Source organism: Colius striatus, chromosome 3, assembly GCF_028858725.1.
Source record: "Colius striatus isolate bColStr4 chromosome 3, bColStr4.1.hap1, whole genome shotgun sequence".
Lineage (NCBI taxonomy): Eukaryota > Metazoa > Chordata > Aves > Coliiformes > Coliidae > Colius > Colius striatus.
In genome coordinates, this window is record NC_084761.1 from 48,513,668 (window position 1) to 49,633,239 (window position 1,119,572).

General features: G+C 38.0%; 4 protein-coding genes and 1 non-coding gene across 6 annotated transcripts; 1 reads left to right on the forward strand and 4 right to left on the reverse strand.

Annotated features, from left to right (window-relative positions):
- Nucleotides 1–23,274: 23,274 nt before the first annotated feature.
- Nucleotides 23,275–52,853, forward strand: HPGDS (hematopoietic prostaglandin D synthase). The gene is made up of 6 exons (XM_061993323.1): nucleotides 23,275–23,313; nucleotides 36,658–36,799; nucleotides 45,620–45,712; nucleotides 48,204–48,313; nucleotides 51,665–51,763; nucleotides 52,450–52,853. The coding sequence occupies exons 2-6, from the start codon at nucleotides 36,667–36,669 to the stop codon at nucleotides 52,612–52,614; spliced, it is 600 nt and encodes a 199-aa protein (XP_061849307.1). The 5' UTR covers nucleotides 23,275–23,313; nucleotides 36,658–36,666; the 3' UTR covers nucleotides 52,615–52,853.
- A 3,827-nt stretch (nucleotides 52,854–56,680) lies between these two features.
- Nucleotides 56,681–103,931, reverse strand: SMARCAD1 (SWI/SNF-related, matrix-associated actin-dependent regulator of chromatin, subfamily a, containing DEAD/H box 1). The gene is made up of 24 exons (XM_061993550.1): nucleotides 103,728–103,931; nucleotides 103,198–103,450; nucleotides 94,692–94,863; nucleotides 89,992–90,169; nucleotides 87,940–88,003; nucleotides 82,130–82,218; nucleotides 80,056–80,145; nucleotides 79,357–79,441; nucleotides 77,506–77,897; nucleotides 69,713–69,915; nucleotides 68,461–68,551; nucleotides 67,139–67,238; nucleotides 65,548–65,607; nucleotides 65,272–65,347; nucleotides 64,647–64,782; nucleotides 63,489–63,626; nucleotides 63,111–63,206; nucleotides 62,132–62,249; nucleotides 61,740–61,861; nucleotides 60,427–60,615; nucleotides 59,459–59,577; nucleotides 58,356–58,538; nucleotides 57,534–57,643; nucleotides 56,681–57,232 (listed from the first exon to the last, which is right to left on the reverse strand). Exons 2-24 carry the CDS (start codon nucleotides 103,391–103,393, stop codon nucleotides 57,171–57,173), a joined length of 3,069 nt encoding a protein of 1,022 aa, XP_061849534.1. The 5' UTR covers nucleotides 103,394–103,450; nucleotides 103,728–103,931; the 3' UTR covers nucleotides 56,681–57,170.
- A 67,590-nt stretch (nucleotides 103,932–171,521) lies between these two features.
- Nucleotides 171,522–171,628, reverse strand: LOC133625247 (U6 spliceosomal RNA). The gene has a single exon (XR_009818561.1). It is a non-coding gene; the product is annotated as a U6 spliceosomal RNA (small nuclear RNA).
- Nucleotides 171,629–199,251: 27,623 nt separating this feature from the next.
- Nucleotides 199,252–200,133, reverse strand: ATOH1 (atonal bHLH transcription factor 1). The gene has a single exon (XM_061994123.1). It carries the CDS (start codon nucleotides 200,131–200,133, stop codon nucleotides 199,252–199,254), a length of 882 nt encoding a protein of 293 aa, XP_061850107.1.
- A 15,929-nt stretch (nucleotides 200,134–216,062) lies between these two features.
- On the reverse strand, nucleotides 216,063–953,139 carry GRID2 (glutamate ionotropic receptor delta type subunit 2). 2 transcript variants are annotated; one of them, XM_061992860.1, is made up of 16 exons: nucleotides 953,052–953,139; nucleotides 811,217–811,372; nucleotides 544,274–544,558; nucleotides 526,094–526,299; nucleotides 463,033–463,086; nucleotides 455,017–455,190; nucleotides 447,612–447,773; nucleotides 438,444–438,563; nucleotides 378,292–378,393; nucleotides 360,265–360,462; nucleotides 353,105–353,417; nucleotides 328,202–328,340; nucleotides 318,136–318,331; nucleotides 291,769–291,935; nucleotides 220,771–221,011; nucleotides 216,063–216,641 (listed from the first exon to the last, which is right to left on the reverse strand). In XM_061992860.1, exons 1-16 carry the CDS (start codon nucleotides 953,137–953,139, stop codon nucleotides 216,219–216,221), a joined length of 3,024 nt encoding a protein of 1,007 aa, XP_061848844.1. In that variant the 3' UTR covers nucleotides 216,063–216,218. The 2 variants fall into 2 exon arrangements, with proteins under 2 accessions (XP_061848844.1, XP_061848845.1); XM_061992861.1 differs by lacking the exon at nucleotides 544,274–544,558.
- Between the last annotated feature and the right edge of the window lie 166,433 nt (nucleotides 953,140–1,119,572).

The window sequence follows — 1,119,572 nt, forward strand, 5'->3', positions numbered from 1 at the left end:
ACTTTCAGATTTGAGTGGATGTTTATGGAAAACAGGATTGTTCACTCAAGCATGAGCTCCCAAATTAAGTTTATTTTTAAGGCAGTTATTTATAGTTTATAGTATCCAGTTTTACATTTACATCTATATTCAGTACAGCACTTAGACATGGCGCATTTGAGTTCCAGATGCACTTCCATGAATATATAACTAGAAACACTCATTTTGGGGAAACAAGATTCTAACATTAGCAAGAAGAGAAAGAATTTGTTAAATTTCAATTCTGTAAATAAAAAAAAAGAAGCAAATCTCTTTTCTACTGCAGATAGTTATTGCAATGGATATGGGCTGGAATATCATATTTCTGGTTTTATATTTTGTCAGCCTTTATCCCAGTTGTCATGCACATATTCCAAGGAGCATTTTGCCTTAGATTTCCTGAATACGCACTCCTATAAATAAAGAGTTTATTTTTTAACTTTGATTTAAACAATACAGTGTAGTTTTATCCACTCTTCCTTATTCATTGACAATCCACTGTGTTCTCTTCTTCTATGATTTACAAACCTTTGGAAGTGGCACAATGACATTACTTTAACCCTGCCCTACTTTTGAGGTATCACAAAGTTGATTTGTATTGCAGCTCTTCTGAAATGATTCCTTAATCACATTGAAGCTGTACAAGTCACAGTTAAAGGTGAGTTTCACTCAGCACAGGTTGCTGGACATTTCAAAGGACATGCACCAGGACTTACAGAAAACAGATATGGAATAACTTGCTGCCTATAGAACAATTTTTTGCCCTATTAATTATAATAGGGAAAGGCTGCAGGAACTGGGGCTGTTTAGTCTAGAGAAGATGAGGCTGAGGGGTGATCTTATTAACATTTATAAACATCTAAAGGGTGGGTGTCAGGAGGTTGACACATCTGTCTTTTCTATAGTAGCTAGTAACAGGACAAGGGGTAATGGGATGAAGCTGGAACACAAAAAGTTCCACTTAAACATAAGAAAAAACTGTTTCACTGTGAGGGTGAGGGAGCAGTGGCACAGGCTGCCCAGAGGGGTTGTGGAGTCTCCTTCCTTGGAGGTCTTCAAGACCCGCCTGGACATGTTCCTATGCGACCTGATCTAGGTGAACCTTCTTCTGCAGGGGATTTGGACTAGATGATCTCTAAAGGTCCCTTCCAGTCCCTACCATTCTATGATTCTATGATTCTATAAACTGATTTAGGTCTCCTAAAGCTAAGAAATACTCACTCAGACCAGAAGTATTCAAGGGAGGAAACATTACTCTCAAACCAGCTTAAAGCATCTTGATTGTCTGCAGTACTCATAAGCTGAGAATTACATTTCCTCATGTATGCTATTCATAAGAATGTGAAACTGCTTCCAGGTTTTGTCTTCACTATTTCAGAATCAGAGAGTGATTCAAGACTTATTTAATAAGCCTCCCAGCCTGTGACTAGGAAGATAGTCACTAATTTAAAATTTAGAGAAAAGACCATTTTCAGAACTGTGCCCCAATAGAGAAGAGAAGAAAAAAAGCTATAGATCATAATGTCAGTGGTTTTGACATCCATGATCTGTCTTCTCAGTTTATTAAAATTAACATCACCATCCAGACCCTACTTAGGAATAAGTGGATTTAAATCTAACTTAACCATAAACAGGCTAGGTTATTTCACATTTCGGTTGTGTATGATGCAATAATCTTTTACTTAGTGCCAATAGCTCACAGCAAGTGCTATGGGAATTGAGAGTGTGTAACAGCTTCCTGGAATAAGTTCTACATTTGCATAATTTTATTTGGTAGCAAAACTTTTCCCAGAAGATAGCTCAAGTCCACAAACAGTGTTAGATTCTCTCTGGTCCTTCACCAGCTTCAGTCACAGTTCTGGGTGTCTCAATAAAATCAAAATATGAGTTTACTTGAATGAGGACAGCCTAGGGCCATAAAGAAGACTAAGAGACTAGAAAATCTTTGATACATGAGGAAGCTGTGAGAGCTGGGGTTCAGCCTGGTGAAGAGAAGGCTCAGGAATCTTATCAATGTTTATACCCAAGGGGAGGTGAATGAAGATAAGGGAATTAAACTCTGCTTAGTAGTAGTGCCCATGGACAATCGATATAGTGTCCAAGGACTAAATCACATGAAATTCCATCTGAACACAAGAATGCATTTTTTTACAGTAAAGGTGGTCAATCACAGGAACAGTATGCCTGAGAGAGGCTGTGGATATATTAAAAACCCAACTGTACACGGACCTGAGCAACAGGCTGTAACTGGGCCTACTTGAGCAGATGGGGCTGGACTAGAAAATCTCAAGAGGTTGTTTCCAAACTAAACAACTCTTAACATTAACACCATGGTCTGGAGCAGCAACATTAGATAATTATTCTATTACTACTATGCTTTTGACCACATATCATCGATCTTTAGTTTACATTAGGCTACAAGTAACTGCAAATAGTTCCTATTGATCAGCCTCTAGTTGGCAGATAGGGTGAGGAAATGAGGTCAAAGATGGCTTCAGCAATGGAACAAACATGTCATCTGCAGCATAAATTTTTGGCTAAAATGTTAGCAGTCAAAGTCATACAAAGGGCAAATCCTCTTTCCAGCAATCCATTGTGTTAGAAGAGATAACCTGTGCATTGCCTGTGATTGCTTTTGGTTCAGTTCTCTGCTTAGGATTAGAAGCACCTATGTAAAATAAACCTTGCGAGAAAGTGGAAATTATGCTAAACTTAGAGGATCAGTGTCAATAATATTTATCCTTTTCTTGTTCCCCTGAAGAGAGTAAATACATATCTGAGTCACTGAGTAACTAAATCAACAAATGTACTTCTACAGTTGAGAAAACCCTCCCTTATTTTCAAATACTAACATGTACAAAGGGCTATTCCCAAGATAAACTCTTGCTGTACTTTCATTCCAGAGCACTGTACTGTGTCTCATATAATATCCTTGAAGCCCTTACCCCTTTTGATTTCTATCAGAAGGTAACTGATCCATTTCAGATTGGAAAGAGAAATATCACTCATCAGCTTCTACAAAGGACAGAAATGTCCACAGACAACTCCAAAAAAAGGCATCCTTACCTTGCTAGCTGGATTTTATCACCTGCAGACTCTTCTCATTTCCTTTCTGGCCTGAATTATTCCCATTCATGTAAAGGATCAACAGTACAAGGTATAGACAGATAATACTTTTCCTCTTTCTTTTATACTGACTTCCTTAAACGAATGTACAACTTCAATTTCAGTTACTTTAACTCAACAGCTTTCAAAAGTCTGCAAAATAATCAATTAACTATTGTGAACAAAAAGCCACTTTCATCTCTTCAAAACTGTCAAAAAAGCCAGAACTCTCCAAAGATTTTGCTGTTTCTTTAGAGGAAAAATAGAAGGCCTCTATAATAGCAGAGTTTGGCTAAAGAAGAATTAAAAGGAACTTAGCAAGTTTACTGACATCTTGACAAAAGAAGAAATTTCAAAGCAGAAAATACACAGTAGGGAGCATTTTAGCATGGAAGAAGAGGTATATGCATGTGGTGAGCATATTCGGCAATGATTTTCTTTTGCCTGATTATGTATTCTGCAGTGAGAAGCAGATTATGTAACCACTTAAAGACACTACGTTTTTCACACAGCACAGAAGGAAATGGTACAGGATCATCTCCTCTTGGGGAATGCAGCAATTTGGAAAAAAGAATAAATTGAAAATCACATCTGAAAGGAGACAGAGGCACTCGAGTAAGTTCTCTCTTGGGCACAGCAAGACTGCAAACCTGCTTGCACACAGACGAGGACTTGTGCAGGACACAGCACTTGGAGCTGAGACATTTGAGAAATCACAAGCTCATTTAGCCTTGATGCATTGCTCCAGGTCTGATTGCCATCCTTCGAGGAGGGATCTCATGATATCTCTGAGCTATTTTGCTGTGTGATGGGAAAGAAGCTATATGTAGGTCAGCAGGGAGGTCAAGGTGGAAATGAGACAAATATGGCTTGGGCAGCTTCTAAGAAACTCAGGAGATGACCTGGATAAAGCAAAAACTCCCTCTTCACTCATTCAGACAAATCAGGAGATTGGTAAAGTGAGAAGACTGCTTGCAGGCAAGCTGTCTGTCTGACAGCGTAACATCTAGGGTTGGACCTCTGCTTTATCTTTAGGCATGCAACCAGCCTGGTGCAACCCTAAGCCTGATATTTCACCACACTCTAACAACACAGTCAGTTTCTCCAGACCTGGTGTTGCAACCTGCTTTCCCCTCCACTCTCTGAATCAGTGGAAACAAAAGGACGCATTGTCTGAAAAGATGAGTGGTTTCATCATGACTTCCAGAAAAACTGAGCACCAAAAAAGAAAACAGACAGATTTGTTATCTTGTCTCAGTTTCAGTCCCCTGGGGAAGTGCAGTGATTATTTAACATACAGAGGGCTGGAAGGGGGATGCCTCTGTCACTTGTGGGCTGCTGTATATTCACAATTTCAATGCTTAACGTAAAATAGCCTTGTATGTTAAACCATGTGCCATTTGATAAGACACTGCTAAGTAGGTCAAAACTCCACAAGAAATTGTGGGTAAGAAATTATCTTATTTATCAAAACAGTAAAAAAACCCATCCCCATGGAGACAAGAACAACTTACACAGGTATTTAAGGCTCTTGGAAAAATCTGTTTTCGCTAAAACATACTTGCAGATAAAGATGATGTTGCGAAAGCCTTAAGATTACAGCAAAATATTTAGGATAAGACATCAAAATAGTTGTAAGTTTAAGAAATTTATGTTTTCCTATAATTTTAGGATGGTAGAGGGCATGGTCTAAAATATGTACAAGTAAATCTAACATTTTACATCAACGTCCACACCTTTTTCGTCCTGGCAGTGTACAATTACAAAAGTATCAGTGTCTACAAGACTATGGAACTCAGTCTTTTCACATTGTACTTTTAACTTTTGGTGGTGGTGTTGTTCCTTTCTGTTAACAAAGGACTTTTAGCCACCAGTTGCAATCAAACCCAATATCTTTTCTGGTGAAGTGACAATTGTGCTTGTCTAACTACTCTAAGCAGTGCAATAGTAACATCCCCAGCATATGCAGCAAACATGGAGAGGGAGCTGCTGTACGTATACCAGTGGAGGTTGCCACTGAGGCTGCATTACAAAACCAACAATAACAAAAAAATACTATGAATTTAACAGCAAAAGATATGTAGCCCCTTTACAGTCTTCATAGTATTTTCTAGATGCTTGAAGTCAGCTATATGGCAGAATGTGTCAAAAGCGGGAGGGTTCTTATGATTTTGATTCCTTAAAAGTCTGCAGTTTATTCAAGAAAGGAGAGGAACAAATAACTGAAGGATGATGTCTCTGTGCTGAACTGTATCCTCTGAATAGATGGATCCTCTCTGGCTACTCATCAAGAATTTGAGCTTAAATGTCGTGTATGCATATAACACCTAATGAGCTGGGAAGAGCATCATTGCTCCTCTGAGACAGAGAAGGTATTAGGATAAGTGTGTTCTGTAGGGTAACTGGATTTTCATTACACTTGGCCTTACAACAAAACACGGGCAAAAGCAGGAGATACAGTGTCTTGCTTCAAATCTTAACTATTAACGCTATGTAAGGTGAAGCAGTAGCTGGGAAAGAAGAGTTGGGAAGGGCTGTTTGTAAGACAATAGCCAGATCGATCCCACAATGCCTAGGGAATCACAGGGCAGGAGAACTGCCTCATAGCACACTGATCCCCTAATAGCCTGTGAATGCTCTGAAAGGGACATCTGCCAAACTAAATCTTGGATTTCATTTTAATCCATATGACTTCCTCTGCATTTATCTAGGGCTTTCAAATTGAGAGAAGAGCATCTGAGATGGTCAAGAAAGAGAACATGTAATTTAGGTAATGGCTTCCCGTCCCTGTGTAAAACGCACAGAAAACATCTTTTTGCTGGCTTGGGATGACTCAACAAAATTGTCAGACACGTGCCTGCAAAGCTGTCCACGGGGCTCAGCCCACTGCAACGAAACTGGGTGTTGCTCCGTGGCCAAAGGCCAAACTGACAAAGCACAAAGTGCTGTGTCACAGGGCATTTCACCACAGATGGACACATGAAGAGACCACAGTCTGAAGAGAAGGTGTCTGACCTGAAAGGATGTTCTCCATGCAGGTTTTATACATACTTTGTGTAACTCATCATGATCTTGACCGGTTTGTGGTCAGAAAGCTTCCAGAACTTGGGTAGAAGCAAAAGACTCTTCAGGTGAAGAGCCTCATGCGACAAACTGACACACAGTTCCACCTTGACTGCATACTGACAGTGCAGCAAATTTTTCATGTCACAAGCAACTGTTGCAGGCAGAATGGGTAACAGAAATGGAGAGTTTAATCTGTAAGAAGTAATCAGAGGGAGCTAAGGTTAAATCAGTTCAGTGCATTATTAACTTCATTACTTTAAACTTACAGGCACAAATCACTTGCCATTTCAGGAGGTGCGGGAGATAGTTACTCATATATGCATTGAGCAGAATCTGACAGAAGGGAAGAATTCTTTCTTCGAGAGAAGAAACCTATGTTGTGATCTTGCAAAGAGCTGTACTCACCAAAGTAATAGGTACTCCCGAGCAGCAGTCTCTGGAAATACCACTGTTTGTATAACTACCCTCTCTGCGGGACCCTAAGGTGCTCAAGAGCCCTTAGAGGGCAGGGAATAATCACTGACCACAGTGCATGCCCTGAGCATTGATTCCACTGGAAAAGGACTGAGTTAACCATTCAAAATAGGAAGTTTGGTCTCACTGCAGTTCTGCCACAGGTTGGAAAGCTTTTCTCTCTGATCCACATGAAAGATTTCCTACAGGCAAAGGGAAAATGAACTTTTTGCTACTTTATCAGTCATTTGAGGTATAATTGTAGTGCAAAGAAATGCTTTGCACTTCATACCAACCGAAAGGGAATTCTTGAAGTGAGAGTATGGTTTTAACTCATTAACCACCTCACATTGGAAGTAAAAGCTAGATTACCAGTGTTCTGACTAAGGCTTCATAATATATTATTATGGCTGGCAACCTTGTCGAGATTGGAGTAAATGGCTGTCTGTTGAAAAGTTTCTGGAAAATAATTTCTGCTTCTCTTTGAAAAGGCTGATGGCTAGATTCCACAACATACTGCTGCGTTCCATGCTCTGCTTCAACTCAAAATGAATTAAACTTCCTTATGGCTTGTTTCATATTCCATTTACTTGTCTCCAAGAGAAAAGTTTTTGAGAACCACAAACATCACTTCAGTTTTCTGCTAACAAAACGAGGAAAAACATCTCGGAAGCTTCTCTGCAACTCAAGGAACACCACAGAGGCTGCTTTATGTACAATCAGCAATCAAAAAACTACTAAAATACGGGTTCAGTTAAATCACTTTAAACTTCCCTTCTGAGCATGTGCTCAAAAATACCCCCCCGCCCCCAACACATTGAAATACTGGTGAGAGGGAATGTTTAAACATAAACCTGCAGCCAAGGCAAGTCGAAAAGCAAGGAAAGTGCTTTAGTTAGTAACAGTTTCTGTAGCTGCAAAGAACATCCACAATCATTTATCTATACAAAGGGAACAAGGCCTTAAAGCTGATTTGTGTGGTACACATCAGACCTACCTCTCTAGCACCAGAAATCTTTGCTCCAATATTACTGTGTAATGCTCATTCACAAAGCAAACAAATTACAGCACCATTGTGTGGACTTTGTTACAGTCAAAGTACAATTGAAACGGAAAAAGAAAAAATAATCAAAAGCATACAACAAGAGTAGAAAAAATAATATCAGATAGCTCTAACTACTAATGTGCATTACTCATGGACAGTGTTTGCTCAAATCTCCTTTTCTCACTGATAACAGCAAAAAACCTGCAAACTTAACTTCTTTCTTTCTGACATGGTCTCATAAGTTATATTTTCTTTTTGTTGGTTGTTTTTATTTCTAATTTCTCTATTTTAATGAGATTGCAACTATTTAAGGCATTGATCTACAATTAGATCAGATACTGTAGATCAGCATTCAGAACTGGAAACTATTAGGAATAATTCGCCAAACCAGAATCTTAATCACTTCAGACTTCTGCAAGGGAAGCAGGTGGAAAGTAGAACATATTCTGACTTTGGGGAGACAATAAAAGTTGATAGTGACCTTAAAAGACTTATCTCTGGAAATTTTGAGGAATTTCATGTTATTTTCTGTTACACTGAGGAGAAAAGCACACAAATCCAGAAATTCTAAGAGAGCAAGCTCTGGTCTTCACATGAATTAAAGCTCAAACTTCTGAAGTGGATGAATAATTATGCAGTGACAGAAAACTGTAATTGAATTTGTTTTATATAAGATCATTTTACCGAAAAGTTACTTCCTTCAGCTACTCACTTGTTCAGTGCCATCTCTATCCCTTTGAAAACTGCACTGTTATGAGCAAATATCTCTGTCTGATTGCTAAGGATGTACACATCTTTTCACCCAAATATATTTGAGGCACTTAACAGTACCTCCAAATACCATCCCAAAGCTAAAATGCACATGTTACCAGAAAATATAATTCTTCCATTTTACCTCTACAGAAGCAGCTTAAAGAGACAGTGTTGGCAGCTTTGCTCTGCACTTTCAAAATAATCACGATGTCTGGTTATCAGAGTGGGAACATAGAGTACAATTTCTGTTGAAAAGTGCGTTTTGACCTGGATCATGCTTCCATGTGCAATGCTGGCAGGGCTACTTTTCCCTCTTTGATATGTGAGAAAAAAAGAAAAGAGCAGACATCCCCTTGTTCTCTGAGCTGTGAGAGGAGAATCTGAAGACAAAGGCACTCCTTGTTGCTTTCCTTACAGAGCTTCTTCCAATTGATTCTCACGTGAATCATTTCACTTATTGATTTTTTAATTAGCTCTGCAGTTTATACCTGTGTAAGATCAAACAAATACTAACTCCATCTTCTACTGCCCTTTAAGCCACTAAACAAAAGACACTGTATAATAAATTTAACCTCTGGCCTTAACATCTGCAGACCAGGACAAGAAATAAAGCAGTAAAATATCTATGGCTAGATTTAGAAATCGCTTCCAGATCCACACACCTAGCTGTAGGCTTCTTTTCTTTCTTTGGGAAAATCAGGAACAGAGCTGCCCACTGCACACGGTTGCCTGTGGTTTTTGCAAGTACCCTTAAAGAGACGCTCACAGGTCTGAACACAAAACCAACCTAAAAAGATGATGGGAAGGAAAGGTTGGGAGGACAAGTGATTGTACTGTGGGGCAAGGCAGCAAATGTCTGCTCAAGTTCCCCCTCACCCTCAGTCAGACAGAAGCACCACTACATGCTGCGTGTGGCCTGTGCACATCTCATCCACCGCATCTGGGAACACATGTTATCTGATCAAGCTGTGCTCCAGAAACCATCAGATAAATGAATGGGGCAAAGAATAAAGGAGGCTAACCTCCTTTTACCTATATTGCATTTTCTGTATCCAGTATAAATTCAGACAAGGAACATCTGAGTAGCTTCTGTTTAAGCACTTCAGACTATTGTTTGATTCATGGAGGAGGGAGAACAGCTAGCAATCCAAAAGTCAGATTGTTTTTGTTTTGACATGTTCTTTGAGAAAGAGAATACACAGAGTCCCTTCTCCTTAAGCACAAAAAAATAAACGATTTCCTTGCTTATAAATCCAAGACAACTTTCTATTCATTTCTGTGAATTTTCTAGTGACTTTCATGCTCAAAGCTTTTCTGGCTTTTGAACTCAATATTTTTTCTAGAGCACAGAGATCCACCATCTCATCTTTCTGTCTCTACAATCAGTTCCAAGAACTGCCTTAGTCCCTTGGCGTTAGTTCTTGCTCAAGATCAACAATTGAACAAAAATATCCAATGTTTCAGATAAACAAGTAAATTCGTTACCTAGTATTTTCAATAGGGATTTTTTATGTGTATTATACATATACTTCGTCCGACCTCCTTCAGCACACCAATACTTTGGGGATACAGTGAGCTTTCAACACAGGCTTGCTACAGAACTAGGTAATGTCTGTTATCTGCAAACAAATGCAAGCACTCCTGTAGTGCATTTATGTTGAATATATCAGCACTGATTTCTATTGTGATTAGAGCAGCTGCTGCTGGAAAGCAGGACAAAATACTTATGTGCTTCTCCAGGCACCTTTGGCACCTTAGCAAAACTAAGGCTTAGACATCAATCCTTTTGTGTCATTCCCTTTGCCAGATCACTCCCCACATCCTTTCAGGAACAGAAAACTCCTCCTATAGCAATAATCTGAAAAAGAAAAAAAACCTGCTAACCAATAACAACAAAAAAATCCAAAAGGCAAAAGCCACAAAGTTTAAAATCCTGTTCCTCTTAATCCACTTTAATTTCCCTGAAAGAGAATGTCATATTGAATGATTCATTTTGTGGAATCACAAAGGATGTCATTGGAGAAATTATTTTTGGGGAACTCTAACATTTTAAAAGGTTGAAGTAAAGGATTTATTCTCCTTCAGCCTTTCAGTTTATGTGTGCACTGCAGCAAGTGTGCCCTCTTTGTCCATGTCCTGTACTGGCTCAGGGCTCCCCAGGGGCTTCCTAGCGAGACCATTTAGTACTTGTTCACAAGATGAATCAGCTTAATGTTTTTTAAGCAGGCTTCTCTTCCAAAGCTTTTGATATTTGCGTGTTAAGCAATACCTTTGTGTAATGTTATCCCTGCTGAAACTGATGTGGATAGAATAGGGCAGACAGCACGTTACATTACGTTACAAGGCTTAACATTTCACTAATTGCATTGGCCTAGTTCTGTGAATCACAGATTATTCTCCTACTCATAAAGCACATCTGATTCCTTTATGTGGGTATTCATGCAGTGCAATAAAATTGCAAGGCTCTACAAGGGGACAAAACCTCGTGATTTATCTATCCAAACATGAACAAACAGCATCTCCAGTTTTCATCGATACTCTGACGACACACATGAAATGAGGAACAAAGCTCTCCTATCTTCTGCAACTTGTACACAGATACTTATTTCTTAACACTTACTTCCCTTTTACAGGAAGATAACAAAACATCAATTGAAATAAGAAAAGCAGCTGACTGGCCCTGACTTGGTTATGTGTTTCTTTCAGTTCAATGAGAGAGTTTTGCAGGATGTAAGGGGAAACAAAGCATCAGGACAGAGACCACAAATGAGTTTGCATCAGCCATCAGCTGACATACCAAGGGCCTCCACTCTATGTCTCTGTGCTGAACTGTATCCTCTGAATAGATGGATCCTCTCTGGCTACTCATCAAGAATTTGAGCTTAAATGTCATGTATGCATATAACTCCTTATGAGCTGGGAAGAGCATCATTGCTCCTCTGAGCCAGAGAAGCTATTAGAATAAGTATGTTCTGTAGGGTAAGTGGGTTTTCATTACCTTGGCCACTGTCTCATAAATAGGAGTGTTAAGATTGAGAAAGTTGGTAGCCTGGTAGCTGACTCAGGACTGAACGTTACTTAACTGAAACACTCAAGCAAACACATTAGAAAGAGTAATTCTAAACACTTCAACTAAGTGAGCCATCGTCATCCTGCCCAAACTTTCAAATGCAAAACCAGCATCTGAGACCAGGGCTTCTGAAGTTAACACAGACCCTTAAGCCAGCTTCACTGGGCTTTGGATCGGGGTCTTTCACTTTTATGCACCCATGAAGTTTCCTACTTTTTATGACTATAGCCAAGAGACCACTTCTGAACATGAAGAACTCTGTCTAATGATCTGCTTTTTATTGCTTTTGCTCTCCATGTAGCAATATGAAGATGAGTCTTTCAGTTGATGCTTTCATTCTATGCACAATAGCTCCTGGCTGCCAGGAGCAGAAGAAAAAAAATGATTAGCTAAACAAACCTCAAAATTCCAGGCTTCTCTGTAGTCCATTACATATCTAAGCTGCTCTGCTTCAAAGGCAAATCTCATTATTGCTCATTTAATGATCTCATTGATCATTAAACACTACCTTTTACTAGAGCTACAATAACACTAGAAGTACATTTCATTAAGAATTAGTAGTTTCTTTCAAATGCATTTGTAACTTCTGAATACTTTTCACAAAATATAATTCACAAAGCAATACAATGTACAGGAGCAAATCAAGCTGCAATGTTAGAATGAGCTTATGTTCAGACAGATGGTGGTTTTAAATCACAATCAATTTTTTTATTATTATATTTCAAATTTTAAAAAGCAATAAGAATATTAATTCACAATAAAACATTTAAACATGTCAACTTTTTAAAAAATAAGTGCCTTGTATTTTCAATCCTCCCACAGCACTTCTTTGAGCAAAACTGTTCTTAAATTTGTGTTTGCCAAACGGTAGGTCTGTCTGAAGCTGTATTTCTCTAGCTGAATTTACTGATTACTAAAAGAGAAGACAAATTGTATTGTATTACATACAAACATAAAAAGTCCAGAACCTTTGCTGCATTTACAGGTTTCTAAATACAGGCCTAATATCTTCCATTAAGGGACTTAAAAATTGTCACTTCCTGGAACACACTCCATGTTCATTTGCTGAAGTATGTAACAACAGCCTAACACTCTAATTTAAATAACTTTTTTTTTTTCTTTTAAAGCAATGATGGGGTGAGGAAGTTGCTAAGGAAGAAGATACTATGGCTGTATTTAAATTTAGAGTGAAATTTCTGTCATGAGTGGATTTATTCTCCCAGACACACAAGTAGATTTACTAACTACAAGTTAGCAGCCTCGATAATGGTGGTCATATCTTGTGCAGTGTAAAAGTTCACTTGCCATAAAAGCCTGATTGGGATTTCCCTTCCAGCAGGTAGAAATCTGCAGCACGGTCATTTTTTTTACTCTGATTTCAGCTCAGGGAGAGCTGGACCCTTATTTTTCTCAAAGCAAGCTGGCTGTGGATGTTTCTACAGACACACAGAGTAAGCAAGCTATCTCATTGTACAGCCTTACAACAAAAATGGGCAAAAGCAGGAGATACAGTGTCTTGCTTCAAATCTTAACTATTAACGCTATGTAAGGTGAAGTAGTAGCTGGGAAAGAAGAGTTGGGAAGGGCTGTTTGTAAGACAATAGCCAGATCGATCCCACAATGCCTAGGGAATCACAGGGCAGGAGAACTGCCTCATAGCACACTGATCCCCTAATAGCCTGTGAATGCTCTGAAAGGGACATCTGCCAAACTAAATCTTGGATTTCATTTTAATCCATATGACTTCCTCTGCATTTATCTAGGGCTTTCAAATTGAGAGAAGAGCATCTGAGATGGTCAAGAAAGAGAACATGTAATTTAGGTAATGGCTTCCCGTCCCTGTGTAAAACGCACAGAAAACATCTTTTTGCTGGCTTGGGATGACTCAACAAAATTGTCAGACACGTGCCTGCAAAGCTGTCCACGGGGCTCAGCCCACTGCAACGAAACTGGGTGTTGCTCCGTGGCCAAAGGCCAAACTGACAAAGCACAAAGTGCTGTGTCACAGGGCATTTCACCACAGATGGACACATGAAGAGACCACAGTCTGAAGAGAAGGTGTCTGACCTGAAAGGATGTTCTCCATGCAGGTTTTATACATACTTTGTGTAACTCATCATGATCTTGACCGGTTTGTGGTCAGAAAGCTTCCAGAACTTGGGTAGAAGCAAAAGACTCTTCAGGTGAAGAGCCTCATGCGACAAACTGACACACAGTTCCACCTTGACTGCATACTGACAGTGCAGCAAATTTTTCATGTCACAAGCAACTGTTGCAGGCAGAATGGGTAACAGAAATGGAGAGTTTAATCTGTAAGAAGTAATCAGAGGGAGCTAAGGTTAAATCAGTTCAGTGCATTATTAACTTCATTACTTTAAACTTACAGGCACAAATCACTTGCCATTTCAGGAGGTGCGGGAGATAGTTACTCATATATGCATTGAGCAGAATCTGACAGAAGGGAAGAATTCTTTCTTCGAGAGAAGAAACCTATGTTGTGATCTTGCAAAGAGCTGTACTCACCAAAGTAATAGGTACTCCCGAGCAGCAGTCTCTGGAAATACCACTGTTTGTATAACTACCCTCTCTGCGGGACCCTAAGGTGCTCAAGAGCCCTTAGAGGGCAGGGAATAATCACTGACCACAGTGCATGCCCTGAGCATTGATTCCACTGGAAAAGGACTGAGTTAACCATTCAAAATAGGAAGTTTGGTCTCACTGCAGTTCTGCCACAGGTTGGAAAGCTTTTCTCTCTGATCCACATGAAAGATTTCCTACAGGCAAAGGGAAAATGAACTTTTTGCTACTTTATCAGTCATTTGAGGTATAATTGTAGTGCAAAGAAATGCTTTGCACTTCATACCAACCGAAAGGGAATTCTTGAAGTGAGAGTATGGTTTTAACTCATTAACCACCTCACATTGGAAGTAAAAGCTAGATTACCAGTGTTCTGACTAAGGCTTCATAATATATTATTATGGCTGGCAACCTTGTCGAGATTGGAGTAAATGGCTGTCTGTTGAAAAGTTTCTGGAAAATAATTTCTGCTTCTCTTTGAAAAGGCTGATGGCTAGATTCCACAACATACTGCTGCGTTCCATGCTCTGCTTCAACTCAAAATGAATTAAACTTCCTTATGGCTTGTTTCATATTCCATTTACTTGTCTCCAAGAGAAAAGTTTTTGAGAACCACAAACATCACTTCAGTTTTCTGCTAACAAAACGAGGAAAAACATCTCGGAAGCTTCTCTGCAACTCAAGGAACACCACAGAGGCTGCTTTATGTACAATCAGCAATCAAAAAACTACTAAAATACGGGTTCAGTTAAATCACTTTAAACTTCCCTTCTGAGCATGTGCTCAAAAATACCCCCCCGCCCCCAACACATTGAAATACTGGTGAGAGGGAATGTTTAAACATAAACCTGCAGCCAAGGCAAGTCGAAAAGCAAGGAAAGTGCTTTAGTTAGTAACAGTTTCTGTAGCTGCAAAGAACATCCACAATCATTTATCTATACAAAGGGAACAAGGCCTTAAAGCTGATTTGTGTGGTACACATCAGACCTACCTCTCTAGCACCAGAAATCTTTGCTCCAATATTACTGTGTAATGCTCATTCACAAAGCAAACAAATTACAGCACCATTGTGTGGACTTTGTTACAGTCAAAGTACAATTGAAACGGAAAAAGAAAAAATAATCAAAAGCATACAACAAGAGTAGAAAAAATAATATCAGATAGCTCTAACTACTAATGTGCATTACTCATGGACAGTGTTTGCTCAAATCTCCTTTTCTCACTGATAACAGCAAAAAACCTGCAAACTTAACTTCTTTCTTTCTGACATGGTCTCATAAGTTATATTTTCTTTTTGTTGGTTGTTTTTATTTCTAATTTCTCTATTTTAATGAGATTGCAACTATTTAAGGCATTGATCTACAATTAGATCAGATACTGTAGATCAGCATTCAGAACTGGAAACTATTAGGAATAATTCGCCAAACCAGAATCTTAATCACTTCAGACTTCTGCAAGGGAAGCAGGTGGAAAGTAGAACATATTCTGACTTTGGGGAGACAATAAAAGTTGATAGTGACCTTAAAAGACTTATCTCTGGAAATTTTGAGGAATTTCATGTTATTTTCTGTTACACTGAGGAGAAAAGCACACAAATCCAGAAATTCTAAGAGAGCAAGCTCTGGTCTTCACATGAATTAAAGCTCAAACTTCTGAAGTGGATGAATAATTATGCAGTGACAGAAAACTGTAATTGAATTTGTTTTATATAAGATCATTTTACCGAAAAGTTACTTCCTTCAGCTACTCACTTGTTCAGTGCCATCTCTATCCCTTTGAAAACTGCACTGTTATGAGCAAATATCTCTGTCTGATTGCTAAGGATGTACACATCTTTTCACCCAAATATATTTGAGGCACTTAACAGTACCTCCAAATACCATCCCAAAGCTAAAATGCACATGTTACCAGAAAATATAATTCTTCCATTTTACCTCTACAGAAGCAGCTTAAAGAGACAGTGTTGGCAGCTTTGCTCTGCACTTTCAAAATAATCACGATGTCTGGTTATCAGAGTGGGAACATAGAGTACAATTTCTGTTGAAAAGTGCGTTTTGACCTGGATCATGCTTCCATGTGCAATGCTGGCAGGGCTACTTTTCCCTCTTTGATATGTGAGAAAAAAAGAAAAGAGCAGACATCCCCTTGTTCTCTGAGCTGTGAGAGGAGAATCTGAAGACAAAGGCACTCCTTGTTGCTTTCCTTACAGAGCTTCTTCCAATTGATTCTCACGTGAATCATTTCACTTATTGATTTTTTAATTAGCTCTGCAGTTTATACCTGTGTAAGATCAAACAAATACTAACTCCATCTTCTACTGCCCTTTAAGCCACTAAACAAAAGACACTGTATAATAAATTTAACCTCTGGCCTTAACATCTGCAGACCAGGACAAGAAATAAAGCAGTAAAATATCTATGGCTAGATTTAGAAATCGCTTCCAGATCCACACACCTAGCTGTAGGCTTCTTTTCTTTCTTTGGGAAAATCAGGAACAGAGCTGCCCACTGCACACGGTTGCCTGTGGTTTTTGCAAGTACCCTTAAAGAGACGCTCACAGGTCTGAACACAAAACCAACCTAAAAAGATGATGGGAAGGAAAGGTTGGGAGGACAAGTGATTGTACTGTGGGGCAAGGCAGCAAATGTCTGCTCAAGTTCCCCCTCACCCTCAGTCAGACAGAAGCACCACTACATGCTGCGTGTGGCCTGTGCACATCTCATCCACCGCATCTGGGAACACATGTTATCTGATCAAGCTGTGCTCCAGAAACCATCAGATAAATGAATGGGGCAAAGAATAAAGGAGGCTAACCTCCTTTTACCTATATTGCATTTTCTGTATCCAGTATAAATTCAGACAAGGAACATCTGAGTAGCTTCTGTTTAAGCACTTCAGACTATTGTTTGATTCATGGAGGAGGGAGAACAGCTAGCAATCCAAAAGTCAGATTGTTTTTGTTTTGACATGTTCTTTGAGAAAGAGAATACACAGAGTCCCTTCTCCTTAAGCACAAAAAAATAAACGATTTCCTTGCTTATAAATCCAAGACAACTTTCTATTCATTTCTGTGAATTTTCTAGTGACTTTCATGCTCAAAGCTTTTCTGGCTTTTGAACTCAATATTTTTTCTAGAGCACAGAGATCCACCATCTCATCTTTCTGTCTCTACAATCAGTTCCAAGAACTGCCTTAGTCCCTTGGCGTTAGTTCTTGCTCAAGATCAACAATTGAACAAAAATATCCAATGTTTCAGATAAACAAGTAAATTCGTTACCTAGTATTTTCAATAGGGATTTTTTATGTGTATTATACATATACTTCGTCCGACCTCCTTCAGCACACCAATACTTTGGGGATACAGTGAGCTTTCAACACAGGCTTGCTACAGAACTAGGTAATGTCTGTTATCTGCAAACAAATGCAAGCACTCCTGTAGTGCATTTATGTTGAATATATCAGCACTGATTTCTATTGTGATTAGAGCAGCTGCTGCTGGAAAGCAGGACAAAATACTTATGTGCTTCTCCAGGCACCTTTGGCACCTTAGCAAAACTAAGGCTTAGACATCAATCCTTTTGTGTCATTCCCTTTGCCAGATCACTCCCCACATCCTTTCAGGAACAGAAAACTCCTCCTATAGCAATAATCTGAAAAAGAAAAAAAACCTGCTAACCAATAACAACAAAAAAATCCAAAAGGCAAAAGCCACAAAGTTTAAAATCCTGTTCCTCTTAATCCACTTTAATTTCCCTGAAAGAGAATGTCATATTGAATGATTCATTTTGTGGAATCACAAAGGATGTCATTGGAGAAATTATTTTTGGGGAACTCTAACATTTTAAAAGGTTGAAGTAAAGGATTTATTCTCCTTCAGCCTTTCAGTTTATGTGTGCACTGCAGCAAGTGTGCCCTCTTTGTCCATGTCCTGTACTGGCTCAGGGCTCCCCAGGGGCTTCCTAGCGAGACCATTTAGTACTTGTTCACAAGATGAATCAGCTTAATGTTTTTTAAGCAGGCTTCTCTTCCAAAGCTTTTGATATTTGCGTGTTAAGCAATACCTTTGTGTAATGTTATCCCTGCTGAAACTGATGTGGATAGAATAGGGCAGACAGCACGTTACATTACGTTACAAGGCTTAACATTTCACTAATTGCATTGGCCTAGTTCTGTGAATCACAGATTATTCTCCTACTCATAAAGCACATCTGATTCCTTTATGTGGGTATTCATGCAGTGCAATAAAATTGCAAGGCTCTACAAGGGGACAAAACCTCGTGATTTATCTATCCAAACATGAACAAACAGCATCTCCAGTTTTCATCGATACTCTGACGACACACATGAAATGAGGAACAAAGCTCTCCTATCTTCTGCAACTTGTACACAGATACTTATTTCTTAACACTTACTTCCCTTTTACAGGAAGATAACAAAACATCAATTGAAATAAGAAAAGCAGCTGACTGGCCCTGACTTGGTTATGTGTTTCTTTCAGTTCAATGAGAGAGTTTTGCAGGATGTAAGGGGAAACAAAGCATCAGGACAGAGACCACAAATGAGTTTGCATCAGCCATCAGCTGACATACCAAGGGCCTCCACTCTATGTCTCTGTGCTGAACTGTATCCTCTGAATAGATGGATCCTCTCTGGCTACTCATCAAGAATTTGAGCTTAAATGTCATGTATGCATATAACTCCTTATGAGCTGGGAAGAGCATCATTGCTCCTCTGAGCCAGAGAAGCTATTAGAATAAGTATGTTCTGTAGGGTAAGTGGGTTTTCATTACCTTGGCCACTGTCTCATAAATAGGAGTGTTAAGATTGAGAAAGTTGGTAGCCTGGTAGCTGACTCAGGACTGAACGTTACTTAACTGAAACACTCAAGCAAACACATTAGAAAGAGTAATTCTAAACACTTCAACTAAGTGAGCCATCGTCATCCTGCCCAAACTTTCAAATGCAAAACCAGCATCTGAGACCAGGGCTTCTGAAGTTAACACAGACCCTTAAGCCAGCTTCACTGGGCTTTGGATCGGGGTCTTTCACTTTTATGCACCCATGAAGTTTCCTACTTTTTATGACTATAGCCAAGAGACCACTTCTGAACGTGAAGAACTCTGTCTAATGATCTGCTTTTTATTGCTTTTGCTCTCCATGTAGCAATATGAAGATGAGTCTTTCAGTTGATGCTTTCATTCTATGCACAATAGCTCCTGGCTGCCAGGAGCAGAAGAAAAAAAATGATTAGCTAAACAAACCTCAAAATTCCAGGCTTCTCTGTAGTCCATTACATATCTAAGCTGCTCTGCTTCAAAGGCAAATCTCATTATTGCTCATTTAATGATCTCATTGATCATTAAACACTACCTTTTACTAGAGCTACAATAACACTAGAAGTACATTTCATTAAGAATTAGTAGTTTCTTTCAAATGCATTTGTAACTTCTGAATACTTTTCACAAAATATAATTCACAAAGCAATACAATGTACAGGAGCAAATCAAGCTGCAATGTTAGAATGAGCTTATGTTCAGACAGATGGTGGTTTTAAATCACAATCAATTTTTTTATTATTATATTTCAAATTTTAAAAAGCAATAAGAATATTAATTCACAATAAAACATTTAAACATGTCAACTTTTTAAAAAATAAGTGCCTTGTATTTTCAATCCTCCCACAGCACTTCTTTGAGCAAAACTGTTCTTAAATTTGTGTTTGCCAAACGGTAGGTCTGTCTGAAGCTGTATTTCTCTAGCTGAATTTACTGATTACTAAAAGAGAAGACAAATTGTATTGTATTACATACAAACATAAAAAGTCCAGAACCTTTGCTGCATTTACAGGTTTCTAAATACAGGCCTAATATCTTCCATTAAGGGACTTAAAAATTGTCACTTCCTGGAACACACTCCATGTTCATTTGCTGAAGTATGTAACAACAGCCTAACACTCTAATTTAAATAACTTTTTTTTTTTCTTTTAAAGCAATGATGGGGTGAGGAAGTTGCTAAGGAAGAAGATACTATGGCTGTATTTAAATTTAGAGTGAAATTTCTGTCATGAGTGGATTTATTCTCCCAGACACACAAGTAGATTTACTAACTACAAGTTAGCAGCCTCGATAATGGTGGTCATATCTTGTGCAGTGTAAAAGTTCACTTGCCATAAAAGCCTGATTGGGATTTCCCTTCCAGCAGGTAGAAATCTGCAGCACGGTCATTTTTTTTACTCTGATTTCAGCTCAGGGAGAGCTGGACCCTTATTTTTCTCAAAGCAAGCTGGCTGTGGATGTTTCTACAGACACACAGAGTAAGCAAGCTATCTCATTGTACAGCCTTACAACAAAAATGGGCAAAAGCAGGAGATACAGTGTCTTGCTTCAAATCTTAACTATTAACGCTATGTAAGGTGAAGCAGTAGCTGGGAAAGAAGAGTTGGGAAGGGCTGTTTGTAAGACAATAGCCAGATAAATCCCACAATGCCTAGGGAATCACAGGGCAGGAGAACTGCCTCATAGCACACTGATCCCCTAATAGCCTGTGAATGCTCTGAAAGGGACATCTGCCAAACTAAATCTTGGATTTCATTTTAATCCATATGACTTCCTCTGCATTTATCTAGGGCTTTCAAATTGAGAGAAGAGCATCTGAGATGGTCAAGAAAGAGAACATGTAATTTAGGTAATGGCTTCCCGTCCCTGTGTAAAACGCACAGAAAACATCTTTTTGCTGGCTTGGGATGACTCAACAAAATTGTCAGACACGTGCCTGCAAAGCTGTCCACGGGGCTCAGCCCACTGCAACGAAACTGGGTGTTGCTCCGTGGCCAAAGGCCAAACTGACAAAGCACAAAGTGCTGTGTCACAGGGCATTTCACCACAGATGGACACATGAAGAGACCACAGTCTGAAGAGAAGGTGTCTGACCTGAAAGGATGTTCTCCATGCAGGTTTTATACATACTTTGTGTAACTCATCATGATCTTGACCGGTTTGTGGTCAGAAAGCTTCCAGAACTTGGGTAGAAGCAAAAGACTCTTCAGGTGAAGAGCCTCATGCGACAAACTGACACACAGTTCCACCTTGACTGCATACTGACAGTGCAGCAAATTTTTCATGTCACAAGCAACTGTTGCAGGCAGAATGGGTAACAGAAATGGAGAGTTTAATCTGTAAGAAGTAATCAGAGGGAGCTAAGGTTAAATCAGTTCAGTGCATTATTAACTTCATTACTTTAAACTTACAGGCACAAATCACTTGCCATTTCAGGAGGTGCGGGAGATAGTTACTCATATATGCATTGAGCAGAATCTGACAGAAGGGAAGAATTCTTTCTTCGAGAGAAGAAACCTATGTTGTGATCTTGCAAAGAGCTGTACTCACCAAAGTAATAGGTACTCCCGAGCAGCAGTCTCTGGAAATACCACTGTTTGTATAACTACCCTCTCTGCGGGACCCTAAGGTGCTCAAGAGCCCTTAGAGGGCAGGGAATAATCACTGACCACAGTGCATGCCCTGAGCATTGATTCCACTGGAAAAGGACTGAGTTAACCATTCAAAATAGGAAGTTTGGTCTCACTGCAGTTCTGCCACAGGTTGGAAAGCTTTTCTCTCTGATCCACATGAAAGATTTCCTACAGGCAAAGGGAAAATGAACTTTTTGCTACTTTATCAGTCATTTGAGGTATAATTGTAGTGCAAAGAAATGCTTTGCACTTCATACCAACCGAAAGGGAATTCTTGAAGTGAGAGTATGGTTTTAACTCATTAACCACCTCACATTGGAAGTAAAAGCTAGATTACCAGTGTTCTGACTAAGGCTTCATAATATATTATTATGGCTGGCAACCTTGTCGAGATTGGAGTAAATGGCTGTCTGTTGAAAAGTTTCTGGAAAATAATTTCTGCTTCTCTTTGAAAAGGCTGATGGCTAGATTCCACAACATACTGCTGCGTTCCATGCTCTGCTTCAACTCAAAATGAATTAAACTTCCTTATGGCTTGTTTCATATTCCATTTACTTGTCTCCAAGAGAAAAGTTTTTGAGAACCACAAACATCACTTCAGTTTTCTGCTAACAAAACGAGGAAAAACATCTCGGAAGCTTCTCTGCAACTCAAGGAACACCACAGAGGCTGCTTTATGTACAATCAGCAATCAAAAAACTACTAAAATACGGGTTCAGTTAAATCACTTTAAACTTCCCTTCTGAGCATGTGCTCAAAAATACCCCCCCGCCCCCAACACATTGAAATACTGGTGAGAGGGAATGTTTAAACATAAACCTGCAGCCAAGGCAAGTCGAAAAGCAAGGAAAGTGCTTTAGTTAGTAACAGTTTCTGTAGCTGCAAAGAACATCCACAATCATTTATCTATACAAAGGGAACAAGGCCTTAAAGCTGATTTGTGTGGTACACATCAGACCTACCTCTCTAGCACCAGAAATCTTTGCTCCAATATTACTGTGTAATGCTCATTCACAAAGCAAACAAATTACAGCACCATTGTGTGGACTTTGTTACAGTCAAAGTACAATTGAAACGGAAAAAGAAAAAATAATCAAAAGCATACAACAAGAGTAGAAAAAATAATATCAGATAGCTCTAACTACTAATGTGCATTACTCATGGACAGTGTTTGCTCAAATCTCCTTTTCTCACTGATAACAGCAAAAAACCTGCAAACTTAACTTCTTTCTTTCTGACATGGTCTCATAAGTTATATTTTCTTTTTGTTGGTTGTTTTTATTTCTAATTTCTCTATTTTAATGAGATTGCAACTATTTAAGGCATTGATCTACAATTAGATCAGATACTGTAGAGCTTCACGTTAGTTAGAAATAAGGTGACAGACATTTCTCAGCTTACTCCACACTTTTTACATTTAAAAAAAAATGCATCATCTGACTCATCTCCCTAGTGTCTTTTTAAAATTGGCTTTTTCTAAATGACACTTTAAAGTATTTCTTGCCCTTGAACACAAGCAGGACTCAATTTGCTGTAGTAATCGAAAAAACTCATAAAACTTGTTATCTCAGGGGATGATGCATTCGCCTTGTGTGTGTATGTCTGTGTGTGTGAGAGGGGTGAGAGAGTCATGACGGCATACTTGTCATGGGGAGTGGTTTGCATATTAATAAACAGTATAAATGAGCCTTTCCCACTGAAGCCGGCACTTGGAGGGACTCCTGTGCACTGAGGAAGCATCCACATATCACTGCCAGAGTGAGTTCTACTTCAGCTTTGCTTACTGCTACAGCCTGGCTCCTCTCTTTCCCTTTTCTTCTTATAATCCTATTCTGCCCTCTTTAGGGCTATTGTCATGCCAGCTGTGCGGGGGTTAATCTCATTAAGTTACGCTACATCTAGAGCAAGTACTGAGAGTATTTAATTTCCAGAGTTTTGTTAGGTTTATTTGACATGATTCTCTGACTAGTGCTACTGGCATAGCGAGGGATAAACATGAGCACTACGCAGCGGCTGCAAGTGTAACTCAAGTACCGCATCTATGTATCTTCTTTGCTACTTGCAGGCAACTTTAAACTGCCAGCTGTACTTAAGACATCTGTACAGTCACATGCACTACTATAATCAGGCCAAAGAAGTTCTGAACTGCTTTCCTCGAGGGAAAAAGGCAGATTACTAGCCCTCCTTTCTCACCAGTGCCTGATGCTATCAGCACTGAGCTATTTTGATAATCAGCAGTATGTGTCAGAGAGACACTTTGCAAAGAACAAAAGCCTCATCAGCACAGCAGCAAAAAGCTGGTGTGGAGAAGCTCCTGACAGTCGGCAGGGAGTTTTCAGTAAGTGAAAAACCATTTCAAAGCAATATTCTATTAGATGCAAAGGCTGACTTATATGGATTCACTTATGTAACCTAGCCAAATCTAGGCTGTCAAAGGAATTAGATGAATATTAAGCAGCAACAACCAATTCCTCTGGGTCATTTTTGTGTATTGTTCCATTCATTTTCCAAATTCCCGTCTTCTGGTTCACCAGTGGATTAATGTGCTCTCATATTAATTCCCACCATTATTCTATATAGGAAAATCTCCTGCATCTGCTTCCACTCTCTCAGTTTTTCTCGTTATCAAAATTCACTAGGTTTGGGTTTTTTTTGGTTTTTTTTTTTTTTTGCTGTTGAGTTTTGGGGTTTGTTTTTTTAATTTACTTCAAAATGTTACTCTGAATAGCTGTTCAGGTTTTTTTTCCCTCTTTAAATTCTAGCTGTTGTCATTCGCCTGTGTGCATAATCCTCCTGCACACATTTCCTATCAAAAGCAATACTTTATTCAGTGTTCATTTCATACTATCCAGGCAAACAAACTGTAGCTATAAAGTAATTTTCCTGGACTTCTATGTTCCTTAGAACAGTTTATAAACACTGGTACTTCCATATTCCAAAGTTGCAACTTTTGCAAAGAAAAAGAAATTAGATACGGAGGTATTTTGTAAGTTTACTTTTGTTTATTCTTCTGTTTTCTTTAATCAAAACCAGAATCTATCTTTCCCAAAGACTGTATACATAGTGTGAATTACTCCTTCCCACAGACACACGCACATTCAGACACACAATCAGTTCTATTCAGACAGAAGTAAGACTGTGAGTCTCCAAGTTTTAAATAGAAAATATATACAAAGTAATACTTAGAGTTCTGGGTTTGCACACATACAAGCACGTTAGCCAGTTGTCCTCAGTGCAGCACACTTCTGTGCCACTGACAAACGTATTCTCCTGTTCTTAAGATTTCTGGTTGCTGTCTGCCATACACAATCTTCTAAGCAACTGAAGGCAACTCTCACTTTCAAAATACCTTTGATCAAAGTCTGACAGGCAAATAATTATGCTGCCTGGGAGGTACTAACATGTTGCTGGTGTTGGATTAGCAAGTGGCATGCAATGCCACTAGAAGCTGTACCTCTTTGTATCAGGCGAAGAGTTATCATATATATTACAAATCACAAACAGGTGAATTCTTTACCCTTTTGCCCGTTAGTCACTGTTAAAACTCCCAGAAAAAAAGCTACATCAATGAACTGGAAAAAACGAAATGCTTAATTTTGCATCTCTTTAGAAGTAACTAAAAACATTGCAGGAATGACTCTGTAAAGTGTGAACAAGAAGTGAGATAGGAGAGAAGGCAAGGACATTCAGCAATACCAGACAGACACATCTCTGATTTGGGTGGCAGATGACAAAGTGAGAACAAAGGCAGGCATACAGAAAGGATTGTTTGAACTGTCTCACAATCTTTCTTTAGTTGATGTTTGTTAAAAGGAAATAACAAATGTGGGACACCAGTCTCTAACTGTTTGCCTCAGGTAAAGGTGCATGTTTTGGGTAGCAGGGTACTCTGGGGCAGAGCCAAGAGCCTGCAGCAACAGGCACTGCACCAGAGCCAGGCTCTGCCTGGTGATTCTATGAACAAAGGTGAAAGCAGCTACAAACTGCTACTCAGAAAGTACTTTCTTTCTAAGAATATGGACAAATAGGTCAGGGTTTTACATACCAAGCAGTTTGTGACAATAATTCATGCGTTTTGGACATATACCGCTGGTGGACAAATCTAGGCGGCTCCCAGCCTTCTGCCTAGGTGTTGCTCAGGGCTGTAGGTCCACAATCATCAGTTCTGGTCCTCTCAAGAAGACTGACAATGTAGTAAAGTTCTGGGTCTTCTCAGGCTCACTCTGACTGCAAACCAGTTTCAAATTATCTGAAGATAGATGATATCTGTGCCTCAGCCCACTATGCTGGTGCCAGGCAGCCCAGAGCAGAGCGGGAGGACACCAGAGATTTGTGACCAAGAAGACCTGAAGCGTGGTGCTGGAGAACTCAGCAAAGTGAATTAAACCTTGCCAAGTCTCACCTGGGATGTGTACAGCGCAGGCTACTGTGCTACTCTTTCCTGCCTGTGATGTGAATTTTTGGTAAATTGTGCAGAAGATTCACAACATGTGACAGTTCAAGAGCAAACTAGGTTAGAATAGCGAGGGAAGGAGCTGGTGTTTGTACTCCCCATTGTACATTCACACACATACACATGTCTGCGATAGGAAAAAAAGCTTTTTTTTTTTTTCCCCATATCCAAGAAAAGATGCTAGGTGGCCTACACAGTTGTTATACAAATTACTGTTCTGGACAAACTTGAGAGTTCAGGAAATGTATATGAAGTCATCCTGGCAAAACCAGCAGCTGGCTTTGGAGAGCTGGTTAAACTATTTAACACACAGCAACACGACTTGCGACTGAGCTCTGCTTTGCAGGGATATTGTGAGGACATGCTGATTTATCTGAAGACTACAGAGACAGATGCAAGTCATGAATTTTACAGGAATGACTGTTGCTGGCAAGAATTAAGACCATTTAGGCTGTTTTTCTACCACAGAACCCTTAAGGGAATTCTTAAAAACATCTGATGAGGAAATAAAGGCTTAAATAAACTCTCCTGAGAAATTATCTAAACCACTCCTCAGTCTGCATCCTTCCTGAGATCTCTCCACTTGCAATTTTATTAACCAGTATTTCACAGTCAATTATTCATTTGAAGTTCATTACAGCTTGGGAAGCTGCACCAAGCAATTTGAAAAGTTATTTCTATAAAACCGGAGCCAAGTAGCTGCAATTCAAAAGACTGAGGATCAGATAGAAAGCTGAGTACAGATGCTCAGGCCCTAAACAGAAGAGGCACATGAGGCAGAAGGAGTAGCCTGCTGACTATGCAGAACAACAAAGCGCTGTCTATCACCAGATCGCTGCCTCCTTTTACCTGTTTGTTGACTTGCAAGTGCTCCCTTATTCACTTCAGCTAAACTGAATGAGGTGACCTTCAAATATTTGAATTTTTATCATTTTGACTGTAGTTGCCTGAGGGGCAGTCACATGAAGAGCAGCAGCTACAAAATCATCTCAGAAAAAACCCAGAGCGTTCTCCTTCAACAACAGTTTTGTCTGTGACCACTCATTCACCGTCCAGTCACATTGGACTCTCATCTTCAAAAAAATTTCTTTGAATAAGTATTCTTCTAATACTCCCTTTTCACCAAAATGTTTTTTTTTTTTCCTTTTTTCCCCTGTGCTCTTGAAGGATATTTCTAGAGCTTGATTTCTCACATCAGCAAACCAAGCCTGGAGCTTTGTTGGTCCGGTAATTTCTTTAAGGTCTCCTGTAGCCTCTTTTTTAAACCCACGCTTTGACAGATCAAACTTTAAAACCCTCACTCACACAGCAGAGCTTCGCTCATCAGGTGACTTATAACATTAGTGCTCCTCAGTAATCCCACAGCAACACCTTAAAAACTCTTCTCATGTTAGGAGGCTGATTTCTATCATAAGTTGCAAGTAACCAGCACACTGGCTAACGACATGCAAAATCCAACAACAGAAATGTTCTTTAAACAGTGCATATGTCTAACCTTAAAAATCATGCTAAGGAGTATCAGGCCAAAACCGTTATATTTGGAATTCATTATTTCAAAACTGGAACCTGCATCAAAGAGCATACACAAATAATCTGAAGTAAATGTTTATTAAACATGATGATTTGTGTATTCAACAAAAATTGTGCAGATTTTTTTCTTCTCTTTTCTCTCCAAAGTCCAGATTTTTATCTGTCATTGAAAAAAAGGGATCAAATTTAAATGTTTTTTTTTCTGTAACCAGTGTGGAGCAGGAAAAGAGATCATGGCTTTTCAGAAAGAGAGTTTATGTCAGACTGAGAGCTGATAGGATTTAGATAAAATTTGTTAAAGCTTTTAATTTTATTCTCCATGAAAACAAAAGACTGCTATGGAAGTATTCCATTGAAAGATTTGCAGTCTTCTACTGGCCTACCGATATTCTCCAATTCTTCTCCCACAAAAAGTGGGCAGAAATTTTCTTATTTTTGTTGCTAAAAAGGAATTGAAAACAGCATCTTTTTGAAGAAAAAAAAAACAACCCACCCCAAAACCAAACAAATCAATACTATCTTTAGTTTTCAAAAGCTGAAAATATCTCTTAAAGCTCTAATATTTTTTACTCAGTGTTAGAAACAGAAGTTTATGTTTGAGAAAAGGAGCATTTTTCCTTTTCACTGAACAACAACAAAGGACCATCCTGATACATATTGTATCCCTCTTTTTTTTTTCCAGGGAAAGGTAAAAGTTATCTTAGATTAGATCTTGATAAACAACTTGGATTAAACCAGTGACTTCTCTAGACAGAGTTGTCAACCTTCCTCACAAGCAAAGATTCAGAAGGGGACCAAAAGCCAGCCTGTGACTGGTTCTTGCAGTCATGGATGGATTTCTAACCTTCAAACTCTTTTCTTTCCAAAATGGTCAATACATCACTATTGGTGTTTATAACTTTAGCTCTGAATTTGGACGCAAAAGATAATAACAGAGAGTCTTTAGAGACAATATATTTCATCTGAAGGAAAGAATTTGAAGCATTCCTGCAGCAACCAGTTTGATCAGCAACCAGAATAGTACATTATGCCATATAGACAGGGCAAGGCTGCTTTCCAGTTGGCTCCTACCTGTTCAGCATTGCTTAAGCAAGAGAAGGTACTTAGGCACACCTTCCATGTCTCAAACCTTCCTGATTGTTATGTTAGGTTGGTTAAATAGAAAGAGAGAATTAGACACGGACATTTTCTGTGTTTCCTACCTTGCTATAAAACTGGAAAGTGCATTTTCTAAAGCTATAGCTTTACAAACTCTTCTTTACTTGCCTTCTGCAATAACTTTTTAAGTCTTAACTCTGACTGTTTAAACGTCTTGTGTTTCTGGTCCATTCCTCTGAGAACTGAAAGTTTAAATAATGAAGCAGGAAGACTCAGTGTTTGTTTGTTTGGTTTTTATTAATTGAGGATACAGAAAGCTTCTTTAATGCTTGGCTCTCCAATTACAAGGGTAAGGAATTCACATATTTGAGAAAGTCAGTGAGCAAGATGGGTAAAACTGAACTTGATATTCCTAATGTTTCACAGGTGAAATAAGGCACAGCCTCTTTCCTGGTAAAGTAACACAACGCTCCCCAATTTGTAAGGATCAAAACCAAAAATCCATGCTTCATAGTTGGATAGGTCACTCCCGAGATAATAGCCTAAGGAAAAACTCTAATGAGTAAAGACTCTTTTGTCTGTATATACAAAGAAAAAAACCCATAGACACACTCAGCTTCTGTCTTTTCCCTTTCTAAATTGAGTTTCCTAACTGATATTAGCCCCAGTGACTAGGAGTAAGGAAGTAAAAGAATAGTTTTCCTTTTGAAATCCCAGCGTCATCATTAATAAAAAATGTTCATCTGACAGGGATTATAAGAATTTCAATCTGTATATGTGGCATGATACATCCAGGACAACATAGAAACACATGAAGTGTTTGAAACTGCAGTGTCCTCTTCCATCTCAGTAGGGTACTCAGATCAGGCTATTGAGTATGCAACTATTTCAAACCTACTCACCTAATTTCACGGACAACTTTGCAGAAACACCTTGTAAAGAAACAGCAGCTGCTTATAAAGAAATAAAAGATAAAAAAGAAATAAAAATCTAGTTTCAACTAGATTGTTGCGTAGAGAGAGCAGGAACTCTGTTTCATGCTTCATAAAGCAAGATGCTTCTTGGCCGAAAGATATCTATAGACTTACATAAGTCGAAGCTGATTTGTTGTTATTTGATCTCATAAAATAATAGAAATGGAACACATAATATCAGCTCCAGCAATCCAAACACTTTGAACTGAACATCTTAATCCTATAATAAAATAAGCAGAGGAATCCATTGACTGAACCATCACTCACTAGTCCTCAGAGGGACTTTTTCACCTTCCTCTTCAGACATGGCAGCACCTTCCCTTTTCAATGCCCTTCAGCAGGCACTGTCTTTTCTCTGGGAAATCCTGAGGTCCAGTCTGGTCTTTCAGAGGCTGATGACAGCTCATGAGTTCACAGAGGTGGCCCTAAGTTGTATTAGCATAGAGAAATGAAACAGAGCTCCTTCAGAGTCCAAGACTTAGTCTAGTTGCAGTTCAACTGGGGATGAGGACACTAGGCAGCTGAGATCTTCAGCTTCCCCTTTTTTGGAAAGCTCATGCCTGGGGTAGTATTGTGCCAGGTGCTAGCTGTGGTGCTTTCTTAAGTGACTCCTAAGTTAGTGAAGAACCCTCACACTAAATGAATATACATATAGTGCAATGTATCGTCTCTTCCAAGCAAGTAGTTCAAGTCTCAGATTTTTAGAAATACCCAGATGAACCTTAATCCAGCCCAACTAATCTTTCTTACTGGAGGGAACAGTTGGGCTTCTTAAAATCCTGTAACAATGATGAAACCGTAAGGCAAAAAAATCCTTACTTTCTTCCAGTGCAAAGTACAATTAAAGGGGACTTTGCATCACGAGGTCCTTTGTTAGACTTTGGATGGTGTGAACTAATAGCTCAACTCAGCTGCTTTTTTCCCCCCTTGCCCCCAGCTGAAGGAAGAGCTTTCTGCTGCCTCTCATCTCAAATATTAAGAATTAATTTATAATACTGATTAATACTGATAATGAATAATTAATATTAATAATAAAAAAATGAAATAAAGTGCACCTTTTGGTTTCCTTCCCTCCCCCTGCCCCCCCCCCTCCCAGTTTTATTGTCTGTTATTAGCCTGAGGAGTATTTATTTGTATTACTTTGAAGGCTGGGTTTTCTAAAACCGAGAAGAAACACTGACTGTTGCTCTACAAAGCCCAGTAGTTTTGGTGTTTACTTTTCCTGGAGCATGGCATGCAGGACAGTATGCCAACTAGCAAAGACAGACTGTTCTCCATTGCACTGGGCACACACATGAAACTTATCTTGAGGAGGCAAAATGCAAGTAGTGCACTTGTGATTCACCCTTTAAAGCAGAGCACATACACTATCATCCAGCAAAAGCAAAAGTACTGCATACCTCAGATACCAGGACTTTTTGCTATGTATCCGACCAATACGTTCACACAGTTACTAGTCTGACAGTGCTTCTCCTGTACTAGTGCTATTGGAAATTCAGCTTTTTTGTTCTCAGAGAGTGATGATTCCTTCTTTGGCTCTGATTTTTCTCTCTAATTTTATTTGATGTTTCCAAATTGATCTGAGTCCTGCTTCAACTGGAATAAAAGCATCCCAAATTCATCAAGTAACACAGTATCTCCATAAAGCCATGAACAGTCTTAAATTAAATAAGTCTTAAAAGAAATAAATCTCTGTCAGGCTTTTTACACTGTCTCCCATTATATCCTCATCAGAAAGCTCAGACACTGTGGCTTGGATGAGTGGGCAGTGAGGTGGATCGAGAGCTGGCTGAATGACAGAGCCCAGAGGGTGGTGATCAATGGCACAGAGTTGAGTTGGAGGCCTGTGGCCAGTGGAGTTCCACAGGGATGGGTTCTGGGGTCAGTCGTTCAACATCTTCATCAACAACCTGGATGAGGGGACAGAGTGTACCCTCAGCAAGTTGGCTGATGACCCCAAACTGGGAGGACTGGCTGATTCCCCAGAAGGCCGTGCTGCCATTCCGTGGGATGTCGACCGGCTTGAGAGTTGGGCAGAGAGGAACCTCATGAGGTTCAACAAGGACAACCCCCTCCATCAGTACAGGCTGGGGATTGATCTGCTGAAGAGCAGCTCTGCAGAGAGACACCTGGGAGTCCTAGCTGATAATAAACTAACCATGAGCCAGCAATGTGCCCTCATGGCCAAGAAGGCCAATGGCATCCTGGGATGCATCAAGAAGAATGTGGCCAGCAGGTCAAGGGAGGTTCTGCTCTCCTTCTATTCTGCCCTGGTGAGGCCTCACCTGGAGTGATGTATCCATTTGTGGGCTCCCCAGCTCAAGAGGGACAGAGAACCTCTGGAAACAGTCCAGTGGAGGGCCATCAAGATGATCAGGGGACTGAAGCATCTTCCTTATAAGGAAAGGCTGTGGGAACTGGGGCTGTTTAGTCTAAAGAAGAGGAGATTGAGGGGGGATCTCATTAATATTTGTAAGTATATAAATGGTGTGTGTCAGGAGGTTGGGACATCTCTTTTTTCTATTGTAGCTAGCAACAGGACAAAAGGTAATGGGATGAAGCTGGAACACAAAAAGTTCCATTTAAATATAAGAAAAAACTATTTCACTGTTCAGGATGAGGGAGTCCTGGCACAGGCTGCCCAGGAAGGGTGTGAAGTCTCCTTCCTTGGAGGTCTTCAAGACCCGCCTGGACATGTTCCTATGCGACCTTATCTAGGTGACCCTGCTTCTGCAGAGGGGTTGGACTAGATGATCTCTAAAGGTCCCTTCCAACTCTACCACTCTATGATTCTATGAAATTATCTTAAATTTGTCCTAAGATGCATATAACTTCAACTGGAATTTTGATCCATGAGTAACAGTGAGGATGCCACCTCTTACACATACATGACCTTCTCTCAGATTTTCTGTTTTGATTTTGTCACTGAGTGGCTCCAAAAGTTGAACTTAGTCACAAGATCCACTAATCTTCTGTTTAAAGGTATGTTAAAGCCAATTAAGCTGGCTTTAAGAAAGAGGAAAGTCCACAGAGGAAAGCTAAAAAATCAGCTAAGCAGATCAACAACTTTAAAGTATTAAAGCTAATTTAATAGCAAAGTTAGACTAATAGAGTTTTCTGCTTTGAAAATTGTATGGGATAAAACTGAGGGTGAGGTTTCCACAGGCTTTATGAATGTAGGACAGGGCAAGTTTACAAGTGGGTCGTGTATTCACAGCTTTAGAATTTGAAAAACCACTGCTTAGATGGCAGATTAGTGGAAGGTAAATCAGCCTCCTTCTGCATTTATACACATTTGGCTTTGCAGTGAACTCACACAAACAGATTTAATAGCACTGAGTGGCTATATATACCCAAATCTGGACATTAAGGTCCTGTCCTAAAGCTTCCAGTATATTTAAGTCATGACTAAACCTTAAAAAAAAGAAATAATTTGCAACATTTTTAAGGATGGACCTACCCATCTGCTCCAAAAACAAAAGTATAAATTGAAAAATCCAAAATAGACTTTTTTCCCATAGAAGTGTCATTTTCCAATAATTTAATAATTTTAAGTATTTCAAGGATGGTTTTAATTGGTTCTCCATGATTAATTTCTTTACAAAGTATACTGGAAAAACAAGGTAAAGGAGGATAAGGGAAAAAAATCCAACAGCTTTGTACATTTGACAAAAAGCTATTCTGAACACAACAGCTCCTTTCTTTTAGAAAGGTATGTGTAATTGTTTAGGAAGCATTACTCATGACATTTCACAATGAACACAAATAAATATAAAACCTACAAACATTTACAAAAGCATGCTTACAATAAAACTATAGAGGCCTTTAAAATGTCAAGTATTTTTGGTAAACTCCTTGTAGGGCTGGGTTTGGATTTTTGTTCACAGATGGAAAAAAAATCATAAGCTTAAATGTGCATCAGCACTGCAAATATTTGATTACTCCTTACAGTGTGTTCACTAGAAATTTGTTTAGCTTTGTTTTAGAAATTTCAAACAATAGTTTCCACCGCTTCCTTGACAGACCAAAATATTCCACAGTCTACAACAGCCAGAAAGACTTCCTGATCTTCAGCCAAAATTCCCTTTCCTTTACATCATCTCACTACTCCTGATTATACAAGTCTTTGAACATGAAGTTCTCCCTCCCACAGCAAGAATGAGACTCTTTCAAAATACTCACCACCAGAAATGTTATGCTTCATTCATCTCCTGCCCACTCTCTATATAGCTGTCTGGTGCCTTCCTCATGACTGTATCTGAAAACCTTTTATTCATGGGCTTTCAAAATGCCTTACAGTTGTCGACAGCTTTCCTCTAGCACAGGGCCCAGTGGGCCACAGGGGTTGAGATACCGGGGCCATCTATGAACTGTGCAGAAAGTCAAGGGCACTGGAACTTCCATTGTTGTTTATGACAAATCTGCAGACACTCCTAAAGCGGGAAGCAGACACTACGAGGTTTTCACATTAAAGGTTGTATCCTTTCCACATGAGATTGAATCAGTAGTATTCACTTGCCTCTCAAAAAATCAGAAAGTGAGAATCCAGTAGCTTTTTTTTTTCCCTGCCTTTTACTCCCATGTGACTAATTGTGACTAGTTTGAAACTCAGATAACACATACTCTTTTAAAAGTGTCATTGTTCATTCTCAACGACACAAAATCAGAAGCAGGGATAAACGGGATCAGAAAGCACTATGATCTCACTCCCTCTTCTTCCATTGACTTGGTAGATATATCATAGAATCATAGAATGGTAGGGCTTGGAAGGGACCTTTAGAGACCATCTAGTCCAACCCCCCTGCAGAAGCAGGGTCACCTAGATAAGGTCGCATAGGAACATGTCCAGGCAGGTCTTGAAGACCTCCAAGGAAGGAGACTCCACAACCCCTCTGGGCAGCCTGTGCCACTGCTCCATCACCCTCACAGTAAAATGGTTTTTACTTATATTTAAGTGGAACTTTTTGTGTTCCAGCTTCATCCCATCACCCTTTGTCCTGTTACTATCTACTATAGAAAAAAAGGGATGTCCCAATCTCCTGACACCCTCCCTTTAGATATTTATAAATGTTAATAAGATCACTCCTCAATCTCCTCCAGACTAAATGGCCCCAGTTCCCGCAGCCTTTCCTCAAATGAAAGATGTTCCATTCCCCTGATCATCTTGGTGGCCCTGTACTGTGTAAACAAATAATAAAGTATAATAACTGTTATTATTATATAAGCAAAATAAAGCATAATAAGTAGTAAATATGGGCACAAAATTTGAAAATAGAGAAGTAAAATTCTGATACTTACATAAAAATGCTTTGGATTTTTCAATATTTCTCTCTTTAGAGGAAGAAACAATTACACCTGTAATCAGTGAGCTGTGTTTGCCAAGCAGCAGACAAATGTATTTTCTGGTAATGAACACACCTAGAAAACTAATCACATCCTAATGTAACTCATTTTGCCTGCAGTTTCCCTCTTTAATACGGTGCAAAGGAAGACACTTAAAAAACAGCACTGTCTTTGCTTTAAAGCACGTATAGATACCTGCATTGGTAGCACTTTGTCTCTGCTCCTGCCTCTCTGTTGGTCCATCAGCTGTGAAAGACCTGCATTTACTAATAATCTGTGTGCTGTAGGGGAACAGGTAAACTTCATGGTATATTAAGTAGCTTCCAGTGTACTTATTTACTGTGATCTATTTTTTCTATTTTTGCCTGTGCTACTCTGAGGAGGGAAAGTAGATGTTTTGGCTTCTGAGGAGAAAGTGTCAAAGGCACTTTGCTCCTGTCAGCAAGAACTAAGTGCAAGCTTTCTCTGTTTCTGAACAAAGAGCCTCTTCCCCTAATGTGAAAGCTGGTGATATATCATTTTCAAAGGCAAGAGGACTAAATAGGGGGTTGTTTCTGCTGCAAGGTTCTGTTGTAGCACTCACTAAAAAAAAAAGCCTCTTTCTCTTCTAGTGCAGATAATCTGCGTTGCATGCTTTATTACTAACACTCTTGAACCTGATGGCTATAAAAGGATGATAAATAATATGCAAAGTCTATCTTAAGGCTGAAAGGAGAAAGAGTTTTTCTTGGGGTGAAGAGTTGGATGCTTCTTTTATTTTCCATTGCCTGATACATTTAAAACTCAACTGAGGTCATAGATATGTCTTATAAAGATGCTATATGCGCAAGGTTTAAAAGCTTCCTTTTGGTTCAGAGCAGCCTTATCTGTTCAGCTTTCCTGTACCACCCCTGTTGTAGAATCAAACTCAGGAGTATTTTCTTTTGTTGCCCATTAGACCAAGAAACAAGTAGAGTCTTCTTGTTACATGATTCCCAACTGGAACTGAAGGAAAAAAACCCAATCATATGAAAACTTAACAATGACATTTTAAGTTTTCTTTTAGCTTCTGCATAAGAAACTGAGAATTTTATAGCAATTTTCTCAAAACAACAGTGTAGACTGGTTTCCGGAGCAAATTTTCTGTCTGAAATAACTTGGGTCAAGTGCCTGCACAACTAGGGTAATAGTTATTGAGAAAAATCACAGTAGTTTGGCAGTTCTTATGATTTGGTCTTGGATGGAGGTCTCCATGAGCAATAGAAGCTGAGCAGGGCAATTTTGAACAAAATTGCTACTGAAGACAGCAAATAACTTCTGTTACAGTGTATGATTTTAGATTTGCACTCTGAAAAACACTTTATAAAAATGGTCTGAGTTTGAAGTCACAAGACGAGTAAACGAAAGCTGAAAGTTCTTATTGTGTCTGAAAAATCAAGCTATCTTTCCAGATATACAAAATGGGGAACTCCGGGTTTAAGGTCCAGTTTGTGGCTGACAAATGCAAGGGAAAAAAAAAAGTGACTAATGCAATGATTGTGTTGTACAACATGGCTTAATGTAATACATCCTTTGGACTGTACAAGCATGTCTTTCAACATGGCTTGATCTAATACATCCTTTCCACTGTACAAGCATGTCTTTCAAAAACAAGCATATGGGGCACTTTTGTAAGAGGAAGTTGAGTTCCTCGTACCTGAAGCAACACTGTGTCTTCCTTTTCAGGCCTCCAGCATGCCACAGTACAAGCTGACGTACTTCAATCTGCGAGGACGAGCAGAAATCAGCCGCTACTTGTTTGCCTATTCAGGCAAGAAGTATGAAGACCACAGGATAGAAGCAGCAGACTGGCCCAAAATCAAACCAAGTAAGTAGCCTGGGATCTTCTATCCAAAGCTCTGTTAGAAATGTTGTGAAAAGCATTGAGGAAATAACTATATGTTTCATGGTCAGAAACATATTTCTGATAGGCTTTTCTGAAGTTTGTGGGAATTTTAATGCCCAGACAACCAAAATGTCATTCCTGATGCTCTCCCAGAAGTTTGGATCCAAATCTTCAGACAGTTTAAAATTACTTACCTACTGTCATCCAGCTGGGCTTTTGCTCCTTATTAATTCTGGTCAGCTTCTGTCTTTCTAAAGCTGATCAGATACATGGCAATTTTCCCAGCTTCTTTGGAGAATTTGGCCTCAAGGACCACATCACAGCCTTCACCTCAGTTTTAGAAAGCTAAATTGGAAATCAACATCAAGAACATTGCTTTGCAACCAGAGAGGTCTTTGGACAGGTAAGGTGATGAGAGAAAACAAAAGAAAACAGTTGATAAAGTAAAGAGAAAACAAAAGAATCAAAAGAGGTAATAGAATATCATTGTTCCTAAGAACAGTCCATCTGAAAGTACTATGCAGGCTATAATACCCCATTTCACGCTTTTTAGTTAAAAGCAACCTCTTTACACCTATTAAAGCTATTTGTTATTTCTGTTCATTACATTAACCTTAGTTCAAACAAGACAGATCTTGAGTTTGGAGACTGGGAGTATGAAATCAGAGTTATCTGCGTCTTCATTTCACACTACACAGGTTATGACATTTTTCACATCCAGAATGAATAACAACATCTTTAATTTAGGGAAAATGCTCAGCTAACAAACAATGCAATTACCACTACTCAAGCAGTGTTTCCTGGTAGGTTTTGACACCATTGGATATGGCCAGCCAGCAGGCTACCAAATTCTTGTAGGGTGCAGTTAAATTTGATCTTTCCCATAACACTTGCAGTGACTTGAATAACAAACACTCAAGCATTGGTGTTCTCAAAGTGGCAGCTGAAGCCCATCTGTGGTGCTCAAGTCTAGAAAACACTTGCTAACAACCCACAGAGAGGAGTGCAAGTGAAGCAGTGGAAATTGGATCTTTTCATTTAGAGATTACTTTTGGAAACCTTTTCTTGTTAAGCTTAAACCCGTTGACCATGTGATATAGCTTATGTCTGCCCCACTGCAATTCTCAGGGAATCAGGGCAGAAGACAAAGGTGAGACTGAGAATTCAGAGGAATAGAGGACAGTTCTGTATAGGCCTTTTTCACACTTGACTATGCACATATTAACACGTACACACATGCACTTCTGTTCTAATAATAAAGTTAAGATAATATTAGCAAAGTATAATTCTAGGTAGAGTTTTGCATAGTGATTTTTAAGTAAGAACAATAAAAAAGACAAAGCATAAGCAGTGACTTAAAGGCTACAGAAGTATTCAAATCCTAGGACAAGATGTTCTAATAGAAGATCTATCAATCAATATTGATAGTATCCCCCAAATCCAAGCCAGCAGAAGAAATAATGCAGAAAAGTCCTTCCTATGCTTTGCTTTTCTTCAGGGCCCACATCATGAAGTTCTGAACGAAATGTAATATGTATGGTATTTGTTCACTACAGTCTATGTCTAGTTGCAACACCATCACCTCAAAAACACTGGGAAGAGAGGCATTCTAGGCATCCTAGCCATAGAGTTTGTAGCTGTACCTGCTGCATTAACAAGAGTTGGTCAATTTATTTAACCTTTGGACATCTCTGTTTCTCCTTTTCTGTGACCTGACGAGGTTGTTAGCAGGTTTATCAAGGGTTAATTAAGATTTTTCATTTTCATTTTCTCTGCATACGTGCCTTTCATAGCAGCTTCTACTAGGACTGAATCCTAGATGAGATTCCAAAGAAGATAAGAAGTTTAATAAAAAGTAAGAGCTGCTACTCTCACATATGTGAAATCATCTGTGCAAAATTTATGCTGGCCTAGGAGTGCTTTGAACTTTAGGTTTCTGTAGATGACATGCGTCCAGCAAGTCAATGTATGGGAACTGGAGCGTATTGTGCTGTTTGACCAGGAAATGGTGCACATAAGGAAATAGTTGGATGCAAGTCTGAAAATGCTATTACCAGGGTGCTAAACTTCTGCTTATGGAAGGTTCCTCCCAAGCACCAAAGTAACCATGATGTTTGTCACCGGTGGTGAGGCTCATCAACTCAAACAAGAGTAAAGGTATCCTTTTGTATATGCATAACAATGTAATGCTACTAAGGAAATTGCCTGGAGATCAACTAACTGATGACTACGTCCTCCTGCTCCTTCTTTGTGAAGCAATGGTTACTCATGGTATTTCCAGACAAAGTAGTCTCCTGTAGGCAAATCATTCAGCAAAACATTACATAAAAGGTAGCAACAGGGCTTTGCAGAAAGCAGCCTTACACTGTACTGTAAGAACAGTCACTGCCCCCATCCACCCTAAGATATCTAAATATTGACTTTGCAGGCCATGACTCAAGATATGGCTTCCTCCTAGCCAGGGACTGGGTTGGAAAGTGTTTGTATCTTAACAATACTGTGTTAACAACAATATTGTGTACAGTGGAGATGCACCAGTCACCTCAAGGAAAACAAACAATTTGCAATCTCTACTACCTTGAATTTCCAAAATGTGCCTCATCTCCTTCCATGGAGGCAAGGATTGAAGAAGAAAAAACACTAGTCCTCAGGAAAGCAGGTAACTGGATCCTTGCCAGAAAAAGTTCCATTACCCCTTTGTTCAACAGAACATATGAAATGAGGGGCTCCACCCAACTCACTGTGCATATAAAGGCATAGTTCACTCTGCTGAGAGATCTTCTACATTACTGTCATTTATAGCCTATATTCAGATCTTTCTTAAGAACCTCAGGATTTTTTTTTTTTTTGCCTGACCTGGGTCTACAAGAAAAAAAACAGAGAAAAAGAAGAAATGGAGAAAAAGACAGAGTAGCAGATTCCAGTCAGTCTCATCTTGGTGAAAACCAAAGAGTGATAAGTGTTAGCAATGATAAAAATTACAGTTGCAATTGATGTAACAGCAGCTAATGTAATTAGCAGTTTGGTACATCAGTTTGCAACCTTCAGATATCATTAAAATCGGTTCTACTAATTCACCTAATTACATCATCATATATTGAAATGAGATTAAGAAATACCACACAAATTGCTATGTACACTTGCATACAGTGTTTTGGCCTATACTCACATGCCCATGAAAGGTCTGGAACCTGCAGAGTCTGCCAGTACAGCATAATGTTTTTACCTCTTGATAAAAACTTCAAGTATGATGACGCAAGATAAGGAAAAAAATACTTGGAGGAGAAGTCTGGAGAGCACTTTATGTTTCTTGAGCTACTGAGGTAACAAGTCAAAGAATTCAAGGTTGCCCATGAGAGTCATGTCTCTGCACAGGGGATAAGATTTGCTTAATAAGTTTTCACAAAATTAAAGTTTTAGAACAAATATAAAACTCCCAGCCAAGTCATCATACCCTATAAACCAGAAGGTACTGTCATTATTCTGAAGAAAATACTCTATTTCTTAGTTTTCCTGTAAAATCTATGGAGAATTAGAAAATGTATGCATCAAGATTAATGCACAGAAAGGTCATTTAAAAAGCAGACTTCCAGCTGCTGTGGGTTGAATTTTGATCTGAACTGATGAGTGTAATGCGTTTTGTTGTTTGTGTTGACATTTTTTATGCAGCTCCTCCCAGCAAGCTGTTATTTTAACGGTACTTCAGGTAAAAAAAAAGTAACTCCTTGCTCCTAGAAAAACTGTCCTACTTTTTTATATCTAAACAATGCCTATTTTGTGTGTGAGAGGAAGCCATATTGTTACTTAAAAACCTATGTAATTTGACTTACACAAGCTGAAATTATAATTCCTGTATCTCAACATTTCTTTTTTTCCTTTCTGTCAGTAATCAGATCATCTGTGGTAAATTTTCCAGTTGCTGATTTCAGGCAAGGATCATAGTCTATAATATTTTGTAATATAAACAAGTTTAAGCACGCTGGCATGTAAGTATTAGCTTTGACTGTCTTTAGCATAGAATTTTAAGAAGCAGACAAATATCAAGTAGCAGCTTTACAAGGCCCTTCACTCTACATAATTAACTCATTTAATTATTATTAAATAAGTAAATGAACTCATATTCTACATTTCCTCTTGAACGGACTTTGACTTGACCACGCCATCATTTAAACTGCAGTAGAGATCTGTATCACATAATAGACTCACTCAAGATCTGTATTATTGTATAATAGGCTCCTCACAAAAAGCATCATTGCACTGACATATGTCATGATATAGCAGAGAATCCATTGTAGTGGTGTACAAAGTTACTATCCTCTTGAGATATCGGGCAAGCATGCGGTAACAGCTTTTGTTCTGTGTTTTGTTGTCTCTCATTCAGGGAAACTGAAGCAATGGTAATTATGTAGACCTTATAGTCATTGCAAAAGGATGCTTTCAGTACATTGATGATTGTAAATGTCCCATAAATTGTTTAGGAGTGGTGGAATGATGCTTGAAAGGTCCTCAGGAAATTTCACAGGCTATTTATTGCACTGAAAACACTATCCTGCTCATCCCAGTCTAGAACATATAGGTTATGGATGCCTCCAATTCCAGGCCAATCACTTCCAGGAGAAGAATAATGAAGATGAGTGGCAAAGGAAGAACAAGCTAAGGGAAGAAGAAAATTTAAAACAATATTTGCATAGTGGCTCCTCACTGACTGGGACAGAAGAACCATGAGAAGCATGGCACTGTCCAAATTTCAGGTTTCTCCACACCAGCAGCCAACCAGCCTAGCAGCCAGGCTTGGACAGACCTGTGTTCAGCTCCATGCTGTATTTCTCCTCCCTGCCCCTGTTAGAGAAGTATGCCCACATGAGCACCATCCATTGAGTTATGCTCAGGAGGCTGAGCAAGGAGTTGACTGTAAATTAAATGCTTGAATGCTACTGAGAACCTATAGGCATGTCAGGATGGGAATAGTTATCACAGACCTTGAGGACTTCATCGGATGGAGACAATTTATACAGATGTTCTTAATTTTTAACACACATCGGGCCTCACCTCCCCTGCTTAGTATCCAGCAGAGACTATGTAAACATCACAGTTACAGTCACAAAAGCCAACCAAAATTAAAGTATGCATAAAAAGGAATTAATCCAACTCCTAAACACTGCACAGACACTTCAGAGAGCTCTTCCAGAAATGAGAAGAGAAAATGCACATCATTCTGGTATCTTACAATATTCATGAAGAAAATCTTGACAGTGGGTGGGTGTAAAGTCTGTGCAGATTTCCTTCCATCATGCAATATTAAAAGTAATGAAAAACCAGGATAACAGGAAATGTAAGAATATTCTGATGAAAGTTCAATTTAAAGAGGTCTACAGGCATAGTTACCAAAATGGCCAGTTACTCAAAACTTTTGTCTGGTTACATTAATTTTGAATAACTGAATAATTCAAAGGCAAACAGAATTTTTTTTTCCCCCTCTAAACTTTTCCAGACTGAAAATACAACTTTATAAGCTCCTATTACCTTCTCCTCCAATACACAGGAGAGGTACTATAAATATTTTCTGCCCCTTGACTGTTCTTTGCTGATTTCTTCAACTGTAAATTAGCCTAGATATCTGTCATACTTGCTGGTGTGCAAGAATAGCATGCCCTGCACCCATGAAAAAATGACAGATTTGTGCAATGATCTGCACAAGTGTGCTTTCTTCAAACCTCTCAGAATTGCAGTCATTTATAGCTTATTAACTCAATACTCAAAAGCCACTGTATGAACAGATACTTTGATTTTATCAGCAAGGAAAAAAAATTCTACATTTATATTCAAATAACATTTTTTCACCTCATTTTTCATAAGAAAAAAAACCAAATGGCATTTTGAACACATGATAAAGGAAAGAACATCTCCCATTTACCATCTGTTATGCTTTAAATAGTTCATTGTTTAGAAATGATTGCAATAGATATGCTACCTCTTAGCAAAATAGAGCCAGCCCCAAGCCTCATTATAAGTCAAAGTACAATGTCTTTTACACACTTAAGGCATATGGTACAATGTGCAATAAAGTCTGCTCTCATTTATTAATTTTTTATGTGCATTATGGATCATGCAAGTGTATGAATATTTCTATTCCACCCAAAACAAAGCTGTATTTGGATATTTTCAGTTGTAAATGCAGTTTCTTTTCCAGGAAAGAATAACTGAATCTCAATGAAAACAGCTCAGCACTGAGGAGGAAGAACTTTGTAGTCATTACTCATGCCTTCAAAAAATGAATAGCAGTCCCCTTGAATTCTGTGGGCTGCTAGGGAAAAAAAAAAAAAAAAAGGAGTCAACCCAGAAATGGCCAGATTCCCAAGAAATAGAACATGAGAGATTACTACCATTCCACCACCCAGCTGCCTTTCGCACCTTAATCCTTGTTCCTCGACTGTCAGAAAGATGTCTCCCTCCTTATGCTGTTATCAAGGATTTGTTAAAAACATAATGTATGTATGCAAACAAACTGCCTTTCATTTGACTTGTAGTGACCAACAAAGTGAAACATTAGTCTAAGCTGTGGCTTTTAGATTTTCCCTCATTTGTAAACACAGAAGAAAGTGGTCCCTTCAGTTTCCAGATGAAGCAATTGCCATTTCCCAACCTGAGCAGTGATCAACATGTTTTGACAGTTATTGCTACAGAGGCTGGTTAGTCAAGATGACCTACCCAAAACTGCATCAGCCCAGTGGCATCCCCACTAGGGCCTCTGAAAAGGACCAGTTAACTCTGTCAGGGCTGGCTATGCCTGCTCCTGAGCTTCCTGCCCTTTTGCTGTTGCCTGTTGTCCATCCAGCAATCACACACACTCTCATCTTCTCTACTCATGCTTACTTGAAAGATGCTCTGGTATCCTGCATGAGCAAATGTTATTTCACAACTCAGTGGCTGTGGAGGCAGTGATGTGGTGCTGCACTGTTAATCCAGCACACAGAGCCAAAGCTCTTATCTTCACGAGAGAGTTTTTCAGTTTAGTATTTTGGGGATGCATCTTTTTCTCTCTGGAATTCTCAATGAAGCAACACATAGACTAACCAAAATCTTGTTGCTCTCTGGATAACCAACATATGAAGCCTTCTGTGCAACAAGTCTATTATTGTTTCAATAACAACTTGCAGTACATGCTTTCTCTCTGGAGTACAGCAGCTAATTCTCTTTGAGCTCTCTTGCTTCTGCTAGTCATAGCATCAAAATTTATACCATCTTCACAGTGTGATGAACTTAGGGGAAAAAAAGAAGAGTATCATGAGTATGGTGTTCAGATGCAGGAAAAACAAAACCCACAGAGGAGTCCTGAATGTTTTGTACAGCTGCCAAATTAATTATGCAGATATAGATTTGACACCAGAGATCTGGTTCTTGTACCTAACATAATTCACATATTGGATGCTAAAGCACAGATCCACACGACAGTGTTCATCCTTGATGAAGTTGCCTTGATAAACAAGTCACGAATGCATGAGGTTTCATTATTTTTCTTTTTGCATTAAGAACTAAAAAAAAAAAATAGCTCTTAATGAAAGTAAAAATAAAAATAGTTCTTAAGTTCACTCATGGAATAGAAGTGCCATTCCAAAAGACAAGACAGTTTTCCTGGGTTTGAGAGTACTTTGCATGTTTCTCATAGCCAATGTTCTCACTTTTCTGCTCCCATTCTTTTACATCAAAAGACAGTAATAAGATGCACACAGATTTTTGTTTACATAAAGTGTAACCCAGATGAAAACCAGGTGCAAAACATTTGGCTATGACCACCATTTGCAATCAAGTACCTGGAATTTTTGAAACAGTACCCTTGGAAATGCTGAGATTTAGAGTTCCTCAGGTGAACAGCACCGGGTCTCCACAAGCAGAGTCTCACTGCCCTAATTGTGACAGTTTTTAACAGCTTAAACTTTGCTCCTGGACTCCAGCCCTATTTGAACATGACAAAACATGGCAAAACAGAAGCCTGCATTTTCACGTAGTAATGCTACTGAATTAATAACCGAAAAAAATAACACGATTTCTCATCTCAAATTCTTTTGCAGATATTTATGATGCCTGCTTAGTCTGCCCCAATGCTTAAAGTCTGGCAGCTTCTTTGCTATGACTGACTGAACCTTTTTGTTTTTAACAGCAAGCTAAATCAAGTAAATTTGAGTATCCTCTTAGGATCTGCAGTTCATAGTGAAAGCTTTATTTGTCTCTTGGTGATGGCTGTCTATTGAAACGTCACCATAGAAGTTCCAAAATACAGATACTTCCCTGAATCATTGCTGCTGAATTTAAAACAGGTGTAAACAAAAAAGTACCTTTGTAGTCTTTATCTCTTACTTCACATCCCAGACATCCCATCCCAGATCCTGCACTACAAAATCTTCTGTAGTACTTTGCTTAACCTTGGCAGCCACTCTCCTGGGTAGGAAAAAGCAGAGAAAAGAAGAAAAAAAAGCCCAAGAATCCACTCAAAAGTTTCCCTGTATTAATAATTTAGGATATGTAGGAGCCCATTCAGCCTTTACAGCACAAGGCTAGGAAATAGGAAATGCAATATCTGGTTTCTTCACTAAAGTTGCCTGTTTGCTATGTGATCTGGTTATACCCTTAATATTTTTTTAAGTCCCTGCATTTTGCTACAGAAATTCTGTGAACTGTTAAGTGCTCTAACAATGCATACCCTCTGAGGAGCAGATGTGCACCTGTGACAGACTCCCACTGTTAAGGGCTATGATTTAACTTTGGTTGTTACTTACTTTCTTTTTTTTCCCTTTCTCCTCCAAGCTATCCCATTTGGCAAACTCCCTGTTCTGGAAGTAGATGGAGTTACCATTCACCAGAGTCTGGCAATAGCAAGATATCTTGCCAGAGAATCAGGTAACACATATTTGACTATTTTCTTGCTCTATTTTGCACTCACCTTTAATCCTCAGGAAAAATACAACCATAGCAAAGAGAGAAACAAACAGCTTGACATGCGCCAAGTCAAGCAGAGGTAAACACAGGTGTGCTAATACTGATACTAATGCTTTTTCCCCGGCATAAACTTCTAATAGTTATCAGCCTCTCCTTGCCATCTGTATCTTATCTGCCAGTGCTATGTGCTGGCCACAGAAACACAGTATAACATGTAGAGTGCTCTTAAAAGTGCCACTCAAAGAGTGATGGTTTAGAAAGTAGAGAAGCCCTGTACAGTGGCACGCCCATGTTGAGTGATCATTTTACCATAATTTGGTGCCAATTGTGCTTGCTGGGGCAATCCTGATGAGATCTCAGGCTATATCCCCCAAGGTTCCTAGATCAGAACAGAAGAAATAGAGCAAGTCACATTTGCTAGGGTGCTGTACTAGAGTCACTCAGATGTCAGGTAAAAGGAACACAAAAGATAAAACACCCAGGAAAAAAATGTTCAAAGTAACAACGTGTAGTATGAAATGCTACAATGTTCAGAGCTGAAGTCACATGTCTGAGCTCAGTATTTGCATTATGTATATTTCTAAAAGGTAGCTCAGAAATAATCCATCCTTACATCTGATTGAGTTTCCCCACTGCATACAGTACCTGCAGTTTGGGCTGGCTTCTTCAGTCAACAAACCTTTTTCACCTGTAACTGCATAACTGAAAGCGTGAGCTTCCCTGAGGCTCCCAGGACAATTTGCCCTGGAGCTAAACTTTGAGCTACCAGGCTAACTGGAGAGATGATCAGAAGGTTTTGGAAGCATTAGAGATTGGCATGGTCAGCAGGCAGAGCACTTTGAAGCAGATTTAGGCAGCAATTCTGACCTGGCCGAGATTAGATCAGATGGTGACATCACATCTTTACTTACATGCTATGGAAGTACTTAACCAGTTAGATAAAGTGGTATAAGACTTAGTAATGCAAGTAATCAAAGAGAGTAGTCAGGGCTTGCTTTAGGTCAACAAGCTGTCATTCGTCTGCAAAACTGCTCTGGTTTTGTCGTACTGAACATCAATAAATTGAAGAGGGGGATTGGGAAGCGAGCACTGTCCTACTTTTTTTTTATTATTATTATTCTGAGTAATGAGACATAACCCACCTTTCAAAATATCTCAAGTTTCCAACCGAGGAAACAAACAGAAGTGCAGAGCATTATTCCTCAAGGTGCTAGCACAATGTATTTTCAAGCATATGTGTAGTCCTTCCTGCCAATTTCCCCCATCCTCAATACAATCTACTACTTGCAAGAGTAGAGAATGACAAGTATCCACCTAGTAATGAAAAAGGATGAGAAAGCCAGCCTTCCACACATGCTGCCTCCCTTCTCATCTCCTATCAGGAGGCTGAGCTGGAGCTGCACTCCTTTTGCATCTGAAGCTCTGACTTTAGGGCATTCCCACGACACCTTTTGCACAAAGGCTACAGTTCTGGGGCACACCCAGACCATGCTGTTCTCCTTTCAGTGTCAGTCACACCATAAGCTACAGGAGGAAAAAGAGTGTGTATGGAAGGAGGGAAAAAAATATTTTCAATTTTATAGTCAAAACTTGCTAGTTCTGCCATTAAGTCTGTTTACATATCACTCAGTTCCCAAAAGGAGAGGCCTCACCTTCAAAAGCATAAAGTTTCAGTAAGGCAGACACTTGGCAGAGGAAGGACTCATGGCTTATGGGAAACACAGAGCTTCCACGTAAGGCTTAAAGAACAGAGAGGAAGAGAAGGATGACCTGAACCTGCACAGAGGTGAAAGTATGAACACAGGTCTGTGAAACAAGAGCAAGAGGAGAAAACATAGTAGGATTAAGAAGACTGCAGGCAAGCCAAAGAACAGGAGAGGAGGAAAGCAGATTTGCAAATAAAGTTTGGCTAAGATGTCAGAGTACAATGAAGTAATCAAAAGCAAGCAGGATGTCATTAGAAGGTTCTGAATGGGTCTGAATGGGCAGGAGAGGGAATTACAGCAGACTTTCACAGAAGCACTTTTAGTTATTGTGTTGACCAAAATGGAAAGACTACGAGACAGAAAAGGACATTGAAAGCTGCAACAGGGAAATATTAACAGGAAGGAAATAGTGCTGACCCTCACTGAACATGGTGGGATGGTGTAAGGCAGAGAGAAGGAAAAAGAAGCAGTAAGCAGGCTGTAGGCTCAGGTGATGGAAAGAACAACTCACAACCTCAGATGGCTGTATGAGGCTGGGGAGAGAAAAAAGCAAAGGTGCATGAGACTGCACCTGGATGCAAGGAGTCAAATTCATGTTGTTAGTACAAAAAAAAAAAAAAAAAGCAAGCCTTGGAGAGCCTGCATTTTTAGGGAAATGTTCACAAAGAACAGAGTTTACCTTCTGGGTATCAAAAATTCTTGCTGTTGCTGTCTCTAACCTCCCTTCATATGCTTGCTCCCCACAGGTCTGGCAGGTCAGACTCCTGTGGAACAGGCACTAGTTGACGCCATTGTGGACACCATAGCTGATTTCATGACGCTCTTCCCTTGGGCAGAAAAAAACCAGGATGTGAGAGTAAGACAATCACCAATTTAAACAAAGATAGCACGTTAGCCATGACTCTGTACCTGAGAATCCCCTCTAGAGAAACTGATGTGTGTCAGCCCTTTGGGTTCATCACCTAACCTCAGCAAAGCTGAGCTGGAGGGGTAATGTGTTTCTTCCTCAACATAATCCAGCCAAGACCTTCTGCTCCCTGTCACCTCTCCCTTCACCAGATTTTTTACAGCCTTGGTGGAAACAATGAGGCCATCATGAGTCCTCCCTCAGTAGTCCACCCTGAATCAAGGATGCCATACATGCACACAGCAAACAGCTCTTCAAAAGGGAAAGACAGGACACTTCCACCCCAGCCAGCACTGTGCAATACCTGTGTCTTGTCATAAACAGACTAAGCTCTGATCTTTCTCTTTCTGCAAGCTCAACAAGATTAACAGCCCCATCCCATCTTCTTTTTGTGCTTCTGCATCTTGATTTATTCCTGGTTTTCAGTAAGTATTAGTTTTCAATAACATCAACTGCCAGGGACAAATGCTTTTCAATTACCAGAGCAGTGTAAGACAGCAGGTGCTGCTAAAAAAAGGAGGCAGCACATCCGTCACTGTCATTGTGGCCATGCTCTTCAGACCCCCACAGCTCCACCTCTGTCTTAAGAGGTGCTTCTGCAAATACTGACAACGCTGCCATGGCTACTTAAACAGTCATGGGACAGTTCAACAGCTTTTGGGTTGTTTGGGGGTTTTTCTGGCATTGCTCCAGTCCCTTTCACCAGACCCCCAAATGCAAGCATATAGATCTGTTGCTGGGGCAAGAGGGTGATGGATGAGCTAATTCCAGTGTTACAAAGACTCCACACAGCTCTGACCCAAGCAGGTGACCTGACCCTTTTAGGGAAGTGGTAGTGTAACAACAGGTATCACCATTAACTATCAGTGCAGCAACCTTCCATTTCTTCAAGGGTAACATTTCAGATCAACTAGAGTATCTTAATACAGAAATGCAGAAATGATGGAGTACAGAGCCATGCTATCGGAATACAGAAGCCATGGAGTATAAAACATTGCCCCAACTCAATAATAAATAATGAAACAATGTGAAAGTGCTCTGAAATCTTGCAGGGGGAAACCTGAAAGTATGTTTGGAGATTTTAGTACTAAAAATTATTAATTACTTTATTTCCTAGTGATTTCCCAAAATTTCCTAATTTGGAGATGGGAGGTTGACTCACGATTTTAATCCTTTAGGAACAGCCACACTACTGTCAATGTGATCGTGTCGAAGCAGCACTGCTGCGCCTTTAGAGGGAAGCTCGCACAATGATGCCTGCGTGTGTCCCAGCCCGTACTCAAGCACTTCTCCAAAATAAGGACCCAGATCACGTCACCAGTGATTAATTTGAAGAGAACTTGCAGGCAACCCTTATATGGCTATATGCACGTATGTGTGAAAGAGCGTTTTTTGGGCCAAGGAAGCTCGAAAAACTCACTTTCTGGGAAGTTTCCTCACCGTTAGCTGTTCTCCTTCTCCTCTCGGGCCCAATGCCACCACCTTGTGGTGAAAGTGGCATCTCAGCCTCTCAATGCCAGATTGAAGTAATTTACACGCAGTACTCCAGGCCTGACAGATAATTAACAGGAACACGCACCCCTCAGAGAAAGATTAAAGAATGTGCTACGCTATCTAGTCGGTAGAAAAGACTAAACCAAGCACGGTAAAGGGAGCAGAGATAGAAGCTGACCATGGACGCTCCCCTCTGTGTCAGGCATAGACTCTCCCTTCACTCTACACTCCCTCCAAAAAATAGCTGGTGTTGCTACAGCTTTGTCACACATTGCTGGAGAGCTCCAGGGTTGAGATGAGAATGTACCACTCCACAGGGTGGATCCTGGTCACATGTCCACTGGCTTGAAGGGTGACTGCATAGTTCTGTAGCTGGAAGAGCTCATTACTGTTCTGATAACACAAAAGTGTGGCTTATTTTTTGCAGGGGGAAGGGGGGTGGGAAGGAAACTTACCCAAAGAAAGTATCACAGCACAAGGTACAAACATAAATGTTTGGATGTTTGGCTGTTACTTGTACTTACCACATTCAGTTGCTAAACTCTTAACAGACAGCAGAAAGTGATGTCAGATCTTCAAACTTGTCTGTAGAAACACTGATTTTTATTTTTCAGCCTGCGCTTTTTGGACCCTTTAGGCTGCTGCCTCTTCTAAATATCAGTATTTCTTTCATTAACTTGAATTTCAAAGCTGTTGAAATAATTCCATTCCTGTATAGCAGTGCTAATTTAACCAACCCTGAATAGATTCCTCCAAAATTAGGCCAAGCCACGTGGGTCAGAGCAGATGATCATAATAGTCTGCAATCTCACCTGCTTTCTTGCAGGTGAGAAGAGAAAAGTGGTTTCCTTCTCCAAAAGTAACAGCTAATTCTTTAAAAGCAGCCTTGAAACTTTCTGCTTTGGGAACAGTTAGCAGAAAACCACCACTGTGCACAGCCTCATTGTCCATCTATTAAAAAAAAAAAAAAACTAAAGCCCATACCCTTCAATGCAGATTTCAAACACCTCATATGTCACTGCTGTGGAGAAAAAAAAACAACAAAAAAACCCCAGAATAATCCACTAACAAAAAAGTTCGAAGATGAACCCAGCAAAAGCTTAAAACCTAGGTTCTACATCTCACACAAGGACTGCTAAAATCAGCATCTGACTGACTGAAAAAAGTGATCCTGAGGGATTCTGGAAGTTTTAGAGCCCATACAGTAAAAAAAAAAATCACATCCAAAAGTCTCAAAAAAATGACCATGAGACATTAGGAATATATTTCATAAATGGGCTCTTCCCAAGTCCATGGCAGGGATCCCATCTTAATGTGTCTGAGTGGCTGTAAGCACAGAAAAATGAGCAGCATTGCTCCACACGTCATGTCTCAGCATCCAGCAGCTTTCACATGCTCAAGAAGGGAGCAATTGGCTTAAGTCATGGCTCACTGAGCCACAAATGCCATGTTCTGGGCATCTAATTACGGCCCTTCGTGGATAATTACCTTAGCTTTCCTAAATTCTAGGAATTTCCTAATTTCATGCACCTTTTCATGTATCCCAATGGAAGTTATCTCTGCATTTCATTACTTATATTTAATACTTGCTGTTGTATTAACCCTGACTTGGTTGTTAACACATTCTTCTTCCAAAGAGAATTGAGAGTACTGTAAAATTTAGGTCAGACCAAATGATTTTACTGTTACCTTTTCAGGTTTCACCTGTTTCTTTTTTCATACCAAAAGTAACGCCTAAAAACTCAGTTTTCCTGACTGCTTTGCTTACACATTGGTGTGCACCTTTGTGTTTCATTCTATTTCCAGAATCGAGCATTTGATGACATCCTCACCAACAAAGCACCCGAGTTACTGAAAGACTTGAATACTTTCTTAGGGGATAAAAACTGGCTGGTAGGGAAGTCTGTAAGTATAGTTTTTGTTTCTCCCATTCCAATCAGGTTGCCAGAAAAAATAAAAATCATTGGTCATTGTTGAATTTCCGTATTTCATGCCAGCCCATGAAACAACTCTTTATTCTTACTAATACACAATTGGTCACTCTATTGAAAATGCGATGATCGTTTTTCAACACCATTAGAAATCTAAGACGAACCAGGACTAGCATATGCATTTCCTAAACCAGTTTAGGAGCACATTGTCTCGTAACACTGTAAAGCCTTTGTACAAGTCAACACAGATGGGATTTGTTTAGAACTCTGCTTATAATCATGGAACAATTTATATTGAAATTATGAAAAATGATTAAAAATTATGAAAAATTGACAATATTAAAAACCACCTTTTTACTCCAAACTGTCTAGAAACTAATTAAAACACTTATCTGCAGCACAGTTTCAGTAGGAAAGAGTAATATTGTAATGGAAGTAATATACGTAGCAAGGGCTTTATTTAATCAATTTTTTACTCCAGTCAAGCCTTGCACTTAACCTAATTATTAGCTCTGTAATTATAGGCTTTAAAAGAAGTCCCAAACTTGCACAACAGAGATGGATTCAAGTTTCATATCTGCAGTTTACTGTAAATATTAGTAGCCTGAGCTTTTGAGATGACCAACTAAAATTACCTGCTTTCTCTCCCATTTCCAACAGGTAACATGGGCTGATTTCTATTGGGATGTGTGCAGTACGACACTTCTGTCCCATAAAGCTGACCTGGTAGACAACTACCCCAGGCTTCTGGCTCTCAAAGACAGAGTGCAAGCACTTCCAGCTATTGCAGCCTGGATCCAGAAAAGACCAAAGACTGCACTATAAATCAGCTGCTCAGAGTGGAAAACACACCAATCATATTTAGTGTTTCAACATGGCAAATGTCCTAAATTACTAGGGTAATTTGATTTCAGATGGGTATGCTATGCCAAATCAAAATCTACCACTTGCACCCATTTACAAGAGAGAATCTAGAAAGTTAATTTGGTAGAGTAGAGCCTGAGGGAGAGGTGTGGTTTCAACCACATTCCCCCAACTACTAATAAAATGCTTGATCAACCCAACTACTGTTCTGTGGTCTCTCAAAGTGAGAAGAGACAAACAAACCTTCACGGAGAGATGTAATCTCAACAGCTTATTGTAGGCTTTCAGTCTGGAAAAAAGCAGGCTAACAGTGATGATAAATGCGTGGGAGGACCAAGGACAGGAAGTAAAGAAGAAAAAAGAGAAAGACCCACTTATCACAGAATGGTAGAATTGCAGGGGTTGGAAGAGACCATCCAGTCCAATCCCTCTGTTGAAGCAGTTCCACCTCTATCAGGCCACATAGGAACACATCCAGGCAGGTTTTGAAGACCTCCAGAGAAGGAAACTCCACACCCTCCCTGGGCAGCCTGTGCCACTGCTCCCTCACACTCACAGTAAAGTAGGTTTTCCTTATGTTTAAATGGAACTTTTTGTGTTCCAGCTTTATCTCATTACGTCTTGTCCTGTTGTTAGATACAAAAAAAGGGATGCTCCAACCTCCTGACACTCACTGTTTATATATTTGTAAATATTAATAACATTCCCCCTCAGTCTCCTCTAGTCTACACAGCCCCAGTTCCCGTAGCCTTTCCAAATAAGATGCTTCAGTCCCCTGATCGTCTTGGTGGCCCTGCACTGGATTCTCTCCAGTTCTCTGTCCCTCTTGAGCTGGGGAACCCAAAACTGGACACAGGACTCCAGCTGAGGCCTCACCAGGGCAGAGAGGGAGCAGAACCTCCCTTGACCTGTTGGCCACACTCTCTTGATGCATCCCAGGATGCCATTGGCCTTCTTGGCCATGAGGGCACATTGCTGGCTCATGGTTAGTTTATTATCAATCAGGACTCCCAGGTCTCTCTCTGCAGAGCTGCTCTCCAGCAATTCGACCCCCAGCCTGTACTGGTGCATGGGGTTGTTCCCTCCCAGGTGCAGGACTCTGCACTTGTCCTTGTTGAACCTCATGAGGTTCCTCTCTGCCCAACTCTCAAGCCGGTCGAGATCCCACTGAATGGCAGCACAGTCTTCTGGTGAATCAGCCAGTCCTCCCAGTTTGGTGTCATCAGCCAATCTGCTGAGGGTACACTCTGTCCCCTCATCCAGGTCGTTGATGAAGATGTTGAACAAGACTGGCCCCAGAACCCATCCCTGTGGAACTCCACTGGCCACAGGCCTCCAACTCGACTCTGTGCCATTGATCACCACCCTCTGGGCTCTGTCATTCAGCCAGCTCTCGATCCACCTCACTGTTCACTCATCCAAACCACACTGCCTGAGCTTTCTGATGAGGATGTTATGGGAGACAGTGTCAAAAGCCTTGCTGAAGTCAAGATAGATGACATCCCCGCTGCTCTCCCTTCATCTAGCCAGCTGGTTATGCACTCATAGAAGGATATCAGGTTAGTCAAACAAGATTTCCCCTTGGTGAATCCATATTGACTCACCCGATAACCACCTTTCCCTTCATATGTTTAGTGACAACATCCAGGATGAGGTGAGGCTCCAGGGATGGAGGTGAGGTTGACTGGCCTATAGTTTCCTGGGTGATCCTTCCTGCCCTTTTTGAAGCCTGGAGTGTCATTGGCCTTTCTCCAGTCCTCAGGTACCTCGCCTGTCCTCCATGATTGTTCAAGAATGATAGAGAGGCTTAGCAATCATGTCAGCCAGCTCCCTCAGCACTCTTGGACGCATCCCATCAGGATCCATTGACCTATGAGCCTTGAGCTTGGCCAACAAATCTTTAACCTCTTCCTCTTCCACCCAGGGCAAGTCCTCTGCTGTCCTGGCTTTCCTATTGTCCTTGCCGGACTGGGCTTCCCTAGGGCTGGCCTTGGCTGTAAAGACTGAAGCAAAGAAGGTATTCAGTACTTCAGCCTTCTCTGCATTCTCGGTCACCAGGGCACTCTGTGTTCAGCAGGATGCTCACATTCCCCCTCATCTTTGTTTTGCTGCTGACATACCTGAAAAATCCCTTATTTTAGAATTAAAACTAGCCAGGAAAGTAAAAGGGCTTCACAAACTTCAAGCTTGTCAAGCATATTCTTTAGCCTTGAAGCTTATGCAATGCCACTGAAAAAAAATAAAAACCAAACCCACAAAGAAAAAAAACCAAACCCTAAAACACCACCAAAAAACCCATAACAAAACAACCCCCCCCCCCCAAAAAAAAAATCGCTACCCAGTTTAGCTGGTGCCCACACCAGCATCAATCCTTCATAAGCACATCAGATGCAAAAACATTCAGCAGCTCACCATCTCCTCCAGTAAGTGACACAAGTTGGAAGGTGGTGGTGGCAGGGCTGGAAACCAGGTGCCAAGCACATGAACAAGCAAATAGTTCTTCTCCTAGCAGTGGGGAAAACAGGTGAAGGGAAATCCTGGCAATATGGATTGTTGTTGATGCAAGCAGTTTACATAAACTCAATGGGAAACAAATGCTTGCAAGAGGACTCCACTGTGTAAGCAGACAAACCACAACAAACTCTGGCAATCCTCTGGGCTGAAAACGGCAACTGCTGCAAAATAATTTCCCTTCACACTTGCTTGTCCCTCCCACCATGAGCCGTATTTCACCGAATCACCTCAGCAACACCAATCAGTCACTAACGGTTCAGAGACAAACCAGATATTGGCAGGACTGAAAAGCAAGGTCCAATCTTTCGGTCCTTCCAATATGGTACCTCCACCTGTTTTGCAATTCTTCGCATGCTTTGTTCTACCACTTCACACCTTTTTCCTCCTTCACCAAGAAATTTCAGATAGTTGGGCTTTTTTTCCATCCAGTAAATCTTTCTAAACCAGAGACAGAATCACTGTGGTTGAAGGGGCCTCTGAAGGTCATCTGGTCCAAATTACCCATTCAAGCAAAGTCACCTTAAAGACAGCTGCTCAAAACTGTGTCCAGATGGCTTTTAAGTATCTCCAAGGATGGTGACTCTGCAGCCTCTTGAGACTCTCAATTAAAGAGGGTAGAAACAATTGCAATAAACAAAAAAGGCAGAAACACATATGAATTCCATAGCACTTAAAGTCAGATATTGCCCCCAGGGCTCTGGGGATGTAACTGCTTAAGGACTACTCTATGATTCTATGACTACACATTAACTGATTAGATACACACCCCAAACCAGCACACCACACAAACCACTTGGTAGGGTAGGCTTTTTGTTTCATTTCACTGAAGCAAACAGTGAGAACATGAGCACCTTCTGATTACAATAACCACATATACACAAGTGGTAACTATATTAACCCCGTAGTCCAAAAGTAGCATGAACACTAGGACAAAATCCTCTGAGACATTTAGCCTGGTACAGATTTGCAGAGCTCTGCACAGGAGCAAGAAGGATTTCCCTCTATGCTGACTTACCCCAGCTTCTAAAAAATGCAGCAGTCTGAATCTTCAAAAGACCAAATTTGAGTCTTTTTCTCTGTCTGGGAAAATGGACATTCTTCTCCCCTATCTACTCAAATCATATCCTTGCCTGCAGAATTTCAACCTTCAGGTGGAAGCACACCTCATCACTGACACCACTAAAGGTCTTCACTGAGACTAATTCAGAGTTCACCGAAACTTCAAGAAGAGAGCAAAACAAACTTTGTGCTTAGGGCACATCATTGGTAGAGTGCAGGTCTGGCATCAAGTGCTGACCAAAAAAACCTGCAACCTGAGTGGAAAAAGTTTAATCCTAGCACAGCTACGATTAGAGTATAATGAAACATTAGTAATTAATTACTGCTGGATAAAGCCATGTCAGTTAAAACAGACCATTTAAGTTAGTTTGGAAGCTGACTACTTGATTTGAAACAGGGAAGTTACCACACACACAGAGACCACATCCCTTAGTAACCAGAAAATGAAAACATGTTGTTAATCTATGGAGTTTTATTTGAACAAGTGGATAAAAACCAGCATGGTACATCAAATGAACCAAAACAAGCAGAAACAGACTCAAGCATTGTCAAATAAGGCACATATAAAAAAAAATCTACACTTGTAATCCAGTGAAACAGACAGGCTTTTTTATATATATTTGGAGGTAGAAATAATTACAAAAATACTGACAAATCTTAAAACAGTAGCAGATTTATTTAAACAATTACTATTTAGGTCCCCGTTTTGAAAACTGATCTGCAAAATGTTTATTTAGCACCCGATGTTGGCACACTTGGGTCACTTATGTTTTTGAGCATCAAAAGAACAGTATCGGTGTTAAAAGTTTCAATACCATGAGGAATACAATAAAGAAACTACAAAAAGTTAAAAATGTTCTTAAAACTCATGGTCACCAATAACGTAAGAGTCCTTGGGGTACAACAAAACCCTTCTTCCTTGTGTTCCACAACATATTTGCTTTTTAGAGACCTAATGAAGCTTTTAATAGCGTGGCTATATCTGTTGGAATGGTTCCTTCTTCTCCTGAGGAATAAAACCAAGCATTAGTACAGCTCAAAAGACTCCACTTAAGCAGACAAAAATCCAGATCCCCAAAATTGTACAAAATCCTCCATTTGTATGAGCATGTCATTGATCTGTGGGTCAGACTGAGAGGGCACTTCCTGTCAGACTTAATGATCAGCACAAATACATCCTTCTAGTTTATTGAATGTGAAAAAAAAGGGAAAGGCTTCTTTCCACCAAGAACCTTGTTTTTTCAGTACAATATATTGCAGTAACATGAATTCATTTATGTGGATATCACTAATTGCAAGAGACCTACCTGCATCTGCTGCAGTCATATCTTGTTCTAACTTCAATTTCTGTTGGCTAATTTTGAGCATGGATTCTTCAATAGTGCCCTTACTGATTAGCTTTATGACTTTTACTTCTCTGAAAAGCACAAAATAGGATAAATCCAATTTTAGTTTCTTTGGATTAGCGCAAAAGGGAAGGATGCTGGCAATGGTTTAAAACAAGGAGGAGGAAATTAACAAAGAGCTGCCCATTTTTTCTGTCTGGTCCCACCACACTCTGTGCTGCCAGAAAGCTTGCTCTCTCCTGTGCTCCCACCCACTGCAAAGTCTCGACTGTCACAAAAATCTCTGTTAATAGAAACAGCTCAACTTCCCCCTCATCCCATACTACAGTTGAAACACTGGTGATTAAACACATCCAATTGCTCATTTTATTGAATCAGAATCATTTTATTCTGAATCATCAGAATTGCTTATTCTGATGGAGGACTCTGAAACAGTCCAGGGTTTCACTCTTTATGACAGGGAACATTTTAGAGCTTAGGAGTCTCTTGAAGAGAACAAAAGCTTTGCCAAACAGTACCAAAGACTCGAGATCTGCCCTGAAATAGTTCTTAGCATCAATAATTTGAGAATTACAGAGAACTGGAAAAAGAATAGAAACAAGGATTGTCCCAGCAGCAAGAGGTGCTAAGACAGTTACATCTACCTAGCTCCCACACAACCCAGAGGTGGTTTATGCAAGCCTCCGCTTAAATGGCATTTTAAATAATAAAATATTGTCCTTCTAGCTTCCTTTGAGAGACTGCCTCCAAGACAAGACAGGAATTATAAACACAAAGTCTTACCTTGTCTGGCCTACTCTGTGGCATCGGTCTTCCGCTTGCTTATCATTGTATGGGTTGCAATCAATGTCATGAAGAATAACAACATTTGCTGAGGTCAGATTAATTCCCAAGCCACCAGCTTTGGTTGACAGAAGGAATACAAATATATCCATATCTGTATTGAACTGATCTATTAGGTGTATCCTGCAGAACACAAGAAACCACCATCAAGCCTTGGAGAAAACTCCACATAGGCTCTAGAAGTGAATACAGAAGTTAGGATGATGATCTTTTGAACGGGAGGACAGTAGCACTTCAAAGCAGCTCAAAAGTTGAGATGTTATGAAGAAGGAAAAAGGGTACCAATAATCATCAGCAGTGATCAGAGATACACTCAAGAGTGACAGACTGACAGCAAAGAAAGAAGACAGGCTGGGAAAGAGATTTTGCATCTTCACAGAACACACAGAGCAAGTTGGAGGATGAGGAATTAACTACATTAAATAAATAGGGGGTGGAAGGTAGAATTTAGCTTCATGACTATCTTCTGTATTAATTGGACATACCAGGGAAATATCAGATTTCAGCTGTAAGTGGGAATTAATACCATAGGAAGAACAATAGGTTTTTTTGTTTTTAAATGAAGGAAAGGACATCTAAGAAGAATTTTAAAAATCATGAAATGGGAATTGGCAGAATATCAGCACAGCTCAATTAGGAAAGAAGTACTGGAACTTTTTCAGCTGTGAAAAAGTAGTTTGTTCTAGAGAAATAAAAGGGCTTATCTGTCTAGTGCAACAGAGAGATACTGTACCTTCCAAGGAATACCTACAGGTGAACTTTTGTTATGGAACTTCAACACATGAGCACATCAAACGCCGTAAACTGATGAAGACACATATTTTGCATTTCAATGGCTAAGACTGTAAACCCACCATCTAAAACTTTCAGCCTCATCCTTACCAAGCTGATCTGAAATCCAACATAAAGACCCTTCTATAGTCAATGGCCAGTGACCACAGAATTTTTCATGTTGGAAAACAAAGGTTAGGACTAAGTCACTTCCTCCCTTCCAGGGCCATTTCAACTTTCCCCTCTCATCTTCAATAGAAATGGTCTCATACCGATCAGAAATTTGTGTTTTCCCATCCAACCTAAGGTATCTATGTTGCCAGTGTTTCAGGAAAACTTCCAAGATATCCAGCATCATGGTAAACTGGCTAAACAGTACAACTCTGTCACCCTGGAAATGACAAAGCAAAACAAGAGTTAAAATGCATCAATTACAAATAACCAACTACACAAATACTTTATTGGTGCAAATACACAATTTTACACTGACTGAATCTGTTTTCCAAACTAAAAGCCTAGGCTGAAATTCATCAGTCAGGACCAACTTTCAGTGAAGACACCATATCCAGTATTTCTGCTGTATTAACACACCTTTTGTCAGTGCAGTAATTTTTTAGTTACTGTGTACTTAGTTGATTCAAGCAACCTAGAAATTACATGTCAAATGCATAAGTGACAGAGCTACTCCATCTATAAATATCAACTACAATATTTTCACTAAAAACTTAGTTTAAACTATATTCCGTATAATAAAGAGTCTGAAATAATCAGCACACACTTGTGCAAATTCAGGATACTCTCTGAAGTACCATGGTACATGCTGTATTTGTAGAATAATCCAGTTGGTAGTTGACTCAAAGCAGTGGCCTCTTCTTAACTTTACACTGGCTTAACACACACCTGATTATTCTACTATAACAAAGTCTTATTCACTTGTGAAAAGAATGCCAAAGTTCATGATCTGTGAAAATGATGCTAACCCTCCCTACACTGAGAAAGTAGTGTCAGCTCAGGATGAATATTCTGAAACTGAAAAATGGGAAAGCTGCCTCTAAAGTGACAGGTGAGGCAGAACTACATGTTAAAAGCTGTAAGTATTGCTTTACAACACATACACTAAATCCCCTCCGCAGAAAAGCAACTGGGTTGCATATACAGCTAACAGACATTAGTTTAACCAGTTACTTGGAGTTACTTCAGGTGGACGGGAAAAGATGTTTCAGCCATCTGTAGTACTGACCTTCTCTTTAAGGTCAGAGAGAATGTGTTCCAGTGCTCTAAACTTTCCAGAATCCAAGATCTGATCCATGTCTAACATGAAGTCACCAACGTGAAAATATTGCTTAGAAAGCAAATGCAGCTCAAAATCTGTCATCACTGTCATATCTTCAAAGATAAGGTCAGGGTTAGCATCACTATGTGTGGGTTCCTGTTAGCAAAAATGAAGGGAAAAAAAAATAATGCAATACACAATCTCACTAGACAGACAAGAAAAAACAAAGCAGCCACACAATAACATCCAAAATTTCTGAAAGAAAAAAGCAGCACAACTAGACATGGACAAATGCCAGAGCATGGCTCATGCAAGCAACAAAAGATGAACTCTGCAACCCCAGGATTATAGTAGAGAGTCATTACTTCACAATTCAGCTTTTACAAGAACTGTTACTAGCAAAAACTAAGACGTATATGCTCAATCTCCATAGCAATTACCTAGTTCCCATCAAGCCCTATGACCCTTTTACCCCTGTATCAGACCTCTTCCCCTGAAGACACATTCCCTAAAAGGAAGGTCCAATCCTTGGATAGATGGTAGAAGACATGGGAAGCCTAGCCCAAGATGTAGGGTGGGTAGAGGGATGTCATGCCTGGAAGAAAGAGGAAAAGAAAAGCCACATCTGGAGAGCACGATGGTATGAGCAGGAATTAAAAGGGACAAAAATCCTTCCTAAACCAATGAATGACTCCTTCCCTTCCCCCCAACCTTCACTGGCTTCAGTTTAAAACAAAGTTGAAGATACTGAAAGCCAGTTGAAACTTTTCTTAAGAGTGCCTGTTGCACATTCAGATCTTTTTTTATGTACTTTAGAAAGCAGCAAACATTTTCCCCAAACTCCACAGGCATTAACACCAGTCAAATTACAAAAGAACAACCCAAGCCCCTCAACAGTTCAATACTTACACTTTCCCTTAGTTCAGTACAGTCTACATTTCTTGCTACTGAGAAAATACTAGTAAACTCAAGAGCCTACACAAGTTTTCATAAGCATTCTGGTTTAAAATTTTGGGCTAGAGGGAAGAGGTGTTAAGGGGAAGTTCATGTAAAGGAGATGACTGCAGTCCCATAACTATTCTCTCCATGCTAACATTTGATACAACGTATAGACATGTATAGAGCTCAGACCACTGGATAGATGCAGAGAAATAAAAAGCAGCAACAACGAATAAAGTTTTGCAAAGACACACTTTTGACCAGAGAACAATTAAAAAAAATTTAAGTTACATTAAAAAATCTAAATAACTAAGGATTGCTTCTGAATCTCATCATCTCACCTTGAGCATAAGCATGGACATTGTCCTGAGCTTGTCAGTTGTGTAATATTGACGATGCAAGAGAGGGTGATTAGCCATTTTTCTAAGTTGCATCATTACATTTCCCATATCAGAGTTTTTATCTGTAAAGAAAGGAGTAAACATCTACATACTACTTCTGGACATGCCTTATCTGCCACATCTTTATCTCTCAGGAGAACTTCACTTGTAAGAACTAAATTTGACATTTCATCTATTTCCTGATCTTAGAAAAAAAACCACACAGAAGACATACAATCAGTTTCTGAGTATTAGACATTTCTACAAGACAAGGGCTTTGTAGTCACATTCAACGCGTATCTGGGAACGAAAAAGAAAGAAAACCAGCAGAAGGAAATAAGACCTTTACATACCATTAGTGTTAATACTTTTCTTAAGCTTGCTTAAGAGATCACAGTATAGTTGTTCCTGTTTCTCAGACATGGCACATAATTCAATGAAATCTTTTTTGGGAGGTAGTTGTTTAAGGACCTAACAAAATGAAAACATACCAGGTAAAAACTGTTCCGTAGCAAACAGTCAACATTTCTGTACTATCTCAAGGCTGCTTTTAAGATCCTCTATTCATTCTCTCCATCCCAACTACTTTCCTTAGCTGCAATTTTGCTGAGTCGGCAGTTTGACTTAGAAATTGATTTGGATTATACATCACCCTCCCCATCAAGTAACATAGGCTGCACACTCTGAAACTGCACAGCATAATAATACATGCAATACCTGTAATCTGCTTTCCTGTTAATCAAGTATACCTTCTTCATGTCACTGAATACTAAAGTATGCAAATACACAGAAACAGTTTGGTTTACTATTCAGTCTTCCCTTTCTTTTATATATGCAATTCCAAATAGAAGAATTTAAACAGGTTTTGGATTTTAAAATGAAAAAGAGACATTCTGATGATAGGAAAAAAATAAAATACACACTTCTAGTCATGCATGTACAAAAATATATACAAGCACATTTACCAGTTAAAATTCACCAGTTATTTCAGCTAAAATACAATGTCACTGCTATAATGTCACGAATATTTTTGTGGTTACGTGGAGGATTTCTCACGTTTCGTTGCTTAGCAGTGCATCGAATCATCTTTTGATGATCTTTCCTAACTAAAATTCCCAACCGTGGCTAGCAAATAATATGCATCAAAACCCAGAGCTGCAGCAGGTCACATTTTTACTTGCAAACTCCTGGAACATAGCTCAAGTTTCTTACTCTTTGTAGAAAAACAGCTAGAACGCTGACAAAATTTGACCTTAAATTCTACCATTAAGTCTCAAATATTACCAGGCATTTTGATAATATGAAACCACTATTTTGACAATAAAACATTACCTCATCTTTTACTCTTCTCAAGATGAACGGTTTTATTATCTGCTTCGCGTGTGCAATCCTCCCCTTTTCATATATGCTTTGCTCATCAACACTCTTCTAAAGGAAAACATTGCAAGAACTCAATTATACTGTGAAGTTTTCAGCTGTAAAAACACTACCTTAACTATTCCAGCTTGCTGAAATACCCAGCCAGAACAGACTTAACAGGATCATTGGTATTCTGAGTATTACTAGATTTACTTCATTGTTTCATTTACTAGATTTTCATAGTTGCATTGTCCATTTCTATAAGACACCAATAAAACATAAGAGAGGTAGGAACAGCAGCGCTGTAGCACAACTTAAAAAAAATTCAAGACAAGAATACATGGTACTTACTGTTTTTGAAGAGAACATCCTTCGGATTTCACTTCTGCTGCTGCTGAACATATGAGGCATGACAAAATTCAAGAGGGACATCAATTCCAATAGATTATTTTGAACTGGAGTCCCTGTTAGCAGTAAGCGATTCTTTGCCTGTTTGTCCAAAATGGGAAACATCACTTGGAAACATTAGCTGAACAGGTTAAAAACTAGTATTGGCAGAAACATCACAGCTGTGAAGAACTAAGAAAATGAATTTGGTTTAAATTATAACTATTTAAACTTCATATATATTCAGATCTGATAGCTCAGTCAACAAAATGGTTTACAGATCTGTGGGGACCTGAGCATGTATCAATTCAAGACTATTCAATAAGTCTAATCCAGATGCAAAAGAGTCTTCCTGGCTCTATTTGGGTTTTTCTTGCTCAGATTTCTCAGATTTGCTTGGTTGGTTTGTTGTTTTTTTTTTTTTTTAAATTCATGTGCCAATTGTTGTTCTCCTTTCATATCTTTTCTAACATCATACAGTCCTTATACGTCCTGAACTGCAAGTATCAGCCATAGTTTAATTTCTTAAAGATCAGCATCTTAAAGGCTTTTAATGAAAACATGATCTTGGAAAAAAAAAATCATAAAAAGTGATCCTAAGTATATTATTATTGCATGAATACTACAGTGCTAAATCACAATAATCAGAGAAAGAGCTGGACTCAAATTTTCTCTTTTTCACAATACTGCTGACTCAGGCTACAAGAAAAAAAACAAATCACTTGAAAGCTGGCTTTTCTTGCACAGTCCTATCACAGTAAGTCCTTACATACTACGACGTTTCAGCACAGGTCAGCAGAATAGCATTTTTTCAAACTTTACTACTATGGGATAAAACTGGAAAATTGCTTAACACCGAAAGTGAACTGCTACAGTCATTGCAATGATGCTATAGAAGGTCTGTCACATTTCTTCAGGAGCTTGTCTTCCTGAAAGTGTTCACAATGCATGATCCACTCCTAAGACCCCATCCAATACTTACCTACTTGCACACTATAGTTTCTGGACCAGTATGTGTGTATGAACTTGATGGTTAATAGTGCCTTTTCCCTCAGCCTGTAGCCACAAAATAGAAAACACAGGAGCTGTCTCCTTTAACCCAACAATAACTAAACCTCTTACATTAATTGTCATAAGGTGCTGGTAGCGTATAGAGCTCATGTTCTTGAGCATATGACCTTCATCAAAGATTGCATAGTTAAGCTTCAACTTGCGAAACAGCCCTCGATCATCTGAGGTGCTAATTGCACAGTTGTATCTGTCAGAGAAAGATATCACAAAAGACATGTTAAATGTAAATTTAACACAAATATGCTGTTAACACAATCAAATTAATTTCTCTCAAGTTTTTAAGAGTTATGGAGAGAATACATGAAGACTAGTAAGTAAAACTGCTTAGAAGGAACCAACCATAACACAGTTTACTATTGGTAAGTATTCATAGAGTTTACTTGACAAGCCAATGCTCCCAGTAACACTTTCAAAAAACCCCAAAAACTCCTGTGCAAATCTACGATAAAGTAATTTATCTCACTATTAGTATGTATCATGCAATTACTAGGTAATATCTAAAGCACCTATTACACAGTATCTGTTACACACTAATAAAACCCTAGTTAACCATTACCTGAAAACAAAAGAAAGTTCCCTTCCCATCTCACCAAACTCCAAACATTTGTTTGGTGGTTCCACTAGAGGTCAGCAGGAGCTAACTACATCTCAATTCTGATCTAATTACTGCACTTACGTAGTTATAATCACATGGAAATCTACAACTTTATTATTAATGTCCATCCTGAGAAGTTTCCTATCTTCTTGGGACCCTACAAAAGAACATAAAACGAGTACAATTACATATATTTATATACATATAAAAACTAAGACAGTACACACATATACGTTCGGCAATAAACGTGTATTAAAACAACAGTCTTAAAACAGTGCCTCCAAGAGCAATTAATCTCTCAGGCTGCGCATGCAAGCAACTATATTACTGGATTCCTTTCTATGTTAGGTTCCTCACCATAGTAAAAAAGGACGCTCAGTTCAGGACACCAGAGATTAACTTCTCTTATCCAGTTATCTGCAAGACATCATTAAAATAAAATCCAAGTAATTTATACTTTATTACATGCTACATAACTTCAGACATACCTCAGCATTAAACCAAATACCTGATTTTAAAGCAAATATCTTTAAATTCTGCTGAAGGTCAAGAAACTTTTTGTCTAAGTGCTGGAAAAATTATACTATTTAAGGAAATTAACCCACAAGTGGGCATTAAGTTACCACCCAGTACTTCAAACTCCTACAGAAATAAGACTCTTGATAGTCAAAAACTCCCCTTTAAAAAATACAACAATCAGCTTTTCAGCCTGGTTTCTTCTATAGACAGTTAATTCCTCAGAAAGCAATTCATTTGCTAGCACTCACGTCCAGAAGTGCTTCATCAGAAGAGATAGTGCTGCTGGGAGTAGGCAAGGAAGCCTGACAATATGACCCAGCTCCAAGTGTGTAGCCAGCAGCAGCCACCTGCAACCTCACTGTGCCCGAGAAGCAGCTACCCGACAGTCAGCACAAATGCTGATCCCAAAACACAGCAGAAAGGGGTGTTTGACAAGTGTCGCTTGATTTGAAGTAGACACAGATCAAGCTGAGGAGACTCCTCTAGGAAAGTGTCAGGAAGGCTACAGGTAGACTGCACTTTCCCAGGCATGCGCATGCTGGACAGCTTGGGCCAACCTGGCACTACAATTCATGAGCTTCTATGAGTCACTTCACAAAAGCATCTTTGCCCCTTTCTGTACACCTTGGACATTTCAACAACATGTATTTTAAAGAGCTATTTAAAAACAGTGGGTTCTACCAGATTTTAAAAGCACACTGAAAATGGCAATTCCAAATCGACACTGAAAAATCTGAAGCTTTTCTGAGGTGTTGAAAGAAATTTTTGAAGCCCACAAAGTATTTTACATTAAAAACAGCGCTTTCTTTCAAAATGAAACATGTTACTTTCTCAGCTCTCTATCATTTAACATAAACTAATTTAACTCCTCAGAGAATTAGTTTCTGCTCAAATTCATCAGCTTCGCTGACATATTTTATTCCACTGTACTCTTCCTGCTTTCAACTGAGGTCATTAAGTCGTCAAAACACATAACTAAAAGACAGCAAGCCGCATCATTTTAGGATTTTGATGTGCTTTGACAGATTCTAAGCAGCAAAGAGGAAAAAAGACACTCCATGTCTCAAATGCCATGAAACCTAATCCTAAGCACAGCCTGAAGACTAGGAATTTCAGCCAATATTCAGTAACTAAAAAAAAACTACTCTGTTAAATATGTTCAAATCTTAACAAGCAGCTTCATTTTTTGAGAAGCACACAGAGCATATTAAAAAAACAAAATTCATGTTAGGGCTAATTAATTCAGAACAAGCATGCCTTCAGTATGGTTTGCATTCCAGTTCTAATTACCTAAGGAGCTGAATATCACCATAAGGAAATGAAGTTCTTTCACAAAATTATCTTTGTTTCACAGTCTGTCCACCATTTCTTTCTCTCTCTTTTTTTTGTTTTTTTAAACAAACAAATAATTCTGAAGCTTGTAACTTACCTAATGTTGAAGCTGGCACAACTATCAAATGGGGACCCTTATTGCCCTCTTGGTAGAGATAAGCCAGAAATGCAATAGCTTGAATTGTTTTTCCTAAGCCCTAAGAGAAAAAAAAAATCCATTTAATCAAAATTTACTGTCTGCAGAACTTAAATGTTTTGCACTCATAAGACAATTACAGTGCAGTCAATGTTAACTAAGGATTTCAAATATACATTAAAAAAAAATTGTTCTATTTTAACTGCATTGCTTTACAGAATACAATTCCTTCTTATGTACAATTGCAGACAAACTAAATTATCTTTTCAGCTCAAAACTTGAACATCAGGGATTCATTTTTTCCATTTATGATGTCTTCCATTTTAGTTTAAGTTCATCCCTCAGATCTTCTTCAGGAATGTACCTTCCTGAAACAGTGCTGCAGAGAAATGATTACTTGGAAGCTAATTGTTTCTTTCCATTTGAGCCAGCTGTACAAAGGATATTCCAGCTACTTCTGAAGTGGAAATTAATATAAAATTTTTGTAACATAGGCCTGTGTTTCCACCAATGCTCACTTTCCTGTCTTACGTCATTAAAAACTTATCTACCACAAACTATGCACATAAGGTCAGTTACTAGAAATATGAATCATACGGAAGCTGACAAACACTGCATAAAATCTCAGTGAAGCAAATCCATCAATTCATTCATGGTTTTTCCTAAGATGAACAGCAGTCAGGATTGAAAACAACTGACAACTCATTCAACATTTAGCAGTTACATCGCTAAGTTTGTTCTGTTGTACAATTACTGGTGGTGTCAGCACCAAAAAAACCCCCTTCAAGTCTATAAGCTTTTCTTTCTTATTTCAAAACTTACGGTGAGCGTTAATGGCAAGAACTGGCTGAAATGCTGCAGAAGTAGAAAAGGTTTCTACCCACTTCAGTAGTTAACAACACAGAAAATATTGTTTTGAAACTGATGAAAAATTGTAGAAGACAATGGATCACTACAACTAAATGCTGGACAAGTAGAATGAATTCCATTTATGTGCAAGAAGCAATTAAAATTAATGGTTTGAGAATAACCTGTTGTGGTAGAAACTGCTTCCATTGCATCAATAGACACTATGTGACTTGTAATTATCAGTGTCCACGAATCTTAGGCTACCATGGACTTCCCCATTGAAAGTTAAGAGCTTTGCAGCTACCAAATATTTGGAGAACCATTTGCAAAGTTAAGTTAGAAAAATCTAATTACTTATCTACTTGAGGTTTCCAGGAAATAAAAGAACTAAAGTCCTCTTGGTGAAACTCTTAAATTACCCATTTCTTACTTACCATTTCATCAGCCAAGATGCCATTCAATCCATGTTTATGGAGTAGTGATAACCAGTTCAAACCAATCTTCTGATATGGCTTGAGTTCCAAACTGTTAAGAAATCAAGCTTAGCATGTTATCATTTTTCATTTGTTTCTTCATGGAACTTTACACTTATGTTAATCACAAAGTGGTAAGTTTAATACTGCCTCTATCTTAATGCACTCCAGATCTCCTCACACATTGAAAACAAGAGTCTCGTGAATACCAAAGAGCATTTCCAACAACTTGAAGTAGTTTATCTGAATTTTCATACATCTTAAATGATCAAAATTAACATTACAATACATACCTTTCTCCAAATTCAGCAATTCACAACCAGTCAAGTGCAGTTACACAACGACTAATTTTTAAAACATATACAAAAAAATTAAGTAGCATGTAACAGCTGCATCACTAAGTTTACTGTTGTACAACTACTGGTGGTGTCGGCACCAAACAAAAACTTAACCACACACAACCCACAAGACACATTCAACAGGAAGTCACCTAGTTCACCATTTTTTTTCCAAAGAAATGTTACCGATACAGCTCCTCCAAACAGTTCCCTCTTCCACAGCTGAAAATCCTTTTGCTATTTACCACTAACAGCCTCCAAGCCTAATCCAGACAGCGACTACATTCCCATTGCAGCCCTATGCTTCCTAATCCTGAAGATAATGCCCCTCACCATACCTATTTGTCCATTCCTCTCAAGCTCTTTATTCCCAATATCCAATTGGAGATCCTTCCCTACCAATTTATCTCTTTAGATACCAAATTCCAGATTATTCTGTACATCTGAACTTTCTGACCGAGGCCTTCAGTCCAGGTGGTAGACTTTACAAATTTGCTCAGATTCATTTAAATTCATCATCTTTGAAACATAAGGGTCCTCCATTACATAAGTAGTTTTGTTTGGCCTTTTGTTTGAAATAAATTGACTCCTGATCCCATCCCTCAAGGTTGGCTTCTATGTTAATCAAAACCAAGACACTGAACACTGTTGTATCTTTTTGGTTTTATGTTCTCCTCCTCATCAGTGGTCCTCATGCACTTTAAAACATTTGTTGGACTCCTTCAAGTGTCGTGCATCACTATGTATCTCACCAAGAGTTGCTATGTGTCAAACAGTTCCATGTCTATTTTCAGAGACTAGAGTTTTGAAAATGCCAGTCTCCAAGCATACTTTATCATCTGACATCCTTTTATGTATAAAAAAGGGAAAGATACCTCTGATTCAGAATGGCGGGTTGCTCTATGTTCCATCCACATCCTCCGTCTTCAGTAATCTTGGTTACTTGTTTTGTCAGTTTATTTGAAATGTCTTCACATTTATTCATGAGCTTTAGAACCACATCTCTCTCCTTCAGCAGTATCTTGCAGTTCCACACTATGTCTTCTGACAAACCAGTAGTCTTAGTCATCTTTGTAAACTGCAAAATCACACACAAAAAAACCAATACTGTGAATACTGGTAACACCAGCAAAGGTATGACAGTGAATTCCACAGCTACTACAAGCAGCAAGCAGTTCAAGTAGCAGACAGCAGCAGCATCTACAGCTCTCAAAATTTCAAATATTCCTTACACACTAGGCCCACTGCGAAACTGTGTGAATCCACAGTGAAAGTCATCATTACAGCTCCTCTCGCTGTAAAACATCTCTTAAAAAAGGAGAGATCATTCAGCTGCCATTCAGTGGGATCTCAACCAGCTTGAGAGTTGGGCAGAGAACCACCTCATGAGGTTCAACAAGGACAAATGCAGAGTCCTGCACCTGGGAGGGAACAATCCCAGGCACTAGTACAGGCTGGGGATTGACCTGGTGGAAAGCAGCTCTGCAGAGAGAGACCTGGGAGTCCAGGTTGATAACTAACTAACCATGAGCTAGCAATGTACCCTCGTGGCCAAGAAGGCCAATGGTATCCTGGGATGCATCAAGAAGAGTACGGCCAGTAGATCAAGGGAGGTTCTGCTCCTCCTCTACTCTGCCCTGGTGAGGCCTCATCTGGAGTCCTGTGTCCAGTTCTGGGTTCCCCAGCTCAAGAGGGACAGGGAACTTCTGGAGACAGACCAGCGCAGGGCCACCAAGATGATCAGGGGACTGGAACATCTTTCATACAAGGAAAAGCTGCGGGATCTGGGGCTGTTTAGTCTAGAGAAGATGAGACTGAGGGGGGATGTCATTAGTAAGTATATAAATGGTGGATGTCAGGAGGTTGGGACATCCCTTTTTTCTGTTGTAGCTGGCAACAGGACAAGGGGTAATGGGATGAAGCTGGAACACAAAAAGTTCCATTTAAATATAAGAAAAAACTATTTCACTGTGAGGGTGAGGGAGCAGTGGCACCGGCTGCCCAGAGGAGTTGTGGAGTCTCCTTCCTTGGAGGTCTTCAAGACCCGCCTGGACATGTTCCTGTGTGACCTGATCTGGATGGATCTGCTTTAGCAGGAGGGTTGGACTAGATGATCTCTAAAGGTCCCTTCCAACCTCCACCATTCTAGAATTCTATTTCTCAGAATGGTTTCTAATGTAAAATATAGGAGCTTTAAACTCTTAAATCCTCAACAGGAGACAATGTACAGCAAAAAGTAAGCTTTGAAGGCCAGGCATATGGACAAAAATAAACAAAAGAAGAAAAGAAAAAGGTACTGATTATCACTAGATCTCCTTTTAAGCAATCTCTATTAGATACTAAAGATATAAGATATGTAAGCATAACAAATGCATCAAGGCAAATCAACCTCTGAAGACAGCTATCAACATTGTGTTACAAACGTCTGGAGCTCAGCATTACTCTATCCCAGTTCTAATTGTACAGCAAATAGCACATTCAAACCAGAGTTAGGCAGGCTGGGGAAAAAAAAAAAAAAAAAAAAAAGATATTTAAGGGATAAGAAGTTTCTCAAAAATCTATCAGGCTGTTTTGCAGTCATCATGCGCTGACAGGCCCAAAAGATCAACAGGAATCAGTTCCCTTTTTTCAGTTCTTCATATTAAAGTGGCGGAGGACTTCTTCACTAAGCTAAGATTCACCAAAATTTCTTGCAATGAACCTGACCTCCTGTGAAATATATGAAGCACACTTACACACATCTACCAGGTCATCAGCACTCGTTGAAAACATTTTTATGGGCTGCACCATCACCCTGACAAGACTTCAGCACCATTCAGTTATCCTCATTTTACAGAGAGACAACCAAGGTTAAATACAAACATGTATTTTAATTGTCCAAGCAAACAAGCTGGCAGAGGACAAGTCAAGATAGCAGAATCTCAATGTAAATACAAATTAAGACAAGGCCTGTCCACTGATCTTGAGTGCACTTGATTTACAAAGACGAAGCATGCTAGTGTTTGAATTGAAAGTTTGCAGCTGAGCCATGTGCATAGCCCACATTCAGTATCCCTGTGGCTCCCCATCTCCCAATAGGGTACCCCCTCCTGTCTTGGCTGAAAAGACATACTTAAATGTTCTAACTGCTCTGCGTCCCTGTTCTGATCTCCTCTCGACATGTTCCCATCTTGACCAAGGCTAACTTGCTCACCTGCTTTGTACTTTGAGTCTACTACTAAGAGTACAGATTGCTTCACTCATGTTTGCTAGAAGATGTATCTAACCTAGCATCTTATTTTTTAAATAATGGCTCCATGACACAATCCTTCCTATATCAAACACACACCTTTTCCAAGACCTCTGGATCTCTCTGTTGTTGTGAGAATTGCTACTCATGAGTCTCAGCTCTCTCAACCTTGTACGAGCCACTGACCTGCCACATAACACCAAGTTTTTAAAAATTGTATTTTCCTTTTTAAACTATAAACCATTATTAACTTTGACACAGAAGCCTTACTTTCACCACTTGCTTCCTCAAATCCACGCTAGTTACTTTGTGGTAACCAAAATATGGATATTCTGTTTCAGAGCCAAGAAGCCTTAAGTTGTGCCAAAACAGGCCCTTCAGGCCCATCATCTTCTAATGGAGTCTATAGAGGGCCATCTGCAGAAAGTGTAAAAGCTTTAATAAATTTATTTTTGCAGTAACAGAGGTAATATTTGTAATTATAGTATTTTCACCCATATTTGTGCACTACAGTTATTTCACTGTAAAGAACAAGACATCTTCCTTCTTTTATTAACAGATTTAAAGAATCAAGGAACAGAAGATCTTTTGGATTTGCCAGTCTTTTGTTCAAACAAGTAATTTCCACAGAGATTTCTCTGAACTTTAAACCAGAGATCTGTTAAAATTTAGCAGATTTCACAGGCATATATCTTCCTAGAATTCCTTCCTTAACACAGAATAGCTAGATCATATGACCCCTTCTTTAAGTAACTGATCAATATTGCCCCACTGCAGAGCAAAAGCAAGCTTTGTTAAATGGAAGTGTACAAGTAGGATACATTTGGACTGAAAAAACCCAAAATATTTAAAAATGGAGAGTTGCCCTCTACTGACAGTTTGCTGTTACTGTTTTAGGGGTTCTTGGTTTGTGGTTTTGTTCCACTTTAAACGAAACCTAGAGAAAGTTTACCAACACTCATAGGTTAAACCAGGCTATGGCACACTTGTCAACACTTGTGAAGAAGTTTTCTAAATAGACACCTGTATTTAGAGATAAAGAGCAATGTAAAAGAACACCATTTTTAATTGGTAATTAAAAAGTTTCAACATTTGTTTTATGCCTAAAGCTTTGGTTGGCATGAATATAAATCCTCTAATCTATAAATAAAGGCATGGAGAATGAAGCCATCTGTTATTAACAGAAATCGTATTGGTTTCTGTCAGCACATTAACATTTATCTCCAAGTTACAACAAGAAAAACTTAGTCCCTGCTTTACTTGTGAAACACATAACGTTACCCTGTCATGCAGAACACAAAGCAGATCCTCAGGCAGCCTTTGGTTTACTAGGCATTCTGACATCCTCCCAGGTTTATTTCTTTCAAGGGAGGTCCAAAAACATATGAGTGTCACAGACAACTAAATCCACGAGTTTCCACAGCATGCTGGCTTTGAGGAAAAGTCCACTGGAGTCCCAGGCTACAGCAGTGCCCCCTCCCCGCACCTAACTGTCTTCCCAGCACACTCTGCTTGAGCTTACTAAACTCGCTGCTTAAGGATGAAAGTCAGCCTCAACCACGGTCAACAGACTCCAGTTCCATTTTAAGCAGCTCCTGCCTCTAACCTGATGCATTTGCTGCTTCCATCCAGTTTGCTCTGGTGCAAGGTGCTTCTGAATTTTCTGCTAGTTTGATTTTCATAGCAGTTTGTACATGTGCAGTCAAACAAAATGAGATGATGAAAAAATTGAAGCTACCCTCAAGTTTATATCTCTTAGCTCATATTGTTGCAGTCTACAGAATATGATGGACAACTCCATCTTTAACTACTTACTTAGTTCTCCCTTTCCCCTATAAGCAGTAAGCTGACTACATGATCTTTTGAGGTTCCTTCCAACTCTTAAGATTCTGTGATCAGAATGTTTTGTGTCAGTTTAACTTGGTGTGTACTCCTTAAGAATTTGCAATTTCTAAAAGTAATAGACATAGTTTGATTCACCTGAAGTCTTTAAATGCTGAAAGAGATGGCCTATTTTGTGATAGAATACCACAAATGACAGGATACAGCAAATATCATACAGATATCTATGTTTCTATGCTAAAAGGAAACTCAAGCAGTTGATTCTAAGTCTTAAAAATAAGAAACTAAATAGCATTTGACCCCCTCTAGTTCATATCCGTGCATTTACTAGAGGCAGCATGAAATTGGACTGGACATGCACAACAGGTTAAGGAACAGAACACCCCTCAGACCCCAAAAGTTCAGCTGGGCTCCTTCTGGAGTCTTGGCTCTGTCCTCTGTCACACACAGGTTGAAAGCAGGCAGGTATTGCCATTACATGACTGTGTTTACAGCTGGTCTGCTGAGGAAACAGCCCTAAGAGCTGCCGTTTTCAACACAAGTCAATTCAAAGAGTCTGGAAAAGAGTGTTGTTAAAATATAATTAATTAGGTGCTAGTGAATTTTCAGAGGGGTGAGGCTGAGGAGAAAGGGCATGGGTGCCTAGAAGCACTTCCACCAAGGAAAATAATCATGTGTCTGCCAGCTCACAACGTGCACCAGTGTGGTGTCATCCAGAACACAAAGCAAACAGGAGAGGAAGGTTGGAAGCCAGGAAAGGATCCAGCAGGAGGTGAGGTCTCTCTGAAGGCTGCTAGTTTACTAATGCCTGTCTATCACAAAGAGGTATACAACAAAGCTGGTACAGAGTAGGCCTGTACCATGAGGGGAAAACATGGCTGAACACTAGCTATTTGCACAAAAACTACCCAATGTGTGACATCTGACCAAGACACTGGAAGGTGAACTTTCCTCTCCACTCTGTAATGCAGTCTGCTCTGAACCCCTACTCTATCCTCTTCCCTTTCTCTTTGTCCTCACAGCCTTATCTACTGCTAACTGCTCTTTAGTTTGCCTGTCCCTGCATCCCCATCTGCTCCCCAAGTGTTACAATCCCCAACTCCCAGCTTAGGAGAACTGTTCCTTATGAATTTCTCCTCTGTCATCTCCCATTTGGGCTTCACGTCTCCTTCTGTCTCAGCTCCACACTTGGGATTGCTTCTACAGCACAGGCACTTGAGACCACCCTGCCAAACCTTCTGTCCTCAGAAAGTCACATGCAATTTGAAGTTTTGAATACAAGTAGTATTTGGAAATTCAAGCTCTCAGAGCACACATTCCTATCTATTGTGGTACCTACTATTCTCCCTACATACAGATCATATTCTGGAGAGAAGCCACAGGTCTTCACACATAGAAGCATCACTTGTCCAAATGAGGAGACAGACACCTAAAGCCGCAAGGACGTACCAGAGCACTCTTTATGCAAGTTAATATTTGAGAGGAGGCACTCCCAGCTAGTCATTTCCAGCACTGAAGATGGGATAAAACTACTCCCCTTGAAAATATAGTTTATCTACAGTATGGACATTACTAAACTGCTAAATGAATGCACTCTTGTGAGCAAGGATGTTTTCACCTCTCAATTTTTTTTTGAGAACCATGTTTGCTATTTTTTTCCCCCACCTCTGTATTTTAAGTGCTACTAGATAAAGTCCAATATCTTTCTTAAATATCTGCTCCAAAGAATATTTTCAGGGGCTTTTAACTTCACAAGCTTGAAATTCAGACTAAATATTTCAGATTAATTTAACCAACTTAAAAATGCTTGTCTAGAATAAAAAGGCCATTCTAGTTTTGGTTTTCCTGGAATAAGGCACTCAACTTCCAAGTAAGCAGGCTTTAGTCTTAATCTCAAGCTGAGCTTCTCAATTCTCATGACAAATAAGTGGTAACAACTGCCAGTGCTTTACACTGTGTTATAAAAGACACCATTACAATGAAAATAGACCTTTAAACTAAGCCAGTTTCTTAAATGCTGAAAATGAATCGGCTCTCTCCATTATTCTACCATTCTTATTAATCTTGCAGGAAAAATGTCGGGTCACTGAGTTACTGGATATTTATAAGGAATTAAATCCACACTGATACCAAACATCTGCTAAAACCGGCTGCAAACTACTTCTACTCTGGGCAAGTACTCACAATGCTACATAAACATGTGGCTGCTGACTGCAGCAATCTCTATGAAAGACAAATTTTTGAACGCAAACAGGCCCATGCAGCTCTTTTTCTGTTAAATGTTTTACACAGAGAAAAGGAGAACAGCCCTGTGGCAAATATTTCTGCAAAGAACTAAGCTCAGGCAAAATCCAACAAGTTTAGAAAGGAATAGCCATATAACAGATGTTCCACGAGAAGCCAAGGGCTTGGGGCAAAACGGATTTCTTTCGCAGCATACCTGTATCTCTCTTTTTTTTTCCCCCCAAGTATCCTCCTCCCCCCACCCCCCCCCCCGCCCCGCTCCCTCACAACACAACAGACAAAGATAATTTTGCTTTCCTTAAAAATCTGTTTAGTATCTCTTACTCTCTTATGGTAAAACATTTCACACACCAAATAATCGCTGTTACTGTTTTACACATACTGAAGTAGTTCTATTTTGCTCTCAAAAAATACAAGCAGATCTTGCATATATCAGTGGGAGAGGTTTCAGAACAGAAAAAAAACCACAACAATTAATCTGCAAGAAGGCCTATGCAGAGTTACTGCTTTAAAATCCGAAGCATTAATAAATTAAACCAAGAAAACCTGCCATAACACTCTTCAAATTTCTAACCACAACGCTGCTCTTACTAGGTCTAATGCCTTGCAGTTAACTGAAACTGCTTGAAATGTTAATGCAACAAAGCAACCATGGGAAAAATCTGAAAATAACATCCCTGTGACAGAAGGTAATCTACTTACCAAGATGTATCATTTTTCCTTCTGTTCTGGATTGTGGTTTTGCCCTCTGATGCTTCACCTTCTATTAATAAAAACATAGCAACTCACTCCACTAAAAAATGGCTGCAGTGCTCAGCTAGCAAAACCATGCTAGAGACTGAGCTGCAGTAGAAGAAAGAAAAAAAGACTAAAAAACCAGAAAAAGATAACAACCGTTTCTTGTGTGAAACTGAAAATATCCATGCTAGCATCTTCAATCATGGAACTACTCTGGAAGCTGCTGCTGCTGCTGTTGAAGTGCCTGCAGTAAAAGTGCTGCCACGTTCTTGCCTCCTGCTTGGGTTTTCAGCTACAAGAGCTCAGAACAGGCTTGCAAACACCTCCTTCCCAAGTGAAAGCTCTAATTTCTTCTACTGCAGTGAAATCAACCAACTTTCTATGCTACAGAGTGAGTGACAGTAATGTCAGCCAATCAGCTTGAGTTTTCCAGGAAAATCACCCCTTAATTCATTCAATATCAGGTCATATGACACTATTTGAAACGCTATTGGCTTAGGAGGAACATAGCATTTTAGCCTAATCAGGATAAGGCCACCCATTTAAGCCTCCCTAGGCTGAAGCCACCTTGGCTCTAGGCAGGCTGGGGATAGGAAAAGAAGAATGCAGACTTACCAGAGACTCCCAGCTGTTAAAGGGCCGGAGCGCGATTATCTTCTGAGTCTTTTTCTGAGAACACTGGGGAATCAAAGATAGTTCGCTTGGGGAAGCATCCTGCAGGAAACTGAGGATTTTTGCTTTGTAGACATCCTCCATCACTTCATCACCACTGCTGTAGTCCTTGTCAAGGGAGCTACCACCATCTTCTGAAGCTGACTCGTCCTCCGAGTCTTCCATTTCTCTTTTAGTACTCCAAATGCTCCTTTTGCCTTTGTCTTTTTTCTGAAAGCCGTTCTGCTGTTTCATGGAAGATTTCTGCTTTGGCTTCTCTTTACTATCCTCACCTCTGCTCTTGGAGGCAGCTTCAGTCCAGTCAGATGCTTCACTTTTGGGAGAAAATTTCGTGCCTATGTATGTAATACAGAAGGCAACAAGTTAACGCATCCTGGTTAAGGGTCAATTGAAACTCACTGCTCTTCAAAAAGTAGCCCTATATAGATACAAACCACAGGTATTTAACACACAACAACTCAACAGCAGCTGTTACCACGAAAAGAGAAGAGCAAACACCATGCAAGTCCATTTAAAACACATAAATAACACAAACTGAGTATGAAATGGGCAATGTTAATTTGTACACTTCGAGTAGCACAAGGTTTTAAGTAACTTCCTTAAAATACAGATGATCAATGCTATGTAACATGGGTGAGCTGCAGAACCTCCCAGGTAAGAGCAGATGGTTAAGAATACTGACATACCACTAGGATGAAGTACTGGTCCCACTTCATCTGAGTGCAAAGATCTTAATTTTACTGATTTCAGGAAACAAGGCTACTTTCATCACAAAAGCAATATATTTTGCCAACTTAATGCATCTCTGAACAGCATTAGAGATGGACAACAAAAAGATTTATTAAAGAAACTGGAAGAAGGAGGTGTTTTCAACCAAAACAATCCTACAGCCTTAAAGAGACTGTGAGCAAGTCCTTTTCAGAAGTGGCCTGTATGGATTTTTCACTCCCTCTTTGGAAAAATGCACCCGAACCTCTTCCTCTTCTGCCCATCCCCAGCTTGCTGCTGACTGACTCCAATCCCAATGTTCACCTTCTCACAAGTAGCAGCAGTGGTAAGGATCCAAGCTCATGCATACTGATACCTCTCTCCACTTGTAAATAATCCAATTAGGAACACTATCATATCACAAGAATATTGAAATATTGAAATAAATATCAATAGAATATTGATACAACAAAACATATATGTATGTGACAGCTGTACAACTCTGAAATATAATCAGGTCTTCAAATAGTATTTAAGTTATAACTCTCAGGTTCACCTGGAATCACAGTTCTTGCTCCCTGCCACATTTAGTGCACTGGTATTTAAAAAGTGGTTGCATAATTTAAGGCCTATTTCTAGTATTTTTCTTTCCAACAATATATTTGAAAAAGATAAAACAGCATATATCACTTGTCACCTCTGCAGTTATTTGCAATTACTGATTTACAAATTATGCCAATTAAAAAGCCAAATCTTATTTTTAAAGAAGCAGGAGGGAGAGCAGGTGTCAGCTTTGACATATTTCAAAATATATTTTATGATATACCCATAGGTAATAACAACTTCTTATGTAAATCTGTAATAGCGAGGCAAAGATGTTTATCTCTACTTACAGAGCAAAAGACACTTAAAAACACCAAAAAATTGAGTTCCCTTCTTTTATTCTCCCCATAATGCTAATTTCAAGTATTGGTACAAGTTTCTAGGCATAGACCTGTCAAGGGCTGTCACTGCTGGACATTAGAAAAGACTTGTAAGTCTGTTTGTTTTATCTTGGGAGAAAGCGGATTATAAATCTGTCTTTACCCTCATCAGCTTCTGCAAATACTCTCAGGGCCTCCAGCGCTTCATGAAACACCCAGTTATGCTCCTGAAGTACATCTCTCAGTTCCTAGTAAAAGGTAAGAAATTTTGTATTGTGGTAAGAAAAAAAAAGACATTTTTGTGCATAATAGTGTTAAGGCACCAACACTTAATTGTAACTGCACAAGGCAAAGAAAAACCTGTAAACCAGATGATTCAGAACAAAGGAAACCCAAAGGAGAAAACCTTTCAGTTCATCTGTACATCACCAGTTTAGGCAGAGCTGCACTCCACTTCTCAAAAAGGTAAGAATATACAAGCTTTGTTCTCAACAATTTAAAGCACAGTATTAAAGTGTCCTGACTAGTGGCTGCGTATTTTCAGGTACTATCTACAAAGCTCACAATATATCTAGTTGTTCAGGGGATAAGAGGGTGAAGGAGTAATTTCTCCATGCATTTTTGTAACAGGTCAGAAAATTTGACTCTGCCAAGCTTGTCACAGGATGAAAGAAGGTGAAGTTCCATATAGACCTGATTATATCCAACTGTCCTCAGTTCAGGGCAAGTTGCATTCCAAAAGTGGCAATAGTGAAGACTTTCTTCCTCCTTTTCCAAGAGTGCTGCGGTTTCATTTCAGCTACAAAAAGTATCAATTTTCTGAAGTCAAAACCTGACGTGCAATCAGAAGAACTGAGCTCACCTCCTTATCCAGTGCAGGGAACGTATTTTGCAGCTTCTTCACAAGCATCTCTTGCTGCTCCCATTGTCTTTGGGGATCTGACTCATCCAGCTACATGAAAAAAAAAAGATATCTATTAGATTTAATGTGAATTGCAACCATAGAAGCAGGGGAAAAAAAACCCCATAATTAAAACCAATCAAACTTATTCAATATTGCTTAACCTCAATGACACATGTCAAGTGACACAAAAGCACTTATGACAAAACCAAGTGGCAAAAGTGATTCCTCATACATAGCCAATGATCAAAGTAATACCAAAACTATCAAAAGCATAATGTCGTCAGTCATAAAATACTGGCATTCTATACTCGATAAGCATCCACAGTACAAAGTTACATACTAAACCAGAAATAATTTAGAACTACCTAGTTTGTATTTCTTTAAAATAAAAATTTAGTAGTGATGATCTAGGTTGACCTGCTTTTGCAGGGAGATTAGACTATATGATTTCTAAAGGTTCCTTCCAACCCCTACCATTCTATGATTCTATGATACTTAATGATATTTAAGGCAGAAGATGGTAGGGTTAAGAGCCAGTAAGTAAGGTTAGATTACCAAGCATGCAGAGTCCATAAAAATGTCAAATGGAGTGTTTATATAAAGATTTACAGGTTAAAAAAAGATCCACAAATGCTGTTGATCAATGTTTACTTTGCTAAATGATGGAATTTGCTAAAAGAGCACAAATCGAATCACACAGAAGCACTGAGTAACAAAGGACATTGTTCCTTCCCTCAGTGAGTCTACAGTATCAATTAAGGGTACAGCTATGGTATGCATGATAGTCAAAGTTTGCTGTAGTCCTTGGAATCAGCAGAAAAGCAATTCTGCTACAATTCTCTTACAAATTCTAAAAACCTGTGTTCCAGCTTTACTTTTTCCCCAGCCCTTCCTCAACTGTAATGAAACTGTTAAGCACAGAAATAAAACTGCTGCATTAAACCAGGTCCAGTGAGCATTGTTTGCTAGGTTGGCTGGGTAATAATTCTGTCAAGTCTCCCTTGTAACCTAAATGAGCAGGTTTGGCGAGGAGTAACAAACCCAAACCCCAGCAAATCTTGGCTCACAAAATCCAGAGCTCTCATCCTGGAAGGAGGGGAATGTCCGAGTAACATTATTTTCGTCTTCATAGAAGACTCTGCATTTTCCTCATCTTGTTCTGGCCAAGGACACTATTTGGTTAAATTTCAACACAAAGATAGTCAACATCCTCCATCAAAGCCTCCAGTATTTACTTTTAAATTCCCCTTCTCTGCCATAAGTGGTTTTCGAAGTGGTCTGCTGGGATGCCATTGAGCTGGTCCCATGACAGTGTAAGATCTGCCAAATACCAACCTGAACATAACATACTCATTAGTTCTTATAAATACTTCCTATTTATGAGCAGAGGTCAAAGTAATCATTATTTTAAAGGTAATCAATTCATTCTTTTTGAAGATTTGCCTAAGTCATAGTCTCAAATATACATGTAAATGACATTACTTCTGTGACACAGGAGAACAGTAGGAACACATGTATAACTTCATCTATTTGAGGAAACACAGGGAATGATTCAACAAGTTATGAAGCATTGGAACAGGCTGCCCAGGGAAGCAGTGGAGTCCTCATCCCTGAAGGTATTTAAAATATGTACAACTGTGGTGCTGAGGGCTATGGTTTAGTGGTGGGCTTGGCAGTCTTAAGTTAACAGGTGGACTCTGTAATCTTGAATGTCTTTTCAAACCTAAATGTTTCTATGAGATTTGTAGTTCATAACTCCATTGATATAACAAGTGCTACCTGACATCAACCACTTCCATGAAAGCAATAAACAGGCTATTGGGATACAAATCCACAAACACTAAAGAACAAAGCAGGTAACTCCATTCAGAATTGCCAAGGACAAGAAAGTAGGAAAAACTCATTCAGATGGCAAGACTTGGATTTGACTTGGACTTTCTAATAAAACACACACCAAGTTCATGACACCACTGTCATTGACCAAGTCAGGTCATTTCACTTATTTTACAACACAGAGAGAAAAAATACTCACAGAATTAACTTTTGGCTGCTTTGTGACTGGCTCCTTTTCACTTTCGCAACTTGTGGGAGAACCTTTTAGTTTCCTTTTACGAGAGGCAGCTTCAAAAAGATTCAAAGAAGAAAATAATTACTTTCATTACGTTCACATTAGGATCATTCAAGTCAACATTATTACAGTAGCTACTTACTAAATGCACAAAATGTTTACCAGTCTCTGTAACAGTTTCCTATTATAGTCCACACTGAAACCTCAAACAAAGCAACTGCTTGAAAGCACATGTTTATTTACCTCTCAGGTTTTTTTAGTAGCTTGGCAATTAATCAAGCAATTGCCTCTCATATGTAAAAAATTAATATTTTTTTAAAAAAATATAATTGCTAAGCATTTTACACACAAGTTGCACAAAGGTCTGTCTGTTTTTATTCAAGCTGCCTGCTTTTGGAAAGTGGGTATGTAATCAAGGCTGAACCCCAGACATGAGCTGGAATATGTACATCGCTGCCAACGTGAAAGGGCTGATGACTGGTTTCTGGCTCAGAGGCACAACAAAGAGGTTATCACCAAACAGTTTTCGACATCAAATTCAAACACCTGAAAGCAAACTATGCATATTAAGTCAGTGATAACTACATATCAGTGATAGTTATATTACTTATGAATAGTTCTTTTGAGTCAGAACTTTCTGAATATCTTTGGGCACTGGTGATTATCAAGAGATTATCACCTTAGCATTAAGGTTTGCCCAGTCAGGTGCATTTTCTGACTGCTGCTCTGAACAGCTCAAGAAGGCAAGAAATCGTTACCAGTATTTCTGCACATTACCTCTGCTTGAAGCGGAAACTGTTATGGACCAATTTTTTGTAAAAAATTCTAGTCCACAATCTAAAATAGTAGTGCAAGTTAAATCTATTTAGGAAGAATAAGTGTCTGCAGAACTTTGATTTCTGATATCAGCATCTCTGGCCAACCTCCTCTCATGGATTGCCAAGGAGACCAGTAATCAAGCACATCCACGTACAAAAAGCATGCTCACTTTCTAATCCAAGAGATTGCTTGGATGATCAAAATAGTTTCAGCCATGAAAATGAAGTAGCTGCATCTTTGTGCAAAAAGACATTTTGTGTGGAAATACTTCCAAATAAATATTCTACCAGAATTATTCACTCTCTCTAACATCAAATACAGATGTGACTTTTAATCACTAAAACATCCTAAAGGCAGAAAAGTAAAGCATCAGCAACTCTTCCTTAAACAATCTGTCAAGAGATATCAGAACACATCGGTAAGATTTTTTTCAAAGTCTTTCTATATACAGGTACAGCTCAAGGCATTCAGACAATGTGCCAATGCAGGGGAGGCGGGTCTGCTTCACCATTCAGATCTTGACAATGTTGCTGGGAAAAGACATACTACTAGCTTAAGCTTGAGAAATGTGCATGTGTCTTTATATCAAAGCTAAGGGCTGTCAGGCTGCCGGTTCAAGAAGTAGTGAACACTGGACAGGATTACATGAGGCTTCAGCTCAGAGCATCCTAATTCATTTCATCTTTTTCAAGATGTATAGAAAACAACATCAGAAACAAGACAAAGCAGCAAGTTTAACTGTAACTTCACATCTTTCATTCATACATACATTTTCAGTGTGTTACATCTAATCTCCATACCTGTATGTCATCCGCAATGCTTCTTGTTCTAGCTATATACAACTACTGAATTCAAGAAACAAAGACAAGGTTTTGTCTTTTTGAAGGACAGAAAAATTTAAAGACGAGTGGGACACTTTTTTAGCAAAGCCATGCTTCATAAAATTGTCTTGTCCCTGACCTCTCACACAGTCAATACTTCACAAGTCTCAAATTGACACAGATAAGCAGATGTTCAGTAACATCTCAATAAAAAAAAAAACATGTCCAAAATGGGGTGATTTATACCATAACTTTCAGACATGCTTAGTCCTAACAAAATATTTTATACAACAGCTGTGATTAGTGAGAACTTTGCTGCCAAGATTTTTCTGTGTGCTCGTAATGAAAGGATGTGAAACAGCACTTGTAGCTCAACACAAAAATGGCCAAAAGGCAGGGCCTACATACCAGAAATCAAAGTGCTTCAGTTCAAACACTGAACTGCAACAGAGTTTAAGGATATATATTAGCTTAAATTGATTTAATATTAATCAGAACCCTTAAAAAGTAATCACAGTCTTCCAGGAAGCAATTTTCCAGCAGCAGCAGTACTCAGAAGTAGTACGTCACTCAGAAAAATGCCAGATTTAGTTTTCTGTTGCCAGCATCCAAGGAGTCTCATCTATAGAACCTGACCATGCACACAGTGACAACCCCAAAATGTTGGTCTCATTGGGTAAAAGAAAAAAGCCACACACAACAAAAGCAAACCAAACACTTTTAATTAAAGTAACTTTTCATTAAAATTAGTTCATAGAATCATAGAATGGTAGGGGTTGAAAGGGACCTTTAGATATCATCTAGTCCAATCCCCCTGCCAAAGCAGGTTCCCCTCAGTCAGGGAGCACAGGAACATGTGGGTCTTGAAGGATCTTAAAGACCTCCCAAGAAGGAGCCTCCATACTCTCCCTGGGCAGCCTAGGCCAGGGCTCCTTCACCCTCACAGTCAAACAGTTTTTCTTATATTTAAATGGAACTTTTTGTATTCCAGCTTCACTTTCATAGTAAATCTGATCTGGGATTTTTCAGTTTTGACCAGTTTTCTAGATGGGCATCTGAGCTTCAGAGACACTGAAGAAATATGCCCAATACTAATATGCCCAGCTAAGAAAGATCTAGCATTAAAGTATTCCGACTTTTTTTTCTTAAACTCTCCCCTATTTCAGTAGGTTCAATTCATTTATGTTTTTACTGCAATAGTCTTACAGGTGAAACTGTGAACAAATGCAAAGACAACAGAAAACCTCTTTCCAGCTAGCTTCCACCAGCTCAAGGCTAAGTCCTCACTGACCTAATGACAACAGTACTTCAGAAGAGACAGGACATTTGCATTACGTCCAAATTATGTAACAAAAATGTCCAGAGTCCACATACCTTTAGGAAAAGGTTTCATATGAAGTATGTACCCACTTGTCCTGCATGTGACACAATGAAGCCACAATCTGGTGCACACTGACTCAGAGACCTTTCATGTGCAACTGATAGTCAGGGGTAAGGGGAGTTTTATGAAAGAAGATATGTAAAGAAATTCACATGAGGTTTCAGAGATTATTTTGAGCATAAGTCTAGAAAGTTTCTATGTGACAGTAATATACTCATATGCAGTTTGACAAACCTCAAGAAAGCAATAAGCTACAATTGATCTTCAGGAGCTACCTGGATCATAGTACAACCACTTTACAGAATGGTTTTGGAAAGGCATACCATGGTGCAAAGAAACAAGAGAGTGGCTAGTTGAAGCTAAAAATGTCTTGAAGTAAAGACATTGATACAGCTTAAGGCCTGTAACAAAAACCCAGAATTTAATGACTATCACGAGCTACAGCAGAATTGCAAGCCAGCAAAGACCAATGGAGAACCACTGGGTGCACAGCTGTGGCCCTGCACCTCTACAAACACTTAAGCCAGTGCAACTGACAGCAATGAAACACCTGCACCTGAGTTAGCAGCAGCCCACACTCCTGGAATAAGCAGCATAGGATGGAAAATGGCAAAGCTAGCAGGAAAAAGAATCTAATTACTAAAATAAACAAACATAAATAAAGTAAATAAAATGCAGTGACCCTCTGGAAAGGTAGATAGCTGAACCACGCAAAAAAGGACAAAGCTACCAGGAAAGAGAACTAGGAAGAGAAATACTGTTTAAAAAAACCCACCCAAAATTGTGAATTTAAATATGTTTCTATATTTAAAAAAATACTATAAACAAATACTTAAATGGACTGATAAGACATAAAACCACTTTGTTTCCTAGCATAAATCTGTCATCTCATGACATCTGGAGGCATTTATCCTGTGTAAAGATTACTAGGAATAAATAGAAAAGTTTTTCAAGTGAATTCCACCTCCAATATTTTTAACTCAATTATCATAGAGTGGTAGGGGTTGGAAGGGACCTTTAAAGATCATTTAGTCCAACCCCCCTGCAGAAGCAGGTTCACCTAGATCAGGTCACATAGGAACATGTCCAGGTAGATGACCTTCCAAGGAAGCACATCCTCCCTGGGCAGCCTGTTCCAATGCTCCATCACCCTCACAGTAAAATAGTTTTTTTTTTATATTTAAGTGGAACTTTTCGTGTTCCAGCTTCATCCCATTACCCCTTGTCCTGTTGCTATATACAATAGAAAAAAGGGATGTCCCAACCTCCTGACACCCACCATTTAGACATTTGTAAATGTTAATAAGATTTCCCTTTAGTCTCCTTTTTTCTAGACTAAACAGCCCCAGTTCCCACGGCCTTTCCTCATATGAAAGATGTTCCAGTCCCTGATCATCTTGGTGGCCCTGCACTGGACTCTCTCCTGAAGTTCTCTGTCCCTCTTGAGCCGAGGAGCCCAGAACTGGACACAGTACTCCAGATGAGGTCTCGCCAAGGCAGAGTAGAGGGGGACAAGAACCCACCTTGACCACACTCTTCTTGATGCATCCCAGGATGCCATTGGCCTTCTTGGCCACAAGGGCACATTTATGGCTCATTTAATTCAATGTTTTAAAGCTTTCTGATAATTGTTAAAAATCTTTGACGTTTTATGTAAAAATCAGAAGATAAAAAATACAGGGAGTACAACAACAGGAACCAAATTAACCAGAAATTTTCTACTCTATAATGGAAGTAAAACCATTCTCTCTAAGCACATGTGCTTCCTAGACATACTGCATTCAAATCCATTGGACACTACATGAGAAGATGCATGAACCTTTAAGAACAACTGAAATAAAAGTGATCACAAATAGCTTTTTCCATTGTATCCAAACCATGAACGTAAATCATGGACAAGTGAACTGCAAACAGATGGAGACAATTGAAACAGATCATCTTTTTTATGAAGTTAATATTCACATAAACCTTCTACTCTTCCACCATTAACTCCAGTAAATCACTCAAAAAGAATAACATTAAAGAAAAGATTTAATCCTGAACTTCAAGTTTGTTTCTCATCACCTAAGCCCAAGAATGGTGATCCTTTTACATGCTTACCCCTTTCTAATCATGCACTGGTTTTGGTTGGTTTTTTTTTTGTTTGGGGTTTGTTTCTGTTGTTTTGATAACAGTAGGAGACTACATAAATTTAGATGCTGAACAAAAAACCTAAATAAGCTTTGAGGGCTCAAAGGGCTGACACAGGGGATGTTTTGCTAAAGAAGAGTGAGGATTTGACTAATGGTCTTAATGGTTTTTATTGAAAATTACAAGTAAGTCTTGAAAGTCAACACAAAGAGAAAACTGATGAGCCTTGACACAAACATTATCTAGTTATGAGTGGCTACATATTCCAGTGTAATTTTTTACATACCCCTAGATTCTTACCTACCACACTTATAATCATTATTGCTAACTCATTGCTCTTTGCCTCAACTTCTGGGCAAAGGAGGAACTGGGAAGAACAGAAGTTACTCAAGGACTCACATATAAAGCAATCCCGAGATTCAAAGAAGCAGTTCCCCTTTTTTGTTCTATTTTTGGATTTTGGTCTGCATTCCCCTTTTGACTTTCCCTTTGCAAAGTCTGTAATTTCAGTTTTGTTGTTACAAGAAACAAACAATAGCTTATCACCTCTCAAGTTTACTTTACTCAATTAGCTATAGCTTCTTAAGTCTGGTTTGGTTTTGGTTTTTTTTTTTTGCACATACCTTTGTCATTAAGCTTCAAACCAGCAGCTATTGCTTCATCCATTGTGTGTGCTGATTCTATCAACTGAAAAAAAGGCAGTTAATTCAGTGGAACATAGGAAGACAAAGACAGATCAATGAAATCAAAATATACTTAAAATGAAAAAAAAAGTATATTAGAAAGTCAAATCCAAAATTAATAGGTATCAAATTAACTAAACTGATCACGTAAGCTATATTTGGAAACACTTCAAAATACCTACTGGAAAACATTTTTTAATATAATTTTCTTTATTATTGCGTTTTTTCCTACTTCACAAACCTACCATTCAGGTTTACTTAAAAGCTTTTTTTTCCTGCCCCAAATTATTCCACAATACTGTCACAGAACCAGATGATCCAAAAAAAATGATCTCTGAACTCATAAAATATCTATATACTGTTAGGTTACATTGGTCGATTTCCTTGCAAGTACATGCATGAAATCTATAACATTCTTCAAAGTTTACCTATACTTCCTTGCAGTCCTAGATTTTCTCCATCCATGTATAATCTCAAATAAATACATTTTACAAATTAATTGGATGTTAAGACTTTTAGAATGCTTTTTTTGCAAGTGACAACTGCAACAAAAGTGGCCTAAAGTTTGTAAATATGCAAAAAACCCACAAAATCTTAAGTTATGAGAAATCTCCATTCATAAGTATCTGTCCATGTTTGTAGATAAGCATCTCATGATTTGCTATAAACTGCCTTCTTAAAAGGCTCGTGATTTTTCCCTAGTAGCTTTCATCAGTAGTGCAGCCTTTGCCTGGGCAGATTGTTCCAGATACTTCATGAAAGAACCATAGATATGCCTAATATTCTTCTGTCTCCCTTCAAAAACATTGTGGATCAGTAACTAGGGACAAAAACTTGCATAGCCTCTATGTACTACAGAGTTGTGCTGAAGAGTTTTTTTACACTCTGAGAATAAATAGTCAGCGCTACCTATCACTCAGTAGTTAACATCACCACTGAAGTCACAAAAGAAGCAGACACACCACGTGCCATTTCTAGATAGTTTCTAAGCTATGATGAACTTTTATCACCTTGATTAAATATATTCTGTATGGCCAAAAATTGAAACTTCATACATTCTGGAAAACTATAAAGTAAGTTGTATTACAACATCCAAGAGAAAAAGTGATCAAACTGCTATATGCAACCCCTTCCTTCTTCCTAAAGTAGAAAACCTAAATATAAAGTTTGATCCACTAAGAAAAAAAAACCTCAGCAAGAACTAGTAAAATTTCTTTATTTCTCTAGTAAATTTCAACAACCAAGAAACTTATAGCTTAACTTAAAAACATTTAGCTTTGAAAACTAAAGCTAATGAAAACCTAGTTACATATCAGAACTGAAAAGTAACCTTGCTAAAATGTATTTTACTGTACTAGAGAAAGTTTACTGTAATAAGTTACCATAATGTTACTGTAGATTTGTACTATACCTTGGACAATGGCCAAGAGTATCTCAGGTTCACATGTCAGTATCATCACAATAAATTACAGTAAATTCAAACTCTCTTTTTGCCTCACTGGATGTAATAATGGTTTTGAGTGTTAAATTTCATGAACACAAGGGTGCAATGCCTCATCTACCAGAAGACATGAATGATTTAACCCATTCTGCATTTCATCTGTTATCTGTACTCCAAAAATGGCAGTTATCAGTAGCTATCAACCAAGACAGCTATAATTAAGATTAAATGTCACAAAAGAAAGAAATAATAGAAAAAAATTGTTTACACTGGGATTCACTGCAGTTGAGTTGATATAAGGGTTTTTTAAATATAGATATACATACAAATTATGTAGATGTGTGTCAATTTTTATATATATGTAAACATAAGCATCTGTATGCATATATATCTATGGAGAAGTTACATGGCTGTAGTTCCCCTAAAATACATTACTTTGATATACTCTTTTGCTAATAAGATATAAACCTGTTCACTCTAATAAAGCCAGAGGCTTAGGAATACTCCCTACAAAATAATCAAAAGAAATGAAATTAATAGAACATTATTACTTGTACTAATTCTTGGTCACTTCTTTGCGGAAAAACTTCCTTCAGCGTTTGCAGCTTGGCATCTCTGCTATCTTCCTCTGTACCCTTCTTCACAGCTGGCAGCTGATCCTCACCATTTATATATGTCAGTTGGGGTACTGCATCTTCAGGCTGATCATCATCATCAGATGGGTCAGAGCTAAAATGTATGGGAGAGGAGAAAAATAATTAAAATTTACTTTCTTGGTTTACCAGAACGTTGCTGTAAACCCAAAACAACAGGATCACAAAGTGTGTCTACATACATTCAGTAACACTGAATCGGCTTGTATCCAAAGTGATACTTCCTATTCTGGACCAAAAAAAAAATTCCCATATATGATTAAGTAAAGCCTTCTGTTTGTAGTAAACACACTTCAGCTTAGTCAAGAAAAAAGGAGGAACAGGCAAGGGAAATACCATGACTTCCCCTCATATTGTGACAAAAAAGGTTACTTGTCAGTTTAGCAACAAACACCTTAATACATTTCATCTTTTCAGCTCCATGAATTATATCAAAACATCTCAAGTTTGCCTCTGTCTTGCTAGTATTTGTTTGCCCAACAGCTAAACAGATGAGGATAATCTCTTTGTAAAAACTTTTCAGGTGCAATGTCAACTCTATGTCCTAGTTCTAAGCTGCCTGAGAAAGAGAATTCAAACATTCTCATGCAGCATCTTAAATACAACAAGAATCTTCCTGAAAAAAAAAAGAGTCCTGAATTTACTGGAAGACTTACTATAGCTAATCTGCAAGAAAACCAATCTCTATATATTTTTCACAATATTCAGTTGTGCAGATAAAACTGAACATAAGCACAGGTCTTCCATCCTACTGCCCTCCAAGACACATAAAAACTTCTTTCCTGAATGGAACTTTATTGAACTATATGGAGTATGCCATTTCACAGGAACTTCACTATCAGAAAGGCTTGCCTGCAAGTGTCTCTGCATAGGTATAGGTAAAAGACTAAGAATAAAGTTAGTTTTCCTCACGATATCTTTCTTTAGCAGATGCAACAGGCAGATTGCAATACAATTCTAAAAATAAAAAAAATAGTAACATGCCACTTCTGTAGAAAATACACACTGTTTTGAGACAACCGGTCATCAAATAATCCTTTTCTCCCTATCCTGTTCTAAAGGCACATACAGCCACTTGGACCATGGTTGTGCCTCAGAGTAAAAAAAATTCCACAAAACAAAAGTTAACCCAAATTCCTCTTCAATTCACCAAGCCATCTACTTGTAAGCTTCAGAAGATGAACCCAGCATCCATTTTAAAAACACATTAGTGAAACAGCATATTAAAGTTCTATTAGAATATTTCAGATTTTCTTGTGTTGATAAGGAAAAACGTTTCTTTATAATCTGCTTTCAGAAAAGAAAATCCATCCAAACGGAAGTGGTAACACTGCAATTACTCTGTCCTCTCCTATCGGGGATTAACACCTAGATAATTGTCACCAAATCCAGAGTTGCACACATCATAAATGTTGTCCTCTCCATACAATTACATTCTTATCAAGCATGAAGAAACATTCATTTAACCCCTCAACAAATATGACTCTGACCCATAAACCTTATGTTAGAGTTTCTACTTTTTTTTTTTCCAATAGAGTGACAGTGATGTCTGGTACTGTAGCTTGCACTTCCCTTCAGCAAAGACGTGCTTTCTGCTCTGAACTTTCTGTGTTCTAGTTTATCACTTATAAGTGAGGCTGGCATACTCTGCAAAAAGAAAGAAATTCACCTAGCATTTTGGGAGCAGGGAGGGCAGGGGGTAACATATGCACTAAAACATTCATCCTGAATGTTATCACTGAACATATGAAAGATACGGTGGTTATCAAGGGGAGTCAACACGGCTTCACCAAGGGGAAATCCTGTTTAACCAACCTGATAGCCTTCTATGAGTGCATAACTGGCTGGCTAGATGAGGGGAGAGCAGTGGATATCATCTACCTTGACTTCAGCAAGGCTTTTGACACTGTCTCCCATAACATCCTCAACAGAAAGCTCAGGCAGTGTGCCTTGGATGAGTGGACAGTGAGGTAGATCAAGAGCTGGCTAAATGACACAGCCCAGAGGGTGGTGATCAATGGCACAGAATCAAGTTGGAAGCCTGTGGCCGGTGGAGTTCCAAAGGGATTGATTCTGGGGCCGGTCTTGTTCAACATCTTCATCAACGACCTGGATGAGGGGACAGAGTGTACCCTCAGCAAGTTCACTGATGACACCAAACTGGGAGGACTGGCTGATTCCCCAGAAGGCTGTGCTGCCATTCAGCGGGATCTTGACCAGCTTGAGAGTTGGGCAGAGAGGAACCTCATGAGGTTCAACAGGGACAAGTGCAGAGTCCTGCACCTGGGAGGAACAACCCCCTGCACCAGTACAGGCTGGGGGTCGAACTGCTGAAGAGCAGCTCTGCAGAGAGAGACCTGGAAGTCCTGATTAATAATAAGCTAAATATGAGCCAGCAATGTGCCCTCATGGCCAAGAAGGCCAATGGCATCCTGGGATGCATCAAGAGTGTGGCCAGCAGGTCAAGGGAGGTTCCTGTCCCCCTCTACTCTGCCCTGGTGAGGCCTCATCTGGAGTACTGTGTCCCATTCTGGGCTCCTCAGCTCAAGAGGGACTGGGAAGTGCTGGAGAGAGTCCAGCACAGGGCCACCAAGATGATCAGGGGACTGGAACATCTTTCATATGAGGAAAGGCTGCGGGAACTGGGGCTGTTTAGTCTGGAGAAGAGAAGACCGAGGGGGGATGTCATTAATATTTACAAATATATAAATGGTGAGTGTCAGGAGGTTGGAGCGTTCCTTTTTTTGTATTGTATCTAACAACAGGACAAGGGGTAATGGGATGAAGCTGGAACACAAAAAGTTCCATTTAAACATAAGGAAAACCTACTTTACTGTGAGGGTTAGGGAGCCCTGGCACAGGCTGCCCAGAGGGGTTGTGGAGTCTCCTTCCTTGGAGGTCTTCAAGACCCGCCTGGACGTGTTCCTATGTGACCTGATTTAGGGGAACCTGCTTCTGCAGGGGGATGGACTAGATGATCTCTAAAGGTCCCTTCCAACCCCTACCATTCTAAAAAGAAGAAATTAAAAAAAAACCAAAAAACCCATAAACCCATAGAGTGCAGAGATACTCAACTGATTGATTCTGTTCAAATCCAGGCTAAATTCATCACGAGCCAGAGCTCAGACACCCAGCCAGATTCAAGTTACCTCCTGCCATCCCCTCAACTCATTTACTAATTCAACCAGAACACAACTTGTGAGACAGCTTAATGGGTTCAGTACACCTTCATTAGTACCTGAGCCAACACACTGTGCCAAAGTGTGGAGCCCTGGGCTGCCTGGTACATTAAGAGATCAGCAGCTCTGTAGGAATGATGGAGAGCAGAGCACAAGAAGATACAGCTTGCCTTCATCTGTCCTACTAGGAACCACTTTGCTGTCTGTATCTCACTCCCAGTGACAGGAATATAGTCTAGAAATAGCAAGTTGTAATTCTGCAAGTTGGATCCTGCACAGCTTATCAGTGTTGGCTCCACATGGTACAAAACTGCTTGTACTGTTTCCAGATGGGGTTGATCTCAGAAGCAGTGTAACAGCACTGCACACAAGCCAACTCAGGGCAGGCAATCAGCTTGCCATCTCTGTATCCTTACACAATCTACAACCTAAACCACTGACAAACAACTACTAAATTTTCTTTTTTTTCCCTTATGAAGTAATTGTGTAAGATGAAACTTCAGGAACAACACATTGAAAGAAAAAAATAAAGAATTTCAGATAAGAGCAGCAGGGCAAGGCATTATTTCATTTCTGCTGACAATCTCCAGCAACTCTATGCTTTGTGCAAGGACTGAAAATTTGACAAGAAACTATGCCTGTTAACATTGCTATTCCTATAAAAGTTTTCTGCAAATTAGTTAAGGCAGACTACCAAAACAAAAAAAGCACATTAAGCCATCTTGCTTTTCTTAGCACAACAACATTGAAGGAGTACAATTACCACATTTTGGTCACACAGACCTAACTAGCAAGTAATTAATGGCAGGGGTTTCTCTAAACCATTCCAAGTGGTTGAATGAGGTGTCTGTCTACATCTTATCTCTTCTGCATTCTCAATGCTGCCCTTTTAGCACCCATGCAAGTGATACTTGCAGCTTTTTCAAAAACAAACTTCCAAATCATTAAAACATTTTCACTAAGCATAGCAAACACATAATGCAACTTAACTTTAGCTCAGGAACTCCTATACTACACACTGAAGCTCTACTTGCTTCCATGTCCACCATGGTATAACAAAAAAACCCCACCCAAAGTCATAAAACAAGTTTAAATCAATCACGATATAGTTTAAAACAAACAAAGCAAGTATTTTATAGTTAAGCTTTCAGGGCCCATTAAACAGATTTCAGGGAGGCAAATGCACAATTGTATAACAAACACCACAGAACTTCTCCCCGATAAGCATCTTCTCTGAGAAAATGGCTTAAGAGCTAGATTCTTCTCCCCTGGAAATCCAATAAAGTTTCATTTGGAGCAGGTAAGTCACAAACTGTTAAACCAGAACCTAGTCTCTGATTTTCAGTTCAGTTCAGTATTTCAATTTAGAACATCACATCAGGTTGCACAAACATTACAGAAAACTGGCTTAAAACATACATTACAACCACATCTCTCCTTGGAGTCCTGTTTTCTTTCAGAGCACTGAAGTTTCCTGGTTCATCCTCACTGTCTGAAGATGCATCTAGGAACTGCACCCATCTTCGATGTTTGAAATAAGACTGTTTCCTTGCTCTCTTGGCTTCAGGAGTTTCTGGGACGGTAGAGTACTCTGCAAGTCATTTCAACAGGAGAAAAGATAGGAGACAATGACTTATAGCTTATTACTTCAAATATTTATCTGTACTTAGAGAATCAGATTTCTATTATTCCTTCCTTATACCTTTTGCATGGAAAATTCCTGTAAGTCGTATTCTTTTTTAGTGTGTAAAATGTACTACTTAAAGTGGCAACTTAGCTGGCAAAAGATCCTCATCCCTCTTCCATCAAACAAGTAATTTTTATACCACAAAGTTTAAGAGATCATGTATTTTAGGTTAATAACTACTTAAATACAGTATTGTTTTATGAAAAATTAATACTCAGCAAAATACTCTGAACTACTTCCAGGCTGATCAGGACACAGATAGAATCATGGTGGTGTACCTGATGTCTGATTAATGATCTGTTTATCTTGAAAGTTTTTCAGAAAGCAAATATCAGTGTTATACTGCAGAAAACTAGGAAGCTGCACCAAAGAACTTGACAGGTAAATTGCAACTCCAATAGAGACAGAATCTATTTAGCATAATGTGGAAAAGACTGGCTACAGTTGATTCTTAAAAAGGAAACTTAGTATATGGAAGGATGCTTTATGTTATGTATGAAGCATCAGGATACACAAAAACTATATATAATCAGAATACATCACTGTGAAGACATCTCACGAAGCATATACCACCTTCATTGACATTTGTGAAATTGACTAACTATGCACACATTAGCATGTGTTAACTTTTCAATTCTGAACATGCTTGTAAGACAACCAAAGACATAAGGAGCCAGTCTATTCATAAAAATGCTGAATTACTCATGAATAATGCATGGCCAAGTCCTTCAATGCCAGCTACACCTGAAACACTCATGCACATACCTAGATATGGGAAACAGGACCACACAGAGATATCTACACAAAATCTGACACACAAAACAGGTCCTGACCCTGAAGGGGAAAACAGATTAGAAACACTGTAAAACAAAATCAAAACGCCTACACTTTATTGGACTTTTCGCATTGGCACTCTTTCATCACAGTACCAGATACAGCTAAGAAACTCTACATGCACATATTCTGTGTTTCAGGGTGGTTCTACCTAAAACTCTGATGCTCCCATATAAGTTGGTAAATAGAGTAATTCTGTTCAAGGCAAGAGGAATTATGTCTCCAGGGGCACATGACTGAAGAGAGGAAGAATAACACATGGAACAGAGAATGTCATATCTGCAGAAAGCCTTTTCTGTATGAAAGTAATCTTGCACAAAATAAATTTGAAATAACTTGCTGTTGCAGCATTTGATGGAAACAAAGACAGATCCTAAAATTATAAGCAATTTGTTGACACAAGAAACTACCAGCTGATACTGCCTTTGAAAGGGAAAAGTTCTCAAACTAAAACAATGGTACCAAATATTGCGTAGCACACTACTGAAAAGAACTTGAAAGTGGAGCTTAACACTGGTTAAAGCCATGGGAGTGAGCATAACTCAAACTTCTTTAATATCCATGAGGACATGTAAATAAAGGTTCAATGACAGTTCATAAAAAGCAATCATTGAAGCCTTAAGCCTTCAGACAACCTTAGTTATGCATAGGAAAAAAAATCTTATGGAAACCATGAAACTCACTTCTAACCAGCCACTAGCCCCCCTCGGTTTGGAAACAAAGGAGCAAGAGAGAAAAGTCAATAATTATCATCTCAGCTTTTAAATCACAAAAGAACATCAGGCTGACAGAGAGTTAGTTACAACAAGAACTGTCTTGTTTCTGCATCCTGCTTCAGTAGAGAAACTTGCATTTTGATTTCCACCTGAAAACCTCTATAATCCGGCATTTCTGTCTTTCTCATTGACCAGGTTTAATAAGAAAGGGTTTGTCTGTCTGACATACCAAAGAAGCATCTGTTTCCCAGGTGACTGGCAAGCTTTACCTCCTATCTGCTGCTATCATCCATCCCGGGCTTACATCTCTGGTTCAGAACCAAGGACACACTAACATTGGCTACCTTCTGCTCTCCTCCTGGCTGATCAGGACAAAGGTCTGATGGCAGCACACATCCCTCCAGTCAGCAGCCCTAAGACACCCAGCCCACCCAAGATGAAGCCTCAGTCTCTTCACTTGCTGGCACCAGAGTCCAAGAGCTCCCAGGGCCCATATCCCAACTCTGGTTGTTGGCATAGTTTCCCAGACACACAAACTACAAGTCACTCCCCTCCTCTCAAGCTGCTCCATGCACAAATGAGCGACACAAACCCTCTTGTTCCTCCTTGGTTTCCCAGGCTGCTTCACCTGCTTGCTAGTTTGGCTCCTGGTACGCCTATTCCCTCCACAGAGGTGGCAGAGGAGGGTGGTCACCACCAGACACACAGACCTCTGTGCACCACATTGGCTATCACTTGATTTTCCACTCCAGATGCTGGCACCAAAACACATGGGCCCTGTGACCCCTGGTCCTCACTCCAGCTGTTGGCATTTAGACCTCCAGGTGCACAGAGCAGATTCCACTCACCCAGGAAACTAGCTAGAAGACAGCTTTAACATGAGGACAGGACTCACTACACTAACCACAAACAGAGCATGGCCAGACAAGCAGGCTGACTTATCTATGTGTAACTGATCACTGTTATCCTCTTATCCCTCTATTTTGCCCACACTTATTCCTCTTCAAACCATTCTGAAACCTTTCCTTCCCCATCTTCAGTTCCTTCCAACATCATATAGCAAGTTTTGTACAAACCTAAAAAGCTCTTCCTTGTATCTCATGAATCCCATACTCCCAAAGGTAGCAACTCTCCTCAGTCTGAACCGTGCCCTGCTGTTGGCAATGGGCATCAGCATCAACTCATGAGGCTGATGGCCCTCCTCTGACAGGCCTGGGAGAAGCCAGGGCAGGGGCCATTCCTCCCATTGGGTTATTCAGGTCACCCACTAGCCACGATACAAAGACAAACCTTTTACCCTGTGATATGACACAACAAATCACATGTCTGGCATTGAAGAAATGGGCTACCCACTGTTGACCGAATGTGATTTACATTGTAAAAAGGTGGGTGAGAACATAGAGCAAGAGAGAACAAGTAGAAGAGACCCCAACATCGGAGAAAGATTAGCTACGGTTTATTAAAAGTCTCAGTGAAGGTGAACAGATAGTAACATACTCTCTGATTCAGAGTGGTGGATGAGAGAAAAAAAAAAACAACAGAACTCCACACTCATTCCCTACAACAAAGTGTTTTCAATCCCAAATAAGAAAACAGACCAAAGCAATTACATAGAGAAGGCCCTGGAGAATCAGCTACAAAACTCACTGTCAGTGTGAGTCCTCGTATGGATTTTACATTCTCGTAACACATATACAGTATTATGGGCATTCCCCATAAAAGCACTGATCCTTTCTTAAAACTCATGTGCCTATAATCCAAACACCAATAATGCTTTCTCAGTTGCTAATTCTGGAACCGTAACTTCATCCAGAAGTAAAGGTAGTTTCTTCTGCCTCCATTCACTAATGCAGAAACTTGAGTCAAGTTGCCACAGAACCTAATGCCAGCTCTCAATGCTCGCAAAGACTACACATGGGAGAAGCTAGAATAAACTCATTTGATAATCAAATGCAGAAATGACCTATATGATGTCCAAGTCCTTCGTTCTGTGTTAAAAGGCCTCAATTTCAACTGAGTTATTGTAAAAATCTACACCTTTTCTATCACTTTTAAAGCACAATAAAGATTATGGGAATGCTTTTTAGATTTGCAAAGCCCCTTCCTACATTTACATGTTTATGGCTAAAAATTAATAATTATAAAGCAGTAACATACTGTCCTAACACAGTCCTCCCTACAATCAAGACCAACATGTTGGCAGTAGAAAGTTCCTCAGCAATATCTACTCATATCTGTCCACATTTGGTAAGAGACATATTGTCTTTGATGCAGTTGCTTTGCTTCATCTGAAAACCATGTAAGTTTTAAGATGAGTATAGAAGGAGAGCAAGAGGGACTTTTGGGAAGACTATGAAAAGATAAGTTGCCGGGACAGTGCTCAAAAAAAAGCAACATTTCCTTCTTTCCCTCTTCCACGGAACACAATCCCTTATTAATGTCTCTGAGTGTGTGCATGGGAAGAGAGTAGAAATTACATATGTAACAAGGAATTCTCATATTTAGACCAAATTATAGCCTTGTAGAATAGTTACAGAATTGGCACTGCATGAAACTATTGGAGGCAGAATTTCCTGCGTATAGGTAATCAAAAAGGACACTTAAGGAATGTCTGTAATCATAAGACCAGTGTTTAAGACCAGAAATAAGAAAACACAGAAGTATCCCTAACTGGAGATTTAAACAGCAAAACCGACAGACATCTCACAACAACTGATTTTTGCTATTCAAAGAGACTCTGCAAATAACTGGGTCAAACTGTATAGGCAGACAGTGTCAAGTTATCATAGAATGGTAGAGGTTGGAACAGACCTTTAGAGATCATCTAATCCAATCCCAATTATAGATGAAGGTACTCAAAAGCAACTGTTTTCATAACATTAAAGCAAATATTGGCTAGATCAGTCAGTAAAACACACAGCTTCAACTGATCTTTCACAAGCTTCACCTTGAAGTCTTGTTTATTTAAAAAAAAAATCCTACTACAGTCTTTCAGGAAGCATATATCTAGTGCAGAGCCATAATACATGCCCTATAATTCTAAATATAACTGCCTACACAAACCATACATCATGTTCTGAGGAAGCCAGCCTCTTCTTTCCCAAAGAAAAACAAAACTGAGGTAATACATGTAGGCTTACCACATTTACTAACGTTGTACTAGTAGTCTCCAAAGAAAAGTAATTTTTACCTAGTTTTGGACAGCAGTATCAAATGCATTCTACTTCAATCTACAAGTTAATTAATATTCCATTTTCAAAGGAAACTCTAATATCTGTTAAAATAATCCTAAATATCAGTCTTAGAGACTCTAAGGTGCTTCTCAAAGAGACTGTTTTAAAAATGATCAAGACACGACTTATCTGAACAGTACTGAGAATTTGAACAAAATCAGCCATTAATTCATAGAATGGTAGGGGTTGAAATTACTGGATTATATATAGTAGCTTAATTTCATCTACAACCTTGATTTAAATTAATTGTGGAAGCCTTGTAAGCATGCTTTCTGAATACTAATCTCAGTTTCAAATTAATGATTGTAATTATTCTAATTTGTATAGGTCTAATACAGTTCTGATCCATTTCTACAGTTGGAATAATTTCATTATCCTAGAACACCAGGCTATTTACATAATTAAAAAGATCTAATAGAAATTTAAGAAAGTAGCCTCACTCTTTTCTTAACAGACACCAAATGTGTGTATTTAGTAAACACTACTATTTCAGAAGTATTAAGTTACTCCAGCACATTTTTCAAGCTCTTTAGAGAGATGTCTTTCAGATATAATTTGATAATTGCCCTCTAACTGATTTCTACTCCTCAGTTAAGTGATGTTCAGAATCACCACCTATAGCTTCACTGCTAAGAACACAGTGTTGGGGGGGGGGGGCAGGGGGAACAACAAAAAACCCAATTTAGCTAAAAGGATATTGGTATTCATAACAATAGACATAATTTGACTGTTTTTTCCAAGATTAATGAAATTAAAACAGTCATATCTTTGTTAGATGCAGATTTCAGGATGCTTGATGAAACAGAAATCTAAAGTTTCCATTCCTTAAGGAAAACGTCTGATTTTAAAATTCTTTTTACATACACAACACGATTAGACGATTACAAATGAAATAAGAAAAAAAAAAAGCCATCAGCTATTTAAGAAGCTTTTTGTTTGCAAAAGTGACAAAAAGAACATTCTCCTCCTGTTTCCCTAGGTACCTGTGAATCCACTGTGTTTTTCTTCAGAGGAAACACAAGGGATTGTTGTCCTTACATGATTCACTGAGCATCAGGACAAGATATTTTTAGTTAACTTGGTGTAAACTGCTTCTTAAACAGAAGAAATCAATACTTTGTCTTAAGTATTTAGCAGTAGAGAGAGCACACTATGCCATAAACTGGTCATCTCTGTACCTTTTCATGACAATACAAGAAACTTAAAACAGACAGCCGTTTTGGGGTTTTTTTTGACCCAAAGCAAGAATACTTCTTTCTTCCTATTGTTAATTTGGAAACAAGGGTAGACATCTGCTAATCAAATTTAGTCTCCTCTTTTACATTTAAGTGTCTCATGTCCTATGTTAACTTTTATAGAGGTATAAAGTGTTATTTGATTTTTAAATGGTTAGTTCTTTTAACTGAGTATGCAAATAAATGGAAAAAGTCACCAAACCACTCCATCTTCTTTAAACACTCAATATCTGTGAAAGATGAAGCACCATGTAGATGCAAAGCAATAATAATTACATCTTAATTTTAAATGTTGATGAGCACCCAAGTTCTACCCCGGCATCTGTGTCAACAGACTCTTAAGTCAGCCACTTCTTGTACTTTTGTTCGCACTTTCACACTACTTTCTTTTACTAGCAGCTACCATCATCTTCTACTAGTTTTCATCCCAATTACTTAGCCTTCCACAACTGTTCCTCCTTTAGGCCGCCCTCCATTTTTCCTTCTATTACCTCATTTCTAAACTCATACCTCTAAATTGGATATTACATTCCTACTCCTCCTACTCCTTTAAAATATAAGAGAGCCCAGTTTGAAAAACAGCACACTTCGAAATTTATTGGCCTCAGTAGTTATGGACTACGCACATGCTTCCAACTGGCAAAGTCAAGTCCACCAGCAGATTAACAGAAAACATAAAATATTAAAATAAACCTCAAAGACAAATAATCCGCAAAACAAGCAGCATGATCCACTACTTCATATTTGTGTTCACAGTTCAAGAAGGGTACCTACATGCAGTAACTCCCTACACTGCACAAGACAGCGATCTATCACAAACAGGAAGATGACACCTGCACTTCCAAAGTGCACTTCCTCACTTTTCCACTTAATCCATTACAAAGTGCACACATCCAGAAGCCACGACTAACAGTTGCTTGCTTCTTATGTTAAGTTCTCCTTGCCAACAAAACACTCTCTCTGCCAGTGGACAGGCATGCTACTGAACTCCAGACTGGCAACCCACAAGCCAAGGTTTACAGTCTTAATATTTTTCTTTAAACCTAAAGCACAGATGGATATTAGTAATGCATTAGTAATAATGCAGACATGAGAGCACTCCAGTCAACTGAAAGCAAAATTCATGGAAGAGTAAATATCAATCTGCTACAATATTGATTTGGCTCACCTTTAAAAGAGGAACTCCTCCTTGCACATGAAAGGCTCTCTGTTATTGCATAGATAAGGTACTGTGATAAACTAACTGCCTTTCACCAAGGGAAAGTTGTATGCAAAACAAGTGCAAATAAACAAAACCAACTGATATTGTGGCTCCATTAATGGCTAAACACATAGTCAAAGTCTGTCTCCAATAACATTTCTATCTTGACATCCATATCGGAAGTCATATATCCGAAATGTGTAAAACCATCAGCAACAAGCTCTTCTTACATCTTTGGTAACAGAAAAGCTACTGCTGAATGTAATTATGCAGTCGATGGCCCTTACCATTGTTATTAGCATTAACTGATGAATCCAAACAGAACAGAAACATCCTGTCTAGTGTATCAGCCAAACAAGCCAATAAGTTACTTCACAAGCAACTTTTTCACATTTCTATGAAAGCCACAAGCTACTGCCAGAATAGGAGACAAATGCTGCTACAAAAACCATTAATGTAATCAGCTTGTGAGAATCACCAGCAGGTTTCTCAGCTCTTTACAGAACAAGGCCTAACTAAAAAAAGAACAACTCCTTTCTTTCCAGTGTTTTCTGTGACATTCCACACTGCACTACCCTTCCAGTCTAGTGAAAAAGTTAGTTCTATGTAGTACTGCAATTATAAGAAAACTAAGAGGTTGGTGGTTTTTTTCTTTGAAAACCCTGTTGCACTATATTTGTGTAAGAGAAATACCAATAAAGATAAACAATAAACAGAAAATGTAACAAACTTTTAAACATTTAAATTGTAGCTTGTTTATTCATTCAGGAAAATAATTTCATCTTTCATTACCAGAAGATTTACAACTTCACTGTAAATGCACAGGTCCAACTAGAGCAAACATTATTGCAAAAACAAGAATACTTTTGTGGAAATTACAGTACAACGTGTGCACAGAAAAGCACATTTGTAGAACAAGCAAAGAGAAGAAATAAAGCCACACCAAGGGATGACAGTTATTTTATTTCTGGAAGCATACTTGCACTGTTTTTACGTTACATGCAAAATACCTGACTCACCTGATATCTCTGTCGCATCCGAACCTGGAGTATCTGGCCTGCTGCCATCTGTAGCTTCATCCTCATCCCCTCCAGCAGCATCACCCACGGCAGCACAGTTAGCTGCCTGCACCTGGGCTGCCGAGGCAGACGCGGTTTCCTGCTCCGCTTTCCTCCTCCTCTCAAAGCGGAAGCGATCCAAGTTGTAGAGGCTCATGCTCCTCACCTATCGCTCCTGCCTGCAGGGGAGAAGCCGGGCTCGACCGGGCAGCTTCTGCAAGAAGAGTCAAGAAAAGACGGCACAACTCGTCAGACACAGCCCAAGGAAACATCGGCCAAGCGACCAGCAGGCTCCATCGACCGAGCGCCTGGAGCGCGCATCCTGTTCCCAGGGAAACGGGAACCCGATGATGCTGTCGGGCGGTGGTCCTGTCAGGTGGCCACTGCCCGCCCCACGCAGGCCCCGACCCGACCCGACTCGACTCTCCCCATCCCCCTACACCCTGCGGCAGCCTGCGCCCTCCGGCTCCGCCGACGCGCCCCTCACGCACCTGCCGCGCGCCGTAGCCGGCACCAGCGAGAGGCCGCGGGCAGGCAAAAGAGGGAGCGGCAGTCACAACGGGCCGGCCCCCGAGACGCCCGGCTGCGGCTGCCGCGGCACGAAGAGAGGGACTGGCAGGAGGCAGCGCGGGCGGTGGGGAGCACAACACTCCCCGATGGCGGCAGCACGGGCCCGCTCCCTTCTGACGGGATGCGCGGTGGCGGCGGCGCCTGGTTATTACGTCACCGTCTCCCCACCAATCACCTCGCTAGGCTAGAGCGCGCGGGCGCCTGCGCTTTCGCGCCTTTTCTCTGCTGAGAGGCGGGCGTCGGCCCCTTCCCTGTGCGTTGAGCTTGGCGGCGGCACCGGCCCCACCGCGAGCCCCAGCAGCGGCCGCAGCAGCTGAGGGCCGCCTCGGCCCTCGGGGTGCATGAAGGTCTCACATCCGCATGTGGGCGGTGGCGGGACCTGCGCCTCATTTCGGGGGCTGGCCTTCACTACTGCCTCACGCACGTTCTCTGCCACCGTGACAAAGTGAATTAGCCGCACTGCATTTGCGGCGGCGCGTGAATGCCATTTTGATACCAAATTATTGTGTAGTCTGCTTCTACCACCACCACACGATTTCTCCACCCCCAAGTTGTAAAGTTTAGGTCGGAGCCTGTGAAAAGTGTGCTATAAAAGCGCTGGAACCATAACCAAGGGTTTAGGGCTGTTTTCAGCCTTGGTTCGCCAGCATGCTTTTTGAGGTTGTGCCCTTCTGGCAAGATAGATGCAAAACTGCTGCCTGATGGAATTTCAGTTGGTGCCATGTGGCAGCAAGGAGTGAACAGCATTGTCTGTGGAGGCAAAGGCCTCTCAGATGAGCTTGCATTGCACTTAGAATGTTGCCAGGGCTGAAAAGTTGTCCTTAAATACTGTTAGCAGCAGAGAACTACTGAAACTGCCTTTACATATCTGTCCTTCTAGCCACCTGTGAAAGCAAGTGCTTCAGGCTTGGCAGAAATGAATAAATATTACAGTAGGGAGTCAGATGCAGCAGCTATTCAAAACACTCTGAAGAGGCTGTGCTGGCAAACAGAAAAATAGAAAAAAAAAAAATCCAAGCCACTTGCCCATCCATTGTGCCAGCTCTGTAGCACTGGGCTCACAGAGAGCTCCTTCACTACTGATGTCATTTGCCCTTGAAATTGCAGTAGCCTAAACTCCCATGTTGTGCTGTAATATCAGCATTACCTACTAACCAAGCTGCATGGAGGCAGGGCTGACTGTGTTTGACAAACTTGCTAGAGCCTGAAAATTGGAGGCGATCCAGGTATTTTCGGAAATGCCACCTACACACATATTACCTCTACCTGGAAATATGTTTTTCTCAAAATTAGTTTCTATGACCTGTAGTCAGCAAATCTAGGTTTTGGCTACCTCATATTAAATCATCATCATCATCATCGTTAAAGTTGGGTTTCTGAAGGGGTCTCTCATGGAAGTTGTTTGGTACTCCCTTTGTCACTCTGCCTTTTACAACACAACATGGTGCTTGACAGTTGCGTTCGCCAAGCACAAGCAAACAGTTGAGCTCGCTTGTGCTTTATTCCAGTTCTCCAGTTTTCCATCAGAGAAAAGGCAAAGAAAAGTGGTACGGTCTTCAAAGTGCTTTTACATCTTGCACATTTAAGAGGCAAATTCATCTGTCATCATTATCAGTAGCATCTCCTCTTACTCCAGCCTCAGAGCTGCAGCAGAAGTTTGCCATTTTGGTCTTCACTATAGCAAGCAAATAAAATTGAACAGGCAGATAAGCATTGAAGTCCAAAAGAATTTAGAGGAACCCCATTACAAATCAAGCTTCACTGAAGATTTCTTGCCCCTAAATCAATTCTTCATCTAATATTTAGATAGCAGATGAGATCAGATTGATTAGAAGCTGCATTGTGTTAATCCCAAATCCAAAAAGTAAGAAAAAGAATCCTGACAAGACTTAGAATGCTCTTTCCATGGGAAGAGGATCACAGAATTACAGAATGGTGTGGGTTGGAAGAAACCTCTAAAGATCATCTTGTCCAGCCCTCCTGCTAAAGCACGTCCAGCTAGATCAGGTCTCACAGGAACACATCCAAGCAGATTTTGAAAACCTCCAGAGAAGGAGACTCCACAACGTCCCTGGGCAGCGTATGCCAGTGTTTTGTCACTCTTACAGTAAAGAAGTTTTTCCTTAAGTTTAAGTGGAACTTTTTGTGTTCCAGCTGTTGTCGATTACTCCTAATCCTGTCAATGGACACTACAGAAAAAAATGTGTTGTGCTATCCTCTTGATATACACCTTTCAAATACTTGCAGGTATTTACGAGGTCCTCTCTCAGTCTCCTCCCAGGTCCTGCAGCCTTTCCTTATAAGAAAGATGCTCCAATCCCCTGACCATCTGGCTGGCCCTGCACTGGACTCTCTAACAAAATACATGTGTGACAGATGTTAAGCCATACTACTAGGAGGACACAGTCAAACTGTGGTGAATGTACAGAGATAGACTGTGAAGCTGATAAGCTGAAAGAGTAATAGAAGAGGTAAGAAAAATGAAACTGGAGAAAGCAAATGTAAAGGGGAGTATATACTTAGGTCAGTCTGTATTTGTGACTCAACAAGGCAATCAGGACCACCAGTCTCAGGGGAAAAAAGAAAAAAAAAAGCATGAATTCCACAACTTAGGAGAGAAAGCAAGTACAAGCCAAGAAGACAGGAAAAATGAAAGGGATTAAATTCAACACTCCAGAACATGTCAGATTTTTAAAACATTATGTTAACAGGAATTAGCATGAACCTAGAAATTGCTGCAGCAGATTATTTCAGTTCTTTACAGTGCTTTGAACTTGAAAAGACTAAGTAATTGGTAGATACTAGCATTATTAACAAGCTATCTTGAATTCCTGGCAAGCAAGGCAGGCACAAAGTCTTTTTTGACGTGCTAATGACACTGGTTAGACAGCTTGTGCTTACTGGAGAACTGACAGATTGCTGTCTACTATTGTTTTGAAGGCTGATTTGTGAGAAGTTTTTTTTTGGAGGATGATAGTAAAAATTTGAAAAGAATCTATTTATATACAGAATTGCTTTACATGCAGCATTAGAGCTGTTGAATTTGCCTTGTTTTTACTTAAGCTTCAGTTTTGTTGCTGTGCCAGTGGTAAAGAGGAGCATACCAGATGGTATGTGGGCCTTCTGAGATAATTGTTACGTTTTATAGAGCAGTGATATATCATAATGGCCCAAACACCAACAGGAGCAAAAGAAAACAAAAATATCAGATTGATTCTTTTTGAAATTGGTGCAACTTGATTTTGCATTGTCTTCAGTAGAAATAAATTCAGTTTTAAGGGCTTGATAATAGAAGTTAAAGTGTGTCGAAATAACAGAATGTTGCATTTTCTGTTACATTTTACAATTGACAAGGTATAGGAGGCCCTGCTCTGGCAGAGGGGTTGGACTAAATGATCTTTTGAGGTCCTTTACAACCCTTGAGATTCTATGATACTGTGATTAGTAAAATTGTTCATTAGTAAGCAAAAGCCAAGACAAAATGTGTCTATAGCCATTCCTAATAAGTCTCATTTGTTTCATCTTTGATTTGTGCCTTTATTGTGCACTGTCGTTTCAAGGAATATTGGTACAGGTGCTGTTTTGTATTAAAAAAAAGGTGAAGGTGGAAAGCTACATTAACTGCAGTGTGAGAATGCACCCCAATTTTATGGTGGTATAAAATCAGCAATGTCTGTGAACATAAATAGATCCTCATTGCACATCTGTTGGAGCTTGCTCTCAAATATTGTATAGGATTAGTGGGAAGAGTTTCTGCTTTGTTATAAATTGTGAGCAACAAGATGAGCTGTCATATGCAGATAGGCCTGTACTTGGTCATAAATGTGAAGAAGAAAAAAGGAAAAAATGTAATGAAATAAAATGTTAAAACTAGTTCAGCTGCAGTTGTACGTAGTACATGACGTAGCTGTAGCAACCTCACCAGATCTAAATACATGACTATCCAAACTATTTTAATGTGTGAGCTGCACAGTGGTTACAGAGTAAGGCCTCAGGTCGGAACTGTGCCAGAGCTCTCTTTTCTCTCTTACCCAAGGGGGTGTTTCTTTTTATTGTGTATTGAATAGGCAGCTTATTCTATTCAGCAGACAATAGAAAAAGAACACCCTTTGGGGAAGAGTAAGAGGGTAAGACTGTTTTTGTAATATGACTGATTTTGTATTGGTATTATTTTACATGAGTCTTGTTTTTTTTGTGTCTGAAGATACTTTAAAAGTGTCTACTGTAGTTTATGTTTACTAGGGAAATGTTATTCCAGTGTTGTTTTTTCCTTACCTGAGGTCATTTGAGATAGTTTTATTTCACAAGTAATCTTAGATAAAGTAAATATATTTTTATTTGACTTGTGAAAAAATAAATGCATTTTAGTTATGTTAGTTTCTTCCATGTCTCTGCAGTTATCAATTGCTTTTTTTGGTTCTATATGTATTTGTTGAGAAAACAAGAGACAGAAAAACTGACTGTAGAATTTAGGACATTGTGCTTATTACCCTATATATTCACTTGGGCAGATGCTACCTCAGAAATCATGCTAAACATCTTTTAAAAACTGTCTGGCTTTCAAATGACTATTTGTTGACAGAAGCTGTGCCTCTATGATACTCTCACTGATTTTTTTTTTTTTTTTTTATATTTTGAGTCTTATTGTCTTGTGTTTTCCAGCATGATGCTCTGGAAGAAATACACCCTGTGATTCAGTACTTATGGAATAAGTAGATTCTGCACCAGTAAAGATGGTAGGTGTTTTCTCTAGAGATCAAAATGCCAGCAGGCTCAAGCCTGACATGCACAACTTTCCACACTTCTGCCCTCCTCTTGCAAAGATCTATATGCATTTTAAGTAGCCCTGTTGCTTTGTGTGCCTTGTTTTACTTTGTAAAGTCTCAAAGGGAAGGTAAACAACTTTATTTGGGAACAACAGAGTTAATGAAGCTTAGTTTCCTACTTGTTTAGGTCTTTGTTCTTCAGCTCCTCCTCTCTCTATGAAGTGTTCCAGCTTCCCATTTAAATCTTGCATGATGCCCTCATCTGGCAAAGAGAGCTGCTCCACCATAGCAGGTTCTGTATATACTTAGCAGCAGACTGCCAAACAGAATTCTGCGTTGTCCTGTCTAAGTTTCACTTCCAAGGAACTTTTACTTGTCGTGAGGACTTCTGCTTCTTTTTCAAGTTTATTTGAAATTTGGATGTCCATTTCAGAAGTTTTTGTGGGGATCAGGAAGGGAGATTTTGCCCGACTGGAAGCTTATCTTCCTGAGGAAAATGGGCTAAATGCTACGGCAGCCAAACAATCCCCCACAGTAAATTTTAAGATGCCTGACCCTTGTGAAATTATTTACAATAATAATTATGGAAGGAAAATGCTGAATCTTCTCTAAACTCTTAGTAGACTTCATTTCTTAGATATTTTGATTCAAACTTTTTTTTTTTTCTTTTTTCCCTAAGTTCATTTTGTTGAGAGAGGTTTGGGTGTGTATTTAGAAACAGGAGAGCAACAGGAGTTTATTCTCAGCCACCTCAGAGAAAAGCCCGAAGGGCATTTCTGGACTGTTCTGGTGCTGAGAAGTTGCATCAGCACTTGATACCTTACAGGATCAAGTCCCATAGTTAGGAGTGCAAACTGGAGTATTTGCACTGTCAGGCTCTCTTGGGGCATCACCTCTGGCCTTTATAAGCAAGGTCTTGGAAGGGGCACAGCAAGATCATGACCTGGGGAGAACTCAGGGGAGTTTTTTGGCCAAGTATTACCTTTTAGTGCTTCTGCATGCTTAGATGGGCTTTCCTCATTATTTCTGTATCTTGCTTTTCGTATGTAATATGATTAGTATAAACTTTCCTATGCAAAAGATGAATTGCTCTTGAAGCACATTAAATGGTACTGAGCCAAAGGAGTAATGTTCAATCTATTGCTGATTGCAGAGTAGAATTCCACTTGTTATTTCCCAGAAATACTTTCTACTTATGAAATAAGATTTTGAAAACATTTATTTTCTCTAAATGTGGAGACATCTATGAAATTTGCTTATGGAAAATGTGAATGTTACTTTTAAAACATTGTATATATTCTCCAAGTCCATTCATGATCTTAGAGGAATTAAACTGTGTGCGATACCAGCACTGGGATAATTGATTAAGTAGGGGATTCAGTCCAGGGGGGAATAAATACCGAATTATGTCTTTTGCAACAGCAATTTTACGGCAGCTACAAGGATTGGTACTGCTTCTATTTTATTTATCTCTTGAAGGTGTGGGGCTTATGATATTACAGTTGACATTTCCTCTTGTTCAAATAAATGAAAATAGAGTAGTCTGAACTAGCCTTGTAGGTTGCTCAGTTTCATGAAATACATTTAAGTCTATGGTTTATACCAGATGACTTTCTTCCATCCAGATCTGTTCCTTAGAAGTACATTCTAAGTTGCAGATAAATCTGTCTGAGGCGGGAATATCGGTTTCAGTGGAACAATCAGGGAGTTAGTTTCACATTTCATTCTGCTCCTGCTGTACTTGCATTTGGGCACAGCAGATCACCCATGCAGAGTTCATCGCAGGACTGTAGACTATCTTTAGATCACCGCAGGACTGCAGGCTAGATCATTTAAAACATTCTTGATAGGGCATAGTCAAGGATGATCATCTGCTAGATGATTTGCCTTCCCTCAACACCCCTGATTTAGTGGCATCTTATGTATCCTAAGCACTTAGAATCAATATTGGGTCAGAAAATTATGCTAGAAAGGAAAGCAGTAGTTACTGTTTCTTTAATGCTTATGGAGTTCAGTACATGTGAAGAAGGTGCTGTTCCACCAAAACCAGTTTTTCCTGAACTGCTGAATATATGATTTTTGGAACAATAAGAAGGGACATACGTGTCTTACTCCTATAAACAATTTCTGGTGTTATTAACTAGTGAAATACACAGGTAAGCCATTGTAAAACAGCACTGATGAGGAAGCACACTGGATTATGTTTTGAAGATTGTCCTAAAGTTGAAAGGTTACTTTTAAAAACGGAGGCATTCATTGCATTATAGATCTTTGTATGACAAAACCTACTGTAATAACTATGAAAGTCTCTTTTGGTTCCTAAGTTGTTTGGTTGCTAGAAACATGACATATCTAAAAAACCTGGCATGTGCTTAGGGTTTGGTTCTGCCAGATAACCGCAGGATGCTATGGCAGTGAGCTTAAGCTGCTCTCTGTAAAGCTGAGAAGGGACCCAGAATGAGAAACTTAGAAAAACTTTTTGAAGATTCTTTTCTACACAGCACCTTAATTTAGTCAATTACATGGTAAAAAATGCCTGGTTTATTAATTAGATAAAGTTCTTGGTGAGATAGTTTCCATTGTTTATAAACATGTTTGATTTCTCTTTTTACCATATTCAGAGTTTGTACATTACAAGGAAAACTACTAGCTGTCAGTAAAAGCCCTAAGTCAATAGCTGGCGACTGAAGAGATAACCGTAACAAGGCTTTAGAAGCAAACAAGTCAGTATGAGAAACATGGTTATAAAGGTGGTAGCAGTCCTGTGGATGTCAGTTTGCCAGTCATCTGAACTTAGGTTCAGAAATGTGTGAACATACGTAATTCTCAAGGATCTTGGGTTCATCACCCACAGCTGAGACCTCCCATCTTATTTGCAAATCAGACTAATCACTCTTTCAAGGAACAAATGTGTGAGGACCCTAAGCTCAAAAGAGCATGCCAAAAAATGTTTCAGTCCTTGTAACTCAAGTGAAAAAAACAAGTTTCCAATGTATGCTCACATGCTTACTTTTTGGCCTACTGCTATCAGGCTACATCGCTTGTAACTCTCCTATACTGCTGCTTTTTTGATAATGTGTAGTACATAAGCTGAGAGGGTAAAAATGAACAGAAATTGAAAGCTCTTTGTCCCACTGTTCATATCACTTTCCCAATAGTTCACCAAAGCGATGTCATGGGGGCTTGCAAAAATAAGTACAAATGTACACAAACACACATAAGCAAAACCACATTTTCACAAACATACTTTTTGGGTTTTTTTTACTAATTATATTGTAAAACCTGATCCAGCTACTTTTTCCTAATTGCTTTTGAGAAGGGAAGGACTAAACTAGACTTCAGAAATAAGCTTTTAAGGCAGAATTTGACCCTAAGCAAATAAAAGTTTTTCACTAACACATTATTTATGCATAAGCAGTAACAGAGTTCTGCCATATACTGTTCCAAATCTCAAAAAAAATGGAGTGTGTCATATACAGTCTTTCATTAGGTACATTAATGTGTTATTTTGTTCCCCCTCCTTTGCCTTTAATTAATGTGTTTAAATTCTAAAACCTCACTTTCGTGCAAATGGAAGGCTAAAAGAAGCCTTGCCTGCACTGGATAAAATATATTAGCTAATTCTAAATATAGACCAGTTCTAATAAAGACCAGTTCTTTTTCCAAAAGAAAAACATAAACAGTTTTTTGCACTGTTTTTATATTGTCCTCGTGTTTCTTTATATGCTGCTATAATTTATTACTTCACTTTTTGATATTTAAAAACTTGAATAAAGGTTTGTGTAAATGCTTGAAACAGCAGCTGAAGCTTGAAACACTTTTATTGAGAGGGAATGTTTATGCCAAGAAAATCCAAGAAGTTTGAAGTGCTTACCGTATGCCCACACACACGCCTCACACACTCACACCTAAAGAGCGACAGCCAGCATGGATTTGTCAAAATGCAATGGCAAAGGAAATTAACTTATTTTGAACCAGAGCAGGAAGGCTGCTGTGTAGGGGGAAAACAGCAAAACTCTTGACTTCAGTAAAGCTTTTTTGCAGTTTGTCGTTATGACATATCCATAACTTGAGATATCTTATAGCATACACATAAGCCATAGAAACTTGATCCAGATTAAAATCCAGAATCAATTAATGGCCTGATACTCAATGATCAGCATAGAAGAATGTATAAAATGGGGTGTTTTTTCATGGCTATTCTCCAATCCTTGTATTTACAACCGAGATCAAGGGATACACACTGGACATAGCAAGTTTGAAGATGACACCAAACTGAGACAGGACTGTAAGCATTCTGGAGCTGAAGAATAAAATTCAAAGTTATCTTGCAAATTAAAGAAATTGTTTGAAAAACTTAGATGTTATGAGACAGCAGGTTCCACACAAAATGAAAAACCGCCCAATACAGTTGCGAGAAAAAAAAATCCTACATAACTGTTCTGCAGAAGCAAATATGGGAGTAAAAAAAGTCACACCACTGTGAAAAATGGAAACACCATGTTTGATTGTACAAAAATGAGCACATCCCCAAGACTCCTTGTTTCTTTGAGTAGAACTGTTATACTCAGTGCCCAGTAAGGCAAGAGCATTGTATTTAGTTTGACACATAGTTTGGGACCTTCAGCTTTTTTTCCCGTGTCTGAATTTGAGATAGTTCAGAAAAGACCTCTATTTATTCTACTTTCTCTAGATCATGGCTTTTAAGGAAAGATTAGATAAATGCAATATGCTGGATAAAAAGCAGAGAATTCCAAGCAGAACACAGAATCATAGAATGGTAAGGGTTGGAAGATGCTGAAAGAGGTAGAGAAGCATCTGACCTTATCTTTTGTTAAGGTCTTTTGGCCTTTTGCGACCTTATCTAGGTGACCCTGCTTCTGCAGGGGGGTTGGACTAGATGATCTATAAAGGTCCCTTCCAACCCCTACCATTCTATGATTCTACGATCTGACCCCCTTTTTTTATGAAAACCAGAATAAGTAGTGATTGCACTAGGCTTAAGAAATTCTTTCAAATCACAGAGATAATTAAACACTGGAGTGTAACATCTGGTGAGGTTGTGAATTCGTCATCATTGGAAACTTTTAAGAAGCAGTTAGACAAATACCTGTCAAAGCTGACATTGGTATAGTTGATCCTGCCTTCAGGCAGAGAAAGGACTGCGTAACCTCCTGCAGCCCGTTCCAGCTACATTTTGTAAATGATTCTTTTTCTATGTTCCACTCTTTCATCAGTATGCTTTTCCCAGTTTCTTAATCTGCCTTCTTGCACCTGATTTGAACAAGAACAGCACAGGACAATTCAGAAAGTCAAGTAGACCTCATGGGGGCTTTCCTTAGTTTAGCCTTTTAATGATTTTTTTGCCATGTAAGACAACAATATCACATGAACAAGCTTGTGCAGTTTGGTCCTTATATATATATATACTTCAAATGGAAAAAAAAAATCAATGTTTGAGTCTATCTGTGGTAGGGGTTTAAATTAGATTATTAAGGATGTAATAAACCCCAAACTCCTGCATTTGAGATAAGAACAAAAAGAAGGAAAAGGCAATCCTGAATAAAGACTGTAGTTCTCTAACTGTGATTAACAGCTCCTAGAGATAGATACTATTGCCTTTAGCTACTTGTCTCTTCTTCCCTCCATGGTTTCTGCTTCTCTGTAACATAAGGACGAAAGGAAAAACAGGACAGGGCATTGTGAGTACAGTTCACGACTCCTTACAGTAACTGCAGCTTTTGCTGAGGTCAGATATTCACTGGTTTGCTAAGAGCTGGAGCTGACAGGAGTTCTCTTATGTCTACTATGAACCACACTTTGTGATAAACAAAAAAAAGACAGACAGACAACCATGGCCAGCACAGAAGCAGGGCAGCTTTCCTTCTCCTGCCATCCTGGAAAAGTCAAGAGCTGAAGCACAGAGGTCATGCATCTTCAGACCCAGAGGTGAGGAAGTCAAGCTGATACATCAGTCCATAAAGCAGCTATCCAGTAGTGGGTGTGACCTCATATAAATGCAATGTTCTTCTTGGTCTATTTCTGTATCACATATTTATAAAAGGTCTCTTTTTCACCGTGAAAACCAGCACAAAAGTTGCTTGGTACCACACAGGGTTCATCTCCAAAGTTTTTTCCATTTTGGACTTTTTATGTTCACTTCTCTTTGGAGGGCAAGGCAAGGGGAATATTCAAGGTGTTTCTGAATGCACGCTTCACACTTAAGGCTTTATTGAGATTTTCAATAAAAACAGAATAAACCTCTTGGGATGAAAACAAATGTGCTTCTTAATTGGTGTTACACTTTAAACACAAACAAACACATTGTATTGCCTACAGAGCAAAAACCAAGAGGATATTGGCTAAGTATTCCCTAGCAAGTACTATTGTGGTGCCTTATTTTCTAACACTGCTTTGCTGAAAGCTCAGTATTTTCAAATACTTGCTAAGTGAAGTTATTAACATTTCTGTCACTTCTGTCTTTGCTTTATAAACAAATGATTTTCAAGTATAATTTCTCCTTTAAAAAGACTGAGAATTATAAAATGCATATTCTTAGTCCTTTATCATTTCTATGGCTATTTAGTTAAACAATATGATCATGACAGGCTCCATTATCTGCATGTCAAAAATTTCATTACTGCTCCATTAATGCTTGAGTGCCAGTCTAGAGAAATCTCTCCCCGCTGCTATGTACAGCAAAGAATGACTTCTGTGCTAAATATTGGCCCACTAGCAATTTTCAGCATGGTTAGAAATCTAGTTGTCAAGCGCCTAAGCAAGGAGAGCAGGATCAAGGATGTTGCTGATGTAGGACCTGGATCAGGGAGTGCGGGATCAGAGATGCTGCTGCTGTAGAAGCCAGAGCAAGAGGGCTCTCATAGACAGCAGGAGAGGGAACTGCCAGTGGCAGGTGTAATGCCCTTAAAATCCATTTAAAGACACACTCATTTTTTTGTTGCTAAGGCTTTTCAGAATCTTATGTCCATCAATTGTAGCAGTTTTACCGAATTAGTTGTAAGAAAAGGAAGCATTTTTTTTAAGTATTATAAAACCCCCATGTAATACAGTTTAACTTAATTAATAAATATAAAATAATTTAATTACTACATGAATCATGCCCTCTCCTCTGTTAATGTTGTGTATTACCTTATTTCAAAATGAATCCTATTATTTTTAATAGGACTAAGTGCATAGTAAGCTATAACAGCATGAATAAGTACAGGAAAATATTGCTCTAAGTGAAAAGAACAAATCTATTCAAAGCAACTATACAGCATGAAACATACTTACACCTTGGCCTCTAATAAGCTCTGGATAGGAATAGGAAAGAAAAAGAAACATAACTCATGCAGATGTTGACTTGAAACTCAAAGAGAGCAATATGCATTCACAATAAATTCAGAAAGTAAGGAAAGAAGAAATTTAGGGGGCTTGCATCTTATTGGAACAACTAACAAAATCTATTTGACATTAAATGACAATAATGTGAGTTCTTCCTGTAGTACCTTTTATGGATATTGTATCTTGCATCTCTCATTCCAGGCAGGTATTCAGAATTATTTCCTTATATGTCTTCTGACATTGTTTTTTCCACACGTTTACATTAATTTTGGGGAAATGCTACAGAAAATATGCTCTATGGCACAAAAGCAAGTTCCATTGAGGAGCTGTTTAAAATACAGCTCAACTGGTCTTTTAGAAGTGTCAAATGATTTAAGAGTTCTCATGAATTTTTAACTGCAACTGGTACTAAAGCTCGCTACAACTTGGGGTCAGGCACACGACTTTGCGGTTGGGACCACTTTTAGGGTGTTTTATGTGTAACTCTCAGCTCTACTAACCAAAAAGGTAGACATGATGCAAGAGCTAAATGTCCACTAGATGCCAGGCTTCCTTTACGGAGCAGAGCCGCCGCGACGACTCTGCACTTGCTTTACCCAGATGGCCTCTGTGTTCACGCTCTCACCCATGCAGTGGACACAAGCTTCAAATACTGACCCCATTCAGCTTTCAATAGCAAACCCTCTGGATTTATCTCTGGTATCTCCCAGAAATTTCCAAGAGGCAAAACACTTCTCAGAAGGATAGAAATAGGAGTTATCAGTGAGAAGAATTGAGGGGGTTCTGTGATCTTCTTTTCTTGTATCAGCAGAAAGCTCCCAGTGAAGAGAATGGGATGAGTTTTGGGATTGAAATAATCAGCAAACAAACCTAGTTGAACAGTGGCAAGGAAGATTACTGACTGACTCCTGTGCTCCTGATGCTGTCATCAACAGGTAGGTGACCTCCAACCCTGGCTGTCATCAAATAGGTCAGGCAGCAGCTCAAAATATTGACTTAAAACTACATTGGGGCAATATTTGCTTTCTGATTATCTTGTTTCTGTAGTTGAGAGAGGCTTCCAAAGTGCAAGAATCCCTCTGCACCCGAGGACCTAAGGATGACGTGCCAGTTGCTCTCCCACAACCAGCAGTTCCTGGGGTAGGGCATGTTCCATCTCACATGATGGACCTGCCAGAGCATCAGTATGGGGAACATCATGCTCCAAGCAGAACCACATGCCTCTCCAGGAGGTAACAGCTCTTCAAGGTGCTACCATCTCATGCTGGCACAAATTCAGGCTTTTCTGTTGGTATGAGAGTTTCTTCTAAGAAAATTATGTGGCAATCAGAAGTCACATTGGCTCCAATTTCTGAAGCAACCTCACTTGTGTGGTGCTTGTTGTCTTATTAAATAGAGACTCCGGTTCCCTCATCATTAGTTCAGCTCAGTACTTGTCTGCTGTGAGTAGACACCTTAATTTCAAAGGGCTGCTTGCAGGAGAAGAAAATACCTGATTTGAATAAAGGCATCTGGCAAATTAGAAGCTATGATATTTAAATTACCTATTGCTAGCTTAGAACATTAACAACTCACAAATGCCTACATATATTATTCAGAAACCCCTTTCTTGAATTCAAAATAGGATTAGAGATAGAAATTTTTCTGGAAGACAACCCAGACCAATTAATTTGAGAAAAATAACTACTGGAAAAAAAAAAAATGCTTGCTAGGTTAACATAATTATCTCTCTGCAATTAACACATTTTGGTTAGTTTCATTTAGAAAGAAGAAGAAAAAAGAAACTTCCTTCATTCATTCATTAAATATTAATTTTGATGAGGAGACCAATTTGCAAATATTTTGTGTTCATATCTCTATTTCTCCTCTTGGCTCTCAGATTTTGCCTCTGGCTCTGTAGGCCTTCTATAGCTTTATGGCTTGATTTGCAGAGAGCATCCTGTGCAGCTCTTACAGACTCAGTGCAGAGAGACAGGTGCTTGAGGGTTTTAAGAAACTTGCTAGGAGGAGAGTAGTTCTCTGCTCACCTACCATCTCTTCCTGGTAATCCTGCCATACACACTACATGCTGGAAACAATTAGGGGGGATAGAATAGGGCTTTCTGTCACTTTGCCTGTCATCGGCTTCCCTGTTGAGATCAAGTTGCATAAATGTTAATGGTCTGGCCCATCTAGTGTTGATCATTGTCACATCCCTAAACCCAGCAAAAGTCTGTGGTACCGAGATAGAGTAATCAACATATGTGAAAGGATTGCTGTGGTGTTAAACTTTGTCAGCACTGTGAGCTGGAAATTTATTTTAGAACTATATTTTCCTTGTGAGTAAAAAGGAGAAATGGTAAAATCAGCTAATAGTATCTCATACAGGAAAAAAAATGTAATTCTCTAAACACATTAGAAAACAGCCTTTTTTCACTGGGAAGATCCCGGTAGATAGAGACATTTCTTTATTCATGTATCTCAGTGAGTGGTAAATGAGGCATGCTCACAGAAGTTATTTGGGATGGAAATGAGTCTAATTAGTCTATGCAATTTAGAAATAGCACTGTGAGGCAAGTCTGGGGAAGACAGGAGTTAGCAACAGAAACAACAGTGGAGAAACAGAGTTATGTGCTTCTGCAGTAAAGCAGAGTATTTATTTGAGGTTTAATTTGACAGAATAAACAATAGATAAGGGGATAGTTCAAGTAGGCAAACATTTCTAAGAAACTAGCTTAAAAACATTTTAATTGCAGAATCTGTGAGTTGCCTCCTACATATTCGTACCTTAGTTTTCAGCTTCATAATTTGTTGTGCAGTAAATAGTTAAAAAGCTGCTCAGTTACTTCACAGCTTTGTGACTGGGGCAAGGGCAGATGTGCTCCAAACTTAAATTATGCTAATAAAAATTGCTGCCTTTCAAGGTTAATGAGTGTGTAGCAATGACTTAAAAATAAGAACCTAGAATATATACATGTATTTTGTATACTGACAAATCTTTTAATCTGCGAGAATCACATCTAGTAATGAATCACATTCTTTGAGTGAATAATTCAGCCCTTGACGCCAGCCTCTGAGGGAGAATATTGTGGTCATGGTGTCTGAACAGTGTGGTAGCTATGGCTACCTATATAATTCTTAGCAATGGAAAAAAAAGTGACAATGACATTAAATTTAATCAGGTTCCCCTTTTCTGTGGTTCCCACTGGGATGAGCCACTAGTGTCTTGCCTTAAATATTCAAAGCCTTCAAAGTTTTCATGTGTTCATATACTGGCACAATATCCTGCTAATACAGAACAATGGATCTGTCATGTATTTCTCCTGTGGGTAGCCGTAAGTCTGAATTTAGTTAGTATAGGGTATTATGATTGCTGCTTCTTTAGTGATTGTCTTTACATTAGTCTTCACTTAGAAGGAAAAGGAGCAGTAGTGAAATGTAGGCAAAAATACAATGAACTTGGCTATTTTGGTTTGGAAATATGGAGCAAAGGACTGTGTCTTCTTAAAAAGATCCAGCTTTATTTCCAGTCACACTTCATCTGATATGAATGAGCTGGTACTACATATCACATGGCTGAATACATTTGGGAAACACAACCTAACATATATTTAGCAAAGAGAGCTTAGAATCCAACTAAAGTAGTTAAATGCGCAAATTCTTTGAATTTTCATTTGGTAAAATTAATAAATACTTTATGTGTTTTGTTGATGAAGTTGAAAAAATATGACTTTTATTAATAGTTGCTAGGGTAGGAACTCTCATTTGGATTTCCTTAATTGCATTAAAAGTCAGTAGTGAAAAGCTCTGGACTAACTATAAGTATTTGTGAGTATTGATCTGAAGTAGATATTTTAAAACATAATCCTGAAAAAAAGTTTTTCTTGTTTAATTTTATGTGGAAAGGAAGAAAATAAGGACATTTCTTGCCATAAATTTGAGGGTAAAACTTTTACAGCAGGTAAATGTGCCACAGTGGAAAACTGGTACCCTCTTATAGTTGAGCACAATTGACAGAAAATTTGTTCCCTTAGTTTACATTTCTTTGGAAAGTACCTGTGATCTGAAAATGATCACATCTGTGATTATTTTATATTCTTTCTCTAGCTTTTTGGTAGCTTAATAGTGGTTATTTTTGTTTGTCTGACATAGCAAACCCAAGCCTGTCCCTAATACTCCTCAGAGAATCAGAGTCTCGGTGTTGAAAGAATCCCTAGCAAAGTGTATCTTCTCTCACACACATACTCACAAATGAATACTAGTAAGTCAGTGAACACATAAGCTCCTGACACTGTTTCCAGATACAAAACAAACACCTGAGAAGAGGTGACTACCTCTGCATGCCACATTCCTACAATCTGTATCTCATTAAATGATGTACAAATAGGATACCTCATGGAAATAGGATGTCCTATTGGAACTCAAACTAAAGAAAATGTCACTCTCTTCTACAGTATGGTACATTACAAATGAAACAGGATGTTATCCACCTCTATTTGTTTTTCTAGATTATTATATGGTCATATATATGCTACTTGTGATCTTGCTGCCTGAATTCTTCTCATAATATGTTCACCTGAAAAAAAAAAAAAAGTTTATTTATCTTACCCTTTCTGTTCAGAACAGATCAAGGATCTTACTTTATTCTATTTTGTTTAGGTCATTTAACATTAAAGATTTACATATGTATTGATCACATAGCAAAGAATATACACTTTTCCTTTTATTTTTATATAATAAAATCCATTCTCTAGGGAAAAAGCTTGAGATGGTGGTTTGTATCCTAGTCAGAAAGCCAAGCTTTCTAGCTATCTGATCAGCTTCAGACTCTGAAGCTGCAGCATCCTAGGTATAGTCAAATGGTAGAAGTAGACATTGGAGTTTAGTCCAAAAGAATAGCGTTGTTTTAGGCAAAATCTGTCTCCAAAGGGTCACAGAAATGCTTGCCCAAACAGTAGCAAGATTGGAACTGTCCAGATTTCCCAGATACACTTGCTGCCTCCACCTGGAGACTTTCTCCAGGTGGGATACAAAGACTTTGGCCTTATGTCTAGGTTTTTACAGCCTGCCCTACTTAGCATGATGCTCTTGTTCTGAATGCAAATTTCACACCAGTGGCTTTTACACATGCACAGACTGATGACACAGCATGTGTGCACTAGTTACAGTTCCTCAGTTTAACACACGTATGAATGTCGGATGTCTCAGGCTCCCCATGGACGTATGCTGCATAGCACATGCTTCTATCCAGGAGATGCCAGGTAAAAAAGGAAAATCTGCTCAAGATTCCTTGTTACCTTTAAGGATAAAGAGCTTGCTACTCTGTTCCTTCTTGCTCATTACTCAGATGTTCTTGATGATGACTACACCCAGCGCTGCTCCATGTAACACAGATTTCGGTTTGAGATTCATCTACATTTTAATCCTGTGTTTGGTCCTGCTACGTGAACATCAATTCAGGTTTTGAACACGATTAGATAGATTTATGGTTTTGAACATCTGTAGGACTAGTAATACAGTTTTATTTTAACACATATTTTACTTACAATTTTCCTTCAACCCCCTCCCTCATCAAAACCAACCTACTCCTCTTTGTTTTGTTGATTGTATCACTGGTATGATCATGCCAGAGAAAAAGGCTCAGGAGAGTAATCACCTCAAAGCTACTGACACCACAAAGTGATGTCTGGTCTCATTTTGAGCTATATGTTAAAATGTGGAACCATATGAAGCAAGTCAGGAAAACTGAGAGGCATTTACCTCTCACCGAGTCAGAGTTTTTAACTTGCCTGTCAAGTGCAAAAGGCAGTATTTGCTTTAATAAAACAACTTTTGCATCCCCCAGAAAGTGACACTCAAATTTAACCTACTTGAAGGCATGTCAGATCTTTCTCTTAATAGAGAAGTAGCAAATACTTGACTAGTAGTATCCATTTGAACAGATCAGAAACAAATAAAGGGCTGGACCAATTGATTAAAAATTACTGTGCCCCTAAAACTGGCCACACACTTCTTACCTTTCTGCTGGCACCAGGTTTTCCCAAGGAGCTTGAAGGTGTGAGTCAGCTCAGCTTGCTGATCCAACTGAGACCTGAAATGGATGGCAGGAGGACAGAAATTCCATTTCAGATTTAATCTTGATGCAAATAGATATGTTTTCCTTCATCTATACCTCTTATGAATACTTGAAAGTGTATCAGCTAGTCACGATGCTTTAAATAAATTAGCATTTTCCCCTGAAAGAAATAAAGAGTGAATTCAAAGTAACTGGGGCATTTCTTACTCAGCCACATAGTAAATCTATAAACTGGGACACCTAGATATGAAAATTCCTGCTAGCCAGTATATTCTTAGATGAACCCAAATGACAGAAAGATGTTACCCCACAGAAACTGTATAAACTGGCTTAGGAGCAGATATCACAGAGGTTAAGAAGAATAACAGTCTTGCAAGGAAGTGGTGACAACAATAGGGTTCACTAATAGCCAGAAAGATGTGGGCATCACATCAGAACCAGAGATGGAAATGGGAACTAGTGTAATCATAAAAAATATTACATTAGAAAAACACTATTCTCTCTCCCTTGGACAAACTACATCACATTGCTGGCAACCAAAACATCACTCCTAACCACCTGATGATCACTAACTAATGCCCAGTTGACACAACTATACATCTTCCAATGAGTTAATCTCAAAGACTTTTTAGCCGCGGGGATTTTTTTCCAACAGTGATGCACACTGATGATATAACATGTGTTGATAGTCTTGGTTTTAATTTGACATTGAAGGATACACCACTGAGACCAGGAAACAGCAAACTACAAATGTGACAAAATGTTGTGCTTGATAAAGAGGTACATGAATTAAAATTTTTGGATATGTTTGAATTTTGTCAGAGAATCCTTCAGCAATGGCTACAAGAAAGCATAAATTAGCATTACTTTTTTTTCCTAAAAACTGGTGGATCAAAAGAGAAATGTCAGTGACATTTTTCTTTCTCTTCCTCTTAAAAACTAACTCAGGATCTTAGCATTAATAAAAAATGACTTAATAATTGAACTTCTTTTGTGCATTTAGGGAAACAACAATGTTGTCATCATTTATTTTTTTTCTGGTTACATGGTCAGATCTTAGCGCAGCACTGATTAGAGAAATATATACATTTTTCCAAATAACTGCATGCTTTAAGGCATTTTAAAATGAAACTTTTGCAAGAATATAGCTTTGAAAATGTGTAAATCATCATTTTAAAAGCATGGATACTGGGATTCATTCTGCTATAGCATGATACCTAAACTTACATTTGATACCTGTTCTACTTCCAGTGACTACAAAGAATACTGGACGTGTTTCACTTATCCTCATCTGACTCTTAAAAGTTTCTTCACTGGCTGCTTCATCATTATCATCATATCCAACTTCAAAGACCTAATACGGACCCAAGACTGAAATTAACAGTGTACATATATTTACACTCTAGGGTCTGTACATATCTGTATAAGTATTCAGCCCCAGTATATCAGCTTCGGTCCTTGCATTTTCACAAGAGAGGCACTAAATGTTTTAGATAAAATATCCAAAGTGCTAAATCTGGCAAATGTGATCCTTGAAGAGGTAAAAGCAAATGAGATGTACCTACAGTGACCAGTTCCAAAGTATAGTAAGAGTCTTTAAAATAGTCATGTTGCCAACCCCTTTTAAACCAGAGGGATTTGCTAGAAGAGCTGTGCTACTAAAATAGTGTTACCAATGGATAAAACAGGAAGAGCCTTTTCAATCAAGGCAGCTAACAAGAATTAAGGGATTTCACCTTGGCTAAATGATCAGAGAAGATATAGACTGAGGCAGAAAAGAGGGGCTGGATCCTCACTGTCTCACAGTATCTGAGGCACAAGATAATCTTATGTATAATACAGGTTTCACATTATATGTTTAATGGGCCACAATTAACACTCTTGCTCCTTCAGGACTGTTGCAAAAAGCATGCATACCCCAGCTATCTTTCTGTATTTTAGATATATTCCCCTTTTCATGCAGAGACAGTCAATGACACACTCTTCTCTGAGTATGATTAAAATAATGATTGGCCAAAATAAAAAGCTCTTCCTTTGACTTTCTACATTAACCGGGGGGGAAACCACCTGACTCACTTTCTGAGGTATAAAAATACTAACAAAAAATTATACTGCTACAAACTGAGGCCATACAGGCTTAATGAGGGTGTGTTATTTTTACTGCTCAATTCCCTGGATCCTTGTAATAGCTCTTCGGGGGGCGGGGGGGGGTGGAGGGAGGTGGAGGGCAGGGGTGTGGAGCAAGGTAATAAAAAGGGTGAGCTGATATGGCCCTTTAGAACAACCATCTTCTTAATTGCTTTACGAATCTACTCTGTGGGCTCGCCTCTGTGGAGCACACCCTGTTGGCAAACAGCAGGTTCTGTAACACAGGTGATTCCAAAGTGCACCAACTTGCATGTGCCCAGTAGAGCCCCACTGGTCCTTTATTGGCTCAGCCTAGGGGTGATAAAACTGTTTGTCATCCTACTGCACAGCAAGGTTAGTTATACCTAATTCCAAAACACGTTCCAGCAAATCGGTATGAGTATTGGGACCGTGTTAAGCCTAGGGCACAAGCTACATATCTGCAGCTCTGAACATCCTTCTGAGCTGACAAAACTGACCTGGTACCAGGTGTGTCTCTGTTTTAATATCTTGAATATCAGAAAAATGTAGAATAACTTTCCTGGGATGCTGGGGACCACAGGGATACTATTGTTGTCACAAACTGAAATGTACAGCATGACATCTTTGATGCCCTCTTTTTGGGTAGGATTTGGTGACAAGCAAATATTATACCTTTGTCACTATGACAAAGACTCACTGTTCTTCCCATTGTGCTAAAATAAACCAGCTAAGTCAGCACAGTTGGGTTTCAGATTCCAGGGTACAGTGAGTCTCACTTGGGAGAAACTGGATTTTATTTCACATACTGACTATCATGAACAGTATCAGCTGAGGACACATTGGTTCTGTTTTGTTTTTCTGGTGTTTATGAGCTGGTCTGTAAACTGCTTGCTTCAGAGCTTGTGGATTGCATAGCTTCCTCAGTCTTGAAAAGTATCATAGCCCCAAGCTTGCCATTGTCATATGAGGACTTTTGTTTTGTTTTGCTGCAGTGTTTAAATTAAGAGCTTCTGTAATAAATCCAAGAACACTTGAATAGTTTGTGAACAATTAACACCGTCAGATTAATTGAAGGTCAAAGGGGACAGGTAACTACAATATATAATGATTAGGCGTGGTAGTACAGACTAAGGATAATTTCATGTAGTTGAAATGCTGGTTTATATGATTTGCACAGATACCTCAAACATAACAAATAATTTACAAAAGCCACTCTGTCAAATATAAACATCACTGTCCTTCAGGAGAGTAACCACAGCAGTAAGGACCTTTCAAAAGGGGATGCTGGCAAATTAAGACCCTGACACATACTTTTTGCCCAGCATGACTCTATACTAAAAGCCAGGAAGTAAAACTGATAACTTCTCTTCTTCACTTCACATAATAACTGACTAGGTGAATAATGGCTGGAATACATTTGCGGTACTCACTCCTCCCCATGACCCTGCAGGGCTAAGACAGCTCTGGCAGAAGGCGGGGATTCTGCACTGTGCTGGTGGGCAGCTGGCTACTAACTCCTATTTCCCCAATATTGCACTAAATGCATTTTTAAAGGATGGAGAAAAACATCTTCTCTTTTCATGGTGGGTCCTTGTGAGACTGAAGACAACATTTCTTTTGTTCACTTTGAGCTTGACAAAGTATTTCATGGGTGCTTCTCTGGCTTTAGGAGAAAATCTACTCAGAATTGTGGTTTAAGATGACCTAATCAGGATCTGTGTCTGTATGGGTGGCAGAAAAAGCTGTGGCCGCTGCTCTTAGAAGCCAGAAATAACCCGATAAACATTTTCACTTTCCAATGAAGTAACTGGGCACAGCTGCAACTGAGTAATGAAAGAACTCTTCCTTAATTTTTGCAGACAGACATTTTATGCCCCAGTATGTAAGTTGGTGGGATTCAGAAAGATTTTTTGCAGCTTTCATAATTTTGTTCATTGCACCATAGTTCAGTATCAAATGTTATGTACATGCTTTGCTCCTGAAATTATTTTCTTTTTTTTTCATATCTAATATACTTATAAGAGAAAATTCAGTTCAAGAATTATTTTAGCAAGGATAAGTAGAGAAAAAATAGGTTGCTAAGAAAGGCAGGCTGCTAAAAACTCACCAAGAGCTCACCAGACAACATAAGAACTCTTTTTTTCTTATCATGTAATAGCTTACTGGCTTGCAAGCACATTCATTTTTGTTCTTTTATGTCACTACACATTACCTAAAATATTTATGTGTGTGTGTGTGCATGCGTGTGCATGTGCGTGTGCATGTGTGTGTGCGTATGTGCATTTCCTATATTCAGAGTCAATATGAGCTAATCGAAATTTGTCCCATTAGGAATCTTTGATCTGTTCCTGCTCTGTGTTGACACTGTGATGGAGCAGACATCCACAGACAGTGTGCTATTTCTCATATTGTGCCTATCACAGCCTTTGTACCTGCAGCTTTGAAAAAGTGTCACGGATAGATGTGGGAGTACAGTGAATCTGTGTCAGTCGGGCAAAATTACGAGTCCAAGAGTTTTTGTTGTTTATCAAAATGCACCGACTCTCACCAACCCAGCTTACTGCTGTTTGCTTTTGTGCAATGTCAGGGAAAATCTTCCCAGTAAATAACACTTAGTGAGCCTGCTATAGATTAGATATGTCACCTTCTAGATGCTTGAACATTTTGGAAAGGGAATGAGAAACGAGCTCAGTTGTTCCTTTAATAAAGTTACATGTTTTATAAGACAGCCTGCATTACCAAAACTGGCAACACAGAGCCTGCAGCTTTCTTGATAATTCTTCTAGTGGCTTTCAACTTTTTCACTTCTGAAAGAGTCTCCCAAACTGTGTAGATTAATGTGAGAAATCCTGCAGCTAAGTTGCTGTGCTTGCGCGAGCCCTGGAGAAGCAGGGGCACCTGACTCCTGCCCACTGTAGACAGTGATGGATGTCCCCAGGCAGAGCTGGATTCAAGTGCTGGGATTCCTGGCGCACAGACTGTGCACCACTCTGCTCTCAGATGCCATATCAAGAGCTAATGTGGCGACAAGGCGCGCCAATCCCTAAGGTTCAGTGTCTGGTAGTTAGACTCATTACAATTAGTCAACTTGATATATTGTTTACAATTTACTCCAAACAAGCTTGGGGCTAATTATGACTTAGCTAGTTTGTCTCTTTGATGTCAAGCTCCTCTGCAGGAGGCCCAGCTAGTGAACAGCAACTATGTTTAGTCTCAAGCTCAGGTACAGAGGACCAACGTGGCCTTCAAATTCAATTGTAGCTATGCAAAGTCCTCAGACATTAAGAATTATATTAACACAGTTGATAAAGTTGCTGTGAATAGATTTATTTTTACATCCTCTTAAAACACCTGATATCCAGGAGAGTGGTGATTCAGGAAAAAACCAAAACACACAGCTGTGAATTTCAGCCAGTACTTAGTGCATTTAGACACAGCAAGACTTCATCCACACAAAATGCAATGAGAGAGTCTCAAATATTGCTTTGTTACACTGAAACTTGCAGATTACATTTTTGGTTAAAGTTGCATAATTATGAAAGCTATAAAAGATAGATAGGATTTGATCCTTTTATGTAAAAATAAGAAAGTAAAGGGTTTCCAACAGAACATAGTGGTCTTTGCCTCAATGGGAATAGTGAGTCAGAAAAATCTCCTTTGCCTTGGACACCACTGTTGGATAATTAACCTTGACTTTCACTCTCACCTTTGGCACTGCGTGCATAACTCACACTACAACAGATTATCCCATTGACATACCCACAGTGGCAGGAAATGTTGCAGTACGAAAAGTTTAGCATCATATAAGGTCTCTTAACTCTTACGTCAAATGCTTTGTATGTTTTGTAGCTACAAGGCTGGGTTTTCTACCCTTCATTTTTGCAGATCAGCAAAGGAAAAAAAGTTGCATAACTCTTTTGGCTTGATACCACTGATAAAGAACCTACAGCTAGGTTTTAGCTGACAACTGTGGTGATGAATCATGAGACAAAATAATGTTCCCTTTGTTCTTGCATACTTGGATGGAATCTGTCCTGCCTCTTGCAGAAGTCAAAATTATGTTGATCCCCACAGCAACATGCTGGAGTGAGTTTGTTCACTGATTTGTGGTTCATAGTTCGGACCACACTGTGATTATGGACAACATTTAAAAACTATAATTGGCATTTTTATTTTCACAAAATCTAACCTTACAGAATCAGCTTTGAACAAAACCAGTAAAGATCCATTTTAAACATAAGAAAAATAACCTATTTTACTGTGAGGGTGATGGCGCCCTGGCACAGGCTGCCCAGGGAGGGTGTGGAGTCTCCTTCTCTGCAGGTTTTCAAAACCCGCCTGGATGTGTTCCTGTGTGACCTGATCTAGGTGGACCTGCTTTGGCAGGGGGATTGGACTAGATGATCTATAAAGGTCCCTTCCAATCCTTACCGTTCCATGATTCTGTGATCCCAGACTTTGGCCTAAAAGATTGTCACATTTGTGTGACAACTGTCACCAGTTTGGGGGGGGAGGAGTGAAAGGTATGGAATCTGTAAAAAAAGTCTCATCTCTCTCCCTGAAAAATTAAGTAAAAACCAACAGTAACAACTTAGGATTTGCCAATAAATTCTACCTTGTTCTTGAGCAGTAATTATTCAGTTAGCACTTAAGTATTTTTAAAAATCAAAAGACAGGAAAAAAAGGGTATTAGAAACAAACTCTGAATAGTTTGAATTTTACAGTAAATTGCCAGCCACTTTGTATTCTTTTACCTCTGTATTTTTCTCTAATTATGGCAACATTTGTTTAACTACTGAGGCAAAATAAGGTTAATGGATAGGATAAAAAATTTGGTCATGAAAATATTAATTTAAGAGTGGGTAGTCAGAAAATATGATGCCTCTAAATACCACCTTCCTTGTCTGCCTCCAAAAAAAACCCCACTTGTGAGAAGCACTGATGAGGGAAAATCTGAGGTAAAATGCCTGAAAAAAATACTATGCCTAGTGAAATCAAGCCAATTTTTCAAACCTTACTTTTTTAAAGTTATTTCAGGTTCAGATGTATCTCTTCAAATGTTAAAAAAAGATATATGTCCCAAACTTGCAGCCTGAAACTGAATCCAGACTTTCCTTGCCATTTTAGGTAGCCAGTCAGCTTTTCCACAGAGATGGACATTAACCTTGACTTTCAGACCAACAGTTTGCATTAACCCATCTCTGCTACACAGAGATGCAAATTGAAACACTAATATCTGAGGAAGTCGTAACCAGCCTTCTTGTGAGCTTTAGCATAAAAAAACAAAAAAAGAAAAAAAAAAAGAAAAAAAAAGGAAAAAAATAAGGAAAAAAGAGAGCTTCCTACTGGATCCTTTTGAGAATAACATACCGGGTCAAATTCTTCACAGAGACTGAAATGAAGTCCTCCTGAAATCTCACAAGAAGATAACTGCAGTCAGAGTGGCTAATTTCAATATTGAAAGAAAAGTAGCAGACAGTTTACTAGTTACAGATGAGATTTTCTATTTCTTTTGAAGCTTGAAGGACCACTGTTTTACAACTAAGGCTGCTGTTACCTGCTAGGTTTATTACATTTGAAAATCTCTGACCTTTGCGTTCCCTGTGTCACAAAAAGAACAAAGCAGTGAAATTTGATTAATAAAAGTCTTCAACTTTACTAGCAAAGAAGCTATGAGCATTGAAAATTTGTTTGAGTTGAAGAGTATGTCCTCTGAAACTAAACAACTCTTCTTTCTAGTCTTTTGACCCACAGGAGCCTGCTCCTCTCTCACTCTGCTGAGTAAATTCACCTGGCCAGCTGGCAGCAAAATTGTATTTCCATCTCTCCTGCAACAGAAGGATAAAGTTAAGGGAGTGTTATAATGCCTTTATAAAGTGAAAACCAGTGGTGCATCTGAACCACCTGAGTTCTGTCTCTGGAGAACAATGATAAATGTCCACTTGAAGTGCAAAGATCAAGTGCTGGGAGAGCAAGGTCAGATGCCTTACATGACATCTAACGTGACTGTCATTCCTCAGGCTCAGTAGCCAATGGAAATGTGCAGACAGGATGAACCAATCACTAAGGTTCCATGTCTGGCATTTAAATACAGTGCAGTAATTCCAGCAGTGCCAAACAATTAGAGATCTAATTGCCATTACCTAATGAACTCCTTTGTGGCGTGGTGTTTATGTTCGAAAAAATGTTAAGCTGCGTCTGGCAAGGTAGTCTCACAAAAACTGCATTTTAAAAAGTTTCAGTTCTGGTTTTTACTCCTAAATAGTCTCATGAATTAATAAAAGGTTCTGTACAGGCACATCTATAAATAATGGATAACCATTTTGCTGTTTTATTGGGAATTACCTCTCTATACATTCCAATGTTTGGCTCTAGGGAAATACTGTTGTCTGTATTAAATGCTCCTCCAAGATCATGAGATTATACAATTCAATTTTTTGTTTTAAAAATCACTATCAACTTATTTTCTTTGAAGAGTATATCACCTGATGATTGTTTCAATGTACTAGGGACGTATACAAGATATAAAACATTGATTAAAGAAGTGGAAAATGTAATTTATTGGGAGTTGACCTCTGTGTATTCAGGTTAAGGGGACTTGGTCACAACCTCTGAGCACCTCTGGGGATCAGGAATTTGGTGTCAGATTGCCCTTCAGTTGATATAACACAAACCATTACAGCATACAGTGGTGTCATATAACAAGTGTATCTTGGGTAAACTCATTGAAAAAATTTGATACCTCTTTTTAAAAATGGCGGAGTAGTTAACCAGTTGCATAGTTCCCAAAGACTGACCTCTCTGCTCCTGGCAATGTCTAAATACAGAGGGATTTTAGTTTGGTGGGTTTTTTTTTTAGAAAGCTGTGATCTGTTTCAAAGAATACAGAGTCAAGGCAGTCCAATGGCCTATGTAACACCAAGGAATCCTGCAGGCTGTGACAGTATGATTCCCATCTGCCTGTGTAACCCAAACATTTCCACTTGGATTCAGATTTTGGCACTTACTCACCTGTGATATCTCCTCTTACCAAAAAGCTGTTTTTCTCTAGAATCCTGATTTTAATCTGTTTCTATTCCAAAAACCTTTAAAAAATATGCAGATAGCTAAAAGTATCATCAGCTGAACATACGCTGATGTGAATTTTTATCTGCCACCAAAGTCTGCCTTTATCATAAATGGGGAGGTCTTCTAAATGCCTCTCGTCACTTTCTGATCTCCTAAAGGTCTGATGAAAGTGAACAAATGTAGGCAGAGAAAGTTGAATGCAAAGGAGTCTGAGCTTTCTTCAGATCCTGTGATTGACAGCTAAGGCCTTGCACAGTGACAGTGTCACTTGAGAGACCCTACTCTTTTTTTCCCAGGTTTTCTGCAGTCTCTGGTGTCACAAGGGGACAGCCCCCTGTGGTAATGCCAGGCTCCTCACTGTCAGGGGGCTAAGACCTGGACTAATTCATTGCAGTGCAGTTTAATTAAACTGCACTGGAGTTGTTTCCCTGGTAAAATAAGTGTGGGAAGAGAATGTGTGTCAAAAGAGACATGCCTCTTACTGTGTGTGCTTTATTGTTACACCACAGCTAATATATTGTGGGAATTCCCATGGAGTCAATGATAAACTATATTATCAAGCTCCATAAAATAGGCATTCTACTAGTGAGGGTTACTGTAGCCCACAATTCCATTAATCCTCCTAATTTATTATATTAGAGCTGTATGTGAGGTCTCATAAATTTATTATACCCCTTTCATCTTGATAAAAATGCTTGTTTCTCCTCTCAAATAAAAACCCTTATTATTTGTTGTGTCTGTCTCTAAAAAATAAATGTATCAGCCACTTGCAAGAAAATATGATTATTGGCTCAGAAATGTAAACTGCACTTGACATGTCTTCTACCATAAAATTAAAGAATTTTATTAAACCTTGCTTTCTGAGCACAAAAAACAGTATATGAAGGCCCATTGAATTTTTATTTGCTTTTGTTTTCAAACATTGCATTCTCTTTTATTTATATATATTTCTCTACAAGGTTTTTTAATTTAAAGCCACTGAACCTGCATCTGTCAGCTTTGCCTTTTATGAAGAAAGCAATTTTTGAGAATCAACATTATACGTGTCTTGGAAATGGATGTGGATGGCAAATAAAATCATTCCCTCTTTTAGGGCATTTCACATATGTAAAATATTTGACAATAGGTTACGTTGCAGCAATTTATACTGAAACATTTGGTGTATGCTAGTATATGTTCTATGTTAGATAAGTCGATAAAATGCAAATATAGAGCTTGCTTCCCCTAGACCTTGTATCGCTGAAGTGGCTTCCAACTTTCACTGAGACTTAGTGGGTGGGATAGAAAGCTTGCTTCATTTGTGTTCTAAAGAGAGGAAGTCCTCTGTCATGGTTCAAAGCAAAATATGACTTTGATTTAGTGTAGCCTCACAACGAGCGATGTCAGATTTGGTTGAGGAACACAGGTAAGACCATGATGATTCAGCCAATGCCTCTGATGGTGTTCAGAAGCAAATGACTGACTGAGAAAAGGGCAAAGTATATGACACTTTCCCCAAGTGCTACCTCAGACTGCTTTCAGCTCAACAGTGATGTGCTTTGTCTTATTCACTAATCCTCTGTGGATCTGTTTTTTGAATATTTCTCCCATCTCCTCTCGAAACCATATCAACTTTTTAAAATCCACGACATCCTTTGGCAAGGAGTTCCATGCAGCTGCCTCATCAACATGAAGCATGGTGAGAAAGTCATCTGCTTGCATTCATTTTGACCCTCGTTCTTCATCATCTGAAAGCCCTATATTTTGTATTAAACAACCAACAACCCATCTCTGTCCATTCTCTTAATGCTCCTCCTTATTTTGTTGAGCTCTGTTATCTTCCCACTAAGTCCCCTCTGTTGCGAGCTAAAGAGTCCAAACCTGCTGAGTCATTCCTTGTGCAGAGCCACTCATTGCTCACCTACATTTTAAGAACAGGATTCCCTCATTCTCCCGTACCTTTCTTCCTTTTTGGATTTTTCTCACAAGTATCAACATATATTATAAGCTTTGTTTTGTGATGATCACCTACTAATCCAACTCCCTTTGTGAGTAGAGTGCAAAAAAAGTGCTTATCAGAGGCAGTCAAAAACTCAAGCAGGATAGTCTAAATGAAGACCAAATACAAATCTCCCCTTACAACAAACATCAAAACTAGCACATCATGTGGCTCTATAGGTTGTAGGAAGTTGCTACTGTTAAAGATTATTTTTAATCAGAAACAAAAAGGCTGAGGAAAAATTTTGACATGTTGTGTTATGATCTTAACAGAGGAATAAGGAGGAAGTGTACGAAAGTTAAGAAATGTTCTAGGTAAAAGTGAAAAAGAATTCAGTGTTATCTCAGAAAACACCCAAATTTTCTGTTTCAACACAGTTTACAGTTCTAGGCTAGAAAAAGTCACTTTTTAGAGGACTAACATTCTAAGAAAAGTGAAGATATTTGAAGTATCTGATTTATTGTAATCAACTGCAATTCAATAAATGAACATGAAGCAAATTATTTCATTGGAAACCTGAGGGGAAAAAGAATGTTGTTTTCGTAACAACCTGAAAAGTAACAACTGTCAAGCATTTTTCCTAAGTGTGCCTTTGCTGAGATCCTTGGGGAAGAAAATAATAGATCATCACAAGCCTGGGAAATTAGTGAAAACAGAAACAATGATAAGAAAACAGTAACTAGTATCCATGCTGGTGCTTACCCAGGCTGTGTGTATTGGGTATGGGAAGTGAAAAAGTTCCTATTCCCCTCCAGAACAGCTGATATGCTTTGTCACCAACTTGCTCCCTCGAGCTGTTCAGAATAATCTGACAAGAGTTGCTTACTTTAAATGCTTATGGAAATCTTCAAATGTGGAATGTGTGAGAGGACTCATTGCTGTGCTGATTTGTGCTACAGTGCTTCTTCAGACAATACTAAAACTAGCAGAATGATGGGATATTCTTGGAAGTGACGGAGATAAGAACCTGCCCTGTATCATCAAGTCTGCCTCTCTTCTCAGAAACCTCTTAACTGGACCATTAGCGGATACTGGACTCTTAGCTGCCTTCAAATAACATCATATTAGGTAGGGAATGATCTCCCACTCCTATCGCATCCTGATGTGACCACTTTGATACTGGTTTATGTCTAAGATTTTCCGATTTTGTAACGGAAGAAAGAAATCTTAGATAAACCAAGTAGGTGTTTTGAAAACCAAGATGGTGTTACTAGTTCAACACTTGAACTCTGTGGCCACATTTCTGTTACTACTTCTGAAACCACAGTGAGACACACCTTCTACAGCTGCATTAGGTGCCAACAGGATAGAGAAACAGTTGTGGAAGCCTGAAGTAAATCATAGGCTGGCTGTACCTTGAAATGTGATGCCACTTTGGCTCTCAACTCTGTTGTTAAAATTTCATCAAGAATTGTAAGGCTAAATAAGAGTGAGGTCTTAACCACAGAGCTGGTACATCCTGGGACACTGCTCTGTAGGGAAACTCACTGTTTGAATGGTGACATTTCACACACTCTTCCCTTCACCCTTGACCCTTTGTTTTCTGTCAAAAGATGGTCATCATCTTCAAATAAACACATTGCTTGTGATGATTTTATTGGGAACCACAGCCCTGTACTAGATTAAGGACATGCTCTTCCAATATTAGGTGTGGATTTACAATTGCCAACAGATTGTTTCTTGCCTAAAGATGCCTGTATTTTAAAATGCAAGTATCTATATCCTGCTTGTAGTGACAAAAAAACCTCACAAAATCACCATTACCTGCCTATGTGAAGCAGTTTCTCATTCTGGATAGCAAAAATTGCTCTTTTATCACTAAACAGTGTTCAGCAACTATTCCTCATGCTATGATCTTAAATTTGCAATCTCATTTTCAGTATTTCACTTATTCATATTTAGCAGCCAGCTGATGAAAACAACTGAGGTCTTTAAACCTCTGTACAATTGATACCTTCAAACATGGGGAAATTTGTTGCATGCTATATTACAACAATCCATTTTCACATAGGAATTTGATCCATCAGAATTACCAACATATAAAAAGTGTGCTTCAGAATCAGTTTTGTGCAATATCCATTAAATACAACCATACTATCACTGTAACAACACAGAAAGACTTTCAAGTGGTAGATATTCACCATCAAGTCGGAGGACATGTCAGAGAGCATTTTCTGCCTTTTCTTTAAGCTATGTGAAAAATCATTCCATATTTTGGCTATCCAAAATGTAATATTTGAGGCGGAAAGAAAGTGGACCTGAATATAACATTTTATCCCATTTATCCTTTTAGTGTGATGCTAATAAGATTGAGTAATGCTCTGTGGTATTGATGGAGATTGGCTGATTTGAATGGGATTTACATTGCTCACATGTTTTGGGATGCCTATATGACTACTGCCATCACTGTACAGGAGCAGAGGAAATGGTTTTCACAAACTGAGGCTTTGTATTTTTCTGCATTAGTTTGTGAAAGTGATCCTTTATGTAAAATATACCTGTTTTAAAGCCAAGCTTCACAGGTTGGAGTACAAATACGCTCACTGACTTACCTTGGCCAACATCTCCCACAGACAGATTAACACTGTTAGTCACAGATATAGGACATATGCTCAGGAGAGAATTTAATACACGTATAATCCAGTGGAAAGATACGATTCAGATTTGAAAATGTATTTTGGACCAATTGCCTTTAATTGCAATAGTCATTGAGATAGTGCATGGATGCAGGTATGAGTCCTTCTGAATTATAAGACTAATGAATATACAAAGGCAGCTGGAAAAACTGTGTGGGACATTTTTGTAGAGATTTAACTTACATGTATAGACTAGAGTGATACTGGGACCATGTGGAGATTAGAGTTTTGTTTTCTCAAGAAGAAGGAAAGAAAATGCTGTACAATTTACCATGCATAGCTACAAAAGCATAGTTAGTGGTGTTCACATGAGGAAGAGAAGGCAAACTCCACACATTATTCATCAGTGTTTAAATCGACTCACTGAAAGTTGTAAATTCTTTTGCTATTAAAATAGATCCTATTATTAGTTAGTTAACTTGGGAAAATGTATGCTTGGGGAAAAAATGCCATTTCCATTTTGTAAGTAGCCCCGACTCTGTAAGCTCATAGGACCCAAACTAAAACTGGGAAAAGATATTAATAAGATGTTCACCTCACATACAAATGTTTGGAAGAACTGATTTGAATCATGCCATGAGGGTTCATGCTGGAAGGCACTGAGAGAAAAGTGAATGCTAACAAAGAGGACACTTCAGGGAAACAAGCATGGCACGGTGTTTCTTGCTGTGGAAATCAAGAGGCTTCTGCTTTGAGTCTATAACTTGGCTGAACTCAGTTGTGACATGAAGGGATAACAAAGGGTGATCCAGGCTGATGGTACTTTTATGTTGCTTTCTATTTAGAGTCTGGAAAATTAGTTGGGAAAAAAGATCAGAGGCTTACACAACTTGGCAAGGAAATAGAGATTCAGGGCAGAGAGGTGTGTGAGCAGGGAAAAGGTCCAAATGTGAATTACTTCAAAAAAGTTGAGAAAGATTCAGTTCACACAGGGTTCTTCCATGTTTACTGGCAGCAGTCCTGAATTGACAGCATATAGTGAGGCTTGAATTTAAATAGTCTCCAATGACAGTCATTTGAAGAGGTTGTTCAATCTTAAATGAAAACAAAACTTAAGCCATTATACTCTGCCTGGGGGAAAATTCAGAGGAACAAAAAAGGGATGAGAAAGCTGTTCTGTTGGTCAAGGTTAGGAAGAAGATCTAATAAAAAGATATGACACAGTTTCCCAACCTGGGGAATTTTTTTCACTGTACTCGTGGGACTTTGGTTTTTTTTACAGTACTGCTGTAACTTGCAAGTGCTTTTGTCATTACTGACAGCTGGTGAAGTGAATAAAATGTCACCCCTGCCTTCCAAATCTGTGTGTGACTGTGGTGGGTTTACCTTGAATGACTGACAGACATCTACCCAACTGCTTCATAACTCCCCCTGCTCTAGAGGACGGGGGGGCAAAAATAAGATGGAAAAGTGTGTGGCTTGAGACAAAGAGAGGGAGGTTGCTTACCATTATGGGCAAACCAGAGTTGATATGGAGAAAATTAATTTCCTGACAAGTAAAATAAATTTGGATAGTGAAAAACAAAGATGAAATTAAAACAACACCCTCTCCATCCTCCTCATTTTCCTTGGCTCAGCTTTAGGTCTTCATTCCAGATTTCACCTCCCCAGCCCTCCTCCCTGAGCAGAACAGCAAAACGGGATGAATTTGGGTAATTATAGTCAGTTTATAACAGATCCTTCTTGCTGCTTCTTCCTCCTCATGCTTTTCCTCTGCTCCAGCCTGGGTTCTCCAGAGGCTGCAGTCCTGCAGGATAAACCTACTCTACTGAGAGACCTCCATAGGTTTCAGGGGGATCTCTGCTTCAGCATCTGGAGAACCTCCTTCCCCTCTTTCTTTCATCTTGTTACTTTTAGGGCTGTTTATCACACTGATTTTTCTCACTCCTCACTGCTGAGCAGCATTTTGCCCTTCTTTAAATGGATTTTCCCAGGAGCACAGCCATATCTTGAAGTAGGTCCATTGGAGTGGACTGGCACCGCCTGTGCCCAGCACAAGTCAACCCGGGCTTCTCCCTACAGAGGCCACCCCTGCAGCTTCCGCTGCCGACACCTAGGCACCTGCCCCCAATACCATTACTCATGACATTTTAGGGTTAAGGTTGTAATTTAGCCTTTTTAGGAAAAGCAAGCAAACAAATAAACAACACCAAAAAACAACCCACACAAACAACAAAACCAACCAGTTAAAGAGAGTGAAAGTGAGCACATGCCAAGGGACAGAAACATATGATACATGTGATCTCCCTGCAGCACCTCCTGCCTTTTGTGTGCTTGACTGCTTACACTTCAAGTTCCTCTTAATACTTTAAAAGGAATAAGTTAACATGTGTGCCATTGATGACTGACCACAGCAAAACAAGTACAAATTTTACAGTAGCTGACAATCCTGACGCTTCAAAGCTTTCCTCTCAAGGAAACTATTCCTAAAATTTTTTTAAACATCTCCCAGTGAACTGCAATATGAGGAGGAGGAAGGACCGGCTGCTAGCGGTTTCTGTGCTTGCCCTCAGGCAGGCTCATTTCACCTAACTCAGTGCAAGCACAGCCCGCCTTGCAATAACTCGAAATTCAAATGTGCCCAATGCAACTCAAGTCCCACTAGACATAAATTTTACTTTCACATCTCCAGCCTGCCGCCGGAGCTGGTAGAAGCCTTGTGTCTACACTGAAGATGTGCTTCCAGGGGGTGGTGACAGTTCTCAGAAGAAAGTAGCGAGTGAAAAGGGAACATGACAGGGGGCTCTGTCTGACATGGACCTTAGCAGCATGGGAGAGGTTGCTGGGACGGCAGAGGGAGTCAACCCAGCCTGGCAGGGGACAGGGCGGTCAGCATTAATTCTCACCCCCAGACAGAGCCTTCTACCAGCAGCTGGAATCAAAAAGAAAAGTTTGCTTTTAAATCATAAGGAAGGATTCAGGATGTTAAAAAAAAAAAAAGTAATCCACCGTAAATAATGTAAATTACAATAAAGCAAAATTTAAAATGGATTAAGAGTAATACACACTTGTGATGGAAAGACTGCAGACCTCAAACTTCTCACCCACAAACCAGTGTTTTGTTGATAACAAGATCATCTTCTGCCTTGACTGTTTATGTATTTTATTGATTTGTTTGAAATTCTTGTCGGGAACTGCTAAGAATTTGGAGTAAAACATTATGTATACTGTAGAGACCAGAAATACTCTGTGTGTGAAATACCTGAGTACACCTTTTAAAACCTCAGAAACGGTCTTAGAAATAATGTGAACATTTTAAAATATATTTTCTATTTATAGAACTAAGAAATGAAACTTAAAATCAGAGATCATAGCCAGTTGATAGTTAAAAGCTGAAGCTCAGTGTTTATGTGTGAATTCATTTCATCAGTTGTGATTGATTACCCAAGTCAGAGACTAGTTTTGCTTCCACTGTAAACTGGCTTTATCACTTACACAACTAATCTTTGCTTAAGTAAGAAAAATGCCTGTTGACATGCAACAGTTTAACCACCTGATACTTACTCTGGAAACAAAACAGGCAGTGAATGTAAAGGCAATGGCAGCTTTTGGATAGAAGGTCTTCAATTCCCAGGATTTGCTTTGCTCCGCCTGCTGTTGCAAATGCAGTGAGATGCTGGAGCAGGGGCTGCAGAAGAGATACTATCCCACATTAGTAGCACAGACACACTTGCTGACTGAAGAGCAGACAACGTTACGAATCCAGTCTTGAATTGAGATGTCTGAGTACTGTTCTTTTGTTCTTATTTTGCTCATTTGGTTTTTATTTTTTTGGGGGAAAAAAACAATGCATCTCTAGCATTCCCAGACAAAAGTTACAGTACAGACCAGTAAGTATGGGCTGGTGTATTTTCCTGCTTTAGTCTGAAAGTAAGTGGAGCTTATTATTTGAATAATAGCATGTTTCAGAGATGCACTTGAGGAGTATTGTTATGAATTAGCTTCTGAAAACCAATGAAGTATGTTAAATATAGGATTGATTCCTCTTTAAAGAGTTCTTTCCATGTAATCACACAGATTTCAGTAAGTTTTAAGGTCAAGGTAAATTAGAAATATACACCTATTCTAATGCAAAGTTCAATCCGGACAAAATAACAGTTTGTCATAGAACAATACTGCTAGCATTTTTAATACAAAATCTTGAAAAACTAATTGGAAAACAACTTCCAAAAAACATATCTCGCTTTTCTCATATATGTAAGCCACAATACATGTAACACAGTTTTCATAGGGAGATACTCTTAGCACCACTGAATAAAAAACACATTAAAAAATATTTCAGAGACATACTGGAAGCATAACCAGCAGTAGATCACATTGCCACATTCAGAAAGTCAAACTGAGCCCAAATGCTACCATAGTGGTGAGATCTGTGAACAGTACCAAGATAATGTCTTGTGTTAGCACATCACCTGTTAGCTATCATTTTTGCTAAGAATCTGAAATGAAACAAAATAGCTCTGCAAGTCTTGCTCATGCAAGACTCTTCTGCTACAACAGTATAAACAGAGGAGGAGAGGTCACAGAAGCAGTTGTGCAACAGTTTGGAAACCCATCTTGATAATAAGCAATTAAGAATATGAAGCAGCTGTCAGTCTCTGCCCATACCAAGATGGGCAAGGGACTGGAACATCACTCCTGTGAGGAAAGACTATGGGACCTGGGGCTGTTTAGTCTAGAGAAGAGAAGACTAAGTGGGGATCTCATTAATTACAAGTATTTAGAAGATGGATGTCAAGATGATGGGATGGCACTTTTTTCTGTTGTCTCCAGTGGCAGGACAAAGTGTAATGGACATAAGATGAAACACACAAAGTTCCACTTAAACATAAGGAAAAACTTCTTTCCTGTGAGAATGATGGAGCACAGGCACAGGCTGCCCAGGGAGGTTGTGGAATCTTCTTCTCTGAAGGTTTTCAAAACCCTCCTGGACACATTCCTATGCAACCTGATCTAGGTGGACCTGCTTCTGCAGGTGAGTTGGACTAGATGATCTCTTGAAGTCGCATCCAACTCCTACTATTCTATGATGCTATGATTCTATGCCATCAGGCCCTTTCTGAGCATGCCATTAGGGATGTACATGTCACACGTAGCATTCCCAAGTGTTCTGCTAGGCTAGAGTCTTCTAGGGCCAGAAATTCAAGTAGGACTCCCTGAAAAAGTTGAAGTCCATCCTGAACAAACATAAATAGAAATACTGTCTCACAATGGACATGCTTAGAGATTAAAATATGTAAATTCACATAAACGTGATGCTTCACTGGGGAGGAACTTGCTAGAACAGATTGTAGTGAGAAGGGAAGGGGTGAAAGGAAAAAGTTCTTCCAGAAGAGAGGCTTGTTCAGTAAGAAAAAAAATCAATCCAGATTCACCAACCTGGCCACTTACCAGACAGTTCCCAACACAAGCCAAAACAAAAGTGAATTTTTAAAAATGTTACCAGAAAGGGTTTCAGGAGTGATCATTCTTAGTGTTTGTTCTTCATGGACATACTCTTCTTTTAGAGCAGTAGGGAAACGGCTAATTCAGGGCTCTGGCAAAACTCAATGCAGGTAACAACATGCTGACTACGGATTTTTTTCACATACTATCAGCTGGACCCCAATAACAAGAGACCATGGTCCCTTTCACAGGGAGCTATGGGAAACATCTGTCTGAATTAGTCTTGCAGGTACAGGTTGTGAAACTGTATGAGCTCCTCCAGGCTCTCTAGCACATAAATTGCAAAGTAACTGCAGAGCAGTTGTTGTTAAAGGTCAAATAAGTATTTAGCAATGAGATGAAGACAAAAGAAAAAGTGGTTTTCTTTATAGTTTAAGTAAACTGTAACCTAGAACTTTAGGCAAAAAATATCACTCATTAATTTCTAGCTCTGTAGGTGTAAACTATTTGCAGTACAAAGTGAATATGGCCTCATACTAAAGTACAGTATTTTCTGCCATCTGTTTAAACACATCAGAGATGAAAGTGCAAAGGAGAAATGCCCCTAAGGAAGGGCAGCTAAACTCTGTTTATGGTGAAAAAACCCTAGAATATAATGTCGAGTCAGCTCTCCAAACCAATCTTGGTGTGAGGAAGTAAATGTTAAGGTTTGAAATGAGAAACTGAAAGAGGTCACTCTGCTTTTATTGAGCTTTTCCTGCTTGTCAGACCAGTGAGTTGTGTGTGTGACTCCTTATGGGTCACTGATAGCCTATCACAAAGCCCTTCTGTTTGGATACCGTCCCTGAAACCCCACCAGCCAGCAGAGCAGAAACACTAAGGTGGAGCTACCGTCCAAAAAGGTTCCCAGCACAATAGCTGCTGCTGTCATGGAAGGACAATAAAGTGGATTTTATGCTGGCATATTTTCCTCATCATATGCATGACAGAAAGTCTAATGGGCCTTGCTAGTTTCTTAGTGGCTTTTAAGGCCCTATAAAATAGCCCATTATCAGTTCAATCTGTGTTCTCAAGATGTCTGCCTGAACATCAGAGAGCTCCAGCAGGAGCTATGTTTTCATTCCCCCAACCTGCATGGAAGAGATAAGCTAATTAGCTGAGAAATTAGAGAGGGAAACTATTAGCATCACAGAAGTGAAAATGAAAGCACCATGAGAATTTATAGATGGGGAACATCTACCTACCTACAGCTCTCTAGGGCCTGGAGGGGTTTTGTTAACTTACCTCTTTTTTCCAGGGCAAGGCAGTTTCTGCCAACAGTTGCAATCAGTAGGAATTGTTACAATAGTCTACTTACAGTTGACTCTCCAATTTTGTCGAGTTTCAAAAGGAGATGACTGCTAGAGGGCAAAAAGCTTGGGCCTCAAAATTACCTATAACAGAAGCTAGAGAGATTTGGGTAAATAAGTAGAAGGGGAGATGCTTCTCTTCTGCTCAATGTCTGGCCACTGAAATTGCATCCCTCTCCCTCTTGTTAGCCTGGGGCTGTCCTATGTCAATTCACTTGATGCCAGCTCCATTTGTGGGACTTATACTTCCTCACCAGTGCCCCATATCCTCAATTCAGGATAAAATGCACATCTTTCTATTCTTTCCTTTCTCTCACTGGGATGAGCTACTGCAGCTGCGTTCAGAGAGACAGTACTCCAAGAATAAAAGACAGATGGATTACATAATGTTTTTGCAGCATAACTTACAAACTTTGTTCCTAGAAAATAAAGAGAAATTGATTCTGGTTTCAGTTTTGCACAGATCCAGATTCACTGGATTTCATATGGACTGATTGTCTGTATAGAAAGTTAGCTGCTGGGAGGTACATCCCCATGTCTCCTGAACACTGCAGAAATCAAGGTTTGTGGTAAAAAGGAACAGAGAAACAGGAACAGAACTCGTTCCCCTAAAATAATTTCTAACAAAGGTTTTATTTCTAGTCTTGACCACAGTTGTCCCCAAGTAGACTTTTCTTTCTGATAGATAAGGAGAATCCCTTTTCTTGTGACATCACTTTCCTGAATTACTTTCCAGGTGGCTCCAGACCCCTAGCAGAGGATATACTACCAAACCTGCTCCAGACTGCCCTAAGAGCACTTCTTCATGGCTATCCCCATGTTGGTTCTCTTTGTTCCACTTCCCTGTCTCATCATAAATATATTCCCATAAACAGCTGATAGGCACCAAAATCATTCTCTTAAAAGAATTTAAGGGAACTCCACTTCTGAATAGCTCCCCTTTTTTCCAATAGCTCCTTCTCAGAAAACTTCTGTACATAGTAGCAAAATGAATGCAACAATTAATGCTATATCTCTTTCCACTTAATGTTCGTTTCATATTCTTAAAATACCTTCCTTTAAACATGCTAAGCTTTCTCAGTGCCATTTCCTGGAATTCCTGATATCTTCATGTGATCTCACAAATGCAAGCAACCATCTAGAGAAAAACATGCTCCAAGAGCCAGCTCACAGAGGAGAACCCATTGCTTCATTGTAACGGCAAATTTGTGTATGGGGTACCCAGACCACTTTCTGCTTCAGAATGAACAAGTTTATGATGACACCACCTTTGTCACTGTGCACAGGGCTACTCAGCTCAGAGAGATAATTACAGGTTAAATTTGCAACAACATGCCCAGTACTTCCTATGTTATTATACACAAAAAGTCTTTGCAGTGACTACCAGGGCTCTCCCAACAGTGTCATGAAAGAGAGTGCAGGCGAAGTTTTAAGTGGAGAGGTGTCTCAGTTTTTCCAGAGTACCTAGGACAGAAGAGATGAGTATGTATCACAACCTGTTTCTGCTGGTATGCCCAGGCCATTTTCAGGACAGAAAACACTTGTTGTATTACCTAAACATATGTATTACAGCTGTACTCAGCTCTTTCACAGACGTCTGGGAACAACCTGGCTTCTTGCACTCCCCACCCCTCTTCTATGCATTACAGTGTAAAGTCACAGGATTATGTGGCCCAGCCTCCTACAATAGTGCCTTTGAAGAACATGGGAAAAAATAAGTTAATAAATCTCTCTTATTTGCCTCTTTAAAAGGAATAAAGTTTTTCATCAACTATTAAAGAAATGTTTCTTCTGTTGATTACTTGCACTAAACATATATATTTACATAAACATTTTGTATATTTACTTTTGGTTTTGAGAGACACAATCCACATGTCACTGAGGTCAATAACATTTTAATTGCTAAAGAATTTTTTTTTCTCAAAGCCACCTGGGAATGGTTAAAACAGGATACAGGGCTTTTATTCCAACTTGCCTTCACGGAACTAGCTCTATTCTCTCCTGCACACATGATAGTTGCTATGCATACAGATAGACCCTTAACAATACTATTCTGACATTTAAGTATTTCACCCTCTGTGCAGGACAGCCTGTTTGTATTTTTAAGGTTGGTTCTTGGGCCAAATGCAAAGAGACCACTGTGTGACTCCAAGCTTATCTTCTGTACTCCCATTTAAAAACTTAATGCTTGGATGTGTCAGGTATCACCTGGGGATTTAAGCAAGAGGCTTTTTGCAGTTAACCCAATCCCGTGACCTGCTCTGAATTACCTTTGATTTTAATGCAGTTTAGTTAACTACCAAACTTCCCCTTCCATTAATTGCAATCAAATTCTCTTGAAATGTGAATGCACAATAATTTCTATTTTGCCTCCTTAATGACTCTATATATACTCTGTTACACCTTAGAGTAAAGGTACTGGTGAGACGCAGGTGGGGAAGGTTGTTTTGTTGTGCTCACCTTCTTGAATCAGGTTTTCTTTGCTGAATGTTTTCAAAGTATTAGCATCTAGTTACCCTGGCAGTTGTCTATTCAGAGGTTAGTACCTCTTTGGTAAAAGTGCTTTCTTGTTTATTCGTTAATGGTTTCTGTTTTAGCTATACTACAATCGAATTCACTTTTGTTATCTCTCAACATCTGGAAAAGGAGGTAATAGGCCTAAGTTCTGTCCCATTTCTCATCATTACGGATTACACAGTTGTTAACCAACTTTTGTGCAAAGAATGCTGTTCCTGGTCACTAGACAGGCACTCCTCTTGTTTGCAGGCTAAATAAAACCTTATATATGCCCCTAGTCAAGGACTGTAATAGGATTTTGCATTGACACTATAAGGGGGCTGAGTAGGTAATAGAGGAAGACCATCTTTACAGCAAATTGTACAAAGTGGCACAGGCAGAGGCTTGAGTTATCAGCCAGATTTCAGATTCAGGGGATTTTTCTGAAATAACTATTGCTCCAGTATGACTGTGAGCCAGGCTCGTCACTTTACCCTGGGTCGCTTCACGTTGTCACTGTGCCAGTCCACAGGAAACACAGACAACTGCGGCTGCAAAGATGTGACACTGACAGCATCCATGAGATTGACTCTGCCATGACAGCCAGGGTCACCTCTTGCTCCATCGCTCTGCAGCAATGCCTCCTTAGTTTGAGCTATCAACTATTGCATTGTGCAGAATAGGCAGCAGGGGGACATTTTAAGAAGTTTCATTTCAGAAAAAAAGGATATTTAAGGAAAAACCAGTGCGGGTTACTTTCACCAGTTTGCTAAATTATAACTGTTTGATAAATCCTTACTTATGGCAAGAACAAAGAGCAACTGAAAAAGGAGCATCAAACAGAACTGGGTCTGGAGAGCTGGTACAGTGCTAGAGTCTCCATCCTTTACTATACCTGCTGGTTTTTTTCATTTCTATAATTAGACTATTAGAGACACGTGGCACATATCTCTTTCTTCTGCAGACTGACTTGACCACTTAGGGAATGGTGTATATGATGAATATTCTATGTCTTCTTTCCATGACTGTTACAAAGACAGAGGACTTATGACAGAATCACTTATGTTGGCTTAGGGAACACATGGACATGCTTGTACTCAGCAATTGTTATCACTTTGCCATCCTATTTTGCCAGTTCCTTGCAGACTGGTGCCTTTTGCTTACTACCCCATGAGAATAAGCCAGATCACTGGTTATATTTAAGATATACATTAAATATAACTTTTGGTAAATGAACAACACGTCTTGAAAATCCTTATAAGAATTTTCCCCAGGGTATTTCCTTTGGGAGAGTCTAATTCAATTTTGGTGATTTAAAGGTTCTGTCTAGTTCTTTTAAATATTCCTTTGACGTTGTATTGCTCTGCTTGTAATAGATTGTTATTGCCCTATATTGAGTTTGCAGAGTGAAAGTAAATCTTTTGTGATGTGATTGTGCTACCCCAAACTCAATATTGTTCAGAGGTCCTTTATAACTCTCTGGTTTCTCTGCAACAAGCGGGACAAATTTTCATTTTTACTCTTTTAGATTTTTACTCTGCGTTCTGAAACTCTAAGGGACTATATTTACAGGCAATGTCTAGTGCACTTTTCATGAACTAAGAACTCAATGCCATAGTGGGACCACTGTTATTTCCTTTCCCCCCACTGCTGATTTACAATATATATAGGGAGAGAGAAGGAGAGAGCGAGAGCCTGTGTGTCCTGACATCCTAAAGTAGTACTCCTAATACTGTAAAAAACAAAAAAGCATACAATTCTGATGTCAAGTATATCATGGCATTTCTTGCTTTAGAAATAGGTAATGTATACATTTGCATATGGTATCATCAGTCTAAATCTACTAATATATTACTTATATTGGTACTGTAAGCAAGTATAGTAACTGGCTACATACTGCAAGACACAGGTAATGAGCAAATAGCAATCAGTATGTTATATAATATATAGCTATGCATTTTCTATGTTGCATCTTTACAAGCAAATGCAAACATAAATGGCTATTTTTATTTCTGCCCAAATGTGGGTTTTGAGGACCCTTGCTAGATGGAGAAGTAGAATTTCACAAGGATCATGTGAGGTACAAACAATCAATACTGACATCTACAGGTCAGGAAACCTTTTCTTTTTGATGTTCTGGGCCCAAACTCTCCTGAGAACATTCACAACCTCTGAGCACAGAGGACTCTGGCACAAGTCCTGAGTTTCTTCCTACGTTACATGCACAAAGAAGCAAGAGCATCTACTTGACTCCTCAGCCTCTGTCTCAGATTGCTAAGAACCCTCCAGGGTCAGTGCAGGTAGCCTTAGGGCCATGTCTATAGTAGGCTTTGCAATAACATCTCAACAGATGTATATGGCAATTGTCACTTCAAGGGCACCATCCTTATGTTTGATCTTATTCATCACACATCTTTCATCTAAGAGGCTTGCCTGCTGCCTCCTTTTCCAGTAGAGTCTTACATTAAAACAAGCAAAACTTTGGAGGAAGATCACATTTCTTAAATGAGGCAATCCACATATTAAATTTCCTCTCCCCTCTTTTTAGAGTATTTGGTAATGACAGTGAATGTAGGATAGAGTTTGAATATTTTTTTTGAAATTACTGTATTTTTATATGAGGATATTTTCATTTTGCATTCTGCCAAGTAGCTACTAGACAGAAAAAAAAATAAGGCAACTCTCATCTTATGGAGAGATCTTTCTAAATATCAACTGTTCCCAAAGCCTGTGTGTTTCCCTAAATGCTTTGACTTCTTTTAGTATTCAGGTTTAGTCTTGAAAGCCACACAGACTGCAGAGGCAGTGTTTCTTTGGAGCAAAAAAGGAATGTTCTTTTTTTCATCATCTTTGTATTCTCAAAAAATATCTGTACTGCCTAAGGCTATTCAGGAAAGAGACTCAACATTTATGCAGGTGAATAAAGCAAAAAAAGCAAATAGTTTGTTACTATTGTGTAGCTCTTCACGTTTCATTTCAGTTTTCATTTGGAGTCTCTTTTTGTGTGCACACATACTTCTGGGGAGGTAGGATTTCATTAGAAATGCTGAAGAAAACCAACCTTAATTAGTCTGAAACACATCAGTAAACTCAAGCTTGCTGGCGCAGAGTCATGTAGTGTGAAAGGCCGATACACTGGGGTCAGTCATGGCAAGTTAGTGGTTTAGTAAGACTCCCATGAGTCTACCTCTCAAAACTATAAGTGGTCAGCAGGACAAAACAGCCTTGATCAGCATTCAAAGTCATGCCTCTCTGGACAGGATGGTTAGCTACACTTTTCTGCCTACTAATGTTGCAATTATTCGTGGTGCCCTTTGTATCCTGGGTCTCTTATTCTAAAATGTTTGGCTCAAGCCTTTTTCCCAGGTGAGTGTGCTTTGACTTTCTGTAAGTTAAAGGTCCTTTGTGAGATATGGCTTTGACTCAGAGAACATGATCTGCTAACATTTTGTAAGCCATTTTGGGCTAAAATCTGCTCTGACATTCAGGCAGACACCCCATGTGATATAGGCAGTGCTGGTTGGGCCAACAGACATATCTGCAGTGTATCAAACTCCTTGGGTTGAACTAGGCCCAGATGAAAAACAGACTTTGGACTTGTTAGCAATGCTTGTGGAGGAGTGGAGACTGACACACAACAAGCAATGAAGAAGCCAGTGTACAGGGAAGTCCTAGCTTGGATGCAATGAGGGAGATTATGTTTGGCACTGGGCTACAGACGTTACAGAAAAGGATAACGTCCTCACCCAGACCAGTAAAGCTTGGCTAGGTTCAGTTCCTTTCAAATACCAGGACTCCATTCTCATAAGAACAAGAGATTTTAAATCAAAAGTCTCTTGAGAGTCCTATTTCTTATTTGATGACTTTCTTCTGGTTAGAAAGATGAAGCTGTCTTGAGAGGGAGGACGAGCAGGTCTAGAGTAGAGATTGCTGGGTATTTGTATGAATTTTTGGAGCAGAGTCTTGGAAAACAAAAAAAATAAAAGAAAGTTTTCAATGTTACTCAAAATTCTGGATTCTGCAATAATGTGAACTGGCAGAAATTGCTGGTATCAAACAAAAAAATGTAAACATTGTGAGACACAGAGCAGTACTGCAAAGCACTGATGGCAATAACTTAGACAGTTATAACTAAGATAAGCATTCACAAAATCACAGATATGTTCCAATTGACCTGTTCATTTCCTGAATGTAAACTAACAGACTCACCACAAAACTCAAAACATCCTTGCATCCTCAAGAGCTTCCCCTAAGAGAGCAAGGAAGAAAAGGCATGTTCCAATTTTCTCACTGATATGACTGGAGAAACCACAGAAATGACCCTAGAGAGACTTCAGGGAGGCATTTATTGGATTATGAGAGGCTGCCCAGATTACTGCAGGGAACATGGTAAAAGTGCAACTGGAGACAACCCTCAGCACAGCCTAGTCGAGTCTCCCAGGGAGGCAGGGAGAAAAAGGAGCCCCAAGGCCAGTTTTGCCGATTTCATTGGATATTTTTACTTCCCATATCTATGTGGAGATCTCTCTGACTGATGTTTAGCTTTCTTTGTAACGATTTTATCACTGCTACATAACACATCCCAAGGCATTAACAAAAGAATAATGCTTCTGGACAGCCCAGCTGATCACCAGGCTCTGATACACCGAGCTGCCATCATGTGTCTTTTCACCGACTGCCTCAACTGAAAGGAAGCTGGAAATAAGAGGCGAGGAGCCAGTGCCCAGTGACCACAGGAGCAGACCACAGGAGGAAGATCACCTAACGCATTTTGCGTTCTTATTGTTAGCTTTGTCTGATCCTGAAGTACAGGTGCTGGTAGGTGAGTTTTCCTAAGGTCACTCCCCCTCTTCACGCTCTGCATTAACTCTTTCGCTGTCCCATGGTGAGAGCTGTCACACACTCAATGCATAGCATTTTGAGAAGTTATGCAGAAAATTGACAAAGAATTTACAAAAACCTTCTGATGGTGAAGGATTTGAGATGACAGAGTAGGCTGGAAACAAGAAAGATTATACATTCAGTCTTTCTGGAGCCTGTCTGCTTTGGGTCACACATACACAATAAGGCTTAGTGATTTTGCTTCTTAAGGAAAATCGTGGCTGGAATTTCTGAATTGTAAAATGTTTCTTTTGGCAATAGGTAACAAAAAAATAAAACCAAGCATCACCTTTCCCTTCTTTATAAGGCCTTTACCCCTCTTCGCCAGTCTTTGTGAGATCTGTTTTTCCAAAGAGTTAAACTGGGTGGTTCTCAGGAGTTTACAACAGACATAACTACTCCTGAAAAACAATCTGATACATTCAACTAGCAAGGCCCTGCTCTTTCTCTCTAATCTTTCAGCAGGACCCAAGGGAGGCTAAAGCTGAGATCAGTCTATTCTCTCCTCAAACTTTGATTCGCTATTAAATTCCGCCTAATGATGAGGACTTTGCCTCTCACGTTCATCAGCAGGCTATGCGCAGAACAATGTGGGCCTGGCGGCGTATAGAGGGACATTGTTCCTGCCTCCCAATTGCTCTGTTTGAGCAGCATCACGTGAAAGTCCCCATGCACAAGAGACATGTAAAACCAGCAAGCAGTATTACTCTCCAGGGTGCAACAGTAACTCAAGTCATACATGGGCATTTGTATTTACACGATCTCATGTTAAGTTTAGGAAAACAACAACAAAACCTACAAAAGAATAACATATAAGCAAATACTGAGGATCTCAGTGGAAAGTAAAGTGCAAAGCTGTGATGGAGAAGTGTCTTGCATATCCACTGCCCAAGTGACTTAATGATCTGTACTAAAATCCTGTACATCAATTTGTACATCTATGCATGTCAGAAAACAATTTTTATAGCCTTTCAAATTCACCATTTCTTACCTAATTACAAATGGCACGGATTTAGCAAGTCAGCGTGTTTTCCCTCACTAATAATAACTACAGAAAAATTCATATGCAGATTTCTATGCCATTTCACAGAAGTGCCCAAGCCAGGAACAGTACTCGTTACTCCACACAATAACTCAGTTTTCTCTGCTGTCCTGGAATTTTATTGATTTCTGTCTAAGATTTCCCAAGCAGACACATGTACATGTGTCTCATATAATGTGCACTGAGTGCTACAGCCCAAGCTGCACAGATTGTGCTGTGGGATGCTGTGTATTCAAGGTTGGCACACAGAGCAGGACTATCCCTGGGACTGCAGGATCATCAGAAGGTCAAGCAGGTGGCCAAAATCCTCTTCTCCACTAAGATTGTTCCAGCAAGTACCAGCCTTACTGTACTGTATCAAGGACCACAGTTCACAGTATTTGTTGATCTATGTTTTTAAATCCCTACTCTACAGTTCCAAAGTTACAAGTAGGCCATTATGGGTGCACATGGTAAGTAGGAGAAGCTGAATTTTGCATGTTACTTTAGCAGACACAAGCAAGGAAACAACAAGAGCCTTAACATTTTTGCTAGAATCACTTCTCTCTTCACATGCTATGTAACTCTTTCACTGTCCTGCTCCAATAACGTGCTCAGTACATAAACATTGTAAACTCTCTAGGGACAAAAAGGACTACAAATACTAGGAAACAGTAGTCCTGACATGAAGCATTTTCTATGCTAGAAATTGCTTGGAAACTACAAGGTTTCTGTCTTCCCTTCATTCTCTCAGCTTTGTCTCTTAAAAAAACATTTTGTATTTGAAATATTCTTCTAAACTACTTTTGCAACTAAACAATCTAGTTTAGTTTTCCATTCACTGCAGTGCACACAGCTGGAGCCTGAACATCTTAGGTCAATTTTTGCTAATCCAGCTCAGAGTATCTACTGCAAACAGGAAGTTCTATGTCCTTTATTTGTCTTTCTGCTTTTGTAGTGAAGACGTTTTTAAAGGTTTGATGCAAGACGATTAACCCAAAAGAGCAGTTCATTACCCAGAGGTAGCAGCAAAATGAAGTAGAAGGAAAGTAAAAGAAAAAATCTAATGCCATGAATTAAAAAATATTAGACATTTTTAGGTTGCTTTACATGCACTCACGTCAGCTTGATTCAGGAACACAATGTCTAAAATTATGCCAGCATCAACATTGCTTAAGGACAAAGAAATCCATTCCCCCAAGCACAAAGCTCAATATGATTTTTGTCACAAAGACTGTAATGAGGTTTTCATTTGAGTCACTAGAACAAACTGATGCAGACACCAAAAAAGGTACTAGACCCAAATCCACTGAAAAACAAATTTTAACAGGTTTACAGAAGGTTAATATTCAGTAATTAATATCCAGAATAATGGATCAAAAAGAACTGTCAAAATAGAATTTTACCTATGGGAATATCACCATTGCTAAAATAACTATGGTTGAAGCTACTTTTTCAATTGTGAGAGGACTTTATGTAGGCTCAGATCTAGTGAGGGCACTGAAATTTGTGCGTATTACATCACAAAATACTGTGATATAATCTCACAAGAGAAACTGAACTTCAGAAAATGGCTTTTTTGTATTATGTTTATTGGCTAAAAGGTCTTTTAACCCTTTTCTGATTATACAAACAGAAGAATAATGAAAGATCTAAGTACCTACGAAGAATGTTTTAACCCATGTTTCCATCAAAGGGAAACAAACTACTCTGCCCTTATCTCTGAAAGGAGATCTAGTCTCAGAATAACTTGGCCTCTTACGAGGATTTGCCCAGTACCAAAAAGGAGAGCTCCAGAGTGAAAAGAAAACCATTGGCTTTGTGATTATTTTTATTACCTGCTATGTCCTTTTCCGTATCAGGCAGTCACATGTTAGGATTCATTTACCCAACAATTTCTCTCTCTTTTTAAGATAGTGACAAATAAACCTCATCTCACTTGTGTCTCTTGGCCATTTTGAAAGATAAGGCAGAGCCCTCCTGTGGGATTATCCTGTGGGTGTTTACCAGGTGTATGCCAGAAAAGAGAATGCATGGGCTAGCTAGTGTAAGAAACAGTGCATCAAAACCTGCCTTTTAGGAGAAAGAGCAGAGCCCACATGAAACACCTTTGCTCCTGCAGTTGCCATTTCACTGTTTGTCTTATTTTGTGCAGTTTCTCAGTTGCTTGTTCCACAAGCCTGTTTTGTACTTCAGAAAGCGACTGCAGTATGTTGAGCAACCTACCAGACCAGACATTTTCAAATTATAGCAATTTAAGTTGGGTACCAGGCAGCTCTGTTAAAGTAATGGATCTGTAAACCTTACATAGATTAATCCTTGCTTATGATGTGGGCAGTTACTCCCCCACCTTCCCTAAGACAAGTAAGTGGTACCCTCCTTCCTGAAACACCCCAGGTTCAACCCCAAGTGTTACTCTCAATAACCTTATTTGTGCTCCATAATGTATTTCATGATGAAAATTAAATTCCTGTTTATTCCACATCAAAGCAGCACTTCTATTCTCACTTCTGCTCAGCTGAAACCATCTCGTACTGCACTAACACTTTGACTTGTCATTGCAACAGGGGCAGAAAGTGGCATTTCTTTAACTACACAGACATATATAGACAAGAGCCACTTAAAAAAATTACACAGGTGAATGATCCCTCAACACCTAAAGCCAATCTGCTCTGTCAGCTACATTCATACAATGACACTGAAGGTGGGACAGGTAACAGAAATATGAAATGTCATTGCCTACCTTCAGGAAACTAAGGAAACTACATAACATAAGTATAGGTCACTTTTTAAAATGGACTTTGAATAAAATGTGACTGCTTTGATCAAGAGTATGACAACTTTTCTTTTTCTTTTTTTCACTTTGCTTCTTTGTTTTTTTTTTTTTTTTTTACAGAAATGTTTGAAATCAATAACTATTTCATAAAGCAAATGTTATTTCAGGTAGGAGGAAAATTTCAAACCTCCATCTGGCCTATGAATCATAAAAATCTAAAAATTCTAAACTTTGGGTCAATTGTTCACAGTGCAGGAGAAGTGAAAAGATTGCAGTAATATCATGTTTTCTTCCATCTTTCACTCATCTTTCAAAACTCGGATGTGAATGGATTTTTCTCCTCTCAAAGCCTTTCCCCTTTAAATGCTTGTTGTCTCTACCACTGATCAAGTTTCTGAGAAATGACTTTATGTAAAAGATTGAGCAAGATAAAGTTGCCACATTTCGTTTTATCTTTTTGGTTGAATTATTAGGACTTAAAGTTGTGGTGACAAGACTGCTACCTTCTAATAGGCCTTGTTGCCATGGAAGTGGGCTTTTTGAAAAGAACAAGGCCCAAGGCCACCAAGACCTTTTTTTGCTATTATTTCCATCCTTGGCCAACACAGAAATCCTTAGTCACAGACAGAAAAATGTGGTGTAGTATACACAGTAACACTTGCTGACAGTGAAAAACAAAAGGAGTGGAAACTGATACTGCAGAAAGCTGAATTGCATCACAGCCTACAAGCAAAAGCATTTCTCTCCTATAAATGAAATGCTTTGTACATCCAAACAATTCCCTTGCTCTGTGTCTCTGAAAAGATAAAAAGGGAAGAGGGCTGTCATCACACAAAGTAGGCATTTTGGAACTGACAGGAATTTGTTTTCCTCTGGGAAAAGAAAACACCATGTGGTAAAAACCGGCAAGTGAGCAAAAAACATCTGCCAGCGGTCCACCAGCTCTCGTGCCCAGCCACCACCTACACCTGGAACAGGTGTCAGTCCTCTCCAGGAAAGGATTTCCCTTGATCTAGACAGGGAGACTTGCTTCTGCCATCCCATACTGAGAAATGCCTTCGGTTGAATAAAGAGCATTTAAAGCTCAGCTAAGGGACTTCATCCAGAATAACCCATGGAAATACAAAGATCAGGGGACAGGTTGAGAAAATCTAGTGCCTTTCTGTAGGTAAAATTTTCACAGGCTTAATGTCTGCATTCAGTAAAATCTTTAATTAAAGAGGTCTGTCAGGTAAAATTCTGACTGCAAACTGATTTTTGCAATTTAGCACATTCTACATGGGTGAAGGCTCTGAGATTTGTCTGTAGTTCAGTGAAACACATGGCAGATTTGTGTAAGAGAGGTGTAAATATTGTGTGGAGGCTGATGAAAACTGTAAACAGTTTACCTGTGTGACAGGTGTTTACTATTATTTTCTACTCACAGCATTTTTTCAAAAAACCTAACTTTATTAATATCTAAGTATTGTTCTTTTTGAGGTCAATATTAATTTCTCTGCAATCTAAGACTAAAAATGGTATCATGGCAAGAAAAGATTTCACTATTATTCCCCAAAATTGTAAGTTTATTGTCTGTCTGTAATTGTCTGTTTATTTCAGAATGTTTCCCAAAGAAACCATCATATTTAATGCCTCTTGCAATATTCAAATTATTTTCAGCAAACTCCCAGGATGAGTGATTGGACATTGCAGTGCATCTCCTGCAAGTAACTCAGTAACACACTTAGACCTCAGAGGGATAAAGCCTCCACAGGGTCCTAAGTCACACACCTTAGCTGAGCCTTATGGTAGAAAGGCAAGGAAACTGCTGATGATATGTAACTAGTGATTTGTCTTTGAAAAAAAAATAAGAAGAAACACTGAAACCAAAACATCAAGAATAATGTTGTATTGCATGCTGAGATGCAACAAGAACAACAACAAAAAACAACCCAAGGAACCCCATCTACGCCATGTCTTTTCCTTCTTGTGTTATCATCTAAAAAACCAGATACACAAGTAAATTTACTGGACAGAAAACACTTGTTAACTGTCATTCCTGCCTCTTTGGGAAACAATATTCAAAAGTGACTGAAATATCAGGAAAATATTTTTTCCTAAGCTCTAGTCCTTAGTCCACACCCTTAAAGAAAAAGTACCAAGAAGAAAACAAGCAAGTACCTTTACTTTTTTGTTACTCTTCAAAATGTAAAAGTTGTTTCACCTGTCTGGGCTAATCTATGTGAAATTTTAAAACATCTTAACAAATGAACTCAGTTAAAGCCTGGTTTATCAGAAAGAGAAAACTCAATATAAAAGAAACAAGATATTCAATGTATGCCACCTTTTTATTGTAATGTGGCTCCTTAATGGTGAGCTCTTCTCATTTTTGCTGGTTGGCAATGCTACTTCGTATCAACAAAACACGTCAGAAAACTTTCTACCAAGTCCTCGGAAATTAAATCATGTGCAAACGGTACTACTACAGTTTACACTAGAGGAAATTGTTTAGGATGTCGCCAATGGGCATAGTCTTGGAGAAGAGTTTAATCAGGCAAAATTATTGTTTACTAGTATATTGTTATCAGAATTGTAAGAATGTAAAAATCTGTTGGTAAATGAAGCTGCTCCCTCAATACATCTACAGAGCTATATTAGTTGAGTCCGATAAAACCGTAATACTCGAGCAGTTGACTTTGAGCAATTTTTATCTCCTATGAGAGAACAAACAGTTGCATTCAAATAAGAGATTTAATTGGAGATGTGAGCAGCAGATACTACAGGTCAAGCTGGATGGATCAAGGCATCTCAGCAGCTGTGGAGAACAGTCCAGAGCAAGTCTCCTGGACCAGACCCAGAAGGCGGATGTGGGTGCTCCAGGGGAGGGTCTCTGGGATCACAAGGTCTGTAGATAAGGCAGTTTCTTCTCCTTTCTCTCCCCATCTCCCACTACTAATCTGCACTGCTCATGCAACATCCTCCTCCTCCTCCTCTTCTGTTTGGGGCTCCCATCTTCAATCAATGCTTTTTGCTCAGAGGTGACTGCATTTGCATTTACTCCTCTACAAAATCCTCTCTTGATTCTGCCTCCAGAGCATCTCCCAGTCACTTTCAGCCATTTGCCAAGTTTGAGGAAAAGGATTATAAAAGGGATCAGACCTAAAAGGAAGGGATCAGGTATACTGTCAAGAGAAAAGTCAGGACCACTGGACTTTCTATACCTGTATGCATGGGAAAGGGCACATGACAGCTGTTGATGCTTGGGATAAAATGTTAAGTACTGGTACTACTATCAGCTATCATATACGTGATTAATTCATGCTAAGTGTAAATAGGTAGCTGATAATGAAACAAAAAGCTTCCCTTGATGCCTTGCTGGCTGTTAAATGAATGCAAAGTTTAATAAAAAAATGTGAACAGAAAGATATTACAGTGAAAATTAATTCTAGTGGCTGTCATAATCTGCTTTCAGAATATTTTTTGAACATTGAAGCAAAATAAAGTCTCTAAGTAATGACAAAGCAAATCAAATAAATTACACTTACGACACATAGAATCATAGAATTGTAAGTGTACTGAAGAAGAATGCATATTTTAAGAATTAAAAGACTAAGGTATTGAGGACTGGAAAGTACTGGCAAGATATTCACTAACTAAGGAAGATCATGATTCTCTGCTTACTTTTGTTATAACTACAAATAAAAACATCAACTAATTTCCTGGAACGTCTTTGTGTACGGTTTTATTCCTCACATACACAATGTTGTTCTTCCCACTAAAAAAAAAGTATTTTGTATTAGAAATACTTGTTAATATCAACAGAATGCCAAGTTTTCTTGAAAGGCCCTGGGAGGTGCCTTTAGTGCTCTAATCCTAAATTACATAGACATCACTTCAACTTAATTTATGTAGGAGAAATGTCAAGTGTCCATGAGAGTGGACCTCCTGGGAAGCATTCAGAAATGTAGATGTAAGGCCCAGACTTGTTCCTTTTTAATCACATACGTCCTTAGACGCAGAGACTTGAAAGTGAGTAGGGGTATTGTCTTGATCTCCACCTTTTTCCAGACGTTTATTTCAGAAATACCTTTGTTTTTAGTGCTCAAATTACACCATTGGTCTTCTAAGGCAGTTTCATAAGCACTGGACATAGCACTTCATAAAGAAAATTGTCAGGCAGACATCTTTATCAGTGTTGCTGTAATAAGTTCCATTGATATTTCCAGCTAAGCTCAGGTGGCTGAACATTTATATCAGACTCTTCCTCACAGACTTTGAGCATGTGTAGCACAAGTAAAAAGCTAAACAGATCCACTCTTACCTCCTACCTCCACACCACTACAAGCACATGTTTTTACACCGACTTTCTTCTTTCCTCTTAGGGGACAGTGTACTAGGGGGAAGCACAAATAAAAAGCCATGGTCTTTAAATTTGATTTGAAGGTGGTGGGTTTTGTGGTGGTTTTGATCTCCTCCAGGCATTCCATAATCATGGGCCAAGTTGCCTAGAGATCTTTGTCTCCCACACTTCCAAGTCTCTCTGTTGTGGCTGACAGATCCATTGTTTTGGAAGCATGTAGCTGTCATGGGAGGTCATGATCTCCCAGGCATGAGGCAGTCCCTTCCTTACTTTGGGTTGGGCTTTGAAGATAAAAATAGTAAATTTGAACTTGAGTGTAAGTCTGTTTGACAGAAAGTCTTCCCTTTTCCTCCTTGAAAGCTTGTACCAGTAGGCCGTGGGCATCACAACAAGCAAACCACAGATTAGGATAATGGTTAATAACATTGTGGTTTAACAGTCAAAGCTGGGTCAGGGCCCATAGTGCCTGTGACAGTATAAACATATAGTAAGTAACAATCACTGAGCCAAATGCCTTACATTTGGTATTTATATTCCTTATGTTGTGAACCCTAACTTGTCACCAAAAAACATCCACAACGACATCAGTGCAACAGCAAAGGGATATTGCCTTCTAAATTTAATCTGAGGATGAAAACTGGAAGTTCCTAAAAATTAAATCCATGTAAATAATTTTAAAAAATAAATGAGGCACATGCCTGCTCATATATGAGGAAATTAAAGAAACCCACAACAAACACATTTATATTACAACCTTGGTGTGCATATATCATTTCAATGTATGTTATCTTCCTCTGCAGAGAGAAAGTAACAAATATTAATATGGACAATGTTTGCTACCACTAAGCTAGCAGGCTCAGTCCCGGTAGAGTCCTTCCTTATGTTTTTCTCAGGCAGCAACCCTGCCACTTTTTGTGCAACTCCAATTATTATTTTTCTTTCTACACTGATGCTCTGTCATCTATGGGTACCAGCAGAGTGGATTAGAGCTGCCTGTCAGCTTTCTCTGCCTGTGCGAGCTCACAGAATAGCCTTAGCTCACGGCGCGCTGGCCCTGCTCCTGCTCCTCTTGGCAGAGAAATAAACTCCAGTTTCTGGCAGCACATCCCCCTGGCACACAACAGATGTGGGGCTGCCCTTGCCTTGGTGCAGCTGGGTAGCCTAACAACAATACTGGTAGGGTGCTCATCCAGCTTTTTCTGCTGTTATCCTGAAATAGAAATAAAGTGTGGTTATACTGGTCTTTCAGTGTGTATACAGAAAACTGAATGAGCACTACTACGCTGGAATATAGCAGGGTGAAAAAAATGCAAATTCTACAAGGTTTGAGAAAAATACCTTTAAAAGCATCAAAATTGTTGGCTTAAAAACTGATTAATGCTGCCTGCACCCAACATCATGTGCTCACCTGCTCCTGCTCCCCAGCCCATGCCAGAAACTTGGGCTTCACTGAGCGATGACCCTTAATTTATGTAGGAGAGGTATAACCAGAGAGCCAGGACTGGAAAAGAGCAAGCTGTAACAGGAAGCACTTGTATTCCAGCCTGCTATGAGCCACCTGAAGGAAGCTACAAGTCAGTCCCTCTGCTTACCACTGTCATACCTGAGAGCTGCTTGATCCTTGCTTGCAACACAGATTCACCCAACGTGCACCCTCTTGTTTCAAGGGCCACAGCTATATGCATTAATCAAACAAAGATGCCTGAAATCTAGGCTACTGCTGGAAAGGTAACCTGTTGCTGGCCTATTATCCTAACAGACAAACACCATCCTTTAGGGAGAGCAGGTGTGCCATGCTGAGGGACAGGCAGGGGACTGCAGCATCCTTGCACATTACATTGCTGCCCAGTACAACCATGAGCACACTGTGCATCTGTGACGGCCCTACACTGGAGAGGACTCTGGGAACGAGCCAGCCATGAAATCCCTCTGTATCCTCAACTGTACCATGAACTGCCACATATAAAGGTCAAATTCTCCCTTGGCCAGGTAGCACTGACGCATTATGAAGACAGGCAGACAAGAACATTAAGTTATAGTAGGCAAAACCCAATCATCTCAGGGGCCAGAGTAGATGAATCCGGAGGAAGGAAACTTGTTGGCACTGTTATCCCTTATTCACCCATAAAACATTTTATTTAACGAAGTTGCCAACCGCTACTTACTCATGTGGTTTACAAAATCCATAGATAAGTTGTCACATAGACTTAAAGTGTTGTTAATCATATTAAAACCAGAACAAACAAGGCACTCCATCATTCATTCTCGCCAAGAACAAATGCTTGGCAAATGCTGCAGGTAAAGGTAGTTCCAAGTACTCAGTGAAGTCTTACTGCGTCAACTACAGCCTCCCAGTAGGTACACTTGCTGAGCTTTTCAAGATGCACACTGGTTCTTAAAAAGGAGATAGGTTTTGTGATGCTTCTCTTTCCTCAAATGCATTTCTGCATAGAGAGTTGCTCTCACCAAAGTGCAGAGCAGCCTTTTGCTCTCTTGCTGGGCAGCATTTGCAAGTCAGCATGCTTAGAATGAGGCAGCTGCACCACAAATTAAATTTGAAACACGAATCCAAACTGAAATATACCCCAGTCAGTATGGTGGAGGAGAATATTTTGGCTTGGGGACAAGCATTGTGGATTTAGATTTTAATTTTCCAAAATGTAAAAAAACCCCAACGTTATAAAAAGTATTAATGAAAACATTAAACCTTTAAAAAACCCAAATCATTGGCTTTTCTTCTCAAGAATAGGGGAGCAACATAACTTCTGCTCAGCTTTGCTTGCAGCAGTACCTATCAGATATAAATAGCACAACTCAGTTTTTTTCTTCTGCCTTTTTGTGCTTATACAGAACAGTAGCCTTCGCACTTGTAAGTATAGTAAGAAATAAAGAAATATTATTAAAAAATTAATAGCTCACAAAGCTGAATCACTTGGTGCAAAAATTGGCATTCTTGCAAGTAATATTGTATTTGTTTTTGTTCAACTATGTTAGGTGATTTTTGTTTGGTTGGTTTTTTGTTTGTTTTTAAATGATTGGTACTGAGGTTTGGATTTTAAAAATTAAAATTAATCCATTATTCAAGTAATTAATTACTTTATGAGTAACACTCCTTAAAAGCTACTTCATTAAATTATCATTGTTTCTAATTTATAATCATGCCACCTTCTGCTGTTTTATGGCATGAGATCCTCTAAAAAATGGGGCGGCTTTGGGTAGTCCAGATTCCAGAGATTCCCAGATGTAGAAGACATAAGTTATCAGACAGCCTGAAAAGAGACCCTGAACACTGGGAAAACAGTCCACATATTCGTGGTTGAAGGCCATGGGGTAACTGTGTCAGAGAAGTGGGGGAAAGAAACCTGATGCAGAGGAGATGATGCCTTTTGTGATATCCTCATGTGCAAACAAAGGGACCTGGGCAGCAGGGAGAGCTCTCAGTAACCCACTTGCTCTGGCAGGCCTTGAATTTGTTGACCTTCAGCATCTAATTCAAATGTTAACTAAACACTTAAGCTGCGTGTGAGGAGGATGTTTGGAGAGTTTTGCCCTTTCAATTTTTATTTTGACAGTTTATTTGGTTCAGTCTCTTTGGGTCTGCAACAGGGATACTTGTGAAAATCCAAACTGAGAGGCTGCTAGTGCAAAAAGAGAGCACGAGAAAAATTAATTATTCAGAACAAAGACTGAGAAAAGGGAGTCTTGAGTATTATGGGACAGGAAAATGAAGGAACAGAAAGCTCAAATCTCAAGCATGATAACTTCATTACGTTATAGCAATGAATCACTCTCTTAGTCTCTGCTTTATATAATACATATTAAATGAAAAAAAAAATCAATTTCATAGGCAAAGTGAAGAAACACTGAGAAGCAGGCTGGAACAAGAGAAAATTAGTTCACCTGGCAAAGTACAGCAAAAAGGTTAAAAAATGACATTAAAGAGGGGTAAAACCCTCAGCAGAGAGGGATCGGGAGAAGTCTGCCAGAAGGACTGATATTCTGAACATCTGGCTTTTCAGTTGTTGATATCTTCTATGTACCTTCCAAGTTCTTTTAAACTAATTCTTTTATAGCCAAGAGTACTTAGGGAATTTTTAATCCCTAAAACTCAAGGCAGACAAAATGCTTTCTCCCTTCTAAATGGAGGGGAAAGCAATGCACAGGTGCAGTCATTTGTTCAAGGTCCCCCAAGGAAGTCACTGACAAAGTCAATTAACATCTTGTCCACTCAACTACAGTGCCCTGCAGAGAAGGCGCTTCTATGTGATGTGGGTCAAATTCATTGCACGTGCCATACCCACAGACATTTAAAGTCTGTTCCTCAAAAAAGGTGGATAAAGCACAGATAACTTTTTATTTCCAAGCATTCCAAAACTTCGTCCTAGCTCAGAGCTTCATCTTATACCAGTGTTTCACTATCCTATGTTGTGTTTATGTAGATGGATGCATCTCTCCATAAAATATACTGATGCAATATTTCCATTGTTAAGCTGTCAGTGAAATGCTGACCTTTGCTCCTTCTAAAACAAACTTTCCTGTCAATCAAAATCTTGTTATACATGGATATGACATTAGACCTACGAATAACAATCTTGTTGATGGACAGCTCATCTGCAATGATTCCTTTTTTTAAATTGACCAGAGTTTAAAGCCTTAACCACATTCCCCTCTAACCTAAGGACTATCCTTGAGAACATAGACCTAACAGTCAAACAGACTAATTGCCCCAAAGCAACGGGAGGGTTGTAAGCATCTGGGGCTACACCTGAAAAGTAAAGAAAACAGAAAAACTGCAAGAAAACAGCTGAAAGTTTGGTAGAGTTTTGAGGATTTTTTCCACCCTCTAAAAGGGCTGAGATTTAAACTGGGAAATTTTCAGCACATGACTTTTAACAACTACCAGTTTACAGGAAAAGAAAAAAAAAGTGAAACAAATAGTAAAATTTAGATTTTAAAAAACAGCTGATTTCTAAACCAAGAGAGTCGGTGACAAAAATTAGAGTCATCTTGGAAGTACTATAGCTTCCATCAACTTGATGGAGTCACTCTCTAGGAGACCTCACAGCCTCTTTTATCACAAAAGTAGTAGTAAGAAGCTAGCACCATTGGTTAACATGCATTTACTACTCAGCAACTAAGTGTGTGGTTACAGACAGACTTCTTGACTTCAGGTCGTGGAGTAATTCGTGTTTGAAGGAACAGCAAGATGTGTCTATTTCAGCCTCCTGCTCAGCTAGGAGACCAGACCAGGTCACTTGGGGCTTTCTCCAGTAAAGTCTTGAAACCTATTTGTTTTGGTTGACAATTATCTCATTAGTAGAGTACTTCCATGGAGAACAAGTTCCAAAGAACTCTGCCTCTCCCATCTTTTATCAAATAAGGACAATAAAAATTACTGTGATAGAAAAGGAGGGAAAAGCATTCATTCATGAAGACAAGTTAGAAAGAACACACTTGTTTGAGCTTATCATTATGGCTTTCAAATAGATATCTGACTGCATTTTGGTCTCTCTGCTGCCAAAAGGGCATAAAAAAGGCTTATCAGTTTCCTGTTATATCATTCATACACTCTTACCCTCCTTATAACTCAGAAGGTTTCAGTTAACTTGCCAGTGGTCATTCAGGCTTAGCATCTTACTTTAAAAGGTCCATCAAAGCAAAGTCACGTTAGAGTGCACAACCACAGGGGTCCATCCAGCAGAACCTGTTCACATCACAGTTCTCTAGCATCCAAAACTCACTCACCACCTGGCTACTCCCTCCCAGCAAAAAGATACTGCCCTCTCCTCTGCACCAAACTTGAAGACAGAAGAGATAGCAGAAGAGATAAGGGTATGGTTGTCCATTTAATTCACTGAAACAGTTTGGGAGAAGAGTCTTAAGTATCAGAGACGTGAGAAACACCATGCTCCTGGTGTCTATGGGAGCTTTTCAGCATTGATTTTAGTCATACTTTGGCCAATAGGACTGCACCAAAGAGAATAATTCTCAAAGACAAGACATGGAAAAAGCTCAACTCCTACACATACCAGATGCTGAATGATGCAGTAGCATCACATTTATTATTGCCCTATCAGACTGTCAGACCAATATCATTTACACGGGCCAAGACAGCTTCTGATGAAGCACTGAGAATTTCCTTAGGGTGTACCAGGATGAAGAAGTGGATTATTTCTCAAGAGTCCACAGTCCAACTTTCCCTTCTCTTTTTGCTTTGTCTTTCTCACATATACTCAGCTCTAACTGTAGCTCATGCTTCAAAACTAAGAGAAAGGAAAGCCTTAGAAAACAGAACATTGCTTGCTGATCTGTTTTTCTCTCACTTCTGACAGCTTTGAAAAGGAAAATTTTTTCTGTGCTAATAAGACTTCTCTGGGTGTAGGGGAAAGACAGCATTCCTCAGCTTTACGTGAGAGAAATAAATGTTCTTGAGCACTTCAAAGAATAAATTATTTGGATTTGGGGAAAGACTGTGAAGCTAAATCATCACCTTGCACTGCAGAACTTAGTCATCGTTGAGCACCAGGACATCAGTCTTGATCAAAATCTAAAGTGCAACAACTGGGAATTCATAGAGATTTCATAGAATCATAGAATCATAGAGTGGTAGGGGTTGGAAGGGACCTTTAGAGATTATCTAGTCCAACCCCCCAGCAGAAGCAGGGTCACCTAGATCAGGTTGCATAGGAACATGTCCAGGCAGGTCTTGAAGATCTTCAAGGAAGGAGACTCCACAACCCCTCTGGGCAGCCTGTGTCACTGCTCCCTGACCGGAACAGTGAAATAGTTTTTTCTTATGTTTAAGTGGAACTTTTTGTGTTCCAGCTTCATCCCATTACCCCTTGTCCTGTTACTATCTACTATAGAAAAAAGGGATGTCCCGACCTCCTGACACCCACCCTTTAGATATTTATAAATGTTAATAAGATCACCCCTCAATCTCCTCTTCTCCAGACTAAACAGCCCCAGTTCCCGCAGCCTTTCCTTGAATGAAAGATGTTCCATACCTCTGATCATCTTGGTGGCCCTGCGCTGGACTCCCTCCAGCACTTCCCTGTCCCTCTTGATCTGAGGAGTCCAAGACTCAACATTTAACTCAACATTCTCTTTGTGATGACTTTGTGGAACAGCTAGGAAACTGGATGTGGGGACAGACATTGTTATAATAATGGAGGTTTTCTTACATAAAAAACTAAAGTTAAAAAGTGCTCAGTGCTCCTTCTGTGTTAAGCAACACAACAACAAAAAACTCCCATGTTCTATCACCTACAACAGGAGCATACTCAGATAAAGCCAGGTGGCTTGCAGGACAGATTTCCAGAAACCTACCCCAGATGCTTAGCCACAGGGCTTCTCCATCCACACTTATTTCCTTTCTGTAAACCTCTTCTCAAAAAACCAACCCCCAAAAACTCTCAAAAAGCCCACACCCACTAAAAAATTAATGTCTCATGTCTTAGAGTCTACAGTATTCATTAGGGCCACATCACAGGTCTGTATAATTCAGAGATCCTGTAATTTAGGACAAGGCAAGAAAGAGTGGATTGAAAATGGAACCAAGAAAGAAGGAAGCATTATGTTATTATATGTTTAGTAATCATAATGCTACAGAAACACTACCATAAGCAGCAGTGTTTTGGTGTAGCATCAGAGAAGATTCACTTGTATTAAACAGAAAGTTTTGAATTAATGGGAGTTTCTGATAAGAATTAAGAACAAAGTCCACAAGGAATCCAAAACAAAAAAATTGAACTCTCAGAACATTGTACCTCAAATGTTAGAGTCAAAGTCTTGTTGTTTTTATGGGTGTCAATTTCAGATTTGGGAAATTACAGGCACTGTGATAAATATTTCAGTCAGTTGATTACAATGAAAAGTAATTAACCCAGCCTCAACAACAGGTGTTGTATGGGGAAATGCTGGCTTTTATCATGAAGTTGTGGGTGCATGTGCTAAGTGCATTCGTCATTTTCTCCTTTCTTTTATTTAGAGAATGCCCCGGGGAAAACATTCCAGTGCCAGCATTTATAGGATATAATGAAACCCCATTAAATATGTATCTGACTGCTAACAACTGTGTAGAGAATGAACAACCTAACTATGGTTATGCAAGGCTGTCCATTCAGACAGCTTGGGTGGTAGTAGTAGTCCCATCTGATCTCATTTACCCTGTGCCTAACTGCTGGTTTTAAGTTGAGGGAGAGAAGTGTTCTTTTTTTATGTCACTTTATTTCATTTTCTAAGAAATGCACACAAAGCTCTGCTTGACTTAGCAGAAATAGTCCAAAATACCCATAAGTACCAGCATGGCTGTTCATAAATAATTAGGAAAAAAATGTTAAAAGTGCAAAATACCAGTGTTCAGAGTATTAATGCATAGCATCTGTGTGGGTTTGGATGTTGTCATTCTTGTTCACTCAGAGCCCGCTCTGGACAGCCAGCCGGGCACAGACTCAAATACTTGTAAGGGGAGAATGCTAGAGACACTCAGATTCACATTTTTTATTTTCTTTTCCCACAGAAGTTGTCCTTACATAGGAAATACCAATGGACATATTGCCATCTTCCTCTTCATCCTCAAATAAAGCAAAATACACGCAGAAGCGTCTCTCCTCCTGTCTTATCTGCATTTGGAAGGATGTAGAGAAGCTGTGTGTCTGCTTTTTCTGGCTTCTTCTAACCTGATATAACCTTCCCCAGGCTCTGAGGGTCTTGGACAGAAGATGACACGTGGGTAAAAATGGGAGCAGAGAAGCCAGGTGAGCTGCTCCTACAGAATGGCAGCAGGGGAAAAACTACCCTGGTTTTACTGACCTAAGTGATCTTCTCTTCCAGACAACAAGATCCTCATCCTTCATTTTTTTTGAGAGAGAGATATCTTGGGTTGCCTCAGCCAGCACATGACTGGTGCTGAGTCAGGAGCGGCAGTTTAGCACAGGGCATTCTCTGTACGTATGAACTCCTCACAGCCCACTGGGAGAGTCAAGCTCCCAACTCTTACAGAGGGGAGAAACAAATATAGTCAGCATTGGTGACCTGCAAACCCTCTGAACTCATAAAGTCTGCATTTTCCTTTCCCCTTCACAGGTTATTTCTCATTAGGACTATGCAGCAAGTGGAAAAGAAAAATATTAGTATAGATTGCTGTGGTTTTCCTCTCCAATAATAAACTTAGCTGTATGCATTTGCTGAGGAAAAGGGCAAAGAAAATAACACTTATGACAGCATATGTTATTTTTCTCCAGTAGGAATAGATATAGGGGATATGTTTGCCAGGCATGTTTGTTTGTCTAAAGATAAACGGAGTTGTCTCTTAAGCCAGTTACGTGATTTATGAGGGAAGACTTTTCATCCTCTAAACAGCCTTAATAGCTTCCAAACATGCTCATAAAGTGTAATGTTCCTCCCGTCTGAGGTTGCATGAGTTCAAAAGTCATCTCCTGCTTGTGCAGAGATCACCGCTGCCTCATAAACTGTGAATTTACGGGGAATAGGTTACATCCACTGACCCCCAGAGACAAAAGCCGAACCTGACACAGATTATTTAATATCTTACTGACAAATGCAGCTCAGAACAAAAAAATATCTGACTCTGGGCATTTGGAAGTCTGAGCTGGACTGGACGTTAAAGTTGGAGGTTTGTTATTTGGTTTGTTTTGGTGTTTTGGGGGTTTTTTATGGTACCTGTCATTTTCCTTATCATAAATGTAAAGTGGTTCAAAAAAGCATCCAGTCAAATGAAATTACTATGACAGTTTATGGTGGCTTCAAGAGTATACTTAGGCAGATAGAAAAGAACAAGCAGACTATGTGAGGCAAGTAAAAAATATATTTGAGGGTGAAAGGCCCACTCTCACTAGCAGATTTGGGTTTCAATATTAAGAGCCTATCTTAAACCAGCTACCTAAGCACCTTCCAGTCCAAGTACAAACACCTTTATCTGTCAAAAAAGGCTTCTTGGGAAGACCATGCCTTGATATCTCAAGACTGACTGATAATTTTAATAAACTGTTATCTGGCAGGGAGTTGTTTACCCCTGACATTCAGTAACACCACATCAGTGGGTACGTGCACAGGCACACAGCATATGTGCCAAAAACAGTTGTCTTCTGGCACCAGAAGTCTTTCCCTTGCAGAAATATTGCTGTACTGACAGAGGCAGAACACAGTTGCCCTTCCCTGGCCTGTCAGCACAGGTCCCAGCAGTCCTGTTCTTCATGCATACCACTGCGTCATCATCTGTCCTTTGTGCCCAGAGCTGCCTCTGCTTGCCCAGCTGTGCAAGGCTTCCCAAAAAGGGAAGCTGCTCTCCTGCAGGGAGGAGGAGCAGAAAACCGAGCTGCAGGTAAATGGCTCTCGTTATTTAACCAAATTCAAACAGTCCCACTGGAAGGGAAGGATGGATGTTGCCTAGGAATGGCCTGGCTGCCCAAGTGTCTCCAGTGACTAAGGCTGTTTTGTTCTGTACTGAATAAGGTCTTAAGCAGATTTCTACATCACCACATAATCCAGAAAACTGGAAGAGTTAGTGAATATATTTGCTATTCCTCTCAAAACCACATACCTAGAAATTAAACCCATCATCAAGAAAACTAATTTCACTAAGAACACAAAGTAGATTCTAGTGGATTTGTGTAGTCAGATTTTGGTAGCAGGGAGCTACAGGGGTGGCTTCTTTTAACAAAGAGCTGATAGACGTTTCCCTTGTATCTGATATGGCCACTGTTAGTTGGCTCTAAAATGGACCTGCAGCTGACCAAGGTCAAGCCAATTAGTGATGGAGGTAACGCCTCTGTGTATAACATGTTAGAGAAGGGGGGAAGAAGTTTCTGCACAGATGCTAAATGGCAGCGGCAACAGGGAGTAAGAATGCGAGAACAACATCTCTGCAGACACCAAGGTCAATGGAGAAGGAGGGGGAAGAGGATGTTTAGGCATAGATTCCCCTGTGATCTGTGGTGAAGACCGTGGTGAGTCTGGTTGTCCCCCTGCAGCCCATGGAGGACCACTGGGGAGCAGAGATCAACCCACAGCACATGGAGGACTCCATGCCAGAGCAGGTGGATGCCCAAAGGAGGCTGTGATGCTGTGGGAAGCCCACACTGGAGCAAGTTCCTGGCAGGACCTGGGAGCCCATGAAGAGAGAGGATCCCACACCAGAGCAGGTTTGCTGTTATTACTTGTAACCCCATGAGGGAGCCATATTGGATCAGTCTGTTCCTGAAGTACTGTTCTCCCCATGGATGAGACCCATGCTGTGACAGCATGTGGAGAGCTGCACCTCATGGAAAGAACTGCTGGAGCAGTTCATGAAGAACCATATCCTGTGGGAAACACTCATATTGCAGAAGTTAATGGATGACTATCTTCCATGGGAGGAACTCTACACTGTAGCAGTGGGAAGTGTGAGGAGGTCTCTTCCTGGGAAGAAGCAGCGTCAAAGTCTGTGTGCAATGAACTGACCATAACCCCCATCTTCCATCCCCCTGCACTGCTGGGGAGGGAGAAGGAAAGAAGGGAGGAGTAGGGGGAGGTGTTTTAAGATTCATTTTTTATTTTGCATTTTCCCTACTCTGTTCTGATTGTTCATTAATAAATCAAACAATTTCTTCCCATGTTGAGTCTGTTTTGCCCATGACAGTAATTGCTGAGTGATCTGCCTGTCCTTATCTTGACTCATGAACCTGTCATTGTATTTATTTCTCTCCCCCTGTCCAACTGAGGAGGGGGAGTGATAGAGCTACTTAGTGGGCATCTGGCATCCAGCCAGAGCTAAACCACCACATAGATGTTACAGCAGGCAAGTTCCAGGTAGATTTTGAATAAATTCCATGGTCTGAAGCTAGTAAAATTCAAGCAGTTTAATATCTTTGGGGATATTTTTCATTGTAACTTTTTCTTTTATAAGAAAATTTCACCTAGCATCTCTTTTAGCATCATGAATTGCATAGTTTTGTTCAATTTATCTTTGGAAAAAACGCAATGACAAGTGGGATATCTGGCAACAGATTGTGAAATTGCAAGGCATCTTCAATTGTAGTATCTCTTACCATACATGGAAAAAACCCACTTAACTTGACCAAATTAAAGCCACTGAAAAACTCTGCTTGCAGGAGTTCAAATTGTTGACAGAAACACTCTCTGAGCTAGTGATAGGATGCTGCATCCTATGGCTCCAGGAACTAAATAATGATGAAGAGTTTCCCCTGCAGCTGCAGTCCTGGGCAGAGGAGCTGAGGGCTAGGAAAACACGCCTGCCCACCCTGCTACCTCTCAAAAAGCAGGAAGGATTGCAACAAAGACAGCTGGAATGGCAACAACATGAGAAAGGGGAAATGGGTCAAACACAGGAGCTGGGCTGCTGCAAGGACAAGTGGTGGGTGTATGAAGTCCTGGCAGACAGCTTTGAACCCACAAGCCTCAACACCTCCCTGGGTTCATCAATGACTTCTGAACCCTGAGAGAAGAGTGGATTTTGAATCATCAGTAACAGTTTCCTTCCATCTTAACACTGAACTACTGCTATCTGTAACCCTTTAGCTCAAGTCACAGAAGTACATATTCTCTTTGAGGACCAAGATATACATGTAGTGGTTTTACCTGGGCCAGGTTTTTGGTAGCGGGAGGGCTACAGTGGTGGCTTCTTTAAACAGAGAGCTGCCAGGGCTAGGGCCAGTCAATTCTAAGATGGACCCACAGCTGACCCAGGCCTGGCCAATTAGTGACTGAGGTAACGCCTCTGTGAATTACATATTGGAGAAGGAAAAGAAGTTGCTGTGCAGTTGCTAAATGGCAGCAGCAACAGGGAGTGAGAATGTGAAAATATCTCAGCAGACACCAAGGTCAGTGGAGAAGGACGGGGAGTGGAGTGCTTAGACCCTGTAAGAAAGACTCCCATGTGACCTGTGGTGAGGACCATGGTGAGGCAGCTATGCCCGTGCAGTCCATGGAGGCCTCCAGGGAGCAGAGATCCTCTCGCAGCCCATGGAGGACCCCACGCTGGAGCTGGTGGACGCCTGAAGGAGGCTGTGACTGCATGAGAAGCCCACACTGGAGCAAGTTCCTGGCAGGACCTAGGAGCCTGTGGAGATATGAGCCCATGCCAGAACAGGTTTGCTATCAGGACCTATGATCCTGTGAGGGACTCAGGCTGGAGCAGTTGGTACCTGAAGGACTGTTCTCCCAGTGGATGACTCATGTTGGGGCAGGGTGTGAGGAGCTGCCCTCATGGGAGGCCCCATACCAGAGCAGTTTGTGAGGAACTGTATCCCATGGTTAGGACCCACACTGGAGAAGTCAATAAAGGACTGTCTCCTGTGGTGAGGGACCCCACAGTGTAGCAGTGGGAAGTGTCAGGAGGCCTCCCTCTGAGAATAAACAGCAGCAAAGTCTATCTGTAATGAATTGACCATATCCCCATCCCCTATCCCCTGCACCACTGGAGGGGGAAGGAAGCAGAGTCCTGGAGAAGGGAGGGGTAGGGGGAGATGTTTTAAGATTGGTTTTATTTCTCAAAATATGGAACGTTTCATGAATTTGCATGTCGTTCTTGTGCAGGGGCCATGCTAATCTTCTCTATACCATTCCAATTTTAGTATATGTGCTGCCGAAGCAAGCACAGATTTTTTTCTCTCTCCTGTCCAGTTTAGGAGGGAGAGTGATATTATGACTTGATGGGCACCTGGCACCCAGCCAGGGCTAAACCACCACAGCACACAACAGAAACTCTTTAGTAGCAACTTTAAAAAGCTAAGAAACATAGAAATCACAAAAAAAGGCATTTTAGGGTGCAACATCACAGCCTAACAATTCAGGAAATACTTGAAATTGTTGTTACAAACATACTGCAATATCTCCTTTAGTTACAGTACAGAACATTTTCTTTTTTCTGTAGAATAATTGCTTCACTTATTACATTTGGAGAACAAATCAGGATTGTGCAGCAAGAAAGGTTGGCACCTGTCTCAAAGGTTGCAGACATTACAAGCGGATTAGAAAGCAGTCAAGGGGTGGCAGACAGGCCTTGCACTTAAGAGCAAGCACCAGAGAGAGCCCTTGCTAGGACTGTATACTCATCCTCTGCTACAAATGTGCTTAACACTGATGGACAAGGAATGTGGCCAGATTATTCACAGGTGGGATGGAATTTCTACTTCTCTTGGAAAGTCTAAAAGCAGAGTATCAATAGCTGTGATGTCTGCTACAGAACCATAATAATCCTGGAGTGACCATCCACCCCAAGCTGATCCAGACTTTAGGCATAGTCTCATCACTTCTCTTCTCTCTGCCCCCTGCCAAAAGCACCAAACACTCTGCCCTACTGCCTTTAACCCAGAGAGTAGTCTTGCAGCTAAACTGATCTCTGTAAAGCACTTAAGATACTGAAAAAATTCTGCGGGTAAAAATAAAAATCACAAGTAAAATAGCTGCTTTGTGTACAGAGTAGGATACAAACTGCATACAGAAAGTAAGATAAGGAGGCAGCTGAACCATATATTCATACTCTCTCAACAGCGGTTACTCAGCAAATTCACTTATTCACCACTATTGACGTCTTGTGCAGAAGAATAATATTCCATGATAGTGTAATTTTAAAAAACTCCAAAACTCATGAGCATTTAAAGACACTAAAACCAGCCTTAGGAAGTGAGTTTTCATAACAAAAATTAGTTTGGCACCATGTAACTTTTGAAACCTTTGTATTTCCAGCTTTTGCATTGTTTATAAAATACTTCATAGATAATCACATTTTGTATAGAGTCAGTGCAGAACTCAGTTTATCACCTCAGCTCCTGTACTCAGGGAGGTTATGATAGCTTCTTGGAACCAACTACCAGGAGGATTGCAGAACATACAGTTTTGTTTTCTGAGTGTTTTTACACATAATTTCTAGAGAAACTTCTTTTTGGTTACATTTAAGTACTTGAATTTTAAAAATATAAAACAAATAAAATCACTTCCTCTGGCCTAGGCTTTATTTTTTAATTATTTAGTATTTTATTTAGAAAAAACTAAAAATCAATAAACTGATAAGCCCTTCTTTTGTGATACAGACTCTAAATCTTACTTTAGCCAAGCAGCAGGCACAGAATTAGTGGTACAAGCTGTCGAGAGATGCTGAAAGTGCAGCCTTGGCAAAATAAAGGTTTGAGGGAATCTATCTGTAGTATTATTTACAGATAGCACAGCTGTGCCGGTGACTGAAGTAAAAACACCCTGACTGAATATAATCTGAAGCCAGAGATAAGTAAGTGTTTCAAAGCTACGTCCCTACAAGAGGCACATGTTTAGCTTTTCATGCATCACAATGGATGTCCCACATGAACTTTTTTCTTCTTCAGGTTTCCTTCAGCCCCCGACTGTCCCTGTCACCCTGTGCCAGATGGGAAGTGAGAGCTAAGTCGATCCACCTCTTTGTGGTGGAAACCCCACGAGCTTCGGCTACAGGTTACTGAAGCCTTCATGAAAAATTCAGAGCTGATATAACAAGCTTGCTGAAAGTAAAATGCATGTCACATTATCCACCCTCCCTTTTTGCTAGCACTGAACTAACATCGCTGAGAGGTAGAAAACTTGCCAGAAACAACCTTGTAGAGGAATAGAGATGCAAAATTAAGCATTAAACTGGTTCCCGTTTTCACCTTTTTACTTTAGCAGTAAATGTAGTGTAAAACTTAAGGAGCAATAGAAGTACACAAAAATTTTGCATAGAGATGCATAGGGGAAGTGAACAGAGAAAACTGCTAAGCTGCTAAACAGATTGACAAGTGGAAGTATTTTGTGACTTTGTTAGTAGCTAAGCCCTTGTTGTTGTCATGCATTAGACATCATTTATGTGTGGTAATATACCACTTACATTTTTGAAACTATTTCAAACGTTAAATTTAATGCCTTTCAAAGGTATTATTTGCTGTAAGAGATCATGCAAAGCAGTAGAAGGCCGAATGTCCTATGTAGAAATCAGCTTCATAATTTGGCCCCATATTCACATTTGAGCTTTGACCCTGCAAGTGTGACAGGGGACATACTCCCAGCACTTACTGCAGACAAGTATGCAAACCTGTCACTGCCATCTGATATGAAATAAGCCAGGTAGGCTGAAGAAGTAACTTAAATGCAGTACATCGCTATGTTCACTAGTGACTGTGGGCTCAAGGAGGTGAGGGGCAGCATTCCTTTTTCAGCCAACTGCATGCCATGTCTCCCACCAAGGAGTTTGCTTCTTGACTACATACGCTGTATTTGAGTATTTGTAGGGAAAATCGTAAGACTGGTGTATAAACCAGAGAGACACTGTATTGATATATCCTGGTTAGGATGAACAAAGACTGTGTAGGACATTGCTTCTTTCCTTAGCAAGCCTAGAACTTTCAAGACTTTGTCCCATATGTCACTCAAGTTAAACTGGAGTCGAGCATGTCTCTGGGTGTCCCCTCATACAGTGGGGAAGAAAGCCAAATGCAACAGGTGCCCCATGTGCCACCTCCAACTCCACTTGTCAGGAGAGCCCCATGATGAACACACATCCAGATTACCATGAAGAAAACAATGGAGTCCCAACTCTCACTTTCTGGAGAAAACACTCAGCTGGACACATTCCTATGCGACCTGATCTAGATTGACCTGCTTCAGCAGGGGGGTTGGACTAGATCATCTCTAAAGGTCCATCCCAACCCCTATGATTCTATGATTCTATGAAGGTGCAACTTGTCCTTCACATGTTAAAATCCTACGCAGAGAGATCACCATGGTCTTCTTAATATGTGACTAAAATCAGTCCTTCTTCCAGCCCTGATGCTGACATGCACAGCTCGTTCTAGGTAATACACACCTATCCATGGAGCACAGACACACTTCAGAGCCCTTGGAGTAATCACATATCCATAAAGTTGTTTAAGAAGTATTATCCAGCTACCAAGATTACAGGCAAAACAAAAAACCTTACAGAAACTACATAATTTTAAAACTGATTCTCAACAGCATTAGTAATAACTATTTAAACAGAAATTACGTTACAGTTGAGACACTAATCTCAGTGGAGCTTTAACATTAGGCAGGGCTTGACTCAAGTACAATGGAGATATAGGGAATATTTAGTGTCAACACATAAAATCTGCAACTTCCTACAGCACCAGTACTGTCTTTCCAAGTAAAGGGAAACCTGTACTGCATCTACAAACTACAGAAATCACTCTTACAAGGAGCATTGCTCCTTTTTCCTTTTGTCTTTTTAACTTACAAGTCTCCATTAAAGTGTATCAACATCTGCATGTAATTTAGAAGTGCATTTACCTCAACAGTTTCAGCTCTGAGGAGTAGTTACCTGTATCTAAAGATAAAAATTAACAATAACGTTATTTGTCTCTGCATATAAATTGCATTCTAAACATTCAAAAGTCTTGTTTATCCAGAGAAATAAATACAGGGATTCATTATAAATATTCATGAAACAACTTTAATGAACTCAGAGGGTCTATTGATGGAACCAATTGAAAAAAAATTGTCTATGCAGGCATCTTGTGATCTGACACAGAAGAGCAGCTGTCTCTGAGATGAAACAGCAATTGCCAGTGCTACCCTGCAGCAGCTTGAGTCAACTTGTGGATGTCATATTGATCTGAAATGGCATGAGTAATCAAATAGGGGTTTTAAAAACAAAAACAAAACAAAAAAAACCCAAACAAAAAAGAAACAAACAAAGAAAAAGAAAGTGAGAAAAAGAAACATGGCAAAATGGCAAGACCTTAGTATTGTTAAAAATTCAATGAGACTGTTCAACATTTGAGATAATCTGAACTCAGAGTCTAAATATCACCTTGTAATACAGCTCCTACATTAGGGTCCTCTGAGGGCTAAAGGGGCATGGTGAAGTTCAGAAGCATGCCTCAACTCTTACAGCCCTCTCTTTGTCAAAGCATCATGAAAAGAATAATTAGTTCTCACTATGTTTTATGCTTTGCTGCTCATCATGTGAAAATATTATTACCTGCAGTACTGATGCAGAATGATTTCGTGGTAATGAGTATCAGTCACCTAACGTACCTTTCATAGTACTTACATGGTAGCACACATTACCTTAAAATCTGGGCCTATTGGTAGAACCCAAAATTCCTGTTTTATTGTCATTTGGTGTTTAGAAAAGTGAAAAACTGCCAAACACTCCTGGAAGAATAAAGCTAGTCAAGACGTTTTATGTGCTGTGGTAAAGCCTCACAGCCACTGGGGGGTTACAGACGTTGAGCAGAACCTTCTCTTGGTCATGTGAAATGACAGGAGTCAAGGTGGAAGAGACTCTTCTCCCATTCCATCTGAATTAATTCGTTGCGGGGACAGCACAGCAGAGGGAAGGAACTCAGGAAGAAGCAGTTGCAGCTATGTTATATCCCCAGCCTTTGCTGCTGAGGGAATGTAGGAAGAGGGTTCAGCAGGAAGAGGCCACAGGGGCAGTTGAGTATGCAGCAGCAAGTGTATTTCAGTAGCTCCATATAAAATGTGGGAGCCAAATATGCTGAGAGCAGAATACCCTCACTTCACAGCAGGATAAGCAGTGCCTACTGTCCTCGCATTGACCCCTTTTCCCTGGCAAGAAAACATGAGTGCACAGGTCAGAAAGGTGCATGGTGCTCCCCAACCAAATAGGCAGTGAAGGCCCAGGACACGGGGTTACATCACAGAGCTCTCATGACTCCTGGGCAGGCAGTAGCACTGCCAGGCCAGGCAGCCCTTTTAGACCTGGCAGCTTGACTTGGCCAAGCCAGGACCCCATGTACAAGAGCAACTCTAACAGACACCTCAAATATAATCTCCCTAACTGTTAAATTGTGCCTGAGAAAACAGACTCTTGGAAGGCATCTCACTTCTCAAACAACTGTAACAACAACTGTCACCACGTGTAATTTATAGCACTTACTTTCTCCTGAAAAAAACAGACTTTTGCCTTTATCAAACAGCATTTAAGTTAAGGCATAATTACGTGCTTGTTCAGAGAGTTTAGATTGGAGATTTCAGGCTATAGAGTAGTCTGTGCAGATACAATGTTATTTCTACGTACATCTTCTGCTTTTCCAATTCTTATAACTTCTGCATGAATACTCAGTGATAGAATGCCACATAAGACTGATGTGTACACAAGCTACTGAGAGCATGTAAGTAGTCTCAGACACACTAGGAAAAAACAAACAAACACTAGAATCTCATGTGACTATATCCATCTTTCTACTCACTACTTCCTCCTCTTGCTAAACTCAAAAGAAGTAAATAAAATCCTAAGCAGTTTTTATCCTAACCAACTCTGAGATTTGTGACATGGTTTTACTCAAACTTGAGGTAAAAAGTGCTTGCAACTATTTCCCCAAGTTACACCTTTTCTATTGATATATTTTGACACTCTGGCTTTTGAAGTCATATCCATCATATCCATCTCTATCATAAAACACATTACCTTAATGAAAATACTTAATAATTCACTGACGTTTTCTTTTACAGTGTAGGAAGGCTTGTGACAGTTATGAATAACATTCGTGTTTGTTTGCTAAGGATTTTTTCCTTATTTTCCCTTATCTTTATTATCTTACAACCTAATCCTCTACCTACCTGCCCTGTCTGCTTTTACACTCCCTCATTGTTTACAAAATGAATAATTAATAACTGATAACCTGCAGCCAAATCCCTCCCACCTGGGATTTCTCCTGCCTGGTCTATATTATATTCTAGTTTATTCCAGCAGCTTGGTTTACATTACTTGATATCACTTACCTGTTTGAAAGAAAGAAATAGGAGCAAATAAAAGCATCAGAAGGTGAAAGCTCATGTTAGCATGGGCTATAATACTTATCTATTTGTAGGTGATTTATTTTAGCATTTATAATATAGCAAAATTAAACACATCCAGCTTTATCTTTATAAAAAGTAATACAAAAATGCACAGACCTTCTAGAACAGAAGAAATCACTGCAAATGCCTTGATCAGCTTCTGAAACACTTCTATTTTCCAGCACCAGCCTATGTCCTCCCTGTGCCTCAGGGCATCTTCCCAACATCCACAAATGCCACTTGAATTTTCCGTGGCTCATGGCTCAGTAAAACACTCACATCCACTTATCACTTGTATTATCACATTTTGTCAGTCAATACACAAACGTCAAAAAATGATCTTTTCCCCAACCAGCAAGTGACAACTTAGAAGTGTCTATGAAGCAGAGCAATCTCACACACAAGCACAGTCCTTTATGCAGGGGCGAGCTTCTACTTCCCTGCACAACAACAAAAGCTGGGTCAGGGGATAATAATTTTGACTTTCTTTGATGGTCTTGACTTCTGAAGACTCATTTTTAATTTATTTTCCAGCTCAGCACCTAAACTGAAACTGACCCCCTTCTTTCTTCCATATCTTTGCATGAGCAGCAATTTTGTTCAAGTCAGTTGTGAGCCCGGGAGACCAGGTGCTGGATCTCATCTTGCCCTAGATGTGTTCCTCAGCACCTGCACAAGGAAGCTGAAGCTGCCCAAACTACAGGTAAGCAATTAAAAAAAAATACTATATGGATCCTAATAGAAAACTGATAAGATGTGGGCTGGATGATCAGGTAGTGAGGTGGATTGTTAACTGGTTGAAGGGAAAAAGACAGAGAGTTGTGATCAATGGGGCAGGGTCTAGTTGGAGGCCTGTGTCTAGTGGAATCACTCAGGGGTCGGTACTGGGACCAGTACTGTTCAATACATTCAGTGATGTTCTTGATGAGGGAACAGAGAGCACTGTCAGCAAGTTTGCTGACAATACTAAACTTGAGGGAGTGGCTGACACACCAGAAGGCTGTGCTGCCATTCAAGGAGACCTGGACAGGCTGGAGGGCTGGGCGGGGAGAAATCTAATGAAATTCAACAGGGGCAAGTGTAGAGTCTTGCATCTGGGAAAGAATAACCCCAGTGTCAGTACAGACTGGGCAATGAACTGTTAGAGAGTAGTGCAGAGAAAAGGAACCTGGGGGTTCTGGTGGACAGCTGGATGACCATGTGCCAACCATGTGCCCTCATGGCCATGGTTGGCCAATGGCATCCTGGGGTGTATTAGAAGGGCTGTGGGCAGTAGGTCAAGAGAGGCTCTCCTCCCCCTCTACTCTGCCCTCGTGAGACTGCATTTGGAATATTGTGTCCAGTTCTGGGCCTCTCAGTTCAAGGACAAGGAGCTGCTGGAGAGAGTTCAGCACAGGGCCACAAAGATGATGAAGGGCGTGGAGCATCTCCCTTATGATAAAAGACTGAGGGAGCTGGGGCTCTTTAGCTTGGAGGAGACTGAGGGGTGACCTCATTAATGTTTACAAATATGTAAAGGGTGAGTGTCAGGAAGATGGAGCCAGGCTCTTCTCAGTGATGGCCAATGATAGGACAAGAGGGAATGGGTACAAGCTGGACCATAAGAGGTTCCAAAGAAACATAAGGAAAAGCTCCTTCACTGTGAGGGTGATGGAACACTGGAACAGGCTACCCAGATGGGTTGTTGAGTCTGCTTCTCTGGAGACTTTAAAAACCCACCTGCATGAGTTACTGTGTGACCTACTCTAGGTGGTCCTGCTCTGTCAGGTGGATTGGACTAGATGAGCTTTTGAAGTCCTTTCCAACCCTTAAGATTCTGTGATTCTATGATACTGTGATCTGGACTAAACTTGCCATAAAATTCAAATATTGGGCATTCATTGTTCTTTTTGAAGCTAAAGTTAAACACATCTATTTTAGTATCGCTGAGGCACGCAGACTTTGGCTACAGCTGTAACCAGGTGTGTTCAAATACTGCACTAGCAATGAATACACATCAGCCTAGTTTAAACCAACTGAAGTTGGCTTCTGCATGCAGACTATTGCTGATGACTTTCCTATTGTTCACACAATAACCATTTGGTTGGGATTTTATGAACCAAAACAGTTAAGTGTGTGTTCCTGGTTTTGTTGGTGGTTCAAAAAGCTAAGATGACACACTTTTACAGTTTTCTCACTGATATACATTACGTAAACAACTATAAAGCCTGTTTAAATGCTTAATCATAGAATCACATGATTCTATGGTTAAATACAGCACCTATTATGATCTTACAAAGAGAATAAGATGATAAAACAACAAGGTGAAATGCAAAAAAATATAAGAATTATTAAAATGTATGTAAATTTTTAAAAATTGGTTATTTTTAGTTCATGCTTTTTACGGGAAAGTTGGATTCATGCCCTCTGACAATAGGAAAAAAACCCCAAAGTACTCTCGCTTGCAATTCATTTGAGGCCTAATTCCCTGTAATGCCCTTAATAGAGGATAGAATCATATTTCTGGGTATTAGCAGCACTTTCACCAACACTATGTGCTAGTGGCAAATCCTCTGCCCTTCATGAGAAAAAAACTAGTCAAGTTGGATGGAAGAAAAATGTTTTAAGACTTGATTTTGTTCCAGTGGTCATTCACTGGACGTTCAGAAAGAGACATGGTTCTCAACACACCACGTCTGAGTTTCTGAAATTAAATCCATTTTGCAAGATGCCCGAGTAATAAAAGAAATTACAATTTCTGACAGTATCTGTCCCGAAGAGTCTCAGACTCTGGGCAGATGATGCAAGGCCCAGACACTGCCGTTGCTTCAAAACACTTTGCTTTCAGGATCCCTCAATATAATCCAACACCCTCAAACCATTCACTGTGGGATTTCAGGGACTTTTAATACCACAGGTTAATGATGGTCCTGACACTGGAGGTTTCATCTGAAGCTATGAATACTGGAAGGTTTGAATCTCTTTTCATCACAGTTCTGAAGGGCGGAAGACTTTCAAGCTTCAGTACTTCTGACATAGCTACAGGTACCTTAAATCTGGAAAACCTACCTACATCAAGAGGTACTGAGAGGATTTCTGCAGAACAGTTTGCAAAACACACTAAAAAACAACTTTCCCTACCACCCCCCACCCCAGTTCCCCCTCCAAGTTATTTAGTTAGAGAATCTTGACAAGTTTAATAATTTAAAGTTTTAAATTATACAGAGGGGCACTTTGAGAAGGTTACCAAGGAAAGAGGGTCAAAGAGATGAAGAGTAAGCCAGTGGTGCATGAATGCCCAGTACTGTGTTATGGATACCACTGGCCAAAATACTGTTGCTGAGTTCTCACTGGAAGATAACATCTAACTTCTGATCATTTCTGGTTTCGAAGAGTAGCATGTAGCGCTATGATGTTCAACTGCAAGTTAGGAGGTGCTGGCACATTCCTGACAATATAACAGAGCTTAGATAAGCAGCTTTGAATTGGGTCCTCCACATCTAAAATTGAGATATTAATTCCAAATAATATTCAGCAGGATACTTAGGCTTGTTTTGTCCAAGTACATAAAAGGATGTGTAGTTTTTGGATGGCAAATGTTATGGAATACAAGACACCTTTAAAGAAAATAGAGTGGACTCTGTTGAGAGAAAAATAACATAAAGAAGGCAGAACACTTCCTGAAATCACATGTGAAGAAAAAGAGTCCATAAAAGATGACATTGGTATTGTAGAATCATAGAATGGTAGGGTTGGAAGGGATCTTTAGAGATCATCTAGTTCAACCCCCCTGCAGAAGCAAGTCCACCTAGATCAGGTCACATAGAAACATGTCCAGGCAGGTCTTGAAGACCTCCAAGGAAGGAGACTCCACACCCTCCCTGGGCAGCCTGTGCCAGGGCTCCCTCACCCTCACAGTGAAATTGTTTTTGCTTATATTTAAATGGAACTTTTTGTGTTCCAGCTTCATCCCATTACCCCTTGTCCTGTTGCTAGATACAACAGAAAAAAGAGATGTCCCAGCCTCCTGGCACCCACCATTTAGATATTTTTAAATATTAATAACATCCCCCCCTCAATCTTCTCTTTTCTAGACTAAACAGCCCCAATTCCATCTGGATCAGTTTTTTAAGTAATATATCTGGAAACATAATAATTTAAGATGAGATACGAGGACATAGATAGTTGGAATGGGGTAATTAGGAAACTACTGCACAAAATGAGAAGACAAGAAGTAAACAACATTATGTCAGGTCCAAATTCCAGATGCTAAGGAAAACAAATGGAGAAGACGAAGAGACAGATATGCTAGGGAAAGAGAAAGAAGTAATGATATTGTCATGACAATGTAATAATTATAAAAGTCATATCTATCTTAACCTAGCAAACAATCCAAGCAATTTTATAGAAAAATCTTGTACTAAGAAAATGCATAGTTACTTAATTTTCAATTAAACTAAACATTTATAACTCTGAATTTGTTGCATTAAAAAAAATAAATTATGAAGAACCTTCTGAAAAAGTTTTATACTGTAGTCCTCTCAAGATCCCTTAAAAAAAAAAATGTTTAGACTCAGTAGTGAAACAATTTCCCCTAATAACACCAGAAACATAAAGACATTATGAAAAACTATATCCATCTGTTTCACATACAAAGTTTGGGGACTTTTTTTTCTTATTCATACTATTGCCAAAGTATCTGAGAAATAAAAGTAATCTATTAAGAAACTAAATATTTTTTCCTTTCTTTCTGTGGAACAAGCTTTACACAAAGCTTCAAAAGGAAATTCTTTCCTTGTGTTTTATTTCAGCCATAAAATACATATCACAGTACCACTGAAATCCTACAAGGCACATTTATGCTGTGCTCATATGCCACATGGCCCAGAGATGTTGGTAAGGCAGTCGAGCACACACCCTATCATGTGCACTCAGGTTTTATTGCCCATTCAGAAAGCATAATTTTCACCAAAACACCAACCTAGACAAAATTAGAGTAATCTAAACCAAAATGCAAAGAAATAAGAATACCAAACTCCCTGTGCTGGAAAAATATTTTGCCAATTCATTGACTCTTCCATTTTCATACTTGTTACCTCCCTGTTATGGCAACACGAAACCTTTCAGTGTTATTGATATCAAGTGAAGCTGCTCTTCAGTTATCCAATTTAGCAGCTTTTCTTAGGAGCCACTTACCATCACTTTTCAGGCTGAAAAATAGCAAGCATGTACACAGGGAGCTACGTGAATTTTCAAAACAGGCCCAGCAATTGGCTGGACTCAGTGTTGCACATCGGGCTCTGCCTATTCTTCTGAATCCCCCATCTGCTAACTGAATAGGTATTAATTTGTGTAGGAGGCTTTTGAAACACTGCTTATCACAGAATCACAGAATCTTAGGGGTTGGAAAGGACTTCAAAAGACCATCTAGTCCAACCCCCCTGACAGAGCAGGACCATCTAGAGTAGGTCACACAGGAACTCATACAGGTGGGTTTTTAATGTCTCCAGAGAAGGAGACTCCACAACGCATCTGGGCAGCCTGTTCCAGTGCTCCATTACCCTCACAGTGAAGAAATTCTTCCTTGTCTTTATTTGGAACCTCTTATGTTTCAGCTTATAGCCATTGCCCCTTGTCCTACCATTGGATATCACTGAGAACAGCCTGGCTCCATCCTCCTGATAGTCATCCTTTATGTATTTGTAAACAATAATGAGATCGCTCCCCAGTCTCACCCAAGCTAAAGAGCCTCAGCTTCCTCAGCCTTTCATCATAAGGGAAATGCTCCACTCCATCATCTTTGTGGCCCTGCACTGATCTCTCTCCAGCAGCTTCCTGTCCTTCTTGAACTGAGGAGTCCAAAACTGGACCCAATATTTCAGATGTGGTCTCACAAGAGCAGAGTAGAGGGGGAGGAGAACCTCTCTTGACCTACTGCTCACAGCCCTTCTAATACACCTCAGGATGCCATTCGCCTTCTTGGCCATGAGGGCATATTGCTAGCTCATGGTCATCCAGCTGTCCATTAGGACCCACATGTCCCTTTCCCCTACAATACTCTAACAGTTCATTGCCCAATCTGTACTGACACTGGGGTTATTCTTTTCCAGATGCAAGACTCTACACTTGTCCTTGTTGAATTTCATCAGGTTCCTCCCTGCCCAACTCTCCAGCCTGTCCAGGTCTTGTTGAATGGCAGCACAGCCTTCTGGTGTGTCAGCTACTCCTCCCAGTTTAATATTGTCAGCAAACTTGTTGACAGTGCTCTCTGTTCCCTCATCAAGATCATTACTGAATGCATTGAACAGTACTGGTCCCAACATCGACCCTTGAGGGACTCTGCTAGACACAGGCCTCCAACTAGACCCTGCCCCATTGATCACAACTCTCTGCCTTTTTCCCTTCAACCAGTTAACAATCCACCTCACTACCTGATCATCCAGCTCACACTCCACATGCCTGGAGATAGCACCCAGGATAAGTCGTTCCATCACCTTTCCAGGAGTGGAGGGGAGGCTGACCTGTCTGTAGTTACCCAGCTCCTACTTCTTACCCTTTTTGAAGACTGGAATGACATTTACTTTCCTCCAGTCCTCAGGCACCTCTCCTATTCTCCACAACCTACTGCAGATGATGGACAGTGGTTTAGCAATGACTTCTGCCAGCTCCCTCAGTACTCGCAGGTGCATCCCATCAGGGCCCATGGATTTAGGTACATTCAGATTGCTCAACTGATCCTTTACCCAATCCTAATCAAACAAATAAAAGTCATCCTTTAACCCAACTTCCTCTGGAGTCTGGGGCTCCTGAGGACAGTCTCCAGCAGTATAGACAGAGGCAAGGAAGGCATTCAGTAACTCTGCCTTCTCTGTATCCTCTGTCACCAGGGCACCCACCTCATTCAACAGTGGGTCCACATTGCCTTTAGCAGTAGTTTTATCTGCAGTGTATTTGAGGAAGCACTTCTTATTGTCCTTGACCTCCCTTGCAAAGGCAAACTCCAAGGAGGCTTTAGCTTTCCTAGTTGCCTCCCTACATCCTCTGTCAACAGCCTTATATTCATCCCAAGTGGCCAAACCTTCCTTCCATGATCTATAGACTCTTTTCTTCCACTTTACCCTCTAACACTCTGTCTCACGAGATGTTCCCTAGTAATTGCTTGAAAAGGCCAAAGTTGGCCCTGCTGAAGTCCAGGGTTATGATCCTGCTTGGTATTCTGTTCCTACTGCACAAGATCCTGAACTCCACCATCTCATGGTTGCTGCATCCAAGGCTGTCATCAACCTTCACCACTTCAACCAGACTCTGCTTGTTTGTGACTACAAGATCCAGTAGTGCTCCTCTCCTAGTTGGCACATCCACCATTTGCATCAAGAAGTTTTCATTGATGCACTGAAGAAATCTTCTGGACTGTAACTGACTAGCCGTGTAGGTCTTCCAGCAGATGTCTGGATAGTTGAAATTTCCCATGAGAACCAGGTCCTGTGATTTTGGGACTACTCTAAACTGCCTGTAGAAGGCCTCATCAACTTCCCCATCCTGATCAGATGGCCTGTAATAGACACCCACAACAGTGTCACACATGCTAGTCTGCCCCTTAATTCTTACTCACAAGCTCTCAACTTTCCTCTCATCCTCACCTGCATTTCAGTCGCTCTTTCACATAAAAAGCAACTCTACCACCTCGCCTGCCTGGCCTATCTTTCCTAAAAAGGACACAGCCATCCATGACCACATCCCAGTCATGTAAGCTGTTCCACCATGTCTCTGCAGTTGCCACCAGATCATAGCCCCTTGCCCGTACACAGATTCCCAGCTCCTCCTGTTTATTCCCCATGCTTATGGCTGCATAGCAAAGGGCAGACACCCACTATAAACACCATTGTTTTGGAGCCCTCTAGTTGAAGATTCACACAGAGTTGTAGTAGTTCAATGGGCAGTTCCCATGCCAGAAGAAATTGCTGTGCTGGCAAATTAACAGTTGTATCTGCTACAGAAATGGGAAGGAAGTAAACTTCGAAGTGAGGCAGATGAAGATCCCTATTTTGCTTTCTTCTTTTTTTTAAGCATGGATCTGTCCCACGTGACCCAAATGACAGAAATGCCCATGGTGATAAGTACTTTGTTACTTAAACATATGAATGTGGTAAGAGATCTACTTCCTTTATAAGGGGATAGATATGTTTTATGACCAAGAAGATCATTCAGCTTTCAGAAACCTAAATGGCAAAGATTAACTTTTGAGACACACCATGAGTTCGCATTTGTGCAGCATGAAAGAGACCTTCCACGCACCGATCCCCTCAGTTCACCTGTTTTAATTGCTTTCAGATACATTAAGTGTATAAACAATTATGAGCCATTCAAAGCCAGGCCTTACCACCCTTATCTGTGATCATATTAGAGTCCTAAATGAGATCTCTGTGTATGACTTCAGCTAAAACACACACACATTTGTTTGTGTGAGCTTTACAGACTCTAAAGCAGCCCACGTAAAATCTCCAAAGCTAGATGTATATAGTGAAACTTCCAGCACCAACATCAACATGAAACACGCTACCATTGTTTTAATAATGTTTTATAACATTAACAACATCATCATCAACAAAGACTTTTCCTTCATGTACAGGATCCTTGTTTTAATTACATTGGATATCTTGTTTTAGTTTGGTTTACGGGCACATCCTGTGCACTCTTGCACAGCTGAGTAATCCCATTCAATTCCAAAGACTTATTTATGAGCATAAAGATGACTTACTGTAATAAAGAGCTACACCCTTGTCGTTCCAGCCCTCACCTGCTCACCGAGAATGTTATCCTAATACAAACAATGAATTAAAAAAAAATAAATAAAAAAACCTGATTCCATTTTTGACCGTGCCTGAGCAAAGCACAACTGCACAGAGAAGGATAAACAGGGATCCTCCCACAGCCTCCAATTCCTGCACTGGTTCCTGCTTAAAGAAGGAAATTGGAACTACAGTTCTGTGAAAGATGGAAAGTTCTGATTTCACTATGAAACCAAGACACATGCTTCTGCCATTGTTCCTTTCATAGGAATGAAGTGTGTACTTTCAAACACCATAATTCTGGTTTGGGTTTTGGTTCATATCTCTTACTGTTTTTTTCACCACAGAAAAAAACCCTCTCCTATGCAGTTTTTCACCATGTTTGCTTCTTGTCCATCTCAGATGTAGGCCCTGGTGCAGCAGAGGACAGGTTAACAACCTGGGGCTAGAGCCAGCTCAAAAGGGAACAGATCTTTCCCTGCCAGCCACAAAATCTTGGGATTCTCCCTGCACAAAGGCAATTCAGATAGAAGCTCCTGCCAATATAAAACCACTTGACGTATGGAAACAGAAGGACCAAAGACTATGATCTCCAAAGAGAGATTGCTTCCTTGTGATCAATGAAATTAGTAGGTATTTAAAAGACCAACACAAATGTTGAGAGCTTCAAAGAGGGATCAGGTAATGCAAAAATTCTGCGTGATTATTTTGGGCAAAATTTTAATTTGGATCAGCCAACTGCATCCTTTATTTAGGCTTCAGAGAGTGATGAGAAGGAAACTCAGTTAAAGAAAGGAGGAAGAGAGCAATGGTCTTACCTATACCTCCAGAGCTTCCCCCTGTCGGTGCAACGTGCTACAGTGGCATGCCAGAGCCAGACGGCAAGACACTGAAAAAGTCTTGTCCCCTGATTTGTGATGGCTGCTAATGCCTCCCAAGTGATCTTAGCTTCCAGCAGAGAGCTGCTCTTTCATATCAGCTCACAGACTGAGCTGCTGAGAAGAGCAAGGAGAGATTGCCAGTGGTTCCAAACACCTGAGCTTCTTTTTTCTCTGCGGTGTGTTGAACTTTATCTTGGTGCTTTGGGTCTATTAGCACTGTACTCTGAAAACGTGATCCATACTACACACAATTGATTACTACCAGTCCTCTCCCTCTATTTCTCTCCCATATATATGTAAAAATATCACCCACCAAACAGCACAAAAGATTTACTTTGACATGGTACTTTTGGGGGGATAAACAATATTGTTAATTGAAATCACCAAACCATAAACCTCTCTATGGACTGCATTCCTGAAGATCCAACAGTCTAAGGTTTGCTAAGACTGATTCTTAGCAAACTTATTGTAAGAACTTTTTATATTTATATTTCATTCTGAATATTTATTTTTCTTCAGTGTTTTCTTTCATATTAAAACTTTCATAAATGGAAACAGAGATTGGATCAATATTGTCTGTTTTCAGTTACACCATCATGAAAATCGTCTTGTAGAGATTATGCAAAAAACAGTCCATAGATTCCAGAAGAAATCACTACTATGTTACCTGTGTAAGGAGTCCAGCTTCTACACTCCACATATTACTGAGATTTTATGGCTACAGATGCTGTCTTGACTGAAAATACATACTGCATAGCCGGGTGAAAATGTTTTTCACTATGTTGGTCAAGTTTTGGTTTGTAGAGTTGGATGTTAGCAAGAACAGACGAAACTGAGGACACTAAACAGAGGTCACTCGGGGGGGGGGGGAGGGGCGGGGAGGGTGGACAGGGAAGCAAAAAATGAAAAGACACACACACACACACAAAAAAAAAACCCCACCCCTCAGATTTTAACACGGCTGCGGCGCTGGGAGCTGCCCGGGCAGTGGCTACCATGGACAGAGCCCGGCACCCGCGCCAGGGACGCGGCGGTGGCCGACGGGGCCGGGGCTAGGGCCACCCCGCTTAGAGCAGTCCCTACGGGGGGAAACAGTTCTCCGTGCGAAAAGTTTCTGCCGATGCCATGCAGGAGAGGTGCCGGGCGGGTGATGCGGAGGCAGCTGATGCACCAGGAGCTGCTGCGGGGTTTTTATGGCGGTTTGTGACTTGGGCCAGATGTCACCCTGCCGATTCGGGGCATCCCCCGTGCCAACACCTGCCTCGGAGCAGGCAGCGCCTTCTTATTAGGTGAGCGCAAAAGCCGTGAAGTTCAGTTGCAATAAAACGTTAATTTAAAGGGGAAAAAAAAAATAAGGTTTATTGCAGGGTGTGTAAAATGTTAAAATAATCAAGAGGGCGGCTTATAGGCAACTTCAAAGGCTGTTTTGTTAAACATAAGCGTGCCCTGCTTTTACGAATTGTTTTAAAAGGAGTTGTTTAGGGCAAACTATTCTCGCAAGTTCATTCTCTGGAAGAGGAAGTCATGATCCCTCACAGATTTTCATTTTGGGTGTACAGAATACTCAGCACGGAAATTTCCTAACACTGATTTTTGTTTAGCCTATTGCTTCTGAAAGATGATTGCTGTTAACACCTATTTTTTCCTACATAATGTGGCGCTAAAGGGAAATCTGAAATGGCAGCAGAAACTCCAAAATAGATCATAATCATACTGTTTCAATATCTTTTCGAAAATCTCCAAAAGTAGATCTAACACCTTTAAACATATCGGCAGGGGCCTGAGGTTAAGATTACTACTCAAACCAGTTTAGTATTATCAAAATGTGAAACTGAACTCAGAGGCAGCAACTAAAATACATAAAAGACCTTTAAATTATCTGATGCTGTCCCTTAGTAAAACAAATTTTTTCTTGCTCCAGTTGAAGATTTTTCCGAGAGCACCAATTTAATCGCCAAAAAGATTAACATTCAAACAGCCTCATCAAGAAGCCAGATATCTTAAATCAACTGAAACGTAAAAGTGCATTGAGTTATCAGAACGAGTTTTCTTCATCATAAAAATTTGTAATATTTGCAGGAAATGGAAACTGAGAGTGATATGTCAGTGACTCACAAGTTTTGGTGGGGGAAGGTATTGCTCAGAATTACCTTGGTAATTTTTCCTTTTGGTCAAATAGACCCCTGACTTGATGTTTCTCATTTACATTTCTCAAATTTTAGTTTTGAAAAATCAAAAACATCCATTAAAATGTATGCTTTCATGGAATCATAGAATCATAGAATGGTAGGGACCTTTAAAGATCATCTGGTCCAATCCCCCTGCAGAAGCAGGTCAACCCAGATTGGGTCACATAGGAAGGTGTGGTGGTTTGTTTGGGTTTGAGGGTTTGTTGTTTGGGTTTGTTTGGGTTTTTTTAATTCAAATAAACAAATTAAAGATCTCTCAAAGAAAGACAAGAAGCTATTTATTCTCAATATTTGCTGCAGACTTTGTAGAGTCTTACTTGCCAACTGATCCTCTGCATAGACCCTTATACTCCACCACCACCTATTTGCAGAGTCTCCAGGTCAGGTTCCTATATCATCTCTACCAATGTTGTCAAAGTGTGTAAGTATAATAAATATGGCTGCAAAAAGCACTCACAGAGACATCTTCAGTATTTCAGTAAGGAAAAGGCTGAGTTTTCCTCCCCTGCTAAGTGCCCAACTGCCAGAGAAACAACAAAAAAACCCCAAAACCCTCTGAATACTCAGCAGATTTTGAAAACCAAAAGCCTTGCTTGAGATACTCATCTTACTTTTTGTTATTTCCATTTTGGGGAATAAATTTTCTTGCTCCATGTTTTAAGAACACTTGATGTTATGACTGTGGAGTCCCTATGGTAAGTTTTGACCCACCATTTTTAACCAAGACTATGTTATTTACTCTATTACTTAGAAAAACAAAAAGAAAACAAAGATAAAAGTATTCTTTCCAGATATCACTTCCCCTGGGAATAGTAGTGGAAAAACTATTAGTTACTTTTTATACTCCTTTAACTGGAGATACATAGAGGTTGTACCCCCTATACCCACTTCAAAAGTTGAATGGCCACATGCACAGCCAGGGACCCTTTAGCATTGGAGGGTATCAGAGAGCTTGCCTTCTGGGTGTGCCACCACAAGCTCTAGCTATGGAAGTGCTGCAGGTGCAGGCCTAGGGATTATCTACCATGGACGTGTCACACAAGTGTCCCAGTAGCCCCAGGCAGGTGCATGGCAGTACTAGGAACTTCCTAGCACACTCCCACTTCCTCACAGCTGCTTAAATCATGAACTGTTGAACCGTGCCCCAGCCCTTGGAATGGCTCAAACCTTCAGGCCAAGGTTGTGAAATCACCAATAAAAAACACAGCACAGAGTCTTCACACCCCTAAAGAAGCACAGCTGAGGAACTGGTTCATTACAATGATCCCTGGTAGCCTTTGTGGGATTAGTGAATGAAACCAATTAAAACTGACGTTCCTTGAAACACATATCACTCCTGCAGCCTCAGCTTTGAATGCTGCTCCCTGTGTTTCCCCAGGTGGTGAGGAGGTGTTAGCAGTCACAGGCAACAGCAACATCTAAGTGAAGTGATATCCTTATTTACTAACCCCAAAGTTACACCAAACATTGCTTCTGAGCCTTCACTGTCTTTCTCAGCGGGCAAGCTCTGGGGGGATAATGGCAATTCAGAGCCTTTCCATCCAAGTGCTATCCTCACAACACCAGACTTCACTTTTTCAAATCATTTAAGCGATGAACTTTCAGGATATTCTACAATGCAGAGAGGAAGTTATCAAACTGCAAAGTAGGGAAGAAGGTGATTTAGATGCACTGCTAGCCAAATAATAAAAACATAATCTGTTTTATTTTTATTGAGAAATCTTTCCATGACCAGAAAAGAACCACGTGAAAATTTGCTATGAGAGGGTTTTTACTCATTCTGATAAGCAGGGCAACATAATGCAAGTCTGGCTGTGTTTATCATAGTTTCACTATGAGCATTGCATCACTTGTAATTTCAGAAAAATAACACATATTCTTCCTACCTTAGAGATGACTGGGACCAGTGGATACTACATGTCCTGCAGATCAGACCATGTCTTAACCTCTCACGTGCCCTGGAATACTCCCTCAGGCCCAAACTCTATTTGCACTCAGGGAGGAAGCTCTAACAGGGGTGACTTATGCAGTCTGGTTTTGATTGCTTCACCTCCATGTACTTGACAAACTTAACAAGGGAACAACCTATGGGTCAGGAGAATGGTTTTGCTCACAGAAGCCTGCATCCAGATGCCATCCTTCCCAAGGTGCTGCTCAGTTTCATTATGTAACAGAAAACTCCACCTCTGCCTCCCTCTCAATCCACCCTAGATAACAGGGGCAAGGCATCTGCTCTGCATCCTGCTTCTCCAGATGTTGAGAAAAGATGACCCTACCAAGAGGCAGTGTGAAACATCTCTCTGCTGGTGAAAAGCCAGCCCCAAGCTAAAGATCCTTTGCTTTGAACAAAGTCTTACAACTGGAAATATTTTTGAAGTATCTGGAAGAAAACATGTGGTGCAAGAAGGCAGCATGCAGCCTGTACTGATGACCTGCCTGTGGCCCTGGACTCCTGTTGCCCACAAGTCGTATGATGTTGTGGTACCCCAGATCCTTCTCCACACAGGATAATACTTCCCCTGAACACTGAGAAGTGGCTTAGTGAGTGAGAACTCTAAAAGTAGTCCCTATATAAGTTTTAGTCAAGTTCTCATCTGTACTATGCCTGTTATTGTCTTCAACCCTGTGGACAACCTAATCCTCCACCAGTGGAAACCAGCAGCAAGCCTTCTCTGACCTTCACTGTGGACACTAACTCTCTCTGATAAAAATTGAAGTAAAAAGATTAGCCTTTCTACATTTTGGTTTAAGGGCACTCTTCCCATACTGTCCTTTTTAAAGGATGACTTTAGAGAAAAGATGTTGCAAAGAGAGCCTGGCTCTTTCAGAAGATGAACAAGTGGTATAAATAAATCAGCCTCATCTCCCTAAGCCCAGGGAGACACGGGATCTGCCTCGGCTGCACGAAGTGGGGAGAAAGGCGTTGGAGAAGGGGGAAGGCTGGTGGTGAATGCCTCCCCAGAGCCAGGAGCTAACAGGATTCCTCCTCGGGCAGGATCAAAATATTGACTGTAGATAAGAGAACAGCAGGTGGGAACTGAGGGCAGAGCAGCAGTGCTGACTCCTGATCGGCTCTCCGTGGACTGGGTTTTAGGTTTTATGGGAAGCAGGTGATGCTGCTTAAACGGTTTCAGGCTTATTTTAAAAAATGTCCCCTGAACCAGAAAAACTTTACACCTGGGGGAGTGCAACGTAGCTCAGCACTTCGTCGGTAAATCTGTTCCACTGAGCACCAGAGCTCTGAAGAAAGCAAGCAGAATTTTAGATATATATATATATATATAACGAACTTGCAGAGTCAAACGCTTTCACCTACCAGGGCCGGAGCTCCTTCGGCTCCTCTGGGTCCTTGTCGGGACGCATGCCTGGGGGTGCCCGGCAGTTGAATGCAGGCTAGGCCTTGCTCCGCATCAGCCCCGAGTGCACCGGTCCTGGCCGGGTAGAGGGACCAGATCTCTTCCCCCACTTTCCCCCGCGTGTCCCATCCGGGTACGCTGCTAGCATCTCCATCACCGGCAGCAGAGACGGGCTTCTGAGCTGCCCGCCCGCCCCTCTTGCGTACCGGCGTCCTGCCGTGCCGTTGAGCACGCCGAGGGGCAACCTGCCTCCCGCATATGCCCGGTGTGGGTTCGGTTCGCCCGCTTAATAAAAGGATTTTGAAGCGCAGAGCATCCGTGATACACTGCTTCACCCTGCGCACCGCTTTTTCCTGCTTCTGGATAAAACTGTGTTACCGACAGTTGGTTAGGAACAAACAAACCCCCAAACACTAAAACCAATCACCAAACCAAAGACATTGAAACATAAAAGTATTAACGAGTGGTTGGAGATGAAATGATATACGCTGACTCGGTGGGATCGAGGGATTTGCTTGTCCCAAACAGATCTTTTAAATACCCGTCTGACACGCGAAAGTGGGATTTATCGTGCCGGTGGGCTGAGTGTCTTATTTCAGAGAGTCACGTATCGTCAAAGAGGCACTTTTACAAGTTTGCGGCGAGGTGATGAGGCATTAAAAGCCGCTCGCGCTCTCGGGAAACCCACGGCGGCAGCTCTTGGAGAAAGGGTTAACCCGCTGCCCCTCCTGCCTACGAAATGATGGTAAATTACCCGGTGCGTTCTCCCGGGGAAGAAATTAGACTTCAAAAGGGTTGGAGCCCTCCTGAATATATATCAAGCAGATGGGCTGACGCGCTGTCTCGCTGATGTGCAGTTGATTAACTGCTCCATAAAAGTGCATCCCCGCTCGCCTGGGCACCCCGGCGGCGGCAGCACTGCTCTGTGGGCCTGCTTCCTCGGGATAGAGCGGGGAGGAGAGTGGGAAGGCGGTGTCCATCACAAGGGACTGGGAAAGGAAAAGAAGAAGGAAGCAGTGTGGAAATCACGAGAGAGGAAAGTCGGGGAAAGAAGGGAGAAAAAAACCCCAAACAAACAAAAACAGAGAATGGGCAAACAAATCGCGGTCAAATAACAAAAAGAATTTGCTCTCCCACTTCTAAATCTCTCTTTCTCTGTCAGAGCTACAGAGAGCTCGGCCCTGCCTCGGCATAAGCCCCCATCGCAAGTCCCGGCTACCCGCCACACCGAGCATCCCCCTTGAAACCGAACTGGGGTGAAAAGCTGCGAGGAGCGGCAAAGGTGCTGAGCGCTCTCCGCTCCCAACTGCGGGAAGGGGCAGAGGCGGCTGCTTCGTCACTGGCGCCCGGTGGGGGCTTGGCTGCGGCACCGAGCTGGGAGGGCTTAAGGGTGTCGCGTCCGTCCCTGTAGTAGCTCTGTAGAAACGCCTTCCCTTCCTGCCGATCCTAAGCGGGGAGGGAGAAAAGCACACACCAGAAAGCCACCCATTGTAGCGTTTAAATGCCTCGCCGCTCAAACCGCCTTTGACACGCCTTGGCTGGTCTCCCGAAGGCATCCTCAGCCACTTGATAGCACTTCAGAAGAGGCTTCTCTGCGTTCCACCCCCACCCCCCCGCTGCCGTCCCAGAGCAGCCTGAAAATGGCTAGTGCAGAAAGAGACCGGGCGCGGAACCGCGCCTCCACCTATGTCAGCGGGGGTGCAGCAGCTCTCAGAAACGGACTTCAGGGGAGTCAGCCCGAAGTTAAACTGGAGGAATATCAGTAGGGCAGCATATAGCTTTCCGGGGAAACCCCAGCTCCGGGCCGGCTGCCGACTGCGCGCCCCAGTCTCGGTCTCGGTCCCGGTCGACATTCAGCCCTGGGCAAAGCCCCATGCAGCGTGGCAAGGATTTGGCCAAGGCCGGACAACTTGCAGTCTTGTCCGCAGGGTGCGTCGGCGGCTCCTGTTTCTCTCCTCACCCACGCAGAAGCCGCCCCCTCACCCGTTTGCCCGCATTTTTCTCTCCTAGACAGGCACGTCCCGGGCCGTTGCGACGGCAGGTGACTGGACCCAAGGGTGGCTCCCGCTGGGCAAGGGGGTCGGTGCACACTGGTGGCTGTGTCGACGTGGGGCCACCTGAGCCAGGGGTGCGCAGTGGAGCCCAAGTCAGCAGATGCCCCAAGCGGGGAAGGGGCGGTGGGGCGGAGAGGGGCTGTGGCGCTAGCCCCTACTCCACCCGCACGGTGAGAAGCGATTGGGGGGGCGATGTAACCTCGTGTCTGCGTCCCCGAGCTCGGGACTCTGTAAGTGTGTGCACGTGTGGGCATGCGCCCACGCATGTGCACGCCCGTGCGTGCCGGCCTCCGCGTGGGCTCGCCCGTCTCTCTGGGCGCTTGCCCCTCCGCACTGTCGGAGCAGACACGCTGGGCCGTTCCTGTGTATCCTTTTCTCTTCCTTTGTCTCCCTTTCTTTGGCTTTGACTCTTTCAGGTGCCCCGGCGGTGCCCTCGCGTGCTGCTGGTTGCTGGGAGGTGGCGTGGCTGCCACTGCGCTGCTGTTGTGCGAGGGGAGGGAGAAAAGGGGGCTTGAATGCTGGCTGTTGTGCTCGGCTGGGGTGGGGGCCGCCGAGGAGGAGGAGGAGGCCGATGATGATGATGATGGAGAGGAGGGGGTAACGATAGAGCTCACCGCGGGCGCACAGTTCCCTGGGGAGCTGCTTGAAAGGCCGCTGCGCTCACCAGCTGACAACGCGTGCTCCACTCCAGACACGGCGCAACGCGGCCGGGAGCGGGGCCAGATCCCCCCCTCCGGCCCCCAGCCCCCCTGTCCCCCTCATTGTCCGCCCCATCGCATTGTCCGCCCTGCTCTAATTAAGAAACGCTGGCCCCACGGCCAGATCTCCCCCCCCCACTCCCCCGCCTTCGTGGTCCCTGAGCTTTTTTGGTCTCCCCTTGCTGGGTTTAACCCTTTCTTCCCTTTCCTTCCTTCCTCCCTTCGCGAGACCAGAGGTTGAGCAAACAGCAGCCCGATAACTACAAGATAGCGATGCGCTCCCACCGTCGCGCTGCAAACTTGCTCCTCCGTCTCGCTGCGTCGCGCATCGACCCCCTCCGGCCCCCAGAAACCCCTGCACTAAACCCTGCCGCCGAAACGGGCGGACAGAGCCCCGCACCAGAGCCCATACCCGAGACTTATCCAGCGACCCGGGCTCAAAAAGCAACGAAAGGAGATGCCGTGCGACCAACTCACTCCCTCTACACACACACACACCCCCCTCGGCTTTCGTTTTGCACACCCCGGAGGATATTTAGCGACCAGCCAAAATTTAAGGCTCGGATAGTGCGCTTCTGGGTCGCCTTTTTTCAAATAAAAACCCGTTTAAGATGATAAAACCCCACGGAGCAAACCGGGCGAAACTGCTTCCAGGGGCTGATGTGCGTCTCCACTGTTGTTAAAAAACTTTGCGACAGTCTATACAAAACAATCACTGTCGCAAGCTCAATAAAGCGATTTATCCATCTTCATTACTTAAAGAAATGTTGTCTCTTTGTTTGTTTGGGAGATATTAAGCATGCTTAGCTTGCAACACATAGTTGATTCCTTTGCTAGTATCTTGGATACTTGGATCTGACTTTGGAAGGTAGTAGCTAATTGCTAATAATGGAGAGAAAGGAACCAGCCAGCATAGCGGGAGTGGCCTGGCATATGGGGAATGAGCGCTCTGAAATACTCAATATTCAAGTTTCCAAAATATTAATGAGATTATAGCAACCTGCAGCTATACGTTACAGCTTGTTAACGGAGTGTAAGAGAGGGGGGCTGCCAAGCGGTTGTTATGCAAACTCTATAGCTGAACCTTAACATGGAAATGCGGCTGGCTATCTCTTTCAAAGAAATGTTAAAAAAAAAAAAAAATAAAGAAAAAAGAAAAAAACATTTAGACAGTGAGTGCTGTGCTGGAGTTCCGAGCACCAATAGTACTCATCTGCTGGGGGAAGGAACCCCGTCCTATAGAGCGGGGAGGATTTTGATCTACACTTTTCGTCCCCTCCGCGTGCTCGCAGCCGCAGAGACAGCGACCGGTGTGCCCGCACTCCGCAACCCACGGCTGCCGCAACCCCAGCCCCGGGAACCGCTCCGTGGGGTGTTGCCCCGAGTCACAGCAGCAGCCGCGCTGGTGAAAAAACAAAACAAATAAACAAAACAACATCCCCCAGCCCCCCCGCCTCAAATTAGTGATATTTTGTCCTGCCGCATCGCGCTCACGAGTGCCCCCTGAGAAGCGAGACAGACTCCCAGAGCTCAGAAATAAATTCCGTAAAACAAAGGTGACCCACCCTGAAAAAGCTGGAGTGTTTTGGGAAGGGAATTGACCCTACTGGTGAACTTTTCACCCTGCGAGACCATACCCTGTCTGGCAGGTACGGGTGGCCGCGGGTGTTGCGGCGGGAGGGTCAGGGCGGCAGCCCGGGGTTACCGGGGGGGCAGGTGCTCTGTGTCCGCACGGGAAAGCGACACTGACGGGCTCCGCTCCTGCGGGGCCTCCTGACTCCCGCCCGCGCATGGCTAACAGATCATCGCCTCTCAGAAGCCCCTCAGGTGTCACCCTCAGCGGTACCCCAGCACGGCTCCGGTTTAGCCCGGGGTCTGGTGTCGCTGGCAGGCTTAGCAAAGCATCACGTACCTCCCCCGGGGTTTAACTCGAACCCAGAGGCCACATCCTGCTTCCACGGCGACTCGCCGCACTGCTCGTGTGTCCCTCAAAACCCGCCGGCTTTTCCCTCCCGCTCCCATCCCTTTCCGCACATCTCCCCGCGAGGCAGAGAGGCTCCGTGGAGGGATCTGCTCGTGTTCCCGACCGGCGAGGAGAAGGGAACGATGTGACCAGAGTGGCGGTGCGGGGACAGGTGGCTAACGAGCAGCACGAAGACCCCCTCCCGGCTCAGCTGGGAATGGTGGGACAGAGATGTGGCCCAATCCCGGCGGTGCAGGCAGTGGGGAGAGTCCTGCTCCATAAGTGGCACAGACACCTCCCGGGACGCTCGCGGTCCCTCTGCAGGAAGCGAGAGCATCCCGTCCGTCCTGTGCGGTTTGGCGGCTTTTGGGGACATCCTAGGGATCCAGCTGTCACCTCGCTCTCCCCTGACGGGTTTTGACAGTAACGCGGCTCGGAGCACGCGAGGAGCAAAGCTAAACGCGATCGCGCTTTCAGGCTTTTTAGTTTTGGTTTGAGTTGGGTTTTTTTTATTTGATCCGTTTGTTTGGTGGGGTTTTTTTTGTTTTGTTTTTTTGGGTTTTTTTTTAATTAAAATACATAAAAGAATGGCAGTTAGCTTTGCTAAAATTAAAATAAACGATTCGCGTTGTAGAAAAGTGTTTTGTGGTTTGTTTGGGTTTTCTTTTTAAAAAAAACAAACAAAAAACAAGAGAAGCAGAAATAGTAGTAAACACTCCATAATAAATACGCTTCTTATTACCACAAAAGCAAAATAAAACGTACATAAAAGTTTGACACGACAAATTTGTTTTCGGTTTTTAAAACAGTGTTAGGATTAAGTGGCTTAATTAAATATTGGTCTCCAAACGGCAGTTAGTTAGTAGCTTTCCTCTTGACACCGCATCTCCAGCCGCTGATAAAGTGCTTGCGCCAAGTTTGTTCCCCCCAAAAGACGTCGGCGTGGTGCACTAAGGGAAATCCACCTTTCCTCCGCTTTTTACACGACAACGTGGTGGGTTCTTCAGCTTTTTTTTGGAGGGGGAGTGGGGGGGAGGAGGGTAAGGGCGGGTGTGTGTGTTTGCACAGCAATGCGACCCAAGGCAGTATCAGTGTCCTGGAAGAGGCAGGTGTCCTCCCGTGTGAGGAGGGCACCGGTACCGGCAGCGGGACCAGTTTCTCCACGTGTATCACCTGCTCGCCGGCGGCGCAAGCCAGGCTCTGCGCTGCAAGGCGGCGTGTTGGCAGGAGGGGACAGCAACGACTTTTAGGCAAAAGAAACTTTAAAAGTGGTAACTTAAAATGAAAAACAAAACAAAATCAGTAAAAACCGAACACCACACCCCAACACCCAACTCTGACAGATAGGGTGGGTCCAGTCACTCTCTATCAGCCATTTCCCTGGGCAAACTCAGGAGCTGCCGGGGCGGATTTCAAAGCGATCGAGAGGAGTCGATGCCATCCGAGACGGCACCGCGGCGGAATTCGTGCTCCCAGGGCCGGCCGCGGCAGGCGCGACGGAGTGGGACGGCAACCTCCCCCCTAGCTGGCCTCGTCCGAGTCGCTGTAGTGGGAGCGAGGCGAGAACTCCCCGTCGCTCCTGTGGGACCGGGGAGACGTTTTGCTCCTCTCTTGCGACGTCGGCCCGGGCTGCGGCATGAGGAGGGCGGGGGAAGGGGCTCGCTGTCCCATCAGGGCGCTCTCCGCAAAGGAGGGGAAGTGCAGCGGGTCGAGCTGCACCGAGTAACCCCCTGCGGGCGGCGGCGGGGGGAAGCGAGTCCTGCCGTGCCCTGAGGGCGAGGCTCTGGGCGGCCCCGTCTGCGGCGCCGGCGGCGCAGGTGGCGGCCCGGTCCCGGCGGCGCAGGGCGCCTCGAAGGGAGCGCCGCGGTGCTCGGCCTTGCCGGGGGCATCGGCGGGTGCGACGGGGCTGTGCAGCAGCTCGGCCAGGGCGCTGATGTAGATCTGCGCCATCTGCAGCGTCTCGTACTTGGATAGCTTCTTGTCGTTGTTGAAGGAGGGGATGACATTGCGCAGCTGGTCGAAGGCGTGGTTCAGCCCGTGCATCCGCCGGCGCTCCCGCGCGTTGGCCGCCAGCCGCCGCTGCTTCTGCACGCCGCTCACCTGCGCCCGCAGGCCGGGCCCGCCGCCGCCCCGCGCCCGCCCGCCGCCCGCCGCTGCCGCTCCCCGCGCCCCACCGGGGCTGCTCCCGCCGCCTCGCGCCGCGCCGCCCTCTGGCGCCGTGGCCGCGTCCTCCTCCTCGCCAGGCAGCAGGTAGCGGGGCGAGGCAGCGGGCAGGCGTGCGGCGCAGCACACGCTCAGCCAGCCCGGGGCGAACCCGCAGCCGTTCGCCTCCGGGCCTAGCGGTGGCTCCGGCTGCCCCGGCTCTCGACCGCCCTCGGCCCATGTGGCCCGCGGCAGGCTCATGGCTCTGGCGCCGCGCGCCCACGACGGGCAAGGCAAGGCAAGGCAAGGCAAGGCAAGGCAAGGCCGGCCTGGCTTGCCCGCACGCCTCGCGCGTGGCGGCCCGACGGGCGTCTCCAGTGTCGGCCGAGCGCCGCGCTCCCCTTTAAGGAGCGGCACGCGCCGGGGTCCCCCCCCGCTCCCCCCTTCCCTCTCTCGCGCCCCACCCCTCCCGCCGCCCGCCCTCCACTCGCGCCGGTCGCGTGTCGGCGCGGCCAATGGCGCGCGCGCGGGGGCCGGCGCGTGCGGAGAGCCAATGGCGCGCGGGGCGCGGCCCGCGCGGCGCGGGGGAGCGGAGGTTGCGGGGGGCGGGGGGAGGCGGGGGCGCGAGCCGGGGCCAGCGGCACGCGCGGTCCCACCCCGCCCCGCCCGGGGAGGCGCGCGCCTGGCGGCCGCTCCGCGCGCAACGGTGCCAGCGGCGGTGGGGAGGGGAGCGCCTTGGAGGCGCGGCGCGACGGGGCGCACCGCTCAGCGCCGCACCGCCCGCTCCGCCGACAGCGGGAATCGTCTCCCGCCGGCACCGGGCCGTCTTCGCCGCGGGAAACGTCCATAGCCTTCCCCGCTGGGCCCACGCCAGGCCGGCCGGACAACCCCCGCCCCGGCTCCAGTAGACGCCCGCCTCGGCGGGCACGGCGCCCGTGCTCCCCGCGCTGGGCGGGAGAGGCCATCGGCCCGTCCAGCACCGGCTTCGGGCGTAGCGGCGCAGCCCAGGGTGGCGGTGAGGAGCGCTGCCTGCCCCGGGAGGCTGCCGTGGCGTGCCCCAGCGAGCGAGAGGGAGACAACGAAGCTCTGCCAGCGTTCAGTCCTTTAGCTCAGCACGTTCGTCCCAGAGACAGGCGGGATGCCCGCGCGGGACCCAGTAGCTGAGGATCGGTGGGTTTGGCAGCCAGGACAGCACAAGTGCGTTGCACCCGGAGCCGCCACGTTTTCGGGAGGATCCTGATCCCCCGCGAGTGACATCTTTTGTTCAGCCAACAATAGCTCCCCAAAGGTGGTGGAGAGAGAGATAACTCCCTGCACGCATCTCAACTTTCCCTCGGAGCAGCCTCCTCTCCTGCCACTTGAAGGGGAGAAGTGGAGGTTTCCTCTTGTGAATAGGCGTGTTGAGAACAAAGTGATGGGCACAGTATGAGGTTGGTATGTTTTTTCAAACGTGAATAACTCGCAAGCCATGGATGGAGCGAAGGAGCACAGCAGCTCAAAGCCGTGTGGCGGTGACATAAAATGAGTGACCTTATTAGTTTATTAGGCTGGCTGAGCGTGCTGGGTGCATGGCAGGCACCGGAGGCCCACCTTTCACAAACAACTGAATGTTTTCGAGCAAACAGGACGTTGTTGGTTTGCTTTCTTTACAGAGAAATCAAGGCACACCTTTGCTGCTCTTTTCTGCTCACAATTATGGTTCAAAGGCAAAGCTGCTGGATTTCCACCCCCTCCCTCCAAGCAATTTCTTATCAAAATGAACACTTTTAGTTGGTAGGAAAGAAGAAAAGGAATAAAAGTTGATGCCTTGTTTCTGTATGTTACCCACGAAGCTGGTAGCACACCTATTGTATCCATGGGCAACTTTTCTAAGCTTTTATGTTACCGCACACATATGGACGCTTTTATAATAACCATAATAATAGCAATAATAAAAAAGTCCTCTCTGCCCCATGCTAAACGGTGCTGTTTGCCAGCACCCAACCCTCCAACTTTTCTCTCAGTCCCCAGGCACATGTTCCCTCACCCAGTTCCTGGTGGCAGCAGCTTGCCTTGCGAGGAGCCTCACTGTCCTCTCCTCCCTGGGGTTAAAGCCACATGTCCCTGTTTTGAGTGCTGGGTGCCGTGGCTCTGAGCTGCTTTATACGAGGTCTGTGGGCCAAAGCTCAGAGCTGAGAGGGAGCTTTGCCAAGCAGGAGTCACTGGCAGGCGTTTCCAGAAGCCTGGTAAGCTCGCCGGCACAGGGAGAGTGATGATGTTGTGGTATTGAAGTCTTAAGCACCCTGCTTCTGGCTGGTGAGCCACAGGGCTGTTGTACCCTGACAGCAGGCCTAATCATCCAGCCCACAGGCCATCCGTTTTCCAAGGTCGCCTGGCCAAGACCCTGGGCACAGAGGGGAGCAGTGTCCCATTAGCATCTCGTGCAGATGTGGGGTGATTGGTACTCAGGAGGGTCCCTGGCCTCTGGGTATCCCATGCTTCTCACAGGGCCAGGGGTCCTGCCATATACCAGGAGCTTTCCCTTAGCAGGACTGCAGAGATTTTATGGAGCACAGGGGAGACCAACCTGACACCCTGACACACTCCTCAGATGGTCAGCCCAGCTGAGAAACACTACCAGCTGCTTATTTTTCAAGCACATGTTTTGTGAGCATGCTCTTTGAAACTAGAGGCATTTGAGACTCACTTGATAGTTTGCTGTTGAAAAGGGACACATAAAAAGCTGGTTTTGCCACCACCACCACCACTCAGAGGGGTAAAAAAAAACCATTGAAACCCATAGCTCTGTGTATGCCCATAGCTGATGTATGCACACATGCACTCAGAGTCAAAGTCAAAGGCAAAGAGTGGTTTATGTCAGCGCTGGGTTTAGCTCTGCTCTCCCAGAATAAGATAAATGTAAGTGATGAAGAACTCCTGGGGCTGGCTGAACTCATTTTGTATTCAACACTGCCCGGCCCTTTTCTCTTCTCTTTCTCCCTCTCTTTGTATGTTCAAGCCTACTTGAGTTTCTTTTTTTCTTTTGTAGAAGTTGGTTCTTTTGAAGCGGTTCGAGGCACGCCCTGCCGCAAAGGGAACTTCACAGGAGTCGGAAACATAGGCACACCGGTCTGAAACACTTACTGTACAATAGCAGGAATGTAGGAAGCCTTGAAAATGAATCTGCTCTCTCTAAGAAAGTGTCAAAGCTTTCAGATGAAAACAAACTGAACTTTTCCCCGTATCTTTATGCAGATTTCCCCCTGCTCCTCCTCCCCCCTCCAGTCTGGTAAAGGGCTGAGGCAGCAGCTCAGGGTCAGGCACGTATTAGTGTAACAGAAAAATGGGGTACAAAATGGGGAGGAGAACAGACTTACAAAAAGCCTCCTCTGTCGTTACAGCCTGAGACATTTTCAAAGCACACGGGTCAGCCTTCAGTTTAATTGTACTTGATAGTCTAATTGCTTTTTCAGTCCCCTCTCAGGATCAGCCGGCCGTTCTGCAGGCATTGCCACTGGTTAGGAAGTGTTTTATTCCTTCTCTTCCCTTGCCCCACTTTCTCCATGCATTCTCCCGTTTCCTCCCTTTCTTTTGAAAAGCAGTGGGGAACCCTCTCCGTGCCTGCCTTGGCTTGTGATCTGGCCTTCAGGCCGTTAAACACACGAGAAGTTAGAGACAAAGTTGTGAGTGTCAGTTACCGAGGTCAGGTAATCCTCACCGAATCACGGGGCTCCAGCAAGAGGAGGGAAAGGACGTTCCTGCCCACCTGTTGACCTACCCCATCTGGAAGCTCCTACAGTAAGCTACAACAAACACATGAAGACAATGCATCAGGTAATTCACTCAAAGACAGCGTTCAGATGTACATTATTCAAAGCAAGTGATCTTAAAGCAGAGGAAGGTCCAGCAGCAAGACTTTCTTAGACTTCTGCAATCAATACTTGATGCTTTACTGTCAAATGTGTTTTACATATTGGAAGTGACGACCTAGGACATCACTGTGGACTCCGACATTTGTGAAACCTGCCCCTTTCCACTTGTGAATAATTAGGACCACATTGCTGCCAAAGCAAGACGTGCCCTCATTTCTGCAGAGCAATTCTCCTGGGCATATCGTTACACTTATCCGGTGTCATTTGCTTTGACTCCTTGAGGGTCTATAAAACTAATCCCTTTTCTTGGTGACAGTTATCCCTGAAAAGATCTAGTGCAGACCTGCACTCAAGGGCCAACCCTGCAGGCACTTTCTGTTGTGTACAGTTTATTCTAGTGCAAGTACTCCCACTGCCTTCAAGAGAAATGCAAAGCATCATGACAACAATACTTGCCTACCTCCTGCGGTCATTGTAAGGCATAATGAATTCAGCTTTGTAATATATTTCAAAATCTTATCTATGGAATTTATACCTGTATGCACTTGGCCCTTTTATTTAAATAGCTATACTGTTACTGAGAATTTAACTTATGCCCATATTTTAAAAAGAAAAAGCTTCATATTCAAGGAAGCATCACTGATAATAATGATTTTTTCTGGTCACTTTGTTTTAAAGACTGTCTCCGCAAGGAGTTTCCACTAACATTGCCAAATGCCTGCAGTCCCACCACTGTCTTGGAAAGTTGATGCACTTTCCAGCTGTGGGATACTTTCAACACAGGCCTCCAGAGAAACAAATCCAAACCATCAAGGACCACCACGCAGGGATTTGCAGTGCTGTTGCCATGGTCTGATAAGTCCTGCCATGGTCCCAGGTGGTCAGAGGACCTGGTTTGGAAAGCAGCAAGCAGATTCCTCCAGTACCAAGTCTGAAAAATCTGACTGCAGAGGTCTGCATTTGCTTGGTGACTGCTTCTGAGAGGAACTGTAGCCTCTCTCTGAGCTGGCAATAGCTCAGACAGGCAGACTTTGGATTAGGATCTGCATTACCAAATACATCCCTGAGATAAACTCTTGGAGGAAGAAGAGTTAATGACTTAAAACTAATTCTGCCCTCCACAGAACTGGAAGCTTTTCCTTGCCAGTGCAATGGAATTGACTAATTAATGCTAGCATCAGACCCAAGAGATCTGTTTGTGTTAGAGGCTTTGTACCTTCCTCATCTTTGAGTTCCGCATGTCCTTAACAGTGATGACATTCCAGATGTAGTTTGCTCACCCTTTGCAGCAGGAACAACTTAGTCACTATTGAAATGAGCAACAACAGAACACTAAACTCTCCCTGCTTAAGATATTACAGGTTAGAAAGTGCTTTAAAAAAAGTGTTTTCTAGCATGCTTCTGTTGGGCCGTTACATTATAGATTTTACTGATATAAATCACTTAACCAGTGGCATCAACACTTTTACAGCATAGGAACAACACTATATATGGTTTAAGATCAGAGAATTAACATCCATCTATCCATCCAGCCACCCACTTATCCATTCATCCATCCACAGAGACAATCTGTTCCCATCAGATCACTGGTCACCTCCACTTGCTCTCACTGTCTCTTGCACAAGAGTAAGTGTAAGGGAGGAGTGTAAGTATTCCAGATTTCTAGGCATATAGAACTGTTGGTACTAGAATGTGTTGGTTTTTGTTTGTTTGGTTTTTTTTTAACTGATCACCACAGCATTCCCTCTCTCACTGTCACTTTAGTCATTGCACAGAGTATAGCTATAAAGGTTTGCTGTGGGAAAAGTTTCTAATCACAGGCTTGGGGTCTAAACTAAAAATGTAGCTTGCAGACTCTCTGCAGCACAGCAGTAACATATTTCATTGGATAAGTGGCAAAAAAACACCAGTTGATGTGTAAGCAGGAGGGAAAAAAAGGAAAAGGAAAAAGACTGACAAATAGTCTGCGTTGCCCCTCAACAACAGTGTGACTAAAGCAGTAACCTGGGAGTGTGGTGCTTCAGTAATACCAGGCCTTCAATATGGTGTTCTCACCTCCATCACCCACAAAGCTCTTGGCAATTAGGCAGACTGAAGGAGATTTCTCAGTAGTTGAAATGCCAGCCTGCAATTTGAACGTCTGCAGGTCTTCTGAGAAGAGGTCTCTAAAATGCAGAGAGTAAATATTTACAGCCACAGAAGCCAAAATAATGCCAAGAACAGCCGTCCTTCTAAAGGAAGAAAAGCAGGTGAATGGACCTAAGCTGGTGCTGATCAACACCTCACATCAGTCCCCCAGAGCAGAGAGTATTTCCCCATGAAAGAAACACTACCTTGCCATCCATGAGAAATCCTCCTATTTAATCCCTGACAGCACAGAGCTCGGGGGCTTCTAGGAACAACCAATTTCCAACACAACACAGCATCAACATAACTTTCAGGAACTACCCCTGTAAAAGGCTGTGAAAACAAACACCTCCAGAGACATCTTCATCTAACCTTGTAAATGAGGATCTCTTAGGAATTTCTAAATACTTGTTACAAAATAGAGCCATAATAATTTTTTTCCTTTTCCTTTTCCCTTTTTTTTTCTTCTTCTTTTTTTTTTTTTTTCCTGGGGTTAAGACACACGTCAGCCCTCCAGCACAGAAAGATTTTAAAGTACTCTTACACAGATCCTGCATATAACAAAAAAGAAACATTTAAGAGGCTTAAACTTTAGCATCTGAAAATGCTGAGCTGTGCAGAAAACTTTCCAGTCTATCAGACAACAGCTTTGGTGGAGTGTTGTTTGCAGCACCTGTGACAAGTGTCCTTATCCATGGTGTTCAGAGGCAGCGATGCTCAGCTGCAGTCCTGTAGCTCTTGGGAAGCTGCTCTCTTGTGGCAGTAGCCTTGCAAAATCCTGCCCTGCAGATCTGATTGTTCTGGAGCATAAGGGAGACTTGCTATAGTTTGTAAGCCTTTCTATTTTCCAGGCAAGCAGGATGCTTTCAACTCCATAAGAAGTTTTAGGAATTTGCACAGGGTGATGCTTAATGTTCGTCTGCGGTGTGCAAGAGCTATGTTGAGGCAGAAACCGAGGCTAGACACAGCCGATGGCCTGCTGAGGCCAAGCACTCGAGGGTTTCCGTCAGGACCCCCCTGTTTTCGCTAGCCTGGATGCACAGCTCTCACAGTCCATCTGACATCCCCTATGAGGGTCACACAAGCGTTCAGTGTCAGCTTCGGAGAGAGGGATAGCAGGAGTAACCGTCATCCCACCCTGCCTCGCTTTTGAGCACAAACCTTCACGTTTTGCTTCAGCGTGGCTGCTGCATCCGTGAAAATCAAACAGAAATTATTTTTTGCTACAGGCCTGCGTGTCTCCTGTGAGCAAAGTCTTGAGGGAAGGCAACACATAAGCAACGTCCAGCATGAGCAGCTTTGGTATACAAAAGCCTGGTGCCTCCGCGGCTCCCTCTGTGCCCTGCAATATTTCTCCCCTACCTCTGCCAGGGAGACGGGTGTCCCCGGCTGGGGGCACCTGCTTTGGAGGGACAGCTGCTTGGTGGACACCATGCGCCAGTCGGTTTTGGAGGGGCCGGGACACGCATCCGAAGATGCTCCCGTGCCTCTCTCCCCTCACCCACGTGAGATGGCGGCGAAGCCCACCGACCCGCCCCCGCCCTTTCCCCCGAGCCCCTCGGGTGGGGTGTGCGCCCCGGGGCTGCCCCTCTGCCAGCAACAGGTTGAATATTGTAGGTATGGGCGATTAAAGTGTCGCCGGCACAATGGCGGTCTGTGTCCCATTCGCCACGCCCGGGCTCCTCTTTGGAAAGCGCACACAAGAGGTGACACGGCGCTGGCCCCCGCCATTATCCCGGCGGCATAGCGGCACGGCCCGCCCCGTCTCCCGGGAAATGCGGCTGCCCCGGCCGCCGCGGGACCGCCGCGGGTCCACCGAGGCCGCGCGCGCCGCAACCACTGCCCTCCGCCAGCGGCCGCCCCCCAGCGGCCGCCTCCGCCTCTCCCAGCGGCTCCCCCTGCGGGGAAGGGACACGGCGAGCGCCAGGCGGGGGGCCGCGGCGCTCCCGAAACACTTGGCGGGGACAAGGAGCGGCCCCCGCCCCCGGCCGCGTCCGCCGCCGAGGCCGCGGGAACCCGAGCGGAGCCCGAGCGCCGCCGCCGGTGCCGCAGCGCCACCATCCGGCCGGCGGCGGGCGCGGCGAGCGGGCTGACGGGCTCAGTTGCCAGGATTCCCTCGGGGCCGCTTTCCCCCGCGCCCGCCGGAGAGTGAAGCGCCTGGTCCGTAGCCGCTGTTGCTGGAGGGGCTACAGCCTCCCCAGTGAGCGAGTAACTCCAAAGGCGCGGGTTTGCTCCTGTGCAACGCCCGAGGCTCCCTAAATACAGACCGCTCACGGGCTGTCTGCATCCCCAGGGCCCGCAGCCCTCCACGGGTCTCTCCCCCGGCTGCCGCTCCGCAGGGAGCTCAGCTGCCCCGCGCAAAGCCGCAGCAGCGGCCAGGAGCCGGGTGAAGGCGGCGGCGGGTTCACGCGAGGGTTATCCGAAGCAGGAGATGCGTGCGAGATAGGGAGCTGTAAGTTCAAGCCAGGCAACGAGACAAGGACAGATTTATCCCCTTCCGTCGGTTTGTCATTAACAGAAGTGCCGAACAAAGCTATGTCACTTTTGTTTGAGAATTAACAAGATTTAAAGCCACAACTCTCCATAAGAGAAAGATCTGTCCAGGTGTTGTACCGAGGAAACAGTCTGTTGGGCTCAAAGGCTTCCAACTCCAGCAGCAGAGCAACCAGTGCTAACAGCGGAGTCATTCTCCATCTTTCCGCCTTTTTTTTGGCCATGCTTTTGCAAGTGATCTCCATTCCATCAGGAAATGAAACGTAGGACTGTGAACGGAGATATATCTGCAAAAGCACCGCTCCTGCTGGCTCCTTATGTGGCTTCAGCCTACAAAATAGAGTCATGTCTGTACTCCAGGTTAACTTCTGTTTGGAGCTCAGCAGATCACTCTATGATTTGGACAATAGCCTGCTGGCTGAAAGTTTTAGAAGGAAAGATGCTCATTTGTGTCAATATTTATGGAATAAGTGTTCAGAAATAGTTATGGAAATAAGATTTCCCTTTTTGAACAACCCATATAGCAGGCCTAATATACATATGAATGGGCCTACATCTGTCAGATGATGCAGTGAGCCTTTAAGACTTGAAGATCACAGTGATATTCTTTGAAGACAATAAATTTGTCTTTCAAAAGTCAGATTTCAAGGTGTATCAGTACTACTACTACTATCTATCTTTCATCATGATATAGGAAAAACAAAGCTTCCGGTGCCTCCTATCAGCTGTAGCTCCTGTACTGTATTGTACAGATAGTATAAAAGGATTTTGGTTTTTATTCATACAAATTGTTTTAAGGAATTCTGTTTTGTCAGTGGAGCAGAGGCGGGGAGGGGAGGGAGAAAAATTCACCCGCAGTCTCCTTCACCTGCAGAGGTGTAAAACCTATCCAAGCAAGGCCAGATATTATTCAGAAAAGGTCTGTAAAAGTTAGAGCAAGGCAAACCATTCCATTGTTGCCTGAGCACTACTTCATAAAGCAACATGCTTTTCTGTTACACTACATCAATTTCTTGCTGTGTTGGCTGTCATGCCACAGAGGCTATTCCTTAAAAACGTGTCAGATAGAAGGAGTAGCAAGTAACCACATTATTAGCTTTGTTCACAGTATTTGCTTTCTTTCCCCCGTTCCCGCGTGTGTAAGCAAAAGAATTAATTAGTAACAACATGGGTCAGCTGTGATTACTCTTACTGTGGTCCACAGTGAATATTCATACACAGGGAATATTCAAAACCAAACAAGACCTCCCCACTGTGTGTGTGAAGAAGCATGTCCCTGGCCAGTGGGGGAGAGGGGCGAGCTTACCCGCTGTGGCAGGGCTACAATGCACTCGTAGAGCTGCCCACTCTCCCTTTTTGTTTCCTGGCACTCCACAGGGACACGACCTAGCTTGGCAGAGTGAGGCAAATAGAACACAAACAACCCGTGAGAAGGGTTTTTCTTCCAACTGTGCTTTTTAACTTCTAGCAATTGTTTAAAATTTGCCACCTTCACACCAGGCTCCCAGGCAAAATGCTTGCCACAGCATCATTTGCCTGCCTCTGGCTGCACCCCATGGGAAAGGAAGGTCCCTCCCTCTGCAGCAGAGTAAGGGAAGTAAACAGGACCTCTGAGCCTTCCTTGGAGTGGCAACAAAAGTTAGCTTCAGGTGGGGCAATTTTCTGTATGGAATGATGTTTTCATTCATGAGGCTGGTTCGTGTGAATGTTTGCAGTTGGAGTGTAGTGGGTTTGTGTGGCCAGATTTTGGTAGTGGGTTACATGGGTGGCTTCTGTAAAAAACAAAGCTGCTATAAGCTTCCCTTGTAGTGGATAGGGCCAATGCCAATTCTAAGATGAATCCATCCCTGACCAAGGCCCAGACAATTAGCGATGGAGGTAACACATCAGTGATTAACATGTTTGAGAAGAGGAAGAAGCTACTGCGCAGATACTGACTTCCAGCTCAAGAAGGGAGTAAGAACGTGAGAACATCTCTGCAGACACCAAGGTCAGTGGAGTGGGAAGCATCCAGGCATCAGAGGAGAGATTCCTCTGTGACCTGTGGTGCAGCCCATAGAGGTCTGTGGGAGAGCAGAGGTACACCTGCAGCCTGTGGAAGATCCCATGCCAGAGCAGGTGGATACCTGAGGGAGGCTGTGACCCCATGGGAAGCCCACCCTGGAGTGAGTTCCTGGCAAGATCTGGGAACCTGTGGAGAGAAAAGCCTACAGAGAACCAGGTTTGCTGATGGGACTTGTGACCCCATGGGGGGGACCCATGCTGGAGCTGTCTGTTCCTGAAGGACTGTTTCCCCTGTGGGTGAGATCCACACTGGGGCAGTTTGTGAAGAACTGCAGTCTGTGGGAAGGACTCACATTGGAGAAGTTTGTGGAGGAATGTCTTTCATAGGAAAGACCTCACACTGTAGCAGTGGGAAGTGTGAGGAAGCCTCCTCCTGAGAGGAAGCAGCGACAAAGTCCATCTGCGATGAACTGACTGTGACCCCTATTCTCTCTTCCCCTATGCTGCTGGGGGAGGAGGAGGTAGAAACTTGTGAGGAAGGGAGGGGAGAGGGGAGGTGGGAGATGTTTTAAGATTCGTGTTCTCATTTCTCTGGTCTGTTCTGATTGTTCATTAATAAATCAAACCGTTTCTCCCCAAGCTGAGTCTGTTTTGCCCATGATGCTAATTGTTGTGTGATCTCCCTGTCCTTATCTCTCTATTTAGGCACTCCGCAGTAGTCTCATCCCATGTTGTGTTGAGGCATTAGCCGTGTGGAACAAGGAATGAGACACAAATATTTTTTTCTTTTCAAAGGGGGACAAAATTTTCCTGCTTGAAAGAAAGGTTGCCTTAACTAGTGCTGGCCTATGAACAGGAGTGCCATTGCCTCTTCCCACTTTCATTCCACCCCAGTGGTGCAACCCTCTCCTTGCCTCCCTGCTTGCCTCCCTCTCACCCTCAGCTAAAAGTCCTTCTCTGAGCATTCAGAAGGATTTTTTTTTTTTCCCTTACAGCAATGAACTGGTTCTGAGATGCATAATTCTTCTTCTGCCTGAAATTTCCCGTGTGACCTGGAGCATAGTACTTAATGACTTGACAGTTCAGTTTTCTGGCTGTAATATATTTTTTTTTGCGTGTACTACAAACTCTTTTTCTGTGACATTCCTCTTCTGATGAATGTTATAGAAATAGAGTTTGTAATACACGCAAAGTGTCACATCTCTCTGATGAATGGGATGGTGTGGGGGCAGATTTTGTAAGTCTTGACAGGTAGTAAAATTAATTTTTTATAACTATACCTTTCGAAAGGTAATTTTTTTTTTTTTCCACAAAATTAATGGCTCCTGTAATCTTTGGACATTGGTGCAGGTTTTTGCTTAAAAATTTTCTAGGCTGTGAATCATTTTTTCTGCACCGACCTTCCTTTGGAGGGTTCTATTTCTGACCTCAGCAATAACACCTTGGGTGAGACACGACAAGCAGACAGTTTTGTGGTGATGCATTTGCAGAGCTGCCTACTGGTCTTCATGTGATGCGTAAGTGTGTGTTTACCACAAACTTTGTGACTCATGCTTGGGAGAAGATGCTTGATTTTGGCATTTATTTCAAAACAGCACCTCAGAGTGAAGAAGAAGCATCAATATTGGGACTGAGAGAAAGACGGTTAAAGCAGGGCTGTGTTGGTGTGATGACTTTGCTGTTTTGGAGACTGTTTTCTCACTAGTTACACCCACAAGTGTGCACATGGGAAGCTGGTTTACTTTTCTTGTCATCAACTTTGTGTAGATTTGAGAAACTAAACTTCTTTGGGATATTAACCTCCAGTGCACCATATTGACCCAGCTACAGTGAGTGTTCACAGAAAGGCAGCTACATGTTCTTGTCACTTTGTAGCATCCTACATGAGTAGAAAAGAGAGAAAAAGATACTCCTAAAAAATCTGATCTATTTAGGGAAACAATATTAACACTTCGTTTTGTGAAGATGGGAGGGAAATCCAGGAGTCTTTAGCTCTGGCCATGCTGTGGCTGAGTAAGGGACAGCTATAATAATTCCCTTGATTGGTGAAGTGGGATTATTTTTTATCTCCAGGTATCTCCTGTCAGTCAATAGGAAAATGCTACTAAGTGATTCCTTGAAATCAGATAAATGCATTTTCCTCCACTGCTTACTTTTTGTTTGTAGCTGATATGTCACAATGGTTGCATGACTGTAATCACCATGCAAACAACTTGTCTTTATATACACCTGGCTTGTATTTCCAGAGGAGGTACTGCAGCACATGCACTTGACAGTCTTTAACACTGTCACAGGATTTTTTTTTTAAGAAAGGCAGAAGAGTCACATAGGGTTTGCCTTAATGTAGCCTGTTATATAGAGTACACATGTAGTATCTGTGAAACTACTTTGCTGAGGAGAGGCCTGTCTGTGAGTGTGACAAGGACAATGCTAAAAAAGTGAATGACTCATAATTCCAGCAGGACAGCACTTTCCAAAAAGGTCGTGATTACTTTACAGGTCAAGAACAGCCTAAAATTAGGATCCTGATCAGGCAAGCCTCTCTGTGGCTAAGGGAGCCCCTACTAGACAGACTGTAATGTGCATAAGGGCTTGTAGGGCCAGTGCCTGAATTTGCCACAGCTCTGCCTCAGAGAAAATAAGCAGAGATTGTCCCTTGGCTGATTTTTATGAAAAAATAAAAGTAGCCTGATAATTATGCTGGGCATTTGCTGCCCACTGATATATGAGCCTATTTGCATTAGTGCATAGGCACCTTTAAATTTTAACCTCATTTTCAAGAATCTAACCTCTGTTAGATTTTTATGTTATCTGGGTGAAGATTCCTTTTTAATGTAGCACTGAATTGAAGACACTTTCCAACTTATTTTTGAAAGTACAAAATGAAATCCCCTGAATGCCTGCTAAGTCTAATAGAAAATTGTAAGAGGTCAAAAATATTAAGAAGTGAATGAAATATACTGAATGTAAAAAGTCAGCAGACAAACTTTGGATGTGGCAAGTTAGATCACTATGGGTGACATTTTTTGCAGTACACTCTACATGACTTACTAATGTCTAGGCCATTAACATGTTAATGACATTCAAGGATTGAGAAGGCCATCATGAAATACAGGTTAAATTCTCTCACAGTAAAATTTTCATCAAATCCAAAGGCAGTGTATGTCCAGGATCAGAGTAAATTAACTTCTGCACAAATATGGAGAGAAGAATGTGATTCTATAAAAATAATGACTATGTTCCAAGAAAATTCCTAGATCAGGTTATAAAAGGATGGATTTCTACAAATCACACCCTCTACATGTCAGTGTCAATGAGCTCTAAAATCATTCTCCAAAATGCTGTCTGTATGTGGTCTCTGAAATCTAAGCCTGCCATTGATAAATATGGTAAATCTTGGTGATTTCGAGGAATGCCCTATGCTGAGCTGGCTTAAAGCAACCTGGTGAGCACATCCCATCTCTGTGGGCCAAATCCCCTTCAGTAATGGTGCGGCAAAAACATTCACAAGTGGATGCCTTGCCACAGACCAAAAATCCCACAGCACTCATCAATTAAACAGAGGAAACGCAAGTTTAGAAAACAATTTTATTAGACAAATTATTTAGACAAATTATACACAGAAAGCTTTGCCACTTGTAACTGAGGCCTCCAAAAAGTGTTTTGTGTATCTATATAATAGGCAACACATCAAAATAGGCCTATTTTAAATATCATACATGATTATCAGGTCTTTTTTAATAGCTAAAATCACTGCAACATCTGGTATGTCCCTATGTAGCTTGTTGGAAAGAAATTATCTTTTTTTTGCCTTTTTTTTTTTCTTTTTCTCAGAAGTGTGGATGAGTTCATGAATGTTACAAGGGGGAAGCAAGTTGTGCATGCTTTTAGACACTTGCTACCCTGGAAACAAAATGGCCTTTTGCACGATAAGAATTTGTTCTGCCTTACACAGTAGACAATATTTGAAGATTTAGTACAAAAAACAGTGACAGTACAAGATGCTCCCCCAGAACAGAATTAGCATCAAAATAGAATAGATTTTAAGAATATATCTTTTAATTTATCCTAAAGCAAATCACATAGGCTGATTCCTATTAATCCTAGCCAAAGAATGAGTTAGGTTAAAATAAGTGTATGGTTGCATTAAAAACCAAACCAAACCAAAAAAGTCACAGGATAAACTGCTTGCTTTCTACTTAACTGCATTTTTAGTTTTAAGGATTACAAATTGAAAGCTCTTCCTACATTTCTAACAGGTAATAGTGTTACTTTAAAAAGCTGTTGCCGAAGTGGGCACTGGTTTTGCTCTCACTGCTGTTCCTTCTCTTGTTCTATACAGTTGGCACTAATGTAAAAGATACATAGCTCCTCTAAGTCTAGCTTAACATACAAAGGGTTAAAATGAGCGCCTGTTCTTTTTTTTTTGGTTTTTTTTTTTTTGTTTTTTTTTCCTTAGAACAATATGTGATTATAATTAAGGCCACATCTGTATTTTTTGAGGGCTTTTTGTTTTTTTTTCTTCCACTAACACCTTTATTGTCATGATCAACTATATTGATTTGGAAAGCGATTTATTAACCTTTGATCTATGTTTAAACTTCTCTAGAGCTATATTAGTTGCTCATGAACATGATATACCTAAGAGAGAGTTCCAGTTGTCTAATTAATTAAAAGTAAAATTATCAAAATTAGCCTTATAGAATGCTCAATAGCCAATGCAAAACCTAACCAAAGGAGTTACATCTAGGTACAAATGTTAAATTGTCCTGGATGTTCTAATAAAAAAGTATAAAATATGCTCTGTTGGCAAACGATGCAAGTCAGAATAACATTAAAGCAACCTGTCTTTTCTAAATGAAAAGACCCCCTTCCCGTATACATCACATTTTTACTAAAGCTTTATTAAATGAATTGCAATAGCAACGGCTGCCATTTTATAGCTATATATACATGTATATATATATACATACCTGTGTGTATATATGTATATATATATATATGAGATACTAATTTATTTAACACAACAGAGGCTTCTGCCATATCATACAGTTTACTGTACATAAGAAAAACTTTTAACACTGTACAATCACATAAAGGTCATATGCACTGTTGCAGTGCAAAAGTAGATTTAACTGTAGTCTTTACTGGCATAGTAATGGCTTTTTTTGTAATCCTACAAAATTGCATTCTCGTATCATGGGGCCTGAATGTTCTTTTAACTTCATCTGTTTTGCACTTTTTTTTCCCTTTTTTTTTTCTTTTTGCCTTTTTAAAAATTTTTCCATTTTTTAAATTGCAGGGTTTGCCTTTGGTCCACAGTTAAAAGGACACACAGCAGTGGAGCGCTGACTGGAAGCAGCAGAATACATGAAAAGGACTTAAGTTATTGCAATTATAGTAAAAAAAGGCAGTGGGGGAGGAGGAGCAAATGCCCTTCTATATCGTAATCCTCAGGGTTTTCCTATGCATCAATTGCTGCAAGTTTCCTATATTTAAGGTATATGAAAAGCCTGAAGTAACCAAAACCTAGTGTGGTGATAAACCAAAGAATAAGTGATTCAAGTAGTAAAGAGAATAAGGGTAGACAGAGGAGACCAGACTGAGAAAGCAGAGAAGAGGAGGAGGAAGAGTTGTTACTAACAATCCTGATTCTTAAATAAAGTTTTTAAAAAGGAAAAAAAAACCCCTAAACCCGAGTCAAACGGAAAATAAACCCCAAACAAATATATATTAAAAAACCCAAATAAGTCAAAAACAAAAAAGAAGGAAAACAAAAAAGGTTACATCCATGTTAGTCCCACAATATTACAGCTGCTCCTTGCAAGGGAGTCCTAAAAAAAGAAACAGTGAAGAAACTTGGTCTGATGCTTAGATGGAGGTGCCTCGGTCTGGGTCACTACCGATGTTCAGCCCCAAAGTAGGAGTCGGTTGGTAAGGGATAGATGACATTGTTTTGATGGGGCTTCTGAAAAAGCCACCATTGGGTGCCCTGTGCCTGAAAGGGCCAGTTCGGTGCTCGGGCACGCTGCCAAAGGAGAAACCTGAAGCAGCTTTAGCAGACAGCGTGCGGCTCAGAGTCTGGATCTGTTCTGGTATGAAGGTGGTTGTGGTGATGTGAGTGTTTCTGAAGTCACTGATTTGCTCCAGTGCCTGACGTGTGGGTAAAGTGTCAATGTCCAGCGGGGTCAAGTCAATCGATGAGGTGGAGAACTGTTTATGGGGACTGTCATCATCTGTGCAGAGGCTGTTCACTCGCCTGTGGAGGTGCTCTAGGTCAATCTCCTTGTCATCCTGGGGAAGGAGAAAAACAAGAAGCACCGCTCACCATCAGCGTTTGTGCTGGGTTCAAGCTTCACGGTGCAATCAGGACTGCTCGGGAAGCACAATTAACTACAGCTGGCCATTGGCTGAAGGCCTCTTTGCACATCACACCAGCAAACCCTCATGGCCTGAAGCTGGGTGAGATAAGACAAATTGAACCAGACCCTTACACCACAGCTGCCTTCAAACCTGAATCCAAACAACAAAACTCCAAGAGCTACCAGCAGGTTTCCATCACGAAAAGCCAGGCCTGGAGCTAAGTGGGTTGGACTAGCAACAGCAGAATAACAGTAAGCTCTCTGCCGTGAAAGCAAAGCATAATCTCAGGTGCCTGGGATGATGCCAGTTCTTCAACTCCTCAATGAGGACTAAATTTGGTTGTTAACATGGGAGACTCTGAGGGATGGGGTTGCCATCTTTGTCATCCTCCCAGGGTTCAAGGAAGGGCTAAAAACATCTCCAATTGCTTTTTGTCTTTATAATATAAATTGTGGTGTAGAAAACTGAACTTCAGAGACAAAAAAACAAGCACTGCTGACTCATTGACATTGCACAGGAGGGAGTACACCAGTTGCTTTTAAATTACAATGCCAAGAAAGGGATTAATTCTCTCCTTACCTACAAAGAAGCAATTCCATTGATTCTGATGGAATTCCACTCTCATGGGTGAGAAGAAGAGAAGGTGGCCTGGGGTATTTAATATAATATAATATAATATATCATCCCTCCTCTTACCTCTGTCCCTTTTCCTTCTTAGATCTCTCCTCCCAGAGAACTCAATTATACGGGTTTGTTTGTTAGAATTAAATGCATGGAAGTTAAAAAAGTCCCAGGTGATGCAATAAATCACCTCTATTGTACATACATATTTCTACTGAACTGCAAAGCTTAATTCAAAGTGGCATTAAGTACACACGTACAGGGTATTCCCTCAGTCTAGGCAGCACAGCTCATTCAGAACAAAAATCGATTTCAACTAACCTGAAAATTTACCTTAATCTCTGTGAAATCTACTGGCTCTTCCAAGGCCACTAGAAATATCTCACACTCTAGGACCTCACAGGGGATAATTAGGCAGCTGATAGATGTGCACTGATGACTTCCAGCCTTGATTACTGCAATTCAATGACTGGCTTGATCCAGAGCTCCCTGAATCAATGGCAAAACTCCTAGCATACTGAATGGGCTTGAGATCCCCTTCTTTGTCTAGGAATGAAGTCAAACACTCTGAAAAAGTCCACATCTAGAACAAACTGCAGGACTTCATCTACTTAGCAAAACAGATCACCAAATATTTGCACTGGTACCATGCCAAACACAGAGTCCGACTGGAAGGAGGCTGAGAGGCCAACTCACCTCCAAGATTTTACCCTCCAAGGGCAGGGACAGTGAGACAAACCAGGGGAAAAGGAGCAGGGAATGGGGCAGCAGGGATCTCCCAGGAACTGTATGATCGCTGACCAGAGAGGCTTTGGTTTGCGCTCATCACAGGTGGGAAAAAATGCAGTGCTCATTTCTCAGACTTGGCCTTCTGTCTGTAGTTTATTCACAAGTGGACATAGACATGGATGCACATAACAACCACACAAGTGACACCAAAACCAAACGCTCTCTCTGGAAAACTTTGGAGCTGCATATGAATGCAGAACTGGGGTTGCATTGGAAGCGAGAGAAATGCACAGAGGCTCCGTTAGCATGTGCAAGTCATGACTATGTCTCTGAGGGACACTCCTAAATATTTTTCCTGGGTTATTTTTTGGTTGGCTTTTATTATTTTCTTTTTTTTTTTTTAATGAGTTTCATGTTTGCTTGTTTGTGGGTTTTTTGTTTTATTGCTTTTCACTAATTTTGAAAATTAATTTCTTTAATTAAGAAAAGCATACAAACACTTTGTAATTTAAAATGCCAATCAGGAAACAACTGGTATGTCTTCATTTCTGAGCCTCTAAAAGTTACTCAAAATATTCCTCTTCCTTCTCTTACAGAGATGCATTTGGGGCTAGGGTCAGACCAGTGAAAATATATAAGTGGTGATATACTCCCATGCTTAGCCCACAACCCAATCTCCACCCAATCGATACACCAAAATGAGACCCACTCACAGTAAGATTGTGCACATCTCCATAATATGATCTTTCCTCTTCTCTCTTGTATGATCAGTAGTGAAATATTCAGCAGTTTTCACATTTAAATTATCATCAGGCTTCAGAGTCAACATCCCATTGAGATTACTGGGGTGGTTCATACTTCTCTCAGAGCTACCGTTTAAGGCTGTCTGCAGACTCAGGCAGACATCATTGAATGGATTACTTCTGGCACGCGACTGAAATGTTATCTTCGCAATCATAAGACAATTTTTTTCAGTATAAATGCTTGCATTCTGGAGCACAAGATGGCAGCCACTAGGAAAAAGGGTTGGCTTGCTGACCACAAACTGGCCCAATCTGACCCCCGACTCTGGACTAGTGGCCTGGAAGAGCCAATGGATTTCATGGAAGCTAAAATGAATTTTAAGAAAGTTAGTTAAGATGTATTTCTTTGCTGAATGACCCACACATCCAGGATAGTGGGGACATTCAGCACATACGTCCACGTTAAACTCAGTTTTGAGCCAAGCTTTTCAATTTAGCGTTGAGATGCAATTTTAAATGCTAAGCTTACGACCATGTGACAAAGATCAAGGAGGCCAAATCATACCATTTGTGGAAAGTATACACTTGAATTTATCTGTATTTGAAAACTGAAATAGAAAATTCTATATTTATATAAAATATCCAAGTTGAGTTTCTTTCTTTTCTTTTGTTATTTATTATTATGTATCACATCAGATAAATATGAAATATGAAGTTCTGAAAGTTTGGGTAAACAACAATCTAGTAAATTTTAGGCTTCTTTTATTAATAATTTACCAGTTGAAGCTGTATGGTTTCCACTCCTGAGAAACCCAATTTAAAGACTAGAGATTTTTTTTTTTTTAATTTTATTAATGGTCTGATCCAGACCTTGAATAAAAAAAGCTTGGGAATTAAAACAGGTAAGAAAAGATTTAACGTATTCTAACACCATTGCCAATGCTGTCTAATTAGGTAGTGTAATTAATCCTGCCTGATTACACAGCATTAGATTAGCAGGAATGAACACAATGGAGAAGTTGCAGAGAAGGTGAGACCACTGTACACAAATTAACAGCAATACCTCACAAGCCACACAGATGTGTCTAAGCTACACAGATAGAAAAGCTATAATTGATAGTACCACCTTAAAGCTCGTATCTGGGTTCAGCTTTGGGCATTGCTACCAAATACACTTTAATAACTTGCTTTTTTCTCTGCTAATGCTTTTCTAGTATTTTGTAGAGCTAAAGACTTAATTGTGAAGAGAATATGACTGCATAAGGCTCAGTTGTCTGGTAAAGGCATGAGTAGATTGCCACGAGAAGGACAGCCTTAAACATGCCAGTATAGAAGCAAACTCATAGATGGTGTAAAATAACATATCTCCCTGTGGTCTCTATCCAAAATTTTCTGAAACAAGTCTGTAGTAGATTTCAGAAATAAGTCTGTCCTGAATCTGAAAAATCTAACATGCTCTTGCATCCCTGAACTTCAGATGAAATAATGAGAACTGAAGTTCACCGAAGTGTCCAGAGGCTAACATTTCTGAAAATGGAGACAAGCTTATTTAAGAAGCTAACTGCTGATTAAAGGGCTAAACTTTGCAAATCTATTTTGAAAGACTCAGCCACTGAGCTTAGGGTATATATTTTTCAAGAAGAAACCAAGAAACATTTGAAATTATAGGTGAGAATTAGCTTTACCAATGGGAATGATGAACTAAATACTGATGTATTAATAATGTACTATTCTACAACTAACAGTTGTGTTTTACTCAGGATAGTTGCATATTGACATATCATCAATATGTATTTTTTTCATTAGGAAGAATAGCAAAAGAGATTTTTGAGGAACAACATTTACCTTAAAAAATCAGGAAGCTAAGGAAATGTCTCTGACTCCCCACCCTTTCTAATGGTATAAAGTCAAGGCAGCAATCTTTAAGGTGCATGAAAATTGCCCAGGAGAAATGGAGGGTCTGATACCTCTTTTGATGGAACCCGGGAGCCTTTCCTTTTATTCCACCACGTTTCCAACATTGCAATGAAACAGGAGAGCACAATCCCAGCAGCGAGGATGCAGAAAACACCTGCAAAACTTTTTATGTCCAGGGCACCTCCTTTCTGTTTGGTATCCACAGATGAGTAAAGATCGCATTGACCGTTCTTCGGCCACCACTTATGCTTCAGTATGTCCATGTCACCATTCTGCTGCAGCTCCAAAATCCTTGAGGAAAAAGCACAGTCAAGGGTTATGGGGGGGTGGGGGGAGGCAGTGGAGCTGGAACCTGAGAATGTGAGAATGTAATCCAAGTACTTGCAGGGTTCTCATATGTCTCAGAAAGCCAAGCAGCTGATGAATCCAGATGAATTTAGCCAGAAAAGAAATCTTGAATATGGAGTTGCCTATAAGACTGCATATATGCATACCTGCACAGGAAAGCACATACTAGTCTCACTTTCCTTCATTAAGACCCTTAATGAAAATGCTTTACTTAATATACAGTATTTTTTTAACTGGCTTTCACTACAGACTATGCCAATTGACTTTTTAGTGTGTTAGGTATTTTGCATTTTAATCATTAGAGAAGAGACATTTAAACTAAAAAAAAAAAAAGAAAAAGAAAAAAGAAAAAAGGAAATTACTGTTCAGATATACCACAGGATACATGTTACCTTATTATAAACTGATCTTTATCGGGTTACCTACTTGCTGCTTTGGAGAGACAGCAGAACTGTATTAGTTGCAGTCAATGAAAACCTAAACTAATATTGCTTAATGAGAGTGTGCAACCTGCTGGTAAGTAATTTCCCAAGGAAGTTTCTTTGCTGCTGGATTCACTTGTCCTTGCACCTATATACCCAGCCCACTGCCAAAGATTTACTGGGCAGTTTGCAAGGCCAACATATTTAGTGAGACTTCCTGTGGAATGAATAGTTTGAGCAATGAAAATTGTGTTTGGAAGATGATTTTCATATTTAGTTCATTTATTCCTGAGGAGACTGTTGTTTTAAAAACATCCAGAAGTGACTAGAGTAGCAGCTGGGTGCATCTGGTTACCCAAAATAAAAAATTCAATGATTACACTTAAAATAATAAAACAGGGGGAATGTTTTTCTTCATTTAATAAATTTGGTTTTCATTTCAGTGTTGGAAGGTAAACAATTACTTGTGCAATCATTTGACACAGCATGCAAAAAATCCAAGTGCACACAAACCAGCAGAGGTCTGGGATGTTGCTACCAGAGATTGTACTGCATTGAAGAACGAAAAGCTGTCCCACTGACTCAGGGCTACCATAACAGCTCAGTACAATGGTCTACCTCAATCTCAGAAAAAGTGAGCATTCTGAAAAGAAGTTTGAATGCACATTGGAAGCACAGGTCAACTGCTCTGTATGGACATAATTGATCCTCTAATGTCACTTAAACAGGTAGGCAGGTCAATGAAGCCACTAAATTTTCTGTGGCATATCCAAATGACCATGTACTTAATGCTGTGGTCCTACCAAGAAAGGGAGACTTTATGCAGCCACCAGTGGCTTAAATCCCAGCATAGGTCTGCAGTGAGCTTCTGCTTCCTACCTAGAAGTACATCCTGCGTCTGAGATCCTGATCTGTTCAGAAGGGAACTGCTTGTCCATCTCTCTGCTGTACCAAAGGGAACAATGCCACCAAAGAACAGACTGTAGGTGATACACATGCCTTTGGAGATGCCAGAATCCCCTTCTTTGCATAGCTTTGTGTTTGTAAGAAATGGGACAAATGCTGTGGAATGCCTACTGACAGTGTATACTGAAGGTCCAACCCTGGAGAATGGTGAACAACATCAGAGTTACTCGGGCTATATTTTGAATTGTCTCAAACCCAACGACAGCTTAGGGAAGCCCTATCCTGAAGCTTCCTGAGGGGGCAGGGATAAGTCAAGGATATGAGGACTCTCCATTCTATTATAAGAGATGTAATAGCTGTTATGAGACATCCATGTTCAGAGGAGCTTTGGAGGCCTGTGGACCATATTGTGGGGTTGCTACCTACAGCTGCCTGTTGGGAGAACACAGAGAAGCTGGAGCCAGACCCAGTAACAGGAAGAGATGCAAGTGGGACATGAGCAATTCTGACTAGATAAAAGGAAAATGGTAGAGGTCAAAGACTAGAACAGAGAATTTACAGCGTCTTCATCCTTGCCGATACTCAAAGTCCCACTGGGTAACCTGACATAACTGGACCTGTTTTGAGCAGAGTGCTGGGCTACAGACCTCCAGAGGTCCTTTGCCACCACAATTACTCCTCTCCAACTGCATAGTCCACACGCTACTCTCTATCATGGCATACACTATTTACAGACATCAGTCACTGTAATTCTGGTTCTTTCTGCCCTAGCATCCTGCGTTAAGACCCAGGTGAGTATTTTGGCCTAGATATTCAGGTCTGTCAGGTTAGCAGGAGCATCAGATAACCAGCATAAACAGAACCACTTTATATAGGCAAGTTCTTGTGAGATAATAGAAGGTTAATTTTTGATGCCCAATGCAAACATTTGGCATGTCTTTTTATATTTAATAATTACTATACTATCTATACAAGGCAGTAAAAGAACAACATTGAGGGGTTTATTTCTTCCAGCAGCAGCTCTAATCTGTGAACAGGGCTATTTTCTCTCTTTTATTTAGGCAGTAATAGAATGAACCATCCAAATGATTGCTCTATTCTCATTAATTAAATGATTCTTCACTTGTCAGTGTAATTCCTGATTACACAAGACATCTTTTCAACAATAGGCATTTGCATAAAGACACTGAACTTTAGCTTGTTCCTTAACAGAGATTTATTCCTAATTGTACCCCTGCTAATTATTGGCAATTTTCTTTATGGATGTAACATATAAGTTCAATTAGTTAAAGGAAAACATAAAAAGGAAACAGAAATCAGGGACAGTAATTGTATCATTACATGGAAAAGCTTGAGAAATGGAAAGCTTACAATGAAGCCTTGGAAAACTTCAGCTGAAAACAGGTGCTGAAAGATAAAATACATACAAAGAGAAACTACAGGAGCATGAATATCTAACTATATTAACTTCATGGAGAGAAAAAGGGTGATCCTGCTTCTATTAGTAAAAACTCAGTTTCTGAAATCACCTGTTTGTGGGACCAAAATAGTCATTAACACATGAAGCAGATTTCATACTATCAACTAACTTGTTCTTAGCTATGAAACTTCCTATTTGTTACAGTACATTTTCAGAAATGAAACTGGTACTTTTATTGCAATTCCAAGGAAAAGCCCCTGGGGAAGGGAAGGGAAGGGAAGGGAAGGGAAGGGAAGGGAAGGGAAGGGAAGGGAAGGGAAGGGAAGGGAAGGGAAGGGAAGGGAAGGGAAGGGAAGGGAAGGGAAGGGAAGGGAAGGGAAGGGAAGGGAAGGGAGGTTTTGCAGCGGCGCGGCTGCGCTGGCGTGCCGCGGGCGCTTCCCACACGATGGCACTCTCTGCATAGAAATACGGCTTTTGCTGCGGCGGCTGTCTGGAGCCCTGACACTAATCAGATACCTGTTGGGTGGCAGGCACTACAATCAGTTTGATGTTTGATTTTCAAATTTAATCAATGACTAAAATAATGAGTTATTAACTAAATGCTCTGAATGACAACGATGCACTACATGCTGTAGTTCCAGTAAGTGCCTCTTCTCACAAATCCTGGATTTTTACAACTGCTTTTTTTTTCCTCTACCATCTTTGGCTCCTTTGAACCCTGTGCATTGGCATGGAGTAGCATTGCAACATGAGTCAGTGGTAAGGCTGGTGGAAAGTAATACGGACGGTGTGTGAGATCCTGCTGTTTTGAAACACCATAGTCTTAAAAAGCTTACAAGATAAGCTTGTATATTGAAATAATCTGATTTGTCTGAAAAACATGACGTTCAAAACTTGCTTATGAATAGACTGATGGTCAATATATTTTTCTGTAGCAGGTGAACTGTTACAGTAACATTTTTCAAGGCAATGACATCAAGTTATTAAGCTGCTCAAAATAAAATGTCTGTATGCACTTTAACTAATTTGGCCCTGAGTTCACAGTGCCAAGTGATGTCTAGTGGATATAAACACAGAAGACTAAACTGTCTGTGGTTTCCAAATCTGACAGTGAAACTAACAAATCCTACTGAATCAACAGGAATAGGGCTGGCTTCAACTTGGTAGGTATAGACTTTGCTGCTGGCAATAAAATGTAATTACTCCCACAAAATACAGATGAAAACCCTCAAGTTATGATAGCAAGGTGTTAGAAATGCTACAAAATGAAGAAATCTGTGACAACACTGTTTTTGGTCTTTTATTCTTTGAGTTACCAGCAGTGAGGAAGAGACATGACAGGCCATTTACAGTGAGTTCAGTAATGCCAATGCATGGTCTGAGATGTCGAAGGTTACTGGATATTCACTTCTTGCACCAGGAATGTGTTTTCCAGGGCAGGTAACTTCACCATCTGCATCGATAAGGTAGAGGAGATGAGGAGGTGCTACTCTGGCTCTAGCCTCCAGGATAAGGCTGCTGCAGACAGGAGGTACGTAGAGCTGTGCAATGAATGCCCACTGTCAGAAGGGGGAGTAAATGCAAATAAATTCAGAGACAGAAAAAAAAAAGTAAAGCTGTTTGTGTACCTCAGCGGGCTGTGCCTTGGGGGCCTGAGCCAAGTCCCAGGTCCTCGAACCAGCTCCTGTGGATGTCCAGGGCAGCATTTGAGTGTTCGGTGCCTGCAGACTGGGCCAGGTGGTTAAAAAGCTCAAGAATCTTCTTCAGTGGCTAGCCAAGAGTGAAACTCCTGGGGCAAAAGCTGCATTCTTGAGCTTTTCTAACAAAAATCTGGTGCCAAGTTCTTGTAGATTTCAGTTCCCCTCTTGTAAAACAAAATATAAAACTAAGCTGATTTGTGACCATCCTTCAGTTATCAAAGTAGACAGGCAGGAACTCACAAGGAGGATTTTTTTTTTTTTTTCAGTCAAGCAACTACCTAAATCTTTCTTATTCACAGCAATAACTGGAGTGAGACCAACTTCTATTGCGTTTCCTTAGGTGATCTTTAGGTTTGGCAATGCAGGCCTTCCTCTCTGTGGCAGAGCAGCTTTCACAATTGTCACCCATGGCCCTGGCTCAGGGATTTGGTGCTGGAGAGGGATGCCCACTGCCCATTCTGGCTCGCTGCCTTCTGCCTGGGGAAGGGACAGTCCAAACCATGGGGAGGAAAACAGGAAATAAGGATTGAGATAGGAAAATAGGAGGGTCTTGGGGATCCTTTTCACCTCTTCCCCTGCCAGCAGCATCTCATTGTCTAACCAAGTCATGATGAGTTTTCATTATTTTGACCTTCTCCTTGGGGCATTGTGAGAGATGAAAGTTGCTGCTCAAAGCCTTGACTTTCATGCTATCTCCATTGCCAACAAATATTGTCATGCTCCAGCTGCCCAACAAATCACATTTGCATCATACTACAGTCATGGACCATTCTAAAGTTGCTGTGGAGAGTGAGGATATATCTGTATTCACTTACAGGAGAGGAACATTCCTGTGCAATTTTGTCTTGCCCAAATGCCCAGGATGAAGAGATAGGGAATGGTCAGAAACAAAACTATGAAGGGTTTAGAGAGCTGGTGGGAAGGTGCTAATCCAGAAATGGCTGCTTGCCTGGTGCCAGCTACACTACCCAGTTTGCCATCCCTAGACCTAAGCCTGGAATTAAAAAGGGCACCAGACTGAAAATACAACCCAGAGGTGAAAGAGACATGGGAAGACATAAGGCAGAAGTAGCTGTCCCAAGGTGAAAGAAAGAGGAGCAGTGCCAATGACTTCTCCTGAGCAAACTGAGGTGATGCTAGGAGAGCTTGCAAGATGAGCAAAGCACCAAGAGGTAGAGAGATCATTGCTATTCCAGCCTTCCTTCAACCACAGGTCTTGGTATCTGTAAAGGAAAATACTGGTTTTGCAGAGATAGTTTTCCATTTTTTGGTGTAGTTTTTTTTTTTTTTAAGCCATCATTTTAATGAACTGCCAATCATGGGTTCCATGAGAGGAAATCTTGTACACCAGCCAAATGCAGCTTTGGCTGCCAGACTAGATGAAGCTATGATCATTCTCCACCCCTTCCCACTATTTAACCCAGCAAAAGAGTACCCTTGGGTCCAGCTGTGAAACCTGTTTTCTGGCACGGACTCCAAGCAGATTTAAACCCAACTAACTGGTGCCTGGTGAGGGTGGACAGGTGCTCGCCTTCCGATCTGACTATCAGCTGTGCTTGGCACCACGCTGCTGTCAGTGTGCAGAAACAAGGACAAGCATCTCACCTTCTAGATACGATAGATGAAGCAGTAGTAAACCAGACCTGCTGTTCAGCATTAAGGATTTGCATATCAAACAATATTAAAAGAGAGAAAGCATCTGACCTTCTGTTTTGCTCAGCAATAAAACATTAGCTTCAGAAGATGCAGTGCTCATGACTTCAATGCCATAAATTAGTACCACTTTGTTCCAATGATTGAACTTCTTTTTACTTAAAACTGTTAAACTTATGTGGATACCAGGAAGCCTAAAGCCCTTTTAGAATTAAACCTGCCCAGAAAATTAAGGAAAATAAGAAGGTTTTTTTCCTGTAGATCAGCAGCAAAGGGAAGATGAGAGGGAATGCGGGCCTGCTACTGAACACAGAGGGTACCCTGGTGTCCAAGGATACAGAGAAGGCTGAACTACAGAATGCTTTATTTGCGTCAGTCTTTACGGCCAAGGCCAGCCCTCGGGAAGCCCAGTCCAGCAAGGATAACAGGATGGCCAGGACAGCAGAGGACTTGCCCTGGGTGGATAAGGAAGAGGTTAAAGACTTTTTGGTCAAGCTTAACAACCATAAGTCAATGGGTCCTGATGGGATGCATCCTAGAGTGCTGAGGGAACTGGTTGATGTGGTTGCTAAGCCTCTCTCTATCATTTTTTAACAATCATGGAGGACAGACAAGGTGCCTGAGAACTGGAGAAAGGCCAATGTGACGCCAGTCTTCAAAAAGGGCAAGAAGGACGACCCAGGAAACTACAGGCTGGTCAGCCTCACCTCCATCCCTGGAAAGGTGATGGAACAGCTCATCCTGAATGTTATCACTGAACATATGAAGGAAAAGATGGTTATCGGGGGAAGTCAACATGGCTTCACCAAGGGGAAATCCTGTTTGACCAAGCTGAGAGCCTTCTATGAGTGTATAACCGGCTGGCTAGATGAGGGGAGAACGGTGGATATCATCTATCTCGACTTCAGCAAGGCTTTTGACACTGTCTCCCATAACATCCTCATCAGAAAGCTCAGGCAATGTGGCTTGGATGAGTGGACAGTGAGGTGGATTGAGAGCTGGCTGAATGACAGAGCCCAGAGAGTGGTGATCGAGTTGGAGGCCTGTGGCCAGTGGAGTTCCACAGGGATCGGTTCTGAGGCCAGTCTTGTTCAACACAGAATCGTAGAATGGTAAGGATTGGAAGGGACCTTTAGAGATCATCTAGTTCAACTCCCCTGCAGAAGCAGATCCACCTAGATCAGGTCGCATAGGAATGTGTCCAGAAGGGTCTTGAAGACTTACAAGGAAGGAGACTCCACAATCTCCCAACGTCTTCATCAAACCTGGATGAGGGGACAGAGTGCACCCTCAGCAAGTTCCCTGATGGCACCAAACTGGGAGGACTGGCTGATTCACCAGAAGGCTGTGCTGCCATTCAGCGAGATCTCAATCAGCTTGAGAGTTGGGCAGAGAGGAACCTCACAAGGTTCAACAAGGGCAAGTGCAGAGTTCTGCACCTGGGAAGAACAACCCCATGCACCAGTACAGGCTGGGGATTGACCTGCTGGAGAGCAGCTCTGCAGAGAGGGACCTGGGAGTGCTGGTTGACAATAAACTAACCATGAGCCAGCAATGTGCCCTTGTGGCCAAGAAGGCCAGTGGCATCCTGGGATGCATCAAGAAGAGTGTGGCCAGCAGGTCCAGGGAAGTTCTGCTTCCCCTCTACTCTGCCCTGGTGAGGCCTCATCTGGAGTCCTGTGTCCAGTTCTGGGCCCCATAGTGCAAGAGGGACAGAGAACTTCTGGAGAGAGTTCAGCACAGGGCCACCAAGATGATCAAGGTACTGGAGCATCTTCCTTATGTGGAAAGGTTGTGGAAACTGGGGCTGTCTAGTCTAGAGAAGAGGAGACTGTGGGGAGATCTCATTATTATTTACAAATATCTAAATAGTGGATGTCAGGAGGTTGGAGTATCATGTTTTTATATCCAGTGACAGTACAGGGTGTAATGTAAAGAAGCTGGAACACAAAAAGTTCTATAGTTTTTTCGAATACTAACAATTCAAAAACCTAGATAAACAAATAAATCAAGTTACTCAAGATATTTTGCTTACTTTTAATAATACAGTTGAGGTGGGCTTGACTGACCTTTCACCATGCAGATATTTCTTGTGCGCTACTTGTATTCCAGCTCTCTTTTAGAAAGTTACTTGAAAAATGACAGTTACTAAGCTTTATAAAGAATTCAGTACTTTATGGCTGCATGAACGCCCAGGGCCTAATTTTCCTCTTGCTTTCATTACTGTAAACCAAGAGCAAGTCCATGCATGTGAAGGTATGGGATAACTTGGGGAGTCTGCAGAGGAATGAAGCAGTCTTTGATGGCTTCCCCACAAGTGGGACAGCTTTGCACCTCCTCTTCTTGGTTTGCACTGGGAAAGGTTGCTTGCTAACTGCCATGCTTCCAACATTGTCTCTGAGATCCAGAGATCAGCTATGATACTGCTGTGAGATGGAGAGAGCATTCCTTCCTAAACTTACACTTTCCTCAAATTGTTCCCCAGAATAATGCTTGTGCAACACCAGAGGCAACAACAAATGATATTTTGACTATATGAGCAGACAATATGACAACCTGAGGACCTGAGTTGCGGGTCCCAAGCTGCATGAAGGCAAATCAGTAGCTCTTTTCAGATGAAACCAAGAAACCTCATTGTCCAAAGTCAGTAGGAGTTTCATCATTAACTTATAGACAGCAGAAACCAACAACAGAGCACACTTGGGAGCCCTTTCTGGTTAGGCTGTGACAAAAGTGTCATTTTTCTGCATATAGTAAAAAATGGAAAGCTTGGAAAATGCCCTTTCAGTCACCTCATACTTCTTAGACACCTTCTTCCCAAAATCTCATCCGACCAAACTTTTCCTCCAGTGTCACTTGTCAACTGCCCCCTGCCTGAGAAACTGTGGTTAACAAGCCATACAAAAGAACTACTCTCCTGCTTGGCAGGAGAAAGCAAACAACTAAAAAAAGTACTTTATTTTGATTTTGCTATTGTATTTGTTTTTTTTTTTTTTTTCTTTCCCAAGAATGAGATGCAAATGGACACTTACTTGGGACATTTATGCCATTTAACCTAGTTCATTCTCAGATTTTTTTAAACTTGAAGTGATAAGTGCCGCTTTTCATTAAAAAAAAATCAACATGAAATACTAAAATGTTTATCTTGTATGAAAAAAACCCCTTAAAAAATAGATCATAAGGAATAGCTCCAATCTGTTTCTACCATCTGATGACGTCCTATGAGAACGACAAATAAACAAAGAGTTACCTGAACCTCACCTAGCACTGACTAAATATACAAGCCTCACCTTCAGCTAAGAATCAATTATATGAGAAATAAAACTACTAACATGACTAACCTAAAGAGTTGTAGTGACTAATGAACTTTGATTGGTATGTATTGTATATGTTTATGTCATCTTTAAAAGTCAAGCAGTCATTATACCTATGACCGTATACTCTTTGCTAATATCAAAATTGAGCTCCAATGAATTGATAACAGGCAGAATGAAAGGACGAGCCAAAAGGACACAGAGAGCTGAAAAGGAAGAGACAGTAAGTCCCACAGAGACCCAGAGCATATCTGCAGTCAGAAGGGGAATACCTTAGGTGATCTTTGAAAATGTCAGCATCATCCTTAAGCACATTGTGATATTTGGGTTATTGGGTGCAGGAATAGATCTTTCATTTTAGTGTAAGAATCTAAAAGTGATTATCTGTTTGGAGTCATGCTTAAGGCAGTGCAAAGCCTTATTACACAAACTACATACAGCCACATTTTGAGAAACAGAAGACACATCAGTCACATTAAGTTCTGTTAAATGACAGTCCAGAACAGCTCATTTTAAAATAAGACATCTAGGTAGCACTTGCGTATTTGACATTTATTTGCTGTTTACACAAGTAAAGATAACAAAATACAGAGATGATGATATTCCCAGTTTTTTAAACTGTATATCTAGTGCTTTTTTTTAAGCCCATAAAAATGGAAACCAAAGCCTTCAAAGTTTTCTTTCAGATAGTATTTAAATGAACGTTTTACATAGTTTGATTTAAATACAACTCAGGTTATAAATAACCCAAATCAATAGTTTAAAGCTATCTCCAAGGTGAACAGAGTTGTCTGTAGAATAGGAGAGGCTAGACAGATAAATACAGAGTCTGCAGATCAAATCACAGTAATATGCTTTGTGTCTGAAGTCTGACATTTAAAAATATCTCAAAGGCTTTTATCTCCTAGGTACTCGGTTACCAAAGTGAAAGCTTCCCAGATCCATTCCCACCCAGGGTTTTATAAATACTGGGGTTTGAAAACAGTACTTCTGAACATGGGCACTGCACTAACCAAACTTAGAGATTAGTGTTATACTGAGGAGAACCCTCTCCAAACCATTGGACACTGCAAGTGAAAACATTTAAGGTATCTCTAATGATATATTAGTGCTTCAAAACTGAAATTATTACTTTGATTTGTTCTCCCAGGCAAAAGCATTTCATAGAATAACCTCTTTCTAGAGATTCTCCCAAAATACATTGTTTTTTTCAAGCCCTTCTCAAATTGTAGTAATGAATACTCTTCAAATACATGCAAAAGTGTAGTGGCTATTTAAGGAACCTTAAGGAATTGCCACATTTCTGCCTAGGCAATTACGAGAGTTGCTGCCAAAATTACATGAGGCACCGAAGAGAGAATTCGACCATCCTTAAAAAAATAAATTAAGATTTCTCACACTGAATACTGAACTTTGAGAAATGCTGCTCCTGCTGTTCAGGTTAAATGTGTGTCAAACCACACTTCTGACACAAGCCTGGCCCAAATTACAAACAGATCTGCCTGAGATGGGTGCGTGTGGAAATGTTGTCTACAGCACCTTGGTTGGTCTGGGCTGCCAACACTCTCTTCCAAGGTGCACCAGGAAAACCTTCCTGAAAAGCACAGGCAATCATAAATTTATCTACCTTGATGAAATTCAGAACTTTTAACCTCCCCTGGGTGTAGAAGGAAATGATAGAAGATAAGCTAATACACCTTTGCAAGCAAAGAAGCTGTCTGGCTGCTGTGCTATGCTCAATCCGCACAGCCCTAACTGATAGATTACTGACACCTTTTGTAACTGTATTGCTCTTATGTGTGGGGAGATAAGGTAGGAATTGGTCTGGTCTCTTTTCTTCACAAGGCTTAGAGATTACCTTCAATAATGCATCAGTGTGCCAGACTGCTGACCCTGTGTGTTCAGGTTTTCTGCTGACAGGAGAGAGGACAGTTTACTGACAGATTTTGAAGACAGAGCACCTTTCAGTGTCCTCACAGGACTACCAGAGATACAGAGAGATGAAGAAGCCTGGCAGGCTTCTAGGTATTGTCCCTTAAAAAAGTTAATAATTGATGGTTTATTGCCCACCTTCCACTGCAGTGTGTGCCCTGAGGAGCTTTCAGTCTACTTTGCATGATAGGAATCAGGGCTTTAAGCAGCACAGTGTTTACTGGTGGATCACACTACAGGACATTTCCATATTACAGAGAAGTGCCTTGATAAGAACTGAGTGCCATTCAATTTGGATAGCAATCTGTGGGAGGGCCAAATGTTTATTCTGTTAATAAAGGCATCTCTCTGGTAATGCTGCAGTTTTTCCCCAAGAGCTGCAGTCTGCTAGCTTGTTTTCTTGTCTCACAAACTTTGCCTAATCAGGACCTCTGGTTCCTTCTGCATTGCAAATAGTAAGAGTCGAACATGTTCATGGATGTAATGGTATTTTTTTTGGGCCTCTGAGTTTTTGTGCTTTAGAATAAAGCACAGTGCAATTCAGACCTACCATTACTTTCACTGCTGGAAGAAGCATTGCTGAGAGAATTGGCAGGAGGATCTGAAGCTTTGCATTTCACCATATACTTTTTTTCCCCCTCAAATCTAGGCCTATATTATTCACATGAACTCAAGGGATGCCTCTTCTGTGCAAAATAAGTTTGTTAGGCAAAATACACACAAAAAGCCACTGGCATACCTAAGTCTTCTGTTAGAAATTTCAGCCCAGGCAGAAGCTAGAGGAAATAACTAATTTTCTTTGCAACTCATCCATTCAGGTCAGAATGAAGACTTTTCCATAGATTAAGAAGAATAAATAAGAAACTAAGTTCTTGTCATTCATGAGACTATACCCTTTTTATGCCCTAGATTTCTAAATTTCATATTGGAGTGTCCAATGGCTACGTTCATTAGCAAATGTACATAAGCATAATTTAGAAGTAAATAAACAGGAAAAGTTTCAAGGAGTAACCTCAATCTTAATTTTTAAATTGAATGTTTAAAAAATAAAAATAAAATCAGCTTCCTGACAGAGCAATAGTACAGGAAAGGTTTTTTTTCCAACTCTCAATGATTTGAAAGCATTTTAACAGAATCAAGTGATTTTCATGAGGAATTCTACCTTTTTTCATTGTGTTTCTTGGTTATCAAAGTCTACATGGTAAAGGTAAACAATTTTCTTACATTCTGTACTTAAAAGTGAGCAACATGATTTCAATATTTAGTTCTTCAGTTTTAGAGCCTCAAATTGTTTCTCAGTGTTTGGGAGATTTCTATGGTTTTAGAGAGGTCTTTTTTCCCTAACCCTCCTATCTACTAATAACCAGCTTGAAGACTAAATTTCATTCACCTCGGGGGAATAGGAGACCACAAAACCTAAGTTTGCATAGCAATGGCAGAACACATCATTTAGATCCTAAAAGTGTTTTAAAGCTTGACCAACCAAATCTGCAATTATGAAGATGCCTCGAAGCAAAAATCTTTCACAGTCAGCCAGACCAGACAACGGGCACACTTATCCTTCCTTATCATACCTACTGTCACTTCTTTTACAAAATGATTATTCCCAGTTGCAGTTATGCAGTTTCTACCATCCAGATCTCAGAGGAGGAACCTTTGAGCATTAAGGGAACTTTTCCTTCTGTGTCCCTTTCCTCCTTCTCCCTGAGGCATAGCCCAGGGATCAGCTTCCTGCAGGGGCTGCTGAGCTGGGCTTGCTCTCAAGACACCATGCCACAGCAGTCTGGTGTGGTTCACTGCCACTGACAGAAAGCAATACCAGAGTTAGCCGTGTAACATTACAAAATGTATCCCATCATTTTCCTGTGCTTTGTGCCAGATAAACTGTGCCTGAAAGAAATAACCCCAGAAATAAAACAGAAGGCTCCCAGGTGCTATTTTATCAACTCTCCTCTGCAGAATGCCAATGGCTTTGTAGGGAATTTAACAGTTTTATAGCATAGGTCAAAACCAAGCGACTTGGCACTGAGATTCAATTTGGATAAGCTGGTGAGCCTGCTTAGAGGATCTGTGCATATCGTTTTCAAGATCAAGGGCAGGAGGTCAAATTCTGCAGTTTCTTTTTGATAGCACAGAGAAGTGAGCTCTTTTCTGCTGGCAGAGGCAGACCCTGCTGCTCCTGCTGCTGCCTCGCTGCATGTCACTCAGCTTAGAGCATGGGCAGGTTTGGTAACAACCAGATCCCATCAGAGAGTCTTCCTAGCAAGATCTACTGCAATCAAAAGTAGAGTTTGGAGAAGAAGTGTAAGAAAAAGGGAGTCATATAAAAAAAAGTAAAATGAGTAAAATGACTTCTTCCTCCTAAGTTTAGAGGAAGAATCAAGGCTATGCCAGCTTCTCTGAAAAATTGTCTGTTGGGAGAGATGGGAGGGTGAATCACGGGATATTTCCAATTCTAAGTTCCCAATTTCAGAAAGCATAAGTTTATTTGTGGGAGAGCAAAGGAGAATATTAACAGGTTCTCATTTTCACCTAGACAATTCACCTTTCTCTGCCTCTTTGTCAGATTGAAAATTAGGATTCCGCTGAATGGCCCTGTTGCCTTGCTGCAAATTCACAGCTGCAGAAGATGACACACAGTAAATCACTGTCCTCTCACTGAGAGCTGCCATACATAATACCTCAGGAGTTCCCCCCTGCAACCACCAGCTGCCTGTGACTGCTAGGAGCAGAGCTGTAACGCAGCCCCCAGGTAGGAAATGGAGAGAAAGTAAAACAGAACAGTCTGAAAAATGGGATCCTGGCATTTATCATCACATTAACTTGTAAGCCTTTCAAAATATTTGTCTCTTCACTCCCATAGGAGAATTTTTATAAGCAAGTTGTCATACCTTCAGACAAATTTCAGGAATGTGCTATGTTAATTTTCTAAGAGTACCTAATCTTAGAAGTATTTTCATTAACAGCAAGTACTATAAATCTGCATTTGCAGAAGAGAAAGCAGAGATAGAGACCACAAAGCAGGCACAGCAAGATCAAACCTGGGATGAGTGGTGGAAGCAGTGCCTGAACCCAATCTCTATTATCTTCCCTTTTGCAGTGGGTATATTTATTTGTTTTCCTAAGAAAAGGGGAAAAAAAAAAGAGATGGCAAGGAAAAAGAGCAGTTTGGCAGGCTACATGACAGGTGGAAAAGGCCAAAGATGTGAAAGTGTATTAGCCATGACTTCCTGAGCAAGTAGTTGGCTGACAAGTAGTTGGCTGACTCTATTGCTCAGCCTCTACATCAATGACAGTTTTTGAAGGCTTGTACTGCAACACAACCTCTCTCTTGCTGGCTGTAGGCATTTCCCAGGTGTGGGCAGAGCCTCACGGTTACCAGCAGGACTGAGCTCCCAGCAGACACGGCCCAAAGGGGAACCTCAGAGGCAGTGGGCTGTAGGGGAGCTGGAAGGGACAAAATCCTCATGGTGTCCAGTCAGTATCACAGCCCCTCTCCAGCTCCAGAGGGATTAGAGTGGCACTTGAGGCTGAGGACAAAACAGGATAATGGAAGATCTTTCTTGACATTCCCAGAGAAGCTTTTTTTTTTTTAACCTAATCTGGGCCAGACATTGGAAATACCTGGAGACAAGCTCCAAGGGAGGCTTCCCAGGGAGAACTAGACTGAATAGACCAAGGATATGTATTGCAGTACATAATACTGACACTGCCTGCAGCTGCAGGTAAATAGCAAAAACCCTAAGGTAACCTAAAATTAATTTCATAGAATGGAATCATAGAAGGGTAGGGATTGGAAGGGACCTTTAGAGATCATCTAGACCAATCTCGCTGCTAAAGCAGAGCAACCTAGTTCAGGTCACACAGGAATGCATCCAGTTGGGTTTTAAAAACCTCAAAAGAAAGAGACTCCACAGTCTCCCTGGGCAGCCTGTGCCAGGACTCCCTCACTCTCCCAGTAAAATAGTTTTTCCTTATGTTTAAATGGATTTTTCTGTTTCAGTTTCTTTCCGTTACCCCTTGTCCTGTCACTGGATACAATAGAAAAAAATAATGTCCCAACCTCCTGACATGCACCATTTAGATATTTGTAAATAATAAAGAGATCCTCCTGCAGTGTACTCTTTTCTGGACTACACAGCCCCAGTTCCTGCAGCTTTTCCTCATAAGAAAGATGCTCCAGTCCCCCAATCATCTTGGTGGCCCTGCGCTGGACTCTCTCCAGAAGTTCCCTGTCCCTCTTGAGCTGAGGAGCCCAGAACTAGACACAGGACTCCAGATGAGGCCTCACCAGGGCAGAGTAAAGGGTGAGAAGAATCTCTGTGACCTGCTGGCCACACTCTCTTGATGCATCCCAGGATGCCATTGGCCTTCTTGTCCATAAGGGCACATTGCTGGTTCATGTTTAGCTTATTATCAGCCAGGTCTCTCTCTACAGAATTGCTCTTCAGCAGGTCAGTCTTGAGCCTGTACTGGTGCATGGGGTTGTTCCTTCCCAGGTGCAGGACTCTGCACTTGTCCTTGTTGAACCTCATGAGGTTCCTCTCTGCCCAACTCTCAAGCTGGTTGGGATCCCGCTGCACAGCCTTCTGGGGAATCAGCCAGTCCTCCCAGTTTGGTGTCACCAGCGAACTTGCTTGAGGGTACACTCTGTACCCTCATCCAGATCATTGATGAAGATGTTGAATAAGACCGGCCTCAGAACTGATCCCTGTGGAACTCCACTGGCCACAGGCCTCCAACTCGATTCTGTGCCATTGATCTCTAGTTTAGGAAGTTACTGCAGGGTGCAGGAAAATCAGATATAGGAACCTGCCTGCTTTAAGGAGAGATGTAAGTGTCTGGAAAGAAACAGATGCTGAAGCTTAGGTTTCTTCTTATTTTTCTCCACCTCTGAAACAGAATTTTTGCTTTCCAGACAGCTCTTCCAAAAAGTAGACTGAAATACCCAGCACAGCATTTCTCTGTTGGAGAGGTTCTCCTTCAGCTGTATTACTGTTGGACCAGATCCTGCACTAGACACTCATCACTCTCTCTGGCACAGGGAGGACATAGATGCAAGAAAGCAAAACTCATGCACACTGCCTACTCAAGAAGAAGTCTTCATATTGGTTCAAAAGATTACAGTGGGCTGGCAGCAGCCCTCTTTTTTTTAGAAGTCAGAGAAAACCCTCTTTCTCTCCATACCTACAACCTCTCTTTTAGGATGAGCAGAGTGCTGCAGCCAGAGAGATCCCAGTCAGCAACACCTTGAGCACAATGCCTTGTCCACATTGTGGGAAAGAACCAACACCATTTACCCAAGGATCCTGTAATCATTGTCTGTTTATTACACAATTCCAACTACAGGTGAATGGTATCAAAGAAAATGGAACCAGCTGCAGAAGAAGGCACCCCAGACTTCCCCCTTACTAGAAAAAGAAGCAAGGACAGCAAGGCAGTAACTAACGTAACAGGACTTGGAGGCCTATTTCGTTCTAATGCCACTGCTGGCAGAGGGGAAAGATAAGCCAGGCAGTCCAGCACAGAAAGCTTTTGCAGGCAAAGGGATACTTATACTGGCTAGTTTTCCTCTTGCATCCATTTTACTTTAGAGCATTAATACCGACAAAACAGTTGGTTCTTGTTCACATCTACAAGAGTTGTGTTTTACTTCTTTCCCCAATAGATGAGCTCCTTAAGGCTGTGCTCATATTTGCAAATGGAATTAATATTTAAAATAGAATCATAGAATTGCTTAGATTGGAAAAGACTTTTAAGATCATCAAGTCCAATTGTTAACCCTTCACTGCCAAGCCCACCATTAAACCATGTCTCTAAGCACTTTATTTACCCATCTTTTAAATACGTCCAGGGATGGTGATTCAATCAATCACTTCCTTGGGCAGTCTGTTCCAATGCTTGACAATCCTTTCAATTAAGAAACTTAAACCTATCCTGATTCAACTCGAGGGCATTTCCTTTTGTCTCATCGCTTGTTACTTGGGAGAAGAGACCAACACCAACCTTGCTAACACCATCTTTCAGGTAGCTGTAGAAAATCATCATGTCTCCCCTCAGCTTCCTCTTCTCTGGACTAAATGACCCCATTTCTCTCAGCCGCTCCTCATAAAACTTGTGCTCCAGACTCTTCACCAGCTTTTTTGTACTTGGACATGTTCCAGCACCTCAATGTCCTTCTTGTAGTCAAGGGCCCAAAACTAAACACAAGATTTGAGGTATAGCCTCATTAGTGCCAAGAACAGGGCCATAATCACTTCCCTGATCTTGCTGGCCACACTACTTCTGATACAAGCCAGGATGCCATTGGCCTTTTTTGGCCACCTGGGCACACTGCTGACTCATGTTCAGCTGGCTGTCGATTAATACTCCCAGGTCCTTTTCTGCCAGACAGCTTTCCAGCCACTCTGCCCCAAGCCTGTAGCATTGCCTGGGGTTGTTGTGGCCCAAATGCAAGACTAGGCACTTGGCCTTGTTGAATCTCACACAATTGGCCCTGGCCCATTGATCCTGCCTGTCCAGGTCCCTCTGAAGAACCTTCCTGCCCAACTTGGTGTCACCTGCAGACATACTGAGGGTGCACTCAACGCTCTCATCCAGATCATTGATAAAGATGTTAAACAGAACATGCCCCAGTACAGAGCCTTGAGGAACACCACTGATAACTGTCTGCCAACTGGATTTAACTCCATTCATAGAATCATAGGACTGTTAAAACTGGAAAAGACCTTTAAGATCATCAGCCACTAACCTCACACTGCCAAGCCCATCACTAAACTACACCATATCCCTCAGTACTTCATCTATGCATCTTTTGAATATCTTCAGGGATGATGACTGTACTACTTTCCTGGGGAGCCCATTCCAATGCTTAATAACCCTCTCGGTGACAAAGTTCTTCCTAATGTCCAATCTAAATCTCACCTGGAACAACTTGAACCCATTTCCTCATGTTCTGTCATTCATTACTGGAGAGAAGAGATTGACCTCCACCTCACTACAACTCTCTTTCAGGTAGTTGTAGAGAGTGATCATATCTCCTCTCAGCCTCCTCTTCTCTAGGCTGACTCCAGCTCCCTCAGGCACTCCTCTTAAGACATGTGCACCAGCTTCACCACTGCTCTGTGAGTCCAATTTCACTGCTCTGTGAGTCCAGTTTCACTCAATGAAGAGTATTGCTGTCTGAGCCGTGAGCCATGACAGGAGATTGCATGATGCAGTATGAAACATGATACATTATGGATTTTTAAAATTTATTTTTAGTGCAAACTATGATTTTAACCAGATGTCAAGTTAAACCCTTTAGATTTAAGAATGAAGTTCAGAGTTAATTCTTGCTTTCCATTTCTTTTTCTTAAGAATAAATCAGTAGAAAAAGAAAGACTCACATTTAATTAAAAAAAAATTGGTATGCACTATATCTCCAGGTTACTCTTGTGTAATTTTTGTTCAGAATACATGAATCTGTTCTGCATTTGGCACTATTACCTGTCTTTGCAGTCCTGTGCATGGCCCCAGGGAGAGGACGACATTTCACTGGATAAGCGGCCAAATTACAGTGGCTTCTGGGATACTTCAGCCTTATTTACCTGCTTAGATATTGAAACCAGTGGAAGGAGTATTGGAAGGAGAATGCTTGCAAGGGAGAGATTTAAGATCACAGGGTTGCTTGAAGTCTTATGTCCAGAAAACACATGGAGAAAGCTCCCTGCTCCTTGGGCACACTGATCCTTTGCATTGGCAGCATTTTCAACTCTTGTAATTGAGCCTTTTCTCCAAAGTACATGCTGAGAAAAGCCAGTGAAAATTTCAGCTTTGCATTTGATTAGCTGTTCAATGCTTCGAGTCTGCCTTGCTATGGGGGAGTATCCCCTTCCCACACTGTCAAAGATGCTTGAGAAACAGGGTGCAAAATGAAAGACACATTTCCTCTTCTTCAAATGTATCTTTTTTGAAAAGCTAGTATCTCATTTTTTGGGGCTCTGATTCACAGCTTTGGAGTGTGCAGAACTTTAGACCTTCACTATTTCTTTTCAGCCTGCAAATGAGGGGATGCAATACACTCCCATTTACCTCATAATTTTACTTGATTTCTGCTTTATAGTTCATAGATTAAAAAGAAGGCAAAATAGGTCACACACAAAGAAAGACTGAAAGTTTAAAGGTTATGAGCTGAGGTTGTGACAAGCAATTGTACATTTGGGAAAGAGAGATGGAGATAGCACATGAACAGAGCCCTTAAATACCAGACAGGTAGCAGTGCAGCCAAAGGGAGGTGATTAGGCTGGTAGGGATAATTGAGTGGCTGAAGCTGAGAGAGGACATTTAAGTGAGGCCACCTACAATAGGAGAAGAAAATCCTGGTGGAGGACAGGGACATGTGGCAGTAACCCTGATAAGTCCCCCTTAATTGCAGGGAGATGTCCCCAGGTTGGGAGGGTTGGCACACTGAGGAGACACAGTGCTGGCAGAGTCAAAGGTAAGTCTCTCACCATTTAGTGCCTAATTCTCTGTCAAAAAGATTTTGACCTGTGACTTGTTGGAGCTGCTCTCTGCAACTAAAGATTTAGCAGAAGGGACAAGGTCATGAAGCTAACTGATCTCATTCGTCTGGAGAGAGACTGGTGACAACATGGGTAAGTAGCTAAGGAAAGTAAATGGGCTAATTTTATAGCCTCCCTGCCTTCTATCTCATGTATGAGAGCTTTTATGACAGTCTGATAAAAAACAAGAGTTACCTGGCAAGTGGCACTGGAGAGACAGGTGATCATGTTCTCCACAGAGACATGGAAAAATGGCACAAAGCTTGTTAGTCACGGGGACTCAAAATGTAACAATTTCTTTTCATACTTACACACAGTTTATAACATCAGTACATTATCTCCCAAGCTGAGAATTTCAGGCAATGTTTTCCAAAGCAGATAAATAATATCAGCATCTCAGGATTTTGCAAAAATAGACCATAGGTTTGGGCAATTTAACCTTTCTTACCACACTATAAACAGTGACAGTAAAGGTCCACCCAGTCCACCTCTAACCACCAGGACAAGTCCTGTCCATCACTGAATCTCTATGGAATTTTCCTTTATATGACTGCATCTTAGACAGGACTATATTAATTATATATCTGGCTATCCTGTATGTTACTGTATCACAGCAATATCCTAGTGGAGTGCCAGCAGGTTTGGGAAATGGCAGCACCTCAAAAAGGGTGCAATTAGATCACAAGAAGCACGTTTTCTCACATGTAGATGCTATTCAAAGAGAGATGAACACTCTCACACTAGTGCTTTTTGCTTTGGTACAATATGAGATCTCAATGCAGTCACTGAGACCACCAGACACAAGTACACAACTGTGATAGAGCAGGCTAGCAGGCAAATTCCATCATCTTTATGGAGCATGCAGTACCACACATGGCAGTCAAGCAGCAAACCTATTTTTCCTCATGTAATTACTTATGACAGCACTTCTCAACCTGTGCAGCAATGCCCCTCTCCCCATCCTGCCCAGATGAAACAGCAAATGAGGTGTGAAGCCCACACCTCACCTTAGGAGCCATTAAGTTTGATAAGGTACAAAGAGCTCTTAATTAGGCTACTATGGTTTCAAGGAGCAATTTATAAGGAAGCAGGCATGAAGCTTTTGAGAGGCTCTGAGAGAGGTCCCTGTCTTATAGTGCTCCTACACTATGAGCTCCAGGTCATTACTGACCTCAACTGAAAATACAAGACAACTCCCCAGCTCCCTCTTGGTTACAAGGGGCATGAAGGGAGAGCAGCCATATGAAGCTGTACTTAGTGTCAGGCTTTCCTCCAACATATAGTACCTGCTGTGCAGAGATAAAAGTGATGCAGATACAGCTATGTCGCTCAGTTCAATGCCTTTACAGTTTGCATCTGATAGGATGCTGGTTCAGAAAAGGTCTCCAGCATCACCTTTTTACTAAGAATGGAGACTATAGTCTTTAAAAACGGAAGTCTTTCTTATTCACCAAATTATTATCTGTACCCACTGGGCTAAGTTAAGCAAAAACACGGCTCAGCTGACTGATTTCAGCAGCTAGCTGTTGCTCAGTTTTTCTTATTAGGACCTTCTAAAAAAGATTTCCCAATATGTTTAATTTCAAGAACTTCATAGTTGATAAGAAAAAAAACTAGCTAGAAAAATAAGATAAAAGATAACTATAGAAAAAATCATTATCTTAATTATAGAGCAGCCTTGTCCTCTAATGGGAAGGTAATTTTTTCACAAGACAGCATTGCTCTAATGGAGGATGCACTTTAAATAGAACTGCAGTTTACATACTGCACTGAACTTCTAACCCCTTACAACTTGTATTTACTGCATTTCAGAATTTTACTAGCAAATAAAATACATTCATTTCCCCCCCAGGATTACAGATTAATTTTTGTAGAGGTTATCTGCTCTGGAACTAAATATCCCATGGTATTTAACAGAGTAAATCAATAACAATGGACATTTTGCTCAGGTTTTTTTTGTTGGTTTTGGTTTTTTTATTTATTTTTTTGTTTTGTTTTTTAAACTTTGTTTTTTCCCCCATGGCAGGCATTGATCTCTCTTCTCTGCAAATACAACAGACAAACTTGCAGAGATGGAAAACATGATCGTCTGTCTTCTGCCCCCCATGTATTGGTCAGTCTGCTAAGTGATTCTAGGAAATTGTAGCTGAGCTGAAAAGGGGTTGTTCATCCCCAAGAAAATATTACCTGCACACACTCATTCTTCTGAGATGTGATGCCTCGACTGCAAGCTGACTGAGTGCCCTGCAGCCCAAGCTCTTTCTTTGCACTCAAAAGGGCTGCTAGCACTCTGCTCTGAAGTGGTAGGCTGAGCATTACTTTTATCTCTGTTCCCATCACTTATGGGAAGTCTCCAAGGTAAACCTGAATGTGATAGAGTACTGTGGTTGCCTGCTCTGCAAAAGACTGTTCAAGTTATTGGCAAATAACCTTTTTGTTCTGATTGCTCTTCTATCTTCTTGTCTCCAGCAAAATGGAAGAAAAAGAAAAGTAAAAACCCACAACTCTCCTTGATATAGGTACAAATCCACTAATACTGGGCATTGCACCCCACTGTCCAGTTGGGAATTGATCTGAAAAACCACATCAGCTGAAATAACATAAATCAGAACAAAGTTGTTGCTTTGCATGTTTTGAAATTTATTAAGGGCATCCTAACATGCTGAATGCCTGAGTAGCTCTGGCCAAGGAGATCTGTAGCAGATTCTGAAGGTATAGCAGTATTTCACACAGAACATATCCTAACAGAAACATTATTAAAACCATCTTCTCTATTGCATTTCCCCCCTGCAATGTTGTACATTCTCGATTAAATTCTCTAATAGGGTTATCCTATTAGAGGGGAGAATAGAACCTGCCCTTTTCAGATCTTGCACAAAAGCATGCTTCTGCTGAGTGGGAGTAAGGACTCAGAGAGCTTCAGGTTAACTGAGACTTAAGGCCACATGTCACGGATGAGATCTCATTAGACTTCTAGAGAATGTAGAGGATAGTAGATTCATTAAAACCTTGAGCTGAAGTCTTTACAGGAGAAGCCCTTCTGATCAGTCTCCTGAATGTTTCAAAGGCAGTTTATAAAACTTTTATAAAGACAGAAATGCACAACCATACCTTTGAGGAGCTGTGTGGTAAGAAAACTCACGTTTGTTATTACAATGAGAAGACATTACAGTTATAGGGACTCCTGAAGAGGACTGACGTGACTCAGAAAAATAGGAAACTACCTATTTCATAGCACTTCATAGGCTGGAAAAGATGACTTGTTGCCACTAGCTCGCTCTGATAATCAACACCACCACAAAGTTGTCTGCTTCCAGCAGACTCAGATGTCCCTAGTTGACAGAAAACATATCCTGCCACTTGCTTGGACATAGGCATAACAGAAAAGGATATTGGTGCTAAAAGGCACAACTTCCTAGTTTTACCTGTAACATCTGCAACGTGCTTAATAGGAAATTGGACGTGTATGGTGTGATGCATTTCTGCAGCTAGAAAGCATTTCTTATTTGCCCCAGTAGCTCTTGAAAGCTGTCCGTCAAAATGGAGAGAGGTCTGAAGCACAGATCTGATTTTCTGGGAGTTTACCAGTGGGAGGACACTCGATGGATGGTCCCAACATTGGTGCTAGAAGTGCTCTTGATGCTTTCAAAAGTAGTAGTGTGCTACAGGAGTAACTAAAGGATGAAGGAGACCAAAAGTATATTTCTCATCAAGCTTGTAGTCAGGCTTAGTAATCCACACTACTATACCTTTCACCAGTATTCAAGGAACTAGGCTGAAGTATACCTCCTGGTTCACCACTAGAACAAGAAACAGCTACTGCATTTGGTCACGAAGGTGTGACCAAAACTGTCATCTAAAACGCTGCTCAAAGAACAGCAGCACTCATGGAAACATACTAGTGTCTTTCAGACTTGTGGAAGACCTGAAGTAGGGTTGCTTAGCTCACAAAATGTTTCCCACCTGGCACACACAAGTGGCATGGCCATGGTACTGTCACATACAGAGATCTCGTAGCAAAATCTCAAGCCACTCACCTTTGTCAGACCCTCAGAGAAATCTTATTACCACCTTCATCAAGGATAGATAGATTCAGATGTGGCACTGTGTAGAGAAAATGCACTCCCTGAACCTAACAAGAAAAGTTAGGCCCAAAAGTCTTTTTCCACTCAATTTTCATGAATTAGGTTCTTCTCTCAGTGGTCCACTTTGAGTTCACAAGACAAGCTATGATAAGGATATTTCTTTTTCTGTCAAGAATGCACCACCCACCATGGACTCATTCTTGATACAAACAAACTACAATAAGATGTACTTCTGATCCTAAGCACTGCTTGGGAAAGTAGTTGCAATTTCCTTAATTTATCTATTGAAAAAAATTATAAAATTTCCTGCTCAACCCATGTTCAAGATTATTTTTGGTAAAAATGATATCTAGTGCAACATAAATAGGAAATCTAAATATTCTGTGTAAATGTCAAGATGCATTCTAAATGTTATGATCCTACACAATGCACAGTGTCAAATGTGACAATGAAGGCAGAATTTACTGCTTTCAAATACATAAGGCACCATTAATTCAAATGCTGCCAGTAGCTGATCTACTTTGTGTAGAAGATTCACACTTAAATGTGAATCAACATTTGAACAATGCAAGCTGAGCTTTCAAAAAAATACTTGAAAATCTAATGCTGCAATGGTAAACCAAAACCCATGAATTATATTTTCAACACCCAGCTTGACATATATAGTTACTCATTTCTGAGAAGGAAATTTTGCTCAATTTTTGATAATTTTAACTCAACATTTTATTAATCGTGGTGGCTTGTGGAACATCAGTTAAAATGGGAATGCTTACACTTGCAATTCCTCTTTTTGTTCAAATAGAACTGCTCAAACTTGCAATTCCCAATTTTGTTCATGCACTTGCAGTCATAGCTTTCTCACAACAATATTTCCTAGGGATAGGTGTAATATTTCTGAATGTTACCATCCATAGGAGAAGAATTGGCTCTGTGTTAAAGATTCAGAAGCAATAGCCAAGCAATATGATCTCAGTTCTTCACCAGGTAACGGTTGTCCTCTGCTCTCATACAGGACAGTGTGCTTTGCAACTTCTTTAAAGAGGAGTAAAATAATGCAAAGTACAAACCAATCCTTTATTCTGAGCTGCCAAGGAAAGATACATTTCCTCTATGAAAATGTAGTTCCTTTCAGAGTTTCCATGTCCTTATTCAAATACAATGAATAACGAATAGGCTATATCTACTCTCTTGTCTTGATCCATAAATATCAGTAGGGAAAGTATTTCTGCAAAAGAACTATGTCTAAGGGATAATGCAGAGCTTACCTAAAAATTCTAAAAATCTGTTTTCAAATCCTGGAAATTAAACTTAGGGCTGTAGAAATGTTGACATAAATTGCTTCCTTTCTTGCTGTATTAGAATAACATAAAAATAAATGTCTCCAAAATTTAAAAGACAATCTCTTAAATTAGGAAACAAGTTCAGACATTCTTTAAGTACAAATCTGAACTTTGACAATAAGTAATGCTGACCTTAGAAAGTAAAATATCACATCAAACTTTTAGGTTATCGAGGTTAGAAAGGACTATCATCACAGCATGGTCTCCTGCAGGAGATAGAGAGGAAGAGAAAGACAATTTCTCCCATAGCTCTCACCAGAAGCCCAGCTAGGGCTTGGTGCTAGACTGAAGGTATCTCTTTCTGAAAAATAAGAATTAAAATCTCTAATAGCATTTTTTTCATGCCCTTCCCTCGTTGCCCATGGAATTACTCCAAAACTTAATTACCATTAACACAAACAAGAAAATCAACTACTTCAAGCTTTAACTCATGATTGAGTTCATCTGGCTTCAACTTCAAACCTTTAGATTTTGTTGCTTTTCTATTCTGGATTAGAGTATTCTGTTATCAACATTTTCTTCCCACATAATCACATTATAATAACACCATAAGTGATCAGCTTTTGTCTCTCTCTTTTGATAATATGAATAGGTTAAGCTTCTAATATCTTTCATGATAAATCAAGTTTCTTAGATCCCAGACAGCTTTTATAGCACTGAATTTTTATGATGTATCTACCAGAAATTAACTTAATATTAATGACCAAGAAAAATCTCACCAGTATTGCATATAGAAACAAAAACTTCTTTTTGCCTGCTCAGTAGCATCCGACTTGGTTTATTTCAGATTTAAGCATCTAAGAGCTTTAATTTATTTAAAGGGAAATGAAAGACAACTAGATATAAAATTATTTTTTAATAGAAGAACTGTTATGGACACTTTAATGTCAATATGTAACATTCATTTTTGGCCTAATGTCTGAAAGAGAAAGAAATTTATTTGACCATCCCAGTGTATTTCTTCTCCTCTTGCCTTCTTTTCCCTCCTGAAATAATCTCAACAATTCCACAATTTCTATGAGGGCTAATTAGGGTTAAGGTAAACTGCAAAATCAAGATACAATAACTACAAAGGTCTTGTTTCCATGCAATTTGTTCCACTTAAGAGTCAACCAAGTTAAGTAAGAACATGATAGTTATCTTTCTGAGAAATAATCTTGACATGCAGTTATTTAGAAGAAGGTGGATTGCAACAATCTGAACGTAGAGCCCAGTACATGCCAAAAGAGAAGAGTGCACTGAGTCAATCAGAAAGCAGTTTGGAGAAACTTTATTAACTGTAATGTTAGCACTGAGCTGGTTCTGCTAGCAACTAGAGAAGCAAAGAAATATTCCTGTTTGAAACATGAATACTGCTGATTTGAAAATTTTTGGAACTATAAACGCTGGACCCAGCAATGTCATTTTAAAGTCAATTTTCAGAGAGCTAATACAAGAACAGTCAATGCTGGAATAAACCAACACACCTCACTGAACTATTTATTGTCAGAATAGTAGCTATGATACATACTGTAACTATTCTGGAAAACAGCCTTAGCATTACTTTTTAGAAGGGAAAACAATGCAATAAAAACTTCTCAGACATTGTAAGAGCAGTAACAATATTAATGTCATTTGAAAATATGGTCAAAGCATTTTGCTAATACTTGTGAGTCATCAGATTCTTTTGAAGTGTAACTGCTTCATTTGGAAATTGCATTTCCCTACTTTTTCATATCATTCTAACCATTCTTCCAATCTGTCTAGTTTTCAGTCATCACATCTCCAAGTATCACTAAGTATCACCAATGTACGCAGCATGGAGAATAAACAGGAGGAGCTGGAAGTCTGTGTATGGGCAAGGTATGATCTGGTGGCAACTGCAGAGACATGGTGGAACAGCTCACATGACTGGAATGTTGTCATGGATGACTATGCCTTTTTTAGGAAAGACAGGACAGCCAGGCGAGGTGGTGGAGTTGCTCTTTATGTGAAAGAGTAGCTGGAATGTACTGAATTCTGTCCAGGTGAGGATGAGAGGAAAGTTGAGAGTTTGTGGGTAAGAATTAAGGGGCAGGCTAGCATGCGTGACACTGTTGTGGGAGTCTATTACAGGCCACCTGATCAGGATGGGGAAGTTGATGAGGCCTTCTACAGGCACCTGGGAGGAGCATGAAAATCACAGGCCCTGATTCGCATGGAGCATTTAACCAACCAGACATCTACTGGAACACCTACATGGCTAGTCACAGTCCAGGAGGTTCCTTCAGTGAATTAATGATAACTTCTTGATGCAAGTGGTGCATGTACCAACTAGGAGAGGAGCACTACTGGATCTTGTAGTCACAAACAAGCAGGATCTGGTTGAAGTGGTGAAGGTTGATGACAGCCTTGGATGCAGCGACCACGAGATGGTGAAGTTCAGGATCTTATGTAGTAGGAACAGAATACCAAGCAGGATCATAACCCTGGACTTCAGCAGGGCCAACTTTGGCCTTTTCAAGCAATTACTATGGAACATCTCGTGGGACAGGGTATTAGAGGATAAAGGGGCCCAAGATAGTTGGTCTATATTCAAAGATCACTTTTTTACCAGGCTCGGGATCAGAGCATCTCAGTTGGTAGGAAATCAACAGAGGGAGCCAGGAGACCCACATGGGTAAACAGGAAACTGCTGGGCAAACTGCAGTGGAAGAAGAGAGTCTATAGATCATGGAAGGAAGGGATGGCTACTTGGGATGAATATAAGGCTGTTGTCAGAGGATGTAGGGAGGCAACTAGGACAGCTAAGGCCACAATGTAGTTGCCCCTTGCAAGGGAGGTCAAGGACAAGAAGGGCTTCTTCAAATCCATTGCAGATAAAACTAACACAAGAGGCAGTCTAGGCCCACTGATGAATGAGGCGGGTGCCCTGGTGACAGAGGATACAGAGAAGGCAGAGATACTGAATGCCTTCTTTGCCTCTGTCTATACTTCTGGAGACTGTCCTCAGGAGCCCCAGACTCCAGAGAAGTCAGGTTAAAGGAAGTCAGGTTTGGCTAGTGAAGACTGGGTTAAGGATCAGCTGAGCAACCTGAATGTACATACATCCATGGGCCCTGATGGGATGCCACTGCAGATGTTGAGGGAGCTGACAGAAGTCATTGCTAGATCAGTCTCCATCATCTTCAGTAAGTCATGGAGAACAGGAGAGGTGCCTAAGTACTGGAGGGAAGCAAATGTTTCTAGTGGAGTCCCTCAGGGGTCGGTGCTGAGACCAGTACTGTTCAATATATCCATTAATGATCTTGATGAGGGAACAGAGGGCACTGTCAGCAAGTTTGCTGATGATACTAAACTGAGGGGAGTGGCTAACACATCAGAAGACTGTGCTGCCATTCAATGAGACCTGGACAGGCTGGAGAGTTGGGCAAGTGTAGAGTGCTGCATCTGGGAAAGAATAACCCCACGTACCAGTACAGGCTGGGGAATGAACTGTTAGAGAGTAGTGTAGGGGAAAGGAACCTCGGGGTCTTGGTGGACAGCAGGATGACCATGAGCCAGTAATGTGCCCTTGTGGCCAAGAAGGCCAATGGCATCCTGGGGTGTATTAGAAGGGCTGTGGGCAGCAGGTTGAGAGACGCTCTACTCCCCCTCTACTCTGCCCTTGTGAGACTGAATCTGGAATACTGTGTCCAGTTCTGGGCCCCTCAGTTCAAGAAGGACAGGGATCTCCTGGAGGCAGCTCAGTGCAGGGCCACAAAGATGATGGAGTGGAGCGTCTCCGTTATGATGAAAGGCTGAGGGAGCTGGAGCTCTTTAGCTTGGGGAAGACTGAGGGTGAACTCATTACTGTTTACAAATATGTAAAGGACGGGTGTGAGGATGATGGAGTCAGGCTCTTCTCAATGATGTTCAATGATAGGACAAGGGGCAATAGATATAAACTGGAACATAAGGGGTTCGAAAGAAATACAAGGAAGAATTTCTTCACTGTGAGAGTGACAGAGCACTGGAACAGGCTGCCCAGATAAGTTGTTGAGTCTCCTTCTGTGAGACATTCAAAACCTACCTGGATGAGTTCCTGTGTGACCTACTCTAGGTGGTCCTGCTCTGCCAGGGGGGGTGGACTAGATGATCTTTCAAGGTCCCTTCCAACCCTTAAGATTCTGTGATTCAGTGAAGTAAAATTGTGAGACTTCATAGAATCATAGAATGGTAGGAGTTGGAAGAGACCTTTAGAGATCATCTAGTCCAACCCCCCCTGCAGAAGCAGGTTCACCTAGATCAGATCACATAGGAACATGTCCAGGTGGGCCTTGAAGACCTCCAAGGAAGGAGATACTGCCTGCAGCTGCAGGTAAATAGCAATATTTAAGGTAATATAAATTAATTTCATAGAATGGAATCATAGAATGGTAGGGGTTGGAAGGGACCCTTAGAAATCATCTAGTCCAATCCTGATGTTAAACTGGGTCAACGTAGTTCGGGCCACACAGGAATGTGTCCAAGTGGGTTTTAAAAACCTCAAGAGAAGGAGACTCCACACCCTGCCTGGGCAGCCTGTGCCAGGACTCCCTCACTCTCCCATTAAAATAGTTTTTCCTTATGTTTAAATGGAACTTTTTGTGTTCTAGTTTCTTTCTGTTACCCCTTGTCCTGTCACTGGATACCATAGAAAAAAATAATGCCTTGACCTCCTGACATCCACTAGATATCCATTTGGATATTTGTAAATAATAATGAGATCCTCCTGCAGGGTCCTCTTCTCTAGACTACACAGCCCCAGTTCCTGCAGCCTTTTCTCATAAGGAAGATGCTCCAGTCCCCAGATCATCTTGGTGGCCCGGCGCTGGACTCTCTCCAGAAGTTCTCTGTCCCTTTTGAGCTGAGGAGCCCAAAACTGGACACAGGACTCCAGATGAGCCTCACCAGGACAGAGTAAAGGGGAGAAGAACTTCTCTTTACCTGCTGGCCACACTCTTCTTGATGCATCTCAGGATGCCATTGGCCTTCTTGGCCACGAGGGCACATTGCTGGCTCATATTTAGCTTATTATCAATGAGGACTCCCAGGTCTCTCTCTGCAGAGCTGCTCTTCAGCAGTTTGACCCCTGTACTGGTGCATGGTGTTGTTCCTTCCCAGGTGCAGGACTCTGCACTTGCCCTTGTTGAACCTCATGAGGTTCCTCTCTGCCCAACTCTCAAGCCAGTCGAAATCCCGCTGAATGGCAGCACAGCTTTCTGGGGAATCAGCCAGTCCTCCCAGTTTGGAGTCATCAGGGAACTTGCTGAGGGTACATTGTGTCCTCTCATCCAGGTCGTTGATCAAGATGTTGAACAAGACTGGCCCCAGAACCCATCCCTGTGGAACTCCACTGGCCTCAGGCTTCCAACTTGATTCTGTGCCATTGATCACCACCCTCTGGGCTCTGTCATTCAGCCAGGTCTTGATCCACCTCATTGACTACTCATCTGAGCCACGCTGCCTGAGCTTTCTGATGAGGATGTTATGGGAGACAGTGTCAAAAGCCTTGCTGAAGTCGAGGTAGATGACATTCACTACTCCTCCCTCATCGAGCCAGCCGGTTATGCACTCATAGAAGGCTCTCAGCTTGGTCAAACAGAATTTCCCTTTGGTGAATCCACGTTGACTTCCCCCGATAACCATCCTATCCTTCATATGTTTAGTGATAACATTTAGGATGAGTTGTTCCATCACCTTTCCAGAGATGGAGGTAAGGCTGACTGAGCTGTAATTTCCTGGGTCGTCCTTCCAGCCCTTTTTTGAAGCCTGGAGTGACATTGGCCTTTCTCCAGTCCTCAGGCACCTCACCTGTCCTCCATGATTGTTCAAAAATGATGGAGAGAGGCTTAGCAATCACATCAGCCAGCTCCCTCAGCACTCGTGGACGCATCTCATCAGGACCCATTGACTTATGGTTGTTAAGCTTGACCAAAAAGTCTTTAACCTCTTCCTTATCCACCCAGGACAAGTCCTCTGCTGTCCTGGCCATCCTGTTATCCTTGCTGGACTGGGCTTCCCGAGGGCTGGCCTTGGCCGTAAAGACTGACGCAAATAAGGCATTCTGTAGTTCAGCCTTCTCACCAGGCTGAACATTCCCTCTCATCTTCCCTTTGCTGCTGATGTACTTGAAAAATGCCTTACTACTCCCTTAACTTCTCTGGCTAAATTCTAAAAGGGATCTAGCCTGGCTAGCTGCACCCCTGCATGCCCTGGCAATGTTCCTATACTCTTCCCAAGAAGCCAGCCCCTGTTTCCATCTCTCATAAGTGGCTACTTTCTGCCTGAGTTGTCCCAGCAGTTCCTTGCTCATCCATGGAGGCCTCCTACCTCCTTTTCCTCCTTTCTTATACATTGGGACACATTGATTCCGGGCTTGGAGGAAGTGGTGCTTGAAGATTGATCAGCTCTCATGGGCACTTCTATCTTCTAGAATCATATCCCATGAGATCCGTCCAAGTAAATCTTTGAAGAGGCCAAAGTTGGCTCACCTGAAATCCAGGGTCATGGTCCTGCTTTGTGTCCTACCTCTTCCACACAGGATCTTGAACTCTACCATCTCATGGTTGCTGCAGCTGAGGTTGCCTCCAATCTTCACATCCCCAACCAGGCCCTCCTTATTTGTCAGTACCAGGTCCAGCAGCACACCCCTCCTTGTTGGTTCCTCGATCATCTGCAACAGCAAGTTGTCATCAACAACCTGTAGGAACCTCCTGGACTGCGTGTGCTTGGCTGTGTGGCTTTCCCAACAAATATCAGAGTGGTTGAAGTCCCCCATGAGGACCAGGGACTGTGATTGTGAGGCAGCTCTCAGCTGTTCATAGAAGGTCTCATCCACTTCCTCCTCCTGATCAGGTGGCCTGGGATGTGCTTTTCTTCTGCTTTCTTACAGGAAGAGAAAATACATCTGCAGGTGCTCTCTCTGAACAAGGAAAGTTGTCCTTCCACATATGTAGCTCTGCAATGTGGCTATAAGGTGATGCTTATGGAGTTGCTGTAGTTATAAAGAGGTCCTCTGTGGGAGTCATCTTCATTTGTGGTTAGGTTTTAACCTGTTTCTTCAGGTGCAGTGCACCAGGACAAATTTTGTTTCTGATATACAGGTTATTTCCATACAGGCCAGATGTGACAATCACAGACAGAAATAAAATAAGCAGGCATGGAACTGGTCTTGATCTGTGGATTTTTTCATGCAATCTTATGCAAGAGACCAGTACACTTCCCAAAGAGCAATGAGACTAGAAAAGAAGTAAGAAATGAATGATGACTTGGATGTGGCAGATTTCTCAGTGAAGTTTTGTTTCCCTGTACCAGAAGCACTAAAGGAAACTAGCATCTGGGATTTTCATCCCAGTTTATGAATTTGCTCTTGAAACCAGACCTCCTCACTAATGAAGACTGCTAATGATGGGAAAGGCAGAAAGGAGCTGGGGAAGATGGAGATGGCCTACCCCAACTAGGCAGAACTTAAAGGAATAGAATGTTGAGTATGGGATTCACCACTCAGAGTGATCAGGAGAGTGTTTAAATCACCAAACAATAAAAAAACCCCTCTTCCTTTATCTTATCTCGGCTGCTTCTCTGTCCTTTGGGATCTAGTCCCTTGCACAACAGCCTTTCCCACTTCCTCTACTTCTTTCCATCTATCCTACCAGTCTTGGTCAAGAGGGATGACCATCTTAGTCCTTGAAGGAAAGCTGCTCTCAAATTTCCATCTACTATATTAAACTATTTTTCTCAACACAGATCTTCCCTCTCCCCACATCACACTTTCAGAGTGGCCTTTTCCATGTGAGGATGAGGTGGGATAGCTATATCTGCTGTAAGATAGATCCACTCTTGTGAAAGGGGAAAATGAACTGAAATCTTTGTTTTAAAATACTGTGAGAGCTCAAATACTGACAAGCAAAAATCCTTCCAGATGAAGTTTTAGTGAAATAAAGAAGGCGGACCAGAATGTTTCATAGTGTGAAAATTGTGAATAATAAACAATATGAGTTCTGTTTTACTATCAAATCTCATCACATTAAAAAAAATGGTTTTGTGAATCATCCTTGATGCTGGCTAGCAGACTCTACATTCTGAGCACAATGTCTGCACTGTCTGTAAATATTACTATGGCCAGTAAACCTGAGACAATGACAAGGGAGCTGTAAAACTATCGAGGGTACCAAACACTGCAGCGGTTGTAAAAAATGCTGTAAAAGAAAAATGATGTTTTATTGAATCTTTTGTTTGGGAGGAACTTTGCATTTTAACACAGCATTTAGCAACCAACATAGCTTTCCAAAAGCTAGCTATCTCTGTCAGTAATCTCTCTGCCCACAGATCGGATTTGTAGCCCCATGAAGTCCTAAAATGAGTGCAGCCAAGAAATGATGGCCCATCCTCATCTGAAGAAGGAGGACATTAAGTGCTAACACCAAGATCAGCATGCCATCTCTTCCCTGGTCCTTTAGAGGTTTTACTATGCTTGATGTAAGAGGGAAGGTGAGGTGCAGCAAAGAGCCTAAAGCGGCCCTTCCTGTTACAGTTTTGCTTTCAGAAACGGGAAGTTTACAAACTTGCTCTGTACCCAGAGGGTTCCCAGAGCCAGTGTGAAGCTTCACTGCAGGTGCAGGGGCAAGAGCTGGCCCCATGGCACAGTGTACAGCCTGAAGGGCTGTCATTGTTTTTGAAAGAGCCACTCCTTCGCTGCTGCTCATTCTCAAGACACTTGACAGATCAGGGTCTGTGGATGGCTGGGAGGCCACATCTATCTGTTCACATCAATCCATCTGTAGTTAGTATGGAGAGGCAGTACATGGCTTTAAATTTCAATGCATTCAAATGAGAGTGTAGACTGACAAGCGTGCTTGTAGTTTTAGATGTTCTCAGCTGAAGCCAAACTTCCATCCTCTCGCTCAAATACTTTGAATCCAAGTATGCAGAAGTTCAGGAAAAAAAACCAACAAACCACAATGGCAAAAGTTGAGCATGGAATTGCAAAGATTGATGTCTAAGAAGATACACACATGTCATCTAGAACTAAATGCCACCCTTTTTATTTATTCCATGTAGCTAAAACAGTGGTAGTGCAAGGAAGTTGTATGGGGCCTGATGGGCCAACTATTGTGCTGTGATTTAGTATCATATCTGATAACCAGGTTTTTATTATTGTTCTTCTGCAATAGGATAGATTTGAAAACACTCTAGTGTACGTATAAAAACCTGAATGCTGGAGGTTTCTGAAGTGCATCCATGTTATGAGATGAGGTAAAAATTTGCTCTTGACCTCTAGACATTTTCCTAGTCTTAAGGCAAAAACTAAAAGACCATCAATGTCCTGGCCAGAGTGGAGACAGCTCACATGAAGACACAGATGTTATAAAACTCAATCAAACTCCCTTCAGTTCAGGTGTCAGGGATTCTGACTGGATCGAGGGAACTTTAATGTTAGAAAGCCAGATGCAGCATCCTCTCAGACTACCTAGACAGGCATGGATTATTTCAATGGAATAAAAAGAAATATATTGCATACAGAAGAAATTAATGTTTTAGAGGCTTGATAGCATTTGCCAACATGTGCAATCATAACAAAATATGATACACTCTAAAGATTAAGTACAACTCTTCTGTAATGCCAAATGAGTACTTTGGGAGTTGTTTTTACATATCAGAGGTTTAGAACTTGGCCCTAAGAATGTTAATATTTCCTTTAGGAATAACACATTAACAGCAAATACAGCAAAACTCTTCATGGTACACTATAAAACATGTCTAAAACAAACTCTACATCACCCACAGAGAGGTTCAACCTTGGATAATTTAACACTTCTCATTCCTATTTAAAAAAAATCCTTCAAATTGACTGACATAAATTCAATCTCCATCATCTTTTCTATTACAACATAGTCTCTCTATATTAGGACATGCAGAGCCTAATCAAACACAAATGTTTACTTAAACTAGTCAAGCTCTGTGTATTCTGTACTAAAGTCAGCATATCCTATCTAATTAACCCTTCTTTTCTGGCCATGTTACTTGTATTGCATTTAACTAGGTATTAAATCTGTTACAATGGAATTTAAGCAGTAAAAAGCTCAGGAAGGAAAAACTGCACTCTGTTCACTCTAGTCTTCTGTCACATCAGCTAGTAACATTTTTAACACGGTGTGTATTCGACCAAAATGCATCCCACAAATACTTCTGCAAGTGCGCTGAGCGGGGAGAAGGCAGAACTGCTTCCATCCAAACAAGATTTGCAGAATCACACTGTAGGATATAAAAGCAGCATTTGCTGCTGCGGGCGCAGTAACTGAATTTCCAGCTATAATTGGATGATGTGGTATGCACCATCTCCAGAACTCCTTCATGGAATTACATCTGCCTGATAAATTATATAGTTTTCAGAACTGCATTTTACACGTGGAAACCTGTGTCCTGAAGTCTGAGCTGCCCTTTGCTCAGACATGAAGCAGAAAGGGAATGTCCAAAAGCTAATGGGGACTTACTTCTGGCTTAAAGGACCTTTCCTTTCACAGACTGTAGTCCATTCCCCCTCCCCAGGCTAATAAGAGAGTTGAAGTGTAGAGGAAATGGGATATCTGCTGCTGTCTACAACTTCTTTTCTTCCCACAGAAAAAAAGTACAAACCCACAGAGCAGCAGCCATCAGATTCTCATATGCTCAGTAAACTGCAAGCACGACCAGCCTGTTTGGCTTGGTTTGACCCAATATGTCTTTCTTAAAGAATCTCAGTGTTCTTTTATAGCTGAAGTTTTAATATACTGAAACAAAGTGGGAATGAAGCAAGATTAAATTTTGGGATCCTGTGATATTTTTTAAGTCGAGGAATATGCAAAGGAATTGACTCTCAATCTGAGAATGTACAAGAAATTGCAAACTAACCTATATAGTAAAATCCTAATGAGTAGTCCTAAGCTCCTGAGAACTGATGAAAGAATAGATCTGCCTTCCTCTGTCTATCCCCTGACTCAAAGAGAATGTGCAATGAGGTTGGGTAGAGAATAAATGAATGAGAAACTAGTAATTTAGTATACTTACTTAATTAGTTCTCTCTGCTTCCAATGGTAATGTGGCAGAATACAAGACTGAACGGAACAAGGTAGCTGGCAATGGCATAATTAGTCCTTTTAAGGAGGAGGAGAAAGGTATCAGACTGCACAGGCTGGCAGAAAAGGGAATTTCAGCAAGCTCCCAATTTCCATAGCGGGAAATGCAGCTCCATTAACTAATATGTCTGACAAAGCATTTAGAATTGTTGGGGTTTTTTCTGTTAATTTTTTTTAATAAGACACAACTGTTATCTGTCAGTTGAAAAGTACTTATTCAGTGTTCTTTATGTTAGATGATAATGGAGTCCTCAAACAAAAAGATGCTCCCTGGCTCTGAATGTGTAAAAGATCACCTTAACACCTTTTTAAACAGGAGAGTGAGTAGAAATGGGACATGAAGAATGGAGGTTGCCAGAAGGGAGGACTGTCTTAAACCTCTTCTCTTTCTCCTGCGTTTTAGACCTAAAAATAACCACCTTGGACTTTGACTGAGTGCCTTGGAGCTGGGCACTCTCCCTTTTCTAGCACACATAGCATAGGGCATCTTAATATATGCACTTGCTCAAGTCACCAGTGGAAGCACTCGGATAATTTGATTACCATCCGCTTGTAAAACAAAAGTAGAGTAGGATAAAAAACTGACCTTTAAAAAGGGACTTGTAGATTTGCTTGGCATGTATGACACATACACTCATACATCAGGAACAAATACTCTGTCTAAAATTCTAATTAGAAGCCTTAACTAAAATTCTTTAATGAAAAATATCATTTTGGACCAAACATAAATATTTCAATTGGGCCAAAATGCGCATGCATACTTACAAATACTCACAATCCAGGTGAGGTGTAACCCTATCATCACCTTGCATCTGTAGCATGAAAATCCAGATAACTCATATAAATTGATTTTTTAGTAGATGTTTGGTATCTTCAAATAATCCCACCCAAAATCTATCTCCTTGCTGAGGCTTCTCCTAATATGTCAAGCCAAACAACATTGGTGTCAATCTGAAACATATATCACAGCTTGGCAGGACTTTCCCTTAAGCCAATCAAAGTTTTGCTGTAACATACACTCCTGTGAGACATAAAACAGGTATTATCTTAAGTCATCTCTGTTCATTTAACAGCCTTGTTTAGGGTACAATAAATACACACAAGCACAGATTGGTATTATGTCTGGTAAGAAGCTAATCTGGCTTAAGTTGATAAATACCTAGCAAGTGTTTTTAGTTAGAATTGGATTGAATCACCTGATAGGTCAGTAAAACTACTCCAAATTGTCTCACAGAAATGCATAAAAATAACATACAGGATCAAATGAGGAATTCATGCCAGGACACTGTAAACAGCCTAGAAAGTAGCACTAAAAAAGAAGTGGTCTGACATTGATGACAATACCCTCTTTATTCCTAATTCAATGACATTAATGTTTATGTCTTTCTTGGATATTACTAAACCTGCATGTTCCTGCAACACACAGAGAGACACTTTACAGATCCCTCAGTCTTATTTATCAGGTAGATAAGAATTTCATCATTTTTTTTTCTTTTTGTTTGCTTAGCTCTACTTTGCTCAACACTGCCCTTTCATCTCTTGCAACAGTCTAATTATGTAATTAGGAGTTTTTTTCCTTTTTAAAATTCATCTCAGCCTTGTATTTCAGCACGTTATCTTTATCTAGGGAGTTATGACTCAACTTTTATGGTTGAATTTTCAAAGTCTGGTGCTGTTGAGGCCATCCCTGGCAGATGTTTGGCATTTGCTTGCTCCTGTAGGGCAGGTACCTGGGGTTATTAGCCTTCAGGATTGCAGCCAGGCTTCCCAGCTGTTCATAAAGCCCTGAATCAGGTGTCTCCATGTTAATCTGTCATCATATCCCACCACCCAGGACTTGGACTTGGCATTTTCAGTCCAGGTCGCTATAGAAGTACAAACCACTGTGATCACAAGACAGGTTACTTGCACCTTTGTGCAAAGACAATAGGTAATGGTTTGACACCTGAGAGTCTGACTGTAGCCCAAAATCAGTCTCTCTGGACATCATGATGATGTCCACCATGCCTGCATAGAAGACCTTGCACTGGTGATAGTTTTCAGTTTGGAAATCAGAGCTGATAAGAGAGTAAGCCCACAGCAGGGAGCTAACAGGCATGGTAGTGCTTCTGCCAACAGACTGCTTCATTTTCAAGAAATTATCTTTGTTTTTCTCCTAAAAAAAAGAAAAAAAACCCAAGCTGATAGGTGATGGGGGACTAAGCCAATGTCTTTTAAATTCCTGGAAGGGAATAATTGACTTTTGTGTCTCCCTCATTTTGCAGGACTGTTATTTTATCTTATGTATGCATTGTTTTACATAAACTTCAGTACCACTTCTGCAAATACCCTGCTACATCTGATTTTGAAAGACCAGAGCAAAATATAATATCTTTGGAGAAAAGAGAGATCATAACAACACTACAAAACAGACAGTATATTTTGAAAAAAACATATTAGTATCCAAAATCACTGACATTCCTTTAATCAACTAGTTAAGCTGGGACAGAAATTTTGCAGTTTTCTGAGTGAGATTTTTCTCACTGTTAGGAACAACAAGTCATCACAGTTAACTTCAGGCTGGGCAATGCATCTTCTGGACCTGTTTCCAAGCATCTTACTGGAAGTAAATAGTCCAATGCTTTTAAAATTGTGCTCCTTGGACAAGGAGCAGCGCTTTTCCCTTTCTCATAGGTTTTACTTAAAAAGAATATGTATTATTACATGTAGTAAAGAGAACAAGATGGTAAGTAGGTTTTGGGGTTTATGTCATGTCCAAAGAATTGATTTTAAATAGTATCGCTTTAAAAAATGGAACAGATGAACATAGTAAAATTGTTTCTAGAACCATATGTGCTTATCTCAGAAATTGGAATATAGTTTTTTTTTTTCATAAGCTGAAGTTTAGCACTTCACTATTCTATTAAAACTGGTATTTGCCAGATGAATTAATTGATTTTTTTTAGAGTATCTATTCAGTTTACTTATTCTAAATAAATACTTAGGTCAGAAAGACACAGTATCAGCAAACTGAAGTGATAAATGTCAGTTAGTGGTCATCATGCTACTTCTTTTTTTACTATTAATCTACAAAAATTATAACATGTACTATGCAAATCATATTAACATATAATATGTACATACTTAAAACAAAATTACATAAGTATTACTAATTGCCAGTAGAAACAATTGCCTTCAGGGTTGGGTTCATGGAAGTCAGCGTAGAGCCCTGATCCAACCCGAATCAATAAGCCTGGCTAACTGACAGCAGCTTTCTGAATATGAAGCACTGATACCAACTCAGTATGATAGTAAAGGAACCCTACTCTTTGAAAGGAGTTTGGCCCACAGGTTTCACACAAAGTGTCTCCATTTCTTCCGTCCTTCCTTCCATTTCCTGCTCTTGCTGCCTGCTAGAACCTGGCAGTGCATGTGATGTGGCTGTTCAATAGACCAAAGTATGAAAAATACTTGATAATGACTTTTTCTCACCATGGTTAGCATTCATGAAATGAATGAGGCTTCCTGCACAAGGGATAAATCTATAACTAAATGTCAAAAACTATAACTCTCTCTGAAGGTAGCTTATTAAGAATTTGCTACGGTTCATTTTACAGTGACACTTCCATATTCAGAAGTGTCAGAGTACAGAGCAGCAGCTTGGGATCAATTAATTCTGACATAAAAAAAAGAGAAGATATTTAAAAAAAGGAAAGGAGGGAGAGCAGAACTGTTATCTAACAAAGCATCTGGACTCACTCAAAGATAAAGCAGATTCAAAATTCATTGTTGAGCCCCTCAGTCCCAATCAGACGGGCTCTGCAACACAGTCAGAGTGTTTATAGTTCATTGGAGGAATGCATGGTAGTTCTAAAGCCCCATTTGCTTAAACAGCTTGATATGGTTCTTCCTCTCAAATAATGTATTAAAGCTCTATAAAAAAATAATGTAAGAGTGAAATATACAGTACACATATGCCAGAAAAGAGCAAAATCAAGGCTGTTGGGTGAGAAGAAAATTAATGACTACAGTAAACTTCAGGTTTCTGATACTACTAGTTTTTAAAAGCAGTACTGGAAGCAATGCAAGGTTTTGCCCAAAGCCAATAGTAAAATGCAACTCTAATTTGACAAACTGAAAGAACGAGATCAAGAACACAGGTTTGAGGTTAACAATAATAATAATAAAAAAATAGTTCTAGTGTCTGTCTAAATGCAAGTGAAATCTTCTCTGACCTGGAAAATTACATCTTTGTAGCAGTGTGCCAGCCTCATCAGAACACTGCTGGAAAGGGAAATGTCTCTCTATGCTGCCTCCTCCAACACACAAAAGATTATTGCTTGTCATCATCTTCTGGTTGGAAAATAAGGAATGGGCATTTTCCATCTTTAAAGAAGCTTTTAGATCTCTCTAATACAGAGAAATTGCAATGGAAGTCAAGTTCAGCTCAAGAGAAGACTGCTCAGCTCGGTTTCTGCCTCCTAACTGCTGCAGAGGAAAATGGTGAAAATGGAGGGGAAGAATGAAAACCCACAGTGTGTCCCTGCTGGCCTGGCAACATATGTCAGCAAATGCATGCCCTGAAGGTATTTATTTATGAATTTACTTTCATGATAGCTGTCTGACAGCTGAGATGGGACAGGTACCAAACTACTTGGGTGGCTATTGGCTAAGTACTTAATAAAAGGGATTAAGGCATGTTTTAGCAGCTCTGTGATATGCAGTGATATTCCTGGGAACTATTGTCTCTTACTGACAAAAGTTGGATGCCACCCTTTGTGCCAAACTCCTGGAGCAAGCCTGAACTAGAGATGTTTACAGCACATCTTGGCTTTGTTCAGATCTCAAGACTTCTCTAGTTCTGGAGCAAACAGTTTCCCCACTTAATTATCTTATTTCCAAATTTTTAGACTGAGCTTTATATCCTGGTATTTGTAAATAGTAAGAAAATAGGCCATCTCTTATCCTTTGGAGTTATTTGTAATGTCAGAAATGAAACTCATCTCCTAATGAATTAAAAGCTTCAGCACTTCCAGACCTGTGCATCTTTTATGGAGGTTGGTCTGTAAGAGTCTTTTTATGAGAAAGAAAATTACTTCCTGGCCCAGAGATTGGACTTTTAGGTGCTACCTGCCTATAAACTTGCAGACTATCCACAAGAAAAAACACTCCAGCCCCACAGATAGAAAAAATAGGGATGGTCTTAAACTTTCATAAAAGCAATGGTAATTGTAAACTATCCCGCATACCTTTAATGGTCTTGGTTAGTTGATAACGGAATCAGCAAAAGTGCACAGGTATCTCTAATAAACTAGCAATTTTCCCTTGGGGCCTCACATCCCATACTGACAGGGTCTTACCTCCACAGCTCTTGCTTTGGCCATCAGTGAAGCTGGATGTGGCCTGGAAAGTAGAGATGGTGCAGGGCAAGGAGGAGACCCCAAAGAAAAGTCTGGGGAGCAAATTAACACTAAGAGTCTCTTCTTGACTCCTTTTAAAACAAATTATACAAATGTAAATGCAAGAAAAGGCCCTTGACTTTCCAGAATATAGTCTGGTCAAGGCCATGGGAAATTACCTGTGATTTCTAACAAGTGGCTTTTCATTCTATCAGAGAGTATGCCTCAAACTGATCACAGTGGCATTACCCAGCCAAGGACAGCTCAAATGCCACTTCTGCTGATTTTTCCCTCTTTATGAAAATGAGCAAAATCTGATGGTAAAGAGTCACCTGACATTGCTGAGGTACTGCTGCTGCACCCAGTGCCAGTTTCTCAGATGTTTCATACCATTCATTAGCAGATACAAAATGTTAAACAAGTTTGACTATTTAAACATTGAACAAGCCAACAACTCTCTATGACAAATAGATGCAAAGGGATCAACTGAAAACAAAAAGGTAAACAAATATGTAAAATAAATCATTATTTTAGAAAGGACGTTTAAACATGTTGCTAAGGAATCTCCTGATTGCTGGCTCGACTCTGGAGTCAAGGACATCCTCCTCTCCTGGAGGATGCTGGCAGCTTGATCACCTGAGTATCCTACCACCCAGAGATTGCCGCGATGTGGACCATACTTGATGATCCCTACGTTTATTCTAGTGTAAGTGTATTAACCCCGGCTTCCCCTTTGGCAGTATACTGTCCTGCTGATTTGTTCTGTGCTCGTCAGCAGCTGGAGCTAACTGATGGGTCATCAAAAGTGATGCAAAGAGCAGTGCTGGTTCTCGGCTTGTCTCAAGCCCTGCTCCTTCTGCAAAACTCTTCCCAAGTGCATACTGGCACGGCAGTGTCTGTCTCCATGCTGGGATCCTGTGCCTGATGTAAATTAAATGTTTGGAGATGGACCACTGTGGTTGAAACTGATGGAAGTGTGAGCACTTCTAATGCCCCAATGCAGGATAAGAGGCTTCTTTGGTAGTTCCATTGGAGTTAAAGGATGATTCACATCAACAAAGTTAATTACAGAAGCATATTTTTCAGGATAAAGCTGAAAAAGATTAGCTAAATACTTAATTTCAAAACCTTTTCCACTCATGTTTTTTAAGTTGCTATTGTCTATTATGGCAGTTTTGTGCATTTTTAATCACCAATTTTTGAGTACAGAGAAACGGGATATGTAATATGTATCACACACATACTATGTTTTATATTAAAATGATTAAAGAGACCCCTTTGATGCACATAGTGCAATAGTCGGTCTATGCTCTCTCCAAGAGTCAAAGTAGGAGATTTTTTCTAGAAACTTCTGGATGGGAGACAGACAGATTTGCAAAGGAACAAATTGTGAAGCTCTCTACTCCTCTCATCTGACATAATTTTCTGCCTGCTTCCTTCTGCCTGGTTTAGAAGAGCTACTTTCTCACTCATACAGAGAAGAGAGAATACCTCTTATCCAAAAAAACTCCCATTTTAATCACATTAGTGTTAATTAGCAGAAAAAAACGATACTCTAATGACGATACTAATTACTTGCAGAGATCTCAATACCTTCAAAGCATTGCATGAGAATGAGTAATGCGTAACTGTGCATGTCTTTTAGCAGTATCTGATGTACGTTAAATATTTTCTGGAATTAGAATGCACGGTACTTTATAAATGAAAGCCTAACTGTTTAAAAAAAAGCAGGAGCCACAGAAGCAGCTTTCTGTGTTGAAGGAAAGTTTCATTTTCTCATCAGAAGAACAAAACATGTTTAGCTTAGCACATTTACTGTCTATCTTATTCTTTGGGGAAGCACTGTACTTTGCAGTTGTGTGTCTGTTTTTCAGAGGACTGTGGATAAGTACAGTTTATTAAACCCTGCTGAGACAATCTGTTGTGTCTGTCTGTTTTAATGTTGTTGTAAGTCAGTTAAGCATGTACCATACTTGTTAGCTGCATATACACTAATTTAATGTATTGATGAGCTGTCAGCACAAATACCTAATGAATATTAAAATACAAACTCAGATACAGAAATGCAAAGCAGAGCCAGCGGGTGGTCAACATTTTGAGGGACCGGAAGAAAAAAGAAAAGACTAGAGTTCAGAGTAAATGACAGTAAACACTCATGAAACAAACCTGAAAACAAATCACTAGCAGCTTCCGGGAAAGATGGAAGAAAATAATAATTAACTGGCACAAAAACATGGGCTCTAAATATATGCTGTGAAGTTTATCTTCTGCCAGCTGATTTCAATATAAATGAAACAAACGAGTTTAGAAAACCAATGTTCCAGTAAGACAAAGAGAACTAAAAAAGAAGGGAGGGGAGAAGCAGAAATCTCCCACTGTCTCTTCCGTGATGCTAATTTTCTGTTTAACAATGGCTCTAAAAATGGATAGCAGTCAATACTTTGCATGCTCTGCATAATGTAGTCTTTCAGCAAAAGCATGTACATACAAATCTGCTTCAAGTGAACGTGGCAGGAGTCTGTTGGGCATGCTTTTTTCTGTTAGATCATACTCAGAGCTGCAGCCAGCTGCCTGTTAAGAGATTCAAAGCTTTGTGCACCTTTCAGTCTGAGCTCAGAGGCATGCTGTCTCTCCACAAAGTTTGAAGTGAAAAGCCAATTACAAATAGAAAGCCCTTGGGCCAAAGGAGAAAATATCAAACCACTGTGAGTGGGGAAGCAGTAGAGTAGAGACAGGTGAGCAGCCTTAGGGCTGATGAATCCAGGAGAACGAACCCAAGCTGTGCAGGGTCTGCCTGGAGTCTGATTGCTCCTTCCTTCTCCTTGTTCCACACTTCCAAAATCACAAAAGCATCTTGAGGGTGACAGGTGGCAGTGTACATCTACCAGCTGCAGAAAACCAAAGAAGGTAACAGCAGTCAAATAGCAAGAGAGCAGAGGGGAACTCATGGTAGGCTCCCACCTGGGAATATCCTGCCATTGCAGAAGGGACACTGAAAAGGGCTCAGCCCAAAAAGCTACCCCTGGAGCTGGTGGCTCCTTCACAGGTGGAAAGCCTGTATAGACCTGCTGCTCTGGCCTTGAAGCATGGTGACCCACAGCTGCCTAGCCAGCAGGGACTGCAGGCATCTGCAGTGTCTTGGGGATGAAGGGACTGCAATGCAGATGCTGTGTGCTCATCAGCGTGTATGGACACGTGGAGGCGTCAGGAAATCTCTGCCTCTGCAGGCAACAAGAGAGATGCAAAGCCAAAGAAGTGGGTTCCATCCGTGGTCATTAGGGAGAGTGGTCAGTTTTGATTTAGAGGTGAGTGACACTGGAGACCTTCATGTAGGAGACAATAGAGGGAAATCCTGCAGATTTATCTATGGCAGAGCCTTCAGCTTGCAGCCAACAGCTGTGTTTGTGATCTTCATGGATCAAATGTACAAGGGCTTGTCAAAATTTCAAGCACTACATAAACACCCAGTGGAAAGACAGACAAGAAGACTTCAAAATGAAAGGGAGGATCAGTGAAATTGTAAAATTATGTTAAAACTCAGAATCCCACATTACATTGAATACGCACTTCCCTGGTGGCATCAGTCACAAAAAGACTGAAAGATTTAACAACAACCTTTGATTTAAATATAACCTAATATGATCAAATACCTCACCATTATTGTTTGAACTATAAGGGAAGGGTAAACCTACAGGTTTCTTTAACATCTCCCTGCCTCCCTCACTGCTTCCCTTCTCTGGTTCCTTTTCAAATGACTTTAAATGTCCACCTATAGAGCTAGGAAGTGTGAAAAGCACTCTATTTCTCTGATCATTTGGGCTACAGCTGCTCCTTCTCCAACCCAGGAGAGTAGTGGCCATCAGAAATCTGCTTGGGGAACTGTAGTTGGGTGGTAGGATGGGATAGTAAAGAAGAGGAGCAAAGACCAATCATAGCTGGCAAGAGGTACTTTATCACATTGACTTTACAGGTAAGCAATCTCCCTGGATGAAGTGGTACAGATAGGGACATTTTCGATAGAAGAGAAGAAAAACCTGCTGAGAAACTTTAGGAAGAAATTATTTTTTGGTCCCTTGGCAGACGTTGGGTAAATGATGAAAAACCCAGCTACAGAGACCAGATGAGCAGAAAGAGCACGTGTTTTGAATCCAAGGAGGCCTGCAGTTTTGTGATGGTGAAGAGCTGGAGTCTGTACTCGTCAGAGCTTTTTTTACTCAACCCAAAATGTGTATTGTGGAGAGGTCAGTGCAAAGCCACCACCAGACTTTCAGGAAAGAAAAGCGGGATCTGGACAAACACCACTGCTTAGGTCCAACCAATTTGTAAGTGACTGTTCCCCTAATTTCCATGTTTTTTTGATTTGCTTTCTGCCATCAGAATAAGGCCTGGTACACAAAGGTAGATGTCAAGCAAACATTCAATTCAGTTTATGATGATGGAGTGTAAATAACATAGACTCTACATTCGACACTCACTAAATAAGACTGCATTATTCCTCTCTCTTGTGGGTGTTTTCATTGTTTCTGGCAGGAAAACATAAAGGCAGGAAATCACATACTCTGAGGTGGAGGCTTTGATTCTGTAATAACTTACTAAAGACCTAATCCTGCTGGGTTTGAAAGGCTTTAGTGGGACAAAGGATGTTTCATTTAATCAGGTGTTAAGGTTACACACAACACAAAAAAATAAGGAAAATAAAGACAAAACAGAATGGAACCCTTCCATCAAGAGGCTCAATACAAGAAAAAGAAGTAACCGTCTAACTCATGGCTTCATGGATGAATGGCTTGAAATAACTGAAAATCTCAAATCACCCTTTAAAACAGAAAGCAGCTCCTATTCCTGAGGATGGACAAGCCCATAATATGCTTCACTGTGCAGCAGTCCAGAACTGCGCAGTGACAGCTGTGAAAACAAGGCTGCATGTACTAATTTCCCCAAAACTAGAGAGAAGGAATGCAGGCTCAGCCCCACATGCCTCCACCTAGGGAGGCATGGTGTCTGAATCAGCTGGTGTGGCTCCTGGAGAGCAGGGCTAGAGGGACACAGGACTGGGGCACCATGGGAACGTGCTGAATGAGGCAGAATAAATCACCACTTAGTCGAAGCTGGCATGGGGAAGTGTAAGTGTGCTCACTGGGATGAAACATTTCCGAATTCAAGCAGCCATCCATGCATCCATCATCCAGACACCTGGGCAAGGAAGGGGTAACATTGTAGTGTCTCACCCACTTCCCTTCCTCAGTCATCTTAATAACAACAACAGAAAAAAGCACCTTGAAAGCTTGACTTAGTTAATATATGCAACCTCAGGTTCCCAACAGTGTCACTGCCTATTGTGTTCTTCAGTCCTACCATGTGCCAGGCCCACTTGTCTTGCCTTGCTATTACCTGTATGCTAGGCACCTGGCTTGTTTGCTGTACCATCCTGCTACTTCAGCTGCAGACTCAAGTATCACATACTGAGAGTTTTTGAAATAGTTCTTTTTGCATTGCTCTGATCTTGTAATTTCCATGTTGTTAAAGGTCCAGAAAATAAACTAGTCTCTGTCACTGTCTTTGAAGGAATTAGGAAAATGAAAATGCATCACAACTAGATTTCACATTTGAAGCTATGTAAACTTAGTTCCAATCAAGACATCACTGTCGAAAATTAAAAGAAGGCCATCATTATGCCTCATTTCAGCTGTTTCAAAATCAGTAATTAACTTCTCTCAGAAGACAGATATTTTGCAGGGAATCAGAGATGACATTTTTATGTGCAACATACTTTTGGAGCAAAAGGAGGCTGTGCATTGGTGGTAAACATTATGCCAACAAACCTCAGTAGGTTGCAAAAATCTTCTTCAGCCCTAATTGGGGATGGTTTTCAACAGTGAGGAGATTAAAGCCGAAATAAAGCAACACATTAAAACTGCAGTAAGCACAGCATTAACAATGCAAGGTGTTCCTATTAACCACTAGCAGAAACAGCATAGGAATAAATGCAGCAATGATCAGCTCTTCCCTGCTCTGCTGCCAGCAGAAGAGCCTTCATCTGGGAAGAAGAAAGGAGGGAAGGAGGCAAAGCGATGTTAGCTCACCACAAACTCTAAATTATGGGGCCTTCAGGGTAGGAGCACTCTGGCTCACTGATGCTTTGGGTTCTCACATGGACCAGCATGAAGAGCAGTTCCAGGCAGCAGAATTGCTGACAGACCTTGCTGGGTGAGTTGCACCACTCACAGACGTGGAAAGGCTGGGTTTGCCTGGAACCACAGCACCCATTCACTTCTGTATCGGTTAGTTGTTCCTCTTTTGCTTTTTTAAAAAAAGCTAGGAGTTTGGGAAATAATAGAAAGGCTGCCTTGTCTCACACTGGAAAAAGCTGATACAGGGCAAAATAAGCAAGCTCTGTAAAATGCTGTAACTCATTTACACAAATATGTCCACACACACAAGTATTAAGAATACAGCTGACAATCATAAATCATGCCAAGCCACTGTGCATACAGGAAGGGAAAAGAAAGCTGTCACTTTGCTGCTCATACACCACAATGATGGGCACCATACAAACGGGTAGTATTCATCTAATATAAATCAGATAGTGGTTGCCTAAAAGGCTGCCATTGCAGAGTACAAAGTGCTGAAACCTGGGCAAACCAAGAATATAATATTTCCTGTAGCAAGAAAGACAGGAGTGCCACAGGAGAGTGAGGTTTTTTTCTTATTAATGACTAGATAAAATACTTGATTAATTCCACTTTGAAAAAAAAAGACAGCAGAAGCACTGGGAAAGGCGGAGGACAGGTCTGCTTTGTCAGAGAAATGAACTGAGGGATCTGACAAGCCTTTTCCATCTCTCAACTCCTATTCCTGTATTAAGGCCAGGGTTTTCTTGAGTTTGCAGAGAGGCCTCTGCCCCAGTCAGGGCAGGGTCGGGGAAAGCATGGAAAGAGAAATCTCCTGGCCTCTTTCCTACAGGGGTAAAGGCACGCAAACTTGCTAACCTACACCCTTGCCTAGTCTTGGAGGGTCTCAGATGCCTCAGCTCTACACAAACACCAGTACAGCCTTTGCCATGACAGCTAAGAATCAAGCCAGTAGCTTTTATGTTGTAAAATAAATTTAATACAACTGGGAACATCAATTTTATTTTGTTTTCTTCTAAACTGGTATTGGTGATATGGATCATTAAGTGGAACGAAAAGGACTGAGAATGAATGAAAACCTATTTAACAGAGCAGCAGCACTACCTGTAAGGAATAACAACGAGAAGGCAATGCAGCGTATTTAAGGTGGTGGATGACATTTCATGTTCCTCTCATCATGCCAGTGTAGCCCAGTCACTCTGAAATATGTTTAAGTAAATCAAAAAGACAGACACAACATACTGTGGTAATATGCAATTTGATGAGAGAAAATAAATCCTGTGCAATAGCGACACCCAGCACTGTTACAGATGTAGAACCTTGGAATATTTTTTATTATAATATCTGTTAGACGCGCTTTGAAATGTGGCCATAAAAAATTGCTTCGTAATAGGACTTGGCACACAGCACAAGAAGATCTCAGCCCAGGAAAGAGTTGTTGATTTCCTTTCTTCTCCCTGCACATAGCAAGTCCTAAATTCACTTACGAAATGAAAACAAATAAATCTGTTTTCATTAAAGACGAATTAAGCATGACAGTTTGGCCGTCTTAAAAGTAAAAGAGAGAAAAGAAGGTTGTGCTTCATTTAGAAATATACTACCTTCATGGGCCACAATGGCAGCTGGGACATAAGCAATGAAATGTGACAATACTGCGTCGTGATTTAATTTCTTAGGGTATTTTAACAAGTTACACAGCATACAGGATAGCTATTGTTTAAAATAATTTGCTTTCTTAAAGCTCTCCATTATGCTTTCTCTAAATATGTCATCAGAACTGGCTTAAAGCCATCGAAGCCTGTAAAGCTATGAATTTTATATTTTCACTGGGTCTGGTGGGTAATTCAGCCCAAGCAGACCTTGCAAAACTGGGGTGAGAGAAGGAATCTCCAAGATGTTGCTGAGACAGAAGAGCTCCACAGATTCCTGATGGTAGTACAGACCTCTTCTGATCTACTTTCCCAACAGGAATGTGCGGAATCTGGCCCTCCCCACAGAAAAGGACATTTAAACAGATCTATGCCAAAAAATCTTGATGGAATAAACAAACAAAAAACAATGTGTTTTACAAACATCCTTTGTGCAGTTCTAGTTTTAAGATGACCAGAGCCTGCACAACATTAAGTAAAAATGAAATTTGAACATGTTTAAGATCGCTAAAGAAATGGCTGTCAAAGACAAGTATCAACTTCAGCAAATAATTAGTTGCTTCAGTAACAAATTGCACAACAGAAACCACCAAAGTTCACTGCAAGTAGCCTCCGGGCAAGTAGTCAATGATTGAGGATATGTAAGAAAAGATTTGCAAAATTCTTAATTAACTCTTTTATCCAGTCAGTCTGGAAGGTGATTCTTTAACCCCCCCCCCTTCTTAAAATGAGTTAGAAATTAAAGCAGATTTTGCAGGACATATGAAAAATTGAATTCTGAAAAATTAAAATACAAGTTTTCTTTTTACAAATGTGACATGAAGGGCATGAAGTTAAATGCTTTCTATAGTTACTCACACATGATTACAAAAGATTTAAATAGCAGCTTTATGAGTTTTAATGAGTTTTAACGAAGGCAGAAGGTGCCCAACCTGTGAGACTACTGTGGTACCAGTATTGGCAGGCAGTGTACAAAAGCAAACATTTTCTAGTAGGACTGGGTTGCTCAGTATACATAACTCAGACTTTTGAAAAATGAAACAAAATCCCCTCTCCATTTGGTGAATTTGATTCCTGGCTATTGTCTCCTAACTTTGCCAATGGCTATTATATACAGGTATCCTTTATGTAATAGATACCTCTATTACATTTTATTTCCTTGGCTCCCACCAACAGTTTCCAGACAGAATGTGCTGTTACTCACTTAAATTGGACAATTCAACAATAGTGGAGGGAATAATGGAGAGGAACCACAATCCCTCAAAGTGATAATAACCTGCAGAGATATTTCACCGCTCATTTTTTAACCAAAATCTGACATTTCTCATTATTTCAGAGTGCAGAGTGCCTAATCCAGAAGTATATCTATCACAAGTAATTCAGGTAAAGAACTGACATTGCAATTATTTTTACTAGTACTAGCCAAAAATGAACTATGTTTCAATGACCACAGATCAAATCTCTCCTACAGGTTTAGCAGTATACCTGCATTGAAAACTTCCAATTATTGGAATGACAACATGCAGTTTTCAACCTAAAGAAAGTGTTTAGGGAAGAAAGTGTCTCTGTTTAATTCCATTTATTACTTTCCAATATTCCATCCCTGTCAAATAATCACAGTATTTTATATGTTATTTAACATGCAAAAATCCCATCAGAAAGTGTAATGAATGTATCTCTCAAGCAAAGATAACAGTAGAACTATTGCAAATGCTCACAATAAAATTTGAATCCATGGGAAGAACATTGTATTCTGGGTTTTTGCTGGACACTCAAAGCAAGACTGGTTTTGCTAAAAGGTTCAGGACTCAGGTGAAGTGCACTGAGGCAATTTACATTTTTCATCTCACAGCTCTTACATGAAATCAGGCTCTTGGTGGCAATCACAAATACTACCTTTGACTTAGAAAAAGAGAAAAATAGACTTTGTCCTACTTCTAACACGGCTGTTCTGCACCTTTTTGCAATGAAATGTAGTAAATCTCAATGGCATCATAGAAAAATTCAAGATTCCTGTAATTGTCCTACTACAGTGAATAATCAGAGACTAAATGTTATGCTATTATCATCAGGTACATCTCTGATGCAATCTGCATTTATTATTCTCCAGGTTTGCAAAGATTAGAGACTTGCTTGGAAGAACTGTAAGCTTTAGTTTACAACAATGGTGTGTTCTGTGCTATCACACTCCCTTTATGCGGTAGGAGTTTCAGTGTGAGAAAAGTGAACAGAATTGAGCTCATTTTTAAAAAAAGAATAACCAAATAAAGTTGTGTTTTTTTTTTTTTCCCCTCCAGAACTATAATAATACTCGGACATGAATGAGGAAAAAGGTTGGATTGCAATAGTGGCTAACAACCACCATCACAATGAGGCTGCAAAATGAGCAAATGCTGTGCCAGAACAAGCTGAGCAAGATATTTCTGATTCAAATTGTGGAAGACACAGGTGATATCTCATCCAACAACTCATCCTGTTCAACTGCTCTGACCTGGCTTCAAGAAACCAGAACTGGTCCAGATAAGAGAAACAGGGATGAAAAGGAGAAAACAGACCTTACCTCAAGAGAAAAAAAACTTTCTGATGTGCATGAAAAAGAGAAGGACTCATAGAATCATGAGTGAGTGAAGCAGAAACAGTGGCAAAGAAAAGTTAATGTTAGAGAAAGCGAACAGTTACACATTGGCTATGAAGAGATCTGGACTATAAAAAATGCTCTGGGAATAACATAGAGAAGGAAAAGCTTCCCAGTATAAACAGCACCAGGAAGAAACAGACTTACCAGGTAAAAACACTCAAGTTAAGTGAACAAAAATCCCCCAGATTAGTATTGAGATGACACATGATCAACTTATGGAAGGGCTCTCATGGCGTGTTTGCCTATCATTGCAGGATAACAAACTCAATGACCCAGCAGATCCCTTTGACTCTTATGGTAGTGTAACAGCAATAAAGCAAAATGCCTGTAGCTTTTATCACTTGGATCTTCTATCAGACAAATGAAGATCTTGGACCGCAGATCTCAAACAAACACCCCAGCACAACAGTAGTGGGTTTTAGCATGTCCCATTGGTGCTCTTCCAATGACAGGGAAGACACGTGGTGAATGAAGGACAAAAGGCCTAATGTCTCACCCCTACTCACCTACTTCACTCTGCCCTCCTCTTGCCAGTGACACTTGCTGCTCCCCCTCCACAGGCCTGCCTAGGAGCACCTGGCTTGCCCAGCTGCAAACCCCAAACCTAGCTCCCTGTATAGCCAAAATGTAAGAGGCATCCCTGTTGAAAGACTACATCAGAGGCAATTCAGGGCACTTAAGGGAAAGCAACTTCTTGAGACCCTTGTGCAGTGCATAGCTGGAAAGCTTTTGAAAAAAGTTTAGCTTTCAATGGCCTAGAGTAAGTGGTCTTTCTAAACAGAAATGTCTGTATAATAGTAATGAACCACTAACTTTATTAATGACAACCAAGATTACCTAAAATATTATTATAGGTGAGCATATAAATAGCTTAATAAATGTAAAGCTATTTCAGAGCTCCGCAAGGGATATTAATAAAGATAACTTTATTCCTTATTTTTATTGATTTTAGTTTAATTTTAAATATTTTATCTTTATTTTATTATTATTTTATTTATTCTTTATTTTTTAAAAATCTCACTGCAATGAGACCCTTGAAGACTCCACACAAATTTAAGGTTTCCTTATTAAAAATACAGTGAAGGCTTCCTGGTCCAGTACAGATTTATTTACAGCAACCCACTTTTTGTACTGAGGGCTTATAAAACTACTACTCTGGCTTTATTATTAGTGGGTAAAACACATATACTAGTGAGCTGAAGGTTCACAGACGGATTGTTCAGGGATCACTCCTTTCTGTAGACCTCTACTCTGTGCTAACGTGATAATGGGAAGCATTTTCTCTCCTCTCCCTCATTATGCCTCCACAAAGGAATATAAGATTAACTCTCACTTCACCAGTCCTCTGAATAACTGTACTCTCAAACCACTATCTCTGGTGTCTTTTGCTGGTAATAATCCTCGGTATACAATGTCAGCACAGCTGTGAAATTAAAGCATGTTACAGAAAAATGCCTTCCAACACTGTTCAAAGTTTTGTCCTCCCACATGAAATGAATCATTACAGTATTAGTTTCCTTTTGACTTTGCTGTTAAGTTCTCTGTAGCAAAAAACTGCCAAGGGTTTTGTAATGGCTCCCGTCACCTTGTGTCTCACTGCCTCAGAAACACGTACAGTTGACTTCAGCTATCGCTTTATCCATAATTTCATCCTAGACGACCCCAAGCCCATAAAAGCCACAGAAGAAAAATTCCCACTTTACTATCATATCGAACATGTCATGTTCTTGAAATAAACCAGCATCCTGAAGCTTTAATCCTCTTTCAACTTCCCTTAAATGCCATCAATCAGAAAACTGTCAGCTCAAGTGTGACAAGAAACCTGCTTCCATTCCCCCGAGACCCTGGTGAAATGGGTATTATTAGCCCATTTTTTGCTTTACAGGGGTTCATTACAAAAGAGCAAAGCATCAAGAAATGCAATCTCCAGCACAGTATTGATACATCCCCTGCTGAGAGGTTTTAAAACGCTACTGAACATGCAGCAAAAATCTTTGTTGTTTTCCAAGGTGTATGGTTAAGAAAGGTGCTGGAAAGCTGTCTGTGTGACTTCAGCAGATATGTGATAGAACCTCCCTGCAGCAAAACTGAAACACACATGTGGTAACCTGTAAACAAAGACTCCTCTGCTATGAAGCCAGATTCTCCACAGAGACGCAGATAATGCTTGCCCAGTTTTTGTTAACCATGAAGCTCAAGATCCTCCTTTGTCTAAATATAAACTGACCATCAAGCAGCCTGGGATATTTCAAAATATCTCTGTGTCACGTTGCTCAGCAAAACAACAAATTCATATCCAAATGTGACAGAGACATAATTTTGTCCTCCTAGGTGTACTTGACTTCAAGGGTTGTGAAGCATTTTCTCCAAATTTTGACAGAAATCAGTTTGATTCTGTCTAGGAAGCTATGGACTAAACAAATTTAATACACACTTCTCCTTTCCAGACTTGTTCTGCATGGAGTTGTTTCAATTTAAGAAAATAAGATCCTGGAACAGCACATTGAATAGGTGTATATGTTGTAATACTGCTTCAAGGCCTTACTCTACTTATTTTCTCTCTCATTTACTAAGAAGAGCATTGATAGATTACTCTTATGAACACCCGGTGTGTTTACATAATTTTCTTTATCTCGCATTTTGTCTATCAATTTATGTCTACAAGGATTTTAAATTCCTCAGTTGATACAGACAGAATTCCTGTGGGGGAAATTTAGTGGGTGGAGAGGTTTTAGTAGTTGAGGGTATGAAGCCTTCTACTTTGTATTTAGCATTTGCCAAAATAATCATAATTCAGTTAGAAGTAATGGCACGCTGTTATGCATGAATCTTCTTTAAAATTCTGCAAAGAAGCTTCCAGACTTAGTTCTGTGTCTGCATCATAAAAAAACCCATAATCAAACCAATTCACACATTAGAAGTGTTAATAGGCAGAATCAATGTCTAGAAGCAGAGACAGAAATAACAGCCTGTGGGCCCCATTCTAAACATTACATGGTCAGATAATGAGATGTGCGATCAGTCACCACTGCTGTAGTCTCTTTTCTCTAGAGCATCAGAGAAGCTGAGGCTATGGGGATAAACATTGTGGAGAGGCTAAAGGGCATTAATGAGAATCCATGCTTTTTCAAACACGCCCTGGAGCTCCTTTGTAAATTATTTCCTAGTAGGAAATGGACAAATTGCATGCAGGATGGGTAGATGTATGACAACTATAGCAACTTGAAGAATTACTTCCTAAAGAATGGCCTGTTTCTTTTATCAATTGTTTCAAATGTCATCTGGTTATTGAAAATCAAGGATCTTCATCTAGGTCACTTGAAAGATAGACAGGGTATTGATTCAAGTCAAACATTCTACCAACTGCTACAGTCTCAAACATTTTGGGTACTAGGCTGTATCAGTAACCGTTATTTTATGCTTCTTTGAATTGCTACTTATCTTTATGGCAAACAGTTTTCCTACCCTTCTCTAAGCATATAAGTTGAAACCATCTGACAGTAATTACTATGACAATTGATGCTGGTCTCAAGACTATGAAAGACAATACCGCCAGCAAAATTCAATAAGCAGTGTAATGAAGTAGAACAGATCACGGGAAGTTAGTTGTGGGCTCATGGTATGGACAGTGAGCAATCTAGAGGATTTCTTGTGTGTCCTGGAGCTATCCATGTTGCAGGATGGAGCACTCACAGATGCTGCTGTGGGTGACTCAAGTGCCTCAAATAGTACGGAGAAATGCTGCAAAGGAGCAAACTGTAATCTTGGAGGAGAAAGGTAGCAGGCTGGGGGCAGGGCAAGAGCAGTTTAAAATTAACAGAGTTACAGACAGAGGGCTAGAAAGGCAATTACAACAACTAGTCCAGCATCCCAGTCCACAAAGGATCTCACATTGATGTGAGAAAAGCTGGAGGAATAATTTCAGAGCACAAATTAGGATTAGGCACTCTCCTTCCACGCATTTTCAACTTTTTAAGCTTTTAGCTTACTGGTCTTCCCATCCCTGCCACAAAATAATCCTCTGAAGACAAAAATCTAAGAAGTTCTTACAAAACTGAAATGAAATAAACACATTTGGTTTTCATCTACCTAAGTTCTAAAAACTAAGGAAAAACCTTAATTGTAACCATAGGTTAACTGCACGGCATCATTATAGGGCTGATTTGGAGTTGGCTGAGTGAATTAATTGCATCCCTTACCTTCAGGTTTCTTTGATGTGGAACCTTAATTCAAGACTTTCCTCATTTTATAACAACTGATTCTGGAATTATTATAAGCATTCTTTTATATTTCTTTCTATCAAATAATGGGTTTCTACTTTCAACTTTAACAAAGATTTCAGTTCAAGAGTTTCTAATGACATTTAAGTATCTAGCTAATACTAGCTAATTTAGCTAACTACAGTGTTACCAAGGAGCAGGCAGAGTAAGGCAGGAGAAATGACGTGCTAAGAGCAGCAGCTCTGATTGACAAGGCCTTCAGCAATCACCTCATAATCTTGCAATTTCTTCCCTATTTTGGGTCAAAAAATAATTGCTGAATATCATACTATTTCCTCCTTCAACCACAAATCACTTCATTCAAACCAAGCCCAAAAACTTTGCTGAAATGTCTTTGAAAGAAAGTCTTTCAGTGGTTCAAATTCAGATAGCTAATAGACCTCTAGCCAGGAAATTCTCTAGAAAAGTAAATGTTGCCAAGAAAGCTTCCTACAACACTGTTGTCATAGCACTATGACTCAAAGCAAGCCCCAAATGAAAGTGATGCAGACTGCTGAAAAGAGGAGCAGATGGATATAAGGAACTTTCTCACTCACACGCAATGTTTACATTAGTGCTGGCAGTACAGCAAGAGGCTCATGAAGTCCAAAACTAGGCCTACAGAGAAAACATCCTGTGGTTTGTTGGCAGCACACCACACATATTATCTTATCTACAAGGAGTAAATCATCAGTTTTACCTGCAAGCATCACAAGATGAACTTTAAGAAGGCACCTGCAGATAGGAATAAATGATCCTGTTTATCCAGATCAATATATTAGTCGAGACCTGCAGCATTTATCCTGCTGAATAAAGATATTGCATTATTTACACAGAGATAACCTGCACCATTATGATTAAGATTAAGTCCTGTGATAATTCTGGTTGTAAAATATCGTGTAGGTGTATATTAGTGATCTAAAGGTCTGTAACATTTAAAAATCTTAGCAGGGAGCTTATCGTTGCCTAGCCAAGATGAAGGGCTGGCACCTCTACCTGTTTCCTCTATTTGGAAAAAGATACTAGTGTACACTGAAGTGGCTATGGGGGATGAGAAAGCTTCTCTGTGAGCAAACAAATCTTCAGAATTGAACCTGAAATGCAGCACCGTGTAAATCATCTTGAATTGTAATACGCTGAAAGGGACACAGTGGTTTGCTCCTAGTACTGCCAGCCTGGGACAGAAGTCTAGTGGTGAGAGTTGCTTACTTAGGTTTTATTTCTAGCACAAGCAAAAAGATGATGACAGTTCAGCCCAATGAACAGACAAACCGTCCACACTTCCTCCTAGAAACTGGGTAAAAAAAGAAATAAAAAGTCCCCTCTCCTTCACAATGAACAACAGTACTCATCCCAAACACCAGTTTTATTTTTCAGGTGGTTTTGAGGCCACCACCACAAAGGGGCAAGCACGTACAGCCCCTCTGCACCCCTGGATCCAAACCTCTCCCATAGGGCCCTGCTCCAGACCACTAACCTATTTGGCAGCTCAAGAGACAACAGGTTTCTGCAGACACTAGGCAGCTAAAAGGATCTGTGTTAACAGAAACAGCAGTAGGAAAGCACTTTGGGCAGAAAAAAAGAAACAGTCAGTAGTGGCAAGCTACCAGGTAATTTGAAATAAAGTTGGCAGGAGGGAGAGGAAGTATGCTGTGCCCATGCATAGCCTATGGCCATGCTGGCTTTGCAGCCTGCAGCCGCCCTTAAGCTCAGCTACTGAAGCTCAGTGGAAGCAGAGAGATTCTTCTAATTTCAGTCCTTAAAAAAAACCCAATGCCAAAACAATCCCAGATTTCTCCTACAAAAAAAGGCCTCAGAGCAAGTAGACATTTAAGCCATGTGGCCTGCACTGGGAATAAGGGCGAATAAGAAAGAAAAAGCCCAGATAAGAGACAGAAAAGGAGTGATGTGACAAGCCATGGCTTTGCTAGCTGGCTGAGTGATTTGCAGAGTTACCTTGGGTGTGTCATTTCTCTTTCCGAGCTTAGTTTCCCACTGCAAGTAGGAGTGACAGCCTGGTTTCTTGTAAAGTGAAAGTAAAGGCTACTGTTGTGTGTTATTCCTTTGCTCTCTGCTGCCAGCCCAGCTATGCACACAAACATTTCATTTTGGGAGTGAGAACAAAACATAACACAGTAACTTACGTATACAACTATGGACATATTTGTTCTCGGGTTAAACAGCTGTCAGTGATTCTTTCTAAAACCCCTTATATTCAAGACGCCTTATATATTTAACTGAGAGTACAATTGCTACTCTTACAAAAATTAAAAATTACTATTGTGTTTCTAACGTAAGAGGGACAGGAAGAAGCTCAACACACCTTCACTTCCTCTAGGTTTTAACTATGCTTCAGCTGCTTTTTTTCTATGAACTTTACATTTTTCTCCACATTTATATAAAATGGTTGAAAAACACAGGGGAATTTCATGCTGCAGGTGAGCCCTGATAGTTTTTTTGAAAGCCTTGATTGCTTTTGTGACTGTCAGAGCTGACAATTTCTGTAGCTTTGCATAGCACTTCACAGGCGAAAAGAGAAATGAACATAAATTCCCTCTTTCATGGCGATGTTAATCTTGAGCCTTACATCTAAATTATGCCAAAGACATATTTATAGGATTAAATCCTCCTGTCAGCTAAACCAGGAAAAATCTGGCATAATTCCATGATCTGAAGATCCATTGCTAATTAACTAAAGTCCTCCAAACCCAAGCAAATTAATACAACCAAATATTATTAAAAATAGAGTACATACTTCTCAGCTAACTCGAGGCTCAGCTCTGCATGTTTCCTCTGATGCTTTGGTCTAGGAATACCATAGCAAATAGCAAAGCCAAAAAAATCAGTCCTGGGCCAGGAACTTCCTTTATCTGAAGACTGCAAATCCATGCCTGCTACTCTGCTATTTTTCTCTACAAATATTACTGTAAGGGAGTTTGGCTTTTTAATTTTTTTAAAAAAGATTAATTTTTAATTAAAAAAACAACCCCAAAACAACAGCTTATGTGTCTTATGGTCTTTCTGTAGAAATCTGATCTCTTTGGAGATACTAATGATCTCTTTGGTTTTATGTAGGCATCCCACCTATGAAACTTCAGCCAGTAAAATTATTTTGCCCTTTCATGCTTGTTACTAGTTGAAACTTTTCTGCTTTGGCAGGAGCAGCTGTAGTATGCAGGTATCTGCAAAGTCAGGTAATAAAGTAGTAGCTTTTCTTCACTGCTTCCGAAATGTGCCTATAGTTACACTATTCTTTCAACTGAAAACAGCAGGAGCCAATAATAAGGAAAAAAAAATTACAATAAGCATAAAAGGATTATTACCTTTCCAAACAAGTGTGCTTTCCCTCTGGGTTCAGTCCAAAACTGTAAGGGCTCTTAGAGTGATCTAGCAAAGCCCTTGCATGCTATTAAGCACATGAGAGAGAGATGTACTCATGTGTCATGATAAATTACTGCCACTAGGACTTAATCAGGAGTGTAAGGATCCTCTCGGGCTAGACCAAAACCCCTCATTATATTGTGTTGTGACTGTAATGGAATGATTACTAAAATCCTTCTATTGAGAGTGATCATTAGAGAAGTATGATAAAGTATTTCACTAAGAGAAAGTTCAAGTATGACAAACTTTAATGACTCACTACTAGGCAGCAGCAAAGAGCTATTTTCAATACCTTGCATATGAAGTTAAAAACATAAGATTTTTTCCTGATTAATTCTCTTGTATGGGATTATAAATCCTGCTTTGCTCTCTTCTCCTTTTTTCATGTTGGCTTGTTTCAATTTTTTTTTTTGGTCTGGGCATTTAGAGCTTCTATTTCTGTTGATCTGCTCTCATTATATTCTAGTTTATCTATTATTTTATTGAGCAATTTCAATATTCTGGTTCTATATAAGACTTTTCCCTTAGTCAGGAGCAGCAGTCTGTAATAACAGCAATCAAGGCATTTCATTCTGAAAAATGTATGTCAGAAAAAGTCTGCAGTGACTTTGGAATATTGAAAGTGACTGATAACATAATGTGTGAAGCAGAATAAATGCATATAAATGGAAGTTTTCAGTCAAAGTATGAACTAAATACAGTGTCAGAGCTCAGCACTGGATGCTCTACATGCAAGTGGTTACAATGGCAAATTACTAAATGTACTTTGCCAAAGTATTTTATGAATAAAGTGGCAAACATAGTTTTTTCTTGGCCATATAATCTTTTTTTTTTTTCTGATTGTATTTAGTCATAAAGCAGAACGAAGTAATCTTTAAGTACAAAACGTGGGTCTGGAAAGGCACTTGGTTTTTAGAAAAGTCATCAAAGCCATGATGGCTGGGATCAGGGCTTTGCTTTCTCTTGGACTAACCCAATCTGATTGACACTAAAGCAGCGCAGAAAAGACATTGTGTAAACAAGTCCCCCACATATCCAATGTGTTAGCAAATGCTTCTATCTGTTTTGAGCCCACAAAAAAAACTAGGGAGCCAAGGTGTGCTTGTTTGGGAGACTGTTCTGAACCAGGCCAATGCTAGGGCCTAAGTCTATGAAAAAGGAGATTTAGATCAGACTGGCATAGCCTGTTTGAGCATGCGTGCTGCCTGTGCCAGTGTTTTGACATGCTGCAACTTTATGCTTCTTATCCTGCTGGTGCCAGGACAGGCTGCAGCACTGCTATTGCTCTTCTGGGGCTGGGCACAGGTTTTGTAATGCCTGTAGCAGCAGCAGCAGCAGTAGGACAGCTAGATGTGTTCTCAAGCTGTTGATGTGCCCACTTCACACCACTCAGACCTTTGATGGCTGTGGCATGCAGTGCAGCCCAGGCAGGCTACACAGTAAGTGATGCACACAGCACAGAAGTTTCCAAAGCTACTTACTGTTTACACCATACCAGATAAAAATCTTGGTGTAAGCGTCTCTGCATCTTACTGCCTTCATTTCCTTGCCATCAAGTCTTCTCTGGGATTTGGACAGAAGTCCTTAAGACCTTGTGATGCCTCATTCCCAGAACATTTTTTCCTCAACACAACTAAGGTCTGATACATTCAGAGAGTAAAAGCTTCCTCACCCCATCTTTACCTTCCCACTAATACAATTGTCTCTACTGGGCTCAGACATACTGGTGATCCTACTCAGGACACTATCTCTTGCTCTTTCCTGTTTCCACTTGATTACTCTGGGAAGCATCCTACTCCACAGGCTTGCTCTGAGACAAAGTAGAATGCCTCTCTGGGTAGTTTACTACTCACTTGATTAATCTCTCCCCTGCATGGAGCTGAGCAATAAGGAAGGCTCTATTTATTCACCTCCCACAATCATTCACAAGCACCCAGTGCCTCTTTAGTGCCTCTCCTCTCACTTTCTTTGTTCCTGCAATTAGCTTTCTTTTTCCTGGTACCCTGTTTCCTCAAAGGAAGACATCTCTGCCACAAACCCTGCTACAACTCTTCCTTGGCTCTATGTTCTGGAGACTTCCCACACACTTTTCCCCCCTTTTCCTACCTCTGAACTGGACTGAAGTCTTCAAGTAAGGCTGGCTCCTTCTTTCACCTACTGACAACTCAAGGATGGGTGACAAATGGCAGATAGGTGTTTTATGGCAGGGGAAATCTCTGCAGGCTGAGGTAGCCCCCTGTTGCAGCAATTCAAGACAGAAGTCAAATTCTTAGCTCAGGTATGGATAAGTCCCTCTAGTTGTCATACCATGTAGTTCACTATTTACCAGAGCATATCTCAGCTTTCAAAACAAGCTTTATTTTCAAGCAACACCCTTTCATTTTTATCTGGAAAACGGGATCAGCTGAAGAACAGCTTTATGGTCCAGCTAAAGGTTAATTACCTTTTAAGCCAACAAAATGGGTTAGGAAAGATCTATTATCCTGTTTTGCTACTCTTGCTCATTTTAACTGAAATAGGTTGACTAGTGCTTTGAGCAACTTAGGTCAAGAGTCAAGAACATTTGGCAGGTAGTGTTGGTATGGGGTAGGCCAATTAAACCCTTATTTGTGATTATTATGGTTCTCTTATCAAGATAGCTGCATGACTGGACCCTTCCTATTTCCAGGTAAACCATTGCACTTGTTTTACACGCAGCAGCTGCCCAACTGAGTTGGAATGAGTAGTTAAACCTGTTCCTCTCATGACTGACGCACACAAACATAAGAGAAGGTAGAAAACAAAACATATACTACAGGAAAATGTGCATTAACTGTAAACCTAATATCTTCAGAAATTCATAAAAAGGCAAGTTCTTGGACAGAAGCCACTCAGTGAGACTTCTTTTAGGCTTTCTTGTCATCAAATTTATAACCAAGCAGCTTCAAATTCTGCAGCCATGCAGTTACTGAGTCTGTAAAACTTTAAAACACATGAACAATTCAGCTTACAATAAATGTTGCTTCCATATAGCTGGGTGAGCAACACTACTTCCACTGACTGAATTGCACATGTCATCAGGAAATATCTGGCCATTTTTAACCAAGTCTGAGGTGCCTAAGGCTATAGCAGTGGATTAAATGTAGTAAGAAATAGCCTGAAAGATTTCTACTGACTGTAGTCTACACATTACTATTAGACTGTTTTCTTTGAGGTAGTTCATGGGTGGTAATGGGGAATTAATATGCATAAACAGCTTATTTGGCTTGCCTTTCAGAAACTTTGAATGTAGTATCCTTTCTGAAATTGAGCATTGATTAGGAAAAAAAGAAGGCATTAAGCTGGATTTTTTTTTTTTTTCAGAGCACCTCTTTTCTAACATGCAGTTACTCCTTCACCACAACATCATTTGGATGCAGAGTTGCCTTCTCATGATGAAGCTGGCAGGCAGCTCCCTAACTCTCATAGATTTATAGTGTATGAATGCAAGAAAAACTTAAGCTTTTCCCTTACAATTTTCTTTCTTATGCTTCATCTCAGTGCTGCTACTTCAGGATACTTTAACTTTACCTGATCAAATGATACTATGGTATATTTAAAAAGTCCACTAATCTGCTCACTGCCTTTATATGTTTTCATTAATTAATTTTCCATTATATCCATGCTATAAACTTCAGACCTGCTGCAGAATCTTTTAACTCACCTCATCAGTTAATATAACGGCAGATTAAAAAGTTGATAAAGTCTGTGTTTCTGTAGGCATCTTCATCTCTTTCAACTTCTAATCGCGAATTTACTGTGAGACCTACAAGCACCAGATGCACACCATGAGGAATCAATAAAACCATTTTTTTCCTGCTCCCACAACGTGATGTGTAGGAGCTACAGCTTCTCTGTGGTCCTGCAGCCAGCAGCCCAGCTAGCAAGTGAGATGCAAACAGATAATAAAGTCAGGAATCACTTCTGATGACAGTGCAGGAATCTTTAAAACCTGCAGCTCTGCATTAGACAGTTAGTGGAGTAGGATGCAAAAGGATGTCAGATCATCTAATGCTTGGGGAAAGCTATTAACAATGTGCTCATAAAGGATTACTGTAAGCTTGGATCAGATGGTCGTGGGCTTTGTAGGAAAATGAAGAGAGAATAGTGGTAGGGCAAAAACTTTCTGTTAGGGCTGTATATGAAGTAATGGATGACATTTAAAAAAATCAGAACGAAGGTATGTGTTTTCTTGTCATCCATTTGAGGTTACAGGTCTTGAGCCTGGATTTGGTGGCCCGAATGAGTGAGCTGTGCAGAATAAGATGACCCTGCAGCTCTGTTGAGGCAGGCAGCTGGCTGTCTGATCAGCATTTCCACACGGTGAGTTTCCTGGCACAAAGGCCAATTGCAGTTTATGTTAGAGGACTTGGGTCAGGAAAAAGGAAAGTGAATATCTTTTGAGACCTAGGGCCTGATGCAATTCACAGTTTCATCCATACAAGTCTAACAGGGGCAGCAAAAAGTAAGGATAGACTGTTAATTTTGATGGTCAAGAAATATTACATTGCTGTGTTACTCAGGGTTTTTTATTTAGTATCCTGGTTACCTGAGAAACTATCTTGCTATTATGTGCTACTCTGAAGTTAAGGCTTTTATTAACAGTGATTGTATCCAAATCAATTAAGATTGAATTATCATGTTAGATTGCTCAGAAGTCTGGAGTTAATTTTGATATTTTTTTCTTTGCATAATGTGATTTCAGTTATATGAACTTGGGACGTGATCTAAGGGCAGACTGTAAGAATTAAAGTTTTTTATTTAAAGTCAGGAGTTTGCTTCAAGTCCCACAATTCCCACAACTCTGCACAATTTGCAGAGTTTATGAATTTTTTGGAATTAAAAGAAAAAAGTTCCTTGGGCAAAGACTTTAGTAGTTTTTCTGCTATATCCTTCAGAATGTTATAGATATAGCTCAGAATAATATCTCAATTCTACACAAAGAACCAAGGGAAAGCAAAACTGAACTCTTATTAAGGCATCCACTGTTCTGCAGTTGATCACTATATTTAACTATGAAAAATCCAACTAGATCAATATTGTCAGTCCTCTGCAGGCTTAGGATGTATTAAAAAACTCTTATTTTCCTCATAGATGGTAAAAGATAAATCAGAGAGTAATTTTAATTTTCATTAAAAAAAAAAAAAGAGAAAGGGAAGATCTGCTCAATGAAAGGGGTACATGGTCCCAAGGAGTCAGAAATCAAAGTAGGAAGGAAGTAATTTTCCTTGTGCTGGAATCTTTGGACATTAGTGACCTCCAAGACACAGAATGAAAATCTAAGGAGAGAGAATTAATAGTGAGGAGACTTGTTAGTGAGGTGTCTTTAGGCTTGCCATGAGGAAACCATTATGACTCCATTCTCACCCCCCTAGGAGAGAAAAAAGTGACTGACTTTTCTATCAGCAATACAAACTCTTTGTGAATTTTTGTGACATGCCAAATTCAATTTGATGTTTCTATAGAAGCTTTATGGCAGTTTTATCTTCCATACATTATGTCATCACATACCTCATCGCTCTCTTTAAGGATCTGTAAGCTCGTGCTTGGCCGGACTGATTGCCATTTGGAGAAACACAGTTGAACAACAAGAAACTGCGCTCTGAGGGCAACTTTGCCTTTTTTTTTTTTTTTTTTTTTTTTTTCTCTCCCTATTTTCACTGTTTCCTGTTATTTAAAAGTGGAGTGTTTGGAGCAGAATGCCCATGGATGCCCTTGGGATATGAGGAATGCAAAAAATCTATGTCTTGTTTTTTCAATAGTACTGGGTTTTGACAACTCCTAGTTAAGTGAAAAGCTGTCTGCTTGACTCTGATGAGTATGAAGCTAGTGTTCCTCTCCCTCTGCCTCTAATGTGCTGTGCAGCCAGGACTGTAGAGCAGAAGAGAGTCAGCAAGAGAAGAAGCAGGAACATGAGGGGGATCCAAGTGCTTTGCTGCCACCCCCTTCTTGACCCCCACCAAAAGCCAGCCACCAGTGCAGTGCCTGAGCCATTGCTGCTGCACGGTAGGAAGCACAGAGATCCTATGAAATATTCTGAAAAGAGTTTGAAATTGTATTTATACCTCTCAGGGGTGCAACGGAAGTCTTAAAGTTTAGGGCTGAAAAGACTTCTTAATAGGTGTCAAATTTAGTGTCAGCACACAGTTCTTCATGAAGCAAATGACACATGCTCTTAAAACTCTCCTAGGAAATTTGGCAGTTCCTATTATCGAAGCCCCTGTCGTTAACTTGAAAGAAAAATATCTAGAAAGAGAAAATTGACACGCTGCCTGGAGGCTGCTGGTGCTCGGAAGGTTAAGTCTTAGTGGCAAAGAAAAGGGGACAGTAATCTACCTGAGCACATCAACTGGCTGCCTAATGGCATGGCAAGATGTGTTTGTTAAGATCTGCAACACATGAATGAAGTTATCAGGATACTATGACAGGTCCATTATTCAAATGTTACCCACATTATTTTCTATATCATTTGTGCTACAACTACACACCTATTTTCAGGATAGACTTGAAGTGTCTATTTCCGAGAAAGTTAGGCATCAAATGGTCACAGGTGTTGCATAGGACCCCAGCTGGCCACTTTGCAATCCCAATACAGCAAAAAGCTAATCTCATTCTGCAGTCAGACCGCTCACATCTTTGTTTTGGCCTAGAAAAGATATTAAATCATAGAATCATAGAATGGTAGGGGTTGGAGGGGACCTTTAGAGATCATCTAGTCCAACCCCCCTGCAGAAGCAGGGTCACCTAGATCATGTCCAGGTGGGTATTGAAGACTTCCAAGGAAGGAGACTCCACACCCCCTCTGGGCAGCCTGTGCCACTGCTCCCTCACGCTCACAGTAAAATAGTTTTTTCTTATGTTTAACTGGAACTTTTTGTGTTCCGGCTTCATCCCATTACCCCTTTTCCTGTTGCTAGATACCATTGAAAAAAGGGATGCCCTAACCTCCTGACACCCACCCTTTAGATATTTGTAAATGTTAATAAGATCCCCTCTCAGTCTCCTCTTTTCTAGACTAGATAGCCCCGGTTCCCATAGCCTTTCCTTGCATGAAAGATGTTCCAGTCCCCTGATCATCTTAAAGATCAGGTTTTTTACAGTGCTTTCAGTTGGATACCTTTTTCCTTCCCTAAACTGTACCTGCACAAAATGCTTTCTTGAAGCAATATTGATATTGCACTTTGAACAGTAAAAATTTTCTCACCAAAAAAAAAAAATGTGTTCACCCTCAAAGTGTTAGATTTCATTGAGTCTGGAAATACTAATCCTGAACAGGGTTTTATCTTCTGGCTGGAACTAATTTTTTGAAAGCTCAGAAAATGTGCATGGAGTTTCTAAGTGATAGGCATTTTCCCACACTCTCCACTAATATTTCACTAGACCCAAACTTGCATTGGTAAGAATAATTCTGATTTTAAATTGCATCAGTTTAAATATATGGGAGCACCCACTCTTTTCTCTAAAGGCTACAAGTGTCCCTTTACACTTGCAAAATTATAAACATAAAAAGATGTAATGCAGGTTCAATGGCAGCACATTCCCATATGACACTTTGAGTAATCGTATCAATTAAAAATCAAGCACATACTGAAACTCTTGTGTTAATTCATCTGTTGCATAATATAAGCATTTTAACTTTCTGGTTTCTTGGTAACTAGAAGGTCATTCTGAACTGGCAGGACCGCATCCCACGCACATACTTAGGCACTAGCTGGTAGCAACTGGACAGCTCTCAGCACCCACTCTGCACCATGCTCAGGGCACTGCAGCTCCTGTGCTTCCTCAGTGCTATGGGACTAGAAAACCAGAATGTCATCAGCTGCTGTCCCACATCCCAAACACAGGTACAGGGCCACTAGGATCATCATCGAGTCTTTGGTTCTCACAGTGCTCTTGGTTGTTTCAAGCTTTTGCATGTGTTGTTCTCTTGGAGAACAACACAGCAGACATTCCAAACATAGAGTGTTTTTGGAAATCCCAAATGCCTAAAATTTACCACAGTGTTTTCTTGACTGTTATGCCCCATAGCATGAGAGGGAAGGGGTGGGTGTTTACACCTCTGTATCTCTTTTCCTGTTTCTCTAGAAATCGCCTCAATGTTCAGAAAAGGTAATGAAAAACCTTAAACTCTTGCCAGTGCTTCCTGCACTGAGACCAAAATCTCCTGTAAGCTTGCCAGACCTCTTGCAGCGGCACCCTAGTGATTTAACACTGCACAGCTTATGGGTTTGTATGAAATTTCATGAAAGAGAAGCCCTGTATTTTCCCATAAATATATTTATTTTAGGAAAGATCAAGAAATGCCAATGTATTTCAAACTGGTTCCCCACTGCATTAAAGAACGTGAAATATTCATGTGAACATTTGCTAATCCTATACAGTGAAATCTATTTCCCTCTCTACTTTGCATGCAGGCTGCAGCAGCTGAAGGTTGTTCAGCCTTTTCATTATGAAGAAAAGTAAGGATGATTTGTGAAAATACAAGTAATCATAAGGAACAGTACTGAAGGGCTTTTAGAACAAAATCTTGTAAGCTACCTTGTAACCATTCTTTCTCTTTTGTGTGTTAGTTTCTTATATGGTGCTTCTCAGCTCCAAACTGTAAATTTATATTTATGAACATAATTAGAAGTGCAATATAATATGCTTTCATAATACAGAAATAAAAATTTAAGGGCCAGCACACCCATTTTCAGAATATATAGCGCAGGCTCTCTAAAGTCTCTAGTAGGCAGCATCACTCCAAGCAAATTTCAGTTTCTCTGTTCAACCATTACTCTTGATAATGTAATGAGTTACTTTCTCAGCACTGGTGAGTTTTGCATACCCATCCACTCTCTTGTGGCCCAGTATTTCACAAATAATCTCTTTCTTCATCCACCTGAACTGAGATAACTATAGCAGAAAATGGAAAACAAGGAAATCTGATTCCACCAGGGAAAAACATTTGACATTGGGAATTTATTTAAGTCTTTTTATACTCTTTTTATATTCCCTAAGCATTAAATGGAAATGGCATTTACTTGCCACTGAGAGATGCTAATGTTTAAATATTGCTTCAAAGACCCTCAGATAAAAAGAGTTATATATGTGCAAATTGTTATGCTTCTTTCTGCTTTCCTTCAGCTTCAAGATATAATAATACACTGAAAGGCTTAAATTTTGTTACAAAATAAAATTGTACTTGGAAATGTCAGGCCTGCACAGACCAATGATCTGGAAGTCGCCAAAGGCAGTGTATCAGCAGAAGATGTAACGTAGCCTCTCCAGGTCCTGAATACTGCAACAAGATAATTCCCTACCAGAACCAGCTGTGACTATTTCCTCCACGTACCAAGAACTGTAACAAGTATATAAATGATGTCAGAAGGTGTCCCTAAGGGACAGTTTGAATACATTCACCTTTACTTGGAGAGCAGTGACAGCAGGGATAAGGAATGTTTACCTATGAGAGCAGGAGCCACATCACTTGGCAGGTTCTCTGTGTCCAGTAATAATGACACAGCCCATGAAACCCCCCCATGTCTTCAGACTTTTGTAGTCAAGCTTACGTGTGCAATGCTCTGAAGAAGATGACCACACCTTGATTAGTACCTGAGGTCTCTAAGCATTTTTAGAAAGATTATAGGAACTAATGTTACTCCTTTGTTTGCATGGAGACCCTGAACTTTCTGGAGCCAGAGATTTTTAGCAGAGCCAGACTGGACATGGCTAGAATGTTTATGTATTCAGTAATAAATTGCCTGTAATTCTAATTGCAATGTATAAAGCATATATGTGTTTAATTGAAATTAAATTTTTAATTGATCATGTGAACTTTTATATTATCTTTCTGCTAGGTCAACACAAAATTCAGTCAAGTCATTCCAAACACAGAACAGATTCTAAGAATTCAAGCCCTCTCTCCTCTTGCAGTATATGTGAGCAGATAGTGATTCCTCTGAATCCTCCTACCTCATTCTATGGACTAAAGACAAAGGCGTTTGCCTGAATGAAGTATATTCATATGACATAATAGCTCATGCTCACTATGGCAACCACACAAATGAAATTCCATCACAGCGACTGAAATATTTTGTTACATGCTTTTAACATAAACTGTTGGAAACCGAATTGAGGGGATAGATTCAGAATGTTAAGCCATGAGATTAGTCACGTCTCCTCCTAGAAGGCAGACCACAGATATTACACTTTTAAAATGTTTTATATTTCACACACATCCCTATCTAAGAATCAATATTAGATTGAAGAGAAAGTACTGCAAAGCCACAGCATGTACAATTAATTTAGTATTTCTGATCGTAGTAGAAACACAGTAAAAGAAGCATCTCCAGAGAGGTCACTTTTCTAGCCCCCAAAATGGATAAGTATTGGGATAAGCATCTATGCTTTTGGGTACTAATAGGGGTATTTTTACTGAAACATCAAATGTTCTGGTTCATCCCCTTTAGTTTTTCCATCAATGCCCAAGTTCTCTTTTTTCTCTTTAAGAAAAGACTTCTGTAACAGGAAGAGCTGAGTTATATCATCCCTATGTAACAAATTAATCAACTGTTTCCTCATTTTCCTGCTAATGAAGTTCAGCCTATCTCATGAGTGTTTTCCAAAAGACCCAAGAACAAGAAGTATTCAAATGAGAGCAAGAAGTATTTTTAATTCAGTTTCTAGAAAAGTGAATAATCTTATTTCTCCTAGGAAATTAATGCCTATGTATGAAATGAAGTGGCTTGCAAGCACAAAATGTTTTCCCTTCACAGAAAATTAAATTAAAAGAAGGGTCCAGAGCTGATAGACATCTTCCCTTAGGACCTGCTCTTCTTTCCCCAAACCCTTACCTTTGTGAGAAAACATCTCGGTAAGGGCTGCCGTGCTGCAGTGCAATCCCATATCCTCTGTCTGCAACAGTGTTCCCCACCGTGTAAAAAGAGCAGTCTGCGTCATTGATGGCCACGTACTCCAGTACTGCTGCGTCCCACACAAAGGCGTAGTTCCCATATTTCACCTGCAATAAACAGAGGAAAAGCTCAGACTACAGACTATCAAGTCCAAAAGGTCAGTACACTTAAAAATGTGGCAGTTTTGGCATAACCTGTTCATCAAAGAAAGTGGAGTTTGGGTGCCTAAAAAGTGCAGTGTGACTGGTGCCACACAATGGTTTGGCTGAGCACCGCAGTAGAAACGGAAGAAACATGCTGTTGGTGAAACAGTGTTGTTCAGGAAACCTGTACTGTTTTTCTTCAGGGAACAAAGGAAATAGGCTCCCTCCATCGTGCAAAATTCCAAATTCCCCCCAAAGTTTTTTGTTTGAGCTGCAAAAACAATAATTTAGAGGGAAGGTAGGTATTCACATGGGGAGAAGCATGGGAGAGTAGGCACAGCTATCCAGATGGAAGACCACCATTCAAGAAGACCCATGTTTCAGTCATGCTCAGATTGCTGTACACATCACAAATACTCATTTGTCTTTTGGGTTGTGCACATGATTGTGGGCAAAATCACATCTACTAGATTTTTTGGGATTATTTTTCTCAGCATGAAGGGTTTTTGTGTATCTTTGAAGACTTTAATCTGTCAGGATCATGTAAGCAATTTTAACCATTTGGCTACGATAAATCCAAACCAACTCATTATATTGAAAAGCTTTTAAGGTAACATGTTACTACCCATTTGCATTTGAAACAACTCCATATTTTCCTTCAAAATATAGGATGTATAGAAAATTTCAGCATTTATTCAGAATCAAGCTTATCAAAACAAGGAATGTTAGCACATCATTTAGATTAGGCCTTGACAACACAGATTGTGTTTTTAGAGACTGTTCGCACATAAAAGTTACTGAAGCAAGCCACGTTGGCTGCTTCCTCATGAGATGCAGTGCTCAAGGAAGGATTGTATTTGGGACAGTTTCCTTTTAATGAATAATCAATCTGAATGAAACACTGCTGACAAGGAAAGGGAATATTTCCTATTTCAATCTGTAAAGCGTGGTATGAGGAGGATTGTGCAGATTTTGGAGCAGAAAGGGAGCCATATTATCTGAGGACTCTGTGTGACTGGCAGGATAAAGGAAATTCTTTTCAAAATACACACACACACACACAAATGCAGGATGGGATCAGTTTTAATCTTCAGGCTCTGAAAATGGTAAAGAATGGTTTTTTTTTTTTCCTCTCCCAGCGGACGTTTAGGTCTGCCTAAATGACCAAGGAGTAAGGAACAGAAGTGAAGTCACTGTTAACAAACAGTACAACTTGCATGATTGTCTTATAGGCATTGCAACTCACAGAGTTCTTCCTAGCTTGGGTTATTCTGATCTTCCTACATGCACCGCTTGGGTAAGAAACAGATAGTATGACTCAGAAAAAAATCCTTCTTAGGAGCATTTAAAGGGATAATGACTCAGCCTGAAAAAGAATCATGATGTACAGACAGCAAGGGAGGGAAATAGGAGACAAAAGCAGAAGATCAGAAGAGGGGAAATGAAACCTGAATAGGATCAGATGGACTTTCCAAACAAAGGAATTAAGGAGAAGAGGGCTTCAAAAGACAAATAATTTTTACATGCAGTAAGATAACCTTTGAGGTGATGGAGAGAGTTGAGGGTAATGTTTTGACACCCGCTTTTGTCATAATCCACCCTTTCAACATCCTAGTGCATTGAATTCATGTCAGTGCTTGTAAAGAGACTTATCAGCTGCTCAGCTGGTCAGGAAAAATTCTCTTGATTTGTCTACCTTGCTGTAAAACAACTCACAGTGAGAATACATAAAAGTGGTAGAAGCACTTACTGTCAATAATATCTGTGATGAAGTGGTATATATAAGATCCTTAGAAAAGACCTGATAATATCACAGTTCAGGTTCCCACAAAGATACTGTTTTTCATAGATAAGATCACAGTGACCCTCAGTTAAAGTGCACGGGACTGGAAGGAAGTTGAAGAGCCAGAAAGAATCATCCCAGCCATCTACCTTAACACACGATTGTTCCATGCAATAAAATACATCCTTTTTAGCATTTTTTGCCTTATCCATTTACAATTCTAGGGAATTCAAATCCATGGAGCAAACCTAAGCTGCAATTGTCATGGTTGCAATCACTCTCTTTATGGAACTACTCCTCAGCCTAACAGTTTTCATTGCTATTCAATGTATTTATTTTTACTACTTTTTAAAAAACAAAACAAACCAAACCCCACTTTCTTATGTCATTCCTTTAACAGTTCTAAATACTCTCACTTTGGGGCTAAAGCCTTTCAATTATTGATGAAACTTTCTGATACTGAGCTGAGCCGGATATAGCTTTCTTTAATCTTGCAAATCTATCAGTTCAGTCCTCTTGTTAGCAGTGACACTGCTTTTGAACTGTCTCCAGTTCTTATATTTTAGATATGAGAAAAACACCTTGTCTTGCTAAGAAAGAATGAGTTACCTGGCAGCTCAGGAGGCATACCATTCCCATTTTAGTATACTCTTCTTCTGAGATTCATGGTCTAAACTGTCAGCCCGTGGATCTTTCAAGCAGTCTAGGACTGGTTTCAGCCTAAAGATCTAAGAATAAAATTTTGCTAGAGTAACATACATGCTAGAGTATCAGCTGAACACTATTGATATTTTACAGATTTGTACCTACAAATATTGGGTACCTATACTATGAAAAGGGAGAATGATGCTCTGTGTGAAAGGAAAAGGGAATTTTGGAACAAAATGTCAATTAAAAACCTATATCCTTCTCTTTCTCCCTCCTACTATGAGAAGTGCATATTTTGTACCTTTCTGAGAGCTATACTGAAGATGTACACTTTAGGCCTTAAAATGAACAGCAAATTTTCCGGCTCTGCATGGTGAGAAAAAGCTGGGGAGTTTACGATCTGTCAATTATGGGGACTGAATGAAAGCAAAATTTTAGTGGAAAAAGAAACGGTCTTTGTAACACACGTAACTCACCACTCGTGATTCTCCATTTCCACACCATTATATAGACATTTTTTGTTGAGATAATAACATTTCAGGATGGTGGCAATTCTTAATGCTGTTTACACATGACTGTGCAGCCCAGAATCACCGGGGAAGCATTCAGCAGCAACCCTGGCTTTCTGGTCTGTCAGGACATGGAGAAATGACACCGAAATCTCTTTCCCTGTGGCATCCTGCCTGTCAGTATGGCAATAGCTAAAAAGATTTTTGGAGTATCTGATGACTATATCACCATAGGAAATAAAAAAAGAAAAAAAATACAGACAAAATTGAACCCGTTAGTTGCTCACCAGAGTATTTTGGACTCGAGGGCTACTCTGGTTGTTAAGTGAAACCAAAAGGTATGGTACCAGACAGAAGTGCTTGACTTGACTTCATGGTTCTGTGAGCAATTCTGAGGAGTTACTGTAAAAGGAGCTGTTACACAGAATAGAGAGCACCAGCGCGTAGATGGTAAAATTATTTCTGTAAGGCTGTTATATTTCTATTTTCTATCACTGTACATTTACAAGGTTTTTACTTGCTGAAGCCCTGCTTGTGGATATTAGTTAAAATTTATCTTTGATGATTCCACTGAAAATCAGTTGATTTATGCAAGGAAAGCATTTAAAGCCATTACACTGTTGCATATACATGTTTCATGCCAATGTGGATGTGGGTAGTATTTCTTCTTAGAGCTAATCTGTTCATGCAGAGTATGCTGAATAATGTATTTGTGAACAACTTCAGCATTCTAAAAACACATTTCTAGGTCTAGAAAATGATAAATTTCAGGAAAAAAATGCAAATAAATAACAATTCAATTTTTCATATTTGAATTCCTGGACAATGTATTTTAAATTCCTCTTTAAGAGAAATACAAAAAATCCTCACTCATGAAAGGAAAAAAAGTACACAATAGCATGTAGATTAAACAGAACTGAAAGTTATTTTTCTTGCAGACCTCTTTTAAATACATAAAATGTGTTATCTGTTCTAAAAACAACACAAGGCTAGGGAAACCTTACATTTCAACCAATTAAAATGATAATAATTTCATGGAAGACAGCATGAAAATTATTAACCAATGCTGCTAAAGTCTCTGAATACTCTGTGCCTACACCTCAGTGGCATAGTGGTGTGCCTTTTCTACTCATTTTCATCACAAGTCAGGCACCATCCTTTCCTTTCAACTGCTGTACACCTCTCCCTGCCTACGAAAATTGTCAGTTGTTTTAGCCAAGAACACATGAACAGAAACAGACTCCCCTTCAACAGCATTGCAGTTATGACTACAGCTCTGTCCTAAAACCAACCAAGGGCACTGAGTGATCACCTGCTCCATACAGTGATTTGAGTGTCATGTTCTCTAGTATGGACCATTCCACTGCACTGACTATGCAGGGTAAGAACATCACCCGATGTTACTAGCCCTGTGCTGGTCAGTGTGGACCTGAGACACTTGCACGTATAAGTACAGAAATTCAATTTTTGATATATCTTTGCATATTCAGCAAACATACAGTAGCTGCAGCCTGCAGAGGGCTGTGCTCCAGTTTACAAAACAGCCTTGCCAAGACTGCTATTATGTGAGGAATGAAGAAAAGGGAACAAAATTGAATGAACATTTGCAAATATATGAGTGAGAGCTAATATACATAATGTGGATATTGTACTCCGAAATGGGAAAAGGAAAGATAAAAAAATTGTGGTGGAAGCTTAAATCAAGATTTTTGTGTTGTCAGATGTTGCCAAACAGCTTGATGGCATTCACAAAAGAGCATTCAGCAGAAAGGAATGGAAACACATTGAAGTCCATAATCCTCTTGCAAGAGGCCAATGAAGTTGCTGTTTATCAGACTGAAGCAAAAGTCAGGTCTTCTGCCTTCAGATAAATTCTCATTTGCTAATTTGATTTCCTCCAAGGGCGCAGGTTTTAAGTATTCGTTTTGTTCAGAAAGGGCACAACTCTGGCTAACTTCTGTTTAAATATCAGTAAAATCTTATATTTCAGATTCGTTGAATAAAATCTACTAATTTGCAGTTCTCTCAAAACTAAACTTTCTGTATTTTGAAGCTGCTTACCCCACACTCCCTTGCAGGCCAATATGTGTGATCTGCATAACTTAAGAGTGAAATGCAGTCATGCAATCGGGGAGGCAGAATATGAATCTGACTGACAGCTATCTGTGGTGCATGACAGGAGTTGGATTCCCACGGTAGTGTTAGAGCATAGAATAAAAATTCCAGTATAAACATGAAAACTCTATTCAGTCATCAAGGCAAGCAGTTAACAATAATAATAATAATAATAATAATAATAATCCTTTAGGATGGCATTTTGGAGGGTCTATATAAAGCTATTTAAATTCAAAGGTCACTAGTTGACAAACATTGAAACTTATTATTCATACTTATTCAAACAGAGAAGTGCAGAATCATTTATAAAAAAGTTATAGAGCTAGTGCCCGGGAGTGAAGAGCAGCAGGAAATGAAACACCAGGGAGCTCAGGAGAAGAAAGGAGAGGTTAGAAATTCCAGCCTCATCTCCTCTTCAGTATGAAGTTTATCTTTCATTACACTGTAATATCAGCTTCAATGGTATGTCTATTTGCTCCAGAGAAAACTTCATCAGGGAAAGCATTAATTCCTCATATGCAACCTGCCACCGGCTTCCTTAGAAATGTCTCATCATCACATGTTCACTTGTTACACTGGGTAGACCTTGAATAATTCATCTGGAATTAGATGAATTACTCAGGTATGAGAGCTCTGTAATGAGAGGGTACCTTTATGTTAGAATTTTTCCAGTGCTCAGTGCATTCACATTCTGCCATTGTAATTAAACGCCTCTTTTAAGTTACAAGAAAGAAAATAACAAGCAGAGCAAAACAGAGCAGAGGCCAATCAAAGGTACAATTTGTGAGGGTGGTGGGAGAACAGAGCCAGCTGCTTCTGCAGGTAATCACAGCAAAGCACTAAAAAGGCAGCACATCATGGTGATTGCTGACATGCAGCTGAACCACAGGTTCATTACAGCTAATATTCATTTCAGATGGAAGAAAAACAAGAGAAAAAACAACAGGAAAAAATATCAAAGCAAACCTTTGAAAAGTAAGAAACTAATTTTTTGTTATGTCAGCTTTTCATTTATTTTATGAAAACTAAGTGCTGTAGAGAGTAATGGAGACTATTTTAAGGGTATCAGCAGTGAAGGTCATATACAGAAATTATATAAAAGCACTTCAAGTTCCTCAAAAACTGTAGGTCTGTTGTAGCAAAGTGGCAGTCTCAATAATGAGGCAAACAAACTACTAAAGTGACTCCCCCCTTCTGACATATTTGTGGTTTTTTTTGGCAGCTAAGTTCCAATAAAAGAACATTTAAATCAGGAAATGTACACAGATCAATCCTCTTAATTTGGGTGCAAAAGTAAAATTTTGTGGACAAAAGTATCATGAAGAAGAAGCAGGTGAATTTAGAAAGAAGCAGCATCCCTTAAATCAATTCAGCATGGCACTACTGAAGAGTTCTTGTTCTCATTCTTTAGAATAGAAGCAGAGTCAATCTAACTGCAATTCTTGGGCTGCATTCCTTATTCAAAAAAACCACTTATTGAATAGCAACTGCAAGGATAGAAAAATCATCAAAAGTCAAAAAACTACTCATCAAAACCATTCATCATCTTAAAAAAGAACTTTAATGACAAGAAAATTCCTTGCAAAATGATACTGAAAAATCCTCCAGTAAAAGCTCATTTGAAACAATACCATTTCATTTTAGAAACTTATTTTAAAGCTAATTACTTTCAGGCTTTTTGTATTCCTTGTACAAGGGCTCTGACCACTTCTATAGTGGTAATAGGATTCAGGATACAGGATCAGGTAATAGGATCCAACTACTCACGTAATTAACTATCTTTTTTTGGGCCATTTTATCTGTCTTTTTTTTGACAACCATGTCCTGCCCAGGTTTGGATGCAACGAGCTTGGCACTGCAAATCTAGACACAGTATCTTGGAACTCCAAAATAAATGCTTCCTAGATCTCCTTCTTTCCCCTTCTGAAATTACATTGTACAATAATTTTACATGCTTCCCCTCATTTTGGTACCCTGCAGGAGCGAGAAGCACTAACTGCTGGCAACCTGCACTGCATCTCACAAGCTTGGGCTGGGGCATGAAGGAACAGTTTCGGATTATAAAGCTCGGTGCTTCCACATCAGTTTGCATACATATAGACTTTGGTGGTCTTGAAAGTTACTTCTTCATCTGGAAAACCTGCATGAAACCATCAATCATCCTCTCTAGCAGTGAATCTTCCCCTTAAGCACAGCAGTTTACATGGCTGAGAAAAGGAGCAGACTGAGATTTGCCCCAACCTCTCAAACCTTCCATCTTTCAGTGATCCCTAGCAATCCCTTTCACTGAGAGTTCAGTAAGGGCTGTCATGAGGTGTCTCTAACTAAAGCATTTCTTTCAGGCTGCCAGTTCAGGCATCAGACTGATGCCATGGGCAGTTTCCAGAAAAGTGCTCCAGAAAAGTTCCACAGATAAATTTCTGCCCTGCAGTATTTCCAGGTAAGCAGCTGATTTAAGCCTGAACAGGTTTTCTGCAAGCAGTTCAGTCCCTTCTCACCAGATGGTCGATGCTGCACAGATAAATGTCCCTGTATCACCAAGTCAGTGCACTAAGAGCTGTTATTGCTCTAATAGTGCTACCACATCACCTCTTGTCACCAGTGTATTCTTTCCTTAGAGTTTCAATAACTCTAATATTCCAGAGGATGAATCCCTAATGACAACTCACTCTGGTTTACTTGATCTATGTTTGTAGACATCTAAAAAAATCCCTAAACTTCTATAAATAGAATCATCAATACAATAAGCAATTGCATTTCCTGCTTTACTCTAGATTTCCCATAAATCATGGAAATTTATGTCTCCTTACATTTTGCCCAAGCCTCCAGGATTCAAACTTGGACAAAATATGCTGTGAATACTCATGATATCATAAACAAGATTAGCAGTTTTTTGGCAAATATACAATGTGATTAGTCAGTCTATCTTACCTATTTTCTTAACTTGAGTTTAATGTGTAAACCCTGTGTCACTGTTGTTCTTTTGAAAAATATAATACAATTGGGTTAAATTCAAACACTTGTTCTAGTCCTTCTACCAGATTAATAAAAGTGCCAAGGCATCTTTAAGCTGAGTAATGAGGAAAGTGTAATTAAAATATTTATGGAATGGAAAAAACGATGGTGCAGGGTTTTTTTAATTTTTATTTTAATCATGGTGATACAATGCAATCAGCTGATGTGCCTTCTTAAAATGGAGTACCATTTCACCTAGAATTAGGAATATCAGTTGTGATTTTCTCAAGTTACACAGTGCACTTGCAAATCAGGTACTTGTGCATGCAGCATGGACAGCTAAGTGCCCAGCTAATCATGGATGTCAAGTAAATATCTTACTCGAATGAATGAAATTATTTCATTAGCTAGCACCAAACAACAAGGAAGGAAAATGGAAAACACAAGCTATAGCATCTTAAACCCATCAATCTGACATTCTAGCAATTCATCCAAAGTGCAGCAGTTATCACCTGGCATCTGTGCTCACATGGCTTGAAAAATGCCATTACCTTGTTAGGAAATGTAATCTCACTCTGTGTCATTTATCTTCCTGAAAAACAAATTGGACCTTGACTATAAGAAGAATGAATATCTAAACTGATGGTTAATTTTTAGCTACATTTATATCATAAAGTAACTTAAAAATAACTTCTGTTCTACAGAACTATGCCATGAGAGGGACAGTATGTTGGATGCATGTATACTAAATGCAGGGAAGAACTACATTTTTTCAGTGGCTTTGGACGAAGTAGCCACAGTACTTCACTGCACCTGGAAACATGCCAGGTGCCAGCACAGTGGTAAGGGTATAGAAAAGGCCTTAACTGACTGACAAAGCAAAAAAAAAAAAAATTACTTGCCTAGTTCTATTGTAATGGCATGCTCCTTGTTCCTTCAATATGGATTTTGAAAAGGAAAACAGTGAAGATATTTTTCTTCATTTGTTTAGGGAGATACTAAAAGATGCTACACAGCTTCTCACAAATTCGCAGTATATGCCTGACCAAGTGTTCAGGAAAAAGAGCTGTGTGCCTGCATCTGTACACACAGCCCACACCAATAGCTATGCAGCTGTGCTGTGCTCTGTGTGTAGAAACATCTTTCTCTGTTAAGTTATATTGAAACATCATATGCAATGCAACTGCACACATGCGGGATCTTCTTCTGAATATATGATCCCTTCAGACACAAATGGAAAGCATATTTCCTATTGATGAACATCTACATCAAGTCCAATGTAGTAAATTTGTTGCTTTATAAGTCATGTTAAATTTTAGAAAAAGTTTCATTCACAAGAGTATACAAGAAAATCAGAGGAAAAACAATGCCAGGAAAATCTATCCAATTTTATCTTATGTATGACATATCTATGAAAGCCTATTTTCTTGTAGCTGAAGAAGATAAAACCACAACAATATTTTTGCTTGTCTCTTTTGACTTCTTTTTAGCTGTGTTTATAATTTTGGTCATATTTCAAATAATTTAGAGCCCAATAATGCAAATTCAATGAGAATCTAAGGCTCGGTATAGGCGTCTACGCTTGGCAGCTATTGAATAAGTAACGGCTCAATGGACTTACTCTGTATCTACATGGGGCCCACACTCAGAAGAGAGGCCTAGCAGTGTTTGAACGGAATGAACAGAGATAAAACATAGACCTGTAAGGGCATAAAATACTGCAAGAGCATAATACAAATTTTAAAAAAGCTACATATTGAATATAATACAAGAAAGATAAAATCAAAACTGTAGTCACATAACATACATAAAACTTCTCATGTGGTGTTAGAAACACCTCATAGCTTACAAATTTTAAAGAGCAGTTGTCACTAAAACATACTGAAACTGTATAGAATGTGTGCAATATAAATCATGAAAGGATACCATACAAACTGAGACACTATCTGTCAAAAGGCATACCACATAAAACTCTATGAGGACTGAAGAAACTCCATCAGGATGAGGAGTACTATTTGAAAAAAAATAAAATCAAACCTTCTATGAGTTTCTCTGTTATTTGGATGTAATTTCTCTTCGTTCAGCAAGGAATGGATCTGGATATTACAAAATGCTGTCTAAAGTAATTCTTGCTCTTATGAGATTTTTCCCTCCACATTACTCTGTTCATGAGGTCTGGAACAGGCAAGTCAGATTCCAAGCTGGTTAATGCAAATACAAACAGAGACAAAGTCTGCCACTGACTGTTTTCAATGGATGCCAGTTTTGAACTAAAGACTTTTCATGTTGGACGTGAGGGGTAATCGACTCAGCACAACTATAGCATGGGTAAAAATGCTTAATTTAATAATAGCATCATTTGGAAAGATGAAGGAATGAAGGAGTTTTGCAAACATTCATTAACTGATGTTGAAATTTTCCTTTTGTGAGAAATTTTTCCCACCTCTGTTTCTTACATCTGCACAATCTGTTTCTATATTATTATATGTTGCCTCCAGATTATGCTGCAAACTGCAACATTGGAAATCCAAGAGAGATTCACGTAACAACTTGTGTGTGTAAATACGAGACCTGAACAAATCTTTAGCACTTGAGGCCAAAATTTTGATTCTGAAGATATTGTTTCTTATAAACATCTAATTTTTTTCATGACATATTCTGCTTTTGAGCAAGCAGTATCTGTGTGCCTCTCCTCTATGAGCAGACCGATGTCCTCTCTCATATCTATGCTCAACAAAGATCTATGAATGAGCTGACAAGGTACCAGTGCCTATTGAGAGGCCCAGTCCAGCAGCCTCCCCAGTGCATACTTGAAGTGTCACATAAAGCACAACCATGCTCAGAACTCCTGCCATGCGTGAAACAAAATTTAGTGGTTTTCAAATTTGTATTTGTCACCTTCTTCCAACCATCTGCAATGTAGGAAAATAGCTCACACTGTTTCTTCATGCTGCAGGACACAAATTATTTTTTTCAGTGTCTCCCAGAGGTCACAAATTCAGACTGTTTTGGGCCAAAGTGTGTTGCAGTACCTTGGATCAGTCACAAGAAAGATGTCTTGGCCATCCATCTCTAATACAAAGGAATACTCAGGAACTGCAGCCAGCACTTAGTGGAAGATTGATGAGAAATTCTGAGGTTTCTTGAAAATTTGTGTCACAGTTAGGGACAAGGCTCACTAATGAAAAGATGCCATGTCCTAGATTTGTTTATTCACAGGTTGAGAATTCTTGCTAGAAAGGTATATGTGCTGCTTTTGACTGGGATAGAGATAATGTTCTTCACAGTAGCTAGTATGGGGCTATGTTGGTTTTGATTTGTGCTGGAAACAGCATTGATAACACAGCAATGTTTTCATTACTGCCAATCACCACTTACACAGAGTCAATGTCTTTTCTGCTCCTCAGCCTACCCCACCAGTGTGTGGGCTGGGGGTGCACAAGAAGCTGGGAGGGGACACAGCTGGGACAGCTGACTCCTACTGACCAAAGGGATATTCTACACCATATGGTGTCATGCTCAGCCATGAAAAGTTGAGGGAAGAGGAAGAAGCTGGAGACACTCGGAGAGATGGTGTTTGTCTCTCCAAGTACCTGTTATGTATGATGGAGCCCTCCTTCCTTGGGGATGGCTCAACACCTGCCTGATGATGGGAAGCACTGAATCAGTTCCTTGTTTTGCTTTCTTGCATCTGTGGCTTTTGCTTTATTATCAAACTGTCTTTATGTCATACCACAAGTTTTCTTACTTTCACCTTTCTGATTCTCTCCCTCTTCCCTTGAGGGTAGTAGTGAGTAAGCAGTTGTGTGGTGCTTAGTCTCTGCTAGGGATTAAACCATGACAGTATTACAAGGAAATCCTGTACTGAGGTCAGTGACAAAACAATCAAAGCTTCTGCTCTTTGATTGATGTTATGACCAGAAATCCTTGGTACTTACAGACTTATATAATACAGCTGCTTATCTACTGTTTTTTTTCATTATAGATGCATTGTATTTTCCACTCATCATGAAACAGATCTTGGTATTTATATCCCTCCCTGTTAGATTCAGCAGGGAATGGGGTCTGTTTCATTTGATTAACTTGCCATTCTGCAAACAGCCATAAAAAACCAATCAGCCCCCATGCAGTAGGAAAGCTTTAGAGCCAAGAATGGTAAACAACCCTCACCTGCCTTTGTGATCCAAATGAGGGAGTAGTACAGTCTATCCTGATTGGGTGTTTTATGCAAACTGATAGAAGAATGAAATGTAATTACAGCCTGGTTAAAATGCTTCTTAAAATACTCCACATGCACTTTAATCCTCTCCTCCCATACCTTGGCTATTAAAAAGAAACTGATTTATTGTAGCCACAATTTCAAACTGGACAACTCTCTCACTTAATTCAAATACAGAGAGACATAAACTGCTTGCAATTTAATGAAAGAGAATAAAATGGTGGAAAAATTACAGTTGTCATTACTCTTCAACCTACAGAAAGATTCTGCTTATTTAACAGAAGAATCATAGAATGCTAGGAGGTGAAAGGGACCTCTAGAGATCTAGAGTCCAACTCTTCTGCTAAAGTAGGACCACCTAGATCAGGTCATACAGGAACACATCCAGGTGGGTTTTGAAAAACTCCAGAGAAGGAGACTTGTCATGGTTTGACATGGAGCCATTCCTCGTAATGAGAAAGGGGCTGTAAAGATGGCTTCTGTAAGAAGTTGCTCAAAACTCTCCTCAGCTCTGAGCCAGACCCACTTCTGGGGCTGAGCCAATTAGGTGCTTCCACGATCACTTTTTAAAAAAGAAGAAGGTGGAAGAGGAAGGTTCTTCCTGTTCCTTCTTGTTCTGTTCTTTCCTTCTTTTCTGGCTGGTCATGGTGCAAGGAGTTGGAAGAGAGAGAGAAACGACCATGCAGAACCCAGGGTCAGTGAGGGAAGAGAGGAGGAGGTGTGCTGAAGCAGAGACTCCCCTGCATCATGTGGAGAGGACTAGTGAAGCGGTGATTTGTTTGCACTTTGTAAAAAACCCTGCATCGGGGCAGTGACTATGCCTGGAGGAGGACGTATCCTGTGTGAGGGACTCTGCATCGGCAGAAGCTGGGAAGAACCCACAACAGAGAATTTCCTTAAGGACTATGTCCTGAGAGAGGGACCCTGTATTGGAGCAGGGGAAGAATGCAAGGAGTCGTCCTCATCTGAGAAGAGAGAAGCGGCAGAGACCATCTGTGAGAGACTGACCACATTCCCCATTCCCTGCCTACCTAAGCCATTGAAGGGGGAGGAGGTAGAGATATTGGGAGCAGTGAGCTGAGCCTGGGAAGAAAGGAGGGATGGGGGAGGGAGATCTTAAAGTACTGGTAGTAATTTTTTCATCATCCTGCTATGTTTTCACTTTTTGTTCTGTTTCTTGTAGGTAATGACCCTTCCCTTCTCTTGTCCCAGTCCACAACAACCTTAGTTATCTATTTTTCCTCCCGTCTCACTGGGGCCTCAGCCATCCTAAGGAGGGTGGGGGTGGATGGGGCAAGAGACTGCCCCATCCAAGAGACCAAGCAAGAGACTGTTGTGGTGCTTCATTGCTGGCTGGGCAAAACCACAACAGTGTGGAGTCTTCACACCCTCCCTGGGCAGCCTGTGCCAGGGCTCCCTCATCCTCACAGTAAAGTAATTTTTCCACGAGATTAAGTGGAACTTTTTGAGTTCCATTTTTTGTCCATTACCCCTAGTCCTGTCACCTGAGACAACAGGAAAAAGTGCCACCTCATCCTCCTGATGTACACCTTTTAAATGCTTGTAAGTGTTCATAAGATCCTCCCTGAGTCTTCTCCAGACTGAACAGCGAAGTTCCCACAGCCTTTCCTCATAGGATAGATGCTCCAGATCATCTTGGTGGCCCTGTGCTGGACTCTCTCTAGAAGTTCCCTGTCCCTCTTGAGCTGGGGAGGCCAAAACTGAACACAGTACTCCACGTGAAGCCTCACCAGGGCAGAGTAGAGGTCAATCCCCAGTCTGTACTGGTGCATGGGGTTGTTCCTCACCAGGTGCAGGATTCTGCGTTAGCCCTTGTTGAACCTCATGAGGTTCCTCTCTGCCCAACTCTCAAGGTGGAATTTTATCATTATTTTTAGTTGACATACTTTGAGAGAGCCAGCTTACCTAGCTGGCATACCTTCCTCAATGCCTTGCTGTTACTTGTGAATTTTTAATTTGATGGCTGGAAAATTCACACCATCTACATTTCTTTCCAAGAAAAGCACTCAGAAACATCTCAGTGGAAGCTTGAGTCAAGTCAGAAAAAGATAGTAGCAGAAGGCATTGTAATATATGGTATAGAAAAAGAACATTATTTTGTTTGGTTTTGTAAGGATTTTGTTGCTTATGAAAGGTGCCAGACTAATGCCAGAGAATGAAAGATTTTTTACCATTTTCATTTATCACTACCTAAGCAAATATGCCACTGACACAGGCTAATTTTGCAAGTCTGAGTAACAGGAGAGAGAAAACTATTTTTCTACATCCATCTGATCTTTTCTACTCAGCTGGGACTGCCAAGTTGGTGACTATGATCATGCAAAGCCTGCAGGAGCTGAAAATATTGTTTAGGTAATGTTTAGAAAAGCTCCTCTGCACATCCACAAAGGAGCTCAGAGACACAATGTCAGGAGGAAAAGCCCAAACAATGCCCTGTTGGGCTACTACCTGGTCCACCCCAGAAGCTATCCACAGGCCGTATGCACAGCCATGATGCACGTGCAGAGTCACATTTTAGTTCAAAGCACTCCTCTCCGAGATTCCTGAGTCCCACACGTATATCAGGAAGAAAGCTTTTGAAACTTCTGGTTGAATGGAATTTGAAATTTCTTGAAATATTTAGTGAGAATTGAAGAAGTGTGTTTTAATTTCATATCACTCCAGACGAGTTAAGTGAATAGGGTTAGAGTGCAAAGCACCAGCAAGAGCCAATGAACATATCCTGACACCAGACCTTAGTGCAGCCTGACAGCCTCTGCACTGTAGATGTTCTAATTGCCCTTTAAAGAAATAACTCCTTATATCTCAAGGTCATTAATTTCTTGGTATGAGTGTGGCTTAAGCCCACAAAAGTTAATCGTATGTTCTGGCACTCTGCTGTGTAGTTGATTTTGTGTAACAGCTATTTAGTTTGAACCACCAGATCTGGAGCTTCAAATTGATCCTTCTCCTCCTTTCTCCCTCCTCAAACACAGCATAAACTTGTTTTTTCCTCAAAACATTTTGGGTTCAATAAGTTGATATATTCCAACAAAATGCAGTTTTATTAGAATATTTCCCACTATGTATAACCAGATGACTGAGGACAATGTCAAACAGAAGCAAATGTCTGCACAGTCTCCAGTTTCCCGGACCAGAAGTTTTCAGACCCAGTCTTGAAGATTTCTCTGGCTCTACATCTTGTACTTGCATTTAAATGCACATAGATATTTAGAAGAACAGAACTGAAGTATGTAAATATAAATACCATTTTTGGGGGTTCCTCTATTGCATTTGAAAAATTAACCTTTTCTGTGCTTTATGTCTCTAAATGAAATCTGAAATCACATTGGACTTTCTCCTCTCTCCTGTTTTGAGACTAAAATGATTTTGTGATTCTGTGATATGTTTTAATCAAAGCTTCTGATATTTGGCACTTATATAAATTAGGCACTAGAAAGGTTGATTTTCTTAGTATTCTGTCTGTGCTTTTTAGTTTACCATTTAATCTTCTTACACCATCCTTATTACCTCACTAGCATTTAATTGCCTACAAATATGCTTATTATTGTATTGATTATTTAAGGATGATAGTCTAAAAATTTTCAGCAGCTGTGAGCTATCCTTGAGCTCTCTCTTTTTGCTTTCATATTGCCTATTCCTATACAGCTGTAAGACTATCAGATAGTAAGGGACATGTGTGACTACGCAGAGAGCTGACAAATGGCAAGAATAAAGTCTCAGAGAACTAGGAGAAAGTTGAAGTAGCTGGCATCCAGACAGAAAGGACGTAGGGTCAAAAAGTAGAAAAATGAAAAAGAGGGAGAGAACAAAGTGAAGAGATAATTCAGAAGAAAAGAATGAGCCTAGGCTGCTGGAGCTGCGTAGGAGTATGTGTAGTCCCCAGACACCCTCGGCATGGTGGTGTTATTTATCTTCATGAACCTGAAAATGCTACAGAACCTCTGTAGGAAAAGCTCTAAGTTAATAGAGATAAAATAGAGAAATAAGAGCTCACAGGACCAGAGTAATAGATGCCTAATACCTTTTATGTCCCCTGTAGCCAAACAAGAGTGTTTCAAATGCCAAGCTTTTCTTCTCTGTCATGCACTTTATAAAATTTTTCCTTCTTAGGACAATGAGAATCCAAAATGAGAAATCAGAGCAGAGACATATTTCTCTGATATGGAAAGGGATGTGAGTCGCAAAGAGTGTTCAGTGAGGGTGCTGTGGCTTCACTACTGCCTTTGCATGAGTGAGTTAACAAAAGCTGGGGAAGGATAGGAGGTGCCAACAAAGTGGAGACATGATCCAAATTTCTACTTCTCTGAGAGGCTGCAATTTTTGACAGACCTTTTCCACTGATGGGTTTGAAAAGGGATATGGAACTGGATCTGAGCACAAAAGAAAACATATGGTTGTTAAGCTGCACAAATTCAAATCCTCACTCTCCCATAGGAAAGCAGCTACAAGAAGTTACCTGAAAAACCAACAAAAAGTACTTCAAGAAGGATATTTTACTCATCTCAAGTTTTGCTTCCCCACAGGTTGCACAGAAATGGCCTGCATCTGATGTGACCAGACTAGGAAACCAAATTTGCAGGACTTTGCAACTTGCATGAGGAGTCTCGTCTATTTAATAAAGAACAATTTTGGAGGCCTAAAGTATTACAGGACTTGTTATGTCATGTTCATTTCAGTTCTTGCTAAATCAAAATAAATGACCAATTGTCAAAGTGGAATGACATGTAAGCAGCATACCTAGTTTCTGAAGACACCAAGCAGTCACCTCACACCAATAAAAGGTGACATAATGTATGTGCTACTCAAGGCTCCAAAGGGAACATCCCTCCACAAGCTGCTGATGCACATGGGGAGGTTCACATATCTGCTTGCATCCCAGCACAACTTGCTCAGCCCTCTACAGTTCTTGGCCGTTTAAAGCTGTTGGTCATACTCTCTTTTGGTGAGGCAATGGCATAGATGGAATAGTGTAGGAAGGCAGTACAAAGGATTTTAGCAACCGCATTAGAAGTAGATTTATGGGTTGGAAAAAACAGCAATATTTTATTATCTAGCAAATGTTTCCTTGTACTGCTTTTTCATTATATATACTCACCACACTTTCACTGTAAGATGCCACGTCAGGACCAACATCACTCTGTGCCCAACGACAACTGATACTCTACAAAACTGACCCTTCACTACCTTTCTGCCCCAAACAATCTTCCTCTCTCAAACCCTTCCTGGTCTTTGCAGCTCATAAACCGAAGGGGGAACATGTTCTTGTTTTGAGTTTAATTGAGAGAGTAACTTGCAGCAGAACTTCCATTTTGCTGCAAATATATCTGTAAAAACGTCTCCTGTTTTGCACTGTAGTAAAGCCTGTATTTTACTCATGAGATGGTTTGTAACAGCACCCATGAGAGCTGTTTCTCTTTCCACTTCTCCTGTGCTAATGCATAATGAATGCACTCATCACATAGTAAATACTCAGAAACTGGTTTTTATGGAACATGACAATAACATTGCTTGGTTAGACCCAAATATGCATGATTTAAGCTACTCGTTTGGAAGGGTGGTGGGTTCAGCATCCTATTCTGTTTATATCACCCTTTCTAACAGGTGCCTCCCTAATACTGAGTGTGGCCAGCTGAGAAAACTTCAGTGACAAATGAGAGCAAAAAAAATTTCCTTCCATCATTATCCTGACATAGTCATGCTCAGCTTTTACAGTCATTAACTGAAAATGCACTTGATTTTTGTTAAATTATTTCCTAATTTTCAGTTTTATTATTCCCCACTCCCTTCCAAAATTTCCCATCCCCTAAAAGTCTCAGATTCAGGAAGGAGCTTGGAATTTGAACAATTAATCACTTGCCACTGCAAATGCAAGCAGAACTCATGCTGCTTAATTATTCAGAAATTTAAAGTCTCTCATATATAGAGCTCAGAATTCTGGTAGTCAGATGTGATGTGGCTAGAGAAATAAATGAGGATACATACTACTCTGGCAGCAATTCCCGAAGTTGGACACTACCAGAAAAAGGTACAAAGAGATACAAGGGGATAAAATAAGCACCGACAGCTACAAACTCGTCATACAGGTAGCCATGAGCAGTTACTCTGCATGTTGTGGCCTAGCTACACTCACTAGTTAGAGCATGATGTTGCAGTCCTACCTTCCCCACCTATTAGAAATACCCGAAGTTCTCCAGAAATAAACAACAAAAATGGAAAGCTCCTATTTCTTATCTCTACAGGTAGAGATCTAGGGCTATTTAACACAAAGTTAATTCTACTTTCTTTGTGTACATGAGGATTATTTTAGATCAAATGCCTGTCAAGGCACCATGTGCTTTATAGTGGCACTTCTACAGAGCTGGTCTCCTGTCATCAGGACAGGAATGCACTTCAGGTGTTTCTCTCATGGCACCATCCTAATTAGTCTACTTCTACATGAGAGAAACCCCAAGTGAAGTCACTTGACAAAGCAATCAATATGCTTCTTTGGACTGTTTTACCATGTAAAAAGATGACTACAGACTTAGAAACAGGCTAAGGCATGAAGTACTTAGCTTTGTATTTGTCCGTCAGGATGAAAAGGGTGGGGAACCCCCCACTCCATGCCCCACCCTTCAAAGGATTGTCAGCCATCTTTTTCCATCTGAAAAGTCTGGATTCAGCTCTCTGTAGAATGCAATTCTACAGGATTCAATCAAAATTACTTCCTCGGGATGTATTTTGCTATTTCTTATTTTTATTGTCATTTCTAGTCAAGGAATATGATCATATTTTGATAGGTACTGTACAAAATAAGCGGCCAAGAAAAGTAGACTCCCAGCTTAGGTACTCCCCATCCTTCTCTAGAGAAGGAAATTATTTGTCTGCCATAGATAGGAAAGAAACATGCGCACCTAATTTGGGCACCCAAGGTAACACAAGTATAGTTGTAGCTATGACAGTTTCAGCATCTAAATGAAGCAAGGTTTTGAGAGATAATTACTTTTGAATAGAAGAAGGTATATATCTGGGGGGATCTCTAAATAACCAAGCTTTCAGGCAAACAAACCTTCTCTGTAAACAAGTGGAAAACTTCAAGATTAGAAAACTGTCTGTGAGATTAATGCAATTATGTTAATCAGTGAGACAATTCAAGACAAATACGTAGCTGGTGACACAGAAGCTGGAGAAAATGAGAGATAATAAAGACTGATTGCTCAATAAAATATATTCTTTTCCCTTTTCTTTCTATATCGTATCAGACTGCTAACAAACTTCAGCTCCCATACTCATCTTATGAAGTTAGGCTGCAGATCTTAGCGGATGAAGGCTGAGATGTCAGACACAGAGGTATTTTTTTCTGACAAATAGCCTGCACCTGACAATGATCATGTTCATTAACTTAGTTAATACAGAGGTAGAGTAGTTCTTTGCTTTCCCCCACATCACATTTATGGTTGTATTTAGACAACTATGGTGTGAGTTTCTCTCTCCCCCCTTATTTGACAGCTATAAAATAAGCCAAATGAAGGAAAAGAGTATAGAGATACCTTGCTGCTCAGTTGATGAGTAGTGATTGTAGTACACCAGAGACCTAGTTGTTAAGGTTTTTGTTAGTGTAATAACAATGGAGTGTTCAGGTGTTTCAAGACAAGACAAGGCTATCGTCTTGAGGAAAAACTTCATATCTTACAGAAGAGTCCTTGGAGAAAACATAAAGATGCTTGCTTGAAAAAAGAGTTGCACTGGAAGTTCACACAAATGATTTCCAATTCAGAAAATGAGAAAGCTAAAGGGAGAGTCAGAATCAACCATCAAAGGCCTTGAAGCTCAAGACAACTTTTTTTTTTTTACCCCCAAGAGCATATTTGATAGCACTAAATGTGTAAAGAGTCCTTTATAAAGGCCCCAGAAACAATACTGAAAACTACTGAAGTGATGGACTGGGGTTTATATGGATAAATCATAAACATTCTTTGGAAGGTAAAAGCTTAAGTAATAGAAAGCCTCAGGAAAGAAAATGAAGATGATGAAGTCAGCTATTGTAGGTTGAACTAAGTTAGAGGTTAGAAAAGACAGTAGAGGAAAACACACAAATTTTATTTCAGATAAAAGGAACTCAGTTCCGTGTAAGAAAAGCAGAACTGCAAGTTCTAGCTAGTTGGATTTGTTTGGACTTGAGAATACTTGGGGATGAGCTACAGATACAAAAGACTATGATAATTGATGTAGGATGGCTCACAAAAATTGGAGAACAGATTTGGAATATTCTCCAAAATAATAGAAATATAAGAGAGAGAGTGCAAGCAAAGATGGTCATGGAAAGTAGAATGACATGGCAGGACATCAGTCAGCAACATTTGAGGCTATTAAAGTGGCTACCAGGCATACGCAGACTGACCTTTGAATAGAAGTCATGAGCAACTTGGATGGCATTTCAGTGATAGCAGAAGGGAGAAGGTACATGTAGGAGCATGTAAGATGAAACAGGAGTAAGATAAACTCAGAAAAAGGTATCAGGAACATTTGGAGGAATATGGCAGTAGCTGGCTTGCTTAGTTTTTGGATGAACACACGTCTTGCAGATCCATTACTTGATATGCAGGTTGATGTAAATTTTGACTTACATTTTCATTTGAATAAATCTAAACTCTGCACAAAATAACTTTTACAGGTGTTCTACTCAAGATAAAACTTGTGAAAACTCTAAAAAGTCAAAGTTAGATCAAAATTTACTATATGCTTAGGAGCATTTGTGAGGAAGAGCAAGCCTTTTGTTGAGCCTACCTTGAATTCTGAGAAAATGAGAGAGCAGGAAAACAGTTTTACAATTAAATTTTAAAGCTATGAACAGAATCTTTTCATGCTCCGTTAACTGTCATAGATCAGTTATCATACACAGAAATCACATTGATCTCCTAAGCTAATCCAGATAACTATTAGCCTTTTCATAGCATCTGAAAGTAACACCATACTGCATTTGTAGTGTTTTCTGGTCAGGATTCTAAATTGCTGCACTGCTGCAAGTTTGCTCAAGCCCTAGATAAGAAGGCAAAGATACACAGTACTAAAAGAAAAAAAAAATTAAAATCTATCACCAGGCTGGATCATTCTTTTGGCTCATACAAACTGAAGCCAGTTTGCGATGAAGCTATAAGAAATATGCTTTGCAATGAAATATACTCCACTCCCCTGCTCCCATGAACTGACATGTTTACAAGCTGTAAGATATTAAACATGCTAATGTCAGTGGATCAGGCATTTCTCCTGTCATTATTAATAGCACTTCATTGGTAAATCTGGCTCGGGTTTTATGTTGAGTGTTGCTTACCAGGAAAAGGATGCTGTATGACAAGATGGAGCTAGACCACCCATGGTAATACAAAGTGCAGGTGCATTTGGTACCCTCAGGCACCTGTCAGATCCAAGTCGTGGACTGTGCAGCAGACAGTAATTGCAAAATAGATATATTTCACCTTCAGCTATGGGGCATCAAGGTCTTAAGGGTAGTCCTGAACCTTATTACTTGTAGAGCAGCACCAGAACGTTTCATCTGCCCAAAAATCATCATGTCTGGAGGCTGAGGGGAACCAGAGAACCAGTATCTGGGTTGATAATTGGTTTACTAACTAATAGCTGCATAGTGTAGCTGATCCACTTGTAGGGGAGAATTAAGATATACAGGAGACTGGAGTATTGTCACAGCATTTTTAGATGTTCTTGCTTTTTTTTTTTTTTTTTTTTTTTTTTGCATCCTGTTCCCTTCTTAGCCATTGCCAAACTGCTGAATGACAGTGCAGATCCAATATCTAAAATGTCTGTCTTGGTTACCTCTTGTTTTCACTGTTTTTCTGGACAACTGCATAGTCAGAAACCTTCACAACAGACTTGCATATGTTAACTGGATCTTTTTGTGGTGTGACCAGAGTATGTGCCACCAGAGCAGCAATTTCAACGGCAAATTTGTCAGTAAATAAGGATAATTAGTGAATTTAAGTGTTTTTTTGCCCATCGGTAGAAACCTTTATGCTGTTGCTACTGCTGAAAATAAATTAAGAATAAGCATATCCCGTTACTAACAATTTGTTCTAGCAGAGAATCTGAAATCATTATTACTCCTTTTTTTATCCAGGCAAATCACCTTAGCAAAACTTTTTTATGGCATATTCATATGTAGTTTAAACAATGTAATTACTATTAATGGAATCCTTAGGAAGGTAAAAGCACCATCCACAGCATCCAGAGGAAACAAATGGGCTCAGTAGTTGCCAGCATGTTTCGACTGGCAATACAGGTAGGATTACAAGAAAATACAAATCTCGAGATCAAATTCCTTTTGATCCTATGTGCAAGGTGAAGAGGAAATATTACGAGAGCCTAAGAGAAGTTTCTTTTAGTGCACCATGCAGAAGCATTATTTGGCCTGACAGTTATTCAAAAGTTTCCTACTGGCTAAATATTTTGCAGCTAGAGTTAAATTGACAGAGGTTTCAAAACATTCAGATTCCGCCTATGCAGCCTGGGAAAGGAATTCTCCACTTTGTACTGCAGAGAAAAATGCACACGCTGTAGGCTATGGTATCATGTTCAGAGGAACAAGTTGGGTAGGATAGGGCATTAGACACTATTACACTCTAGGGAAGAAAGAGCAGAGAAGGGCACAATGGAAATGCTTCATTATATTTTAAATCGGAATAGTTCCAAGAATAGGAAAGCCTGTGGTGCTTGTAAAGGATTAAGTAGAGTAATGTGCTTTTTAAGAAGACATAAAGAGGTATGTAATGTGATATGTTTAAGCCTAAATGATTTTTCTTGGAGTCCGCAATGAATGTTTAAGCAGGCATGACTTAGGCCTCTGTAAATCCTCTCTGAATAAGTAACTTCTGTGAAAATGGAGATTCCTTTGACAGAATGAGATACATATTTCATAGCCCACACAAAAAAGGAAAATAAATTTGAGGTACATTAAAAACTTAGGAATCACAAAGAAAAAAGAAGAAAAAAGTGACTATTCTCTAGAATAATCAAAACATATGCAGGAATATCACTATCTCCTCATCCATTTTGATTCGACAGAGCAGGAAGACAAACAACTGAATGCTTCTCTACCTTTAATTCAGATCTTCAACTGCTTTTTGTTGCCTTTTAAGTAAGGAAGAGACACTAAATGGTATAAAATATCTAAAGTGCCTTCACTTTTCAGGCTGTCTGCTGCTTGAGGTATTTAAAACTCTGCTGTCTCAGAGTAAATCTGTCCAGCTGCTTTCTAGCCAAACCTGATGGTATATACAGCTCTTCACTATGGATGGAATAGAAGGGTACATGGGGATACGTATGCACCTGATTTATGAGAAGAAAACAACCAATAAATACCAAAATTTGAAAACTTTCAAAGGCTTGATCTTCCCATTTTATTTTTCTTGCCTTCTCTGCCCTCCTGCCAGGAACAGCAGGTCAAAGCTCTAGACTGCCTGATGCAAAATGGGACTATGCAATCATTGTCATTTGACTGTATTGTATTTTCACTCATACAAGTGCCATTCGCCATGAAGTCACCAGTACAGCAAGCATGCAGTCCTGCTGAGTGAGTGGAACGATGTGACGAGTAAACTAGCAGTTGATCCCTCTCCCCTTCCCCCTGTTTATATTAGTATTAAGCTGCTACTTTACTCAAAATAAAGAGTGCCACCTTCTCTGTAATTTGCAGAATAAAAGCAAGACAAAAATAGAGGGCTTTTAAGATATAACAAAAATGTCAAAGTCTCTTCTGTGATGGCTATTTTCAAACCCCATTTAACCTCAGAGAAGGTGCATCAGGGAGTGTTAAAGACCATGTCCATCATGTCCATAACATCCTTTCTGCATACTTCTCTGCCATGATGGTCCCTCCTGCTACAGCCCCTTCATGGTCACTAGGCAGTCTAGCAGAAATGCCTGTCCTCATATCCATTTGGAAGCACTTGTTAACTCTCAGTCCTTTCTTGGCACTCCAAGAACGTGCTGAGGTAATGGTCTCAGAGAGCTTGGACAAACTGCTGTTCAGTCATACCTTAGTCCTTAGTATATAAATAGGCCAAAAGGACCCAAGAATTCTTTCCTCTGAAATGTTTTCATTTTTTTTTAAAGTAAGTTACAGAGATTAAAATCTCTGCCTCTTATCAGAGACTTTTTTAAATATTAATTTTCCTTGCCTAAGATTAGCTTTTAACATCACATTCTTTATCCATCTTTCTTCCTGAGCAGGCCAAATACAATCTCCCAAAAGCTTCTGTGTGAACATCAACTGTTAAATAATCTTACTTTTCTGTGTTGTTTCTTCCTGTAAGGTGGAAGAAGGGGAGAAACCATGTTTGGATAGGTGGATCTGCATGTTCATTAGAACTGTGCCTGACACTTTAAAATTGGAGACTGGTTGGCTTGCTCACATGCTGCAGCTTTTTCAACATCATTTGCAAGTGTTTATTCCTGGGAAGCAGATGCATGGGAAATTAAAGAACTCAGATATTTCTGATTTTGTTGGTTTTAGGGCATCATCTGCTATGTTTCCAGAAATGAGAAATAAAAGACTGTAATCTGAAATTACCTGCCAGCATGATACAGCGGTTGTTTTTTTTCAGCTAAAAGCTATTAGTCAACACAGCTGTGTTTGATGTGCTCTAGTTTTTGATTCTTCTGAAACCCTCAGTATAATGGGAAAGCAAACCAGGAAAGCAGCTTGCTTTTTCTTTTTTTTTTTTTTTTTTTAATACAAATGGCAAACCCCAGCTTTATCAGACCCTTAAAAACTGAGCTAAAATATATTTTCTCAAAAAAAGCAATTTCCACCAGCCAATAAATCTTCAGACGGTCTTTTTCCCTTGCTTTTCCAACTTACGACTTTATCTAAAGAGGTTTCAAAAGTGCAGTTCCCCAGGGCATCTCTTGCCTCTTCTTTAATGCTGTTTAGTCCTTCAGAGGAGAAAATACGATCTCAGCTATACAAAGAGTGGACTAGTGATTTTTAAAACTCCAAAGAACCTTTGTTATTTTTTATTTCTTGTATTATCAAGAGGTCATCAGTGATTTAATAATTCTTTTTAACATACTCTTTTCTCTTATGAGTTTGTATTCAGTGTGAAAACATCAGAAATGATGGGTAGAGACAAAATGCACTTTATCTGGATTTTTAGAAGTCTCTAAACCAAGCCTAAAAGAAGTGAACACATAACTTCATGGATATTTGCTTTAACCAACCTTCATGTTTTGACGTTTAAAACAAAACATACAAAAGATGTTATTTCTCAGATTTGATTTCAAACTCTGAAGATCCAACAGTAGGGAAAAAGTCACTCCTTAACCTGTAATCACTCTCACAATGATCCCTTTCAGGGACTAGTGTTCACTCTAGCTGTCAAATAAAATCATGGAACTATTGCATTCACAAATGTGACTATGAAAATTGACTCATGCTCTGAAAGTATTTTACCATTGCTAAACCCGCTACAGATGCTGGCTGTGGCACTCTTTAAAGCCAGATCATCTTCTTCTGCCTGCCTCTCTCAAAACATGTATGACTCAGAGCTCTAACTGAAAGCCAAGATTTTCAACGCCATGAGCTTATAAAAACAAGTTCATCAATGTCTTGTATTTAAAACGCTTTAAGCTTCGTACAGTACATTGTTCTGTCTTCTGTGGTTATAAGTCCAGTGATCTTATTGCCATTTTGTATCCTGACAAATACATTAATCTCTCATACCTATAAATCCTTTTCAGAGCAAACACTCTGGGTACTGCTAATGTTGCTGAAAACAAGATTACATAGATTACAAGTCCCATCCATGATCATTATCTGCATGCAAATGCATCCCGTGTTGTTAAAAGTAATAACTAAGCAAATGTGGTGTTATAGCAGAGCATATCCAATGGGAAGGAAAACATAAGTCATACCAGTACCTTTTGAATGCCTGCAGTCGACTCCAAGACGTTGTTCTCTGAGCCATTACTTCTGTTAATCATACGCCACATTTGGGAATACATGCTGTCCCTCTCAAAAGGATTCATCCCTTTCACTCGGACATGCTCATAGACTGCAGAGTCCAAGACAGTGCCATAAGGAATATCCGTTTGCCTTGAGAGATCCTGAAGAGACCTTAATTGTTGGCGAAGAAAAGAGACATAGAAGATTTGAAGCCATATTCTCAAGACGAATGAGCTGCAAGTAAGCAAAAGGCAACAAACACGAAGATGGCTGTCAAGCCAGTTTCTATTATTGTTGTGGTTTTTTTCTTTCTTTTTCTTAAAAGACAAAGAGAAACTGAAAAATTATTTTTATTCTTACTATTTTTATGGTTTAAGACACAAGGAGGAACACAAAATGAGAGGAAGGGGTAGAAAAAAAATGAAAATGGATGAAATGGGAACAATGGAAGGAGCATTCTGTCAAATGCTGATCTCATTTGAGCAGGGGCAAAGGAAAGAAGAGAAGATTGCAGTTCCTCGAGATGTATCCAGCGAGTTCAACAGAAGCTGTGCAACTGCCTGTTAGAGTGCATTGCCACTACACACTGCACTGCTGAGGAGCAGGAGTGTTAGCACGGAACTTCACCAAATCTAGCCCAAAACCCCTGGGCTGAGTACCTCTATCTGCTACTGCATTAGACAGCAAAGAGAAGCTTTTAATTGTCCTGCACTGAAGTGTGTACCCATCACACAAGTCACACTACACTATCCTACACTATCTTCAGCAATATGAAGATTTCTGTTGTGGTTTCATTAACTCTTTTCATCACAGTTCATGTTATTTAGTAAAAAAAATATAAATTTCTGCTTTACATATTATCTAGTCTTATCTGCTCCTTATAATCAAGAAAAATTATCCAGCTTAGAAGTTTCTAAAGGATCTCAAATATAGTTTTTGTCAACAGTGCTTTGAACTTAAAAAGGTAAATCAGAACTCTTTAAAATCTCCTTAACTCTTGGCCTTTATTATCCAGTTCAAGAGACTGTCTCTCATGTGCTTTTGGCTCTTTAATGGCATTAATTAAAGTTTCAAAATAACTACTGCAGTTCACCTACTGCCCACAACTCATTACAGCTTTCCTGGCACAAATGAAAAAAGTCTAGTGGATGACACTTCAGATCAAGGGGATAGATGCTGTATTAAAGTAGACAATGGGAAATTCTAAAAGCTCGTTGTAGTCACAGAAAATGCAGGTACAAATGCAGGAAACTCATCAAATTTCAAGTTGTGTTTCTGAAACATGTAAATGTAATGAAAAAGGTCCTACATGGGGGCAAAACCCCCAACTTCTTAGATGTTCCAGGGATTGCATTGAAGAAAACAGTAATCAGATCTCAAAGGATATGTATGCCTCTGATCACAACAGAAAGCAGGAAAAGAAGAAATCAATAGAGATCAATGGCAAGGGTTTAGAGGTTGAATAAAAAAGAAATCCTTTGAAATTAAGACATATGGGATCAGAAAAACACGGAACGAGTTAAATTCTAAGCAGATAACATATAGTAAATATAAGGAAGGGAATAAATCTGATTTTGAACTGTAAATAACTAATGGTATTAAAAATCCCCAAATCCTCTCCTCTTTCTCCAATGAGAACATAAGCAGCAGAGAACCTGCAAAGAATCGGTACACAGATGGCAACATCAAAAGTGAGCTGCTAGATGAAGTTTTTCCTGAAACCAAGTATATTTGTCTTGTACCAGAGGATTGAGACATGCCCTTTTCTAGGCAGAAAAATGTAAGACTCTAGTAGACTACAGTATCAGAAGAATAAGTGTTCTGGCTGATTTGCAATTGAGAAGTTAAAAAAAAAAAAAATAATCAAGTCCAGACAAACATGTATGGGTTCGGAAAGATTAAATATGAAACAGATGAGCTGTTAGCAAAAATGTGAAATCTCATTACAGTTGGTATGTCAAAGGGAAGAAGTAAGTATTTTTAAAAGGTTCTGGTGGTAATCGGATTATGAAAGTAAACTACTAAGATGCTACATTCCAGTTGAATAAATAAACTGAAATAAGGATCAATACCATTTTAAGATCAGTCCTGAAGATTAGACACACCCATCAGATAAGTTTCTCCAGGGAAAGCAATTCAATGATCTATTACACTTTGAAATTACTAAAAAATACCAAGAATTTCCAAAAGGCCTCATCTCATCAGACAACGTACAGAAGGTGGAAGTATGAGCAAACTACAAAGGAGGAATTTAGAACATTTACTGGCAACTTTGGATACCATTAGGAGAGCCAATATTCAGCTTGAGTGGATGCCCATGAAAGACTTCACAGGTAACAAGGACAGCTTTTGCAGAACTAAAAGACTGACTAACGAAAGTGTGGACCTGTTGAGTGGGACAGCAGACACAGTTAAGGCTGAGATGCTCAATGCCATCTTTGCCTCACTCTTCCCCAACAAAGTCTCCCAGGTTGTTGTTACTAGAGATTAGAGGTTCAAAGAGGCAATGAACAACCAGCAGTAAGCGGCCAGGTAAATCCCAACCAGACAAGGCAGGGATTGATTGAGACCATCAGACACAGAGAAATCCAAGGGACTTGCCAATCTGCATCAGTGTGCTGAGAGATGGATGATGTCCTTGCAAGGCTGCTTCCTCTAATATTTGAAAGGTGAAGAAGACTAGAGAAAACCCCTGACCACTGGAGAAAAGAAATATCCAGACTACATTAAAAAAAGATTAAAAAGATGAATCATGGAATTAAGCCTGGTCATCCAACATCATGAAGTGAGTGCTCTCAGAGCACATTTCTGAGCACAAGGAGAAGAAGCTTACTGGAGCTGTCAACATCTATTTGCCAAAAATAAGTTATGCCTGATCAATCTGATTGGCTTCTACAGTAAAATGACTTAATTTGCAAACACAACTAGAGAAATGGATGTAGTTTACCTTAACTTTAGCAAAGCTTTCTCTACTGTCTCCCACAATATTCTTCTATCTAAATGAGGTCATTAGGTCTGGTTGGGTGGGAGACCAGATGGATAAATTCCTGGTTGGAAAATCAGGCTCACAGAGTGGATTACCTGGAGGCTGGTAACAGCTACCACAGAGATCTAACCTGAGACGTGCCTTTACTAGTAACCTGGAGGAGGTGTGTATATGCTTTCCTGTAAAGTTTGCAGATGAGATAATCATCTGGGAACCAGATGATTTCTCAAGGTCAGACTGCCATTCAGAGGGACCTACAAAGGCTGGAGGAATGGGCTGACAGGAGTGGTGTGAAATTCAGCAAGGACAAATGCAGTCCTGCAACTGGGGAGGAATAATCCCCTGCAACAAGCTCTGCAGAAAGGCATTCTGGTAGACAGCAGCAGAGAAGTTCTCTCTGTTTCACCATTAGGTACAGTGTTGTGTAGAAGTAGGCGGACCACTATTGCATTGACAGTGTATCTATCTGTCAAAAGCATCATTGATGAAAGGCACTAGATAAATACAACATACTATATTCATGAATTCTGTGTTATGGATACTGCTGCAGTGCTCAGAAATGGAACGAACTGTCACAGGATGTCTATTGTAATGTCTTGTAATTGCTGTATTATTTGTCATACATATTGCTAGAAAAGTACACAAAAAGTACTTACTGAGTTTCCAATTTCCACTGACAACACCTAGCAAAATTGCAATCATTACTCTACAGACTCTATACAGCCATAGAATTTCTAACATAACAAGCAACAAAAGCATTTTTTTCTGAAATATTATAGCTATCTGGTATATAAATTATATGTGTAGCTGCTGCCACAAAACAATACCATTAGAAAAAGCACAAAAGAAAAAAACTCCTCTGTCTATCTTGTGGCTATAAAAGCAACCTTGCTAATTTCAGAATGGCAAATCAACTCAAGACACAAGCAGTTAGTCCAGAAATGTACTACAATCAGGTATGGCAAGTGTACTTTCAAACAGTCTGAGAAGCAAGCAAAAGTGCCATCACAAAGGCATCACCATCAGGGAAATAACAAGGAGGAGAATTATGTGGATGTCTTTAGAAAGACATGTTGTAACTGCCAAGTCTGGCATTCACTACAGTCTGCAGTTCTTTACTGTTTGGTGTGCTGTCCTCAAACTCAGGGTGCCCCTCAGCTGCCCCACTTTGCATCTTTTTACTATTGCAGGTGCTGCTCTACACTGAGAAAATGACAGCAAGAGGACAAGAGCAAGACAAATACAAATGTAAACTCTATGGATGCACTAAAAGTTGTCAGTGGCAAATGCCAAGTTTTATTTCTCCTGACTCTAGGCTGAGGAGCAAGAAAGAGCTTTTGCAGCTTTTGAGGTGTATGTGTATTTATGCTGCTGTGTAGAATGACTGCAAAAATGGAACAGGCCCATCGCATCAGTGACTTCATCCCCACACACAAACATGCCAAATGGGATCTTAATATATACGACCTCCTTCTGAAGCTGTTTTTTATAACCTGCAGCTTTGTAGACTACTGGTATGACATTCACAACCTAGCAGCTAAGGTACAGCAAAACAAAGAGAAATGACAATCCTTGACAGAACTAATAAAATTATTAAACCATTGAGGTTCCTTTCCAGAATAAAGAATTTTTATAACTACTTTGCCTCCAGCCTGGTTTGTACGTTACACATTATTTGATGTACCTTTATTCCCAGATTAAACAACTGATTCTCTGGTCAGGCAAACACATTTAGTGGAGATATAAATTCCCAGTCCCAGTTATGTCAACCAGTCTCACCACACAGCTGCCACATCAGATCTAAAAATACGGAAAAATGTTTGTGAAGCTGGTTAATTCCTACAGGGTATTCCTTGAAGCCCAAATTCTAATACTGTTAGTTGAAAAAAATGTTATAAAATAAAATACCTTTAAATGAGCTTGTATACAGAGAAATTCTAGTTCTAGGGAAGTGACTGTACAGTTCACAGTTGAGCTTATTTTTGGTTAGAATTTATGAAGTATTGTAAGGAAAAATATTATGTGTGGTCTTCATGGTAAGTTTTTTTCTCTTTGTAATTACTGGGATAATACCAATATTATCCCCTACAAATTAACTACAATATAGGGCTATTCTGATGGATGAATTGAATCATTTGAGGATGAATTATTAAGAGATACATGTGTTTTTCAGCATTTGTTGATTTTGTTTAGTATTCCACATCTTAATCAGACAGCACTTGTCAGGTCACTTTCATTTTCTTGCTTAGTACAAATTAATTACTTTTTAATTTAAAAAATCATCTCTGCTTTCAACTCAAAGAGAGAGAGAAAAAACCCTCAAACATATTAGGATTGGCATACATTTCTTTCCCCAAAGCATACTCTCTTCTAGAAATTAAAATCCTAGACTTAGAATTGGTAAAATGTTGTTCATATATGTCAGATAAAACTGTTTAAAAAGTACACAGAAAATCTAGAAAAACAAAAGGTCAACTTCATAAAACAAAAACTAAATTCTTTTTTAGGTGATCAGAGGTAGAAGATTGAGCATCAAAGTATTTTTGTAGATCTGGGTTATAGATTGGGTGTTGTTGGACTTGCACAGAACTGTCTCAAGAAGCAGTCACTACATTTTAGAAGAAAATAACTGATATCACAGCTTACACTGTAGTCTTTATTTATGACTCATTCTGATTAAGTCTTCCACTGTCCTTTTTTTTCCCCCTGCCTCGAGATAGTAAAGACTAATTCACAGGTAGGCTTAGGGAACAGGGCACAGTAAGCCAAGAGATTTGACTGTTGGCAGTGTCAGCTGTGTCAGAAATCAGTAATACTTTTTACTAGCCAGTTTGAAGGAGAGGTAATAGAACATTCTGTTTTTAAGTATAAGGAAATATCTATTCCAATTACTGTATTTTTGTGTAACCTCCCCTTGCAGAAAACTTGTAGGCACTTTTATTGAGCTGTTTAAAGTCTTTGTGACATATTATTTTCCAGTGAATCATGGTTTAGTAATAATGTCATGAGAAGAATGACTAGGAAAAACAAGGATGAAAAAAGATGTGCTTTACCACTATGCCTCCATTATTCAAAGGCCTTGCCTATGAAATAGGACATGCTACTTATAGCATGGAGAAGGAATATGAACTTCTTATTTTACAGAAGACACAAGATGCAGACTCCATCATAATGAGTACAATTCAAAGTCTTAATCAAGCTTCCACATTTTAAAAAGTGGATTAAACTTGAAAACACTTAACATTGACCTTTCATATGACAAATCCTACGACTTCACCTCTGCCCACTCCTCTACTTCAACTTTCCTGCAAAATTTCATTGTCTGTGAGAAGGTGGTGACACCCTCCCTTTACCCAAGAAAAGAGTGGAGTGCAGTAGTCTGAGTAAAATCAGTCTCTGTCAGTGGGCTCCAATTCTATCATAAAGGAATCATAAAACACAGTAATGGCCATAGTGGCTCAGTGCTGAAATTCTCAGCATCAACACCTATGAGAAACAGCTCGAGATCTCCAAATTTATTTGGCATTTACTAAGAAAAGCTGCTCTTAATTACTGCGTAGAAATTATACTTTGCTTTGCCACACAATGTTTTGGCATTTGGAATGCTGACTGTCTTGATTTAAATGTCATCTACAATGTGGGTCAAGTATGACCAAAAATTGCATCTAAGAACTACTTTATGACTTACATACCCCTACTTCTGATATTGCCTGTTGGCAGAAGATGAAAAGATGAGCTCCCAAAGGTATTAAGAGTAGCCATTTATATGGAAAAGGTGACTAGCACTCAATTTTATTTTTCTTGTTCCTCTAAGTTAATTAAAAAATTTGTAACAGTTTGATCCAAAATAATCAGTGAGGCAGAGAACAAATGCTATCAACTTGAAGTGAGGTTATACATCAAAGATCTACTTTGGGACTCTAGGGGAAGGGAATATTTTATTAGTCCTTCCTAATGCATAACCTAACAAAATTTTGTATGTCCTTCTTCTCAAAATAGGCTTGTGGATACCATGAAGGAAGAGTGACTAGGAAGAGTGGTCTAACCTTTGTAACAGCTGAGAAAGTGAATCTGCAAAAGTTCTGAACACAAACTGATTACAGATTCAAAAGCAGTCACTACCAAAATGTTTCACTGAAATGATACACTTGCTGTGGGCTACTTGAATCCTCTCTTTTCTAAAAGATATCACAAATACCATACTTTCAACAACACACTGTAATATCTGATGCTAATTGGAAATCTGAAACAAAAATCTATTAACTACGTGTTACATCTCTGCAAATACACTGGTTTCTGTTTCTTTTCATTATTTTCTGAGTTCTCTGAAGCTGGCTGTATAGCACCATAAGCAGAATCTGGTTTATTTTCTTTAAACACTTAAACTAATTTCCATTCTGACTTTCAAAGCTCCCCAAGGTACAATTTGATCTGTTAAAGAAAAACAAAACAAGAGCATCAGCTTTTTTCTTTATTGCTTATTCGTGTTTCCCACTTTGCAGTAATTCAGTATAGTAAATAAACAGCCTCTCATGTGCTGGTATGAGTTCCAATTTTGGCAGTTTTGTAAACTAAAGTTTTACACTCTCACCATAGTTAGGATAACTTCATTCCCTAATGGATACTTAACACATCTAATTACCCTATTTTTGAGCTTGCAAGCACTGTTGAAAACTGTCTCTATTCTTTCATTCCAGGAGCTTTCCAGCTGCAACATTTTCTACTGAATAAAACATTTTCAGTGACTTTGCCTATAAATAATACAGCACAAAGACCAACGTAGTCCCAACGGTACATAATAACCTCAAAATTCCTCTGAGAGTTTTCTAGTGACATCATAATAAACTGCAAGAAAAAGCTGAAGATGTATTAAATTATAGTTTGGGTATATTTTATTCTCACACATGGTAAGAAAAAAGACATTTGTCACAGTACTTTCAACATTTTTTTGGACTACTTCAAAACTGTAAGGGACATAACTTTAAAGCAGGATTCAGAGGCATATTTAATTTTTGTAAAGACAAACTGACTGAATATATCATTATTATTTGTTTTGCATGTAGAAATTCCCATGTTGTTTCTTCATGCTTCTTATTCAGATATAAAGCTTTTCAAACTTAAAAAAAAAAAAAGCCTCTCTGAAAACCTCAAGATAGATGTTGACAAACACTTATACAGAATATAATTTTACTCCCTTAAAAATCGTGAAGGGATTATAATTGGGTCTACTGGGTTGTGTCAAAATACCTCTCCAGCACTCCATGATCTCAGAATTTGGATTTCAATAGAAAATGTTGACTTGATTTCACTGGTAATACAACTACATGAGGGGAATTTATTATCTTGTTATTTTAGTCTGTTTTACATGTCTCTGTCTTAAGAGTGATTATCACTCTGAATGTTGAAAGTGTTGAGGTTGCTAGCCCAGAAGAGAAGGATAGCAACCATAGCCTCTTTATCTCCAAATGTGAATTAATAAGGACTGGTAGTGCTTCAGTCACAGGATGTCAGTTTCCCCCTCTGTCCCACTTTGCCTGAGGAGCAGGGAGAAAGAGAAAGGTTTTTCTAAGTGCACAAAGATGCTCCTAATGGGAAGAGGCTTGAGACAACCATGCACTTAGTTAAGGGCTGCTTCTGCTCTTTGGTCTGAGCCTTGACTTTCAATTGTAAATAAAACTTGTCTGCTGTTGCAGATGTTTATTGTCTAAGTGCTGTTAAAGCCTGGATTTGTTTTAGTGTGCAGAAAATCTTCTCCCAGAGGAAAAGTGCCCCAGTGAGACCACGGTGATTGGCTGGCATGCAGTGATGCTTGAATCTAACCTATGAATTCACAAGAGGCTAAGGATCTCCCTGCCCAGGCTACACTAGCAGCTCATTATCTCAGGAGGCATTGGAAATTTTGCTGAACTACTTGCAGCAAGACCTTAGGTGTTGATACACAAAAGATAGGGACTTGGATCAACAGTGAGAAAACTGAATTTTCCCTAAGTTTGGCATTGAACCTGACTTGAACATCAAGTTCTTATCTTTCTGGAGGAACAAATACAGCAGAACATGCCTCTCTCCTTTAAAGTCAGTCTATCATTTCTGCAAAGAAGGATTTATGGGAAAGGCTAACTTTGTCACTCTCACATACTTTCATGGATTTGTAGCCTCAGGATTAAAAATCTGCTATGGAAAAATGTCCACCTACTCCTTTGAGTGCTTTGCTACCAAGTGCTTAATTTCTAGCCTCTGTTTTGACCCCAAAAAGAAGGGAGTGGAAGAAGTCAGTGGAGCAGTCGGAGCAAGCATGCAGCCTGATGAAGGACAGGAAATGAGAACAAAAGGGGAAAGAGAGAGTGGAACACCTAGAAAGGTTCCTGTGGTATGAGGACATAAGAAGATCTGGAAAAAAGGACTGGAAGATAGGACAGAAAAACATTTAAACATAAAGAGAACAGGAGAAGATAAGGACATTCATGTCAGGGAGGCATGAAGAAAAAAGAACCAATAGACACAAAAAAAGAGAACAAAGTGACTCGTTAATGTAGTAAGAGAACACCTGGGAGCACAAGAGCAAAGATGACTAGTAAGTGGTTTTTTTATGATATGTTGCCATTAACACATCTTCGTCTTGACAAGAAGAGGTGAATTCATCTCTGAGCTTCTCACACATTGAAGAAGCATTTGTTTTCTACTCATTAAAGTGTCAGAGCACAAGTATTGGGGGATGACTTTGAATGGAAAGCATAGACAGAAAACACTTGGAAACAATTTATACTTTCCTATTTCAAATATTGATACATTAGTTATCTCAAAATCAATTGCTTCTTTCAAAACATGTCTGTGTGCATTCATAGGTATGTATACATGGCACACAAGAGTATCTGCCTATGGCTAGTAATTCTGGTCCTAAAGACAAAGTGTTTCCAGGGAGATTTTTTTTAGCTTCCAAACTACTTCTCAGGATGATAAAAAATGTCTTCCTTTTCCCATATTTAAGTAGAATATTCATACTCCTCTACATGTATATACACAGTTACCCTCTTTCCCTCAATTCATTATCAACTTACTGGATGGAGTTCTCAATGCGTGTGATGGTGAGGAAAGCTGCTAGGTTTGCCGTGTAGGAGGAGATGACAATCAAAGCAAAAAGCCACCAAGCTCCCATCATCAGTCGGGTTGCCAGGGTTGTGTATGGAACCTCTCCTCCTGTGGGGAAGGAGGAAAAGTAAGAGTTTTCATTTGGCAGAAGGAAACCCAGATCCTCATTGCTTATGCATTGCTCAGGAGAACTAGGTCCCAAGGTCAACGAGGTAAAGTAGTGAAGCAAGGTGCTTTAGTAAATTGAGCAGGACTTGGAGCCATGCTTTCAATGCAATGAAAACTACTCAAGGAAGCCCACACAATCAGCCATCAATACTGTATTAAATCTTTTTTGCTATTGTGCCTTTAATTGCAATTCATCTGCCAGTCCTGTCCAGTGATGGAAATAGACTTCAAGATCTCAGAACAAAACCAGCAAAAGTACATTCTTACAATGTTCTTTCCTTAGAGATCTTATCTACAAACCTTAATTTTTTCTTGCATTCTTGAGAACATAAAGTTAAAAAAACCCATCAAAATACAATTACTTTTCACAGTTCTGAAGGCAGACAGATGCTCGTGGGACCCATATGTATGTGTACAACTTGATGCAAGTGAACTTAGACATGCAAGAAAAAAACCCAAAATATTTCTTGAAGAAGAATGAAAAAATGTTTTGTATTCCCACAGTTGCTTTCCTTTAAAATCCAATTTCAATGTAAACAAAACATTAGCAGCAATTAAATCTACCAGGATCTTCCAGTCTTGTGTGACTAGAGCTCAGTTTAGCATGCCATGAAAAGCATTTTTTCTACAAATAGTTGCCCCTAAAACACATTAGTTTGGAGACTTTGAAAGAGCTCTTTCAGTTAAAAACATATAAATCAGAAAATTCAGACTAAGGAAAAGTCATTGTTTTAAAAATATGCAGATTTTGTCTGCAGATTAATTTTTTCACAGCTACAAATAGCTAGGGGGTACAGGTGAATGCAGTAAAAATCCATTGTTAATTGCTCAAGACTTTTTCACCCTTTTCCTCTCTCCCTATACTAGCATTATGTGATAAGACAAGAGGTAATGGGATGAAGCTGGAACACAAAAAATTCCACTATTTAAAGACAAAATCTGTATTACATGAGGAGAAACTTCTCTCTTGTGAGGGACCTTTGCCATAGGCTGCCCAGGGAGGCTGTGGAGTGTCCTTCTCTGGAGTCTTTCACAGGATGCATTCCTGTGTGACCAGATCTAGGTGAACCTGCTTTAGTAGGAGGTTGGACTACATGATCTCTAGAGATCCTTTCCAATCCCTACCATTCTGCAATTCTGTGATATTAGATCTGTGCAGATCTTAATAAATTTTCTTTTATTTCCAAGATGTCGTGTGATTATCTCACACATGCATGAGATTGGGAGATATTATTTCAATATAAGGACTTTCAAAGATGAATATTAACTTCAACATCTAAAGATTTGGCTTGCTCTCCCACATCAATTTTAAATAATTTTTAATAGAATATTTCTGCTTTACTATAGTTTTTGCAATATCTTTGTCATATTTAATTAAAAAAATATTTTTAGTAAAATGAAAAGAGCAGGCAGCTGTATGAATTTACTGAAAAAGGCTGTTTGTGCCAAACCCTGCAGGTAATGTTCATATTGAATTGAAATGGGTAGAGTGATAGACAAGAATCCACTGGTCTCCTGTAAGTTCCCACTTTTTTTTTTTTTTTTTTTAATTGAAATGAAATATCAGAAAAGAGAGGACCACTGAAAGTCATGCACTGGCTTTCTGCTGTTCAAATGATGATGCTGTGCAACAAGTGACCATGAAATCCATCACAGCATTCCTTTACTGTTAATACATTGTAGTTTTCTTAAACATTAGTAAGGTTGTCCCCACTATTCACTGTTACCTTTTCTTTTTTTAACACACATGCTAACAACAAACTTTTAAAAAAATGTGAGTGCTGATCACCTCAGGTGTTTTTAGTTCACCCAGGTGTTTGTGAGAGCCTATTCCTCATTCACAGTTGTGCCTTGTATATGAGCGATCAATAAGTGAAGCTTGAGGACAAAGCTTGCATCCAAGTATGCATACAAAAAATGTATCAAAATAATTCACCACTCAAGCTCCTACTCTAAAATCTTTGCACTAACACTTCTTAAATCACCATTTCTAAAGCAGGACTGACACTGCATCTGCATAGGTCCATGATTTTTAAGCAGTACAGGCAGAGTGCTTCACCTCTCCCCATGAAAGAAATAAACAAATAAAAATCAAAGGAGATCTTTTACTTCCATAGTACAATTTCTTTGACATCTATTAGGAGACTTAATGTGATACAGTCTTGTTCTATTGTATTTTTTGCTAAAACACTTCCTGCACCATGACAGCTTACCTTAAGAAACCTCTTAACTCTCCTCTCCCAATTTTGTTTCTAGGGATAAAACTTTCCAGAATTTTCTAAGTCCAATTTTACATGTTTTCTCAGTGCAGAAGAGTATCAAGTCATTCATGGAAGCAGGACGCATTGGTTTTCTGTTAACATTACCATGAAAAAGAGATACAGACCTAACAGTCACTGCTGTTGGCTGTAAATTAATATGCAGAAGGGACATGCATGTAAAACACCGTGGGCTCTGTTTCCCAATATCTAGCATGAGTTTCAGGTGCACAGACATCTTCTTTATGGGTGACAGCATATTGTAGTTATGAAGAAATATGCACAGGACACACAGGACAAGGGAGGAGGGAGCCAAGAAGATGAAACAAGTCTTTCCCTGCTATTGTCTTCCATGTCATACTAGCAAGCTCAATAACCATTAATGGCTTCACTCATAAAACACATGGAAATTAAAGAAGACACTCAGCAGTTCTGGAGTTGCTTTGTCATCTTAAGAGACAGACCTAACTACATGCAGAGACTCTATTCTTTAGGCTTAGTCCTTTCCATACACTGGCAGAAGAGTACACTGCAGCACAAAATCTCACTACCTGTAGATCACCTATGTTGTGGCTACAGCTACTAGTATAATTCCTGTCACACTTCTGATGTGTATTAAAAATCATTACAGAATCTAATCTGCCTTTAAAATTTTCATATTGCATGTTCAGGAAGGAAAAATATTTTCCAGAGTGAACTGAATTTGCAAAAATCAATTTTATTGGGAGTTTTCTGGAAGAGTTGAATTATCATAGGAGTGACAGTGAAAGAAGTTACTTTTAGTCTTCCCACTCTCAACTAACACAGCTCTCCTTCATCAGTCCTAGACCAGTTTAATGCTAGACTACTTCAGATGATAGGCTTAGGCTGCAACTTAAGAAAAGAAGAAAAAGTAAGAAAACTAGGTAAGAAAAGATACCACCCATTGTCTTGACAATGAAAACAATATAATGTATAATTATGACAGACCTAAACACCAGGAAAAACCCACTTTAGGAGATAAAATGTGAAAATATACAATTCCCATACATATCTCTAATACCTTTTAAGTTATTCTCCTTTCTTAATGGTAAGTTTAAAGGTTTCTTCAACTCAAATATTGCAAGAGAGAATTACAGGCTAGGAGTTGAAATGAAATCATGAGAAAAATGTGCAAATTGGGGAAACTGAGGATCACAATGAGGTGAGATCTTGGTATTCCATAACTTTGAGTTAAATTTGAATAATTCAAAATGCATAGCCTGTTTCTCCAAATATGGTTCTCAGGGATTTGTTATTTGTTTGCCTGAAGAAAAGTTGCAGTTATCTATCAGAACTAGACCAGATCAGATGAGAACTGTGAAAGTATTTGAGATAGGAGTGGAAAAAACTCTTTTTTTTTTTTTTTCTGTAAAATAAATGGTGAAATGTTTCTTGGAGGAGTTTTGAGCACAGTTGGAATTTCTGAGATCACATGTAGTGGCAGCCATCTTGCTGAAAAGTGCTGCAATTTTTATTACTAGTCATCCAGACAGCTGTGTCCAGCTCTGGGCCCCTCAGTTCAAGAAGGACAAGGAGCTGATGGAGGGAATTCAGTGCAGGGCCACAATGATGATGAAGGACTGGAGCATCTCCCTTATGATGAAAGGCTGAGGGAGCTGTGGCTCTTTAGCTTGGAGAAGAGGAGACTGAGAGGTGACCTCATTAATGTTTTTTTAATGACCTCATTAATGTAAAGGGCAGATGTCAGAAAGATGGAGCTGGGCTGTTCTCAGTGATGGCCAATGATAGGCCAGGGACCAACAGGTATAAGCTGGAACATAAGAGGTTCCAAAGAAACACAAGGAAAAATTTCTTCACTGTGAGGGTGACGTGGCACTGCAATGGGCTGCCCAGATGGGTTGTGGAGTATCCTTCTCTGGAGACATCCAAAACCCACCTGGATGAGTTCCTGTGTGACCTACTCTAGGTGGTCCTGCTCTGGCAGGGGGGTTGGACTAGATGATCTTTCGAGGTCCCTTTCAACCCTTACAAGTCTCTCATTCTGTGCTTCTGTGTAATATAAGGCTTCTCTGATTCAATATCAATGTAACCACCTCACTGTACAATATTTATAAATAAAAATGAATTTGCTTAACAGCTCAAATTTTTTTTTTACTGATAATAAAGTAAATAACTTGACAGCATAGAGCCAACAATGTCGAGAAAACTTGGATTTGATTATTGAGGACAATAATGCCTTTTGAAGATGAATTATTGAAATGTACTTTATAAAGAACTATACACACCAAGGAAAGCCGTAAATCATCATTACTCTATGCCCTGCTAAATGTTATTTCTGGGAGCATTTGAAAGCTGGACTGAGAATCTGCTGCAGATATTCAACATATGAAGAGAGAGGCATGGATGACAATCCTTCTCCTAATGAAAGGATGCTACAAGAATCACAGCTTGCAATTTGTATTTATGATAACCAGAGTTCACAGGGAAATCCCAAAGAGTAGTTTCTTATTAGAGACAAACCTCAATTTGTCACTAATGCTTACCACCAAGGCTACCCTACCATTCTCACTTTAGCAAAGTACCTCAGTTGCAAATAACTTTGTTAAATTTCAATATTTTAATCTGCAATAGTCTCTGCTGTGAGCTCAATCAGTGAGGAACACCACAGCAGTAGGACTCGGTTTTGTGGCTGAGCACTAGGCTGAGGCAGACAAAGGGTTTCTGGAGCAGAGAAACCTGAGGAAGAAGCAGAGATTGGCAGCTCTTGCAGATGTGCTAGGAGGCGGCACCAAGACAACTGAGGCGAATTTAAACAGCCTCAAGAAGGATGAGTGACCAGGAGCCCTGCGAACAGGGCAGGCCTGGTGCAGCAGCCAGGACGTGAGGTGGCTCTTTGTGTAGCAGCTTGTGCAGAAAGTTGAGCAGGGAGGGTGAACAGTGAGGGTGCAGGAGTTCTATCAGCTTGACAACGGTAAAATAGTAGCCACTCGGCACAAAGCTATAGTCTCTGCTGTACTCAGCACTCTCCACAGCTGAGGCAACTTCCTAGACTGAACCACAAACATGCAGCCACCCAGGTATGGGATGAAAAGTTTACCCCACTGTCGAGATAGTACATGGTGGAAGTGACGAGCACTGCTGTGGAAAATGTGCCCAGGTGGAAGAATTACTGTACTTAGTGGCAGAGCTCCAGGAGGAGGTATGTTGAGAAGCATCAGTGAGCATGAATGAGAGGTGGACTATTGGGATCATACCCTACCTTTCTCATGACAGTGTTCTCATGTCCAACAGTGATATAAAGCACCTGACCCAGAGAATTCCCCCTCCTCTGCTCGTTCAGCTGAATGCAGCAACTCAGGGATAGAGGACAATGAAAACAAGTTGCAGCCCAGCACAGCAGATATGTGTCTTCTGCAACTATTCCACCCTCCTGGTTATCCTTGCCCTTCCTAAACAGGTATGCAGCTCTGCAAGCAGAGCCAAGCAGTGATCAGGATAATGGCTCACCTAGACTGGAGGTGTTACCAACATTCAGGTAGCCAGCACCCAGCACCAAAACATCTTCCACAAAGAAGAAAAAAAGACAGGCCATCGCCACAGGAGACTCCCTTCTGAAGGCTGATATGCAGACCTGACCTGCCTCTTAGGGAAGACTGTTGCCTCTCTAGAGCACGAGTCAAGAGACGTGAAGATGGCCTTCATCTGGCCATCAGACTATTATCAATTATTGATTTTTCACTTGAGCAGCAATGAAATTGTGACCAGAAGTCCAAGGGCTATCAAGAGAGACTTGAAGTCCTTGGGATGTCTTGTTAAGAGATCAAGAGCATAGGCAGTATTTTCTTTGGTTATAGGGAAAGATGAGGTAAGTGACAGGAAGATACAATAAATCAATTCCTAGCTCCAAGCCTGGTGTTACCTCCAGGATTTTGGGTTTTTTTTGATCATGAAGTGGTTTACGTGGAATCAAGACTACTTGAAAAAAATGGAGTACATCTGTCACATAGGGGGAAAAGAATCCTGGGACAAGTGTTAGCAAGGCTCATTGGGAGAGCTTTAAACTAGATTTGAAGGAGGAAATGGGTAAAACCAGGCTTGACAGAGATAAGCCTGGTGGCAGCATGACAATATTTGAGGGGTGGTCTGCTGGTGACATCCTTCAGTCTGCTGTCTCAGTGGAAGCAGGAGAATATCAGGGAGGCAATGGTCACGTAGGGGTCAGGACTTCTCTCTACCAACAGTTACATGGATCAGTAACCCGTCTGAATCTTCATCTACACCAATGTACTCAGCACGGGCAACAAACTGGAGGAGATGGAAGCCATTGTGCACCAAGGAAAGTACGACACAGATGTCATATGGAAACATGGAGAGATGAGTTGACTGCAGTGCTGCACTGGATGGCTACAAACATTTCAGAAGGGATAGGTGAAGAAGGAGAGGTGGTGGAGTAGCCCTCTATGTTAAGGAATGTCGTGACTATTTAGAGGCCAGTGATAGTAAGGATAGAGTCTAGTGTTTATGGGTAAGAATTAGGGGGAAAAACAACAAGGCTGATGTCAAGGTAGGACATCATGTGGCATCAAGGGCAAAGTTTATGTCACGGTGGTCTGTTATAGACCATCAACCAGGATGAGGAGGTAGATAAAATATTCTACAGGCATCTGGGAAAACTCTCATGATTGCTGGCCCTTGTTCTCATGGGGCACTTCACCTCACCAGATGTATGCTGGGAATACAACATAGTAGAGAGGAGACAGTCCAGGAGATTCCTGGAGTGTGTGGAAGACAACTTCCTCATGCACTGGTGAGGGAGGCAATGCGAGAAGGTGTCTTGCTTGATCTGGTGTTTGTGAATAGAGAAGGTCTTGTGAGAGATATGATAGTTGGAAGTTACTTTGGACATAGTGATCATGAAATGATTGAGTTCCTGATTCTCAGAGAAGCAAGGAGAGGAGGTCAGCAGATCTACCTTAGACTTATGGATGGTAAGTTTTGACTTGTTTAGGAAGTTGGTTGTAGAATTAGAACTTAAGCTGACCACTGCTGTAAAAGACAATAGAAAAAGTTTCTAAAAATGTATCAGCAACAAAAGGAGAGCTAATGAGAATCTTCATCCTTTAATGGACACAGGACCAAGGATGAGAAAAAAGCTAAGGTAATTAATGCCGCCTTTGTCTCAGTCTTCAATGGTAAAACCAATTGTTCTCTAGGTGCCTGGTCCATCAAGCCAGAAGACAGGGATAAGAAGAAGCATTAAGTCCCCTTAGTCCATGGAGAAAAGGTATGTGACCTGCTGCTCAACCTGAACACACACAAGTCTATGGGGCCAGAGGGGATCCACCTGGGGGTGCTGAGGAAACTGGCAGAAGTGCTCGCCAAGCCACTTTCCATCATCTACCAGCAGTCCGGGCTCACCGCGGAGGTCTCAGCTGACTGGAGCTTAGCAAATGTGATGGGGAAGGTTATGGAACAGATTATCCTGAGGACCATCATGAGGCAAATACAGGATGAAGAAGAGTTCAGGCTCAGTCATCATGGCTTTATGAAAGGCGGGTTCTGTTCGATTAACTTGATCTTTGCAGCAAGGTGACCTACTTAATGAATGAAGGAAAGGCTGTGGACTGGACCTGGACTTTAGTAAAGCCTTTGACACCATTCCCCACAGCATCCTCCTGGAGAAACTGGCTGTCCATGACTTGGATGGACCTACTTTAAGATGGGTAGAAAACTGTCTGGATGGCTAGGCCCAAAGAGTCATGGTGAATGGAGTTAAATCCAGTTGATGCTCAGTTGCCAGTGGTGTTTCTCAAGGCTCATTGTTGGAGCCTGTTCTATTTAACATCTTTACCAACAATCTGTATGAGAGGATGGAGTGCACTCTAAGTAAGTCTGCTGATGACACTAAGTTGGGAAGGGTATGTAGACCTGTTTGAGGACAGGAAGGCTCTTGAAAAGGACCTGGACAGGGTGGATCAATGGGCCAAGGCCAATTGCGTGAGGTTCAATGAAGCGAAGTGCCGAGTTCTGTGCTTGGGCCACAACAACCCTAAGCAACACTACAGGCTTGGGGCAGAGTGGTTGGAGAGCTGTCCAGAGGAACAGAAGACCTAGCGATGTTATTGACATATGTCTGAACATGAGCCAGCAGTGTGCCCAGGTGACCAAGAAGGCCAGTGGCATCCTGGCTTGTATCAGAAATAGTATGACCAGCAGGGACAAGGAAGTGATTGTCCTCTTGTACTCGGTGCTGGTGAGGCCACACCTCAAATACTGTGTCCAGTTCTGGGCCCCTCACTACAAGAAGGACATGGAGGTGATGAAATGTGTCCAGAGATGGGCAACAAAGCTGGTGAAGGGTCTGAAGAACAAGTCTTATGAGGAGCAGCTGAGAGAGCTGGGGATGTTTCACCTGGAGAAGAGGAGGCTGAAGGGAGACATGATCACTCTCTCAACTACCCAAAAGGAAATTGTAGTGAGGTGGAGGTCAGTCTCTCACATAACAAGTGATAAGACAAGAGGAAATGGCCTCAAGTTGCACCAGAGGTGGTTTAGATTCGATATTAGGGAGAACTTTTTCACGAAGAGGGTTGTTAAACACTGGCACAGGCTGCCCAGAGAAGTGGTGGAGTCATCAACCCTGGAGATATTTAAAAGAAGTGTAGATGAGGTGCTGAGAGACATAGTTTACTGGTGGGCTTGGTAGTGTTAGGCTAGTGGTTGGACTGGATGATCTTAAAGGTCTTTTCCAACCAAGTGATTTTCTATATAAGGAGTTTCAGACATATTATTTTCAGCTAGTTTTGACATCCATGTAAAATGTTAATTGTGACTGCTTTGTTGAGGAACTCTAATATTATCAAACTTGAAAACAAGGATCTAGATTGTACTTGGAAAAGGAAGGTGAAGAAATAGTAGGGTGAGTTATCTGGGAACAGATTTTGGTTTCACATTTTCTTGAAAAACTTCTGTCCACATTCAGTGAATTATTTGCCTTTGGAAAAAAAAATCCACAAAGAACTAGGAGTTGGCTGCAGTTTAGCCTTTAGCTTGCTAGAACAGTCACATCAATTATGCTGTTCATCTGCAATTTCAATTTGCACAAAGATAAAGCATTGTGTCCTGTTGCAAACAATTTAGATCAATGTGTGCCTTATGTTTTCTTTGTGAAATGGACATTTAATAGAGAGTGGGTGTAAGGGGAGTAGTTTGTATTATCAAAGTGGTAGAGGCGTTTTATATTTCAGCTATTTTTGCCATGAGAAACAAAACCTAAAGTTTGACTGAGCTGTTATCTTTGCAAAACTCTGCAAAGCAGAGCTCTTCAAAGGCAGAATCTTTCAAGGCATTAGCTATTGATATTGTTCTGTTAAAAACTTTCTTGATAATATAAAACCTTTCCTGTTTTCAATTGGAAATGTTCAATTCAAAACAGGACAAAACCCCCAACTTTACAGTCAATGAAGCCTGTACTTATTCCTACCATCTGTGAAATAAACGCAGCTTGGAAGTTGTTGAAAAATCTATCATCATGAATTTTTTTTCCTTTTTTTTCATTTTTCTCCCATCCTTTTCCATTCTTCCTTTAACTGTGCAGACAGCATACATTTCCATAACATATAAGTTGGCAAGTCACAACCCGAGTTTGTAATAGTACGTTTTATGCCGAAGTGAACACCCATTGACCACAGCAGGTAGGACATGTATTCTTTGACAGGAGAATATAACCCCTTGAATCAGTAATGCCTTCCAAGTAAGTTTATAAATCAGTGTCTAAACTACCTAGTCTTGCAAATATTGGCAGTTACAGGGGATTCAGAGAAGGGAAGGAACTGAACATGAGGCAGGGCTGGTACATAGACTCTACAATAGCTAGACAAGTTCAAGAACCAGCTACTGCTTTTAATTCTCCACATCACCTGTTTCTCCCCTAGTATGTTGTTTTTATTAAAATGTGTTGATTTACAAAAGTATTTATATATGAAAAAAAGATATTAAGATATTTTGTTTCACCCAAGTGTGTAGTGGGCATTTTAATTCTCAAGATATTCTCACATACCAGCTTTCTAAAAATGAAAAGTGAACTAAATGAGAAACAAAAATTATTTCAAAAGATATATTTGAACCTTTTAAATATGTTGAAATATTTAGAAATGTTCATACATTCTTCTGTTTACCATAAAAATAATTTAGTGAAGTCATTGTAAATTCATGGAAACGTTAGTATTCCTTAATCTTAAAATTTCAACTATTTAAAACATTCTTGATGTCTATTTTCCTAACATACAATTGGCAGAAGAGACATTTTGACATGCATATTGCAACAGAATTAAAGCTCTTCAAAGTTTATAGCTGTCCTACTCTTTTTGCTGAACACAAGGCCTTTAGGACAAACCAAAGATATGCTATCAGATTGCTTACAGGACAAACCAAAGATATGCTATCTTCGTCAATACTGAAAATTTCCTTGTATACCCTCTGTAACCAGCTTCTGGCTGTATTCTTTCTCTTCAGGTTCTGTTCAATGACTGACTTGGGTGTGGCACCCAGCAACACATTATAAAGCATTTTTCTGTATGCCACTCGTGCACTTACATGGACATGCTTTGGCTTCCTGTTCCTTCTCCTCTGGATGGTTTTGAGGCTGTTTATGAAGCTCTTTTAAAAAATGTTTGTGTGAAATTTGTTTGGATTTGTTGATTTGAAAATGTCTGACTTTGCAGCTGCCTTTTAACAAATTCTTGAGTTGCTCTTGATATGGAAAGTATTTAATTGGCTTTTTCACAAACACAGAAGAGAAATATTTACTGCCTTTCTGTCACAACTATTTTGAATGGTATTACCTTCACCAAAATGCACCACTCATTAAAATTTCATTAGTGTTTATTAATGTTCATATAATTAAAGTCTCTTTAGCTCCTAGTAACATTTCCAAAGCCCTCCTTCCTGTGTTCTCAACTCTGACTGACCTCTGTGTACACTTGTTCCACATGTCATTTTTCCTGAAGCTTGTACCTTCTAACTTGTTGATGCTATCAATGTTGCTTTTTCTTTCCATCTTCTTTATATGTGCATTCTGAATATTTCAGCATAGGCAGCCTGAGACTGGAAACACACATAACTCAGATTGAATTCCCCTATTATTTCTCACATTTTCCCTTATGGATTACAGAGATGCACGAGAGGAGCCAATCAACCTCTACTCCAGTGTGATTTGGTAGTCTACAGCAGACGTTGATTCCTGGTCAATGGACGCAGTCCCACAAGAAATCAAGATCAATTCTTTACAGGTTCTCAATGCCTCTGAAATATCTAATGTCATTTTGACAGTGATACTCTTCTTCCTCTTTTTTACACCTTGTCCATCTGTCTTTAAGTACTTCATAGAATCATATGTTCCTACAAGATTTCAATAATACCGTGAAGATCAAATCCATATTTGTGAGTAATTCCAATTGTTCTCATTTAGAACTCAGACTTCTTGTACTGCAAAATCATGCCATTACAGAACGCATTCACTTTGTCATTTGGTGTCTTGATTATTTTTTTTCCCCTTAATGTCCTGCTTCTGAGCTAAACAATCACTTACTGTGTCCCATTTGTTATTGTTAGTGTAATGATCATTACACTTGCTTCCTGGAAGATTTTTTACTTTCAGCTGGATGGGAAGTGCTGCCCTTATTGACCTCTCAGAAAGGAAGCAATGATCAACAAAAGAAAGATCTCATTTATTTCTCCACTTTATGTGACAGGGAGAATATCTGAGACAATCCTTACTCCTTCAGGCTGATTTCAAATCACTCCTAGTCATCTGAAATCTGTAAAGGATTTTGAGAAGTTGCATCTTATACATGCAGCTTATCTGAGGATATATGCACAACCTTGTGCTGGTAGATGTAGGCTCCCTCTAATTTCCTGCCAAGAAAATGATTGTCATGATTTTGTATTGAGCCATTCCTGGTAATGGGGAAGAGGCTGTAAAGATGACTCTTGTCAGAAGTTCCTCAAAACTCTCCCCAGCTCTGAGCCAGACCCATTTCTGGGGCTGAGCCAATTAGGCGCCTCCATGATCACTTTTTAAGAAGAAGAAGATGAAAGAGGAGGATTCTTCCTGTTCCTTCTTGTTCTGTTCTTCCTTCCTTTCCAGCTGGTGGAAGAGAGAGAGAGAGAAGAGAGAGAGAAGCAACCATGTGGACCCCAAGGTTAGTGAGGGAAGAGAGGAGGAGGTGTGCTGGAGCAGAGAGTCCCCTGCATCCTGTGGAGAGTAGTGGTAAAGCACAGATTTGTTTTCATTTCATAAAAGACCCCGTGCCAGGGGCAGTGACTATGCCCAGAGGAGGCTGTGTCCCGTAGGGAGGACCATGTATACACAGAAGCTGTAGCTGTTGGGAAGAACCCACACCAGAGAAGTTCATTAAGGACTGTGCCCTATGGGAGGGACCCAGTATCGGAGCAGGGGAAGAATACCAGTAGTCATCCTCATCTGAGAAGAGAGAAGCGGCAGAGCCTATCTGTGAGAGATTGACGACATCCCCCATTCCATTGAGGGAGGAGAAGGTAGAGATATCTGGAGCAGTGAGCTGAGCCCAAGAAGAAAGGAGGGAGAAGGGAGGGAGATCTTAAAGTGCTGGGTGTATTTTTCTCATAATTCTGGTCTCTTTTTGCTTTTTATTCTGTTCTGTTTCTTGTAGGTAGGAGAATAAACTTTCCTACTTTCCTCTCTAAGTCGAGTACTGAAGTCTGTTTTGCCCGGAATCATAATTGGCAGTGAGCCCTCCCTGCCCTTGTCTCAATCCACAACAACCTTGTTTATCTTCTTCCTCCCATTTCGCTGGGCCCTCTGCCATTCTAAGGAGGGTGTAAGCGAATGGGGGGCACCGAGCAAGAGACTGTCATGATGCTTCATTGCTGGCTGGGCAAAACCACGACAGCGAGGCATGAACCAGCTCCAATCTGAAAGAGAAATTACGTGCTACTTTTCGTTACTTTTGGTTATTGCTGATTACTGATCACCTCCACCTTATACTTCATATTTTGCAAAATCCAACTGAAAATCCTGTATTTGCTACTGCTTTGCCTCTGTCCGGATGTGCCTTTGGCATTTGACTTGCGTATTAAGCTTCATTGCTCAGCTTTGTTTCCTCATTAATAGGAAGAGATTACTCATGCTGAGATTTCAAATGCTGAGGCTAATCAAGGACCAGTGGCACTGTCACTAAGACCTTATCAATTTGCAGCCCAGTATACCCATCTCATAAATCTGGGCAGAGGGCTCTTCACACATGACCGGATGGATAAATAAAAGTAGCCAAAAAATGACCCAAGTGACTACTCATAAATTATTTTTCTTGAAACATAGAATTCTCAGTCATTCTTTGAAACTCTCCTCTCTGAAGCTAGTAAACACTTCAGCACCAAAAAAGTGCTAGTGCTACCCGCTGCAAAATATTTCAGCCTACTAAAGTGTTGGCTTGCCACTGGGTTAGCAAGAGTGTTTATAAGTTTCAGTCTCTGCTATGTCTATTATCAAATTATTTTTCTCTGTCTTCAAATACCAAACCTGCCCAACTTACTGTCTCTACTGCAGTGGCTTCATTCTAGTGACAGAGGGCTAACCATTTGGCCACCAGACTCCCTTGTAAAAACTCTGCCAAGATACAGCAGGAACTGTCACAGACATCCTTGATTAAAATTTTGTTTGAAAATTAATCTAGCTGAAAAAGTCTGTCAGACACAGCTATTCACTACATGCTTCCAATCATTAGTTTATGCAGAGCCCCGCTTTTCTCTCTGCATACAATTTATACATAACAGTAGTTAGACACTCTAAAGATGAAAAATAATTTGTGACAAGAGCATAACTAAGAAAATCAAGGGCAGTCAGATGCAATATCCCTTTAGTTAAATGGGAGTTGTACCTATAAAAGTTAGCTTTAACTCAGTCTTAATCCTCAGGTACTGAACACGGGCTTGCTATAATGTTCACTATTTCCATTTTGAGAATAAATGGGTCAGAGTGTCTTTCAAATCACTCCTAAGCTGTGACTAGACTGTGCAAGATTCAGCCTCAGAATAAGTTATATTGAACTGCACTCTGTCTGCTTCCACTTTTTAAAGCTGCTGCTTTTTCATACCTGAAAACCATTCCATAAACCAAACCCCTATTCATTCTAAACACAATGATTAGGTTTTCAGAGAAGAAAGCAGAAAATGAAAATGGAGAAAATCTGTTTCACCTGAGAAGCAATTGCAAGTCAAAACTAAAATTCTAATCAACCTTGTTTAAGGCTATATTACACAGAAATCCAAGATTGATTAAAAATGACAGCAGTACAATGCTGAACATTTTTACTGACTTTTTCTACTCTGGAATTTTCAGATAAAACCCAAACATTTAAATATACTCTGAAAGTTTTTAAAAGGGTATAATAACTGCATTCCAGAAGAAAGGGATCTAATGTGATAATGGAAAGTCTAACCTTTTTTCAGCTGAACTGAGATTCCAATTTTCTGCATCACTAGCAATGATAATGTTACACAAACAGTGTTCAATCATTAAATTAATTCCCATTAAATCAATGTCCTTAAAGGCCAAACAGTCCTTTAGTAATTACCTGATTAAAATGATGTTAGCATAACATATTAGTTATAGTATATTTATAATTCCCTTCCCAACAATAAATCGTTTCGCTCTATTTATCTTGCTGAAATGGTGACAATGAGGCAAAAGGTGGGGAAGGAAGCATGTCATATCGCCATGTTGCATATAGCTGTGGTCCAGCCTTTCTTGGTATCACTGATACTTCAACAACATCTATTAATCAGATTTGCATTTCTATTATGTAGTATTTATAGTATGACTCTTCAAGAGCTATAGGCTTTTTCAGGTATCAGCAGCTTGCCATCTCTCTGCAGTTTTAGCAAAATATGTTTTCCACTGAAAATCAAAGTGCATGATAGATAATGGAAAATGTTACAAATAATAGTGTGCAGTAATTTAATGCCAATACACTGTAGTGATTTGTGCAAAATAATTACACAGAGATAGAGGATGGACAGACACTACAGTGGTTCTAAAAGTTCTGAAAAAAATATCATAAAAGTATATTTCATTTTTCTCTTCTACTGTCGTAACAAAAGAAGAGTAACGACTACAGCTCAACTTTGAAAATGGAGATGTCTACTTGTATTTGTTGAGTTACTGGGAGCTCTTAGCAAAGCATTACTAGACTTACACTATGCATATCCAGATGCTCAAATACCAAGCAAGTGTTGATATTTGAAAGTAAATATTTTGATTGCTATTAACTATGACCAGACTGGAGCTGTGAGGCTTGCTGCCCGCCTCTAATGAATAAGATGGCCAAAATATTAATGCTGCTGAAATACATTGTTTTATCAGAAGACTTATGAGGGTTTCAAACTTAATTTGGGGATTGGTTACTAAATATAGTATCTTTAAATTATATTATTATAAATAATATTTTTCTATAGCACTGTGCTTTTAAGAGTTTACCTGACTGCATGCCTATATAAAGGCACTATTTGCAGCCACTGTGAATGCATCAAAATTATATATGTCTGCCAATATTTTAGAGAATATTGGCACCCAGTCTTGACAAATAACCTTGCACACTGGCAAACTTCTGATTAGATATCAAGTGATGCTGAGACTCAGTCTCCTTATTACTAATGGCTGGATTCAAATGCTTTAAAGCCTCAAACAATCAACCACAATTATCATCTGTGCTATAGATTTATAAATGGCTAAGAAGCTGTCACAAGCAGTTTGCATAGTGGTGGCCTTTCATAGAGAACTGAGAGTGTTATATATAGTACCTTTCAGGATGGCAAAAAGACTGTGCACAATGGACTGAAAACAGGCCATCTATACATACAATTAACATTAAACTCAACAATGTCATTAATGAGTTCTTAAAGAGCTGCTTTAGCTAAGAGTTTGTCAGGAAGGACATAATGAACATGTGTAAGAAAGAGTGACCTTTGGCTGAAAGTGAGCAAAAGACAATTCAGTGAAACCATAAGGACAAACAGTAATTCTAGTAAAGCCTCTGCTTTTCCTCATCTTTTTGTTTGGTTTTGTTTTGTTTTGTTTTCCCTCTACATAGCTCTGTGACTCCAGATTTTGGGTTTGAAGGGAATTTTTAAAAAAGATCACACATGGAAAAGTAGTTTTTTGCTTGAACTTTCAAAGTATTACGAAATACTTTATAAATCTACTCTTGCAAAGTTTCCAAGCATCTATCATCACAGAGTGGCACATGACTACTTCAGAGGAAGTGATTCAGAGATATCTCAGACATATTAGTTCAGTTTTCATGTCACTAATTCTAGTCAACCTTTAATATTCAGAGTGCTTCTCTGCAATGAACTCCCAACCTTACAGAATTAAATCATTACTAATATAGAAATTCTAACTATGTTTCTAAAAATATACATTTTAAAATTTAGACTAAAATTACACCTCAGGTACATCCTGTAATGTTATCAAACTGATCTCTAAAACTCAGATGACCTAAAGTAGTACTATGAGAGTTCATGGTGAACAGAGGAAAGAAGAAAACGCCCATCCTTTTAAGTTTCACACAAAATAACACTATAATGTAATTTATTGATAGAAATCACTACTACAACTCTTATGTTTGAAAGTTGAGTAACCTGTTTTTTATCGCAAATCAGCTATCACTCTACTTAAGACCATGACTCAGATTTATTATAAGTGAAAAGCGACTTCAAAGATGACTTTACTGGATAGTGAGGATTTTCCTCTTTGGGGATAGATATAGAAATGAAAGAAACTATTGTAAGAATGGAACACATGCTTATACCTAAAAATGTTCAATTATCAAGTATATCTAGGCATGAACAATGAACATTCCCACTCAACTGATTTATTATCACCATTTGTTAACAGCCTATTTGTGCAAGGTTATCTTTCCTCTTGACTCTTATCTTTATCCTAGTGTGGGGGAAGCCGACTCTTCGGTCAAAACCACACATGTTCCCTCATCTCAGTTTTTATCTAGTAGATGAACTATCACACATTTTTAACCCAACACCATCTCTCTAACTTAAAAAGCACTGAAAAAGTAAAGTCCTACTTTAGGATCTCTTCCCCTCCTATTGACAGTGGAAGATTGAAAATTAAGCAGTAGGGGAGATTCCTACACCAGGATGCTGCTGTAATGAAGGCAATCCCCTTAATTAGTATGCTGGGAAGCTGACTAAATAAAAAAAATACAAAGAAAAAACTCAACTGCTTCATCTAAGCAATCAGGAAAAGCAGTGGGTTGGTTAAGTTAATCAAAAGATTAATTTAGTATCATTATTTTCTTCTTTGCAATATTAATTTTGGCCTACGCTGTTTCTACACATTTTAATGTTTCACGAGATCTGGGAAAAAAATCACCTCAACAGATTAAGAAAGCAGACTTTTCTGTCAGCAGCTTTGAAACCTCTTTGCTACTTCTATCTTTAAAATTTGCAGAGAATTTTCCTGGCACCTACTCACCAGTTGATGCTATGAAGAGCTGGATGGCTAGGGCACAGTTGCTGCAGAGATGGGACTCCCCACAGACCAGAAAAATAGTGGAAAATTACCATGGGTTGCCTTCTAAACTCATGTTCATCTGGTGTTTTGGATATTGTCTGCTGAAAAAGGCTGATCGGTTGTAAACGGAATTGCTATCATCCAAGTAGAGGGGAAGTATTTTTACTAAAGCTTATGCTCCTCCCTACCTTAAACAGCTAAAATTACCAACTTAAGTGTAAGCTTCTGTGCAGCAAAATTGAATACCAGGACAAGTAAAGTTTGCTTCTTTGGTATCTAAACATCTTTGCAGATAAAAATGTGAGTTACGGTCCTTTTTCACACAAGAAACATTCAGTTCCCAGCTAAATTGTTCACCTTTGTTTCCTCAAATGAATATATATTATACAGAGATGAACTCTGAAAAGTCAGAACTTAAAGAATTACTTAATATGAATCTAAATAATCTGTTCTTTACCCAAATACAGTATAAAGTAATAATAGAAATCATAATTAAAGAAGCTGTTCTGAGTAAAATACTGTCCTTAGGATGCCTTTGAAAGAACACAGAAAGATGGAGAGATGCCACTGACAACCGATTCTACTTTCCTCTTTGCCTCGTTTGGTCATGATCAGCATTTATACTATAGCCAGACAGACATTACCTTCTCACAGTCAATTAATCAGGCTTGGAGCTAGTCCCAGGGGAATGAAGATCTTTTTTTGGACTTTCACACTGCCATTCATTTTCTCTCTCCTCACAGAAGGTGTGTCAGACACAACATCTCTAAATATACTGCCTTATGTACCCAGTGCTATTACTCAAGCAAGTGGGTACACACAAGATATAGAAATCCATTATTTCAGATGCCTCTGAGAACTACCCGAGTCTTAACTTCAATTTAGGGGAAAATCCAAGCATATCCCCTGGCAGTTTAACGCTGGTGATATCACATTGCTGCAAACAAATGCCCACACTACTGAACATTTTACTTGGAGCATGGTTATTCCTTGGAATTACTTTTTCAAAAAGACACAACCAAATAAACCTCTGAAAGTGGAAGGTGCATAAAGCTATATCAAATGTTTGCAAATATGTACTGTATATATGACAATAATTCTCAGTATTATGTTGTCAGTTCCAGTGACCATTTGCAGTTTCCAAACACACTGAGATGTAGGATACAACTAACAAAATATAGGGGTTTTTTGATGTTGTCAAGAGGTCTGGCTAAACCACTGAGACATGTGGAAAAGGAACATCGGTACCGCAGAGAGCTGCAGTACCTCTTTCAGAGAGATGACTTTATGAAAATATACATACATACTAATAAGTCTAGATTTAATATACTAAAATAAGAATTTGTGGATTTCATATTTGAAGGTGGAACTAGAATGTCGCAAGTACACTTGCTGCTGTATACACCAGAAAAACATGGAGAATCGTTTGTTTCCTAATGTGCTTGGTACCTGACTTTCATTTTCTCAGCTTAGTTCTGTGCATTTCAGACTCATCAAGTCTGTTCCCCTTGTTACAGGAATATATCAAGACTTGGCATTTGTTTGAAGAGCAAATAAAATTGTTAATTAATGAGACTGACATTTAAGTTTTGCTTTCTATCAGAATATACAAACCACGTTTTTACGAAGGAAGATAGGTAATAGCTCCATTTTACAACTGAGAACTGATATACCAGACATTAAATGAAGTCTCTATGCTCAGCCAGTGGATCAGATGCAGAGCCCAAATTAAGAACTAGGTCTTGGTCCTTGGATCTTTTTTTATTTTCTAAACTTAAAGAATTACTAGGTTTCACCACTAAATATTACATGTGAAAATGTAATTCATTTTCAGCACTTCATATAAAAATGTTTTTAGAGTTTCCCTCTGAATATTAAATACATAGAGATTGCTGTACAGTTAATTAAGAGAAAATGTCACTAAGAAAATACGTTGTTACAGCATAATGGTTTCCTGCTGATAGGGATATGCCGAGAGTGAGATAAGCAAGATGGAGTCATTTATTAAGCAACAGCACACTCCAGGCAGCGCATTTCAGAAGGATTATATTACGCCTTGGGTGGTAATACAAGGAACAAGACTGAGAGTTCTGAGTGACTTTAACCATCCGAAAAGTATTATAATGACTTAGAAGTGCCAAGGCTTGGAGTCTGTTTTATTGCTCTTATGAAATATAATTTAAACAAGGCAAACAGTAAGATTTGCTCATTTACCAGGCATTATGAACATAATTGGCCATTACTGATACCACTACTGATGACCAATCAAAACCTCCAATTGTGACCAGCATATTAAACTAACCAAAATGTAAGAGGATGAAAAAAATGGCCCACCAGTGATGTATTCACATCACTCATTTCATAACTTTTCTAGGTTAAGCAAACTACTAAGATCTCTGAAGGAAATACTTCTGCAAGTGTACCTGACTGCAGTCATTATCCTATGGTCAAACCCTACTTATAAAACCATAATGAATGTTTTGTTGCAATCACTGAGAAATTATTAAATCATGAATGATTCAGCCATTTCAGAAGTCTTTCTTGTTCTCGTGTTTCTTACAGACATTTCCAAGTGAAATAGAACATCTTAACATTCTATGATTCTATGATCTTTACCTCCATAATTTAAAAACCTGCCAGTCTAGCTCAGAAATACTTCCTCTTCCAGAAAAGTTTAAAACTGAACAGAATTGGAAAAGAAAGAGTCTTTCTCTTGTGTCTTTCACATGAAATAAAAAAATATTGTAATTTTCTATGTAACTTCGTTGTTTTGTCTACATTCAGTTGAACTCTATTAAACTAAACAAGTCTATCAATGTCTTTCAAGCAAAATTTGAGAGGCTGTTCTCAAAATAAAACCTCTAGGACATTCCTCTGCAAGTTCTTGGTAAAAAATTATGCAGCATTTCACCTGTCTCAAAAAATGAGTAACTCTAAATCCTGAACATCTGTTTCTTAAATCATCGTTTTTCTCCATTAATGGCGAGAGCAGAGTGGTCTCTAGAGTATTTAATAACAAGAGTCCATAAAGAAGTAGGAAGCTAGCAGAAAATCTCCAGAAGATTAAACCAGATTCTCAGAAAGTATAAACAGATATTATGCCATTGCAGAGCGCTGACTCAGTTAATCTTGATGAAGATTTTAGTAAAACCAGTTTCGTCTCTAAGACAATTCTTTGGTCCTTGTTCATACGGCAGATTTCTACCGTTGGCATGTTGTAATGAGTACAAAATTTGAGAGAATAGCAACAAGGGCTGAAGAGAAAAAAAAAAGTTTGTATGGAATAGTATAAAAAATGAGCAAAGACTATATAATGTAGTTATATATCACTCAGACTGGTTGAGGATTGAAAGGACCTCTGAAAGTCATCTTATTCAAACACCCCCATCCAATCAAGACCACCTAGAGCCAGCTGCCTAGGACTGTGTCCAGATGGCTTTTGAATATCTCCAAGTTCAGAGACTCCACAGCCTCCCTGGACAATCTGTGGCACCATGCAGTCTGCTGGGTGGCCCACAGCATGCACTGGTGAACAGAGCTGTTCCTCCCCAGAGGAAGGACTTTGCACTTGGTTGAGCATCGTTGTATATATAATATTAGAGGGCTGAGAAAGAGCCAAGTCAATGGAGAAGAGCAGGAGAAGCCAGACCAATGGAGTCACGAGTGATACCCGAGAAGAATGCTACAGCAACGGTGACAACAGCTGCAGTGCGAGGCAGACACAGACCAAAACTTGTGGGAGGTATATTGAGAAGATAAGGAGAAACATGAGGGGAGAGAGAGGAAATCCTCTGAAAAGTAAACCTTAACATTTTCTGTTCAAATGGCAAAAACTAATTTTGAAAAGCAAAATACAGAGCTTTCAACACTTAGTATTCTAAGATGAGCAAGTGGAAAAGAACAAATTCAGAATTCCTGACACTAAATTTCAACATAACTGAAATCCTCCAAAGTCTGAATCTTATGAATTTGCTTCAGTTTTCAACATAAATAAACAATTCAGAGATAACAGATACTATCTGAACTAATCATGCCCGAATGGGAGAGCCAGCCTATGTGCTTTCAAATCTTTCCTCAAGCTAGAGGAAAGAAAGAGAAGACAATGCCAGAACTGCTCTCCAGCCCCAAACAAAGAATCCAACACTGTCAAAGCACTTGCAGTCTGGTTCATGCTGCTTTTTTTCTGTTAGTGCAGGATATAAAAGCATCTTTGGCTAAATGTTTTGATAACAGAAATGAGTACCTCGTCATGTTTTAAATCAGCAGCTGAAAGACTTCTTAAGTGAACGTGACAGTATTTGAAATGCCCCATGCTGCCACACTTAAGATATGTCAATCACAATTAATAGCAACAGATTTGCTATTCTAAAACAAATAAAGCCTGCAGAGTTTTTCTGCTGAATGAAGAGTTGATGAGTGATAACAGAAGCAAATAGCTAGTTAATCTGTCAATGGAAATTACTTTCATTTGTCTGTATTCACAAGGGTTAGTAAAATGTAACGCTCCAGTTAATATAGTTTTTGTTATAGTCAAATTAAATGTGAAATACAGGCTGGCATTATAAACAAATCTCTTGCATTGGATTTCTGAGGTCTTCTTACTTTTTACGTTTAAATTAATCTCTAAGTTTAATACATTTTGCTATCAACCTCATGAAACTTGTATCATTTTTTCTTCTAGCAAATTAAGGACTGTCCTGCTTGCTGTTTGATGGAGAGACATATCTGTAGCTTCTCCTCACTCAGTAGAAACCAAGTGAGTGTTTTATATTATTCTAATGGATTCTAAAGGGTTGTGCTGAAAATCCTCCTGGTAGGGTGGTAAGATTTCTTTCTCTATAAAGAAATGCTTCTTACCTTTCAAGTTCTGTGATTTTTTTTTCTGAACTCCCACAACAGCGTTGGTTGTCCCAGCTGCCACATGCCACTACCAAGTTTTACTTATTCTGAGGTACACCTCATGACCCTCTTACCATGGGGAGTGGATGCAGATCTCCTTGAGCAAGTTGATTTTGTTTGCTTTTTTTCCTGTAAAGTATGCTTTTTTTTGGTCATCTAATCCCATGTATTTTCATCTAATCTCTTCCTTGTCTTCATGCTTAATTCAAGGCTTTTTTCTAAGACCTCCTCAAGCACTCTTTTTTGCTGACTAGGCTAAACCCCCATTTATTTGTAAGCCAAATGAGCATCTATTAAAGGGCTTCCTTATGGGCTAACTACTCTGACCCCATGACTTGGGAAACTTCAGGACATCAGGCAACACAGGCTTACTTGGACAGACATAAGGCAAACAATTCAGATAATAATTAATGAGATTGAAGTGGGTGATTAAACTAGCTTTATCTCCTTTCAACCTTTGCCGGGCAGTCTCCTATAAAGCTTTTAGGGACTAATGATGTTGGGAGTACAGCAGGGATGCTAAGACCAATAACAAACAATAAACCTATGTAAAATTGCTCGCATTCATGCAGTAAAGAAATTATTTCATAAGTTTTAACCTAACAAGCAGACAGATGTAATGAGTCTAATTCTGTTACGGAACAACTGCTCTCTCACAGTTGGACTCCCTAAACAGTTACACTGGGAATATTTTATACAGAAAGAAAACTTTATAAATCCACACATCTAATATTCAAAAAAACATTTGTAGCTCTCTGCTGGCTCTGAAGTCTTTGGTTTCCCCTTAAAAGAGTCCACAACAAACATGAAAGAATCTGTTCTACCTTCCTCAGATGGCCATTGCTGCCCAATGAAATGATAATTTAAAAAAGTAATGTCTTTAGGTCAATGTGTTCAAATTATACCTCTTGTGGAAATTCTCAGTTTTCCATTTTTTTGGGGGATAGTGAAAATTTAATTTTTTCTCTTTTTAGGAGTTTCATACTTGATTTTCATGCATACTTTTAGCTTTTATGGATATCATCTGTATCTAATGAAATAATGAAATTTCTAAATTACATGTTGCCAGTGTTACGTAAATATGATACATTTACCATCCAAATTCAAGTTAAAATCCATGAAACTGTCTGGGAGTTTTGAGGCTGCTGTGGCCATGGCTCTTTGTAGAACAGATGCTCTGTTCAATTACAAATAGGTGCACCTGCAGTGCCTGTAGTAACTGATAAACAATTACATGGTTATGCCAGAAGTTTTTTGTTCTATTTTGTTGTCAAGTGTTATTATCTTAATCTTCTTTGTTCTCATATGAAGCTGTGTTTTCTTATTCTACTTTGCATTACAATCCTAATTTGTAGACCAGAATTTTAAGCAGTACATACCAAGCCAAGATCTGGTGTCCCTGATGTCTTTAGGATGCAAGGTTAAAGCTCTGCCAGAAGAGGTAGATTGTGAAGGATTTGGGAATACAAACAGAATTAAGGAATAGCCTGGGCTACACCAGGTGCTAGAGGGGATTGAGAAACCATCCAGGAAGGTCAGAGAAGGTTGAGTCTAAACATTATATAGGAAAACTGAGATAAATCAGTGGAGGGAGGAAAGAATCTCAGATACAATAAGAAAGTACTGGTAACTAGTCTAAAGTTAGTTCAAAAGCCAAATCCCAACATGCTCTGTCTGACTTCATAATAAGACAGCACTCATATTAACTGTGAATGATTCTCCAGCAGATGATGAGAAACACTTTTTTTTTTTTTCCCTAGAGAAAAAGAATCTTTCTCTAAGTAGATCAATAGAAATCAAAACAAGCTATCATGTAGTGCTCTGAACTTCCCAATTCTCACGTTTGACAGCCAAACGTCTTAGAAAGCACATGGCTTTCTGGTGCTCTCAGTCCCTCACAAACTTTAGGAGGAAGGTAGGAAGAGGAGAATCTCTACAGGAGTGAGGAGGATGTATAGGTTTTATCTCAGAGGCAGTCTCCCTCTGTCCCTTACCTTGTTGCACGAAGGATCCGTACACAAACCACATGGAGTTGTAGAGGGTTGTGGAGGTCATGGATCCCATCTGAAGGCGTGGGGGGTTAAGCCAGTTCAAGAGGTAGACCAGTAGCCCTACTAACAGCACAGTGCCAGCTATGCATGCCCACAGAGAGAGGTCAAATGGTGCCAGGCAGGCAAACATGTCCACTGTCTTCTCCGCCTTTCGAAGCAGCACGCCCACTGAGTAGTCCATGTAACGCGTTGTGAAGTCCACCACATTTTCCCTGTCAGGGGTGATGGTTAGGGCAGAGATCCCTATATCAGCTCTCTGAGGAAAGAGGGAGAGAACAACATGCATAAGCAGGAGCTACAGAAAGTATCTTTGTTTCTCTGCGATTTATAGTAGCCAAACTTAGGGAGAAGCAGATGTCAATGCCAATGTCTTAAGCACTATATATGTGAACACAGAAATGGGACTAAGGCTTGAACAGAATAGCTGTACCATGTGTTTCTGTAAGCAAATCTCATTTGGTGGACTCAGGCTCATCAGCTCACCATATTGTTATTTTCCAAGGAAACAAATTATTTCAAATACAGATAACAGCTGTAGGAAATCTACTTCTAGTCACTTTTCTCAGTCTGGTTTACTGAAATCATCATCATCATCACTGTGGCAAAAGGCAGACCGTGTGTATAGTACTTCCAGTCAGAGGAAATTAGTTGCATGAGAGAGTCACATGATAACCAACAATTTGGTAACATGATGATCATGAAAAATGGCCACTGCACTACTCACAAAAAAGGGCCACTGCACTACGCTTGAAATTCTGAAAAACATCAATTCTGGCTGCAGAATCTGAAGTGCAGAAGAGCAAATATTCAATGCAGTTCCTTTACCACTAACTCCTCTATATCCTCTTGTTAAGCAGTTACGCTTTATGCCAACCTGTTCTGTAGCTACTTTGGACTTGCTTTATGCCATTTACATTTTTTTTTTTCTAATTTAAAGAACCCATTTCAGATGAGATGAAGAGGAATAACTTCCTTGATCTAAACATTGTATTTCACAGCATGTCTGGGTATTAGGTCTCTGGGGACATCAGGCAAAACTACAACAGGTGCTATTTTGCTTTTCACAGGTAGAGTTAGAACTGCAGTGAAAACAAGAAAGGTTATTCAAAGTAGGCATATTAACACCATTTAAAAAGCCCAAATAGTGAACAAAAGGACTGTAAATTCTAGATATTTTAATATGAAAAATACCACTTAAAATACTTTAAGCTGTTACTAGTTTGATTTCATCCATCTCTGCTCTGCCTAAGGCAGTGTGTGGTCCTTTGGAAGGGGATGAGGAGAATACAAAGGATTTTAAGTACTGTACCAGATTTTATTAACTCTCTTGAATTTCTTTCCTCTTGTCCAAAGAAGGCAGAGATTGCTAGGTTCTTAGAAATATGATGTGAAAAACTAAGTCAGAAGGTATGGCAGCTGAAACTAATTAGAATCAAATTTGCAAATCATCTGGGCTCTTTTATACAATCTGCAAAGCACTCTATAGCCCATGGTACCAACAGGCTTTTAATCACTTAGTGCACTTAAGACCAGTTTAAAGCATGTTACTTTATATTAATCATTCCCTGGCTTGAGAAAATGGTGGAAGATGGCTTGTAAGTCTGATGATTTGGGCAAAAATATGTTTAAAAATATTATTTATTAATAAAAAATACATTTGTTAAAAGCCATGAATTAGAGCTTCATCTTTAATTCTCTAGTGTCTAAAGTGAAGCTGTGTTGATGTGCATAGCTGAATTCACATGAATTCACTTTATGTCCCTTCCTAATAATCTTTTGTGAGTGATGATTTAACTACCCTTTGCCCAAGAGAAGCAGCAAACTCAGTCAGTAATCCAAAGTTTCATCAGAATTATCCATGGAGACATTCAGATTATATGAGTCTCTCTGCTCCGATCATAAAACTTCTGGTCAACTTAAGTGACTCAAGTCAATCACAGTTATCTGCAAATAGTTAAATGCTAGTGCCAGTGAGCAAGTTGCAAAGCTTTGAACTATTTTCCACTAATGTGAATAAAAGTGCAGAGGCAAGTGCAGAGTCCTGCACCTGGGGAGGAAAAATCCCATGCACCAGTACAGGCTGGGGATTGACCTGCTGGAGAGCAGCTCTGCAGAGAGAAACCTGGGAGGCTTGGTTGACAATGTTAACGCCAGCAATGTGCCCTCGTGGCCAAGAAGGCCAATGAAATCCTGGGATGCATCAAGAAGAGTGTGGCCAGCAGGTCAAGGGAGGTTCTACTCCTGCTCTACTCTGCCCTGATGAGGCCTCATCTGGAGTACTGTATCCAGTTGTGGGCTCCCCAGCTCAAGAGGGAGAGAGTCCAGAGAGAGAGAGTCTTATATTTAAGTGGAGCTTTTTGTGTTCCAGCTTCATCCCATCACCCCTTGTCCTGTTGCTAGATACAATAGAAAAAAGGGATGTCCCAACCTCCTGACACCCACCCTTTAGATATTTGTAAATGTTGATAAGATCTATAGATCTCTTTTTTTCTACTTTCCCCCCCTTTTTTTTAAGAGAAAAAAATTCTCTATGAAACACATTGAAGGTCATTGCATGAAAAAGAACAATATGTCATATTTGTGAAAATACTGCTTCTATTGTACATCTCTGGGGAGTAGTCTCTTCAAATTCCACAGCATTATTGTTCCACTCTGGTTATCAGCCAGCTATGACAGAGAAACAATGTCCTAATGAAAATGCTGCCTCTCCTTTGTCATACTGCAGCACAAATTATGGTATAATTATGTCTTGAGATTAAAGAGTGGTAGTAAAGTGAAAAACAGAAAGGAGAGATCAGTCTTGTCTTCTCAGTACTCCCATGTTTAGCTGTATAAAAAAAAAAATTACATGGAAATATGATAACTAATATTCTTTAGTTACTAAATTGAATCATAAACACAAGTTTACCAGAAAATGGTATGTTTACCACAAAACAATTGAAGCTTAATAGTTGATCTACTGTGAGAATTCTTAATTATACATAGATTCTGCCAACTTGTGTCAAAATTGGAAGATGAAAAAAATTAAATGCTTGTCACTAACATGTCAAATTGGATCAGAGAAAACATCAGTTTAAAGAAGTCAAGGTTCATGTCTGAGATAGAAAGGCAAATGTGTGCAATTATGTCAATATTTAGATGTAAAGCTGCCAATCTGAATTATGAGCATTTAAAATTCTTGACTCACTAAGTTTTCACAGTGTAAAAATCAACCAGCTACCAGTATCTTAGAGAGTTTAACTCATTTCTGATGAGTGAAAGTGACTTCTGAAACTGACTGACTGCAAAAAAAGGCATAGGGCATTATTTTTCTTTATGGGACCTGCTTAGGATTTTATGTTCCTTAAGAGCAATCCTCTTGAGGTCATTGTAGAGTAACATTACCAGAATCAGAAAATCCAGTATAAACGGCCAAATGGGTCTGATGACATTGTTACTGGTGTCACAGGACTAGCTCACCAGCAAAGACTAGAAACCCCAGAAATGCTCCTATGCTACTGCTTAAGCAAGCACACCTCATATACAAAGAAAGCAATATTATGATGATTCCAGTGGTTCACAATCAAGAACAGGGAAAATAAATGAGTCTACTTTAAATTGCTCCCATGAGGCCTTTCATTGTATCCATTTTCAATGTTAAATCAAGTTTCAACAAATGCTGGAAGCAATCGACCACAGTCTCATAAGTTCTGTAGTTATTAATGTGGACATGCAAAAATTGATCAGACAGTTTTGCTCAAGTTAACATGCATACATCCAAATAATTATCCTTTCACTCAGCTAATATTTTTTTTCTCACTTTGCCCTCCCTGTATGCTTTCTTCCTTCCATTGCTACTCCCCTTAGGAAAATGCATTAAATAAAAAAAAGCCTTATAAGAGGCTTAAGAGGCTTCTACTTGACTTGCAGCTTCTACTGGAAATGTTTAGGCATATATTTAGTTTTCCCATTCTGATGGACCTAACTAGAATATGACATTTTTTTTCTATACTATTTGCTTCCTGATGGCTCCTCACTGAAAAAAAAAATCTAGCAATCAGGGTAGCATGGTGAAATGTGGAAAATAATCGTTGATAGATGTGAATATCACTGGGAAGTCCGGAGCCATGCTGGAAAGCCTACTGTCCTCTCCTAAAAGTGCCTCTGGCCTGCCAGATAGCTTCATCCCTCTGGAAACTTGGACATGAAGGCAAGTAAAGGAAGCACTGTGAAAAGATACAGATAACTTTAACAGTGAGAGAAACATTTCTGGTAAAGCACTGCTTCCCTGAGATGGTTTTAGCCTCTCCACAGAAAACTACTGCTCTCTGAACTAATCCTGTTTGTGAGCTGAAGGTCTGTGGGGTGTACTTAAATATCATGTCATTTTACAGGAGAAGGGCAAGAGCAACATGTGCTCTCAAAGAGCATTTATCATCTGCAGACCTGGTTCAGATGCTCAGCAAACACAAACCTTTCCATAGCATGGTTATATTCAGATTGACAGGACAAGGTGTGTTGAGCAAGGTTCTACCTAATACAAGTCTTGATAATCAAGGAACAGAAGCTTGAATCAGTTTCCAAGTTCAGCAGATGCTTTGATCTGTTGATTCCTGCTCCTATTTTAGCGGCCAATAGGAGCCTTGTCTTCAAAGCTGGAACAGAGTGAACTTGGCACAATGTCCTGTCCATGAGGCCAGTTGTGGACCTACAGCAGGTACTTGGCTTCTGCCCTGCCCTGCCCTGCCCTGCCCTGCCCTGCCACATAGGCAAGGCTACCCAAACTAAAGCAGCCCGAGACTGCTCTTACACACACCAGGACCTGCATCAGAGCCCACTGCATGCTGAATCAGGTTAATGCAAACAGCATACATTGACCTTGAACAGAAATTATGTGCTTGCTACAGAAACTGCCATTTCATGTGGTACCTCTTCAGTAGGTGGCCACAGACATCCTTCTCATAGACTCATAGACTCATCTCAATGAGACGTACTCAAAAAGAGAAGGTAGCTGTTTTCCATCACTCTTGGGACTTGCCTTTTGCATAAATACATTGCTCCCAGCTCATTTCTGGCTTACCCGTGAACAGACAAAGAGCTCTCCCTCTGTTTCTGGATTTCCTCCATGTGTTGGCCAGACTATCTAAGACTTGGTTGGGAAAATAAGGAAACACTCTGTTTTAAACAGGTTAAACCTTTAATTTAAAACTATTCTATGCTCCTTTGCTTCCCTTTGCAAAGCTGCCAAGCAGATAGATATTTGAGTTCTGAGAGCAGAAGTTGGTTCACAGTAAACAAGAGAGTAGCCTTTCAAGAACAGCTTGCACTTGGTAAGGGGTAGATATACACTGGCTGCTTGCCCAGAGGTTCTCTTCTGCCTTAAGAGGGAGGGAGAATGGGAGAGAAGGACACAGTGAACCGTTATTGTTAAGTATATAAAGTATAAGGAAGATAAAAAATTACACACTGCCATAATGCTGAGAAAACACGTTTTTTGAATTCCAAATGCAGTTCCATTAACTCATCATGCTTCCTAACTGTACAGAAAGATTTCATATCCATTAAGATTCATTTACAGCAAAATTGTAGCAGACTGGTAAATCTGTCCCACTTATGACATCTATTTACAGATTCTAGGTGGTTACCACCTTAAACATGTTGCTAGAGTTATATGAGTCCCTGCCTACTAAGGGGACAAAAATGCTATACACACTTTTCAGTGGACCATTTGATTTCAGTGAGTTCTGCCTCATGAGACATTAATTTTAAATAAATAAAACATGTTCCAAGCCCACTTAGATTTCCAGAGTCATCTAAGTCTAAGATCCCTTCAACCTCTGTTATGCAGTGGTTTGCCGAGTCCTTTGCTGAGCACTGTGGGGAGTGGTGTATAGTATAATACTAAACTTCAGGAGCAGAAAACAGTAAAAATAAATCAATATTGTGGTGTTACATCTCAGAATTAGATGAGAGATTTTTACTGGTTAAAGTTCAGAATATGAAAGAAAATCTACTTTTCTAAGTGGCTCCAGCAAACCATCTACAATCACAGCATTCCACCTTTGAACTTCGTAAGGGCATAGGGAGACGGCAAAGGAAGTTTTTGACTGCAGTGTGGTGTATGAACTATGCCATGGATATGGCATGTGTGGTGGCTTTCCATTCCATTAGACTTCCTACAGCTGAGGAAAGTAGGATAGGTTAAACCTATAACTATTTTTTCCCACGGGGATAATTTCTGAATGTTTTGATTTTTTCTCTCTCTCTTTTTTCCCCCTTTATTGCAAAACTTGTTTTCCATCATTTTGCTATCTTTTAGCTGAAGTATTTAATCACTAGTTCCTTTTTCTGACTGAATTGTTCTTTACTTTTTGCTGTGATTATAAATTCCACCTACAGATTTGCAAAAGCACTTACATAAAATAAAATAGTTATTTACATTAATATCTCCTGCAGTTATTTAAGGAAAAACAACAAATGGATGTCTCTATAGCTGTAAAATTGCCTCTACAGGTTAACTTAGAGCAAATAAAATGTATATGTTCATGGCGCAAATAAGACATCAGCAAAATCAAATCTGCATAGTCTTTCCTCTCTCAAGTAAAGAAAATGCAAGCAGATAAGATGGGAAGGGTGGCAAAAAATAGAGAATATACTGTTCTTGATTCATACATCTGCATAATGTGTTGATTACATACTTCATGTATTCATCACATCAACATTATTCTCAATGGTATAGATTATTTATATAATGTATTACTAATTACTGCAACAACAATTTCTCCTCTTTCAAGCAGCCTCTTCAACTCATTTGTGTCAGGTCTTGCCAAATTAGTTAGGATGCTGTGCATCCCATTACTTAACTGTATTCAGATTTCATATTGCTTTATTTTGGTTGGAAAAAAGGGATTGCCCTGCTTCTTTAATAGTTACCAGCACTATTTCGAGCTTTTTTTTTTTTTTTTTTACTGCTCAATGCACCTATCAAATGCTGGCGACACAAAATGAATAAAGTGCTGTCAATGACTAATTAAAAAGGGTTATTGGCTGATGCAAACATAATATCCCAAATATTACTTAGCTTTACCACATCGCCTTATTTAGCAAATTATTAATAAACTTACCTTAAATACCAGTTCTCCTATCAGTCCATTCCATGAACCATCATCCTGAGGGGTCCCATACTTGTGATCTGGTGCAACATAAATTTCATATTTAAAGCCGAGGTAAGTGGCCAAGGCTTCCAACACATCTATTGAGAAACCCTGGTACTTCTTCGGTTTTCCCAGAACATTTTCAGACACCATGACAAAGGGCTCTTCCTGAACAGAAAACAATGCAGGCAACTGTTAATAAAGCAACTACATACCACACCTGGGTGATGGGTTTTTTTTTAAAGCAAAGAAGGAACTATTTAAATATTGTTTATACAATACTTTCCTACAACACAATGTTAGCAGTGCCTGTTGCATTCCATAAAATGCTATTTTGTTATGCATTTACTTCAACAGAGAAAGTTTATTCCCTGTTATGTATTTCAGAGGTAAATCTTCTGTTGTAACATTACAAATGACATGCTTTTCAGTAATGCCTTCTGTCCACACTTATGCTCAGCAGGGCAGACATACACTGTAATGCTTGCCCACAAATATGGAATACAGCACTGACAGTTTCCCCTGGCTGAGGAAACACTCTATCTGACATACACTACTAATTCATGCTGTAAGGAATGAAAATCATTGCAAAATATGCCATACCAAAGAAACATGCACTTCTCTTGTTCTTCTACTGTAATCTGAATCAGAATACAAACTGATTGAATGTAAACAGTTGTGTCCAAAGAGTATTCATTTGATTAGTTTAGGGAGACTTCAGTTTTTCTATTAGAAAAATTGGTGAATACTCATAAAAAAGATGACTGTACTAAAGGATAGAAATAGCTACTGAAAGTTGGATTTGGTTGGTAAGCTTTCCAGACAATATGCTTTTCTTTTCCCTTTCCCCAAGACCTGTAATTGTTTTCTCCATTATTTTATTAATATTTCTAATATTCAGAGATAATTCCTTTTTGCTAACTTCAATATCTTTTTTGTCTTCTCTGTTGTTATTTGTTGAGTATTTTCAAGACATTATCTTTCATAACTTTTTAAAAGGAAACACAAAAATGGATCATATTTCTGAGCAATCAAAAAAAAAAAATTGGCATAGATTGACCTTGTTTCTGTTTGTTCTTTATTTTCTCTGATCAAATCCCCTCAGAATGCATGTGGGCACTGTAACACTTTGGGGTTTTTTTTGTTTGTTTTTTAAAGAATATGCTATGTTTCTTCTTTCCAGTTCTTCATATGGTGATGTAACTGAGTATGTTTATCAGGAATATCTATTCTGAGGTGCAAAAATTCAGTTCTGGTTCATCTTGCCTTGGCCATGACAAGCACATAAAACTATTTCCTGACCACTTCCTCCTAGTCTGTATAATTCACAAATATATAGAAGAAAAGAGAATTGATTTTCTGTGTTATTTGTGGCCTAAAATGTAATTGCATCTCTAAAGTAATTCTATTTATCAAATTATTTTTGTCTTTATTATTCTAGTACTCATCTCTGTTAGAGTACTTTTCACAATTGTTTCACTAATACTTCACTTTTGATGATGCTCCTAAACAAGCATGAATGCAACCTGTACTGGCTGGCTCTTCTTTTCTGATTGCAAGAAATCCAGACAAAAACCCCAAACCCAATCAAATAATATTTTTTTTAAAGGGAAAAAAAAAAAGTAGAGGGGTAGACTATCTCAATTTATTATTTCCCTTTACCAGACAGAATTTATTCCAACTTATCCAAGACCAGCTGCATAGAATAAGAATGGAGGACAGCAAATGCAAGAGAATTTTTGAAGTAGAATTCCAGTGCTTGAGTTTCAAGAGCATTGAAGGAATTGAGACTTAAATTGATGAAAGCCTCTCTTAAATGCAAATACAGAGTGAACACAGCATTGCTGATGAGCGATCAGCTCCCTGTGTAGAGAGTCAAAAGTACTGGACAAAATGTTTCCACAAAAAAAAAAAAAAGTAATTTATCCACATTATACACAAAATTCTAAAGACATATGTACAAAGGATGTTTTAGAAGTTGATAATTTTCATATTAGAAAGGATTTATTCTTATAACCTCTAAACTACTAGAAAATAGTTTGCTCACAAACATAATTTTTATTCAGTTAGTTAAAAGCAATTGCTAGTTGTACCGATTTAGAACACTGTTTAAAATGCAGTTTGTCATGACTAATTTCAGTCTTATATTAAGCTATTTAATTTTGTTTGCTGTTGAGAGATTTACCAAAAAACCTCCAGTGTCTAGTCTGTTATATATTTAATGAAAAATAGTCAAATAGCTTTATGCAAAGCAACTAATGCTTCCAAATTTTAAAGACCAAAACAGCAAAATGTTTAATCATATTTTAAAAAAAATAGAATAATTCTATTGCTATGGGGTATTTTTTTGTAATTGTTTAAATTTATCAGAAGAGGAAAAAAATATTAATCTTTTTTTTTTCCCCCTATAAATGCTGTAGGCTGAAACTATGCCAGTTGTCTTTTACTACACTGGTGAGGTGTTATGAGAGCTCCTATGGAAAGACATATACATCTCTAGAATATTGATGTCAAAATGATTTTTTCTATCCTTGAGAAAGCAGATCTTGTAGAAAGAAAATACACAGAAAATCCCCAGCTAACACACTTCTCACCTCCTGAACAGAAAAGTAATGAGAAGAAAATGTAAGTTTGTAGTAAGTAAGTGTCAAAAAATGACAAGCTAACTGATGAGTTTGGAGGTGGCAAAATCCATCTGGATGATGGAGCTTCTATTTGATCCAAATAAATTCAAGAAAATCCTGAAAACACTTTCTCTCCAAAGCACATGGTAATTTAGTCTGTATATGCAAGGCTTTCTCAGAAAAGCCATACAATCGGCATCCTTGAAGATACTCAAAACTCACCTGGACAACCTGCTTTAACATTAACCCTACTTCACACAGATGCCATCCAAGGGGCTCTTCAAACCTAAATTATTTCAGGATGCAGTGATCAAAAGAAGGACACTGTTCCTGCTTCTCCTTTTCTTCCACTTTTGGAGACTCTTCTCTTAGCGGACTGAAGAGCCTCTGCGGGACAAGAACAGACTTCACAGTCTGTAAAATCAGGGAAGTCCAGAAAAACAATGAAGTCACAAAGTGCATGACTGAGGAGAAACAGAAGGTAACTTAATGGGTTGCTTCCCCTTAATTTCTTGGGTTTTGCAATACAGATGATCTGCCTTACTGCCTCACAGACATCAGATGTATGGCTTTGCATCCAGCCTCAATGGAGATCCTTTAAGAGAGGTGCTACTTCCTACTTTTCCATGAGTATTCCTCCTTGGCAAATGAATGCAGCACTAATGTTGTAATAAAGGCTTCTTCTGAAAACAGCTCTACGGTATCACTTATTTCTTCTTGAGACCTAAGCTATGCTACTGTGATACAGAGGAGGATGGGTTTAAGAATCAATGCAAATCAGAGGATTTTACACAGTGTTGTGGGCTAATCCTGGTCGACAGCTAAGCATCACACAGCCAATAATACACCTGCAGCAAAATGAAAGTCATCAGGAAACAGGTGAAGTTTACATTGGGTGAAGCTATGTATACTACTTTTTACAACAGTAAGAAGGCAAAGTCTGGTTCCAGAGATGATTATCTCCTCAGCAAGTGAAGCTGCAAAATGCTAGCAGACTAGCACATTTTAGGAAGGTTAAAGGCAGACCCAAGATTAAGGCAACATGGCATAAGAAAAGGAAAGTATTGGGAAAAATGACTTGATAGCATAAGTACATTGGAGAAGCAGCTTGAGAAACCACTTCTCTCCTTTCATTTACCTGTTATCACGCAGTTTATAAAACCTTTTAAGGAAGAAGCTACACATCAAGACTGACACAGGCTAACATGCTCCATATTAAGATTGACACAATTTAACACCTTCTTCCCACCAGAGTAATTTGGTACCTTCTCATGCAATAGCTCTGCCCTATCAAAGTAATTCTACTAGTCAGCTGTCACAAATCCAATCAATTTTTGTCAGGTCAGTTGATCCAAGTGAGTTGATCTAATTGCCAAGTGTCCAGCCAAATACCAGAGCCAGGATTAGTGCTAGAGTAAGGCTGTACAGACACAATGAGAGAAGTACCAAGAATGTGCCCTTTTATGGTATCAGATAATGGTTAAGTACCTCAGACATCTTTCACAAACCTATTTGCAGATGTTCAACACAAATTAAGGTTTATCGATGAAATACTTGATTGTGTAAGAAGAGTTATCATCACCATTTTCCACATGCACACATTTCATAGCTTGTACAGCTGAGAACTGAAGCCAGGTGTTCTGGATCAGGGACAAGTGCCTGAACAAGAGACTATTTTCCCTCTGTCTTGTTTTAATGCTTTAAAATGTTTGTACTTATGTATATATTGGTGTTCTGGAGAATCATGAATATAAGAGAAGGAAAACCAACTGTGGAAAGTAAGCATCAGATAAGAATAAAAGAAAGTGAGATACAAAAATGACAAAAGTAATTTTTTGCCAGGGCAAAATTGCAAGTGGACAACAGAGATTGTAATGTGTCCTAGTTCAGGGAGAACTGATAGCAGCAATATAGTCACAAAAAGGAACGTTACACATCCAAAACCCAGCCCTCGACTCCTACCCTGAATTTTACATGGTTCAAAGTAAGGAGTAGAGAATTTATTTTATTTTATTTTAAAGTTATCAGTGGAAATCAGAGGTTGATAACATAGATCTTGGGGCAGTCTAGATTCAAGATCAGTAGAAAGAAATGCTGCATTTCATTGCTTTTTCCAACAAGATAAAGAGCTAACGGTTTTGTGTATTCAGGACAGTTTTTCACCAAGTTTTTTAAGTGCTTCAAGAATCTAAGATTCAAAGTACATTTTTTTTCATATACTCTGACAAAATTCTCAGATATGTACCAAAAATTTGGATGTAATAGTTGGCCTGAAGTCATCTTTTTATATCCCTTACTAGACCATCCAAGAATGTTAAAAATAAGAAAGAAGAGAAAAGCTTTTGGGCAGAGAAGACCACATTTGAAAACAGAAGGAGCAATACATAGGCTAAACAGCAGAAAAGAACAATTACTCTGAAGTTTAACTTGGTTATGTTAGATAACTAATTAGACAATCAGAGAGAAACATTAGTTTGTAACTGTGCTGCAGAGGTGAGTAATAAAGTCAAGCAATAAATTCAGGCCTCAGAGGCAGAGAAGGAGAACAAGAGAATGACTGCTTGTGAAGCATTCAGGACAAGTCACGTGTAGGGAAAAAGTACATCCCTAAACACAGGGTTTAACAGGATAACTTGTAGCAGCCAGTGGAATATTGACTTTAAATTTCAAGCTTCCACACTCATCTTTTAGATCTTCAAAGAAAATCAGGTTTTGATGGTTCTAGTATTTCTGTATAGATTCTCTCTTTTTCAGCAAATTACAGAAAACTCTTTTGAAATAACAGAAAAAGTGTCATTCAAATCTTCAACACAGTGCTAACTAAATATATGAGAGGAGGAAAAAGATGCATTCAGTGGCATATAACAAAGTGGTGGTCTCAGCCCAACTGTTAATGATTTGATGTGCACATCACACCATCAGGAGATCACTGAATGGTCAAGAAGGCAGATAATTCTGTAATTACGAAGGTGGATTCTGTGACACTGAGACTTATTTCAGGATAGAAACTATATGAAGCCACGATACACTGCTGTGCTTCACTTGTTTATGAGAGTCTTATGCTTGCTTTAAGATAGAAATGGTAAAAAAAATGCTAGGAAGTACTTTACAAATGGCAAAGCAAACCAGAAAGTTTGGAATTAGTCTCCTGCTCAGCTGAATCCTCTTTTCTCCTTAGCATGGGCAGAAAAACTTCCAAGCCATGAGGCTATTATTTAAATGATTATGAAATCTGAAAAAGTTATAGGCTTGTGAGATCAGAAAAACTGATCATTACTGGGATTTATAACATATATTGGGGCTTGACTCAAAAACTGTGGATGGATGGCTTTATATGCTTTTACTGCATTTGGAAGAGGGTTTTGAAATTAGGTAATTATATGAGTGATTAGAATTCATAAAGCATATGAAAATGACCTATGTGTCTACTCATCAGTAATTTTGGAATACACTGGGATGTAATACTTTAATATTGACACTCTATATTCATTAAATCTTTTATTCTCTATGGAAAGTAGAAAAAGGAAGAAATGGAAGTAAGAAATGAAGTTCAGTTGTGGGCAAGATTGTTAATCTGTGCTTGGCAATGACTCTAGAAACTCTAGATAGGCACATTAAACAATTCACATAGTCCAAGCAGAACCCCAGTAATCACATGAAGGAAATATTCACTATGACACTTAAAAAAGTCTATCACGTGCCCAAAACTCAAATTCAGTCTAATTACTGCATCTCTCAACTCCCTTCCAATGGCTGCTGGATGGCCAAGCACAGCTACTATAACCAACAAGAAGCACTCATAAACCATAACCAAAATGTTTCTAAGCACAGGATGCAATTGTCCTGTTGCTAGGCATAATTACTTTTTTTTTTTTTTGACTCCTAAAACAATTAACTCTTACTTTTAAATGTTAGCCATTTTGCTTTTCTTTCCCCAAAGATTTCAAGGAAATGTGCAGCCACAAATACTTATTTTCCTCAAGTGCTTTATTAACCATTTTTGGGGGGAATTTTGTTTGGCTAGGAACAGCACAGCAGGTTGTTATTTTTAATTGAACAGCAATGTACGTTCCTTCATGTGAGAATCAATGACCAAAACTTAATTGGAACATTTCATTCTGTCATTAAAGAAATTCGCCCACTAGCAACCATTGTAAAAGTTGCTGCAAAACATAACACAAACCTCATGCCTTAATAAGACTAAAACAAAGGTAAAGGCTTTAAAACCTACAAAAATATTGGATAAATAAGATGTAATACTCATTCAATATGGGCTGTGTTACAGTATGGCATCAAAAAACCACTGTTCTTAGATCCTGTGGTATTCAAGCGGATTGATTATAATGTCAGTTGTACTAAAAGAAAAGTCACCTGGTCTGCAACAAGAAGCTAATTCATATCCTGGAATATAATATTAAAGGAAAGGGCTATATATTTGGCTTTTGTTTACCACTGTCCTTATGCATGTGCTTAGTGTCTCTTTTTTAAAAGACCCTTACATTATCATCTTCAACAAGACCTGTCTTTGTGCTTTCAGTTATAGTGCTTTAAATAGTATTTTTCTCCTGAACGAAATGGTGAATTCTGAATTATTATTCTTTTTAGTTTAGTACTATTTAGAAGAAAAAACAAAAAAATCTTATTTCCATACCTTCTCTGCAATGGGACTAAGGCTTCTTTCAAAGCAGTCTATGGCAATAATCTGTTAGGATGCAGCCGATCTTTGTGTATTGATTTTGATTCACAATAACTTAAAGCACCTAATAGCTCTTTCTGAACCACTATAGTTATATCATAGGCATAGGGATTGAGATTGGAATTGACAAGAGTGTTTTAGAGTATATCTAAACAGCACAATGCTAGCTTTAATGTAGCTAGCTCAGATAGTAGAATTAGCAAAAGTGTGGTATAGTATGGGTATATTAACCTGCTGGGAGCTGCATTTTACTTCTTTCAGCAGGCACGCAAGAGCTACTATTAAAAAAATATTCACATAATACTTCATAACATTGCACTGTCACACAGTCCACCTCCTTTTTTCTATCTTGCAGAGTATGGAACGATAATTACAATCACAGTAAGAACTTCTTTCTCTTCAAAATCCAAATTTCCTGTGTGCCTTGTGAATAATATGAATCATTCTGGAATACAAATATGCTCACAGAGAGATGGGTTAGGGTCAGTGAGAAGATAAAAGCTAAGAAGCCTTGAGAGGTAGCCCTTGACAGATAGACAAGTTAGGATGGTCCTGCCAGGTTATTGCATTGCACCTACCTTGCTGTAACACTGTGGCCCAAACCAGGTCTCCAAACATTTGAATTCCTTGATATTAATCTCATCTAGTATATAGCACCTGCTACTTCAGAAAAAAATGGATTGGAAATACTAATTGGAAACAAAAAGGGCTGGGTTTCCTAGCAGGCTCTGAAATTAAAGCTTGTAAAACAAATGATCATAGTAAGCATGTGCAGTGTAGATAACTGTAGGGTTTACAACCTAACTGTTTTAATACAAGCTAAGTAGCACAAAGTGACATAAAACAACTATTAAATGTAACCTCTGCCTAGTCAGTAGCAATTTCAATTTGGCCCTTGTCCAGGTGAGCTGAGGGGAAGACGAATGCAAAGATAGACTTTGCCTCCATCAAAGGATATTAGCTTCTGTTGTTATAATAACTTTAACTATTAATGTTTTGGGGAAATTTTTTCACAGAGAAAAAAATCAAGTATTTTCCAAAAGAAACACAAACACATATGTAAATGTTTGCAGACAGAGGAAATTGGAATGGGAGTATAAGATGAAGAATCTAAATCTCTAGCAAAGCAATAAATACGTTATCAAGCCACATTCTGCCCCAATGAGTGCTTGTGCACCAATTATTGTGTTTAGTTATCAATTATCAGTTATGCACTGATCAACTGCAAGGGAAAACTGAAATGACTCCTGTCCCCATTTTCAGCTTGGTAAAGTAACGCTAAGGCTTCCAAGGCTTGCAACCCTTGGAAGACAAGCAGAGCAGATTGCTGAGGGCAAGTGTCACTTTGGGAACCTTATTTTCTTCTGTGTTTATGGATCATCATTCTTAGTCGCCAAGAAAGAAATACAAACTGCACTCCTCTATGCTTCATTGCATTAATACTGACACTTTCTCTGCTATGATAAACCAAACTCTTTAGTAGGGCCTGTAGCAATAGGACAAGGGGCAATGGTTTTAAACTAAAAGAGGATAGATTCAGACTTGATAGAAGAAAGACTTTATTTACAATGCTGGTGGTGAGATGCTGTAATTGGTGAAACATCGAAACTGGTTGCCCAAAGATGGTAGATGCCACATCCTTGGAAACATTCAAGGTCAGGCTGGAAGGGGATGATCTGAGCAAACTGATCTAGTCAACAAAGTCCCTGCTCAGGAAGTTGGACTAGATGATGTTAAAAAGCTCCATCCAACTCAAACTATTCTATTTTATTCTGTTCCATGTTTTCATTAAACAAGCAAGTATATGAAATACATTTATATACATGTAATAATAGCATGCTGTCTGCATATATGGAGGGAAGGAGTGTTGAAATATGGTCAATGTAATGTCAAAGATAAGGTTACAGAGGTCTAGAAGGGATTAGCATCCCAGTCAACTAGAACAGTGTAGAAGGTTTGGGCCTAATTCAGGGAGTGGCACTAATACGCATTCTAGAAGTCTTAGCAGTAAGCAGTAAGCAGTAAGCTAAGACACTTACATTGCAGTCAGTGACAGAAGGCAGCAGAGCTTAAAAAGCAGCTTTTATGTGCTAATAGCTCCTGAAATGTTGAATGGGAGTGCAAGCTAGAAAAAACAGTAGGTGCTATTTGCTATACAGGGTAAGTAAAGAAAAAGAGTGAAGAGGGAGAAAGACACATATCAGGTCTTCTCTGTTCATAGTAAGTGCCATACAAGGCAATTATTACCGACTTTCAGCCTTAAAGTTTCTTCTCAACAATACCTGACTCAACTGAAGTCTAGGTGTGTTTCCTTATTTTCAGAAATTAAAGTCTCTACGTGGAGAACATGAGATAGCAAATCAGAAGTGCAATAAAGTGCCTGTTTCTTTAAATTAAATTGTTAATCATCAATATCTTTACAAGATGAAATCTTTACTGTGTGAAAGCTGTGTGAAATGTATTATATACAGCCTGGGGATAACATCACTATTGCATTTCCTGCATGCTCTATATTTTAAAATACCTAAATTATAAATAATTTTGACTAGCTGTTAGGTCAATACATACTGCTCCTGCAAATCCTTCCTTAGTTTGTAATTCTCTATACACCTTTACTATGTTCTTTTATTCCAGTTATGCCAACCCATTTTTCTTTTTTGTCTAGAAATAGATATGGTTTAATGGAAATGCAAGTTAGAAAGAATCTCAGAAACCATCTTTCCTTTCTCCGATCCAGGATAAAACTAGTTAAACTAAGTAACACAAATATGGGTCTACTCCAAATGCATAAGAATTCTTAGTATTACAAAGTGTAACAGGAGCTCTGAGAGGTAGAATAACCTTATGATGGGAAACATTTGCTGGAACTATTAAAGAGTTTGCTTACACTTAAAATTACTGAGAAAATTTTGACCAACCAAAGAGAAAGTAAGTTCCATTTTTAATTTAAAATGTATGATAGCAACTTTTCAGGAGAGTAAAAAGGAATTCATGTTGTCAGCATACATCCTAAGCCATTTAAAACCACCTCCTTACATTAATAATGTGCAAAATATTATCAAAACCTCTAAAAGTAAACATTTGTTTTGAATGTTGGAATTTCAGTTTCAATAAATGCTTGTCCAGAATCATGTTCTGAAATCTGAATTCAAGTTTCCATGTTGGAAAATCTGTCCTATGAAAAGAAATTCTCATACCAACTGACTTTTCCACAGGTGAAAGCCAGTCTCTTCATGTGTATCTCATCCTGAAAGACAGCTTTCATGTCAACAACCAAGGTAATCATGAAGAATACTAAATACTGAAGCTAACTCTGTGGTGCATCATTACTCCTGATGATTTCATTCATTTAGTAATGAGATCTTTAAAAGACACATAGAAGAGGTGCTGTGGTTTAGTTCAGTGATGGGCTTGACAGTGTGAGGTTAGTGGTTGGACTTGATGATCTTAAAGGTCTTTTCCAATCATAATGATTCTATGAAATAAACACCTCTGCCACTGTTGCTGTTATTTACCACCATTTCACTGAATATTTTTATTGATGTGTTTGTGTACAGAAGATTCATTCTTTCCAATGTTCTTTCAAAGATGGATATGGGCAGCAAAGAGGACAGCAAGACAGAAGGATTTGTTGCTGTGTAGGTAATTTTGCATTCTTTGCAACTAGGAATGGAAAATTCTAATACTTTGAGTATTTTTGAAATATTTTAAACTACAGTAAAAATAGTATATACTAAATACATTACTAAGTTATAGTACATAGGTATTTTATTACAGACTCCAGAGAGAATAAACTACATCACTAACAGCTTTTCTGTTATTCAAACTCACATTCATAAGCAGCCACTAAATAAGGATTTAGCTCTTACAGGTAAAAGAGTAAAATGTGTTTGCTCAAAACGCAAATACTACAACTGATGAAGACAGTCAAGTAATGTTTATTAACCTTAGAAACTCCTAAGGCATTTCTGTTGCCCTGGGAAATTCACTACGGTGCACTATAGTCCAATATGCCAATAACGTTAAGTCGAAGAGTAACATATAATTTAATATAACACATGTCTTAATTAAAATTAGTTTTAGAAAAGATTGTAAGTAATGGCACATAAAAAGCACAGCCTGACAGAATAGAGAAGGATTCACAGAAGTGCACACTGTTCAATTGTGAAAGTGGGGAAAGGAATCAGGATAATGTGAGAAAAGTGAACACCAAGAAAAAAAGTGAGAAAATGGAAGAAGCATTATCTACGAAACTATTCTGACAGAACACTATTATGAAATATTAATTTTTTCCAGAGGTATCCCACATATAATCTTTGCTGCAGCTGATCTTTATTTTGTAGTCATTCAGTGATGATTTTGTCCAGACATTATTTGATCCTTTATAACTTCTCTTTGTTCCTCTGCATCTGCTTAAATGTTGTCTTATTTCATCTCTCTTTCATCTTTCTTTTTTCCTATTACTCTGAAAGCTACTCCATTTTCTTGGAACAGACTTATTTTTACTTTGTTTAAATCAGTGCTGAAAGTCAAATTCCAAAGACAGTCACAGCTTTTAAAACCAAGTCTTAGGTTCATATCCTATTTTTCATATTTTCTCTGAGTGGTAAGTTCAATAGAAAAGGATTGAAGATGCAGACCTCCTGCCAGCTTGTGTCCCTAAAGATATTGTATGCTTTCAGGTTTGTTTATTTCATAATTTAGGAAACAAATGCTCATGCACTTAATGACAAACATTGACAATTAAATTAGTCCACATATGATAATATTTTCCGTGATATAAATTATGTGGTTTTTTTCTTGCTATGCTTGCATACCGTTTTGCCAAACCTCTCACTACATCATGTCCCACAGTGCTCACCAGAGGTTTGTCACCAAACTGCCTCCAGTCCATCTAGCTCTGTGCAAGTAACCTGGGTAATAACTCTGAAGAAATATTGCAGAAGGATATATGGCAAAGCATAATTCCAGTATCACTTGCTATTATTTTTCTTTTGTTCATCCTGCCTGCATTTTCAGAATGACGCAGACGTGAAAATACATGTCTCCTGTTTAAGAGATATATTGAATTTTCATGTAAAGTCACAAATATATTTTGCATCATTAGGAAGTTATAACTTCTGCACTTTCAGAAAAAGCTCTGTACTTTCCAATCAACATTTTAATCTAAAATGGGGAATTTCAAACTTTTTCCTTTTCAAACAACGGGGGCTTTTTTAGAAACATGATTTTGTGAATAACCTGCTGGCCTATTCATTGTCAACCAGGCCATATCTTGTTCCATTTCTGAAGGCTTAAAATATTCATATGAATAATTCATTAATTGCTACTGCTACTAAAATGATACTATGAGAATATGTGATGTATTCCAGCTCATTTTCAATAAAATTGAGTAGCTCAAAAAGAGGAGGATAAACTGAAATAGTCAAGATGGATATATAGCTAAATTTGTTCTTGTACAATTATTCATTCAAGACACTCTGAATTTGTTTGGAGTTATTACCGACCTTTGATTGAGCCACATTTCAGAAATTCAGAATATGTTTCAGAAACTCACCAGCAATTCACTTGAATTTAAAAGTAACTTGTGAAGCACAAAGTTCAAACTTCAGCTGCATGTGGGGGAGCAGTTCAAGACAGAGACTTTTGATATTTAAGTAAGACAAACCTTTTCTAGAACTGTAAAAAGCATGGTGCTATTTCAAGGCAGAATAAATCACAAATGATTATTTCTTACTAATATTTATGCAAAGGAGACAATTCCCATTAACTTCTGAGGAGTCAGGATTCACTGCCAAATGAAACCAGAGATTTCCAATTTGGGGACATACTGTATTACTTTATATTCACAAAGAGATTTTGTTTTGGCTCTGCTGATACATAGACCATAATTATTAAATTTATCTAGTGAAAGGAATTAGTAGATGGATGCAAATGATGGGAATTGTTCAGCATTTGCTTTTTGAAGTACTACTTCAGGGAAATTAGTTGCAATCATTTATCATTTTCAAACTGCAGAATGTTTCATTCTATAATAAGTATTATGTAGTACAATCCAGGTGTTGCAATTTGCTATCCTCTTAAATTTTTAGAAAAGCCCTTTTCAACCTGAAGGTGTAACAAAAGGAAATTGGAAGAGAAGAAAGAAGGGTTGCTATCTAGAAAGATATGAGAGATTCCAAACATTAACAGAACAAATTAAAAAATTAATGTTAACTTCTCAAATCTCAATGAAAAAGAAATCTATTCAGCTTTTCATATTCTAAGGTATTATTTAAATTTAACATAAGCCTTCTTTTTTTCCTGGATAAAGACTATATTACTAATAGAGGTGACAGAGGACACAGAGAAAGCAGAGTTACTAAACGCCTTCTTTGTCTCTATCTATACTGCTGGAGACTGTCCTTGGGAGCTCCAGAGGAAGTCAGGTTAAAGGAGGAGTTTTGTTTGGTTGATGAGGACTGAGTTAAGGATCAGTTGAAGAATCTGGATGTACATAAATCCATGAGCCCCGATGGGATGCCCCTGTGGTGCTGAGAGAGCTGGTGGAAGTCATTGCTAAACCACTCTCCATCATCTTCAGTAATTTGTGGAGAACAGGAGAGGTGCCTGAGGACTGGAGGAAAGTAAATGTCATTCCAATCTTCAAAAAGGGCAAGAAAGTAACTACAGATCTGTCAGTCTCACCTCCATCCCTGGAAAGGTGATGCAAATTACTTATCCTGGGTGCTATCTCCAGGCATTTAAAGGACAAGAGGGTAATTAGGAGCTGTCAACAAGGCTTTACCAAGGGGAAGTCATGTTTGACCAACCTGATAGCCTTTTATGAAGATGTAACCAGGTGGATAGATGGTGTTAGTGCACTGGATGTGGCTTATCTGGATTTCAGTAAAGCATTCGACACTGTCTCCCACAGCATCCTGGCAGCCAAACTGAGAAAGTATGGGCTGAAAGATCAGGTAGTGAGGTGGACTGTTAACTGGTTGAAGAGAGGAAGGCAGGGATCAGTTGTGATCAATGGGGCAGGGTCTAGTTGGAGGCCTGTATCTAGTGGAGTCCCTCAGGGGTCAGTGCTGGAATCAGTATTGTTCAAAGTATTCATTAATGATCTTTGTGAGGATCAGAGAGCACTCTCAGCAAGTTTGATGAGGATACTAAACTGGGGGGAGTGGCTGACACACCAGAAGGCCGTGCTGCCATTCAACGAGACCTGCACAGGCTGGAGAGTTGGGTGTGGAGAAATCTAATGAAATTCATCAGGGGCAAGTGTAGAGTCTTGCATCTGGGAAAGAATAACCCCATGTACCAGCACAGGCTGGAGATTGAACTGTTAGAGAGTAGTGTAGGGGAAAGGGACCTGGAGGTCTTGATTGACAGCAGGATGGCCATGAGTCAGCAATGTGCCCTCGTGGCCAAGAGGGCCAATGGCATCCTGGGGTGTATTAGAAGAGGTGTGAGCAGTAGGTTCAGAGAGGTTCTCTTTCCCCTTTACTCTGCCCACATGAGATCACATCTGGAATATTGTGTCCAGTTCTGGGCCTATCAGTTCAAGGACAAGGAGCTGATGGAGGGAGTTCAGTGCAGGGCCACAAAGATTATTGAAGGGACTGGAGCATCTCTCTTATGATGAAAGGCTGAGGGAGCTGGGGCTCTTCAGCTTGGAGAAGAGGAGACTGAGGAGTGACCTCATTAATGTTTACAAATACATAAAGAGTGGGTATCAGGAGGATGGTGCCAGGCTCTTTTCAGTGATGTCCAACGATAGTTCAAGGGCCAACAGGTACAAGGTGGAACATAAGAGTTTCCAAAGGAAAAACTTCTTCACTGTGAGGGTGACGGGGCACTGGAATGGGCTGTCCAGATAGGTTGCTGAGTCTCCTTCTCTGGAGACATTCAAAACCCACTTGGACGAGTTCCTGTGTGACCTACTCTATGTGGTCCTGCTCTACCAGGGGGATTGGACTAGATGAGCTTTTGAAGTCCCTTCCAATCCATAAGATTCTCTAATTCTATTAGAAACTGGCAGAATTAATAGCAATAATCATTCATAGCCAGTCGTAGATTCTTTACTTTTAACAGAAATTCCTGACTTAACTGAAGAACTCGGAGAAAGATAGAAAAGGAAGTGTGATAAGATAAATGCTAAGATAAAGTTAATGGTTGACATTGCTCCTGAACTTACAGTGAAGACAAGAATTACATATTTTCATCATGTTAAAAATAAATTTCCAGTTTTGTCCCATCCAGTAGATATAAAACTAGATGAACATTGCACTTCAACATATTACTACAGCCTTGATTTACCTGAAGGAGTTCTGTTGATTTGTCCAAATTATTACTTGAAATTTTAATCTATTTCTTAAAATTAATGGCCTTAACAGCAAATATAATTGGAAAAACTTCTGTAAAATGAATAAAGCTTGATGAAATTCTAGTCAGTGTCTTTGTATAACTAGTTTCTCTAAATTGAATAAAAACAGAGGGACTAAAAGTCTAACTTTAAAATGACAGAAAACAACTATTAGTACTTTTTTTAAAATATCTTTACTTTATTTTATGTGTTGTGGCATCCTAGCTAAGATTCCACTAAAATTCAAGTATCATATCTATTTATTGATTCTATTCTAGCAATAATAATTGCACCATTGTAATAAGCTATGTGAATAAAGGTAAGTATGAAGCTATAATTAAAAACAAGGAAAGGCCCTATAAATTTATCTGATAGCAACACATATTTAAAGTAATGACATGATAATTACAAGTGTTTTGAAGCCAGCATACCCTCATGAATAACCCTTGATAATGCATGGTAAGAACAGTAGGAGAAACTGCTAGAGGGTAAGGACCCTAAATAATGCTGTCACTCACAGGTTTGGCAGCAATACCTAGGGATATCCAAAGATTACAAGAGGTTAGAAATAATTGGGACTTTGCAATTCCAGCACTCTCCAACTTTTCTTCAGGCTTCCAGTAAGTAACTTGATTTTCTGTCAGTCTCTGTCAGTCTGCCTGCCTCTTTCTCTCTCTCAGCCATTAAATAGATGTGGATGAGAGAAAAATGATATTTATCTTCGGTCATGGGAACTGCTAGTAAAAAGCAATTCTGACTCATGAGTTTAAATAAATATTTGCTTATTCCCTTTATTCATGCAGTTAAAAAAATTCTTGCCTCTCACTTTTGCTGAGTAAAATAACCTCACGCTAGATTTGTAGTATGGTTCACAGTCTATTTTGACTAGATTGCACTGGCCGGCCATGCAAAGCTCTACAATTTTAACTGAATAAAGGAAATCTTATGCTATGAAACCAGTATGAATCTTTTGTATCTTCCCCATAAATTGCCTTCAGTGCATATTACACATAAACCAAGGATCAGTTAGCAAAACGATAAGTTAGCAGATTTTAACAAAGCATAGTTAAGACTAATCATTGTTTCCACTAGTTTTGTATTAAAGTTGTCACAAGTTACTGAATCAACTAACATCAGCATCAGGCAAAACATAAAGATCAGGCCCTGCCACCATGATGTTATTTTGATTAACAGGCAATCAAAAGACAAAATCCCCATCCAATTCCAATTGTTTTGTCTTTTTCTGTTCATTCATCCTTCTTACTTGGTTGTTTTTTTTTTTTTTTTATATATTATCACTGCAAGTTCTTTGGTTTACTAAGAGCTGGAGCAGACTCGAGAGTCTGACAGATAATAGCATTTAAACGGTCATAAAATAATTGGAGGGGTACCAAACTGCTTTGTTTGTGGCACTGACACACTCTGGTGATTCCTGACTGTGCCTTTTCCTTTGTTATGCAGTGTCAGCAATGCAAAATGTGGAAACTAATCTTGCCTTATTCTTTATAAGTTAGAAGTCAGGCCCTCAAACATCAAATTGGTAATAAAAAACACAATTAGACAGTACAGAGAGGGAAGTAGCTCAATATAACCTTTACAGTGCTGTAGCTTTAGGTTAACTTTGTGTTTGGGAATTGGTATAATGAGGCCTATACATCTGATATCCATTTATTTTTTATTTATTTCCTTCTTTTTTTCCACTCTAACAACTTCTGCTCAAGTAGACAGAGCTTATGACACGGAATACCGTGGCTTCATAACACAAAATACCTTCGTATTCTGATAGACATTGTCTTTTCAACTTTAAAACAACTTTGCTGCATCTGCTTAATGCTAAGTGTCCACATAGGGGAAGAAGCTGGCTGAAGACGAGCTAGGAGGAGACAGTAGATGTTTTACAGAACTGACGTTACTCATCCTAAGCTGACCTTGAATATTTTCGGAATGCAGCAATTTGTATCACGCTGCACTCAATTTGGCAAGGCAATTGGAAGGCAAGCACATCTTATGAATGTGAGTTTCAGACAGGTACCTTTAGCTAACAGGGCACTTTAAGTTGTCCTTTATCAGTTCATATGGTTGTGTTATCTAATTTAATATGTGTCTGTGGAAGAAATGGGTTTTAATATGTTTGGTTCACACTGAAATGAACTGTACTGATAAATTTATTTTGTGGAAGTTGCACCATTGCCTTGGTTTTGACAAACTGAGATCAGACACTCAAAATACCAACTAAGCTCTTGGTAAAATGATGTACTTAATAAAAAGATGAGGCAAGAGGAAGAAAATACATTCCTGCTAGATCCTCCATAAGAGGATCTACTCACCAGCACAGTCACCACACGAAGAACCACTCCTCTCATATTATTCTCCAACTTTCTGTCTGTTAGTGACCCATTCAGACCAGTGATGGGATTCCAGCAGCCAAGCTGAAAAAGAAAAAAGAAATCATTTCCTCATCACCCATAAAACTTTGCTAGTCATTTTTTTTAGGAGGCTTTAAGCACGAATGTACAAAGGAAACAGAACACATTCTATAATCAATGGGATGGAAACACAGGGAAAGGCTTGTGTATGGATTCATCTTTAAATTGCAAACAAGCAAATTAGGAGTATCAGTTTGTCCTTTTAAATAACAGTGTACAATGGATGACAGCAAGCAGTATTTTGGGGTATACATATTGCTTTAGAAGAGCTATGAGGATGTCTATATTAACAAAAAGACATTTTAGAAATGGTATGGTTGTAACAATACCTCCACCTTACACTAATTGGAGAAATAATAGCTACCATAGTTTTAGAACACTGTCTGCTCCAGCCTATCTTTCCTAGCAGAAATCTGATGAAAGGAATTACACTAGATTTAATGAAAGCTTACAGTACTCATTGATAATGAAACAGCAATGACTTTTAGCCAGGTTAACAATCACGTTTAAAGATGATTGAGGAAATGACCATTGCACAGGCACAACACAGTATTGAGAAAGGCCTGCAACAGATAATGCAGGAAAAGAAATTCAGCTACAAGATGCTTTGCATTGGTGCTATTGTATTTCTTCAGCTTCTATGGACAGAAGCATTTTCTCAGGGATCTCTCTAGGACTAACCACTTTTCAATCTAATTTTAGTAGATACTGACCTGTAATTAAGCTTCACTGAAAGTATAATTCGCCTACGCTTTAACATAGATGTTTATCTTGGGTATGGAGAAACAGATATCCCTTAACAACACATACAAACATTGTTGGTTTCTTTTTTGGAATTACCATGTTCAGCTGGCTGGTACAATTAGCAGTTTTGAATCTGAAACCCAATAGAAGAACAATGTCTGACTTCAGAGGACTTTGAAGCAGAGTCTCAAACATGGCATGTGAACTAATTGTCTATGAAATGTGTTATACAATCAAAGAGGTAGGCACTTGCAGGGAACAGTTCTTGTTCTGAATTGCCTTCTCGTTGGACTGTGCAGGAAATCTATAGAGGGCTGCTCATCTGACTCAGGTACCTAACTTCGGCCTCTAAACCTAGGTGGTTTTCATGTTCCTATCTTAAAAAGTCTTGCTCTGACAAAAACAAGATCAACATCAGTAGATTACTGCTGGGCCCAGTGGCCCCTACTAAGACTTGTCTCTCAGAGAATGCTACCCATAATCTGTGAAAAGCACCAACTGTAAAACATCTAAAACATGACTGGACTTTAAGAGATGGTCACATAAATGGCAGGTTGTCTGAATCAGCTGAAGAAGTCTGTGAAAGGAATGCCTTTTCTGATCATAATTAAACACAAATTTACAGATAGCATTATTTTTAGTCCTTCATGGGAAAAGCCTTTGTGTATGTGTTTTATAGATCTTTCAAAGTGAGATAGAAAATAAGAAAAAAAAAATGAGTATACACATTTAACAATTTAAGTACACTATTTGCAATACTTGTCTTCATTATGCCCTCCATGCTATTTTAGAGCAATTCCTAAATTATTTAATTTCAATAAATTCATATCAACTTCTGATGATGCTTCTTTAAGAAATGGATGTCTGAAAAAGTAAAAAACCTCAAACCTTTTTGCAATAATAGAGAGGTTAGATTTCACATGATTTTAAAGGTCTTTTCCAACATAAATCATTCTATATTTCCCAGTAGAAGTTGGCCTTAAGACAATGTAGTCATTTTTCTCTGCCATTTTCATAAGTGCTCAGAGCTGTCTTAATTCTTGTTACTTTGAAGTTAAGGTTACACTATTGTCATGGAATGAGCAAGAGGAACACTGAGTATACTTTTAATCTCAGGTCATAACTAAATCGAGGATCTACTGGATTCAGAACCTCAGGAGAAATTATTGGAGGTAGCAATGAAGGGGAAATAAAATATAAGACTTGTATTCAACTTGCAATTTATCATATTTCCAACACCTATTTCTAGATAAAACCATAAACTATTGCTATTTGGTTTCCTCACTTCATATTCCTTTCTGATCACAAAGACCAACAACAGAATAGAGTAGCCATCTCTGCTTCTTCTGTACCTCCATTACATGTCTAGCTGTTTGTAGCAGTATAGATGGACTGCTTATGCATTCCAGGTCCTCATCACTTCTCTGGCAAAGCCCTCCAAATCTTTGAGCTGAATAACTTAATTGCTGAAGTGTGTTACCTGTAATAATGCAGTGAAATGTAGGGAAAGTATTTGAAGTGTGTGCACGGTAAACTCTGTAATAAACCAGCGCCATTCTATGGAAGAATTCAATGATCGACATCTTCTGTACTAAAAAAATTGAAAATGACACTAAGCTCAGAACAAAAGTGCATTAAATTAATTTGGCATTGTCATTCTTAGTCACGTAAAGAAACTAATTAGAAATTAGATCCAGTTAGCATATCCAAATGTGTTGGAAGTATAATTACCACAGAAACTGTACTGCTTTTGCCAGATTTAAAACCCTAGGAAGTTACTGAAGAACCTTTTTATTCTCTTGAGGTTAAAGTCTGTTTTTAATTATCTACAGTAATGATGTACATATTTATATAATTAACTTTTTATCTTGACCCATTCTACTTTTTTAAGGAAAAAATTCCAAGCATAACTGATTCCTGGAAATTTAGCATAGCACTAATTTTCCTTTAAAAAGGCACATTTTATTCTCAATTATAGTGCATTTAATTTTAAATTAAATTGTTCCTTTATGCCGCACAGTCATGGCAAAGACAAATGTGCAACGTCTTGCCAATAAAGTTGAAATTGATTTTGCGTGGGAACTGCTTACTGTTATTAGGTGGAAACGAATTGACATTTATTGATAACAATTTGAGCTTGTCACTGCAGCAAGGAGCAAATGTAACTATTGCTGAAATAGCAAGATGGGGATAATATGAAGCTGCCTTTTCAGCTCTAACTCTCACTTAACCTCTTCTGCAAAACATAAGTTGCTTCTGCATGACTTCTTTTTTCTTTTGCGCTGTCTCAGATGGTTGAAACAAGAGAATAGATCAGGTAAAAACAGAATCTTACATTAACTTTGGTTGATTTGTGCAGAACAATATGGGTGACGGGCAATGACTATCGAGCACAGTACTTGTCATTTTCATAACATATGAATTTTGTCATTTACAGTGCTTTGTACTTCAATTGCAGATTTTTTATTTATTCTAATGACAGCATTCACTGTGCTACATTCAGAAATGAAATGATGAAGATGGAAAAGTTGTCCATGTTCTGCTTCCTGTGATATAAAATTTACAATCTCTTCATGTTTATACTACCTTCCAGCTTGTAACCCCAATATCATAATAATCAGAATGGGCTTTGGTCCCTGTTTTGCTGGCAGGGTCAAAAATTGGCTTTCTTCATTAGTAATTTTTCCCTATATGAACTGTGCATTATGGAAGGTCTGTAACTTCTGTATCAAGATTAAAATAGACAAAATCTATTTTACATATATCAGTAATTTTCCGACACTGATTAATAAGGAATTTGGAATAGTAAAATCTATTACTTATATAGCCAGATTTCCCCCCCTACTTCCTAGGAAATCAGTGAGCTCTGCTGAATACTTGAGAGCTTTCACTTTTTTTTTTTTTTCCTGCACAGTAAAATGCAGATTAAAACTATGTCAATTAATCAAGACAAAAACATTGGCCTAGTGTGATCACAGCTGAGAACAGTCACAGAAAATAAGTAAAACCAGAGTACTGACAAAAATGCATTACTTAGGGGTTTGTCATTACAGAAGAGTGTAGCGTTTCCCATTACTTCAATTAACATAGAAAATATGCAGGAACCAGTTCATTCAGCACTGCAATGCAATCATCTCAAATTCCATCATAGCAACACTATGAAATAGTCAAGAGTAGAAAGTACTATGGAGAAGCTGTGAGGGAAATCTGAAACACGAACCAGCATTACAACTGGAACTGATCAGGACACCAGGATCACCATCATTCCTCTTTCCTTTATTTTCCTTGCATTTAAAGAAAACAAACATGCACACAAACAAAAGAATCAGAAATTATTTTTATTACAGACAGCCTGGCAAAATATTTCCAGTGGAAATGGCTACCACAGAGCACTGCTGAGGGATTGCTCCACTATCAGCTCATAAGACAGCTGGTCACCCAGAGAAATACCAGACTCCTCACCTGTAGTAACCATCACCTTCAGAAATTCTCACTTCACTTTTCCCCCAGGTTCCACCTGCTTTAGAAATCGACTTTTCTCAAGATGTGACTTGAATAGAAGAAATGTGGCTTAATAATGCCATTTTCTGCTCCAAAGCATAATAAATTCACATGACTGGAAAAGATAACATTACATTGTCGTGAAACAGCACTCAGCCAGGAGATTCTAACTCCCAGGTGTGCTTGGAAGACTCAAAATAAGATACACAGTAAAAAATAACAAAGAAAAGAAAAGTTTTTTTGGTGATGTGTGTATTCAGCATTTAAAAACTTTGCTTGGACACCAATTTAGGCAAAATTCGAGCAGGACAATACAGAAATACTTTTACACAAAGTACTCCTGATGCCTCTTGTCAGCTGTTAATATGTTCTGGGACCAGTCTTACTCAACATCTTCATCAGTGATCTGAATGAGAGGACAGAGTGTTCCCTCAGCAAGTTTACTAGTGACACCTAACTGGGAGGACTGACTGATTCCCCAGAAGGCTGTGATGCCACTCAGCAGGATCTTGACCGGCTTGAGAGTTGGGCAGAGAGGAACCTCATGAGGTTCAACAAGGACAAGTGCAGAGTCTTGCACCTGGGAGGGAACAACCCCCTGCACCAGTACAGGGTGGGGATTGACCTGCTGTGAGGTACAGCTCTGCAGAGAGAGACCTGAGAGTCCTGGTTGATAACAAACTAACCATGAGCCAGCAATGTGCCCTTGTGGCCAAGAAAGCCAATGGCATCCTGGGATGCATCAAGAATGTGTCCCACAGGTCAAGGGAAATTCTTCTCCCCCTCCACTCTGCCCTGGTGAGGCCTCATCTGGAGTCCTGTGTCCAGTTCTGGGCCCCCCAGCTCAAGAGGGACAGAGAACTTCTGGAGAGAGTCCAGCACAGGGCCATCAAGATGATCAGGGTCTGGAGCATCTTCCTTATGAGGAAAGGCTGCGGGATCTGGGGCTGTTCAGCCTGGAGGAGACTGAAGAGGGACTTCATTAATACTTACAAGTATTTAAAAGGTGTATGTCAAGCGGATGGGACACTTTTTTCTGTAGTGTCCAGTGATAGGACTAGAGGTAATGGTCAAAAGCTGGAATACAAAAAGTTTCACTTAAGGAGAAACTTCTTTCCTGTGAGGATGAGGGAGCTCTGGCACAGGCTGCCCAGGGAATATGTGGTCTCCTGGAAGCTTTAAAACCTGGCCTGGATGTGTTCCTGTGTGGCCTGATCTAGGTGGACCTTTTTGAGCAGGAGGTGTTGGACAACATGATCTCTAAAGGTCCCTTCCAACACCTACCACTCTATGATTCTACAATTCTATGTCTAACAGCAACAAGGAAATCAGAGACTAAATCTTGTAGATGAAAGACTATGTCTCACAGAACAAATGCTAGAACAGATATGTTTCCATTGTCATTCTGATACTGTCAGCTTTGTAAAATTTAGTTGGACACTGTCACATGGTTAAAAAGAGTCCTTTCATTTCAGCTCCAAAGCCAGCAGTCAAATTGGTCACCCGGACCTGCAAAAAGTCTGATAGCCACTGGGGGCCTTTGTACTCCTGCGATTGACTAAAGAAACAAGGATTACTTTTCTTATTCACAACAATTTCCTAATACCATTGGTTAGCAGGAAAGCTTTCTGTGTTTAACTTCCCTCTTCACTGAAGCTAGTAATAGCAAATAATAAGTTGTTAAAATCAATAGAAAATACCATGTTCAACAAATTGGGTAATGTATAGCAGCACTTGTTTCTCCTATATTCTATGTGATGGAACCTATAGAGTTCTGTGTATTCAGTTAATTATTTTGTACAATATGTTTTATGGCTTTAATTTGTCTCTGGACTAGAATGAATTACCTGCTCCTGGACTCACTGTTATTTTCAAGCCGTGTAAGGAGAATGTGAATACCCAAGTTAAATTTTATATCCAGTGACTTAAAGATTGCAATTGCAATTGTTCTACTAACTGGTCATAGACACAAGTGCAAAAGACCTAATTTCTTTCCTCAAAGCCAAAGCCCATGGCAGAATAATGCTGCACAGAGTAAATAAAATATTTTTTTGGTAGGACTGCTCAAATTTCTTTTCTTATTGAATTGAAATAAAGAAGCAAACAGAAAGTCATGTAATGGCAACCTCCTGTTTATTTTCCTAACAACTCTTGACTCAGTGTTTTCTCAAGGACACAGGTACCCAGATTGGTGCCAGAAGTTGTAATTGGATGTTTTAGACCACTGAAAAATTTTAAATATATGGAAGGCAGAAAAGCATATGGACTGCATAGCTGCTCTCACACTACGTTCTCCACTCATGAAGCTCATGCTTAGTGCTTAGGTCAAACTTCCAGAGAAACTGTAATGATCTGAATTTGGGAAAGTATAGTATATCATTATATCTCAAAGAAAATGAACCATCACCGCATGCCAGTGGCATTATTCTAATGGTCCCTCACGTTTTCCCCCCTTCATCTTTAGCTTACTTTCTCTATTACTAATTTCCCTTTCATTTGAAATTTGGTGGTTTTAATCTATCATTTCCCACTTCTAAGTGTCTTCTCTTTTATCTTTGGAAAACACTTTTTTTCCTTCTCTGGTCCTCTGTGTGAATTCAGTACCCTCAGCAGTTCTCTAACCTGTGGTTATCTTGCTCTTTCCAATATTGCAATGCCTCTTGCCATTTTCCTGTGCACTTTCAGTACAGTTTCTTTCCTCTTTGTTTTTCTTTCCCTTGATCTTCCCTGCTATTTCCTGTCCCTTTTTTCCTTTCTCACTTTTTGTGTTTAGGGTTTGGGTTGGTAAAAAGACCTAATTTTTCATTTCATCCAGCTTTGACTCATCTTTCAAATCATTTAAGGTCCCTTCTCCTTTCTTTTTAGCCCTTGGATCTCCTTTTCTTTCAGGCAGTTCTCCCAGGAAACTCCCCCTCAACTCCCTTCTCACCTCCTGTAATAGGGAAGGAGAGGAGATTTAACAAAATACATTACTGTATAGCTCTGCTTCTCCTGCTTTCATCTTTCATATTTGTTTTGCTCTTGTTCCCTAAAATCCATACTCAACTCTGAAGAAAAGATTCAGACAAGGATACTGATGAGACAGATGGTGACTTCTTTTCCACTGCTTCTATATTTCAATTAAAGCCAAATATTTAGAAAAGCCTTTGACCCAATACACACAACAATCCTTTGCCATTTGTTGACTTTACTGTGGACTGCTGTGTAGGAAAAGCTGCCCTGGCAATCGCAGTGGTGCTCACGGATTTCTTATAGAGAAAACACATTCAGCCAGGCTACGGACATGTTCTGGCATTGCTTGACTGCCAAAACTGCCTCTGTGAGGAGTCAGGTTTTGCTCTCCTTTTGCTGAAAATTGAGGTAAGAGTGTAGCACCTGACAAGAGCATGTTGCTGGTGGCTGAGGTTTTTGGTCAACAGCTACAGAGAGGCCAGTACCTATTCTAGACGAGTAATACTCTTGGCTTTCATACTCTATGATTTCTCCTGACTCGGTAACGTATTATCCAGAATACATGGGGGAAAATAATCTTAACTTTTAAGTCTGACATCTATTTTTATATGGTTGGAAGGGACCTTTAGAGATCACCTAGTCCAACCTCCCTGCAGAAACAGGTCAATCTAGATCAGATCACATAGGAAAATGTCCATTTTACTGTCTAGAATCCATGTTATCACTTTGTTATAGTTTATCAAGTGATGTAAATAATATCTAAATCACATAACCTCTGAAAAATTTTTTTTTTAAATCTAGGTTTACAATTGAACTTGGTCCATGTTGTTCTGGGGCATCACTGCATCTTTATGAAATCAAAGAGAAAAACATTCAAAGTTATCACTCTAGCTCATATTAGATCATAAGATATGATTTCTGTATCAAAGTAAAACCTTTGATCAAACCCGATCTGCAACAGTGAAAAACAGTTTTCCACTAGATTGCATACAGCTCCCTCTCTACATGTAGCAACAATCATGTGTGGCACATTTCATCTTCTCATTAGTTCCCTGGGATTATATGAAAATTCTTCAATAGACTCCCAAGCTTTCCTTCAGCTTAGTAAGGTGCTTTTTGGGGATTGTATTTTTCAGAAAGGGTCTGACAAAATAGAATATCCACAAAAAACTGTTTGCACTGTTGCAAGACTCAAAAACTCTGGAGGCAGTGTTGCAGATATAAATCAAAACTGTAATAACATAGAACAAACCCAGTCACTGTTTCACCTGGAGATAAGTGGGTTTATGGAGCAGGACTATGAACAAACCCAGTCCAATAAGCTATATAGTGAATCCTTCAGAACAGAGTACATTGCTCTACGCTGAATTTGTTGCTCCTGCAGCAGAACACTGCCAGTGCTGTTACTTGGGTACCTGCACATTGCATTGCAGTCAGCTTTGTGAGCAGGCAGAGAATCACAGAATCTCAGAATGTTAGGGGTTGGAAGGGACTTGTAAAGATCATCTAGTTCAACCTTCCTGCTTAAGGAGTCTGCCTAGATTAGGTCACACAGGAACATGTGCAGGTGGGTTTTGAAAACCTCCAGAGGAGACTCTGCATCCTCCCTGGGCAGCCTGTGCCAGGGCATCCTCATGAGAAGGAAGTCTTTCCTTAGGTGGAACATTTTATGTTCCAGATTTTGTCCATTACCACTAGTCCTGGTCGTGCTGAGAAGCACCTTGCCTTTTTTTTTTTTTTCCAATGAAAATCTCCCCTTGAATATAACCATGGAATTAGCAGTCCAGGACTCAGTTCTGGAAGTAAATCTAACGTGGATAATTGTGTATTAGCTTTATCATTTTCCAAGCTTGGGCCATTGTCTAGCTCCAGCCCAGGATCTGTAATAACAGAGCAGAAGTACAGACCTGTGCTTGTTCTAAAGAAATCTATGCTTGTTTTAAAGGCAGCTGATAAGGAATTCTGTGTTTAGCCACATGTGGGGCGCAATGAGGCTACAAATAACTTTGCTATCTTTTCATATGAAGCACATTTATGAAATATACTTTTTTTTAGGTATAAAAAAGGGAATCTCCCATTGTCTTTAGTAGGCTAAAGGATTTTAAATGAAGCAACCTCCACCACAAAATTATTTGTTTAGCTACTGAGTGCTCCCTGAGTATTACTTCTGCTGTGGTTTTCCTATATGTGAAAAACAAGAGTTGCATTCACAACAGGACTTGGGTAAAGGGTGGGAAATCTTTCCAGGATGCACATACCATGGAATGATACGTTCTGAAAACCTTTGAAAGAGGATAGCCTCATTTTTAAATGGATACTTAGACTTATTGTGTGTGGCATTGCCACATAATTCTTAACTTCAGCATGAAACACAGAATAAGAAACATACAGAAATACACATCACTGGCATGAAAACACTCAGTCCAAATTATGAATAGAAAGTCAGAGAGAGTCCCATATGAAGATACTACTTTTATCTCAAAGAATGTGGGTTCCTCTCTCCTCAGACATGTTCATCCTCAGACATGAGAGGCAAAGGAATTAGTATGGAGGTAGTGTGAGAACATGCACCACTATTCAGTACAGATGATATACATATCTTAAAGCATATTTGTACCTGTCTAGAAGCTTTTCAGACTTACACAATATCAAAGTAGCTTACACTCTCTGTTGTTCAGCACAGAGGAGTTTGCCAGCTCCTTCTTAAATGCAATACAAAGAAAGAAAGATCTGATGAGAGCATCTCCTATTCATACGTGCCAGTGCAACTTGCTTTCCAAGCACAGGAGCTATGAAACACCTACTCAGAAAGCATCAACAGTGACAACAGCAACAACAAAAAAAAAAAAAAAGAAAAAAAAAAGAAAAAAAAAAAAAGAAAAAGCTGAGAGAGGATGAGAAATTCCAAGAGAATACAATGAGAAAGACCAATATAATTTATTTCCATTTTATATATGCATATGTGAAGTCACTCCTTAGAATGCCTGAAGAACGGAGACCTTTGGAGAAAAGGAGCAACTCAAGCTGTTATTTGAATATTGCCTGCAAATTTCTCACTACAGAGAAGCCAACATGACAATGCAGCAAGTGTAGCACTAGGTGATAAACTGCTTTCTGTTGATGCTCCAGATTTCCGTGACACTTAAATGAGAGATATAGAGATTGAAACAATCTTTGCTTACACATAGATCAATACTCCCTTCCTAAAATCCAGGATTTATTCTCAGTGTTGGCAGAAAAAAAAAAGGCTTGCCAAGTTGGATATGTCACAGACGTACTAGCGTGATGCTAGCTAGTAAATCAAAGCAGCATTTTGTCACTGATATGTTAGAAAATATTATTCCAGTATAACCCCCTCTCACAGGGTGTATGGCTAGAGTTTCATCAGGTTTCAGTGCATTATGGACCAGATATTACAAGTGATGTACTGGATCACATATTTTTGAGCATTTGATAGTAAATAAGAGAAGGTTGTGGGGTGCTTTTTCCACTCCCTCAGCACAGAGCAGCTTTCTTAGGAATCAGAATTGACCAAGAAGAAATAAAAAATCTAGCACAGCAGTGACCAAGCAGAATATCAGTACCAAGCGACAGCTTAGAAGAGGCAATAGCTGCTTCTAAAGGCTGGTTTTGGACCATGAGTCTTGGGGAAGTGTAGAATAGAAAGGTCAAGAGTGAATTTGAGGAGATAGTTGTGGCCAACAATCCGGCTTACAAAATGGAACTTCCTCCCACTAAATGCAGCTGCAATGAGAGCAGACAAGTTCATCAAGTCCTAAAGATCAGGAATGGGGCCAAGAGCACTGGACACTGGGAAGTCTTTGAGGAATGGTCTGAGGGGTTTCTCTCTCCACGGGATTCACATAATCCTTTCTAAGATTTTTGCTACCAGATGATCTAGCCTTAGTTCCGAAGCACTTAGTTCCTTTTCAGCATCTATAAACTTGATACTGAAATTATTTTGGTGCTAGAGGTCCTGACAGAACTGCTATGCTGACAAACAAATGTTATACTGATAATGACCAAAAGCAATTTCCTCTCTATGAGGACTATAAACTCAGCTTCAGCACAGACAGTGCTTCAGCTTCTTTTTTTTCTATATACCACAGGACACCTGCTACATTATTATGTAGGAGAAAGACTGTCCCTAAGACAGATCTGCGCTCCTACGGCTTTCCAGGGATGCCCTGTTGTAGTTTATCCCCAGTCAGCAACTAAACACCATACAGCCACTTGCTCACTCCACCACCACTCTGTAGGACAGGGAGGAGAATCGGAAAAGTAGACAAAACTTGTAGGTTAGGAACAGTATAATAACTAAAATAAATGTAAACATAACAACAATAATAATAAAATATAAGAAAAATAGTAATGTCAATAAAATAGTAACAGTAATAAAAAAGGAATATAACAAAAGACAGAATGAGAAAGAAAACCCAAGAAAAAAAATAAAATGATGCCCGAAGCAATTGCTTACCACCCACTGACCAATGTCTGACCAGTGACCCATCCTTCCTTGCCAGCTCCCCCTAGTTTATATCCTGGGCATGGCTTCTATGGTATGAGATAGATCTTTGGCCAGCTGAGGTCAGCTGTCCTGACCATGCTCCCTTCCAGATTCTTCTGTACCTCTAGTCTGCTCCCTGGCAGGTCAGGAGGAGATGCAGAAAAGCCTTGAAGCTAGGTAAACATGGCTTAGCAATAACCAAAACATTCCTGGAGTATCAACATTCTTTTTAGCATAAACCCAAATCACAGCACTGTACCAGCCAGTAAGAGAAACATGAACTCCATCTAATATGAAACTAGGACATGCTTTCAATGACATTTCAGAACCATCAGCATCTGACCACAAGGAAAATTATAATTGCAGTGTTTTTTTCTGGTGGTGAGGCTATATAGCAATTACAGATGAGAGCCAGACTGTTGAAAACCATTAAAAAATGTTTATGTTAAGATTTGTGAACACTAAACAACATATAGGCAAGTAAGGCAAGTTTGAAGCCCACTGTATTTCACAGAATCATAGAATGGTAGGGATTTGGAAGGGACTTTTAGAGTTCATCTAGCCCAACTCCCTTGCAGAAGCAGGTTCACCTAGGTCAGGTCACACAGGAACACATCCAGGTGGGTTTTGAAAGCTTCCAAGAGAAGGAAACTTGACATTGTCCCTGGGCAGCCTGTGCCAGGGCTCCCTCACACTCAAGAAAATTTTTTTTCCTTAAGTGAAACATTTTGAGTTCCAGCTTTTGAACATTACCCCTAGTCTTACCACTGGACATTACAGAAAAAAGTGTTGCCTCATCCTCTTGACATATATCTTTAAATACTTGTAAGTATTAATGAGGTCCCTCCTCAGCCTCCTCCAGGCTGAACAACCCCAGTTCCCGCAGCCTTTCCTCATAAGGAAGATGCTCCAGTCCCCTGATCATCTTGGTGGCCCTATGCTGGACTTTCTCCTGAAGTTCTCTGTCTCTCTTGTCTCGGGGAGCCCAGAACTGGACACAGGACTCCAGATGAGGCCTCACCAGGGCAGAAAAATCTCCCTTGACCTGCTGGCCACACTCTTCTTGATGGATCCCAGGATGCCATTGGCTTTCTTGGCCACGAGGGCATATTGCTGACTCGTGGTTAGTTTATTATCAACCAGACCTCTCATGTTTCTCTCTGCAGAGCTGCCTTACAGTGGGTCAGCCCCCAGTTTCTACTGGTGCAGGGGACCATTCCTCCTGAGGTGATTCAATAAAATAACATTATAGAGACAGGCTATGACTCTCTTATGCCTAAAAAACTACTCTGACAATGAGACATGAAATTTCTAAGAAGTCTTTGAAAAGCACAAATGAACAAATAAAATAATTTCTTCTACTGTAACGTCAATTAGGCAAAAGTGGAAGGTTAAAGAATTTGGAAAAAAAAAACCAAGCTGAGTTTTGCCTACAGATTGTAGTGCAAAAGATTAGCACTGGTGATTGCTCTGCAGAACCCAAACGGCTGACACCTTGAATGATTTTGCAAACTCATTGCTCCACACAGTGAAAGTATTTGGTCTTTTTATGGTAAATAAGCTTGTCAAAACAATCCACATAGCATAACTATTTAAATGGCAAATAATATGTAGTAGAATACCTGAAGGCTAAAAAAAAATTTCCTGTGGGAAATGGTAAACCATTAGTTTAAAACATGAATTGACACTTCTAATAAGCTCTCTCTAGAATAGCTGAATCAGTAAAATATATTTTTATTACACATGAAAATCATTGCTTTAATGACATTGGAATTTTCCACAAAAATAAATTAGCAATATATCTTTGTAATTAAGATTACAGAAACAAATGATAAATCTATCATGCAAAGGATGGGAATTGTATTTACCAATACACTATATTCTCACAAGAAAACCTGTTCAGCATATACAATGCTGAAACTGTATACGGAAATGAACTTTAAACCACAGAGATTTTTCTTAGTTTAGTAATGAAAATACCTTTCTAATAATGTATTGTAGCATACATGGCAATGATTATTTAACCAGCTAAGTAGTTACACTATGCTCATCACTACAGTATTTAGGATTTAATTCTAACAGAATACGAATTTTAAATTAATGTTTGCATTTGAAATGATCTACTACTTTTAAGAAGGGAGAAATGTCTACCTTAAGATTATATTAATAAATCAGTAATTGGGCTCAAATTACCTTCTTGAGCATGTTACAGCCTCTATACTTGCCCTGATCACTTGTTGCTTCCCATTTTGAACAGCACCCACTTGGTATGATTGCAAAGAATCTCAGGTAACAGCTATGTTACTGTACGCATTAGTAAACCATGTAATGGAGCTTTTTACTGTAATCATGATTGTCATTAAAGTATAATCAAAATGAAACATTTTGTCCTCATTTTCCCCCAATTTTCAGCTATATTTTGTTTATGTTACATGTCTGGTAGCTACCAGCCTGTTTTTATTGTATAACCAGTTACTGAGGGGTTGGAAATGTCAAAGAATTTTCTCTCTGTATGATCTACCCAAAGATATGCCAGAATCACAGAATCTTAAGGGCTGGAAGGGACCTCGAGAGATCATCTGGTCCAACTCCCTGCCCCAATCACAGCCTTTATGCTGTGGTGGTGAAAGCAAGTATGTTAAAATCCTTCCCAAGGGAAAAGAGAAATTTCTTAAGTTGGAAATGTGACTTAAAAATAATAATTTCCCTCTAAATATAAGACACAGCCCAGGAACAGAATCCTGGAGTAGTTTCTCTACAGCCTGTGTGTACTACTGAATTATCTTTCAATGCACACCCAAACCTCTTCACTGGGGCACTAATTATCTTTCAATCAGTAGGTCCTAAAGTTAACAGTCACCCTAGAGAAGGTGTAAATATCTTCAGTGCTAAAAGCACTTGCTTGAAATCTGACTCTTGTCTGGACTACTCTTGGCTGAGAGTTCATCTTGATCATATGAGAGAACTTTATGGGTTTAAATAAATTTACAAGGAGGCATTATTACTATGGTTTCTGACTTGAACACAATCTTCAGGCTTAAGAGGGATAAAAGAAGTCAAAGGAGCCTATTACCTGGTGTGGCATCTATCCATTGGCTAAACCAGAGATGAAGGCTATTACCTTGCCAGCATTAGTTCTAATTTAAACACTTTACTGTAGACACTTTTGTTAACAGTGTTGACATCTCTATATATTATTCATTTAACCTGCACTTCATTGCAGTCCTAATGTGTAATCATGTTTTGCAAACGTGAATCTGAACATAAGGCATTGAAGGTTAAAGTCTTGGTTGGTGTGAGAGTATTTGAGTGAAAATAAGCCTCATTAGTCTAGTTGAGGATCCAACCCTATCTCTACACTTGCATATGCAACTGTATTTCTTCCCAGAATAGGTCCTGAATATATCTCCATTTTTATTACAACACCTGGGATTTACATTTAGCTCACTTTTCACTGCAGTAAAACACTCATTAAAATGAGAATTTGTACTGTTATAAGAAAGATAAAATGCATCTATACACTAAAACTAAGTGAATAATTCATCTCTTTCATATATAAATTTATTCATGGAATAATATCCTCTAATAGCTCCTCTTATGGAGATCACAGGTGGTTTCTTCAGAGCATTCAATAATCAGAAAGCTATGCTGGCTTGTTTGGCTGGACACGTGGCCCTTAAAGAACACCTTTGTCTCGTGACTGGACTATCAAGTTTCTCGCATGAAGATCTGTATTTATTAGTTGAATTCTTACCGGCTTTAGACCATAGGAAAATACAGACCACATACTTTGTAAAGTAAGCCTTAACAGTAACTTACTGTGAGCAATTCACATATTATAGTCCTGCTCTCGGTAATTGTTATTCTGAGTTTTTAGCAAATTTAAAATCTTTGAACTATCAAAACTAAGTCCTTAGGCAAAGAAGCAGTGGTGAATCAAAGACCCTGCTATCCAAATCAAAAATATATCTAGTTTAGTGATTTTTTTAAAGATATATTTGAAAATTCAGAGTACTATTAAAAATGTATTAAAAATGTATTAGACTGTAATATATTCACTAATGTCATTATCCTACAGCTAACGGGATTAATAATTATCTCCCTTCAGTAGCTAGGAGAATTTCCTCAGTATCTCTTTGCATTTACTTCTTATATGCTATTCCCCTGACAAAAACAAGATTTAAGCCAAGTCTATTCCTACCTTTAATGCACTGATGTCTTGTATTGCCATCTCCAGATAGTTATTAGGGTCATATCTCTCTTGAAAAAAAATCTGTAATCAGCCCAGTCTATTTTTGTGCTAGTTATCACTATACTCAGAATTAACTATATCAAATAGATAACCTTAACATAGACAAGTTATTTTGAATTGCATAGGCTCCCTACTTACATAGAACTCTACAGCAGTAGCTCTACTGCTGTAACTCTATGAACAAGCTAGGCTTGTAGAGAGAAGTAATATCTTTTATTAGACCAAAAGATATAGTCAGAGGAGAGAGTGAGCTCACAAAACTAATGAAAGTCCTTTGAGACAAAAAAGCTTTCTTGGTTTTCCTCCAACTGTATTATTTGGTCTTATAAAAGATATAACCTTTTCCCTATAGGCCTGACTATCCTTGGTTATAATAGATTACTTAAGATGAAGACAGGTCAAAAAGGAGTTGTAGAACAAAATAAAGTAAAGCCAAAAGGCAAAACCAAAGTTAGGGAAGGTAAAATCATGGCCTAGATAAATCTCATCTCCTTACATAAAATAACCTGCTTGACAGTCCAGAAGATGAACTCTTCAACCTCAACACCATTGCTTGCCAAGATTACTAACCTCAAGATCAAAACACAACAATTTTTGCGCTTATGAATAAGTAAATAATTAATTAGCACACGTCAGTTATCTGTTGAAAGCAGGCAGGAAATTGGATGGCATTGAGGTGAAGTTATGTGCATCTAGGAGATGTGAGGATAGGAAGGCACTGAAAGAAGTTCACCCCATGCATATTAGTAACAAAAGTAAGGCTATGGAAAATAATAGCTAGCTAGTCAATGGGCAAAGGACCTAAAGACAACAAGTGGAGAAACAGTTGAGTTGAAATTTTACTGGCAAATCCTGCACCTAGCGTCAAAGTCTGGGGAAATGACGCACTAAATATGACACAGGGAAATCAATGAGGGGATGCTTAAAAAACCAAATGAATCCTTGAGACTGCATAAGATATATTCCGTAGAGTTCAGGGAGCTGAGGTTGTCACTACAAAACTCTGATATTTGAAAGGTCATAGTGACTGGAAAAAGGCAATCATGCCCATCTTCAAAAAGCACAAGAAAGAGGAACTAATGAAGAAAAGACTGGACAACGTAGGGTTAGCTCTTTGAGGGATTATGGAGCAGATCTCTTTGGGGAGCATTTCCAGAGACATAAATAATAGAGACGTGCTGAAGAACAACTGTCAGAGATTTTCCAGCCAAATTATGCTTGATTTTTCAATAGCTTTCTACACTAAGGAGGATTGACTTGACAGATGAGGGGATGATGGTTTGCTTGACTTTAGCAAGGATTTTGACATGGTCTATATACCTGTAGCCCAGGCTACATCATCAACAGCGTAGCCAGCAGAGAGTAAGGTTTATTCAGTCAGGACAGAAGGCTATGAAGATGAATCTTATTGCTGTCTACAGCTGATAGAGCTGCCTAAAACAGAGAAGATGGAGCTGGCCTACTTGGTGGTGGTGCACAATAAAAGAATGAAAAGCAAGTCACAGGTTGCAGCAAAAGCAATTATTTACCATTAGAGTGATCAAACACTAGGAACAAAGCACCAAAGAGGTTTTGTTTAAAAGATCAGCTTGTGTGTCTGCCAACTATGCTATTCCCAGGAAAGGAAAATTGTTCTAGGTGTCATTACTCAATGGCCATATAGACACCATGGTTAACAAAACTAAGAATCAAATAAAGAAGTAAAGGACATGATCAAGATTTCCAGTTAGATAGCAGTAAGATGCCAGGCATAGTCTAAAAGAGAGGTGATGGACAGCCCTTTCCGTCTGAAGTTGATGCTCTCTGGGGATGAAGGGAGGACATCCTGTCCATTTACTTCACAGGTAGTTAATGCCTTTGAAATGGGAAAGTGAATTTCTGTAAGTAATGTAAAGAAAAGTGGAGATTCTAAAGCTCCTTCATGCAAGCTGTTTCTATATCTTCCTTCAACAAGATCTTATTTTCCTAAAAGGTTCTGGTCCTTCAAATCTCAGCTTATCAATTGATCCAGACTGCTTTTTACAATAGGCACCTGATCCTCTAGTTATCTGCAAATTTTACCTATGACAGTTGTCTAAGTTTCTCGAAGAAGGTTGATAAAAATACTTAAATGGAAAACAAGTCTTTTTTAATTGTATATAAATAGACCTCAAAATTAACAGCAAGTATAATACAGAATCATAGCATAAATAAATATGTTATGAGACAGTTATAATAGACGGAGGTTTAATCAGTAATTATTAACTTCACCATATGATTTGCACTATGAAGCATCTTTTTTTTCACTTGATATTGGCAGTTTGAACGATGTTGGCTGAGATTTTCCATACCAGATGTTAATTTGGGGTAAAATAAACTGTCATACACACATATAATTTGAAGTACAAAAACTAGTGTTCAAATAAATTGGTCATTTTCTGATTTCTGAGTGGTATTCAACTTTCAAAATACTTTAAATGCTTTTTTTTTTTTAAAAAAAAAAGGTAATAATACAGTAGGTAGTGTTTTAGCATAACTTCTACCAAATTCCTCTCCCACTATTTTTCAACTTGTTTTACACCTTCCAGCTGGAAAAGTTTTATGATTTTTTTTTAACTAGGGCAAAATTTTTTCCTCTCTGCAAAAGGAAGATTGTAAAAAAAAAAAAAAAAAAGTATTCTCAAAATTTAAAAAAAAAAAGCCCTTAAAGGTGTCTTGACCTACTTTTAATGCTAATTTGCTAATTGGGACTGGAAGCTCCAGTCTATGAAAAGTTTACATATCATAGAATCATAGAATGGTAGGGTTAGAAGGGACCTTTAGAAGTCATCTAGTCCAACTCCCCTGCAGAAGCAGGGTCACCTAGATCAGGTCACATAGGAACATGTCCAGGTGGGTCTTGAAGACCTCCAAGGAAGGAGACACCACAACCCCTCTGGGCAGCCTGTGCCACTGCTCCCTCACCCTCACAGTGAAATAGTTTTTTCTTATGTTTAAGTGGAACTTTTTGTGTTCCAGCTTTATCCCATTACCCCTTGTCCTGTTGTTAGCTACTATAGAAAAAAGGGATGTCCCAACCTCCTGACACCCACCCTTTAGATATTTATAAATGTTAGCAAGATCTCCCCTCAATCTCCAGCCCCAGTTCCCACAGCCTTTTCTCATATGAAAGATATTCCATTCATATATGCTAGCTAAAACATTTCTGAGACCAGCAGATAGCTTCATTCACTATTTTCACTTTTAAAATATCCTACAACTCAGGTGATAGATCACCTTGTTAAGATTTGCTTTAGATAAACTTTAAATTTCTGCTAATACGCCTTTTATTGACATAATGGGACAGAAGTCTTAATTCATACCTCAGAACAATAGAGTTAGAGCTTTAGATTTTAGTAGGCTTTTAGAAATTGTTTTCAATCACACCACAAAAAAACTACTTTTGAAAGTATGTATTACCAGCATCGAAAACCTGAAATTTCCTGTGGACTTTGTGAAGCTGTTTCTGACAGATTAGATAACAACTTGCTACTAATCAGTCATAAAAAACCCCACAACAGTATTTTATGGGTTTAGTTTCTGACATGTTTTCTTTGATGAAACAATTCTTTGAGCATATGAAATGGCTGTTTGTTCTTTAAAGTAGAGAACTTTTTTTTTTTTTTTCCTTTAGTAGAGCACAGGTTCTCAATTAAAATATCTAAGGAAAAAAGTCCCTTTGTCTTTTCTACTATAGACTTGACTTAGTGATTTGTAATTTCTCGAGGCATCCAGATAGCTATTTTATTCTAACTCAAACTCTCCCACTTTGAAATCAATCATAGGCACATATCATAACTTGAATTAATATCTTAAAAAACAAAAACATGCCCTACCTTAAATACAGAAAACCACTGACACTAGGGAGATAATATATTTTTTGGTCTTTAGATAGTACAGAAATCAAAATAAAAGTAGAATTTTGCAAACAGCTGAGTCTTTCACTCAGGTCCTAAACCAAAGACCCAAGAAACTGATGAAAGTCTACTGACTTCAGGCATCTCTGAATCAGAGTACTCTGGCTTAGATGCTCAGCCCCAGTTTTATTTTACTCTTCTCAAATTCATAAGGTATGTGGCTGAAAAGTTCACCATGAATAAACTATCTCATGGAACAAACTGCCTCAGTTCCTGGTGATTTGTTCATAGTCTTTAGGTATTGACAGAATTAATAATAACCAGAATATGACAGAGCCTCAGACTGTCACTTCAGCATTTCATTTTTTTTTACTAAAAATATGAAACTCTATTGAATATTTGAAAATCTATTGAATAGGAAAGGACTCTGTGGTACATCCTTGGCAGAAGTATTCATTGGAGAATTCCTAGCCACAGAGTGAGGATGAGCTGTGACGGGTGTCTTCAAGCCGTTTTCATAGACACCCAGTTCTGCGCTGTGCCATGGTCCTGGCAACAGCACCAGCATTTCTAGTATCCCGTGTAGACTACAAAACTACATGAAACCAAACTAATAGCAGAAAGTATTACTTTTGAAGTCATATATTGGTTTTAATCCCTGCATCTCTTAGTGCCAACATTCTTAGACAAAATACATAGATAAAATCTTCAGTGTATTGTTGTAATTTGGGAAACAAATTAGTAAGCAAAAAGAGAGAAATTCCATAAAAAATAATGTCCCATGTGCAATATCTTGTCTAAGTAAGCAGAATCAGACATAAATCTTGCAAAAGAAGAAAACACACACAAAACCCCTAAAACCCTCAGGGAAAGACATGTAAAATAGACAAAAGTTCTGGTCAAGAAGTTCTGGATCCAATTAACTCAATGAAAATCCAATATCCTTTCATAAGTCTTCATTGTCTCCTTTGATCATGATCTACCTTTTTACAACCCATTCGAAACCTTAAAGGGTAGGTTATCATCAACGTCATATTAAAGAATCACTGTTCCCTTTCCACCTCATACTCATACTTTTGAAACTGTAGGAATATAATGAATCTCTTAAAATGTATATAGTCAAAGGTAAAATGTTGACAGCTGTGATGAGAAGAATGAATTTCCTTTTATCTGAAAATTGTGCTTTTTAAGCCATGTATACCTAATAGGAATGTAAGGGTTGAATTTCTTCCTTGGTGTGTAGTGCTTGTGTAAGAGCAGTAATTCAATTAGCCATAGTCAATGCTGGTGAGAACTTTAGTACAATATAGACAAAGTTCCAACAATTCTTCTGTAAGAGTCTTATCACTCCAAGTGATCTTCAAACATAATTCAGTAGGAACATGATGGTAGTGATAGGATTTTTTTTAAAAGGATGGGAAAAAAATTCTACTTTTTAAAACCCCCTTCTTATCTTTATGCTGTCCAACACACAAGAATCTCATTGCCAAAGATAAACTGAGTGATTCCTATTGACTGTCACCATTCCCAACTTTTAGACCATCTAGGTCTGAATTCAACTCAAGAGATTCCAATAATTTGCATGGACATTGAATTTAGTGCCTGAATTCCCAGGCATAGATTGGATCTAGGGTAGATTAGCATCATTAGGATGCTAGCAGTATCGTTTCATGAATGACTATCAGCATTTAAAAGTAATAAACTTTATTAATACCAAAATATTCATATGAGGAAAGGCTGCGGGAACTGGGGCTGTTTAGTCTGGAGAAGAGGAGACTGAGGGGGGATCTCATTAATATTTACAAATATCTAAATAGTGGGTGTTAGGAGGTTGGTGCATCCCTTTTTTCTATTGTATCTAGCAACAGGACAAGGGGTAATGGGATGAAGCTGGAACACAAAAAGTTACAGTTAAACATAAGAAAAGACTATTTTACTGTTCAAGTGAGGCAGCCTTGGCACAGGCTGCCCAGGGAGGGTGTGGAGTCTCCTTGCATGGAGGTCTTCAAGAGTTGCCTGGACATGTTCCTATGCGACCTGATCTAAGTGGACCTGCTTCTGCAGAGGGGTTGGACTAGATGATCTTCAAAGGTCCCTTCCAACCCTACCATGCTATGATTCAAATTAACACAATTTGGTTAGAGAACTTCAGATCTCAGTTTAAACTCATTCAGGTCAGAATGAGAATCCAGAACTCACTTTTGTACCAAATTTTCCCATCTTTTTAGAAGTTTGTAACATTCCAGAACTCTCTTTATCAAAATATCATCCCTGAGCTGATTTCCTAGAGTCTGAACACTCTTTTCCTTCTGTATACACTGACAACTATATTACTGACCTCATTACCTTCCAGAACAACCTGCCTTCTCTAAATTTGACTCAAGCAAGCATTCTCACAAATTCTGTTCATATTTACTGCATATGGAACTCATGACAACACCAAACATCCTGTTTTATGATATTTTGGTTTCAACTCTGTGGCTTTTGAAATGGCACGGTTTTTTTTAAGAGCTGACAGGCAGCTGATGCTATGGAAAACCTAAATCAAATGCCAGATTACTTTTAAGAGAGGCTGGTAGATAACACAGATGGAATTCTACTAACACAAGGTGTGAGCTGGTCCGCTGAGCTAATGCAAGAACAGATTTCTCTTCTCTGCCTTGTAAATTTATTTCACACTGCTGTTAATGAGAACAGTGCATTTAATTTTCTTTGTATCATATTAACCATCTGATACCACAAAGATGATCAAGTGAAATGCTTCCTACCCTGAATGTTGATTTATGAAGTACACAGAGTCTTATCTGTAATATGAAATTAGCTTAAATGCCGTGTAAATAACACAATATTTTAAATCACACAGGAACTGTGAAAGAAATTTCAATTCTGTGATGCAAAATGAAACATGATCTAGATGTGCTTAAATTATAATTTCATGAGCTATACATGCTGACATCTATTATATCTGTACTTTAAAATAAATGTCATAAATTGGTGTAGAGACCAATGAGATTTATGAAAGATTTCAGAGATAGTTCTACTTCTCAAAAAGTCAGACAATTTTCTTGACAATGATCAAATGATTAATGATCCATCATCATATATGGAATCACAAATGGTATGTATATTCTGAAAAAATGATTCAACATTAAATATTTTAAATATTTCATTTAGGTATTGAATTACCTGAGAGAATTCTATGTGATTGTCAAAGATTACTCTTAATGATACCAAGTTGATTAATTTTAATATGAAACCAAATAAATCCTAAGAATTTTGGACAGCATTTTTATTTTAACACAGTAACATTGACTGCACTTTGTCCTCCACACTCTGAAAATATTATTATTGATGGAGAAAAATTCAAGGATCAATATGTATAAAATTGAAGAAATTCATGACCCAGCAAGAAATGAGCAATCACACAAGGTTGTTGATACCACAACCAAGGAAGTGTAGAATCATAGAATCAAAATCGAATTAAAACAAAATGTGGGTTTACCTGCCTGAAAGAAAAAGTTCTTTTGGTTTTGGTTTTGTTTCTTTGTTTGTTTTTCTAATATGAACACACTAAATCATTCAAGCAAGACCCCAGTCTCTATCTTGACTATATTTTTGAGATATAAATGATTAGACTTAATAGTCTTCAAAGCTCGATGTAAAAAGCAATTCAGATTCACTGGGTTTATTTCTCTCTTTTTGGAGATTCTAAAACTGGGTGAAGAGTTTTATTGCCTTGTTTGTTGAGACAATCTTCTATTTTTCATTATTTGGAGTAGTTGGTAATAGTATCTTTTATGTAATTTTTTTCAGTATTTATTATGTGGTGATATTATTATGATTATTGCTGTTGTGTTTACATACCTAATCAGTACTAATATTACCATTTTAATGGTGACTGGGAGAAGAATTAAAGCTCCCATTTTGTGAATTAAAACAGAAGAAGGAGCAACTTCTGTTTCTCAATCTTTTGCAGACATCACTGTAAATCAAGTGCTTCTTACAGTTCAGCATCTGCTGGAAATATTTTCCTTTACCAATCAAGCTCAGCTGCAGCTCAGCTACACAATATATGATTGTTTAAATTTTTCTCATACACATTCAAGAAATAGTTCATTAGTAAAATTAAAATTATTAAGACTCTCTTGAGTTTCCTGAGGGTTATTTAAGAATGATAATCAGTCACTAGTGGCTTGGACTGGATTTGAATCAGTGACATATACAAGGGACATTCTGTAACTTCTTATTATTTCCTCAGCCAAGCCAAATGATGTTTTACATGTTCATATCAAAGAAAAGCATGTAATTTGATCAAGCTGCAAGTACAAACTTCTTGGCAGAGCCTGAGGGAAAGCAATGACAATAATAAAATGGATAGGCAGCTTGTCAGAAGTGAAAGTACTTTTAACTCCACACTTTTAAAGAAAGTCCTGCAGCGGAGGGGCTGAAAGCATCGTCTACAACAGTGCCCACAGCTATTCTGAAGTTGAAGGATTGGTTTACGAACTGTGGATATGCTATTATTAAATGAACTCTGATAAGAGTTAAATTCATTCATTTACTTAACTTTATTGTTGGCAATGGAGCAAATCCCCAGGGATGTAAATTGGAATTGGAGCTATGACAATTTCTAGCATGAGTGTCTGAACCTGTAAGTATTTATTTTGCTTGAAAAAGTAAAGACAGTTTATATGCAAATGAGATCCAGCTTTCCAGCTCTGTGAGATTTGTCAATATGGATGTTAATTTCACAAAGACTGAGCAATCTCTATTCTAGAATAATAACAGGACTTGATCCCACCAATCTTTACTTAAAGCAGTAATCTTATTGCTATGGTTGGACTAGAGGAACAAAATAAAGGCTACTGTCATGAACATTTTCAGGTGAATGCATATCATACGTTATTTTCTTTTACATAACTTCCTTGATGTGTTTCCTGGTCTCTTTCAATATAATGAGTGATGCTAAGTGCTAAAATGAAATGCTAGGGCATCTATTAAAAGTCATCTTCTCAATGTTTTTTCAGACAGTAGTATTTTTTGCAAGTGGATCTGGATGTATGAAAAAATTTGATTTTATGGGGAAAATCTGATATTAAAACTACTGCTACTGTTTCTCCTTTTCATTATAAAAGGATTTATATCTAAATGGAAAAAAAAATTCTGGAGTTTAAACGTGTCACATGAAGTGTTTCTTGGGAGAATTTCCCCTCCCAGGTGTTTCAGATATAAATCCAGATTCTCTGATTTATTCCCACTCTTGATGGCACTGGCCTCAATCTGCAGACTCTACTTTTAAGAATCTGAAAAGACTCTTAAAGCATCTTTAAAAGCAAGTGTGCTAAATCAATTTCAAGGTGTGTCATAAGACCATAATACAGGCTATAGACATGTATTTTTCAAAAGGGACACATTTAAAGTGTTTTCTCAGACAAAATTCTGAATTAAATCACTTCACCTGAGACCTACCCAGACAAACATGCCAGGTAAAGAAAATTAACAACAGCATATTTCATACCATTTTTGTTCCAATTTTTCCTCAAATATTTAATTTTTTTTCTTCATTCATTTTCTTCTGACCTAGTTAGCATTAACTTCAGGATTTTCAGTTGACTAACAAACAACTGTTGTAACATACCTATTATAAGACTCATTCGATAACTTTTTCAAATAATCTTTCTCCAAATCATTCTGTTTGCAATAAAATTTCAAATTAAAACACTACATATTTTTGTGTGAAACATGCATCCTGTGATATATGTTTTAATTATGTAGAAGTCATCTCATTATAAAGCTTAGAAGTACCTATTCCAATAATTATTTGAGGCCTGTGTTTGGAGTACTAATTTAGGCGTTGAGTTAGTTAACTTACACAGTCTTTTTTGATTTTGCTTTCTTTTGTTTATTTCAAGTTCTTTTCTAATATATGGATATTATTTCTGTCCTCTTTGGGTCTATGACTATCTTTCATTCTTTCTTTAATCCCTTCACTTTTTCTTTCTTATTTATTGCTGTTTGTGAGATACAATCTCTCCATCCCTACAGAAAGCAGTAGATATCACTCGTGAACATAATAAAAGTACACAGTTAGTCTTGGCTTCTATCTACCAAAAGGCCATGGATGCTACTGGAACTTTAGCGTGTACTTAAAAAAAGAAAGTGATGAAAGACTGAAATGCTTTTCAGACTAGGATAATTAGAAAACATTAATCTAGAATCACATGAGTAGTAACATTTATCTGGATTCAAAAGTCGATTGCCATAATTAAAAACAAGGGAGTTCATCATAGCAACAATATTAAAAACCAGACCACCAGTATCTTTCAGAAGATTTTTTTTTTCATACTCTTAATGTCACATGAGTACGTGTATGGTCATCTACGAACGCTAAGATAGGGAGAGTAAATAAGTATCTGCCAGCCCCATATGGTTGCTTGAAATAGACACAGAGCACAAAGCCAGAATGAAGGAAGTCATAACAACTTTTTTTCTACTGCTTTTTCCTTGGCAGTCACTACTGACATTGTCAGAAACAGTCTGTAGGGCTAGGTTGATTTTCAGTCAGACTTCGTACAGCAGTTCTTGTCCTACAAAACTGAAAGACCTACATGCTGTATAACAGAGCACTGACAAGAGAACATCAGTGATGTTCAAATCTCATCCATCAACTTTATTTAAGAAACTATCTTTATGCAGGATAGCACATTTCACATAAGCATGCTTAGTTTTACTGGAACTTTTAAACAACTAAATACATGCTTCATTGCTTCATTATTATTTTTAGTAAGGATGAATTTAAGCATGACCTTAACTGTTTGACTGAATCTGGCTCTTTATGTAGTTACTTATAACATCTGTACTTGAAACTTAAACTCCTTATAAACAGCCTTATGCCTTCAAAAACTATAAAACATGAAGCATGTAATCCAACATCAGTTGCCTACTTCACTGGAACAAACAACGTTAAATCAAGCTCAAAAAAGCCCAAAGGCAGTTTAAAATAAATTTAGGAAACAAAAAAAGAAAAAAGAAAAAAAAAACTTGTTTTCACTGGAGAAGGTGAGCTGCCCAGGGAACTTACTTTCCTTTTTCAGTCCCCATTGCCTTCTTTTTACATGACAAATAAATAAGTATCATTTATTTTCTCCATTTTGCTGCACACCTTTCCAGGGGACTCCTTTTATATACAGAGCCATGGGGTTGTAGAGTTGGGAATAATGATTTATGGACCATGTTCTCTTTGACTGGGAAAATGTTACTAGGTTTTAAAAAAACAAGGGGATGTGAATATCTTATTAAAGAAGATATAGCTACAACTTCCATGAGCCATGCCTGTCCAAAAATATTATAAGGGTATAAAAATATTAGAAAGGTACAAAACCAGGATTCTGTAGATCACTAAACAAGGCTATTTTTTTCTTCCTAATTTATTGTTCATTAAGTGTATTTTTATTTATTTAAAGACTTACTATAATGCTGTCTTAGTAGGCAGCACACACTTAATTTGTGGTCTCCTCTTGTGCAGATGTAGGCCATGGGCCCACACAACATAGATTTTGCAGTCACACTTAGAATTTACAAGCTGTCAGATCTCTGTACCATTTATTATTCCTGTTATCATCTCAGAATATTTTTATGAGCCAAGACACTTTTTTTTTTTTTTTATCACTAGGAAAAAGAGACAGAAAGTATACCAAAAGCAATATTCAGATTTTCCAAGACAGATTTTTCACAGTATATAGAAAAAGGCGCCCTTGATGTTTCCAAAATGCATATGTTCCCTTTACACTGAGACTGAGATTTGAAAATCAAAATCATGATGCTTCTAAAAAGACTTTAAAAAAAAAAAGTTGGCCAAAGATATATTTTAGAAAACTTATATCTTACTAAATTTTCCTCTGATTGGAAAATACTGTTTACCTTGCCTGCCCTGCCGTGTTATCAGGCTATTCAGCTATTCCATTCTCTGCTAAGTGTAAATTACTCTGAAGAAACATAATGAAGGAAAAAAAATTAGTTTATATCATACATTTCAGCAACATAAAGCTATTTGATCATCACACAAGGAAGTGAAGCACAAAATCATGACACACACAAATAGCTGAAAACAAAAGAAATATGGATAAATTAATTTGCCATGCTGAAGTTTTTCCTTTTGATACTTTTACAAAAAATGCTGAATTAATGGATGTAGTTCTGAATGAAAGTGACTGACATCTATTTTTAGTAGATAGGTATGGAATTGGCTGATAGGGTCTAAGCATCATTACTTATATATAGATATTTTTTCCAAAAAATAACATCAAGTCCAATAGTGCACAATTTGATTGCAGATAGTGGAATTTCCATATTTTATTTCATTTCTGAAGAGCCTGAAGTAAATATTATACAACATATGTATATAAAACTGGATGTCAGCACTGCAGTCCCCTTTACTCCCTTCCCTCAAAGTCAGTTTGCCTACATTTCCTTAAGTGCAAGACTTTCCAATTCACTCCACTTATTTTACTCTTAAGTAAACACTGACCTCCTTCTACCCCTAACTTTTTTCTCAAGGTGTTTTACCATACCCTGGTCCTTGGGAATGTAAACCTGTTAATTTTAGCCAGAATCAGACAACCTGGCATTTCCAAAGTAATGATCTAATCAAACAGGCCTATAATACTAAAACTATGGTGACAGGTAACTTAGTCATTAGAGTAGGTGTTTGCATTTTGCTTTCATTTCTTCTGGCAGGCATTTCAGATCGAGTTAAGAAGCATGTAGCAATCCAAGTCTGAATAATACCAGTCAGTTCTGTGCTTGGGTGGAGGATGCATCAAGAAAACTCAAATTGTATCAGCAAATGGAAGGTGGTCTTCAAATGCTTCTGTTTGGAGAGAGTTAAAAGTATATTTTCCAGCACTGAATTTGCATGGGTATACTTTAAATAGGACTGTACACTAACAATGCACTTACACTGGCTTTTACTGTGTTGAGCTACATTTCTACTGATGTTTGTACCTTGCTTATGAATACACATTGCTTTAGCAAAGAGATTTTATTTCTTTTTTATGTAAGTGGGAGTGGAGTATTTTTCTAACAAGATGCAGAATAATGACTCAAGAACAGCAAGAGGGTTACAGATAGGAGTGAAAATCCCATCTTTGGAACTTTGATAGAGCTGAGTGCAAGCCTGTCTCACAGTACATCTGTGCATCAGTCTCACTCAAAGGAGGAGACAGCTTCTGTGTCTAACACTCTCCCTGAAACTGGTTGTCCACAAAAACATAAGGCAGTCTGATGAAGAAAGATTTATTTTTCCTGTTTCAAGTGGGTGGAGAACATCAAACTCTTTTGCAGAGGCTGCTAGAAACCCCTGAAATGTTTGTAATTTCTGCAGTAGGGTATGAGCCAGGATTCAACCATAGGTGGAAAGAAGAGCTTAGGGTGATATTTTGTCTCTAGCACAAAATCCCAATGCGCAAGGAAAATGTTTACATGTATTTCTGGGATTCATGTTGCCTCTTATTTAATTAGTGCAAAATTTTGTGAACTTTCTGGCAGAAAATACAAGAACAAATTTTACATTTATAGTACTAATAAACCTAAGATAAGTTTAGACAATTGCTGTTCTGTCTCCCAGTGAAGCATTTTCATCCAAAACTGTTTAAGGAAAATATTTGCAATTCTTCATCTACAGTCAGAGAAATAAAAGGGCTTTTATAGTAAACAGAAAACATATTTAATTGCAACACAAAAAAGAGGCTATAAACCATCAAACAAAAAGTGGTTTCAACTTTAATGGAGAAAGAAACTGTGATTCCATGGTTAGCCATAAATGCTAGACAGTGTGAAGAGTTTCCTTTACAAAAACAAGATGACTCAAAATGAAATACAAAGTAATTCAGACCACAGCTAAGACAGGGAAAGTTAGCATAAGAGGAAAATGAAAGAAGAATCAGGTATAGAGTAAAAAACTCCAAACATTACTTAGAAAAGGAAATGTAGATAGCAGTTTGATCTCAAGACATAACAATTAATTTGCCTGCACAACATCAGGATGCCTTAGGACAAGGAAGAAATCACAGTGAGTGCTGTAACAGGCAGGGCAGACTGCTCTATTCCACCATGCCAGAAGCTGATAGGAACTATCAAAAATGCTGCAAAAAGATGGGGACATCTGACTGCTTCACACTCCACAATAACCTAGCTAGTAGGCAACCTTGGCTGTAGCATCATAAAGCTAGGATTGCCATGTTTCTCTTATGTTGAGGTGTAACATCTCTTTCTTGCTAAGGAGGATCTTGCCTAATCCAATTCTAGAGTAGCTGCAAGGCACCTGCATGGGGGTCGTTTTTTGTTTGCTTGTTCAGCTTATATGCTGTTTAATTTTGGATGTCAGTTTGAGACTCATTGACAGAGCTATATTTGCACCTACTGCATTCCTGCTCCTCTTCCTCAGACTCTTAACTAGTCACTGCTACACTGCTGCCAGCAATCCTTTTGGGGGCATAGGTAGCAGTGAAGTGTGCATCTGGTAGAGGTCAAGAGTATTTGTTGTCTAGCTGGCATCGTCTCTCGCATTGAGTTACTACAGTTTTGCTGTACAAATCAGCATAGTACATAGATTATCTTCTGAATATTTTACTAGTGAAAACAATATTGTGCACTAATTATTCTATTAACAGAGTTCACAAGTGATTATCAGCACTCAGAATTAAACCCTGTTGCTATTACTAGCTGACCAATGATTGCTGACCACAAATGTGTTTGTGCACCCAGGTGAATGCATTCATGTGGAGGAATGAGGGAGAATAAGTGAAGATAAACCATATAGTAAGAAGTTAGGCCCTGTGGAACATCAAATTTTGCAATCTGTCAGATACAATTACAGAAAGATTAAAATCTTTGAAAAAGCAAAGCAAGTACAGTCCACAACTATATTCCATCTTGCAGCAATACCAAGTTTTTAAGGTTGTGGTTTAGAGCATTTGACTTCAATTATTCAGAAATATGGTGCTAAAAGCCTAAAGACAAATATTATATTTATTACTTATATGAGTAGCTTCACTGATTTCAACTGCTGGAATAAATGAAGATAAATGAATCAGGTTATGTAAAAGGAATTACACTGTTACACACCTACTTTTCATCTAGCATTTCTGATGTTCTATATTAGAACTGAGTCTCAAAATTAAGAATTAGGGGGAAAAAAATCAGTCTTTCAAAATCGTTAACAGTAGTTTACATGAATACACATGTCCATGCATATACACATACAGATATATTAATACACATCTGACGAACATGAGAAAGCCAAAGACCTGTGCTTACAAACATGGCCACAGATTTAGAGCATGTATATTTTCAGATACTTGAGTTTCCACAATCTAGGCCTGAGTTTTATAGAAGTTCCATGAAGAGACAGTATCAACTGAAATCAACGCCTCACAGTCCTTATTGGCGAAAATGATTGAATCAGTTTATGTCCAGAGGACAAAATGTACAGCTTTTTGACCCGTAAAAAACATCAGAAAATCTCTAGTGATGTCCACAGATTTGTGGCTCTAGAGAAAGCACGGAACAAGCAAGACACAGTGCATAGGTCAAGTGAATTTGGGAATATGGTATCCACAGAGACAAATTTCTCCTACCTTTCTTCTACCCATGTCAAATAGGCGGAACTCACATCCAGGAAATAGGAAAAAGGAAGAGGCCAGGTTGTCCAGAAGAAAAAGAAAGAGATAGAAATATTATTCCCTGCCTGAACATTGAGGGAGGTAAAGAAGAAATAATTGAAGAAGAAAGTGGAAGGGATCTTGGCAAGGCCACCTAACCTCATCAGTTTTTATAAGGCAGAGGTAGCAACAGAATAAACTTTAAAGGCAGACTTTTGAGTCATATGAATGTATCAAGTCATCATATTCCCATGCAACACTTGCTAAGTAAACTGTAGTTCACCATCAGAGTACAATATGATGCACTTCATTTTAAAGTTCTATACAACCTTACTGAATGAAGAAGTTGGCTTCTGGCTGTTAGACACATCTACTTTAAAAATAAGTCAAGGCAGTTTAGAGCATTCTGACTGGATGCACTGAACAGTAAGATTTTTTTTTTTTTTACCTGGCCATCTTTTTCCAGGGACTTTTCACACTAAGCATCAAATTTGAAATGACTGTATACTTTCCCTCCTATGAACTCCTATGAACCACACAACACTCAAGTCAGATGAATGGAAATGTCTACATGAATCAGGCTTGCTTATTAAAATACTTCATTACTTTACTTGATTACATTGATACTTCAAAATATTACTTGGTTTATTATAGTCTCATGACGTATCAGGAGCCCACAAGTGCCATGTTACCATATTTAACAAAAGATATGCTATTACATAAAGTATTTGTGGATAAATCGGTAGTGATTTGTCTGCAATGTCTAAATATCAGCAAAGTATTGGCTGATGATTTGTTTTCCTTTGGTACAGGATGAAACGGAGAAATACATTTAAAAAACCTTCAATGATGTTGTAAGTTGCCAAGTTTGTCATTGGCATTATTAATCTGATATTTATCCTTTTGTTCAAATAGCTCTGCCTAATAAAATGTCCATATCTTTTTCTAACTACATAGATTTCCTATACACTTGAGGCTTTAAATGTATGTTAAATATTAACAAAGCTTTCAGAAAAATGCAGAAACAGGGGTGGAGGAGCTACTAGAAAAGGCTATACTCTGTTTCTTTTAGTTTTATGAGGAAGTATTAATCGAAACCTTCACTAATATTGTATGAATTCAGAGCCTTCACACAATTGGAGTGCACATTACTTATTTACATTGCTTTTATTTTTTGATACTCTGTTTAACAAAAAATTTGTGAGTCCAGGGATATTTATGCACATATAGAAAATGCTATATTGTAGAGCTCATGTGGCATGCAAACTTCTGTATATATGAAATGGAAAATTGAAATTCATAGGAATCTCAAACTGCATTTCAAAAAATATGTGTTTGATACGACAACTCCAGCTCTGGGACAGACTGATTATTAAATGCTCAAGATTTATGGTTAACGTTTCCATTTTTTCTTCAAAGACTGGGTGTGAAAAAATGTGCACTGTTCACAGATAGAAAAATCCATGGACTTCACGAAACTAGGAGTGGTTAAAGAGAATTATCAATTGTTCTGCTAAATACAGAATTATGGGGGCAAAGAGCATGCCTGTTATCAGGTCACAAATAGCAGAAGCTGTTATGGCATGTAAGGGAAAGACATTTCCTAGAAAAACAGTGTTAAAAGGACAAAAATGATAAGCAGAAAGGAACTTTTTCATATGAGCAGGATGTTACCAATATCCTGCTATCTGTGCTAATCTTGTGGGATCTGTGCTGTTTGACATACCAATACATGATCTAGACAAGAACAGCAAAGTGACAAAGTTTGTGTTTTGTGCGAAGTAATTCAATACATGGAAACAGATGACAAAGAATAGATTGCATTGTACCGAGCATCTATGATACAATGACAACATTCAGCGTTGATAAAAGTGAAGTAAAGTACATCATAGAACCATAGAATGATAGTTGGAAAGGACCTTTAGAGATCATCTAGTCCAAACCCTCTGCGCAAGCAGGTTCACCTAGATCAGGTCATACAGGAACACGTCCAGGTGGGTTTTGAAAACCTCCAGAGAAAGAGACTCCACTCCCGCCCTGGGCAGCCTGTGCCAGGGCTCCCTCACCCTCACAGTAAAATAGTTCTTTCTTATGTTTAAATGGAACTTTTTGTGTTCCAGCTTCATCCCATTACCACTTGTCCTATCACTAGATATAACAGAAAAAAGGGATGTCCCAAACTCGTGACATCCACCATTTAGATATATGTAAGTATTAATGAGATCCCCTGCAGTCTCCTCTTCTGTAGACTAAACAGCCCCAGATCCCACAGCCTTTCCTTATAAGAAAGATGCTCCAGTGCCCTGATCATCATCTTAGCCCTGCGCTGGACTCTCTCCTTAAGTTCTCTGTCTCTCTTTACCTGGGGAGCCCAGACATGGACACAGGACTCCAGATGAGGCCTCACCAGGCCAGAGTAGAGAGGGAGAAGAACCTCCCTCAACCTGCGGGACACACTCTTGCATCCCAGGATGCCATTGTCCTTTTTGCCCATGAGGGCACATTGCTGGCTCACGGTTGGTTTATTGTGAGTCAGGCCTCCCAGGTCTCACTCTGCAGAGCTGCTCTTTGGCAGGTCATCCCCAGCCTGTACTGGTGCATGAGGTTGTTCCTCCTCAGGTGCAGGACTCTGCACTTGCCCTTGTTGAACCTCATGAGGTTTCTCTCTACCCAACTCTCAAGCCAGTCGAAATCCCGCTGAATGGCAGCAGAGTCTTCTGGGGAATCAGCCAGTCCTCCCAGTTTGGTGCCATCAGTGAACTTGCTGAGAGTACACTCTGTCCCCTCATCCAGGTCGTTGATCAAGATGTTGAACAAGACTGGCCCCAGAATCGATCCCTGTGGAGATCCACTGGCCACAGGCTTCCAACTCGACTCTGTTCCATTGATCACCACCCTCTGGGCTCTGTCATTCAGCCAGCTCTCGAACCACATCACCATCCACTCATCCAAGCCACACTGCCTGAGTTTTCTGATGAGGATATTATGGGAGACAGTGTCAAAAGCCTTGCTGAAGTCAAGGTAGATGACATCCACTGCTCTCCCCTCATCTAGTCAGCTGGTTATACACTCATAGAAGGCTATCACGTTGGTCAAACAGGATTTCCCCTTGGTGAATCCATGTTGACTCCCCCTCATAACCATCTTTTCCTTCATATGTTTAGTGATAACACTCAGGATGAGTCATTCCATCACCTTTCCAGGGACAGAGGTGAGGCTGACCAGCCTGTAGTTTCCCAGGTCATCCTTCCTGCCCTTTTTGCAGACTGGAGTGACATTGGCCTTTCTCCAGTCCTCAGGCACCTCACCTGTTCTCCATGATTGTTCCAGAATGATAGAGAGAGGGGCTTAGCAACCACATCAGCCAGCTCTCTCAGCACTCTTGGATGTCCTATTGATTTATGAGCATTAAGCTTGGCCAATAAGTCTTTAACCTCTTCATCATCCGCCAAGGGCAAGTCCTCTGTTGTCCAGACCATCCTATTATCCTTGCTGGACTGGGCTTCCAGAGGGCTAGCCTTGGCTGTAAAGACCAAAGCAAGGAACGTATTCAGTACTTCACCCTTCTCTGCATCCTCGGTCACCAGGGCACCCTCTGTGTTCAGCAGCGGGCCCACATTCTCTTTAATCTTCTTTTTGCTGCTATTGTACTTGAAAAACTCCTTCTTGTTTTCTTTTACTTTCCTGGACAGGTTGTAAAAGGGCTTTAGGCTTCCTGGTTGTACCCTTGCATGCTCTGGCAATGTTCCTATACTCTTCACAAGAAACCAGGACCTTTTTCCACCTCTACTAGATGTCTTCTTTCTCTCTGTCCTAGCAGATTGTTGCACATCCATAGAGGCCTCCTGCTTCCTTTCCTCACTTTTGTACTTGTGGGGATGCACTGATTCTGGGCTTGGAGGAAGTGGTGCTTGAAGATCAATCAGCTGTCTTGGGTACTTCTACCATCTGGGATCTTATCCCATGAGATTCCTCCAAGCAGGTATTTGAAGAGGCCGAAGTCAGTCCACCTGAAATCCAGGGTAGTAATGACTTTTTTTAACTATAAATGGATAAAGAGGGGTTCTATGTGTCCCAGATTTACACAAATAGTATTGCCTTAAAGAGCTTCAAAAAACATAAAGAAAAAACCTGTTAATCCAGATTAATTAAGCACAGAGGAACTTAGTCTAAGAAGCCTTAAAACTTCCACTGCTGGAAGAAGTGATGGTTATGGAAAGACTGCAATGTTTTTCTGTTCTTCCTTAAGTATCCTTCATCAGTCTTCAAGTAAGGCTATTGAACTAGAGGACTTTCCCAACCCCTTCTTATATTATCTGTGTCATGGTTTAGCAAGGAGCAGCTTTTGCTTGGTAACAGGGAGCAGGTTGCAGTGAAGACCTGGTAAAAAGTTTGTGGACTCTCCACCGGCTCCTGGGTTCAGACCCACCTCCGGCCCGGCTGGGCCAATCTGGCGCCTCTGCCATCACTATTTAGGGATGGGAATTTGAAGTGCTGGTAGGAGGTGTAAGAGTGATACAAAATGGAGGCGACCATGTGGACCCCACAGTCAGAGAACAAAGAAGGAGGGAGGAGCACCAGACCAGAGACTCTTCTGCAAGCCATGGTGAGAACGCAGGCTGTACCTCTACAGCTCATGCAGGGCTATGGTAGAACTGAGAGCTATCAGCAGCTCCATGTGAGTGCACCCAGATAGGCAAGAGACTGTATGAGGAGGCGGCCATGGCACAGGCCGTGCTGGAGAGCCTGCGTGCTGCAGAGCAGACCCACATGGGAGGCAGAAAGAAGCTGCAGCTTTTAGGATAAATGCATGTTGGAGCAGCCCATGCAGGGCTGCTGTGTGTGTGAGGTACCCCACGGACTTTCAGGGAGGACTGGTGCGGAGCCCACCTGCCCTGAGGAGAGACAAAGGGCAGAAGCTATCAGGAATAGACTGACTGAAACTCCCACTCCCTGCCCTCCTGAGCCATTCATGGAGGGAAGAGGTAAAAACACTGGGATCAGGACTCTAAGCCTGGGAAGACGGGAGGAGTGGGAAGAAGGTGGTTTTAAAGGGCTGGTCAGACTCTTCATCATTGTACCACTCTGTGTTATGTTGTGTTTGTTATGTTTTGGGGTTTTATGGTTATGCTTTAGTTGGTGTTGCATTAAATTATTTTCTGTTTTCTTCCCCAAGCCGAGTAGCCTGGTCTGTTTTGTCCTGGACCTTAAGTGGCAATTAAGCTCTCCCTGACCTTTGGCAATCCTCAGGTCTTTGGTACTTGAGGCTAATCTGATGGGCCTAAACCAGGACAATCTGAAATAGATTTCTTGCAGCCAAAACTAGACTTTGCTGATTTAGCATGAAATACTACCATTATTTTTTTGTGATAATAATATCACACTGCAAAACACTAAAACAATATGTTCACATACTCATTCTCACTGTATCTTCCATTAATGCAACTATATTAATTTCTCTGCAGTACTGCCTCCCCTCTGATGGCTACAATCCTTGCATATCCAGACAGAAAACCCTACAAATTGAATAGTCAGAAATCACTGTTTTTCAAAAATATATAACCTGGAAAAGTGACATCCTGCAGTCATTCTTCTACTGAATCTCACTGAAATCAAAAGTTCACCTGTGGATTCAAAGAGAGCTTTAAGAATTAAAAGGCTTTTTGGAATCAAAGTAAGGAGAGAACTTGGGATCAGGCTTTTAACTGAGGACAAAAAACTTGCAAAATGGAACATTTCTACAAGATAAATAGAAAGCAGCAAAGCTTACATGAAGTTGCACAGATTTTTTAAAAAAATTTTTACCTATAAGACTTCTTATCTTCTGGCTAGGACATTTTTAATCCCAAACAGCAACACAAAAATGAATAGATAGATATGAAATCCAGTACTAATCTGTGATCTCCAGTCAATATTATGACTTTATTGAGTGAGCTGAATGATACAGGTAAGCATATTTATTAAACTTATATTTATAGTTAACTTTTATCACGTAGACTTATAATTATTTAGTATATGAATTTTATAAACAACACGTCCAGTTATTTGCCTCTGCTAGAAGCCCATTTCAACGTTTTCATACATGTATTACACTCAACGAAGTTAAAGGATTTTTTTTTTCATTTATGTGTTATCATATGAGGATACAGAGCTTTTCATTTTCAGTATTTTTATTTGCTTTTGACAGTTCTCTAAACACATAAAGTAAAAAGCTGATCTATATTTACATGTAAGGCAGCTGCTTAGCTCATGCTCTGAGATTAAAAAAAAAAAAAGAAATAAAATGCCTTTTTCAGACCTTCTCTGGGACTTTTACTAAGAATCAAGTTTACTTAGTTTGGATTTGACTGCAATCATGTAGCACACAGATATTTTTCCATTTGGAATGAGTTTAAATTTGCCTACAAGGCAACACTGTAAACATAATGATAAAATCTCCATCCCAGAAAGCAAAAAGAAAACTTAGTAGGGCTTCCTCTTGAAATACTGAGCTGTTACATTAGTGTGTATAAAAAATGGTTAAGGGAAACCTTAGAACCTAATAAAATCCTTTATATTTAGATGATTTATCTAATTCTACAAAAATAATCTCTCCTACTCCAAATCAGCACAACATACTATAATAATTGAAATACATTAAATCCACTTCATAATTTCTGGATGGTAGCTGTCTCTCTTCTAATGCAGATGTCCAAGGTAGTAAATTAAAAGCAGTAACTTTAAATCTTAGTGTAGGAATATATCTAAGTACCATGCAGATAGAAAAGTATACTGAAAATGTCTTATAAAGCAGTTTTGACTGTGCAGAATTTGTCGTTTGAGATTGATTTTGTAATCCCCAAACCAGAAGTTACTCTAATTCAAGATATACTCAACTTCTGATGTTTGGGGTAGAAAGGATATATTTCAAGAAGAGAGAAGACAGAAATGTACCTTAAATTTATTCTAATAAAGATGCTGACATTCTATTCACTTAAAATCAGAAGGGGCTTGAGGTGGTCATTTGCTTGAAGAAGCCACAAACTTGGGTGGAACAATTAGTGTAATTCTCCAGTTCAAGTCTCAACCTTTGCTTCATTATTCTAATCTATTTAGAGTTAACTCTTTGAGAATTCCTTTCCAGGTGTCTTTCTAATTACACATCAGAGGCCTCACAGTAATGTGCATCCCAATTATGCATTTAAAAGCACTTGATAGCCTAGCTGGCAGAGAAGTTAAGTAAAAAAAAAAAAAGTGAAAAAGAGATGTGCAATGTTGGGATTTAGGAAAGATATTTTAACCTTAAACCAGAGGCAATTTATTTCTCCAGTCAGAATAAAAATACATAAAAGTATATTCACATGATAAATAAACATTAAGTGCTTTAGACTCTAAGGTCAAGGAATATTAGGAAATAATCTTATCTGTGTATACATATATAAAAAACTGGGTGTAGATATCAATGAAGAAGCCATGATATGCATGGTTCTGGTTCACTAAAGCTTGTATTGTGAATTCTGGGAAGCATGAAGTTATGCTAAAATATTTCCAAGCTTTTTTTTTTTTTTTTTTTTTAATTAATGAAAGTATAGAAAGGAAATGTCTATATTCCAGGCTGGAGTCCTACCTCAACTTGATGCTGAAGATGTGGTTTACACCAACTTAATACCTCCTTGGTGCTGGTATTAATGTACAGATACTAAACTCATACTGTAGACAGATGCCTCTCTCTCTCTCTCCAGCCTGTCTTTCTATCCCATGTATGGCAGTCATACAGCTGGCCTTTCCCAGTTATCCCAGGTTTCACTATATGCTGCTACAGACTTAACAGGCAATAGCTAATTATCAGGCAAGATAGTTCAGGCAATCAGCTCAGTTCCTTATAAAGAATAATAATAAGAAAAAAAGATGATTTCTATCAAGGTGTTAAGCTGCATATAAATTGTTGTGCAATAGAAGCACAAGAATAGGATTGATTAGAAGCTATGATATGTTCACAGATCATGCTGGGAATCTCTGGTAAGCACAATGCATCTTTAATGCAAATCAATATAGACAGTCTGATGATGGCCCTTGAGAAGGGAAGTGCAATCAAGCTACTACTCCTAAAGACAGAGCCAGTCCAGCAGCGAGCACACAGGTTCTCTCTTCTCAATGTCAATGGAAGTGAAGAATTTGTCTGATAATTACAGCAGCTCAAATGATTTTTGCTGTGAAACAGGCTGTGAAATTCAGGAAGATATTCTGGGTTTTGCTCTATAATGGCACAATTACTCATTGACAGAGCACAGTTACCACCATTGTGGTGAGCTGCTAGCAAACATCAGCCTCACAAGCTGCAGATGATGTATAATTTGAGCAGAAGTTGTAAAGTTTTCCCCATATTGTCTTGGGAGCTTCAAAAACTCACTCTCAAAACCATGAGATTTTGCAGTAGTCTTTTTAAAGAGAGAAGTTACAAAATGAAGACACATGTACTTTCAACCCCCCTCAATCTTATTTTCAGATGTTCAGCTGTAGTTGTGTAGGCCCTGTTCACCAAAGAACAGTAGGTGGGTAGTAATTTTTACAACATTTACTCATTTATTTCAACAGAATGTCTAGAGTTATACATCTTTCTATGAAAAATCTTCAACAATCTCACTAAGTCTCTCCAAAACATATGGTCCTAACACTACTGTTTTTAGTAACAAAATGGAGTGGGGGTAAGCAGTGATATTCAGCAAAGGTAAAAATGTCTATGTTGAAAAGTCAGTAAACTAAAACACAGCCTACATTCCACGTTCATTCAGGATCTCAAATTAAATACAGATTTAAAAATTAGGTTGAACTAAGTTCCCCTGTCTCCTTTTCCCTGTAAACTCCTATGTAATTGAACTCACAGAATTTTAAAATTAATACCAGAAGATAAAAAAAAAAAAAAGCGTACTACTGCTTTAACAGCCACCTTTCTGTCTGAAGACATTGATTTCTTAGTGGTATTTCTCTGACATTTTAAATGCCACAAACTGCATATAGGCACACTGTTGGCAGCAAGCTCTGCTCCTCAGGGCAGACCAAATGGGAGAGGAGATGAGAGGGCTTGCACCAGCCCTTAAGAGAGATGGTCATGGTGATTAACTGACCTTATATTTTTGTCACCCTGCTTGAGTGTGGTGAGGGATGAGTTAGGAGATCACTTCAGACAGGTCCAGTGCAAATGCTTTGAATTAATTGCTTGCGCCCAGGCCCTTAGATCATGAAGAGCTGTGTGAAGAGCAGCACAATCCCCAAAGCAACTGAAACAAGCAGAAAGCTTTCCAAGACTGCACTGCACATGCTCTCTGCACACCATATATGTCTTTGCTGGAGGAAATGTGCAAGGGGAGAACACAGTTATTTATTACCTCAAGGAGTAAAACTCACTCCATGTAATCTTTGAGACTAGGCTTCTGTTTGTTTTTTTTCTGACACACTACATCAGCCTTCATCTGATTATGCATCTGAAGATGTTGGAGGATGGTAAGTTAAATTCACAGGAAACAGCATTGCTAACAGAAAGCATATTTACTTTTAAGCAGGTACTTTCTTAATGGTAAAAAAGCCCTAGACAAGTAACCAAGAAATCACAAACAAATATACAGTGCTTAAAATTTACATGGATAAATCATCCTTGGAGCTTAAATGATCATATAGTTTTGAATATTTTGTTAAATGGATTAAATACCTATAAGGTTGTAAAAACGCCTTTAATGTTACTACTTCTGCATTTAAATCTTTAAATTGTTATATAAATCTAAGTGATTTCATCTTGAAAGATGCTTAAGACTCTTAGCTCCCAAGAACTTGGTAAATTTAGATATCTAAGCCCTACTAAGCAAAAAACTCTCTATGCTTCTAGTGTTTTTATCAAGTACACTTTTAATAGGGGGATGATATTTCCCTCTCTGAGAAATAAATATGTAAATAAAATGAACTTATATATTTATTTACATTGCACACACTTTAAAAACACAGCTAAAATTGCACTTACACAGTGTTTTTTCTTACTATCTTACAATTTAATGATTAAGATATACAATTTTTTTCTTTCTGAAATTACAAATCTCTTAATTATATAAATATCCTGCCACAAGAAAGAACAGAAACTTTGGCTTTATGTCCTTTTTATTTAATGTGTATCTAATACACATTAAATAAGACCGTTAATAAGACACATTAAATAAGACCGTTTCTAAAAGTACCCTAAAGGGTCACAAATGAAAACTTAAACCTAAAGAAAGTCTAACTTATCTATGTGTTTTTAAGCAGCTTTTTTGGAATTTGATGGAAATAATTCAGTTCTGGTGGAAGAAAAATAAAAGGAATTAAGGATTCCAGAAAAAAAAAAAAAGTATGTATGTATTTGTGTGTTTGAAGGAATCTTCTATCTAGCCTACAGTAAGATAAAAACAGCTTACAGTGATGAGCATCTATCACAAAAAAATAACTCACACAAACAGAAGAATCAATCCAATATGCCATAGATAGAGCACGCAGTCTAACAAATACATTAATGCTCAAACATCGGGAACAAAATTCGAAGAGTAAACATTAGGAGTACCACATGGCAGAAAAAACACTTCTGAAACAAGACAGAAATGATCATAGTAAGTGATATCCAATCATCACCAGAGATGGTTGCATGACATGAGTATAAAATAAAAGAAAATGATCTTTTTTTCATAAACCTGTGGTCAGGACTCAAGCTAGTTCTAATGAAGCACTCCATCAAAGCCTAAACCCAAAAATAAGTGGCAAGTGACCCTCTTCTAATTCCCCATCCAAGTCACTCGGCTCATTACACACATTATAAAAGTGATAAAAGTCTGGTGAGTCATTCAGCAGAACAAGAAGAAAATACAATTTGATGGCTTTCCTGAGTGTATCTATCTATCATCACGTTAGGGAGGAGCAAAAAGATGGAAAAAAAATGATGACAAAAGTATTAAGAGTTAAGAAGGTAAGGACAAAAGTACTAGAGGTTAAGAAGAAAAGGGAAACCAAGAAGTAAAATGGCTCCCTGTAAAGCTGTTAATCTCAGAAGTTAAACCCCAGGCACAATTTCCTATGACTGTCTAAGGCATAATGTATTCATTACTGCTATAAAGAATACTGTGATGGCAAATCTCTGCATTTAGCATTGGCACTTGAGAAAAGAGTAGATGGGGTGACTTTCCATTCAAAGAGGGGTCAACAGAAAGAACAGAAATAAAACCAAAGAAAGGCCAATAATATGTGCTACTGTCCACAAGTAACCCATGGGTCTTTTATAAACCTGCAGAAAACGATCTCTCCCAGGAGCTTAGGCACCCTCTGAAATAGAGATTTACAGAAGATATATGATCACCAGGAAAGAAAAGCCTCAAGGCTTTGGATATAGAAAGCACTGGAGTCAGAAGTCCAGTGCACCTTTGGGGCATTCAAGATTTCTGAGTGTCTTGTATTTGAGGCTAGACAATCTATTTTCACACAGAGAGCTCTGTGGCCACGGGCTTACAAGAAAACTGTAGGCCACCAGCTTTTGTGTGTGTGTACCTATATGTACATATTAATGAGCTTCTGTACTTACACTGAAACTGGGCTCAGCCAAATTCTTTTTCTCAGTTATCCCAGGTCTTCCTAGCGCTCTGTGCTTCAAGAGAGGGGTGCAATTTAAAGGTATTATTACCATTTTTATATAAATAAGATATACAAATAATAAATTATTTGACTCTTAAAATTAAAAGTAGGTACTGCACTGGGAATTCTTCTAACTACTTGAGTTACAAGGACAAGCCTGAGGGAAGTGACTAAATATTTTGCCATAATTATTTTTTCAACTTATTAGAAAGTTAGTGGTAAAATCTGGTCAGTGATCTTTTAACTGTAGAGAGGAGCAGAGGAGCTACCTGTATCCAGCTTTTGGCATTTAACAGTGACTGCATATACTTGGAATCCTTAAACAGAAAAAACAAAGCAAAAGAACCAGCATGGAAAGCTAGACAAAAGCTTTCCATGACAGAAGGCATATTAATTCTCTTCCCACACTTCTCCCAAAACAGCATTCTTCAAAACTATTTTGTCCCCTTATTGACAGGGGCACAGAAAACTGAACATCCTTGCTATTGTATCACGCAGTGATATCAGAAGCTAAAAATAAAGAGGAAAGGAGATGCCTTGATATTCCACAACATTAGTGAAGGACTTCGCTCTATCAACCACCTTGATCTCCTACATGCTTGCCCCATATTCATGTCTCTAACTTGCATCACCTGTCAGACCAGTCAAGTGGTGGTCACCCAGACTAGTCAAATCCCATATACAGGCTATGTGGAGAAATGCACTAGTCAGCTAGATCTGTATCTCCAAGTTAAAATGTTGGCCTTTCTACTAATATAGAAATAGTCAGCTGAGAATACCAGCTAGCTGTGAATCTGTCTACTTCAAAAATGCAGTAGGGGATGGGATGTATCCCACAAGACTGACTTGAAATAGCAACTACATAAGAAAGAAGGCAGGGAACGCTGCGGCAGCCCCGAGGCACTTTGCAACACTGTGTACCAAGATTGTTGCATCAAATATATTGCATTTTTAAAATGTGTCATGATTCCTCTTTTTCTTCTGTGTTGAAAGAGATATGATTGTTTCCTCTTTCAGTAAAAACATAGACAAAAAATTAATAACCATCTTTCAACCTGGTTCTTGAATTGCTTTTGCTTCTTCTAATTTCCTGCCAAAGTGTGCAGTCTGTGTGCAAGGTGACATTTGCAGAAGCTCCTTACAGATTCATTGGCTAAACTGCTGGGGAGCTGAGAGAATTTGTATAAAGAATGACCTTCATTCATTATAAAGTCAGACCTGCTGATATTGCGACATGCCAGAAGAGCCCACCCTCTCCCCACTTGATGTTAAGAGAGTGCTGCTGCTGAATGCAGATCACAAGTGGGACAGCAAACAACAGGCTGGATGAGTTGCAGAGTTCCTGATAACCCTCTGGTGAAAAGTCAGGTCATGATGCTGTCTAATGAATGCTAGACAGGAAAGGAAAAAAAGCTGACTTTTCTTGGAAGACATCCTGCCTGGTAACAGAGTTACTGGTAGGGTAATAGTGATTTTGGGCAGTAAACATGCAAATCACTTCTCTTTGTGAGCATCTGCAGGCTCTCCTTGTCTTTCCATCAGGATTTGTCTCCCTTTCAGTCTTTTTCTTGGAAGCTGATGCACTCTTGGTGTAGCTCAAACTTTCTACCATTAACGTGTCTATTCCTCTGCCCTTTCAAACCAAGCAGCTCGCAGGGATACTTGCCAAATTTGCATTTGGTACTCAGCAAGTCATTGCTCTATATAAGAACATCTAACACTGATTAATAGTTTTGCTATGCTATCAACAACAGCAAACCGTGTTTTAAATATTTCTCAGTGCTTTGTCAACAGAATAGACTCTGAACTGCTTACATGGCTCTGGACACATACCAGGTTTCTGTTTTCTTTGGCTTGAAAAAACACATTGGAAAAGACATGTTGGTTTATTTTTGCCCATTCATTCCTTTGTAACTATTGCTATAACATAGACCTCCTGAATATATGGTAAGACACAGCTTTCATAAAAAATGATCCCTTTGGGAGTTGCAAGCAATACATAAAAAAATTTGTGGCATTTCTAAGTTGTAACCCCTCCTACAGCATAAATTCACAGTCTTTCTGAACCAATAATGCTATCATTGAAGAATTTTCTTGATTACTTTGAACTAAAACACAGAATTGACCGAAGTTAAAACACGGTCCTTGATTTAATTTAATTGGATTTAATCATGGCACAGAAATCAAAGCTCCCATTTTTGCGATGTGTTTCACAAAACCTTCCATAATAGCATGTGGTTAGGAAATCAATCGTGGTTTAAGGTTCCATGTATGACTTTTCCTTTCTCCCAAATATCAGGCAAGAAGGACTGGGTTGGGGTAACTCAGGGAGCTTGCAAACTTTGATCTTTTCACAGAAATTTGGAGGGGAAAAGATATTTATAGTATTTGAAACTAAACTGTGAAATCAGCTAACTAGTATCATGAAATGCCTTATGCAGTTTTGAACTACTTTCTAGAGCAACATGTTTTAGAGGGAGGTTAGTAATTAACATTTGCACCTGAATTAGCTGTCTAAAATAGATAGATTTTAACAAAATAGGGACTAGCTCTGTATGCCAGCAAGCAATTAAAATGTCATTAGCGTTTTCACTGCTCACAAAACACACAGACTTTATTCAAAGTATTTTTAAAAAATATTTCAACATCATTTTGGAAAAGGATATATTGTTCTGAAATTTGTATAGAGTTGAATACATAAACATATATTCCTGTACATACATGTCCACACATCATAGATTAAGCCAATGATCTCACTTAAAAACTTCAAGTTGAAATAAATCATCACAATTTCATGGATACTTATTAATCCACAGTATCCGAAGTGCTATGATTTGCTAGTAAAGAACACTTGCACCAAAGGAAAAAATCCCTTTTGCTTCTGGGTAAAGGTTTATGAACAAGAGACCAGTTTTAACTCTCACCAAGAGAGGGCAGTGAAATATCTTACATTACCAGAAGATCCCATACAAGAGCCATATACGTTTATAGCATGCATAATAAGAAATAATGTCTGTAGATATTTAATTTTAATTTCTGTGGAGCGCTCAATTGATGCTGTATTAATTTTAACTAACATCTCCCACCCTTGAGTAAGTGTACTGTTCTGTTTGTAAATGGAAAAAAATAGAGTTTATGGATAAAACTATGAGTCCTTATGAAATAAATTGGGGTTTTTTTTTTCCCATTTTTTCAAGGCAGAATATTAGATAACACCCACCTTTACAGCCAGGTGCATAGCCATGTGTAAGTTATATTTTCAGTTTTAGCTGACTTTTCCAGAATGTGGGGACTTTACCACTTAGCTCTGTCTCTTTCAAAACCCAAAATAGCAACCTAGAGGGCTGCTTTTGTTTCCAGCTCTTAATGATCTTGTTACAGGTAAGTAGCTGTGCTGTGCTGTTCAGGATAATTTATTTTTTTTTTTTTTAGGAAGTCACTATTTCCTTTTTTTTTATAAATTGACTGAGGTTATCTCATGACTTTCAGGTTAGGTTTACACTGTACTACTCCAAAATTTTTTCATTAAAATGTCTGTCATAAGTCTGCTTATTTGTGGTCTCCAAAGGACTGCAACATCTTGAAGTCAACAGCCTCTTGAAAATCTGAGTCTACCTGCTATCCCCACAGTTTGAAAAATACAGCTGTCAAATAGCTAGCATTTTTGCCATTTATGTTTTGTTTGTTTTTTTTCCCATCCAGGTGAACATTACTGTTTTGTCAAGCTAAGATCGCAACCAACATCGCAATATGTAGCCTTTCTATGGATAGATATAGTACGCAAGAAAATATATTGTCTTCTGCAGAAATCTGGCATGTGATTATATACAACTAGATTTGCACTTGCCAAGGCAACTTTCAAAAGATAAAGTAAAAGTGTTAAAAAAAAAGAAAAAAGCAAACAGAGAGGAGAGAAAAATATCACTTCATTTTATCAATAGTCTTTGAAGGGTAAAGAAGTTTTAAGTCCTATTTTTAAAACAGATTTAACTAGACCAGACACTTGTATAAGGGCTTTTCCTGTCTTTGTAAGGTAAATGAAATAAGAAAATACAAAATAAAATAATGATGAGAACAAACATTTCTTTAACAAGGTATCATTCTGTGTTTTCTTTATTGATGTTTTCATTTTCTCTTGCAGAAACAATTTGCCTCAATATGCTAAAGTGGCACAGCAAACTAAAAAGCAGCTTCTAATGACTAATGGATTGAATGGCAATTTAGATGTTTACAAAACTGTTAGAAAAAAAGCTTAAAAAGCTTAGAAGGAATATCCAACCAGAAACAAAATAATTGATCTGTAATATATGTGGAATAAGATGACACAGAACACATTAAACAAATGGGGATGTGGTACACTATCAGAAAAAGATTGGAATTTCTTATAAAAGTTTCCTATCATGTTTGTCCTCATCCCCATCCAAACTGTAAAAGCAGCATAAAAATCTTTACCACAAAATCTGTTTGCTGTGGAATTCAATCCCCTTTGGACTGAACAGAAATGCTTCAGTACATGAGGTTGCTAAAACCATTTGTATTCAGTACATGAATCTCTATTTAATGCAATCTATTCGTGGCCTACAGTCACAAAGCAACATAAAGATTGTATTCTCACGTGATAAGATATCTATCACCTATCTGGTTCTTGTCATGTTTCCTTTCCTGCAGACACAATAAGTGACAAAGCTAAAATCAAGCAGGGTGTAAGGTCTTCAGCAGTAAAGTTAGTAGAGACAGTGGAAAATAACTTTCACATGCCGTTCAGTGAATGACAAGTCTCAAGGCCAAATAGATAAATCAATTTTACTATCCAGAATCAAGTGTGTCAAGAGACTCATTAAAACTTTACTGAAGACCAAACTATATGTGAATTGTTCTAGTCTTTCAAACATATTTGAAAAGGCAATTTGCGAACTAAATATGGGGGAAAAAATGTATCTTAGTCTACATCAGTCTACACTGACCAAAAGGCTGTACTGTAAAACTTTTCTGCTAGCAATCTGACATATGGTCTATCCAAGTAGGTTGGGCTTTGGATAAAATACTTCCATACATCGTTACCATTGTAGAACAGAAAGTCCACCTTATCTGTTCCTTCCTCTTGCAACAGACAGAGATAACATAATAATCCATTCATGTGGCATTTGGTTTTCCAGGTTGTAGCCCCATTCTGTGGTGTTACACTTACCAACTCCCATTACTAGCTAAAATCCACTGTGTTAACAAAACTGCTCTGACACTGAACTGGATCTCCTCTCTAATTCAAAGCTTGAATCAGCTCTTCTATAACCTTTTCTGAGCAGATTTTTTCAGTGCATGCATTTTCCTTTCATGCATTTTATGCAATTGCCTTCATTGCTGTAGCAAAACATGGAAATTCTCAGAATTCTCTTTGCTAATGCAACATTACTTCTGATGTGCTTTGTAATACAAAGCAGGCTCACACAGTCTCCAATGTCTGAAGCAAAACTTGTAATTTGAGTGAACGAAAAAAGGAATGAAGTAGCAACAAACACACACCTAGTAGCAGGGTGGTCCGGGAATGCAAAGCAAGGTAGTTGCTGTAGAGCAAAGATGAATAGGAATACGAAGATAACTTTTAATGTATACAGGTATAGATACGAGGAACAAGAGTTTATAAAACTCTTTAACCATGGTGGCATAAGTGGGATCGATACTCCATTTATGAAATTAATACATATTTTAACAAAATTGCATTAATTTTCACTGTTCCACTGAGTGATAAGTGTGCTTGAATCACGGATATAAGCTATTCCACTAAATCCTAACTAAAATATTTGTTTTCATACTTGGTATATTTATGCCAAGTATTTGTCTCAAGTAATACAATACACAACTTAAAATTAACTGGCTAATGAGATCTCAGAAACGCATACTCAATGGGGAAATCACACATTTTTATCAGCAATTAATAAACTTAGAGAGTTAAGTGTACCCGAGTACTAATTCAGAATACTAATAAGTTTAGAGTACCGAAACGTTTTAGAGTCAAACTGATGCAAATCATCAGTATCAAGGCTTTAAAATATATTATTTTTAAAAGCAATCAAATTATAATGCAAAACCAGTAGAGGTGTATACAAACTTCATGTTGCATGAAAATATGAATATAAACCACTTATTGCTCATTATTAAAGCATTCCATTGGAATGCATACTTTAAATCAGATTATTTATGACCTGTAAGTACATTAATTATTATAAAAGTCCATTAAAAAAAGAAAGTACAAGAAAACAAATCCAGCATTTCAGACTAACAGCTTTATGACCAGACAAGGTGCAGAAGCAGCTTGGTTCAGCACAATGCAGCAAAGATGAGGCTAGACCTCAATTTCAAGGGATACCATGGGGAAGTAAAAACAAGATATCAGAAATACAAAGTAATACAGGTAAAGCAACAGGTAAATGAACTGTAAGCATGCAAAACTGCCCAAGATAATACATATAAAAGGCAGCATGATTAGCACAGGATGAGATAGCAGTAGAGATAACTTTGTCAATATCTGCAATAACATTGGGATCACTCGTGAAACACCGACTGGCCCAGCCATAGCAAAACAACTCTAATTTCTTACTCTAACCATGCTTGGCTCCTAACCTCTGGTTTTGCTTTGACTTCTTTATCCATCTCTCCTAGAGTGAAATGTCAGATAAGCCAATGAAAAAAAAAAGGATTTATCTCCAGGGGTTTAAGGGAGACATTGTTTCCTGTACCATGCACTTTACTCTCAATATACATTTCTGCTGTCTGTGAATACGCTAAAGTTATTATTTATAGCAAATAAGTTAATAGCTTAAATTCAGATATCAATTATTTTTTTTAATGAAGCATACTAGTTTTGATATCTTATGATAAATTTTTCTAAACCAACTCATAAAATGCTTTATGTGTATGACTTAAATTTGAGCTCAAATTTCAACAGAAGACAAAAATATTCTCTCCATAGCTATACTTGAGAGAAAAATTGCCAGGTTTTTCACAGGTTTTGAGAAATGGAGAGTCATAGTATTTGAAGTAATGATGAAACTATTTTCCGACACATATCTCCCACAGGTGCCAGACATTTCTTGACAAACTCTTTAAAACCTAATATTTCGTCCTATTTAGTTAAGAATTTTAAAGCTTACAATTTCATGAAAATATTTTTCAAAAAGAGAGGTTGTATCAAATTAAGTTCATTCTGTCTGCTGAGATGAAAATGTAATGGATTTGAAAGATCCCTTTTTTACTACTTCAGTTGCACATTTAAAAGCAGGAATACGCCATGGCAAGAGTATTTATTATTAATTTTTATTGTAACTTACCCTTTGATTAAGGCATTATATCATAACTCTATAACAGGCAAAAACCTGAGCACTGTAATTTTAAGGTTGAATCATAAAAATCTTTCAACAGTATGAAAGAACTATAAATATTATGAAGTCATTGAAAGCTTCACCATCCTCATCTTTCTTATTTGTAAAGAACATAAAAGGTGCAAGGAGGTGGCTCTTAGCAATTACATAGAACTAACTTTTTATCTCTGGAAATCACTTTTAGGATTCTTTTAATTGCAGGATACAGCTATAACCAGTTTATGGGAAACATATCTCATCATTGCAATAAAAGCAATATTAAGAAAATGACATAACTTCTGAAGTTCTTTCTTCAGATAAGAAATTGAAAAATGATGATTTATGCATAGTAAACTCTGGCATATTTTGAAATAAATGAGATGAGTATATTACCTGAAAACTACAGTATGTTATAAACAATGGTACAGCATCCAAGTTGAAACCACAGGGGCAATTTTCAAACATGACACTTAGTTTCTTATCTGTCTTAATAACACCACAACAAAGAAAGATGTACTGTATTCAGCTGTGTTGTGCTAATAACAGTGGAAAGCAATTTCCAAAATTCAACACATCATTTCTCCTCCTTCTCTTTAGCTAACCATGGTACCCACATGCATTTTCTGGTCCAACTCAAATGTGAGACTCCCCATCAACTCAAGCTGTTGTCCCTAGTGGGCACCACTCTCGTCTGGCCAAGGAACAGTTGACCCTTGGCACTTTGCTAATGTGACTCTTTCTGATGAATTTGGGAGTCTTTAGCAGCTTCATGAATGTTTTCACACACTTGCTTACTGTAAATCTACTCCCACAGCAGTGACAGCTGATGGATATTATATATGGATGGATGGATGGATAGATAGACAGACAGATAGACAGATAGAAGGTATTCTCAGTGGAAATCCACAGGCTTTGCATTTTCATTGAATTAAATTACCAGTTTCCCGATCAGCTTATGACTCTGCTAGCTCCTCTAGATCCCACAGCCTGTAGAGAGAAGACTAAAGGATTACATTTTTGAGTTCTCCTTGCCTTAGTAGAAAGTGGCACTGACTACTCTATGGTAACAGAGGTAAAAGTTTTTGGGTTTATCAGGATTGCCTATCCCACTGTGGGAAAATTCTGTCTACTACTCTCAACAAAATATCATTAAGCATCATACAATGAAATACAGTCTTTCAAAAAAAAAAAAATCTCACAACAAAACTCCCCACACAATACAAAAAACTAAACAAGAAAAAAATCAACTTGCTTTCATCTCTGTAATACATTAATATTCAGTGTGTCACAAGACACGTTTTCATATTTTTCTTCTAATAGCCTAAACTGGAACAAAGATTTTACTGCCAGAGAGCTCTGCCTACTTTAAAACTTGTAACAGCAAAGTTTTGAACAATATGAGCCTGCTAAGCCTTTCAGATGTACCGCAGGGGCTCACTCAACATCCATCAACCTATAAAACAATACTTCTTTTAAGGAGAAGTCACTCAGAAATTCTGCAAAGTAGAAAAAAATTATTGAAAAGTTGGGCCAGATGATCTTTGAAGTCCAATCTGGGATTCAGTATCGTAGGGACACATGCTTGATAGGACATTTCAGGCCATCTAATCATGCCAGTGGTTCTTGAAGAAAAAAACAATTTATCAAATCCTGTGAAATATGTGTAGATCTATTTCCATGTGTTATGGAGTGAAATCTGTTATAACCCCTCCTAAGGCTGTGTATTGAGCTCTTAAATATGATAACTGAACAACACTCTTCTCTACCTTCAAAAGCTAAAGCTAAAGGAACCATTTCCTACTACCATCTCTTTATGCCTTCTGTTAAAAGAAGTAGCCGAAATTTTTAATCACCTCTTTCTGCTGTCTACACAGTTTTCCAATTAGTATTATTTTTTTTTAATAGGATACCCAATTTCCATCCAAATTTGGATGAAAATAGTTAACTTACTGAAGATATAGTCATTATTTCGTACTTCACATGATAAATTAACTACCACAGCCCTCTTTTTTTTTTTTTTGATTAATGGCGCGTTATTACTTCTTCCTACTAGTGGAAGGTATTTTTGAAATAAAGCAATTTTCATCAAATGACAGCTTTGACTGAAAACAAACCAACTCTAAAGAGGAAAACACAAACATTGATAACTTTTGAAAATTTCTCCTGTGAAAGGTATTTAAAATTTATTGAGGATCACCACTTTTATACAAATAATTCCAAATTTAATTGTTTTATTCTATTAGTGTCAAGGGTGATGAACTGCATTCTTGAAGCAGCACTCAGTGACTGCTCTCTTAAATGTGAAGAGAAGCCCTTAATAGGATTTCCAAAATTGCATAGCAGCATTACTGCCTTGAAGGTCAATGAAGCATTAAGCCCATTCTTAAATCACACAGTTTCTCCTATCATTATTCAAAATGCTGGTTTTGAGGCCCTTCAAAGTTTCCAAGCACTTCAGATCTCTGAAATGAGTTACAAAGCTAATTTGCTCTGCTGACATATTTGAGGATAAAATCCAGCATAACTTGCTGGTCAGTTCTGCAGATCCATGTTCACCAGGAGGCTTTGACAGCTACTCAAGCAGAAAAAAAAGTCACATAACCTTTATAAAGGATTTCAAAAGTGGCCCAATCAATCCTACTGAAAACTATAAATGGTTATTAATTACAGATGTCAAGTTTGGAAAATGAAAAGTTATATAATCCCTTGGTCTGGTTGACCTGTGGCCTACTGCAAGCAGATCAATAGGAAGAGAGGAATCCAAAAATGAAGGAAAAATGGCTAACAGATACGAATCAAGTTTCATTTGCTACATTAATCTGATCAACATTGAGATCCAAATTCCCTTCACACTGTAGTTATTAAAAAACTAAGACTATTTTTTGCTAGTCAGAGTTTTTCAGGACAAAAAATCGTTGCTGCAAAAAGAGAAGTTAATGAAGTTCTGTATCATTTGCTCTTATGCCTCTTTTGAAGCACAGAATAATCACACAGGAGCCTCTGTTGTTAGGCACTTGCCTAGCAGCATCAACACAAAACAGGAGTTACTGATAGAGTTCCTAGCTTTTTTATTATTATTATATTTTGACTGATCTTTCTCGAGTTTCCATTGTCATAATAAGATATTAAAGGAAATTAAAAACCCAGCCTTGAAAGTAAAAAATATTTCTCCTGTTCTTTGCTGTTGAGATAATTGTATTTTCAACAGGAGACTGTTAACATGTAACCTCCTATCCCTATGAACAAAAATGAATAAACCCTACGAACCTTATAATTTAAAGCATATAAAACCAATTCATCTTTTTCTAATGAAAGCAACCAGTCAAAATAAGCCATTCCCAATCCACTGCAAGTTTTCAGTAAGAACATTCACATCAGTTTTGACAAGAATGGAAATTCTGAGCAAAAAAGCAAACAGACTCATCCCTGACAAAATTACCAAGGGAAATGCTTCAGAGTACCAAGGTCCTAAGGGGAATTTCAGTTTGACATCAATGCTTCTCTCCAGGGTCTCAGTTGCATTCTTCCCTCCTGCCACCCTGCATTCTCCATTTTTTCCTTTTCCCCTGCAGAGTGCTGCAATTTTTCAGAGGCTTGAAAGATATTTTGCTTGGGTTCAAATTGCACTCCTCTAGCCTCATAAATGTAAAAAAAAAAAGCCATCCTACCTGCTTGCAGAAAACTGGATAAACCTAAATCTTAATGATTTGAGTTGAATTTTAATCCAGGAACTTATCCTTATTATTGTAGACTGAGAATTCTAGAGACCTGTTTGTTTTGTAGCCTGAAATCACTTTTCAGTTTCAGAAGAGGTCTCACTATGTTCGAATACATGAGTGCACTGGAGCTCTGCAGACATATCTGACTGCTGTTTCTAAAGAGAAGTAGTTGAGATAATATGTCTCTATTGCATTGTGTTTGCCTTGGCTTTGTGGGTATTAGTTTGGAGTTTGAGTTCTGAGTGATTTTGCTCATAAACCTTATGAGCTCTCACTTATTACTGGGTGATTTATTCCTGCTCCACAACTGATTAATTCACAGGGAAAATGCTGCTTGCAACAGTGCTGGTAGTAGAAGGTCTGCTCTGCATTTATTAATGATCACTAGAAGAAGGACTTGAACCTCGGTCTTCCATATTACTGTGGCAGCATCCATCAAGACACCAAATCCATCTCTAGCTTCTTTACTTTGCACTTGTTGGGAACACTGAAATACTCAGTCATCTGGACAAACAGCTCCAGATCAGGGTAGGCACCTCAACAGTCCAGCACTAAGATTTAGATTTCCCTCCAGCTCCATTTGATTTAGAGTCCAAAACTTGACAAATTCTCCAGATGGTACACTATTGATTACTTTGAGTCAATCTGTCTTTCTGCAGTCTCAGATTTTAAAAGAAAATACTTTAGTCAAAATAAAGAGAGGGATTTTTTTTTTTTTAACTTCTAAATTGTTTAAAATTTGGGTATATAATTATAGATAGTGGTATTTTTTTCTGTTTTGCGTTAGACTCAAATAAGCAATATATTTGAACTTTAAGCTAAACAAAGCAGTGCAATTTCAAGCAAACCACAGTTCTCTCCTAACACTAGTTTCACTGTGGTACCATGCAAATTTCCAACACTTTTCAGACAAATTAAATTTCACTGAAATTTCACAAATGATTTGCAGAAGCTAGTAGAAAATAAAGAATCGGTCACTGTATCTTTGTCTATTGCATAGCACTAGATAAAGGAAGGAAATGGTACTCTTCAGTGGGTCTACAGATTTAAATACTGTGCTGGACAGGAATAGCAGGTCCAAGTTCACCAAGTTATTTAATTACCTCTTAACCTTTAGTATTAGATAGTTTATTTCATTTCTAGCAGGCTGCTTAGGTATTTAAAGTTCCATTAGAGAAAGTATCATGTTAGTACTGTACCAGATCCATCTCCTCTATCAACACTAGAGGCAAAGCAATTGAACACATCAACATTTATTTTCAATTCACTAGGAAACACACAATCAATAATGTGTATGTAAATTGCATTTCTGTCTTTCAGACACATAATAAATTGTATGTCAACCTTTAGAAACAGCTGAGTAGATTACACAGGAGCTCATCCACGTGTGTTTTGAATGTCCCCAGAGGAGACTCCACAACCCATCTGGGCGGTCTGTTCCAGTGCTCTGTCACCCCCACGGTGGAGCAGTTTTTCTTTATGTTTCTTAGGAACCTCTTATGTTCCAGCTTGTACCTGTTGCCCCTTGTCCTACCAGTAGACATCATTGAGAAGAGTCTGGCTGCATCTTCCTGACACCCTTTGTGTATTTTCCCATCTCTGAACAAATAACACAACTATAGAATGTTTCATGTAACCCTTAATAACCTCAGAAATATAAGCCTGCATGCTTATACACCTCTACAGGAAAGGTTCTGCCATTCACACTGGCAGAAAGAGGAACAACATACCTGTCAAACATTACGGCCAAAAGTCTTCAATTACATTCATACAAAACATTTTGCACTACAGATATTGCTCAGATAAAAATATATAGCTTTTTCTCCTTAAATTCATCAAATTAAGATCTTTTAGGACAGAGTCCTACAATCCTACCAGACAAAGTCAGAGGGCTCAAAGCATCCTCAGGTACCAAGCTGCCCTACCCAGCATTATCAGCTTTTCTGCATGCCCAGGGCTCCATCCTTGCTTCAAGGCATCCTAGGTGTCCTGAATGCAAAGAAACCTTTGACATGGACATACTGGTGCAGAGAGGAAGAGATGTGAGAGCCTTGGGTGCTCTCTCATTCCCCCACTGAGAGAAAATGACAGAAGAGAAATCTTCAGAAGAGAAGAGAAACACACAGGAGGTGACTGTATGCTCACAAGGACATGGAAGCAGAGCAAAATGCACCACCATCTCCAAGTGTCCACAGCTGGTAAGAAAACCAGTGTGGGAACAGGAAGAAAGTCCTCTAAACTTAAAAATGTGTAGCATTGAGCCTTTGAGGGTGAGCCCATTATGAATTACAGGATCACTAGAAGAAACATGAAACACACTTTATTTCCGTAGTGCTGTTTTCTACACTACTAAGACATGAGACAGTACTCTGAGCTATCAACTCCCTTTTGTTCGTTTGTTTGTTGGATGGTTATTCACAGGAATGTCAGCTTTTATTTCAACAGTATAGATAAAAGCATTACACCAAAATTTAAATGTCAAAGAATACACACTAAAATGTCAAATACCAATAGACAAATGCCAACAGAGAAATGTCAGAAATACACCCATGTTTCCCACTGAATATAACTATATCCACACAAAAGCAAGTCACAGCATGATGTGTAAAAGCAGTTTTTCTGTGTTTTTTTTGAGATGGTAACACTGCTGGTGTCAATAAAATCAGTGGCTGGCAGCAATCTGACTCTATTATCCCAAGTACCTGACTCTGGCAACTCATGTAGTCTAAGCAATCCACGGTCTTCAAGGTGCTGGATAGCATTTACAGATTTGATTTCTGGCAAATTCTGCTCCTGAGTTTGCTACTTCATTACTAGATGAAAGACTTAACGCAATGAACCTAAACATGAATGCTTTCTAGGTATGATAGTAACCCATGTGCTTTCTAGCTATGATAGTAGCCCATGGAAGTTGGAGGAGACTTGCAGACAGTTTCTGATAGTTCTATGGCTTCATTTGGCCAATAAAAACAAACACAAACATGAACTTTTGGTGTTTCCTAAACCACTTGCCTTTATGAACCCTAGAAATATTAACCTGTGAACATAAGTGAACTTTTCAGAAGTAAGTAAATTACTCTGGAACTCAAATAGAACTGACTTCAAGCCGAATTTGAACTCTTGAGAAATTCAAGTACATTTAAAAATGTTACCTGCTCTAATGAAAATCAATTAATTGTTCATCATGAAAAAGGAAAAAATCTTTGCACACTTGACTTGACATGAACACTTCAATGGGCCTTTTGTCATGATTTTACCCCTCATTATCTCCTATAAAAGTACCTGGAAACATGTTAATTAGGGAAGATGCATTGGTTTAGAAATTTCAGTAAGTCTGCTAATTGCAGCTGCTTCCACTGTAGTTGAGAAAAATGGATAGGTAGATCTGTAGTCAGGCTGCTATATACATAGAAGTCTGAAGAGCAGTTTAATTAGTGTAGCTAACAAAAAAAATATCTGACTCCTGTTATTATTGTGATTTACTTCCAACCCTAGTGCCTTATACATTATGAAGTAAAGCCTAATCAAAGATACAAAGAGCAAAGCCAACATATAGTATTTTACTTTAAAACTTTTATTTATTTCTGATGTGAATATTTTATAATCCCCACTTTGTTTTTTTAACTTTGTGGTATTGATTATAAAGACTGTATTTATTTTAAATCCTTTTACTATCCAATTTAGTGGGAAAAAAATCCAATATTTCCTTGGAATTATTTTTACAATTATCACATCCTCTCATTATATACAGAAATTTCTTTCTAAAGAAAGTTCCTTTCTCAACACCAGGACTCTTTCTAAAGCTTTATCTGGATCACTGAACGCTAATCAGAAAAAAACAATTGGAACAGATTAAATCTGTTCTTCTCTGGACATTTGAAAACTCAAAGGGTAGACATTTAGTGAAAGCTTCAACAGGAAAATTTTTGTATGAACTTTAAAGTGCTCATCTTTGCAGACGTAAAAAAATACATACTTTTAGTATCTTACTTTTTAAACTTTGTTTTCTCCTGAATAGGGTCTTGTAACGCTGAGTTTCTTCATCAAATCATATTCTGTGCAAATATTCTCTTTGACCAACTTCAGATCTATTTCCTTTCAAAGATAGTGAATGTACATTTGTCCCTGTACTATTTTAAAGGGTAAAAAAACCCTATCTCATTGTTTTGCACAACTTACACATGCCCATCGTCATTAATATATCTTCTTTAAAAGTAAACTGCACCATAGTTGGCAATGTTGACAATATAAATCTGAATTATACCTTTGGAAAAGAGTTAAAAAGGCTAGGAAGTCTTCTCATACTTTTATATTTCCAAGATTTTTTTTTGTGGGTCTCTATCTTCTGGTTTTGAAATGGAGGAACACAATTTAATGCTTTACTCGAGCATTTATCTAGACACATTTGAAGTAAAGAAACAGCCAAAGTCAACTGATTAAACTAAATGAAGATACAGATTTTCCTGGAAAGGACTACCTGGCTGCTCTAAAGAATAAATAGCTCCCTGATGAATAGCATGAAAAATTCATCAAGTCAAAATATGATGAAAAAGACAAAATTTATAGGAGAAGGAATAGAGACACATCCCATGTTCTAGTTGGAGTCTGGTCAGACTTTTCAAACTCATCTCCAAATATCAACAAGTTCTAGTTCTATTTAGATTCCAAAGCATCTCTCAGGATCTCTGCTCAAGGTGACATAGCTATTGGCACGTGTGTATGTTAAGATTGACAACAGATGAAAGAGCAGGAATGGAATAACAATTCCAATGAATAGCAGAGGATAAATTCCAAGAGTTTAGAGACACTTTTAACTTCTTATTTATCTCTCTCTTCTTTCAGAGCACTTATCTGTTACTGCAGAAGGTAAGGAGACAAATGATGTACTTCATCATATAGTGACACTGACACAAAGAACCAGTTTACATATATTAAGATAACTTCCTCCAGATTTGCTTTCAGAAAATCACTTCAGATTCCTTGCATATAAAACCCAGTGTAATCTAATACATCAAAGCAAGAGATCTTGGTATCATCTTTCAGGAAGTCAGTCTTTGAAGGAGAGTTGCTCTTCAACAAGCCTATTCGCCTTTTATTTTCTTAAGAGGTACCATATGATTTTTGCTACTTTTACTGTTGCCATCCCAGATGGGCAGTTGTCCAAAGTTAAAGATATGTACTGCAAATAGAGGCCTACTTCCATCATTCCATACACATGACTTAATTTTTTTTATGGACTAGCAAAATTGAAATATCAGGAAAAAGTAATTTTGCTGGATATGTATGTGTTCTCAAACAATCTAGGTGCAAGTATTTGGACTGTGTTTCAAAGGTGAACACATACCATTACACTTACTCAGTAAAAGTTAACTTCTACTAAAACATTGTGTCCTTATTTCCTAAAGACAAGAGATTACAAAAATTTTGTCTGTTATAGACAAAACAGATTTTTCTCTTTCTGTACCTATGCAGCATCCCACTTTGACCATAAGCACCAAGTGTGAAAGGGAGTGCTCAAAATGTCATTCAATGTAAAGTTTTCTATTTTAGAAATTAGTTGCAAGGGTTCCAAAACAACCAAAAAAAGCTTTCACTAGTCTTCTGGGGTGGTCAGCCAGCAGCCTAACACATTCTGTATTACAAGCACCTTGATCAACATAACCTACTTCAAGGCATCTTTGCAATAATGAAAGAGTTTGGTATTCAGAAGTTCAAGACTTTCTTATTTTTTATTCCTCTCAGTGGTACACAATGACATATTTTCTGTCATCAAACATTTTTCAATTAACATGAAACACAAGAAAGATTTTTTAAAAGATCAGTGAAAATAGTCCCAAGACTAGTAAAAATAGTCTCTATGTAGTCTCACCTTGCGGATGCCTCTGCCAAGATCTTCTCCATAATTTGTCCCCAAGATTTCAAAATGCACATTGGGATTCCCTCCATTTTCTGCAAATTCTAGCTCTCCAGTCAGGCCATTCACTCCACCCTATTGAAAAAAAAAGGAGAATTAAGTAAAAACTCAGGAGTAGACAATTGTAACAACATGTTGTCTCTCTGAGGGATTTGTGCACTAACTATGTAGAATGCATGCACAGCTACCAGAATTAGGACAATTCTCCAAAGACCACATTTCCTAAAATTCTGAAGCATAAATTGTTGCTGCATCATTCAACTTCTTCACAACAAAATCAAACTCAGCAATGTTAAGCAGATGCAATACAAGTAATAATCTTACTTTTAGTGCATTTGCACTCCAATTTATGGTTTTTAACCCATCAGTAGATGTGTATAGATATTCTATCCTGATTAAGAAAAAAAAAAAAAAAACACCCTAATTTTAGTGGAAACAAAAGTAAGGATTAATATATCTAAGCAAGTTCACAAAATGGAGCCGCTTCCTTATTCAGTCCCTCTCCAAAAAAAAAAAAAAAGTTTCTTTCCCGAAAGAGACTTCCACATAAGATTAGGTTGAACTTTGGTTAAAGTAAGGTGGTTTTTTTGACACCAATCTAAGTGATCTGCGCAAATGAAGAGGGGCTTGTCTAGCAGAATATAGTAATTTTCCTGTTTTCCTCTACAATCCTCCTCTGCTACTAAGAATGTATGAGAAAAGCAACAATGTAGCATAATTTCAAGCTTGCTTTTACAGAATTAAACACTAAAGATGAAAGTGAGTATTTACTCTAGAGAATCAGAGTTTAAAGTGCTACACATGCTACAGAAATACTCAAAATGTATTCCAGGTTTAATTTAACATGACACACGTTGCATCTTTGTAGAACTGTGCTGATCTGAACTGTAAAATCAACAGAGCCAGATGAAATGCCTATAATGACAATCTTTATAAAAAAATGTCTTCAGTTTCCAGATTCAGCAAATGAAAAGATGTTTAACCCACTACCTCAAAAAAACTTGAACATATTAAGAAAAAAATCTACTCCGGTGTAAAATCATATGAAAAACATAGCTTTTCTTCAAAGCACAAGGCAAGTGTTTTGCAACAGAGATTGTTTGTTTTCTTTTTTTTAAAGGAAAATAAACATTTGTGATGTAAGCTACCAAACTAAGCACATGAACCTTGCTAAATCATGATTTCAAAAGCTCTAGTTTCACATCTTTGGTTTGGAGAAAAATGCAGGAAAGAGTACAAAATTTGTACTGTCATTGCAGTTTACTCATCATTTTATAAAATATTAAAATGATGATAATAAAATAAAAAAAGTTGATCATTGAGGTAATACCTTTAAAACTTACTAGAGACTACTATTATCAGGTAATTACACATAAATATTTTATGAACTGTCATTTTCTGTTAAAAACAAAATAATACTTCACGTATATAAATATTTTTTTCTAGTTTTTTAAATGAGATACTAGAATAAAAAAAAAAAAAGAAAAAAGAATATCCTGATTAAAGTTACATCTCTACTGTCTTTGCAGGAAGACTTCAGGTCATTTCGCCCTCAATGACAGCCAGCCAGGCAATTCTGATGCAGGTTGCTATGGTTAGCATGACACTGAAGTTACTTATTAGCTTGAACACAATCCTGTAATAATTATACCTTCACGGCTTTTAGACTGCAGTTAGCACACCTCTGGCTGGTTCAGAGTAAAGATAAACTGAGCTCATGTTTACCTGCAAAATCATTTGAACATATCCTTAGGTAAATAAATTTCACAAATATAAATCTTTTCTGATACATTTGACTGCGTCCTATTCAGAACCCAAAAATAAAAACCTATTCTGCATACCTTTATACTCATATGGTCTCATCTAATTATTTTTTATTAATTAAGCCAGAATTTCAAGATACATATATATGACTTAGAAATGCCTGCAAAGCAACACAGATGTGCAAGGCTTGGAAACTCCATCTGGTTCCCAAAAGCCTCCATCTGGCTGAGTTGCCGTCCCTGTTCCTACTCCCACACCACTGACCCCTTACCATATACCACTTTTATTACACTTCATATTTCTTAGATTACCTTCTAAAACCTTCCCCTCTCTCTGTGAGCCTGAGGTAGGTTATGTTGGGTTTCTGTGGAGATAATTTTATTCAGTAACAGGGAGAAGAGTCTGCAGTGTTGGCACCCATAAGTTCTTGGAACTACCTTTGTCTCTGAGTTGGATCCATCTCTGGTCTGTCTGGGTCAATACAGTACCTCTGAGATTAAGAAGGGGAATCTGCAGTAGGAGGATGAGGTGGAAGAAGTGGGACAAGATGGAATCAGCCACATGAGACTCATAGTCAGTGATGCAGGAGAGGAGACTGCTGGACTGGAGACCCTCCTGCAGGCTGTTTCCCTGAGACCCATGAAGGGAAATCGTGGGACAAAGTCAACAGCAGCTCCAGGAAGTCCTCATGCCAGGGAGGATGCTCGTGCCCGGCGGGGCAAGAGACTGGGGAGGTAGCCATAGAGCAGACTGGTCTCGGCCGAGGGTTAGCCGCAGAGAAGACCCATACAGGAGGTGGAGAGGGCCTGCAGTCCCCAGGATGAATGCACTTTGGATTGGTCTATGCAGGGATGCTTGGCATGTGAGGGACCCTGAGCTGGAGCAGGGAGTAGTTGGCAATGAGTCTACCTGCCCTGAGGCAAGACAAGTGGCAGAAGCCATCAGAACAGGACTGAATGCACCTGTCATTCCCTCCTCCCCTAAGCTGCTGACAGGTGAGGAGGGAAAGAGGGTAAGGTGGAGAGGGTAAGGTGGTCAGAAAGGGCTGGTCATACTCTTCATCATCATCCCACTCTGTTGTTTTCTGTTTATTATGTTTTTGGTGGGCAGATGATTAAATTAGTTTTGTTTTCTTTCCCAAGTCGAGTAGCCCTCTCTGTTTTTCCTGAGTCTGTAATTGGTGAGGGAGACCTCCTTGTCCTTGGGGATTTTCATAAGGCCTTCTGTTACTTTTTTCTTCCCCATCCCTCCATGGAGTGGGGTGGGGATGGGAAAGTGAGCAGTTGGCTGCGTGGTCCTTGTGCCCAGCTGGGCCTAAAACCACAACATAGGTAAAGTATGAAAATTAATCAATTAGAGACGATCTGAGCTGTGCTATGATTTCAAGTGAGCCATAAACAAGGTCTGGAAAAAAGAAAGGGAAAATTGTGGAAAAAAACAGACAAGAAACAAAGTATTCTACAACAAAAAAGTAAATCTGTTAACACAGATGCTTTGAACAGCAGAAAGTGTTTTCTGCTTTACTTATTTTGTGAAAAAGTAGTTATAAACTTGGAACTTCCAATATAGAAATTTAAAGTGACTTTGTTTACCAGATTAAGACTCTTTCAAATAATTTGTGGGATATGAAGATGGAATAATTTCTAAAATATGAGACACCAATTAAAAATTTTAGTCAACAGTTTTTAATAATCTTTGTCCTTATTTGAACAAATATGATAAAAAAGTAATTTGAAGAAGCAATTCGTCTCAGTTACATTTGAAGTAATTAAATTCACTCTTTCAGAAAACACAGAATTCTTTGGAAATCCATGGCCCCTAACATATTGTACAGGTTAACAGACTTACCTACCATATTTTGGAATTGAATCTCTACCCAAAACCATTGTGTAAGTTTATTTACCTTGATTTCTAAATGACTGCAAAAGTTGGGGCAAGATACAAACTGTAAATATGTTAGTAATATGTAAATATGTTGCCTAAAAGCCAGTGGTAACCACATTATTTCTTCTCATTCATCTGTTTCAGCAATTTTATCATTCTTTAACAATTTCATGCAAGAGTATCTTTTATTAGAGCTTTCTTTCCTAGACTGTGTAGATCTGCAAATAGTATAATAAGACCCCAGATTAGATGGAAATGCTCCTGGCTTGGAAAGAGCAGAGGCAGAAAGACAAAACAGTGAAAATGACCATATAAAACAACAATACTAAATCTGATAAGAGACTTCTTGGAGGTTCCTGATGCCTCTGCCCTACCTGAGAGCTACCTTGAAGGGCCCGCAAGCCAGGCAATCCTGTTATTGCTCTCTAGTAGCCCTCATTGTCACACATAGCCTTTTTAAAATGGATATATGAGTCTGTTTTATAGCTTCTGGCTGATGGATTTGGACAGCATGTTGCCTAGGGAGAGTTTCAGGATATTGCTCCTAGTTTCTGAATAGTCTTTTAGAGTAAGGGTCCCTCTAAATCAATTACTTAATTTATGGTACGTGTTTTATCCCTCTGCTTAATGCATAGTGGAAAAAGATGACAGAGGAAATGGCCATCTGTATGATAGCTACTGATTCAGTAACTTCCTGATGAGATTTTTCCAAGTTATTTTAGCGTGAATTATGATAACAGGTGAGAGTAAAACATTTTTTTCAATCCATTTGACTTACAGAAACAATGCTATTTGGGGAAAAATGAAGACACATTTATTATCTACTCTTAAACTCCTCTAAGGTTGAGCTGCAACCATGCAATTTCCTGACACATTTAAAACTAAAGAATGAAATGTCAGTTGTTAGGACAAAAATGTTTTACTCACATTTCTGATCCCTGCTCTGGGCTTTACAGAGCTGTTGTAAAGCCTGGCAATATAGTTAGAGCCTACTTGAGTTCCATCTAGACTGGCAAGATAAACTATAGTTTATATATGCTCAGGCACTACTGTACTCTAAGTCTCTGAAGAAAGCAGTGAGAACCTTACTTGGGAATGTCAGCTAGCCAATCTTCAGTTATAAATTACTGTACTTGCTCTCACAATCTCTTGTTCCTGGTCAAATTTCCTCTCTTTTTTAAAATATAGTTATGCTCAGACAGTAGCTATTTTGCGATTAAGGAAAAAAACTGTGGTTACAGGCAGAAAAATAATGCTGTAAGTATAAAATACAAGTTTCACATTTGATTCTTTTAAAAACACAACATTGAAAACAGACCAATTTTGGCTGCTAGTGAAGAGAGTCCAATCAACTACCTGGAAAACAATTTAGCATCTTTTTCACATATCGCCACTGAACATCACTGACATTTTTGAGACTAGAGCTAGTTGACAATTGCACCTATGATTCATGAAATAGCATGAGGTACAGCTCATTTTCCACAAAGGAATAGGCTTTCTGTTGCTGCTAACACTAAAAGTTTGATGTTTGTCAGTGTGCTAAACAAATGTGACTGGGAAGAGATCAGGTAAGTGTGAGAGAAGATATATGCAGTAACTTGGTGTCATTTTTCTGAGTTGATCCTCTGTATAATCCTACTTACATTTATTTTCAGGCTATTTGGGAAGATTAATTTTTCCAACAGTAGAATTATTTTCTAGTAATACTTATTTCTCTCACTATGAAATAGCTTTACTGAGAAATAAACAAGTGAACACGCATTTGGGGATAGTTCCTATTACAGAAGCGAACTTAGAACCAATTGCTAGAGCTGGGCAAATTAATTACAAAGACTGTATTTCCTGTGAATTTAGCTATTTATTTAGTTCCAGAATAGGTAGAAATGGATATTAATGGATTTTAATAATTGTAGTGGGCTTAAAAATGGGTTTTTTTGGGCTTTGTCCGATCAACTGAATTCACATGGAAATAAATCAACTTTTGAATTTATTTGTAGAAACAGTAATGCAGGAATCAAATGTTTAACATTGATAAGTAACAGAAGAAAATAAGGAATGATTCAGTCAGCTATTTTGTCATTTCAAGAAATATTTGAAACTCTAATTCCCAGTCATTACCTTCTGTTCATTAATTGTAAAGAGACCAACTTATCTACCACCAATAGTTTTCCTATTTTTAACAGGAGCTGCTGCAGGTAAAACATCAACTTCCTTATCTCTTATACTCTTCAGCATGTAGTTTTATAGATATTTCCCATCTCTCTTCCTATTTTCCCTCCAGAAATCAAAGAAACTCCCTCAACAGCTAAAACACTGATAGATATTCCTGTTTCTGGATATCTAATTCTGGAAGACAAGTATTCTTTTAGAAAAGTTTCCTCTAGAATGATGTTTTCCTGCTTTTTTAGCAGTAAGAGCTCAGCTGTGGGCAGCAGTAGATAGTAACACCAGTTCAACTTTTCTGTATCCAGAAGAACAGCTGCTTCAGTTGCTAGTCTTCTACTAAGACAGGTAGGCTGGAATTAGGCATCTCTTCCTTAGTGCTGTCTCCCCTGCCACCATACTTTGCTACAATGCAAAACCCACTGAAACTACATTGAGGTGAGAGAAAATCTGGGAAAAGATAGTGAATTCCAGCTCTGTGATATAGGCTGCTATGAAGGTAAGGAGATTTCAGAATGTGTCTTCACTTGGAAGTATAACAATATCTTCTTGTCATATGTTATTATGCACTACATCTTTGAAACAGTGGTGATTTCAAAATGGAAATGCAGTACCTTCTATTCTGAAATTATTTAAATACTTCATAGTAACTTTCTCCAGTTTTCTTTCAAAATTAAGGAAATCTGGATAGTTTTTATTTTTTTTTTTTTTCAGTTGGTTTTAGGGTATGTTCCAAGACAACAAGAGAGAAAATATGTTTAAAGAAAAAAAAAAGATGGAAAATGTGAACATTCTCAAGAAAAGAGATGAAGTGTTTTTAATTTTTCCTTTCATTACTTTTAAATTTTCCTGGGGTTTTTTGATATTTCATCAGACATTCATCGATGTCTACTTTAAAATTTTAAATGTATACAGTTGTGATCCTGAAGTTTTTCTACTCAAGTCCTTCAGTGAAGCAACAGGAATGTAGACCACAAAACTGAAGCAGAATTCCTTTCTTGTGCAATTCCAGCTCTCCGCTGCAATCTTTAGCTTTTTTCTGCCTAGGGATTGAAATAGTACAGACATACACACAGAGGAAATGCCTGTATATAATTTTGGATTAAATTTCTACTGCAATTTTAGCGTGTAACTTCTAGACATTTATCTCTGTCAGCACAACAAGGTTTAAGGAGTATTTGAGTTATTTAATTTACACCAATAAAATGGCTTTTTATCGAAGCCATCTCATTCAAAGAGTAGAAAAATCTCAAAGCAATAGGACATAACTCTGGTTATCTGCAGAAGACAGGTATTTCCTTGGCATTTGATTAATTTTTAAGCAAGCTAATCACAGCCCTGGAATTGCCACTTGCTCCTGCCTTATTGAATGCTTTCACATTTCTGCTGGCAAGTTTGTTCATGTTTCAGGGTTAAGAGCTACTTCAGTGCAGCCCTTCTGCACTGAAATGGTCACAGAGGAGGTTTTTTTATTAATCACATAATTTTAGGAAGTGAGAACTGGAAGAAGAGGAACTGGGTGTCTAGGACCATGTAACAAAGAATGGAGTAAAGTCTTTGATATGCTAAGAGATGAATTTGTGGTAAGAAATAACATAAAGGATGTTTATGTAGGAGAAGAGGATCAGTCTCACATCCACAAACAACACATGTGACCAAATAATCTGAATGCAAAACAGTCATCAGCTCTTTCCATGGTGGAATACTTCTAAATTTAGAGATGCTAGTAGGGCTACCAGAATTTGCCTGAAATTGTAGATCAGATAGTAAATTCAAATCAAAGTGAGTATTTTGACTTTTCCAGCTCAGACATCCTATTTGTAGTAAGCAGAAAAAGCTTTTAGTTTATAAATGAAAAAGTGCACAATATTATTTACAAAATGCAAGTTGCGAATAAAAGTTCCAGAACCAAATGTGAATTTCAAATTGCTCTAGTAGGTTAAGAGCAATACAGTCGAGAGTCTCTTAAAGCCATATCCTGCCCTTGAAATAAGAAATGTGTCCTGGATTATCCTTGCAGTCTCATGACTTCAAACTATTAGAGTGGAAACTGGAGACAGCCACCAAAGAAAGCCTTGAACTATTATTTTGGAGCTCGTGCAGATTGACCTGGGGCTAGGGAAAAAATAAGCAATGTTCACAGGAGCCTTACCATTTGCCTGCATCATCATAATTTCGGATGTAGTTAAAAACCTAACGCAGAATGACAACTTCTTGAAATACCATGATATTTTAAATTATTTTTTATGTATTTTTGATGAAAGTCATAAATAAAGCATGATTTAAATTTTGTTGGGTTGTTTTTTTACCATCCTGGTGAGTTTTTAGTATTTACAACATAGATACTAACAGCATTTTAAATGTAAGTGTACATTACCAAGAAGTACATGCAGACAAAAGAGAAGGCGATTTTAGGAAAGTGTAGTGATTTAGCCCTGGCTGGGTGCTAGATGCCCACCAAGTTGTTCTATCACTCCCCCTCCTAAACTGGATAGGGGAGAGAGAAATGTAACAAGAGGTTTGTGAGTCAAGAGAAGGACAGGGAGATGTCAATAACATAAGGAGACTGAACAAAATAACTTAGAGGGGAAACTACTAAACTATGCATACTTTGCCTAATTACTGACCCAGAAGGCTCTGATAATTGTCTCTGAAATCTGCAGAGGCTGTAAACATCATGAAGAAAGGGAATAACTAAGAAAAAATATCTTTGAAGATGGAAGAACAGGAAAAGCATCTTGAGCATGCATAAGCATGAGTAAGGTATGAAATACTAATCACAGGGAAGCAGTGAGAGCTTAATATTGGATAAAGCACTGTAGAGACTGTTACAGGGATCAGTTCTGCAATCAGAGGATATAGACTAGATGAATCAGGTTTTTCCTCACTCTCATTTCTATTATTTCACTATATTAATGTCAATAGCAGTGCAACAGCAAATGCCACAGAACATTACCTAAGTCTAATTCTGCAACCCTTTTTTTTTCTTTTAAAAATAAAATAATAAGTTTATCTGCTTTATCTCCTAACCTGGGACACTTTTTCAGTAAGATATTACTTACACTTCAAAATGCTACTAGTTTGGTAGCTTTGTTAAACAAAGTCATTGACTTCATTTCAAATATGCATATTACGACATGGAAAAAAACCCAAAACAGTTACAGACTATTTTCATTCAGAAACTGTAAATATATGAAAACTATTCCTCTGAAAAGACACTGGTACTAGCAAGAATAGTATGCACATCAGAAAAATACTGCCTATTGTAAGTATTTTAGAAATCAAAGACAAGGAAATACAGGGAAAAGGCACCTTCTTGATGGTTTCCAACATCGAACGCCCTCCTTGCCAGGGTTTAGAGTTCTTCCTGATGCAGGTGAGGCTGGCCATGCTGTGCCATTTCCTGTCCTCCAGCTTCTTATGAAAGGCATTTGCCAACAGGAGAACAGTGTCATATATATACAAGTTTGAAATCTGCAAAGACATTAAAAGGGAAGAATTAGCATGTTGTTTGTGGTTTCTTACTAGCAGTCAGTATTTATCATTTGTTTTGCCTCACCCATAATCTTCTGATAATTAAACGGCTTAATTGGTATGAAGAAGAAATTTACTGTAAGGGTCAAAAAGTCCTATCTTTGCCTCTGGTAAAATCTGCAGCTAGGGGCTGTCATGGTACAAGTGATTTGCAGCAACAACCTACACGCATGTGAAGTACAGGCAGTCCAATCACTGGCACAGCTCCACTTGCAGGATTTAAAGATCTATTTGTGAATGTAAACAGATTTGCTTTTATTTTTAACCAGTTGCCTGCAGCTTTCAATTTTTCCAGTCACCAGAAATTCAAATAAATTCTCTTCAAGATTGTTTTGTTCTTTTTCCTAACAGAAACTGAAAATTTAAAAGTGTAGTTTTGTTCCTGATTTTTGCAGTCAATTTTGACTCAGAAAATTTCTGGAATGAAATAAGACACAATCTTGTTGCATGTCAATTCTGCAATTTATAGTCAGAGTATTTGGCAATGGGTTTTAATTCCTTGTAGGACAAAACTCTTACTGAGGAAAGGAGTATACGTTTCACTGCGAGCATAGTTACACACATACAGTGTGATGGAGTTTTACCTTGGCATCAGAGAGAGAATAGTCAAACTTAAGAAATTTTTTGTGTGCCAGTTCCACATACCCATCTATTATTACTATGTATGTACTTTTAAATATACAAAGTCACATGTGAAAGATACAATTCAATGTAAAAGAACAGCAGCTCAGAATTCATGAACATTTCTGAAACAATTTATGATATAGCTTTATTTCAATCATTTCTATCCTCAAATGGCAGGAACATTTAAGTTATCAACAGTATCATAAAGAGCAATCTCAGCTCTCCTGAAGTTCTCAGGAACAGAATAGAATCTAATAATTTTGCTTGGAAAAAACTCAAAGATCATCAGTTCCAACCACTAACCTCACACTGCCAAGACCACCACTAAACCTTGTCCCTCAGCACCTCAGCTTTGCACCTTTAAAATATCATAGAATCATAGAATCGTTTCACCTGGAAGAGATCTTTAAGATCATAGAGTCCAGCCTTTGTCCTAGTTCTATGAACCACTAGACCATCTCCCTAAGTGCAACATCCAAACATCTCTGACTCTACTACCTTCCTGGACAGCCTGTTCCAGTATTTAACAACCCTTTCAGTGAAAAAGTTCTTCCTAATATCCAATCTGAACAACCCCTGGTGCAACTTGAGCCCATTTCGTCTTGCCCTGTTACTTGTTACCTGTGAGAAAAGACTAATCCCCACCTCACTACAACATTCTTTCAGGTAATTGTAGAAAGTGATCATGTCTCTCCTCAGTGTCCTCTTCTCCAGGCTAAACATTGCCAATTCTCTCAGCTGCTACTCCAGACCCTTCACCGGTTTCGTTGGCCTTCTTTGGACACTGTCCAGTACCTCAGTGTCTGTTTTGTAGTCAAGGGTACAAGTGCAGGACCTGGCACTTGGACTTGTTGAGCTTCATACAATTGACCCTGGCCTCTTGGTCCCTCCTGTCCAGGTCCCCCTGAAGAGCTTTCCTATTCTCAAGCAGATCTATGCTTCCACCCAGCTTCATATCATCAGCAAACTTAAGGCTCACTCAATCCCCTCATCCAAGCCATTGCTAAAGATATTAAATAGAACAGGCCTCAGCACTGAGCCCTGGCGAACATCACTGGCAACTGGCCACCAACTGGATTTAATTCCATTCACTACAACTCTTTGGATCCAGTCATCCAGACAGTTTTCCACCAAATACAGACTAGGTCCATCCAAGCCACAGGCAGTCAGTTTCTCCAGGAGGATGCTGTGGGAGACTGTGTTAAAGGTTTTAGTAAAGTCCAGGTAGACCACATCCACAGTGTTCCCAACACCTACTAAGCCCATCACCTTGTTGTAGATGAAGTTAGTAAAGAAAAACCTGCATAAAGCCATGTTGACCGGGTCTGAACCCTTGTTTATCCTGTATATGCCTCAGGATGGCACTCAGGATAATCTGTTCCATAACATTCCCCAGCACTGAGGTCAGACTGACAGGCCTGTAGTTCCCAGGATCCTGGAATGAGTCAGGACTGCTGATAGATGATGGAAAGTGGCCTGGCAAGCACGTCTGCCAGCTCCCTCAGCACTCTTGTGTTGACCTAATCTGGCCCCTTAGACTCGTGTGTGTTCAGGTTGAGCAGCAGGTCACACACCATTTCTTCATGGATTATGAGGGCTTAATTCTCTCCTGTGTTCTTGTCTTCTTCTGGCTCAGGGGCACACTGAAGACTTAGGCAAAGGCAGTGTTAAGTACCTTAGTGTTTTCCTTATCCTTGGTCACTAAGCTTCCTCCCGTATCCATTAAAGGATGGAGATTCTTCCCAGCCCTCCTTTTGTTGCTCATGTATTCACAGAAATACATTGTCTTTTACATCAGTGGCCAGCTTAAGCTCTTGTTGTGCCTTGGTCCTTCTGATTTTCTCCCTGCAGAAGCTCAGAACCTCGTCATCATTCTCCTGAGTTGCCTTACCCTTTTTTTCCAAGGGTCATAAATTCTCCTTTTATTTCTGAGTTCCAAAGTTCTCTTTTCAGCCAGGACAGTTTTCTGCCCCATTGCCTCATCTTCTTGCACATGGGGACAGCTTGACTCTGTATCTTTAAGATTTTCTTGAAGAATGTCTAGCCTTCCTAGACTACTTTGCCCTTCAGGACTACCACTCAAGGGACACTGGCTAACAACTTCCTAAACAGATGAAAGTCTGCCCTCTGGAAATCTAAGGTAGCAGTTCTGCTGACAATCTTCCTTACTTCTCTGAGAATCAGGAACTCAGCATCCATTTAGTGATTGCTACGCCTACTACAGCCTCCAACCATTACATCTACCACAAGTAGTTCTTCTTTGTTTACACACACCAGTTCCATCAAGGTGCCTTCCTTCGTTCCTTCCTATCTGTGTGAGGAAGTTATCTTTCATATACTCCAGGAACCTCCTGGACTGTCTCCTCTCTGCTGTATTGTTTTCCCAGCAGACATCTGGTAAGTCCCCCATGAGAACAAGGGCCAGCAGTCTTGAGACTTTTCCCAGCTTCCTATAGAATATTCCATCTATTTCTTCATCCTAGTTGAGTGATCTGTAACAGAATTCTACTATGACATTAGCCTTGTTGTCGTTCCTCCTGATTCTTACCCATAAACACTCAACTATCTCATCACGGTCATTGATCTCTAAGCAGTCAAGACACTCCCTAACATAGAGGGCTACTCCATCTGTCCTGTCCTGCTCTGCCCTGTTTGTCCCTTCTGAAGAGTCTGTAGCCATCCAGTGCGGCACTCCATTTGTGTGAATCATCCCACCATGTTTCCATAATGGGATCTATGTCATACTTTCCTTGGTGCACAACGGCTGCCAACTCCTCCTGTTTGTTGCCTATGCTGAGAACATTGATGTAGATGCACTTCAGATGGGTTACTGATCCATGTACCTTTTTGAGGGGAAAAATCCTGACCACTATGTGACCAGTTTCAGGGATTTCAGTGGCTAGATTAACCCTTGCATCCCTTCTGTTGCAAGAAATGATGTTAAGAAATGAGATGGACCCTTTGACAATATTATGTTTAGATAATCTATTGGTCATATGAGGCCATGGGGTCTGAAGTTATTCAGGGAAACTCAGTTTCCTCAGCTGTACTATGAAAAGGGCTGTAGAGCATTCCTAGTGCTTGAAGGCAAAATAGCCAGCAGCAGATAGTAGTTTGCTAACTGAGGCAAGTTTTTTTGGGTTTTTTCACCATCACTCTACTACAAGCCGGATTTGTGGAATATGTTGACTGCTCTGGGTAAGGGTTTCTCCATATAGATAGTCTGCTTAAAAGAAGGAAGTTTACAGTAGGAGAGTGCCCCTATTCAGCTTCTTAAAATGCCCAAAGACTGGGAAAGTCCTGCAGCTGCTGAGAGGAGGTTTATGCCAAAGAAGTACAACAATGCTGAAGATCTGAGATACTGTTTGCTAAATCCACACATCATCTTAAAGGAAAAAAGAAAAAAATAATAGCCTCTCTTCCTGCTTAAAGACTCCTTTCCATACATGTTATTTTTCATGCTTTTATTTTCTTATGTAAACTCCATCTTTATGCTGGCTCTGCCTGTGTCTGTTCTGTACATGTCTGTTCTGTGCACTTGTCACAGGAGGGTCTTTCTCTGTCTAGTATCCAGGAAAGCAGTTGTCTCCCTCTTTACTTTGCCAGAATTTCCTGGGCAATTTTTCCTTCAATATTTTATTGAAGATCTAATGGTCTGATGCTTTTCCTCCTGATAAACTCCTGGGGTCTTCTACTACCTTTATAACTCTACATTGTTAGTACCATAAACACATAGAGGCAAGTTTACCTTATATAAATACTCGCCAAAGGAAAAAAAAACCCCATATCTCTGGAGAGCAGAGACAATAAGGTCACTAATGAGACTAAATTGGTACATGAAGGGCTACAGATGCCAGGTCGTCATTTTCCAACAAAATGACATTGCTTTCAAGGTAGCTTCCATAACCTCATACCACAGAAATAGACTATTGTCACAGTACATGACAAAGGATGCGGTCACTAATCTAAAAGTAATATAGCTGAGCCTTCATCAAGGCTCAGGAGCACAGAGTTCAGAAATTATTAAGCATTGTTCTTCCTTCATTAATAGTTCAGCTTAACATTTACAGCAATCAATCGCTGATAATGCAATGATAAAGATACTATGATTAATTTCTGCCTCTCAAAATCACCCTTCCCAGTCACTACTAGAAGTATACTTCATTAGTAATTGTCCCAATGCACAGAGTGGGGCTGCAATTTAAAGTCACTTTACATTTTTATTCATTTCCCATGTAAATTTACTGGGACATTTAATGCATTGCCTGATATCCATTACTGACCCATTATTTATTCCAAGTCTTTTAGACTAATGACTGGACACTTGCATTACCAAGCATTATCCAACTACATAACGTCCTGTTGATGCAATTCATAATTCTGATGTTTTGTTCCAGAGTGTAGAAGAATGGTATTTAGCAATCTGATTAAATGTGAGTTATTAATCTGGATTAATGATGTTTATTTTATATATACCCAGACATAGTTTTTGGACAAAAGGGTTATGGTACTACATACTTCTGTGAATCCAGCTTTTAACTTTCTGCCTCTAAAATAATACAAATTCATGGAAGTTTCTGAGTAGGACCATCCCAAAGACACAATGAGAGATCTTCACCAAAATACTTTTCCAGTGTTTTAATAAAGCTGCTGAAAAAAATTAATTATTCCCACAGATTTTAGGGGGAGTAATTCAGAAAAAAATAAATCAAGAAATCCACCCTTATAATTTCCAGCAAATATTTGTGATTAATGACACTTCAATGGCATTAAAAAAAGCACTAGAAATTTTGATTTATAAACTCTTCCAAGTTCCCACTGGAGTAGAAGTTAATTTATAATATTGTTGAAGAGAACAAAGAAACCGTGAACAATCACACAACTACTCAAAGGTCTGTGCATCGTAAAAAGACACAGGGGAAACGTGTGTCAGAGTTTTTCTTCATTTCATTTTTTAGTGTTGTCACAGTCAGTTACTAATGAAGTGTAGCAAGCTCAGGGAAAGCATGAAGAAACAGTTAAACCAGCCAAGCTTCCATCATTCATCTGAGCAAAAACATTATGAAAGCTTTTGATAGGAATATTACAGATAGGAATATTATAGGTTGATCAAGAAGTACTGGTTAAGGTATAAGGTCCAAGGCCCAATCTATCAAATAAAATGGAATTTGCTAATTTGTAGAGAATAAATTTGGATTTCTAGATCTTTTCTTTCCTAGACCCAATTCACTGCTGAAGTGAAAATTACATGAAAGTAAAGAGTGAAATAAATCAAAACATGAAGTCTTCCACAGATACATGATTCTTGTTTTCTGCCTTGTGTAGTTAGTAACTTTGTTCACGAAAACTGCTCTTTGCAATCTCCAGCAGCTGCTCATAATCTCACCCTCAGCTTTTACGCATTATCCACAGACTATCAAAGTTCCCCATAGGACCACACTGCCATAACAGAACTGTGCAACCTGAAGAATTTTTCACAGTTCCTAAACAGCCTTCAGAGATATCTCAGGCACCTGTTGAGCTTACACAGCCCTGTTTATTTTCAGAACTCTAATAGGATCACGGTCCAGTGTGCCAAAGTTTTTCATGTCATCAATAGCTGCTTACTGGCTGTCTTGCAAACAGTGAGACAAAGGTTCTTCAGCTACTCTAAAACAGGGCAAGACCAACCACACTTTTTCTCACCTCGCATATTTTCATTTTAAGTAAGGACGCTGTTCAACACTTCACTGTTTCTTTCCCACTCTCTTCTCTCACTCTTTTTTTCAGCATCACAAGACAACTGCTGTTTGCTGCTAAGTCAGATATGCTTCTCCTGCACTGCTTCCAATGCAGTCACCTTTCCGCAACCTCATAAATCACCATGCAAAAAATCCCAAAAGAAAAGTGGATATCTTAAGCCAATTTCACACTCCTGATTTGCCATAGCTTAGTCATGACAAAGCCTAACCAGATAGATGAGACAAATAGACCATCTGCTCTTGGAAAAACTATGAGAAGTCAGGAGGACAGTGACCGTGATTCTGTGGCTGATCTTATGTGGTAGGAAGGCTTTTATACTTATTTTTGATTAACAATCCTGAAAATGAGCTTCAATGGAACATAGGTATGGATTTAGGTGTGTATACTGAAACACTTGAAACAGGTGAGATGGGTGCTACTCAGAAAGGCTTTCCTATTGGCAACACATTTGAGGCTTAGACAAGCATGGCAACTCAGGAGGCACTGGCTAATCGGGAGGAAATTCTCAGTGAGATGACAAGAAAATTTATGAGGGCAATATTACAGTTACCCTACTGTCTGGAGATTGGGTGCTTTTTTTCTTTTTACTTTTTTTCTGAATTGCTGTGGAGTGGGTGAGTTGGTCTTGCCCACCAGTCACATTCACCCTGCCCCCACTCCCCCAAGTATTTTCTTCTCTCACTTCTATGAGCCATTAAACTACATGTCAGAGAGAAGATAAAAAATAAGCATTAAATTACACTAAGCCTCTGGGAAAAACCTTGAACTTATCTAGAAAGACAGTTCCCAAGTGAGGATAGACTGGTATATAAAGTACCTCCATGCTTTGGGAGAAAGGGTCCTTTGGATCACACAGTGATGAAGATATTCTGTGGTTGCCACGGAAACAGCGCTGACTTATGTTTTGGGGGACTGGAAATGTCTGTCGAATGATTGTTAGCCTTCCAATTGACCTTCTCACCAGCTCCTGTACATCAACATCATTTATTTCCTGGAAGATAAGGCAAGGGAGAGGATATGCAAAAAAGTTAAAATCTACCACCAGATTATAAATAGAAAGTAAACTGAGAAGACCAATGGGCATGTAATTGCTGCATGGCTAACACTGAGCTCTGCCATAGCCCAAAAAGATATACATGCTCATTAAAACAACAGTCATCCTGCCCTTTTAATATTTGCAGAAGTTTAAAATGTACTTTGTCCAAACCTCACTGAATCTCTGTAGGTGTAACTAGATTTAGCTGTTTCATTTTGGTTTTTCTCTCCCTGTCTTCTTTCTCTGATCTTTTACTTAAAAGTGTTTCACAGCATCCTTGGTAAATAACGTGTAAGTCAGTAGGAAGTCATACCATGATGTATTTCTAAGTGTAGCATTACTTCGGAGCTGTGAAGGTACAAGCAACTATTCAGACCTTAAATGTCCATTTCCTGGAAACAGAATATCAAAAACCTGTAAACAATGTGCAAGTTAGCAAACATCATTTACCAAAAGGGCAAAGAAAATGCATTAGAGCATTCTAGGTGCATATGTGCTTGTTTATAGCAAGATCTAATTTAAAACCAACTTTTTACTCCATAGAGTATCTGTTAAGTCTTATAGCTGAACACTCAGCTCTGAGGACACACACTTTAAAGTAAAAAATAGAACTAAGTAGATAAATCAGTATGTGAAATATTAAAATACTAGCTTTAGGGCAGGTTGGAGAAAATGGAGAAAAAAGTTCTTTATATAGCATAAATTCCTGCAGTTTGGGAACTCCATGTTCTATGATGAGGCCCTCAGGGAACATGTAGTGACAGAAGGGTAGGCCATAAACAACAACAACTGACTCCAGCCTTTACGTACAAGCCTGAACTTTAGTTAAACATGGGCTTTTTCTGACAAGTCAAATACAGCCAGCAGATAATATTCAAGGTAATTATGTCTATATTTTTCTGTAAAGCAGGAGAATCAGTCTAAAACTTTACTCAATCTTAACTATTTTTTGTCATGTTAGTCTTTGCATAATTTGTCTTAATTACAGAGGCTGATGCCCCAAACTATTTGTATGTTTAAATTTGTGGATACTCCTTCCGTAAGGGAGGTGCTTGAGGAGCTCCTATTAGCAGCTGCATCTAACATACCCTTGCATACAGCCACACTTTATCAAATATTTAATATTCAAATATTTGTGTACTTAGTTATTCACTTTTTGAAAGATACAGTAAATTTGCACTGTTATACCTGTAACTAAACACAATTATCTTTTTTGCCTCTAGCTTCCTGATCTATACCCGTAATCATAACTTAGGAGACACTAAAAGATAGACTTGAACTCAAGTGACAGATTCTTTCTTGTGAAAAAGAAGCCAAGCTTTTTGAAAAAGCAGCTCTTTAAATGTTAAAACAACTATCCCAGTAATTCTGGCTTGTTTTTGGAACTTAAAGTTAACTGTATATAAATTAATTATTTTTAAGTAACTTTAATTTTAGACATATTGGTACTTTCTTCTTTGCTTTAAATTTTGGAAGAAAAATACATGGGATGTAATTTTTAACTTCTACTCTCTGAACTACAGTAAAAGTATTTTATTCTTCCTCATAGATTATCATAGTTTCTCAATTCATCTGTTATTAATGTTCTTTATGAAATATAGATTTTTCTGCAGACAAAAATAACAGCTTTGTCCGCTGAAATATCTTGCATTTCTGGTCAACTAATTCTTAATGTACCACCAATAATGATTTCTGTCAGCTTAAGATGCCACCTTTTCATTTAGTCTGTATCATTTCCCTAGCTGCAAGGTAAAAAAAAAAAATAAAAATCAGAATGCTGTTTCAGCAAAACGCACAATTTGTTTTCATGATACATTCAACAGAAGCAGAAAGGAGAGCTCAAGAAACTTCTTGGCTTGATTTTAAGCTATATCCTTTCTCACAGGATTTAAAAAATGCCTGGTTTCGTTACACACCGCGCTCAAACTGTAACAGCAAGATGATTAGACTTATTCTAATAACGTAAAAAACGATACTTGTACAGACACGTTACTACCTCATATTTTCTCACATCACCTGGGAACTAATAATAGAATCCAAACACCAAAGAGATTTTTATATGGTTGTCAAGGAGGTATATACATCAATAGAATAATGACAGATATTATTTCAAACGCTGTGAATTTCACTGATTATATCAAATTCAGATTTTAGGTTAACAACAAAGCAATGCCATTGAAACCCAGATACAACTTTAGTCATTTGCTATATATTTCTTTGTCATTTTTTTAACACTTGGCACTGACTGAGTGATGAGCCTTTTATATAATGGCTCTCCAATATCATCTCTCATTCTTGAATTTTGGATCTGACTTAAGAAAACTATATAAAGCAACTATTGTATGAGAGGAAACAATTTTCATTTGCACTTCAAAGAAGGATACAGTGTAATGATTCAAGGATGGCAGAAGAGCTGTTATACAAGCACCAAATGTCAAAAAAAATTACAAAATTGGCCAAGTTGAACTGAGTTGGCACCTGTATAAGGAAACTAAAGATTGTCTTCAAATATCAGGCAGAGATTCCAGTGGGAAGCAAGACTACATACTGGACACCTAACACACATTGCTGTTCAGCTTGTCTCATACAGGAGATGAAGCCCAGATGGGTTGTTGAGTCTCCTTCTCTGGGTACATTCAAAACCCACCTGGACGAGCTCCTGTGTGACCTACTCTAGGTGGTCCTGCTCTGGAAAAGGGGCTGGACTAGATGACCTTTAGAAGTCCCTTCCAACCCTTAAGATTCTGTGATTCTGTGATTATTTTAACAGAAGTGATCCAGGCAGACTTAATATTCACCACAAAGCAACAGCACCAGTAGTGAGAGGCATGGAGGGAAATAATTTATTCACATGCTCCTGTATTAAGCATCAAACAAAGGCTGAAATACCTTTTCTTCTGGAAACATCTTAACTTTGAGCCAAGAAGATGACTCCGGTATTTATTATATACTTTACATGCCTTATTTTCCAGTGCCTGCCATCTCTTCATCACATCCTTCATGACACTCACAGAAGAGAGTGTTTCTTTCTCCTCCAAAAGTCAGCAGTAGTGAGTAGGGAGCATAGGAGGAGTGGCTAACGCATACATCCTTGAGGCTTCTGGGCTGTCCCTGCTCATGCCATGGCATACTTGTGCTACACTCTTCTTGAATTTCATAGTGTTTTCCAAAGAGTACTTAGCTAGGTGAAACTCCAAGACAAGGAAAACGATATCTTGAACTACATAATCACTTGCTCCATTATGTCTCCTTTAGTTTTTTTTGTTTTGGGGACAATGACAAAAAATAGAAACTTGAGAGGAGAAATCAATTTTTAGCTTTCTTAGAGAGAAAAAAAATATAAGTCAGCCTGTCTACTGGCTCTCACCTGTGAAAAAAAAAGCTATTATCTTGGTTGCTGACCTGAGCTAAAGAGGGTGGCATTTCACACCTGACTTGCTGTTCTCATTGGAAAACATATGGGTTCAAGTGAACATCTAATTATACTATCAATCAATTATCCATATTAAAATATAGAACTACTTGAGCTTCTGGAACTGAGTTGTGTTTTTAGGGCCTGAACGAGCTGCTTGAGCTGAAAACATAGTCATGCTCTATGCTCTTCTTCATGGTGGAATGCATTAACCTAAAACACAATGGAACAAGTTGAATGCATTGGCTACAGACCAGCCTGCTCCTAGGGAAAACATGTGTTTGTCTGAAATAGTCTTTGAATACAACCTTTTAGATCTCCTGGTCCTCCCTTCTGCTATGATGGGCTCGTTGGACCTTTTTTTCCATAAGCTTTTCTTTAAGAGTTTGTGTTGGTTTTACTTTCCATTCTTTCCTCAAAGAAGGAGGTGGGTTGTTTGTTTGGTTTTTTTTTTTCCCCCTAGACTCTGATGTCTCTTGTAATTAGAAACCTTCTGTTAACTCTTGCCTTCAATTTATTTCTAGGCATAAGAACTCTTTGGTTCTCAATGCTAACCTTGTCCTCCAGCACTTGACAATGATGCATTTATTCTTAATCTGAATGTGTTTATAAACAGAGAGCATATCTTCTTTCAGTCTTTGTTTTCACAGGCAAATCAAGCCAACCTTTCCAGTCTCTTCTTACAGAAATCAGCTTTTCTGTACCCTCACTTCATTTTATTTTTAATAGAGCTGGTCATAATTGTGCACATTACTGCAGATGAAATCCAACCAATCCTTTGTACAATATCATTAATATTTTCACCTCTTGTATGATATATATAATGAATGGTAGGCAATGGAAAGTGTTTTGGACTTTCTTTGAATAAACAATAGAAATAGGTAACTGGTGGCAGCCTTGGGCATAGCAAGATAACACTGAATGTTAAAACAAACAGAGAAACATGGATTCAAGACAAATAAAAATGAAGAAGTAGAGCAAAAAAGAGAAAAATTATGAAAATCATACAAATGCCCCTTCTTTAGTTCTGCTAAATATAATCTGAACTTATCGTGCACTTATGATTTAAGAGAAGAAATATAATTTTACTATCCTGGACTTTTTGCGGCTATATTTACTATTGTGCAGAGGAAAAGAAGCAAGCAGAGACAGACAGAAAGTGTGAGAAATCCATTCTCACATTTTTTAAAGGATATTTATAATGACTACATTCAAATCCATGACACCTGCAAATTTTAAATAAAGAATTGTACCATATGCTTTAAGGCCCTGAAGAAATAGGAACATTTATTTGGAGAATGTTTTCTCAGCTGACTGCACTGATCAGAATAGAATTATATTATTTGCAAAAGACTAATACAATGTATTATGCTTTAGCAAATTGTGAATCCTTTATTTTTATGGGAACAATCTCTCTTCTCCCATACATGCCTTTCCCTTATCATACACAGTATTCAAGCAAATTTGCTATATTACATAAAATAGCACCTAATAGGACAATAAAAATGACAGAAGTCTTTCCAGGCATTACAGCATTTAAAACAAGCAGTTAAAATAGAAGCTGTTACCTCACAAAGCCTGGGCAAGTTTCTAATCTCAAAACTAAAGGTGATATTTCCTTTTGTATTAGTATATTCAGTGCATTGCATTCCTTTGGCACAGGAAAAGGAAAGACAATTGCAGCTTGTTTTGTTATCTCAATGCAAGGAATTAATTGCATCATATGTCGATTTTGCAAAACAATAGATTTTCACTCTAATACACCATCTTAGCATTTCAAACTGGGAGGCCAGAAAAGCAGTGTTTCAGTAACTACTTGACAATCTGATTCACCCAATGCAGGCACACAAACACAGATGCCCAAGTTGTCTAAGATGTCACAAAAGATACATGTAAGCAACAAAACAGGCAGAGCTCTGAGATCACAGTCATATGGAAAAGCTATGGTCATCTGCAGCTAATGGACAACCGTATCAAATGGACTGGGATGTTAAGACAGCTATTTTATATACCACATAGTAATGGGCCAGTAAATCACTGCATTTCTGAATTTTGCATTGCTGAAGTGGAGGCACTGTGATCTCATTATTGAACTGGTAAAATGTTTCAATAAGCAAGTAATGTTATGCAACATTCATAATTCAAGAAATATTTAAATTCTCTTGTAATCTGAACATAGTAATAAGGGAAAACCAGGCAAAACATGAGTCTTTTCATATAATTTTCTACAAATCTTATTTTCTCATTATCTTTATTGCTAATCTGATTTTTGTGTCTGCAAAATATCGAGTTTATTAGCATTTTGAAACAAACAGAGCTTGAAAGTTAAGTTACTTAATTAGGAATATGGATTTAGGTCCAAGAAACAGATTGAGTTGAGATGGCATTAAAATTGTTCACCTTCTTTAAAGCCAACAGCAGGAATGGCTGAATGAGATATAGAGATTTTAATGACTATGGTTTACAGTACAGTCTGTCAGAATGAACTCAATTGTGGCTTTCACCTCTTTCACATACAAAGCTATAAAACTAAGAACGGACAATGTATGCTTCTCTATGTGCATCATTCAGCTCTTGTAGTTGTTGGGACTGCAGCCTAGAGAGTTTTGGAATGGAGAAGACAGTTGAGTGGTAAGTACTTTGATTGCTCTGGTGTTTAATCTGCTGCAATGTGCAAATAAGAATGCTCAGAAAGCAGATTTTTTTTTTCCACTGAGACGTTAATTTCTGAATAAAAAGCAAAGATAAAGTACATACACTGGGAATGGATCTTTGGTTTTATTGTGCTTTTTGGAGGTGGAGGAGCTGACACAGCTAAAAGCAAGTATCTTCTTTCAAACTTTCCAATTCAAGTAACATTTAAAATGAAAAAACAGTGGCAGTGTCTTAACTTGAAGAGCAAGCCAATATCTGGGCTCTGCCCAAGAAATTGTTGAGCAATCTTTTGATATAGACATGAATTGTGGGCTGCTTTAAATTTAGTTAATGCTCTTTTAAAAATAAGGTCTAAACACTGAAAAGTAGAGATGGATAGTCTACTTTAAGATTCCTTTTCCTAGAAATGAATTCTAGATAAATCTGACAGGAAAACAAAAACATGTTTGTTGTTCATGTGGCTGTCTGTAGTTTAAAGCCGGCTTCTCAACCAGCAAGGCCCCATCCAGTGCTGGAAAAGACACACATTACTGGTCATGAGCAATGTAGGGCCCAAATCAATAATTTCTGCTGGACCTAGGTTGTTTTCACAGTACTCTAAGAGGCATAATTTTCTCTAGGGAAAACTGGTTAAATATCCACTGGTTTAATCAAATAGGATAAACTATAATTCCACCACAACAACATTATGCCTCACTATAACCTTGAAAAAACCTGTTTTGGGTTCAATTACCTCACTATTAGGACACTTTACTAATGAAAATATAGCAATTAAGTATGAAAATAGAAGTGTAGAGTAAATCCAGAGAGCAGACCTAGAATTTACATGCAATATCTCCAATCATTCTTCTCATAGAATTACAGAATCATAGAATGGTAGAGGTTAGAAGGAACCTTTAGAGATCATCTAGCACAAGCCCTCTGCAGAAGCAGGTCCACCTGGATCAGGTTACACGGGAACACATCCAGGTGGGTCTTGAAGACTTCCAGAGGTCTTTGCATGCTAGGGAAGAGTTATCTCCCAAGGGAATTCAGTTGTTCTGGAAATAAATTGCTTTTCATAAAAGAAAAATCCGAATGTTGTCAAATCCAAGAACAACTGCACTATTCAATGTTTTATATGCAAAGATACTTCAGAAATTGACTTGTCATCTTTTAGCTGACATGTTCATGGAAGAATCTATTTCACAGTTCAGAAATAGGGTCCCAATTTAACTTTCTTTTTTTCCCTTCATAAACATTCACATATGTCCTGATTCAGAAAAACCTCCCACTAATATCAATGTTTGGATATTAACCATGACTGAATTCTAGGGGAATTCTTAAAGGAAAGGGAAAGAGGAAATTTTATTATTAAGAAAAATCATAAAAATATAAATGAAACAAAACCACTCCACTATTAAAGGTTACAATATGAAAAAAGACCTTAAAAAGATTCTCTAAAAACAGTCGGGTCAAGTCCAATGGGAAACTCAGAAGATATTTGTAAAGAGAGGGTTTTTATTTTCCATTTATTCATTCAAAGACTTCTGTTTAAAATTGTCAACACAAAACAGTGAAGTCTAAGAACTTGTCATTTTACTTTTATTAAGCAACATCCACTTTCCCAGCATGCCTGAACTCTGTGGTAGCCAGTACTTCCTGTTTACAAAGTCAAAAGCAGCATGAATATTGTCAGTCAGGCTGAAAACAGGATTCATGGTTCACAACAATGTTCACTTGACAGTTACCTCATTTATAATGATCCAGTGACAGTCAAAAGCAACCAAATTAGTCTCCACGACCTGAAATAGAGAATAAACCAGCTATCAGTCAGCTTGCTTGTGAAAGCCAGAAAAAAATTAAATGGATGCTTTCTTCAAATGACAAAAACCAAAGCACATGTTCTCAAAGACCTTTCTTATTCAACTGAGGATACAGAACCTTTAGAAAAATTTTCCAGAAGTATTTGTGTTATTGTTTGACTTGCTAATTAAACTTGAAAAATACGCTTCACTGCCAGCATCACAGAAAAGAATATGTTTCAGTTGACTGAGGAGAAAATAAAATAATTTTTGCCTTAATATTGTGTATTGAGAGGGAGCAACAGAGAGGATGACAGAAACTGAATATCAAGTAACTCTTCTCAGATTTCTGTAGCTCCTACCTTTAAACATATATATAAAGTCTGTGAATTAAACTTCCAAAAATTCACAGCACAAATGCTGGGGTTCATAGAAATGCAAAAAGCAGGGAGAAAAGTGTTTTCTTGAGAAAGGGGGCTGTCACAGGGATGATGAATGGTGGCCTGTTCCAGGCTTCATGTACCAAGTGCCTCTAATCTTCCCTCCCATGCGTCTTCTCCTTTGCTAATAGTTATTCCAGGAGCTGTCTCCATGCTAGACTGAAAATGTACTTCCTAACTCATCTTTCACTAAGCCCTATTCTTTCCTTCCTTGAATCCACTAGGCTTTTATGGTATGTTGGTCCCCCTTTGCAGTGGAAACAGTGAAAAAAATACATCGAGTCTGCTTTCATTAGCTAGGAAATGAATCATTGACAGGAAAGAGGCCAGAAATAAACTAAAGAAAAGGCTGGACATCTATATTTTTCTTATAAATGAAATTGAATTAGTATTGACACTAAAATAGTTTTAAAAACAAATTAATCCCATTTCATTTGTATAATGACTGTGTTCATCTTGATTCACAATTCAAACCTACTGGGTACTTAAAAGTGTGTTCAATTAAAAAAACCAAAAACAAAAACAAAAAAACAAAGAAAAAAAAATGAAACAAGGTTTGGTACTTACAATCTTTTAATGTTCCAGTTGGGCTGTTATTACTTAGGCCATTGCACAGCAGTCATGCTTGGCTTTTAATGCTGACCAACACAAATGGTGATTGCCAAGGATGATTGCAATTTACTCTGTACCATGTCCAAAGGAAAACAATTTAACTGTCCACAAATCTCAAGAGCAGCGAAAGACCCCATACTAATAACCATCATCATTAATTCAAAGGCCATTAGAATCTGGATCACTGCATACTTACTAGAATGACAGGCAAGGTTGGAAAAAAAAACCTAGCAAGAGCACACTATATGAACTGACTTCTTATTTCAAACTCTCACAGCACCAATAAGAAATGAGAGGAAATGAAAGCCATAGCTACTAATGTGCTCCTGGAAAATGTGACTATTATTAGCAGTAGGAATCTGTTTCCTCACTTCATGTGGAATTTAGACTGACTACTCTTTCTCTGTGGTGATGATCATATGTCTTATGTTGCTTTGATATTTTCTTGCATTCACTGCAGTAGGTATGAACATGGCACACATAAAGCAACGGGATAAAAACAAGAGGCTTACTAGTCTCACAAGTCACTCATTATTTCAAACAGCTCAGGCTATCTGTAACACATTTATTTACAACTTGCAAATAATAAGATAAATGCATCCATTTTTTAGGTTCAGTTGAAACTCCTCAGTGGAAAGATCATGTTTAATCCATGAAAGTTTATGCATTCATGAATCTACTTTATATTAAAGCCATTTTCAAAAAGCTGATATCAAATTGAGATGAACTTGTAATGCATTCAGAGACAAACTAATATATTTTAACTTTACAGGGGCTATGAATAGCCCCTGATTTAAGAATTTGCTTTGTTTCAGTCTGCCAGAAGTCACTTTTTTCAATTTTTTTTTCAATTCATTCAAAGCTTGTTTTAGTCTCAACAGTAGTGGCTGATGATGCCCTAAGAAAGCTGCTACTTTTGGGTTTTTATTGTTTACATTTTATTTTATTTAATGAATATATATTTACGTCTAAGTTGTGACTCAGCATTAGACTGGGATTTCACGGCCATCTTTTTATCCTTGGGTCATTTGGTTTTACCTGATGAAATCTTAGTCACACTGATATCACTCATGGAAGTGCTAACCATTTCAGCAGGATCAGGATGCTGCATCTCAGTCTCTCACCTCTGAACATCTCTTCTCCCAGTACAGTCTATATTGCCATTTAATTGACTTAAGTTGGGCAGTGCACATTCTGATTGTGTCAGCACGAATTGTAGGGCACTAGACTATTATCATCAGCAGGAACAGTTTTGTCAGCAGGAGCAGGGAGGTGATCATTCCCCTGTACTCGGCTTTGGTGAGGCTGCACCTCGAATACTGTGTCCAGTTTTGGGCCCCTCTCTACAAGGACATTGAGGTGCTAGAGGGGATACAGGGTTGGGCTACCAAGCTAGCAAAGGATTTGGAGCACGTCTCATATGAGGAACGGCTGAGGAATCTGGGACTGTTTAGCATGGAGAAAAGAAGGCTCAGGGGAGACCTTATCACTCTCTACAACTACCTGAAAGGAAGTTGTAGCGGGGCGGGGTCAATCTGCTCTCCCTAGTAACAAACAACAGAACAAGAGGAAATGGTCTCAAGTTGCACCAGGGGAGGATCAGGCTGGATATGAGGAGGAATTTCTTTAATAAAAGGGTTGTCAGGCATTGGAATTGGCTGCCCAGGAAAGTGGTGGAGTCACTGTCCCTGGAAGTGTTTAAGAGATGGGTGGATGTTGCACTTAGGGAAATGGTCTAATGGTTGATAGGGCTAGGGTAAAGGCTGGACTCAATTATATGAAAGGTCTCTTCCAGCTGAAATGATTCTATGATTCTATGATCAATAACCTTCAGATATTTTTCAATTATTGTGCTTTTTATGTTCTTCAGGGTGGCAGAATACACATCTACTGTTTTACAGAAAATATATTATTAGAATACTATGTAAACCTTCAGTTTTGATTTTGAAGAAAAGGGTTGTTCAACCCTAAACTTTCTTAAAATACTAACAATAATCATATAAATAATCTCACAGAATATTCTCTCAATTGGCAGTTATTAAGCACAAATTTGAGATTATATTAAATCAGTAAAACCAAAAAAAAGCCAGTAGCCACACAACCTAGACATGGCTATCTGTCAGTAAAACAGTCATTACTTGGACACAGCAAACCTTTATGGTTATGACACTATGTTCCACAATGCCCTTGTCTATCTACTGAGTGTGCTGTTCTGTTTACTTAAAAAGCCACTGTGTTTTCACTTGCAAGGGATGATAACAAACAAGATTAAAATGAAAAAAAAAAATCAACGAAACAAAAGGGTATGGCTGGTTCTGCTTAAATTGATCATAGCCTAAGAGCACATAAAACATAGCTCCAATAGAAGTATATAATACAGTTGTGCAGAAGGTTTCTATGGCTAATGTGTTCAGAAAGATAAAGCACATATTTTTTATCTGAGTGATGATCTTTTTCTTGTTGAAATTCACATCTGCATGCATATCAAGTGAACTGGCATGAGCTTGTGCTCTATGCTGGGGAATAACAAATGTACAAAATAATGTTTGCAAAGGCATAAGGGTAGTAATGAAAAAGAAATCTGATATCCTGTATATTAGAAGCAAACCACCAATGTAATGAGGTACATGTAGGAGGTAGGGGCTTCAAGATCTCAAGTATTTGAATGCAATGTAAGTTTCAGATCCATTGACCAGTTCATCTGGCTCTGTCACAGGAAACAGTGGTGTGCACTCCTGAAATGTGAGGCACAGGTTGGAAATTTCCATACAGGACAGAAAGTAAGTGAATATATTGTTTATGCAGCTCACCTCTTATGGTAAAACGAAGAAAAATTAGTGTGCATTCATAATGAGGGCTGAATACCAAAATCCTACACAGATATTAAATGGTGGAGAGTTGATCCTTTCCAAAACAAAGAAAATCACGAAGATATTTGACAAATTCTCTTTTTGCACTTCCTCTGGGAGAAATCATACAAGAGTTCAGCTGTGTGTTACTAAATACACAAAAGTATACTCAATGCAGAAAGCTCTCTGAAGGTAAACATAGCTTGCTGAGAGAGTATTAGGAGACTATCATATAAATGTACCCTGTCATTACTGGTCCCACAGGCATTCACTTATGATCACCTTTGGAGATAAGACACTAAAACTATTTCTGGTCTAACACAAGATGTCTTCTTTTGTGCTTCCTAACCTATTTTGCGTTTATAGCTGTGATGAATCATACTAGCAATAGCTAAAAGAAACAGAAATGTATTAATTCTGTATCAACTGTTGTGCAAATCAGACTGTATTTACTGAAAAGGGACATATCAAAACAATACTAAAAAAAGTATTTTGTGCTGCTGAGTACCTCCACTGTACAGGAACGTACATAAGCAGATAAAATCTGGCATGAAGTGAGGAATTGCATCCTTGCAGTCTAATGCCTATAGCAACTCACATATTCGTGTCTCACCCCACTAAATCATTGTCAGAGAACAGATAATATGGGCAACAAGTTCAGAGAACAATTTTTCTGAATTCAGCATTTTTTCATCTATAAACTGTTAGTAGTCAGTTATTTTTCATGTCATATAACATAATTGTCCAGTGATAAAAATCAAAGCAGCAAGTTAGCAGGCCGGTTCTGAAACAGTGTCATGGTTTGACATAACAGCTATTTCTGGTAAGGGGGAAGGGGCTGTAAAGATGGCTTCTGTAAGAAATTGCATGAAACTCTCCCTAGCTCTGAGCCAGACCCACTTCAGAGCCTCCATGATCACTTTTTAAGAAGAAGCCGGAAGAGGAGGCTTCTTCCTGTTTCTTCCTTCTGTCCCTTCTTCTTTTCTGGCTGCTGGTAGTGCAAGGAGTGGGAAGAGAGAGAGAAACAACCATGTGGAAAGAGAGGAGGAGGTGTACTCGAACAGAGACTCCTCTGCATTCTGTGGGGAAGACTGATGAAGCTGAGAGTTTTTTGCATTTTGCTAAAGACCTCACATCAAGGGCAGAGACTCATTTTGCTACAGACTCTGGGTCAGTGGCATTGACTCATTTTCCTAAAGACCCTATGCGAGGAGCAGTGACTATGGCTGGAGGAGGCCGTATCCTGTGTAAGGGACCCAATGTTCACAGAGGCTGTAGCTGTGAGGAGGAACCCACACCAAAGAAGCTCATTAAAATTATGTCCACAAGAGGCCATGTCCTGCGGGAGGGACCTCGTATCTGCAGAAGCTGCAACCGTGGAGAAGAACCCATGTCAGAAGTGTTTAAGGACTGCGTCCCATGTGAGGGACCCTGTATTGGCAGAAGCCACAGCTGCTGGGAACAACCCTCACCAGAGAAGTTCGTTAAGGACTGTGTCCCATGGGAGGGACCCTGTATTGGAGCAGGAGAAGAATGCCAGGAGCTGTCCTCCTCTGAGAAAAGAGAAGCGGCAGAGCCCATCTGTGAGACACTGACCACATCCCCCACTCCCTGCCCCCCTGAGCCGTTGAGGGGGAAGGAGTTAGAGATATTGGGAGCAGTGAGCTGGGCCTGGGAAGAAAGGAGGGAGGGAAATCTTAAAGTTCTGGTTGTAATTTTCTCAATCACCCTACTGTCTTTTTGCTTTTTGTTCTGTTTCTTGTAGGTAGTAGAATAAACTTTCCTACTTTACTCTCTGAGTCAAGTACTGGAGTCTGTTTTGCCCAGAACTGTAACTGGCAGTGAGCCCTCCCTGCCCTTGTCTTAATCCACAACATCCTTGGTTATCTTTTTCCTCTCATTTCACTGGGGCCCCTAAGGAGGATGGAGGGTGAATGGGGGCACCGAGTGAGAGACTGTTGTTGTGCTTCTTTGCTAGCTAGGCCAAACCATGACAAACAGACTTCATGAAATCATGGAAAAGCTAGAAAAGAAATTCACTTTCTACCCACTCAACCACTGCTCAGATGGGGAGTTCACACTGGAATATTTGAAAATATTGTGTCATTAGTTACATAAATCTTGCAGCAAAGGATACAGCCTGTCGAGTATGCACTGCCATTCGTACTTTGTCATAGAAATCCACAGCAATAGATACAAAAAATCATTCTTAATATCTTTATATCTTTAGAAATGCATTCATGTCAAACTCCAGCAATTCTCCTAACACCTATTAAAATAAATCAAACTTCTGCTTCATGAGGAAGGCGTTCCACTTAGTCAAACATGGATGCTATTGAAATGATGAGCAAGAACATAGATGAAGCAGAACATAACTTACTTTTTCTAAAGAATTCAACTATGCACCAAGGGAGATCTTGCAGAGAGCAAGAAAATGCTGTCAAGAAGACAAGTGACAAGGACAAAGGACAAACCATCTGTCATCAGCACTTACTCCAGAATTTCTGAATCTTTGGAAGGGCCTGACAATTTATCACAACTGTTCCTATTGTTCATGCTCACACCTTCAAATAGGCTACATGCAAGACAATCTAATAGAGGAGTAGGAGCACCAGCACACAAACATTTTGCATGTTCAATAATAAACAAGAAAGCAGTTTGGCTTCACAACAAAAAAGATATGTAATTTAATCACAAATGACATAAAAATATATCTCTGTATTTCTTCTTCTTTATAGATATAGGCCTACAGGTGTGGGTAAAAACTAAGCAATGTAGATAAGAATACTTTCAAAGGAGATCCGGGGATACTATTCTGAATCTTCAAAATTCACCTGCACATATACAGCACAAGTCAGACAAGTCTTGCAAACATTAAATGATTAGTAATATTGCACGTATGAAAAAATCTATACAGAATCTGGCCACCTTAAGTATCTCTTGACTGAAACAGAGGAAAGCTCCTGGGCTCCAGTTTTACCTTTGCTACAGGTGGGAGTGATCTACAACAAACTATCCAGATGCCATGACTCATTTCTCAACATTCTGAATAACGGTGTCTCCAGTTAGAACCAGCCTTTATGTTAACTTTTTTCTCTACCAGGAGCTGTGGTTGTGACTGAGAATCTCTTTTCTCTTTGATTTTTCACAAAAGCAGACAGCATTGCATAATCCCTTGTTTTGGAAATCAATGGTATTGAAATAATTTAGAAAGTTAGTTTTCCCAAGAGTTGAGCTAGGCCACAAACTCTCTGATATCTCTTCCAAACATCCTCTGTCTAAAATATGTCTCATTTATGTGATCTTGTAATCTGAACTGCACTCTTTCAGCTGTAACGCTGGAGAACTGCTTTTGTCCAATACCACTAGATTTGTTGCCCATGACTTTTCGTAGATCAACCTTTTAGAGTCACCACTGATGTTTTATAGGTGAACATATGCTTTGACCTAATTTTCTCTCATAGAGACCTAGCACTTTGCTGATCACTAAGACATAAAAACCAAGTTTCCTGTATACATATGTGAGACAGTGCTCCCTGCCCCACCCCTGTCTCCCTCAAAAAATGTCAAACCCAAAACCTCACCACCAAATAAACAGAAGTAGTCAGAGAGTCAGAGGCCATTTCTTAACATTTTGTTTTACTGAAGACATATGATTTGACTGGTTTGGACACCTAAATAAATTTCCTGTACTGTAGATGGCTCATCAACTTGTGGTACGCAAAACAAGATATGGAAGTTAAAAACTTTTAAAAATCTTTCGCTAATATAAATATAGTACTGAGAAAGTCAGGTGATAAACTGAAGACTATCTTAACTTGTCTGAAGTCTGGAAAGGTAAATGGATGGAGTTTTACTATTTAGTGTGTTGCACTATGTTAAAAACTTGAGTTTATCACTGAGTTCTTTTTCTTTTCAATCCTTTTTTTTTTTTTTTTTAATTCTAGCTGCTAATGCATCAAATCAGTATAGTTTTATCAAATTATCTGTACCATTCCTTCCTCTTGGTGCACAGCAAGATCTTTTCTGTGTCTTGACTCCTAGCCTTTGAGCTTCTCAGTAGGGAAATCAGTTGCTGATTTATAAAGCACACTAGAAAGTAAAGCTCACAAATATCTCTCTTCACTGACGGCAATATTTTTTGGAACCTAATTTTAATCTCTACCCACTTCCACTCTTGAGAGGGAAAAAGACTAGACATGGCAATACTTATTTTTATTCTTATGAAGCATCATCTCTTTCTAGGATTTCTTTCCCTTAAGTTCCTTCCAAGAAAAAAAAGAACACATTGCGTGAAATCTGACAGATATACGACTAGGCCACTTGCCATCTAGTTACCAAGGATTAAAAAGTAAGCTCTTACAGTACTTGGAAAGGCAGAGACATCTAACCTTCTCGTAAGGACAGTTGAGATGGCTCACTTGCTTGTCTCATGAGAGAGCAGGTTTTTGAAAAGTAGTTGAAAAGAACTTGATCAGATTTCCCTTTCTTCAGATTTATTTCAAAAGATGATATTTTTAAATTTAAAAAATTGGGTTATTGTGCTAAAAAATTAGCTTTATATTGACTTGACTTGCTGTCTTAATTATATTTGAAACAAGTCAAGCTCTAGGGAAGATTTCATCTGCCTTGCTCTAAGATTTTAAGAAATGGAGGTAGTTCAAGCAGAGAAATCAGCCCCATGCTAAAGAAAACAAGTCAACAGTTAAATGTTCAATAGAAGAAAATAAATACGGCATTAATACTTCAGTGAGTATGATCACAGGCCTGTACTGATAACACAAAGTAAAAACACACTCTATCTGATAGAAATCACAGGATCACAAAATGGTAGGGGTTGGAAGGGACCTATAAAGATCATCTTGTCCAACCCCCTGCTAAAGCAAGTTCACCTCCATCAGGTCACACAGGAACACATCCAGGTAGGTTTTGAAAAACCTCCAAAGAAGGAGACTCCACAACCTCCCTGGGCATACTGTCCCAGGGCTCCCTCACCCTTTCAGCAAGTAAGTTTCTCCTTAAACTTTTTCTGTTCTGGTTGATTTCCATTATCCTTAGTCCTATCCCACTACAGAAAAAAATGTCACCCCATCCCCTTGACATGCACCTTTTAAATACTTGTAAGTATAAATGAGGTGTCCTCTCAGTCTCCTCTTCTCTAGACTACACAGCCCCAGTTCTCGCAGCCTTTCCTCATAAGGAAGATGCTCCAGTCCCCTGATCATCTTGGTGGCCCTGCGCTGGACTCTCTCCAGCACTTCCCTGTCCCTCTTGAGCTGGGGAGCCCAGAACTGGACACAAGGCTCCAGATAAGGCCTCACCAGGGCAGAGTAGAGGGGGAGGAGAAGCTTCCTCGACCTGCTGGACACCCTCTTCTTGATGCATCCCAGGATGCCATTGGCCTTCTTGGCCACAAGGGCACATTGCTGGCTCATGCTTAGTTTATTACCAACTTGGATTCCCAGGTCTCTCTCTGCAGAGCTGCTCTTCAGCAGGTATCCCCAGCCTGTACTGGTGCATGGGATTGTTCTTCCTCAGGTGCAGGACTCTGCACTTGTCCTTGTTGAACCTCATGAGGTTCCTCTGTGCTCAACTCTCAAGCCAGTTGAGATCCCACTGAATGGCAGCACAGCCTTCTGGGGAATCAGCCAGTCGGTGTCATCAGGGTATGCTCTGTCCCCTCATCCAGGTTGTTGATGAAGATGTTGAACAAGACTAGCCCTAGAACCGATCCCTGTGGAACTCCACTGGCCACAGCCCTACAACTTGATTCCGTGCCACTGATCATCACCCTCTGGACTCTGTCATTCAGCCAGCTCTCGATTCACCTCCCACCTTGCTGAAGTCAAGGTAGATGACATCTACTGGTCTCCCTTCATCTAGCCAGCCAGTTATACTCTCATAGAAGGCTATCAGGTTGGTCAAACAGGATTTCCCTTTAGTGAATCCATTTGGAGTTCCCCTGATAACTGTCTTTTCCTTCATGTGTTTTCAGATGGCATCCAAATTGAGTTGCTCCATCATCTTTCTAGGGATGGAGGTGAGCCTGACTGGCTTGTAGTTTCCTGGGTCCTCCTTTTTGCCTTTTTTGAAGACTGGAGAGACATTGGCCTTCCTCCAGTCCTCAGGCACCTCACCAGTCCTCCATGATTGATCAAATTGATCGGAATAATTTTTCTTTTCAGTTATCATTGAGAAAAGCTAATAATGTATTTGTTTTATAGGAATCTAAGACCATGTGTCCTTCACTGAGGTTAACAAGTACATTGTAAGGTTTAAAACAATATCTATTATTTTATTCTTACAGTCACTTTTGCTACATAAAAATTGATAATTTGCTTGTAATATCCACCCAAAAACACATAACCCCAAACCAACAAAACCACCACAGATCTGTTCTGAAACTATTTGACTTTAATTCATGAGCACATTACATTACCTGCACTGGAAGACAGTTGCTGGGAAGTAAAAGAATAGTATTCTCAACAAAGAACAATGTTCCCTACAATGAGAAACTCCTTATTTCAAAGTAACAAAGTGATTAAAACCCTTATGAAAATTCAGTTTTGTTACTGTTGTATAATTACATGTACCAGTCTTTCTTGTTAAGAATTTACTTTAATGTTTTATATATAACTAGATTTTGTTCATAGTGATGGTATTAAATTAATGTCTGAAGATCTCATGTTCTTTTTTTGTTTCATTTATTTATTTATTTTCCAGCTGAATTCCATTTGGAAATCTGAACTCTAAGCAGAAAAATTGAGTATTTGGGGTAAAGCATGAGCTTTGAATCAAACTGGTTGTCACCACCTTTGAAGTTAGAGAATAAAATATAGGAAGCCTATGTCTATCCTAAAGTCTCAAAATTTCCACCTCTGTCTGGATTAAGAGCTAGAATCAGAGATTTTTTCCTGACTGTGCTGTCCGTTTTAAAAACCTTAACATCTTCCACACTTGAACACATCCAGGAGCTACCCTTTGAGTGAACTTGTCCTAGATTGAAGGCTGTTGACAAGACTTCCAATGGAGGGAAAATAATTGCCTTGCTGATTTTGACATCTTTGTAACCAACATCACCAAGGCCAGAATTTCTCCAGACCAGGGAAATCTGCGGATTAATGAGGCTTTTTCACAGACTTAAATTTATTCTATGTGTACATATAAGAGATTTTTCCAAGCATGTGTACATATAAGAGATTTTTCAGTTCCCGTTTTAACCCTTTTCAAAATTTATTGGTAATAGCCAAGACTTCCTGATTTGAAGAAACCTTTCAAGCTGTTAAAATTACATGGGAAGCCCAGACAAACAGTCATTACCTTCAGGCTTTAATTAATAGAAGAAAAACGAATGTCAATTTGACAATGCATCATTCTTAAAGTACGCTTTAGGTAATTAGGCTGCTAGTGAAGAGAGCTTTGGAAGCATCAGGAAAATAATACAGTTGATAAAGTGGTATCTGTCATAATTTCAACATATGCTCTTTTGGTAGCTCATATAAAAATATGCAAACTCATATTTACTATGTCTTTAATCCTTTTGCCAATATGGAAACATATACATAGTGTTTCTAATTGGGAATCACGACTAACCAGGTAAAGTTATCACTTTAGGAAGGTGGTAAACAGTTAAGACTGAAGAAAAAAGATAAATTTGTGAGGCATAAGATTCCCTCACCTATGCATTAGTATGGGTTGACTGCACTCAACAGAATGACACTAATTCAAATAAAACTTGTAAAAGAATAATGTAAGGGTAGTATTTTAAGGAACCTCGTCCTTCTCATCCATATCTGATTTTATACCTGAGCAAATCTACAGATTTTATTTCAGTTACTCTTGCTTTACAACAGTTTAAATGAGAAGAATAGTTAAATAGGATGGAAACCACTGTCAGAAAGAAAGTGAAAAACATCAGGTATGAGGAAAGACTTGAACAAAAGAAGTGGAGAAGAGTAATACAAGAACAGGGTGACCGATTAAGAAAGTTATATGAACAAATAATTTTAGACTGTCATGTTTAAAAGCAAGCAAACAAATAACCCAAAGGCAAAATATCAGTTTTCTTAATAGCAAACAATTTCCATAAAAAAACGTCCCATCCACCCCGAGTACCAGCAATCAAGTATCAGCAAAAATAAAATAAATTAAAATCCCAATTAAATTGAAAATACTTGATTTGGTCAATTTTTGCCAATTGTTTTCTGATACTAGGTGTGGGTGTTGCTGTTTTTAAAGGTTTGAAAGAGTTTAAGTGTAAGAATTGTTGAACACATAGACTGAATTTGTATCTTCAAACTGAAAATGCAAGGCTTAGTTCACCTTTTCCAAAAAGTATCAAGCAAATATTTTAGGGCCAGATCTTCTGAATTGCCTGACATCTGTAAGTTAGCCAGACTTTCCTTTACACGGGCAGGATGCTGAGTGTTTTTGAAAACTTGCTCATTCCATTCAGGTTTTCAAATGTAAGTTCAATACCTTGAAAATCCAGCCCCAATTATGCTGGCAGCATGTTGCGCATTTTATTAGTGATACAGAAGGGTGGTTTCAACTCCTTTGCATCTGCTAGAAAACTCAAGATCCAGTTTCACTGTGTAGCAGGGAAAATCATACACCACAGATCATGATACTGCTCTTTTTGCTTCTTCACGGCCTGCCTTGAAAGCATTTGTTGCCAAGCATCAGACTGACGTTACTGAAACAAAAGGTATTTCACTTTCCTATCACAGGCATTATTAGTGAAGGTCACTGTCCAAGTGACAAAATATCACTAAAGCCATCAGCTCCTTTTGCTCTTGAGCTTTATGGCGGTGCTTCTCCTGTCATTTCACATATCTGTGGAGAACGACAGTGGCAGAGGTTCAAAGTGAGATAACCCTCATTTCTGACTTGCACATAAACTTAGCATTCAGTTCCTCTCCAAGGTTGCAGGCTGCAAGCACTTTTTCTGCTAACAGGAGTTCAAGAAATCAAGAGCAGTTCAATGGAGTTCTAAACTGGCTGCAAGCTTGAAGCTCCCTATGAACAAAATCCTCTCAAAAGCACGTGTACCAAGACAAAATCTATTCTAAACACATTGAGAATATTCTGACCACCAAATTGCAGTATCAAATGCAAAGCTCATCAGCTATTTTGGTTTCTTGGATCACAACAGACCAATAAAATGGATCGCTCTTACTAAAGGTCCAAAGGCATTGCAAGCCCATAAGATCTGCCCAAGGGCTCACTGGGCATGGATTGAAGCAGCAGCCTTTTTTTTTTTCATAATAGATCCAAATTTTACCAACAAAGTACCTCTAAATTTTCCAAAATTCTGCTTTTACTCTACTTTCAGACAGGCAATTATATGACCTTAAGTCTTTCATATTAACATATTTATGATAAGCAATATCTGTCCTAACATCAACCATGCAACACAGTTCAGATTCAGCTTTTCCCTGAAAAACTGCTGGCCAGAAATTTTAAATCTGAAATCCTTCATATATATTGTTGAAAGTTAATAACAAAATAAGGTCCCAGGTGAATACAAAGTACTCTGTGCATTAGTATGTTTATATAGCTGCTAATGGTTGAGCAAACAGTAGCACAGCAACTCTGCCATAACTGATACAGGTTAAATTATATCCTAGCCTTAAAAAGAAAGAAAATATGTACTTTTAAAAAAGAAAAAAATGTTGTTGGTATATAAGTTGATTCCACACAGTAATTGCATCTGGATCCAGAGTGTGTAAGAAGCATCTATTTTTTTTTTGAAGGATACACAGTGGAGATAAAAACATGCCAGAATTGTGGCCTCAGGCATACCTGAAATACAGCTGCAGCTGGGACTTCAGCTCATCCCAGCTCTCATATGGGATAGATCCTAATAGATTTTAAAGAACTTTATCAGCAAAAGAATAGTATGACTGGCCAATGTGTTCATTTACAGAAGAAACTTTCTAGCCATCAAGTATAGGTAGTTATTCTATAATACTTACAAACACAAAAGGCAAAGGTATATGAGAGATAAGGATTACAATCATAAGAAAAACAGAAAACTATCAGCATTTAACATACAGAGCATAATTTGATCCATTCCATACAGTTCATTATTCATTTATAGGGTTTAAGTTGATGAGAATTGTTTCTCAAATTGTCATTGTGGAACAGTTCCCCATTTCTTCTGGTTTACTGAACAAAGAGGCTTAAATTAGATCCTTGCTATCGTCTTTTAAAAATAAATTGGAAAGCTTTGATGGAGAAAAGCAAAGAGACTGGGATAACTTTAAGAAGATTTGTGCATTCCAGTAAAAGGAAAGTCATCATGCATTTTGTTAAAAATACAATTAGTTCTGCATTTTAAGTTTGTGAAAGTGATGATAGCCTTAGCAATATGAGCTATAAAGAAAAATGCAGACCTTTTTAACTTTTGCAAAAATTATTGAAGACCATTCTAGTCTAAGCCTAGTCTCCAACTGTATTTTTTTCATGGAAAGAAGCTACATTTTTTTTTATTGTTGGGGTTTAAGTTTAGATTGATAAACATCAGTAGTTTGACTAATACCTACAGTAACAGTCCCTCTAAAGTCAGTTGCTAAAATTATTCACATGAGGAAAATAATTCATCTGTATAAGAGGTTACCAGCACAGGTATGTTGATGTAAATTATGGAAGGCACATTAAAGAATATCATAACTTTTCTAGAATCACATTTCTTTTTTTCCCACAGGTACTGTCAAACACCTTTTTACCTTTAAGCATTGCACTTCTGTGGCATTCTTGCAATGAAGCTTTTTGACTATCCTGAAACAGAACAGTGATACATCTTTTGTATTCTATTAATATTATGGGTACATGGTCTTTGCTTTTGGATGGAGATAGAAGCAAACTGACAGAACCAATAGCCAGACAATCCTTGAAGTGATACATGAGCTTTACACAAGAATGATCAACAAGACAAAGCACTATTCTCTCCAGACTGATTGCTAGGAAAACCAAGTTGGCTATAAGGCTGTATTTTCAGCTGGGTGCAAGTATATTAGAAGTCCTCTGTGGGCCTCCAAGTATACAGTGAAAAACTGAGCCAGTCAGAAGAATAAAAATAAAGGAAAAGGAAAAAAGGCAGATAGAAAAAAATTGGTCTATTATGCAGGAAGCAGAAGAAATACACATCTGTCATGAAATAAATTTCAGTGGAGTTTGCCATTCACCTAAGTAAAATTCTGAACATATCAGCATAATTACGGATCATCTCAAATCCAAATAAATCACAACTTTCCCAAGGCAAACAGGCTGGTATAGTCTTGTAGAGCTGTGTCAAATCTCAGGCAACTTCCTGAGACATTTCCCAAAGTTAATTCAGGGACAGGATTGGGGAAGACCCTTTCCCTGTGTTTCATGTTTGATTTCTATCACTGAAAGCACCATTCATCTTTCCGTTAGAATGAGAAGAAAGATTCGAGAGGAAGATGAAAAAAGCAACAGTGGAGCCTTTGCTGGGTATTGTCTTGTTTTTTTCTGGGTATTCCCCTCCTCTGTTTTTTAGCCTTTTGTCTACTGGCCCCCTACTGAGCAAGAGGCCTGCCTTCTCCCTGGCTGAGGTAGCAAGATCAACCAGGGAAACTGTGACATTTGCTCCCACTTCTTTCCACTTGGATAGGCAGTGCCTTTGTACTGCATTTTTTAATTTTAATTTTTCTTACGTGCACATTAAATATTATGTCTAGAGGAGTTATTTAAAAGTTTATGAAAAAATAAAAATGAGAAAAAATTACAACATCTTCTACAATCAACCAGAAACTTGGGAGAATGAAAAGGAAGGAACTTTCTACAGATATGTATTAAAGTTTATAAGACACACATGTGGATTAAAGCTCAGTGACTGAGACAAAAATTCTAAGAAATCTTGAGAAATTCAAGTTCAGATCATTTTCTGCACTGTAATCCTGGAAACACAATAAAAATCTTCATTACTGCAATGTCTAGTGCTTGCAATTTTTACTACAAAATACAACATTATGCCAACTAAACAAAACAAGCTTATTTTCCTCTTCTCCTACAACACACAATTGATGAATACAAATATGCATGCACCATACATTTATTCCCATTTGTTTAATCTACCATGTTTTGTTCTATATGCTGTCATTTTTTTTCTGAGAGATCAGAAATGTATCTTTGTAAACGTGAAAATGTCCTTTACATGAGTTATAATCCAGAACCTACATTTCTTTCTTAAACCAGGCACTTTCCAGGATCCCGGAACACAGAAAATTTTCCTCATAAATAACACAGAAAATTTCTTCTACTGAAAAAGACTCAAACTTTGATCCATGACCCTCTGCACACCATAACATGTCTCCAAAACAGAAGCCATCAAAATTGCTTATTGTGTATCTATTTCACTCTCCCTTGGGCAAAAGAAAATAAAAGCAGAGCAGTATCATATTTCTGTAAAAATATGAATCTTCCTGAATGTATATTTCAATAGCCAATGTATATTTCAATGTATATTTCAATAGCCAATAGATGACTTATTTTGTATATTTATGGCAGTAAAATATATTTTTATCACTACTGTTCTGTGCTTGCATGATGTTTAACAATGGTATCCAGGCATGTGACTGAAACAAAAGAGAAACAAAACACTGTTCTTATGATTATACTTTGACATTTTAAAGATAGGACTATAACTTTTGCATTTACTTTGAGAACAAACGCAACAAAAAACTTGGAATTAAATATGCAGTAGCATATCTTCCAAACCAAAAATCAAATGTGAGCTGAGAGTCACTAGAATTAGAATTCCTGCTTTAGTTCAGTATTCGGAGGGATACATGGAAAGGAATGAAAATGCCATTCAAATAAGGGTTGAAATCTTGGAATATTTCATTTTGTAAGCAAAAAATACATTTTGCAGGCAGCAGGGTTTTCATTTTGTTTCAGGACCAACTCCATGCATAGCATACCCTTATACACATCAAGGCTCTCCACTGCCACTCACAGCTGTGTTTCAGCAATTAAAAGAGTGTTTAAAGTACAAACACATTTGGCATCATGTCGCTGGTGAAAAGAAAAAAAAAAAAAAAGCATGGTTTGCCTTCTCTGGAGGTTTCTGAAGCTTTATTCAGTCTGTGAATATATGCTTGAAACTGTATAGTGTTTTTTTCCAAATGCATATATATTTAGGGAGATGGAGATACTAAAAACATGATACTAGGTTAATCTGACCTACAAGTTAAAGTCCCTGCAAGTAAAAATATTAAAACCATGTTTCTTTTTGCTCATCCTCTGGTCCTGTGGTCAAGTGGAAAACACAGGAAGGCGATACACCATGCTTTCACATGCTGAATGAGCCTGTATTTAATGTGCAACAAGCTCTCATCTGTTGTATTTGAGATGGGTAGTGCTTTGCAGATCTGTAGGCATGGTGACTATGCACCAGACCTCCTCTATATTAACTATAGGTGCTTCTTTGCACTGGGACATGGACCCTTGGCTTTATACCATTTACAACTGTCACAATTCATTACTGAGACACTCTTGAGTAGAGCTGCTAGTTACCCTCTGCTCACTTCAGATCAGAGCACATATAAATGGGAAAAAGGAAGGATGTATGGCTGTACCTTCCTTTCCAGGAGTAGGTAATATTGAATGGAACAAATGTAAAATATGCTACAATAGTTACATGGAACATAAAGTAACAGGGAGTGGTTTTTATTCATTTTTAATATAATTTTGTTCTCAATGGAATTCTGGTCCTAACCTCAGATGGAAACCACATTACTATCAATACCTTGCTTTGAAAAGCAAGAAAGAAGATACTGCCTACCAGCTACATGAACAAAGCAGGAGCATTCTCAACTATATTCACACTAACAAAGACAATCTCCAGATTCCCAGCACTGCTGCAGCTGAGTTAGTGGATGCAAGTGAGCACTTAAATGACATTCAAATCTTATTAATCCTGACTGAAAACTGCTTGAGGTCTATGTTAAAGTATGCGTGAACGCACCTAAAAAAGCACTATATCAGATAATAAGGTGACTGACACTGATGCAGTCATAACACTTTTCTATATTGTAGTCTGGAAAGCTTCCTTTAGAATCTCAAGTACATTGAATGGAATTTTACCATCTCTGCTTTGTAGCATGTGGAAAAACTGAAGGAAGCCATAAGAAAAAGAACAAGGATAAAAATAAACATGTACTGCCTCTAGATTAACTGTACATACTAATAAATCCATTACCTATTCTGAATCGGCACTATTGAAATATTATTGCTCAATATTTATACTAAGTGGCACTAACTACAGATATGAAAGAATACATCCAAAAAACTATACCTGATTTTAAAAATGTGACCTAAAAAGTAAAGGAAAAATGATACCCTCCTAAAGGGAACATCAGGGAAATTCTGTGGCTATTGAATTGGAGAGCACTGAGCCTCAGAATACAAAAAACCTCAAGCAGAGAAGAATCAGTTGCAGTTTACACCTACAGGGCTCATTTTGTACTGTGTTTCAATCTCAGGAAGGGAACACAAACCTTTCAAAGTCTGCATTTTCTTTCTGAGCCCTCTACCTCCCTCTTATCTCACAAAGACAATATAAAACAAAAGAAAAAGGATGCATGGCAATATTAAATTTAATCCCAAATTATATGTCTTGCAAAGATAACTTTAAGAAGATTTTATTCATACTAAAACTAAATTGTTTCCATGACAGCACAGAAAAGCCTAGTAAAAGGAAATTATATTATGTGGCTTATTTATGACAGTGACCAAAACTTGGAAGTGAAAGATCTATGTCAGCTAGTGAGATAATGAAGCCAATTTAAATTGATTCAGCTTTTGTCCTTACATAACCTGAAAAAATTGCTGTGCAATGTTCATTTAAACAAGTGACCTTACCACAGTACCTTGCTACAAAATAGGTCCAATAAGCTAACATTTTACCATGTGACATTCTCTGCTAAAACAGCAGACCTCTGACAATTCATACTTGCTGAGCTTAGACACTTAGATTTTAATATGCATAGTTAAAATGAGATATGTTTTTTATATATTTTTGAATATATATATTGCATTGTGAAAAGTACGTTCAAGGCAGTACTTCCGCTAAAGGCCTATTTGCTGCCTCAGTCTTAAAGGTAGGATCAAACCTCTATCTACAGCCTTGGGACCTTTGAACCTGCTTCATGTGGTGAAAGGCACATGTCTGAATTGTTTTCAGACAATTGCTGTTATTTGTCAGTGCTATCACTTCATTCCCAGAATAACAAGTTTTATTAGATATTAAATACTAGGGATTTATTAGTGTGGAAGCACAAGTTACTAATGGGAATTAAGAGAAAGTGTCTTTGAAAATAATAATATATAGACACAAACAATTTTGAAAAAAAAGATTCAGTGTGAAGGGCTTTTTTCTGCCCTTGCTTTTGTTATAGTGATATTTTCCCACACTGAGATAATAGAGAAACTCACTTTCCTTTTGAGTTTCCTGTGTCTTTTCTTCATAGATGAATAGCAACCCACATGACTAAGGACAGAGTGAACTACAATGAATTAATTTCTTAAAGTGTCTCTTAACTCTGTAATTAAGGGAGGTAAATCAGGTAACAAATACTGACAGAGAAAAATTAGCCTCTACCAAGCTTATTTAAAATAAATAAGTAAAGAACACTCCCAGGCATACACATCCCCACATGGCTATGTCTCATTTTATCAGATTTGGGCTTTTGCATGTCTTTTCTTATCAAAGGCACGAAATTCTTGCAGTGTATTATATTGAGACTGATGGTCATACACTGCTCCCCACCACCTAACAATAAATCATGGAAACTTATATTTAAATCAGATTACCTGTAAGTGCTACAATGGAAAAGTCAGCATTCTTACAATGATCACAATTAGCCTGAAGGATCACAATTAGCCCCTAGATAGAATATGATACTCCTTGTGATCCACTTCTCGATGAGATTGAAATCTGGATGAAAATTTCGAATTCAATAAGCAAACTCTTTAGCTCAAGGATTGTGGGAAGCTGCGCATCAGAGCCCAGAACAGTATTAATATACAAGTTGAAATCTTAAAAATAAATCAAGAGTACACTTTCTCCTTCTGAGGACATTAATTACTAATGTACCATGGCAATGTTTAGGAGACATAGGGAAAACAGAGGTTTTGATGCAAGCTGTTTCAGACCTGTTGATTTACTTGCAGTTACTCAATCCTTTCTATTCAATCATTTACTGTGCTAGACAAAGTCCTTGGGGTGAAGCATTTACAGTTAATTATGGAACTTGTATAATCTCTCTTGCTTTCAAATTAACAATTTATCATCACAACAAATTAATTATCTTTTTTTTTTTTTTACCTGCAGATTAGCACATTAACCATGTCAGCTAACCTCATTTCACTCCCATTATTAACACAGTTTTTCCTTTTAATTTAGAGAAAGCATAAAATTTTACCACTGGATCTAAAACTCAGCTATGAATAACTTACTGAGAAAATTTTAATTTAGATATAAAATTAGTTACAGACACAAATTTAACCAAGACTAAGCTACTGTACATAGTTGTGGTGATGAAGTTATTAACTTTTTGGATAATAAAGTTGTTTTATTTACTTCTTGTTTAGTTGCTACTTTCACGCAACTCTTGAGTGATTCCAATAAACAGACAATTAACAATCTTTCTAATAAAATGTTCCATTTTGGTTCTTCTCACATATTCATTGCCTTCAAAATCTGTAGTGCTCATTATTAATAATTTTTTAAAAAGAAATGAGGAATTACAACAAGATATTTTCATGTAACAAGTTGGCAGCCAGATTGAATCAAAGAGCAAATGGAATGAAATTCAAATTATTCTGCAAAGTTTTGAAAAGAGTTTTCTTCAGGAGTAGTTGATTTTAGTTTCTAGGACTTGCCTGAAGTTATATTTTAAAATACACCCTGAGAAAACACTATTATTGTAGTATTTATTTTTTTGTGAGAATCTAGGAATATTACAAGTTGCTGAAAACTCTCAGGTGATTTTCAGACTAATGACTGTTTATTTATGTATATGCTTATTTTCACCAAACTTGGAGCTGTTTGTGGTTTACTCGTTCATGTTAGCACATACTGAAAAACAGTCTTAATGATCAGAGAAAATGGAGCTTTATCTCTAGGTTTTTCTCTCACCATCATAACTGCTTCTCAGAGCAGTTCTGCAAGAGAATTGAGGTGCACACTGCTGAACACACAATGGCTTCAATGTTAGAGACTCTGAGCACTTATGAAGACCAGTGGATAATCGCCACTCCAAAAAAAACGAAGCCATAGAGAAGTACCTAAGTTACCCCAACTGACTGCAAACATATTAATGCTAATTATGTTTCCTAATACAAGTACGTAAATATGTTGTCAGATACCGATTATTTTGCTCGACGGCAATATGTACACACATCTTGCAAAACTATGTTTGAAAAAGTGTTTTGACATACAAACTAAAGTATGATGTTTTAAGGTAACATTGAGAGACTGAGCTTTTTTTTTCCCAGGATAAATTATATTTTATCTTAATCTTATAAGTGTATGCTTTTGAAGGAAACCTTTCAGCTACAGAGGAAAAGGTATCTCTGCGCAAATGTATACGTCGATACATTTTGTGCTTAAGTCTGTTATCTTAGTATACTTGCAGCAGAAATGGAGAAAAGCCAGAAGAATTTAAAAAGTAATTGAATAAAGAACAACTTGAATGATGCACAATACCCAAAAATCTCACATGCATCCATATATCCTTCTATTCAGAAGTCTCTCTGGGGCTCTGAGCCAAAATGAGTTATACATAGAGTCTTATATTCTATAGTCCTATTGAATACTCAGGGCAGTTGGCTAATCTACATATCAAAAATATGCTATCTGAGAAGTATACTCTACATGACAATTTAAAACAAGAAGATGACAAAACCAGACACCCCTCCTCACCAAAGCCTGAAACAAAGTGCTAATAATTATGCATGACTTTTGCCCTGGCCCACTTGCTCTTTTATAATCACAAAGCTACCTGTTGCTAAGACCCTCTCTTTGCTCCAATCAACATGCTGCACCTTCAGGTTAAATTACATATATCCAAGAAAAAGAGAATGATTCCCCACAGCTTATGACAATGCTGAGATCTTCACATATAAACTTTCAAAGAGCATATTAAATAAAATTACTTTCAAAATGAACAACTATGAAATGCATGCTTAGACAGTTCCAGAACAACATGCAAGAATCAAGTGTACTTGCCTTTACGTGCATACCAAATATTTAAAGTTTCTATAATAAAGCAATTGGAAAACATTGGATATACAGCTAGTACACCCTACAAATCATGAAGTTCCCCACCCTCTCAGCTAGTCTTAACAAAATGAAATATGGTAATACAGGAAAGAGCAAAGGAAGCAACAAGTGATAAAAAAAAAAATACAGAGCATCTGTGACATCTAAAAAAATAAGAGGGAGGAGGCTCTGCTTTCCCTTACATACTCATATTTAATCATTCTCATAGCCTTGTTATTAAAAAAATGCTGTTAGATAATCCACAGTGACAAATACAAAAATATAGATTTCTGTATTTATGGCAATATTCATTAACTATCTGCTAGACACATTTAGCCACTGCAATGATTCTCTCCGCCCACCTCAGAACCAATGTTGTCAGAAACAGACAGGTAAGCAGCAGAAGCTCAACAGAAGAGATAAGCATAATTGTGTTGCATCTCAAAGCTCCTCCTTGTACCTTCCAACCTATGCTCTTTTCATTCCCATTTACTATTAGTTTCCCTTGCTGCGCTTTTCCTGAACTCCAGCTCAGCATAAAATCCCATTACTAAAATGTCAAGGCAATAACCATGTCTTTATCATTCTCCTTTCTTTTTTTCCCCTGCAAAATATATACACACTGAAGGTGTTATTATTGTTTTATTGTTTTTATTGTTTTATTATTATGCTTTATTGTTTTAGGTAATTAATAGTTCCACTTCAGGGTAAGAATCAATTATGCTCCATAGCCTGTGGAGCATCCTTGAGAGCTCATAGGCCATATTAATATACAATGTACATAGATGGTATTCAATGGAGCAACATGGAAATAACATTGTGGCAACTATGAAGTTACTTAAGAATCCTAAACCTTACATAAATAATAGGCACAACTCAAATACTTAAATAGCTGTGAGTTTATTTGCTAGAATAGAGTTAAAAAAACTGATTTCTTCGCTTCAGACACTCAACATGACTTAATAAAAACCTGTAACAAGTCATTTTTTTCTGTAGGAGAAAAACATATCCTGCTGACTGCAATTCGTTAAACCTCTAAATACAGCCCTAATCTTTCTGTGATACTGTTAATGGACAATTATGAAATGAGGACAATCCCATCTGACTGCTCTGTTACAGCATTGCCCACGATCTCACCCTGTTTACCTGTGAGAATAACCCTTCCTTAAAGTGCCTCCTCTTCCATTGTACTTTGGTGAAGAGGCAGAAGAACAGATTCGGGTTTAAAATTATCAGAGAACTCCTCATTTGCAAATTTTAAACAACTATCCCTTGTTGTGATTGATTTTTTACATCTTCCTACGCAACAGGTGCTTGTGGGTAAGCATGCAGAGACTACATTGGTCAAGAGTAAACGGAAGGCAGTTCAGTATATATAGAGCTATATTTTATATATATACACAAAGTCCCAGGAGCTCCTATTATATCACAAACATACAGCACCATTAGAAGTGAAGTATATTAAGAGCAGGGACCCAGCAATAGATATGTCTGTCCACCTGGCATAAGTAAGAGCTTCTTCAAGTATTTCTCTACAATGCAGATTTCAGAGCTGAAACAAGAGACAAAATACAGACAATTTTCTTGATAATTAGTCAGCTGTCCAAACATCACAAATAAAGATGTTTCAAGTATAGTATTTTTTTCTCTCTGTCTTTTTTTTTAAAGTAATGGATATATCCTGCTTGACCAACCTTCTATGATGACATGACTAGCTGGGTAGATGAGGGGACAGTAGCTGATATCATCTAGCTTGAGTTCTGCAAGGCCTTTCATGCTGTCTCCCATAACATAGGAGAGCTCAGTTTGTGTGGGTTTAATGAGTGGATCAAGAGCTGGCTGAATGACAGAGCACAGAGGGTGGTGATCAGTGGAGCTGAGTCAAGTTGGAGGCCTGTGGCCAGTGGAGCTCCACAGGGATCAGTTCTGGAGCCGGTCTTATTCAACATCTTCATCAACAATCTGGAAGATGAGACAGAGTGTACCCTCAGCAAATTCGCTGATGACACCAAACTGGGAGGACTGGCTGATTCCCCAGAAGGCTGTGCTGCCATTCAGCGGGATCTTGACTGGCTTGAGAGTTGGGCAGAGAGGAACCTCATGAGGTTCAACAAGGGCAAGTGCAGAGTCCTGCACCTGAGGAGGAACAACCCCATGCACCAGTACAGGTTGGGGTTACCTGCTGAAGAGCAGCGCTGCAGAGAGAGACCTGGGAGTTCTGGTGAACAGCAAATGAGCATGAGCCAGCAATGTGCCCTTGTGGCCAAGAAGGTCAACGGTGTCCTGGAGTGTATTAAGAAGAGTGTGTCCGGCAGGTCGAGCGAGGTTCTCCTCCCCCTCTACTCTGCCCTGGTGAGGTCATATCTGGAGCCCCGTGTCCAGTTTTTGGCTCCCCAGTTGAAGAGTGATAGGGAACTTCTGGAGAGAATCCAACAACAGCTACCAGAATGATTAGCGGACTACAACATCTCTCTTATGAGTAAAGGCTCAGATTTGAGGTTATTGAACCTGGAGAATAGAAGACTGAGTGGGGATCTTATCAACATATAAATACTTAAAGGGCAGATGTTGACAGGATGGAGTGTGTCTTTTTTCTGTGGTGCCAGTGATAGGAGAAGGGGTAATGGGCACAAGCTGGACCACAGAAGTTCCCTCTGTTGAAAGTGAACTTACTTTAGCAAGGGGTTAGACTAGATGATGTCTAGAGGTCTCTTCCTACATATACCACTCTGCGATCTCTGAATCCCCCTTCAAAAACAAATAGCCTCACTCAGTGCAAGGAACCTGTATACAATTGTACTTGAATTGTACCCTGTGCTGTCACATGTGATGAAAGACAAAACACCCAACCCAGCAGAAAACAGGGGCAAACTGTTAATGAGGAGCAGCAATAATATTTTTCTGGCTTCCTTTACAAATTATAGACAGAGGGAAAGCCCCTTCACCCTTTGAAAATGACAGCATGCTACCTGGCAGATCAGGGCAAAGAGTCAGAGCACCAGATTTGTCATTCCTTATTTTAAATACATAAATAATTCAGAGTTAAAACTGTACCTGAAGAACTTTATTTTGTTTCAAGATAGTCTTGCAGCATTGAGATTGAAACACTGTTCTGTGCCAGGCTACCTACTGACAATTCCTGTAAACAGTGGAAACTGATATCATCACTCAAAAATATCAGTGCCAAGAAATGCTGCTCTTGAAGGTATAGCCAGCACCACTGTAATGTGAAAAAAGGACAAAGTACACCAGTGATCCACTTCTCTTTTCAAATCCATGGGTTTTTTTTTTTTCTTTGCCCACAAAGAAAGGAACCATTGCTCATCCTTCAATATGAAATCCTGAGCATGTGGCTCTGACCCTCTTTTCAGGGCCACAGTGTCCCACTGTATCTATGAGATTCACTTGGAAACACAGCCCTCCCTTGGGAGAGTGAGGGGCATTGAGGGCTCTCAGGGCAGCCAAAGCCCACAGACTCAACTGTATTTTCTCAGCACTGCTTGTATTTTTCAAGAATCAAATTCTGCATTGAATTTACTGTGCAAAATGACAGCTGAGCAGCTCCTTTCTCTTCACTGAGTTAATAGCGTCAGACACATGTACCACTGTAGAGCACAGACTGCTTGGTGACTGATTTAAGTCTCTTGCTTTACACATTACCTGGATTTTTAATGTTTAAAGGCTGTCACAGTGCAGGGACTATGTCATTCTTTGCATCTTGTATAGCAGCTAAGTTGGCAGTAAATTAAGCACAAGACAAGGACAGGGGCAAGGTGTTGACAGCTGCTTGTTGTCAAAAGCCTCACTGTAATAATAATCTTTTCTGCTAAGAAAACCCCAACTCAATCCCTGCACATTTGTTTCAAAAGACTTCTTTCCATTTTCTATTACAGGCTTTAGAGATCATGCACATCTTGGAGACTCATTCTCTCAGCTGGCACGTTTCTAATAAAGATGCTGTTGCAATCCATCTTAAAGCAATTTAGTTTTAAGATATCAGAAAAACAAACAGAACGGCAAGTTGGGGATAAAAATAAGCCATGCAACTTCAAGAGACCAGCAAAATTTCTGCCTCTAATGAATGCTTATGAAAATTCACCTCAATTCCCTTTCTCTCCCACCTTCTTGTCAGTACACTGTTTGAATCATAAACACCAGAAAGCAACAAAATTACTATCCTGAGAAATCAGGGGAAATCCTCTGTAGAAGCAGTGATTTCTTTCATTTCCTGCCTCATTAATTAGCAAATATTTTCTTCTGAGTGCCCATGGAGGAAAGAGTTTAAAATAAGCAATAGCAGAGCTGCTGTAACACCAGCTAATGAGACGTCATAGAGCTTATATGCGAACAGTTCCCACTGTTTGCAGCTTGAGTTTACAATGATTTGTAGGATCAGATTTTCTATTGTAAGAAACCATAAGCTATTAGCATTTTGAAGAAAGTAATAAGAAATAAAAATTTTGAAGGGTTTATTTTCCTATTTCATCATGTGCTGGTAGTTTAAAGTTTATTTTAAGGACAGAGCATCTCCAAGTCAGTTCCCATATTCCTAAGAACTTAAGTCCCCTAATTCCTAAGTGTTGCAGTGAAAGCAACCTTGGAAGTGCATTTTTAAAATGCTTAGAATGTTGAGTGGGAAGAAGGAGACTGGTATCAGCCTCTGTAATGCTCCATAGAATCATAGAATCATAGAATGGTAGGTGTTGGAAGGTACCTTTAGAGATCATCTAGTCCAACCCCCCTGCAGAAGCAGGGTCACCTAGATCAGATTGCATAGGAACATGTCCAGGAGGGTCTTGAAGACCTCCAAGGAAGGAGACTCCACAACCCCTCTGGGCAGCCTGTGCCACTGCTCCATCACCCTCACAGTGAAATAGTTTTTTCTTATATTTAAGTGGAACTTTTTTTGTGTTCCAGCTTCATCCCATTACCCCTTGTCCTGTTCCTAGCTACTACAGAAAAAAGGGATGCCCCAACCTCCTGACACCCACCTTTTAGATATTTATAAATGTTAATAACATCTCCCCTCAGTCTCCTCCAGACTGAACAGCCCCAGTTACTGCAGCCTTTCCTTGTATGAAAGATGTTCCAGTCCCCTGATCATCTTGGTGGCCCTGCAATGGACTCTGTCCAGAAGTTCTCTGTCCCTCTTGAGATGAGGAGCCCAGCACTAGACACAGGACTCCAGATGAGGCCCCATCAGGGCAGAGTAGAGGAGGAGAAGAACCTCCCCTGTGGCCACACTTCTTGATTCATCCCAGGATGCCATTGGCCTTCTTGGCCAAGAGGGAACATTGTTGGCTCATGTCCATGTGAGTATTAGAGTGAAAGAAGTGGTTTAACAGCAAAAGTATTTGCAAGCAAAGCTATAAATTATAGAAAGAGGAAGACAGTTATTTAGAAAAGCACTACGAAGAAAATTGTAAGAAAAGTTTGGAACTGATATTGAATTTTCATTTGGGATAAGGTAACTTGATGTGCATTTGACATAGATGAAGCTGTCTTGTATACAGGACTCACATTAGTCTCTCACATGTTCTAAGAATCAAATTGTGTTTCCATAGTCAAAGTCCTAAACCAGCCCAAAATTAAAGTTCCTTTCATTTTAAGATAACTTGGCCCAGCTCAGTGGAATGAAATAGCAACCATGAACAAAAGTAAGGTCCAGGAAAATAAACCCCAGTGTACTTATACCTAAAATCCAAATAATACTGAGTTCAACATTTTTTAAAAAGCTCAACAGATACTATGCCTCAGCATGACTCTAAGAGTTGTGCATCTTTATCTTTGGTTTAATCAGAAACTTTTGCATTTAGAGCAAAATTTTGAATTGTATAACACATTCTATTCCAAGAGGAAAAGTGGATTGTAGAGAAATAACTTTGTAATAGCTTTTCTGGAACAATTGTATAGGTTGAAAATTCCTTATTCTTCTCTCATGCCAACTACTCCACTACTTTCCTTTCTTACATTTTCAGTCAAAATTGATTAAAAGAAATAATATATGAAAGTAAAACTAAGCAGAGTGGTTTCTGAATTAAATGAGTACAGGTAAAAATTCAGAAATTGTCTCCTAACAGTATTTCTCAGTTTAACTATCATGATACAATTAAATAAGAAATTTGGGGAGAAAACAAGAGAAAACAAGAAAGAGGTGTCATTTCTATAGTTTCTTGACAAATCCTGACAAATTCCTTTCTTAATCAGACAGAAACCCAGAACAGTGGAAAGAGCACTTCAGTTAACAAGAGAAGACTGTTGCATTCACTTCACTAAATTGATGACCGAGGAGAGAGAGGATGATATGGGGAGCAGGGGGGTAGGCTAAACACAATATCCCAGGACAATATCATAGTTATGTCAGTCACAGTATCAAATTATAGCTTGTAGACACTTGACTAACTGTGGAGTATATCTCTTGCTTGTATGTGACTTTTTTTAAAGCTGTACTCCATATTTCGCTAAAAAAAACAACAATCCCCACCCCCATTCTCTCATCTTGATTGTAATGTAGAATTTACAAAGGGACAATAAGAAATAAACCATGTACGACCAGGACTTTAGCCTGAGAAAGATAATAAAGTCAGAGTACTAATTTTCTAAAAGTTGTAATCATTAGTATTTAAGGGGGTGTCCACGTTTAAGTTGTGAATATTCTACATACAACTATTTCAGGTTGTTTCACACAGCAACTCATCCTCTAGTCTAAGTTCTTTTCATTACTCTAATTCCATTGGTTTAATATTTCAAAGTGATTCACTCCTACTCTCTCATGAGGCATTTATTATATATAAATCTCTGCTGATATTTTCTTGTAAAGTATTGCCAATCTCTCAGTAATAATAGTAGCCATTGCTTAGCAGGAATGCTGCAAGTGAAGACAGGAGATCTCAGAGGAAGATGCATTCATTTTGGCATTATTCTCCTGAGAGTCTGACATAAAAATATTTTTCAAATGATATTAAGAAACACTTGGCTTACCAGATAGGAAAAGTATATTTTCTGTTTGGCAAATACAAAAGGCTGTTTGCATCACCTGAATTGTCCCTTCCTGAAATAAAGAAGCCTAGTGAAAACCTATTAGCTAATTCCTAAGGCTCTTGGATTTATACCATAATAACATAATTCTCAGTTTACCCACAGTTAAAAAAAACAATTATATGAACCTGATGTTCTGACCTGAGTAAAAATCTATTATATCCAAATCTATACAAAAAATTACTTTTCCGTTTGACATGTGGAACAATTTTGCATGTAATTTTTTTTAAATGCCTGAGGACATGACTAACTCAAAGAACAACAGAAATTTCAAGTTTTTGAATGGCTGTCTGCACACTGCTACCTGTACATCAGTCTCCAAAATCATATGAGTGGAATACGAAAAAGTAAGAGGTACCATCAGTTTCCTCAGGGTGCCCAATTGCAAATCATAATAAAGCCAAGCTGAAAACCTTTCCCGGGGCAGAACATATTGCTTATGTATTTACTGGGGGTTTTTCAGCTTTATTTCAGTATAAATACAGTGTTTTCTGTAATTGCAATATATGGTTGACTGGTATTCTTCAGAGAGCAAGTCAGTTACTTGTCTGACTTCTCTTAAATTAATTTTGTGAGGAAAGTAGCAATATACACATGATTATTCCATCGAAAGCTATTGCTTTGGTTGGCAATATTTTAACATGTTAATAGTATAGATTATACATAGTATAGTATTTCTTTAAATAAATATTTATTACAGGATGATTTCTGAGGTGAGATAAACCTAGATAATCAAAATATAGGAGTATTACTTTTAAAAATGTCATAGAATCATAGAATAGTAGGGGGTGGACAGGACCTTTAGAGATCATCTGGTCCAAATCCCCTGCAGAAGCAGGTCCACCTAGATCAGGTCGCATAGGAACATGTCCAGGCGGGTCTTGAAGATCTTCAAGGAAAGAGACTCCACAACCTCCCTGGGCAGCCTGTGCCAGGGTTCCCTCATCCTCACAGTAAAATAGTTTTTTCTTATGTTTAAATAGAACTTTCTCTGTTCCAGCTTAATCCCATTATCTCTTGTACTACTGCAAGATACAACAGGAAAAAAAGGATGCCTCAACCTCCTGACACCCCCCATTTAGATATTTGTAAATATTAATGAGGTCCCCCCTCAGTCTGCTCTCCTATAGACTACATAGCCCCAGTTGCCACAGCCTCTCCTCATAAGGAAGGTGATCCAGTCCCCTCATCTTAGCCCTGAGCTGGACTCTCTTGGAAGTTCCCTGTCCTTCTTGAGCTGAGGAGCCCAGAATTGAACACAGGACTCCAGATGAGGCCTCACCAGGGCAGAACAGAGAGGGAGAAGAACCTCCCTTGACCTGCTGGCCACACTCTTCATGCATCCCAGGATGCCATTGGCTTTCTTGGCCATGAGGCCACATTGCTGGCTCATGCTTAGTTTATTACCAACGGGGACTCCCAGGTCTCTCTCTGCAGAGCTGCTCTCCAACGGGTCAACTCCCAGCCTGTACTGGTGCATGGGATTGTTCCTCCCCAGATGCATTTGTCCTTGTTGAACCTCATGAGGTTCCTCTCTGCCCAGCTCTCAAGCTGATCAAGATCCTGCACAGCTTTCTGGGGAATCAGCTAGTCCTCCCTGTTTGGTGTTATCAGTCAACTTGCTGAGGGTGCACTCTGTCCCATCAACCAGGTTGTTGATGAAGATGTTGAACAAGACTGGCCTCAGAACCAATCCCTGTGGGACTCCACTGGCCACAGGCCTCCAATTAGATTCTGTGCCATTGATCACCAGTCTCTGGGCTCTGTCATTCAATGAGTTCTTGATCCACCTCACTGTCCACTCATCCAAGCCACACTGCTTGAGCTTTCTGATGAGGATGTTAAGGAAGACAGTGTCAAAAGCCTTGCTGAAGTCAAGGTAGATGATATCCACTGCTCTCCCCTCATCTAGCCAGCCGGTTATGCACTCATAGAAGGCTATCAAGTTGGTCAAACAGGATTTCCCATTGGTGAATCCATGTTGACTCCCCCTGATAACCATCTTTCCCTTCAAATGTTTAGTGATAACATTCAGGATGAGTTGTTCCATCATCTTTCCAGGGATGGAGGTGAAGCTGACCAGCCTGTAGATTCCTGGGTCGTCTTTCCTGCCCTTTTTGAAGACTGGCGTGACATTGGCCTTTCTCCAGTACTCAGGCACCTCGCCTGTCCTCCATGATTGTTCAAAAATGATGGAGAGAGGCTTAGCAATCACATCAGCCAGCTCTCTCAGCACTCTTAGATGCACTCCATCAAGACCCATTGACTTATGAGCCTTAAGCTTGGCCAACAAGTCTTTAACCTCTTCCTTATCCACCAAGGGCAAGTTCTCTGCTGGCCAGGCCATCCTACTATCCTTACTGGGCATTCCGAGGGTGGCCTTGGCTGTAAAGAAGACATTCAGTACTTTGGCCTTCTCTGCATCCTCGGTCACTAGGGAACCCTCTATATTTAGTAGAGGGCCCACATTCTTCCACTTCTTCCTTTTGCTGTTGATGTACTTGAAAAAGTCTTATTACTGTCCTTAACTTTCCTGGCTAAAATTAATTCTAGAAGGGCTCTAGCCTTCCTAGTTGCACCCCCGCATGCCCTGGAAATGTTCCTATACTCTTCCCAAGAAGCCAGCCCCTGTTTCTGTGTATATGAATACAATATCTTTAGCTTTCAGCTTGCAAAATCTTCTTATGTGACTATTCATAAGGGTATTCATTTCTTGCTTTTAATTTTCATGTTTCTGTTCTTCTGTTCTCTCCAAGATACTATTAATGAAAGCTTTTTTACATGACATTCAATGTCAGTTTACAAGTTTGTTCAGAATATATACTGTGCATATAATATCAATATTGGTTGAAATTTAGGTCTGCTGAAATAAACTCTGTAACTACTCAGCATTTTACCTTTGAATAACTAGACTTGTTATAACAAACTGTGAACAATGGTTAATGACTGCTGAAACTACTAAGAAAAATACTTTTTATTACCTAACATCAACAGTCAATTAGACAGTCCACTGATGTAGAGGACAGAAAATGGAAGACATACAGAAGAAAGGAGCAAAGGATTCATTCTGAGGGGACTGTTTCAGTTCATATCCCTCTTTTACCTGAACACAGACAAGATAAGGTAAAAGAAGGAGGACCTCTGCACTGCTGCTTTCTTCTTTACTTTTAGTGGGCACAGGTGAAATATCATGACCTTTCCTTTGATAGTATAAAAGAGAGGAGGAGATTCTAATAGCTTATACACAGTACTTGGTATCAGTAAAGAATCAGTGCTGTTTTAACTTCCAGTCCAAACTTCCCCCTCTCCCCAAAACAACCCACAAGAAAACAATCAACAAAGAAAACTCTTTGAAAGTGATTATAACTTGCTGGGAGTGTCTTAGCACATTGTTGAGACAAGGACAGCAGGGATTTCTCTATCTATCACAAGATCATTTTTATGTCATTTCTCTCACAGTGTCTGTGCATGTCATGACCCCATTTCTTGTACCTTACTGTGCTAGCTACAATCAGGTTAAAAGAGAGGGAAGACCCAGAAGATCATCTTCCCGTTCTTGCTTACTACTTCTTTCCACTGTAAGCAGCCACCTTTCAGATAACGGCACAGCAGGTCTTTCCTTCACCTGGACTTTCCACTATTGCAGCTCAGCATTTTCTTAAGATGGAAAGAGTATTATTATGGAAAAACAGTTAAGCTGCCAGCACTGTCTCTACCAGAAACTCAGTTTTGAACTTCAAATATGCGTTTCCTCAAAAATACTATGTCTCTACCAAAAAGACAGCTACCAATCTTCTACTTACAATTTTAATTCCTTGCAGGAGCATGTCTTGTGTTCTTGCTGTACAAAACCAGAAACAGAAACACAGCAGAAATGCCAGAATAGGGCCTAAGAATTCCTTCTTTTTTCCACTTACTTTTGCTTGCATTTTAGTTTAGAAGCCATGTACTCCAAAGGAAGGGAAAGAAACAGAAAGGAATTTTCCATGGAAGTGCTGGACTCCTGATTCTGTAGCTTCCCTTTCTGCAGCATTCTAGTCTGTATCACCAAGTAAATATTTCAAATGTTCTTTATACTTTAGAAAATCACACTTTTCAAATGTTAGGCTAATGAGACCCTCCTCTGAGAGTTTGTTAAGAATTACTAATGACTGTGCTAAGTCTTCTAGTTAGAAGCAGCATTTACTGGTGTGTTTGGGCTACAGATACAGTTCCGAGTGTTTCAAACCCTGTTCAGGAATCTGAAGTGATGAAGACGGTATATCACCAAATTGTCTCATTTAAGCACAAATCTTGAAAACTGCCTGAGAAAAAGTAGTTAGATAAATTAACACAAGACAAATTATATCTCACATATTTGTGTTATTCAACTAGCTGAAACTGGAATGTAAGACAAGGACAATTTGCTGGAATGCAAAAGAGTTTTTACATTAATCTTAGTGTAGTATTTTCTGCATGACAAAATATTGGGACTGAGATCCATAAGCCACCAGTGCCAATATACCTTATTCAGTGGCAGATACAGTTGAGGATCTGGCCATGGATGGGATTGGAATCAGTCCAATTTGAAATGACTCAAGTAAATGCAAGTTAAGATCAATCTACTTTCCATACCTTCAATTACCCTTGACAACTGAAACATGCTCCTGCATCTTACAGCATTGAACATCTTTGTTATTAGGTCGTTTTATCTGGACTAAACCAAGACAAGCAGACAAAAATCCATTGCAAAAGGGTCCTTTCCCAAGTACCCAAATTTCAAAAAGAGGAAGGCCTGGTAGCCAGCAAGAAGTAAAGGAACTTGTCCATCTTTTAATGAGCAAGTCATCATCAGGTTTTCAAAACCTGTCTGGACGCATTCCTGTGTGACCTGATCTAGGTGGACCTGCTTTAGCAGGGAGGTTGGACTAGGTGATCTCTAAAGGTTCCTTCCAACCCCTACCATTTTGTACAGGAATTTAGATTACCAATCCCTTCAGTTAATGCAAGTCATCATACATCTTCTTTTCTCTATTTTATTATAAACACCTTATTTCCATGACTACAGAAGTTTTCAGTTTTTCTTGGAAATAAATTGTAATTTCTGGTTTTACACAATCCTGAAAGTCAGGGGTTGTAAATGGAAACATCATCAGACCCTGAAATGCAGCAAAGCTGTAATGCTTCTCTAATGACTTCATCTTGGCTAATGCAAGGTATTGCCAGTCAATGGAGGGTAAAATTTCATTTTGTTATTTATTGCAATATGAATTAAAAAAAATTAGGTTTTTGCTCAATGGCGTAAAATGAAAGTGCTGAATTTTAAAGTCCACAAATCTCATGCAGATTTCACCTCAACTCAGATATCATACTGGTGTGTGGAAATATGAGCCCTTCTGTGAAACTTCCATAAAAATTCAATTTACCTACTTTATAATTTTAAAGGCTTAGACCATAGTGCATGGTTTGTGTTCTCTGTAGCCTTGAAACTGATTTGATGTTTTCTTAACCTTTGTTTAATAGTCTGTGACCTTCCTCCTCTCCTCCAAATGTCTCTCTTTAAAATATTAATACTCAGACATGAGCAATAACAACAACAAAAAAAGCATGCATATCTGACAAAGAGACAGTAGACCACGGCTCCTAAGATGAGGAAAAAGTCTCCTAGGAATAGTTTTAAAACATCTTTTAAAATAAAAATGATATCTAATAAGTAGAGATACTCAAAAAGAGGCTTCCTCTACTTCTCTCTATGTTATGTAACTGCCCAGTTTGCACTTACAACATCACTCAAAGATAGAGAAGTGTTCTGGGGAGTGGGCATGAATAACAGTACTTATTAGGCAACAGAAAAAAAAATACATTAAATGAATTTATGGTACAGTCCATTAAGTATAAAATCTTCTAATTACTCACTAGATTTTCATGTTCTCCTTTCTATTAGAACACATTACCTCTGAAGACTATAAGCATTTCTCTAAATATGGATAAATATGTATTACAAGTATCAAGACTTGTATGTGTTCTGTTCCTGAAAAATGTCTCTGAAATTTCTATTAGGAATTCACTCGTACCCTGGAGATGTAAAATTCTGGAGGAATTGTGATCAAGTTTTAGCTCTTTCTAAAATAATGAGACTACTCAACAATCCATTTAATCTGATCATAATCTTAATAATCCTCAGCCACATGTATACTCTAACAGTATTTCCAAATAGTATTTTCATCAATTTCAGGTTTTGCATCTGCACAATATAGTATGAACACTGTGACCAAAATGAAAGTCAGGGGAAGCACACAGTTCATATAAATATTCTCTTTGTGGCATGAGAGATAATTAAGTGATGTTCAGTGTTATATAATCTGAACTCTGTTGACTTCCTACTCTCTCTAACTATGGGAAAGGAAAGTTCATGTCTGCCTAAAATGTATTCCAAAAGACCAATCCATCAGGAATCAATCTGTTAACAATCTCCCATTCCAAACACATGTACTTACATTACAAAAAAATCCTGTGTGTGAACTCACAGGTTTATGACAATATTATAAGTGTAGTATGCTCTCTCCAGTGAAATATCAGAACAATTTGACTTTCTCATTTCATCCAGATCCAAACACCTTGATATCATTGTTGCTATGGATTTATGCATTTATGCCTGTATATTTATTATTATTAATATGGTATTGTATTCATACTTTTAGTTATATTTTAGCATCATGAAAAGAAAATGCTTTGTAAGGGTTTCTTTTCCTAACTTCAGATTCCAAATGAAATTTGAGAAAGTTGGCTTTTTGTTGCAGCTCACTGAAATTTAGAAGTCTCAAAAATTCTCTCTTCAGATCTTTACAGCTAAAATTGAAAATAGTCCCTTCTTTATATACACTTAAATATAGAAAAGAATTTTCTTTCAGATGTTCTGAATGAGTAATTTATAATGCAGATAGTTGAACTTGTCTATTACTATTTGAGCAACATCTTTTGCGATCTCCATACGTATTGTGCTGTTGCTCCATTGTGACACTGACAGAATAGTAGAAGTTTGAATGTATGTCCTTATGACTTGAGATTTGTAACTCCATAGATTTCACATCTACATTTCATGAATTTCTGATAGTTATTTTGTTATAAATATATATGTACTGTATATTAAGAAAATAGATACACCAAATAAAACGCAGGAGCATAATTAACCTTAGGAGATATCTATAGCACATATGATATTTTATGGGTATCAAAATATTATACCATAAAAACAACAGTTTTGTAAGAGTGTAGCGAAAGCAATACTTAGGTTCATACTTGAACACTAACCCCCCTGCTGAAATTCAGAAAGGTTTGTATCATATAAATTTCCACTGAGAAAAATTATGGGTAAAAATCAAAGAGAATTATAAATGTTTAACCTCCCTACATGTCTGAAATTGATTTTCAGGTATCTATACATTTAATGGCAATCCTTTTAATGTTAAATATATTTAAGAATTTAAACTGAATGTTGACATGCGTTTCAAGTCACTTTGCCTACAGATTCTGAAAGCAGATGATTTATCCCAATCCATGTGAACAGCTTGTTGGAGTATCACCATTTCATAACATCAGGCATCTACTGGGTGTATATAAATTTATATTCAAAGCTTACTTCCTTGTCCGCCCTTGTAGAGTAGCAGTTATCTCAAGGACTAATGACACTAATATTGGAAACCTCACTTGTCTCTGAGTCAAATGTAAGAATGCATCATGTCCATTTTGGTTTTGAAATAAGAAGTGTGATCTGTATTGATTTTCCTATTGCTATGTGAAAGCTTGTTGAATTGTGTCTGATATTTTTAAATTTGTTTACAGTCCTAAATATTTTAAAAATTAATTTCAAATAACTTACATGAAATCATATGAGTATGTGACAAAGGTCCTGGTCATTTCCAACCATGAAGGACAGATTCTTCTAGGAACCTCAAGCATTGGTTGGTAAATTCCCCATTTTAATAGTAATTTGATGTCTGATTCTTTTAGGTTCTTTAAACTTGATGTAAAATTTCAGTTTGAGTCAGTATATTTTATCTGTACAACTTGAGCTAATGAGATTGTGGTGGTTTAGCTCTGTCTGGGTGCCAGGTGCCCATCAAGTTGTAACATCACACCCCCTCCTAAACTGGAGAGGGGAGAGAAATATAACAAGAGGTTTGTGAGTCAAGGACAGGGAGATCACTCACTAATTAGCATCACAGACAAAACTGACTCCATGTGGGGAGGAAAAGGTTTGCTCTGTTAATAAACCATCAGAACAGAGAGATGAGAAATAAAGCCGAACTTTTAAAACACCTCTCCCCACCCCTCCCTCTTACCAGGACTCTCCTTTCTTCCTCCCCATTGGCACAGGGGATGAGGGCTATGGCCAGTTCATTACAGATGGACTTTGCCACTATTTCTTCTCAGGGGGAGGAATCATCACACTTTCCACTGCTACAGTGTGGGATCCTTTCCATAGGAGACAGTTCCTCACGAACTTCTCCATGTGAGGGCCTTCCCGTGTGCTACAGTTCCTCACAAACTGCTCCAGGATGGGGACTCCCATGGGGGCAGCTCCTCACACACTGCCCCAACATGGGTCACCCACCGGGAGAACAGTTCCTCAGGTACTGACTGCTCCAGTGTGGATCCCTTAAAGGATCACAAGTCCTGACTGCAAACCTTCTCTCTGGCTTGGGGTCCTCTCTTCCCATGGAATCCCAGGTCCTGCAAGGAACTTGCTCCAGTGTGGGCTTCCCACAGAGTCACAGCCTCCTTCAGGCATCCACCTGCTCCAGTGTGGGGTCCTCCACAGGCTGTGAGTGGATCTCTGTTCCCTGGTGGCCTCCATGGACTGGTCACAGGGGAATCTTTCTTTCAGGGCCTAAGCACCATCCTTCCCCTCCTTCTCCACTGACCTTGATGTCTGCAGAGATGTTTTCACGTTCTCACTCCTTGTTGCTGCTGCAGTTTAGCAACTGTGCAACAACTTCTTCCCCTTCTCAACTACGTTATTCACAGAGGCGTTACCTCAGTCACTAATTGGCCATGCCTGGGTTAGTGTCAGGGTCCATCTTAGAAGTGACTGGCCCTAGCCCTGTCAGTTTCTGGCAGTTCTTTGTTTAAAAAAGCCATGTCTGTAACCCCCCACTGCTACCAAAAACCTGTCCCAGGCAAAACCACTATAGAGACTATTTCTGCTACATGATAGTATTCAAAATAGTAAACTTCATCTCAGGGATACACATTTTAGTACTTCAAGTGTCATATTTGAAGTTTTAATTATTGTTGTCGTTCCTTTATTTGAAGGGCAAAGCAAAATTATTCAAATTATAATAAAAGTTAAGGACAATATTCATCTAAATGAATAAAAACAAAGACCATTTAACATTTCCTTACTATTTGGATTGTCTGTGTTTGTATGTCTAAGCAAAAAAAAAGAAACAAAAGCTCCAGTAACTTAGTGATAAGGAATGAGCTTCAGTAACAAAAACTGCATCAAAGTAGATATGAAATATCACACACAACATGAGGGCAGTTAGCAGAGTAATTGTCTCCATAACTATTTCAAACAAACTTATGAACAAATCTCTCTTTGATATTATGCCATATTCATTAAAAAAAACCTGAAAAATTTAAATTAATTTTTTATTTAATAGTTCTCCAAATCCACTCTGAAGTCTAAAAAAAAAAAAAAAAAGTTAAAAAAATTGAAAGTTTCAGCTCTGGCCTAGAGATTATACGTGTCTGATATAGGATGATGGGCACAATTTACTATTGTAATCTTGAGGTCTTCCACTGGTTCAATGACTGAGACAAGGTAATTTGATACAATTCTGAACTACCACATTTGAAACAATAGCAATCTCATGTTTGCTACTTTTATAATGAACTTCACATTTTCTAAGTAGCTCTGTCACTTGTTCTTGCCCTCTCTTTATTGTCTTTTTCCCAATGCCTCCAAAATCAGTTTCTATTATACTGCAAGAAAACTGCAACAGCAATGCATAATGCTAGATTTCTTATTTAAGCTATTGATGCTTGTGAAGTACTTAGAAATTGTAAAAGGGCAATGGATATTGACACTCTTAATACAGAATATTTTCTTCTCATACATCTAAAGGTTTCAAAAAAGACAGAAAAGACACTGTAATCACTGTGTAAAATGAAAAGCTTTGCAAAGTCTCTCATTAGATTTGCATGGGTAAGAAAACCAGTTCCAACATCACAGGACACAATAAAACAAACTGTCTCTCTCCAAGAGATTGACATTTTCTGAATAATCTTAGCACAAGGGCTCCCTGTGTCAGTTACTAACCAGAACAAACTACTGCCAGAATGAGTAGTTGCTTCTTCAGTGTGAATGGGCATAGGTTAACACAGCTTCTAGTTTGCAACAGCAAAAATGTGCTCTCTCTTGTCACTGAACATTGTGGTAAGCATCTTTAGGAATGTCAGTTCAACATTATGTCCTTGAAAGAGCTATTTTTTGGTTAAGAGGCAGCAGCAGCCTAGTTTCAGGCTATACACACTACCTGAATGAATTTTTCTCACATTGTTCTCACTGATTTTTCTGTTATGTATGCCTTGGCATCACTAATGCCACACAGATATAAAAGTAAATGACCTCTCCTTTGAATATGAACTTTGAATTTACTGTTATTTTCTATTTAGACAATACAGATCTACGTTTTATGTCATCTTCCATTCTCTCATACTGACAAGTATTTCTTAATATATTTCTCTCACAATGTACTGTCCTACTGAAATAAAGAAATTGCTTTAGCATGATCAAGACTGCTATAACTTGTAAACATTTAATTGTTTCTGAAAACAAAAGTAAATTCGTTGGAAAAAAATCTCATTAAATGTTTGGAGATTAATGATACATACAGGCGAATCATTTATTCATACACATGAAAGATACTCCACTGCACAAGTGGAAATTTCAGTTTGAGAGAAGGTGGTTCTCTGTTGTGGCATGTTGGGTAGACTCAGGTAGTCTGTTATACTTCCAACTCTGATTAATCTTTTCGTTCAAGTGACTTTGGTATTTGAAATATGTCTGCTTCAGCATTGGTAAAGTTTACAAGCATAAATGCCTGTCACATTTCAAGCAAGTCTTAAGGTTCTTTAACATATTACCACTTCTGAAAATTTTTCCCCACAGTCTAATTATTCCAGTTCTACTGTGTTCATGAGATGGGAACAGTATAGAAAGTTTAATAAAGATGAAACAAATGTATATCTCAAAAGAATTTGATTTAAAGACTGTAATTAAGTGATGTCCCAACGTTGCTTAGTACTAGAAGCTTTTGGCTAATGAAGGGAAAATATTTGCCCATCTGTCATATAAAACAGTTCCTGACATTCTATGAGGAACTAATTGCTATGGATAATTTCATCTTTAAAACCAAAAGATTTGGAATTACATGATCATCAAAGTTGGCAATAACAACAATAATTCTTCTGGGATGCAAGAGGGAAGGAAATGCACACTTAGAGACAGAGATGGATTGTTACCTCTTTTTAGGAAGATACAAGTATTGAAGAACACTCTTCAATTTGGAACCCATATTTTGGAAAATGTTCAAAGTGAAAGCACAAAAGACTAATTTCTTTCTAGAGAATCTATGTATGCGGAAGGTCAATTGTCGAGAAATCCTCTACAATAGCTTGGTTTATGAAGAACATTTAGGATTTAATCTAAACAACTTTGTGGCCTTTTTTTTTTTTCTTTCACTAATCATAATGGATACATAGACAATAATTTTGCACCTCAGTTGCTATGGTAGTAAAACAGTACAAGAAATTAAATTAGGATATGTACATTGAATAAGAATTTATATCCAGATATAATTTTCTGATGTCTACAAGTAAGGCAAAACACGATATGGATTGAAGTATTGAGCTAAGTCTTAGAACAGAGGCACTTCACTCCCTCTATGATTTTACAGTCCCCAATGCAAATAGGCACTTAGTAAGTCTCACAAATATTATACATTAAACTGTAAAATGTAGTGTCTTCTGTAGGTTTAATTCACTGCAGAGGAAATAGAGTTGACAAATTATGCTCTTCGCAGAAGTTATGACCAGGTCAGGCAGCAGAGACATCATAGAATTATAGAATCACTTTGGTAGGAAAAGAACTTTAAAATCATCAAGTCCAAACACTATACTAACACTGCCAAATCCACCATGTCCCTCAGCACCTCATCTATACGTCTTTAAAATATTTCCAGGGAAGGTGAAAGATGAGTATCAGGTGTTAATGACAGGTTGCAACGAACAAAACCTTAGTAAAACAGAAAGATGCAAGTTGCAAGGTGCACTCATCACAACTGCATGTACATATGCATTCAGTATTACTCAGCAGTTTTAAATATAATTGCTTATGATGTTTGAATGCATTAAACTATGAGAATCAAAATCTCACTCTTCCTTCACAATAGTACAAGACTTTAATCTGCTAGTTTTGTTGGAATTTCCTTTTGCTTTTAACTATATGAGATTTTTGGCATATTTTTTGTTACCTGAGATGTTATCTATTGCCAAGGTTTTCAGTAATAATTTAGTTTGTGAGTTCTACACACATTTTAACAATTCTTTGAACCAACCAATTCAAAGTAGAGCTACATTAAATACTCTTATTATTTCATGATTTTATGACAGCATTAAGAAAGACATTTCACATTTCAAGTTTTAATTGGTGATACAGACACAGTAGAAAAAAACATTTAATGTATTTGAAGACTATTAATAAAAAGTAACATTATAGCTGTCTTACATGAGAAGTGGATAATCCTCTTCTGAGTTAGAATCAGAGAATCTTAGCACTTTGGAACAAAAAAGTGAACAGATGAACAAGACAAAGAATTGGCACAAAGAAGCTGTATTGTGCAATTCGGGACAGAGAGAAAGGTGGGACCATGGCAGTTAGGAAATTAGGGTAGTGTGAGACTTCAGCATAAGTAAATTCTTAACAACATTGCATGTTGCACAAGGAAGGCCTACGGGTCAAAAACCATCTGGACACGTGCACAAGATGAGTGAGCCTGCTTTCTGAAAATTAGAATCTGAAATGTAAAAACAAGGACAAATGCAGAGTCCTGCATCTGGGAAGGAAAAACCCCATGCACCAGTACAGGCTGAGGGTCAAACTGTTGGAGAGCAGCTCTGCAGAGAGAGACCTGGGAGTCCTGGTTGGTAATAAACTAACCACGAGCCAGCAATGTAGCCTCGTGGCCAAGAAGGCCAATGGCATCCTGGGATGCATCAAGAAGAGTGTGGCCAGCAGGTCAAGGGAGGTTCTTCTCCCTCTCTACTCTGCCCGTGTGAGTCCTGTGTCCAGTTCTGGGCTCCTCAGCTCAAGAGGGATAGGGAAGTGCTGGAGAGAGTCCAGCACAGGGCTAACAAGATGATCAAGGGACTGGAACATCTTTCATACGAGGAAAGGCTGTGGGAACTGACGCCATTTAGTCTAGAAAAGAGAAGACTGGGGGGAGATGTCATTAACATTTACAAATATCTAAAAGGTGGGTGTCAGGAGGTTGGGGCATCTCTTTTTTTCTGTTGTAGCTAGCAACAGGTCAACGGGTAATGGGATGAAGCTGGAACACAAAAAGTTCCACTTAAACATAAGAAAAAACTATTTTTCTGTGAGGATGAGGGAGCAGTGGGACAGGCTGCCCGGAGGGGTTGTGGAGTCTCTTTCCTTGGAAGTCTTCAAGAGCCACATGGACATGTTCCTCTGTGATCTGATCTAGGTTGACTTGCATCTGCAGGGAAGTTGGACTAGATGATCGCTAAAGATCCCTTCCAACACTACCATTCTATGATTGTATGAAGATAGATAGGTTATACAAGTAGATAGATTATATAGGCAGATAGACAGGTGAGAAGTACAAAGTAGCAAGGAAATATTAGTGACCACTGCAGGTGGTTATCTCAGCGTAACAGCTGCCTGTATATCGTCAACTTAATGACAGGCAAGGTGTCAAAAAAGTTCTGAGTAAAGGCTTGAGGCTAAAGAATTGGTTCAGTGTAAATTAGTAGAATGATCTTTCTATGTGCAAAGGAAGGTAATGGCAGGAGAAAGATCACTGAGAAAGAAAGGAAAGAACAATAATAATTGGACAAAGCAAACAAGAGCTGACATCTGAACACCATTTAAAATATAGAAGGCAACATTCAATACTTCACAAAAAGGCTCTGAGAAAAAGGAAAAGCTTTGTTTTCTACACCACTAAGAATGCTGACCCAAGAACAGGTAGATGATTAAAGCAACAAGCTAGAAAAATAACCTTGTATCAGTATTTTCAATAGCTTCAAGCTGTTTGAGATTTTATTTATCAAGACCAGAGAAAGAGATGTTGCAATTGCAAGGATTGCATTGTAGTCGTGCACCTTTTATTGAGAAAGTCTGCACCTTAAAGTTAATTTCTAGATAGAATTAGCTGTATTTAAACACTGGACAGATGTGAAGATTCTGAGAAAGGTAAATTTGGGCAATGAGGGATGGATGAGCATGTAGTGGCTTGCCCAGAATGATAAAGCAAATAAAGATTAAAATCTGCTTAGGTTTAGGTGATTAGACATTGAACAGATGTCTGAAAGATGGGGAACATGTTTAAGTTGAATGAACATCCGGAGAGAGAATAAATGTGAGTCACCAGCACAGAGTAGATCCTGAATTTATGCTTGCAAACATAATTTTCATTCCCCCAGTGCTGCATTTTCTGTTGAAAGTTATGAAGTTTTCCTTGCAGAAAACGCAGAATTTTTGTATATTATATAACAACAAATCAAAATAATACAACCCATCAGGACAATAAATGAAATCTTTATGTAAGCAAAGGTGCAGGACTAAGCAAACTGCAAAATTAACTCAAGTCAGCATGATAAAGGAGAAGCAGGCAACAGTGGAAGTTGAATTGTGAGCTGTGAGGAAGTTAAGGAGCTCTCTAACTCTTGAAGAATATGAAAACAAGCATCAAATTTAACAGGTGAATGGAACAAAAAACCCTCAAAAATCTTGAAGCAACCAGAAGTTATAAGTGCCAGTTTAGTCTTATTGATTGCACTAGGTGTGATTGCCTCTGGCAAGCAAGATATGTGCACAGAATGCAGACAGTTTATCATCTTCAAATCCCAAGCACTGTCTTGAGGTCAGATTGACCGAACTGAATGAATTAAAAAAGACTAGAATATTGATAAAGTTTGCAGAGACATTATAAAGCAGTAGCATCTCCACCCTAGCAGGCCATGTGCTACTGAAGAGGATAGGCATTAAATCCTAGCAAGGTAAAAAACCAAACACAAATGGGACTTTGTAACCACCAGCAGAGCATCACACAAAGGAGGATCTGACTTAATCATCCCATGAAAAGCAGGATGTCATCTGATCAGGAGGGAAAAGATATGGAAAATTTTATGGTGAGGTACAAAATAAATGAGATTTGCATGCTGAGTTTCCCTCTGACAATGTGCAGCAAGCCCCATAAAGAGACTGAACTGTTGGCTGTGGTCCACATGGACACCAGCGACAAAGGAAAAGAAAGGAACAATGTGCTTAAAAGGATCTATCCAAAGCAACATGGAATCAATCAGTAATCACTTAAAAATGAGAAGCTGCAAATAATTCCATAGTCAGAGATGAAGACAGATAAATTCTGTACTTTCAGCAAAAGGAGGTGGCAAAAATCCTTCTCAAAATTGGTATACAAAAAATATGAGACCATAGTCATTTAAATGTATGTTTCCATACAAAGTAAACAAGGCAAGAAGAATGAAGTGATATACCTGATTTTAAGTAACAATTGATAGACAGTGCATCTCAAAAAATCTGCTCACTGGAAGACTTACCAGACTAAATGTTAATGGCATTTCATAAATATGGTGGTAAAGAGAAAATTCACTATATTAAGATTTACCTTAAAAAGAAGAGGTAAAGAAATAAAAAAGAGCAGTTGGTAGAATAAAATGCTCTTAAATAGAAACAATATGAATTGTATTGAAGTATAAACCATATCCAAGTGTTCAGAATGCAAGCAAACTATGGAAATACATTTATTTTCAATCTATTTACTTAAACAGATTCTCCAAATTAATTCATTTTCCTTGCCTTTCATTGACTCTTTCCACTTTCTCTTCTCTTTCTGCAGAGTACTTCAATCAGAAAAGTAGCTTTTCACATTAAGCAATATTTTTTCACAGTCCTGTGAGGGGAGGCACATTTGTACCAGGCTTAAAATTATATTTCACACTCTTACTTCATACACATATATCTAGACTCAGCAAATTAAATCCTGTTTAACTTATTTAAAAATCCAAACAAAGTATTTGTCAAAACTGAGATCAACTCCAACAATTTCTTCCAAGGGAATCGTATGTCTCTGTTCCTATGTTCCCAAAGGAAAAGCATTATGCAATTGAGATATACCTATTTTCTCTATTTTTTTGTGTGTGCATTAGAAGTATCAAAACCCTTGAGTAGATGTATCTTTTCAGTGTTGTAAAAACATACACAAAAAATTCATTTAGCAAACACTAACAGTTATACCTCAGGGAATATAACTACACTGGTAAAACTTCTGATTTGGCTGCTCAATAATGAAGAGAGTGAAAAGAAAGTGTGAGATTAAGCTTTATTTTTGGATTCAAATAAAAATGCATTTAATACCATATATTCCTAATATTTTTTCTGAAAATAAATTTCAACTCATTTCTCTCACATTTCGAGACTAGAAAAAAAAATAGCACAAATAAAGGCATCTGTAAGTTGTCAGAATTGACCCTGTATTTCATGATTAGTTCTTTCACTGATTTTCTGCACTAATAGTATACATACCTTACATATCTACATATATTATATGCAAGTTTACTTGTGGAAAAATAGCCGTAAGAAATCAGATATTAATGTCATTCTAGCTATCACTTTATGTTTAGACCTTAGGCTTAAACAGGCATGTTTCCTTCTTCAGTTGATCATTTTCCTTTCGTAATGGACAGAAACCAGATGTTGGCACTGATTTTTCCATCTGTCAGCAGTATTTGAGGTTGTTCAGCAAGTTTCCCGTGGTTAATCTCCACAGGCAATGGCAAGGACAGGGAACATATTCTGAAGGTGTTTTCACGCATTTCAGGTGTGATCAGACAGCTGGGATGGGAGAAGTGGCAATACGTTACAGGATCTCTCATCCCATTCTCTGTCTCTTGTTCTATGTGTGTGTGTCAGAACCAGCTGCACTGTAGTCTGACTAAGTCTGTCAACTAGTTCAAAGACAGGGCTTAGTTTTCTGCATCGTTGTGGAATGTTGGTTTGTCAGCCTGCTCGGATTCACTGTTGCAAGCCTAATTAGGGTCTTCAGTAATGGCAAGCTGGCAGTCACTCTCTAAATAAGATTAAAATGAAGACTGATGAAATGGACAATGAAAAAGTCTTTCAGTCCAAACTTGGAACTTGTAAACACAGATATTTAAATGGCTTAATATGGACGCCTTAACAGCAAAGACAGGAACATTCTGTCTGTAATGGAAGACCCATTACTGTAAAACACCAGGCTGAAATGTACAGAAAAAATCTAAAAGCTAGTTAGAAAAGTGTCATGAAAAAAGGTCAGGTAACTTAGCTGACTTAGATAACATGGATATTCGAAAATCAGGTTTTATTCCAACTTGGAGTGAAACCTGAAAGTTTTGAAATTCTAGGAAAGATATTTCAGAGCCGAGGCTCTCAGGTTGATTGTCTGACTGTCTTGGAATCACAGATCATAGGAAACTTGAAATTTTTTTACACAAAAAACCTCTTAGCTGGTTGAGTTTCTTAAAGTCAATGGAATTTTTCCAACATTTAACTGATTTACAGAACAGAAACCACAGGCTTTACTCCTTAAATACTGATGCCAGCAGCAGCATACTGCTGGCATGATTTCTGCACAACAAACACACTTTTGGCTTGTTAGCTGAATATATGAGAAACAGTATATAAATAAAGAATGTTTTTATTTTATAAATGCTAATTTCTATTTCCTAAAATTAAGGCAAACTGTTTAAAGAAGTATTTTTTAAAAATCAAAGAAACACAAATCAGATTCATATTTACATTGCTACTATGGGGATATACCAAAGAATTAACAAGGGATACAAAGTGTGGTGTAATTTACACATTTTAATTGTACATTTTAACCAGCTGGTGAGAGTATTTTACAGGCTCTTCTCTGTGATGATCTGCACAATATGGACAGGGTCCTTGACTTGACTTTTCCCACACTAGCTTTTAGCTCTAGGATGCATGATTCAAAACTGTCTGATTATTATCTCACATTAGTTCTTCAAAGTTGCCCAATTTAGAGTCTGACAGACCACCACATTGATAAAGAGCTGAGAATGTACTACCTGCCCTCCAGACTACCATCTAACTTCATCTGAGACCAAACCACCAGAGCATTCAAAGAAACAGATCTTCACTGAGAAGTCAAAAATTACTCAAATATTTTATAAACCACAGAATGATTTATGGCCAGATTGAATCATACTCTGAAGGGGACTAAGAGCTGCTGTTCATCTCAGATTTGAAGGGCTCACATCAATTTGAACAGCTAAAGAGATGGGAATTTGTATTTTGCCTTTGACAGAAGATGAAAGCACCTGAAAAAGTTTTGACTCAAAGTACCCTGAGGCTTTTGTAAGGCATGTGTCTACCATGTTATCACCTGCGGATGCTGCAGTGGCCATGGGCGCCAGCTGCAGAGTTCTCTGTGAAGCAGGAATTCTGTAGAACCAACAGCTTCTCTCCTGACAGAATATATATGAAAAACATATCTGTCTCTGAAAGCTGCAAGTGCTCTCCGTACACATTATCTCTCTTTGTTCATACATATCCAGGAAATTCAAACATGAACACTGATTTAAGGATATCACACAGGAAAAGCTTTCATTCTTCAGAGCATCTCAAAATGCCATGTTATTTTCTGTGTTTAAATTAGAGCTTGTGGGAAGCTGCTTTCAACATTGGTTGATTGAAACTGGAGTAAGCTTGAATGATTCACTTCCCCTTTGTTTTTCCTTCCCCTACTTTCAGAGCATTTCACTTCTTGTTTAATGCAAAAATGGCAAAAACCATATGCAATAACTTGGAGAATTTTTTTTCCACTATAATCCCACAGAGAAATGCTCAGTCATGCAATGAGACTCAGTCTACTTCCCTAAGATAAGGCACAATCCGTCACTGCCTGAAAGCCTTCTTGTGGCCTGTCTCCAACTGCCTGAGGAGGAGTTAAAAAGAAGACCCTGCTATGGTACCTTTATAGGTCAATGAATGCCTTATGTGAACCACTGTTTAGGCTACTTCATTTACCTCATTCCTAAAGAAAGTTGACAAAAATCTCTTCAATTAATTTCTGATTAATTTGTGTCCATTTAGTTCTTCAGTAACGCTGGCTCAGAAGTCAGATAAAGCATAAAAGACCAAACAGAACAGACTTCCTTCCTCTTTTAACACAGCAGGACAATAGTATCATCTTGCAAATTTTCTCTTTTCCTTTCTCCTTGTCTTTTAATGTCCAGCCATTGCTTTTAAAATTAATTTGTGCTGACAGCATAAACATTCCTATTACTTCTCATTCTTCATTTGCTTTGAAATACAGGAACTTCTGCAGGACAAAAGTATGTATCTGAGTAGAGAGAAATCCCATGAGCTTCAAAAAGGATAAGTGAAGAGTCCTGCATCTGAGAAGGAAAAACCCCATGCACCAGTACAGACTGCGCATTGACTTACTGGGGAGTAACTCTGCAGAGAGAGATCTGGAAGTCCTGGTTGATAATAAACTAACCACGAGCCAGCAATGTGGCCTTGTGGCCAAGAAGGCTAATGGCATCCTGGGATGCATCAAGAAGAGGGTGTCCAGCAGGTCAAGGGAGCTTCTCCTCCCCCTCTACTCTGCCCTAGTGAGGCCTCATCTGGAGTACTGTGTCCAGTTCTGTGCTTCCCAGCTCAAGAGGGACAGAGAACTTCTGGAGAGAGTCCAGTGCAGGGCCACCAAGATGATCAGGGGACTGGAACATCTTCCTTATGAGGAAAGGCTGTGGGAACTGGGGCTGTTTAGTCTAGAGGAGAGCAGACTGAGGGAAATTTCATTACTGTTTATGAATACTTAAATAGTGGATGTCAAGGGGCATCCCTTTTTTCTATAGTAGCTAGCAGCAGGACAAGGGGTAATGGGATGAAGCTGGAACAAAAAAAGTTCCATTTAAACATATGGAAAATCTATTTCACTGTGAGGGTGAGGGAGCAGTGGCACAGACTGCCCAGGGAGGATGTGGAGTCTACTTCCTTGGAGGTCTTTAAGACCTACCTGGAGATGTTCCTATATGACCTGATCTAGGTGACCCTGCTTCTGCAAGGTGGTTGGACTAGATGATCTCTAAAGGTCCCTTCCAACCCCTACCATTCTATGATTCTACAATCTGTCTTAAGATAAACATTGATTCCCCTCCTTAACAAATCTCATATGGTTTTCAAGGGTACATTTCAAGAAACTCTAATTGTTTGGAGAATGGTATCCCTCTTCAGACTTTCTTTGTTGAGAAAACAAAGTCCAACCCCTCACTGACTATCCCTTCAACATTCAGGTTCACTGGTTATCATGTATCACAATAACTGATGGGTCATCACTGAACATGCAGGAGCATAAAGGATGCAGTGTAAATCCTGAAGAAGGGCATTCAGTAACTTCGTGGCAAGTTCTATCCTAGAGGATCCTGATCCATGGCACTCTGGCTACTTTTTCATATTACCATGTTTTTTTGCATTCCAGAAAAAATTTTCTGGCAGGGAATCTAGTCTCAGAAGACTTAATGTTACCTGCATCCCAAGATCAGGTTAGCCTAACATACACACTTTAGGACTTGTGTAATTAACTTTTTCAAAGGCAAGAATTAGAGATATCTATGGGATTTTTATTGCAGAATTTGAGTTTATTGACAGCTTTAGAAATGCTGACTGCCTAGTCACTTGTAAGTAGAGATAAAATGAGCTAGCACTCCAAGGCTGCATAGGTCTCTTATTAAAAGATAGTCCTTAGTGTGGATGACGTAGGAAACCAGGAGATAACATGTTTTTACAAAAGGAAAGCAATGCTTTTTACACCTATTCACAAAATTAGCAGAAGCAGCTGTTATTTTCATTTCTGAAAATTTTGAAGTGTTACAACCATTAATTAATTTTCCATTTGCAATTAGATTGTCCACAATGAAAACCCAAATATTTTGAAACTATTTCTAATTAAGCTAAATAGTAAGTCCAAAAATACCAGACTATAGATCTCTCACTTATAGACTCCTCCAAATTCCTATCCTCATTTACTCTTCATTTAGTACCAAATTCCAAGACAAGCATGATTTAAACTTTGAGTTATGAACAATGAGAGAGTTACAAGCAAAGGGTTAAAAGAAATTAAAAGTCCTAGTGCCTGTTTATCTGTTGTGCAGATACCTGTGTGTGGGAGGCCACCAAAACCAACATGAGAAGTGGCCAAGGGAGGGAGCCTTAAGAGAGCTTTAAAGCTGCATAACAGTTATATTTTAGCAGAATACTTCAAAGCAGTTTCAGCAAGGCCACAGTGCCCAAAGAAAGATAATTGATTCATTAATGATGAAATACTACAGTTAACATCTCTTTCACACCTCTAAATATGATAACCTGCTTCTGCACAGGGGTTGGACTGGATGATCTCTAAAGGTCCCTTCCAATCCCTACCATTCTATGATTCTATGATTCTATGATAATGAGCTAAACAGGCTACATGCCCAACATAAATGACTATGTTCCTCAGCTCTCCACCCAAACCATATTAAATCTTGTATTGTATGCATAATGGATAGGCTGGTAGTTCAATATCTGTGATGTATATAAGGAGTGTTCTTTCATTCTTCAGCATGCATGCTAGGAGAGAGATACCTCATGAATCCAGTGCTGCAATAAACTAATGTTGGCTTTCTAAACCAGGAAACCTGATTTGGAGAGTGCTTTCTTGTTACAAATTTTGGTAACAGAATTTGGCAGACCCAGATGGGACCAGCTTTTCAAAGCTTCGGCAGAGCAATGGAACAGTAATGAATCCAGTGTACATCAGAGTATTTTCAGGGAAATCTGATTCCCTGGTCAAGTGAGTTTTTTGGACAGTAATCAATCTGGGAATTGATTTTATGACATGAAAACTGGTACACAAATATTAGTGGGTTGGGAGATTTCTACATTATTGGCTGGCTAGTTAAAGGGACAGCCATGGATGTCATCTACCTTGACTTCAGCAAGGCCTTTGATATTGTCTCCCATCATATTCTCACAGGAAAGCTCAGGAAGGGTGGGCTGGGTGAGTTGACAGTAAGGTGGATTGAAAACTGGCTGAATGACAGAGCATAGAGGGAGACAATCAATGGCATAAAGTTGAGTTGGAGGAGGTCTGTGGCCAGTGGGGTTACACAGGGGTCAGTTCTGGGGCCAGTCTTGTTCAACATCTTCATTAATGACCCAGATGAGAGGACAGAGTGATGAACCTCAAGGTTAAAAGCATGATATGCAGACTGAATGACAGAGCCCAGAGGGTGGTGATCAATGGCACAGAATCAAGTTGGAGGCCTGTGGCCAGTGGAGTTCCACAGGGATTGATTCTGGGGCCGATCTTGTTCAACATCTTCATCAAAGACCTGGATGAGGGGACAGTGTACTCTCAGCAAGTTGGCCGATGACACCAAACTGGGAGGACTGGCTGATTCCCCAGAAGGCTGTGCTGCCATTCAGCGGGATCTCAATTGGCTTGAGAGTTGGGCAGAGAGGAACCTCATGAGGTTCAACAAGGATAAGTGCAGAGTCCTGCACCTGGGGAGGAACAACCCCTTGTACCAGTACAGGCTAGTGATTGACCTGCTGGAGAGCAGCTCTGCAAAGAGAGACCTGGGAGTTCTGGTGGAAACAAATGAAGCATGAGCCAGCAATGTGCAAGAAGGCCAATAGTATCCTGGGTTGTATTAAGACTGTCCAGCAGGTTGAGAGAGATTCTTCTCCTGCCTCTACTCTGCCCTGGTGACGCCTCATCTGGAGTACTGTGTCTAGTTTTGGGCTCCCTAGTTCAAGAGGGAACTTCAGGAGAGAGTCCAGCAGAAGGCCACCAACATGATTAGAGGACTGGAACATCTTTCTCATGAAGAAAGGCTACAGGACCTGGGAATGTGTAGCCTAGAGAAGGGACGACAGAGGGGGAACCTTCAACACATAAATACTTAAAGGGAAGGTGTTGGCAGAGTGGGGATAGTCTTTTTTTCTGTAGTGCCCCGGTAGTGACAGGACAAGGGGTAAAGGATACAAGCTGGAACATAGGAAGTTCCATTTGAAGATGGGGAAAAACTATTTTACCATGAGGGTGTGAGAGCCCTGGCACAGGCTGCCCAGGGAGGGTGTGGAGTCTCCTTCTCTGGAGGTTTTCAAGATCTGCCTGCATGTGTTCCTGTGTGACCTGATCAAGGTGAACCTGCATGAGCAGGGGGGTTGGACTAGATGATCTCTAGAGGTCCTTTCTAAACTCCACCATTCTGTGATTCTTTAATTCTATGAACACCTGGAGTACAAATCTTTCGGCAATTTACCTCAAGGTGAATTACCCTGGGGTTGCATCTGGGCAGGGCGATTCATGAAAGTAAGTCATCTCAGAAAATGGGTAGGGGTATTTACAAAACTGAGTTTCTCTGAGTTTCTGGGCAGTTGATTGCAGTTGGGCAGTCTATTGTAGGGTAGATTGCCCCAGGATTGCATATTATATTTGTTAAGGTTATATATGTTAAGTGTTATTTGTTAAAATTAAGCATATCTGATAATGTTAAATTGTAGCTGTTAAGTTATTTGAATTGTTCCTGACCTATGTGTTGGGTACAATTCCTTGGGTTGGGAGATTGGCTCTGGGCAATCTCTCAAAGGGGAGATCTCTAAATGTTTGCCCCTGGGTAGCATAATCAAGCAATGGAACAAATTTGGTATTGGAATCATTGCTAGTCATGGTATCATTTGCATGATCAAGAAAAGTGAATTATTGGTGTGTAATAGAATAATTGAAAACGGTCAAGAATGAATATGAAAACCTCGGGGAGGAATTTTAGCTGCAGTAATTGTGGGTAATCTAACAGCAGGGAACTAGGGAAAAAATTGTGATTTTTCACAAAGCGGTGAGATACTAATATTGCTAAAATCAGCTCTTGATACCAGCAGTCCACACCTGCTTACACTCTTTGGAGACCACAAAGTCAGCTACTCTCTGTTAAGTACTTTCAAATCAGAACAAATTATTTCTTTTGAAATAGTCTTAAAAAATATCATTACTGATTATGAAGTGTCCACAAAAGCAAGCTGAACCTTGAGGTATCCACCATTATAGCAATTTTTTTCTAATGGTGTGCTACGCATTTTTATTAAGGTGCTGTTAATCTATTTGCAGATAATTATCCAATTTGGTTGACCAAATTTTAAAAGAAGGAATTTAAATTGACATGGAGATTACTGAAGCATACATGGCAAAGACATTACAGGGAGAATGAAACTATGACACATATACTGAAGAAAGGAGAAAAATACAAGAGACTCTGCTCAATTAAATTTCATAAGCAAATTCCCAGCAAACACTATGAAAGAGTTGACAGGGCATAAACTTCTATATTTTCTTTAGAGCAAATAGTGAGATAGCTTCATCAAGGCCATGGGGAACACTTTCAAAAAAGAAAAAATAATAAAGACTAGTTCTCCAGTGCAGCAGATGGGCAATATGATGTAGATATTAATCGATTATGAGTCCATTAATTGTTAGGATTAGAAACATTCAACATTGAATTTCCATGGTAGCTAGGAAATCATTTTAGATAAACCTAAGTAAGCACCTCTATTTACTGGTGTGAAGGAAGGCAGCAGAACAGTTCTGCCAATCAAGCAACATGACTTTGGAGGAAGAACTGGTTTAGAAATGGTTTTGTCAGATCCAATCTCTACTTTAAGCCAGTCCTCTCTAGCTGTCATTTTATTTCAAAAAGACACTCATCTTGTGGCAGTCAATTGCATATTGGTTTTGTACATGTTCAGAGTGGACATTTTATAGCACCCACATAAATCAGCCACCCTAAGTTCTGCAGAAAATACACACTTTAATGTAATAGCTTTGTTTCAGTAATGTGTTTTATACATGTTTTAAAAAAATAAATATTTATTCTGGTTTGGCTGCAAGATGAGCATGTCTGTATACTGCTTCTCCTCAGCTTCTTAATTAGCAACCTTAATTAAAAAAACTAAATCAAAATACAGCCAACACAAATGTGCCAGCTGAGCTCCTACATGATTAGGATTACTGCAACCTTACTTTTCAGGAATAGTAAGGTACAGCCCTAGTTCTAAAATCTTTATCAGTGCACAGAATCTGCAGATGGCCATCAGTTCCTACTCTAGATCTAGACTCTCTGTGCTAGGACAGATTTCCCATGAAGTTTCCTTTTCATTTTAGATACTAAAATAAACCACTTTAGCTACCGCAAGCAGTGCATGCTGCCTCAGGAACATCAACACTATGTTGTGAACCTGAATTTCACCCTTCTCGTGATACTTTCCTGAAAATACAGTAACAGAAAGAACTGCTTAAGGTTACAGTCACAATAATGATGCCTATGATACAAATTACTTTGAAGCTGACTATTCCAACGAGACCCACGTTCATCTTTAATTTTTCTGCAACTATGTTTTATATATGAACTTGTACCCTAATGGCAAGTAAGTGCAATTGAAATCTATACCAGTTCCACTGTCTAGGATGACTATGACCAGTATAGGAAAATAACAGAAATTTTCAAATCCAATCACTCAGCCATAAGCTACATAGCCTGTACTCAAGTATGCAATAGCAGAAGAAGGCAAAGAATTGCACTAAATGGTAAATCCAAGAACTATATCAGGTTTTTACTGAAGATTAAAGTCTAGAATCTTCCAGTCCTGCCTCCCTTCTTGCAGGTTAAAACAAAAAGGTCAGCAAAAAGACTGTTCAGCTACATTTAAAGAATGAAAGTTGCACCTTGTTCAGCATCCTGAACTTGATTTTTGAAGATTCTGTTAGTAGCAATTTGGAAGATCCTATGAATTAAAGAATCCTTTAAGCCTCTAGCTCTGTTTGTAGCTACAAATTTTGTGTGTAATGCTGGAGAAAGGCAAAAGAAAAAGAAGACATATTTAACTACATTAAGAACAACAAATTACAATGGAGCGTGCTGAATGGGATTTATTCCACCACAAACTATGATGTAGGGAATTGACTCTAAAAAAGGGCAAATATACTCTACAGAAGAGTGCAGTTCTAAAAAGCTCAAACACTCTTTAAAATAAATAGTAAGAAAAGTGACCTTAAGGAATAGAGCATAAAGCTTACTTGTAAGAAAGACAGAGAAGCAAAGTCACTGACAGTGAAAGATCTGATTTTAGCTTCTGAAGACTACACTCAAATTTATGTAGAGAGATGATCAACATATACACTGATGATAAAATGGCATGAAAAGGAGTTTACAAAAGCAATAGGCAAGTTCATAAGGCTTACTGCTGATTCTTCATCTTCATCACTGACACCTAAAAGAAAACTGCCTGAACTGTTGCCCTTGGAGACTTCAGACTTGTATTTTATGCAAACTAGATTGTTTCATAGAATCATAGAATGATAGGGGTTGGAAAGGACCTTTAGAGATCATCTAACCCCCCCCTGCAGAAGCAGGTCCACCTAGATCAGGTTGCAGAGGAACATGTCCAGGTGGGTCTTGAAGACCTCCAAAGAAGGAGACCCCACAACCCCTCTGGGAAGCCTGTGCCAGGGCTCCCTCACCCTCACAGTGAAATAGTTTTTTCATATGTTTAAGTAGAACTTTTTGTATTTGAGCTTCATCCCTTTACCCCTTGTCTTGTTGGTATATACCATAGGGAAAAGGGATGCCCCAACGTCCTGACATATACCATTTAGATATTTGTAAATATTAATGAGATCTCCCCTCAGCCTCCTCTTTTCTAGACTAAACAGCCGCAGTTCTCGGAGCCTTTCCTTGTATGAAAGATGTTCCAGTCCCCTGATCATCTTGATGGCCCTGTGCTGGACTCTCTCTATAAATTCCCTGTCTCTCTTGAGCTAGGGAGCCCAGCACTGGACACAGGACTCCAGATGAGGCCTCACCAGGGCAGAGTAGAGGGGGAGCAGAACCTCCCTTGACCTGTTGGCCACATTCTTCTTGATGCATCCCAGGATGCCACTGGCCTTCTTGGCCAAGAGGGCACATTGCTGGCTCATGGTTAGTTTATTATCAATCAGGACTCCCAGGTCTCTCTCTGCAGAGCTGCTCTTCAGCAGTTCGACCCCCAGCCTGTACTGGTGCACAGGGCTGTTCCTCCTCAGGTGCAGGACTCTGCACTTATCCTTGTTGAACCTCATGAGGTTCCTCTCTGCCCAACTCTCAAGCCGATCGAGGTCCACCTTGACAGCACAGTCTTCTGGTGAATCAGTCAGTCCTCCCAGTTTCGTGTCATCAGTGAACTTGCTGAGGGTACACTCTGTCCCCTCACCCAGGTTGTTGATGAAGATCTTGAACAAAATTGGCCCCAGAACCAATCCCCATGGACCTCCACTGGCCACAGGCCTCTTAACTCAATTCTATGCCATTGATCACCACTCTCTGGGCTCTGTCATTCAGTCTGCATATCATGCTTTTAATAGGAAAATTAATAAAAGGAAGAAAAGAATAAACTAGTTAAATGTTATTGTATCTCTTAGGATCCATGTAAAACCCAATGAGCATATCATCAGAGAATAAGTTTTGAGGTTGGGTTTTTTTTAATAAAAAAAGATTGAGCTTCCATGAACTTGGACACATAGAGAATGAATAAAACTTGTGGAGAATAAGTTGAATAAATTTTTCTAATTAATATTGAAATAAATTGTTTAAAGAAATAAGACTTATTAGAGTACTACATAACACTAAATCAAATTCCTGTCTTTAGATCTAAATGATTTGTGATTTGCTGAATGATTAGAAGTAAAACTGAAACCTAGTAAAAGAATAATTATGTCACTATAGGAGAAAATGGTATTTTTTCAAACACTTAAGTTTAAAATGACCCATTATTTTCAACAGAGAAATAATAATCATATATTATAAAAACCTGGAAACTTACCACCAGGATTAAACTCATTTCATAGAATAAATATTACTTCTTACTCTATGCCCAGTAACCAGTAGAAGAAACATAGAATCATAGGGGTTGAAAGGAAGCTATAAAGACCATCTAGTCCAGTCCCCCTGCTCAAGGAGGTCTGCATTGATCAGGTCACTCAGGAAAGTGTCCAGGCTGGTTTTGAAAATCTCCAGAGAATGAGACTCCGTAACGTCCCTGGGCAGCCTGTGCCAGGGCTCCCTCACCCTCACAGGAAAGAAGATTTTCCTTAAGTGGAACTTTTTGTGTTCCAGTTTTTGTCCATTACTCATAGCCCTATCATTGGACACTGCAGAAAAAGAGTAGCCCCATCCTCCTGACATACATCTTTTAAATATTTCTAAGTATTAATGAAATCCCCTCTCAGATTCCTCCTCTCCAGGCTGAACAGACCCAGTTCCTGCAGCCTTTCCTCATAAGGAAGATGCTACAGTCCCCTGATCATCTTGGTGGCCCTACACTGGACTCTCTCCAGAAGTTTCATGAGCCCAGATGAGCTGATGAGCCCAGAACTGGACTCAGGACTCCAGATGAGGCCTCACCAGGGCAGAGTAGAGGGGGAGCAGAACCTCCCTTGACCTGCTGGCTACACTCTTCTTGATGCATCCCAGGATGCCATTGGCCTTCTTGGCCATGAGGGCACATTGCTGGCTCATGGTTAGTTTATTATCAACCAGGATTCCTAGGTCTCTCTCTGTAGAGCTACTTTCCAGCAGGTCAACTCCAGCCTGTACTGGTGCATGCGGTTGTTCCTCCTCAGGTACAGAACTCTGCACTTGGTGAAGGTTCAATAAGATAAGACATTTAAAATTACATTTGCTCCTTTAATATCTATATTTTCTCTCTTTTTCACTTGCCCACTACATGGCAAGGACTCTTCAGTACTTCATTTATATGCTTCATTCTGTTTTCCCTGTCTATTTTAACATTTCATTTATAAAGTGTTCTTTTATTCATGAAAATAGTAATATAGTTTCTCTTCATCCAAGGTTTAATTTGCAAAACTAATGTGTAGTAGATTGTAGTAAAGTATAAAAGCTACACAATTTTAATTTTCTTTCAAAATCTATATAGACAAATAAGCCAGTATTTATAGAGGTTGGTACTATAAAGCATGCTTGCCTATACATAGGCAAATATATAGTACACAGTGCTAAAACTCTCAGATTTGGCAGCAGCTAGTTTGATTGCATATAAATTTTAAAAAATTATAAACCAGTTCTGTAATGCATGTAAATCCAACTTGAAATTGATGTAAGCATTTCCAATATCTCTAACATAATCACTTGCATGCTTGAAGTCCTGACTTTATAGGGCTCAGTAGCTTAAACTTCATTGCAGAGCAGAACCTTTGGAATAATAAAAAAGTTTATATTTTTAGTTACACAAAACATATAGTGTACAGTGAGCTGAAGGGCAGTACTCTGTCCAGGCTGGGAACTGACAATGCCTACTGCATTTATGGTTTGAAATTGTCAAAGCCTCACAACAGCTTTGTTGGCCGATGCATGTTGCCAACACTCTGAAACTTCTGCTAGATAAACTGCTGAATTTCACTGCTGCAGTTAAAAAGTGATCTCAGTTCTTTCTGTAAGAGGTCACTGCCTCTGCCGTAGAACCAACAGAAGGGACCTAGCAAGGGGCAGCAAGGTATAGAGTCTCATCTGCTGAGTTTACTGCTGGGGTGGTAATTCCTTCAGCAGGAGGATAAACTGTCTTCAGCTCCTAGACCGAGGTCTTCCAGAGTTTGTCTGTCAAAAGTCCAGCAAAATCCCTGACTGGTTCTAGGGCTCTTTCACCCATGACTTATTGGATATTCAAAGTGTAACATCTTTCTCTGGTGAACATATTTTATCTCTGTATCTAAAAAAACCTAGTCAGCTAACTCATTCCTCCCTTGTATTCTTGTTATCAAGTCCTGAAGTCTTTGAAGAGAAGAACACATTTATATTTCTGCACATAGTTTGTATGATAGTTGCCTTAGCTAAACAAAAATAAAGTTGCAGAGATGTACTGACAGCATTTTGGCTCCACTGAGGACATATCCTGGCCTTTTCCTCCTCCTACCCACCATTCTCATATACAGCTTTGGAGATCTTCACACTTTGCAAGACAGACTCAATACAGGTGTGGCTTGTCCCTTTTCCTAAATTTTTCCTACTGTTGTTTGGAGATGCCTTCCCACCAAGGCTGACGTGGTGATAGAGACTTTCTTGGCCCAAAGAGTATCTGCTCTTTTGCTAAAGAATCAGGTGATTTTTTTTTCTCTCTTTTTCTATTTCTATTTTCTGGATTTTTGCTCTTTGTATAAGAGACTGGCAAGGACATGATATTCTTTTTCCCCTATACGGCTTTCAAATCCTGCAAGTTATCACAGGTAATAAAAAGATAAGCAAAAAGCATCTCACCCCCAAATAAAAAGCAAACAAATGGCACACAATTCACATCAGTTAACAGTGCTGTCAGCAGAGCAATTTTTATGCAAGACAGTTGGTTCAAAGGTGCTTTCAGTAATCACAGAAGTTTCATTGGTAATATTTTGCTTCATCTATAGGACCTGAGTGATTATTTGAGGATAGAGAAAAACACTACCCTAATGAAAAAACAAGTCACAAGTATATCCCTGACAAAGGATTTTCCCAGGTGTAGCCACAAACCGATCTGGGGAGAGGTCCCAATCTCTGCTACTCCATACCTCCACTCTCCTTAACCCCAATGAATGTCACTATTTCAGCAAATTTTCTTCCCTTCTGTACCTCCATTCCAAGCTCAAGCAATGAAGGACATTGCAGAATTTGCTACGCCCTACTTCTCACTTTACATTAATTCTTTAGCCAGTAAGGAAAGATGTGTGATACCGTCTCTGAAGTCTTCCTGCCTTCCCATGCCCTACAGAGGGCAAATTAATATGTAATGGTTAAAGAGAAGGTGGATTTTTTAAATCTCCATAGCCAGAACAGTGCATGTACTTATTAATCTCAAATTTCTTGAGTATATAAGTCTAGATCTCATGTCTGCAAGCTCTAGACATACACAAGACAGACAAAAAGAAGGGATCGAACATAAAAAAAACAATGCTGCTTTAGAAAAAAATTAAAAAAGAAAAGAAAATTCAAACCTAGAATGTTCTTACTTCTGAATTTCAAAGAGTCACAACAAAGATAATTTCCACCTCAAGGAATCTCCAATTTACACAGGCCAGTGTCTGACTATTTACCCTGGAAAAATTGTTACTTGCATAGTAATCAAGTCCATGCTTACTACAGCTGTTGCAGAGTGAATGAACTCTCTTCTCAGATAAACAATGAGGGAGTTCAGCCAAATCAGTCATCTAAGAAGGGACTAAGCAGCAGAGACTGGGTGAGCTCTGGGGAGGGAAGATGACAGCTGAATACAAATATACAGCCTAGGCAGAAATGCCATAAAAATCCCTATGGCTTCACCTCATATGCAGTTTTTTCTTATTGACTTCATAAGGTTTACATGCTAAATCCACTAGGTTAAACTGAGTTTCCAAGTTAAACTGATCATGCACGAAGTACAATCTTTGGAATAAGTATGTCCCCACTTGAATTGTTTAAGAATATCTTAACCAAATAGTTCACTGTCAGTCTGTAGGTTTTATAATTTTCTTCTCCACACCATACAGGTACTTGTTCAAGTGCAAAGTAACAATTTTTAATATCCATTGGCAAAAGTATCCCAGCAAATTTCTCTACATTCCCTACCACTACCAGAAGTAAGTACAGAAGTAATCATACATTTATTTGAATAACTCTTTATACTGAGAGGTTCTTGCTGTCAGTTTTACCAGTTACACATCATAGTGCAAATAAATGATGTTATGCTGGCAAAACCTCTCAAGCAAGAGAGACTCTCCCTCTTTGAACCTCACTCACAAAAGAAGGGAGTCACCTTTCCCTAGCAGTATCGCAGTCTCCAGGAAAGAAGAAACATTGGGAGTTTTTGTTGCTGGAGTTTTTTTTTGGTTGGTTTTGGACGTTTTGAGCAGCAGGAGGGCATTGTGGGTTTTGTTTAGGTTTTTTTTTAGTTGGTTTTAGAGGGTTCTCTGTAGCTAATGCCAAAATGAGAACTCCAAAATAAACTGGTTACTTTCTTGACAACAGATACACGGTAACTTCAAAAAAGATGAAAATTACTTTTTTTCCTGTGCTCAAATATGTAAAAATAAATGATAAGGAAAGCGTGTTGTTTTTGTTTGTTGTTTTTTTTTTTTTTAAATGTTTTTCTTTGGGAACAATACAGGAGGTTTTTTTCTGCTGACTTATTGTAGTTCAAGCCCTGAACCCTGCTGCTTTCAGGTTAGAATGTGAAATGTCTTACAATGCCACTTAACAAAAAGTAAAACATTTGTGACTTAGGTGATGAAAACAGTGCAGCAATCTAAGACATGCCTAGACAATGTTTGCATCTGATAAGACACTGCAGACATTTGGATAGAGCAGCAAACCCTCATTACTCAGAATTAGCAAGCTTCAGTGTGTAATAAGGACAACAGAATGCCTAGCCACAAAAAGAAGAGCAAAAAAAAAAAAAAATTAAAAAAAAAAAAATTTAAAATGAAACAAAAAGCCTTCTTCTAACTAATGTTCCTAAAAGAAATTCACTTGAGACTGCACATGCAGTTAGTTTTTAGCCTCCATTTCTGAAGATGTAGATAATAGGAAAGTAGAAAAGTAATGAAAGTTAACAATAGATCCAAATAGAAACTATTGCATAGAGGAAGAGTATTTTTATGAACAGAAAGCAAACATATTTTTAACCACAAGTTGATGATGAAGATTTTATATTAATTTAAAAAGTCACACAGGAAACAGCACAGTGCTGTGTAAAAAGAGCCATGCAACTCATTTAAAAAAAAAATTACACAAGTCATAACCAAATAAGATAAGCAAGTCTTCTGTCTCTAAATCCTGAAGAGCTTTTTGAAAACTCTGTCCATATTGCTTGTAGTTTTTGTTTAAGTACATAAGCAAAACTTAAGTCTATCATCTTAAATTCTTCATTTCGATCCGACACTGCATAAATTCCATTACCTTAAGACCACTCACTGGTATGTAACATCATTACTGAACCGTGTTTTTTAAAAAACAAAATGCCAATCAGGTAAACACATTTTATCCACAAATACATATATATATAAACAATAAATCTGTCAGTTTTAAAGATATTTTAGTGAGGGACACAATGAGCAAGGAAATAGCAACACATTATCCACGAGCTTCAAATAGAAGTTTTAGGGCTAGTTCTTCTGCATATTTCCTAAATGTTCTGCTAATTCAGGATGTAGTTATACCGTTCTGCATACACATTCATGAGCATGAAAAACCACCCTTGCATGATGGTCTTTAAAGAGAGAATATTTAAGTTTTTAGTTAAGGTTTGGTTGGGTTTTTTTTGTTTGATTAGTTGTCTTTATGAAATCAAATAAACTGAACCCTTTGACAAACAGCTGCAGTCTTGACCAGGAAAACAAGAAGTTATATTAGTGATAAACACATACCTCCGTTATGAAGGATTTGGCGGTCGAGGGGTTCATTATAAGAATAGCCCGTCTCAGAGTATCCCGGTAGCGGTTCAGTTCTTCAATTCGCATAGTGGCAAAGAGCCCCGTGATCATTTTATTGATGTTGTTTTCTACTTTCTGCAGTGCCACATCCATTCCCTGTTGGGATACTTTGTCCAGAAACTCTTGTATTCCACGGATATCTAGGCAAATCAAAAGTCAAACAAGATGTTAATTGGTAAGTGGAAAAAAAGACACAAATAACTGTTCAATTCATCTCACAGAAGTGTTTTGTTCAATATCAGGTAGACCCCTGTGGGCTTTCACTTAATATTCATTGGAGCTCTGCTTGAGCTATGCTCATGGCATTTCTCAAAATATTAAAAGAGTAGAAAGAATGGCCACAAATCAGCTGCCGTCCAAAAGAAACACTAGAAATGCAACCTACAAATAGTTGTAACAAGTTTCTTGATTTGGTCATTCAGCCATCACATGTGATCCCTATTTTTCTTAAAGGACTTTCACGTTAAATTCCATAAAAAGCAGTGAAGCTATGATGATTGCAATGCACAGTGCTTTCTTTGCGTAAGGGTTGTTGGAAGGCAACTGAGGGTGAGAAAGGTAGGAAATACTGTTTGGTTTTGCAGGATTCAAAATTATGCTATCCAGAGCAACACTATGTAGCTAAATGTATCTAAGTGAAACTTGGGCTGTTCACTCATCAAAAAGTCTTAATGTTCTAAATTGCACAGGTATTTATATCCTTCAAAAATAAAGCAAAATCCAGATATACAGTTGCAATGGTACTTGCTGTTCTTATCTGATACAACCACTGCTGGCTGCATTTAACAAGTTCTTCCATAGCAAACTGCTCCAGTAGAGAGCTTTCTAGCTCTCTCTGAGTAAATCTTTCTTTAAAAATTACTTGTAAAGGAAGGATTGATCAGTAAAATGCTGTGTTCATCACAAAGCTTGCAATATCTTCAACATCTCTAAAACTGAAATGGCTGGGTATTCTCACATTGTGATACTACTTCAAGCTGGTCCAAGCCCTTGTAAGACCTTTTCCAGCAGTGAATGCCACAAGAGAGAGCAAAGAGCTTATTTGGTATTTTTTTCTGTTCCTTTGAATGGTTTAATTTAAAAACCTAAACTTAAAGCTTAGCTTTTAAAATCATTTAATGACTTTTAAAGTCAGAACAGGGGCTCCTGGACCTCAAGAGAATCAGAATTGTAGAAAAGAATCAGTGAATCATTTTGGCTTGAAGAGATCTTTAAGATCATACAGTCCAGCCAATGTCCGAGTCCTATCAACCAGTAAACCATTTCCCTAAGTGCAACCTGGATCCCCTGTTCTGGCACTGCAGAAAGTGAAAAAACATTTATTTAAAAAGAAAGTTTCTTGTCAGACCTGAGGCCATAGGCTGATCATGTACCTTTCTTCATGAAACATCTTACATTTGAGAAAGTTTCCAATTAGATTTTCACAACTGCTTGACAACTCTGAGATTTTTCATCCTCACCTATCATCTTCTCCTACTCCTTGCACTTTTTATATGGGGAGTGGCTCTATTTAATCCTAACATGGGATGAGTAAGTATGGGATGAAGAACCGCAAAAGCATTTATGCTACTGGGAGTGCCTTAGATGCAGTTCACGTGTGATGTGAGAGGATGGCTGGAAAAACAGACTGAAAGCAGACTGGAAGGATGCCTGAGTATGATAGACTCTAAATCCTAGAAGAGATATTACACAAACATTCATAAGGTCTCCCAGGAAAGGACTCTTGGCTGGCCTTGGTCTATTTTGCAAGTGATACAAGTGCTGGCACATTGTGATACCATCTTGGGGTAATTAACAGAGAATAATGGAGCATCTAACTGGTTTATTTTAGTAGGACTGCAGTAGCTACATTCTCATAGGGGTACACTTACAGGTGACAGCTTTTAGAGGAAGTAAAGTGTATTTTAAGACCAGAGAAAATAATGAAAATCACTTGAGACGAATATCATGAGGAAATCTTCTAAAATTTCCCCCCCTGAACTGACACCCTCCACCAGCTGTTGAGCACCTGTACTACCAGCAGTTCAACTGTGGTCAGTCCTGTAAACATGAAGTAAATGTGCCTGGAGACCTGAACTGCAGAGGAAGAATTATGTGACCACGCAACTCTGTCCCTCCCTAACAAAGCACCATCAGTATGGTAGACAAACCTGTGTGATACACTCTTGAGAAGATTATGGAGATGTCATATGTGTATTTAACAAGAGAACTATGACAGGGAAAGTGTAAGATCTTTGCAATTCAAGTGTGGCTAGTAGCCACAGCAGACGAACTTTACACTGCTGAAAGGGAACCTAACAGGAATACTCCAGCATCCAGACCTGATGGGGCTTTAGGGAAAAGCTGGAAATACTGGAGTTAAATCTTTAGGCTGACTTTACTGGAAAAAAAATGTACCATAACAAAAATCAAGCTTTCCTCTTTTCTGAGTCTAGTGAATACTCTTTTTAGTGAGCTACACACCTGACGATTGAGGGTGGGACAATACATTCCTAAGTTTAAACATTCTGACAAACAGAGGTGATTTGAGCATTTGACTTTGGGTTATGGAAAAATGAGATAGGTCAGAAGTTCTGAGTTTCACACAAGTCTAGCAGCCTTATCAAGAAGATCAAAGTCTTCGACATTCACACCTTTATTTCCTTATTTTTGGTCAAAACCAGTGGCATAAGGAAAACAAAGTTCAGTCTCTACGGTAGAGAAAATGGTCTGCCTGTCTCCCTAGTAGAGATGTACTAACTAGAGAGCATTGCAGATAGTCATCCTCTTCTGGCACCAGATTACTGAGATAGTTCAAATTATAAAGAAATAGCTATGTAATAGCTTATCATCAAACAGTTCACAAAAATAATTCAACTAGGTTAATTATGGAAGTCAGACTGTCACAATCAGCAAGTTGAGTTTCTTGTCTAGAGCTCTAAAATACCATAAACTCCATAGAAATGGTATTTAAGGTATTTAGACTATTTTAGGCATTCAGCACTGCAACCTCATTCTTCAGACACTCATTACTAAATACCATCATTACTAAACACTTGAAGAATAGTTTAAACACGAATAAAAATAAAGTTCCATAAGAGAATCAGATACTAATTAGAACTTCTATTTAATATCTAAATCAGGAAAATTAAATTCCATCTAATCAGAGATGTTAGATTTTTTTTTTGTCACTTTAAATATCAATTTAAAAAGCAACACGATTATTTAAATTGCTACAAATATGCCTAGTTTTATGCAAATGACATAGCAACTTCCTTCCATTTTAACCCCTTCATTCTAAAGTTTCTGAGGCTCACCTAGTCTGAGAACTACTCATCATTCAGACAAATGGATTAAAAACTATAAAACTGAGGCATTGGGGTCAAAATTATTGAAGTACAACATATGCAGATGTGATCTAGACACATTATCAAATATTGGGGGGCAAAGTTACTTAAGCTTTAAAAACTTTTAAATCTATAGCATAAATCCATATATTCTTCTCCAACACCAGAACATAGAATGAAACACCAAAGTTTTACTTGTCCTTTTGTCCTGGTTTAGGCCCATCAGGGAACAAAAGACCACAACTAGCCTCAAGTACCAAAGACCTGAGGATTGCTAAAGGTCAGGGAGAGTTTAATTGCCGCTTAAGGTCCAGGACAAAACAGACCAGGCTACTTGGCTTGGGGAAGAAAACAGAAAATAATTTAATGCAACATCAACTAAAGCATAACCATAAAACTTCAAAACAACCAACATAAAACAACATAGAGTGATACAACAACGAAGAGTTCGACCAGCCCTTTAAAACCACCTTCTCCCCACTCCTTCCCTCTTCCTGGGCTCAGAGCCCTGATCCCTGTGTTTTTACCTCCTTCCCCCAAAACAGCTCAAGGGGGTAGGGAATGGGAGTTTCAGACAGTCTATTCCTGATAGCTTCTGTCATTTGTCTCTCCTCAGGGCAGGTGGGCTCTGCATCTATCCTCCCTGCAAGTCCGTGGGGTAACTCACACACACAGCAGCCCTGCACGGGCTGCTCCGACATGCATTCATCCCAAAGGCTGCAGCTCCTCTCTGCCTCTCATGTGGGTCTGCTCTGCGGCGCGCAGGCTCTCCAGCACAGCCTGGGCCATGGCCATCTCCCTACACAGTCCCTTGCCTGTCCAGGTGCACTCACATAGAGTTGCTGATGGCTTTCAGTCTTGCCATTGCCCTCCATGGGTTGCAGGGGCACAGCCTGTGTTCTCGCCACAGCTTGCAAAGGGGTCTCTGATCTGGTGCTCCTCCTTCCTTCCTCCTTCTCTGACTGTGGGGTCCTCATGGTCACCTCCATCTTGTATCACTCCTACACCCTCCAGCCTAGGACTTCCAATTCCCGTCCCTAAATAGTGATGGCAGAGGCTCCAAGAGTGGCCCAGCTGGGCCGGAGGCGGGTCTAAACCCAGGAGCCAGGGGAGAGTCCAAAAACTCTTTACCAAGTCTTCACTGCAACCCGCTCCCCCTGTTACCAAGCAAAAGCTGCTCCTTCCTAAACCATGACACCTTTCAAAACAATAATGTAATTTCACTTACCCTGAATTTCTAAACACACTGGTGTTATTACCTGATATTCTATATAACCTGTGTTGTCCCAAAAGTCAGATTATGGGATCAAATAGCTTTGTTTGTAAATATAAACAATGAAACAATTGTGTTGAATTTTCATCAAATGAAGATAGAAAAGGTACCCAGGTCCAGTATTACTCTATAGTTCTACATTTATTAGGTGACCATGCCAACAGTATGGAATCTGTGTGATATGCTTTTAGAACAGCATCATTCTAATGGAAGATATCAAACCAGGATTCATAAAACTTCTTTACTACTTCTGTCTTTGGCATTGATACAACACAAAGCTATGGGCAGGAAATAAATACCGATTTTGCTTGTACCTCAGCTTATCCAGTAGAAAAATGGAGGTAATGGCGATGCTCACCTGCTGCTATGAAACAGCTGAGAGCACATTAAAACACCCTGCTATTTCAGTGCTATTTAAATAATGATGGTGCTTCCAGTATTTCAGCAGCAAGTCACTAGCAATGATCATATTCAAAGCGTATGCCAAAGAACAGATGCTGCCACTGAATGGGCAGCATTATCTTTCCTGCGTGGATTGTCTGAAAGTGGCACATATCCACACTGCACTGTGGAATCATATATAAACTCCTTATGCATAAAAATCTGGCAAGCAACCTGTGGCACAGATGGTTCTGCTGCAGAGACACAGGACTGTTCATGTCTGGAACACAGGTGTTTCTTGCCCTGAATTTGCTAGCCAACCTGTTGCCCAGCTAGAAGATGCATTTCTGTTTTCTTTTTAAGTTAGATGAGTCACAGCCATTTCCTGAAATGCAGAAATGCTGCCCATTATCACCAGTATGAATTATCTTCCTTACTGGTGAAAGCCAAAGTCACCACACAGAGACAGAGCAATGCTAGAGTGAAAGTTATTTTCTCTATCAACTCAGTGTCACTATCGGTTAATATTACTTTTTCTTTTTTTTTCACTGTAGAGCCTTATAACTTCTGCTCTACACATGTTGCACAAGAACAGAGTACCACTGTGCAGCCAGATACTCAGTATCAGCTATAGGTTTAAGCCATTCTGGAAATGTAAAGAAAATATTACCAAACATTCTCTTTTTACCCAAAATTGTGTCTTGTCTAAGAAATTGTGAAGTTGGCTTGGAAAAGTCTAATAAAGTCTAACACAAGCAAAAACTATCAAGGACTCTATTGGAAACAACCTTCCCCAAGTACTCATACGTAATCATGCCACCACAAGGCATTAGTCTATAGGAAGGTCTTGTGCTCTGCAGCACAGGTGCACAGAGGGTCCAACACTGGATGCCCCAGACTGACTGCAATCACAGCTAAAGTACACATGCGGAGCATCCTACATGGGTCAGGACAAAGCCCATGGCTTCCTAAGCTCCGAAGACCTCACTGATATATTAAAATGTAGGTACTCAACACTACTCAAGATGAGATTTGAATTCAGGTGCCAGCTTTATCACAGACTTGTCATTACTGCGGCAGTTATTATGGACCTGACCTAGAGAAAGAACTTAGGAAATGGAGTACAAGTCAAATCGAATGAAAGCACGTAAACTCACGTTGTCTTTTCACCGAACAATCTTTTTGATACTGAGGAACTAAAACAAACAGGTATTTCAAATGCTGTTGCAGACTGTGCTCAGAGCAGAGATAAGCATCCTTCACAGACAATGAGTCCAATATCTAAAGCTCCTTAAATGATCAGCCTGTCAGGAACACTCAGACCTCACCTAACACAAACAATAGCACCATTTAATGGGAAGCTCAGCAGCTGGTTGCCAGAGAATATGCACAGCCAAGTGACAGAGAAATGGAGCCAATGTTTGCAGAAGATCAGAAGGATTTAAAATCTGCAGCTTTCCAGAATGCCAGATTACAGGAGAAATTGTGTCTTTGCTCTTTTTTTCATTGAGGTCTCTACACTATGTATGTGACAAACTCAGAACAAGAAGATACCTGACTTTGATAACCTGAAATATGGTCCTCTACAAGGGTGTTTTATCACTGGATCAGATGTTGTTCTCACTTTTTTTTTTGTTCTCTCTGGCCCTGAGGAACTTTCCTCTGCTATCTTTTCCTATGCAGAAGAATAACTTCAGAGGGAGCAAGTCTCCTAATCTAGGGCAAAGTCTAATGATCAGGACATCCTAGAACACAACAAGCAGGGTTTCAGGACTCTCATATAGGAAAACCAGTATGTATATGCATTTTACAATCTGTAAAAAATGCAACTCTTAAAGAAATAACTCGTATGATAAATGCCTCTTATACCCTTATTAAAAATGAGAAACATAAAAGTTAGAAGTAGATGCAAAGTTTCCAAAAAAATTTCAGATCACTCTATGACCAGGGGAAGAGAAAGATGGCATATTCACCAACGATAATAAACTAATCCATCCACCTGTCTCATTGTATTCCACCTAAACTACAAGCTGCTCACTCGGCCCTGGTTTTCTCAAATCTGGTTCACAGTCATTAGGTCATCCTCCCTCAGATACAGTTTTAGATCTGATGACATTTTCCTCACAGTATCGAGATGATGAATACCAACAGATTCAGCTGTGGCAGTAAAGGTGAATGTACCTGTCAAATATTCACTGGCTGATTTACACAAAAGATCACTTCATTTGTACAGTTATGAGAAAAGCCATTGTATAACAAATGACACTGTTCAAACTCTTATCAAGAAAGCTTTGTGAGTCTAGCACAATGATTCTTCCTTACACAGTGATGGCTAACATGACAACAACTATTAATTATGAAAATGCACTGTACATAAGGGAGATCTACAGCTCCAGTCAGACTGATGGTGGCACTGCTCTGCTTAAAGCCTTGAGCAAAGTGTTCGCATTCCTGTGCACATGTTAATATTTATTAATATGGTTAAGGTCCAGACTGAGGAAAACAACGATTTAGCATCATGATTCAGTAACAGTCTTTCACACTACTTTTACAGCAGTGGGATTACCTCTCATCAGTCACTTCATATGTAACTCAATGAACCTCCAAAGTTAAACAAATACGAAAAAAATCTACATAGCATTTTCACTTCAGCATTTTGGAACCAAAGGAGCATTAATCTGAACGATTTCAGATGGATGAACTAGCTTCAGAAAATATAGAACTAGTTCAAACTCAGGATAAGTTAGTTCAAGCTCAAATGTTTTATTACATATGAAATCTCATTTGATAGTTTGTAACCTAACAAGTGGGGATGATACCTCTTGGTGGAAACTGAAAATTTGTAAATGGTAAGAATGACCAGTTTTTGATCTCTCGTGTACAATTTTCTGAAATTTCCCACAATCAAAAAAAGACAACAAACTTTCTCAAATTTCACATTACCATACAGCTGAGGAAAAGGAAGAAAAGTACACTTATATGCTTCTTTAAAAAGCATATTACCATTTAAAAATGTAATAAAAACTAGTAACTTAAGTTCTGATGTTTTATATGAACCATGTGGCACTTCTGAAATATCTATGTAATCTTCATTTTAAAAGATCCACCAAATGTCATTTACATTAGCCACTTTTTGTTTCATACTATGTATCAATTGCTAGAGATTATCCTTTAAATAAGAAAAATCATTACAGATACTCTCAAACAACTGAATCAATGTTGGAAGAGAGATACTAACATTTCAGTTTTCAAATCCTGCAAGACTTAAGTTTCCAACCTTGCTGGTGATTGACACGAGATTTTTTCTTTGAGTTTCTCTGTTTTAATTGGAAAGAAAGAGAAAAGTAAAGGATAAAAAAAAGATAAATAAAATGGAAACTAGAAATAATCCATAAGATTATCAACTGCTACCTCAGCTTCTCTAAAATAGAAAGGGAAGCAGATTGTGATTCCCGCTTACTCATGGAGATTGACAAGACAATATAATCTACAATAATATATTTTTGACTGTGTAACCTGCTTTCTACCTCTTCATTCAGTTTCTTTCTGACTACAGATCACAAGGAACCATGTATTCCTTTCCAAAGAGGTGGTGAGGAACAGCAAAGTGATTATTCTTGCAGACTTTCTGGTAATAAACCAAGTGTGACTATGTGTGTAATAACCTTACTTCAGATAAATTGTTCCCTGACAGCATCAGTCTGCTCCTCAATATTTTTTTTTTTTATGATGATTACAAGTTTACAATATAGAAACAGTAATATTTTATGAGTGGGCAGGTGCAGTGAAGAACATAGGCTATGAAAACAGTGCTGATAAACTAAGATTTAGAAATTATATAATAAATATTTTCCATCTTTTTCTTGTCTCTCTGCTTCTCTTTTCTTGAGTGATTAAATCTCTCAGAGATAAGTTTTCTTTTCAATTTATGACACTACGTGACATTTACGATATTATTATGTCTAAGTCATGGCTTTTTTCCAATGGTAGGACAATTTCTTCCATTCAATATTTTATACTTTCTACATTTAATAACTGTTTCTTTATTTAGCTTCCAAAATATCAGTTTACTAATTCAATTTTAATACTTCTGAGAAGATATTAAAATGATGTGTTGAGAGTTGAAAAATACTTAGCAAATAGTAGTGGAGATCAGTACAAGGTTCAAGTATTCACATGTTATTAAAATAAGTCACTTTTCTTCTGATGTTTGGAGGCTGTATATACAAAATTAGTCTCATAACTTTGCAAAACCTTAATATAGTACCTCATTTACAACAATTACCCAATGCACAAATATTAGGAGAACATCTACAGTTTTATTTTGACCTCAGCACTGAAGTCTTACATGTAATAAAAAAATGTGCTCTTCATTCTTAACACAACACAGATAGCTGCCAGGTCAAGCCTTTGAATATTTTATCTAGTCTATCTTTAAAGACAGCAACGTGAGCAAATATCAACCCTCTTTACCTTTCTCCATATTCACTTACACATCTGGAATGTATGTCCCCAACTTTTACACGTCTGAAAAGCAGAAGCACGACCATCATTCCACTAGAGAAACTTTATAGAACAGTTATCCCAGAATTTGAATAATTTTAGAGTCAACTAAAAAACATTGTCAATATCCAGTGGTAATGTCAACCAGCAGAAGCAAGTTGTTACAGAACTTCTCACAAACAACTGCTAATTTGCAATATAATTGGCACATTAAAGTTATATAGATGAAAAATACATGTTCCTTTTCTTATCTGAATGACATAATAAATACTAATGGAAAAAAAAGTTCAATAATAAGCTTGAATTAATGATATGTTTGTTGAGGCACGATGAAGTAAATGAGTACAGGAAGTTGGCAAAGAGCCAGATGAGTAATAAACAGTTTTAAGACTGTCTGGAGACAGACTTGAGAATATTATAGTCATTAAGCAGCTGAAAACAGCCTCAGGGTAATTATAAGCATTTGTGATCACTTAAAGAGAGCATGATTATTTTATGAATCTTTATTAAACTTGCATAAAAAGTTTAAATGATTTGAAAATGTTATGGTCTCAAGAACATCAATGTCAATGGTCATCATGTATTTATTTCTTAAAAATGTGTGTACAGGAAAGTGTAAATGAAATTACTTGCCCAATATGGTTTTATCAGGAGATAGTAGGAATCCAACATCCATGTGTACAGATGGGCATCGTTTCAAAACATTAAAATATCAACACAAGAGGCAGCCACTCTGCAAGCAGATGAGCCTTTTGAGTTCCTGGTATAATCTCTTCTTTTCCAGGATGTTTAAAGAAAAATATTCCAGTTCTATAGCATAACACTCCATTTATTAGAAAATAACTGCCTTGCCAAGGCAGGGATGGGGAGAATGTTCATTTATCTTCATAGTTACTTAGCCTAGAATACTCAGTAATAGAGATCTCACTATTTTCCATAATTGCATTATGCTTTCTGTCTTTTTCTGACATTCTCCCTCAAATTGAGTTTGAGACATCCTTTTTAGTGACGTGACCAGGTACCTCATACCACCGCCTTCAACTTTTCCTGGTGCACAAGTAATCTGGAACTCCTGTGTATGCTGAGGAGCAAAGAAGAGGGATTTGTGAGGAAATTTCTGCAACAGTTGGCCTTCAAACTCTTTCCTACTTCTAATCCACCGCCTTTACTTACAATTTCTTCTTCAAAATCCACTTGCTATAGGAATGCCTCTTTGAACCTCATAGAATAAATTTCCATCAAAAATTTATTGCTTGTTTTGTTTCTCTTCTTTCCAAAAGTTAAAATTAAATTACCAACTAAGGAAACAGCAACTACATATTGCCAAATATACACATCAGTTGGAAGGTCAAAAAACTGTGAGAAAAGATATCTTAGTCCTGAAATCAGTAAATATTGCACAAATCAGCAGTGATAGTTGCTTATCAAAGGCATATTGGGTTGAAAAACACACAGTTAGGTCAAAAATTTGGACAAAGAAATTATGTTTCTTAACAGAATGGTTTTAAAATATTACTGACACCACTATAAAAGAGATTACGAAATAAGACTAAATTAGTTCTCCTGGAACAATCTTATTCCCCTAACTTTTCACAATAAACTGCAAAATCTTTCTATCTGCTTTGCTACCAACAAAACATTGCAAATATTTTTTTTTCCAAACACATAGACGTTCTCCCTTTCATCTTAGAAATGAAGAGATATCTACACTAATTGTGGCACAAAAGTCACAATTATGGTCTTGCAGTGGTTGACTACTTTCTTAATAAAGAATTTACTAATACAGAAAAGTGCCTTTGTATTCCTGGAAAACACAGTGAACTGTAAACTGCCTGAAGAGTAAATGATGAATTGCAAAAGCTTGCCCCTTGTTGATACACCACAGAGATAAAAATCAACAATATGCTAGGATTCTAGGTCAATTGCTCTGTTTATATAACTTGGGTTCACACATTCAGATCTCAAATGAGTATTTCATTTGTTTTCCTCTGCAACTGAATATGTAAAGATGTTTTTCGTGTTACTATTTGACCACTGTCAGATGCCAATATATGAGTGAGGCAGGTTTTGCCATTTCGAACTATTTTTTTTGCTTTGAACTTGAAATCATAACATAAAAATGCAATAAGTTGGCAAAGCTTGCTTAAAAAGTTTACATATGTCAGTGTCTCTTTTTACAAATCTAAACTTTGTCATTATCAAGTTATATCTTTTTAACGTCTAGTCTGAAAAAGCCTTCATTGAAAAGAGGGCTGATGGTCCTAAAGCAGAGTTCATAGACTTAATGAAGAAATTGGCCAGTCTCTACACCCTCTTACAAAAAGGAGACGTACAGCTACTCTCTGCAACAGAGTAATCTTATGGTTTGAGCTGAGCAGTGAAGAATGAAAAGAGTAGGAGCCAATTCAGATACTTAAGTAAACTTGGCCTGTTCATGCTGTATGGATAGTAATTTTAATAGCAGGTTGAGAAAGGCATCAATCTACAGCAATTTTGCTGCATTTTGTGCCACCTACTCTTTAACTCTACAAGACTGTCCTTAGTAGCATTTGAAGAAGTGTGGAATTGTCCTTGAACACTTTTAATATTCTCTTGTGCAATGTTCTAAAAAAAAAAAAATCATATTTTATGATCTGGGCAGGTCTTTGTCTTCTTTCATGTCAAGGAACAAAACACACTCAATACAAGCAGACTGACTGCACTATTTTCACTGGGAATTTGACTGAGATCATGCAAGTAGAGAGCAAGGATGATGGAAAAGAAGACATCTCATTCTGATTTTTACAAGTTTATCTGAATTTATACACTAAAGGTAAAGATGCAATGGCAGCAAATCAAAGACAAACAAAGATCATCTAAGTCTACTCAAGTTAAAATGTTGTCCTTTCTCACCTCCTCACTCATTAAATGCTACTGTGTGTCAGCCTCACATTTGTTACTGGCAAGGCTCACAAAAGACTATGATTAAACAAAAAAAAATTCCACTAGTTATTCAGCTTAACTAAGTTAATGGCAGCAAAGTACTTAAAAAAAATATTATTATCAAGCTGTGTTTTGTTTTATTTTGTGTTAGAATAGTCAACCTGCCTACAATTTTACTTAGGAAAAAAAATCAGTTAAAAACTTAGATGTCAATTTTCAGAAATGCATTTCTACATCGTTTCTTGAACACCCAGATAGTTATGGAAGAATTGTTTCATTCAAAGACTTTTTTGTTGTTGTTGTTGATAAAGAACCTTCAAGTAGACTTGGGCCTTCTAGTGTTTAGACAGAAGAAATGTTAAAAAGTTAAAACTGAATATAAATATCGGCTTACATTAAAAAAAAAGAATTGAGGAGTTTTTAAAAAGTATAACATAGAGGAATTATCTCAGCCCTCCAGAAAGATACACACTGAAATAAACAAATCTCTAACTCCAATAATGAAAAGGAATCTATGATAGACTGTCAGATAAAAATATAAAGTAATTAAATTCATGGGATTAAAAAACTATGATGTTGATAAATTGACATATAAATGGTTGCAGCTTCTTTTAAAGGTGCAAGAGATTTGGTTTAGCACAATATTTATTTTGGATATGAGCCCAATTTTAATGTCAGAAAATTTATTTTAAATACAAAAGGGACATTTTCTTCAACAGAGTGAAATTATTACTGGAAATAATTTCAGTAATACAACTTAAGTATTCTGTTATAAATCACTAAATTACATCGCAATACAAAATAACTTAACAGAAAGTACTGGAATTCTGCTGGTTGCTGGAACCAATCAGTCTAACAGTGTTTTTGTGTTACTAAAAGATGGTAATAAGAGGAAAAATAAAGGATTAATACATATCAGAATCTATATTCCCATTACTTCTCAAGGGCCATTTAATGCTATGGAGAAATCACTTAATGTATGCTGCATAGACAAAAAAATCCAACGGGGAAAGAAATTGCTCTGTTTGCACAAAGGTCAGTTTTGCAGAGGACTGTGCAGAACATATCAATAATCTCTTCCTAATCTGAATTTAGTTCTAATGTAGATGTTCATCTCCCACCTACATTACTGCTTAGTACGAAATGTTGCATTAAAATTACTAATACTAAAAGCTGCACACAGTTAAACTGATCTTCAAATACATTGCAGGTAAAACTAACACTAGAGGCAATGTAGGTCCACTCTTAAATGAGGCAGATGCCCTGGTGACAGATGATACGGACAAGGCAGAGATAGTGAATACCTTCTTTGCCTATACTGATGGAGACTGTTCTCAGCAGCCCCAGACTCCAGAAAAAGTCAGGTTAAAGGAGGAGTTTTGTTTGATTGGTGAGGACTGGGTTAATGATCAGTTGAACAAGCTGGATGAATCCATGGGCAGCAACCTGTGTGTTGAGGGAGCTGGTGGGAGTCATTGCTAAACCACTCTCCATCATCTTCAGTAAGCTGTGGAGAACAGGAGAGGTGCCTGAGGAATGGAGGAAAGCAAATGTCACTCCAACCTTCAAAAAGGGCAAGAAGGACAAGCTGGGTAACTACAGACCGGTCAGCCTCACTTCCATCCCTGGAAAGGTGATGGAAATTACTTATCCTGGATGCTGTCTCCAGGCATTTAAAGGGTCATTAGGAACAGTCAACATGGCTTTACCAAGGGGAAGTCAAGTTTGACCAGCCCGATAGCCTTTTATGAAGATGTAACCAGGTGGATAGATGGTGGTAGTGCACTGGATGTGGTTTATCTTGATTTCAGTAAAGCATTTGACATCATCTCCCACAGCATCCTCACAGCTAAACTGAGAAAGTGTGGGCTGTATAATCAGGTAGTGAGGTGGACTGTTAACTGGTTGAAGGGAAAAAGGCAGAAAGTTGTGATCAATGGGGCAGGGTCTAGTTGGAGGCCTGTATCTAGTGGAGTCCCCAAGGGGTCAGTGCTGGGATCAGTACTGTCTATACATTCATTAATGATCTTGATGAGGGAACAGAGAGCACTGTCAACAAGTTTGGTGATGATACTAAACTGGGGAGAGTGGCTGACACACCGGAAGGTTGTGCTGCTGTCCAACGAGATCTGGACAGGCTGGAGAGTTGGGTGGGGAGAAATCTAATAAAATTCAACAAGGGCAAGTGTAGAGTCTTGCATCTGGGAAAGAATAACCCCTTGTACCAGTACAGGCTGGGGAATGAACTGTTAGTAGTGTAGTGTAGGGGAAAGGGACCTGGGGATCTTGGTGGACAGCAGGATGACCATGAGCCAGCAATGTGCCTTCATGGTCAAGAAGGCCAATGGCATCTTGGGCTGTATTAGAAGGGCTGTGAGCAGTAGGTGGTGAGAGGTTCTGCTCTCCCTCTATTCTGCCCTCATGAGACCACATCTGGAATATTGTGTCCAGTTCTGGGCCCCTCAGTTCAAGAAGGACAGGGAGCTGCTGCAAAGAGTTCAGTACAGGGCTACAAAGATGAAGGAAGTGGAGCGTCTCCCTTCTGATGAAAGGCTGAGGGAGCTGGGGCTCTTTAGCTTGGAGAAAAGGAGACTGAGGGGTGTCCTCATTAATGTTTAAAAATATGTAAAGGGTAGGTGTCAGGATGATGGAGTCAGGCTCTTCTCAATGATGTCCAATGGTAGGAAAAGGGGTAAGGGGTACAAGCTGGAACAGAAGAGGTGCCAAAGGAACACAAGGAAAAACTTCTTCACTGTGAGGGTGACAGGACACTGGAAGGGGCTGCCCAGATGGATTATGGAGTCTCCTTCTCTGAAGTAATTCAAAACTCACCTGGACAAGTTCCTGTGTGACCTACTCTAGGTGGTCTTGCTCTGGCAGGGGTCTGGACTAGATGATGTTTCGAGGCCCCTTCCAACCTTTAAGACTCTGTGATTCTGTGAGCAAAGCTTCCAACAAGTATTTGGTTTTAGAACTGTATGAGATGAGAAAATAAATAAATCTTATACTGCCTCAGATCCTCTCAGGCAAGCTGAGGAATGGGACTGGGATTTTACAGAGGGAATTGCAAACCCTCTTAGCTCCGCTGACACTGACCAGTGGAATGGCTTATCCCCTGACTTCCACATCATATTTGCATGCCCAGTCTTGATTTTTTTCTAAAACAGGTACAAAAGCTAATGGTAATGATCCTTTCCTCAAGCTCTTCTGGTGCTCTCAGGCCAACTCTCTTTTATAAAATGCAATTTGATGCTGAGATTTCAGAAAAAAAGTCACATCTATAGGACCCATGTAAATCAATGGCCTTCCCAAACATTAACAAATCATAAAATAATTAGAGGTGGATGAAACTTCAGGAGGTCACATAGTCCAATCCACTGTTCAAAGCAGGGTGAATACTGAATTTAGACTTCTCCAGTCTATAATCCATGATAACAAGTGATTCCAGCTCCTTTGTTCATGCCCTTAATTTCTTCACCCCTCCCTCTGTGCAACCCCCTCTTCAGTCAATATAAAGCCTGGGAAGAGAAAATATACAGTGTTGACATACTGGAAACGCTTTGAATATGTCAATAAAATATCAGGAAAAAAGGTAGAAAGCAACATAATTTGTTAAGATTTATAAGCTCCTGGCAAGATTGCTCTCTAGGGACTGCTAAGAAAATAATGGCAATTGTGAGTACAAGGAAAACAACTGCCATAGATCAAAACCTGGCTAAGAGAATTAAGAACAGGTAAAATACTGTGCCAAGCCTGATGATTTCACCTGAAATGGAGTAATAAGGAATCAAGTAGACATTCCAGTATGAGCTAGAAGAGGGATTGGAGAGACAGAACAACTATCATGGTAATGGAAATAACAAGACAGGCTCCCAGTTAGAGACGAGGATCTGAAATCATTATACCTTTGCACAAATAATAGCCCTATGCAGACTTACAGGTTAACTTAAAACCGAGGTTGCATTTAAAATCTTTCTGTTAATGGTATTAGTCTCAAACTATGCACACACAGATCCAACAACCACAAAAAAAGACAGTACAACCCCACCCCCCAAAAAAAAAAAAAAATCAAAAATACCCACACTGCACAAATAATTTGAAAGTAGACAGATTACAACTTTTCCTGATGTATATATAAAGTGATCACTGATCAGAATCAGATTACCAATTTGTCTCAGCCAGTATGGCGTGACTAGTAGACTACTGAAGTAAATGTCATAGTAGCTTGTAGAAACACTTAATATCTCCCACACATTATGTCTTGGGTTGATGTGTTACTGAATGAGTTACTGGTCTGAAATTTATTCCTTGCAGGCAGCAATCTATATTATTAAAGTCACATGATGAGAAGATCCTTACCCAGAAATACAATCTTCAAATTAAACACTGAAACTTGAATAATTTAAAACTAGTATTTACAAATATAATTATTCAGGGCTTATTTTTGAGGTTATAAAACTAAAAAAAACCCATGAAAAAATATGTCTTTTAGCTGGCAATATTTTGATCTTCTTCATATGTACACTAGTACTTAAATGCACAAACTCATAAAATATGAATAAAAATATTCTTTGCTGCAAGCGTTCTGGACGTTTGTTTGGGTTTTTGGGGGGGGAGTATGTGTGTGTGTGTGTTCCTTATCTTGTGCCTGGTGCTTTTAAGTGCTGCTTTGTTATAAATAGAAATTCTCCTATTCATCATTTTCTATCATTCTAATTTAAGAATTTATTATGTAGCCAGGGAACAAAAAAATCAATAATATCTGACCTGAATGAACCAGATATTATGCACAGCAAATCGCTGAAGTGAGCATTTTTTCATTACTTAAAGATTTAACTTTGAAAATAAATTTGAAAATGTTCACCCAAACCAGTCATGATTACCTATGAATAATGGATGCATCTAAAGAAAACGGGTCTGGTATCAAAGCAATTTTCCATAGGAAAAAAAGATCATAAAATTAGTTAGATAATGCACCTATACTAGAGAAATCTGTCCAGCTCTGCTCTGAGCCATAGAAAGTATCTGAACAGAACTCAGCTGACTCATCGAGCTGGATGGTGTAGTCTTGTGATGCTGCCGTCAGTGTTGCAGTTACTCTGTCACGCAACAATCATCAATTCAGCACCTTTCAGGAACAATGAATGAACTGAATAAGAAGGAACATTGTCTTCTCTAGGCTCTCCCCCTCAAGTTCTTTGCCCTACAGAAATTCTCTTTACAAGTTTTACATTTATGAATAGCAGCTCCTTCTTGCCGAGGCCTCTGACCTACATTCATTACTGCTTTAGCCTTTGGCCATCAAATTAATGTCAACAAACAGGACAGAGTCACCACAAAATAAACTGAACAATTCCACAGAATGCAGAATCTTACACAATGTCTCTTGAATTATTGTCTTACATCTCTACATTCAAAAAATCAAGAGAGCGTGCAAAAAACTTTTATGTTTTGTAAACACTGGCAGAATAGAAACATGGACAAATTCTCCATTTATCATCTAAGCCTAAAAAGAAATTCTGAAATAAATCTGTAAATGCTGAGGGATTTTAGAAACAGATATTTCTCTGAGTTGCTGTGAAATGCTGAGAGAACCATAAATGTTCATAAGCAAAACACAATCTATTGGAAGACTATAAAGATGTAATGTAATGGCTTTCAACAGAATTATGAATTTCACAAAAAATACCCTGCTAAAGAAATACTTACCATAGTCATTATCATAAAAAATAATGAATTTCTGCCACGCATATTCTGTTACCACCCTCAATATGACATCATTTAAGTAAACAGGGGGCCGCACAGAGAGTGTGTAGTCATCATTGCGGTTGCTCCTGGTGAGCCCGCAGCCGCTCCTTGGCGTTCCTGCCGTTGAGCGCTGGATGAAGAGGTGAGGGATGTGCATGGCATCTGCCAGAGACTGCAGGGATCCTGCTGACGTGCAGCCGATGGAGCTGACAAGGGCCAGGATGCCTTGGTTCATCAGGTCACAGGCTGCAAGATAACAAAGCAATATTTGAGATGAGAGTACTTCAGTGTGTAGGGCTTATTTTTCTGTTGAAACACAGACACTAGGAAATGAAACACAACAGGTTCAATCAAGTGAAATGTGGATAAAATTTTGCACATCAAGTAATTCATACATAAATTTACTAAGATCATGAGGTTTCTGTACTCAATTTGAACTGCTTTCTTGCAAGAGCTGGAAACCCGCCATGTCTACCTTGCCCACAAATGAATCACCTCTTGAAAATGACACCCACCCCTGGGCCTTCTGAGGAACAATAAGAACTGATTCCAGCTACTGAATTAACATGACCACCCTAGGAGATAAGCACTCTTCAAAGTTTAGTACAACAGCTCTGTGAATAAGATCTTTGCATTATACAGAGAAAACTTGAAAAACTAACAGCTCAGGTTTGCTGTCAACTTTTGAAAACAAGTCAATATGATTATGTGCACTAACTTGTCCAAGCAAAAAAGCAAGAGATACATGCAATAATCTTATATAACTTCTTGTTCTTTCATCTTTAAAAAAAAAAATAAATAAAAAAAAACCAAAAAAGTTAGTCTTTGAAATAGCAAAATGTTGTCAACATTCAGTGAACAATTTTTTACATTTACATTCCTTGCTTCCATAAGAAAGGCATAGAGTTGTTTACACAAAAAAATAACACCTTGTAACTAACAGTCCTGTTAATGAGAGCTGAGTCACAGTAGACAATCTGAAGTACAATACCAATGACATCCACGTTAATATCAAAGATGTTTATCATTATTAATGTTAATGAAATCAATACATATAAAAATAATTAATAATGATTAGGTCTGTAATTTTGAAGGATTACCCTGAGAAATAAAGCAGAGTCAAGTATTTACATGGGGTTTCTTACAGACTAGAGAGCTTGAATGAAGATACAACACGGACTTGCAGCTTAATTCCCCAGAGCACACCTAAGGCTAAACTTCGAAATACTCAATTTGCCCCTGGCAAAGCTATACATGCAGTTAACCTTCATTTTAACATGTAAATTAGGTAACAGGATCGTAAAGAGCAATATATATTTACAGATGAATATCTAATAGTGAACTGTGCGATTACTTATTTTGCAGGAGCACTCTGTTCACAAAACAGGTGCAGGTGAAAACAAGAAACCCACATGTGAGAATATATTCCCCTAAAAATACAAAAACATATTTTAGTGACAGACCTGTTATCTCATGTCATATGGCTCTTACTCACAATGAGTAATGTTTTACCTCACAAACCCTTATTGATCTCAATGGAAGTATTTACAGTGTGTGGAATGGAGTTACACATTCAGGCCCATGTGGAGATTGACTTCATAGCCACAGGACAGCACCAGAGGTCAGGAATGCAAAGAATCGCCTTCAAATAAAGCCAGTGCATTATTCGCATTAAGATACAGAGATGTGGAACATGCCACAGCGGATTCTGATGAGGCTCTATCAGTAGGAACACTTATGAATTCCTTCAAGCAGATTAATATGGGAGGGTGAGTGTTCCCACAGAAGTTTCAAAGTGTTTTGGCCTAGGATAAAGTGTTGTCTCTGTATATCCTCTGAATGTAGCTCAGCTTTTGGGCCAGATTCTGAGTTTCAGGTTAAACGTAACATATTTTCAGTAACCACAAGTATCCTTTTTCAGAAAAGTACTAGATGTAATAGGTTATTGGACAAAAAAGTTATCAGTATCTCACAAGTTTCTAATATTCAGAACATTTCAAAACATTTTTACTTGTCTTTTATGCTGCTTGTTATATTCCTCATCACCATTTTCAACAAAGATAAAAGGCTTGTTAAGTTATCTTTTTAGGGAGATGCTGAATCTCTTTCTTGATTTGGTTCAGCTGAACTAAATGGCTTGCATGTCCATGTGAGAATGCTACTGTTTGAAAAATGAACTGATTTTATTGATATATCAATCTATCCATCAATAAATACCTGTAGTACTCTATATCTCAAAATATCTTGATAGATTAATAAAACAAACTAAAAAGTTCTTGCTTTTCATTCCATGAAAATTTAGGTCTCCATGGTCCTGATGCCACCTGTTCAAACAAATTAGTGTGACCCCCTAGTCTCTCAAATGTAACTTTTAAAAATACGGCAGTCGAACTGCACTACAAAAATTGCTTGAAAATGTCTAAATTTCAAACGCATTTTCAGACTGAGAATAACCAGTACACTCCCTGCAATGCTATGAAGTGGCAAACATGCTTTTTGTGAAAACTGTTATTGAAACGTGAAGGGGAAGAAAACAGCATGGAACATTTAGCTCCACAAGGCCAAATGCCAATACTGGCAAATAAACTGAATAAAGGATTAAAATCTTCCCTCCTGACACTGCACCACATTTCTTACAATAGTCTCGGGATGGAAGCTACCCTTGTGGCTCCTTCTTCCATTATATGCTTATGAGAATTCTGTGTGCTGGACTGGGGCAATATACACTTAATTATGCTCGTAAACAGACCTTATTCCTGTACACTTAGAGAATACTTAACACACAGAGAGTTAACTGCTAGAGAAAGGGCTGTTGTCTCTGAGGTAGTTTCTTTCTCTAGAAAATGAGTGCATGAGTTGCAGAGTTTGTCTCTGAGTCAGTCAGTCTGGATTATTCTTTGAACAGAAATATAATTTCTACAATTTATATACATACAAAGTGAAACCTAAATGATATATCACACTACCATGTATATATATATCTCTCATATATTTCTTGGCCAAGTAGAATTTCTGTTGACTCCATTGGTAAGAGCTCATTGGTAAAATGTATAAGACTGAGATTACACATTTTCTTAACCTTTTCCCCTCTCCTCACAAAAGGTCTATTCAACCCTTTTACTGGTGATCTGAATCTTTTAACTGTATTTTATCAATTGACTGTAGAAGCTGTAGTTCAAACATATTTGAGATCCTGCTTTCATTCCCCTCTTGAGCCTGAAATATCCAAGTAATAGGTTGTCCCATCTGTGTTAAAAAGATCCCCCTCACCACATATATGCATATAAAAGGACTTAAATGCTACCTTGCCATCAAAACTCTGTCAATTTAATTTATTATAATGTCATCAGAGATTGTATTTCCAAGCTAGTCTTTAGTTTATTGCCAATACGATCAAGGACAATTAGTTTGCCATCAACTAGAGAAAGAAAAATATTGCTGTGTCTTTTAAGTCCTCAGTCAGGATGGTAGAAATGTCAGATCCAAATTTGTATGCAGCTTCATAGCAAGTCTAACAAAGAAGGAACAGAACATTAGTAACATCATTTAAAAATCACTACTGTTCCATACGATAAGTTATGTTTAAACATAAGTTGTCCAAACATTAATGTGCTGTTATAACCACCAGATAGTAGATGCTATTAAAAAATGGATCTTTGCCAACGAAAGGAATAAAACTAATCATGGAATTTTACACATTGCACAGAAAGAATATCAAAAATGTCTATAAAATAAGATAATTTAAAATGTTTATCCATTGTAGATATACATAGCACATATAGCACACACTGGCAAGCACCCAATGCTAAATTTAACTCTCCAGATTATCTTGTCTTTCACAAAATGCAAAGTTACTGAATTTCCAACACTGTTGGGAAAATCTCCAGTAACCGAAGAGTGATCTTTTAGAGTGAAACATTTTCTAAGTTAGTTTGGCACAGCATCTAGAAAAAATATAAACACTAATTTTGTGTTCAGTATGCTATTTTTTAAAATAAAGAGCATAGCCAACGCCATTTGAAATAAATAATTTACATCAAGGCTATCAGCTTGTATAAGCACTTCAAGCAAAGAAGAATTTAAATGGCTGTGGTAACAAATGTGTCCTTAAAATGTGTTCTCTGTAAAATGGAAACAGCGGTAGGTTCTTAGCTATTATCTGCTGTAATTTTGGGAAAAAAAATCATCTATAAATAGGAGTAAGATTAAAAATAGATGCATAAATAAATAAGAAGCACCACATTAAAAAAGGACTCCAGAAATTAAACTACTGTTATGAATGTGAGCACTTTCTTAAAAATTTCTCCTTTTTTTCTTCCTGATAATAAATCACCCTCATACACCACAAATTGATGAGCCAAACTGAAAAACAAATCATATAAGATCTCTGGACACTTCAGTAACAGCCTAATTTTTCTCCCATTTAAATTGCTGATTAAAGTCAGAACTCTTAACATTAGTTGTTTGAAAACACAAAATACCGTGCATGACGAGTGGGTAGGTTGCGTTTAAATAATCAGAGATATATTCTAGGGTCCTTTTCATCTTCTATAATTTAGAAACTACCAGGCTCCTTTGAAAACTGTAGGGTGGTTTGAATATATGTTGAGTGAACAGGAATTAGACCTAGACACTGTTCACAGAGTCTAGGACCTGACCCATGGACCTGACCTATGTCATGCCACTGGATGTCCTTTTCAAAGATGCATCGTTTCAATCTCACTGCTACTGGATATTTTCCACATATTACCCACATAGAGCAGTGCCTCAAAGCTATGTAGCTGAATGTGAAGCCAGGAAGAAAAAACTCTCCTCACTAATATCTCTGTTTTGGGATGGAGAGTGAGGAGTTATAAACAATATATTTTTTTTCCCTGTGCATCTACTCTGTGTTTTGGAAGTACTGCAAGGACTCTGAAACCAGGAGGGCTCCATAAAATTGGGCCTGATTAGCTTTCCCTTGACTTCTGCAAAAGGTAAGTACAGCCTTTCCTTTTTATCTTCTAATTTTCTTTTGAGGCCTATAGAATTTATAACTAGACGGATCACAAGTTCCCTGGAAGGATACTCGAATTTGTTCCCCATCCCAACAAAACAGCCAGGAATCTATAGTGTGGTCAGAGAGAAAAATCTAGTCCATAAGAACCTCATATTTTCCCCATATACTAGCCATGAAGAGGGTATTTACAGGTTTATTAATGCACTCTAGAAATTCATCATCTCTTCCATTGCCCTATTTGTACTACTCATCCACATCCAAATCAGGATAAACAGTTGATTCAGGGAGATAAACACAACATGAAGTGACTTGTGCACCTATAAACAGATATTAAACAATCGTAACTTGCATTTAACTTTTAAAATATAAACTGTTATTTCTTTTTTACTTTGAGAATAACATGCTGATGGTTGCTCCTCAAATTCTTTCTTAGTTTCAGGACTAAGGGATCACAGTGTACAAATTCCCTGTTGCAGAGGGTAAGGAATGAGGTTAAAATCTGGATTTCTTTCACTGAGATGTTCTACTCTCTTCTCATCAAGTAGCTAAAATGTATTTCTTTTTTTCTTTTTCACCTTTAAACAACAGCCCCAAAACATTCATTAATTTATTACAGAAAGATGATGTATTCATATTAAAAACCTGTCAAAACTTGCAAGATGTTTAAATGGATAATCTACAGGTCTTTGTTTGGTGTTCATAATCTGAGGTGTAAGATGTATGAATAAAATGTGATTATGAGACCCATGATCAAGTGAACTTGGCTTCAAATTTTCAACAAATTTTTTTAATCACTTTTGGAAAGCAATTCTACTCTTGCAAATTATTTTTCCCTCATAAAGCAATAGTTCATCCTAGACTTATAACTGAATTATTTCAAAATGAGCGACAGCACACTTTTAATATGTGCTGAAAGCTTTACAGAAGGAAATAAGGGTAAGATGGGGAGGAAAAAAAATATTATTGACAGGATTTTAAAGAATATTCTTCTCTGCAGTGCAGATAACAGTGTCTATCCTGTTTCTTTTCCTGATAAGGTTACAGAAATTCACTTCATTTACATATTCTCTGTAAACATTAGCCAATCCTTCCCCCCTTCCACTACATTAGACACAATTCAGACCGCTAACAGTATTTTTAATTCACTTGTATGTAATTAACCTTTAAGGGATTTTAGTTCATCCTGACTGTACAACAAACTTGTGTTTGAGTCTTAACAGCTGTGCTTCCTAAGTCTTGGGATTTCTTTGTTTGGGAAAAATAATCCAAACTTCTGATATCTAAGGGTAAAAAAATATTACTAGAGAGCATCTTTGCATTTCCATTGCACAAAACATCACAACCACTTTTCGATGTTTTTATTGAAATGCATTCTGTGAGAGTGTTTTCTGGGTCAGATTTCTTCCTGTACACAGGCTTTGCTGATTATGGTAACGTTAAATCCATCACATTAAAATTTAATAATTCATCTGAGTCTTGAAGAAATAAACCAGAAATCTCACAAGTTTGAAGAGAGGCAAGATTTTAGACAAAAGGTGTATAACAACATCTCTTGCAGGATGCAATGGGAAAGTTTGTAAGAAACACAGCTTGAAAAGGCTACCAAATGAAAGCTCTGTGAATTCTCTTTTTGGACAAAAGTACATATTACATAAAGTACATAAAGTAAGTACATAAAGTAAGCCAACCTGCAGCTAATCTGTTCAATTCTAGAAGGGCACACAGAGGGCATATGTCTTGCCAGATTGCCACACCAGTCAGAGCAGTATACCACCTTATATTTTTCAAATCTGTCTTCACTTGATATTCAACAATTGCACCTAGGCTTTGTCTCAGAAGAGTTATGGCTCATAACCCTTTAAGAAGCCTGAATTGCTTTGAAAAACATTAAAAACCTTCAACATTTTAAAGAAGTTACACAGCACAAATCTTCATCTGGATGCTTAGCTGCCATCTCCTTTAGCATGTGAAATGAGTACACTTCCCAAAACGTGACATGGCTTTTCAAGGTGCATGTAGTTGAGAAGTAAAAAAGCTGTAGCACTGAGAGACTGGGAAAAAGGAGACTATGCCAGGAAGCACTGTTGTAGAAAAGTCTGATATGAGTGCTAATGGGTGAAGAGAGGCAGGGAAAGAAGGTTAAATCAATTAAAGCCAGTCAGTGATATTCATGGGAGAAAGGGTTAGAGACTCAACACAAAATTGACCTCTAGGACCTTGGCATCCCAACAGGGATGTCTGTCTCTAAGGCTAATGGAAAAGGCATTGGAAAATGAGGAATGCAAAGAAATATTGTCCTAGATTTTAAGCATGATTCCAAAATTCTCCCTTTGTTTGTGCTTATTCATCACTGGAACAAGCCATATATCACCTATCACCAGTATACTTCTTCAAAGTGTTGCATGAGCAAATTCCATTCATTTATTCAGCAAAACAAAAACTTTTCACGTGTAACCATGCATAGATTGCACTTGATTACTTATTTAAGAATGAAGCATATATTACTGTAGTCTACTGTGCAACTTCCTCAAGCCTTTATTTTGTTCATCTTCACCATTGCACTATTACTGAATCCTTTAATTTCCCTAATCACCACTGTTAGAGAAGTTATTAAGCAGCACACAGTGTTTGATACCCTTTTTAATAGCTAGCTTGCTTGCTGCAGAGCCGACAATTGCTGTGAGCAGCAATTACATGGAAACCAAAAAGCTGAGTCTTAAAGTAGCTTAATATAAAATTAAAGACAATTTTATCAGAATATAACATCCTGATAAAATCAGAGGGATTTGCTCTACTTCTATGGTCTCCAAAAATTGGTGTAGAAGTGTTGGGCAAAAAAGCATTGCCAACAAAACCTGTTTAAATGTTAAGCACCACCAATTCTTGTTTTATGAACTTGCTCAAAACAAGCTAGGACAAGATTCTTGTTAAGAGAATAAAACACTGAACTTCACGCTATTTGATAAAAAATTAAACTTTTTTTGCCACCTATCAGTCAGATTGTCAGCCAATTTTCCCCTCCAGTCTTTCTACCACTGATCTAACTTTACCTTCCTATCTGCTTTTTTTCCCGAGCATTGTAGAACATTGGCTTTCATCTTCCCATTGCTTGTTCTTCCACTCTCCTTATGATCTACTCTAGCCAGGCAAAGCTACTTGCTCTCCCTCTTCATGTTTTCTCCTCCATTTCTTATTTTAATTTTATTTTTCTCTACCTCCTTTATCCTATCTTCGTCAATGTCAAGAAACAGCAAGATCTAGAGAATGTGGCACAGGACTGAGAATCTGAAGGCACATATCCTGGTCCCACCTCTGCCATTACTTTGTTGCATGACTAATTTTGGATGAGTAATCTGAATTCTTTTATGCTTTGATGATTATGATACTTTGACACCTCTGCAAGACACTTCTGCATGATCTAAATATAGAGGATTACATTTCTGTTGCTTGCCACCCCCTACTTTTTTCCAAGGTTAGAATACCCACTCCTTAGCATAATTCATATTGCCAGAAGTTCCTGTACGTCTCCTCCCTTTTCTGAATACTCACGTTTCATAGCTCCACTTTCATATGCAAACTATTAGAATGGAGCCAACAGGCTCTGTCAGGGAGACGCAGTGTGAAGCACAATACTGCAACCTAGTCCAGGGCAGACAAAAGAACACACAGCTGGTAGCATTAGTTTAATTGGGAGCCCTACAATGGAAAGAGCTGCCTGTGCTGCCCTGGATGAGCTTGGCATTCTCCCAAGCATAGATATTATTGAACAATACTGCTTGAAATAAGACCATTCCCCAAAGGAAAATAAATCTGTGAACATCAATCTGTGAGAGCTTTCTTTCCTATGGTGCAAACAGTCAAATTCATGGAATGTTCTGCTAAAGGGACAGTACTTTTTTTGTTCGCGTGTTTGTTTTAATGTGGCATTGTAAAGAGAAAAAAAGTATTTTCATTAGCCAAAAAAAGATACACATTTAATTCTTAAAAAAAAAAATAAAAAAGATGCAATTCTACGAGACAAGTGAATCAAACAGAGCAATTTGAAGAGCAAACAATAGTAAGGCCAGATCTTGCATTTGCCATGAAAGAGGGAAACAGACTCTACATCAAGATAAAAGAGCTTTGTATGAGAATAAAAGGAAAGCAAGGAAGACAGTAAGTACATCAGTTACAAAAAAATGAGTGTGAAAAAAAATTGAGGAGTCTGTAGGAGTTCAGAACATCAGTTCCATTAGCAACTTACCCACTCCAGAAAACCTTAGACGAGTCAAAACAACTATCACCATTATTATTTGCTATGAATAGACATTGTGCTTATTTTGCTGACTGACATACAGAATAACAATCATGATAAGAATAAAAATATCAACTATCTTTTATAGAACACTTTTTTATTTGTAGCTCTGAAGATGCCTTGCAAAGAAGCTCAGCATGTTCATCTCTATTTCACGGAAGGAAAAAAAAAAACCAGATGCGCCAAAGGGAATTACTTGCTGAAGGTCAGAAAGCAGAGCAAGGAAATTGTTTTCCATACCAAGCTAAAGCATGCACAAAGACTGAAAACAAAGTCTTTTGTTGCAGATTCTCATTGTTTGCTTTGTGCATTAGTGCGCTATTGAAAGTGTTTTATGTTATGAGATCAATACAACTAAGTTTTATGTAAAAGAAAGATTTGAAAGGCAAGGCAATGTGTCCTATAACAACAGGATTAAGTGACAAAGAGTTCCAGATGCATAACGACCCCAGAACAAGAGCTCTGTTGATTATGAGTGATGGGGGGTATGTGCCACAATATTGAAACACAGGCATGTATGTAATGGAGAGTGAATGAGGTAAATAAAAAGCAGAGCTGTAGGTGGAAGACACAGTTTTGGCAGGCAACGTAAAATGTCAGCAAATGTAGGAACATATTATAAGTATTCAATGGAGTAATCATCTCACATGGAAAATTACAGGTACAGTGTTCAACTGAATTGAAACAGTAAGATATTGAGGTAGCAGGAATGGGTTGGGGGCGGGGAGTGGGGTGGAGCAGAACCATGCATGGAAAATTCAAGTCCTAGGAAAGAAGGATCAGGCATTTTGGAAAAAGGCATATAGTTGTATCAGACTGGGTATCTGATATCAGAGATATAGGAATCCAGCATCTCAGCTCGTATTACTTACAAACATCTTCACCATAGTTTCATGTCTGACCTGCAGTGTGACTGCTCCTAACAACCTCAGGTAAGCTACATATTCACTAACAACCACAGAAGATGGTGAAATCCAGAAGAGCACATTTAAAAAGGATTGAGGATGCAATGCTTGTACAATGAATATATTACTTTAGAAGTCAGGATCATAGGATGGTTTGATTCTGAAGGGATCTTAAAGATCATCTAGTTCAAACTTCCTCTGCCATGGACTGGGACTCTTTCCACTAAACAAAATTGCTCAAAGCCTCCTCCAATCCATTTTAAATGGCATTAAAACAGTACTAATTTTTCAAATGGAGAAAGCAAAAAAAGAGAACCTATAGGTTTTTGCAAGCAAAAACAATAAAGGAATATGAAGAGTAAAGCAATGTAATCCCAGCTTTGAAGTCATAGAGGAGGATGTTAAATGTTAGCCGGTAAGCAATGAGGCAGTGAGATTTGCAGTTGGGAAGTAATAAATCCATTTAGACATCAAGGAGGAGGATGCAGGTTGCTGCAATGTGGGAGTAATGGAAGAGAGCAGAAGATATAGCAAGGAGGCCAGTGAGAGTGATACTGTAACAGTTGAAGTGGTAGATAGCCAATGCATTGACAAACGTGTCAGTTAAAAGGGCATTGAGGAAAAATCAACTTGGTGCTTGTTATAGACAAAGGAGCAGCAGGGCTTGACAGGAGCCTCATCATATGAAAAGAAGGAGAGAGAAGACAAAATGTACCTAAGTCTTAACAGTCTATTTTTGCTCTCTTACTCCAGGAATAATAATGGTGCTGTGTTTTGTTGGTGCCAGTTGCAACTTTTTACTGAGACTGCTTTAACAGTTGCAAGAGAAACCAGGAAAGGACAGTAAGGTAGCTTTTCTTTTCCCTTGACTTTTCCCAATGTCACAGAAAAATAAATTTGCATAACTCCAAAATGGAAAATACACATTTTCAATACGAAGCATTTGGGCAACACTAAACATTTAAACTTAATTGGAAGCAGCAGATGTTCTAAACCATGCACACTGTGGTGAAACAGAATTGTCGGGAGATTTAAAAGTCACCTCTGACAACAGAGATACGTGTCCAACAAAAGACATAACTATCACAAATTAATTGGCAGAAATGCTGTTTGGAATCAGAGGCAAAGCTCTCCTTTGCCTGTAAATAGCATTTAGAACTGTATCTCTCCATGACAAACACAAAACCATGTAGGGAGGAGAAAAACAAGTGGTCTCAGCTTCCAAAACGGGAACACAAGTAGTTTTCCACAGCCTGTACAGCGAAAGGCAGCAGTGCCACGTACAAGAACACCACATGAAATGAAACGGTTGAGCTGCTGTGTACTCACTCACTTTTCCCTCAACTGGAAGTTAATATTTTCTTCCTAGCTCTCTTAAAAACTATTAATTGCTTTTGGAATTAAGCACGAGTACTCACTGCATCACTTCAGATCCCAGGAACTTTATTCCTTCATTATAATCTTCAGTCTTGTGGATGCAGCACTGCATGGAGTGTCTGATGTGATTTTTTCCCATTTCTCCAACTCTTTCACGATGCGCACAACCACAATATCTCCATACAAGAACACTGGTGCCATTACAAGATTCCATCTTCTTGTCACATTTATTTATTTTGCATTACTATCACCTCATAAGTTTCAAGCAAACTGGTCTGTCACTACTGGATGTGAACAAGGAGGGAGCCAGGCTTTCAGTCTACATTGAAAGCTCCTGGCTGTGGATTGCAAACAGTGTAATTGCCCTCCGCTTGCTTTTTTCTAAGCAATATCCCAAGAGGCCTAAAACTCAGAGATGGTTGCTTCACATGTCAAGTGCTTCTGGGGCATCACACCTGTGTGTTTAGCTCTGAGTTCTGCATGAAGGAATGACCCACCAACATTTAGCTTGCATAGCTTGCATGAATGTCCTGAAACTGGCACTAAATCAGAGCACTGTATACCACCATCAGATCTGCAGTACTACATATAGCATGTGAAGAGGCAAAGAGGCAAAAAAGAGGAAGGAACTGACAAAAGCAGTATTCTTTTCATTCAGGTATATCCAATACTTTATGAAAGCAAGGAAATACAGTTATTTCCATTTTACCACAATATCTGAAGTATATTCCAGATTAAGCAGCACATCTGAAAAGTCTGAGTTGCAACACACAGGTCTCCTGTCTAGTACTTAGGCAAGCAGCAAAAGGCTGGTCGATATATATATTAGGCACTCTAAATGCCTAAGTCTTCTCTTTGAATCCTGTGTGCACAACAGAAAAATTGCTGAAGCTTCAGAACTGTTTCTTTAGGACTGAGTAAAGCACAATTTTCTTTGTAATGTGAGCACTGAGAAGGGCACTGTAGTAATACCTACATGGTCTTTCTGCCATTAGGCTGGTCTGATCAAAGAACAGATACTGCCTACCTTTCCTGCTGCATCTCATTAGTGTGCTACAAGAGAGGTTCCATGGAAAAAAGGAAGAGGGTCAGATTTGAGAAATTTAATTACAGATGACTAGCTGTCAAGAGTAAATAATGTCAAAATATAACACATGAGTTTGCATAATTCTAATACATTATTCTGTTATCTCTAAGTCTATTTCTGCAGAACTTGTATAAAACAGGAGGCTTAAGCTTAGCAAATAGCTCTGTTCTCATTTCATCAGGTATGAAAGGTTTAAAGTTTTCTGACTTTTCCAAGACTTATGCCTGATCTTTGCCTATGAATTAGTGAGGAAAGAGACAAGTACACTTCATCATTTCTCAGGTTCCATACAATCAATTATTTTCCTTTGTTACCAAGGGAACTTCAGACTGATGTATAATCAGTCAGATTATACAGTTAGTTAGTCAGATTCTTTTTTTTAATTCTCCTTCCCATGCTGCTTTTGATGCCACCTTATTTTGGATAGGAATGCAGTTAATATACCAGGATATTTTTTTAGCAAGTAGATGCAAACATTTTTTTTTCATCTGGTATGTCTGCAGTATCCATACATACAAATATATGTGTATACGCAGAAAATATCACATGACTGTCTCCAGCTTCTCCTTGTGCACAGCAATATTCCAGGACAAGTTGCAAGGGCCAAAACCAAGATAAAAAGACAGACTCCAACTTTAAGAACATAGTTTCCATCATTTATGGAAACTGCTTGCATTTCTATGCCTTTAAGTCATCCAGCCATAGAAGTCTAAGGTCAATGCTTTGTAAAGCTTCAATTAACACAGGCACATTTTTAGTATTAGCACAAGAGATGACCAAAAATCCAGTGATTTTATCCCCACAATAGCAAATGAAAGCCTTTTCTAGCCTGAAATTGACATTTGAATTAACCCAGCTTTCATTCCTTGTTATTTTGTATGAAGGCAGATGAGCAATGTTAAATACCACAGAATAAGATGATTTGCACAGAAGTTTGAAAAACATATAAGGGACCATCCAATTATCATACTTCCCAAAGCAAGAAATAAAGAGAAAGACAGAGCAGGGAGAGGGGAAAAAAATCCTCTTATTCTCAGTATTGCTGCCATTTCTAGAGTCAAAACCAAAACTGTTAAAATCCAGAGATGTTAAATAAAGAATGGCAAGGAGTAAGCCTAGTATCTGCAGGCATCTCTAAAATTTTCAAACAATGGAATCTGCTTGAGTATTTAAAACAAACAAACTACAAACAAAAAAAACCCCAAGATTCTGAGGTGGCAATCTAAAATTGTGATTACAACTCCACAAAATGCCTTAGGAATGCCTCCCAAGTCTGGTGTCACCAGTATGTCTTATCACAACTCCATGCTGAGAGGTTTTTCTTCCCCAAGACTTCCTTTCTCTTCAAAGGAGATGCAGGTATAGAGTCTTGAACATATATGAAGTGCTTCAGTGCCTTCCCCAGTGGAACAAACTGCAGCCAGTTTCACCATGGAACTTGTGCATTAACCTCACTTTCATTGTTTGCCATAAAGTCAATTAACTCTATAGATATTCCTCTATCTACATCGTGATTTGCTGTGAAGCTCTCTATGTGAGCTCCTACAGAGGAGCCTGGGAGCTCAATTTCCTTTTATTTCCATATATAGATTCTTGATAAGGTCTCCAAGTCTACCACTAAAACTGGATTGGCAGATTTTGCTCAAGAACATTAATGAAATGTACCATAAAAGCTCTTATAAGGCAGGAGGAATTTTCAAAGACTTCAAGCTAGCCTCATGTGTCACCTTTTCTAGGATCTGATTTGTCTGTCTCTCAAAAACAAATGTGCTGTTGAGGCTATGGTTAGTTCTAACACACAATCCCCAATGGTTGGACTCGATGATCTTAAAGGTCTTTTCCAACTTAAACAATTCTGTGATTCTATATCCTCTGTCTTGTAATCACACATACTGAGATGTCACTGTTTTATGGGTTTCTATCAGCTAAAGAGTAGTTCTCCTCACATGCAAATTTTTTATACCTGAGAGTATAACAGAAATAGAAACTCCTCTGGCTGCAGAATATGTAAACTGCACATGGACCTTTGGTTACTGTCTTTTTGCTGTTAATAGGAGCTGGCACAGGCTCAAGGGCTCACAGTAGCACATCTTGCTGCAGAGCTAGGGACTACTGTTATTTGTAAAGTGTTTTATCCTTTCACTAAGGAGGACTAAAGCACACAATAGCACGTCATGGTCTAACCTCAGCTAGCAATACGCTCCATGCAGTTGTCTGCTCACTTCTTCCTCCTTTAAGTGAGATGGAGAAGAGAATTGAAAAAACAAAGGTAGATTTCAGGGGTTGAGACAAGAACAATTTAATAATTGAAATAAAATACAAAACCAATAATATTAAAAATTAACAATAATAGTAATGAAAAGGAAGATAACCAAAAAGAGAAATAAATAAAACCCAAGATAGACAAGTGTTGCACAGCACAACCGCTCACTATCTACTGACCAGCCAGTCCTCGAGCAGTGATCCACCCTCCCCAGACTACTGCCCCCAGGTTTTATACTGGGCATGATGCTCTATGATATGGTATAGCCCTTTGGCTAGTTCAGGTCAGCTGTCTGGTCACATTCTCTCCCTTCTTTTGGTGCCCTTCTTTGCTGGCAGAGCATGTGAAACTGAAAAGTCCTTGACTTAGGATAAGCACTGCTTAGTGACAACTAAAACATTCCTGTGTTACCAATACTATTCTACCAGTAAATCCACATCACAGCATTGTACCAGTCGCTAGGAAGAAAATTAAGTCTAACCTATCTGAAATCAGGACATACTGTTTCAGCACACTGATAGGATTGTTTTATTTTTAGTAGATACAACTGCAAAAGAAACTGTTAACAGTACTGTTGTTATGAAAAATATATTAGACAAAACAATACACTTTACAGAGAATGCTGCTCATGTGAAGAATGAGAAAATTAGTAGGGCAACTGTTTTAAAATATAGGCTATGACCATTTTCCTGCAGCTGAAGTAAGGACAATGCGCAATCACAGAATCACACAGAATGGTAGAGGTTGGAAGGGATCTTTAGAGATCATCTAGTTCAACTGCCCTGCTAAAGCAGGTTCAACTAGATCAGGTCACACAGGAACATATCCAGACAGCTCTGCAAATCAGAAACATAACAACCTCTAGTGAGGGGATTTTTAAATAGCATCATGTTAGGTAAATCTTGACAAACTAGATCAGGCAAACCTTTACATAATGACAGACAGCCTGGCACTGGGGAGGCAGACATCTGTGAGAGAAAAGGAGGAACTGCTGACTGGCAAAGATCACTTTTTTGGTCCAACTTTGCCATTAGTTACAGTCATGCTTCTTTCTACATCCATTTAAAATACCAGCCAAGGGGCACTTCACCTTTCTAGATTTTATTGCTTTTCACCTTATAACATCCATCTATAATATCACTTGGTTTTCCAAGCTGGTATGAACAGGAAGGGGTCATTGCCAGATATACTAAATATTATGGCAATCAAAGCAAACTAAAGTCAGGGTCTTACAGATTGGACTAAGCTAGCACATACTCAAACCAACCTAAGTTACAGAGGAAAAAAAAATACCACCAGTCCAATGCAGGCACACTGTAGTATTACATTTGCTTTGTTTGCCATGCATTTACTCTGAAATATAATGTTAAAAGGAGACCTATTATGGTTCATAACATTTGCATTTCATTTGAATTTGAATTTCATAAATTCAGATCAATCAGTACAGATGTACTTAAGACCATACAATAAAAAGTGGAAATGAAAGTGAAACCTTGACTTTATCTTTTTGAGAAATCCGTCATTACCACTAGAGTTGTTCCAGGCAGGATGGCTAAAATCCCAGCACAGATTGACTGCTGCAGGATTTTAACTATCAAGTTATAGACATAGCATTTTAGAAGACTTAAGAGGACTTCTGCATAACTCTTATCAGAAGTTGACTCTGCAAGCAAAGGCCACCAGTTTTTCACCCAGAGGTTGTTGATGACTTCAAATTCCAGAATCAAATTGGTTCACTTGAATCTAGGCTCATAAACCCTTCTTTTTACCTGCTTACTCTGCCATAGTGCTTTTCCATTATGTGACACAGCTCTTCCAACCCAAATGTAGATATTCCTTGAGGGCCTGCAGTGCCCAGGGAAATTTTTCACTAATTGTGAAAACACGATTTTTGTTGCCCTGTTTACTTGAGGAGATTTACCACTTGTGAATAATGCCTACAAACATAAACAACACATAAGCAACTAAGGAAACCATTCAGAATGTGGAAGATTTATATCCAGTTTTCTTTTTTACTTAACATCACCACTTCTTATGCCCCAGTCCAAGCAAGCCTGTTACTACTAGGACAGGAACATATTGGGTGGTGAAGTCACAAACTGCCTCTCTTACCATCTGCAAAGAGCTGTCCAACATGGAACAAGAACCGGGACCCAGGGGTCTAGCAGCTTTCTATGCTCCCAATGACAATCTGTCCTTATAGTACAGTGATTATGAGAGATAAAAGTTTAAATATTTTGCAACAGAAGAGAATTTGTGCCCCGTAAATCCTGATGGAGTGCACAAATCACTCAGCTATCATGTAAAAGAAGAGAATATCCTTCCTTAGGAATTCTGTGAATCTAGACTCTCACCTCCCTTGCTGTTTCTTACAAAAACTTCAGACAAACCATTTTGCCTCAGGTAGAGCAGACATTTCTTGTCTATTGAACCTTTTTTTTTTTTTTTTCATATTTTACTCTTTCAATCTCATCTTTTCAACAGCCAAACCAAGACCTCTAATTGCACACAGGCTGTCTTTAGTAGACTGCTGAGAAGGTACAGGGAACACATAACCAGGAAACATCTTAAAGGAAAGGAATTACAATTACCTCACTCCTCTTAAGGACAAATGGTATGGAACTCAAACAAGATAGGCTAAATGCACATTGGTACCATTGTAATTCATGTATTTAATCTTAACCTGTTTTGACCTGTAAGAATGGTAAGGTAACTTATCCTCTTTATTACACATGGGCACAGAGCATTTGCCAAACAAAACATTTACACTGTACCCCAATACTCAGTGACACACTCTTTATGCCATAGCCTCATGATCTTCTTTTCAAATGTAAAAGAGATGTCCCTCTGAGATCCATGCACAAAAAAAGCCATGATATAGAATCTTCATATCCACCAATATAAAGAATTACGTGTTGATATTTTTTTTTCATAGATTTGGAAAGACAAATGTGTGTTATTTAATTTAAGGTAAGTGACATTATAAAAGCAAATTAAGTACACAACAGGATATGACATTTTACCAATATCTTGTCATTTTTTAGATTGCCAGAGAAAGTAATACTTATGAGGAATTGTCATGAGGAAGAGGGCTCACTTCTCTGTGTTATTCGAATTAAAACAAAACAAAACCCCAAGCAAAACAAAAACCTAACCCAATTAAAAACCTACCTTGCAAACAATGCAGGTAAAATAGTAAAATATCTGAACATAAAAAGAGATGCTAAAACCATATTATTCTTCAAAGATTGTATTTTAAAATCAAAATTTTAAAAACTTTTGCTCCCATCCCAAATATCCTCTTACAGAAACTGGTGCCATTTCTCACTATACTAAAAAACCCCATATAAGTACAATAAGCCTCCTTTTAGGCACTTAGTGGAATTTATCCTGTACTTCTTCTAACTCTGCTTTGCTTTTATTCTTTTCCAAAGTGAAATTTGTTGGCTCTACTAGTTTACAGGACAGATACACTTTTAAGCAGGAACCACAAATGAGCACAAACAGCTTTCCTCTCAACACATTAACAGATACTGACTTTAAAGTAACATGAGAGACAATTTACTTCACATATTTGAAGATTTTAGTGATCTCTACTGGTTTGCATATGAACAAAACCAATACATCTAAATGCTGTAAAAAAATTTAAACCCCAAAAACTACAATGACCAACCTTCAAATCTTGTCTATATTTGGTGAAAGAAGGCAGATGAAAAATAGGAATGTTAAAATTATCAGTAAGTGCTTATCACTATAGACTTGAAAATGCTGCAACATGAAATACTGAACCATGGTCATCCCATATTAAGCTAGAAATAATGTTCACAGTAATCATCTGGGATAATGGGAAACCAAAAGTTCAAGATACTGACACAAAAGTCTCTGAAAATAGAAACAGAAAGGCAAATATTCTACATCCCGTCACCAGATTAACCTATCTGGTTATTTTGGGGCAAAAAATATCCATTGTAAACTCCCATAGACATTTCTAAATAAGTTCTGCTGGAACACATACAATAGCTTCATTTTTACATATAGTGGAAAAAAATGTCAATGTAATTCCCATTAGCATAATTAATTTGTTCTGAGTGGAAAAAAGATGGGTCAAATTCAAAGCTGGTGTGAGCAATGGAAATCCATGCTGTTATGGAATTGTAAAAAAAAAGAAATCCACTATGCTTTCATTTGCCTTCATTTTCTTTGGTACCATTTTTCCTATGGGAAAGCTGCCTTATCCCATAACACTTACTAGAAAGATAAGAGATCTGCTAAACCTACCTGATAGTACTGCTCTACATCAATTGGTATATACAGTTCAGTACTCTGAGGTTAAGAAAAGCACTGTGTAACATCAGGAGAATCATATTAGATTGCTAGAGGTAACACAGCTTCTAATCCTAACAGAGAGGCTTCATCACACCTAGTTATCCCTCAGGAAGCAAGGGATAAGAACATCAAGGATGCTTTTTGCTTTACTTACTACTCATAGGCCATTTCAGGTTGCCAAGTCATTGGATAGGATCTAAGACATCAGATCATCCTTAAGACAATACATTTAATTAAAACTTTCTTGTTCCCTTACTTCTTTGTCATCCTTCTTTCATCAAATGCTAGCCTGGACATTGAACCTCAGAACGGTATCTTTCTTTGCTGTTGCCGAAAAAAAAGCCGGGCACAAGGGATATTTATGTTTCTAAGTGACTTGAGTATTTCCCTAGCCTGAATGTCCTTATTAAAAAAGCTTACAAAAAGAAGCAGAAAATTAATCTTGTCTATTTTTTTCATGATCCCTTAAATCATTGCAAGGTACTGCCATGGTTATTGCTTCATAGCATGTCTCTCAAGAACTGGTAAAGAGAACACTTAGAGACGATTGATTCTAAACAACTTCAGCAGGTTGAAAGAGACAGAGAAGAAAAATGTGGAGCAGGGAAGGAAATGTTTATTTACCACTCCCTTTGGCATTTGTAGAGAGGCTGTGGAGGAATCAATATTCTCAGATTTATACAAAAAGAAAGCAGGGGGGCCCAAATTTCATGGCCTTTACAGAACCAGACTTCCTGTTAGCTTCACCAAGGAAATGTCAGATCACAGTGACAGCCCAAATCAGCAGCTACCCGAGAGCCATCACATTGACTTAATAGCCTGGAAATAGGGAACTGTGTGAGTCATCAGCTGGAAAGTGCTAAGAAACTGTCAAAAAAAAAACCCAACAAAACCCAAAACACAAATAACATACAACACAAAATACTGTGTTGTTTTTAGCCAGAAGTGAACATAGAAATAGGTCTTCTAGTTATAAATTATTTTTCGTGTTACACAGAAGCAAAGTGCAAAGGTGATGTCACCAGATAACAGCCCCCTGTAGAGCAAACAGACAGTAACTACTCTTGCTAGCTCACTGGCTGTGGGCTGATTTGCCATAATGTGCCAAGTCCAAATTCAGAAGCAAAATTTTCTCAGTGGGAAACATTAACTGATATTTGACCACAAGCACTATGGTAGCATTATCATAGAGAAAGCAAACAGCAGAGATATTGCATCCTTTCAAAAAGAAACCAGAAAGCTGCACTGATTTTTATTTTATTTAAAAGGAAGAGTGGGGAAAAAAGAACTAGGAAAAAAAATCCATGTGAGTGCATACTAGTTATGAATGGTCTATTAACTCATTTGGGCAAAATCCACAGAAATAGAAACTTACGAGAACTGTTTTTTGGCCTGAGTGCAGGGCAATCAATCCATTACAATTTAAGTGCAAGCTGCTCTGATAGAGGCATTAGTTCCCTACCACACTGCATTTGCCAATTTACGTGGAGGGTGGAGGGGTAGATTTTGGAATCAGAGACCTCTAGGACTGGGGCTAACCAATAACTCACAGATGTCAGACAGAACCTCATTCATTATATGTAACGATTTGTCAAAATATCCTATATTTACAGCACAGGATAAATTTTCACTTTTCAGAGTAAGTGATTTCCTACAAGTAAGGGCATCTAGATGGTAAATTTTCATATCATCTAGGATGGAAGAAATTAAATTAAAAAAAAACTGTTGCCAAGCCAACACATACTAACTCTCATCAGAATGCATCTTTAAAGAGCATACCACTACCGCTGTGATGTGAAAAATGTAATAGATCCCTTGCCAGAACAACTGACAAATATTTTTCTTTTAAAAACAGAATCTGAGGATGAGGAAGGGGTGTTGATAGAAATATAACTGAGTAAACATATATATTATCCAAAAAAGGTCACTAAAATCAAAGTACAGAACGAAACACCCCCATGCCCAGAAGAAGATGGCAGTATATCCTGCATTTATTAACAGCCAGCCTATGGCTTGCCAACTACCTGAACTTCTTCCAAATGCTTTAGCCAGCTCAAATTTGACTGTAGTCCATTTTGGCTGCAAATTTAAAAATATGTCCTTCCGTTCATGTATATTACAATCATTTTGTGAGTGCAAAAGCTGGGCATTACAATTACAACATGCATTACTCGAGCATTTATATGCTCTATTTTGATATTTTTATCACATTCATGCATGCAAGTGTACATCTCAAATCATTCAGACCTCATCTATTTCAGTTCCTTCAAAGCATAGAAAACCTCTATGTTGGCTTTAGAAACTAATACATCTAAGAGATTCCATATTTAGGAGTGGGATGCATTTTTTTAAATGCCTTATTTTTAAGGCAATCTGTGTTTACTCTTAAGCTTAACTGGGAGCCACGTTAGTTTAGTACGTGAAAGATGTTTTCCACACTCAAGTACTTCATGGACACTATCAATCTAGGATCATGTTCTTATACAACTTTAATTTAGGAGGAAAGTACAGGGAAAACCAGAGTATTTTCATGAGACTGTTTCATATTCCATGGAAATTTGTACAGCTGAACTGAATTTGTGTTCTTGACATGGTGGTTTCCCAATACATTTCCTAGACTGAAACTAAAAGACTAAAAAGACAGCATCAGAAAGATATTTGTTGGCTTTTTAACACCTGAGAACTTCTTCTTTTGTCTTGATAAAAATTATAGTGCCAGGATCTACCACTCTGCACCATTGTGTGGCACTCAGGGGAGGAACTATATATAAAAATATAGACCTAATTCCATTATTAAATTTATCAACTAAAATTCTGAAAATATAGTCTTAGACACTCACTTTTTTTGTCAATATTCTATGATGAATGCGAAGAATACTATCATTATAAGTGAAAAACAGCATTTTCAGGGTGGTATGTTATAATACTCCAACAGCATGCTATCTCATCAGCAATACTAATACTGCATCTTGCATTGCTGTGTCTGTTGGTAAACACTTGCAGTTACCTCTCATCTTTTGTAAAACCTGTGATTTTTCTGAGGAATTGTTTTCTACTTCTTTATAGAAGTTGTACTGCAACAGCTTTCCAATAATATAATTGCTTTAATATCCTTAGCACACTGTTGAAGAAACCCAAACAACAAACAAAATTACATTTCATGACTGGTGCATGTCACAGGGCGATAGCTGTGGGGGGCTGCAAGGCAACCTCTGTGAGGGAAGGTTTTGGACTCCCAAAGGCCAGGTACCACTGCCCTGCGGCTGATTCTATCAGCAACAATAGTGGGGCCTCAGGGAAAGTGTGTTTAAGAAAGGGCAGAAAACATGTGAGAGGAGGGAATAGGGAGAAGAGAAGGTGACAAAAATAGCAGAGAAGACAAAGGTTGAAGCAGGAGGAGGAGAAGGTGTTCCATGGCAAAGAAGACACTCCTGAGAGACTGGCCTATTCATCCACACAAGATGAACATCTGATATCTGAAAGGATAAGACTGGGGAGCCAATGGTCACTGCTCTGGGTACATTTGTAGCCTGCTTCTATGTACAATCAGATTTAACACAGCACAGTAGCAGTAAACATTCATTTTCATCACGTGTATTGTTACAAATCTCACTTAAACATGATTCTGACATTTTTCTACTAGAAATGTTCACCCTTTCACAGATCTCTTCCACATCAGCAATGAGTTCAGCAGTGACAAATGATACCCTCTGTGTTTTTTTTCTCACTCATCTTCTCAATACCTATTTTCTTCAATATTCCCTGCTGAGTACTCTTTCAAAGTTTGAATCATCTTTTGACAATAATAGACAGGCTAGTGGTTCAATAAAAAAAATATTAAATCTTGCAGGATTAAAACTGGAAGAGGAAAAGAAACATTCATTCAATATGTGGGATATCTATGCTAAATCAAATTATTTTAGCAGAAAAGATCAAATTGTTAGTTTGTTGTTGAATACAGAGGCTGATTAAAACCTTAAACTGATTTTAAAATATTTTTAGAAGTGAACCATTTTACTTTTCAACTGTTTGTTAAAAGTATCTCCCAATAGAAATTTATTTATTTTGTTTTGCTTTGTCTGGTCCTTATATGTACTCTTTTCAGGTAGGAGAAATTAATAGTAGGACCTTGTTTTTAATATGTATACACCTCCCATTCTAACAGCTAACATTGAAATGTAAGACTTTTAATTTTGAAACAACAGCAATTTAAAAGTTTCCAAAACACTCTGTAGAATTAATTTTGTGTATCTCTACCTAGAGTTTAGATACTTACATGTGTTTATTTCTGTTAGCCTATGTCGCTTTTGTCATATAGCATTCCAAAGCAGATTTCCAGCAGTTGGCAAATAAGCTTAAATATTTGTTGCAATGTACCAGATATAATAAATATATTAGCCAGGATCACTTAACCAAACAATTACAACTTTACTGAGGGATATGATTTAATTTAGTGATGGACTTGGCAGTGTTAGGTTAGTGGTTGGACTCAATGACCTGAAACGTCTTTTCCAACTGTAATGATTCTATGATTTTATAAACTCTATTCACCCAGATGAAACTTGCTGTCTAAAACTAGGTCCTCTTTTTAACAGATAGTGATTACCAAATACAGAGCAGGCTAGAAATACAGAAAAGACCATAAACAGTATACACAAATTCCTCTCCACTTCTGTCAACATATGGGTAGAAAGTCCCCAGTTTCCTTTCTTCTGTGTGAATACTTGCAGGCTGTGTCACTGCCTGACCACCTAAATCTTCAGATGCTTTTGATCGAGAAAGAGGAAAGTCCTGCTTCACTGGTGTCACTTCAGTTTGATCCATCGCCTATGTAGCCATGACAATAAATGCAATTTGGCCAGAGAGAGACTTCATAGACAAAAGCAGATAGAAAAAGAACTCTGACAACAATGCTGTTTAGAGTCAGATTTCTATATTTGGACATGAAAAATCCTGTAACGGTTGAGTAATAATAAATTTATTAACTAATTATATTGCAACATTGTACAATTGTTTAACTTGGTGTTATTAATGCTATAATATAAACATATCTATTGTCACAAAAAAATACAGTTTTTCATGGCTGGGCTGCAGGACGTGTAAGACGATTTACAGAGAAAACTTAGTTTTTGGCTAAACTCCCTTCATAAATTCTATTCCTATCAACAACTTCACTTTTCTTGGAAAACAAGGGACTCTTCACTTACTGTCAGACTCTTATAAAAGTTTTACTTTATTAGAAGGAATGTAAAAAAGTTCATAATCACCTACTCCAAAGTATATCTGAAATGCCAAATTCATCGTTTTCTTTCAAGGAAACCATCAATTTGACTGAGTTGCATATCAATTATTAAGGGTAGATGAGAAGACTTTTGTTAACTGCCATTGCTTCTGAATTTCAGTAGTGGCCTCTCCTCATGGGTGCAATAAATGCGTATGTATTATACACACACACATAAAGATGCAGTATACACTTAACATGTATTTATTATACAGAAATCTCTGATGATTGATAAAAGTGATGTAAACCATAATAAAACAGATTAAAAAGCCAAGGTGACACGCATTATCAGAGCGTCCTTATGAAAAGTAGAGTCAGGTCTGAAAAAAGATATTTTAGTGTAATATAAATCTTTCACTTAAATACAGTTTTAGATAGAATTTTTTTTACAGTGGAGCACAGTAAACTTCCCTAAATCAACAAAATTTTCTACTTCCTACATGGCATAAAGCTATGAAATAAAAGTAGTTCACAGTGATGCTAGCAATCCTTCCAATAACTCTGGAAACAGTAATTTGCCCATTAGATTAAAAATTTTTTAAATTTTACCATCATTTTTCATCTCTCTTTCTTTCCCTCCTCCTCCTTCTACTTTTTTAATTAAGGCTTCTGAGGAGCACTGATTGAAAGGTCTTTTATCCTCTTATTGCTTTTTAATTCTTTACCTCAGTCTTTCTATACTCCTCCATAATCATGAATGCAAATAAAATTCAAAGTGTAATCAGCAGCTGCCTAAAGAGAGCATTGAACACTGTTGCCATGGGAACAGTCAAGTCAGTCCTTGACCAGAGGAAAAAAATCACACCTACCTTTTCCCTTTACCATCCCCCACCCCCTTCAGTTTCAAACCACACATACCTTCCTGGAACACGTGATATTTGACAACAAACACTTACCACTGATCTAATGACAAATTTTCACCATCATGAAGGTCTTCCATGCACAAAATCAACCATCCATCCACTTCAGTGGCTTATGTGCTGGTCCTCCACAATGAGCATCACCCTAGGGCTCATGGGTATGTGACAAGGTCTTGCTTGCCCAAATAGCCACTCATCCAGACTCTATATCTATACAAACAGCACTTTCCCCTTCCCCCTCCATTCTTCTCAGGTCTAACTTCACCCACTGTTTTCTCTACCTCCTTCTCCCTTTTCCTGTCAGAAAACTGGGTCTGGCTTGGGCTTCCCATGGGGTTATGGCCTCCTTTGGGTCCACCTGCTCTGGCATGGGGTCCTCCTTGGGCTACCAAAAACTTGCAATATAAGTGCAGTAGTCAACACCTAGAATTTCTGTATAGCAGCTCTTTCTTACTAAAGACCACCACAACCTCCAGCAGTGTTGTCACACTACAGGAAAAGTAAAATATTCAAATAAAAATATGTTCCAATAATGAAATGAATTCTAGGAAAATTGTTCCATCTTCACCCCCTCATTACTTTGCTGATCGTCTTGCCATATTTTGATACTTAACAAGTTTTGGCAGTGTAAATAGCTTAGCCCACTGTTTCCAAAACAGTGAAAAAATGACAATGGATTGTTTCTGAGAATCCTCAAAGATAGCTGGTCAAGATCCACTTTAGATAAACTGCAAAAGATCCAAAGAAGTGGAGGTATCTGCTAATGCTGGTGACTTTTGTCTTATTTCTACATGCTCCATCACAGCTGGAGCTTTTTCCCAGCATTTCAGACATGACTGACTCTTCTTTGGGTTTTTGGTAAGTGCTGGGACTCCATAAATTATAAATTTGCTGAGTCATTCAGCACTAATTAAACTTTTCAATAAATAAATAAGAAATACTGCAATCTCACAAACTCAGACAGAATCTCCATCGGACAGTCAATTGTCCTCACTGAAGCACAGAATCACAGAATGGTAGGGCTTAGAAGGGAACTATAGAGATCATCTAGTCCAACCTCTTTGTTAAAGCAGGTTTACATCAATGAGATCACACAAGAAGGCATCCAGGTAGGTTGTGAAAATCTCCAGAGGAGGAGACTCCGCACCATATCTGGGCAGCGTGTGCCAGGGCTCCCTCACCCTCAAACTCAGTATTTAAAGCACTTACATACATACATATATATACATCCACACACCTTCAAGTAAATGAAGGCAAAATAATAAATACAACAATAAGTTATTTCTTTTAACCTTTAACTGGAAATTACATTAAATGGCCAAAGTTTAGAATTTCACGCTTATTTAAGACTTGGTTAATCACAATTTTACCCATTGGTACTTGTTGAATGCATCTCCATTAAGTGGAATTCTTAGTTAAAATGTCCCCATTAGGCCACAGGCATCTTCATTCACTCTCATTATGCCAAATCAGTCTCATCAGTGATGTCCCAACTCTAATAAATCTGTTCTAATGAAACAAAAGTAAATCACACAGGACACCACTGCACACATTTGGGAGAAGACAAAACTGAAACACACAGCATTCCCCTGCTGAGTGAATTTAATTCTGAGGCATTCCCAATTATATCTCTGGGAACAGGGAGAACCAGCTTGCTCCTTATTTTTAAATTGAGATCTAACAATTAACTGTACATGACTACTTTCCTATAATATCTTTGTTCCTCTTCCAGTCATTTCAGAGATGAGTACAGCACATCACATACTTGCAAGGAAGATAAAAGGCAAGCCCTTGAATAGAACCATGTGCTTTTAAACACTTTTACTGTGTCGTATTAAGAAACTAGAAGGCTCTCAAGTATAAGCAAAGATTGACATTCAAAATGCTTGTTAAACATTGTCTTTGTAAAGCTTATGAAGCATAGCATGAGGTCTATGTTGTGGTTAGAGACTATTTTTTGCTGACAACTGTAAATTCAGTTTGCTTTTTGAAACACTCACTGTGGCAAGAATACTTTAAAAGTTTACTTTGAGTGTTTATTTTCAAATAAACATTCACCAAAAGAACAGAATCAAAATAGAAGACAAATTAAAGATAAAAACCAAGAAAAAGAAAAGCAATCTGAGAAGAAATTACTCTCGTAGTCTATTAGAATTAAACTTGTTTTGGCACCACATCTATCTGGCTTTATGCCAGATGCTTACACCAAATAAAAATAGAATGAATTGGTATAAGCACTTGATGTAAATGTGACCAAAAAAACACATTACAGTCTGACAGTTTAATCTAATATTGCATTCTCTTGTGGACAGCTACAGTTTTAAGACTGTCAGATATTAAAACCCAAGAAAATGAATTAAAGGGAGTAATTATAAATCATGAGAAAAAAAGGAGTAAAAGGAAATTATATAGAGTGTATAACTTCATTCTTAATTTTTCTGATTTGTTGTAGTCCTCCAGTGAAGGAAGCGTTAGCATAAAGGACTACTGATTGGTCAGGATACTTGCTTTCTGGCAGAGTGATGAAGAAGGGAAAAAAGGTGAAACAGGTTGAAAATATATTTTATCTTCCAATTTTTTTTGAAAAAAAACAGAGCAATGCACCAACCTCTCTGTTTTATTTGGTTCCTTAAGATGGGGCTAAACTGGGAAGTCCAAACTCTATTTAGATTTACAAAAAAAACCCCAATTCATAAACCCTACCTATTTTAGAACTGGCAATCACAAAATAAATGACGACATTCTGCCCTTCTCTTACAGACTACAATTCTTAACCATAATAAAACATAATATCTGTACCTACAATTATGCCAGTACTGCCTCTGGAGGGCCCATGAGCTTTTTTCTCTCTTACTGTTTACCATGTTTCATATTTATAATTAAGGTCCGTTAATGAGACTAGTATATTTTATTCAAAGGTTGCTATTGTGGCTTTTTTTTTTTTTACTCTCACTCTTGCTTAATATCTTTTTTCCTTTCTGTTTCCTAGATATCAAATTTTCCATCAGGTTTGCTTCAGTCAGTTGCAAGCCTCCATTTGCACTGCACATTTCATGCTCTTGTGAACATGACATGTAGTGCACACCCACCTCTTACAATCTCTTTTGCCATCCTGTTGCTGTACATTCTCTAAAATCAGCCTTGTGGGAGCATATAAAAGTTATCTACGCTAAAAGAGAACTGCAGAGAATTACATCACATCCTGCCTTCTGGAAATCACCAGAAGCTTCAATTGAATGACAATGACTAGCAATTTACTCATTCTGTTTGTACACAATACCTAGAAAGTGAACACTTTGCATCTCAATCCCATTGGTCCGACACACAGACAAGCTCCTGAATTGTTTCATGGTCTGAGAAAAGGAGATGGAAACACTACTTTCATTTGAAGCAATGATGTAATTTGAAGCATTGATGAAGCAACTTTACTTGGTCTTTTTCAAGAAGACTAACTCACATGTCATTTGGCTATGAACATAGGAGCTAAACTTTTAAAAACTTTGGTTCTATGTGTAGAATAATTTCCCTTTTTCACTTCTATTGAATTTTTTCTTGCGTTATGAAAACTTAAAATCTATACATGGGGCTGCTTTTAGAACAGATCTCTGTCTTTAATTTCTGCTAGTGTTGTGTTATAGCACATTTCCCCTAGAAATGTCTAAAAACTATTTAATATTCCTGGAATTCACATACACAAAAACGTATATTCACTATTTGCTCTCTGTGCATTGGGGTGGTTATGAGGTGAATAGAGAAAAAAATATTCTGTACTATTCTATATAGAATATTCTATATAAAATTAATTTTAGGCTTAACTGTATTGTAACCTTTTCAGGTAGCTTCAGCTCATTTAAATCTCTCATAAATTCTTATTTTCTTCCATTCAGTTTTTTAAAAGAACCTTCTGCTCTTCCCTGTGAAATCTGATCGGAAAAACTCTCCATCTTACATCAGGATGTGAGGCAGGCTGTGAAGAAAAGGCATCCTTCAAAATGAAGTCAGAATGTAAGAGTAATTACAAAAAATGCATTTTAGTACATATTTGCCTGAATAAGATGTCAAAAGTCACCTCACCATTAATTGTTATATATCTTCCATTTTAACTTCTGAAACAGTTTTACTTTTTCTGTCAGTAAGAAAATAAGTCCATTACTCTCTTATCTATTAGCCTTCAATTTTTATCTTGAAATGAAACATCACTTTAAAAGCAAAGGTTAGCTTGATGAAAAATTATTTTATTCTGTTTTTCCTTTCCGATCAATCATGTCTCTGCAATTTCAACATGAAATTATCTTCATCCTCTGGGAGTAATCTGCATCAAATGGATTGTTTTAAAAACAATGTATCTATTCTGACTGTGAAATGTAAAGGAGAATCGTACAACAGTCAATTTTCCAGTGGAAAAGAATAACATGTAAGGTACTGAAATGCTTTAGTTAACAATTATATTTGATACTACTTCAAACAGCATAAACCTGATTGCAAGGTCAAATTAAAAAAAGAAAACCACACAAAACAAAAGCAATCCACACTGCAAACACTCAAATTCAAATCTGAATTTGGTAACTGCATATCTGACTTTCACAAAAAATAGTAGCTTTCATTTCCCTCTTATGGTTGAAAGCTGCTTCTATATCAGACAGAAATCATTGCCCCTTTCTCTTTCCCCAAAATTAAATGAGAGAAAAACACATTGCACTCTTGGTAACTAAGACAACTAATAATCAACCCAAGTCATAACGATAGCAGAAATTCTAGCAAAGTAGTATGGGGATTTCATTGTTATGTCTGGGAGTTCAGAGCTACAATAAGTACAGACAATTGCAATGTAAATAGCTTAAGTAATTCTAGTTTAACAAGTCTAGTTCATTTAAATTAAATTTTCTGTAGTCATTTTTGTAAGTCAGAGTTGGGTGGAATTGTTTGATGTAAAAATAGAATTTAGGAGCATGTCAGTATCAGAAGACAAGTTTGGGGCATTTAAATTACTTTTATATATTCCACAATTATTGCTAGTTTGTTTGATCTTGTGTTTGCATATCCTCAGAAGAGAAAGCTTTAATTTAAGTGGGAGGAAAACAAAGCAATTTATTGCCATTTTGTTTAATGTGACTATAGAAACTGCTAATGTTTTTTTCCATTGTGGTTGCCTTGATATGTTTCTTATTTATATGCTTCAGCTGTCCTCTTCAATAATAAAGTTAGTCTCTTATGCAGGAAGCAATGTCTGAATATGAAATACTATGGATCACATTGTTTTTAATGAAGACAAAAGCATGGCATAGTAAAATAAAAAACAAGTTGTAGTACCTCAAAAAAAAAAAAGGAATTTAAAACTCAATCACTCTTTGCAGATAATGCTTCATTACAACTATGCTCATTTTATTTTAACTGGAAATTAAAGCAGCATTTAAGCAATAAAAATAAAACTTTCATTACAAACTAAAGAAGCTAGAAAAGAATGAAAACCCTAATGAGAAATCAAAGACATCCAGAAAAAACACTTTCCTTTACCAGAGAAGACATCTTAACTTTAATTCCATTAGCAAATTCTCCTTTACTAGAAAAAATTCATGACAGATCTCTATTTCTTAAAAGCTACGTACCAAAATAGATAACTTCACTATCAGTAGACTCAACTAAACAGCTATTTCCACGGAAAGGCAGAATTTTGTATCTTTCCACTTAATCTGGATGCATAGGAGGACGTGAACATTAGGCATGAACGTTAACTAACTTCTCTTTATATCTAAAGAACACCAAAACAATTAAAGGACATATTTGTGAATGATGTGCCACAGTACTATGGCCACTAACCAAACTGCAAAGAATAAATGCAACTGTTTCACACTATAATGTAGAAACAAATAATGCCTGTTTCAAAGGACACAAATGGCTCTGAATGTCAGACACTGACTTTAGATAACAATTTTTTAACTATTTCCACTAAATAGAATTGTAATTCTCTATGCAATATTTCTGATGCAGCAAACCTTACATACAACTGTTAGGATACTCTACTGTATCACGCCTTTTCAGCACTTACAGGCACTTTGAACAGTGATCTGTAATAGGAAAACAATCATATGATTCTATGATTTGGAGTTAAAGAGATAAATGTTGCCTGGTGTAGTAAAAAAAACCAAAACAACCAAAGATAAATCTGTTAAAACACTGGGAAGATTGTTTTCTTCATCAAAACTCTTATTGCTGCTGGAAATTACGTGAATATTTAAGCATCACCAATTACTTGCCATGGAGTTCTTAGCAATGCTTTATTTTACAGTGCAATACTTTGCAATGATTTAAATAAACCACTTTACATTTTGTTTATACCCTATCTTATAGGCAAATGTAACTGTGCTATGGCCTAACATGATGAAGGTCAGAGAAACACCTAAAAGGTTTTTTTTTTAAAGAATTGATATGCTTGAATGCTTTGGTCTGTTCTGCCTTCAGCAACTCCACAAACGCTTATTCATTAAATCTCCAGTGTACAATGGCTTAATACACTGATTTCACTTTTACCTATTGTCCTGATGGCTTCTGAAGTTTATACATCTAAGATAATTTCCCTTGCTGACTCTTGGCTCAGTTTGCCAGTAAAAACAGTCTGCTAATATAGAGCTATAGTCAAGGGTGATGAGTCAGTTTTACCTCTCTGGTGACAAGTGATCTGGGGGTAAGAAAATGTTGAGATAGGTACTACAGACCTGTATTTCACAAATTATGACAGAGTGATTTTCAGATTTTATTTATTTGGTTAGTTAATTCAGGCAAAAGATGGCACTTCTAACTTTACTTCTTATCTTATGAATGCTTAAGGTGTAACTCTTCCTTACTCCTCTAGAAACAGATCCAGCCTCCATGGCTTTCTTCAAGGGTCTGAACTACGCAGTTGAGGAAAGAAGAAAGGTTTGCTTTCTCAAACAACAGAACAAGCAGAAAATCTGCTTGACAGATTTGACTGAGTCAGAAACATCTTCTCTTAGGATGTGGACGTGCTGTAGCAGGAGAGTTGGACTAGATGATCTTTAGAGGTCCTTCCAAACCCTTACCATTCTGTGATTCTGTGTGTGATTCTGTGATATGAGGATTTCTTTGAGTATCTGTCGACCATCCTAGATCAACATCTTACTCAAAGGAAGGTCATAACACAAGTTCAAATTGAAATGGCATTCATGCTTATGGTCTGTCAGATAAAATGTAAGCCAGCAGAAGCCCAATAAAACTTCTGCATGGCATCAACAGACAGCAAAGTGCTTGAGGTAGAAATGAATTCCTTGGAAATTACAGGTTGGCTGGTTGTTTTGTAGAAGACAGCATAAAACCAGAAGTCAGCTCCCCTACGTACAGCATAGGGAAATCCTCTGTAAACATTGATGCTATTATATGTACAGTACTTAATGCTTTCCTAGTTTATGTTTGATTTACAAATAAAAATGTTCTGCAGATTTCTCCAGCTGTGCTCCCTTAGCAGATTGTGAAATGTAGCAATCTGTTTGAGAGCAGCTGTTTGTGCACATGCACTTTTATTTGCATCAGTATAAAATAGCAGCTTGCTACATAAATAAAATATGCTTTCTCTTTGCCCTGTACTGATATAAAGATTTATCTATTTATTTTCACATGAAGGAGAACATGATTTAAAAATAAGATTATTCAATGCTTTGAAAATTATAATTGATTTTCAATTATGTATTTTAAGATTATGAAAAGTTCATGTAGTCTTTTCGGAATGTGTGGGATTTTACCTCAGTCTGAACAGAGATACCTTTGCAAATAGATTGAAAAGGACGTTCAGCATATATTTGGTCAGAAAAGCTCATCTCCATGCCAATAATCAAAATGATCAAACACACAGTACACTTTCAGAGTTTTATCTAAAAAAAGTGCCATCTTCAATAGCAATGGTAACTACATAATACTTTGCAAATTTTAAAAATTAGTGACTTATTCTAAATATCTAGGGATGTATTAACAGCGATCTGTTATCCCCATGCCACAGGTACAAATCGGCATGCAATATCAGTTGAAATAATTAAGCCATAGGAGGCCTCTGGGAGAGATTTTAAAGTCTTTAAAGCCCACTTAAATTGGATTTATGCCCATCACTTCCCAGTGGGACTGACCCTGACATTCCATACTCAGTGGTGTCTGTTAATATTGAGAGACCTCTTCTGTACAGGATCTCTCCTGTCAGTGCCCTAGTTTTTCAGTCCTGTCAATCAAATTTGGATGGGAAATAGGATCCAACCAAGAACCTAATGGAAACACTCCAAACAGCAACTCTTGATCACTCTAGGACATTTTCTGTTCTCTTCCCTACATGCTTTCAAAACAGATCTGTTTTGTAGAAAGCATCCACCCTTCTAGTGCCTTAATTTCTGTCTTCTTTCTGTCTTGGGTTTTTGTCTTAACCCTGCTTTTTTACGATTTAGGGAGAATAATTTGAATATGCTGATCCACAGTTACTTACTTGGCTGAGGAAATTTTTTTATCACCAAAATGTATCAGCTTTTGTGCTTAGAGGAAAGTTGCTGTGAAGTTTGGGGGTTTTGTTTGTTTTTTTAACATACTTCTAGGGCTTAAGTGAGTTTGGTTAAATACAACTTAAGACCACACTTTCCCTTCCTGCTGCTGCATGCCAAGAGCAGCTGAACTCAGGCCATCTCCTTTAGTTTTAAAATTCAAAGGCTAACTTATTTTCATTTTAATTTTTCATTTTGTTTTCGGTTTTAAAATGTATAGAATACTATCTATTTCTATAAATGTTATTTCTCAAAAGAGCTGGAGAATAGAAGGAGTAATTAAAACATGGCCATTACTTCACCCACATTTATCTTTTCTAGTAAGGAGGAATGATCCAATATGTTTAATTTTAGACACATCTCTTGAGAAACAATAGACTTCAAGAAAAAGAAAAATCATCATTTGTTTAAAAATACTTTAGCAAACACAAAGTCAGTATCTTATTCTTTTCCATATGAAATAAATCACAGCTTTACCTGATTTCATCAGACATTCCTCAATGTTTCATTTTTTTAGATCTCCATTCTACCTCTCAGATTACAATTATGCTGCTGTTAACAAGATTATATCTCCACTAGCCACAGCTTCACCAGCCTTTACAAAGGCTTCGAGATAGATTCCACAGACAGAGCACCAATCATTTGTCACTTTTCTGAAACAGTTGAACTTTCAGATCAATTACAAAAGGAAGTACTGATAAAATAAACAAGATATGTCACCACTTTGTATTTGAGGAACTAGATTTTTTCACTCTGACAAACAGCATTACTCTTCCTCAGGGATGATAATCAGCCTAAAGTAAGGCACCAGCTAGACTGAATGTGAGTTAAGGACCAGACTCTACCTAGAATAGAATCAGAATAATTTACATTGAAAAAGACCTTTAAGATCACTCAATCCAATTGTAAACCTAATGCTGTCATGCATGTATCATCGTATATCATACATCATTTATATATGTACCATAACCCCATACACCAGTACAGGCTGGGGTTGAACCGCTGGAAAGCAGCTCTACAGAGAGACCTGGGACTCCTGGTTGATAATAAACTAACCATGACCCAGCAATGTGCCCTTATGGCCAAGAAGGCCAATGGCATCCTGGTATGCATCAAGAAGAGTGTGGCCAGCAGGCCAAGGGAGATTCTGCTCCCCCTCTACTCTGCCCTGGTGAGACCTCATCTGGAGTCCTGTGTCCAGTTCTGGGCTCCTCAGCTCAAGAGGGACAGGGAACTTCTGGAGAGAGTCCAGTGTAGGGCCACCAAGATGATCAGGGGACTGGAGCATCTTCCTTATGAGAAACGGCTGTGGAAACTGGGGCTGTTCAGCCTGGAGAAGAGGAGACTGAGGGGGGATATCATTAATATTTACAAACATCTAAACAGTGGGTGTCAGGAGGTTGGGGCATTCCGTTTCCCTATGGTATGTACCAACAGGACAAGGGGTAATGGGATGAAGCTGGAACACAAAAAGTTCTATTTAAACATAAGAAAAAACTATTTTACTGTTCAAGTGAGGGAGCCCTGGCACAGGTTGTCCGGGGAGGTTGTGGAGGTCTTCAAGACCCACCTGGATGTGTTCCTGTGTGACCTGATCTAGGTGGACCTGCTTCTGCAGGGGGTTTGGACTAGATGCTCTCTAAAGGTTCCTTCCAATCCCTACTATTCTATGACTCTATGAACACTCACATGGACCTCTCAAATGATTCAATTCCTGTTCTCATTCCTCAAATTCATGCTAACTTGGCAATATCTATTCAGCACACTAGCTGTTTGCAAAGGCTGCTATCTTTTCCGATGCTTCATTTATCTCCAACTAGATTTTTAAATGGATTTTAGAAAGGTGTTAGAATAGTATTCTGAAAAATATCCTACACTGTTTAGATTTGGTTATGGCATATAAATTGGATACAAGCATTAACTTCCAACCCCACTTCACTACTTAATGAGCAGATTTCTGTGCTTTTTCCCTGTGCTTCTCTCCACCCAGACAGCATGGGGTTTTTCAAGGTCAGTGTGCAAAAGCCCAGTGTTTTGAACTCACTTTATCTTACTGCCTACAGAAGTTTCTGGAGGGAATCCACTGCCCATAGACCATTCTTTAGTGATCTCATGGACTTATCCCCATCATACAAACTCCATTGAAGTACTATGAGAAACAATGAGCAAATAAACAATTCTTTTACCTCTCATAATTTTTGAAAACACGTTTGTATTCTCCTCAAGAATTTTATTCTAGCCTAAAAGCTGCAGAGAGCTAATCTAAATTTCAGCTCATCATCTTTTTAACTGTGCTGTGTTTGAAAAGTCACAAAGCCTCAGTTGAACCCAATTGCATTTGTATACCACCACTATAGATTTTACATTCTATTGAAATATCTATAAAACATCTTTTCCCATTTAATCACAGTGAACCTTAGACTAGTAGCAAGAAGTTAGTATATTCAGTCCCCTGTCCCTTCGCTGTTTCACAAAATAAATACACTGCAAAAGAAATGAATAAGGTAGAACACTGAACATGATAACAACAGTCTATTAATGTCACTAAGAGTGATGGGAACAAAATGCACTGGCAACTTTATTTAGATATAATGGACAGGCATGAATTAAGCTAATTGGAAGTGATCAATAAATCAAAATAATATGAGGTTAAATATGAATATACACATGAGCTAAAAGACTGGAAGGCAGAGAAAATTAACACAAGTGAGCTAAAGTTTATATTACTGAGGACAAAGGTAAGTAAAACCTTTTTACCAAACCTCTCTCTCATACTTACTGCTGCTGCTTTTTGCCAGATTTCTCCACCTGCAGCATTCAGCCAGCATGAGCTGTAGAAAGCAATCTATAGTTCACTGAAGCAGACTAAATGCCTAAAGTCTCTGTTTTCACTATTCCCAGCAATTTTCCAAGTAATTTCCTATTGGTATTAAAGATATAGCTGCTAAAAGTGACTGAAAATTAGTTTTAAAACCCACCCTTCATTCAAAGTGCTCAGGAAACATATCCTCAAGAGCCAGACTAAAGAGTGATCGCACTCATTCCTGCTACATTTTTCAAAGGCATTAAATTTTAATTTCTGGCTCCAAATACATCTTCTGGTTTGTATCTTATGACGTCTTATGAGAAACGAATAACAGGGTTTGAAATTAGATGGGATTCAAAGCAACAAAAGTCTTGTGAAACCAATTCACTGCATAGACAATGTCACTGCATGACATTGGAACTGAAAGCCACCAGAATGGTTCCAGAGGTTTTTGTGCCCTCAAGTTCAGATTAAGCCACTGATGCTGACTTTCAAACAAATTTAAAAACAACTACTCAATCTCATCTGCTCTCACTTTTTTCCTGTCTTTTATTATTCATTAGCAGTCAGTCCTGTTTTGAAGTCAGATTCTCACTCAAGAGCGGTGTGACTCTGTAAACTTTGAAGGGCAGGCATGCCTGTTTAAAAAAAATAATAACTTTAAAAAGATGGAAATTATATTAGAAAACATAACAAATTCAACCACTATTAGTCCCATGCCAGTGTCCTGAAACAACAGCCTTTGTGCCACTGATATCCCATTTATCATATTCCCCAGGTCTTGCAAGTGTCCCAGTACATGATGCGTGGTTTGGAAAGGATAGTGCAACAGTAAGATAAGGACCATAAAATATTGTGCTAAAGTCAATCTTTTCTGCCTCCAGCCTTCAGAAACAATCTAAAGCTTTTCCATCTTATGGATTCCATGGAAATTTTTTAAAAAATAAAAAGCTACTCTGACAGCTCGATTTGGTAAGACATCTGGCTACTGTGGCTGTGAGACTGCAGGTGGAGTGGTGGGTGTTGATGAAAGGAAAGGAAAAGCCCTACAGAATTACTTATTTTCAGCCTTCCTATAATTACCACACAATTTGTAACACGTAAAGAGACTCCCACAAATAACTTGAACCAGAAAGAGAACTGTCCCTATGTTCTATATGACACTGAGCACAGGAAGCCAGGCCAATTTATTTGAATTAGCATTAATAGACCTGCTGCTGCTTCTCTCTTCCCTGCAGGTTTTATGAGAACAATTGTAGGTCAACAAAACACCCAGTGACCTCATCCTTTAGGAGTGAAACAGAGTACCATAGTTCTGAACTCAGCTCTTAAACCCATTCCATAGATCCAGGTTTGCTTCACAGCTGCCGAGGGACATTTCCTCTTGCCATAGCCTTTGCCATTTCTTTGCTGCAGCTAAAGTGTAAAGATCAATGTCAAATGGAGTATCTCAGCAAGCAAAGAGGAGACGATACTAGTTTCATTCCTAGTGGCAAGATTCTGCCACTCTGCATCAGAAGTAATCATGCCTTTTTACCGTAGAAGACCACAAGGCCATACATAAGCTCAGGCACAGCTTGTGGCAGAACACTGCTTTTTGGGAAGGTCAGTGAGAGATACATTACTGTAGGCCCACATAGATACACAAGGTCACAAAATCCCCATTTACATTTTTTTAAAGGATTTTTTACAGTTATACTCACAAATAGAGCGATTTTTAGATTATTTTTTTAGAAACACACCACACAGCAGTAAAGCTGCAAGGCTATACATACTGCAGAGTAAAAATTATCAGAACCTGCAAACTATCCGAAAACATCCATGCTCTCCCCCAAATTTAATTTAAAATAGTTCTTATAAATGTTCTCATTTGATAATTAAATGTAATATATAAAAAAAAAAACTAGCACAACTGCAGTGGTAAAATAATCCTGCATCTACTCAATGAACTGCTTGGCAATCAGCCAGATATTACATTTTATTTAAATGCCTGTATTACAGCACTGACAATATCCCTGTGTATCTTCTTTTGCTGTTTTCCTTTTCTTTCTCCAATAGCACTGAAACTCTCAGAATACCTCCTGTAGTTGATCCCAGTAGTTCAAAATAAGCTTCTCAGTTGTGACTGACTATATATTAGGCCTGGATCTCAGCCAGCTTGAAATTATGTACAAAAAGTGCCATACACATTGAGAGGAAAATGAGGCAAGCACATGCTTTTCACCTTAGGAATAATGTTATGTATGCACTACTACTTTTTATTACAACATGAATAACTTCGTCAGCTATAGCACTGTGTCCTTCCCCTCAAGAGATGTGAAGACATAAACAGAAGATATCAATTAAAGGGCCTTGATATTGCAATTAATTAATATGTTTTAGCTGCAAACTTTAACAAAGAGGGAAAAAAAAGTAGTAGTATTTGAACTGATTAGAATCCATACATTTCCTCTGCTAGCAAATCTGCGCTATACGACATCTTATTGCATATCATTCCATAAAACACACTTTTTTGCATGATATATGATCACATATTACTATAGTGATTTAAACATTTGAATACATAGGGCCTGGTACTTAGGTAACTGTATTCTTGCTGCTGACCTCTTCAGTTTCCTGGCCTGGAGGACAGAACAGCCACAGCAGGAATCTCCTCTGACATCCTTGCTCTGCTCTTACCCAGTTCTCTGGGTCTGCAGCTGTCACACATCAGGAGAAGACTTCAGAAAACATAGGAAATGCCAAATGGCCAATTCTATACATTACAAAACTAGTAACTGCCTAGACTATCATCTCCTTTGCTACTCTGACACCATATTTTGCACTCTAAGACAGTACTTTTCTTTCTAATATATGGAATAGTTTTATGCAGCCCAAATGAATTGCTCAATTCTGGTAATGGGGAGACATACTGGCCTGTAATTTATTTATTTTCTTCATATTTATTGAAATCTATTTTCTCATCTCAGATACAAAGACCTAAACTGTTTTTATCTAATGTCTCCTGTCATTTCTCATCTAAACCAACAGATTTCTCTAAGCTATTTAATTATCTATTGTTTTATTTACCCAATAAAGTTCCCTCTCCAGTAATTCCAGCAATCAGAATACATGAATACTTTTATTCTATTTCAAAATATTTGCAATGAACTGTACATTTTGCTTTTAATTAACAGATTATAACTATTTTTTACCATGCCTCTATATAGAAAACTTCACTCTAGTATGTTCTGGTTAAATATGTAAAAGGAGATTAATTTACCCATACTCAAATCCTTAGCAATGCTAAGGATTTACAGAAAAAGAAAAAATTCACACACCAAAAAAATCACAGGGGAGTAACTCTAATGAGCCTATAAGAAAAATCCTTTATACTCTACTTGCAATGTTTAATGTTTAATCAAATGTTTTCTTTATGACGTTATAACAAGTAAGTTAAAATTCATAAAATAAACAATTTAACTACAAAAATTTTGTTTGTTCACATTCACTAGGTTACATTATTAATTTCTCAATTATTCCACCTGCAACATCAGCACCTTTTTCAAGGATGCTAAAGAGACTGACATGTATGAAAGTGACAGTATGAAAGATGAAATAAAAATGCAATGTATTGAAATTGAAATGCAAAGGATGAACTGATTTGGGAAGAACAGTCTTAGCAGTCAGTGTGCTATCTCAATGAATAGGTCTTCTCACTATGTGTACAGTATGATGTTAAACCTAGGTTATACCATTGCATTACATTGAAGTGTTTTACCATAAAATAATCAAGACAGAATCCAACCAGAAAAAGAAAATGTCTTAATCTCTACTAGGAAAAAGTTTACTGATTTTCATAACTTTAATTGTGTCATATTTTGATTTATCCATCACACTGTGACATATCAAAAACTACTGTTCTATTAAAAGTCTTTAAAACATAATGTGGGGTTTTTCAATAACTTTTCCAACTGAGAATTTCTTTTGAAAAAATAGTTCATTCTTTTCCATTCTTGAGACATAATATATCATGAAAAGTCTTTATTGTTAGTATTTAGCAATAATTACTGTTATCTGTTCAACACCAAACGCAATGATCAAACATTAGATGGCCAAGCCTAACACAAAATGCATTGCATTTAGAATATGAAACATTTTTTTTGTTGTGGCAACTAAGATAAAATTGAAATCTGATTTTCAGCAAACATCTTGAGAATGCAATTCTCAAGTGAGATGGATTGTTTCTTAAGAGGTCATTTAAGTCTCCCTAGCAGGATAAACATATCAACTATTCCTGTTGGATATTTAACTAATCTATTCTTTAAAACTTCCAAAAGATATAAAAAAATGCATTTTCAATGCTTCACAATGTGTTTCCCAAAATCTAATCTCAGACTCTCTTGCTTCAATCTACTTCCAATATTTCTTGCCCTAAGTTCATTTAGAGAACTCTTTGTTCCTGTACTCTTACAGTTGTTTTTTTCATCACTTGTAAATTATATTAATATTTCTAACACGGATAGTTATTTTTGTTCCTCTTTCTTCATCCCCTATGTAGTAGTTCAGTTGGTGAATGCATACAACAACAGAATCTACAAACTTATGCAAAAGCAATTAATTCACCCTTACAATTTACTAGACCACTGAGTTGCATTTCTGGAATAGGAACAGAAAACCATAGGCAATGTACTCAAGCAAGTCTTGTTGCTAGTCTGTGTATTCTTTTTACTTCTCCTACTAGAAACTTGTGAAGGTCTTGCACTACCCAGAGAAGGAAAGAAGGAAAAATCATGCAAATGTACAGTCACAAGCTTACTGAATATGATGTCCTTGCTGTAAAACGCAGTTCCTGAGGCTTCTGTGAAATACAAGCTCTACTTTGCTCTTACAGTGAATTATGGAAGTTCACCCTGGAGCAGTCTTACAGTTTCTGTGGAAATGAGAGCTCAACAATGGCAACGGGGTGCCTTGTCTGGAGGACTATCTTTATGCTTTCAAGCTCAGAGGTGTAACTCTAGAGGTGTGAATACTACTCCTAAAACCAGAGATCTTTTTAATCACTCTAGATTCTAAAATACAAATTTTACTACATGATCACTGCAAATGCCCCTTTTACTAACTAGCTGGTAGTAAGCTACAGAGCATTTTTAGGTTGATAAAAAGAAAAGAATTGTTAATTGCATACTGTTTGCAACAGCAGATATATCTTTAAGGTTAGTAAAGGATTGTTTCTTCCACCTCTTTTGCTAGTCAAAAAAACTTGCAAGTCACATCCATGAGATGGCTGTTCAAAACAATATTATTTTTTTTGTAAACCACCTAATAAAGACATTATGAAAGCTTAGATAGGGTAATTCATTAATTGTTCTTTAGGCAGATTGATTAAGTTATCTGAAAGGTATCAATGATAGAAATACTGTATATTTGCACACTGGAAGAAATAAGAAAATACATGAACATGTCAGAGTAGTAAAGAAAAAATCCTAAACCTTTGTCATCATTCCTGATTTCTCTGGTTTGGCAAAAATGAAACATGATAGCTGTCAGAGATTCCAGTCACTAGAGACAGTTATTCCTTCATAATCTAGAGTTGTACTGTTTTAGCCCTAAAACATCCCACCTTTCTATTTGATTGTAATTGTAAATACTTTGTTATGTATTTAATTTCTACAGAGGTTTTATTACCATTCTTAATTGTATACTCCTGTCGCTCACTCCTGTACTAAAACAGGTCGGTCTCATGGCTATCTAATACTACCTTTAGAATTATCCTGAAAAAACCCACAACTGAGTTGTAACAACCATAGAAAAGCAGAAAAATGTACATTGGAAGAGATTTTTTAAGGTCAATCTAGTCCAACCCCCTTATCAAAGCAGGGTTAACTTAAAAATTAGATCCAGTTACTCAGGAAATCATCCTATTGACTTGGAAAACCTCCAGGGATGGAAACCCCATAGCCTTTCTGAGCCTCTCTTCCAGAGTTTGATCTCTCTCATAAAGAGGATATAAAGAAAGATGTTCCTTGACATAAACCAGGATGTAACGTGTGTAGCTTTAGGATGTATCTAAGCTTTTAAAACCATTTAAGTTACACAAAGGCAAAAGAGAAAAAGAAAGATTTTCTCATCAGGAGATGCTACCAGCAGCAAAAGAAAACATAATACATAAATATTCCCATGTAAACAACATCCTTCCCTGTAGCCAGCCTGCAATGGCAATGTCATTCATTTTATAGTGCCCTAACATCATGTTTGAATTGTTTCTTTTCTACAGATACGGCAAATGAGTCTTAGAGACATCGATCATACTCTCAAACAAGATCTCCCTCCCTGTTAGACATGCACTCTACTTTACACTAAATATGATTTGGACAAGCCTGAGATGCTGGGTGAAAATACTGCCCTTGCTGCTAGATTTAAGAAACACCCAGGAAGCTTCTCCAGAACTACGCCTTTGGGAGTTGTGTCATAACATTACTCAATAAATTGCTGACTCCACAAGAACTACAATCCTACAAGTCAACAGTGCTCTTGTGTTAAAATAGCTTCCTTACATTTATGGATGGATTAAAAAAAGAAGCAAAATCTGTCTGCTTTTATTTCTCTTTCTACAGCCTCATTTTGTGCAGCACACACGTTGTCGTGGTTTGGCCCAGCTAGCACAGCAGCACCACAACAGTCTCTCGCTCAGTGCCTCCATTCAACCCCACTCTCATTAGGATGGCAGAGGCCCCAGCAAAATGGGAGGATAAAGATAAGCAAGGTTGTCGTGGTTTAAGACAAGGGCAAGGAGGGCTCACTGCCAATTATGGTTCTAGGCAAAACAGACTCCAGTACTCGACTTAGAGAGGAAAGTAGGAAAGTTTATTCTACAAGAAACAGAACAGAATAAAAGCACAAAAGGAGTAGGATGATGAGAAAATTACAACCAGCACTTTAAGATCTCCCTCCCCCATCCCTCCTTTCTTCCTGGGCCCTGCTCACTGCACCTGATATCTCTACCTCCTTCCCCATCAATGGTTCGAGGGGCAGGGAATGGGGAATGCAGTCAGTCTCTCACAGATGGGTTCAGTCGCTACTCTTCTCAGATGAGGACGACTCCTGGCATTCTTCCCCTGCTCCAACACGGGGTCTCTCCCCTGGGACACAGTCCTTAACAAATTTCTCTAGTGTGGGTTGTTCCCAGCAGTTGCAGCTTCTGCCAATACAGGGTCCCTCATACGGGACGCTGTCCTTGGTGAACATCTCTAGTGTGGATTCACCACGGTTGCAGTTTCTGCAGATAGAAGGTCCCTCCCTCAGGACAAGGTCTCTTCTGGGCATAAGTTTAGTGAGCTGCCTCCTTCGGCCATAGTCACTGTCCCTGTCACGGGGCCTTTAATGAAGTGAATCGCTGCCCCTTGTCTGGGGTCAGCTTTAGCAGCTTGAGTCTCTGCCCCTGATACGGGGTCATTAACAAAACGAGTCTCTATCGCTGATGTGGGGTCTTTAAAGAAATACAAATAAATCTCAGCTTCACCAGTTCTCTCCATAGCATGCAGGGGAGTCTCTGCTCCAGCACACCTCCTCCTCTCTTTCCTCACTGACCTTGGAGTCTGCATGGTTGTTTCTCTCACTATTCCTACTCCTTGCACCACCACTAGCCAGAAGAAGAAGGGACAGAAGAAGGATGAAACAGGAAGAAGGAGAAAGAAATCTCCTCTTCTGGCTTCCTCTGAAAAAGTGATTGTGGAGGCATCTAATTGGCTCATCCCCAGAAGTAGATGTGGCTCAGAGCTGGGGGGTAGTTTCAAGCAACTACTTACAGAAGCCATCTTTACAGTCCCTTCTATCTTACCAGAAAAGGCTGTCATGTCAAACCGTGATACATGAATACACACAGACACACACAAAAAGAAAAAAAGGAAAAAAAAGTAACGCTCCATTGCGTTCTTTTTTCAGTAGAAGAATATAAATCAATCTCCAGACGTGGCAGTTAACAGAATGATGCAGACTAGCTAAAGGATTGATATATCCTTCCAGAAAGATAAGTTTCCTGAATTGAGACAAGTATGCCAGCTTTAGCTATGGAAATTAAAATACTCATAATCTAATTGCTTTTATTTTTCAAAGGAATGCAAGCCAATGAAATTTATGTAATTCAACTATTTTATTGAACAAGCTCCTATATTCATCTCTTTTTTTGTCTGGTACAAAAAGACAATCATACATTGCAGTTTCACTTTCAAAATGAAAGTTACTGTTGGAATGAGCTACAGTACTAACAAATATTACCACCTCTTCAGCTCTCCCTGTGAAGTAACTAAAAGCAAAAATCTCACACACAGAGTCAGCTTTATACTCAGATGCAACTTTGAGAAGCAAGCAGGCACCAGGAGTACATAGAGGCAAAACATATATTCAAAAGCTGAGGGAGCAAAAAATATTTCATTTAAACAGAATATGAAATCATTCCAAATATTGTGCAGAAAATTAATAGTGGCAGGATAAAAGTGATCACATTTACTTAGACCCATTTGCTGTTTTTTTTTTCTAAACTGCATACTAAAATGCAATTTAAAAAATAACTCTCTTTGAAATATGATCCTTGAAATGTTGAATATGACAAAAGAACATAAACCAGCAGCCTCAGTAGACTAGTCTGCATTTAAAGCTATTCAGTTCTATTAAAAGAGATAACGTAGCTTAGTATGTATCTAAATACATCTCCAAACTGTTTGGACAATTGAACAGATACATGAGAGTTCTAAGTATGTCCTCAGCTACATAATTACACTTAAATTTCAACTTTGTCATTGTTATAGAATCAAAGGTGTAAGGAAATATACAACCAGGTATTTTACCAGAAACTTTCAACAATGTGTAGTTCTTTAATACTGGGGTCTTATACAGTTATCAGCATAACTTTTTAAAAAGTGAAAGAGGGGAATATTCAAAATAATAATTGCAGATAGGATCTTGGTAATATCAACTAGAAAAAGGTAAAACAAATGTTTAAATGTCAATGGAGAGGGAGACAATAAAAAATACTGTTTGTGCCCATTCTATAATTATGTTTGAATATGTAGGACTGTCATTACTGAGTCCATCTCTCTGATGCTTTTTACTGGAAGACTCATCATCAGTCTGAACTTAACACAGTAAAAAATTTGGTCTCTTTTTGGGAAAAGGCCCTTATCACTTTAGCGGTCTTTCCACTGAGGATTGGTTGGATTGGTATTTTAGACATACAGAGAGCAGGAGAAAAATTGGTTTCAAGGAGAGCACTCAGTAGAAGAAACAGCCTGTTAGTATTGCATGCTTCTACTAAGCATCCTCTGTGAACCTACATTTTCCCTTGCTTTCCATATAGCTAAAACTCCTGTTTATGCCTTCATTAGTATAAATAGAGGTTACTCTATCTCCTTCCACCAGGGTCTTCTAAATGTTTCTGTCTTATACTGAAAGGACTTACAAATTCTGTCCTTATACAGCCACAAGAAAAAAAAACACTCTCTCTTTGGGAAATGCTGCTGAAATTAGTTTTCTGCATACAGAACTATAAAGAATCGTAATATCAAAATATAAACTCCAGCTATTGCAGTAGGTAGCTGTCCTTATCATTGTTTAAGTGCAATAAAGATTTTTGTGTAATTAATCAGTCACAAATTTGCTATACTTGGTGTTGCTTGCGTGTTTTTTCAAGCAGACAGACTTTTTCACATTGTAGAAGTGTCACAAGCTATGGATGGAATTCCAGTGCTATTTTTAGGTAGAATTTCAGATCATGAGACCTGTGTATCATCATATCTTCTACACAATCTTCAGAACAAAAATTGTAATACCACATTCTACTACATGTGGAACCCATGAACACAAATTAATGTCGGAGTAGCAGTTAAATATTTTATGTTTTCCGAACAGCTCATGCAACCTAAATCTATATTTAATGAGTGTATCAAATAGAAACAGAAGCAAATGTCCTTATTTGCCCAGAACATCTGTCATTAATATCATTATTTTTTCTTGAGGAAAATTTCTTGCTTGCTATAAGCAGATTCAAGAAAGTTCTTAACTGATTATTTCTTATTTCATTTTTAAGTAATTTTCCACACAATTTGCCATTAAATGATAAACTAGCACAAAAAAAAAAAAAAAAAGGACATGCTTCTTGGCCCCTGTAAAACTAAGAAAGTTACTTAAAAATCTTTTGTTGATGACCAAGACTCTTATACGAAGCAAGCCCTACTTTTATTTGGAAGAAGAAAAATAAAATAATCAAACTCCTTCATTTTGCATATATGGATTGGAAGTTGGCATAGCAAATCCTCCTCTAGGTCAGCATCCTCTTTTAGGTCCAATCAAAATGAAGTCACAAGGGAAGAAGAGGTGTGGGAGGAAAAAAGGTATGGTGTAGAGAGAGTATGAAAATGAGAAACAAGTTATCAGGAAAGTGGAAGTGAATTTGAAGAGTGAGTAAGAGAAGACAGTATTATAAAACAATGAAGAAAAATATATATAGAATACAGACTGAAGAAAAGTAGATCATGTGAAATCATGGCAATTGAAAATCTAGTAGACAAAGCAACATCAAGAAGAAAGGGTAAGAAAAAGTATTGGCATTAAGATGAGCTAAAATTAAGAAGAAACAGAGCCTGCTGTACTGAAAACAAAAGGCAAGGAAGCTATTGGAAAGTGCTAGCAGACAGGAAGAAGCAGCGTGGGAGAATTGAAGAGACAGTAGAGTGACAATCTAGACCTTCACATTTAAAGTGGTTCAATTACTTTTGAAAAGGAAAAGTATACATTCATTACTTTCAGTAAGTGGAGGAGGAGTGCATGGAAGCTCTTCAGAGCAGGATCAGTTTTGAATTTGAAGAACAGCAGATACAATATGTTAGGACCTATTACTATATTAATAATTTACCACATAACTCAAAAAGTAAAACCAGATACATCTGAATAGTGAAGCATACTGTCTTAGCAAGCAAGGAATCTAATAATTTAATATAAGAAGTTCACCGTAATTTCATCTGGCACAATGGCTATTCATTTGTGGAAAAAAAAAAGTATCAAAATCTTTATGAATTTTCGCTCAAGGAGTTGTAATCTTTGGTATTTGAAATTTTAATAGGTTTTAGAGAAGGAAACTCTCCAATGAATAAAGCTGTTTTATCTTACAGGCATCTCATAAAGTGTTTAAATAGAATTTAAAATAGAACCATAACTGTTTTAAAAATGGACATATAATGAGTTTAGGCTATAATTTTCCCACATGAATCCCAAATACATCAGAGAAGTATTGCATAAAGTATATAATGTGTCAGCTGTTTTTGTAGCTTTTACTAATCTATTTCTTAGCCTTTAGAGACCTTTGGTCATGAAGTATGCACTCTACCTTTGCCATAATGCCAGCTCTGTATGCCAAGCATTCGTACTATGGGAAGAAGAGATGATGCATGCAGAATTATTATGTGGCTCGATGAGCTTTGACACAAGGTATAAAAGTAATACACTGAGGGCTGAGTGGTGAATTTTAAGGCAAAGCCCAGAGAGTCTTGTCACCACATCAAGGAGAGCTCTGAGTAAATGTGGGTGAAAGGATGGTGGGGTGCACTGTTTGGAAGTCAGGCACTGGCCACTGGTAGTGATTGATCTAAAGTGATGCTCACCAGGTTTTACCTTTTGCTGACAGGATGATGCATGCTTTTGGGATGATTTAAGCGAAGAAGAACACTACCTACTGCTGCTGGACTCCTTCCCCCTCCCACTACCCCCCCCCCCAAAAAAAAAAAGAAAAAAAAAAGCAGTAACAGCTCTTCCTTAGGAGATTAGGAAGTGGACTGTATCTGGCTGGGATGGAATTAACATTTCTCATAGCAGCCAGTGCTGTGGGTTTGTGGAAAAAAGTGCTGATAAGAGACTGATGTTTCTATTATTTCTGAGCAGTGCTTGCACAGTTTCAAGGCTTTCTCTTTTTCCCATTCTGATTCTTGGTTAGTAGGCTGGGAACAGGAAAGAAGTTGGGAAGGGATTCAGTTGACCCAAATTGTACAAAAGAATATTCAATACTGTATGACATAGCCAGCAATAAAAACTCAAAGAAAGGTGGAGTTCAGGTTGTTTGTGGATGGTTTCCCAAGGAACTCGTGCTTAAATCCTTTCCAGAAAGTAGTTGGACAGCTGCTTGCCAATGGGAAGGAGTAAGTAAATTCCTTATTTTATTTTGCTTTTACACATAGCTTTTGTTTCACTTCATAAAATGCCATTATCCTGATTCCTTAGTCTTCTCACCTTCCTTCTGTTTTCTCCCTACCCTGTGACAGAAGGGAGTAAATAAGCACCTGGATGGGTGCTTGGCTGCTGGCTGGGCCAAACCACCTGAGGAACAATTTTTAATTTCTCACTATATAGCTTGAAGTTATAATCAGGAACAACTTATTTTCCCCACGATGACAATAAGAAATCTCTTATACACAAATACTGCAGCACAAATATTGCAACAGGGTGATAATGATAACATAAAAGCTCTTCCCTGTTCTGAAATTCTACACCACAAGGTGCACAGTTGCATTTGGGAAAATGTTTTTAGACCTTTATAAATATGTTTAACTTTTCTGACTGTCTTGTTTGACAGATATTTGACTACAACAGCCAGAGGCAGAGGAACAAAACACATGATTAGAAATTTTACTGTGGTTACATAGTATCTGAAACATGATACTGTGTTGATGCAACCTAAGGGCTCAGACTTCCAGTAATTTATCTGGAATGCTAATTAATGCTGAAAACATAGAAGCCAGTTTAACATTCCTCCTGGGTGGACTTCCTCAGAGGTAAGGATTACTATATCATCAGTCTAATATACTTATATTGTTTTTTCTCAAAAATATGGCATCTTCTCAAAAATAAATATCAGCTTGTTGAGCTTCTGAGAATCAGTTCAATTTTGCCTGCCGCTATTTTCATGGGATAGGGATATGGTGAAACACTGATTGGAACAATAGATCAATGTAGCAACCAGATGAAACCCAGTTGAAAACAACAGTTCTTACCTCCACAGTATCTGTGCATTGATCTTAAAATTTTAGATCCTGGATACAAATCTGGAGAGCATTTTAATTTCTAAATACAGCTGCCAGCAGATATCTGCCTGCCTTTGTATTGAAGACAGCTGGTGTGGCAAAGTTAATAACAAAGAAAAACCAGCAAAATTAACAGAATCCTCCATCATGATTGAGACTCAGATATTATTATTTTTAAGTACAGAGAAATCCAACAAGCTATAATTTTTATCTCTTATTGATCAACACCATCTTAATAAATCCTAGCTACGAAATTATGGATAGAAGAGACAAGGAAGACCATAATGCTATATACATTTAGCATTAGTCTAAAGAAAGAGCTGAAATATGTAAATTATGCTGCCATTTACACTAAATCTTTTGTCATTGTTCCTTCATTGAATATACGGGACAAAAGTGAGGAACTTCAGAAGGATAACATCTGAAGAATGGACAAGCTGACAAAAGATATTAGTGACGAGATGAAAGAGATCAGTCCAGCCCAATAATCCTCAACATCTGTGTAATAAATGAAGGAGAATGTGAAGGTTATGTTTAACATTACTTCTCCTAGTGTCTGAAGAACAACAGAAAAAAAAAAAAAGTAACCATTAAAGCAAGTTACCATAAACAGGTAAGTCTGAAAGTTAAACAACAGTCACTGCTGTTTTGAAAAGTGTGAGCCCGAGGCTACGTGAACAGCATCCATGTGAGGAAAGAGGTCTCTCTCTCTGGAAAGAGAAATTCTCATCTCTCCCAATAACAAGCCAAATGAGTGTTGCACATGCCTTGTTCAGAATCCTAGGTCATACCATGTTACCAGTCCATTAGTTGTAATGCCTGTCTGCTTAACAGGTTTTCCTGTGACTTAATGCATTCATGTTCTTAGCATCTGTGAAAGGGACTCAGATACTTTGGTGAATGCTGCATTTTAAAATCCTGAATAGATAAGCAATATGATTATTTAGCATTAGAACTCAGTAGTATCCAAGTGCTTTAGAGTTTAAAGGAATGTTTGCACATGAAGTAACCTGTATAAGCGTTAGATGCAATGCGTTAACTTAAAAAATTACTTCCAGAACACTCTGATCTGTAGCACCAATCAAATACTGCTATATCATCTTAAAGCTATCAGCTTTCATTTAATTGTTGTAGGAACCATCAAAAAAATCCCTGAGAGAAGTAGAATTGATATAAATAAGTATAGCTTTAGTGACTTCATGCTAGCTCAAATAAATAATTCAGGCCTACTGTTATTGTTGAAACTCATACTTGAAAACAAAATCTTTTTACATGTATGCTGTAACCAACAAGGACTAGAATACCACATATGGCAGATAGAACTGGGCTATAGTCAGGCCCCCCAAAATCCCTAGCAAACCTCACAATCCTACAAACATCTCAGAATACTAACGTTTTTGTTGTTTGGTTTGTCTTCAAACACATTTGAAATATGTTCGAGTTTACCACTAGTATTTCTATGGCAGCCCATAGAGAATGTTGTACTTTTTCTGAACATCCGCAGAATTCCCCTGGCTGTAAGCAATTCCTAGTGCTACATTAACCTTTTTTTTGTGAGGTAACTTACATTCACATATTAGGTCAGTTGCAGATAACTTTCATTATTGATTTTTTTCCTGTATATGTGCCAATACCTGAAGCACAAATACAAATTCCTAATTTGTAGAAATATATTTGCAATCTTTTCCTTGTTAGTTGGAGCTACCTTGATTCTGTCAACCTTGGCTAGGAATATTTTCCAGCTCGTTCAATGTCTGACTACTGTTTTACTATAGGAAAGAGGAAGAAGGAAATCTAGGATTTTTAAACAGTTGTGAACCCTTATTTGCTTCCATTCCAAAGGACTATTAGAATAATTTTAATTTAATATCTGAAAGAACCTATAGCACAAGCATTTAGATAAAATACAGTGGCATCTAGAGTGTCCAATGATCACATTTTCAAGCAGTTACTAAGATTTACCTTTGTGGCTGAACAATGCTTGGCAGAAGAATTCTTTTGCTCAGAAAAAAACCAGAATAACAGAGATTGTCTGGTTTTTTTTTTTTAAGACTAAAACCTATGCTTTGCCACACTGCGAACCCAAAATGCATTGCATAAACTGTATTATTGTTTCCCTAAAGGATTGGGTTTGTCACAATAGTAAGCATGTGCATAATCTGGATCCAAATCTCTTCTACTGGTGTAATCCTTTTTCTTAGATTTCTGAAAACACAAAGATCGACTATTACAGCACCAGTTTGTTGAGGAACTATCTGTGGTTGGAATGGTTTTAATATTTCTTAGTAATGGCTTTCAAGTACATAAGTAATACAACACCAAATGACAGAATTTTTTTAGACAATAAGAAGCAGAGAGGGTCACAGAGAGTAGTCACATGCTCATACAAGTTTGCTATTTAATTGTCTTCACTATAAGCTTTAAATCATAAATCAAAGCCTCTGTTTTCCACATGCTAACCATGAATCTACAAGTAAAATGATCAGAATGTATAAAAAGGTCTGTGTATAAGAAAAATGAATGGAAAAAAAAGTAAGTTAAGTTTGAAAATAACAGCTTTCCCTGGATCTCTGGACATATTATTTCTGTACTTTGCATTTCTATCCAACTCTACTTCTTATTTTATGACTGCTTTATTCAGAGAACTGGAAAATTATCTCACAAGAGTTTTTCACAATCACAATATTCATCACTATTCCTCCATAAATTTCTTTTAAAAGTGATTATTATACTTCCTTTTTCTGTTTTATTTATTTATTTTTTAAACTTCTCTCCAACTCTTACATATACTTTTTGTGAACAGTAATGTTCCATGGTAAACATAAAAAAAAATTAATCAGAAATTTATTATGTATATTAATTTTAGAGGAGTAAACATCATTGTATAATATATATTGTATTAGGAAGTACATACGGATAACAGAGAGAGAGGATGTAAGTCTTTAGATTTATCAGTCTGGATGTATATGTGGAGATTTAGCTGTGTCATGACCTCAAATCCCCCATGATACTTCAGTCCATAACACTAAGGATGTGGGTAGGTCTTTCACTCTTTTCAGCTCTTTCTGTTAATTTGTCATTCTCCAAGTCCCAGAGCTAAGAAACTCCCAGATTTTCTGTCTTCTATTCATATTTTATAAAAAAGTTAATTACAAGGCTTAGAAGTCAAAAAGCGGAACGAATCTTAGCTCATTTTAATATAAGGACATGAAAGATAATTATCTAATCTACAGCAAATTTAATGGCACGTTCAGCAAAAGGAGAAGTTTTAAACATATATTTGAAAGTAGACATTTGTTTGCCAAACACTAATTTCTGAAAATGCTCATTTGATGCAAATTAATTACCCCGGCTATACATTTTCAGTATTTGAAAAATACATTTACAATGAAGTAAAAATATATTTTAAAGTATGCATCAAAACCTTATTATCCTCTTTGCAACTAAGTAAACATACACCAACATAACATCCTTTTTCTTTATTCATAAACAGTTCTGATTTCTGTCATCTACTACACTGAGATACCACAGAGCCCTACTTTTTAAATAATCTTTCTAAATGTAACTTCAGATCTTCAAAGGTACTTAGATACATAATTCACTTTGATTTAAATGAGAACTAGGCAGTTAAACAATAAAATCTGCTTGAGTATGAAAAAAGAAATTGTCATATTTTTGGGAAAATATTATTTAAATGCTTAAACTATACCTCATGTAATTACAATCAAGCCAATAATATGTTATCACAACTATATAGGAAGAAATTTTCAGCTTTCTTTACTGAATCCAGTGGATTCCTCAAATGGTCACTGACACCAGGGGGTAAACTTTGGAGGTAAAGTGTCTCAGAGATTGCTTTAGGGAAGGTCTGGATAACAAAAAATGGCACTACTACATCACCTGTGAAGGTTTTCTTCTGTTCTTATGTGCCCTCACCTGAGATGTCTTCACCTTTCTCTCCTTTCCCAGCCACCTTTGTGTTACTCCTCCTGCCCTGGATTATGCCCATACTAGAATGTGGACAGTTCCCACATCAGCCAGCAGCAATTCCCAGTCATTGTGCAGAGGTTAAGACGTTCCAGGGGCCATTCCCAAGGGGTGTTTTTATTCAGTACTCTGATTTTTAGAGACAAAGTGAACTTACTGGAATACGTAATGCCTATTCATCTCACTTGACTCAGTGCCTGGAGACACAGTGTCAGTGTCCTTTACATCTTTGTCTCTGTTAACACTATTTCTTCCTGCCCTGCTTCTTATTTCTCTCATTAAATCTGCTTTTTCACATTCATGTCTTTCCAGTGTGGGAAAGGGAAAGGTAAAGGCCTGCTCCTGGGCTGCAACAGAAGAAGTAGGATAGGTAAATGGAAGAAGAGTTTAAAGAGGCGATCTGAGAAGTACTAGAGGCAAGATGAGCAGGCCTTTCTCTTCCTGCTGACACTGCCATTGTTGACCATGGTTTCCTTGGAAAAACTGCTCTTTGCTGCTGCATAGGACATGTGCATAGGATATGTGCAAAGGGTTAGCCAAAGATGACATTCGAGTTGGTCGCTTACTTGAAACATCCAAAGCTTATCTCCATTGGCTTCAGCAATATAGTCAATCTGCTGCTGTCTTTAGTGTTACTCTGTGTTTTGTCTGCTATTTGAAACACACCCTTGATAAAAAAAGACCTGGGTACTGCAGGAAGAAATAGCAACTTCAAATAGTATTTTTTTTTCCTTTCTGAAATGAGTACTGCTAATGAAATCACTTTAATTAGTCTCAAAGGAATTGTCAACATCTAAATGATATCATGAATGGAAGATACAAGAAAATATAAGAAAATTCAAAAGGCATATTTGCCATATTATATTTCAGCTACGTAAAAATGATGCCAGTAGAATGTGAACGTTTTAATGTATGATGAGTGAGGAAAACACTCATTTGAAAAGTTCCAAAATGCACATTAGCACTAATTAGTCTTCTGTAATAGGATAAAAGAGCCACATTTAAGGACAATTTAAGCTTATTTCATGATTCATTCTTTTATGGCATTTCTCCAAAGTGCCATTTCACCATTAAACTCTCAAGTTCAGTCAAATCAATACAAAGTAAATCTTTACTAAACAATGGAAGAAGTTATATTTCTTTCTTCTTGGTATACTAGTTATGTCCCTTAAAGTAAAAAATGACTAAAACTGCCCTATTGGAATCTGTGTAGGTATAGAAATATAATGTTAGGAATGCATTTCCATAAGTCAGTAATGCATAAGTCTCACTGGTTTCATTTAAACTTCAAAGAAAGCCTAAAATTACAGAAGATATTTGGATTTTATAAACCAGGAATAATACTTGTTCATGCAGTAAAATTCAGAACTGGATCTATGCAAACCTAAATAAGCCCATATGAAGAATCTGAAAAGATAAGACTTATGTTTTTTCAGTCCTCAATTATATGTGAAAACTGCTTGGGCTTCAGGTACACATTCACTTGTTAATGATGTAGGTCATCAGACTCCCTTGCCCACTGCTATACAGTGTGGAAAGTAGTACAAGGGGAAACATAGAAGAAATTTATAAAAAAAACCATGCAGCAGCAGTCACAGAAACACATAGATGAAGTCCACATGAGAAGAAGGGAGACCTGCCTTCGGACATCAGTTTGGTTTTTTTAATTTTATGGCTTAAGAGCTTATAAATGACATTTTGATAAGTGGTACTCATTCTAATATCAGAGTCCAAGTCCAACTACAACACTTTCCATATCAATTCTAAGTGCAGCCTCAAATGACTATGTATTATCATAGTCTTTTATATAAAATACATCAATTTTCAGAAAAAAATACTGTCTTAGAAAAATGTACTCAATGTTTATATACTGTTTGGGTTTTTAGGAAAAAAAATGCAACAGGACTGAGGTATGAAACAAACCTTCTCATTTTAATCTGAACCTACTCCCACAGAAATGCCTTTTTAAAAAGCAAATCTGGTAAGTCATGTATTTAAAATGTGCCTGAGCTATATAAATCCTTCAAAGACTTTGAGCAACAAAACATATACAATATTATATCATAGAAGCATTTGGGATTTTTTTCAAAAGATTCAGGGGAATATCTACCTAGATCTTCTGCTTAAGTATGCTAAAAGCACAGAAATATACATCAATGGTTGATGCAGCAATATACAAATCCCTTCCATTTGCATGTAAACTAGTGGGATTTGGATGTGCAAATGTCTTGAAAAAAATTCTTCTTGTTCTAAGTAGCTGTTGCATTTTCTGAAACAGAAAGTATGATGCTTTCATGTCTGGCTATATTCCAATTTGGGTAATTGCATCCTATCTGCATAAATTGCATTGGCAGTTTTCATTAGGCATAATATTAATTATTTTACTCTAGGAGGTCCTCCTCTGGCAGAGGGATTGGACTAGATGATCTTTCAAGGTCCCTTCCAACCCTTAAGAGTCTGTGATTCTGTGATTTCCAACCTTACATTGTTGAATATGCTATTAACAAGTAGCTTTTTGTGCTTCAGCTGCATGTTTATAGGGAAAGCCCACATGTTTATTGCTTCTTTTTAATGAATTCATTCCTCTCTGCTCCCCAAAAACAGCATTCTGGATTAAATTAAGAAGCAACTGTGAAATCAAGACTACATTGCAGTAAGTCTCTAATTTTGCACACACATACAACCTTTTTTAAGGTTGTAAAATCAACTTAGAAAATAATTTTTGTTGTTTTCAGACAATTATTGATGTAGTTATAAACTTTTGTGTATTTGGTTTGTTCTGTTTGGCATCTTTAGGCTTTTGCTTAGACTATGGCAAAAGAAATGTAAAATCAGAATGAAATTCCATCAGAATTTCATCTGAAACTAAATATTAAGAAAGTTTGGAAAACCTTAAAATAAATATTCCTCCTATGTAAAATACAACATGCAGCCCAAGTACCAATTCAGAATCAACCCTGTGCTGATGGACTGAAAATAAAGGCAGTAGGTCTGTGTCTCTCCTGAGAGATCTGTTTATTTTGATATGCCTCTGTAGATTTATGTTCATTTTTAAAATCATGCACCAAGCAGCTCTTATGTTTTTACAGTTATAGTACAGTTGATTTTGCCCATAGCTTGCAAGTAAGCACTTATGAAAGAATGGCTTTCAACTTTTCAAAGTCAATTAATTAAAAGTAATCAATTAGATGTGCATTAGCATCTCTTCTAAGGTATTTCTCAAGAATAAAAGACTGAGTGTATTTGCTTCATAAAAATTGTCTGTCATGATGTAAAAAAATTTCAGAAATTCTGGTAATAGGATTAGGAAGGCAGTTTGAAATTATTAATTATCTCCCTAGCTTTTTTGTTTTGTTTTGTGTTTTTATACTATATGGTCTCTGCAATGGAAGATAAAGTATTGACACACAAGTACTAGCCCCATTTTGCAGCACCAACAGCATAAATAAAAGTATAATTCAAGGATGGTACCCAGTTGCACATTCTTCACTGCCTTTGCTCTGCCTGAAGCAGAAGTTAGATAAGGTAAGGTAGTTTCATCTTCATTTATCCAAAGATCTCATTGACATTCCATAAGCTAGACTCTTGAAAGACATTTTTTAAAACATCAGCCTTGTTGAACTGAAGACAGGAACAAATGCTTTTTCCCATGGCTGCAGAGAGTTTTCAGACTATCTACCACAATTCTGTTGTAAATGGTTACCAGGAGGAGGATATTATCCTCTCTCTCTTCAAAATAATGATTACCCTAGAAAAATATTTTCATGCATGTTAATATATGAATCCAGTAAAGGATTTAGGAGAGACCAAGACAAAAGGAGGTGGGCTGCAAAGGACAAATTATCCAGCACAGTCAATAATCACATCTTCGGACAACAAGACTGAAAAAAAAGAAAAAGTACTCTAAATGAACATCCATCAGGCCCTGAATTTTTAATTTTTTTTTTCAGTAACTTTATAGGAACTAACATAATGACAATATTTCTTGGAAGATGTGTTATTGATAAAAGAGTTCCATAATTATATATCAATAAAGTAATTCCCAGAGGTGGAACTAACAGCAAGTGCACAATACGGATCCACACTGGCAAGACTGTGGTTGACCACTAATTTCTTGATGGATAATAGAAGAAATATCTTTTCTCTTAGTGGCATGAGATTACTGACACTACAATACCAAAAGTATTTCCTCATAGATGCACTTTATCTGACAGCCAAGATAGAAAAGGAAGCTGTAAATCCTCTAGACAAACTTTTATCTTTGCCAATAACTCTTGAAGATTTCTACAAGATGGAGATGACAGTGAAGAACGGCCATCATCATAGTTAAGGATTGCAATTACCTTTCTGGCAACACATCAAATATTCCTTGAAGTGATGAAGCTAGAGAACTGAAATGCACAGCCTTATAAAGACCAACTAAGATGTGTAAAGACCAGCAGAGAGATTAAGTGTTGCTGTCAAGGCTCTGTCCTGTGCTGTAAAACCAGATCAACAATGATACTTACAGTCAAAACCAGAAATCACTTTGTGTGATTTGAATTGGCTTTGTACACACATATGATTAAAACTAAAGAAAAAAAAAAAAAACCCCAGAAAAATATGCTTGCCTAGGGATGCTGTTTCATAGCTAGCAAGTCAGATGAGAACTAAAAATTGCAGTGAAATTAAAAACAAACACAAAAAATAACTTGGTTATCAACTATTTGCAGTGACATTTGACCTGCAAATTGTTTCTCCTAAACAGTTCCAAGGAGGTAATCTTTCCATTGGGACTTGCCTCTAAGGTGGTAATGAAAGAGGACAGCTCTCATATTCTAAAGGTTTGAAAATGCTTGAAAAGTGTTCAGTTTGGACTTTTAATTCTCTTAAACCAGTAGAGATATAGCATCCATAACTTCAGAGTTCCACTAAGTAATCAAAGAGGTATTCTAACAATGAAATATTCTATTTTTCTAAATCTTAAAACCAAATATAATAAACTTGTTCTACATTTAGGCTCTTGGTTTCCTAACTTTCTACTGGAAAGTAAAGTATTTTATCTTGTTTTAGTACAGCCAGTGCAATTCTCCATGACCTCTGCTGGACAGAGAAATCTGGAAGGCCAAGGTAATCCATTGAAAGTACTGATGAAATTTCTGTTGTTCATGAATTTTAGGTTTGTTTATTTTGTTTGTTTTGGTTTTTTTTCCCCAGTGAAACCCTTTAGAGCAAGCAGAGTTATGAATGTTACTCATCATCTTGTACAGGTGAGTCCACAAGTCTTGACTGCCTCACTGACTCTAAAAGGATGTGCATTTCCAACATTGCTCCAGTGGATGTCAGTGGAACCTACAATTTGTTTTATTGTATTTATTCTATTAAACAGTCCAACTCCCAGTTTTCCTATGATTTCCAAGCCATAGTCTTTTGAGGTTATAGTAAATGGCAGAACCATTGAAGTATTTTCACTTGCAACTCTGATAATGGTTTATGGTGGTCTGAATATTGTCTTTCAGAACCAGTCATAGTCTATTGATTCATAAAGCCAAGAACCACAGCTTTGAACAGAAAATGCTTTTACCATAGATACACATACTACTTTTAGGACTATATAGGTCCTTTACTGGTAATAAGAACTGAATGCTAGTGACCTACAGAGTGCCTAAAAGATTAATTACTTCCAACAGAAAATACCTCTACATAAGTGAGATCAAGGAGTAACACTACAACAAATAAATGTCTAGGAAATGTTTCAGGAGCAAAACTTGAAACAAAAATCCCTTCCTATTAAAGAAACTTCAGTGCAATGTGCATGGAAAACTTTATAATGAAGAAGTTATGATAAAAGCCTCTTAATGTTCACATGAACTCTTAAAGGAAATATGTTTCAAGGAGACACTTTTGTTTTCCGTGTCTACTTCACGTTCCTATCCTAAATTAATAAATTTCACTGTAATTCCTTGAGATTTCTCTATTTTGTGGCACAGTAGGCAATATTAAGAACTGCTTCATACTTCAGGACACAAAAAAGTTGTTTATTTTTACAAACTGTGAATAATGCACTTGTATCTCTTACGACATCCCTCCCATTTGTGTTTTATTTCTATTTAAACCTCTAAGGTATATTGTCTGCACTGTCAGTCTTACACTCTAGATTTGATATTTAGGGCGAAGTTAAAAATAAAAATTAAAAATTCTCTCAATATTGAAATGTGATTGTCTTGATGCAAATCCTCCTCTTCTTCTTCCAAGTCCTCACATGATCTGATTGACTGCTCTTGAAGGGTACTGCATTTGATAAAAGCAAGTATTCAACCATTTCAATGTGCTTTCTTTGACTCTTGTATGACTCTAGAAGAAATATCTTTCATCTTCAGAAGGTCATTTGTTTTAGGAAGTTTTCTTCACTAATTGTTTTACTTACATAAAACAGAACAAAGTTTTACTAATCCTAAGTAGATAGTAAACTGAAAGTTTCTCTGACTCTGTCTAAGCTGACAATACTTTTGAACCCTTAACATTTATCAATGCAACAAGTTTTCACTAGCTGACTGACTGAAATGCTTTGTATCCTACGTATAGTTATTATTTTAAAGACTGATGACATTATTTTATGTTTTTATTTGGCTGTAATAATCCTCTGTGACAGAAACATGTTGATTTCAAAGACAGCATCAATTCTTCATGTGCATTTAAGCTATTACTGCTTCCTGAAGTATACTGGGGATATTGCAAGATTGTTTGACAATTCTCAAGCAATATAAGAGCTTCATATATGCTTGGATTGTTTAAGCCCATGTGTGTCAGTTCCTACATTTCTGTCAGCTCTCTGTCGGTGTTCGAATAAGGGAGCAATGGCCATCTGCCTGTGCCAATGGCAGCAAAGGCAAGTGCTTCCCTACAACTGAATAAGAAACATCAGGACTTGACTGCATCTATACATCAATGTAGGAGGGAATGCCCTTCATGGATACAATTTCTTATCAATTGGGAAGAGTAAATAGCACTGACTCACTAAAGTGTTCTGGCTATCCCTCTAATCCACCTTAAAAATGGCATTATCCGGAAGACTGCCACAACAATGTTGCTGTCCCTGAAAGCCCAGGAATATTGCAGCCAATATCTCATATTTGACTGCATATGAGATATGCAGTCAAACCTCACCTCCTTGGTTATACAGCACTAAGATGGGGCTCTTCCTATTTTTAAATTACCACCCTGTTTCTGAGAGAAATTAAATTCTAACATATTCTGGCAAGAAAAAACAACCAGAGGAATATAGAAAGGAAAATACACTTAAACCCCACATTTTGTCTCATGCCTGCCACCATCAGATAAATAATGTTTACTAACCATATCAACATGTATACATTTACTACCTGCCACCATTATGGTGGTTTTGCCTGGGCCAGGCTTTTGGTAGAGGTAGGAGGTTACAGGAGTGGCTTCATTAAACAAAGATCTGCCAGGACAGGACTAATGCCAGTCAATTCTAAGATGGATCCTGCAGCTGATCCAGGCCTAGCCATTTAATGACTGAGGTAACACCTCCGTGAATAACATATTGGAGGATGAGAAGAAATTGTTGCACAGTTGCTAAACTGCAGAAGCAACAGGGAGTGAGAATGTGAAAACATCTCTGCAGGCACCAAGGGCGGCGGAGAAGGAGGGGGAGGAGGATGCTTAGGCCCTGAAAGAAAGACTCCCCTGTGACCTGTGGTGAGGACCATGGTGAGGCAGCTGTGCCCCTGCAGTCCATTGAGGACCACTGGGAAGCAGAGATCCACTCACAGTCAGTGGAGGACCCAACACCGGAGTTGATGGATGCCTGAAGGAGGCTGTGACTCCACAGGAGGCTCAAGTTGGAGCAAGTTCCTGGCAGGATCTGGGAGCCAGTGGGGAGCTCCATGCCTGAGCAGGTTTGCTGTCAGGACTTGTGATCCTGTGAGGGACTCAGGCTGGAGCAGTCAGTACCTGAAGGACTGTTCTCCTGGTGGGTGACTCACATTGGGGCAGAGTGTGAAGAGCTGCCCCCATGGGAGGCCCCATGCTGGAGCAGTTCATGAGGAACTGTAGCCCATGGGAAGGACCCATGACAGAGAAGTTTGTGAGGGACTGTCTCCCATGGGGAGGGACCCCACAGTGTAGCAGTGGGAAGTGTGAGGAGACCTCCCCCTGAGAAGAAGCAATGGCAAAGTCCATCTGTAACGAACTGACCACAACCTCATCCTCTGCACCACTGGGAGGGGAAAGAAGGAGAGTCCTGGAGGAGGGTAGGGTTGGGGGTAGGTGCTTTAAGATTCAGTTTTATTTCTCATCTCCCTGCTCTTATTGTTCATTTAATAAATCAAACCTTTTTCTCCCCAACTTGAGTCTGTTTTGCCTGTGACACTATTTGCTGAGCAATCTCCCTGTCCTTATTTCAATACACAAACCACTTAATATATTTTTCTCTCTCTTGTTCAGTTTATGAAGGGGAGTGATTTTATGATTTGGTGGGCACCTGGCATCCAGCCAAGGCTAAACCACCACACACCATATAAGCTGAGAAGCAGAGACTGACACATACAAGTAGCCATACAAGCAATGACAAAGACAGAACAAAATATTTTTCAACATAAAATATTGAGAGCTTTATGCACTCAATACACTACAGTTCCATTTAATTTCAAGAGTTCTATTAACTGTACATCACTTATAGTCCTTGATCTGTGAAGGGGGATAATAGATGTCAAGTCATTGTGCTAGTAGCTACTCATTCAATTTATATTTTCAAAATAAAAATGATACAGGACTCAAAAATCCTTACGAGCACACTGAAAGCATCATCACAAAGCCATCTGTTTTAGGCCATGTAGAGCTCAGTAACAAAATAAATGTTGCATTTCTTTTTCAGATCTAGGCTTATTGATTATTTTATCTCCCATGCTGCAGCGTATGCCAGAAGGCCCTGCTCTGGAGGCAAGTTGCAATGAAGAAAGACAAGAATTTTATTAGCACTAGAAGATGTGTAGCTCTGCTTTGGGAAAAATTACACAGCTCTCCAATGACAAAAAATAATGTCAATGAACGAGGCCTGACAAAAAGCAGAAAAAAGCCTGCCATAAAATTGATAAAGTCTGAAAAAGATCTCAAATATAAGTATAACGACATTTCATTATTATGTCTCTGTTGTTGTTGTGGAGAGCAGGTGAGTCCTTGACGTATTCTCTGCCATGCCAATCACTATTCTGCTAATCAAATTAGAGATGAATCACCCATGGGATCTGCAGAACAGTATAATACAGTTCGTTTTGAGAGAAAAGCTCCTTTTGACCAAGCAATATCTCCAGTAATGACATTACTGCCGATTTTATTACCTGCTAACAGCACCTCAAGAATTCATTGCCTTTCTATTTCTGTGTTTTTTCATAGGTGGAAATGGCACATGGAAACATTGAATCCTCACTGAGTGGGTGCTGTTTACAGCCTCTGATCTTTAAGAAGAAATGGCAGAGTCTCTCTCTGCTTGACATATTTTCCAATTGAAGAAAATAATTTAGGGATGTTTTGTCCTGCTGTTTTCTACCGACAGGAAGATGTCTTCAACAGGCATAGCTGGGAACCGCAAAGGGACTAATAACTGCTGCAATCCATTTGGACGTGCAGTCACTCCATTGCCATCACAATTTGTGAAAGGATGTCAGTGTTGTCTCAGGTGGGAAAGAAAAGGTATTTAGGCAAGTGGGTGTATGCCCCTCATCCCCAGGCAAAAGTGAAAATAAGCTGCTGCTCCTGTCAGTTGTGTAAGTGTGAGAGTTGGACATCAGCCGTATTTTTAAGAAACCTTGATAAGCAGCAAACACAGCTGTACAAAATCAAATTGGTCCGTAAGCTATCTTTTTCAAAATCTTACTTGGCTCCCTTCTGAACTAATTTACTGAATGCTGACATAGAACATTCAGTCTGTTTTTCACCTACTCTCTGCATAGAGAAAAGGATTCCATTTTTTATGAGTAAATTTCTTCTCCCTCAACAAATTCTTAGATATCTTGGTGGTTTAAATTACTTATCTATAATAATAGCATATCAACATCAATCCTGTTTCCTCTCTACCAGGTTTTTATACACCTTGATGATAACCCTTCCTTATTCTTGTCCCCTTAGAGCTTGGCAGATCAAATTTGGGTAATCTTTCACATTTTGCAGATCCTAAATTAGAGATCCCTCTACTGCATCCTAATCTCAGGAATATCCTTTTTATGATAAGGTCACTGGAAGTGTACAAATTACTCCAAATCCAATTTTGTTGTTTTTACAATTTGTGCCAAAATAATTTGTAATTACCCCTACCATTCTATGATTCTATGATTCTATGATAATTGTCTATTTAGAACTCCATACTGAGACTTTCCTCTTTTTTTTTCTGCTGCTAGGTAGTATTCTACACAGACTATATTACTTACAAACAATTTTCCTAAGTTAAAGTTTCTATTTCCTGTTTCCTGTTGTAGGGTCTATATTCTTTTGGGTCTCAGATTCATTGCCCTTTAACTTTTATGTCTCTAACACATTAATATAATCCAGTATTGCTTTCTACTGGCATAGTAAGTAATACTGGATTATTGTAATGAATTACAGTGTATTTAGTGATACTACACAAAGTCTGAGTTATCAGCATCAGCCAAAATTTGATCTCAGTGGCACAATTTTTTTGTAAGATGTCCTTCTTCAAGGTCATTTACATGTGAAGTAAACATAATCATTTCTAGAAATGTTTGGTGCTGCCTGGAAATTCAGCCAAAATTTTCTGGCATTTAGTCATTAAAAGAAACAACAATCAAACTCTACATTTTAAAGCACTTGTAATGTTCCCATTTGTATAGCTTGATTTCACTATTTTATAGCAATACATTTAGTTTTATAGTAACAAACATTTTCTTGAAATTTAGCTGATGAATACCTTATGATATAGTCCTGTAATATAACAGCAGGGCTCTGTAGAGGGGCAAAAAAGATTTTTCAGAGACCAGAATGGAACGATTAAATTATGATAAACCTTCTACAGATTCTTTTTATGATTGTCTAGCGTCTGAACAGGATGGATTTAATTCTCTCTTAAATTCTACATAACAGTTAAAATATTCAGGTTGATGTATGAAGCATACTTTGAATTATAAGTGAAATGTCTTGCCATTCATTGACAATTATGCCTTTAATAGGTTCTGACTATTGTAAAAGCTTTCTGGCTTGTCAATGAAGGTATGCAAGAACTGATCTCTACAGGAAGATTAATGAATTCAGAAAAATCTCAGTGAAATCTGCCTTTAGGATCTATAAATAATTTTTGTGCACAATTTCATGTGAATCACTTGGACTGGGGGCAGAGTGGATAACTCAAAGAAAATGCATATTATTCATCTCTTTAAGAAAATATTTGCAAGCAGATCACAGTTTCTCTGAATGTATTCATTACTACACAGACTGTAGTAAGCACAAAGTCTTCTATTAATTTTAGTGGGCTCTGGATTAGATGCTATTTAATTTTCTCTAAATACATTTTAAGTAGGATTTTACTTGCTTAGAAAGAAATGTCTATACAAAGCTAATTTACTGAGTACCAAGTATTTGTTGCTTGGTTTATCTGAGTATCACATTGCTGCTCATTTCACCATGAATGACATGACACCATTGTTTCTCATTGAAGGAACACAACTCTAATCCTAATTAAAGACAGCATGTAAAGGTACTGGGATATTTTACTCTTTCTAGAGAAGCTTTGAGATGAATTAGATTAGGATGTTTCACAAAACTCCTACACCAAGTCATCACTGCTTATTCCCAGAAAAAAACAGATTATCAATATGTATGAGGTATCCTTGCTTGAGTGAATAGAAGAATATTAATATCATGATAATTTTTAAATTTGGTGATGTTTTCAGATTCCTGGAAAAATCTTTGATTGTGCCTGTGATAAAGCGTACCTTCATCCCTGTATATTTTTTAAAGGAAGCAGTTTAAAATTCCAGTCTAAGAGAACAGCTGTCTATATTAGCAACCTGGGAACACATACATAGGATTCACTCACCACCACAAAGGATATACAATACAACTTACTTCTCACTTACATTAGTTCAGAATCAGAAAACTTCAGTGAGAAAGTACTTAACAACTCAGTAAAACAATTCTCTCTATGTTTCCTGGGCAAATGAGCAGAGATGGGAGTAAGAATGGTATCAAGTTATATAAATAAATGCAGTCTCGGCTATCCCATTCAAAACTGTAAATTGGTCATTCACTAAATAATTTATAAGATCATGTATTTTACTAACTACATTGTGTTTCTTAAACATTCAGGAAATCTTTCTTTAATTTAGCTTTTAAGCTATTTGCTCATTCTTTGTTATTCTCCTATACATCAAATGCCTTTATAGATGTCAGAATTACCAAGAGTTGCTGATGTTGATTTTATCTCCTTTGTAATTGTGTCACATTTTATTTTCTAGCAGGATATTTTTAATCTTTACATCTTAAAGTTCTTTTCCACTCATCAGTAATGATTTTTGATATATATATGACAGATAACCAATACTCCTGAAACACAGGGAATGCAAACAAAACTGTGTAATGCTTCCTGAGTCACCAAAACTCAAACCTCAAAGCACCTACAAAGAATCAAAACTCTTTATCTTATTACTCATCTACCAAAGTTGTATATTTGGTTCACTTGAAGTTTTCTGTAGAGTTGAAAGAAAACTATGCAGAGACTTTCAGCTAGCCAAAGCTCAGTACCAGGATTTACTGAAGTAGAGTGTACGATCGAAGTAGCTTTTCACAGAATTACAGAATCTTAAGAGTTGGAAGGGACTTTGAAAGATCATCTAGTCCAACTCCCTGCCAGAGCAGGGCCACCTAGAGTAGGTCACACAGGAACTTGTCCATGTGGGTTTTGAATGACTCCAGAGAAGGAGACTCCACAATGCATCTGAGCAGCTTTTGTTAATTTTATTTCCATAATCACACCATCAGAGAACCATAGCTAATGTCCACTTGTATTTATAACTAAAGACTATATTTCCTATTGGAAGTCAGTAACAACAGTAAGGGAAAGCATTGCTAAATGGATGTGGTTTGGTTTTCCTCCAAAGCAGCTGTTCAGCCATATTTCATAGCTAGGTGGACAAGATACAGTGCTTTGCAGTTTGGTCAGCAGCAGGAAGTGCTTGAGTTTATGATTTATCTGGAATAACACTACAGATATTTAACCATAAAATTATCAAATGATTCAGAATTGTGCAAGATTCAAGTGCCTGCATGGATAATTACATACACTTTTATGTCACAGGAATAAAACTGGGTAAATGTACACATGGGAACAATGACGGGAAAGTGAGAGAACAAATGAAACCCTCTGGAGATTTTGCTTTTGCTGTATGTATGAGGAGAGAGCACATGCAAAAAGTTATAATGGCAAAAGAAAGCCAAGAGTCAGGTAAACAGACCAAACAAATTATGTTTCAAATTTAGAAACTCCTACTGCATTTTGTAGATTTTTTTAAAATGCATGTTTTAAAGAGTGTAAAAAGCACACTCCTACTGAGCCTGTGTTTTTCATGAATGATTGCTCTACCCCACGTGAAACTGAGTATGCTGATCTATCCTGGCTCTCTGACTGTGGTAGTAGGAAAAAGTATTTGAGAGTAGATATCTGCATCCCATCCATTCCCACTTTTCCTTCCCAGGAAACCCCAGTCTCTCAGGAACTTCCAATGGAAAAGGCTTCCCTACTCCTTCTTTGCAATGTCTACTATGAATCCTCTGTGAACCTCCCTTTGTTGCCTATCTGCATTTTCTGTTCTGTCAACAAATTTCAGAAGTTCAATACCACTGTTAAAGAAAACAGACAAAAAAGGTATATTTTCTTCTTCATTTCAAATGGATTTCCCACATCTTTGGTGCATGTAGCTCTGTTTTACTTTATGATTTTGTTCATCTCAGTCATATCCTCAAAATTTTCTTCTTTTTTTACTTACCCTTTGTTAGCTTATTTCTTATGCCAAGATGACTGTTACTTCGCTCTTCTACAGTTACTGACTACCTTGCCACATTCCACCTACCATAGTCCTAGCCTGAGAAAGTGCATGTATCAGCAAAATAGAAAATACCATGATCTGAGACTTTTGCTGGAAGAAGGGTTTTAATTTTCTGTAAAGTCAGAACAGAACTGCTCTGAAATATCAGATCTTTTTCTGATACCTTGGAAGATTGGACACACAGCTTCATGGAGCAAATAAGAGTAATTCTGCCGTCATAAAATGAAACATTTAAAAGTGAAATAAGTAGAATCACATTTTCAAGAAATAATTGTAATCCCTTGAGTAACTCCAAATAATCAAGAGCTTTGTGCATTTCTCATGCATTTAAAAAGAGGAAAAAAGTCAGATCTTAGTAATCTTGGTGAAGCTGAAGGCTACAGAGAATAACTTAGTGAATTGTATTATTAGTGGCAATGTTGATAAACGCATTCAAATATTTCCTCATTTTTGTTGTCTCTATAGATTTCCCATTGCTATAGAAGAAGAATAAGCAGACATCATATCTGGAGAAAACAAAGATTATGAAAGATACCTAGAGTGGATCATTATAACATAACAATGACAGGTTGTCTGAGACATAGATATAGTAATGTGATAATACTTGAAATACTAACATCTCAGGATTAATTTGGTATTTATAGAATATGGCACAAGGCTTGATCTCAGGACACCTTTTCAAGACCTTAGTACTTCAACACAAGCTATTTAATAAATAAAAAATAAAAATGAATGCTAATTCTGTACAATTTTCAAAGTAAAGAACTGTGGGACAGATATCCACCCCAAATTTACGTGCTTGTCCTGATAAAAATCAATGGATCCATGTAAATCTCAGCCTAAGTTTTATACTATAGCAGTTTACCAAATATATTTTTTTAAAGTAAATGGTTATGTTTAATTGGTTTCTAAAGTCCATGCAAAATATTTCTGTAGTCAGTTTCCCATTTTGTGAATCGAAATAAAGAAACACAAAAGTGGTAATTTGAAAGAACTTTTTTGCAGGTTGTCAAAACTGGATGCAATTTTCCTTAATTAAATCTATTTATTAAATTATTCACTTTTAATTAGTTACAGATTTCAGATAACCTTTCTCATCAATGTTGAAAGCACCCAAACCATGACACTCATATATATGTTCCTTAATAAAAAACTTATGACATCTCATAACAGGAAAGATTTTCTTTTCCTCTCCTTTTCATCTCTAAAAAAGAATAAAAATTCATTGGTCCTTCCAATTCAATTTGATGACTTCTGAAGGTAACCACACAATTGACACAATACTTACACAGAGGAGCTCATGCTGTTGATTTTTCTCTGCTTATCCTCCACACAGTCTTGGATGTCACTTAACAAAACGCCCACTATATCTCTGTTAGCTAAGGGTGATATTAAATAAATTAATATGACAGACACTTTCCATAAGTAAATAGCTGAAATTCCTGAAGGCTCTAGTATGAGATACAATTCTGTATCTACACAAGAAGAAATGGTTTGTTCCATGCCAAGAATAAAACCAAAAGACTCTTAAAAGATAATTTTAAACTAGAGACAAACCTCCAAAATTAAAAAAATCATACAGAAGTCTTTAGCTCAGATTTTTCTCATAAGGACAGAAGGTCTTTTTACTTGTGCATTTTGCCACAAATAAGAAGTGAATGGTTCTAAATATATAGCATTATTATAGACCGAAATACCTTCATCACGACTAGTCATGACACAGCAGATCTGAAAAACCAATCCATAAATTCACTTGAATAGTTGGAAAGAGATATAAAAGAATACAAATAGGATAAAGGTAAATTCTTTCATGAATCTTCATTAAGAATTACAGAAACCTGACCTGTTTACCACACTGGAGCATCACAGAAAAATGAAGGATTGAACAATGAAAACAAACAGATGCCCCCACATCCAAAATCTAGACTGTAAAGCTGAGATATTTTAATATAATTTTTAACAAAAGAACACTGGTTTCTGCCACCATTCCACCCCTCACCACCAGGCTCAGCTGGAACTCAATTAAAGTTGAATATATGCTTTTTCAATACCCACAAGTCTGACCCCAGGCAGACATTTCAAAGCACTAATTTTCATGTTTGATGTATTTCTACTTCAGTTTCAAGTTTCAAAATACACTAAATAACACACCCTCTTTTAAAGTTGTTTTTTGTTTTTCAAATGCATTTGTTCCTTTTAGCAAAATTGGTAATCCACGGAAGAAAAAGAAGAAATGTGAAAGGAGAAAGAGAAAAGGGACCCTCTGGCTTTAATGTTCAGGAATGAAATGGCTGAGACCTGCAACTGTAGTCTGCTTTCCTGAATCATCACTTCTCACCAACTACATTTTTATGGGAATATAGATGGTTGTTGCACAGCTGGTTTTTAATGCCTTTCAGTGCATGACAATCTAAGTTGATCAAAGTACTACAAGAAGGTAGGATTTTAGTCAGGAAGACAATCCCATATCAGCATTCATTTAGCTAACATAAGGACAACAGCAAAGCCAGAGCTGTGGCCTTCACTGTATCCATCAACTTGACAGGTACTTCAGGCTACAGAATTTCAGTGGTCCAGCTCCCTTGGCAGGTTAACAGAATGACCACATAAATCTATATGAGATAATCATAAATTAATTTACTAGCTAGACACATCCTCCAAATTGAAAAAAATCTGCAGAACAAAGGGATATCTTTGCCTCAGATATGCATTATCTTTCCAAATGTTGTAAAACGAGCTAAATGAGCCCGGAACTAGTGACAAGTGCATGATCCTTTACCTAGAAAATTTTGGAGTTTGAAATTGGATGATTGTGTAAAGGGAAACTTTTTTCAAACGTCATATACGTGATGCACTTCCTTTCCTTCCTTCTTGAGGAATCAAAACTTATGTTTTTAACAATTCAAGCCAGTTATTACGTTCACTAGCTTACCTTTCAGATCTCTGCTTTCAAATTTAAGTAAAGACTCAATAGATCTCTGCAGACCAGACAGTCTAAAACTACTTATAATAGCAAAATAAAAACAAGTGACTTTTCTTCATATAAAGGTATTTTTTGGCAATGAAATATATGTCTGGGGTTATTATCCCAAGCGTAGAACTACACTAGTGCAGCTGTAGCTGTTCCTCTGGTCAGCATGAAACTTGTTGCCAAAATTTTGTTTAAGATGCATGTCACTGTAGGATGCCATCTTTATACAATATTTTTCAGAGCACAACAACATGTCCTGACTGCTTGGTGTGATGAACAGAATGTCACTAGGTCATTTTCTAGCAATTAAAGTGTTTTCATAGAACAAAAGCTTGTAGACCAAACCAATCCTTTGATAGTACATATGAAAAATGCTCTAAGTTCATTAATGTGAAACTGTACACTGCTTTTCTGGATGTAAACAAGATATTTGACATCTAAAGTGTCCTTAAAGTAGAGGGATAATGGAAACAGGCCAAGTGTCTCTTCAGATCTTTAATTTTTTCTTCTGTTTTTGGTAGTCTCAAAGAATAAATTGAAAATAATCTTGTATGAACAATACATTTCAGTCAGTACCTGGTTTAATTTTATTATATAGACAAACAGTAAGATGCAGCTATAACTTAGAAGCAAAGTTCACGTGTATGCTCACATGTAAATCAAGCTTCACTAAACTCCCACGTACTAATGACTAATAAAATCATGAAACAGGAGTAGTAACACTTCTAATACAAAAAAACTTAGCCAGGGCTATGCATTAAAATATTTCACATGTGACATCACCTCTTCACACCCAAATTTAAATGAATTTGCCATTGTCTCATAATAAATAGAAAGGAGAGCAGGAGGTAGAATTGCAAAAAAAAAAAAACCAAACCAAAAAACCAACAACAAAAACCTCCAAACATTTAGCACTGAACTGCTTCATACAAAGTGTGAAACAGTTTCTTGCTGGAAGAAATACTTGTGTGAAACACAGATGCCATGCTGTTTATGTAATGACAAAGCAGTTGAACCAGAAAGATGGATGGATTCTCACTGGCAGTTCCTGCTGACCACACTAAGTACCATAGCTGAGAGATTTTTAGACTTTCCTGGAATTACTTTCTGTAAGACTTCATTGAATTAAATGTGCTCTATGCAAATCTCTGAATATAATGAAAAGTGGAATTGACAAAAAGGGTTTTCCTTGCACTCACTCAAACCACAGCAAACAGCTATGTAGTCTAAAATGCAGAAACAGTGCTTGCACAAAGACTTCATGGTGGATAATAACATTTCTGTGTATCATGGCAGAATTCAGGAGGTTTAGATTTCACTCTGAATTTCAAATGAAATGAGGTTGAGTTTCCACATTACTCAGAGTGCACTCAATTGTAATACTTTGAATTAAGGCAACTATCTCTAGAAATGCTCAACACCCTGCAACATGATAGAGACATGCCAATTTCATCAGGACACTCCAAGGCCTCAGTTACACACCTCACAGTTAAGTCCTCTAAATAAGCTACTGACAGATTTCTCTAAAATTGCTGAGAGGACAGTCAAAGACAACTGTGCTTTAATAGACCTTAAATAGGATCAAAAGATAAACTGGGACTACCACACTGCTAAGATCTTCAGTCAGCCAACAACAGTCCCGCCTCCCAATAACAGAAAACTGCCAGCTATGTTTAAATTGACATTAAGTATCACTTGTCATTTTGTGGCAACAGTGGCTAAAGTAACAATGAAGAAAATTATCTCAAAGGACTTTCAGAGAAGAACAGATAGAATCAGTGTCACTGTTAGGCTGTTGAGACTATTCTCAGAATACCTCAGCCTCACTCAGAATGACATTTTTGTGTTAGTAAAGTTAAAGTTCATTTTCTTTCATATCCGTAAATCACTTCACAGAAGCTTGTGTAGCCCTTCTAAAAGCACTGAAGCTATGTGGATGAGCTGCATTGATTTACATCATCTAAGAACTGGATTCACAGACTTTAAGTAGCATGCTGAGATTGGGTATGTAACATCTATACCAGAGCATCTAGGACTTGATTGCGATATAATGAAGAGTCATTTAAGTAATTACTTTTGCATAAATTACTCTATGCTGGTACATTCCAATCTGTAATTGCTGCACATTACAAGCACCATGGTTACTAATCAAAGGGAGAAAGGAATTCGAGACCCGGAAAGAGCAAGAGAAATAAGGTAGAGAAAATACACAGTCAGACTAAAGAACACATTATTCATCTGTCATCTTGACATGTAGTATGCATATAAGCAGGAGGGTAAGAAAAAGGACCCCAAAGTGATACATCTACCTACTCCAGTACAACATGTACACTCATGTGTCACAAAATATGTAAGAAAAATTACTAAAATAAATCAATATGATAAATTCCCTCATCATTTAAAATAAAAAGATAAATCTAGATGCCAACATTGCCATGTTCTTTAATTCTTTAAAACCCAATAAGCTTAAAAAAGGGCCATTCCTTAGAGAAAATCCTGTGTCCTAGATGTAGTAGCCTTCCCTTGCTTTAGGAAAGGAGTCTGTGGCTACAGAAGTAATCTTCATGCTGATTTTGAATAGCAGAGGAATCCACTACACAGGACCTCTGACAAATGCAAGGAGAGTAACATGAGGTAGAGCACCAGTAACCTGAGGAAAAGCCCACCCATTCCACAGACAGTATGGGAGTAATAGTAGTGACTTCTGATACATATTTGCAAGCGTTATATGATCCTGGACAAAAATGTAGGTTTTGTGATTGAACCCAAAGCAGTTTTGACTGTTACTCATTTTTCATTAAGAATACTTGGCACAGCTGCTCTCTTATGAAACTAAATGTCTTGTGACAGTAAGAGTAGCATGATGGAGAGGGTCTGACAGAGATGCCAGATGATCTTTGGCCTTTATTTATATGTGACATTTCCAGAAAAAAACCCCAAATATTTTATTAGATACACCACTAGGGAATAATCCTTCAATAGATGTCTATGGACACATTCCACTGGCAAAGATAAGTTTCTGAGAAGGCAGACCATGAGTTAGGAAGATATGCTCTGCAAAACAAAGTATAAATGGAAGAATAGGAAGGGAGAACTCTTAAAAGGGTGTCACACTTGGGCTGAATGACTCCTGAGACATCACATTAAGAGCTAACCACAGCAATTCTCCTAATAAAGCACTAGTACTACCCATCCAAGCTCATCTGTCCCACAGTTCATAGAATCATAGAATCATAGAATCATAGAATGGTAGGGGTTGGAAGGGACCTTTAGAGATCATCTAGTCCAACCCCCCTGCAGAAGCAGGGTCACCTAGATCAGGTCGCATAGGAACATGTCCAGGCGAGTCTTGAAAACCTTCAAGGAAGGAGACTCCACAACCCCTCTGGGCAGCCTGTGCCACTGCTCCGTCACTCTCACAGTGAAATAGTTTTTTCTTATATTTAAGTGGAACTTTTTGTGTTCCAGCTTCATCCCATTACCCCTTGTCCTGTTACTATCTACTATAGAAAAGAGGGATGTCCCAACCTCCTGACACCCACCCTTCAGATAGTTATAAATGTTAATAAGATCACCCCTCAGTCTCCTTCAGACTAAACAGCCCCAGTTCCTGGAGCCTTTCCTCGTATGAAAGATGTTCTATACCCTTGATCATCTTGGTGGCCCTGCACTGGACTCTCTCCAGTAGTTCCGTGTCCCTCTTGAGCTGAGGAGACCAGAACTGGACACAGGACTCCAGATGAGGCCTGACCAGGGCAGAGTAGAGGGGGAGAAGAACCTCCCTTGACCTGCTGGCCACACTTTTCTTGATGTATCCCAGGATGCCATTGGCCTTCTTGGCCACAAGGGCACATTGCTGGCTCATGGTTAGTTTATTACCAATCAGGACTCCCAGGTCTCTCTCTGCAGAGCTGCTCTTCAGCAGTTCGACCCCCAGCCTGTACTGGTGCATGGGGTTGTTCCTTCCCAGATGCAGGACTCTGCACTTGTCCTTATCATGAGGTTCCTCTCTGCCCAACTCTCAAGCCGGTCGAGATCCCGCTGAATGGCAGCACAGCCTTCTGGGGAATCAGCCAGTCCTCCCAGTGAGGGAATACGGGAAAGAGTAGCTTCTCCCTACCTTAAAGGTTCTGTTGGTGGGATACCTTGTCTAGAAATCTTAAGTTAAAGCTAACAATCTTCTGTGTGGGAATAGTTTTATATATACATACCACACATATAACTATATATACACATATGCATGAACACAAGCTAATCCCTTTAATTAATCCAGTCTACAACAGTATAATCAGTATAAATTTTCCTCTATACTTGGATGCACAAACACGATACTTGTAATGTACTACCAGCTTTATCCTTTCAGAACCTGAAAATACGGCTCTGTTATTTTTTAATCCTCAACTTTCAGTTCTGCTTAGGCTCAGATTTTAAATCTTCCCAGTGTTAAGTTCTGTATCCTAATTATGCTACCACGATTCTTCTTCCCCATTAGACATTAGTGTACAAATCTATAGAGAAAACATAAGTTCATGGCAAGAGTTCCTGGCAAATTATTGATACTTCCCCCTTCTCAGAGACTTTTGAATACTAAGACCATGCACAAAAATACTAAAATTTGTCATGAAATGATTAGGATTTTTTTAAGTCTCCTTTGAAGATCTGTTGATATGTTTGAATTGGGTTTTGAGCTTATCCTTTTCCTTGAGATGAACAGAAGTGCAACAGAAAGATACAGAAGAAACGGGAAAACTACAGGAATGGAAAAACATCTTAGTGGACTAATTTCTCCAAACCTCCACCTTTCTAAAACTATTCTGAACAAATGAGCAAACGTGCATGGAAACAAGGTTGTTACTTTAGATGAAAACTGAACTAGATTTAGAAGTTCCTGCTGCTCGGTAGTAGTTCAAATTACACAAAGAAACAACTTGCAATATACTTATATATGTCTGAACACTGATGGTTAATATCTGGTATGGCTAGTTATTGGATGTTTCCAGTTAGGATTAGACTAATTATTTGATCTGTATAGCCCAGTTGATATTATAACCTGTATGATAGGAAGGAATTTTTTCTCCCAGATGGTAAATAAGTAAATGGAGTAAATGAGATAGGGAAAAAAGCAAAACTTCATTAAGTGAATTATGGTTATCTACCCATTACTCCATCTTGTAAAATTATATTTCACTAAATAGAGACTTCTGAAAAGGAAGAAATTAACATGAGCAGTCATATAACCTTCCCTCAACTTGCCAAAATTACTGATAAACCAGTGTGATCTTTTCTTTTTTGCAAGCTTCCCATCTGCATTCCTTGTTACATATATTTGTGTATATATTGGATCCTGAGTCATTAGTTGCAAACAGCTTAAAGATCCACAAACCTAGAAATGTGGCTATCAGATTAGTCATGATCAGTCAAAGTCATCACTGAGCCAAATAGTTCTCTCCCAACATCTCTGTCTATGATATGAAACATTTCAGAGAAATACAGCTTTGCACACATAAATTGTGTGAGTTATCGAAGAGAGGAGGTTGTCAGCAGTTGAAAGGGAAATAACCAAGCTTTTACTATCGAAAATCTTTGCTTTCGTTCTTCTTCCAATGAAAAATACTGCATGACAAACAAACACTAAAAAAGTATTTTCAAAAGTACCAAATTCACTTTAGAGTCATTTAGATAAGTCAAATCAGGGTACTGTCAGTCATGGACACTGTTAATTGTTCAAGAGAATGCAGTCTTTGTACCATTGTTCTCCATCCTGAAATATGGTATGTTCTGTAGACAAATAAATCAGACATTATGGGGGCTAGATTTACTACAGCTAAAGGAAGAGCAGTATTTGCCTTATAAATTCTTGCAGCACTCTTCTACATCCCCACTTGCTAAGCATGGGCTTAACAAGGTGAAATGCTGATACAGTCTGGCTACCTTTGTATTAATAAGGCATTAAAAACCTTCTTATTACTAAGATGTCAAAAGTAAGACAAAATTCTTTTCAGTTGCCATTTATCTTTCAGTGGTGTCAGTAAAAGACGTTGAAATTTCTCTCAAAAACAATTTGAACTTTCAGATTATGTCACTACCTATTCCTACCTATACAGCATCTAGTGCTTTCAATACTCACAATGAGCCACAAGGGGTTTTTTTTTGGCCAAGGATATTAAGGGTATCTAAGGTTTCATTTTAGAAGAGCACAGAAAATAAGCAAAGGCTTTTCACCTTTGTCTCCCTAGAGAACAACCAGGCTGCTTGACATCTCTGCTCATCTCAGTTGTGAGAGCAGATTTTAATACACTGTCCATGTTATACCTGGGATACAGTTTCAGTGGCCAGACAAAATAAATTTCTAGGCTTTTCTGGTTACTATTATATTTTTATATTACATCTATATGCTCTATTGCTAATATAATCATTTGGTCTGACCTACACAAGGATGTGTACTGTCACTGTGTACACATGGGTACTGTCACTGATCAGAGGCATTCCCCCATCTTGTCTGCATTACTCAAAATCAGAATGTGTCTACTTGAATAAATCACACTTTAGGTGAGTTATTATTTTTTTACAGTTCTTATAATTAACAAACATGTCCCTTCTGTTTAAATTAAGCTCATGGAGTACTCAGGGAGGAAGTCATGATTTAGATTCAAAATGCCTGTTTTTTCATTAAATCACTAACTCTAAGAAAGGGGATTGAAGTTTTACTTACACACCAAGACACAAGACCAGACCCCAGGGCTACCATATGGGTATTTTAAAACGTACCATTGCTAGAAATTGTAGTAAGTCCATATAAAGCATATTCTTTCAAAATCTCAGTCTGGGAATAACTCAATTCCTCATGCTCTCCAGTCCTAACCAGCTGAAGATTACCATACAAAGAAAAGGATTGCTGGGGATTTTGTTGGGGTGCTGCCAGTTCAAATTCTGATGCAACAAGAGACATTCTTTGCTATGAGGGAGACATGGACAAGATACAGCACCTGATGTGATCACTACCTGCTTACCCACTTGCTTGCTTTCCACAGCAGCAGTCCGGGCTTGGGCACAGTGGAGAGTTTGATACAAATGCAAGCTCCAGTCACTGTGTTAAGTGATGGAGTTGTGACAACACGAAACATGGCTGCAAAATACTGTCTATTGCACAACTCCACTCCAACTGGAAAAAATAGCTATATAAAAATGTCATAGCAGCAAGGAAGGAAAGGGAAGGAAATGAATAAAGGAAAAATTAATAAAAACAGTGCAGAAAGGTAGAGTGAGACAAAGATCATTGTAAAGGATACGTTTTAAACAATGAAATGAGACGGATCTCCAGAATTGCCCAGCTAGGACTGTAACATGACCTATATATTAAAAATCTGTTTAAAATCACTTGTGGCTTTAGATTTTCCTAGAGCAATAATAGGTTGGAAACATGTGGCTGTCATGACTCTTCTTTCCACTCTGTGCGTGGACATGTGTAGCAGATGAGTGCAAACACCTGAGTGACTAGCTTTTGCACATGCTGTTGAAGATGAAGATGCAAGGAACTAGAAAGGTGGGGATGTAAACAGCCACAGGAAAAAAATCCAAACATACCATAATTACTCCAAGTAACAATCACGATTTAATGTGTCAAAATAATAATACCTTCATTATAATACCTCTATTAATCAGTCTAATCAGCTTCCAAACTTGAAATACTTACTAAAAAATATTCTGTTAAGACAAGTTTCATACTCAAAAAGACTTTACACCAAACAGAGAGTGTTGTGAAGAGAGTAGAACTATCAATCTGGAAAATATTTATGATTTATGATTCCCAGTTGAAGATGATGTTTAATGAAGCCAGTAAAAATACAAAGTTATCTTCTGACTGCAAACTCTCCAAAACAACAGACATTTCAGACATTTAAGACCATATTTTCCAAGTCATGTACACTTTATGCTACAAACACATCTGTTTGAAATTAACTCATAAACACGATTATTTAATGTGCACAATAAAGTCAAAGGGTCTATTTGGCCACATGCTAAGAACTGAACTGTACACCTGCCCTCAATTTCACTATAGATCAGTTAATACATCAAACTACAAAAGCCTGAGGAATTTTAGCACTTTTTTTCTGGTTTTATTTTTCCCTCTATATTTGCACAGCAGAGATTTACAAATATAAGAAACTTTAGGTCTGAGATAAATGTTTTCTTTCATGGTCTTCAGGACTTGAAGAATCCTGTCAGTCAGGCCTTGCTTTTCAAAGCAACTCTGACAAATACTTGCCAGCATGCACTGAAATGTGTGTCAATCACAACAAACTTTACAGTCTTTAAAGATGCAGGAGGAATTAATTGTATAATTTTACATGAAGTTACCCAGGATGCAAAGGGGTAAAAAAAAAAACAATGGCAGAAAAGCTATATCCTGTAATAATCTGCTCCCCAGTTACAATGAATCAAATGAAGATTTATGCTCTCCTATCAAACATTAATGTTGATGCTTCATGTTTTTGTGCTGCTCTTAATTAATTTATCAGTGATATTCTTTAGAAATGCTGGTGGTATGCTCAAGAGCTTTGCTCACCTTTCACTACTGAACTTTACATTCCTAAAAGCAGTAACAAGCAACAGTTTGATGTCTGACACAACTCATAAAATATATTTTTTAAAAGATTTGAAAGCCTAGTTTTACTTGTGAAGGCATAAACTGCAAAATTTTTGAAGTTTTTGTTTTGAAAAATAAGTGTCATAGGAGTTACCTATCAATATTTACATTAAAATTATCAACTGAATCTGAAATATTTTTTCTTTCAAAGTAGAAATAAAACTTAGTATTTCATGAGCATTCAAGGCAACTGGGAATCATATCCAAGTGTCTGGTATTTTTGATAAATCACGATAGCACATTGAAATGGATTTTTTAAAGGGGTTTTTTGTGTGTGTGCATGCAAACTAGGACACTCCTTGCCTGAGTTAAAACATACTCTAATGTTATCATGTAGAAATGAGATCCAGACAAAATGATTAGAAAGTAAACACCTCATCAGCATATTTGCCCAACCTTCAACTACTGTTAGTTAAAATCAGAGTTCATGTTCCCTGGCTGATGGTCCTCCAGGGATTGTTGCATCCTTGAATTTCTCTAATTGCTTTGGATTTTGTTTAAACCTAAGTAAATTTTATGGATATATATCATTTGGCAAGAAGATGCACAATATAAATATTTGTTGTGCAAAGAAGAAACTCTATTGTATGTACAAAATGTGTGAAAATTAACAAAGTTCTTGGCTATTATGTACAGGATTTTGAACATGCAACTGAGCCAATTAACAGCTGAGATAATTTGGGTTAATTCTAGAGTAAGAATATCTTACTATAAACTACAACTACTGGGAGACTATAATTAATACCTGAACCTGAATTGTGTGTTAACAGTAAATTTTCTTTTCAAAACTAAGACTGAGGAGGATCTTCTGTTTGAAATGACAGCTATTATATATGAAAGAAAAATCACAATATTTTGCCTAAGTAAAAATAAATCTAAAAGCAGCAATATATGGTAATGTTAACTCATGTGCTGGAGGACCTGACTCTTTCATATTAGAGAGTCACAGATCTAGAAAACCAATGTCATGTGGATTATAGCTATGCACTCTTGGATATTATCTGTAATGAGGACAGACTTGTTTAATATTCATTACTCCTCTTCTTGTTTGCTCAGTAGAGAGAGTATTTGAACTCTAGTGTTCAAATGGACTTTACAGAGTGATTTCCCTCGGGTAGTCTTTTATTAAAATTCCTATAAATTGATATCTAATCAAGGGAATAAAATGGGAGAAGTAAACAGTTGCAAAGCTTGCTAGGGTTCATGAACTGGAAAACATTTTATTTTTTGAGAGGACTAAAATTTCAGACATCAGAAGATTATTTCAGTTTTAATTCTAAATTAGTTCTATCAGATGGTGCTTTCTTATGTTTTCACAGGTGAGCAACAGACCATTTTTTAAATTGTCAGTTTCCTTAAAATGAATAAAATATACATTTATAAGTGAGTTACTCTGTTACAGAACATGAAAAACTATTGATCTTAAAGAAACAGAATTTGTGACAAAAAATCATCTGTTGAATGAAGAAATGCAACAGGTTGCCCCTGGCAGTGATCAATAGCTGATGTTTTATAACACAGTAAATAAAAGCACAGTGCATTTAGCCACTCATATAATGTTTTAAATTGATTCTTGTATCAGCTTATATTTTCTAATGTGTATTTTGTTTATTCATACTTTCACACAAGCAACAACATCTTTGAAGTGGTGGCCTAGAACCCATGTACAAGCTGGATTCTTATATAATACAAAAACAATACATACAAATTAAAATAACAATCCATAAATAACAAGGCAAGAAATAAACACAGTAATATACTACCTTGAATAGAGAAAAGACTAATATTTTTAAAGATTTTCTTGGTTATGTCAGCCTGATCACACCTTCCAAGTTTTTATTCTATAGTTCCAATATTCTAATACAATATTTGCCCTGAAAAACAATTTCTCAGCTTTTAGAATGTTCCTGCAAGTAGAATGTTTTTCTTTGTTGTCTAAGATTAATTTTTTTACTCTTCCAAAATAATTAGCTTGACTGAAGCAAAAATTCTCTTAACATCCATGATGAGACAAAAGGAAGAGAAAAAGGCAAAACTGAAGACAGAGCTGCAGCCATGTCATCAATCAATTACACTGTTTAGTTGGCAGATGTTAAAGGTATTATATTGAAGAGACCCATCTAACTAAATTGTTATATTTCCAAACATTATTAATATGGAAACATAATGAATACTGAAACTTCTGCACTAACTTATAGACAGCTCCTTATCTCTAGATTTCCAAATGATACAATGGATAATATTGAAGTCGTTTACAGATAGTTCTTTACTCAACTTTACCATTCAGATGTTGCATTATAAAGCAACCAAAGCATACAAATAAAACCCAATAGAAACTAAGCAAAAAAGCCAAGTAGCTAGGGCTGTAGTCTTTGAGTGGAAAGATAATAAGGTTCTATTTTACTTTAACAGTATCTCTATTTATGATAAGAAACACCACATTTCCCTTTGCGCCTTTTCCTTCTGTTCTTTGCTTGAGCTACATGGTCCTGCAATGTGTTTATCATAGAATCATAGAACCATTTTGGTCAGAAAAGATCTTTAAGGTGATCAAGTCTAACCTCTAACCTAATGTTGCAAAGACCACCACTAAATCATGTCCCTCATCTACATGTCTTTTAAATATCTTCAGGGATGATGACTCCACAACCTCTCTGGGCAGCCAGTTCCAATGCTTAATAACACTCTTGGTGAAGAAGTTCTTCCTAATCTCCAGTCTAAACCTCTCCTCATACAAGTTGAGGCCATTTCCGTCATTCATTACTGGGGAGAAGAGAAGAGATCAACCGTCACCTTGCTACAACCTCCTTTCAAAGAGTTGTAGAGAGTGATAAGAGAGTTTTAACTCTCTCAAGTTGAATCTTCAGGCTTTGTCGACAATCTGGATGAGGGGACAGAGCATATCCTCAGCAAGTTTGCTAATGACACAAAACTAGGAGGACTGGTTGATTCCCCAAAAGGCCGTGCTGCCATTCAGCAGGATCTTGACTGGCGGGAGAGTTGTACAGAGAGGAACCTCATGAGGTTCAACAAGAGGAGAGTCCTGCATCTAGGAAGGAACAAGCCCATGCACCAGTACAAGCTGGGGGTGGAATTGCTGAAGAGCAGCTCTGCAGAGAGAGACCTGGGAGTCCTGGTTGACAATAAACTGAACATGAGCCAGCAATGTGCCCTTGTGGCCAAGAAGGCCAATGGCATCCTGGGATACATCAAGAAGAGTGTGTCCCGCAGGTTGAGGTAGGTTCTTCTCCCCCTCTACTCTGCCCTAGTGAGGCCTCATCTGGAGTCCTGTGTCCAGTTCTGGGCTCCCCAGCTCAGGACAGTGAACTGCTGGAGAGAGTCTAGCGTGGGGTCACCAAGATGATCAGGGGACTGGAGCATCTTCCTCATGAGGAAAGGCTGTGGGAATTTGAGCTGTTTAGTCTAGAGAAGATAAAACTGAGAGGGGAACCTCATTAATATTTAAAAATATCTAAATAGTGAGTGTCAGGAGATTGGGATGTCCCTTTTTTTCTATTGTATCTAGCAACGGGACAAGGTGTAATGGGATGAAGCTGGAACACAAAAAGTTCCATTTAAACAGAAGAAAAAAACATTTTACTGTTCAAGTGAGGGAGTCCTGGCACAGGATGCCCAGGGAGGTTGTGGAGTCTCCTTCCTTGGAGGTCTTCAAGACCCGCCTAGACATGTTCCTGTGTAACCTGATCTAAGTGGACATGCTTCTGCAGGGAGTTGGACTAGATGATCTCTAAATGTCCCTTCCAACCTCTATCATTTTGTGTGATTCTGTGATAATGCATAGATCATCCTCTCAGTCTCATCTTCTCCAGGCTAAATAACTCCTACTCCCTCAGCTGCTTCTCATAAGACTTGTTCTCCAGACGCTTCATCAGCTTCATCATCCATCTCTGGACATGCTCCAGCACCTCAACATTTCTTGTAGTGAGGGGCCCATAATTGTGATGTCTGCCTAGAAAAATGATGTTCCAGAATCAGCTAGGGTTCTACTATCTTCTATTGACCCTTTACTCAGCCACCATGGCTTGCTAGCAACTGCAAAGTTTGGCTGTGATTAATAACAGGAAAGTATGAAAAGTCTAGGAACTGAGCTTTTATTTACATTTAAAAAGTAATTTACTGAGATGCATTAACCTCTGTCATGATATTAGGTCCTATTTTGCCCTACAGTCAGAACCCAGAGTCAGATCCATACTGATGTTGTCAAGTCACGCTACTTCTTTAGAGGACTTTTGACCAAATTCTTCACTTTCCTAGAAGGACTATGACTCTTTTATTTGGTTGGGCTTTTTTTCAACTTTTATTACTATGGTGAAGTTCTGACCCTGGTCTTTTAATCTTTAATGAAAATCCTGCAAAATGAGTTTCAGAGCTGTGTCAAATATTACATGAAGGTTAACAGAGTTTAATAATTTAAACCAGTCATTCACCTACATGATATTACAAGTACTTTTGCCTTCCACAAACAGGCATCGAGAGTCTTACATAAAACGCACCAGTAGTTGTCTTTTCGTGCATCAACATCTCTATTGCTCATTGCAATTTCATGCATTTCTCAAAACCATCCCAATGCTTGAGTCATCAGTGTCTTATTTTCAAAGAAGACTTTAGATTCTCAAAATGTCATAGGAGACTTTAGTCCCAAGCCAATAATAAATTTAAATCCAAGCTAGCTATTGACTGTTATTCAGGCTGGTGACAAATCTTCTGTCTTAGACAGTTAGAAATTTATGTGTTCACCTGCCCTGCATGGTTAGTTGTGATCTAGAAGGCCACGATCTGACATTCTCACAGCTTGGTCAGTACTATATATGACTGAACCTAGAAAGCCTTACTTGCAAATGGCAAATACAATAACACTAAGAAGCTCTTGCTAAGAAGAGCAATGTAGCCACACAGGCACCTCTTCCACAATACAGTTTCCAGCTCCCAAGGTGTCTCAGAAAATAGCCCTTTTTAGCTAGTTCCATAAAAAACATTGGTACTCACATACAAGTAATTATTTGAGGCTGGCAAAACTACTAAAATCATCCAAAGTCAATAATTTTGTTGCCTGTAGCATCAAGGAAAGTGGTTAGATTTTTCAGTAAAGTTTTAATATTTAATCCAAGTTCAACCCAATGGGCACAATTCTGCAAATATCTCAATAGGATGAAGTGCTCTGATAAGAAAAGTTGTGCTACTGGAAAGTATTCAGGAGACTAGGCTATGGGAGCTATGACCTATAAATTAGATGTCATTGAGTTTATCCAGAAGAAATCCTTCAATATAGGAGTGTATCAGTGCTGGAGCAATTACTTTCAATGGTTTGTTGAGGATTTTTTTTCTTGTAAAATAATTTTCTAACCCAGCAGGGTCACATTAACTCTAAGTGCTGGTTCTGTTGGAGCTTGTCCAAGTGTAAACTGAAATTCCCTGACCTTTGAGGCTCAGAGAAGACCTGTTCACATAATCTGCACTGATCACTTTTCGTAATTTAAATTGTCTGGGCTTTTTCCTTCGTCTTCTGAAAAATGTCCACAGTGTGTGTAACAGACACTTTCAGACTCTATAAATTAACCTGGGTTGACCTCCAAAGAGTAAAATGTTTTAAAAGCGAAAAGGAGTAATTACTAAGCTTTCTGTCTGTGCTGCTTGTCAATTTGCATAGCATTATCTGTAATACTTTGCAAAGCTTTTTTTCAGAGGTCATCTAATCTTGTTAAACCTGTCACAGGTCTGCCACTGTATCAGACTTAGAAAACATATTTGTACAACACAAGTCCCTAGCAATGGTGATAAATGTGTTTGTTTCTGGCAGTCTGGCCATGCAGATGCTTATTATGTATGCATGCATTTACATTATTTAATCAGCTTCAGAAAGGAGAAAAAGGTCTCAGGAACCCAAGATATAGTTTGCTTTTGTGTGCACTTATAGCTCGCTCATGATAGTTGTAAGCAAGCATTACTTGCTAGCTGATCCAAAAAGATCATGAACTTCTTAAGGGTTCCATGCTATTAGTATTGTTACCGTTTATTTACACAGACCTTGTCATGCAGAAGGAATAATAACTAAGAGTATCTATACCCTGTCTAAAACACACCAACTAGACACTGAAACATAATAAACTACATCAAATTTAGGGGAAAAGAAATGTCAATAGCTAGACTATTTGTATTAGAAGTTTCCTGTGTCTGAGAAAATACACAAAACTAGTTAAGTGGACTGTACACAACTCATCTGCTTTTATAAAGCACGAAAGATTGAATTCATTTTAACTTTAAGAATTCAGTTCAAAATAAAAAAGACACTCTTCAGAAGTCAGCAGTTAAAAGTTAAACTGCAAGACAGGTGTTCATTCTCCTAAATATGAGAAAAAAGAGCATGTATCAGCATTTCATAAATCAAATCTTCCAAGAGCAGCATAAGTCCATAAACTTCAGTTTAATTACTGTCCTGAACTATAATTTCTCACAGATAATTTTTAATTGCCTGACCATGCTGATTAGTATTGAAGATGGTTGCTTTTAGTGGATCAAACTTACAAAAACAGAAAATACACATACGGAGAATTAGGTTCAATATTCCCATGCCACAAGCATTTAAAGGTGAACATTTTCTCAAAACTCCTAAGTGCTCAGAGATAAAATTTGTGCTGTCTTCCATTTCAGCATGATTGATATAATAGCTAGAAAAATATGAAAATATTGGCTACTGTATAGGAAAAATATCACACATACGTAATACTGTTGACAATGAAAAATGTTTTGATGGGCAAGTAAACAATTAATTTATTACTGGTTAAAATTGTGATAAAGAGTGGGTGAATTAAGGAGACCTTTTTTGGTTTTTTAAACTGTTAAATTAATGTAATTACTACAAGCATTATCTTAACACAGCCTATGGTTTAAATGGACTTTTCTATTTGAAAGAATTTATTCTTGTCAATTTAGAAGCAGAATGTGAAGACCTGAAAAAGATAAGCTTGAGTAGCCTGAATACTGGCTCTTGTTCCTTCATCTCCTGTGAGGAACCTCAGCAAATATACTGGTACAACCACTGTTTTCAGATCAAATGTTTCCCTCTGTACAAAGGTTTGTCGGCTGGGCTTATTACAGAGTTAAATATCTATCATACTTTGTAGGCATTGGGTTGACCTTGGCCAGCTGCCAAGATGCCAACCTAGCAGTTATTTCACATGCCTCCTCAATATAGGGCAGGGGGAGAATATAAGATGAAAAAGCTCATAGGGTAAGATAAGGACAGGAAGATTATTTACCAATTACCATCACAGCCAAACCAGATGGAACGTGGGGATAAGTAATTTAATGTATTGACAATTAAAATAAATTGGGATGAAGAGAAAAAGACAAAAATCAAAATGTCTTCCCCCACTCTCACTTTCTTACTAGGCCCCAGTTCCTCATCATAATCTTAGCTATTTACAGCAGACACCAGACAGGCAAACAATGACATCCTATTTTGCATAAAAACCCTGATACATTAATACTACTTTATGCAAGGTAGTTCCATACTCAGAAGAAACCTCTAAATGATAAACTGCAGCTTGAAGATTGATTTGACTCTGAAGAAAGTAATAAGCTACCAAAGTCTGTAGATTAGTTTTACTATTGCCTTTACAAATCTTGACCCCTTGTTCAGTAAGACCTTACTAAAACTTAGACAAAAACAAAGTTAAGAACTCAAAGTTCCATTTACCATACTAGAAATCTTGTTATAAATAAAAGTGTACAGTGATGATTAACGCAAACATTATGGACAACAATCTTCTCTGAAAATATTACTTTCTTTTATAAATAAAATATTACTCTTAAAAGCAGTATGAATATTATATAATTTATACTTAAGTGGTGTAAGTCTGGCAGTTTTAGTTGATTTATCCATATTTTACAGGCAACTCATCTAACTTGATTCAAAGCCAGCTTTTAAGTCTGCAAAACTGCTTCTGAAAGAATAAAAAAAACACAACTAATCATTAATTTTTTATGGATCAAAATGACTTTCACTCTATTTCTAGCATACAATAAGTTATTTTATGTAACGCGGTAATATCAAAAAAAGAATTTTGGCTTTTATTTCAAAAATTAATTTTTAGTGTCCAATAATACTTTGCCAAGAATCTTGCAAACATAACATTTTTTAAAAAATTATGTTCCATGCAGTGTTGATTGCTAGAAAGAGAGGATGGCAAACTGACTGCAGTCACACTACTGCTGGTGAACTGATTTCCCAGAGGCTGCGATAGAAGCTGATTCCCAGTGTTAGGATTATCAAGATACAATATTAATTCATGTCACAATAAATGAGAACAGTATAGCACAAGACAGAGATGCATTCTGGCTACTTTTACACCAGTTAAATAATCAATAAGTACAGATGGGAATCAACCACTTTTCCACTGATACAGCCCACTATGTATACTTCTACTTGTACAGCACAAGGAGGTGGATTTTTGAAAGAGAACTGGGAGATATAGATCATCAACAAATTCTGTTAAATGATATGACAGTCCTCTCAGCACTTTTAAAATTGCCCACATCAAGTGTTTCTACTTCTAAAATAAGAAGTAAAAATTATAGTGTTTAGAGTATGGCCTTCAATCTTTCTCTCTTGGTTATGATTACAAAAGTTTAAAACTTTTGGATATGTTTTCTCAAGGGAGAAAACAAATATTCATTGATCTGTATATACTAGTAAAGGGAAACATATAGCACCTATCACTCGCAAAGAAAAATACATTTAATATCATAGAATGGTAGTGGTTCGAAGGGACCTTTAGAGATCATCTAGTCCAACCCCCCAGCAGAAGCAGGGTCACCTAGATCACGTCACATAGGAGCATATTCAGGCGGGTCTTGAAGACCTCCAAGGAAGGAGACTCCACAACCCCTCTGGGCAGCCTGTGCCAGGGCTCCCTCACCCTCACAGTGAAATAGTTTTTTCTTATCTTTAAGTGGAACTTTTTGTGTTCCAGCTTCATCCCATTACCCCTTGTCCTGTTACTATCTACTATAGAAAAGAGGGATGTCCCAACCTCCTGACACCCACCCTTTAGATAGTTATAAATGTTAGTAAGATCACCCCTCAGTCTCCTTCAGACTAAACAGCCCCAGTTCCTGGAGCCTTTCCTCGTATGAAAGATGTTCTATACCCTTGATCATCTTGGTGGTCCTGCGCTGGACTCTCTCCAGCAGTTCGCTGTCCCTCGTGAGCTGAGGAGCCCAGAACTGGACACAGGACTCCAGATGAGGCCTCACCAGGGCAGAGTAGAGAGGGAGAAGAACCTCCCTCGTCCTGCTGGCCACACTCTTCTTGATGCATCCCAGAATGCCATTGGCCTTCTTGGCCACGAGGGCACATTGCTGGCTCATATTTAGTTTATTATCAATCAGGACTCCCAGGTCTCTGCAGAGCTGCTCTTCAGCAATTCGACCCCCAGCCTGTACTGGTGTATGGAGTTGTTCCCTCCCAGATGCAGGACTCTGCACGTGTCCTTGTCATGAGGTTCCTCTCTGCCCAACTCTCAAGCCGGTCGAGATCCCACTGAATGGCGGCACAGCCTTCTGGGGAATCAGCCAGTCCTCCCAGTTTGGTGTCATCAGCCAACTTGCTGAGGGTACACTCTGTTCCCCTCTTCCAGGTCATTGATGAAGATGTTGAACATAACTGGCCCCAGAACTTATCCCTGTGGAACTCCACTGGATACTGGCCTCCAACTCAATTCTGTGCCATTGATCACCACCCTCTGGGCTCTGTCATTCAGCCAGCTCTCGATCCACCTCACTGTCCGCTCATCCAAGCTACACTGCCTGAGCTTTCTGATGAGGACGTTGTGGGAGACAGTGGCAAAAGCCTTGCTGAAGTCAAGGTAGACGATATCCGCTGCTTTCCCCTCATCTAGCGAGCCGGTTATGCACTCATAGAAGGATATCAGGTTAGTCAAACAGGATTTCCCCTTGGTGAAGCCATGTTGGCTCCCCCTGATAAACATCTTTTCCTTCATATGTTCAGTGATAACATTCAGGATGAGCTGTTCCATCACCTTTCCAGTGATGGAGGTGAGGCTGACCAGCCTGTGGTTTCCTGGGTCGTCCTTACTGCCCTTTTTGAAGGCTGGTGTGACATTGGCCTTTCTCCTGTCCTCAGGCACCTCGCCTGTCCTCCATGATTGTTCAAAAATGATGGAGAGAGGCTTAGCAATCACATCAGCCAGCTCCCTCAGCACTCTAGGATGTATCCCATCAGGACCCATTGACTTATGAGCCTTAAGCTTGGCCAACAAGTCTTTAACCTCTTCCTCTTCCACCCAGGGCAAGTCCTCTGCTGTCCTGGCCATCCTGTTATCCTTGCTGGACTGGGCTTCCCAAGGGTCAGCCTTGGCCGTAAAGACTGAAGTAAAGAAGGCATTCATTACTTCGGCCTTCTCTGCATCCTCAGACACCAGGGCACCCTCAGCATTTAGCAGTGGGCCCACATTACCCCTCACCATCCTTCTGCTGCTGATGTACTTGAAAAATCTCTTATTTCTGTCCTTAACATCCCTGGCTAAATTTAATTCTAGAATATTCTAGCAATATATACAAAGTGTATGTGTGTCCCCATGTGTCTGTGTGTATATCGCAGAAGGTCAAGCATATAGTTTATATTATTGCTGTTTCTGTTTAAGAAACAAGTCAATATATCCGCTACTAAGTCATAAATTCCAAGTCTTCCTTGAAAATGTTACTGATGATTGTTTTACTAATACTGACTCAGATTCTCTTAACAGAATTTTTCAATCTTTGTGATATTCTACAAATAGTATATCACATGAGTGAACAAATTTTTGCTAAAGAGTCTGTATCTTTTGTCCTGACAAAGGCCCATAGTGGCAGAGGAAGAGAATGGAGAAATCTGCCAATCAATTAACGTCTGACTATTGTTTAGGAAAGGACACTTCCAGTTCACTATGTCAAATTTTGGCCAGTCTCATTAAAGAAAGGCTGGTGTGTCATCTTCTCAAAAGAAAAGAACTAAAAAGATCTTAACAGTAACAGCAATATAGCAGTACTAAGCAAACACAATATTGTAAAGGAAAATCCCAACTTGGAAAAAATCTAAGTGCTTATAATCCATTTAATAAACTCCTTTTGAAATAGCTATTGAAGCAAAATTAGAATTTTTTACAACTACATCGAAGCAATCACATAACTTTTCATGAACATAAAAACAAAGCGGAATATTGTCATAACTCCAGAAAGCGTACTGTTTGTCTGATGGGAAGTCTCCAGTCTCGTACAGTTTCAGCAGTTTATTGTTGAAATGGATTAACCCTCCAGTGAAGAAATTCACTTCAAAACAGCCAGAACAGGGGAACAGGATGGGGGAGTGACAGCACATTTTTTAAGGGGACATGAAATGCATTATTTGAACTATAACTGTAGCTTTAAATAATAGCTGATTAACAAAAAGTCTTTATCCTAAACTTTGATCACATACAAAGATATTTTTTGCTTTAATCTGTTCCAAAATGCTTACAGGACAATTATCTTTGGAGCAATTTAGATTGTTGATTAAGGAGAGAAAAAATAAGTGTTCAGTATCAAGTCACATGTGTGAAAAATCTAAGTCGGCCATTCAACATTACTAACTGAACTAACGTAGCTATGAGCAACACAGAACTCTGGACCCAGACTTGCTTTTTTGTCCCTGAAAAAAAGCTGTGTGAGGTGGTAGAACAGGCAGTGGAGATGGAAAAACACCAAGCTCTAGAAGAGACAGAGTCGACTTTTGCTCATAACACTCATTCTCTCACAAATTAAGTTATTCCTAATAACTTCTGCTTATATCTCAATCAATCCATCTCCAGCAAACAAACTTGACAATATGTCTATAAGAATGAAAAACTAAAAAGGTGGAAAAGAAAAATCTAAATCTTCTATGGGTCAGAACTGATGCCTAGAGTGGACTTATGATCTATCAGCAGAGTAGGGAGAGATTTTATTTTTTCTAATGTTTGCTTATGTTACAGGTTAAAATACACACTATTTCAACTTCAAGGTCTCCAAGGAGATGGAGAAAAAAGATGTTCCACTTTCAATAGCACAGATATAAAAATGTTTGAAAGTGCAAACTTTAAGAAATCATTAAGACAGTAATCTTTAGGAGATGATCTGAAAATCATTTTGAGAGAGATCTCAATTTTCTAACCTGCTACGCTGGGGGTTATATAAGTTGAAGAAGTATTCTTTTGTGATTCTGACACCATTGTATCTTCCTAAGGAGGTCAGGAAGCACAAGAGAGATTACAGACTCTTATTGATCAGCTCAGTGAAGATGCTATCAAAATGAAACAGAAATTGTAAAAGATTTATAGACATTTTCCAATAACTATTTCTCTACTACAGACATACTCCATATGATTCACCCTACATGGGCTCAGGTAGACAAAGCTACTTTGTCATGTCAGAAATATATCTCAGTTCATACATAAATCTGTAAGACAATCATAAAAACTAATTGAATGATTGGATGAAAAGTCAATTTTTTACCAGATGGCTTCACAATGACAAAACTGGACAATGTAGGAAAGAAGCAAGAACCTGTACAAAATATTACAAGAACCACCCTAAACCTTACTTCAAATTACTCCATGATTAAAGAAGTCTAATTAACTCCACAAATACTTGTGCTGAATTCGTTTGCTGTGATCCTACAGTGGAGGAGAGGTTCATGAATTTATTACTGCCCTCCAGGCTCATGTGTGCTTATTGAAGAACAACCGTCTGTGTCTTCAGAAGGGCATGGACAAGGAAGAATTTTAGCAGATACCTTCTGATAGTAGGTTAAGTGTAACAGAACAAGGCTTTTGGAGCTGAGAAATACCTAAAACTGAACTCCACAGAGCTGGAGAGTATTTCTATTTGTGTACATTATTTATTCATTATAGCTATAGTTGGACTCGATCTTAAATGTCTTTTCCAACCTAATTGATTCTACGATTCTATATGTACTGTGCAGCATTAAGTACATATCTCTCACTATGCACAGTTGTCTTTAAACACATGCCACTTTTGAGTACTTGTGAGAATTCATTTCTAGGTCCTAGGAAAAAAGCCCTGATGCTGTAGGCTCATATGTAAGAGCATTTGTTTACTGTATTCATATTCTAACTATGTATATATCTTCTTACCTTAGAAGAATATGTAATTTTCTACTCCTTCACATTTTCTGTTTCTGCTTGAAGCTCAAAACTATGGGGGGTAGGGGGGTGGCAAGTGGTGGAAAAAAGTCTAGTCTTGGTTATTTCTAACCCACAGAAAAAGCAGCAAGATACTTTGCAAAACAAGCTGTCCATGTGAAATTCCTGCCTACTGTAGTCTCAGTTGGCAGTCTAAGCTTTGAATAACCTTCTCAATTTCTAACACGCTTCTTTGGAAAGCTACTGCACGTCAGAGTTTCCAAACCTGTGTGAGACATGTGAAATGTGTATTTTTATTTTTCATGTTAAGATTTTTTAATTATTCAAATGCGGAAATACATACCAGCAAAATACACTTCCCTCTTTGCTTTGCTGTTTAATCATTTACCAAAGACACTTGACGCTGAAAGTTAATGATGCCACCAACTAAAGGGTCACAAAACTTGTGCTTATAAATATTTAAATTAGTTACTTTAAGTCAGTATCTGAATACCAACCCTTCCAGAAACGTCCTTCTGGGAACACAGCTGCCTGCAACTGCTCCAGAGACTTTTGGAGCCCTCTTCCAATGCTCTAAGACACTCGACACATGATAAGAGAGTGAGGTCTCTGTTTAATATTTCTCCCACAACTTAACAACAATTTTGTGCACCACAACACAGGAAAAAAAGTGCCCCAGGGCTCTGTGTGAGTTTCTTCTCCCATATTCTCAAATTTCCCAAAGCAACAGGATCCCTTGTTTACGCCTGTTGCGCAGGGCTCCAGCACACTTCAGTTTGCTCTTTTGTCATAGCACCCTGAACTCCTTTCTATATGAGATATCATTTAAATTTACATTTAAAAATGCAAGTTGAAAGCTAGAAACAATAAGCTGGAAGCATCAGTGGTTTCCACTAGTTAGATCTTGTCCTGCAACCTGATTCTATTATATAGATAGTGGAACTTGCCATTTTCCAGACCTCAAGGATGACCTCCAGTTCACTTCAGGCTAAATGAATCTTTACACACTTTCATATATAAAGATAAGTACAAGTCACTGAAGATGACTTCCAATTCATGAATCTACAGATGTCTGACTTTGGATAGGGCTGAAATCATTACCAAGGGGAAATATGTATTTTCACAGCATAACACATTTGAGGATCTTAAACATCAGTTTTATTTGGATGCTAATTTCAGCGAAGCACTGGAAACACAGGGGAGTGTGTCTCTTTGGCAATCCCCCAAAACAAAACACAGAGCTTTACAGGCTGACACACTGAGATTACAGGTGTGTAAGAGCATCACTGGAGAATTCTTGTGAAGACTTTTGTCTACTGTCTATCACTAGATACTATAATACATTTTCTAGAGCACCTGATCAGGAGGAGGATGTGGATGAGGCCTTCTACAAACAGCTGGGAGCTGCCTCATGATCACAGTCCCTGGTCCTCATGGGGGACTTCAACCACCCTGATATTTGCTGGGATAGCCACACAGTCAAGCACAGGAGGTTCCAGCAGATTGACGACAACTTTCTGTCACAGATGATCGAGGAACCAACAAGGACCTGGTACAGCCGAATAGAGAGAGCCTGGTCGGGGATGTGAAGGTTGGAAGCCAATATCAGGCCAGTCTTCAAAAAGGGCAGGAAGGATGACCCAGGAAACTGCAGGCCGGTCAGCCTCACCTCCATCCCTGGAAAGGTGATGGAACAGCTCATCCTGAATGTTATCACTGAACATATGAAGGAAAAGATGTTTATCAGGGGGAGTTAACATGGCTTCACCAATGGGAAATCCTGTTTGACTAACCTGATATCCTTCTATGAGTGCATAACCAGCTGGCTAGATGAGGGGAGAGCAGCGGATGTCATCTACCTTGACTTCAGCAAGGCTTTTGCCACTGTCTCCCACAGCATCCTCATCAGAAAGCTCAGGCAGTGTAGCTTGGATGAGTGGACAGTGAGGTGGATCGAGAGCTGGCTGAATGACAGAGCCCAAAGGGTGGTGATCAATGGCACAGAGTTGAGTTAGAGGCCAGTGGCCAGTGGAGTTCCACAGGGATCGATTCTGGGGCCAGTTATGTTCAACATCTTCATCAATGACCTGGAAGAGGGGAACAGAGTGCACCCTCAGCAAGTTGGCTGATGACACCAAACTGGGAGGACTGGCTGATTCCCCAGAAGGCCGTGCTGCCACTCAGCAGGATCTTGACTGGCTTGAGAGTTGGGCAGAGAGGAACCTCATGAGGTTCAACAAGGACAAGTGCAGAGTCCTGCATCTGGGAAGGAACAACTCCATACACCAGTACAGGCTGGGGGTCGAATTGCTGAAGAGCAGCTCTGTAGAGAGAGACCTGGGAGACCTGATTGATAATAAGCTAAACATGAGCCAGCAATGTGCCCTTGTGGCCAAGAAGGCCAATGGCATCCTGGGATACATCAAGAAAAGTGTGGCCAGCAGGATGAGGGAGGTTCTTCTCCCCCTCTACTCTGCCCTGGTCAGGCCTCATCTGGAGTCCTGTGTCCAGTTCTGGTCTCCTCAGCTCAAGAGGGACAGGGAACTACTGGAGAGAGTCCAGCGCAGGACCACCAAGATGATCAAGGGTATAGAACATCTTTCATACGAGGAAAGGCTGCAGGAACTGGGGCTGTTTAGTCTGAAGGAGACTGAGGGGTGATCTTACTAACATTTATAACTATCTAAAGGGTGGGTGTCAGGAGGTTGGGACATCCCTCTTTTCTATAGTAGATAGTAACAGGACAAGGGGTAATGGGATGAAGCTGGAACACAAAAAGTTCCACTTAAAGATAAGAAAAAACTATTTCACTGTTCAGGTGATGGAGCCCTGGCACAGGATGCCCAGAGGGGTTGTGGAGTCTCCTTCCTTGGAGGTCTTCAAGACCCGCCTGGACATGTTCCTATGTGATGTGATCTAGGTGACCCTGCTTCTGCTGGGGGGTTGGACTAGATGATCTCTAAAGGTCTCTTCCAATCATAGAATGGTAGCATTCTATGATATGCACAATACAGAGTTGCAGCTTCTGGAACATTTGGAGATGCTTGACTATTAGCTTGTGGTAAGTTGCTACCATAGAGTAGCATGTCAATAATATATTTTACTCAAGAGTGGAACATCAAGAAACTAAAACATTTCCCAATTATGCAATACATTACAATAGATTATAACAGTTGTGATCAAGCCAATAGCACCACTATTAAGTGCTTTGTCATGGTCTATCAGAGAATGCTAAGGAAAATTCAAATATGCAGATTGCTGGTAAGGTAAAGGCAATGCCTGATTCAAATACATATGAAATCTCCCTGTGAAAGATTTATAAGCACAATTCCTCTCAGTATTATGGGAATTAACTATGAGTTCCCCATACTCTTATGGCAGCAGGATAGACCCTTGTGGCATTGTGGCAACAAAGGATTTGGAAATTTGTTACTTAAAAAGCATTGAGAAATTAATGGTAGGTAGGCTTGTTGTCTTTCATTGGCTCTTTTCTTTGAATGAAATAGTAAATTATTTTTAAACATTTGTATGCAAATACCCAAAAGGCACTGGTATTGATCTTGAAAAACTTAGCTAAGTAATTTTTTCACCCCTCAAGACCTCCTTTGAAAAGCATCTATACTTGCAAATCTCTCCTGCTCCCTCATTCTGAGTAAAAAAGGAGATATTTCAAATGGGTATACACAAACTTTTTTGTACTTTGTTAACTCTTGGAGCTTTCAGCAGTGACAGAGATAGATTTGTGACACTTAACAGAATACAGGAGTCATTTTACATCAAAAAAGCACACCCCTGATATGAATGTAAGTGACTCTGCCAGCATCAGGCTGCCCAGGGATGGTGTGGAGTCTCCTCTGGTGATTTTCAAAACCTGCCTGGATGCATTCCCGTGTGACCTGATCTAGGTGAACCTGCTTTAGTAGGGAGATTTGACTAGGTGATCTCTAGAAGTCCCTCCTACCATTCTGTGATTCTGTGATCAGGTTTATGGAAAGTTCAGGTTGACTGTCCTCACGACAGGTTGTTATCAGCTTTTAACCAGTCCCAACTAAAGGAAGATATTGAAAGTTAGGGTGTATGAAGCCAAAGCAAAGAATCTTAGCATTCTTTTGTCTGGAAGACACCTTTAAGATCATTGAGTAATGCCTTTCTCCCAGCCCTATCAACCACTAGATCATTTCCCTAAGTGTAACATCAACCCATCTCTTAAACATCTCCAGGGACAATGACTCCACCACTTTCAGTATAGAAATTTCTCCTAATATCCAAGCAGAATCTAAAGTTGTCCCTGCCATGCCTGTATATGCTCTAATAGTACCACTGCAACAGGGTACAACCACCCCTATTGTCATAGGCAAATAACTTTCTGGGGAAAAATTTAGCAATATTCAGATATTTACCTTTTTATCTTTGCTTTTTTTTCAGATATAAGAAAACCATTTACATAAACAAGTCTTTTATATGAGAAAATACTGGGTTAATCCTTGAGGACCTCATTCGTACTCTCTCCCTTTCAACTTATTCCTTTATATACTAATCTAATATATTGTTTCATACCACCAGAAGTCACATTTAAGACTTAAAAATACACCTCTAATGTAATTTTCCTTCCTCCCTTAGACAGATGGTCACACATTACATCCCACTCTGTTTAGATTCACACAAAAACTAAATAAATCTTATGCATTGTATTCACTTTAAATAGCACCCAATCTTAAGACTAAGTGAGGTAAGGTAGGATATATTTAGGGTGATGTTGTATACCAGATACAACATAGCAGGGCCCAGGCAAAATATTTTACTAAGTCTATAATTCACATTGAGTTAGAAGCCACAGTGGTTGGCTCACTTTGGGCAATTCAATCTTGGGTTTCCTTTTAACAAAGTTGTATTAAGTCTTCATTCAATTTTATGCAAACCACAAACACATCAACTCATTTTAACATGTAGATTTTTGATTCATGAGAACAATGGGAAAAAAAGTCAGTTGCCAAAAGCAGCCTGACAACACCAGACTGTCAGAAAACACATTACATTAGAAGTTTGCATAGTTTCTGGCCTCACATAAGGAAGCAGAGAACAGCTTTGGCTGCAGGGCCATTCTAATACTGAAAGATGTGTTTTAATAATGGATGCAAAGTATTTTATCAGCACAGGGGGGAGGGATGAGGGTGGGAAGATGATGAATGACTTAAAATTCTGCAGGGGGTTTCTACTGATGTAGTTGTTTAGAAAGATGCCATGCTCTGTCACACTGTTTTCTCTTTCTCCAGGCTATAAAGAAATGAGTGCAGCTAGGGAATCATAACCTCATGCAAGAGAAAAGCACAGTCTTATCTATCTTTAAGATCTAGTGCTTTACTATCTCCAGTCATGTGTCATCAGCTCAGAGGATGAATTTCTTCAAAAGAACAAAGTCAGAGTCTAGTTGCTTTGCCTGCAAGAAATGCAGTTTGGATTAGCAATCACAACATGACCTTTTCACTGCATTCAGAGACAAAGTCTATCAGGACACATTAGATTTGTTTCAGACTCTTTCCTGTATTGAAAAACACTAGAACACTTTAGTGAAGTACCTCAATGCTAAATATTAAAGGGAGTAATTATCTACAGTTACCATTCGCGAACCTTACATGCTTTCATCCAAAGACTTTCTTCTTTGACAGAAACTATAACTATGGTGTACTTGTTACTTTTGAAATTTATTTCATAGTAGTGCTCTGCATAGCGCATAACCTAGATATCGACCTTTAATATCAGCATTAAAAGCAGTATAACTTCTATGTTCCTCCCTATTCTCTTTAAGACCAATTCACAACTCTGCCAGTGATTCCAGAAACGCACATTTACATTTTAATTTATCTAATGCCAAACTAAAATTAACAAAATAAAAGCTAAAACTTTAAAAAAAAAAATACTTTTAAGTTAGATCTGGAAATTTGAACTTCACTATTCTTTTAAAAGTAGCCTGGTTCTAGATAGAACATGCACTTATAGAATATGGAGATGCTTACACCATTTCAGAACCAACAATTCTGTACTTAATATACAACAACAGAAGTCATAAGGGCCTGATATACTTCTCCCTCTGCTAGCAGCTAAAGAAATACACAAACCAGAATGCTGTGTTACAGCAAAACATATTTCTGTTTTAAATCACAGGCAGTAAGAGGGTAGGCTTTGACTCCAGTTTCAAAAGAATCTTTGTAAATTTTTTCAGCTTATTTTAGCTCATCATTTGTTAAGAGTAATTTGCTAACTTTAAGTAATAGTGTTCCACAGGTGTTCCAAGGAAACAACTTAAAACCTGGAAGACTAATTAACCTTGGAATATGCAACCAAATGGTTTCACATCCAATACCTTAGAGCACGTTATGGTATTAGATGACACATGCAAAACTCCTAACAAATAACAAGCTGAAAATGCCATGGCTAAAGTACACAGGCATTAGAAAACAAATTAAATTGGAGGGAGAAAATTAGTCTTTAGCAGACAGTAAACCACAGGAACATGAACTCTTGCCTAAAATATGTATCAGGTGTTAGGGACTTCACACAGTACATACTTAATGCAAATATTGGTGTTATTATGTGTTGTCCTGTCCAACTGCAAATGGAAGTAAACAAGCAGCTTCCCAGTCACAAACCACAACACCCCTAGCTAATTACATACAAAATATCCAGGAGGACACCATCCAAGAAGACAATTTAATAATATCAGAGATACTAAGACTTCAAATTAAGCTGGATTTTGAGCAAGAGACCTGGAAACTACAGTAAAAGCCACATTACAAACAGGTTAGAGACAAACTGTAATAGAGTCAGAGCCAGCTCTAATGCTTGTACCAATGAGCGTACTTCCCAGTATTTCACCAGAGCTGGGAATCTGACTCCTGGCCCTCCTCAAGGCAGGAAAGGCATTATCTCTTTTGTACATTTATCTCACAGAAAGAGCATGAACAACATAGAATCTGTAGTACCAGGTTATGCTTTTGAGCCAGTCATTTGCTGAGAGAATACATTGTATTGAACTAGTTTTGAACACAGCAGAAGAGGCAGCATCATTTGATCTCTTGAACTGTTAAAGGTCGTTTATTGCAAATTTTAGCAAAATACATGCTTGTATTAGATTAGATTCCAGAGAATAAAAGGATGTATTGACAACGGGTGCATTTATTAGAGGAGACCTAATTGCATACTTAACCTTAGGTACATGCTGTTATAATGGTAAATGAAAATACGTCAAGCATTTTATATTTTTCAGAACAAGGGCCAAAGGGAGTGGAAGAATCACACTCTCAACAGAGAGAAACCTTTTCGTTTTCTGCACTTTGTCACAGCTAAAGTAACCTCTGGATGACCTCAGATTAAAATATCTGCCTGCTAATAAATAAGATACTTCACAGGAGAGGTTCTCTGTTCTTTGCAGTCCCAGTTGTCCCACCCACTGCTCTGCATATATACTGCATTCTTATGCATCAAAATGTATGATTGTCCTTAGAATTAGTGGACAATATTTGGTTAAAAGATGGTGTTATATTTAACCTGTTTGCATCTTCCTATCTCCATTTTGTTGAGATTTCTATCAAATCTTGCTTATCCTACCAGTGCACAGTAGAGCAACACATCACACTGAGGAAAAATGCCTTCAATCATGTCTGATTAACCACTATGACTCTCAATAGCTGCTAAAATCACGAGCTACAAAGACCTAAATTGTTGTCCAAGGCAAATGATGCATGCTTATGTCTTAAAAATTCCTTTCTGATGGTAAAAAGACACAAAACAAAACAACATCCACATTCACTGAAGAATTTTCCAAAAGAATGGAAAACTGAATTGAGAGAAAAATTACAGCACTGATCTTTCCTCTGCTGGAAGCTGATCACTACAACGACATACCAGGGAACTGACTCTCCAGTCTAAGAGTCACTCTGACAGTCTTAAAAGTTTTTTACAAAGACTTCTTATGAAATAGTCCCAGGGAAAATGAAGGGGATAAAACCTCAGCGCACAGTGATGACGATCTCCATCCAACAAGAGACAAGGAGGGGTATTTATGAGGAAAGCTATCAGCAGGATGCATGGGGAGCCAGAATTTTCCTCCCAGGGTGAGAGGAAAGAATGTGAACTGCTTATTTCCAGGAAAAACAAAACAAAACAAAACACTGTGTGCTCCTTGTTCTGTGAGGATCATGTCAGAACCCCCCAGGAGAAGCAGGGTCACCTAGATCAGGTCACATAGGAACATGTCCAGGAGGGTCTTGAAGACCTCCAAGGAAGGAGACTCCACAACCCCTCTGGGCAGCCTGTGCCACTGCTCCCTCACCCTCACAGTGAAATAGTTTTTTCTTATATTTAAATGGAACTTTTTGTGTTTCAGCTTCATCCCATTACCACTTTGTGTCTCCCTGGTTTCACAAAGCAATGGTTCCTTGGGGAGAAGAAACATTTGCTATGTTGGCCCACAGCAGCTCCCAATAACCTGGGTGAAAGAAACCTGAATATAATTCAAAGCCATACAGAACAGAGGACAGGGAAGTGGCACATGCAGATTTGTATATTCACTTCAGTACATGAATATTTAGGATTGCTCCAATCTCATTATCATGTGCTAAATATTTATACCAAACCTGGGGCTTAGTCCCAGAAGATATTCGACTTGCTGAAGAATTCAGAAAAAGAAGAAAAACAAAATAATAAACATATTTTTTACTGTATTCCCTCTATCTTTACTCCTAACTCCTGCACAGGTTGTAAGGGCTCAACAGTAAGAGCTGTGTATGAATCTGTGATTGCAAACCCTCCTGAGACTGTCAGCTGCTGAGCAGGTGTGTGCTATGCATGCAGTCTCTGCTATTAACACAAGAATCCTCATGACAAAGCAACATATTTGCCACATTCAAACACTGGAATATAAAAGAAGCAGATATTTGAAACTTAGTAAAACAAGATCCTGATAATTTATCCAAATGAATACTAACTATGCTTCTTCCTGTGACAATGGCAATCCCTACTAAAAAAAAAACCACCAAAAACTTTCTACCCTCTTGCAGTGCTGTCACAGCAGATATATATAGAGACCAAAATTTCGGTTGTATTTTTGTGTTCTCTGAGGTGCAACAGTATGGAAAACAGTAAGAATCATAGATAATATGAAATACCAATAATATTTGAGCCTAAAATAGCATTTTGAATTGTGAAAATAAAGCACAAATATTATTCAATTCTAGCAGCACTTTAACAAGCAAACATATACTTTACTTCACAATGTCAGATGAGAAATAAGGGAACAAACTTGTGCTATTGAAGTCAGAAAGAGACATCCAGGATCCCAATTAATGTAATTTTAAATCTTCCTGTCTGGGATGTATAACCTATACCATACATTTATTCCATTATCTTGTATTTTGAGACTTCAGAGCAAATAAAATATTTGCTTGCATTTAATATTCTGATATAGTTGTTTGTGTTTGGCATTTTTAAAGGATTACCTGCTATTTGAATTTATTCTTGCAGAGTCTATCAACGGTGTTAGTCATCTCTTCCATTCCGTCCACACACCCTCTAAGTTTACAATGAATAGACTGGTAGATCATTTAATAAAAAATAAAAAAAAACCCACAAAAATTATTGACTATTCCCAAGACAAGGAGGGAGGGAAAAACTGAAAAGCCTTTGATTACTGATCCATAGACTATTTCTCATTTTTATGAAACCAGTCCAAATTGTTCATTAAGATCCAATTAAATTTCAAGATATTCTGAGAACAGTGAAAAACAGACTAAGCAGAGGAAAAATGGTAAAGTCTCTAGAACCATGTGTCGTGGTTTGGTCCAGCTAGCACAGAAGCACCACACAGTCTCTCGCTCTGTGCCTCCCATTCCCCCACCCTCCTTAGGATGGTACAGGCCCTAGTGAAATGGGAGTAAAATGGTAAGCAAGTTTGTTGTGGATTAAGACAAGGGCAAGGAGGGCTCACTGCTGCCAGTTACTGTTCCAGGCAAAATACACTCCACTACTCAACTTACAGACAAAGGTAGAAAAGTTTATTCTACTACCTACAAGAAACAGAGCAAAATAAAAGCAAAAAGGGAGTAGGATGATGAGAAAATTACAACCAGCACTTTAAGATCTCCCTCCCCCATTGCTCCTTTCTTCCCTGGTTCTGTTCACTGCTCCGGATATCTCTACCTCCTTCTCCCTCAACGGCTCAGGGGAACAGAGAATGGGAAATGTGGTCAGTCTCTCACAGATGGGCCCTGCCACTTCTCTCTTCTCAGATGAGGATGACTCCTGGCATCTTCCTCTGCTCCAACATAGGGTCCATAGCCAGAGACACAGTCCTTAATGAACGTCTCTGGTGTGGGTTCTTCCCAGTAGCTGCAGCTTCTGCTGATATGGTGTCCTTCACACAGGACACAGTCCTTAGTGAATATTTCTGGCATGGATTCTTTGCCACGGTTGCAGTTTCTGCAGATAGAGGGTCCCTCTCTCAAGACAAGGCCTCTTCTGGGAATAATTTTAATGAGCTGCTTTGTCATGGTTTCCTTCTCACAGTTACAGCTTCTGTGAATATTGGGTTCCTTCCGTGGTACAAAGCCTCCTCTGGCCATAGTGATACAGGGTCCCTCCCTCAGGACACAGCCTCTTCCGGCCAGTTTTAATGAAGAAAATCACTGCCCCTGGTTCGGGGTCTGTAGTGAAGTGATTGGGTCCCTCCCACGGGACACAGCCTCCTCCAGCCATAGTCACTGTCCCTGGCACGGGGTTCTTAGCAAAATGAGTTTCTGCCCCTGATTCGGGGTTTCTAGCAAAATGAGTCTCTACCACTGATGTGGGGTCTTTAAGAAATGCAAATAAATCTCAGCTTCACCAGTACTCTCTGTAGAATGCAAGGGAGTCTCTGCTCCAGCACACCTCCTCCTCTCTTTCATCACTGACCTTGGAGTCCGCATGGTTGTCTCTCTCATTCTTCCTACTCCTTGCACCACCAGCAGCCGGAGAAAAAGAAGGGACAGAAGAAGGAAGAAACAGGAAGAAGCCTCCTCTTCCAGCTTTTTCTTAAAAAGTGATCATGGAGGAATCTAATTGGCTCAGCCCCAGAAGTGGGTCTGGCTCAGAGCTGGGGAGAGTTTTGAGCAACTTCTTACAGGAGTCACCTTTACAGCCCCTTACCACAAAAGGCTGTCATGTCAAACCATAACACCATGAAAGAATACATGAAGAATATAGAACAGTGAAAGGGGATTAAGAAAGAATTTACCTAAGAGAAGAATAATTAGAAACTTGACATATGCCAAGGCTGGAATTGGAGCTTATCTGAACAGTCTTAAGATTCCTATAAATAAACAACCAGGCAAACAAACAAATTCTACTTCTGGAAAGTTCTTAATCCCCTAATCACCTGAAAGAAATTTGTTCATTCCGTGAAAGTTCACTTAGTAGAAAAATACGAACTTTATGGTATAAAAGTATATTTTAAAAAAACTTGGTTATGACAATAACCCTGAGCATGACTGTGTACAGTACATAACATATTGTCTGAATGGATGATGACCATAAGCAACTTGCTCCGGACACTGAAGAGATGGGCTGAAGAAAAGGGACTTTGACTTTTCTCAGAATCTCAGGAGTCCCCCAAAAGATGATGTGCAACAGAAGGAAAGCTTCATCTCTAGCCATTTCTCTGGTCATTTCTCCCTCCTTCACCTCCTTTAAAGTTTCACTCAAAACAAAGCAACCCATCAGTGGGTTAAAAGATGTTATGATTTCATCATCCTAACTGAGCAAATTGAGCTCATAATTTGAACCCTCCGAGGGCAATTAAACAGAACCTTTAACCACAAACGTAACTTACCTAAGCTAATGCCTAATTTAACAGCCAGTGTAGCCCTCTTTCCAGGGGTCAGTCTGAACTGTGGGTCTAATTTTGAGGAACTGAAGTACTTCATAGTCAACTGAGTGGAAGCAACACCATGAGATTAAAGATCCCCACTCCCTCACGCCCAAAAAAACCCTCCAGGTTTTAGGCTGACAGGTTATCACTTGTGAAATACTTAACTGCACTATATCCGCACTTCTCTTTCTACTGAAATTCAAGAACTAAAGAAGAAAAGCACCATCAATTTATCCTTACACGAAGTAATATTTTAAAGCTTTTTGTTAATCTTTTAATGGACCTTGCTTAGCTATAGATTCTGCTGCTATAACCTCTATTTTGTATTTTATCACATAGTAGAGTTTGAACACCAACATCAATAGAAACTGGGCAACTAAACTGTTCATATTTTGAATGCTTTGAAGTATTGGATTTTAAAAACTTGTCTGTATCTTTACTGAATTTCAAAATACAATTTAAAGGACTTCTACTTTTATTGTACAATTTTCTTCCATGAAGCCTGTGTTCAGCCTAATAAAAGAGGCTTCTAAAAAAATTCTGTTTCCATGCAGTAAAAAGGTAGATAAAGAAAGCTTCCAGAAGAAATCTTTTTCTCGGTGATGACTACAGAAAACACTGTATCACACATGATTTTTTAAGATACAAAAAAAAAAAAAAAATCCTTAACACAGAAACCTCTTCTTTTTCCTTACGGAAAACTTGTATTTGTAACTCAGAGAACCCTAGGAATATTTTATCTAAAGTCAACTTGGTGTTACAAGCAGTCTGGACACGTAAATTCAAGGATGATTGCTGAAAGTAGGAAAATATGCTGTAGAATATCTTTGATGCTTAAACAGTCAATAAGGGTACAAGCCTCTTTAAGCTATTTAATTGCAAATTGCAAAACCTGCTTAATATCATTGCTATTTATAGTAAGTTGTTTTATGCATAAATGTGTCAAGGTCCTTTGGTGCCATTACTAATACAAGAAGCCATTTCAGTATAAATGTTATTAATTGGAGGATTAATCAGTCATACAGTAATGCTTAAGCAACTTCTTCACAAACCTTGCAAATTCAGGGGTCATCTCTCTAAATATTTAAAAAGGACAACTACTACTTTCCCTAGTTTATAAATCTCTCAAGGACACTGAGTTGGGTCCCAGCTATCAATTTATGAGGAATTTCTGCCTCCACAGATGAAACCACTTTATACCTTTCAAGCAACAAATAAAGCAGTTATTGCTGCTACCACTCTCTGTCCTCAATAGATTATTTCCTGCAAATTACTAATCAGAAACACTTACTGTGGTTTAAGAAAATGAAGTACTTTCACTGTTACTCACTTTAGCTTATCCATGAAAAAGTATGGTAAAGTAGCTTTAAACTGTGTCCTGTTTCCAGGTGAATAGTCTCTATAAATTTAAATAAATAAATGATATCAACTAATTACAGAAAAGGCTTACCTTAGTTTAACTACCCTGTTGCTATGTGAGACACTCCTGTTTAATTGTGTAATTGTGATGACAAAAAAATCCCGTTATCACAGAAGTGATGAAAGATGTATTACTGAGATTTAAAAAATGACTGAAGCTTGACTGACTCTTTCTGTTTTGCTAGTATTTATATTTTTAAAAAACAAAACAAAACAAAAAAAAAATCCTACCAAAAAAAAAAAAAACCACAACAAAAAAACCTTAAGAGCATGATAAAATCAATGAGAACCTTAGGACTTGAAAATTATTTTTATTTTTACCAGAAATAATTCAACCTCTTGTTTCTTTCCAAAGGCTACTAAAATCGGGAAAACAACAACAACAACAAAAAAGCAGAGATGTTAAACACCAGTGTTAACTTCCAAATTCTATATGGTGAGATAACACTCTGGAAGATACTAGTCTAAATCCAAAAGAAATTACTGTTCTGATAACTGGGGTTTGTCTGCATCTTTTTTTTAAAGCTTGATAATTTTTTTAGTTTTCACTTTACATTGAGACATTTGATACTGCCGTGGAAAGAGAATAGCTTTTAGGTCAAAGAAGACAAAAATGGTTGCAATTTTTAAGCTGTTCATTCTGCATTTTTTAAAAGCAGGAAGAAACATTTTAACATATTTGATAATTATCTTTTCATAACCACAGTTATTACAGGCATACCTGAAACTAATTAGAGCAAAATGAATAGGCTGTGAATTAACACCTAAAGTGAGCAATTAGGATCTAATTAAGGTAAAAATCGGAAGAGATGTGTCTTTTTAAATGTCAGAAATTTATCAAGAGCCTATTGTCCTTCCAGACTCCTACTATGTTTTCTGCAAATGCAGATGAAGAAAACAATGTTAGGTCAAATAACAAGAGGAGCTTTAGTTTTGAAAGCATTAAAAAAATAGCAGATATTAGGAGTTAGTTATTATAAGTTATGCATTCTGTTGAAAATATAGTTCATCAAAACGTCATCCATCTGCTCTTTTTTTTTCCACTGGAACAACTTTCTTCAGCTAGAAAGCACAGGTCTGAGTTAATTACTTAGAAATTGAGATGAAGCTCATATAAGTTCATATCTTCTCATGATGACATAAGGCCTTGGGTTGGTTCCTTTGGAAATGTTGAAACATAGGATTTCAACTCTCACAGAAATGAGTCAACGTTCACACACACTGTCAGCATGCACCCATATGGAATAGAAAACCCCCTAAGAAATTAAATAGGCTTAATGTAACAGCAATGTTTTTATAGATAATGTCTCTAAATTTTTATATCTGCACCTATATGTATATATAAAAATGTATACACACACACACACTATATGTACTATCTTCTACTATTTCTTAAGACTATGCAGCAGAAAGTATCATTTAATTTCAACACCAGTAGCATAATATGTCCATCAAACTGTTACTCCCCAATTGGTTTTCTTCTACTGTTCACTCTTGCCCATAACACCACAAAAGCTTCAACACACACATATTTACAAAGGCTGTAGATTCCAAAATGCCTTAGTTTTGTTTCTCTCTTTTCTAACCTGTCCCATTTTATACATGGCTTTAAATAACCTTCTCCTTTCCATTCATGCAGCTGAGTAGAAAGCAAAGGGTGGGAAAGTAAAGCTTGGACTCCAATCATGGTGAGTCAGTCTCTTCATATTAAGGCTCCATTTGAAACAGGTAAACTGGCCCAAACTTGTGCTGTGACATTTTCTGGACAGGAAGATATAGTATACATGTAAACTAACTACTGCTTATATAGGACAGGTGCTAGGAATGCTGACTGTCTTTGGTTTTATCACTGCAATCTTTTTTCAAGATCTACACTTGAACTCAACATTGTGATTCATCTGCTGTTTTAGACAAGAACTTCACTACACATAGTGTTGCCTAAATGAGAAGCAATACCGGCAAGCAGTAACTGTCTGCTTTTCTTGGTATGCTGTAATACACAACACAGTGACATAAAATACCTTTTTACTCTGAGGTAGGTTTGTTGGGTTTTTTTCCCCTGTCCATTTCACATCTACTTGTTAAAATACTTGATGAGTGGAAGCAAGACAGACAACTTAGATAAATCGGATCATAGCCAGTAAAACCCATCTCACAGCTGCTCTCTACCTCTGCAACAGAAACATCCTTCATCGTAGCATCTGTTAAAATAAGCTGTCAATAAAAATTCTCCACATTTATCTGGAAAAGAGTTGCTGGCAGAAAAGGCCAGTAGCAATAAAATCAGAGATAAGTCACTGCCGCATGAGCCAGTATTCAGTGAGGAAACAGAATCAAAACACTACTTTAAACTTAATTAGGATTAGGCAGAGGAATTATATGTGGCCAAATATTCAGCATTGGCAAATCATTTGAGCAGCACTGAACTTTACCTACTAATATCCACTAAAAATACAAACCTCTTTCTCTGGAAATGGAATGCCATGTACACTGTTTTGGAAGAGAAAGGGAGATGTTTATACAGTTATTAAAACCCTGTACATCTCATCCAATATTTCCCTTTCATTGCAATGCTACATGGACATATATCAGCCTACTGTTGAACAGATTGGCAATTTCTACACAGGAAGTGGCAGCCCCTGGTGCTGGATGTAGTATCTAGCTCAATGGCAGGCAAGAAGCTCTACTACCTGGGCTGCTCTAATGCTGGGTATGAAACAATAGACTACTTCTCTACACACTGCACAACCACAGGAATAACATTAAGAGTCATTCTCATTGAAAGAGCACTAATATAGTCATTTCATGTGTGATGGCAGTAAGGCAGAGAGACAGTAAGTAAACTGTCCAGTCATAGAAACAGTCCCAATCTGTTGCTGACACTTGTAGACTGTATTTTTGTCTTTTTAATGGTGCACTATTGATCCATGTATAAAGCTTCTTTCAGAATCTGTATGTTTTAAGCAGAAAAGACAAAAGCAGATGATCTTTATTGGCATGAAGGCACTCCATTGTCTCAGGCTGAACTACTAAGAACCAAACAATATCTGAAACAATCGAGCACAAAGCACTATAGCTAAGGAATAAAATAATTAATCTTCTATTATTCCAAGATTTCACAATGCTTCATTTTGTTTACACAAAAATACTTATACAGCATGTTTGGAATTTAGAAACAGTCAATACTGTTTCCGATTTCTAGGAAGAGGCAAAAAAAATACTCTCAAAATGCCAGTTGAAAAGAGAGATCATTTCAGGCCTTTCAAGTACCTTGTTTCCTCTCATAAGCTTTTGAGGTCTCAACATTCAAGTAACTTATGCACTTCACACAAGTCCCGTCAAAGCCATTCAAACTGGGTGGACAGAGGAGTTCTCATTCTGTAAAAGAAGTAAGAAAACTGCAACTATCTGTATACAATGTAAGTTGCAGTGATATCCTCAAAATCAAATTTAAAGAATACTGAAGTGCACAGATCTCTTATAGGCTCTTTATCAAGGGATGACTATCATTCAGACAGCAGAGAATATTAGTGCGATTATCTTCCAGCTTCATAACCAGCCTCTCTAACAGCATTAGCTTGGAACATCTACTCTTCTTCACTGAGGATTGTGGAACCTAATGAAGCACATTTGCTTTTCATCAATTAGATTGATTGTAGAAGATGTTTTTCACTTCTGAAATTAACTTCTAATTGAAGCTATATTGACATGGTAGTTTGAAACTAGATTTTAATGTTTGAGGTTGATTGCAAAACTGTCACTGATGATGTTGGCTAGTGCCATTTCCCACTGCCAACAATTAAGGGGCTTGCAAGGATTATGAAACTGAGGTTCTCCCCTTTTGATCAGAAGAAGTTGAAGCTGTTTCTCCCACTGTAATCACCTGGCTATTTCATAGGCTCTGGTAAGGTACTTCTAGTTTCTCTCATTGATGCCGTTCTTTAAAAAGATGGGCTTGAATATTTTTAAAAAAAAAGACTGTGAGTCTGATGTTCATCTTCCATTCCTTTTAAAATTACTATGGATTTGGCCTCTGCAATCATCTTTGTGCATCCTGCTCATCCAGAGATGAAACACTACAACCCACTCATAGTTTGAAAACTCTGTGTATTTATTTCTGAAGAGATTTAGTAAAACTTCGTTTTGTTGACTGTGAATTCTTTTTTCTAATCACTGATCTGAATCCCTTCCTCTATGAATCATCCTTACTCAAAGAGGAAAAAAAAAATGTTGTGTTCTTATTGTGCATTTTATTCTTGGACTGTGAATCAATACACTTTGCTTTAAGGCATTTTCCTTCACATGCTTTTAACCAGCGATGAGCTGAATGTTCATCAGTAGCTGTGGGCATGGCAAAGACAGAGAAAAAGAAAATACAGGGCTATGCACTGCTTCCTTTGGGAATGAGAGATCAAATCCAATAAAGGACTTAAACATCTTTAATCTAACTTTCCAATAACTGTCACAGAGCACAAACAGCATTCAAAGTACTCTACCGTGGAAATCAGAAGATTTCATGATTCCACTGACACTACAAACTGAACAAGAAACAGCCTACAGATAGCTCATGCAACTGCCAAAACTTCATCAGAAGTATGCCAAAACTGGTGTCAAGTCTTGTTGCACTGCAGCTTCCATAATGTAACTCATCTTGAAATGACATAGTCTACCAGTCACAGCAGTCTACTTGACAGGCACATACCTATTTTCTGTTTGCCCAAGACTGGTGGTTTAACTCTGGCTGGATGCCAGGAGCCCACCAAAGCTTCTCATCATCCTAAGATGGAGGTCTTGCCAGGAACTTGCTCCTGCATGGGCTTCTCACAGGGTCACAGCCTCTTTTGGGCATTCTCCAACTCCACAGCTTTCCATAGAAGCCATCCCTGAGGCATCTTTGCTATCAAAACTTTGCTATGCAAATCCAATACACGAAGACTATATAATGTTGATTTTACTGTGTTTTTTAGTGAAAAACAGCAGACAGGGGAAGAGGCAACAGTGATGTTGTTCTTACTCCCCTTCCATAAACAATAACCTATTGGTGGGAATTCACAGCAAGGAAAGGACAGCTTTTTTTTCCATTCTTGAACCTCTGCTAGAGAGGGGCTTAATTCTATAACTACATCAAAAGGTAAATGTCTCATGCACACTGAATAAGGAGTTAGGTGCAGCACAGTGAAAAAAAATGATGTTTACAAAGCAGAGGAAGAAGTGCAACTTTGTACTTGAGAACTCACAAGAAAGAAATCATCCTAGTCCCTTTTCATTGGGCTGCTCACATGCCTCATAGAACAATTGATTACCTGGGAAGTCCAAAGCAAAACCAGAATAGCAGTCAGGCCTCCTAGGTGTGAAAAAGTCAAGCATCAGTCAGGGTATCAGTGCTCCTTTCCCCGCAGTACCATTCTACCCTGCAGTTTCAGTGAAGCCCTTCAAGCCTCCTCTCCACTGGTTTGAGTGAGATCAATTCCATGCATACCTTCCAGGAGCTTCTTAATAACGACATTGCTCAACACTCATCTACCTAGTAAAAGTTTGACGAATACATTAAATAAATTTCACAAATAGCTTACTGGAAAAAAATGTTGTGCCTTTGAAGTCTACAGCATTTACAGCAAATTCCTTTCATTATAGAGAGTGCTTTCTTCTTCGTAATTAACCAACTTTAAAAGTAACGTGCTGGTTTTTCTATTCAAGACTGCTTAACTCTTATCTTTCTTTATGAGTAATAACAGACTTACATTTCCAAGGCCTTATTATATGGGAATTTTCACATTTAAAAAAATACAGCAACTTTCCACAAATGCACTGGGTTTTGTCCCTATAACTCATACAGGAAATTATTAAGTTTTCATATTGAAATTAGGTATGTGTAAAAAATGGTGATAAGGATAGTTCTTATACTGATGGAAGGTGGGTAGGAAGTTTTACTTCAGACTGAGAAAACACTCGGTAGTCTCTTGAATGATGCAGCTTTGGAAGGCTCCATGTCTGCTAGGCCCCTGTGAATAATGTTTTCAACATTACATTTCCCACAACAATTATGGTAGAGTTTCATTGACATTATGCATAAAGTATGTATTTACATTAAAATTATGTATAAATATGAATGTGTATCTATGTGTATTCCTAGAAACAGTGATATCATCTATCTTCAATACTAACTGTAGAAAAGTTTTCTTCCTCACACTGATCCCTTCAGGAACACTTATAAAAATAGTATATCTTGCTGACCATAGGCCAACATATGATATAGAGGATGCATAAGCATAGGTGTCTGTGTCTTACACATAAAAATGAAATAAAGATGAAGATCTATAAAGCTTAAAAAAAAAACCCCAAACCTGAAGATTGTAATCAATGTTACTTTTAGGAGTAAAATTGTGCAAGCAGCATTGCAAGAACACTATCTTTATGCTAACATCTAGCATAAAGTCATCTAGCACAAGCTTTCATTGCAACAAGTTTAATGTTTCCAAATGATTCTCTTGAATTCAGGTCTGCTATATTAAGGTCAATAAATGAATGGATATTCCAGGCTACAGGTGACCACTGTACTTTATTGACTTCCACGCAGTATAGCTGGCTTAAACTTCCTGCAAGGAACTGGATTTATTGTACTGCTATGATAATGGCTATTCTAATTTTTCACCTGCACTACTTTTAGGGGTTGAAAATAAAAAAATCTACCTTTCATGTAACTGGGGGTTTTTTTTGCCTAGTTGTACCGGATCTGGCTGGGATAGAGTTAATTTTCTTCATAGCAGCTTCTATGGTGCTGCATTTTAGATTTGTGACCAAAACAATACTGTAACCCACTAATGTTTTAGTTATTGCTGAACAGTGCATATTACACAGCATCAAGGCCTTCTCTGCTTCCCCAGTGAACAGATTGCCAGGGGCTGTGGGGAATGTGTGCAAGAGCTTGAAAGAGGACACAATCAGGAAGGTTAAGAGGGGACACAACCAGGCAGATGACTCAAGCTAACCAAAGAGACATTCCATGCAACATAAATTTATACTCAGCAAAAAAGGGCAGAGGAAGGGATTTAGCAGAGTTAGCCACCTTTTCCTCAAGAGCTGGCTGGGCTTTGGTCTCCCCATGGGTGATAGTGAGTGAGTATCAGCCTTTGCATCACCTTTTTTTTTTTTCTTCTCCTGCCACATCTTCCTCACTTACTACACACATTTTATCTCAATTCACAAGTTTTCTTGCTTTTCTTCTTTGTTTCCTGCCATCCCACTGGCACAGGGTGGGGGGAAAGTGAATGAACAGCTGTGTGGTGCTCGGCTGCCTAGTGGGGTTAACCCTGAACGCCAGTGTAGTTCAGCAATACACAAAAATTGTTTCCTGCTCATTTCTGCCTCCTGGAAGTCAAAAGAGAGGGATGGATTTTCCTGTTCACAAATGTTTTAACACCTGACAGAAAGGAAGAAGAATAAAATGGTGAGAGGTTTGATGCCTGTCACTCTAAGCATCACTGAAAGAAGCAGACTTAAACAGACATGCAATGGATAACTGATTACTATTGCTATACATTACTGAAATGACATCTAGTCTTGTGTAAATAAATGAAGACACTGAAGACTCCTCAGTTTTGTCAGGTGGGTTATGTCATAGATGAATTAATACATTGTCATGATTAAATCTTTTGAATTGACCTGCCTTTGGATTTCCACCCTTATTTTTTGTTATGCCTCCTTCTTCTGATTAGAAAAATATATCTTGTTTCTTCTCTGCTTGAGAAGGTGTCTGTGCTTGATACTTTTATACTCACATCTCTATTTTCTTAAAAAAAAAAAAAATCTGGTGATATTTATTTTACCACCTATAATACTTCTCTCATTCTTTCAACATTTTTTAATCTAATTTTTGTAGTTAAATTCCTTAGTAGATTTGAAAAGAATAGTTATCAAGGATTCATGTAATGATTCAAAAAAGGGGTCAGAGGCTCAACTCTGTACACAGGAAATATTGTTATTTGGTATTTCAAAGGGACAATTTCCAAAGCTATTCAGTGCCATTTTGAAGAGCTCTGAACAGAAGGAGAACTAGGAAACTCTGGCTTCTTTAGATTGGGTTATTAGATGACATCCTAAAATTTTTTATGACTTTCTAACGGCTCCATAATACCATACTGATGGGAAACTTCATAGAGAGGTAGGCAGACAGAAAAATGGCCCTGTATTGCAGACAGAAAAATGGCTTTTATTTCAGACATCGATTTATTCAAAATACTTATGAATCCTTGAATCTTTCCACTTATGGTCCACTTCCATCCTTTTACTGGAAAAACCTTATATTTCCTACATCCAGTTTCCCTGGGGAGTACATGCTAGCAACAGATCAAAACATTCAGCAGAAAATTTTGAGGTTTTGAAGAATAGTTGGAGCACATCACAAGGAAATACTGCAGAGGGCACCACCTTCAGCATGGACATCCATCCTTCCAGCACTATGCTCATCTATTGTATGGGAAAGGGATTCAAGGAATGTCTTTGTGGCAGGGGGCTGGAAGTAATTCCCAGAGACTTCCCCAGCAAGAACTGATAATTGTACTTTGACCACAAAAAAAAGAGGAAAGGAAGATATGAAGAAAAGCATTTGAATCCCCAGGCACACACTGACACCTCAATGTGTAGGACACTTACCAAGCCTTTAACAAAATAATAATGGTAGAATAAAGTGGGCCCTCAAAATCAGGAAACTTGAGGTTCCACCAGCAGCTTCTGACTGTAATAACTTCTTTTGACCATCCTGTGCCATTATCTTCACATATACTGGAACATTAGATATACGTAGTGAGGCACTATGCATTTGTGGAAATTCAATAGCATTCAATGTAAGAATCCTTTATGATACAATTTTTTGGTATCAAGAGGAGTATTTTTGATCTCCTAAACTGAGAGCAGAAGATGGTACGAACTGGCTGTTGTAGTTCACAGAATCTTAAGTGTTGGAAGGGACCTTAAAAGTTCATCTAGTCCCTTCTGCCAGAACAGTTCAGGGACTACTTTAATCTAATGGTCAAGAGCAATGTATTTTAGCATGCTCAAATTTCAGAGCTGCTATGTATTTTCACAGGAAGCAACACTGGCCCATCAAACCACACTCTGCCTCCCAAGTGCTGAAATCGCCTTCAAAAGCAACACAGTTTTGAACAAGAATTCCCAGGGATCACCCTTCGATTTGTCTTGGAAGTAGATGAGATGCATCAATAGTTTACACCTTAGCCTTTTCTAACTATCTTGTAGTATGCAATTTGGATGGCAATTTTCTTCGTGCGCACTGCAAATACACAAACTGTAAGTATATAAACCTGAATTTCCATATATAATGCAATACCTAGTCACTGACTTTGCAAGCTAGTAAACTCTGTTTCCTAAAATCAACTTCAAAAGCTAGCACTCATAGTACAAGCAGTAAAGTCTACTAGGAATAAACTATATTAAATATCTTCTACATAGGCATAATGACATATACTTTCAGAAACATATCATTCAGAGGGCTTCCTGTAATTGTTTCATTGATACAAGGGGCTCTGCATACAAAATGGTTAAGTCTAAACTAAGAAGGTAGCTTAAGGATTCAATTAAAGAATTCTTTCCAAAAGAGAATCATTACCAACAAGCCATTATTATAGTCTGTGATTAATAAAATGGTAATTTTAGCAATAGATCAATTTACTGATTTGAAACTAAATCTTCTGCACTCTTGAAGTCAGAAATGTATTTTTAAATTAAACTATTTTAAACTAAACCCTAAACTAATTTAACTAATTTAAACTAAACATACATAGGTATGTTTCTCTAAAATGCTCTCTTTCAAAACAGAAGAGGGGAAGAGTTGACTGGATAAAGAATTCTGTTACTCAAACCCAAACATAATACAAATTTGTTTATATTATCCTGTCTATACACCACAAGTATAATGTTTTTCTTTTATATAATAGCATATTCTGCATTTGCAGAATAGAGATATTCTATGTTATGTCAGGGCTGTTTTATTCTCTCTAAAAAATGACATGCATCAATGGGAAAATATCAAAAGAGCGCAATGAGATTTTTTAATTATTACAGACATAGTAGTCTGTCATAAGTTAATAAGGCCATTATCAGCCAGAGGACCAATATATGCCCCCTGTCAGGAGCTCATTTCAGAAGCTGTGACGCCTTGATTAATGCTATATACTATCACTGCATTTTACATGCTATATATCTTTAGAAAAGTATAACAGCTTGGACAGGATTTTGTCCCAGTTCTTGGCAGCCAACATTAAAGACCTGGGTATATATATGCTTTGGTTAAACATTTGATTATGACCACTAAATATCTCTCCAATTACAAGAAGGAGCAAAAAAATCTAATAACTACTTTTGGAAGATAAGGTCTCTTATTTCTATAATATGGAAATAAATGCAATACATCATCCAGTGACCTTAAGAAATAATGTTTTCAGAAGTTAAAACCATTCAGTTGACTGTGTTAAGCTTTACTTGTGCTTGCAAATTTTCTTAGGTGTTGTTTGCTGGAAATTGTTTCATAGGTGGTCTGCTTCTGTAATAGTTTCATTGTTTTGTCTTTCATGCAAAAGCAAGTCAAGACCTTATGAGAAAAACTGCATCAGAGATCTGAGATGTAACACCATTGTGTCATAGACACGCCATGTGTTTTTCAATGTCCGCGTTAAATTTGGAATTACTGCTCTGCTTTACAAATGGGAATGAACTTGAGCTGCAGAAATATTAATAAAAAACAGATAGAAAATAAGTGATAACTGCCATTTAAAAAAATAATATAGACAGAGATGTTTAAAAAGAGATTTCCTATTTACCACACCTCCCTGGAAGGAGTTCCTGCTATGTCTATTCTTACATTAGGAATAACTGAAAAGGAATGAGAAACTAAGCACAAAATGCCACATACAAATTATAGCTTAACAAAACCAGTCAGAAGTAGAATTCCATAATTTGTCTGCCACCACCTTCCTAAACCATCCTCTTGATCTTCCCTTCACAGCAACAGCACTGCACTAACCTTACGTTCACGGATGCCCTTGCCACCTCAGTCTAGTCTAGATGTTAGAAAGGTAAGATAAAGAAATCCAAGTGCTTTCATCATGTGGGTAATCTACCCAAATTCAGAAGAAAAATCTAATTTATTTTGTAAAAACAAAAAGGGAATATTATATGTTTTAAAATAACACAGCTTACAGACCCCTTTGGTCAACAGCCAGAGTAAAGTACTCTGAGGAAGCTGAGACACTTCTGTGGGTTGTTTATTTAGTTGAAGTCAGTGAAACACGAAGGACTACAAAGATGATTAGGAGACTGGAACACTTCTCTTACAAAGAAAGGCTGTGAGACTTGGGGCTATTTAGCCTGGAGAAGACAAGACTGCAGGATGAATCTTTTTTCTGTAGTGTCCAGTGACAAGACAAGGGGTAATGGGCACAATCTGGAAAACAGGAAGTTCCATTTGAACATGAGAAAAAACTTCTTTACTGTGAGAGTGATGAAACACTGGCACAGGCTGCCCTGGGAGGCTGTGGAGTCTCCTTCTCTGGAGGTTTTTAAAACCCACCTGGACATGTTTCTGTGCAGCTTGAGCTAGGTGAACCTGCTTGAGCAGGGGGTTGGACTAGATGATCTCTAGAGGTCCCTTCCAACCCTTGCTATTCTGTGATTCTGTGACTGTACCACAGGTGTAGCTTCAGTAGAAATGTATGATTTTTGTTTGGATTCTTTATTTTTAAGTCAATTTGGATGATCAGGTTTAAGAAACAATTTGCCTTTATGTAGTGTAATTTATCCAACTGGCAGGTACAGAGCTCCCATTGTATATGGGACACACACAGTGCAGGTTATGTGTAGAGATGGTAAATATGGTATGTTGTGGTCTGTAAACCTTGAAAAATTTTGTGTCAATAAGGACTACCTGAAAAGAAATATTAATCAACTCACCTTCAAGAGTGATTCCTAATCATACAATGTGGATGGCTGCAAACATTTCACACAGTACATGTAATTTCCCTTACTGAGGACCATAGGAAAGAAAGTAGACATGAAGAAATTGTCAATCACTGAGGAAAACACTGTCTGGGGAAGGCTGATTTTAGAAATATAAAGTCATGCACTCTCATGGTGCTTCTTTTAACTGCAGCTTTGTTTGAAATACATTTGTTATTGCTTTGTGGGACTTTACAGTAGCTCTAGATTTCTGTTACTACACAGCTTTCACTAACTACCTTACCTGTCATTCTCTTTCTTTGCAACTTGCCCAGGTAGTTATGTTGGGTTAGCCCAAGCCTGTGCATTTTTCATTTTCCTGGGTGGAAGTGTCAGAGGAGGGGAGATTAACGTATTAATCACACAGCTTTTGATTTAAAATTAGCTTATCTATTGAATCTCTTTCAACTGGCCTTTTGAAAAGGATAATATATTCCAGCCACTGAGCAAAGGTGTCTCCTCTGGTGTTGATTAAAATAAAACAGTAGTTTTGCTTGAAGACAATGCCCTTTCTGACCCTTTTTTCACTTGAGATATTTGCCTGCAATTTCGGTAACCTGAAGCAAATCTCTAGCATATAGTCATTAACCTCATGAACCAAAGAAGAGTGAAACTTGAAAAGAGACATACCTATTTCCACACTTTTTCCTCCACTGGCAAATCCCCCATGTTGCTCAATTTTCTAATCACCGTTCATTTATACCTTACCAGCCAATCTCTCCAGGTACAAAAGAAGTAACTAAAAGATTGCATTCATGTACAATGAATGTTCAAATTATTTGTGAGTGAAAGTCAGTTTTTGCTTTGATGTAATTATGTGAATGAACACTGGAAAAGGCAAGACAGGTGAAAGCCACAGGGTTTGATATGTGAGCGTGTTGGCTTAACCCAACTGGATTTCCTTTGTGCTTTGATGCGCCCACACAGAGAACTGACAATTATTTTACAGTGGAAAGTCCTTAATTCCTTTACGGCCTATACTGTCTGTCCATGTAGACAAGAATACGGTATACTATGAATGAAGACTATACAAACAACTCCAGCTGGAGGATCGGTAATTAAATTACATAGAATCAAGTCAAAACTCTCACTGATCACATGTCTGCAACAACACACATGCTTTTATGAAACAAAAGGAAAAGCTCTGTGTTGGACTCTGTAGATTTGCTGTTCAGCATTTATCGATAATTTTAGAGATTAAAGTTTGCTACTGGCAAGTGATTTAGGGCCAGAATTAACACCAAGCATCCTAAAGACATTTAATGAAAACAGGATTTTTTGACTGCTTTTAAAAAGAAAAAAAAAAAAAAAAATCTGAGGTACAGCATTTTCAAGACCTTACTGAAACTTTCTTCAGGCTCTAGCTAATGTTCTAAAGCAAGCACATTTACCACTCCCTCAGTTGCCAACATTATTCTAGCTGTTTCCCATTGAAGCCACAGAAATCAGAAAGTGCATTGTTAGGTGATATCAGCAGGAAATCTTCTTCCTACAGTGAAACAATTCTTCTTCTATTTCCTTTGATAGACTGAGAGTCCAGAAAAAGAAAGCTTGCCATCACTGGCTCCTCAAATGCACAGCTCAAGTGAAGGTGTGCCACTCAAAAGCAGTGCCCTTTAACATTTTTTTTCCAAGTAGATTGAAGAGGCACTGAATGCTTACACACACTCTAAAACAGTCATGATTGCTTCAGTTGTTGTGAGCTGGTAAGATTCAAAGGCCTAGATCAGAAGAACTGTCTAGGAAAGGATTTTATTATTTGGAAAACAGGCCTCCCAGATTTGAAAATTGCTTGATATAAAATAGCATAAAAATCTACCCCCACTCCACAATATCTGCCACATTTTTTCAATGATAAAAATTGGTTGTGCTTCAAGCAGATATACTATTAACGAGTTTTAAGTTTGAGATGTTTTATGCCATAGTATGAACTAGGTTTTAGAATTTTTAATGGAATAGTTCATTTCAGATGATACTTCGAATTTTCTCTTTATCATAGCCTTTAAGTTATAGGAAGATCATCTTCAGTTTTAATATCTGTTTTACTGTGATATTTTCCAATTATGCTGTGGGGTTTTTTTTAATCTTTAATTTCATTTACAATTATATGTTTTAAGATTAATGTGAACTACCATATGGTTTAACATGTAATAGACTTCAGTGAAAATTTGCATGAAGAACACCTGGCTAAGTTTGGATAACAGCATTTTTGTCAGTATCATATTCAGTGCTTAGCTCATAATCAAAGCCTAGTACAGACCATGCAAAACTCTTGATGAACTGTAAATGAGCCTCCATCAATCCACAACCCTAAAGCAAAACTCATTTTGCTGCTTCAACCTTTTTACGAGTCACTCTATATGAGGGTGTTAGATTTGTAATAGACCTAGTTAAGTACTTCATGCTAACTTTGAGAGTCAGCAGCTGACTTTTAAAAGCCAGAAGCTTAGTGCTTATGTACAAAAGTGTATGTGATACTTCTTTCCTAGTTTCCACCCATAATTTATATGAACATACACACATAGTATTTCCTAATAAGAACCTATAGGTATCCAGTGAAAGATTTCAGGCTAAACTTTTCCCAACCAGAATCACTTCAAACCTTCAGTTTATTCAATGTCTAGACTGGGTCTCTTGGGGCATTTTATCTTGAAATGGAACAAGTATCAGAGAAACACTGCAAAATTCAAAGGTACAGAAAGAAAGAGGTGACTTGGTACATGAAGAAAAGGAAAAATGCAAGGGTAACACCATTCACCTCATCTCTGTGAGGGCAGAAGCAACAAGAGACCTGCTGGCTTCTTTCTGGGGACAGGACTTTATCTACTGGACTACAGTCATGCATTTTCACAGCTCTTTCTGGTTTTACAGGAAAGCATGCTATTCATCCCTCTTAAATAATAAATGATGAAAAACCACCACTCTGCAGCAAGACTATTACTCCGAAGGACCTATTCACAGACAACTGAAGAGAGCTTGATTCTGTATTATGTCAGACTATCCCCTTTGTGTCCCAGGATCACTCTGTAAGTGAATATAAAATCATAAACTTACCCAACAAAATTTTGTCAGGTCATCTATTTCCCTACCAACCATTTATTTTTAGCTGGAAGAATAAAAGTAAGACTAAACATTAGAAGCCTTAACCCATCTATCTGCACAACAGCTGGACACTGGGAAAGCTCTTCTATGTAAAGGAAAAAAATTTGAGAGTGCAATTTTAATGGTGTTCTCATATTTAAATTGTTATCAAGAAAGAATACTTTTCATTTTTATAACACTTTATAGGAATTTTAAAACACTCCACAGATATGAATAAATCCCATTTCTTACCTCCCAAGATGCATATATGAGATGATATATGAGATAAGCTAGAAATAAATGAATATATTTATTTGTTTTGATGATGTAAGTGAAAAATACCTAAAAAATACTTAAAAAATTGTGTGCACGATTTTAGGTCAATTTTTTTTCCTCTGAGTTGTGGGGATAAAAAAAGAAAAAAATAAATATTCCTTCTGACCTGAAATTAAATTGTACTATGTTAACACATTTTACTTTTTCCAAAATAAAAAAATAAAGATTATATGTTACTGTTTAAAAAAACCCACAAACTTCTAAACTATTTTGTAAACAAACAATACATTTTTAAACATTTCTGACACTTTCATTCCAGTTTGCAGTCTGAACTAACTAAACCTAACTTTCTGACACCACCTTCAGATGCTGTACCTTCAGGAAACAAGAGGGTCACTGAGTAAAGACTCTTCAATCACAGATGAAAAGCCACTTGTGTTTACCCCATAATTTCCTTCTTAGGGCTAGCCACTGGTGTCCAAATGAACAGAATCTGTCATATGCTTCAATACGTCTTTTTGATATGGTTTCTGCATCAGGGAATTAAGTCAGCTACAATGAAAGCCTATTTACAAAACTTCCTGTTGCATATAACCAGCTGTGTAAAGGGAGAATTGGTGACATACAGGTCTTCAGCCCCAAAGCTGCAGATGTTATGGTTGTGCTAACATCAATTTGCAAATCACTCCCCCTGTTTTAGTTGGATACTTTTGATTTCTTCTGACAACAGTAAATACATGGACAGCAAAAGGAGATGAACATAAGCCAAAGAGGCCCCCTCCTTATCACATCAATTTTCTCTTGAAAGATATTGCAGGAAGTATAGATTTCCAAGAGTGGATAAATAAAAGCAGAAATGTGGTAGAAGATGTGCAAGAGCAATATAAGCAAGAAAAGTCAGGTCGTTTAGTTAGAAATCTGGTGGAAACAAATCAAAGGCTTTTGTAGCTATGGAAGTCAGCCTAATCACAGGATTGCAGGCATGCTCCTTAAAATATTTTCCCAGCCATTTCCTTAATATCCAATCTGGAGCATGTAGTTTATGTAGCTCTTTATAACTCTGGTTAATATGCTTCAAAAATTTCAGCTGGATTGCACCCTGAATTTATGTGAAATGTTCATGTAAAAGTCTTCTTCTGAAGCAACACATTAATTGTGAACCTCTTTAAGAAGGTCATATGAAGGCTGACAGGTCAAGTTTCAACTGCATTAAACAAACACCAAGGTGACAGGGAGTAAGACAGGGTAAGAAAACACCAAGGTGACAGGGAGTAAGGCAGGGTAAAAATGGTGATTTTTTTGCTCCTAAATATCAAACACACATAATTTTTTTGTTTTGTTTTGTTAGAAACAGATAAATCAGTAAGTTTCAGGGTGTCAGAGAGAATATTCACATTAGCATGAGTGGCTATGGATTGGTCTTAGAAATGAGATGCTTGGAACTGATTGAGCATTTTTACAATACCAAAATCTTAGAGAGAATATATAGATGGAACTACTTCTGCACATCTAAAATAACATTTCTCTTCAACATTAAACAACAATTGTGCAGGTTATTTACTCAGGTCATAATGATTCTTGTTTACTATATGAAGGCAGATGAAACAAAGAAAGAATAATTCTACCTCTTCTAGTATTGGAGCTTGTTTTGGAGTATTGGACTTTCTAATATGGTGTACTGTCCTGCATTCATGGCTATCACTGTATCTATTCCTGCCCAGAAACAGAAGGCAGAGAGAACTTAGCTGTGGGGAAGGTGTTCCTGTGTGGGGACACAGAGCTGATGAAACAACCTTGTGCTGTACACCTTTGTGGCTCCAGCGAGATGCTAGGGTTTTGCAAGGGGGAGAGAGAGGTGGCTGTAGGATGCAAGTCAGCTGTGCACCACAACCCATTGTTGCTGTAGCAATCCTGCAGCCTTCTGGGGAGCACTGCCTGCCTGAGCCAAAGCCAGGGTGGCTCAGAGGGTGCTGTGATCTGCACCCACCACTGCTAAGGTTCCCACAACAGACCAAGAAAGCAAGGTGTGAAACACCTTGGAACCTGTCTATTCTCTGTTCTTACATCTTTTTCCCTCTTCCTATAGGGAACAAGTTAAGCCAGAAAGAGAATCCAGGGTGATATCTCTTAAGGAAAAGTGGAACAATTGCCTATGAATTCTTCTGAAAGAAGAAGGACCTTAAACCCCAAACTGACAATCACCAACCAACTGCTAGCCAGAACACTTCAAGCAGTGGTGACAGTAGCTGAAATAATTGCATGTGGCAACTAGACTTTGTTCTGTGGAAAATCTGCTTTCTCCACAGAGACAGATACTTTAGTTCAGGCCCAAAAGCCATTTACCTTCAAGCTAACATGAAGAATCCCAAACAGCAAAGAAAATTCAGCAAGTGAAAAGGAAGTAGCATAGGTTTACAAATCCCCTAGCCGCGCAGAACCTACCCATTTGACAAGACTTAAAAGATGATTTCTTATTTGCACTACTGAGTCTTAACAACAGATAAGTTCAGCTATCAGCCTTCTAACGCGTCTTCCTCTTATTTATTGTTTGTAAACCAGACTGTCATTTGAGGTCAAAAGCATCTGAAAAAACATCTATTGCTCTGTCTATATCAGTGCTAAAGCTCCCCACAACACAACAAGTTCCAACCCTGAGATAAATCCCAGAGTCAGTAACTGAACGGTAGTCTTAAAAAACATTTTGAAACTCAGTACCATTAACTTCCTAGAGATAACCCTTAGAATAGTAATACTACAATAAATTAGTTTTAAAAGTTCATTGAACTTTTCATTAGTTTTTCCTCTTGATCCACTTGGCTCCAAGCCTGCCTGAATGGTTAGACTAGCTTAACTCATTGTCATTCCTTGATACAGATACATTCATCTTGCATGAATAACCCAGTGTCACCCATGCTGGAGCTCATACTAATACACACCTATGTTTAATTTAATTTTTTTAAGTTCTCTTTCTTAGAACTCAAATCTTAGCATTTTTATACTCTTTTAAAAATACAATTAGAAAAAAACTTTGCTATTATATTTATTTAAAGAAGCATAGTCACATTAGACTTCATATTTCACCAAGATGATCAGGGGACTGGAACATCGTTCATACGAGGAAAGGCTGCGGGAACTGGGGCTGTTCAGTCTAGAAAAAGAAGACTGAGAGGAGATCCTATTAACATTTATAAATATCTAAAGGGTGGGTGTCAGGAGGCTGGGGCATCTCTTTTTTCTATAGCAGCTAGCAACAGCACAAGGGGTAATGGGATGAAGTTGGAATACAAAAAGTTCCACTTAAATATAAGAAAAAACTATTTTACCGTGAGGGAGCAGTGGAACAGGCTGCCCAGAGGGGTTGTGGAGTCTCCTTCCTTGGAGGTCTTCAAGATCCACGTGGACATGTTCCTATGTGACCTGATCTAGGTGAACCTGCTTTAGCAGGAGCCTTGGACTAGATGATCTCTAAAGGTCCCTTCCAACCCCTACCATTCTATGATTCTGATGCAATTTATATCCAATGACATCAGTAATGCAGTAAAAAGGAATGGATTGAAACAGACCAACTACAAGTAATATGCTAGGGAAACTCCTCCTACCATTACACTGATAATCATATAACAGTATCCATAACTTTCTAGAGTTGAGGAGTTTATGCTTTTCTTTAAACTTGGATGGAAATTATATTTTTGCAAACCTAAGTTATTTCACTCTATATAGGAATAACCGTCTTACTAGTATTTTTTTATTCCCTTTTCCTCCCTTAATGAAAAGAAAAACATCCATTTAATTGTTTCCTGATTAAGGAACTATTTCACTAATGCAATACAAAGAGTAGCTCAGAAAAAACAAAGAATGATACATACAGGTTTGCAGTTTTAAAATGGACTCTACTTCAACATGCCCAGTGTCTAATACACTTCCTGTGTACCAAGTTACGGTGCCTGAATTTCTCAAAATATGGCAGTGGTGTTGGTTTCTTGTCTGGTTAAATACTTCTCAGGTCATTCTAAGTATATAATGGCAAGACATAATGGGCTAAAGAAGCAGCTATATAGATGTTAACCAATTTTTATTCACTTCAGTTTTGAAACTGCTTTTTTTTAGCAAGAGAGAACCTTCCTTCTCCTCATCTCTCTCTTTTTTTTTTTCCCTTCCTCATTTTAAGGGTTAATTAGAATGAGGGAAAAAAATACTATTGCTGTAATTAATGACAAAAGATTTCATCTTCCATGCATCTTAGATTTATCCTGCATGAGATAATATCAAGTATCTCTCAAGAACTGCATCATGCCAGCAATCCTGACTGATGTCACCTGAACGTTGTCTACCAGTCACCACCATTCAGGAGGGCATCAGCATCTTTATGGGAGTGGTACCTTCATGCAAATGGGAAGACAATTTTGTATGTAGCACTCAATTTTCAAAAGGGGCACTGGAAGGGGTGCAGAAGGAAAGCAATATTACTACTGCATTCTGCTCTTCTGATGGTTTATGCTCTCCTGACGGTTTATGCTTCCTTGTAAAAGAGAAACAGACAGTCATTTGCAGGAAAAGTAATCCTCATGCAGCTGCCAACAATGTTCGTTCTGGACAAACATTTTAATTCAATCATGTTTTGTAAATGGGCAATGACGGTTTTGAGGTATTTTTTTCTTCTTCCTCTAAGGGGGAACTTTTCATCTTCTAAACCCCCCAAATTTCAATATAAAGTCAGTTACAGATCTCTACAACAGGTTTCCAAATGAATGTTGTCAATACCTCAAATGTGATTAAGAAAAAAGAAAAAACCTGCTACATCTCATGAATTGAGATATGAAGGCTTATTATAAAAGGCTTCAATTTCAGGTTCAAGAAACACATTACAAGACAAAGGCTTTCCAAATTTTTCTTGTGTGATACTAGCTTTTAAGATGAAGGGATGAGCGAAAGGGCTGCTGAATGGGTTAAGAGAGTAGCTAAGAATATCCTTTGCTCACCCTCCTGATTTATCATAATATGCAGTTGCTTTAGGAGGAAGAAGACAAAACAAATTATGTCCGGTTGTGTTGTTGATATGATTTTAACCTCAGGATAAACATCTGGACCAACTCTCAGCATCATTATTATTTGTTGTCACTATTATCCCAGGATCCACAGTTTTGGAGCAAGACCACTACAATGCCAAACTACTGTGTGCTGGCAAACTAAAAAGGCTGTCTCTTTTCCAGAAAAACACAGATATCTAAACAAAATAGCAGAAAATATTTTTTTTAAAACAAACAATTTAATAATGCCATTTAATGGCATAATCCAGAAGAGAATGGTATATCTGCTCCCTTTCTTTTGTTTCCTTTTAAATAATAATTTAAATCTTTTCATGCTGTTTCCTAGTATGCAGAAGGCATTTTTAGTTAAGGAGAGTCTCTAAGAAAAACTTCTGAAATAGCACAAATTTTACTCTAACTTCCATCAGATAGAAAGAACCTAGTAAACACATCCATCAGAAAAAACTCCTGAGAAAAACTTGAATCCTGGAATGATGAATGTGGTTTGATTCAAACACCAACAGGAGAATATGCCTGTTCCCTCACCCAGACACTGTCATCAAGATAGAATCTCAAATTAAACACTCTAATACCAGACATTTTCCTCAGTCTGTCTCAACATTCATTAGACAAACATTTCCTAAATTTCTCAAAGCCAAAGTTGAACAGCCCTTTTGCAGAATAGCTTCTGCAGACCATAATTATTGAATGCATTTACAATGTTTCTCCATTAGGTTTAAAATGTAATTTAATGTAATAGTAAAATCTGCTGTTATATTTTATCTTTATCACCAAAACTAAAGAGAAACTATAAGCAAAGCCCATACAATCCATTTAACATAACTTGAGACTTGTACTGAAACCCATAGACATGACAGACATCATTACACCTGAACTAAAGAAGGGAGAGGCAGAAAGTTTGTGCCAGATTAGGTAAATGAAAAGCTACTTGTCTCACTGTGGGTAGGGAGAATGAGTTTCTAAAAGAATATCCAATATTTTTGCAACAAGTTCTGTTTTGAATTGTCACACTAAAACAGTAGAGCTTTATCTTTATAGATGCAAGGTACATTATACTAGCTCTGCATCTTACAAAAGAGATGCTGATTTGTTTTGAGAACCTTTTGGCTTTCTGGAATTTTTGGGGAAAAGACTTTTCTGAGCCTTAAAGAAGATTTGTTCTTCCACGTTTTCGAGTTAAAGGACAATGAGATTATATTTTGTGTTTTGGAAGCCTGTAAGCCTTGTCTTGCAAAAGCATTCACTTTATTCACAAGCACTGAACTATATTAATTGATAAAATTTATAGTCAGCAATCTCATTTTCCTCTCAGCAGGTCCAGCACAGGAATGTGACCGTAATACAGTTCTTAAGTCAACTGGTATTCAATTGAATTCCAAGGGAACTTGGAAATCCATGTACTAGTATAAATTCCTTTCATTTTCATGAAATTTCTGCATCACTGACTTCCTGAATTTTATTTTTTTTTAATTAAAAAAAGCACATTAACTTCTTCCCTGTCCCTCATTTCACCTACACATAGGACATGCATCTTTTCGGTGGCACAACATGATGAAAAGTTTCAACTGGCAACTCATTTTTCTCAAGTTTTTTTCTGTGAAAACGGTATTGCTATAATCATTAATCATAGGACCAGCCACTGTCTCTGAAAGAATGCCAATATGTCTTCATCAACATCTCTCATAGTGAAGGAAAGTATTCAAATGACTTTTTTATTTGGTTGTATGCACTTCTCATGTTATTTAAAATTAATGATTGATTGATTTCAGAACTTTCACAAAATTTGCAATTAGGATATAGTGAGAAGGAAAAAGAAACAGAGTTTTGATATCTAGGCAAGTATGACCCATACCAGTGAAGACTTGTGAGTCACATCATGCCTTAAAAGAGTTAAAGGGCTGCAGTCTTCCCTGATGGACAGTTGTAAATACATGGACACAGCAATATGACACACAATGCAATGATCTGGTAAGCATGTAGAGACAGATCTTCAAGTATACTTATGACAGATGACTTATTATACTTCCTCTTAGCTAAGAAGTACATCCCAAGCTCAAGAAACTTTATACGGGTGGTCTAGCAGGCTTTATTTCTTGTATAGCAATTCTAAAATTATGTTTTTGAAATTTCTTTTAAAATTTGTTCTAGTTTTTTTCTTTTTTAATGTTTCTGTGATACTCTTTGTGTATTGACTCCACCAGTTTTGAGTAACTCTACCTGTGTGACACAGATTACAGAATTTATGTCTACTTCAAGCTAGATGTTTTCAAGCAATATGGGTTTCCCTCACGTGTTGCACCTCAGGTATTTCCCCATATATTCTAAGCATGCCAACCTTATTCCAATGACTGATTGCCAAAGTGACTGAAACCTAAAGTACTCTGATCACATACAGATGTGTTATGTATGTAAATCTGCAGTAGCAAACAAAAAGGCCAAGATAAAGCTCCTTCGCTGCCTAATCTTGTTGACATTTGAATCATTGCTGTGGACAGTGCTTGTGGAGGTCTCCATGGCAGCTCATGGGAAGGAATATCACTTAACTCACAGAAAGAGATTACATGTGCTTACCTCCTGCCTAAGCAGAACATCAGTGTGAAAGGACATCCACTCTGAGTTGTGGTTAGCACTTCACAGAATGTCTGGCATCAAACAAGCTTCCATAAGTAACCTGAGAGGAGCCTGCAGGGAAACAGGCTATTTGCTGCCTCTGTCTTGGATAGAAATGAGCTCACCCATGCTGCTGAAATAAGGTAACTATTACCAGTACATTATACATTGCAATCTCATTTCAAACCACATTATTTCTCCTGTTCAACTGCAAAGTCTAAAAGGGAAAACAGAAGAACATGAACCAAGTAGTACTGACAGGTTACATTTAATAAAGGAAAGCTTTATGAGCATTGTAAATCAGAGTCCTTCAACCTTTGACAACTTCTGACAAACATTTCAGCCCTCCAAAAAGCAGACATGAAGAGACTAGTCAGATGGAACATCATTGTGAGTTTTGACTACAAATTGGTCATTATATACAGTGGGGAGGAGGGTAATTTCCTATGTCCACACACACACACACATCCACTGATATTAATGGAGAGAAGAACAGTCTCATTACTGTTGCTTATTTATCTATTTATTTTTTTAGTCAGGGGATTTCTTGGATAAATTAAATTAAACTGTGTCTGTGCTTTCATGCTTTGAGAGCTTGGCATGAGTACATGAAGTGTGGATGTTTACTTGATAGTCTGTTCTATCTGCTTAACAGTCTTGGAAGAAGTTTAAAAAAAAAAAAGGAGGAAAAAGAAAGCACATCCTCCAAGTCACTTTCACTAAAACCTGTGTTTCTGCTTCACTCAACATTTACATAAAATCATTAAACTTGCCTGTCTGATTGCAAAAGGAGAGAAACTGATTTTATTTACAATAACCTAGTCAGTCCACATTAACACTATATAGAGAGGACATGACAGTTTTCCCCTCCCTTTGCATTTTGCAATGTAAAATAGGTTTTACATACCATGCATGGTTCTGTAGCACATCAGTACCAGCCTAGAAGCTGAAAGCATTACATGACCTTGCCAAATAGTTTAGAATACATGACACAGTTTTTAATTTATTGTTATCTAATCGATTATTCTTTTTCTGGAAATAGTCATTATTTCTGTTTGACAGGTTCTTTCATTGTGAACTCTGAAGTGTTTATTTGGGCCTAAAAATGAGGATGCAATCTAGGTCCTGCTGTAGTTGCAGCGAGTTTTGTCACTGACTTCAAAAGTGTTAAAATTTCACCTTGTGAAATTTAAAGCCCTTTCCTGGTGAATCTTGCATATGTTTTCCATGAATACCCGATTCTGTCAGCTCTGAAATACTAAGCATGAGGGGATGCTGCAGGAAAAGTACAGGGGGAAAATGGAGCACTCAGTTTAGATGGAAATAGATCTGTGTGAAGGACTTGAGCAAGAGGCCAAATTTGGGTAGTCTACAGTAGAAATATGAGAGAAAACAGAAAGGTTGTAACATCAGCAATTCACTTGACTATTGCTATCGTATATGTATTGTTAAGCACACTCATGTGAAGCGCCATACCATTTCACGAGCTGGTAAATTCTGCTAAAAAAATCTTTAAATGGGAGTTTTGTTTGAGATCTCTTTGATCCCTGAAAGCCACATAGAACATAAAAAAGCAGTTTTAATTACTGCTATCTTTCTGTTGAGCCTGTACTATTCAGGGCAACCAACATTTTCAATAAAATTTAAGTCTTTTCAGTGGCTAATCAGTCTGCTATAAATTTTCACCTAGAAGGAGTCTCTGAGAAAAACCCCTCATGATCAAAAATTTACTAGGCAAAATCTACAATCACGATTTTTTCTCCAAAAAAAACCGCAGAAGTATTCAATCAAGATGTGCAATACCAGAGTTTAAGCCATTCTTTCAATTGATAGTCTTTGAACCAGAATATCCCATTTATTTTGGTTTGATTGCAGTAAAACCAAATAATACTCTTACAGCCATATTCATTAACATGCAGAATACAGATTCACACAGAAGTGATAATGCAAAAATTGAAAGCAAGCTAATTTCACATTAAACACAAATCATTTAGTAGTTTAGTCCTGATTTCATTTATGTCAGCCAGTTTAGCGACTTTAGCAGAAGATCAACAAAATTCCATATGCAATTATGATGCATGACATACTAAGGGGCTCATTTCCCTCTGTCCTCAAATTCAGCCAAATTATTATATTTACATGTCTTAATAAGACCTTTTGTGAGCCAGTACACACTTTTGCCTATATAGGTAACTAAACACCTAGAGCATACTATATGCAAACAGAGAATAAAAATGTGCAAACAAACCTTTACATTGCATTCTCATAAATGCAAACTATAATCACCTCCTCATTCATCTTGTGGCAAGGAACACGGACACCTCTGTAGAGCCTGCTCCTTTCCAGAAGTACAGACAATCTTGGTCTCCAGGTACAACGATTGCACAAATTAGCTTTCTCTGTGTATGCTCTTATTAAACACAGGTGTTTCTCAGTTAGCCAAGCAACTTAACTGTCACTACTCCACCAGAACTGTCTTCCCTGCAAGAGGGTGCTGCACCCAATATCCATTCATCTCCATGCTGCTATAATTAATGCTAAGCTCCAAATTGGTTTAGCCATGTAAGGCAGCTCCGTAAACAAGTTAATAGGATCTCTCTGCTAACAACACTGCTACCAATATCCAATTACTGTAACCAGGTATTAATCTAATGCTGTTAATCTGTCAGATTCTAAAACTTAAAGCACACAGCTGTAACATTTTAATACAATTAAAATGTAATTTTTCCCCTTGACTAAAATATGTGTACTAATTAACATTTTATTTTGATATCACAGCAATGGATATGGAGAATACAAACAAAAAACCCAAATCAGCCTGGGACTTCCATTACTGCATTAGTCAAACAGTGATTTTTTTTTTTCCTTTCTTTTTTCTTTTTTGCCTGTTAGATAGAATAAAACCAGTGTGTCCAACCAATTTCTTTGAATAAATGGCAAGAAGTTTCCAACAATTCCTCTTAGTTCTTTTAAAATCAATTAATAAAAATAATGATTGCTACCAGAAATCACTAAGGAATAATAATAATAATTAAAAAAAGCTCATAATTTCAAACTTTATCTCTCTTAGCTTCTTTTGACCAAATGTTGAGTACAGTTTATCATAGGAGATATGGTGAAATAGTAAAAAGAGACCCACCTCTCCCCACTGTAGCAAGGAGCTATTTGTCTGTGCCCACCAGGTTGGTGGGAATGGCCAGGACCCTGCTGTCACTCCACTGCCCCTGGGACAGTGGAAGTGGTGCTGCTGCAAGCTGGTGCTGGGGAGGCTGGAGAGGCAGAGGCAACTCTTTGTATGGAAAACAATTCTACTCATGTTTACATTATATTTTCTTTATGAAAAGTCAATAATTTGAGAAAGACAATACAGATAATAAGCATACACTTCATCAGCTTAAGTACTATCAAAATGATAATGGTATATGGTAGTAAACTCCTGAAGAAGTAGTCCTAATTTTCTCTTCCATAGGATAAATTGGCTAAGATTTAAAAATTGTGAATAAAACATTATCACTTCGTTACAAGTCTCAGATACAAATTATCAGAGGTCCACCAATTTCTCCTTGTACAGTACAAGATGTAAAAAAAGCACAATTGCAAGACTGTGACTTGTTAGTCCATTGATTTCTAATATCCTGCAGAAACTTTTTGCAGTAATAGGAAAAACCCTTGAACTGAGAGAACTCCAGACGACTCATTGGTCCACTAATAATGCTCAAGTAAATCTTCCTGAGAGCTTCTGCATGCCGCCTTTGTATGCTGTAACACACACTGCTTGTATATCACTATAACAAAAAGGGCAGTTCTATCCATTTTTAAGGGCCTCATAAACAAATCCTTCCATCTCTTAATACAACACAAATGTCTTTGTTTCATTTTATACTTTCCTAACTAACGTAACTGATTAAAATTACACTGCATTTCAAAAAAAAAAAAAGTATATAGAGTTTGTTCTAAATAATACCAGTGAATTCTTAATTAAACATAATTACTACTTCCTCAGGATCAAAAGAAGAAGAACTTTGTCAAGTATAAGAAAAAACAAGTTAGGAGGATCAGGACATACAGCAACAGAAACACAACAGTCACAGGAGAGATAGCACAGAAGCATCACACCATCTGGCTATCAAGCATAGATCTGACATAGAAAAGAGACTGTATAAAACTTCCTCTTCAACACATTGGTCTCTGCTGGACAACTTTTATCTCCATTACTCAGTAACAGAAAGGCTTGAATTTTCTTTCAGGCAGTTGCAACAAAGCAGAGCCACAGATACATCGACATTCAACGTATCTAAACACATTTGCATGTAAAATATTGATTCTTCTATGATGTATAGCCAGTAGAAGTTGTGTGAATTTGAAATGTCTTATTGTCTGTAACAGAAGAGGTCAACGACTCAGAATCTTTTCCTAACCCTTCTACAATCCCAAAGCACCCTACCTAAGAACAGAGAGGCAAGCTGTAACATTTGCCAAAGCCTGAGTTTTCTATTTTAGTTTTTTTCATTTATCTGGGTTAAAAGCCAAGCAGTGGGAAGAGGGATTTCTATATATCTAATAATTTTGCAACTTAAAAATCTAGACTTACAAATGCTGTATAAAGTTACCCTTTCTAAATAAACTTGCATTATTTTCCCATCTAAAACTCAACTTTCAATAACTCTATTGGCATAAGAAGTTATACAATTCCTGACAGAGTTAATATATCAATTTTGGCTATATAAGGGAGGGATTATAGTGGAAACGGGTTAGACTGTCTTTACACTATCCTGGTTGCAACATCCTGGAAACATCCTTACCTACTGTTAAAACTATGACTGCTAAAGGATGCAGGTTTTTCCTGAATCCCACTTGCCAACAGCTGGAACCTTATCTCTCCAATCTAAGTAAATATTAAGCATGTTACATGCACTTGCTAGAGCCACAAAACAATGAAGCAGATGTAGGTGTGCACTTTATTTTTTTGTGAGAAGCAGGTTTGAAAAGTAGCCTGTTGAGGTGCGGAACACAAGACTACAAAAACTTTCAAAACACATTTTTATTGTGCAATAAAGACTAGCTGGGAACAGATTCACATTTCATATGCGAATTTTAAATAATCCAGGTTTCTCTCTACGACTAGAGTAAAGGTAATATGGTCTGTGGACTGAGGTCATTCAAAGAAGACACTTTCACTCCATTTTGATCCTCACAGGAGGCTTCATGCACAACAATACGGCAGTGATTTAATGTAGTGTTGTCATGCCTCAGAATTTCACGTTGTTTCCCCCAGGACACATCAGGGCATAGGTAGGTATATCAGGGCACCTATTCTTACATCATATTATTTTCAGGCCTCTCCTGATGGCCAGAGTACTCAAGAAAACCTCAGCCAGCATACATTTTCTGCTGAGTGCTGAAGGGGTATATCATCAGATACTGAGAAACCTCCCAGCACATCTTGATGCCACCACCATCCCTTGATGAACTTCTCTGACTGATCTATTAAAAGAACCTTCCCTCTCGTAAATCATAAATGTACCGCGTGAAGAGCATTTCTTCTCTTCTGAGCTAGTTTTTAACCTGTCTACAACAGGGAAGAGGTCTGCTCATACTCTTTCCCCTTATACCCTTCTAAACACAAACACTAAAGCCAAAGCTCAGGTGGACAAAACCCAGGTGAAGGTGAAAAAAATAAATTATTCTTAAAATACAGGACGCCCTGCAGTGCCTTGGCTGATGTGATCCTGTGTGAGTATAAATACTCTTTTCTAACGTAAGACTCCCTTATTGGACTTCCTAAGAAGTACCTGCCTCACACACACATTTTCCTCAGCCTTCTACTACTCATCACATTGGCAGCCCAAGGCTACAACAAAAGGGTTGGTGGAGGGCACAGCAAGCAGCCTGCCCACACACTCATTCACTACAGAGACAACGTACAGTGTTCCCTGCACACTGCCCAAACATTTCCCTACCCATGGAACCACCAAAAAGTCTGGACCCAGGTGCTAAGGGTCCTCCCCAGAATTAATTCTTTATTTTCTCTCCAGCGTGTTCCCTGTCTCTGCAGGCTCTGCTCCTTTTACTCAAAGTATTAAGTTTTCAGATACAATCTATATTCAGCTTAATTTTATTGAGAGTATGTGATCTACTACTACTCAAGCAGAGATGTGTGGGGATTCTGGGGAGACAAGGAAACACACAAACCTGGCTGTTCCAACCCTTAAGATTCTGTGATTCAGCTGTTGGGACAAAAGCACTTGAAAAGTTAGGGTACTTGAAACCCATGATGATTTACAGCTTCAGCTTAGCATGTGGCAAGGCAAATCCTGGTAGCAGCTACTGGTCTTAGACCTTTTATAGTACCTTGGATGCCTGGCCCAAGTCTCTGCTGGAAACCCCCTGGAGTTGCAAAGTCCCACTGTGGGCTACTGCATTTTCTCACAGGGTACTAAACACAGAAAACATGTCATAAACCACAGAAACACTTTGTTATCAAGTACAAAAAAAATATTGTTAACTGCAAGCAGACCGTACTGGCCTTGCAAAGGGACTACTTAACCTTGAAAGAGATTTTACATTCAACAGCACTGCATGGATTTACCCGTGAGAACAAACAAAAAAACCAAGCACAAAAGAGAACATTTATGAAAAGATAAGTTCTCCTGCAGTGACACTGGGATATTTTACTCAGAGCACAGTCAGTTTACATAAAACTATTTTTTATTCCTCTTACTGGATAAGTACACAGTATCCAAAGCATGACTATGAAACACTTTTATACAGGCCACCTTTATTTACTGTGACCATTGTCAACTGGTACTATTCTAAAAGAGTGCACTTAGTCACAGAAAAAGATTCCTCAAGATCTTTTCAGATTTATTTCTATACTAGAGGCTATTTTCACGAAGGCCAGATAACTCAGAAAAAGAACATAAATACAAACCATGTCTGTCTTAACCCTTATAGGAAGCTGAAAAATAAAGCATTCCTCAGAAATACTGATAGCCTGAAAGGCCATTTATCTACCTTGAACAAAAATTAAGTTATTATACTCTCCTTTTCAGTCCTTGCATCAAAGTTACAAGCCTTTACACATTACATTACAAAATATGATCCATGCACTCAGAACACATTTGTTATTAGATTATTCAGCCCTGCTCAGATTATGACACTCCGTGATCACACAAGTGTACTCAGATTCAGCAGCCCAGAGAGTGCAGGACATAGTCCATGAGCAAGTACAGTCATGGTGGAAGAAGAGATGATGTCTGATCTCCCAGTCCTGACCAGTCGTAGCCAGAGGCTCATGGTGTTATATCCCAGTGCCAGTTTAGATGCAGAGGAACAACAGCCTTCAGCTACTAGTCTTGAAGAGCATGACAGGCTTGTTGGTCTTACATTACTGCCTCTCTTCATACTCTAAGCACTCTGAGACATTCTGTGAAGCATTTGTAATTTGGGACGTAGCCTTCTATCTCTTATTTTCAGATTTAAGTACGCTCTGATCCCTGAGAAGCCAGGAGTGCCCAATAAAGAGATGCTACCTTTTTTTGTAGTTTCATTCTGCACTAGAGTGTGAAGAGATGACAAGGTCTGCATAAGCTTTTGTTCTTAATATGCAATATTTTTGAAAGAAAAAAAAACATAAAAGGGTTTGACACTACTTAAATAAGTTGCCAGTATCCCTCAGATTTTTTTGTTTTTAGCTTTTTTAAACCATATGACAGTCTGGAAGACAAGAGCACTTATAAGAGGCTTGAGTTAGGGAACAACTCTTGCATAGTCATTACCTCATTATTCTGAAGTCTTCTTTCAGCATCTCTCATCTAGTTTAAATTAATTCACACTATATGGTGATGCAGAAACAGATTCACTGACATGTTGCTCCTACTCCTTAAGGGGCTATTATGGGTTTCCTAACAGACACTGTTGATGCAGGCCTTCCCTCTTCATTCAGTGAGAAAAAAGCGCTATGGTCCAGATGAACCCTTGTAGCTCAATGTGGATTCCTTCTGGCTACATCACAGGTCTAGAGAAGAGCTAGTGAAGATATTTTGGCAGTTGCTGATCTATGGATAGACTGCAGCACACTCTCCGCAAACAGGCTTTCCACTGTCTATATGGACCTCCTAGAACATCTTGGAGGTTGTGGAATCTCCTCTGGAGGTTTTCAAAACCTGCCTGGATGTGTTCCTATGTGACCTGATCTAGGTGGTCCTGCTTTAGCAGGGGAGTTTGACTAGGTGATCTCTAGAGGTCTAGATGTTTGACCACTTCTCTTACATGACGTCTCCATTCCTGAAGTCTGGTGTGCTTCCTTTCCCTCTCTCTTCTCCCAAAGATGTGCTTATTCGACATTTTGGACTGCAGCCTCTTTGTTAAAGCCCTTCTAGATCTTCTCTGCAAGAGGATTACAGCTATAAACAGTTGTTACTACTTCAGAACAGACCTTCTTGATCTTGCACATGGCTTTTTGGACAGCTCTGTTGAAACTGTTTGGCAGGTACACACTATATTGAAGGGAAGGCATAGATCTTCTCCTTGAGCTTTGTGCAGAGCATCTCTCCAAAGAAGCACACTGTGTGAAAAAGCATCCTGGCAGCAGCAGGAGGTGGATGCTGTGGGCCACACCATATGTCCTTCAGAGAGATATCTTGGCAGAATTAGGCCATTCCAAGTGTGTCTCTGTGAACTACAAGTCATCCAAACTGTCTGCATGCCCTTTGGAAAATGGATGCCCCTAAGGTTTCACCCACACACATCATATGGAGCACTCTACCAATGTTACAGCACCAGTCAGGGAAACTGAATACCCGAGGAAGCCTATCACTGCAGTACAGAAATGTCCATGAACACCTGAAGTCATAGTAAACATACTTTTGTAGATGACTGACAAGAATCCATATCTGCTTTCATAGTATTTTGTAATTTGATAAATGCATAGTAGAAATAACCAAAGTGCTTTTTCTTGGTCATTTTACCAAGATGGTGATTATGAGCATGGGATAGACTCTGACATCAAATAACTATAAAGGTTCACCAGCTATACACACTATTTTTTAAATGATTCATCATTATCCAAGGGCTTTAAGAAATCAATGTTCTAAGCTGACACTATAGCAGTTAGGATTGAAAAGGGGCATATTTCATGCTCCTATATCCCCTTTAAAATGCTGTTAGCCTATATATCTGTCTTAGAAAACATAGTTAAAAAATCACGATATACTATGCATCTGCAATTGGCATATATGTAACTATGAAACTAGATGATCTTTAAGATCCCTTACAACCCAAACCACTCTATGATATTTGTATATTTCTTTGTTTGAATTAAAAAATATTTAAAGTCTCAATGGTCTATCCTGAATTGATAATAAAATGTAGAAAATCATGTGCCGTCACCATTTTGCTATTTATGTGGTAGCATGAAGCAGCCATAAGAAAGAATAACTGTTGTTGCAACTGTCTATGTGCTGGACTCTATGTAAGGAAAAGTGTATACAGAAAAGGTTCTAGACAATGATCTACTCCTGCTGCCTTGACTCTGAATAACAACAAATAAACTAAAAATAATAATGAAAACAAGTATCATGACTTTGTTAGTGCAATAATAAGTCCACAGCAGATCTCTGCAGATGACAAGGTGGACACAGGTCTTTGGATCAGTTGCAAATCTAGCTAGAACACTCTTGTGTTTACTTGGAATACACCATTTAAACCACCAAAAGTGTCATGACCCATGGGAAACCAGCAGGTGATGTGTCATCACCAAGTGATGCTGTTTACACAGAACACAGAGGACATCAAGAATTGTCTGGTTTCAGTGACAGAAAACCTTAAGTGCAGAAGGGCCCAAAAGGCAGAAGGCAGAGGCTGCAGAATACAGCACTTTAGAGATTTTTTTTGTACACTACAGCTGTCTTCAGTCTGGCTCTCAGCCCTTGACCCATCCATCCTGTCTCAACTCCCACATTGTGAACTCAGTCATACTGTTTGCATATCTGTTTGCTGGTGACTTTGGAGCCTCCTCAACAAAACTTACCAGCCATGTCCTGTGGGTATCACGTCACACCCAGAGAGCTAGGTTTGGGTGGGTTTTTTTGTAGTTTAGATAAACATATAATTTAGACAAACTAGTATTTAACTTACCTGAAAGTTTTAAGCAAAAGCTAGTCTAATAGTTTTGAACATCCTATTGACGGGAAAATCTATGGGGTTGTTTTCAAGCTCTAAATCTTGATGCAAATGCATTTGGCAAACTGATTAAGTCGTGATCTGAGTGTCTGGGACTCAAGCCAGTTTACTAACATCTTCTTGACACAGAATCTATTATTAACAGGTCCTTAGGGAAACGTGAAAGAGACCAAAAACCCCACATATTTGTCTCTCACCTGGAGACCTTAATACTCTTTGATGAGTACCATAACAGGGTAAATTGTTCTAATGTAGAAGAGTAAATTTCTGAAATCAAGCCATGCTTCATACAATAGGCAATATGAAATGACTGGCTTTCTATATTTAAGTTAACTTTCAGGTATTTAGCAGAAGAATTCACTATTCATCTCAATTCTTAAAAAAAATTGTCCTTGGTACTATAATTTTGACATTTTCTGGAATTAACACCCAAGGCATAATGACTTTTGGTCTGCATTTTGCAGATTAGAAATGGTTCATTTCTACTCTCAAGTCAAACCTTAAGTGACTATTACAAATAATAATAATGTTAACTTCTCAAACTCCTCAGCTATAAGCTTGATTGCATCTAATATTTTGAACTTGTGTCTAAGCTATTATTTTAGAAACTCTTGCCATTATTACAGAAATTATTTAAATACACAAGCACACAAATGCACACACATATATTTATAAAATAAATTATGTCACACTGAGAAGATCTGCACTAAAAGACTATTAAGTATGTAGTGTCAGGTACTCAAAACCTAGGCAAAAAAAATTCTCTCTACATTAACAGTTTTTAATTTCACAAAGGTACTGTTTAGTCCTCTCTTTTTGGATGAGTGCTTTAACCAGTGTGTACTGTGGGGCCATCTGACATGAATGAATCAAGGCTGAGTAGTGAAGGTTGCTGTCCATGCCTCATTTATTGCCAATGCTGCAAGGAGTTAATAAATGGAGCTGGAGACAGACGGAAGAGAAATGAGGGTTTGATGGTAAAGACAATTGAATGCGACTCTGGAGAATTGGATTCCATCCCCACGTCTGCCATCAAGCTCCAATGTGATGCTGGGCGAACATTTCACAGATGGCTACTAATTGTGTCTTTCTCATTTGCCGAATGCACAGTGGGCAACACCTGAGGCCAGATTTACAGAAATGTGTAACTCTAAACTCAAACTGCAACTCTATTTGACTGAAGCAGTTTTCTGAATAGAAATGCTGCTGTAAAAACTTGAAACTTCTGAAAAATCAGAACATGTCTCTTCAAACAAATGTTTACTGTACAGTTTTGGTCATAATGTAGTGAAGAGTCAATTGTGTATTTGTAAAATAGAAAAAAGGCAGTAACTTTCCTTTGGGTACAGTTAGGATACATTCATTAAAGTTTATGCAACACTTCAAGACCATGGCCCTCTAATACAAAATTCCCACTACAACATTGATAATGATGATATGGAGTATTTAATGAGAAATTGTAAGAAAATACACTAAATAGAACATTCAGATATACATTGGGGAGGATTAAAAGTACACGCATTGAACAACTGACAATTTTCTTCCTATGTAAGACTTTTGAGAAAATAATGTGTGACCCCACAGGAAAAACTGTTTTACAATATAACTATATACAAAAAGGTAATTTTAATTCTAGTATCTCCTGGCTTTCAAATATTTTATTTTAGCAATCCTAACACTCATACTTTCTGGCACAATCTATACTTACATGAGTGCATATACATTATAGAAAGATTTCTGTTGAAGTTCATAACAGTTTGCAACTGTTGTCTTGGCAACTAAATTTAAACAGGTTGTCTGGCTGAAGTCTTAACCCATTCTTTCTGAAGTTGTGTTGACATTCACCTTTTCAATACTCCTCAATATCCTTTTACTCTGAAAATGAAAATATACTATAGAGTGCAGCAATAGGGTTCCTATGAGACTGCCGGCAATTTCTGTCCATTGTTTTTGTACATTTCATAAATCAGGCTATCTGACAGCAGAAGTCACACAAGTCTCCTCATCTAGTCCCCTTGAAGAATTATTTAAGTTAGGCATACTCCCAATTCATGCTGAGAAACAGGTATGGGACTCCTATCTCTATTTTTCCAACTTTGTAACTGAACTCTATTATTTTTGTCTTTACACTTTTAGCATACTGGTTTCTATGCCAATATTGTTAAATTCAAGATTAACGTTTCACTGTAGAGCTTATCCTGATCCTCTTGATGCACTCATGGCTATACCTTGGCCTTCCTCTTTTCTTTTTAATGTCAAATCACAAATTGGAGACACCTCCAGGCTGCTCTGAATTGTGTTCAAGTGTGATAGAGTAAACAAAGCCCTCCTGGGCTCTAGCCAATTCCTTTCACGCCCCTCTCCCTGCTCCCCAATGTGTCCTCTGACACATTTTTCATATTGCAGACTGCAAAGAGGAGCAAAATAAGATGGATCTCCTAGAACAATGCCACTCAGGGATTTTCTTCCCTCCACCATACTCACTGGGCAGTAAGCGGTGCCAGCTGAACTGCTGTTCCTATCTGCCAGAACAGCGCAGAGCACTGGGAAAGACGACAGAAGATCTAGGCCATGATATCTTTTTAAAGAAAGTCATAATTCCTGTTCTATGTTTTGTATTCAGGATGTTTCAGATTAATGCTTTTAAAACCATAGCTCTCAGGTTAAGAAAAGGAGTTTTGTATCCATTCCCTCTTTTTGCCTGCAGTAGGCTGGAGTTTAGGAACTTGGAGCACACGAGTCAGCAGGTAATCATTAGGACAAAATGAACACAGATTTGCAAGAGCTAGTTAAAAAGTTGTCAGTCTCTCATGAGCAATAAGAAACACCATCAACAGTTCCTATTTTTTAATATTTTGAATATTTCTCTAAATAGCTTTCTTCTTGAAGAAAGAGAAACATGATTATTTACGTTCTATTTATGTTTAAATCATTACATTTGAAGGTTATTTTTTAAAATATCAGGAGACTTCTACAAACTCAACCTATGTTTCTGCTGATAATGGTATTCAGCAAGTGACAATTTCTGAAGAATCACTGTGTGAAGAATTGACAGTTTACATTTGAGTTTTGCATTTGGAATGATAATAAATTACAGCAAACTGGAACAAAATTTCATAAATATTAGTATATTAACCAAAGCATGATTCTGATACACTTAATATAAGACAGTCAATCAAGCTCAGTTCCAATTAAGCTCAGCTACTAACCAAATAGCTGCCATTGTCTGGAACAATGATTGCTTTTGAAGTTCTGAGAAGAAGAAAAAAAAATTAGCATGTGGTATGTCATGTAGAAAGGGAAATTCTTGTGGCTTGGATACAATGTGAAAGGGAAACCCATGTGGCACTCATGCACTGAGCGAGACTGATACATTGCCATTCTGTCCATGGAACTCCACATTTGCCAGTACAAATGCTGAAAAAAGAAACATTATGCAGAGAGATGTTTTTCCTTCTGAAAAGAAAAATATCAGTAAAAGACAAACCAGACATGCTGAAAACTGAGTTTGCATTTGTTATCTAACTCTCTGTATACCTAGAAAACAAAAGTCACATAGAAAAAAAACCTGGCTTTAGAGATACCTTTTTTAATGAAAGGTCAATACCTGCATCTTTGATTCATTTGCCATTCCAATTGGATAATAATAAAAAAAAAAAATCAAGAACTGTACTGTAGTATCAGCTAGTTTAAGGAAATTATATCTGGAGGAAAATGGAATGATGAATGTGCTGGCAACAAGTCCTCCTCAGATTTACACACACTCAACAGAGAAAGCAGCAGAAAATCCCCAGCTTCATGGTTCCACCTACAGCATTTCAAATTCTTGTCTATACTCCTTACAAAGATACATAGGGAAGGCCTGTGCTCATCCATCAATGTTGGTAGCCTGTACTGTAAGCTTTCATAATACAGTGCCCAATCTCCTTTATTTACTATAGTCTAATCCTAGATTAAATTATTTTCTTTTCTTTTATGGTAAATATGCTTAATTTTAGCTTTATGTTTGTGACAGTAGACTTTGATCCGCTTTATTCATATCTATGTTATATCAATGAAAACAGAGCAAAACTACCTGAGTTAGTACATCTACATTCACTAGCTTTAATGTAGTAGAGTGTTGCTACAGCTGTATCTCTTTCTAGTGCTAGCTTGTCTTCACCTACTTAGAATTTCAAATTTTATTCCAATCCACATTTTAAAATAAGAACCTAAACTTTCCTCATAACTTTCCCCATATAGAAATGTAGTTTTATACCACCTTTAAGAATTTCTGGCTGGCTACATGGAGGATTTCTCTACATTCCTTCTGGCTGTCAAAATCTTACAGCAACTTCCCATGATATTATTTCCTTTTATGCTGAGATTCCATCCTGCAAAGATAAATGGGGCATATGAGAAAACGAGGACAGAGATGCAGATGCACACAATCAAATCATTATTGTCTTTGCAGGTACTACAGCCCTTTTTTAAGTCACAGTTCTTTCCCATATGAAAACTGCCCTTCTCGGGACAGGGGTTACTCACTGAAGCTTCACACCTTGTTAGCGCACAGCTACCACTTTTTTTCTCTTGTTCCAGTCACTGGAAAGGGGAGCTGCCAAGCAAAACAAGCTCAGACAAGTACAGAATATGATCAAATGAGCAGAGTTTGCATCCAGCTATGTCCCCTAAATTCTGCAGCACTTCATATTATCTCCCCCTGTCCCGGTTTAGTAAGGAGCAGCTTTTGCTTGGCAACAAGGGGAGCGGGTTGCAGTGAAGACCCGGTAAAGAGTTTGTGGACTCTCCCCCGGCTCCTGGGTTCACACCCACCTCCGGCCCGGCTGGGCCGATCTAGCGCCTCTGCCATCACTGTTGAGGGGACGGGAATGTGAAATGCTTGACAGGAGGTGTAAGAGTGATACAAGATGGAGGTGACTACGTGGACCCTTCAGCCACAGAAGGCGAAGCAATAGACCAGAGACTACTCTGCAAGCCGTAGCGAGAATGCAAGCTGTGCCCCTGCAACCTATGGAGATCCATGGCAGGACCGAGAGTTACCAGCAGCTCCGTGTGAGTGAGCCCGGACGGGCGAGGGACTGTGTGGGGAGACGGCCATGGCCCAGGCCGTGCTGGAGAGCCTGCACGCAGCAGAGCAGCCCCACACGAGAGGCAGAGAGGAGCTGCAGCCTTTGGAATAAGTGCGCGTTGGAGCAGCCCGTGCAGGGCTGCCATGCGTGTGAGTTACCCCACGGACTTGCAGGGAGGACAGATGCGGAGCCTACCTGTCCTGAGCAGGGACAAACGGCAGAAGGTATCGGGAATAGACTGTCTGAGATCCCCTCCTCCCTGCTCCCCCGAGCCGTTCAGGGAGGAAGGGAGGAGGTAAAAACCCCAGGATCAGGGCTCTGAGCCTGGGAAGAGAGGAGGTGTGGCAAGAAGGTGTTCTTAAAAAGGCTGGTCGGACTCTTCATTGTTGTACTACTCTGTGTTGTTTTATTTTGGTTATGTTTTTGGGTTTTATGGTTATGCTTTAGTTGATGTTGCATTAAATTATTTTCTGTTTTCTTCCCCAAGCTGAGTGGCCTGGTCTGTTTTGTCCTGGACCTTAAGCGGCAATTAAGCTCTCACTGCCCTTTGGAAGTGTTCTTCTTTCTGACTAGAAGTCTGCAGTTCAACGTCAAAGTTTTGTGTTAAAAAAATTAAAAACAAAGCCATACACAAGAAATTACTTCATGTTCACAAGGTTGCACCAATGTTGTAGACTTTAAATGCAAAATAATAGCAAACCAGTACACCTCTGTAGTGCTAGGAAATTCTTAGACATATTTTAATGTAACCTTCTTAGATCAACTTTCATTGTCATGCTTATTTGCCAAAACATTATTTCCAACCAGTGAATTTTCACTACAAAGTAATGCCTTTCAATATGCTGCCTCCACTAAACTAGAAATCACTAACTCATTACTAACAAGCACAATCTAAAAAGAAAGTAACCAAAAAATAAGTAGTATGTACAGTCTTAACATAGACATTTGAGTCCTGACACACTTACAGGCAGGAGTGTTGATCTGCTTAAGGGCAGAAAGGTTCTTCAGAGGTACCTGGACAAGCTGATTGATGGGACGAAGCCCCATCAGCTTGGATGAGGTTTAACAAGGCCAAGTGCCAGGAAATGCACTTGGGTCACAACAACCCCACGGAATGCTACAGGCTTCTGGGAGAGTGGTTGGAGGAAAAGCACCTGAGGGTGTTGGTCGAGAATCACCTGAATGTGAGCCAGCAGTGTGCCCAGGTGGTCAAGAAGGCCAATGGTATGCTTGCTTGTATCAGCAATAGTGTGACCAGGAGGACTAAAGAAGTGATTGTCCCTCTGTACCTGACACTGGTAAGGCTCCACCTTGAATACTGTGTCCGGTTCTGGGCCCCTCACTACAAGAAGGACATTGAGGTGCTGGAGTGTGTCCAGAGATGGATGACAAGGCTGGTGAAGGGTCTTTATGAGGGGTGGCTGAGGGAACTGAGGTTTTTTAGCTAAGAACAAAGGAAGCTTAGGGGAGACTATATCACTCTCTACTACCACCTGAAAGGAGGTTGCAGTGAGGCAGATGTTGGTCTATTCCCCTAAATCAGAAGTGATGCGATAAGAGGAAATGGCCTCAAGTTGTGCCAAGTTTAGATTAGATAGGAAAAGTTTCTTCACTGAAAGAGTTATCAAGCACTGGAATAGGCTGCCTAAGGAAGTGGTGGAGTCTCCAACTCTGGAGATATTTAAAATACATGTGTAGATGTGGCCCTTTGGGGCATGGTTTAGTGATGGGTTTGGGAGTGTCAGGTTTACAGCTGGACTAAATGCTCTTATGTGGTCTTTTCCAACCTAAATGATTTTCTGATTTTAACCACACACCTGCGTGCTCTGCTGTCTAGGCTCACACATTTGTACACAGAAACTACAAAACATTTTAATATAAACTTGGTTGACAAGATCTTAACAAGCTAAAATTAACAGAAATTCGAGAGTAGAAATATGTAATAATTAACAATAAAGCTTGACAACTTTAAAAAATTATTCTCAGTTTGCATCCTCAAGAAATGAAACATAATAGTATTTATGTTGATATTTTGTATACTATATTCATTCAGATTCAAGAAATCGGGTTTCCTTGGCAACGTCCATTGCTTTTCCTCCACAGGTTTCTTTAGTCTACTGTCACCTTGGCACCTGTGACAGTGCAACCAGTGTGGTTCCAACAGAGCTGCACTGCCACTACCCACAATAGCTACTGACCTTCAGATTACAATACAGCCCATCACCAAAGGACCAGAGCTCTGAAGCCTATCTTGCCCTCATGGTGGAAGCTCAATTAATTTTCACAGATCTTTCACACAGCTTCAGGTTGTCAAACCACACGGCACCAGCCTGGATTAAACTGCTTCCAGAGAGATAGCAGCTACAGCTTCAGGCCAGCTCTCTTGTACAGCTGGCAGTCTATTTAAATGAACTGATATTCAAGAGCTGAAGGGAGGGAATTTGAGAGAGTGACAGACAGACACAGGGTGAAGTCTTTGCTTCCAAAGAAATTGCCATAATGTGTCTATGTTCTAACAATGAGAAGGAAAACCTGTAAAAAGAATATAAACTTAATTTCTATCAAAGTCATTAATAGTAGCTGAAGTACAAATCCCTTCACAGCTGAACTGGCATTTGGATTGATCAGTATTGACAGCTTGTTTACCAGAAAGATCTCAAAAACTAGAAGAGCTCCCCAAGTAGCTTAAGCTTCTTCCTTCCAACACAGGGAAAATACAGCAAGAGGGAGGTTAGCTCCTCACGCTCTGCTGCTGCAAGAGGAAAATAAATCCTTTTACTTTCTGGTTTTGCATTGAATTTAGAAAATTTGACTTGCTAATCTTTTATATATTGGCATTCTTTCATCTTCTTGAGAGATAAATATTTTTAATCAGACAATTCCCTTCAGGATAACAATGATTCAAATTATACTGATGAGTGATATCTATCAGTTGTTAGGCATGAAAAATGTGTATATCAAAACCTAATGTTTATACTAACAAAAGTGCAAAACATTTTCCCCTTCTTAAAAAAACCCTCAAACTCTAATAATTTTCTTACACACTCAAAAGGGTTATTTTTCTTCAAATATTAGAATAAATCCAGCTGGTGAGTTCTGTTTGCAGTAGAACATTATTAAATGTGGAATTAATCTAATTAATGGGAGATACCATGCCACATCTCTGCAGATATATAGAAGATGTTTTCAAATGCTGTTAAAATGGAAAATTAACATGAAAATGGCACTGTTGACTTTAAAGTCTTAGACAAGATAGCATTTTATTTCGCCAGATATCTATCCAGACTCAGATGACATCTGACTTTTAAGGACTTTAAATGATTATCACATCAGGCTTTCTCCCTGGGAAGTTCAGGCACAGAGCTCTTCCCCTCTCTATCCCTCAACATAGGAATTGGACTGTGACTCTTACTGTAGAGAAGGTGGCTTCAGTAAAATAGAACATCTGTCAAAATGCCTATCACTAAGCTTCTTCGCACAGAAAGGGGAATGCTTGGACCCCACCATGAGGTTTTTATAGGCAGACACCATACCATGCAAATGGCCACACCTCAGCTATATCTGGCCACCTCGCAAACCAGCTAGGAGTTATCAGTTGGCTGCTGCAGAAGAATTGTGATGAGAAGACAATGACTTTGGCAGAGTATAAACACTGGCCTTGCTTGTAGACACCTGTATGTTAGCATGATGCTCTTAGTAGTTTGGTTTAATTTAAGGTAGTTCTGGGAGGAGCAAGAAGTTGCACTCAATAGTCCTTATAGACCCCTGTGAAACCAAGATATTCTATGAGTAACCACCATATAACCTGAGCATTGTCTTTCACTTGTTCCTATGGAGACCCACTGGAATATGCACCGATGTCAGCAGATCTTTGCAGCTACTGGTCAAACTTAGGTGGTGAATTAGTAATGGAGCAGCCTGCATATGGTTCTCATCCAGTCTATGTGCAAGACACAATCTACATACTTTGTCTTACCTTTAGATTTAGCATATACCTATATGTAACATTCCTTTACATGACAGCTTTAATGATGAATGTTTGTTTACTTTTAAGAAAATCCTATGAAACCTCCAAAGACCACCATGTCAATAAACCTCATAATGGATGGGATCTGCACAGCATGGTCGACTTGAAGGGGTTCATGTGACATTGTGATTCTGTGATAGCCAACGTTCCCAGCATCAGAAGAGACTTAAGCTTGTTATCACCTTTTCTACTACTTTTTTTTAACATCAGAAGGAACATAAGGTTGCTGTCACCTTTGGTTTATTGCTGTCACTGTTTCTACTACCTCCATTCTTTATGTAATAAACTCATTAACCAACCTAGAGTGTCTTTGCCTTTCTTATGGAGTTTGCAACAGAACATGCACACCCTCCATGAAAAAATAAAAGTTCATAATATATACCAAGCTATTCATATGCTTTTGTCTGCTACCATACTTCCTTAAGTTTAAAAAAACAAAAAACCCAAACAAACAAACAAAAAAGCCAACTCTTATTAGCCAAACCATTTGTTTTGAGGATAACATAAGAATTAAGACCTGTCACACAGGGCTGGAAAAAATACACTGCAAAATCAAGTACCAGAGCTGTTCTTTAAAACTGTCTTTACATCTTTACAGCTATTTTCTTTGTCATTATGGAACTAAGCATATTGTTTAGCTGCTGATTGCAGGAGTCAATTTTAGAAAACAATATTTGTTTTATGCACAATACATCTGGTGCTGAAAATAAAAAAATACCAAATAGGTGCATAAAGATATTTTGCTTAAAACTGTCATTAGAAACATCTCACCTTCATAAAAAAAACCACCAGAATTTCCAAATGTAATCTTCTATGCAAAATATATGTGTTAACAGAGATTTCTCATCAACCATAAATCAGAAGCATTTGTCATGGAGAAGTAGGAAGGATGAGTACCAAAAATTGTGGCACAGAAATATTTTAACCTAGAAAGACTGCAGAAATAAAAAAAAATACAGTCTAGTGCACAAAGTTCATTTTGCGGCAGTGGGTAAATGCCTATTCCAAATTGATTCCAGCTAATATTTCATTCTGTAATCAACAAATATATGTTTCAGAAAGCTATCTAGGGAAATTAAAAAAAAAAAAAAGCAAAATGTAACAAAACATGGGTCCTGATCTGATGCCATGAAGGATATTCATTAATGCAGCAACAGATGGTTAATCTGCAGACTTAAAATATGTCAACTTCATTTAATTAAAAGTCAACATTATTATAATATTGCCATCACAAAATCAGGTTCTGACAGCATGCCAAATTTTATTGCTGTTTTACTTTAAAACAGAAACTTTTCAATGAGAAGCAACCTCAGCGCCTCTCCTGTGAACATTCACGTGTGTCAATAAACACAGAGCAACTTCTCTGGGATCCCTCCTGCAGTTGTTCTCCCATGCATGGCAGGAGTTTTATATCTCTACTCCTACTGTCAGTAGCATTTCAGGCTGCAGCAGGTTATGAAGCAGATACTACTGGAACTCAAGCTAATTGGTTTTGTGTCAGATGGAATAACTCAGCCATCACCCTGTAATTTGCAGTGTAAATACATGGCAATCGGTCTAACTGAAAGTGAGGTGTAACTCATTTTAGGGACATTAAGAGCTGACTTAAGTTATTTATAAGGAACAAAATTGATGCATCCGATATGGAGTGATAGTCATTCTCCAATACCACACGCCAACAAAGTAAACTGGCACTGAGGCATGAGGGATAACTGCTAGAGATGACTGTTAGCACTAGATAGAGCAGTCATTACAAAACACCACACCACCAAACTTATCTTGATCTCAAATACATTATGTGATTCAAATTTCACTCAAGGCTTCTCAAGTATAAAAATAAGGAACACCTCAATTTATCCCCTAACATTTCTAGACTTAAAATCCCAGATGGTAGGGACTGTGCCATTGAGTGTTTTCATCCTGTGACGCTCCTATAAGCTTTGCAGGAGTTTTATCTCAGACACCTCTTCTTGCACAGAAGATTCCAGATCTCAATGGGAGAAGAGTATGAGCCACAGGGCCCAGCAGAGAGCAAGCACTCAGCACCTGTCACTACCATTGCAGAAAGGAATCAAATCTTACTATGAAGGCCCTGGTGACAGCTGGTTAGGAGTTACAAACCGTGCTATAAAAGTGAGCAAGAGAGAGAGGTTCCCATCTGGTAGCGGACTACTTCTATGCTTTGAGGTTTGGTGCAGACCGAGTTCTGTTAATAATATGAAATAAGACATCATTGGCTTGGATTAATTTGTCGCTATCTCAAGAATAAGAAAGTAAATGTAATACTTTTATCTGGAAGAAAATCAAAGCTTGTTTTAAAAAACAAAACAAAACCCTAACAAGAAAGCACAGTTCTGAAATATAAACCCCCATACCTCACTGAGCCACAAATATAAGATATAAGTAACAGCAGCACCAGGACATACTGTCTCAAGGGCCAGAGTATGACAGCTTATTTTTGTGTTCCAAGAAAACACCTATAGGCAGTCTTTTAAAACCATTACAAGTGCATGGTCTGCAGAGAGACTGTGAAAAAATTCAGAATGCTGTTTTGCTGTATATTCCCAGACATCAAACAGAGAGCTAAATTCCTGACAGTTGCATCTGCATAATTACCCAGCAGCCGTCTAACCCTTCACTAACCCCTATGGACAGTTTCACAGCTGCTCTGAGCAGCAAAGCTGGACAAGAGGTCGGAGAGGACAGAGCCAATCACTCAGATGCCATGGATGGAAACAAGCAGCTCCTAAGCACATTTCTTACCTGAAGACTGTCCAAATGCAATCAACACTGTGAGTAAATGCAAGGGGAGAAATTTGTCACTGCTCCAGTAGGAAGGTATAAGATGACAAGGAATAATACAGTATTTACATGTGTTTCAGAGTATTAAAGGATGCTAAGCAAAACATAGTAGATCCTACCAAAACTTGGTAGATAACAACTTCTTATTTACAGTTTAATAGCGGTCTTTTCCTCCAGAGTTTCTGAAGTTTATCCTTGGATGCGCAGAAGAACAGTGACAGACACACAGGCAGTTTGTATTGGTTCTTGTTTGAATTAGAGACTAGATCAGCCACTTCAGATGCTGATTCTCAAATCAAAGTATGAGCATAACATACATAGATGGTAAGAAGGCAGGCATCAGCAAAGGGCTGGTACTATAAACCAAGTGAAAAGGTAGAAGCTGTAGGGAGCTGATGTATTCCTGACTCCAATTTCCCATGCACAACCTTGGGTGAGTTTGCTGTTAACAGCTATAGAAATATGACCACACAAAAGCAGCAGTCTCTTAGGTAACCACATCCTAATCCACCTGAAGCTGCAGTATCACGTAGAGATTTTCTATTATTATCAGCAGACACAAAAAAAACTCAGTGGAAACTCAGTGTACAGATCGAAAGACAAAATATAGGTCTAAACCAAACATGATTCTAACAACCCTATCCAGTATTCCCTGAAGACCTACAAAATAGTGGAATTCAATTGGTTCCAACTGTGAGAGAAGCATTCTTTCTAGTAGAAAAAGATGCAGTGAACCCACAATCTCTCCATTTTAAGTTGTGTGCTAAATAGCACAGAATTCAAGTAAGCATGGTGCCTTGCTGCTTACAGAAATGTACTCAACTTTTCCTGATATTCAATGTAGTAAATCTGGAGTGAACATTAATGATGAGTAATACTGCTGTTTGCACAAAGAAAACACATGGGGAAATCAGACTCTTTTTGTTATTGAATTTTTAACACTGTGATTTATGTCAGTGTAAGAAATCATCACCAGTTGTAATGGTTTAAAATATATTTTTTCATTTTGTTGAATATAATGAAAAATTATAGCTTTCATAGAGATAGAAAATGTTTACAACAAAAACCTCACTGAGATCCACTACGTCAGCAATTCATGTCTTAAAGATTTAAATACTTTTTCAAAGCAAAGAATGAGAGTCCAAGGACATCTCTATTAAAGATAAATTTCTCAGAAGAAAAGAAGTACTCATAGCACTTAAGGATATGTCCCAATTGTGTAACTATCTCAAAGAAAGAAGAGAGAAATTACAGGAAAATATGAAACACTTACAACCTGATTCAAAGGTCACAGGGATCAAAGAAGACATGCATAATGACTTTGGTAAACTTTGAGACTTGGTCATAGTCACTCAAAAAAAATTACATTTCAAAAATTAGACTTTTTTTTTTTTTTTAAATGTTATTGCCAATCTACAATTAAGTTCAGAGGACTAACAATAGATACATACAAGTAATTGAAATACTCCGTACTGCTTAGTGGTAGTAAACTATCATTCTAATAGCATCTCTCATTAGAGCACTGTGAGTATTAAACTCATACAACTCCTATACAAGTATTATAAAAAGAGATAATTTAAAAGATAAAACATATGCTGACTACACAATATTTTTCGATATCACAAACTTCACCTTCAAGTCACTCCTTTTAATTCTAACTAAAAAAAGCAGATTTGTCAATTTCAATCAATATATAATAAATAAATAAAAAAAAAATTCAGTCAAATCGTGCTTTATGACTTTCACATCAGTTAATAAATTCCAAACTGCTTATAATACAGCCTTGTACTGAAACACCTGAATAAGGATAAATTATGAACATGCAATGTTATTGATGTATGGAATAGAAGCCTAACTGATTAAAAACACTGAAAAATTCCCTTTGTGCACTCACAAATACAGGCAAGTAGCAGTCACATTTGTTATTACAGATACTCTAATGAAGAAGTAAACATCAAGGTATTTTGTGTCATTCCAGAATTCTTCATTTCTGAAAAAAATGTATTTAAAATTTCCCTAATACTATTCAGCATTCTGTAATCCTCACATGTAAACAGCTTAATGAGAGGCAATTCTCAGTAGCACTTAGAGCCACTACTCTACCACACATTCCTCTACATCTTGAATTATTTTCTGAAGCAGTTTATCTTTTCTTCTAAATCCTTATTATCCTTACTTTTCTAGAACTACTTATTTTCTCAAACTATACCAAATATCTCTAATGATGCAACATTTTACAAAATGAAGATACAGTTCACATTTTCTTACAAGTACACCAATCCACATAGTAAAGAAAATTTTCACATTATTGAAAAATATTTGAAGCATGCATGCTATTTTCAGGATATGTATTTATCTAAGCCTCCTCCTTCAGCTTTCATATGTAATTTCAAGCCATCACTGCCCAGCAGAAGGTTTAAAAACAACAAAGGAAATAATGACTCATCAGCATCCTAATACAGCAATATATAAATATGTGCTGACCCTAAATCCACAAAGAGCATCTGTATTAGTTGATAAGAGATCTATACAATAGTTAGGTCACAGGTCAAGCTACCTGAATGTTTCAGTTTGTTGCCATAAACCTCGACAGCTTCAGTGATCACAAATACTTTCCTGCTCCTACAATAAAAGGTTTAATATTGTCAAACATATTTATTCTCTCCAGCCTTTGCCCTCCAACACAGTGCATGAAAAACAGCAGACTGTAAAGTATGGCTAAAATCAATGAGCATATGGGCCTCCATTCAAGAAGGATAAATTTGTTCTCTGCTGATTACTTAGAGAAATGTAATTGGTGTCCAGCTTCTGCAGCTACTGTGTAACATCTGGGTTTCCTCTACCTCTCATAGACTGGAGAAAGATAAAAAGTCTCTTTCTATCCAATGACTCTGCAAAAAGGAGAATATTGCTGGTGTTCTTGGTGAGAACTTGGTTTGTCTATTCATGTGAAAACACCAACCTAGGGACTTCACTAAATTTCTTAAAGACATTATAATTTCTTAAAAGGCATTATTTGAGAAGTACATCACTTCGGTTACTTTTTCCAGGGGAAAACACTCCTCTTTAAATATAATCTCAAAGTAAATCCAGCAATGTTAACAAAATGATTTTTGGTTTGCACTGCAGTACTCAATTCTGACACATAGACCTTGTTGTTACTGGCACGTTTTAAGGACTTTTACTCTATCTGGAGATCTAATGAACAGTGGAACAAGAAGATGACAACATACCAATGATTTTATAACACATTTATCTAAAAGCTATGAATGAAAGACAGTTAGGTTTTCTTTATTGTGTTCATGCCTTTGTGCTCAATTCCAGGCCCTTCACCTACATTTTGGAAGGGGAAAAAAAACACATCAGTGACAAGATTCACTCTCTCTGAAGATAATTTCTGAAAGTGACTATTTAATTCATTGTATTAACTGAGCAATAGGTTGCTTTTTTTTTTTTTTTTGTATAAAGTACTGAGTCATTCTCACATAAAATCACAAACAATTTCCAATACTAAGCCTATTACCTGCAGTACATCTGGTTGGTGTAAGACATCTTTAAATATTATTGATATGATGTAGCTTCAGGTTTTGTTCTTTGTCTGCCAGTTCACTACCAAAATAAACCCCTTAAAACCAGACTTTCTCTTTTTCATTTTGCAGTATTAACCATTTCTATAAGATATTTTATGAAACATACTTGTAGTCTTTACAGTAAAACTGAGCTGCATTATGTTTCTAAATCAAACTAAGGAAACTCATTAGAGCTAGTCAAAGAGTGCAAGAACAGTTCCTCAAAGAAACATCAGTGAATTCTAAATATACACATGCTTACTTCAAAAGCTCTCTGTTTAACAGAAATTGAATCTTCAGAAATACCTCAGGATCTAAGCAATGTCAAGGTAAGATTAAAAAGACAAGAAAAATCAGAGAGGAGCCTTTTCTAAAAAGTGATGGGGAATCAGACCAAGCAATGCAAAATTTCCAGAATGAGGCCAAACACCTGGGGAGACAAGTGGCTCTCCCAGAGGTGACAAAAAGGCTAAGGTTGCTTCTGAGGACTCGGGCATCCTAAGCCCAGGTGTTTAGTTTTCATTCCACTGTACTGATGTAAAGATAATGAAAGGGCCTCCAATGATAGATTTACTACTCTCCTATGAAGTTCATTAGTATCTATCCATAAAGTCCCGGTGTGAAATCTCATCTTCAGTGCTTTATCAGTCTAATGCAATTAATTCTAAATAGATAATCAAAGGCATCAGAGTTTTTTGGGGTTTGTTTTTGCTTGTAGAATTTTTTGTAGACTAATTTAATGTAATCATACACAATATTATGATTCCTCCTCAGCCTATTTGCAAATTAAACTAGCATTGCCTCTCCAACATCCCCACTTTGGAGCAGCTTGTGCACTACAACAAGAGCCATTTGCAGCCTCTAGCACTTTCCAGGCATAGATTTCTAAACAATTATGCATCTTACTGTTCCTCAAGCAAATCCTGAAAAGAAACTGTTTTGTAACAGAGGCTGCAAGACATGTTAGGACATCTTAACAGCAGCCACTAACTTGAGAAAAAAAGGAAGACTCTTCCACGCACTTGTTCAATTTAATCGCCAGATACGCAATAGTGCCCTTTTACCACTTGCTATAGCTGACATGAAAACTAAAATAGTTATTGGAAAAGGAACTTGTATTAAACGTTGTTGTGGTTTAAGCTTAGCTGGCAATGAAGCACTACACATCTGCTTGCTCACCTACCCCCACACTGTTGCCTCTGATATGATGGTGGTGGCCCCAGAAAGATGGGAGGAGAAAAAATAACCAAGAGCCTTGTGGATTGAGGCAAAGACAGGGAGGGCTCACAGGACAATTATGGCTCCAGGCAAAACAGACTTGATGACTTCGGGAAGAAAACGAGAATAGTTTAACCTACTACCAACTAGAAACAGAACAGACAGAAAGCAAAAAAAGAGTAGGATGATAAGAAAAATACAACCAGCACTTTAAGATCTCCTTACCCCCCACCCTACCTCTCCTTTCTTCCTGGGCTTAGGTCCCGATATCTCCTGCCTCCTTCCCCTCAACAGCACAGTGGAGCAGGGAATGGGGGCCGCGGTCAGTCCCTCACAGATGGTCTCTGCCACTTCTTTCTCCTCAGAGGAAGAGGACTGATCACATTTGTCCCCTACTCCAACATGGAGTCCCTCCCATGAAGAAGGCACTCCAAATAGAATGATAGCTATAGAAATGGAGAACTGGTGGATCACATGCAGTCCAGCTTCTCAATACATGCATGCAGATTCTGTTAGGAAGCAATTTCAGGAACATGAGCCTAGAGTTCAAATCCATCTTGTACTTGCTTGTATAAATTTTCCCCCTTTTTGTGACCTCCAGGCACTGGGATTAACCAAGAGTTTCAAAGATATGACGTTGTCCAAGCCCAAATGAAGTGAAAGAAGATCCTTCCAGACCCAATGCATGTACTATCTGTGATGCCAAGAAGCTGTAAGCATGCTATTAATACTACAGGGTAGCCTCCCAATAGTCAATAGCAGTTTTGCTACCCATTTCAGAACTGCATGATAAAATCCCACGGGTGCTATTCCAATCCCCCAAAACTGGAAGGGCATAACATCTTGAGTTTTTATTATTACTATTATTAATAGCTGATCATCGAAAGCACATTGCAGTGAATAGAAAAAATCACTTGAGCAGATTTTCATGCATATGTATTTACATACTTGAAATTTCTACAGAGCTAGCAGTATCAAATTAAATTATGCTATAATCTAAACTCAAATAATTTCAAATACTGGCACAGGGGATGCAGTTAAGTATTCCAGCAAAAATCTATTATTGACCACAACTATAGGGCTTCCTGTTGAAGTTTACCTTTTAATACAAAATACAGGCTCAGCTACTATGTAGTTAAGAAAAAAGCTGGCGTTTCTAGCTACAATCAATGTATTCATGCAACTGTTTTTTATATACACCAAAGACACAAATCCTGATACTTTTGCTTAAGATAGTTACTCTAGTAATTTCACTTTTTAACTATGGCCAGCTGGGAAGTGCTGAATTCAGTCAAGATTCTGCTGTTAATGATCACTCAGTGGCAGTGGTACTTTCTTTGATGCTCTAAGCAATTATGTGCCTAGTCTTAAACAGCTGCATATAACAATAACAATTTCAGGGACTTGCCCAGATTCTGCCTGGAAACTTTTATTCTTAAAAAGAAGATTTGCCATTAGTGAAAGATTTGGCCAGGCAGGAAGATGACTCACGGCCACATTCATCAGAGCTCCAGTAAGAAAGATGATTGCATGCTAGGTGCACAAGAATAAATAAGTCTGAACTCACCCGAGCTAGAAAATTGCCAAAAAGTAAATAGTATCTCCTTTACTCAACTTCAGCAGGCCACAACAGAAGCAGTCTCATCTGTGTTACATGCACATGGTCGTATAATACAGCAGAGACTAAGTGCAACCTGTTGTTAGTTACAGTTATGTCAATTACATTGTAAAAATAAAGCTACAACCTTAATACCTGTGTCTATGTTGTCCTACTCTGTGTCCAAGCCAATGGAGCCACGGTTGTTGCAATCAAGAAGTCTCAATTTTAATCTTTTTCCCTAAATTAATACTGAAAATCTCAATCTCTCTTTTTCGCTAACACACACACACACACTTAACTTCACCTTGTAAAATTCTCCAAGAAATGTTTGAGGGAATCCCACAGCAGCTGCTTGTATACTTACAAGAAGTCTGCAGCAAATTAATGACCTAGGAGGCCCTCTATCACACTGCCAAGTCTGGCTGATATACACATAAACACACCACCACAAACACACAACAATCACTTTCACTGCTTTATCTTTCAAAATCACTTAATTTCTTCTGGTGAAGGAGACTGTATGAATCATTGTTGTAAGCCCATTGACAGAATTCTTAGCTGACATTTGCTGAATTGTATAAAAAAGTAGAGACCAATACAAGTTGAAAGTAGAACAATTCAGAATATAATTGACTAAGGTCCTTTTTTCTTTGTCCTCCTAAATCACAGCAGTGCAAAGGTTTATGTTGTTCCAATTTGTCTCTCAAACTATCAGATCTGTCCGAGACAATTTTAAGCCATGCATTGTTATAGTTAATAATACTTCATAGACTGATGAAGAGATACTTGTAAGCTGAAAACAATCATAAACCTTTACATGAATTGATTGAAGTAATTTTACTTCAAGTTGTTTATCAGTTCCTGCATGAGGATTCAATGCTACTAAGTATTTTCCTATTCCTATAGGCATATGGTGCTTAGGACTCTGAAGTTTCCCAGATGGATGTTACATGAAAGAAGAAAGCAAACAAGAAGAAATTATATGGACCACTTCTAAATGACCATGGTCTGAAAAGTGAAAGAGAAAGCTTAGAGACATATATGTTGCTTCTGGCAGTACTGCTTCATTAAAAGTAACCCACAAATGTGAAACGGGATCAATAATTTCTTACTGCAAAAGTAGGTCTTAATCATTAATTCTTCAGACCCCGTACTGAAAATCTAAACTTTAAAATTTCTACTCTGTACATGAAGCTTGTCTTCTAAAGTGTAAAGAAAAAGTAAAGCTATGTGGTGGTTTAGTCCAATGTCCACCAAGTCATAAAATCACTTCCCCTCTCAAACTGGACAGGAGAGAGAGAGAGAAATAGAACAGCTTGTGAGTTGAGATAAGGATGGAGAGATCACTCAGCAATCAGCATCCCAGGCAAAAGAGACTCAACTTAAGGAGGAAAAGGTTTGATTTATTAAAGAAACAATATGATCAGGGAGATGAGAAATAAAATTGTCTTAAAAACACCTCCCCTCCACCCCTCCTCTTCCCAGGACTCTCCTTCCTTCCCCCCCAGCAGTGCAGGAATGGGGGATGGGGGTTGTGGTCAGCTCATTAGAGATGGACTTTGCCTCTGCTTCTTCTCAGGGTGAGGCATCATCATACTTCCCACTACTACAGTGTGGGATCCCTCCCCATGAGAGAAAGTCCCTCATGAACTGCTCCAGCATGGGGCCTCCCACGGGGGCAGCTCCTCACACTCTGCCCCAACATGAGAGAAGAGTCCACCAGGAGAACAGTCCTTCAGGGACAAACTGCTCCAGCCTGGGTCCCTCACAGGATCACAAGTTCTGACAGCAAACCTGCTCAGCCATGGGCTTCTCTCTCCCCGCTGGCCCCCAGGTCCTGCCAGGAACTTGCTCCTGGATGAACTTCTTACAGAGTCACAGCCTCCTTCAGGCATCCACCCGCTGCAGCCTGGGGTCCTCCATGGGCTGCGAGTGGGTCTCTGCTTCCCGGTGGCCTCCACAGACTGCAGGGGAACAACCTGCTTCACCATAGTTCTCACCATATTTCACAGGGGAGCCTTTTCTTTCAGGGCCTAAGCACCCTTCTCCCCCTCCTTCTCCACTGACCTTGGTATCTCCGGAGATGTTTTAACATTCTCACTCCCTGCTGCTGCAGTTTAGCAACTACCCAACAACTTCTTCTCCTTCTCAAATATGTTATTCACAGAGGCATCACCTCCATCACTAATTGGCCAGGCCTGGGTCAGGTGCAGGGTCCAGCTGAGAATTGACTGTGAGCTACACGGGAAGCTTCTGGCAACTCTTTGTTTAAAGGAGCCACCCCTGCAGCCCCCGGCTACCAAAAAAAACCTGGCCCAGGTAAAACCTGCTTTCTCTCCTCCCACAGTTCTGCCACAATCACTTGCCAGTAGCTTTACACCTACATCTATTTGATATCTTTATGCTAAGTTTTTCTTTCTTTACCCCTTTAAACTGCTCTGACCCCTTTCTTGACCCCAGTCTTCTCATTCCCACTATAATTTTCTTGCATTCTTTTAGGGTCAACAGTGCTACTATTTCATCACGATCTTGTTCAAATCTTCTAATTGGATATTTTTTAAAGAAATAACAAATTAAAACACAAACAATTCTGTTTTTGAAACTGGTGCATTTTCCAGGAATGTCCAGCTATATTTCTCTATTTTCTTCATTCTTCTCTGATTTTGCTTCCAGTTCTACAACTAGAAGCTCATTTGTATTTGCCTAGTTTATACTCTGCTTTTTCTTTTTCTGAGCAGTAATAAGTAGCAGTACTTTTAAGAAAAGGCTGAATTTATAGATGAAACAAAATATTTCTCTGTTAGCATCTTAGAAGTCCAACCATTTGCCCATTTCCAATACTACCATTCTTTCTATTAGATAAATTAATGACACAAACAAATGTTAGACATTTAAAATGTCAAACAGGCTCAGAGCATTTACCCTGTGTTTCTCACCAAGTATTTTAACACATCATGCTGTAAATAAAATATTGGTTTCCATATAAATTGACTTAGTCTTTTAAAAGATGTCATTAACTCCTTGTTTTGACTGGATTCCTAGTGATAAATCTAATATTTAAAAATGTTGTGTATATTTTAGCAATGATGTCTTGAAAAGGGTGATTATTGCATAGGGTTTCATTTCAATGAGGACATTAGATTAGAGATGAGTAAAAAAAAGAAGGGCCCAGACAAAGAAGGCTCTATTATAAAAATAAATGAGATGCAGAAATAAAACAAACAGAATGGCAACTCTTCTCCTGAGCAGCTGCTGAAGTAGTGTATTTAACTTTTTCATATTGAAGATCAAGATACAAATCAAGATGGACTAACAAGTATTAAAACTTGAAATAATTTTCAACTGAGAAATTATATAAGACACAGGCAATCTGAAATACTGCAATACATTTCCCTCACACCTTATGCTACCCTGAACTGATGGGGAAATATTGATATATTCATCTACAATTGCTATTGAAAAAGTAGCAAGAGAGGCAATGCAAAATACTTTGAGAACAATCATAGCTCTACCCTTTGTCTTTGGGTTTTTTTATTTTCCTTTAAACAATTAGATACCTTATTGGTATCACCTTGTTAAGTGAGTGGTTGTGTGAGTGTCTTTTCGACCCTCTTTTGTGTCAGTGTATTCAGGCATGCACCAACAGGACCTACATAGCCTAAAAGTATAAAGTTATGATGAGAATGCACACAAGACAGCAAGTTTAAGAGTTGTTAGGCTACTCACTACCCTGATAAAAGGCTCAAATGGGCTTTGCTGGCCAGGCAGAGCCATGCCCAGAGGAAAGGGATCAGCCCCTGAAGCTCCCTGGAGTAGATTTCCCATGCAGCCCACTTCTGCTGGCACCAGGGACTCACTCAAAGCTCACATTTGCTGACCCCTAACCAGCCTCTGAATTTTCTTTACTTTAGTTTTTGAGACTTTTAAACATTGGTTCTTTTAATCTCATTTCTTTGAGGTACTAACAATCCTTATCTTTACAGTTCTGCCTCTGCTTTTAATTTTACCTCTTTATTTCTTGCAGGATTTCTCACAGATCTTTCTCAACTTCTCAATTTTCTCAGACATATGAGCCTAGTTTTGTAGCTGGGCTGTGTTGGAGCAGGACCTTGGATCCCTGGAAGACACACAGCTGAACTGGGTAGTTCAGGAAGAAGTTATAGTGCAGATGTAGACAGAGGGGGTTAGAGCTTACAGAGAAATCAATACTGCAAGGGTAAAATTCTCATTTTGACACAAGTATCTAGATCTAGCCTAAGCCAGAAATAAAAATACCTCGAGTGTTACCCAGAGGGAAAAAAATACACAACAAAAACCCGCAACAGTTAAAATATCTAAACATGGTCTAGACTCACACATATTGCAACACTTGATCTTCAAACTTATGCATTTATTAAGTTATGGAACTTTCTTGATAAAACAATTTATCACAAAAGACTGATATTCTTCTCATGAGCAGTGGAAGTCAATTGTCCTTCAGCAATGTCAGTAAAATATCAAAGATTATAATGCTGTTAGTCACCTTGTCCTGGTGGCTTATCACTGAAAAAGTCGTGTCAGAAATACTTTCTAGCAGTTACTAAACCCAGATGATAGTGAAAGAGTTAGATATAAGGACTTTAGAAGAACTTTTTTTTGCCCTTCCTTATGATCTCATCCTCTGTTCAAAACTGATTACACCTTTAGAGTATCCAGTTGGATTTGTTTGAAATCATATTTATCTTCCTATTTTATTTAATCTTTACTTCAATCTTTAGTATTTTATTGACCTTCTGCTCCATAAACACCCTTACCATTTCATTACTTTTGGGGCACCCACACATACTGTGCCATAACTCCTATTTCTTGTATGTACACAGGATAATTTGGTTTATCTTTTTGAGACAGAACATGTCTAATTCTGTGCATGAATATACCCTTATATTTGGGAAGTTATTGTTTAATATTTCCTGTAGAAGTACCTCATTTCTTTATTTCCTAGAATTAAAGTCAGAATGATCAGAAGACTGAAACGTAGAATATAAGTCCAAGGCTACAAAATAAATATAATGCCATTTAAAAAAAAAAATGTTTGTTTTTTTTTTTTTAACTAGTATATCTCATATCTTCATCATCTTCTTGGATCTTTTTCAGAAAGCAGCAGTAACATTTTGCATCACAAGAATAACTTTTAAGTTTCTTACTCTGATACAAAGTCAAACTCATCCACTTAAAAATACACAATTTGAGCTGTGCAATCTCTTCAAAGGCAGCCAAACTGAAATCCAAGTACATATGTACTTCTGGCAGTCCTAATAAGTTACAAAGTAAAAAACATATCTGAGAACTCAAACTGCCATATTTCCTCATACCAACAACCACATGGATAATGGGATGTGTCTTTTCCCCTGAAAAGTCATCCCTTTAAATGCTGTGGATAGGTAACAGATTTGCCTTCAAGGCTCTTTTCCCATTATGTATCTGGTATTCAAAAGAAGGGTGATCAGCTGAAATAAACTACATAATAAAAAATACTTTCTTCAACTCAGCCCCAGACATTTACACAGTCTAAAATATCAAGACACATCTCAGGATTCTTCCAGAACAAATAATCAGTTAAGAAAGGATGTAAGTATAACAAGAGTAAAGATAATTAAAAAGAAAAATCCAGCCTTTTGCTTTCAACTTGAACTTTAGAGCTTAAAAGCCTTTAGCAACAAGAAATATTTTTTTCTATAAGACTAATTGACAGAAATACAAGTTACATTGGCAAAATTGACAGAAACACTTCAGAGAACTCGAATAGCAACATACTTTTTCAAAAGGTACCTCATCTGTTCATTTTTATACGTAACCAATGAGATTGCTGGTTTTATGTTAAACACATGCTCAGGAGTCTTACTAACTCTCGGCAGCAATTTGTTTAGAATAAATATAGAATGAGGCATTGCATTTTTTATCATATCAGTAGTTTTTTTGAAAATAAACATCTTTTTAAAAAGATATGCAATTATTAGTCTAAATGTCTGTGATTTTGTTCTGATTCTCTTTTTGACCACTGCATGAGTGAACTGAAATTATATATCACAGCTATACTTGCAAACCTACAATTAGCATTTCATTTTTTTAAGATAGTCTAGATAGGTTTTACTGAACTCAGACTTATTATCACAACTACAGAAAGATGGAAGTTTGCAGCTCCCCTGGCCACTACTCTGTAATGAAGATCCTCCAAATCCCAACATCGTGTCAAAGTAAACCTCCAATTCATTTTGGGGTCATAGTTTCTCAGACAGCAGAGGCTATCTGGATCTTACTTCGATATGGTTTATGAACGCAAAGGAGGGGAGACTATATTATCTCATTTTTAGTTGACCCTGAAATTTAGGACGTTGAAGTTTAACTATTGTGTACCTGATCACCCAAAACCTCCAAAGCAGCAAAATCTGCCAGTTGGCTTCACAGGCAGCACTTCAGTGCTCCCCTTGCTATTGTTACTGTCCCATACATTTTCAGAAGGGAAAGCCAAGATTTGCATCTTATAGTAACTGCTATTGTTACTGTCCCATACATTTTCAGAAGGGAAAGCCAAGATTTGCATCTTATAGTAACACCGAACATAAAAATATTTTAAGACTGGGCTTATTAGGTCCTTTATTTTCTATGACGGTCAGCAGCACTAAAACATTACTGGCATCTGATACTTGTTTAGCTGTTCTTTCATCAAAAAAGCTCTCTGATAGCAAGATTTCAGCTTTGAAAAGGACAACAATAATTTCTAATATACAAAAATATGAAAACAACTGCTAGACAAGTTTTCACAATTATACATTTTAAAGATGCAGCTGATAACTTTCAAGCTTTAGACTGTAATGAAAAGTGCTTGGGCTATGAGGTCTCACTCATACCAGAAAGGAGTTGAAGTTTTCCTAAGAAAGAAGTGAAGACTACCAAAGTAGTTCTTTTTTTACAAACTCTAACAGTTCTTATCATTGTCAATAGCAGAAGATCCAATTGAACAGAAAACAATTCACCTGTCTTACTGCAAGCAGACTCTACATTTACCCCACACTTTATTAAAAGTGTGCAAACCACACCTCAGTCACTTTCATAGAATAAAACCAAGTAGATTTGTGAAGAAAATTTGTTCCTTTCTTTTAGCCTAGTGCAGTAATTCACAATTGGTGCTGACAGCAAAAGCTAGTATTACACAGTTTTAGGATAATATTTTTTTAAAATGTAACTTTTTCAAATTCTTGTTGTTTTTCCCCATTAACCTCTAACCCTTCGCAAAGACATCATTTCCTATTTGGAGAAAGTAGCAGAAGATGGAAAAGAATTATTGTTTCCTTCCAACAGCTCTATCTCAATAGACACTGATCACTCCACTTCTACAGATTCCCAAGGCCCACTGAGCTGGAAATATCCCTGAGCATTGAGAACATAGAGCTAAATAATTCTGAAGGAAATTAGAATTCGTGGAGGTATTCTCCATGCTCATCTTCTGCCTAGGCTCTTGGGAAGATTTAGGTCACAAAACACAAATCAGCAACAGCCAATGTGTAATCAGGACACCATTGCAGAATTCATAGGGCATTTAAGTGGCCATGGTCATTTAGACTACGTGATTGTTTTTAACCTTAAGTATGCCAGGGTATACATCCTGTGCTGCTTTTGTGCATTAAATTGAAGAGGTAATGGCCAACATACAAATAGAGATCAAAAGAGAAAATGACTCCATGTCTGTTGATAAAGATTCATGTGTGATGGTTGTGTCTGTTCTAACTTATATAAAGAGAGTACTTCCTTCTAAACCACATTTTTATACTGAGATGGAATTGTTGACAGACCAGACTCTCACAGCAGTTACTGAGGAGCAGGATTTTCTCTGTTTTCCACTGATAACATAACTGAAATCAAAGCAACTTTCCTTTTAATTTTACAGTCACTCAGACAAACAATTTCTCCTTTGTTTATGAGATGACACAGATGTGCTTCATTTTTACATAACTTCCGATTTGTCTTTATGTCAAAGCCCTTAACATTGTTAATTTTCTCTCATTTGGTAAAAGCCAATTCTATTCAGATTATTCCACTTCTGAAGCTTTCAGTACAGCATTTCAATCACATTTTCATAATATTAAAAGTATCATAACTGGCAGCAAATCACAGAAATAACAAAGAAAAAGAGGAATTCTTGTCTGTCTATCACCTCAGTTTTAACCTTCTCACCAGAAACAACAGGAAATAACTTGTCTTCCACTGCAAATAGGCCTTTCTCTTACTTCTGTTATTAAACCTGCAGCTCTTATCTTGCCAGAAACAGAATACCAGTAATTCAGAGGGAAGCTCTCTTAATAGTGAACACATTCTGTATCTCTTCTGTTTGTTTAAAAAACCCAGACAAACAAACAAACAAGACTTTAACTTAAGTGTACCCTGTAAATACAGAAGATCAACATGAGAGTAAGTTGAGCTGAACCACTACACTCAATAGGCTTTGGAATTTAATCAATGATGTCCTCCATGAGTGGTGAAGTGAATAATTGCAGGTGCCTTATTGTAGTCAAAAACATCATTTGTAGATTCATTTTAGCCTTCTATAGAACAACACAGCAAGTAAATCTCCATCAAGTCACTCAGCAATGCTTTTCAAGTTTTTTTAGCCCTTGCAGCTCCAGGTAAAAGAATTAATTTAACAACAAAGCACTCCATCTGACTGGGAAATCATTGCCTCATTGATTTTTTTATCACTTTACAATATCACACCAATATTTCTTAAAGAAAATTTACTTAGTGTTGGAATGGCAAAGTGCACTGGGCTCAGCCAGGTGTGCAATTCTATTGACATCTTGTGTGTCTGAGGTTCAGACCAGAGAAACTTATTTTTCTAAATAAGACAACCTCTCACAGAAAATAATTATGAACTCATTTTGCTAGTCTCACATCTTACATGTGTTGTTTTAGTTATTGATCCCTATATCCTTAATACTTTAATCACTGCACAGCAAAATTTCCACAGATAACACGCTTCCTAGGCTTTCCAAGCCTGAATTAGTAGCTTATACAGGTATGAAAAACAAATGTCAACTTTACTTTGAAAAGTGAATCACCATATCCTCTTACAGCTTTACATTTTCCCTCTTCTGGCAGTTCAACTCAGGACTCATTCATGCCTTATCTCATCTCTATGGGCCTTTATTTTGGAAAGACATAACATTTTTTTTGTAGTATTGCCTATCAGATCTCCTAATGGAAATCTTGATTAGGAAGCCACTGAGCAATCAGCATAGAACAGAAGAAAAAGTCAAGATAAATAAGATCTAAATCTATCATAATCAACTTCAATAGGGCCAGTTCTCTCACTCTCTACTTATTAAAAAAGGAAATGACACTTTATCTCTGATTTATTAAATTATTAGAAGGCATTCAGCCACAGCTGCCTAACAGACTACTTCCAAGCACAGCTGTAACTTGTTAGTGCCCTTTGCTGTCAAAGAAACTATCAAAGTCTGCTTTCCAAGAAGCTTGAGTGACTTTCATTCATCTCAGTTCCTTTAAAAGATTCATTAAGAGCTCATTACTTTTATTACTTTCTTAGCTAAGAGTGTCTGTGCTACTGAAATAAGTTGTTGTGGGAAGTTTGGCTCTACAGCTGAACCATTTCACTGCTGGAAGACATTACTTTCCGAGTAAGTAACTGCCTCCAGTTCTGCTATTAGGAATTTATTTGTTTGAGTGTAAACCTCTGATAAAGAAAAGAAATCCAAAAGAACCACATTAACAAAGTATCATGAAAATATAGTACAGCTGGTCCCAAAAATGTCCTTACTTAACCACTTAGAAATACTAATACAAATACACAATGACTTTCAAAATTGTTTTAGTTACTTTTAAATATACACACAGATAGGTATATGTCTGTCTCTCTATCCAAAGTTATTAACAGTTCTGGTGTAAGACCTGCACGTCAGCTCACAAAGTTGAAGCATTTTTTACACAAATAAACTGATTCAAAATACACAAACCCATTCAATAGTCAGGAAGATGCACCTTTGAGAAAGCTGTAGGAAGATTTTAATTATTTGTAAACAATAAAAGTTTTATTAAAAACTTGACTATATCAATTTAAGAAATGCATTCTGACAACAATGATTAATTTTTAGAGAGCTCTGAGTAAGCCAAACAAATTACATTTTGGACGCTTACCAGAACAGTTTCTACAAAAGAATACTGTCCCTTTAGAATAATCCATTCATAATTGTCATTATCATCCCACTAATACAAAATTGCCAGTCTCATGACCATTCTCCTCTTAAGTCTCCAAGGCTTTCCCGAAAACTCAATGTTATTATCTTGAAATGGATTTTTCTGTTGAAAACCTGTCCAAAAGCTCATGAAAATAAGATCAGAAAAATACACACTATCTAAGCTGTCTTATAAAATCTTAGTTCCTTTTCTTTTTTCCCATGGTAGCCTACAGAAGTATTGTATTAAAATGTAACCTTTCAAGTTTCCAGTAAGGTTTACCAAAGTAAGCTGATGCTATCTTCATATGCTAAATGCAAACTACTCTCTCCTGCTTGTAAAATTAATGAGACAAAGGCTGAGTGGCTCTTCTCTCTTCCCTCACCTTGATGGAAAGTAATATTCTTCATGTTTCTGTATATGATAGAATCATTGAATGATAAATGTCTAATAATGGAAATACTCATTTGTTCTGAGCTGCTTTTCAGCTGGGCAGTATTACATATAGACAGCCCAATTAGAACAACAACAAAAAAAAAGAGTTAAAATCTCAATAGGAGTGGAACATTAATAGCAAGTAGATTTTCACAACACATAGAGTAGCTGTTCCCATAGCAACCATAAGTCTCACTGTACATCTATTAAAACAAGATCCTTCTTCACATAAGTGTTAAAAATGCAGAAAACTTGCCAACATTTTGTATGATACGTATAAGTATCCTCTATTGCCTTAATACGAAACTTATGAATTACAATTAATGCCACAGTTGTTCTGTCCTTCGTGATCACTGAAAAAAGCCACTGTGGAAAATTGTTTATCATGTTATACACCGTTTCTCAAATATTTTGACATGCCTGTCATGACTGTGTGACCTTCAAACCGTAGACACTCTTTAAACATCCCCTGATGCCAGTTAAAAGGGTCAGAGTCAAGATTTCAGTGTAGCTGCTAATACCATATGCCCCATCCTCTTTGCAAATACAACTTCATGGTTCATACACCACCAGTATTGGTTCCTAAGTTCCTTCTTGCTTTCTCCTGTCAACTTATTTTCCCTTTGACGAAACAGTACTTCAATTAGTATTTAATCGAAAAACATAAGTCTCTGAAGTCGCCATCACTCTGACAGCTCAGACTTCACTCTTGGAGCAAGAACTCTTCGGTTTTTCTACTCTGTTCTTATTTCACTGCTAAATTTTTAATTTCTCTGTAAAGTAAAAGCTGCTGCCTCCTCCCCCCTCTGCCCTGTCCCATCTGCTACATAAAGAAAAAATATACATGCTACTATTTGAAATACACTTTGTGATCTCCATCACACAGCAGATAATGTTGAAAAAAGCTTCATGAGCTGACGTCACACATCTGGGTCAAGTTCAAAACAAGAAGCGTAGACCTGGACCAATGGTCTCAAATGCTTTCCCACTCCCGATGATACGTATCTTTGACAGTCTCTTGTTTCATACAAGACAAAAACCCATCTATGAAATTATCTGGATTAGGTATATGATATGTTATAGTCTCAGTGCTCTCAACCCAGTTTACATATTTATAAATACTTATGCTTCAAGGAAAACTTGAGTTATATTCTGCATGAGCAGATTTTGAGACGTTTTAGTATGCAGTTATATTTCAGTGCTTTTCTAAAGTCTATACAAAAACATAGACCTTATCTAATTCTCTGAAATCTTAAAACCCCTTTATAGAAGTAAAAAGTAAAGCAAAGAACACTACACCTTAGGACATCTGGAAAGTCTCACCATGTGATTCATTTCAAGCACTAACAGGAATGATGCACATACTAGAAAATCAACCTTTTAAGTCATACAGACCAAATGACACACAGACGAAATCTGACTTACTAGACATTTTGAAGTGCTAAAACATTCAAATATTTAGTTCTAATGTAGAAAACATGCTGGGATATTCACTGTAAGTCTGACCTTGAAGTCAATTGTCTACTTAGCAGATATGAGTAAAATCATGCTTTTGAGAAACATGGTACATGTATTTCACCAGCTATGTGATAAATTAAGAGTAAATAACTTGATGATGTTCACCTTACCTAGTCATTGCAACAGTGACTGAAACACAGTGAATTGAAATTCCTTTAAAATAGTAAACCTCAGTTAATTTAAACATAGCCATATGAAAAAAATCTCTTCAACTTTCATTCCTAGCTTGATGTTCATCAAAACAGAAGTTCAATATTTAACAAATAATCCAGAAACTCTAAGCAGCTGGCAACAGCTGAAAGTAAGCAAGCCCTATAGTATACGGTAATAGGATACTAAAAGGGAAATAACAAGACTTGCCTTCTGTATTCCACTCCTGAGTCTTATTTTTCCTAAAACAGGAACAAATTTGCAAAAAACAGATGATCATCTCTGCAAGAAGACTTTATGAACCCCGACTGTGCTGTCACTGTGACAGATTTAGTAGTCTGCAACTACTCACCATCACCTGTTCAGCGCTCACTTTACTTGCCGTTTACCAGTTGACTGTTTCCTCACCACCAAACCTCTCACATGTAATATTTATGAACTCACCTTCACAGCTGTCTTTCCGTGTACTGCCTCATATAGCTTTGCAGACCTTCACAGATCACAGAATCTTAAGGGCTGGAAGAGACCTTGAGAGATCATCTAGTCCAACCTCCCTGACAGAGCAGGACCACCAAGAGTAGGTCACACAGGAACTCTCCAGGTGGATTTTGAATGTGTCCAGAGAACGAGACTTAACAACCCATCTGGGCAGCCTGTTCCAGTGCTCCATCACCCTCAAAAAAGTTTTTCCTTGTATTTCTTTGGAACTGCTTATATTCTAGCTTGCACTCATTGCCCCTTGTCCTATCATTGGACATCACTGAGAAGAGCCTGGCTCCATCATCTTGGCACCCACCCTTTATATATTTGTAAACATTAATGAGAGCACCCCTCAGTCTCCTCTTTTCCAAGCGAAAGAGTCCCAGCTCCCTCAGCCTTTCATCAGAAGGGAGCATCTCCTGCACAGCCTTCCAGTGTGTCAGTCACTCTACCCAGTTTGGTATCGTCAGCAAACTTGCGGACAGTGCTCTCTGTTCTCCCATTAATGAATATATTGAACAGTACTGGTCCCAACATCAAACCCTAAGGGACGCTGCTAGATACAGGCCTCCCTGACCTATTGATCACAACTCTCTCTGCCTTCTTTCCTTCAACCAGTTAACAATCCACCTCACTACCTGATCACCCAGCTCACACCTCAGTGTTGCTACTGTGGGAGACGATTTCAAATGCTTTACTGAAATCAAGATAAACCACATCCACTGCACTACCACTACCATCCGTCCACCTGGTTATGTCTTCATAAAAGGCTATCAGATTGGTCAAACATGACTTCCCCTTGCTCCTAATGACCCTCTTGTCCTTTAAATGCCTGGAGACAGCACCCAGGATAAGTAATTTCCATCACCTTTCCAGGGATGGAGATGAGGCTGACTGGTCTCTAGTTACCTGGCTCCTCCTTCTTGCCCTTTTTGAAGACTGGAGTGACATTTGCTTTCTTCCAGTCCTCAGGCACCTCTCCTGTTCTCCACAACTTACTGAAGGTGATGGAGAGTCGTTTGGCAATGACTTCTGCCAGCTCCCTCAGCACTTGTGGATGCATCCCATCAGGGCCCATGGATTTATGTACATCCAGATTGCTCAACTGATCCTTAACCCAGTCCTCATCAACCAAACAAAACTCCTCCTTTAACCTGACTTCTTCTGGAGTCCGGGGCTCCTGAGGACAGTCTCCAGCAGTATAGACAGAGGCAGTATAGTCAGATCATTTTCTCATTTCTCTGTGGAGAAATCTCCACAGAGCCAGCATGTTCAATACCCAGTTTATCCAGTCTGCACTCACAGTCATGTATGGTCTTCAGTAGTTCATTCTGGATGATGAGAAAATCCCAAGCATTGCAGAACTTAAGGCTAGATATTCTCTCAGAAACACACACTTTCATCACATTTATTATAATCTCTCCTGTCTGCAAGCCCAACCTAGAATTTAGGAGCAAAGTACTTTAGAGGGATCAAGAACAGAAAATGTGAGATCATCAGAAAATAAACAGCTGCAAAAACAGCGGAGCATTTTCCTTCATAAGTACAAAGTCAAACAAGTTGGTTCCCATGGGCAAAACCTCAAAACTTATTACATCTGCTGGTGTGAAAACGAACAGCAATAGCACTAGCATGTTGGATAGCAGCACACTGCAGATCTTCACACCTCAGCACATTCATGAATGCATTCTCAAAAAAAGCATTCAGATACACAAGTATGACTAACCTTATTGGATTATGAAAAAAGTATGTGGTGAATTTCTGACTTTCCAAACTGTTGTTGTTAGAATTGTAGCCTTAGTCAACAGAGATGGAAGAAGTCCTTCAGGAGACACTAGAAAACAGATTTATGTAAAAAACAGTGCAAGTAATCACTCATAATATCTATGTTCTTAAGAAGTTGAAAATGACAATTTAGAAAATATACCATATCACACAAAGATTGCAAAAAACCTAAATTATTGTCAGGGAATGAGCTTCATGCAAAGAATTTCAAGCATGAATTGTGCAAGTTATCAACATAAAATACAAAAGAAGACAAAAATGTTACTGGGTTTCTGAAAAGAATAACAAAGGAAGTGATTCCAAACAATGAGGAGCAACAGAAATATGAAAGTAAACTTTGAGAAGAAAGAAACATTTACTGTTAAAGAGCTTCGGATATGGCAGATAAAAGATGACATACATATAACACAGTTGTGCTTATAAATAATCTATATTTCTGATATAGCAAGACATTAAGAAGTATTGCCAAATTAAGTGCATATGCTGCATAAAAGAACATTCAGATACAGATTTTATCCTCAGTCTCTTTCATTTTTTTGTAAGCTCTACTCCCGATTTCCATTTTTGTTAAATCTTATTTATTTCTCTCGTATAATTCCTCTCTGTATAATTACTCCCATGTACTGACCATGGTATTTTTCCTTCTGTACATGTTATTTACCTTCTCCCCCATTCATGAGGTAAAAACATTGGAAAATAAATAATGATACAAGATGTTCCTGTAGTGAATGTCACAGGAGGATTACAAAGCTGTTCATTAAATTTAATTAAACTTAACAATATTCTTCTGCCTGTTGCAAAGGATTACAATAATAGTTTTAAAGATGGCAAAAATGAAATCCAGAGAAGGTAAGGTCTGTCCATAACTTCCAAAAGAGAGAGAAAAAAATGGATGTGTTGATTTGAGCTGTTGATGCCTCAGACTTCCTCATTTTTTTTTTTAATTCATTGCTTGCTTCCCTTCTATATACTCTGCTGAGCACCTATATTCTTCTAATGTAGTAGGCATGCAGAAGGACATTGTACAAAACTAGACTACAAACCACAAGCACTTAGTGCCAGAACTAATTCAGAGTTAGAGGGTCACAATTCCCTGACAGAATTGACAAAGGCATAGGACATATGATGCATTAAAGGCAATGTTCTTTGGTGAGAAGAGCTGTAAGAGCATCATACCCTCAGGGCTGCCAGTCAGGCTTTGCAGGGTGGAATACATGAGCCCAGAGCTCAATATAGAAACTTCTGCTACCTAATCCACACTTAGTCATACCTGCATAGTCACAACAACCTGAACGACAGCTTGTCTGGCATTTAACAGTCTAGAAAGTTGAGAACGTATCATTACAGAAAAAAATAGGTTTGATCCAAGCATTTGATCTGGGAATTCCTCTATGTTCTATTTTAGTTCATTTAATATCAATTCAGCTAAAAGAACAGGACTTCTTTAAAACTCAAGCTGCAGCAATGTAGCATGCACTTTTTGGATTAACTGTCTAGTAAGTTTTCAAACAGGAAAGCAAAGAGCTATTCAACGGGTGAAGAGTTGCCAAAATCATTATGAACTGTATTGTGAAACTTCAAATAAGAATACATTTCACAGTCAGTGAGACAAGCCTCATGAATCACATTAACTATATCTTATTAAAAAGGGGATGATCTTCACTTTCTACATAATCAGTATTGACACTTGGTCAGAAGAAACTCTCAGCAATGAGAGACTTTATCCAAAGAAGAATCAAATAGACATTTCTTCTAAAATAAAATCAACTGACAGAAAAAGGAAGAATCCATACTTCTTTTTTATGGATTTAAAAGGAAAAAAAACCTAGTAAAGTGTTCTACATGATGGCACAAGAGATTATTTACCTCTCTTTTTATTCTAATATTCTTCTGTAAAATTATAAATTAATTTAGACTCATTCAGAAAACACAAAGGATTCCAATAAGAACCACCACTGAACTGATGGCTGATTTAAAAATTAAAATTGGGATGTCTTCTTTCCCTGACCTTTGTATTCTGTAGCCATGTCTTATAGCATCTTGATTAATGTCACTCATAAATGAAAGACGGAAGCACGTCTATAATCAAAGAGTCATACTGTGTAAGAGCAGTATGTTTGACTTTCAAGCAAAAGTGAAATGGATCTTTGCTTTTTCTGTATAATTAGCCCATTGATTTTCCAGGAAATATCATTCAACTAGTTCCATCTTGTCTGTGATTCTTCGCCAGAAGTGTAATTAAAAAGCCTGTTCCCTCAGGTACTGGTAAAATTAAATGGAATGTGGAATCCCACAACACAAGACATTTCCCAAAGCTAGCAGACAGCAAAGAGAGGTTAAATCTTTTTTAATGTTCTGAAGATTACAGGTCAAATTAATTCCTAAAGTAGCTGTGTAGAAGTCATGGTAATTTGCCCCAAGGGCAGACTTGCAGAAGATATAGGACTGTCTTAGTGTTTATGATTTTCTGAATTGCAAACCAATGGCTGACATACTGCAGGTTTAAAATTCCGAAACTTTTGAAATAGGTATTTTTTGTTTTGGAAGAAGAAAACAATGCTTGTTACTCCAATAAATATGTCACTGCTATGGCCTCTAATTCATATAATTAACCATAACAATGCATAATCTGAAATACATCTGCTTGCTCTTTATTGTGATACGTAAAATTTATTAACAGAAATGTGGATAAACTGGAGTACAAGTGAAAACAGAATAGCATTGACTCTATTAAAATTAAGGGAGACGACATGATACTAACTGGGCAAAAAGATGCTTACACTCACATCTTCAGTGTTCAGTCAACTTGAATGTGTATCTGAATATGGTACCTGAAGTGAATTACACCAAGTTATGTTGAAAGTTTATGTAGCTCACATTCAGCGTTGACTCTGTCAATTCCTCCTTGGAAACTGGGATGTTTACTGCATTCAGTCTCTCTCATAGTTTACAGTCAAGGATGTAACACCTTCATAATGTCTTTTAATAAGCTGTGAAGTTAACAAAGAGAAAAAAAGAGCATCTAGATTTCCACCACTCACAATCTATGTCCCTGACATGCTTACCCTATCTGACAGAGTCTGTCTGAAATGAGGCAGAGGTGAACATCATGTTTCACAAAATACTGCAACAGTGATGTACACGATAGATTTATAAAATTTTCAACATTTGTTCTATGCCTTTCTTAATGTAGCCTAATGTTTTTATGGTTCCTGAACACTAAACAGATGTTTTTAGTGGAGTAGTGACAATCATCTCTAACTTCTGGGGAGTGCAGGAGGTTCCTGACCTTTCATTAGAGCTTCTTAATGCATCAGAGCTTTTGTATTGTTATTTTGGAGCTATTTAAAGTAAATCTGAAAAACAAGTTGATTTCCAGATACTTATCTCTTTCCTCTAACTTCTTCCCATGTATCAGTATTCAGGATACAGACTGAATGAAAAAAAACCACCGTTTCACAAAATTTTTCCAGACAGATAGCTATCATCATATTTTTCAGAGCTATTTAAAATTTCTTTTTCAGCTCCAGAAGTTGAGTAAGTACACAAACATTCCATTATGAGATTATTAAAATGTTCCAACTGAATATCATTCAAACATCTTTCTGTATAGATTTAGTCTTGTGTCTAAAATGTCTCACTGACCACACACTGTTATTACAGCTCACTAATACCTCTCTTCACAGCTCATTTTTAGTAATATGGTATGTACTGTAATTAGATGCCTGAATTAGTGTGTCTATGTTCTCCAGTGCTCTGCCTTCCATTTCATGTGATTCCTTCTCTCCATTGCTACAAGCTTCTCACTCATCTAGAGACTAGAAATACTTAATGCCACACTCTTTATGGTTTATCTCAAGATTTCTGAGAGTATATTTTTGTATTATCATCAGAGGAAGAGAATATCTTACATATGTGCCAAGTATGGTCCACATGAACATTACACAGCACTACACAGGTAATATGTTACAAAGTAGATGCCTCTGCTTTCCTTGTGTGCTCCACCACCAAAATTTCAATCCGTGTAACCCAAAAATGCACACACAAATATGGTCAAAATTCAGTCCACTTCAGATATCCTAAAGTAAGAGTGTACATAGATTGACTTACCTGTATTAATTACAATTAATTTTGTTAAACTGGTGTCCATAACATCTGAGTTTCAGGTGTGTGATATCATTGGGAAATACTAATAACATGAATGAATAGCAGACAAGGTATGTGTTAGTTACAGAACATTTGTGCAGAATCTGTAGAATTCTATCTGGTACTTTACTACTTTGTATATAGGATGTGTACCAAATTTGATATAGATGCTTAAAAAACCAAAAAGGTAATCTATGTCAGCCTTAAAATAAGTTAGAAGTATAGTTTTAAGTGCCACATCTGTTCTAAAACATTTCTGCCAAACAGGAAAAACAACTGAGTAACACAAGAGGCACTAACTGCTTTCTATGATATACAATAAACTACGAAATAAAAAAAATACCAGTACAAAACCTGTCTCTCTGTATTTATACTGGTTTTACTAAGATAAGAATGTGTCCTTAGTTATCCAGTTTAGGAGATATGTTTAAATGTGAAAAATAAAATTAGTAAAATTAGAAAAGTGTTTAAATGTGGTACAGACTGCCTGAAAAAGTGACAGACATTCCTGGACTGAATCCAGGGCAGCAGGTGCATTTGGGAAAGTGGAAGTCAAAGAGTATCAGTTATATTAGAGGACTTTAAAAATTAACTGATTTAGGAATAGAAGTGGACTTTTATTTGAGATTGTTATAAAGAAAAACAGGAAAGTCTTCCAGAACTGTGCAGTTCACATCAAATTATATCTGGTTGAGATACATCAATCAGATATTAGTTAATCGAAGAGTGTAGTAGGCGTCTGGAAGATCTCAGGTTGTAACGCGAGGGGTGGAGGATACAGAAGAGGTGGGCACGTGGTGGAGGGAGAGGAGGTGCTGGTGCTAGCAGGTAAAGGCACATGGTGTAAACAAGGAGTTGGAATAAAGTATCATCCATGCTGAGTATGTGGTGATCTTTGTCTCCTCAGCGGGGTGGGCTGAGTGATCCGTGTGAGAGACCTGGTGGTGTTGCCGGTAGCGGCAACAGAAGAGTACATAATAATTTAACCTAATATCAATAATAGCCAAAGCAGGGTTGCTGTGCTTTGCCACTGAAAATACCTGCTAAGAAATAATTGCAAATAATGATAATAACCTATGAACATACTTATTTTCTCTTACTTATACCTATATCACATTGTTTGAAGTACCTACCGTAGGACAGAGGGAAACCTTATTGAGATGAAGAGGGGGAGAGGAGTACAGGTCCAAGGAAACTGCACACATGCAAAATTCTGGTCCCAGTGGCATTGATGTAAATGCTTTTCTGCCTCCAATAGGATCCATTCATTTCACTCTAGCAAGTTTACAAGACTGAAAGAGCTACCAATTTCTTCCTTCCAAGCTGCTCAGTCTGTTACTTACTGACACATGTATATTTCTCATTTCAGTGACTTTCAATTACAACACTTTCGTCTTTGTCTTCTGATTATGTTCTTCTAAAATCTGATATATAATTCATAGCTTGTAGTTAAATATTTTTTATATAACATGATTTGCTAATAGTCTTTTCAACAGAACTTTTTTTTATTGCTGTTGCTGAAGTAAGAATATTTTGCCTCAAAAATGCTTCAGTTTTTCAGTCTGCTGTTGGATTGAATACCATAGAAAAGAAATCTGAAATTGAAGAAACTATAAAGCTTCCATCACAAAGAATATAAAGAAATACAGCTGAATATTTGGAAAATCTGTGAGGAAGCACATCTTAATGTCAGATTTACATAATCTGTCTGAAGATAAAGGTAAGTAAAAGTCATCTTTTATCTGATCTTTTTATTGACCTTCAAGCAGTGATGTAGAAACAGTAAAAAAATTCATGACACTATTAAAATGAAGGTGAGCTGAATGCATAAAACCTTGTGATAATCAATTACTGAAAAAAATGTTCAGTCTCAGGCTTTCTGGTAGTGTTTGCATAAACTTTTTACCCATCTTAGTATATTTAGAATTTGGGTAGAGTTTACCAATGATAGAATGTCTTTCATTCTGAAGAATCTTATTTCTTGCTTGGCCTTTAAGCTTTCAGAATTGAGGTAAAGAACGCTTGAAGAAACTCAATGAGTAAGTCTGATTTGAACTATTTATTTACTAGTGACATCAGTGGGCTTCAATGTCTGAGGATCACAGATCACTGCAGCTTAGGAGTATTTTATCACTGCACATGTATACATAAAGTTTGAAACTGGGAAAATGAGATACTCCTATTGCAAAACCTCTCTATCAGTCTTCTGCACCCCTCTTAAAGGTACACATGTTAGTCTGTGGGATGTACGGCCATACATTTGTGCAAATAAATATTACATGTTCCAAGAGAAAAGTAAATCTCCCTAAGAAATTCTTCAGCAAGTACAGACTGAAGTTATGGGCAAGACAAATCTATCTGCTGAATCAAATACAGTTTTCCTAGTGCAAACTTAATTATATTTATATGTCTATAAAACCTTTCCTACAGGGAAATCCACCCAGCATTTGACTACTACTCTCTTGAAAAAGAACTGTCATAAGCAAGTAAGAGTGTAAGAAGTTTCAGCTCTAAGATACTATCAGTACTACTCTAAGAGCTAGGAAATATTTTACTATAATAAAATAATACTAGATAAAGGAGAATATCAGTGGAAGATTATTTTGAGTGGGCAGAACACTGAGAGACTGAGGCTTAATTTATGTGAGCTAAATTAGTGCACCAAATACACATTTTTGTTAACCATTTCTTGTTATGTCATATCTCCCCTTTTAAAAACAATAAACCCGATAAAAATCAGTATTTTTGTGCTCACAGCAGTACATATAGTAGAACAGAAATAGCAATCGTATCCATCTTAGCCTTATCACACTTTTACTAGTAAAACATCTGCTAACCCACAGCACAAAATTCATTCATTGATAATGCTTTGTTCAGCCCCTTAAGTTAATAAGCTTACTGTTTAGAAATTGTCTAATACAGTGTAAGCTATTAATTGATCACCAGTGAGTACTTAGTCTGCAAAAATTCTGTGTCTTTTCCTGATCATAGAATTGTTGTGGTTGGAAAAGACCCTTAAGGTCATTGAGTTCAACCATTAACATAGCACTTCCAAGCCCACTACTAAACCATGTTCTCTAGCACCTCATCTATATGTCTTTTAAAATACCTCATGAAATGGTGGCCGTACAACCTCCCAGGGTAGCCTGTTCCAGTGTTTAACAGCCCTTTCAGTGAAAAAGTTCTTCCCAATATCCAGTCTAAAACTCCTCTAGTGAAACCTGAGGCTCTTTCCTCTTGGGAGAAGAGACCAACACTCATCACAACCTCCTTTCAAGTAGTTGTAGAGAACAATAAAGCTGCCCTACAGCCTTCCTTTCTCTAGGCTAAACAATCCTAATTCCCTCAGCCACTCCTCATAAGACTTATGCTCTAGACCTTTTTACCAGCTTATGATGTATGACATGGATCCTTGTTCATGCAGGATGGCATCTATGCAAAGTAATGCCTGGGCCACACCTGTTAGCTTTCTGTGAAAAACAGTGTGCAACAGCAATTGGGGCCGGAAGCAGGGTGTGGGGGGGGGGGTTGTGCACACTGCAGAATCAGTGTGTAATACATTTCTGTACAGTATAACAGTCCAAATACAAATATGATATCCTTGTTTACTTCCTGATATCTGTGAAGGTAAAATAAATAACCAGATGAGAACAATCATAGTAACTCATTTGACTGAGGTTGTAAACTATTAGGATTTTAAAACACAAACCCACTTTGAAGTTTAAAAGCTTTGTACACTAAGTATAATGGTGTACACATTCCACAATTGAGCTGATAAACCAGACGCAAGGTGGTTAAGATAAAGAGCTATCTAGCTTCTAGCTCTAAAATAATACAAAAAGAATGAGAGACTAAAAAGCAGTAATTATATTGTTTTTTATCAAATTGTAGCAAATGCTTTAGCAGGGCGGTTGTACTAGATGTTCTCTAGAGGTCCCTTCCAACTCCTACCGCTCTATGATTCTATGAAAACTTGAGGCATGATTGAATATAAGAGATGGAAAGAGTGGTTCAGGTAAAATGAGGAATATCACAGACCTATTTTCCTGAAAATTAAGATGTTCAACTTTAGAGGATTTTTCTTCCCTGGTCTGATTTTCCCAAGCAAATTAAAATTTGAAGAGAGAAAAATAAAAACATGATCTAAAAGCTCAGCATTTTTCTGCTCCATTTGTGATTTTGATGAACTATCAGAAGGCTTTCCCCCAGGAGATTTCCATTTCTTTTTTCCAAGAATCAAAAGTTTCAAATGGATAAAATTTGAGATTTAAAAAAAATCCCTTAGTATTTTATCAAGTGCCAAAAGCACTGTTGTTACACATATAAAAGTTGCCTATTTTTTTAATAGGAGAGAGGTAAAGAATGAAGTGTAATGCTGTACAGTCCAACAACAATTAAGAATAAAACCACACAAAACTGTATACCATTTGCCTCCTTGAAAGGGATGATGTGGCAGGTGCACTACAACTGCTATTTGCACTAGTCAACCTCTGCCACTAAGGACTGGGGCATCAAGTCAAAGGAAGCATTTAAGAAGGACGAGGGGTAACCAAAGCCATATGTTGGTACATACATCTTAACCAGATTTAATTCTAACTCACTCACACAGATAATCTTTTTAGTCAATCAAGAGAAAGAGAAAAACTCAAAAGGCTCTTGAGTTCATCTGTTTTTAAAAAAGATCATAGAATCATAGAATGGTAGGGGTTGGAAAGGACCTTTAGAGATCATCTAGTCCAACCTCCCTGCAGAAGCGGGTCCACCTACACCAGGTTGCACAGGAACACATCCAGGCAGGTCTTGAAGACCTCCAAGGAGGGAGACTGAACAAACTCCTTGGGCAGCCTGTGCCACTGCTCCGTTAACCTTCACAGTAAAAGTTTTTTCTTATGTTTAAACAGAACTTTTTGTGTTCGAGCTTCATCCCATTACCCCTTGTCCTGTTTCCAGATGAAATAGAAAAAAGGGATGTCCCAACCTCCTGACATCCACCATTTATATACTTGTAAATTTTAATGAGATTCCCCCTAAGTCTTCTCTTCTCTAGACTAAACAGCCCCAGTTCCCGCAGCCTTTCCTCATATGAAAGATGCTGCAGTCCTCTGATCATCTTGGTGGCCCTGCGCTGGACTCTCTCCAGAAGTTCCCTGTCCTTCTTGAGCTCTGGAGGCCACAACAGGACACAGTACTCCAGATAAGGCCTTACCAGGGCAGAGTAGAGAGGGAGGAGAGCTTCCCTTGACCTGCTGGACACAATCTTCTTGATGAAGATAAGTTACCCTCGGACGGTACCTACCTTTCCGTTTATTTTAGCTGAGACAACCATCACATGCTGAATTTAACATAAAAACCTTTTTATAATCTGGCGAATTTCTAAAGAGTCCCCCCCATATGCTGTTATATATTTCAGGTAAAGGCAAGTCTGCAAAAATGACCAACATATGGTTTGTAGCACATAAGCGTCAACTCTGCAGAGCAGCAGAGTGGGTGCTGTGGGCCACTGAAGTTCCCCTTACATTGTTAAATGGTAGGAAGCTGTTTATTCTGCTCCTCCTTATGAAGAACAATTCTACTCCACAGGCAAAAAAAAAAAAATCCATCAAGAAACATTGGAATTTGGAGCTGCAGATCTGTCAGCCTGTACCCATGTATTTACAATGTGAGGCTGGGAAGACCAAAAATAGAAAACGGTGGCATCCAAACTGTGTTGACAGTTTTAATTTGATCTAGTGCTGAGAACAGGCTGCTTTTGAAGGGGCTGTGTAATTTCCCATATAAAAGGATAAAAAATGAGTAAAACGAGGAGCGTAAAGACTTTAATATGTTTTTCCTTCCCAGTCTTTAAGATGTTGCAGCCCTTGCAAACATTTGGAAATACCCTGCTTAAAATGCAAACAGTAAACAATGATCTCTACCAATTTAGCAGTACCAAGAAAGAAATGAAAAACAGCTCAAAATGCACAGGAGACACAGACAAATAAGGCTGAACGGGTCATTGTGGACCAGACTGTAGGTTATAAACTAATTTTTGAAGATTAAAAAGCATCTGAAGGAATACAGATTATCAGTATCTACTCTAGATATTTGCTTCTTATTGAGACGCTCCATTCCTTGCAGTATATTACTTAATGCTTTCCACCAGTGTCTCTTCATGCTTTCATTGACATTAATGAGAGCTGCTGTAAATTATACATGATATATGGAAAAAATTTATAAGTGTTCATGGCTACCACTTTTATGGGATGTAGCCAGCAATATAGACATTTTCTTCTACTTCTTTATCTTGGGCCTCAGATTAACCTGTCACATTCTAGTCAACCAACAACATGTGACTTTTCAGTTACAAAAAAGGTGAAGAGCCCTTTTTCATTGACTGTATTATGATCTGTGAAGGACAGTAAAGTGAAGAAGTTTCTTGAGGTGAACTTTTGATTAAAACTTACAAAGGTCACTTTGTGTTTAAACTGCAAAGTGATGTTACTTTAGCAGTGACCTTGCAAACCCACTTTACTAGCAATGTATGCTGAAAAAGAGAATAAGCTTGACTAGTTTTTCTTATTTATTTTTTCTTATTTAATTTCTATGTTTCTTTTAAATTTCAGTAAGCCATGTGATGCAGCATGTATTACTTGCATTTTCCCTGAGATCATAATTTCCAGCAATACCAGGGTCCTCCTATTTCCTTCAAAGTCAGAGCTGCTGTTTAGTGTGTAGAAAGGTAGTAAGCATGACTTCTCAGCATCTATGCAGCTGACGTGCTGGCTGCTGCGAAAGGCCAAGGAAATCACATGTTCTCCCACAACTCACACTCTACTCACACAACGGCGATAATTCCAGCACCAGAGAAATAAAGTAGGTTGTATTGGTCATGGCCTTGCTTCGACATTTTCATTGATTGGGGGGGGGGTGGGGTGGTGCTGTACTACAGTGAGCTGCTATTAAGTAGGTGCTTTGATATGATTCTAATGTGAAATGTACCAAATTTTCTGTCAATGCATCAGCAAGAAGCAAGCAGCAGCTTCAGCCACTGCCATACTCCAGCTTCAAAGAGTAATTTAGCTAGCAGCAGTCTACAAGAAAGAAGGGACAATATTCTCAAATATGTTTGAAAAAGCTGCATTTTTCAATACTTCCTGAAGAGATGGAGCATATGATTTGATTACCTGGACATCCAACACATGCTCCTTTGGGCTAACCAACATCAGATCAAAGTTATTGCTAAATCTAACCTTTGTTTAAAATGGTAATTCTATGTTTTTTCTACTACATGTGAGAAGAATTAATTCTTTTACAGAATGTGAAGCATGACTTTACTTTTCCTGAGCACAGTAATACTAAAAATGGCTCTGACAAACAGCAGAGGTGACACAAAAACCATCAAATCAGTAGATACAGAAAAAAAAAAAACCAAGGAAGGAGCAAGCCCAAGAATTAAACAACATATAAACAGCATGACAAAAGTGCACCATAATTTTTTTTTTTACTTAAACAAGGAGAGAAAAAGAAAGGCCAAAATGAGAGAAATTTTCCAGGCATTTAATCAAAAGAAATGTATAAGGTTTGGGTTTTTTCAATCGTGATTACCGAAATGTACATGTGTACTCTTCTGATTGGTGATATTAATTCAGTGCATATAGGAGATAAATGACTTTTATGGAAAAATGAAACACAATATTACTTCTTGGCAAAACAGTCACAATGTAGTCTAAAAAAATCATGCTAATTCATTCTCAGACTGATATGTCAGATGAAAATAGTTACATTTTGGTATCAATATGACAAGGCAGGAATCTCCATCATGCTATGGAATAGTGATAAGCTTTATTGGCAAAGCTTTCACTGTATTTACTGTAGTATTATGAGTTTGCTCTTTTCTGGAGATAGCAAGACAGTTTGTGTATGATTTAAAGAGAGACAACCTTTGCCTGATAATTTACTGTATTTGGTTTTGGTGAGTTTTTCTCTAAGGAATGGAAAGTGTCATACAATATCAAGATTTTCTCTCTCCCCTGAAAGACAATTAAAATAGCTTTCCATGTGGGAAAAAAACTGATAAAGTCAAAACATCCTTTTGAAGTGTATTACCCAGTTCCAGATACAATACGGGGCGAGAATTGTATTAAGTGCCCCGTAATTCACAATTGCACTGATCAAATATAAATTGCTTAAATAATTCTTCAGAAAACTATACTAGCTTACATTATGATCTTTCAAGCTGCAGTGTGAATTAAAAAACAGTAATAAGAAAAAAGAGCTTCAGGGTAAGTATCGTGTGTAGTAATCTATTATATTATATATAATTTAACTTTCTTTGCATGAGTGACTCTGTAAAGTTTGACTAACACACTTACATATATTTCTTGGTTTAGTTCTTAATTGCTAAATGGAGCTCCTACCACTTTATTACTAAGATTTACTACAGCTAATAAATAAGATCACAAGCTTCTTGGAGCAGGACTCACTTTATTATTTGTGTACAACCTAAGCACATTGGTAACACTACAGTAAGAAAACACACTATTATTTCTTCATCACGGACTGTTTCAATAAGCCAGTCAGAACTGTGGTCTAGAGCAGAGTTTTATTTTCAAAGCTTCAAGTATTCCAAAGCTAAGATATATATTTAAAAATACAACTGTAGGTGTTTGATAGCAGATTAAACGATGTTCAGCTATTCATCATGCTACAAAAAAAACTGGACAAAGTTCAAATTTCTGGTCAGAGGCTCAGGAGTGAGCAGAACAATGATAAACAGTTGTGTAGAATTGCTAACAGCAACTGTAGGTGACTTCTAATGTATACTGATAACCAGGATCACCATCAAAATTACACGTTACCACTGAGAAGTTTAATATGCCTAGATTCTCCTTGACACTTACTTCAATACATCTAGGAAATATAATTTCAATTTAAATATTTTTTCATCCAGAATAGTAAGATAACTTTTGTAGTATGAAAATCTTACATAGCATTACTAGCGCGCTCAAGTACCTTTCTTTTTTCAGTCTCAAAATGTATTAAAAGTAATGGGAAATTTTGAAATAACATTATTTTTTTAGTAGCTTTTAGCAGCAGGATAACATCCAGTTAAAAACGAAGAGTCAGCATTGCTTTATATAAGGATGATAGCTATATATGGAATATGCCTGAAAATAGCCCATCACCATAAGAACATCAACAGAGAAATATGTATATCCTTCAACAGAGAGACATGTACACACATGTATACATACACAGGATGAGGATCCAAGCAAATCCTAGTGTTCTTCTCTCCACCTTTCATCAACAGATAATCCACAGTAATGTAAGGACAGTTAACATGAATTACTCATTAAGAAGCTATGCAGGCAATGTACACAGAGAACAACAATATTCCTCTACCTCTAGTCTGCAAGACAAAAGCTTCCTGCACTCCCTCAGATATTCCAGACTGCAGTGCCTTCCCCTACCCTTGCACCATGACTAGTAAGAAGTAGGCAAAACCGAGGTAAATGTGGGCTCCCTATGCCTGAATCAATCCAAAAAAATGTAACAGAGTGAAATGAACATGCTGCATTCAATATGCAAAGGGAAGCTTCCTCTACACTGGTACCTCTAAAACAGTTTTGCAATAACCTCAATCTATTTTTAAGTTGGAAGCACTAAAAAGCAGTTGTATAGATAGACTTACATATCTATTTACATCAAAGCTTCTGTAGTTGAGTCCTCCAAACTCATAACACTAAACTAGCCTCACCACTGTACCCCACAGCTTCTGATGTAAAAACTACAAGGCAGGGGAGAACTCTTGGCTGCCCCTGTGGGAGTTTTCCCACTTATATTCAACACAGTTCTCCATCCCCAACAAAACAGCCTTACAGTCTTGTGCTCCTCCAAAACCATTCAGCTTTAACATTATTAAGGATTCCTTGAGTTACAAACATTCTTTTTCTGGGTATTTGCAATGATTAATAGCTAAAGAGACATAATGTGAATCCCCACAGATTAGCCATTCGATCCTTAAATTGTCAGGTAAGATGTTATTCTGAAGTGAGATAATGCAACTTTGGTATTTAGGTGACAGCTGAACAAACAGAAGATTAATGTGATGTGCCAGCATCTAAAGCCACAAGACAAACAGGACACAATTCATTTTTTTCTGTCTTTCAAAATACCCAAAACATCAAAAGGACTAGTGTTAATATCTGTGTGTACAATTTATAAGAGCACATAATGATTTGACTATGGGTTTCTTTTTGATAGAAAAAGAAGAGATGTAAATCTCAATGGAACCTAGAGACTATGTGCAACTGAAAGTCAAGCATTTAATTTTTAAATTATTAGTCTCTATTTTTGAAAGACAATGTTTTAAAACCTAGAAGGTTCTTTTCAAGCATAGTCATCTTGTTTAATTTTTGAACTCCCTTTTCCAGTTCTCTTCTTCCTCGTCTCTCATCAATTCTATTTTCCCCTATTCTCCTGCTTTACAGAGGAGACTACTTTGAGGCTGCTTATGCATCTGGACTGCAAGGAGATGCTCAGAGCTGCTGCTGCAAGGAGATTCAAATGAATAGTCAGTTTAATCTGTGCATGCAAAATAGGCCAGTGCTATTTAAAGTGACAAATTTAGGCCTTGTTTCTGTAAAAGAATTATGCATATGCCTAACCTGACACGTATGAATAGTCCCTTTGTTCGAGTTTGTTGTAAGGCTAAGAACAGTTTTTAATGGCTTAGAGGTTTAAATTCTATTTTCAAGTTTGTCTTACACACCTATAAGACTTCATGGTTTTGAAAAGGGAACTTAACCTTGGTTGTCATTTCAGTGCTTAATTTTTTATACTAGCTGAATATATATTGCACAGTACATTCTAGTAATTTTTCTTATCTACCAATGTAAAGGAATGGATTCTTAATAGAGCACTTCTTTGGAAGAGCACTGCCTGCTGCAATAAATAACACTTAAAATCAATGACAGTTCTATGTTGCTTAAAAATTAGTTCCCCTTTTTTGTCATCTCTGTTCATCATTTTCAGTGTTTGGATATTCAGTTAGGAAAAACTTTTGGGCTGACAGATGAGGCTGTGTACTCAGGTTAATGATTAATACAACAGTTAAGTTTAACACACTGTACAAGTCCCAAAATTTAATATTCAAAAAAACAGGTGAGTTAAATTAGGTAGGGCGGAAATCAAAATGGACAGCTAGCTACCTAGATAAAATCTTAAGCTGTTGAAAACATCATGTTGGCAAAAATCTAGGATGTCTCAGGGACATCTGCACCCAGTAAAGAAAAGAATATGTACTTGAATGCAATTTCAGTTGTTTAGGTTAGTTTTACCTTGGATTATATGTTTATAGATGAAATATATAAGAAAATAATGCAAAAATTTAAGAATATCCATAATGCATTTGGCCAAAGGTCCATTTACTCAGTGTGCTGTGATGTACAAAGATGAAAGGTAATGGAAAATTGATACTTCCCCTTCAGCGCACCGCTTAGCTTCTGGAAATCAAAGGTTGAGAGACAGCAAGAGCAAATGTCATGCAAGTTATCTTCCACATTTGGAGAGTTAATAAAATTTCGCATGATAGACAAAGGACAGAGGGACAGATACTGCAGTATTTATTTGAACATTTCTTTAACTAAATGAGTTCTCATGATATCTCCTATTATTTTGGAGTACATCAGATCTCAGTTGCATATTGGCTCAAAAATATAACTAGTAGTGGCCAACACTTCATTCAACTTGGTTATGACGTGAAGAATTGATTTCTTTCACAAAAATGTCATAGTGGCTAATACTGTGAGAAAACTCTGCTTGTGGACCATATAAAACTCTTGCATTATCGGCTGACAAAATCATTTTTTTCTCTTTGTGAAGCACAATGCTTGACTGAGCCTTCCAAAGAGTTAATGAGATGAAGACAATAGCAGCTTACTCAGCAAGTGGGGCACTTCTTCACCATGCCCATGAGGTCCTTCAGCAGGCATGACATGCTTGTGTAGGGTGAATGCCACACTACCTGCACTGCCCACCACCTCATCTTCCATCACTACAGGCTTGTGAACCCCCAAACACATAGTATAAAATGTTATCTTTTTTTTTTTTCCAGGTCATTATTTAAGTGTTTTCTTACCCTGATGTTCATTCCTGTCAGGGCATGAACATAGCACACTTCTCCCACCCTTATCTGTGAGAAACAAGGACCAGGAGCTACCAAACTGGCCATCAAGACAATCCTTTACTGATTTTGCAATATAAACAATTGTGTAACCAAATGCAGTTTTTTCTTCCTTTAGGTATTTTCCATGTGCTTGATCATTCACAGTAAAATCTGTGTGAATTTTTGGAATTCCAGAAATTCTGGAAATTAAATGGAACTAAATTATTTCTTAAAAAGATGAACCCGAAATACAGACTTCCAGTCTTGCATATGCATATGCAGTTTGGCACCCCTCATCCTAGAAGAAACAATTTAAAAGTGCTTATGTCATCATTCTCACATAACAAGGATTAAAATCAGTTTAAAATGAATTATCAAAATGAGTAATACTTGCCATAGCATGTCAAATTTTCACTGGAAAGTCTTTTAAACTTCCAGTTGGCATTTTACTGCATTATGAAGGTCAAAGCATCTTCAGTGTTGCAGCAAATCATACTGTAAAAATGACAATGTGGACACTAAAATACACCAAGCATTTGCTATGTCAACATGTCTCCAGTGAAAATCCTTTCCACTTTGTGAACTGGACAAGCTGTATGCTTCATTAAGTCACAGACAGCACACTCATTAAAGATCAATGACATCTTCCAAATGCATTTTGTTTTTCTTTAGTCCTAACATATGGTCACAATAATGCATCTAACGTTAAGCCTGGGCACTGATTTTTAATGAAAAATAATGTTCAGACTGGCCCATGTAATTTGCTTTTATGTTTCTGACCTTGTTCTGAAACGAATCCCCACAGTTCCAAAACATTCTCATTCCAGGTTCTCAGTTCTCTTGCCAAGAAAGGCAGATGTCATATTTGTAACTTACAATGTCTCTATTTAAATCACATCCCTTCGTACAATGCTGGTATTTGTTTTCCTTTCCTATGTGTACACCAACTCCCAAAGAAAAAAAGACATCCAAAACATTACCTGTACACTAAAGCTAGTGACAGCAATGTAGATGTCCCTCACAGAGGTACATCGTGCTTTTTTCCAGCATGAGAAATGTTAGTTCAGAGACATACTACATCAGCCTATTTTACCATCTGTGTAGGAGCTTCACAAGCCCAGAAATGATCACAGTAAAGAGTGATCAAAGGTCTGGCAACTACAGTGACATATTTCATTTTTAAATGGAATAAAAAGACCCACCACATTTGCTACTAAGGCATTGCAAAGAGCAACCTCATACATTGGGATTTTCTTCCAAGTATACCTGCTTAAAAGCTATAACTCTTAGCTTACACTTTCACTTTTTTTTCCATCAACTTTACTAATTATATAGGCTGTGTGAAACCTTTCTCCACTTATTTTCTTTTCTGGCATCCACTTGGTGAATGCTAATGTACAAAGTAAAAGTAAGAGCAATACTGCTGCAAGATCTCAAGTACATAATTTAAAGGAGTATCTGGAGTCTGTGTACAATGTTGTTGTTCATGGATGAGTTGAAACAAGCACCTGTCTCTCAATTTCTTCAGGGCTGTACCCAGGTGCTAGGGTTATAATCGCATTTCTCCTAGGGTAGAAAAATGCACATATTCAGTTTGAACATCAGACTAAACTACCTACTCAGTTATCTAGCTTTAATCAATCTTTTATGTACTAATTAATCTTCTATTGAATAATCATTAGAATTTAAACGTTTAGCTCCCCTTGTGGAGATGCTGGCTTCTAAAAGAAAAAAATTAACAAGGATTTTTTTAGTTCCACGTTAGCTTAGTTGAACATTTACTCTTTCCTGAAATATTGAGTCCATAAATGCTTGCTCTTCCAAGCCTTAACTGTAGTTCTGCAGCCCACATCTTTACCACAGTGTGCTTTCATTTCTCCAGGCTTTGTTTAATAATCTGACCTCCTAGACCTTAATTTCTCAATCTCCAATCCTGATCCAGAAATGCAAGATACTCTTTCTTCCAATACAAGAACTAGGATCCAAAACTTCAGATAGTCCCATAGTAAAAAGGGCATTTTAGTTGCTTATCTCCTGTGCTCTGATGCTAATCACAATTCTGTGTTTAGTTGTAGTCCATTGGCCACACTTATGCAACAAAATAAAATTACACAATCTGTTTTCATATTCATCTTCATCCTACGTGACTATTACATGACTAATTAAAGTCTTTTCCTTCCATAACCCTAATTTAATCTTAAGAAAATGGCAGTGAAGCAAAATGCCACCACAATTAAGAGACTTCTTCTGTCATTTGTGTTATTCCCTGAGACTGTGCAAAAACCTGCAATAAATTGATGTCATGGATTTTTGTGGAGCCATTTCTGGTAATGGGAAAGGGGCTGTAATGATGGCTCCTGTAAGAAGTTGCTTGAAACTTTCCCTGGCTCTGAGTCAGACCTAAGCACCTCTGGAGCTGAGCCAGTTGGGCACCTCCAAGATCACTTTTTAAGAGGAAGAAGCCAGAAGAGGAGAGTTCTTCCTTCTTTTCTGAGAGGTGATGGAAGGAGTTGGATGAGGGAGAGTAACCATGTGGGCTCCAGGGTCGGTGAGTGAAGAGGAAGTGTACCAGAGCAGACACACCCCTCTACATCTCGTCATGAGACAGCAGGTTGTCACCCTACAACCCATGGAGAGGAATGGTGAAGATGAGATCTACTGGCAGCTTGTGAAAGATCTCGTGCCTTGAGAGATGACTGTGCCCAGATGAGGATGTGAATTTGTGGGAGGGCGATTTTGCAGCAGAAAGTACCCAGAATTCTGCTGGTCATGGAGGAGTCCCATGCTGGAGGAGTTTGTGAGGAGCTGCAGCTCTTGGGAAGGACTCATGCTGGAGAAGTTTGTTAAGCACTGTACCTCGTGGGAGAGAGACTCTGCATTGGAGCAGGGTAAGAACGTGAGTAGTCCTCCTCCTCTGAGGAGAAAGAAGTGGCAGAGACCATCTGTGAGGGACTGGCCACAACCATCATTCCTTGCACCTGTGCCACTGAGGAGGTAGAGAGGTTGGGAGCTGACTTCAGGAAGAAGGGAGGGGTGAGGGAAGGAGATCTTAAAGTGCTGGTTGTATTTTTCTCATCATCCTGCTCTGGGTTTGCTTTCTGTCCTGTTTCTAGTTGGTAGTAGATTAAATTGTCCTTGTTTTCTTCTCTGTATTGAGTAGTTGAGTCTGTTTTGCCCTGAACCATAATTGGCAGTGAGCCCTCTCTGCCCTTGTGTCAATCCACAAGGTCCTTGGTTATCTTTTCTACTCCCATCTCGCTGGAGCCTCCATCATCCTAGGAAAGATGGGAGTGTGAGAGGGGAGAGCACGAGGCTGTGTAGTGCTTCATTGCCAACTGGGCCTGAACCATGATAACTGAGTTTTTCAATCCTTTATTACCAAAATCTAAACTGACCTCTAGCTTTAAACAGTCAACTTAACTAGCAGCAGGTAATTCTGTAAGTCTTCCTTATACATACTTGACAGTTAAGTTCTTTCATTCTAGACATCTAACTGGAAATTTAAACCAGAGCAATGTCTCATAGTTTTCCAACATAGTGAAAGCAGAAGACAGCTATTGCGTCCCTCATACCTGCACTCATCTGAAATCTGGGGAAATGGCATTGCAAGAAAAAAAAAAAAACAAAAACCAAACAGTGTCTCTCCTCCTCTTAACCACAGCCCTAAGCCTAGCTGAAGGGATCTTAAATTTACAAATCACACATTGAACAACTAACCATTTCATCAGTGGTGTTCCCCATGGTATCAAAAATACTAAAGAAAACTAATAACCAGAGGTCTTCAGTAGCTCAAACCAGCCTTAGCCTTTAATTATAGTGCAATGATGTGTGTGAACACATGAACCATAGCATACTTTAGATGCTAATGACCATGTTAAACATAGTAGGTTTACAAAAGTCTTCAATAAATAGACCTGTCCAATATCTGAATTCCCAAATTCAGATCCTAATCTTCATTCCTGTGTGACCTACTCTAGGTGGTCCTGCTCTGCCAGGGGAGTTGGACTAGATGATCTTTCGAGGTCCCGTCCAGCCCTTAAGATTCTGTGATTCTGTGTGATTCAAATGCAGTTTAATGACACAGCTTCACCTACACAACATTAATAAAATCTAGCAGTCCTTTGCAGAAAGGCATATTTCTGTCCTGTTAATTTTTTGAGTATATCAATGACATATGAAATGTGCAAAAAGCTGAGAGGTGACTCCCCCAATCTTCTTCCAGACAGATTTCTAAGAGTCCTTTCATAACAAGATGTCACTAAGTGAAGTGATAAAAGAAAACTATAAAACCATGATAAAACCTGTCCCCCAGTTTCCATGTAATTTTTATTAGTTAAATGACTTTTCTTTTGTTCCTCATTTTCTCCTACAGGGTACGTATCTGTATTTAACTTTTTTATTATATATCATTAACACTCAAAAGTGGAAATTCAGTTTGTATCAAAGTCAAATGAATTAACACTAATTCAAGGAAGGAAAATGCTCAATTAAATTCTAATACTACATTTTTACAGTTTGATTTCAAATTTATATATCACAATAGTACAAAACAGACAGGACCTATTTAGTCACTTTATGCTTTTATAATGAAGTAATATTTGAGTAGGAAACCCCTTCAGTAGTATGTATATCTCCAAACTCAGACTTTTTGAACTGTTGAGTTCACATATGGGAAGTGAAATTTTGCTGAGTTTTCAGTTTTGTTCAAAACCTATTTGTGTTTTCTATCTAACAGTGTCTTAGCTGACAGTTTTCATGAACAGATGGAAATCATTTGAGCAGTGTCATTATGAGTTCACAAAGCATTTTCGTTATTATTACATTCTGTAAAATTTATTCTTGATAAGGTTCTTTTGTGTTTTCAATATCTTATTTTTCTGTTTGCCTCAATTAGTACTCAATTCCCTGACCCTTCAGCTGTCTAGAGGATTTTCTAAGTGCTTGCAGCAACTGGATATTGTGACATTCCTTTATGTTTTCCTGCAGCTAATGGTCAGCTTCACTCACTTTGTTGCTCTTAGAATTTTGTTGGCCTTATTTAAAGACACATTTGTTTTAGACCTTAGAGTGGTCTACCTGCTGTGTTAACAATTATTACCTGTAAGGGAAAAACATATTTTGAAAGAAATGAAAAATCTGCATTAGTGGAGAAGCATTTTATATCAGCAATTAAATAATTTATCTAAATTACAGTGACAGATTTGCAATTAAATGAAAATGTCACTTGAAAATGACAACTACATGAGCATCAATGTGACATAACTATTTAACTTGCTGTAAAGCAATGCAATTCCTCTAGGAGTGAACAATACTGTAGCAATCTAAAGTCCACATACTTTGTTATTTTAGTAAAGCTAAAAAGACAATTTTTCCCTTTACTTTTTAATATTAACAAAAGACATACATTGTAAATGTAATGTCTTTCTTTATTAATCAGTAAGATATTTGTGAAATCAGAAATGAAGACAATGCTTTGGTTTAAGAAGAAGAAACACAACTGATAAAAAAGCAAAGATGACTATTAGCTGAAATATTCTCACTCTCAGAAACAGAAATTTTTACGGAGACAGTCTTCAAGTAGTTTGTAAAGAACCAGAAGCACTAACTCATATACAACTCCCTGGATGGCAGCTGGGTGCCGGTAAGATTACTGGCACACACAAGACATCCAGCTTTGGCTGCATACTGCTGGCATTGACATACACAAATCAAGTGCAATTTTTCCATTATAATAACATTGACTTCACTGAAACTATTAAGTGCTTCAAGTATGCATTTAATCACAGTTACTATACTGGAGTCATAGTTTGTGAACTGTTCTATACTTTACTAGGATTAAATACATAACCTAATTGCAAAATACACTAACACTAGCGGTAAAAAGTATTTTTGCATTTTTTGCACATTGAGTAAATAGCATATGTATAATTTCACTGCAGTCAATGGAAATCACATATTTCCATATCACACACTAAACACTGAGGCTGATTGCCATTATACTTAATTTACACTAATCAGTGTGAACCAAGTGTGGCTTTAATATCACATGGAGATTTATAGCAATTATCTCTTTTCTTTTTTTTTTTTTTCCCCAAGGGAATAAAATAAATATATATAGGGCCAGAAATGGGTGTTCATACATAACGCACACTATAGGTGCTAAGAAAAAGATAATATGTCACTTAAAACCATCTGTATGTTGCTATTTGAAAATATTTCAAGAGAAAGCTTTGTCTTTCCTCTTGGAGATTTTGCTTGAGTAATGACAAAACAATTTAGTAATCTTTTTAATTCTATTTTCTTGCTAAAGATATAGTTTCTTATCTTTTTCAGAATTCAATAAAAAAACTTCAACATATTTTTATATTGAAGAAAATTAAAGATTCAAATTATATCAGCACATGTCAGCATATAGTAAATATTTAAGCTACCTCAGTATAGATTGTTTTATTTCATATACTGATAGTCCTAAGGCTACATGTTTTTTATTGCATGAACATGGATACAGAAGAATAAAAAAAGGAAAACAGAGTGAAATAAAAATATTTTTTTACCATACTAGCAAGAAGACTTCTGATCTTTCAAGTAGTATGGCTGAAAGAAAGGAAATTTCAATTGATATGACAATGCCAAGACTCTGATTCTCAAAATATCGTCAAACAACTGACATCTCTCACACAACTGAGATGACCCCTGGAACAATTATCTAGAATACAGAATAAATCCATAAATAGCGTTTCATATTTTACAATCTCTTTGATTGGTGGTGTTTTGTTTGCTTGTGTTGTTTTTTCAGGGTCAGAGGTTAGACTAGCTGTGTAGGAAAGACAATGAAACAGTGGGTCTATACAACTTTCCATGCTATCTACTACCTTGACAGGAAAATAAAGAGTCTGGGTTTATTCTTTGTGCTTTGTTTCAAAATGAAATATTAGTCATGATGCCATGCTAAGTGAAAAATAACAATATGTATCTCTTCACACATTTAGATTTTTGTTTTTATTGAACTGATCCAAGACAATAATGTTACAGAAAAACAACCCCACAGGTCTTGTTTTTTCAAACAAGCTTAAAATCTGCTGCCATACAAAACAAGGTGAAGTCAACTGAATTTAATCCATTCTGAGGCCACAGATATTAAATATTAATGCTGAAACTTCAATGGATTGAGATGCTAGAGCATACTAGTAAAGTAGAAACATAGAGCTGGAAGATTGTAGGATGGATTTTCAGTTAAGCAACCTTATATGGCACGTAAGGTGATATAGTCCATTTTAGGCCTATGAGGCAAGAGGAAAAACCTCTGGAAAAAGCAACCTAAATGTGTTGGCAGAGTATTTACAGTTGACAATATAAAATACATTTGATGCACGGGAAAAATAAAAGCTTGCTCACTTAACAGAGAGTGTGAGCATGACAACTCTGAATTGAAGCCTGTGGAAGGAACTCAAAGGAAAAATACCATATCTTCTCACCATGAGATTCTGACAACCTGTACACAGATCATGAAAAACTGTATACATTCTTTTCTTTCTACTGAAGCCAAGATGACCATTTACTTTCTTCATACACTGACTTGCATAAAATATGTTAAAGACATATGAGTTAAAGATTACCTAATTATCTCTTTGAAATTGAACTATCATGAAATACTGAATTTAGACCCAGAGCTGTGGATTAATTCTAACTTTCAAATGATTACTTCTTGAAATACTCATCTAATTTAATAGATGGATTTTTTTTTTTAAAAATAAGCAGAGAATGTTAATACAAAATACTGTTCAAGTTATGGCAGAAACTGTTTTACTTGGACAACAGTAAAAGAATTCTATAAATAGGCTACCTGAACATTTCAACTCTTGGAATTGCAACAGCAAATGAAAAAAGAAAACCATATTAGGTAGCCTTTCTTTGGTACCCTTTTTTAAAATCAAGACTCCAAAGTAACTCTAAACAAACTAGTTCATGCTATTCTGATGTAGAGATAAAGAACAGAGTCAAAGAAAAGGAGACAGCTGGCAAGGAAAGAGGGTAACTGATCAATCCACACACATATCCTTCAAGAGGGAACTCACAAGACAAAGGCAGAAATAGCAGGCAAGGTATGATGAAAATCATAAAGACCTTTTAAAAAAAGATTAGCTTCATTAAACAACGTGATGCTCCAGCTCATCAATTTCAAACCACTATCATTCGTCACAGTTTCCACACTCTGTCATACCAGATTTTGAAGGGGACCCTTCAGAAGCAAAACGTTTTCAATAAGGAAATATCTTTTCACAATAAATAAAGAGCAAAGTAGAGCAAGATACTTCCCCAGACATCAGTCCTCTGCACCATTTGGGATGGAGAAGGAGGTAGAGAAGTCAGGGATGAAGGACTATATTTGAACGTGGGAAATGTGAGGAGACATTGCTTTAATTTGAGGGGTTGTTTAGCCAGATCTATTTTAATTGGTGATAAATTAAAACAATTTTCCCTAAGCTGAGTCTGTTTTCCTCTGACAGCAACTCATAAGCAACCTCTTTATCTCAACCCACAAGCTTTTCCATCTTATTGTCTTTCCTTACCCTATCAAGAGGGGCAGTGAGACAGCAGCTGAGTGTCTGGTAACTGGCAAAGGTTAACACACCACAGTTAGAGAGGCTGTAGTAACAGGGATAAGAAAAGTGCAGTCAGCAACAGAATATTAAAAATGTACCTTAATACATTATCCTAAAATTACACATCCCAGTAAAGTGAACTATGATGAGAGCACCAACATATTTAATGCATTCCCCTATCCAGGTTACCTGGAATCTATAGCGACTCTGAACATCAGAAGGCATCCTATGGTAACATGTGGTTAGGTTAATAGGTTACTTAACATAGGTTAATTCCTGTTTAACATGAATAGTTTTATGGGTAAAGAGGTGTCAAGTCAGGTTTGCAGGTCCACACATTACCTACACTAAGCACACAGTTTTAAGTGTTCCTATGTAAAATCTCCATTACTTTGTTGCTTAGAAAGACATGGATTTCCTTATGGTGATTATTTATCGTTACAGAGTATGAGCAGAAAAGCATAAAACAGGACCAATATGTAATTGTAAGTTATGTCATTACTTTGAGTTTTAACTATTAAGAAATGCAGAATTGGTGTAGCCTTTTTAAGGGCAATATACCATATACACCTATATCTTGCTACAAAGCACTAATATGCTGTAAGATAATTAATCAGGAAGCATAGGTTTTTTTATAATCCCTTTTACATTTATCAACATTAAAATACAAAAGCAAAAACAAATGCAGATCAGCTATTTTATCAGTATTGTTACACTGTATTGACATAAAAGCTGTTTTCTCATAATATGCCTTCTGCTCTTTTTGTAAACACTAGAAATTTAAGACAAAATTACCTTCCTGAAACCCCTTATAAGAGACTGAATCCAATTATCACTCAGACAGTGAAGTCTGAAACTTCTGCTCAAACAGAGAGAACAGCATTTTGGTGTTCAGGTGCACCAAATATGCCTGAAATCAGTTTTCTCTATTTTCCGCTCCTCACTACACTGTAAGATAAGACTCTAATCAAATATTTGCAGACAACTTTTTCAAACAGCATAAGAAAAAGGGTAGAGAAGGTAAGTGGTTTTCCCTGGGCAGCCTATAAGAGAACTCCAGACACTGTTGCTTTTACGATGGGTATCTTACTCATCATTTCAGAAGTTAAGCATCTGATTCTTATTCTCACTGGAACAAGAGAGAGAAACTGAGGATCTTGGCTCAGATTCTGTCCAATGGAAATGATGCATATCAAGAAGAAACAAAAGGCTGTCTCCTCAAGGATAGAAAAAGAGTTTGGCTGCTAAAATTAACTCGGTCTCAACAGAAATTAGTGCCAATACTTTTTGGTCCTCTTACGTTCTGAATAGTTTGTTGATTTTGAAGACAAATGTAAAAGAAAAGCAGTAATTAAGATTTATAACAGTATTCTTTGTTTCTGTTTCCAACTGAATATTTGTCTTTCAGTTTACTTATCTTGATTTTATTTCAGGCTCTAAGAACATTAGCAAAGGCAATAAATAATAGACAAGCAATGAAGAGCTACAAGTAAGAGTTAAAAGCGTGCAGACACAATTCTACACTACAAATTATTACTTCAGATACCAATTTCAGAAACTGAAATGATTAAATTATGAAATTTAAATGATTAAAGCATAAGTGAGACCAAAATTCATCTAGTTACTTTGAAAATGAATTTAGAGGTATTACCAGTATTAGCAGTTCCACACACTAAATTTCCTTCTCCTCCATTATTTATTCCTACATTATTGTCTTTGTAAAATTGTGTTTCACAATTGTATTTAACCAACAAAAAAAATTCAGCTTGTAGTACTGATACAGAACATTGACACCAAATTCTCATCATTACACTATCTAGTTCTATAATCACAGCATTTTTTGAGATGAGTTACAATATCTAAAAATAATTATTTTTTTTTAAAAGTTATTATCTAAATTCCAGAAAGAATATGAATCTCAGAAGCAGCAGATAGAAAAATTAGGTTGTTACAGTTTTAACATACAAATGTGGCAGAGGTTGGGAAAACTTCTCCAGAGTATGATTTTGAGACATTGAAACTTTCATAGAAAGCAGATCTATAGGAAAGGCAGTAGTGAAGCTCATCAGTGTTAATAGAGAATATACTCTTTCACATTGCATGGGGAAAGTCAAAAGCATAACATCTTGAGAAGAAATGCTCCTTCATGCTTATCCAGATATATTATTTGAGATAACAAGGCTTGTGATCAAATGTTTTTTGAGTTCAACAACCAAACCACGGACAAGTAGTAGAGCAGAGATGAGAAGATCACACATTCCAGTTTATACAGAAAAAGCAGGCCAAAATTCTCACTGAATCTGTCTCCATACATATAACTATGACCATAGTCAGAATGCAGCAGAAACAAACAAAAGACAGAAGCAGTTTGACCAATTGTTGTTTGCCACACAAATTCAAGTTCAAGACATCTTCAGAAATCTACTATGCAGTAGTCAATGATAATCTGATGAGTTAAACATTTTCCTATTTCCAGTCCTATAGCACCACTGTAAAAATCTAATACTCCTTAGCACATTCTTACTGCTTTAACCACTACAGGCAAGGGAAAAGAAAAAAGGTAAAAAATAAAAAATACAACTAGCTGGTTTTCAGCCAAATCCTATTACTTGGGAAGCGTAAATTTACATGCTGAGCATGTTTTTTCTTTCTTATCTCCATTTTCTCATTTTGCAGCACTAAAAGTAGCTTCAGGGTGCTTTAATATTTAATTCCATTGAGAACCTTCAATGCTTGCATCTAGCTCTGTAAACTTAATAAAAAAAAAGAAACAGAAATATTTCAAGTACCATTGCTAGCACTTCATCATCTAGAAAGATCAAAAGAGAGAACACTTGCATCATCCAATGTATTTTTAATGCTAATAATTACCCCCGAAAAATGATTGCCATTCACAATATTTTAGTAACTTATGTTACATTTAACTTTGACACAAAACAACATATCTGCATTGATGAGAATCAGGTCACACAACAGAGCAATTGGGATGCAATTAATACATTGTTTTGCCTTTTTTTTTTTTTTCAGAAGAGATTTTTGAAGAGCAAAAAAAATTCTCCAGTCTAGGGGAATTATACAGACTACTTCTCCAGATTTTAACTGAGGGTTAACCCTCACAGATTTGTCATTCTTCTGATCCAGGTCACACTAAGGAATCCTTCCAATGAACATATATTTTTTACAGTGAAGACCATGCATAGTTGACAAAGGTGGAGATAATTTACCTGGGCAAATTGCTGTGAATAACTTTAAATAATTAACTTTATGCCTAATTACTGATCTCAGTTAAGGAAAAAAATGGACTTGTTCTCTAGTTACGCCAGAATGACAGAAGTAAAAAATTACTCAATGTATTCTTTTAAAGGAAAGTGTTGCATACCATATATACAACAATTAATGCCAGCACTTCTCAAGATATTTAACTGTGTTACCTACTTCAAAAGTAATTTAGACTATGCTTTAGCTTCTTTACCAGTCTCTATGTAAATATTGTTTTAAGTGTTTCACACATTTGTGAAATTGTTTTAAAAATAGTAATTCTATAAGATGTTCCTTTTTCAACTAGTTTTATGGGGTTGAATGCCTTTTAGACTACCATGCTTTTCTGTTTTACTTTGCTTTCCAGACTTAACAAAAGCATTGACACTTTTCTTTAAAAAAGGCAGAAACTTTGCAAAAAACTAATGCATGAGAAAAAAAATCACCTATCTTGTTTTGAAAGATATCAGTCAGGAAAAATACCTGATCCATTTTTAACAAAAAGAGAAATTACATGGATTGTACTAATATTCATCATTCAATATCTCTTTAAATGTTACTCAGCTCCTGAACACACTGACTGAACAAATTTCTCAGTAAGTCAGAGACTTCAAATATTATACATCAGAAGCTATATTGATTGAAGACAACAAATGCCACACGCAATGCTCTTGTCTCTGAAGACAAGAGGAAGGCTAGAATTAATAAATTGTTTTACCCTTAAAGATTATATACTTCTCTTTCTTTTCACTTTAATCAAAGACATTTTTAGCATATTCAAATAATTAAATCAGTAACTGATTTCAATACTGGCAGAATTAAAATGGAGCTTACTATCTAGACCCAGTTAAAAGAAGCTGTCAGCACAGTAAGATGTTTTTCCTTGACCTAGATATAGAAGTCTTCACTTTCTCAAATGTATTTATGAAAATACAACATATTTATTGTTTCTGGAAAAAAAATCATTTCCAAGACTTAATTATTATGATTAAAAGTATCTATTGGATTTCTAGATATCAATTTAAGTCTGAAGCTCTTGCTTGTTTTCACAGTAGATAAGTAAACTTTTATTTGGAGCCTTTGTTAAATGCTTCTTTCTGAATTTTAAAATATTTAGCTATTTTTTTTTTTGTCTTCTCAGTTTTGAGTATATATCAGATCAATTTTCCTATGATTGAGATGCAACCAGCAGCTGAGAAAACAGGTCAACAAATACATTCAGAAGCCTGCAGGCAAAATATTTTAAATAAAATTAAGTTTGACAATATATAGACAAGCACTATACATTGTCTCTTGTGAGACTTCCCCAGTATTTTTCATAGAAATAGATGGCTAAAAGAATATTCAAAATCCTAAGGAAAATTTATGCTCAAACAATTTCACTAACTTCTGTTTAATTTCAATCTTCTGCAACAAGTTGCTTCTTGCAATGTAAGACAACCTCACCGAAGAAAAAGCTAATGCTCATCAGAAAAATGTTTTCCATTTAAATCACAGTAAAGATATATAAAGCCTAGTAAAGATACATATGGCAAAGGTAAAGCTTGTAAAATTTAGATGTTGAGAAAGGTGCACCTAAGAGAGAACTAACAATTTAAACACCATAGACCCCAAACTCCTCCCTAGTTTAGCAATATAAAGATTGTACACAACATAACTGATACGAAATAAAGTTTGCCTTTAATGCCAGATCATGTAACATCTTGTAGTTTTAAATAGGGTTCATTTTTCAAATATGAATGTCAAAGCAAACCTGAGGTGGTTTGAAAGAATCAATTTAATAAATGAATACAACTTGAACATTAACCTTAAATATTAAATTTGTGCAACATTTGTAAGAGTGTATACAATTTTATTAATGGAAATAATTTATGCATTCATTCCTTTTTTCACTTTGTAGCAAAACAATGTTAAGATTATCAAAAGCAGAATGTCCATACAAATATTTTGAAGTACAAAATTATCTTGCAATTAAGCTTATATTTCTCATAAAATGTTCCTTCAAAGTTGTAGCTGTAATTTTTCTCATTAACTATGAGAGCACAGCAAAGCTTTTGACATAACATAAAGACTAGCAATTACAACTGAAATTCCCTCATACAGGTCACTTCAGGCGTGGGCAGAGGTTTGGAGATACGATTATGAGATACTTCCACTTCTGTCTCTTTAGTAGATTTCAGCCCCCTTCGAATATCTTATCCACTGATTAGCAAGGAAATAACCAGCTTTTTTGGCTCTCAGCTATTGTACAGACACGAAAAAACAGTCTCAATGAAAAACAACCTGGATTTGTTTATCCTGTCAATCACAGTTTTTTCTTTACCAAATGAACAATGAAGAAAATAATAATAATAAAAAGAGCAGAAATCATGGAATTTATTGTGATCTGTTTGCTTAAGTGTTAAAATCACCAGATATCAGTTTTGCAAAAAACCCTTTATTTCACATGACATTACTCAGAACTCTCATGAGCATGAGCTTCACAAAGCTGACTCTGAGCTAGCACATGAAGGTGTAACTATTCAAGCCACAAGAATATGAAAGGTATGGAAAACAACTGATCAGTCAGCCACCAACATTTCTGCAGCTGAGCTTTCTGCTCATGCCATGCTATTGTGCTAGGCTGCATTGAGCAGAGGCCCAAGTATGTTTAAATGCCAAACTCTCCTGAGTTTTCAATCACATTTGCAGGGGACAAGGGCTCCTGAGAAGTACTCTCTTCCATCAGCACTCCCTGACTAACTAATAAGGAAAAGGGATTTGTCCACTCTGGGCACAACCAAGGTCAGGTGGCTGCTACTCTGAGATGGATTTTAACAGTCCCTTGAGCAGTCCTGCTATTTTGTGCTGGCATTCCAGCATCATCCCTGTTTTCTGAAAACATTCCTCTCCCATAAATTGACAGGAAGGAATGAGAAGAGTTATAGGAAAGCATGAGCACAGATAATAAGAATGTGAAAAATTTCCTCTTTTCACTATTTCTCAAAATGTAACTCTTCCTCTTACTCTCTTGTCCCCCACCTTGCATTTTCTTAGACAATCTTCCTATTCCAAGATTCAGAGATTGTAACAGATTGAGAGTAGATAATGTCATGAGTGACTGGTATTTCAGCTTCCTTGGGAATCTCATATTATCATTTCCAGAAATAACATATCCTGCAGATGAGCTCCTAAATACATAGCTGCCAAAAGAATAGGTCTAACTTCCAAGTACACAATGACTTAACCCATAAGCTGTTGAATGTTCAACTGTTTTCAACATCAGTCTAATTATTTAAATATTTTTCTTTTAAAAATTTCAGCCTAACTATGTGCTTACCATCGTTCCTCACAAATACCCATGGGATAAAGAATGCAACTATCCTTGCTTATTGACTAAACACCAACAGGTTTACAGATTCATATTCACCCAAGGAGTCCACATGGGAGAAGAAGGAAAAATTGCGAATAGGTCTCAGATTTCTTTCATGGATACAGGCAGTTAGAGGATGCTTGAGACTGGATTTTGTCTTGAAATGGGGAATGAACACATCTGAAGGCTAGAAAGCACTCTTGGGTTCAAAATTACAGACACAATCAGAGAGAGAAAGGATACACTTCAAAGCTAATTGAAGTCATTAGCGGTACTTTGAAGACAATAAACTGTATTTAGTAAGATTTAAAACATGATTAATGAATCATGTCAACAGACTGTCTTATCTGCTTTTTAGTGTTTGTTTATTAAACAGGAAGTGATCATTTGCTATGGAAAATGAACTTTTCCAGGATAGCACACTTTAATTGTGAATTTATTTTTCTATTTAACATCATCTATCGCATCAACTGTTTACTGCATGCTTTCAGTAGTAAATTCCTAATTGCAGCAATTTTATTACAGCTTATACAGATTTTAGATGGAATTAGATAAAATTAATATAGCTGCACTGCTGAGTGCACCTGTGCTAAGTATCGTTCCTAATACATCCTTCTGTGAGCTAAAAATACTGAAGCATACATTGTCTTTTTTTCCTTTAACTTTTTTTTTTCAAGAGATTCCATGTGTAAATGGAGGACAAAAAGATGAAATATAAGAAACCACTGTTCCAAAAGCTGTACTGAGTGTCTTTAGCTAGTTTGTGAATCTTTTATAAATATTTTCAGATAAACAAAGAATTTAAACTGGCTGATGTAATAAATTAGTTTGCTTCAGCAACTGTGTGGCTCCAGACACAATCCAAGTAAAACATAATTAAAATATATTTGGTAGATTTGAGGCTAAGCTTTTTGAGAACAACAGATTACATCAGAAAGATTTTAATGAGGACAGGACTGATTAAATCCTTGCATCCTCTTTTGGATAGGAACTGGGGAATCCTCTGAATGAGGTTAACATACCATTTACTAGTTAAAAGTATACAGAAAACAAGAGGAAAGACTAAAATAATCATGGTGCCTTTTTGAGGTTTTAGTAGCATAAAATTAATGTGTTTAGCTTGTATTTACATCACTAGACGAAGAGCAAGTGGCTGTTATGTATAACTGTCACCAGAGTACTATTATCTATGTATTATTCCTGAATCATTTCCACAAAATACTGCTGTTTTCATATTATGTCAGGTATGTTTTAGCATACATCATTCTCCACAGCCAGTCTAAATGCTAAGTACTCTGTGAAATAAAAACTGTTTGGGTAGAAATGTGCCACACTTGTGAACTAATTTACATGAATTAGAATTCACATTAGCAATGTTAAATACCCTCTGATACCTCTAGATGAAAAGTGTTGAGACTTCTGTGGGGTGACAGGATGCTTTTATAATTTTCAAAACTTATTGAGGAAGACAGAGGTAAGGTCCTCTCCAGAACCAAATGTGGATTTGATTAGCAGCTTTGTCACGTATTTTCTGTTTCTTTCACTTTAGGCAAATTACAGATAATTTCTCTACTGTCTTCAGTAGATTTTGGAATGTAGCAATGCTCTAATTTATTTATTGTCTGTCTGCAAATTGGAGATAATTTTTTTTTTTTTTTTTACTACCATACTGCATGGATGCATTCATTAGCACTGGGGAGACATCCAGATGCTGGGGTGGTAGAGACCATATTAATCATCTCAGTGTTAATGATATAACACTAATAAATTTTTTAACAATCACCTGAATGAACGTTCAGCTGTTTAAAAGGATTTATCACTTTTATAGGCATCTTGCTGACATCTCCATCCCCATCCCCCACCAGCACTAGAAACACAGGACACTGATTTTGGACTCTGACTGAATTCAGAAGATCAAGTTGGGTTTTTTTAAAGATCCTATCCTAAGCCATCTACTTAGAAAGAACAGGTGAAACACAATACCTGGAACAGATTATTTCACTCTATCTTCTTTTAAAACCCACAGGAAAAGTGCAGGTAGTCACAAACAGTGAGCTGAGACTTCACAGATTCAGATGTTTTACATATGTCAGCAGGTTATCAGGCAATACATTTTTCACGGGCTCACTATATTAGTTTGATTCCCTATTAGAATACTTAGATAGCAAGATAAATATTGCCTAGTGTCCACCCAATCTTTTGAGCTTCCTCACCATCACCATATATGATTCCTCAAAATTTGCAGCTACTACAAACTCTTCAGTAAATGATCACAGATTTGTAAGATATTACAGAATTAAAACTTAGCACCCAATGTTGCATGTAGTTACTATTTTATTTCAAAACTGCACTGAAAAAATATTTTTTGTAGGTCACTTAGGTAAATTGGTTAATGCTGTGTTACATCTAAAACATTTACACAATGATTATTGTAAATCTCAATGATATGCTCACTTCGTATTTTAAAATTGAAGCAATCTTTCCAATAATAAGAGTCAAATAACATGCAGACAATAGCTTTTATGACTGATCGAAAGATTGAATGTTTAATATGGTGGCTAAAAAATGTTGCTAAATTTGACTACTGAGCTTGTCTGTAAGCAAGGTCATAGCAAGAGAACGTATTTCTCCATGATAATTTGTTAGATCTCTGAAATTAGGAATACCTGAAACATCAGACACACACATACTGCAGAAGAAATACGCTTATACATAGACCCCAGGTAGAACTGGGATCTTTTAAAAGTATTTTTATGACTAGAGCTAAAATACCTACAATATTGTAAATGTAATCTGCTAGTATGAAAGTGTAACTTTTAGCAACACTTAGAAATGTGTTTCAAGAAATAAGATGAATTTTCAGGAATATATTAAAAAAAAATCAAAATCCCAACAGATTGCAAGAGTTAGGAATAACAAAAGGTCTTCAAATATATTCTATAACAACACCACATGCATATTTAATACCAGTTGCAAACAATCCAAGCAAGAGTTCATGATGTGCATGCAGACTCAGTGTCAGTGAACCCAGAAAAACTCGTCATAAAACCAAAGACAAGGGATCAATTCAGAGTGACCCAGCATGTGACAGTCACACACACAAAATAATATTTTTCAGATGGACACATGCTCGTCCTGTGTGCACTCACAGTTGACTAAAGAAGTGAGATCGCTTTTAGCAAAGCCTGAGCCCGAGGAAATAATCTGTTCAAAGTGACAGAGTATTCTAGCCCAGGTTCAGGGCAGTGCTTACCACATTCACACAGCCCGCGGGTAGCTCAGAGCACAGGCTCAGAGCACTTCGCTGCACAAAGCTGTGCTCCCACAGATACAGATAAAGAGGTGCTGTAAAAAGAACTGAGCAAAACAAGGAAACAACACATAGGTCAGAGTGTGAAAGGAGCAGGGCCAAGGTAAAAAGAATTTTATTATCTAAGGCTCCATCAGTAAACTATCATGCACTAAATGTTGTATAATACTTTTAGTATTGAAATTTCACAGCCACAAAGACTTAAAATTATATTGTAAACCTGGAGGATTCTTTCAGTCGAAGTTGCTCAGAGAAATTCCACTTATCCTATTTCATTTAATTCATTATTCAAATACTAAATTAGTTCACTAGTTACTTCTGGGGAATCTCACATGCAAAGGATTTTTAATTATATAGAATTAGAATTAGTATTAAAATATAATAACAACATGCAGGTTATTTTTTACTGGAACTAGTACATTTTTGAGCAAAGTTAAGCCAGTTGAATGGATATGATTTAAAGGCTTAACATAGAGCATAGAGAATAATCCTCAAAATTTTGAGTTTTATTAATTCAAAAGCTGTGCATCCTCCCATTTTCACTTCATTAGTCTATTTAAGTTTCATAATTCCTTTCCTTTTTCTATTTTAATTAACTGACATCCAAACTTGCCGTGATTTCTGATACCTCTTTGTGAGTGGCAGTGAGCGGCAGTGACTTTTCTACTGTCTCCTGGAAGTGTGAAACACCAAGATCCCACTGATACAATATGTCCTTGTGCAAACCAAATCAAACCACACTGCCCTTTAACTTCAGTCTTTCATAGCAACATGAGTATTTTACACTGGATCACTCCCAAGAGTTTTCATTCTCAGTGCAAAAGAGTATGACACCTTTTTGAATGTGCAAGATTTTTAATGTGGAACATTAAAATAACATTAAAATTAAGCAATCTATACCAAAAAGACTTACGAAAAGTGAAATGTCAGAAGAAATGTGGCATGTATGCATAGTACAGTGATGTTAAAAAATAAATCTCTCTTCATTTTCATTACTTATTTTCCTCTTTGCTTTCCCTGCAAATGTATGCTGTGACATATACTTCTATTTGTTTCTGAGTTCTCTAATCAGTTTCCCTACATACTTGTACTTCGGTAGGACACTCAAGGAGTGACCATTTTTAATTTCAATAATTTCCAAAGACCATTTGTTTCAGTATACAAAGATCAAAATACAAAATTGCTTAACAAGAGATGGATTTCTGAAAGAAAATACACAAACCATCAGTTGCTTCTTTACATTTTAGCTGAGAGACACTTTCATATGTGACATGTTCTCCTGTGAATTTATGTGAGGAAGAGAGCCCAGCCTACACAAATTAAAAAACAAAACAAAACAAAAACAAAACCAAAAAATCACTGACATTATTTCAATGACTGCCAAGTACTGTTACCAGTATATAGCAGGAGTCCTGCTCAAGGTAAGTAATGGGCAAGGTAAGACTATGGCCATCTAGAGTAGCACTCCCAGAGTTATTAGCAGTATTTTTCTGGATCCAGGTGATGGCTGTTTTTTAAATATTGCTGCTAACAAAGGATATAGCCATTGTATAAAAGGGGCTGAAACAGAACATCCATTCTATGTGATCTAGGATGGGTTGGAAGCATTGTCCTTCTAGAAATTGTACGTAATGTTTCAAGTCCATTTCCTTCAAAAGTAGAGAATTACGTTTTGCAGTTTCTGCTAATAATAGAACTAGAAAGATAAAGGAGAGCTAGAAAGAACTGGTCACATAATTAAAGATTTTGATAAATAATCCTTTAGCTTGCTATGCAGCTGAACTTTCCTACAGTTTCTGAAAGTGGATTATACCTCTTCCACTGAGTATTGTAAGAAGGTTCAAGAAAGCTCCAACACATTATCTCTTATACAACTTCAGTGTTCTAAATTGTTCATATATCATATAGGCTTTCTGTTCCAAGGAATTATTTGATGGAAAAATCTTAGAAGTTGAAACTGTTACTATTTGTATGCAGTTATTTTGACGCTAGCATTTTTTCAGTGTAAAACTTGTTTGCTGACAAACGAGGTTTAGCAGTTCCGGAAGATGAGCTGAGTCCCGCTATTCCTGTGCTGGGAGAATCTCCACTGCTCACTCACTTCTCATACCTGTATGAAGTTTTGTAGTTTAGTTTTTTTTCTCGAATAAAGCAAAAAGAGCAAAGCCGTATCACTAAGCAGAACTGCCAATCATCCCACGCTCACCTGGCCCCAAGCCAGATCCCAAGAGATCCCAAGCCAGTCCTGAACAGACTACTTTAGGCTGCACCTTGAACCTAGATCTCCTTTTATGGAGGACAGTGTCCTAGCTGCAGCATTGCTGCAGTGATGGACTTTTTCCTCTGGTAAACTATTACAAAAAATTAAACTTTATTTAATGTCATTCACCTACAGCACAGGACAGTAAAGCTCGAGCTCCAGATCTAATGAGTAGCTAATCAGTAATACTATGTGGTACACTTAAAAATGAGAGGATTTCAAAGAACACAAAGCACCAATGTCACATATTTGAGATCAGGATTTGCATCAGGCAGGGTCGGAATTTGCATCCTGGATTTCTGTGCATGTACTTTCGGGCCATTGCTTTTGATGAGAAGTCTTAGCACTACCAGAACTGGCAGGAGTATTCTGAAACTTTTGGTTTGACAAACCTGCCTGATTTTAGAAGCAGAAGCAATAATTTTTATTTTCCTCAACTTATTCCAAAAGTCACTGGGAATTTGAACTGCAAGAATTAGATACTTTCTGGATTGACTGTCTGACAAAAAGAAGATACATCCTTCAAACTGACACAAAGAACTATCAGCATATACAAATAATTTAAGCAGAAAACAAATTTAATTGGGATCTCTAACTGCAAATGAATACAAAGCAAGTCCCATGCCCAGATCACACAAGAAATAAAGCAGGTCTAGCTGGGAGGCCATTAGAAATGGTGTCTTTCTGGAGAAAGCAAAATATTTGAGAAATACATGAGTGAGAGGAGGGGGTACTCCAGACTTGCATGAACAGTAGCTTGGTCAGTGGTTAACAACCAGATCTCCCTTGTATCATCCTGGGTTCTAATGTAAAGTAAAATATAAAGACAAAAAACCCCCAAACAGATACATGCTGCTAATATAAGGTTTTGTACTTATGGTTTTGGAAATCGCATCACACATAATACACAGAAAGCCACTGGTATGGCTCTGGTGTCAATGGTACAAGAAAGGACATTCCTGTGGGTTTTTAGACATACTTTTCACTTCTTTTTTTTGAAAGAACAGATTGAAATTGCACATTCGTATATAATAAAAGCAGCCTGATTAACTTCCTCCCCACTTTGCTAGCCTTTCTTCACTGAAACTTATACAATATGGATGTTCAATAATAATTGAGAAGGAAAAGAATCCCCAGTCACTGCTTTTGCTGATACTCATCTCAGAAAACACTACTTGTCTTCTCCTCTGATACATGTTAGCCTTCCTGTGCAGAAGGAGGATCTATCTTTGAATTGTACAGTGCATATAAGCAATTCCTCAAGAACTGATTCCTAATCAAAACTAAAAAAGAATGAGAAATGTTTACAGCTGTTTTTCTAGGATGGTCTGCTTCTCTTCATTGCATAATCTCTGTGCACACATTTAAGCTCTTTGTGATATGAAAGGAATACATTCTGCTGCTTTAAAATTCAATCACTGGGAAATGAGTAAGGTAAAAACAAGATAGGCAAGCAGTGTGGTGTAATGGAATAAGCAATACCCAGAGAATGTGCTACTCTGAATTCCCCAGCACTTTCCTAGCATCAATTCACAAGAGCTTATCTCTTGCCCTGTGTTAATCAAGGCCTCTGACACTGACTCTGCATAGCATGCTGATAATAACAATAATAATAAAAAAGGTTCAGTGCTCGGTCCTGTGTTTGCTGTTGTACTTTCATGACAGGTATGACGCACTCTGCTTCTCATGATGGTTGGGGTTAAATAGCCAACAACAGATGCAACTTCAAATGCACTGCTAAACTATTCAACTGTAAAAATAAACACTGCTTAGCACGTTTAAAATAAATACTAAAGAATTAGAGAGCACATGGTAGAAACATTAATCCCATAATCCTCCTAGCATGTCTGCTGTTTATGTGAACACAGACAGGTGGTTCAGGCTGGGGCTGATGGCTGCCTTCAGCTCCAGCCTTGAAATACATGCAAGTCCTAAATTTAAAAAACAATGAATAATCACATTCTGCTTGAAGCTGTTGGATCTGGCTTGATTGTTCAAGATAACCTACTAACTGATGAAGGTGAGATGTACGTAAGCCCAGCCTGGATACATAACAAATAAAAGAGGCAGTTCTTGTGCTCAGATCTCCTTATATGGACAAAAAGCATCTTCCTGTGTTTTGTTTGGAAAAGATGCAAACCACGAAACCAACAGCTATATCCAGATTTCAGCTGGTAAGACATATCATCCGGTAGAACTTCATTAATCAATTTTTGTGGTTTTTTGTAGTCCACCAATGTTTTGCACCTCTTTTAGAGAGCATAAGCAGTTACTTGGTGTGACATATCAAAGCTAGACACGTCCCAAAAACTTGATATGCAGTATCTAAAGAGAACAACTTTTCCCTAAATGGAAATCAGCATGTCACAAACCAAATATATGGATTGATCTTAAATGTGAATACGATTTTCATTACACAGACTAATTTTATTGCTTTCAAAATAATTGCAAACTATGAATGCAAGACAGATCAGATTTCTGTTGAGATCTAGAAGTCTTTTGAGGTCTTTTTTGATCAATTAACTATGACTATGGATCATAGTCATGACTAGGACTATTCAAATACTGAACAACCTGTGCACAAAAACATGCAGGAGTTAAAACTGCAGCTGACTTTTGTCATTATTACTTGACACGAGTTGAGTGTACCCCCGCTCAGAAAATGCCATCTTTAAAATGATTCAGGTCTGGATGATTTTATGTTATTAACATGATCAGTGCTCAGAAGTGATCTTTGAACTAGAGGTATTATTTCCAACTAAATGGAAACTGACACGAGTTACTCTTGAAAAAAAATTAATTCCTATAGTAAGGAATAAAATTCTACACATATGTACACTCCACAGAACTTGGTTTCTCAGAATTGCCAGCAAGATTTCTACAGTAGGACTTGCTGATCTTTCTTAATAATAAAAAATTCCCATTCCCCTGTTATTTTTGGTGTTGAGTTTTTTAAAAAAATGATTTAACAAATTCTCAAAAAAGATGATAAGACACTGCAGAAAGGTTTTTACACATGCTAGCTCATTTTGACATCTGGTTTCTGCTAGCTCAGCAAATATTGATGTTATGAGCCTTTCAGGCACAGAGTAACTAGTGAGAATTGGAGTTGAACTGATCCTACAAGGAAACTCTTAGTCACCGTCAAATCTAGAAGGAAATTTTAAATAAAACTCTTAGAATTTTGTACTGTTATTTAAAGTGAATATTATTTCCTTGCTTTTATACAAATCCACTTATACTATTCGTTATTGTAGGTTCATTTAATTTGTTTCCAACTTCATGACTCATCCCTCTAATCCCTCACTGTTTTCCTTCTTTCTTTTTTTTTTTTTTTTAATTCATTTTAATCTAATGGCACAGGAAGAAAACAGGAGTGGAACGAAGGAAAAGAAACAGGACAATTTATAGAAGGTTCTCTTTCAAACCAAGTTTTAACATGTGTGGGGATAGAGAGAGAGAGCAGAAAGAGCAGCGACAGCAGGGGAAGTGGTGGGAATCAAGGAGTTGTCAGTGTAATAGGTCTCTTTTAAAGCAATGAAGTCCATGATCTTTTCTCTACTGAACCTAGCAAAGCTTGCTCTTTCCATCAATACTGTTATTTCAAATCCATACTGTCTCTCCTTCAACATGATTTTTCTCAAACCTTCCACTGTCTAGAAAATTTAGGTCAAGCATTGCATTGCAGTTTTTAAAAATCATGCAGCTTTCTCCATCCTTTGCCAACTGTCCAAATGCACATACACAAAAAAGAAAAAACCATGAAATTGTAAGTTATTTGGCAGAGGCAATGAACTCCTTTTCAAGCACAAAGAAAATAAGTATTAATGCATTAACAACATTATTTTAAAGCAGTTTAAAGATGTCTCATCTTTTTTTTTTTCCCCTACTTCCTGATATTTCATCCCCTGAAAGTTCTATGTGGGGAAGATTCATGATCTTTCCAATGTACTTTCCAGCGTTAGTTAGGTAAGAATATGGTTTTCATAAAAAATAGACTGCTTTTCAATTAACATAGCAGAAGAAAAAAAAACATGAAACAAGTCTTAATGCCTCAAGAAAAGAAAAATACAACCAGATCTCCCTCCCCCATCCCTCCTTTCTTCTTGGGCCCAGCTCACTGCTCCCAATACTGCTACCTCCTCCCAACTCAACAGCTTGTGGGAGTAGGGAATGGGAGATGTGGTCAGTCTCTCACAGATGGTCTCTGCTGCTTCTCTCTTCTCAGAGAAGGAGTACTTTTCTCTAAAAGAACACTTTGTGTCAAGAGATGCCCAAAAAGTTAAGATAAGCTCTCCTAAACATCATTCACCTTAATGGCTTGTGTCCTAGTCTCTTCCAACCTTGTTTGACCAAAATGACTGATTTTTTCATAAATATTTGGAACTGTGTTTTGGCTGGCCAACGGGGCAGAAATATTACCAATATGACAAATCAGTAAGTACCTCTGTGAGCACATCTTTGTTTCTAGTTCAGGATTTGTGATTTTCAGTACTTCTTTGAAACAAACCCTTATTTCTGCTATATAAAAACACCTGGAAAGCCTGAGTGTTACTTATCTCCTATTTTTAAAATGCATCTTGAGGGACTTTAAAATAGTCTGAACCAAATTCACTACTTCAAATTTACCTCCTGTACACTGTAACATGTAGAAAAGTAAATTTCAAAGAAAGTGAGCTTCATCCACATATACACATAAGCATTTATTAATACAGAACTCAGAACATTTCAGAAATTATAAGCCCTATCTTTTACCCGTTTAAGATTCAGCTTTACTGTTCTAATCACAAAACGTGGACTTAAAGAACTAGTTCAGGATGATGGGAAAAGATGTGGGTGATGTGGCAGGATGTGGCAAGTCCATACTGTTACTCAGCCTGAAATCACAGGTCATTTCAACTTCAATCAAACAAAGAGAAAATTGGAGGGCCCCTGCATCTGCATTACACGCAGTGAACACAGTTTTGCTCTCAATATACAGCAGTTCCTCACCCTCAGCTGAAGCATGGCTCTGGACTTGCTGCATTAAAGAGTAGATGCCAGCAACTAGCACCAATGAGTCCTAATAATTCAAGTAATATTTAAACTAGTATCATTATTACTATAATGGAAGGAATGGATGGAGATGAAAATGCTTAATAATTTGGATAACACATTGGAATAAGTTATTTTCCCGTGTTTTTGACAGTCAAATTTCAAATGGAAATATTTTACATTGGGATGCTCTTTGCTGTACATGTGAAAGAGAAGCATAAGTACTCTATATGGATATAATTACAAATCCATACTTGTTTACTACAATGACGGCAAATAAAACAGCTGGATTTTCACATGATCTACTGCTACAACTAGGCCTGAAACAGAAATGGAACTTCATACCACCAAAAATAATACTGCAAGCACAGTAACATAATCATTCTAATAACTTGAGCTGTCTATTTCCCTGGTATAGGAAATGTAAAGATAAATTGCAAAGATAAAATACAATAGTTTATTTCACAAATACACTGAGATAAGATTTACTTCTCTTTCAATTTGTTTTCTGCAGAAAATATTTATATTATGAGTTTGTAATCAGTAGCAGGAATTAAAAACAGAAAAGAGGTTTTTCATTTAAAGCAACAAAACTGAAGTGAAGAGGCAATGTCACACTAGGGTGTTAGGACTTTACCATAGAGATCACAAAGGAATACTTCCTCTAGAAATAGCTTCATATCTTCATCAAGACGCGATCTATGTTTTTCTGCCCTGTTTACCTCTGACACATCAAACATTAGCCATTGACGCAAGTAAGATCATGGCCTCAACAGGCCAGTTGCTTTATCTTGCAGAGCAAGTCACACAGCTACTCTGGTGGCAGTGAAAAGCCAAAAGAGCATTAAAACAAAAATAAACAAACAAAAAACCAGAAAACTGAACTGAGCTGTAGAGCCCTGAAAAAGTGACATTATACTTGATAGCTTGGAAATATCATTCTAGTTCTGTTTCCAAGAAGAAATTAAAGGAGTAATGCTGCAGCAAATTATTGGAACTTTAAAAAGTGGAAGGATAAGGAAAAGATGGCACTGCAAAAGAGAAAGACTCAATAAGGTGTCCTGGTTTTAGTTAGATTACAGTTCATTTTCTTCATAGTAGCTGGTACAGGTCTGTGTTTTGGATTTGTGCTGAAAAACGTAATTGATAACACAGTGATGTTTTAGCTATTGCTGAGCAGCACGTTTATAGTGTATCAAGACCTTTTCTGCTTCTACTCCTGCCCTGACAGACAGTAGACTGGGGATGCACAAGAATTTGAGAGGCAGCACGGCCAGGATAGCTGATCCAAACTAGCCAAAGGGATATTCCATGCTATAGAGTATTATGTCCAGTATGTAAACTGTGGGTAGTGGGCAGGGAGTGTGGATCACTGCTTGGGCATCAGTCAGTGGGTGGCGAACAACTGTGTTGTGCATCACTTATCTTTTTGTGGGTTTTGTTTCTCTCCATCTTTTCATATATTCCTTTTAAATAAAAGCATAATAATAATACTACTATATTTTAGTATTAGTATTACATTAGGTTGTCCTTATCTCAACCTACAAGTTTTGTTTTCTTTTCTGATTCTCCTCTCCATTTTATGGTGGCAGTGGGGAGAGTAAGTGAATGTCTGTGTGGTGCTTAGTTGCTGTCTGGGAATAAACCATGACAGGAAGTAAAAAAAAATAGTCTTGGGATTTAGCTCAAAGATGATGCTCATCAGTAAACTCCACAAGTCTGAGAACTGTTATTGTCAGTGCCTGGTTCCTAAGGCTCCAGGATACCAAGGAGAGGTCTCACTTAGAAAGGTTGGAAAGTAAAAAACTCTGTTGCACTGATTTACATCTGGGAGACAAATTCAATTTGTCTGAATTTCTTCTATTCTAAGTGGCTATTATTGCAAGTAAAACATTTTATCAGATTAGTCAGAACAGTGAGCTTTTTGCAAATATTTCCCAAGTGTGTAATCAAACAAGTTTTCAACAGATGTCTGGTTCTCTTAAGTCAATACAAAGATGTAAGTTAGATACAGATTTTTATTGTTCAGGGCAAAATTTTGCAGAATTTCCTTGATAGCAATTTCTAAGCCTTGCAACTTTGGTGGGTTTTTTTGTCTCTACTTTCAGATTTTACTTCCTTGGGCTCATCTCAAATTTCAGAAATCTATACAACAGGGTTTTACCCTTAAATTCTTCCTTTTTCATTTTTTGCAGAAAAATTCAGCATGTAGATCTATATTTAAACAAGGCAAATAAACCACCCTCTTAGTAGTACAGATAGCAAAACTTCAAAGCAGTAGTAGTGTGTGAAAAGATAAAAATGAAGATTGTGCATGCTTCAAAAGTAATAGACTTTAAAGGCATCACTCCTCTATTAAAAGTCACCATTATATAACTATCATCTTGTATGCTGGTCATTTCCAATATACATAATTTCCATAGTTTTGGCTTTTTTTTTTTTTTTAATCCTCTTGTAGTAACTGGGAGCTTTTCCTCAGTCCCAGTCAGATAGCAAACAGAACAAAAAGGACAGTCTGCCCTAAAGACCTGACAGTCCAAGTACAAAGCATGAGATAACTGATGGAGAGAAGCCAGGGAGAATATGAAAACAATGAGATATTGGTAATTGCCATGACAGGCACACCAGTTGCCTGACTGCTGCCAAGTTTTTTTCTAGAGACAAAAGGTGTATAATGAAAGATATAATAAACAAGGTGGTGGATGTTTTTGTGTGTCCAGGTAGATGCTTCTCAAGCAAAAATGATGCAAGTCTGCTAGCATACTAACATGTGCATGATAAAATCCTTACATCACAGGCTGTCTGAACCAGGACGAATGGCCTAATATCACATATACAATAATACATAGTGTAGGAAGAGCTTTCAACATCATCAACAGAAAAAATACGCATCTTATTCTGATATGACAGAGAAAGGGACAGACATGGGAGAGATCAGCTGAAAGCATGCAAAATGCTTTACGTCACAGGTTAAGAAAAGTAATTTGGCAGCGACTCTGAATTGATGTGGATCAGAAAATATGGCATCTGCCAAGACCAGAAAAGAGAATATTGCATTATTGGGACATGAAACGTGATAGTTTTTAGATTTGTGTGTGGCTAACAAAAGCTGTATGTTAGAGATGTCATGTAAAAAGAAAATCGTGTAAGATGAAAGTAAACGCTGGGATATAAAAGGTAATGAAAAGTGAGAATGAGATCAAATTACAGGCCAAACAACAGAAAATAAATGATACTGCCCACAGCGACTAGGAAGGCTGTACCCTGTGCTAATGGAGAGAATAAAGAGCTCTGCCTTACCCTCTTTGAAATGACAACCAATGCCAAGTGAAAATTAAACATTTGCTGAAGACAGAACCACTGTTTAAAAGCACACAAAGAAAGAAACAACATTGCTATCAATGTGTTAATTGTTTCTCACAGAAATATCTTTCAAAGAAAGAAGCTCTTATAGATGCTACTGATATCTCAATCACTAACAGGATCCTTCCTTACAAAACAGGGCAAGCTTCCTCTTGCGATACTTTTTATGGGGACTGAGAGTTTGCGAAGCAGTTCCTATCCACCCCTACTTTAACTGAGATATACTGCCTTCGTATTTTTCAAAATGCCACAATATCTCTAAGCTAACTCTTTCTCAAGGTGAAAAGGCCTGGGTGCAGCACCCTTATCGTTCTTTTGAGAGACTTGAGAACACCAACTACTTCTGTGCAAAATGAAGTTATTCTTAGGGAACATGACCACGATCTCCAAAAGCACCACCCTACTCTGCTCCTCAGGAAAAGACAGCATTAATTTCAGGAAACCTAGTAAACTTGAGACGAGAATATCATAAATTTAATTTGTCAAATAAACAGTTGTAAATACCTCATAAAACCCAAGAGACCTGAGGCAGCTAGATAACAGATTTTAAGAGCTGAATAAATTAAACAAATGGCATTATGCCCCACAGACTGTTTTTCTTACACTTTGTAAGTACTTAGTCTTCATTTGTACAAAACACTAAAAATAAAATGAAGAAAACAAAATAAAAAAAAGAGAGAGAGAAGGATAAAAGAAAACATTTCTTATGATGCTTTTCAGTTCAGTAAAGCAAAGGTTAGCTTAACCAAACTCTCCTTTTGGAAAACATGTGGAGATTACATTGTGTATGAGAATGGACTGAGAAGGAGAGAGCGAAAAAATGGACAAATGACAGACAAGTGGGATTAATATATTCACAAGGGGAAGTAAGTGCGTGCCAGTCTAGTCTTAATTCTGGCTCCTGACAACATCTAATTCCTCTTCCTGACAGTTTAAAAGAAAGCTCTTTCATAAGACATTAAAAAAAAAAATCAAATGTTCATGCAGATTCTACCAAAAGAGCTTGTATTGGAGGAATCTCATGAGATAAGATTCTAGATGGTAGGAGTGGCCAAGAAAGCTCTTCAGTCTTCAAGCATCACTTCCTCCCAGCCCAAAATCAGTGTGACCCCACGAGTAGAAAATCAGGAAAAGAAGGCAAGAGGCCTACATGGATGAACAAGGAGCTACTGGATCTACTCAAGGAGAAGAAAGAAATATATGGAAGGTTGAAAAAGGGCCTAGTTGCTTGAGTAGAGTCTAGGAATGTTGCCAGAGCATGTAGGGATGAAACCAGGAAGTCTAAAGCTCTTTTGGAATTAAACCTGGCAAAGGATGTAAAGGACTATAGGAGGGGAATTTTCAAATACATCAGTAGCAAAAGGAAGATTAGGGAGAATGTGAGCCCATTGCTGAACGAGAAGGGTGTCCTGGTGATGGAGGATGCAGAGAAGGGGGAATTACTGAATGCCTTCCTAGAATCATAGAATTGTTTCAGCTGGAAAAGACCTTTAAGATCATTGCGTCCAGCCTTAATCCTAGTCCCATCAACCACTAGACCATTTCCCTAAGTGCAACATCTAATAATCTCTTAAACATCGCCAGGGACAGTGACTCCACCCCCTCCCTAGGCAGGCAGTTCCAATGCCTCACAATCCTTTTAGTGAAGAAATTCCTCCTCATATCCAGACTGAATCTACTCTGGTGTAACTTGGGTCCAGTTCTTCTTATATTGCTTGTCACTAGGGAGAAAAGACCAGCCTCCTCCTCACTATAACTTCCTTTCAGGTAGTTGTAGCGAGTGATAAGGTCTCCCCTGAGCCTTCTTCTCTCCAGCCTAAACAGCCCCAGATCTCTCATCTGTTCCTCATCTGAGATGTGCTCCGGTGGATGTCATCTACCTTGACTTTAGCAAGGCCTTTGACACTGTCTCCCATAATATCCTCATAGGAAAGCTAAGGAAAGGTGCGTTGGATGAGTGGATGGTGAAGTGGATTGAGAACTAGCAGAATGACAGAGCCCAGAGGCTGGTGATCAAGGGCACAGAGTTGAGTTGGAAGCCTGTGGCCAGTGGAGTTCCGCATGGGTTGGTTCTGGGGTCAGTCTTGTTCAACATCTTCATCAACAACCTGGATGAGGGGACAGAGTGTTCCCTCAGCAAGTTCCCTGATGACCCCAAACTGACTGGCTGATTCCCCAGAAGGCTGTGCTGCCATTCAGCGGGACCAGCTTGAGAGTTGGGCAGAGAGGAACCTCATGATGTTCAACAAGGGCAAGTGCAGAGTCCTGCACCTGGGGAGGAACAACCCCATGTACTAGTACAGGCTGGGGATTGGCCTACTGGAGAGCAGCTCTGCAGAGAGAGATCTGGGAGTCCTGGTTGATAATAAACTAAACATGAGCCAGCAATGTGCCCTCGTGGTGAAGAAGGCCAATAGTATCCTGTTGTGCAGTAAGAAGAGCATCTTCCTTATGAGGAAAGACTGGGAATTGAGGCTGTTCAGTCTGGGAGGAGGAGACTGTGAGGGGATCTTATTAATATTTGCAAATATCTAAATGGTGGATGTCAGGAGATTGGGGCATCCCTTTTTTCTATTGTGTCTAGTGATAGGACAAAGGGTAATGGAAAGACGCTGGAACACAAAAAGTTCCATTTAAACATAAGAAAAAACTCTTTTATTGTCAGGGAGTCCTGGCACAGGTTGCTCAGTGAGGGTGTTGAGTCTCCTTCTCTGGAGGTCTTCAAAACCCACCCGGATGTGTTTCTGTGTGACCTGATCTAGGTGTACCTGCTTTGGCAGGGGAGTTAGATAAGATGATCTCTAAAGGTCCCTTCCAATCTCTACCATTTTATGATTCTATGATTCTAAGAGGGTGTTGAGCAGGTTGAGGAAGGTTCAAGTCTCCCTCTACTCTGCCCATGTGAGGTCTCATTTGGAGTGCTGTGTCCAGTTCTGAGACAGGGAAGTTCTGGAGAGAGTCCAGTGCAGGGCCACCAAGATATTCAGGGGACTTTCTTATGAGGAAAGGCTGTGGGAACTGGGGCTGTTTATTCTAGAAAAGGGGGGACCTCATTAACACTTAAAAGTATTTAAAAAGTGTTTTTCAAGAGCATGGGGTGGCACTTTTTTTCTGTTGTCTCAAGTGATAGGACAAGGGGTAATAGGCACAAGCTGGAACACAGAAAATTCCACTTGAACATGGGGAAAAATCTTTCTTGTGAGGGTGTATGAGCCCTGGCACAGGCTGCCCAGGGAGGGTGTGGAGTCTCCTTCTCTGGAGGTTTTCAAAACCTGCCTGGACATGTTCCTATGTGACCTGATCTAGGTGGACCTGCTTCAGCAATGGGGGTTGGATTGGATGATCTCTAGAGGTCTCTTCAAACACCTACCATTCTGTGATTCTATGATTGTATTTCCCTAGTAAAAACCACTAAGATCTTGGGAATGAAACATTAATTTTCAAACACCAAAAGAAAAAAATCATCATGCTTTTAAACCCACACAATTTTAGCCATCTCTAAATACACACCCACACTGCTCTGTACATAAAGGAACTTTTCATTAAACTAAATCTGAACCCATTTTCAGAGCTTGTAAAGGTACGACAAACAAAGTGAAATGTATTACAGACAGTTCATGAATAATTAAAGAACAATAGAACAAAGTATCCTAATTGTTGCCAAAATGCAATAACTTTAATTTTGAAACTGGAGGAAATATTTTAAACAATATTTTCTTAAGTAACAAGACACATTGCCATCCTGAAACTAGCTCTGTAGGTGTTTCTGCCTGTATATGAGATATTCTAAAGACTTGAGTGTAGGCATTTCTCTTACCATCAAAGGTAATTACATATACACTTGCTACAACAGTTGTGCATTATCTTTCCACAAAAGAGAAAGGATCTTTCTCCTTTTCATCATCATTGTAAGACATTTGCAAAGCTGCCTTTTTGTACCATGGGGCTAAAGCAGTGTCTTTGGCAATGCTCTCAGTTCTTTGCAAACAAATTGAAAAGCATAAGTGTGTTTTGAAAAACAATTATTTTGTAAAATATTTCATCAGAATATGAATAGGAAGAAAAGCTCTGCATTTTTAATATTTATTATACAGGTAGATATTTAATGTTAACCACAGGAACCACATGAGACCCTAGACTGTTTTATTACCTCAATGTAGATGTTTTTCCTACCAGTTTCCTCGTTTTCATTTAATGCGCGATCAAGTATTTTTTTTTGTTTCTTATATCATATTTACTACTTCTTAACAAGGACCTTTCAAAACTATTTGTTTAGCAAAGTTGATCAAAACTTCTTTGTAGTTACACTTGACCACTATGTGACTACTCACCCTCGTTCATGTACTAACTGTCCACAGTCTTCACCAACACACCTGGCTATGTACAGAAGAGGAAAAATCACATAATATTTATGCCAGACAGTGTGTGAGATTATTGATAGCTTTCTATTTCAATATGATTATTTTATTAAAGACACTGTGATTTCCACTTCTCTGTATTCTCTGAATTCAGATGCAAGATAAACAAATATAGAAAAATCCTAAAGAAGACAAATAACTTTCCTAAGTGAAATTCAATTTCCATCAATTTTCTGAAGTAAATAAACAGATTACTATTATTACCACTGATATGCAATTCCTGTGAAATTGTAAACTTTGTTTTCAATTGGAAAAAGTGTGACAACAGGATTAATTCTCTGTTCTAGAAAATGAAGGCATACAGTTTTCAGTTGTGATGAGAGCTGTAAGAGTCGCAAAGTACTCCAGAGTGAAGAAGTCATTCAAGCTCCATAGACTTGAACCTTCTCAGACTAAGATGTAAGTGTTTGGGAATCCACCAAGGATAACAGCAAGTGGCCTGAGACTAAAATCTTAAAAGCAAGCTAAGAATTATAATAAGTAATTTTATGTTCCCTCACATCTCTAAGCTGAACTGATTTGGGAAATATTTTCTTAACAATGGAGGGAAAGGTTGTTTTGATTTTTCATCCATAAAACACTGTGGCAAGTGTAATGCTCAACTAGACAGTAACAAAACTGCTCCATGAGGATGCATAAACCAAGGCCATAGTTTGCAGGACAAGAAAAGCAAACTAGTGATTTTAGCACTGCTCGTATTTACCAAATCATCAGTTCCAAACAGTTACAACTACTCATATTGACTGAAAATAACAGGACTGCACAGGTGTAAGTGGAGGGCAATTATACAATGAAAAACATATTTTAAGCACAGCAACATCATTAAAGTTGCAGCATAGCCTTATTTACAGTTCCCAGAGGCACTATGTAGGGCTGGCAGTTTAGAAACACATATTGTTATTTGTAAATTGAAAATACTTTACATGAAAATCACTGAAATACAGAAATGAAATTCTAAAATGTCATGATTACAGACCCACCTCTCAGACTTTCATCCTCTGAATGCAGTACTGATGTAAGGAAAGGTTTGCACGTGGGGATGAAAGAAGAGTAGAACAGAAGGTTCCTAGTGAAGAAATGGTGCTTGGACTTTGAACAGACTCAAGACGCTTAAAGTTAATTTAATATTTCTTCCTGGATGTCTTCCAAGCACGTAAAAATCATCAGAAATGTATGACCTTCCAGCCATGCTGCTGAATCCAGTGTGCTTTCCCATATATCTTCAATGCCAAAATACACTATATTAACACTGGTTTCTTCTGTAACAAGAAGAAACCTCAGAGCAACAGAGGAACATAAAACACTTTAAGGTAACTTAAGCATCATCAGTATAGCAGTTTTTGTCATTCTTTAATACCTCTCCAAAGACTGCAGAAGATGACAAAGTTCCAGAAAGCAAAATCAAAAACAATACCATGGATAAATTAAATTTTGAATTTATTGCTAGGCATAATCATGAAGCATTAACAATGTACAAAGTTTCATTTAAAGTCACGAAGAATACAACCAATCTCCAGTGTTTTTAAAGGAAATTAAGCAATAATTTTATCCTAAGTGAATGTTCCAGAGGGTAAATGACTTCTGCAGTACAATACACGGTACAACAAATTGAGGAGTATATTTTAAAAGTAGGAGCAATTTTCCTTCCATAACCTTCACTTGAAAGAACATTATTGCTATTTTATTAAATGGACTAAATGAAAAATAAATTAGAAGGCATTTTATGGGATTTAAATACACTTAATATCACAGTAAGATATGTGGATTTACATGGCAACTTTCTAAATTATACTGCATTGGCTACATAAAATATACGGAACATAATCAAAGCAACATGATGGGATATTCACTATTGTTTCCTAGAGGACTCATGATGGTATCAAAGATCTGTTCCACCTCTGCTTATGAAATTCATTATTATTCAAAGTTTCCCTTTATATAAATCCCAGATTTTGGTAGTTTACTACCCCTCTGCTAAAAAAAATGTGGCTCAGGACATAGAGTCTGTACAATGTATGTTTAGGGGAAACTATCAGATAAATCCTGCACGCATTTCTCACTCAAAAGAAAAAAACATTCCTGGGCAAGGTTATTTTCTTAATACTAGGAGAAAGATTCAGTTCTCAGAAAATATTGAAGAAGTTTTTGATGTTACAAGATTTCTACAACATAGCACAAAATAATTAGGAAAATAGGTCTTGCATTGAAGATGGACAACACAATAACTAGTGATGTTTTGCTAAGTTGCCTAGTGAAAATATTACATTTAAGACTACTTGTTTCTTTACAAAATCAATATCTATCATGTATAAACAACTTGTAGGTTACTAGAATATTCCTATTTCCATTGATGTAGTTAATTTTGACAATGTAGTTAACAAATTTATGTAAAATGGCCAATAAGTATGCGTCTTTCCACTAAATCCAGCCCTAAAAGGAAGCTGTTGTCTTATGCAGAAAGAGAAAAGCCACTGGAAAAAGAAAATGCATTGCCAGTGAACAGTATTCTTTTCCATCAGCTTGTATTTGAGTCTCTGAGGATTCTCCGAGCTGTTACGTGGCTGTAAGTTGCCTCTGGAACTGTTGCTGAGGTTGATGGCAAAGCTAGGAGCCCTCAGGTGAACAACTGCCTGGCCAGGCACAGTTTGCCTTTAGAATAGAATGAAGAGAGTGCAGTTTCATGGCATTTTACTTTCTCACATAACACTCTTTCCATTTCTTCATAAATGTACACTAAAATGCATCCTGCTCTTTTTTTATGTGCTGGCAGTTTGAGACTGCCTCTTTGCTTCTGTTTTGTGTATTTTCTTGGCTGAAAGTTTTCATATGATGCTTCACAAAGTTGCATAAATATAAATATTTATTACTTGAGCTGCACACAGTGAAAAGGCATATGCAGAACCATGTGTATAAATACTCATTACTTGTTAAAAGTCTGTAACTCTGACTACTCCTAATGTTTTCCTGTGATGATGATGTTTCTTGTTAGCTCCAATCAGGATATTCAACTAACTTTTGGCACAGTCTCAACTTTGCAACAGAGTACAGATCTTCACCCTTCTATGGAGACTGAAGGCTAACTTTTTTGAATAACGATCATCCTTTTTGACATACAGAATGTTTTCTCACTGTCTGAGTACCAAAAAAAATGTTCACAGCTACAAAAAAAATTACTAAAAAAATCCCAGCTCAAACTGCCTAGCCTGATTTTAAGGAAAAGTCATGAGTCCACAATCACCATCGCTGTTTTTCTGAATTATTTTTAACCCTCTGGCCAATGCATTGTCACCAAAAAAAAAAAAAAACCAACACCTGCTGAGAGGCAGAGGAGGAACATCATTGAGAACCTGCTCTGAGAAGAACCCTTTGCCATGTAGCCATTGCTCTGTTGTCACTGAAAACAAAAAGTTAGCACCCAGGGGCTGAGCTCCGTGACTTGCACTAGGGCCCTTTGCTGCAAAGTCAAATAGTACATTTGGAGGGAGAGATGAAAGGAGAAAGAGAGACAAACTCTATTAACACTTCTTTTAACCTAAAATCTCTTGAGATTCCATGATATTCAAACATGCTCTGAATGAATCTGACAGGAATCTCTTTATAAATCATGGGCCTATCCCAAGTCTTCTGAGATAATACACTTGAGGCATGGATTTTCTTGTGTCACAAAAAAGAGTGACATCTAAAATAATTTTGAGACTTCCTCAGACTCCCAGTTCAGAAAAGTGAATTACCAGTAATAGTTTCAAAGCTCAAACTCACTCCTTCAAATCTACACTGGGCTAACTGAACCACTTTTCAGTTTCTCTGATAGAATCTTCTTATCAGCTTTCCTTGGAAACCAAAATTCATTCAAATCTTTCAGAGTTGAGACAAGACCTGTGCTCCACAAACATACTTTAAATATGTTTATATGTATATATACCTGTCACAATACTATCCCACCACAAGGGTCCATTTTGTCTTTGAGTAAAACTGAACAAATGCAGTACAAAACATCTTTTTGATAAAATCCTCACCTGAAATGTATATCCATAAAAATGGCAAAATTAAATTTTAAAGGTTTCTCCACAAACTGGAACATGGTCTATCAGGTATTTATCAAAGTAATTTAGAAGCACAAAGGCAGTAAGAAATACATCTTTGGGCTACTATGGTAGCAAGTGGTCTGAGTTGCAGCAAAGAAGTGAAACTTTGAATTTCCAGTAGAAAGGAAATTGCTAGAAATGGACAATAACCAAGATGTTTCATAGACAAGACATTTGTTTTATTGTTCAATAGTTATCTGTTCTGAAAACAGAACTTTATTAAAACATCACTTGTACTCCAGCTTAATTGATGATTTGTCACTTTTGCTACCCTTTTACTGAGCAGTAAACCAATGAATAGATAATGACTTTGAATGACACTAAACCCAGAATTTCAAGTAAATTATAAAAAAAAAAATAATATGCACAGATAGGATTCAAAACAAATACCAAAAATCTGATATTTTTCCTCCTCTCATACAAAATTAGACTGTAATTCAGTTTCATAATGACAGCTTTGAACTAAACCATCTAATTTTCTTTTCACCCTTATTTTTCTTCCTTTTCCATGTAGACTATTACACTCTCATGATCCTAGGAGTCAATAACAAAGACTAGATTTACTGAATGGCAACATCCTCTGACTTATAGGTCAAGGCATCTAATTACATGAACCTGAGCAACTCTCTGCTATGGTGTAGGTAAAAAAATGAGCTGGGATGTGTAGAGGCAAGTAAATACTGAGTTGGCTCATTGGGGTCCTGGTACCTTTGCATCTGTCACGTCCAAGTGCTACTGGACTGCTGAGTCCTGCCTGGTTGTTCATATTTCAGAAAAAATATTGAAGAGTGAAGAAGATTCAGAAGGCAACCTTAAGCTCCAAACCTAAAGAAACAGGACAGTATGCCATTAAAAGAAGCAGCAATCTGTTTCACTGACCTAAAGGCACACGAAGGAGTGACTTGATTACAGTCTTTAAGAACTACATGAAGCAGAAAAATTTGATAATGGAAGAATCACGAATGGTCAAAATCTGAAGTAAGATTAATACAGCCTAAAAATAAAGAGGATATTTTTAACATTGGAGGCAATAAAACACGAAAGTATCTAGTCATGGGTTGACATCAGCTCTACAGCATTAGAAATATTAAGTGACGGCTCCTTGAAGAAAAGTCTCTGGTTAAACGGCTATAACAACTGCTCGCAGTCTCCAGCACTTGATGCACCAGTGATGGACCAGTGCAAGCAGGAGAAACTGCAGTAAATGGGTCTCTATTACGTGACAGTCCTGCACACTGAAATCTCAAAGCAGAGTAAATGATAAGAAGGTAAGATATGTTCAGTTTGCAGCATATAATATAAACAAATTGTTATAGGAGCCACTTTTGAATGTATCTCAAATTCAATAGTATCCCCGAATGATTCCTATTGAGGGAAAAAAAAAAAAGGCAGCTTAATTAAATTCCATGAACTCAAGAATTTGAATTGACAAAGAAGGCCAAACCCAAGATGTGTTGTCAAGGCAACATGGGCCAAGAATTGCCTTTGATATCTGTGAGACCTGACAGTTGATAATATTAGGCTTCATTTGTACAGAATACTGATGTATCTAGCTGTAATTTTAATTTATAATGAGAGGAGAAGGCAATGCCTATAAGCAAAGATAAAATCTCATGTTTTAGAAATGTGATGTAATTTTTAGTTTGATTTTTACTTATGCCAATCAAGCAATACTGAATATAACCTCTGGATGTTGGTGTCAGATTCAACACAGCACTGGCAACAAAGTGTTATCTCTAAGGGCTCAATTTAATTTTTAGCAGTTTAGGGCTTGATAAATGGTAGAAGTTAAGAAAAAATGGAATTCCCTCCAGCTAACTCAGTCAGATAGTTTATTACAGTATTAACAGCTCCGTCTTTGTCATGTAATTAGAAAGTAAGATGCAGAAAGGTATTTGAAAAACATACCTTTCATAAGCAACCCAGTTTCTAAAAAAGGCAGAAAAAAGGGAAATCAAGAAAAAGAAGAGGATTATTCCAATTTGTGACAAGCACTTGAGCAAGCCAGAAATAAAATCAAAGACACTTAACATACAGTACTACAGTCAACTCAAGTGTATTTCTATAAACTGGAAGATGAGATTTAACCCAGACTATCATAGTTGGGAGTGGAGGACAAAATTTGTGTTTAGGGCAGAGTGTGAATATTTGCATCAAGTTCCTGGAAAATTCACCAACTGTATTGTACTTGCACTGTGAGGCATAACAGTAGTACTGGACAACAAAATTTTCTATTTTACTAATTATTCATTGCTAAAAGATCTAACTGCAATAAGCACAAACTGGAGCTATACAGTTGTCAGAGAAATTCTAGAAGAGTGAAGAGGGAGAGGCAAAAATCAGAAGGCATGACTGACAAAACAACTAATATTATACGTCTCTAGCAATAGCCTGTTCCAGTTGGTCTGGCAAATAAGAAAAATCTTTTAGAAGTTCAAGAACAGGTGAATAGAGGAATTCCCAACATTACTATACAGATTCACCTGTATCCAGATGTTCTTTAACTCCCTGAAACTACAATTGGTTCATAAAAGACTATAGATTAAATGTAGTTCTTCAAAGCTTTTCTACTGAAGTTTGTTTTGTTACTCTATCCTCAGACAAGAAGAGATATTAGATGTTCATTATAGCTGTAATTACAGTTTCAACAGCTGATATTCAAAGAAACACTTTACTTTCCATACTATTTGATTAGAAAACTAAGATTCACTGCATCTCTTTCCATCATAAAGAAAATTCAGACCTTGCCATATTTGTCATGAGGGTCTGCAAAATATATCTGATCCCAGGATGGACAAAAGTGCATTCCTCCTCAATCTCTGCATATTTTCACAATATCTTCTATTTCTCTACTCACTCAAACTGTTAACTGTATGATTGTAAAAATAACCAACTTCACCATCTGTGGTGGATTGTGCTTTGGCTGGCTGTCAGATGCCCATCCAGACATTCTCTTGCTACCATTCCTCAACAGGACAGGTGGAGAAAATGAGATGAAAAAACTGATGTGTCAAGATAAAGACAGGGAGATTACTTAGCAGTAACGAGCACAAGTTAAAAACACTTGACTTGGAGAAGATTAATTTAATTTATTGCTACAAAACACAAACAAACCTACAAGACACCTACACCCAAGACACAATACAGGTAAAACACTAAAGAAAGCATAGTATCTGCAGGTCAGACTTAAACACAGGTCCATAATTGTTAGAAATCGTCCAAAAGACACATCCACAGTGTCCCATCACAGCTAAATGACAGAATATAGAATCTATTTGCCATAATCATAACGGACTAGGTCTTCAGCTTTTGTAAAATGATTGTATATATCTGCATTTCAAACAATAAACAGCACAACACAATTTCTTTCCCGAGCAAACTAGTGAGGAGGCAAAGTCCAGGAAACTGAAGTCTCCTGAATTTGCAAAAAGGAAATATTTGAGCATTTGTTAACAGTGGTAAGGAGCATCAAAGTAGTGAGCAGAAAGTTATGTGCATACAGCCCTAAGCTTGATGTCTAAGTATTTCTACTTGAAGAAACTCCAGATAGTGTTTTGGAAATGAACAAACAAAAATACATAAAATGCAGGCAATAGCCTTGAATATAAAGTACTGTGTAACAAGAAAATGTATGGGAAGCTGGACTGCATTATCTAACATATGATACAACCCATTAGAGGGGAAAAAATATATTAAAGTGAACTTGAGAGAGAGATGATCCATTTCTTTGAAGTAAATTGAACCTCTGGAAATTTATACATTTCTAATTAAAAGTCCAGAGGAAAGAATCTATTATATTTCTAGCCTGGCCATTAGTTCTTCTCTGTGTGTTCCTTATTGGATCTGATTGCCAGTGCTATCCATGTAAGAAGGTTCATAATTTTGTTTTTTTAATAAAGTAGTGTGAAGATGAATTGCCCTTCCCATACTACTGAAAGGAGATTAAATGATCAAAATAAACCTGCAGTTGAAAGTTAAAAGCATGTAAATTTATAACAGACTAAATCAAGGATTATCACAATACATGAAAGAAAATTACTTTCAAGAACTATGCTTTTCTTAAAGCCAGACAGCATTGTAGAATTGGAATTTAATTAACTGAAAATGAACACAGCCATCTACAGTATCACTAACACTCCACTTTCATAATTGTGTTTTATGACAGAGAAAATAAAGAAAAATCAAAACAAAACTGTCTATACAAGACCAAAAATCTGCTTGGTACATTTGTGTCTTTGGAACAGCATTAGTCTGCTTATCCCTTAATTAGTAGAGCTGCATGTCATAAGACTTTACTTTCAACTACAAAATACATGAATGTAAGTTTTCAAATTTAACCCTAAAGAACTTACAGATGAATTTCTGATCCTTCTTGCTTCACGTAACTATTAAGTAGACTCACATCCTTTTTGCAGACAATATTTTAAGTGGAGAGATGATGTTTGGTACTTCCATATCATAGTAAGATTTCTGTCTTGCAAATTCATGTCTTAGAAACTGAGATGACAAAGGAATTACTGGAAATTAAATATATAATTTTAAAAAGCATACTTTGTGGGGGGATTTTTGAGAGGTGGTGTTTTTTTACAGGCCTGCAAAACACAGAGAAGAGGCTGCAGCAGAAAGGTGAGAGGACAAAACTAAACAAAGTATATGTCTATTCTTTTCCTAAAGACCTGTCACTACCACTGCCAGCAAAGGAACCCATGGGACTGTTGTGTCTCTGCATTTAATGAACTCTCTAAATTGTTTTTTTCTTTTAGCATAGATAAATTACATTTGAACCTTCAAATGTCAGCTCTGAAACTCATAATACACTTAAGACTGCCAAGAAAAGCTACAATCATACAAAAAGACAGCTCTGATATGAAAATGAAGGTAGGTAAAATACATCAGAAGGAAGAGAAAATATTGTTGTTTGTATATTTTACTGAGAATACAGAGAGAAAACATCTTCCTTAAAAATCATTCTTTGCTAGTTATACATGATGAGAACATAAATCCCATTGCATACCTAGCTCAAACTTCTACTGTCTCCAGCTGTGACTGTGAATTACAATTACTAATCTTTTCTGCAAGTAGAAAAGAACAAGTCATATTTAATACTTTTTACAGTGTGTATTACTTAATATGTGTGAGATAAAAATTTAAAAATTCATCTCTGTCTGTTATCCCTCATCTAAAATTTTATCTTTGCACTATTTTTACATAAATCACATATTTGTTACCTGCATTGACCTGATCGCTGCTTATGCTTTTGTACTTGCTCATATAACAAGTGGTTGTATTAGACAGCCAAAAGCATGCATAGTATTTCAAGTCTGAGGTTAACAAGACTGTATATCATAATGGTATATATATTTTCATTTTATTGATATTTTCTTTTTTGTATCCACTGCACCATCCTTTTCACTGCAACTATGATTATTCTTTTTATTCCTCAGGATGTTTTAAGTAAAGCTAGCTAAGGCAAAATCCAGTTCTAATGAAATGAGGGGAAGCTTTGCCATTGACCTTAGAACTACCATGAATTGGTTGTTATTGAATAAAAGCTGCGTACCTTTTTATCCTCTACATATTATTCAATCTTCACAGCACATTCAAGACCTCTAGACTTTTTCTGATTTTCTAAGGTACTTACATTCGCCTGCAAATATGAATGAGCATGCTGTGATGATCACTATCTCTTTTATTTTTAATTTGCAATTTACTATATAATGGATACATATATCGTGTAAAGTACGTTATAACACAGCAAATCATCAATGCATGTTAGGGAGAAAGCTGTTATTTGCTTTGTCCTGCTGCTGCACATTAAGTCATGATGAAGCTTCTGGGGACAGCAAGTATTTCTCTTGGTGAGGAGCAAGAAGGACTGGGAATGGGACTTTTTACCTACCAAAGAGATACGAGCCTGGACAGCAGAAACAGATAAGAGAAGCAAGGAGACACCATGAGGCCTTGGAGATGACGGCTAAAAGCCTCTACCTGGAGACCCAGAGGAGACCACACAAATGTTGCTCTCAAGCCACAGAATCATTGGAGTGAAACCAAGTCTGGAAGAAAAGCTATGATGGTACCAGGAAAGGAATGAGAAGATTGCAAGTGGAAAGAAGTTGGGCAGAATAAAATTGGTAAACTTTTAACATAATTTTTAGTTTACATTTCTATTTTTAGGGAGTTTATGTCTGCTTTAAAATATTAATTGATACAATTCATAATCAAGGTGAGTCTGGGTCTTGGATTTAAAACTGTTTTTATATCTTGGGGGCACCTGCCACAGAGAAGAGTCTAGATGAATCCATCAGAAGATGTAGCTGAGTCGGTCTCATCACACCTACAGAATGATAAATATTTGTGAGACTTTTCTATCACACAAAATATGAACTCATGAGGTGTCATCTGAACACTTAGAAGCTTTATTGTCCACATGTGAACTTGCACTTCTGTTTGAAACTTCTCTCCCATAGATATCACAACTTTGCTAGGAAACCTCGTATAAATTCACAACTCTTGCATGTAGAAATTGCAGTCATGTTTTTAAAATTTAGCATGTACGCTTATTGGAGAGCTAGCTTTCTAAAAATGGGTTTGTGTACAGTAAGTCTAATTTCCAAGACACTTACTCTATTCTACTCAGTGCGAGTCTCCTCAATGACTTACTAAGTAGAACTCCCTAGATCTTTCCTGCAGGTAATGCTTGATCTCTCTCATAATTTAAGGAGTGGTACTAGCTTATTTTGCATAATTTAAAAACTGCTCTGTTTTATCAAACACTTTGATGAAATTCACATTTACATGCATTTATATAAAGGCATTCTCTAGGACTTTATTTGCACCTCCAAGAAATTCAGTCTGAAACATAATTTCTCTCATATTTGGTAAATATTCCTCACTAATTGGCAAACATAGTAATACATAAAATATATCAAATAGTTGTTTGATAAGTACAGTTGAGGTTTTCAGCTAAATAGCTGAAGTGTTTTTTAATAAAAGGAGGAGGGAGTGAAACACAAACAAGGAATGTCCTTATATGTGAACTATTTTATAACGTCTTGGAAAGATTGGTGTATTACCTAAATACTGCCCAAATACATTCATTTTACACATAGATCCAGGGCAGTTTTTGAGGAATTTTTTGCTTTTTACCCTTTCCTGCTTTCCAGGAGGCTTGCTGTCATGCTTACAGAGATCTTGTAGTAGGAAAACTTCAAAAAATTAAGGTTGTTTACCATCATCTAAAAGCTCTCATGGAAGCTTCTCTGTTAATTTCCTGCAGAACTAAGGAACTTTTTTTCATAAAAATCATTTGAGAGGTGGAGATACTGTTATTAAACTAACATTTTGAAGCTGCCTCCTCGAATACCATGAAAATTCAGAAAAAACATTAATCAGATAAAAACTTTTAACCAGAGCACAGACTATAAAACCTGTTCAGGACAGCTAATCCAACCAGAGTAACTGAGTTCAAATTACTTTCAAATTAAGCCTCTGACACAGTAGGTTATGCACTACAACACCAGAACCCAGTCCAGATACCCACTGCCCACCTAATGCTCTGTCAGACAGTCTGCTAAGGAGCTGAAAATATCTACCTAGAAAAGAATGAAATGCAAGCATAAGCCTGTGAAAAGAGTAGCTAGGGAAAATATCTTGGCAGCAGTGACTGGTCACTATATTTAGTTTCTAAGAGTGGCTAAGGAAAAACCATTACAAGAATGAACAGATTCCTGTAGACTGTGGACTGAGACATCATGATGGGACTGCTCCTCTGTAGTTTCTGCCAACTAAATACTCCAAAATGGTAATGTAACTTGCATGTGCAACTTTTACAGAAGAAATTGGTGAAAATCATTGTAATTTAAATATTAATCTAATTGAAAATTCCATTAACTAAGAATGTTTGAGTGGCAGTGTATTACAGGTTAATCAGAATTCTTTACAACTCTCTCCTGTGGTGCTAATGATTCATTGGTCTTTCAGTAAAAAACTGAGAGATATCTCTAGCAGCTTACAGGAGTTATCTTAAGAAAAAATGTATTAGCACTAGCTCATACTAGCAAAATGCTAGCAAAACATTTAATCTTACAAGGAAAATACCATACTGTAGAACAAGCATGTTCATAGCACTTATCAGCGTGGACACATACAAAGGAAAGCAGGTTCTTGAATCACTGAACTCTTTTAAGAAATTGCTCAACTCCCTCAGTAGTCTCAACATAGCAATTATCATAAGCATATTAGAAATCAGCAAAAAGAATGGGGACAGAAGGAATGTGGATATGTACAATTTTTGAATCCCAGTGTTTACTTAATTCTGGAGAGAAACAATGCTAAGCATATGTATTTTGTACCATTGGTGGGGTTTTTTTGTTTGTTATTTTTCTCTGAAGTAATGCACATTTTATTGTAGTGGCATGCTTTTTAATAATTAAAGGCATTTAACCTGAGTTGCAACCCAAACAATTTTCTGTAATCTAATTTACAGCTCTTCAAGGCACAAGTTCTTTGCCTAAGAATAAGCAAGAGATGCACTGTGGGCTGTCATGATTTTGCCATTTATTTTTATATTTCTACTTCAGAAAGTGTCAGCTATGCAGCAGAATTAGATAACACTTTGTGGCAGATTATACAGTCTGTAGTACGTACAGGTATCGTTCCAGAGTTGTGGTGACAGTGACACGAATAAAGGCAATTTGATCATCTCTAGAATGCATTACAGTAAAAATGGGACGATAACATGAATCAACATTATATTCCTTTTTCAACAGCAACAATACAGACAACCATATTTGCTACTTTTCCTTTTTCTTTCTACATACACAAATATTTATATTTTTAAATGCTACCTCCTGGTACATGCAGAAATAGTAAATAAAGAGTACACTAGACATAAGAAAATGCATGTTCTGTGGGCTTTGACCAATGGCAATTCAAAACTCAGGTAAGCACCTAAAATACTGTTCTACAAAAGGCATAAGATGATAATTGTTTTCCAGTTTTCCTCTTCCATCAACATACATTTGCCAGTTGCATTTAATGATACAGAAAATACATTTTTATAGGCCACAGTCTGCAGATATCATATCAAAGTTGAGGCAAGTGCTGAAAATGTCACTGAGTGTGAAAAGCTGAGATTTTACATTCAGATGATATGCAATACACAGCATGTCCTATCACATATAATTCTTTTTTGATCTCATAAACATAATCCTTACTGTGACACCAATTAACATACATGCTGAGGAATAAGAGAATGACTAGATATTAATGAAGCCAAGCAGAGAAACACACTTAGATGGCCTTGTATCTTTCCCAACTCTGAATTTTACAAATCTTTGAACCATTTCACTATACTTCAAATTATATGTCAGTAAGAGAAGAAACAAAAGAACATTGGATATCTCAAGCAAACTGAGTTTAACCTTAAGCAAAGAAGAAGCTGAAAATAACCTACATCTATCTTATATTTAAGAAACAGAATCATACCGAATTAATTTTAATTAAGTTGCTCCATTAGCACTGATTTTCTTTGACACTGGAGTGCATGACCTCCTCTACACTATGGGTCAGCAACAAGGCAGAGTTTCCATCATAGGAAACTACCTCACTTAAACTTCATTACGTTATTGCACTAATGGAGTGGAAAGGATAAAGGGAGCATCTTACACTTCCCAATATCTCTGCCCTCGGAGAAGTATTCTGCTAGTTCATAAGCTCATATATACACTAGAAAGATGCTGTTGTCTGCTACAATAACTTCAGTACAAACGTCTATTTTATGCATAATTTCTGCCATAAAGTGACAAGAGGCATAATTAGCAAATATTTTTTTTCCATTTCAGCTGCTTTATTTTAACTCACTTACAGGAATCCTGATTCCCCTGCCATGCTATGTGCCTCTCCTTCTTACCCCAAAATTCTTCCTACTGTTGTCTGGAGTTAAAAATTACATGCATTCTGAATTTAGAATTTAAAAGAACAAAAATATACCCTCCTTCTGCTGTCATCATGCAACACATCTGAGCAGAAGACAGTAGATTTCACATTGTGCCTTACAGGCAAAAGAAACATTCACATGCAGAAGAAGGTGCATTCCTACCTCAAATGTCTATATCCAATTTACTGACACCTGAGATGATAATTTAGAGAAGAGACATTGTCCTCTTCCTTCCAAATATATTTACTGAAAGCATTGGCAGCTAATCCAGGTGGTAAAGGGTCCATAGATTTTAACAAGATCTTTTGGATGAAGATAGTGCTTCCTGAAGCCTACTAACTAATGTAACATTTTTATAGCTCAACCTAAAGGTAGCTGATATTTATAATGAGAAATTGCTTTAGTCCACTGTGGACCACTAGAGATAACTTCATTAGATCATTTGAATACTAGGATTTAAATAGAAGAATGCAATTTTTAAGAGATTGCATTCTTAAAAACACTATCCAAAAGTTAAATTATAGGCAGAACTTAATATTAACGCCCTAGAGACTCTTTAAAGACATTTCTCCTAAGAAATGATCCAAAACATCTTGAATTATCAGAGATGTCAAATCTGGTTTCAGCAGAAACTCTCCACAGATCATTTCATTAAATCATTTGATCACTGGCTATTAAACAAAAAAGGAAACTATTTTGCAGGAGAGCGGAGAGGGACAATAGTTATAATTAAGTATAGCAATTTAAAGTTGCATTCTTCACACATCATTGCTGTTAATAGAAACATAATAATATGCTAGCCATGTTGCATGCTGGAACTAGTGAACAAGGAAAAGATAGAGAATTTGTTTGAAGAAGTTCAGCAAAGGTCATTTATTTCCACAAGTATCTGAATTGCTTGCCTAGCTTTATATGTGGAAATCTTGAAAACAATATTGTTAATAAAGTAGTGTCTGTGGCCAATATTCTGTACTTCTCAATCACTACTTAGTCTGGTATCAATGAAAAAAGTGCCAAAAAGAATTTTAGGATTTTGATTCATCTTCTGCTTGACAGAAATTGTGTTCTAACTCTCCTGTTTAAGAATTTGATCCAATTTCAAATAATTAATATTATTTGTAGATTTATTAATAAATTGCAATGGAATTAATACATTTGTAGCATGACCGTGTCTTCTATTATTAAACTCATGAGTCTCAGAGGGCAGTGACAAAGCACTAATGTGCTTGCTACATTTTCAGTAACAAAAACTGGAAAGAGATGAGGGAGAAGAAAAGGAGAATTCAGATGTGCACATGAAGGCAAAAGGAGACTGTCATGCAGAGAAAAGAAGATTACAAATTTGCTAAAATGAATAATTTACAATTACACAAAAATGCATTCAAATGTGTCTTTCCTTAAGTGAATCTTAAAAACCACATAGAAACTGTATTGCTGACGTCTTTATCAATGCAGTTTGCCAGAATGAATCAGGCTATTGGTCCATAACACCAGCAAGCCAGCGACACATGCTTCAAGAAGCTTATCCATGCAGCATCTACTCAATTGCTTTGGACAATTGTTGTTGTCTTCTAGTATTTACTATGCACCCCAAAAGATAGGTTTTGCTTTTTTTTCTTGGCTTACTTTTTATTAGTATACAGAAATATCACAGTTATTTAATGTAAAAAGACATCCTTGTACAACAGGCTGATTCTATTTTGCCTGTCTTCATTGCCAAAAAGCACAGAAGAACCAAAGAGACTCTACTCAATGTATGATTACTACTTCTGTCTTCACCAGGCCTTTAACAGATATTTCAGAAGTCAGCACCATTGTACGCCATTATACTGCTACAGAAAATATCTTTGTACAGATTGAAGCTATTAATTCTTTCAAATATTAAGACTGAAAGTCCAAGGCAGTTTTAGGAATCAACAACACTATAGATCTATGTACATGTAAAGAAAACCTCTGAACTTCCCAGAAGTACAGACCCTGTACCAATTGAATTAATTCTGACACAACTCCTTGTCTCAGAAACATTTCACAGGACTGCAAACATATCCAGAATTTAATAACTCTCATCATAACGTGGAGATTTTCTTAAATTAGTTTTTAAAAGAAAAAGAGAGCTAATAAAAATTATTTTTATATAAGCCTTCACTGCCAGGAGGGAGACTTCTGCTGAGCACCTGAGCCAGGGAGTGCCAAAGCTATGGCGCCTGAAAATGCTCTGAGCATGAAGTTTCACAGGAGAGTTGATCCAGCAAGTTGGTGTTTATAAAAACAATTATCAAATCTCAGTCTCCTGACTTCCTACCCACTGCCAAATTTACACTAAACAGGAGAATCACTTCTTTTTAGTTGAGTTTATTTTCTGCTAGATTGGTAGACTTGTCAAGCGAATAAGTGTCCAATGGAGGTCATTTGTGAAGGAGAAAAAGCATGTGGCCAGGAATGGAGTGAGAAAGGAAGTTGTTAGATCATGCAACCTCATTTGTACATTAAATGTCATAATTTAAGTCCCAGTGCTCCAGGCCAGACAGAGATAACACACAAACGCCTTCTCAGGCAATAAACACCTGCTCAAGTGCATCTGTCAAACGAAGACTGCAAGATCTGCTTATTCATTACCTAGAAATTTCTGCATTCATTTGCACTTGCACAAAGGGATTGCCACAGTGTTTAGGGGTATTTTATATCCCTTCCTCACAATGTTATCATGGTATCATCATACAATGATTTTCAGCAAGTCAACTCATGTATCGTACAACAAAGCTGCAAAGCTTGAATACTATAAATATGAAACTTGGGAGATCCTGATCTTGGTGATTTGACTGATAATCAAACTGTCACGGATTCCTTTTTAAGCCCTATAAGACAATTAAAAAAACCCCAAAACAGCAGTTAATCAATATAAGCACTCTTATCAGTTTGATATATCTTAAAATTCTTACCTACAAGTCTATAAACAATCACAACGATTAAAGAACACATCTTGAGTCTTGGCAAAACCTTTTTCTGTGGGGAGTTTCCTCATAGATTTAAAGCCCAATGATGCAACTTCCCATCAGTAAAAGGTCTGGGAGGATACCATTAGAGGACAGATTCAATTTTATAGCTGCTGGCCTAAGGCATAGGGCTGTAATCTCATCTTTGTCACTTTTTTCACTGTTTTTCATTTCAAAGACTTCCTGGTCTATGTCATCACATCTGTGCAAGATAATGAAAACACTTAGATAGTCTACCAAGTCATTCCCCTTAGTCTTAGTCTGGTTTACAATCAAAAGAGAAAAAGAGGACATACTTGTAATGATCTGGCATTATTTAGCTATTTCTCACATTCAGTTCATAGTTTGTATTTAGTTTGTGGAGACAGACAGATGACAGGCAAAAGAGACATATATTTTAGTGCCTTTCATCATGGCATCTAATCATGGATCTAAATAGTGTTTTGGGCAGAAAAATGAAATGAAGGGCACGATGTGAGAAGGATGAGATTGAAACTTCATGACCTCTGATCTTTTATGCTGAAGAGTGATGTGTCCTCTAAATTTCAAGCCAAGGAACATAAAAGGAAAAAAATGTGTGCTGCCACTGTGGTCTAATCATGCATAGTTAGGTGTTCCTAGCCATCAGCACTTTAGCATACTTGACTAGTGATGTATGAAGTAGGCCAACCCTGGAAATTGGTTTTCTTGCCCTGTGTCCGGCACCAGTATAACCAGAGACCATAAATACTTAGGCTGTTCAATATCCTCTTACTTTTATTTTTTTTTAGAATGATTTATTCACGTAACCAGGTTAAAATTGCAGCAGTAATTCAGATTGGGGATTGAAAAGCTGTCTGGCTTCAAGGCACTTGGGAGTTATTGCCCATTTAGACTACAGGCAGAACAAGCCCTGTAGCCTGATTTGCTGACATTTGTCCAAAAAGGTTTCAGCACTGCTGTGTTAATCGACTGGCCTTGATTTGGGAAGGGGATAGAACACAGATTTACTCCCCTCTTTGACCATAATCTCAAGTCTTACTTCCATCCTCTTTTGGACTGCTAAAACTATTGCCAGAAAAAATTAGTGACACTGAAATGAAACACTTCTGTTGATTATTCAAATTGAATTAGCCATTAGTTACAAAGTACAGTAAAAAATACAGTATCTAAGATAAAAATCCTGTTTCCAGAGTTCTAGCTATTGGCCTCAAGTTGAACCTAGAAGAAACAAAAGATACTGCAATTAAAAGGAGGTACCTGCTTCAAGCTTTAAAAAAAGCAGTCCATTTTAATTCTTAGGCACGTCACACATAGAAAGCAATTGCTCCAAAATTTTCATAATTTTCAGACTATATTCTGAAAAGTGACATACCTATTTCCATGACACAATCCTGTCACCACGACACAATTTTGAAAGGAGAATTACACAACTCATGGCAACATAATGGCATAATATCTAGATTATAACCCCCCTCCCACTTCACCTACTGGATTTAGTGAGCTTTCCATGAGGCCACTTAGTGAATAAAAATATACCTTCTTCTCTAAACAGTAAAACAATTTTGATTCTTCACATCTACAAAATAGTATTATTAGCTAAATTGGGACAATAGTCCCAGCAATGGCATATTTAAGGGAGTTGGAAAATCAAAGGACATTCAAATTATTTATCTACCATTAGCTGTTTTCTGTTCTGCTTTAAAAATGGATGAACAACAGTCTATCCATTTCCTGTCAATGATAACACAGTAGCAACACTGATATAGTGAAATTATTTTATAAATCTGGGCCTATCAGTTCTATTCATGATTCTTCTTCTAATCTCAACGTGGATCCCATATTTTCCTAAACAACATGTTAACACAAGTCTGAAAAAAATGCAAAAAGCAGTAAAAGAGGTTAACTCATCTAGAAGCAGAAACTGGCCTACCAAACAAAAGTATGCCAAGAGACCATTTGAACCCACCTGCCTGGATGCTGGGGTACCTATGCTGACAATCACTTCAGATCTGTATCATTTCTGTCACCACTTCCATGTTGCTGACAGATGCAATCAGTATTTGCCCAAACAGCAAATAATTTTTCAACTGGACAGCACAGACTACACACAAATTGTGCAGAACTGGAAAGAATGGGGTCATAATCTGTTTTATTTTGTAGAAATGTTACTTCTACCTCAGTGTACTTTATTGCTGCTGAGCTGGCTAACTGCATGAATTGCAACAGATGACAGGAAAGATGATTCCATCTCAGAATGATTTCTGAAGTATCCTATCTGACCTGAGAAGGGAAATTTCTGCCAAGCTCTAAATCTGATGACTGATATCTCCTTTATGTTATCAGAACTTATGGAAAGGCACCTGGGAGAATTTCCTCTGCCTCCTCATAGCTAGCTTACTTAGCATCAGATCTTAGGCCATAATTGCAGAGTTTAGCTACAGGTATCTCAACAATACCCTCTGCTTGGAGTGCAGGTCTGTATATCTTTGCAAAGGTTACATTTTTCTCCCTTCATTCTGAATGCATCTAATCAAAGAAGTTATTTTTAAATGAGATGATGGTCAAAAGGCCTTTATTCTGGCATACAGCAATTAGAGAGTTGAACCTCTGAGATCCACCTGCAATGGAACAGTTGTCTTTAAAGTAACAAATCCAAACAACTGTGATGTCACAGAGCTCAGTGAGCAATATTAATTCAGTACCATGCAGCTCTCTGAGGTTCTACTGAGCTTCATCCTCATACAACCTTCAGTATCAGCAGGCTCTGTGTGTAGTGGGGTAATAAGACTTTTGCCGAGGGGAAAGATGGAAAAAAACATGGAACAGATCGCATTACCTGAAGAGTGCAAAGGATGAAGAGTTACAGGACACAAAACAACTTGCTATGCCACAGCAGTGTAAAAAAATCTTACATTCTGGAAAGGGCATGTGCAAGTGCATAAAACTGTAATCTAGGCAAAGCACTAAGAGAAGCACTGGGTGACCAGAGCTGCAGCGTACTCTGTCCAAAAAACCCAGGTGAACTTTGCAATACCTATGGATGCAAAAATATCAGCTGGCACTTGACCACTTGCTCATTGTGCCAGAGGTAACAAATATTAATATTATTTACAAACTCCTGCAAACATACAGGTATTTATGCTAGACTTAATAGGACTTCAATTCATGTTGTGAGAACACTTTGCTGGGCTATGTGAGAGAAGCTGAAAAGTCCGTGTATGTGGAGACAGGCTATTAGACACTTTGTAAAATACAAACATTCCCAATGATTTAGAAAATGTTGTCAATCACTGGAATATACAATCATTTATAAAAAGTAAACAATCAATACCCCCTCCCCAAAAAAATTGCTTGAAGTGCTTTCCCTACAGTTTACTGTGATTGCCAAGTTTGTTTTTCAAGAAAATAAAGGCATTGTAGGATTTTCAAGTGCTCAGCATAAGGATGCCCAAGGAACCCTGAACTAATGTTAATTATTTCTGTCAATAGCAAAATTCAAAACTTCTTAGCTCTTCTCTAAATTCAAAGTTGTGCCTATTTGTCTTTTACAGTTTTTGTCATAGACATGGTATCCTGCACCTTTGGACCAACATTATGCTATACAAAAAACATATCCATATATGAGTATATATAAAAAACATATATATATAAACATATACAGGGTATATATTCTTCCTTAAAGAAAGGTATTTTTTTGTATGGAGCTGGGAGGAAAAGCCTGCTAGAAATTTGTCCCTCAGTCCTAGATTCACTAGGATGCAGATTCACTATATGTACAGCTGCAGGAGCTGGAAACTGAAAAAGAAAGAAATCATCACTGTCAGTTGTCTTCTGATCAGAAAATCTAGAACTGAGATTTTCACACATCTTACAGTTAATGGGGATGACTCTGGACAAACCATGTTGCCCAGCCCCCATCAGAAAACTTCTTCAGGTAGAGTGAATATAAAATCCAAAATACATTTAGTTTATTTACATATATGGAGAGCATATAAATGTTATTACAGCAGCTTCTAATTGCTTCTTGTATCTTTTTAATGATAGGAACATATTCTGATTCCCACCTAATAGATAAGATACATAAAAAGTCACTTTACTAATTTATTTTGTAGCAAAAACCTCCTCTCTCTGGTACGTTGCAGACTGTCAAATGGGATGGCTAATGAGAATCTGAGACGTGGTAGACAAAGATGGTGCTTTACCTTGCTTACTCTTGTACCAGATTGCTTTTTTTCCTTTTGAAGAAACTGATTTTTTTGAGTGAGAAGGAAGGAGGCAAAATCACCACTTTACTAGATTTAACGAGCCTTTGCTTTTCCCATTCAGTAATTTCTTTCACTGTGGATAACTTGGTTAGCAATACATCTTGCAGTCCACACAATATTTGTGCTCTTCTAAATTAAACTTTTTTTGATGTAATACCTTTCTTATTTTCCCAACATGACCAACTTAGTCAAGAAAAGATATAACAAAAATAAGGGATGCAGACACCAGAGGGGAAAAAAAAAAAAAGAAAAAAAAGAAATTGTGGAATTCTCCACATTTTTATATGTCACATGAAGTGGGTATCTTCTTGATCTGTCTATGTATTACACTAAAAAGATTCTACTAAAAACACAATAGGTATAATTTACACATAATGATCTCATAAGAAGCTATATCACTGATCTCCAAAGGCCTAGCTTTCATTTCAATCTCCTTAAAGAGTATTAGCAGAAATTAAGAACTTAAATACCTTATCATATCTGAGCCTTCATCGTTATGCTGAGCAAATAGCCAACACTCATTTGTTATAGTACAAATAAATATATTCTATAGTACAATAACATTCTCTAAATCCTGATGCAGTTTTCATATATTTTACTTTTCTGGATGTGTCTGAGATCTGTAAAGGCTTCTTTTGTTAGTAACAATAAAGGTATATTTTTCCTTTATAATTCATATTTCTTAAGGAAAATAAGCAAGAAACAGTAACAATGAGCAGTGAAGACATGGTAAAAATAATTAACATTTAAAAGTACTCTCTTGAAAATTTCACTTTTGCATTATATCCCAAAGGAGAGAGATTAGTAGTAATTGAGAGCAGTATTACTGCAGTAATTCCAGGAATAAATTACACGGCCCTGGTTCAAAATGAAGAGGAACCCATTGACTAATACACACCATAGAGATTAGATACACTCTCAAAAAAGTATCTTTTACTTTCGGGCCTCTCATATTTAAGGTACAGGGTCACATCTACCTGTGCCAAAGACTGTGTTAATTCCTGTTGGCATTTTATATGATTTCTGGTTTGCTGGTTTTTTTTTTTTTTTTGGTTGCTCTAACTGCACTCATCACTAACATGCCTCATCACTGTTCATAACAATAACACTGCTCTCCTTTTGGAAGTCATAGTTGGGAACAATATCAGATAAAAATTAAGTCCTACTTGGCAGATACATTAGACAGTTTTTCACTGGATCTGCTGCTCATCTTTGATTTCCACCTTTGCTGACAGGAGTTGATTTTTACCTTAATTAGAATTTGTGTATGATCCTTCACAAATCATGCTAACTGAAATGAAAAATACTGTCATTTTAATCTAGAAATATTTTCCATCCAGATTTTGCAAATAATTACTTTTGAAATGTTTCAGAGAGGCATTGATTTTTTTTAATCTGGTATGTCTCAGTGATATCATGTTAAAAATTCTAACATTTCCTTGGTTTGCTATGTGGAGACATATATAGGTGATGCAAATCAGTGGACAGTCACGGCCATATATATAGTAAAATTAAGTACATAAAAGTCTAAATAAGCCACCAATGTCATATTTCAATAACAGAGCAAACATTCAGTACGTGAAATGACATAAAATTTTTAGTTGACGTTTGGGTTATATAGCTCAGCTATACAAATCAGAAGTTCCAAACTTAAACACTGCTCAAGTGATCAAAGTCTCTTATCTTGGACATAAGAGCCATCTCTAGCTGGGATGCAAACAAGCATTTTATTTATCCTATATTTAGTTAGAAATTGTATAATGAAAAATTTCCACATTGGTTTGAAAGGTCCACATGGAACAACAGTAAACTATGACTTGTAAATCAAAAAAATAACCAATCTGACTAAAAGAACCATAAAGAATTAGCAACTGTTACATTGGTTTGTGGGAAAAGGGGAAAAAAACCTAAAAAAAAAATAACACCCCATTTACAAGAAAGGAACACTGTATGATCAAATGAGAAGTCAATGTTGGAAATAATAGTGAATTTTCTCTGGTTATTTAATAAATAAACTCAATGGTTTACAGTAAGTCCAGATTCATATATCACACTAAAAATAAAGTGATTTGGCTAAGATCTATTGATAGATTAGGTCACTGTAGAAATCAAGAGTAAAAGAAACTATTAGCATCACCATATTCTGCAATTACCAACAGTTTGTAAATTCTAAGGAACTATTTCTACTGACGCTATTTTACTTTTTCTGTCTCTAGGAAATAGCATTTAAATGAAGGGGAAGGGATGTTTGACCAACCTGGTAGCCTTTTATGAAAAATGTAACCAGGTGAACAGATGGTGGTAGTGGAGTGGATGGGGTTTATCTTGATTTCAGTAAAGTATTTGACACCGTTTCCCACAACACCCTCACAACAAAAATGAGAAAGTGTGGGCTGGATGATCAGGTAGTGAGGTGGATTGTTAACTGGTCAAAGGAAAGAAGGCAGTGAGTTGTCATCAATGGGGCGGGGTTTAGTTGGAGGCCTGTATCTAGTGGAGTCCCTCAGGGGTCAGTGCTGGGATCAGTACTGTTCAATGTATTCATTAATGACCTTGATGAGGGAACTGAGGGCACTGTCAGCAAGTTTGCTGTGGGGAGTGGCTGACACACTAGAAGGCTGTGCTGTCATTCAGAGAGACCTGGACAGGCTGGAGAGTTGGGCGGAGAGAAATCTAATGAACTTCATCAAGGGCAAGTGTAGAGTCTTGCATCTGGGAAAGAATAACCCCATGTACCAGTACAGGTTGGGGAGCGAACTCTTAGAGAGCAGTGTAGGGAAAAGGGACCTGAGGGTCTTGGTGGACAGCAGGATGACCATGAGGCAGCAAGTGCCCTCATAGCCAAGAAGGCCAGTGCCATCCTAGAGTGTATTAGAAAGGCTGTGGGCAGTAGCTCTGGCAGGGCGGTTGGACTAGATAATCTTTCGAGGTCCCTTCCAATCCTTAAGATTCTGTGATTCTGTGATTTTACTAAGGTCACACAAGGAATAGAGGTGGACTACACTCTCCCTATTTTGCCTCTATATTGGCAAGGTAAACCAGAAAGTAATCCATAACAGTGACTTTGTGAGTATTGTGTGTAACTTTGTACACTGAAAGCAAAATGATACTACAGTACTTTTACAGATAAATTCTGCAATGCACTGCATTCCACACTGTATTTTTCTGAATTTGATGTACGTTTGTTTCTAAATAAAGGATCTTTTTTTAGCAATAAGGCTGGCTATGGAATGTATCAAAGAAAAGAAGAAAGGGAAGTAAACGCTGTTTCTTTTTAGCATCTCTTTATGCAGGTCAAGAAATCGTAATGAAAATTTATAACATAATCCTCCCTCTGTCTGAATAAAAAAAAAAAAAAAATCCAACACACCCTAAACTTACTCTAAACACCTACTAAAACACACTGTCTGGCTTTTTTGTACCAGAACAACAATGGGAGAGACATTGCTGCTAATGAGGAAAGAGTGCAGGTCAGTAGAAGAAACTTCTGCTCAGGTAGCCACATAGAAAAGGACAAATGACTTAGGGGAAGTATCCTTCTGCCAGTGTATTTTTCCTCCGTGCCAGAAAGTCTACCAGCAGAACAGAGGTGGACTCATTTTTCTTTCTCTGCATAATTCACTGGCTACTTCATGTTGTTGAAGGATTTCTAATACAGATTGGCTCTCAATTACTTCTGGGATACATCAACCTACACTACAAATGGTGTTTCCCTTGCAAGAGTCACACAAGATTTTGTATGAAATCAGAAACTTGCCTCAAGCTGTGGTGAAGGAAAGGAGGCTTTATAGTCTTTGGATGTGGGATTTTGCAAAGACACACACAACTGCCAGAACACTCACTATCCAGTGATGAAAAGAAGCTCCACAGAAACACAGATGCTTTTCCTCTACCTCACTGTGAAACCTGGCATGAGTCTCAGCAAAGTGAAATTGCCAGTGCCGACACCTATAAAAATAAAATATAAATCCTTCTACTAAACAGGTGTGAAGTTCTGCTAGTCCTGATACACCAAAAAAAAAAAAAAAATTCTCTTTTAACCATAAAACACACAAGCAAGAAATTGACATTAAACAATAAAAATATCTTTTTAACCATTTTGAAGAAGTATCCTAACTTTGCTTTAACACTAGTTTGATGAGCAGAAGTTGAGCTTCTCACTATACTAAAAGCTACACCATTAACATAAAAATGTATGACATCTATAAAAGTTAATAGGCATAACGCTAAAAGCTGCCAAGTGTAAGAGCAGAATAAAAACGAAAGCTCTTGCCTTGAGAATCCCCATAACTGTGAAATCCATACCCATTCCAGCACTGTGCCCTAGGTTTTTCTGCTCCAAATATAACACTGCCAGAACATTATTTAAGCAGTGCTGTGAGAGCTCATTACATTTTAGAAACACAGTCACTCTTCAATAGACAAACTAACAGAAAAAAAACCCCTAAACCGAAAAATCATATAAAAAATAGATGTATTTTACAAAAGGATGTCAAGTCACACATCAAACCGGGAGTGAATAAGTGTTCCCACTCTGTTTTAAGTACTACTGTGAGCTTGCTTAAATAAGTCTGGCGTCATACATTATCTGCATTTATGCAGACCAATACCAATACTGAAAAATTAACAAATTCAGTAAATCCCTTGGCAAAGGTTTTTTTATTACCACATTAAAGGCTGAAATGGTTGATGTTTAGAGTCTGTCAGATTCTCCAGCAAGATCTGATGTCTCAGAAGGTAGAAATTGCTCTCTAATTGACCTACTCATCTCTATGTAGGCATATATTATCTCACTGAAATAGATGGAAGATCATTAACAATAGAAATTAGATTTCATGTGTGTTTATCTCATTCCACAAATAATCTTCAATTGTTCTATATGCCTGTAACAGTGCTTGATGCTATCTCTGACAAGAAATATAAAACATAAGCTCAAGTCTGTGTTTAATTAAGAAATCCTTCCACATCAAAATAATGTTTGCTTAAAATAGACTTATAAAATCACCATGAAAACTTATCAGTGCAGATGCAAAGACTCATTGTTTCCACTTACAATGATTATGAGAGAAGAGGATGATCATCTTAACATCAAACCAGACAATGAGAATAAGCACATGCACACTAACATGACATCAAACAACCACGATGAAGTAGTCTTGGTAGGTTGTCTGAGTGGCATTTTATGATTCTCCTAATAAAGTATTTCATGAATCCCCCAATAGGTATCAGTGGAACAAGACATTAGTGGAACAAGCATGAAAGTTAGCTATTTGGTCAGCCAAAAAATGTTTTCTACTTCACATCCCCGTTACTAACCCAGCAATATTATTCTCCTGGAACCAATAACAAATTCCCTGCTGACTGTAATACAGCAAGCAGAAAAGGAAGAAACCAGTTTTTACACACCAGTAAAGCCCACATGATCTGCTTCTCTCATCATAGCTTGTCTCATCAAATCGGAGATCAAATACAACCTAAACCCCACACAATACAAAAAAAAATAAATTACTGTTTAGGGATCAGTTTGTTAATATCCATCCATTTGTGGATGAAAACAAAGACACTATTTGATAATATATGGTAAAGCATTACAGACTTCAGGAGGCATAATTCTTAATCTAGCTAATAATATATTGAGTTAAACATGATGATCTGTTTCTTTCTTTAACAAATTTGGCTTTTGCTCTTTAATTCCAAAGAGAGAGTGAGATGTAGACAGAAAAAGTGGACAAATAGAGTGAACTGAGTCAATGAGTATGGAAAGTCCAGAGCAGGCAAGAACAACCAGAGTTTGGAGGAAAAAGAGATGGAACAAGACAGCAGCTCATGGAGACTTGGCACTGAAAGCCCTGCTCAACAACCACAGAGGAGTCTGGAAAGCAAACACAGGAAGCCATGTGCAGCAAACATAGGTGTCACTCAGCATTTCTCCTGTGTGTACATCTGCTACTGAGATGCCTATAGAGCTGAGGCATTTATCTCTATAACGCTTTGGAAGGAGTTCTTGATTTAGCAGCCTGTTGGTTTGACAAGCATCTTTCCAGTAATGCTAATTTCAGCAGCATGTCAAGTATCTATGTCCAGGATACTGGACATTTGTACTTTAGTGGAGGGAATAAAGATATTATGTGGAGTTTTTAAAAGTGGAAGTATTCTTAACAGTATGTCATCAATTGCCATTTTTTACCTCCTCTTCCTTCTGTTGATGGATCAGATTGCTAGCACCTCTACCCCCAATCCTTTCGCTTGTCTGCAAAAATGCCTACATCATAGTTCTTCTCTCCCCTTCTGTCTCCCTGTAGGGAGAATATTAGACACTTTTTCAGTTTTCAGCAGCTCTTTGTACCCTCAGATGCTTGCCCTGTGCTGCTAGGTATATGTGTACCAAGATGAATGCAAAGTCTTCCTATCACATAGAGCAATGAATGAATTGATGAAATGAAAGGAAACAGCAGCTCTTTCAGTGTAGGAGTATCGTAAGGCAAGAAGGTGTAGTAAAGTATGTTCCTGTAGTCTAAAACTGTTTCACTGGAAGAGAGATAGCAGATAGTTGTCTCCAGTTACATTCCTGAACATCAGTCATTCACAGAAAGTTGTTATAGATCTCAAGCTTTGGGTTCAGTTCTTTCCCAGGGATTTGGGGCTTATTTGGTATGTGGATCTACAGTGGAAACACAGGTAGAACTGTTTCTCAGATGAGAAGTTCTCATCTCTCATCCTATAACTCCTTATGGAAGTAAAATCCTCTTTCTCTGTGTTGAACATGCACAAAGCTACCTTGGTGAATACCAGCACTGACCAGTACTGTAACTTTCCATGTATGATGCCACAACCTGATGAATCGCATTGTTATGATCTGCAAGCATCAGTGAGACAAAAGCTACCACCATGGGAAGAAAAAGCTCTGAAGAGTTGGTCTTCATCCTCTTTGAGCCAGCCTATAGTCACATGCTCCGTGTCTAAGACAACAAGCCACACATCAGTTCCTCCTCTTCATCCCATCATGATTTCTCATTTGCTGATTTGGTCTATTAACATAGTCAAAGTAAAAATCTCAGCCTAAACAATGGCTTAAAGTACTACTGATATATGACAGATAGATAAGTAATATCTTAATATACGTACCAAGTATTACAAAAGGTTACTAAGCCACCTCTTTGCTGCAATCTCACATCTTATTTATATACACTGTGGTGTATAAATATATGCTCATATCTTAAACAAAATCAAAAAATATGCAACAAAAACACAAGAAATTATTTGATGCCAAGATTATTTGGAGAGTTTCAAGGACACTAACTATTCTTCTACATTTTATATTTTTTTAATAAAACATAACGTTAAAGCTTCTTGCTTTAAGAACTTCTGCTTGAAGCCTTATATTTTCTTGTAAAAATGTTTCTAAATGATAAAATCTCCTGCAAAACTGTATTTGTACCTAGACAATTTATCAGAGAGCTCTTTGGTTATAGCTGAGCAAGGTAATCTCAGGGGAAAAAAATCTATATCACAAATGAAAGTGTCTAACACTGGCTGCCTTTTGCTAAACTACCGTGTAGGACTCTGCCACTTTTTTCAAGCATGACCATGACATTCACTAATGCCATTTACTCAATGAATGATTCAGAATCATAATTATACTTTCACTATGAATACAGACATCCCTTTGCACAGGTGTTTAAGCATCTCTGCATGGTGCCCTTCAGGCCTCTCATTGTACAGTAAAATTTAAAATAAAATAAATGCAAATTTAAAGCGGTGCTGTGTCTGATATCCCTGGAGTCAAATTCTCACAATTGCTTCTTTGGGGATTATGTGCTCATTTAGCCAGTGGATGCTCTTCCTAGGGCTCCAGTGCTACTCAGGAGCTGTCTGGAGGAAGTTATCACTTGTGGAGTTACTTGTGAAGTGTCTTGTTTTTCCTTCACAATCCTGCACTGCAGGATATGCATATGAATTACACACTCTCCGACTGCTCTTCATCTGAAAGCACTAGTTCATCACATAAAAAATTACAAGTGTCAAATAGCATAAGTGTAGTGAAGATAAATTTGCTCCCTCTTGATTTTTTCTTCATATTTTTGATTAGATTATTGCACTATATATGCTGTAATAATAAAATTTCCAATGGGTCTTGGAAACTTGTTAATACAGAAAAATATATTACATGGTGTGGAAATGTCTTGCAAAGACAGACATTCTTGGGGGAAAGAAAAGGAAAGACTGATGGGCATCAGAAATTGTAAGTGAACAGGTAATAAAAATTAAGTAACTTTCAAAAAGACCAGTGACCTAGGAAAACAGCTACAACTGGAGACAATTTTAACTGGAGTTTATTACTAACATACCTGTAACAATAATTTTAACCATTGCTAGTAGGTGGGATGACACAACAGTACTAAGACAATTCCCAATCAATTTTCTCTCCCCCTTCTCTACCTAAATTCAGACATTAAAAACAATGTTGCAGATCTGCATTTTATTAATAGAAACAACAACTGAAAGAATTTAAAAGCTTGGCAGACAATTTCTTTGATTTTTTCTGCTTAAAACCAAATACCTGAGTTGACTCCAAATCACTACAATGGATAGATTCGTGAACAAGAAGGCCTCCAAGTGCTTTCTTGGCATGTTGTCATTAACTGAACAGCAGCTGGTAATTAATAACCTTTATGTAAATGATAATTCATACAGGACTAAACTGCCTTACACTGTGGCTTGATGCTGCTGAAATTACTGTGAATGGATTTTAAATCATTCTCTGATCTATTCTATACATATATGTTGACTTACAAAATAAGAGTTGCACGAATATTTGACCCAGTAAGCCACACATTCCCAACTTTTTTTTTGGTGGCTCTTATGTCAAATACATAACAGAGTTAAGTAGTCTAAAAATCTGCCTAATGAAGAGAAAATTAACAAAACTCCAATCTCTTGTACATTTTATAGAACATATTTTTTAACTTCACAAAAGTGAGGATATTAATAATTTTTACTTCCACAGGGTAAAAGTACACCAGAAGGACAAAAATAAGAAAGAAGAGATACATCAGTGAACAGGCAGGAGAGGAATCTTGGGATGATTCACCCACTTCAGATCAAAAATTTTGGTTTAGATACTTTGACTATTTTCATATCCATGTTGTAACTATTAATTTCACACTAAAAAAATCTTGTGTTTTGAGAAGATCTCAAAAGAACAGAAGATTTAGAGAAAAAAGAAAACAATAAAAGGTGTATTATCCACTAATCTAGAACTAAAAATTGAAATGAAGATGTAAAGAAGCAGGATTAGAAGAAGAAATAGTGCCTCTGTATGTATGCAGTTTAGTACCAGGACACTAGCTTTGCAGACATAAATCTTTTCAAGCAACCACTAATGTTAGAATTAATACGAAACAGTTTGCTATCACCCACAGTGAAGTAACACTGTAAAAACAGTGCCCAATTTGTTTTTAAAGTGATCTCTATTTTGATAATCACAGCTTGATAAAACCTGTGTGGTACAAGCATATACGATAAACAGCCTCTTCAGAGAAACTTCAGTTACATTAATTTGATTAAAGAGATTTTTCTGAGTTCACACTTCAAAATATTCATTAGTTAGTTGAAAATATTGTCACCTCAGCATCTATTTTTAAGAATGCAGATCCTCTTGCTTGACAGAATTGTCTTCATCTCTTTTAAGTTAAGAACAACATGACAAAAGGCATACAGTAGCCCTCAGAAGTCCCAGGGTATACCTGTCTCATCTTATTTGTGCTATATTTTATAATACACAATCCACACAGGTAAAAAAAATTGTCTTAGAAACCCAGATCCTGTAGGTAGACACCTGAATTAGGTGATAGAAATTTTACCATCACAAACTTTATATATTACCTTTTAATACGGGCTGTTTTTTGTACTCCATTTCCCAGGTACACGAGTAGTTAACTTCAAAATTGTAACCTCAACCATTTCCAGAGATGGAGAAATTAAAGAGAGCTTTAAAAAGTGTTTAGCATGACTTATTAACCTCTATTCATCCTTTTAGATTTTGTTTCTCCTCCTGTAAACATTTGAAATGAAACGAACAAGCAACACTGAGACAGCAATGCAGTTATAACTCCCTGCTACTTTGTGGCATTAGGGTGACACTTTTAATACAGGTTAGCTTTTCACTGGTACCCTGTGTAAGGCTCTGCAAGATTTTCCAGTGAAGCCATTTCTGAGAATCTTAAGATTGCCCTGTAACCAATTAAATACCATGTTCAGCACTGCTGATGTTGTTATCCTCCACCTTCAAAAACATTAAAAACATAAATTAAATATACATTCTATTAACTGAATAAAATATGAAGCTCTCTTGCCCTCTTATAGTGATGCAGAATAAGTAGCAAATGTCAATCAGGCAATAAACTCGGGCTTGTCTAGCTTGTATTCAGAGTTTTAGTTGGGATAAACAGACTTAATTTGTTTGTACAGCTACTGAAAACAACCAGAATGTGATAGCAAGGGAAGTAGGTAAGGGAATGGAAGAGATTCATGATGCTCAGAGATGTCAGATTCTTTCTGCTCGGGTTCAGTGCCTTTCAAGTGATAGCAAGTGTTATCCTCTCACACACCTCTTGTACCCCATCCTAGGACTTCTTAGCCTCCAAAAACATGCATGAAGCTAAAGGGCACTCTCTTGAGAGCCTCCAAAATTTGTGAATGGCAAGTGGTATTAGCTCAGTCTGGAGAACATTTCTCTATTTTCCTTGAACATCTGCATTGCATTACCATAGCCTTGTTCTTTCTGATGGATCATGATCCTACAATGCAGCGAGCCCTTCAGAACAGCCCGAATATTGATGCTGTGATCAAATAGGAAGGTTGGGCTACTGGCTGTGTGCTGCTGCAAAAAGAGAGAGTGGGGAAAAATAGTACTATCATTAATAAAAGGATGCATTTTCTATATCTGTTTACATCATTTTCTGGAAGCAATCTCATTTATCAAGGAGAAATGCTTTCAGATTAGTAAGGTTAAATGTCTGCAATCCAAGACTCCAACAAATTAGCTGAGAAAATAATTATTAATATGTTGGTACTAAATTTTAAAATAAAACTTGAAATAGTGAAGGTTTCCTGCAACACAAAAAATGTTGCTGGCAACAATCAATGTGAAAACTATATAAGGTTGAGATATAGTGCAGGTACACTCGTGGGAACATATTTTGTAATATGTCAGAAAATTTGAAAATTATGCTTTTTATAAACTACTGCTTACCTGGAGAGGAAAAACTGCATTAAATGATAACTGTCTCTGGAGCAGCACCTAGTAAGATCAGAAGATAGTTTGAAATGTACTTATTCTGCAGAAACTAAATATTATCCAAAACCTCATGTCATATAAGTAGAGAGTCAAATGAAACACTGAAACAAAAGATAACAAAATTTGATCTCCAGGAAGACTAATAAGTTTTCTTCTGCTCCCTCTTGACCCACTTCCATCGTCTCCAGGTTGTTTACACACATGAGAATATTAAGCAACAAGAAAACCTTAGCAAAGCATCCTAAACATTAAGGGATCATTTTGTTTATTGGGTTGTTTCATTCCCCGTACATATTATGGTGAACTTTTTTCTCAAGTGGTCTGAAATTCTAATAACTTAGACTCTACCTGCATGGAAATTTGTTCCAAAATCACTACTCTCAGATAAATGTCTTCATGGACATTCACAGCCAGTAGTCTCTGCAGTCTACAAGAAACTACAAATAGCCGGCTTTAGACAAAAATAGTTACTCCCCTTTTAACTCATACTCTAGCTCAACACACATAAATTTATATGGGTACAAAGCAAGCTTCATCCCACTTTGGCCCACTGTAGATTTCTTGTCAATAGTCCTTATAACCACAGCCTTGTAGATTTGTTATGAGGAGGTTGGCCATAAGGAAGCCAGCCACGAGGCATGCTTTCCTTCCAAATTTAGTGAAGTCCAGATTATCAGACTGCAGACTTTGAGCCCTAGGACAGTTGCATACAAGCTACCAAAAGCAGGTAAATATGTCAAAGTTCACCTTCATCCAAGTGTAGCATCCAATCTGGGAAAAATATTTCACTTTTCCAAAAGTATGATATTTCTAGAACTGCAATCTATTCTACCTATATATATTACAGCTGCCAGATGTAACGACTCTGCATGATAGATACTTCTGTCAAGTAATTTTTATGCCAGCTAAAGCTTTAGGAAATATCTATTTCAAATGCTCAAGTTGCTGTTACAATGCTAGGTTTAACAGAAAAGATTATTGATGTATTTTAAGATGACATCATGTATGTTCTTGTGGCCTTGGTAACTCTAAAAATTTTATCACAATACCCAGTACATAATCATACACATCTCTAATCAAAACTGTTATTTTGTTTAGGTTTTTTTTTTCTAATTGCTGTATTTTCTTTTCCATTTATGCATTGCTGGGTCTAAATCCCCAAAATTTATGAAGATGAATGATTGGAAGAAATATCCTCAGATTCCTATGTCAGCTGAAAAATGAAAACCCATTCCTTTCTTGTAATGTCCCTGTTCAGGCTTTCTGCAGAGTCCAACAGAGTTTACAGCCATAAGTTTCTAGACAACTCATATTTTGAAAGTTAGATCTAGAGAATTAAGCTTAAACTTATCAGTTTCTGTAATTTCTACACTAATTAAAAAGATATAACCCAATCTCATGTGAGATAGCTTTTCAACTCAATCAACAGAGCTTGGGTTCTCAGTAAAAACAGAGAAAAAATGGGGTCCTGGGTTAATCAGCCACACTAGACTTCAACTACTCAACTCATGACATGTAGATGCATTTCATACTTTTCTAAGGGTTTCCTTCATTTCCTGTTACAAAAGAACAAGATATACAAATGCATATTAGACCTTGGAATGATATAATTTACTCTTGCTTGATAAACATTTATAGTTAAATTTGGCTAGTTTTGCATAAATTCTTCTTTGCATCACAAATGAGGCCTCAGAGGCTGCAATCCTTTCTTCTTCAGGTTCCAAAAAGAAAGAAATAGCACAGATTTTGTTGTTGTTTTTTTTTTTTTATATGCACAAATGTTTCTTCATCTTTTCTGTAGTTTTAATAGAATACAGAAAAGAGGTAACTTCTGACTTAACTGAAAAGTTGGGTAACCTCTTCAGTAGCCACATGCAGACACTCTACTTCTAAAGCTCTCCAACTCTGGAGAGACTTAATAGTGGTATGTGTGTAAAGACTTTTGAAATCAAAATGGTCAGCTTAATTCACTTTAAGAAGTGGAGTAATTTGAAAAGCTGGATGAAGTGATAATTTCCTAGATATGAGAACCTTCATTCACTTTTAGTGCTGCAGCTGAGTAACAAGTAGACATCTCCTGTGATGCAGAGATCTTACCAAAACTTGCATTCAAAAAGTCTTGCTTTAAGCTGGGTTGTTTATTTCTCAAAAACGTATTAGCCCGCATATAAGTAACATGACTCTTGCAATGAATCCTGTACTGCTACAGTCAGTAAACTACATTTTTGTTTACTTTGCTTCTGCATCTTTCAGTATGCATTGAAAAAGCCACTCTGAAATTTTTGCATTTACCCCTCAGATAGTGTATCAAAATCTCTTGCATTAACATCACTGGATTCTAACATGTATGATACTAAGCATGTTTGGAAAGACACTAACAGTTCTTTAAATGTTACTTTCCTATTTTTCACTTTGTATCATCCCTCACTATTTTCCTACCCATCAGTGGCACCATTCAGTAAGTCTTGAATTACTTATATTTCAGTTACTTTTACTAAGATTGAACATCCCTTTGCATTGTGAAGGATATGACTTAAACTCTCAAAAGTGGCATACAACCAGATCTCATGCAGCAAGAAAACTTTTCAAAACAGACAAAATACTACAGCATGCTGGTACCTTCTGTTGATTGCTTTTCACTATTTTCAGACTTAACTTTGAATAAAGTCACTACAAAAGGCATATTGATGAGTCCATACATTTTTTATATGTAATATTTCCCAACTTGCTATTGTGCAACTGATCTCACTGAAGTTACCAGGAAGATTTGCTGATCTTGGTGCTTCCAAGGATGAGTAGTTGTATTGATTTGCAGAGCTAATTTAGATTTGGAATTTTTATTCTTTCATAACTTCAGCTAAAGAAGAGTACTTTTGTTCTAGATTCTTGTATATTCATGTCATAAAAGTTGGCCAGATAGAAATAAGCACTGTCAGAAATATCCAAGGAGCAGCCAGAAATAAAAATTGGGCAAGGGGAGAGGAGTAGATATGTTATGATCACTCCTTAAAGAAATGCTCAAGCAGTTCTCTAGAATTTGTTTGTGCAGGAAGAGACTATAGTTTTGTAACATAAGAAGCATTCACATGAAGAAAAACTACTCAAAACTCTACTTTTAACTATCAAATAAAACTTGAAATTACTTATCCACAGGCACTTTTCAACTTTTTTTTTTAATGTTGAAAAATAAATTTCTTCAGTTTCAGACAAGAAAAAAAGCATCTAATTCATTGCAGCTTCTAACTTCCTATAAAGTTAGATTGCACATGAAATGAATGTCTGAAGAACAGAAAATCACCCAAAGACAGGGCAAAAATGTATATGAACTGGCAAATCTATTTGTATTAGCCTAGTTTAGGGAATTGACACAGAAGTTAAAGAGTTAGAAATTCTCAAGGTATGATCCCGGCATGGTCAAGTATACTTCACAGGTACATTTCATTTTAAAAAGTGACTTGAGCTTTGAAACTAGTTCTGCTAATATTCCAAGGAGTTTTTTCTCCGAACATTCCTCTTCTCTGTTCAGGAAACAAAGTTTTGGCACCCTTTTTCACTGAAATGGCACCTAAGAAACTCAAAAGTCTCTTCTCTTTTGGTAGACGCTTCTGTATTTGACTGATTCACAGCTATTTACTTTCAGCTCCTGGTGTCCAAAATCACAACAAAACTGGTCCAACATGTCGTTGCACCTGGAACACGATCACACTCCCTCCCTTTGTCGTTTGCAAGGGCTGGCTATCACAAGATTTGACACCGAGTCACAGTTTGGTACTAGAGAGAAATATTTTTGAAAAAGAAAGTAGCTTCTTGCTGGCTTTCTTCCTGCACCAGGTCACAAATGGATGCTATGAACATAAATTGTTTACCTGTAACACGAAACGGCAATTTCTGAGTACAGCTCTCTTGCACTTTCTGATGACAAAGTCCAGTACATCATAACTCTTTTGCCGTAAAATATAGTGTCAGAAGCAAAATCTCTCTGGGCTTTTACATATTTAACTGTGCTTTGTAGCTTGACACTCTGGAAGATTTGTTGTCATTTCAAGCTTTTTCCCAGATACCAGAGGGCACAGCCATGACCTCCAGCCACATTTTTTGCTGACAGAAATAACCGAGGAGCTGTACAAGTTTCTGGATAAAATATGGCATTAAAATAAACAGAATATTCAATATTAGTTGACAAACAAAACTAAGTCACTGATTTGGGATCGGTAAGCATATTCCAGCTCAAGAAAGCCTTTAAGCAGGTATTTAATTTCCACATGAAGATAAGTCTCATGTGTTAGTGCTTTACACACTTACATAAAGATCCCAAAGCCAAATTGTCCCTTGTGTGTCAACAGCAAGAAAGTCTGCAAGGCTCCCACATCTATTTTAAGCTCAGAGAAAATGTTTTCTGATTACCATCAACACTACCTGTTGCATCTCCCCCTGTGAGTGTTCCACTTTACAATTCTGCATCCTTTAGAGTTACTTGGATTACCCCAACATTTTTTTGAGACTACATCACGAAAAACTGCAAAAAAAAAAAGGATTTTAAGTAGATAAAAAATTTCAGAAGGGAAGTAATCACAGAAGCTGAAGGCACAGAGACTATTGAATGAGTATTAAAATACCACAGCAGACATCCTTTTAAAAAGATAATATGCAAGGTTGTGGTTTTCTGGCATGATTCGTTTCCTAATAAAATGCTGCCTAGTTTCAAAATCTGTCCTTGTAACTTCTCTCTTTTCTGAGATAATATTTCATAAATTGATATTTAGTCAAAATTACTTGGTAGTGTATAATATAAAGGGTCTAAGTAACAGGGAACCAGGCTAAAAATAATTAATTTCCCCATCTAAGAGAATGACCTTCATAATTCACTTCAGGCTTCACCTCCAGAGTGTCATGGCTCATTTCCCCATTATCAGAATTAGATTTTAAAACACTACTGTCCTCCATAAAGTAGATTTTGTCTCTGATTATCTACATAGAGAGAGGAGTATGTTTAAAATTATTTGTATCACATACATAACCAATTTCCTCAAATACAGAACAGTATACTTCCTACAAATACAGCCTGTGCCCTAAGAGCTAACAGATTCCAACAAGAAAAAAAAGCTTGTAAATGAAACAAAAGATATTTGAGAAGGGCAGGAAGAAGAGCAATGAAGACTCAAAGAGGAAAAATGGATTAATTAAGCAATTAATTAGTTACATTGACTTTTAGAAAAACATAGGCAATAGAAGCATGCGGTAAATATGGATCCATATGTCATCAGATACATATTTGTACCTAAACTGTCCGGTGAAACAAAGACTTGGCAATTTTCATGTAATTCAGAGAATTTACTCAGGAAAAGCAAAAGCAATATCCCTTATCAACATTATTTTACAAAAGGGCTTGGGAAGACTCTGTAGAGCAGAAAACAGTTGAATTTAGCAGTTTATTGCTTAAGAGTTGTCACAACCTGCTGCAAGCTTGCAGACTGTGAGGCCTGTCTAGGAATATACATTTGTAGTTGGACAGTGATGATTGACTGCTGTAGTGATTTTAGGGGACATTGCTTCACCAAAAAAAAAAAAAAAAAAAAAGATGTGGAAGAAGTCCAAAAATGGTGACCATTGCTTCTTTAAAGAGATTACTTCAGGGGACTGATAGCCTATGGTGCTAGCTAAATAATTGGTATCTAGGAAAATGAAGCATCTATTATTTGCCTTGTCTCTACACTTCTCTTTGTTAAAATATCCTCAAAGCCTTCAGGCACTATGTCTTTAAACAGTTAAATGTGCAACCAATATTATTTAATCACATCATAATTCATACACCTCTGTTAAAACTAAAGCACTAGCAGATTGTCAGAGTACATTAACAGCAGACTGAAGCACCATGTTTAACATATGAAAACATATACTGGGCACTTGTGAACTGCAAGAGGAAATCTGCATATTGCAAAACCAGAAATGATCCAGTCTAGATTTAAAGTGTAAATACTGCAGAATATCAACCTACTCTAGCTACCTCTTCAGTAATGTGATAAAATTCACTTTGTATTCCACCATCAAATGGCATCACATTTGTTCAATTACTTACTATTTCATTCACTTCTTAAAAATAGGTAAAGAGGTTAATAGACTGCCTCACAATCACATGCTTTTTAAGTGAAAGCCTGGAAAGGATATTCTCTCAAATCTATTGAAATTCCTGTCTGCCATTTGGAAGTGGAAATTTTGATACAAATGTCAAAAACTGAAATAAAAATTAATGTTAAGCCAAACTTTGGCAACTGGCAATGGCATTAGTGTCATCACTTTTCTTTTCTAAAGTCATGAGAAAGTAGAAAGGAAAAAAAGACTGCAGAAAGACAGTGAGGTAAGTAATGCAAACTCTGAAACACTATTCCATGTTTTGATATGTGGTCCTACATAAATTGCTCCAGCTGTATCACTGCATCTGAATGCTGTGATGCAGCAGAGCTTAACAGTGGGACGCTACAGGGTTTCCTAGTCACCTGAAGGAAAGTGGTTTCCATAGAAACACTAATATTCTTCCTTTAAAGCACAACAAAGACATGCAGTGGTGATAAAGAATATGTTCGGTGGGCTTTAGGTACTTTGTGAGACAATGTGGATAACAGTAACTAAATGACAGCGGGATCTTGCCCTAGCCTGCACTGTAGAAAGACTCATTTTTCCCCCCCTTTGGCTCACTGATTTGGAAAACATACATCAGAGAAGGCTCTTCATATCACACTAATATGTGTAGCTTAAATTTTTAGATTTGCCATCTATGGATATTATGGACTGCTGAGGTTTTTACCTCTTTCCTCAAACTGTGTTTCTCACATTGTTTAAACTACCCCAGAGAAAACCATTCTTGATTGCCTGAATTTTATTTTTTTTTTTTAATTGGATTTGAGAGGGATCTTTTGGAGTTAAATTCTTTTAATCATCAAATACTTGAAGGCCTAGCGCAGCTTACAGTTGCTTTCAAACTGGAAACAAAGAAAACAGAAGTTGTCTTGCAATTAAAGAAAACACTACTACAGAAAGAATTAGTAACTATAAAACATTGGAGCCCAAGATTCAAAGACTGGAGAGTCCAGTTTTGCAATTACCATAACTGCTGTAACAGTATGAGGCTTTACTCAGCATAAATCTTATCTCTGTTTACAATTTGCAGTATGCTCTGGGTAGATTACTTTCAGGCAAAGGAAGGTCACAATAGATTTTAAATTGTTGCTGAAAATGTGTTAAATATGCATCCTGTTCCTCCTAAACTAAACCTCTATTACATGTCCTTTTTCTAGTTCAGTCAACGCACACTCTTCCCTTCTCCCTCATCTTCTCCCATGCAATCACTCTCTTCCCAACTGTGATGATTTTATCACAGTGCTGTAAAATCTTTTTTCTTAAGCTGCCAACACTTGGACTCCTGTGGCATATTTATGCAAATTGGAGGTCTGATTGATTTTGTGAGGTTAGCAGGACTAACACAAGAACAAAGCCTGTGCAAGAGTACCAGGCTTCGCACCCAGCACTTTGAGGACAGGGCACAGAGCCACCACTCTTGGTGCATTATGTAGGTGAACAAGGAACAGATAATGTAAAAGATTTTTTCCTATATTTTCTGAAGTAGTGATGAGACAAGCAATTTGCAATTGCAAATATTTCCAACATTTTTCTGGTTTTTTCTGATTTTTATATCACTATTCAAATGCTTCTCCTCCTCTTCTCCCCTAACTTTTTACTGTTCGAATCCCAGTTGAAAAATATTTTTTCCTCCTCAGTTTAGTAATATCATGTCACATCAAAATCCATTTTATTGGGAAATAAGAGAGCAAACCTGGAATGAAATGGAGGGCAGTGAAGTGCAACCCTGTAAAGGTTTAATCTCAAACTGAACATGTATTGGTTAATAAACAGTACAAGGAAGGTTGAGAAATTTGAAGAAATAAGTGACACAAAGTGAAAGAAAGTTTAGTAGTCCATGAAATCTATGGATTTAAACAGCTTTCTACAGCAATCAGAGAAATGGGAAAGGACAATCACATTACATTCATCTAGTCCCAAAGGCCAAAGCAGATGTATCCATCAGGCCATAATTTCTGACCATAAAACTTTGCTTGAATAAAATCCTGCATGTGACCTTCATACATATTGCTGCCCTACAAACCTCTGATACTCTACAGCTGAAACCCATTTAGTTATGATTCACTGCCTTATTTACTTCACTGATCACAATAAGCTTTCAAAAGCCATTATGAAGGCTTGAGTTGGTGTCTGTAAGCATACTCTGATGACTAACCTGAATGACAAAAAGGTTGGTTTAAAAAAAGAAAATAGAACTTACATATATCTGATTGCAATACGAAAAGTTGTCAAACAAAGCGGATTTCAAACTGCATCAGTCAAATCTATTCATCATGCATTATAGCTAGTCTATAAAACAAAACATTGGATTATCATACAGGTACTATTTAAGACATGGAAAAAGTGATATTTCAAAAAAGGAGGTAGGAAAAGGGAGCAGGATATTAAAAAAATATAACCACAAATTAAAAATATAATGTTTGCCAGGAAGTTTAAAATATTGGCAATGGACCTCCAAGGACTCTACATATCTTTGGTTGTGGGTCCTGCTGAGCTTCAACAACCCTCCAGATGCTGTGGGTGCCTCAAGCACTGCAAACACCTGCAGAGTTTCCTCTGCAACTCTTGGCGTGCAAATGGAAATGGCAGCATGAAAGCTGTATAAACTGCACTGCCCTAGGAGGCAGATCAGCATGAGACAAAGTATTACCCTTGGTTCAAGTTACCAAATCCCCCACTCTCTCCACTTGCCTTAGGATAAGAATTACGGCAGACAATAGCTGCATCAATGAAAAACACTTTCCCTCAAATATAAGTAAATCAGTATTGTAAGAATATGGCTTTGTGGAAAGTGTATAGAAGACAAAGAGGGTTTAGAGAATCATTAGAAGTGTATTGAAATGGATATTTAGTAGTCTGTCTACCAAGTTAACAAAATAGAGAACCCCACAAATATGCTCAGTCTATCGCATATTTCACATTAGCCATTCAGCAACCATGTGACCATACAATTAATGAAAAATTAAGAACTGGAGTAAATAATAGGCTTTAAGATGTAAGATTTAGGTTTTCATTATTAATGTATTAAAGTAACCACAAGAATTATAAAAATAAGAAAAGATAAGCAAACACAATGATTTTCTGACAAACAAGAAAGAGGCAATGCATTTATTTTTACCATATTTCCCAGGGAAAAAAAACCCAAAACAACAGGCCTTTTCATTAAAAAAGAATATAGAAACATGACTCTTTTAAAAAATAATTACAGTTTAAGTATTTTGTAGAACTCACACCTTTTTGAAGGCCTATCCCACCTTTATTTAAATACGACTGTAAACTTAAGTCTCATAGGAAACAACATAAATGTCACTCTAATATATATTATTATTGCCATTAGTAGGGATCTGGCATCACAATTCCTTCTTTTGTAGCACTAAAATAGCAACTTGCTTCCATGTAAAAAATTACTATCCCTACTTCGTTTATTGTCTATACAAAGAAAACTTGAATTCCTGCTTTCCTTTTGTAGCACCTGATATGTCAGCACAGCATAAAAAAGCCAGCCACAGTATTCATCAGTAATCACACAAGCACACAAATATTTCAAGACATCACATAAAAGAGTATTATAAACATTGTGAGGTACATTGTATTGAAGAAAGAAAAGAGAAAGGAACATGCCATGTTGGACATTTCCACAGGTATGTGCCATCACGATGTATCTCAGTAACTGGGCTGCAGCTGCTGCGAGGGCCTTGGATGCACTATCTACATGTGTCAGCCACCCTTCTCAGCCACTCTCTTCCTCTGCAAACTCTCCCCTGTGGACATGTGCACACCTAGCCATGCACCTCTCTGGTCCTCACCCTGACTGACCAACTGGGCTTGCCTCCTGCCTTGTGAGGTAACCTCAACCTCATCCTATTCTGATGGATGCTTGTGACACTTCATGTTATTGACATGCAAACATGAGTTGTATAGTAAAATGCATATATCACACTCGCTGCTGGCCCTCTCTGACAAAGATCATAGTAAAGGGGAGAAAAATTTCCCTAACTTAAACTCAATTTCACCTCCTATTTCCATGAGTTAGCACATGCCTATAAACTGTCCCTGGGGGAACTTCCAGTGATATTATGGGGCATGTCATTCACAGCTCGACTAGGATAAAACCACTCAGCTTTGGAATAGTCTTATCGCTCCAATCAGAACTGTTAATGAGATGCCCTAAGGTACAAAGAGAAGACATTTCAGGATACCATAATAATTCATAATCAAAGATTCAAGGGGAAGAACAGTAAGCACCCCACAGCAGCCAATTCTCTCAAATTAATTATTTTTACATCACAAAATCAGTATTAAGTTCCTGTTTACACTCTGTTTGCTAATTTTACTAATGAAATGAAATTAAAAGTAGAAATAATACACACTGTCCATTAGCGGAGTATTATGAAAAAAAAAAAGTCATTCTCCTCTGTATCTAAAGTCTTGGTTTATCAGATCTTTGCTCATGTTTTCATGTTTTCTGAAATTCCAAATCCTGGGCATGTTTTTAAGAACCTCTCTATTCACTAAAAAGGGAATGTTTTGGACAAATTTAAATAAATTTAAAGTTATTATGACTTTAGTACTTTAAATTAACATTTTACCAAACTTTTTCTAAAAGTTATTCTGTAGTTTAGACAAGATGAAAAAAAGTCAAACCCATAAAAAAAAAAGTAAAATAAAACTTCAAGTAGCCTATAGGAAAAAAGTCAATAAAATAAATAACAGAATACAAAAAGTAAAGTACATAATTTTTCACATTAGGCTCTACCTTATAGGAGAGGCCGTGGTATCTTGGACTCATATCAGTGTCATTATGCTTTCAAGGAAATGGTTATGCTGGTATGGAAATGGAAAGTTTGGGCATATTGATTACCATATACATTTAAAAATAAGCTTTTGCCTCATTCTAGTATTTTTTTTTTTTTTTTTTTACAAATGAAGTGTAAAAATGGCATGAGTGTTTCAATGATCTTTTTCTGGTGTCTCATGTAGTACATTCTGTCCAAGTGGTTTTTTTATGGCCACAGTTATGGAGGTAAGTTTCAATGTTAATCAATGTTAATCACAGAGCATAAACTAACACTATCCATTCTGGAAAAACTGCAAAAAGGTTAAATACTAACACTACAGAAAGTATCTAAAAACGATCAACCTCTCTAAGTATCTAATAACTTCAGTTTCTGTGTTGGTCTTTTCAGATTTAAATAGATTGAATAGAGTCTGATTGGAATACTTTAAAAAATATTTATTTTTCTGCCCTGTCAAGTCCAGACTCTAACACTTCTTATCACACAGATCCATTGACTTGTAAAATTTACAGAACAAAAAATTCCAAAATTCTCAAAAATCAAGAATGTCACTGATTAAAAAAGTCATATAAATATTAAAGACGTTTTCATTAACATTGCCATGCTAACAGGCCATTGAAGACAAAGAGGTATTAACCTTTGACTTCACAAGTTTCAGAGCAATTTTTTGCAAGCTTGCTGCTTAAATCTCAAGTTCTACCTCAAGGATCAATACAGGACTAATAATGATACAGAAAGTGATTTCTTTTTTCTTGTTTATAAAACTGTAATTATATATCTACAAAAAACATCTGCATCTCAGATAGAAGTTAGTGTTTCAAAACAGTCAAGATATAACAAATTCAAATTCATATTTCTAAAGTTGTTTTTCCAGACTGCTACTGTCACACCAGCGATCTACTAATCCAGCTCAGTGGGATTTCAAATATTGAGTCTTGTTATCATCCTACCACTATCACATGAGCCCAAAGCAACATCTTCCACTCTTGTCCAATAATTGAGGAATGAAGAAGGATGGACTGAGTACAAAACCATATTGGATACAGGTGGCTTTCTGAGTCATCTCTTATCACATAGGTAACATTTTTAGATGTATATGCTGAAAATGTTATCCACACAAACTGCCTATGTTTTCCAACCAAGTGCTGTTACTTGCATGAAATTTAACCAAAAAATATCATTAAGAAGTCATAAAGTAAGGATTATCAGTCTGATAATAACTTCAAAACAGTCTGCAAAAAAGAAGATGAAGGCAAACTATGTCTCACTTCTTTATCATTTTTCTAGACCCTTTACTTATAAAATGGATGAAAGCTAAGTTTACAGCCTAAAGTCACTAGACCAATGCAAACTATAGCAGCTAATATAAAAAATTAAATGCAAAATTTGATATTCTGTGTAAAAATAAGTCAATTTCTCAAAAAGCAAGGAAGCTATCAAGGTAGCATTTTGGACATTTAAAACTGTTTAGATGTCCTACCTTCTTGAACTGCCTGAAAAGGATTGTTGCCATCCACAAATGTCACAGAACATGTGATTTTCTCCGTTTGTAAGATTTCATCATTCTGGTTGAGATCAGCAACTGCCATGCGAAAAACTTCCTCATCTTTTTTGGCAGATTCATCAAAAATTGCCCCTGAGGGAAAAAAAAAAAAAAAGAACAAAAATCACATTGGACCTTTCACCTGCAGTATTCAAAATAATTTATTATAAACACTTAAGATATTTTACAATATAACATCTCTTTGCTCACTCCCGAAGAATAGTTATCTCAACACAGAGAACAGAAGCTGCTTCACAGTATACAGAATTTCAACATTTTGACACAATTAAAGACATAATTGTAGAAGAGCATTGATTTGAACTAGAAATATTGGAGAAATCTAGTTAAGCACAAAACAAATTATCTGTAGAGGAATATGACCAAGAACTGAGAATGAATTACCATTCCAGAGGTGCCATTTAATAACTGAATGACTGCAACAGGCTAGGACATGCATTTAATATCAAGTCAATTGACAAAAAATACAAACTTCAAATATGATGAGAATAAGCCTAAAATGGTAGTAGCACTGAGAAGAGGAGCCAGAATTGACAACCACAATCAATCAGAAGGTCAATAGCTGATATAAACTAGTGCAGGTTTAATTCCTATTGGATTTGAAAAACTAGCACTATAGCAAACTGTCTGATTCTTGAAGTCAGTAAATTGCATTTAGGTGGTAAAATAATTTCTGCCTTTATAAATTTGACAGAAAGTGACTGTTCTCTCTTTTTCCCCAAAATATATAAGCAGAGTATCATAAACAGGAAACTATTAAACTCAGGGGGAGTTGGTAGAGTGAGAGCATCCAACCCTCACGTGGCTGATTCTTCAAAAGTATATGGAAAAAGAATTCTGAGACTAATATAGGGGTTTTAGGGTTTTCGGCATACTTTAAACTATAGTGTCACTTGTGGCATCTCTAATTTCCTATTATTTTACATTTGTTTCTTCTATGAACTATTTGTGCAGAGATGCCTCAAAATACAGTGCTATAGTCCTACGAAGAATGCTATATTGTTTAAAACCCTCAAATCAAGGCTGTTAGATTTTCAAGCACCTTTAAAACTTACATTTCCAGGCACTAGATAAGGAGATAGAAGGGATACTTCAAAAATAGACACTTGAAAATTGTATTTAAACATTATGAAATTTCTTCAGTTTTCAGGTTGATTTATTTTTTAATATTTGTTGCCAATATAAAACTCAACTAACGCAGTGTATGTGGCAAGGCAGCCAAAGACAATAGAAAATGATGATCACTGATGATTGCAGGTAAATACCTGCAATCAGTGCTGAAAAGAACTGGAAATGATTCATTTATAGGAAATGGCTACTTCAAGTGAAATAAACTTCATACACAGTGTTTATTATATTTTTCCCACTGACCTCCAACACTCATCTCCCTGCCAGCACCACTCATCTTACAGGAGAGTCATCTCTTCCTACAATCCAACTGCTTTGACTCCAGCATTTTCCCTCCTGAAGCTGCTGCCATCTGGAACAGCTGTTTCTTACCTCTCCACTTCATTCACCTGTCAGCTCTGTGCAAATCTCAGCTGAAAGCATTCATTTTCTGCCTTGCCCCCATTTCTATTTCCCTTGTTTTATTTATCTCCATAAAACAAAGGTGCACATGGCTGAGAATATGCATACACGCTTGGTATAGAAGATGCTGCAAATTGAGTTTTCTCCACAAAGATGACTATTTTTTTGTATCTAGGTAGCATTTAAGGGTACAAAAGACTTATTTGTTTCTAACCTCATGGAACACTGCAAAACAAAGCCACAAGTGAGTCATTTTGAAGCTAAACCTATACTGATGATGATGACATATCCCAGCAAACATTGCTAATCAACCTTTGAAGAAATAATTTTATGTTGCTGCTAAGTAACAAGGTTAAAATTAAGAAGGAAAAAAAAAAGAAAATAATGATTGTAATTAGCCAAATTCTATCCCTGTAGTGTAATTCTGTAACAAATGCCACACCGGAAGGAAGTAAACACGCACAGGTTTCATGCACACACACAAGGCAGCTGTTGACTGTGTTGCAGAACAGCGTGGCAAAACAAAGACCTTCCAGCCAACACTGCAGAGAATTCCCCTCCAGCTCCATATCACTTCCACTGGGCAGCATAAAACTGTTCTCTAAACAGTACACTCACCAGTCCAGCATCAGTTTCTCAACAGATGGACCTTCTTGAGAATCTTTCTTGTTTCTTTCACACACGGATATCCCTAATAAGCTCCTATGCTTTTTTTCCCAGTTCTCAGACTGACACAAATTCTACCTCTGACAGCATCTGGACACATAAGGAACCAGGTTAGACAAAACTCCATGCAGCCTTCACAAACGATGCTCTCTCTTGCTGCTTTTTTTCATTTTTGGATCCACTTTTACTCTGATCATTTTAAATGTAATTTACAGGTCCCTGTATCAGAGACAAATTTCAAAATTTCCACTCTAATCAATATTATATCTGATATTTTAAGCAAGCTACCTCACAGAAACCAGACAGTATCCATGCTCTAGTTCAAGAGCATCTCCACAGCTTAAACAAACACATTCATAGGTGAATTGTAAAAAACTTGTCACGGTAGTTCCTGCCTAATCATACTAGCAAGAATTAGATTAGTTTCCTTCAGAAACTAAAGCCTTAATTCATTACAGCACCTAACTTAGATACACAAAAAGTATTTTAAGAGCCCCAAACCTTAAGATTCTTTGATTCTGTGACATAATTCCTTTCAGGAGGTGGCAGTGCACAGCAGCACATGCATTAAACTTCAAACAGTGATACCAGAAATTTTATTTCATAATTGATTCTCAAATTTTAATTTCAGCTGTTAAAAAAATTAAGAAAACTTAAAAATCCACCAAGCCACAAATGCCCTGAATCATTTAGAATTTTTTTCCCACCCTCCTATAGACTTTTTTAGGTCTTTGTGTTTCATTTCAAATATATTCCATGTGTCTACATTGCACAGGTTGGGTGGGAGGAGGGTTTGGAGGCGGTATTACTTTTATTTGTTTTCTAAAAGAAAGATACGACAATGAAAAGGTTAAATACATTGTTTGGATTATTCTAATATTTTGGGAATACTTTGTTTTTCCTATGGTTTCAGGAATCATCCTCTGGTTGACAGGAGTGAATTTTCTGATGGGAAACAGGTCTATCAAAATTTTTACAGCTGGCTCAAAATGCAGCTTTTCACTACTTTTGTATGAGGTATGTTTTTGCTTCCTTGCTGTGATCACTGAAAATTTGATGCTTATTCTTTCAAACGTAGTCCTTTAAAAAAGTACAAAAAAACCTCAAACTAACAAAAATTAACAAATAAAGGGTATCAAGGGTATCAAAATTGCTTCTATAGTGAGAGCTACGTACTCTTTCATTTCCTCATGTACATCTACAAAATGAGAGAACTGGAGTGACCACAAACTTATTTGAAGTACGTGTACAAAATGAACCCTTTCAGCTGTGAGAAAAATTGTTGCAGAAACAGCTGAAGAGAAAAAGCAAATTATTTCTACAGATACCGTAAGACAACTGCTGTCCAGAAAATGGTGCAACAAAACTACTCACAAAGCAAAAAAAAAGTCTTCAAAATTATACAAAAATAGATATTGTTCATTTCTCTTCCACCCTCACTACTCAGCTGAAACAGGTCGCACACTGAACATGTCATTTCTAACTGTACTCAAGGAGTATTCCCATGATTGCATCAAGAGATGACATGCTGACACAGCAACTACTTCGCACCAGTTTCCCTCTCCTGCTTTATTAGTATGTCATTACTTTCAGCTTTATTTCAGAATCTGGATGAGGACAGCACAAATGTAATTCTCTACTGGCTTTTTAAAAACCCTCAGCACATCAATAATGTTCTGTGGCTTAGCAGACAATTCTTTGTGTTTAACTGTCACATTCACACTCAACCACATCACCATAAATCTGTCAATTTTAATGAATATAGGTCAAATTCTATAAATGTTCAATAAGTTCACCAACTACCAATGACATCATTAGAAAAGCTTTTTGAAGATCACTTATCCTACTGACCCATAAGTATAAAAATATAATCCAAATTAGATACTATCAGCTATTTCTTGAGTAATTTGTGCAGCCTATTGGAATCAGCCCAGAAAATACAAAAATGGAAGACAAATGTGTCATGACTGCAAGGATGGAGTGTGAAGTGATTTAAACCAATATTCTTTTTTTATTGACTAAGAAAGGACAAAGACGACTGTTTTCAGTGTTATCAAGTATTATAATTTTATTATCTATGAAAGTATGATATTTGTGGACCTCAGTGGCCTGTATTAGTCCCAGGAAATTAAGCACCTAGTTTCAAATAGGAGGGGGAGTACATGGATTAAATGCTATTGTCAATTGAGGTCACAGTTCAATTTCAGCACGTAAGTTTGATTTTTACTTTATAACATTTCACACACATACCTCATCAACAGAGGCAATGCACCGTTTGCCCAACAATTTGCTAGTTCACAAGTCTAGGAATGTTTGGAAAGAAAAGGAAGGAAATGGGTAACTTTTTGAGTGACTATGTGATGTTCTCAGCAACTGATGATTCTACGAAAAATTCTTTATCCTATTCATATTGTCTGCCTGTTCCTGTGTCTGAATAAAATTCTACTGTATCTTCTCAACTGCTGCTATTACATTATTATTCTGAAACAAAAACTTAACACAGCTGATTGGAGAAGGACGACCATGTTGTCAACACTCTGAACTGGAAGCTAGGTTTTAAGTCCTCATAGCGAACTTCATCTGAGATGTCCTTCAGGGCCATGAGTGCATCACTACAGTTCTAGCTCTCAAAAAAGGGTTCGGAGACAGTAACTTCTGGGGGCTCAAATCAATAAGACTGATATGTGAGATCCAGAGATTCCCCGTGGAATAAAATCTCATGTTATTTGTAGATCATATGAGTGTCTGCTTAGGAGCAATTTTACAGAATCTTTTCATTTTTAACTATATGGCAAATGCTGTTCCACAGCACATACTGTCATGTCTAATGGAACCAAGATATATAGAGAGCTTTAGAAAGCAAATTATATTGTAATGGGATTATTGTCAACAAGAACAAGAGGGACTTGACAGTCTGAGAGTCTGACTGTGCTTACAAAGGATTTTAGAAGGTCACACACAGAGACCTTCCCTTGTGTTTACAGTTCCCATTACCATGATATTCAGCATGCACTAATACACTTGGATCCTAAATTTGACTTGTGACAAATTTAGAACTGCTAAGTTTCTCTATTGACTAAGGCAGTTGAGTACGTGCAATCACATCTTGATTTTGTCAATGAAGGGAAAACATGAGCATGCTTCACCTTTTTCCTTTAAGTTGACTAAGTCTCTAACCCTTCAGAAAGGGCACAGTAAGCTTGAATTTTTCACTGAAGTACAAAGGGACTGAAAATCCCCCATCTACTTACTACAAGGAGGGATTTTCCAGTAGATATGTCCTCAGCTACCTCTCAAGTCACACTGCGGATACCAGGCATGGCACAGGGCTCGTCCATCGAGCTCCCCAGCCCTTGTGGATAACAGTTGGCTCACACGGGCTTTAGCTCAGTCCTGAAGCAGTCTCTTGCATACGAAGCCATCAGCCTCATGCGTTTGCTTCCCAGAGAGTCCCTACTGTGTACCATGGGAATCTTGGAACCAATGTGCATCTTGGCCAAGCTGAAGTTTCTTGAAAACACTACTTGTTTGTTCATTTAATTTTTCAAAACTTTCACAACTCTCTTGATGACAGTGAAAGAGACAGATGGGTAGGCCAAGGAGGACTTGTGCCAGCTCCTTCTGCAGAGAAAGTAATGTCCACTTGCCCACCAAACTGTAAAGGTAAGATTTTTCTATATATTTAATATTTTTTAAAGCACAGCTCAAGAAATTGTGAACAATACGTCAGCACATATCTTTCACTATTTATCATCAAAGAAAATTAATCAGTCTAACAGAATGTGTTTGTCAACACTAAATCTACACATACATATGGAAGGTCTACTTGTGAGGTTAAGTGGCACAGGCAGGACCAGAGAAACTTCTCTGCAGTTCCTTGATTATAATTGATGCAAGACTGCTCAACCAAAAGAAGCACTAGACTTACTGTCATTTTTTTTTTAAAAAAGGACTTTTGTACAGATCTGCTTCTGATAGAGAAGGGTTAAGGTTTTTCCCAAGCTATGCCATAAGCAATGGCAGGTTCCCTGAGATTGCTGAGAGTAGTTGACCATACATTACATAACTCTGCATATGGGTTGCCGCTATCTCAAAACCACATTCTTTAATCAAACATAATTGCATACATTTATAATCTAATTTTTAAATAGAAATAATTGTAAATCCACAATCCACACCTAATCAGAACACATGAAAAGCCAAAACACATAAAATCTCAATTATTTTTCAAGGAAGATACCCTCTCTTCAAGTCCTGCCATCTTGTTCTGCAATGTAGTGGATGTACACAAATGAACTGTGTGATATTGGTATTTAGGAATTAAAGAAGCTGCCTTCTTAGATAGGCAAAATTAAATCAAAGATTAAAGAGCTGGACTGGAGGATCAAAGAGATTTCTACTATGTTTCCCCATTAACATCCAAATTCAGCAAATGCTTTTTATGCACATGCCTAACTTAAGGCATTTGAATATTCTCTCTCAAGTCACACCTTAAAATGAGACTCTGATGAGTTTATGCTGTCAACTTTGTATGGCCACACTAACCACTCCAGAAGGTACTTCCGCCTACTCTGGGAGTTACACCATAAAAAATACACAGTCCATTTCTGTTACTTTTAATCCCTTGTTTACAACATAGCTATAGGGCTGGAACATCATGTAAATGACATGGCCATTCCTTCCATTTGTTGCTTTTTGTTTTATTACTTTAAATATTTGAAACAAAAAAAAAAAATTAATGACAAATTGTGCAGGTTTTTCAATCTGGCATACTGCTAGAGGCAAAGTTTATTTAAAATATAATGAAAGCAAGGAAAGTGCAGTTATCGTCTAAACACAAAAGCCTCTAATTCTGCTGAAGCACAGTTGTTCTTTAATGTCCCAATCTCCCAGTAAAACAACCACTATAACTCTGCTTGTTTGTAAGTCTGTTATTTGTTTCAAATGATTTGACTACAGGAGGGTATTCCACCGTATTACACTTTTTCATTTTCTGCTTCTCTTTTTTTCCTCTCTAGACTATACTATCCAGTTTTGGAATATTAAGGTAGCTTGAAAGTTTGACAAAGAAAATGAAGACTCAGCTTTTTATGAGCTTTTCTGAACATATTTACATACAGTGAAAGCCAATGCTTCAGGTATTTTATGTAAAACCTGTTAATTTTCATTCATTTAGAGATTATCTGAGATCAACTTGGCCACAACAGGTGCTGGAGATCTGTGGAACTACTATGAAAATTTGAGAAGTACTGCTCTCACAGTTTCCTGTAACAGTACGTAAATTGTATTTTACTTTTTTTCTGTTTAATTCTATTGCAACATAGTGGATACACATCAGTGTCATTGGGAATTGCATTCACATATGGCAGGAACAGATTCTAAAATCTTATCTTCCTTGTTTACACTATCCATCGGGTATGTATGCACTCGTACAAATACTTTCCAATCACCATTGATTTATTTTAGGCTCACTCTGACAGACATTTCTAATTGTTCTTCAGTTTAAGCTAAAATTTTACACTTATATTTAATACTATAAAGGGTACAATTTGTGAAAATCATCTGCTGAGTCTCATTTAAAAAACAGCTGCCATTTGCCAGTCCTCTGTTGTGAAGGCTTATTGTTGGCTAGAGAAAGAGGGCAGACGGAGAAGGTGGCAAAATACTGGGAGCCTAATAAAAAAAAACAAAACAAAACAATTCAGGTGCAATTTTTTCCATGCAACATATAATCAAAGGTATCTTAAAAAAGCAACCGTAGAAAATCTCCTGGTAAAAAATAAAGTCCCCTCTCTACTGCTCTACATTCTCATTAACTTAAGTGATCCTTCAGTAGAAAAGGAGTATAAAAACTATTATATAAAAGGGATAACAATTGATGTACATCTTGAATTTTTATAGCCAACTAATTGATTACACAAATTACAGAGAAACAAATAATTTGTTCCCACAACTTGAAAAATACTGCACAAACGCCTTTTGCGGCACTAGAGACTGCTATCTACTTCTGGAGATGCATCAGGGCACAATATTATCATCATATAAACTATACATTTTATATACAATATACCTTTCACAGGATAAGAATTAAGATATGTGCTGTGCACTGTTCCACTATAAACTTGATGTGGTGATTAACTACAGTGATAACATCTTCACATTCATTATCCAGCAAATGAGATGATAATAAGGAGGAGCTCCTCATATTTTCTATCATATCCATAGCTATCAAGTTGGGGTCTAGCTGTGAAAAGCTTCTCGTTTGATAGATATTATTGCCACATTATTAATATCCCCTATAGAAAGTTAGAGTGATGATCATAAATTTGCTGAATAGTATGTGCATTCTTGAAAAAAAAATATTAAAAAGAAACCTTATCATGTACATTCACAGCTTGGTTATATGCTGGTATAGAACTAGAGTAAACACTGATTTGATGTACGATTTTGTCACTTTTATTAGCTCCTACCTGTGAATGCAAGAACATCCCACTAAGCGATGTCAACAAGGATGACTGCATTCCTAAAAAAACCCTAAGCTGTTGTTAAGCATTTGTCATTGCTTACTGTCTTCCCGTATTCGTTGCTGTGCTTCTTTGTGCAATTCTGTTTTGTACTTTTTTTGAAAGACAAACTAATGATTTAACTAATCAAATGATGCAGAGTGTTAGGTAGAGAAGGAGGGAAGACTGCTGCCAAACTGTTTCTTTATGGCATGGAGCAGCTGCAGCACCTTACTCCACTAACAGCTGAACTTTGTGGAGAATGAGATTACCAATATGCTATAGACATTGTTAATACTCAAACATATGCCCGCAGACACACACAGAGACATAAAAGTGCAAAGATTTCAGTGTAAGATTTTCCTCAAGGGAATTTTGCTGCTTTTTCATTCTTATTTCACTTTAAAATTTACACAAGCCTTTTTTAGCAAATAGTTTAATCATTTCCTGCAGTAGAGCTGCCATACAATAGCAAATTACACATATTGACACTAAAGATTGCCATTGGGAGGGTATTACAGGAATAAGAGGTTATTCCTTGAGTACCACAGAGTATATAAATCCAAAATCCTATTCATTGTAAAAAATAAGGGAGAGGTAATGAGTTAGCATATCACAGACTCACAGAATGCTTGGGTTGGAAGTGACCTTTACAGATCATCTAGTTCACCTATCCTACTATATAGGCAGAGACATCTTCCATTAGAACACATTACTAAAAGCCCCATTCAACCTGACCTTGAACACATCTTCCAACAATGAGGCATCTACAGCTTCTCTGGGTAGAGAACTATAGACAGGTACCTGTCTAGTCTCATAGTCATCTAGCCCATTTTCTTCCCAAGGCAGGACTGTCTTCTAGAGTGCAATTTACATTCCAATTAAAAATTAACATATGTAATCTCTTTCACTCTTAAGTCATAGAGGGTAACAAATGTGGAAGCACTTAATTTCCAACTTCAACATAAAAAATACCTGTTTCTACTAACCTGTTTCTTATTTACTTCTCAGTACAGATTTTGTTGAGCTAATCTTACTCTCCTTAATTGTAAACTTTGTGTTTTTTTCATTTTGGTAAAAGGACATCCCATGCTGCTTTAAAATTTGCTCTCCAAATATTGAAGGCTAAGAGCTCAAAGTAAATTCATGATCATTCATGGTTATTGAATACTTGAACTCCTTGACATTTTTTAATAAAAGATTATACCACATAATCTTTGTAATTCTTACCCAGAGTGAATAATCTACTTTCACAATTCATAATTTACACGTGTGTTTATTAAAAAAAAAAAACAGATTCTCAGAAAATAACTGACAGCTCAGCTGAGCTAAACTTTTTATTTAAAAAATTTTACCCAACAAATCATAGTAATAATGCTTTTATTTTGGAAAGGGGAACGGAAGAAGTGGAGAATAAGGAAAGCTTAATTCCGTCCTACGAGACACATCAAATGTCACCAAAAAAGCCTTAAACTCCTTTAAACTCCTTCAGTTCTGAACTGCAATTTGACTTCAGTTTTGTTTTAAATAACCCTAGAGTTCTTAAGTAATGTAAAACTCTGAAAATTATAACGCTGTTATATGAAATGCCTGTGAATTTATCCTTCCCAAAGGCTCACTGCAAGTCAATTAAATGTAGTTGAGTTCTTCTAAAGAGTAGTTCATAGGGTGCAAGAGATATTTGCAAAAAATATTAAAAAAAAAAAATCAAGCCATAACTTCTGATTTAAGACAGAAACTTAAAAGTGTTGGCTTATATTACTTTTGTGCTTCTAGAAGGCAAAATTAGATGAGAAGGTATCTGGGCTATTTCCATAAATTCTGAATGGTCCAAGACATCTCTTTCAATCCAAATAATCCCTTCCTCTTTCTCACATTTATATGCAGTTTTATTTATTTTATTGCAGTGATATGCAATACGCTACTTAGAAACCTGAGAACCTATTACTCTACCATTTAAGCAAATAACCACAGAAGAAATAAACAAAGCATGATGTCAACCTCCAGCTCCAGGTCCACAGTTGTTACAAACTCAAATCACCCCAAGTTCACAAACGTTTTTGAGAAACTAGCTGGACCTTTGATTTTTTTAAATTAAACCTAGGATCATGAATTTCTGTTATATTCTGTCAAGAAACACTTATAAAAAGCCATATGCAAGTGACTGATTCTATTCACATTTTAGAGATTAAAGAATATTAAAAGCAGATGTGCAGTGACTTGCTCAATTAGTAATTAGTTGCCTGTCAAAATTAGAAAAATCTAATAAAAACCTGATTATTCAACGTACTTGTCTTTATTTCTATCACTTCACACATATAATCTTGGAACACTAATATTAAAATAACAGTAAGTGCACTATTATTATAGATCCCACTTTATCTTAAAATCTCCTAAGGAATGAGGTTTGATGTTCTTCTGTTTCAGGAGGTTTAGGAGAGGATTTTGTGGGGTTTTTTTTTCTTGGTTTTTACTTTTGTTTGTTTGTTTGTGCTTATTTAAGTGAAGTGTCTGTAAACTGAAGGTGTCAAAAATCTTTTCTGTAGTATCTTGAAAAAAATCATTCTAACTTCAATAGACTTCATATCCAGTAATTGAGGCAAGGATTTTTTACAAATTTTACCATCTTATTCAAACTAGAAAAAATAACAAAAAAAGTCAAGATTAAAAGTAACTAAAGAAAATAAAAGTTAAAATTATACAGGAAAAAAAACAAGAAAAAACATTGTCACTAAATAAATTAAATTTAACCTGCAATCTAGAGATTTGAAAGTGAATTTAAAAGATTCCAGAGGTGATGCTTGTGTAGGGATAAAAATTGGTTTTGCTAATGAGTGATCTGCACTGATCAATTGAAGTTTGTGATGGGCCAACCAAAGGGACCAAAAAGCACTACGACAGCAGCCAATTGTATCCTGCAGATCATTTTGAGAAAATTTTCTTAGAAATTTACAAAAGTGATAAAAAAGAACAGGGAAAATCCTCACTATTATAGAATTTATTTTGTTTTTCTTTTTACAAAGGCACTATTATAACATAAAATAGTTCCTGTTACTGACATCCTGGGAACAGATCAAGGGTTTGTTTCCTTTGAGTCAGCAGAACAGTGCCTGTAAACAATGTGCATTTTATTTTCTGTCACATTTAATAAGTACTTAAAGGATGTATGCACAGGGAAACTCGTGCGAGAAGCATAACCTTCACATCAGTTTAAGAAACCATAATTCTTATAAACTGCTTTTGCAACTTTGAGGAAACAACCCCAGTAATCACTGCACATAAGAAACATAAACATTAAGGGAAACTGGGAAATTATTTTACAAAGCAGAGGACACATTTTATGTTCAACTGTAGAATTTAAATTCTGCCCTCCTTTGCACTTAAATAATTCGGTGGGTACATTTAGCTGTATTTTCCAATTACTTCTGACTTAATCAAGTCCTTTCATGGTTTGGGAAAAGACCCGTAAACTTGGTTGACATTGACTGCCTGTAGGCCTGTCACGTGATTAGACATAAAGCTTTACAATTTAGCTACAGTTTTTAAATTTCCTTATTACTTTATGACACATTATTGAATCATTTTAATCAATTTTTACTATATTATTACCAATTAATACTAAGTATTTTGAGTATATTGTGGCACATTTGATATGGGAGAATGATGAATTAATTTGCCAAATTACTCCACAAGACTATGCAAGATTTCTACCTAATATAAATGTTTCTTGTGTCCATAGTCATGGTACTTGATTTCCTTACCAGAGGTTAGCAAAAACTCTGCAAAATCAAGTACTGCTACAGGAATTCCTCAGTAGAATATCCTAAACACAACTGGTTTCTCAGAATATTTTGGTTTTATATATATATATATATACAAATATTCATATACATACTCATGTATTTCTCTTGTTGATCTATTTCCAAGCAAAAAAAGGATAACTAAATATTATATACTTAATAGTAACAGAAATGGCATTTCTAGGAATCATACTGCAGTTGCAGGCATGGATCCAAACCCCTCATTTTTAAAAGTGGGTATTTCTTTACTGTTGCCGTGATTTACCATTCTAGATCGTCACTGTACAAGCATTTATTTTTTGTAACAAAGCAAAGTTTATTGTGGGATTCCTAAGGAAGCGGAAAACTCTACTGCCCAGGATTTGGGAGCTTTGTACATACTGCTTAGCAACAGAGTTATGTACACTAAACAGGCCTTTAAAGAGGAATATTTACTGATCAAGTGGGACTACAACAAATATTCACATCTAGATCTCTTCCATATCCTGTATCCCAGATACAATACAATGAGAGTCTGTACTTTGATATGCAGCTTGAAAATCAAATTTTATGTTACAATCCACAGTGTCATGATAAAAATTCATCTTCCTTCCTCTTGAAGAAAAAAAAAAATCAGAACGCAAAGCTAGCTAATACTCTACAGAAAAAAACAAAATCATTGGATTTACAGGACAAGCAAAAAGTATTTCCTTGATTTTTGGATTTCAGATCATTTTCTTTCAGTATTACCCTTTCAACTTCTAGTCATCCCAGTGAAACAACTCATGATGGTTTCTTTCACAGGTTGAAGAAAATAAGCCTCACAAAGTATCTTACCATTCACACATAAACTTTTTCACTTTTTATCCCCTTCTCTGTTTTTACACATACAGATAAGATCATTTTTCTCTTGGGTCTTAGAAATAAAATGCCAAAACCTCCTTAAAGATAAGACAAAATTTGCACCACGCACTACAGAGGAACACAGAGCACTGCAAGATGTGTGACTATCCTACAGAATTTTCTCATCTTTCTCTTGACATCTCTCCTTCATTTTCATGGCTCTGCATCAATAGACTTTCAACTATCACCTGGACAACAGAATGTCTTCACCAGTGCTGCAAATACATCTGCTACAGAGTACCAGGATGCTGTGATGTTGGCCAGCATATTTTCATGGAATCTAGCTTAAACCAAGACGGAATAAAAGTAAGCAGGGATATTGAGCACCTTTTACAAGTTCATCCAAAATGTCCTCGCATACAAGAGGAAATTGCAGGACTCCCACTCCCTCCACTGTGTTTCATAGGTGCGGGACTTCATACATCCAACTCCTGTAGAAGATTCACAGCTGTAAATCCCAAGGGACTTTCATCTTATACTTCTCTGCTTCTCGCAACACAAGAAAGGGTCAGGTTTGAAAGCAGACCTTTGTCATCAGCTATGCTTTTAGAAACCAATATGTACTCCAGATTCGGCTTCATCTCAGAACAAACAAAACACACATGCAGACCATGAATGTTTCTCATCTAAGCGCCAGTAACTGATAAAAGTTTGATACTTGGGTAACTTTTTGCTCTGCAGAATACATAAAGAAAGCTATTCCACCTCATATAAACTGACTTTAGAATAATTACCCACCCTCAGAAGATTTTAGTCTCTTTCTGCTTATCTTACTTGTCTGTGTCTGAATACAGATGTTCAGAACATTGAGAAGAAAATTTTTACTCAGGTTTGAAGATTAATGACTTACTGTATCTCCCTTCTCTACTTAAAAAACTCTTTTAAAAAAGTCTTTATATAAGGTGGCAGGGAAGTTCCCTTTCCTATCTGCACAGGATATATAAATAGAAACATTACTCTAAAAGGTCACATTGTTATATTTACAGTCTGCTATAAGACACCTTGCAACATGAATTCATGGAAACTTTGATCAAAAAATGAAAAAAACATATTCCAGCTCACAGAAGGGGAATATTGTATAGAATTATCTTCTATGCATACTCATGCAAACACACTCTCCAAAAGAAAATGAAGATGCAAAAGAATATGCTTCCCCAAAGAGAAACAGTACATTGTATTTTGAAAGTGAAGGCAGAGCCTTCTAAAAGTGTCATAAAAATTGGTCAGGTAGAAGTAAGGATTAGAATATATACTCCAGTGTTCTGGTTTAGCAAGGAGCAGCTTTTGACTTAGTAACAGGGGGAGCAGGTTGCAGTGAAGACCCGGTAAAGAGTTTGCGGACTCTCCCCCGGCTCCTGGGTTCAGACCCACCTCCGGCCCGGCTGGGCCAATCTGGCGCCTCTGCGATCACTATTTAGGGGACAGGAATTCGGAATGCGAGTCAGGAGGTGTAAGAGTTTTACAAGATGGAGGCGACCACGCGGACCCTTCAGCCAGAGAAGGAGGAAGGAAGGAGAAGCAGTAGACCAGAGACTCCTCTGCAAGCCGTGGCGAGAATGCAAGCTGTGCCCCTGCAATCTATGGAGATCCATGGCAGGACCGAGAGTTACCAGCAGCTCCATGTGAGTGAGCCCGGACGGGCGAGGGACTGTGTGGGGAGACGGCCATGGCCCAGGCCGTGCTGGAGAGCCTGCACGTCGCAGAGCAGCCCCACACGAGAGGCAGAGAGGAGCTGCAGCCTTTGGAATAAGTGCGCGTCGGAGCAGCCCGTGCAGGGCTGCCATGCGTGTGAGTTACCCCACGGACTTGCAGGGAGGACTGGTGTGGAGTTCACCCGTCCTGAGGAGGGACAAACGGCAGAAGCTATTGGGAACAGACTGACTGAGACCCCCACTACCTGTCTCCCCAAACCGTTCAGGAGGGGACAGGGTAAAAACACCCGGATCAGGGCTCTGAGCCCGGGAAGAGGGGAGGTGTGGCAAGAAGGTGTTCTTAAAAAGGCTGGTTGGACTCTTCATTGTTGTATTACTCTGTGTTGTTTCGGTTTGGTTATGTTTTGAGTTTTTGGGGTGTGCTTTAGTTGATGTTGCATTAAATTGTTTCTCTGTTTTCTTCCCCAAACTGAGTGGCCTGGTCTGTTTTGTCCTGATCCTTAAGCAGCAATTAAGCTCTCCCTGCCCTTGAGCAATTCTCAGCCTCTTAGGTACTCGAGGCTAATCGTGGTCTTTGTTCCCTGATGGGCCTAAACCAGGACATCCAGTATATATGAGTGCATGTCTTGAACTTCGTTTTTCATGAGTGCTTATAACTCAAAAGAATAAAGATTAAAAAAACCAAAAACGGCTGCTTCCTTTAAGTAAACATTTAACAGAACTGAATCATTATAAAATTTGATGGTTTTCACCTAAATTCCCACAAATCAATTCTTCCAGCTTACTATTCCATATGACAGTATAAGAGTGCACTTACCATACTAGAAAGATAAATCCAGATACAAACAGCATTTTTTGCACTTGTTCTTTTCATATTAGGTTACTTTACTCTCAAAAATATACAAAAGAGTTAGAACTCCAAACAAAAATAACTGATTTCACATTAAGAGATAGAAAAATTTATGTACAATATAAAAGAATGATTAGGAATGATTGAGCAACCGTAATCACTGCTTAAATACAGAAGAGAGTGATAATAAATTCTCATAACAAGATTATTTTTTCTAAGACTCTAACCGTAAACAGCTATCTGTGCATCCTTCATCAATAGTATCTTTATTTTGTAGTCTGTGTTTCCAAAAACATTTGAGGAATCAATTGTAATATGGAATTCTACTTGCATTTAAATAATAAATAAATATGCTTTTGAAAATATTTTCCAGTAACTGCTTGGCTGCTTTTTGCAGCCTTTTCACTATCAAATACTACGATAATTTTCTAGCAACCACACCCAAATCATTTTATCACTTCCAGAAAGAGTAGAACCAAGTTTCAATGACCATGTGGCTCTACTGCAAAGCATGCAAGTACAAAGTTACCTTCAGATACTGGAAATCTTATCTATGTTTTTAAAAACATATTCATTATTTCAATAAGAAGAGAGCCTATAAAAGAGGGAGGTTTAAGTAGCACAAAGGAAAGCAATCATGATAATCACAGATATATCCTGAAACAGTCATGGTAGGGATATAAGTGCTTCTTTGAGTAACTAGAACTAATTTGCAGAAAGAATATATGTGACTCATTTCTTTAGCAACTTGAAAAACTCTGTGAGTCTTGGGAAGAGCTTGACACTTCACCTATATCTTCAATATATTATCAATGCATACAGGACTGCTTGATATCTCTGCATGGCTCAGGTACAAATCGTGATCTTTAGAACAAAACCATTCAAAATCAGATTCTTACCAAGCACTGGCAACTCAGTGGTGGTAGGTCATGGAAATTAAAAAGACAAAAGTTTTTACCAACTCTTACTCCAGAAAGCAACAAATCACCGGAAAACACAGATTGAAACCCTCCATCAAGAATCTTCATAATCCATCAGTTTCAGTTACACTATAAATGAAATGAACATCTATTTTTTAAATATATTTAAATATATTTAATTTTTAACTGCAAATCCTACAAACAAAAGTCAATGTGGAAAGAGAAGCTCTAGAACCTGCAGATGAGAGTAAAAAAAAAAAGAGGCAGAAATGGCAGCAAGTTACTATAGCTTTGCATTACTTCCCATGGATTTCCAGATGGATTGGAGGCATTATCCAGGCAACCTGAAGTGGCTGTGGTTGTTTTACAACAGAATGCTATTGTGCAAGTGAAGTGTCCTATGCTGAGGTACTACAAATATAGAGTAATTGGAGGTTAATTTTTTGCATGTCATTTTCAAGCATCTCTCTTGCCAAAATAAAGGGTTTGGCAAGTGATTAAACAGTGGCTGCTGGTTGTACTTAAAGGAAAATGGAGCGCAGGCCGCACTGTTAGCTGCAAGGTAAACACATTCTTGAAGAACAGCTGATCATGTGCCACCCTAGGACTCAAGGTAATTGAGGTCTGAAGCAGAAAAACAGCATTTACAAGGTGCAGACAGTTTATTTCCCACAAATTTCAGCAGACTCAAACACTGTGCTGTGTAGCACAAGAGAAAAGCTTAGACAGTCAGCATTTGCTAGGCTTATTTTTATAACAGGCCTTTCTCATGTATGTATATTACTCTTTATCATTATTACTATTAAGCTATAAGATCTTCCAAAGCTGCTCACTAATCAAAACCCCACCAGGACTGTCCATTTGCAGCTGGAGAATACAGTGCCAAAAAAATATTGTGGAGGAAAGAGACACTTCCTTCATCTTTGCTGCCTTTTAAAGGCAGGCATGCCAACTTCTGACAGAAGAATGAATAGAGCCAGTCATGCTAAACATGCATCCTATTGTTTTGGGCTGTGTTGGTCAGATCCACTGTCAACACATTTTCTGTTTCTCCTTCTGCCTCCCCCCACCACCGTCTTTTGTTGCTGTTGTTGGCAACTTATACTCATCCCGTTGGAGTCAACAAGAATATGTTGCAAACCACGCTACATCTGCCAGAGTCACTCTTTTAAAAAAACACACACACAATTAATTTTTTTTTTTCTAAAGGGCTCCAAAAAAAACCCCTCGAGAAGCAGGAAATGGTTTCTCCCTTTTTAAAAAAAACACTCTCTTGGGGAAAGTCACTGGGGAGGGAAATTCCCTCCTCACTACAAGGCCATGAGTGTTTCAGAAGAAGGTACTGGTCAGGGGGACATACACCTCTCCAACACATGAATGTGTGCTGCCATACATGCATATATACATATATATATATATATATATATGTACATTTGTATCTATTATTATTATTGCTTTACAATGACTAGGTTCTGCAAAGAGCAGTGTCCCAAAATTTAATCATGGTCTTATTAAAGATATTCAATAACTCAACCTAAGGCAGTTCTGTGTTTGCGGGCAGAAAGACTTCACATTGAGTTAGAAAGCTCAACATGGGACATGCAAGTTGGGATTCAAATGTGGACAAAGTCTGAATGCACTACAGGTATTTGAGACAATTTCTATTCCACCATTTTTAATGAAAAAATGTAACTTTTCTACCTTTTTTTTTTTTTCCACATCCAGGTAAAGAAATATTTCTTTAGGCTAAAACTAAAGTTTAAAAATTAACTACAACTTAATAAATGCTAATGAAAACTGGTTTATCTTGGAAAGAGATTTATAAATCATGAGGTAAAACATTATATCCTTTAGGAAAATATTTTACTTGTAGTGTTGCAAATGGACACATTTACTAAAAAAAACACTGTCCAGAATTTCAGTAAGGTCTAGACCTTACTCAGATGAGTTTTTTTTCCATTGGTAAATGAACATATGAGTGAACCATCTCCTCAAAGAAGCACGAGATTTTAGAATGTAGAATGAATGTAGATTCAGGCTCAGAACTTCTGGAGCAAGAACAGTGACTTGCAAGAACTTAAAAGTCAATGACAAGCCAGAAGGAAGCTTTGGGTTTAGTTCATTTTCAAAACAGATTAAACTGGCAACTAGCCTTGAGCTTGAAGAACAATAAAATGTACGCACATTGCAAACTGGTTCTTTTCACGTTTCCCCTTAGGGAAAGCAACACATTTGTCTGCTTAGGGAATTTCATTCCTTGCCTTCCCTGTAGCCAAGTTATGGAATTGCCTGAAGAGATACTTATACTACAGCTGCTATGAATGAAATCAAAGATGATAAAAAGTTAAGTTGCTAGGGTTCTAGCCTACACACATTTGAAGGAAGACTGAAGTTACAGCCTACAGGGAGAGGCTGTCAAAGCAATAGATGGCAGAAAGTTACTCTGCTAGACAAAATAGGAAAGACTGCAATATCTATTCTTTATCAATCACACAGACTGCATCATGTTAGTCTTTTTAACCCTCAAGCTTCAGGAAGGAGAAGCAGGCTTCTAAGAACTCCTATAACATTGCAATGACAGGGAATTTTCCTAAAAGTGAGATCTTGAAACTGAGCATAGCTCCTCCTAGGAGGAGTGAGGGAAGGAGGCAGTCACTTAAGGTTACAGGATTTAACAGGCAAATGTAATGTAATCTGATGTAATCATTAGATTACACATTGAGAGATTTTTAAACTTTACTACTGCTTCCAAACCTTATATAGCTTTTGGAGACACCACTGAAGTATGAAAGATTTGCTAGATTACTTAGCAGTACTATCTTACTTCAAACTCTACAAATTTATGAAGAAATATGGGAAAACAAAATGGCTTGCCAAAGTTGAGTTCTTTGACAAACGTTTTGAATGGTTGTGAAAAACTGGACAGTATGGCCTATTGCAAATGAAAAAAAAAAAAACAATAAAGAAATCAACAAACAAGCAACAAAAGCACCATGTCTTTTTAAGGAAAAATATCCTGAAATTTCTGGGGTGAACCATCTGTAGAATCTGGAAACAAAAGAGTAAATTCCTCTGGGAAATTTTTCACACCCACAAGCTTCAACTTTAACTTGCTAACTAGGTAATAAGATTGATTAACAAATAATACCGTTTTCATCCTGTGGGAAAGTCTCTGAAAGAAACTTGTTATGTGACCTCAGCCTACAACACAATCAAGCATAGGTCCTCTTAAAAAGTCTCATTAATTTCCTCTTGGTTTTCAGTGTTCTGTTCACTAACGCCTGGATCCCTTTTTGCACTTTCTCTTCTCACCTCCTCTCTCTTTCAGCCTTAGCTCCATTTTTTTTCTCTGCTTCATTTACCACACTATCTCGCCTCTAGTCCTAACTTCTACTAAGCTTTTGCATTCCTTTACAGTCTCTTAGGAATGTATTTTTCAATCATACCTATGAATCCTAGAATAGGCTTTAGAATAGAAATACAATGCTTACAAATTAAATACAAAACGGTAACAAAATAAGGCTAATTACTTCTACATGGTTTTTATTTTCCACTTCAACATTGTACTCTCAGTGACACTTTTAGAGTGACTTCTTCAAAACAAAGCTATTCAAAATAAATTATGACTTCAGTTTCCCTGGCTTCCAGCTGTAGTATTACCTTAAAATTGCATATCTATTTATTTTTCATGAAAAGCTCCTTTTACATACATTTTGTCACAACCTAAACACAAATAAGTGAAAAGAGGTTACAAGAAAAGAGTGTAAGTGTTAAAAGTGCTATATTTATAAATCAACTCAGTTCAGAAGCTTACATCAATTTTAAATCAACATAATTAAATTATCATTGGCTGCTTGCAAATGGAAATATGAGCAGAACAAGTCATCAGATATATTTTTGCCCTATTTTTTGAGACAAAAAAAATACCAAAGGCTTCTGATAATAGTCAGTTTTCAATCTCACAGAAATTGTATGACAAAAAATACATGAAAAACTGTGCAATCTTTTGATACTACAGTAGTTTGGGCTAATTATCATCCATCACCATTGGAATGCAAAAAATGGAATTTGTCTTGACCTCAGATTTGTCTAGCAACTCAGAGAAACTCAGTAAACGTTCATGTTCTAAAATAATGAAAATTAATCTACCAAAGGGAGAATTCAGGAATCTTAGAATCACAGAATCACAAAATGGTAGCCATTGGAAAGGACCTCTAGCGATCACCCAGTCCAACCTCTGCTAAAGCAGGTCCACCTACATCAGGTCATACAGGAATGCATTTAGGCAGGTTTTGAAAGCCTCCAGTCTGGATTCCTTAGCCTGGATTCCTCTCTTGAGCATTTGCTTGCTCTTATCATTCAAAAGCTATGATCAGAAAAGCTTTAGCATAGTTATATGTTTTCTTTTTTAGAAGTGCACTAGGCTCGACTTGTCCCATATACAAACTTCTAGTGATTGCATACTTGATGCTTTATCAGAAGATTTTAACCTTTAATAATTACTGCTATGACATCCAGCAGCATTGCTAATCTGATGTTATAGGTTAACTCAATTGTTTCAGTATTAGATATTAAAACTAAAATAAGTTGCAAAGGTTTTTTACAGAAAGACTTAGTAGTGTAGAGTATAGGTTTTGACTTATTTTAGAAGGTCTTCAAAACAACAATTTACATCATTAGATTTATACTGGTTTTAATTTAAATAGAAATACCACATAAAGATTGAAATCAAACAGTTTCAGTGCAAGAGCAAAAATTTCTATTATTTTGCAGATACGCTGTTTCAGAGATGTCATCTTTCTTTTCTGAGAACAATAGTGCTAATTACAATATGCAATGAAGAGCATCTGGAATCTAAAAATCAACTTATGCCTGTGTAAAGACATCCATTAGCTTCACTGGGCATTGAGTCAGGCTGTTATTGCAGATCAGTCAATGTAATTCTCCTCGACATTAATGAAGTTAACATGGGAAAGAACAGCACACAGCAAACAGCTCATGACAAAATTGCCCAAAGTGCTCACCTACCACTGAAGCCTGCCCATCAGGCACAATTTCATAACCATCTGAAAACCTTCAGTCTCCAAACAATATTCTGTCGCTGACAGAAATGTTTCCCGTGACTTTTCTTCATCCATTAAAGGTTAGTACTCACTGTTATTTGTAGTTACCAAGAGGCAGAAATCTGGTACTGGTTTACAGCCATGGATATTGAGGGGTAATATTTTCAAGTTTATGAAAAGTTTCATTCTCTGCTGTTCACAGAATCAAAGTAGCAACAGGATGTCACCTCTCAGTTCACCCCTCCAGCAAACAGAAGAGATTAAAAATTTACATCCTTGTTTCCTCCTGGGGGCATGCTGCTCTAATAGAATTTATGTCATTAGCTTGGACAACCTGCAATGCATGCATTTCACCTCCACTCCTTTAGGAACAAATAATTTTGTTGAAAAAGTCACACATATACATATAAAAACCCAGGCACCATTAACCTTAAGAAAGTGAACTTGCCTCTGAAGACAAGCTTTTAGATTTCTCTCTAACTCAATAGCTGCTAACTTTACTAGGCTGAAAGCCTAGTAATACTAAACTTTGCAATAAAGAACACAGAGTCTTCTAGTCTATCGAATATGTACTAACACAGATGGAAATTAATGGCAAATCAGTCAGCTTTATTATCTCAGTACAGGATACTAACTCAGAGTAAACACTTACCCAGACAGATTAAACCAAGTGAAATATTAAAATAGGTTTAAGGCTTCAAATCACCTCATTTACATACCAAATAATGTCTGGATCACTACACTATTTTGACTGGAGAGCCTCAGAATTATAAAATGCGGCAAATATTTTTATTGCTGTTCTCTGAAATCCCCCATACTTGGAACATGAAATGCTTGCCTTGTTCTGCCCCTTGTTCTGACAGGTATCAACAGACAGCATTTTCTTTCCTAAGAAGAAAAGATACCATGCACTTAACATCACATAATGTTCTTAGTAAAATATTGCTCTGACTTCTAAAGCAAGGCATATGCTTGTATGCAAGCAATGATTTTAGAAAGCATTTGAGATGTGCTCCATTCACCTTTTCTGTCTTAGATTCTGGGTACTCAGCACCTCTAACCATCAGATCAACACTGCATGCTAAACAGCTTCTTTGTCAAAAGTTCCTCTATACTGACATACTTAAGAAAGTCAAGATCAAAACAAGTAATTCTAGTATGAAAGATTACTTGCAGAGTACACTTTTTAGAAACTTTCTTCTACACAGCTGTTTTTCTGTACGGACCAAATTACAGAAATTTAATATCTTTCATTTGGGCTCATTTTTCATTCTCCTCTTGCTTTGATGCACCTTAAATCTGTTTTCAGCCAAAACTAAGCAGCTACAAGAGATATATTTCCTCAGCAGAGCTAGATCACTGCTGCTTTGATTTCCCTAAGTCAAGTCGTCAAAGACAGATTCTGTAGAATATTTCAGATGGAAAGACTATGGGTAAAAATGTTATCAGACATAAAGACTTGAGAACTCTGGCACTTTTGGAAAACTTTATCTTGTCTGAGAGATCCTGAGTCTCAGGATCAGTGCTCTGTATCAGTAGGGTATGGAAGGGTTTCAAGGAACTGAAAAAATTTCTCCTCTCAGAAAGAAGCATGTGGGGTCAAAGCAATGAAAATTAGAAACCCACCAGTTCCAGACAAGGACTCATAGATAAGAGGAACATAGGAGTTTGCCCAGGAGTAGTGACAAAGAATAAATTGTGCAGTCATTCAAGCTGGTTGGTCAAGGAAAAAACAATGCAAGAAACTACATGGGTTTCTTGTCATACCTCCTCTTCAATAGGAAATTTTCTGTTGGAATTCTGCCTGACTTCTATATGGTTTTCATCAACATCAGTTTCTTGTAAACATTAAAACATCTTTCAGTTGACTCGTTTCTGTAGAAAATGATAACTCTGAAAATTTTTTTATACTTTAAATGAAAGTCCACCTGATGCTGATTGTAGTTTACCAAGACTCAAATGACACAAACTGTGAACTGCTCTGAGTTAGAAATATTTCTGCCCTCTCTGCAAAACTATTTTCCCTTTGTATAGAACAGAATCAGACTGAAACTTGAAAAACTTCTGCACTAAGGTGAACAACTTCAACTGATACAGAACACCATTTCCTATGCATTACATCCCAAAGACATTTTATGATTCTTACACTGCAGAATTTAAATTACCAGGCTTGCCTTTTAGCTCAAAAAAATAAAAGTTCGTGTTTTCAGACAAAAGGATCAACAGTTCCCTCTTTTCAGATGACCAGTCCCAGGAACATTATCAGTTTCAAGTTGTATTAGTCGCAGTTACTTATTTACAATCACACTCTATTGAATGGATTTTCTTCAGTTAAAAAAGGTTGATATTCGTTTGAAGAGGTGAGTGCCACTTTATTTGTGTTACAAACATACTATATAAACTATATCTAAAAATACTGGTGGGAAAAAAACCCCAGGTATTCTTTTATTCCTTACATTAATTTTGTGAAGTACATATATAGTTCCTTATACAGTAATTGTCTCGTTTTTCATACTAAGGAAGTCACTTTTAATTTTCAGTGGTATATTACTATTTTAAGCAACACAGCAAGAGAGAAATAAATACAATTTCACAACAAAATTGGCAGAGTGACACAGAATCTGACGCAGTTGCTGAAACTACTGTGAAATTGATAGTTATGAAAATAACAAGATTCTTAATTGCCAGCATCCTTTTAAATACTTTTCAACAATTCTTAAAATACCTGTTATAAAGGCACAATGAAAGAATTACATTGTAAATTATTGTCATGGTAAGGTTAAAAGGGAATTCAAATTAAAAGTAAAAGAAAAAAAGAAAAAATTGAGTATAAGTAATGAGACATGCTACACTAGCCACCCCCAATAAAGAAAAATGGTGAATGCTTGCATATTGCTACTTTCATTAGACCAACAAACTAGATAATTTATGTTCAAGAGAGAACAAGCTTTGTCACATAGCAGAATGTGTTTTTTCCATGAGCTTCATAGAAGGTAATTTTATCAAATTATATAATCCTCCATTGCTGTTTTAACAGTATAAAAAAATAAAATATATTCAGACATAATTAGCCTGCTGTTGATTTCTCTAAATGCTCAAGGATATTAAGTTATAACTTGCACAATTGCCTGAGACATATTGTTTATAGTTTACTTAAATCCAAATAAAAATGAAACACACAAACTGATGTCAATTATTCAGGCCTGATCATGGTAAAAATTTGAGGGACTTCTATGAAGCCCTGGTGGCATTTTTTTTTTAATTGTCAGAAACAAGGACAAGTAGCTGAAGACCTGTTCTTTCAATTCAGTTGCTTATACTGATTCTATATAATAAACAAAATAATAGACAATCTGATTTTGCTGTTCTTCAACCATGCAAAACTTATGGCTACCTTCTCCTGCAGATTTTTTCTAAAATATCAGGTTATCTTCACTCACAACAAACTGATCACCTGTTTACAGTATTTGCCCATATAAGATTTAATTTTCTATTTGAAAGAATAATGCTAAAGGAAAAATGAAAAAGTGTAGTCAAAAGACCCGCACTTCTCATCCAAATGTTAACCAACCCATAGCATTTCAGGGTAGTTTACCCAGTGACAAAGAACAGATTAGGTCATGAAAAAATTCATAGCACTTCAGTTTTCTCTCATAGGTTTTATTAATGAAATACAAAGGCCTTTATTTTTCAGTTAACTATGTTGTTGTGGCATATGTCTTTCTCATTAAAATATGTCAGACAGGAGTAAAGCAAACATCTGCTACCAAATAACAAAATAACCAGCATAAAACTCAGATAATACTGCTTCTGCATTACCGAATGCGTGCAAACCCTAGGAAGGGAAAACTACAGGATTCAATCAGATATAGTAAGTTCTTCAAACGGTGTATATATTAATTAAAGAGAGTTTGTAGTATAACTATATGGTAAAAAGTTTATAGAATTTAGTTCAAAATGTCATGAGGTTGCATTTTCTCTACAGTCTAGATGAATGTGTAATCCTCATTATAACATAGAAAAACAATGTAAGAATGGCTCTTGTTGAGTTATCCAGATCATGAATAGCCTTCTCGCTAGAAATACTTCTCTTTACTAGTGAGTCAATGTTGGATTTTTGGTCTCTTATCATATTATAAAAACTGAAGCTGTCAGTTATAAACCAGAAAGAACTTGGGTATTTATCTTACCTGAGCACTATAATGACTGCTAATGTTCTGAGAAAATGTTTCTTCTCAGTGCACTATCTCTTGAATGCTTTTGTCACTCAGTTGGTTCAAGAACAGATGAAGAATGCAACTCTGCATGAGTACTGCATTTAATATTACAGCTGTTAGACAACAATACTGACCTCTAGAGATAGGTCTACAGGAGAGATATGCCTTTTTTTTTTAGAATAAAAATAGCTATTTCATTGCATGCACAAGCAGTCCTGCTGTCAGATCTCTTCTAATTGCCTGCCACAGTGTTTTAGAACCAGGAGCCCTTACAGCTGCATTGAATGTAAAAATACTTATGTCTAGGGCATGTGTGGCTTCAGGTAATTTACATTGATGGTCAACTTGACCCTAAGACACCCATATCTCTGATTCTTCTTCTCTACATTTTTGTCAGCTAACAAAATAGACGTGTGTCATCAAGAAAAGACTATAGCATTATTAGTATATATTACCATACACCTTCTTAAAGTTAAGAATGGCTCTCTCTTAAAACTGTATTCAAGTGGGAAAGGAAATCTCATTTTAGGAAAGCCAAATCTTCAACTGACTCTACTGTCCTGTTGTTAAGCTACTCACTGGTACCAGATAATGTGCTCTGAACAAACAACTCAAAAGATGGTAAATAAAGATCATCTTAAAGTCAGCCTAACAAACAGCAAACAAATATATTTAATTTCTTCCTCAAAAAAAAAAGGCTCATGATCAACTTCATTAACGATTAAGGACAACAGGTAAAATTTTGGATATCTGTTCAAGGTAACAGTCAGGTGGGTCTGATGTGTCACAAAAAAATTGTTAAAAGAGATGATCTCAATTAGAGAAAGAAATTGGAGCATCTCAGTTATGATTTAGATAATGATTTTATCTGAGGAGACTGTAATGTAGATAAAAAAGAAAATTAAAAAGAGCAATATGGACTTTCAATGACAAGAGATTCCCTAATGCCAAACAAAAATACTTAACAGAGAAAAAATAGTCTGCATATATTTAATTCCTATCTTAATAGCTGTATTAAGATAGTTCAAAGAAGACTCATTTGGTCTGATGATATGCACCATAAAGCAGAGAAGTCTGCATCCTATCTAAATTTAGATAGTTTTGTAATCATAGTGTCTAACTGGTAGTAAATATTACTATATTTAATTCTCACCTGCAAAGCTCAAAACCTTAGCTTGCAGTCTTAAACAGCAAATCAAAAAAACCAACACCTAAACAGTTAGTAAAATTTGGGCTTGATGTCTAAACATCACCATCTAACCAGAAAAATACTTTTCTGTTCAGTGGTAAGCCTTGGCCCTTGTATTTGCTTCCCAATTCAAACAAGAAAATGCTTGCCCTTGTCAAGATTGGAACTATAAAGACAAAAGTATGTTTTCTATGTAGCTGTTTTTCAGATGTGAACACTGCTTCATGGGGAAGACTGTTAAAAAAAACCAATCAAAACACTTATAGCCTATTGGACTTTGAAGGTGAGGTGACTTATTTCTGAAGAAGCATTAGCATAATAGGGCACCATTAGAACAACAGAAAAAATTCACATCCAAACATTCAAGCAGGAAAAAAAGGCACTGCTGGTGAGGGTCTGGAAACCTTAAATACCAGAGACCTTCATGATACTGCTTCTGCTACCATAGAAGGAAATAAAAGTCAGAGTTCTAACTGAGATCTATTTTCTTAGCTCCTCCAGCAGAATGTCAGCAAACTGACTCAAATGACAGTGACAGTTGCTAAACCTTTCTTCAAGGAGTAGTTCAAAGTCTCAGTGTGAAACAAACAGGTCTGTTGTGTTTTCTATACAGATGATCATTGCCTTTCTACTGTACAGGTTTTTTGTTCTCTGTGTTTTGTCTTGGATATTTTTTCCCCCCTTTCATTTTCAGTACAGCCATGCTGACAATTTAAGAAGGAGAAAAACAGTGAGAATGCTTCTGAGAACTTTCAGAAAGTATCAACAGAATAAATAAAATATTGTCTTCATAGATCTGTGTCTTGACGTTCATTTCTTCACAAAGCTAGCAGAGCTGGGAGATTATCTGCTATTCCTTTGTAAGAATGGACAGAGAATCACATATTTTTCTGGAAGACTACAAAAAAAAAACATTTGAAACCTTCACAAAACTGATGTTCAGACTAGAAAGCCCGCAACCATCTCATGGCTAACATGAAGGTCCTGCAGCTGGCAGAGTGGACATACAAGATGACTTGTGCCTGCAGTTTCCATTCAGGAGACAATTTTTTGTTTGTCTGGATGCAAACCTGAACAGCATTAACACCACCTCTAGCAGTTCCACAGATACTACTGAAGGCAATCTGGCTTCTGCCAAAATTTTATGCCAGTAATCTGCCCCCCTTAATGCCTCAATTGCTGTCTTCCTTGACAGGAAGCCAAGAGGTAGCTACCACAAAATCCAGAGCTGGACAGCACAGCACCCTGCCTTCCTGCAAGATGAGATAAAAGCGTTCAATGCTTTTTAACAACTCAGCTTACACTCTAACCTAGAAATACAACCAATGCTTTGAAATACTAACCAATTTTAATCTGCTAAGTGCACCTGAAAACAATAGTTCCCTCTACTGAATACTTGACTTGAGAAGCAGACATGTGAATAACATCATCAGCTTTGATTAGCTTAGTTGTACCTATTATACTCTCTTGCTGCTTCTCAAAGTTTTTCAAGAACATATTTTCCCCAAATAGTGCCAGTCCTTCAGATTTAATGTCTTTTTTGGACAACGATCAGTCAAGAAAGCTTCCTAAGCCCAGGATAAAATTCTGATTGAGACAGAGCTAAAGACTCAGTCCTGATTTGGAGCTGGATCCTTCAAGTCCCAAGTGAACGTAATATTCCCTACTGGTTACCTCAAAAAGCTTTTTCCTTTCCTTTATTATTTTCTTCCAATATGTAATGCAAATAAATAGTATAATAAGAGAAATTTTAATTAATTAAAATGCCTGATTCTTTTCTACCTTATGTTTAAGCACTCTGGGGGCCAGGTCTGCTTAGTGCAGGTTTAACCTTGATGATACTTGCAAGCTGAGAAAATCCCTTGGCAAAGATATCTCAGTTTTTTATTTGGGCATCTGAGTGATACGCAGAAGTAAGGAGTAGTAAATGATTTATATATTTCTGCATTTAAAGTGAGTCAATAATCAGTTTTTCTGAAAAGACACAGAAAGGTCTGAGAAAAAATCTGTAGGATGTTTTTCCTCAGATGAATATGCACTGGAAATCTTGTAAGAATTATATCTTTAGAGCCATGAAAAAGGGGTATTTGACCAAATAAGCAAGAAAGTGACTTTTGTTCAGGTTTCTTAAACATTCTGTTTTGATGAACACATATTTAACTCAGACATCTGTCAAAGCAGTTTGAAAGAACTCTTGTGATTAAGGGCCAAAGGAGTTATGACCACTGGGAAGATCTCCTGAAAAAGAATTGATATAACTGGTAAGGAAAAAAAAAGAAAGAAAGAAAAAGAATCTAAACCTTCTAGGCGTACATCATAAAGAAGCAGAATAATAATAAGAAAAGACTACAGCATGGAAACTCTACATCCCCCTCCTTTTGTTTCAAGTTATTTTCAGCTCTTTCTCTCAGTCTAACCATCTGTTTTGGGGTTTTTAAACATTTTTATCCCTGTTTTTTTGGATTCAGATCAAGCTTAATGCCATCACAGAATGGTGCAGCCCTAAGGACACAGCAGTACATGGTAACACACTTTTCCTTCAAAAGAATGTCAGGAAACAAAACTGGCTCAGCCTTTGAGTTTTTCTACATGCATCACTCAAGGGTTGTGTGCCTCATAGGATGAGCTGTTAAAAGCAAGTAGTCTCAGTTCTTATGTCTGTATTCCATTAAGGCATTTAGGGCTGTCAGAAATAAAATTCAGAGTCAACAGTCACACTGTATGTAAATGTGAATCTGAACTCTTCAACCCAGCTGTATTTCAGATCGTTAAGAGGATGCTGCACTAAGTTGAATAACATTTAGCAAAACCTTGTGACTTATTCAATTTAATTCTTAGTTGCTTATATGAATTTAAAAAAATAATAAAACCCGAAACCAAATAACTGTAAGAAAGCAGCAGGGAACTGCTTTTAACTGTCCAGTGTTGTACTGCACCTTCTAGAGTTGTCTTTAAAACTCTTTGATAACTGAGTTCTAGACATGGTAAGCTTCTAAGATCTATCTATTTAACTCACTCCTAGGATGTCAAACTGCTAATTAAAACAGGATGGTTATACATAACAAAAAAACCCAAAAAGAGTGCTACCATCTGGTTGTTTGAGGGAAACGGAAACCATGATATCTTTGAGAAACTCAAATCCACTAATACTTGAGAAACTTTGAAAGTTATAGATCAAGTTCATCATGTTCTTCCTCAGCTTTTTTCCCCCTTATCTCATCCTTCTCACTTACCATAATTTATTCCTCTTTTACTTAAATGAGAGGAAAATGTTGGACTAATCACTACTTACAGCTTGGAGAAACTGTGATCAGTGGATATTTCATAAGGGAAGGGTCCAGAAATTTATCCCAAGCATCACGTTGCCTATATTACCAAATCGAAAAGCTCAACTTTGACTTGGTCCATTTTCTGATATGAAAAGATAATGGCACAGGATAGAAGCAGAAAGGAAGCTTTTAACTCATTAGTCTGGAGATTTTATTGTTTTAATTACTGGAGTAATGTCCCTGCTAGATGAGTGCTCATGTTATTTTTGAAATTTAGATAATTTCTTCCCACAAACAGTAATCATCTCAACATACACAGACATATATATATGTTGATATATATAATTATATGTATGTATGTTACATATAATGATATGTAAAATCCATATCTGAGTGAAGAGTTGCTCCATAGGTTGGTTATGTGAGAGGAAAATAAAGAGAAAAACAACTTATCGGTCAAGTATTACAACAAACTTTAACCAATGGAGCAGGCTTGACTGAGGGGTTTTGCCCACAATGCAATATACATAATCTCAGGATCAAAAGACACAGCGCTTGCTTTGAAGTTTCAGGCCTGGGTATGTATGAAAGCCCTGAAGCAAGAAGATTCTCTTCTGTACTTTTAGCTCAGACATCTCTCTGTTGTCTCAACACTCAGCCTAAAGCAACTATGAATTATAATGACATTAAAACTGAGCAGTTGTCAGCTAACTTACAACAAATTATATAATGACATATAATCTGAGATGCTTAAGATCCTGGTAGTTACCTACAAAAAAAATGAAACATCATTAACTAGTTCAGTTCCCTGATATTTGAAGGGACTGATGCAACTCCAAAGAATGAGGCTGGAGACAGAGAAACAGAGTAGACAATATAAAATTTTCATGTATTAACGAGTCTTCCATGCTACAAATGAGAACCCAGTCATCACTAATGCCTGGTCAACACAAAGGGAACAGAGGACATCAGGTTTTGATGAGTAGATGAGAAAAATATGAAGGAAGAAATGGATGTAACTCTATCTGGGAAACAAGAAGGGTTTATGAACCACATCTCACTCCTTTAGACTGTAGTTTCTCAACAGTCTCTCAAATTTACACTAATATATACACATTTCTTCCCTTAAAAACGTATTGAAATGTTATGGAGAGTTTCATATGAAATTCTAGGGAAACAGAGAAGACTGCTAACAAAATTTTATCTGATCAAATTCAACATTATTAAACTATATAGGAATAAACATTGATCACTAGATTAGCTACAATTATTTCCTCTGTAGATTTTAAACAGGTATATTTTATTCCATATTTAAAAGCATAGTAAAATATTTACTGTGAGTTCCAATAGACTCAAACTGTACAAATACTGAGCTTTTGCTTCAAGGTGGTTTGCCCAAGTAAAACTAACTCCTTACTCACAGCTGCTTAGGTTTAGTAGATCAACTACATAAAATGGTCTTTGCTAATTTCTGGTTTCTCTCTCAAGAGGACTTTCTAAATATCTATATTTACTAATTTATTTACCTTTTATACTTTTAATTGTAGTTTCTGTCAATTTTAGGAAAGTAGAACATAATTTTGCAACATTTAGGACCATTTTGCTTTAGTGCAAAGGCCTCTCGGCTGTGCAGTACACCTGGAGAGCAATCAGAAAAGTATCTAAAGAAAACTTACATAGAGAATGAGAAAAACAAAAAGGATCAGAATATCTGAACTATTTTGTATATTGTTTGCTGTGTTAAAGATCTTCATCCTATTTTTTTAGCATTGCATTTGCATTAAAAGCTAACTTCTGCAGAGAATATGCTACTAATAAATGAGACCCATGGGGTACCATTAAAATATAAAATAAAAGAGAACTTGATTTGCCTAGGGATTGAAAATAGCTCTTCAGTTTAAGCCAAGATTCTTCTCTTATAAAGCTTTATCTTAATTCTGACAGATTTTCCTATTAAATAGCTGCCCTAACAGAATCATAGAATGGTCTGCAAAAGTTTTTGTTTCCTTTTTCTACACAAGGCTCTCTTACTTTTGCCACTGACAGACCTCAGGGCCAGAATATAACATACCAGAAAATCCTAATTCAAACCCATAAGCTCTGTAGGCCAGCTACTTCATTAGTCAAAAAAACCCACCACCAGCAAACCACTAGAAAACCCCAACATTATTTAACATGTGGGTTTATTTGCCCAATATCTAGTAATCAGAAGCTTTTCAAGATGCTAATAAAGATAAAACACAGTATCAGCAAGACAATCATCTTCCAAGCAATTAATTCTAAACGTAAATTGCTCAGATAATGAAGTATATTTGCCCTGGAGGCATTGCAATATTAAGAAAAATGGGGGAAACACTATGGTGAACTGTAAACTATAGATTACTTATGGTCCTTAGATTTATTCCTTGTGCTGCCCTGAAATCTACAAGTACATTTAATGACTCAGAATTTGCTGGCAACATTTTGTATGGCTTAACTAAACCAGATTTTGGGCCAAAATTTTAAATAGTGGTTTTTTTTTAGAGTGGTCTAAATTGGGAAAGGAATATTACTCTGTGCATAAAGTCATGAAGATATTTATATCCATTCATCATTTTAATAAAATATGGTTTTAAAATCCCCAAGTCTTCCAGTGTAGAAAACCTGGAGCTGAAAAAGTAGGGGATAAATAGCTGAGTGTATGGTGTCTAAGCAGTGGGAGAGATGTTGTTATGCAGCATTGCTAGAGCCTGCTCTACAACACATCATCCAGAATGGCAAATATTAGGCTATTCATGTCTCAAAGTACATTGCATTCTTCATGAAAACAGAAGTCTTAGCAATTAGAGATACTTAAGTAGCATTTTACTCTCTCAAGAGTTCAATAATACTGCAAAACAGGCCACATTCATCGTCACTAGGTTTTAACTTTCTGTGGTACTCTAACATTTGCTCTGGTCCATATCCAAATTTGTAACTTTGGATGACAAAAAACAAAGACATATCTTTTTGTCAAACTAGGAAGGTCCATTGTTGCTTTGATTTTTGATTGCATACATATTCTAACATATAAATGGACATAAAATGTGAGGAGAATACAGACTAAAACAGTTGTACAAATGCGTAAGTGCCAAATAAACTGAGATGCTCATGGCTATCACCTCTGCTTGCACAGCTAGAAAAACATTCTTTCTTTATGAATGTATTGTTTAGTTATGATCTTAACTAAGAGAAACTATAATTGAACTGCATTTGTGACAGTTCATAACAAAAATCATCACAAATACTTGACAGAATTTCAATTATCAGGAGGCTTAATACTATGCAAAAAAGATAGTGAATGTTATGAAAACACATACAATAGAACATGTAAACACTAAAAACCAAATGAAAACCAGTAACATCTCACAATATATAATGGTAAGTGCTATAACTACTTTTGCTGACACAGTCCAGTTAGGTTGATAACTTGTTCTTATAAAAGTTACAATAACTGTTAACCTGTCACTTTTTGGTTTCCACAAGTTTTCACAGTCCTGGCAGGATCATAAACATAACCATAAATATCAAGTACTTGTATGATTCACAGATGCTGGTTCATTACCTAGACCATCTGATTCATGTTAAAACTGATGAAGTTCTGCTGATGGAAAAGAGGCTTCAAGTGAACTGTAAGGTGGTTCCCTTGATTTAAAAACAAGGTTTTTTTATTTCATACTGACTGAGTACAGGAAAGTTTAGGGTACTATCAAAAGAGCTTCTACCTATAAATCCTTCTCTGAGCCATAACCATTTTATCTGCAGAAAAGAAACTACAAGGTGCTCTGCTAATAAACCCAGTGGAAGACAAGACTATGCATTTACAGAGTTCACCTATCAGTATCTGAATGCATACACAAATGCCAGGTTAATTGTATCCAAGAGATGGATAGATTTCTCTTTCTCACTCCCTCATTAGACTTGAAAATTTACCTATATGTTGAATTGAGCATACCAAACCTAGAAAGCTTATTTTATCTTATAAAGGTGACAAAGTACTCAAATAGGTATGAAAATTTAAAACGGTACATTAGCGCATTTCCTTTTCACAATTTAAAATCTTCATGACTGATTTAGTACTATATAAGAGTTAAAAAGAATATATTCATGAGATCAAAAATATCCATTAGATTTGGATGACAGAGTATGGATCAGTGGTCATTACTTGATGTTTTTACCCTTCTTTATGTTGGTCTTGATTCAGACTTTTTAGTATTGTATCTTGAAAATGCAGACTTAGCATGACAGCACAGAGTTGAGCACACAGTCCATGATGCATTAAAATTACAAATCAGTTAATTTTATGTGCATTCTATGCAGTTGTGACTTAAAGAATCACAAGAAAACAAAAAGAAATTGATGAGCTGCAATACTGGCTTAAGAAAGATCTCATGGAACAATCCTGAGTTTGAAGTACATTACACTTGCATGGACATTCCTGCTAAATCTTTCCATCACAGGAGATAAATGAACATTTAAAAAAAGAGAGAAAAATCACATGATTTGCCAGAGGTCATAAAACACACACATGGCTAGGTGGGGAATAGATTTAAGGAATTCCAATGTCATTCTAAAATCATGAGTCCATCCATAGTATCTTCTGGGAACATGTTCACAAGGCAGTGTGTGATGTACAAAAGAAAAAAAAAAAAATACATAATCGAGTACTTGATTACTTGCTTTCTTCAAGAGCCAGCACATTTTGTCCCTCATACTGTGAGTATGCTATATATATATCATCGAATCATAGAATGGTAGGGTTGGAAGGGACTTTTAGAGATCATCTAGTCCAATCTCCCTGCAGAAACAGGTCCATATAGATCAGGTTGCATAGAAATGTGTCCAGGCTGGGCTTGAAGACCTCCACAGAAGGAGACTACACATCCTCCCTGGGCAGCCTGTTCCAGTGCTCCGTCACCCTCACAGTAAAATACTTTTTTTCTAACGTTTAAATGGAACTTCTTGTGTTCCTGCTTCATCCCATTACCCCTTGTCCTGTTGCTAGATAAAATAGGGAAAAAAAGGATGTCCCAACATATATATCACAGTATCATAGAATCAAAAAATCTTAAGGGTTGGAAGGGACCTCAAAAGATCATCTAGTCCAAATCCCCTGCCAGAGCAGAACCACCTAGAATAGGTCACACAGGAACTCATCCAGGTGGGTTTTGAATGTCTTCAGAGAAGGAGACTCAACAACACATCTGGGCAGCCCATTCTAGTCCTCTGTCACCCTCACAGTGAAAAATTTTTTTCCTTGTATTTCTTTGAAACTTCTTGTGTTCCAGTTTATATCCATTGCCCCTTGTCCTGTCATCATCACTGAGAAGAGCCTGGCTCCATCCTCCTGACATTCAGCCTTTACATATTTGTAAACATTAACAAGGTCACCCTTTAGTCCCCTCTTCTCCAAGCTGAAGAACCCCAGCTCCCTCAGCCTTTCATCACAAGGGAGATGCTCCACTCCCTTCATCATCTTTGTATCCCTGTGCTGAACCCTCTCCTGCAGCTCCCTGTCCTTCTTGAACTGAGGGACACAAAACTAGACACAATATTCCAGCTGTGGTCTCACGAGGGCAGAGTAGAGGGGGAGGAGAACCTTTCTTGATCTACTGCCCAAAGCCTTCTAATCCATCCCAGGATGCCATTGGCCTTCTTGACTACAAGGGCACATTGCTGCCTCATGGTCATCTTGCTGTCCACCAAGAGCCCCAGGTCCCTTTCCCCTACACTACTCTCTAAGAGGTTATTCCCCAATCTGTACTGGTTCATGGGGATATTCCTTCCCAGATCCTGACTCTACATATGCCCTTGTTGAATTTCATTAGATTTCTCCCCACTCAACTCACATATTTATTTTGTCAATTAAAACCAAAAAATAAATATACCCCAATCTGATGTAGATTTAAATTTGTATCATCCACAATGGTAGATGATTATTACCTGCAGGTGAGATCAATTCCTTATGGCACTTGCATTATGTAAGAACAAAGTTTTCTGGTCCAAGTTTTTTTAATGACAGAAATGTCAGAACGCTGCAACCTTGACTGAGCAGCTAAGAATACGGAACTGTACTGGCACAAAATGCTATGGGAAAGATGTCACGCAACTTTAATCTGGAAGCATCCTATTATCAAGGAAACTTAAAATGCAAATAATATGAACTCTCTGAAGGAGAACTAAAGTAAATTAAATAAACCCTGGCAGCTTGTATTTTAGTGGAGCATGGTAAATTTATACAGTAGGTGGAGACACATCTTCCAGAGAGCAAAGCAGAACACAGGTAGTATCAAGTTGGTATCATCAGTGTCACACTGAATTCAAGGGCCAAGTTAACCAAAGGAGGTAATAGTTTTAAAATTAATTCTGTTACTTTAGTAACTTGAGTTACTTTAGTTTAGTGTTAATTCTTTCAATATTTGCTTGCTCTCGATATCCCTGCGTCTTGCAAGGCATCAGTTTCTAATTTTGAAACCGTAAGGTAGCTCAGTAAGAGCGTCGGGCTCTGCAAATTATGCATCCCTGTATTTCTCTACTTTCTGGAGATACTTTTGTTTTTAAAAGCTTCAGTGATCTAAAACAAGAGATGATAGTGTACTCGATTTCGGGGAAGAGAGCATCACAATATTCAAAATAGAGCTGAAAAAATTCACTGTGAGTTCTGAAAAACAGTACATTTCTACAGAAATAAAAAGTAGGATAACTATAAATATATTTAATCGTCTTTCTTCAAGCTGATTGATTGGATAGTATTGAGGCTACCTCAGATCATAATCTGCAATTATAAATATACAACAATGCACAAGTGGCAGTCTCAGAAGTCATTCAAGACCAATCTAACCCCTCAGGAAAGAAGTAAAAATGATCTCTACAAATATGTCCTCTCTGTGGAAATAAAAGATAGCTGAAGAGTCATTATTTATTCTTTTTCTAAAAGCTGACTATATAAAAGCACAATCCAGGGAAAAGTGCTCAATGGTAACTGAAAGTGACCAGTCAAAGTACCCAGGGGCAACAGTAGTAACTGTGGAACAAGAAATTGTAGTTTCTGAAGAAGATATGAGGTTCTTCAGTGGTGGAAGACAGGTAGGAAAGAAAAAGCAGAGCAAACAAAGTATACTTACTGGTAATATAAGGGTTATTCACAAGTGTGGTTTCTTAGCCATTCAGGAGTCTGTGACTTTAATATGTAAATACAGAACCAAGAAAAATCAAGCATTACCAGCTCAAAAAAATGACCAACATTTCTATCGTCTAAAAGGGTTGTTCAGAGCCCTGCTCGCATTCACACAAACCTATCATCAGTGCTTTCAGAAGACAAGTATTTGTTAGAAGGGAAACAATCATTTCACAAAGGAAATTTTGTCCCACCCTAATCCACAGCAAGACTCATTGCTGTCAAAGGAATCAGGATCTGAAATCATGGCTTTCTTGCACATAATCTAGCAACTGAATTATTGGTACTCCAAAAAGACAGGTGATCCATTTTTTTCACTCATTTTGGTTGAGTTGACTTACCTAGTAACAGGTCTTAAAGTAAAAACCAAAACAAAATTAGGAAACCCAGCTATTCACACATGTGAAATATAGACTAATAGTCTAGATCCCATGTCCCTTTACACACTGGTTCTGAGTGCCACTTTCGCTGAGACCAAAAGCATAGGAAGAGGAAATCCCCTATGGTCATTTAAATTGTAAGAGTCTTATTTTCACTTTTCAAATGAAAAATCCTAATCTTCAAAATGGGTTTGCCAGCAAAAGCTATCTTGAATTCTGTCTTCCAAAGGAGAAAGTCCTCACAGTTATTTAAAAGCATTAAAGGTTTATTCATACTGGAAAATCCATTTAAACAAACATTCAAGTAGGCTTTCCTAGTGCAAAGGGAGCTTCTGAAAACATTAAAAAAGCTATAGGTTTTTCACCCTGCTGAGGTCAGTCTTCCTTATACAGTCACTACCAATCTCAGGACCAATCTTCTTTGGAAATGTCGATCCTATAGCACTGCTTGAGAAATCCTGTGCCAAGACAAAAATATTTCTCTTGCTCCACTGATAAACACAAGATTTTTAATATAGACAATTTACCAAAAAAGACAGACATCCAAGACATGATTGCTATCACAATGATCTAGCATTGGTCTGTGGCTAACTACAGCAAAAGATTATTACAGCCTTAAACACAGAAAAAAAAATTATTGGAAGAGTTAACATATCCAGAAGGTGAAGTATTCAATTGCAGGACAAAACATAAGTCCTTGAGAGACACAAGGAGAAAAGGGGTGCTTGAATGACCATATGAATGCAGCTGCTGATAAAACAAAGTTTGCTATGTCTGAAGTAACCCTTTCAAAAACATATTAATGTGTCAAATGATTCAAATGAGAGTCAAACTAAAACACAGTTACTCAAGTTATTTCAGTAGTGTAAATGCTAGCAGAAGGCCACACAACTTTCTTCTCTGGAGTTACTTTACTTGATTTATAGTCAGATCCCTACAATCCACACAACTGACATTTAAAATAACTTTATAAGGATTTTTTTTTCTTTTAATAAAAGAAATAAAGACATAAAGCTATGCCAATTATTTACAGCAATATATCTTCTGCTAGATCTGCTAGTAGGACACTTGTCTTAATTAGAAAAAGGAAGAAGTAGTAAGCACTTTCTTCTCACTTTTCCACATTACAATATCCTGTCTTAGACTTGGTGCTTTTTCAGAAAGGTCTAAGTGTGCATATCCAGTGTAAATAGCTCCTTCCCTAACCTTACTAGCAGATCCAGTGCCTTGGCTGTTGGGGTTAGGGGGAAGCTATGCAGGTCCTCAAAAATCACCAGCAAAATGTTGCTTTCCAACTTTACATACAACGATCCTTGCTACTTGCCAATGCCACCCTATGAAGAAATTGAAATATAATCTCAAAACAAGATTGAAGTTAGAAAAATGTTCTGTTCCACAAACAGCAGAAAAAGAAAAATCCCAAACAAACAGCTTTACCTTGGGAAGGCAATTCAGATTCTATTTCTGTGACAGCTGCAGGGGCCAACAGAATTGTCATTACAACAGGAAGTTATTTTAATACAAAAAGACATGTTTTAACTGAACATAAAGCAGATTGTCCATACTTCTGTGCCTTCATAATGATCTCTCTGAGATGCAACACAGTTGAAAGCTATGGAGGTGCCTTTGTGACAGAGAGCAGGTCAAAGATAAGATCTCCATCTGCTCTGCCTATGTGTACTCAGGTGCTATTAAAATAGGGAATGCTGACCATCATTTGTTTTAAAAAAAATTCACCTGAAAAACTGTTTATGGCAATGGCTTTCAGCAACAGCATGTTCCTGCCTCCAGTGCCAATTCCAATTGCAATGATCTGCACTCAAGGATCCACTCATATCATCAGGCACTAGGAATAAAAACCTAGAAAAATGCATTATCCTTACAATGGGATAATACTAAATTGTATCTTCCACCTTGTTTTTCTAAGTTAGAACTCAGAGATGAAGAAATGTATTGCTAGAAAGTACCTTAAATAACTTGCTTTGCCTATCTCCATCACCAAAAAGTCAGACAGTTCTGTGCTTAACCCATTCTACCACTCCTTCCTTTCAGAGATAATTCATAGTCTAGTCCAGTACTTAGATATTCCTGCATCAAGAAAGTCTTTATGCCCACTTTCTTCAAACTAGAAGTTTTGCTCCGTATACCTTAAATAAACCTCACTTTGGCTAAGGCAGCCAATTCCTTGAATACAAACTCTAATACTCATTTTTGTAAAGAGTTTTTACATGTAAGATAATCACAATTAATTCCAACTTTTTTATTTCAAACTTTTGAAATACAGATATTCCATCAATCCACAAGACCACCACATTTTCTAATGTTCTTACTTTTGTCAACTTCTTATAGACTTTGTCAAATTTCTTCAGGCTCAAATGAAACAGAACATTTTGCATGAGATGTTCCACTGTTGAAGAAAATGAAATTAAATTTTGCACCTTTAAATTTGACACTGCAGTCCTTAACTAAACTCTTTTTCTTTTGTTGGGGTTTTTTTCATTACTCTGTTAATTTGTCATGTGCTTTCTGCTCCATTATTTCCTCTTCAACACCAAGTCATGTGTAATTTTTTATCAGGGAAGTTGTAGCAAGGTGGGAGTTGATCTCTTCTCTCCGGTAATGAATGACAGAGCATGAGAAAATGGGTTCAAGCTGCACCAGGGGCGGTTTAGACTGAACATTAGGAAGAACTTCTCCATCAAGAGGGATATTAAGCATTGTTACAGGCTGCTCTGGGAGATGGTGGAGTCACCATCCCTAGAGATACTCAAAGGACACATAGATGAGGTGCTGAGGGTTATGGTTTAGCTTAGTGATGGGTTTGGCAGTGTGAGATTAGTGGTTGGACTTCAGGATTTTAAAGGTCTTTTCCAAACGTAATGATCTTAAGGTTCTACGACATTATTTTCAAGCACTCCATTTTCCAATCTTGAATATGGGGCAGGAGGTGGTGGTGGTGTGAGGAGGAGGGTGTCAATCCTAACTAGGAATATAAATAAGCCTTTTACATATTCTCTTACTTAATATCATTTTATTGATGTCAGATAATATCTGAGAATTTAACACAATATAATTTTACATCCTTTGGGACTGTGATTCCTATTTCTTAATGAAATGACAGAAAACTGGTGATAATTACTGTAAACAAGGTTACTAATAAGGCATAATTATCTTAGAGTCATCTTGCATTTGCTTTACTTACAATTTCCTTTCTTTTCTAAAGCCATGTGTGAGATTATGAAAGAACTCACCGTATCACATGTGCTAGGCAACCTTTCCTACACAGAAGGAAGTCATATTGGTTTGACGTTCATTTTTCTTTGTAAAATGATATTGGCTTATTCTTGTTCTCTAGATTCTTAAGAACAGGTTGTTTGTTAATTTGCTCTAGCCTCTTTTCTACTTTTGAAGTCAGGAAATAAAGATTGTTAGATCAGTCACGCTTGCCTTTCCTTCTTTGAAAGAGTAATTACTATGTTTGCCCTTCTTCAGTCCTCTGGGGCCAACCCATCCTCTATGAGCTCTCAAAGATAAACACTACTGGTTTCTGAACCATTGATTCAGTTAGTTCCTGAGGGATAGTAGGTAAACCTCATCAGACCTAGCTGACTTAAATACATGGAGCTGGGATAAACATTCTTCGACTGGTGCTTTTCCTGTTCTGGCCTGTGTTCTCATCCTACTATTGATTTTAATTATGTTAAATTGTTAGACGTAACTTTAAAAAATTACCTGAAACACAGAAGAAAATGAGAGCATGATAGCTTCATTTGAGGTATTAATCATTTTCCTCTCACTTAAGCAATGAATTTATGGTTTTCGTTTTCTTTTAACATCTAATATGGCAAACAGAACACTTTTACAGCCTTTTAAATGTCTTTTAGTCACTGGAACTTTCTACATCGTTTTAATTTTTTCCCCACATATTTGTGTGTATATGTTTTATATAAGCTCTCAGCAAGATGGTGTTCTTATCACAATGTATCTTGTTCTAGTTTTAGAAAGTTCTGATTAAACTGTATTTTTCTCTTTACACTTCCTATATCTGTGTCTCACATCTGTGTTGTGCTTTTGATATTGACTCTTCAAGAAACCTTTTCCAAGACCTTTGTCCCATAAGTGACTTGATTTAATTATTTTATAAGTTCGTTGAAGTCTGTCTTTTAATGTGCACTTCTGATGATACTCTGTTATCATTCCTTCTTTTTCTTTATAGTCAGAGACATGGCACTCACTGGTCCAAGTGAGCCTTCGAAGTATTATGTTTCAAAGATGTTTTCAGAACACTTTCATCCTAATGGCCTTCTACTTTCAGACTCCGAGTTCTGTCCTCGCTATTTGTTAGAATCAAGTCTGAAACAGTTGTTCCCTTGGCTATTTTCTCCACCTTAGCAGGTGACCTTTGTTTGCTAGAAACATGGAGAAAATGAAATTAATTTCAAGGTGATTTAGCAAACACTGGTTCTTCTAGCAAATCAGGTACTTTGATCTCAGCTGTACACATCAACTATTCCCCTGTGTACAAATCTATTACGTAAGTTTCTGCTTATTATTTCAATATATCTTTAGTTTTTTAAATCAATCCCTATAAATGTTTGATGTGGAGCCAGCTTCACAGTAAAAATCTGCCTTCATGTTATTTAGTACACTTCTGCAAATATGTTTACATAGTGAAACCATTTTTTCTGCTCTTGTCTTTCAGTTAGTGTCATGGTTTAACAAGGAGCAGCTTTTGCTTGGTAACAGGGGGAGCGGGTTGCAGTGAAAACCCGGTAAAAGAGTTTGCGGACTCTCCCCCAGCTCCTGGGTTCAGACCCACCTCCAGCCCAGCTGGGCTAATCTGGCGCCTCTGCCATCACTATTTAGGGACAGGAATTTGAAGTGCTTGGCAGGGAGTGTAAGAGTGGTACAAGATGGAGGCAACCATGTGGACCCCATAGTCAGAGAAGGAGGAAGGAGGGAAGAGCACCAGACCAGAGACCTCTCTGGAACCCGTGGTGAGAATGCAGGCTGTGCCCCTGCAACCCATGCAGGGCAATGGCAGGACTGAGAATCAGAGCAGACCCATACAAGAAGCAGAAGGGAGCTGCAGCTTTTGGGATAAATGCACGTTCGAGCAGCCCATGCAGGGCTGCCGTGTGTGTGAGGTACCCCACGGACATGCAGGGAGAACTGGTGCAAAGCCCACCTGCCCTGAGGAGAGACAAATGGCAGAAGCTATCAGGAATAGACTCACTCCCTAACTCCCTGCTCCCCTGAGCCGTTTGGGGAATGGGGGGTGGGGGGCAAGGAGGTAAAATCACCAGGATCAGGACTCTGAGCCCAGGAGGAGGGGAGGAGTGGGGAGAAGATGGTCCTAAAGGGCTGGTCGGACTCTTCATCCTTGTATGGCTCGGTGTTGTTTTGTGTTTGTTATGTTTTGGGGTTTTATGGTTATGCTTTAGCTGGTGTTGCATTAAATTATTTTCTGTTTTCTTCCCCAAGCCGAGTAGCCTGGTCTGTTTTGTCCTGGACCATAAGCGGCAATTAGGCTCTCCCTGACTTTTGGCAATCCTCAGGTCTTTGGTACTTGAGGCTAATCGTGGTCTTTTGTTCCCTGATGGGCCTAAACCAGGACACTTAGGAATTGACACAGTAAGATCCACATATTTAAGGAAAAATGTTGGGGAAAAAGATGTATAACTTCTTATTAAAACTGTGTGAAATCTCCCAGCACACAGCACAGTGGCAAGTTTTATGAACACATCAGCTCAATAAATTCTTCAGACAGGAAGAGGGAATATAACAGAAATTATTCTCTTATTTTGCAAATCCTTGGTGTAGCCACTAAATGAATAATCTATGCAGCTGTGATTGTGTTATCTCAAAGACCATGAAGAAAGAAATATTCTTATATCACAAAGAATCATTTCGGGGAGAGGAGGCAAGAACAAGTGGACATAGCAGATTAGGTAACATGTTCACTGGAATAAAAATGCAAAATTAAGCACTTGATAACTATTACATAAAACTACATGAAGAATTCCCGGTTGTTTTTATTTTGTGTTTGGGATTTTGTAAAGTTGTGATGATGCACATGTGGATAAAAGTTAAAGACTACCAAAGAATCTGTAATGAAATATCAAATCTAATTTTCCCTTCAATGCTTTTTCAAAATCATGAACTTCTGTTTATATTAGAGATAATGGTCATAATTTTAAGAATTGCAGCATTAAAACAGTATTTCAGAATACTGAAAGCACTGTTCAACCAGTAAATATGCCTTCACTATTACAATTTGCATCGTCCCTAAAGAAGAATGGAAACTTTTCAGCTAACATGCAAATATGGTGTAAATGCTCATGTATTTTTTTGGTATTAGTGGAGAAAATGCTCTAAGGCCCCAGCTGCAACTGCACAAAGGCAAGTCACCTTGCTTCAACACTATCTTACACTGAAGACCAATAAAATGAAGTGCCTTTTGAAATTTGGAAACTCTTTTGGCAACTTTCCAAAGAATTCCCAAGGAAAGAAAATTTCTGATGCTTGCTACTTGGGATTTAACAACAATTTGTTTGAGTAATTTTGTCACAGTATGTAGTAAATGAAAAAGGCAATTATCTAGAAAGAAGTGTATTTTTTTTTCCTGTTACACTGTAGACAGAGTACTATCTTTCAGAATTCATCTGTGCATTATCAACTGCAAGTAGAAGCACATTGGCAAAGTTTGAATGTATATTTATTTTTTCAAATATTATTAAGCACTTCACTGCTGAACTACTAATGTTTGAGCAAACAATAGATTAATTCTTTACAACTAGATAATAATGAGCAACTATGAGTAATGTTTTGTTGTACTCATGGACTGAGGCACCAGAGAACAATATATTCTTTCCAGCAAAGTCTTAAGTGTTTTTTTCTAAATTTGCCCAGACTATGAATAGTGCAGGGAAGCACCCTCCCTAGAACAGGATGTAGTGTAATGAAAACACAGCTTACATGTAGGATTTATGTCGTAAAAAAAAAAGTAACCATAAAAATAAATATTCAACATTAACAAAGATTAACGCCTGAATTAAATATTACATAAAGAAAACCAAGAATGTTAAAATATACCTCACAGTGAAACTTGACTAGAAATAAGTACATGCCATCTGAACAAGCGTGCTTTTTCTACCATTTATATTTCACTGGATTTATATCACTAGAACTTGTATTCTAAATGTTTAAAGTATAGTCCTGCTACATCAGTGCCACAGCTTTCTAAATTAGAGAAAAGATTTGGAACAGAGTGCCATACTTAACATCTCTCTGGTGCATTCTGCGTCAAGTATTATTAAAATATAATCTATTCTTTCAGTTCAGCATTCCTCTCATTGCATGAAGCCTGTTATGGTGATAAATGCATCTGAAGAAATGTAGTGATGACTCCCAAAATGACATCTAGAAGATTTCACTCTTGGCCTTAAAAAGACTATTGTCAGCTGACTAAAGAAGACCCCACAGCTGGACCTCTGCAACATTTCAAGTCTTTTGCATCTTCTTTGCCTAGAAATAATATATAATGTCAACAATAAAAGTAAAACTTCATGCAGGTTCAGTATTTCTTGCCTTCTGCATTACTCTAGCAGTTGTCTTAAGTCAAGAGTATCACTACTGAAAAAAGCCTCATGACTTTACCAGAGAAGAACACAACAGACCCTCTATAAATGCCACAACATTTTGGAGATAGAGGGAGAAATTATTGTAAATAAGGATGAAAAAATATTTCAAGAAATTTTATATCTCTGATAGAATAACATATACATTATTTGGCACACTAGCTGTGACATTGTGGTGGCTCTTCATGGTTTGAAACTAAAAGAATATTTAGGAAAAAATAAAAACAGAAACAAAAAATCCAACAGAAACCAAAACATCTCATCACTTCTTAAAAAAAAAAAAAAAAAATCTAGTCCGCAAGACAGTTTGAGAAGGTTGATTTTCTCTTTCTTAATCCCTTTTTTTCTTTGCTAATTCAAGCTGCTTGGAAGGTGGATTCTGAAAACCAGACATTACTAATGATTGATATGATTAACTGTACTGATATAATAATCATACAAGCCTCTCTACTTGGATTTCAATTGCTAGATAAGTCCTTACAGAAGTATGATCCTTTCAGCTAAGGAAGATTGTTTCCTATGACTAATCTCATTAGCTTCACTGGGAATAAAAATTATACTGAAGTTTATAGATCACTGACTAATGCTAGACAACATAACAGTCCCCTTTCTGCTAACTATGATATCCCATGAATGTGAATATGCTTATTAACATAAGACACACTTAAAACAGAAGTCCTTACTAATACTTACCAGGAAGTTGTTACTATAGTCAATTATTGGTAAAAAAAAGAAAATGAAAATGCCAATGTCTCAAGTTAAGATTTCTAACCACTTAACTGATTTCCAAAGTTTGTCTAATGACACTGAAATCAATAGAGCCCTGTCTCTGGTTTCCACCAAACTAGACTGAAGTATTGGAGTTTTAGCCGCTAAAACCTTCTGCTGTCTGAACTAACTCATTTCTTCTGCTAATAAATAAAACAATGGTATAGGCCTCCTTCTTATTGAGATGAGTTGCATTTTTGGATGAGTCAACGGATGCAGTTCTACTTCTTTAGCTTCAGTGAACAAATCACACCAGCGTAGTGAGCTAATTAGTAAGGAGATGACTTATGTTGCAGGCAAATATAATTCTAATTACGAATTACGAGAAAAGAACTACAGAAAATACTCTTGTGATTTAACTGTAACATCATCATTGATGAATAATATAAATCCTATTTAACTATATGAAAGTTCTGCACAGAGTATTCTCCAGATCCTCTTTTAACCAAAGAAATCGCTACAACTTCTTTTACCGACTAGGCTCTTCTATCATTTCCTCTTCTGTCTTCAAAACTACAGAAAAGCCCGAGTCACCCTGCTGCTCCTTTCAGAAGCTGGGTGTCTTAATCTCTCTTCTGATGATTCAGTGATACCTGCACATTACATTTAACCCACGATTGACCTTTTTCTAAATACCTCTAAGACACCACTTTGTCCATTCCTCAACCCCAGATTAGCTTTACCCATATAAGAGGCTGCTTGTATCTGGTAATCAGGAAAAGATATAATTTAAAAAAAATATATGCTGCAACAGAAGAAATTTCAAGGGACGAGGTATGGAGAGTGACTAATCCAGGCATAAAATATCATAGCAAGTTATAAAATTGTATTTGACCCCAGCCTAAAACCCATGTTTTTCCAGATGAATCTATAAAACTGCACCCACAACCCTTCTATTTGCCTAGAAGTGATTTGATAGTTTTTCTTATGGATTTGTAAGAATTTATAAAGTGCTTGGAAAACAGAAAACCAGAACAATGAGATTTTCCACATTCAAGTTTGCTTTTTTAAACTTCAGGAATGATAAAAATAGAATGGTGTCTCAATTAATTTTATTTTCATGTTCTCAAGCAGCTGGACCCTCCAGTATTATCTAGATCTCAAACACCTTAGGGAAATATTTTTAAAAGCTGAATAATGATTCTGTATAGGAATCTGTAATAGGGGTTGTTTGCCTCTTTACGAAGTAGTTACAGTACTTCACTTAATTTCATATTATTTCAATTTTACATAACCTACATTTCAAGAAAAAAATTGACCATAGTGATGTCTCTGCAAGAAATACTAAGACATAGTTACACAGACTCCTTGCTTGCTCTGCAGACACATTTGCTTGATTAGCAACTCCCACTCATAATCTCAACGCCTCTTACTACCCATGTAAAACAAGTGGGATGTCCATCCAAACACTACTGAACACCTAGAACTAACTTCACATCACATATTTTGTCTTCTCAATGTAACAGTAATCCTTCTCTGCTGTTATTGTTTTTCATGCAACCTTGAGACTTGTTCATTTGAGAGTGCTCAGCACTTGTGCATGAATAAAAATTATAGTTTTAGTAATTCAGTATTATGTCAAAGACACAGCTCCAGCAATGGTCACAACACCAAGGTGACTAGCTAAACTGCAGGGAGATACAGTAGGAAGGATAAATGGTGATACAGAGTCTTCAAGACAAGCAGTTACACTTAATGATCACTTACAGCATTATGCAAATACAAACCTATTTAAGTGCAAGAGTTAGAATTAAAAAGCCAAGTATGAAATTTGGTGTCTTAGTACTGTCTTCAAGAGAATAAAAAGAATATGCTTTGAATAAGAAGAAAAAGGTACAGACATTGGTATGAGATACTGCTAAAGTGATAATTTTCTACAGCTCCTCAGTACTTCAGTAAACCTAAGTCAAAAATAACCTCTAACAATAACCATGGTGGTGCTAAAAGTGCATCCAGTGTTAAAAAAAAAACTGTTCAGAAGTTGTTAAAGCTGTTTGGCATGTGTCTCACATCTGGTGATCTTTACTTCTGGTGGAGAATTTTGGTTTTAAATATGATCTATTTTATTCTAAGTCTTCCATGATGAGTTGACCATGGTAAGATAGTAACATTCTTGCCTTCTCTTGGACAGTGCCTAGCCTCCAGAGTTCACAGCTTTAGTCAAGTCTTTGAGGTGGCTACTTCATTTTTAGCTCTGCTGTCACATTTTCACCTATACAGACATCAGGAAGTTATATTTCCTTCTTATGCTTAAATTAGTTCTTGGTCTCAGGAACCTGAACTGCACAATACTTTTGCTCCCCTAAACTAAAGCAATCCATCTCTATCATAACTCTGTCACTCTTGGAAACATTTCTTCCTATTCACAGTGCAAAAAAATCACCCTTTTCAGTTGAATACCTGAGTTAGTAGTCACTACTTTCAGCATCCCTTTCGCTTTTAGCATGAAGCACAGCATTTTCAATTCACACAGATTAACACAGAATTAAATATTCAGGTGCAGATTGGAATTATCTACAAGGTAGAGGAAGAAAGAGTAGACACAACTATCAAAAGATAGAAGGCAGAGGGCAGCCTTAACTATGGATGACTATATTTCTACATTTCTTTGAGCTTTTATTTTTCCACACAGACAGTAGGAATCTAGTCCTAAAGCTACAGATTGCTTTGTGACTATATTTGCATGAAAAAATGCAAAGCTAAATGAGCTTGCACTTGTTTTACCATGTTCAGCTGACACACCTCTAGTTTTCAGTACCTTGTAGTCTTCACATGAAGATTACTGCAGGCTCAACTTATGAGCCAGACCTTCACACATTCACTATCCCCTATAAGACCAGCAATGGAATGAGTAATTTTGTTGGGCTTGTATTACTTGATTGCTTCACAATTTCCTAATGATCAACACACTGAAAGAAGAATGCAAATCTCGTGAGAGGAATAGCAATGATATTGTGTTTTATGAGATTGTTCAGAAATGCTTCTCGTATACATAGGACAAAAGCCTCTACAACTTTGACTTTAGCTATACTGCCCGCTACTTTCTTAACAACAGTAATAATGAGGGAATAATATTTTTTAACCCTTTCTTCAATCAATTGAATTAACCAGTTACCTATAGTTGTATCTACTGAGATAGATCTTAATGGTCTCACTCTTTTTCCCTGGAATTTGGGGCCTGGATGCTAGAATGCATTAGTAGAGATGAAGTAAAATTTTATCCCACTTTGCTGAAGATAATAATCTAATATTTTATCTTAAACAGGTATCCTACACAGCACATATACTTAGCCCTTCTGAGGTCTTGTACAGATCACCTTTTCAAATTACATTTTTATATATTCCTTGGCCAGCATAACTTGGCTGAAGGCCATTCTCAGTCAATAAAAAAAATATTTTTGTTTATATACACAAATATTTAATTTACATAGATATATATGTACATAAACAGAGGTGCACATGCTTACACACACATACTCCTTTTGCCATGAAGTAAAAAATATGCTTAGATTGTGGAGCAAAACCTACAATTAGTATACAGTTTTAATAAGTACACTCTCATCTTTGTTGTTAGGTTTTGTAGGTCATTCTTAGGAAAAAGTCACAGCATTTTCATTGGCACTTAGTCCAATGTGTTTCTATCATAAAATATAGAAGTTTTTTTGATATATATATATATAAATAAATAACTCTAAGAGAGAGAAACCAAGGAAAACAAAAAAGGAAAACAGAATTAGATACAAGCAGATATGTAGAACCACTGAAATTGGTCTGCATGGACTGCAGACCTACACTACAAGCACAATATATATGTATCTCAAGATATTGTCTCTACTTTGCAGTTGTCACTGCAAAACCACAAACAAGTTATAAAGTGTCCCTGTATTGTATCTGTATTTTTAGACTCGATTATGTTTGAGTTGTGGTCTAACCTCATCTAGCAACTAAGCATCATGCATCTGCTCATTCACTCATCCCTACCCAGCAGTGGAATGGAGAGGAGAATTGGAAAAAAAAGAGTAAAACTTGTGGGTTGAAATGAAAAACAGTGCAATAATTGGGGGGAAGGGGAGGGGGGCGGGGACGACAACCAAAAGAGAAAAAAAAACAAGAAAAGACACATAATGCAGAATGCAAATGCTCACCACCTGCTGACTGATGCTCTGCTAGTCCCCTAGCAGTGATCTGCCCTTTCCAGTCCCTCTAGTTTATATACTGGGCATGACACTCTATGGTATGGACTAGCCCTGTCACTAGTTCAGCTCAGCTGTCCCAGCTACAGGTCAGTCCCAGCTTCTTGTGCATTTTCTCAATGACAGTTTGGGAAATGGAAAAGTCATTCAGTTAGGATTGCACTGCTTAGATAAAACTAAAACATTCCTGTGTTATTAACATTATTCTCACAGTAAACTCACAACACAGCACTGTACCAGACACTAGGAAGAAAACTATCCCAGCTGAAACGAGAAACATCTGACATGTTGGCAGGTCTTCAGTGATCATTTGGGGAACTATTCACCATCAATTTAGCATTAAAAAAAAAAAAAAAAAAAGAAAAGAAAAGAAGGAAAAAAATTCTTCACTGTGAGGGTGATGGAGCACTGGAACAGGCTGCCCAGATGGGTTGTGGAGTTTCCTTCCCTGGGAACATTCAAAACTCACCTGGATGAGTTCCTGTGTGACCTACTCTTGGTGGTCCTGCTCTGGTAAGGGGGTTGGACTAGATGATGTTTCGAGATCCCTTCCAATCTTTAAGATTCTGTGATTCTGTGAAATATTAGATCAAGGAAATAAACTCTTTGTGGTAATGTTCTTAAACAACACCACTGCGAACTAATGAGATCTAAGAAATGTATAACATTTATGTTACATCTAATGGGAAAAGAAAAATCCACAGCAATAACAAAATAATGATTGAGTCTAGTTTTGTAAAGCTTTGGTGACAGGTACGAGCATTGCACCAAAATATCTACTTTGAAATTTCCAAGTTTTTTCCCCCCTCCCTTTCTATTTTGAGAATTAGGTTAGCAAGTAAACTAAAAGTCAAACACTAAAGAAAAACTAGGCGTGTGCAATAAGACAAAGCCAGCTCTACATCCCTTGTGTAGAATTAGCTTATATTAATTTAATGTGCGTCAACTACTTGGTCACTTCTTTCCATTTCTATAGGCAGGCAAGTCTCTTGAACTCAGCTACTTAGGATTGTCTCAAACTGGCAGGGCCTCCTTTACTGAAAATAAATTGCCAAGCATGACATGGCTTACTGTTTTTTTCTGTGCTGATTAAAGTAAGGAGAAAAATTCTTGAACCGTTACTATAGTCTATACCTAAACTTAAAACAATCTTGAGGTTTTTATAGTAAAAATTTATTAATAAAAATATTGATCATTTTTAATTTAAAATTTTTATGACTCTGTTCTTGATAAAGCAAAAGGAAACACTAAGAAAGGCTGACACTTCCCACAGTGGAAGTCTGACAAGAAGAAAATTTACTGGATATCCAGTAAAAAGGATTCTTCATTAACCTTCCTAACGCTATGAAAGCAATCTGGGAGGTCTAGAGACCAGTGAAATGTTTGGTAAGATTTAGCATTCTCTAGTATTTATGTTTGCCTAACTGTGGCCCAAAGCTGCAATTTCTTACTAAAAAGTGACAGTCAGGCTTCAACTCACATAGGTTTACTTCCCTCCTTGACTCACTCTGCTGCTTTGGCATCAAAGAAGCAACTCTATTCAAACACATACCATGTTTGTTCTTCCTCCTCAGAAACCTGAATGGACAAACCAAGGCATGAGAGCCAACAGTAGCCTATCTGCATGCTTAGACAACTTCCATTTGAAATCTCACCATGACTGTAAAGCCTGCCCTGAAGCCTGAAAGTAGTTATAACACTTTCATTCACTTCCAGTAGAAGGCATGAGACACAAAAGGCTACTTACAGCTAGCTTAAGAGAATCTTCTATGAAACCATGTCAATAAATATGACTAAAACCATACCTTTTGATATATTCATGGTATATATACTAAGATTTAACAAAAAACAGCTTTCTCTTCCCTCTGGTTCTAAGCACTGAGACAACTACCAAGTCCCACACATGCAAATAGCAACCAGTTACCACTAAAAAATACCCCAAAGCATTGCATCAAGTACAATATTGATGTCTAAGAACCAGCAAACTGTTCTTCCTACAGTTAGAGCTTTTCAACTCATGTATCAAGTTCTCTCATTGGCAAGATGGCAAGCTGTTTTGCTGCTGTTGCTCTTCTAGATCATCAACAGAGACAGAGATTTAAGTCCCCTTAGGCTTAAACACACAAGTTGCTCTTTCAGCTAGCTGCCAGAACTTTCCTGCTCAAACACATTTATAATGAATGTTCCTCTCCCAGTGGGTGATATGCAAAGGTAATCCAATCAGAGCTTCCTACTTGAAATTACCATTACAAAACAGTAGTTTTACTCAGTCAGTTTTACATCAAAATGTATACTAATACCTTTATGAGATTGCAAATAACTCCTAGGAGAGTTGAATATATAGAATCTAACTCTCCACTGTTTGTGAAGTGTTTTGTCCTCATGTAGTCCCTTTGCATGCATATGCAATAGCAGAAAAATCAGTGAGTCGTTTTTGAACCACTACTGCTTCCTTAGTCATGACTCCAGGACTGAGCTGCTTCTGTTTTTCCCCACAAAGGGCTTTCATAGTTCCTTTCTCTAGATCTCAGCTTTCACTGCTGCACACTTCTGTTAGCCCTGTCCTACATCCATTAGGAATTATTCCACCAGCAACATTTCCATCAAAGGAGAGAAACAATAACATAAAATAGTAGGGATCTACGCTTTTAGTTTCCTACCTTGTTTTAAGTATGAAGCCAAGAACAAAAATTAAGTTTCTTACCAGCACTTCCGTGTGTCATCTATGCTACGCAGCTACTATTTGTAAAGAGTCCAGCAGTATAAAAATAAGTCTAGTAAACTTGTCTATTTGTATTACTTATAATAATTGCCAGGAGACAGGATGTTAGCAAGTTCTTTCGCTAGTTTGGCTATAGAACCTGCCAGCTGATAACAGTGATAAAGATGAGAATGTTGAAGGAATTACATTGACTTTAAAACTTATTTGACATCTTTGTGCTGTGATGAAATATATCCATGAGATGCCAGTAGTAACATAAGGCATAGATTAAAAAATTATGGTATTTTTATCTTGTCAATAAGGGTGCCTAGTTCAATTTGCAATGGTAAAAAGCTTTCAAAATTAACTTCTGAAAAGTGCTCTACAAAATTTACAGTAAGAGCAGAAGTACAGGAGCAGAAGGACAGTTGAAATTGCTATTAGAATTCATTTTCTTTATCAAGTGATTTCAGGTGGCCTATAGCACACAGACAAAATAATACTAAAAAATTAATAAAATTCACGGTGCCGGATCTCAACAGGCCTCAGAAATGACAGTCTATAAGTCAACGCTAACTAGTTTGGGATGGAAAAAGAGTATTTGCTATAAGAGAACAAAAATATTCTCACTTAGCCTTGATTTTTTTTTTTTTTCTTCTATGGAAAATATTTGTAGTAGTCAATTTTACGAAGTTTACTATCATACCTGTAGTACTTGAGAAAACACAGCATGAAGTGCTCTTAGAACCATTTCTTTACTCATGGGAGGCTTCAAACAGAGAAATGACTGCACAGGGCCCACACCATGAAAAGATAAACAAGACATAAACAGAGGAAGAATGCAAGGAATGCAGCCTCTCTAATAACAGGTACTCCCCTAACTGGCTGCAGCTCATTCACTCTTACTCCCATTCAATTTTCTTTTTATTTACATGGAACAAGTGAATGTAAATTAACAAAGATAAGTAAAACAACCTTCAACATCATACCTACTCTTCTGCTTTCATAGTTTTACCTTCATACATACCATCTTATAGACTCAGATTCTATCCTGTACATATCCTGTTGTGTATTTTATAAAGACAGTTCAGTAAATCAGGAGCCATTCCCACAAGATTGCTTTGCGGCTATCCTTATACAACAATATCTATAAGTGTAGATTTTGAAATGGATAAACTGATAATACTCTAAAAGATAGGCATCTTTTTTTTAAAAAAGAAAAAAGGCATGGGCAGAATTTGAACTTAGCCTTTGCATGAGAAATGGCTAGTAGCAGGGATGGTGGTAGTGAGGAATAATAATCAGAATTCTGATTTTACCTTTATTTTCTAATGTCTTTTAGACCAAGTTAATATCAAGGGTGAACCATACCAACATACATGGTAACAGTTCCTGCCACAGACTAGGGCCAAAAATAGGATAACCAAACCATAATCTAACTGGGAGAAAGCTAAAAAGTTTAAAATCCCAGTCCACTTCAGTCTCTGCTAGGTTTTTCTCAGAAATGAAAAAATGAAAGTCATAGGCAATCATTGTTTCTGCAGCAAAAGCAACACACAGAATAGGAATAACTAGGTGGGGAGGAGGAAGACAAAAATTATTCATATGCTGGTTTTATTTATTCCTGAAAGAGCTTTGCAGTTGCAGGGAATCCTGAGTAGATGTCGCTTCCAGAATTAATATTGTGTAGAACAGTCAAATATGAAACTTTTCACTCTCTGTTTTGCCACTTTTGCTGGTAACATGCACTCTTTACATACGTCACTGCATGCAGCCATCATTCTTTCAAGCCCTTGACAAAAACCTAAGCACAATACCTTATCCTTCACTGAAAACAGCTCAATAAACTGACAACAGCCATCAAATTAACAAAATGTCTTTTTGTTCAGGAAATCCATCATTTAAGAGGAGGCAAGAATAATCATACACAACCACCTAACTGGGACAATTATGTATTTGTCTGAATGACTCACTTCTATTCATACTTAATGCACATTGTACAGATGGAATAATCCATTGAAATTCAAGCTTTGCGTGTTAACATCATACACCCCTTTCAACTAGATTTACATTTAAGTCAGTGAATCATAAGCAATACAGGTAACTGATAAAGGAGGAAGACTACTCATGTGGCTACTTATGATGACCCTCTGTCCTTCACAGGAAGGTTTCCCACCAAGAACCATTAACTTGATCACAATAACCAGTCTACCTCCAAAAAACCCCCTCTCATCTCAGCCTCAGGTAAGCTAATGATGCAAGAAGCAGCATGGTGCAGCAAGTGAACGTAAAACCCTCATATATATCGGCCCATCACTTTCTTTGGTCCCACAGAGCTATAAGGGGTGTTTTTTAAAGTGGCTGCTGTTTCCACAGAAGTTTCCATATTTCAAATGAAGGTGTTCTATCTTCCTTAACAGACTTACCTAAAAAAAAAAAAAAAAGAAAAAAACTCCACACAATGCCAATGTATTTTCAGTCCACCAGGCAGGGAGCAAATGCAGATGTGGGTGTAAACGAGCACTTGTTTTATCCACGTGTAGATTCTACCTAGATGAGTTTAGGCTCTAAGCATCTTTCAGAAAAAAAGAACAGAAGAAAATACATGCAAATTTGAGGGTAGGAAAGAAATGTTTGCTCACCTCTGAGAAAAAGCATTTCATAGATCTCTTACTTTCAGGTTCTCAGTAATGGGATTTACCCAAAATTCCATATTCCAAAAGAATATATAAAACTATCAGCTCAAATCTGTCTCCTGGTCTAAACTCTAGTCAAAAGCACTCTTTTTAATACTGATTTTTAAAACTAATTATCAAAATTCAAATGTTTTCCACATATCTTCTTCTGGTTTTGTCTTCAATACTTAATTTAGATTTTTTTGTAGCCAAAGACCTAGTTCCTTGAAGGAAAAAAGATATTATGATTGACTAAAAGCTTGTCACTTTAGGAAGCAAAAATGCCTCAATTCACTTGCTTTCCCTCTAACACAGTAGAGCCTTAACTTCCATGTTATTGTGGTATTGCTCATCTAGTACATAGAGATGTTTTTTTCTGAAATTACACTGATGTCAGGCTGATTTTTTTTTTTTCATTTACAAAGATGACATCAGTATTTTCATAATCCTTAAAACATAGCAGCTCACTTTGTATTCTGCAAGAACTTTTGATTCTAGCTCAGCTTCGTTTTAAGTGCCCACAATCTCCACACAACTGCAACCTGTTAGTATATTTTTCAAATTACAAATATTGTCCAACTCCATTAATATTACCACTTTTGTTTAAGATCTTGGCATCTTATCATTTTATTCTCTACCTGGCTCATTATTCATCTTTTCAGCATGAAAAGGTCCCTTGCTGCAACACTTTCCCACAGAACCCTATAATTTTTGCCATGCAGCAGAGTTAATTAAACAGCAACAACATACTTTAATTTCACATGCATTACAAATCTTTATTTCATTGGTTATATTTATAATCTGAGGTATTTTTTTAAATAATAGAAATAATAATATACAAAACCAACAGACAGTAAGAAGCCAAAAAGTTTTTAAAAGTTATATTTAAATTCCTATTTAACAACAAAAAATTCTACTGCATCCTTTGCTGAGGAATCACAGTCACCACAATTTAATTAGTATTCATTTTGGGTCATGAAAGAGGCAAGAACTGCAGACAGGAGAAGAAGAATATGGTTTGCATGCAAAGGCAAACTGCTCTTCTGCAAGGTTAAACAAAGAATTTTGGAAGGCATTCCCAGTAATGGGTTTATGCAGGTTTTACGGATCTAAGTGAAAGCTTAAAATAAAAAAAAGGAAATAAAATGCAATCTTTGAAAGTTGGGGATGGGGGGAAGGATCTTGGGAATTGTTACTTTCAACAGAAGAGGAATTCTCTCTATCCATATACAAGTAAAGCAGCCAAGAGCTTAAACATGCTCTATGAGAGATTTCTATACAATCAGTCTTTTTTAAGATAGCATTTTACTATGGTCTACTCAGTAATGCAGACAGAATCATAAACACCAATTCTTTTATACATTTAGATCTAGAATTCATCCCACAAAAATCAGACTCTCACTCCTCTCTCACTCTCCCCTCCCTCCTGGCCCTTTCATTTTTATTGAGGTCTTTAAAATGTAAAAGGCTGCAGATATTAGATAATATAAGAGACAATCCAGAGCATGTTGATCGTCTTCTTCCTCTTTATTGGTAAACACTGATTCCTAGTCATCCATAATCCATTTACATCCCTATATACATATCATAGATATCTTCATGGAATGCAAGTTCTAATTCACTTTTTCCATCCTGGACTGGCATTTTGACAAACCACCAGATTTCCATCAGGCTGTTCCTGTTGTCTTCCAAACTGTTATTTCTACTGAGAAAAGGACTAGCACTTGTCAATGAACCTTACTATATATATTTCCTGAAATGCATCTTCAGCAATGATAATGAGAATCATATCACTTCTAGATACTTCATCTGTTTTTGAAATGTAAATAATATGCAACCCTTAAACAGTCTCTTACTAATGTTGCAAGCCTAATTACTGAAAAGGATGTAGTAATCAGCAAGCAGACCACAAGGATCTACATGACGCTTTATGTTGCTCATTGGTTCACAACATCACCTTTAATGTTACCTTACCCTGTGATGAAGCCAAGACTCCAGCACTGTAAATTTTCATGCAGTATTTCACCAGCTGTTTTTCCAATTATTTTTTTTAGCAGCACCTTCAAAAATGGTTGGATAGACTACAGCTTGGGGTCAACAGCTTTCTCCATAACTTTAATTTTAGATGACTCAAGTTTTCACCACCCAAAAACTAGCATGATAAAATATTTTAGTTTATTTAACTAGTTATAAAATAATGATGTGGAAAAGTGAGAAGGAAACACTTTTGTAAAAAACTAAATCAAGGATTTTGTTATCAAAAAAGAAGCACCAGAGACTTCTACATCTCAGTATTCTCACATTCAGAACTGCATGAAAAATAATGTAGTAATTCACTATCACATATGCATAGCATTAAAATAATTTCCAGAATAAACAAAATATAAATCCGTACTTCCCCCAGTGAGATTAAGACCATCATCATTGGAAGAACAAATCTTCCCTCATGATTTTATAAGCAGGCATTGCAGTGATATACCAGCTCTACACACTGTTTAATTATCAACATTTTAAAACAAAGTCATCACAGTAGAACGCTGGATATTTGAGCATATAAGATTTGATTTGCAATTAGAGAGTCTAACCTCTCACAGCTAGAAGTGCAAAAGTAAAACCCCAAATATTATAACCCCCTAAATGTAATGAATATAAAAACATTGCTTTTCCCTCCATAATATTTAAAAAAATATTATCATAGAATCATAGAATGGTAGGGGTTGGAAGAGACCTTTAGAGATCATCTAGTCCAACCCCCAACCCCACATAACCAGAGACTACTGCACAATAAGTAATAATCAAGCCTGTACTATTTTTTTTTGTACTTAAAAAAATAACAAAACACAACATCAAACCTTGAAAGCCTGGATTCTTCTTTCTTTTTAACAATATATTATTAATAAACGTGGCTCTCTTCCATTACCTTGCTCCAAGATGCAGTCCAAACACAAATTCAAAAACTGGAATAAACAAATCCTATAGCCAAGACAAATAATTTTCCATGTTCCATCATCCTTTCTGTTATTTAGGTGTAAGATACATTCCTGCAGTTTCCATTATATGATTCTGTGATGTTAATATATAAAAAGAATGAAGGACAGAAAGCTAGCTTCAGTTAACGAAAGTGTCATAGAGGCTTAATATAATTTGGAAGAACTTTTGATGGTTTAATCCTTCTGTTTTAATGAAGCTTTACCCTTGAGATGTTATTTAAAATCTGATTTGGCGTTGGACCAAAAAGTACTCTGCTAATGCAGAAGAAGTGACACATACTGTAGTAGGAACTTCCTCGATACGTTTTCCTTGCATAAACTAGACATAGATGTATACTGTTGATGCTCTGCAGGTAAAAAAAATAAATGCATTTTTCTTTTCTTTCTTTTTTTTAATTCATCTTTAAGGAAATAACCATCCCATTTTCTCTAGATCTAAAGGGGAAATGGGTAAACAAGTCAGCAAAAAGCTTTCTTAAAAATTTAAAGCTGTTTCAAAAAAAAAACCAGACCGAATCTGTAGATTTGCAAAGATGACCTGCATTCTTCAAGAGTTTTGATAGTATACGTGCGAATGAATAAATTTTCTCTATTGCAGGCAGATGGCTGCCTACTAGAAGTTGGGTGCAGCTACTCTATTTTCAGTTTGCCACTAGCAGATAATTCTATTTCTTGTTGATAGGGTTTCATGTTTTTAAGCCTCAGAATTAGGCTTTCTACATTATTTATTTTTTTGGAAAAGACAGAGGTTAATGGATGCAATGTTATTCACACATCAATTTACATTTGAGAGAAACGTAAACCAAGAGATCATCATGATAGGTTAAAAAATTGAATTAAAAAAGCAATTATTCAGACTGCACATTTGGAAAGGTAATGTTTTTTAGTTTTGCAGCCATACACGAATGCAGAAAATCACAGGTGTTACCATGATATCATTCATAAAAACATAAAAAATTGGGATAGGCCAATATTATTTTAGGGTGAAACTCTATTCCTACTCATCAGTAGAAAGATCAAAGCAAGAATCCAACACCAGCTTTGTTAGAAAGGTGTCTCTCAAAATATCCAAACACTTCATTTTTTTAATTTGTTTTAATTCCAGAAGCAAACATTTCCCATGAATTTTTTTTTTTTAAAGTACTTGTATTTTTGACATATGAATATAAACTGTGTATTGCTGAATCATTCAACTCAAATTAAAATGTCATAATGCAGAAAGTAAAACTGCTGTACCTCCCATATATTTAAAATTCATTGAATTCTAACGTTGTTACAATTTCATTATTTCCTTTTTCTCTGGATATTCCACATTTACTGGCATTAAAATATGAAATGTTTTATCAAAGAAAACTATCCTGTTTTTCTAAATACACCTTCTCAACCCATTGGAGGTTCTTTTTCTATTGAAAACTGTAAAATATACATTCATGTATATCATGCAATCTTTTAGATGAAGCGTCTCTGAAAAGAAACTATTCTGTTTGAGGCTGTAACAGTCCTATGTGTCAGGTGCCTGCTATGAAAACAACATGGAAACTTTTGCCCTGCTGTTGCTACACCCACCCGGTGCCAAAGATTAGAACAGCAGTATTGCCCTGTGGACTTTCAAGCATAACTGTGGCCTTCACTGGAAAGAAAAAGCAACCTAGCAGATGAAGAGCATGCAGGTTCAGATTAAAAGTAACTAGAGGGGAAAAAAGATGTAAAGAAAGAGGTCAATGAACACATGCCTGAAGAACCTACATTGTAGGTATTTAAAAATTCCTTAAATTACTTGTAAAACTTACTTCTTCAGACAGGAACAACTTAAGGTCTTTTCTTGAAGTATGACACATTCAAGTTTTTAAAGTAAGGAATTAAAATATTTTATTAAAAATTCTACAGGTGTCTATGCAGCTTTTTATTTTCTGACAGAAGGAAGCAAATATCATTCTAATGGCCTTGCAAGTTCAACTTCTACAGTGAAAGAAGGACATATATTTAAGTTGTGATCATAAATTTATAGCTCAGTAATATCATATATTTTGCAGTTACTAGGAGAGAGCATCTTTGTTGGCATTTGGATGTATTAATTTATAACTCCCAACCACAAAAGAATGAGATGGCAGAATAGAAGCAGCAGAAAATATTGGTTAATTTGGACTGTATGTTTCACTTCAAAATAGGTGGAAAGAAACCCGTTCCTTTTTATTTCATTCAATTGTCTTCCTTTATAGATTAGTATTATTTGAACTTTTGCAGTTGTGAAGAATATTATCTTAAGAACAAAAGAATGTGATATTCCATGGAGATTTTTAAATGGTATTTTGGGATGTGACATAACCAAATAAATTTCCAGTGCCCACACTAAAGGTGATCCACCATAGCAAGAAGATGAATTAAAGCTGATAGCTAAAAGAGAAGAATTCAGAAGTGGTTTAAATTTTAATTATTATTGGAAAAAAAAAAAAAAAACAAACCCACAAAATCTACACCAAAAAAAAAACCAAAACCCACAAAAACCCAAACTCCCAAAACAGACTGTGAATACTGAGAAATTGCCACCACAAAAGCAGGGGTCGACAACAGCATCTCAAGTTGTTTGCTAAACTCCAAAGACAGATGTCTGAAGAGGTTGTAAGAATTACTTCAGGGATACTCATTTCTAAGAGAACCTCTCTTTTAGGATAGAATAGTTGTTACTGCTGTTACTCTGCCAGTAACTTCTATATTAAAAACACAATAATGGAAAGAAGCAAGGTCACTCTTCTGAATCACTAAACTCCAAAGTGACTCCTATATAACTTTCATGTCTGGACTACTACTATGATTGATTGCTGTTAAATAGAAATCTGCAAAGTCACAATAAGAATGAATAGATATGGGTTTTGTTTATGGAACTCTGAATCACACAAAATAATGTAAAATGAACCACCACCATGCACTCCCTTGTATGGTATTTTCTTTTAACTTGTATGTATGTACTACATATATGTGCACATTTTGCACACATCTCTCTGGAGTCACTTTTCTAAATAAGAAATTTGTAATTTATACATAAATGAAAACTAGAAAGATTTCTATATGGATAAGCAATGTTAATGTGCTTTGTTTGAAAAGTAAAGAAGCTACAAAATACTAAAAGCGGGTACCTTGTACATGCAAATAAAAGCAATGTTTCACTCTTGGTAATGTTTGGAGTGTTTATATCTCTCATACTGAAGTGTAACAGACAAGTCAATCTAAAGTAAGCATTGCCTCAACTCAAACTTGAGTCTCATTCAGACTAGGTATTTGGTGTTTTCTGAGTTGATACAACAATAGTAAATATACAAACATTAACTAGTATTAGTGAATTAAACTGAAATCTTAAACCTAGTTTCAGCCATGGACAATGCCTCATGGAACTCAGGTGGACAAGGTTGTCAGATTTTAAATTTAGACTCATGGCTGGTCTAGGGATTCAGGCGGTACATAAGGTTTGATTCTTTCTTCTGACAGCCCATTTAGAAAAAACATAAGAATATTTTTCCCTATAATTTGTAAACTGACTTCAAATTTGTAATTGCCTTAAATTTTGTGGGCATTTTAAAGTGATGCTATGACCAGACAGTGATTTAAGAAAAAAGTTATAGACAGCTAATCTATTCCCAGGGAAAAACTGAAATAAGACAGCTACTTGTAGATATTTTCTACAGTTTAAAACTTTCAAAGACTAACAGATCGTAGATCCAAATAATCTACAGCAGTCCGTCAGTATAATTTTCATTACAAGTAATATTACAGTATTCAAAGAATTGTAAAATCTGTAATAGCTTCTAGACTGTCTTAAAAATTTTGCTTGTTTCAGTTGTAAGCTGTGACAAAAATATAATGGCAACATACCTGCAAATAAGTATTAAATTTAGGACAAATGTGTACTGAAGACCATTTTCTAAGCTGTCAGTTTCACTTACATGGACTAGTACTATTTTATTAAACTCCTAGTTATTTCATTTATTCTCCATTACAAAATGATCTACACAAGTATAATTTAAATGCAATTTTCCACTTTTTCAAAAGTTACTCTTGTTCTCTAAATACTTAAAAGTTGTCTGTCTGCATTAATAACAGAGTAAATACTTCATCTTTAATACATGCAACAAAGAGATCTAAAGCGTCTCTTCATTGCTGATATAATATTGAGTTTGGCCTTTAACAAATTAAACTACTTCATTTAAGTGTGGTGTTTCTAAGGTGACCCTGTTGATTTTGGGCTATGTTAGTCACCACACAGTCACATCACACCCCTAGGTGTACCACCTTTCATCCAGCACAGATCTCAGTCAGATGTCTTTTCTGCCCTTCTCAAATACTTTCAGTACATAGCACAATGCCTACAAAAGGGCTCAGAGTGTGGAGAAATTAGAGAAGCAATATGAATAACAAAATTGGTCAAATATTCTAAACTATGTATATGGAGGGCTACACTTAAGACCCACTGGCAACACCAACCAGAAGCCCTACATAAATTCCATTAGCTTCTACATCTGCCTATGCACACCTTGATGTTCATTTCACAGCAGCAGAAAACTCATTCCATACTAACAGGTGTATAAACCAGTGACTCCTTTCACGTTAAACTAGTAATAATCCACCTCAAAAGTCTTGAGGTGATTACATAGAGACAGATACACAATCCTGTTGACTAGCTACTACACTAGGAAGTAATACTTGGCATACTACCCTTTTTGTACAAGTAAAATACTGCACTAAGATAATGAATTGTTATGAAAAACTACTCAGATTCCAGACGGAATATGTGACAAAACTCATCTAAAAAATATAGTGCTTTGTTACAGGACTTTTTTCTATTTTCTTTCACTATAGATCTCTTCTTTTTTTTTTTTCTCTCCTGATGAGCTTCAATAAATGATTGGAACATTTTTTTACCTTTGAAATATCAATAGTTGTAAAACAATACTTCCCCCATAGGAGATGGGATCTAATTTCATAGAATATATCAGTTAAATAAAAGAAAAGGAAAATTTAAAAAAAAAAAACAAACCAATCCAAAGCAGTGAAAAATCCCACCCACAAAAACCCAATCACTCTGCACTCCAAAAAAAAAAAAAATCCCACAACCAAGCCTACAAAATTGTGGAGAAAGGCAAAAAATACCAAACTGTATTCTGTTGACACTGACCATCACTTTATCTGATAAAAAAATGAAAACTACAAGTTTTCCAAGTGCCCCTGAGGAAACTTGTTTCACAGTTACCATAATTTGCCATCTGTAGCTTCCTTCTTTAATGAAGTCTTTAGAATAGACTTCATTGCAGATGAGTAGGAACTGTTAACTCTTCATTGTGGGGGTTTTGACAACTTGTGCAAGCTCTTCTAAATTAGATTTTTTTTTGCATATTAAAATGTAGGTTTATCCTTTCCTATATGAATCATTACACATTCTTTTTGTTAGCCTGTTATATCTGTTGCACCTTAGAGGCTGCATATTGTATTACTATCTACTGATACATTCAAACAGTCTGCTACAACTGAATACCCAGCACTTCACATTCAGATATACTGTAATAATGTAGGTATGACTGAGGCTTCATCTGTTCTACTGTTCACATTATCAAATGAGTTAAATTTAAACAAATATGGAAAAGGTTCTCTTAACTAAAAACAATTACAGGTTTTGTATTTTGTCACCCAGGCTTTAAAATCATCACCTAATGCTTTACTGAATTACAGAAAAAATACTACTATTGAAATAGCTTAAAGACCATTTGACTAGTAGCATATATTACAAAAATGAATCACCTGCAATTATTTTAAAGCTTACTTGCTTTCTAAATAAGCATCTGCATCAACATGATGATGAGCCGAGATCTACATTCATTGCTTTATTGTCATCTCAACCTTTCATTCTCCATCTGTCTCATTCATCTCTTTCAGTCTGTCATGACCTATACAAGGAGTTTTTTGAGGAATATCCTGTAGCTAATACAGAAAAATAAAATGCATAATAACATATACAAGCAAAATATGAAGAGGTGATATTGAAAATGATGCAGTTTGGTATGTTTACCATTTAACTGTCCGAATCATGGTCACCTCCCTGTATTTTCACAATTATGATCACAGGCACATTTCTGACAATCTCATTTCGTACCTATATCATTTATCTACAGTGTCTTCCTTATCTGAAGACTTAACAGTCTGTTAAATCCGCAGGCTATACAGTCATAAAATTACATGTAAGTAGAAGACCTGCTTCCTAAATAAAGGATTGATTCACAATATAGTCAGCATGTCTCCAAGAAAGCAATTAAAAGAAGAAAAGAGATAAGCAGCTAAATAATTGAATATTCCACTTTCTACCCCTCAATTCCTGTTTCCAATTTCACATCTTTTTAATTCATCCACCTCCATCTATATAGTTCAACTTCTACCTCCTCCTGCAGTGGTGATCATTCTTGATAATGGATTAGACTAAAATCTGTACAGCTGTGCATATATTTATGGCCCAAGTTAAAGCTATATATTGGCTGTTTAGGAGGAGTGGTTTGTCAGACTAGAGTATCAGAAGTTGAGAGTAGGAACATAAACATGAAGTCAGATGGGAAATGGAAAAATTCATCAAATTGCACAATCTCAGTGTGTAAGATATCCAACCACAGTCAAACAGCAAATGAAATGTAATCAGAAATATATAAATAATTACAGATATTAAAAAAATTAGTAAATAGCTAACCCTAGAAAACAGTAGCCCTGTATTAAACACACAACCATTTTCTTTCTTTAATGAAAACTATTTATGAAACATAAGATATCCTCCAGCTGCCTTATATTTACAATTGCTGTAGTATAATCTAATAGCTAGTCAAATATGAACCATAAAATATTAAATAAGTAAGCAGTTCCAGTGCATTTTTTAAGCACTTGCATTTAATAATACCGTTTTCTTGATTTATGATCAAGATAGTGAGATGTACTTTCAGTGTTATCAGTACTATACTAATGGAAATGTAATTTACCAATTCAATTTATGTATACCATCCAGCTTCAGAATATAGTCTTGCAAAACATAATGTCAGAAGCAACCTTTTATCTGTGCCATTTCTTTGGATACACTATGTATAATGAGATCATTTATTAAATCCCAGTTTTACAGCCCCTTTTCATACCAGTATTTTCATTTACATTAGTGAGTAAACCTAAACTTTCAGCAAATGTTACCTTTTTGACACCATATGCATGAATTTCAATTAATGCCATGTGAATGAGAACATACTTATATTGTTTTCTTTCCTCTTGCCAGCTACAATGAAAGAATATAAAGGCAACGTAATGTGTGAAGCTTTATCCAAATTTCATTTTCAGAATACTTAGTTCAATTGTCCATTTACCAGTAATTTCTGACTTCCAAAGGTTATAATCACTGTTTCAACATAGACATGGTGTCCTAAAAGCATGGAGGCCAAGATGACTGAACTGCATAGAACATGTAGATTAAATCATAGCAGCATAGAATGGTAGCGGTTGGAAGGGGACCTTTAGAGATCATCTAGTCCAACCTCCCTAAAACTTTTTGCATTCTAGCTTCATCCTTTTGTCTTGTTAGATACCATCGAAAAATGAAAATAACACTAACCCAGTAAAAGACAAAGGAAGGTTTATTTACAAGAAGGCAGAAAAGGTGATGACTTTGTTTTTTTTTCACTGGACTCAAACCCTGAACTTCTTGTCTCCAGGCAGAACTAAAACACAAGCAAATTTCTGAAAATAAATACAACTTAAATACAGAAGGTATTAGACTTCAAGAAAGTAGCATTTACTTAGTGAGTCTTCTTGACAGAACCTAACACGGTCTCCGCACTGAGGAAGAGTGAGGACAATTGCACAGTGTGCATAATCAGAACCATGTCATGATATACTCCCTGATAATTTGTGACATTAAGTGCTTCAGTAACCCAGAGCAAAATCCAGCTTGACTTAAAAAGAACTTACTATGCTTCAGTGAAAAGATACTGTAACTTCACATTACATTAAGCATATCTAAGTCTTGGTATTAACTTGATCAGTTTCTGCATAAGACAGTTTGAGAAAAGGGGAAAAGTGCAGAAGAAATAATTTACATTAATTATTCTTTTGAAGATCTAATCATGAGAAAAATTGTGTGCTGAAAAATAGCAACTGTCCCAAACTCTTACTCATGTTTGAAAGCTTTACTACTCTATTGCACTTCCTATAAAATCTTCAGGTTAGTACATATAGGGCCCGTTGTTACTAAGAAATTTATAGACTTTTTATAGATACAATTTAGAAACATTTACGAAAGTTACATTTAGCATTGAAACCAATATTATATTATCAAACAATAATACAGATTTTAAAAATATTTTACTAATGTTTTATAAAAATTAAATCAATTAAACAAAACTGGGGGGAAATGGAAGACAGTTTTCTCCAATATTATAACCATGTTCCAAAAGTACACCAAAACAAGCGAAGCATCATGTTTTCCTTCTTATACTTCCTAGTGAGTGAAGAAACAATAACTTTTTCTGAAGTGGAAAGAGTATACATCATAAATACTCGAGCAAAAAGAGGCACTTCCATGGTAAAGCAGAAAGTAATGAAAAATATTGTGGCATTTATGTGAGGACATTCTATATTTCTTCATTTTAGTGTTAATAGATTTTTCTTGTTCTAGAGTACTTTGGTTTCCCAGAGTCTTCCTTCACAAGCCCTCTCAATTCACAATTGATGTCAAAAAACATTCTCTGTTTTATGTAGCAAACTGTTAAGTAAATCTATAAATCAAAATCTATGCAAATAAAATTACAGTTTTTTACGTTAGTATAAATAGTAAAATGGTAGCAAATTGGGCAAACCTCTATGTTAGCTTTTCCCAGACTCATTATTTGTAATAATAGCAGTCAATTTAGTCTTATGAAAAGTACATGTCAAATATAAGTCTGTGAACTACAGATACATATTTGACAGGAATATGCTTTGAAGATTTTTTTAAAAGATTCAATTAACCCAAAGCTGATCATCTTCCAGTTAAGAAAGAAACAAGAAGTATCTTCACGCTTTGGCAGAATAAAGGACATCTAGGTATTTCCTGAAACAACTCAAACTTCTATTACCATTATTTAAAAAAAAAAATGAAACTTCTTTCCTACTATCATGTCTACACCAGTCTATTCTTAACCCCTCTACTGTGATAAGAAACACCTCTGGCATATCTTCAGCATAAATAGAGAAATTTTCTCAAGAAAGAATTCAAAGTAGAGTGTAAAAAGAAAACTGGGCAGCTACTGGGAAGAGTAGGCTATTAAGACATTTTTATTTGGTATGCAAGTCCTTTTCTAAGAACCTAATCATGCTAATTGTCAAGTACATACTGTACTGTTGGGATTTGGGCCTCTGAACTGCAATGCTATTCTCTGCCTGATTCAGAAATACATGGCTGTGCAAGACCAGCATACAAAAATAGCATATGAAATGTAACAATCCAAGGAAAAAGACTTGGGAGTCCTGGTGGACCAGAAGATAAGAATCAGAGATGTGCCCTTGCAACAAAGAATCATGGCCTGCATTAGGTAAGACATTGCTAGCAGGTCAAGGCAGGTAAGACTCTCTTTTCACAGAACCAGTGAAGTCACATCTGGAGTGCTTGGTCCAGTTCTGCATCCCCTCAATACAACATAGTCATAGGCATACTGGACAAAGTCCAACAAAGCTCAGGCGATATTCTGTATGTTGGGCAGTAAAAGAATGGAGCCAGACTTTTCTCCATGTTATCCAGAGAAAGTACTGAAGGCAACATACACAAGCTGAAAATAGGAAAATGCATTCAAACATTAAGAAACCACTTATTTACTAGGAGGGTAGTTGAAACCTCTGGGCATAGGTTGGCCAGAGAGGTAGTGGAATTTACATCCTTGGTGACATTCAAAAGCCAACTGGACATATGTTCTGAGCAACCAGCTCTAGCTGACCCTGCTCTGAGCAAAGGGTTGGACTAGATGATCTCCAGAGGCACCTACTAACCCCAACCATTCTTTAACTCTGTGTGTGATACTTTGAAATTAAAAAAAAAAAAAGAATAAAAGAAAAATAGGGATTTCAGATGCCACTTTACATCTACTTTTACATTTCTGAATTAGGCCTTAGAAGGGTAACTTTAAAAAAAAAAAATCAAAGTCTACAGGATTCATAGTCTACAAATCTTACTTGACAATTTTTGCATGCTCATATTTTTCGTAGAATACCTTGTAAAATTTCCCGCTGCTTTCACATTCCTTAAATGTACTAATTGTAAGGTCTCAATGTTCACAGAACTAAGATGCCATCCCTTTCTTGCCTCAGTAGGGAAACATTATATTAATCAACCAATCATTCGTATTTCCATCTAAAGAGAAACAGTGAGTTCTCACAAAAGAGAGTGCAGCAACTGGTTTTACCTTTGACTTTGTTGGATTTGAAAAGACAAGCCTGGTTTCAGGTCATCTGGCTGCTTGTGGCCTTTTTTACTGTCAGCAGCAACATTGACCAATGTCTCAGAAAGCAGTTTATACTTCTACAAGCCAGAAATTGTTTGAAAGCACAAGGTTCATTAAATACAACATGTATACATGGATATGAATTACCATTTAAATGTCCTATAACTGGGACAATCCTTGGAATACGTCAGAGGCAGGATGGGAGATTGTGGAATGTGGAATAAAAGTGTACCTAGCATTGGTATTTTTAGCTTTACACTCCAGAAATGGACTTCCTACCTGGAATGGAAGAGGGAGAGAGCATTTCTCTCTTCGCAAATTCTCATACTGAAATCAATTATATTTTGGTTTAGTGATAATTGCTGTAATGCATATTGCTATTTATTTCCCTTTTTGACACATCAGAGGACTACTTGCTTTCAAAAACAAAAAAAATCTGCAGAGTCAGAGGAGGAGTGGGGGACAAAGTGCTAAGAAATTACACACATTTTCCAATCTGTCAAAAATAGACTTTTTAATTTGTAAATGCCAATATGTACATTAAAAAAAAATCTATCTAGGAAAATGAGCATAAACACAAGCTTGTTATGGATAATGAAGTAAAATTGCCTACTGTGTAAACAGGAAAATACTGCTGAGTCACTACAGCGTAGAGTGAATAAAATATCCTCCTCACTCAACACTCTAAAGCTCTCAGAAATAGACTGCCGTGTAAACCAAAGTAAATTTAGACATACTGGCTTAGAGGTGATGGCTACTGTGAGCTCTGAGGCTTCTGAATTACCTCCTGACCTCAAAATTAATTCAAATCATAATAATTTATGAGACCATTTGAAAACATGTCCCCTCCTCCAAAGTGGGTTTAAAAGTGCTTCGCAAAATGATAAAAAAGAAATAACTTTAGGTCAAGTAGGAACAAATCATCAAAAATTCAGGATAGTGTAAGAAAACCAGGCACTGCAGCTATTAGAGGTAGAATTTTCTCTTTCAAAAAGAGTATTACTTGTCTTCTGTGTGAGTGACTCCATTACATCTTCAGAGTCCTATATATTTGCACTAAGTAGTTCTGTGAACATTGGTGCCTCGAGGATATGACCACTTCAGTGGAAGACTTTGATTCTTCTGCCTATCAAACATCCACACAGTTCAGCTTTCCTCACTTACTCCTCCTCATTTATTTTCACCTCTCCTTTTCAGTGACAGCACACATATGCAATTGAACATCTCAAAACATCCTCCTCCTCTCCAACAGAGAAAATCCTGTCTGAATGGGTCATATCTGGAGTTAAATCAAAGCTAACACTTGGACTAAGTTCTTCATGAGCTAGCCTATTCCTGAAGGAGTATTTTTATAATCTTTGCCACTACTATAAACTAAAAAGTGACACAGAAGACAAACAATAGTACTAAAATGTCCAAGTGTGGAAGACAACTTGGTTACAGGTTTTTATTAAAAGAATCGAGCGCTTCAAAGGATATTGATCACCATAAGGAAGATAAAATACCTCTGACATTCTTTGGGAAAAAAAAAAAGTCAAAGAAAAACAAAAACCTATTGGTTATGCTAATGACTGCTGAGGTCAAGTGGAAATTTGAGACAAACTATGTCATTTGTAGAACCTGATTGAAAATGGTACTCAGCATGAATGACCTAAAAGCACCGGCTCTACAAAAAATGAAGCTTTTATTCACAGTGGCAACCAACTTTTTCAAATGTTGCCTAAGAGGGTCTCCCACAGTGCCAACTAGAAAAAGAAATTGTTACTTTTTCTGTTGGTTTTCTAAATTTCTACATAACCAAAACCTACAGAAAGGTGTGTTCTTTCGTCTCCATTAAAGCCATTCCTTATTTTCCTGTGTTACTCCACATCTCTACTTGTAAGCCATGGAGGAATATAATCATTCCATCTAGAATCAGGGTTCAATCCTCTACTAAGTTTTAAAGCAAGAATGTATCATAGTTCTACTACTTTTTCACTAGAAGTGCCAGGAGTGTCATATCTTGAAATACAGGCAGAATCTTTGTTAAAGGCAGATAATAGATCCCTGACACGGTACAAGCCTCTTAGTAGATAAGACATTCACTTGCAAATTAAGACATTTCTTTGTGCCCCCTCATAGTGATCATAATTAATATATAGTATTGTAAAAAATATATAAATGCTTTTACAGTTAGTGCATACTACTATATGACATTTAAAAAAAAAATGAGTGGTATGTCTCAGCATTGTCACACAATAGCATAATAACCCTGCCCCAAGCAGACAGAAAGAATTGGGTAACTTCCTGAGACCTTTCCTAGTCTACCTTTCTATGGTTTTTTTTTTTTTTTTGGAAAATAGGTTGTAAGACACTCTGTTCAACAAAGCACAAATTAATTAAACACTAGTACATGAGTATTATTAATATTGCAAGAGGAAAGGCATGAAATTCAACAGGGGCAAAGCAAAGTCCCGCACCTGGTATAAACTGACCTTTTTCACTATTTCCAGCGGGCCCTAACTGTCTGGTTAGGAGCTCTGCTGATAAGAATCCAGGAGTCCTTCTGGATGTTTAGCTAAAGATGAGTCAGCATTGGACTCTGGAATAAATGAAAGCTGACAGCCTACTGGTCTATAACAAGAAACATTATGGTAAACATGAATGAATCCACTGGAGGGCCACTAGGATGGCCAGAGACTGGAGAAAACAGAGTTTGTTAAGCATTGAAAAGGTTCCGGGAGGCTTAACAGCTGACTCCCAGTACCTAAAAGGAAGCTACTGATGAAACAAGGCCAGGTTATTCATGGTGGTGCATAATGAAAAGTGGACAGATAACAGCCTTAAACAAGTGGTTCCAACTGGATTGGGGGTGGGGAGGCTAAATCTAATGCTAACTCTGCTTTGAGCAGGACCTTGGACTAAGAACCTCCTGAAATCTCTTGTGACCAGAGTGATTCTGCAATTCTACATCATGAAACCAAAGCAATACACAGAAACTCCTTAGAAAGCACAGGAATAAAATCCTTTCTGCATGATAATTTATCTAATCCTTGTGCTGCTAATGAAGCTGTATCCTCAAATGTCTGAAAAATAGATTCAGGGACTACTGTATTTGACTATGTCACCATCAAATTGGAGAAGAAGATTGCTTATTTCTCTAGCATTATTTAATTTGGAGAGGCAAGTTAGCAACAAGAATTATCAATGTTGTATGAAGAACAGAAATCTGAATCACCAGGAAATACAAGCAACAGGTTAAATTTCTTTCCTATCACATGCTATGTAGCTTGGTCACTCTAAGGAAACAGTCTAACATAGAAATACCTCTCGTTCCTTGCAAGGCCAGTAAAAGGACAACTAAAAAAAAATAAAAAAGAAATTAATTTATGTACTCATATTTTATCACAGACTATGACTTCTTTTCTTGTGGGATGCAGGAAGGAACATATAGGAATGAAAAGACAGGAAATAAATTTTGAAATGTTCATATCTTTCTAGTATTTAGCTCCAACTGCTACAATGAGGATTTTTCTAGTGCTGCTTCCAATATTGCACAAGTCAACACTGTATCCACAGAATTCCCCAGAGAATATATGAGGATATTCTGTGGGAAGACAATACACCCCGTTACTCAAATGCAAAAATACTAAGATTGTTCTCAAACTTTAATTAGTATTGATATGAGTTATTCTTAACATATATATCAAATCTATATGCAATTTATCACTCAATTTATCACTGAAAATAAGAGAATACAGTTCACAGAAATATAAATAAATGCTTTGTACTGACATTGGCTACCCGGTAGCAAAATGCAGTATATCCCTTCAGAAAAAAACAAATGTACTGTTTTTTGCACACTGTGACAGTCCTATTGACTTCAAATATCATCTTTATTCTTACTTTCCTGAAAGTCTCACATTTTTCAAGAAATCATCTAAGGAATCTTCTCATCCCAGGGAAAAAAAAACAAACACCAAAACTACAAAACACCAAAAACTTTAAACTCCCCAAACAGTATCACTGACACTTGATGAACACTATTTCAATCAGAAATCAAAAACCAGCTTTTACCTGGCAGAATCCTTGCATTATAAAGAAACTACAGTGCAGTAACTAAAAGATGTCACAATATCATCATGCTTGCCTAGTGAAAAGGAAAATTTAAAAAGATGAAGATTTAAACATTATTTTTTTTAATTACTTTTATAAAATATTAACATTTCTAACATCAGAAATTACTTACTGGTAACAACTTTCACTTCAGGGCGACAAATGTAACTCTTATAACAAAATACTCCCAATTCCTTAGAAGATAAATATAATCTTTTTGCTACCCCTAATACAAATGTTCCTTTTCTCAAGAGGAAAAAGAGGCCAGATGTGTTGCCCTAGTGTTTAAGGCCTTCAGCATGTGTAATCAATTGGGCTGTTCATGCACTTAAAATTAAAGTAAGTGAATAAACATTGCTGAATTAGATGCAAAGAAAGATAAAAGTGAGAAGAAAGCACTCTAGGGCAATGATCTTGGTTGTATATTAGTTAGGTCCATTTATTTTCTATGCTGGGTTTCTAATCAGAGAAGTTTTCCAAGAGATCTCTTGCAGTGACTATGAGAGTGTGTTTTTCTGTACTCTGCTTCTTTCCCACATTTCTGCTGGGCAAGTAATGAAGAAAACTGCTTTCCACTAAGCTTTATCAAAAAGCAATCCAAAGCCCAGCACCACTACCAAGAACAAAAATGTATTGATTAAACAGAAAAATCATTCAAATAATAACCTAATACATACATAATTGTGACTTTACTTCTGTACAGAGTGTGTGTAGGGGAGATACGGACAAAGAAGACTTGGTAACAAGAACAAAAAAACCCAAGAGATTGGAGCAAATACAGACAAAACTACAATTTCATTCTGAAAGTGGTATTTGAAAGTCACAGTCAGATCATAGAATCATAGAATGGTAGGGGTTAGAAGGGACCTTTAGAAAGATCAGAACATACTTTGTGTTCTCAGAAGATAGTAGGTGTTACATAAAAGGTAACACAAGTAAAGCTGCATTATGATAAACAATGACAGTGTATAAAATCTCTTTTAATTCACCTTAACTCTGTTCTTAATCTAACTGGAACTCTTTTGGTAAATTTCTTTATTTTGCACATTTCATTTATAAAACTGAAGGTGGAGGAAAATGTCTGAGCAAGTTGTTTTATGAGAACAGGTTCTTGCAGAGTAGAATTGAATATATGGTCACCATTTCTCCTAACTAAAATGTTTCATTAAATTGACATATTATGCTAACCAAATAGATCTAGGAATAAGTATTTGATAGCAAATACTGCCATTTGGTTCTTTGGATCCCCTTTAGAAAAAAGGAAACATTATATCATACTATGTAAAAACACTAGTGGAAGGGGAATTGGTTTTCTTCTCCATGTCTTTAGGGAACTGTAATCACTACTTGATAAATTGGAAAAGCTAGTCAGAAAGGGTCCTGGTTTGAATTCCAAAGCATGTTCCTTACATTGCACTACCTGCCTCTGTAACATATAAGACTCACCCAAGATAAGACAACTCAGAAACACGAAATATTGCCCCAGGGGCTGAAAGCAGTACAAACCCAACTTGTTTGGGTGACTGTGGCTTAAGTAGAGAGGAATGGAGAACTCATTCTTGCCTATAAGGGGGAAAAAAAAAAAATCTTAATAAAGAAATGCAATTAAAGTGTGAGGACTCAATTTGAATTCCTGGACCAAAATAGGTGAGATCCTTTTGGAGGTCAGTTAAAATAAGGCAAAAAGCCCAAACTAAGCCAAAATAACCTTAACTGATTTTAACTCCTGTCAGATCTTAGACTTAATTCAGCTGTAATCTAGGTAGTGATTTAATTATACACCTGAGGTAAAGCAGTCAGAGGATGGGCACAAATGGCAAATTTGGCATCTGAACAATGTTTCTGGCACAGTCAGGAAAGACATGGGGAAGTAGTAGCAGAAAAAAAGCAAATAAGCCTGGTTTATATTACCACTGCTATGTGCTATGGCCAAATACATCTTCAATGAAAGTGCCTCCCTACTCCTATTAATTTAAATAGCCGTTTACCAAAGTGCTCAGAGTGAATCAATACAGCATTTTCATCATTTGGATTACAGAGCGTAGCCACTGTCCCACCAAGTCTTATTTTGCCTTCACAAATAATAGTACAACTAGAGATTAAATTATATAATAGCTAAATTCACATTCTACATCAAAAAAGTCAGTAAATTAGATATCAATAAATTAATTTCAAAGCAGAGTTTGGACTCAGATCCAAATACCTCTAAACATGTAGAACAGAGTTAAGCATCTGCTTGATACATGCTAACATAATAGATAGCAATTAGGTAGGGCTAATTTTCAATTTTATTCATACATACACAACATAGGTGGTACAAGGTTTTTACTAGAAAAAAGAAAGGGGGGACGTCACATCCTGAACTGAGGCTCAGAGATATCTGATTGAGTTTCGCCCCTGGACTTGTCCCTCTCTGCAGCCTTCACCAAAGGACTTATCTCTTAGACAGTGAAATAAATAGCATCTGGGAATGAAACTCACTTACCATAAATAAGTTGTGACAATGCTCATATAAACGAGCTGACTCAGAGATGTATAATATTATGCCTTCCTCCCTTCTACACCAGCAGAAACTGTGTCCTCACAGGGAAATCACCATGAAGCAAAACACCTAAGCCTCATCCCAAAGCCTTCGCCTTCATTGCTTCTATAAAGGAGAAATTGTTTTGCAGGGACTTTATGAAAAACTGGTATGTACTGTTTGACCATCACATTTCCATATTTCGTTTTCATGCCGAAACACACACTTTCTAGATCACCTCTTGCTTTCTGAAAAGGAGTTGGAAAAAAATTACAGAAGGGAGGTGTCCTCATTAAAGCCGTTCTACAATATGCTATCCATCAGGTAGAAGACAAAGTTCAGATGCTGTGATTTTAACACCAATGGAAAATATTCATGTTATTACAAATACTGTTCTGTCCTACAAGGAGCAAGCCATGCTTACTTTCTTTGATTGTAAAGTAGATAAATTCCTGCAGCAGTGATGCGGATAGGAATGGCACAAGGTAATTTTACACTAAGTAGCATTCATCATAAAACTGTTAACATGAATGACAGTATCCAAGTCTCCTGTTAATTACTTGACTGTAAAACTTTAAGAGCTTGAAGCTGATGAGTGTTCTCAATGGAACAGATATAATTAATTCCCTAGGAAGGAAAAATAAACAACATTTTAAAAAATGCATACTTCTATTTAACAATACAAATGAAGTTTTTCAAATTTCTACCTCTTCCTTCCCATTCCCTCACAGAAGAGAAAATATGCAAAAGATTTATAACAGCATTTTAACAGTGGAAATAAATGCAAAAGTTAACTTTCCAGGACTTCAACAACAGCAGATATGATGTATGAAGTAATATTTAGAACTAAGAAAAATATCATTATATGGAAAGGTCTAAAACTATTGTTGAAATAAAGCGTATATTTCATTAAAGTGAGACCAGTTTCTGTTACTACTAATTAGTTAGTCTAATTTAGTGGTTAGTCTTTACTAACCACTAAAAACCAGAACAAAACAGAAAAGGAAAACCAAGAAAAAAAGGATGTTCTGTGTATGTCACATATTCTTATACAGCTTTTAGCTTTAGCAAGAACAAGGTGCAGAAAACATTAAAACCCATTATTTTTACTATGTTTAAGGATTTTTCCAAGATTTCTAAGCAACAAGATCAAACAATGTACTACAAATAAATTAGCGGAAATTGAATTAATTAAAGCAGCGGTATTTTTAGAGATGTGAGAAAAAAAGAAAGCAACACTGCTGTTAGAAAACTAGTGACACAAGACTTTTGGGTATTTAAAGAATAACACATTGCTTTAAGTAAGCTATTAAGAGCTAAGTTTCCCTTAATAGAAGCTAATCTCATTGTTTGCAGTGTGCATTTTTTAAAGACAAATCAGAAAAAGAAAAGGGTCCATTTCAATTTTTTATACAATAAAGTCTGACAGAAGAATATTCTTCAGACTTTATATAGGAATAAAAACATATTTTCAATTTTTCTTCCTCTTATCTAATTTCTTTCTTCTGCTTTATAATATACGAAAATGGAGATAAGGAAAGCTTCCACTCCCTTATCATCTCTAATATCTTCAGAAAAGAGTCTGACTTTTTAGGAGCCCTATCACATCAGGTAGAAGAGGCCATTTATTTCCTCCCTACACATTTACTCCATTTAAATTTTCAAATTTTTCTCACTCTGTTGCCAAGCTTACATTATCAATCATGAGTATGTTATCAAGGAACTGAGCTCCTTAGTCCCGGTTCTCTAATTTTCCACATCTATAAACAGTCTGTATAATCAAGTCAAACAGCTTTCTCCTAGACAACTTTGCTTCAGATGCTATTTACCTTATGTTGTATGGTCAGGATTACACCTTTTTTGACCCCTCATGCACACCCAGAACATTTTCTCCAACACTTTCCCACTAAGCTCTGTGACTTCAAACACTCTCATGCATAACAAGTCCTATGGCACATAACACCTACCCTTCGTCTCTTGCTTCAAAAATAGGATTTCAGTAGAATGCAACATAGGCTTCACATTATTCCAGTAAGTCTACCAAAACCAACTAAAAAACCCCATCCCTTAAAAAAAAAAAAAAAACAGAAATAATCACTAAGATAAAGGGATGCAAAGATTACCGAGGCCAAACATTCTGTAGCATTCATTTTCACTGTGGGACTGAGGAGGACAAAGGTAATTTTGCATCTGATTTGGGAGTCAGCCATATTATGGACTTAGTCAAAGATTACAATAACAGCTGAAAGTGCATTTCATTTAGAACCAAGGTAAGAAATTACCAGTATACTCAGAAATCCCTATTCCATTTCCTACAGTTAGTAAACTTCAACTTTTTTGGACTCCAAGGGGCAAAAATCAAGGCTGAACTGTGTGTAGTTACAAGACGGCATAAAAGCCATCTGGATCCCTCAGCTGTTCCTAACAAGGTATTGCAATAGTTGGGTTATCTAAAACTCATAGTAATTTGCAGGAGGGGTGATAGTGGGTTTGTATGATAACTGGACTTAAAAAAGCTTCGTTTCATCTTGATGCTATTTTAGCCTTCACTTTTGTTGGCAGACAGAACAAGAGAAAGATGCTGATGAATGCAAAGGGCAAACAGAGAATGATCCTTCTCCGTTTGCCTTTACATCTTCTTCCTCAGGCTGTTCTTGTGACACATTGTATGTTTTAAACATCAAAGGTTCTTTCTAAGACTGCAATGACAATTCTGAGACAGAAAATACAAAACTAGCACAAGCAGAATGTAAGGAGTATGTCTTTACCCTTCTCCTGCATATTTTTTCCCAGAGCTTTCACGTATGCCAATGTTACATGTCATGAAGTACTATATTGAATGTCACAGTGCATGACAGGGTTATATAATTTTCACATTTGGAAAAGTTATTGTGCCTGTGGCATGGAGTTGTTTTGTTTGTTTATTTTTAAAACAGTATACATCTAATACAAATTTTGAATAAAGATGGTTATTTACCTGAAGTGCTGTGAGTAGCATACATATCCTAATGCACAGGAAATCAGCATGATGGTTGGTGTTGAGACAGTGTAGTTAACCGATTATAGCTGGAAATTAAGTTTTAGGATACCTGGATTCTTTTCCTAGCTGTGCCACTGATTATTGTACAACTGGAGTCTACACTACTTTATAATATTGCAAAGAATCTTGAGGTGTAACTAATATTTATATCATAATTTAAGGCCTCAGGTGAAAGGCATATTCATTAGGACACAGTATGACAATTAAAATTCGATAGTTAAAAAAAAAATAAGTTATTAGTGACAAAATTCAGGGTAAGTGTGGCGTGATCTAGGCTTATTATTTTGGAAGGAAGTCCTCTGAGTCAAGTCAGCTGAAGATCTGCCCATGGCATTTGGAAATGTACGCTAATAGTTTTTCATAGAATCACGGAATAATTCAGGTTCAAAGGGACCTCAGCAGGTCATCTGGTCCAACTTTCTGCCCAAAGCAGGGTCAGCTACTCTTTAATCCTTCATAAAAAGCCATTCATCATTCCCTCAGAGTTATCAAGAGCATCATGAATTGTTTAGTAATGTGAATTTTACTAATCTAATTACAGTGCCCTCGAAGAACTCAACACGTGTTTGGATGGAGAATACAGTTACTAGTGATACAGGGCAATTCTTAATATTTTGAAGGCAAAGACAGTGTAGTGTATCTAGTACTGACTGCTGAAGAGCCATAGACATAGGCATTCTCTGTTAAGGAGACAAAAAGTTTAACACTGCATATTCAGTGTATACAATGGGCGAGAATGCTTACAATGTCTTCTATGGATTGGAAGCCAGAACACAAGCAGACATCAGGCAGGGGGAACATTACTACAGGTCTGAGAGTGAGGCTGCACTTTACTAGCAGTAGCTTATGATTTATACAGTGAGGCACATGAGTCATAAACAGCACAACTGAACAAGGCCGCCTAATCATACAAAGCTGATAGTAGAGCAGCTCTGCCCTGAAAATATGGAGAATCATTTAGAATATACTCCCCCTATGCATTTTAGGAGTGGCTGTGAATGACAATGTCTTTCAATTAAGCTAAAATATATATTTACATTGGCAGAGAATGACAACAACAGGAAGAAAACTGAAACTATCATCTTGTCTAATTGACCACAGAATTCAATCCACACAGACCTCCTTCTTTACCCCAATATGTCATATATCCCATAAGACCAGTACTATTTTGGTTTTCCAGGAAAACAAATAATATTATTAGCAGAGATATGTTATGAAGACACAGCTTCTGTAAAGATTTTGCATCTATTTGCAAGTTAGCACATACCAAGTCTTTACCTAGTCAGATTCCTCTAACAAGACCCAAGTGGCAAAAATTGCCACTGCCCTATTGCACACTTCTGCATTTTAAATGCATTTGGACCATCAGAATCAAACATATTTTCAAAAATATTTTTACTATTCTTTTATACAAAATTATATTTGTCGTTTAAAAGAAAAGAAAAAGGTGACAGACATAAACTAATGGATGATGAACTACTTATTTGAATGAGTATTTAAATTTACTCTCTAATCCTGCAACCGCTGGGGATCTAAACAATTGTGACTGGATCATAACAAATCAACCATGAACATGTGGATCTCAGTCTAACAGGAATACACAAAGTACAGTTATCTACCATGCATTCCTCATAACAACTGGATTCGTTTTTTTTACAGATAAGAACCAAGATATTGGTTAAATTGTGTTTACCTAAAACATGAGTAAAAATTAACCTAGTGCACATGGATGCAAGACTGCATTTGTATGTTCACATTACCTGACCTGAGGTACAAGAGAAAGGCAGAAAATAAAGACTAGCAGAGGAATTCCATATCCTTCAGCTGGTTTAGCCTGAAAGTTCTTCCCAAAACCATACAGAAGATAGATAAAGGCTACTTTTAAAACTGTTACCATAGATACCTATGGAGAATTATTTTTCAACACCTTTTGATCTCTGTACACCTTTCTTTCTCTTATACACACATCACACACACACTTTAGCTCTCCCTCACTTCCAAGTCCATGCTTGTACTGAAGGTATCGTACCTTCTCTGGGTATCTGAACTTCAGTGACACCACACTGAATTTAAAGTATCTTTATTTAAATAATATTTTAAACTATACTGTACTACATAATAAAGCCACAGCAACCTGTCATTTTGCTTCTGCTCCTGGGATGTTTACAATTAATCAGAGTATAATATTATAATGTCATCCCACTCCTAAACTCAAGGATGTGTGAAAAGAGCAGCCAGGAAGACATACTGCACTCTAATGCATGTATTATGTGTTCCCTAGTCCCCAGGTTTAAGAAGGCTACGTTCAAAATCCTCTGTAATACTAACATGATGAAATGGCTATGTTTAAAGGCTGTAAATTCATAATCTATACTAAAATAATTTGTGTAGAAATAATACCATTCCTCCTCTAAAACAGAAAACTTGTCACATTCTATCAAGAAAAAACAATATTTTTCATTCTTTACACAAAAGAGGCAATATTTTTAATACTGTAAGCAGGTAAATGCTATGTATTTTATGCTTATCCAACAGAGTTGAAGAGTGAATGTACAGCAAAAGAAGCACTTTCTGTATCTGTAGAATCCCATCAGGCAAGTAACTAAGCAGTGCTTTGCCTGGTTGGGGTAACTTTGAGCAAAATTTGCTCTTTCCCATTCAATATAATAAATCAATTATATTTTAGGTCATGTCCAGCTCCACTGATGTTAGTACACTTCCAGCTTTATGCACTGTAGATAAAATATCCCGTAAAGCCAGCCACACCTTTGCATACTTACTCCGCCCTTGCAGATTAGGTCTTGTACAGTTATAATTAAATTCAGTCTTCACTAATTTACCTTGTATTTTACCCAAAAAAAATTATTGAGATAGGCTGAAAGTAGCTGCAGGGCTTTCATTAATTAGTTATTACAGTAATTGTTTCCAACAACTTGGTAGACTATACAGCTAGAGGACAATAGAGTGGCAATGATGCCAAGCTACGTAGGTTAAAAACATTTCAAGATATAAGGAAGAAGAAAAATTAATAGTGGTGGAAACACAAAATTTTAGTCTAAGTGTACCGTTAACAAACTCAACCTTTCATTAACCAGGTCCAAACCAAAGAATTCCAGGATCTCTCTTACTACTAGAAAATAATGGATTGCTTAGCATAATAAATAAGGGTCACATTGTGTGAGTCTTAGATCTACCAGTCAGGCAAATATATAAAAAGGAATAAATAACAAAAAATAAGCCAGTTGCAAATGCTGAACAATTACTTCAAAGTAACAAATGACCTAGAATTAGAATTAACTTAATTAACTTAATTAATTAGAATTAACTTTCCTGGCTCCTCTTTCCACCCATGCCAAAAGAAAAGAAATTGTAAGTAAAGAAAGACAACTACACAGCAAATAATAATAAGTTACATAACTAAATACTTCACAATTTCATTATGTAAAAATAAGTATGGATACATTAAATGGCATTATATTTTGTCATTTAAAGCTATTGCTATTCTGTTGTAAGCAAAAAATATCACCGTAGATGTAGAATTATTTTTCAGCATCTATACTATTTTTCTCCATGGAACTATAATGATTTATATTAGATGAGGATGTAACCCTGTTTTCTTTCTTTAAACAAATCCAACATTTCACATAACATCTATTTTGCAGAACATCTATTTACTCTTCATTATTAATACATAATCATCACAGATCTCATTCTGTTATCTTCTGTATAAAACTAGCATCATGAAAAAAATAGCTTATTCATGAGGATTTCAACCTCTTAAGTACATTCAGTCCTTTACAAGTTACAATATTTTTTCTAACCAGATGACCAGTTTCCTGAATCAAATTCTACTGTAATATCTGAGGTAATTTTTGCCTCTGAAATTGGTGTTTCAGCATTTTAAGGTATGATTAAACTTATTATATTGAGATGTTGTCTTGGTCAAGGAGACAAAAACCAAACTTTCCCTAAAGCTACTACTGGGGGAAGTGAGTGATCAAAGAATGATCTACCACCAATGCATAACATTTACACCATTATGTTAATGATGCCTTTTAAAAGAGTTCATAAAAAAATAACCAAATAGATTAACCCTATAAGATGGAGCTAAGGCCAAGAAGCTACAGAGAATCACTTCCCATTAAATTCTCATTAAAACCACACAAAAAAACATTAAAATAAGTTGAGCGACCCTACACAGCATCATGGATATTACATGTATTCAGTGGCTGTATGTACATGAGGCAAACATGAGATATAGCTGAGCTCAGATAAAGAAATATTGTCTTTGGGAAATGTTCACTTTTTTGACATTTTTTCTGATACAGAATATCTCATAGTCAAAGACATCTCACAGCCTCAGTCACTGAAGTAGACCCTGTACTTACTCATCAACGCTACTTGGCAGTGCTGTCACAAGTAATAGAAATTCTGGGTGAATTCTTGCATCAACTGATGAAAAACCTTTCAAAAACTGCTCTGTTGAGTTTCAGCTATTTTTTCCCCTCCAGATTGTGGGGAAGGTGTTACAGTTCAAAAAAGAGTAGAAAGTCGTAACTATAAAGCTGTAACTAATGGAAAGAAATCAAAGTTTCAGTCATTAATTTTATATTTGCTTTAGAATAGGACAAAAAAATTTTAAATTCGAAGCCTCCAACATGTCAGATAAACTCTTAACTGTGAATGAAGCCCCACATCATGGACTTATCATGAAGCCCTTCCAGTTATTTATCCAAAAACTTTAAAAAGCTATCTTAATTGTTTTGAAATCTTTTACACTAAACTATTTTTTTCCTGTCAATACAGGAAACATAAATGCGAATGCTTTATCTTAATTACATGTCCTGATAACAATAAACAAAAAAATCACAATTCTCCAGTATTTTCTTTCTCTCAAAATTGTCACCTCTCTGACTAATAACGAACTTATTTGCAAATACATTTAGAAATGCACTAATAAAATGGATTTAATGTATATCTTAATTTGAAACATAATGCAGATGAGTTCTCATCAGCATAACGATTAATATAAATATAAAATGTACATATAAATATTCATATAAAATTTATGTTGTTCACATTCTGCTTTACATGAGAGAGAATAATGATCACTGATAGAGTGGTTTGTTATATAGGATTACTTTTCCATAATAATACTGTTTTTTTTCATATCCCAGTAGGGGAAATGGAGGCATTAATCTACTGCACAATTTCACATACAAAATAATTGGCCATCGGTTCTCATTTTTTTGCCTTCAGACATAAAATGGAAGAATTATGAATTTCAGGATTAAGAGAGAAGCATTTTGTCTTCTATCTAGAACTAAACATGCTAGAGGTGTCAGATGCTGTCAGAGGAATGTTAAAAACTTTGCACACATTTTGGAATGCCAATACATTTCTGTAGATGCTTTTCCATTGCACTCTGTGCATCTGGCCAAAAGCATCATCTTGTTTTCCATCATCCTCGGCACTCTGACCTGTACCTTGCTGTACTCTGAGTATAGAAACTACTCTCCATTCTAGGCCCAATAGTCTAAAGCTGAGGAGAGAAATCTCACTACTTCTCATAATAAATTCATAATACAGACTATTCAAAGAAGAAATAAATGGGAGGAGTGGGGGGGAAGGTAGTCTGAAAGGGCTGGTCACACTCTTCATCATCGGCCCACTCTGTGTTGTTTTCTGTTTGTTATATTTTTGGTTGATGGCAGATTAAAATAGTTTTGTTTCCTTCTCCAGTTTTAGTAGTCCTGTCTATTTTGCCTGGGACTGTTAATTGGTAAGTGAGCCCTTCCTGTCCTTAGGTTCTTCCAGGAGGCCTTTGGTTACTTTTCCCTGTCCTGTCAGGAGGGGGTGGAGTGAGTAAGTGGCTGCATGGTTCTTTGTTCCCAGCTGGGCCCAAAATCACAATTAAAATACTGCTTTTTCTCCCACCTTTGTCATATGTGATTATGCAAAAAATCCCCAACTACAGAGTTTTTTGGCTTTTTTTTTTTTTTTTTTTTACACTATAAACTTACTTTTGCTGTTATCAAATCATGCTCTGAAACATTTTATCTTGCTCCCCACAGGACATTGCTGAAGGCATCCAGGAGCCAGGCGTGCAGGGCATCCTCAGTGAGGAGAGGCTGAGGCTGCCCCTGGCCAGACACAGTCAGTTCCAGCTGGCTCCATATTCTCCACCACAGGGCATGGCTGAGCCCTGGAGCCAAGATCGCGGCACCTCAGGGAAAGTGTATTTAAGAAACAGTAAAAAAAACCCCTGTGTAGCAGTTGACAGAGAAGAGATAGACAAAAAATGTGTGAGGAACAGCCCTGCAAACACCAAGGTCAGTGAAGAAGATTCTCCAGGCACTCAAGCAGAGTAGGTTTATCCTGAAGGATTGCAGCCCATGGAGAACTGGAGCAGAGGAAAAGAGTGAGGAGGAAGGAGCAGAAAAGATGAGCTTTTATGGACTGACTGTAACCCCCACTCCCCATTCTGCTGACACCACTGAGGGGAAGTAGATAGATGAGTTATCTGGGAATGAAGGAGTGAAGTTGTGCCAAGAAGCAAAGGGTGGGAAGAGGAGAAGGTGTTTTAGTTTTCGTTTCTCCATCCTACTCATTTTTTAGTCTATTTTTAATTGGCAGAACACTAAATTAGTTTTCTGAAAGTCCCGTCTGTTTTCCCCATGACATAATAGGCAAGCAATCTCCTTGTCTTTATCTTGACACAAGAACTTTCACATCTTGTTTTCTTCCTCTGTCCTGTTGAGGGGGAGTGAGACAGCAACTGGGTGGGCAACTGGAAGTGGTCCAACCCACCGCAGATGGAATAGTAACATGAAAGCTATATACTGCAGATACAGAGAGACAAATTCTCATTGAATGTGATACTCTTGAGTTAGGAGAACATTTCTCATCAAAGAACTGCTAATACCTTTTTCTCCTCACATGCTGGCCATTATAAGCACTATACACATACAAACTGAATAGCAGACTATATATTTCCAGTGTACACCTTAAAAATGTTACAGCTACAACATTGCAGCTATGATAAACTTTTTTCACATATATGTGACAGACAGATGTAATGGATATGAATTTTGCCTTTAAAAGTCAGAAGACTTCAGTGTTCTTGCAAATAAAGATAACTCCATTACAAAATACATAAACACGTGATTACTTTCAAGCACATAATCCCACTTACTTCCAAAGAACAACTCAGTGATTCAAGTTAGCTATTCAACATTTAAGATAGGGCAAGTGATTATGATTTTATTCTTCATTTCTTAGAGATATCTAGGAAATGTTTGGGGGGTGGCTTACCCGAAAGTAAAAACAAGATTAAACACTTGATTGTTTTAATCAAAGGCTTAAAAAGATACAGTTTATTCCAGTTTTAAGTCTATTTGCTGACTATGGAAAGTAAATTTCTTCCACAACAGAAAGATTCTACATGTGTCTTAACAATTTTAATCAGATCTTAGTTTTCCTATAGGCTCTACTAACCTACTCATGAGGTAGAAAAACCTGTACAAAAGTAAGTGATAAATATGACTTGAAATTGAGATTCAACAACTTTCTTATAGTGTACCGCAAAATTCCCATCTGAAGAGAAACTAAGAGTCCTTTTTCCAGGAAATGCAGTTTGGCCATAACTTTTGTGCCCTCAGATATGTACAATTTACATTCTTTCAATTTAAAAAGGTCACTGTAAAAGATGTCACCTTTATAATGGCTGTTTCAATAAAAATTTACTTGCATGCTTTATTTTAAAATTGATTTGACCTTGAATTCTAAATTTCTGAAAGGTAAGTATAAAACATTTTTTTTCTGGATGATCATTTAAAAAAAATACATATATATTTGACAGGATATCTACTGCATTTTAGTTCACAAATTAGGACATTTAGGATTTTTCTCTGTTTTCTTATACATAGGCTAACAAAGCAACAGTACTTGGCCTATAGTCACAGGGAAAGCACTAATTGGAAAAACTGTCAATAGCAAAGGATGACTAGTAAAAAATAACTGCCAGTTAAACTCCTATTAAGTTCATTTTTAATTCCTATTAGAAAGAACAGATTGTCTGTGAAGACTGGAATTTTCTTTTTGGTTGAGTCCAATGCCTGTTGGCAAATACACTGCCCTTCTTATTAGCAGCTGTATTTTCAGTTTGAATGTGTGCTATACCTGATGTTTTCATAAACTACTGATCTAAACGGTGCACGTGAAAAACACAGGAAGATATTCCTAAGGCTTATAAAAGCATATGAATAAATATGCTCTAATATACACATTTTTCTTAAATATTTTGTTCATAATGCTCCCAGAGTTGTCAGTTTACACTTTATGAACAGAAGTACATTAGTCCACGATAAACATCTACAATAAATATTGTATGAGAGTACTTCCAAGTGTAGGACAGATACTAGAATGTACAAAGAGCCAGTGGTATCAATTCAGGAAATACTTTATGATATAGTTTCTTTTAATCTTATTTCACTAGACATTATAGTAAATTATGTATTTACTGTATCTGTTGTAAAATCTATTCAAATTCAGGGAAACATTTTTGTACTGCCTCAAATATGTGAGAAGTTGAGATCAGCACACAGACTCCATTTTCTACACATGCAGATTTCTCTGTACATGAGTTTCTTACATACTTGAAACATGATACATGAGTCTTTGCAGGACTGAGATCTTTTCCAGTTTCTACTGACTTCAATAGGAATTTATCCTTCAGTATGTATTGTCTAATAAAAAGAACATTAATGTAACTAGAGTAAAGATAATAGAGAAAGATAATAGATGGGCTAGAAGTATCAATAACAATAGGGACTATTTCAAATTCCATAACACCTGAATTTTCCTATAACTTTTAAACTGCGATTTCCCTAGCTTTCCAGGTTACCTTTTCTTTCTATTTCCTGTGTTTGCAAACGCAGGAAGATTTAACATCTCTGTTTTCAAGTATGCATTTTTCACTTCAATACAAACACAATATAAAGATGGTAAAGAAAAGAAACATCACTACTTAGAAAAAGGACACACCAGTAGTTGATTTTCCCTTGCTCTTTGAATTACCCAGAATACAGAAATAGATTTCTCCTCTCTCACTAGAAAAGACAATTCTAGAACAAATTTGGACTGTGAAGACAGTCTCAAAATTGAGAGACAATAATTTTTAAGATTGTTGCTATTGAGTCATGGGCGGGGGGGAAGGGGAGGAGTGAGAGAAAGTTCAATACTGGTTATATGTCAGAATCAAGATAACTTTATTGATGGGCTAAACCAAACCATATTTCCTAAACACTATGGTTAAAAGCAATGGACTGAGACTGCCAGCTGTTCCTTCATATTGGCAAAGAATCTCACCGTTATAATCAAGATCATGTAGAAACAAAGCAGTCTATATTCTGGACCAGGGATGATATTATTTCTTGCTGAATAAGCAAGGCTCCTAACAGAAATGGAACTTAGATTTACCATCAGGGTTTCTAGGAAAATTGAGGAGGAAATTGAGGTCAGGAATTTTCAAAAGTTTCTTCTCTAAAATGATGGGATAATCCTAATGATTCCACAACAAGTTAATATAATAATTCTAAATAATTCCTAAACAAAATAAACAAATTATTTATTGAGTGGAGTCATAATGCAAATTTGATTTTATCGTATTGCTGCAAACTGCTTATGACTCAGTCCTAGCTGAGGAGTGGGAAGTAAAATCAATTTCAAGGTGATATTCAAAGCATTTGAGACTAGAAATTTCCTACAAACAGCATTCATCCTTATCCCTTTCCTCTGTATTAAACCTATAGACTTGTCCTTTATTGATATTCCATCTGGACAAACACCTTTCCTCACACAGACTAACAGTCCAGAATTTCTGAACCATATTGTTTCCTGCTGCAATCCTTGAAACAATGCCAGGATCTCATCCAGTAGACTATGAAGAAAACAGGCATGCCTTCATGGCCAATACAGAACCATGACAAATAATGTCCACTGCTGTACAAAAGTTATTGTAACAAGTTACTCTAATTGGAAATCTGTAAGAAAATGTTCAGTTATTCTGTTAGATGTTTGATTGCAAGGCAGGACTTTGTCAATACAACCCAGTGTTGTCAGGTCCCACAATTTTTTGTGCATGTATATGTGTATACACATACACACACACATATAAAATACTCTATTCACAGATGTGGGAAGATATAATTGGCTTTCTGTCAATGTCAGTAGAAGCAAAACAGTGAAGTAGATCTAAAAAGGAAGAAGAATAGTTCTGCTATTGTGGTACAGAGAACTCCTTTTCTGAAAGGGACAAATTCTGAAAAGCCTTGCTGATGTTAGCACTACAAGTCTCCGTCCAGTTAATAAGTTTAAAATTCTAATCCCAAATGAATTTTATTCATAGAGAAATACTAATATAATCTAAAAATGAATATAATCACTTAATATATTGTTTTGTCTTTTCTCTGACACAAATTGGACATTACTAACTTTTTTTTTAAAAAAAATCATGTTTCTGTCTGTGTATTTTATACCTTACTTGCAAGAAAAAAAAAAAAAATTTAAAATCACAGTTGTTTTGCTATTGGGGATTAAAATATTTTCCGTATCCTCAAGTGCATTTTCTTTGGGCATAGTTTGGAAACTTTCTTTTAAGAGCTAAGCAAAGTTGAGAATTGCAAAGCTCGGACATTTTACATTCTTCTCTTTGAGCTGAAACACATGGTTTTCTACAGAATTTGTATTTGTTGTATTATATTTGTATTTTCAAAATGGCTTCTCTATATTGATTGTCCTAATGATCAAAAGTCATACATTATTTGGAAGAAAACAGAAAAACTGAATGATAAGTTTTTCACAATCAATGTCTCTAATATGTATAAGACTGGGACATCATTTCACCAAAACAATTCATCTGTGAAGTATGCTAAGGGATGACTGCGTTTGGATACAGCAATTAATCACCACATTATTTATAGCACTTCAGAAGCAGCTTTCAGTACATTAATCAGGGATAACTTCTGCTTAATTAACAGAGCTGCCAAAAACGTCAAACAGGACCATAAAAAATAGAATTGAGTAAGAAAGAGTTTGCAAGGGACTGGTGATGAAATATTCAAAGTTCCTCTTCAGCAAAGGTCTTTTCCCAGTTCTACTTCCAACAGCACAAGTAAGCAACAAATTCTACCTACAACTATGCTGGGTTACTATATTAGTAGCACTAGATATAAGCAAAGAGAAAACAAAGCAAAAATGTTGACTGCATTAGTTTTAGTGCACTTCCATATACACAGTCATGTGGCTCTGCAAGACACAGGAAATTAAGCAGCAAGTTTTCTTAAATTCTTCTTTAAAAAATTCCTTTATGTAATTAAAAGAACCACTGGTGTGAAGTGTGTATATTACACCTAAATCTGTCATCCCTGCTACTGAACCAGCATAAGGCTTGCTATTTAATCTGCTTTTCAAATCATGATTCAATCAAAGTCTCTTTACTATGTAGAGGCTTATAAAATGAAATCCTATTTGCCAGGAGTGTGAAAGACATTGGGACTCTTATTCAAAGTACTTGAAAAAAAGTTTAGCAATTAAAACTAAGTAAAACACTAGTGAGATGTGGGAACATGAGTAATTTGCATGTTAGGCATATGCAAATTAGACAAGATCTAGTATAAAGGAATAAAGAACTTCATAAAATTACATGGCTATTAAAAGTAACTTATATGCTAAGAAGTATTTTGATTTACATAAGCAAATTTATTTCAATTACTACATGCAAATGGTAATTATATCTAGTAAAAACAAATTTTTATTGAAAGGACATATAAATATAGAAAGCATTAATGAATCTTTCAAATTTATGCCTTCAGTAAGAAGTGATGATGAATAAAATATAGAAAAAATGCTTTTATTATTCTATGAACAGCTGAAAGTTTAACTATGAAGCACCTGTAATTAGATTTTGTCAGTCTCTTTTAGCATAGTGTCTGAAGATTTCCAAAGGAATTAAGATTTCTACTGGACATGTCAGTAAAGTGCTTATTGTTACTTTCCTTATTTAACATGCTATAATAAAAATCAAAGAATCATAGAATGGTAGGGGTTGGAAGGGACCTTTAGAGATCATCTAGTCCAACCTCCCTGCAGAAGTAGGCTCACCTAGATCAGGTCACATAGGAACATGTCCAGGCGGGTCATGAAGACCTCCAAAGGAAGGAGACTCCACAGCCCCTCTGGGCAGCCTGTGCCACTGCTCCCTCACCCTCACAGTGAAACAGTTTTTTCTTAAGTGGAACTTTTTGTGTTCCAGCTTCATTCCATTACCCCTTGTCCTGTTGCTAGCTACTACAGAAAAAAGGGATATCCCAACCTCCTGACACACATCCTTTAGATATTTACAAATGTTAATAAGATCTCCCCTCAGTCTCCTCCAGACTAAACAGCTCCAGTTCCAGCAGCCTTTCTTCATATGAAATATGTTCCATTCCCCTGATCATCTTGGTGGCCCTGCGCTGGACTCTCTCCAGAAGTTCCCTGTCGCTCTTGAGCTGAGGAGCCCAGAACTGGACACAGGACTCCAGATGAGGCCTCACCAGGGCAGAGTGGAGGGGGAGAAGAGCCTCCCTTGACCTGCTGGCCACACTCTTCTTGATGCATCCCAGGATGCCATTGGCCTTCTTGGCCATGAGGGCACATTGCTGGGTCATGGTTAGTTTATCAATCAAGACTGCCAGGTCTCTCTCTGCAGAGCTGCTCTTCAGCAGTTCGACCCCCAGCCTGTACTGGTGCATGGGGTTGCTCCTTCCCAGATGCAGGACTCTGCACTTCTCTTTGTTGAACCTCATGAGGTTCCTCTCTGCCCAACTCTCAAGCTGGTTGAGATCCTGCTGAATGACAGCACAGCCTTCTGGGGAATCAGTCAGTCCTCCCAGTTTGGTGTCATCAGTGAACTTGCTGAGGGTACATTCTGTCCCCTCATCCAGGTTGTTGATGAAGATGTTGGACAAGACTGGCCCCAGAACTTATCCGTGTGGAACTCTACTGGCCACAGGCCTCCAACTCGACTCTGTGCCATTGAACACCACCCTCTGGGCTGTGTCATTCAGCCAGCTCTCAATCCATCTCACTATCCACTCATCCAAGCCACACTACTTGAGCTTTCTGATGAGGATGTTATGAGAGACAGTGTCAAAAGCCTTGCTGAAGTCAAGGTAGATGACATCCACTGCTCTCCCCTCATCTAGCCAGTTGGTTTTGCACTCATAGAAGGTTATCAGGTTGGTCAAACAGGATTTCCCCTTGGTGAAGCCATGTTGACTCCTTCTGATAACCATCTTTTCCTTCATATGTTCAGTGATAACATTCAGGATGAGTTGTTCCATCACCTTTCCTGTTCTTATCTGTTGAAAATGTATCCATCCTTACATAAATAAAAATATCTAAAACTATAATTAGTCTAACATTTTACATGTATAAAGACAGGTACATTTAGAACCTTGTCTTTAGTCTAATAACCTTCTCAGAAGTGATCATGAAGCTGTCACTTGACATCAAAAAACATATGCACAAAAACCTCTTTAATGTTTATGTTTATATGTGTTTTATGTTTATGAAATGAAAAAAAATGAAATGCACTGAAATGAAAGTGGATCCCTCTACATTTCAGAAGCATTTGAAGATGGGAACAATATCATTTCTATGTCGCTTACAGAAGAAGAAAAAAGAATCATAGGACCTATAAAGACAGAAAACAACATCAGTGTAGGTGTTTTCATTTGCAAAATACACACCTTCATAAATACATACATACAAGTCCTATCATGTCCCTTCTCCCTCACTTCCCAGTTGCTTGTCTAGTAGTAGAATTTTAGGCAGTATAAAAAACAAATGTCAGTACTTTTGATATAGTAATTTAGAACAGTATTGTTAACATTGTTATAATTTGTCTTAATGGGTCTTGAAGTGTATTTGTCTTGTCATACTTGTAACAAGGATTTCCATAAGGTCACTCAAAATCACTTAAAGGGCTCAAATTAAATATTCAGTTTACCCCACATAACAGTAACATTTCAAGCCACAAAATTTCAAATTCTTCCAGAAAATAATATTCCACTCCCAATATTGGTGTTTTGATATGACTGAGATCAACAGTACCTGTGACAGGAGGAGAGAACTCTGTATAGTTATGTACTGATAGGATTAAGAAATAGGGCTTACATTATTTTATCACAATACTCTTTAAGTGAAACTATCAATCAAGAGACCAATACATTACTCTATTTTATAGTATCAGTACTTTTAAATGTTTTGTTAGTATTCATCAGATGAAGGATTACAGCATGTAAATATGTATAGTAGCATTCCCTGTCAGTGATTCAGAGCAGTAGAACACTATATTAGTCAATTCTCAGCAATACTGGGTAGATAATACCAGATTCTTCAAACAGGTATGGGGACCTAAAATGTACCTCTACTTTTACCAATTGACAGTTCACTATACTGAATTCCTTAAAATACAAAAATAAAGGAAAAAGTATTAAGTGGATGAAACAACCTGATAAATCTCCAGGCATCCCAGACTTACACAGCAGTCCAGAATGTATTAGAAATGGTAGAACAGTCTCTAAGTAATCTTAGGATTCCTACCTAAAATGCAACTCGACTCACTATCTCCTGACAAACCTTTTATGCTTGAAACCAAACACTATCCATCTGAAGTCACTATTCCAATAAAAATTGCATCAAGTCCCCTGAATCATAAATACAAAACATCCTGAATATCTCTACAACTCATTGTAAAATATCCCTTTCCTTTCTTTTCTGCAGAAGTCTTTTTATCACTGATAACTTCTCTTAGACAGGCAATGTTCTTTCACCACTGATAAGTATTTGTAGACAGACAGACTATGCCAGACAGAAAAAAAAAGTCTGATGCAGATAATCAGTTGAGCGTTTCATAAAAATACAAATAAAAATGTGTCTAGAAATGAATAATAACAGAAGTAAAACAGCAAGCCCAGTAGAAAACCTCTAAACACAATGATGGGTACAGTACTGCCCTCACTTTACACAGAAAATATGAAAAATACAAATAAATATGACAGACAGAAAAGGCTCCTTTTGGGGAAAAGCAGCATTCTGCTTTGAAACAGGATGCATTTAAAAATGCAATATAAGAAAACCCATTCAGGCAAGACCTTAGCTCTCTGTAAGTCTATCAGAGTCAAATCAAATAACTCACCATATTTGGCCACAAAATCAGACCTAGAAACTGGGACTGTTATGAAGGCTGGTTTGAGGAAGTCACCAAATGGTTGTCTGCAAGTGTCTATATGACACAGAAATTAGTTACCTGCAAACCAAATGACATGGCATCAAGTTTCCTTGACAACCTCAGAGACACCTTAAAGTCAAGGGGAGGATTCTCCTAATCTTATCTCTAAATAAATGGAATAGATTATTTCCTTATCATATACCAGCTCTGAACCAAGAAATAAGTTTCAGACAACCAGTGAATGAAGAAGAGAGATATATTTTTCCATCACTCTAGAAAAGCTCAAACTCACTGAACCTCTCCAGGTCCCAGAATAGCTGCAGACATTTATACAGGCAGATAAATACCAGCTACCAGGTAATTTTGTCAGGTTGGCCCAAAATCCCGATCACAGTTGATAGGAATGTCAGGTAAGACCTAAGCCTCATTGAAAACTTTCTTTAGTATGAAAAAATTATTAGAAAATAGTTACTTCTCATTCAGACCTTTAAATCCCAGGGTTACTTGCATTTTCACATTTAATCCAATTCTTAACATTGAGATTAAGTTAATTCCAGTTAAAAAATAATCATCAGGCAAACCTTGTGGTTTCTGTGGTTTCACGCTACTAGATTTTCATTCTGAACCAGCTCCCACCGCAGTGGGACAAATAAATAACAAAACTACTTAGAAGTCATGTGCAATGCATTCTGCATAGAATATTAGGTTGGAAATTAAATGGTGCATGCTAGTAATCAAAGGAATCAGCTTTTAAAGGGAAGATAATCCTCTTTTAAATCTAAAAGAGACAAATAAATCTAGTAAAACTGTACCCCACAAAATCTTTGTCTTTCACTAGCAGATGTTAAAGAGGAATCAACAGGATTTAGCAGCATTCCTGGAACTGATGTTTTACTAGACAATTTCTGATTTGTATTAAATAAGTACTTGAGAGGTATTTTGCATGTTTGAATTAACATAGTTTTTTCAAATGTCTTACTTAAGGATTTGTTAGAAAAAACACATTACTTGGTAGGCAAAAATGTCCTCTTCCCTGCTTCTTTTATTAGCTATGACTTTGAGCTTAGTTTCAGCACATCTTTGAAAGCACTGTGTTTATCAGTCTTAATTTTACGTCTCAGCCTAATGTAAAACATAGTCACTTACCTCATACTCAGTTGCCTTTCCCGAGCCTCTGTAATCAATCCTTTGGAAAGCTTATAATATCATCGTATTCACTGGGGAATTTTTTTTAAAGAATATACAGTAGTCAAGTTCAGAAAATTAATTTCTATTTTCTTTTGCTTGGATATTTGTAGGAATTTGATGTTTCTGTTGATCCTTGCTATGCCAATAAGCTAAACCAACCGTGCTCTGACAAAAGAAAAAACTAATGAACAGGAGAACAAGAGTCCTTGATTATTTAAATATAACTTAGGATAAAGTAATTTCTTATATTTGCAAGTTCTAACACATACATCTAAGACAGACTTCAAGACTTGGGCATACTGTGAATGTCTACAAAAAACATTTCTGGGATTTTCCACTCTTTTCCCAATATGTTCTAAAGGCCTAGAATTATTAGTTGCAGCACCTACATCTGTTTCTTAAAAAGCAGCAATTAACTGGTTACCCATTATTGTGTATGACTGCAATTGCAATTTTTTTCTACCTTTTTTGCTGCTCCTACAAGTTTCTCCTTCTCTTCATTATCCTGACTAGCTTGGCAATTTCATGAGTGACCCAGTTCTCCAGAACATTCAGACTCTAGTGCAAATACCTATGGAATCCTCCCCATTAAGAAAACTAACACTAATTCTCAACCTGACGTTTCAGGTTCAGGGTTTTTTAGATATTCTTCCATGTTGAGTACCGCTCATTTTCTCTCATGGCTAGTTGGCTTTTTCAGTAGTCTTTTGGCGAGAAACCTTTTGAAATATTTACTGGAAACCTAAGTTGTATCAACAGGACTACTCTAACCTCCAAAGTGAATTCTAACAGTGAGGAATGACTGGACAAGCTATATTCAGTCTTCCCCAACATATCGTATTCATTTATATGTCCAGTAACTACTCCTTGTTATAGTTTGCTGAACACAGGCTTACTGGTTAGTAGTTCTTTGGATACTCTCAAGAAACTGTTGTATAGCTTAACATCACATTAATCTTACTCCAGCTCATTGGTACCAAGAAGGTGTTAGGCAAGAGGCAACACAGTAAGTACAGTTCAATTAAACTATTTCACCCGTAAAGGTCCTCTGGAATCCTGAGGCAAATGCCACAAGGTTCTGATATTTTTAAACAATAGCTACTGCTTGCTTTGACAGTTTGCTCTGCTGAATTACATTTTCCTGTAAAAAAAAAAGTCACCACGTGGGAATCTGCCCAATTTATTTTGCATTTACTATTACTGCAACAAATGTTTTTGTGTGTGTGTGCACATTATGTTTCACCTTCTTTTATTCTTTTATTCTGATCATTCACTGACTACCTGACAGGCAACTCACACCTGATGAGTTAGAGAAAAGTCTTTGAATGTTCTTCAATCATCTTTGTTCTGCCTTATTGCTTTTTTTACATTTAGCCTAACAGATTTTACATACTTTTATATTTTTGAATACTTAAATGAGGACTTGATTTTATGAGGAACATTTATGTATTTAGTAATATCTCTAATCTCAGTGTTTAAAAATATCACTATTTTAATTTCATCTTTCAAAAATGCTTTAATGAATTTATTTTTTAGTTTCCAATACAGTGGCTTGAAACACTATCCATGTCATTTATAAAGACTAATTTTAGCTGCCTCTCTGTTTCTTTTTAACAAGCATCTTAATTTTCCTGTAACTTTAATTTGTGGAATTGAGTATTTTTGTATTAGTTCTTCAGAATCCTGAAAGGATGTTGGAATTAAGCATGCTGTTACAGAACAGACTTTGGTAATAACAATGTGTCAATAAACTGCCCCTCTGTTGATTCTCTGATTAGTCTCCTCAATGAAAAGGCATTTATGGTGTCTAAAAGTTTAGTCTGAATGACTTGACAGCTACTACCCGATTGACATGGAGAGGCAGTAATCATGGTGAGCTCAAATAATCTTTTTGTTTGTTTGTTTCCTGACAAGTGTTTCTGATCTCTCCTGATATGTAGTATTCATTGTCTCCACTGATCGAGCACTTATCAACATAGTCTTATACCTTATTTAGGCCTGGAAATTCAATAGGGATTCTTATTTACTCCCTGACATAGTCAATTTGTTTATTGATATGACCTTGCATTTCAATTAGTACATAGCTTTGGCATGTGCGTGATCTACTCTTTCACGTATTACCCTGTTATTATCCCAGTACTTGTTTTCCTTCAGAAAATTCCCAGTATGTATCTTACAGTAATAGACTAAATTAAAGGTAGGCAGCCTATAAAATGCACATATTATGAATTTTACAACCCCCAACAAAAACTCTTAGCATCTAAAGAATACAGTGGTGGTAAATTCAACATCTCAGATGCTGGAAGTTTCAAAAATTAAGCCTGTCTAAAGAAAGTGTCCCTGACATCTTTATGTGCATATGACATGTTCTGTATTTACATTCAAAGATTTTATTTCTACAGGACATCTCTTTTGTTAAAAGCCGGGTATGGCTAGCACTCAACTGATAGTTACTCATTTTGCCTTTCCACATTCACTACACAGAATGTAATCCCACAGTGTATTTACTATACACGATCTAAGCCATGTGCTGAATACAGAATTATTACTTTCTTCATGGGTTTTCTATGGTTCTCATATTGTATTATCATAGTGTGCTCCTCTTTTAAACAAAGATAATTTACCAAGTTCATAACTCTCTGGTAAAACAAGGTAGTCCATATTATACACAAGGAACAGAGAAGTAGAAATTAAAGGTAAAATGGTCCATGAGTCAATTAATTGTAGCTGATTAATTAGAAAACAGTATCTTAGAACCTACTATATATCTCTATGAGATACATTTCCAATTATACTATTAACACTATAATCACTCAAACTTCACTCAAGTGAAATATCAGGTATATCAAGAGAGTCAGAAAAGAAGTTTGTATGACTCATCATATACATAGCAAATGCTGCTTCTCTACAGTAAAGTTTTCCATACTATTTAGTCTTCTATTCCATTGCCTCTTTTCCCATGTGCTTCGCATCAAATCAAGAAAACAAAGCACAATCCATACAAATATGCTTCATTTCCATAGCACAGGTTGTCACATATACAACCTTTAAAAAGAAAAAAGCTGAACAACAAACTAGACCAAAAAAAGTTTCAACATATAATTAGATTAATACAGTAAGCTTATGAAATAACTGTTCAAAAGCACATTGTGATCCTCTGTGAAGATAGTCTGTAGAAGAAGACCTCTACAATACATTCAAGTTTTACCAGTCTTTACTGCCGACTCTGAACAAGTCCAAGACCAGGCTCCAACGAGTAAAACATAAAAGTTCAACTGCTTTCCCATTGCACCCCAAGCTTATTCCTGTCCTCCTCTCCTGCATACACCTACTTACACCCACGCTCATGTTTCTATACTGTGCTTTACCAAGGAGGTGAGGTCTAAAGCTGCCAAGTACTGAAAGTCAAGAGAAGGAACTTGAGAAGAACAGAAGTGAGAAAGAAATAAACTAATTGAAATAGTCTTCTTGTCATGCAAACAGGATAACAAAATGTTTAGCTCATCTCACAGGAGTGTACCTTTAGCAAGTTTGTAGATGACACCAAGATGGGTGGAAGTGTTGATCTGCTTGAGGGTAGAGAAGCTTTACAGAGAGATCTATAGAGGCTGAATGGCTGGGCCAAAGCCAATGCCATGAGTTTCAATAAGACCAAGTGCCACGTCCTGCACTTGGGCCACAACAACCCTCAGCAGCACTACAGGTTTGAGGACGAGTGGCTGGAAAGCTGTCAGACAGAGAGGGACCTGGGAGTATTGGTTGACAGCTGCTGAACATGAGCCAGTCCAGGTGGCCAGGAAGGCCAAAGGCATCCTGGCCTATATCAGGAACAGTGTTGTCAGCAGGCGGGAGGTGATCACTTCCCTGTACTCAGCTTTGGTGAGGCCGCACCTGGAATACTGTGTCCAGTTCTGGGCCTTTCTCTACAAGAAGGACATTGAAGTGCTGGAGAAGACACAGAGGTGGGCTACCAAACTAGTAAATCATTTGGAGAATGTCTCATATGACTAATGTCTTGAGGGACCTGGGGCTGTCTAGCATGAAGAAAAGAAGGCTCAGGGGAGATCTTATTGCTCTCTAAAACTACCTGAAAGGAAGTTGTAGTGAGGTGGGGGTCAGTTTGTTCTCCCTAGTGAGAAGCAACAGAACAAGAGGAAATGTCCTCAGGTTGTGCCAGGGGAGGATCAGGCTGGATATGAGGAGAAATTTCTTTACTGAAAGAGTTGTCAGGCATTGGAATGGATTGCCCAGGGAGGTGGTGGAGTCACTGTCCCTGGAGGTGTTTGAGAGACGGGTGGATGTTGTACTGAGGGAAATGGTCTAGTGGTTGATAGGGCTGGGACAATGGCTGGACTCGATGATCCTAAATGTCTCTTCTAGCTGGAACAAGTCTATGATTCTATGACAGCAAGTGCAGTGGGTCTATGCCGCTGAGCAAAGCAACTGAATAGAAAGTTGTGCTCACACACCAAAGCCGCATGCTAAAAATTAACTGTGTTCCTTCACATTGCTTGAAAACCATAAAGGAGCTAAACAGGTTATATCCTTTGTGGTTTGTTTGCCAAAACCATAGGAACTAAATTTCACACATATAAACAGCCATTTTCTTTTAAATTGCTTTAAAATTTGTATTTTTTTCTCAAAGATGTGGAGGTGTTTTGTCTGAGCAAAACCATTTTCATTTAACTTAGTTCTCAGCTACTTCTAAATTGCATTGAACTCATTATGCTCTTAGAAAAGCAGGAGCACCTTGAAAGTGTGAATTTAAGGCAGAGAAAAAGCCACTGAAAAACATACAATAGATAGTGGGAAAAAAAATCTGGGACAACAGGCTTTTGTCTGACAGGAGACAACAAAAAAAGTTAGGAACAACAAGCTGGGTATGAAAATAGTCCATAGAGATCTGAAAGAAATGTAGTCGAGAATTTTTCTTCCAGGTAAACAAAGATAGCTTTTTTCAGTCCTTTAAATCTGCTTGCCTGGATATAGTATCTGTCTTTTCAGAATTCAGATAAGCACCAACAAATAATACTTAAGAAGCTGGGATAATATTCTCTCATCTGAGATCTCAACGATTAGCAAAATAATGTGCAGTAGCATTGAGGATAGGCTATAGATAAGCTAGAGGAGATGCGGGGTGATAATCCACAGGTGCATAAAAGGCTGCTACAAAGAGCCTGTTTTCCATGTTCATTAATGGATTCAACTTGCAGCAAGAACAATGCATATTAAACATAATGGAAACTTTCAAATAGTGAAAAGAGTAACAGACTGTGACAAATTGCCTGGCGAGGATATGGAAAGTCTGTAATTAGAACAGGCAAGACAGATATCTGCTAGGAACGATATACATAAAATGACTTGAGGCAAGAGAATTACCTCTTGAGGCTCATTGCAGTCCTAGTTTTCCACTTTCTTTATACTCTGTAACAACATATCAAAATTAAAACAATTTACCTAAAATTCTCTCTGTAAGAATCATATATCTAAAATAATTAGCCTCTTCCAGTAACCATGACTATTAAACAGAGAAGGAAAAAATGTTTCAGGTTTCCTGATACTAGTCTATATCAACTAAAATACTGAGAACCTTAAGGAAATGCTTCCACTTTAATGTGTACCAACAAATGGAATAGTTCTTTGTGCATACAGAAGTGGGGTGGTTGCATAAATACCACTTGATGACATGCTAAGTCTAAGTGCAGTGACACAACAGCCTTCCCCAAAAAGTCGATTACCTAATGCAAATTAGCCTCATCTACCTTTGGCAGTTGGAAACAAAAAAAAAAGGCAGGGGGGGAGTGGTGCCAAGTCAGAATTGGTATGTAATACTGGTAATTTTTCACTCCAATAAATGTATTGTGATATAACAATTATAGAGTCCTTATCATTGTTATAACCACCTGAACACCTTTTTTTTTTCCTCCAGTGAGTATCTGTCTGAGTCTGTTGTTTGGTTTTTTTAAACACAGGCACTTAAACTGGTATTGTAGACCAGCAGGAGTTCTTCATGTTGCTGGCTCGGAACCCTTTCCCATTCCCCTCAGATTTCATTTCAAAGGTACTCTGCAGCCACCCTCATAGACCTCTGACGTAAGAGTGTCCAAACCTACATTGACATCTGATTCACAAGGTCTCTTCTGTTCTGAATTCCACACTACATACTCCACACTGGTGAGACAACACTTTGGACAAGGATTGGGGCAAACAGGAATAAGAGTGGTGGAAAGTAAGAAAATTGAGATGATTAGAAAGTGGAAGTTGCATTTGATTTGCAAGAAACCCGAGAATGAGGAGCTAAGAGAACAGAACTGATATAATTTAAAAAATAAGATCTGAACTAAATCCAGAACTGTTAGAGAGCTAGAGTGGTGGTGGAGTTGGGACAGTGGAACAGGAAAGAGCAAGTGAAGTCTGGATATAAATCCAAAGGACAAGGAGAATGGGACAGGAATCTCATAGTGAAAATCAAAAAGAGGAGGGGAAAAAACAAGAAAAAGACTGTTTCATACAGTGGTGGAAGGGGGAGAGAAAGACTTGCTGGCAACAAGCCTAAACAGTGAGAACAAGGTTACAGTAAGTAAAGAGAAAGAGTCTAGAACAAGGAAAGGAGAAAAGTGGAATCAAACAGGATATTCTGGAGTAAATGGAGTATACTGCACACTAGAACCTGGAATGCAACCAAAGAATCCCCAGTCTCACTAAGGCTTTGCTGTCAGCAAGCATCTATTAATCCCATCTGAGAAAAATCCTACATATAGTGGGCATTCACAGACAGTCAGCAATTGTGTGCACTCATTTTCTGGTTGCCTGACTGGAGGCCCAAGGGTCTGATTTGCAGAAGTGCTGAGCACTTGCAGCAGTGACTGAAGCCAATGGAAGTCACTGTTGTGAAAATAAATTCATTAATGTTTGTGATGCACTCAGATGCTATGGCAATGAGTCTTTTTAGAAATGCTATGAGAAAAATGAGCAATTCTGACTTAAGAAATATTTCAAATGGATTATAGTGAATAAGATATAGGGATACACATTGAACATCAAGGTAAAAGCAAAGTATCAAAGTTATTCACAGAGAAAAATCTATTCAGTCTATCCAATGCACTGTGAAGTAGAAGGTATGTAAAGTAAAAAATAGAATAACATAATATAAATAAGACTATTAATGTATGCACACAAGGAGAATATTTGTCTAGCATCAGGAATGCTTGACTTTTGAAGCTGTATGAGCTGTTTTTTGCATGTTATTTGCCTGTCTGTTATATACACACAAATAACTGGTATGACCTCACCATACCAGCCACATCTAAAACGCAGCTCCTGTCTTGCAGACTTATTAGTATGGGTCATACACGCTGAAGTCAATGGGCAGTCTGGTGATGACTTCTATCAACACAACTTCAATTCCACGACTAGTTTCACTTGAAGTGGAAATATAAAATGCTTTCCTCAAATCTGTAAATACTTTGGAGAAGGATAGTGCTTATTGTCCCATTACACTCTAATACACATTAACAAAAATCAAATAAACAAGTATTCTAGCATCTTAAAATAATAAAGCAACATGTTGAACAATGCTAGAGGGCTTTTATTCCCTTTACTCCTTTCAGTGTTCTCAATTTGGCTAACTAACAAGACCAGCATCATAATCCACACTTCCTGAGGCTACTTGAATTCATAGCTTCTCCTGTATTTGTTTGCTAGACTGGGACTCAGCTCAGTTTAAATTTTGGCCTCCTTCAATAATAAATTTATTTTCTTTCTGCATTACAGTTAGTTTACCATTCTGGTTTTTGAACACTGGTACGATTACTGTTACATGACAGTTTTCCAGTAAATAAAAATTTATCTGGCTTAAGAAAATAAAAGATTAAAGACAGCTTTTCTGGAAGGGACTAATGATTCTGCCCAAACCCAGAAGGCATATGGCTATCATTCTCAAAAGAAGAATATATTGATTTGGGCAACTCAAACATTTACTAGCTTAGGAAAAATCTCTGATTGCTCAAATACAAAACAAGATGGAATGTAAGTCACATGTAAATCCAATTCCTTCACTTTCAAAAATCCAATCCTTTGACTTGGAATGGAGCCAAAGACACACAAAATCATTCACTGCTGATCTCACTGAATCATGAACGATTTAGATCCTTATCAGATTCATCATTTTTTTTCAAGCTACAGTCAAGGTCTATTAGTTTTTCACATTATTAGATAATTTTTTTACATTTGACAAGACTACTTATATCAAATATTCCTGTAAAAGCAGTAAATCCTGAGCTATTTATACAGCACTGGAATTTTATACTTATACATTGAGGATGCCTTAGGAAACAATTTAAACTCCTATGATTATCAATAACACAGAACAAATGCAATTTTCCTAAATGCTTATGTAGCATCTGCATATGGGCAAGCACACATCTACAAGAAAAGTGTCTTCCTGCTACTTCCAAGTAGCAAAATTGCTTGCTACTAGATAAGAGTTTTTGTTCATAACTTTTAAGTGTGCTGTCTCCTAACAAAGCAAACATTACATCCATACTTTATGGTTTGGAATTTTTTTCTTCAAGTACAACAAAGATGAAGGCTCTCAGCAAAATATTCTACACAATGATTTTTACTCTAATTCTATGAGTAAGTTCAAACAGGATATGAAAAAAACTTTAGCTGAAAGCTTTCTGAAATTTGAAGTTTTTAAAGCACTTCCTGTTTCTCTACAACAACACTCCTATTAGCATTATAGTAGCACCCAGTCTCTCTTGATGTAGACCAGGATTCAAATTAATATCAATATTACTTCAGAACATGTTTACCACTGGTACCATCTGACAATTCATGTCTTAAAATCTACATACAGGTAAACAGAGAGATCAGTAGCCTTGGCAGCCATGAGCAATTCCTGTGACCATCAGCTTCCCATCATCTGTGACACACATCATAGACACTGTCATTTTTGAGATTTTGGTCCAATTCTCTAGTCTGTTTGGATTTTTCTTCTTGTTTATATTAGAAACAAGAATGGACATGACAAAGTAGGTAAGAGAAATACTGTTCTGAAAATATTTATCAGATTTAAACAGCAATATCATGTTTTTTACATCTAACGTACAGTTTTATCCCATCTGTTGAGAGCTGGAAAAAACAGCTGAAACACACAATACATTCTCTCACATTATGACTAACTATATCCCCAAAGATTTTCTTAAATCCCACAGGAAATTCAAAATAGAAGCAAAAAATGAAGAAATGCTTTAAAAGAAAAGGTCTAAGATCACTTCTCAAATCACAAAAGGAATATGATAAAGTCGAAAACATTTGTAAAATTATACATAAATAAATAAATATATTTCCAACCTGGATGGAGGAAGGAGGTTCTGCCTAAAAAGTAAGATAAAACTTTAAACAAAATTTAAACCCAAGAAGATTTACCACAATTTGTTTGCTTACCTTCTTAATCTGCTGCATTAAAGGGGATCAGGATTCAGAATTCACACTTCTTTATCAGCTGGTTAAACATTTATCATAGCACCAGGGAATTGCTGTGCCATTGAGCAGAATATAGACTAATTTTACCCTGATCAAGCAGCAATCATTGCATCTCCATATCTTTAGGTTCCCCTTAGAGAAATATCCCAGTACAGTGGCTATTCTAATTAATTTTGTTACAAGTAAATGAAGTGTAATACACAGTAATTCAAATGTTTTCATGGCAGAACTATAGAGCATCTCAACAGGTATGTTAAACCTCCCTACAGGTCTGGTTTGCAGCTATCAGAAGGAGAAATGCTCCAGATTTCAAAATCATTTCAGATGTCATATCTGAAAAAACATTTCAGATTTCAAATCTGCCTTCAGAAAGTGAGGACCAAAGTCAGCTGATAAACTTGAAGGCTTAATTGAAAGGAAAGCCTTTCAGTAGCTTTCAGTCTCATTTTGCTTCTGGGTAAAGACTTGGTTTTAATATGTTGTACAAGATGAGCATGAAAAGGTAAGACTGGGTCACCTAATGAGTCACCACACAAAATAAATGACTAATGGGTCTATCTGTATTTGACAGATTGAGGTTCAAATCCTGCTGCTCATTCAGGACACATAGATTGAAGGAAAAGTGGTTTGTGACACAGATTACGCATACAAATTTGAAAAAAAGAAAAAAGGAAAAAAATACCCTCTTTCTACATACTGCCATTAGGAAGTTCCTGTTAACTTTGTGTATGAAGAAGAAAACATGATTATTTTGTGTGCAATCATTTGCTTCTCCGCAAACTCTCGCACTGACAGATACCACCTTAATTCTACTGATGTGACCATAGCTCTTATCTGCCCCTTTCACTGACTTTGTACAGAAGAGATTAAATTTCTTCCTATGCTTCCCTGCTTGCCTATACGATTGTTTCCTATTTGATTCTTCCCCACACTAAATGAGTCAGTTCAGTCTCTGTATCTTCCTCACTTTTGCTTTTCTCTCAAATTTTGAATTCATCAAAACAGAGAGGTTTACCATACCTTCTTAAAATCCTCTCAGAAAGTTTTACTTACCATATACACAGGTGGCTATCTGCAAAAACCTAAGTGGTTTTCTCAGGTTATCTACTTAATCTCTTCATAGCTTCTTTCCAGTACTGAGGAGTTACCCCCAGGTTACACACAAAACAGCCTCCCAATAAAAAACAAAACTCCAAAGAAAATGGTTTAGAAAACCCTGCAGCTGTTCAGAGGACCACAGATCAGATCTAGATTAACAAGTTTCCAACCCTGGTGTTCAGACCATTATATATATTCTGCAGAACAGAAATATTATGTATATATATGCACTAGTCACTCCTAAAACCTCACATAATTACCACAGTTATTTTCTGTTGGTCTGTAGGAAATGATCATCTCAGATATGACTGGTTTTAAAAACTTATTCCTTTTTAATAGAAGTAACTTGAATATACAGGCTTATTAGGAGCATCCAATGGCTGAGATTAGGAGATACCTCTGGAAACTGTTTGGTACCATCTCCTTGCTCAAGCAGGACCACCTAGAGCTGGCTGTCCAGGACCACATCCCTAGTTTAAGGTGCTCCTTAACAGGTTGGCCAGCCTTCTGACAGAGATGCTTTTTCCCAGCTTTGTATGGCAGATCCCGACTCTTCCAAGTAGACCTCAGAAAGAGTCTCATGGTCATAAAAACCAAAAACTATCCATTAGTATGTTCATTAAGAGTTAATGAGGAAACAAAGCCAGAAAAAAATCCTAGGCATAGGTCTAGTCATTCTGTTCAGATGGCCAGCTTCCTCAGACTCCTACAAGAAAGTTTTAGCTGGATAAAATACATCAGCACTGAATTTAGAAAACTACCAGAATAATATGTCTTCCCTTCCTTGTACAATTCTTTCAATTAGGGAGCTATGTGTCACTCTTGTTGCTTTGGTGTTCAAGTCAGAACCCTCTAGTGTCAGTGTCTACCTCTTACATCAGCTCTGATTGAAAGTACTTTGGTATGGCTTGCTTTGAAGTTGGTAATACTTTCTTTTAGATGCCAGCCTCGCTGAAGCAGTTGAGGACACTGCTATGACAGGATCACAGAGTTAAACATTTAAGACCAAGAGGAGCCTTTCATTTGTTCCAAAAAGAAGCAGAGCACTACTGAATAACATTTCTAATAAAAATCACCACCTGACCGCACCTGCATTAGTCAGCTTGTAGGGAGGAAGGCAACCAGAATGAAGGGAGGAAAATTATAAGTAGTAGCAAAGAAGAAGAAACAGATTAATGACTTACATTTTTGTTTCACTGCCTACAAAAGTAGCCTGCGACACCAATTTATTCTGAAACAGTAAGTGTTTTTGTTTAATTAGGGACTTAGATCTTCCAGATTACACAAATCTTTATGATTTGGTCTTATTTAATTTGCTGGGTATTTGAGAGATGTCACCAAAATGCCATTTCATTCCTCCAAATTGAGACAAAGGAGTGAATTCATAACAGAGACAGCTTTCTTTTCTTTATCTTAACCTTAGCACTTTAATTAAACAATAACAAAAATTTCAAAAGATTAAAATTTTATTCCTTTCACAGTTATTCAAGTGTTACTTGAATGACATCTTTATGTCAGTGTGTTGTTAGTCAATTGTACTCCTTAGAGTGCAAATATGTAACAAAGACCTTTACTCCAAGAACTGCACGAAGAATAACACTATAGATAACAGCTGAGTATAACTGAAGTACAAAACCAAAACTGGTATCTCAGAGTTCCACAGTCAATCAGTTACACAGTACATAAAGGTCTGAATTTTTAATTAAAAAATAAAAAAACCCAAAACCTCAGACCTTTCTTGCATATCACAGATCCAAACAGTGCGATTTACTGGTGTCAAGAAACAGATTCATCCTGTGGCACCAGAACATGCATAATACACATCAGCAGAAATTTACCTGAACTATGAATGTGAATTCCCACCTGTCAAGTTCACTGAGCTGAGTAGGCACCATAGTCCAGGTATGAGTACAGCTTCGCTTATTTTTTAGACTTCTGAAGTCTTTCAAGGCAAACAACTTGTTCATCCTTGTAGAGTAGAATTAGGTTACTAGTTGATAATAAAGAAAAGCCAATGTGATACCATATGGCACTGGAAAAGAAAATTCAGTTTGAGTACTCAACTTTACAGACTCTGAAGTTTCTCTCTGAGTAGGTCATCAGCCTTGGGGGACTGTGCAAACCAAAGCAGATTTGCCCAAGACAAATGCTAAAAATTCCAGCACTGCAGGGGACTAGATGCCTGTGGAACTGTCACCAGCATCAAAAAGGAAAAGTTGTTTCAGCTTGCTGGACATAATCAATTGTGCTTCACGATCCTGCTATAATGGCAGGGGTTTTTTATCACGGGATTTGTAGTCAACTTTGGTGAAGGGAAGTAGGACAAAATATCCAAATGAATGGTGTAGCACTACCTATTGACAAACTCCACTAGGACTGGTGAACTAACGAACAATAAAGAAGACACACTACTCCACCACCTGAAGTTACTGCACTTGTCCCTTCCTTCTTTTTTATGTAAAAAAAAAAATCATTACACGGTGTTAAATTCATCCTCCATTCTCCATGTTGGTGGTTCATTTGAAATCAGTAGCTATATAGGAAAGATTATTGACATAGATTGCAGTCTTAGCAACAATTTTTTTTCAGAAAATGATGCATTAAACTAACACGCTCATCACACCTCAAAGGAATGCTTAAAATAAGTCACTCTAGACAACCCAAGTTTATCAAAACACACAAAAAACCCCCAATCTGAAACACCGTTAACAGTAATTCCCAGTTTTTCACTGGCAAATGGTTTAGAAACTAGAAGAGCAAAATCAGATATTTTTAAAAAAAATCTACACAGTCATACAAACTCTATTTCCTAAATCCCTTCTTCCTCAGTATTTTATTCCTGTGTCATACTGCCTTGTACAGCACTGTACTCTTCTTGGCCTGCCTCCATGAGAACATTCATTTGAAGGTAAAGTTTCCATGATTTGACTGTGAAGGACATGCCCCTTCCAGTCACAGCATCCCTGAGCTTCTGTCAAAATAATCTTTCTTTATTATTTGACATTGCCATTCTGGAAAATATTATCTGAGAAAAAATAAAGGCAAACATACACATACATTATACATATGCATGGGAGATGGATTTGGGTGGGTGGGCGAGGAAACAGAAAGAGCATAATAACCTTCCACAGCAATGAATTTGAGAGGAGCCTGAGGCTTAGCACCATTATAGAATTGTTTCTGTTTCAGATGGGTTTAAACCATGACAGGAGAGCACTGATGTATGATTTTAATTTACTTTGAGACTTTTAATGGACAAAATAAGTTGCTGGGAAAATGGCATCTCTCAAAAACCAAATGTCCAATCCTCCATGTGTGAACGTCTTTCTTCAGTGGTGCTTACTCAATATTGATGATCATTGATTATAACAGGTCACCAGGTCATTTGGAGTTAAGCACATAACTTCATTCTCTCTGTAAGATTAGAAGATAGCATTTTGATGTAATCATTCCTACTTGCTAGTCCTTTGTTACCAATAATTTAAACAATACTAGCAACTAATGTCAGTTCTGATGCTTCATTGATACTCAATAAAAACCCCCACATTTCCTGGTTTGATTGTTCGTTTTGGTTTGGGTTTGGTGGGGCTTTTTTTCCAGAAACAAAGTCTGGACCCATTTCTCCTCTCTCTTCTTACAGTAATGTTTCTGGGACTGCCTACGAAGCTGACTAATCCAGTCCCACAGTATCTGTCTGAATGCCTACACTCAGCTGCTGTCTCATATTCACATTGTATTCATAAAATTTAGAATTTCAGGTTATCTCTGGTCTTTATCAGTTTACTAGTAACACAGTAGACTCTTGGTAAAGACCAGACCTGTCATTCATAGGTTAACTTCTAGACAGATTTATCTCAAACAAGTGAGCAGAAATTAACTTTTGAAATTAAGATTTAAAAACTCTCCCATTTCCACTAAACAATATGATCATCTCAAAGAGACTTTGAGAAAGATGACTGGCGGCTAGTAAGAAATAAATATTTTTTAGTTCTGTTCTGTAGAATGTAAGTTATTCTTATTTGTCTTATGCATCTAAGAATTGTAAAACTAAATAACAGAAATATCCTGTCGTGGTTTGGCCCAGCTAGCACAGCAGCACCATGACAGTCTCTCGTTCGGTGCCCCCATTCACCCCCACACTCGCTAGGATGGCAGAGGCCCCAGCAAAATGGGAGTAAAAAGATAAGCAAGATTGTTGTCGGTTAAGACAAAGGCAGGGAGGGCTCGCTGCCAATTACGGTTCTGGGCAAAACAGACTCCAGTACTCGACTTAGAGAGGAAAGTAGGAAAGTTTATTCTACAAAAAACAGAACGGAATAAAAGCAAAAAGGGAGAAGGATGATGAGAAAATTACAACCAGCACTTTAAGATCTCCCTCCCCCATCCTTCCTTTCTTCCCGGGCCCAGTTCACTGCTCCTGATATCTCTACCTCCTCCCCCCTCAATAGCTCAGGGGGGCAGGGAATGGGGGATGTGGTCAGTCTCTCACAGATGGGCTCTGCTGCTTCTCTCTTCCCAGATGAGGATGACTCCTGGCATTCTTCCCCTGCTCCAACATGGGGTTCCTCCCTCGAGACACAGTCCTTAACGAACTGCTCTGGTGTGGGTTGTTCCCAACAGCTGAAGCTTCTGTCGATACAGGGTCCCTCACACAGGACACAGTCCTTGGTGAATATCTCAGGTGTGGATTCTTCACCACGGTTGCAGTTTCTGCAGTTGCAGAGTCTCTCTCTCGGGACAAGGCCTCTTCTGGGCATAAGTTTAATGAGCTGCTTTGTCGTGGGTTCCTTCCCACAGTTATAGCTGTGGATATTGGGTCCCTTCCTCGGGACACGGCCTCCTCCGGCCATAGTCACTGTCCCTGGCTCAGGGTCTTTCATGAAGTGAATCGCTGCCCCTGGTCTGGAGCCAGAATTATCAAAATGAGTCTCTGCCCCTGATAGGGGGTCATTATCAAAATGAGTCTCTACCACTGATGTGGGGTCTTTAAATAAATGAAAACAAATCTCAGCCTCACCAATTCTCTCCATAGAATGCAGGGGAGTCTCTGCTCCAGCACACCTCCTCCTCTCTTTCATCACTGACCTTGGGGTCCGCATGGTTGTTTCTCTCACTGTTCCTACTCCTTGCACCACCGCCAGCCAGAAGGAAAAGAAGGGGCAGAAGAAGGAAGAAGAAGGAGGAAGAAACCTCCTCTTCCGGCTTCTTAAAAAGTGATTGTGGAGGCATCTAATTGGCTCAGCCCCAGCAGTGGGTCTGGCTCAGAGCTGGGGAGAGTTTTGAGCATCTTCTTACAGGAGCCATCTTTATAGCCCCTTCCCCCTTACCAGAAAAGGCTGTCAGGTCAAATCATGACATATCCAAACAGAAATATTCAAACAGAAATATTCAAACAGCATTTAGAATCGAATATGAAAACATATATCTTCCAGTTCTCCTTGCACTCTACTTTAAAACTGAAGGGAAGTTTTATTACTAATTTCAGTCAGAGCAAAATTAAACCCTTGAAACCTCCTGAGAGTATTTAAGGCAATGTTACGGAATGTACCTGTCTGGGTTACAAATCAGAACAAGCTCAGCTCCATTTTTGCCAGTTCCATAAAAGTTGAACATAAAATGATGAACATTCTTATTCTCTAGATCACTTAGTCATGACTTGGGTCAGAAAGAGACCAGTCAGAAGAGCTCTGAATGCCTGACAGCAAAGCTAAACATCCTGTCTATGCATAAGCCAGACTTTGGCTGCTGAAAGCCTGTCATATCCATCCCTGTTCCTCCTCTTATGAGCCATGTTGCAAACTGAGTTGACACCCAACAAGCCAATATCTGTGTTGTCAAACCAAGTCTAGGTCCCATACAAGTCTACTCAGCTACAGTTTAGATTCCACTATCTGCATATGAATATATGGATTTGACAATAAACTGTTCATCTAAGTGTGAGCACAGTGGTAGTGTAAGCTATAGAAAGCAACTTTAAGCTCACTCCACATCTGTCAAAAGCAGTATCTGTCAAAAGCAGAACAAAATATGAAAAGATACTAACAAGTTTAGCTGAATACTCTCAACTGTCCTAAGTTTCAGTGACTGCAGCTTGTACAAATTAGTTCAAAGTACTTCCTTGAATAGCCTTCAATAGCTAGCTGCTGCTACGAGTACCAGTCAAACAGAACATCTAACTAGGATAGGCTAAAGACACCACGATCATGCTCCTTGAATTCAGAAGCCTAGGAGCATGCTGGAGATGGTGTTACAAAGTGTGAGCATACACAAATGGTAATTTTGCCTCCCAGAAACTTTTGCTGGAGTATTTCATACGGCATAGTGTCAATCATAAGCATAATATTTAAACTCTTGAAGAATATGAGGGGGGCAGGAGGGAAAATTGTATGAACAGATTTTTATTAGAGGCAAAACAATAACAGCTGTGATCACATTAGCATATTGAAGGCAGTTGCACTCTCAGAAGTCCCTGGAAATGTCATTATCTCAGTTTGTAATGAAGAGAAAAGATCTTAGAGGACAGAATATGTCCATTGATCACAATTATTATTGAAGAAAGGCTTTGTAACTGATGAACACAGTGCACTTACTTTTCTCCTCAAATCCTTAAAACTCTACCAATTTGTAGGAGTGTTTGTTTACACAAGATCCTAATTCTTTCTTAAAACAGAATCCATAAGCCTCCTCTTTTAAATCTATTATTTATATTCTTAAGTCTTTTTTTTTTTTTCAAGTATGATTTGTATTCCTTGGCTTTCTTTCTTCTGAACTAGGAGATGCCCCCTCATACTATCTTTCAGTTTTGTACAAAAATCAAGACAGTGAAGAATTTTTACTGTATGGATACTAAGCTCAAACACTTTTTCAAAGATCAACTTTGGCTATTCATAAAATTACTTCAATATAAAACTCCAAATCCATCTGTCAAGACAGCAACAGCTCTGAGATGTCACACAAACATGTACATGTAATACTGAAAAACCTCATATTTGTTCCATTGAAAGATCCATCTTTGGAGTGTTACTCCTCTGTACAGCTGTCTGAAAGCTTTTATCATTCCTATCATCATCACAAGATTTTTTTACTTGTAATTTCATTATGTGAAAGCTAAAATTTTACCTAATTTAAAATAAAAAAGTATGACAGTAAATACATTATATGCTTCCCTAAAATACTTAAGACTTCTGTTTCAAATGTAAACTTCTGTAAGCACAATGCTTGTGTCAGTAAGGATATAAATCATAAAGGAATTAAAAAAAAAAAATCTAACTTGTTCAGATTTATCATTAAGAAAATAGAGCTGTGGTGCTTAGGGACATGGTTTAGTGGTAGATGTGGAAGTGGTAGCAGTTGGACTCAGTGATCTTAAAGGTCTTTTCCAATCTAAATAATTCTCTCATTGTAAATCACTACCACTCACCCCAGAAATGAAACCATAGGACAGCCAGGTTGCTGGGGTCTTGTAACATACCCCATTGTCATGGTTTTGATTGGTAATTTGGGGGGGGGAGGGGGGGGGGGGTGCAGTGCTCGTCCCAGTAAGCAGTTCTCAAATCATCCCCAGGCTCTGAGGTGGTCCCACCTCCAGTGTGGCTGCGCTAATCTAGTGCCTCTCTGATCACTATTTAAGGAGGGAAATCTGCAGCAGAAGAGGAGGTGGAGGAGCAGTACAAGATGGAGGCAACAACGCAGACCCCACAGTCAGAGAAGGAGAAGCGCCAGACTGGAGACCCCTCTGCAACCCATGGCATGAGCACAGGTTGTGCCCCTGCAACCCATGGAGGGCAATGGCAGGACTAAGAGTTAGCAGCAGCTCACACAGAGTCCCACCCACACAGGAGGCAGAGAGGAGCTGCAGCCCTCAGGCTGAATGCATGTCAGAGTGGCCCATGCAAAACTGCCCAGCCTATGAGGTACCCCACACTGAGATGAGACAGGTAGCAGAAGTCATTGGGAAAGGACTGACTGAAACCCCTATTCCCTGCCCCCCTGAGCCATTCAGGTGGAAGGAGGCAAAGACACTGGGATCAGGGTTCGGAGCCCAGGAAGAGGAGAGGGGTGAGGGGAAGGTGCTCTTCATCATTGTACCACTCTGTGTTGTTTTCTTGTTTTTATGGTTTTGTTTTTTATGTTATCTGGTTGGTGGTGGATTAAATTAATTTGTTTTCTTCCTCAGGTTGAGTAGTCTTGTCAGTTTTGCCTGGGACCATAAGTGGCAATTGAGCCTGCAACACCTTAGGGACAAGGAAAAGGCCCTTGGTACTTCTGGCTGATTATGGTCCTTGGTTCCTATATGGGCTTAAACCAGGACACCTGTGCATTACATTTTCTGCTCAAGTTGGGTTATGGCACGCCAGTCTATGAGAGGGAATAGCCTCAGTGAAGGCTGCTGATGGTTAGAGACACTGAGGTTTAGTGCTACCATGTAGGCCATCTATAGTTAATAGAGGAGGGAAATAAGGCTCAGAAAAATTATAAAGGGTTCTTGAAGATTTGGTGGTATTAGGTAACAATTTTCTCAGGGTAGCAGACTCCCTGGTTTTAATTCAGACCCATAAACTTGTCTTCATCTGTTCTTTCAAGCTCAAAAAAGGTGTTTGGATTGCATCCCATGCCTAGGTTCCCACCCACAATCACTATTTTTTATATATTCTTCAAAATGCTTCAAAAAGTTCCTTTCCTCATGAGATTGTCTATTTTATTAAGCAGACCTCAATGGTTTAGCAGCAAACACTTATTCTATTAATGTAATAAACTGTAACCTCCTTAGTTGTAGGATTATAAATTACCCAGTCCCTGATCTCATTAAGAAATGACTCCGTAGAAGAAGTGTTAATGAAACAAAGGACAGATACCAGTTCTCTGATATGTGTTACAAAAGCCAGACAGTTAGTGTTTGTCCAGAAAGAGGTCAAACAAATTCAACAAGGGCAAACTTATTTCATCTGGGCAGCATCCACTTAACTCAATGATTGCAGAAGAGGAAGTAAAATGAAGATTGTTTTCATTATAGTATGAATCAGCAAGCAAGAAACAGAAGCAGAAGTTAAGATTTCTGCTAAGTTGTGCACGTATCTTTGAAACTACAGTATACAGGTCAAAGGTGTGGTATTCAAAAGGAGAGAATTTTGGCATAGGGAAGACAGCTACATAAATTAGATGAACAAAATACTGTGCATATAAGGCTTATAAGTGAAAAGGGTTTTCAAGATGAAACTAGATACTCATAATATACCTTGTGTAAAGACAACTTTATCCATTTTATTGTTCTCAAAGTAAAAGTTAGAGCTCTATAATAAAAACAGATATGTTTTTAAGCAGATGCTACATCAGTACTCACCAGAAAGCAGAAAATTCAGACTCTCATAATATGTAACTGATATAGTTTCTGCACAAGCCCATATGGCTCCAGATTTTGAAATTCAGATATAGACTATCTATGCCTAATTAACAGAAACAATAAAAATGTGCATTTACATGCACATGTACTTCTTAATGTTCCTAATACTAATGGGACTAATACTAGAAATACCTGCAACTGTGTGCTTACCCTAAGAATCCCTAACCAACTCAGAGGGCAAAACATAACATAGTGAAACATCATTATGCTGTTGCTTTGCAAACTGCCCTACAGCCAAATCCTGCAGCAGTGTTGCTAGGCTTTGGAGACCTGTTACAGCGGATTTATTGTGGGACATTGAATATCATTACATGAAAATCCAACCAAACCAGGAGATGATGTTGGAGACTGTCACACACCAATAGAATTGCATATATGAATCAATATGCATTACTCTGATTTGTTATAAATCAATATAGCATGCAGGAAAGTGATATGCTTTCTACTTCCGAATCTATAGAGAGTCTTGTTTCAAGCAGCATCAAATAAATGTTATAATAGTGTTTGATTTCCTTAGCTATCAATTGATTACACATAACCGGCCCTCCACCAGCTCCTCGTTCACACAGAGAATCCTAAGCAGTGATTTACTATGGTGTTGCAATGGGAACAGCAAAGATATATATATATATGTAGATATAGATATATATATATAAAGAAACAGGATGCTTAGCAAAATATTTAAGTTTTGATCACACTTGCTTCAAGCTGTCACACAGAGAAGTACATGCAATACAATAAAATAACACGGAAAAATTGTGCAAGTGTGATTGTCCATTCATGCCTGGACTTGAAACTTGTAAAAGCTTGACCATGCATCCCTGACCTTGGATGCTGCCCAAACTTACCAACCCCAAAAGCTCCTGTCCTTGAATAAGACAAGCTGAAAACACTAAATCCTGTAAGAAATTGCCACTTGCTAGACAAAAAAACATCAGTTCATGTTATGACTGGTACTGCCTGCTGAAAATCCAGAAATAAATACAAGCTTGCTTTGCTAACCTTTCAGGCTGGGAAGAGGCTGCTTATGGCAGTGCCAGAGGGGATCCCATTACCTCAACAGGCAGGGTCACCTCCTGTTGCTGGAAACACCTACTTCTTTTTTCTGCAGCATTGAGAGGGCAATGATCAAGACTGGAGGCTCGGGAATTTGTTACTACTTGGTATAATACAGTCCTTACTTGCTGATTACAGGTTATTGTTAATCTCAAATGAGTATGTGTGTATGAGATCTGGTCCTTTCACCAAAGAACCCATGAACCCAAGCCACAAATCATTAAGAGTGGCATGACAAGTCACTTAGAGCCTTGTCATTCTTACACTAAGCAGCACTGGTGAGATGCAGCATGCTTTTTAAATGACTTTGTAAGGTTCAGACTGTTTCAAGTCTCTGGAGAGCTAGTTTTACCCACAATGTGGGTTCATGGTATGGAAAGTGGTCATGTTTGTATGGTAAGCTAACAGTGTGACAATTGCAAATGTTACTGTCACTAATTCTCTGAAGCTTCACTTACACCAACTGCTCACTGAAAATCCTAGACCACAGTTTATTTACTTCAGATGTGGATGAAGTTCTTAAGCAACTTTTGACCAGCAGAATTCTCAAAAAGAAATTTAAAGTTGTCTGTCTTCTTCGATACCATTTCCCCATACCTAACATTTTCCTCTGTCAGGAGTTTTAGCTTGCTGAATTATTTTGTTTTTACTGTACATCTGCAAACATGGCACAAAGATAAAAACAGCTGCATGCTACTCTTCCTGCTCTGATTTCCTACCTGAAAGCAAACACCACTGTACTGAAGCAAAGCAAAACACAGTCTTCATGACTGAAAATCAGTTGTCTTCATACACTTTATGCTTTTTATACCAAGTACATTTAATTTCGTGTTTAATTTGGCAGAACCCATTTGCTTTCTTCTAAACCAATTCAGCAATTCATGACACTTGCAATTCACCTTAAACTAGAGTCTTCAGTTTACAGACAAAAGTAATATTATGTATCTAAAGCCCTTTTTTTTTTTTTTTTTTTTTACAAAATATACGCACAATTATAGGAAAGTTATTTAATTGGGGTTTGTGTTTAAATTTATAATCACATTAAATTCAACTTGCATGTCAGTAAATTGAAAATCTTTGGAGTTCTCTGAAAAGTGTTCTGCATAGGTATGCAAGACCCAGTCTGTTCCAAGATCAATGCAGCTGAACACTGAGATACAAAAGAGATCATATTTCTTAAATCAATGAAAATTACATAGAAAGGGACTATTCAAGAGGAGATGATCCATCGCCTTTTCAAGATCTTCTGAGAAAACCTACCATCTAAAGACAATTCAAGGTAATGAGCATATTTACTATGCTGTAATGACTTTTCTTTTGTGTAACTTAGCTGCATTAGTGGTAGGAAACCTTCCCAAAAAAACATCAGTAATATTAGGAGAGATTTGGGGAAAGTGAATAAATATTATTTGTTTCCTCCAGGATGGAGTTATATATATATATATATATATATATATTTAGTCTAAAGACTGCTACAGGTAAAATAATAAATTTTCAATTAATATTACAGTATGACAGACACAAAATCACCTAGAACTCTGATAACTGAACTTTTCATTGACACAAATTATTTTATGTGAATAACAACTGAAAGTTTCCTTCAGTTTTATGTTATTGGAACCACACCAAAAAGTCTCACAAATTTTCTTGCATGAGTAATAGGAAAGAGACAACTTGAATGATCTTTTACAAAGCCAGAAATTACTGCAAAGAGCCAGTCGCAACTTCCTTATTACAAACTGAACATAGTTCCCAGGCCATTAGATCAATGCCAATTCATTCAATAACACATGAATGCAAATGGACCTACCTGACCAGGAATGTTCCTCATCACCAAGTAGTATAAGCAAAGTGCTTTTCTGTGTAGTTTCCCTGCATTTATCAGATTACCAAAATTATTGTTATTTTTTAACAATAAAGTTACTGATAGTAAGTTAGTTATATTCCAACTGTCTTCTTGTCACTTGATTAATTAGCTAAAGTGAAGGATTGTGCTACCTGGTCATCCAAACTGCATATTCCTCCCCTACATGCCAGGGATACCACCACAACTCCATAGAGGTCAACTGTTAACAGTAGCAATAGAAAATAAGATGATAGGGAACCCAGATGCACATCAGATACTTAGAGGTTAATGGGATACCAAACTCTGCTGAGTAGCTGAGCCAGATGTCTTCATCCTAAAGCACTCTAACTGTTCAGTGTCTAATCAGGTAACTGTTCACTGACTTTGTACATAGACATATAAAGAGAGTTTGTCATTTGACACATGCTGTGGACACAGGCCATTTCTTTACACAAGTATTCATGAAATATACATGAAGAGTTTAAATTGATTTTCAGAGTCTGATTTTCTAGCAAGTTACCTCAAACTCATTGACCCCAGAAGAACTAATTGAGCCCAGAAGAACTAATTGAGCCCAGAAATTATTCTGAAGAAAATAGAGACCATCTTTAGTCCATTGAGATAACCTGCTCCATCTGTCTGCAGCTACCATTTACTCCAGGAGCAACAATTCTCCTTGGAAAACATCACAACAGGGTTAAAACAGCCATGGTCTCACACCTGTGATTAAAAAAGTGTAGTATTTTACAGAGGGATGTACATAGCAGGGACAGAACAACTAATGCCCTTATGGCTTTGCTTTGCTTCTGCTGCAGAGAAATCTTCTGAAGGTCATCACTTAAAATACGGAGGGAGGTGTGTGGGAGGTAGGGAGGGTGGTTTTCCTAATGGAAAACAAAATCCCCAAATTACATAGGGCAGAAGTTGTTCACCAATTGGAAGTCAAGGGGCCACAGAGTCTGAATTATATGGTGTGAAAGCCAGATTTTGCTCACATTTGACTGCAAGCAGCCTAGAAGCTATCACAGGCAGCAAATATTGCTGCAAACAAGCACTGAAATGCAATTACATTCACATTTTGAAAGTGCAGATTGAACAACTCTATTACTTTTCATGTATTCATCATTTGTTTTCCACAACCATCTCATGTATAGTAAAACTCACAAATCCTGCAAACTGTATTTGTCTTTTCGCTCTTCATAATCTTAAATTGTTTTGGCTTTTGCAGATATCAGATAGCTGCACAATTGTATGGGGATTAAGTAAACCACAGAGTAGTTCTCTGTGGCATCTTAAGAAATGTTTCTAAGCACAATAGCAAGCACAAAAACAAATGTCCTACTGAAAGCAAGTGCCTGAATCATGATCTGAAGTCTCCAGCTCCTTAAGCTCCTTTCAAATGCTACAGATGTGAATGTTGATGGAAATACATCACCTAATGAGTTTCTAGCTACTTTGATTGGTCCATCAGCCCTGTTAAAAGAAGTGTGTTTCTTTCTGTTTTTCAGATTACTAATGTGCTAATGGCTAAAATGTATCGTCCTCCAGCACAACTCTTAATCAGCTAATCTAAAAACTCACAGTACAATTCCAGAATATCTTAAAATGTTATAATACATAGGCAAATCTCATCTAGGACATTAATTTTCTTCCTCTTTGGAGCTCAAGGATAGTATTTCTTTTCTCTTTTTACATAGTAAAAAATACATCTTTTTTCCACTCAGAGTAAAGTCAGTGGGCAAAGTTGACACAGACTTGCAATAAATTTTGCGAACTGTTGCAGTCCAGAAACCAAGGTACTTGCTTCCTGTAGAATATTAAGTCTAATTTTACAGTATCAGCAAAACAGTAATAAAGCCAGTAGGGTACACAAAAATAAAAATATTTACATACAGGCTAAGTTACTTGCTAATACTAAATACACAGACATTCCCCTCAAAAACAGAACACTGTGTTTAACTGATAAACAGAGTTTATGGTTGACTGTTCCTTTAAATAGGCAGCTATAGATTCAAAGAACAATCAACACACGACATTTCTTCCCTCTTGTCTTAATTATTATTCTGCATAGTTAAAAACAATGAATAAGGAAGAGGAAAATTAGAAGGCAAATTAATTCCTTAATCTATCAGAAAACACTGTAGGATTGTACAAACAAATACAGAATTACCCATAGAAGAAAAGCTACATACGCATATTAGAACAGAAGGAAAAATACTTGGTAAGAAGGAAAAATAAATGTTAGTAAACAAATCTTTGTGCTTACTAATATGTATACCAACAATCTTAACATTACCAGTTTAGATAGTAGATATCCATACAAAGTATTCAAGTCTTAGTCTGGGTTGAGGCACCATATTTAAACACCACACCATTAAAAAAAAAAGAATCTTGGAAGGAAATTTTTACTAATCTATAAAAATAACTAATGCCCACTAATGTAATTTCTTTGTGTTTAATAAAAAGAAAATAATAACGAATGGGAGTTTTTTCCTTATGCATAACTCCACTCTTTTTTTAATATTAGTTTGTGGGTCAAACATACTTTCAACAAGCTTTCAATCAGAAATGGCATAATTCTTCAAATAATTCTTTTCAATCTGTTACTGAAACAGAATCATTATTCCATTTTCAGTAACAGTGCAAATAAATTGCCTCAGTATTTTGGGTGGAACGGAATACTTAAAGTATGCAGTTGCATGTGACTATGTAAGTAAATATGTGTATGAACAGTCTAGGAAGTATTCCCACTACCACACTAAAACATTTTTTTTATATGCTGTCATCACCTTGTCAAGATCTGGCAATACCATGTGAGTTACATATTACAGATGAAATCATTCTGAGGGAATAGAACATTTTGAGCATACCTCAAAGTGACACGGAAATGCTCAAGGTATAGGCTTTTGTTTGTTTGTTTGTTTTGAAGCTCTGGATACTGCTTATCTGTTCAGGATGCCTCAACTTTTCCATGTTCCCTTATAAATCCTAATAATTGCAAAATAATATTCTGAAGACAGTGATGGAGTCAGCGCTACTCACTGTTATTCACACAATAAAACATGGAGAGTGACTTGCCTAATATCACTCAAGAATTCATAAAAACATCAAAAATATATGGGAACTTCCCAAGTGCAAGTCAAATGTTTTAACCACAGCATTACTCTTACATCTAAAGTGCACTACTAATCTGACCTTGTTTGCTCAGAAGATATTCCTAAAGCTGAAGTTCTACAGTGAATGCTAACACTTCTTCCTATGAGTATTTTAAATAGGATTTGAGTAATCCAGACAGCAATAAACAAATCTTCCTAAAATGTGAATTTATGCTTAACATTTAAGATTTGCAAATGTTGAGTAGCCTTAAAAAAATCCTGCATTTATCCTGCTTGGCCTGACATGAAGTATCATTAAAATAGGCATAATTTTAATGTGACTTCCAGATGAGGACTCTGAACTACTTTAAAGTAAGCTGTAATGTACGTGAACTTTTGCAAGCTTATTCAAACTTAATCCCTTCAAATATTTTAAGTATATGACGCTGCAAAACCATGGAGTTCAGTGTATAGATATCCCCATGAGGTAAGAAACAGAGGAGTATGTATATGATACTCTTTATACCTGTAGACATTGGCTCTCTAGGTACAAGGCAAGTACAGAGGAAATAAAGGGGAGTTTGCTGCCCTTAAGAGACAACAACTGGTGATGGTGACACGTGCATACTAGGAGAGCCAGGTAAGGAGAATAATCCTAAATTACAGAAACTCCAAGCAAATACAGACAGTAAGACATCCTTCAGAACATAACAGTGGATGTTATCTGAGTTACAGAAAAGGTAAAGATGACCAGGTGACAGCACACAAGTACGGATACACAGAGAAAACAGAGAAAACACGTATCTTGGGTGCACCCTGCTCAGTGGAAGAATAAATAATATTTCTTCTCTGCTCAGACAATGTCTCATCTTTTTTTTTTTAATACCTATGCCAAATTTGAATGGGTTGTTCCCCGCAAAAAATAACTGAAAACTGTATATAAGCAACGACCCTACAGATGATTTTTATCACTTAGCAAAATTTGACTGATCATGAAGAATATCTTGTATACATTTTGCAAGGTGCACAATTCAGTGGCACATTCCATTCAAAAACAAACAATAGTTGTAGAACATTATTCCTAGTAAATACTGTAGTGTCTTCTCATAATATTTCCATAGAGAAAGTAGCTATTAAAAATACTTTTGTGTTTAAAGGCAATACCCTGGTGAGAAGAAAAAAGTTGTGAAAGAAAAGTAGCTTGTAAAACCCACCTGAAGTATAACCAGAAGTTCAAAACCAGGTGTTTGACTTCTCCACACTTAACACTCACTTTGCATTGTAGAATATATAACAGGGCTTTAATTACTTTGCAATTGGGTGGTTTATAATGCTGGAGTACTGTGTATCAGGGATTAAAAAAAAAACGAAAAAATCACCAACCAACCAACCCTCTGGTAACTCAAGAAATAATCTGCAATTTTAAGGTTTATATTTTCAAAATGAGTATTCCAGATTCTAACTGAAGAGATTGCAGCAAATACAAAATAGAGCAATTCCTTCAGATAACACAAGTTTGTCTGCAACAGCAGATAAGAATATGGAAAAAAACAGTTAGTTTCTTATATCTGTGGAGATGCATTTACAGTGCCATTTGAAACACTGTCATAGCTATCTTTACACAAGTTATATCTTGAACGTTTTCATAAATACACATATATAGTTGAAACTTGAACCTAAAGCCTCAATTTTTGCCCATAACAGCAGCAATCCATATCAGTACTTTCCAGTGTAGCTGAGTGAACAGTCCAGCTCCATCACTCACAATCATCTTGGAATTATATCATAGAATAAGCTCATTGCTTGCATTCAGATTTTGCATTCCTAAAACAGAATATCTTGTTCTAGTCACTGATGAAAAAAATATATTTTTATAACTAACAGCTGTATAGTAAACTTCAAATCTGAAATGGTATCATTGTAATTGGTCATGCAGATGCAATGCAGCATGAGACAGAGCTCTATCTAAAGAGTGCAAACACAGCAGCTGAGACAAAAGGTATTCAGGAAGGAGATGTTACTGTCCACATGGAAAACAGAGGTTCAACAAGTTAACAGCTGAACAGACTGCAACATTAGGTCATGAGGAGCCCTCATGGTTTCATTTTGACAGCTCATATGTCCAAAATTGAATCCACCTTACACAAATTCTGATCTTATTCCTTAACTATAAAACTGCTTTTTGTCTCTTTTTTTGTTAGTGGAAATAAGAACAAAGCATGGAGTGGGAGCTATGTAGAGGTTGCCCTGGACAGACATCAGTGTAGACCAACAGTTCATCTTGGCCTGTCTTTAGCAGTAGACAGCAATCGTTGCTGCAGAAAGGCATTAAGCCCACTGAAAGCTAACTAGCCTCTAAATAAGGTTTTTGCATCTTGAGATAAAAATACCTAGAGTAATGCAAAAGATTATAACGATAATCGAAAGAACTTGTCACTTCCATCTATGTTGAATCTTGAAATGTGAAGTTTTCCCTAATCAGTCTCCCTCAATTCACACTCCCATGAATACTCCACATGTATTACTGAAAGGCTGATTACGAATATTGGCAGCTACTAATGACTCTCAATTTAAGAAAGCAAGGAAATAGTTGATGTGAGGGAGAAGAAAAGGATAAAAGGACAAGAAGAATCATATAAACATAGAAAATGTGATCCAAAGTACAATAAAGTCAATAGAATGATTCATAGTGACTTCAGAAGTCATACGAGATGGATTCTGAAAAGGGAGAGAACAAATTTCAGGTCTAATGGCAGACATTTCTCCAAATGTTCTGCAACAGGGGACATGATGTTTACTCTAAAATGATCATCTGTAAGAAAAGAGATATTGTCCATTTTGTTTCTGTTTAAATGGCTTTGGCAGCTTTTTCTAACGTGTAACATGGGAACTCTTTTCTTTTTTTCCCATTGTATCTCCTAAAAAAAAGCTAAATACTCCCCACACACATTCATTCCTATCAGACTGTGTCAGTGGCCATACAATCACAGACCTCAGTGATTTACAAAAATAACATGAGCTATGAACTACATGCCCTGCTTGAAAAAGTGGCAGTCAGTGACTACTTTGAAAATATTGTTAGCCCTTCATCATATTCCAGTTAGAAATGAGAAAAAGGAGTATGGCCAGCACTCTTTACCCTGATGACCATTCCAATAGGAGCTATTACATAAAAAAGAAATAATGCAGAAATAAAGATTCCATCCAAATCCAGGAATACTTTCAAATGCACACCACAATCCAAGTTGCTCAGTAGATGAGATGAGACAGTGACAAGTTCTTTCAGATCTTCACAGAATAAGAAAAACTTAATGTCTAAGAATATTTCAAGGCTGTATTCAGTCAGCAGCCTCAGTGGTCAGCAGCTAAAGGCAAAAATTTTGTTTTGCATTACTTAAAGAAATGTGATCAAAATCCTTTGTTGAGACACTGCATAAGTCCTGGCTGCAGAATTTATCATCTGTTAAAAAAACCCAAAAAACTTCTCTACCTGTTCTTCACTTTTGATTGTGTGTAAAAGCAGTTAAATACAGACTATACACTAACAGAAGACTAAAGAAAAATGAGTTTGGTAATGAATATATCCAGACAAGTTAGCCCTAGGACCTAAACCACTGCCTTTTAAAAGCATTGTAGTATACTATGGAAATGAGACCAGCAAGAATCTAAAAATCCTATTTTACAAAGAGCAGAACGATAAATAAGCTTAAAGAGGATTTTAATAAGTATTTAATAAATATTTTGGCTCCAAAAATTATGTGGTGCTAATAAATATAATCTGTCGGCACAGATGGGGAAAAATAAGAGGTAATAGAAACAGAAACATTTTCCAAATAGTTTCAGGCTAAAACTATTATTGAAGTTTTCCCTCGCCTTCCTGGAAACATGAATAGAGTGCATTGTCCTGGGGCATAAGACCAAGTAACGGAAGCTGACAAGAAACAAGATTACAGAAACTTCATTATGGATTGCTTTTTACTATGTACACAGAGAGCACATAAAACAGGTCCATGATCTCAAGTACTATTACCGCAACATGGATACTAAATAATGCTATTAGATTAATAGCACCAGGGAACACAAGGTACACTTCTCTTGCACTTTAGCTACAAATTTCAGTGACAGCTCTTGCCTGAAAAGCTGTTGCCCCAGAAACTTCTCTGTTTCCTCCCTGCCATTATGCCAGATCCCAACATAAACATACTTACACACAAATTCACATTATCTTAAAGGTCTGCATGTCCATAAACCAAGGGTATTATTTGCAACAAATGTCTGGTGATGATAAATGTCATTGAAGGTATCAAATTCAGTCTGGAGGAACTGGCCCAAAAGACAGTGAGGGAGACAGACAGCTGCATGTGCTATCTGCCAAGAAGCAGAAAACTGATCAGTCTAGAGAAGACTAAGGGTGGATGTCATCAACACAAGTATTAAAAGGTGTATTTCAAGAGGACAGACTTTTTTTCTGTAGTGCCCAGTGACAGCACAAGTGGTAACAGGCAAATAGTGTTCCAAAAAAAAAAAGGGCTTTTTTTTTTTTTTTTTTTTTTTTTTTTTTTTTTTACTCTAAAGGTGATGGATCCCTGGCACAGGCTGCCCAGGGAGTGTCTCCTTCTCTGGAGGTTTTCAAAACCTGCTTGGATATGTTCCTGTGCAACCTGATATAGGTGGTCCTGCCTTAGAGGTTAGACTAGATCTCTAATGGTCCCTTCCAATTCCTATCATTCTATGATTCTATTCTATGAAAACTCTCCAATTGCTTGGCTTCATCCCTTGGCATTTAATGAGCACAAGAAACTGCTGGCATGCAGATAAAGACTTAACTCTCCCCTGGAAGTGGCTTCTTTGGTAGGAAGATAAAGGCAAACCTAGAATGGGATGAGATAAGAGAAGTTTGATGGGAAAAAGAAATGTAGGCAGTAACACATACAAAGTGAGATGGTCAAGTTGGCCGGGAGAATGTTCTAGTTTATTTGGGGAGAAGGTGATGAAAGGAGGGCAACATTACACTTGACCTGTACTAAATGCAGCCTGTTTCAAAATTATTCAGTGACTTAGCTACCATAAGTGGCTCCTCAGCAAACTGTACCAGGATATTCCTGGGCTAACTCAGTTTTTTCTCACTTAGGCTCCCTGACACTTTCAGACAGGTTGCTCTACCTTTCGGCAATTTTTAAAAGACAACTTGCTTATCTATAGAGGTAGGTATTGAGAAGGATTCACTGTAAAGTCAAGGTTTCTGAGCACTTTAAAACTATTTTTTTAATCTCATAAAGCACCTGTCATTGGTTTGTGTGGAATAAGTAAGTAAATCAGTAAGGATCGCAAAAAAACCCATTCCTATCCCATTCAGTTTTATCATAAAAAATAGAGCTGTGGTGCTTAGGGATATGGTTTAGTGGTAAATGTGGCAGTGGTAACATTTGAACTCAATGATCTTAAAGGTCTTTTCCAACCTAAATAATTCTCTCATTGTAAATCACCATCACTTACCACAGAATGAAACCACAGGACAGTCGGGTTGGTGGGGCCTTGTAACATACCCTACTGTCATGGGTTTGTATGAAGACGCTTTTTGGACTGGTAACATGGGGGGGGGACCTGCAGTGCTCGTCCCAGTAAGCAGTTCTCAAAACATCCCCAGGCTCTGAGGTGGTCCCACCTCCAGTGTGGCTGCGCTAATCTAGTGCCTCTCTGATCACTATTTAAGGAGGGAAATCTGCAGCAGAAGAGGAGGTGGAGGAGCAGTACAAGATGGAGGCAACAACACAGACCCCACAATCAGAGAGGGAGAAGCGCCAGACTGGAGACTCCTCTGCAACCCATGGCATGAGCACAGGTTGTGCCCCTGCAACCCATGGAGGGCAAAAGCAGGACTGAGAGCAGCAGCTCACACAGAGTCCCACCCACACAGGAGGCAGAGAGGAGCTGCAGCCCTCAGGCTGAATGCATGTCAGAGTAGCCCATGCAAAGCTGCCCAGCCTATGGGGGACTCTATATTGGAGCAGGAGGACAGGTAAGGAGTTTGCCTGCCCTGAGGGGAGACAGGTAGCAGGAGGCATTACGAAAGGATTGACTGAAACCCCCATTCCCTGCCCCCCTGAGCCATTCAGGCAGGAGGAGGCAAAGACACTGGGATCAGGGCTCGGAGCCCAGAAAGAGGGGAGGGGTGAGGGGAAAGTGTTCTCAAAGTGCTGATTGTGCTCTTCCTCATTGTACCACTCTATGTTTTTTTGTTTGTTTCGGTTTTGGTTTTTATGTTGTCTGGTTGGTAGTGGATTAAATTAATTTGTTTTCTTCCCCAAGTTGAGTAGTCTTCTCAGTTTTGCCTGGGACCATAAGTGGCAACTGAGCCCTCCTTGTCCTTACGGTGTTCCAAAGGCCTTGGTCCTTATGGCTGCTCATGCTCCTTTGTTCCTAGATGGGCCTAAATGAGGACACCAAATTTCTGCAATTTTTAAAAAAATGTTAAAACTAAATTATTCTAAAGGAAGAAACAAATAATGAACCCGTGCCGTCTATAGCATCTTACCACTTCTATACTCCATTATGGATCCATGATGACCTGCAGCCAAACCACCTCCTCCATTCTGTTGCCCCTTACTCTTTAGTGCTAGCAGAACAAATACCTCCTTCCCTTGCTCCTGGTGAAAACCATCCTATTCTTTGTCAAGGTTCTGAGAACAAGATGAGTAAAAATGTAGGTGCTAGAAACAGCTGTGAGTCCTTCCAATAGATTCATGAGATGGAAATTGCCCTCCCTAGCCCTATCACAAGTTACCTCATGTATGCTTTGAATGTTACTTCAGTATTAAAACAGTTTTTAAGACGGATGATAAACATTTAAGTATGAGGAGACAAGCAGGGAAAATCCTGTGGGAATATGGCTGACTTCACTGTCAGACAGGGTCACCATGTGGCAAACTTGGTAGAGATTATGCAGCACCCAGTCATGAGAAAAGAAGATCACTCAAAGGGGCAGGTTAACTGACCGATGACTGTGGACTGACCAATTCTATTTCATCAGCCTATCATTCCCTCTAAATGTGTGGAAAATCCATTTGTTCTTACTTCTCTGTATACACCAGATATAAAAGGAAACAAAAACTTGTCTAAGCAAAAAGCAAGAGCATGACAAGAATACCCTTAAGACCTCATTCTCACAGGTCAGTCTCAGACAGATGTTTGTTGACACAACAGGAGATGTCTCTCTGTGCTCCCTCTCTCACATCAGATAAACCAAAATACCTCTCAGTGATAGTACAAAGACACATAGTTGCTTGGATTGAGCAACAGTCAGCCAAGAAACCTTTCATTTACTCTGTCTCTACAGTTACTAGTCTCAAGCGAGTAGCTTTATGGTTGATCAGTCTAGACAGTATCATCCATGTGAGTTGGTCTTAGCATGTCTTAGCTACATGGATCACACAGTCATTGTACCGACAGGCATATGTGCACACACACATACTATCTGTACCCCAACAAGAAATATTGATAAAAATTATTTCAGATAACAGCATATTATTAATTCGCTGCAGAGCTAGTAAAGAGCATTAGAGTCCACAAAAGACTCCAGACAAAATTCAGTGAATCTTTTTTAGAAGAAATATACCAAAAATTACTCCAGTTGGTCACATTTTCCATTTTCTTCTCAACATTTTATTAAATGCATCTTTTAATATATATCTCCAAAATCCTTCCTAAACGAGACAATCAGACAAGCAGTCTGTCATTACAACATTTCTCTTTTTGTTCCCTTCTCTAAATATTGGGCAAGATTTAGTTGCTCATCAATACCAGCAAAGTACCCTTAATACTGTTGCAGAAAGCATTTTGGACTAGATACAAGTTACACTGGCTTTGGAATAGGTTCGAAACTGGTCTGACCCTCTTCTTAGTAGATGTTGAATTACTTCTGCATGATCAACTGAAAGAAGTCTGGGGATGGAGTTGTTTTGCTGCTGAGGACATTTCCAGTAGCAGATCATCCTCTAAATGTAGACCAACTCACACATACAGAAAGGATGGAGTGTTCAGGTAGTGTTCAAAACTTCATAAGAATACTAAGTGAAGAACTTTTTCTCAGTCCACAAGAGCCAAATGACAAGGAATGGTAAACACATTCCCTTGTTATTTTGCCATACAACCTGTATTTGTAGTTATCACTGAATTGTCATTGTGATATGAATGAGAAGTAGTTGTAAATAGCAAGGATTCTGCTGCAAAATTGGAGAACAAGTTGGAAACTGTTAGAAACAGGCATCACTCTAATAATATACCACAAATATTTACTCCTTTATGTGAGCTGAGAGTGTGACACAAAATCTCTAGTAGGCAGTGGTCCCCACAAAGAGTTTCCAGTTCCTTGAACTAAAATACTAGTTTAGAGTTCAAATTTTCTTCATGCCGTGACTCCTCTGCTCTTTCTGAATTACAGAGATTTTAAAATAGTACTAATCCTCACTAAGAAGTGGTAGTAGCACTTTGTCATAGTGCTATTACATTTAAGCTAACACTGGAATTTTAATGCACTGGCCCCCAGACATATACCTCAAACCCTTCCATAAAAGAGCCACTGCAAAGCTTGTATCTACATCTGCTGCCATTCATTGACTTCAAAACATCACAAGAAGTGGCCTTTGAAACAGCAGTATTAAAAATTATAAAATGCCTTCATATGCAAAGTGATCAGGGGGAATTTGTGAAAGGAACTGCAACTGGTAACCTCTGTTATACTGCTAAAGCAATGCTAACAAAATACCTCTCTGTGGCACTTACACCTAAAGCTGCCTCAAAATATCCAAATGCTGATTATTCCTAAGTAGCAGACATTTGATTGTTCATTGGAGATGCCTGGAGGTGAGAGGGAAAGGAAAGGGCACATATTTACCCTAAAGAAGATTAGGCAGAATGAAAGAATGGGGGTTATGGGGACGACTTTTAACAGCTTTCAATGCACCGACACCAAGAATTTCAATATTCTATTTGTTATTCCAAGCCAGTGGTACAAAATTACACAAGGATCTTGTTTATATAAAGTTAGCCTCTCTCTCCCTTTCATGTTCTGGATGGGAGTCTAGAAACCTAGTATTTTCTGAAAACAGTTGCACTCCTTACTTGACACAACACAAAGAGCCAATTATTTCTAGCCTCAGGCACATTTGGCAGCCTTACAAAAAATGGGAAGAAAAATACATCCCTTTAAAAAAATGCTACCCCCCCTCAAACATAGTACTTTAAATAACTAGCTTTTAAAACAAAACAAAAACACAACAAAAACCCAAAACAAAACAAAACACAAAACACCAAAAAACTCCAAAATCCTACAGAAACAATAGTAATTTCCAAATGTTATCATTATCTACCTTCCCCCAAGGAAGGATTTACCTCTTCCCATACATCATTTGGCCCTGTTATTAGAGACCATTGATCTGAAACAGAAAAATATTTTAAAATCTATTATCCCTAACTCTTATTGTGTCCCATTTAGAGGAAATACAAGCCAGTTGCTCTCCCTTAGCTGCTTTGAATGGGTGTTGGACAAGGCTGATGTTGACAGGCAACCAGACTTTAGCCTTAATAGCCCAAATGAGGACATATGCTGTAAGATAAGTATGAGAGTAGATCCACTCACCATTCTGGAGCTTCACTGAAGACAGGCCTAACTTTTAATGCAAGCGATGCAGTTATTTGAGATGAGGAAAAAGCCAGAGCTCTTCCTCTCGCTCCACAAAAGACATGGTAGGCTTTGAGTCCATAAGCACACTGCATTATTTTCCCTTTCCTTCCTTCATAAATTAGGTCAAAAGTCAATGGAGCAGAAGCTGTGGCTGCGTGCATCCTTTCCACCCACTCGCCAGGCACATAAGCTTACATGGAGGCACAGTACAGACCAGCAATAAACTGCTGCACAGGTGACGTAAAGGAAGATTATTTAATCAGAGGGATAATGCTAAGGCACGGGAAGGTACAATATGCTCAGAGTTACCCTGGGAGCAGAAAGGTGGAAGATGACATTTCGGTACTCATTGTTTGTATCTGTGTACAATGGTATGAGGCAATATAAAGACAAAATGGATCTGGCTTTTCTGCAAAGTAACGCAATACAATTATCAGCTAAAAAAATAATTAAGATCTACCACACAAACCAAATGCTTTACAGTAAAACTACAGAGGCTGAATGGGGAGAAACAATCCCATTTCCTTATCTATATTTTAGTATCTTTAAAACATAATATTATCTTCTACATATATTGTTCTCAAAGCATTGTTTGCATTATATTAGTTATCTTTTGAGTAATATTTGGGCCATTCCATTGCTGCAATCCTTTGGATTTCCCATCTTTCCTCATGTGCACATACATACGTCTCCTCTGTACAGCCTGACTCAAATGTTTAAAGACTAGTCTCCAGCCCACATAAGCTGCATTACCCACTATTCCCAAGAAGTATCCTGTACTCTTACAAAGATCACCCACCCCATCACTCAGACTGATTCCTGACAAATGTTTTCTGCACTCCTTCACCACTCCACCAACTCTCACCCTGCTACCCACAACCCTCCATCCCCTTCCAAAACTCCCACGCAGATGGCACTAGCAGAACTCTCCCATAGTACTGCTGCTTCCAGAGCCTCTCTGCTGCAGAGAAACCATTGATAACACTTTGTTTCCTGCCAACTCATGCTGCCTTTTACCTGCAAACTCCTCCTTTCCTTAGCTAGACACAGCATCAATGATGTCCCTAAGATGTCAACACCAACTGCTGCTTATCATTTCCTGGCTAACATATACATTATACATAGGACACACTTTTCTCCTGCCTGCTCCCCTCAGCCAGTTTATTTGACATAGTCCATATTCCATTTCTTATTAATGGCAAAAATGAGATAATTTTTCTAAGCAGATAGGTGTTTTGGGTGTATCTTCAGGATACAATCCAACTCCATAACAGGAGACCTACTCCAAGGAGTTGAAAATAATTTCTTTAGATTGTTTCAATAATAATTCAGTATCATTCTAGAAATGTCATGAGGCTAGCTAACAAGGCTGCAGATGTTTTCAGAATCACTGATAATATTCAAATCTCTCTTTTAAACACAGTAGGGTAATTTGCACAATATACTGTTCCACTTTGCCCAAAAAAGCTCTTTTCTTTCTACTTAAACATCTTCCAAAATCGTACTATGAAATATTTGTCCAAACAAAAGACTCAGTGGCAGAGAGCACGGATGTGCATAACCATGCATTAGTTTCTGTACTATGTAAAGCCAGAGAGTAATGTGTTGGCAGTGGATTAGATAATGACTGTTTTTATTTTGCCAATTTAACGAGTGCTATTGGTAATAAAGCATTGCAGGTAATGATTATTATGCAAGCATTGCTGGGCTTATTTTCCGTCAACTCTCCTGTCTCACAGCACCATAACCTATCACATGCCCCAAACGAGGGAGTACCAATATCAGCGATGCCACATCTGCCCTGTAAGTCCATCCTTGTAGGCATATCTATGTGCTTTCATTCCCTCATGATCACCCAGAGTATTCATTCACAAACATGAACAAACAAAGCTGTCTCTCAAAAGATTTGTAACTTTGTCTCCTGGTGTACAAACTGAGTCGCACAGAGATCCAAGACCTCTCTTTTACTTCAATCTTCTGACAGCCAACTTCTTGTTTCATATTTGTACAGCTTCTAGCACAGTGGGGTGCCATTTCACAATTTGTATTTACGTTCTGACTTCCTGTCTGTAAGTAAAAACTCTCCCAAATCTCTATGTTATGTTGTTACTTAAGATAGAAACTAATGTCATCCCCAATTAAAGAAAAATCCATTAAAATATTTTCAAAAAGAAAAATCCCCCTGATTACTGGAAAAGTGTGTTTATACATTGTATGCACACATATGAATACATACCCCGTGGATTGCTAGTAACCTGTAGCATGAAACTTGAAATTTCAGTATTTCCCAAGTAGTATATTTTTAGAGATATTTATAGCAAATATACTAGTGGATATACTGTAATACTACTTGGGTCCATATGTTTACAAAACAGAGAGCTGAAGACTAGCCTTAAGAATAACCAACTTTTGGGGGTATATTTGTCTCAAAAGAGATCAAGTGGAATTCCATATAAATAAAAAGCAGATTTATCTGTTCAAATAACTAAATATTTGTGTTATCATTTGCCTAACTTTATTCTTCCCAGACAGAAAAAACCCACATATTTTAGAGTACAGAACATATTGACCATCACAACTGCTTGACATGAACTTGGACTATGAGAGAAAAAGAAATTAACAAAAATAGTCAAAGAAAGAAGTATGTGCATTTCAACATGACCAATAATAGCTATCGCCTTTCACTTGCATTTAACATACAGTCTGTACCATACACTAGCTATATACTGCCAGTACTCTAATGTACTGCCTTTGATATACTATTTTCTTTTCCTCCTTGCATTTTTACTCATTTCACATTTTCTTTTTCAATTTCCTTTTGAGTGTAGCTATTCAGATAAATCCAGCACAACTTTCAGGAAGTTTTTTTCCTTGCATCTTTATTTCTTCCCCCTGTACTCCTCCATCATTCAAAAAACTAATATGTGTAATACAAATCTACTTTAAATTTAACCCTGCACTTACAAACCCACCAGTTTACAGTTGACTTAAACCTACATTATTTGTCTGTGTACCACCTCTTCCACTATAATTCTAATGCTACACAGATATACCGTAGCTACTGTATTATCATTTCCCATTGTTACTTTTTAGGAGGAGTGGGAGGCATTGATACAACACTTAGCGCTCACAGAATATCCGTTCCTTAAGCTGATGCAGCCACTCTAGATTAAAGCAGGAAAAGAGTATCCAGCTAAGTGCACTCTGTGGTATAATACAGAATACGAAATATCTCCTTTTCTGAATTAAGTATATTATCACTAAAACTGGGATATAAATTTTGAACCTTACAAAATTACAGCACTGCACAATTTGAAGCCCATTCCCTTGCCAAGTTTCATAACTTTCATCCAAACACCAGTACATTTCATCTATGAACCTTCAATTTCAGCCTGTGTCCTCCCTGTTACTCAGATCAGTTATAACTCTCCAAGTCACATAAACCATTATTAATTATAGTGGTTGCAGACACAAGAGACTCCTTCTCTCACAACCACTTGGCCAACAAGAATGAGAAAGCAAAGCGTGACTCCTGTAACTAATAACAGCAGAGCAAACGGCCCTATTGGTGGGAAGAGATTGGAAGAGATAGAGCAAGATACCTTTTCCTCACCCACTCTTCCTCTAAATGCTTCCATTTTAGTTTCTGGTTTTAAATTACCATGTCAAGAATACACAAGTAAATTCTACTTTGTAATGGGAGACAACAGCACTTCCTCTTCCCCATGTGTTGCTTCAAATGCACATGCTAGCTAAAAACTGCTCCATAAGGTTTTGTCAAAGTCTTCTTTACCTGATGTTGAGAATAGTTTAACTAGCACGACATAATACTTATTCAACATGCATCTAGCACGTACTCTATGCCAAGTAGCACACTGCACCAGCTCAGTATTGCACTTTCTCCAATATAGTCTGTTAGCTTAGGTAAGAAACAAAGCCATGGTCAACGTTACTCAAAGAAAGGCCAATGTATCTCATTTTGGTAACTATTCCAAGTAACAGATCAACAGCTACTTGCTAATGGATATAGTAGATGACGCAGGAACATAACATCACAAAAGGAAAGAAACTGCATTTGTATCCAAGAAGCCTGATAGGAAGCCAGTTGCTAGACAGCCTGTCAGTCTAGGGTGCAAAATGCCCCAGAGAAACATGAGCTGTAAGGCCTACTAGTTTACAGCCACTACAACAATTTGCCACCAAACTGCATGTTATGCTTTACTGTTGAGCTGTGACTGTCATACTTGCCTCATGGTGTTTCTACATAGCACAAACAAATGAGTAAATCTGGGACTCTCGGAGATGGATGTCAGCATGACCAGAGCCATGACCTAAAAAATAAAGGGCTAAAAGATGCACAAGTGTGGAACCATCCAGGTTTTCACAGATTTGTCAAGCCTGTCTCTGAAATAAAAGGATTTTTTTTCCAATATGACCAGCTTAAATAGCAATTTACTCCTTCTAGAATTCAAAGTTCACAGATGCAGACAGGTATTCTCATTTGTCTCATTACCTGTGTATCACCTAAAGTCAAAATTTTTAAACATACTATCATGGTTATTATGTATTGTAATATAATTACATAACATAATTTTGGTTTGGTCATTTTCTCATACTTACTCAAAATATATATCATAGAATCATAGAATTACAGAATAGTAGGGGTTGGAAGGGACCTCTAAAGATCATCTAGTCCAACTCCCCTGCTAAAACAGGTCTGCCCAGAGCAGGTCACTCAGGAACACTTCCCGGTGGGTTTTGAAAACCTCCAGATAATGATATTCTATAACCTCCATGGGCAGCCTGTGCCAGGGCTCTGTCATCCTCACAGTTAAGAAGTTTTTCCTTAACATTACCTCTAGTCCTATCACTTTATGAATACTGTTTCCTTTCCTTATTGGTCCCTTTTAAGTCCAAACAGCAACAATAATTATCTATATCTAATAAGTTTTTTTTAAACACTGAAGATACAAAACACAAACTATTTTAGGAGAGTGCATAGATCAAGTTTACCATGCTGTCATATGTAATTCAGGTAATTAGGAAAATTAACTACAAATTGATAGCCAAATAGAAATACTCTTTCACACAAAACCATTGTTAGAGAGATAGGAAAAAAAGTCCTAAACAACGCAGCAGTGACAAAGAGTAAAAATACAAACCTCAGAACACAAAAGCCTACAATAAATTTCAGAAAAAAGCAGACTGTCATGGCAGATTATAGATAGCTATATATCAAATGGAAGAAAATTATGTAAGTTCAGGTCTATATCTAGGGAGTAACCTAATGGCTTACAAAAGTCATCTCCTGCCAATACCACTTGCTTTACAGGGCCAGGGAGTGGAAGAGAACCATACTTAATGCCTTTGTTCATTAAGTTAAATGAACCTTAGTTGGTAGGTTTATGTAGTCACAGTCTTGAAAGATTTTTCTCCAGTGTGTTTTTTCAAAGATGGCATTGTGAGAATAAAGACTCTGTGCATGCATAAGCAGTCATCTGAAAGCACACAGCAGCAGCAGTGATTGCCATGTCAGGCATTTGTTAGGACATCACTTGAAAATGGATGGTTGGAATTTTTTCTCTGTCTTTATCAAGGACAAAGTACTTGAAATAACACTAAGAATTATTTAAGAACACGGAAAGAAGCCACCTGCTGTAGTCAGCAATCCATGGACCCAGTTTCAAATCTTATGAAGTCAACCAAGCAACTCACCTGGATTGTGACAGACTTTGGATCAGGCCCTGTGGATCACTAACAGACACTCCAGAAAGCAGTGACACCTAATGGCAAACAAGCCTTTGGAGGATAGCAAGTCATAATCTACAGCATGCAAGATCATTCCTTACTGGCTGCAGAGTAACTAGAACTGAAACACATTTTATGGGGATAGAAATACTGTCTCAAATCTAAGCACCTGTGAGGGAGTTTGAGAAATAGTGCACACAGAAAAACAGAATATGTTTACACATGCTGTGCATTTAATTAGAACATAGTTACTAATAAAAGCTACTGGCTGTTAAGTCACAACATGCTGTATTCCAAGTCTTCATTCATATGTGTTTAAAATAAGCAAGTAACCTTGGCTCATTCTAGAGCAGGGAAAACTGAGATCTGAACACTCATCTGTAGACACTATAGGCACATCAAGATTTATGTGTTTTTAATAACCTTTTTTACTTGCTTGTCCTGCACTTTACAAAATGTATGTGAGAATACTATAATGAACAGTCAGTGACATACATGGCATACCTTCTAATCAGGCTTTACCAACAGCACACATTAACTTCCTATTACCAATGAACAACACAATACAAGCAAAGCTGCACTGTAGTAAACCAGCTTACAAGAACTGTACTCATGCATACCATCAAGCTAGGAGATGCCCTTTCCCCTACAAAAAGAAAAAAAGGAAGTACATTTACATTTCAAGGCCAATACAAATATCAACAGAAGTAGTAAGCAATAGGCCCCGTGTTGGAATTGCTTAAAGCTATGAACCAAAACTCAGGACCTGCAATTCTGGAAACTTGACTAATACTAGGAATACAGCAGTCCTGGCCTGCACAGTCTAAAAATTGGGAGGAGTGAGGGAAGAACAGATCTAATTTTCACTCTCAGGAAAAAAAAAAAAAAACCAAAAAAAACCCAAAAAAAGCATATGGATAAATAGTCGTAAAACCACATTTATATATATATAAATAAACCTATGTATTATATGTATTTCTGAGCTCACCATGAAATAATAACAAAAGCTAATGGCAGTACACAACTGACTGCATATGACTGAAACCACTGACAAACACAAATAAATAACTTATAGTAACCAGGGTGCCTAAACTATTTCTACACACTGCTGTCATGACTTAGCTGTTTAAAATACTTCAGAGCATTTTTTCAGCAAGAACTTTAGTACTACACTATGCAACCACTGCCCTAGCTGATTATGTTGCACCTGATACACAGATCTTTGTGTATGTGTTTTTATAAGCATGATAGGAAATCTAAATGCACATTCAGATCTATTACCATGTACATGTCAAGGGGAAAAAATGAGCACAAAATATAAAATATAAAAGCATGAAACATTAGCAGCAGAAGACACAAAGCATACACAAATTGTGCAGTTGACAAGAAATGCCACCTAATCCCTGCTTAATTAAAGCACTGTTCTAAACTCCTGTTTAGGGAGTGAAGAGTGTGGGACGACTGATGTATGAAGAAAATATCAGGCAGCGTGGCTAATCTCAAAGACTTTGGAGCTTTCAAGCCACATAAATCAGAGCGACTTTTTGAATAGCCTCATAAAACACAGAATCATTGCCATTCCACTCACGACTTTCAGATTCTTCCTACAGCATACAGATCATTAGGAAACTTCTAAGCAATCAAGTAATGTGGGGCTGATGAAATTACTCAATCAATGCATGGGCTGAGAGAAGTGGCATAATAGAGAATTGCAGTTTTGACATAGTAACCTGCCCCTTTCTCTTTTGTATGGGGTAAGAAAAATTACAGTGGAGTTGATTCTTTCCAACATTTTCACAAGAGTGCTTAATGTAGTCTTTCTGAACTGCCAGTTCCTATTTATAATAGCAGGGCAGCAGAAATGTACAGACTATAAGCAGCCCTACCAACGTTTAAAATATGATGTAGGAAAATGCTTATCTTTAAATGTGTGGATTCACATACACACAGCCCTGCTCTAGTGATCAAAAGCAGCAGCTGTAACCATTCACAAGGCAGAAATATGAAAAAACATACCATAGATAAATACTGGTCACTGTCACCTCTCCCACTGCCATCACCATGCCATTAATCTCTACTCATTAAACTGCAACATTTTTTGTCATTGTCTTAAGAGATGGCTGATAACATACTTCGATATAGAAAACACCCCTTACAGGAAACACAGCAAGTAATAAACAAGCAAGCAAGACAGTGCATATACTGAAAAAGTACATGCTCTCAGAAAAAGGGTACACACACAGGTAGCATGCTATTTCTTATGACCATCTGCCCCTCCCAAACCTGGGAAAATATTTTCCACTTGAATGTCTTAAAGCTGCAGAATGAGAAAAAGATAATGCATTTGTTTGTTGCTTAAGTCATCAGTACTACCTCTGCTAGTGTTTCTTTTCCCCTAAACTGGTTTTTAATTTGGTTTTTAATTTGGCTTTATGAATTCTCTTGTATTTAATTTGTTAAATGGAGTACCGTACTACTGCTTTTGCTAACTCATATAAACAAATACAGTTTATTATTCATGTCTAAATATTTTATATATAAGCTTACTCAGTACAAGTGGAAGAAAACAAAAGGGGGTCAGAATATCCAGGTGATAAAATACAGTGGTGTTACTAGGGGTCAGATTTTCATCTGCGACCTGCACAAGTTGGAATATCTAGCTGTCTACTCATTTAGTGTTAAAATCATTCTAATTTCAGGACATTTATATTGAGTGTATTCGTTTTAGTAGCTCTGTGCAGCAATTATCAGTTTGCCATTTTTCATGACAAAATAAACCAGTCTATAAAAAGAGGTAAACCCCTTGTCAGCTGTACTAATTGTCTCTCAAGACAAATTCATTGTGTGAGAAGCAACTTTGGCTTGATTTTGGGGCTTTTTTTGCTTTCAATTAGGTTTACTGTGTCAATGTATCTAATCACTAACAGCATTATAAAAAACAACCAGTAGTAAAATGTGTTGAGTCCATCGTATATAAAAAGTGAAACAAACAAAATTGTCACTAACACAAAGTGGGAAAAGCTATCACTTCCCTTGACACTGGTGCAAAAGCATACAGCTTGCCCAGCGGCATGCCTTTAGCCCAGGAGGATGAGGGACAGGGAATTGCAAAGAAACTCCTCATCTGCTACACCATCAAATTTTCCCCCAAAATCCTAAGATCTGATCGTTTGTTACAAGCTCTTAAGAAAGAAATCATCTAAGGCGTAACTATTTCCTAGTGTCATTTCGACAGTCTACAACTGAGAAGAACTAAGAGAAGTAACTTTCCGTTTAAAAGAAGGGCATGAAGTACTGCCTCTTCTGTGCAATATTTAATGCTCCAGATGCACACAGCTGACTGACCCCTATAAAGTTGAGGTACCAAAGGGGAGTGGTAGCCACTGGGCTCCGAGGTGGGGAGGGCTACACAAAGGGCTGGCGCATCGGTGTCCTGCAGGAAAGGTTTCCAAATGCTCTCCCCGCTTCCCCTTTCACGGAAACCCGCAACGGATCCCCACGACAGGCACCGGCAGACATATTTATAAAGCCAACCCCCGGGAGAGCAGCAGCTACCCCATGTCTGGGGTCGGCACCGCCCGGGGGACTTCCCCAAAATCCCAGCCGCCCCTTGCCCCTGAATGCACCTTCCCCGGGGCGGCTCGGCTCCGGCCACCCGCCTGCTTGCCCGGCCGCCCCCGCGTTTCCAGGCTCCCGCTCCGGCTGCGTGCAGTGCCTGCAGATGGGCAAGCGGCCACGGGGGAAGCGCCCTCCCCGCGCATCCCCGGCCGGCGCTGGGGAGACCCACTCTCGCCAGTCGCGGGAACAAAACGGAGCTCGGCGCTACGGAAGGATGCGCCCACCGAGGAGAGCTGCCGGGCCGGGGATGCCTAAAGATAGCGGGCAGAGAGAAGGGGGACTGGCAGCGGGAGGAAGCCCGGCACCCTCTCCCCGGTTGGGAGAGCGCCGGCAGCGCCGTGTATAGGCATTACCCGAGCTGCCCCAGAGCGGCGGCCGCGAGGGGGGGCCCGCCGCCGCTGACAGCTGCCCCTGCGCGCCCCGCACCCGCCAGGAGGCGGGCTGGCAGCCCGCGAAAGGGGTGCAGGGGGCTGCAAAACCCACCCCACACCCTTGCGGCCGCTCGCCCGCGGGAGGGAAAGCGCTCACGTTCCCAAACCACCTGTTCCGCTGTGGGAGAGGAAGGCGGGATGGGAGGGCGGGAGGTGAAGGAAGGGAAAGGGGGAAGCTTTGCGTGGCTGTCACGGTGGTGTGGGGAATACGGTGAGGCTTGGGTTCTCCCCAGGCCGAGGGCGAGCCGGGACAGAAGGAAGGAAAGCTGGAGCTGAGAGGCTGCGGGGAGAGACCAGGGAAGTGCCTTGGCCTCCCCGCCAGCTCATTTTCTGCACAAAACCTCAAGGTCTAAAGCATATACATAGCCTGCCGACAACAAACCTTTACACAGAGCAGTAGAGGGAAAAGAGGATGCCTAAGATCCTGCTGAAAGCAATTATAAGAGGAGAACAAACAAGCATACGAAACAAAAGCAAGCGAGCAAAGGAAAAAGAGTGTCGGGGGGGGAAGGGGGGGCGAGGGGGAAGCCTGCCAGGAGAGGGAAGATTGCAAAGGAGAGCTGGAAAAAGTGTCCAGCAGCACCAGGAGACGCAGCACCCCCTTACCGATATGAATGATTGAATCTGCAATCACCGGTTTCCAGGTTCGAGTCCAACAGAGGGACACGACCAAGATGAGGGAGAAAACTTCCATCTCCTCCGATGCTCCAGGCTTTGTAATAACAGCTCTCTTCGCCAAACGGTGCCACCACGGAGGATAGCTCGGCGCAGGAAACCAAAGAGTTCGAGGTGCCTCTGGAGGAGCGTGTAAATCCCGGTGGCTGGCGCACAGCCGCGGCTGGGTAGGGAGCGAGCCTGGGGCTCCGAGCACCACTGTCCTCGGCGAAACCCCGCGTCACTTCTTGGGGCTCCTGGGCAGCATCAGAGTTGCTAGGAGCGCCGACAGCAAATCCATCCAGCCCAGGCGCCGCCGCGGGCAGCAGTCGCCTCTGCCGGTCAGACGATTCCCATCCTTCCGCCGGGTCCAAGGGTCCGCTCGGTCCCGGCTGCTGCACGACAACTTCCAACCCTCACCACGCACACGCTCTCTCTCTCTCACACACACACGCAGACACGCGAGCACAGCGCACACACACAAACCCTTTTGGCCAGAGAAGCCCCAGGAGCCCGCAGCAAATAGCTCGCCTTCAGCGAGGTGGGAGGAGCGGGCAACCGGGAGAGCAGGCGATCCCACTTCCAGCAACCAGATTCCTGCAGGAAAAGCCCCCCCGGAGGCCAAAAAACAAAGTGAACTTCAAGGTAATGCAGATAGTAATGCAGAGATTTCCCCCCACCCTTCGCTTAAAAAAAAAAAAAAAAAAAAAAAAAAAAGAAATGCTTCCCACAACTGGAGGGGGAAGGGGGGGAGAAAAAAAAAAGAAATTTGCAAATCAAGCCCAGCGTGCTGTCTCTGTCGCGCAAGGTAGTGGTTGGACAGGGCAGGAGCGAGAGGAGGAGTGCCCGGAGCAAGGCAGAGGAAAGCAGATGATGGTCTGCAGGTTGCTCTTGGAGCTTGCTTTGCTGGTGGGATGCAGAGAGAGCTGGCAGCTCCAGTACCAGCCAGCACGTTGCCTAGAAATGGATCACCTAGGAGAAGGAGAGAGAGCGAGAGATAAGTGCTATCAGCCAGAGAGGGAGAAACAGAGAGAGAGCGAGTGAGAGCGCTTCCCTCTAATAACCACCTCCTCCCCCTATCTGCAATACAAGGGAGAAACAAAATAGAGCTCTCATCTCCCTTGAAATCTTCAGCTGGGACTAAGGAAGAGACACAGGCAGGAGTGCATGCAGCCTAAAAATACATTAGGGGGAGGGAAGAGAGTGGAGGGGAGAAGATCTTTTTGAAATGTTATACTCAAAAGAAAAAAAAAAAAAAAAAACCCAAAACCCACCCCATTTATTTAACCTTGTAACTCCACTGCAGGTATCAAGTTCAAAGCTAGATGGGCACTTTTCCTTCTCAGTCTTTGATAACTGAGTCAGGGACATTGCTTGAAGGGGGAAAAAAAAAAAAAAAGAAAAAAAAAAAAGGAAAAAATCAGGGACACCTGGCCTCAAGGGGATAATGAAGACCTAAAAATCTATTAATATGACTTTAATTAGCTATGTTCTTGATGAAATTCTCACTATTTTCTTGAAGTAAAGAATTGGCTTTTTTTTTTCGTTCTCTCTCTAGTTAGAAATTTTTGTGAGAGAACATTTAGAGTGCACTTTTCATGACCAGTGTACTATGAGTTTATTAACCAATTAATCCTCAGACTTCTTATGCTGTAGTTAAACACACTATCCTCATTACACTGATGGACACTTGCACAGAGAGGTTAAGTATTGTCCTATAAACTAGTCTAAATCCCCAGTTTATGCCTTATTACACTTTCTTCTGACTTTGATTTTCCTAGACACACTAGAAATGGGATACAGAAGTCAAAGAATTCCTCCAACATAGTGGTTATATTCTAAACTCACATAAGCTGTTGATAAGACCTGATAGCCCTTTCAGGAGTCTAAATAGAGGTTGATCAACTTCTTTTCTTCAGAAAGAACCCTTTTGAAGGCATATCCTTAGTTATAGCACTAAGTTCATAATATCTGACTCGTCTATGTCTTCTTTCAGCCATGAGACCAGTTAGCAAACATGCTTGTATATCTATACAATTTTTAGACTTAGTTCAAAAGAAAGAAAAAAAGGTTTTTTTTTTAAAGAAAATAAAAGCTAAATCAATGTTAAGGAGCAAGATCACAACTAAAAATGACTTTAAGTGACAAAAGAAAAGGTACATAAAGAGAACAAAAGATGATGCGCAGTGTGAAGCAAAAGTCTCACAAATTATTACTCACGTGCTGCATTTGCCCATATCCTCTTATGCAAGTCACAGATCTGTTATAGATTACAGCAAAAAGAAAGTGCTTTTTTCTGTAAATAACAGTTTATCCACAATATCATTGAGCATAATGAGTAATAATTTTACAAGTAGTAAATTCTGATTTATTTAAGAAACTGTTGGAGCTGCTTGAATCATTATTACTTCTTCACAAAATAACAGATTTCAGAAGAAATGTTAATTCCCTTCTTTGGGGGACATGTCAGAGCATTATTCTTTAATAATGTACAACACAGTAGACAGAATAGGAAATGTACTGGAAATCTTTTGAAAATTATACCATTTTAATCCTCACTTTAGAGAATACAAAGACTTCTGGGGCGTTATCTAGAAACCAGCTATCCTTATTGGCTCTTTAAAGCATCCAGTATCTTAAATCGGCCACACTGAATGAAAATTGTTGCTTAAGTTTGTAGGCATACTTAACAGGGTAGGAGGCATAGCCAAGAGTTTGTAAGCTCACAAACACCTTCTAACTTAATAAAAACCACTTTTGGCATGTAACTCTGTGTAATAATTCCAGTTCTAAAGAACACTACCTGAAAATTTGAGGGAAATTAAACTGAAGTAAATTTAATCAGTAAATTCAAGCAGACTCACTTTAAATAATGAACACATTATTGTCTTAATGTGATCCTCCACAGAGATAAAATAATTTACATTTCCTCAGTTTCGTTCTCTTAAATTTTATTAATTAAAACAAAAAACTGGTGTATTTCATTAGAATAGACTGAAAAAAATCTTACAGTTAGTTCACAATATCAGAGAAAAATGTTGAAAAATGATAGCTGTCTCTTCTATTGAATAACATTAAACATCTGCAGAAAGTTAGGGGAAAAAATAGAATTCCAAAGTAGGAGTTACTGATACTATGATGCAGACCTGGGTGAATGCACACCTCTAATAAACCATGAGCACCATTCACAGGACTTCAGTGACTGCTGCCTCAGACACTTTGGAAATAAGTCCAGAAGATTTTGTCCAGCTGCTTTTCCTTCGCTACGATTTCCCTCTCAAAACATCCTCAGTTACATCAACATCACTTGAGCTCTACTGTTGGCATCCATGGGAGAAGCACCACCATCAACCAAGCAATGCTTCTAACAACAGGGAATAGTTGTCTTCTTTCTAGTAGTCTAACTAAAATGTCGTTAATGGTTGATGCACCTTATGTTTCCACTGATCAACTATTATACTGTTGCACATTAATGTAATCCCTAGAGGAGCCACAAAGAAGGGATGCTCTTGTAAAACAGATGCGTCAGAGTGAAAAAAAAAAGTCTCCATCTAGTGTTTATTTCCCCACACCCACACTTAATGCTGCTACCTTAACAAATCATCTTGAGACCACAGCTTCTGTCTGTACAGGAAAAATAGTTAATACAGAAGTCTTACAGACCTTTCACTCATCTGGCCAGACAGAGGTCAACTTTTTATTTCTTTAATTCTGCATCCCAGGAGACCCTTCAAGCATTTGAAGAAATTAACATAGTGATAAAACAGTCTCATTTATAACCTTCAGTGCTAGGAGATAAACAGAATAGCTAAGCCTTACAACAACAAAAAAAATTGCATAGCAGGGATTTACCATACTCACACAAGAGTATCCAAACATTCCTTTTGCACATTGGAATTTGATAATTTATATTCAAGTGTATTGCTTAAACTGAAACAAAGTTTAGATTAGATGAAATAAGGTTACATCCTAGGTTAGTCCACCAGTTGCTTTACTCCAACACCTTTTTCATGAAGGCACATAAGTTACTACTTAAAAACCAGTGACTACCTGTCCTACTGTTCTGTGCTGTGCATAGTGGGAAACGGAGATGGGAGAAACTCCCTTCTGTACATACTAAGCCATCACCTCATATCTTGAAGTTTGATATTCAATTAACCTTTTTGTCTTAGCTTGCATAGTTACAAATCTTGTTAACAGTCACAGAGTTGTCCTAAAAATAATATAAATAAAAAAGGAAATAGTTCAGCCCCAGCAGCATTAAACTCTGTGACCTTCTGTAACAATGAATACCAGCAGTGCCAACTGGCTGTGAGAAATAACATTTCTTCTACTTGGTTCTAATTTACTCCCACTGTCTTTCATAAGGCAATTCAATATTATTGCATTAAGAGGTGGAATTAAAAAGAAGTGATCATCTCTTAAAGGAGAGAAACATCAATCACAAATATGTAACAGTCATATCCAAATTGTTATTGATGCCATCTTGACATGGGAGAAAGGCCAAGAAGGCCCACCTACTATTGCTAAGATTGGTTTCTATTTCTGGACTTTTAATATCATTTGTTTTCATTTTGACTGCAGCTGCTTCTTGTTCTTTGAGTCTTTGCGGATCAAGCCCAACAAATTTAGTGGCCTTCTATGATGGAGTTAAGGTGGTGGTGGATAAGAGAAGAGCTACTGGTATCATCTACTAGGACTTGTGCAATGCTTTTGATACTATCCCCTGTGATATCCTTGTGTCTAAATGGGAGGGACATGGATTTGATGGATGGACCTCTCAGTGGATAAGAAATCGGCTGACAATTGCACTCAAAGAGCTGTGGTCAAGAGCTCAGTGTCCGAGTGGAGACCAGTGACATATGACGTTCCTCAGGGGTTGGTACTGGGATTGACGCTGATGAACATTTTTTTTTGCAAGATAGACAGTGGGACTGAGTGCTCCCTTAGCAAGTTTGCTGTTGACACCAAGATATACGGAGCAAAGGGAAGAGATGCCATCCAGTGGGACCTTGACAGGCTTGAGAGATGGGCCTGTACAAACCTCATGAAGTTCAAGGCAGCTAACTACTAGGTTCTACCCATGGGTGAGGCAATTCCAAGCACAAAGACATGCTGGACAATGAATGGATTGAGAGCAGCCCTACAGAAAAAGACTTGGAAGTGTTGGTGGATGAAAAACTAAGTACAAGGTAGCAATGTGTACTCACAGTCCTTAAAACCAATGATATCCCAGTCTGCATCAAAAGAAGCATGGCCAATAGGTTGAGGGAGGTGATTCTGCCTCTTTGCTCTCCTGAGACCCTACATGGAGCAACTCTAGGGCCCCTAACATAAGAACAATGTGGAACTGTTGGAGCCAGTCCAGAGGAGAGGGGAGCCATGAAGATGATCAGAGAGAGGTCTGGAGCACCTCTTTTATGAAGACAGGCTGAGACAGTTGAGGCTGTTCAGCCTGGAGAAGAGACAACTCCAGAGAGATCTTATGGCAACCTTCCAGTACCTAAAGGGGCCTACAAGAAAGCTGGAGAGGGACTTTTTACAAGGGCATATGGTGACAAGACAGGGGGTAATGGCTTTAAACTGAAAAAAGGTAGGTTTAGATTAGATATAAGGAAGAAGTTCTTCGCTGGGAGAGTGGTGGGGCAATGAAACAGGTTGCCCAAAGAGGTTATGGCTGACCCATCAGTGGAAGTGTTCAAGGCTGGGTTAGATGGGGCTTTGAGCAACCTGATCTAATGGAAGATATCCCTGCCTATGGCAAGGAGGTTTGAACTAGATGACCTTTAAGGCACCTTCCAGCCCAAACTATTCTATGATTCTGTCACTTTTAAAATGAATACTTTGGACAGGAAAATCAGCAGTAGTTCAGTGAATCTCCATATTTCTTTGATGGCTACATGGAAACGTGGGGTTTTTTTTCTTTTAAGATGATATTTGGAAGTTCTGATTTGCCACCAAACAGTAACATTCTAGATGAAACATGGGACTCTGTAACATCATCAGTAGTATAGCTCTCAAAAGATAGCAAGCAGATTCATCAACTAGATCAGTATAGGCAGCTCGCTGCAGAGAGCCATTACAGTAGGCACAGGATCTCCCCATATTGAAATTTACAAATGAGGAGGTAAAAATGTTAGTATTTATTTAATTATTTTTACTTATTATTATGATGTAGGCTGTGAGATCTGCCTAACTTTGTGCAATTAAGGCTGGCAAGATAAATATTTTGTCATAGTGAGATAACCAACCATGGGCCTCCATCCCTCAATTTATATAGGACAACATGTTTTGTTTGTTGATGCTGTTTCAATCTAAGCAACACTGAATTTCTCCCATTTAAAAAACACAAACTGAGAAATGTCCCTCAGTTTACATTGCTTTTGTTTTGTTTTGTTTAACTATTTTTTAAAAAGTAAATGCATTCTTAAATTGCTGATAACAAGCAACTGACTGACAGACTTATCAAGAGACCACGTGCTACAAGCAAATGTTCCTCTGCCACTGATGTGGTGCTGAGACTCTCAGGAAAAGCTGATAGCTCCGAGAGGTTACTTCAGCTGACGTCTACTCAGTCTTTGCTTTACCTGGCATAGCTTCAAACAAGAAGTCATCTGGGAGGGCTTTAGTTAAGAGGACATCTGTCCATTAGGAAATAGACTTGCTTCAGTGACTACCAAATAACCTTTAAAAGAAAGCTTTAGCCTACTGCCAGCTTTAAAGCTGTTCTTTGTATTATGAAAGAGGTTCAGGTTAATAGGACCATTTGAATTCTAAGTAGTGGCTCAGACTTTGACTCCTGTTCTGCCACACTGAGTGAAACATGCGCTCCTGGGCTTCTGTCACCAGATCTTAATAATGGGGATAATCTTGCCTCTACTTAATGGAATAGTCTGAGTTCAATTTGTTTCAAATGCAAAGTATTATATCCTTTTTCCAATTTTTTTCATTCTGTTTCTCCATAGCTTAAACATGTGAACATGTGTATATCTGCAAGTGTGTGTGTGTGTATGTGCAAATGCAGATAGATAGGAAATAATTTCATTTGGTCATTATAAACATAAACAGAACATTAAATATTTACATTTCAACAAACAGTGCATGTTGTGGCCTTGAATATCTTATCACAATGGAATAAATATAAAACCAGAACCCAGAGTTATTCTACTGGGCAGAAGATATTAAAAAGTATTTGTACAGTGCATTGCAAAGATCTCAAAGTTTTTTGCTTTTTTTCAAAATTACATTATTATTGAGTTTAGTTGAGAGCTATGTCTTATCCTTTAACCTCAGTACATAAAACTCAGAAGGTGGTTATGCAGTAAAGTTGACCCTTAGATCAACCAGAGTGAATTAACAGGGACTGCTGCTCAGTTAGATTTATTTTGTCTCCCTTTAAACTCATGTTATAGATTGCCCGTGTTACCTGAACCAAGTCTGTTATGTATCTCACTTAGAAGTCTGTATACTACTGGAGGGAAGACATAGCACCTAACAGCAGTAAGACTTCTTGGGCATGATCTAAATGGAAAAAAACCCCAAAGGTTGAGAAAACAAAATAGAAGGAAAAATTGTGATGAGTCGTTCATTTCATTGGCACAGGAGAAAGTGCCTGAGATATCTACATATATAACATCTTTTCAAATTTAAAAGGGAACCGGAGAAGAAATTCTCTCTTCTCTTGCTTCATTTGCCCAGTGAGTACTAAGTATCAGGCCAAATTCTTCTAATACCAAATCCTCTGTCTCTGTAAGCACCCAACTAGTCGCCCTCCTTCATCTCTGAGAATCTCTCTCAAACTCCCTCTTATTCACCACTTTCTACTGTTCTTTTCTCCTCCAGGATTTTCCAGGTTCCTCCTCAAGATGCCTTACTATGCTTCAACATAGTTTTACTCTCCTACTGGGACTTTATGGCTATGCCTCCTGTTATGACTCACCACATTTCACAATCATGTTCCCTTCTGCTCTCATCCCTTTATCCCTTCCTTCCTTTCCCTTTAAGAGCTATAGAAAACTGAAAGAGATACAAGGCACTTTCTGTCAAAGCCACTTCACATTTATGCCAGGAGAAAACCAAGTCTTGAATGGTAGAGAAAGCCAGCAGAGGAAGCAAGAGAAGCAGGGAATATGGGGATATCTACATCTACAGCCACAGTTTCTATCAGTGGATCTTCTATTGGTGGCAGGAGAGGAGTCATTACAACAAGTGCTTATTCAGGTCTAAGAGTTTGTGTAGGGTATAAACAGCAAGTACAGAGACAGCACTCCTAGCAACTGGCAAAGGACATGGGTGTGTTTTCTGTCTGATGTCTGTCCATCTCACTCCTAGCTCCTCTTTTGATAACTGTTGATGACTTCTGGCTCTTTCTAGCCACAAGTTAAGGCTATAAGAAAAACAGAACAAGGGCTGATTATGTTCTGTGGAGAAGCCACCAAGCCAGATACATGCATCACTGGGAAGGGTGTGCACAGAGGAGAAGTCAGGAAGACTGGAATGCTAGCTTTGAGAACATCACACATTATAGTGGAGAGGAATCTGTAGAAAATCTTTGATGAAAGACAGGCAGAGCGGTAGCAGAGTACAGTGAAGTCACAGTTCAGATCTGAGTAGCTTTTCATGTAGCCTTTTAGTGTCAATGCAGCTGAAGGGCTCAAGCTATTCTGGATAGTATATAGAGTGAAAGAGCCAACCAAGAGCAAAGGATTTTAACTGATCTCATTCTACATCTTCACTGCTACTGAGAAGAGAGGAGGGAGTTTCAATTGTGACAGTAAAAGAAAGGCTAGTCAGAAGTCATTGCTGAACCAGAAATACCACATGCTGTCTGTGTGTTTCATATCAGGCAAGAGAAGGACCAGCTCAGTCTTCACTACTGTGGGCAGGGGAAGAGATAATCAGAAAAGCCTAGTACTGGACAACAGGATTATTGTTGCTCAGTGAGCTCATGGTTCAAGCAGAAGAAATACCACTACATCAGATTATTTTACCTATCTGGAAAAGTTAGTTGGAAGCCTGCTAAATTTGGTGGTTTAGCAAAACTATGACTCAATTAGTTGTGAAACACAAATAATGCTGTCATTGCTTGTTTTTTAACTCTAGTTAAGAAGGCACCTGCAAAGCTGTGCATACTTTTCTATTGGATCTTTATTAACAAGTAATCAATAGTGCTACCTTGGGACTAGAAAGACTAAAGTTTTATTGTGGCAGGTACAGCACAAAATGCATAGCAAAATAATCTTCACCACAAATACAGTACACTCTGATAACACAAGAAAAAAAAGAGTGGGGAAAAGAAACAAGAAAGTCAAACATATTCCTATGGTCATATGTTATAAAATCCAGAGCAGAATTTTAATTTCCCAAGTTGCAGTACAGGAAACTCCCCACCAAAATTAAACACTCTCTTTCCTGGGTACATTTAAACACCATCTGGTCTCCTTTGAGCAGAGGCAGGAACACGAGTGTCCTGGTTTTGGCTGGGATGGAGTTAATTTTCTTCCTAGTAGCTACTACAGGGCCATATTTGGAGTTTATGCTGAAAAGGATGTTGATAACAGAGAAAGGCTTTTGGATATTGCTGAGCAGTCCTCGCACAGCATCAAAGCCGTTTCTTCTTCTCACCCTGCTGCACCACTGAGTGAACTGAGGGTGGGGCAGGAGTGACAGAATGCCAGTGTGCGCACAAGAAGCTATGAGATAATATGGCCAGGACAGCTGACCTGAACTAATCAAAGGGCTATTCCTTATCATAGGATGTCATGCCCAGTATATATGGGGAGAGTTAACCAGGAGGGGAGTTAGCTGCTCAGGTATTTGTCAGTGAGTGGTGAGCAATTGTATTGGGCATCACTTGTCTCTTTCTTCCCTTTTATCTCTCTTAATTACTATTGTTATACTTTATTCTTCTTATTGTTATTATATTGGAGTTTAGTGTAGTTATTATTTAGTAATTATACTTGTTCTTTTGTTAACCCAGGAGTTTTGATTTTCTTTTCCAATTCCCCATCTCATCTTAAAGGAGGCATGGGGAGGAGGAATGAGTGAGTGTCTGCCTGGTGCTTCATTTTCAGTTGGGCTTGAACCACAGCAATGAGAAAAACAACTTTCACCTGTGAACTTGCATATATAGTGTCAGGATCCTAGAAACATTTGATAAATGATTGTAAAAAAATATTTGAACTATGATATCTGCTTCTTTCTGCATGCTGCCTTTAAAAAAAAGTCAGTACAAAATATATCTGATGTCTTGCCTAAGATTTGCTGCGCAATACGGTTATTTACACTAGGTTTTTCCAATAAACAAGAAGTTAGTTGAACTAAATGAAGACCCAGGTAGAGAAAGATGACTGATAAATTTGAGAACTGTATAAATCACTGCTCTTTCTGTGAAGAGTCAAATAATTCTCCATGCTAGAAGGCACTTATTGGTCATTACATAGTTTGATATTAGTATATCTAGTAGTCTCTGAGAGAGTTCATAGGACCTTCATCTACGAGAGAAATACCTTTCCGTACCTAAGAGTCTTTTATGATGCATATTTTCACACTGCTATTTTCAGAAAGAATTCCTCACCTTTCCTTCATTCCTTTCTCCCCGAAAGAAAAACTAAATCAAGGTAGCTGAAATAACCTATTTGAAATTTCTTGCTTTGATGCATTAAACATAATTTCCTTCTCTCTGTGTTTTCATCATAACAAACAGCATCATTATAGTTGACATTTACCTTATTCCACTGTATTTCTGTCATAAATTAAAAAAAGAACCATTAGATCTGATGACATGGCAAGGAAGAAAGTACCCAACTAACATGATAAATTATTTGTGACGATTTAGAAGATAATTCAACTTTGTCTGTACAGTACCTAAAATTAAAATAAACAACCTATTTTTCACAGTTGGACCTGGCTTCTGTAAGTACTTTTCACATAATATTTACCCTGTATAACCATCCCAACAGGACTGGAAAGGCCACACAACTCTGAAGTGCTACTATTTAAATGAAAGCCAGTCAGAAAGACTTAGTTTCAAAGAGCCTCTTGAAAACATATAATACTAATAAAACCCTACAATGAATGGGAAAAAGGAAATACAAAGTAAAATTATCTTATTATTATCACCCACTTTTTGTTGATGTTTGCTTCATTTGTTTAGAATTGCTAACAAGTGCATTTTGAAAAGTAAAAGGCTGAACTTTCTATTTTGACTAGGTTAAACCTTTTCATCACATTAGTGAAGTAATTTTGATAAATCAAAACAATTACTATTAGCACAACTGTAAAATATGCTTTAGATGACTCCATATACTGAGTGTTCCAGCATCATCTCCATCACACACACACACACACAAATTCTACCCTGACTATTTATATTACAAGGTTTCCAACTGTTACTGTTTACCATGTTCTTTAATCTCTTTCCCCCCTTTTTTTGACACCCACAAATCCATGGGTCCTGATGGGATGCACCCATGAGTGCTGAGGGAGCTGGCTGATGTTGTTGCTTAGCCAGTCTCCATCATTTTTGAATAATTGTGGAGCACAGAGGATGTGCCTGAGGACTGGAGGAAGGCCAATGTCACTCCAGTCTTCAAAAAAGCCAAGGAGGACCCTGGAAACTACAAGCCAGTCAGCCTCACCTCCATCCCTGGAAAGGTGATGGAAAAGCTCATCCTGGATGTCATGTCTAAGCACATGAAAGAAAGGAAGGTTATCAGAGGACTCAACATGGATTCACCAAAGAAGAAATCCCATTTGATCAACATTATAGCCTTCTATGATGGAATGACAGTTTGGGTTGATGAGGAGAGAACAGTGGATGTCATCTATCTTGACTTCAGCAAGGCTTTTGACATTGTCTCCCATAACATCTTCATAGGAAAGCTCAGGAGGGGTGACTTGGATGAGTAGATGGTGAGGTGGATTGAGAACTGGCTGAATGACAGAGCCCAGAGGGTGGTGATCAATGGCACAGGATCAAGTTGGAGGCCTGTGGCCAGTGGAGCTCCACAGGGATTGGTTCTGGGGCCAGTCTTGTTCAACATCTTCGTCAATGACCTGAAAGAGGGCACAGAGTGTACCCTCAGCAAGTTCGCTGATGACACAAAAAAGAGAGTGGCTGGTTCCCCAGAAGGCTGTGCTGCCATTCAGCGGGATCTCAACCAGCTTGAGAGTTGGACAGAGAAGAACCTCATGAGGTTCAACAAGGACAAGTGCAGAGTCCTACATCTGGGAAGGAACAACCCTATGCACCAGTACAGGCTGGGGATTGACTTGCTGAAGAGCAGCTCTGTGGAGAGAGATCTGAGAGTTCTGGTGGACAGCAAACTAACCATGAGCCAACAGTGTGCATTTGTGGCCAAGAAGTTCAATGGCATTCTGGAATGCATTAAGAAGAATGTGTCCAGCAGGTTGAGGGAGTTTCTCCTCCCTTTTTACTCTGCCTTGGTAAGGCCACAACTGAAGTACTTTGTCTAGCTCTGGGCTGCACAGTTAAAGAGACAGGTAACTTCTAGAGAGATTCCAGCAGAGGGCTACCAAGATGATTAGAGGACTGTAAGATCTCTGTTATGAAGAAAGGCTGAGAGAGACCTGCCTGGAGAAGACTGAAAGGGGTCTTACCAACACTTATAAATACCTAAAGGGCAAGTGTCAAAAGGATAGGGTGAGTCTTTTGTCTATAAGGCCCAGTGATAGGACAAGGAGTAACAGGCACAAGCTGGAAGGCAGAAAGGTCCACTTCAGCATGAGGAGATCATTCGTGACTGTGAAGGTAAGGGAGCCCTTGCACAGGCTGCCTAGGGATGTTGTGGAGTCTGGAGTTTTTCAAAACTCACCTGGACACATTCCTCTGTGATCTGATGGAGATCATAGAATCATATAGAATCATATAATTTTTACAGTTGGAAGAGACCTTTAAGATCGAGTCCAACCACTCATCTCACACTGCCAAGCCTATCACTGAATTAAACTATATCCCTCAGCACTTCATCTACGTGTCTTTTGAATATCTCTAGGAAGGATGACTCCACCACCTTCCCTGGGCAGCCCAGTCCAGTGTTTAGTAACCCTCTCAGTGAAAAAGTTCTTCCTAATATCCAATCTAAATGTCCTCTGGCACAACTTAAATCAATTTCCTCCTCTTCTATCATTCAATGAACCTGCGTTAGCGTGGGGGTTGGACTAGATGATGTCTATAGGTCTCTTACAACACTTATCATTCTGTGATTTTTTTAATGTTTACTTTCCTGATCTATCTCTCTTTCATCAACCCAATTCATGAAAAAATAAGTGGGTGGTCAGTAAACATTTAGGTGACCAGTGAAGTAGAAGATATTTCTGAGTACCTACCTTTTGGGTGAAATATTGAGAACAATTTCATCACCAGGGACAATGATGAAGTGCCCCATTCTGTTGTCCTTTGCTTTTCAAGTTTTTGGTCTATTCTGAAAGGCAGGTAATAATTTATCTCTTTTAAGTTTTACATGCACTAAATATTTTCTACATCCCAGTAATTGAGATCACAACCATCCCTCCCTCCAAGTTACTTCATAAAGTTTCATTTTAGTCTCTAGAAAAGAAGATATTGACAGTAATATTGTCAAAGTGTAGTGCATGACTCTAACTTTCAGTATTTCTATTGGTCATTTGGCTATGAAAAAGGTGAATGTGTTTAATAAACAGAGTACTTGCATATGTAACACTGTAACAACAAAATAATTCAAATACTTAGCAAGGTCTGAAAGGGAATAGCTAAGCACTTTATGCACCTTAAAAAACCTCCAGCTTCTAATTACTTTATTAGACAATTCTCCAAGATGTGTATTGCTGCACATATGTATAAGTTATTCTGGTAGATAAGCAATTATGTTTTATGACTCTTCTTATGTGCACAAGTTTAAATGGACTCCTACTGACACACAGGCTACATACCTGAAAAGCTGTAAAGCATTCAGCCCAAATGTCTGTGATCTGACTGCATACTTCTCTTGAGTATCAAAAAGTTATTCAGGTTCTGGAAGTTCTGCTTCACTGAAGGTCTACTGTAAATGCTGTGTAATTTCCCACTTTTACTCTTTTTCACATATACAGAGATTGGTGATACATTTATGCAAATGCAGAGAGTTTTGGTCCTTTAATATACATTACTCCTGTAGTAATTACAGGGAAGCATAGTAAAATTTTTTGAGGAGCAAAGGACTGCTGATGTGGTATGCACATTAGACAGTGGCCCCTGACTTGTCCAAGTTAACTGATGAACTACAGCTCCAGATTTATACTGCCACTCTTACAAAGTGACTTTCATCCCGACACAGGAAGCACCTAGTAAGGGAGAAACAGTAATTGCATTAAATCACATTTAAAACATTTTTGATGGGTGAATCTTGGCACAAACTGGAAAGCACGAAATCACCTCAGAGGTTTAGAATTCTGAACCTATACAGAAAGTTGTGTTAGCATCATGAATTGGTTACCCGACTCTCCTTCAAATCAGTTAGTCTCAACTAGATTAGGCTAAACATACCTGCTCTACTCTGCCCCAGGGAATTTCAGTGAAATTAGAGGTTTTTGCCATATACAGAAGGCTAAACACACAGATACAAGTTTGAAGGACTGAGGGGTGATGTTATTAATGTTTACAAATACATAAAGGGCGATTGTCAGGAGGATGGAGCCAGGCTGTTCTCAGTGATGTCTAATGATAGGACAAGGGGAAATGGATGCAAGCTGGAACATAAGAGGTTCCAAAGAAGAATTTCTTCACTGTGAGGGTTACGGATCACTGGGACAGGCTGCCCAGATGGATTGTTGATTTTCCTTCTCTGAGGACATTCAAAACCCACCTGGATGAGTTCCCGTGTGATCTAGGTGTTCCTGCTCTGGCAGGCGGGTTGGACTGTATGATCTTTTCAGGTTCCTTCCAACCCTTAAGATTCTGTGATTCTGTGAGTTTAATGGCATTGTTTTTCTGCTGTTCTTATCAAAACGAATCATAAAAATCAATAATCCATAGGAACTCTCATGTCTCCTTTTTGGCTGTCAAAGTTAAAAGGGAAAAAATGTGTACTTTTGTAGATGACAGAGCATAAGCAACTTTAATAAACACATTGTCAGAGAGATTCTTCTAACCTTAACTTTGGGTGAAACTACCTGGCACAATACAAAGTAGAAATCATCTGATTTCAGTCTCACCACAAATAGAAGCAAGCAGCTGCTAATTTGTAAAAGAAAGTAACTTTGCAAGAAGCTATCAAACTTTGACTTGAACTTAAATATATTCATTAAAAAGGTTACACAGATGAAGTCCAGCAGGCAAAACTGAATTGAAAAAAAATCAGGTAATGAATTAAGCACTTTAGACTAATTAGGTCTGTCTTCTATCAAGCTAGGTATAAAATGAGAATTATTTCAATATAAAAATCAGACTTTTAGTAGAACAAAGTGAGTTTTTAGGTCTACTCAGGGGAGCAGAAATAAGACAATGACCTCCCCTATTTGCTAGAAAGCCACCAAGGACAGACAGACGGACGGATGGACGGACAGAAGGAAGGAAGGAAGAAAAGAAGGAAGGAAAAGAGATAATGGTCTTAAGGGACTTGTGAAAGCATCCAAATAAAATAAAACTAGTTTCATATGTGGCAATATGATATTTTCCAACATTTTTTACTAAGGGGGAAAAAAATCCCACACATGTCCACCTCCTTCTGGATGATCTTTTGTTATCCAGATCCATGTTTAAATCAACACAGTGCTTTGGAAAAAGACTGAAGCAAGAAGGGACTCATACAAATCTTGTGGGAAATAATACTAAACCCACTGATGGATGTGAATTTTGAATCCCAATGTCATTTTCCTGTGGTATACAAAGCAATACAAAGGGACTCATCCAAGAATGGTGTGTATTTGAATAGATGGAGTTTTGCCATGAATTTTTCTTTAAAAAAAAAAAAAAGTAAAACCTAAAAGTTAAAACAAAAACTTTGCATGATACGTTACTATAAAAAAGAACCCCAACCAAGCAAAAAAACCTCAACAAGGATTATTATCACAGATTAAGCTCTAAGGTGGCACAGTGCCTGGAACCTGAATCTCTATACATCAATGAGTCTCTAGATTATTAGGCTATTAATAAGGTCTGGATGAATGGTGCTCAGAGCTCTCAGGTCATGGTCCCAATGGGGACCAGGTCAGTACAGAAACACTTGCCTTCCCTAGATAATTGAATCGCTGTCAGGACAGAGGCTTTTGTACACATTTAGGACTGGAGTCTGACACAGTGAGGGTGAAAATACAATGCTAGGAGTACTCAGAAGTACTCCTTAGTACAGCAATTTAAACAATGCATCTGAGCTTCTCCTGACAGAGCTGTCCCACTTTCTATAAATAATGCTCTAGCTAAGGGAGATTGACTTTCTGCTTAGGCTGTACTCACATATGATTTAATTTGGACCTTCTACTTTTTGCAGTGAGTGGCCCTCTACATAGAAGTAGCAGTTATTCTGAGGTACTTTTTTTTTTTCCTTTGAGGATGCACTTGGTAAGACTTCAGTCATTACAGAAAAGATATATTTAAAAATTTTGAAAACATTTGTGAAAGAGATTGCTTGTATTACATTCTAAATACATGTATTACATACCAAACCCAGGTTCAGCTCAAGAGGGACAGAGAATTTCTGGAGAGAGTCCAGCGCAGGGCCACCAAGATGATCGGGGGACTGGAACATCTTCCGTATGAGGAAAGGCTGTGGGAACTGGGGCTGTTTAGTCTAGAAAATAGAAGACAGAGAGGGATCTCATTAATATTTACAAATATCTAAATGGTGGGTGTCAGGAGGTTGGGACATCCCTTTTTTCAATAGTATCTAGCAGTAGGATAAGGGGTAATGGGATGAAGCTGGAACACAAAAAGTTCCTTTTAAATATAAGAAAAAGCCATATTACTGTGAGGGTGAGGGAGCAGTGGCACAGGCTGCCCAGAGGGGTTGTGGAGTCTCCTTCCTTGAGGTCTTCAAGACCCGCCTGGACGTGTTCCTACACGACCTGAATTAGGTGGACCTGCTTCTGCAGGGGAGTTGGACTAGATGATCTTTTGAGGTCCCTTCCAATCCCTACCATTCTATGATTCTGTTTATTACAAATGACTCCACAATTTATTTTTAAGGCGTTACACCTGAGTTGCAATAGCAGAGTGAGCCAGTGGGACCAAAACAGTTGCATGTTTCCAACTTTCACTTTAAAACTGGTGACAGACATAAAGCAAAAGACATACACCCTTCTTTGTTTAAACATTTTTTAAAAAGGAAATGGAAGACTATGAGGTGAAAAGACCAAAGGTATTTTCAGTTAGCCTCTAGAATCGTTTGCAGTAAAAGTCAGTATAAGTATCAGAGTCCATCCCCAACTTGACACGTCCCCAGCAGATCATGACCATTCAAAGGAAAGCCAGCATATAATGTACAGACTTTTACTTGAACTCCAGCCTAATATTGAAGTGTCTACCCTTTGTTTCAACTCCTTTTAATAAATCTATAGAAGAGACAGAAACACTTTATGAGAGGGAAATTGCCAGGGAAACAGAGAAATGGGGTCAGTGTTTAGCAACGAGTCAAACTCCCCATTGCTCTTGGCTGTTTGTACAATTTCCACCCTTTGGTAGAAAATCTGAAAAATCTTTAGTGAGAAAAAACTAGAGTGGTGACATGGGCAGAGCTAATGTTGTGCTGTGAAAAAAAAGTTTAAAACTATTAATAAAGGTTAAATGTTAATGATACACAGTAGCTATCAGGCAACTTTTGGTTGTTTGATTTTTAACCAAAATAATTTTTTGCACATGCATCCTCATGCTACTGAACCAGTGTACACACATTTGCAAAATAAGCAGCTCAGTCTCAAATAAGGGGAAAAAAACCCTTCAAAATATTTCATTTGGTTAGTGACATTTATGATACCACATAGACTATCACACAGAGAACCTTTAGCTCTCCAGTTTTCAGGGAAACATTCTAATAGACAGTTGTAATCAGCATTTCTAATGGGCAATTCTAGCTCACATTGTCTCAAGAGTTACTGACATATATTTTATGTGAAAACTATCTGTCGAGATAAGTTTCCATGCTATTTTTAACAGGGTCTGTTCAGCATAGTAAGCCATCTTTTTCTCGTAATGCAACATAACAGACAACACAGTGATGTAAAAGATGATGTAAGTTACTTTGTTAGATATTGTCTTTGTGATCAAAAGGCTTCAAATATATTCACATATATTCAAATAATTTGCTTTCCAAGTATGTCATGTTTCATAATTTGATTGTGGAGCCAAGGCGAAAGGAGGCAAAAAAAGTGCCTGAATTTCACAGGCAAATATTAACATGTATTTACCACCAAGTCTGGATTTATGTGCGCTTTGAATTTAAATGTGTACTGATACTGCACATTTGAGAGTAAATCTGAGGTTTCTTTAAAAAGAAAACCTATTTTCAAAGTACAACACTAATCCAGTTTAGAGTAGTCACACTGAACTTTAGAAAACTTCTAAAGTTAAGATAACTTTACCTGATCTGCATTGTTTTTATATACAGTATATAATATAAATACAAGTTATCACTGGCTTTGAATTTACCTGGAGTAGTTCAGTTTACATTGAAGTGGCTTTTGGTTCTTGATAAAAATGCCATTAATACCCATTTTCTTTCTGTGCTTGATGCCTTGGATGTTTATATAACAAAATGTTATGCTGTCTGGATAGGGAATTGAGATTCCTCTATAAGGTAACACCAGTAAGTTCCTTGAAAGACAGATTATTTTGGAGACCCCATCAAAACCTCTCAAACAAAACTTGTGAAAGTCAAATATGTGCTTATAGCATTTTAAACTAAAGAAGCACCAAAAAGATAGAAAAAAGTAAAGTCCTCCCTCTCAACATTTCAATAACTTCCATTTACTTAAATCCCAAAATTGTAATGAAACAAAGTAGAAAAAAAATCTCAGATAAAGCTGAGAGCATTAATATTTCACAATTCAATAAACAATTTTTAAATTTTAACTTTACAAATACATATGTACACCCAAACAAATATAAAAACATGTATTTACACATATAATATATACACACACGCTTATAATTCGGTAATCAAACACATTTTCTTCTGTTTTCTTTTCACTGTACAAAACACATCTTAATGGGATCTGCCATGAAAGACAAGGTTCAAAGTTTTCCTTTAAACATTGGTAAATTCCTGGAAACATTAGGGTTCTTCTTGGAGCTGTGAACTTAAACTACTCCTCTTCAGAACATGAACCAAATGTTTTCATGAATTGGCAGTTGAATGACGGTAGTTAAAAACCAGAATTCATCTGTATCCTGGAAAGGTGTATGGGTTATACTGAAAGTATTTATTTTCTTAAAAGAAATGTCTTAGCTGTTCTTCCATATGATGGAAGTTAATGATCATGGTGATAATAAATGTACGTCAAACAGCATTTAGCAAAAGCATGACTTCTGCTCCTTGTCTCTTTTTCTCAGCCCAGGAATTTTCCTGAAGGCTTTTTCCTCTCTTCTTATACTTACTTCAATGCTTATACTCATTATTTTGGCTGAAACACAAATATACTCTGGTCAACAGCAAACAACTGTCAAAAATATAGGTGAACCATAAGTCTACAAATCTTTGAGATCACTTCTAAGAGTTGGGAAAAAGAAGCAGCTAACTTCATAAAAACAATTAAAAAGACTGTGATGCGTAAATACTTTTTTTTTACAAATTTAATGATGGTAGATACATATCAATCAACTCTTATTACAAATATGCTTAATGAGATCTAATAGACAGGACTAGGGGTAGACCCTTTCCTGGAAATGTGATGAATATTTACTTTTGTTGTAAATATAAGCTGAAAATCCAAAGTCTGAAGTGGGCATGTTTGGTGGAGAAATCCCCCATGTCCCCCAGCGATGCAATAAAGAATACCTGCTTAATAGTCTCATTGTCTATTGAGTCCTGACTTGTTTCTTCACGGCATCATCGGAAGCAGAAAAGATAACCAAGGGCCTCATGGATCGACATAAGGGCAGGGAGGGCTCACTGTCAGTTGCAGTTTTGGGCAAAACAGACTTGACTAATCAACTTAGGGAAGAAAACAAGAACAGTTTAATCTACTACTGACTAGAAACAGAACAGACAGAAAACAGAAATAGAGTAGAATGATGAGAAAAATACAACTAACACGTTAAGATTTCTTTCCTCCACCCCTACCCTGGGCTCAGCTCACTGTTCTTGATAACTCTACCTCCTCCGCAGCACAGAGGGTCAGAGAATGATGGTTGCAGTCAGTCCCTCACACATGGTCTCTGACACTGCTTCCTCCTCAGAGGTGGAGGACTTCTCACATTCTTTCCTTGCTCCAATGCTGGGTCCCTCCCACCAGATACAGTCTCTAATGAACTTCTCTAACATGAGTCCTTCCCAAGGGCTGAAACTCCTCACAAACTCCTCCAGCATAGGTCTCCACAGTAGCACAACTCTAGGCACATTCTGCTCCAACGCCACCTCTCCACAGAGCCACGACTCCTCCAGGCACGGTCACTCCTAGTTTGAGGTTCTCCATGAACTACCAACCAATTTCAACTCTACTACTACACTCCATGTGTTACAGGGAAACACCTACCATCTCACCACAGGACCCAGGGGGTTGTCTGCTCCAGCACACCTGTGGTCTCCATGGTCACTTCCCTTTCATCTCACTCTTTCAATCAACTGCAACGCCTCCTCTTTCAGCTTCTCCTCCTTAAAATGTGATTGCAGAGGTGCCCAATTGTCTCAGCCTATGGTAGATCCAACTTGGAGATGGGGAAGTTTCAAGCAACTTCGTACAGCTTACTTCTTATACCACTGCTGTCTCTGTGCTGTTACCAGAAACATCTTCACACAAGTCCAACACACAAAGACACAAGAGTGGGCCTCTAAATATGCTTTTCTCACATATATCTAGAAAGCAGCTGGAAAGGAGCTCTGTGAAGAGGGGCCTGGGAGTTCTGGTGGATAGCAAACTAAACATGAGTGAGCAGTGTGCCCTCGTGGCCAAGGCCAACGAATCCAGTCCTCCAGTGGAGGGCCACCAAGATGATCAGGGGAATGGAGCATCTTATGAGGAAAGGCTGTGAGATCTGGGGCTGTTCAGCCTAGAAAAGAGAAGATTAAAGGGGGACCTCAATAACACAAGTCAAGAGGATGGGGCAGCAATTTTTTCTGTTGTCTCCAGTGACAGCACACAGGGTAATGGACAAAAGCTGGAATGCAAAAAGCTCCACTTAAATATAAGGAAAAAAATTTCTTTGCTGTGAGTATGAGGGAGCCTTGGCACAGGCTGCCCAGGGAGGTTGTGGAGTCTCCTTCTCTGAAGGTTTTCAGAATCTGCCTGGACATGTTCCTGTGTGACCTGATCTAGGTGAACCTACTTTAGCAGAGACTTGGACTAGATGATCTCTAAAGTTCTAATCCAACCCCCATCATTCTATGATTCTATGATACCTGAAAGCTGAGAACACTTCTAATCAGTTCCACTTTTCTCAGCTTTTTACTTCCACCCATCACATGACAAAGATGTCAAATAAAACACATTTTAGAAGTTAAGGAATGAATAAATGCAAATTTTCAACATTTTTCTTTCTTAAAATGTCAGTCTTCAAATGATTTTTTCTCCAAAACATGAACAGTTTTTCTCCTTCCTCACACTGTATTAAAAAAAATATATATATACACACTGTTGAACTTTAAGTGTGAACAGTGATCATTACCAGCAATTAAATATATATATCACTTCTCAAAGGATCGTTATCCATGGTTGATGGTTATGGAAATAACACATCTTTTATAAAACTAGTAAAATTCAAACTGTTAGAATGTGGCCAAGACATTTTCAAGGTATTTTCAGCACTCCACGTTTATTTACATCAAATTAGAAACAAACAAACAAAAAATCTCCAACCAAAACCACTGCTCCTGTGAAACCGTAAAACTTTCTGGGGAAAAAAGAGAGAAAGGAGAAAGATATTGAAATTAATCTGACTAGATTAATAAAAATGTGAAAAATAAATACTCTGAAGAATTTGCTTCAGTTTGCCCGTTTTAGACCAGAGTATATATGAACAGAACATTGAAGAATAACCTCTGCCATAATGATTGACTGCATAACTAGATTAAGGCAATACAGATATGACAAGTTCTGCAACTTACACTCATAGAGTCATAGAATGGTAGGGATTGGAAGGGACCTTTAGAGATCATCTAGTCCAACCCCCCTGCAGAAGAAGGGTCATCTAGATAAGGTCACATAGGAACACGTCCAGGTGGGTCTTGAAGACCTCCAAGGAAGGAGACTCCACAACCCCTCTGGGCAGCCTGTTCCACTGCTCTGTCACCCTAACAGTAAAATAGTTTTTTCTTATGTTCAAGTGGAACTTTTTGTGTTCCAGCTTCATCTCATTACCCCTTGTCCTGTTACTATCTACTATAGAAAAAAGGGATGTCCCAACCTCCTAACACCCACCCTTTAGATATTTGTAAATGTTAATAAGATCTCCCCCCAGTCTCCTCCAGACAAAACAGCCCCAGTGCCCACAGCCTTTTCTCATATGAAAGATGTTCCATTCCCCTGATCATCTTGATGGCCCTGTGCTGGACTCTCTCCAGAAGTTCTCTGTCCCTCTTGAGCTGAGGAGCCTAGAACTGGACACAGGACTCCAGATGAGGCCTCACCAGGGCACAGTAGAGAGGGAGAATAACCTCCCTTGACCTGCTGGCCACACTCTTCTTGATGCATCCCAGGATGCCATTGGCCTTCTTGGCCATGAGGGCACATTGCTAGCTCATATTTAGCTTATCATCAATCAGGTCTCCCAGGTCTCTCTCTGCAGAGCTGCTCTTCAGCAGTTCGACCCCCAGCCTGTACTGGTGCATGGGATTGTTCCTTCCCAGATGCAGGACTCTGCACTTGTCCGTGTTGAACCTCATGAGCTTCTTCTCTGTCCAACTCTCAAGCTGGTCAATATCCCGCTGAATGGCAGCACAGTCTTCTGGGGAATCAGCCAGTCCTCCCAGTTTGGTGTCATCAGCGAATTTGCTGAGGGTACACTCTGTCCCCTCATCCAGGTCGTCGATGATGTTGAACAAGACTGGCCCCAGAACCAATCCCTGTGGAGCTCCACTGGCCACAGGCCTCCAACTTGATCCTGTGCCATTGATCACCACTCTCTGGGCTCTGTCATTCAGCCAGTTCTCAGTCCACCTCACCATCTACTCATCCAAGTCACCCCTCCTGAGCTTTCCTATGAAGATGTTATGGGAGACAATGTCAAAAGCCTTGCTGAAGTCAAGATAGATGACATCCACTGCTCTCCCCTCATCTAGCCAGCTGGTTATGCACTCACATAGAAGGATAAAACATCAAGACTTTAAGGAGAAGGATAACTCATTAAGGCTTGCATTTAGAAACAGGTGTGTTTTAGTACCTGGAATTCCAGCTATCCAATATATTTACTTTGTGTTATGAAGTAGTGTTTCATCCTGGGACTTAGCTTTATCTAAATAGACCTGAAACAACACTGGTAATTACATGGGCAGAGTTTTTCTACTGATTTCTCTCAAAAACATTAATTATCTCTAAAAATATTAGCTCCCTTGGATCAGATTCTCCTTTTCATCAGCTTCTCATAGAACATCTTAAATTAAGTAACAGAGGGATTGCAGACCGACAGCTACAGCTGTGAAACCCTCTCTGACTTCAGCTTATTCACTCAGTTACATATATACCTATCAGTCTTAAAGTGGGGTTTGGATCAGCGGTCTATAGGAATAATCAAAAAAGTTTTGAGTTGTACAGGAAAAGTTAGGGGAAGTGACAGACCTGCAGGCTTTCTCTGAATACAGACCATACATGAAAAGGAAATAAGTAAATTTGATTGTTAAATCTAAGCTTTGCTTGCAGGGCTGCATGACAGCTTTTATGTTACAAATGAATATACGTTAAACAGAGAATAAACAAAACAAGTGAGATATAATGAATGCAGGATCCTACATAACAAGTAAATTAATAGCCCATATTTTACCTGGAGTGACAATTTAAAAAGACATACATCTGATATTATTCTCATCTCCTGGCAAGACCTCACTGTTTAAATCTAATGTTAAAATGCCTGTAGGATTTGTTTATAGTGAGCTGAAAACTATGTAAGTTCATCTAGCAATTACATCTTTCCACAATAAAATGATAGATCATTAAGTCCAAAGGCTTTTAATTATTTTTGTGGTTCATGAAGAGATACTGGAAGATTATTTTGCTCTATGCACTTTAGAAAAAGATTTTACTTAATATCAGCTTAGTGGGAAATGATAGAACGGGAAAAAAATGGTTTCTACTCTTTATTCAGACTACTGATATTTTCATATACGTTGTTCTACGTTTATAACAGAGATAAGGATATTCACTGAGATTTGTGCTCCTATATCAGTGAGACATTAAAAAAATGATGGTCAAGCAACAGACTATCAACCTATTGCTTTGCTTTAAAGCTGAAGGAGTTTCTTACCACAAGGTAAGAGTATTCATCAATACTGTATTTCAAAACCTCAGGAAAGCACATGACTTCAATTTCTTGGTGGCTCTCATGATTGATTTTGTGTCAACCTTAGAAGGTTTGCTAGTAATCCTGTCTAGTGAATCCCTTCTTGGCATTATTCTATTTTTTGTCAACTGTACAGAAAAACCCATGAACAGAGCTACATCAAGAGAGACATCATCTGTCAGTTATGGTAGACCTTGGAAAAAGGACACCTCAGTGTTCCTGAACCAACACAGGGCCTTTTATTACTTTATCAACAGAGGGACTTTTATTCCTTGTGCACATATCTCGGAAAAAACTTTGTGACCCACAAAATGTTTAAGCAGATACTGCTTTCTGTGTGTCTTATTTCGTTATTTGCATATGAGGCATTCAGATGAGACGTCAAAGACAGAGAAAAATCTATGCCTCAATAAGTGTATAAGTATTTATACAAAATATTAGAGCATTAGCATTTGTCTTGCTGCTGAAAAGTGCATCTCTGGGGTGGTCTACCCTTTTTTGTGTTGTGCAATACAAAGGGGACACCTGACAGAAGATTCCAGTCATTTTCATAGGAACATTCAATAGCATCATGGGAAAAGCACCCATTAAATTCAAAAGCTGTAGCACCCAATCAATGACTGCATAGCCGTCCAAGGTGTAGGATCCTCCTTGACATTCATCACCTTGTAACTCATGACAGCTGTGAGTATTTAAATTTTTGGTCACATATATATACTTGAGGAGGCTGACTGTCCCACTTTTTCCTTCTATGTTAGCGACCTAGAGGAGTGCAAACATATTAGGTTTAAGGAATGTACACAATTACATGCATGTGCAAATAGAAAACATCTTAGTATCCTAAAAGGAATCTATGCAACATTAAACTTTCATCTTTCCACTTTCCTCTTTCTCAGAGAATGTGCACTGGGTTATTACTGTAATCCCATTCCTGTACAATTTGGAGGCCTCTCTCAAACTTTTTACATGTTGTTGGCAATAGCAACTAAAGAGGTTTTTTTGCAAGTCATCAGCATTGAAAGAATTAGGGGAGTAACCTTTGGAATGCCCAAATCGTGAGGAAGGTTGCTTAGTTTCATAGGTAAATATTTTGAGGAGTCTATGAAACATACCCAAGTTGGATACTTCTAAGCACGTTAATTTATCACCTTCCATGATTAATTGCACACCCAATTTTTCCTTTAGAAGCTGACTAATGACAACACATGGATGCTCTGAGCAACCTCATCTAGCCAAAGATGTCCCTACTTGTTGCAGAGGGGCTGACCTAGATGACCTTTAAAAATCTCTTCCAACTCAAACTATTCTGTGATTCTAGGAAAGCAGTACATGCCAAGAAAGCATATTCCCAAAACTTCTTGCCCATAAAAAGATGAATATAGTCCATAAGATCTTTCATGTCCCCTTTAAACTCCCAATATGGTTCAGTTTTCCCTCTTGTCTCTTCTTCATTCTAAGAGTACTAACTTCTAGTCACTCCACAAAAACAATGGAGTTTGGGATATGCATCCTCCTCTCCTGCTACATTCCACATAAGAGATAACATAGTCCTTCCCTTCTTCTGTGTTTTGGACAACAGGCATGAACTGCTGGTGCTAGTTTACATTGCAGTTCTGTTTATAGCACATCTGCACTTCCAGCTTTCACATTCATGATGTTTATCTACATAGGCACTAGACTTTTCACAGATAATCACAATTAAACACTTTCTTTAACAGTTAGAGTGCATCTGCAAGCACTCCTGAGACCTGCACAATGGTCTGCAGTTTGGACACCTTAACCTGCTCCCCACCTTATCTTCATGGCCATGAGACAAGCAGAGCTGGCAGATACCTTCCTGACATCCTTAACACCATGATAATGTTTATCATATAAAGAAGGAAATAGTGCTTGGACTGTCCTTGGACTTAAAAATCCCCCAATCCCTTTTTCCCTCAAATATAAAGATGGTGCATATATTAACCTGTGGTAACATGTCATTCAGCATGACTTTCCTGTGCACAGACCAACCTTGTTCATGACGTAGCTCATGTGCTCTGTATCTGTGAGATCCGGCAGTTCTCTGCAGGAGAGTACTGATCCAGTCTAAATTTCACTGTTCATAACTTTCAAATTAATATCAGGAGAACATAAAGAGTCACAAAATCTAACAGTTTCAAGATGGAGGTGAGTGTAATCACGAGGTTCAAACAGGTGAATCAAAAATTTGCCCTACACACTGAATAAATATTTCATAAGTTTCACATAATGTTGTCTAGTTTAATTTAACAAATCTGTATTCTAGCTCCAAACCTCTGGATCAGCCACTCACACTCCTGAACATGCTCCTTGGAAGCCATAGGGCTGTCTGAACAGTAGCCTGTGTCTTTCACAGGGAAGTGCTCAGCAACTGCCAAAAAAAAGTCTGAAATCTCGAGTAAAGTGAGGAGAAAGGATGAGAATGGAGAACCAGAAATGCAGCTAACAGCTCATTTCTGCAATGACAAGGGAGAAAGTGTTTCTGTCCTCAGATATAGCACCCACACTTGTGCAAATTATAACAGCTGCAAGAAAATGCTTTATGCTTCTGGAAAAGATAATTTTGAACTATACTGTAAAGATGATTTATGAAGAGTTTGGTGATTTTTAGTATCTGAAAGAAGCCTAAATAGGTCATAATCTGAATAATTTAGCTGATGAACTAGCCAGTAAAGATTTACTAGGTTCAACCTAAAATAGAGGAAAACGCCAAAAAAATTGTCATTTTCTGATAACATACCATTTCACTTCAATATAAAGACTGTACTTATGCTGCTGCTTATTTTATCTCTTACAGTGACTAATCAGAGTAGTTTAAGTTGGAGAGAGCCTCTGAAAGTCATCTCCTCCAACTGGCCTTTTGAAACTAGGCTAATAGTTTAGTGTAGGTGTTTCTTAGGCTTTTAAGTGACTGAACAGTAGGAGGTAGTCTCAGAGACCTGTCTTAAGAAATACATCCCTCATCACTATTTGCAGATGAAGTATTCTTTGGAACTACAGTAACAGACCATAGAGAGATAGTGTTTATATTTAATAGAAATAGACATTTATCTTTGCTCATATTGAAATTAAAGCAATTCTTACATCCTGCTTTATATATGAGAAAGGATATAGGCTAACGTGAAAGTAAGATGGTGTCTACATACAAGAAAGGTGGTTTCTGCTTGTAATCATCCTCACGTGGAATGAGGACTCCATTTACTTTGTGGTTCAATGTATTTTAATCTCAATCATCCTCTATTTCTTTTGTTGTTTAAAGAGAAAAAATCAGAAATGTTTCATCTTATGTGTCTTAATACAGTGAAGTATCTAGATTTATATTCACCATGTAGGAAAATGAGGTTTTGTGCCTCATATACAACAGTGTCTTAAACAGATCTACTACTCTCTGCTCAAAATATGATGCCCTAGTTAATTACAGGTTTCTTCCTTTGATGATGAGTTTAAATCACCATGGTAGATGTTTCTCTGCAGTTTGATAAATTTTCTTAGCAAGTCTTCCTGTGGATCATTTTTTTTGTAAATGATAGAGAGAAAAGTTACCACTGGTGTTTTAGGTTAATATGGTACATTACTTTAGGTAACTGTGACAATAATTTTATTAGTTTTCATATTAAAATATTTTTAATTACCATTTTATCAGAAAACATGTACCAACAACTTGTATCTCAGGTTTCATGTTTGCTGCTCTATTAATTGAAGGAATGGCACTGTTAATTCAGGCAGACAGAGTATCCTTTGGCAGATCTCAGCCCTTTGACTCACACATACAAGTAAATGAGCATCTTCCTTTTGTCTACAGTAGTCTTCAGTTCAAATACTTTATTTTAAAGGCATCTCAGTCAGAGAATTGACATCATTTAAAAGACACATCTAGACACTCACTCAACAGTACATTACATTACATACTGACCTTCCACTTTTTCAAAATCAATAAAATAATCAAGAAATACATACCACACACACAAATACCCAGACACAAGAAAGAGAAGGAAAGAGAAGGAAAGAGCAAATTTGTTCCATCACTGGTGACTTTGGTATTCTACAGAGGCAACAAGCAAAGCTAAGAGCTGAATTCTGCAGGACTTCTGTAGAGAGTTTTTCTCACATGGGAATTGAACAAAAAAAAAGAAGTCACAGTGCCATGGGTTTTTGTTGCTCATAATGGAGCAATGATTACTTCAGACTTACATAATAGAATAAATAGTCTTTTGAGAAAAAGTCTCTCTGCTGAAATAAAAGAACGGCTGACACAACTGAATAATTAAGATTCCACTGGAATGAGGGAAAAAAACCACATCCAAATCTACTAGCAAGTAGAGATTTTTGCCCCCCTTTGTATAGTAAAGTAATTACAGAAGTTAAGCCTTTACCTTAAGGATGATACTGAGGTGCGTTTCAAATGAGCTTGCAAGTGAGTAATGGCCAAGGCAAAATGACTTCAAAAGGTCAAGAACCATCCTGTCTCCCATCAACATAAACGGTAAAAGCTTAAAATGAAGAAAGCCTAAGCTAACGTGGTCTCTGTAACATACCTATCTACATAGAGAAAATTAAATGCTACTTTCAAATGTAAAGGGGAGGGGACTACAACCCCCATTCCATACAGTGAAACTTGTCACTGTTTCATTTTGCAGCCAGGTTGTTGGCAGATGCTATCAATTTAAATGTTTCAGAAGCCCAATGATTTTTCTCAGTATTTTTGAAGTGGAAAGAAACAGAGGTCAGTTACTGTTGAATGCACTGGTCTACTACTTAAACAAACAATATCTCTGTGTTTATTTCAATATGTTCCAGAGCACCCAGAAAGATACCAGAAAATTCTGAACACCAAATTGAAAGGCTATTCTTGCTTTCAAGAAAATTCTGTATATCAAAGGTCCACATTGTTAACTGCTGCAGCTTCACTAAGGAAATAATTCTACCTGCCAAATCAGGATCTGCATTTCCATCGAGGTTCTGAATACCTGTCTGAGACAGAAATTGCACTACATCTTTCTTCTCTTGGATCCCCTTCCCTTGGAGGATTTTTTCCACATTACTTTGATTTAGAATTGCAAGCATCAGACACACTCAAATCCATTGTGTTTTAAGACTACAACATATCAAGTTCAGTGAGATTTGTGGTTGCTCATGTATTTGTGGAATCAGCTTTTTAAAGACAAGGGTCATTTCTACTCCTCACACTACACTATTTTAGTTATATTATGCTTTAATATTAATGTTACATGCAAAACGCTAGTACATTAGTTTATGTAGGTTACAGGTATTAAATAATATTCTATATTAAGTTACCTCCTTCACTGTATTTTTTAGTGCTTCCTTTCTTGAAAAATTATTTTATTTGGTACACTTGTAAGAGGAGAAGTATTTTTGCTTTTATTCTATGTCAGTAATAATGATTCTGAAGTTACGTGATTAAGCATCCTCTATAGCATTTCAGCTCTGTTTTCATTCTTTTCTGCTTTAGGCTTTTCCTCATAATTTTCCAACAGGCCTTTAGGGATAGACAAGTAGGGTAAGCTAACCCCCATCCAGAGTGTATCTTCTAAATTAGTCAGCAATGATTGGTAAACCTGTTCCCCTCAGCTTCCAAAATGTATGTATTCCCAAGTACCCTTTACATTGTAAATCTAACTCAACTGCAGATTCAGGTATCATATGTCTTAAGTTTCTCATTTTACACTGTTGTAATTAACTTTTGGCTTGAAGAGAAATTGGTTGTTGGCCTTTTTATGCTGTAAACAATATGAAGGCTGCCATAACTATAGTTAATCACATGAGAAGACAAGTGTCTTTATTACAAACTGTATGGCACTATAAACATAATTTGAAAAACCGTAAGTATCCTGATATATATATGCAATAGGTAAACAACAGAGAGCATGAAATACTAACTTGATTATTTCCTGCCATCTAGGTACATTCCCTAACCATATAATTTTTCACTTAAGGTAAAAGCATAAAACTAGCATTGTTTTTGTTTTGGGTAACAAGATTTTTTTGGCACATTCTAATTAAATGTGTGATCACCGCAACATTCACTTGACAGATTATAAACCGCTGCTATTGTTTCAGAGCTATAATTACTGCAAAATTTTTAAAGCATTTTCCTTTGGCTTAAAGTTAAGAAGTGGTATTTCATTAGTTTCCTTGTATTTTAAAGTGACTTCACTTGAAAAAGCAAATAAAAACTTATCTCCTCAAAGTGAAACTATTCAGAAAGTTTTCAGTTCCGATTAGAGTGAATTAAATCAAAACCTCAGTTATACTGATTGACACACCTCTCACCAGCTCACTCTTTGGTAAAGATGAATGCAAGGCATTTTGATTGCTCACATACCTTGTATATTATGTAACACGGAGAGAGAACTAACTTATTGCTCTACAAACCTGAGCAGAACTTCAAGTGACAAGTTTTTAAAAGCAGAGATTTTTATTTTTATATGTGAATGTTATTGTCTAAACTTTAAAATTTAAAAATTTGAAACAGGAAACAATGTTCAAATAGGGAGGGATCACCCTGAAATGTGACCTTCTAAGTTTTTTAAAATGATAGTGACATGAGACTCACATGCCACTAAGAATATTGTTCAGCTATCAATCAGAAAAAAATGGATTGTCATTCTCCAGCTACTCTCATAATGATAATTCTGCAAGTTACAGTCTGCAACTTTGAAATGGAAATGAAACTTTGAAATGTATTTTGAAGACAAGGGCTGCAATGAATTATCCCTTTTTAACTTGACTAATTAGCTTCACTTCCCTTGAGTCCCGCTTTAGTAGTTTCTTTTACTTCAATGTCACCCTTTCATGACGACACCACTGATCCACATACAAACCTGTTATCACAAGTAGGTTCTTGTTTCAATGGTTAGTACAAAGACAGTGAGGGAATAAACAACAAACAGGAGTATTAGCTTGACAGTTAAAATGAATGAGTTTTAAAAAATAAGAATTATATCTGCCAGTAAAGTAGTCCTAAAACTTCCTAACATTAGGACTTAAAACATAAATATCTTATCTTTCACTTTCTGGCACATGAAAAGAACATATATTTATACAACTGTATGCATTTTTTACACGCTGCACTGAAAGTGACAAAAAATTATTAATTAGCACTTTGGCTAGATCAGTACTGATTTTTTCTTTTCCTCCAATTATTACCTTTCCAGGTGATCACTAGTTTCCTTCATATACATTCACTATGTTCATTTATCTATGCAGATACTTTTACACAAAGTGTATCTCCGATTTATACTTAGGGCTTTCTCTCTCACAAAATGTATTTTGAAGAGAACAAGTGTCTTAAAAGTTCACAAACTAATATACTTTTGCAGCCACAGGAGTTAATTACTAATATGAATTCTTCTTGTATTTACTGAAATTAACATATTGTCTATACCTTAACTACCTATGAAAAGAGAGTGGTAAACAGTAATTTGTAATTTCCAAATACACTAACAGAAAAAATCTGCAAAAATAAGAACTCCATCCAATTAATCAGTAAGAACTAGTAGTTTATTCACTTATTCCTTTGTTCTCCAACTATCTGGGACCATTACTAACCTATTGGATGTGTCCTTTTAATTTTAAACTGTATCTGTATTTTGAGAGGCTGATCTAACTTCATGCAAGTGGTTGAAACTACTGTTTTTAATGCAAATAGCCCTGTGAACAATGAAAAACTAGAATGTCTCAGTTTCTCTAACTCCATGTGTGCCCAAGAGAGAAAAGAAATAATTTCTTCTCATCCATAGAAAGATCTGCATTCCTCTTGCTGTGAGCAGGGACTGCAGTCAGATTTTCTTCTGCTTTCCATTCTCTCCTCAACCTTGTTTACTATCTGTCAACAAGCTGGAAAATTGTCTACAATTTGGCTGCAGTCACAAAGGTATGTGGCATAAGCCAAGTGCCTACTTCATACTCTGCTTCTGAAAAGAAGCAGAGATAGCCTGCCTTTAACCATTAAAAGTATTCTACCCTCAGCCTCAATTTTCACGTTTTAAACTTAAGCAATCTGTATGGCAAAGTATCATCTTCACTAAAATTAGTAAAAAGCAAATGGCTATAATGCTTGGACAAGAAACAAAGCTTTTTGAAGCGACTCAAACATCTAAATAGAAGGGTTTTCTTCCTTTGCCATTTCTCACATTCCAGCTAAAAATTCAGTTCAGTGCTACTTGTTCAGATGAATGCCTGATCCAAATTTTTAATCTATTACAGAGTTTGTATTGGTCATTAGTGACTTAAAATGCTGATTCGGGATTATTGTGCGCATTGGTTTTTAGAGTCAAGCAAGGTAAAGCTGGAAATCAGACACTGGATTTTTTAGGTTTGAAAGGTGTTCACAACTTCTGAATAGCACCAAAGAATAAAGGAGTGTTTGAGTTTTCAGCATGAAACTGGATGCCTTTCTGTAAGTTAGGCATTATTCAAATTTGAAAAAAAAAGGTGCTGAATGTTAAGCAGTTGTAACAGGGCAAAATGAGAAATTGGCTTGTAATTCAGGAGCTAAAACCTTATTGCTCACCTGAAGTTTGTGACTCAAAATGCACCATGATACTATTCTGTTCTCAGCATTTTCAGTTCCAGTCTTTCCCATTGTGCTCATGCTTCCAGTTGTCCATTCAATCCATCACCTTTGAGTACTGCCTCCTCTGCTATGCTGGTTCAGGAGTTGGCACAGCTCGAATCTGAGAGATAAGTTTCTACCTTCAAGTGGGATGTAACCCAAAACAGATCCCCTGGAATAAAAACAGACTTCAGGAAATCAGGCAACAAAAGAAAAAACAGAGTACTGGCCAAAAGAAGATGTTCTCATCAGTGATTGAAACTTGAAAACAGAGCACACATCTCCCTTTTACCAAGAGTAATCAGGCATATAGTAAAGTCAATATGTGAACAAGTGGGAGTAAACATGCAAAACACAATAAACAGTGTGGGTTTGTTGAAGATCCAGTAAGTCATGCCAAAAGAATCTAATAGCTGGCTTGTGCATACATTTATTTCTGAGTTTACTTTAAAACAGGGGCAGCAGACACCGAAAACTGAGCTTGCAGTTAGATTGGGAGCATTAAAGGGTAACTATATAATACTACATCACGATAACATTACCTTACAGCATGCACAATGGGATGTAAGTGTAATACAATGTAGCATGCTCTAACCATTGTGCACTACTAAGTATGTTTCAGTGAGCAATACATCCTTTTAAAAAAATATATCAAAACACATCAAATGGACAAATAAATATTTTGGGAAGACTAATGAAGTCTACGCTTACTGCACCTACTACCTTCTCTTATCTGCATGACCGACTAATTTCTGAATGTAAGCCATAGAAATGCATTTGGAGTAGCTCAGTAGAAATGTCATAAGCTCATGTTGTGTATCATTTAGAAAATTTTTCATTGTGATTTTTACATGCTGCCATGTACAGAAATGGCTTCAGTCACTGAGGTAGTATAATTGCTGACCTAGCTTACAGCTCATTTACACTGATATCTAGCAATAAAGAGTAGCATCTGAAAGCTCTACATATCCAACTGAAAGCACACAAGAAATTGCAAGCAGTTAGACTCTAAAGAAAATATCTGAAGTGTTCCATAACTAGAAAAAAAAAAAAACAAACCTTGATTCCTTCTATCTTTAGAAGCAGTGAGAACTCAAAGATCACTTCTCAGTAGAACGTCAGTATCTGAAAGTTGTACATTATTTGAGGAATTTTACCCTATAACATAAGATGTGGAAAATGCATCTTTAGCAGTAGATTTGTCTTAGTATTTTTTAAATACATATACAAACATACAGAACTACACTGCTTTTCTTGATTTTATCAAATAATGTATAGGAACTTAGATTTGCACAAGTATACAGTACATTGCCTTCTAAAAATACTAAAGTGATTCACAGAACTATACCCAACTAGACTGAGACAAAGAAAAACACTTCATATAGTAAGTACAACTGAAATGCTATGGTAGTGAAGTGATAGTGTAGTGTGTTACAGGAACAAAACCATCTATTTTTGGAGTTATAAAGCAATTATGTATACAAAGAAACTATTGAAGCTATTGCTTCAAGTATTTGTTGATTGCATGCATGGCCTCCTACACCTACACATCTTCTACATGTTTGTGCTTTCTGGAGAAGGCTGAAAAGCATACAAAACTGTTTTCCAAGATTGCCACTAAATACAGTATAACATGGTATATACTGTAGTTAAAAATGAAAAATTAAAATCCACCAAGTACAGTATAAAATAGTATATCCTATAGCTAAAACTGTAAATCTTAAAGCAAAAATGTCCATCCAATAGTAATCAAGTGCTATTGATTATATATCTCTTAAGTTTAATTTGACTTCATGAGAAAAAAAATAAAAGCACATACTGTTTTAACATGACAAAAAACTAAGAGAGTTCCACTGATATATGTTGTTTTAGGCTTTTTCACCACAAAAGCGTACTTTATATAGTATATTTATGAACGTATAGATATCCACTCAGCTCAGCTTTTTTAAAAGTAGCACCTTAAGTAGCATGGAAGGAAGAACTCAAAAGAGGCCTACCAGTCTCATTAAAATGCATGCTAAAGATCCTATCTTTTAAAAAGTACTTTAACTTTCACACATTAGCCCCCAACGCTGATGAATTTCATGGGGATCAAATTCTGCACCAAATTTTCTTCAGAGGTGGAGTGGTGTTTGATTATGTCAGAGAAAGCATATACTGCAGTAAAATACAATTGCAGTGCAATTAATCTGGAACATTCCTTCCTGCTATGACAACCATCAGTTCCTGATTTAACACTAAATTTTTCATTGAATCAGACTTAATGGATAGTAGAAATTTATTCTGTTCAGAAAACCAGAAAGTGAATTTGAAAAAGATTAAACATCAAAGCTGATGAAGCAAACTGAAACCCGAAGAACAAATATGGAACAGAATCATGGAAAAACCCCAGAATATTTCATGCTAACTGCCTATTTTAAAAATTTAAAATAAGCGAAGACTGCTAAAAGTATTTAAGGTGACAATATTATCCAAGTGAGTAAATACACCTCTTATTTAATATTAACATGATACACGAGAAGGTGTGAAGCTAAACTCTTGAGTGCTTTCACTTTACATATAATGCTATAAAACCAGTGCAGAATGAATGGCTATCAGACACTCTCTGCCTGAAACATGAGCAATAAACAAACCCTTAAAAAAATCAGTCTCTTATATGAGAAACAAGCAACACACCAAGGAACAATAATTTCTATTTATCCTTTTTCAAAAATTCCTGAAGGTAAAGAAAAGAGGTTTTCATCTGTCTTACAGATTAATTCCTCGTACAGTGGAGAGAACTGAGAGAACTATGTCCACCTGCGAGCATGTATCCAGGCTCTCTGGCCTTCAAATGAAAGGAGCAGCAGTCTCGATTCTTTACTGACCTTGCTGTTCATGCAATGACTTTGCAAGAACAGCCTCGACTTTGCAAGAACAGCCTCTGGAGGAGGGAAGTTCAATACCATTTAAGAGTGTCAATTCCTAGCAAATTCTACTTGTAGTTCAATGCCCAGTCTCCAGATGGAAGTTGGATAAAAAATGGAATAATTTAAAAAATAAAAAAAACACCAAACCAAAAAAACCCTCCAAAACATACACAGAGCCAAACACCACACCTCAACCTCTCTTTCTTGTGTGAATAACAATCACTGTAGATACAAGAGAGTCAACAGCAATGGAAGACACTCCTTAGTGGTAACTAAATGGTGATTCAAATAAGGCATATGACTATCCTACTATGATCTACAATATATCATTAAACCTTTCAGTCATTCTACAGATACATTAAAGAGAAGTGGAGAGAACAGTTAATCAAATATAAGAAATTTCATATGACAATTTTTTTTTCCAGAATTTTTCTTCATTTTCCACATTCTGGGATAAAAACACCTTTGATAGACAGTGTTATCTCCTCCTTCTTCCTTTCACTGATAAGTTACTCTCTTTATGATCAATACATATAAAATAATACCTTACACACGATGTTTTCACACAAACATATGATCTCTTTCCATTGCAAATAGAATATTACCTATCAATTTCCAAACCACCTGCCAAAAAGTTATCCTAAAACTAGTAAGTGATATATTTTAATCAGAATTGCTCTGAATACATAACATTGAACCTTTTTCCATAACATAAAAGGCAAAAGCTGCATGTGAAACAGTTACTTTATCACAGGCACAGAGGAGAGCTCTTTGGCAAAGTGACCTTCCTGAAGTATTCACTGACATACACTAGAAATAACAGAAATACATTAGTTTTCTCAAAGGAGAATAAGGGAAAAAAAATTGGAGCTGTTAATAAATCAGTTACAGTTACAGTTAAATCAGTTAATATATCAGTTACAAATGTGCAGCATGTAATACAGCTTTCAACTGGTCAACACTCCAAGGCACCATACAAAAATTAAAGGGCAGATGCCCCAAAGACCAATACAGCTTTTAAACTTCCCTCCCTCTTTGTGTCTTTATAATTTCATCTGAGAGTATTTGCTTTTTGAGACCTGAGAGCTGATACAACTTCTTTGTGACCATCACACTAAGCTATTCACCTACTAAGTGGATAGGTGTCTTTGAAGGTCATCTCACAAAAGAAACATCTATCTTAACAAAATATTGCTTCAGAAACTATTTCTAAAAACATACCTCCTTCATCTCTGAGCTTTCACTTAAGCTTTCATCAGCTTTCATAAAAGTTAAGCAACTGGGGGACAGAATTACCCCACAGAGTGTCTTATTTAATCTGACCTTTTAAATAGTTAGGCCTTTTCTAGATGCATTTGGTATCTTTGTGTCTGTATTTGAATGACCTTTATTATTTTCTGAATCAACTTTTGTAACACCTGTTAAAAATTTTAGGAAACTACAGAAAATAATATATAAATAAGTGCAGAAAGGCAGGTGACAAAAATTCAACTCAATTACTTGAATTTAACCCTTATTATTTGACCAAAGCCTCACTTACCTTGTCTACCTTTGACTAACTTGAAGTTCTGTATGGAAGCAAGGTTTGTAAGCCTGAACTAAAACATAACAGACAATTGTGAATTTATGTAATTACAGGTTCAGGATGTGCTAGCAAAAAGATGGGAACAAAAGGCATGGTAGAGCATAAAAGGCATGTGGTAGAGCATAAGGAAGTATTCGATTGCAGAGAGAGGTCAGAAACACAACGGAACTTCAAGATAGACTAGAGTTTATTTTCATTAGGAATTAGAAATTGGAAGAGATTAATTTTTATCTTTTTACTTGTTATGGTCAGCACATGAATATTATGTATAAATGACAGAACTTGTATATGTTAAGTAGGATTTAAGCCTGAGAGAACGTATTTGCTGTGCTGGAAACACCAGCAGTACTTTCTTGTTTGAAACTATTTTTACCTATGCAACAAAAAGAGAAGAACACATAAGAGTAAAGAAACCTGGAAGCAGACAGTGAGGGAGTCTTGCTGACCATTTTACTGCCCAAAATTCTTCAAAACAGATTAAGCACAAGTGAATGACAGCAGGCTCCCCCTGGTAAACTCTATCACAAGCAGGGAAGACTTTATTTGATTAAAATTCTAAGGCAAAAGAAGAGACAAGCTTTTTATCAGATTTTGCAAGAAAGACCAACTTGTCTATACATTCCTTAAAGACAGGATAAGCAAATAAGATCTGCCACCTGGAATTTACAGATAAGGCAGAGCATTTCATTCTTTGGAAAAACACTTAATATTTAATCCAATATAGACAAAGGTTGCTTTTAGCTCTTGAGAAACAACATGATCAGACATGTAAGCCCTTACAAACATCTTTAAGAGTTTGCATTGTGGAATTACACAAAGTGTTGCTTCTCTCCAATATCCTGGTAGCAATATTGGCTGTGGCACCTTCAGACAATTTCAGATTGCAAGTCAGACACAGGGCAGATACAGCTGCTGTACTTCTAAAGTGCCTATTTAAACAGAGGGATGGGATGCTATAGGCTGAAAGAAACTTTCCCAAAACTTTGAGTTGCTGCAGGAATTTCCTATCTCCATTTGCAAAACTAAAGCTTTGTCTGTTTACCTGTATTCTTTGGGATTATCTCAAGTTGCACAGAAACCAAGATGGGACAAATTATAGAGGACAGTGAGTGCCTTCTCCTTCACTGGTAAACAGAGCTGGCTCTCCTCTCCAAATAAATGGTTCTAATACAAGCACCAGTGTCTCTGGGAAAGCACACGTGTCTCCTGACGTTTCCATGCTATGGATAAGAAATATGAGATTAGGTGGTCTAGATAGTCATCCCTCTAACCACATATCTGAGGGAGGGACTTATGTATGTATTATTCACTCCACACCAAAACCCGCTTAGTTAAATACTTAAATAGCTTGCTTAAAATCTGTATGGAAAGGACAGAATAGCATTTCTGCAAGAATGTAGCTACAAGGACAAACAAAAGTATTGAGTTATATCTAGACATGGTAATGTTTTTATATAAAATATTTATATACCATTTATCTCCATCCTCCTTCCCTCGTCTTTTTTCTCTTTTGGCATAAGCTCTTCTGAGTACACACTCTGTTCAATAAAGCTCTCCAGAAAACAGATAGTTAGTTGTATAGGTAAACTTATTCCAAGATGGAAAACTCCATCTAAACTCTCTCAGGAAACACATAAGAACCCAAGATGAATAAGAAATATCTATTAAAAAAAAAATCTTTAAAAGTGAGTAAGCAGCAGCAGATCTATTTGTTTTGCTGGATAGATAGATACCAACAACATCTAATGGAATTAAGAGTCCCATAAAGAAAGAGTTAAAACCTCAAGGAGAACAATTACCTGTGTTATAGTAATTGGTAATTTTGTCAGTGGCTTGCATTTGGTGGATACTGTAAGTGGTAATTTTGGTAACCAGTACTTCATTACCACAAGCACACAAGAGAAGTTGATTCCTAGTCTAGTATAATAGAAATTACTGCAGAGATTTATAACAGTCTCCAATTTCTATCCAAGGTCTGAGAGAAAGAATAATCTCAACACTGCATAATCTATCTTTTTAGAGATAGATGTGGGGCTACCTTAGCATAATGAATCTAAACATACAGTAGTTGACATGATGCTTGGGTACAACTAAGCTGGCGTTAGTAAGCAGTGCTGATTCATCTCATCGTCTAGATAATTTTAGTTTTTAGCATAGTGGACAAAATTTAGTGACATCCACACACTGAAATTCAGAAGCTACTTGGCCAGATATAATGATTTTCTTATTATGTATAGGAAAACCAGCAGCAAGAGAAAATGAAGACACTTGTTCAAGATTAGCTGGCTCACATAGAGATGGGAGCAAGAGCAAGGATTAGATCCACACTTAGCCCATCAGTTCAAATATCAGTAAGCATCTTTCAAGTTATTAGATGCTTATAGAGCACAACTACACTAATCTGAAATTTCACCCCATTGCGAGTTGCAGTATGGAAGGGGTGTGGGACTGTCACATGACAACATGCACTTTTTTCTTCCAACATGCACTTTTCACTTCCAAAATGGTTTCTGAAGTTTACCTTTTACCCCTGAAGTTTTCTCATAAGGGACAGAGAAGTATGAGTCTTTGAGAAACAATCTTCTCTAGCACATTCCCTTTCCTTCTTACCCACATGCCATTTCATGATGATTGCTCTCATAATTTCTTAATGATGGCATCCCAGTGTCAAGAACTCTAATTATTTAGACTAGCTGCCCTACTACCTCAGAACTCTACTCCACATCAAGTAGCAAGCAACCTCTACTTCAGGTACCAAGTATAAAACAGTGAGGTAGACAGGAGAGAAATTATGTGTTGCATCCAGATGATCCTATACACAACACCAGGAGACATAAGCCATGTCATGGTCCTCAGCTTAGCCACTCTGTTGTCCCTGCAGCTCCCTTGCTCTCTTAGGACTCATTGTACATGAGGTTATTTGGAATAGAATACCTCAAAAATCTTTCTGCAAAAACCAGAAAAGAATAGGCTGCCCAGGAAAGTAGTTAAGTCCCTATCCCTGGAGGTATTTAAAAGACTCGTGGATGAGGTGCTTAAGGAGATTGTTTAGTGGTAGACTTGGCAGTGCTGGTTCAAATCTAAATGCTTCAATGGTTCTATAAAGGGGAAGTGTGACAGGTACGGCAAATAACTGATGTATGGAAACAACAATTCAGGCAAAGGCTAGGAGCTTTGAGTCTAACAGTCCACAACTGCCATGCATAAGTCAAGCTCCTAACTGTTCAAAGGACAGTACACTAGATATAAGAGAGAAGTGTCTGCCTGGGCCAGGGAGATGAATCAATATTAAAAGGGATCAAACAGGAAATATTTAACTGCACTTTGAATAGTTAATTTAAGGGAGATGAATCTGATCCTTAGGGCCACATTTCACATCCTTTTTTCCCCCTGAGCAGTACATTACTTAATCTGAAATGACTATTTGCAAAGTATATATCTTTTCAAAATGATCAAGGGTATTACAAGCTGACACAAACTATGTAACTCTGGAGCCAGGGACTAGCTTTGATTATATGCAGAACAAGCTTTCATTGTGCTCTTAGGCACTACTGAATATACAAATATTAATGAGGCAGTAAATAAGCAGTCTAAGCAAGCAAAGAATCCTGAACTTAATATTTGTTTCTGAGTCCCCCTAATGACAAAATATAGAGAGAGGAAAAATGGATTATTTTTTTCTTCCCCTAAACTTTTTCTTTTCTTACTTCTTCTAAGCTTTTACACTTGGAAAAATGCTGATATAGTCTTATACATACAGAAAGACACAAGACAATTGAGAAAAGATCTTTATTATTATAGCTACAGTCTTAGTGACAGTCAAATGGTTTACAGGAGTCTGGCAATGTCAATGATCTATGATCCTATTGGATTGATAACAATGCTCAATGCATTATAGTCAGGGTTAGAGCCCTGAATTTAGTACTGCACAGTATGTTGGATTTAATAGTCAACAATGACATTGCCTATTAAATTTATAGTGCAATTTACAGGTGAACTTTAAAGACCCAAATCAGAATATAAAAGAAAAAAGTTTTATTACCTTTTATTGCTTAAGAATTTGACTAATAAGAGCATTAGGTCATGCAAGGTGAAAATTACTAAACAGATGTGATGACATCATTGCCGTCTTTTTAGTAGTAGCTGGATATGAATACATTCATAGTCTTTAAGGCATCATTACATCATGTAATCTGTTTTCTAGTATTTCTAGTATAGCATGCATATAAACAAGGTTTGACTGTAGTCAACAGAACAAAAAAGAAATTACCATCTCTGTTTATTTTATCTCTTCCACATCTAAACCTTGAACCAGTGGTGCTACTTCCTATGACCAACTTATTACATCTTCTACTTAAACCAGGGGCTGATACCAACTAGAATCAAAAAGGAAGTTCAGTAGGCATTACTGTAGTTATATCAAGGTGAGTAGAAGAATCTAAGATTTTCTGGGATAACTGCTAGTGAAAATAAACAAAAGCAAACCAACCTCCAAAATCAACCCAGAACAAACATCAATTCTTCTTCTATGAAAGATTAGACTATTTGTGGACTGTTACCAAGCTCAGCTGGCAGAAAGAGCATTTGGTATTAATTTGAAATCTCAGGAAACACACAATCCACACTTCCCCCTGACAGTTTGTTTCAAAGGTTAATCACTCTCAGCATAAAAATCTGTGTCTTATTTCTAATTTGAGTTTATGCATCTTCTGCTCCTAGTCATTAGTTCTTACTATGATTCATCTATTAGATTAAAAAATAACCAATTTGTACACTTTCTCAAGCCCATCAATCATTTTCTGTGGCTCTTTCCACAGGTTGTTGTCTCATCAAATACCAACATTAGATTGTTCAATGCAGCAGAATCAGTCTTAGCATTACTTTTGTTGCAGAATAATGGAAGTAAAAAACACTTCAATGGAGATTTTCTACACTGCATAAAAAAAAAAAAAAGTACAGGAAGTTTCTGCAAGAGATCATCTCCTGATGACAAAGCAGTAGCTAGTAGTATTCCTACATAATTTCTGCAGCCTTATTCCCAAACCTCTAGTGATATAGATCCTTCAAACCTTCCTTCCAGCTGCTTAAAAACTTCTCACGGTATATGACAAAAAAATAGAATGATAACCACCTCTTTTGATACAAGAGCTAAGTTGTTCCAAATAAAAACTACTAGGTGGAAATTTTAAAATAACCAAAAGCTGGTTGTTCATCACATAGCTTTGACCAAAGCTGTGGAATTCCTGGCCACAGGATGTTGCACATTAGTACAAGCTCAAGGACAGCCTGAGTATCTTCATGGAAGGTAAATCCTTTGAGGGCTAAAAAACACACAGAAAACCTTTCTAGCTCAGCAGCTTTCCAAATTATAAATGATTTGAGGCGTAAAAAGTAATGAAGTATTACTCCACACTAGCCTCAACAGTCTTATACTCTGCATCAAGTATTTGCATTTCCCTTGTCACTATCAGAGACAAGATAGCAGACTAGATAAATGTTCAGCTTGTCCCAGGAAAATCTTTTTATTATATTACCTTTTTTTGTCCTTAAGCTAAACCATTGACTTCCAGTGTTTTAACATGTATTTTGCTCTTGAATTTTTTGGCACACTCCTTCATCAGCCCTCTTTAAATGAACACACCTCTCTACAAAATCTTGCTCACCTTTGATCTGCAAGTGAAATGTAGTTTCTTGAATCAGGTTGTACAAATCATTACTACATTTTAATTACATTTCTGAATTTTCTTAGAGACTACTTATCTGTGAATATGAGGGCCTAACAGATTTTCACAGTATGCTATCTAAAGAGCACATCTAAAAACCTACAGTTGTCAAAAAACACTGCCAAGGCACATCTCACTTGCTCTCAGTGGAGTTCATGTCAATCAACAAGAGGAACTGGATCAGGCCCTCAGAGTGAAATACTGCTCTCACTAATGACAGAAAAGTCAAGTTACACCTGCAGTTGTGCCCAGGAGCTGACCACAAGGAAACTGAATCAAGCATCTCTAGAGTACTGTTGCACAGCACCAAAATGAACGGTTTTGCTTTGACTGCCTTCAGTGTTTCTTCATCCTGAATGTGTGAGGATGTGTCTTTTAATTTACTTCTGTTGATCACAATGTAACAGTGATATTACCTTCAGGCTTTTCCTTTCCTTCACATCTTCTGCACATGAGAAAAATCTCCTGTGGAAGACAAAATCAGAAAGCTTTTAGGTCTCTTCTTAAATACTAAATTTATTGTGGGCAAGATGCCTAGAAATTATTCCTGTCTGACACTAGTTAAATAAAACTTTATTTAAATGGGAGTAGTTGCATTTTTCTGCCAAACCTTATGTTTTGTAGAGCTTTCCCTGTTTATGTGATTTATCAGTACTGTCCTGATGAGACAACAGGATGCATCAGGAGAGCAACTGTATCAGTATTTTCAGTAGAGCAGGTATAAAAGAGGTGTCTTACTCCTTGCTGTAGTTCAGTTTCTACACTTAACTTATACTTCAAAAGTCAATTTAATCTTCAAATTCTGGCTGGAATGGATATAGAAACTGGATATTGAATAGTATTTGAACATGTTTACCAACAGTTCAAGTCATCTCAACTTCAAGACTTCTTTTCATCTTCCCTTTCAGTTCAACTTTCCAGCTTCAAGACTTTCAAATTCAGTCCTCTTATGATGTATACAGATTTAAGTGGCACTTAGTAATGTTTGAAGGAGCAAAACACAATTTAGAAGGTTTGATGCACACATGAAGTTTCACCTTCTAGCAAGATCTAGCTATACTAATCAATCTCTTAATAATTTGTCTTGGCATTAATGTATTAGTCTTGTCCTTATGCAGTTTAAATTTAAAGTGTATAAACAGTGACTAAGATGCTATTCAAACTGAAGTCTAAGCTGGCTTTAGGATCTTTCTGTTAAATTCAATTGACACATCTGTGCAGTGAAAATAGATTTTACTTACTTTGCATTCACTAAAATGTGAAATTTTATACCATTTGGTGTATTTTATGGTTTGCCTTTGACATTTTAATTCTGTCTGAGGTCTAAGTTTGTTCCTTCCCAGTTAATGAAGAAAAAAAAAACGAAAATGGAAAAAACAAAAAACAAATTAGGAAAAGACACAGACATGCACTAACAGTTCTAAAGCTCAATCAAGACTTGGTTTCTGTTTGAATCAATTTTTAAAGAGTGCAGCAAACCAGTTTTTGGTCACAGATCCATGCCTTTAAATGTCTTTGTGGGAGATGAGAAAAACATACTCTGTAAACTTACAGTGAGCAAAGAAAGTAAACTTAGTTCAAGTTGCATAATAAGTTGCAGATGTTTTTTATAGAAAGGTCTAATCTCTTTCCTGGGTCATCTAATTCGATCACCTTTCAGATATCTCCTGTTGATAAACCTAAGCTTCTGTAACTATCTAAATTTTCCATGATACTAAGCTATAAATACAGAAAACTTAATAAAACCGAAGTACTCTAGCTGCAAGCAAGGAGATGATACCATCCACTTAAAAAATTCATATACACAATTGCACAGAGGTCACATTAAATGCTCCAGGCACAAAGTTTCAGGTAAAGGTCTCACATACAACTGCTGTAGCAGATCAGTAGTTATTGTTGGGGTTATCCTTTCAACAAATTTTAAGACACAAATGTCTAGATATTTAAAAACATTCTGAATATTGTGAAGGTTAGCACTTAAAACTAAGCAATCTTTCTAGTAGTCTGTCTCCAGTTGCCAAATGTACCCTGGTACAAAAAAAATGTATGTATATGGGCATTTTAACATACAGGAAACACAAACTTTGAACCATGTTCAACATCTGAAAATTCCACATATCAATTGTCTAATTATGAATCAATAATTTTCTTTGAAACTGTGATCTGGGATACCATATTTTCCTTGTAGAAATGCATTTAAACTACTAGCATACTTGATTTTACCTTACAGAAAGATCCTCCAATGCTGTAACATCTCTAATGCATACTGCGTCTTTATTAGTCTCTGATATATTGACTTATGTTCCTGCTATCATGAAGGAAAGAAACCACAGTATTCCTTCAAATAGAATGAAATGTGTTATGGGGGAAAAAAATTAATAACTAGACATTATAAGTATATGAACAGACACATTTATATTCTATTTTCCTCTTCAGAAGAACAAAAGCTGTTCAATTTTCCTCTGTATGGTGATGCTTTATGATCAGGTTTGTACAGAATAAAAACTTTTCCATTCACACAGACAAGTCCATGTTAAAAAAGAAAAGGAAGTGCTCATGATTTTTGTGGTAGAGAATAAGAGTTAAGAATTTCTGCTAGCAACAATGTCTGTCTTTCAATGCCTTTTAGTGAGGTAAACTCAAGAAAAATCAACAGTGACCAGATTTTCTGTAGCCCTTTGCCTGGTGATCTGTGGAAGTCATAACTAAATTAAAGTTAAAAAAATATACAGCTAGAATTTTCTTTCTTTATTGCTAAAGTAGCAAAACCTCTTGGACTAGATGATCTCTAAAGGTCCCTTCCAACCCCTACCATTCTATGATTCTATGAAATGAAGAATTGATGCTTTAAATGCAAGCAGTTCTCATAATCATACACTCCTCATATTTTGAGGTCTGGCAGAAGGAATATTTTAGCATAATAGATTATCAACAAGCACACAACAGAGAGAGCAATTTATGAGTGAATGCTTCAGAAAAACTACAAATTTTTTTTTAATCTAATATTTTTTGGTTTGAAATTATTTTTCCCATTACATTCATTGGACTACCTCTGCAATAGTACATTAATGAAACAAACATATACATGGATTCAATTTAGACTAGGGTGCTAATGAAGTCATTTGGAAGCCCATGCTTTGAGATTTCAACAGAAGTACATATTGTGAAAATTCGTGATAGATATAAAAATTAGAAAAAAAAATCCAAAGTTGACTTATGCAAGTAATGGAAAAACTCCTTTTTGTTGTTAACTGTTTTATTAATGAGGAATACTACATTTTGAGAATTAATACAACTCTTAGATAACCATTAGGAAGAATGAGAAACAGAGAAGGTAAGAGAAGCAGATAAAGCCTTAGATAATGTGAATAATGTACACATTCCAGTAATTTTAATATTGTGTAGTATATGAGATAGAATAAGAAAAGCCACAACTTTCACCAGTTAAACAGTGAAAACATAATGACATTACAACTGATCCTTATAACATCACATTCTGCCTGAAGGTATAAAAGTAGACCATTGAAAATCCCATTTACTTTCGCAGAACTAATAAATGCTTCAGAGCAGTCAGATAGTGCAGAGTTTCAGGATTCCAGTGCATGCCTCAAGTCATAAATTAACTAGCTAGACTAACATCTGGTTTCATTCCTACAGTTTTGAATTGTGTTGACTAAACTTTACAAGCTTCCATGATTTTGAGTGCTGTTACTCCAGCTACTGGGAAGGAGGGCACTGCACTTGACAACATCCAACCCACAGCTTTGTCTAAGAGCACCCGTATGATTGAGGATAATCTGAGACATGTCAGGAAAACACTGCTTCCTCCTTCACTGTGGGACTATATAGATTATTTTTTTACAAAAGCAATCTCAAGCTCATTGGTGATAGCTGAAAAGTTTACATGCTGCTTCATTCAAAATAGTAATATTAAGTAATTTCAAGCTGGACATAGCTTACTGTTCAGCACAGAAAGCTGAACTGTGTGGTCTTATAACCTGCATTGATCTAAGGTTCCAATGGCTTAAAATACTCATGCATTCCATAATGGGAAATGATGTTGAAGGAAAAAAATGCTCCTGAATACTTGAGAACATAAAAAAAAAAAGACAATTCTGAGATTAAGTTACTTAAAATGGTAATTACAATAATTTATCTTTCTTTTGGACAGGGCTGAGTACCTTGGAATGCTTCTAAATTGTTTCCCGCTTCATTGGAAAGACCCTCATATTTCTGTTATAGCAGATACTGACCAGGTTATTATAAATGTCTTAGTTTCACAACACACACATGAGATTAATCCGTGCTTTAAATTGCCCAAGATGGAAGGTTCCTATAGCCTGAAATCTCTATTAGAAGAAAAAGCAGGATATTTTTGTTCCATTAATTTAATTATTTAAACAGTTATTTTCCTATAGTTTCTAATTGTTTTCTGTTCTCTAATACTCAGAGATGTCCTTTGGAGGGGGAGAGGGGAACAAAAACTCCTCTTACTGGAGTAAGAGCACAATAAGATGGAGCAGTAAGTCCCAATTAGTGAGGGTCATACTCTGGAATTGTTTATAGCATAGCACAAAATGTTATACGTGATTAAGATTGCCAAAGGAGAGGATGATATGTCTGCAAGGACAGCTAAGGATTGTTATAGAGCAGGACTAAAGCTCAGAGATGGATGAAATCTTGACAAGCACTTTCATTTTCAACATCAAAAACTTTTAAAAGAACAGATTCCACACCACTCTCCTAAAAGATAACTGATCTATCCAAATCTTCATTTTTACAGTCTTGATAATTACCTTTTTTGCACAGCTATGAAAAATAAACTTCGTTTATGTAATTTATTACTTTTTATGTCAGCCTGATGATTTGAGATCATTTGCTGTTCTCAGTATGAAGAACAACAACTTTTGTGATTTATTAATTGGTATGTCTAAAATGGCAAACATTTCTGAAGTTAATGCATAGAAACTTCATTATTTTGAATATACTTTGTTAAAGGGCCAAGGTCTAACCTCTTTCCCATGAGGAAATTGTTACTTCATATTGTAGACCTGAATTTATAGCAGCAATAACTCAAGTGTGCTAATGTTTCAATTACAGGGCATCATATGAGTATCAAAGTACTTTTTCTCTTCTCTCAGTTATCAAGGTTTCAGTCTCAATGGATATGTGACTTGCTCTACATTGCACTTCCTCTTCTCATATTACAAGTTATATTCTTCAAAGTCAAAGTTCTGTGTGAGTAAAGTATTTCTAGGTCACAGAAATAACTGGGATAAAACGCATGTGGTATAGGACGGTTTTACTTGATATAATCAGTCCAAGTCAGAAAAATCAACAGTATCTGTTCAAAAGGAAATGTATTCACTTTTTTTCCCAGAGCTGATAAAGTTGACCTGGACCTAATAAACTTTTTTGTTAGTGCTTTTCCATCATAGAAAAGAAACATAATTTCCTAGCAGGTACTCTATATGACACCCAACATTTGCATTCTGCTCTAGAATCACACTCTAATTATCATCGTTATCCTCCTCCTTATCCTTAACGCTCCCTGCATGGAAAGGCTCCCCTAAGTCCTTTTCTCTCTCTGTTTTCTATCTTCCAGTCTGTCTTGTAAAAATCAGACATTAATCTCTTCTCAATATGTTTGAGCATACTCTTTTGGAGATTTGGCATCTGTTTGGGATTCTTTTTTGCCTGCCCTGCCCCAGCCTGCCCCCCAGGCCTCCCCCCCCCCCCCCCGCCTCCTCCCCCTTCCGTGTTAAAAGTTTTTAAAAGTAAGGGGAAAAAAGATGAGGAAAGTGACTCCTGCTTTAACCATAGTTTTCATTTTGTGGTAGTCATGGCACAGATACTGTACTCACGCATGTCAGTCATATTTTGATGTAGGAAATTCCCCAGCATAGCTGAAAATGCTGTCTTACATTCACATCTGTTATCTCCTCATCAACCACCCATGATTTTTCTGCCCAAGATGCATTTCTCTCTTTTTTTTCTTCAGAATGATGACTTAAACCTAAGCAGAATTTTTAAAAAAAGAAAAAATAAAAAAAAAAAAAAACAACAAACCACAATCCAAACCACCAAGCAAGTGGTTCCTAATCACTTAGACACTCCTGGAAGTTTACCAGATGTATTGTCTTGCTTCCAGGAGTCACTGTTCCCTCCCATTTAACTCTATACAGCAACAGAATTCTTAATGTAATATTGACTAAAAAAAGAATAGCAATTATTTAGGTGTCCTAGAAAAAGAAATGTAAAACAGAAGGCAGGCGAAGCTGTTATTCTAACTGTCTGGGGGAAGCCGTTATGATGGCAACCCTCTGTCTTAGGGTTATAATTGATACTGGCTATTTCCACTATAAAAAAATTCACTTTAAATCAACCTACTGACACTTCTCACTTGTTCTTTATTTCTCAGATCACCCATCCTAAAAGGCATTTCTAAGTATCCTAAGACATACTCTTACCCATACTGGTCTATTTTCTCCACACTGCTCTGAATATAGTTTATCAGAAAAGGTACACGCTGTCTGTAAAACAGAAATAAGTACTGGAAATCTGAGGGGACTTTGCTCTTCCTGATAATGCCATCCTTTTTCATGTCCAAGGGCAACAAAGCTGGTGAAGGGTCTGCACTACAAGTCTTATGAGGAGCAGCTGAGGGCTGCTGAGAAAAGCACTCTTTGCTGAGAAAAGAAGGCTGAGGGCAGACCTTGTCACTGTTTACAATTACCTGAAAGGAAGTTGTAGCGAGGTGAGGATCAGTCTCTTCTCCCAAGGAACAGGTGATAGGACAAGAGAAAAAGGTCTTGAGTTGCACCAGGGAAAGTATAGATTGGAGACTGAAAAAAATTTATTCATCAAAAGGGTTATGAAGCTCTGGAGCAGGCCACCCAGGGAAGTGGTCGAGTCTCCATCCCTGGAGGTACTTAAAAGATGTATACCTGTGGTGCTTAGGGACATGGTTTATTGATGGATATGTCAATGCTAAGTTAATAATTGGAATTGATTTTCAAGGATTTTTTAGACTGGAAAAGACCTATGATTCAGGTTTCTCTTTTTTTTTTTTTTTTTCATCAGTTCATATGGCAGTAAGAAGCCCTTTTGTCATTTCTCTTTTGATATTCTGAGCTTTAATCCATCTGGAGTTCAGTCCGTAGCTTGCATTATCGAAAATTAAAAGATTTCACTCTGTGCTGACACTGTACAGCCTTCAATAATAAAATATTATTCTGGAAAGCATTTTAAACCTTCTGCTAAACATTAACATTTATCCATAAAAAAATAATATCAATTTGTGATAGTGTCTGCTGTCTTGAAGTAACAGCAATGGCAGTTTCTAGTAGAAGGATGTATGTCCAGAAAAATAGTGCAATAGAGTGAAAAACACAGATCACATAAATCATTGAATCTCAAACATTATATATATAGGGAGAGTTCTGTATAGTCAATTTTCTCCATTTAATCACCTGTTGCTCTGAACTGCTTAATTTTATGATTTTTTCAGTAAAGATGTGAGGAATTCTTATTTTAAAATGCCATATTATATAGCTAGATTAAATAGTATTGACTGAGGTCCTTTAAAATTTGTATTTCTGTTAAAATTCAGAAACTCAAAAAAGAAAAAAAGTAAAATTCTCTATTGTGGCTTGAAACAAAACAAACCAGAATGTTCAATAACCCTCAGCATGGAAAAACTAACCAAATTAAAAAATTTAAAAAACACTTTTTTTTTTTTTTCCCGAGCAAATCCAGCTTACTGGTTTTGAACTCTATTTTTGTTACCTTTACATTTTTTTAAAAAATCATTTAATTATCCTTATATGTTCTGTAGACTATGTAAAAAATGCATTAAAATGGTGAAATAAAGAATGAATGCATATTATAATTTCTTCATCTGAACACCACTTTAAAACAACTGCTTCAAATTAAAACATTTTACTCATTCTTTCATTTTCATTCATGCATTAGGGACAATGGGATATAATTAGGAAGCTGTCACCATTTTTAAACCCTGGAATTCTAAGCTAAAATTTTGTAACAAAATAGATTTACTTTCTTTAGCAATCCTATCTTTTGTTGCATGGTGAAGCACTTTTCATGCTCAATTTCCATTTTGTTCCCCTAATCTGATTGTCAGGAAGTCTCCTTTCATCTCACACCACAACATATGACTTGCAATGGATTCTCTGCAAACAACTATTTGTCCTATAGGTGTCTGTGTGTGCTACTGAGGTTCTGTGTCTTTTATGAAGTAAACTTACTCAGGTGATCAAATAAAAAACCCACAAACAGTCATGAAACCCCATTGTTGTCATATAAGTGAGCTAAGTACGTGTCTAAACCATTCCTTTTGGCTACCAGAACTTTTTATGTGCATAAAAGGAAAGGTCTTGGTTAAGCAGTCCTGCCAAATAATATGTTTTCAGATAGCAGACGATTTAATTTAAAACTCAGCTATAATTTGACCTTTACCATACATACTGGACAGTTGTTCTAGAAATCATACTTGTCTGATGGTGGATTTTTTTTGAATATATCAGCCCTCATTCTCAGCAGACAGCATATAACCTCATTGTGCTCCAGTGACAGGACTCTTCATGCTTCAAAGTTAATTATGACACCTCATCTTTATACTAGTGGGAATTTTCTGTCTTCTCACATACATTTTTGTCTATATTTCTTCAATCCTTTCACTCCTCCTCTCTTCATCTACTGTCTTTAGTCCTTGTCTATGACATGTCCAAGTTCTCTGTCTTTCTGGTATAAATTAAATCCTGCTTTGTGAGATCTTATGTCAAAACTTTGCTTCTATTTGTTGCACAATGCAACAAGCTTCTCTGACAACTATACTGTCTTCTCCTCTAGTCAGTCTCTTCTTTTCTTTTGTCCTTGACAACACGAGCTTCAATGGATTGTCTTTTGCTCTAGAGTTGTGCCCCTTTAATATTTTGTTCAGTAAGTATTTCCAGTCTTAAGATGATCATTTATTCTTTTCCATCTGTCATTGCCTTCCCTTACATCTAAACACAGTATAGGTAACTAGACATAAGAAATATTATTCTATTAATATGGGATTACAGTACTATGTCTAATGTTATTTTTAACCACACCATGCTTTCCTTTTCACAATAAAGTAGATACAGATTGTTTATATTTTGTTCTGCAATCACAATGGAAAAATCAGTGATTTAATGGACATGGCAAAGGGTAAAAGTTCGTTTAAAACTTTTATCAGGCAACTTCATGAGTAACTAGCTTCCTATTTACACAACAACGCCACATCCTCTCAAAGGTGAAGGGAAATCCAAGGAGGAAGGGAATTTTAGCAGCTGGTGTAGTTGTGACCATGAAACCCACACACTGCAGCCCACTTAAACCATCCTCATATATTTTTTTTTAACCAGTCGCCCCAAAATTACTATTTTGCCTCAAAATATGTTTCCTCACAGTTGAAATAGACTGTCAGAAACTATCTCTCATTGCTCCACCGTGGCTTCATTTTCCTTAAGTTTGAAAGGGGAAAGGAACAGAATTGGCTTTTAAATTCAGCAACAAAGTTGCTTTTTTTCTTCATCCACCTGGGTCCCATTATTGCTGATTCCAGCATTTTAGGCTTTTTATCTAGTTCAACCTTGTTATGCCCAGAAGTTCATTGATGCAACTAAAAGTAGGCAATCACCTTCACCACAACATTGCTGAGATATCTAGAGATGGCCAGGGCAGGAATTGCTGTCAGTCCATGTTTTGAATACATATAAATTCCCTGATTTCTACCCAGTCTAAATATAATATAAACATGAAGTTAATTAGGCACAATCTGAAGAGATAAAGCTGTGGGATGTGGACCTCAAACCATCATTCTCTCCCATTGTGTATGTTCCAGCTAACTATCCTGGTAAGAACTAGACAAAACCATATTCTGCTTGACAATTCAACTATGAGACCTTTAAACTACGGTATCATTGCTTATGTTTTATTGCAGTAATTCAGGGAAAGTGTCTATGCCTTGATTTCTATGTGAATATGTTAAATCACAGGAGAAGTTCAAACTAATTTACATCCTTTACACATCTATTAGACTCCTGAATTTCTGTTGAGATACAGAAAAAAAAATGTCCCTTATGCCTTCACATTGAAGATGTTCCAGTGTGAAAATCACAGTTTATTAATATTATATTTATAACTCACTTAAATATATCAATTTCCTCAATTTCCAGAAAGCAAGAACTTCAAATATGATTATGATTGCACAAGATTAACAGTTTTGAACAAGGCTTTCCTTTGTTAGTAGCCTAAGTTTATTTTTCAAGAGTGTTTATGTAAGGTTGAACTGTCAAACTAGTTGGGTCTCTCTCCTCAGTTCTTTTTATTACTTGCAAAACTAAATGATAGTTCTCAATGGCTACTTGTGTGACATATATTAATAAGACTGAATTAGCTGGGAAGAGAGTTATAACTGGAAACTGGCACACCTTAATTGAAAAAGATCACTTACAATCACATCCCTTGATAAGGGCATAATGAAACATATCAGTAGCTGAGTGTCCTGTAATGATCCTTAAGACTTCTTAAATGGCCTGCATCTTTTCCATAGGAATTGATATGGCCTCATTTGTGAGCATAAATGCATCATCATAAAAAAATAAAAAAGAGTAGTCAGCTATGTCAAAACAGGAATCAATAACATTTTAATTATTACTCAGCAATTTATAGCTTGCAAGTAGATTCTTTCCTGCAAATTTCTATTTTCAAAAGAGGTTATTATCCATATGTAGAGTTCCATATATTTAAAACTATCAGCAAGCCTAGGATTCTTTTTGATTATGCTGGAAAAGTTTAAAATTCTCCATTTTTTTCTGCAATTAACTACATAGTAAACAGAAAAACCTTCAGAACACAGATGTGCCTTGCCAGCCTCAAGAAACAAAGATGAAAATTTATGGTTTTCCTTATACCAATGAAAATTTTAAAATTTATAAATCTAGGAAAGTAGTTGTTTGCAAAAACATCTTTAAAAGGTGAAAAGAAAAATGTGAAATTATTCCCTCACATTGTATATCTTCATCACATTCAGATAATAAAAGACAAGAAAAAAATGCTAACATGCAAAATAAATGCATTTCTATTTTATGAGTTGAAGAAAATGTTAATCCTTACTATTGTCTTTTTAAAAGAAGCAGAAACCATGGAAATTGTAGAAAGAGGATGTTAAATTATAAAATCAAGTATTATAGCAAGTTCTATCTTAATCTTACCCCTTTTAAATAGGTATTTTGTTGCAGACAGTCATGTCCTCTTTTCCTCTTTCTTACAGAAGCTGTCCTACCTTTGCAAGGCACACAGAAATGTGGGGAAAAAAAGCGAACATATATAGAATCAATATTCTTACAGTTAGTACTCTTACTTTTTCTTACTTTTAAATACTTGTCTTTTGGTATATATTTTTAAGATTAACACAAGACATTAAACTTGTTAACCAGAAAATCCATCAAGGACTTGCCTAGATTTAAGAGCTTAGAATTGACATCAGCTTTAAAGAGTCACCTTCCCTCAAGAAATCTCATAGCTAAGAAAACAAAGAGCGGTCGTATAAGGACAACTGCCAAAGAAGGCCCTTTACCAGATCATCTTTGGGTAGCTGGAACTAAACCACCTCTTCATGGAGGTTATTTCACAATGAAGTTGCAAATAAATATTGCAAATGCAGGTACCATGCCAGTCACAGGCACCATAGCAAAAAGGTAAAGTACTATGGTTACTACCTTGTCTTATGCATATCCTAAGGTTCACAGAGGGAGGGAAACAAGCATCATTGCCTGCAATATTTCTTTGCAGACCTTGAGTGACCAGTTATGCCCTCAGAGTAATGCCTCTAGGGCTTCTTTAATACACTTGGCCCATCTTTCTGTAGCCAAAAAAAGCATCAGAGAACCAAAGGATACAAGCAGCACACCGAATCTACAGTGTGCTAACAGAATGCTTTAGAAGTCCCCAGAACTCTAGTTAACTGTTAACACAGTTCCAGCAACACCTACACCACCAGCTTGCTAGTGGTACACATTTGCACTTTACTGACCAATAATGAGTAATGTAGGGCAAGCTCATGTGGACAGTCTTCTCAAACTGTGCATGCACCAGGATGGAGGAGTAGGCATGCTGAACTGGGTCCGCCAGTATAACTTGAAGTGTTACTCATTAGTAACATGGCTCTTCATCCCAACTGCCAGCTACCAGAAGGTATTTCCCATTGCTGCTATCCTCCAGATAATGACTAAAGTTTGTGGGTGCTCCTCAAGAGAGCTACCAAATTGCATGGCAACTCACCACAGTGGAAGTCAGCTCAAAACTCAAGGTAATGGAAATAACATCTGCAGTCTAGCACTGTCTGCAAGGAAAACGAATCTAAACAAGGGCGTATGGCATGCCATCTCTGCCAGAGGAGCAGGTGGAAAGGCTAGAAGAAGCTGGCAGAGAGAATAATAGTAGAAACATCACCAAGGGTGTCTCAGTAGTTGAACTGTGTTCTACTGAGATCAAGACAAACCCATGCATCTCAAGCACTTCTTGAGATAAAACTAACACTTCCTTTTTTAAGCTAAGTGCCATACAAACCAGGGAAATGAGAACAAATGCACAGGTAATTTGTCATGGTTCTAATGTGATGGATCAACGAACATAGATGGGAACATTTTTCAGAAACAAGTTTCATGTTTCATTCCCTTTAAAAAAAATAATTGGAAGGTAGACACGTAATATTTATTTTCTAAAATTTTCTTATCAGGGAAAGAAATAATTTTTTTATATATTTCTCTGCTGTTAGACAAAAGAATACCTATTTAATAAAAGTTTAATATCTTTTTAATACATTGTTTAACAAGATACACTGAAATAGAACTACTTAAATGCAAAAGTAAGTTGAGGAAGGAAAGAGGAAGGAAGTTGGCCCAGAGAGAGATAAAGAACAAGTGACAAAAAGACAAGATACGACATTTTCTTACTATGTTCAATTATAGGTGACCACTAGAAAGTGTCCAGAGCTGCAGAAGGATTTGACACAAATTATTGGTTTAGAAAGTGACCTTTAAGAAGTGTGGATTTTTTTTTCTCCTATAGGCAGTGCCTGTACAAGTTAGTTGCTTATCTAGGTACAACATTTGCTTTCTGAAAGCAGTGTATCTATAGAAGGCTATCTTCAATGTGGTAGCTACAAATGCTAAAAGCCCTCAAAAACATACATGAGACTGAATAAATCAAGCAGTGGGCATTCTATGCATCTTTTTATATCCATCATAATAAATTTACACTAACATGCTTCTTCTATGTATGACCTTAGAGAGAAAAAGTTTCATGTCCATTTCAAATACTATCATATATAAATAATCCATATAAATAATTGAAATGTTTCATTTTGGGCTACAGTGAAGTGAATGCAACAGCAAATCTCATGTGCTGGTGCACAGCATCCTGGTGTGAACAAGCTGCAGATAATGCCAAGAAGCCACATTTACCTGCAGGTTTCATAAATAAAAAAAAGAAAAGTGGGATCATGGTTTGAGGTTTTTGGGGTTTTCTTTTGGTTCAGTTTTGTGGTGGTGGTGGTGGTGGTTCGGGGTTTTGTTTTTGTGGGTATTTGATTTAAATTAAGGAATAACAAAAGTTACTACCTTATGTAGAGCTCCTTGCCTGGCATTTAAAAGGCTCCCATGTATGGTGAAAGCAATGCTATCAGAGGCTCCTGTCAAAAAATTTGAGCCAAAAAGGAGGACTGTGAGACCTGACTTGAAGTAGTTATTATTTCTCCATGGACAACTCTGACTTCCTGAAGATATCTTCTGAGTTTTATAAAAAGAAGAGTACAGGAGAACAAAAAACATTGTGTAGAAGTGTACATATATTGGATACCAGACATCCTGGAACAGTGTTTATTAGAATAGCTCAGGAGGAAGAAGATCTATCTCAATGTCCTGATTTTAACTTTGAAAATATTTTATTGTTCTTCATAGAAGTATGACCTTTGTATTTCAGAAAGCTAAATATTTTACCTGAAAAATATGAAAACCACATAGTTACTGGAGAATTATAAAGTTGATATTCATATTCTTAGTTAAACACACAAGTAATGATTTGGAATACTTTGAGTATTGGTGTTGAAGTCTACTATTGATGTCCTACAGGAAACTCTCACAGGCTGACGGGATTCAAAGTGCTGGTGATAAAGCCACATTTCTAAACTGACAGCTGTCTGTCAGTTCTGCTATGTAAGCTTAAAACTTGAAATCACTTCTGTTGCAAAAGAATTTATCCTTTTTCCCAGGCCACCCTTGAAGCCTGCGACACCATGCTTCAAATTTAGACCTAATAGTTGTAACACAGCATTGGGACAAAGATAAGAATATACTCACTCTGTATTACTAAGTTCTTCTCATATCACCGAATCACAGAATCCTTACAGTTGGAAAAGACCTTTAAGACCATCAGGTTCAACTACTAACCTACAAGAGCATTCACTAATTAGCATTCTGATAAATGTCACACTCCTATAATTGGGACTCCTTCCAGAGAGCAGATTACCAGTGCATTGGCTTGGATCTAAACAACAGATAGACAGCACAACTGCCTATGAAAGACCTTAATTATAACCCTGCATTAGGGACAGAACTAGATTATCATTAGTTACCCACAAAGGAAAAAATACATGGTGATACGATGTAATAGGTTGGACCTTGGTTTGGTGTAATGAAGCTGACCACTATCTTCAGCACTCTGTCAGGAAAATTAAGTGATATATAAAATGAATAGCATCTGCTGAACAGCTGCTCTTGTTTTTTGAAGAATGTTAAGCAAGAACCCTTGTATTAGTAAAAGTTAAATACAAAAAAGTGAGTTTTTCCAGGTCTGGCTTCTCTAGTGGAATCAAGCTCAGTTTTGGGGGTCAAAGTTTTGAACATTAAGTATGGCAAAGAGCTGGGCACCTCAAAAATGGGGCAAGGACTTCAACCTAGTTAATGTAAAATGCTATGCTAGCAATATCTGTGAACTGCTTCCCTCCCCTGGGCCACCAAACCAAACTGGGTTCATACTGTACCTGCCTTTGAGCTACTCTACTCGCAGATCTTCTCCAGGAATCAAGGGGCAGAACTATTCTGAAGGATCTCATCAATTTTTCCCTCTCAACAGCTGGTTGCTAGTTCTAGTAATGCCAACAGTGGTTCCCCTATCATGTTAAAGAAGAGTTATTAGTACTTTCAGTTCAGGAAACTGTAGGCAAAGTTCAGTTTCTCTTCTAGGCCCAGAAAGAGCATGACGTATCTGATGATACATGATTCTCTGTCATACTAAGCAGCATGCTCAGCTTGGGGGAGAAGGAACATTCTGTTTCCTTTGCAAAATATTTTATATATATACACACACACACATACACACACATTCATAGCTATATACACACACCTCTCACCCAAATGGTATGTTTACAGAGCAGTGTCCAGAAATCCTCACCTCCCATCTGAGTGCCTTTGTCACTAGACTGATCGTCCCTTATTACTTCTTCCTGAAGGGTTAGCTGTGCAGTAGATATCATATGGTACAGATCTCTATTAGCTGTTGAGTTTTTTCCTGACAGGAAGCATTTAAGATGGTTTTCTATATACGGCTATTCAAATAAAGAATTTTTCACTTCCTAGTCTCTATGACTGTACCTTCCACAAGGTGCTGTAAGCATCGGGAGAAATATTGTGTATTGATAAGTATTAAGATATTCTCTCCAATTGTGTGACTTAACTATCTCTTAATATCTTTAGCTATCAAGAGAAACCCAAAACAACAATTTCTCGTGCCTTTTTATTTCAATACATGATACTGTCTTTCTGTGTACGAAATATCTGAGAGTAAATTGTAGCAAAGATACTGATAGTAACAACAAACTAGAAAAGAGATTTGTTAGCAAGTAGGAATATATGTAAAAACAGAAAAGTATGTAAAGTTCTCCAAACAGTTATCAAAATATAACCATAGTTAACTAGCTCTTTCTTCTGGAAGTGCAACTTCCCCTGTCCTTCCTGAGTGCACTAGTTAGTGAGCCTCAAACAATGTCTAGAGACATGGAGTATGTAGCTACTCTACAACAAGGTCATAGTAGAAATAAAATTTTAAAAAACAACAAAAAACACAGACCCAAAGTATCCTCAACAGGGGTAAGTGTAGAGTCTTACATCTGGGAAAGAATAACCCCATGTACCAGTACAGGTTGGGGAATGAACTCTTAGAGAGTAGTGTAGGGGAAAGGAACCTGGGGGTCACGGTGGGCAGCAGGATGACCATGAGCCAGAAATGTGCCCTCATGGCCAAGAAGGCCGATGGCATCCTGGGGTGGATTAGAAGGGCTGTGGGCAGTAGGTCGAGAGAGGTTCTCCACCCCTCTACTCTGCTCTCATGGGACCACACCTGGAATATTGTGTCCAGTTTTGTGCCCCTCAGTTCAAGAAGGACAGGGAGCTGCCTAAGAGAGTTCAGTGCAGGGACACAAAGATGATGAAGGGAGTGGAGCATCTCCCCTCTGATGAAAGTCTGAGAGAGCTGTGGCTCTTTAGCTTGGAGAAGAGGAGACTGAGGGATGACCTCATTAATGTTTACAAATATGTAAAAGGCGGGTGTCAGCAGGATGGAGCCTGGCTCTTCTCAGTGATGTCCGATGATGGGACAAGGGGCAACTGGTACAAAATAGAACACAAGAGGTTCCAAAGAAACGAAAGGAAAAACTTCACTATGAGGGTGACAGAGCACTGGAACAGGCTGCCCAAATGGGTTGTGGAGTCTTCTTTTCTGGAGACATTCAAAGCCCATCTGGATGACTTCCTGTGTGACCTACTCTAGGTGGTCCTGCTCTGGCAGATGGGTTAGACTAGATGACCTTTTGAGGTCCTGTCCAAGCCTTAAGATTCTGTGATTCTCTGATTTTAAAGATCTGGAGTTTAGTTTGTGGGTAGAACCTCACAATTGCAATTGTCTCTGGTTTTCTGAATAAAAGTTCTTTGAATCCAACTAATGACTTTCTAAGGCTTAAAACTTTTAATTATACTTTTTTTCCTTCGCCCATGACTCTTCAGCCGAGGAAGCTTGTCCACTGAATTTGATCAGTTAGAGCCTGTAGAACTGAAAAGAGCTGGAGAAACCCACAATTACATGCTCCCTTGAGGCACTGTATATTTCTGAATGGAAATGCAATGGGAAGACATTGCAGATCGTTTCAAATACTTGTCATGGGTTGGGGAAACTTCTGATTGACCAAAAGCCCATAGTTACCACAGCACTGAAGTAGCACCTTGAAACTGTATAGACAGGATTTCAAAAGAGTGGGGAAAAGCATTCTATTTTAAGGTGATTTCTAATCAATCTTTCATGAGAGGGAGAGGATACTCTTCTCAAAGCAAGTCTTTGAGGCTAAGTTGTTAGGCAGATCCTAGTAATATCCTTTGGAAACTTACCTATGCAGCATTTTCCCTCAAATAATAAAATTTAAAGCAAACAAACAAATTACAGACTTTCTTATCCTGTTATAGTTATGCATCAGAGATGGAAAATAGTAATTTCTGGTACTTGGCAAAATGTGATTTTTCTAACAGTGATCTTTGTGTAGTTACTCTATGTCTGCCAAGGCAACATGACCTTGCCTTGATATCAAAATTAGAAGAAAGATATACTAATTCTCCTTGAAGACTAATGTATTTAGTCTAAACTCAAAATAATAACCCAAATTTGATTAAGAATACATCTTAAAAACTTTATAGCAGTCTCCTGGGAAATGAAAAGAACTGTTACTTTGCAATCTTCTTCAGAAAAAAGACAATGTGAAAATGACAACTTTCAACTCTTCACAAGCAGCCAATTTCTCATCATCTGACTTCAGGTCAAATAAAAGATGACACATTTTATTCCTCTTTGTCCTACAAGATTGGGATAGATTGAATAATCTGCATGCTATTTCTATATACAACTGACAAGAACTGTCACTAAATACTATTCAATTGCACTTTGCAAATGGATTGTGAAGTGTGTTTAAATTAGCTTGCAGAGCTCTGTTTGCAGCAATCAAATGGATACTAGAAAGACATAATCTTAATTGTACCCATAGCTGTTTACATAGCTGGCAGTTAGTTTGCAAGATGAATAATTTCTTAATTAACTGCACTAATTTAATAGAAATAGACAGTTGATAGTTAAGTCAGTTAATAGATAATTTACTTAGTCAATACACAGGTGTATCTAGAATGCATATCTTTCTATGAAAAAGGCCTATGACAATGATATTACAACCACAAGGTAATTGTACCTTATGGTTTTAGCGTTCATTGTTCTGTAGATCACAAGATATTTAAAAAAATTTTCTCTCAAATGGGCACAGATGGGCAACAGACACAAAAGTCAAGCAGCAGCCAACATAAAAATTGGTAAAATCCCATGAACCTTCGTCTAAATGGTTTTCTGTGTAAGAAAAAGCAACAGTTGATTTATTTCATTTAAACAACATGCTGGAACTGATGGAACAGAAGTGTTTTGAACATACAAGACCTAATGATACTGAAGGTTCCCCTCACAGTCCCTTTAGGATAGGCTAACAAAACATTCTTTTACAGATAAATTATTCTGATTTACCTTCCTTTATATGTTCATATTTTATAACTAGTGAAAATTGCAATCTTGCTCTATCTATAGAAGCATTTAGAAACGTATAGGCATTAATCTTGGCACAGCTTTTGATACCGAGTTTCTTGTTAAAGAAATAGACAGACTTTCATATGCTGCCTTCCTCCAAGCTACATTTAACTGTGATCATTGACCTGATTTAAGGATGTAGAGGCTAGACAACCATTTTATCCAGAATTATGCCTTCAGCCAGTAAACTGAACTTGCTGGACACCACAGGTGTGATAAGCTGGATACCTTCATTATTCATCCATATCCTGACCCTCAGGTGCATTCACACTGTGTAGTCATATAACCTTCCAAATTGTGTCTCTGATGTAGAGGCCTCTGAACTCAGCAGATAAGGGGCACATACTTTCTTAGAGCAGGTCCCACGTGTTCATGCTGAAGTGCCAAGAGTACTTCAAATCTACAGGAGAGGAAGACACAGGATTCAGAGGCAGCTGTGGCTGCCAATGAGACAGGTTGCACTGTAGCAGCATCCAAGAAACCCTGAAGACCACTTGTGATACTGAAAATGTAACAGAAGGAGACTGCTGCCTGCAAGCACTTTGAATGGAAGTGCAATCACAAAAAACCACAATAGCTTGAGGAAAATACTTAATTACAAAATTGATACTCTGCCTCACATTTTGCTTTCCTCGTGGTAATGAGGATGTCTAACACATTTACATGATTCTCAGAAACAAGGAAGGCCACATACCATGAATTCATCTGTATGGCTTCTGTAGCTAACCTGAGCTACAGGGTAACTTGCAGCCACGTTGCAGAGAGATTGAGATGAGACACAAAACTTACTAGGGAAACATCTTGCTATTATTTATCTGCTTCTGGGACCTGACTTAATGAAGTGACATTTACTTCAATAAGTCTGACCCAGAGTCTTGCCCTGTAACATTAGCCTAGTTTTGAAGTGCTACCTGTTTTTATGTTTAGAAAATGAAGGTATCTGTTTCTCAGCCACACCAATAGCTACACATAGCATCTAGGTAAATTCCTTTAGAGAAACTAGTAAAGAATGTTGACATTTCTGGTTTAAATTAAAGGATAGAGACACTATAGAAATCTGGGGAGAAAGGCACTAGAATATTAGAAAAACTGTAATCAGTGTACTATATATGGTCATAATTCTTATAACACTAATAACCTCATTTTCCTGCTCTGATTTATAGTTTTGAAGTCAGACTCAACCTTCTGCTTCACTGATACTCTCTCTCCTAAGCTCGTACTAGATGCAGGCTCTGAGCAGTTCTGAGAGAAGGATTTAATTTTTAGACAGATAAATTAAGACTCCTCAACAGTCTACAGCACGGTAAGCAAGCAGGAGCTGTGTTACTTTCACATCGTATTTAAGCCTGGTTATTCATAGCACTGACTGTAAAGAAAAGTTATAGTGTCTTCATCCTAAAGTATCCTAAAGACTATTTTGATCCCAAAGCTGCCTGGGGCTGAGAGGGCAAGAAAATACTGTAATGCTAAAGCCTACTTTGCCCTCTACTCTGCTAAGATTTACTGTACTCTTCTGGAAAAGGCAGGGCAAACTTCTGTGATTTTGAGGTATTTTTTGGGTCTTTTTTTTTTCAGTGACTAGGATAAAACTGACATTGTGAAACACAAAAAGGCCAGAATAGTGTTTGATACTTTTCTAGAAGCTAAAAATTCACATGGTTCCAAACAGTGGAGGTACAAAGACAACACATCAAAATTAAGTAGCTGATATAATCTGACAGTCAAAGTTAACTTGAAAAAGCTTTTTACATCTGACAACATACGATGCCTCATTGCAGGTGAGCATAAAGAAAAGCTTTTTGATATTATAGCAACACCTGCATCAAAAAGTTATCTTCTAAGTATGATTCACCCTCACAGCTCCAATCATAAAGTGACTAGCACCTACTGAAGTTCAGGCCTTTGAGAGAAAGCACATGCAGCTACACATGGTTGAGTCAGGCAAGATCACTACATAGCCTGTAGTCAGCAGAGGGCAGTGGAAAGCATTTTCTTAGAGACTTCATTTCTAACTGAAATGATTTTATTAGCCTGTGCATTTCTAAACATTTTGTGATGCTCTGTCCTGATATGGATATCCCATGATTTTATAATGAACTGGGTAGAAAAACTTCATATTTGGGTGAAGTGGAGGGGAAGTTGGTGGTGGGGGGCAGTGCTTTCAGGCATAAGGCAACCCCTCTATCAATTTTAAATTCTGCTTCACAGTAATATATATTCTGGATAATAATATATTATTAATTAGTCTGATTTTAATAGATATAAATCTTTAGATATAAAATAATTTACAGCTCCTCATCAATTTGTGGCAAGAAATTTCCCTAATTTGATATTGTAACAGTACTGTAGAGGCAGAGTATGAGTTTAGACAAGCCAGGGGTGGTTACCAGCACAAACATTGTTTGATTTAGATCTTCTTGAGCTAAAGTTTCATCCCAGCTAGAACAGCAACTGCCAATTAAAATAGATTAGTTCATCATACTAGTAAATACTTCCAGAGTATGATTTTACATTATTTGTCTAAATTAGCTAGCTTCATTTAGTAACTCCATTTTTTTTTAAAAAAAAAAAGGACTAATTGAAAAAAAATAGACCAGTAGAATTGCCTAAAACACGAATCTCATCTTCACTGCATGATAGCACATAACAACCTGAGATCATTTTTCTTTGAGCTTCCTAATCATAGAATCATAGAATGGTAGGGATTGGAAGGAATCTTTAGAGATCATCTAGTCCAGCCTTCTGCCAAAGCAGGTCCACCTAGATCAAGTCACACAGGAAGGTGTCCAGGTGGGTTTTGAAAGTCTCCAGAGAAGGAGACTCTACATCCTCCCTGCGCAGCCTGTGCAAGGGCTGCCTCACCCTCACATAAGTTTTTCCTTATGTTTAAATGGAACTTTTTGTGTTCCAGCTTCTTTCCATTACCGCTGTCACTAGACACAACAGAAGAAAAGTGATGTCCCAATCTTCTGACATGCACCATTTAGATATTAGTAAATATTAATGAGATCCCCCCACAGTCTCCCCTTACCTTAAACAGTCCCAGTTCCCTCAGCCTTTCTTCATAATAAAGATTCTTCAGTCCCTTGATCATACTCCATACTCATATACTGTTAAATGGAAGTTATCAGATTTTTAAATTTTTTTTTTTAAAGGAGAAATGATTAAAAATGCTAGAAATCAACTCACATTGCAGCGTTCAAATACCATATGAATCCTATTTACAATAAAAAGCCTTTCCTTACTGAAATGTTGCTTGAACATTTTGAGAACAGGATATTGCTACAGCAAAAGTAAATTATTAAAGATTTGCTGCTAGTTTGTTCTTTCTAAAGTAGAAACATATACAGTCAGAAAGGCCAGAGCCACCACAAACAAATCTGCACCCCTGGAAAAAAACACAACTGCTAAAGGGTACTTGGTTTTCTTAGATTAAGAGAAGTAGTATGATGACCATTAGCCTTGATTTTACCCACAAGCTGTATAGAGGCCAAAGAATGGAATAGAAAGTGGGAGAAGACAGATGTACCATGTTGGGAAATGTACTAACAGCAGCTTCTCAGTATTAACTTTTGGGTCTGCAATTATTTTGTAGACCTTTACGCTGTCTCTAGTTCACAAATAGCTAAAGACTTATGGAAGAGTGTCTGAAGAGACATTTGGCATCCAAATCCGTGTGTTAAGATTGGTATAATAATTTCTCTCTGCAAAGGTCTTGCAAATCACATGGACAGAGCTAAAAAAGAACAGTATTGTGAGCAAAACCAGACAGCATGCCCTATTAAGCTGTAATATTTATAATCTGCACTAATAAAGCTCTCATAATTAAGATGGAAAACACTACACAGTGAAAAGCCTATTCTTTTTTAGGAATATGTCCAGTAGCTTTCAGCCAGGACCACATGCTGATAAAGCTTCCATAGTCCATACTGTAGATTGCCCTTAAACTGTTATACTATCACCTGCTGCTATAAACCCTAAATGCAAAAACAAGCTCTGCAGTGTTTTAATTTTTCCTCTACCTTTTTTCTATCTCAATATTAAGAAAAAGTACACCATGTCTAGCTAAAACTTAGTCTCATTCCTTTAAATTTCAGGTAGTATTGATAATATATTATCTTGGGGAAGGCAGAAAAACAGTTTCATTTATAATTATTATCAACTCCAGATACTCAAATTTATCTCAAACTCATAAAGCAACATCAAAAGCTTGCTTGCCTACTTTCCTGAGGTTTTGTGGGTTGTTCTTTGTGTGTGCAGATTTTTTTTTTTAAATTATATGTGTATAAAATTGACATTATGTCAGAACAACATAAATAGCATCATACAAATAGAGCTTTGTAAGGACATCAGTTGCTGACAAGTAAAAACAGACTATGAAGTCTAATCTTTGCAGCAGTACAATACCTCAATGAGGACCACTATTGTCTCCTCAGCAGCACCACAAAAAGCCAAAATTAACTCAGTCTAATCTTTGAAGTCAACCAGGTAAAAAGCTCAAAACTATCCCAGTCCTGCAAAGTCTCAATGCTTCGACTAGTCACCTCAACATCATGATTTGTTTTCGAGGTACATACACAAATGAATATGACCTGTTTACTCAGCATCTAGTTATGACATCCTTGAAAAGCATTTCATTAGAAAAGGGAAAAAAATAGTTTTATTATACTAAGAGTAAAGTCAAAATTAATGAAATGCACCCAATAATGTTAAATCTGCTTAGGTTCACAAGACGCAAAAAGTAAAGGTGAAAGGAGCATAGATAATGCATGCCATTCTCCATTCTTTTTACACTGCTAGGTGCCTTATGCTCCCTCTGAGTAATTATCAGTCATCTGATCAGTATTTAGCTTAGTTTTACCCCAAACTGACCCAGCTTATTTTATAGGAAGTCTCTATGAAAGTTCTGCTGCTTGCAGATCAGGTCCAGCCAAATAATTTTCCTGCTAAGGGCTTCAAAGATAAACATCACACACCAGCCCAATTCTGAAAGAGACTGTAGGCACCTACCTGCAGAGGAGATTTAGAATTACAGAATCCCAGAGATTTTGCCTTACTACAGTTTAGACCATCATGTCTTCAATGTCAGGGTTCCTACAGACATATAGCTAAATAGTAACTTTAATGGGGAGGCAGCATTGGTCCCAAAAATGAGATTTTAATGCATTCCAGCTGCTGGTAAGGCTATTTAAAGCCAGTTGTTGCAAAGTACAAATCTGTGGCACTGAACTTAGTCCATGATGTCAGCACAACTCAAAGGTTTGGACCTTTTTTGTTTTTCTTTAACTTGTCTTCATGTTCTATTATAAGATAACCATAAAAAAAACCCCTGACAGTCATAGATTGTTCAGGCTGTTTAAAGCTGCGGAAAAGTGCACATGAACTTTTTTCACTATGCTAAGCCAGCCTGTGTCCACTACAGTATTTCATAATAAACTGTTTTCCAAGCTCATGGAGTTTACACAAGCACTCACAACCACACATAGTATTTCTTGTATTGAAAATAAGCTTTTTTTCATGCATGTGTTTTCCACTCTAGCTTTAAAATTATAAATTTCTTTTGCTAGGTGTTGTTCCATTGAAGATGTCAGATCTTCTCCTTTCCTAAGTAGGCAAATGAGTCTCTCAATAGATCATCTTATTTCAGGTAAGACTGAGAGGAAAAAAACCCATCAAATTTACCCTTCCCCAGATGGTGCAAGTCCTCCATTTTCATATTAGCAGCATTTGGCATTGTCTTTTTAGGGAAATTCTTTGGGGATTTTTCTATATAGGACCTAGCTTGCTTTCCCTGCAAGTAAGGAATAATCTCTGCAAAATCATCCTGTTTATCCAGGGAACAGGAGCAAATATTAAGAGCTAAAATATGGCAACATTTAAGTGCATCTTTACAAACTCTAGAGAGTTTCACAGTGGATCTACACAGCTCCCACTGGGAATATTCTTGTCTTTTGGGTTATGAAATGCCTACTGGGGCCAAGCTGTATGGCTCTGAATGGTTTTGTGCTCCAGATTATGATAAGCCCAGGATATGAACTGGAGACAGCAATATGAGAATTCACTACAGCTCAAGTTCATGGGTTTGGCTGCATTTTTGCCTTTTTTTGCCCCAACTCTTCCTATTTTATGGGGAAAATACAGTGCATAAAATCAATTTGGCTCAATGTTATATCATCTACCGAAAAGTCCCTGTACTGGGATACATTATAATATATAATTATTCAGAATGGCTCTCATAACTTTGTTATAAAAATCCTAAAATATTAAGGCTGTTATAAAGCAAATTATTTTGTTACAGAGCTATTTGGCTATGGCTCTTCCTTCTTGACTTGTCTCATCTTTACCCTTAAATGCTGTCTACATATCAAGCTAAACCAACAGCTGTAGCTATACCTTTGACAGTGAATACAAATAGGACTTTGATGTTAAGCACACGAATATTTGCATTTTACTCCACCTTTCTACCACTCTCAGGAACAGACTCCAAGCTGGCAAGTGGACCTTTTTGATCAGTTACTTAGGAAGGTTTATGGCAAAAACTGAATGTTGACAGTAAAAACATTTAACAGACAGTTAACAGCAAAATGAGCTACATAAGACTCAGAGAACTAGATAGAGTTAGATATCATTTGCTTAGACCCTCTGCCTAACAAAAGATACAGTAAAGACCTTACTATCCTGTGAAAAGAGTTTTAAAGATTTTTGTAAATCTTTTAGACACTATGCCTGCTTCCAACAGAGAATCACAGAATAGAAGTGGTTGGAAGGGACCTTTAGAGATCATCTAGTCCAATTCTTCTACAGAAGCAGGTCCACCTACTTCTAGATCAAGTCACATAGGAACATGTCCAGGAGGGTCTTGAAGACCTCCAAGGAAGGAGACTCCACACCCCCCCTAGGCAGCCTGTGCCAGGGCTCACTCACCCTCACAGTGAAATAGTTTTTTCTTACGTTTAAATGGAACTTTTTGTGTTCCAGCTTCATCCCATTACCCCTTGTCCTGTTGTTAGCTGCAATAGAAAAAAGGGATGCCCCAACCTCCTGACATCCATGATTTAGGTACTCATAAATATTAGTGAGATCACCCCTCAGTATTATCTTCTCAAGACTAAACAGACCCTGTTCCCGCAGCCTTTCCTCGTAAGGAAGATGCTTCAGTCCCCTGATCATCTTGGTGGCCCTGCGCTGGACTCTCTCCAGGAGTTCCCTGTCCCTCTTGAGCTGAGGAGCCCAGAACTGGACACAGGACTCCAGAGGAGGCCTCACCAGGGCACAGTAGAGAGGGAGAAGAGCCTCCCTTGACCTGCTGGCCACATTCTTCTTGATGCATCCCAGGATGCCATTGGCCTTCTTGGCCATGAGGGCATATTGCTGGCTCATGTTTAGTTTATTTTCTACCAGGTATCCCAGATCTCTCTCTGCAGAGCTGCTCTCCAGCAGGTCACCTCCAGCCTGTACTGGTGCATGGGGATGTTCCTTCCCAGACACAGGACTCTACACTTGTCCTTGTTGAACCTCATGAGGTTCCTCTCTGCCCAACTCTCAAGCTGGTCGAGATCCCGCTGAATGGCAGCACAGCCTTCTGGGGAATCAGCCAGTCCTCCCAGTTTGGGGTCATTAGTGAACTTGCTGAGGGTACACTGTTTTCTCATACAGTTCATTGATGAAGATGTTGAAAAAGACTGGCCCCAGAACCAACCCCTGTGGAACCCCACTGGCCACAGGCCTCCAAATTGACTCCAACTGTCGATCACTACCCTTTGGGCTCTGTCATTCAACCAGTTCTCAATCCACCTCACCATCTACTCATCCAAGCCATATTGCCTGAGCTTTCTGATGAGGATGTTATGAGAGACAGTGTAAAAAGCCTTGCTGAAGTCAAGGTAGATGACATTCGCTGGTCTCCTCTCATCTAGCCAGCCAGTTATACACTTGTAGAAGGCTATCGGGTTAGTCAAACAAGATTTGTCCTTGGTGAATCCATATTGACTCTCCCTGATAGCTATCTTATCCTTCATATACTTAGTAATGACATCCAGGATGAGTTGTTCCATCACTTTTGCAGGGATGGAGGTGAGGTTGACCAGCCTGTAGTTTCCTGGGTCGTCCTTCTTGCCTTTTTTGAAGCATGGAGTGACACTGGCCTTTCTTCAGTCCTCAGGCACCTCGTCTGTCCTCCATGATTTTTCAAGAATGATGGAGAGTGGCTTAGCAATCACATCAGCCAGTTCCCTCAGTACTCTTGGATGCATGCCATCATGACTTATGAGTGTTAAGCTTGGCCAACAGGTCTTTCACCTCTTCCAACCAGGGCAAGTTCTCTACTGTCCAGGCCATCTTATTATCCTTGCTGGACTGGTCTTTCCGAGGATCAGCCTTTACTTTTGGTAAAGACCAAAGTAAAGAAGGAATTCAGTAGTGCAGCCTTCTCTGCATACTCGGTCACCAGGGCACCTTCTGTGTTTAGTAGTGGGTCCACATTCCCCCTCATCTTCCTTTACTGCCAATGCATCTGAAAAATCCCTTCTTATTTTCCTTTACTTTCCTTGTTAGGTTTAATTTAGAAAGACTTTAGCCTTCCTGGTTGCAACTCTGTATGCTTTGGCAAAATTCCTATACTCTTTCCTATACAGGAAACCAGGCCCTGTTTCCACCTCTCATAGATGGCTGCTTTTTCCCTGAGTTGTCCCAGTTCCCTGAGTTGTCTGTTCATTCATGGAGGCCTCTTGTTTCCTTTTCCTGCTTTTCTACATGTGAGGACACAGATCCTGGACTTGGAGGAAGTAGCTCTTGAAAATCAACCAGCTCTCTTGGGCATTTCTACCATCTAGGATCTTATCCCAGGAGACTCCTCCAAGCAGGTCTTTGGAGAGAAAAAGTCATCTCGCCTCCAATCCAGGGTCACGGTCCTGCTTTGTGTCCTGCTTCTTTCACACAGCATCTTGAACTCTACCATCTCATGGTCACTGCAGCCGAGGTTGCCTCCAAACTTCTGTCCTTGTTTGGACTAAGATAGGGTTAACTTCTACGAGGAAGTATGAAGGGGTACAGCATAGGCAGCTGACCCATGCCAGCCAACAGATATTTGATACCATCCTGATGTCATGTCCAGTGGGGAGCTGGTCGGGAGGGATGCTGCAGAACTGTGGATTCAGCTGCTGGTCAGGAGCAGCTGTGTCAGGTCCCAGGTGGTGAGCAACTGCGGCACGCATCATTCCTTTTGTATATCCCCTCATTTATTGTTATAATTGTTTTTTTCCTTAACTTTTTTCTTTTTCTTTTTCTTGTTGTTCTATTAAACTGTTCTTATTTCAATCTATGCGGGTTTTTCCCTTTTCTCTGGTTCCCCTCACTGCTCTGCTGGGAAGGAGAGGAGTGAGCAAGTATCTTCATAGTTCTTTGTCCCTGGCTGAACAAAACCATGACATCTTCACATCCCCAACCAGACCCTCCTTATTTGTCAGCACCAGATCCAGCAGCACACCCCTCCTCGTTGGTTCCTCAATCACCTGTGACAGGGAGTTGTCATCAACATTCTGTAGGAACCTCCTGGACTGTGTGTGCTTGGCTATATGGCTTTGCCAGCAAATATCAGGGAGGTTGAAGTCCTCCATGAGGACCAGGGTTTGTGACTGTGAGGCAGCTCTCAACTGTTCGTAAAAGGCCTCATCCACTTCCTCCTCCTAATCAGGTGTTGTCATGGTTTGACATGTAGCAAACTCCTACAACAGTATCACGTATCTTACCCTGCCCCTTAATTTTCACCCACAAGCACTCAACCTGCCCCTCATCCCCACTGAGGCAGAGTTCAACATACATTAATTGCTTCCTGACACAGAGAGCAACTCCACCTCCTCACCTTGTCAGCCTGTCTTACCTAACCAATATATAGCCCTCCACAGCTGTGCTCCAGTCATGGCAGCTGTCCCACCATGTCTCTGTGACTGCAAGGAGGTTGTAGCCCCGCATCCACACCCTCACCTCCAGTTCCTCCTGTTTATTCCCCAGGCTGTGTGCGTTGGTATACAGGCAACACAGAGGCTTACTGAAACACAGATTTGCGTGGATGGATGCAGGAGGATCCTGCCTAGTTGAGGACAAATAATTCTCTTCAGTAGACTCAGAAGGCAAGAGAACACTACAACTATAACATTCAGTCTTGCACCCTTTTCTAGACTACCAATTTCCTTTCTAAAATACATCTGCATCCACAATGCTCAGAGTTGATGCTGTCTGTGGTAGAGTCCTGGTAATCCTATATATCCCAAAACCTATGAGAAAAATTAAATGGGAAATGCCAACAAAAAGAGTAACAAGTTGTCAAGGTTTGACACAACAGCCTTTTCTGGTAAGGGGGAAAGGGCTGTAAAGATGGCTCCTGTAAGTAGTTGCTCAAAACTCTCCCCAGCTCTGAGCCAGACCCACTTCTGAGGCTGAGTCCATTAGATGCCTCCACAATCACTTTTTAGGAAGAAGCCAGAAGAGGAGGCTTCTTCCTCCTTCTTCCTGTTTCTTCTTTCTTCTCTCCCTTCTTCTTCTTCTGGCTAGTGGTGGTGCAAGGAGTAGGAACAGCGAGAGAAACAACCATGTGGACTCCGAGGTCAGTGATGAAAGAGAGGAGGAGGTGTGCTGGAGCAGAGACTCCCCTGCATTCTACAGAGAGAACTGGTGAAGCTGAGATTTATTTTCATTTCATTAAAGACCCCACATCAGCAGTAGAGACTCATTTTGATAATGATCCTGTGTCAGAGGCAGAGATTCGTTTTGCTAAAGGTGACCCTGGACCAGGGGCAGAGACTCGTTTTGCTAAGAACCCAGAGCCAGGGTCAGAGATTCATTTCATTAAAGGCCCCGAGCCAGGGACAGTGCCTATGGCCAGAGGAGACTGTGTCCCGTGGGAGGAACCCAATCACTTCACTGCAGACCCTGAGCCAGGGGCAGTGATTTTCTTCTTTAAAATTATGGCTGGAAGAGGCCGTGTCCCGAGGAAGGGACCCAATATCCACAGCTGTAACTGTGGGGAGGAACCCACGACAAAGCAGCTCATTAAACTTATGCCCAGAAGAGGCCTTGTCCCGAGAGAGGGACCCTGTAACTGCAGAAACTGCAACCGTGGCAAAGAATCCACACCTGAGATATTCACCAAGAACTGCATCCCTTGTGAAGGACCATGTATCAGCAGAAGCTACAGCTGTTGGGAACAACCCACACCAGAGCAGTTCGTTAAGGACTGTGTCTCGGGGGAGGAACCCCGTGTTGGAGCAGGGGAAGAATGCCAGGAGTCGTCCTCATCTGGGAAGAGAGAAGCAGCAGAGCCCATCTGTGAGAGACTGACCACATCCCCCACTCCCTGCCCCCTGAGCCGTTGAGGGGAGAGGAGGTAGAGATATCAGAAGCAGTGAACTGGGCCCGGGAAGAAAGGAGGGATGGGGGAGGGAGATCTTACAGTGTTGATTGTAATTTTCTGATCATCCTACTCCCTTTTTGCTTTTATTCTGTTCTGTTTCTTGTAGAATAAACTTTCCTACTTTCCTCTCTAAGTCGAGTACTGGACTTTGTTTTTCCCAGAACCATAATTGGCAGCGAACCCTCCCTGCCCTTGTCTTAATAGACAACAACCTTGCTTATCTTTTTACTCCCATTTTGCTGGGGCCTCTGCCATCCTAGCGAGGGTGGGGGTGAATGGGGGCACCGAGCGAGAGACTGTCGTGGTGCTGCTGTGCTAGCTGGGCCAAACCACCACACGAGTATTAGGTGCTTTCCTCTCATTTTTGGAATTAAACTGGCTGACTTAGTATGTATGCTTCAAAGGCATGTGCAGAAGGGGAGAGAAGCTGTTCTTCAGTAGCTGAAATAAGTACTTTTTCTTACACTGGCTGACAAGCAATTTGATAGGAGGCATTTTAAACAGCAGGCATTTTAAAGTAGTTGCTGTCATTTAAGAGCATGTTCAGTTCTTAGAAATAGCCAATAATCCAGCAATAATGGGATCTGCACACACAGTCATGTGAGAGAGCTGATACACATTCATAAACCCACAGAGAACTATCTGGCAGCATTGCAGCCACAGTTGCTTCCAGTTATTCTACTGCAGCCATGGAGAGTCAGAGCTGCATTGTGCCATTCTGCGTCAGATTCTCAAATAATTTTCCATAACACACTGCAGTGCAAAAATTGTATAGATCATTCCTCTCCCACAAACTGAGGTAATCTGTGTATGCTCAGAGTCCACACACATATACAGTTCATTAAACTGAAATTTTGCCGCAACACTGGCATGGGTTCTTTTTCCATAGAGATTTATCAAGTTAGTTTTAAATATAAGAACATGGGAACTCTGAAGGAATGAATTTGTACTCAACTGTCTTCATCAGAACCTTTGGGGCTAAGGTTGTAAATAAGGCTCCTTTTCATTTCAGCAAGAAGTCATCCCATTGAGTCATAACAGCATGGAATGACTTGTTATTTACACACACAAACACTTCACATTGAAGCATTCAGAAACAGAAGAGAAGACAAAGCCACAAGCAGCCTTTAATAAAGTAGCAAGTGCTAAGTAAGAAGGGGTAAGTCAGTCTACCAGGAGATTAATTCTATAACATGATGTGATAAATAAAACGCCTGTTTTTTCTATCTAAATAGTGAGGTCCTGCTGCATAGGAGCAACCTTTGAATAACTTAGACACATTTAGGAGATAAAAAAAAGTCAAAAAACCCCACTGGACTGTTTCTTCTAATGATTGTGTTTATTTTTTGTGAACTGTATTAAAATAATTTTAAGAACAATTCTGCCACTGCAGCATTTGGAGAGGATAGAAATGTACTAACGGTTCCTGAGCAAAGGGTGCATTTCACAAATGAAATGGTTATTGAAAGAGATACCAAGCAATTTTAGACATCACAAATATGATGTTTCCTAGCACAACCCAGGTTGTACTCTGATAAGCATCATCCAACACCCACTTAACAGTGAAAGCCACATGTCTAGATGTCAGAAGATAAAACCTGACCTTATTTAAAACTTGAAATAACCCGTTACAAGGTGGGATCAATTTTACAGTCTTTCTCTGGGTAAAGCTCCTATTAATTTCTAAGATGATTTTATCTTCTCAGGAAAGATCAGGTGCTGTATTTGCCCAGGAAGAGGAGTCAACTTTGTCATGAACATAAATAAATTTCTTCAGTATTAACAAGACGTGCAGAAGAAAGTCTTTTAAATGGTTCAACTCTAGGTATTATTTGTTGAGAAATAGTTCAGAGTGAAGAGAAGTGAAGAGAAAGGAGTGAAGACTGAAAAAAAAAAAAAAACAGAGCAAAGGGACAGACCGGAGCACTTGAAACCAAGTTCGTTTTAGCCTATGGCAAGATTTCTCTGTTCTCCTACTGACTACCAACATCCCTTGGTCTAAACAGATGACAAACTCTTGTGTTTGGTTTATAGGTTAAGAAGGTCTCACAAATACTGTTTAGCTATGCTTCACCAAAGTCTGATTTACAAATCAGGGGTACCAATCAGAGCACACGAGTGCTTACTTATCTTAGGAATCTGATCTAGTCTTGTCTTTTGTTTTCAGATGTTTCTATTTCATGCATTGGATTTCGTCCATTGGAGTTGCTCATAACATAACACCAACAGCATCCTCCCCTCGGAATCCTCTTCATTCTTCCTGGGGAGAATTTCTCTCACCCAGTGCTCCTCACCTGTTTCCCCAACACAAGCCTTTCCCATGTTCCTACCAAATTGCTATCACAGCTGACAGACTAAAGCTGAACTAAGTATATGTTCAGTAACTTCAAAGATTTTCTGCATTTTATGTACGTGGTAAACATTTATGTACCTTTATAAATGAAGCCAGTAGAAGCCTTTCCAGTGTGGTGTTTTCTGAAAAGTAGCAAACCTTGTGCACATCTGATAGCTATATATGCAAGCACCTGAATACTGGCTTAGATAAGGGGCAACATAAGGAGAGACAGAGAGGATACCATAGAAACTCTGAATTATATTAAAGCAATCTACATTACTCTTTCTACAGTAATAGAATGAGTAAAATACATAGACATTGTTTACAGCATAAGTAGAAGTCCAGTATCAATACATATAGGCATACTTGAAAAAATTTACTCTCTTATAGATAAAAAACAGGTCTCAAACATATGCTATTGACTGCCTTGAAAACTATCTTAGAAAATAACTTCTCAACTTCTTTCTTGTCATTAGTCTTACTGGTGTATAAGGCTTTTCCTGTCAGCCAGAAACTGCACTGATGCAGGCTGAAGCTCGTTGAAAAGATACAAAAAACCCCAGACAAATGAAGTCTCTGTGACCAAAATAAAATCTAAAGAAAGAGATAAACTATGATAATTTATAAACAATCACAAAGACCAGTGAAGTATGCATTTTTGTTGGAGGAATTAAACTTTGTTACAAAGGACAAAACATCTGTAATGTCTTCCATAAGCCTAAAGAGGAACTCTACCTGAAGGACTTCCCAGAAGAGCTGTGTGGAGCACCTTGGGGAAATGCTGACAGTGAGAGCTTTAGAAAAATCAAGACAGTATTGCATGCAAGACTAAACCAACACATGGCAGTCATCAGCAAAAGCCCAGCCAGCTCCCAGCTAGGAAAACATGCCTTATCCACAGGTTATAGAATAAACACAGATGTAGAAAAATGAGTCACCAGAGGAAAACAAAAATTTAAATTGGAGGCAAATGAAGCTTTTTGCACATGCATGACAAGAATTCCATTGAGCAAAACTAATTTTATGTCTGTGCTGGAATAGCTGTCTTGCATATTAAGAGTAAGATGACTACAATGGTAAGAAGGGAAGTAGTATTTAGCCTCAGACTCCAGAAAAAATTCAAAAGGCCCATCCAAATGAAAAGGAATCTATACCACAGAAATTTATTTCATAAAGAAAAAACATTAAGAATAAAAATAATTCAACATTGTCAAAAACAATGTAAAAGGAAAAATTATGGTACACATAAACATGTATGCTTCTTGTATTCGTTTCAAAAGCGTTAGGTTCTTTTCACAGAGCCTTATGTTAATATATTTTACTTCCTCTTTACTGCAGGCTAAGAAGATACCATGGTTATTCAGTGCACACTGCAGTTGATAGCTTATAGCTCCTAAACCCACAATAACTTGACTATGGGTCTAGTAAGTACTATATCTTCTGACACCTATAAATCTTACTTAGTTTCAAATGACAAAGCATGCCTAGAGTCACTCTGTATCCTGAGACACAGAGAAAATAAATGATTTTGCAAAAATACATAAATACATGAGGAACACATAAGATAGAAAAAACCATCAAAACAAAAAATCCCCTCAAACTCTCACATCATAATGATTTCATTTTCTTTTTGATGAATGGTAGAATTCGGCATGCAATCAGTGCCTCATTCCATTTGGTGCTCTGCAAACACCAAGTAAAAACACAGGTTCAGTTCCAGTGAGCTCATTTCAAATATTAATCAGGTATATTCTGAAATGTTTGTTAAAGATAACAAATATTTTCATAAAGGCTCAAGTATGGGAGCTGTTTCAGAAGAATGCAGTGTGTTATGTGGGTGCTTCATGCACAGTGGATCCTAACCCTGTACTCTATCGAGGGAAGTGAAAAATGCTTCCAATAATCTGCAAACCTTCCCCGTAGAAGGAAATGGGATTTACAAACTCTTTGAAAATGAAGAAAATAACCTACAGCTTCTAGAAGTATTATATATATACACTATTATGATTTTGCATCAATTTATCTCCTCATAAAAGCCTTTCTAGCAAAAAAAAAATATTCACAGTACAAGAGCCAACTGTTTCCTACAAGTCAGCTCTGCAAAAATAACTGCTGTCAGAAGCCAAAAGAACTACTTCAAAGTCAGGAGTCACAAGTCAGTATCGTGTGTTACTGTATGGTTTTATGAATTTGCTCAAACTTTTGGTGGACACCTTACCACCTATATATGCTGACTGTTGGTTATCCAACAAGAGAAGGATTGGAATAAATAGTTTAAAGTGATTAACTGTCCTCAGATAAAGAGGGTCACACATCCAGCTTTTCAGATATAGACATGAAATACATGTATACTTACATTTGTGTGCATTCATGCTTTGTTTATTTTAAGTTCAAATACTGCAGTCTTTAGAAATCTAAATAAAAGTAATTAGTTTGTACAGGAAGTGAACTCAGCTCTTAGCTCAAATATGTCACTTATTTTAAGAGATGAAAAATCAAAACCAGTGAATGAATATAAGAAGCAAGAATATTCAGTCAGACAGGGATAGCTGGGCCTTATAAAATATCTTTTTATATGATAATGCATAGTGGTGCATGCAAGCACCCAAAGAAATTGCCATGCATGCTGTTACAAAGCAGCTCTGGGTTTTGGAGTCTTTCTCTTTCATTTTTTTGTATTTTAAATGAGTTTTAAAAAGTAAAAATCCAGATAGACTTATTTGGAGATATGCCTAAAAAAAAAAAAAAAGAAAGAAAGAAAAAAGAGAAGAACAGTAAATGCTACTTGCTAAGCAGTTCACTTTTCATAGTCCAGATGGAGTCCCATCCTGCATGGGAGTCTTACCATTTCTCTTTAAATACTGTATAATAACATCAGTTGCAAACATACCCTCCAAATGGCATCCTGTGAGCCTGCAAAGTGGAGTGCTTGATTCAGTCTTGCTGAAGTCATGAGTACTGCCTGAGGAAAGCCTGGCTGTCAAGTAGTTCCTGTGCCCAAGTCATTCAGCAGTTGTCCCATTAGGAGCTCAATGCATTTATAGGGATAGACAACTACATTTGTAATTGCTTCCATTTTTTGTCTCTCTGGCAGGTGTGAAGGGAGAAAAAAAAAAAAAGAGATGGAAACTCCACTGGCTCACGCCTATGCACTGTCTGCTGGAATAGCCCTTTTTACTGCCTTATTTCCACTCAAAAGAAAACTAGAAAAAACCCAAAGCACTAAACTCACATAAACACACACAAGGAAACTGCACAAACCAGGGGTAATAAGGAGAAAATCAGGAGTGGCAAACCAACAATCAACACAATTCAACCTTGCTCAGTGCAGACAGGACCACAGGACATTGTACAAACCCCAGTGTCAGCCAGCTACACCAACTTGTTTCCCAAGGATAACTCCTAATTTGCTATTACCCTTCAAGCAGAACAGAATAGATCCTGTAAACGTACTTGCACAAATATACAAGAAACTCCCTTTCAATTACCTTTGTTAGCTTAGTTTTCTGAGATATTGATCGGTATTATCAAGTTTCCAGGCAGATGTGCCAATAAACAAGCTAAGCTGAACACTCAAATATTTATTCATTGTCAACTTTCCAATAGTCCAAGTATCAGTCATACAGAAATAACTATAAGTTTTAAATATCACAGTGTGTTATTGCTGTAAGATGATGTGTAACAACTGGCAATCTTCATTTTCTGGGTATTAAATATTACTGAACAATGTTAAAGAACAAATACACAGTTCTCATAGGGCCCGATTCGGGAAAATGAGAAGCTCTGACTCCCGCTCCCTTTGCTGGGAGCCAAGAGGATTCATCTCAGAGGAATGCTTTGGAAGGATGAGTTTCAAATTAGATTATTTTTTTATTATTATTACATTCTGGATCTGTAATAAGCACAGCTGTTTACTTATGTACTAGCTATGTTTAAATAGACATTAGAGGCTAAAATCTAATTTTCTAATTTCAGTAGTATGAGGAAAATAGTCTTGCTGCCGCCAAAAAATTATAACATGCCTTAAAAATCTATAACTATCTTCATATCTGTTTTCATAGTGCACATGTATATTAGAAGGGATAAATGTGCTGACATTCAGAAGCAGTGATGAGCTTTTGGAAGTGTCTGATCAAAAATGGATAGTACAGCTGGATGCATATAGTAGCCAATGAAACACATTTGAAAAGATTATATGGTATTTTGCTGTCTTCCGTGTTTATCAGGTATTTTGCCAAGTAACTCTATGATACGCTGCAAGCAAAGCAGGCAGAATTTGGCCTTCCTTCCAGTTTTCTTCCATGACTATACTCATTCAGAAAATGCATTGAAACCACTTGAAGTCCCTGCAGCTAGATGTAGAGCAGCTTTTTACCGTATCACAGTAAATACATCAGGATAAGGCTCTGTTTTAGAAAGGGAGCATGTTGTGCCTTCTCCCCAACAAAAAAAGAATATTTCTTAATTTCCTTTTAGCTTTATTGTGTTTTTCTTATTCTGCATGTTGTGCCTGAATGTATTATACTCTTAAATAAGGTAATTTGGTGAATGTACATTATTTGTTTTTCATCATGAGAAACAATTCAAGCAATTGGAGGAAAAGGAATGTATTCTATCGTTACTGCTACAATTGCTGGTCTTTTTCATGTTATTGATTAAAAAAAAATGATTCTTCACTTATCATTCTGTTACACTTTAAAGAACTTGTAAAGAAAGTTAGGATATGAGTTTGTCTGTTTTTTGGGGAGATATAGGCGTATCTTGGTTGGATTTTCAACATTTGATAGAAGTGTCATTTTTTAAATATCATATCATAGAATCATAGAATGGTAGGGTTGGAAGGGACCTTTAGAGATCATCTAGTCCACACCCCCTGCAGAAGCAGGTTCACCTAGATCACGTCACATAGGAACATGTCCAGGTGGGTCTTGAAGACCTCCAAGGAAGGAGACTCCACAACCCCTCTGGGCAGCCTGTGCCACTGCTCCCTCACCCTCACAGTGAAGTAGCTTTTTCTTACGTTTAAGTGGAACTTTTTGTGTTCCAGCTTCATCCCATTACCCCTTGTGCTGTTACTATCTACTATAGAAAAAAGGGATGTCCCAACCTCCTGACACCCACCCTTTAGATAATTATAAATGTTAATAAGATCTCCCCCAGTCTCCTCCAGACAAAACAGCCCCAGTGCCCACAGCCTTTCCTCATATGAAAGATGTTCCATTCCCCTGATCATCTTGGTGGCCCTGCACTGGACTCTCTCCAGCAGTTCCCTGTCCCTCTTGAGCTGAGGAGCCCGAAACTAGACACAGGACTCCAGATGAGGCCTCACCAGGGCAGAGTAGAGAGGGAGAAGAGCCTCCCTTGACCTGCTGGCCACACTCTTCTTGATGCATCCCAGGATGCCATTGGCCTTCTTGGCCATGAGGGCACATTGCTGGCTCATGTTTAGTTTATTATCAATCAGGACTCCCAGGTCTCTCTCTGCAGAGCTGCTCTTCAGCAGTTCGACCCCGAGCCTGTACTGGTGCAGGGGATTGTTCCTTCTCAGATGCAGGACTCTGCACTTGTCCTTGTTGAACCTCATGAGGTTCCTCTCTGCCCAACTCTCAAGCCACTCGAGATCCCACTGAATGGCAGCACAGCCTTCTGGGGAATCAGCCAGTCCTCCCAGTTTGGTGTCATCAGCGAATTTGCTGAGGGTACACTCTGTCCCCTCATCCAGGTCGCTGATGATATGTTTTATATTACTATGTATACTGTGTGCATTTATGTGTAGCTACACAATAGCTAAAGCCTTAAGTTACTGTTATAAAAGGGTAAAATAAAACAAACATAAATGGTATTATGCAGTACTGATAGATACAGCTTTTAAATATTCACTGTTTAACTATGGAAATAAGACTTTTTAAAGGGTTAGTTACATTACGTTAGCTTCTCCATGATTGTAACATTTCAACTCTTTTGGGACTTAAAAAAGCTTTATTTTTGTCTAATGCCAGAAGCAACATCACAGAAAATAAAGAAATATGGAAGCAGAGCAAGTGGGAGTGACCTAATGTGGAACCAAATCTCATCAGAAAAGGAAGAGAGATAAAGCAACCCTTCTTCCACATGCATGAGCATTCTTAAACTGTGACAATATTCGCACACATGTGTTCATAGGTAGAGTAATAGCTTTAGAGTCAGGCTGCACTGCACCAGCAAATAGCAGTCAGTTTGTAGCTGATAACAGAGCACATAGGGAAATTGAAAAGGGAAGGGATTAAGGCAAGAAGGAGAAGGGAAGGAAACTGCAAAGGGTGTTAAGTAAGGACATACTTTCAGAGCATATCAGTAATCCCTAATGCAATCAGAGTCCTAGTAAAATTGAAGTACATAACTACTTCATAGCCATGGAAAACAGGCACTGAGCTCAGTCTTGGAACACCATGCTCAGAAATCCTCTCAGCAAGATCCTTAGTGACTTCATTGGGGTTATTCAGGGCTAAAAATGCTTTTCAGTGTGAGCCCAGGTTCATACTTAGAGAAGGAGGCCCCAAATTAGCCAATTCAAATGGGAAGATGCAAAGGAAACAGAAGAGTAGAAAGAGACTTGTATTAGGATGATCTTTGAGAATATTAATATTGCGTTTCACAGCTTAAAAACTTACTGAGTGCAGAACTAAGGAACCAAATAGAGCACTGACACACATGACAGTCTGCAGAATTTAAAGATGGGTATTGGGAATTGAGAGATGGGAATTAATTCTCTTGTCACTGAAAGTTGAGTGCCATTCCAAATTGGCAGAAAAGGAGGCACTGCAAATCCAGCACTAAAGACTTTTTAAAGCCTGATATTGTACCATATTTCTACTAAACCCATGGTGAATATCTTACTGTGAATTCAAGGTGAAAAAAAAGAAGGTAATGTTATTCCAAAGGTTATTTTGAGGCTATCTTATTTTAAAAGACATGAAATATAACTGAACATAGAAAAATCCTGATCAGCATAAAATATTTCCCCAAAACACTTATATGTCTGTAGAAATCATTGAGGTAAAACTGTGAAAATGTCTTTATCTGAGTCCTTTAAAGGGGATCAAGTGGAAAAACACAGGCAGATAGAGTGGACTCTCTAAAAGATAAAAATGTATAATATCAAACACATGCAATATGCAACAAAGTCTAACTTTTAGTGCCCTTCCATGTGTAGATAACCACATATTCACATGGACACTTTGTAGCTTCAAACTGATAGTCTGGCAAAGCATAGCTCTGGAATTAGTTTAAATTTTTTATCTGTCTGAAAGTTCTAGGCACTGCCTTTTCCTACCACAGGAGGAAGATAGTCAGGCTGAATTGAATTCCTGTCTTAAAAAACCTCTCACCCTCTTGTTATCCTTCTTCAAATACTTTAATACCACTTTTGTAAGCTTTACGATCTTCAGAAGGTTGAAGCTCTGTAAGCTTCATTGTACTGAGGCCTCTTTCTGCCAAGCTAGTCCATATTATCTCTTTCTGTCTCTTTGAATATTTCTCTTGTTCTCTCCTTAATGCTCAGATTGGTAGCCATTTGGGCAGGAATGCCTTGTTCTGTAAATAGTTACATAAACTTAGTACAATTTAGTCCTACACCAGAATTTTAGATATTTTAGATATGGTCATGAATAATAATAAGAGTGGAAGTGGCCAGAATAAAGAAGCTGTTCTCCAATAAAGCCATGTTACTTGGAGAAGACATTAGCAAAGCAGTAATTAGATATTCTGAATAATTTTTACTTGATCATTAAAAAAAAATGCAGAACCATGCAGTACTTCATGTACTAATACAATCCTTGGGACAAGCCATAAAAGAGATGAAGCATCTCATCGCTGGAAAATAGTTATAATTTAAGAGTTACTTATGCCAGACAGAAATACGAACACTCATTTCTCTGCTAATGTAAGAAGACAGTCAAGATTTAGAGATATTACTTGCTGTTGTTTTAACAAATTTCCAAAGTTGGGGAGAAGATAAGGCAATAAAAGAACTGCAAGCAACTCTTTAAAAGTGTAAACAGATTTTTTTTTTTCCTAATTTATAGCTGTATAAGATGTTGGCCATTAACATGCAAAGTTGTGCAAACTGGCATAGCTTAAATGAAAACAAATGCCAATTCATGGCAGTGTACAGGAAATAGGTATTACAGCTAGAAGAACGTAAGGATGTTCTGATGAATGGTGGTGACTAGTAGAGGAAAAAGCAACTGCTTCCTAGCATTTTATACCATGCTGCTCTCAGATTTTAAGGAAAAAAACCCAAACCTCACTAAAGCATAAAGTAGCAATGCTTTCCCAGGGCTTAAATTGTTTGAAAAGCTGGCTGTAGTGAACACCGTTAGAAACCACAAGGTGCACCACAGGGGTTTGCAGTAAAGCCAAAACCAAAGTAGCTTTCAAGATCAATTGGAAACTGCTGTTGCAGGAGCTGTGCTAGAATTAATGCCAAGCATGCTAGTCCTCAGAGATTTTAATGAATCTGCTTGGAGGTAAGAGAATGAAGTTGCTGTGGAGCAACATTTGAAAATAACCTGGAGCAGGTTTCTTAAAGTCCAAACATTTATAACAAAATTGAACAAAACCTGAGCAGAAACTAGGAGGAGGTTAATGTAGTTCTGCAATAAGCATCAATTGCTTCCTAAAACACACAGAGAAAGTAGTGTTCAAAATTTTTTAAAAGCACCATATGAGATACATTAAAATCTTCTGTAAAAGAGAGGTTTGCTTTGTTCCTTTGAACAACTTTAAGCATTTACATTCAGTAAATAAGACATCTAGAGAAAAATTCTAGTCCAGTCTTCCTGTCCCTCCAAGCTAAGTTCACTGGTATTTGTCTCTGCTTTTCTTCTTCATCTACACCACATTCTTTTTCATCTATGTTTCACTTTTTCAACACACCACTTGGGATCAGCACACAGTAACAGCCGCAGTGTTTCTGCCTAACTGTGCTGTGCCAGAGCTAGTGATGAGTTTATTCACCCACATATCTCAGCAGTAATTCCAAGGCATTCCTTATTTCATTTTTTTAATGTTAGATTTTCTTGCTACTCCTGGAATCTGTAACATTTTTAAGTCAACTATGCCAAAATTAGAAACTAAGCTCTAACAATCAGTACATTTTTCAAACATCTCAGTGCTAAGAAGGTGGATATTTTCAAAGTCAGCACTGGAGAAAAATGAATGCTCCTCTCATCAACTATAATATATTTTAATATATTTTTTTTCCTACTATGTTATAGGCATCCTGGCCGCAGGATGAAATGACCATCACCACCTGACACAGAGCTGAGCTCCAATTGTACAGTGAATGCTGGATCCTGACACAATTCTCAGGATAGCTTCTTTGTAGTGTCACCCAACAGTATGGGACTGCGGCTGAATTACTGAAAGCCTGGGAAAAAAATCTTAGAGGAAGAAGAAAAGCCAGGCTATAAGTTTCAGCTTGTTAAGCTACTGCAGACTTTCTGGTGAAAACTTAGCTTTCAAAGGAGACCTTTTAGAAACTTATTTTTATTTTGATGAGAGTCTTCTTTTTTTTTTTTTTTGAAGACATTAAGTACATATACATTAAGTATATTGCTCTGATGGAACAAGTTGTTTTAAAACAGTTTGGTAGTTAGATTTTTTAATCCCATTGGTAACTAAGATAATGTTGTCTGTTTCAGACATGAATAGGAGTGTAACATACTTGAAAGGAGTAAAGAACAGGTTCACACTTCAATTCTACTTTTTATTCAGTTATTTTCCTAGTGATTTTGAACCACATATTACAATGAAAGAGTGTGTTAGAAAATTGTATCTGTGTTATCATCTTACCAAGCAAAGTATAAAACCAAATAATACTTAAGTGGCAAAAAAGATAAATCCTTGGAAGTCTTTACTATTTACTACTTACAATAATAGCAACACTGTTGATGAGTATTATCAATATAACTTGTTAACAGTTCTTACTGCACTCCTGCATTTGAACCTGGGCTGGCTGGAGTTAACACTCTTCCCAGACAGTAAAAGAAACAACAATAATTGATCTGTGCAGCTATTTAAGCCTGGCTGAACATGGTAGGGATGAATGTGTTTGGAGCAGATGTTCACCACTCACACATCGCTTGTTTGGTCAGAAAAATGGAACCTGTTTCACTAGTTTTATGCATTAGGAACACTTAACAGTCAACAATGAAATACTCCCAGTAGCAAACAGCTATGCTCTTGGCAATACCTGGCAGACTCAGGAAGAGGTGGTAGGGTGGGTGTGCAGTTCATTATTTACTTTCTCTGACATTTTAAAGCTTTTGGAAAATCTTTAATAAATTATGGTTTGAAAAGTTTCTGGGGTATTTACATAGCCCCCAGCAAAGCTGTGAGAAACAGTAATTTTTGGCAAGAAGGTAAATATACTAAATAATATCCTCAATAACTCTTTTCCAAGTCATACAAACAAGCTGAAAATTGTCATCCTCTTTGTGTTTAGATTTATGTAAAGTTGTCTGTATTTTTAGATGAGTGGAGGAGAAACAAAAATGAGCATAATGTAGAAATGTGTGTGTGATGAAATAATATGCTACTGCCAGCAGGGCACCTTTTCCATTTCCCTTTTACTTTATTTTAAACAGCATATACAGACATAAGTCCAATGGACATGCAAAAGTCACAAACAGTAATGATGAAGATGTACACAGTATAAACAAAATATTTCAAAAGAAACAGTAGGCTGGGTGATATCAGGTTTAGGATCTCAAAAGTCTTTCACCACGAACCTTAGGGATTTCATGGCTAGGCTGCAAAGGCCTACTGAGAGAAACATTCATTATTTATGACCTCGGATAAATATAAATATAAACAAAATACCAGCAAATAACAAAAAAAAAAAGCTCAGCAGAAATTATACCATGTGGTTTTACAACATTAGGAGTTTTGATTAATAAACTGTTTGGGGTTTTTGGCAACAGTGTACCAATTTAAAATAATAAAATGTAATGAAAAATTAACAATAACATGAAATGTTTCAGTAATGTTCCCTGTAATGACTGTTGACATGGGAAATAAATCATCAAAAGCATTTCTGAAGACCGAATTTAACAAAGAAATATGTTACAGCAGTGGCTTAGATAGCTATATTCTGTACATAGAATTAAAATGTAATTCTACATTCTCTCACATTAAATATTTAAATTCTCATAAGGAACAAAGAGTGTGGGACTCTCTTCAGGCATATTACGTTTCTAAGCGAGGATGTCTGTAGGATTCAGCTAAAGCTTGGATGTGAGACTCTGTTCTATTGTTTGGCCTCAAACTAATTGTAGCAGAAAATTAATTATGTCCAATATTTCAAACTTAGGATTTTAAAAGGAGCTTGATCCTGAAGGGCAAGAGTCTCTCAGCATGTTACATATTGAAGCTCTAAGTGGCCTGATTTTTCAGAACTGCTTGACTCATCTAACACATTAGCTTTTGATAGAACCAGATGGTGTTTAGGTCTTAGTATTTCAAGGCACCTTGACACAGATCCTTAAATGCATTTCTGTATAATTCAAATAGATTTTTACTACCTCTGAGGACCTTTCCCTTGGGTACATAATGACAATATTTGGAAACTGTAGTTTAAGCATTTATTAAGCAACATATGTGTGCAGGACAAACGATTTAAGGAGCAGCGAACGAAGGAAATAGGTATTTTTGTATAAATCTCAAATACAAGGGAAAGATTGGACTAAGGTTGTAGCCTTTTTTTCCCCATTTGTTTCATTTTACAGTCTTAGACATGTAAAAGGTCTCCAAGGCCAAAAATCTGCTTAGTTATCTTTAACAAATAATTGGAATGGTGAAATAGAAACAGAGAGAAATTCTATGTATATAATAGATTATATTTTTAGTACCCAAACTAAACAATAATCCTAAATTTTATTAATTAAAAGCAAAACAGCTTGAAATTAGGACTTGCCATGGTAGAGTATGAATCTTCTGAAATATTTTGCTTCTGAAATGTGGGCAAATGTTGTGGGGAAAAGTTGTTATTTCATGAAAGCTTGTCCCTGCAAGGTGGTTATACTGGACATTCTGTAAAAGGACTGACTTTAAATATAAATGTCCTGTCCTTGACTGGTACTGAAACTCTGACACTTTCTAACGTTTATCACAAATGCAAATGTTGCCTACTCCTTTTGGAGACTTTGAGGTTTTTATGAAGGTGAAACTATGAAATAAATAATAATATCCACTGTAGCACATACTTTGTAATTATACTCCACTTCTTTTATGAAACTCTTTACCTCAGATATGGTTTTCTAGACCTCTTTAGTTTAAATTTACCTATAGCTTGACATAAATTGTCTGAATTTAACTAGACCTATCAGAGAAGTAATGCCCTGGTCAAACCCACAGCAACCTATGACATTCACCAACCATCACAAATACCTTATTCATTTTCTTTTATGTGCTGTGCTAGTCCAAGTATCAACACAATTACTCCCCTCTCCTTCATCCTGCTGTGAAATGAGCTGTATGACCTTTACAGACCTACTAGGGATAGTGTGTAAAGAGGGAAAAAAATAAATAGAAATAAAATGTCTTACTGCATTTCAGTTCTTATATTGGCCTTTTAAATACTCGGTCTTCAAAAACGGAGAACAAGTGAGTGTAAAGGATGGTAATTTCCCCAATTAGTTGTATTACTCACATTATTGTTACAAACAATTGTAAACAGGATGTATTTAATTCTATTTTGTGGTCTTGTTGACTTTAACAAACAGGAGGAAACAGGAGTCTGTGTGGAATCAAGATGCAGTAGCAATGTGTGCAGAATAGTATGTTGAACCAATCCAACTTTCAGGGCAAGATCTGAGGTAAGATTTGATATGCAATAAATGTCACACAAGAGTATTAGTTGTTAGTAGGATGCTTAGTGACCCTGATCAGACAAGCAAGGAGAGCTGATCTCCTCGGGTTTCCTGCTAAAGCAAATCTAAACATGGAAAGGCTGCTTGCGTCTACCAAACCGTCTCAAGCAGATTTCAAGGCTGACAGAAGGGCAGTAATCAATTTTTTAATTTGATCTTGCTGGACCCTTTCGGCTCTGTGAGCACCTTATTTCTCTGAAGAACTTTGCTAGAATAAATATTTAACTTCATCTTTTACTCTCAGATGAGTCAGAAAGTATTTTGTGTTTTTAAAAACATGTATTCAGGTTATTATTTAGTTGATATCCTAGCAGGAGAGAATCCATTCTCTTATTTTACCCATCTGTGTGTTCATAGGGGTCATATCCTATCAGATCTGATGTTTTGTTGACAATATGGGCAACGTAAAGACACTTTACAATGTTTATCCATTTAAACTTACCATCAAAGCATCACAGATATAAACAGTATTTTTTTCTTGAAATGTAAGGATTTATGTTTATACAGAATGACCTACAGAGCATGAAGGTTTTAAACTAACACCCACTTTATTTTGAAAGAAAATTATGAAACTACTTGGAATCTCACTGTAGATTGACCTTTTCTATGCTGTTCAGATGATTTTTACTGTGAAATAATAATGATAATGATGTCAATGATGACAACACTTGCTGATTTTATCTACTCAGAATAATGAGGAAAAACTTGACCTTAAACCTGACTTATAAATAAAAAGTTGTTAATCCTCTAGTATCCAATTAACAAAATTGTGACTGAGTTTTTTTCTTTAAATCCATATTCGTCAAAACAAGAACAACAGACAAGAAATAAATGGAAGATCTAATCATACTATGAATTATTTGCCTAAGGATGCCACATTCAAAACAATTTTTGGAATCAATATGATAGTATTATTGTATCAAATCAGATTCAATCTCATTTAAAAATTAGATGCTTTTAAATTGTTCTGACTCTCATAATATAAACGATAACTAATTCAAAGCAAGAGATTCATTGTTTAACTAAGAAAAGGACAGAATCAGGCCCTTGTCACTATGTTCTGCAGCCATACAACGTTATATGTATTAGACTGCAATATTTTTTTAATAGAACTTGGTAAGAAACTGAAATGTGGCTTTTGCAAAGTGCTAAAAATGAACAGTAAGGACAAGTCTTGAATAAGCAGAGATGGATGACAGGAGCTGACAGGTCTTGTCAGCTTTTACCTTGTTATCTTATGGGTCTATCAATAGGAAATAGAGAGAAATCCAATGACTTTCCCAATCTGAGGATACTGTTGAAATTCAAACTCCTTAAAAAAAAACCCATGCCCATCTTCAACATGTGATAAGCTAGAGTCACAAAAGGATTTCACTGTTGCAATTTGTAAGCTAATTATTCTACCCATTTCAAATTCTACATTTGTTCTTTTCTGACTAACTCCTCCTTTTTTACTTGGAAAAAAAAAAGTACGGAGTAAAATTGTGCTTGCCAAACTCCACTGCAGGCTTCCCTCAAATAGAACCATGAGTTCATAGCAATGATGTAAAAAAGATTGGTCTTGTGTTCCTTTTCAAAAATCTTAAGTGTTTGTGGTTTTTTATTGTATGTTTTTATAGGTATGGTATGGCTTTAACAATTGTACAGAGCAGCCTTGTAGAGATGAACATCAATTAGGTCATGTCTGAACTGAAAAAGAGTTTTTATCTTTTAATAAAAGAAACAGCAATTATATATATTGGTTGTATTGTTTCCTTTATATGTTACTTCATACTGGTTGTACTGAGTTGAAATAAGATGGATTTTGAAGAAAGAGGGGTTTGCAGAGAACAAGGTCTCCTCAGTTTAGGCTTCTACTGCCAATATGTTCTCTGTGCCAAAACTGTGCATAGAAGACAGATTCGTGACTATAACCTAACCTATTCAAAACTTTTTAAGCAAATCAGTTTAAGCTACCTAGCAGTTGCAAAGAAAGGCATCATCGATACATCAGTGATCTACAGGCTTCATGACCATATCCCCAGCTGGTCACATTGAACCATGGAAGCAATAAACATTTCTTTCTTTTCTTTTGAGATACACCACCAACAGCTAATATTTAGAAGTCTGGTGTAATATATCATATTCTGGATAACTTACAACCTGAGGACTGGATGTCATCTATATGTTATTAAAATACCACATAGCAAATACTTGGCATAATTCAGACATGGAAGATTACACATCAAGAGAAGTCAGCACACAGTAATGTTTGTATATTCTCACTTTTCTGTTTGATCAGCTTTTCAAAGGCTGAATATCATATTGTTCATTCACAGTACTCATAAATTACCAATTTCCTTGAAATTTGTTAGCTTGTTGCTTTCCTTTGGTGGTGCATTCATATATAGACATCTTATTTTTTTACTTTATTATCTGCCCTGGAAGACAAACAGAATAATATTAGTTACAGAAAGAATACTGTAATTTAATGTGTGAAAACAGACTGTTGCTTAAAATCACTTAGTTCTTATGTTTAGTGTTAAGAAACATGCTTAATAACCATAAATGTGATGTTAATTAGGCATAATTTATTAATGTATCCCTCTGAATCACTGATGACAATTTGTTTGAGAAAAATAGGCTCTTCTGCATGTTAGTTTATTTCTATTAATGTAGATCTATTTTTATTCAGAAGAAAAGAATGATACTACTGTTTCAGATTGAATTTTTTTCTGTTGGTAAATTAATTTTGTTCACTTCAAATAAGACCTAATTTTTGACAATGTAAGAAGAGAATTCAATGTAAATTGTTATGTCCATAGGTATATATATCTGATCTGAAAACTCCTACAGCTAAATAAAGCTGCCCTCGTGTGATCTTAACAAGGTATTAGCAGTTTAATTATACATGTAAGAGCTGTATATAGCACTGAATAGTAACACTTTTCTGAAAACATGTACATGGGAGCATTTTCAATTATGTTCTTTGAAATGTATTTCTGTAAAATCTGCCACCCCACATGTAAGAAATAGAAAGAATACTAAACATGTTACTCTAGCTTATATGTATTTGATAGATGTAATAAACTAAAACCAAGCTTCATATTGCCTCAGATGTCCAGATGAGCTAGTAGCTACAACTTTACATATTCAGAAGTCTAGAAAAATCAATAGGAAATAAGGTTAAGAGCAACTTAGATTTTCCCTTTTTAACAAACCTTATGTATTTCTTGGCACCTGAGGAAAATGAATCTGTGGTGTACTGAAAAATGTTTAAGCAGCTAAAAAAACTTAAAACTCCAAAACGAGACACTGTTAAGAAAGTCTAAGAATACAAAAAATGGACAAGGAGAGGAAAGAAATGTTTTATTGTCATTGTCTAGCATTAGCAAAAGGCTGTGGTGTAAGAACAATATTTTCGTTAGACAAAGCACTGACAAGCTGTCAACATGCAAAATGAGAAAGCATTATCATTATTGCTGTAGTAGTATTTGCTTATGAACATTATACAAAACTTATATGTGAAGAATAGGGGTAACAAATTCCTCCAAAATCCATGGTTTTCATGCTCCCCTATAAATGATTGATCTAGGAAAAGCTTTCTTCCAAGGGTACCCACCATTCCAAGGTAAAAGCAAACCTGCAATCATTATAAACTTGTGCAGCCACGAGATGGCACCCAGAGTGACAGTCTGTAAAAGGCACGTCAGGTCTACAGAGTGCCTACACTCATTAATTACAGTTTCCATTGAACCATATACAAAGCCTGTTTAGTCCTGGCAGTTGCGCTCTGTGACATGTTAATGAAGGAAGATAGGAGTACAATTTTCAAATGCTTCTCAGAGACAGAATACCAAGTATGAAGGGAAAAGGAAAAAAACAAACAATTGCAAGCAGATGGTGAGATGCATAAAGAGAAAGTAACAAACATTTAGATTATATTCAACCTTTCACTTCAGTAATATGAAGCTTAAATCTTGCATATTATAGAGTAACACAGTTTTGGAGACAATAAAAATACATACAAGATTGAGCCTTTGGCTTTATCATCTCTTGTCGCACCACTGAAGAAATTATGCCTTTGGGAATCTCAGCTCAATGATAAAAATTTTTATAAGGAATTAAATTGTTTAATAATGGGGGGGAGGGAAATAAAATAATATCATAATACACATCATCATTCCAAAAGATAATTATTTCAGACACTGATAAAGATAACATAACATTGGTGGGTTTAGTTTGAGAATACAATGATGTGATATAGCAGGATGTATTGCTTGTACACAGAACGTGTGAATGAAAACTATTTCTTTATATGTCTTGATATGGCTTTTAACTATTAAAACACACTTTTTCTGCAGCAAGAGAAAGCTCCCTTAAGTTCCCTTGCTTGCACAGTATCAACTGCACAAAGGATGCTGTAAAAATGAAAACAGAAACCATGAAGGAGATAGAGATTCATGTTTCATTGCTAAACTTGACCATTTGTTAATTTTCAAGAAAGAAATCGAGGTAACACAAGTTATTTTCAACACCTCACATGACCTCTTACCTTGCTGACTGTGCTGATTCTATAAGGTTTCAGTGAAGCTTTAATTTCCTCTCTATAAACATCAGTGAACCTGACTAAGAAGTCTTTCTAGGATTACCTCTGAATATCCTAATTACAGTGGCCTTTGTATGGTCTCTTGTATTATCATCCCTCTTGCACACTGATGCAAGACAGCTGGGAGAGTCTAATCCCTGTTTTTTTAAATTGTTACTTACAGGCTGCTTACAAATGGCCTGAAATCTAGAAAAGATACAGGTGGCTTTAAAAATACTTAACTTCAGCACTGCTTTTTTGAGCAGAGCTTGTAAAGAGGCAGAGTCTCCTGGGACATTTTCTTTCTATTGTGCTACATCAGTTGTTAAAATTAGAAGCACACCACTTTTTAATACCAGTTGCTGTATAATAGACCTAGCATACACAGATCTTCACTAAGGATGAGAAAAAAATTAAAACAACAAAAAATAAAACCCCCAAAAACTATGAAAAAAGGCCTAGGTGAAGAGATGAATTCTACAACAGGGAAAAAAATCCCAAAACTATAATCCATTGTCCTCCCAAAATCTGAAAGATTTTCTGAATATTGTCACACCTGTGGAATTATTGAGAAAATATTTTAATTTCAAAAATTAAAAAAAAAAATTGTCCAAAAAATTCATAATCTAAAGAATTCAATTTGTTCTAGCAAAAAAAACCCAAACCAGTATCAGGTTCAAAGCTACTTTTCTGTTTCACATCTGTGTGACCAAATCATAGACTTACACCATCAGGGCCAAGAGAACTCTTCTGAGTTCATTTCTGAAGACTGAAAACAAACTGAAAAGTGTTGCTCAACAGTATTAAAATCAAAGGGCGATTTCCCACTGATTTCTATGAAAAAACAACTTTCCTAAACAAAATGGAATATTTGTCTACCAGGAAAGACAGTCACTGATTTTTAAAAAATAAAATTATCAGTATGACCATCCTGAGACATTTTGTTAGTGAATGGTCCCCTAATGCCCCTATAGGAATAGACAACTCCTTTTGCAGTTGGAACCACAGTCTGACTGAGATTAAAATGGACTTTCTGTTTATGTAACACTTGAGAAAAAAACATTAAAAATTACATGTCCAAATTAGCACAGCAATACAGCAATGGGCAAAAGTGAAGAACTTGAAGCCTTCAAATACCTTCTGCAGTGAATCAGGATGTCCTTCAAACATATCTACAATTTAGAGGGTAACATTTACCTTTGTGTTTCGTTATACTAATTCTTTGGAATAGCACAACCTTTCTAGGGAACTACCTATCAATGGGAAAATCAAAGATATTCTGGGTTGAAAGTGATCCAATGGGATTACTTAGTTTATCTCTGTCCTTTGAGGCAAGATGAGGTGCATACCTAGGATACTCAGGCAGATGTTTGCATGATTTGTTCTTCAAAACTCCCAGCTTAACCCCATAAATAAATCTTCTGTCTAGAAATTAAGATCATTATTTCTCATATTGTGCAGAAATGACACAAATTCCTGATAACACTTTTGATGTGCTGGAAGATTTTCTGTTTCCTTATCAACATTTTCATGTATCAGTAAAGCAAACCCAGCACTTTAAGCTAAGTCTAAATTAATTGTTACTATTTGAAACCTGTTATTCTCCTCTAAACCTCATGTAATTTTTAAAGTGAGGTATGTGGGAAGGGTCACCATACTTCCAAATACAACAAATCTGCTATTATGTTCCATGCAAAAGGGAATGGAAACAGTGCCAAAATCAGTAGAAACAGAATCTTTTTTCCTTCTTCCTTGGGGAGCAATCCAACATGTGGAAACATGAGGGTTCTGTCATCTGCAGAAAGTATGGCAATTTTAATAAGACAAGGTCTGTCTGCTTCAAGATTAGCAGAAGATTGCTTGCATGATAACAACCTCTTTATGTGTCACAGAAGATCTCTGGTATGTCGACAACATGGAGTAGACGAGCAATACTACACTTATTCATTTATTTAGCTGAAAGTCATAGGTGTCACTGATATGGAAGACTTTACACACATTTGACTTTCATTTAAAGAAAAGATTACAGAGTTACTTGATTGATAATAAGCTAAATATGAGCCAGCAATGTGCCCTTGTGGCCAAGAAGGCCAATGACATCCTGGGATGCATCAAGAAGATTGTGGCCTGCAGGTTGAGGGAGGTTCTTCTCCCTCTCTACTCTGCCCTGGTGAGGCCTCATCTGGAGTCCTGTGTCTAGTTCTGGGCTCCCCAGCTCAAGAGGGACAGGGAAGTGCTGGAGAGAGTCCAGCACAGGGCCACCAAGATGATCAAGGGTATAGAACATCTTTCATATGAGGGAAGGCTGCGGGAACTGAGGCTGGAGAAGAGGAGACTGAGGGGAGATCTTATTAACATTTATAAATATCTAAAGGGTGGGTGTCAGGAGGTTGGGACATTCCTTTTTTTCTATAGTAGCTAGCAACAGGACAAGGGGTAATGAGATGAAGCTGGAACACAAAAAGTTCCACTTAAACATAAGAAAAAGCTATTTTACTGTGAGGGTGAGGGAGCAGTGGAATAGGCTTCCCAGAGGGGTTGTGGAGTCTCCTTCCTTGGAGGTCTTCAAGACCCTCCTGGACATGTTCCTATGTGACCTTATCTAGGTGAACCTGCTTCTGCAGGGAGACTAGACTAGATGATTTATGAAGATCCCTTCCAACCCCTACCATTCTATGATTGTATGAAAAGATTTGGAAACAGAAGTAGATTAATCGAGCATTTTCTGTTGAAACTTTTGCTTGCTGGTAGCAGTTAATCTGTGAGGTTTTCCCACTTTTCACAAGACAAATTTTTACCAAATCTCAACTAACATGATTAACGCAGACTGAACTTCAGATATTTCAGATATGATGTGGAGGTTCTTATTGCAGCACAAATACTCTGTATCAAATGTGTGTGCAGAAGACATATTTTTTATTTTTAACCTAGAAATAAGAGCAGATAACTATCTTCCAGGTATATCTAGCTTACTGCTGAGTTTTTGTCTGTCACAACAATCTCTCTTCATTAATTTATGCCCATAACTTGTGCCTAGTAATTATATGAAAGAGTATTGGACACTCATATTAAAACTAAGCACAGCGTGGGTTTTAGTAATAATTATTAAGCATGTCTGATCAATTATTTTGGCCTGTAATATCTGGTAAAAGTCTAGAAAAACATTAAATGAGTCACTGAAGACTTAAATAATATACTACCAAACAATTCACAAAAACCACATGATCTTACCAGTAGCTAATTTATTTGAAAGTACTTTTTGAAATTTTTCTCAGGAGTAAAGTTATGTAAAATAATTACTGCATGTGAAGGACAGATTGTAATTCCCTTCCACCAAAGTATTAGTGCAAATATAGTGATTAGCAATTATTGATTTGATGCTCAAAATATTGTCACTTTAAGGTTGTATTCTTCCCTTTCTTTTACTGACGTGGTTTGTACAGTGTTGTAGTGATCCCTCTAAAATGGGGAATTATGATGAAATAGCAAAGCAGTATGTTATGTGCATATAACAATATATTTGCTCGCTGGGTGTGCTTTTGGTTTTACTCGTTTGGGCTTTTTCCATTCTTTTGGCAACTGTGTAACCTGGCTTTTAACTACTAAAGTGTCATTCATAAAGCATATATTATATTACTTAAGATGCTTTGCATTAACTCTGTGGGAATATAAATGCAAGTGTGTATAACCTGCCATCAGTGAGGATAGGTATCTACTACCAGAAATTTAGAATGCCTTTTGATAAAACAAATGGGAAGATCCATGGTAGTACAAGGTCAGCCTATGTAACAGTGGTCCACTGTTTCTCTCTTCTCCTTTTCTTCCTCTAGTATTCTGCTGAAATAAGAGTAGCTCTCAGTTTATGTCAGCGGGGACTGGCTTTATAATTTATCATGTTTTCCTCTGTCCCAGGAGTAGGAGAAGGGTCAATTTATCCTTCATTTTTATTCCTTTACAACAGAACCACAGAACAGTATGGGTTAGAAGGGACCTCTAAATATCATCTAGTCTGACTCCCCTGTTAAAGCAGGTCCACCTAGATCAGGTCACACAGGAACAAGTCCAGGTGGGTTTTGAAAAACTCCAGAGAAGGAGACTCCACACCCTCCCTGGACAGCCTTTTGATATGCAAGACCAGAAAAATTGAAGTTCTACACCATGCTCCCTGTTTTTTTAAGTAAGACTTCGGCATAGCTGCAAGACTTTCTTTTCAGGACATTGGCTGCTCTTTCAGTATCTGTTTATAATTCAATTCACCTTTCCTTACTAACCTATGGATGAAAATTTCTTTCAATACAGACCAGCAGTGGAAGATTACTTACTTATGGATACCTGAACAAATACATTTGGAATATTAAACACCTGCTAATTAGAGGCAGATTTCCAAAATCAACATGTGTGCCTACTTGTGTGGGCAAATTATAAATTCCTCTCCAGCTGGACAAGAGAACTGGTTCAAGGATTTTGTTTTCGGCAGAGATCATAGCTATATTTGTCTGAAACTGCTTTGTACATAAAGATGACTGTAGACAAGGTAACTGGCCAATGTACATGATTTAGACTAGTTATTTCCTAATAGCTATGCCATTAGATAAGCCAAGTATATGAAAGGCTTTCTTCATAACTTTATGGAATATCTTTATATAACCATTCATTTTCACTGTCAGACTGTATTTCTTTTATCTTAGTGTTGCTCTGAGAAGGAGACCTAATCTTTAAACAAAGCAGGAAGATATCAGCTTGCATTGAGACACCTAAATCACCATTCACTGCACTGAGGTTTGAGAAACAGCAATAGCAATTTTGCCTTTTAATAAAGTATGAGACAAGTAACAACAGCTTAAAATGTTTTCTTTAAATAACCTGCTATTTTCTACTACATTTGTTAAATAAACAGAAATATAACTGAAAAATATATTGATTTAAAATAAGTTTCTAGGGCTAACATTAACATAGTGTTTTTCTTAAGAAAAATAATTTGCCATTAATCAAAAATAAAATTACTTTTAAATTAAAAGCTATTATAAAATTATTCTGTGTTAAAACTACAGAAGTATCTTTATCATTGTAGTACTTCTCATTTTATTTCTTTCTCAACTCCTGGTCATACACTCATGCATGATATTGCTAATCTTAGAAAAAAAATCTCTGACTTCTTTTTTCCTTTGTAAATACACTCCAGAACTATAATTTTCTTATAAATAGACTTGTAATGAATGCTTTTACAGTGCCTTTTTTTTTTTTTTTCTCCAAAGATGTAAATGTACCCAAAGGAATACTGGTCTTATCTAAAAGTATTTTGCAGCATTTTTGTAACATATGCCAAGCTTTCTGTGTACCAGAACTTAACAAAAAGGATTTTACAAAAGTATAAGAAGACATTTATGATATATTCTTCAGAATAAAAGTGATTAAAAGAAACCAGTTATTATCGGTGGTATAAATTTATAGAAGCAAAGATTTCACATCTCCAAAAAGAAATGCCAGCAGGATCAGCTGTGGTACTACTGTCTCCAGTTACATCTTCAGATCCCGAAGGAGTGGTCTTCAGAAACCTAAAAATTTCTGACCTTACTTGTCTCTTCTCTCTCTGTGTCTCTTGCTGTCTATTCATTGACAATACAACATCGATAAGAAAAGAAACCCCACATCCAACCCCACAACCCTGAATATTTAAGATACTTGAGAAGATGAAGAAAAGTTGAAATGCTGCCTAAACAGCAGTGAACAAAATGTAATTGGTGTAGACTAATGCATGAAGACACAAACCCAAGGTGTTTATAAATTGATGGATGAATTGAAATGTTAAAATTAGAAGAGAGAAAAGAAAGATGGATAATCTGTCATATTCATAATACATCAACATTTGTTCATGACCAGAAATCTTTTTAAAGCTCATTTTATTACGATCCTCAGACTTCTGTTTCACTTAGTAACAAAGATTCTGAACAGAAGGGATACAGTACAAATGTCTGAACAGACTTAAACAATACAATACAACTGGATGTTACTATAAGAAAATTGGAACACTGCTCTGAAGCTGAAACAGAACCTCATGGCTGTTGCTCAGTAAATTTCTAAAAGATAGGCTCAATAAAATTATATCCAGTTTCTGCACTACAGGATCTCACAAGGCAACAAAACCTATATATATTTTATTGAATTATGCCTGAAGAATAGATTTATGAAATTATCTGTTTCTGAAACCTAGCAAAAATATATCATTTTATTCTCCAAATTATATTGTATCTCTCCTCTACTCCCCTGTTCCCCCCCCCCACACCCTTTAAAGAACAGGCTAAAAGCAGAAGATATTGAATACTTTTTTGACTGTTTAAAATACTTCTCTGCATATCAAAAAAGTTCACATTATTTTTTTAAAAGTGAATGATGTCATTTGATATTTTTTACACTATGAGAAGACAGTCTTTCTAATGCTCTTATGATTTTTAGTAGACAAGATTCTTGTGTACAGCACTTTCTCTGATAGTGAAGCACGAATATAAAGACTGTTGCTGAGATACAATTCTTTTCTAAAATCATCTAGGAAATGCTTTGTGCTCATTTTGTTTCCAATCCTAATGTGTTGTCTTAATACATCTATAGGTTATATCTGTGCAAGTCTGCATATATGCATGTGAGGAAGCAGTCCAGAGTCCTCTTAATCTTGAATAAAATAATATTCATATTATTTGCTTAGTCTTCAGAAACTCTCTGCCTTGAAATCAATGGATAACATTCATTCAGAATAGCTATGATAAATCTGCAAGAAATATCTGTCAGAAGTCAGTACATCTTAGGTGCTAGCATAGTAAGACTTCTCCTTTGAAGAAAATCAGAGGAGGAAAAAAAATCATCTAATGAAATTTGGATGCATCTTTCCAACAAGACCAAAGATTCTAAACCAGTGTGGATTCTGTTTATTCATTATCGCAGAAACCAGTGTTGCAGCCACAGCTTGCTACATGTACTCTGTAAAGTCACCAAGCAAGAGGCTATATAATTTAGAAGAGCAAATCAGAAGACTGGTGCCTCCATGTGGAAACATTAAAGCATTTTCACAGACAAAAGTCAGACTGATCCAGCCATCAAAGGCAGTGCTACTGACTGGCATCTGAGTCACAAATAAACAAATAAATCTAAAGATAACTTTAATAGAGCAAATATAAAAGGATCAAAGACATGAAGGAAAGGAAGTGCATGCAACAGTGGCACATGTTTGGAGTTATGATGAAAAAGAAGGAAATCCAAAGGGAGGGAAGGGACGTGATTTCCTATTTCCAAAATTTAGACAAAAGAATGGCATTTAAAAGAAGACATGAAGACATAAATGTGTCTCACTTCTCCATCACTACAAAAGGACTTACTGACAGTAAATCCAGAAGAAACCACACTGCTCCTCCTGACAGTGTTCTGACTGACTGCAGGGCAAACGCTGCGATCCAAAAAGCATATTGAAATCCCAGCTACTACAAATGAAAAGTTTCACTGGGCAGTGTTTCCGAGAAGTCACTGTCCAGTTTTCCACAACTGACACTCATTATCATGGGATTTTGAAGCTACTCCAGTCTTTCAAAGCCATGAGATACAGAGGCTGATGCATACAGACAATGAGAAGTAACACTGAGTAGATGATAAAGATGGACAATGTCTGGTAAGTTTGCAAATAGGATAGGAATAAAAAATAATATAAATGAAGTTAAAGCACCATTTAGGTGTTACTAACACATGAGTTATTTAGGAATTGAATTTTTCTTTTATTCAAGAGATTCACAGCATTAGTGAATTAGTTCCTGCTTTGGATGATCCTTGCTGATGAGGGCTCAGCTTTTGCTCCAGTTAATGTAATCTGAAGAATGATCTTTCAAGGTCCAAACCAGATACCACAAGGACAAACTAACCTCCTGATCTCTATCTCCAGACTAATAGCAACAGAGAGCAAATATTGTTAAATTAATATTAGTATTATTAGTTATAACAGAAAACCTCAATATCAAACATACTCTGCCTAATTCTACAATTTATATTTTCCTTACCTTATCAGTAGCTATTTAGTATTTTAAATAACATGAACAGTTAAGTTACAATAAAACCAATTGTAACTATTATTATAGTAAGCAATTGGAAATTGTCTCTTATAGATTTAGTGATTTTTTTATAGTAAGAAGACTTTTTAATGAGTCCTGGGACAATATGAGTTTGTCATAATCAGTGAATTGCTTCTGTCACTTAATTCTTCATAATGACTTCAGCAGAGGTAACTAGAACTATTGAGTAACTCTTCCACAGTTTAATGACCAGGAAACCTCTCATGTCATCTCTAAAAATAAGCCATTAAAGTTATCAGCTTTCCAAAACAATCTACAATGGAATAACTGCAGCTTGCCTCACTGTGAACAATAGATAAAGGTACCTCTTCAGAAGTTCTGACAGGAGAAATCCATCACAACATAGCTACCAAATGCTCATTGATATCAAATAAGAAGTACCTGTTTCTGCTCTGAATGTGTTAATTCCTGCTTCCCCTTTCCTTAGAAAGAGCACTTCAGCAGGACAGCTTGTCCTTTTGTGACCTTAGGTATACTAATAAAACACAAGTCATATGTGGGGTATTGGGCAGCTCTGTAATCCACATATCCCATCAGCTGGAGATTAAGAAAATCAGAAAATTTCTGTAAAATAAACCTTTTATCAGGATATGGAGAGATCATATGAATTCTTTTCCCCTGGTTCCCATCAAAACCTTTTGAAGTAAGAATCTTCTTGAGTAGGTCTACTAGGAATATCTATATATTGCAATGATGCCTCAGTAAAGTCCCCACTCCCATAAGGCTGTAATCATAAATTAGCAAGCCTTCAATATGTGCCCTTCTTAATATTTTAAAAATAACTTTGAAAGCTGTATTTATTAGGGAGAAGGGCCAACAGCTATATTTCTGGAAAGGTGCAAAACTGTAAGTGAAAAAGAGTCAGAGCCTTGCACGCAGAAGATGAATCTAAAAAAAAAACTAAACAAACAAAAAACAAAAAGCCAGTTTCAGGAACTTAGTCCACAGAATCATATTTGAGATAGTCTTTAAAAGAATGTTGATTTCAAATTAAACAGGTAAGCTATTAAGTAAATTATGAGGAAGTCAATGAGAACAGAATTGCCAATTACCAGAAAAGTGGATTCTGAAGAGAATATTGGTTCTTATTTTCATTTTCTACACCTGTTAGGTACTATGCAGTATCCAGTAGTTGTTAATCACTCTGCAGTACCACAAACATTCAAATAGTAGAAAATATATTTACACTCAATTTTCATTATCTGTCTCTATATATTTATATATACACAAATAGGTACCACTTACTTAACATGTATCTTTGGTTTCATGAGCTTTTAAGGTTCAAATTTCCAAGCTGTCTTTAGCACGCTAAGGTCCAGAACCTTATTGAATGAATTTCTTTTCCTTTAACTTCATATCAGGTTGAAATGGCTGGAAAAACAGAATAATCAAAGTGTCTTTAATGAAACTGGAACCAGCTCTAGGGAAAACAAGCACAGTAGGAGAAGGATTCTGACTGATTCCTTGATTAATGCTCATCTTTTCACGGAATCACAAAATCTTAAGGGTTGGAAGGGACCTTGAAAGATAATCTAGTCCAACACCTCTGCCACAGCAGGACCACCAAGAGTAGTTCACACAGGAAGTCATCCAGGTGGGTTTTGAATGTCTCCAGAGAATTCAGTATTTCCATGTATCCTAAATAATTCTATAAAATATTTAGTTCATATTGTAAAACATTTTTATTAAATGCAATATTATGTAAATAGAATTAATGGAGGGGAAATATGAGATTATCATAGGCTTGTTACCTGTACACAAACAAAAATTAATAAAAATTACAGTGAGGACTATAACTTTAGATATTTCATGCTGAATATATAACAACAGATTTCTTTCTGCTACTTTGGCTAAAACAGTTCCATGGTCTTTTTTTTCCATTTCATTTGTAATTTTTATGTTATAAAGCAATAGGATGATTTTTTATAATTGTTTTGCCTGTTTGTTATACTGACAAGGATTTAGTAGGTCATATTTCTTTCTAATTCCACGTAATGAAGCTGCTGTTGTGAATGCTGTACCACTCATTGAATAAAACAAAAAGGTTTTCTGCACTTACATAAACATGGGAAATCAGGGTTTTTTTAAACCTGTCAAGATCTGACTTGAGTTTTATTGAAAGTTTAGTTTCAGTACTAAGTACTTGAAACCCTAGTTAAGCCACATATTTGCATGTATTATAAACTAAGATAATACTTTTTCTGGTCTAATGTTGCTGGAAACTTCCCACAGTAATAATTTTATTTTGGTAAACTAAATTCAGGATAAGTATGAATATAAAGAGTTTATAAAAGTCTGCGCCTAAGTTAAGGCTCCTTAGGGTAATTATCCATACATAGTTTGCATAGTTTGTGGCAAAAAACAGCCTAGAAAGAGGAAAAGACAAGCTACTCAGACTGAAATTTTCTGTTGCATGTCTACCTTTGGTTGATTTGTTTTTCCTTCAAGTTTAATTTAAAATAGTTCAGCCTACTTTTAGGGGACAAAAATACAGTGCTTTACACTATCCTGGAAAGCTTTTTTGCTTTGAAGTTTTGAAATCAGGATGTGAAATGTCTGAGTGTCAAGAATGTGTCTTTTGCAATCGCTACGAAAAACCAAGCTACACCCCCCCCCCCCCCCCCCCCCCAAACAACCCACAACACAACCCATCTCAGGGCAATAATACCTTCTATTCTGCTCAGACAACAGAGCTGCTCAATGTGCATACTAGTTTTCTTGGCTTTGGCAGGGATAGGGTTAATTTTCACAAGAAACTGGAAGGGGGCACGGGCAGGCTATTTCATACGGTGCTGCTCAGTATGTAGTGGGGAGCTGCCAGGGTTAGACAGCAAGAGTTGCTGTGGATCTGCTGGGACTGAGCATGGGGTTCTGGGTGGTGAGCAGTTACACCAGGCATTCTCACTCTGTGGTTTCTTTATTAGTATTATTGTCATGATTGTTACTTCTTCCTTCATATTGCTCTATTAAAGTGTCCTTATCTTGAGCCACAAAGCATTACCTTTTCCTCCTGAATCTCTTCCCTATCCTGCTGAGGTGGAGAGGAGTGTGCGACTGGCCACATGATTTGGCTGTTACCAGCTGGGTTTAAGCCATGACACTAGGGCAGGACAACAAAAGTACACAGGAGGCAAGAAATATCTTAGTTCTGACCTTTCCATGGCAAAAATATGGCATGTTGAGCCTGGAAAGTGGGATGTCCTCACTCAAGTGGTTTGTGTAAGTTTGTGTCCTTTTCAGCAATATCAAAAATGGTGATCAGAAATTTGTACAGATTAGTGACAATTCAAGTAAAATTACCCAACTTTCCTGCACATTAATACTGACATTAATATGACTGTGCCTACTCAATGAAATTAGGCAGAGAAATGATCTGTCCTCAAAGCTAAACCACTCAGATTTATTTACTTATTTATTTATGCAGACCTAACCTTCAAATAGAAACTTCTTCTTTTAGATAGAGGGGCAGTTTATGCCAATTTTTAAATGTACATAAAACTACGGACTTATGATAGCCTTTCCATGAAACAAAGTTCACATTTTAAATTCTGTTTAACCAAGCATTAATTAGGTGTAAAATTCCAAGCTAGTTTATTAATAATGAACTTACTGACTAAAACTTTAAAGAAGCAAAGATCAAATGAAGACGAGACAGAGTGAATATAATTTTTGTTGTTGCATCTTTGTACAGTGGAACAGTTTCTATCATTTAGTCATTTTAGACTTAAAGGAAAAATTACCTCCTACTGTTTTGGCAAAACTATTGAAATGGATCAAAACTGTTCACTGAGATACTACCAATGAAGGTGATATCATGGAACTGCAACATCAAATTGTGACTCTGACAAGAAGTCATGTATGCGGAAGTGTTTTTCAAGAGGAAGACCCAGTCCTCCATAGTTTATAAGAAATTTATTAATTAATATTCTATGTCAATGAAGATTCCTAATAGAGCTGTATTTCCCCCTGCAATGGTCAACGTGAGAATCAACAAAATAATATAATTCAAGGTTCAGGTGCACTTTCCATGTTAGCTTTCTATTTCTTACGTCAGCAGAAGGAATGATGATGTGTTCATAAAAAAATATGTAATGACAAAGCATGTACTTAAGAACATAGTTTATGGGTTTCTTTGTAAGACTATGAACTAGTCAAAACAACTCCGTTTTTATTGCAGTGAAGATATGGTGAATGATTTTTTGGCATGCGGTTTATTTTCCTTTTCAGACAATTATTTCCTTGCATTGTTATTTTCATTTTCCAGATTCTTCAATGCATAAAAGCTAATGCAAAATCAAGATAATTACTAACATAACACATTATGTACCAAGCATTATACTCAAAGGCATTGCATTAAAAATTATATTGAAAATGAAGAATTTAACCATTTCAAATATTTTTTTTTTCTGGTTATTTTCAAATTGCCTACAGATATTATATTTGACATGTCTTCAGTTACAAAACTTCAGGGTAAATTTACACATTAATGACTTAGTTTACATTTGCAAATATGCTCTTATAGTGTAGTCTAGTGCCTTGGTTTAATCTGTTTTGTAATCAAGTTGGTTCTAATAATCCCATTTTTAAAGATAGTAAAATGTTTTTTAATCATATAGCTGAAGACACAATAATTCAGTGCTTTCCTGTGTTTACATTCTACTTCCTTAAAACAGATGTTCTGACAGGAACCAATCCAAATTGCTTTGGAAACTGATAAGACATCCCTGATGTGCCCTTAAGGTAACAGAGAATTAGGCATACTCAATTTCACAAAGATGCTTTAAATTTCTACTACCACAAACAGGACTAAATTCAGGTGCTGACTCTTTTAAAATATGATTGGCATTTACACTAAGACTTCTTCACACAACTCCTGCTTTCTGAAGTAGCATTAATGTAAAAATGAATCAGATCCATTGCATCAGCAAGCCAGCAACTGAAGTAATTAAACTTTTGGGGGGAGCTATAATTGACTACTTGAGGTTTTTCTATAGTCATTCCTTTAGATATTTGAATAGTTTCTGATTACAAGAAATAAAAGCAACTATGTGATCCTTCCAGGGGCATTATTGCAATTTCTTTGTGTTCATCTAAATAAAAATTGAAATAAAACATGAAAGTTTAAAACAGCCTCCATTTTAATATATTGTAATGGTTAAACTTCTACATTTCAAGTAGGATTTATTAATATGATTTTTTTTTAAGTATGTAGTTGTCTAAAATATATTTAGATGCTTCAGTGTGTTTTTGGAAGTATGTGCTTACCTCGTAACCATTGAGATCATACTAAACAGCAAGTTCTTTCTGAAGATCTAGTAACACTGTCAGCAAAACACTGACTGTTACTCTGGATGAGCATGTTCTATTAACAGCATTCAAACTGTTGAAGGAGGGCATCCTACGTAAAAATATCTCAATTGATTATAATTTCCCCTTCTGTAGGATTTGATGGTGATAAATTAGAAGCTAATTTTCTCATGTATTGTAACCAAGCTCTGTACCAAAACAACCATGTACTCATATGGAAATGTTACTAACCATCCACATTGCTTATTTATAGTTCTCAAACCACTGTAAAAGAAGGGAAGCATTGCTATCCCCATATTCCAGATAAGTAAACTGGAGAGTTTTGTCACACAATAGTAAGAAAGCAAGGCAAGTGTCACATTTGTTTCATTTTAGCATTCAATTGTTGGGGCCTTTCTCTCCTTTAAGCTGTGTGCCATAGTCGTTTATTTGCAGCAGCAATCCATGGCAACTATGATATTTTTTTTTTTCTACTCAGAAATTACTTTCTTGGAAAACTGCATAATAATACTTTAAGAGGAATTAAAACCTTCTAGCTATTCCTTGGCTTATGTCAGAGCCTCAGCAGTTCACGAGGTGCTGTAGTTGCACACAGAAGCTGAGTAATTATGGCTCTGTTAAATGGAATTCTAAAGAGAGATCATCAGGGATGTTTAGAAATTAACTAATCCACAAGACAGGCTAGTGAATCTGTTTATCATCCAAACATGAATAAAAACACTAAACAGATGATGTTAAATTGCAGCAACTGTTAAATGCTATTGTAAACAATTAAAAGAACAAGTGATGGCAGGAGCAGTGCCCAACATCATTGGGGGAAAGACACTCTATATTTATGCCCTTTCAGCTGAAATGAGATGCCCAAAAGCTACTGTACTAGAATTTAGTCTCCCTCCCCTCCCATCAGCACTCCTAGACCAGCCTAGAAAAAGTAGCCAGAAAAAAATCTTACAACAGTGTAGTGTTTACACAATATGGTCATTTTCCTACTCTACGTCCTTAGGCCATTAATATAGCTAAGTAGTAATTGAACCCTAAGTCTCAGTAAAGAAGCAAGGACTGAGGAAACATCTGCCACAATACTCTAGAAGATCTCATCTCAGCTTTGCAAAGCTCAACTTTTATTATTACCTTTCCTTCCCATTACTTTAACTGATCTCACCTTTTAGAGGTACAGAGAGGTCACGATAACATTTGAAGATATTTTATCCCTCCAGGTCATATCCCTTTTAGATAATTTCTTAAGAAAATTACAATTGTTACTGCAGGAAAGTCACTATTACAGTTGCCCAAAGCAGGTTCCTCCCAAGTGTAATTTTTAAAATATTAATGCATTTCTATATGTTAAAATAAATCATGACTAGATGTCTTCCTACCACTGCCTTGAGATTTGACCACGGATGCTTCTGAATTTCCAGCAGTGCCTGCTAGTAAAGCACTGACTCTGATCTGCTGCCTTCTTCACGCCCCTGGTAATTTCTACTGCAAGAAAAAGACATTGGGAGTTACTAAAGCACCAAAAAAAAAAAAAAAAAACCCAAAACCCACTCATTTGTCTACACATGGTAAGGTGGGAGTTGTTTTGAAGAAGGGCTGCTGGGGTGTCTCTGCAAGAAGGAAGAAGAATTCCACAGTTTCCCAAATTTCTACCTACCCAACTATACAAGCTGCAAAGCATAGCATAGCATGTCTCATGACCAAAATGCCTCAGCTCCAATCTTCCATTAAAACTGAATTGCTTTCCTTTAAAGTTCTGAAGCTCTCTTAAAGTTTCTGTCAGACAGATTACTTAAAAAAAAAAAAATAAAATAGCTAATTACCTTGTCACAGGCTGCAGGTGTATTGCTGACCCTTGTCAGCTTCAGCAGAAGTGCTTTGGATTCTTTCTATTGACAAAAAACTTTGCTGATAAAAAATCCTATGTTTAGATAAATACTATTGTTTACATGAAAGATACAATCTGTCTTTTTTCCCATAAACACAAAGTAACAAATTAAGCAGTTTTCTTTCCCAGTAAATATTGCCCAAAAAGGTATTACTAATTCTGACTTCAGGGTGGTGGAATTTGATGCACAGCTGAGACCAGTTGACTGCTAAGACTTGGTTGCATCTGCTGACAGACTCAGGGTGTTGCCTTACCTTTGAGCTTTGCTGTTGATTGTGAATCAGAAAGGGTTTCTTACTAGAAATGGGACTGCAAAAGCCTTTAGAAATGCCATCTAAATCCTCTTGGTGGTCTAAAAAATAAATGAAAAGCAAAAGAACCCCTGAAGTATCAACCTCAAAACCTACAACCTGAAGCACACCCTGGTGGTAGTGATGCTATCTAATGCTTTGAAAGAGATAAAAGAATGTATACCCACGATCTTCCTCTTCACACAGAGGAGGAAAACAGATATATTTCCTTTGAGGACTGCCTCAGCACAGGGTAAATGGATTTTCCTCTAGAACTGCTCATCAATTTCAATTTGGATTAAAGGATATAAGTAGAAAATTTGCCAGCAACAGTGATCAAAAGAAAATCCATAAGTCATAAGCACAGAACAGGCCAAATTGCATGTTTTATAGTTGGGCTAAAGGCCCATTAAAAAGTGCAGGGCAAGGTCAGGGGGGAAGAGGGAAGTGGTGATGATAATCAATTCATTTTCTTACCTTGGCTATGTGAAAGAAGAACTCACATAATGCACTTTGTGATTAAAAGCTTTATTGCTTTAGGGGAAAATAAAGAGCTCAAATTAGTAGAAGAGAAGACATGCAAGTTAAAGGACTTATTTAGAGTAACATTTCTGAATAAGTGTTGGCGTCATAAGAGGAAGATAGGATTCTTCTGCCCAGTTTTGTGCCTGAGGAGACTATGAAATCACAATCTCCCTTTTTTTCTTTTAATAGTTTTCCTCTTTTCTCTTAATATTAAATAAATTGTGGAAAACATTTTACTTAAAAATTGCTACAGTCCACCCAATAGGGGTATGAGAATTGTATCAGGAAGAGAGTAAAGCTAATCTGGGTCTCTTACAGTCATGTGCAAAGACATTAAGCATGGCTATTGTACAAGCAGAGAAAGCAGAAGGAGATACTTCTCTTTCTCTCTTAAATGACCTGTATCCTGTAGCAACGACTACTGTGTTAAGATCCATGAGGCAGAAAGCAGCAAGTGAAGAAAATAACCCTTTTCTGGATACCAACTGTTTTTTAAGCGTCATCTACAATACTCAATCCTAACAAAACCAAAGGCATGAAGAGAAGCAGTGTTCCATGTGCTTGTGGAAAACTGAGATAAAAATTTATGACAGTATTAGAAAAGTGAAAATGGTTAAAGTTACGATTTAGGATTTTTTTTTTATCTCTGGCTTTAATGAATTTGAAATATGTGAAGTGCTTTAAATGTGCTGACTCTAGCTTCCAAATCTTGCTCCAGAGGTCTTCCAAATTTTACAGGTGTTTATATCATTTTTTGACTAAACAGCCACAGTTCCCGCAGCCTTTCCTTGTATGAAAGATGTTCTATACCCCTGATCATCTTGGTGGCCCTGTGCTGGACTCTCTCCAGCACTTCCCTGTCCCTCTTGAGCTGAGGAGCCCAGAACTGGACACAGGACACCAGATGAGGCCTCATCAGGGCAGAGCAGAGAGGGAGAAGAGCCTCCCTTGACCTGCTGGCCACACTCTTGATGCATCCCAGGATGCATCATACTGTACATCATACATTATACATCTACATCATACTGTAGATTTGTCCCTATCATAATGTGTCTGGAGAAAATATCAACTCATGACATGGAACCACTCTCTGTACTCCCACTGCTTCAGACCTGGAAATAGCATGGTTGGTGCTAGATTCAGTAATCTCCAAGCAGAATAGGTATGTCTTTGGTGTAATTTTTAAAAACAGTTTAATTAAGGAGCATCTACATCCTTTATGGACTACCAGTTAAGTCAAAATCATTTAATCAGCGGGTAAAAATATGTTACCCAAAAAAAATGAGAGAAGGCCAAAATGGGTGGAAGCAAACAAGGTCACATTTTTGCAGTTATTTATACTTGGTAATGTCAGAAAGTTATTTTCCCTGACTACATTGGGGATTTTTCTTATGCTTATCTACACACTAGTCCCTGGTTCTGGAGAAGGAAGGGCTCTGGAGAAAATTGGAAGTGTCTAAGTAAGAATAAAAGTTGATTCTTCTTATGTAACTGTGAGGATGTTGAGAGCAGCGAAGTGAGGATGTTGCGGGCAAGGCAAAGTTTGGGAAATTTGGTAGACAGTCCTGGGACTTGAGTCTGCACCCTGAATTCTTTGTAATCTATACCTTTAAAAGTGAGGCGAGAGAATTTTATACCAATTATAATAAAGGTATTCATGACTAAAGTCAATCAAACTCCACCCTAAAGATGAAAAAAGGTATAAAAGGTTTAAAGAAAAGAGAGATAGTGGGGGGGAAGGCACCATCATGAACAAGTCAGGGAAGCTCCCTCGCAAACTGTCTCTGACTCCTGGGATCAGAGTTCCACAGGGATTGGTTCTGGGGCCTAGTCTTGTTCAATATCTTCATCAATGACCTGGATGAGGGGACAGAGTGTACCCTCAGCAAGTTCGCTGGTGACACCAAACTGGGAGGATTGGCTAATTCCCCAGAAGGCTGTGCTGCCATTCAGGGGAATCTCGACCGGCTTGAGAGTTGGACAGAGAGGAACCTCATGAGGTTCAACAAGGACAACTGCAGAGTCCTGCATCTGGGAAGGAACAACCCCATGCACCAGTACAGGCTGGGGATCGAACTGCTGAAGAGCAGCTCTGCAGAGAGAGACCTGGGAATCCTGATTGAAAATAAGCTAAACATGAGCCAGCAATGTGCCCTCATGGCCAAGAAGGCCAATGGCACCCTGGGATGCATCAAGAAGAGTGTGGCCAGCAGGTCAACGGAGGTTCTTCTCCCCCTCTACTGTGCCCTGGTGAGGCCTCATCTGGAGTCCTGTGTCCAGTTCTGGGCTCCCCAGCTCAAGAGGGACAACTTCTGGAGAGAGTCCAGCATAGGGCCACCAAGATGATCAAGAGTATAGAACATCTTTCATACAAGGAAAAGCTGCGGGAACTGGGGCTGTTTAGTCTGGAGAAGAGGAGATTGAGGGGAGATCTTATTAATATTTATAAATATCTAAATGGTGGGTGTCAGGAGGTTGGGGCATCCTTTTTTTCTATAATAGATAGTAACAGGACAAGGGGTAATGGGATGAAGCTGGAACACAAAAAGTTCCACTTAAGAAAAAGCTATTTCACTGTGAGGGTGATGGAGCAGCGGCACAGGCTGCCCAGAGGGGTTGTGTAGTCTCCTTCCTTGGAGGTCTTCATGACCCGCCTGGACATGTTCCTATGTGACCTGATCTAGATGACAGGGGGGTTGGACTAGATGATCTCTAAAGGTCTCTTCCAACCCCTACCATTCTATGATTCTACGATCAGCCGACTCAGCTTCTGTTCCTCACTTCCTTGGGCCACCTTGGGTAAGACTCAAACTAAGTTCTTCTGCGGGAAACTTTGAAATCTCTATAGAGAATGACTCTAACTTTTTACATCCAGGCTGTATTTTGTAACTTCATGCTCTGTATTGTTTATATATCTATTCTTTTCATGAGATCTATTTGCAGTCAGTCACTACTACTGGCAATCCATAAGAACCTGTATATCTGTTGCATGAATTAAGTCTGCACTGTTTAAGTAGCCAGTCATCACAGTTCCTCATTGAAGGCAATCAAACCCTAGAGTGTGGCTCTGCTAGTTCATCAGCACGACTGGACTGAAGGTGCAGTCCACTATCAGTGAATCCAGAGTCGTGATAATTCACAGGAGGTGAACATGTCTGGACTGGTTGCTGCAAATTTGGCATCACTGAGAATTTAAACCTAGCCACACCTAACCTCCCACCTTGATGAGGAGAGTTAGAACACAAGGGGGTTTATTTTATGCAAAACCACTCTGTCTCCTATTAATGTGACAATCATCAACCAAAAAAAAAGCCTTTTAAGTATTGCTATTTAAAACCAGCTAGATATATTAGACAAATACAACTAGTTTGCTCTCCAAGACAAGGTTTCACTGCACCCAAACCACTATGAAGTTAGTGAGATAATAAAATTTATATACAGGGTGTTAACAAACTTGATAAACTTCTCAAATCTACAGGGCCTTTTACTAGTAATGCTCTTCAAGATAGAGCATTCCTGGTGTCCCTGCTTTTACAGATTATTTAATTATTTCCAAGTTTCTGCCAAGATAAGTTAATTCTCTCAAGTTTTAGGTTTAAATTTGTTTGCTTTTCTCAAGAGTTCTTTGATGGCCAAGGTTTCAAAAGAAAGCAGCTGTCAGTTACATTTTAGAATATGGTTTTGGCAGAGACATTTATTTTCTGAGCATTGCAGTCAAATCTGTCTAAGAACCGATAGGCCAAGGTCAAAACCACAGTAATCTTTGAAAAGTGAATAATGAATATTTTCAAGTATTTTGACAAGAAATAAACTTCCAGCTGAAGGGCCATGAAGATACAGTACATGGATGATTGTGTATAAAAATATATATTTCTATACACATGTATATACATATTGTGTGCCTGTGTATATATGTGTGTATATATATATAAAAATATATACAATATATATGATATATTATATATTATATATATGTGTATCTATAATATATATGATATGTATTATTATATTTATATGAGCTGGAAACTATTATGACTTTACATTATATCCTCATTTCTATGGGAAGCTGGGAAAACTTGTTTGGGATGTAGCTTTTAGGAAAGTATTTTTTGTCAGAACTTCAGATAACAGTGCATCTCCTGCTAAAGAAATAAAGAAGATTCATAGTTTACAGCATTTTAAGAAGCGATTGATGAATCAAAATGGCAGTGGGTTAAGTGCAGATATGAATGAAAACTTTAGAACTTAGAAATCTTAAATATCTGTACTGTAGCTGAACACAAGGCAAAACAACAAATCACTCTGTCACAGAAATACGTAATAAACTCCTTAATAGCAATGTAGCATTAAGCAGCAAACATTCTCCTTATTACGGCACTGGATGCACAGGGGATCCCTCCTCCTAATGAATCCATTGGAAAACGAAAGAACACTCCTTATGTACATTACAGAATAATGAACTACCTGCCTATTTATTATGCATACAATTGTAGACACTTAGCATTATTTGAGTAGAGAAATGAGGAATATAGTCATTTATGTTGGGAGGGTGTGGAGTCTCCTTCATTGGATGTCTTCAAGACGCACCTGACCGTGTTCCTGTGCAACCTGATCTAGGTTTACCTGCTTCGGAGCGGGGGTTAGACTAGATGATCTCTTGAGGTCCCTTCCAACCCCTACCATTCAAGGATTCTATCATTCTATGATTCTATGTTTTGCATGTATTTCTTTTAGCTTATTATCATAGTTATGGGTGTCAAAGGGGTGTTAACTGTAATATTAATTTCACAATTAATGAAGCAATTATCTTCCTTTGGGCACCATGGCTTTGCTGAAACTGTTTTGAAGTTGTTTGCCTGTGCGGTCCCACAGTCTATAGCTAAATCATAACTGACTTGCCACCTTAAAGCTTCCCCCCTCAGACACTTCTCGCTGATTTTGATCACTCATAGGTGTCTGCACAACAGATAAACAGACACTGAGACTGTAGTGGGTCTGGGACGGTAGTGATTTTCCACAGCAGCTCTTGCAGTGCTGTGCTTACTGTTGATATCAATATTATGACTACTGCTCACACAGCACCAGGGCTGTCCCTCCAGCATTCCTTCCCCCACCTTCACCAATAGCTATGGGTGAGCACAATCTTGGGAGGGACCATAGCCAGGACAGCTGACCCAGGCTGACCAAGGAGATATTCCATACCATATGATATCAGCTCAGTAAAAGAAACTGAGGGAGAGGAGCAGGAAGGGGAGGCGAGATTCATTTCTGGCCTTCCCAAAGCAACCGCTACGCGTACTGAAGCCCTGCTTCTCGGGAGGTGGCCGGACATCGCTGCTGATGGGAAGTAGAGAGTAACAGCTTTATCTGCTTCTGCTTTGCTTCCCGTGCATGCGGCTTTGCTGTTTCTTTATTAAATTGCTTTTATCTCAACCCATGAGACTCCCATCTTATTTTCTCCCCTTCCCTGGCTTGCTGAAGAGGTGGGGGATAGAGCGGTGTGGTGGGTACCTGGCATCCAGCCAGGCTCAAACTACCACAGGCACTTTTAAATATTTTTAGCCCTTTTTTTTTCAATTTTCTTATCATTCATGACTTAACTCAAAGTCCAAATCATGCTTGTATGAAATACTAAATGAGGATTTGGAGTCTAGAAATGGGAGAAGTCTCCAAATGAGAAATCTCTGAAGTCTAGTATCAACTGGATGGGCAGTTCTTTTCCTCCAGTCTGAAATTCTTTGGGGAATTATATTAACATATTATTGATAATTCTGCTGTCTCAGGAACTACCAAAGATAATCCTGCCTCCTAACAAGACAAGCAAAAAGAAATGCATGGGAGATGATCTGCTATCCATCCATTCTTGCCTGGGGCTATACTTCTGGGCAATCTATTAGTCTGTTTGTAGACTGTCATGTTGGACTGTCCTGAGGACAAATATGATGAATAGGATCCCAACCTTCTGTTACTAGAAGTAAAATTCAAATTTCATTTCCATCTAATTCTAAAATGAAAAGTATCATTTTCCCAACACAGGTTGAATAATTTAAATATCCAGATGGAAACAATACTAGAAACTTTTCTGGTTTTGTCTATAATCAAGAAAAAACAGATCCCAGCTGAGGGAAACAAGAAAAACATGAAAATATCCTGCCAGTAAGTCACATATACAAAGTGCTAATGTCTATCCAGTTTTGGAAGAGAATTCACTGTTGTCAAGGCAGAGATGTCTTTTTATGACAAGAAATATGCATTTACAAGAGTTAAATGCAAACAAAGTAATACAGACACCCGTGTGGACACATTACTATGCAACCTGATCTAAGTAGACCTGCTTCTGCAGAGGGGTTGGACTAGATGATCTCTAAAGGTCCCTTCCAACCCCTACCATTCTGTGATTTTCACCTGAGAAGTGAGCATGTTGCTCCCTTTTTACCATGCCTGTATGTAAAATAAATATTAATCGTCATCTTTAAAGTTTCATCTTACCTGAGAGCTCATGGAAAAAATGCTTTATACATTTCCCAACGCACATCTGAAGAAATAGTTAAACATTTTCCATTTCCAATCCATTAATATCCATCTTCATACGGATATTAAAATCAGCAATGTGTTCTTGTATTTAGATTTTCAATTATACTCAAGAACTTTGATTGTTAAAATGTTATGCATGTTTTCAACAATATTTCACCTAAGGTTACTGACTGAAGATCTTGTGAGTGCAAAGAGTTATTGGACATATAGTTCTAGTCAAGGATCATAGCAATATTACCTATTTTGTTTGTCCTTTTATTGTCCTGTTCATAATCAGACTTAAAATATTAGAAATAACCAACACAGAACTCCCACAGAGAAGACATTTTTTTTTAGAAAAACTTAACAAAGACAGAAGGTTCAACTTATGAAAAGAAACAGCAAGGAATACTCATAGGTAAGGCTTTCTCAGATACTGTAGCTGGCAATTATTGCATGCAACATGAGATATGGTAATGCAAGTCAACAGTATGCTATGAAAATTATTGTAGATCAAAGAATTGTCAATAATGCAGCTGCATCACACTTTTCTATATGTAATTTCTTAGAGTTTCCTTTCTACCAATGTCAGAGGGAACACACTAACTTTTGTCATCTCTTAACTTCTTTCCCTACTAAGGAATAGCACAATAGTTAATGTAATGATTTTTGGCACAAATGACATAACACTTCAGGATTCTTATCTCAGCCTGACCTCCAAAGGCTGCTTAATGAGCCCTGCACATTTTTTTTTCCTGTGTTCACTGACTCTGAGCAGTAAGGAACCAAATTTTCTTCCAAAACTGTTTTCTACTTTGTGAATTTCCCAGGTGAAAGACAAATTCTATCTAGCATATTTAGAGATCTGCGATATGTACAACTATTGTGGGTAACTGTTTTAATACCTCAGGAAATCAAACAGGTCAAGAAATAGGGCATGGACTTTATCAACTTCTAAGAGGAGAAAAAGGTAATAAAAAAAGAATATCACAACTGAAGTTACAGGTCTTTAACTTGTGCTAGCTAGGTTAAAACAAAGCATAAATAAGAATAGCTCCTTGAAAGTACAAGAGTTTCATGTAAACTCATGAATACAATCTTTACTATGGCCATTATCATCACTTTTTGGCCTATGGGGTTTTTTTTTTTTTCACAAAATCAGTAATACCATGTTTAATTATGTGTTGTCTAGGTCAGCGGTAACTTAATATTTAAAGACATGTCTTATTCACAGTCTCAGAATGGTATACTCTTATTTTACATGGGCACACTGTAAACTATGTGAATATCACTGATTCTCTGTTTAGCTATTATGGTTTATGTGACATGTTGTCAGATGCTTTCCAGATTTTGAATATACACCATCTACCATGCCAACTGTTAAATCTGTGATACTTCAAAGAGATGACATTTCCAACAACTATTTCAGCCTCTAGCCTCATTGGTCAAATCTCAATATGCATATTTGCATATTGAAATGCCTAGACAGCTATATCTAGGATTTTTTTAATTTGCCCTTTATGATGAAAACTCTTTTTTTTAAAATTCTCAATTGCAAATATTTCTGACTTTTGAAAATCCCCTGTATTGCATACCAAAATCTCACCATATAAATAAATATGACTAATCTTCTGCCAAAGCCTGAATAGCAGAGAACTGCCTGCTGACATTTTTCACAATTTCTATTACTAAAGCACTTCACTCAGAACAATTTCTTCTTTTGTATGTTAAAACTTCATTCTAAAGTTGTGAAAAAAAAATCTGATGCTTATGTTAATTACAAAGCAAACAATTTGATCAAAACTGCAGCGTAGATCTCTCAGCGACCTCATTACAAGCTCACATTAACACTAAGCTAAATGTAGTTTGTTTTGTTGCTTTCTTACTCAGTTTTCTTGCCAGTACAATTCACCAGTACTACTCTGATTTCAGAAGAAACAGAACCTGTCTTCTGGATGGGTAGTTGCTTATTCAACAGAGACAAAACCAAGATCCCCACAGTTTCAGTTCATTGCTACTTTTTGCAAAATACTGTTATTGCTCTCACCTTCACCCTTTGTGTACAGCATGGTTATCAACACATGCATCTCTTATTGAGAGCACACGGGAAAAGTCTGGTATATATATTCTGGTATTTAATGGGTATATACTGGTGCTCTGTGATTCTGGAAATTTTAACCAAGACTTTTAAAGCCAAGAAAATGCTTCTATGCAGTTATATTCTGACCCTTATTTATTTCCTGCTAGCAGTAAATTGTTGCTTACTTTTGGATGTTTCTAGCAACAGTTTTGTTTTGTCAAGCCTCAAGTTTGCTTTTAGCTGCAGCAGTATCACTGAGGGTCCATACTTAGCAATTTCTGTAGAATCATGAATAACTTTGGGGATTTTTTTTTTCTCTTATCATACATTCTTGGGCATGCTGAAGTGAGGGATTTCTGGTAGACAGAAAACAAGCAAAACTATCCTCTCACTCAGTACTGCGGTAAAGAAAAACAAAGACAAACAATAATAAGAGGGTATAATTCTGCTTACTGTGGTTATATAATCCTTATCATTCTCTAGTGATACAGAAGAGGAAACTAGTGAGGGAAAGCTGTATTGATCTGACAGACAGAGTTCTGACAAGCTTGGTCTGTTTCTTGTGAATCCAACTTGTATCATAAAATTAAAACAGGTTTTTTTCCTTGGCACACTTGCTAGGAATTACATGACTGATACCATACTCCCAAGAACCAGTGGACACCTCACTACTAGCACTCCAGAGTAAGACCTGTGTCTACACACTTGAGGTGAAAAAATTCACTCTACTGCAGATGGCAAAGATGATCCCACCAACATCACTTTGAAACAAGGGGAAAGCTCACTTTGGAAGCTCTGCTAACCTGGGCAATAACAGCACAGCAAATGACTAACTCAGCCATAGAGGTTTCAATATCAGGTATTCACATATGCACTCTGTCATAAGTCCAACTCTGTACTGGAGCAAAAAAAAGTCATAGGAAAATTTATTTTGGAAAAGGTTGCATTATTATATAGTCTCCTTCTATCTCTAAGATCAGAAGATAATTGTTAAAAAGGCTTGCGATCTACAGTGTGGTTGAATAGTGGCCAGCAGAATGAAAATACAGTAATATGCTTCAGCATTTCAGAGTGATGAATGTTATGAACTCCTCCTCAAAGATATTTAAAAGCACATATATAAAAGTGATTAATTTTAGAAAATTGTATTATTGACTGTGTTTTAATAAAAGCATATTATAAATACTAAATTGTGCTGCCAATACAGTTTCAGATCACCTCGAGACAAGTAAGGTAAAATATATGTTATGTAGTATGTATTTATTAATATAATTTCCATATAAATATATAGCTGGATTTTTTACTAAATTGTAACATGAGCTGAGCAAAGCATTATATCATATTGACATGTCCACAATGACATGTATTTCATGTCACACAAGGCTTAATAGCCTGTTATAGTAATACTGGGATTTGGCTAGAAAAGAAAAGGCTTACAGAAGGAAAATATCATTTAGTAAGCTCCTACTGAGTGGTTCTAAGACACTACATACAAGCTGGAAAAAAAAAAGTAATATTTTCTGTACATAACCTTTGGCAAAATACAGGTATAATCAACCTCTCATCTCCTACTTAAACTATTTGAATAAAAGGAGGTTTCAAATGCACAGATGCCAGACACCTGTTTGATTCACCTGAGAATAAGGAGCAGTTTGCCTGTTTTCTATTGTGCTTTTTGAAAAGCCCTACTTTGCCCATTAAGAACATAAATGAGAAAGTACAATTCCAAACAAGGCCCTGGCACAAAACTGGTCATTCAATTTCTGATGTGATAGATCACCAACATTGAAAAGAAACAAAAGGATGGAAAACAGATTTATCTAAAATTTTAAAAAGATGAAATGCAGAAAAAGAGTAGAAAATGTACGGTCATGCTATGACAACTTTACCTTGAACTGAAGAAACTTGTTTTCACTCTCTTGAGAATATAAGATGCATCAAAATTAAGTAAGATCTTTGTCCTGTCAGCTAGAGGTATGACGAGGAGTACTTGCAACAAAGAAGCATGTTATGACACCAAAGCAAACTTGCATGCAAGCACACCAGAAATCTGGTTGAATATTATAGGCCTGAACAATTCCTCCCCAATTCTTGCTTCTGACTAGTGAATGTGGTTATTGACAATTATCTATGCAACTTCCTTTTTTGCTATTCTATCGGACTGCCAAGGAGTAAGAAAAGCTTCAGAGTATACATAGCATGTGCTCAACACCTACATGAAGATACATAAAAGAGAAAGGAATTCCATTGTCCTGTCTGCCCAAAAAACAGCTTATCCTGCAATACCTGTGTAGAATTCTGTCTCTGAGGATCTTACAGATAATATTTCCTGTTTCATACTGTCAGTATATTACTGTTCTAAGCAGCACAACCAGAACAACACACACGTTGCTTGTTTTTTTCAGTAACATTACCATGTCAACACAGGTTGAACATATCAACAACAGAGCCTCATTGCATTCAATGTTTCCTAGACCCACTGCAAAGATATTCCCCACCTTAAAGGGATATTTAAAATAAAAGACCAAAAAGCAGATCAACAGAAATTAACTTTCTGAAATTGCATAAGAGAGGGAAGAAGGATCCAGGTTTTCTTAATGTATAAATACAGGACAGATGCAGAATCATATACATCAGTTTCACACAGTGCCAGCTATTCTCCTTTTCTTGAGAATCCAGCTCTTGATGTACAACAATGTGGGTTTTTTTAATGTTCTACAGGAAGGCTAGCTTAGTTAACACTCATGCACAATGAAGTAAACAAGACATTCCTGATGCCAAAATGAATACCTTACTGAAGAACATTTTAGTCTCCAATCCCACAATAGATTATTGCAGTTCTTCCTCAAACAACAAAGTCTTATGTTTTTTGCTACTGACACCACTTATGTATAGCTATTGTTACACTGCTCTTGAACACATCCCTGTCCTCTTGTCATTTCCTTTTATAACTGGAAAACCAGAAAACATACACCTATATTTGTACTTCTACACAAATGTAAACAATCTCTATGTTTATTGCCTATCATGTCTTTTCTATGCTTGAGAGATCCTTATTCCAAAATTTACATATGGGGATTTAATTATTTCTTAAGCTTCACTGTTGAATGTAATTTTATTGTTATCCACATTAACATTGTAAAATACCCAGTGGTCTGTGAGAGTGTTGCTACTAATGGACCAGATCATCCCAGGTCTTTGCAATTATGAAAAGTATATTGGTGAAGCAGCAAAAACAGTGGCATACCAAGAGCTAAGCAGACTTTTAAAACTTCATTCTTATGAGAGAAGAGACTAAAGCACATTAAGATGATACATGCACTTGAAGAGAAGAAAAATGACTCATTTTGTTCACACACAATAAGACAGCATTTGGATCTCGGTAGATCTGTATTCACTTGTTTGAAAGTAAAGCAGGTTAGTGCACACAGAAGTGATTTCAGCAAGGATATGCATCAGAGGGAAATTGACATCAGAGGGACAAACCTTTAGTTGTCTTCATGTAGCAAAACCAATTTCTTTTCAAGTCAGGAATTCCTGCTGTGAAACACGGCTCTCAAATCCCTACTCTTCAACACAGGAACATGCTTCTAAAGAGTTGCTGCTTGACTATTGTACCAACTTTCAGAAGTTAATCATAAACTTTTTGAAGAAGATGAGGGTTAAAACTACCATGTTATTTTTTTTCCCCTAAACACTGAAATATCTTATGAGACTACTAGCAGGTCCCCACAAAGAGAAGTTGCACAGCTAGCATGAATGCAAACTTTCTCTGTTGAGTTTATCTCTAAAATTGTGGTATTACTAATGCTTAATACATGACTTTTTCTAGTATTGGGATACTGAAGTTACATCCCAACAAGGGACAGAGAAAGTCACACATTCACGATAGGGGTTGCCCATTAAGAAATTCTTGCAATCTGTCAATTTCAAACTGTGACTTGGCATTTCACTACCCAGCCCTATGACGATTTGAGGTAATGAGTGCTCAATGGAAGGAATGCTGTTGCCACCCTGATTCCAATGTAAAATTCATCCAATCCTTCCCAATTTTAAAATGTTAGTCCATTTTTATTGCAATTACATCCTAGAAATTAAAGTGCAGAAGATATAATTTTCTCCAGAAGTGACACGTCAGAAGAAAAACTTATGACAGTAATCTATGTTCAGTAAATCTATGCTTTAATACCTCATATTTTGTTGATGATGATGTTACTTGTGTTCAGAGTAGTCTCTCCAATGGTCACTAAATCTGTTTCAAGAACTTATTCTCAAACACAATTGCTTTGTCTCATACCACTAACCTACATTGACTGCTGTGGAGCCTTTTTCTTCACAGCCCTCCATGCACGAACCTGTAATCACTTTTACCACAAATCAAGTCTGGTTCACTGATTTCTTCTACTCATGCAGCACAAACAGCAACAATATAAAACAGTTGCTATGATCCGTAGTCCAGATTTTCCTTCCAGTTACTCTCAACAAACATGTATCTATGAAGATTTGGTTAACTGATTTTTAAGTGAAAGACACACTGAAAATTCCTTATATATTGCAAAAGGACAGTTACCAGTTTGCATATGTGTATTTCATAATGCTAGAGCAACTCTTCATTAGGCTGTGAGATGGTGTTAAAGATGCAAATGGGCATCAAATAATCTACTGACTGAATTCTGTGTTTGTCAGGAAAATTTCAGCAGACTGACTTCTGCTGACTTCAATTGTTAGAGAGTTTGTTTCCTAGGAGCTATAAAATACCTCAATAAAATGCCATTTCAAAAAGCTGAATAAAGAAAGAAATCTTAGTACATGGAATAACAAGAGGTTATGCTACCACTTGCTTCTACTGTAGACAGTACTAGCACAAAATGTTATATTGTAGAGAAGATTTGACTTCTTTGGTTGTGAGCTTAAATGAAAGAGTGAAAAAAAAAGGAAAGTTTTCTAGGGTAGTCAGAGGATAAGAGAAATTATTGTCTTAACCTAATACAAGAAAAATTGAAGTAGTAAAGGGAGGAAGAATGCTCTTTAAGACTTGAAGTAGTTTTACTTTCTGAAATAAATACCTTCCACACAGCAGGGGCCTAGGAGCTGTTTCATCTTAAAGGAATGTTATTTACTGTTGTCATTGCATTACCACAGCTTCTTGCAGCTACCAAGTGTCTCCCTGTCTTCAAAGCCACACAGGCTTCCAAGTGCCTTGCACATCAGAGAAAGGATGTTGTAAAAGATTAGAAAGGATATAATCTTGACAAGGTATACATATTGGCTCTGAATAAGATGGAGCTAATTTTCCATAGCAGCCCTCATAGTGCTGTGCTTTCTATTGGTAGCTAGAAACACATTGATAACACACCAATGTTTCAGCTACTGCTGGCATAGCATAAACAACCCCTCACTAGCTTCACCAGTAGGCTGGGAGTAGGTAAGATCCCGGGAGGGAACAGCTCAGACAGTTATCCAAAAGCAACCAAAGGGATATGCCATACCGTTTCACGTCATATTTAGCAATAAAAGCTCAGGAAGAAAAGAAGAAAGGCAGGAATATTCATGATTTATGTTTGGCTTCCAGAGTAACTGCTATGTACACTGATGTCCTGCTTCCTGGGAAGAGGCCTGACATTGCCTGTTGATGGGAAGTAGAGAATAACATCTTTTGTTTCCTTTTACATTTGTGCATGTGACCTTTGCTGTTGCTTTATTGAACTTCCTTTATGTTGACTCATAATGGATTTTTTTTTAATCTTATTTTTTTCCTTTTCTGTCCTGCTAAGGACAGGAGAGATATAGTGGCTTGGTGAGCAGCTGGTATCCACCAAAGCACTGCAGATCTCTTATCTCTGTTTAGAGAATAAGAAAATCGTGGTGGTTTAGCCAGGTTCCCACCAAGAGATAATATCATTCTCCACCTAAACTCGACAGGGGAGAGAGAAATATGATGAGGGGTTTCTAAGTCAAGATAAGGACGGAGAGATTGCTTAGCAATTAACATCATGGGCAAAACAGACTCAACTTGGGGAGAAAACAGTTTGATTTATTAAAGGATCAGTAAGAACATGGAGATGAGAAATAAAACTGAATCTTAAAACAACCATCCCACCCCTCCCTCCTCCAAGACTCTCCTTCCTTCCCCCCAGTGGCACAAGGGATGGGGGTTGCAGTCAGTTCATTACAGATGGACTTTGCTGCTGCTTCTCCAGGCGAGGCCTTCTCACGCTTCCCACTGTTATACTGTGGGGTCCCACCCCACAGGAGACAGTCCCTCACAAACTTCTTCAGTGTGGGTCCTTCCCACGGGCTATAGTTCCTCATGAACTGCTCTGGCATGGGGCCTCCCACGGGGGCAGCTCCTCACACCCTGCCCCAGCTTGGGTCATCCACCGGAAGAACAGACCTTCAGGTACCAACTGCTCCAGTCCGAGTCCCTCACAGGATCACAAGTGCTGATAACAAACCTGTTGTCTGTCATGGGCTCTGCCCACAGACTCTCAGGTCCTTCCAGGAACTTGCTCCAGTGTGGGCTTCCCACAGAGTCACAATCTCCTTCAGGCATCCACCCACTCCGGCATTAGGTTCTCTACAGGCTGCAAGTGGGTCTGCTCCCCAGTGGTCTCCATGGACTGCAGGGTCACAACTACCTCACCATGGGCTGCACCACAGGTCACAGGGGAATCTTTCTTTCGGGGCCTAAGCAACCTCCTCCCCCTCCACTGACCGTGGCATCTGCAGAGATGTTTTCACATTCTCACTCTCTGTTGCTGCAGCAATTTGGCATCTGCGCAACAACTTCCTCTTCTCCAATACGTTAACAGAGGCATTACCTCAGTCACTAATTGGCCAGGCCTGGGTCAGGTGCAGGGTCTATCTTAGAATTGACTCACATTAGTCCTGTCAGCTACAAGGCAGCTCTTTGTTTAAAGAAGCACCCTGTAGCACTCCCCCCCCACCCCCCCGCAAAAAACCTGACCTATGCAAAACCACTACAAACCAAACCCGAAATCCCAGAGAAAATAATTGTAGAAGTAAAAGTAGCTGTGGAAAGTTAGTAGTTTTCAGTGTAAGGATATTTCTCTAATATTCAGTTTAGAATCACAGAATCTTAAGGGGCAGAAAAGACCTTGAAAGATCATCTTTCATCTGCCTCTGGATTCAGAGAGTAATTGATCATACTTCTAAATTTTCCCTTTATTAAACTAATTTCTATTCTCACATTGACAATTTTAGTAATTTGTTTGTTAATTATTAGGGTCCTATTTGTTTCTGGAGTACATTTTTCTCTCAGATGTTTAAGATCATTTCATTCCTGCAGCCCACCAGCATATGTACAGAAAAAAAAGCTATTGTGATTTTACTAATTTTTAAATGCTTTTGCAAAATAGGCAATAAGTGTGGCTGGAATTACTGAATCCTATTATTCACTGTCTTCAGATTAGAAACAACCATCGTATGGTTTGGACGCTCTACCTCATCCAGAAATACACAACACCATTTCAGTAACTTTCTGCCAACATTTTCTTCATGGGTATGGCAGAGAAGAGGTATACAAACCTAAGTCTCTAGAAGGAAGAGATTCTAGTGTCAGACAGAAAGTAGTAAAGTCCTAGGCTGCTAAAAATATTCAGTGGTGTCAAATGCCCCCTTAATGAGGTTTGACAGAAAGGTTTCTCAACATATATCTGCAAAGGCATGAATAAGACTTCAGAGTGTATGGCTGTTGATGTCACTTAGGGTCTTTGGAAGAATCGAATTGGAAATATGTTTCACTTTTTGATGTTATTACCAAGTGTGCCTTGCCATCCATGTCATCCATGTCAGAAGTCAGACTCCATTGACACTTTTCAATATATAGATGGAAATATTCTTACTAGCAAAGCAGTATCACTTTTGGAAGGTTTGAAAGTGAGGTAGAGATTGCAGTTAGTGCAGTTCCCAGTACGTACATGAGTGATTATTAGATTTATACCTTACAGTAGCAGTTTTTCCTATTAGAATACTTCTTTTTTCTTTAGTTTTAGAATATTGTTCTTGATCATTCACATTAACTGGAGCTGTTTTGTGGTTAGAAATTGATTTCTACTTTGAATCATTAAGGCCAGGACCTTTATTTGTTCTATTACCGTTCTACGACATCTCTCTAAGGAATTATTGTCTTTTATCTTGGAAACTGCAAATCTCAGGATAATTTATTTATTTATATTTAATAAAAATATTTTTTCCTTTCTCACTTCTACTGCACCTTCCTCAGCATATCCTGAATATTCATCCTCAATAGATCTTCTTACATTTAAGAGTTGAATTTTACAACTTCCCAACTTGCATCCTTTATTTTTTTATGTAGGTAACCTTTTAGCAGTCTTTTGCTTTGGTATGTATTTTGCATTTATCTCATTAACTCAAAATAAGTTTAAAATAAAATTTATCTCAGGTGTGATATTCACTGAAGTCACAAGATCTTTTTCTTCATTAAGCTAAGTAGATACAGGCTCTTGTCTATTCTGAAGTTCATATTGCAGACATAATTAGCTGCTCTGATATAGAATATTAATATAGGCAAGGACCTAACAGCATAATTAAAAGGCATATACAGGAAAAAGGAGATGATATTTTTTTTTCTCATGTTCTAGGTTTATGTTTTGAATAAACTGATTTGATTTGGTAAATGAACTTCCAAGTGAAAAGTGCCACCAAGGAACTTCATTTACAAAAAACTCTGCTTTATAATATTACTGTTATCATTTCTCAAAACATAGTACTTCCTAGGGGTTCAGTAGGTACCAATCTTCCTATGTTGCTAATGGGAGACATTTTTCTATGTAAATAGGACAGAATGACCAAGCAACTTTCACCAAAGTTTCAAGAGCAAATGAGCAAAAACGAGGAAGAAAAGCATCTTGTTAGAGTCTAAGACAAATATTTCATTAAGAATAACCCAGAAGCAATACTGAAGAAGTATCAGTAAAAACTGTAAATAAAATCTGCAATAAAAACTGTCACCTCTGTATTTGGTGAAGGAAGAGAATCATAAAAAAAAGATGCTAGACCTGGATTTTTTGCCAAATGTGTCATAGATCAGATTGTATTGCATGTCTACTTGTGGTGTTGATATGTGCACATTCATGAATGTGCCCTTTAAGTCAAACTTGTTCATTGCATTTGAGAGCAGGAGGTCAAAGAGAAACAATCTTCTTCCTATAGCATGTCACTTTATCTCGACATGAATTTAACCCAAGTAATTGGAGAACTACTTATTTGGAACAGAGGCGAGATATAGGGAAAGTATCTGAAATATCATGAGCGAAACTTGACACAAAAGTGCAAAAAGTTATGCACAGGAGGGTAAAATCAATTTTACTTTGTGTGATCAGTGATTATAACTATAGGGACTAGCTCATATCTAGTTAGATGTGAGCTTCTTATTCCTCATCCCTGTTGTGGTTCTGCATTGTTCATGTCCCATATTTCTTATTAGTAAGGCCCTTTAATGTGTTCAAGAGTTTGGCAAGTACATTTTTCTAACACAAGACCAATGTAAATTGTATAACCATTATTTCCATTCCTCTCACTTAGCAGTTATTGCTAAGCACCTGTTAAAAAGCAACCTAAAAGGATCACCCAGCCTTTGAATCATAGAATCATAGGGGTTAGAAGGGATCTTTACAGATCATCTAGTCCAATTCCCCTGCAGAACCAGGTTCACCTAGATCAAGTTGCATAGCAACATGTCCAGGCGGGTCTTGAAGACCTTCAAAGAAGGAGACTTCACACCCTCCCTGGGCAGCCTGTTCCACTGCTCCCTCACAGTAAAATAGTTTTTTGTTATATTCAAGTGGAACTTTTTGTGTTTTAACTTCATCCCATTACCCCTCATCCTGTTACTAGATACCATCGAAAACATGGATGCCCCAACCTCCTGACATCCACCCTTTAGATATTTATAAATGTTAATAAGATCTCCCCTTAGTCTCCTCTTCTCCAGACTAAACAGCCCCTGTTCCCACAGCCTTTCCTTGTATGAAAGATATTCCAGTCCCCTGATCATCTTGGTGGCCCTGCGCTGGACTCTCTCCAGAAGTTCTCTGTCCCTCTTGAGCTGAGGAGCCCAAAACTGGACACAGTACTCCAGATGAGACCACACCAGGGCAGAGTAGAATGGGAGGAGAACCTCCCTTGACCTGCTGGCCACACTCTTCTTGATGCATCCCAGGATGCCATTGGCCTTTTTGGCCATAAGGGCAGATTGTTGGCTCACGTTTAGTATATTTTCAATCAGGATTCCCAGGTCTCTTGCTGCAGAGCTGTTCTTCAGCAGGTTAATCCCCAGCCTGTACTGGTGCATGGGGTTTTTCCTTCCCAGATGCAGGACTCTGCAGTTGTCCTTGTTGAATCTCATGAAGTTCCTCTCTGCCCAACTCTCCAGCCAGTCGAGATCCCACTGAATGGCAGCACAGCCATCTGGGGAATCAGCCAGTCCTCCCAGTTTGGTGTCATCAGCCAACTTGCTGAGGGTACACTGTCCCCTCATCCAGGTCGTTGATGAAGATGTTGAACATGATTGGCCCCAGAACTTATCCCTGTGGAACTCCACTGGCCACAGGCCTCCAACTCGATTCTGTGCCATTGATCACCACCCTCTGGACTCTGTCATTCAGCCAGTTCTCAATCCACCTCACTGTCCAGTCATCGAAGTCACACTGTTTGAGCTTTTTGATGAGGATATTATGGGAGATAGTGTCAAAAGCCTTGCTGAAGTCAAGGTAGATGACATCCGCTGTTCTCCCCTCATCTAGGCAGCCAGTTATGCACTCATAGAAGGCTATCAGATTGGTCAAACAAGATTTCGCCTTGGTGAAGCCATGTTAACTCCTCCTCATAACCATCTTTTCCTTCATATGTTCAGTGATAACCTTCAGGTTGAGTTTTTCCATCACCTTTCCAGGGATGGAGGTGAGACTGACCAGCCTGTAGTTTCCTGCATCATCCTTCCTGCCCTTTTTGAAGACTGGAGTGACACTGGCAGTGTCAGTCCTCAGGCACCTCACCTGTCCTCCATGATTGTTCAAAAATGATAGAGAGAGGCTTAGCAATCACATCAGCCAGCTCCCTCAACACTCTAGGATGCATCCCATCAGGACCCATTATCTTATGAGCCTTAAGCTTGGCCAACAAGTCTTTAACCTCTTCCTCTTCTACCCAGGGCAAGTCCTCTGCTGTCCAGGACATCGTATTATCCTTGCTGTATTGGGCTTCCTGAGGGCTGCCCTTGGCTGTAAAGACTGAAGCAAAGAAGACATTCAGTACTTTGGCCCTCTCTGTATCTTCAATCACCAGGGCACTCTCTGTGTTAGCAGCAGGCCCATATTCCCCCTCGCCATTCTTCTGCTATTGATGTACTTGAAAAATGCCTTATTACTGTTCTTAACATCCCTGGCTAATTTAATTCCAGAAGGGCTCTAGGCTTCCTAGCTGCACCCCTGCACGCCCTGGCAATGTTCCTATACTCTTCCCAAGAAATCAGCCCCTGTTTCCATCTCTCATAAGTGGCTACTTTCTGCCTGAGTTGTCCCAGGAGATCCTTGCTCATCCATGAAGGCCTCCTACCTCCTTTTCCTCCTTTCTTATGCATTGAGACACATTAATCCTGGGCTTGGAGGAAGTGGTGCTTGAAGATTGACCAGCTCTCATGGGCACTTCTATCTTCTAGAATCATATCCCATGAGATCCATTCAAATAGATCTTTGAAGAGGTCAAAGTTGGCTCACCTGAAATCCAGGGTCATGGTCCTGCTTTGTGTCCTACCTCTTCCACACAGGATCTTGAACTCTACTGTCTCATGGTCGCTGCAGCTGAGGTTGCCTCCAACCTTCACATTCCCAAAAAGGCCCTCTCTATTCATCAGTACCAGGCCCAGCAGCACACCCCTCCTCATTGGTTCCTCGATCACCTGCGACAGGAATTGATCATCAACAATCTGTAGGAATCTCCTGGACTGTGTGTGCTTGGCTGTGTGGCTTTGTCAGCAAATATCAGGGTGGTTAAAGTCCCCTATGAGGACCAGGGACTATGATCATGAGGCAGCTCTCAGCTGTTCATAGAAGGTCTCATCCACTTCCCCCTCCTGATCAGGTGACCTGTAGCAGACTCCTACAACAATATCACCTGCGTTGCCCTGCTCATTAATTTTTACCCATAAGCACTCTACCCGCTCCTCATCCCCACCCAGGCACAATTTAGTACACATTAATTTCTCCCTCACATAGAGAGCAACTCCACCTCCATGCCTTGTTAGTCTGTCTACAATACATAGCCCTCCATGGCTGTGCTCCAGTCATGGCAGCTGTCGCACCATGTCTCAGTGACCTCAATGAGGTTGTAGCCCCGCATCCGCACCCACATCTCCAGTTTCTCCTTCTTATTCCCCAGGCTGCGTGCATTGGTGCAGAGGCAGCACAGGGGCTTGCTCAAACACACAGGTTTCCCTGGACAAGTACAGGAGGTTCCTCTCTGGTTTGGCTCCCCCTCAGGGTGGTCAGCCTTCTGCATCTCAACCCACTGTACAGATGGACACTTATCATTGCATTCCCCGTCTTGCCCTGTTTCCCAGCTAAAGGAAACAGTTTGTTCTATTTTGCTTCTCCCCCCATCCCCAAATTCCTTAAAGACCTCTTTATTATTCAAGGGAGGTTTTTCTACTGCTCTACTCTGCCCTGGTGAGGCCTCATCTGGAGTACTGTGTCCAGTTTTGGGCTCCTCAGCTCAAGAGGGACAGAGAACTTATGGAAAGAGCCCAGCGCAAGGCCGCCAAGATGATCAGGGGACTGGAACATCTTTCATATGAGGAAAGGCTGCAGGAGACTGAGGAGAGATCTTATTAACACTTCCAAATATCTAAAAGGTAAGTGTTAGGAGGTTGGGACATCCTTTTTTTCTATAGTAGCTAGCAACAGGACATGGGGTAATGGGATAAAGCTGGAACACAAAAAGCTCCACTTAAATATAAGAAAAAACTATTTCACTGTGAGGGTGATGGAGCCCTGGCACAGGCTGCCCAGAGGGGTTGTGGAGTCTCCTTCCTTGAAGGTCTTCAAGACCCACCTGGACATGTTCCTATGCGACCTGATCTAGGTGACTCTGCTTCTGCAGGGGGGTTGGACTAGATGATCTCTAAAGGTCCCTTCCAAACCCTATGATTCTATGAATAAATAAATTCTATAAATTCTACAAATAAATTTATTTCCTAGTGATTATGCTGTACTTAAAAATGAGAAATACTTTAAATCATACATTTCTATCCAGCATTACCATGGTTTTTTTTAAATTTATATGCTTGTATATCATAAATTATGGTTTGTGGTTGGATGGGGTGGGTCTTTTAGGCAATACCTTATTAATGAAATCATTGTCTAGGCTTATACCTGTAATTAGGAATCAATCCTTTTTCATTTAAGTCAGTAGCCAAGTTATACTAGGCAGCACTTGACATTTGGATTTTATGAAGCATACTTTAAATCCATATTTTAAAATAACTAATCTGCCTGATTTATCCCAGAAGAAACTAGAATATTTTCCAAGAGATGTGTTAGACTATAGGCAATTATAATTGTCTATTTGGAGGGTTTGTTTATGTATAGGTGCATACATGTGCATTTCCATCCACAGTTGTATTGAAATTGAGTGAGGACCAGATTATGAAGTTATTCTTTCCAATAACTTTATTTATTGAAGCATCTATAAGAAGTCTATGCAGAAGTACTAAAACTGCACATGTACCCAGTCTGGTCTGTGCCATTGGTATAAGTTGTTCCAAGTCAATATAACTGTACCAGTACAAAATAGTTTAAAAACCCCCCAGATTTTACACATGGCATTTCTAAGGATACCTTACAATTTGTGAATTGGGTATGAGTTTGTGTTAGACTTGATGAGGCTGGCTACTCGTAAAATAAATGTTATTTATTTTTGGTAGAACATTACCTTTGTTGATCTCAAAGACTTTTAAAGTGAAATATCCAGCTCAAAGTGACTCTAAGCAATTAACTGTTCTACTTTTTTTAAAAAAAGACACATGCTAGAGTATTTTCTTTTCCTGCAAGCATATATAGACAAACAAGTAATGGGAATAAAGATAATTTTAATAACCTGTTTGTAAATTGTCTTCTTTATAGATAGTGAGCAAGATCTGTTTACAAAAATAATAAACAAAATCCATGATCTCAAAATATATAAGGAAATTTCATCTCATCAGATAATGAACTTTTTCTTAAATAATGAAAATTATAATGAATCCATTAATAACACTATTAGGGTTAATAATAAAGATAGTCATTGTGAATGTGGCATAGAAGAAATTTGTCCATTCTAGACAAAAGAAAATGGTATAAACAGGTAAATGAAAGTTAACTAGAAAGAGAGAAGAAAGATATACAACAAAAAAAAAAAAAATAGAAACTTCACAAAACACATGAAAAATTTCAGAACAGAAATTATTATTAGTGCTGAAATTGCGAACTATACAGAGCAGATTAAATAACCCATGAAATACATGAATGCAAACCTATGTTTTCTTGTCTCAGTTTGGATACAGATACATATACTGTAAGTCACCTATATGCTTTTAAATAAACCATGAGCTTATAGTTTTCATTCTACAGTGTAGCAACAGCATTGTTCACTCTACTGTAAGTTTTGGAACATTTTTACCTATTGGATGGCACCTACAAGAATATTTTCAAAGAAAATGTGCATTTAATGTTTTGTGGTTTTGTTGGTTTTTTGGGGTTTTTTTTGTATTCCTTCAGTAGTGATAAACATTGTCTTTAATAAAGAGTTGGTATTTTCCAATCTATTAAAAACTACAAAAGCACAATAAGGGGCTTTTTTTAGTGTGATATATTAATTCTCATTAGTAACTGCTCATCACATATGGAATTTAGATCTCATTCTCTAGGCAATTGATAGGAAATTTGGATTGAACACAAAGACTAAAAGGTTTATTTTTTGAAAGTGCTAGGCATTTCATAATTTCAGTAGTATTTAACATCTCACAGTTCAAGCAACTAAGTGGATCACCCAGAACTTACCATTAAAGCTTCTTCCAAGTCTAAGGGCATTCTTTGCTGGGAAAAGATATATAGGTGTAGTAAACTGCAAAACATATTAGGAAGAGGAGTATTTTAGGGCCGGAAGAATGCAGACTGCTATATTAGATAATTTCAGTCAGCGTTTCTTTAAAATAGATCTTAGTAAGGAGTGATACAGATGCTACTCTCAATGCTTCCAACAGTTGTAGTATATACTGCAACAGAGCTGGAGAAGAATTTTAATCCAGTTTAAGTTTATAGCATTGAAAAAAAATGTAGAAAATGCATTTTTATCATTTTATCCTCATCTCTGTAACAGACAACACAAATTGCCACTGCTGTAGTTGTCCATGAAAGCTAGAAGTTATCTAGTCATACACTGTCAAGACCATTTACTTATTTGGACACAGTCCTCCACAGTCTTGATAGAAAACAAAAGTTTATCCCATGAAGTGTATTTTCTTCCAAGGTATACATCAGATGATGAGACTCTTATTCACCAGGCAAAACTATTTCATCTTAATGGAATGACTTAAACCAGTGAGCTTCTACTTCATTCAATGTTCCTCTTATAGTGATTTTCTTAAAGTTCCTGTGTTTTGTCCTTTTGACTGTTAGATATACAGTCAACCAATTGCACAGTAAGTCAACCTCTCCTCCTTAAGATGTGTGGCTTCTTCTATTATTAGATTTCATTGCAGTAAAAGTCTATTGAACCAGCTGATGTTCTTTTGTGTGAGGTAAATTAGGGTGGAAAAGAGATCAAAGCGTAGAATAAGAAGTAATATGGTTTTGTTTTTTTTTTTTTTAAAAAGCCTGTTACTGTAGTAGAAAACAGATTAATTTTACTGCATGCACATGCATTTCTGCAAAGGGATACAGACTTTAATTACCTCAGAAAATGTGTTAATATTTACTAATCAAAAAGGATTATTTTAACTATGCATATACCATTATGAAATGTGGACTGCAAGAATTCACAACATCTTTCAGACTAAAACAAATCAGGCAGCTGGAGCTTATTCAGTCTCAACACACACAGAAAACTGCTGGGCTTCCAGACTTTGGTAAGAAAGCAAACACTATTCTATAAATAAGTGACAGTGAGTGAAATTAGCTGATGTTCCATATCTTGAAACACCTTCAGCAATGAACTATTCAGTGAACTATGTACAAAAATTATTGAAAAGTACTTCAGTACAGTTAATTTAAATTGACTTTCTGTTTCTTATACAAATTGCATGATACAATAAAGCACTTGTAATGCTGTAAGATATCTTACATCCTGTATTCTACCCAGTAAAGCAATTGATGGAAATAAATTTGTAGGTGAATAAACTGAGTGTAATAGTCCAGATAATTGTAATAAAATTGTCTCAAATCAACAACAGCATGTTAAAGCAGAATCAATTAAAATTCAATATGAGGCTGCAAGTGTCAGGTTCAGCCTGGAAAAATACTATTTAAAAGCCATATTAGTTTTTTATGGAATAGACATAAGAATCAAAATTGGTTTACCCACAGAAACATCAAGTGTATTGTGTCAAGGCATATACTTTTATTGTATCTTAGTGCCATTTGTAGGATACTCACTTAAATTCTGAAGTACTATGGTAGGTATTAGATTTTGTTTCCTGTCCTTGTTAGTTGGAAGTGTGGGCACAAATATCTGGCCCTGAAATCTGGATAGTTTTCTTCTCACACATTTCCATCAGTGATAAAGAGCAGGCACAACCCTATATGACTCTCAAGCACTCACATTTCTTCAGTCCTCTGAGCCATCAAGTCTTTTTTCCATGATCCAGGACAAAGAGGAGAAATTGAAAAGCAGTTGCATCCTGGCTAAACAGAAATAAAACGTGTTCCCAGAACTTATGTAATAGGATGAAACAGAGTAATTAAAAAAAGTGTAACCTGACAAATTACAGTATGTGTCCTAGATTTCGATCTTAAAAAGAGATAATTGCTCCTAGACCAGAAGAAATAGTTAACTGAAAACACCAGAAAGAGCCCTAGAAAATACAAATTTTGTTTGATTCTTTGTCTCCAACATTGCTTTCACTTCTCTCATTTCCAAACTCCAGAAGAACCTTAGTGTTTGCTTACTCCAATCACTTTCGTAACATTTGCAACATCTAGTTTCCTTCTCTTCCTCCACACTCCTTGTTCATCTAGCATTTACTACTTTTACACAAAACCTGCACATATTCATGCATATGACACCACTTTGTGATCAAGAGACCATAATCTCAGGAGTGGGTGCCAAAAAGTAATGACATCCATTTAGTCACCTTGCTTTTGAAGCAGGTCAACACCCTAATATGTGCATGAGTTTTCAAAGGATTTATATGTAATTTATATGCACATGCCACTGTTTAAGTGGCATTTAGCCAATTCTTAATTATAGCCACACTTGAAGTGAGATTATTGAGCATTAGTTAACTAAAATAATTCATTTGATTACTGAAGTATCTAAACCCACATTTCCTAGTGTACTCATATTCTAAAAGCTTATTCTGTCCTCATCCTTCCCTCTCACAAAATAATATAAGATGGTTTATTTCTTTGTATTTCAATATCCGCTATTTGTGAACATTTAGTTCTTCAGCCTTATGGTATATAATTGATATTTCTGTAAATAATTGAGCAAATTTATAATTATTACAAATTACTTCTAGTTAAGAATATGGTATTGCTAATTTGAACCATGCCATAAGAGTTGGCAAAATACACAATAATAAATACTTCCTTTCAAATACTGTGTGATTGAACTCTACAATCAAGTATCTATGGAGAATCAATTTAATCTATCCCTACAAACAGGGGAATCCTCTTAAAAGATTATCTTGGAATATAGAACTATTACTGTATAAAAAATGTTCTTCATGCCTAGGAAAACTAACGCAAACAATACTACCAAATTACTCAGAAGTAATATTATCCCTCCAGAATACACATGACAAGAAACAAAATTAAACAATTTAACACAAGCAATGCTATATAGCAAATGATTAATCTAAGCCCCTTGAGTTTCTGAAATAAATCAGCCACAAATTACAATTCAAAACCTCAAAAATGCACCTAGGAATGTCTCCCTCTGAACTGTCTTGCCTTTTTTTATACTTTCAGTCTTTTCTCTCACTTACTCTATGTGGGGTTTGGGTTTTTTTTTTTACCCTCTCTGCCCATATGGCTTTCCTCTCTTCTGTCAACCTCTTTCTGCCTCAAACCACTCTAATTTATTCATTGTTTTTCCATACACTTTAATATTAAAAGTCTACCACTTTGAAAACATGATAGGCACTTCAGGCTTGCTTTAGGCCTTTCAGAATAGGTGAGATGATTCCTCCTCTTCACTCAGGTAATTTTTTAATGAAGTTCAGTTCTTTGTATGTTATGACTTCAATAGCATTTCTTTTTGTCTGCGTGGTGATAATTTTAAATTAAGTAAATCAAAACTACAGCTAAAGCTATATCAAAGGTCTCAGAAGATACATTAAATCTACATGATACATCGATACTTGTCTTTTTCACTTCTTAGAACTACACATCTTCCTTTGATGAGCTCCATCTTGATAGTAAAGACATCAGTCATAAGGAAAAAAAAAAAAAACAAAACACCTCAAGAATGGTACAGGTATGGAGTAAAGTTTCCCTGCATTCTCAGTGTCAGAAACTGGGCACTTCTACAGTAAGTACTAGACCTACTGCAGATTTACACTTGCAAAACCAGTGATGAGTTTTGGTCTAGATGACTGTATGTTTGTGTATTAAGATGTGTCTATATACAATGCTGTAGGCTGTAAACAGTAAAACTTGTCTTTCTATGTTACGGAGCCTGAGTTTCCTACAGAATCACTAACAAATATTCTCTGTTTTAAATGTAATATGTACTACAACATATCAGCTTTTGCATATTATTTTCAGAGATGCAAACCATTGAAAATATTGCTTGATAGAACATAGGGAGATCATAGAATCACAGAATGGTAGGGGTTGGAAAGGACTCTTAGAGATCATCTAGTCCAACACCCCTACTAAAGGAGGTCCATCTAGGTCAGGTCACACAGGAACGTGTTGAGATGAGTTTTGAAAACCTCCAGAGAAGGAGACTTCACACCCTCCCTGGGCAGCCTGTGCCAGGACTCCCTCACCCTTATAGTAAAGAAGTTTTTTCTTAAACTTTTCATGTTCCAGCTTTCGTCTATTGCCGCTAGTACTATCACACCACAGAAAAAAAATGTAGCCCCGTCCCCTTAACATGAACCTTTTAAATATTTGTAAATATTAATGAGGTCCCCCCCTAGTCTGTTCTTCTCCAGGCTCAACAGCCCCAGATCTACATCCTTTCATCAGATGCTCCAGTCCCCTGATCATCTTGGTGGGCCTGCACTGGACCCTCTCCAGCAGTTCCCTTTCCAGAGGCCCTCATCAGGGCAGAACATAAGGGGAGCAGATCCTCCCTCAACCTGCTGGACACACTCTTCTTGATGCATCCCATTGGCATTCTTGGCCACAAGGGCGCATTGCTGGCTCATGCTTAGTTTATTGTTAACCAGTTCACTCTTGCAGGTCAATTCCCAGCCTGTACTGGGGCATGGGGTTGTTCCTTCCCAGATGCAGGACTCTGCACTTGTCCTTGTTGAACTTCATGAGGTTCCTCTCTGCCCAACTCTCCAGCCAGTCGAGATCCCGCTGAATGGCAGCACAGCCTTCTGGGGAATCAGCCAGTCCTCCCAGCTTGATGCCATCAGGAAACTTGCTGAGGATACATTCTGCCACCTCATTCAGGTCACTAATGAAGATGTTGAACAAGACTGGCTCCAGAATTGATCCCTGTGGAACCCCATTGGTCACGGGCCTCCAACTTGACTCAGCTCCACTGATCACCACCCTCTGGACTCATTCAGCCACTGGTCATTCAGCCAAGCTCTCAATCAATCACTGTACACTCATCCAACCCACACTACCTGAGCTTTTTTATGGGGATATAATGGAAGACGGTATCAAAAGCCTTGCTGAAGTCAAGGTAGATGACATCCACTGCTCTACCTTCATCTAGCCAGACAGTTATACTCTCATAGAAGGCCTAGATGTATTAGAAAGTTTGTTGAAAGTGCATTATGTACTGCAAAGTTCTGAAAGTGTCAGCCTTTGATAGATTGCATAGGATGATGGCACACTTATTCTGCTGCCTGGTAGAAAGCAGATCCTCAAACAGTTCATGACACTAGCTTTTGAGCCACAACATGACTCCATGTATACCTATGCAGCAACTGAAGTGTGAATGAATTAAAAGTATTATTATAACCACTATCCTATTTACTTTAGTTTAACTAATATATTAATTACTTCAAATGACAAAGCTCCTGTTGAAGTGAAATTTGTTATCTTTTGCCTTTTTTTGAAATAAAAATATTTACCAACCATCCTGTCGTACACAAGCTATGCTAATAAATGTAATCTCACTTTTTTTTCCTTCAGTATCACTACCTACAGACTAACTCTAACATTTTTTTCAAGTGCCCTTCATATTTTCTAATTCCTTTAAAACTTCATGACTACTGTAACTGCATTTTTTTTTTTTCAACTAAGCTCATTCCAACACATCTTGATAAACACCACTGCTTGTTTCCACTAACACAACCCCTATCATGCAGGACCAGGTTCCTTCCACAATTCCTTAAAAACATACTGACCCAGGGGTAAAAAATCCAAGCCAAAACAAAAGGACCCAGAAAACAAAATTTCCCCTCAAGCACTACACATTACAAAATATGAGTGTCCTGTCTTTTGACTTAAATAAACTGTTGTCTTCTGTATTTAAGTCTCTTATAGTACCTTGAGATTTCAGTCAATGATCAGATAGTATTGTGTAATATGCCATGGTAAAAGGTTTGGGTTTTTGTTTGTGCGGTTTTTTGCTTGTTTTGGGATTTGTTTGGTTTTTTTTTTTTTTTTTTTAAACAAAACCATGGAAATAGTTCTTACCTCAAAGAGTTTATGATTTGAGTAGGATTGGATTATTTTTTCAGTGTTTGTTTAATGACTAGAAGAGAAACACTATTCTATATTGAGGTATCTGGAGTTAGTACATAGTACCAAAGAGAAATTGTACTTCAGAAGTGTAATATAAAAACACCTTTCAGATATTAATGCTATTGTTAATTTAGATGAATCTGGAGAGTCTGAAAAACTATTGCATTGAATAACATGGCATAGAAGGGAATGATAATTAGAAGTGAATGTAAGGTCAAACAAGGTTTTTAGATGAAATGTTAATGTCTTGAAAGAATCTTTGAGGTTGTATAAAAGTTAAAAACACACTTTCTAGCACAAATTTATTTTAAATCCACAGATTACTTTAATTTCCAGGAAATGTTATTTGTATTAATATTGTACTCTATTCCTTTTTGTCCTCTGAAAAAAGAGATAGACTTTATATTCTATGGTTTTGAGCTATTACATGTCCCAAGGACCAAATAGGATGGGAATAGGTCTGTTTCCATAACAAATTTCAGTGGCAGCAATCTCAAAATAAGAATAATTTCATTACGTTCTGTGGAATTGCTCTGTATTTATAGGATTGTAGCTGATAACAGTTTTGTTTCCTGTAGTAATTCTTTCAGATAATGCATCACTTAATGAAAAAGGTACTATTCTTCACTATTCATAAACACTTTGTTGAATTATGTCTCTATTAAAAATAAAATAACATTTTTAAAATTAGTTATTTATAACATTTTTACAAACTTGACATCTAACAAAATTTAAAGGTCTATAATAAGATAAAAAGTATTTTGTCATAAAAATATTTTTAAAGCATTGATGATTCATACTAAGGACTTCACCTGTTCTGATTTTTATTGTTCTTGTTTGGTTTTTTTTTCCCCTTTTCTGCCTATTTAGGACTATATTCAAAGTCTTCAGTGTTCAGAGCAACAGGAATTCAACAAATGAAGTAATAATATGAATCCTAGCTCAGTTTGATTGGAGATGGAATGAATTCAAGAGTAGGCACACTGAGGCAAGTGACTAAGAGGAAGGTTAAAAACAGCATATAGATGAAAATGTAGTCTGAAGACAGGAAACATGAGAATTACAGAACATAGCTTACAGAAAGAGGTTCATGTTTTGCATTTTATATAGTGAATGACTTGGGATGCAAGGAGTGCTGATTTAGCAAACAGTTTTTGTAGCTGATGAAGGATGAGCTAAGACAGCTTTAACAGCTTTGTGTAGGAGCAGGGAATGTAGTGTCCTTAGTAATTAAAATGAGTGGGAGAACTGAGCAATGGGGACATTGCCATTGAACTTCACTCAGCAAGTGGATAAGACCTGTGAGATGAACATATCAAGAGACCACTATTAAGAGATAATCAGATCGAAAAGACTACAGAATTGGCAAGAGAAACACAAAACGTAAAATTACGGGGTTAAGGGTTTCAGAGTAACATGCAATAATGCAAACTCTTCTAATGCAAAAATTTACAATATATCTTCTTGCTTGTGTCATAAACCAAGGGAAATAACTGAACACTTTAAAGATTCACCCTTCTGAATCTAGGGAGAAGGAAATTAAAGAGAAGAGTCAGAGAATGATACTTCTGTATTATTTCTTAAAAAGCTAATATAAGCTTTAATTAGGACTATGAGCAGAAACTAATCTCAAACAGTGAGATACAAGTGCAGCTACAGTCTACATGAAAAGAACAGGATCTCATGCTAGCCTTTTGTTTTCACAAGTCTTGTCCTACAATAATAAAAAAAACCAAACAAAAACCAGGATAGAATAAAATGCTTAATCCTTTTGCATGGCTGGCAGATCTCTACCACAGACAAATCACCACTAGGGGAGGGAAATGCAATGAGAATAAAGATGACTAGTAAGGCAACATTTAGATTGTGATTAATGTCGGTTCTCCTTCAAATGTCAGCTATAGAGAAGAAAAATAGTGAAAGTTACAGAGAGACATATAGATACTTTGAACATAGGGATTGAAGTTTGTATTTGATAAATACTAAGGGACATACAAAATGAGGTTGAGGGAAGAGGAAAAAAATAAAAAAAGAATCTGGAACAAAATCTGAATCCAAATAAATTGACCTAAATGATCAGAATTATAATATCTTCACATTCATCAATATTATTCTACTACTATTTATTTTTACTTTGGACTATATTTTGGAAGCTTGGAACCTCTGATATCTCCATGTGTTATTTTATGAAATCAGGGTTATCCATTATCCTATGATACTTTTTAAATACCAAAACCTAGACCTTAAACCATGTTATTTCATAATATTTCTTAGTTACAAGATATTTTTTTAGCATAAGTGAACTTTATGATCATATACAGTCTTTACTATAATGGGTGTTACTAATTAATATGTGGAGCAATACAAATCTTTAGATATTTTCAGGGTTATGTACCAACTCTTTCATTCTTTCTGTAGTACTATCACCCTTTGTACTTTTAGTTTCCTCCCTGCTACACTTGTGTACTTCAAAACAGTAAAAACCTTATGCAGAACAGTATATCATATGTAAGCTTTTCTAATTTGAGCAGATATTTTTCCAATATTTCTGATATATAGCTACAAATTCTCACCAAATCAAAATCAAACCAAAACAACTCTTCCTAATTACCCAAAATTTCAGGTTTTCAGATATAACATTTCTAGAAATGACAATTGTCTTAGCAGATTAGAAGTGAGATAAATAGATCTATCCATTTTGGCAGCATATAAACATAGAGCACAAAAATCTTACTGGCAAGTTAGATACCAGCCTCCCAACATGACACTGCAACATTAACTTTATTCCAACTATCCTTCTGCTTTAAGATTTTTTTCTCATTTAGATTTTTTATTTAGAAGATTGTACAGTGTTCCTGGTGTTTGGCTTTCAGCTTTCCAGCAAACTGAAAGGTAAATACTAGCATATTTTGTGAAAGATAGGTTTTGTAAAAGATCTACTATGGTACAAGTAAAGAAAGAGAGAAAGAATACTGGTAAATATTTTGTCATCCCCTTCCCTTCACCTCCCCTCAAGATCAAGTATCTATAGCCAGAAGACAAGCAAACCACTATAAGCAGCTCCAGAATAACAAAATATAATTTAAAACTGTTTAGTCCAAATGTGATAAAACTGTGTAAAACTAGACTCACTACTGCCAAAAAAACCCAAAAGGTAATTTGATTTCACCATTTTCTCCTTCCATTACATTTTGCCCTCACAGTGCTTCAATTGTCCAAATTTGTCACTCTCTTCAGTAAACCGGGTTGGCTTAAAGCAGCAGCAAAGTGCTTCAGAAAGAAACAAATAGCTCACATTCTCTGCAGTTTTATTGACCAGAACTGGCTGATCAGGAGGTCAGTCAAGTGATAAAATCAACATGGGAAAGAGTTTGGGACCTCCTATATTGGAGCACAGGTTGGAATATTTAGATTGTTCTTTCGTGACAGCCCTGAGTTTAGCTCAGTCATCTCAAACATATCTTGGGATTAAATTTGAATTCTTGCTCTCTCCCTTTAGCCAGCTGACCTGCTGTTCATAGGTTCTGGACACTCATTTACTCAGTATTTCTGCCTTTTTGATAACAAGAACCTCTTCTTTGCTTGCATTAGAGAAAACCAATCCAGAGCGTATTATATTTCATAGCTTTTCTTAATTTCTGAATGCCTCCAGAGACTATAAATTGACTGGCCAGCTGCCAACATCCCTTCTCATTGAAAAACTGTTTACTTTTCCAAGTATCCTTCAGATTGTCTAACGCAAATAGAGTTGACTCACTACCTTGGAGATATGAACGCCACTTCTTTAAAATGTTATTCTCTCTCATACTTGGCTGCCTAATCAATAATTTCCCCCTTCTGTGTTATAAGTGATGAGTCATCCAGAGACTACAGTTCAACTTAGTGAAGCAACTCATCTACTGAACCTTGCATAAATCTATAAACTAAGAAACATACTTGATACTAACATCTAAGTGTGATTACTCTGTTCATAATTGAAACTTTATTGAAATCATGTTATGCTAAGTGAATACTAAAATAATAGATTAACAATTCATATTAAACTAGCCTAAAAATACCAAAGTACACATATTTTATGGAATTCAGTTGTGATTTTCTTTCCCAATGAAGCCTGTACTCTAGTGCAGCTTCTTTCTTCAATAAGAAGATGACTAGATGGAGTACTTCATGAATACCACATATTCTGCCTTTTGTCATATTCTGTATTACACATTGTGAAAACTACTAAGTGTTATACAGTGAATGTGGCCAAAACAGGTTTGTAAAGACTCCAGTACTAGTGGCCCTGTTCAACACGCTTACGAGTAGTTTTTGCAAGGATGAACACATCCAATCACTGCTACTAGCAAAAGGAATCTCAAGTGCTTGGTAAAGCAACAGTCACTGACAATCACTGCTGCATACAGGCACATTCACATGTGACAAGGCAGAATCAAAATTATCATCATTCTTTGACTAGCCACAGATAATTTCATAGTGACAATTTTCTCCATTCTTACCAGAACTGTACTGTTAAACATGGCAGTTTAGGGAAAAACAAAGTGTAGGACAAATCTTTGTCTCCTTGAGGCAGCACAAAATTGTCTAGTTATGTTTTCCTATAGAGTTATTTGCAATCTTCTTATAGATATCTGTTTTATTGTTAGAGGAAGAACAGAAGTTCAATGCAATTTCTTTTTAGGAGAACACAGAAATTGTATGAATAAAACCTACAAAATCTGAGCCTGCTAAAATCAGTGTTTCACAAACAGCTTCAGTGCTCTCTAGTACATACAGTACTTGTAGTAGACTCCAAGTTCACAGAAAATTCTTCCATGTAAAAATGCCCTTGTTGGCCTCTACTTAGAACATACACACACAAAAGCACACCAGTTGAAAACAGGATTCCAAGAGCACAGGTCTGGAATAAACTGAGCATACAATTGTCCAAGGAGTTTACTGGGGTATATTTTCATGAATTCTAATTCACATAAATCAAGCAATTGTGCAAGCTAAGATTCCAACAGCCTCCTTCCTAAATCAGTTCTATTTGAATATTTGTGGAATAAGGGGCACATCAACATGAATTCAGGTCCAATGATGATGTCATGTGCTGCCATTGCTACTTTTTCAATATCTTATCATCCAACTATAAATAAAAATTCCATGGAAATTGCACTAATGATGTTCTTACAAAATATTGCCCAAAATGACACTAAGTAGATGAAGGAAGAAGTCATCTACTGCAACTGGGAACAAACTCCCTGTTCAACACAACAGAATAGAAAAATAAAGCACTTCAAATAGTTATCTTTTTCTTTGAAATACAAGCCAGAGGTGAATGGGCTTACTGTTTTTTACCTACTGAAAAATTTGTGCTCATAGAACACTTGTGGGTAATTTATAGCTAATTTAACTTATTTACAGGCATTTTTAATGCAGTGAACATGATTTGCCTTCTGACTTTCCCTCCAGAGGCTCACTTTGGTGTCAAAATAAGCTTTACAATAGACTAAATAGCGTCATTTTTTACTAGCACAGTAGAAGCAGCATTCTGATGGATGCCTGCTGCTGCTCAGATTTCCTGCCCAAACTTGGGCATCTTAGTCTTCTGGGTAACTGTAATCAGAGGTTTTCCCTAGGCTCCTGCACTTGACACATTTCTGATTTTTAAGTGAAAAGTAGTTTCTGTTGTTGAAACTTAGTTTACATTTAACATTCCATTAAAAAAAAAAAATGCAACATTTATCTTAATTCATATAAAAAACTTCTACAAGGTGTGCTTCAATTATCTTGCTTGGGGAGTAATCTAGTGCCTGTAGAATGGCTTCTGGATGCCTCTGAAACACCCCTTTTACTGAAGGAGCCTGTTAAATATGGTTAGTCCCAAAGCACTGTTTGAATTGTAGAGTCTTCATTAGAGTCAGGAGACAACCTCTTCCAGGATCTGGCTTTGAGTCTATGTCCTTGTCAGAGACAAAATAAAATAAATCCTGGAGGTATGGGAGTTAATCAGAAAGCAGTTTGCTCTCCAAATCACTTTGTCGTGCCATCGCACAGTTGGAGTACTTTTGATTTCCCAGATGGCCAGTTTTATGTTCAATTTGCATGTTGAAAGTTGAGGTTTTGGGAAGAACGTGTTTTGCATTTGGATTTGGTTCTCTCCTACCCCCTCTGCCCCACCTCTTCCCCCCCCATAAAAAAGTGACCTTAAGTTCCTTCTGTATCTAACATAACTGTCCTACTTACTGATGGTACTCTCTTACATTCAGACATTTCTTCAGTACTTCTTGATATCAGCCTTTTTTAAAAAAAAACCCATATTTTATGTTCATGGGAAGAACACAATTGAGGTTTTAATACATAGTTGGGCATCTATTTCCGTACTTATCTGAGCACATTTCATGAAATGTGCCACATCTATAATGTTAAGACCTTCAAGAGTTTCTATGCCCCCGTTAACAGCTTGCCTTCTTGACAGGATAATCAATACTTAGTACTCCATACCTATTTTTTTTACTATTATTATTTTTAACAAGACTTTAGGCTTTTAGTCAACTACATGTACGTATAAAAACTCAAGAGTTAATAATGTATACACAATTTGGTTTCAAGAAGTGTTAAGATTGTGTTACAGCTGAGTTACTCTAAATTAGACAAATTTCCTAACTGAGCAAGAGACATAGGGATCTATTAGACTGTTTCATAACAGTGCATTTATTCTTCTGATATGTTTGAGCAAAATAACTAAATTACCTTAAATTATTGCTACATGTTGCTCTCCTACTCTTAACTTGTTATTGTAACCTATGCTTCATGTTTTGTAGTTCAGGCTTCCTTGTAATCCATACCTGTGTTCTTTGACTTTCAAATTGCCTGTTTATACACACTCCTCTCCTATCTGCTTCAATCCCATTGTATGACTTGAGCAATTATTTTTCACTAAAACCAGCTAAAAATCAGAATGTGTCTTTCCAACTTCACTGTTTGTTTTCTTGTTTTGGCTGAACTACTCTAAATGTCATCTGAGGTTAGAAACTAAAGTTTGATACAAATAAGTTCAATTTCAACTTCAAAAATATTTGTTTCACATCAGAATACATTCATGTTCACAACTTTTTCATCTTTTTTTGCCATTGGTTCCTCCTCATGTTGGGTTCTGCAACTCTTGTAACCCAATATTTATATTAAAAGCTTGTGAACTTATGCAAGCCTAATGGTAAAGACAAGTTTAAGAAAGAGTGATGGAAGACAGGAGAGAATGAATAATACCACCAAAAAGTTTAGGTTCCTCATTTTAGTCAGAGTTTAGAAGGCTGAATGTTCTAGCATTTTGTCTATTTCTACAGTAAAGCATATACAAGTCTTCTACTATCAACTCCAGCCTGTTGCTTTTTTAACAACCTTGTTAACATCAAAATACTTACTCTACATGGCTATGAATTTCTCACTAAGAAGGTGCTAATAAAAGAGAATGATCCTAGTCACTAACAACAGATTTTGGATCATCTCCAAATCTGTTCTCTACTATCTGCAATCCACAGAACTCAGCTCACCCTACTTAAAGGCTTTCAAAACATGCCTAATCCATGTACTCTTCAGAAGCTTCTTGTAAACCAAGTTAAATAAGTTCACCATTTCTACTGTAAAAGTTTTGGTACAAGAAGTGCAAAACAGGCAGCAGTACTTTTTTATTCTGTCAAGGATTATAAAGAATGAAAACCTTCCCCAATGCAAACTAAGTACAAGATGTGTGTTGAGTAGTGCCCAAAGGGATGGGAAGGAAAAGGCAAGAAAAAGAGGCTAAACTCTCAGAGTATATGTAGCAATATTAGATTTAAGTTATATCATCACTGGCAATATCCGGAAAGTGATTTGTGATAAACATCAGGAGATTCACCAAATTAACATCCTGTTTACACAACATACCAAACCCAGCTACAATGTTTACTGATTTAAGGACTTCATAAGCATTGTTTAATGGTCAAGAGACATGTTTTCCATTAACCAGAATAATCCAAATTTGTATCCATTTATAGGTTTTGGCAATCCTGTTTAGAAACAGGAAAAAAGGGAAATACTTTCACTTGAGACAGGCTGTGCATTTTGATAAGAAAAATGCTGATCAATTAACTTTTAAAATTACTATTCCTTCACACTGTACATCAAGATAATTAATGTTAAGCCATATGAGGTATGGATCATTTTTTTAGTGCCATGGATTCCTTGTATAAAAAAAATCTGAAGTGTTAGGGTAGTTTACAGATCTTCAATAAAGACAACTTTCTCCTTCCAAGTGCTCTTATCTTGTATTGCTTTACAACTGTCACCCATTATAGAAAAGAAAGAAACCAAGATAAAGGGTCAGGTGAGTCATTAGCTCTTTATATGTTTTTTTCCTGAACTCATCACTTAGCAGAAAAGATGGTCACTTCAGTGAACACACCTGGGGAAGAATTTGCAGATGAAAGCCAGGATGGCCAAGCTGTCCTGCAACAAAAGACAAGTGGCAAGTTTTTTCAGGACTCATACTGAACTCCAAGAATGGAGCAAGACATTAACATTCAAAGCAATTACTATCTGAATCCAAATAAAATTTGACTTATATTGTGAAAGTGGCAAATTGAGTCCAATTTAAGTCCTTGCTCCTCTTTGTTGAAAGTCAGACCAACACAAGCTTTTATATCAAAGGAAGCATGACTTTATTAACCATAAACAACAGTCTGAGCAATAACAGAGGGGTGAGTACATGCTCTCTGGGAACCATAGGGATCATGGAAAAAATACGTGACATATCCCCAGTGGAATAATAGAGTCAGTCAGGTATAGATAAACAGATGTTCAGCATTCGGCTATGTTTCTGCAATCAGTCCTACCCTCTACACGTATTGAGCCTGCTGGGAAATCCCTAAGGAAGTTCTGCTGACTTACCAACAGGTTTGTTTCTTTACTTCATCTAAGAACAAGTAGCTGGAAATGACAAAACACCTAAAATACAAGTTGAATTTATTCTCCTAGAACTGGTTAAAAGCAATTAGTCATAAGGAAAAGCTAATTCCTAGAACAGCATGGGAAAATAAAAAATGAACTAAGTAGTAAATTTTTCTTTCACTCTGATTCCAGTTAACATCAGGGTTTATAAACTGTTTCTCTTGTTCCCCTTTCTTCTTGTTTTCCAAAATTATCATCTGTACAAAAGGCAAAGGAAGGATACATTTGCCTTTCTGAAGTACTAGATAGTCAGACAGAAAAACAATAGACCTTATCTAATGAACTGTGACATGTATTGGAATGAAGTATTTGTACTAAGTATAGACAAAAAACATACCAACTCCTAAACATAGCCAGTACAACAGATAGCCCTGCAGAAAGATCTTAATTATCAGAGCTCTACAGCCATGGTATACTTATTAATGGGTAAAGTCTATGCCACCTGCAACTAAAATCATTTCTAAAGCCCCATAAAAAAAAATTAAAACAGCTATAGGATCATATGACTATTTCTTCCAACAAAATTTACCAATTAGCTAACTGAATTCCTACTGAATAGGCATGTCCCTTTAAGCTATGAAAATAGTTGTAAGTGTTGACAAAAAAACACCTCAAAATTCAAGCCTTTTATCATGAAATTGTGGGCTTTTTCCTTGGTTGCCTTACTGCAAAAACCAAATCTCTGATCTATGGTAGCTTTTCTGAAAATATGCTATATTTTTCTTCCTTTGTTTCTAACAGCAAAGAAAAACAAGATAAAACTGGGTCAGGAATTAAATACATACTTAAAAATAGGTGAAGATTTTCTTAAATATAAGAAAAAATCTACAGGATTAGGCATTTTCAGGTGTTTTGGTCTGCATCCTTCTGCAGGTATTTGAGTGCAAATGTGTAGATGGAAGAGAACTCTAAAATTAACACAAACATTCTGAAAAAATAACGTAGGGATTCATGAATGAAAAATGAGGACATTTTCCACAGATATTAACAAGAATGCTCAGAGTTCAGGTTTTGCCATTTCAGAGGGGTTTGCTTAACATTGAACAAAAAAAATCCAAAACCATTGCCAGTTTCCCCAAAAATAAGCAGAAAGAGTATCCACATAGAACCACTGCAAACTTAACTTTGTGACACCAAGATACAGAAGTAGTAGAAACCATTCAACAAGACTTTACGCTGAAATCATGTTGGCGAAGGAAGGAGAGGGAGAAAAAGTTTCGTGGAGTAAATTCCAATTTCTCCCTATCCCTAAGAGCCTCTCAGATTTTTCCACTGCAGCAGATAACCCATTTATTTTCTATTATAATCCTAAAACTGTGATTGTGGTACATTAGTATGCAAGACAGCACTAAGGAAAAGAATGTTTTATAACAGTATTAAGTTTTTTTATAACAATGGTCTAATTAAGAGCTGTTTATACATGTCTATACCTTAATCTGTGTCTTGCATATTGGTCTCCTAAAATGCAGCAGTAAGATCTTTATGTTTGGATAGTCTCCTGCTTCCATTTGTTGTGTAGGTTGGAGACTGGGGTGGTGTGCACCCCAAGACTGCCTCTAAACCTCTTGAAGCTTTTTACGTAGAAGGTTGGTTTTCTAGCCACTCTTCATCTGTACTGAACTTTTAATGAGGTTTTATTCAGTTATAGTTTTGTTCTGGACTAAAAAGCAGAAAAAACCTCTTAAGGTCTGATTATTTTTAAGGTGAAGTATAGGAATTGTAGTTCATTTGACTCCTCAGACATCAAAAGGTGATACTTAGATCTCACTTTAGTACTGAATGTTTCTGTACTTGCATTCATAGTTGATCTAAGCCAAAAGTTTTAAAATTGGCTTTCATTGTTTTGGTTATTCTAATTTGAAGCAAGCTCCCATTAAGGTGAATAGATCTAGATTAGACATATCACTCATGACAAAAATAATTTTACAAGAATCACATCAAAACCTTCACCAACCACCTGGAATACTCTAAACCCAAAAGGAGCTGAAGCAAATAGCAATAACACTTTACGAAAGCTTGCTATGAAGTGGATCAGGACCGAACAGTAGTTAGGTATAATATCAAATTAGAAAAAAAAACAAGTCTCTTCAAATATTTGACAGTTTGTACAAAGCTCATATCATTGATTCCACTGTTCTCAGTCTCCAAACTATGATGCATTATTTATGATACATTTGAAACTTTAGACTCTTTCTTTACTGTATAGCATAGCTTTGTTACCTGACTGATGCAGAAGGATATGCTATTACAGTGTCATTAGCCACATGTTTGGAGGGCAATACCCTTATAGATTGCCCTTCTCTGGAGTATGACACCAAGAATGGTTAATCAACTAGAATGTGCACCATCCTAGCTCAAAACAGTCAGCTTGGAAGAGGTAACATAGCCCTATGCCCCTATGCTGCAAAGTCACACAGAGTAGGTTACAGGGTTTTTTTGATGGTGATAGACTCAAGGAAATAATGTGTATTATTCATTGCCTTGTAGCGAAGGCTGATGTGCTGTCAATCACATATACTGTCACAGAACAGGAGTAATATTTTTATGGGGTTTATCAGTACCTAGGAAAGATGAAAGGTAAAGCATAATATGCTCCTGACAAAGATAAAGCATTTGTCAGCACTACTAGTGGGCTAATGAAAGGTCAACCTTCAAAGATACCTTATCTTTTCAGTGTCTTAAAGTACCTATATTGTTTCTGGAAACTCTGCTTGGTGTTTTGATGCCTAGTACTTTTTCTTTGTGCCCATTCACTCTGCTCTTTTTCTACTCTTAAGCTAGAAATTCATCAGATGTTCTTGAAAATTAAGAAGGAAGCCTATATTTCTCCTTCCTGTTCGGACTTTCTGTCAACTAGGAAGAAATAACCTTCAAGAGGCAAAGGTCAGATGGACCGACAAGCCACATCCTTGTGATTACAAACAACAATAACAAAAAAAAGAAATAAGGGTAAGTACAACTCTGTTTTTTCCTCCCAATATAGCAACCTTCTTTTATTTTTATGCAATCGCCATTATTTCCATTAGAGACATACTTTGAAAAGTTCTTCACTATCAAAGATTAAAATTGACAAAGCAGAACCAAGAATTACTCTATACTATGATATTTGGAAATTACAAGCTCAAATCTGCCATTAGATATTGATCCCATTTTATAGTAACACTGATATGGCTATACATTGCTATATTCAGTTTGGCGAACGCCAGTATTTTTCAACTCCCATTTCAGCTTCTTTTCTGTAATCTCATTCATCTATATTATTTCTTGAACCTCCCACTGCAGTTTCTATCACTGAGTATAGTTTCTGGGCCTCTCTGCAAAAAAGATTTCTATATATTCTCATGATTCTATTGCCTATGACAGACTATACTAGTATGAAGTATCTCATCCTCCAAAAAGAGTAAATTGTTTTAGCTAAACACAGTGATTGTTCTGACAGGAATAGTGACCAGGAATATAGACATTTTGCTAAATTAGGAATAGAGATTACTGAATGCATGAAAGCAAGCCTCTACAAGTACTGTGCCTACTCACAGAAAACCACAGGTTTTCAGGCTCCTCACCCCCCCACTTGTATTAATAGTCAAGAAGTCTCATTCGTAAACAAAATATACCAAAACCAACTCGCATGGTTTTCTAATCTAAATGCAGAACTTCAAGACATTGTTTACTTTGTTCCAACTGGCATGTTAAGTTAACTTTTGTTCATATCCACTGCCAAAGCTCTGTGTGTGCATTCAAGTTCCATTGTTTGATTTCCATTGTTTGAAGTTCTCCTGGACTTTGATAATTAGTGTGTCCCAGTTCTTCACAGGAGATCAGGGTCCAGGATAAAAAAAAACCAACCAAACAAACAACCCAACATAAAAACCACATTGGCACAAAAACCTTTTCTTGGGTTACATTAAAAAAAAAAAAAAAAAAAAATCAGAAGCTGGGGCTGTGGTTCCTCTTTACAAGTATGACTAGCTTATGCAGCTTTATCAAACCTTCTTTAAAATAAGCTTTATAATTTCCTCCCATTTTCTATGTAGTAACTTACTTCACTCAGTTTATCCAGCTTGTTTTCTGACTTACTCTAAAATTTAGGCAAAACCCAGAAAAGAGGTTGATGAAAGAGAGATGGGCAAAGTCCTGCAGCAGACATTTATATTTTTTCACTAGTTTTTATTATTGTTCAAAAATTAGCATAAATACACCATGAATTTGACTGAAAATGTCCTATCTTTAATATTTAGCTCATTTAGTATGCAAATAAGTTATGTTTTCTTACTGAAATCAAACTTTTCTCCTCCCATCCTACCCCCGAGTTTAGTGGAGAATGGGCATGTTTAAGCAAAAACTTCCTTCTTAGGCTTAAGTATCAGCAGTTTCACTAGGCTGTGACGTACCAAAAAGTTCATTGCAATCTACTGTAAACAGAGTACTATTACAGGATGTTAGGCAGCAGATTTTTTTCCCAGAGTCACATTCTATAAAACAGAGAAGTCACTTCAAAAAGAATGTACTTTAAATCATGATAGAACCTTCACTATGTTACTTGGGCCTCTGCACATTACAATAAAGTGTTAAATTCTTAGATTGTCCATCACATTGAAGAAAGGTCTCTAAAATGCCTAGAATAGTAACCATCTTTCTTAGAAGTGCAAATACAGCATACTAAAAGAGCAATGGCCAGAGTCTTAAGACTATAGAATCCAGTTGGATGGTACTAATTTATCAAGGAAAATACACTTTGTTAGAAGACAAATGCAGGGCCAAAGAGCCCCAGATATCTTCAGACCTTACATATACAATTGCCAGGTACTTTTTCTGAAGGATGATACCATTTTCTCTTACTAGTACAGAAAAGCAGTACAGTTACATAGCTAGAATAAATTCAGGCACTGATGCAGCTGCCAGTCCTTCAGCATGAGCTTACAGTTCAGTAACAGCCACTGAAAAAGTGGCTGTAATGGGAACCCTCGGGGCATCTCACCTAGGGATTGAAATCCTCTGCTTCTCTGATACATAAGAAACTGCTTAGACAGACTCAGTCTGTCCCACACTATCTGATACTACTGATAATGTGGAGGTTGACTCAGTCCTAGGCAAGTGGTGATGATCAAGCAATCCAATGACATCAGCTTTATGCCACAGGGTAATTCTTCAGATAAGAAATGAAAATACTTTTGCAGACATTTCTCCACATAGAGCACACCTCTACCTCAGAAGATTAAGCATAATAGGCTCACATGGGTTATATTGCAAATCTATTGTTTTGACTCAAAGTTATAAAAATTCAAAAGATATGTTAGGAAGACTTATAGGTGTTGATATGGATTTTACTTTTTTGTGTGTTTTTTATTTAAAAATCAGAATTTGCTTTCCTAAGGCATCATAGACATCACTTTTTGATTTCTCTACATGTGTAGAGCTGTACACAAAATTTCCTTAATCTACATAGAAGAGAAACAAATTATTTCTCTCTCCACCCTGCCTTTTCCAGAGTGCCAGACATTTTCAAGTATTACACAGATCTTGAGCAATCATACCATTTTTAGGGTGACAGATGAAAATTGTCATTATTTCTATATAAATATTTAAAAGTACCTTAAGCAACTTCTATGAATATTTTGCTGCTTTATAAATACCTTAAATAATCCCTTTTCTCAGTTGGCTGTAATGACCACAAAAAGCAAAATAAAGAATCAGGTCTTTTATTATATGTCTTCCAAATAGGAAATTAGTGTAGCTCCATACTATATTTTAATTCTACATATGTAAAGCCCACACACTGATATATTTACCACCAGAAGGTTTTACACTGGGAAACATAACACAGTTTCAGTAATACCGTATAGTCTTTTACAGGCTAAAGGCTTGATGTCCAAAGTTATGCTACACGTAGAAGTGGGGTTTGGGAGCTGCAAGAGTTTGCAATAATTTTTCATTATGTCAAATGACAGAATGATAAAGCCACCTGGTTAAAGTAAGAATTTTTTTGCTTCTCATCTAGTTTATCTTATTTAAAGACTCTAATTTAGAATCAATTGGACCTGTGAGAAATTTTATCTTTACAGCAAGAATGCAGAAACGCTTCAAGTAGGTACACTAACAGCCAGTCCACCTATGAAAAATATAAATTAGATTTTTTTTGTATGCTTATGTGTGTGAATAAATGCCTCAATGTGTTAGAGCAGACCACACAAATGACATTTTTCAAATTTAACTCTTAGAGATCAGAAATATCTTTCCTGGAGCTATTGTAGGCTGAAGAGAAATTGATGAAAACTGAGAGCAGCAACACAGATGACTTAACTACCACCAGAACTAGGAATAAACACACACAGCTTCTTATTTTGTAGTCAGGATTTTCTCCACTAAGCTATACTAAGGAATTTAAGTACCTCATTGACATTATTAGACATTAGTCATGCTTCAAAATGACAATCGGTTTAATAGCAGAAAGGGGACAAGTAGCAATAAGCCAGGATGAATAGCAGACCAATAAGCATAATGAACTACAGGATCAAAAAAAACAACAAACCACCAAAAAAACCAAACAAGCCAATCCTATTTAACAGGTGTAAAAACAATGGACTCAGCAGTATTTTTCAATAATAAAAATTACACACAGTGCTAAAGTAGAGGGCCACAATAACTTACCAAAATATTCTTTTGACAGTTATCCCAGCTATATCCTTTGTGCAGTCAAGTCTTGATTTAGCACCCTTGGAAACAAGTAATGAACATAAATTATTGTAATCTTAAAACAGTATAATCAAGAAAATACACAAATCACACTGGACTGTTTTCATGCCTTTGTATTGTCTCCCCACAATATCTACTGTCTATAGGTTCTTCTAAGCATTGCTTAATCAAGCCTCCTGACATCAATGATGATAACAAGTGCCTTTTCCACCTTCACCTTTTAAGGCCTGGAACTTATCTCATGACCTGGCAAGTAAATCAGGCACAGGTGAAACAGTTCTTAAAGCTATCAGTGTCTTAAGTGGACAGAAAACTTCACAGTACAGATAGAAATTTGTAGTAAAGTATAAAAGAAAATACAAGGAGAAAGTGAATTAAAGAAATTATAGAGCATTATACATCAGCTTGATTATTCAAGTATACATTTATAATTCTTAGGTATTTGAAATGTTAGCTTTTCAAAATTGCTAATCTTGTAAAACCACAAGGTTTGTGGAACTTTTTTAAGAACTTTTTTTGGGAACCTTTTTAGGAACTAGTAGGTACTATTGTTACTTAGGACTGACAGAATTACAATCTAGTGCTGACAACTATTATTTAGCACTGATAGAACGAGGCTGGTTTTGTCCTGATCTGCAATTTGAAGAATCCAAAGGTGAAAAAGTACACTGTGAGGAAGACTTAAATCTTCATCCTCAAAGACCCCTGACAACCACTGAAAGGAGGTGTGACAGAGGTGTAGCATGGCTGGACTAAGGTGGGACAATGGTCAGAACTGAAGATAATGAGTTTGTGGAAATTATTAGCATAACCCAACCTTCTTTAAGAAATGTAATGAATATGCATGTTTATTGTGTATATAAGGTGAAAACCTAATGGTTGGAGTGTGCATGTTTGGTGGAGAAATCCCCCTTGCACCCAGCACTGAAATAAAGAATACCTGCTTAATAGTCTCATTGGCTATTGAGTCCTAGTTGACATTTTCTCAACATCAAAAGGAGAAAATTATTATTATCACTGAAGTAATTTAAATCAGAACCTGTATCTAGCCAATGTTATTAACAGGAGTGCACTTCTGTGTCATGCAGCAGTGTAGAGGTAGATACACACCGATTCCTCTAAAATAGTGCTCTGCATAACATCAGGTTACTTCAAGCAGTGCTTCATGTAGATGTAGTTCACAGAGTCATTACATGCATAATTTTTATGAATGAAATTTAATTCTTAGATAAAGTATTTCATGTTTGTCATTAACAGATGTAAACTCAAGGAACAATACTGATTATTAGTGATTTTCTAACACTTGAAAAATCTTTGAGATCAATTTCCCTTGATTTTATTTTAGTACTTTAGTACTTTTTTCAGTTGAATCAAGAGCTGGCTGAATGAAAGAGGTCAGAGGGTGGTGATCAATGGCACAGAATTGAGTTGAAGGCCTGTGGCCGGTGGAGTTCCACAGAGATCAATTCTGGAGGCAGTCTTGTTCAACATCTTCATCAACAACCTGGATGACGGGACTGAGGATACCCTCAGAAAGTTTTCTGATGGCACCAAACTGGCAGGACTGGCTGGTTCCCTAGAAGACTGTGCTGCAATTCAGCGGGATCTCGACTGGCTTGAGAATTGGACAGAGAGGAACCTCATGAGGTTCAACAAGGACAAGTGCAGAGTCCTGCACCTGGGAAGGAACAACCCCATGCACCAGTACAGGCTGGGGATTAACCTGCTGGAGAGCAGCTCTGCAGAGGTCTGGTTGACAATAATCTGAACATGAGCCAGCAATTTACCCTCATCACCAAGAAGGCCAATGGCATCCTGGGATGCATCAAGAAGAGTGTGGCCAGCAGGTCCCGTTGTACTCTGCCCTGATGAGGCCTCATCTGGAGTCCTGTGTCCAGTTCTGGGCTCCTCAGCTCAAGAGGAACAGAGAACTTCTGGAGAGAGTCCAGTGCAGGGCCACCAAGATGATCAGGGGACTGGAGCATCTTCCTGATGCGGAAAAGCTGCAGGAACTGGGGCTGTTCAGTCTAGAGAAGTGGTGACTGTAGGCAGATCTCAATATTTACAAGAATGTAAATGGTGAGTGTCAGGAGGTTGGGGCATCCCTTTTTTTGATGGTATATAGCAACAGGACAAGGGGCAATAGGATGAAACTGGAACACGATAAGTTCTATTTAAACATAAGAAAAGACTATTTCACTGTTTAGGTGAGGGAGCCCTGGCACAGGCTGCCCAGGGAGTTTGAGGTGTCTCCTTCCTTGGAGGTCTTCAAGACCCATCTGGACATGTTCCTGCGTAACCTGATCTAGGTGGATCTGCATGTGCAGGGGGGTTGGACTAGATGATCTCTAAAGGTCCCTTCCAACACCTATCAGTCTATGATTCTACGATTCTATGAAAAGTTTTATAGCCTTACTGATGTGAACATCTGCTTATTTCTTCTATTTTTGAATCAAAGTCATGCTAATGATTTGGGCCTTTGAAGGTACGACAGTAAATTTACATATGCTGTAGGGAAAATGAAACTAAGTGGAGTGTTTTATAACATCCCTACTTGAAATTATGTGCTGGGCAATACACAAACATACACATAATACAGGCAAAAGAAGACAGTAGAAAAAAGCTGAAGAGAATTAGAAAGTAATATAAGGCCTTATTTTAATTACAGAAATTAATATTTTTAGACTAAGAACAAGTGGAAAGCGTAATTGGGAACTGAGAAATGCTGTGGATGCAAAATTACTTAGATATTCAGGAAATAGTATAATAATGACTTTTCAAAATACCAAGGCTTTTTTTTTTTCCTGCTACACTGTAAATTTTATGTATATACCCTTTTGATAGTATATGAAGTTTTGAAGAGATGCCTAGTTATTAGCATAGGATCAAATATCTTCAATCTACAATTCTCATAAAATGATTAAAGACCTTAGACAAAAAATATATGCATATTTTGATAGGGATTTCTAACAGCATTAAATCATAACAGTATTTCTGTTTATTAAAGTATTACATGTATTTGTAGTGGGCTTGGGTGGCCCAGTTTTGTGGCAGGGGCCTACAGGGGTGGCTTTTTTACACAAAGAGCTGCTGGAAGCTTCCCCTGTAGCTGATAGGGCCAGTGAATTCAAAGATGGACCTGTAGCTCTCCAAGGCCTAGACAATTAGTAATTGAGTTAAAACCTCTGTGAATAATGTATTTGGGAGGGGAAAAAACTTACTGTGCAACTGCTAAACAGCAGCAGAAGCAGAATGTGAGAACAATATCTCCACAGACACCAAGGTCAGTGGACAGGAGGGGGAGGAGGTGCCTGGACACTGGAAGAAAGATTCTCCTGTGACCCATGGTGCAGCCCATGGTGAGGCAGCTGTGCCCCTGCAGTCCATGGAGGAACACGGTGCAGCACAGATCCACTCACAGCCCATGGAGGACTGCACATCAGAGTGGGTGGATGCCCAAAGGAGATCATGACCCCATGAGGAGTCCATCCTGGACCAGATTTGCTGGCAGGACTTATGAATCCATAAGAAACTCACATTGGGCCAGTTTGTGAAGAACTGCACCCTATGGACAAGTCGCATGCTGGGGCATTTCATGAAGAACTGTATTCCGGGGGAAGGACCCATTTTGGAGAATTAAATGGAGGACTATCTCCCATGGGAGTGAACTCACACTTTAGCAGTGGGAAGTGTGAGGAGGCCTCCCCCTGAGAGGAAGCAGTAGCAAAGACCATCTGTGGTGAACTGACAGTAATCCCCATTCCATATCCCCCTGGGCAGCTGGTGGGGAGGAGGTAGAAACTTGACAAGGGAGAGGTGGAGGGAGGTGTTTTAAGATTCAGTTTTTATTTCTCATTTCCCTACTCTGTTTTGATTGTTTGTTAATAAATCAAATTATTTCTCCCCAAGTTGAGTCTGTTTTGCATGTCATGGTAATTGCTGATTGATCTCCCTGTCCTTGTCTCAACTTGTACGCCCCTGTCCAGTTTAGGAGGAGAAGTGACAGAACAACTTGGTGGGCACACAGTACCCAGACAGGGTTAAACTATCACAGTCTTTCACAAACAAAACTATGAAGAAAATAAAAGAAATGTAAGATATTTGAAAGAAAAAAGCAACAGAGGCTCATCATAGAATAACAGGATTTTTATTAACCAATACTCTTTTGGCAGAAACGAAAGAAAAATTCTAAGAGCCCTTATTGTTCATTTCAAATATGGAAATATCTGAATGTGCACCTCTACAGTAAGGTTTAAAATTAATGTTTTGTATAAATAGTACGAAATAATATTTTTTTTCCCATTAAATGTAAAAGTAAAAATGATGCCAACTAGAAAGAGGAACAAACAAATGACCATTAAATAATACCAATATAATCACATAGTACTGCTTTATGAACTTCCGTAACTCCTCTAAGTAACTCACAGAAATCATATAACCAGTAATATGATTAAAAACCAGAATGTTGAGACCACAGTTTTTGTATCCAAAGGCTATGTATTTTTTTCAGTCAGTGCACAAAGATTTAATTTGAAACAATCAGGTTCTTATTGCACACAAGTTACAAAACCTTGAAAATATATAAAAAGAGAAAAGAAAAAAATCAGAGGACATAGGCTACTGTGACACTAAAATAGGTTAGAGTTGTGCCTTGAATATTTTAAAATATTAAATAATATTTGCCTGTTAAATAAGAATTTAACTCATTTACAGCTTTGTAGGGCAAAACCACCACCATCATCAATGAACTTGTCTAATCAGATATATCAGATATATTTTATAGATTTCTTATCAGAACATAACTGAAAGTTACGTATCTTGGGGCAAATACTTTCACTATTGTAAATTCTCCTCAAGTAGATTTTTAAGTTGCCTTTTAAAATGTGTTATCTATTAGGAAAAAAAAAAAACCTCATCTACTTCTATTTAAAATTCAGATACCATCTAATTCATCCAAGTGAAATCCTGGACTATAGTATGTTCAGTGAAAAGGCTTTCCATTGCCTTATGTAGAACTGTACTCTTTTCAATACTTTTCAACAGTGCATTACTTATCCTTCAACTGACTATTTCCTCCTTTTCTCATTTTTGTTACTCTTTTAAAGCCTCTAATTCAAGTAATCTGTATGTTATTGTCAATTACATTTTAAAAATTGTTTTCAATAGTGTATAAAAGCTGGCCTTGCAGTATACTGTTATTGAAATCAAATGGATGTTTAGCAGCAAATAATACAAAAGTCAATGTCTTATTAGACCCTCAATTTTTATAGTGGTCAGTAGTTTTTAAAAAATATCAGCCTGAACAGTAAGATACTCATAATCATGTACACAATGAAAAAATGATCAGATATAATGTCCAATTTTAATACATAAAGGAGAACATTTCAGCATTAGAAAACATAAAACTTTCTAATGGCCATTGGCAGTATTAAAAAACACGTACAACTTTGAAAAATACTGTGAGTTTGCCTAATTTTAATTCTCCCCAAATCACTTGGAATTCCACACAGGCCAAATTGTGGAGATATTTCTGTAGAAGTTTTCTTGCAAGAATCATAGTCCTTCATTGGAAAGGCAAACCAAAACTATGACCTTTTTAACTAAACGCAGCTCTTGATGTAGGGTCCAGGTCCTGGTCCTCTTCAATTTTTATGAGTGTTTCTAGTATGTCAGTGCATTACTTTGGCTGTATGAAATACAATTATACAAACCCACTTCAGATAGTTAGAAATTACTACACAAAGTGCAAGGCTTTAGGGATATTTTGGGGTTTTTGTCTGAATTGTTTCTGTATTATAATGCAGTTATGCTGTTCTGCATGCATTATCCTTCAGATAAACATCACACTCTGGTAGTAAAAAGATGTAAACTCACTCAAATGTTGTTTGATCAAAATATTGAAGTACCCTTGTCCATACTTTGTGGTGTTATGTGATCATTGTATTTAATTTCTTGCTATTATAAGAGATTTATTTTAGAAATATTACTTCTGTGTATTTTACAGAAAATAGCTATGCACCATCACCTCCAGAATAGAAAAAAAATAACAAACAAGTCTGTCACCTTTCACCCTTCCATTAGATTTTTTTCCAGCTACAAAACATCTGTTTTCCACTTATACATATTTTTATATACTGTTGATCCTCTTGCTTAACATCACATGCATCACTGATTAAGGGTTTTGCTTATATTTTCCTTGTAATATCGATCATCCCTACAGGCAACCTGATACTGCAGCTTGACAAGGGACTTGAACAGGAGGGCTGCTTATCTTTTCTACTTATCTGTGAGTTTTAAAGAGTATTTATGTGTAGAAATAAGTAAAAATACTTTTTATACATCGTATCTTTCAAACACTAAATACAAATGAAATTTGTGTTAGAAAAAATATTTTTTGTTTGTTACATTTTCAAAGTGGGATTTGATTGTTTTACTTTGATGGGATTGTTCGCATTCTTAAAGTTAAGCAGAGAAGTCTGAATCCTGTTGAAATTAGGTTGAGATAAGTAAAATAATACAATCTAATTTGTAGTTCATATTGAGCCTTCATATAAAGTGCATTGATAGAAAGGAGAAACAAAAAATAAATCCAAATTCTACTACTACTGTTGATATCCATATACTTTTAGAAACGGAACTATTTTTGCATTTTCAAACCAGGCTCAAATTAGGCAATGCATTTGTTTATTTAGATGTTTAAGTTACTTAGTTTGAGAGTCTTTTGGGTAGATGCATATCAGCTGTAAACACAACTCACTAACAGAGTTAGAGCCTTCAGGAAAGCTCTAGGAAGTGATTTTTTTTTTTTCCTGTGAATGTACTACACACTGTTCTAGTAGCAGCACAACAGTTTGGGGAGAAAATATTAAACATTTTAACGATCAGATATTAAAAAAAATCAAGCAGAGCCTTCATAAGTAGAGAAGATATTATGGTGCATCCTGTCTACATAGTCAGCACAAGTCCTTACCTAAAGGGAAAGTTTCTGAAAATCAGGGACATGGCAAGGATCACAACACAAATATAAGGACATATTATTTGTACACACAAAAAAAAGTCTTCTTAGTGAAGTATTTTCTGCTCTATAACCTCCATATGGATTTGGAAAAACAGTAGATACAACACTTGTCACATTCATCAGATTCTCTCAAATCTTTCCCAGTTAAGATCAACCAGAACAGGTTTTCCATCACTAGGAATCATACAGAGACCCTCAGGTAAGTTTGTTGTTGCCCTGCTTTTACAAGACCAGGATTACTTCTGCAGAAATCCTCAACAGTCCTCTCTGTGTATTTCAAGTACAGGACTAACAGCAAAAAACAACCATAACTAGGGCAATGATTTGCTGGTAATGAAGGTAACAAAAATGGCACATCCAAAAATATTTCACAGTTGTACAAAATGCAAGTGACATCTGTGGCTTCTGAGAATCTCAGATTTATAGGAAATTTATGCTGATAAAAGTTACTGTCTTTTTATTTATTTGTTTTTCTTTTCCTTATGTATGGAGAGATGTTTTAAGTATACTGAAACAAAAAAAAAAAAAAAACCCCACAAAAAAATCAAACTACAAAATGCTTCCAAACTATTTCAATAATTTCCTTTACCATTAACTTTGCAACAACAGAAGATCCTTGAAGAAAATGAAATCCAGACAGTTCCCCTAGACTGAAAATACACTGCAAATCTCAAGGTCCTCAGAGAAAACAAACATATAATGTCTTATAGTAGAAGAAGTTAGTATTCTATGCATCACAGTTGATACAATCTCTCAAACTGTACAGATTATCAATGAGAAAACAAGATTCAGACAGAGTTTACTAGGTTAAAAATGGCACATGGCATTTTATATATTTAAAACAATAAATATCAGCAAGATAGCTTCTGTAGTTGCTGAAATTTTCAAATGATTTCAGAAGGGCCTTAGGTAGGACAAGTTAGAGTAAACTTGATTTAAAGGCACTCAGGACCTGAATAATTTGAGTATGTTCTCCTGAGGGATTTCTGCCAACTTTTCATAGACAAGAGAAGACTAAAATAAATCCTGGAGGTGATTCTGTGTTTCTCCAAGTTGGGAGAAGACTTCCAACATTACTTTTGATGTACTTTCTCACTCTGTACTGCTTACTTCATCTTGATCAAGCTTCAGAGAGCAAATTCTCCTCCAGAAAAAAAAATCATCATAGCAAGACCAGAAGAGGCCATAGGACATATTTCATTAATACATTCAGATACAAAATTTATGAGTTTGAATCACTACAAATGTCTTTAAGAAGACTCCCCTAGAATTTTTGCTCCCGATATTTAAAAATTCTTTAAAAGAAGTCATTGTTAATCTACTGGACTTCATTTACGACCTACATAGATGTATGAAGAGCTTTGCAGAGTCTGGGCATTTTTGCTTTAAAATGTGAAACAAAAACTCTCACAATTTACATTCATTATAGATTGAAAACTGATATTTTTTGTTGTCAAGTATTTTCTTATATTTTCTGTAAACCAAGAAAGATTTCTGAATTCAGAGACTTCCTATGCATAAACTGACAATAATTGGATTAAAGGCCACAATCCTAATTGTCAGGTGACTTAACTCAGAATTGTGTGTTATTGAAGTCAACATTATACCAATCAAACCAGTGAAAATATGGCACAAAAGTTATGTGTATATAAGCTAAACTATTGATTTATACATTATCTATTTATAGTTTGCATAGCATATTGGGTATTTAGCAGTATAAACTGAATCAACACAAACAGAAATCCCTACTTCCAAACTGACTTTTAGGAAAGGGAAAAATATCATTTTTTAGACAATGACTGAAAGGAACTTGTGGGACAAACATGACTATCCTACAAAAGTTTTCGGATCCTTATGCAATGCTCATGTTAACATTTTAGTCTGCCTATATATTTTTTTCAAAATTCTGAGAAAAAAGACAAGTAAGGAAAGCCCTTCTAACATCTATGTGGATGTGTGTATTTTGGAATGAAATCCAATAAAGTTATATTTAACAGACTGGTTTGAAAAAACAGAAACTATTCTGGCTGTACGTGTTATGCACAGAGGCTCGTACAGTCCTGAAAAGGTGGCAGAAATTTATGTTGTGAGATGCTTTCAGATGCTGCTAAATAGCCTAAATTGTGGAGTGATTTGTAGCAAGACTTTTCCCCATGGTATGCACAAGCACACAGTTCGAACTTCATTCATGTGCACAAGATATACCAAAAAAACCTTTCCACTGCTTTAGAAAGCTAAATATAAGAACAGTATCAGACAAGTGTTTTCCTTCCATCTTAATAATTTATGGCCAAGGTTGGCCCTAGCATGTTATTGTATCTTATGAACACATCCTGTAGAAGCACTCTGGTAAGGGAACTAAGGATATGTCTAGAGATGATATACCATTTCAGGTGTGACTCTATTAATTTACTAAAAAACATTAGGATACAGACCTAATGTTTCTTTTGCCAAGTGGTTGTCTAAAAAAACGGGACATTGCTTCATATGCAAACAGCTTTTCTTTAGGGATTTCCTCCTCCTTAAAATTCCCTCTACCACACCAAAAGATATCGAAGTAACAAGAAAAAGTTTTCAGTAGAAATTTTACAGTTATACTTTGTTCTACAGAAACATATTTTAAAATGGAAAAAAGGTACATCCATGGAAAAAATAATAAGTGAGTTTTCCCCCTGGTGTCTTGTCTTTGGATATGTACAGCCTTGGAGAAATGTATAAATCATTTTATACATGGAACTCTTAAAAAACTAGAGATTTTTAGTACAAAGGAATCAATTCACTGCAAGAATGTCCACATGCTGTTGCTTTATGATTTACTATATATACAAGAGGATCAAAGGACCTCTGTTTTATAGTTACTGCTGTACTGTACATTAACATGTGGCTAGAACCCTCCTCTGGGTGAGATTTACACTTAGCATTACAAATAACATAACAATGCTGAAAATACTGATACAAAACAGCTTCAAGATGACATTTTAAAAATATCGCTCACTTTTATTGAACTGTTTTCTCCAGTTTTTTTAAGTTTCAGCTTTATAAAAGATTCTCCAAGAAAATAGTAGCATTTAAAATGTTTTTTGAAATGATTTTTTTTTTTAATGAAGTGTAATCTAAAACTCACTTTTTCCAGGAAGAAAAACAGCTATAGATATAGCACATAAGTTAAAATTGAAGAGGGTTTGCTTTTTTGCTTATTTGTTTGTTTGTCTTTAATGTTGTATAGTGCGTTTGTATCCTGGAAAAAACATCCTTCATTAGAGTATATATTTACAGATCTGTAACATAATTTTATACATCAACTCTTAAGATGAGCAAGACTGAAATGTTAGTTAAGAACCAACTTTCCCTTCCATTTACCATCTTCCATATAACAAGACTTGAAGAGATTGCTCAGATGAAAAACATGATTCTGAGTAGTAAAATTTTGCTACTAGCATTTTTAACTTTTTTCGGTAGACTTTAAACTCTGTGTTTCAATGGAGAACTGATAGTCTTGAATACTCATAATTAATTTGGTCAAACTGTTTGCAGTTTTTGCACATTCTGTTTTGGCAGTAGCAATGCACACATGAACACAAAGAAGTCTGGCAAATGTTTGTCTTGATTCTTATATATCCAGATCTGGGTACCCAAAATTACTGCTATAGAATATTTGGACAAAAACCTGCTCTCTTCAACATCAGATAGTGTCTTAGAATTTGCTCTAACAAAATTAAAATCTGCAATAAAAAGAATCCTGAAAGTTCAGGCTGCTGAAATCGCTTTGCAGAATATCTACAAAGCTCACCATCTAATTTTTTCTTAATCCAACTAATCCTTGTGTTAATCTCAATATTAAGTAGTTAAGCAGATATAATTAACACTGGGTAAAATTTGTATCATTAACTCTATGCCCTGTGTGACTTACCTTTTAAAAGTTACAGCATTTTTAGTGGCTACAGGAGCTTCATTTTTCATTATATACTATTTCAATTGTCACACTGGTTTGTTTGTGTGAGCAAGTGCTGCATCCTTGTCTTTTGCTATGAATCATCAATTAAAGAGAGAGCTTACTTGCCTCAGGTCTGCCTCATTTGCACTTAAATGTGCTAGATTACTTAGGAACAACTAACCTTTTATCACTCAAAGAGATAACCCTCATCAGAGAGGTTGTAAACATGTGCAGTATATGCCACATGTTTAGAGTAACTTGACTGAGATATGATGACACAGATGACACAATCTACAGAAATTATGACTTACACAGGTATTTTGAACCGAGTAATAAAACAATTTCTCTTAGTCTTTCACCCAATTCTGGTTTGGGAAGTGAAATGGTATGAGGCATTACATAGCACAGAATGTATCACAGAATGTCTTGTGATACGGTGCTTGTCAAGCACAAACACCACCACTTGCCCAACATGTCTTCATAGAATAAAACCACTCCATCAAATGTAGTTAAATAAAGGTGGGGAGAGGGAAGGGAAAGTTGAGGAACCAAGTTGACACCCTCAGTTTGAGACTCAATTACTGACTCAAATACCTGGTGAGCCTCTATGACTTTTGCTGTTAGAGGAATATCAATCACTTCTATGTGGGGCAGGAGGCATTAATAAAACA

Bases quoted from the DNA above. Each gene is read 5' to 3' on its own strand.
- HPGDS (XM_061993323.1), top strand. From the start codon at position 36,667: ATGCCACAGTACAAGCTGACGTACTTCAATCTGCGAGGACGAGCAGAA. The intron at 48,314-51,664 runs GTAAGACAATCA...TTCTATTTCCAG, and splicing joins AAAAAAACCAGGATGTGAGA to AATCGAGCATTTGATGACAT. The intron at 51,764-52,449 runs GTAAGTATAGTT...CATTTCCAACAG, and splicing joins ACTGGCTGGTAGGGAAGTCT to GTAACATGGGCTGATTTCTA.
- GRID2 (XM_061992860.1), bottom strand. From the start codon at position 953,139: ATGGAAGTTTTCTCCCTCATCTTGGTCGTGTCCCTCTGTTGGACTCGA. The intron at 544,559-811,216 runs GTAGGACATCTA...GTTATCTTGCAG, and splicing joins TTTTCAGGCAGTTCAAGAAG to CCTGTGACCTGATGAACCAA. The intron at 463,087-526,093 runs GTATGTGTTTAT...TCTCTATTTCAG, and splicing joins CCAAATCCTTCATAACGGAG to GTCGTGGAGACTAATTTGGT.
- SMARCAD1 (XM_061993550.1), bottom strand. From the start codon at position 103,393: ATGAGCCTCTACAACTTGGATCGCTTCCGCTTTGAGAGGAGGAGGAAA. The intron at 61,862-62,131 runs GTATGTAAAGGT...CTTTCTTTACAG, and splicing joins GAAAAGTATTAACACTAATG to ATAAAAACTCTGATATGGGA. The intron at 57,233-57,533 runs GTAGGTCTCTTG...TTTATTCCTCAG, and splicing joins TATGACTGCAGCAGATGCAG to GAGAAGAAGGAACCATTCCA.
- ATOH1 (XM_061994123.1), bottom strand. From the start codon at position 200,133: ATGAGCCTGCCGCGGGCCACATGGGCCGAGGGCGGTCGAGAGCCGGGG.